Source organism: Schistocerca serialis, chromosome 4 (assembly GCF_023864345.2).
Source record: "Schistocerca serialis cubense isolate TAMUIC-IGC-003099 chromosome 4, iqSchSeri2.2, whole genome shotgun sequence".
Lineage (NCBI taxonomy): Eukaryota > Metazoa > Arthropoda > Insecta > Orthoptera > Acrididae > Schistocerca > Schistocerca serialis.
Genome location: NC_064641.1, coordinates 736137096 through 737115644, shown reverse-complemented (window position 1 = coordinate 737115644; position 978549 = coordinate 736137096). Strand labels below are relative to the sequence as shown.

The 978549-nt window shown below is 43.6% G+C and overlaps 1 protein-coding gene across 1 annotated transcript; it reads right to left on the bottom strand.

Moving 5' to 3' along the window:
* Positions 1–60114: 60114 nt before the first annotated feature.
* LOC126474735 (uncharacterized) lies at positions 60115–635553 on the bottom strand. Its single transcript, XM_050102214.1, has 32 exons — positions 635536–635553; positions 614419–614670; positions 597040–597314; positions 578394–578488; positions 547607–547776; positions 509847–509867; positions 509644–509813; positions 415823–416025; positions 373356–373471; positions 359398–359587; positions 341909–342064; positions 323126–323438; positions 300747–300961; positions 293073–293294; positions 288760–289025; positions 265324–265486; positions 253973–254113; positions 249925–250143; positions 219128–219322; positions 208732–208965; positions 179711–179976; positions 171465–171516; positions 171319–171410; positions 157270–157476; positions 138451–138696; positions 131383–131760; positions 124279–124752; positions 120700–120980; positions 111979–112233; positions 96757–96883; positions 69681–69784; positions 60115–64806 (listed from the first exon to the last, which is right to left on the bottom strand). The coding sequence occupies exons 1-32, from the start codon at positions 635551–635553 to the stop codon at positions 64581–64583; spliced, it is 6342 nt and encodes a 2113-aa protein (XP_049958171.1). The 3' UTR covers positions 60115–64580.
* Between the last annotated feature and the right edge of the window lie 342996 nt (positions 635554–978549).

The following is a 978549-nucleotide window of genomic DNA, read 5'->3' as shown; positions in this document are numbered from 1 at the left end:
AAGTTCGGTGGCAGGAGGAACAAGACTTCTGGTAAGGTGAATACAGGGTTATAAATACAAAATCAAATAGGGGTAATGCAGTAGTAGGTTTAATAATGAATAAAAAAACAGGAGCATGGGTAAGCTACTACAAACATCATAGTCAACACATTATTGTAGCCTAGATAGACACAAATCCCATGCCTACCACAGTAGTACAAGTATATATCCCAACTAGCTCCACAGATGATGAGGAGACTAAAGAAATGTATGATGAGATAAAAGAAATTCCTCAGATAGTGAAGGGAGACGAAAATTTAATCATCACAGGGAACTGGAATTTGATAGTAGGGAAAGGGAGAGAAGGAAAAGTAGTAGGTGAATATGGAATGGAGGTAAGGAATGAAGGAGGTAGCAGCCTGGTAGAATTTTGCACAGAGAATAACTTAATCAGAGCTAAAACTTGGTTTAAGAATCATGAAAGAAAGATGTATATGTGGAAGAGGCCTGAAACATTGGAAGGTTTCAGATAGATTATGTAATGGTGAGACGGAGATTTAGGAACCATTGTTTTAAACCTTAAGACATTTCCAGGGGCAGATGCGGACTCTGACCACAATCAATTGGTTATGAACTGTAGATTGAAAAGGAAGAAACTGCAAAAAGGTGGGAATTTGAGGAGATGGGACCTGGAAAAACTGAAAGAAGCAGAGGTTGTAGAGGGTTTCAGAGAGAGCACTGGGAAATGATTGGCAAGAACGGGGGAAGCGAATACAATGGAGGAAGAATGGGTGGCTTTGAGAGATGAAATAGTGAAGGCAGCAGAGGATCAAGTTGGTAAAAAGACAAGGGCTAGTAGAAATCCTTGGGTAACAAAAGAGATGAATTTAATTGATGAGGGGAGAAAATATAAAAATGCAGTAAGTGAAGCAGGCAAAAAGGAATATAAACGTCTAAAAAATGAGATTGACAAGATGGTTCAAATGGCTCTGAGCACTATGGGACTTAGGATCTGAGGTCATCAGTCCCCTAGAACTTAGAACTACTTAAACCTAACTAACCTAAGGACATCACACACATCCATGCCTGAGACAGGATTCGAGCCTGCGACTGTAGCGGTCGTGCAGTTCCAGACTGAAGTGTCTAGAACCGCTCAGCAACACTGGCCGGCTAGATTGACAAGAAGTGCAAAATGGCTAAGCAGGGATGGCTACAGGACAAATGTAAGGATGTAGAGGCATATATCACTAGGGGTAAGATAGATAGTGCCTACTTGAAAATTAAGGACACCTTTGGAGAAAAGAGAACCACTTGTATGACTATCAAGAGCTTGATGGAAAACCAGTCCTAAGCAAAGGAGGGAAAGTAGAAAGGTGGAAGGAGTGTATAGAGGCTCTATACAAGGGAGATGTATTTGAGGGCAACATTGTTGAAATGGAAGAGGACATAGATGATGATGAAATGGGAGATATGATACTGTGTGAAGAATTTGACAGAGCACTGAAAGACCTAAACTGAAACAAGGCCCCAGGAGTAGACAACATTCCATTAGAACTACTGATAGCCCTGTGAGAACCAGCCCTGACAAAACTCTACCATCTGGTGAACAAGATGTATGAGACAGGTGAAATACCCTCAGACTTCAAGAACAATATAATAATTCCAGTCTCAAAGAAAGCAGGTATTGACAGGTGTGAAAATTACCAAAGTATCAGTTCGATAAATCATGGCTGCAAAGTACTAATGCGAATTCTTTACAGACAAATGGAAAAACTGGTAGAAGCTGACCTTGGAGAAGATCAGTTTGGACCCCATAGAAATGTTGGAACATGTGAGGAAATACTGACCCTATGAATTATCTTAGAAGATAGCTTAAGGAAAGGCAAACATACATTTGTACCATTTGTAGACTTAGAGAAAGCTTTTAACAATGTTGACTGGAATACTCTCTTTCAAATTCTGAAGGTGGCAGGCATAAAATACAGGGAGTGAAAAGCTATTTGCAATTTGTACAGAAACCAGATGGCAGTTATAGGAGTTGAGGGGCATGAACGGGAAGCAGTGGTTGGGAAGGGAGTGAGACAGGGTTCTAGCCTAACCCTGATGTTATTCAATCTGTGTGTTGTGTAAGTAAAGGAAACAAAAGGGAAATTTGGAGTAGGAATTAAAATCTATGGAGAAGAAATGAAAACTTTGAGGTTTACCAATGACATTGTAATTCTGTCGGAGACAGCAAAGGACCTGGAAGAGCAGTTGAACAGAATGGACAGTGTCTTGAAAGGAGGATACAAGATGAACATCAACAAAAGCAAAACGAGGATAATAGAATACACTCAAATTAAATCAGGTGATTCAGAGGGAATTAGATTAATAAATGAGACACTTAAAGTAGTGAAGGAGTTTTACTATTTGGGGAGCAAAATAACTGATGATGGTCGAAGTAGAGAGGATAAACAATGTAGACTGGCAATGGCAAGGAAAGTGTTTCTGAAGAAGAGAAATTTGTTAACATCACGTATAGATTTAAGTGTCAGGAAGTTGTTTCTGAAAGTATTTGTATGTAGTGCAGCCATGTATGGAAGTGAAACATGAACGATAACTAGTTTGGACAAGAAGAGAATAGAAGCGTTCGAAATGTGTTGTTACGGAAAAATGCTGAAGATTAGATGGGTAGATCACATAACTAATGAGGAGGTACTGAACAGAATTGGGGGAAGTGGAATTTGTGGCACAACTTGACTAGAAGAAGGTATTGGTTTGTAGGACATGTTCTGAGGCATCAAGGGATCACCAATTTAGTGTCGGAGGGCAGCAAGTGAGTAAAATCATAGAGGGCGACCAAGAGACAAATATACGAAGCAGATCCAGAAGGATGTAGGTTGCAGTGGTTACTTGGAGATGAAGAAGCTTACACAGGATAGAATAGCATGGAGAGCTGCATCAAACCAGTCTCTGGACTGAAGACCACAACAACAAACAACAGAGATGAGTCTGCCACTCCATGTCTTTCATGTTATGGATAATGCTCCTGCCCATTCTCCAGGCTTACAAGACCACCTCCTTGAAGAATTTCAGTTTATCAAGATCCAATTTCAGCCTCCCAACACCACTCCTTTACTCCAGCCTATGGATCAGCAGATTATTCCTAGCTTTATGAAGCTCTACACTAAAGTGCTCTTTGAGCATTATTTTGGATTGACTGAAGCTACTGATCTCACTCTCAGATAGTTTTCGGAATATCATTTCAACATCATTATCTGTGTCAAGATGATCCAAAATGCATGGGAAGGGGTCACCAAGAGTACTTGCCGTTTTGTATGGAAGAAGATAATCAGTACCTGTGGAGTCTGTAGTCAATGAGATTTTGCCTTTGGCCAAGAGCATGGGGCTAGAAGTGGATAACAATGAAATCAATGAGGTTGTGGAAGATCATAGCCAAGAAATGACCACCAAAGAGCTATTTAGTTGCAGTCTGTTTCACAGCTGGAAGTTATGGAGAGGAGTTCTTCAGAGGAGGAGGAGGAGGAGGTAACAGCAAAGCATCAGTCTTATGGCACAATAAGAGAAATGCTAAAAGCATGGGAATCAGTTGCATCACACATTGAAAATCATCACTCCAGTAAAGCAGTGGCTAAATGTGCTACAAATTTATTTGACAACAATACTGCATTGCACTTTGGCCAAGTGTTGAAGCATTGGCAGAAATGAATGACTGTAGATAGCTTCCTAGTAAAGAAGAATTAGTTATGTATCATTAATAATAAAGTGCATAATACTGCATGTATAATTTTCTTTGAATAAATGGCATGAAGAAGTTAAAACTTGTAGCACCTTTTCTGCATGGAACACATTATTGTATTTTAAATTAATATATATGGGATAAATTGTGTCACTTTATGAGTGTTTAGCACTGTGAGTAAGATTCTGGAACAAATTATGCTTTTCGTGCGAGGTTCCACTGTATTTCAGGGCACCACAACTATCAACAAAATAAAAATATGGAACACTATTTAAAACAGCTGTTCCAGCTTGGGGCCTTCCTGCAGTCAGCTGGATACCTTTGCACACAGGTGAAAAGGGGTGCACAAACAGCTCATGTAGGGAACCTTCGCAACTGTATGCCTCAACCAATCATCCATGAAAAGAGATGGGTAAATGGCTTGCATATATGAAGGGCAAGGCATAAATGCGTAGCCTATACTACTTATGCTTGCCCATGGGAGAGCCGATGAGGACTCATGGGTGTCTTGGCCTGATGTGAGGGTTTTGGAATAGCCTGATTTAAAATATTTATTTAATATGATTGCCTAATGTAAATCAGTCATTTATAATTTTACATTGTGCTCTCCTGCAGCCAGTTTACCAGGAAAAGATGTTTCACGAAACAAAAAAGAGAAGAGGAAGACTGCGCACAATGGGCTGTATGTGCTTCATTATGTGACACATCCATCCATACATACATACTAAATACATACTTATGAAGTCTGTTAAAAATAATTCTGGAACATTCCTAATCTTGTGCCAATGGTGTGTTGGAGTGGAATGTGGTTCACATCCCTGCATATGACTGGGTTTAATGAATAACTGCAAGAAGTTTCATTGTTGTATTTTTGTTAGTTATTGTTCAATACTGCACTGAGTATAACACTGTCACTCAGTGTGTGAATTTCAAGCTGGCAGAGTTAGAGGAGCAATGCGTCTGCATTAAATATGGCATGAAATTCAAGAAAACCTTAACAGAGACACACCAAATGATGCAAGAAGCCTAAGATGATGAGTGCTTGAGTGATACTTAGTGTTAAAAATTGTTCACACGGTTTAAAAATGGCTGGACGGAAGTTAGAGATGACCCTGTTCAGGGCGCCCTTCGACATCTACCGACAATGCTCATGTTGGGAATGTTAACAAAATTGTGCTTACCAATTAAAGACTCACTGTCTGAGAGTATGCAGAAGAATGTAACATTTCAGTTGGATCATGTCATGAAATGCTGAAATAGCATCTTGGAATGCACTGTGTTGCTGCTGAGCTTGTCCAATGGCTCATGAGTGAAGACCAGAAATACCTCCCCCTCGCAATCTGTGAGTATTTTCTGGATCATGCAAATTAGAACTAGACATTATTTAAGAGAATCATAAATGATGGGACATGAGTCTATGGTTATAATGTTGGGACCAAGGTGCAGTCTTCACAGTGCGTCAGAAAAACTCATCAGGTCAGGTCAAATTTCAAAGTCATGCTGATAGTTTTCTTTGACTTTGAAGGATTAGTTCATCGTGAATTCATGCCACAGGAACAAACTGTTAATTAATGGTGTTATGCAGATGTGTTGCGAAATGTACTGTATGGAAATGGTCAGGAAATTGTCTGAAACATGGAGAGAGAATTTGTGGCTCTTAGATAATGATAATGCACCTGCAAATTCATTGGTGTGTTAATATTGCACAAAAAACGAAATCATCATCCATACACTTCAGACCTGGCCTCTGTAGCATTTTTTTTATTTCCAAAGTTAGAAACCCTGTTGAAAGGATGAAGATTTAGAGCAATAGACAAGATAAAAGAAAATTTGCAGATGGCACTTTGTGTGATCCAGCAAAAAGCATACCAAGACTACTTCTGGAAGTGGAAAGGATATTGGGAGTGATCTGTCAATTGTGGAGGCAAGTATTTCAATGAGGCCTTGCACAATAAGTAAAAGGTAAGTGTATAAATATTTTGTGAACAAAGTTCTGGAATTTTTTGAATCGACCTCATACATATGTACATGGTACAGTACAAAAATGAACTTACCAGATAGTTTACAAACAACTCCAGCAAAATGGTTAGTGATGATAGTGTCTCGTAGCAATAACTTTTAGCAAGATGTTACTGTTTTTCAAAGTGTTATTTACAGAATGTGATGAACAACAAATTAAAATTATGTTTTGAAAAGGATGTGGTTGATTTCCTTTCTCTTCAAGTGCTCAATCCCTAAAGCCCTCTTCATTGACTACATGTTAAACTCCAATCTTCTTTTCTTGAAATTGAAATGTAAACTCTAATTGCAAACTTGTCCCATTCCTCCAAGATTTTCCAAAATTTTCGGGAATTAGTCCAGATCCACTACTCAGAAAATAACTTATGAAATTGGAAGAGGATAGTAGTGTAGCCAGTCACATTTATTATTCTTCCTACTGCATGTTTTGAAAGACTGTACATTGAACATGAGATGTATTTACCTCAGTTAATAAGGCATGGGTGATGTGTACATACAACTTTTTGATAACCACATGCTCTGTTTTTCAGTGGTCACAGGCTGTTTTCTATCTACATCTACATGATTACTCTACAGTTCACAATTAAATGCATGGCAGAGGCAACAGTAACAAGCTCTTTCTCTACTGTTCCACTCCCTAACAATGTGCGGGAAAAATGAGCACTTAAATCTTTCTGTGCAACCTCTTTTTATAGAAAGGGTATGTAAAATGTAAAACTGGAAAAACAGCCTGTGATAGGGAAAGACAGTGGAATGGGTTATCCAGCAGTCGTATGTACTCTAAATTCATGTCTTATTAGTTGACACAAATAAACCTGTCCAAAACAAGTATCAGGAAAAATAATAAATGTGACTGCCTACAGTAACTGTCCTAAAATGTTTCCTTTTTAACTTTCAGTTTTTCTTTCTCAAAGACTTCCCTATGGATGGAATTATGATACCTGAAGAACTAATGTGTTGGTATTTTCTCATCTGCGTTGATCAGCCTAGTACTGTATCATCCTTCAGGCAAAAATGCCATGATATTTTGCATTCACTCTCTTTTATCCTTCCCTCTGCCTATCCTGCTTTCAATCCCAAGACCCTCAGATTACATCATTGTGGCACATTCATCTGTGCACCAACTTCTATTGCTGCCCTGTCACTCCAATTATGTCGTCCAGCAGAGGTAGAACCATATGTAATGGTTGCCATCTCTCCTGTCACCATCACTGCGACTAATGAATAGTGCATGGGCACGAGTATCTCAGGTATCCACAGTGATGAATCATCTGTGTCACCCACTTGTAAAGAATGTAGCTCAACATATTATATTTGTTCCTATCCCATTCAACCTCCCTTCAGTCACCTATCTAGTCTGCTAGAAAGAGTTCTTTATTCTGATGAAAATATTCTTAGCAAGTAATCCACAGATGTAAGCAAAAAATTGAAAATATATAAAAATTCAAAACTAAATTATATTCATGTCTAATTAGCTACTCCTATGAGGTCACACTTTGCAAATCCCTATTATCTTTATAAAAAGCATTATGCATTATCAGTAACCCTCTTTCATACTTTGTGTAAGGACTGTTATTACTCTACATCAGTATTTTTCAACCTTTTTGAATACATGACCCCTTTCCTAGAAAAAATATTCTGGCGACCCCCAGAACCATAATAAACATATGTCAGTGATTTTAAAGGTAACATATTTAATTTTCTTTCTGTTAACAGTATACCAATCAAGGAATCGAGTGCAATGTGAAAAGAGATAGCAGTACTCTGTGGGCAGAGATATAATTGTATTTTTTGCTGCAATAGAGGTGTGGTGATGAGAAGGGGTCAGTGGAGGTGTAGTCGTGCGTTTTCGATCACTACAATCAATTGTCTGAGTATGCCAGCAAGTATGACATGATTATGGTCTTCGCACTTTTTTCTCCAGTGACCGTGACCCTCTGAGCGAGGCTTTGTGACCCTCCAGGGGGTCATGACCCACAGGTTGAAAAACACTGCTCTACATTAATCATGGATTGTAGGGGCATCAGCAAAGAACAGGACTCTAGTGTTTCAGCTATTGTACTATAGAAGGATGATGGAAATTAGGTGAACTGATGCAGTAAGGAATTAGAAGGTAAAGACAACAATGTGGTAAACACCAACAACAAGAAGTTTCAGGATGATAGGACCTGTGTTAAGACATCAAGGAATAATTTTATCATGTTAGAGGGAGCTGTAGAGGGTAAAAACTTTACGGGAAGACAAACATTGGAATACATCTAAACAGATAATTGATATAGGGTTCATGTGCTACTCTGAGATGAAGAGGTTGGCACAGGAGAGTAATGTGTGATGAGCTGCATCAGAACACTGATGACTCACAAAATCAGTACACATTGAGAATTTGTTCAGAATATCATAGCATACAAGTAGTAGATGGACAGTGTACTTATCAAAGCAGCAGCTTCTGCTGAAAGTAGTAGATTCCAAAATAATTATGTAAAACATTATTTTGCTTCATTTTGAAATGGAAAACAGTATCTTTGGAAAATTATATAATTCAGATATCTTAAACAATAATGAGTTACAATTTAATCTAAAGAAGTATTAAACGATTCCCACAGCTCTGTGATGATAAGCATTTTGACTCACTGCAAATCTCAGTCCATTGTGATATGTGAATGAATAAGTGAATGCTATACACATTATTCTATAATTTTTGGGGCATGTATCCAGGACATTGTCACTCCCTCTTCTAAAATTTAGGTTAGGAGACTTCCAGCAATTTGTGGAATTTCAACATTTTTATTGGCAAAAGGACCAGAAACTTTATTTAATCTTGATATTTCCTGTCTTGGTTGTATCCACATTTGAGTTACTAGTGACTAGTTTTCAATGTATTTTTCAGTTTCAGACCATTACCTTTGTAGTACTCACGTGGTCAGTGAAATAACCTCTTAGCATTGTACATTTTTCGCTATTATCACCAGTTCATATTTGAATATTCTGTATCTTTGGTGCTACTAGCTACTATACATTGAGCCATCTGTTAGCAAAACGTTGTTTGGAGTATTTGACAGGTGCTGTGTGAATTTGTTATGTACTCTTGTGCCCTGTCATCACACTAAAGTACTCATTGTGCTTCCAGCATTTGGGTTGGTGGCTGCCTGCTGAGTGTGAAACCAGAGACCCAAAAATTTGTGACACAGAGCTACAATGTAGAGTTCTATGCTCCTGCATCACAGGTGACTTAGTTGATGCAGCAATGTCTGTCATAAATAAGGTGTAGGTATCAAAGATAGTTGCCAACACCGACATCTACATCTACATCTACATCTATGTGGATACTCTGCAAATCACATTTAAGTGCCTGGCAGAGGGTTCATCGAACCACCTTCACAATTCTCTAATATTCCAATCTCGTATAGCGGGCGGAAGGAATGAACATCTATATCTTTTCGTACGAACTCTAATTTCACTTATTTTATTGTGGTGATTGTTCCTCCCTATATAGGTTGGTGTCAACAAAATATTTTCAGATTTGGAGGAGAAAGTTGGAATTTCATGAGAAGATTCCGTCACAACAAAAAACGCCTTTCTTTTAATGATGTCCAGCCCAAATCCTGTATCATTTCTGTGACACTGTCTCCCATATTTCACAATAATACAAAACATGCTGCCTTTCTTTAAACTATTTTGGTGTACTCCATAAGTCCTATCTGGTAAGGATCCCACACTGCACAGCAGTATTCTAAAATAGGACAGACAAGTGTAGTGTAAGCAGTCACCTTAGTAGGTCTGTTACACTTTCTAAGTGTCTCACCAATAAAATGCAGTCTTTGGTTAGCCTTCCCCACAACATTTTCTATGTGTTCCTTCCAATTTAAGTTGTTCGTAATTGTAATACCTATGTATTTAGTTGAATTTACAGCTTTTAGATTAGACTGATTTATCGTGTAACCAAAGTTTAACAAGTTCCTTTTAGCACTCATGTGGATGACCTCACATTTTTTGTTATTTAAGGTCAACTGCCAATTTTTGCACCATTCCGATATTTATTCTAAATCATTTTGCAGTTTGTTTTGATCTTCTGATGACTTTATTAGTTGATAAATGACAGCGTGATCTGTAAACAACCAAAGACTGCTGCTGAGATTGTCTCCCAAATTATTTATACAGATAAGGAACAGTGAAGAGCCTGTAACACTACCTTGGGGAACACCAGAAATCACTTCTGTTTTACTCAATGACTTTCTGTCAATTACTACAAACTGTGACTTCTCTGACAGGAAATCACAAATGCCGACACATAACTGAGTCGATATTCCATAAGCACACAACTTCACTATGAGCCGCTTGTGTGGTACAGTGTCAAAAGCCTTCTGGAAATCCAGAAATACGGAACCGATCTGAAATCCCTTGTCAATAGCACTCAACACTTCCTGTGTTTAACAGGAATGATGTTTTCTAAACCCATGTTGACTGTGTGTCAATAGACCATTTTTTTCTAGGTAATCCATTACGTTCAAACACAATATATGTTCCAAATTCTGCTGCATATTGACATTAATGATATGGGCCTGTAATGTAGTGGATTACTACCTTTCTTGAATATTGGTGTGAACTGTGCAACTTTCCAGTCTTTGGGTACGGATCTTTCATCGAGCTAACGGTTGTATATGATTGTTAAGCATGAAGCTAATGCATCAGTATACTCCGAAAGGAACCTAATTGGTATACAGTCTGTACCAGAAGACTTGCTTTTATTAAGTGATTTAAGTTGCTTCACTACTCCGAGGATATTTACTTCTATGTTACTTATGTTGGCATCTATTCTTGATTTGAATTCTGGAATATTTACTTCATCTTCTTTTGTGAAGGCATTTCGGAAGGCTGTGTTTAGTAACTCTGCTTTGGCAGCACTGTCTTTGATAGTATCTTCATTGCTATCACACAGTGAAGGCATTAATTGTTTCTTGCTGCTAACATACTTCAGTTACAACCAGAATCTCTTTGGATTTTCTGCCAGGTTTTGAGACAAAGTGTCATTGTGCAAACTGTTATAAGCATCTCACATTGAAGTCCATGCTAAATTTCAAGCTTCTGTAAAAGATCGCCAATGTTGTGGATTTTACATCTGTTTAAATTTGGCATGTTTGTTTCATTGTTTCTGCAACAGTGTTCTAACCCGTTTTGTGTACCAAGGAGGACCAGCTCCATCGTTTGTTAATTTATTTGGTATAAATCTCTCAATGGCTGCTGATACTATTTCTTTTAATTCAAGCCACATCTTGTATACACTTACAATACTAATTTGGAATGAGTGGAGACTATCTCTCAGGAAGGCGACAAGTGAATTTTTATCTGCTTTTTATAATACGTATATTTTTGGCTTATTTTTGGAGGATTTGGTGATTACAGTAGTCAATATTGCTATGACAACCCTGAGTTCACTAATCCCTGTATCAGTTTGGATGCTCATTATTAACTCAGTATTATTTGTTGCTAAGAGGACAAGTGTGTTTTCACAACCATTTACTATTCGCGTGGTCTCATGAACTAACTGTTCGAAATAATTTTCAGAGAATGCATATAGCACAATTTTGGATGATATTTTATGTGTACCTCCGGAATTAAAAATGTATTTTCGCCAACATATTGAGGGTAAATTAAAGTCACCACCAATTATTATCGTATGAGTCGGCTACATGTTTGAAATCAAACTCAATTTTTCTTTGAACCTTTCAGCAACTGTATCATCTGAATTGGGAGGTTGGTAAAAGGATCCAATTATTGCCAACAATGACCTCTGCCTGTACTAACTCACAGGAAGTATCTACTTCAATTTTGCAACAAGTTAAACCACTTCTAACAGTAACAAACATGCTACCACCAACCGTGTTTAGCCTCTCCTTTTGGAACACTGTTAGGTTCTTCACAAAAATTTTGGCTGAGCTTATAGCTGGCTTTAGCCAGCTTTCAGTGCCTGTAACAATTTGAGCATCAGTGTTTTCTATTAGTGCTTGGAGCTCTAGTACTTCCCCAACACAGCTACAACAATTTACAGCTGTATGCCGATTGTTCCTAGATCTACGTCCTTCCTGTGTCCGACCTGCACTCTTTAAGACTGAAGCCCTTTTTGTGTTTCCCCAAGACCCTCTAACCTAAAAACCGCCCAGTCCATGCCACACAGGCCCTGCTACCCGTGTAGCTGCCTCCTGCATATAGTGGACACCTGACCTATTCAACAGAACTTGCAACCCAACTACACTTTGGCGCAAGCCCAGGAATCTGCAGCCTACATGGTGGCAGAACCATGTGAACCTCTGATTCAGACCCTCCACTCAGCTCTGTACCAGAGGTCTGCAATCGGTCCTGTCGACTACGCTGCAAATGGTCAGATCTGCTTTCGTCTTGCAAGCAAGACTGGCAGCCTTTCCGCTTCTTTTAGCCGCTTGAAACCAGAGAGAATCTCTTCTGATCCAACGTGACACACATCATTGGTTGTTGGTTGTTTGGTTGTTTTGGGGAAGGAGACCAGACAGCGTGGTCATCGGTCTCATCGGATTAGGGAAGGATGGGGAAGGAAGTCGGCCGTGCCCTTTCAGAGGAACCATCCCGGCATTTGCTTGGAGCGATTTAGGGAAATCATGGAAAACCTAAATCAGGATGGCCGGACGCGGGATTGAACCGTCGTCCTCCTGAATGCGAGTCCAGTGTCTAACCACTGCACCACCTCGCTTGGTCACATCATTGGTACCGACGTGAGCAACCACCTGCAGTTGACTGCAACCTATGCTCTCCATGGCATCCGGGAGGACCCTTCCTGCATCTTGAATGACTCCACCCATTATGCACATGGAGTGTGCATACTAAAGACCATGGAAAACTAAACTATGCAGATAAACGGACAATTGGTTTTCTTACCCTTCTTATCAGCCAAGTCCCTAAGGGGGCCCATAACACGCCCAACGTTGGAGCTCCCAACTACCCATGATCCCACCCTCTGTGATTGCCCGGATCATGCAGGCTGAGTGGTTTCCTCTGAAACAGGAGAGGCCACAGCATCTGGCTCAGAAACAGTGTCAGCCACAGACAGCACCTGGAACCTGCTTGTCAGACCAACCAGGAAGGCCTCAAGTTCAGCCACCTGGGAAGTCTTTCACCACCTGCTTCATCCCGGAGCGACCTCCTACTCAACCACAAGTGAGCGGTCAGCCTCAGTGCGAGCAGTAACTGGGTTGGCTACTAGTGAGGACCAATTAGAGGACTTGGACGTGCTGGATGTCTGTTGGATCCCCACGGCTGGCCCACAACAATGGTGCCCATCTGCTGCATCCTCAAGCTGTGTAACCAAAGCCGTCACAGCCTGAAGCTGAGAGTGAAGTGCCACCAACTCGGCTCACATCTGCACACAACAATCGCAGTCTCTGTCCATACTAAAGACCATGGAAAACTAAACTATGCAGATAAACGGACTATTGACATGTGCTGCACAACTCTACTGTAGACCCTGATGAAAACATAGGATTTATATGCAGATATTCAGAAACCTAACTACCAAAGCCCCCATGTGAAACTAAATAATTCGCCCATGATTAGGAACTTGTAATACATCAAAAAATCAGTTTACTTTCCAACACAAACCAAAATGCGAGAACAGTGACTGTTAGATATTAAATTTACACTCAGAAACTCAATAAACTAAACTATTAAAGCACACAGATCATATAATAAAATTCGCTCCTGGTTAGGAACTCATAAATGTCACAAAAGCAGTTACTTCCCTGTTGCTGCGTCTGTCTCGATCGGCTATTACTGCCTGACCGAGTATAAAAAAAACTCAAAGTTGCTGAAGGAACCACAAATCTGCATTGCTTATTAGTCAAGTAGTTGATAGTTCGTATTGGTGGCAGGTGACTGAATGTCAGGCAGTAAAGACTCAGAACAGATTTGTCTGTGAGAGCAAAGAGCTGGTATGAAAGGTTTCCATGTATTTTCTAAAAGAAGGGCCCCATCCTGGATGATCAGTTTGTCAGACAGTTGTATTTCCATATTTTCTAGCCAGTAGAATGCAAAACTGATTAGGGTGAGGTCATTATTTGAATGCTGGCATCATTCATGAGTGGCACAAAGCCAATGCATATTTGTTTGGGTGTCAGAGTCAAATGTGGCTTTCGAGTTCAGTGCACCACTGTGTGTAGGTTGTTCTACATAACATTTACCATACTTGCTTAGAATTTTATAGACTCCCACCTTTTAGAAATGCAGATCATCTGATACAATATCCAGGAGGACTATTGTCTTGACAGCAGAAAGAATTTTTGCAGTACCTTTTCCCACATATGAAAGCATTACTCTCATATTCCTGTTGTTGGTAGTGTGGCAGTTTGACATGTGGTGCATCTTTAACCTGATGTTGTGAATATCCATTTTCTCGAATACAGTCTCTAGGTGAATCAGCTTGCTGCAGAGGCTACTAGTATTAGACATTTTATACATTTAGTGAACTGAAGTTCTGACAACACACAGTCTGTGAAGCATGATGACACCTTTGGGTGGACTTACTTCATAAGTCCAAAAACTTTTGAAACTAGATGAATAAAAAATAGAGAAAAATTTTATACTTCAGATGTTCTTCATAGTCCTGTCCACTTGAGTGCAATGCACAGAATATACATACAACCAGTGCTGAGTTTCTGAGGTTATGATCAGGAATATGTTCCCTCAAACTTTTTTAATCATCAGAGAGGGGCAAAGTTACATTTTATTTCTATTAAAAGGCAGAAAGATTGTACCAATGACATTATTAGTAAAAGCAGATAATGATGTTGGATTTCATCTGTGTCTGGGGCATTTGTAAACAGTATGTTGGTAGTCCTTTTAGATGTCATGGCAGCTAATCTAGCAGCCTTTTCAAAACATGAATAGACTATCAACCTGTATAATATTACTGAAGTCACTCCATGTGTGAATTTTAAGAGTCACATAAATAAATAAGTCTTATGCAGTGGTGCGTAGCATTGTTTGTTCGCTTCTGTATTCAGTGTTGATGAGATTAAGGTGAAGTGTGGAACTTTATTAGAGTTTCAAAGTAGAAATGAACCATAAGGTTACATGGGATTTCTCATCTGCACCAAGTAAAAAGATTAACTTGTTTTATAGTGGTGATGAAAGTGGAAGAGGAGATGAGACTAAGGAAAATAGGGAAACTGCATACCAGTATCCACCAATGAATGTGAGGGGAGATTTTCACAAATGAACCTTGTTTTAACCCCATTAAGACCATCACAGCACCTGAATAATGTTGTCAACTTGATGTTCATCAGACTAGTGGGACCTCCTTTACAACTTTTCAACTCAATTCTCTAAGTAGAAGCCTGGGTGCTGAAAGGAAGACACCTGGCTACAGACAGCAAAAGTAACGATCAGAAACAGGAGAAATATGATAGTGATATTCTGATGCTGATTTGGAACCTGCTTTAACCCATTGACTGCCAACTGGCTGCCAGTGGCAACAGCAGAACCATACACCTGGCACCGTGTGGCCATCAACGGCTACAGCAGAGCCTCACTCTACATGCCATGTTTCTGGCCGGGCCTGGCAGTGGACTATCTATCACTAAGCATGTGACAGTCTATGTGTTAAACAATGAGGTTCATTAGCAAAGAACGTCTTTTAATTTTAATTCTAGATATTAATTATAAATCTATATTATTTGCTTACTTTAAGGTACACATTAAAATAATGTTATAATTTCTTACACTTGTAAATCTTAGACTCAGAGTATCACTTAACTTCTTTCCACAAAACCAACATTGCATACAACCATATGAAACTGTAAAATTCTACAATGACATGTGTTCTACCACAGTAATAGGTTGAGAGAAACTTGCACATTTCATCATATGATAAGCTGGCCAGTTCTTGCAAAGGTGCAAGTTGAAACAACAACTGATACATATGTGGCAAAAGCCTGGAAAGAAAGAAATCCCCACACAGGTTTGCATCACCCATGCAAAAAACTGGGAAATGTTAGTGTAACCATGTCTAATAGGAGTCCCAATCTTCAACCAAATCATAATATACCAGAAAGGGTGACAGCTGCAGCGATAGGAGAGTAATATACTGTGAACACGCAGATGCCACTCAATTGAGAGTGGTGGCTAGAACCTGCTGTTGTTCTGCAAAAGCTTGCTGCTAGGCAATGAGATGTTGAAGTATTACTTCCACAAAGATGTTTGTTGAGCGACTTAGCACTGACACTAACATGGAGAAAACATAACCCTCACTTGTCACCAAGTTTGTTGCAGCAAATACAAACACAATGTGTGGAACATACTGTAATACCTTATAAAGCAACATGTAAAATAAAGGTTGTGCATAGCACTGACACATTGACCATACAACAGTAAAACAATGTAAAGAATAGACTGAGCAATTATTTGTGATCACGTAAATAATGTTTTTTCCTTTAGCAGCTCACCACAGCATGTCAGGGGGCCAACTTGGGTGAACTCTATAAGTGGGTCTGTGAACGGTATGGATGCATGCTTACTGATATTGCTTGTATCATGAGTGAAGGTACATCACAATATATGTTGCATACTGATAAAACTGAACCAACTCACTAGAAGTATGAGAAGAAGAAAATGATCTACAAACATCCATATATTCTTTAAACAGCCTACTTGTAATAAATAAAACATTATGCTTTTGGTAACATAAAAAGAAGCAAACTTTATAATAAATGTAAATGTGCAAAATGGAGCTCCTTTATTTCATTCAATAAATTCCCTTTATCAGATGTACAATGTCTTTTAATAGTGATAGTTCTTGGAAAGGAAAAAAAAGATAAGCCAACTAGTAGTGTAAAACAGGTTTATTAGAACTGTTGACCTAGGTTTTAATAATTATAAAATTATCTTCTTCAGAAGAAAATTGTAGAAACCTAGAAATTATTCTCTAAATGACAGAGAGCAGCACTCAGTCATTGTTTCTGTTCTAGCTTTATTGAAGCAGTTTCAGATTTTGGCTAGTAACTAGCCATTATCAATGCAATGTTTCAGAGTTGTTGTTTGGCAGCTGTAGATGTACTAGGGCAGGTATAACAACTCTGAAATACTGCATTGATAATCGCTAGTTACTAGCCAAAATCGGGATGTGTTTGATAATGCTAGAATGGAAACAATGACTGATTGCTGGTCTCTATCATTTTGAAAGTTAGGTATATCACAGTAATTGGGCACATTCTACTTTTCTAATGGAAAGTAATTTGACATAGAATTTACACATTGGTTACAAAAGGTTCAAATAAAACAAAAACAGAAAATATGGATGTTATATCCTAAGAGTACATGGTTATCTGATTACCATGACTTGTTATTTTATAATTTTTTACCTGAATTTTTACCTGACAAGAGCGAAAAGGCATTATTCTAACATACAGTTTCAATATAATATGTAACAAGTAACTGTGTACCCTTGGCTTACAATATTTTATAGACATTTGCTGTTTTTGTTTTACTTGAAACTTTTGTAACCAATATGTAATTTCTAGGCCATTATAATTTCCTCCTGAATAAGATTGTTGCAACTCTATAGTCTGAATGCACACAATCAAGCAAGTGCTGTGTCATGTGCACAATAGCCCAATATAAGCCTGTCACACTAGGCCCTCTGTCTCACTTATGTTTACTTTCTTATTGCATGTTGTCTGCCTCCAGTAGCTGAGAGGTCAGTGCGACAGAATGTCAATCCTAAGGGCCCGGGTTTGATTCCTGGCTGGGTCAGAGATTTTCTCCACTCAATGACTGGGTGTTGTGTTGTCCTAATCATCATCATTTCATCCCCATCAATACGCAAGTCGCCAAAGTGGGGTCAAATTGAAAGACTTGCACCTGGCGAACGGTCTACTCAACGGGAGGTCCTAGTCACATGACATTTTTTTTTTTATTGTATGCTCACCTATGAGACTGTATATTGATGTGTTCTATAATTATGAGATATTTTACTGTTGTATAGTTCATTCAGTGCTACTGCAGATCTCTTCATGCAGAAGAAGAATAAAACTTGGTTGGTGTTACTTCTGATATTGTGTCTGTACAACCTCACAAAATACTTGGCGATGAGGATGAGATTCTACTTTATGTGTTTTGTTTTACTGGTTTGATATGCAGCCAGTATGTCACTGGAAGAAGTGCTTCAATCTCTGTTTGAACAACGGCAAGTTCTCAGTAATCAGCAACAGGCTCTTGCCATGACACTAAATAGTTTTGTAACCTCACTGACACACCAGTTTCCACCACTGCTGATGCAAGCCCAACTGTTTCCTCAATATTATGAGTCTGTGAAAGACTGGGATGCATATGAAAAAATCTTTTAGTAACATTTTCTACCTTTTGGGGTTGCTGACCCCCAACTTGTGCAATGTTTTATTTTTGTCATGGATTTATTCTTGTGTGTATCACCTTTAGTGTCAGCTAGCTCCTCTTCAGGAATGGCCAGTCTATCTTTTGATGGAATTTGTCAGTTGCTCTCTAAATATCATTGTAAACACATTCATGTTATTGCTGCTCACATTGAGTTCTACTGCTGTCAAAAGCAGCTGCAACAATTGTACAGAACTTGGGCGGTGGAACTCCATGGTCTTTGCTGTCAGTGCCAGTTTTTTACTGAGGCCCACTGGGACTCACATGTTGATGGTTTGTGATGATATAATATGCCCAGTCGCTCATAGGAAAATTTATAAATGTGCTTTACAATGTGAAAATCTCTCACTCGTGGATGTTCTGAACTTTGCTCAGTCTTTTGAAGTATCTAGGTTAGCAGCCAGTCAGACAGAATTGTGGTGTGAAGTAGCCAATATTACTTCCTCTTCTCCTCAACTGCCATCAGTTAGCCCATGGGGCGAAGATGACATCATGGCCGTGCAACTGTGTTCTCCATGCTGCATGGGGCAGTGCCATGCTAAGCAGCTGCAGTAGTCAGCATCACAGCAGCAGCCGCATGCTCCTCTTCCATTGTGCCCTTAATTGTTTTGTTCAACATGAGTGGTCTGCAGTGCCCAAAGCATTGGGCAAAGTGCAACCATCGTAAAAAAAAAGGGACATATTGTTTCAGTGTGTAATGCTCAGCCTCCTTCTCCAGACTTGAACATGGATGTGAACAGCGTTTCCCAAGTGATGGTATCCCCAAACAAACTCTACATTGAAGTACATGTGATGGACAAAATGCTAAAAATGCAAATGGGCTTGGGTGCAGCAGTGACCTAAATTCTCATTCTATGTGGTTCTTACATATCTGACATTGTCCCCTGTCTCTCTTTGGTTGGTGAGTTACAACAAACAACAATTTGTCTTTTGACCTTTCTAGTAGTGGATGATGCCAACAATGAAAACTTATTTGGGTTAGAATCCTTCAAAATTTTTGGTTTCTTGATTTCTGATGATGATCATCTGGTATTGGATCAAGTTCATTACCAACAACTGGGCATGTCCTGCTGAGAATATTCCTCCCTGTTATCAGGAGGTTTAGGGTGTGCTATCAGCTTCAAGGTCCACAGCAAAATGATACCAACAGTGTGCCCCCATTTTTTCATATCTGCCCAGTCCCAATATCTTTATGGCAACAAGTCAGACTGGAACTGGCTTGAGTTATGTTTTTGAGTGTTATCACACCTGTCTCTTCTAGTGAATGGTCTACTCCACTGGTAATTGTCACAAAATCTAATAGCAACCATCAGCTCTGTTGTTGGTTTTAAAGTTGCTGTACAGATGTGTTCAAATTATTAGACTAAAGACATTTTTTCTGAAACTTCACATTTAGTACACATTTACAACCACATACAGATTATATTTGTACATTCAATACTTTGTTTGCATGCCTTTGTTCTTAATCAGCATTTTTATACTCTTTGGCATAGATTTTATTAACTTTTCACATGACATTTTAATATCATTGTCATGGTACCAGATTTCCTCTAGTTTCTCCATGAGATCTTGTTGGTGATTATTGTAAATTTCGTTATCTTCTGTTTCACAATAGCCCACAAATTTTCAATTGGGTTCATATTAGGGCTATTCCCTGCCAGGGCAACACTTTCAATTGCTTTTCTTTCAACTACTTGGAAACACTTTTGACTTTGTGGCAAGGTGCCCCAGCATGCATAAAAATGGCATCTTTATTAGGAAACCAGTAATTTATCTGGGGAAAAGTTCCTTTTCAAGGATTTCTTTATATTGTTTTTACCTCATTGCCCCTTCAACAATGTGTAATCTGCCAGGACCTTTCATGGACATCACACTCCAGACCGTAATGAAAGTTGGATGCTTCATACATCATTGCACACACTCAGTTTTGAACTATTCTCCAGGTCTTCAGTGAACACACTGGCTGCTTTCTTCCATCACAGTGAATAAAGATTCATCACTGAAGCATACCTGAAGCACATGTACAAAATTGCAAGTTAGAAAAGTTGGGAATAGCAGCATAGGAGACCTCAACACTCCCAAAATTCAAATGAACATTTCTTCAGTATCAATAAAACACCACAATTTCAAGCCAAAACTGCTAATTTTTTAGATGAGGCCCACTTAATTTACCATATCATTGCACATACCTTAGCCAACTCCTCACTTGTCCACTGCTGAAGTTGTTTAGCCCACTACAATCTTTTGGTTTTCATGGCAGGGGTGATTTTCTGATTTTTTCTTGGTCAGTGTGCCTTTAAACCACATTCAAACAGCCTCTTCCTCATTGTCACAGGTGAAACTTCGACACCCATACCTTTCAGCTGATGATTCATGTCTTTAGAAGTATGTTTATGGCTCATTGTTGCCGTATTTGTAAGTCTTCTCATTGTTCTAGGACTAATTTTTACGTCCTCATTTTACTTTCCTGTTTGGCATGTAGTCACGACCTCTCTGCACTGAAAGTTGGATTCTGCTGAGTTTTCTCTTATATTCTCATGCTGTCAGCAATTTCTTACTGTGTATAACAAGTTTCAGCAAGAAGTGCTACCATAGCCGAAACTTACTGAGGTGAAACATCCTTTGTCTTCTTCATAATCTCAATTTCTTTGGAAACTCCACAATTTATTCCTATAGCTAAAAATATGCAAGTTCACAAGCTATATAAAGTATTGTTAATGTAGCACGAAATTGATAGAATAAATAGCAAGGTGAAGTACAACAAAGAAACATGAAACATTACTGTAAACACAGTTTCAAAGCAAGTACATAGACAACTAACACCAACACGATTTGGAGGGAAAATGACAATTGTTACCAACTGTGAAAAATTCAGTGATCTGTGAGTGACTTGGAAAGGAAATTTCGTGGCATCAGTCAAACCATTAAAAAAATCAGTTATTACACTTTTCTCTCCTATTTTACAACAGAAAACCTAAGAGTAAAAAAAAAGTAATCATTTAGTCTAATAATTTGAACACATCTGTAAATTCACAGTCTGTTATTGACATCTATTCCTTACCCCATCCTGATGAACTCTTACCACAACTTTCCAGGGGCCAATATTCTTTCAAAATAGACTTGACAGAAGCCTACTTACAACTGCTTCTAGATGATGATTCCAAATACATCCCCATAGTGAATACACCATTTGGGTTATAACAATACCAGCACCTGCCATTTGGTGTGGCTAGTGCCCCTACCATTTTTCAATGATTTTTGGAGCAACTTGTAGCCTTCAAGTTGGATGCATTAACTTGCTGGATGATATTGTGGTCTCAGGGTCCTCAATAGATTAACATTTGCAGAATCTTTGTGCCTTGTTCATGGTGCTACAGGCTGCTGGTTTGAACATAACTTGGCCAAATCACAATTTTTTCAGCCATCTATTGCCTGTCTCAGTTTTGAACTCTCTGCACTGGTGACAAGGCCTCACACTAGAATGTAAATTCCATGCAGCTTTGCTGCATACTACTGATGTCAAAGAGTTGAAAACCTCTCTCTGAAAGATTGCATACCACCACAAATTTCTTCCTGATGCAACTCTTTGTGCTCTCTTACACAAATGTGTTCCTTTCCACTGGTTGCCCACCTGCAAGTGTGCTTTACCCTAGTAAAGTCAAAAACACTTAGCACCTTGCTTGGTTACTTTCCAACCAGCCCAATGTGCTGTTTTGTTCAAAGACACCTCTCAGTATGGCCTTGGGGCTGTTGTCACATGCAAATATGTAGACGGTTTCAAACACTCTATTGCATATGCTTCCAAAACTCTGAATCAGTTGCTACTTGCAAGTAGAAAAAGAAGCCCTTGCTATTGTGTATGCACTCTCAAAATTTCATGTTTTCCTATACAGTTCTAAGTTTCATTTGATTACCAATCATAAATCTCTGTTTTCTCCTCTCAGTCAGTCAGCATCTTTGCCAGCCAAAGTTCCCCATTGGCTGCAATGCTGGGCTCTGTTTTTGTCATGTTATAACTACAATATTCATTTGCAATCCACAGCAGAACACCCTAATGCGTATGCTCTTTCTTGATTGTTGATTGGCCTCAATCCATCATTTGATCAGGGTGAACTGTTGTGCTTCCATTTAGACACTGAGCCCCAAAACACTGTGGATGGTTTCCACATTACCAGTCCTCATATTTTGGTGACTGTTGTGACCAATCCTGTCTTACATCAAGTTATTCAATTTGTCAACCACGGCTGGCTGGATAAACTGTGTCAGATCGTTTATGTAATTATTGTGCTTTCTGTCACTGCCTCTCAGTTCTTGATGGTGTGTTACTGCTGGTTACTGAAGACATAGTGCCCAGAATTGTGATCCATTCACATTGCAGCAGGATGTCATGCACCCTCTCCACCTGGACCACTGGGCCCCTGCCATGCATTTGGGTTGGGTATTGACACTGAGATGATGCACATTGAGACAGCCTGCCTGCAGTTTATCACCAATTAAGCAGTGCCACGGGGCTCTCCTTCTCTGTGACCTGGACCCCAGCCTCACTGGGAGCATATTCATGCTGATTTTACAGGTCTGTTTGCTAACTCTTTTTGTCTTGTAGTAGTTGATGCCGACTCAAAATTTCCTTCTATGGTTCATTGCTTGTCCACAGCAGCTACAGCCCCAGCCCCCTCAAAGATTTTTTTGTTCCATAGAAGGATTGTTGAATATTTTTGTGACAGATAACAGCCTACAGTTTGCGTCTCAAGATTTTGAAGATTTTTGTACATCTGGCATGTTATGGCTCCTCTGTCTCATCTCCAGTACAATGGAAAGGCAGAGTGGCTGATTCACACATTCAGAACCAAGATGGAAAAATATGTCACTCCATCTTCTCCTGAGGAAGCCCTGGATAGGTTCCTGAGTTCATATAGGCTCACTCCAGTTGGTTGACCTACTTCATGGCCACCGGCCCTGTATGCTGCTTCATCTGCTCTAACCAATAGCCAGCCAACTGCCAGTGTCTGCCTCAAAGTGATTCCATCCTGGCTTCACCCTCTGGGTCCACAAGTTTGGCCAGTGCCCTAAGTGAATACCAGCAGTCATCCATTGCTGCTGAGGCCACAGCCTCTGTGTCAGGCAGACCTCCAATGGCTTGGTGTCATGACACTATGACCAGCTCTGTCCATGCATGGCCGACCACACTCTGGAGAGCCATCTGCCCCTGTGGCCACATCCATCATCTGTGCCAGCCTCCATGGCATGGTCTATACCTCCTCCAGCTCCAGTACCATCTTCCCTCTGGGTGCTGCCAATTCTGGTGGGGTAATCAGTCCTGGGCCACTTCTATCTCTGTAGCTCCTGTTGCCAACCAAGATTGCTGCCTTATCCATTGCCAGGATGTGGATATAAATACAGCACCATTATCAGCAGTGCTCCCTTATATAGCCTCTCACAGGGCATTGGGAGCCACACCTGTCTGCAGCCATTCCATTTTAGACATATTCTCCTGTGACAGCACTACACCTGCTCCAACAGTCACCACTTATTGATCAAGACATTGACATCTCCTCATTGAACACTTTTCCCCAAGAGAGAAGGAGTGTTGTAACCCTATAGGTAACCGTATAGTGTGAGCACATGTAACCAAACAGTGCATGACTAGACAGGTCACCTCGCAACGCGGACAGATGATGAAACAAGCACTGTGGCTTGTGCACAACAGCCCAATATAACCCAAGCATGCTGGGCCCTTAACTTCATTCCTATTTACCTGCTTATTGTATGTTCACCTACGAGACTGTAAATTGATGTGTTCTATAGTTATGAGAGTTTGTAGCGTTGCAAACTTCATTCAGTGTTATTGTGGATCTCTTCAATAGGAAGCAGAATAATTCTTGGTTTGTGTTACTTCTGATGTTATGCCTGTATGACATTACAATGAAGACAATTTTGTAATTATTGAAACCTAGGTTGAAGGTTGTAATAAACTTATGTTATACAGCTGGCTGGCTTATTTCTTAAGTCTTTTGAAGACTATCACTTCACAGTTGCTGTTTACAGCCAAGTTCAAGATTTAGATGCAGTTCTAAGACTAGTGGAATGCACTACTCCACAGTAGTTTATTCCGTGTAACTTGTTCATCTCTATATAACTGTTGCAACCTACATCCATTCGAACTTTTTTACTGTACTCCAGCCATAGTCTCCCTTTACAATTTTTATTCCTCCATACTTCCTTCCATTACCAGATTGATGACTGCTTGTGCCTAAAGTTTTGTCCGCAAAGCTGGCTCCTTCTTTTAGTTATGTTTTGCCATAAATTTCTTTTCTCCTCCATCTGATTCACTATCTCTTCATCAGCAATCTGATCTTCTCATTTAACCTTCACCATTCTTCTACAGTACTACATTTCAAAAGCTTCTAATCTCTTCTTTTATTGCTAATGTCAGGTTGCATTTTATATCCTTTCTTATTCAGCCATCATAAGCCATTTTGTTAGCCAAATAGCAAAACTCATCTATTACTCTTAGTATCTCATTTGCCTAACTGATTCCATCAGCACCAGTTTGGGGGGAGAGGGGGGGGGGGCAGTGTGCAGAAATATCAACACATCATCTCAAAAAGATAATATCTTAAACAACTATGCATACATGCACTACAGCACACAGACAATGAAGGACATACAGAAACTTGGTACAAAACCGTGCACCAAAATTCTGATGTCAGATACCTACAAGTTACCAGAACTTTAAGAATTGTATCTGGGATTACTTGTAGAAATTTTGACACAGTTCAGAAAGCACACATCAATGGAAGTACATTAAAGAAACTTTTAAACAAATAAGTGGCTCACTAAGAGGAAAAAATATCTGTGAATAACCATATCTGGTGTAAGTAGACATGAATGTGAACACAACAAATGCTAAGTTCTTGTAAGAAGCAATGAAACTCCAACAGCTAAAGTTATGCACAGCTCTTTTAGTTTCACTGTTTAAAACTGATATAGTTTTTTTTCTCTTGACTGATAATCTATACATATTTCCGTTTTGCAGTAATCATTAAACAAAATGTTGACACTTGTCCATACATTGGATATACACAACTCTACTTGTGAATGCCACAGGATCTATCAAGAGTTCTTCATTGGCTGGAATGAAATCAAGATTTATTCTTATTTGCTGCTCATTGTTTGATAACTTGCATTGTTTTAGAGTGCAGTGAAAAGCCGTTATGACATTTGCGAGGTAGAACAGTTTTTCCATGTTGTGACTTGCTTATAGATCCAGTTATTGCAGTCCCTGTTCTCCAGTCTACTTCATGTATTTCTTACAATATAACACCTCATAAAAAATGAAAATACCAACCTGTGATATGAAGAAAAATACTTTGTTGTATCACTGCTGAAACTTATACTTTGAATCAGTCTTAAACTGTTACATAATTTCATCAATTTATTGACACCAGTAAATGGTTAAAAAGGTATCTACATAGTACAGAATGTTTATTAAGAAAGAAATTATCCATCTTGATCTTGGATATCTACTTTGTGTGCATATCTTCAGTGGTTCCGAATTTCAAAATGTGAACACTGTTGTTCTCATCTTAATTAGTGGCATAGATAGTGTTGTGTAACATGTTACTTTGGTGAAATGATGTGTTGTACACTGCATACCAATGAATGATGATTGTTGTTGTTGTGACCTTCAGTCCTGAGAGTGGTTTGATGCAGCTCTTCATGCTACTCTATCCTGTGCAAGCTTCTTCATCTCCCAATACTTACTGCAACCTACATCCTTCTGAATCTGCTTAGTGTATTCATCTCTTGGTCTCCCTCTACGATTTTTACCCTCCACACTGGCCTCCAATACTAAATTTGTGATCCCTCGATGCCTCAGAACATGTCTGACCAACCGGTCCCTTCTTCTTGTCAAGTTGTGCCACAAATTCCTTTTCTCCCCAATTCTATTCAGTACCTCCTCATTAGTTATGTGATCTACCCATCTAATCTTCAGCATTTTTCCATAACAACACATTTTGAAAGCTTCTATTCTCTTCTTGTCCAAACTAGTTATCGTTCATGTTTCACTTCCATACATGGCTGCACTACATACAAATACTTTCAGAAACAACTTCCTGACACTTAAATCTATACTTGATGTTAACAAATTTCTCTTCTTCAGAAACACTTTCCTTGCCATTGCCAGTCTACATTGTTTATCCTCTCTACTTCGACCATCATCAGTTATTTTGCTCCCCAAATAGTAAAACTCCTTTACTACTTTAAGTGTCTCATTTATTAATCTAATTCCCTCTGAATCACCTGATTTAATTTGAGTGTATTCTATTATCCTCGTTTTGCTTTTGTTGATGTTCATCTTGTATCCTCCTTTCAAGAAACTGTCCATTCTGTTCAACTGCTCTTCCAGGTCCTTTGCTGTCTCCGACAGAATTACAATGTCATTGGTAAACCTCAAAGTTTTCATTTCTTCTCCATAGATTTTAATTCCTACTCCAAATTTTCCTTTTGTTTCCTTTACTTACACAACACACAGATTGAATAACATCAGGGTTAGGCTAGAACCCTGTCTCACTCCCTTCCCAACCACTGCTTCCCTTTCTTGCCCCTCGACTCTTATAACTGCCATCTGGTTTCTGTACAAATTGTAAATAGCCTTTCGCTCCCTGTATTTTACCCCCGCCACCTTTAGAATTTCAAAGAGAGTATTCCAGTTAACATTGTCAAAAGCTTTCTCTAAATCTACAAATGCTATAAACGTAGGTTTGCCTTTCCTTAATCTTTCTTTTAAGATAAGTCTTAGGGTCAGTATTGCCTCACGTGTTCCAACATTTCTACAGAATCCAAACTGATCTTCCCCGAGGTCAGCTTCTACCAGTTTTTCCATTCATCTGTAAAATATTCGCGTTAGAATTTTGCTGCCATGGCTTATTAAACTGATAGTTCGGTAATTTTCACATCTGTCAACACCTGATTTCTTTGGGATTGGAATTATTATATTATTCTTGAAGTCTGAGGGTATTTCGCCTGTCTCATACATTTTGTTCACCAGATGGTAGAGTTTTGTTAGGACTGGCTCTCCCAAGGCCGTCAGTAGTTCTAATGGAATGTTGTCTACTCCGGGGGCCTTGTTTCGACTTTGGTCTTTCAGTGCTCTGTCAAACTCTTCATGCAGTATCGTATCTCCCATTTCATCTTCATCTACATCCTCTTCCATTTCCATAATACTGTCCCTAAGTACATCACCCTTGTATAGGCCCTCTATATACTCCTTCCACCTTTCTGCTTTCCGTTCTTTGCTTAGAACTGGGTTTCCATCTGAGCTCTTGATATTCATACAAGTGGCTCTCTTTTCTCCAAAGGTCTCTTTAATTTTCCTGTAGGCAGTATCCATCTTACCTCTAGTGAGATAAGCCTCTACATCCTTACATTTGTCCTCTAGCCATCCCTGCTTAGCCATTTTGCACTTCCTGTCGATCTCATTTTTGAGACGTTTGTATTCCTTTTAGCCTGCTTCATTTACTGCATTTTTATATTTTCTCCTTTCATCAATTAAATTCAGTATTTCTTCTGTTACCCAAGCATTTCTATTAGCCCTCCTCTTTTTACCTACTTGATCCTCTGCTGCCTTCACTACTTCATCCCTCAGAGCTACCCGTTCTTCTTCTACTGTATTTCTTTCCCCCATTCCTGACAATTGTTCCCTTATGCTCTCCCTGAAACTCTGTACAACCTCTGGTTTAGTCAGTTTATCCAGGTCCCATCTCCTTAAATTCCCACCTTTTTGCAGTTTCTTCAGTTTTAATCTACAGTCCAGTTCATAACCAATAGATTGTAGTCAGAGTCCACATCTGCCCCTGGAAATGTCTTACAATTTAAAACCTGGTTCCTAAATCTCTGTCTTACCATTATATAATCTATCTGATGCCTTCTAGTATCTCCAGGATTGTTCCATGTATACAACCTTCTTTTATGATTCTTGAACCAAGTGTTAGCTATGATTAAGTTATGCTCAGTGCAAAATTCTACCAGACTGCTTCCTCTTTCATTTCTTAGCCCCAATCCATATTCACCTACTATGTTTCCTTCTCTCCATTTTCCTGCTCTCGAATTCCAGTCACCCATGACTATTAAATTTTCATCTCCCTTCACTACCTGAATAATTTATTTTATCTCCTCATACATTTTATCGATTTCTTCATCATCTGCATATAAACTTGTACTACTGTAGTAGGCATGGGCTTCGTGTCTATCTTGGCCACAATAATGCATTCACTATGCTGTTTATAGTAGCTTACCTGCACTCCTATTTTTTATTCATTATTAAACCTACTGCTGCATTACCCTTATTTGATTTTGTATTTATAACCCTGTATTCACCTGACCAAAAGTCTTGTTCCTGCCCACGCTCCGATCCGTAGAACGCCAGTTTTCTTTCTTCTGATAACGACGTCCACTTGAGCAGTCCCCGCCCAGAGATCCGAATGGGGGACTATTTTACCTCTGGAATATTTTACCCAAGAACACCATCATTATTTAACCATACAGTAAAGCTGCATGCCCTCGGGAAAAATCATGGCTGTAGTTTCTCCTTGCTTTCAGCCATTTGCAGTACCAGCACAGCAAGGCCGTTTTGGTTAGTGTTACAAGGCCAGATCAGTCAATATCCAGACTGTTACCCCTGCAACAACTGAAAAGGCTTCTGCCCCTCCTGAAGAACCTCATGATTGTCTGGCCTCTCAACAGATACCCCCCTGTTGTGGTTGCACCAACGGTACGGTCGTCTGTATCGATGAGGCATGCAAGCCTCCCCACCAATGGCAAGGTCCAGGGTTCATTGGGGGAGTGAATGACGAGTGCCACTATAAAATATTTATTTTCATAATGAATCATATAATCTACTGTTTAGATATAAGTTTTATTTATGTGTGTGTGTGTGTGTGTGTGTGTGTGTGTCATGACTAGATGGATTCAGTGCACCTGCTATCTGGGATGACGATAAACATCATACTACGTTTGTGGAACTGCTGGTCTTGTAGTTTGTTCCATGTTGCCTGGTCCTCCCTCTCATGGTGCAAACCATGGAGGAAGAGTGGCCATGACTATGCCTATCACATCACAGGGATAAGAGAAAACTTGTTATATACTGACTGAATTGGAATCTGTTAAATAAGAGAGACCATTTGTGAACTTAATTCCTATCAATACAATTGTGATATTCCAAAATTTGAAACAACTAATGAATAATCACTGTATGCAAGAGCACAATGTACAATAAATTGATTACACTAGCCAACAAAATTTTACTTCTTTTCTGTAAATGGCATGAAAACAACTAATCTTTATGTTTTTCGGTGTGCTGATAATAAAAATGTCAATGAAAATGTAAGATTAGCTCTTATTTTGAAGTATGACAACTTCACATTGTTACTTATATACACTTATGCATGTATTTACCTTGGTGTTATCCTTTGGAGGAAAGTCACTGAAAGCCCAACCACTTTGCCTGGCATTAGTAGTTTTCTGCTGTCGATTTTCTAATTAGTGTCCAGTGGTAATTGGCTAACAATGATGCACTGCACTTTCCCTCATATCCATTTTCATGTCCAAAATTTTCTGATGGAAGTGTTCTCCATGCTCATCAGTTACAGCACCACAGTTGTCAGAAAATAAGTCCAAGTGGGAATCTATAAAATGGAACTTTAAAGACATATTGTATCCCAGTCTAATGTAGCAGTGCAGCAGATTTGCCACAGGATCCTTATAGTTTTCTGCTCTCTTATTTCCTAGAAAGTTTGTTGACACTGGGACAAAGACATCACAAGCTATATTTTCATAACCTGTCAGGATGGAGTTGAAATGCTCATCTATGTACAGTCTGTGTACCTAGGGACCCACAAAAATATCCCTGTTTTATTTTTGCCTCACGAAGATATGGAAATTTCTTGCACAATTAGAGAAATGCTTCTCCAGTTTTGTCCATGGCCTTAACAAACTATAATCCTTACAGTACCTTCAGAGGTTCTGTGGAGTTCTTGACATGATGTTGGTGCTGACCTGTGAGAGGTTTTAGCAGTTGTGCCAAATGTTTGGCTATGGTGTATATCAGCGAGTTTACTGTGTTCAGTACAGGCTGCAGTGGAACCCACTCTTTACGTATTTTTAGGAGACCATACAGTCATGGTGGTGCTGGTCCCTACAGGAAAAGCTTTCTGATTGTGTTGCTATCTAGTCCTGAGCTATTGAGTAGATTGATCGTCATATGTGCCCCATATGTCAACACATTCTTCCCCACTTGTTTGTATGATGTGTTTTGCACTAAAGTTTGAATCTTCTGCCAGTAACCTTCTGATTACAGTGGCACTGTCACATTGCCTTTATCTGCTGCTAAGACCAACACATCCATGTCATCACACTGCTCTGCTGCCAAAATGTTGTTCTTTGCCATTCTTGCCTTCTTGGGAACCCTGCATATTTCTTCTCACATCTTCAGCAGCCTTCAAAGGGAGTCCATGTATGGCATGCTCAATGAAGCTGATGATGTCATGTTTCAGTAATGTTCTTGGAACTAGAGTGAAGTTTAGGCATTTTGACTTCATGAAAATTGTTGGCTCATCCAGTTCTCTCTTTGTCAGGTTGATGACAGTCTTAGCATTGGTGGTTTTGTCTTCCTGCCGTTGGGTCCCTGGAAGTTGGAGGAACTTGTCACACTGTTTCCTGGTGGCTTTCTTCTTGTAGAGCTCACTGCTTGCGTCAGTGTTGTCATCCATCCACTCCCATGTATGTGCTGGGAAACTGGAAGCGAGGTACAGGTTTTGAGTGAGCATATCTCTTGCATTATTGTTAAGTTCCAGTCTGGTAACATGGATATGATTCCATACAAAGGTCGAACTTACTTGTCATAATATGCATCTTGTCCTGGTCATGTTCACAGGAAGCAGTAAGTTAGCAAACTGTGACATAACTTCCTTATCCTGACTGTGTACCAAGAAGATCAGTCTACTGAGCAACTTCACCTTCTTCATTCATAGTTTTTACAGCATCTTGAAGCTGCACTGGATATCCTCTCTGTAAAGGTGTGAAGTATGTGATTGTAGGCTTTCTTAGCATATTCTAATGATAGCATCTTCTCAGGTGATCAGCTGATTGGTGGCATCATCTTATCACCCTCATCATATTCAGGAAAAGTGTTGGGATGCTGTGTCCTGCATATTTGTATAGCCATTGGACCACTGACCTCTTCAGATTGGATGCCAATCATGCACTTCCAGAAGATGGTGCTGTGCTGGTGGTGGTGGAACATGCGCAGCTCTTTTGTGGGTGGTGGCAAGTCCCATTGTCTGTCCATTCTGTCTGCAAATGCCACTACCTTCAGAATCCAGTGTTCCTGTCACATTTTTCTGTTACAGAATTCCATGCTGTGCTGAATTGAAATCCTCTAACCCAGTTTATTAGGTTGTTGTGTAGACATATTTCTGCCACCTCTTTTACTACTGTGCACCAGAACCCAGTGGCACTGCAGAACTTCTTCGTTTGTTCAGAATTGAAGATATGTTTCTCATGGATGCTATGCTCTACTACTGCAGACTTGTCTGCTTGTCCAAGTCAAATGTTTCTAATGTGTTCCATATGGTACTGTGAGATGCATCGTCTGTGTCTGTCTGATGTGCTGCAATACAAATTCACACTCAATGCTGTTTATGCCTAGCTTCTGTAGTCCCAGCTGGTCGTTGGTTGAGCCAAACATGTCCTTAATTTTCCACATTGCATGGAAGACTTTATTTGATATTTCTCCATTAAAATATAGCATCATTAGGAAAGTGTAGTGACACTTCGCTCTCATCAAAAAGGCAAAAAACAAACAGTTATTTGCATATAGAATGCAAAAAACGAGTGATGAAAGGTATATTGTGTATAAAGTACAACTACTGGCTACATGAAAAGTGCATGAAGGTAAACCTGAAGTTCAACAGTGACGATATTTTGTGGACATGCCAAGTTTGTTTATGTGCTGAAACCGCCGAAATTTTAAATAAAGTAGCCTAAAAAAAAAATGAAGTTATAAAATTGCTACAAGAGGATATTGAGGCGTTAAAAACAGAAAATATAAAGATAAAGAAAGAAAATAATAAGTTAATACTTGAACAGTCCATGGGTATCCTGCCGGTCCATAGTGTCCAACAGGCACAATATTTTGGTGATCAGACATGTCGCTATCGTCAGGTGCGCTGACAAACTGAGCTCCTGAGGGCGGGCGGCCATCCTAAATCCCCTTCCCCCGCGAGGCATTCTCTCCGCGGTTCGCATCCACGGCCACGTGTCAGCGGTCGCTGAGAGGCTGGCGTCGGCATCTGTGGTGGCATCGGTGTAACTGCCTCATCTGCCCTGGTTGCTCGTTTGTTTTCTTTGCTGAGCCTCTTTTTAATTAGACTCAGTGCTGGTTCACATGCCTTGCTCAGGTTATAGCTGCAATCTCTGTTGATGAGTCCATCCCTGTTATGAATTTTGATAGCCTCTCTAACGATACTGTCCCAGTATTTAGATGTCTGTGCCAAGACCCTGGTATGTTGGTAGTCCATTTCGTGATTTTCGGACAAACAGTGCTCTGCGACTGCTGACTTGTTGGGGTACATAAGTCCTGTGTGCCTCTGATGTTCTCGGCAACGATCTTTGATGGTGCGCACTGTCTGTCCAATGTAAGTCTTCCCACACTCACAGGGAATCTGGTATATGCCGGTCTTCCGCAAACCTACATCATCTTTGACACTTCCCAATAATGCTCATGTTTTATTGGGTGGCCAAAAGACAGTTTCTACTCAGTGTTTCCTCAATATTCGTCCTAATTTCCCTGATAGTGCGCCAGTATACGGTATATAGGCGGTGGCTATCTCTTCCTCCATGACTTTGTCCATCTCCACATGCTGTACCATAGAGGTGGGGCGGAGAGCGTGTCTGATCTGCCATTCCGAGTACCGGTAACATAACCTGTGCTCCATATGAAGGCTTGAACTTCAAAAACAAAAACCCAGCCCCTGAAGATGTGAAAAAGTCAACAGGTCGAACATCAGCAGATAAATATAAGTGGAAGGCTATGACATACACCAAAAGAAGAAAAAAGCCCACAGCTGTGCAAAATAGTGAGCTTCTAGTAATAGGAGATTCGCTACTGAAAAATATTGCTGTCCCTAATTGTGAAATTGACATCCAACCTTGAATTAGAGTGCAACAACTCAGCAAACAATTCAAAAATATTGCAAAACAAGTGGCTACAGAACAGGACATGGAACACAAACGAAATTACAAAGGCGTTTTTATACATGTTGGAACAAACTTGTTTAAAAGCAGCAATGAAGGTGAATTAGTGAATGAAATAAGAAACATGATTTGTGCAGCAAGAAGTCTTTATGAAGGATCCAGGCTCATACTTAGCAGAATCATAAAAAGGAGGTCAGTGAGTGACAAAGACATATCCAAAATAAATGGTGCCATCAAACAAGAGTGTGATTGTCTTGGTGCTATCTTCATAGACCCAAACAAATTCCTGTGTGAAAATTGTCTGCGAAAGGATGGCACACATTCAAATACATTGCATTTGGTAACACTCAGCAGAATGTATGCAGATGTTTGTAAAATCATTAGAAAGAAGGGAAACTAACATTGTATAGTGGGAGTGAAAAATCAGGAAATCTGATATTCACAAAAAAACCTGTGATACTAACAAAAAATAATATAGGACAAAAACAACCATAGAATCAGGATATTCAATTATAATAATAATGCACCAGAATATACAATACATAAAAAATAAGGTAACCCAATTAGAAATAATGCTAAATGAAGAAACTCCTAACATTCTAGCTCTGACAGAACATGGTCTAAATGAGCATGAAATTCTAAATCTTACTGTTGCAAATTCCAATGTAACAGCTAGTTCATGCAGGAGGAATAGTAAGGGTGGTGGAGCTGCTATACTAACCCATAAAATGTAAACAGAAACCATATAAAAAGCCTTGAATTATGTAAAAAATATAACATTGAAAATGTAGTTGAGGTAACAGGCCAAAAAATAGTTTTAAGTTCCTCGCTGTACATCTTAAACATCTACAGACTGCCAAAAGGGTGCATAGAAATGTTAATTGAAAACATAGGAGAGCTCTTACATATCATCCTAAGCAAGAACTGTGCACTTGTATTACTAGGTGATCTAAACATAAACATATTGCAAGACACCAATGACTGTAGGGAGCTGCTAAACACACTGAAAACATATGGCTTATACACTGCAATAGCTACTCCAACAAGTATAACTGCAAACTGATGTACTCAAATAGATCACATCTTCACAAATTTAAGGGACTTTTAGTACAAAAGTGAAGTTATAGAAATGGCCCTGTCAGACCGTGATGCAATAAAAATATGTCTAAATCATATCACCACAAATGAAAACATGCCAATAATAAGGGAAAAAAGAAGCTTAAATGAACAAAACTTAACGGCCCTTAGGATAAAACTTGAAAAAGAAGGATGGGAAATACTGAAAAAAGACACTCCATCAGTAGATCATAAAGTGACTCATTTTATTGACACACTTTCCTACCATCTCAATATTACATGCCCAGTAATAAAAACTAAAGCCGAAACCACAAATAAAAACAAAAAATGGATAACAAAAGGCATTTTGATCTCTAGAAACAAGATAAAAATGATGCACAGAATGTATAAAACTAACATTGATGAAAACTTTAAAGAGTACTACAGAAAATATAAAATAATGTATGCTGAACTACTGCAAGTAACCAAACTAATAGAAGTAAAAAAAGTATATAAATAGTGCTGATAATAAAAGCAAGGGTTGTTGGTCTATTATAAATACAAATCGCAAACCCTCCAACTCATAGGAACACAGCAAAATACAGTTAATGATCAGCAAAAAAACTATAACTGAACAGAATAAAATCATAAATCTCTTAAATGACAATTTTGCCACAGTAGGCCAAAAACTAAAAGAAAAAAACAGATAATAAAAATCACAATAACACCAGTAAAACATTTATTAATCCCCAGGGAAAAGCAATGGCAGTTTTCCCAGTGACAGAAGAAGAAACATTTAAGATAATAAAAAACCTAAAGCAAACAATGTCATGGGGAATTGATGGAATATCAAGCATAGAAATTAAACACTGTATGCAGGAACTCAAGAAACCTCTTACACAACTAATCAATTCATCATTCCTGGAAGGAACTTTTCCAAAGTGCTTAAAGACAGCACTGATAAAACCATTACATAAAAAGAGGAATGAATATAATCCACAAAATTATAGGTCTATAGCTCTTTTACCAATCATATCAAAAATATTTGAACGAGCTTATGCACGGGGACTAGTTGCTTTTCTGATGAAATATGAAATAATCAACAAGAATCAGTTTGGCTTCCAGAAAGATAAATGCACCGTAGATGCAGTAATAGATCTCATCAAAAATGTCATAACAAACTTGGACTCTAAAAATAAATGTATAGGAGTATTTATGGATCTAACAAAGGCATTTGACTGTGTATACCATAAAATGTAGTAGAAATATTAGGAGTATACGGCGTAAGAGGAAATGCAGGACAACAAAGGCATTCGACTGTGTATACCATAAAACTTAGTAGAAATATTAGGAGTATACGGCATAAGAGGAAATGCTGGAGACTGGATCCTCTCATACTTGACACAGGAGCCAATATACTCAAATTGCAAAAAATTATGGTGAAAAAATAAGATCTGAAGTAAGAATTTTATACTTCTCTGTGCCACGCGGTTCCATTCTTGGGCCAATACTCTTCATTCTATACACAAATCACATCCCAGATGTGATTAGGTATGGTAGTATAGTTACTTATGCAGATGACGTAACCCTTCTATTCGTGGATGAAGATGCAGAAAAGCTAGAAATGAAAGCCAATGTAGAAGTAAATAATGCCATCCAACTATTTACTGAATTAAAATTGCACAACAATATTACTAAAATACTTTGTGTAAACTTCAGACTTCAAAAGTTTCACAGTGAAGATATCAACGTATGCATAGATGAGTGCATAGAAGAGAACACCAAATATACAAAAATCCTTGAGATAATTAGCGATGAAAATGTAAACTGGGGTAAGCATGTAGAATATACAAGGGGGAAACTTAGCACAAACCTATATGTGCTGCACAAACTCAGCTATCTAAAAGATACAAGCATTATGAAAACAATATTCTATGCTTTAATTCATATGACATTAAGTTACAGCGTAATTCTGTGGGGATGTACCTCAAAAACAAACATTAACAAAGTATTTAAATTACAAAAAAGAGCCATAAGAATGACAGCCAACCTTAAAAGGAAAGATTCACGTAAACTAGCATATAAAGCTCTCAAAATACTAACATTACCCAGTATATACCTATAAGAACTCCTTCACTGGACAAAATTCAAATATTCTGCCGAAACTAAAGATAACAACACACAACACAACCATGACATAAGAAAATGGAACCTTTTCCATGAGCCTACACACAACACCACAAAATACAAAAAAACCATCATACAATGATCCAAAAGCCCTTGAAAAACTTCTTTCAATCTTGAGAGAAATAAACAAAAAATTTTCTAATAGAAAACTGTTATTACAGTGTTAATGAATTTATGTGCACTGCAGTTCAAAACAATTGCAATACCATTATTTTATCAAAAGAAAACTGTACAAAATCTAATTTAATATGAAATAGCCCTAGAATAATTTTATAATAAATTATATTTTGTTAAACAGTAGACAGTAAAAACTATGTACCTGTTGGTGCATGAAATGAAAATATATCTTGATCCATACAATGTCCTTTGTCAAAGGATAAATAAATAAATAAGTCTTGGCTTTCAGCAGCCATGCATATGGCAGGAAAATTACATTTGGCTTCTTCTTCTTCTTCTCCCTCTTCTTCTTCTTCTGGTTTGTGTTCCCTCCTGTTATCTGCTGTTAAGGTGTGCCTTATTTGCATATCGTTGTAATCATTTTTGTGGAAAGTATTCTGCAGATGCTATAACTCATTTTGATAAAGTCATCCTGTTGCAGATGGACTTGGTTATGCACTAAAATGGTTAATACTGAGTTGTGTTGTGCTGGATGGTGGAAACTCCGATCATTAAGGTCAAGGTCTGTACACATCTTCTTCGTGTAGACAAAGTGTCCCAACATGCCATCTGGACTTCTCTTGATCAAAATGTCCAAGACGTGTAGGCTTCCATTCTCTTATATCACCGTGATGAATTTTATGCTGTTTTGTATACCAAGGGAATTATTTAGGAACTTATTGAAACACTGCAACAAGAGAAAGCCCTCATTCAGCTGATCACCCAAGAAAATTTTATCATTGAAATCTGTTGCTGAAGATCTATGGCCAAGCCAAGATTACACTCCAGTGCAAAATCAGTTGCTAGCAATGCAAATCAAGATTGTTGAAAAGAGTTGAGTAGTCAGTGAATAATTATTAAATCCTTTGATTACAATTATGATGGAGAAGAAAATAATTAGTCCTCAGGTCAGACAATTTTGATGTGGACTACAAAGGGCTTTGATTGTATTAATGTCATGATGAGTATACAACAGCAGTTGCAGCTGCAGTTCATCCATCTGCAGCAGGACAGCATCAACAATGCACCCATTTCCTGTGAAGCAATATGGCCTGCACGCCTACTCAGCTACCCATCGGAATCTACACATGATGAGACTCTAGCGAGCTTAAAAAATCTGAGTTGATTAGTTTCCAAAAGTTCTTTTTTTGTGGTGCTGTTTGTGTTGTGGGATAAACTGCAAATGGTTTCATAACCAGAGTTTGTGGGTGTACTACAGCAGTGTAACTAGCCTTGTTACACTACTAAGCTGAAACTAATTAAACTTGTGTTATTGTGGGCACTGAATGCCCATAGTGATGAGAAAAGTGGATGCAGATAGCCTCACTTGGTTCAGAACATTTGTTGAGCAACTTTCTAATGATATAAAAGAGTTAACTGCCACACTCAGATAAACTAACATGACACTAGAGAATAATAAATCTGAATTGAAAAATGAAATGAAAACGACAAACATGAAACTAGTGAGTGCTAGAGCCATAGTAAAAAATTAAATAAAAATGACAGATACCACACTAGAAGGTCATATCAACGAATAGTGTAAGGAACAGCAAGAAATAAAAAACAACATATTACAGTTAGAGATGATACTTTCCACCTTACCAGAGGAAATATTGAAACAGTGTGATGTAGTCTGAAATGACATGAATGAGAATTTAGAGATGTGAACAAGGATTTCAGACAATTAAAAGGGTTAAGTGAGCAGGAATTTAACACAATACCTGATGAAACCTGAGGCACACAAGTAAGGTTGAGAGTGTTAAAACAAAGTGAAGATTAAGATAAAGCCACTATTCCAGGCTCTACATGTGATCATTTGGAAGGGCAAGTAGTTGACTTCACTGGTAACAAAGTGTGATACATAACTGGATCATCTGTAAACACACTTCACTTCATTCTAATGCAGAAACAAAAAGAACAATGTGTGAGCTACAGAAAATTTGGAACAAAGTAACTGATGAAGGAAGGAATCTTTCAAGGGACACATAATCTAAGCACTGATACCACAGCACAGATGGAGAGGTTGAGGAAAGAAAAGGAGAAAGCTATTGGTGCCCTAAGGATGGAAGTTTCTGAAGTAACAAACTCCTTTGAAGTAGATTGTAAGCAAACATTTATATATCCATGGAAGTGTACAAAAGTATACCATCCTTGGAAACCTAGTTTTGAAAAGTATTTAAACTGAAATGAGTATGCTGAGGAATATGTAAGCCTTGAGCACACTCTGTGTCAGGAGAGGTGATACAAGTGGATGTACCAAAGCAAATTGTGGTTTTAATTTTTATTATGAGGAGTATTTGAATAGAACTGTGCATCTAAATGGAGCACTATTCCGTGAAGTTGTTTTATGTAAACTATTATGCAGTTTATTATTATGTGTGGTAATAGGAAGGTTTATTTAGTAGTGTATGTTGCATAATTTTAAATATGCTCCCACGTGTAGATGCTTGTGATAAATAACAAGAAGTGAACTGTACAGTGAAAGAGTTAGAAGCCTAGATTCAATTTATGTCTATTGGCATGTCTGAGTGCACCACAGTACATGTCTGATGTGATGTGCCTCTCAAAAACCAGTACCTGAACTGCAAGCATTTTTAGTTAGTTTACAAAGTTGGTTAAGATTTTTATGATTTTATTTACTCTTACCTGAGGCAATGGCATTATCTATACAGTTATTTCTTCACTGTTGAAGAAGAAGGATAGTGAGAGTAGTGTTAAGATGAATTTGTGTAACGTTAGCAAAATGCAGAAAAAGCAGGTGTTTAAACATAATCACTGGTTCGGGGACAAGGTATAAGATTAAAGTTAAGTTATCCCTCACATAAGATACAGATAATGCACGTTAATGCACATAGTTAATAGACTGGGATTTAATATGTAATGGTATTTCGTTGTAGAGAAGAATTTTTCCATAGTGTGCAAGGCATCTTATGCTATGTGAATTTACATCATTATTGGTTATATAAATGAAAGAACATGTTACTTTGACCTAATGGCTGTTAGTAATGAATTGATTGATTGATTTATTGATCCATTTTTCATCTACAACTGCACAAAGTGCAAGAGATATTTGGATTTTTTTGTTAATATTAACAGTTTTACATATAATATACCTATGTATATAATAGCACACATTAATATATCAATTAATGGTGAATACTTAAATAAATGTTGTTATGCTATATACAGAGAGATAAAATACAAATGTTCTTCTGAATGAGACTAAATTGGGTAAACACACAAAAATTTAGTTTTGTAGGTATTCATTTACTGTGTAAAACCAGTGATCAACCAAGTACGACTTCAGTTTAGATTTGAAGTGACCAATGTTTTGTATGTGTTTAATGGTATCTGGTAAGGCATTGTATAGTTTGATACTAGGATGGATAAGGCCGTTTTGAAATAACTTTGTGTTGGCACTTTGAACATGTACATCCAATTTTTGTCTTGTGTCATAGCTGTGTATTGTGTGATTTTGAGTGATGAGTGGTCTTTTTGTATGTAAGTCTTGCTTTAAATATATTATATTTTCAAGTATATATGTGCAAGGAAGTGGCAGGATCATCCTTTTTTGAAACAATGGTCTACATGATTTGCGATTATAAACCCCTTTCATTATTCTTATTTTTTTTTTTAAAATTTTGAATGTTTTGATGGCATCTCCAGAATTTCCCCAGAACATAATCCCATACCAGAGGTGAGAGTGTACAACTGCATCATATACACACTGAAGGGTGTTGTAGCTGGTAAAATTTTTTAATGTATGCAGCACAAAACAAGAAGTACTCAATATTTTGTTCATTTGCTCAATATTTGCTTTCCATTTCAAGTTGTCTTGCAGATGAAGTCCAAGAAATTTGGTACAGGCTGTTTCGGCAATTGTCTGTCCATATAGCTCTAGATTGGGTGACATCAGATTTTTTGTTTGTGCTGTGTGTATATCCATAGCTACAGTTTTTTCAGTGTTTATTATTAAGTCATTGTCATCAAAGTAACATGTTAGCCTGTCAGTGGCTTCTTTTATGTTTTTTACAAGAGTTTCTTCTGAGTTTCCTGTAATTAGAACACTCGTATCATCAGCAAATTGAAATATTTTACTCCTGTCATTGCTTATGTTTAGGTCATTTACATTGAGTAGACACTGGACTCGCCTTCGGGAGGACGACGGTTCAATCCCGCGTCCGGCCATCCTGATTTAGGTTTTCCGTGATTTCCCTAAATCACTCCAGGCAAATGCCGGGATGGTTCCTTTCAAAGGGCGCGGCCGACTTCCTTCCCCGTCCTTCCCTAAACCGATGAGACCGATGACCTCGCTGTCTGGTCTCCTTCCCTAAAACCAACCAACCAACATTGAGTAAGAACAGAACAGAACAGAACAGAACAGAACAGAACAGGACCCACTACTGATCCTTGTGGCACTCCATATTTAACAGTCAGTAGCTTGGAATTATGTTTCCTAATGACATTGCCCCATTCTTGATCTATTTCCCCATATTGTTCCCTGTTCTTAAGGTAAGAGCTGAGCCAGTTTTTAGCTGTTCCTCTAATGCCAAGATTTTCTAGCTTGTGTAGCAATTTGTCATGATTTATGGTGTCAAATGCCTTTGACAAATCTAAAAATATGACCATGGTAAGTTTTTTGTTGTCTAATGCTATCAGTGCCTCTAATAGAAAGGAGTGAACTGCAGATTCGGTTGAGCAGGATATTGAAACTGTTTAATTGTAGGTGTGAAGCCTTGTTTATTACTTATTTACTGTTATCTGAAAGAATTATGTGAGAGATAGGAAGATTTATATGCAGTACAGCCCCTGTAGTCCATCACTTTTGGGTGCTAGAGTATGGGGTGGGATGCAGAAAGGTTGTATTATCAGAAAATACAGAAAAATTCAGATTTACACTAAAATAAACAACCTTTGAACTAAAAAATGACTACTACATGTATGTATATCATTCTATACAGTAAAAACATTGCAATAAACTGCACAAGTGCTGCTATTACTACATACTAAACAAGTGCAGTGCTGTACAGTATGTATTTACCATACTATACACTACATATGTACAGTATTGTAAAAATTGAAGGTAGCCTATACACTAGTAAAAAATTACTTAGGAAGAGAGCCAGTTACACATTTTTGTGCAGTAGATGAAATTCTAGATTTAGCTGCAGTGTTCCTCTATTTCTTGATACACAAAATGTCCACAGGTGTTGCAACTGACATCTGTTCAATTTATATATATATTAATAGAGGGAAACATTCCACATGGGAAAAATATATCTAAGAACAAAGATGATGTGACTTACCAAACGAAAGCGCTGGCACGTCGATAGACACACAAACAAACACACAAAATTCAAGCTTTCGCAACAAACTGTTGCCTCATCAGGAAAGAGGGAAGGAGAGGGAAAGACGAAAGGAAGTGGGTTTTAAGGGAGAGGGTAAGGAGTCATTCCAATCCCGGGAGCGGAAAGACTTACCTTAGGGGGAGAAAAACGACAGGTATACACTCGCACACACACACATATCCATCCACACATATATACAGACAAGCTCTCGAGATTGGAATGACTCCTTACCCTCTCCCTTAAAACCCACATCCTTTCGTCTTTCCCTCTCCTTCCCTCTTTCCTGATGAGGCAACAGTTTGTTGCGAAAGCTTGAATTTTGTGTGTTTCTTTGTGTGTCTATCGAGGTGCCAGCGCTTCCGTTTGGTAAGTCACATCATCTTTGTTTTTTGATATATATATATATATATATATATAAAACAAAGATGAGGTGACTTACCGAACGAAAGTGCTGGCAGGTCGATAGACACACAAACAAACACAAACATACACACAAAATTCAAGCTTTCGCAACAAACTGTTGCCTCATCAGGAAAGAGGGAAGGAGAGGAAAAGACGAAAGGAAGTGGGTTTTAAGGGTGAGGGTAAGGAGTCATTCCAATCCCAGGAGCGGAAAGACTTACCTCAGGGGAAAAAAGGACAGGTATACACTCGACACACACGCATATCCACACACATACCCACTTCCTTTCGTCTTTCCCTCTCCTTCCCCCTTTCCTGATGAGGCAACAGTTTGTTGCGAAAGCTTGAATTTTGTGTGTATGTTTGTGTTTGTTTGTGTGTCTATCGACCTGCCAGCGCTTTTGTTCAGTAAGTCACCTCATCTTTGTTTTTATATATAATTTTTCCCACGTGGAATGTTTCCCTCTTTTTTATATATATAAAAAAGAGGCAATAATCTGGTTGGCACTGAGCTCTTCACTGGCTTCACAGTCTTTGTCAAATTAGACAATCCACTCCTCAGCTTCACTGGCAGGGACATTCGATTGTATAGTTTGTAAATTTTTAATGATTTCCTGTGTGGTGTTGTTTTGCTCACCTTTGATCTAGTCACTTTTGGTCTTAACTTGCAGCCAAAGCTTATGCCAGGATTTTTGCAGTGTGTCGGTTTTAGTTCCTCCCATGTCTTTGCAATCACATACATAGTATCTTTGACATTGAGGTATTCCATAGCTTCAAGTATGTTACAACCTTCTTGACACTTTTCTAAAATTGAGATGATGTATCACCTCTTCAACCATTCTGTCACTCCCTGATAGAGCAGATAAGTGATGTGACATTCGGTGGAAGGAAGATAGTTTTTATGCCCTCTTTCACTAAATCCTCCTCATATGGATGTGATGGTGCATTATCCTATTGGAATAGAACATGAATAGGGAACTTTTTTTGTTTCAAGTCTTTTTCAACCAATGGAATAAATTCACTGAAAACCAAAGATTTGAAATGGTTGCAGACCATCCAAGCAGATTTTTTATTGTGGTAATGAACTGGGTAGGAAATAAGTTAAAAGTGTTTTTCAATGCCCCGGGCTTCTTACATTTGTCAATAATGACCAGGGGGAGCCTGTATGTACTGTCAAAGAAAAGTGCGAGGACATCCAGATGGGTACTAAAAGAAATCCGATAGATTTTGGGTATACAATAAATCGCACAAATCTAAGGGCTGTCAATTCGACTAAATCCCTAGGAATTACAGTTATGAGAAACTTAAATTGGAAAGACCACATAGATAATATTATGGGGAAGGTGAAAAAAAAGACTGTGCTATGTTGGCAGAACACTTAGAAGATGTGACAAACCCACTAAAGAGACAGCTTACATTACACTCGTCCATCCTCTGTTGGAATATTGCTGCTCAGTGTGGGATTGTTACCAGGTAGGATTGATGGAGGACATCGAAAAAGTTCAAAGAAGGATAGCTCGTTTCATGTTATCGCGGAATAGGGGTGAGAGTGTTACTGATATGATATGCAAGTTGGAGTGGCGGTCACTGAAACAAAGATGGTTTTCTTTGTGATGAGATCTATTTACAAAATTTCAGTCACCAACGTTCTCTTCTGAATGCGAAAATATTTTGTTGACACCCACCTATGTAGGGAGAAATGATCATCATAATAAAATAAGAGAAATTAGAGCTCAAACAGAAAGATTTAGGTGTTCCTTTTTCCCACGCACCATTTGAGAGTGGAATGGTAGAGAAGTAGTATGAAAATGGTTTGATGAACCCTCTGCCAGGCACTTAAGTGTGAATTGTAGAGTAACCATGTAGATGTAGATGTAGATGTCAGTCTTACTGCAAGTAACAATGGCTGGCCCATCTTTTTTAAGTTTTATTCCTGCCACAGTTTCATTTGATGCAGATGGTGTTTTGTATGGTAGTATTTTATAGTTTAGGCCTGTCACATCTGTGTTATAGACTTGCCAAGGTAACAGTTCAATTTCCTTGACAATTTTATGAAACTTCACAGGAAACTCCTTAGCCACATTGGCATCAGCAGATAGTTTTTCACCAGAAATTGAAATGAACCAAATGCAATGACAGGTTTTCCAGCGATGAATCCAGCTTTCACTATTTATGAACTCACTTCTGGCTTCTAGATTTTTATGCAAAGTTATTGCCTTTTCTTTTATAATGGGCCCAGATAACAACATTACTTTTCTTCTTTCTTGTTGGAACCACTTCCACAATGTATTGTCAAGCAGTTCCAGTTTATTAAGAGTGTTTTCACCATCTGTCATCATGATTCAATGTCTTTTCAATTTATTCTCCAATCTTTTACTGTCGCGATGTCTACATTTAGTTCCTGGCCATTTTTTGCAGTGATTCCCTTTGGCCAGTCTTTGTACCACAGCTAATTTTTCATTTAATGAAAAAGTAACATGTTTATGTTTCACTCCTGACATGTTGAAAAAAACTCACACGTGTACAGTATGCACAATGCAAAGTAAATATGTAAAGTATTGAAATGAACACAGAAGAACAATGTCATAAAACTACTGAACAGTGAGCACTGAAAACTTCACAGCGCAGTAATGGACAAAAAACATGGACAACGATGGCAGTGATATGAGAGATGATCGAGCCCTAAAATGGATAAGCGATAACAACAATCACTTGTAAACAACAATACAGTAAACAACATTGGTGCAATGGGGAGTGAGTCACCACCATGAGGTGGGGTAATTTTGGCTTGAGCATGGGTGCATCTTCTGAAGTGGCGGACAAGCTGAGAGTGGACGAGAGGGGTTCGACTGTTTTGTTTTATCAAACACATGACCTGGGTACAGATGATCCTGGAGTTTCAGGTTATTCTTAATGAATTATCTCACTTTTCAGGTGTATTTTCCCCAGTAGAAGTGTTGAATAAAAATTTTGTAGGAGAATCATCGTTAAGATATTTTTCTTGGCCTGAAATAAAAATGATAGCAACTAGTGAATTATAAGAAAAAGTAGAAATGAATTTAAATAAAAACACAGTATGTCAAGTGCAAGAACGTAATTTAAAAGCAAGCATCCCTAATTTTAAACTCAATGATATGTTGCTACTGAAAGTCTTTCATCACAGTTCACAATTAAAGAAAGAAATGAGCGAGTTTTTCCATCATTATGAAGGTCCTTACAAAATTATATTGATTCCACATTCAAAGCCTATTTTCTTAGTAAATCCTTTGGGTGAGAAAGAAAAAGGTCTCTATAATATGTGGTCAAAAGATGTGTATCATAAGAAACATCCCTTCACAGCTAACATAGTTTTACATTAGTATGTGGCAAAACAGAACTTAACAAACTTTAGTCAGCAAATAAACTGCAGAACCTAGATGAGTTATTTCCTTTTCCTAATGGAGATGGATGTTAGGTCCATTACTTTTGATGGAGGGATCAAGGAGAATACACTTTCAGCTATGAAGTGCAAGCATCATGGGATGACATCCAAGTATGATTGTTGCAGCATATAATAGGAGGACATTTGTTGAAATACACAAAAGAAGGACATTGAGAGTTACAGTAGTGAACGAATATGTGCAGGGAAAAATGATAAATATAGCACAGAAGACAGATTAAAAGCTGGGTATGCATACAGACTATGTTAGGAATAGGTTACCTTGATATAGATGTATAAAAGGAGAAGATAGTGGTGTAAAGGCTGTCAACAGGATATTGTACCATAACCTGTATGTATCTATGATGTGATCAAAAGTATAGGTGGACCTAGGGCAGACGGTTGATCAATACGTAAGAGAAAAAGGACCACATCTAAATAGGGGCACTATTACCGTGGATAATTACATGACTGTGTAGAGATAATATTTTTGTGGAAACAGGCATATATTGACAGTTACTACATAAGTTGGTAACATTAGTTTCAACGTTCCTGAAAAGTAGATGAATTTACCTGAAATCGTTATCTGTTCCATATGTTAATTTAAAAATGACATAATAAAAAGGCAAGTCTCTGAGTTTTGTATGCTACCCTTCAGGACTGGGAAGGTAGGGTGACTGATCACAGAATGCCCATTAACAGATGCTTGTTAATTGTTTAAAATATGTAACTCCTCTGGTCTGGTGGCAATTTATGAATCCTGAAGCTATTTGATGAGGAAATTGGCCTCTGACAATGAATGTGACGTTCCCTGTAACATCTACGCAGGATAAAATCCCAGTACAGCTCTGTGAGTTTTTTAGTGTCTCATATACTCCTCCTAGACAAATCTCTTTTTTTTATTTTTATTGAAGATGATAAGCAATACAGTATAGCACACATACAGTGATTTCCAAAAGTATTACAAACAGGGCTAGAAAAGCCAGAGTTCTTGAAGCAACATATTTGATTAGATGAAATAGACACTTAGACTAAACAGCTACTTGGACCATAAGCCCTGGTAATAAGTAGTTCACAAGAGAAAACATGAAAATATTGTAAGACTGGGTAATGATCCATATGGATTCATTATCTGAGCACCTTTATCCATAGTAAATGAATGATTACCTGGTAGAAATGTTAAGAAACTTAACCAAAGTGCAATTAAGGAAAATACATACCTATGATCAATAGTTCACAAAGTATTATGAAGCATTCCACAGTTAATAAACATGAATAAGTATATATATGAAGATGGTATCTGTTCTTTCAGACAGTATCTATCCTTTCAGACATGTACAAAAGAACAGATACCATCGTTGGCCATGCAGCTCGTTAAATGAAATTACAGTGAAATGTATACCCCTAGCTGCATACAGGCATTGATATAAGTCAATGGGGACAGTTGAAAATGTGTGCCCCGACCGGGACCCAAACACAGGATCTCTTGCTTACATACCAGACGCTCTATCCATCTTAGCCACTGAGGACACAGAGGATAGTGTGCACTGCAGGGTGAGCCTTAACTATATGTATATGAAGATAGTATCTGTTCTTTTGGACATATATAGTTAAGGCTCACTGGCCATTTGACCATCTTCTTCTGTGCAGATGCACAAACAGTGCCTGAGATCGTATGGGAATCGGCATTAAAGCCGCAAGTAATGAGTATAATGGGCAGGGGCACTATGAATGTAGTGTGGGACAATAAGTTGCGAATGTGGGTCTCACAGGAGGCATGCCAGAGATAAGTTCCTGCAGTCGCACTATCCTCTGTGTCCTTGGTGGCTCGGATGGATAGAGCGTCTGCCATGTAAACATAAGATCCCAGGTTCAAATCCCGGTCAGGCCACACATTTTTGACTGTCCCGTTGACTTATATCAATGCCTGTATGCAGCTAGGGCTATTCATTTCATTATAATGAATAAGTATATTTATTGCAAATGAGACACAATGTAATGTCAGCTATGATTGTACATCAAAGATGCACTTGACATTGATGTTTGTAGGGTGAAGGTTAAAGCTAGTTTTGAACTTCAAATATTTATTGTTTGGTTAGCATTTCACAATGATGATGACACCATTCACCTAGGGCGAGGAGTCTACAGTGTAACATATTACTTTGGTGAAGTGATGGGTTGCACAAGCATTTTTCGAACCAACAAATCATAAAAAGTTTATTTTCATAATGAATCAAACAATGTACTGTTTGGATGTACATTTTGTTTATGCACATGTGACATGAATGGATGGACACAGCATATTTTCAAGCGAGGATGACAATAAACATCATACCACCTCTGTGCTATCTGCTCGTTGGGTAGTTTATTCTATGTTGTTGAGTCCTATCATGGAGATATTGCATGAGCCTTGGAGGAAGATCAGCCATGACAATGCTTATGACGTCATGGGGACAACAGAAAATTTGTTATATACTCATTCAATTGGTATCTGTTAAATAAGACAGTCCGTTTGTGGACTTAGTCCTTATAAATGCAATTGTGGTGTTTTGAATGTTGAAATAACTATATAATTAATGATTGCTGTATACAAGAGTACAATATACAACGTGTTGATTATCAGAAGGATTATATTTCTTTTGGCATTTGGATTAGGATTTTTACTCTTAACTTCCAGCAGTGAAAGCAGAACTTTGAGAAATGAAGTTTAATTGGAAGAGGTTGGCGAGTGTGCTGAAATAGTAAATGAGCAAGATTGAATAATAGGAAGTCTTAGCCCCTGATCTGACTCTACTTCAGCTTACAATATCACAGTAGAGAACCAGCAGAAGGTTGCACCAGGAACGTAGCACTACTTCATCATGCTAAATATTAACACTCAACCACTAAAGATAGCACAAGTCCCAGAGGCTACTATGAAGCCCAAAAAAACACAGTTTGATTTACCAAATCACTAACAAGCACCCCTACATATCCATAATCCATACAGTGCAACTGTTTACTTGGAGCCTGTGACATGCAACAGCTGCGAGACCTTACAGTTTAGGTCGCATTCATTTAAAGCAGGTGTACAGGGTATGTTTTACTACATACAGTGCTGACACCTTTTGCCGTACAACAAACATTCCCTAGAACAAAGCAAATGTAGATGGACAAGTGGATTATGAGAGGAAACAACTCAGTAGAAGAAAGGAAGAATTTCTCATTCAGTGAACCAAGCAGCTAGAAGTCACACCTATAAATCCCAAACATGGAAATGAAAATTTTTAAAATTAATTAATTAATTGTTTTTAAAGGATACATATAACTTGTAAGCAGTCTCTTTTGTAGACTGACTGCATTTTCCCAATATCTTGCCAATGAGCCAAAGTATACCACATGCCTCACCTGTCAGCAAGCCTACGTGATCATTCCATTTCCTGTTTCTATGAATTGTTACACCTAGTATTAGTAGAGCTGACTGATTCCAGTTATAGCTGATTGATGTTGTAGTCATAGGATACAACTTTTCTGAGTTTTCAGTTTACAGTTTTACATTTCCAAATATTTAAAACAAGTTGTCAGTCTTTGAATCTCCTTGAAGTATGATCACATTTGTCCAGCTTCTTTTTTAGACAGTGATTCATTATAGATAACAGCATCATATGCAAAAAGTCTGATATCACCACTAATATAGCCTTCCAGATTCAGAACTGAGTTTTATACTTTGCTCCAAAAGTACATATTAACTTGCCGGAAGACATCAGACAGGACGTTAAGAGAGTAAAGAAAGAGATTTAAAAAAGTGTAAGAATATCTCATTAGAGACTTCTTCTATTTGGAATTTGTAAATTCATATAGCTCTAGTGTTTGTATTAAACAGCTGTTAACTTTGTCAGTATAAAAACAGCTGCTTGTGGTCTGTGTAAAGGAAATGCATTGTTTGAAATACTAGATAAAAACAGCAACTGAGTAATATCAGAGGAGTAGTAGTGTTTGTATTTTCAAAATAGCTGTATTTTTCCCTAATAGACATATATAAAGTGAACTTGAAGTAATACTCATAATTATAAGTGTGTAACACTACTCATAATAAGTATTCTTTACAGATGTAGCCAGCACTGCATGTTTCTGCCTGAAAATGCACAACTTGCGTCTTCCACATCTCTGGAGCTCACCTTCATGTTTGTATTGATGGAATTGATGTGGCAATGATTAAGTAATGACACAGCCACCCTAGTTTTGTCCTATGACTGATATTTGTTATAATGATTTGTTTCATTTTCATTTTACTAATTAAATTGTTTGCAACAATTCTAAGGTGATCCAATATTGTGAAAAATGCACACAAAATTACTTGGTTTTCGACACAGAAAAGCGACAATTGATGCAGTTATTCACAATACAAAGTGTTCAAAATTTTAATTCTGCGAGAAACTGATCTCAATTTGATCTCTATTCAGTGCCTCTAGATAAGTTCTTGATATTATGTTGTTTAACTAGTGACAATTTTCATTGTACTTGGGTATTTTCTTGTTCTTCTTCTGCTTCAGACTGGCCTACTAACCACATTACTATGCCAACACCAGTTATGCCAATACCAGTCAGTGGTGTGGATCTCCTGCATCGTCCCCTACACTCCACGGAGTATGGGACCTCATCATCATCACCAGTTAAATATTCCAGTTACACGTGAGTTCTTTAACTTATTTTTACAATTCTAGCTGCAAGCCTGATAATTTATTCAATCCTTAGTTATACAGCTGGAAGGGTTACCTGCGCATCATTGTTGTCTACTTTCTGAATTGCATACATGTTGCTTCCATGCACTTTGGTGAATATTACTGTAGTTTGAAACATCTGTGGTGATCATAGGATTTTGAGTTCTGACCTTCCTCCCTGCCATTTTTAACTGAGTGGCTACTATTTTCCACATTACCACTAAGATGCATTAAACAGACAATAATGGAAAAAGAATAAGAATTAATAATGGAAATGGAGAGGTAATACCTGCTCGCAATTCAGTATTTTATTTAGTATAATTGGATAGATAAAAAAATCTACTAGCCATGTGGTGGCAGAAGAACACACACATACATATAAAAAAAGTATTACTCATGCAAGCTTTTGGAGCCAGTGAGTGCTTCTTCTGGCAGAAGGGTTGAAGGGAAAGGAATAGGATTAAAGGAAAAGAACTGTGATGAGGTTTAGGAAAAGGGGTAGAGCTCGAAAAAGTCACGCAGAACCCTGGGTCAGGGGAGACGTACGAGATGAGATGAGGAGCAAAGATTGATTGTTAGGGACTGCACTGGATGGGATATAAAAACCCGAGAGCTTAGAGGTAGAAGATAAGGTAATCTGCAAGACAGAGATTACTGCTGAAACATCATGCGCAAGTTAATAAGAGCAGTGATATCTGTCTTGCATATCACCCTGTCTTCCACATTTAATGGGAATTAGAACAGATTTTTTTTCACATTTTCTGATTTTCATCTCATTATAAAATTTGCAATTTTCTGAATAAAATGATATGTATATCACTTATGAACTCACATGGGAAGTATTTTATTTTATTTTTTTAAATGTAATCTATGCCGGTTGAAAATGTTGAAATTTTTACTTGCATTACTTCAAGATCTAATAAAATCAGTAATTTTTTTATGTAGAAGGCTGTGGATTGTTGTGTTATAAAGGTTAACTTGCCATACGTGTTTGTACTGGTCATGTTCAGAAGAGGATGGGCAGCAGGTTGAGGAAGTTGAAACAAGGTTTGAGAGACAAGAAACTTTATGATGGTAAAATAGGCTGAGGCAGGCTGACAGACAAAATGATTCATAAACTACAGCAGTATTATGGGATGGCCATTAGAAATAATACTGAGGATTTGTTGAAAATGAGGCAGGCAGTATGGGCTACCTTCTTCCACAGACTGTCAACTGATGAAAAACCAGTAAACCACCTTTGCCCTCCTGGACCTGATTCAAGGCACAATTGCTGCAATGTCCAGTACTCAAACAGTTCATACAGCCATAAACATTCCAACCCAGCAGCAGTCATGGATATCATAGAACCTATTTACAGAGACCTATCAAGTCCTGAATTACTGAAGAAGCATCTGCATGATCAAACTCAAAATCTCAATGAGTCATTCAGTAATCTTATATGGACTTGCTTATCAAAAAATGTTTTTGTTGGAATGAAGCTACTAAAGTGGGGGGCAGTGATGCTGTTATTGCTTTTAATGATGGCAACATTGGCAGGGTGAAAGTGCTACAGCACATGGGAATTAATCCTGAAGCAAATTGCATCAGAGAAATTGATCTGATGGATAAAGTTTGCATTTATAAAGAATGGCACGCAGCAAAGTTGGCCACTAAGGAGTCCAGAAAGAAGAAAAGAAAAAAACTTGGCAAAATATCAAGAGGATGATATGCAGTATGGTGCAGGGTGCTTCTAAGTGACTAAAAATAAAAAATTAAGCGTATATTAAGTGAATTACAGTCTTTTGAAACTTTAGAACCCATTCCTGAAAATTTACATTTTCTGTTGCACTTTCTGCTAAATCTCAGAAACCACTTTGAGTTTTTCATAGAGTAATAACATACATATCCTGAGTCTACTGAACTAAAACAAGAACATAATGTTAGGCATAATTAAAATTATTTAGGATAACATACAAAAAAAGTACACAACATTTTAACCGTGTAATTAAAATATTGTATTTCCGAAAGCAGTGGCTGAAAAGCAATTATTGTACTTCAGTAGACTGAGAACATACAGTTTAATGTCCTGTAAAAGTTTCATGTCAGTGGCTACGGTGGTTCCTGAAATACAGGGAAGCCAAGTCACTAAATTTAACATTGTCAGGATAGGGCATTCCAACTGCACTTAAGCTCTCGGGTTTTCAAATCTTGTCTAGTGCAGTCCCCAATACTCAGTCTTTCCATCTCATCCCATGTGGTAATTCTCCCCTGACTTAGGATTATGGGTGACTTTTTTAAACTCTACCCCTTTTCCTAAACCTCTCCAGTCCTTTTCCGTCGTCTCTCTTTCTTCTCCTTCAACCTTTCTACCAGAAGAAGGAGCCACTGGCTCTGAAAATTGGTTTGACTAATACCTTTCTTTTTTATGTTTGTGTTCTCCTGCTGCTGCTTGGAGAGTAGATTTTTTTATCTATCCAATTACATTATATTTTCAACAATTGATTATTTTTATTAGTATATTATTTGTTATGTACAACTCACTTTTTAATTTTTAGATGTGATAAAACATTTTTTTTCTTTTTTGAAAAAAATTAATGTGCCATTAATAACAAGTTAAATATGAGACCACTTTTGGTATGAAACATAGCAGAAACTGATTTTATTCATGTAGTTTTGATCTTATGTGAAGTAAAAACTCACAGAAAAATGAAATACTGGTAAGGTTTTGCCTTTAAGGTCAAAATGAAACAGATGTGAGAGGATCCTAATACGAATTCTTTGAAATAAGAAACTAACGGTTTCAAATGAATCATTAGCTTTTTTAGACAGAAATTAATGGTTGCAAGAGCTAAGGTCATAGCAAGTGATCAAAGTGATGACTGCTAATCTCAGGGCCTATATAATAGTGCCACATAAATTGTTTCAGCACTTTCTCAAATACCTCTGTAGTTTGTTGTACAACATAGGCAGACAGGATCCTGCCAATCAGTTCCTTTTCAGTTTCTTCTGGGGTTTCATACAATAATGAGCTAATGCAGCTGTATAGTAGTGATTTATAGGAGTGAGATCCAGAACTGGGGAGTATTTTTTCAAAACTCGAGAAACGAAAAAAGTAAATTTTTCTGGGAACATGTCTTTCAAATATCATACTGAAATACTAATTACATAAACAACATAACATTTACACACAGCTTTTGTAGGTACAATTGCAATTGACAGTTTGAATTTTCCAAAATTTTCATTGTTTATTTCAGAATGGATGGACAAAGTTTCCAAGTTTTTTTTCTAAAGTTGATAAACAAGCAAAGATGGAAGTTAAATGTTTTGTTAGTATAGACATTCAAATTGATTTTTTTCATTTGTTTTTTATCTTTTACATTAGTTGCAAAGCTACAAGAGAGAATTGTCAGAGCATGTGCTTTGATAAGTGCTGAAGTGATAAGGAATACCACTCAATCCATGATAAGAAGATTGCAGCATTGGACTGATACCAATGGTCATCACTTCGAACACCTTCTGTAAATGGATGTTCATGCCACCTTTTTGACCTTCAAAGACCTTACTGTTACACATCATTGGATTCATCTTGATAGCCGCTATCAGAAAATAAGTAAGAAACTATAGCATCCACTTTAAAGAAACAAAGTTGATCATATCTCTGACATGACCCCACGTAGCAACAAAAAACCTATGTCATATTATGGCCCCTGTTATCCCATGCAACATTTGTCCCACAAACTTTTCAGCTGCTGTCATACTTTCACAGTTATTCTAGGTAGCAATAGTTAGTGACTCACACTGTATAATATAAATAAAATGACTGTACTGATTGGATTGAAATTTCTTCTGCATCATTGTCTTATTTATAATACTGTTAAGACAATTTTTGTATATTTTATGAACATAAATATCAGGTACATAATAACTGAATCATTTAATACTGATAATTTGTACAATCATAATAAATTAGAATTACGTGAGAATAAAAAAAAGGTACCAGTGGCCAGATTTGACCTAGAAACTTCACCCTTATTAAACTAATTGCTTATTCATTCGTCTGCAGATTCCTGGAATACTAGTGGCCCTACAAAGTATATAAGGATGCTTGAAATTTTCATACTCTATATTCTCAAAATTGGTTTACATATGTTGAAGTTCTAGTCATGCCCAGCAAACCCTCTCAGTATGAATCAAATCAATGAGGGGAAGTTCATATGGTCTCTTTTGTGAATATACTTTGCTTAACCCAACCCTCTGTGAGATGGGTCCATGGGGGAGTTTCTCTTTGTTTACACATCATGATTGGTTGTCAGGGATGAGACATTAATCATTACATACCCTTCCAGACATGTATTTAATTTATGAGGGTGCAGGATAAATGCTGGACAAATGTACCAGATTAAGTTTAGCAACAATCATCAATCTGATTAAGAAATATATTCTGCCAGACAGAAACCATATCATTCAAGCCACAGATAGTTGGCCAAGAATCTTAACAAAGAATTGTTTGTACAGCAGAACTGGAGTAGATGGTGTTGAAACATGTCTGATAAAATTCACCAATATGCACCTATCAACTCACCTGTGAAGTGTACACTTCATGAATGCAATATGGTGGGTACTGGTTGAGCATCAGCTACACCCAAACAATAAACAAAGTGTCCAGATAATGGGTCCAAGAACTACTGTAGTGCTGTTCTTTCCACAGCTAGGTCTGTTTCAATTGTGATGATGTTTCCAACTGTCTGTGATGGAATTGTACAAGATCAACTAACAGAACCTTTTTTCTCACTGTTGGGACACGGCCATTGATCCAGGTGGTGGCAATAGATCTGGCCTGGCAGTTTTTACACTGACAACCAGCAAATCGGCCTGGCCTCCATCTCATGCTGTGCTCTGTTTTCAATGTTCTTAGTTTATTCATTTGCTTGCACCAGTCATGTTGTGTTTCACTCCGTGCTTGTCTCTACATGATTTTTGGACTCTCTGCTCACCCATAGATTGAATTATACATCAATATTTGTTCCCTCTTCATGGGTTCAGTTCCTCTGTTTGTTGTCAAGCCACTATTGGCTAGTATAGCTGTATTTTCTGCCGTCAGTGATGGTTTGACTGTTTTTTCACACACATGTAGACGCAAAATAACCTTAATTTATTGTGGCCACGCTGGCTAAGTCTAGGAACTGTGACTGTGTGGAATAATTATTTGTATTTTTCTGCTACCTCTTGCATTGTGACTGCTAACATAAAAATACAAATAACAACAGAACCTTGTTTGCTAACACCCTATTTTAATCACGCATGCTGCCTAGTGTTCATTCAAGATGTCCTGCTTCAAGTGTTGGTGACTGTACCTCTCATATTCCACAAGAATATGTGTTTCAATATGACAGTGCACCCCTCTACTTTGACATTAATGTCTGTTTACACCTAAACAACAGATAACCACAACCTTGGATTAGAGAGGGAGGTCTTGTCCAGTGAATAGCACAAACTTCATACAAAAAAGCTTTATTCAATAATGGAGGAGGAAAATCCAAATGTGGTTAGAGTATGTTTTGATATAAAACAAAATCAGTTGATGCCAGAGCTCTCTGTCGGTGAAGTATTCTACTCAAGCCAGGTTTGGCTATACAATTTGTGCATTATGATTCATTCCAGATCACAGAAAAGAGAAAGGACTGCTTTTTAGACTTGGCTTCAAACCAAGCAGAAAATTTAATAAGCTTGTGCATTACTTCCCTATTCGTGTTGACAACCATAATCCTGGCAAAGTGTTTGATACAGAGGATAAAGATTACCATAAAAAGGAAGATATTCTTTCACTGACCAAATACTGTAATGTGCTGGGTCAACATAGCATCACCAAAATACTAAATAAAGATTAGGTTGCAGAGGATCTCAAGTCCAGCACACTGAAAGCCCTACGATCTAAGATGCCTTTCAAAAGTAAGTTCTCAGCAAGTGATGGCTTACAAAAAGGCTAAGAAGAAGGTATTCTTATCAGTATCAGACACTTATAATGGAAACCCTATAGAGGCTGAAGTACAGAAATCCAGAAACTGCAGCTAGGGTGTGATGAGAGCTGCTACCTTGAAAAAGAATAATATTGTCAGCAAGGGAAAAAATGTATGTCTTAAAACTTTCCAGGTATTTTAACATACCAGAAGGAGCAGAAGAGTTTTATAAGGACACTGTTGAAAATTATCACTAGATTTTTAGTTTAGTATTGTTGCAGCCAGTATTTTGCATTGTATTTCAGTAGCATTTGTTGCTATCATGCACTTCTGCTTGTCAACCATTTATGGAGAGGTATGATTCCAAAGAATCATATTGTAGTACTATATTGCATTTCTCTGCAAAATGCAAACAGTAAATATTCGCTGAATGCTGCATATCCATCTAACGTGCCATTGACATGTAAACACCATTCGATGGGTCACAATACAACACTAATAGGAACAGTAAGACTAGTATTGTCAAATCAAGTGAATGTGAATTATGTATTCCTTCGAAGAACAAGTCAATATGCTTCTCATTTATGGAAAAGCCAATGAAATTCAGCGAGAGCTTGAGACTTACACACTGAATGATATCCTCAACACACTCACACTACACATCGTAAATTTAAATATGTGTATGATAAACTGAGAACAACTGGGTCTTTAACGGATTGGAAACATATCTGGCAAAGGGAAGTAACTGATGTGGCAACGGAAACTGTACTCTTGCCACAGTGGTTCGATATCCTTGTGTTAGTTCATGTCAAACCGCAAGGGAATGTGGCATGAGCCAAAGTAGTGTTGTTCGTGTTCTGCGTCGCCATAAATATCATCCTTACCATATCAGTCTCCACCAAGAATTAATTGGTATGGATTGTATGCATCCCACTGAACTCTGCCAATGGGCTTAACTTCAGATTTAGAGGGATGACACATTTATTAATTTGATTTTACTTACTGAGGAGGCTACATTCATGAACCATGGAATTGTTAATTTGCATAACATGCATTATTCGGCAACAGAAAATCCATGTTGGCTGCGGCAAGTTGCACACCAAAAACCATTGTCAGAGAATGTATGCTGTGGGATTCTGCAGGACAGGCCCCTATTTCATTGAAGGAAATCTTAATGGTAGGAAGTACACCACAATAAATTGTTGGATTGGATGTGGAGGAGATGTGTTGTGGTCGGCTTGTTCGCGAGACTTGATGCCTCTGGATTTTTTCATTCCAACTACATCTGAAGATATGCAAGAGACAATTGTCAGAGTATGTGCTTCATTAAGTGCTGATGTAATAAGGAATACCATTCAATCCATGATAAGAATATTCCACCACTGCATTGATACCAATGGTCATCACTTCGAACAGCTTCTGTAAATGGACAATCATGCCATCTTTTTGACCTTTGAAGACCTTACTGTTACACTTGATTGAATAAGTACCAAACTATAGCTGCCCATTTAGAAAAACAAAGTTGACCTTCATATCTCTGACACGACCTCACCTAGCAACAAAAAACCAACGTCATATTATGGCCTCTGTTGTCCCATGTAACTTTTCTTCCATAAACTTTTCAGCTCCTATCACACTTTCAGAGTTATTCTTGAAGACAATAGTTAGTGACTCACCCTGTGTTGTGGTATATAGCATGCGTAACGCATGATGAATTTTTTCAATACGTTTGTTGCAAAACAAACTTGGTTTACATTCATGAACAGTTCTTGGTCATCACACAATTTCATGGCATACCTCACATATTTAAGTGTATCATGGAATAGTGGTGCAGATAGCTCACAAAAAAAGGCATGTGGTACCAGCACTGAGATTCGATCCAGCGACTATGCTTACTTACTAGGTTATGGACTCCTTGGACACTTGTGACCCTTCAAAGTACATAAGCATGCCTAAAATTGTCAAACTGGATTTCCTCAAAAACAGTTGAGAGTTGTGTCTTCATCTTTACATATGTTGAAGTCCTAAGCATTACCTACAAGTCATGTCAATATGAATCAAATCAGTGATGGGAAGTTTGTACAGTCCCCATGTGAGACAACTGTATATTATTTTTCAAGTTAAAGCCATCAGTGTCAATGCAACAGGTACTTGTTTATTATTAACTTGAAACATATCCAGTTTCCAGAGATTTCACACACGTAACTCATTCAGGACCTTTTCCCCTTCAGTTGTTCATTTCTGATCATCTTAAAAAACTCAGTTTGAGATTGTCTGCCATCTGCATAATTTTAACCCTAAAGGTTTGAAATGATCTGTATATTCTCCTGATTCTAATTTTCATGTGCCACTGTAAGAGTGGACTCATTTTAATACATTTACAACTCATAAATATGTTAATAGCATCAGCGTAATAATAACTGGAATTATTGTAGAAAGGAAAGTAAGATTGTTATTACACATTCTGTTGACAAGCGTCATTAAAGACAGAGTACAAGCACTGATGGGGATGGAAATCAGCCTTTGAAAGGCACCATCCTGACATTCACCTAAAGTGACATCGAAAAATCACAGAACACCTCAGGCTGACTGGAGAGGGATCTGCTGTCTTCTGAAATATTAGTCCAGTACCTGACTACTTTGTCACTTCCTTCAGTAATTGCAGTTTTAACATGATACTAGAAAATCCTGGGTGGTACCTAAATTATAGAATAAGGAGTGGCTACTGCACCAGGACAATGTAGTCAACTTGCACAATGTCTGTACGTGTTTTGTTTGTTAGCTCTGAAAGATGATACCGTCTGAATGATCATCAACAGTTTTGATCTTGGTTATGGGTTTTCGAGTGCTCTACACCTCAGCTTCTTCCATTAATTACTATTTTACAAAGTAAATATGATAGAATTTGAATTGCAATTCTCTGTGAAAACAACTACTCTTTTAGAACATGGTGTCTTTATATAAAAAAGCACATTTGAGAACTTTCAGCCATTCCTTATCCTTTGTGACTTTATTCTGTTTCTATTCAGCCCTGGAGATTATGTAATTTTTGAGCTGTAGCAGTGACAAAGTAATGAAAAAATTGTCAGTGATAGCAAAATAGCTTAGGTGGAACATAGCGTTATTTTGTTTTGAATGTTTTGGAATTTTACTAGCAGTATAGCAACCAGTGTATTGTAAGAAATAGTTCTTGGCTTATGATGATGATGATGATGACACAAAGTTCAAATAATCAATAATCGAATAACAGAGTGACTGGATAATGAGGTGAAAAACATACGACTTTTACACAATTTTAGCATGAAATACATGTAATTCTTGCATTTATTTATTATAAAAACAGGACAAATTGAAAGATTTAGTATGATGATCAAAAATTGTTTGTTATGTCTTTGTTCATAAAATAAGCAAAAATTATTTCTGAGTAAAATACAGAACATTTTTCTCAGAGCAAATGAATAGATATAAAACAGATATTATTAACAACAATTATTTACAGCTGCAAATTTATTATTGTTACACCAAGAACGAGAAACTGAAGAAATTTTATCGTTTTTACAAATGTCATTACATTTGAATAATGTGCATAACAAGAGGATGAGTTTATGAAACTTTTATGAATGCAGTATGTGCTGAACATTATTTTCACTGATAAGATAAATATATTTATATCTGAATTTACAAAAATCTTAAAAATCTGTCCACACGGAAGTATTGCTGCAATAGAGATTTCAAAGTATACTGTTCCACAGCCTGGCACGGTGCATATTTCTCTTCAGATATTTAGGATTTATGGGAAATCTTAGCACTTGTGGAACATTTTTCTTGTTTGAAATTAGTGTAGAATTTCATCAACATATTCCATAACAAGGATGAAGGCAGATTAATATTTACTCTGCCTATAACTTATTAGCAACAAGGTTAATAATGTGTGAACTCATGTTGTGCTTTTTATCACAGATCATTTTGAATCAGCACCTGCTATATGATTGTTCAGACTGTCACAGTGAAGAACAAAGGTACCTTTTCTCTGCTCCTGTTTTTGAAATTTTCTTCGTAGTCTTCAATTACGTAAGTGTAATTGATTACTATGTATTATATTGTAACCATTATTACTGATAATGTTGCTACCCGTATTAATTAGTAGATGATAGATTAATGATGAATATTTTCACAATTGTGTGCCTGACAATTCACAATGCACTAGAGCAAGACAAAAACTTTCTATTAGCCTATCTAGAAGATTTATAGCTATTTTAAAGTGACTTTGTACAATTTTCATAAAAATAGCATATCAGTTTCTGCCTACTGTATAATAATAAGAGAAAATTAGAGCCAATTTGAAGAAATATCTATCTCAACTGCTCTCATGAGTATGACAGCTGGGTTCTTATATCAGAAATCCTTCCATCTAAAGGCTGCACATGTTAGTCAGTTTATGAATGAGATAAAAGTCTAAATCTGAAATAAAATGTAAGATTCTATGTCTTCTGGAAAAAGAATACAATGACCTAAACGTTTTCATGAAGTGGGATGTAGAGACCGGAAAATGAATTGAGAGAGCAGAGGGAAGTACAGTGGTCTATTAGGTAAGTGATGAATTATGAATATTTATCTACAGAAAATCACAAGTACTTTAGCACAGCATACAATAGCACTTTCTATCAAAATGGAACTTGTAGTAGCTTACATACAAGTCGTAGTTAAGAACAAGATTTCATTGCACTTCACTACAGTCAACAGTTTTCTCCTGGCAATCTTTAAAGGTTTGTATTTTAGCAAAATTTAAACATGATGAATAATCATCCTGATCTGTAAAAACAAAATTAATTAGTTACCATGTTTTCAGTTTTATTAATTATTTATATGTGATTTTCTTAGGGCCAGAATTATTTGGAAATTGAATATTTATGCACTTTTTAATTTTTGTTTAATTTTTTGAATTTATTTATCTCAAAGAAATTACCTTTGCTCAGATGATCTGCTTTTAGCATATCGTTCATATATGTAATAGAGGACTTCACCAAACACATGTTAACTTGCCAGAGTACATTTCAAAAATTAATCTCTTGCTTTTTTGGAACTGCTCAGTTCAAGAAATAACAAAAATAAGTTTTGTAAAGAAACAGATAGCAGTTTCTGGCATTAAGTAATACAATATTCAAGAAAAATGTAAGAAATCATTAGACTGCATGGCACCAAAGGAGCACATAATTTTTTTTAACTGATATGAAATGAATGAGATCTGTACAACAATTTTTATTGTTATAAAAATTTGTTAACCTCAAATGACTAGTTTCTGAAGTTCAGCTGGACTGATATCTTGAGAGCATAATTTATTAACAGAACAAAAAACACAATGATGTAATGGATTATAGTGATCGTATTCCTTATACATTATTTCCATGAAATTCATACTGAATCCATGATATTATTATATAAATATGTTGTAAATGAATTTGACACTCAGTATAATTAGTAAATATGAAACAATACATGATAAAAATGAAATTTTTAACTGGACAAAGTTCCTGATTAATAACAGTGTCAAGTCTTCAAATAATTCACAGCTTTAGTGTTCTCCACTAATGAGCAGTAGTCCCTGTGCCCAATATTGAATGCCACCAGTACTTAAAATGAGATCAAAACATCAAAGAATGACAATAGCACTCACAAAATATCTAGTTTCAGACACACATGAGGTTGCTCTCTGGATGCAGCTCAATATTGGCAAAGGGACTATCACTGCAGAAATATGCTGCAGGACAAGCAAGACCATTAGTTTTAAACACAATCATTATAGCAGAGTTAATACCACAATAATTCACTTTTTGTCAAGGCATAAATATCTTGTAACAAAATTAAATATATATATTTCAAAAAATCTTTTTTTCTCTTACTCCACAATTGATTGCTTAGCCTCTGGCGAAATGGAACTATACAAATAATCTTCTCACAGTTTGAAAATGTGTATATATCACTATGAATTTTGGTAAAAGTGTAAGAAAGCTGATGTAGATCACAGTACAGAGTGCAAGTTTTCAGTTTCTACCAATGAAGTGAACGAGAATGACAATAAAGGTTAGTTTTTATCATTGCTCATCACAGTAGAATTAGAACAAAAACAACTGATTTTCAGTAATTCAGGAGTTCCTGTGTTCCACCTACTAGAATTGATAATGCTAGCAAATGGTTTATGTGGATGTACACTGACTCTGAAATTCTAAAAGAAACAAGTTCACAAGCAAAAGTACTAAGCTTGACCGGTGACTCAAGCATATACCTGAAGACATGAAAAGGAAAAAGAGTTGACTATTACCATGAATACAACTTGGGTATAACTAATAACAAAGGAAAGACATATCAAGCTTGGTCCACTCTCTTTCCTGGTCCGCACTACTCATACTTCGATTTTTGCGGAGAGGCACAAATACCCACAATGTGTTGCCAGTGAGCAATATCTCTAACGAGGATAGTTACTGGTATGATGGATGTCATACCATGTATTTTAGTGCAGGAACACAGTATTTATTCATGAGAGACCAGAACTCCTTAGCACAGCACTCCTTTGAAATAGGATATAGAAAACTCAGTCTATAATTGTCAGTGAAGTGCACAGGTTGATTGTAATCACTACTAGCTTAACTTAGAGTTCACTTCATAAACTGTGGTACCAGAGAACAGTTGCAAGCAAATTATATCAAAATAATTTTTTCTTCAAAAATAATGCTGTGACTTCTCTCAGACGACAGTATTGCTTCAGAATGGAGTTACGAAAATAATGAAGGTAGGAGCAGCACCACTGTAGGACACATAGTGCCTGAAAAAGTTTTTATACATTTTTCTTGCTATGCTGTTTTCACTCTTTTCCATGCTGATAGCTTGAATCACACAATCCACTGATGTATTTTGATAGTTGGTTCAGGAAGTTTGCAATGTTCCTGTTGGATTACATGTCTTGATATAGAGTGTTGTCAAGCTGAGAAGGTTAATAGAGAAATGCAGCAAGGAATAGAAAAAATACTGTCTTCTTTTTCACGTAGAAACATAATTTTCAATGATTAAATGACAATTGCTTTTGTGCAGATACAATAAATGGTATCATATTAATGCTTGCAGCTGTAGCATTGTTGATGTAAGTTACATAAAAATGTAAAAGGTTTGACCATCTTACCAAAGACATCACAGTTCATTGCCTGACAAAGTAAGAGCAAATAATGCAGATGATTAGTTTTATAGTAGCAGCAGTGATGCCATTTTGCCACACACATAACCTGTTAATAGATAAGAGTTCCATGGACTAATTGTAACACTTCAGGCACCATCTGCACTGTGTCGATGAGGTGGTCTTCCTCTATAGAGATTGGCAGACATGACTGGTAGCTGGTGTGCCAGTAGGCCACGGGGTTGCCGCACCGAGAGTCGGCGTTGCTGACGTGCAGTGACCCTCTCCCCTACGTTGTCACATCAGTTGCTGTGTCCATTACAATTGTGTCCATCACAGTTGCTGTGTCCAACACAGTCTGCCACTGATGCTGATGACACAGAGCTTTGGCACTAGCAGTCAGGCTTTGTGTCACCACATCATCATGAACACAAGTTCTCTGTTTATGGAACTGGTAACCTGTCACTGTACCTCCAGCTTTGTCCATTACTGATGCCACTATTCTATAACTGGTCTGCCATTGTCTATCCATGTGTCATTACACCAATGTGATGCTTTGTGCTGGTGGAGATGTTCTGGTTAAATGCAGGAGACACATCCTGTATCATTACTATGTCTTTCAGAGGCACTGGAAACCCCTAACATAGCACGAGATGCCTGCCTCTGCACTGTCGCTTCAGATGCTTTATAAATGGTTGGTGCTGCTGTCCACAATCAGTGGCACCATTTGTGCAATCGTATATTGCCACATCACTTATATGCTGTTAGGTGATGTGCATAAGCAGTTTTAAGTCTGCCCCATCACATCAGTTGCTGTGCCCACCACTGGCACTGGTGACTCGTAGTTGTGGCACCAGCAAACCACCTTGGCGGCGCAGCCGGCGGTTGCGGTGGTGCCCATGGCCGCTTGCCTGCAACTGTCCATAGCTGCTACTTTTGTGCAACAGTGGAGGTTCCTCTTCATCCAGACTGTCCGACGGGCTCACCAGACACTCACGCCGCTTCAAGCTCTGCTCTAGACGTCGCAGGAATCTACACAAAGGACACATTAATTTTTAAATTTATTTTACTGCTCCTGTTACAGAAAGGAATAGTAGAGTTATTTGTTACTCAGTTTAAGATGCAGATCCAGTGTTTAGTCATTGGGTGGAGGGATTTCCTATTGTCTCTCTCCACCCCAAATGCTATCCCCACCCCATATGTACAAGTGATTCAAAAGTCACAAGAGAGGACAACTCTGTTATTTGTGCAGATACCGAAAAATGATAGAGGGAAAAATTGTTGGACATATGTTTTAAATCATGACCTCAATATTAAATTTGTATTTTTTTTCATTTTATCAGTAATCAATAACAATGTCCCCAGTACACAAATCAGTAAAAGATGGAAATAGTTGTTATCCAATGTGAAGACATCAGGAAGATGCGGAGGAACATCATGGACAGCATCCCGATCAACCTCCCATATCATGTAACCATTGGTCATTTACTGGAGCATTCAAGACAACAGGCAGTATCCATGATGATTGACGGTCTGGGCGGTCACGTACAGCAACAAATAATGCCACCACATTTAGTGTACTGGCTAAGTTAGCAGTCAGTTTGCCATTGTCAACAAGAAAAGTGACTCAAGAATGTGGCATCTGTCAAGCATCCATGTCCACAATATTATCCAGAAATAACTTCCATCCATATCACATGCATTTTCTCCAGGAACTTCCTGAAGATGACACGGATAGATGGGTGCAGTTGTGTGTTTTACAGAAATACAAATGCACCAGCCATACCTAGAAGCTGATATTCTTTCAGTGATGAGTACTGTTTCCATCTGAACAGAACAGTGAATAGTTATAAAGTTGTTTAGTGGGCAACTGAGAACCCATACATTCCTGTAGATGCTCATCATCAGACTGATCCAAGGTTAAATTTGTGGTGTAGCATATGGAGTGATGTTCTCATCAGTCCCATATTTCTTAAAAATAAGCTCATTGCTAAACTGTACAGAGAACATCCCGAGATTTAGATGGCTACGCTCTAATGCCATCAGAAGACTTAGAGAGATGCCTGAGGTGTTATGATCTGCCCAAGTAGGATGATGCACACTGGTGACAGGCATATGAAGTCCAGTTATTCCTGGTAAAACTGAAGCAAGTCAATGCGACAGGTATATAGCTGAGTTCTGACTGACGACTGCCCATTGTATAGCCTCAGACCTTGGATCACCTGCTGGTATCCACTGTGAAGGAATGCAGTGCTCCTAGTGCCAGTTTCATTCCTGCTTCTGAGGCAACACTGATATGGCACCGGCACTTCTGCCCTATTTGAATAATCTACCTCTAGCAAAATGATGCAGGTTTTTCTTTCAGCAAGATGGAATGCCACTGCAGTTTGGATGAACAACTCACAAATTGCTGAACGAAGTTTTACCTGAGTGTTGGATAGGTCAAAGGGGTTTAGTGGGATGACCACCTAGGTCACCAGATCTGACACCACTTGAATTTTTCCTCTGGGACCATCTCAGATCTGTAGTGTACAGAAACAGGCCAGAAACACCATGGGAAAAATCAGAGGAGCCTAGACAGCAATAACACTCTTGGTCTCACATACTGTGCGCAAGAGTTTCATGAACTGTATACAGATGTGCTATCAGCAGGACAGCATTCAGTTTGAACAATTCCTGAAGTAGTGTCCAAGTGATGCAGTAGCAGGATATAGCAGTTCAAAATTAATTTGTTACAATTTGCCACTCCCTGAGTTTGCTACTGTGATTGTCAATTTTGTTGTTCAGTCGTTAATGATATATGGATTTGACACTGATTTGTTTGCGTTTGTTTCAGTTTGCAGTTTTGAAGTTTTTGTTAAATTTGCTATTTCAAGCAGGCTATGGTGAATCTTATATCACAACAATTAAGCTCGTGATTTAAAACAATGTATTTCAAACAATTTTGCCTTCTATTGTTTTTCTGGTACCTGCACAAATAACGGAATTGTCCTATGTTGTTGGATTCTTGAATCACCCTGTATAACTTGCCATCCCAACTTTTAATGTACCACAGATACCTATGATTTTAATAATAATAATAGTAAAAAATACAACATCTTTAATATCAAACAATGGAAACTTCAGGTAGAAATATCAACAATGTAGGAAAAGACAGATTGCTACTTAGCATAAAGAAGTACATTAGTTGCAGACAGGCACAATTAAGAGACACTTACATAGAACCTTTGGCAACAGCCTTAATTAGTGAAAGAGAAACACGCATCATTTATACACACAAGCAAGAACACCTCATGCACACATGGCCGCCAATTCCAGCATCACGGACTGGAATGCCTTCTTTAACACTTTCGCTGCGGCTGACGCTTATAAGCGTCGCAACAAGCCATGAGCCAGTGCAGCTGACGCTTATAAGCGTCCGCGCTCACTATCGGATTACTCAGTCTAGTTGCAGTGTCTAAGCTAGCATCATAGCGTGTAAACTTTTGTTTTCTGTGATCAGTTATCGAATGTATATTGTTCGTAATGGCGGCTAATGAACGTTTGAATGACGCCTGTGTGACCCGTATAGGTGTCAGACAGCAAACAGACTTTAAAACAAGACCACAATACAGTCGAAGCTTATTTGAAGTAATGCATCTAAGGCGTCATCATTAAGTCGGTGTATAACATGACCCTACAGATCTTACAAGGTCTTTACGTCAGCCTGTAACTCAGGTGTGCTTAGGAGCGTCGGTTACGAGCGGTAGCTGCACTTTCGGAGTGTTACCGGCCCGCACTCGCAGGTTGCCGGGCCGCACTGGAGAGTTGCGCGCCTGCACCGATGCCGCAGCGAAAGTGTTAAAAGATGATTGTTGATACGGTGTGACTCAGCAATAGATGCAGTTTGAAAGGTAGTGACTAAACACAGGAAGTAGAGAAAGAACGTACAATGGTTCAAATGGCTCTGAGCACTATGGGACTCAACTGCTGAGGTCATTAGTCCCCTAGAACTTAGAACTAGTTAAACCTAACTAACCTAAGGACATCACAAACATCCATGCCCGAGGCAGGATTCGAACCTGCGACCGTAGCGGTCTTGCGGTTCCAGATTGCGGCGCCTTTAACCGCACGGCCACTTCGGCCGGCAAAGAACGTACACTGAGAAAAGTAATGCTGTAGAGAAGAGTAACAAAGAAAAACATCACAGGTTTGTAGGATGGAAGAAAATCTGTTCAGCAATGCCAATCAATGGAAACTCCAGATAGGAATATCGACAATGTAGGAAAAGGTGGATTGATACTTATCGTAAAGAAGACATGCTAAGTTGGTGGTCATGTGTGCATGAGGTATACTTGCCTGTCTGTACGATGGTGTGTGTTTATCTTTTGTAGATGTTTTAATATAATAGTACTAAATTATTTGGTTGCAATAACACAAGTGAAATGTTTTGATAAAATAATAATGTGTTTAAATTGTTGCTTAGTACACCATTTTAAAATAACTCCCACAAAACTGCAATTTAGACAAATGTGGTATCTGGAAAGCATACATCTGAAAATTTGAGAAGTACATGTGTCATGCAATTTATTTAAGCCCTGCAATAGCAACAATTTCTCTCAACATTGTCAGCGTCATAATTTATAAAAGTTAAAATGAAAATGTGCAACCACCATTATCTGTATGCCACACTTAGTACTGCAATCCGGGATTTAGGCTTCAGCTCTGCAAGTGTGAAAATGATGGAATTTGGTTTCTTTAAATCATTTCTGCATATGCTCAGAAAGTCAGCGTTTATGTTATTTTCTTCTGAGTGCAGTGTCTTTCCTTAAAAAACTCCTTACAGCTTGCAGCTCCTATCTACATGACGACCATACGCCTTCCCTACCTCCTCCCTCACACTCCTCCTTGGTTTTACATTTGGTCAATCTCATGTACCGGGGATCCCATTCACGATATCTTGCAATGATGTGTAAGGTATCAAATAGCTCACAAAAATGGTACTACAGAGGTGTCAGCTGAGACTGGTCTTTTGGGACGGAAGTTTGAAGCTTAAAGGAAGGGGGAAATGTTTATAGCCATTCTCACTCTATGATGCCACCACAAGACTGTGATGTGTCATGTCTGCTGTGGGTTGTCTGATTCTTGTTTTGATCCATGCATAATTTTAGCCTCTTCTAGGATGTTCAGAACGTAAGCAGTTTGTTCATACCAGCTCATGCTGAGGATGCTGTATTATTTTATGTAGTTTGAAAACCAAGAGGATCTCACTCTGGGATTCTGTTACAAATGAGCACACGCAAATGACATTGTAATATTAAATTATTCACACAGGTATATGCAACCAACTGCATGCCACTGAATACAGTCAGAAGGTTATCAGTAAACTGAACAACAGCTGTTGCTTCCCCAGGAAGATGATAGGCTGACTGGTGCCCAACCCACATATTCTACCTGTCAATGATTATTTATTATTGGAAAACAGCTACGTATTGTATCAAAACTATAAAATTACAAAGAAACAGAATGGCTGGCAGGTACGTATCTTTATGGGTCAACATTTCATTACTGTCTACAGATACATTTAAAAGTGTACTAAATCTCCTTCCTCATGGAGGTTGGAGGGATAGGTTGGGGAAGGTTAGAAAGGAGGGGAAGGTCATTTACATCTCAGGGTGAAAGAGACCTACCAGTAGAGAAGATGAGCATTACTCATGTCCTATCAACAGGTACGTCCCTTTCCCTTGGAGCTCTGAATGACCTGCCTTACTTTCCAAAACAGCCACATAAAATATTATTTAACACAGGCATACATAATTCTTGCACTTAGCAACAATGCCATTTTGAGAGACACTGTCATCTTCTCTTGGAGATACGATAAAATCAAGAGACGGATTTCTTCTGTTACAACCATAGGTGTACCTTACCTAATCTGATGACCGATAGTACGTAGTCGACTGATCTTCTTACTGGACTTAGGCAAGTCTTCCCCTCTGAGCAAGGTCTTAGGCAACATCTGGCTCATTACATCCTGTTAACAGAAAAATTAAAGAAGAAGCTGAAGCATGTTACTAGAGACAAATTGCCATCATAAGAATTGTTCTAAAAAGCTACATTTCTCATTACTACCATACAAGAGCTGAAACAGTTGGGTGTATAACAAGCAGGGTACAGGTGTAGCCCTTGATTAGTCTGTTAATAATATAACTTTAGCAGTTTTAAATACATTACTGTCAGCACAATAATCTATGAGAGTGTAACAGTTTTCAACATCATTGCTTGTTTAATTAAAGCTTAAGGAGTGGAGGAAGCATTGCTTTTTTAGATTAGCAGCCTACATTGCTTAGTACTTCTGTGCTTATTAATACGCACTGTAATTTAAAAAAAGAAAAACAAGATCAGCGGACTAGAATACCGACATTTTGAAATTATTTCTACATACATTTCATTAACTATTATAAGATATGCAATGCAAGGTAATTACTTTTTTCTCAAGCACTTAGCTCTACCTGGGGAATATCGCATTATTTCCATCAACAATTTTGGATTCTCTTATCATAACTGCTGTGAAGACATTGAGGAGCTAAGCTACTAGTATTAGAGAGATAATCTAAAAGTGTTTCAGAAAACTGTTTTTAAGTCCTCATCTAGGCAAAACTAAATCTACACAAAAGGCAGGAATATGATCATTGCAACTTCCCAACAGATTAAAACTGTGTGCAACATCACAACTCAAACCTGGAATCTTTGCATTTGGTGTGCAAAATGACTGAGTTATACAAGCACGACTCAGGACCCACCCTCACAGCTTTACTTCCACCAGTATCTCTCCTACCTTCCATAGTAGTCCTACAAGATATGCAGGAGAGATTCTGTGAAGTAGGAGAGGTATACAGGCAGAAGTGAAGCTGTGAGTGTGAGTAGTGCTTGGACAGCTGTCAATAGAAGGTTTGCCCTCCAAAGGGAAAGGTCCAGGTTCGAGTCCCATTTAAACTTATAGTTTTAATCTGTTGGAGGTTTAAAATCATCACACACTTTACTGCAGAGGGAAAATTCATTCTGGAAATATCATCGTTACTTAGATTCGAAGTCATGTCATGTCTGTGGATTCTTTCAGTTTGCTTTCTTCAAGCACAGTTTGTGTCTGAAATATGAAAATCTTAGTTAATTACATGAACACATTATTTGCATGCTGTGAATTTGTCACAGTAGTGACACAAATTATACTAAATAACATATCAGTATTCTATTAGCTGGAAGGAGAAAGAAATGTCTTTGCATTCACAGTAACGTTGAAATATGCCTTATGTATTACTTTTCCTTAAATCGAACTACTTTTGACTTGCAGTTACTCTCCATTATTAATACTGTGAAATCAGGGCTGGTTCGAGAACATTTTGCCAAACAAGTGACTTATCACTTGGTGCTCCCTCCCCCATCCCCCCCCCCCTCCCTGTACCCTCATACTGTGGCCATTTTTACTACTAATTGTGATATGTGTTGTATACAAATCTTGCACATTACTAAATTTGTGCTTGACACCCCAAGCAGCTGTTTGTGTTGCTGGGGCTGTAAACCAGCCCTGTGTGCAGCAATACCTTGACCACCCAGTCAGAGCACAAAACTATTCAGTTCCATACAGCATGCATCACTTTAACAAAAATAAAATTTTGTGAATGAACATAAAAGTTGAAAAGCAGATCTCATTCATGGGAATGAGAGCACAACATGCTCTGAAGTGAAAGAGACTCATACAGGTTTCATGTGGGACATAACTGCAACTCTTTCCATAAAGCGCAATCAAATGGAGATGAGACAGATGGAAAAAAATAAACTGTTTACTATTTTAAAAATAATCGCCATAACTGTTAATAAACTCATCCCACTGTGAGGCAAGGTGGTGAACACTTCGCAGTTGCCTTTGGAACCACAACTGTATCCAGGAGTGCACCTCTTTGTCCAAAGGAAATCCACGACCACGAATGTCTTCTTTCAGGGCTCCAAAAATATAGGAATCGCATGGGATGAGACCAGAATTGTGTGGATGATGTGTAAGGGCTTTTCAGTGAAGCTTCTGCAACGTAGTCTAAATAACCTTGGCAACATTCACATGTTGCGAAGTTTGTTTTAAATATGCAGCAGAATTTTTGCAGGGAAGCCCTTACATGTCATCGATACACTCCCAATCTCTCCCCATGTGATTTACATATTTCTGGAGTCCTGAAGACAGACATTCACGGCCGTCAATTTGCTTTGCATGAACAGGTGATGCCTATGTAGAGCCATTGTTCTGTTGGCAACTGCAAACGTTTTCCCATGATGGCACTGACCATCTTGTATCACAGTGGGATAAATGTATGAACAGTTATGGTGATTATTTTTGAAATAATAAACAGCTAACCTACTTTTTTTCCATCTGCCATGTTTATATTTGAGTGCCCTTTATACATTAAAAAATGCACTGCAATCATACCTAAGTAAGCAAAATGAATAACACATAATGTATAAGACTAGAAATGCTGTCACAACCACGTAATTGAACAGACTATTCATTTCAAGATGTGGTTCTTTTATATTAGAATGTGATACTGGTTTATTATTTTGATGTGAATTCCACAAATGTCTGACTTGTGTATTTTAGTAACACACTCTGCGAAGTGTCAAGTGTTTTCATGTACAATCTGGTCCAGATAATACAAGCTTCCTGTGATTTAGCCAGTTCACTTTGGGAGAATGTGATTCTCTCTCTTTATTCGATGAAATGGAGTACGTGTAGTATAAGAAACTGTGAACTCATTTCCACCCACAGCAAATTTGTATCCATATAAGCTAACATACATATGTTGCACTGGGTACGTGCTGTACCAGAATGACATTTTTCTTTGTATTCCGTTTGCGGTTTTACAGTATGAGGAAAGTACAGTTACTATGGTATCTTTCACTTCCGTATAGGCACGAATTTCTGCACGCGATTTATAGTGGGAGAAAATAATTTATTTCCAGATTGTATTGAAATGAGTTTTCTAGGGATTTATTTGTCAAATCTCCAAAATATTACGCCATTTGTCATTATTCTGCTTGCATGCTTGCAACTGAAAATGCGAATTGCCTCTGGGATTCGAAAGATTCCAGCAAGGTTGTACATGCATTTCGAGATGTTTTTCCACGTGTTAACAGTAAAGAGTTTTTAGATTTAAGCTTTGTTTTGTATGGGAAATTGACTTTCCTTTTTCCGAATAGAGTTATGACTTTCACTTTACTTTTGATGTTTCCAAAATTTAAATTGTGCATATTATTTTCAATACAAACTTTGCACTTCAAAAAATTTGGTTCAAACTTCAAACTAACCCATATGCTAATTAATGTTTACACAATATATTCTACTCTCTGAAATTCACATATCCCCGTGGATGATGCCGTTTATTCTTTACTGACGCACTATTCTTCCTACTTACACTACTTACAATTTCTTTCTTGTAAATTCTATTTTTCATTATATACCGACTCCCTTCTTTAAAAGCAATCACAATTAAGTTATTATGTTTATCAAAAACTTTTAAGGTATTGCCTTAAGATAAAACTTCATGTTTTTCTATTATTTTAATATGTTGTTGTTGTTGTGGTCTTCAGTCCTGAGACTGGTTTGATGCAGCTCTCCATGCTACTCTATCCTGTGCAAGCTTTTTCATCTCCCAGTACCTACTGCAACCTACATCCTTCTGAATCTGCTTAGTGAATTCATCTCTTGGTCTCCCTCTACGATTTTTACCCTCCACGCTGCCCTCCAATACTAAATTGGTGATCCCTTGATGCCTCAGAACATGTCCTACCAACAGGTCCTTTCTTCTTGCCAAGTTGTGCCACAAGCTACTCCCCAATTCTATTCAGTACCTCCTCATTAGTTATGTGATTTACCCATCTAATCTTCAGCATTCTCCTGTAGCACCACATTTCGAAAGATTCTATTCTCTTCTTGTCCAAACTGTTTATCGTCCATGTTTCACTTCCATACATGGCTACACTCCATACGAATACTTTCAGAAATGACTTCCTGACACTTAAATCAATACTGGATGTTAACAAATTTCTCTTCTTCAGAAACGCTTTCCTTGCCATTGCCAGCCTACATTTTATATCCTCTCTACTTCGACCATCATCAGTTATTTTGCTCCCCAAATAGCAAAACTCCTTTACTACTTTAAGTGTCTCATTTCCTAATCTAATTCCCTCAGCATCACACGACTTAATTAGACTACATTCAATTATCCTTGTTTTGCTTTTGTTGATGTTCATCTTATATCCTCCTTTCAAGACACTGTCCATTCCATTCAACTGCTCTTCCAAGTCCTTTGCTGTCTCTGACAGAATCACAATGTCATCGGCGGACCTCAAAGTTTTTATTTCTTCTCCATGAATTTTAATACCTACTCCGAATTTTTCTTGTGTTTCCTTTACTGCTTGCTCAATATACAGATTGAACAACATCGAGGAGAGGCTACAACCCTGTCTTACTCTCTTCCCAACCACTGCTTCCCTTTCATGTCCCTCGACTCTTATAACTGCCATCTGGTTTCTGTACAAATTGTAAATAGCCTTTCGCTCCCTGTATTTTACCTCTGCCACCTTTAGGATTTGAAAGAGAGTATTCCAGTCAACATTGTCAAAAGCTTTCTCTAAGTCTACAAATGCTAGAAACGTAGGTTTGCCTTTCCTTAATCTTTCGTCTAAGGTAAGTCGTAAGGTCAGTATTGCCTCACGTGTTCCAGTGTTTCTACGGAATCCAAACTGATCTTCCCCGAGGTTGGCTTCTACTAGTTTTTCCACTCGTCTGTAAATTTTAATATAACTAATCAAATCTCGCACCATGTCTTTGAGGTCACTAACAGGGAAATAACGAATTATATATCCTATTTTTGTTTCTAGCAAATCTTTACTCCCCTCAACACTTACATTAACAGGCTATTTTACAGTTATGCTCTCAGAAAAACGGCAACGGCCTTGCCACAGTGGATACACCGGTTCCCGTGAGATCACCGAAGTTAAGCGCTGTCGGGTGTGGCCGGCACTTGGATGGGTGACCATTTTTCGGGGCGCACTCAGCCTCGTAATGCCAATTGAGGAGCTACTCCACCGAATAGTAGCGGCTCCGGTCCAAGAAAACCATCATCACGACCGGGAGAGCGGTGTGCTGACCACACGCCCCTCCTATTCGCATCCTCATTCGAGGATGACACGGCGGTCAGATGGGCCCGATGGGCCATTTGTGGCCTGAAGACGGAGTGCTTTTTTCTTCTCTCAGAAAAAATGTTCATTATTAGCAACATGAACTGTGCAGTTACTATCCAATAACTAACCCATGTATACATTGTTAACTGACTCAGTATTATTACATGACATCCTGGGCTGTACTTCCATTACTCGGCTCCACCTGCCAGTCCCGTTATGTGATTGTTGATCATTTGTGCAATACCGTGAAATGGCTGATGGGTAGCAAAGTAAGATTTAAACCTAACTTAAAATCATTTCATCTGGACAACTCCTTCTATTCCATGAAAGAATTTCTATTTCGGAACTGCTAACCTGCAAAGTAGTGGCACGAATAGGACTAAAAAATAATGTCATCAATAATGTAGCATGTATATCTGTATATTGATTCAGTCTTCATCATTTCAATAAAAGAATCATTCAGATGTTCTGTGGGACATGTAACTATCTAACTGACGTAAAAGCTTCAGTGTCCTTGATGACGATCGCCTCTTGGGCCATACTGCTCACCTCGACCATGTGACCAGTTATTGTCACTCCATTGTTGATTATTTTGCTCATGTTGCCAACTGCCACGACTGCCTCCTCGATGATGTCTACCACATGTCCATGAATTTGTGCTTGTTCCCGGCTGGTGTCTTTTTTAATTTATTTTGCTTTCACCACCCAGACAACAGAAAATAAGTTTTAAACTAAACAAAAAGCAACAAGGCACGCAAATATATGTTACTAGCTGTTATTCACAGCTGTGCTCGTGCATCAATAAAATGAAATGAAATGAGCATGTAGCTTTATTGGCTGGGACACCCTCGTTGGGTTGATTGGACACTTGCTGCAAGTCTTTTTATTTGACTCCACTTTGGCGACTTATACGCTGATGAAGATAATATTATGAAAGTCTCGGGTTTGCTGCCGGATCCTAAAATCAACTTGACTCGATATTTCGGCGATCCAACTGGTCGCCATCTTAGGAAAATGCTGCTTCTGCTGATGAGACCCACTGAGAACTGACGCCAGGTTGCAAATCGACGTCCTATATAGGCCACCGTTCAGTATACGGCGCATGCGCCGCCCATCACGGTTTCTGCCTTCCAAAACAGGGAGGTGGCGCCGCCCTTAGTGAAACACTGCTGGCAACGATATGTCGCAATCAAGGCCGCACCGAAGAACGTTCGGTTTTGATGCGAGTTAATACAGGATTCCACGTTTTGCTAAGAGGAAACCCATTTCTGTTGATTAAATTATCAGCAAACCTAATTTCAATCGCCTCTTTATAGACACTGTTCCAAAAACCGGAAGTGTTGGCAACCACAACAGTTTCCTCAAATTTCATTTTGCGTCCCTCATTTAGGCAGTGTTCTGCTACCGCCGGTTTTTCCGGCTGTTGTAGCCTCGTATGATGGCGATGTTCCACACACGTGTCATGCACTGTGCGAATAGAATGGCCAACCTAAGCTTTCCCACATTGACACGGAATTTTGTACACCACGCGGTTCCTAAGCCACAAATCATCCTTCACAGAGCCGAGCAGAGCCCTAATCTTAGAAGGTGGACAGAACACACTCTTAATGTTAAAATTCCTTAAAATTCGTCCAATCTTAAACGATAAGCCTCCAGTATAAGGAAGAAAGGCCACAGATCTATGTTCCTCTTCGTACACCTCTGGAGATGGTCCAAACTCCATAGTCCGACGAATCTGCTTCTCGGTGTATCCATTTTCCTTAAAAACAGTCATCAAATGCTCAAGTTCTTGGGTTAAGCTGTCTGCATCGGAAATGGCATATGCTCTCTGTACCAAAGTCCTAAGGACGCCACTACGTTGGTGTGGTGGATGACAACTCTTAGGATGCAGATACCAATCTGTGTGTGTCGGCTTTCAGTGAACACTGTGTTCCAAAGTTCCATCTAGTTTTTTATAAACCATTACGTCTAAAAATGGAAGCATCCCATCATTTTCAACCTCCATAGTAAATTTGATATGGGGATGAAGACAGTTGAAGTGGTCCAAAAATCTGTTAAGAGCATAATGTCCATGCGGCCAGACGAAGAAGGTATCTTCCATGTATCTCTAGAAGCACGTTGGTTGCAAAGCTGAAGTCCTCAGTGCCATGTCACTATGGGTGACAAAGGACTACCCATAGCCACTCCATCATTCTGTTAAAAAATGTTACCATTAAATAAAAAATACGTGGAGATCAGCACATGACGACAAAGCAGTGTTTCACTAAGGGCGGCGCCACCTCCCTGTTTTGGAAGGCAGAAACTGTGATGGGCGGCGCATGCGCCGTGCACTGAACGGTGACCTATATAGGACGTCGATTTTCAACCTGGTGTCAGTTCTCAGCGGGACTCATCAGCAGAAGCAGCATTTTCCTGAAGATGGCGACCAGTTGGATCGCCGAAATGTCAAGTTGATTTTAGGATCCGGCAGCAAACCTGAAGAGACTTTCACGACTTATTACACTGGGAAAGCCTACATAATCACATTATGTGTGCAACACACCCACTGAGTTGAGAATGGAAACAATCCGAGCTGGCTGGGAATCGAAACTGGGACCCCATGGTCGAGAGCCAGCAATGGTAACCACATGTGAATTGTTTCCCAAAATCTTTTCTCTACCAAAAAACACAATGAATTACAATGTTATACAAAAGTTGGTATAAGACCAATCACTATCAAAGCGTCCTTCAAATTGTTGCGTTATTATATTTTTTAAATTAAATAAACATACAATAAAATAAGCTGTTGATGTGAATCTTACATGCGTCAGGAAATATAAGAGACGTATGATGCTAAGCAACTAAAATGTGTCACGCTCATGAGTGATATTAGGATGTAAGTATGGATTAAACACACAGGGGGTTATATAAGCATTGTATTCGTTGTGTTGATTTGTATATCAGAGAACATATCAAACAATAAAAGCTTTTTCACGTATATGATAAAGTTCAACAGTCAAAGAGTAAATAGTTTTCTCAAAGGCTAATTATTGTTCCATTTTTCGTGTTATTTGATTTGATTTTTGATTTTATTAATTGAGCACACATTTTATCATGTACAATGATATGGGATTTGTCATGTGTTACACACAGAAAAATATGAATAACAACATATTATGTAAAAAATATCAGTGAACAAATCTGAATTAAATATATAGGCAAAAACAATTATAGCTTACATGATATACATTTGTAACAATATAGGACACAAATAAGTTACATGTATTCTGTGTATAATGGACAGCAACAAGAAACAATGATTATAACACTCTATATTGACAAATTAATTAATTTTTGTGTGTACATAAAAGAGTCTACCCCACGACACAAGTTTGTATATGAGTGAATTATAAGATAGGTGAAGGCACGCTATCTTTCTGAAGAATTCATGTATTCACTAACATTGTAAAAACTATTACTAATTAACATTCTTTTGAGTTCACTTTTAAAACTGCTCAGCTTCTGAATCCTTTTAATTTTTAAGGGAAGAGCACTATAGAGAATTTTCGAGTGGTATATTGCACTCTTGTTGTACTGGGCTTTCTTATGCACTTCTCTGTGAAAGTCATTACTCTGTCTTGTTGTATAGTCATGGAACTCACTGTTTAAAGAAGAAAACTGGGGGTGAGACTTCAGAAAGCATGTACTTTCATAGATGTAAATGGATGGAAGAGTCATGATTTTATATTCCTTGAAAAATTCGCTACATGGATCTCTAGGTGCAGCTCCTTTTATGATCCATATCGCGCGTTTTTGAATAATAAAAGAGCGTTTTGCCTGACTTGAATTGTTCCAAAATATGACACCATATCGCAAAAGACTATGCATAAATGCATAATATGTACACAATACTGTTTGATCACTGCAGCAATTTTTGAGCATTCTAAATACATAGCAGCAATTACTTAATTTTTTATTGAGCACTTCTATATGCTTGTCCCACTTTAGATGCTCATTTAACCAAATTCCTAAGAATTTTATATTTGGCGTCTGTAGTATATTCTGTTGGCCTAGCTTCACAGTTATATTGGGCTTCACATTATTTGACACATGTCTGTAATTCATCCATAATGTTTTTTTCTCATTCAGAAATAAACTGTTGTCCCTGAACCATTTACTTATTTCAACTATTGTTGTTTCAATTTTCCTGTTAAGGTCAGTCTCATTCTGAGCTTTAATAAAGAGACTTGTAACCTCAGTAAAAAGTACACAATCAGCTTGTGTTAAATAGTTTGGCAAGTCATTTATAAACATCAAGAGCAACAGGGGTCCCAGCACCGAACCTTGGGGCACCCCATAACTAGTTTTCAAATAAATAAATATGTTGTACCACAAACTTTCTAAAGTAGCCTGTGTTCTTCCTTAGTGTTCAAGCTATCTCCATACCAGATTCCATCTCAATCTGTTCAGCGGTTTGGACGTGACAGAGTTACTTTGCATTTATAGTATTAGTATGGATCTTCTTCTTGTGGTCTTCAGTCCTGAGACTGGTTTGATGCAGCTCTCCATGATACTCTATACTGTGCAAGCTTCTTCATCTCCCAGTATTTACTGCAACCTACATCCTTCTGAATCTGCTTAGTGCATTCATCTCTTGGTCTCCCTCTACGATTTTTACCCTCCACGCTGCCTTCCAATGCTAAATTTGTGATCCCTTGATGCTTCAGAACATGTCCTACCAACTGGTCCTTTCTTCTTGCCAAGTTGTGCCACAAGCTCCTCCCCAATTCTATTCAGTACCTCCTCATTAGTTATGTGATCTACCCATCTAATCTTCAGCATTCTTCTGTAGCACCACATTTCGAAAGATTCTATTCTCTTCTTGTCCAAACTGTTTATCGTCCATGTTTCACTTCCATACATGGCTACACTCCATACAATTAGTATGGATATGGATTAGAATATGAACATGGTATTTTGTACCCAATCTTTGGCGCTGTCTGTAAATATGTGGATGTCGTTAAGACATCTGTCAGCAAAACTATACACATCACAACTTAAAATATGGTCTGTCGTCTGTTACATTCCATAGTCAGACTTGGGATCTTCGGCAAGTCCTCACTTTGCTGTTAATTGTCTGCATCCTTCAGTGTAGCCAAATACCTCTGTGGCAGGTCAAAGCTGGCACTTGCACTGTTGGGCATCAGGCAGCTCTTCACGGCTATCCACTGTCACTCTTTTCTCCATGTGGTCTTCACATCCTTGGATGTTCCTCCGTCCATGTTGAAGGATTTTCGGAATTTGAGACAGTCTTCGGTACGAAAATACTGTCTCTGATTCATATAGCTACCTGCTGAACTGCTGCTTAGCGTCGGATGTGCTAGGCCTGTGTCAGTTCCTCTTGTAATACCCTGGTTTGTCACATCTGTAACACTACTGCTCCTGATTGCTCATGTTGGTTTTCTTTTCAGTAAGAAATGCACTGGATTTTACACCTTCATTTCCACCATTGTCTTTATATCCATAATTTGAATTATACTTTTAAGATATTAAACTGTCTGATCTTCCTTCAAAACATTGACCATGTCCTTGATATAGTTCAAAGATTCCAGCAAGGTTCTCAACTAGTAGCTTAGCTTCTCCTTTTCTGTCACTGTCGTGCCTCCTAATTTTAATTCGTTCACTGCTTTTTCAAAAATACGGAAGAATGTTTTCCTTTCACTATAGTCTTTTAACCCCTATTTGTTCAGCATGTTTCTGTAAACAATTGGCAGCGCTGTCGATTCCCCAGAGTATAATTCGTCGAAATTTTTCATTCGCTGAAGTGCAATTTGCTTATCATTCACAAATTCCAACTGCTTGTTCGAACTCGGATTTTGTTCATCACAAATATTAATGTCTTCCATGCTCGTTTTTGCTATTGAGGCCACTTTATAGCTTTTCTTCATTTTCAGACTCATTTCCTTCATTCATTTCCAGTTCCTGCAGTCGTCTCCATCAAACATTACCTTAATGTCAGCCACGTCCAATTTCACAAAGTGCGCTTCATGAATAACAATCTTTATTTTAGTTCACAACTGTTCTCTGCTTTTTCGAATAACAGTTTTTTTAGTTAACAACTGCAGATTGCTACCGTGGTAAGAATATTTATAAACAACAAGGTAAATAAAACATACAACAATCTTTACACTGTGAATATTCTCTCAGAAAGGGACTGACTGACTGACAATTGTATGTATACTCAATGCTGAGAAGCCTCTCAAAACTGTTGATTTTCCCAATATAAATGCACCACATTCCAACAATTTTTAAAAAGTTGTGCTCCGTTTCGTTAACCTTCTTCCTTTCACATTAACATTGCCACAGTGATGCAAAGTTTCAATAGAACATGTTTTACACACTGTCCAGGTGGAGTAAACTATGAATGAGGATGATCGTTTTACATGTTACTTACCTGCATTTTCAAGTTTTAAGTATGTGTTAGCTAAATTCTGTTTGCAAAACACTGTGGTACTGTACCATCATATAGACTTTTACACTTAGAACGACTATTTGTATAGTGTCACATTGTGAAGGCAAGTAGCACCACATTATATGAAAACCCTCATTTTCATTAAAAATAATATGTTGACAGCAGTTGTAACTATACTAATGTGTACCCAGAATAGCATTTCGCTAGCAAAATTTTAATTGTAGAAGTTAGCGTTCGTGAAATACTTCAGATTTTGGCAAAACGCCGTAGAGATGATTTCAGAAAGTTAGTGGAGAAGATCTTAAGAAGATGAAGAAGATGTAGAAAAAAACATTTATGTTGAGAAGTTAAAAGAAGGTAATAACGACAGAAGGAGAAGCTTTATGACATGAATTATTATTTATCGAGACTGGGAATGTGTGAGAATAGCAGGAATACAGGTTTAACTGTAAGCAATTACTACAGAAACAGTCGAGAGCACAATTTTCAATAATGCTCTTTGATATTGTTAGCTACATAATCTCTTATAACTCATTCAGTATAAACAGCCTGACAAAAGAGTGAAACACTCAAAAGACATGTTTTGATTGCAGTGTAACTTGCAACACGTACACACCATCAGTGGGTATGTAAATGATTACAGATGAAATTCTCGGCGGAAGATAGAACAGCTACCACATTTCATTAGCGATATTAATGTTTAATGGCGTTACCATGCTTTGTCGGATGTGTAAGAGCATGAACAGTGTCAGATGTTGAGAGATAACTGTGAAGGACTTGAAAATACCGCGTAGTTGTGTGGGACTGTATTATCAGCACCTGACAGGGTTTAAAACGGAACTCATTGAGGCTCCAATGGGCGGGCTGGTCAAATAGTGCATTTTACAGATTTGTGCGGCATTTGGATGGGACAGAACGTGGCCTGATACTGGAATGCATTGGAACGTGAGGGCAGAGATACTAAAGTGCGTGTCATTTACGATGGCGGCCGAGTTTAGGTTCGTTCTGCGCATCTGACATCACAAAACACTGTCAGCCAATGAACAGAGAACGACGTTGCCAGAGCTCGACTGCAGTGCAGAACACGGACGAGTGTCTTCAGTTTTAGAAACGTTCAGTCATAAATAAAGTAATTGAACAAAAGCAATGTCTTGATAGCAGACTTTCTTTTATTGAAGGTTTGGAAAAAGCATTCTTTATACCAGTTGCTTCATATTATATTAATTAAACCAAACAAGCAATAAGCCTTCTAATTCAGGTGATAGCAAGGAAAGGTGTTTGTATCATTCTCACTAACCGCTTTTTCGCAATAAAGAACAGCGGTAATTGTTTATTTCCTATTGTACTTCGACGAAACGTGAGTAATTCATAGTCATACCAAATGTTTGTCGGTATTTTGCGTGATATTTGAAACTCCTCCTGGAGAGTTTATTGAATGACGAGCAGCATTCGTGCAATGGGTTAAGTGTTTGGATACTAAGTGAAGGGTTCTGAGCTCAAACCTTATTCGGTGCTTGATATTTTCTTTATTTAAAAACAATATCGAAGTGTCTTAATTCATGAATTTTATTCGTTTGAATGTAATTTTTTGAAATTTCTAGTGGCAACTAAAATCGACCATACCGAAAGTATACGCTATGGTCTTTTACCCTGCAAACTCTTCAAAATTTCGTGCAATGGTTTACTACATATAATGCTGCACAATAATTTTGTTTCGATGTTCAATGCAATTAAGTCATTTATGGGGGGAAGGTATCAGTCAAGAAGATGTGTAAAAATCCAATTTTTGCACCAAACAGTTTTTGTGAAATCGAATGATAAAGTGTGTCAAAGCAGTCGAAACACCATGTGTCTGCACAGGCGAGCAGTGCAGTGATGACAAAATCGCGCACAGCGCGGAATGCGGGGAGCACGTCTCTGTAGTAGTGAAAGGGTTAATGCGGCCGTTGTGGCATTACTTCATAAACTGCGCGCTCCCCCCTAAACGCAAGTTTGCGAACTATACTATGGCGCTGCTTCTCTTGGCGCATGCAACTGGCGACGCAGCAATCTCCCGCGTCTGGGCGGTCATGCGCGAACCGCCAAGATAAAAGAATTGAAATATAGTCGTCAGGTTTCCAGTAGACAATGCCTGACCATCACAATGGAAGATTGCAGCATTGTGCTCCAAACACATAACACCTCCACATCTGTGTCTGCCGGCAAATAATGGGCTCTTTGCGACATTCTGTGTCGTCCTGTACCATTGGTCAGAGGCTAGCAACAGCTAGATTAGTGAATTATCGGCCAATGCGTAGGCTGCCGTTGACACCTCAACACAAAGGGATGCATCTGGAATGGCGCTGCTGATGAACGACATTGCATTGGGTTCTGTGATAATTCGTGATTCTGCTATACCCTGAAAGACCATTGCCTGACGTATAGCAGCGACCTGGGAGAGGTGCCATTCTTACAGTGTTTTGGAGAGGCACAGCCTTGTTACTCCTGGCGTTCTTTGTAAATTTGGCTCGATTTTGTATTCACTGAGATAACATCACATACCTTCTTAACAAATGAAGTTTCATTTCGTTTCTTCTTCCCCTCTTGGGTGCTTCACTCTTTTATCAGGCAGTGTAATGTTGTGTAATGTTGTCACTTTTAGAGACTAATACTCTTATGAGAGTAATATAGTGTATTATGATGTACAGACCATTACATAACACGAAATAAAGTCTAAAAGATAACGCCAGAAGCATTCTAAATGAAAGTGCTTGCGTATACTCTTGATATCTGTCTAATGACTTTCAGAACACTGAATGACTGCTGTACATGCCTCGGTAGACAGGGTCAGTGAAGCACATTTGTGGTATGGTATTAAATCCCAAAATAGGTGATTCGATTCATGGCAGTGGACGAAGATCCATCGCCATTATGTGGTGGTATATAGTTTCTGAATATAGAATTATGCACCAGATGAAAGGAGTCTACTGGAGCACACTTGTATGTGGTACCAGAATACGATAATAATATTAACGTAAAATAAAAGGAAACTAGTATATGATTTTATAAGTGATGTATGTCTCTGATAGGCTTTATAATGTGGATCGCTGACTGTGCACGACCGCAGAGCCAAAGATACTGCTTCTGGTCTGAGACAGTAGTGTTGGAGTAAGAAAGCGCTGGGCACATAGTTGAAGGTAGCTGTCTGTGAGTGAAAGATGATGGAGTAGGCAGTTTTTGTGGTGTGCTCTGTGAAGCCACTAAGTGTTAGATTAATGTAGGAATTACGAGAACATGGAAGCAGAAGTCTTCATGTAAGCAAGGTAGAGATGTTAAATAATTATGATTTTCGGTTTGCTGGGGCGTTAGTATAGATGAGTTGGCTGATAATTTGTAATTGTTGAGTAACCCCAGACTGTACATAAACTGCTTCATAAAAAGGCTGGTTAGGTGATGCTTCTAAGATTTGTTAACAGAGCTATATGTAATTTGATGATTTGCATTTTTGCTGGATTAGTGAGGTTATATAATACTTGCTGTAATAAATGTAATTGTTTGTGGGTCAGTTAGTGAATATGATATATTCTTGTTTTTGGCCAATGTAACTTCAGGTGTCAAATGTTTTTGAAAAGCCAAATTTAACTTGCTTATAATTTCAAACAAATCAGTGTTAGTAATTCATCACTATCAGTACCGCCTCCCTGTCCAGGTGATACATTTTTCAAAGTAGTTGGAATTTCTTAAATGTCCTCATTTATCAGTCAGAAGAATTTCATGTGCATTTCAAGTATTATGGCCAGTATTGCATGCTGCTGAGCCTGTAGATAGTATTCATATTTTTTAAATGAGAGACCAGAATATATCGCGTTCCACCGTCACTGCGTTGGAAGTAAGACAATTTAATTTATTTTTATGTGCACAGGGACCAAGGTTATCAGTTTTGAACAGGGTCAGAGGATTCAGTGCCTATGGGGCTAAATGTGATTTTGCAGTGACTGTATATCTTTATTGGTATTGGAAATTGCATTGCCCAATCAATGTGTATAGAGTTTTTGCTAACAGTAACACTGAGTAAGCACACCACTCGGGTACATGAAAGGAACCTCCTCGAAGATTGCAATAAGAGAAGACCAAGAAATGAGTAGCAATCTGCTGTACCCTGGGGAAGGTCAGAAGACGCTACGAAGCGTGCTGACAGCAGATCCTTTCACAACCGGTCTTCATTCAAATGGACTGCATTATGATGGGTCTTTCTCAAGACCATTTGTTTTTATTTCCATAAATATCGAGGGATTTTCTCAAGAGAAAATAGTTTCAGTAGCAAATTTATGGCAAAAATATGCATGTGACATTCTGTTAGTCCATGAAACACACAGGGGAAGTACTAAAAACCGTCCAAGAATCGAGCTCCTCACAGTGCGAACTCCATTCTTCTGTGTAACATTGGTCTACGAACCACCCGATACCAATTTGAGCAACAAAACACCAGCCAACTTCAACGATCAGGACGTGAACTTTGTCACAGGCAATTTCAATCACAGAAGCACATCATGGGGGTACCCAGATACCGACACAAACGGAACGAGTCTAGAAACATGGGCTGAGGTTCATGACTTACATCTGATCTGATCCTTGATCCGAAGCTCCCACCCACTTTTAACAGTGGCAGGTGGAAAAGAGGATACAAGGTTGACAACATCTTTGTTTCTTCAAAGGTAGCTGTACAGTGTCTGAAGACTGTAGGAGAGCCCACCCCCTGTACCCAACATAGACCTGTCATATGCACTGTGAATCCTGTAGTAGCGCCTGAAGAGGTACCATTCAAGCGGAGGTTTAACTTCAAGAAGGCTGTCTGGCAGAAGTTCAGTGAAGAGCTTGACTCAAAAGTAATAAACATTCCATCGCAACCTGAAATGTACGAAACCTTCATCAAATGCGTCCAACAAGTTTCGAGGATGCAGGATGAAGGACTCTGTATGTTCCAGGCATGCCCAGTGACGACAAACTGTTGTTAGAAAAATACCAAACTCTCTATGAAGAGGATCTATTTACAGAAGAAACGATCCAAGCTGGTGAAATATTGCTGCAAGCCATTTCAGCAACTCGCAAGGCCAAGTGGAGTAATCTGGTAGAGAACTTCGACATTAAGCTGAACAATAGACAGACCTGGAAACTGCTTAAAAACCTGTGTGACGACCCTGTAAAATCACAAGACACTTTTACGAGTGTGACTCCTGATAAAGCGGCAACCCAGCTCCTGCAGAACGGCAAAATAATAGGAAGGACGCCCAAAGCAGCTCTCCAGCGCAACCCAGAATCAGAGCATTATTTTCTGAGGGATCCCTTCACCGTGGCTGAACTGAAAGCTACCATCTCCAGCTTGAAGATGCATAAGGCTGCAGGTGTCGATGACCTTAGAGTTGAACAGATAAAGAACTTCGGCTGTAAAACGATGGAGGGCCTACTAAGCCTAATGAACACATACGTCGCCCAGCTGCACATCCCCAAAATGTGGCGGAAGTCTCGAGTCGGTCGCAGGTTCGAATCCTGCCTCGGGCATGGATGTGTGTGATGTCCTTAGGTTAGATAGGTTTAAGTAGTTCTAAGTTCTAGGGGACAGATGACCTCAGTAGTTAAGTCCCATAGTTCTCAGAGCCATTTGAACCATTTGAAGTCTCGAGTCATTGCAATACTTAAGCCTGGAAAGGAACCAAACGATCCAAAAAAATTTTCGACCTATCTCCTTTTTATGCCACACCTTTAAGACATTAGAACGGCTGGTATTTAACCGAATCAGTGCCACCCTCGAAGTGAAGTTTTTTTTCCCGCAATAAGCAGGCTTTAGTGCTGGCAAATCACGCTGTAGTCAGACCTTGAATCTAATCCAACACATCGAGGACGGTTTTGAGCGTGGTGATGTTACTGTAGTCGCTTTTGCTGATCTAACAGCTGCATACGACACTGTGAATCATAGGAAACTGTTAGAGAAAGTGTATGACCTTACTAAGGACTACCAACTAACGTCCCTTATTAGCACATTCCTTCAGAACAGAAGATTCCAAGTTTCATTACAGGGTAAGAGCAGTAGATGGCGAACGCGGAAGAACGGTCTCCCCCAAGGCAGCGTGCTCGCTCCAGCACTGTACAATATCTACACAAATAGTCAGCCAACACCAGCAAGTACCAGGCTCTTCATCTATGACGATGATACAGCAGTAGCTGTTCAGGGGCCAACCTTTAAAGAAGGAGAGGGAAAACGGTCTCGAGCAATGGATGAACTCTCCAAGTACTACGATGCCAACCACCTGAAGCCCAATCCCAGTAAAAATCAAGTGAGCGCCTTCCACTTACGAATCAAGGAAGCGCAGCAAAAGTTGGGTCATTGCTCGAAATGGGATATTTAAGAAGCTGATTGGCAGCAGCTGGGGAGCCAATCTGCACCTCCTAAGGACTTCTGCACTTGCGCTTTGTGTATCAGCCGTTGAGTATGCTGCTCCTGTGTGGAATCCTTCAGCTCATGCTAAGCAAGTCGATATTGCGGTCAACGATACTGCAAGGCTCGTCTCAGGATGCTTGAAGCCAACACCAGTGCAGAAATTGTATGCGATTGTTGGAATAGCCCCACCCAACACCCGGAGGGCCACTGCTGCAGACAATGAGAGAACAAAGCAGGAGAATGACCGCCGACATCCTCTGCATGGCAGCAAGATCCCGCCTTAAATCCCGCAAGAGTTTCCTTGCTAGGTCTGCGCCACTGGAGGGAGCACCAGAGGCAATTCGTCTTGCAACATGGAAGAGCTCACTGCCCGTAGACGTCTCACCAGAAGAAGAACTAGCTCCTGGCGCAAACCTACAATACTCTGTATGGAGGTCCCTCAACCGCCTAAGAGTTGGCGTTGTCCGATGCAAGACCTACCTGAAGAAATGGGGAATTCTTCCAGTGAGCGCTGACACCTTTTGCGACTGCGGGGCTGAAGAAGACCCAAGCCACCTACTTATATGCCCCCTCCTGGACAACCCCCTGCACAATACAAGATGCTTACGAAGGAAATGACAAAGCTATGGCAGCTGCTATTTTTTGGAAATGCTGATCGGACATGGAAACGAATGAATGAGCACACCGCTTGCAGTTACAACACGCTACACGATAGTTTGAGTTATGTATCCATTCTACAGTTCAGACGTTCATTCAACGTAATCTAAAGAAGTATTTTTTTTTAAAGAACGTTACTCTTGGCGACAGCTCTCGCATTCGTTCGTTTTGTGAAAGCTTTGATGTTAAAATAGTCAGGTGTATATATTCTGTTCTCTCTACCGCTCTGTATCAATAATAGTAGTTAGATACTTTATGGCGCAACGCAATTTACTTAACTTGTACAAAATTTCTTCCACAGTTCATCGACATTCATACGCCCCGCCTTGTTTTCCGTTACTCTGATTGTTCAATATTTTTTATCTTTGACTTTGTACCCTGTGTTTCATTTACGATGCCGCGCAAAGGTGTTAAGGTTCCGGCGCGTAATCTGGCAGTTAAAAATACCGAAATGGACGAATTTCCGATTATTGACAGCAACGTTGATAATGATAGTAACCAATCTGCGGTGCAACAGTTGCAAAGCACCACTGAAAACGTGATTTTCGCTTTACAAAATAATGTACAGTTTACTGATAATATGATTTCACTTAATTTACCCTGTGCTCAGACTGTCTATTCCGGAATAGCTGACAAAGCTGAAGTAGATTTTCCTAACTCGAAGGTTTCAGAACAGTATTTTTTTACCGAATCAATGAACATTCCAATTCTTGCACAGTCCATCAGAATGCCAATAGTGTGTCTGAGGACACAGTAGTGCAAAGTACTGTTTTTAAAAATTCATCACATTTCATGAACGGTAATTATGGATGTAATGCAACAAACGAGACGTCCATGGTTGTAGATGATGTCTCCACAGCACAAAGCACAACACAGGTGACACCCATCGCATCAATTCAAAGTAATATGGAAGCGATGCTTCAAAAGTCTCATGCAATTGTTCAATGAACGATTTAATAACAATAATGAAATGATGGTTAAACAGAATAACAAAAATGATAAACAGTTGGCTAGCATAAACTAACTTGCAACAGCAACAGTCACCTACTTTTCAACCTCACAATAAAGTGAGCGGACTACAAAGAGTGCGTGACACTGATACAAACCTTCTCAAAATCTACAACATGAAGGATGCGACTATAAACATTTCCTATCTGTAAAGAAATTCAAGATGTTTAGAAATAACAGCACAGACCTGCATCCCCTTCCATTGGGTGCAGCAGTTTTCATTTTCGCTGCCACCAAACTACCCAGTGACACGTAAGCTGGAATTTATCTGTTGCCTCTTAGAGGGAAAACTTCGATGCGTATGAGAGCCATAGCAAGACAATGTCACTCCGTCGAAGAATCCAAAATGCATTTCTAACTGCGTATTGGTCGGAAACGATTCAGCGAGGCATTAAAGACCAGCTTATCAGTTTACCCAATTGAACACTCCAGTTTTCCCAATATCACCCAGTTTTTTGAGTATATGGTCCAACAAAACCAGTACCTTACCGAACCGTATAGCCAATCTACGCCCATACAATTATGCATCTCTTACCGGCCGCGGTGATCTAGCGGTTCTAGGCGCTCAGTCCGGAACCGCGCGACTGCTACGGTCGCAGGTTCGAATCCTGCCTCGGGCATGGATGTGTGTGATGTCCTTAGGTTAGTTAGGTTTAAGTAGTTCTAGGTTCTAGGGGACTGATGGCCATAGATGTTAAGTTCCATAGTGCTCAGAACCCTTTGAACCAATTATGCATCTCAAAACCTCCGTGCTCATTGCGAATTTCCCTTCTCACCGGACAGAAAAAGAAAGTAATTCGGCATTCAGTGACATTAGAATTATTAGAAATTCTGCAATCCGACTACTCATTTGTCAATAAGAACGTTAATAACAGCAATCAAGGTAACAGCTCATTCGGTTGCAACGAGGCCATTCCATAACAAGAGAAATAAAAGATTTCGTTTCGATAACGATTTTCACGGACATTTTAAAAAGAGACAACATTTTGATAACCAGTATGTTCAGCAGCAGCAACAATATCAGAATTGCGACGCCAACAGTCAGTTTCCAGCCGCAATTCTTGCCGCAGCCGCAGCAGCCCGGGAATATTCAACAACAATACGGTCTACAAGCTCAAACGAAAGTCAATGTGCCACCGCCCAGTAATTTTACGCAACCGCAAGGGAATAATTTCTCCCACAAAAGCCAATGATCGCAGTCACATCGAAACGATCAACGGCAAAGTAATTTTCACCACAAATATAAAGGGAATAACCACCAATTTAAGCTAATTCGGCAACAACAACTTTCATCACAATCAGCCTCAGCAGTCTCAGTTCATTCTTAATGAACCTAATGTTCGTTTCCATCCGCCGCAGCTATCTGCAGACCAAAACAACCGCTGAGTATAAATAATTGATCTACCACAGCAATCCTCTGCCACCAATCAGCGCACTGGTAATACATGACTAGAAACTACCGACGCTGTTCAACTGAAAACGAACTGTGTCATTCTGCTACATCATGATACCGTTCAGTAAAACGTCATCACTTTCGACGACATAAGAGAAACACTTTTACAAGAGAGACGCCAAACTCAAAAGAATAATTCCGATCACATAGTTGAAATTAAAATTGGGTTGTATTTATTTTCTGCAGTGATCCACTTGGCAAAACGAAAGTTTGAGGTGCGGTCTCCAACAAGTGAGCAGATGTGAAACTGTAAACACACCTATCTTTTTTACTTGCTGATTACACATTTCATGCTAATTTCCGGATCGTTCCCTTCTTAACAACCGACGTCATCCTTTGGATTTCCTTGTTGAACAGGTCGTTGTTATCAACTTTAAGAAGTCATTGGTTACTTTGATCTGATCTGCGACAACTAGCCGTCACGTTTCATAATACTTCGTCAGCTGAGGAGCAAGACATTAACAGAGCAAGGTCACTTCAGCATCTATGAATACTAATTGGCATACAAAATTTTTTACAGACACGTTTTTCCGTCGTAACAACATCCCTGATAAATTTGACTATTACGTTGTCGGCGGCTGCGGCCGAGCGGTTCTACGTGCTTCAGTCCGGAACCGCGCTGCTACTACGGTCGCAGGTTCGAATCCTGCCTTTGGCATGGATGTGTGTGATGTTGTTAGGTTAGTTAGGTTTAAGTAGTTCTAAGTCTAGGGAACTGATGACCTCAGATGTTAAGTCGCATAGTGCTCAGAGCCATTTGAGCCATTTTTGACTACGACGTTGTGCAGACGATCAACAGTAAGGTAAAGCTTCGACCGACGATGAACGACAACAGTTGCAGAATATCCTTCTACAGCAATCTGAAGTATTTAACAATGTACCAGGAACCATGTCCAGTTCTGTTTACGAATTCCAAGTAAAAGCGCATAATACATTTAACGCAAAACATTATTCCATTCCGTTCGTCAACAGAGATCAAGTAAACCATAACTTCAGGCAATGTTAAACCAAGATATTTATTCAACCAGCAGTTAGTCTGTATATTACCCCTCTTCACATTGTTAACAAGAAAGATGGCACACTTCATCTTGTGTTGGATGCACGGCTCACTTCGTCTTGTGTTGGATTCACGTCAGATCAACAAAATCATCATTACTGAAACCGATCATCCGCAAACGCTGAAAGAGCTCTTGCGAAAATTTCACGGAACGTCAATATGTTCTAGTTTGGACCAAAAATATGGATTCTGGCAAATTCAACTGCATGCCAAGCAATTTTTTAGAATTTTTTGGGCATGAAATGTGTAGCAGAAACGTTTGTTCGGAAATTGTTGAATTTCGACCAAAAAAGATGTTTCGTGGACATCACTCAGAAATTCTGAACGGAGTCGAGAGCGATCCAGAACTTCTAAAGAAGACTATCACAGGTGAGAAGACATGGGTATACGGATATGACGTCGAAACCAAGGCCCAAACGTCCCATCGGAAACTGCGTGATGAGCAGAACGGAAAAAAATTCGACAAGTTTGATCACATGTGAAGGTTCTTCTTACTGTTTTCTTCGATTATAACAGCATAGTGCATCATGTGCCTATTGGCCGTACGGTCAATAAAGAATATTACCTGGAAGTTATGTATCATTTATGTGAAGCAATCCGAAGGAAACGACCAGAATTGTAGCAAAACTTCCTTCTATTTCCGAGGCTGAAGAGATCCATGAAAGGACGTCGTTTTGCCACCATTAATGAGATAAAAACAGAATCTCTGAAGGAGCTGAACACCATTACGAAAAGTGAGTTTCAGAAGTGCTTTCAAGATTGGAAAAAGCGCTGGCACAAGCGTATTATACCTGAGGAGGACTGCTTTGAAGGGTCAAAGTTGATGTTGCTGAATAACTAAAGATACTTAAAGAAAAACAAAAATTCCCGTTACTTTGATCACTTCTCGTATGTTCCGTCATATGAGAGGCTATGATGAAATCCATGAAAGGATGAAGTTCAGGCGTACGTCTGTACAACCGGCTCGCTGCCGGCACATCGCTGTAGCTACAGGTTTGATCACTTGTGCAGAACCCGTGTTCTGTATGGGCTGGGTGGGAGGCAAGTGATGGTTCATCACAGCTCGGTATTCTAGAGATGTGTGCCAGTGGGGTCGATTGTGGACCACCGAACGTTTCTTACTAGAAACTGAAATGCACACAATTAATGTTCTGCAGTAACAGGCCTAATCATTTTAAAGTTTGTTGTGAACCTGCTTTCGGCTGTATAGCCCATCTTCAAACAATTTAAGACTGAGCAGAGAGTCTACACATCAGCGAGAGCTTCTAGCTGTACAAAATACGTAAATAAACTCGTTTTTTCCACTAATAACCATATGCCTGTATACTAATTTCCACCATTGTAGTTTAGTCGGCGTGAGTTGATCTCTGACAGTTGCAGGCCGCACCTTCGCAGCCAATGTACCGCAACCAATAACGTAGCGCTATTTTATAAACGTGCCTATGGCCAAATTTCAGTGTAATCACAGTTGTGTATATGGCTACTGTTGCAGCTGAAAGCTGGCAACAGCGCTACGAGCCGTCAGGGATCATCACGGAACGATGCAAACGTGTGAATGCACCTTTTCAATAAGACGTTTGATGTTTGCCAATAGGACTTTGCTATTAACACTGAGCGTGCGTTCAGGACAGTTTCCTCTTACCGTGCGTATCCCTCGCTCTTCTGCCAATGGACTTCTCATGGCGTGACCATACTACCTTTAACTTACGGCGGAGGGTAATTTTTAAGGTGATGATAATTTAAAAGTCATTTGTCCAAATGAAGAATTTCGCATTCTGTACGTAATTAATTATCTTGTTGTATTAAACCTCTAGAAATTGCATAATTGGATGGTCAAAACAGCCGGTTAAATAGGTCATTGTAATTAGCAGCACCAGTCCTCTGTTAGCTTTGGGATTTCGAACTTACAGGGAAACCTACCTAGAGAATACACTCCGCTTTGATCGGTTTTGAGTACGTTATAGTGTTGAGCAAAGCAAGTGACGCAGATTTTATTATATGTCACCGTACGGCCGTTAAAGAGGTGAAACACACTCAAAATTGAATTAAATATTTCTGAATGAATACCGTTGAAAGGGTAACACATATGAGAAAAAAATCAAATCAAAGTTCCATTGTTTTTAACGTACCGGTACGTTTCAATATTGATAGATTGAACCAAAAAATTATTTTCGAAATTTTTTTCGAAATCCCTTCTCCTCCACTATTTTGTTTTTCATTTTGACGTGTGAGTAATAGCAAAACACGTAGCAACACCTACACCAAATTCAATGGTAAAGGATGAGTGGTATTCCAAAGACGAATTTTTCAGAACTAAGCTAGAAATACCTGTATATCAAAGTGCATTCAGCATTTTTTTGACCTGAACAGTTTTGTGCCTTTCTCATTATTGTACAGCTTTACAATAATGTTACAACAGTATTGTACAAACAGTTTTAAATATAATATAATTTCATATGAAGAGGTTGCAAGTTGAAAATAACAAAGACACACCAAATGTATAAAATAAAACACAAATGAAACACAAAATATTTTATAATCCATAAAATTAAAAGAATATACAGGGTGTTACAAAAAGGTACGGCCAAACTTTCAGGAAACATTCCTCACACACAAAGAAAGAAAATATGTTATGTGGACATGTGTCCGGAAACGCTTACTTTCCATGTTAGAGCTCATTTTATTACTTCTCTTCAAATCACATTAATCATGGAATGGAAACACACAGCAACAGAACGTACCAGCGTGACTTCAAACACTTTGTTACAGGAAATGTTCAAAATGTCCTCCGTTAGCGAGGATACATGCATCCACCCTTCGTCGCATGGAATCCCTGATGCGCTGATGCAGCCCTGGAGAATGGCGTATTGTATCACAGCCGTCCACAATACGAGCACGAAGAGTCTCTACATTTGATACCGGGGTTGCGTAGACAAGCGCTTTCAAATGCTCCCATCAATGAAAGTCAAGAGGTTTGAGGGCAGGAGAGCGTGGAGGCCATGGAATTGGTCCGCCTCTACCAATCCATCGGTCACCGAATCTGTTGTTGAGAAGCGTTCGAACACTTCGACTGAAACGTGCAGGAGCTCCATTGTGCATGAACCACATGTTGTGTCGTACTTGTAAAGGCACATGTTCTAGCAGCACAGGTAGAGTATCCCGTATGAAATCATGATAACGTGCTCCATTGAGCGTAGGTGGAAGTACATGGGGCCCAATGAAGACATCACCAACAGTGCCTGCCCAAATGTTCACAGAAAATCTGTGTTGATGACGTGATTGCACAATTGCGTGCGGATTCTCGTCAGCCCACACAAGTTGATTGTGAAAATTTACAATTTGATCACGTTGGAATGAAGCCTCATCCGTAAAGAGAACATTTGCACTGAAATGAGGATTGACACAATGTTGGATGAACCATTTGCAAAAGTGTACCCGTGGAGGCCAATCAGCTGCTGATAGTGCCTGCACACGCTGTACATGGTAAGGAAACAACTGGTTCTCCCGTAGCACTCTCCATACAGTGACGTGGTCAACGTTACCTTGTACAGCAGCAACTTCTCTGACGCTGACATTAGGGTTATCGTCAACTGCACGAAGAATTGCCTCGTCCATTGCAGGTGTCCTCGTCGTTCCAGGTCTTCCCCAGTCGCGAGTCACAGGCTGGTAAGTTCCGTGCTCCCTAAGACGCCGATCAATTGCTTCGAACGTCTTCCTGTCGGGACACCTTCGTTCTGGAAATCTGTCTCGATACATACGTACCGCAACACGGCTATTGCCCCGTGCTAATCTATACATCAAATGGGCATCTGCCAACTCCGCATTTGTAAACATTGCATTGACTGCAAAACCACGTTCGTGATGAACACTAACCTGTTGATGCTACGTACTGATGTGCTTGATGCTAGTACTGTAGAGCAATGAGTCGCATGTCAACACAAGCACCGAAGTCAACATTACATTTCTTCAATTGGGCCAACTGGCGGTGAATCGAGGAAGTACAGTACATCCTGACGAAACTAAAATGAGCTCTAGCATGGAAATTAAGCGTTTCCGGACACATGTCCACATAACATCTTTTCTTTATTTGTGTGTGAGGAATGTTTCCTGAAAGTTTGGCCGTACCTTTTTGTAACACTCTGTATACACTAACATATTTATCTGGGAAAGACTTGTTAAATAACTCATCATGAGAATTAGCACTGAAGCGGACAGCTACCTGGTGCGCATACAGCGATATAGAGATATTTCTAGCTCACTTATGACAAATGTATCTTTGGAATACAACTTCGCTATATACGACTGAACTTGGAATTAACGATGCTATACGTTTTGCTATTAGTCAAATGTCTAAATGAAAAACAAAACAGTAAGGAGGCAGGTAGCTGTTGTAGCGTACATTAAAAAGCATAGAACATTTATTTCAAATTTTTTATGTCTGTTACCGTTTCGTGGGTATTCATTCAAAAATTTTAAATACAGTTTTTTCAAGGGGGTCGTTCACCTCCCTAACGGTCCGAAGGGCACGTACAAAAAGAGATGTGTCTCTTATTTTGCTCTACAGTACAACATACTCAAAGCTGATCGAAATCGAAGTATACCCCTTGGGTAGGTTTACTTGTGAGATATAACACTGTATCGAGTAAAACTGCAGAACGTTAGATAGCTGTCGTTTTTATACAAGTGAGGGACATAACAGAAGTAGGGTAGTGTGTTCAGCTAGCGAGGTACGTTACCTCTCCCGTGTCTTCGCCGGAAGCTTCTATGGACAAGCGCCGGCCCTCATCAAAGGAGCCGCCAGACCAGCAATGCCTCTCCGGGCACAGCGCCTTTTCCGACGACGACAGCCGCAGCGTCATCTCCCTGAAAAATTAGGAAAAAATGACAGTGAAAAGTGGCAGACAAGAAACTGAAAACAAATGCAGTACTGTTGGAGACAGCTGATCAACTTCCAACGAAATTATCGCGAATAATGCTTGGTCCATCCATTCTAAGAGGAAACATTCTTAAAATGTTCTATTTACCGCGAATGAATCCTTCCATCGACGGATTACTCTCGCGGCTGCAACCAAAAGGAATTTCAGGGTTGTAATCGTTTGTTACGCCTCTCAGATCTTGGCATTCTTATTCTTCTTTTTCTTCTTCACTTCCTGTTTTAGGCTATTTATTCCCTGTACCGGTTCTCATCTTTTCCGTTGTTTTGAGGGTCCTCATTTTCCTTCCTGTTTGTACACTAATAGCCATTAAAACTGCTACACCAAGAAGAAATGCAGATGATAATCAGGTATTCATTGGACAAACATATTATACTAGAACTGACATGTGATTATATTTCCACGCAATTTGGGTGCATAGATCCTGAGAAATCAGTACCCAGAACAGCCACCTCTGACCGTAATAACGGCCTTGATACGCCTGGGCATTGAGTCAAACAGAGCTTAGATGGTGTGTACAGGTACAGCTGCCCATGCAGCTTCAACACGATACCACAGTTCATCAAGAGTAGTGACTGGTGTATTGTGACGAGCCATTTGCTCGGCCACCATTGACCAGACGTTTTCAATTGGTGAGAGATCTGGAGAATGTGCTGGCCAGGACAGCAGTCGAACATTTTCTGTATCCAGAAAGGCCCGTACAGGACCTGCAACATGCAGTCGTGCATTATCCTGCTGAAATGTAGGGTTTCGCAGGGATCGAATGAAGGGTAGAGCCACGGGTCGTAACACATCTGAAATGTAACGTCCACTGTTCACAATGCGAGCAAGAGGTCACCGAGACGTGTAACCAATGGCACCCCATACCATCACCCCAGGTGATACGCCAGTATGGCGATGACGCATACACGCTTCCAATATGCGTTCACCGCGATGTCGCCAAACACGGATGCGACCATCATGACGCTGTAAACAGAACACGGATTCATCCGAGAAAATGACGTTTTGCCATTCGTGCACCCAAGTTCGTCGTTGAGTACACCATCGCAGGCTTTCCTGTCTGTGATGCAGAATCAAGGATAACTGCAGCCATGGTCTCCGAGCTGATAGTCCGTCCTGCAGCAAACGTCGTCGAACTGTTCGTGCAGATGGTTGTTGTCTTGCAAATGTCCCCATCTATTGACTCAGGGATCGAGACGTGGCTGCACGATCCGTTACAGCCATGCGGATAAGATGCCTGTCATCTCGACTGCTAGTGATACGAGGCCGTTGGGATCCAGCACGGCATTCCGTATTACCCTCTTGAACCCACCGATTCCATATTCTGCTAACAGTCATTAGATCTCGATCGAAGCGAGCAGCAATGTCGCGATACGATAAACCGCAATCGCAATAAACTACAATCCGACCTTTATCAAAGTCGGAAACGTGATGGTACGCATTTCTCCTCCTTTCACGCAGCATCACAACAACGTTTCACCAGGCAACGCCGGTTAACTGATGTTTGTGTATGAGAAATCGGTTGGAAACTTTCCTCATGTCAGCACGATGTAGGTGTCGCCACCGGAGCCAACCATGTGTGAATGCTCTGAAAAGCTATTCATTTGCACATCACAGCATCTTCTTCCTGTCGGTTAAATTTCGCGTCTGTAGCACATCATCTTCGTGGTGTAGCAATTTTAATGGCCAGTAGTGTAGTTCTTTAGTCGCACTGCTAATCTTTCAGTACACGTTCTTTGCAGGTGTCCATTCGACCTTGTCTTTTTTTCTATCGCGCTTCATATATTTAGTTAATTTCCGGCATCAAATTTATGATTTTGTCCATTCTTATACACACATTGACACGTAGTAGATGCCTCACCTCCTACTCTGAGTATACGTTGCTTGCTTCTTGTTCACCGCTCATAATTCACTTCCGCGCAGTTGTCGTACTGCAGACCCGGTCTTACAAAAATTTCAGAGTTTCATTTTTCAGATAGTTGTTTATTGTTCCCCATATATGGTTAAACTTATTTGCTTTATATTGCATTTATTTATCATAATCATTCATATCGTACTTGACTAGCTCTACTATTACAGAGGGTGAATCACCTAAAATTTGCACCGCAAATATGCAGAAATTGAAAGTGCTACTGATATGATGCAGATTTCACAGAATGGATTGGTAGCCAGGGGCTCGTATTGTTAGCCAATAAACAGATTGTAATAATGCTTAGAACGTGTATTTTTTGTGCAAACGTACACTTTTTTAAATGGAACAATGCGTATTGACATTCACATACTAAAGGTAGGATAATGTTAGTGGTGTTTGTTGCGGGATTGTAGTGCGAGTCGCTTACGAGACAACGTATTTTGTAAAGTTCCCACTCTAACACTTGTACAATACCTGTGGTAGCACACACTTAAGAACAACACAAATAAATACACTAGTTATGTGGATTCTGACCGATATAGAGACAAATGACCATCTAACCATCACAGGTTGTGTTCAAACTGACCACTGGCAGCAGAAGTATACTCTTCCAGTCTGGTAAGCAACGACTACTGCACACGTGCTAGCGTTTCAGCGGAGATGTCCGAACGGGCTGCAGTAACACGGCATTGTGTATCCTCGAGAGTAGTTGGTATGTTCTCATAGACGCGTCTTTCAGCTTTCCCCACAGAAAAATAAGTCTACAGGCGTCAAATTTGTGAAACGGGCCGGCCATCGGTCCTCTGCGTCCAATCCAACGATTTGGAAACAATTCTAGAATACATGCTGTCATACTTCGTGCACTATGGGCTGGACAGCTGTTATGTATTGGTATTGCTGGTTCCTCCTAGTCTGTAGAGGAAAGTCTCCCAGCACGTGTGGAAGATGGTCTGTTAGGAAGCTGCTATACTTGTGCGCGTTCAGTATTCCATCTATGAAAAACGAGCCTATGAGGTGATGGTTCGCTATCCCACTCCACATTATGGTTAACGAACAGTTGGGTGTTTCCTACAGAAGCCACAGCATAAGCTCTTTGCACCGAAATCCTCAAATTATATTCTTAACATTTTATTCAGTGTATTAACATCTATTTGCAGAGCATTTTTAAAATAAAAATCAATGTAAGGTCGTCAGCATAAAGAAGTGCTTTTAACAGTACCAGATCATTCAGTTACACCCCAGTGTTTACTTTAAAACTCCATCTTCGAATAGCATCGTTGTTGTAAATATTTAATAAAGTAAGGCGTAAACTATTACGTGATTCACAAGGTCTTTCAGTTTTCCACCTACTCCCAATACAAATGTTTTCGTGCAAGATCTGAAATGCTATCAGATATTCTTCATACCATATTTCATTATATTCCATAGTTTTTCTTAAACAACTGTCGAAGCCTTTCTGATAGAGAGGGGTGTTTCTACGACAAAACAAAAGAACGTACTTCTCAGTTTATTTGTGAATCTGTAATATTTTTTTGCTGTTCTATGCAGCCCTTGGTTCATAGTTCACGAAAGAATGGAAGAAGACGAATTAGTTTGGTAGGAAGAATTCTTGAAAAATGTGTGTAAAATATCGTTTAAACTGTTATCCGCCTTTATCCATCACATCCAGTTTTGGCAGAAAATAGTCGTTAACATTTTGTGCGTGCTACTAAATCCACTACAGATACTGAAACCATATTAAGAGAAGAAGTATGATGTTTTAGAAACCGCTGTTACTTAAAAAATATTGTAGTAAGTCTGAAAATATTAATTTTACGCCACCTGAGAACCTCCGCCGATAGGACCAGAGTATTAATCCCAACTTACTGCACAGCTTCTCCGTTCTCAGTGTCCCAACTATTAATGTTCTAATAATAGAAGCTCTTAATCAACAACATTAATCATTGTTTTTTATGCACAATGAACCAAACCTCAGATAACTCTACTGTCATTTGAAATGTATTTGAATGGTTGAAACTTATCCTTCTCTCTTTACAATCACAGCTATAGAGATAAAATTTATCTTACTTTGCATGTCCTATACAGGTGGGATTTCATGACTATTTCTGTGAATTGCTGTTACTTTCGTTGTTCCCTTCAGTGCCAAGTAAGGAGGAAATATATAAATGTGTGGCTCATCATGTGACTTTAGATTTCTTGCGAAACGAAATGACTCATTGCCGAAATATTCTAGGTAATCATGTTTGGTACGTGGCCTTATCTGATGATAAGATGCAGACACGCACACACACACACGCACACACGCGCACACGCGCGCACACACACACACACACACACACACACACACACACACACACGCGCGTGCGCGCACACACACACATACACACACTCGCATACACAGGGTTGAAAAATTAAATATTACGTCATCGCTGTAAGAGCTGTTGCTGATTACTTAAAAAGACTTTCTGAAATTCATAATGTAAACGAAAAATTTATGATACTGGTATATAACGGCTGATATAACTATCTCTATGAAGAAATTAACAACACAAACAGATATTCTGAAGTAGAAGACTGCTCGTGTTTATACTGTAACTGTATCAATCCCGTTTTTGAGCGTATATTTCATTGACTTGATCTCGAAAAATATGTGGGCATAATTCTGGTTATCCCAAAGTATCGATGCCTGTGAAACGAAATATTACACGGTTGACTATTAAAATTACACCGCCATGAAGGCGGCATGCAGCAAGCGTGAAAATGGTGTGAAATTTACTACATGATTGGATATTCAAGTGATTAACATTTTAAGAAAACCGAATAAAGTAACCGAAAAAAATAGCAACATCAAGAAGAAGTTATGCGACATAAACGAAAGTTGGTAAGCGTGTTTCTACATCTGAAAGGTGATGTGTATTCAAATTTGGCCCCAGTCGCATAAGAATGACGCTAGTAACGCCAGTATGGGAATGCAAATCAGATTTGCTTTAAGAACACGCTGTAACTGTCGTGAGCGTTAGTTACCTTTGAGACTGGACGTGCTGAGCTGATGAGAGTCAGGAATACCTTTAAGGCGACAAAGACGCCATTCTCAGCACCTCACTGAGCCTTAACGAGGTCGTGTAACAGGGCTACGAGAAGCTGAATGATCCTCCTGTGATATTGCCGAAAGACTTGGCAGGAATGTAGCTACTGCTACTTGCTGGCAGCGGTGGTCGCGAGAATGTACGGTAGCAAGAAGATCGGGCTCTAGACGGCCACATGGTACTACCGAGAGAGAAGACCATCGTGTTCGGCGTATCGCTCTGGCGCATTGTATTGCATCTGCAACAGCGATTTGAGCAGCAGAAACACAACGAACTGTTATAAGTCGGTTACTTCAAGGATAGCTCCGAGCCAGTCGCCCTGCAGCGTGTCTTCTGTGGACCCCAAACCACTGCCATTGCGATTTCAATAGTGTCATGCGGGCAGGGCAGGGTGGAGATCTGTTGTATTTTCTGACGAACTCTGGTTCTGACTCGGTGCAAGCGATGGTAGTGTGTTGGTTAGAAGGAGGCCAGTAGAGGGCCTGTAACCGACCTGTCTGTGTGCTAGAAACACTCGTCCTACTCCTGGAGTGACGGTCTGGCGTGGGATTTCGTATGGCAGCAGGATCACTGTCGTGGTTATCCCACGCACCCTGACTGCAAAATTGTACGTGACTCTGATCTGATGTTTCGTTTTATTGTGTTGCCCTTTCATGAACAGCATTCCAGGGGACGTTTTCCAGCAGGATAGCGCTTGCCCATAAGCTGCTGTTGCAATCTAACATACTCCACAGATTGTCGACTTGTTGCCTTGGCCTGTCGAATCACCAGATCTGCCACCATTTCAACACTTACGGGACGTCATCGAGCGATAACTGCAGCGTCATCTATAAATAGCATAAACCGTTCCTGTATAGACCGACCAGGTTGAAAAGGCATGGAACTGACACCCGGCATCTGTACAATACAGTGCATGCACGTTTGCATGCTATCATCCAACATACTTACGGTTACACCGTTTATTAGTGTACCAGCATCTCAAATTTGAAATGATTTACCTCGTGCTTACATTAAATTGTGATCTTAATCACTTGAATATATTACTGAGATAAAAGTATTCCCGAAATTTCATTACTATTCATCGAAAAAAAAAGAAATGATTGTATGGCATTGTTGGCCAGGAGGTCCCATCCTGGGAAGTTCGGCCGCCGAGTGCAAATCTTATGTCAGTCGACGCCACATTGTTCGACTTGCGTGCCGGTTATGGGGATGAAATGATGATGAGGACAACATAACACTCAGTCCACGAGAGGAGAAAATGTCCAACCCAGCCGGGAATCGAAGCCGGGCATGCTGCATGGGAGGCAAGCAAGTTACCATGCAACTAAGCAGGCGGACATTACTCTCCAGTAATTGAGGGGCAAGGTGGATGACCTCAACTGTCAGACTATCAGGGCCAAGGGACCTCTACGTCCTGAGAGGCATGATTTTAACCGGCACCACCTCTAATGAAAGGAAAATCAGACTATCCATCTCCACATTGTCACCTGGCAACAGCGAGCGGAGCAGCAACTCTGCAGTTTTCTGCCAAGTTAGTGTGATCCACTCAGCGTCCCTCAGCGTGGACAACACCATTTGTGATATAATCTTACTTCCCATCAGTTTATACAGCTTTCCAGATAGATCAGGGCTTCACAACATACGTGCTCGCAGAGCAAGCTGTGAGCAGCAAGGCACGAGCACGGAGCAGCACGAGCACGCTACCCCCACTACCGGACCAGAGCGGAGAGTGGGGAAAATCACGTGGGGCACACAACAGCTGCCGCCAGTCAATGTAAATCCGTGGCCACCTGCAGGGATATCACTCACGAATTATTACTGCGACAAATGAAACAAATAAAGGAGAATGTACACATGCCACATAATTTTATTAGCTTAGTGTATGCCTCTACATTCGCATTAATTTGTGAACTGTTACACAATAAAAGGTGTCACTGAAGTGTGGGATTCTCGGTTATCTTGTACTTTTTGCCCTTTACAATTGCGTCTATGTTCGGAGTAATTGTTCTTGTGCATTTTAGGCGCAGCGTGCAGTTTAAATTTCGATCAGACAATGCGTTTCTCAGGCGTGTCTTGTTACATTTCATTGCAGAGAACAGTTGTTCACAAACATACGTGGAACCGGACATTGATATTATTGTAGCCGCCAGTTTGTGCAAACGAGGAAATCTATCCTGAGGGAAGCGTCTGTAGAATTCCAAAATATTTTTCTTGTTCTGAAATTTGTCTCTGTATTCTCTGTCACACTGCAGGTCAATAATTTCTTGCTGCAGCTCAGGACGAATTTCTTAAATATTCGTTGAATATGGAGAGAACAGATCAAAATCACTGTCTAGTGCTGTCAGATCTTGAAAGCGCTGATCAACTAAACTATGTGAATAACGTTCACAGTCTTTGTGAACATCTTGCATGGATGATAGTCTAGGAAAATGAACTAGGTTTCCTGTTTCCAAGCTGACTCACCCAAAGTGTCAAATTCATTTTAAAAGCTCGTATTCGATTTACGAAATGAGTAATTAGCAGATGTTTACCTTGTAGTAAAATGTTCAAAGCATTCAGATGGCTAATTAAATCTGCTAAGAACGCGAGATCACATTCAAACGTGCGCGCGCATTTCCCCTCCCTCCCTCCTCCGCGACCTTGCACCTGCTCGCGAGCACGTGCCTGAGCAGACGCGAGTACTCGCGCTCAAAACCGGCCAGTTGTTAAGCCCTGCCATAGATCCATGGCCAACTGGGCCTGTAAAAATTTCTCTCAGCTGTTCCAGCGGGTTTCCTGGAGTTTCTTTCGAAAGAGGTTCTTCTGTTCCTAATACTGCATTAGCCCTTTCATTCCTGTCAAGTGTCGGTGCGGTGGTACATTCTTCTACTTCTGTGGATCGACCGATAGAGATGACGTAGCTAGGCCAAGGTCGCAGTGGTCCTCCTCTCCGTTGACACAGCGGCCTCCATGGCCGAGTTACTGCCATACCAATTCTCCGACTTCATGCTCCACTCTGAAGTCACCCTCCAGTGAAGTCGGCAGTACACACATGATCGAGCAAGTGACTAAAAGAGGTCGGCGTCCGTCTCTTATCCCGTACTGGCTCCTCTGGCATCGGGCGGAAGAAGGGTGGAGGGGGCGGAGGACTGACTGCAGCTCACCCACCAGTCAAGCCACTAGCGTGCCACTGCCATTGCCCTGGTCACCTTCAGCGGCATCGTCATTGGCGATTTCAGCCATCCCACCTTGGCAAGTGCACCCTGCAGTCCGGAGAGGCAGATATATCCTTCACCCTCTGCTGTCCCGAGGTCCCACCACAATGACTAGGGATGCGCTCCCACTCAATCTGTGGCTTGGTGGGTCTGGATCCACCTAATCAAACTCAGGAGACGTCACTGCCCTCTGTATGCGGCAGTACTTGCCACTAAAAGGACCTAGCGAGGCACCAATACCGACATTGGTCAGGATCCGACTTTGGAAAACCAGGTCTCTGGAAAATGGGACCACAGAAATTGTGTTACCTCGCAGCACAGCTCTCCCTTGTGCCACGCACCCTTCACATTCGCTATGGGTTGGCGGGTTTTAAAGTCGCTCAAGACAGGGAGAGATGATATGCCAGTAAGACACAGCTTCCCCTGTGCAATACATGCTTTACTTTCGCTTTGAACTAGAGCTGTTTGAGAATGAGAGGCTACGTATGACGTACCACTTCCCGAGGGGCAGCCTATTGTAGGGCCCTGCTGTAACCCCGTTTCACTATGCCTGTGAATCAACCTTCATCGCAGTATACCCACGCCAGCCAAGGCCTAGACCAAGGCAAGCATCAAGTGCAGCACTCTAAAGAACCAGAGAGCAGCAACCGTCAAGACAAGTATCCCACCACTCATCTAACAGATGTGGCTCACCTGATGACCAGTATACTGGATACCTGCCTGAGATATCTGCAAGCTTTAGCACGCTGGTTGTGGCATTCGTGGAAGGGGTGCTGGACCTGATTAAAACCCACTAGGCAGATTAACGACAAGGGATGGCGTGCTGGCCAGCCTGAATTTGACTTTTAGGTGGTTTCCCACATCAGTCTATGTGAGTACCTCACTGGTACCCACATCATGCCTCAGTTGCACACTTCGGAAACATTCTCATGGATAACACTAGACGCAAACAGTTGGGGTATCTGGTACCGAGCGCCGCGGGTTTTGAATTCGCACCAGACGGCATGGAGTTCGATTACCACTAGAGGCCTCTGCAGCTGTCGCGCTGTAAGCCGTGGCTGCACGTGCTCCAAGCCCGCGTATAATGTGAGGGCGCCACTGTGGAGCAGGTGTTCCCAGCGGCCAATAGCGACGTACTCTATCATGTATTTAAGCGCCTGCCTCTAAGTCAGCGAGGCAGTCTGATATTCGCGTGAGTCTCTCTATATCTCGCTTATAGACATCGTGTTTGCTTTTGCTTGTTTCCGTGTCCGAGTGGACGTTGTTGATTTCGTGAGGTTTTCGCTTGTTACCCCGCTGCTTCTTGCGTGTTGCTGTTCTTGGTGTCTTGCTCGGTCGTCTGTCGTTGTGTGTGTCCATCCTTTCCCGTTCGTCCATCTTGTTTGTTCGCGGGCCGCTCCCGTTCGGTCCCGCCGCGCTTTCGTTCACGGCCACCCCGCGACCATTCCGGTCTCGGTTACAATTGGGTACACAATTTCCGACCTTGGGAGGGGGTAGAGGGTGGGGATGGCGGTGATGGGATGGCGACAGCAAGAGAATCGGCACCCTCTTCCTCTGAAATTGACCAATCCAGATTATCAAGCCGTGAAGGTGGGGAATAAAGCCTCCAAACAAGAAGGATCTGCGGATGGAACATTTCCAGATCTTCGATACATAATAGACGCAGTGCCACCACTAGGGAGCAGGCGTGTCAGAACATGGCGTATAATGAAGAAATTTGTGCATTTTATGTCCCTGAATTAGTTAAACGGGAGTCAACTGTGACGGTCCAGCGACGATTTCGTATCAAATTTCAGGTAAAATGTCCAACATACAAAACAGTGCTGGGTGGTATAAGACATTGCGTGAGACTGGCTGGTTATGTGGTGCAGAGAAAACAAACTGGCAGGGGCCGTCAGTAGTGAAAGTGGAGCGTGTTCAGGAACACGAAGAAATCGACGACCCGAGCGAGCAGAGAACTACAGAAGCCACTGCCAGCTATCCGACGTGTTCTACGCAACTGCCCATGTGTAAAATATACCAGCTGCAGCTGTTACTTACGCTAACTACTAGCGGCATTGGCTTTTGCAATGATATGAAGCAGCTACTGGAGGATGACTGTTTTCGCAGTGGCCACACTATCACCTTACTCAAATACTTATGATTTATTTCTACGGGGTTTTGTCGAAGATCGTAAGTTCCTGCCTCTGCTGCCAGTTAATTTAGAAGACTGGCAAGAAAGGATAATTAAAGTGCTCACTGATATCGACGGTGACGTATTGAGGCGTGTAGGGCAAGAAATTGACTATCATCGAGACGTTTGGTGGGTCACAAATGATGCCCATATTAAACACCTGTAATTTGGGTCAAAAAACTGGAGAGATGCCCTATCCATTGATATGAATCTCTTTTTTATATTTCTTGTAGTTTTAATAAGGTAGACTTCTGAAACCCAGAGGTACTTACGAATAACCCTATATTTGTTTCTTATTTTAGTAATTCATGCGAGACAGTTTCATTGTAATATTGTTGTCTTGTTCAGCGATTGGTGCACGAAGAAACCGTGCTGCAATTACAATTGCAGTACCAGGAAGGATAGCAAATAACTAAATTTTAGTTATTGTGCACATATAATACAGGACTGTACAGGATGCGAAATCCAGTTCTGCCAGAAAGGACTGCCACAACAGGCAGCAACAACAGAACAAACCTCACATGGCATCGTGGCGAACTGAGCTTGCGTGACAGATATGGATATGTTATTCCATGCTGCTTCAACTCTGTTCTAGAGTTCTCATCAATCCTAGTGCCTGGTGCTTGTGGTGTGCCAATCTCTCGGCAACTCATCACCAGATGTTTTCAGGGGATCTGAGCTCTGGAGAATGTGGTGGCCAGCGCAACAGATGAACACCATCTTTATTGAGTTGGGTCGAGACAGCATAAATATAACGTTACAGAGACTTTGAACACATGGTACAGCCACTGGCCTCAACACGCCTGAAACGTAATGGCTGCAGTTCAAATTAATACATTCATGCTCAAAAATTAAGGATAATGCTGATACATGGTGAAATAACGCTATGGTGGGCAGTTTGCGGGTGTGTTGGTGCATGGTCAGAGTACGGTGCACCGAGTAAGTGTGCAGACGTTTTCAGACGTGCTAATGGTGACTGTGTGTTGGAAATGGCCCAAAGAACAAATATTGATGACGTTATGAGGGGTAGAATACTAGGGCGACTGGAGGCTGGTCAAACACAGCAGGTCGTTGCACGGGCCTTCCGTGTGCCACAAAGTGTGGTCTCAGGAGTATGGTAATGATTCCAGTAGACAGGAAACGTGTCCAGGCGCTACAGTACGCGACGTCTACAGTGTACAATACCACAAGAAGACCGATATTTCACCATCAGTGCTCGCAGATGGCCATGGAGTACTGCAGGTAGCCTTGCTCGGGACCTTACCGCAGCCACTGGAACAGTTGTCTCCAGACACACAGTCTACAGACGACTGAACGGCCATGGTTCATTCGCCCGGAGACCTGGAAGGTGCATTCCACTGACCCCTGGTCACAGGAGAGCCTGTAAAGCCTGGTGTCAAGAACACAGCACATGGTCATTGGAACAGTGGTCCCAGGTTAATTCACGGACGAGTCCAGGTATAGTCTGAACAGTGATTCTCGCCGGGTTTTCATCTGGTGTGAACCAGGAACCAGTTACCAACCACTTAATGTCCTTGAAAGGAACCTGTATGGAGGTCGTGGTTTGATGGTGTGGGGTGGGATTATGATTGGCGCACGTACATCCCTGCATGTCTTTGACAGAATAACTGTAACAGGTCAAGTGTATCGGTACGTCATTTTGCACTAGTATGTCTGCCTTTTTAGGGGTGCAGTGAGTCCCACCTTCCATGTGATGGATGATAACACACGGCCCCACCAAGGTGCCATTGTCTAGTAGTACCTTGAAACAGAATATATCAAGCGAATGGAGAGGCTTGCCTGTTCTTCAGACCTAAACCCCATCGAGCACGTCTGGGATGCTCTCGGTCGACGGTATCGCTGCACCTCTTCAAACCCCTAGGACGCTTCAGGAGCTCCAACAGGCACTGGTGCAAGAATGGGGGGCTATACCCCAGCAGCTGCTCAACCACCTGATCCAGAGTATGCCAACCCATTGTGCGGCCTTTGTACGTGTGCATGGTGATCATATCCCATATTGATGTTGGGGGACCGGCAGGAAACTGGCGTTTTGTAGCTCATGTGTTTCGGGACGGTTTTCTCAACTTATCACAAATACCGTAGAATTACAGATCTGTGTCGTGTATGTTCCCTATGTGCCTATGATATTAGCACCACTTTTGTGTAGTGCCACGTTGTGTGGCATCACCTTCAGCAATTGTCCTTAATTTATGAACATGAGTGTAACTACGTGAACCAGATGTGATCATGTGGTGTACCCAATGGCATTCTGTAGCACCACACCATCAATCTAAGTGCTGGGCTACTGTTGCAATGACGAATGCAAGCTGGCAGCGTTCGTTCTCTGCACACGGATGTATCCATTGTGACGCTGTGCACAGGACTACAACTCCCGTGTAGAGTATTGTCGATGGGCGCATCACTGTCGGCGCACACCTCTGTGCTGGCTCGTCAAAGAAGCCACAACAATGTTGGCTGTGCTAGTTTCCCATAGAACTTACTACATAGTCACACAGATACTTGGCTTCCTGCAAACAAGCCCACCTCCAGATTCAACATACACTACTGGCCATTAAAATTGCTAAACCACGAAGAAGACGTGCTACAGACGCGAAATTTAACCGACAGGAAGAAGATGCTGTGATATGCAAATGAATAGCTTTTCATAGCATTCACACAAGGTTGGCGCCGGTGGCGACACGTACAAGGTACTGACATGAGGAAAGTTTCCAACCGATTTCTCATGGACAAACAGCAGTTGACTGGCGTTGCCTGGTGAAACCTTGTTGTGATGCCTCGTGTAAGGAGCAGAGATGCATACCATCACGTTTCCGACTTTATTGAAGGTCGGATTGTAGCCAATACTGATTGCGGTTTATCGTATCGCGACATTGCTGCTCGCGTTGGTCGAGATCCAATGACTGTTAGCAGAATATGGAATCGGTGGTTTCAGGAGGGTAATACGGAACGCCGTGCTGGATCCCAACGGCCTCGTATCACTAGCAGTCGAGATGACAGGCATCTTATCCACATGGCTGTAACGGATCGTGCAGCCACGTCTCGATCCCTGAATCAACAGACGGGGACGTTTGCAAGAAAACAACCATCTGTACGAACAGTTCGACGACGTTTGCAGCAGGTTGGACTGTCAGCTCGGGTACCATGGCTGCTGTTACCCTTGACGCTGCATCAAAGACAGGAGCGCCTGCGATGGTGTACTCAACGACGAACCTGGGTGCAAGAATGGCAAAACGTCATTTTGTCGGATGAATCCAGGTTCAGTTTACAGCATCATGATGGTCGTATCCGTGTTTGGCGACATCGCGGTGAACCCACATTGGAAGCGTGTATTCGTCATCGCCATACTGGCTTGTCACCCGGCGTGATGGTATGGGGTGCCATTGGTTACACGTCTCGGTCACCTCTTGTCCGCATTGTCGGCACTTTGAACAGTGGACGTCACATTTCCGATGTGTTACGACCCGTGGCTCTACCCTTCATTCGATCCCGGCGAAATCCTACATTTCAGCAGGATAATGCACGACCGCATGTTGCAGGTCCTGTACGGGCCTTTCTGGATACAGAAAAGAAGGGTAGAGCCACGGGTCGTAACACATCTGAAATGTAACGTCCACTGTTCAAAGTGCCGTCAATGCGAACAAGAGGTGACCGAGACGTGTAACCAATGGCACCCCATACCATCACTCCGGGTGATACGCCAGTATGGTGATGACGAACACACGCTTCCAATGTGCTTTTACCGCGATGACACCAAACACGGATGCGACCATCATGATGCTGTAAACAGAACCTGTATTCATCTGCAAAAACGAAGTTTTGCCATTCGTGCACCCAGGTTCGTCGGCGAGTACACTATCGCAGGCGCTGATGTCTGTGATACTGCGTCAAGGGTAACAGCAGCTACCGTCTCCGAGCTGATAGTCCGTGCTGCTGCAAACGTCGTCGAACTGTTCGTGCAGATGGTTGTTTTCTTGCAAACGTCCCCATCTGTTGACTCAGGGATCGAGACCTGACTGCACGATCCGTTACAGCCATGCCTGTCATCTCGACTGCTAGTGATACGAGGCCGTTGGGATCCAGCACGGCGTTCCGTATTACCCTCCTGAAACCACCGATTCCATATTCTGCTAACAGTCATTGTATGTCGACCAACGCGAGCAGCAATGTCGCGATACGATAAACCGCAATCGCGATAGGCTACAATCCGACCTTTATGAAAGTCGGAAACGTGATGGTACGCATTTCTCCTCCTTACACGAGGAATCACAACAACGTTTCACCAGGCAACGCCGGTCAACTGCTGTTTGTGTATGAGAAATCGGTTGGAAACTTTCCTCATGTCAGCACGTTGTAGGTGTCGCCACCGGCGCCAACCTTGTGTGAATTGTCTGAAAAGCTAATCATTTGCATATCAAAGCATCTTCTTCATGTCGGTTAAATTTCGCGACTGTAACACGTCATCTTCGTGGTGTAGCAATTTCAATGGCCAGTAGTCTAGTATAAACGACGTTGGATTCAAATACAACGGCCTGTTTTGTTGCCATTATTCAAGTACTTTATGTCCGGCTGCAGTTCCACTTCCCATGATGGATTACCAGAGACTGTGTAATGTATGGCGTAAGGGGGGCGGCGACGTACCTGGCGGAGTCGAGGCTCTCCGAGGAGGAGGAGGTGGAGGCGGGCAGCTGTGACACACGCGTGCGCGCGCGCTTGGGGCTCTGCTTGCGCCGCTCCCTCAGCGGCACGTCCAGCAGCTCCGGCAATGGACTCTTGGCGCGCGGCGGCAGCGACGGCAGCGGCTGCGCCAGCGGCTGCGCGGGCGACGTCGAGCATCCCGGCTGGGCGCCGCTGCGGTGCCGGTGGCGGCGACCGCCGGATCTGTCGCGACAACATCTGCTGCACCCCACGTCCACGTCACACGAGCAACGTCATGTTTCTTTGCTGTTGCTCTCGTCTTGATGCCATCAGCCAGAGAAGTGGTTCGATGCAGTTGTCAAGGCTACTGTAAACTCGTGCAACAAATTATTAGTCTTAAGGTTAAACGAAAGCTTTTGACAATGTTGACTTGATTACTCTCTTTCAAATTCTAAAGGTGGCAGGGGTAAAATACAGGGAGCGAAAGGCTATTTACAATTTGCACAGAGGGGCAAGAAAGGGAAGCAGTGGTTGGGAAGGGAGTGAGACAGGGTTGTAGCCTCTCCCCGATGTTATTCAATCTGTATATTGAGCAAGCAGTAAAGGAAACAAAAGAAAAATTCGGAGTAGGTATTAAAATCCATGGAGAAGAAATAAAAACCTTGAGGTTCGCCGATGACATTGTAATTCTGTCAGAGACAGCAAAGGACTTGGAAGAGCAGTTGAACGGAATGGACAGTGCCTTGAAAGGAGGATATAAGATGAACATCAACAAAAGCAAAACGAGGATCATGGAATGTAGTCGAATTAAGTCGGGTGATGCTGAGGGAATTAGATTAGGAAATGAGACACTTAAAGTGGTAAAGGAGATTTGCTATTTGGGGAGCAAAATAACTGATGATGGTCGAAGTAGAGAGGATATAAAATGTAGACTGGCAATGGCAAGGAAAGCGTTTCTGAAGAAGAGAAATTTGTTAACATCGAGTATAGATTTAAGTGTCAGGAAGTCGTTTCTGTAAGTATTAGTATGGAGTGTAGCCATGTATGGAAGTGAAACATGGACGATAAACATTGTAGACAAGAAGAGAATAGAAGCTTTCGAAATGTGGTGCTACAGAAGAATGCTGAAGATTAGATGGGTCTAACGAGGAGGTATTGAATAGAATAGGGGAGAAGAGGAGTTTGTGGCAAAACTTGACAAGAAGAAGGGACCGGTTGGTAGGGCGTGTTCTGAGGCATCAAGGGATTACAAATTTAGTATTGGAGGACAGCGTGGAGGGTAAAAATCGTAGAGGGAGACCAAGAGATGAATACACTAAGCAGATTCAGAAGGATGTAGGTTGCAGTAAGTATTGGGAGATGAAGAAGCTTGCCCAGGATAGAGTAGTATGGAGAGCTGCATCAAACCAGTCTCAGGACTGAAGACCACAACAACAACAAAGGTTAAAAGAGCACACTGGTCGCTTTGGAGCCCCGTAGATGCTCTATAACTAGTACCAAGTGAGACAGTCATGTCATTACCCACTGCTAACGCAACTGTTGAATACAGTATCTGATCAAAAGTATCCAGTGTGCTGATGTACTCTGGCGCCAGTACACCATGCACACCCGCACACCACAATATAGTTCCCCACAGTCGTTTAATGAACAAAGTAAGAGCATATGGACTATCAGACGAATTGTGTGATTGAATTGAAGAGTTCCTAGATAACAGAATGCAGCATGTCGTTCTCAATGGAGAGAAGTCTTCCGAAGTAAGTGCGATATCAGGCGTGCCACAGGGGAGTGTCGTAGGACCGTTGCTATTCACAGTATACATAAATGACCTTGCGGATAACGTCGGAAGTTCACTCAGGCTTTTTGCGGATGATGCTGTAGTATATCGAGAGGTTGTAACAATGGAATATTGTACTGAAATGCGGGAGGATCTGCAACGAATTGACGCATGGTGCAGGGAATGGCAATTGAATCTCAATGTAGACAAGTGTAACGTGCTGTGAATACATAAAAAGAAGGATCCTTTATCATTTAGCTACAATATAGCAGGTCTGCAACTGGAAGCAGTTAAGTCCACAAATTATCTGGGAGTAGGCATTAGGAGTGATTTAAAATGGAATGATCATATAAAGTTGATCGTCGGTAAAGCAGATGCCAGACTGTGATTCATTGGAAGAATCCTAAGGAAATGCAATCCGAAAACAAAGGAAGTAGGTTACAGAACACTTGTTCACCCACTGCTTGAATATTGCTCACCAGTGTGGGATCCGTACCAGATAGGGTTGATAGAAGAGATAAGGTCCAGCGGAGAGCAGCGTGCTTCGTTACAGCATCATTTACTAGTCGCGAAAGCGTTATGGAGATGATAGATAAACTCCAGTGGAAGACTGCAGGAGAGTCGCCCAGTAGCTCGATATGGGCTTTTGTTGAAGTTTTGAGAACATACCTTCACTGAGGAGTCAAGCAGTATATTGCTCCCTCCTACGTATATCTCGCGAACAGACCATGAGGATAAAATCAGAGAGATTAGAGTCCACACACAGGCATATCGACAATCTTTCTTTCCACGAACGAGACTGGAATAGAAGGGAGAACCGATAGAGGTACTCAACGTACCCTCCGCCACACACCGTCAGGTGGCTTTCGGAGTATGGATGTAGATGTAGATGTAGATGCGGGGTAAAAGTTGCGAGAAGATCGATAGAGACCAACGAGAGACTCGCAGGAAACGTGCCGCCAACGCCCTCTCGGCCGCCAGTATTTAGGCAGCCACCACGGATCGGAAGGCCAGTCTGTCGCACCGAGTGAGTTCCAGTCTGTTATTCAGCGAGTCACTGAGTTGTCGCAGTCACAGCCTATAGCTCAGAATCAGGCAGCACATAACGACCTGAATAGTGTACATCGCAGTCTTGTACTTCACCAGCACTAAGGCTAATGTGGACGATTACAGAGAGGTTGTTCCACGCAACAACTAGCTTAAGTTAAGTAGATTTCTTATTCTTAGGAATAAAGAACCCAGTTCATATGTGCATGCATTTTGTGTTATAGAAAGACGATAGTGGCCTCCTTGCTTCCCTTGGTACAAGCCTACAAGAGACAAAGAGACGACGTAAGGGCCAGACACCCATATGTAATGTGGAACCGACCCCTGGACGTCACGAGGGGTAGACCTGCAAGTATAAAAGGAGACGAGGAGTGTATTGTCACTAGAGAAGTAACAGCAGGAAAAAGGATCTGTCAGGAGAGCTCAGTAAGTTCGAATGGTGACTAGTCATTTAATGTCACTTGAGCAAAAAATTCGTCAGACACATTTGTACCCTGCTTAAGCTGCCCAAGTCGACTGTTGTGACTGTGAAGCGGAAAAGCGAAGGGAGAACCAACGCTAAACACAGTCCATCGAGACCTCATAGATGGACAGGGACCGCCGAGCATTGCTGCTTGGAAAAAATCGCTTGATATCAGCGGAAGGAAACATCCGTGCGTTCAAAAGTGCTACTAGTAGTCCAGCTAAGACAATGATCATGTGTAAGGAGTTAAAAAGAAGGGGATACAAGAAGAGGATAAAATGGCCGAGCAGCATCTCATAAGCCACACTTTTGTGTAGTCGTTGCTAAGCAACACTAGAGGTGGTTCAGAGAGCGAAGCCATTGGATAGTGGATGACTGGCACGAGTGGGTTGAAGTGATGAATCGCGTTGTATCCTGCTGCAGCCCGAAGCAGCAGTTTGGACTCGACAAAGGCCTGGAGAACGTTATCAACCACCATGTGTAGGGCCAACAGTGAGGTCGTCCTCTTACTGCACCTCGGAAAACATTAAAGACGGGCGGGTATAGACACATTTAATAGCATTGTGTGCTGTGTACAATGGAGGAAAACTTCGGAGACGATGATTGTATCAGAACGACAATGTTCCCTGTCACAAAGCAGCATCCGTGAGGTGATGGTCTGTAACTGGTTTCGGCTGTTGAGGAAGAATCTCCTGTCTTCCCTCCACAGGCATTCAGACATCTCATTGAAAGACTCCCCAGCAGAGTTCAAATAGTCGTAAAGGTGGACACGACCCACATTAATGTCCACTAATAGGTATCTGGACACTTCTGATCAGATTATGTTGCAGCCAGTCGCTTGTAAGGGATTAACACAGAAAGAAGCTGCGAACGAGCTGTCGTGTTGGGAGGTACCCGTGGACCACACCGCGAATGAAGTTGCGTTATTGCTGGTTATCAATGAGGGCTATCCATTTTGTCTAGAAAAGAATGGTGTTCCACTTGTAGCCGTGTAACACGGAGTGACAACAGTGGTCGTAAATAGATCCTATGTTACAAGGACCAGAGATGTGTGTGACGTGTTACCGACAACAAACGGTTGCAAACCCCAAAGTAATTGCTGCTTCAATAAATGAAGGTCATTGCTACTAGCTTCTGAGTGAGCATCGCGAAGGGAATTGCATGGAATGGACATCTGGAGTCGGGTCATCCCTAAAGGCCCATAAACTTGCATATTTTCCGTGGGGCAAACAACACAGAAACTGGACTGTAACTAACTGGAAGCGCGTGGTGTGGTTCGACGAGTCACTGTTTTGTTTCTCTTCAAATAATGCAAGGCGATGAGTGCACAAACCGCTCAGTGAAGCTTTTAACTCACAGGGCTTGGAAAATGTAGTTTAGGGTGGAGGTAGTTTTGTTATGTTTTGGGGCAGTTTTTCTTACCTGGGTCCACTTTTTTAGTTTACTATCAACATGAACCAGGATGTTTATTTCAGCATTCTTCGTGGCCTGCTGTTGTCGTTTCTTCTATATCTTCATGGAGAGAATGCTAAAACACCCCTAAGATGAGGAAAGCTGTAGTCACAGAATGTCAGCCTGTCGTAACGCGATAGGACCGTTAAATCACCTGATCTTAATCCCACAGAAATCGTCTGGGACTATTCAGAACAGCGGGTGAAATGGAGGAGCCAACACTCCCATTATTCGGTAGTTCTGCGAGAACTAATGATCAACGAGTGGCTTCAGCTGAAAATGGCATATCTGAGGAATCCTTGGCAAACTGAGGCCATTATCAATACAGAGATAATGTTAAACAATATTAGCGTGAAAATATCTAGTGTACTGACTAATTTTTTGTCCTATGTACCTTTCTTGTGCAAGTGTCTGTATATCCGCAATGCTGCTACATCGTGAATACATTTCAACCTGCCTACTGCATACAAATCTTTGTGCCTTTCTATTACATTACATTAATACTTATTCCATAGATCATGAATACGACAGTTCGTAATAATGTGGAATTTGTCAGTTTAACATAAGTTTTCTTTACATGATGTAATTTTTTTCTTTTTTTACAATTACTGCTTCATATGTAGAAATTCATCTACCGAGAAGGTTTTGTCATTTAGAAATTCTTTTAATTTATTTTTAAATGCTGATTGGCTATCTGTCAGACTGTTAATACTATTTGGTAAATGACCAAAGATTTATGTGGCAGCGTAATTCACCCCTTTCTGTGCCAAAGTCAGACTTAAACCAGAATAGTGAAGATCGTCCTTTCTTCTAGTGTTGTAGCTATGCACATTGCTGTTATTTTTGAACTGGAATGGGTTATTAGTAACAAATTTCGTAAGTGAATATATGTATTGCGAAGGTACTTGAATATCCCGAGTTCCTTAAATAAATGTCTGCAGGATGATCTTGGGTGGGCTACAGATATTATTCTGATTACTCGCTTTTGTGCAATGAATACTTTTTCTCTTAATGACGAATTACCCCAAAATATGACACAATATGAAAGCAGTGAATGAAAATAGGCATGGAAGGCTAATTTACTGATTTGTTTACCACCAAACTTTGCAATAACCCTAATAGCACATGTAGCTGAACCTAAACGTTTCAGCAGATCATCAATGTGTTTCTTCTCACCCAGAAATTTTGAATATTCTGCCTTAGTAACAGACTTCTGTTCAAAAATTATTTTTATGAATGGTGTTATGCCGTTTACTGTACAGAACTGTGTATACTGTGTTTTCACAAAATTGAATGAGAGTCCCTTTGCAGAAAACCACTTAAGAATTTTCTGAAAGACTTGATTTACGGTTTCGTCAGCCAAATCTTGTTTATTGTGTGTGATTACAGTACTTGTATCATCAGCAAAAAGAACTAGCTTTGCATCTTCGTGAATATACAGGGTGGCCCATTGATAGTGAGCGGGCCAAATATCTCACGAAATAAGCATCAAACGAAGAAACTACAAAGGACAAAACTCGTCTAGCTTGAAGGCGGTAGCCAGTTGGCGCTATGGTTGGCCCACTAGATGGCGCTGCCATAGGTTCAAATGGTTCAAATGGCTCTGAGCACTATGGGACTTAACATCTGAGGTCATCAGTCCCCTAGAACTTAGAACTACTTAAACCTAACTAACCTAAGGACATCACACACATCCATGCCCGAGGTAGGATTCGAACCTGCGACCGTAGTGATCGCGCGGTTCAAGACTGAAGCGCCTAGAACCGCTCGGCCACTCCGGCCGGCCGCTGCCATAGGTCAAACGGATATCAGCTGCATTTTTTAAAATAGGAATCCACATTTTATTACATATTCGTGTAGTACGTAAAGAAATATGAATGTTTCAGTTGGGGCACTTTTTTCGCTTTGTGATAGATGGCGCTGTAATAGTCACAAACGTGTAAGTACGTGGTATCATGTAACATTCCGCCAGTGCGGACGGTATTTGCTTCGTTGATCCAATACCCGTGTTAAAATGGACCGTTTACCAATTGCGGAAAAGTTCGATATCGTGTTGATGTATGGCTATTGTGATCAAAATGCCCAACGGGCGTGTGCTATGGATACTGCTCGGTATCCTGGACGACATCATTCAAGTGTCCGGACCATTCACCGGATAGTTACGTTATTTAAGGAAACAGAAAGTGTTCAGCCACACGTGAAACGTCAACCACGACCTGCAACAAATGATGATGCCCAAGTAGGTGTTTTAGCGGCTGTCGCGGGTAATCCGCGCATCAGTAGCAGACAAACTGTGCGAGAATCGGGAATCTCAGAAACGTCGGTGTTGACAATGCTACATCAACATCGATTTCACCCGTACCATGTTTCTATGTACCAGGAATTGCATGGCGACGACTTTGAACGTCGTGAACAGTTCTGCCACTGGGCACAAGAGAAATTACGGGACGATGACAGATTTTTTGCACGGGTTACATTTAGCGACGAAGCGTCATTCACCAACAGCGGTAACGTAAACCGGCATAATATGCACTATTGGGCAACGGGAAATCCACGATGGATGCGAGAAGTGGAACATCAGCGACCTTGGCGGGTTAATGTATGGTGCGGCATTATGGGAGGAAGGATAATTGGCCCCCATTTTATCGATGGCAGTCTAAATGGTGCAATGCATGCTGATTTCCTACGTAATGTTCACATGTGTGTAAATTCCTAAGGGACCAAACTACTTAGGTCATCGGTCCATAGACTTACACACTACTTGAACTAACCTATGCTAAGAACAACACACACACCCATGCCCGAGGGAGGGCTCGAACCTCCGGCGGGAGGGGCCGCGCAGTCCGTGACATGACGCCTAAAACCGCGTCCCAAACCCGCGCGGCTCCTACGTAATGTTCTACCGATGTTACTACATGAAGTTTCACTGCATGACAGAATGGTGATGTACTTCCAACATGATGGATGTCCGGCACATAGCTCGTGGGTGGTTGTTGCGGTATTGAATAGCATATTTCATGACAGGTGGATTGGTCGTCGAAGCACCATACCACGGCCCGTACGTTCACCGGATCTGACGTCCCCGAATTTCTTTCTGTGGGGAAAGTTGAAGGATATTTGCAATCGTGATCCACCGACAACGCCTGACAACATGCGTCAGTCCATTGCCAATGCATGTGCGAACATTACGGAAGGCGAACTACTCGCTGTTGAGAGGAAGTCGTTACACGTATTGCCAAATGCATTGAGGTTGACGGACATCAATTTGAGCATTTATTGCATTAATGTGGTATTTGCAGGTAATCACGCTGTAACAGCAAGCGTTCTCAGAAATGATAAGTTCACAAAGGTACATGTATCACATTGCAACAACCGAAATAAAATGTTCAAATGTACCTATGTTCTGAATTTTAATTTGAAAAACCTGTTACCAACTGCTCGTCTAAAACTGTGAGCCATACGCTTGTGACTATTACAGCGCCGTCTATCACAAAGCGAAAAAAGTGGTACGACTAAAACATTCATATTTCTTTACGTACTACACGAATATGAAATAAAAAATGGGGGTTCTCATTTTAAAAAACGCAGTTGATATCCGTTTGACCTATGGCAGCGCCATCTAGCGGGTCAACCATAGCGCCATCCGGTTTCCCCTTCATGCTAGACAAGTTTCGTTCTTTGTAGGTTTTTCGTTTGACGATTATCTCGTGAGATATTCGGCCCGGTCACGATCAATGGACCACCCTGTAGAGTGGCAAGTCATTAATGTATATTAAGAACAATATGGGACCCAAGACTGAACCCTGTGGGACACCTTTCTTGAAGACTTCCCAGTTAGAAGAATCCGCTGATTTTTGCAGACTATCTGTACTGTTAATTTCAATCTTCTGCCGTCTTCCAGTTAAATATGAATTAAACCGTTTGCCCCTCACACTTCCCTCCACTATCAAAGCAACTGTTGCCTGGTGCCGTGCGGCTGTGTACTGACCTCCTGGGGCGCAGCTCTGTGGCGTGCGCGCCGGCCGTGGCGCACTCGTAGAGGCCGTCCGAATCGCCGCGCGTCAGCCTGGCGATTCCGGAGCCCACGAGGCCGAGGGCGAGGCTGTTGGCGGCCTTCTCGCTGAGCGGGCTGTCGCTGCGCGAGCTGACGGGCGACGGCGACTGCTCCTGGCCGTGCACCACGATGCTGGGCAGCTGCAGCGACGACCGGCTCGCGCTCAGCCCCAGCAGCGTCTTCCCGGACTCCACCAGCTCCTTCCCGATGAACACCTGCCGGCACCACCAGGCTCAGTGTCGTTGGCCTTATACGTAGGGTCGACAAAAATGTGGGAACACCAAAAACGCAGCACATTACCATACCCAGTTTTGTGTAGGAAGACCATTGACATTCAAAACAGCTTCCAGTCGTCTCTGAAAATAAACGTACGGGTCCTGAATGGTTTTCAAGAGAATTATAGACCACTGTTGCTGCAAAATAATCTCAAGTAACGATGATGAAGATGGATAGCGATCACGTATCCTTCTCTCCAAAGTGGACTGCAGAGTCTGAGATTCGGTGACTATGGCTTGCCAGGGGAAATGTGACAATTTATCCTCGTGCTCGCAAAACTAGTTGTGGATGATGCGTGTGTGTGAACAGGGGCCCTGTCACTTTGGAACATAGAATCACCAATGGGCAACAAGCATTGTGTCACAAGATAGATCTGATCAACCAAAACAGTTCAAAATGGTTCAAATGGCTCTGAGCACTATGGGACTCAACTTCTGAGGTCATCAGTTCCCTAGAACTTAGAACTACTTAAACCTAACTAACCTAAGGACATCACACACATCCATGCCCGTGGCAGGATTCGAACCTGCGACCGTAGCGGTCTCGCGGTTCCAGACTGTAGCGCCTAGAACCGCACGGCCACTCCTGCCGGCCAACGAAAACGGTCACATAATCCTTGGCGGCAATTCGACCTTGCAGGGTAACTATGGAGGCCTATGGAATACCACGATATGGCTGCCGAAATCATCACTGAACTACCACCATGTTCAATCATAGAACGTAAACTCGGCCAGAAGTTGGAAGCAGTGCATAACAAGATTCATCCGACCAAATAGTTTTCCTCCATTGCTCCATAGTCCACGGTTTCCTGTTACCTGCATTTGCATCACTGATTCGTGGTTTTGGAATTCCAGCTCGCCTTGGATCCCCATCTCCTTTCGTTTTGTTTTGGTGGTGACAGGGTTCGCGAGAGCGATTCCAGTTCTGCACTGACTTCTCCCGCTGTCGTCCTTTTATTTCGTGTCACAACCCTCTTTAGAGTCCGTCCGTCAATTGTGATCGCTTCTCACTTTTGGTTATTGATAACTTGATACCAGTCTCTGAGTTCAATTTGTACAGCACTGAAGATGATCACTAAGTGATCGAAATTCGGTTCTGCTATCAATAAAACATCAATATTACGGCCAACGCTGACCTTCCTTTTAATTTAACATGTATGGTCGTTGTGCACACAGCACTCCATGGAGTCGCCAATCGATAAATGCGGGTTTGATTTCTGCCGAGTATTAACCGAGTTAAAGCTGCTTATTCTTGGGCATAAGCTAATATTGTTAACAAAAAATGACAGTAAGGAATATGTATATTGAGAGGCCAATGTCAAAATACCCAGACTCGTGAACAGGGGTCGACACGAGGTTCATTAACTTGCACCACTTATTGTCCGAACCGCCTGTTTCTGAGCCAAAAATGTCCTTTTAGAATGGGAAGAGTTACCCCAAAATATAATTCCATACGACATAAGCGAATGAAAATAAGCAAAGTAGACTAATTTTCGCGTCGAACAATCACCCACTTCTGATACCGTTCGAATATTAAAAATGGCAGTACTAAGTCTCTGAACAAGATCCTGAATGTGGGCTTTCCACGACAGCTTACCATCTATCTGAACACCTAGAAATTAGAACTGTTCAGTTTCACTAATCATATGCCCATTCTGTGAAATTAAAACGTCAGGTTTTGTTGAATTGTGTTCAAATGGCTCTGAGCACTATGCGACTTAACTTCTGAGGTCATCAGTCGCCTAGAACTTAGAACTAATTACACCTAACTAACGTAAGGACATCACACACATCCATGCCCGAGGCAGGATTCGAACCTGCGACCGTAGCGGTCGCTCGGCTCCAGACTGTAGCGCCTAGAACCGCACGGCCACTCCGGCCGGCTTGAATTGTGTATTAGAAACTATAAAAACTGAGTCTTACTGTGATTTATAGTTAATTTATTTTCTACAAGCCAACAACTTAGGTCATGTACTGCTCTATTTGAAACCGAGCCAGTGTTCCACACAACGTCCTTTACTACCAAGCTAGTAACATCAGCAAACAGAAATATTTTAGAGTTGCCCGTAATACTAGAGGGCATATAATTTATATAAATAAGGAACAGGAGCGGCCCCAACACTGATTCCTGGGGCACTCCCCGCTTGACTGTACCGCACTTAGACCCCACATCACAGCTATTATCAACATTGTGAATAACGACCTTTTGTTGTCTGCTGCTAAATTAGGAGGTGAACCAGTTGTGAGCTACTCCCCGTATTCCATAATGGTCCAACTTCTGGAGCAATATTTTGTGATCAACACAATCAAATGCCTAAGTTAAATAAAAAAATATGCCTCGCGTTCGAAACCGTTTGTTTAAGGGGGGCAGGACGTCAAACGGGCCGACTTGGAGCAGTAGATGCACCACAGGACATTTTAATTTCCACTGTCTATACTTTTACAAATAAATTCATAAAACTTTAACAGCATGACCTGGAAGGATTCAGGATTCATACTCATAGGAGTGAAAGCTCAAAAACGTAACAAAACACATTTTTTTTACATGTGAAATTTCATCATTTTTTCACTTACTACTGGCTGCATTTGTTGCTACAGGTACACATTTCTTCTTAAGTAAGATAGATTCTTCGATGACTTTTGCACAGCATACAAACCATAGTTACAGGTGTATGAAACTCTAGAAGTTATTTAATTTATGAAAAAATGAATGAACTGTTACATTTTAAACTTCACGTTTAGAAAAAATTCAAGTTTTGTAGTTAATTATCTCAATTTTTCCACAGTTTTTTAATAGATTTGGAAAATTATAGAGTTTCATACACCTGTAACTACTGTTTGTATGCTATGAAAAATTCATCGAAGAATCTCTCTTTCTTAGGAAGAAAAGTGTACCTATAGCAACAAATGAAGCCAGTAATAAGTGAAAAAATGATGAAGTTTCACATGTAAAAAAAAGGTATTTTGCTACGTTTTTGAACTTCCACTGCGATGAGTGTGAGTCCTCAATCCTTCCCTGTCACGGTGACAAAGTTTTACGAATTTATTTGTAAAAGTATAGACAGTAGAAATTAAAATGTCCTGTGGCGACTCTCTTGCTCCAAGTCGGCCCGTTTGACGCCCTACCCCCCTTAACCCATTCAGTACCTCACAATGCGTGAAGTGTCATCATGTAATTTTAATCGGGCAATAAAACGCGGATGACAGTTGTAGAAGCTAGAGATGAAGGTGTGTGTACCTCGAGCTCCTTGGCGCTCTTGAGTTCGCCCTCCTCGATCTTCTCGTCGATGTGGTCGGTGCCGATGCCCTCGTCGTTGGACTCGAGGAAGATGTCGTCCGAGAGCGTCTCCGAGTCGGAGCGCGCGCGCGGGCAGCCCGCCTCGCCGGGGGAGGCGCCGCCCCCGGCGCCCGTGGCGGTGCCGTTGCCGCCCCCGGCGGTGGTGCAGGTGCCCGCCACCGCCCCCGCAGCCGCGGTGGGGGCGGCGCCGCTGGCGCCTGCGGGAGGCGTGCCGTCGCCGCCGGCGTCTGCGTCCGGAGACAGGACGAGGGCGGCGGCGTCGTGCTGCGTGTGCAGGTGGCGCAGCTGCGTCGTGGGCGGCGCCTGCGAGCCGGCGGGCGGCAGCAGCAGCAGCGGCGACGCGCGCCGCGCCGACGTCTGCCCCGAGGAGGGCGGCGCGGGGCCTCCGGGGCCGGGGGGCGGCGGCTCGTCCGTCTGCCAAAACACTCGCCTCCTACAGTTGTGAAACTACCCAAGTCTATCCTAAGTAAAAGTAGATTACGGTAGTTTTCCAAGTAGCTTTGGTCAGTTACTATTGTATCTGCGTTATGTGTACGTTAGGTGTATTGCATGCCTTTTAGGGGTTACCTCATTTTGATCGCTTTGTTTGCGTATGCCATCAGTGTCTTTCCCTGAGAAGCCGGAAATGGTGAAATGTATAGAAACTGGGTGTAGATATATAGGATGGCCGAAAAGACTTTCCCTGATTACAGGCTAGAAGTAAGATACAAATATGAAACTTGTGTGTAATTGTTTACAACTATCAAAATTTTTTTTCTGTTTTAGGTTCGCAGTACGTAGGTAGTGGATGAGGTGCAGTGCCCAGAAAGCCATGTTAACCAATCAGGAGAAGGCACAGTGTGTCCTGTGGTACTATGAGACACGAGCACCAACCACAGTGCAGAGACACTTCTAGGCAACATTTGGAAGGAATCCACCTGATGTCAAGAGCATTAAAGCCTGGTATGAAAAGTTCAAGAACACAGGATCGGTTGCTGACCTTCCGAGGTCTGGTCGACCAAGAACCTCAGCAGACAGGGTGGACGCTGTAAGGCAGTCTTTTCTGCGAAGTCCGAAGAAATCGGTGCGCAGGGCCTCACGTGAAGTACAGATGCTAAAAAGCTCTCTCCATGACTTTCTTAAACGAACGTTTATTGTTTCGTGCATACAAAGTGCAACGTGCATGCAAAGTGCAAATCGTTCAGGCCTTGTTGCCCAATGACAGTACACGTCGACAGAGGCAGTCCAAAGGTGAATGTTTGGTGCGCGCTATTGCACGATCGAATTATCGAGCCATTCTTCTTCGATGAGACTACCATCACATCTGCAGTGTATCTGGACATGTTGCAACTGTATGCTGTTTCTCAGCTGCTGCAGTATCACCCAGATGTCTTGTTTCAGCAAGACGGTGCACCGCCTCATTTGGGTTTGGATGCCCGTGCCTATCTCGATATGACCTTTGCTGGGCGATGGATTGGTCGTGATGGGCCAACGGTTTGGCCTCCACGCTCTCCTGACATAACCCCATTAGACTTATTTTTATGGAGTTATGTCAAGGACGAGGTCTACCGAACACGTGTACCAGATCTTGAAACCCTGCGACAACGGATAACCACAGTCGTTGAATCGATCCCTCCAGTGATGTTGGCTAATGTGTGGACGGAAATTGAATATCGCCTAGATGTGCTACGTGCTACCAAGGGAGCTCATGTGGGAGTTTATTGATGTGTGAGAAAAACTTTGATAGTTTGTAAGCAATTAGATACCAATTCATGTTTGTATCTTACTTCTAGCCTAAGTTATCAATTTATGTAATCAAGGAAAGACTTTTCGGACACCCTGTATAAAGGGCCGAGTAGCCTACAGAATATTTTTGTTCTATGTAGTTATCCTCCAGTCTGTTACTTAAATAAACAGTATTCATAGAAAATTGAACTTGTAATTGTTTAATTAAGTTTAATTCGAAACTTGTTGATTTGTAACATAAAACAGAAGGATGTTGTGGTAAAAAACAAATTTTTCATATAGGGCTACAACATGCAGTTTCTTCAAAAAATGAGAAATAAAAAAAAATTCAATACAAAATAGCATCAAACATCGTTTCAGTGCTTTGTGGAGCTCATATAAAATATGTTTCTGTTATTCATAAGCAACTTATCGATACTAACAGGAAACTCTTGCCTTTGATCATGGTCAAGAAAATCTGGTGAGTACAAAATGACGCCGGCCGAAGTGGCCGTGCGGTTCTAGGCGCTGCAGTCTGGAACCGCGAGACCGCTACGGCCGCAGGTTCGAATCCTGCCTCGGGCATGGATGTGTGTGACGTCCTTAGGTTGGTTAGGTTTAACTAGTTCTAAGTTCTAGGGGACTAATGACCTCAGAAGTTGAGTCCCATAGTGCTCAGAGCCATTTGAACCATATGAGTACAAAATGACAACAATAATATATAGATTGTTTGTGTTTGTGCATGCAAAATGTGCCTGCATCAAAGGTAATTATTACATAAAAGAGAGTAAGTTACGCAAGCAGCTAACTTCTTTTAGTTATAAAATGCGATTTATATTTTGTAAGAACATAAAATACACACTGAACTAGCGCTGAACCATGTGCGGTTGCCGGCCGGTGTGGCCGAGCGGTTCTAGGCGCTTCAGTCTGGAACCGCGCGACCATTACGGTCGCAGGTTCGAATCCTGCCTCGGGCATGGATGTGTGTGATGTCCTTAGGCTGGTTAGGTTTAAGTAGTTCTAAGTTCTAGGGGATTGGTGATCTGAGATGTTAAGTCCCATAGTGCTCAGAGGCATTTGAACCACTTTTTTGATGTGCGGTTCTGTTATGTGCAAAACAACCAAACAAACAAAAAACAAAGAGAAGTTGTCTGTTGCCAGTTCCCCTCTCACACATTCATTTACGTTCCTTTCCCTAACAGTGTTACCAATACTACCGGTAATGCTACTATTTATTACGTCATTTATGTATTTTACCCAAACAACCGAACCGTAGTTTTGGTAATCGCAGGTCTATCGTCTCACTGTCGACAGCCATTTCGCACGGCCTGTGCCTGACTGTAACTTACACACTGATGAATATGGAAAGTGTTACAAAACTGGTACTCAAAGTATTTCTATCTGTGTGCAATATGTTGATTGAAAGTTCATCCTTATGTGAACTTATTTATACCGTAAGAAAAAGTCATTTGTATATGTGGAGACTGGTGCGATTACATGACGGATATTTGGCGTGCTTAACGTTACGGGAATGGATAATGTTTTGAAGCGCGGTTATAAAGATCAATATCAACGAAAGTAAAATAAACATAATGGAATACAGTCAAATTAAATCAGGCGACGCTGAGGGAATTGCATTAGAAAATGAGATACTGAAAGCATTAGACGAGTTTTGTTGTTTGTGCGGCAAAATAACTGTTGATGGTCGAAGTAGAGAGAAAAAAAAGGCCACATTGGCTTACAGCACGAAAAGCATTTCTGAAGAGGAGCAGTTCGTTATTATCTAATATAAATTTAATTGTCACATCCCGTGAGTTTACATCAGTTTTTGTGTAACATTGTAATTCATTGTGTTTTAGGACAATAAAAGATTTTGAAAAGAAAAGCTGAGCGGTCAGCGCGTCTGAGTGTGATACATAGGGCCCGGGTTCGATTCCCGGCCAGGTCGGAGATTTTTCTCAGTGTTGTATTGCCCTCGTCACCATTTCATCATCGTCGACATGGAAGTCGCCCAATGTGACGTCACCTGAAAAGACGTACAGCTCGGCGAGGACTCCCGGCCTTGAATGCCATACGATAATTTAATTTCCTTTACGTGTTAGGCAGTCTTTTCTGCAGTTGTTAGTGTGGACTTTGTACGAAAATGAAACGTGGACGATAAGTCATTCATACAAGACGAGAACTGAAGCTTTTGAAATTTGATGTTACTGAAGAACGCTGAAAATTAACTGGGTAGACCGAGTAACTAATGAGGAGCACTGAATGGAATTATGGCATAACTTGACTAAAAGAAGGGATCGGTTGACAGGGCACATCGTGAGGCACCAATGAATCGTCTGTTTGATAACGGACGAAGTCTCTCTCTCTCTGACCGGCTGGAGTGGCCGAGCGGTTCTAGGCGCTACAGTCTGGAACCGGGGGACCGCTACGGTCGCAGGTTCGAATCCTGCCTCGGGCATGGGTGTGTGTGATGTCCTTAGGTTAGTTAGGTTTAAGTAGTACTAAGTTCTAGGGGACGGATGACCTCAGAAGTTAAGTCCCATAGTGCTCAGAGCCATTTGAACCATCTCTCTTTGTCTCTCTGCGTTTGTATGTGTGTGTTTGTGTGTGGTGTGTATGTGTGGTGTGGGCGGTGGGTGGGGGATATAAACTATAGGGGAGACCATGGCTTGATTTTTTTTTCCACTCCAAGGAGTGGAGCGGGCTGTTCAAAATCCGGACTGATTTGTCATAAACAAACCATGTCTTGGATGCGATGCGAAGAGGTATACTGTTATACCAACATCCTGCAAGCAGTATTCAGGAACTATCACAGTATGTGTTTCAGGATTAGCAAGGAATTACTCATCATGACATTTGGAGGATATGTCCTTCAATTCCGCAGCGAGAGCGAGAGTGTATTCGTGCCGGGGGGTCGAGGGGTAACAACTGATACTGTTGCTGATGGTGGACATCACTGCCGTATGGAATGAAAGTTTAATCATTCAATTACCGTCATGTGATGAACAACCCCACAAAGTTTGATAAATATCGCACACGTGTAACAATTTCCATTTCGGTCAGTGTACATAATATCCACTACTGGCCATTAAAATTGCTACACCATGAACATGACGTCATAAAGACGCGAAATTTAACCGACAGGAAGAAGATGCTGTGATATGCAAATGATTAGCTTTTCAGAGCATCCAGCCGGCCGAAGTGGCCGTGCGGTTAAAGGCGCTCCAGTCCGGAACCGCAAGACCGCTACGGTCGCAGGTTCGAATCCTGCCTCGGGCATGGATGTTTGTGATGTCCTTAGGTTAGTTACGTTTAACTAGTTCTAAGTTCTAGGGGACTAATGACCTCAGCAGTTGAGTCCCATAGTGCTCAGAGCCATTTGAACCATTTTTCAGAGCATCCACACAAGGTTGGCGCCGGTGGCGACACATACAACGTGCTGACATGAGGAAAGATTCCAACCGATTTCTCATACACAAACAGCAGATAACCAGCGATGCCTGGTGAAACGTTGTTCTGATGCCTCGTGTAAGGAGCAGAGATGCGTACCATCACGTTTCCGACTTTGAAAAAGGTCGGATTGTCGCCTATCGCGATTGCGGTTTGTCGTATCGCGACATAGCTGCTCGCGTTGGTCAAGATCCAATGACTGTTAGTAGAATATGGAATCGGTGGGTTCAGGAGGGTAATACGGAACGCCGTGCTGGATCCCAACGGCTTCGTATCACTAGCAGTTGAGATGACAGGCATCTTATCCGCATGACTGTAACGGATCGTGCAGCTACGTCTCGATCCCTGAGTCAACAGACGGGGACGTTTGCAAGACAACAACTATCTGCATGAACAGTTCGACGACGTTTTCAGTTCCATGGACTAACAGATCGGAGACCATGGCTGCGGTAATCCTTGACGCTGCATCACAGACAGGAGCGCCTGAGATGGTGTACTCAACGACGAACCTGGGTGCACGGATGGCAAAACGTCATTTTTTCGGATGAATCCAGTTTCTGTTTACAGCATCATGATGGCCGCATCCGTGTTTGGCGACGTCGCGGTGAACGCACATTGGAAGCGTGTATTCGTCATCGCCATACTGGCGTATCACCCGGCGTGATGGTATGGGGTGCCATTGGTTACACGTCTCGGTCACCTCTTGTTCGCAGTGACGGCACATTGAACAGTGGACGTTACATTTCAGAAGCGTTACGACCATCGGCTCTACCCTTCATTCGATCCCTGCGAAACACTACATTTCAGCAGGATAATGCACGACCGCATGTTGCAGGTCCTGTACGGGCCTTTCTGGATACAGAAAATGTTCTACTGCTGCCTTGGCCAGCACATTCTCCAGATCTCTCACCAACTGAAAACGTCTGGTCAATGGTGGCCGAGCAATTGGCTCGTCACAATACGCCAGTCACTACTCTTGATGAACTGTGGTATCGTGTTGAAGCTACGTGGGCAGCTGTACCTGTACACGCCATCCAAGCTCTGTTTGACTCAATGGCCAGGCGTATCAAGGCCGTTATTACGGTCAGAGGTGGTTGTTCTGGGTACTGATTTCTCAGGATCTATGCACCCAAATTGCTTGAAAATGTAATCACATGTCAATTCTAATATATATTTGTCCAATGAATACTCGTTTATCATCTGCATTTAATCTTGGTGTAGCAATTTTAATGGCCAGTAGTGTATCTATACGCCCTCTTTGTTTACATTATTTTATTTCTCTGCTTTAGTGCAACTCCTTTCGGAGCTAAAACGCCATTCTCAAGGACTACGTGGATTTTTTTGAGCGTTAGACTAGTGTCAGTGGGCCAAGCAAAAAAAGGACCAAAACCGACAGTAAGAACAAGGAATAATGATATAAAGTGTAAGTTCTTCACTGCCATGAATGTCCAGTTTTAAATATTTCCTCGCTGCTAAACTGTTATTGACTGGGTTTCGTTGGTTAACGAAACGTTTCGTCTGTGGAACGAATCGAAGCCACGAGGAGACTGGGATGAAATGTTGGTTTTACCCGCGGAGCCCATTCGACCTTACCTTCGTGCCTGCCGGAGTGGCCGAGCGGTTCTAGGCGCTACAGCCTGGAAGCGCGCGGCCGCTACGGTCCCAGGTTCGAATCCTGCCTCGAGCATGGTTGTGTGTGATGTCCTTAGGTTAGTTAGGTTTAAGTAGTTCTAAGTTCTAGGGGACGGATGACCTCAGAAGCTAAGTCCCATAGTGCTCAGAGCCATTTGAGCCTTACCTTAGTAGCGTGGAAAATTTCAATAGCTTCACAAGTAACGTGTTACGTGGCCCAAAACATGTCGAAAGGAGAAGGGGGAGTAGCGTACTCACCTCGCTGGGACAGAGCGGGTTGTTGGAGCCGCAGCGCGACGGGCCCGGGCTGGCCATGGAGCTGTAGCCGGACGAGCTGAGGTTGGACTCGGAGGCGGTGCGGTCGGCGCGCGAGCACATGGAGAAGGGGCTGAGGTAGCACATGGAGGGCGCCACGGCCGGCGCCAGCCCGGACGGGCCGCCGCCCCCGCCGCCCCCCGCGCTCGCCGCGGACGCGGGCCGCCGCCGCCTCGCGCCCGCGCCCACGTCGTCGTCGTCGTCGTCGTCGTCGTCCGAGTCGGGGTCGCTGAGGTTGCAGGTGACGGTGATGATGGGCGGCGGGCACGGCAGGTCCAGGGAGGCGGGCTTGTCCAGCTCCTTGAGCATCTGGCGGCGCTGCTGCGGGGGCGGCGAGCCGGGCGCGCCGGCTGACGTCGTCGACAGCGAGCGTGCCCGCGGCGTGGCCGGCGGCGACGCGTGCTGCACCCACAGCGTGGGCACCGACACGGCGGGGGCGGCCTGCGGGGGCGGCGGCGCCGCGGAGGCCGCAGGCGTGGGGTTGCCGGGAGCGGCGGCGGCGGCGGGCGACGTCCGGCCGCCAGACGACTGCCGGCTCTGCTGGCACACCGACAGCCTCGTGTTCGTACTCTGCCACTGGGCTTTGGGCGGCGCTAGTTGCTGGGGGTAAGTAAGCACATGTGTCACTCACTACTGACCAGTTGCCCCGGGGACCCCCAAAGATGATGATAGTCTGGCGTCAGGTGTTATATCCCATATGGTGCTCATTTAGGACATCAGCTATTATTGTTATTAGTATGATTAAACAGCAGTTCCTGTCCATGTTGTTGTTCTTGTGGTCTTCAGTCCTGAGACTGGTTTGATGCAGCTCTCCGTGCTACTCTATCCTGTGCAAGCTTCTTCATCTCCCAGTACCTACTGCAACCTACTTCCTTCTGAATCTGCTTGGTGTATTCATCTCTTGGTCTCCCTCTACGATTTTTACCCTCCACGCTGCTCTCCAATACTAAATTAGTGATCCCTTGATGCCTCAGAACATGTCCTACCAACCGATCCCTTCTTCTAGTCAAGTTGTGCCACAAGCTCCTCTTCTCCCCAATCCTATTCAATTCCTCCTAATTAGTTATGTGATCTACCCATCTAATCTTCAGCATTCTTCTGTAGCACCACATTTCGAACGCTTCTATTGTCTTCTTGTCTAAACTATTTACTGTCTATGTTCCCATACATGGCTACAATCCATACAAATACTTTCAGAAACGACTTCCTGACATATCTATACTCGATGTTAACAAATTTCTCTTCTTCAGAAACGCTTTCCTTGCCATTGCCAATCTACAGTTTATATCCTCTGTACTTCGACCATCATCAGTTATTTTGCTCTTGTCTAAACTATTTATTGTCCATGTTCCCATACATGGCTACACTCCATACAAATACTTTCAGAAACGACTTCCTGACACTTATATCTATACTCGATGTTAACCTATTTCTCTTCTTCAGAAACGCTTTCCTTGCCATTTCCAATCTACAGTTTATATAATCTGTACTTCGACCATCATCAGTTATTTTGCTCCTCAAATAGCAAAACTCCTTTACTACTTCAAGTGTCTCATTTTCTAATCTAATTCCCTCAGCACCACCCGACCAAATCGACCACATTCCATTATCCTCGTTTTGCTTTTGTTGATGTTCATCTTATATCCTCCCTTCAAGGCGCTATCCATTCCGGTCAACTGCTCTTCCAAGTCCTTTGCTGCCTCTGACAGAATTACAATGTCATCGGCGAACCTCAAACTTTTTATTTCTTCGCCATGGATTTTAATTCCTATTCCGAATTTTTCTTTTGTTTCCTTCACTGCTTGCTCAATATACAGATTCCTGTCCATAAAAACGTTTTATTGTTACAAACATTTTCGGCCTGTACATTATTTTGGAGTGATCAGTTGGTTATTTCAGCAGTAACCATATCGTAAATTGATAAGTGTTCAGGATACACTCCTGTATTTGTAGGGGGGAGGGGGAGAGTGAAGTGGGGGGAGTTGGCGATATGTCGATTTATTGTTCGTTTATTTCATTTTACGTGTCTGCAACCTAGATAATACAGAGTAATAAAAACTATAACAAAATTCTGCAGGGCATTGCTGATTTTCTGTTACATTAGACAGTAAGTTCAAGAACGCCGCTGTCTTGATGACCTTATCACTTGCAGCATATCAATCTTCTGTGCTGCAGTTATCAGGAAGGTTTCTGCCGACCAGGAGACGTTGTGGGTCCTGCAGGTTGTAATGGTTCTTTATTTACGTGACCATTACGGCACTCCATCCCCAGATCTCGATACCAGTAACATCGCACTACTTTTCTGCGAAGTAACAGACATATTTTGTGACAATATTCACGTTTGGTTTTATTAATGTATAGGTACTCCGATGTATCGGTATATTACAGTGATATGGTTCTTGTGTGTATTCATTTCTGTGAGACTCTCATAATCTTTGACTTACTTGTAACCGTTTTGGCGCGAATGCGTACAGAGCAGTCTTTGTTTCACTTTGCAGAAGTTAAGTTGTTATTGCGCTTTGTAAAAGAACACTCAAGTCTTGTGTTTGGTTAAAGCGGAAATTAAATATATGAAGATTGATACAAAACTATTTTCTTGATGATGTGACAATTAAGAAGAAGTATATGTGAATTTACAAGAAGTTTAATAAAAATGTGGATCGTGAACACAAAGTCAAAAATTATTTCTATCATACCATTGTTTTGATCTGGGATTGTTTGATCATTAAGATTTTCCTGAAAAACACATTTGTTAGGTCTTCAAATATTGCTAAAATACAGATCTGGAACTTCTAGCGGTCAAAGTGCAATCACCCTAGAATCAACAAGATGAGCCATAATTTCGACGAAATCTACGTGGGAATCCATTCAAGATAAGTGCCAAAATTAATGACTTTTTTTACAGTGACTTCATTATTTCCATTCTGACGATACCATCCACAGTCAATAACTTTGTTGTTGCCCGATAAAACGAACATATGCTGCGTGAGCAACATTATTAATCTTATTTCTAACCTATTTTGCAAGTGGTGGTATTGTTAGAAGGTCACTGCACTCACACAACTGATCTTCAGTCATGAAGCCCCAATTCATGAGGTTTGTCTTGCATCGTCACTCTGTTGTTCAATCGGTTTAGTGGCTTCCATGTCACCTACAGCAGATGAAAGCCCACAGCACGTTGCTCCTTGATGCCTCCCCAACCCTTTCGGTTAATGTATTTCGCTGCTCTGTTCTGCAAGTTCAAGGTGCTGATGAAATTGCTTACGTTGTATGCATGAAGCTCCGCTTTGACCTCAACATAGGTTTTTGTGGTTCGTACAAACAGTGTGTGTCTGGGATCGATTTTCCTCCTTTTCTGGGTTTGTTCTTCTGGGATGTAAGGTGGCACTATACGCGTAATTTGATAAATTTTGGTGACGGGAGTTAGTCGTAGGCAACCAGTCACAATGCGTCCATCTACTTGGCTTGTGTGGAATTCTGACAAACTGGAAGCGTAGTGCCAGGGCAGATGTACGGAGCACGTTTGACTGTGAGCCCCAGGTGATGGTAATAGGTTTACGGATGACGTTGTTCCGGGTAGATACTTTAAACTTTGTTTTATGGCAATGATTTTTGAACGTGAGTCTATGATCCACTTTTACTCGCAGGTATTTTGGAGTATCGTAGTGTGTGTGTGTGTGTGTGTGTGTGTGTGTGTGTGTGTGTGTGTGTGTGTGCGTGTGCGTGTGTGTAGGAGTAGAGGTTGTAAGGAGGTGGACGAGGGTAGTGGAAGCTGAATCTCGTGTTCCCGGAGCACGCAGAGACTTACATCAGGACCGTTGATGATAAAACTAACTGGCCTCATGAAAATGGCGTAGGAGCCGAAACTAGTCGTGACGATAAATACGTTTTCCTGCAAATGGATCTTCCTTTTTGCTTAAATTCTGGTTTTAGCTTGGGATTGGTGGTTTACTACCTGTGTAGGAATAGGTTTTAATGTTTTAGGTATGATACTGGAGAGAAGCACGACGTATGCACTGTCCCATCCAGATTGTGAGATACCCATTTAACGAGGAAAAGTACGAGCAAGAGGGTGAATCACGACGTATCGAAAAATATTACTCTTGTTTGTAATGAAGACCTGGGGTAAGTGAAGAGTTCATGAAGTACTGAAAATTCTTAAGATACAATTTGTTCGGTATACCCATGAAGGCGTTCACGACTGATTTGCCGTGTTAAATGTTCACGATGTACTAGCCCTTGTCAGGAAAGAGTGAATGCAAACTGAAGGAAAACTCCTCTTATTAGCCTTTCTAGTTGAGGAGGAGCTGGAAGATCGGCATGGACGTTCGGTGAATCGTACACCGAGCCAGACAGACAGTTGTCACAACCGGCACAATTTACATCGTCCTGCACAAAAGAGAGCTGTGATGAAGATTCTGATATATAGAGCCAGAAGTAAATCTGACAGGAACCGTTTAAGTGCCCAAATAATCCGTCTAATCACTGTTTTGAAACAAAACGGATATTGGGCACGTGATATAAAGACAGCTGTGTCCGGAAAACAAATCCATATCTCATCGAGTAACACAAAGATCAATACACGAAGCTCCTTTCGTTCTATAGAACATAAAAAAAACTGTACGAATCTTAAAGAGGCATGGTTTTAAAACCGTCTTTCGGTAAAGCAAGAAAATCAGAGTGTATATTACGCCCTGTGCAGGATAATCACGACCACAAAGTCCCAGTTGTTTACAGTACTCCATGTGAATATGACAGTAACCTGATGGTAAGGCCTGTTCGAACCGTTTTTCAGAGCTGTACCGAATATGAGCAGCACTTCGATACAGAAATATATAAAAACCTGCTTTTTCCGAACACAGCGTTGTGAAATCTAGTTTTGAGCAGACACGGATTCAAGCCCACACTTCAAACATCAAAGAGGCTGTGGCAACGGGAACGTGTCTCAACAACTTTAGCAGGGACACGGGCTACGAACTCAACAGTACGTGGAAGCATGCACTTTATACCGAGAGACCGTATATGTACAATGCCTTTCATTCCCTTCTCATGAGGTTAGAGTGCGCTGTTTGAATAATGACCCATTAGAGACTCAGGAAATTTTCAGGACAGCACAGGAATACCGTATGTCCCGAATTATCGATCGTGATCGGAACAGAGACGTTACGAGACACAGTCCATCGTCGACACCAGTGTAATATCTGGTTATAGTGAGCACTGCAACATCTGTGTTATTCCATTAATTCTTCCTCTACATCTACATCATACTCGGCAAGCGAGCTAATGGTGTGCGGTGGAGGGTACTTTCTGTGCCACTAACTGAGCCCTCCAACCCTATTCCACTCGCGAATAGCGCATGGGAAGAATGATTGTCGGTAAGCCTCTGGATTGGCTCTAATTTTTCGATTTTTGTCATCGTGCTCATCACGCTAGACGCATGAGCGGGAAAATAGTATGTTGTCCGACTCTTCCGGGAAAGTGCTCCCTCGAAATTTCAATAGTAAATCTCTCCGTGATGCACAACGTCACTCTCATAATGTCTGCCAGTGGAGTTTGATGAACGTCTCCTTAGCGGTCTCACTCGGCTAAACGATCCCGTGACGAAACGCGACACTCTTCGTTGGACCTTTTCTAAATCTTCTATCAGTCCTACCTGGTAGGGATCCCAGGCAGATGAACAATACTCAAGAATCTCTCGAACAAGCGCTTTGTAAACCACTTCCATCGTGGATGCGTTATGGATGCGTTACATTTCCTTAAGAGTCTTCTTATTAATCTTAGTCTGCCATCTGCTTTCTGAGCTGTTTGTTTAATGTGGTCATTCCACTTAACGTCGTCCTAGATAGTTGCTCCTAGATATTTTATGGTAGATAGTGTTTCCAGCGGTTACTTCTCAATAGTGTAGCTGTACTGTAGTGGGTTTATTTTCCTAAATAGATTACATTTATTTACATTCAATGTCATCTGCCAGAGCAATATATTGAAAAATCCGCCTCAGTTGCGAAAATTTTCTGGTCTTTACCCAGGTTTCAGCTAGAATAATCTAGCCTTCTTCAGAAGCATAAAATTACTATAACATGACAGAGTACGGCACAGCCAACATTAAAAATTAAAACCTATAGTACCGTGGTATCATGTCGAACCGGGTGGTGAAGTGATGCCGGGGCTGGACTTCAGTTAAGTAGTTTTAATTCGACGTGGTTATAGTAATTTTATGCTTCTGAAGAAGGTTAGATTATTCTAGCCGAAACCTGCAAAACAACCAGAAAATTTTCGCAACTGAGGCGAATTTTTCAATGTATTAGTCTATCACAGTTGCTGACGGGGCCGTAATATGCTAAAAATCTTAAACTGCCAGAGTCTTTACGATTCGTCAATTCTCTGGAGGCGATTCTGCAAATCGTTACTATCTTCTGGGGTTACTACTTCTGTTATAGACAACCACATTATCTGCGAACAGCCTTAAAGAGCGTCCCATGCTTTCTACTAGATCATTTATACAGGGTGTTACAAAAAGGTACGGCCAAACTTTCAGAAAACATTCCTCACACACAAAGAAAGAAAATATGTTATGTGGACATGTGTCCGGAAACGCTTACTTTCCATCTTAGAGCTCATTTTAGTTTCGTCATTCCAACGTGATCAAATTGTAAATTTTGACAATCAACATGTGTGGGCTGACGAGAATCCGCACGCAATTGTACAATCACGTCATCGACACAGATTTTCTGTGAACGTTCGGGCAGGCATTGTTGGTGATGTCTTGATTGGGCCCATGAAGGAAGATCCCTGACAGCTGTCAGCGTTGTTGCCAGTTTTCAACTGTGTTTCGCAAACCATTGCAGGCGAGACATTAGTGTTTTACAGAGCGACAACAACAGTAAGGCGTTGCCAAAGAGACATATACAAAATCGCGTTACGTGATTGGTTGAGAGCGGCGCACAAACACACTACAGCTGTTAGGGACCTTCTTTCGCCGAGCGTGCAGTAGGCAGCTGGCGGCGGCCTCACCTCTGCGTCGTCGTGCTCGTTGGGGGTGAGGGTGATGGCGGGCAGCGCGGCGCAGGAGCCGTGGCGAGACATGATGGGCGTGGGCACGGGCGTCGGCATCTCCGTGATGGGCGACAGGCACTTGGCGGGCAGCTCCAGCAGGATGCTGGGCGGGTGCAGCAGGTTGGAGGAGCCGCGGTGCGGCGACAGCGCGTCCAGCACCGGCACCTCGATCGTGTTGCGCATCGACGGCGGCGGCGACTCCACCTGCCGGCCGACAGTTGCACACTCACTAACATCTGGCAGGAAAAGTCCGATGGAGGCGCAAGTGCGCATATGGATACTTGGGTTTTTAGCGTTGCAATGGTTCCTGATCGAGAGAGGGTATAAGCAACACCGACTCAAAGGAAGGCCTCGGTGCTTGTTGGTGACGTCACGTCAGCTAGGCACGGCGAACGCCAGATCTGTTTGCAGGCATACGCATAATGGTGGTGTCTCCCTCTGTGACACAGGAAAATGTGAAACTATTGGCGGTAATTGACCAACAAACATTGTTCTGAGAGATTTCTGCAATCAATTAATTATGCAATTCATTACACTTCTTAACAGATAGTGTCCTCCTGAACGTAAATTTCCACCTGTTTTAAGGATTGACATACAAAAACAGCTTCATGGTCCAGCAGCAACAGAATTCGTGCTTCTTTGCCTTATTTGTAAATCTGAGGAAGTTACGTTTGTACTGGGTCGCTTTTACAAGAAACTGTGAACATATTGGTGCTCTTCTTTAGGTACCTTGGTTGACTATGGGGTGAGGAGCACTGAATGTTAATGAAATATCTTGCGATTGTACACGTTGGGGGATGGGGTGGGGGACAGAAGAAGAGGCAAAAGAGAGATACTTGTTTTAACAAATAAAATTTTTTATCTTATAAAGTTTCTCCTTTCACTTGCAAGAGGGGAATATTTATCTTTTCTAATGTGCATGTTTAAAAAAGTTTAAGCTCAGCAGTATTTTCGGTGTATGAAGCTATTTTGTTTCCTGTTTAGAATTCCTTTCATTGAAAACGACTGTAATCTAATGACTGGCAACAGTTGGACATTTACACATGTAAATTAGTTCACATTTCCAGTGACGATGTCAAGCGAAAATAAATAAATAATTAAAAGAAACGAGTTAATTGTAAGGGGGTTGGGGTAAGTTTTGATAACAAAATGGATCAAGTAAATATAGTTACTTGGATGTAAAATTTCCGAAGCTTGCAATGGGCCAAAGCATCTTCTCATATTGATCTACGTTTGTTTCGACATGATTCAGTAATGCAGAACTATGATCTTCATTTGTAGCTTCACGATAGTAACAAAATCTTTTATCTAAATAAAACTTCAGAATCCAAAACAATACCAAACATTTTGTCCAAAAATAAGACATTTATAGTGATAAGCACGCCCAGGCGTTTCTGCCTGCAACAGACCTGGCGTTCGCCGCGCCTAGCTGACGTGACGTCACCAACAAGCGCCGAGGCCTTCCTTTGAGTCGGTGTTGGTATAAGTCGTCTGTGGCATTAATTGTTTGCATTGCTGTTGCTATTGTGTTAATGCGTCTGGATTCTGTAACCTGCGGAATCCAGCGTCTCTAGATCTGCATTGCACTGCCCAGCACAACTATCACACAATGGATGCACACAACATTCTGTATACAGCCTGTACATTAGCTTTAATGGTAACTGATAACAACGGCACGGTAGCCTCCGGTTCCCAACCACAAATACAAGAAACTATGTCAGGATTGGTTGGGAACCGGAGGCTACCGTGCCGTTGTTATCAGTTCCCATTAAAGCTAATCCACATGCTGTATACATGTGCATTAGCTTTAATCCACAAATACAGGAAACTATGTCAGGATCCCCCCCCCCCCCCCCCCCCAATGAACCATGAACCATGGACCTGCCGTTGGTGGGCAGGCTTGCGTGCCTCAGCGATACGGATAGCCGTACTGTAGGTGCAACCACAACGGAGGGGTATCTGTTGAGAGGCCAGACAAACCCAGCAGCCTTTTCAGTAGTTGCAGAGTCAACAGTCTGGATGATTGACTGATCTGGCCTTGCAACACTAACCAAAACGGCCTTGCTGTGCTGGTACTGCGAACGGCTGAAAGCAAGGGGAAACTACAGCCGTAATTTTTCCCGAGGGCATACAGCTTTACTGTATGGTTAAATGATGATGACGTCCTCTTGGGTAAAATATTCCGGATGTAAAATAGTCCCCCATTCGGATCTCCGGGGGGGGACTACTCAAGAGGACGTCGTTATCAGGAGAAAGCTTTTGACAATGTTGACTGGAATACTCTCTTTATAATTCTGAAGGTGGCAGGGGTAAAATACAGGGAGCGAAAGGCTATTTACAATTTGTACAGAAACCAGATGGCTGTTATAAGAGTCGAGGGGTATGAAAGGGAAGCAGCAGTTGGGAAGGGAGTGAGACAGGGTTGTAGCCTGTCCCCGATGTTATTCAATTTGTATATTGAGCAAGCAGTAAAGGAAACAAAATTAGGAGTAGGTATTAAAATCCATGGAGAAGAAATAAAAACTTTGAGGTTCGCCGATGACATTGTAATTCTGTCAGAGACAGCAAAGGACTTGGAAGAGTAGTTGAATGGAATGGACAGTGTCTTGAAAGGAGGATATAAGATGAACATCAACAAAAGCAAAACGAGGATAATGGAATGTAGTCGAATTAAATCGGGTGATGCTGAAGGAATTAGATTAGGAAATGAGACACTTAAAGTAGTAAAGGAGATTTGCTATTTGGGGAGCAAAATAACTGATGATGGTCGAAGTACAGAGGATATAAACTGTAGACTGGCAATGGCAGGGAAAGCGTTCTGATGAAGAGAAATTTGTTAACATCGAGTATAGATTTAAGTGTCAGGAAGTCGTTTCTGAAAGTATTTTTATGGAGTGTAGCCATGTGTGGAAGTGAAACATGGACGATAAATAGTTTGGACAAGAGGAGAATAGCAACTTCCGATATGTGGTGCTACAGAAGAATGCTGAAGATTAGATGGGTAGATCAAGTAACTAATGAGGAGGTATTGAATAGAATTGGGGAGAAGATGAGCTTGTGGAACAGCTTGACAAGAAGAAGGGACCGGTTGGTAGGACATGTTCTGAGGCATCAAGAGATCACCAAAAAAAAAAAAAAAAAAAAAAAAAAAAAAAAAAAAAAAAAAAAAAAAAAAAAAATGGCTCTGAGCACTATGGGACTTAACTGCTGAGGTCATCAGTCCCATAAAACTTAGAACTACTTAAACCTAACTAACTTAAGGACATCACAAACAACCATGCCCGAGGCAGGATTCGAACCTGCGACCGTAGCGGTCACGCGATTCCAGACTGTAGCGCCTAGAACCGCTCGGCCACTTCGGCCGGCTCAAGGGATCACAAATTTAGCATTGGAGGGCAGCGTGGAGGGTAACAATCGTAGAGGGAGACCAAGAGATGAATAGACTAAGCAGATTCTGAAGGATGTAGGTTGCAGTAAGAAGCTTGCACAGGATAGAGTAGCATGGAGAGCTGCATCAAACCAGTCTCAGGACTGAAGATCACAATTACAACAACATGTCAGGACAAAATTGTTTTTTGCAATAATCACGCTCCAACCACAACACATTTTTTATTTGCTTTTAGCAAGCAATTGTTAAATCTTAACACTATTTATTTATCTTAAAATGGCTACGCCATGAATCGTCCCGAGGTAGGGATAACCAACGCTAATGGAACGACATGAATCACATATATTTCACCAATGTTGTGCAGAAATATACTCAAACCTGTCGGCAAGCTTATAAATGTTGATGGAAACATCTTGTATTTCCGCTGCTCGCTAGGGGACAGGAAGACCGATATTATCTCCAGAGTTGCTCGAACGACGATTGTTTGTCCTAGGTAATCGGGAGTGGAATCTTTCTCTATGCTATCTTAGTTTTTAATATCATTTTATAGTAATTAATCTTCCCAGATGATTTTGTGTGGAACAAGTCCTCCTTTATGTCTTCAATATATAAATTAATTTTTATAAGAGATAGTACGTACACAATTTAAACGCAGGTCTGTGAGGCGTTGGTCCATTTTTAGGCACGCAGGATTGAATGGACCATTCTCTGGTGCATCCTGGTAAACGTTTTTTTAGCCTGGTGGCTCGAAATTCGACGTGCTTCATTCCAACCCATACTTTCACAAAGCGCTATCGTCTCTCTCTAAACAGCAGCCAAGCCTGTCTGGCTCCTTTACACTCTGGCATCCAACTCTCGTCAGTCATTACTACAACCACAGCACCTGACGCTAAACTGGCTGTCTCCTTACTTATTTGTTCTGTTCTATTACGATGGTTAAAACAGGCACAAGTGTGCATTAATGTTGTCGGCGCCTAAGCTTGTATCAGACCTGACAGTATATGCAGGGTCTTTCAGACGTAAAGTAGATCCACTTGTTCCACGAAATGATTTGTCTGTTTTTTTTTCGGATAAAATGTGTTTTAGGTAAGCTAATTAGAGCGAATAAATGACGAACTTTTCATTGTCTCAAATCGGACGAATATTTTTGAAATACCCGGTGTTTTAATAGCGACAGAGGCACTGTGTCCACGAATTGTTCCACTGCTCCTGTCAGCGTCCCTTTTTCAAACCATTGTAATGCGCCGCATTGAAGATTTACTAGTCGATTTGATTTGCAGACGCAGCTAACAATGGTTATAAAAGTGTTGCATTTCCTTTTCCCTTGGATGAGTCGCGGAATGTAGCAGACACGACGCAGTTATTAGGACAGCAAACGAAACGCGATACATTCGGGAGGAGACATTAGATCTCATCTCACTGAAGGAATGAACAATAGAGCGAGATACCTTTGGTGCTCTTGGAGTAGTTACGGAGAAGCTATTTCTGCCTTGGGAAATAACAGCTTTCGTGGTGACTTCGGTTATGACGTAAGATCACTGAGTCAGTGGGGCATGTCAAGAGCAAAACGCAGAATTCTGACCCGCTTCTCAATCCTAGCATCATTTACCATCAAAAATTATGTTCAAAAACTATGAAACTAAATAATGAAATGAAATATTGACCAGAAGATCGAAAGTAACAATGTCACGTTTCAGACGTTTAACTGTGACATTGTTTCAATAGTTTACACGTCGCCAGAGACTGGATGCGCTGTACTATATTCTTACTGAAAAATTGGATCTTCTGTGCAACATTTAACTTCCGTATAAAGTTCTAGTGTCCAGTTAGTGTTTATGACACAATGCAAAGAGGGTTGAAACATCTTGTATGTGTCAACACAAATACTATAACTGAAAACTTCCTATGCCGGCCGCTGTGGACGAGCGGTTCTAGGCGCTTCAGTCCGGAACCGCGCAATTGCTACGATCGCAGGTTCGAATCCTGCCTCGGGCATGGATGTGGGTGGTGTCCTTAGGTTAGTTAGGTTTACGTAGTTTTCAAAATTCTACGTTCTAGGGGACTGATGACCCCAGATGCTAAGTCTCATAGTGCTCAGAGCCATTTAACCCAATTTTGAAAACTTCCTATGGCTCTTAGTAGTAACAGTCGAAACTTGCAGCGATAATAACCGGTATCATAGAAGTTGACGCTGGTGCAACCTGATTTACCATAAACACCGGATGCAGCTACTCACAGAGTCCATTGTGGCTGTAAGTATTATATGGCAGCGAAACTAGGTAGATATGCTAATATGTTAATGCGGAACCGATCAACGCTGGAAAAAAATTAGTTCGAATTTCGGCCATCATGTGCAAATCTGGCTCTCTGCAGCATCTCGTCAACATCTCCGGTACCCACACTGAACAAATTGTGTATGTGACGGTTAAGAATCAAATCAACATTATGCCTTTCTCAGTCGTTTGACCTACCTGTTCTGCTGAAGTCTCGTCCCTAATCCATTATGTATGGAAATATTTCTATAAGTCTTTATTGCATTGAGACTAATTTTTTTTCAGCGTAGATCGGTTCCGCAATGATGAAGTGGAATATCTACCAACCTTGCACCTTTGTGAGCTGCTAGGGACCCAACTACGGAAAACTTGTGTGTTCTTGTTTTTCTAGTACCTTCCAGATCCTCGAGGATCTTCTCTTTGTAAAGCCGATCTCACACGACTCGTGAATTGGATCGTTAAAGTGTTGTATAACAAGCTTCTGATGTCAGGGCTTGGAAAACGCACGTTGCCGAGTCTTTTCGAAGGTACAGAACAATATTAATCAGGTCAGATATTCTGAACGCGCATTCAAAAGTGAACCAATGACCGAGCGAGGTGGTGCAGTGGTTAGCACACTGGATTCACGTTTGGGAGGACGACGGTTCCGACCCGCGATGGCCATCCTGATTTAGGTTTTCCGTTCTTTCCCGAAATCGCTCTAGGCAAATGGCGGGTGGTTCCTTCGAAAGGGAACGGCTGATTACCATCCTTATTCTTGACACAATTTGACACAATCCGAGCTTACTGACCTTGATGCCTACGGGATGTTAAAAACAATATTCTTTCCTTCCTTTTCTTCTGTGAACCAATGAGCGGCCGCCACCTGCCCATGCAGGTTGCTTCTCAGCTCAAACAAGGAGCGTGCCACTAGAGCTCATATTGAACAAACTGTGTAAGCAGCGGTTAATAATAAAATCAACATTATGCATTTCTCACTTATTTGACTTTTCTCCTGACATATCCATTCCTGTTCTGTCTTGCATTCACAGCGCCGTATTTTCACCTGGTGGCTAAAACTGGAACTAATTTTTTCCAGCATAAGGCGGTTCCGCATTAACGAGTTAGAACCACTACCAAGTGGTTCTTGGACATGGGAAGAATTACGCTGATGAACCAATGAGGGCAGTGAGGCACACTGTAAGGCAGAACTGAAGAAAGTAATTTATTTTATAAAATACCCTTACCATTCTAACTTATGACAGCTTCCCAACTTTTTTCCAACTTCTGCACTTAGTCAAGGGTACCTTCATTTTTGAGCTCTGTGATTTACTCGGCTCACCTCACTGGATGCTTCATCAATTGTATCAAACCGTTTTCCAGGGAGATATTTCTTCAGTCTGAGAAACAGATCAGTCTGTTGGCCTCGTATCAGGTGGGTGGGGAAGTATTTCTCATCCATAATTGACGAGCGTTTCTCTTACTGGTAGAGTAATGTGCGGTCTTGCATTATCTGTCCGCAGCTCGTGGTCGTGCGGTAGCGTTCTCGCTTCCCACGCCCGGGTTCCCGGTTTCGATTCCCGGCGGGGCAGGGATTTTCTCTGCCTCGTGATGACTGGGTGTTGTGTGATGTCCTTAGGTTAGTTAGGTTTAAGTAGTTCTACGTTCTAGGGGACTGATGACCATAGATGTTAAGTCCCATAGTGCTCAGAGCCATTTGAACCATTTGCATTATCTTTCAGGGGGTGATGACCCTGTAGTTTGGTCCCTTTACTCACCAAGCCAACGAATATTATCGCGCAAAATGAGGACACCAGCTGCAAGCATGCCAGGCCTTCTATGACGAATCTTCGGGGGCAAAACATAGTGCAGAAACAGCTTGTAGTGCACGCCTGTTACAGACGTCCCCTGGGGCACTCTGTTTGCAGCTGTAATTCCATTCATTCATATGTAAAGACCATCATCAGTTTCACCTTTGATTGTTGGCGGAGGAATTTCAACGGGACTAGAGATCCGGAACTTTTCCACTGTGACGAGTGAGACTTCAGTTCCTGCTCAAAATCTCGTATCCAAGTTTCATCAAGTGATAAAATCTTTTTCAAGAACTGTTCTCCATCGGTTCGATAACGTTTAAGTAATTCTTCTGCGATTATTTAGCAACCTGCTTCCTGGCTTGCACTCAGATCGTGCGAAACCCATCTGACAGCAACTTCTCTCATCTTTAACTCTTCTGTAAACTGACTTTACAGATATTTTGGCGTCATATGCAATTTTTCTCACATGCTTTTCGTCGAACCTCTCTCAAAATCTCATTACCAATAAACTGAGATGTACAGTATGTGGCCGTTGATGGCCTTCCACTTGTTGGGTTGTTGGGTTGTACTCAGTGCTTACCCGATCTTCACAGAAACAAGCAGACCACTGTGATACTGTGCTACGATCCACTACACTATTCCCACACATCTCTTTCAAAATGTGATAAATTTCCGTTGGGTTCCTTCCACATGGGGATTCGATTTTGGTATAGGAACACTAGTTACTACTTGTAATCCGACCTGATTCGGTTTCAGCTTCCACTTTAAAACTGAATTACTCATGATACAGCTACGTGAACCACCAAACACATATATGCCCGTCACGCCTAAGGTCTCGCTCACAGCTGACACGAATTTCAACTCGATCATGACACTGTAACGGTCGCGCATGTGCAGTGTGCAGGTCTTTTGATTTGACCCCACTAGCTCGTTGGTCCACCTTTGGAAAGCAATACAGCAGCCAATCTGCGTGCTTTGCATCCGACAAGTACTGGGTAGCTTTCGGGAGATATGCGACACCAAAGGTCACGCAGCCCCCGTAAAATAGCGACCTGTGGCTTGTTGGCGAGGAGCAATTGCCAGATAGTGTCCCAGACGAGTTCCCACAGGTCAAGAGCAGTGGAATTTGGTGGTCAAGACATCAACATGAGTTCACTGTCATGCTCTTCGAATCACTGTAGCACTATTTTGACCTTGTGACACAGACAGTTATCCTGCTAGAAGATTCCTCACTGTCGCAAAAGACATCGTGCATGATGAGATGCAGGTCGTTCTCAAAAATGTACACGTAGTCCACAGCTGACATGGCTGCCTTAGATTACTACCACAAGTCCGATGGAAGTCTTAAGTGAATGCCCACCGTAGCATAATACACTACTGGCCATCAAAATTGCTACACCAAGAAGAAATGCAGGTGATAGACGGGTATTCATTGGACAAATATATTATACTAGAACTGACATGTGATTACATTTTCATGCAATTTTGGTGCATAGATCCTGAGAAATCAGTACCCAGAACAACAACCTCTGGTCGTAATAACTGCCTTGATACGCCTGGGCATTGAGTCAAACAGAGCTTGGATGGCGTGTTCAGGTTCAGCTGCCCATGCACCTTCAACACGATACCACCGTTCATCAAGAGTAGTGACTGGCGTGTTGTGACGAGCCAGTTGCTCGGCCACCATTGACCAGACGTTTTCAATTGATGAAAGATCTGGAGAATGTTGTGGTGTCACCGCTTGCTAGGTGGTAGCCTTTAAATCGGCCGCGTTCCATTAGTATACGCCGGACCCGCGTGTCGCCACTGTCAGTGATAGCAGACCGAGCGCCACCACACGGCAGGTCTAGAGAGACTTACTAGCACTCGCCCCAGTTGTACAGCCGACTTTGCTAGGAAAGGTTCACTGACCAATACGCTCTCATTTGCCGGGACGATAGTTAGCATAGCCATCAGCTAAGTCATTGGCTACGACCTAGCAAGGCGCCATTACCAGTGTACAGTAAAATGGAGATTATATCTGTACAAGAGCGATGTACACCGATTATGGATTAAAGTTAAGTATTACAAGAATTTCGTACTTTATTGCAATTCTCAAGACATTGTCCTGTTCCAGACCTCGCGCCGGTCTGCGTGTATTTAGACGCGTGCATTTCGGCCTCCTGTAGCGACACGGTGTTGGCTCTTGAGTAAACACTACAAATGTGGTGGTCAGGGCACCAGTAGAACATTTTCTGTATCCAGAAAGGCCCGTACAGGACCTGCGAAATGCGGTCGTGCATTATCCTGCTGAAATGTCGGGTTTTGCAGGGATCGAATGAAGGGTAGAGCCACGGGTCGTAACACATCTGAAATGTAACGTCCACTGTTCAAAGTGCCGTCAATGCGATTAAGAGGTGACCGAGACGTGTAACCAATGGCACCCCATTCCATCACGCCGGGTGATACGCCAGTATGGCTTCCAATGTGCGTTCACCACCATGTCGCCAAACACGAATGCGACCATCATGATGCTGTAAATAGAACCTGGATTCATCCGAAGAAATGATGTTTTGCCATTCGTGCACCCAGATTCGTCGTTGAGTACACCATCGCAGGCGCTCATGTCTGTGATGCAGCGTCAAGGGTAACCACAGCCGTGGTCTCAGAGCTGATAGTCCATGCTGCTGCAAACGTCGTAGAACTGTTCGTGAAGATGGTTGTCGTCTTGCAAATGTCTTTGGGCGAAAATTGGAACACATCGCAGTCGTCTGCTCCGGTGTTCCCTATTCAACAATGTGCGCTGAACTATGCTCTACGAAACACTTGTGCCTGCACCAAATCGTATTCTGCCGTCAGTTCTGCCGCCTATCGCCGCTTATTCTGCTTTACCGAGCGGACGACCCTCTGACTTCTAAGTTCCGTGATGAGGCGTAGATGTCCAACACCTTGTTGCCAACTCCTCTTTTTACCAGCCTTCAATCGATTTCTGGAAATTCTTCAGCGGCACACGGACAACGTTTCACTGATATTCGTGCCTAGACGCCTGCCAAACAATCTGCGCTTTGTCAGAGTCGCTTATGTCAGCGGATTTCACCATGTACGACCCATATCGCTACTAGACTGATTCACCATTCGCCTCTGCTATGCGAACACCTAGCCACAACGTGACCGTGGAATCGTTCCATTCAGAAGTAATCACCGCATGCGTTAAGACGTTTATCCCACTGGGAGACGAGTCGACCAATTTTTGTTTCGTAGAATGAGTTTGGTCGCTGTCGTACCCACAACCGCACCCACTCTTGCATTTCTTCGTCAGTCTGAAACAGACGTTCACGCATTCCTTTCTTCGGGTTGCCAAATTCGTGAAACTCACACGGTGAAAGACCCGGGCTGTACGGAGGATGTTACAGTGTTTCCCAACCAAATCGCTGAAGTGTAGTATTGCCTTCGTCTGACTGGCAGTGTGGGAGCGGGCGTTATCGTACACCAGGATGATTCCGTCTACATCTACATCTACGTGATTACTCTGCTATTCACAATTAGTGCCTCACAGATGGTTCAATGAACCACCTTCAAGCTGTCTCTCCACCGTTCCACTCTAGAAAGGCGCGCGGGGAAAACGAGAACTTAAATTTTTCTGTGCGAGCCCTGATTTCTCTTATTTTGTCGTGATGATCATTTCTCCCTACGTAGGTGGGTGCCAACAGAATGTTTTCGCAGTCGGAGAAGAAAACTGGTAATTGAAATTTTATGAGAAGATCCCGTTGCAACGAAAAACGCCTTTGTTTTAATGATTGCCACTCCAATTCACGTATCATGTTTGTGGCACTATCTCCCCTACTTCGCGATAATACAGAACGAGCTGCCCTTCTTTGTACTTTTTCGATGTCCTCCGTCAATCCCATCTGATACGGATCCCACACCGCACAGCAATACTGCAGAATATGGCGGACAAGCGTAGTGTAAGCAGTCTCTTTAGTAGACTTGTTGCACCTTCTAAGTGTTCTGCCAATGTATCGCAGTCTTTGGTTGGCTCTACCCACAATGTCTATGTGATCGTTCCAATTCAGGGTATTTGTAATCCCTAAGTTTTTAGTTCAATTTACAGCCTTCAGATTTGTGTGACTTATCGCGTAATCGAAATTTTGAGGATTTCTTTTAGTACTCATGTGAATAACTTCGCACTTTTCTTTATTCAGGTTCAATTGTCACTTTTCGCACCATACAAATATCTTATCTAAATCATTTTGAAAGTCGTTTTGGTCATCTGATGATTTTACAAGACGGTAAATGACAGCGTCATCTGCAAACAATCTAGCATGGCTACTGAGATTTTCTCCTATGTCGTTAATGTAGATCATGAACAATAAATGGCGTATAACACGTCCATGGAGAACGCCGGATATTATTTCTGTTTTACTGGATAACTTCCCGTCTATTACTACGAACTGTGCCCTTTACGACAGCATTCTGACAGCCCGAGGGCTAACGGCAAAGGCAACAGTGGAAACATCCTACATCTCCCATGCCAAAGAAATCCAAAGCTCTTCATTCAAGTTCCGATAAGGTATCGATTACCTTCTTCTTCGACTGCGGGGACACTCTGCTCGTCGACTTACCCGGCACAGAATGATTCTGTCGCTAGATAATATCCGTCCCAACACTGCCAATCGGAGGAAGGCTACGCTTCAGCGGTTTGGCTGGGAAACACTGCAACATCCTCCATACAGCCCCGATCTTTTAGCACGTTATTTTCACATTTCTGGCGATCTGAAGAAAGACAAGGGTGGACGTCGGTTTCAGTCGAAGCTGGAAGTTCAAGATTGGGTACGGTTGTGGATCCGTCAGCGGCTGATTGCGTTCTACGGATCAGGAATTAATAGTCTCGTCTCCGGGTGGGATAAATATCTTAACATGAGTGGTGATTACTTTTAAATGGAACCACTCCATGGTTCCATTGTAGTGTATGTTCACTTTTCATTTGACTGCCCCTCTTATTTTTCTTACCGCGTTAAGTGCACACAAAGCAACCAAGCGACGTCCAGTCTCGCGATAGGCAGTGGTCATAATGTATTGGTTCATCAGCGTAATTCTTGCCATGTCCAAGAGCCGTGGCACGCTCCTTGTTTGAGCTGAGAAGCGACCTGCATGGGCAGGTGATGGCCGCTCATTGGTTCACAGAAGAAAAGGAAGGAAAGAATATTGTTTTTAACATCCCGTAGGCATCAAGGTCAGTAAGCTCGGATTGTGTCAAGTTGTGTCAAGAATAAGGATGGTAATCAGCCGTTCCCTTTCGAAGGAACCACCCGGCATTTACCTAGAGCGATTTCGGGAAACAACGGAAAACCTAAATCAGGATGGCCATCGCGGGTCGGAACCGTCGTCCTCCCAAATGTGAATCCAGTGTGCTAACCACTGCACCACCTCGCTCGGTCATTGGTTCACTTTCGAATGCGCGTTCAGAATATCTGACCTGGTTACTATTGTTCTGTACCTTCGAAAAGACTCGGCAACGTGCGTTTTCCAAGCCCTGACGTCAGAAGCTTGTTATACAACACTTTAACGATCCAATTCACGAGTCGTGTGAGATCGGCTTTACAAAGAGAAGATCCTCGAGGATCTGGAAGGTACTAGAAAAACAAGAACACACAAGTTTTCCGTAGTTGGTTCCCTAGCAGCTCACGGAGGTGCAAGGTTGGTAGATATTCCACTTCATCATTGCCGAACCGATCTACGCTGAAAAAAATGAAGACAGCTTCCCAACTGTTTTCCAACTTCTGCACTTCGTCAAGGGTACCTTCATTTTTGAGCTCTATGATTTACTCGGCTCACCTCACTGGATGCTTTATCAATTGTATCAAACCGTTTTCCAGGGAGTTATTGCTTCAGTCTGAGAAACAGCTCAGTCTGTTGGCCTCATATCAGGTGGGTGGGGAAGTATTTCTCATCCATAACTGACGAGCGTTTCTCTTACTGGTAGAGTATTGTGCGCTTTCAATGAGTGATGACCCTGTAGTTTGGTCCCTTTACTCACCAAGCCAACGAATATTATCGCGCAAAATGAGGACACCAGCTGCAAGCAGCTTCTTTGACGAATCTTCGGATGCAAAACATTTTGCAGGAACAGCTTGTAGTGCACGCCTGTTACAGACGTCCCCTGGGGCACTCTGTTTGCAGCTGTAATTCCATTCATTCATATGTAAAGACCATCATCAGTTTCACCTTTGATTGTTGGCGGAGGAATTTTAACGGGACTAGAGATCCGGAACTTTTCCACTGTGCCGAGTGAGACTTCAGTTCCTGCTCAAAATCTCGTATCCAAGTTTCATCAAGTGATAAAATCTTTTTCAGGAACTGTTCTCCATCGGTTCGATAACGTTTAAGTAATTCTTCTGCGATTATTTAGCAACCTGCTTCCTGGCTTGCACTCAGATCGTGCGAAACCCATCTGACAGCAACTTCTCTCATCTTTAACTTTTCTGTAAAGTGACTTTACAGACATTTTGGCGTCATATGCAATTTTTCTCACATGTTTTTCGTCGAACCTCTCTCAAAATGTCATTACCAATAAACTGAGATGTGCAGTATGTGGCCGTTGATGGCCTTCCACTTGTTGGGTTGTGCTCAGTGCTTACCCAATCTTCACAGAAACGAGCAGACCACTGTGATACTGTGCTATGATCCACTACACTATTCCCACACCTCTCTTTCAAAATGTTATAAATTTCTGTTGGGTTCCTTCCACATGGGGATTCGATTTTGATGTAGGAACACTAGTTACTACTTGTAAGGGATGGACATCAATGAGGGCTGTCGCTAGACTCATCGATTTATCGAGCTCCAAACAGCTCCACGAAATTATTTAACATTCGGGCCTTCCAGCCAGTCAGAATCAGGACCAGAATGTATGCATTTTCATTGGCCATTTCCTGCTCCTACTAGAAGAGCTTCTGTAATCGACCATCACTGGGAAATTTCTCGCCCCTAAAACCAAACTAGTCGGGTCCGATCACCACCCATTTAGGAGGATCAGGGAAAGACCATGCCATCATATTTAGGTTTAATAAAACACCCCTACACCCTGCAACTGCAGACTGAACGAGATTAGTATGAGGGGTGTTCAAAAGGAAAGGTAACAAACATCACTGTGGATATAATTGAAGTGTTTTTCAAATTTAACCGTCAGATGGCTGGGAAAAACTATCCCATTGTTTCACAAGCCCGATTCCCTGTTGCCAGAATCCCTGTGGCTGTGACAGGAGTCATTCCTCCGCTGTGTCCTTCAGCTCGTCCTCCGAGTTGAAGCGCTTCCCTTTGAGATGTTTTTTTTATGGGACCAAATACATGGACGCCGCAGGACGACATTTCGGGGCTGTATGGCGGATGCTCAAGCTGGTCCCACTTGAAGCTGGCCATTATACTTTGTGTGACCTTAGAGACGTATGGACGCGTGTTACCGTGGGGCAGAATCATTCTCTCCGTGAGTATCCAGGCCGTTTGCTCTTGATGGACTTGCGTAGGCTACGGAGTGTCTCACAGTACAGGTCACTGTTAATGGTCTTTCAGTCCTCGAGGAATTCAATGAATATGCTCGCATGCGCCGAAAACGACGGCACACATCACCTTCCTGCTCAGGGTTCAAATGGCTCTGAGCACTATGGGACTTAACAGCTGCGGTCATCAGTCCCCTAGAACTTAGAACTGCTTAAACCTAACCAAGGACATCACACACATCCATGCCCGAGGCAGGATTCGAACCTGCGACCGTAGCAGTCGCGCGGTTCCGGACTGAACCGCCTAGAACCGCTCGGTCACAGAGGCCGGCCCTGCTCAGGGCACAGCTTTGAACTATTAGGGGGAGATGACGACGCATACTTCCATTGCCTTGATGTCTCACTTTTTTTTTTTTTTGGTCATCAGTCTACTGACTGGTTTGATGCGGCCCGCCACGAATTCCTTTCCTGTGCTAACTTCTTCATCTCAGAGTAGCACTTGCAACCTACGTCCTCAATTATTTGCTTGACGTATTCCAATCTCTGTCTTCCTCTACAGTTTTTGCCCTCTACAGTTCCCTCTAGTACCATGGAAGTCATTTCCTCATGTCTTAGCAGATGTCCTATCATCCTGTCCCTTCTCCTTACCAGTGTTTTCCACATATTCCTTTCCTCTCCGATTCTGCGTAGAACCTCCTCATTCCTTACCTTCATGGATCACTATTCTTCACCGAGTAAACAGTAACAGGAAGAATTTAGCAGTACGCATGCGACACCATGCCCTACCTAATGTGTTCCGTAACGAGGCGCACAAAACCAAGATTCTTCCGGGGCCCATACCTCTGTTTCTGTCGGTGATGGGAAGGTAGGGTCAAGTGTTTTAGATAGCCCTAGGGACCATTTGTATATTCAACAGGAGGATCGCCTTAGTGTCACTATGCTACATGACAGGGTCCAAGTATGAATATTACACATTTCCTCTTGCTTAGGTAAATGGAGAAAATCGGTTGGTTCTTTTTGCATTTGATGTGGTCTAGAGTGGACCGTAGGGTGCTTATGGAGGCACCATTAACTCATCGCCGCTTCTTTAGACACCCCCAAAAATGCGTTTTTACCGTTTTTTCGTACCAAAGCCGAGCTGGTGTTTCCAAGACGGCTATGCACAGTAAATGGCTGAAATTTTTATGCAGTATTCCTAAGATCCTGATACCGAACATCAGTGAAAATTTTCTTGGTATCTTTGTCGGTTTTCGAGATACAGAGGTTCAAATTCATCCTTCTTATACACGCACGTACAATTCAGTGAGGCGAAAACGTAGTGACTTAGCAAGGAGAAATATGCTGTAAAATGTCTCCGTTACCATGAGAAGGGTTCTGGGACTCCATGTTGTAATAATGAAACACATTCAAATTTCCGTGCACGTAAATTACCGGTCTGACGTGTAAAATTAGTCTTACATTATTTCAGTTTCACATAAGTAAACGATCAAAATTTTACTGATCCATAAATCTCTTTTCATATGAGTGACATACCCTGCTGTGGCAAGGAAAAGAAGGGAATCAACGGAAAAATGATCCCATCGAAGCGCAAAAAAGGCTCTGACTGAAAATTGGAGTACTACCTGCGTCATTCTACCTTCCACAGCGTCTTTAAAAATTTTCTCAAAAATTTTGGCAGGCGAACATATTCGAGCTTTTTTGTGCAGAAAGAGGAGGAGATAGTGGCATCAGAAAAGAGATGGAAAAGTAATAAACACTCGAAGATAGTAGACAGTGGTTGTCGTATATAAAGAGGAAGGAGACAATGGCAGTGTGAGAGAAAGAGAGGTAGTCAGTGGCAGTGGAACAGAGTTGACAGTGACAGAAAAGTGCTGGGAAAAGGGTGAAGGAGACAGTGAAAGTGGGAGAGGAATAAAGAGAAGGAGAAAGTGGAAGTGGGCGAGAGTCTGTGACAATGGAAATGAGGAAGAGAGAGATAGTGAACACAGGCAGTGGCAGATGGTAGACAGTGGTTGTCGCATAGAAAGAAGAAGGAGACAATGACAGTGTGAGAGAAAGAGAGGCACGCAATGGCAGTGGAACGGAGTTGACAGTGACAGAAAAGTGCTGGGAAAAGGGTGAAGGAGACAGTGAAAGTGGGAGAGGAATAAAGAGAAGGAGAAAGTGGAAGTGGGCGAGAGTCTGTGACAATGTAGATGAGGAAGAGAGAGATAGTGACAACGTAGATGAGGAAGAGAGAGAGATAGTGACAGTGAACAGAGGCAGTGTCAGTGGAACAAATGAATGAGATAGTAGCAGTAAGAGAGAGCGAGAGGGAGAAAATGACAGTGAGAGGAGACTGCAGTAGTAGGACATAACGAAGGAGGCTGTGGCTGTCAGATAGGAAAATGGTTCAAATGGCTCTGAGAACTGTGGGACTTAACATCTGAGGTCATCTGTCCCCTAGAACTTAGAACTACTTAAATCTAACTAACCTAAGGACGTCACACACATTCATGCCCGAGGCAGGATTCGAACCTGCGACCGTAGCAGTTACGCGGTTCCGGACTGCAGCGCCTAGAACCGCTCGACCACCGCGGCCGGCTGCTCTGAGCACTATGGGACAACATCTGAGGTCATCAGTCCCCTAGAACTTAGAACTGCTTAAACCTAACTAACCTAAGGACATCACACACACCCATGCCCGAGGTAGGATTCGAATCTGCGACCGTAGCGGTCGCGCGATCCCAGGCTGAAGGTCCTAGAACCGCTCGGCCACACCTGGCCGGCGTCAGATAGGAGACGGTGAAAATTAGAGAGACACTAAGAGATAATGACAGTGAGTTGGGCTGAAGGAGTGAGTGAGAATGGGCAAGTGGATGGGTATGAGCGACTTGCAACGGTGGATTATTGGGTATGAGCGAGTACAGGTAGGGAAGCTTGTTGGAGTGAGAGACGAATTGCATGTTAAAAACAACGCAGATGTGTTCGCATGCCAAAATTTTTGGAAAAATTTGTGAAGATTCAGAGGAAGGCAGAATGAGGCAGTTGACAACCCACTTTCCACTTCAAATGGTTCTGAGCACTATGGGACTTAACTGCTGTGGTCATCAGTCCCCTAGAACTTAGAACTACTTAAACCTAACTAACCTAAGGACATCACACACATCCATGCCCGAGGCAGGATTCGAACCTGCGACCGTAGTGGTCACGCAGTTCCAAACCCACTTTTCACTCAGAGCCTTTTAAACAGGAGCATATTCGCCTATAGCTGCCGATAGAAGCATTTTTCCGGTGGTCTGGACACGATAGTGCAATTTCATGTCCCTCAGTTTCTCCCTCTTCAGCCAAATGTGATCTTGCAAGAGAATGGTATACCACCGCACTGCAGTCTACTTGTTGGTGACTTCCTGGAGCGAACATCTGCACAGCGACGGATAGGATGTGATGGACCAACCAAGTTGTCACCTCTCTCTCTCTGCACCTACCCCTCTGGAATTCTTCATGTGGGGTTATGTGAAAGACATTGTATGTGCCTCGCCTGTATGTGCCCTTCGCGATCTCTGAAATTGTGTATGCAGCGGCCTACATCACCCCGGGCGTGCCTCCGCGCACATGGGTAGAGGCAGAGTATAGTCTAGACATTTTACATGTTACAAAAGGAGACCATACTGACCTGTAGTACCTTCCGCTCAATGTTTTTGAGGTACTTTATATGATGCCGCAAAGATTAATTTGCTATTGCAGTATTTTTTTTTTTAAATTGCATTTGACAGTCAGGGAGGTTTCATGTGGACACCACAAATGTGTTACGATCCAAGCTAAGCTTAAACAGAAGCACTGTGCCACTTGGCTGCGCGCGCTCTTACCGTGAGGCTGGAGGAGGGCACGGACGAGGTGGTGGAGGAGGCGTCGTCGTCGTCGTCTTGCGGGCTGGAGGCCGTGGAGGGTGTGGGCGCGCGCGCGAATGTGCGGAACATGGCCAGGATGGCGTCGGCCGACGGCGGCGCTCCCGTGGCCGCTGGGCCCGACGCCCGCCGCCGAGACACCTCCGCGCTCGACACGGAGTCGCTGCCCTGCACACCGCAAACAGCACCGTAAGCAGGACGAACACCGCATATTTCTAGATCTGTCCAAGGCGTCCATAAAAGTCTACTGGAGAAACTAAAAGAAACACTAAAATGTAGGTTCAGTCACCTTTCACAACGCAGAAGCACTGAAACTGTTGCGTTTCGAAGGGGCAAGCCATCATCATCAGAACTATTCTACAAGAATCTTATAAAAGCGATAAAGATTAAAATACACTGGTGTCCAAAATTAAAGCAACAAACGGAAATTTTGCAAGGTTGCGTTTATTTTGCCACAAAACAGTATAAGCAGGCAATAGCAAAGTAGAAGCAACATAAAGAATACAGAACGTAAACAACTGCAACATACATAACAGTAGACGAAAATGTTCTTCGTTTTTTCCAACTTAACAGATTTGCGCACACATTGCGACAACTGGTTAATGTGCTCACTATGGGGTGTGACCATCTCAGGCAACAATACAGCCTTGGGGTGAATAACTTCATGAATGTCAATTAGAGGCAATAGCACCCTTTCTTCCTGCGGAGCTGCTCGAAACTCTTGGATAGTGGTTGGTGAATGCTGACGTGATGCAACATGTCTTCCGTTCATCCCAAACATGCTCTATGGGATTCAAACCGGGAGAGCGAGCAGGCCATGCCATCCGTGCGGTATCTTCCGTTTCCAAGAGCACATCAACCACTCGTGCTGTATGAGGTCGAGTATTATCGTCCATCAGTATGAAGTCTGGGTGCCCAGCACCGTACGTGAGGTCCCAGGGCCTCTCTCGATACCTGACAGCAGTTAAACCTTTCCGATTCATCCGTACCATTTCACAAAGAGATGTTCGTGATCAATATGATCACTGCTCACACTGTAACAACAACGACGTTGTACTATTGTACATATAAATACTATTTTTTTTCTCTGATTTTTCGTTAAACTTGAGTAATTGATGTTCTGATTTCATTTGTTTTCTTGTTTCATGCCATTGTGTTAAGAAAACTGTAAACAAATTTCAATGTTAATATTAATGTTTATGTCAAATGTCAAGCAATATTGTAATAGAATTGAAAGGTAACAAATTTTGAAACTGTTGTAACATGTTTTTGATATTGTAACTGTGCGTCTGGTCCATACGTAGGCAATGTGTTAGGATATGTAGAATGCAAAACCTCGGGTGAATACCCTGTCTGAAGGGGAGCGGTAAAAGGTGGATGACAGGCGAGCGCGGGAAAATGCGCACGGGCGCTGCACGGCACAACGGGCTCAGCAGTAGTAGTTGGAGTTTGGCATTGGTCTGAGCAACACGTTCTGGAGCGAGGAGGCTCTCCTGGAAGACGTAGTTTCATTGAGCCTCGGGTATGCCGTTCCAACGCCCATACAGCATGGCAAAATTACATAGGCACTAAACGGAAAAGTATTGCGACGCTATGAAGAAATAAAGTGCCGGTACGTCAAGAGCCATAGCTGTGGTTGTATGTGTGCTCTGTGCCTCGCCATCTCGCCGCCTGCCAACCGCCGCATCGATACAAACAGGTTGAAACTTTTAGTACTGTATTCGTATGGACCAGTGTTACTTTTGTTCCATACTGTTCAATAACAACTTAATAACAACTTAAATTTTACCAGAACTTTCCTATCATTTAATTATCCTCACAACTAACCTAGACAGCGTCCTTTCCAAATGTTGTGCAATCCGAGTGTCCCGAGATGAAAAATTAAAGTTTGTTGAAAAATGGCTCTGGGCACTATGGGACTCAACTGCTGAGGTCATTAGTCCCCTAGAACTTAGAACTAGTTAAACCTAACTAACCTAAGGACATCACAAACATCCATGCACGAGGCACGATTCGAACCTGCGACCGTAGCGGTTTTGCGGTTCCAGACTGCAGCGCCTTTAACCGCACGGCCACTTCGGGCGGCTTTAAAGTTTGTGTTAATAATAATTACCTGCAGACCTAGCTATGTTAGAGTGGTGTTTAAAGAACTGTTTTGTTAATGAACCAGTAAATGAATAACGAAGGTCTGACAGAGTTGGAAGATAACTTTAATATTGATTTAGTAATGAAGTTTAATTATTTCGAGACAGATATAAAGGTATTTGAATGAGTAGGAAATAAGATAAAAAGAGTAGTAACTCATATATTGGAAATCTTTAGCGCATAATGATTTAAGTAATCAAGTTTTTTAATACAGTGATCATAACAGTTTCAGGGTCCCCCCCCCCCCCCCCCTTTTTTTTATTTATTTGAATTCTGAAGTGTTCTAAATTGGTTTGACTATCAAAAGTTAAAGTCCATATACAAGTCAAAATTTATCAGTGTTTTATCTTTATCAAAATTGACATTGTATGTGTGACTCGAAAGTGCTATTTCTAGGGTAACCTATGCCCGATTTTAATCAGATCAATAGACTGTACGAAGTTTTGTAGTATACATTATAGTGTAGTGTTATGTATTTATGGTTTTTTCATATCAGTACAGAACGTGAAACTATCAGTTCAATAGATTTTCTGGTTCTAAAATTCTACTATATTATGCAGTGTTACTACTTGTTGCTTTGCACGAATATCAGCCAACTTGTACAGGGAAGAAACTCAGTTAATGCCTAATTAGGCTGGCGACCGTATTACTAACAAATTGGTAGCATCTGCTGTGTTGCTTTTCGTCCGTCCTGACGTGTAGTTGCATTTCGGACTTATTTGACGTATTATTGTTATTACAGAGTGGGTGTAAGTCTGATTTGCCACCATTCAGGTACACGCGGTCAATATCTATACAAAAATCCTGTCTCGTAAGGTGAACCCCGCTCACTTACCATAGTACAGGCTGTTATGAGTATTGTGGGCCCCGCGCGCACGTTACAACACCATTAGTGATCCTCCCCGATATCGGCCTCCTTCCGCAATATTCGGGTCTTAAAATGGTATTCCACATTCCCTTCAGATGCTAATCCTCCGAGAACCACTCTCCAGACCAAATCGGGACTCATATGCGAAAATAACATTGCCCCACTGCTCGACTGTCTAGGTGGCATATTGATGACTTCGCTCCAGACGTTCCCTTTTGTGAATACGCCTCAGAGGCACCCATGCAGCAGGTCTACGGCAGTAAGGACTACACTGTCGAAACCATCTCTACACCGTTTGCCTCGATACAACACGTCCAATGGATGCAGCGAGGTCAGATGCCGGTTGCTGCGCAGTACTAAGGCGGTACCGTTGTGAACTTACAGCCAAATAACAAATCCTCACTTTCTGATGTCACACGGGGTCGTCCTTGTCTTGGTCTTGGTGATACAGTTTCGGCTCTATAAACTCTCCACACATGCGAGGAACAACAATTTACGTCAGGCCATTGGGCCACATGAGTTTGCGACTGTCCAGCTTCCATCATTCCGATGGCCCTCCACCGCAGAGAGTCTGGTAGGCGTCTTCTGTGCGCCGTGCTGCACTACCTGTGACTATATACCCAGAAATCGTGCATGTGGGACTACCAAGCAAACACTGCTCCGTTTGATAGGTGTCCTGACGTCATCGTTGGCATTATTTTCCGTTGACCGAAATGCCATCTTCCGTGCAGAACACGATCGTAAGGATATCTGTTGACAGTACTATTACATCGTGAATTAGAAACAGGACGGGGAAATAGCGGTTTGTTGCTTTAATTTTGGATAGCGGAGTGTGACTTAACATTAAAACATTTTTAAATATAAAAATATACAGGATGTAGGGCTATTACAGGTACAAAAGAAAGATGCAAGTAGAGGACAATGAAACGAGCAACTAATTCTGATAAAAATGGGTCGTCAAACCAATGCTCTCCCAGACATGTCATACAAGTGCAGTCACGTCAGTATTACAACACTGTTAACGTCCCAGGTGCTGAACAGAAACTGCCTGTCCCTGTTTCAAAGAGAATGAATAGAGGAAATAGAGAGAATAGCAGGAACAATTCACGACTTGGTACTCGTTTCATGTTCGGTAGGCCAAGTGGCCCTTGAGTACTAGTGAATTAGTTCACAGCGCTGCTGAATGATTAGTTAGGCCAAGTGGTCAGTAGTTAGCAGACTGAGCGACAGTACAAACACTCGTCTGTGTTAGAGAACCTTTCTAACGATTATTGAGAGCATCACTAAGCAAACGTGTTCATTAGAACAATACATTGACTAAAGGAAGAGTAATAACTTGCTACTTCAGGAAACCATCCTGCCAACTCCACGAGAATTACCAAGCTTCTGTAACGTAATCGCTTCTAGCCAAGGTGATATACTGCCTCTCATCCCTGGTATAAAGGCTGACCAAAAATCAAAATAAACCCACGCAGGTCACACCAAGACCAGTCTGACGCAACATGCCATCTACTCTTCCATTTCATTCCTGTCTATAACAGTCAAACACCCTGTACAAGAACTTAATAACAGGGTAATGTTGTCCCGAAGTATGTTCTGATAGTTAAATCACATATTTTAACAACTGCTGCGCCACAGTATCCAAACTGAGGGCACACTCCTTCAAAATACCTCAATGTCAGTGTTATCGCTGGGAGCCTAGATTTTAACACTGAGTTTAACAACCACTATCTCGTATCCATCATGGATTAAACCGAAACTAGAACCATTGCAAGTAAGAGGAGTACCGAACGATTGGCACCAATTACATGTTGAATACATTCTACAGATGGTAGATATAGTACGGTTCTTAAATGAAGTGTAATTTTGAATGAAACATTTACCAGATCAAAACTGCATTAATATATGGGTTCCTCAAGGTAGCAGTTTAGGACCGTGACTGTTCTTGATTCATTCTGAATGGGCAAAAGCCATGGCAAGACACTGGGACACAAGTTGGCCGTGGGCTGCTGACGCCTATTCTTCGTATTTGTCTCCATACAGCCCTGGCAGAAACGGGCTCCTGACGACTGCAATCTGTCCGCAGTATAGCTTCGATCAACCTATATGGCTCTGCAGAAGAGACGTGACGTCCATTTGTCACACACTTGTGGTCGGCTCGTGTGGCGGTTTATGCATGTGGAAACGTCATCTTACGCAACACTAAAGATCTACCCTAGAGAATGTTGACCCCGTGAACCCGAATCTTGTTTAACTGTCGAGTTGCTACGACCGAGCAAAAAGATTTCCCAGAACGCAAAGTGTCTACGTCCTCAGACGGTGCGGTCGACAGTCTGCTGTATACACTTGGGCTTGACCATTAACGACATGCACGAAATGAAAGCAGCCTCCTCGCCAACATGAGCTCACTTCGTCTTGTGCTGTGCTCTAGTATCTACCTCGCTCACAATGTGCCTATGTGACCGAGCTACCTACTGTATCTCATCTGCGTTGTGAATACACGCGTGCTGACAGACTTGCGTGACCAGACTACGTGACTCGTCTCTTGGTGTGTGTCTCCAACTTTACGATGGTAAGACACGAACTGATTATTTCATTTTACACGTCTATGTACGTAGGACCAAATTAAGAGGTAAATCTCCATGGTCATGGGACGGGTCAGTAGATGAAATTAACATCAGAAATGGTAATAACATATAAAATAAAGTATACAGGAATCGTATACAGATAGCAAGCTGTTGAGTATACAGGGTGTTCATTTTATATGAAGACATTTAAATATCTCCAAAACAACGCATTAGATAGAAAAATGTACAATTAAAATTTGTTCGTCTCGAAAAGTGGACACCCAGTGACATCAAATTCAACCGCTCATCGCACACCGTTTGTGGGGGTGGGAGGCAACTTGGAAATCTGAAATGGAAACCCCATTCGGAGTTTACGGAAAAAAATACATAAGGTTTGTCTGGCGTATTTCTGGTTACGCGACAGAAGGCGCTGCAATCGGAAAAAACAAAATGGGTAGAAAATCATATATTTCAAAATGCAATCCAATGACAAATCAATTACCCCCCTCCCACCCTCACCCACCCACGCGCTCCATGGTGGGGTGGATGGTCGGGTTTGGAATCATCGGATGTCTGTCTCCGAGACGAACATATTTTAACTATAAATTGTTTGGAGCCGATGTGTAGTTTTCGAGATATTTCAATATCTTCAGATAAATTGAACATCCAGTAGAGTAACACAATCAACAACATAACACAATAATTTGCTTAACATTTCTCAAGGAACTCCCAGACAGAATAGAAGGAGGTAAATTCTACAGTTTCGATTTGAAAGTGGGTGCATTACTGCTAAGATTTTTAAATTCTTGTGGTAGCTTATTGTAAATGGATTCAACAGAATACAGCATCCCCTTCTGCTCAAGAGTCAAAGAGGCGCTATACAAATGCAGACAGGATTTCTGTCTATCATTAACTGAGTGAAGATTGCTGCCTCTCAGGAATAAGCTCATATTACAATTAACAACAAAAGACATTGAAGAAAACATATATTCTAAGGCAAAAAAGAAAACCAAACGGCAGTGGCACACCACGAAGAAATTTTCCGAGTGGGGTGGAAATCAGTGGATATGATGTACATGTACGGACAAAAAAATGATTACAAATTCAGAAAAATTAAATGATTTATTCAAGAGAAAGAGCTTCTCAGATTGAACAAGTTGCTTCTGGCCATTGTGCAAGCATTATTCGACTTGGCGTTGATTGAATAGTTGTTAGATGTCTTGCTGAGGGATATCGTGCCAGATTTGTCGAACTGGCGCATCAGATCGACAAAATCCCGAGCTGGTTGGAAGCCCCCCCCCCCCCCCATATTACTCCAAAGATTCTCAACTAGGGAGAGATCCGGCAACATTTCTGGCCATGATAGGGTTTGGCAAGCACGAAGACATGCAGTAGAAGCTCTTGCCGTGAGCAGGAGGACATTATCTTGCTGAAATGTAAGCCCAGGATGGTTTGCCATGAAAGGCAAAAAACGGGGCGCAGGATATCGTCGACGTACCCCTGTGCTGTAAGGGTGCCGCGGACGATAACCGACGGCGTTGTGCTATGAAAAAAAATGCCACCCCAGACCACTAATTTCGCTTTTTGGGCCGCGTGGCTGGCGAAAGTCAGGCTAGTATTCTACCACTGTCCGGAGCGCCTCCAGACTCGTCTTCGGCCTGGAATCTCATTGACTCGAGTAGAATCGTCGCCAGTGATGAGTCAACCTTCGAACTGAGCCCCAATGACGAGCGGGGAGCAATGTGACACCGTCAAGTTAACTGCCGAGTTCTTTGTAAATTTCACTCGATCTTGTAGTCACTGCAGTAACATCACATACCCTTCAATCCGTGAAGTTTCATTTCCTTTTATCCTCTCCTTCTGGGTGCCTCACTTCTTTGGTCAGAGGGAATATTTATAATTATTGCATTAACAACACTACCCATACACAAGAAACAAGAGTCAGTCGTAGCTTACATATATCGTAAAAAATTAACAAAAGACTTGAAACAGTATTTTCTACCAGGGATCAACCAGTATGATAATTTGACACAGGAAGCATCTGAGCTAAATAAAATCAGTTAATGTGTCAGTAGGACCGGCTTTCACCTTTTAATGCGAAACCATTCAAAAACTGGAGGTCGTGCATCGAGCAATTTAGAGATGAATGTTGGGTATCGCTAGGAGCGACAGGAAATAGATCCGGAAATATTCAGTGAAGATATAATTATGACCGTGGGGAACAAATGAAGTGGCCGGCATACGTGGTCAGGTAAGTACACTGAAGCGCCAAAGAAACAGGTATAGGCATGCGTATTCAAATACAGAGATATGTAAACAGGCAAAATACGGCGCTACGGTCGAGGAGCGCAGTTGTTAGATCGGTTACTGATTGCAGGTTATCAAGATTTAAGTGAATTTGAACGTGGTGTTATAGTCGGCGCAAGAACGATGGGACACAGCATCTCGGAGGTAGCGATGAAATGGGGATTTTCCCGTACGACAATTTCACGAGTGTACCGTGAATATCAGGAATCTGGTAAAACATGAAACCTTCGACATCGCTTCGGCCGGAAAAAAGTTCCGCAAGAACGGGACCAACGACGGCTGAAGAGAAATGTTCAACGAGACAGAAGCACAACCCTTCCACAAATTGCTGCAGATTTCAGTGCTGGGCTATCAACAAGTGTCAGCGTGTGAACCATTCAACGAAACATCGTTGATATGGCCTTTTGGAGCCAAAGGCCCACTCGTGTACTCTTGATGACTGCACGACACAAAGCTTTACGCCTCGCCGGGGCCCCTCAACTCCGGTATTGATGACTGGAAACCCGCTGTCTAGTCAGACTAGTTAAAAATTGTATCGAGCGGATGGACGTATACGGGTATGGAGACAACCTCATGAATCCATGGATCTTGCATGTCAGCAGGGACTTTTGAAGCTGATGGAGGCTCTGTAATGGTGTGGGGCGTGTGCAGTTGGAGTGATATGGGACCCTTGATACGTCTAGATTCGACAGCTGACACGTACATAAGCATCCTGTCTGATCACCTGCATCCCTTCATGTCCATTGTGCATTCCGACGGCATTGGGCAATTCGAGCAGGACAATACGACACCACACACGTCCAAAATTGCTACAGAGTGGCTCCAGGAACACTCTTCTGAGTTTAAACACTTCCGCTGTCCACCAAACTCCCAAGACATGAATAATATTGAGCATATCTGGGATTCCTTGCAACGAGCTGTTCAGAAGAGATCTCCACCCCCTCGTACCCTTAATGATTTATGGACAGCCCTGCAGGATTCATGGTGTCAGTTCCCTCCAGCACTACTTCAGACATTAGTCGAGTCCACGTCACGTCGTGTTGCCGCACTTCTGCGTGCTCGCGGGGGCCCTACACGAGATTAAGCAGGTGTACCAGTTTCTACGGCTCTTCAATGAAGATGGTATATAGACCAAGGAATTTCATGCTGGACTCCAAGAGATCAGAAAAGGTCAAGATGACGGCCTGATGGAAGGCAAGATGATGACATTAAGAAAGATGAAGAAGTAGCACGGATGCGTGTTGTTGAAGCACATAATGCATGAAAAACTAGATAAGAGGCATTTATCTAACGACTGATGTAAAATGAATTGCTATATTGAGAGTTGTTAGTGCCTCTGAAATCACCATGAAGATGAAGCACAGATAATTGAGTTGTCACATGACTTCTTTGTATCATAACATGTGTTTTTCGCCCATTAGCTAAAAGTACCATGAATTGTATCTTTATTAGATACTGTATTCACGATCTCCTTATGTTAAATAATAGTCAGCACTTCAAATAAATCACGTGCGATACAAGAAAGAAAAAAAGGAGCATTAGAGGGCGCAAGAAAACCAATGAAAATACTACGAAGTGAAGAAACCGTTTACATCCCTCAGACACACACAGGTCACTCGACAGTCAAGTACACTACCTGATTGGCGGACAATAATTTCCACCCTTCGCCTCTCTGACAGCTTGAACTCTGCAATTTCAGTGAGGTGTGCTAATGTCTGTGGAGGAATGACAGCCCATTCTTGCCCAAGAATCGAAACCAGAGAAGTTAATGGTGTAGGATACTGGGGTTTGGAGCGAAGTAGATGCTCTAACTCATCCCAAAGGTGTGCCATTGAGTTCCGGTAGAGTTTTTGGGCAGGTCATTCCGTTTCAATAACGTCATTGGCAACAAACCAGTGCATCACAGACACTGCTTTACGATAGGGTGATTCGTCTTGCTGGTACAGTCGTCGTTTCCGAGCTGTTCCTTTGCTATATGCAGCACATAATGCTGTAAAATGTGATCATATCCTTCGGCACGTAGCGATTTTTTAAGCGCAATAGCCCCTCGTCGGAGGTTCGAGTCCTCCCGCGGGCATGGGCGTAAGTTAGTTTAAGTTAGATTAAGTGGTGTGTAAGCTTAGGGACCGATGACCTCAGCAGTTTGGTCCCATAAGACCTTACCACAAATTTTCCTAAGGGCAATAAGAGCGCCACGCCCTAATCTCAAAAAGCACATCCGTACTGTAACACCACCTCCACCGTACTTCACTGTTGGCACTAAACGTGATGGCAGGTAACATTCTCGAGGTGTCCGCCAAACCCAAATCCTTCCATCGCATTGCCACTAGGTAAGCGTGATTCATCACTCCAGGGTTTCTCGTTTCCAGTTATTGCCCAGGAGCATCGGTTTGTACAGCACTTCAAGCGTCGTTTATCATTGATTACAGGAATGTGTGGCTTATGAGGAGCTACGCAACCATTGTACCCCATTCATTTTAACTCCCTACGCACAGTCACTGCCCTAGCTGGACTGCTGTTAGCACTTTGGTACTCTTTGTAGTGACTCCTTCGTTCGATTTCATGCAATTTTTTACAACCCTCCGTAATGCTCAAGGGTCCGTGTCTGGCCTTGCTTTAGCTGTTGTTGTTCCTGCGTGCTTCGACTTCACAATCAAACCAACAGTCGCCTTGGGCAGCTGTAGAAGGGTTGAAATGTCCATGATGGATCGCTACTCAGATGACTCCCAATGCTCAATAGAAGTTTGAAGTCACTGAGCTCTCCCAGCCGACCCATTCAGACTTTTACACTCGCAGGCCCACATCTCGTGACATCTGTTGGTCGATTACGCATTAATAGGGTGTCCGGATACTTTTGATCAGAGAGTGTACGTTTCTGACAAACTATTGGGCTACACGTTATGTTTCGTACTGCGTAAAAATATTGTCAAGATATGTTCGTTGTGACGGATTCCAGACAAAAACAAGAATTGCTGTTGTTTTACTGGCTATTGATTGCACCTGTGTGCTGCTGGTGCTGAAGTTTTGCATGGAGCCTAAGAGTGCTATAGAATTCATCTGCATGCTGTCGCATGGTATGAAATGTAGCAGTACGTTTCGTTGAGTGCATGCACTTGCAAGTTCATAAGTAGATCGTGTGGTTAGCTACGTTTTACATTACTACTGCGTCCTGCTGATGATATGTAGCATTATACACTGTAGAAGTAAGTGCCATGGTTTAGACTATCTGCTAAGGTACAGGAAAGAGTGCAGCCAAACTTGCTTTGGACTTCACATTCTGGTGAAGTGATACAGATAGTGCATAGCAGTGACACGGAGTGCGTGTGATTAGTATTTTAGTGTGTTTTGGCGGAGGGGGAGAGGAGCAGTAAAAGCTTTGCATCCGAGCTATACATTGAGTGGACAAAAGTCATGGGATACCTTCGAATGTATCAGATCTCCTTTTACCGAGGATAGTGCAGCAGTTCGACGTGGCATGAACTCTACAAGTCTCTGGATGTTTCCTGCAGAAGTAATGAGCCACAATGCCACTCTAGCTGTCCATAATAGCAAAACTGTTGCCGGTGATGGATTCTGTGAACGAACTGACTCATCGATATTGCCCCATAAATGTTCGATGGGCGTTACGTTGGGCGATCTTGGTGACCAAATCATTCGCTCGAATTTTCCAGACTATTCTTCAAACCATCTGCGAACAATTCTAGTCCATCGACATGGCACATTGCCATCCATAACAATTCAATCGTTCTTTGAGAACATGAAGCCCATGAATGGCTGCAAAAGGTCTCTAAGTAACCGTGAATATCAATTTTCAGTCAGTGTGCCAGTTCATTCGATCTAAACACAGCCCACACCACTATCGACCCACCACCAGCTTGCACAGTGTCTCGTTGATAACTTGGATCCATGGCTTGCGCCATACTCGAACCCTACCATCAGCTCATTGCAACTGAATTCAAGACTCGTCCAACAAGGCCAGGTTTTTTAGTACTCCAGGGTCTACGTGGTACGGTCAAGAGCCCAGGAGAGGCACTGCAGGCGATTTCGTGCTGTTAGCAAAGGCACTAGCGTCGGTCGTCTGCCGTCATAGTCCATTAACGCCAATTTTCGCAGAACTGTCCTAGCAGAAGCGTTCGTCTACGTCCCATATTGATTTCTGTGGTTGTTTAATGCAGTGTTGCTTGTCTGTTAGCGCTGACGACTCTACTCAGATTTATTGCTCTCGGTCATTAAGTAAAGGCCGTAGGCCAATGCGTTGTCCGTGGTGAGAGGTAATGTCTGAAATCTGGCATTCTCGGCACACTTTTGACACTGGGAATCTCGGAACGCTGAATTCCTAACGATTTAAGAAATGGAATGTCCCACACGTCTAGCTCCAGCTACCATTCCACGTTTAAAGTCTATTACTTCCCGTTGTACGACCATAATCGCGTCGAAACGTTTTCACATGAATATGAGTACAAATAACGCCCGCGTTCCCGGGCTCGATTCCCGGCGGGGTCAGGGATTTTCTCTGCCTCGTGATGGCTGGGTGTTGTGTGCTGTCCTTAAGTTAGTTAGGTTTAATTAGTTCTAAGTTATAGGGGACTGATGACCATAGATGTTAAGTCCCATAGTGCTCAGAGCCATTTGAACCATTTTTACAAATAACGGCTCCACCAATGCACTGCCCTTTAATACCTTGTGAACGCAGTACTACTGCCATATGCATTTGTGCATATCGCTATCCCACGACTTTTGTCATCTCAGTGTATGTTGCTGATTATACATTGTGGTCTGGAGTGTAGCAGTGAGTCCTACAGATTGTACTGTGTGAGTAGTATAAAGCATAGCAGTGCTGTATAACGCATCTGTGTGATGGTGTGTAGTATGGGGTATAGCAAGTTGTGGCACGAATTGCAACTACGAGTTTCTAGTGATACAGTGCATTATGAAATGGACTGTATCAGTGTGCTGTATTACTGTATAACATAAAGTGAGTCGTAACTGACTTGCACGGCACCAGTGCACTGTATTGTATTGTAGTATCGAGTATATTTCTGCATCCATGGACTGCACCTCTGCACTGTAGAGTAATGTAATAAAGAGTGTAGTTGTATGCAGTGTGGACTGCACTAGTGTGCTGCAGGTTAGGATAATATGAAGTATAGCTGTACGTGTTATGGACTGCATTCGTGCTGTAGAGTAGCGTACTGTGGACTGTAGTTGTACATACAATGGACTGCACGTGTGCTGCAGAGTAGTGGTGGAACACAGAGTGTATTTGTACATGTGATGGACTGCAACTGTGTGCTGTAGAGTAGGATAATAAGGAGTGTAGATATATGTGCCACGGACAGCACCTGTGTGCATTAGGAGAGTATAGTATGGAATGTAGTTGTAGGTGCCATGGACTGCATCCATGTTGTAGACTACTGTAGTGTGGAGTGTAGTTGTACATGTCATGGACTGCACCTGTGCTGTAGAGTAGTACAGTATGGAGTGTAGTTTTACATGCCATGGAGTGAATCTGTGTGTTGTAGAGTAGTAGAGTATGGAGTGTAGTAGCACTGGGTATGAATGGCACCAGTGTGTTGTGGAGTAGTATAGTATGGAGGGTAGTTGTAAATGTTGTGGACTGTTCCTGTGCTTTCTAGTTGTGCAGTATGGAGTGTAGCTGTATATGTCATGGACTGGATCTGTGCTATAAAGTAGTACAGTATGGAGTGGAGTTGGACATGCCATGGACTGAACCTGTGCTGTAAAGTAGTACAGTTCAGTATGGGGTGGAATTGTACATGCCATGGACTGGACCTATGCTGTAAAGTAGTACAGTATGGAGTCTAGCTGTACGTGCCATAGGCAGGACGTGTGCTGTAAAGTAGTACAGTATGGAGTGGGGTTGTACATGCCATGGACTTGACCTGTGCTGTAAAGTAGTACAGTATGGAGTGGAGATGTATGTGCCATCGATTGGACCTGTGCTGTAATGTAGTACAGTATGGTGTGGAGAGGACATGCCATGTACTGGATCTGTGCTGTAAAGTAGTACAGTATGGAGTGGAGTTGTACGTGCCATGGTTTGCGCCTGTGCTGTAGAGTAGTAGAGTATGGGGTGTAGTTGTTACGTGCCATGGACTGCACCTGTGTGCTGCTGGTGCTGTGAGGACTGCTGGCGGAGCGCGGCAGGGACGCAGCTGCTGCTCCAGAGGCGCCGTTGCTCCCAGAGGCCGCAGCTGACATCAGCCCTGACAGCTGCGCAGGCCGGCTCACCACCTCGCCGTCGGAGCCTCCGGAGCTCATCTCCGCCGACACTTTGCTCAACAAGCGTGCGAACGTCACCTGCAAGTGCATAAGCAGACCGTAAAATTTGCAACGTTTTACATTACTACTATGCTTTGATATTGAAGTGTGTAACGTCTGTGTGAGGTGAGCTGGGCTGGATACTAGACAGAGAAAGCAGACAGACATTTTGGGCAATTTAACTCCAAGGATGCGCTCTTCCCAGGTACTGTAAGTCCAGTGAAACTGGACGAGCACACAGAATATTGCAGATATCAGAGAAGGTAACATTCAAGACTATTATGGGATTTTTTTTAGGAAGGAACATTCTTGGCGACTCTGCTGCTTTTAGTGCTAGGAAAGAGGGCGTTGTGCAACGGCACTGGATGTTGCTAACAAATGATTCAGTTGTTGTGAGGAAGAATCTGAGCTCGCCAATTAGATGTTGGGAAACCACATGGAAAATTTTATATAATTCCGGGGGAACTTGATGTGGAGCACTTTGTTACGCGGCCTCATGTGGGAAACATCTACTACAGGGTGATGGTCACTCAGTACTTTGGTTCTGAGCTTGCAGTAAATGGCGCGAGTGACTTTTCTGAGAACTGTACGTCTTTAGGATCGCTTTGTTCGACATATCTACGTTTCTTTTGCAAAGTGTTCAGTTCGATTGTAAAATTAAATGATCTAAGTTGAATGGGGAGATCAGATCTGTTTTACGTCGTCTTATTTTACTATTCGTTCACATTGACGATAATTTTAGCACATTCTCTCACTGTGTAGTACAATTATCACAATCATCGTGGAGCGGAAAATAAGCAAAATCTAGGCTAGAGATACTGGCAGAAGTAAAGCTGTGAGGATCGGGCGTGAGTCGTGCTTCGGTAGCTCAGATGGTAGAGCACTTGCCCGCGAAAGGCAAAGGTCCCGAGTTCGAGTCTCGGTCGGGCACACAGTTTTAATCTGCCAGGAAGTTTCAAAATCTGGGCTTTTTTCAGAGAAAGTCAGGGAACATAGCAAAGTGTGATTTATGTCGAACAATCATATTTTGTCAGAGAAAGGTTCATATCAAATCTGAAAAAAAAACGAACAAAATGTCAATTTACTTATGTTTGTTTCCAAAAGGCGGCTTATCTACTATACGTTTCTAACCTTGTATTTCCCTCGTCTTCGAGTCAACAGTGTAGATGTGCTCAGGAAGGTATTAGCGATAAGTGTATTGTGCGGTCTGAAAGCCCTCCTACAAAAAGTTAAGACAGACAAACCTCTCAGGCTTTGTAAAAGTAGTTATGAATATGGTATGGTAAGAAATGACTTAGTACTAAAACTGACTGTTAAAGATCTCCAGCCTTTTTCTGTTGTAGGAGACTCCGGTTATACTTAACTATTACGTTACCTGGGTACCAGTCACACAATTCCATTGTAATATTTACTGAGTACTGTTTTACCTGATGCTCCGTTTATCTCAACATGCCATTTTATGTCGCGTAATTTTAACAGATCATACCAAAACGACGCATTTTTATAGCTCTCCAGTGCGTGGGCTGCTAGAAACAGCGCATTTTTTAAATCACAATCAAGCTTCGACACAAAAAGCCTCCCCCCCCCCCCCTTCAGCATTTTAAGATATATGAAATCAAATTTAGCAACAAAAAATAACGTCAACTGAGATATCTTATATCGCAATGTAACCAGTGAACTGTGCCCTCTTTGTGGCTGTCCTAGTGCAGAAACAGACCTCTGAGATATATTTCCTGTGTGACATTTTCTAGCATTTACCTTCTCACTCCTTAAACTTTATTCCAAAAAATATGTTCTTACCAGTTTAATGTTTTATATGTCCCGCATAGCAAGTTTTTGAAAAAGTTGATAATAACTGGCGCCTCCACCCTGTCGTTGCACTCGGGCTGCCTAATATGTCTGGATGATTTCAAGGAGTTCTGCCATTCACCTGCTAGACGGCAACAGAATATTTTTTACAGAGGTGGGGACTTTAGTTGATCATACTGAGCCACAATGACGGAAAAGAATTACAACGCCAAAAAATATTTAATGTAGACTAACGAAATTTCGGGAATATCTATTTAAGTGGTTAAGATCGCAAGATCACAGGTTAATGTAAGCGGGAGATAAGCCATTGCAAGTGTGAAATGCTGGTAAATTAATAACCGGTGTAACCATCGGAATGTTGAATGCAAACACGCAAACGTGCGTGTATTATATTGTACAGGTGTCGGATGTCAGTTTGTGGAATGGAGTTCCGTATCTGTTCCTCTTGCTCATGAGGTTATTGATGCTTGTGGATGACGTTGGAGTTGTTGTCCGATGATGTCCCGTATATGTTCGGTTGGGGACAGATCAGGTGAACTAACAGGTTAAGGCAAGGTGCCGACAGCCTGTAGAGCGTGTTAGGTTACAACAGGCGAGCGTTATACTCTTGGAAAACACCCGTGTCAGTACAACAGGTCGAATCAGCAGAGTGACGTACAACTTTGCAGTCAGGTTGAGAAGGAGAACCACGAGAGTGTTCCTGCTGTCATACGAAATCGCACCCCTCACCTTAAGTCCAGCCATAGGTGTAGCGTGTCTAGCACGAAGACAGGCTGGTTGCAGACCATCAACTGGCCGCCTTCTAGCCAATACACGGCCATCACTGGCACCGACGCAGAACCAGCTCCCATAAGAAAATATAAGAGATCTCCACCCTGCCCTCTAATGACCTCTTGCTTGACACCACGGAAGTCCCAAATGGCGGTACTTTGGTATCAATGGAATGCACACCACAGGGTGTTTGGCCCGGAACTGTCCTTGAAGAAACCGATTTGCAACAGTTCGTTGTGAATCTGTGGTGCCAACTGCTACTCAAATTGCTGCTGCAGTTTCAATATAATGCGCCAGAGCCATACGCCGAATACGATGGTCTTCCCTCTGGACAGTGCCACATGGTCGTCCGGAGGCAGGCCGTCTTGTGACCGTGCTTTCTCTTGACCACCGGCGCCACCAATAATGTATAGTGGCTACATTCATGCCTAGCCTTTATGCCGTATCGCAGCAGATACACTACTGGCCACTAAAATTGCTACACCACGAAGATGACGTGCTACAGACGCGAAATTTAACCGACAGGAAAAAGATGCTGTGATATGCAAATGATTAGCTTTTCAGAGCATTCACACAAGGTTGGCGCCGGTGGCGACATCTACAACTTGTTGACATGAGGAACGTTTCCAACCGATTTCTCATACACAAACAGCAGTTGACCGGCGTTGCCTGGTGAAACGTTGTTGTGATGCCTCGTGTAAGTAGGAGAAATGTGTACCATCACGTTTCCCACTTTGTAAAAGGTCGGATTGTAGCCTATTGCGATTGCGGTTTATCGTATCGCGACATTGCTGCTCGCGTTGGTCGAGATCCAATGACTGTTAGCAGAATATGGAAGCGGTGGATTCAGGAGGGTAATACGGAACGCCGTGCGGGATCCCAACGGCCTCGTATCACTAGCAGTAGAGATGACAGGCATCTTATCCGCATGGCTGTAACGGATCGTGCAGCCACGTCTCGATCCGTGAGTCAACAGATGGGGACGTTTGCAAGACAACAACCATCTGCACGAACAGTTCGACGACGTTTGCAGCAGCATGGACTATCAGCTCGGAGACCATGGCTGCGGTTACCCTTGACGCTGCATCACAGAGAGGAGCTCCTGCGATGGTGCACTCAACGACGAACCTGGCTGCACGAACGGTAAAACGTCATTTTTCGGATGAGTCCAGGTTCTGTTAACAGCATCACGATGGTCGCATCCGTGTTTGGCGACATCGCGGTGAACGCACATTGGAAGCGTGCATTCGTCATCGCCATACTGGCGTATCACCCGGTGTGATGGTATGGGGTGCCATTGGTTACACGTCTCGGTCACCTCTTGTTCGCATTGACGGCACTTTGAACAGTGGACGTTACATTTCAGACGCGTTACGACCCGTGGCTCTACCCTTCATTCGATCCCTGCGAAACCCTATATTTCAGCAGGATAAATCACGACTGCATGTTGCAGGTCCTATACGGGCCTTTCTGTATACAGTAAATGTTCGATTGCTGCCCTGGCCAGCACATTCTCCAGATCCCTCACCAATTGAAAACGTCTGGTCAATGGTGGCCGAGCAACTGGCTCGTCACAATACGCCTGTCACTACTCTTGATGAACTGTGGTATCGTGTTTGACTCATTGCCCAGGCGTATCAAGACAATTATTACGGCCAGAGGTGGTTGTTCTGGGTACTGATTTCTCAGGATCCATGCACCCAAAGTCAGTGAAAATGTAATCATATGTGAGTTTTTGTATAATATATTTGTCCATTGAATACCCGTTTATCATCTGCATTTCTTCTTGGTGTAGGGAATTTAATGGCCAGTAGTGTCCATCCAGCTTCTTGTAGCTCTATTACACGACCTCGTTCAAACTCAGTGAGGGGTTGATAAAGGCGTGTTTGTCGCCTTAAAGGCTTTCTTGACTAACACCATGGTCCAGTCTCAAAGGGAACTAATGCCTTCGGCTGTTACACCATGTATTTAAAGCAAACCTGATTTGCGTCCTCATGACTCTTATGTGACTGGAGCCACATTTGAACGAACATCATCTTTCAGATGTAGAAACACGGCTGCCAGATTGACATATTTGTCATTCTCCATCATCACGGAATCCCCCTGTGTGTATAGACATGTACAGATACTGGCCCCTGTAACTTCGACAGTCTGTAACGTCATCAGATGACGTTTCTGGACATGGGTTCCTATCCTCATCTTGTTCCTGAAGACACCTTCTACATCTCGTCAAAGTTTCTCGGTGTACTTCTGAAACACGCTGTACACAAGAAAACGAAGATGTGGCCCAGCAACGAGTAATGAATAAGCGTACTACGTGGTGCGACAGTAAAGTAATGAGACTGATGTGAAAAAAAAGTTACTTATCGTTTTAGTCAAGTTTAGTGTTGTCTTCTTCAAAGTAGTTCCCTTCTGATTGCACACACTTTTTCCAGCGTTTCTGCCATTGATGGTAACAGTTCTGGTACTCATCTTCTGTAATATCCTCCAAGATCCTCGTCACAGTTTTTTGGATATCTTGTGTTGTTTGAAAATGATGTCCCTTGACCGCCGTTTTGACTCTTGGAAATAGAAAAAAGTCGCACGGAGCGATATCTGGTGAATAAGGCAGCTGTAGTAGAACTGAAATTTGTTTTGAGGTTAAAAATTGCTGTACTGACAGAGTAGTATGGAATGCCGCATTATCGTGATGCAGAATCCAACTATCAACAATGTTGGCACGGACACGAAGAACTCTTTTGCGAAGCCTTTCTAAAATTTCTTTGTAGTAATATTGGTTAACTGTTCGTCCAGGAGGCACCCACTCCTTATGAACAATTCCCTTGGAATCAAAGAAGCACACAAGCATGCATTTCACTTTTGTCTTTGACGTGAGAGCTTTCTTTGGTCTGGGTGATCCCTTTGAGCACCATTGCGAACTTTGGCGTTTTGTCTCTCGATCGTACTGAAAAAACCAACTTTCATCACCAGTGATAACACGGCTCAACAATTCTGGATTGATTTCCGTTTGCTCTAATATATCGGCTGCCACATTTTTCCGTGTTTCTCGCTGTTGTGGTGTGAGACTTTTGGGGACCATTTTTGCACAAATCTTTCTCATACCAAGATCTTCAGTTATTATTAGACGAACTGTTTCTCGATTGATGTTCAGTTCTTCTACAATCATTTTCACGGATAATTTTCGATCAGATCGTACGAGTTCACGCACCCTGGCCAAGTTGACATCCGTCCGTGAGGTTGATGGTCGTCCACTGCGGTCTTCATCTTCCATATTGGTTCTGCCTTCACTAAACATTTTATGCCAACGAAAAACTTGAGCTTTTGACATAACCTCCTCTCCAAAAGCCTTCTGAAGCTTACCGTAAGTTCTCGTCGCGTTTTCACCACATTTAACGCAAAAAGAAATGGCATACCGTTGAGCAATATTATGCGGTTCCATTTTCGTGACGAGAGACAAACACGTGTTAACTTATTACAGCACAACTCACGACTGAGCAGTTGCATCGATGTGCCGCTTGGATCACGGGGGTGAAAGCTATATGGGAGAAGAGGCAACAAGCCAGGTAGTTCCTTCCAGACCACTAGAGGCGCTATGGGTCAAACGAAGCTGCAATTGACCAATGAGAACTGTCCAATGGCGGTTAGTGATATTATATCGTCTTGCTCTGCACTGAAGTCCACGGTTACAGTCGTCTTTGTACAAGTTTCATATTTACATACTACTCATCTTCATTATAAACAGGTTTATTACTTTAAATTTCATGAAGTTCACTGTGGAACTGAAGAGATTTCCTGCAGAAAAAATGTCCACAATTGATCCTAAGGTAAGACATTTAATTTTCAATAAATAATCTCGTAGCGTATAAATGAAATGTATTCTCTTCTGTTGTGAATGAAGCTGTGTGATTTCTGATTGCTTACTTAAATAACTTTGATATGGCAGTAGTAGTTTTATTTGATGAAGATTTTTATGTTTTTCAGAATATTGAACACAACAAATTGACGTAGAAATACTCCTGTAAATTCCCTGGCTGTTCATCTGGATATTACGTCGGTTCAACGGAGAAAGTTAGGAACAAGCATTTCAACAAGTTCCCAAAACTATTTCAAGGATTGCTTCTGAAGCGGAAAAGTGTTGTAAACTGTGACCGGATGTGAATTGTGCTACTTATTTTGTTTGTGAAGATCATTTTTTCGAGGAAGATTTTATGAATAAAACTAGGCAGAGGCTAAACAGAGGTGAGTTTCCAAAACATGTGACAGGTGTTCCATGTGAAATTTTTAATATCAGTAGTAAATCAGGTGAAACTGTTGCTCATAGTGAAATTTTTATTGTGTGCTTAACAAATAAAAAGTAAGTTTTGTTTTCATTTCACTGTTTTTATCCCCTTTCCTATTTTTGGTACTTAATATTGATGTCTTCTTTCTTGTGTTGAAGCGTTTACAGTTGTAAGATGTAGGAACTTTTTTAAGAAATTAATTGTCAGTTGTGAACGTTTCCTGGGTAATTACTCAGAAATTACAGTCCTGAAACATAGTTGTTACAAATTTTGGAGTTCTTCATTCATTAACACTGTGACAAAGATTTCTTAATTGAACCTCTTTAACTGCCGATTATTCTCTTAATAATAGTTTTTTTCTTCCATTGACCCCACAGCTTATAAGATGTCAAAGTATGATATTATTCAGGAATATTTGTGGCTCAATTTACATGCAACAATTTTTATTTAGCTTGTGAGAGTTATTTAGACTACAAGCTTGTTTCAACTTACTGTCAATTTCAAGTGTTGCGTCTGGTTTTTATGACGCACAAAACGTCCTGGAGCACTTAAATGTTGATAGAAATCAATATGAGTGTGTCAGTTTGCAAGTCTGTTTTTGATGTTTGCGCCTAACAGTTGCTGCTCAAGAAAAGATCATAGAAGCAGCGACTGTCAGACGCAAACGTCAAGAATAGACTTGTAAACTGACGCACTTGTATTGATTTCTATCAACATTTAAGTGCTCCAGGATGTTTTGTGCGTCATAAAAACTAGACTCAACACTTGAAACTGACAGTAAGTCGAAACAAGCTTGTAGCTTAAATTGCTGAAGCTAAATAAAATTGTTGCAGCTAAATTGGACTACAAATATTTGTGAGTAATAGGTTGTCACTGCTGTATTGCAGTGTGCTGTAGCTGTGTTTAAATTATTTTATTATGATGCTAGCCAAAATAATTACATAGCACACCCAGAAAACTGAGATAAGAAAATTAAAAGAAAAAAAAAAAAAACAGCGTACATTAGCTAGGAGGGATGCAACTCGCAATGTTTATCCTTTTTTAGTTCATCTCCATACCACTAGAGGCGCTGCTATCGGTCAGTGTTGCCCTCTTTCAACACGGGAGTTGCACTTCTCTTTTCTTGTTGTTCTGTGGCTTGGACTAAAAGCAGAATACACACCAAGATCAAAGATATTGTGCCTATGCAAGCCTGCAGGGTTGCCACATCTTGCACAGAAAATCAGTCTCATTACTTTATTGTCGCACCTCGTATGTAAAAGGTATGTCTAGCGACAATATCACACGATACAAGATTTATTCCGTATTTTTACGGTTCTAATTGTGGTGGCTAGCAAGATTAGGACTATAGGAGCGGCTGCAGGAGCGCTCACCTTCTTCTCCAGCTTGGCGTCCATGATGGCGCCGGAGTCAGGGGTGCCCTCCGTGCTGCCGAAGGCGGTCTCGGCCTCCCTGGCGCCCGCGTGCTGCTGCTGCTGCTGCTCCTGGGCTTTGCGCTCGCTCAGCTGGATGAGCTCCCCGATGCTCACCTTGCGGGACGGCTGCTGGTTGATCAGCTGCTGCAGGATCTGCTTCTTCTCCGCCGCGTTCTTCTTGGTCGGTGTCGAGTTGTTGCGCTTCTTACGAGGCGAAGGGGTTCCTGGAAATCGAAGATACATCAGGCTCGCTCACACTTCCCTACAACTATTACTGCCGCCTACTCTGTGTACAGTGCTGTCTATTATAGGAATGTAGTCTACCAGGTGTACCGGTGTGAAATGAGCGTTTTTTTGTGAAAATGAAGCACTAATTTTGAATTGAAAAGTAAAAAAAAATTATTCAAAGTACTGACCATTGCTTTCTATACATTTTTACCACCTTTCTGGCAATTTGTGGACACCACGCCAATAGAAATGTTCGTATTTTTGAAGCAAACCAATCAGACGCCCACTTTTCGACTTCTTCGTAGGAATCGAAGCGTTCCTCAGCCAATGCGTGTCCCATTGATGAAAACAAATGGTAGTCGGAAGGGGCCAAGTCTGATGAATACGGCGGGCGGGATAGCAGCTCCCAGCCAAGTGTTTTGATTGTATCCTGAACCAGTTTTGCTTTGTGTGCAGGTGCATTGTCGTGTAAAAAAGAGAAAAAATACTTTGCCATGTCTTCTGGCCCATTCTGGTCTTTTCTCGATTAATGCATAGTTCAAATTGATCATTTGTTGTCTGTAGCGTTTAGTATTCACAGTTTCACTGGGTTTTAGAAGCTCATGATGCACCACACCTTTCTGATCCCACCAAACACAGAGCATTGTCTTCTAGCCGAATCTATCTGGTTCAAATGGCTCTGAGTACTATGGGACTTAACATCTTAGGTCATCAGTCCCCTAGAACTTAGAATTTTGAAAACTACGTAAACCTAACTAACCTAAGGACATCACACACATTCATGCCCGAGGCAGGATTCGAAACTGCGACCGTAGCGGTCGCGCGGTTCCAGACTGTAGCGCCTAGAACCGCTCGGCCACCCCGGCCGGCCCGAATCGATCTGGTTTTGCAGTCAATGTTGATGGTTGTCCCGGATTAACCCATGATTTTTTCCGTTTAGGATTCTTAAAATAAATCCATTTTTCATCGCCAGTAACAATTCGATGCAAAATTGATTTCCTTTTATATCTTTGAAGCAAAATTTGACAAATGATTTTTCGGTTTTCCATCTGTCTTTCATACAATTCATGTGGCACCCATTTTCCACACGTTTGGATCTTTACCATAGCTTTCAAACGGTCAGAAATGGTTTGTTGTGCAAAATTTAGCATTGCTGCCATTTGCTTCTAACTCAAATTATCATATTCATCCAATATTGCTTGCAATTCGAAGTCTTCGAACTTTTTTGGTGGTCTTCCACGTTCTTCATTTCTTACATCAAAATCATTATTTCTGAACCGTTGAAACCGAATTTTGCATGTTACTTCTGATAGAGCGTGATCACCATATGCCTCGACAAGCATTCGATGCGACTCTGCAGCACTGTTTTCAAATGAAAACAAAAAATTAATGCTTTCCGCAAATAATCACTTTCTGGTACAAAATTCGACATTGTTAACACGATGAAAACATATGATGTTGTTTGCTCCATGACTTGATGTATAATAAATACCTTTGAGAGATGTCATACTAACCAAACAAAAAAAAAATTAAGGCTCGTTCACAACAAATGTTCCCTATCGACACATTTGTATCTTAACGCTCATTTCATACTGGTACACCTGGTATTAATCTTTAAATATTTCACTGCTGTAGCAGAGAACCAGACATCTGGCAGTGTCGGTACCTCAGTTTCTTGTCTTGTACGACTGAAGGAGGCATTCGTGGTTCTTAAGATTCTACATATCTCATGTCTGAAACCTAATTGGGGTAAGCACACTTGCTGAAAAACCGTTCGTCGTGCTGTTGATACTGATGGTAGTACTCTGTGTAAAAAGGGACATAAAGGGTCACTATACTATTTATGTATATTCCGTACTATCACTACTAAAGAATCACTGAAACAAAAGAAGCCACCACGTAGTGCTTGACATATACTCCAGTCATTTCACTGTCGGCAAAGGGTATACGAATATATAGGGCGTTTCAGAAAGATTACTTGGGTTTCAAAAAAACTATATCTTCTGCATGAATGAATGAAGACAGAAACATAAATTTTAACCAACATGTAGGATTTTCAAAAGAACCATCCGGATTTACAAAGTAATAGAGGGTGAATCACCTAAAACTTACAGCGCAAGTCTTGCAGAAATGGAGCCTGATGTTGGTATAGGGTTTTCACAGAATGGATTGGTAATCAGGGGCTCGTACTGTTAGTCAATCAACAGATTCTAATAATACACTACTGGCCATTAAAATTGCTACACCACGAAGATGAAGTCCTACAGACGCGAAATTTAACGGACAGGTAGAAGATGTTGTGATATGCAAATGATTAGGTTTTCAGAGCATTCACACAAGGTTGGCGCCGGTGGCGACATCTACAACGTGCTGACATGAGAAAAGTTTCCAAAAGAGTTCTCATACACAAACAGCAGTTTACCGGCGTTTCCTGGTGAAACGTTGTTGTGATGCCTCGTGTAAGGAGGAGAAATGCGTACCACCACGTTTCCGACTTTGATAAAGTTCGGATTGTAGCCTCTCGCCATTGCGGCTTATTGTATCGCGACATTGCTGCTCGCGTTGGTTGAGATCCAGTGACTGTTAGCAGAATATGGAATCGGTGGGTTTAGGAGAGTAATACAGAACGCCGTGCTGGATCCCAACGGCCTCGTATCACTAGCAGTCGAGATGACAGGCATCTTATCCACATGGCTGTAACGCATCGTGCAGCCACGTCTCGATCCCTGAGTCAACAGATGGGGACGTTTGCAAGACAACAACCATCTGCACGAACAGTTCGACGACGTTTGCAGCAGCATGGACTATCAGCTCGTAGACCGTGGCTGCGGTAATCCTTGACGCTGAATCACAGACAGGAGCGTCTGCGATGGTGTACTCAACGTCGAACCTGGGTGCACGAATGGCAAAACGTCATTCTTTCGGATGAATCCAGGTTCTGTTTACAGCATCATGATGGTCGCATCCGTGTTTGGCGACATTGCGATGAACGAACGTTGGAAGCGTGTATTCGTCATCGCCATACTGGCGTATCACCCGGTGTGATGGTATGGGGTGCCATTGCTTACACGCCTCGGTCACCTCTTGTTCGCAGTGAGGGCACTTTGAACAGTGGACGTTACAATTCAGATGTGTTACGACCCGTGGCTTTACCCTTCATTTGATCCCTGCGAAACCCTATATTTCAGCAGGATAATGCACGACCGCATGTTGCATGTCCTATACGGACCTTTCTGGATACAGAAAATGTTCGACTGCTGCCCTGGCTAGCACATTCTCCAGATCTCTCACCAACTGAAAACGTCTGGTCAATGGTGGCCTAGCAACTGGCTCGTCACAATACGCCAGTCACTACTCTTGATGAACAGTGGTATCGTGTTGAAGCTGCATGGGCTAGCTGTACTTGAACACGCCATCCAAGATCTGTTTGACTCAATGCCCAGGCGTATCAAGGCCGTTATTACGGCCAGTGGTGGTTGTTCTGGCTACTGATTTCTCAGGATCTCTGCACCCAAATTGAATGAAAATGTAGTCACATGTCAGTTCCAGTATAATATATTTGTCCAATGAATACCTGTTTATCACCTGCATTTCTTCTTGGTGTAGCAATTCTAATGGCCAGTAGTGTGCTTAGAAAGCTTATTTCTTGTACAAACATACACTTTGAAGATGGGACAAAGCCTATTGAAGTTAACAGACTAAATGTAGGGTAAATTAGAATATCGGCAGTGTTCGTTGCAGAATTCTAGTGCGAGTCATTATTTACGAGATACCGAATTTTGAGAAGTTGCCACGTTAAAGAACAACACAAGTGCATACACTAAATATGTGGACTCTGGCCAGTAACGAGGCAATTGACCATCACAGGTTGTGCTCAAAATGGCCAATGGTAGCGGCAATACATGCCTCCCGAATGGCATGGAACGACTGCTGCACACGTGCTAGCATTTCAGAGGAGATGTCCGAGCAGGCTGCAGTAATACGTAGTTGCATATCATCGGGTGTGATTGGTATGTCCTTGTAGACAGCGTCTTTCAACTTTCCTCACAGAAAAAGGTCTGCCGGCGTCAAATCCGGGGAACAGGCCGGCCGAGGTATAGGTCTTCTGCGTACAATCCAACCATCTGTAAACAATTCATGAAGACATGCTGTAGTACTTCATGCGTTATGGGCTGGACAGCCATGTTGGTACCACAGGTTTCTCCTAGCCTTCAGAGAAACTTCTTTCTGCATCCGTGGAAGACGATTTGTTAGGAGGCTGCGATAATTGTGCTCGTTCATTGTTTCATCTATGAAAAACGGGTCTATGAGCTGATGATTCGCTATCCCACACCACACTTCACACACTGTGGACGCCGACATTCCACCCGGCGAAGCCAACGGGGATTGTCAACACAACAATAGTGTATGTTTCGGCGGTTTACCCGGCCATGATTCGTGAATATGGCTTCATCAATAAACAAGATACATGATACATCTGGAGTATCCTGCCTTAATGCCCATGTACGGAATTTAACACGATTCACAGAATCGTTTCCATGCAGCTCTTGATGGAAAGAGATGTGATATGGACGGAATCTCTGTCGATGAAGAATGCCTAAGCCACTTGCCTGACTTGCGGCGGAGGTTCGAGTCCTCCCTCGGACATGGGTGTGTGTGTTTGTCCTTAGGATAATTTAGGTTAAGTAGTGCGTAAGCTTAGGGACTGATGACCTTAACAGTTAAGTCCCATAAGATTTCACACACATTTGAACATTTGACTTGTGACACTTCCTTGTGGGATTGCACAGGAGCTAACGTGCGGATTAACTGCAACACCAGCAAGGACATTAATTTCCCCTTTTCTGTCGTCACTTTTTTCCTTCTGTTACGTTGTATAGGTGTTGAACTGGTTGAAGAGGTTGATAGATAACTGCCGAGATGGTTGACGTCTATTGGGATATCTTGTCCCATACACTGTACAAGAACGAACTGTATTCTTCCTACTCTCTCCATACACCATGAGCTTGTCGGCTTTTTCTGCATTGGTAAATCGCATCGTCCACTCACCACCTACTGCTTGGACTGTCACACGCTGACTAGCAAGTCGCAATGCCCTGAAGGAACACAGAAGCACACTGTGAGCAAACGTAACAACTATGCAGGTCGAATGGCACGAACTAGTGTCGGTGTCGAAACTTTTCAAAATACGATGTCTTGTAAACGAGTCGCACTAGACTCTTGCAACAAACACCTCTGATATTCTAATTTGCCCTTCTTTTACTCTGTTAATTTCAACAGGCACTTTTCTATTTAGACAAGTTATGTTTGACCAAAAAATACACTCTCTTAAGTACAACTTAAGTCTGTTTATTGCCAAACAATGCGAGTCCTTTACTACCAATCCATTCTGTGAAAACCGCACATCAATAGCACTTCCCATTTCCGCGCTATTGCGATGTAAGTTTTGTGTGATTCACCCTGTGTATGCTTGCCCAAGCAACCTTGGAGAACTTCTTGGAATAACGTTTAGGATTTAAAAGTTGATTTACTTTACACTGGTGTCCAATGTGGCCTCCACCAGACGCACGATTAACATTTGCGAGCGTATCGTCTGGAGCTACAGCATTCAGTGATGTTGCTATGCAGATCCATAGTCCACCCACAGATTTTGGAAGGCACATAGCGTACCATGAGACAAGGAGACCTTGGAAGCCTATGGTGGAACGCCAGAGCAGTACACCCCCTATGGCTTAAGCTGTAGGAGAAGAGGATTCTCAGAGAAAATCACGCCGCACAATTGTAACCGAATTGCACCTGTGGAAATGGAGTATGCCAAATGCCTTTTGTTGCTGTGTTACTGCCATCTGGATTCGATGCAAACAGGGTAACAAGCTTGGGAGCTACTCCAGGGGGATCGCTGTTGGCACCCACATGAAGGAACAACTTGTAACTGGCGCCAAGATCCACTTTTAGTTTCGATGCCTAAGTTAAAATTAACCCCAAATTTCCATCATCATTTATTTAGAAGTTATCGTAATGTAAAACTGGTTGACTCTTTGGAACGTCCTCAACATCTGCCTACTCGTCCCTACCCTCGAAAGTCCCCAGAAATCACAATAAACTTCCTGTATAAGGCTTCAGACCATGAAGCAGGTGGTATAAAAATGAGTCGACGGAGGGAATGGGGGCGATCTTAGAGCGGACACAATTGTAGAGGGACCAAGAAAGAGAGTTTTATCTACGACCCAGTGACAGCGACATCACTGTGAAATGAAAAAAAATTAAGAAATCACTGAATCTTGGGAGTAATCCACTACGCTTAAAACAGAACCTGGTACTGTCGGCTGATCATGATCATGCTGTAGGAGGAAAACAGTAGAAACGCTTGTCACCTACCGCGGGATACTTCCGTTATTGACTAGCTACAGATAGACGTCAGGGGCAGTATTGCCAGTCAAGAGGACTACAGAACTTGGTTTTCCCTCTCACCATGCTGCCAAGGAATCTCTGTTTATATGAACGGATGTAATACGTTGTTTACAGTAGTGCAAACAAAGCCATGTCTGGTCTGTTGGACAGTAAAGTAAAACGGTACGTCATGAATGGTTGGGAGACGCAGAAGAGCAGGTTCAGCCACATACCTGGAAATCCTATACTCCGTGGCCATACTTTCCCATCGCGAAGTATGAGTGTTGAGTAAGTGTACCTGTTAAGTATAGATGGCTGTAACGGTGTGTGTAGTATAGTGTCGTGCTCATGTTGGAGACGATAAGGGAAGGGAAAGGGTAAAACCCGGTGCTAACATATAGCCTTCTCCTTTCAAAGAGTACCAAGGGGGCTATCAAGTGCTGAGCAGTAAAAGAAAACTTTATGGGGTTGTGAGTTACGTTGGATGTTGTAGCTCTCAGATGGGCTTCTGTGCATCTGTTTGATTCCTGGCGTCATGGACTGTGCGGCTGGTCCTGGCGGAGGTTCGAGTCCTACCTCGGGCATGGGTGTGTGTGTGTTTGTCCTTAGGATAATTTAGGTTAAGTAGTGTGTAAGCTTAGGGACTGATGACCTTAGCAGTTAAGTCCCATAAGATTTCACACACATTTGAACATTTGACTCCTGGCGACTGATATTGGACTTCTGGTGCTAAAGTCAAGTTCAGTGGGACCAACCGAGGTGACGCAGTGGTTCGGACTCTGGTCTAGCATTCGCAAAGTTTGGGGTTCAGTTCTCGTTCCAGTTGTCCTGGTTTTTGGGTTCTACATAAGGTTGATAGCAAAATGAGTTGTTTGGACGGCGAAGGTTCAATCCCGCGTCCGGCCATCCTGATTCAGGTTTTCCGTGATTTCCCTAAATCGCTTCAGGCAAATGCCGGGATGGTTCCTTTGAAAGGACACGGCCGACTTCCTTCCCCATTCTTCCCTAATCCGATGAGACCGATGACCTCGCAGTTTGATCTCCTCCCCCAAATCAACCCATTTGATTTGAGTTATTAAAGGACTTCAGCCCATTTCCATCCACATCCTTTCCCATCCTGTGACTGTGATATATCTCTAACGATCTGACTATCAGCGGAAAGTCAAACCCAACAGTTCTTTCCAAGAAAATTTAGTGGAGACAGAGTGCTGCTCTGGGGATGGTGCCCCTCGTTTCGGTTCGAAACATCAGTTTTCGTTAATGGTAAAGTGGTGGACATTTTAGACAATGGTATGTTCTACCTGTTATGGCAATAGCTTGCCAATGCCCGCCTTCATCTGAATCGTCAGTACGTCTGGCTACCATACAGCGTGCCCAGGTTCGATTCCCGGCCGGGACGGAGATTTTCTCCCCTGGGGGACTGGGTGTTGTGTTGTTATCATCATCATTTACTCATCATCGACACGCAAGTCGCTCAGTGTGGCGTCCGCTGAAAAGAGTTGCAATTCGATGTCTGAACTTCCCGGAGGGCGCGGGGCTCGCGTTCATCAGTGCCGTACGATCATTCCATTTCTTTTATTTCACTTTGGACTCTGACATTTTTCTGTACGAGCGTCATAACATTTTCGTCTACAGAGAAAATACCATAAAATATCGGTGCGAAGAAAATCAGATGCATGTACACTAATAGCATGCTAAACGCCCCGCCAAAACAAGTATAGAATATTATTGAAATGAACTAGGACACAACAGATCTATTCGAACAAAAATTCATTAACAACTATTCACCAGCCTCCACGAATTCGTCCTTCAGTGTATCGCCGGCCGCTGTGACCGAGCGGTTCTAGGCGTTTCAGTCCGGTACCGCGCTGCTGCTACGGTCGCAGGTTCGAATCCTGCCTCGGGCATGGATGTGTGTGATGTCCTTAGGTTAAGTTAGGTTTAAGTAGTTCTAAGTCTAGGGGACCTATGACCTCAGATGTTAAGTTCCATAGTGCTTAGAGCCATTTTTTCATTGTATCAGAATTTACTCGTGCAGACTTCTCGGAAGATGAAGCGCAATAGTAGTAGTAGATCAGCCTTTTCTAAGGCCTCCTTGACATTCTTTTAATTGCCGTTGGTGAGTTCTTTCAATTCTGTTCAACAGAATTTTTGAAAATATTTGTAGAACTAGTTCCCTGTAATTACTAATACCTGTATTGCCGGCTTTCTTATGAGGAGAATGTATAAGGATTGTTCAAATGAAAAAGTACGAAACGTCGTAACAACCAAATTGGTTGATATTTGCATAAGCCGCTTTGGGACAATGTAGTGAAACACTTAGGGATGAGAATGCAGCGTTGTCACCTCCCACTAAAAACTTCAAAGTTGTGTCATCAGTAGGCAAGGAGATGCTCTCCGTATTTTTCTACGTCCGATACTCATTGGATACCTGGAGCACGAAGCAACAATAAACAGTGACGTACTGTGAGACATTCCGTAGTCTCCGGAAGTCCATCAGGAGCAAACGGCCTGGGCTGCTCACGGAGGGATGATTCTGCTCCACCACGACACACGTCAACACGTCTCCAAGGTCACACAAAGCACAATGGTCAAGTTCAACTGGAAACAGCTTGAGTATCCGAGCTAAGGCCCGAACACGTCGACCTGCGACTTCCACGTGTTTGGTCCGCTAAAGGAATATTTCAGAGGGAAGCATTTCAACTCGGAGGACGAACTGAAGGACACAGTGGAGGACGGGGTCCTGTCACAACAATAGGAATTCTGGGAATGGGGAATCCTTCAGCTCGTGAAACAGTGGGATAGTTGTGCTCAGACCTCTGGTCTGACTTCAATTATACCCACGGTGTTCGTTCGTACCTATTCTTTCGAACGCACTTCATATTTACACGACTTTCCACTCCTCTGTAACCTTTTCCGTTTTCCGCATTTCTTCAAAACCCATTGCCAGATCTCTCGTAATCTTTGTTTATGATGATTCCGGAAGTTAGCTCAGCTGTTATGGAATCTCCCCTACTGGCTACGTTAATTTTCAGAGTTCTGATTGTTTCCCTGGCTGGTCTAACAGACGGTGGCACATCTTTACCTTGATTTTCATAGAAGTCTGAGAATTCTGATTTGCGATTTACTTCTAGGCAGAACTATTTACAATTTTTGGTATTATTTAAGCTATTTCTATCCTCACATTCTTGAAACAAATACTTATTGCTTAGTGACACAATAATCTATTCTTGAAGGTGTGATAAAAAACTCAGGATTTTTTCAGATTGATATCTTCATCAGTATTTCGTTTTCCCTGTCACGACTGAAATACGAGGAAACTGTAGCACGATGTATGTTTTATAAACTAATGAACCGAAGTCCACGTCTAGCCCACATCGTACCTGGATGCTTGCCGTGAGAACTCGAAAGACAAGTGAAACGATTTTTCGACGAAACAGATGACTGCGCAAACAATTGACAGTAAAGTAATAAAACGATTGGAAGGATGGGGATGAGAACTTTTTGATAGTTGGCGTCTTTAGTGCAATAATAGTAGGTATGTGGGCAATTTTGGCCACATACGCTAATGAGCTGAAACATTTTGGTCGCATAGTTAATAGAGCTTTGTTCTACATTTGGAACGCAACACTGCAGCGACTCTGCGTGTCATAGAATCTACAAAGCCTTCGGAGGCTTCCGGAGGTGTGTTGCACGTGATGTCTACGCACAGGTCACGCATTTCCCGTAAATTACGGTTTGTGAGCGCGGTTCGCCCCTTGTAGCATCCCAGACGTGTATCATTGGGTTCATACCAGGCGAGTTCACTCTTCGAATGATTCTGGTTTTTTGACACGGATAGTTATCATGCTGGAAGGATTATCCGAATGGGACTGAAATCGGTAGATGTGATACATATTTACAGACACACAAAGAATTAGAAGTTCAGTTCTTTTTTAATAGAGAAAAAGTGCTTCACAAATACAGCTAGTCAATGGTGCATTGGTGCACCTCTGGCCCTTATGCAAGCAGTTATTCGGCTTGGTATTGATGGCATAGTTGTTGGACATCCTCATGAGGAATATCGTGCTGAAGCTGCCGAGAATTCTTCCGGGTTGTATGGCCATGGTCCATGGAACTCTTCTATCCCTGACGTTTCGCCGAAAGCTATGTTGGACATCTTCGGAGGTGCTCCTGGTTGTGCTGAGTCTTGCCGACTGACGAGTCGACGTCGAAGGACGGCCTAAATATCGTGGAAAGTGGGCGTCGTCTGGATTTCACGTGATAGCAGAGATAAATCTTGTCAAGGATAAAATATAACTATCGATCATAGTACGTCAAAGATAAAAACTTCTCATCGATTCTGTAGCGCCTTTGTCCATATATCGCTGTTTCATAGCTTCTTCTTTTCTGTTAAAATTATCCCCATGTTTATATATTTCGATGGCTTCTCTATATAGGCGTGGATAATAGTTCGTCATAGTACATAAAACCTCAGTTTCCGAAAATTTCACTACGTGAGTGCCAAGTGAAGAGCGTGTTCCGCCACAGCTGACTTGTCTGTTTTCCGTAGTCCTTTTGTGTCCCGTCAACCGTGTATTCACACTTCTCTTTGTAGTTCCAATGTAGACCCTACCACATGTACACGGAATCTTGTATACACCACTTGCAGACAGAGGGGGACGGTTATCCTTAACGCTTTAACGGACCGAAGTGCTTGGCCTATTTTCTTAGTTGGTCTGAAAATCGGTCGAACGTTATGTTTCCTTAAAATCTTGCCGATTGGATCCGTTACTTTTTTGATGAAGGGTAGAGAAACCGTGTTCTTCCATCGCTGTGTCCTATCGTTGTCCTTAGGCCTCCTGTTATTCGGTCGCAGAACTCTATTTTTTTTCCTTACTAGAGTACCTATTCGTCTCAAAAGCGTGCTTTAGATGTTTTAACTCGGCGTCCAGGTATTCCGGTCCACAAATTCTTTTAGCTCTGTCAACTAGACTTTTAATTATACCACTTTTCTGTTGTGGATGATGATTGGAATCCTTATGCAAGTATCTGTGGATATGAGTAACCTTCCGAAAGACTTTATGATTCAAGCTGCCATCAGTCTGTCTCATTGCGAAGACATCCAAGAAGGCTATTGCATTGTCTTTCTCCATTTCCATGGTAAACTGGATTTTTTGATTTATACTATTAAAATAACAAAAGAATTCCTCTGAAGCTTTTTTGCCATGTGACCAAACCACAAATTTACCATCCACGTATCGATACCATCGACATGGTTTTTTATTCGCTTTTTCCAGAGCTAATTGTTCGAATTCTTCCATGTAAATATTGGCGATCGTAGGACTCATTGGGTCACACCATCAACCTGCTCATAAAACTCATCCTCCCACTGGAACTGACTAGAAGTGAGACCGTGTCTAAAAAGAGCAGTCAAATCTGCTGGGAAACATCTGCTTTGTAAAACATAACTTCGTTAAGCGGAATCATCGTAAATAAAGACACTACGTCAAAACTGACAAGAATATCCTCAGGAGCCACAGTTAGTCCCTTCAGTTTCTTAATTAAATGACATGAGTCTTTTACATAAGAATCAGTTTCCGCCAATATGTGGTTGTAAACAAGATGCCAGTCATCTTGCTACACTACTTGCCATTAAAATTGCTACACCAAGAAGAAATGCAGATGCTAAACGGGTATTCATTGAACAAATATATTACACTAGAACTGACATGTGATTACATTTTCACGCAATTTGGGTGCATAGATCCTGAGAAATCAGTACCCAGAATAAACACCACCGGCCGTAATAACGGCCTTGATACGCCTGGGCATTGAGTCAAACAGAATTTGGATGGCGTGTACAGGTACAGTTGCCCATGAAGCTTCAACACGATACCACAGTTCATCAAGAGTAGTGACTGGCGTATTGTGACGAGCCAGTTGCTAGGCCACCATTGACCAGACGTTTTCAATTGGTGAGAGATCTGGAGAATGTGCTGGCCAGGGCAGCAGTCGAACATTTTCTGTATCCAGAAAGGTCCGTACAAGACCTGCAATATGCGGTCGTGCATTATCCTGCTGAAATGTAGGGTTTCGCAGGGATCGAATGAAGGGTAAAGCCACGGGTCGTAACACATCCGAAATGTAACGCCCACTGTTCAAAGTGCCGCCAATGCGAACAAGAGGTGACCGAGACGTGTAACCAATGGCACCCATGCCATCACGCCGGGTGATACGCCAGTATGTCGATGACGAATACACGCTTCCAATGTGCGTTCACCGCGATGTCGCCAAACACTGATGCGACCATCATGATACTGTAAACAGAACCTGGATTCATCCGAAAGAATGACGTTTTGCCATTCGTGCACCCAGGTTCGTCGTTGAGTACACCATCGCAGGCACTCCTCTCTGTGATGCAGCGTCAAGGGTAACAGAAGCCATGGTCTCCGAGCTGATAGTCTATGCTGCTGCAAACGTCGTCGAACTGTTCGTGCAAATGGTTGTTGTCTTGCAAACGTTCCCATCTGTTGGCCCAGGTATCGAGACGTGGCTGCACGATCCGTTGCAGCCAAGCGTATGAGATGCCTGTCATCTCGACTGCTAGTGATACGAGGCCTTTGGGATCCAGCACGGCGTTCCGTATTACCCTCCTGAACCCACCGATTGCATATTCTGCTAACAGTCATTGGATCTCAACCAACGGGAGCAGCAGTGTCGCGATACGATAAACCGCAATGGCGATAGGCTACAATCCGACCTTTATCAAAGTCGGAAACGTGATGGTAGGCATTTGTCCTCTTTGCAAGAGGCATCACAACAACGTTTCACCAGGCAACGCCGGTCAACTGCTGTTTCTGTATGAGAAATCGGTTGGAAACATTCCTCATGTCAGTACGTTGAAGGTGTCGCCACCGGCGCCAACCTTGTGTGAATGCTGTGAAAAGCTAATCATTTGCATATCACAGCATCATCTTCCTGTCGGTTAAATTTCGCGTCTTTATCACGTCATATTCGTGGTGTAGCAATTTTAATGACCAGTAGTGTATTTGATACATTGGGGAGGGTAGGCTTTGGCGAGCACGAAGACAGACAGCAGGAGCTCTCGTCGTGTGCGGGCGGCCATTATCTTGCTGAAACGTAAGCTCAGGTTGGCTTGTCATGAAGGCAACAAAGCAGGACGTAGAATATCGTTGACGTACCGCTGAGCTGTAAGGGTGCCACGGATGACAACCAAGTATCCTGCTATGAAAGAAAATGGCACTCCAGACCTTCACTCCTGGTTGTCGGGCTGTAAGGCGGGAACCAGACAGGTTGGAATCCAACGGCTGTTCTAGCTGTCTCCAGACAATCCAAAAACTCTATCAATACCAAGCCGAATAACTGCTTGCATAAGGACCAGAGGTGGATCAACGCGTTATTAACTTGCCCAGACTGTGAAGCGCTTTTTCTTGAATAAATCATCCAATTTTTTCCGAAAAAAAAGTGTGATTATTTGTTTGTCTTTACATGTAACTCACATCCACAGAGCTCCGTCGCATTCGGATAGTTACTTCGTGCTGCGTCGTTCTTTTTTATTGTGTCTCAGAGAGTACTTTCATTACCGCGACACGTTCCCTCTGCACCACCGGGCGGCGTCCAGTCTCGCATAGTCGGTGGTCGTAGTATTTTATTTCGTCAGTCTAGCGTATTTCACCAAGCAACGAAACTCTGTAAAGTTATGAATTATAATAATAATTCTGACTTGTTCAACAGCCTGTTGCGAGCCTTTCAAATGGATACCACATCTACATCTACATCCATACTCGGCAAGCCACCGGACGGTGTGTGGCGGAGGGTACCTTGAGTACCTGTATTGGTTCTCCCTTCTATTCCAGTCTCGTATTGTTCGTGGAAAGAAAGATTGTCGGTATGCCTCCGTGTGGGCTCTAATCTCTCTGATTTTATCCTCATGGTCTCTTCGCGAGATATATGTAGGAGAGAGCAATATACTGCTTGACTCCTCGGTGAAGGTATGTTCTCGAAACTTCAACAAAAGCCCGTACCGAGCTACTGAGCGTCTCTCCTGCAGAGTCTTCCACTGGAGTTTATCTACCATCTCTGTAACGCTTTCGCGATTACTGAATGATCCTGTAACGAAGCGCGCTGCTCTCCGTTGGATCTTCTCTATGTCATCTATCAACCCTATCTGGTACGGATCCCACACTGGTGAGCAATATTCAAGCAGTGGGCGAACAAGTGTACTGTAACCTACTTCCTCTGTTTTCGGATTGCATTTCCTTAGGATTCTTCCAATGAATCTGAGTCTGGCATCCGCTTTACCGACGATCAACTTTATACGATCATTCCATTTTAAATCACTCCTAATACCTACTCCCAGATAATTCACGGAATTAACTGCTTCCAGTTGCTGACCAGCGATTTTGCAGCTAAATGATAAAGGATGTTTCTTTCTATGTATTCGCAGCACATTACACTTGTTTACATTGAGATTCAATTGCCATTCCCTGTACCATGCGTCAATTCGTTGCAGATCCTCCTGCATTTCCATACAATTTTCCATTGTTACAACCCCTCGATATACCACAGCATCATCCGCAAAAAGCCTCAGTGAACTTCCGATGTTATCCACAAGGTCATTCATGTATATTGTGAATAGCAACGGTCCTACGACACTCCCCTGCGGCACACCTGAAATCACTCATACTTCGGAAGACTTCTCTCCATTGAGAATGACATGCTGCGTTCTGTTATCTAGGAACTCTTCAATCCAATCACACAATTGGTCTAATAGTCCATATGCTCTTACTTTGTTCATTAAACGACTGTAGGGAACTGTATCGAACGCCTTGCGGAAGTCAAGAAACACGGCATCTACCTGGGAACCCGTGTCTATGGTCCTCTGAGTCTCGTGGACGAATAGTGCGAGCTGGGTTTCACACGATCGTCTTTTTCGAAACCCATGCTGATTCCTATACAGTAGATTTCTAGTCTCCAGAAAAGTTATTATACTCGAACGTAATACGTGTTCCAAAATTCGGCAACTGATCGACGTTAGAGATATAGTTCTGCACATCTGTTAGACGTCCATTCTTGAAAATGGGGATGACCTGTACCCTTTTCCAATCCTTTGGAACGCTACGCTTTTCTAGAGCCCTACAGTACACCGCTGCAAGAAGGAGGGGAAGTTCCTTCGTGTATTCTGTGTAAAATCGAACTGGTATCCCATCAGGTCCAGAGGGCTTTCCTCTTTTGAGCGATTTTAATTGTTTCTCTATCCCTCTGTCGTCTGTTTCGATATCTACCATTTTGTCATTTGTGCGACAATCTAGAGAAGGAACTACAGTGCAGTCTTCCTCTGTGAAACAGCTTTGGAAAAAGACAATTCATGCTATGTGGTCTTATATAAGTGTAATATGATTGTTTGATTTAAAGATTACAGCTCTTTTCTGTTCAGCCTGTGCCCCGTGGTTTACCACACCCATATCCTCGCATCTTATACAGTTTCAACATGTACACCTGTGATGATGATAAGGTCCCATACTCCGAGGAGCATAGGGGACAATGCGGGAGACACGCATCGCCGTACTAGGCAAGGCCCTAGCGGAGGTGGCTTGCCGTTGCCTTCCTCCGACCGTAATGGGGATGAATGATGATGATGAAGACGACGACACCCAGTCATCTCAAGGCAGGGAAAATTCCTGACCCCGCCGGGAATCGAACCTGGGACTCCGTGCGGGGGGAGCGAGAAGGCTACCGCAAGACCACGAGCTGCGGACTGTACACCTGTACGAAACATTATAACACGCGTTTTACAAAGTAACAATCGAAAAATGCTTATTTTTAACACATTAACCTCTAAGCGTTATCGCACATGTCACGTTGTACAATTCACAACAAATGTTCGATTACCTCACCGTCAGCTTCATTGCATTTGTGCACTCTGGGGGAACATGTTGTGTTGCATGTCTGAGTACCTCTGCACGTTTCCTTATGAGGGCAGCATCGTCCATGACACGACCGAGCATTTCATCTCGCATATTCACCTTTTGTTTGTATACCTCAGATTTCATCCAGCCCCATGAACAAAAATCTAATGGCGTAAGATCGGCGATCTTGGTGACGACTTAATTGTACTACCAAGACCAGTACATCGATCAGGGTAAGTGCGGTTGAGATGTTCCCTCATAAGTCAGGTAAAATACGGGGGTGCTCAGTCATGCTGGAAGTACATTGCAGTCCCCGTCGCCAGAAGTACGTCCGCAACATGTTCAACAAGCCAATTTTCCAAAAATGCAGAAATACTATCCCTTCGTTCGCTCTTCTAAAATGACTAGACCTATGAACAAGTTGCCGATCATCTCGCACTAAGCACTGATCGAAACCCGCGCGGGAATAGCTGAGCGGTCTAGGGCGCTGCAGGCATGGACTGTGCGGCTGGTCCCGGCAGAGGTTCGAGTCCTCCCTCGGGCATGGGTGTGTGTGTTTGTCCTTAGGATAATTTAGGTTAAGTAGTGTGTAAGCTTAGGGACTGATGACCTTAGCAGTTAACTCCCATAAGATTTCACACACATTTGTACATTTTGAACACTGATCGAAAAATAAACCCGGAAACTGGTTTGCATTGCAGCGTGAGGCGGTGCAGTGTTGCCTCACGGTCTAGGCGCCTTGCCACGGTTCCCGCGGCTCCCCCCGTCGCAGGTTCGAGTCCTCCCTCGGGCATGTGTGTGTGTGTGTGTGTGTGTGTGTGTGTGTGTGTGTGTTGTCCCTAGCGTAAGTGTCTAAGCCTAGGGACCGATGACCTCAGCAGTGCCGCGCGGTGTGGACGCGCGGTTTGAGGCGCCACGTCATGGATTGCGCGGCGCCTCCCACCGGAGGTTCGAGCCTTCCCTCGGGCATGAGTGTTGTGTGTGTGTGTGTGTTGCTCTTAGCAAAAGTTAGTGTAAGTAGTGTGTAAGTCTAGAGACCGATGACCTCAGCAGTTTGGTCCCTTAGGAATTCACACACATTTGAACATTTGAACGTCAGTAGTTTGGTCCCATAGGGACTTACCACAAATTTCCAAATTTATAGCGTAAGGATTTACCTGCGACCACCGACGATTATTACATGTGTTGTTGTTCCATTTCCTGTAAAGATGGGTTCAGCAGTGAATAGTATGAATGGAAGCAAATGACCGTTATCATGACATCGAAGAAGCAATGATGGAAATAAAAGAAAGGTTCAGGAATGGAATTAACATCCAAGATGAAAGGATATCAGTGGTATGATTCGCTGAAACTTACTGGCAGATTAAAACTGTGTGCCGGATCAAGACTCGAACTCGAGTTCGAGTCTCGGTCCGGCACACAGTTTTAATCTGCCAGTAAGTTTCATATCAGCACACACTCCGCTGTAGAGTGAAAAATTTCAATCTAGATAAGATTCGCTGATGATATTGCTGTCATGAGTGAAAGTCAAGAAGACTTACGTAATCCGCTGAATGGAATGCATAATCTAATGAGTACAGGATATGGACTGAGATTAAATCAAAGGAAGACGAAAGTAATGAGAAGTAACAGAAATGAGAACAGTGAGAAACTTAACATCGGGATTGGTGGTCGCTAAGCGGATGAAGTTAAGGAATTCTGCTACCTTGGCAGCAAAATAAACAATGACGGACGGAGCAAGGACATCAAAAGCAGACTAACACTAGGAAAAAGGGCCGTCTGGCTAAGAGAAGTCTATTAGTATCAAACATAGACCTTAATGTGAGGAAGAAATTTCTGAGAATGTACGTTTGGAGCACAGCATTGTATGGTAGTGAAACGTGGACTGTGGGAAAACCGGAACAGAAGAGAATCGAAGTATTTGAGATGTTGTGTTACAGACAAATGTTGAAAATTAGGTAGACTGATAAGGTAAAGAATGAGAAGGTTCTCGCAAAATTGGAGAGGAAAGGAATATGTGGAAAACACTGATAAGGAGAAGGGTCAGGATGCTAGGACAGCTGTTAAGGCATCAGGGAAAGACTGTCATGGTACTAGAGGAAGTTGTGGAGGGCAGAAAATGTAGAGGAAGACAGAGATTGGAATACATCCAGCAAATAATTGAGGGCGTAGCTTGCAAGTGATACTCGGAGATGAAGAGGTCGGCACAGGAGAGGAATTCGTGGCGGGCCCCATCAAACCAGTCAAAAGACTGATGACACAAAAAAAAGAGGAACACTTAGGAGACGGTGACTGATTGCATCAGCGTGAAAATGTACGCTGTCATAAATCTGTATCTGTGAGGCAATGGTTTGTGGACAGTAACATTCCTGAAATGGCCGACCTGAATCCAATGGAACATCTTTGGGATGAGTCTGAACGTCGTCTTCTCTCCGGATCCCAGTGTACAACATCATTACCTTCTTTGCTTGCTGCTCTAGAGGAAGAATGGTCTGCCACTCTTTCACGGACACTCAGGCACGTCACTGAAAGTGTGCCAAGTAGAGTTGAAGCCGTCATAAATCTCCACTAACAGGCGTCGGGTTACTGATGATCAAATAGTGTCTGATCGATACCCGACAAACAAAGAATCAACTCGCTTTTACACGAAACTGAAGAAATTTTCGGCGTTGCTTCCTCTGTGGGTGCTGCATGTGAAGGTTTCGGGAAAATATGAAATTGCTGTCACCGATATGTTCGAACCAGTTCTTCTACGTTAAATGAGTAGTTAGGGGTATGGGAACTAGTAAAATGCAATACAAAGTGACTTCTATGTTATGGCTGACGATCTAAAACGCAATGTGACTGATATGCTGTCAAATGATTTAACCAGTTATTTAATCAGGTTACCCTCCATTCAGAGGCGTTGTATGCAGCGACTGTTATATTGATTTTGTAAATAATAGATTTTAGCTATCAGTCATCCTTTGGAATTTTTATTGGCAGATCTAGATTTCAGCTAGAAACTAGCCGTTCTCAATGCACTCTCATCTTTGATCAATGCATGTAGTGCCCGTTGGTCAGGTTCAATGAACTTTGGATGAAGCCCGATCAGCAGGCATTACATGCATTGAACAAAAATGATAGTGCATTGAGAACGGCTAGTTTCTAGCTGAAATCTAGATCTGCCAATAAAAGTTCCAAAGGACGACTGATAGCTGAAATCTATTATTTGCAGTCATATAGTATTAAAGAGAAGCATAAAAAAATTCAGGGGACATCTCAATATTTTTTAGGAATGTATCGCGCATGACTTTAGTTGCCACCGATGTCTTATTAGTGGAATCATATACAAGAATCTAGGAAGATTCAGAGGAAGCTACTTTTAGTGGCACGTGTGCCAAACACGTGAAAGAAAACAAAATCTGCATGTGGGAACAACTGGCTGGGACATTTAGGCCACATCATCATCGAGGCAAGACACTTCTGTCATGGGCACCTAACTAACGTCTCGTTACGGAAAATTTAAGGGCCGTACATCGCGAGTCGTGTGAAAGATTAACGGGAAGGTGCGGCTCTTCGGAGAAAAAAAATCGAGTCTCCTAGAGGGAACACTGCAATTCCATGCAAACCTCGCCTAACTACTGGCTGACAGCGTCCCTCCGAATGTGAGTTCATCATCCTGATATGCGTATTGGAAACCAGTGCGAATAAGAGAGTGAAAAAAGCTCTTTAAATCTACACTTAGAACACAAGGATCAAGGGAGAAAGTATTTACAAACGGAAGGTTGCCAACATATCAGTTGAAGATATCACAGTTCGTGATAAACTGAGATAACAAAGGAATTGCAAACACGGTGTTGAAACGGGCCAAGATGAAAGAAAATTTCAAGCAGAACAGACAACGCATAGTGCAATCGTACATTAGAAACAAATTGTTAGATCTATAGTGGACGGAGGCTTGGGGAGAACCTAAGAAAGCTGGTAAAGAAAATCACACTGTTAAAAAAAAGACTATTTTTATGGTTGAAACTCGTACGCTAGTAGGGTGATTGAAGCAGTATAGGCACCTAATTTTTTTTATTTAATTATTTTTTTTTGATGGAATATTATTTCTTGGACGTGTGTAGTCATCGAATAATTATCTAAATATTGCTGTCTACAAAAATGGGATGTAAGAGGTTAATATAATTTAATTTGTGATGTTACCTCTGTATAGCTGAAGATGTAAGCTCATAATATGGGCCCGCATACATAATAATCGTACAGAATAAAATGCGCCATAAATAGGAAGCATAAAAAGTATGCTGTATACTAACGTCATTATCGCTTTTGATTTGTGAACTATTTATCAGTTTCTGGTGATATCAATCTTCTTTCACATTTGTTACAGTAATTGTGAGACATCGATACCTGTAATCAGCAGAAAACATGCCAGTTGCTAAGTGCCATGTGAAGATTCTTGTTACGATCATGGTCTGTACCTGGGCCTCATCCGAAACGGATAGCGACTTTGTAAATAAAAGGCGGTTGTGGCGGCAAAAGCCAATATATACTTGCTCCAACCGCGGCAGTCTCCCTCTGTAAAAATACGATAAAATGGCGCATTTCCTCAAACTAATATGTTGTACTTACAAGATACATGTGAAAACAAACGCTGGTGGTAGATTACAGAGTGAAATAATCTACTGCAAATAAGTACCGAATTCTCTGTTTAAATCTGAGGATGTAATCTGTTCGTTAGCAGTAAATACGGGTATACACGTTTTTTGAACCCTAGTTTGTATTTGAAGTGAAAAGTTTGGGAATAACAGCGGAAAATATTAAATAGGTAATCGGTACGACAGAGTACAGTCCAATGCATGATTCTGTGAACGTGAGGTTTACCTTTGCAGATGATTTCGTTACAACATACAACCAATCAAAAGTACTCCAGGTCACTTCAGTTTTCTTACAATATGTCAATCATGCGCCTTGCAGCTTATTATGGAAACAAAACTTTTTTGTACTGTCCAAACATGTTTCTACACATCTGTCTTAGCATTATTTCATTCAAGTCTGTAAAATAAAAACATGTTTCAAGTAAGTAATTTGTTTCTGTCGCGATTATTACACTATTTTTTTGAACGTTTGGTTCTGTAGGACCTTCTTTACATTATAATATAGCTTGTCACCTGCTGCGAAATGGTTCTTTGTGAGGTTGGTTGGCGAGTTAACAAATCACTTTACGCATAGACTCACTTTCGTTGCGAGAAATTATTTTAGGTCTATATTTTGTGCTTACTCACATATATTCTCTCAGGTGCTATACTCATCAGTATGCTCATAAACAAAAACACGGTATCTATTTTTAATGCATATTAACGTAAAAATGGACAATATTTCTGTTCAGAGCCAAGTTCGAATTTACAGATCTGAATAAAACTGATCACTGGTAACGACCGAAGATCCTGAAACATAGTCGGGCAACAGAATTAAGGAAAGATGTGTTGGGCCGGTCGGTGTGGCCGAGCAGTTCTAGGTGCTTCAGTCTGGAACCGCGCGACCGCTACGGTCGCAGGTTCGAAGCCTGCCTCGGGCATGGATGTGTGTGATGTCCTTAGGTTAGTTAGGTTTAAGTAGTTCTAAGTTGTAGGGGACTGATGACCTCAGATGTTAAGTCACATAGTGCTCTGAGCCACTTGAACCGTTTTGAAAGATGTGTTGTTAGCATAACAGGCGGATCTGAATTCCCGTAATTTGACCTGCAAACACGACTGCTGTTGGAGCCTCAGACCAAACAATGATGAATATTAGCTGTCTTTATCATGAGGCTTCTCTTTTCAGAGTACTTGCTGATGAGTAGAAGAAGGCTTTACAGGAGAATGTAACTCGTGGATCGTTTCTCCGTCATACATATAACATCCCTGAGTGCCAAGGTCCAGAATATCGGCGAACCTAACTCTCAGATGAAACTTTGAACAAGATCTACAAGTCTACGTTTTAGTTCGCAACCTTTGAGGAAGAGCCAAGACCTACTCCTAAACAACATAGAATAATTTTCAAATATTTCTAGCGGTAAAAGAAACTATTGGCCCTGAGGAAACCCACAAACGCCACAGAAGTTCACACAGTAAACTATTCTCTCAGTCATCCCTTGAATAAGATGCGAGACCTTCAACTATCAGGAAAACGAAGCTAATCTAAGCGAGGTGACAGCGCCCTGTGAACCATATCAAATTCTTCTCCCAGTCGCAGCGTTGATAAACCCCACATTCTGGGTACGAATTATTTTGTTACAATTAGATGAAAAACTTGAACTGAAGTGTAGCGACATTAGTGACACATGTAGAATATTAAACATAGATTTAACAACTCTTTTATGAAATCTGTTATTAAACTGAAAAGTTTATGACCAGTGCTATATTTTTTTGAGTACTATGGTTTAAAGAATGCAAACTTTGCTCTTCATCATTGGTGCAAGAATGACTTGCACTACTGCTAAATCTAAAACTAATTTCTAAATAATTATTATATTGCTGTGTACTAGGTAATACGTGATACTGACTTGTATATGTCGTAGTGGATGTTGTTCATTTCGTTTTAACTATTGTCAGACAAAAATTCAAACTATCTTAATTTACTGAAACAGCATTAATATTCTTATGCATTAAGAAGTTTAAGTCATGTGTTATCCGCACAGGATCACAGAAATTGTTTAAATTCTAGCTGTCAGTTCCATTGCAGATAACATAGTAATGGAATTAGGGGTGCATAATTGTTCATCTTTTCAGTTGAAATCATAAGTAAGAAATGTGTTACTATATACACAAAAATAATGAGGGAAAAGTACACTACGAGACAAAAAACAAATACATATCAAAATTACGTGAAAAGACGTTCACCTAGGGTAGATAAACAAGACAATGCTCACTTAAAAGTGATTTCTTAAAAACCGATTTCACTATCTAAGCTAAGTCTTTGTAATTACTTCTACTAGTACCTCCTAAAACACAGTACACATTGTCAGAATCGTTAATTACTCTGTGGCTCCTTGCCAGTGATTATTGAATCATGTTAGCAAAAGAACTTATATGAAATGTGAATATCTTTAGCACAGCTGCCTCGATTTAGCTGTTACATTGATGTCTGCAAAATGTTTAACTTATTGAATGCAGTACTTTTAAAAGCTCTTGAATGCAGATGCCTCTTTTGTATTACGAAACCGCAAAGTTTATAGTTTTTATGTTGACATCACACCAACTCATTTAGCTTTGAACATAAAATTGAAAAATACTTATAAGACAGTAGAAAAAGATTATTTTAATAGAATAAAATATTATTTTGCAACGATGTTGCTCTACTGTCGCTCTGTTTCACTTTTACTCATCTGTTAATTCCCCATAAATATGAGGATGGAGAGTGTACAACAACAAATTGTGTAAATTTGAACTAGGCAAGAAATGTAGTTAGGATAGTATTTAGATCTTAAAACGATAAACTGGCAAGTACAAGCACTATTCTGAAAAAGACAGTTGTGTGTATATAATACACTGTACTACATAAAAATAACCTCTCATGAGAAAATCTATGATTACAATGTTTCTACCAAATTCTGTAAACTAGGTTTAAAGCAAAAACAAATAATATGATGAAAGTGATAGATTGATATCCACAAGATTGAACGATACAGAAAATTTGATTCCAGGATATGACATGGAGTGAATGTTGTGAAAACATAGAATGTTTTACCATACAAATATGATCATAATGAACTCATATAATTGAATATGGAAGGAAGAGCAGATACAGAATGAGTTCTCATACTGCAATAATATTCCTTTTAATTTGAGAGTTCTGATTTGTACCAAATCAATAAACTACCCTAAAGCAGCTGTGGGACAAAATCTCCTACTCAGTGACGTAGTTCACAGGTATGGATTTGCCGAATTCTTACTTATAACTGTGCTTATGTTTTGCAGCAGATGGATATGAGCGTTTGGCGTCATTGGCCAAGAGGCCCCTTGCAGGTCAGGTCCAGCCGCGTTGGTGCAGGTCTTATAACATTCGACGCCACATTGGGCGACCTGCGTGCCGGATGGGGATGAAATGATGATGAAGGCAACACAACACCCAGTCCCTGAGTGAAGAAAATCTCCGACCCAGCTGGGAATCGGACCCGGGCCCTTAGGATGGCAATACGTCACACTGACCACTCAGCTATCGGGGCTTGCAGCAGATGAAAAATGTATTTTGAAGTATTTTTCTATGAACACTAATCAGTCATGATTTGCTTGGTACATGTGTGTCAATTGTAAAAGTATAAACACTTTTACTGAAACAGAAACAATATGGTGATAAAGAAAATGTTAATAACCTACAGAATTGTAAGCAGGTATAACTACCTCCTTAAGGTTTAGTGAAGAGTACAGCATTATATTGTTCCACAGTGTGGAAATTTTAAATTAAAGTGATGTACAGTGAACATATTAATAGCTCTGTAAGACTTTGGTACCAGTATGGTATTTCACGTATTAATTTTCCATAAGAAGTGCAACTGTAAAAATTGTGGTGTGAAAATTACCTGTAACAGAAATTTGTAATTGTTTAAAAGATTCCACAGGCTCATAAGACTGAATAACAGGGATGTATAGGCTTGCACATTCCACCTACAGCATTGATATGAATTAAAATATTGCTATACATCGAACATAATATTGTAATCATGTGTAATTTTTAAATGCAACAAAAATGGGTTTGTGAGGGAATAGTTATTGTACTGCTGGGAGTCCTTCTGCTTTATGAACTTGTGTATTTGTTTACAGAGTCTACCACCAAAAAGAGCTTCTTTGACTCCAGGCATAAAAAGACACTAATTTTACTACATTTAATATCTCATCTGAACATCTTGATATGATGATGGTTGCAATTACATGCAAGAATTATACAATATGTTAACTTCTACTTCTTACGTGAGGTTATTTAACATTTATGATGCAGTATGTGCTTATTACTCTTACTCATTTGCTGTATGATAACAAAAAATTATTTAACTGAAAATTCAACACAATTTCTGTAATATTTTGTAATCTAATTAAAAAGAAGGTGTCACATTCTAAGAACCTGTGCTCTATATAATGTTTGGTTCGGCAGAAGAATTATGTTATATAACCTACTCAGTTTCTTTCTTATGCAAGATAATTTTAGATTTGATCAATTAATGTAGTTTTCTTGCCAGTACAAGATACAGTAAATGAAATTCTGTAGTGAAACAGAGATGGTTGACAAATACAAGTCAGTAACATTACTATGGAAACTACATTAGTACAGACATTTATGCATTACTGCTATTTTTACAGTAAATTTTTCATAATTGTTGACTACCCAGTACTCATACTTGTATAAAATATTATCACAATTTCCTTTAACGATTTTTATATCAGTAGTGAAAGTATATTAGATACTGTGTATGGAACTCAATGCAGTATCATGTAAAATTCTATGAAACAATAATATCAAAGAAAATTTTCCTTCTATGTTAAAATGTATGAGAAACATATACAACTTGCACGTGAAAAATTTTACATACTCACACTATCCTGTAAACTGTTTGCACTATACTGTATTGTTCCTATAATGATTGATGTATCATTTAGTAGATTGCCACACTGTAGGAATCTGTTAATGTAAAATCATTAGTTTTGTCTCATCTATTTGTTTTTCAGTTGAGACTTACATCGATGTTATATGAATTCAGTACTGTCACATTATTTTCTGAGTAATCCATTGTTAGCTTCAACTTACTATAAGATATATAAATTTAGCTAGCAAAAGTACCAAGGTTTCCTGTAACTAAGTATCATTAAGTGGGTCTTGTAAATGTGTTAACCAATTAACTTAAAGATAGATAGGAGGAAATAAGAATGACAGCTGTACTCAAGTCACAGAGGAAGTCCTTCAAAATCTAATGCAATGCAACAACTCTAAAAGCAGCGTGAGTAACAAGCCAACTGTAAATGCTGCCAGTATTTGTACATCTGAGGAGATGTTGTAGTTTTTGGGAATTTAATCAAGGATGAAAAATGGAAAAAAAATTGTGATATCATCCAAACAGATGCCAAAATATTATTAAAGAGTAAAAATGAATGTCAGTTAAATTAAATTAATTCACATAGAAAATAAAAGTAATTATTATTCTTTAGAAACTAAAGCTAAATGAAAATGCAGAATGACATTAATGGTGAGAGAGACATATAGGTAAACAAATGTGAAGTATATAAGCTCAGTTAAAGCTGTCTGAGAGGAAGACTTGTTGATTCAGATATTGACTGCTGTCAAGGCAAACATGGAGACAACATTTAAGTATGGAGAACAGAATGATTTCGAATAATAAATGATGAAACTTTAGCAATTAAGTTTCTTCTAAAGCATCTCATGTTGTGATGCACATCATGCCTATCTAATGAGTCATTAATTGCAATATTAAAAATAAATGATTTATAGTATGGCTGAAATGGTTTCCACTAAAATACTCTGAAATTTAATAATATCTCGTTGCTAATTCTATTCTTTCTGTCCATTCTCTCTGATTCTTCTCTGCTCCTTATTTAAAATACTGACTTCTTTCTAACATACATATTAATAATTTGCTAATGTTCCTATACTTATTTTTCCTAGTTGCATCATTTCATTCATCTTTGGATTAAGTGCCTACATTTTTCATTTACTTCATCCCACCATTTCCTCATTTGATAATATGTAACATCAAAATACATCAGCCAGTGGTGGTTGCTATGGGCAGGCCAAATTATGAACTCTTGACTTTAAAGGAGGAAATAACTCTGAATCTGCTCATTTCCTTTTTTTATGTTGTATTCAGGCACCATGCAAGGTAAATAGCGAAGTACCGACATACATAGATGAGTTTGCCCCATCAAATGTGTCATTTCACTTCACTTCTGAAGTGACTAGTTTATGAGTGCTGACAAAGACATCATGAGTAGTGAGTAGTCACAAAACACAATGAATAGAATAATAAAATAACAGCAACAGCTAGTATATCTACTGTGCACACAACACCCAACACACAAGGCCAAGGTAGTCACATTCTACTGATATGGGAAAAGCATTCATAGCATACAGTAAATATATATGTGACGGGATATTGAATGTTACATATATGCAGAAATTTATCTCATTTTTTACTGACAGTTTGAGATAGTCATTACTTAGAGGGAGTATCTATTAAAATATTTTTATAAGATCTAGTGCTACAATTAAAAACGCCAAGAAGCATTCAACAAATGATTCTGTTGCCAGAAAGGTATTTAAATATAAACTACTAATGCTTCTTAACGTCTTCTATTTTTTGTTGAATTGGAATCATTTTCTTATTAAGTACCGTCGTTTCTGAAGTCCCTCAGGTGGGAAGGAGCTTAAATTTGAACTTAAGAATAAATATGAATTCAGAGTGAGCTGACATCTCTTCAGTGATGCAGTATTTATATCTTAACTACGTATTTAACTCTATTTACGTAACAAAGTTTTGTTGTAGGGTATAAGAGAGTCATTTTAAGAGCGAGAAGAGGGGGAAAGGAGACATTATTTGAGTTAAATGAAGAATTAGATACTAATGCTTTGTCAATGTTCAGTAATAATGAGATAAAGTCTGCATCTGATGAAACATTCGGTTTGATTTGCAGGTCACTCATGGCTCAAAAATGTGAGTGGCGCACAGGAAAACATCAACAGCAAACAAAAATATTACCAGATCATTCCAACATTGAAAGCAGACGTTAACTTACAAGCACAAAAATTAAAAGGAAGTCTGTTATGGGGTCTAATATGCAAAGGAGGGGAATGATTATAATATACATATTTCACTATTAGATTTGCTTAAATACGTCTGTGGCGCAATATTTTACCAATTGTCAATGGGTTTGTTTTAGAAAGGCAATTCTCAAGTATTTACAGAATCAGTCAAAATTACGTTTACTCCACTGTCCAGACAGAAACATGCACAGGAAGAAGAAGCTGGGTTAGAAACGGTACGTGGTAGACATAATAAAACTGAAACTTTTTGCAGACACCGTTTACAACAGGCATACACAACTGTCAAACAAAAGCAGAATTCAGTATCGATGTGCTCAAGAACAATGAAGGGAGACTGGGATTCCATTCAGGCACGGTCTATGTGCGATGGCTTCGGGCAAGCTGACGTGAGTGGAAGACACTGGTGAGTTCTTCCACTGTGAAGCAGAGGCACCCCACGCATTTCCCTGGAGGCGGGAGACACACACCAAATAAAACTGAGGAGTGCACAAGAGACACCCGTGCAGTGCCTGGACAGAAGAGCATTAAATAAAGAGAAGGCAATAACAACAACAGTAACAACAACAACAACAGGGGGCAGAGACGAGCATGTTGCGAGTGCAGACACGAACGACACGAGAGAGAGAGATAGAGAGAGTGTTTCTCCGGCGGACGCCTTACTTCTGGGTGGTGGTTTAAGCAAATCGTCCAAACTAAAGGTTCTTGCTGTGGCAGCAGATGGGTGACTGTTGTAGCCGTGTGGGCTGGTGAGGCTTAGGAGCGAAGGTTTGCGGATACCCAGGCGGCCTAGCAGGGAGCGAGGGCAGCCGGGCTGCGGGCTCGGCACCACGACGACGGCGGCGGCGCCGGCTCCCGCCAGATGGTCGCGCACCGACGGCGGCCGCGAGTGCACACCTGCGAACACCACACGCCCACACTTGCACGGGAGCGCTCGCTCTGCGCCGCCGCACCACAAATTGTCTTCAATCACATTTAAGCTACTTACGGAGCACCACACAGTCCTATATGGCCTTTTGTGGTAGAGTGGGAAATTTTCAAGTAAGAAAATAATAAAAGTGGGCCACATATCGATCTCTGAGGAATACCAGTAGTTATTTGTCCGCAATAATGCTAATTTTGGAAAGATTTAAAAATGGTTTATGGCAAATCGTTATCATTAAAATTTTCAAGGACTCTGCACACATGAACTCACTAATTTCATATAATTACTGAGCTCATACACAGAGACGCATTTTCTCAGGTGTTTCGGAAGATATTTATAATTTAGTTCCTGCAATGTGTAGCCCAAACAAATGCTGCTGATTACTTGTTTCATGTGGGTCACAGGGTCGACAGAAAGCGTCGGTTCTCCCGTTAAAAACAAGATAATGTTTAATGTGGGATGTTATATGCGCATTCGATTGGTTGGTTCGAAATTAGTCTCGTTCAATTTTGTTTTACCAATATGTATTAACAAGGAATGTAAAATATGAAGAATAACCAGAACTCCAGCAGTGACTGAATAGCACTGCTGCATGGTGGTAGCAGTCATTGTGAGCCTGGGTGGTGCCCTCGATGCTGGAGTACTGTTTGTTTTTTAAGTTTTACTGTCCCTGTTAATACTTATTGCTAAAACGAATATTGCACTTTAGACTAATCTGGTCCCTTAAAATTCCACTTCAAAATATATTGATTTGAAATGGGGAACTAACCGGTGGTTTCTATCGACACTGGGCTTCGAAAGAAAGACGTGATGTCCAATATTTGTTTGGGCTGACTCCAGCTGCATCCCAAAAACGAAATTGTAAATATCTGCCGAAACGCCAGAGAAAATTCGCCTGACGAGTCTAATGAGGGACAGCCAGTACACGTCCAATTCAAAGAATGGAATACAAAGGGGAGTCTGAGCCCAGTTTTTTCTGTTACAGAAAGATGGAGATAGAATGGCAACCTCGCATTACGAATTTCGTGACTTACATCTGAACTTCGAACTTTGAACTTCAAAATAAAAATAACTTTGTATTTTATGAGGAGATAGTTTTGGTGGCGACATTCTTGGTTAAATATTTCTCGCTATTTCTAGCAGAGTTACATTTCTTTATTCTGTCATACTTTCAACGACTTCCTCTGTCGTTGCCCTCAGAAGTTAACTGTGGTAGGACAACTAACAGGCTGTGCGGCAGTTTGGTATGTAGTTGGACGAATTACGTGAAGGAGTCGTTAAAAAGTCACCGAACCTCCATATGATATCTGTGATGGAGAAAGATAAGTAGCGATGCTGATTCTGTTAGATGATGTATAACTCAGTTTATTTACCTGCAGCCTTTCAGCATCTGCAGTGTTTCAGCATCAAGCTCCCAAAAGAGTACAGCCACTGTCCCAGTTAAAGTTGTTGTTGCACTTTATGACAACAAAATTTTGACGATGTTGGCAGAGGAAGTCGCTGAAAGACCGAGAATGCTTTTTCCAGCTTTGTGCCACGTGGGCTAGTCGCACGGTCTAGGGTGCCTTGCCACGGTTCGCGCGGTGCCACCTCTCGGAGGTTTGACTCCTTCCTCAGACATGGATGTGTGTGTTGTCCTTAGCGTAAGTTAGTTTAAGTTAGATTAAGTAGTGTGTAACCCTAGGGACCGATGACGTCAGCAGTTTGATCCCATAGGAAACTTACCACAAATTGCCAATTTCTAGCTTTGTATTTTATCAACTCTTTGACAGTACATATGTTCACTGATGTTCTCATAAAAAGTGCAAAGCGTGACTAAAATATTAGGACCCAAAGCAACAATTACATAGAATTAGAAGTTTTAAAATTAACGCATGAAGGTGTCATATGCATGACTGCATGTACAGTCAACAACTTTTCACACCATATTAAATGTCATGTAGGTAACAAAGTGGAGCTCAAGAGTGAACTAAAGAACTCATTACGTAATACCTTCTACACTATTGAATAGTATCTCCACAGTGGCTGTGGAAATTAGTGTATTGAGTTTTAGAATAATTAACATCAGCAGTGTAACACTGTAATATTTCATAAAATCAAATAGTCATGATGTACTGTATTAAAAAAAAAAAGACATTCATGAAGTCTTTTCACATCCCAGAAACATCTATGTTTGGGGTTCTTGCTGTGTGAGTCGAGTAAGGTAATGTAGGCTGATGCTCTCTATGGCAGAAGATGATCTGTAATTGCATGGCAGCTACATACCACTACTCGGTACTGTGTACCAAAACCTTGCCACATTAAATGAAGTATTAAAAGATACCCTATAAACAGAATTGCTACACAATTTTTTTCATTTTTTTACAACTTTAGGGAGAAGTGAGAAATACAAAAACACTTATCTGCATCTGATAGTCAGGTCCAGCACTCAAAAATCACAAAATGTTTGAAGCACAGGGGGCGGATGGGATGGGGGAGAAACGTGATGAAATGAGCAAAAAAAAAAAAAAAAAAAAAAAGGCTGTTTCTTTTGTACAAGTTATTTTCTGTTTTGTGTCTACCAGTGATACTGCTCTGATGAAACAAGGTGCACGAAAACGATTTTCAGAGAGAAATCCAAACAGTAGAGAAGGTAGAAATAGGATAAAAAACATCGGAAGTAGTACAGTCAAGATACAACTACAATGTGAAAATTTATGTTGAAACATTTGTTTGGAATCCGAGACAGAACGTTTCTTCAATATTTTACAGATTGTCACACACTGAAGAAGTATAGTCTGGTTCATAAATTCCATCCTCTTTGTTAATACATACAGGACATATATTATGGTAAATAAAAACAAAAATACAGGGACTGAAATTACTTGGTGGCCTGATATGAATTATGCTAGTAGAAACGTCCAGAAATAATAAATGTAAAAAACTGGAGAAGATGGCATTTGTGATGAAACAAAATCGTAACCAAGATTTACTGTACAAGAATATTAATTTGTGGAAGATGTACATCTATAAATTTATTTAGCAAAAAAGTAAGAGGTGTAACTTTGAGATTGATTAGCAGATCACAGTGCTTTTTGGGATGATGAGATGGATATAATGCTCCCTTACTTGCCTATGACTTCTTAACTGACTTAACCCAAATGGAGAATGGCGCTACAACACTGTCAGTAACCCAATGAGGCATACAAACGAGTACTCAACTTACTATCTTAAAAGTAAACACAAATGACTCGAAGGTACTGCAGTGCTGGTGGATTCCTTACAGAAATTCACATTTACCACACTACAATATCACGGTATGATTACTGTAACTCATGCTTGATACTTGTGATTTTTGAGTGCTGGGTCTGACTGTCAGAGGCAGATAAATGTGTTTTTATTTCTCACTTCTCCCTATTGTTATAAAATTTTTCTGTTAGTACACATTAAAAAAGTTCATCAGATTGGGGACAAATTACTACTGGCATGCCGTAGGGATTAGTAGGTCTAGTTTCATTCTTCTTGCATCTCATATGCCCAGAAAAAATTAAAAAATGTTTAATGATATTAAAACAAGGTTTCTGATAACTCTTAGTAGGTGAAGTAGCAAGTAATTGACTATACACAATGAAGCAATTGATTTACTGTATCGTTACTTACATACAGAGCCAATGGAATTTTTTTAGAAATGGCATTTTTTTTAGAAATGCCCTTTATAGCTCTTGGTAAGAGAGATATGGTGATATAACATTCATTAAAGATTTATCTAAATTTATTTCACAAAAACAGGCAGTAAATGTGTTAAATGTGAGTGCCTTTCTCGTAGGCACAAAGCAGTTTCACTTCCTTCCATTATCAGCAGCACTTAATGAAGCATAGACTCATACCTTGATTTTTATTATCACCACTGTTCCAGTTACTTCTGTGAAACGCTTCATTACAAACATTTTACTGACAGATATTGTAACAAACGCCTGATGAATTTATTGTAAGAGGCTAACATAGTATAAATTTTATGTCATATTGGTCATATAAGTACACACACTTATCTCAGCTACATTTATTTGCATTGTTTCTTGCATCATAGGATATGCAACTATATTTCAAGAATACATTAACACATGGTATAGACGATGCAAGACATTGGAAATTCTTTGTAGATTATATTATCAGTCGTAATTATTATTATGTTTACTCATATGTGAGATATTTATTTCCTTTTCTGGGAGTAAATTATCAAGCCTGGTATCCATTTCAAACAACAGGAACAACTCATTTACTTATAATAATAACTTCAGTGATCAAACAACTGTAATTTGGAATGGTCTTTTGACACAGATATTACTTGAAACATGCGAAATTTTTGCAGGAGATGTGGATAAAATAAGAGGCCCATTTGGCATGAATATATTAATAATGTTAAAAAATAGCTTGCATTTCATCATATTCACATAGCTCAGCTATATTTAGTTGTAATAGTTCTTATATCATAGGCATGCATAGCTAGTTCAACACACATTTACACATAACAGGAATAAAAACAGACCAATAATTGAACTCTGTGGCACACCAGTAATAAATCAAATTTGTCCAGTCTGCTGTTGATTCAGTATGGAAACTGTCTGCATCTACTTACAATTATTGAGAGCACAATTAGACATTAAGGTAAACAGAAAAAATTGAGGCAAATGTATTCATTTGGGAAGTAATTACAGAAACAATAATCAGTACATATTATATAATCTTCCAAGGGAGATGGCAGACAGATCTCCATGAGCGAGAGGAAGCATAATATCTCGTAATTTGCAGATGGAAGATGGGATAATCACGAACTTTGTATGAGAAACGATTAGAACGTAGAACTGTGACATTTCATGGAATGATGATGACATTAAAATTATCACATAGAGCCTCAGAACACTATTGAGATGGAGACAACTTGCTTCTAACCTTTTAAGACTTATTAATGACTACCTGAAAAACCTGGAATTGCCAAGGAATTTATATAGCTGCTTCAAATACTTTCTACAAATGAAATTTATTTTTGATTGATAAAGCTTTTTTGTATACAATGTTTGAAGTAGTGTGACTGAGGAGGTGAACGAAGAGCTTGTTTGCTTCATTAAAATGAGAGAGGCAGTGATGCAGCTGTGCAAAAACGTTGAGAACTTTGGTGGTTTTCTGTGTGGGTAAAGGGTTCTGAGGATAGAGATAATGCATGACATTATCCATTAGAGTTACGTCACGCCTCACATGTGGAAAGCATTTCAAACAAGGAGTTAAAGCCTGACGTTGTAACCCACAGCAGTTTTCATCTCGTAATGTCCATTGGATTCTTCAGACCGCAAAAGCCTCAATCTTTTATATGTTGTGATGTACTCAGAAAGAATTGTTTCCCAGAAATTTTTATTCTTAAATAAAATGATATAAAAATACAATTTTTTGGCAACCCAAATCTCAAAGCAAACTGAATAAATGCGTTTTTCCAGCAAAGACGAGGAATAAAACCTCTCGTAAAGCGAAATCTGTAAATCCCATTATCATAGGGAAGTAAATTCAATGTCAGTTTGTATTCGCAAAGATAAAATAGCAGTGCATAAACTTCAGAAATTACATCTGTCACAGAGCTAAAAAAAAAACTAACATCGTCATCTGTTGATTCTTGGCGTACTACGTCGTGATGAACACACAAGTTTAGATACAACTTTAAATTACGATATTTTTCTGTATTCCGCTTTTGATGAAGTAAAGCCTGAATGTGGCCACAAGCTACTCTCAATTTACGTGAGAAAACTCCGCGAGAATTCGTCTCGTAGTTTTGGAAATAAGTGTATTCAGACAGACAGACGTGACTATTTCAGATAAAATTTTATATTACGGTATATTTTTTATTCCAGGATCTGATTTTCATGAAATTAAGCCTGTATATTGCCTCACTCTATGATCACGTTGTATATGAGAACCCGATGAAATTTCGTTAGTAGTTACAGAGATTAATGCGTTTAAACAGAAAGAGAGACAGATACGACTGTTTTAGATAACAGTCGTAATTACAATTTTTTCCCCATGATCTAATAAACGAAAAGTATATGTTGCTCCAAGCTACGCTCAACCCCATAAAATGATCTACTAGTTTTAGAGATTATTGTGTCAAACAGATATACAGACTTATGTAACAGCTTTGCAGTCCTATAAAAAGTATAACTTTCATTTACATCTATAGAATTGTGGTTAGATCTCACTACTGTTCGATTATAAGGGTTAACTCCAAAGTGTGGTAAAAAATTTAATACACAACTTAATTTTTTACAAAACAAAAATAATATTTCTCAGAGTGATCTACATTTAGTTTGATGAATTAAATGCAGAGGCATTCTGATACCTTTGTTTCCGAGATATGGAAATGGAAATGTCGTGTGGCTAGGGCCTCCCGTCGGGTAGACCGTTCGCCTAAACACTGATTTCAATTAATACTGCATTGTAGCACAAACGACCCGTTATTCAATTGAAATTTCTTCTGTACATGTAAGTACATGTAACAATTTGATGTTAAGAAAGAGAGGCCCATTGTATGCAACAGGGCAAATTGAGATCCATTTTGCACACCTTTGCAATAGTAAGGGCTCATATGTGAGCAGGCTCAAGTACTTCATATCAGTCACTCTATGGTATATACAATCACACTTCATAATTCATTTTGACTATAGGTTTGGATCCAGGGATCAAAGTGGTCGAAATTTCGTCTACAGTCTCATAACGACGCCAGAAGCACATCTGTTATCTTTGCGTTTTTCCATACGTGATTTAAAAGTGTCCTCCCTTGAATGCTTTTTGTCTGGAATTTACCAAAGCTGTACTAATGGATAGCAGCTCTGTCATCATTTCTTCAAAAGAAACAACTGGCCATCTGCAGCCAAATCAGCAATTCTCATAGAACAACATTTAAATTAATTTTTCTACAATAGCAATCTGTAATGGTGTTTCAGTCCCACCCCCCCCCCCTTCTCCACCTCCCATATCCTGATGTGCATATGGACTGTAGTCAACTTGTTTAAAATGAAAATAGTTTATTACAAGATACTCAGCACTAGTCATTTGTATGAAAAGTGTGGCATGAGCTGCATGCTTTATCAGTTCAAGTACGCTTACCAATAATCATAACACTTGTCAGAGTTTCTTGCTGTTTTGTAAAAATTTGCCAGACTTATTAATCTAATTCGATGAAACAATTTTTTTAATTTTTTGATTATATGTAAGGGAGCTGAACAGAGGGCACAAGTTCTTATGCAGTTATTGATTACTAACTGACACACACAGATCATGCGCAATGAATAAAGATATGTAGACAGCAGACACAGCACTGCTTGTGTTCCACAGGTATCAATACTGGGTCCATTTCTTTTTAACAGGGTATCCCACATAATCATAATATATCACTAAAGGTTTAAAATACCGACAGAATAGCTCTGGAGAAATGAACACAGACATTGGGGCAAATTCTTTGTGCTTAGTTAAGTACTCGATTCTTTTTTGTTGTGTAAATGCTTGAAATTTGAGTCAAAATCTGAAATTTATGAACCAGATAACTGAACTTCAGTTAAATGGAATAAATTAATTTGTGACTGAGCGACTTATCCACTTATATTAAGTGCTGAAAGTACCTTACTCTAATCAATTTACAAAAGTAGAGACACTTCAATTATCTGTAGAAATGTTTTGAAATATGTACCAACTAGAGCTGATGATCAGCTCCAAGGACTCAGAATGCATATCACAAAGGCCAGTACATGTGGCAGCAATAATAACTCAGAGCAGATGAGTCAAATTAAAATATATTGCAATTAGGAATTCCTTGTGTCTCATTTACACAAGGATAGTGTTTTCGCCTGTTAGTGGAACAATTTAGTTCTGTGTCTGAGAATCTTGCAGACAAGTTTATGATACTACAAGTACTGAAAATCAAAACTGAACTTGTGGATTGAAATTCAGTCGCATGTTTGATAGATGAAAAGTCCGTATGACGCCACTGTACTTAAGAAAGCGATGGTACATGATACTTGATTATTATCTTCCATACTTTGCTAATGCTAGAAGCTATTATTACACAGTTTCATCAGCTATTCTGTGATTGAGAACTTACATCACTCAACAGTTTCTGGTTTTAAAATTGTTAATTATAATATAGAATAATTATATAACTGTACTTCAATTAATTATGACTCCTTGGAACTGAAAAACTCTTGTTTAGTGAAATGGATAAGCAATTTTCAAAGTTAATTATTTTTGTGGAGAACAGTTAAAATACTTTAATTATTCAATGATGTAAATCATTCTTTTCTGCTTTGTTGTTCTCTTAGAGAAATGCATTTCCCAAGTTCATGATTACTTTGTTAATCTTTACTCCTCTGTCAAGCAGTTCTGCTTTATAGTAATATACACAATAGAAAAATCACAGATCAGTGTTCAAAACAAATGAATTTGTGTATGTAGTGAATGTCTAATTCTAGAATAGCAACAAAAATTTATTAAATAATAAACTAAAATGGTGAAAAATGTTGGTTTAAAGTATATTATATGTCATACCATATATAATAACAAGTAACAAGGTACCATGCATAAGTTACTGATAATAGCAAACTCTATCATAAATGTATTTACTTGGTATTAACTGTCTTTATCACCTTGATATCATATCATTAAACGTGTTTTCCAAGTAAAGCTATGTTTTCGTTCACCAGAACATTTGCATTTTATAGTTTGAGAACACTACTACTGTAGCTGAAATGGGTATTACTTGTACATCCAAGGTGGTGTATCTGGTGCTCTTATTGAGGATGCTGAAAGTAAAACTGGATTTATTACAAATATAAAATTAGGTTTAACAAAATGTGCAAAATGCTAGCTTATTTCTTAGATAATTTGGCACACTGGTCGCTGCAAAAGATATCAAGCAAGAGGTTGTGAAGTAAATTTGACTGAAGAATGAAATACAAGGCATTCCAAAAATTTGCATTGGTGCATGAAAAATAAAATGAAATTAGATGTGAAGGGAAATGGGTAAAAATGAAAGTGCATTATATTTGTAGCAAAAAACTAATCGAAAATTCTTTATTAGACAATCAATGAAAAATATGTTTTACATATGATTTCGCTACACTTCATTTACATAGGAAAGCGATGCGATATCATGGCAGAAATTATTTACCTGTACAAAGTGCCTCCAGTAGGTACACAAAATACTATTATCTTCTCTTACCTACATTAGATGACAGCGACCTTAACCAATCTAGCTTTGATCCTTCAGGATATCATAGAGTACAGCTTCTGCACCATTTTTGTTGCACACAGTGCTTTACACAATATACGTCTGAGAGTTAGCTGCATTGTAAAATACAATTTTTCCGAGACAGACGTCACTCACAGACATTGAAAGAGACGTCATATCACTCAGTAAATGTATCTGCGTCAACATTTATTTCTCAGAAAATATTGAGCTCTTAATTACATAACCACAAAATAAGTTAAGTTGAATTTTCTTTGAAATCCTGAAGGAGGAGAACGATTTTTGTCATTACTCTGTACTGATGAATTACAATCTATATTATTATATTATTATTAAGATATGAAATTTAAAACTTACTGAATATGCGTTACAAGAAAAATAATACAGAAGTAAACTAAACCCAGTTGACCAATAATTTTACAAAGAGGTGACAGAAAATAAATAGAAAGAGCTGCTCAAGAAACATATAAAAGCTACATAAAAAATGCACTCGTAAATTTACAAGATAGTGTGTATTATCTTTCTGGTTCGAAAGATATACAACTACAGACAGATAGTCTCTGGTTTTCAGTTAGCATATCATTAGCATGCATTTCATCTGAGAGAAATGGCGTAACGTATGACAGTACAGAATATCGTCAAAGGTATAGTCTGTACAATTATGACACAAAGTTTGACGCCGGTTCTCGGCCACACAGAACTGCACACGAAACTTAAAGTTTGAAGGAGTAGAGGCTGAGAGAGCGAGTGAGTGAGTGTGTGTGGGGACCACTATCTTGCAACACTGAAAACGGTCATTCCATCGACAGAGTCCGTGCAGCGGTAGCGTGCATGTCCGAATGCGAGCGAGCGGGGAGTCATGTTGAGCTTACTGCGACTGCGGTCGGCCTCCTCGGCCAGCAGCTTCTCCAGCTTCTCCGGGAAGTGCCGCTTGGCGCACCACACCAGCCCGATCAGCAGCAGCACCACCGTCACCGTGATGAGCCCCAGCCAGAACGGCTCCTGCAGCATCCGCTCCGACAGCGGCTTGAACGGGATGTGCATCATCCGCCGCTCGCACCTCTGTCCTGCAACACGCGCGCGCCCAGCCGTACACCACCGGCGTCCGTTCCACAAGTCGCAGCTGCTCTACCTCGTCACTGCGCTACGTAAGAAGACATACTGTGCACAACACTTCACTCCGTTCAGTAAGACAAACATACATACACCATACATACACACATGAAAGTATGCCGTGCCAGAAACCTATTCAAGTCTCAAACATCTATTATGTACACAGGGTGGTCCATTGATAGTGACCGGGCCAAATGTCTCAAGAAATAAGCGTCGAACGAAAAAACTACGAAGAACGAAACTTCTCTTGCTTGAAGGGGGAGACCAGATGGCGCTATGGTTGGCCCGCTAGATGGCGCTGCCATAGGTCAAACGGATATCAAAGGACTTTTTTTAAATAGGAACCCCAATTTTTTATTACATATTCGTGTAGTACGTGAAGAAATAAGAATGTTTTAGTTGGACCACATTTTTCGCTTTGCGATAGATGGCGCTGTAATAGTCACAAACATATGGCTCACAATTTTAGACGAACAGTTGCTAACAGGTAGTTTTTTTAAATTAAAATACAGAACGTATTTGAACATTTTATTTCGGTTGTTCCAGTGTGATACATGTACCTTTGTGAACTTATCATTTCTGAGGGCGCATGCTGTTACAGCGTGATTACCTGTAAGTACCACATTAATGCAATAAATGGTCAAAATGATGTCCGTCACAACAATAGCTGTGAGCACTATGGGACTCAACAACTGAGGTCATTAGTCACCTAGAACTTAGAACTACTTAAACGTAACTAACCTAAGGACATCACACACATCGATGTCCGAGGCAGGATTCGAACCTGCGACCGTAGCGGTTGCGCGGTTCCAGACTGTAGCACCTAGAGCCGCTCGGCCACCCAGGCCGGCGATGTCCGTCAACCTCAATGCATTTGGCAATGCGAGTAACGACATTCCTCTCAACAGCGAGTAGTTCGCCTTCCACAATGTTCGCACATGCATTGACAATGTGCCGACGCATGTTATCAGGCGTTGTCGGTGGATCACGACAGCAAATATTCTTCAACTTTCCCCACAGAAAAAATACCGGGGACTTCAGATCCGGTGAACGTGCGGGCCATGGTATGGTGCTTCGACGACCAATCCACCTGTCATGAAATATGCTATTCAATACCGTTTCAACCGCACGCGAGCTATATGCCGGACATCCATAATGTTGGAACTACATCGCCATTATGTCATTCAGTGAAACATCCTGTAGTAACATCGGTAGAAAATTAATCAGCATACATTGCACCATTTAGATTGCCATCGATAAAATGGGGGCCAATTATCCTTCCTCCCATAATGCCGCACCATACATTAACCCGCCAAGGTCGCTGATGTTCCAATTGTCGCAGCCATCGTGGATTTTCCGTTGCCCAATAGTGCATATTATGCTGGTTTACGTTACCGCTGTTGGTGAATGACGCTTCGTCGCTAAATAGTCGCTAAATAGAACGCGTGCAAAAAATTTGTCGTCGTCCCGTAATTTCTCTTGTGCCCAGTGACAGAACTGTACACGACGTTCAAAGTCGTCGCCCTGCAATTCCTGGTGCATAGAAATATGGTACGGGTGCAATCGATGTTGTTGTAGCATTCTCAACACCGACGTTTTTGAGATTCCCGATTCTCGCATAGTTTGTCTGCTACTGATGTGCGGATTAGCCGCGACAGCAGCTAAAACACCTACTTGGGCATCATCATTTGTTGCAGGTCGTGGTTGACGTTTCACATGTGGAGGAACACGTCCTATTTCCTTAAATAACGTAGCTATCCGGCGAACGGTCCTGACACTTGAATGATGTCGTCCAGGATACCGTACAGTATATATAGCACACGCCCGTTGGGCATTTTGATCACAATAGCCATACATGAACACGATATCGAAATTTTCCGCAGTTGGTAAAGGGTCCCGCATTGGAGGAGTGTTACGTGATACCACGCACTTATACGTTTGCGACAATTACAGCGCCATTTATCATGAAGCGAAAAAAGTGGTCCAACTAAAACATTCTTATTTCTTTACGTATTACACGAATGTGTTATAAAAAATGGAGGTTCCTATTTTAAAAGAAACGCAGTTGATATCCGTTTGACCTAAGGGAGCGCCATCTAGCGGACTAACCATAGCGCCATCTGGTTTCCCCCTTCAAGCTAGACGAGTTTCGTTCTTTGTAGTTTTTGTGGTGTCACCGCCAGATACCACACTTGCTAGGTGGTAGCTTAAATCGACCGCGATCCATTTAGTACATGTCGGACCCGCGTGTCGCCACTGTGTGATCGCAGACCGAGCGCCACCACAAGGCAGGTCTCGAGATACGGACTAGCACTCGAGCCCCAGTTGTACGGACGACATTGCTAGCGACTATACGGACGAAGCCTTCCTCTCATTTGCCGAGAGACAGTTAGAATAGCCTTCTGCTAAGTCCATGGCTACGACCTAGCAAGGCGCCATTAGCCTTACATAGCTTGATAATTATCGTATAAATGTCTCAAGAAGAACGTTGTAAACCAACAAAGAATTAAAGTTAAGTATTCGAGGAGCTGCATACTTTTCTTATTAGCATTCAATAGTTATCCTGTTCCAGACTTCACGCCAGTCGGCGTGTGTGTACGCGTGCCTTTCTTTCGGCTACCTGTCACTGTGGACTGGCTGCCTTAGCAGTCCACATCAGTTTTTTTGTTTGATGCTTATTTCGTGGGATATTTGGCCCGGTCACTATCAATGGACCACTCTGTATATGGAGACTGAAACAATGAATGAAAATTTGTTCCAGTGCCGAGATTCGAACCTCGGTCTCCTGCTCACGAAGAAGAAGCGCTAACCACTGACACAGAGGCTTTGCACAATGGCATGGACTTTCCGAGTACGCCTCCCTCCTCAATCAAGTCTCAGCTCACTTCAGCATCCATATACAGGGTGTTCGGAAATTCCTGTAACAAGCTTTTAGGACCTGTAGAGGGGAGTGAGTGCGTTATGTTCTGAATAGGAACCTTTCTCCGGAAACGTCTTCCAAAAGCGCTGCAGAGCGTTAAAATTATAGGCGCCGGTGCCTGTTAGTATATGTACATACAGGGTGATTCCGTGATGAGAGACAAACATTCAAGAGCGATGGAGAAGGATAAATGTATCAGTTTGAGGTAAGGGCCCCTGTACCAGAAACGAGAGACTTGAAAGTTATAAGCGAAAACGGTTCTAATACTTCTGACATCAGAATACTTGTACCGATACAGTTTTTGCTAAGATTGTATGTTAAGCAAGTTTCAGAGTGTGCACTAAAACAAGAAAAAATGTTTATTAACCATGGGCTCTAAAATGCATGCGTGCGGAACTATTAGCACTTGTTCATCTTCAATAGTGTGAAACATATATTCCCTAATACAAGGGGGGTTTGAAAAGTCCGTGCAAAAATGAAAATTACTTACGTGTATGGGGTAAACCTTTTTTATTTTTCGACATAGCCTCGTTTTAGACTTAAATACTTCGTTCAACGCTGTTCTAATTTGTTGATCCCTGCCAAATAATAGGAATTGTCCAAGTCAGCAAAATAGCTATTAGATTCTGCAATCACCTCCTCGTTTGAATAAAATCTTTGTTCCGCCAACCATTTATTTAAATTGGGGAACAAATAGTAGTCCGAGGGAGCCACGTCTGGAGAATAGGGGGATGTGAAACGAGTTTGAATCCTATTTCCATTAATTGTGCGACCACAACTACTGAGGTGTGTGCTGGTGCATTGTCGTGATGGGAAAGGACCTTTTTGCGGTCCAATCGCCGGCGTCTTTCTTGCAGCTCGGTTTTCAAACGGTTCAATAACGATGAATAATACGCACTTGTAATAGTTTTACCCTTTTCCAGATAGTCGATGAGGATTATCCCTTGCGAATCCCAAAAGACAGTCACCGTAACCTTTCCGGCCGAAGGACTGGTCTTCGCCTTTTTTGACGCATATGCTCCCTTGGTAATCCATTGTTTAGAATGTTGTTTGGTCTCAGGAGTATAGCAATGTATCCATGTTTCATCCACAGCGACCAAACGACGCTTAAAGTCCTGCAGGTTCTTCCCGAACAGCTGCAAACCATCCTTGCAACACTTCACTCGATTCGGTTTTTGGTCAAGCGTGAGCAATCGCGGAACCCATCTTGCGGATACCTTTCTCATATCCATATGTTTATGCAAAATATAATGTATGCAAAATATAATGTACCCGTTCATTCAAGATGCCCACAGCACTAGCGATCTCAAGCGCCTTAACTCTTCTGTCATCCATCACCATATCATGGATTTTATCAATGATTTCTGGAGTCGTAACCTCCACAGGGCGTTTAGAACGTTCAGCATCACTTGTGCCCATATGGCCACTCCGAAAATTTTGAAACCACTTATAAACTGTTCTAATGGAAGGTGCAGAGTCACCGTAATATTTATCAAGCTTCTCTTTAGTCTCCTGAGGCGTTTTGTCTTTCATAAAGTAATGTTTAATCACCACACGAAATTCTTTTTCGTTAATTTTTTGACAATCACTAGACTTCCTTGATTCACATGGATGTCAAACACAAAGAAATAGACCAATATGGGTGAAACTTGGTGTGCGTTCTTTCCAAAGATACTACTAACTAAACATGACCTCTATACGCGGTGGTGGTGCCGTGTTTCGGACTTTGCACGGATTTTCAAACGCCACTTGTATGTGCGGAATATAGCGTCACGCCTCGCAGGCCCCAACTACGTGCATTTCCTACTGGCACATTTATGCTCTGCTACCGTCATACTGGCGCCATGTATGTGAGCAATACAGTGGCACACCACGTTTGTTCCAACAACTCGCACTTCCTGCTGGCACACGTCAATTGAGATACCATACTAGCGCCACGTAAGTAGGCAATATTGTGTAACCTCTTGTATTTCCTGCTGGTGTGCGTTGGCTGCGTTACCGTCGTAGTGGTGCCACGTATGTGAGCAATGTAGTGTAGCAACACGTCAGCGCTAACCACCTGTACTTCCTGCTGGCATACCTGGACTGCGCAACCCCTGCACTGGCGACAGGTAAATGAACAATGTAGTGCCACATCGCGCCAGCTCCAGCAATCTGAAGTAATACCCACGCTTTGATGGCGTTCAATCCCGCGTCCGGCCATCCTGAGTTAGGTTTTCCGGATTGCCCTGAATCGCTTCAGGCAAATGCCGGGATGCTTCCTTTGAAAGGGCACACCCGACTTCCTTCCCCATCCTCCCCTAATCTGATGAGACTTATAACCTCGCTGTTTGGTCTCCTCCGCCAAATCAACCCAACCCAATCATGCTGGTGCTCTTCAATGTGCTTCCTTCACACTGTTGCCAGGTAACACGGCAATATAGTGCCGCACATCACCAGGGCCAACTATCTGCACTTCCTGCTGGTTAGCATTGCTGCATCATATGGCCTCTCCGAAAATTTTGAAACCACTTATAAACTGTTCTAATGTAAGGTGCAGAGTCACCGTAATGTTTATCAAACTTCTCTTTAGTCTCCTGAGGCGTTTTGCCTTTCATAAAGTAGTTTTTAATCACCACACGAAATTTTTCTTCGTCCATTTTTTGACAATCACTCGACTTCCTTGATTCACACGAATACCAAACACAAAGAAATAGACCAATATGGTTGAAACTTGGTGTACGTTCTTTCCAAAGATGCTGCTAAATAATCACCACCTCGATGCGCCGGTGGTGCCATCTCTCGGACTTTGCATGGACTTTTCAAACGCCCCCGTACACTACCGTTTGTGGAAATTGCAATACCAAGAAGGAAACGCATGAATTCAATTAATTTAATACCACAGGTTAGGTAGATGACAAGTAACAAATGTTTACCTTTTCAAATATGTACATGTTCTTTGAGCCCTACTATTCAGTATGTCGTGTGGTCACCATACTCTGCAATTAGAGCTGTTACACGCCGTGGCATTCAATCAATAAGGTTCTGAATACGTTCCTGAGGGATTTCACTCCAAGCAGTTTGTATCCGAGCCCACAAATCCGTGACACCAGTTACTGTAGGACCGTGACGCACCAGGTGCCGACCAACTATATCCCAGACATGTTCGATGGGCGACATGTCTGGCGAACGTGCAGGCTAGGGAAGTAATGGTACCCGTCGCTCTTCGAAGAAGTGGCCTGGCATTGTCCTGTTGAAATGTGGCCTGTCGAGATGCCTGAAGCAGGGGGAGTACCTCAGGCCCCACAAGCTCCGTTAGGTACCGGTTGCTGTTCAGAGTGCCCGCAATACGAACCAGGAGAGATCTGTTGTTGTAACCAATGGCGTCCCAAACTATTACACCTGGTGCGAACCTTGCAGAACTAGCACTCCTGAAAGAAAGGATATAGCGGAGACATGGCTTAGCCACAGCCTAGGGGATGTTTCCAGAATGAGATTTTCACTCTGCAGCTGAGTGTGCGCTGATATGAAACTTCCTGGCAGATTAAAACTGTGTGCCTGACCGAGACTCGAACTCGGGACCTTTGCCTTTCGCGGGCAAGTGCTCTACCATTTGAGCTACCGAAGCACGACTCACGCCCGGTACTTACAGCTTTACTTCTGCCAATACGTCGTCTCCTACCTTCCAAACTTTACAGAAGCTCTCCTGCGAACCTTGCAGAACTAGCACTCCTGAGAGAAAGGATATAGCGGAGACATGGCTTAGCCACAGCCTAGGGGATGTTTGGAAAGTAGGAGACGAGGTACTGGCAGAAGTAAAGCTGTGAGTACCGGGCGTGAGTCGTGCTTCGGTAGCTCAGATGGTAGAGCACTTGCCCGCGAAAGGCAAAGGTCCCGAGTTCGAGTCTCGGTCGGGCACACAGTTTTAATCTGCCAGGAAGTTTCATATCAGCGCACACTCCGCTGCAGAGTGAAAATCTCATTCTGGAAACATCCCCTAGGCTGTGGCTAAGCCATGTCTCCGCTATATCCTTTCTTTCAGGAGTGCTAGTTCTGCAAGGTTCGCAGGAGAGCTTCTGTAAAGTTTGGAATATTACACTTGGTGTTTGTCCGCTATGCCGCTCTACAATGCAGCCGTCCAGGTTGCGCTTACCACGGTACTGCCGGGCACGTATGCGGCCATCACTGTAGGACACGTTGAAGCGGGACTCATCCGAAAAGATTACATGTTGCCACTTATCACCCTAGTGACGGTGTTCACGTGCCCATTGCAGTCGGAGGAGCTTGTGGTTTCTGGACAATGGAAGCCGACGTAATGGCATAAGTGCAACCAGGCCAACCTGCAGCAGACGGTGACGAACCGTCGATGCAGACAAGTTCACACCTGTAGTAGTCCTCCAGCGACGACCCAACACTGTGGACAACGCTGTACGGTCCGTAACGACAATGCGGACAAGATGACGGTCATCCCGTGCTGTGGTCATGTTCCGTGGTCCAGTTCCCGCTCGTCGGTGCGCACGACCTCCCTCTATCCACTGCTTCCACACACGCATCACTGTTGTAGCAGCATGCCCTGTGCGAGCCGAAATGTCACGGCATGACAACCCAGTTTCTTGGAGACCGATCATTCCGCCCGGTTCGAACTCTCTCGCATGGCAATATGGCTCCCTTTCACGTCGACGAGGCATACTGACACTCACTGTATTGTTTCCACCTTGTGTGACAGTTCTGCATCGCCTATATTAGTCGCAACGGCGACCCTGTCGGACCGACACGAGAGGGCTCTGCTCGGCCTACGTGTACCCCATGTCGCCACAAAAAGTATCACGTATTTCTTGCATACCCGTTGCCACTTCCAAAAAGTGTGGCACTATTCGGGTAATTTCTTCTCGGTGTTGCACTTTTCACAAACGGCTGAGTAAGTGCTCACAGCTCTTAAGGCACACATTCTAGAGCTCATTTTTTCTTGTTTTTGTCCAACAGCACTACTAGTTCATGGTATATGTAGTTCGCTGTCAGAGGTATCAGAACGGATTTCGCTTATAAATTTCGAGTCGTTCGTTTATGGTAGAGGGACCCTCACCTCAAACTGATACATTTGTACTTGGGTCGTCCACAAAGTAAGTTCTGTTTCTATCCGCGGCAGCGCTACGATCGCAGTTCCGAGCACGCGCGGCAGTTACTCTGACTCAAGGAGAAGACATGTACGCCATTTTCAGATCGCTGTCGACGTGTGCTTTGTAGTACTTCTTTATAATGTCAGCCGTAATTGCAAATGCCACCGCGTGTGAAATGAGATCTGTGATTCGTTTTCTAAATGCAAAGAAAGTTAAACCAAAGGAAATTCATAGGCAAATCTGTGAGGTTTACGGACAAAATGTTATGAGTGATTCAATGGTTAGAAGATGGGTCAGACTGTCCGATGAAGAACGTGATCAAGTGCACGATGAAGAACGAAGTGGACGCCCGTCTGTGGTTACTGATGAACTGGTTCACACAATTGAAGAGAGGATTCAGCACAACCGTAAGTTTACACTTAGTGCCCTCGCTATGGAAGTTCCGCAAATCGCACGATCACTAATTCGTGAAATTGTTACTGAAAAAATGAAATTTCGAAAACTTTGCTCACGTTGGGGACCCAAAATTCTCACTGAACAACGTAAAAAACAACGGATGGGCAGTGAACTTCAGTTTCTGACACGCTACAATGAAGAAGGATAGTCACGGGGAATGAAACGTGGGTATCGTGAGACAACCCTGAAACAAAGCGGCACTCAGTGGAATGGAGGCACACGTCATCCCCAATGAAGGTTAAGCATAAGCAAATCTTGACACCTCGTAAAGTTAAGTGCACCGTTTTATTGGGACATAAAAGGCATTTTGCTGATTGATTTCTTACCACGAGGCCAAACAATCAATGCACATGGTTACTGCGAGACCATCACTAAATTAAAATAATTAAATCAATACCTTAAGCTGTCGAAAGGCGTTGATATACATCAACGGGGACAGTTGGAAATGTGTGCCCCGACCGGGACTCGAACCCGGGATCTTCTGCTTATATGACAGACGCTCTGTCCATCTGAGGCACCGAGGGTACAGAGGATAGTGCGGCTGCAGGGATTTATCCCTTGCACGCTCCCCGTGAGACCCACATTCCCAACTTAATGTCGACACACTACATTAGTAGTGCCCCTGCCCACTACACTCATTACTCGCGGCAGACAATCTTACCGAGTCCCGTAAGAGTTCGGGCAATGGCTGTGCATCCGAACGGAAGAAGAAGGTCAATGGCCGGTTAGCCTTACCTATATGGAGATGGTATCTGCTCATTCGTACATGTCCGAAAGAACAGATACCATCTCCATATATTATGAAATTGCGCCGCGCAATACAGAACAAGAGCCGAAGATTACTGTCAAAAGGTGATTTTTTTTGTTTTGTTTTTGTCTACGATAATGCCCGACCTCACACGGCGAATGTAACCAAACAACTCTTACGGGAATTTCACTGGGACGCGTTTGATCATCCTCCGTACAGCCCGGACCTCTCTCCTAGCGACTTTCATCTCTTCTTACACCTAAAATCTGTCCTTGGTGGTCAACACTTCAGCGATGATGACGAGCTGAAAGAACATGTTACCACATGGTTGAATACACAGTCGGAAACCTTCTATGAAGAAGGCATACAAAAACTTGTGTCACGCTATGACAAGTGCGTACAAAATTTCGGAAGCTATGTAGAAAAGTTGTTTTACAGTTGCAGTTGTTGATTTTTGTACAATAAATATTTTTTCTGTATCTGTACATGTTTGTTTTATATAACCAAACGGAACTTACTTTGTGGACATACCTCGTATGTCTCTATCATCCTGAGAAATCTTCAAGTTACTAACATCATCGTGGAGTCGCCCTGCATATACATACGTTTACAGGCGCAGGTGCCTATAACTTTGGCGCTCTGTAGCGTCTTTGGATAACGTTTCAGGAGATGGGTTCCTATTCAAAATATTATGTATTTACTCTTCTCTACAAGTCCTGGAAATTTGTAATGGGAGTATCCGAACACCCTGTATCCACCATGCATGTTTGGAATTTGAAAAGGTCTCTGAAAATACGTAGTTTCAGGTGATTAAAGCACCTAGTTTTTCATGTAATTAAGAGTGATCTAAAAATGGCATGAAATACAGATGGTACAAGTAGGCTTGATAATGACGCTTCGTCGAAATTAGCTAATCGCACGATTAAATAAACATTGCATTACAGCCTACTATGGACTTTGTTTACGCTTATTAGGCCTCTTGTGTCCTTCAAATGGTTCAAATGGCTCTGAGCACTATGGGACTTAACTGCTCCGGTCATCAGTCCCCTAGAACTTATAACTACTTAAACCTAACTAACCTAAGGACATCACACACATCCATGCCCGAGGCAGGATTCGAACCGGCGACCGTAGCGGTCGTGCGGTTCCAGACTGTAGCGCCTACAACCGCTCGGCCACTCCGCTGGCTTCTGTCCTTCGATGCCAAGTTTCTGTTCCGATGCAGCTGGAGAGCCTCTGCAATGCTGTTCGAGTTTAGGGGGAATACCAATTGGGCTGTTTTGTGGGTGGGAATTTGAATTGAGGAGGGGGGTGTGCTAGGACAACCCATGCAGTTATGGAAAGCCAGTGTGCCAAGATGGCAAACGAGACACGGGTTCGAACACTGGCCTTGGTATAAATTTTTATTTGTGACTACGGTCTGTACATCACATTCTGGCAATCAAAGTGACACAACTAAAAAAATAAGAAGCTAGTAATATTTCATTATCAGTTTTATACAATTTATTCCTCAAGTCGTGATTTCTCAAGTACTGCATTTCTGAATTGTGTCACTGTTCCTGCCGGGGTGCGATACATACGACATATATACACTTTATGGATACACAACATTTTAAGTTTTGGCTGCAGATGAAGATCGATGTCTCAGAAACAATTAAATAATGTTACAATCCCCTGTCTCGACCAAAGTTTCCAAGGGGTTTCCCTTGGCTGAAAGGTGTATGGCAGAACTGATAAGCCCCTTCCATTTATTCCCAGTAGAGATCCCCGTCAACCCCGCTACTAGCTTTTCTGATAATTGCCTGAATAAAATCGTGACTCTTAATAGGCCGGATCTTGAACAGCCAGCTCCTTTCCTTGGAGTGGAGGTTGAAAATATTAAAAAAAAGAGGACATTCTATATGACAGCGACACATGTCGAGCAAACCAGCGAATTTATTCTGTACTGTATATTTCTTATGTATACTACTCTGGGGCCTCTTCAAAATGTATGAAATGCATATAATTGTAATAATAACCCATCAGAACTGCTTATGACTCATTCTCAAGCGGTACCTAGAGTACGTCGGGAGGTATTTGTCATTTAGCATTTAGTTTTTATAATATGTAGATGGAGTTGGTCCAAACAAATACTGCACATCACGACTTTTATGAAATGCTCAGTGTCAGTGGATATGATCGGTTTGTTTCCCATTACAAACAAAATAGTTTTTAAAGAGAAATTTTACTTGCTCAGATTAGTCTAGTGCCATATAAATTATATCTATATGTATTAATATGGACAGTAAAACAATGAGAACAACCAGTACTCCAGCAGCCACTGAGCAGCTCTGCTGCATTGCGGCAGCAGTGAGGGAGGGCCAGGACGGCACACGAATCGCTGCTGGAGATTAGGCTATTCTTCGCATTTTACTGACCATGTTAATACACTACTGGCCATTAAAATTGCTGCACCAAGAAGAAATGCAGATGATAAACGGGTATTCATTGGACAAATATATTATTCTAGAAATGACATGTGATTCCATTTTCACACAATTTGGGTGCATACATCCTGACAAATCAGTACCCAGAACAACCACCTATGGCCGTAATAACGGCCTTGACACGCCTGGGCATTGAGTCAAACAGAGCTTGGATGGCGTGTTCAGGTACAGCTGCCCATGCAGCTTCAACACGATACCACAGTTCATCAAGAGTAGTGACTGGCGTATTGTGACGAGCCAGTTGCTCGGCCACCATTAACCAGACGTTTTCAATTAGTGAGAGATCTGGAGAATGTGCTGGCCAGGGCAGCAGTCGAACATTTTCTGTATTCAGAAAGGCCCGTACAGGACCTGCAACATGCGGTCGTGCATTATCTTGCTGAAATGTAGGGTTTCGAAGGTATCAAATGAAGGCTAAGCCACGGGTCGTAACACATCTGAAATGTAACGTCCACTGTTGAAAGTGCCGTCAATACCAACAAGAGGTGACCGAGACGTGTAACCAATGGCACCCCATAAGCATCACGCCGGGTGATACGCCAGTATGGCGATGACGAATACACGCTTCCAATGTGCGTTCATCGCGATGTCACCAAACACGAATGCGACCATCATGATGCTGTAAACAGAACCTGGATTCATCCGAAAAAATGACGTTTTGCCATTCGTGCACCCAGGTTCGTCCTTGAGTACACCATCGCAGGCACTCCTGTCTGTGATGCAGCGTCAAGGATAACAGAAGCCATGGTCTCCGAGCTGATAGTCCATGCTGCTGCAAACGTCATCGAACTGTTGGTGCAGTTGGTTGTTGTCTGCAAACGTCCCCATCTGTTGACTCAGGGATCGAGACGTGGCTGCACGATCCGTTACAGCCATGCGGATGAGATGCCTGTCATCTCGACTGCAAGTGATACGTGGCCGTTGGGATCCAGCACGGCGTTCCGTATTACCCTCCTGAATCCACCGATTCCATATTCTGCTAACAGTCATTGGATCTCGAGCAACGCGAGCAGCAATGTCGCGATACGATAAACCGCAATGGCGATAGGCTACAATCCGACCTTTATCAAAGTCGGAAACGTGATGGTACACATTTCTGCTCCTTAAAAGAGGCATCACAACAACATTTCATCAGGCAACGCCGGTCAACTGCTGTTTGTGTATGAGAAATCGGTTGGAAACTTTGCTCATGTCAGTACGTTGTAGGTGTCGCCATCGGTGCCAACCTTGTGTGAATGCTCTGAAAAGCTAATCATTTGCATATCACTGCATCTTCTTCCCGTCGGTTAAATTTCGCGTCTGTAGCACGTCATCTTATTGGTGTAGCAATTTTAATGACCAATAGTGTACATATGGATATAACGTATATTACATTACACTAATCTGGGGCCACTCTACCGAATGGGCATGTAATATTACGCTTTAAAAATAATTTTATCTGTAAAGGGGAGCAAACCGACGCTTTATGCTGACACCGGGCATTATACGCAAGACGTGATGAACAACATTTGTTTTGACCGACTCCATCTACACACTGAAAAAACGAAATTGCAGATATCTGCAGAAACACCAGAGGAAATGCGGCTGATGACTCTTGGGTATGACAAGCGGTGGATACCAGGTGTCTCAAAATTACACCAGCCAACTTCAAGGGGCAGTAGAAGGTGTCTTGAGGAAGAAATCGAGGATACGAATGTGTGCCACATCATCCATGAACACTACAGAGCGTCGAAGATATAGACGTAATTTCCTGCCACCAGTTCACCCCTTCAGCAGCAAACTTGACTTGGGCGCTGACGGACCGTAGACGGAACGTCTCGCAGTGTTGCTTGTTATTCAGCGATCTCGTCTGATTTCAACTATCGCCAGTGGAGGAGGTTAACGTAGATGCTATGTAGAAAGGCCTTGTCTGCTAAGAATGTGATGCTCTTTTATCTTGGATGACGGTTTCAGACATGGTTTTCCATCCATAGTTTATTTTTATGCTGGAACCGTCTAAAACCTCATATATTTTTCGATACTCAAGAGAGAAATGAACTGGAGATGGAAATCCATGTCTGCAACCGTCATCCACTGAGGCAACAGAGCACTGCATTCATAGGAGACATAGCCTGTCTCCGCACCAGCTAGTTCCATCTTCTTCACTGTCCATCTAGGCAATCAGTAGCGATCACTGAATAACAAACAACACTGCGAGACGTTCCGCCTACCGTCCATCAGTGTACAAAGTAACGTTTGCTGCTGAAGGGGTGGCCTAGCAGCAGGGGCCCGTGCGTATAATTTCGACGCATTATACTGTCATTGGATGGCCTTTACGAACACAGGTTCCCATCATCATTCTGTTTCTGAAGGCACCTTTTGCATACCCTCGCAGTTTGTTGGTGTAATTTTGAAAGACCTTGTACAGACGACGTTTTGGTTGTATGTATGAGTTTTGCTTGCATAATAAGATATTGTATGTATTTATTGTTTTGTCACGTTTGTACCTGTTATTAAAATAATATCTCTGATGAAAATTGATTTTTGTAACGTGTTAAACTTAGGACTCTCTTGTGTCCTGAATTATCTATCACTCATAAGAATTTTATCGAAGTTCTCAATACTTTTTTTTTTGTTTCTGAGTTCCGTTCGTTCGTTTTAAAATGTTATTTGGTCTTTTTGCCAAATATGTACAGATTTCTATTTTGTCCAAGATGTTCATGTACATTCCTTCCTATACTCCGTGAAGAATGGAATTAATGATGGGGGAGCTGAAGAGGAATGTAGATGAACAAGGGAGCGTCCGACTGATCACAAGCGAAGTTGGAAGCCTCTGAAGTGTACCATAGTGAGAGTGTGTGTGCACGTGAACCAAACAGGTAAACCAGTAGTGTAATATGCCCTTGAGACAACTGCTATCTCTAGTAAAAGCTTTCACACTTTACAAGCAACGAGATTGCCACATAAAGCAGTCATTAAAATTACGTTCAATAATATTTATCTGTGTAGTTAACCACTTCGTTATGCTGCTTTATAGACTAAAATTTCGATCCCTGTTTCAGGGGCCTTAACCAGAATGAGTAAATACGAAGAACCTGGTGAAGGATTAAATACCACTATACAGATGAAGACCTCTTTCTTGCAACAAATGGTTCAAATGGCTCTGAGCACTATGGGACTCAACTGCTGTGGTCATCAGTCCCCTAGAACTTAGAACTACTTAAGCCTAACTAACCTAAGGACATCACATACACCCATGCCCGAGGCAGGATTCGAACCTGCGACCGTAGCAACAGCGCGGCTCCGGACTGGAGCGCCTAGAACCGCACGGCCACCGCGGCCGGCTTTCTTGCAACAGGATGCGAAATTTTGGTGTATAAAAACAAGATACTAATGTGGTTATATGTCTGGAAACATGTTGTTGAAGATGACAGTGGTCGTAGAAGACTACTATAGCACATATAAAAATTAAATTTTTATAAAAACTAATCTTTCATTTCAAAAGAACAGCGCTATGCTTTTAATGAATGAAATTATTTATAAATACAGGGCGTTTCAAAGTTGTTGCAACAAACATCTTGTCATGGTAGATCACGTCTAGGGGAACAACTTCTGTTAGAGAGAAAACGTTCCCGTACGATTGCTGACGCCGCGTGGCGTACTTTTATTGAATTTGTCGGCCGTGGGACGACGAAATTTCAGCAAACTAGCACTGTCTACTAAACAGGTATGCTACATTGCATAGTCTATAAAAAATCGACTGATTATCAGCAAGAAAATCTGAAGAATGAGTGTCTCTAAGTGGACAAAGATACACTCTAAGAAGAAAAAGACGAACTACATTCATGCTCATAAATTAAGGATAATTGCAGAATGTGGTGTCACACGACGTGGCACTACATAAAACTGGCGCTAATAGCATAGGCACATAGGGAAGTCACAAAACATAGATCTGTAAGTCCACGGTGTTGGTGATAAGTTGAGAAAACCGTCCCGAAATACATGTGTTAGAAAACGCCACTGTTTCCTGCGTATGTACCCCGACATCATTATGGGATATGATCACCATGCACACGAACACAGGCCGCACAACGGGTTGGCATACTCATGATCAGGTGGTCGAGCAGCTGCTGGGGTATAGCCTCTCATTCTTGCACCAGTGCCTCTCGGAACTCCTGAAGTGTCGTAAGGATTTACAGACGTGCAGCGATACGTCGACTGAGAGCATCCCAGACGTGCTCGATGGGGTTTAGGTCTGGAGAACAGGAGACCACGCCATTCGCCTGATATCTTCTGTTCCACGATGGCAGCTTGGTGGGGCCGTGCGTTATCATCCATCAGGGGGAAGGTGCGACCCACTGCACCCCTGAAATGGCGTCCCGATACACCTGACCTGTTACAGTTCCTCTGTCAAAGACATGCAGGGGTGTACGTGCACTTATCATAATCCCACCCCACACCATCAAACCACGACCTCCATACAGTTCCCTTTCAAGGACATTAAGGGGTTGGCATCTGGTTCCTGGTTCACGCCAGATGAAAACACGGCGAGAATCACTGTTCAGACTATACCTGGATTCGTCCGTGAACATAGCCTGGGACCACTGTTGCAATGACCATGTACTGTGTTCTTGATATCAGGCTTTACGGGCTGTCCTGTGACCAGGGGTCAGAGGAATGCACCTTGCAGGTGTCCGGGCGAATGAACCATGTCTGTTCAGTGGTCTGTAGACTGTGTGTCTGGAGACAACTGTTCCAGTGGCTGCGGTAAGGTCCCAAGCAAGGCTACCTGCAATACTCTGTGGCCGTCTGCGGGCACTGATGGTGAGATATCGGTCTTCTTGTGGTGTTGTACACTGTGGACGACCCGTACTGTAGCGCCTGTACACGTTTCCTGTCTGCTGGAATCGTTGCCATAATCTTGCAATCACACTTTATGGCACACGGAGGGCCGCCTGCTGTATTTGACCAGCCTCCAGTCGCCCTAGTATTCTACCCCTCATGACGTCATCAATATGTGTTCTTTGAGCAATTTTCAACACACAGTCACCATTAGCACGTCTGAAAACGTCTACACATTTACTCGCTACATCGTACTCTCACATGCACCAGCACACCCCTGCGTATGTGGACTGCTGCCAGCGCCACCGTGCGACGACCACAGGTCAAATGCACCGCATGGTTATACCCCGAGGTGATTTAAACCCGCAAACCTCCCACCAGAGCGTTGTTTCACCATGTATCAGCATTATCCTTAATTTATAAGCATGAGTGTTTGTAGAAATTATGCGAATGGGAGGGAACTCGGTAGATGTAATGTCCATGTAGAGACAAACAAATGATTAAAATTTAAAAAAGGATTGGATGATTTATTCTAGACAAAGTGCTTCACAAACTGAACAAGTCAAAAACGAAACTTCCTGGCAGATTAAAACTGTGTGCCGGACCGAGACTCGAACTCGGGAACTTGGCCGTTGGCGGGCAAGTTCCCTACTAATTGAGCTACCCAAGCACGACTCACGCCCCGTTCTCACAGCTTCACTTCTGCCAGTACCTCGTCTCCTACCTTCCAAACTTCACAGAAGCTCTCCTGCGAACCTTGCAGAACTAGCACTCCTGAAAGAAAGGATATTGCGGAGACATGGCTTAGCCACAGCCTGAGGGATGTTTCCAGAATTTTTCCGCAATATCCTTTCTTTCAGGAGTGCTAGTTCTGCAAGGTTCGCAGGAGAGCTTCTGTGAAGTTTGGAAGGTAGGAGACGAGGTACTGGCAGAAGTAAAGCTGTGAGAACGGGGCGTGAGTCGTGCTTGGGTAGCTCAGTTGGTAGAGCACTTGCCCGCGAAAGGCAACGTTCCCGAGTTCTAGTCTCGGTCCGGCACACAGTTTTAATCTGCCAGGAAGTTTCATATCAGCGCACACTCCGCTGCAGAGTGAAAATCTCATTCTGGCAAGTCAATAACGCATTGGTGCACCTGTGGCTAGCATGCAAGCAGATATTCACTTTGGCATTGACCGACAGAGCTGTTGAATCTCCTCCTGAAGGGTATAGTGCCAAATCCTGTCGGAAAGGCGCGTTAGATCGTCAAAATCCCGAGCTGTTTGGACGGCCCTCCCCATAATGCTCCAGACGTTCTCAATAGGTGAGAGCCCGGCAACCTTTCTGGCCAAGGAAGGATTTGGAAAGCACTAATACGAGCAGTAGAGACTCTCGTGGACATCATGTTGCTGAAATATAAGCTCAGGTTGGCCTGCCATGAAGGGAGAGAAAATAGGGCATAGAATATCGTCTTTGTACCGCTCTGCTCTAAGAGTGTTGCAGATGACAACCAAAAGGATCCTGCTATGAAAAGAAATGCCCCACCCCCAGATCATCATTCCTGGTTGTCGGGCCGTACGCTGGGCGACAACCACGCTGATATCTTGCCACTGCCTGGGACGCCTCCAGACAATCCTTCACTGGCCAACGGAACTCGTCACTGAAGGCAATTTTGGTCCTGTCAATGAGATCCCAGGTCGAAGACGCGCCTGGAGATGCCTCGGACGGCGATGGGATACTGAAGTAGATATCCTCGGAGTAACGAAGCAGCTTAAATCGCTTAATAAAGGCAAGGCCTCCGGTCCAGATTGTATACCAGTCAGGTTGTTCTCAGAGTATGCTGATAAAATAGCTCCGTATTTAGCAATTATATACAACCACTCGATCACACAAAGATCCATACCTAAAGACTGGAAAATTGCTCAAGTCACACCAATACACAAAAAGGGAAGTAGGAGTAATCCGCTTCATTACAGGCCTATATCACTAACGTCGATATGCAGTAGGGTTTTAGAACATATACTGTATTCTAACATTATGAAGTACCTCGAAGAAAACGATTTATTGACACATAGTCAGCACGGTTTCAGAAAATATCGTTCTTGTGAAACACAACTAGCTCTTTATACTCATGTGCTATCGACAGGGGATGTGAAATTGATTCTATATTTTTAGACTTCCAGAAGGCTTTCGACACCATTCCTCACAAGCGTCTTCTAACCAAACTGCGTGCCAACGGAGTATCGCCTAAGTTGTGCCACTGGATTCGTGATTTCCTGTCAGAATGGTGTCAGTTCATAGTAACAGACGGAAAGTCATCGAGTAAAACAGAAGTAATATCCGGCGTTCCCCAAGGAAGTGTTATAGGCCCTCTATTGTTCCTGATCTATATTAACGAGATAGGAGACAATCTGAGTAGCCGTCTTAGATTGTTTGCAGATGATACTGTCATTTACAGTCTTCTAAAGTCATGAGATGATCAAAACGACTTGCAAAACGATTTAGATAAGATATCAGTATGGTGCGAAAAGTGGCAATTGACCCTGAAAAAGCAAAAGTGTGAAGTTATTCACACAACTACTAAAAGAAATCAGCAAAATTTCGATTACGCGATAAGTCACAGAAATCTGAAGCTGTAAAGTCAACTAAATACTTAGGGATTACAATTACAAATAACCTAAATTGGAACGATCACATAGATAATATTGTGGGTAGAGCAAACCAAAGACTGCGATTCATTGGCAGAACACTTAGAAGGTGCAACAGGTCTACTAAAGAGACTGCTTACACCACGCTTGTCCGCCCTGTTCTCGAGTATTGCTGTGCGGTGTGGGATCCGCATCAGGTGGGACTAACGGACGACATCGAAAAAGAACAAAGAAGAGCAGCTCGTTTTGTATTATCGTGAAACAGGGGAGACAGTGTCACAGACATGATACGTGAATTAGAGTAGCAATCATTAAAACAGAGGCGTTTTTTGTTGCGACGGGATCTTCTCATGATATTTCAATCACCAGTTTTCTCCTCCGATTGCGAAAACATTCTGTTGGCACCCACCTACATAGGGAGAAATGATCATCACGATAAATAAGACAAATCAGGGCTCGCACAGAAAAATTTAAGTGCTCGTTTTTCCAGCGTGCCGTTCGAGAGCGGAACGGTAGAGAGTCAGCTTGAAGGTGGTTCATTGAACCCTCTGCCAGGCACTTTAATGTAAATAGCAGAGTAATCATGTAGATGTAGATGTTTGACTGTCGCCCGCCATATGGCCCGGCAACCAGCCCATTTCTTTTCATAGCGGGACCCCTTTGGTTGTCATCGCGATACCCTTACAACACAGCAGTGGGTCGACGATAGTCTACACATCGTTTTGTTGCCCTTCATTGCAAGTCATCCTGGGCTTACATTCCAGCAAGATAATGCCCGCCCGCACATGGCGAGAGTTTATAATGATTGTTTTCGTGCTTGCCAAACCATACCTCGACCACCAAGTTCACCGGATCTCTCCCCTATTGAGAACATTTAGAGCACTACGGGCAGGGCCCACCAAAGCTCTTTCTCTTGAATAAATAATCCAGTTTTTCTGAAATTGTGTATCGATCGATTTCTTTCCATTTGGACTATTCATTCATGGCGTGTGCTTTTCTTTTTGTTCAAAATGGTTCAAATGGGTCTGAGCACTATGGGACTTAACATCTGAGGTCGTCAGACTTAGAACTACTTAAACCTAACTAATCTAAGTACATCACACACATCCATGCCCGAGGCAGGATTCGAACCTGCGACCGTAGCAACAGCGCAGTTCCGGACTGAAGTGCCTAGAACCACTCGATCACAGCGGCCGCCTTTTTTTCCTCTTAGAGTGTATTTTAAAAGATGGGCCAATGTGTTTGCACATGGTACAGATGACTGGTTTATAGGCAACAGATATTGTGTATGAACCCCTCAGATTGCCTACGTCCTGCTGCCTCTCAAGGGTATAATGACTTAATCAATTCTATAAGACACCTAGCGTCGTCGGAAAGCATCAGCGAACATTTCGTCTCTAACAAAAGTTGTACCGCATGACTTGATCTATCACTCCTAGGCGGTTGTCGCAATGACTTTGAAACACCTTATCAGACACGGCTACTTGTTTATTTTTATTTTTGCAGGACACGTATCAGACTACTCGCCCATTTTAGTCATCACGTGATTTATTTTTGTGCGCTCATAGCATTTCTGCAGATGCTTTTATCTGATTGTCAGCACGTCCTCATTGTCTTACGGATGAGGTAGTATTCTTCCCAATATCAGCTGGTGTTATAAGGCACGCCGTCTCCTCTGTAGCACATCCCGCTCTACAAGGACCAGACGGCCCACCTTACTCCGAGAAGGGGAAAGCAGAGCTTATGGCCACAACACTTGCAGCGTCTTTCATGCCGAATCTTGCTCTTCAGACCCAGTACTTACACTTGAAACGGACGAGTTACACAACTTGTAGCCCAGCACACGAGCGACGAAATCAGACGTACTAGTACAAACGATATTACTTGGGTTATCAAACATGTCAATTCTAGGAAAGCCCCTGGGCCCGATGGCATTCAAAACCGTGTCCTCCACGAGTTCATAGAGCCGTAGAACACCTTGCACACATAACGAATGGTATCTTGAAACGTTGCCGACCCATAATTCTGCTGTGCTCGCTCAGCAAGACTGTTGAGAACGTAATACAAAAGCACGTCAGTAGGCTCTGCATTGCCAATGACACCCTAAGACCGGAGCAGTTCGGCTTTAGGAATCATAACTCAACAACACAACTCTTCCGTGTAGTCGAACATATTACACACGGCTAAGACAAGAAACCAGGCCACAGGGGCCGTGTTCCTGGATATCGAAAAAGCTTTCGACCGTCTCTGGCACAATGGCCTTATATGCAAACAGAGCGATGCTGGTTTCCCCGACGGACTAGTACGTCTCATACACTCATATCTCACAAAGAGATATTTTAACACTGACGTGCGTGCGGTAGCGTTCTCGCTTCCCACGCCCGGGTTCACGGGTTCGATTCCCGGCGGGGTCAGGGATTTTCTCTGCCTCGTGATGACTGGGTGTTGTGTGATGTCCTTAGGTTAGTTAGGTTTAATTAGTTCTAAGTTCTAGGGGACTGATGACCATAGATGTTAAGTCCCATAGTGCTCAGAGCCAACACTGACGTGCAGAGCAAACAATCGACACATCCCGGTATCCAAGCTGGAGTGCCCCAGGAAAGCATCCTGGGGCCCATCTTGTTCAACCTCTACGTTAATGACTATCCAGCAAAACAAAACATGACGTTAGCCATCTACGTGGATGACAGAGCCATCCTTGCGCAGGATTGGAAACCACTGAACATAAATTCACCAATACAGACAGCACTCAGAACTGCCAAGCCTTGGTTGGAATAATGGCGTATTAAAGTAAACGTTGCCAAGTGCGAAACAGTTCTGTTCACAGGCAGACCGAAGCTACTGCGCAAACATCAACACTGTCGACAGGTAACACAACATGCACGTCCAATACGTTTCCGAGAGCAGTCAGAAATCTCGGTGTCTGGCTGGACCGGAAACTTACATGTGGGGACCACATCGAATATTTTGCCAACAGAAAACACAATAGGCTCAAACAACTCTACCCAGTGCTCAACAAGGAGAGTACACTGAATAGGAAGGTCTCGAGGTCCATATAGATGACACAGATTAGACCTCTGATGACGTATGCAGCTCCCGTTCTGGGATACGCCGCTCCTACACGTCTGCGCGGCCTGCAGATCATACAGAACAAAGTGCTACGCAGCACTAACAACGCTCCACGCTACACACGCCCCGTTGATCTTCACAATGAATACCACCTTGAGATCCTCAAGGAAGTATTCTAAAAACACACCACACGACTGTACAGGACTTCGAGATACTCGAATAATCCTTTCATCCTTACTCTGGGAACCTACGATCACAACTATAGGTGGCAGCATCAGCGTCCAAAGACACTTCTAGCTAGGGCATAACCACCTATGGCAAGCTAATATACACCCATAAGCGACAACATCGGCAAGCCCCTGCATATCAGCAACGTTGACTGACTATACCCGCTGCTATCTAAGCCGATCAACAGGCTACAGCAGGAAAACCGACAAGCTCGCACACTGAAGCACAAACAAACCGCCAACATTACCCTACAGTTACAGGTATGTTGACGCTGACCGAGAAATCAAAACCGTCACCTAGCAGCAGCAGTCGAGTAACACCAACGCACAACGGCAAAGGTGTCGACCTGCGTTACTAACAAAGCCTACCCTTGCAGACCTGTCGCAGGCAGCAAGAAAATCGCTACTGCTCTTACAACCCGACCCAACTATCTCAGACGTTTTTTTCCCTTGATTCTTGCGTCAGCACTTTTTTCCCTCTGCCTTTCAAACCACTACCCTTCGTTCATCTTTCCACCCAGTCTATATCCAGATGGGCGTGTATTAATGGCTAACCTTGATCAGAAGTACGCAAACATCGCAGTGACCACATCCTGTGAGACCTCTACATCTACATCTGCATGGTTACTCTTCAATTCACACTTAAGTGTCTGGCACAGGGTGTCATCGAAACATTTTCATACTACTTCTCTACCATTCCACTCTCGAATCGCGCATGGGAAAAAGGAACACCTAAATCTTTCCGTTCGAGCTTTGATTTCTCTTATTTTATTATGATGATCATTTCTCCCTACGTAGGTGGGTGTCAAGAAAATATTTTCGCATTCGGAAGAGAAAGTTGGTGATTGAAATTTCGTAAATAGAGCTTGCCGCAAAGAAGACCGCCTTTGTTACAGTGACTACCACCTCAGCTAGCGTACAATATCAGTGACACTCTCACCCCTACTGCGCAATAACACGAAGCGAGCTGCCCTTCTTTGCACGTTTTCGATGTCCCCCGTCAATCCTACCTGTTAAGGATCCCACACTGCGCAGCAATATTCCAGCAGAGGACAGACAAGTGTAATGTAGGCTGTCTATCTAGTGGGTTTGTCGCATCTTCTAAGTGTTCTGCCAACAAAGCGCAGTCTTTGTTTCGCCTTCCTCACAATAGTATCTATGTGGTCTTTCCAATTTAAGTTGCTCGTAATTGTAATTCCTAGGTATTTAGTCGAATTGACACCCCTTAGACTTGTGCGATTTATCGTATACCCAAAATTTATCGGATTTCTTTTAGTATTCATGTGGATGACCTTGCACTTTTCTTTGTTTAGTGCCAATTGCCACTTTTTGCACCATACAGAAATCCTCTCTGGATCATTTTGTAATTGGAATTGATCGTCTGATGATTTTACGAGACGATAAATCACAGCGTCATCTGCAAACAATCTAAGGGGGCTGCTCAGATTATCAGCTAGATCATTTACATAAATCAGGAACAGGAGAGGGCCTATGACACTACCTTGCGGAACGTCAGATATTTCTGTTCTACTCGATCATTTACCGTCTATCAGTACGAACTGTGACCTCTCTGAGAGGAAATCACGATTCCAGTCACACAACTGACGACGAGATTCCATATGCACGCAATTTGATTAATAGTCGCTTGTGAGGAACGATATCAAAAGCCCTCTGGAAATCTAGGAATATGGAATCGATCTGAGATCTCTTGTCGACAGCACTCATTACCTTATGGGAATAAAGAGCTAGCTGCGATGCACAAGAACGATATTTTCTGAATCCGTGTTGGTTATGTATCAAAAAGTCGTTTTCTTCAAGGTGATTCATAATATTCGAGTACAGTATATGCTCCAAATCGAGGTCAGTGATATGGGTCTGTAATTCAATGGGTTACTTCTATTTCGTTTCTTGACTATTGGTGTGACCTGTGCTACATTCCAGTCTTTAGGAACAGACCTTTCGTCACGTGAGCGGTTATGTATGATTGCTAAGAAAGGCGCTATTGTGTTTGAATATTCTGAAAGGAACCTGATTGGTATACCATCTGGATCGGGAGACTTGTCTTTCTCAAATGATTTGAGTTGTTTCCCAACACCTAAGAAATCTACTTTTATGTCAATTATGCTAACGGCTGTTCTGGCTTCGAATTATGGAATATTTACTTCGTCTTCTTTCGTGAAGAAATTACGGAAAACTGTGTTTAGTAACTCCGCTTTAGTGGCACCATCATCGGTAATATTTCCATCGCTATCACGCAATGACGGTATTGACTGTAGCTACATACGACCAGAATCTCTTTGGGTTTTCTACCATATTTTGAGACAATGTTTCAATGTGGAAACTATTGTGTTGTATTGTATTGTATGGAATGTGAACCAGGGACCTAGAAACGATGCACAGGCTCCGTCCCCGCCGCAGCCGCAGTGGTCCACAAACCCACGAAGACTACAGCAGTGCACTTCACCCCTCTGCCGCCCCACACCGAACTCAGGGTTATTGTGCGGTTCGGCCCCCGGCGGACTCCCCAGGGAACGTCTCACACCAGATGAGTGTAACCCCTATGTTTGTGTGGTAGAGTAATGGTGGTGTACGTGTACGTGGAGAACTTTTTTGCGCAGCAATCGCCGACATAGTTTAACTGAATCGGAATAAGGGGAACCAGCCGAGGCAGATGGAAAACCGCCTAAAAACCATCCACAGACTGGCCGGTTCACCGGACCTCGTGCCGAGGACCAGGCGCTCCTTCCCGCCCGGAAAGGCGTGCGTTAGACCGCACGGCCAACCGGGTGGACTGTGGAAACTATTAAACGCATATCGCATTGACGTCCGCACTAAATTTCGAGCTTCAATGAAACTTAGCCAAATGGTTCAAACGGCTCTAAGCACTACGGGGACTTAACATCTAAGGTCATCAGTCCCCTAGACTTAGAACTACTTAAACCTAACTGACCTATGGACATCACACACATCCATGCCCGAGGCAGGATTCGAGCCTGCGACCGTACTAGTAGCGCGGTTCCAGACTGAAACGCCTAGAACCTTTTCTGGAGACTAGAAATCTACTCTGTAGGAATCAGCATGGATTTCGAAAAAGATGATCGTGTGAAACCCAGCTCGCGCTATTCGTCCACGAGACTCAGAAGGCCATAGACACGGGTTCCCAGATAGATGCCGTGTTTCTCGACATCCGCAAGGCGTTCGATACAGTTCCCTACAGTCGTTTAATGAACAAAGTAAGAGCATATGGACTATCAGACAAATTGTGTGATTGGATTGAAGAGTTCCTAGATAACACAACGCTGCATGTCATTCTCAATGGAGAGAAGTCTTCCAAAGTAAGAGTGATTTCAGGTGTGCCTCAGGGGAGTGTCGTAGGACCGTTGCTATTCACAATATACGTAAATGACCTTGTGGATGACATCGGAAGTTCACTGAGGCTTTTTGCGAATGATGCTGTGGTATATCGAGAGGTTGTAACAATGGAAAATTGTACTGAAATGCTGGAGGATCTGCAGCGAATTGACGCATGGTGCACGGAATGGCAACTGAATCTCAATGAAGACAAGTATAATGTGCTGCGAATACATAGAAAGAAAGATCCCTTATCATTTAGCTATAACATAGCAGGTCAGCAACTGGAAGTAGTTAATTCCATAAATTATCTGGGAGTACGGATTAGGAGTGATTTAAAATGGAATGATCATATAAAGTTGATCGTCGGTAAAGCAGATGCCAGACCGAGATTAATTGGGAGAATCCTAAGGATATGCAATCCGAAAACAAAGGAAGTAGGTTACAGTACGCTTGTTCGTCCACTCCTTGAATACTGCTCAGCAGTGTGGGATCCGTACCAGATAGGGTCGATAGAAGAGATAGAGAAGATGCAACGGAGAGCAGCGCGCTTCGTTACAGGATCATTTAGTAATCGCAAAAGCGTTACGGAGATGATAGATAGACTCCAGTGGAAGACTCTGCAGGAGTGACGCTCAGTAGCTCGGTACGGGCTTTTGTTGAAGTTTCGAGAACATACCTCCACCGAGGAGTCAAACAGTATATTGCTCCCTCCTACGTATATCTCGCGAAGAGACCATGAGGATAAAATCAGAGAGATTAGAGCCGACACAGAGGCATACCGACAATCTTTCTTTCCACGAGCAACACGAGACTATAATAGAAGGGAGAACCGATGGGGGTACTCAAGGTACCCTCCGCCACACACCGTCAGTTGCCTTGCGGAGTATGAATGTAAATGTAGATGTAGAACCTCTCGGCGACAACGACCGGCAAACTTAGCCAGTCTTGTGGTTCTGAGCTATTCTGAATTTGGCATGCACTTCAATGAAAACTAACCCTTATGCAGAGATGGCAGTAGACCTTTTGTGTTGGCCATCATGGCGGTGTGGGCGTGGAGGGACTCCAACCCTATTTAAAAAAGATCTGTAGCACAACAGGGACGTGCTGACAACCAGATAAAAATCAAGGCTAAATCTTCAAAAACACCTAAAGGAATTCTATGAGCACAACAATAAATTAAATGATTGCTGAAGATGGGTATTTTAATGGTACTTGAATTACGTAACCATTACGGCACCTCACCTCAACCTCTCGATACCAGCAATATTCTACTGTGTTTCTGTAAAGTAGTTAACATATTTCTGAGACAACATTCAGATTTGATTTCATTAATGTACAGGTACTTTGATACATCGATATGTTTATATTGCAATGATATTATCCTTATGTGTATTCTTTCTTTTGTCACTACGATCTTTGTCGTACTTGTAACTCTGATTTTTGGCCGCGTAAGCGGTTATGGGAGAGTCAAGTCTTGGTCGTCATGTTGAAAAGACGCAAATTGTAGTCAGTTTATGAAATGCGAACTTTAACAGTGAAGAAGATATTTTCAATTATGTTTTATATTGTGAAGTGATATTGCTACAAAAATAATAAAAAAGAAGTGTAACTTAAATTAGGAGTGCTGATTTTTTTTTACATCACGTTTGTGCTAACTTGCAAAAGTGTAATATTCAAGAATTGTTTATGAAACGCATCTATAAGATAATTTTTAACATCATAAGAAAACGCGAAAAAGGACAACGACTTTAGTAAACACAAATACTCAAACCCAAGATCAGACCAAGAAATGGTTGTCGGTTCCTTATATAGGTAATGTCTCCTACAAGATAGGGCGCCTGTTGAAAAATTCAGGTTTTAAAATTTCCTACTCGACGAGTAATAGTTTAAAGCAAAATTTGGTTCACTCTCTTGAGAAAGACGGTGACAAGTCAGCGAAATCAGACGTATATAAGATTATGTGTGATGATTGCCCATGTTATTACATAGGTCAAACAGGCAGAGCTATAGCAGTAAGGTTTAAAGAACATCTTCCAATAAAGGGCGTAGGAACACGGGGGTCAGCCTTTGCAGAACATCTGATGCAAATGGCTCATACACCTAAACCTTTACGTGACATAGAGCTACTACATCATGAAGTTAAGGGCTATAGACTCGACACGCTTGAGGAACTACAAATTTATGCACACCTAATTACAGATAGAGGCAATTTACTGAACGATCAACTGTGTCTAAAAAATAGGGCATACTTCGAAGGCTTCCAACCTATACTAGGTTTACAATAATTCATAATGCATGTGACCTCACAGTTTCTGTAATAATAGATCCTTTCCTACAGAGTTCATACGAGATTTGTTGGTCAGTTTAGAAAACTCTGTAGCAGAATGTAAAACGTAGTCATGTTGGATATTGTAACTAACTTACAATAGTAAAATATAGAATTAATTCATAGCAAAAATGTTATCTGACGCGTGCGTAATAAGTTTGACTCTATACGTCTCGCGCATGCGCGCCGCCCTCTGTGAGGCAGACCGCGAAGCCCTCGCGGTCCGCAGTCTCTAGTCACACGACGAGGCCCATACAATGGGCTTAAAGTGAATTTCTACAGTTGCTTTAATAGAAGTGACAAAACCTTACGGTTATGCATCAAGTTTTATGAAGTTGACTTAGGACGTGGCCTGTTTTAGGCAAACATTTAAATAATAATTTATGTAAGTATTATACGTTGCATCGTATAGGATGACCATATCTAATATAATTTACTAGCACATTATAATATTAACTTGTTGCAGGTTCTGAAGTGACATCTACCCTTCCTCCCAACTATAACCTGGCCTTGTTCCCCCCCCCCCCCCCCCTCCGCAGGGCCCCCTTTTTTCCTCTTCCCTCCTCATCCCAGAGCGGATTTTCCTCCTTCCCCCCCCCCCCTCCCCTGAGACCCTGCCCCTGCACCCCATACTTGCCTATTTCCTTCCCACATCCCTCCCTACCTGGCCCTCTTCAGCGCGCCCCCTGCTCATCTCCTCCCTCTCTTCCCCTCCCTCCTCCCTCCCTCCCTCCTTCCCTTCTTCCGGTCTCCCTCATCTCCTTGCTCCTTGCAGATCCTCCGTTTTGCTGCTCATCTCCCCCCTCTCTTCCCCTCCCTCCCCCCTCCCTCCCTCCTTCCCTTCTTCCGGTCTCCCTCATCTCCTTGCTCCTGGCAGATCCTCCGTTTTGATCATCGTCAGTGTGCCACATCACTGTTGTGTTTAGTGCTGTTTCTCCTGTGCGTCAAGAGGTGTGATTTTAATTGTGTACTGCCTTGAGGTTCGCCGTCAGTGTTTGTTATGTGCTACGCCATCCGTCGATACCTTTTATGCTCCAGTTATACTGTGCCTTGTGTTCTTTTAATTGTCGCAGTGTGTGGCTTTTTGTGTGTGCTACTTTTAAACAGTTTTAACAGTTTTTTATCTCCATTTTACGGTCACACCGTTTTTTGTCTATTGCCTTCCATGATGTTCCCTCTTTTTTATATCTACGTTCACCATATTCTCTCCTTTGTTATTTTTAAATGTCTTCTATTGTTTGTTCTATGTCTTTCGGCTGAAGAGCAGCGCATATGCTGCTGCCGGCCCATCCCAATTGGGAACTGAAATACAATAAAGAAAAAAAAAACAAAAAAAAGGTTCTGAAGAAGACGTTATTACTAACGTTGAAACCTAGGTAAACGATAAAGTTAACCTGCAACTGTGGGCTGTATATTCTTATATAAGCATCTATAAAACTTTTGAATATCGTAGAATAAAACCTAGGCCTCTTTGCATCCGAGCTTGGAATCATCACTACCTAGATTTTCGACGATTGAGCCATGAGTTCACAACGAGACCAGCGTGGGAAACACGAAAAGATGAGTTCCTAGTTTCTCCATTATTTCATGAAATGACTTTATTAACTGTGCCCTAATGATACCTGCCACATAATATAACTTTGTTGTTGCCCGAAAATGCAATATTTAGCAGCGTGAGCAACACTAGAATTATAATTAATTTTTGACCTTTGTTGTGGCAGGGTTGTTAGAGTATGTAACATGATAAAAGCTCGGTAAAAATAAATCCCAGAGTACCCCAGAACGGATGTTGTTAGTGATAAGGGCCGCCCAACTGGGCGCGGCACCGGAAGTAGCGCGCTGATAAACCGCAATGGCGGCTCCGGAAGCGGGTCTTTCCAGCGGATCGTCCTTAGTTAAAACTTAGCGCGATCCGCCAGGCGCCTCGTGCTGCGGCAAAGTCCGGTTCAAGGTCACCCGCCTATAAGGCGGCCAACACAGCCATGCATAACCACCCACCCACCTCCCCAGAGGTCGTAACCCCTGCAACCCACACAGAAATGATAATTAATAAATAATTAATTTAGAGATCTAAAAGATAAGAGTTTAAAATTAATCTGGAGATAAACTTAAAAAAAAAAATCTCACGAGATAGATAAGGATGCTTCGCAACTTTATAATGAAGAATAAAATTAAAAATAAGAAATAAAGGATCTAAAAATAATAGATAGATAATCAGAGAATGAAGACAAAGAATGAAAATGAGATAAAGATAGCATCCCAGAGTGCACCAGAGAGAATCCCAGAGTACCCCAGAGAGCATCCCAGAGTGCCCCAGAGAACTAAAACACCAAGAAGAATCGCTTCTCGGCTTTTGGCAACATCAATGTGTAGTTCGTGCGGCGAGTGGGCGCTGCTTGTGTGGAGTGAGGGGCTGCAGCCGCGGCTGACCTTCCCACCAGGCGTGGCAGCGGCAGTGGAAGGCGTCTCCGCGCTCCAGGCACTCGCCGCGGCCCTCGCACGGGTTGTCGGCGCACGGCCGCTGCTTGCGGTCGCAGGTGGCGCCCGTGAAGCCGGGCTGGCAGTGGCACGCGTACCCCGTCTCCGTCAGCCGGCACTGCCCGTGCAGGCACGGCTCCAGCTCGCACAGCGTCAGCGCGCAGAACATGCCTGCGCACCACGTAAACACACTCAGGCAACACAGGCCAGCACGTACATTTACACGACCTCTGTGTATGAAACAGAGAATGAGGCAAGAAAATGGAGGGATGGGTCGGAATCTGTGACTTCCAGCTGTACAGGGCACTGTGGTATTGCAATGACGAACGTTCAAAATTTGTGGCGCAAATGAAGTCGGGTCCGGATTTACTGCTTCTCGTGAGCAGTTAAAAAAAATGGTGTGGGTTGGGTTGGGCTGGGTTGTTTGGGGAAGGAGACGGGACAGCGAGGTCATCGGTCTCATAGGATTAGGGAAGGATGGGGAAGGAAGTCGGCCGTGCCCTTTCAGAGGAACCATCCCGGCATTTGCCTGGAGTGATTTATTGGAAATCACGGAAAATCTAAATCCGGATGGCCGGACGCGGGCTTGAACCGTCGTCCTCCCGAACGCGAGCCCAGTGTCTAATCACTGCGCCACCTCGCTCGGTCGTCCGGTGTAGCCAAGCGTTGCTGCTACGGTCGCAGGTTCGAATCCTGCCTCGGGCATGGATGTGTGTGATGTCCTTACGTTAGTTAGGTTTAATTAGTTCTACGTTCTAGGGGACTGATGACCTCAGATGTTTAGTCCCTTAGTACTCAGAGCCATTTGAGCCTTCTGGGGTCATCAGTCGCCTAGAACTTAAAACTACTTAAACCTAACTATCCTAATGACATCACACACATCCACGCCCGCGGCAGGATTCGAACTTGCGACCGTAACGGTCGCGCGGTTCCAGACTGTAGTGCCTAGAACCGCTCGGTCACACTGGCCGGCCATGAGCAGTTACCTTGGCCGCTTTCGTCATCCATACAAGGTCCCTGGCCGACTCAAGTAACCAACTTATCACATGCTCCAATACAGCATCCATTAACCCACTAATCTCATATTATTGATTCTCATAGGAGTTCGGGAAATATTAGAACACCCGCACTGAAACAAACGTCTAGGAGCCGCTGCACTATTACAGAAACGTATACAGGGTGGTCCAGTGATCGTGACCGGGCCAAATATCTCACGAAATAAGCGTTAATCGAAAACACTACAAAGAACGAAACTTGTCTAGCTTGAAGGGCGAAACCAGATGCCGCTATGGTTGGCCCGCTAGATGGCGCTGCCATAGGTCAAACGGATATCAACTGCGTTCTTTTAAATAGGAACCCCCAATTTCTTTTTTTACATATTCGTGTAGTACATAAAGAGATATGAAAGTTTTAATTGGACCACTTTTTCGCTTTCTGATAGAGGGCGCTATAATAGTTACAAACGTAAAAGTACGTGGTATCACGTAATATTCCGCCAGTGCGGACGGTATTTGCTTCGTGATACATTACCCGTGTTAAAATGGACCGTTTAACAACTGCGGAAAAGGTCGATATCGTGTTGATGTATGTCTATTGTGATCAAAATGTCCAACGGGCGTGTGCTATGTATGCTGCTCGGTATCCTGGACGACATCATCCACGTGTCGGGACCAGTCGCCGGATAGTTACGTTATTTAAGGAAACAGGAAGCGTTCAGCCACATGTGAAACGCATACATAGCAACCATTTCCCTCGCAGAGCTCACTGATCCAGAAGAACTGATTATATGCATTCATGTTAAAAATGTTTAATGCAGGAAGATCAGTGTGTGCTGAGTACAGATATCTTACGCGTTTTGTGCCCAATGTCTCTTAAATATTTGAAAACAAAGTCATATTTCAATCAACAAGACATACTGATAAATAATTTTTAATCACAACTGGTTTCAGTCTTCAGATATTGCTCAGGTGACCTGAAGTTGTTTACAACAGCTTACATACCAATATAAAAACTGTGGTGTGAAATAATTTAATAGATAACACACATCTTTTTATATTGTTCTGAGCTTCATTCAATTTTGATTTGAACAGTTTGTTCTCATGGTAATGATTTCCTTAATTCTTTTGGCTATCTTTATTTTAAAATAATATTTGTAACTATGTACTTAATTCCTCTATGTTTATTAAATAATTCTTAAAGATTGGTTCATTCTCTAATAATTCTGTCTAGTTTTGTTTTTATCATTTGTATTTATTCATATGTTGATTTAAATATAATTAGATATAAATGTGTATTGATTATTTTTCTTTTAGTCTGATTTAGGTTTTGTATTTGTTGTTTAATGCTTACTGCTACAGTTTGTATTTACTTATATCCTTATCAAACCATTTTTTTGTGTTTATGATTCTGATTTTAATGATCATCTTCTATTGTTGATGTCCAAGATTGAGTTTATTATCTTTTATGGAGAGATTTGTTCCTGTTTTACTTTTAATTTTAGGTTGAGATTATCAACATGAACGAATTCAGGCTGATGTTTGTTAATTTTTTGTACTTCTGTTGCTAGTTTACCTTCAATGTTAGTATTATTTAATGTTTATGACTTTGCTAATGATCTTTATTTTCCTTCACTGTTTGACTTTGGTTCATATTGTTTTATGCTTTATGTTTTTATAATTCTGGCATTTTAAGTTAATATTATAATGTTTTTGTTTGAATGATTTTACTGCCATTTGACAGTATAATTTCATTTTATATTACTATCATGATTTTGGCCTTAAGACATGATCAAGTACAACACTGAAAAAAAATTTGTACAAATGTGTAGAAAGTGAGAAGGATCAGAATCTAATATAAGTTTTCCACTCCAATGTTAGGTTAAAACTAATCGAAATAATACTACTTACCTATTGGATATAATTACAATTGTTTAAGTGAAGTCATCAAGATCTATTGAATTGGGTGTTCCAGCATGTAGGTAAATACTAAATCACGGAAATGTATGGCAGACAAGTAAGAAACATATTTTCCAGCCATAAAACAATTAAGCCTTAGCATGAACATCAATACAGTAGATACATCAGCAGTGGAAATGATCTGGAAATATACTATCGAAGTTATTGGTTGATTGGTAGCGCGAAAATATGACAGCATGCCGAAAGGAGTGACCTACATCATAAACTGGTTTAAATAAGAAACACCCATACGTCAGTACAGCGTAGAACAATTATAATTATGACAGAACACACCTGTCTAATCTTGTTATAAAGTGGGTCCATGTGTTACACAGAAATATGGTACAGAAAATTACGGAAGTTTGCCATTCAGACATTATATGTCATAACCAGTATATTGTAGAAGAGATAGAATGCATGAAATATAAGGTGTTAAATGTACAATTCATGTAAAAATCGGATGTTTGTAAATGTGGAATGAGGTGTGTGTGTGTGTGTGTGTTTGTGTGTGTGTGTGTTATAGGATTATAAAAGAGAAGTAGTAATTACACAAGGTGGAACTAATGGATAAGCACAAAACTCTATTCAGGATTAAAAATTAGCACCAGCTAAGGGAAGCGTGGGGTAGGGAAGTGGGGAGGGGGACAGAAAGGTGAAGGAGGTAACATAAGACTATATCAAGCGTGCTTGTTTCTAAACAAATACATACCAAATGCCATGTGACAGAGTCGCAGTGTATACACCAATCTCTTTGGTTATATAGTACAGTTGATGAAGGTATAAAATCAGTCAAACGGTATGACAGGCCTGTGGCCCAAAAATATGAAAAGATTAACAATGATTTTGGTTCATTTTTGGCTTTCTAAGGCTCATGTAGAAGCTTCCATTCCTGGCAGAACGATTTTTGCTGGTGTTTTATTAAAGTTAAATGGCTATGGTGCATTTGTTGTAATAAAGGTTAGTTCTAGTTTAGGTTTGAGGTTTATTTACTTCCGGTTGTCGCGAGGTGTTACTGTAAGGGCTGGACATGGCTGTGAACCGTGTACCTGTGTAGTGGCTGGTACACTGGCAGGAGTGGCGGTTGCCACTGCTGAGGCAGCGGCCTCCATTGAGGCAGGGGCTGGGGTTGCATGACTCCACGCTGCCGTCCTCAGAACCTCGCAGCAGCTTCAGCTTGTAGTTGGCGTCTGCAACAAATCGGTCATCCGAGATATACTGTTAACAGCTTCTGTACGCTGTTTGCAGTAGTCTACACTGTTTATATGTTAGGAAGGAAACTGAAAATTTCTTGCTCATCCCAATGCTTGCTTGTATGTGTGTGTGTGTGTGTGTGTGTGTGTGTGTGTGTGTGTGAAAGAAAGAGAGAGAGAGAGAGAGAGAGAGAGAGAGAGAGAGAGAGAGAGAAATTCCAATCATCAACTTTCTACTCCGAATGCGAAAATATTTTGTTGACACCGATCTACATAGGGAGGAACGATCACCACGGTAAAATAAGGGAAATCAGAGCTCGCACGGAAAGATATAGATGTTCATTCTTTCCGCGCACTATAGGAGATTGGAATAATAGAGAATTGTGGAGGTGGTTCGATGAACCCTCTGCCAGGTACTTAAATGCGATTTGCAGAGTATTCATGTAGATGTAGATGAGAGAGAGAGAGAGAGAGAGAGAGAGAGAGAGAGAAAGGAGAGAGACTGAATTTGGCAAGGTTATCGGTGCCATTATCAAAATACACTCCTGGAAATGGAAAAAAGAACACATTGACACCGGTGTGTCAGACCCACCATACTTGCTCCGGACACTGCGAGAGGGCTGTACAAGCAATGATCACACGCACGGCACAGCGGACACACCAGGAACCGCGGTGTTGGCCGTCGAATGCGCTAGCTGCGCAGCATTTGTGCACCGCCGCCGTCAGTGTCAGCCAGTTTGCCGTGGCGTACGGAGCTCCATCGCAGTCTTTAACACTGGTAGCATGCCGCGACAGCGTGGACGTGAACCGTATGTGCAGTTGACGGACTTTGAGCGAGGGCGTATAGTGGGCATGCGGGAGGCCGGGTGGACGTACCGCCGAATTGCTCAACACGTGGGGCGTGAGGTCTCCACAGTACATCGATGTTGTCGCCAGTGGTCGGCGGAAGGTGCACGTGCCCGTCGACCTGGGACCGGACCGCAGCGACGCACGGATGCACGCCAAGACCGTAGGATCCTACGCAGTGCCGTAGGGGACCGCACCGCCACTTCCCAGCAAATTAGGGACACTGTTGCTCCTGGGGTATCGGCGAGGACCATTCGCAACCGTCTCCATGAAGCTGGGCTACGGTCCCGCACACCGTTAGGCCGTCTTCCGCTCACGCCCCAACATCGTGCAGCCCGCCTCCAGTGGTGTCGCGACAGGCGTGAATGGAGGGACGAATGGAGACGTGTCGTCTTCAGCGATGAGAGTCGCTTCTGCCTTGGTGCCAATGATGGTCGTATGCGTGTTTGGCGCCGTGCAGGTGAGCGGCACAATCAGGACTGCATACGACCGAGGCACACAGGGCCAACACCCGGCATCACGGTGTGGGGAGCGATCTCCTACACTGGCCGTACACCACTGGTGATCGTCGAGGGACACTGAATAGTGCACGGTACATCCAAAACGTCATCGAACCCATCGTTCTACCATTCCAAGACCGGCAAGGGAACTTGCTGTTCCAACAGGACAATGCACGTCCGCATGCATCCCGTGCCACCCAACGTGCTCTAGAAGGTGTAAGTCAACTACCCTGGCCAGCAAGATCTCCGGATCTGTCCCCCATTGAGCATGTTTGGGACTGGATGAAGCGTCGTCTCACGCGGTCTGCACGTCCAGCACGAACGCTGGTCCAACTGAGGCGCCAGGTGGAAATGGCATGGCAAGCCGTTCCACAGGACTACATCCAGCATCTCTACGATCGTCTCCATGGGAGAATAGCAGCCTGCATTGCTGCGAAAGGTGGATATACACTGTACTAGTGCCGACATTGTGCATGCTCTGTTGCCTGTGTCTATGTGCCTGTGGTTCTGTCAGTGTGATCATGTGATGTATCTGACCCCAGGAATGTGTCAATAAAGTTTCCCCTTCTTGGGACAATGAATTCACGGTGTTCTTATTTCAATTTCCAGGAGTGTAATTAGAAACGAATGTCGTTAAAAAGTCTAAAACGTTGAAAGGAGGTAAAGACATTCTTGCTTAATATAGCAGGCTCTCTCCTCTAATGCCTGTGACGATCATCCGCATATTCACACAATCATACAACCTTTAAAATTCTGTTAATTTGGTGAAATATTCTAAACTTTCCTTATAATTTATGTAAGTTAGGAGAGTAAACCTAAAATAGCAACAAAGACATGCGGCCAGCTGATCGAATACAGTAAACATGGGTCGGCCAGCCTCTATGATAACATATTAAACACTACTCCCTAACATACTCTGAGAAAAAAAAAAATTCAACACAGAGTGATGCAATTATCTGAATGGGACAGAGTTCGGTAGATGTGATGTATGCGTGCAGACAAATAAATGATAACAGTTTATCGAAAATCGGATGATTCGTTGCAGAGAAAGAACTCCACAAATTGAGCACGTCTGTAACACGTTGATCCACCTCTGAGCCTATTGCAAGCTGTTGTATTGCTCCACAGCTATTGAGGGAGTTGTTGGATGTTCTCCTGAGCGATATCGTGACTAATTCTGTCGAAATGGGGCGTTAGGTCTTGCCCATAACGTTCCATACAGTCTCAATTGGGGAGAAATCAGGCGACATTGGTGCCCAAGATGGGTTTGGATAGTACGAAGAGAAGCAGTAGAAATTCACCGTGTGTGAGCAGCTACAATCTGAAATGTAAATCCAGAAAGACTTGACTCTAGGGGCAAAGAAACGTGCCGCGGATAACAATTACAGGGGTTCTGCTATGAAGAGAAATGGCACGCCTGAGCATCATCCCTGGCTGTCGGGGCCATATGAATGGTGATAGTCAGGCTGGTATCCCGTCTCTGTCTATGGTGTCTTCAGACACATCTTCGGCCTGGAATCTCACTGACTGGAGTAGAATTCTCTTTCTTGACGAATTCCACAACTAATTGAACCCGATGATTAGCAAAGACGTTTTAGTAAGATAATGCCCGCCCTCACACAGCGAGGTTTCTACTACTTGTCTTCGAGATTGTCAAACCTTACCTTGGCCAGCAAATTCGCGGGCTCTCTCTCCATTTGAGAACGTTTGGATCATTATAGTCAGGGCCCTCCAACCACCTCGGGATTATGACGTTTCTAACAAACAAGTTAGATAGAAATTGGCACGATATTCCTCACTAGGACATCCAACAACTTTATCAAAAAAAAAAAAAAAAAAAAAAAAAAAAAAAAAAAAAAAAAAAAAAAAGGTTCAAATGGCTCTGAGCACTATGGAACTTAACATCTGAGGTCATCAGTCCCCCAGAACTTAGAACTACTTAAACCTAACTAACCTAAGGACATCACACACATCCATGCCCGAGACAGGATTCGAACCTGCGACCGTAGCGGTCGCGCGGTTCCAGACTGAAGCGCCTAGAACCGCTCGGCCACTCCGGGCGGCAACAACTTTATCGATTAATGGGAAGCCGAATAACTGCTTGCGTAAGGGCCAGGGGTGGACCAACATGTTATTGATCAATTTGTGAAGCTCTTTCTCTTGAATAACTTATCCCATTTTTCTGAAATTTTAATCATACGTTTGTCTGTTCTTGTACATGTACATCACATCCATCGATTTACGTCCCATTCGGAAAACTCCTTCGTAGTGCGTCGCGTTCTTGGCTTCGAGTCGGACGTTTAACTAAACATTAAAAGTCGAACCTCATTAATCTGATTGTGAGGTAAAATAGACACCAAATATGGAAGTAAATTAATCCCTGCCCTCTTGTCTGAAGATAAAACACAGTAAACTACAATGTGGTGCACTGTGATCAGTACATCAAGAGCACGACATACTGGAACGTTCTCTCGCTGGAGCAAGAAGCCATGGGTCATAAGGTTGTGTTCTGAATGAAGATCAGAGAGAAGGACCTCATCTCATCTGTGTAGTCGGAAGAAGGTACGCCGTGGCCACATTGCTGACCATACTAGCCACAACCTATTGTCTGTCAATCAGAGGTACTGTCCTTTTTAGCCGGCCGGAGTGGCCGAGCGGTTAAAGGCGCTACAGTCTGGAACCGCACGACCGCTACGGTCGCAGGTTCGAATCCTGCCTCGGGCATGGATGTGTGTGATGTCCTTAGGTTAGTTAGGTTTAAGTAGTTCTAAGTTCTAGGGGACTTATGACCACAGCAGTTGAGTCCCATAGTGCTCAGAGCCATTTGAACCATTTTTGTACTGTCCTTTTTACTTCCAAGGCATTATAAAAATCCAGAAATCGCGTTGGTAAAATGTAGTAGACCTATCGTGGGGAAATTTCATCTCATCTTTTCGAAGGGGAACAAAGCTGCGACAAGCCATGCAGAGTTAGCGGGCAGTTTACGGTAACAGTACAGCATCGTTTGACACAGTGGTTAGGTGAAGTAGACGCTTCAATTTTGGTCAAACAAGTCTGAAACACGAATAACGAAGTGGCAAGCTATCTCTCTCTGAAGAACTGGGAATCATATGGGAAGTGGAGGTCCTGGTACTCAACCATAAGCGTATCACAATCGAGGGGACAGTGGATCGGTTTTCAGCGTGCTAGCAGAACATGCTCATAAAGGGCAGGCAGTCGCAGGAACATACTAGGAACATACTACCAGAATCTTCTAACAAGGTTACAGTACTCATGACGAAGCGTCGCAGGAAGCTATCCATGGTGATATTAAAGTTCCGGGCAGATTAAAACTGTGTGCCGGACTGAGGCCTGAACTGGGAACCTTCACCTTGTGCGGGCAGTAGCTGTAGCAACTGAGATACCCAAGCAAGACGCATGATCCATCCTCAAAGTAATACTTCGATCAGCACCTCATCTCCTGTCCTCCAAACTCCACGAAAGTTCACCTGCGAAACTTGTTGGACTAGCAAAGCACTTGCCCGCGAAAGGAATAGGTCCCGAGGTCGAGCCTCGGTGCGGCATGCGGTTTTTATCTACCAGGAAGTTTCAGATCAGTGCAAATTCCACTGCAGAGTGGTGGTATTGCTGCCCCACGACGTCCAACCTCATTGCGTTTCTTTGGATTGTCTCATCCCTCGTATTCTCCTGGCATGGCGCGGAGTAACGTCTTCCTGTTTCCTCGATTGAAGAAACCATTGCGTTGCAGGCATTTTCAGTGTGGCGACTATGTGTTTCCGAGATGGAGTGTTTGCTGAACGGCCGAAATGCAGTCTTATAAAAACAAGGCCTCTACCGGGGCATTCGTCGTTGGAGAAAATGTGTCGCATTGAAGAGTGAGTAAGCAGAGTACGGCAAACACCATCACCAAATGTCATGATAACAATTAGACTTTTTTCGTAGTGCTGATTAAATCTTTAACCGCCCCTCGTAACATACTGACAGGGTTCAAATGGTTCAAATGACTCTATGGGACTTAACTTCTGTGGTCATCAGTCCCCTAGAACTTAGAACTACTTAAGCCTAACTAACCTAAGAACATCACACACATCCATACCCGAGGCAGGATTCGAACCTGCGACCGTAGCAGTCTACTCACAGGGAAGTTTCATAATTAAACAGGTCGTCGTTAAGGGTCCTCACTTGTTACAGGAATGAAGGGCTGAAGTCAGGAGGCTTTGAAGGTATCGAAGCCAATTACTGATGCTAAGCTCGAACGGTCACTATTTGCACGTAACTTTTGTTCCGACACTCACCATATTACCCGACCATACTCTCGCAGTCTTTTTTCTCTTCACAGCGGGCACTGCAGCACTTTCTTCTTCCACACTTATTCTTTTTCAGTCACTTACGTCACTATTTCCTTGATGGGGCCACTTTAATGGGCGTACGTTCATAGATACATGTATAGCATACCAGACCCATATGATGCGGTCCTGAAACAATCAGTTTTCGGCAGTATCGGTTTTTTCCCACGCTAGTTTAACCTGACTGTTAAAACCGCTTGGAACAACCGGTTTCTGGAATAACCGATTTTTGGTTTTCTATTCCTATTATTTCCTGTAGTAAATATAGAAATCGGACAAAGTTTGAAAAATTTTGACTTACTCATTTTCAAGATACATCGAATCCAAATATTTAATTAAATAGTCTGTACACAGTTCGCTGTTTTTCTCCAAAAGTGATACGTGTTCGAATACTACAAAAAATCACCAGTACTCTCTTGCTGATTCCAGTTGCTTAAAATATTGCTCAGAGCTCATTTTGTAATCAGGAGTCATACCAACAATCTGTATATTCAGCAAACACTAAAGGAAACAAAAGAAAAATTCGGAGTAGCAAAATCCATGGAGAAGAAATAAAGACTTTGAGGTCCACCGATGACATTATAATTCTGTCAGAGACAGAAAAGGAATTGGAAGATCAGTCGAACGGAATGGACAGTGTCTTGATAGGAGGGTATAAGATGAACATTAACAAAAGCAAAACGAGGATAATGGAATGCAGTCGAATTAAATCGGGTGATGCTGAGGGAATTAGGTTAGGAAATGAGACGCTTAAATTAGTAAATGAGTTTTGCATTTGGGGAGCAAAATAACCGATGATGGTCGAAGTAGAGAGGATATAAAATGTAGACTGGCAATGGAAAGGAAAGCGTTTCTGAAGAAGAGAAATTTGTTAACGTCGAGTATAGATTTAAGTGTCAGGAAGTCGTTTCTGAAAGTATTTGTATGTAGTGTAGCCATGTATGGAAGTGAAACGTGGAGGATAAACAGTTAGGACAAGAAGAGAATAGAAGCTTTCGAAATGTAGTGCTAGAGAAGAATCCTGTAGAAGGGTAGACCACGTAACTAAAGAGGAGGTATTGAACAGAATTGGAGAGAAGACAAGTTTGTGGCACAACTTGACTAGAAGAAGGGATCGGTTGGTAGGACATATTCTGAGGCATCAAGGGATCACCAATTTAGTATTGGAGGGCAGCGTGGAGGGTAAAAATTGTAGAGGGAGACCAAGAGATGAATACACTAAACAGTTTCAGAAGGATGTAGGTTGCAGAAGGTACTGGGAGATGAAGAAGCTTGCAAAGGATAGAGTAGCATGGAGAGCTGCATCAAACCAGTCTCTGGACTGAAGACCACAACAACAACAACCGCAACTTGGGCATTACACAGAGTGAGTGCTAAAGGGTGAAAATTGAGATTTAAGAATATTTTTCTTGTTAATTTGTTTGTTTTCAAGCACTACAAGCAGATAACGGTATATCATGTAGACAAAGGCAACATATCAGCTACTTTCTGTTTGTACTGTATATTATGACTGAATTGTTGTTAGGTTTTAAATTTGTTACTGTTACCATAATTTCCTTCCCCTTTTATTATTTCATAGAATACATCAGATGTCCAGCGACAACAGCGAGAAAATAGACCAGGTGTGGACAAGTCTTGGAACACTGCACGTACACACGTACGTTAAACCAAAGCACACTGCAACAGGGATATTATTGTCTCAGCAATGCTGTATCAGTTCTTAAGCCACATGTTCGTTGCTCGTTTCTCTCGGCATTGTTACTTAAATAACACTGATTTCTTTCCCCATTTTCTATAACAACACGCAGTTTCAAACTATTGCAAATTATACAAATAAAAATTACTTCTTATTCAAAAGGGGTTTATTTAAAAACGAAAAAAAGTTAGTAGTGCAGCTATCGCTGAAATGTAGGACGGTCACTCCAAAAGAAATGCATATTATTTTTGTAAAAATACAGTTTCCATCCTGCATATGTGACAGTTTTACAGTGTGTAGATACATCCTTCCCGCTTGTTTTCAAACTTAGTTCAACCTGTTCCCGTAGTGGCGCCGTCTCAGCATTTCTTCAAGATGGCTGCTACACTTGACGTTCGTCAGAAGCAACGTGCTGTCATAGAATTCCTGTGCTGTGAAAACGAGGCAGTGGGAAACATCCACAAGAGGTTGAAAAAGGTGTATGGAGACGTTGCTGTCGATCGCAGAACAGTTAGTCGGTGGGCAAGCAGGTTACGTGATAAAAGCGGCTACGGCAATATTGAGGATTGTCCTCGCAGCGGCAGACCTCGTACTGCACACACTTCAGATAATGTGCAGAGAGTTAAGGAATTGGTGACTGCTGACAACTGCATCACAGTGAACGAATTGTCACGCTACGTTGGGATAGGGGAAGGAAGTGTTTGCAGAATACTGAAAGTGTTGCGTTAAAAAGGGGTTGTGACACGTGGGTTCCCAGGATGTTGACAGTAGCTCACAAAGAAACAAGAAAAACAGTATGCAGCGAACTTTTGGAACAGTACGATAATGGTGGAGATGAATTTCTTGGAAGAACTGTGACAGGCGATGAAACACGGCTCCATCAGTTTTCACCATAGACGAAGAGGCAATCAGTGGAGTGGCATCATACAAATTCACCCAAGAAAAAAAAAAAAAAAAATTCAAAGCCACACCTTCTGCTGGAAAAGTTATTGCTGCGGTGTTTTTCGATTCCGAAAGGGCCGCGCGGGATTAGCCGAGCGGTTTGAGGCGCTGCAGTCATGGACTGTGCGGCTGGTCCCGGCGAAAGTTCGAGTCCTCCCTCGGGCATGGGTGGGTGTGTTTGTCCTTAGGATAACTTAGGTTAAGTAGTGTGTAAGCTTAGGGAATGATGACCTTAGCAGTTAAGTCCCATAAGATTTCACACACATTTGAACATTTTTGATTCCGAAGGACTCTTGCTTGTGGACATCATGCCAAGTGGAACCACCATAAATTCTGATGCTTATGTGCCGACACTGAAGAAACTTCAAGCTCGACCGAGTCGTATCCGACCACATCGGTAAAAGCAGGATGTTTTGCTGTTGCACGACAATGCACGGCCACATGTCAGTCAAAAAACCATGGGAGCGATCACAAAACTCGGATGGACAACACTGAAACACCCACCTTACAGTCCTGGCCTGGCTCCATGTGACTATCATCTCTTTGGGAAACTGAAAGACTGTCTTCGTGGAACAAGGTTCGAAGATGATGACTCCCTTGTGCACGCTGCCAAACAGAGGAAACGTTAGCGACAGTCCCCGTTCATTTGCACAAGCCCCGCCCATTTACCCCCCTCCACACCTACCCTCGCCACACCAACCAAGAGCACATCAATATCATCTTTGGTAGTCCTCGTCGCTGTCATGTTTTTGTTCGTCGTTTTTTGTTTTACCGCGGTTGTTCATACTAGTGTTGTGCTGTTAGTACTTCTTAGCAGTTTGTGTAATACTGTCAAAATGACACATAGATATGCACTCTCAATAAAGTTATCATACACAAGGACCCTAATCTTGACTGTTGTGGCCAACTGCTGTTAAACCTGATATCTAACAGACATTAAAGTACGATAACTTGTGTTGGAATGACACTGACGAAATTATGTACATATGTTTAACAATAGGCTGCTCTAAAACTCTCAAACACTTAAGAAGAACTCAAAGTAATCTCGTGTCTGCTATAAGCAAGCAGTCATAAGAGTTCACAAGTAAAAATTCACCCATTACACAGGCAAATATTTACGAAGAATGTCACTGTATAAATATTTGACTCCTTGCATTACGCATTTCTACATTATCCCACTCTTATATTCTTTAGTCTTAATGAGGTAATCAGAAACAAACCAAGACATCGACTTTGCCTTGTTTATGCACAACATTGACTTTAGACAATCGAGATAATGGACAGCATCCTTGGCGATACTACCATTAATATTTCCCAACAGAATTTCTTACACTACGCGAGGTGACGGAAATTTGCGATCACTGCAGTTAACAAATATCAGATGTTTTGATACAGTGCAGATGAAAGCTCATGAAATAAAAAAGACAGTGTGGATACCATTTTTATTTTTCATTCTTATTGATGATTTTTCAACTAGCATATTCAATGAACATATTTCTAATTGTTTTCACAATGGTACCGGAAAAACTGTATTTCATACCAACTACTGATTTTCTCCCTTGTTATGACTGGCATATCTGTGATACGAACAACTTTGATGTTGGAACATGCGGCAGACCATGGGCGGAGCTTAGGATATGGATTGGTGTGGGGGAGTGATTGGGCGGGACTTGTGCATGCACGTCCGGGGCTGTCGCTAACGTTACGTACCAAACAGTGACCCCAACAGGTTGGTCCAGAATATTACTGTGTGGGTATACAGGCGCTGGTTCCAATATGGCGTAAAGCAGTTGAGAGGAATGGAAATTATGTAGAGAAATTGAAATATTGTTCCTAAGGGATGTATTTTTTTTTTTGGTTTGATGCGGCCCGCCACGAATTCCTTTCCTGTGCTAACCTTTTCATCTCAGAGTAGCACTTGCAACCTACGTCCTCAATTATTTCCTTGACGTATTCCAATCTCTGTCTTCCTCTACAATTTTTGCCCTCTACAGCTCCCTCTAGTACCATGGAAGTCATTCCCTCATGTCTTAGCAGATGTCCTATCATCCTGTCCCTTCTCCTTATCAGTGTTTCCCACATATTCCTTTCCTCTCCGATTCTGCGTAGAACCTCCTCACTCCTTACCTTATCAGTCCACCTAATTTTCAACATTCGTCTATAGCACCACATCTCAAATGCTTCGATTCTCTTCTGTTCCGGTTTTCCCACAGTCCATGTTTCACTACCATACAATGCTGTACTCCAGACGTACATCCTCAGAAATTTCTTCCTCAAATTAAGGCCGGTATTTGATATTAGTAGACTCCTCTTGGCCAGAAATGCCTTTTTTGCCAAAGCGAGTCTGCTTTTGATGTCCTCCTTGCTCCGTCTGTCATTGGTTATTTTACTGCCTAGGTAGCAGAATTCCTTAACTTCATTGACTTCGTGACCATCAATCCTGATGTTAAGTTTCTCGCTACTACTTCTCATTACCTTCGTCTTTCTCCGATTTACTCTCAAACCATACTGTGTACTCATTAGACTGTTTATTCCGTTCAGCAGATCATTTAATTCTTCTTCACTTTCACTCAGGATAGCAATATCATCAGCGAATCGTATCATTGATATCCTTTCACCTTGAATTTTAATTCCTATCTACACACTGTCAAACTTTCAAACATGTAGAATAAAAGATGGATTTAAAAAAAAATAGTGTGCATTTCTTTTGGAGTGACCCTCGTATTTCGGGTTATTAGTAAAAAATTTAAAAAATACCTGTTGTGAGCGAGACCAAACAGATACTGCAAGATATCGGTTACTGAGAACTAACATACAGGTAGGTTTTCCCTACCCCTGAGGTGCAGTAGGAGATGAGGCAGCAGGCAGAGTACTGACCGGGCTGCACGCGGACGGTCGCGTTGAGGGTGACGCCCCTGCCCGCCCCTTGCTGGCGGACGGTGAGCGTGTTGAGGTAGGAGGCGATGGCCAGCGGCGGCACGTTCTGCGCCTCGCACAGCAGCCACGCCGTGCCGTTGCTGTCTGCGTAGCTGTCCCGCACCTGCGACACCCAAACACTCTCACACCTAGCCGACAATCTATACAGTAGAGAGCAGAACGCCTCAGTCACCATAAGTAACTTACCATATAAATACGAGGGGCGTTCAGTGAGTAATGCAACACATCCTTTTCTCGGCCAGTCTCGGTTGAAAATATGCGGAATTAATTGTCGGACATCGTGGAATATAGAATGAAATTTTCACTCTACAGCGGAGTGTGCACTGATATGAAACTTCCTGGCAGATTAAAACTGTGTGCCGAACCGAGACTCGAACTCGGGACCTTTGCCTTTCGCGGGCAAGCGCCCTACCGACTGACCTACCCAAGCACGACTCACGCCCCGTCCTCACAGCTTTAATTCCGCCAGTACCACGTCTCCTACCTTCCAAACTTCACAGAAGCTTCGCAGGAGAGCTTCTGTGGTGGTAATGGTTCTGAGCACTATGGGACTTAACATCTGTGGTCATCAGTTCCCTAGAACTTAGAACTACTTAAACGTAACTAACCTAAGGACATCACACACATCCATGCCCGAAGCAGGATTCGAACCTGCGACCGCAGCAGTCGCGCGGTTCCTGACTGAGCGCCTAGAGCTGCTAGACCACCGCGGCCGGCAGAGCTTTTGTGGTTTGGAAGGTAGGAGACGAGGTACTGGCGGAATTAAAGGTGCGAGGACGGGGCGTGAGTCGTGCTTGGGTAGATCAGTCGGTAGAGCGCTTGCCCGCGAAAGGCAAAGGTCCCGAGTTCGAGCCTCGGTCCGGCACACAGTTTTAATCTGCCAGGAAGTTTCATCGTGGAATATGTCTGCTTGAGACCCTATAGTTTCACGAATTTCCGATGGTTGGCCGCGCTATGCGTAGCCTTCAAAATGGAGTCTGTAATGGAGGTGCGTTCCAAGCAGAGAGCTGTCACTCAATTACTTTCGGAGGAAAACCAGAGCATCGGAGGTATGTCTACGGAGGCGGGTGCCAGGTTGAGATTCATTGGGAGAGTCCTTAGAAAATGTAGTCCATCAACAAAGGAGGTGGCTTACAAAACACTAGTTCGACCTATACTTGAGTACTGCTCATCAGTGTGGGATCCGTACCAGGTCGGGTTGACAGAGGAGATAGAGAGGATCAAAAGAAGAGCGGCGCCCTTCGTCACAGGGTTATTTGGTAAGCGTGATAGCGTTACGGAGATGTTTAGCAGACTCAGCAAGAGAGGGGCTCTGCATCGCGATGTAGCTTGCGCAGGTTTCGAGAGGGTGCCTTTCTGGATGAGGTATCGAATATATTGCTTCCCCCTACTTATACCTCCCGAGGAGATCACGAATGTAAAATTAGAGAGATTCGAGCGCGCACGGAGGCTTTCCGGCAGTCGTTCTTCCCGCGAACCATATGCGACTGGAACAGGAAAGGGAGGTAATGACAGTGGCACGTAAAGTGCCCTCCACCACTCACCGTTGGGTGGCTTGCGGAGAATAAATGTAGATGAATATAGATGTAGACCTGCCAGTGATCAAAAGCACGGTTAATTTTTGGGCGAGGCATCCGTCATCATCGAAACGAGGTCGCCCAAACCTGGAACGTGCTGTGAGGTAACGGGCGAGTTGTGGCGCCCTGAAAATATTCTAAGTTCGGAGTAGGCGTGGCCGCGCTGGGGCCTCTCGGCGGGCCGCGTGGTGCCGAACGTTAGCCGGAGTCCAGGCCGACCACGTGGCTGGGAATTCCTTGGTGACGCTGTGCTGATGAAAAAGACTTGTATACCGAGAGTGCCAAAGATGGCGGACTTTGTGAAACCATCATGGCAGACATTTCACAATTCGTATAGAAATTAATAGTTGCCAGATGATACCTCAAAAAGAAACATGTACATTACCATTATCTGCATGACGATTCTAATGGTCTAACCACATTTTCAATATCTTTATTAGTTAAAAGTTTAGTATCTGTCGATAAATTATACAAGTAACACCCAGAATCGAATTTCCAACATCTAAACGATTCATCCGATTTTCTCGACCGACGTGTCTTTAGAAAGCTATTAGTGTAAACCTAAATTGGTATAAATTACAGGCATCTAACCTGAATAGTACATGAGTTATTGCAGATCAAAGTGGCTTATTACTATTGATCGCATCAGGACATAAGTGCTCCACAGTTACACGAAAAAACGGCAGCAGCATGGGCCGCGCGGGATTAGCCGAGCGGCCTTAAGCGCTGCAGTCATGGACTGTGCGGCTGGTCCCGACGGAGGTTCGAGTCCTCCCTCGGGCATGGGTGTGTGTGTTTGTCCTTAGGATAATTTAGGTTAAGTAGTGTGTAAGCTTAGCGACTGATGACCTTAGCCGTTAAGTCCCATAAGATTTCACACACATTTGAACAGATTTGGTAGCAGCATGCTTATAGATATAATTATTCGTCTATGTCTTTGTTTATATACCATTCATGAAGAAATTGGTCAAACATTTACTGTGTTTTAGAAAGCACAGAGACATTACGCTACTGCCTTACTTCTGTTCCTTTAGACTCCGTCTTCAGGCCACAAGTGGCCCATCGGGACCATCCGACCGCCGTGTCATCGTCAGAAGAGGATGCGGATAGGAGGGGCGTATGGTCAGCTATCCTCAGTTGGCATCACGAGGCTGAGTGCACCCCGAAAAATGGGAACAGCGCATGGCGGACCGGATGGTCACCCATCCATGTGCCGGCCACGCCCGACAGCGCTTAACTTCGGTGATCTGACGGGAACCGGTGTATCCACTGCGGCAAGGGCGTTGCCTCTATTCCTTTGATATATGTTTACTTAATTTGTTTGTGTATTTAATAATGTATGTTAGAGCGAGTTTATGGTCCAGCCGTAGCAATATTTATTTAATTTCCAGTTATTTAAATGTAAATCCAGTATCTGGAACGTGTTTCATTATGTTTGTGAGTGTACGTTGGCTTGGAGAAAGGGTGGGAGCGCTCTAGCCAGTCATAGCGATCGTTCCAAAAAGGACACACGGGAGGACGTATGGAGGTGGGGGAGGAGCACCGTTCGGGAGAGGACAGTGCAGTGCGACGGCCAGTCGTACAGGACACGGAGATCCTGGAAAGTACGCCGCGACTGACGCACAGTCGCAGGAGAGACTTGGAGAGTGTGGAGCGGTTTGCGTGTGGTCGCGGGAGACAGAAATCCTTCGGAGTGCCAACTTGTGCACTTGTTCCCGTGGCTTCTACAGTGAAGACGTAGTATGCGTTTATAAGTGAATATCTTGCGAGCTATGTTGTTGTTCATAACTAATTACGTGAAGTAGTAATCTATTGTTTCCCTGTTATTCAACTCGTATTTAATTGCTGGACCATCGACACCAGTAAGTGTTTGACCAGTAATAAAGGGCATTCTTGAAGGTACTTCTGCTATTGTACCCACCATTTAGAGTCATTAAAATAGTACCTGCAGAATTTATTTAATTGCAATCTTTTATTTATAAATTTCTATACAACTTTCAAAATTCGCAATTGCCGAGTGATAGGAACCTTCGACCATCCATTCATGTGTCTATTCACATTGTTTAGAGTCAGCAGTATTTGGCTTTTAATGTTGCAATTACGTATCCCAGCCCCTAGACAACGAAACCAGCCAAAACTTTTAATATTTCAGAGGGTACTTGGCTGAGGGGCATCACCACACCATCACATCATCTATTATTTGAAAGCCCGCAGTGCTGACACTTTCAATGGAGGTGATCGATGGATCACAATCAAATACCACGCTACACAACTGGACGGCTCTGTTGGTAGTGTTGATACACTAGTCTACCACTTAGGGTACTCAAGAGCGTGTGTCCACTGGGTTGTTCGCAGCCTAAAAGAAGACCATAAAGAGCAACAAAGGACCATCTGTGCGGGACCGCTTGTGCATTACGAGGCTGACGGTGGTTTGTCTAACATAGTCAAAGGCAATGAAACATGGCTTTATCACCTTGAACGGAAAACAAAACAGCAATCCATGAAGTGGCCGTACCCTCAGCCAGTAAAGTCATGGCTATGGTCTTCTAGGACTATGAGGGGGTTCAAGTGGTTCAAATTGCCCTGAGCACTATGGGACTTAACATCTGAGGTCATCAGTCCCCTAGACTTAGAACTACTTAAACCTAACCAACCTAAGGACATCACACACATCCATGCCCGAAGCAGGATTCGAACCTGCGACCGTAGCAGCAGCGCGGCTCCGGACTGGAGCGTCTAGGACCGCTCGGCCACAACAGCCGGCTCTAAGGGGGTCATTCGGTTCTATGTCCTCCCTCCATCAATTACGAAGTTTATTGTGCTACTTTCAGGAAATTGTAGAAACGAGTTCAGCGTGTTTATCGCCACAAAAATTCAAACGAATTTCTCCTTCTCCAAGAGAACACAAAGCCACGAACAGGTCTGCAAACCCCAGAGGAGCTCACAAAACTTCATTGGGCTGTCCTTCGTCATCCACCCTACAGCCCGGATCTCGCACCTCCATCTGTTTGGCTCAATGAAGGATGCTCTCCGCGGGAAGCATTACGTGGATAATGGGGAAGTTATTGATGCAGCAAAAAGTTGACTCCGACGTCGACCAGTAGATGATATCCTGTGTGCATACAGGCCCTCCGACTAAGTTGGCGTTAGGCCGTGGCATTGAACGGAGATCATGTTGAAAAATAGGGTTGGTTGATTTGCGGGAAGGGACCAAACAGCGAGGTCATCGGTCCCATCGGATTAGGGAAGGATAGGGAAGGAAGTCGGCCGTGCCATTTCAGAGGAACCATCCCAGAATTTGCCTGAAACTATTTAGCGAAATCACGGAAAACCTGAATCAGTATGGCCGGACGCGGGTTTGAACCGTCGTTCTCCCGCATGCGAGTCCAGTGTGCGAAACACTGCGCCACCCCGACCGGTAAAAAATAGGGCTCTGTAGCCAAAACAGTGGGAAATAATATGATGTATTGGAATCCTGGATGAAACCGACCTGCTTTCAGAAAAAAATGTGTTGCGTTACTTACTGAATGCCCTCTCAAATATACTGATGAGCCAAAACATTTCGCCCAGCCGGCCGGTGTGGCCGAGCGGTTCTAGCCGCTTCAGTCTGGAATCGCGCTACCACTACGGTCGCAGGTTCGAATTCTGCCTCGGGCATGGATGTGTGTGATGTCCTTACGTTAGTTAGGTTTAAGTAGTTCTAAGTTCTAGGGGACTGATGACCTCAGATGTTAAGTCCCTTAGTGCTCAGAGTCATTTTTGAACCATTTCGCCCACCTGCTTAGTAGCTTGTTGGTCCAACGGAATACAGCAGCGACTCTGAGTGGCATGAATTTGACAGCCTTTGCAAGGTTTTTGGAGATATGTGGCACAAGACATCTATGTAGGGTCACGCAATTTCCATAAATTACGGATCGGCGGTTTCTGGACGTGGAGCTGGTGCCCAATGGGGTCCCAGATGTGTCCTGTCAGTTTCAGATCAGGTGAATTTTATGGCCAAGAGATCAAGTTCATAGTTATCCTCCTCAGACCACTTAAGCAAGTTTCTGGATTTGTGACACCCACAATTATCCTGCTGGAAGATTCTATTACAGTCAGGGAATACATGAAGCAAAAAGAGATGCACGTCGTCCGAAATAATGTTCGTATAGTCCACATCTGTCATGATACAGTCAATAACATCAGCTACCGTGGAAGACCATGTCAGTGAGCCCCATGACACAATATTGCCTTTTCCGATTGCGTCCGTCGCCATGCGGATTTTTCTAGTAGTGTTTCACCAGGGTGATGACGTACCGAGACATGACCGCCAGTCTAATGTAACAAGAAACGCAATTTGTCCAACTAGACGATACTTTCCCACTGGTACACAGTCACATTTCCATAATCCTATGCTCATAGTAATCATAAGTAACGATGTCGTTCGCTCAACATGGGAACACATACGGATCAGTTGCTGTGGAGTGCCATGTTCAACAATGTGAGCTAGACAATGTGCTCTGAAACAGTTGTGTCTGCACCAGTCTCGTACTCTGTCGTCAGATCTGCCTCCGTTCTCAGCGTTGTTTGATGAGACGTGGACGTCTAACACCTTTTTAACTGATCAAGGTTTCGCAGCTCTTCAAAAACTCTCGATAGATGCCGACACAGTAGCATGCAATCAGCCAGCCAGTTTCAAACCGGGATGCTCGCTCTCAGGTGCAGGCCCGTAACAATCTGCCCTTTTTCACAGTTGCTTATGTCAGTTGATTTTCTCTATTTGCGTTTGCGAAGAATCATTCGCCATTCGTCTGTATTACACTCATGGTTTTTCAGCTACTCCTACGTATGGATTTTACGCAACCCGCAACACCTTCAAAAATCACGTGCAAGATTTTCACATTCCTCTGCTCGCTATGCACAAACTATTACTCTTAGACAAAAAAATGAACTGGACCTTTTTGTACCACATTTAAAATAGTTAAATTTTAAACTGGTGTACGTTTTCTTTGGCGGCCACAGTTTTCAACTTATTTCAGAAAAACTTGTTTAGCCGCGCGGGGTAGCCACACGGTCCAGGGCGCCTTGGCACGGTTTGCGCGGCTCCACCCGTCGGAGGTTCGAGTCCTTCGTCGGGCGTGGGTGTGTGAGTTGTCCTTGGGTGTAAGTTAGTTTAAGTCTGAGTAAGTAGTGTGTAAGCTTAGGGACCGATGACCTCAGCAGTTTGGTCCTATAGGCACTCTAAACAGGTGATAGTCAGAGGGAGCAATGTCTGGAGAATACGGCGGGTGGGGTAGGACTTCCCATTTTAACATTTTCAAGTACATTTTGACCTCTTTTGCAACGTGGGGTCGAGAGTTGTTGTGGTGCAAAATCACTTTATCGTGCCTCTCGCTGTATTGCGGCCGTTTGCCTTTTAATGCTCTGCTCAAACGCATTAATTGTGTTCGATAACGAGCAACTGTGATTGTTTCACTTGGTTTTAACACCTCATAGTACACGATGCCGAGCTGATCCCACTAAATGTAGAGCATGATCTTGGAGCCGTGAATATTCGGTTTGGCCTTCAGCGTGGATGCATGGCCGGGATATTCCCATGATTTTTTGCGTTTGGGGTTATCGGAATGAACCCATTTTTCGTCCACGGTCACAGTGCGATGCAGAAATCCCTTCCGTTTTTGCCTCTGAAGAATCTGTTCTCAACACACAAATGCCGTTCAACGTCTCTTGGTTTTAGCTCACGGGACCCAAGTTCCTTCTTTCTGAATCATGCCCATCGCCTTGAGACGTTTTGAAATGTCTTGCTTTTCACTCCCACTAATCGTGCCAATTCTTCTTATGTTTGATGGGGGCCTTCACTCAGCAATGTCTCCAACCCTGCATCTTCGAAAACATTCTCTCTTCCACCACTACGCCGGTCTACGACGTTAAAATCACCGTTCTTGAAGCGTTAAACCACTCACGACACGTTCATTCACTAATAGCGTCCTTACCATACGTGCATGAGAGCATTCGATGAGATTCAGCCGCTGTTTTGTTAATATTGAAACAAAACAGTAATACTTCCCCCAAATGACGAGAATTAGGCTCGTAAACTGGCATTTTCAATCAAGAACAACTTTATGATGCAGACACAAATCGACTAATGTTTGAATGAGGTTATGTTGACCGACGTCCAAGCTAATTGCCTGACGTCTGCGATCTGATTCTTTCGACCGCTACTTACCGTTGTCGCCACCTATTGGCAAACGGCGGAAGCAAAGTTGTACACACTTTATTTTTGAAGTACAGTCGAGTTATAAATTTCAGGCTGTTTATGAAGGACAGTAATAATTATTAGAACTGCTACCGTATATGTCATGAGTAACTTAGTATCTGTGCAAAACGAAATGCCCGGAGACTTACTAATAAGTTAAATTCTGCTAGTAATTGGTGTTTTAATAGTCTCTAGGGAAGTATCTGGGAAACAGTATAGTTATTAAATGAACTTATAGAAATATACTTATGATAAACAATTAAAACTTAGTGTCTGTTATAGTTTCCGTGTAGCAGGCAATATGTATACCAGCTAAGAAATAAGTAAATAAACAAATGTCACAACAGTGTGAAGCGTTCACAAGTATACCGTAGTATCTTCTTCGTTTCTCTTAATAAGCTGCTGTACGTGGACGGCAAGTAACTGCCCTTTCTTCCCTGATGATTCATTTATACTCTTTGACGGCAGTGTCCAAATTTGGGCTATTAAGGAATGCACCACAAAGAAAAAACTCAAAACGAACTCCTCTGCCAGTGAGAAACTACCGCAAATCCGCGGATTTTGGGGGGTGGGGGTTTAGGGAGTGAGTTTAGCACCATGAAATTTGCAGGACAAGTTGCCGTGCTTTAGTTATCCAGTAAAAACGGGATCTGAGGTTCGATGTCTCCAGGCTGTCAATTGAATCCTGCGAACATGGCAGGTCGGTACCAAGTTGCGTCTGGCTCCACTTATTGCACCATTCCTGTCCCTGAGGCTATTGCACACGTGGCTCATCTAAGCAGCGTACGTGGTCTTCAGACACGGCCGCTTCTGCTATAGTGGGCACGAAGACACCTTGGGCTTAGGCGAGTTTTAATGAGATACATCCGTCTTGGTGCAGCCATCCTCACCTTGGATGTACTCCTGAGTCCCTGGACCATTGAACGAACTCTCAACGCCTGAGTGAAAGAACGGCTACGGGATTGACGTTCCTCCATGAGCGACGGACAGTGGGAGTGGCCCACAGGCCATGATTACAGTGACCATACCACATCTTAAATCAGACAGATCACGCAGCATTTTGAGGCGTAGATACACACTTTTTACATGGTAAATACCAGTAATATTAGTAATTTAATGCAAGTATAATAAGGTACGATTTCATATCGTATATACACTATCTGTTCAAAAATATCCAGACTCCTACTAGCGGACATAAATTACGCTGTGTCTAGTCTTCACCTGCATGACGGCTTGAGCTCTACTGGGGACACTTCCAGTGAGGTGTATTAATGTCTGTGTAGGAGATGGTAGTGATGTTGAATGCTGACATCTTGACTGAAATCGACGTTCTATCACAGGCCAAAGGTGTACCACTGGGTTCATATCAGAACTATGGGCAGGCCAGTCCATTTCAGGAATGTTATTCTCCTCAAGCACCTGCGACACAAGTGCTGTTTTATGACAGGATGCATTGTCATGCTGATAAAGTAACCATCTCTGTATTGTTCCTGTACTGTACACAGTACAGATACTGTACAATGCGTTCACACCGTTCTGCCAGTAGCAGTGGTCTAGCGGTTCTAGGCGCGCAGTAAGGAACCGCGCTACTGCTACGGTCGCAGGTGTGGTGTCACCGCCAGACACCACACTTGCTAGGTGGTAGCTTAAATAGGCCGCGGTCCATTTAGTACATGTCGGACCCGCGTGTCGCCACTGTGTGATCGCAGACCGAGCGCCACCACAAGGCAGGTCTCGAGATACGATATAGCACTCGCCCCAGTTGTACGACGACATTGCTAGCGACAATACGGAAGAAGCCTTCCTCTCATTTGCCGAGAGACAGTTAGAATAGCCTTCTGCTGAGTCCATGGCTACGACCTAGCAAGGCGCCATTAGCCTTACCTAGTTTGAGAGTTATCGTATAAATGTCTCAAGAAGAACGTGTAAACCAACAAAGAATAAAGTTAAGTATATTCCAAAGCTACGTATTTTCTTTAGAGCAGTCATAACGTATCCTGTTCCAGACTTGACGCCAGTCGGCGTGTGCGTACGCATGCCTTTCGGCTCCCTTCTCAATGTGGCGTAGCTAGCTTGTTACGCCACAACAGATTGGCGACGAGAGAAGTGTTCTTTCTGATTGCTTCCATTTACTTGTGTCATGGCTTCGCCAGATGTACTGTGCGAATTTTATCGCTTGCCGAATCAGCAGACGCAGGCGTTATTGGATGCCCTTGGACAGCTCGTCCAGGGTCAACGTGCCATTCAAACCGATGCGGCAGCCGCCGCTTCACCGCTACCGCAGCCACAACTCGCAGTTGCACCACCTTTTAGGCACTACGATCCAGCGCAAGAATCATGGCCAGAATGGTCCCGACAGTTTGGCTTTCATCTAGCCGCCTACAGAATTCGAGGTAATGAGCGGCAGCCGTTTTTGCTTTCTTGTGTCGGTGTGTCCACCTACCATGTGATAGTGAAATTGTTTCCCCGACACGACGTAGCAACTATGTCCTACGAAGAAATTTTGTCTGCTTTAGATGCCTATTTCAAAGAAACAGTCAATGCCGTTGCAAAAAGGTATACGTTTTTTCGTACAAAACGTACGGCCGGTCAAACTAATAGGGAGTGGGTAGCAACATTGCAAGGACTTACTAGGGACTGTGCCTTTGACTGTGACTGTGGCCTTTCTTATTCAGATACAATGGTGCGTGATGCAATTGCACAGAACGTTTCTGATGTTCGCATACGGGAGCAAATTTTGAAACTAGTTAATCCCTCCCTTCAACAAGTGATAGACATATTGGATAGACAAGACACACTTGACTGTGCTCAGGAATCTTTTGAAACTTCGCCAGTCGTGTGTAACATTGACCGGCCCGCCGGGCGCGCTGCACGGCCCGGTAACCTGCCCTCGCGCACTTCGACGCAGCGGCCGCCGCGCTCTAAACCAGGTGTGCCGCGCCAGCATACACATGCAGTGAAATCATGCCCGCGGTGTGCAACTAGACATTCGCGTGAACATTGCCCTTCACGCCAAGCTAATTGCTTTTTCTGCAGGAGGAAAGGACATGTTCAAAGTGTTAGCCAGAAAAAGCTCAGATCAGACAATCACAATCATTCCAGGCCCTTTGCTTCGCGCCGGAATCGAACCAAGGACACTCAGGCTCGTGGACCTTCCCCCATGGACATTCATGTAGTTAATTCCACTTCGTCCAGTGCCAATGTCTCTACCTGTGACTGTGTTCGTCCCACACAAAGTGTGCGTCGACGTCGCCGGAAATCACGTCGATTAGCGAGTGATGCTGTACCTGTATCAGTTCAAATTGCACGAGACAGTCGCTCTTGTCGCCAGCAGGACAATAAACTTTTTGTAGATTTGGACTTTAATGGCAAGGTCATACCATTCCAGCTTGATACCGGAGCTGCAGTTTCATTGCTCAATCACGACACGTACAAACAACTGGGCAAACCTCCGTTGCGTTCCGCAAATGTTACGCTCACTACGTATTCCAGACAGAAAATTCCTGTGTTAGGACAGTGCAGCCTTCTTGCAACATACAAGGGACAAACAAAACTTGTGTCATTTTACGTTCTTCGTTCTTCTACTGCAGTGAACTTGTTTGGCTTAGATTTATTTCAGTTGTTTAACATGTCTCTAGTAAATCAGGTACTATCAGTGAATCAGACTGTGCCTTCAGACAGTGTTGCTCGGTTATGTGAAGAATTTGCAGACATTTTTGCACCGGGCCTTGGTTGCGCTAAAAACTATGAAGCACATTTGGAACTGAAAGTAAACGCGCAACCGAAATTTTTCAGAGCGCGCAATGTTCCCCACGCATTGCGTGATGAGGTCGCAAGAACATTAAACGATCTAGAATCACAAGGTGTGAGTGAATGTGCGCAATGCCTCTTCTCTTTCAGCTCCGCTTCATCGCTTACGCCGTAAAGGTGTTCCGTTCGTCTGGACGACGGAATGCGAACGCGCCTTTCGCCAGTTGAAATCGGCGTTGCTTTCTCATACTTGCCTTACGCCATTCGATCCCCAGAAACCCCTTTTGTTGATGGTAGATGCATCGGATTTCGGGATGGGTGCTGTGCTTGCGCACAAAGTTGGCTCGCATGATCGCCCTATTGCCTTTGCGTCCAAATTGCTCTCGTCTGCGCAAAAGAAATTATTCACAGATAGAGAAATAAGCTTTGGCTCTCGTCTTTGGTGTTACTCAGTTCCATGATTTCTTGTATGGTCGTCACTTTACCATCATCACAGACCACAAACCTTTGATGTAGCTTTTTCATCCGCACAAGCCTGTACCTCCGCGTACAGCGCAGAAATTCATTCGCTGGTCTATTTTCCTCTCGCAGTACCGCTACGATATCTTGTATCGGTCCACTGCTAAGCACGGAAACGCCGATGCGTTGTCCCGTTTGCCTATTGCTGAGGATAAAGCATTCGATTCTTCCGAACTTGCTTGCATGTTCCATGAAGTGGTCGAATCGTTTCCGATTGATTTTCGTCGTGTAGCTACAGCCACAGCTGCTGACACTGTCCTTGCTACCGTTTTGCGTTTTGTTGCTACGCAATGGCCTTTGTCAAAGTCTCGGATCGAGGATCCGTTGGTTCGCCGATTTTTTGCTCACAAGGAGAGACTTTTTGTTCGACGTGGTGTTTTGTTGTTACGTTCTGATAATGATCAGTCCAGAGTCGTGGTCCCACGTTCGTTACAGTCCTCTGTCTTACGGCTTCTTCACCAAGGACATTGGGGTATAGTGCGAACGAAACAACTTGCTCGTCAGCACTGTACTTGGTTCGGAATCGATGCTGCGATTACGAATATGTGTTCTTCTTGCATGACGTGTGCCGAACAACAATCCGCGCCGTCGCGGAAAGTCTTTGCATGGCCAAAAGCCACTTCCCCTTGGCAACGCTTGCACATTGATTTTGCTGGTCCATTCAGGAATGCTCGATGGTTGGTTCTGGTCGATGCCTTCAGTAATTTTCCTTTTGTTGTCCGGATGTCTTCCACGACGTCCTCTGCCACCATCCAAGCGTTGTCTGCTATCTTTTGCATTGAAGGTCTTCCGCAGACTATTGTTTCCGACAATGGCCCACAATTCATGTCCGCAGAATTTCTGTCTTTCTGCCAGGCCAATGGTATTCAACATCTGACATCCGCGCCGTTTTCGCCTCAGTCAAAAGGTGCCGCTGAACGATTGGTCCGGACTTTCAAGTCCCAGATGTTGAAGTTGAAAGAGTCGCATTCTCGGGAGGACGCGTTGTTGCTCTTTTTGTCTTCGTATCGCTCTCAGCCCCGAGATGGTCGCTCGCCGGCTGAGTTGCTCCACGGTCGTCCTCATCGACCCTTGATGTCTTTGCTGCATCCGCCGCATCAGGTTCCTGTGCAGCGGCAGACTCCTGCTTTTGCTCCAGGCGACGTTGTATTCTTTCGCAACTGTCGAGGTTCACGGCGTTGGCTCGCAGGGCGCATTATTCGCTGCCTCGGCCGCGCGATGTATTTGGTTTTGGGGGCCTCTGGTGAGGTGCGTCGGCATCTCAATCAGCTGCGCCTCTGTCGTCACACGGGTTCTGCCGCTCCCCGTCTGCTTTCAGCGACGGTGCCGTCCGGTCAGCGCCCTGGGGACCCATCTACTGGCTCGCCTCATCCCCAGGTGTTACCGACGATCCCTTCCATTTTGCCCCATGGCGACGCGCCGCCGCAGCAGCCGCCGCCGCCGCCGCCGCCGCCGCTTGTTCTCCCGCCGGCGCCGCCCGCATTCGACGCTTCGCTGCAGCCGCCAAGCGCCTCCCTGGGTCACGCGCCGCCGATCGCTTCCCGTGACCAGCTGTCCTCCGCCATGGAACTCTTGCCCGCTCCGGACCACATGATGTCATCGCGCGTCGGATACCCCGACGCAATGGAGGTCGACCCTTCGGCCCCTCCTGTCTCTTTCCGGGCGCATACGCCGCACGTTGACGTGCACCCTGGACTAGGTTTTCAGGCGTTTCCTAGCTCCCCTCGGACCGAATGGCCGGGTGCGGATGGCACAGCCTCGCCTGTTGTTAGGCTCCCCACCTCATCGCATACGTCAACATGGGGTCCTCCCCACGGCGGGCGGAAGCCTTATCTCACGACCGTTCGCCGATTTGTGGGGGAGGAATGTGGTGTCACCGCCAGACACCACACTTGCTAGGTGGTAGCTTAAATCGGCCGCGATCCATTTAGTACATGTCGGACCCGCGTGTCGCCACTGTGTGATCGCAGACCGAGCGCCACCACAAGGCAGGTCTCGAGATACGATGTAGCACTCGCCCCAGTTGTACGACGACATTGCTAGCGACAATACGGACGAAGCCTTCCTCTCATTTGCCGAGAGACAGTTAGAATAGCCTTCTGCTGAGTCCGTGGCTACGACCTAGCAAGGCGCCATTAGCCTTACGTAGTTTGAGAGTTATCGTATAAATGTCTCAAGAAGAACGTGTAAACCAACAAAGAATAAAGTTAAGTATATTCCAAAGCTACGTATTTTCTTTATAGCAGTCATAACGTATCCTGTTCCAGACTTGACGCCAGTCGGCGTGTGTGTACGCGTGCCTTTCGGCTCCCTTCTCAGTGTGGCGTAGCTAGCTTGTTAGGCCACAACAGCAGGTTCGAATCCTGCCTCGGGCATAGATGTCTGTGATGTCCTTAGGTTAGTTAGGTTTAACTAGTTCTAAGTTCTAGGGGACTGATGACCACAGATGTTAAGTCCCATAGTGCTCAGAACCATTTGAATCACACCGTTCTGCATTAAATGTTTACTGAAAGTCAATGAAGAGACCACACCCTATCTGCAGAAAACACGCCCATATCGTAACACCTTATGACGTTTCAGTCACATATCCCGTTTTCTACGACTGTTACGCAGCTACGTTGTGACTTAGATAGTTCAAATGGCTCTAAGCACTATGGGACTTAATATCTGAGATCATCAGTCCCCTAGACTTAGAACTACTTAAACCTAACTAACCTAAAGACATCACACACATCCATGCCCGAAGCAGGATTCGAACCTGCGACCGTAGCAGCAGCGCGGTTCCGGAGTGAAACGCCTAGAACCGCTCGGCCACAGCGGCCGTCCAGTCCGGAGCCGCGCTGTTGCTACGGTCGCAGGTTCGAATCCTGCCTCGGGCATGGGTGTATGTGATGTCCTTCGGTTAGTTAGGTTTAAGTAGTTCTAAGTTCTAGGGGACTGATGACCACAGCAGTTGAGTCCCATAGTGCTCAGAGCCATTTGAACCATTTTGAACCACAGCGGCTGGCTGTGACTTAGAGCAGTGTGTGTGCGAAAACAGGCCTGCAAACGCCGTGGCCGGTTATTTTCGGCTGGAAACGTCCCTATAGCCTCTTTTGTTCGCAGAAAGACCGTCGCTGCATCTCTTTAACTCGAGCGGGGCGAATAGGCAGTTAGCAGAACTTGGGCAAAGAGCCAATCTGTGGCTATTCAAAGCCAGGCTGACTCCTGCAAACCCCACTCCCACCGACTCCCCACTCGGGGACAGTGTATGCCATGGCCAACCTACAGCCCTCCAGAGAATGATTGAGAGCACCATTCCTTCTTTTCTGCATGAATTCAAAAGGGAGATGCCAAGGCACCATCTTGCTAGCATGGGAGAATCGGTGGCGTTCGCTCTAAAAATTTGGTTCAGCCAATAGTATTGCATTGCTCTGGATAGAGGTCTTGGTGCAGTGCTATCGCCGAACTCCTAATTCGTGTTAAAATGTGCTTTTTGTACTCAAACGGAGGGAAGTTGCGTGCGCTGTCCCTTGCTTCTTCACAGATTTAGCAACAACGGTCGCCCATAACGATGGCAACAGCATCCCCTCTACAGTATGTAGAGTTTTTGAAAACAGAGGGCTGAGGGTCGTGAACATGGATACTGAGCACTTTGCCACGGACCGTCGTTTATCTCCAACCACCGTTTGGAACTGATCGGCCTATATTAGGTTTTTAAGTGGATGTAAGTTACACAATTGCGGTAGCGATCCATGTCTTGTGCAGCTCGTTACTTGCTGACTTTGATACACAACTTGTGTTGCTTATTTTGATTACATTTGCAGCTCTTTGCTCTAACGTTGTCCTCCATTACGCGAGGTGCCAAGATAAGCAGATCTTGTGTGCTAGCTCCATACAGTTTTCCACAGTTTTTTCGTGGACCCCTCTGTGTTAGCATCATTTTGCAATCTGGTTTTAACAACGTAGAAATTTTCTGTATGTTAATTTCATTATGCCTCATGTCAATCATTAGAGCAAATAAATTACCATCGTTTTGAGTCGTGACTTAGATTTGAAGACCTTTCAACTTGTTCTGGTTAGACTAGCCTTTAAAAATAAATATAACAGGGCTATGTTTCAAATTAGTTCACTACAGTGCGTTTGAGTTGCCCTCGTACATAGTGGCCCACTACAAGTATAACTTTTTTATTATTCCGTCAAAGCTGGGAGCATAGAATTCGGCTGGCCGGGGTGGCCGAGCGGTTTTAGGCGCTTCAGTCTGGAGCCGCCCGATCGCTACGGTCGCAGGTTCGAATCCTGCCTCGGGCATGGTTGTGTGTGATGTCCTTAGGTTAGTTAGGTTTAAGTAGTTCTAAGTTCTAGGGGACTGATGACCTCAGAAGTTAAGTCCCATAGTGCTCAGAGCCATTTGAACCATAGAATTCGCTCGCCTTATCTGTAAGATTTAACTTTTGCAGGTGTTATTTTGTCAAAGCAACGAGGATTGTATTTGCTCATCTTATTCGTATATCAGTACTCTACTCCGTTCATCATAAGGACAAACCTGATGTAAACAAACACAATAGCGATGATTGGTCATACGTCGTAGCACAGGTACACTGGCGTTGATGCGCTCTTTTAAGTAGGTCCTACTTATGTATTAGATTTATTATTACTAAGTTACGTTAAATGAAACCTTAAGATATTCAGATGTGTCAACAGCAATCAACGTCTTACTTAATCACGCTTTAGCTATATACTTTATACCACAAAAATCCTGTACAGTCACAGCCTTTGCACTGTTGTGATCTGATTGTCGCGCTGTTAATACGCAGTACGGAAATGACTGAGTCTGCTTCCTGTCCGAAGTGAAACACGCGTGTCGAACATGGATAAAAGGTGCCAATAAACAGGCTGTTCTTAACGCTTTCCGTAAATTTACAGAGATATTCGGCTATGAAGATCTCCAAGTGACTGTATTAGCTACAGAAATACGTAGTGAAATCGGTAGCGTAGTGGACTGATAAATAACTGCATTCATCATCATTTTTATGAATAATGCAAGTCTTCTTGAATATAATTACATGCGGCACGCGAAATTCCTGTTTCCATTTCAAACATAAATTCTTAATCATCGATATTTTATGAATTACTGTTAATAAAGGTTGCTTAAATTAAGAAAACATAACAATTTACTTTCTTAAAGCAAAAATGAAAAACCAAATATTCTTTATTTGGACTATGTCCATTGTTTTATACCATAGATGTAGGTAAGTGTAGTAGAAACATGAAAATCATTTTCACAGCATCGAACACACAGTACAAATGCTGCATTTTTTTGTTTGATAATTCACCATTACGGTATGAACCCAACAGAACTGATCTGGAGCCAAGATAAGGGATTTTTTCCGGAGAAATAACAAGATTGTTTAGCTGCCAGACGTACTGGAACTGAAGCACACAGCTTTTTCACCTTTCACTGTCGAACGCTGGCGGGATGTAGAACGGCTCGTCATAAAAGAAGAGGAGAAAATTGGCTTCGTGGATGCCGTTGTTTATCATCTCGTTATCAAAGTAGCAGATGACGATTCCAGAACGGAAATGTGTATCTCGGATTCGGATAAGGAAGGAGCTAAGAGAATACCAGACGACTGTCTGTAATTGATACCTTCATGGCTTCAGTATTCAACCGGTGAAATGCCTGCAGTATGCTTTTGCACCACACATAGCTCGCTCAGAAAAATTACCCTGTGTTAAGGTTAGGAATTTTCATCACTCTTCTTTGTAATTAGAATACTATGACAGGTGAGAACGTGAGCATTTTATGCCTTCCGTCTGGTCACCTAAGAAGCGCGCGATAGTGCTGGAGTTTAGTTGAATATTATTTCATGCTCTTTAAAAATTAAATGACATTCGAAGCTATATTCTTTCTTTGCTCGTCTCGTTTTACGTCTGAACTGAAATTGCTTACTTCATTGCAGGTTAGTTAGACCGCTGGTAGACCAGTGCTGTCTAAGTTTAATGCACCGGTAAAGCTGTTGTCCCGCATTACCTCTCAACCTATGTGCGTGTAACACAGCATAAAACGTATCCTTATGACTGTATTGGATCTGCGGACCTAGAAACGACGGAGAGGCTCCGTTCCCGCCGTAGCCCTCAGTGGTTCACAACCCCACAACAGGCTACAGCAGTCCACCTACCCCACCGACGTCCGTCACCGAACCCAGGATTACTGTGCGGTTCGACCCCCAGTGGATCCCCACCCCGAACGTCTCACACCAAACGAGTGTAATCCCAATGTTTGCGTGGTAGAGTAATTATGGTGTACACGTACGTGGAGAAAGTGTTTGCGCAGCAGTCGCCGACATAATGTAACTGAGGCGGAATGAGGGGAACCATCCCGCATACGCCGAGGCAGATGGAAAACCGCCTTAAAAACCATCCACAGACTGGCTGGAACACCGAACCTCGACACCAATACGTCGGGCAGATTCGTGCCGGGGACCGGTACGCCTGCGGCTGGTCCCGGCGGAGGTTCGAGTCCTCCCTCGGGCATGGATGCGTGTATTTGTCCTTAGGATAATTTAGGTTAAGTAGTGTGTAAGCTTAGGGACTGATGACCTTAGCAGTAAAGTCCCATAAGATTTCACACACATTTTTGAAGACTGATACCGGCAATGTAAGCCACGCGGAATGCCCAGGTTTTTGTGTATTTTTATTTTATCTACGGTGTCAGTATATTTTAATGACATTTACTTTACTTACAGAAACTACTGTACATGTGACAACTTAACTTGCTTTTTTTTTGGCACTGCCAGCATTTGGGCAATTTCTTGCCGAGCATAATTTTGTTTTAAATAATCTTGACGGGTGTGCCGCCAGATGACGTTGTGCAAATCCCACAATATTTCTTCGGAGCAACTGTCCAACATCATCAGGTGGTTGAACCTCGCTGGTGGCTAGGTACGACTGACAAGATCCGCATGTCGACGCCGCTGTATATAGAGCACGCGCGTGAAGATTGCGCAGGCGCGGAAACCACGCATGCGCAAAAATTTGCAGATAGATGGCGCCAGACTCAAACGCCCTCTGCCGGGAGACGCAGAGCGGCCGTTCTGCGCGTGCGCTGACGCAGTGTTTACTAACATGCTGCCAAAGTTATGACGGGTCTATTATCGGAAGCTCTTTGCTTTCTCGTCGTGATTTAACAGCAGCCAATGCAGGGTTCCAGGCTGTACTCAATTCAAATCCCGCATCCCTGTTGATAAGGTTATCAGCTGTGGGGATATGTATTGCCTCCTTAATGACGCAATCCCAGAAAGAGGATGCTGGGGATAAAACTTCCGTCTTCTCATAAATCATGTGATGTCCTGTGTTCAGACAGTGTATGATTCTGATGTTCATCGCAACGTTCTTGTACCGTGCGACATGTCTGACCTATGTATGCCGCCCCACACTTACAAGGAATCTTGTACACACCACGTTTCCTCAGACCGAGATCATCCTTAACCGAACCTAACAGGTTCCTCAGTTTCGCAGATGGTCGGTCGGAAAACACACTTGATGTCATATCTTTCGAGGACTCTTCCGATTCTTGATGACATGGCACCAAAGTACGGCAAGAAGGCAAAGGTGGTGGGTGTTTTCGTATCTTCATTATGCTCCATAGATTGAACTCGCTTGGGCCTGAATGCATTAATTATTTGTCTCTCAGAATAACCGTTTTGACGGAAGACAGTCTTCAAATGTTGCATCTCACTCGGCAGGCTTCCAGAGTCAGATACCACACGCGCTCTATGAACTAGCGTACGTAATGCACTACCGCATTGTGCTGGATGATGTCAGCTTGTGGCCTGCAAATATAGATCTGTATGCGTTGGCTTGCGGTGTCCCAAGGTTCCATCTGCTTTCCTTCGTACCAAAACATCAAGAAAAGGTAGAGTGCCATCTTTTTCCACTTGCATAGTGAAGTTAATATTCGGATGGAGCGAATTTAGATGTTGAAGAAACGTAGCTAGAATATCCAGTCCATGTGGCCACACCACAAACGTATCGTCAGCATACCGCAGAAAACAAGAGGGTTTGAGAGTGGCTGACTGTAGTGCTTTATCTTCAAAGTCCTACACGCCTACGCCAACCAGAGAAGTCGGCAATTGCAGAACACTGTCTGAACACAGGACATCACATGATTTATGAAAAGACGGAAGTTTTATCCCCAGCATCCTCTTTCTGGGATTGCGTCATTAAAGAGGCAATACATATCTTAAGGTAAGGCAAACCTACGTTTCTAGCATTTGTAGACTTAGAGAAAGCTTTTGACAATGTTGACTGGAATTCTTTCAAATTCTAAAGGTGGCAGAGGTAAAATACAGGGAGCGAAAGGCTATTTACAATTTGTACAGAAACCAGATGGCAGTTATAAGAGTCGAGGGACATGAAAGGGAAGCAGTGGTTGGGAAGGGAGTGAGACAGGGTTGTAGCCTCTCCCCGATGTTGTTCAATCTGTATATTGAGCAAGCAGTAAAGGAAACAAAAGAAAAATTCGGAGTAGGTATTAAAATCCATGGAGAAGAAATAAAAACTTTGAGGTTCGCCGATGACATTGTAATTCTCTCAGAGACAGCAAAGGACTTGGAAGAGCAGTTGAATGGAATGGACAGTGTCTTGAAAGGAGGATATAAGATGAACATCAACAAAAGCAAAACGAGGATAATGGAATGTAGTCGAATTAAGTCGGGTGATGCTGAGGGAATTCGATTAGGAAATGAGACACTTAAACTAGTAAAGGAGTTTTGCTATTTGGGGAGCAAAATAACTGATGATGGTCGAAGTAGAGAGGATATAAAATGTAGACTGGCAATGGCAAGGAAAGCTTTTCTGAAGAAGAGAAATTTGTTAACATCGAGTATAGATTTAAGTGTCAGGAAGTCATTTCTGAAAGTATTTGTATGGAGTGTAGCCACGTATGGAAGTGAAACATGGACGATAAATAGTTTGGACAAGAAGAGAATAGAAGCATTTGAAATGTGGTGCTACAGAAGAATGCTGAAGATTAGATGGGTAGATCACATAACTAATGAGGAAGTATTGAACAGGATTGGGGAGAAGAGAAGTTTGTGGCACAACTTGACCAGAAGACGGGATCGGTTGGTAGGACATGTTCTGAGGCATCAAGGGATCACCAATTTAGTATTGGAGGGCAGCGTGGAGGGTAAAAATCGTAGAGGGAGACCAGGAGATGAAGGATGTAGATTGCAGTAGGTACTGGGAGATGAAGAAGCTTGCACAGGATAGAGCAGCATGGAGAGCTGCATCAAACCAGTCTCAGGACTGAAGACCACAACAACAACAACATATCCGTACAGCTGATAACCTTATCAACAGGGATGCGGGATTTGAATTGAGTACAGCCTGGAACCCTGCATTGGCTGCTGTTAAATCACGACGAGAAAGGAAAGAGCTTCCGATAATAGACCCGTCATAACTTTGGCAGCATGTTAGTAAACACTGCGTAAGCGCACGCGCAGAACGGTCGCTCTGCGTCTCCCGGCAGAGGGCGTTTGAGTCTGGCGCCATCTATCTGCAAATTTTTGCGCATGCGTGGTTTCCGCGCCTGCGCAATCTCCACGCGCGTGCTCTATATACAGCGGCGTCGACATGCGGATCTTGTCAGTCGTACCTAGCCACCAGCGAGGTTCAACCACCTGATGATGTTGGACAGTTGCTCCGAAGAAATATTGTGGGATTTGCACAACGTCATCAGGCGGCACACCCGTGAAGATTATTTACAACATATCCGCCGGGAAAGCCTGAACAGTCACATCATTTTGTTTGTTTAACATTTTTTGATGGTGATCTTAATGATCCCATAAACACCTGTGGGATCTGTACTTTTCTATCAACGAAACTACGCCTTCACCCAATCGCTCCGTCACCACGCAATATCAAAATAAACAACACCAGCAACACGTTGCGCACGAAAAATAGACCATTGTGGCAAAGCGAATGCGCTGTGTATATCTTCGAAGTTAGCGCCGAAGCGGAGAGGACGCTAACTTTCTTTTATTGTTCGCTCTAAAACTGACACCTAGCTGATCACAAGGGAACGCTTGCGAGTACGACCCACACAAGGCCAAACACCACTCGCCAGTTGTTTACACCAGAGAGAATTCTCGTTCGCTTTTGCGTGTTCGCTTGTGTTAGCTTCGGTGTAAAGGGAGCTTAACATGAGTACACCGAGATGACAAAAGTCATGGTATAGCCATATGCATATATAGAGATGTGGGAAGGTATAAAAGGACAGTGCATATGCGAGTTGTCATTTGTGCTCAGGTGATTCATGCGAAAAGGTCCGACGTCATTATGGCCGCACGACGGGGACTAACGGACTTTGAACTAGAGGCATGGGACATTCCATTTCGCAAATCGTTATGGAATTCGGTATTCCGAGATCGATGGTTTCAAGACCGTGCCGAGAATAATAAACTTCGGGCATTACCTCTCACCAGGGACAACTCAGTGACCGACGGCCTCTACCTAACGACTGAGAGCAGCGGCGTTTGCGTAGAGTTGTCAGCGCTAGCAGACAAGCAGCACTGCGTGAAATAACCGCAGAAAGCAGCGAGGGACATAAGCAGCGAGGGACATAAGTTAGGACAGCGCGGTGAAATTTGGTGTTAATGGTCTTGGCAGCACACGACCGACTGGAGCGTCTTCGAGTGTGGGGCAAACACCACGGACCAAAATTGTCAACAAGGAACTGTGCTAGCTGGTGGTACCTCCATATATGGTGTGGGCTGTGTTTACATTGCATGGACTGGGTTCTCTGGCCCAACCGAACCGATCATTGACTGGAAATGGTTTTGTTCAGCTACTTGGATACCATTTGCAACCATTCAGAGACCTCATGTTTCCGAACAATGATGTCATGTCAGTGGGCCACAATTTTTAGCGATTGGTTAGAAGAACATTGTCTACAACTCGGGAGTGATTTGGCCACACAGATAGCTCGGTATGAATCCCACATGTATGGGATGTAATAGAGAGGTCAGTTCACGCTCAAAATCCTGAGCCGGAAACACTTTTATGACTATGGACGGCTGTAGAGGCTCAATATTTCTACAGAGGATCTCCAACGATTTGTTGAGTCCGTCCCACGTCATGCTGCTGCACTATGCGGGGCGCTAGAACGTTCGAAGGAGGTATCCCAAGATGTTTGTCAGGTAAGGGCAAGTACAGTAAGGTACGATCTGTTCTCGGATGTAGTTAATTGGCAGACTGGGGAAATTGTAACCTTTTTACGTGTGGAAGTCGAAGTAACTGGGAAGTGCTTACCTCGAGTATCCCTGCACCGTCGGGACACGAGGGGGTGGCGGCGTCGACGGTGCCAGAGGCGGGGGGCGCGGCGTCGGCGGCGGGGGTGGGCGCGAGAGCGAGCGCGACGTGGTGCAGCTCGAGCAGGATGGTGTGCGCGGGCGGCGCCACCAGCAGCGTGGCCAGGTCGACGTGCGGGGGCGGCGGCCGCGGCCAGTTGAGGTGCAGCAGAGAGCCCACCGCGCCGCTCGCCAGCCGCAGCACGCGACGCTCCAGCGCCGCGCCCACTGCCAGCCACAGGTGTGGTAAACGTCACGTGATACTAGTTTTACACAAGCTCTGACCAGTACGGGTGTCTGTATCGTCCAATAAGTGAATAGAAATAATAAAAAAATATCTGTATCTAAATAAATTCTCTGTAGGCCGCTGTACACTGTGTGGTGGGCAGTACATCATACCAGTATTGTTTTCTGGCATATATCATTCTCGCATATTTTGTACTAGCTGAGTAACCGAAATTGCCTGGGTATGTACGAGGGCAGTTCAATAAGTAATGCAACACATTTTTTTTCTCGGCCAATTTTGGTTGAATAAACCGGAAATTTCTTGTGGAATATTTTCAAACATTCCCGCTTCGTCTCGTATAGGTTCATTGACTTCCGTCAGGTGGCAGCGCTGTACGGAGCTGTTAAAATGGCGTCTGTAACGGATGTGCGTTGCAAACAACGGGCAGTGATCGAGTTTCTTTTGGCGGATAACCAGGGCATCTCAGATATTCATAGGCGCTTGCAGAATGTCTACGGTGATCTGGCAGTGGACAAAAGCACGGTGAGTCGTTGGGCAAGGTCAAGCAAGACTGTCTGATCTCCCGCGTGCGGGCCGGCCGTGCACAGCTGTGACTCCTGCAATGGCGGAGTGTGCGAACACACTCGTTCGAGATGATCGACGGATCACCATCAAACAACTCAGTGCTCAACTTGACATCTCTGTTGGTAGTGCTGTCACAATTGTTCACCAGTTGGGATATTCAAAGGTTTGTTCCCGCTGTGTCCCTCGTTGTCTAACCGAACACCATAAAGAGCAAAGGAGAACCATCTGTGCGGAATTGCTTGCTCGTCATGTGGCTGAGGGTGACAATTTCTTGTCAAAGATTGTTACAGGCGATGAAACATGGGTTCATCACTTCGAACCTGAAACAAAACGGCAATCAATGGAGTGGCGCCACACCCACTCCCCTACCAAGAAAAAGTTTAAAGCCATACCCTCAGCCGGTAAAGTCATGGTTACAGTCTTCTGGGACGCTGAAGGGGTTATTCTGTTCGATGTCCTTCCCCATGGTCAAACGATCAACTCTGAAGTGTATTGTGCTACTCTTCAGAAATTGAAGAAACGACTTCAGCGTGTTCGTAGGCACAAAAATCTGAACGAACTTCTCCTTCTTCATGACAACGCAAGACCCCACACAAGTCTTTGCACCCGAGAGGAGCTCACAAAACTTCAGTGGACTGTTCTTCCTCATGCACCCTCCAGCCCCGATCTCGCACCGTCGTATTTCCATATGTTTGGCCCAATGAAGGACGCAATCCGTGGGAGGCACTACGCGGATGATGAAGAAGTTATTGATGCAGTACGACGCTGGCTCCGACATCGACCAGTGGAATGGTACTGTGCAGGCATACAGGCCCTCATTTCAAGGTGGCGTAAGCCCGTAGCATTGAATGGAGATTACGTTGAAAAATAGTGTTGTGTAGCTAAAAGATTGGGGAATAACCTGGTGTATTTCAATGCTGAATAAAACAACCCATGTTTCAGAAAAAAAAGTGTTGCATTACTTATTGAACTGCCCTCGTAATTATTCCAATTCTATTAGCTCATCTCCTCCTTCCTCCTCCCTTTGTCCATCTCCTCCAACCCCTCTTTCTGCTCACATCTTCCACCCCACCACTATCTGACCATATCCTCTTCTTCCTCTCTCCATCCATCTTCTCCTACCCTGTCTATCTGATCTTGCCCCCGTTCCTGTCCATCAGCTCCTTCCCCCTCTGATCTCCTCCTCCCCCATCTAATTCCATCTCCTCCTTCGCTCTCTCTCTCTCCCCGTCTCCTCCTCTTCCCTCTCTGTCCATCTTGTAATCCCCACTCTCTCAGTCCATCTGCCCCTGCCCCATCTGTCCATTTGCTCCTTCCCCCTATATCCATCTCTTCCACCTCTCCCTTTCAGTCCTCCTCCAGACCCTCTATCTCTTTGTTTCTCCCTTTATCTCCTCCTGCCCCCCTCTCTCTGATCTCCTCCGCTCCCTCCTCCTGTCCAACTCCTACACCTCTCTCTCTCTCTCTCTCTCTGTCTATCCCGTCCTCCTTTTCTCTGTTTATTTCCTCCTCACTGTCTCTCTGCCAGTCTCGTCCTCCACCATTCTCTGCCAATCTCCTCCTCTTCCTTCATCTGTCTATCTCCTCCTGCCCCCTCTGTCCACTTCCCCCTGGCCCCTCGCTATCTCCAGCTCCTCTTCACTCATATCTTTGTCGATATCCTCCTTCCCTCGCTCTGTACACCTCTTTCTTCCCTTTCTCTCTCCAATTTATGATCCAGTCCCCAGTAGAAGGTTGCTGGCTCTTACCCCACAGTATCTCTTAACATACAGTAATACGTGTACCTTGTTTGCTTGTAATCCATCCAGGTGCTTGGGAGGAGCTTTTTAGCCACAGCTATGGCGGAGTACACACGTCACTGATGTTTCACATATATTAAATATATTTCACACATATTTGTTCACATATTTCACCGGCATCTGTAATGAATCTTGTTCTCCAGTTTCGATTTGATGTAGATCAGTCTCCACGACGTCATATCTCCTGAACAATGTGTCGTGCCATGATAGAATTTCGTGGCTACATTCCGTGATAAATTTTTATACTGTCTGCGAAATTAGAGTAAGCAGTAAAGACATAATAAATTTAAAGGTCATGCATGGTACTGCAGGTTTTCACGCATCTCAGTATTTGTGACGTCATATCTTCGGAATTATGTGTCTTATACAGATATAACTTTGCCGGTAGATTTCGTGGTATATTTTTATACCGTCTACGAAATGTGTTGCCAATAGAATAAGCAGTAAAGGTGTAATAAACTTAAATGACATGCAGGATGCCGCAGCTTTTCACGCAACGCAGTGTTTATGACGTTATATCTCCGGAAATATGTGTTGTACAATAATATAATTTGGCACGTACGTTCAGTGGTACATGCGAATACTGTCTGCAAAATACGTTGTGAATACAGTTAGTGGTAAAGAAGTAATAATATGTCATGCCTAATGCAACAATTTCACTGTGTGAACGACGAAAATGTACTAAATGATAAACCTTTTCTCGTTTCATCGTTTCGTAGAAGTTGTCGGGGTGAAAAAGTTTCGAAAGGATTTTGAAATTATATTTCCAGTTTGTTGCAAGTCATTAAGTGCTCTCACTGTCAAGAAACTGGATGAATAAAATTTGAGAATTCGTACGTCGTGAGTTACACTGCCTTTTCACCTCTAACCCCGCACCTTGACTGGTAGGTCGTTCCCACCCCCACAGCGATTCCATCTAGACAGTGAGCGATACGTCAAGCAAATTTCATTGAAATCGGTCCAGTGATTTAAGAGCAGACGTTGTCCGTACATACATATACACAATACCCATTTTTATAATATGCATGGATATGCCTTTTTAGACGCTGTAATTTCTCTAATCTTTTTCTAAAGATCCATATGCGAGACATACATGTTTTCCTGTCTATCTTCACCACCTCAAATAATGTTCTCTCCAAAAATATATAAATAAAATAAAAGAATAAAAAATATATCAAGTAATTATTGTTTCGCTATTAAAGAGACATTAAGCAATATGACTGCCTATCTTGTATCCTCGCTCGTTACGAAGACATGGACACCACTAAGCCTTTTTTAAGCAGGATTCTGTATTTTTTTTATTTGGTAGTCCACTTCATCGCCTCAATACTTATCCAAAACTTTATGACTGTGCTCCATTTACGCAAACTCGACGTTATTGAAGACTTAACACAAAACTGAATTTGACTTTCCTATACTAGCAGATGATACAAGTACCAGGGGTAACGTAACTTGCTGGAGCTGATCGTAAATAAATGAAACGCAAGGAAAATGCACACCAAATGTACAGTCAACCATCCCCAGTCTTCATTCCATGTTACTAAGACTGTTCAGGCAGTGCAACACAGCGCCTGAAAATTATTTAATTGGCAGATAAGGTCTTAAGCAGCAGCACACCATCTGCGAGAGCCACAGAGGGCGGCTAGTGCAGAGACACACGGGTACCTGTCCTGTAGACGGCGCTGAAGCCGGCGCCAGAGGGCCGGTCGGCGGTGCGCAGCCGCACCTGGAGGCGCTCGCCGACGGAGAGGAAGACGCCGTCGGTGAGGTGCGTGGGAGACTGGAACGGCTGGAAGGCCGCCTGCCCGCCGCCCAGGTCCACCTCCAGCAGCGCCTCGCCGGCGCCGATGGAGAACTCCGAGAACTCCAACCATACGCGTCTTCCCGCTGCACAAACGTGTTAACAGAGACAACCTACAGAACAAGGATGAACCTCCTAGAGTGCACTGGGAATTAATTTTTGGGGAGCAGTAAATTGGGATGTCGAGAAGGGATAACTGAGCCGTACGTGGCTCGCGTTCCCACCATGATGTACAGGGTGATTCAAAAAGAATACAACTTTAAAAATGTGTATTTAATGAAAGAAACATAATATAACCTACTGTTATAAGTCATTACAAAGAGTATTTAAAAAGGTTTTTTTTTCACTCAAAAACAAATTCAGAGATGTTCAATATGGCCCCCTCCAGACACTCGAGCAATATCGACCCGATACTCCAACTCGTTCCACACTCTCTGTAGCATATCAGGCGTAACAGTTTGGATAGCTGCTGTTATTTCTCGTTTCAAATCATCAATGGTGGCTGGGAGAGGTGGCCGAAACACCATATCCTTAACATACCCCCATAAGAAAAAATCGCAGGGGGTAAGATCAGGGCTTCTTGGAGGCCAGTGATGAAGTGCTCTGTCACGGGCTGCCTGGCGGCCGATCCATCGCCTCGGGTAGTTGACGTTCAGGTAGTTACGGACAGATAAGTGCCAATGTGGTGGCGCTCCATCCTGCTGAAATATGAATTGTTGTGCTTCTTGTTCGAGCTGAGGGAACAGCCAATTCTCTAACATCTCCAGATACTGTAGTCCAGTTACAGTAGCACCTTCGAAGAAAAAGGGACCAAAAACTTTATTGGCTGAAATGGCACAGAAAACGTTCACCTTAGGCGAGTCACGTTCATACTAAGTTGTTTCCCGCGGATTCTCAGTGCCCCATATACAGACAATGTGACGGTTGACTTTCCCGTTACTGTGGAAAGTTGCTTCATCACTAAACACAATTTTTGAAACGAAAGATTCATCTGTTTCCATTTGAGCAAGCATAAAATCACAGAAATCGATTCTTTTAATCTTATCAGCTGCAGACAGTGCTTGAACCAATTTCAGACGATAAAGTTTCATAACTAACCTTTTTCGTAGGATTCTCCATACAGTTGCTTGTGGAATTTGCAGCTCTCTGCTAGCTCTGCGAGTCGATTTTCCTGGGCTGCGAACAAATGCTTGCTGGATGCGTGCTACATTTTCATCACTCGTTCTCGGCCGTCCAGAACTTTTCCCTTTGCACAAACACCCATTCTCTGTAAACTGTTTATACCAACGTTTAATACACCACCTATCAGGAGGTTTAACACCATACTTCGTTCGAAATGCACGCTGAACAACTGTCGTCGATTCACTTCTGCCGTACTCAATAACACAAAAAGCTTTCTGTTGAGCGGTCGCCATCTTAGCATCAACTGACGCTGACGCCTAGTCAACAGCGCCTCAAGCGAACAAATGTACAACTAAATGAAACTTTATAGCTCCCTTAATTCGCCGACAGATAGTGCTTAGCTCTGCCTTTTGTCGTTGCAGAGTTTTAAATTCCTAAAGTTGTGGTATTCTTTTTGAATCACCCTGTATTTTACACCCTGTTTTTAACGTACTTCCACCTCACTACGTTAATTTAAATTACTAATTTCACTGAGATGCTGCTTTGCCTGAGCGTGACCGGCGCTAGTAGCGCCTATCGATATATCCGCTCTCGTAGTATCTTTGCTCCACTACTATTACTTCCCGGTTGTTGTCTGTCGTAAGGCAGTTCGGGTCGCGAGTTCGGGTCTGCCAGTCAGTTGGGAGTTGCAATGCGGCACTAGTGCAGTCGGGCTGGAGTAGCAGTGAAGTCTGTGTCGACGTGGCTCGCATGACCATTGCCGCCACGTATCACTTGAGCCGGGCCACGGTCTTGGTGGATCGTCGGTCGGTCGTCCTACCGGAAGAAGCGTTTTGGCTCGCCGATCGTTCATGACTGGGCTATATGTGTGTGCATCGACTCCCGATTTGTCTTCGTGCGTGCTTATTTACTATTGGGTATCGTTCAGGTCTTCGTGCAAGTGTTTGTCAGGTTGTGTGTGTAGTTGGCGTTATTTCCACTGACAACAATTTTAGATGTTGTCGGCATTCTCGGAGGAGTCGGTCGGTTGCTGCGGACCAGGGAAGTTATCTTCGCGCAGTGCAGTCGGCTGGGTCTGCTGGCGGTCCCTACGCAGTGTCGGAGCGTGTGTTGAGCTGTCCGATCGCTACGAGCTTCGTGGCTCACCGACCCAGGACGTCAAAGTTGAGTTGTGTTTTAAGTACTCAAGCCACGTCCATTTATGTTGTGTGGTTCGTTTCAGTGGTTCGCTGTTGGGGAGGTTTTCCTGTGAGCAACACCGAGTGTTTGTTGCTGAAATTTAGCAGCCATGCGGTGGAATTAACTATATTGGATGACTACAATTCAAGTGTACCAGCGGTATTTTCTGCCTTGTGGCCGTTAGTGTTTCGGTTACCTGCCCCGGCCACTAACGTAATTTCAGGTTCAAATGGTTCAAATGACTCTGAGCACTATGGGACTTAACATCGATGGTCATCAGTCCCCTAGAACTTAGAACTACTTAAACCTAACTAACCTAAGGACATCACACACATCCATGCCCGAGGCAGGATTCGAACCTGCGACCGTAGCGGTCACGCGGTTCCAAACTGACGCGCTTAGAACCGCACGGCCACCCCGGCCGGCCGTAATTTCAGGGCAGCGTCCTTTCCTCACCTGTTGTCGCTGTCCAACGTGGTGTGTAGTTTTGACAGCTTAATACATATTTCATTGTGGATAATGATGTTCGTAACATTTTGTGTTTGAATTCTCATATACCGATTGGTGGCAAGCATGTCGTTTTGTCGGTCGGTCGGTGTCTGTCCCTTTGTTGGGTTTCCGACGTATCAAGTGTAGTTGGGCTCACCACCAGTCTCACTTGAGTGAACAAGGGCAGATCGACACCGTGGAGGCTACTGAGTGCTGTTGCCTTACTGTTTTTCTCACCAGTGTTTAATTGTCCATTTATAATCTATCATAGCCAATGATAAAAGAAAATTCTTGGTTTTACTGTTTTTATGTAAGTAAGTTTGAATTCCGGCAAGCGGATATTTGCTCAAAGGTTACTGCCATTGTGTTGTCTTTTCTTTTAGTCCGATTTCAGCAGCTTAATTCTTAAGACCTATGGTTATATATTTTTTTAAATTTTGGAAAATTAATTGTGAGCCTTCAGCCTTGGAACCTTATTCTTAAAATTACCTTCCCAGCTTAAACATTTCGGCCTTCTGCCTTTGAAAGGTTATGGTAATTTGTTTTAAAATCTTGAAAATTTTATTGTGGGCCTTCAGCCGTTTGTATTGCATCTTGTTTATGTTTGTCTATCCACCCTTGCCTTGAGGCTTTCAACCTACCTGCCACAGACACCTATAATTTTATTTGCAATTTTAACTGCATTTTATCTCGTTGCCTTTTAAGATTTCTGTTTGGAGGCCTTCAGCCATGAGAGATGGGTAGTTTGAAACTCGTAAAAGTTCAGCTATGTGCTGCTTCGGTTGTAAATGTGTTATTAAATTACAATAAAGTACAATTTTAAGGTGAAACTGACCCCAACCTTATTTGGCCCTTTCCACAATCTTAATCACCTGTTCTGCCCAGCGGGTTTAGCGGGCGTATCAAACTGTTAGACGTAACATTTACCAAACGCAAGTACGGTAGCGAGGACCAGAAAGTTGGTGTTTGGGCTTGGTAAGACGTAAAAACAGTGTGCACTTAACGCTGGTAAGGTGTTAGAGATCTCGAAGTTTTCCAGTAGAAAACCCAAATAATTGAGACTGGTGACGTGTGAGAGCCAAGTGCTTTGAGGTACTTACGTGGCTCCAGTGTAGTCGTCAACGTGGGAAAGCGCGAAGCTGTGACAGCTGTCTGCAACAAGGCCCTTACCTAGTACCAATAGGGCGGTACTCGAGTCGAGATAGGGAAGCAGCAAGTGCTGGGGCTGGTGTATAACGACAGTTTGCACAGAAGCTCTTATCTGATGCCACTGTGGCTGTGGAGCCAGCAGGAAGCACTATTTGTTGTGTTACTGAGATGTCGCGACAGTTTCTGCAGAGGCACTTAACTGTAGCCACTGAGAATGGTAGCATAGTTAAAATTTGTCAACGGGAATTTCTGGGGTTGGTGTGCGACAGCAATTTACACACGATCACTTATCTGGCGCAAGTAACTGTTATATTTCCACTAGAATGTGCCATGATTTATCTGCTGAGAAGTGATAGTATTTTGCACTCTTGCATATTAACTGTCGCCATTGGTGGTGGCAGCGCAATAGTGGCGCGAGTGCAAGAACTAATGGAGCTTGTGTGTAACAGTGCGCCACTATGGTGGTAGCGCCAGTAGGAAGTTGTGACAATCTTGAGCAGACACTTAAGCTCACCCTCAAAAGATCAAACTGGTCGCTTTGAAGCGCTGTAGATGGTGAGAAATGCTCCCAGATGGTCAAAAAATGGTTCAAATGGCTCTGAGCACTATGCGACTTAACTGCTGAGGTCATCAGTCGCCTAGAACTTAGAACTAATTAAACCCAACTAACCTAAGGACATCACACACATCCATGCCCGAGGCAGGATTCGAACCTGCGACCGTAGCGGTCACGCGGTTCCAGACTGAAGCGCCTTTAACCGCACGGCCACACCGGCCGGCCCCAGATGGTCATCTGACACTCCACTGCTGACGTAAATTATAGATGTAAAATGACGTGTGTGTGTGTGTGTGTGTGTGTGTGTGTGTGTGTGTGTGTGTGTGTGTGTGTGTGTCAGTAAGCTGTATGAAATCAACGTAGTAGGATGTGGCCACATGAAAACTTACACAATGGCAGATGTGAGCTATAGTATTTAAATTTGGACATGACCATGCGGTGAAAGAAATTGCCCAATTTGTATGGTATACCAATGCTGACTGTCCACCGTATCCAGAAAAAATAATGTACCACCTGCAGGAGTGTAACATGGCGTAAGAACTGCGGTAGTAAAGAGATCGGTACCGTCAGGGACCAGAGATGCCTTGTCAATGACAATCGGTTTCAGACATGACCGAAGTAGCTGCTTCTAGTAATGGCAGGTCCAGCTGAATCAGTTTTAATTTACGAAAGGATCTGCAAAAGAATGTACGTTTGGAGTCGGATACCTCACAAAAGGACATTTTTCACAGTGGCACATAAAGATCTCAGTCTTCAGTGGACCAAAAAACACGAAACTCGACGGTTGATGACTGCTGGGTAGTCTGGTGCTATGAGCAACGATCTTGCCACTATTTAAGTGATGCAAGGCGTCGAGTATATTGATGACCTAATGAAGCGTTCAGTCTGTGATGTGCAGAGGGTGTGACTCAGGCCTTTGATGTTTCTATGATGTTTTGGAGGTGTTTGCTATTCCATGACATGGGCCCATTCATTCAAGTTGCCACAAATAACAACCAGGGTATTTATTTCGACAATACTGATGATTAAGTGTTACGCTTTCTTCTGCATCTTGATGATTAGTATGCTGTGGACACTTTCATCTTCCAAGATGACCTCAGCTGTATTTACAGGGCTACACAGATACGTTCATGGCTTGATGAACAATTAGGCCCTGAATGGTTATCTGAAACTTCATGTCTCAATCACACGAACTTAATCGCATATAGAATGTCTGGGACTACTTGGAACAGCAGGTGAACCATCATCACTACTTGGTAGCTCAGTCGGGTCTAATTGTCAATAGGCATCAGCTGGATAAGGGATACTTGAAGAAACTTGTGGGCTCTCGTCCGTCCTCACTGAGCTGTGAAGATTATTAAGACTGCATTACACCTTATTAGCGTGAATCCCGGGGAGGTCTAACTTTTTGTTCAGTGTGCTTTCCTGGAACCAGTATGGTGATAGTGCAGTGAGGTATGTCAGCTAGAAGAGTCGGTAGTTGATCTGGTGCAGAGTGATAGCCGTGTGGGTGGATGTACTTACCTGAAGCCTGTATGCTGGTGGTGCAACCAGGAAGTGTAGGTAGTTGTCACCTGCGAGGTGTGACACTATATTGCCCACTTACCTGCCTAGCGGTAGCACGGTAGGGGAGCACCACCAGGAACTGCAGATTGTTTGGGCTGTAGGGATGTTAGGCAATATTCTCCATTTACTCGGTGCCAGTTCAGTGACAGTGCAGTCGATGTGTGACAGCAGGAAGTGCAGCTAGCTGGGACCTACAATGTGTGACACTATGTTGCCTACTTACCTGGCAACAGTATGCTGGTAGTGTAGTCGAGGTGCACCAATGGAAAATGCAGGTAGTTGGGGATGATGCGGTGTAACACCGTGTTGTCCACATACCTGGTGTCGGTATAGTGGTAGGGCAGTCAAGATACACTAGCAGGAAGTGTGGGTAGTTGCGGCTGGCATGAGGGAACACTATATTGCCCATTTACTTGTTGCCAGTATGCTGGTAATGCAGTGAATGTGCACCAGCAGTTGGATGATAATGATATTTGGTAGCTGCGTAGTTATCAGCAGACATACAAATTCCCAATCTTTTCACTGTCCAGTCTTGCCACTTTCCCAAATGATGATGGAATGATGAGGACAACACAAACACCCAGTCCCCCGTTGGAGATACCCCTGACCTGACCAGGAATCGAACTGAGGACCCCATGATCCAGATGGGTCGTGTTAACCGGAATCGTGTTAAATGTTGCAAGGATGGTTTGCAGCTGTTCACAGGACTTTAAGCGTCGTTTCGTCACTGTGGATGAAACATGGATACATTACTATACTCCTGAGACCAAACAAAAATCTAAATAATGGGTTTCCAAGGGAGAATCTGCACCAAAAAAAAAAAAAAAAAAAAAAAGGCGAAGACCATTCACTCGGCCGGAAATGTTATGGCAACTGTCTTTTGGGATTCGCAAGGGATAATCCTCATCGACTATCTGGAAAAGGGTAAAACTATTACAGGTGAATATGATTCACCGTTATTGGACCGTTTGAAAACCGAGCTGCAAGAAAAACGCCGGTGATTGGATCGCAAAAATGTCATTTTCCGTCACGACAATGCACCAGCACACACCTCAGCAGTTGTGGTCGCAAAATTAATGGAAATAGGATTCCAACTCGTTTCACATCCCACCTATTCTCCACACTTGGCTCACTCGGACTGTTAGCTATTCCCCAATTTGAAGAAATGGCTGGTGGGACAAAGATTTTATTCAAACGAGGAGGTGATTGCAGCAGCTAATAGCTGTTTTGCTGACTTGGACAATTCCTGTTATTCGGGAGGGATCAACAAATTAGAACAGCGTCGGATGAAGTATAAGTCTAAAAGGAGACTGTTTCGAAAAGTAAATAAGGTTTACCCCAAACGCGTAAGTAGTTTTTGTTTTTGCACGGACTTTTCAAGCGCCCCTCGTACCTGGCACCAGTGTAGTGGTAGCGCAGTCGAGGTGGACCTGCTGGAAGTGCAGGTGACTGGGGCAGTGGGTTGCGCCACACGTACCTGGCGCCAGTATGGTGGTAGCGCAGTCGAGATGCGCCAGCAGGAAGTGCGGGTAGTTGGGGCTGGTGAGGCGGCCCTCGCGCGCCGTCAGCGTCTGCAGGGGGCAGCCCGACACGTCGACCGCCTGCCACGACGCCGAGAACCCTCCTCCGGACACCGAGTAGTCCGAGTGGAAGTGCAGCAGCGCCTCGTTGCTCTCCGACACGAAGTTCAGTCTGCGAGAGACAACAGCTTCATCATACACTGAAAAGGCTTTACCAGATTTACGTAGCTGCCTTCTGTAAACGTCTTTCTGTTTTACAAGCACAAATCGTCTTTCTACACTCCTGGAAATGGAAAAAAGAACACATTGACACCGGTGTGTCAGACCCACCATAGTTGCTCCGGACACTGCGAGAGGGCTGTACAAGCAATGATCACACGCACGGCACAGCAGACACACCAGGAACCGCGGTGTTGGCCGTCGAATGGCGCTAGCTGCGCAGCATTTGTGCACCGCCGCCGTCAGTGTCAGCCAGTTTGCCGTGGCATACGGAGCTCCATCGCAGTCTTTAACACTGGTAGCATGCCGCAACAGCGTGGACGTGAACCGTATGTGCAGTTGACGGACTTTGAGCGAGGGCGTATAGTGGGCATGCGGGAGGCCGGGTGGACGTACCGCCGAATTGCTCAACACGTGGGGCGTGAGGTCTCCACAGTACATCGATGTTGTCGCCAGTGGTCGGCGGAAGGTGCACGTGCCCGTCGACCTGGGACCGGACCGCAGCGACGCACGGATGCACGCCAAGACCGTAGTATCCTACGCAGTGCCGTAGGGGACCGCACCGCCACTTCCCAGCAAATTAGGGACACTGTTGCTCCTGGGCTATCGGCGAGGACCATTCGCAACCGTCTCCATGAAGCTGGGCTACGGTCCCGCACACCGTTAGGCCGTCTTCCGCTCACGCCCCAACATCGTACAGCCCGCCTCCAGTGGTGTCGCGACACGCTTGAATGGAGGGACGAATGGAGACGTGTCGTCTTCAGCGATGAGAGTCGCTTCTGCCTTGGTGCCAATGATGGTCGTATGCGTGTTTGGCGCCGTGCAGGTGAGCGCCACAATCAGGACTGCATACGACCGAGGCACACAGGGCCAACACCCGGCATCATGGTGTGGGGAGCGATCTCCTACACTGGCCGTACACCACTGGTGAGCGTCGAGGGGACACTGAATACTGCACGGTACATCCAAACCGTCATCGAACCCATCGTTCTACCATTCCTAGACCGGCAAGGGAACTTGCTGTTCCAACAGGACAATGCACGTCCGCATGTATCCCGTGCCACCCAACGTGCTCTAGAAGGTGTAAGTCAACTACCCTGGCCAGCAAGATCTCCGGATCTGTCCCCCATTGAGCATGTTTGGGACTGGATGAAGCGTCGTCTCACGCGGTCTGCACGTCCAGCACGAACGCTGGTCCAACTGAGGCGCCAGGTGGAAATGGCATGGCAAGCCGTTCCACAGGACTACATCCAGCATCTCTACGATCGTCTCCATGGGAGAATAGCAGCCTGCATTGCTGCGAAAGGTGGATATACACTGTACTAGTGCCGACATTGTGCATGCTCTGTTGCCTGTGTCTATGTGCCTGTGGTTCTGTCAGTGTGATCATGTGATGTATCTGACCCCAGGAATGTGTCAATAAAGTTTCCCCTTCCTGGGACAATGAATTCACGGTGTTCTTATTTCAATTTCCAGAAGTGTATATTTCCGATCTGGGAAGACTTAACTTCACATTGCTGCTGAATACTGGTAAAAGTCTAGAATAGCAAGTAAAAATTGGAAGTGTATGGATACATATAGTTAACAAAACAAACGTAACACAAATTAATGTGTGTAGTAGGTTAATAAGTGTAAGTAAGAAAGTACGAATTTCTTTGAGGTTTCTTTTTCATATACGACATAACATCCCATTGCGGACTATTTAGATGTACGTAACAAGAAAGCAGTGTTATATTTGTTCATATGGACACATACACGCCCATCTCTAACCCTTATGTTAGTAGCATTTCGACAATTACTGTCAAATATCATATTGAATGTAACTGAGACGAGACAGACTTTGATTTTCAATCGACAGCTCAGGAAAATGTTATCTTGTTGCAGGAAATTAAATATAATCAACTCAGTTTCCATTTGACAATTTTATAGAACTTTAAAAATCCAGCAGCCCTTTCTTGTTGTGGTAAAAGCCGCTTTTCATTTCCTACCATTTTTTTTCGCAACAGCGTAAAATATCAGGCATTCTCCATTTATTTAAATCTAATTTACGTTTCCCTTACTGTTAACGTACGTCTCCAAGAAACAATGCTGCTCCTGTTATACTGCATTACTAAGAATTAAGGGGACCACACCGTGGTTCAGATCGAAAAAAATCGATTTTCGGTTATCATATGTCGATAGATTAAGGTTTTATTTAAGTACTCTGAAAAGGATTTTGCTGAAAATTTTTTTTTTCGAACATTTAAAGAGTATTTTGCTACCACGTGTGTTTATGTGCCACGCCCACTTTTCTGTTACCCACTGTCTTCTCTAAGCCATATGAAGATGCCATTATTACCAAAATAGAATGTGTAGGCCATGTTCAAAAACGTTTGGGTTCAAGGCTGGGAAAACACTGTTGATATGACAGGAAAAAAATTAGAAGATGGAAAATTGTTGACCGGACAGGGTCAGTTAACTAAAACTGAAATAGAATACTTGCAGGTATACTATGGGCAGGAAATAAGGAGAAACAAAGAAAGTCTGGAGGCAATGAAGAGAGATGTTTGGGCCATATTCTTCCATAAGTCCTCTACTGATGATAAGCCATGTCATGGATTGTGTCCATCAGGAGAAAATTCGTGGTGCAAATACATAGGCCTGAGGCAACTGGAGAATCTTATTCTCACCAGCATTCTCTTCCTGCTACCGTTATTGCAGCAATTAAACCTATTTTCAGAGATTTGGCTCATCCTGACCTTCTAAGGAAATGTCTGCATGGGCAGACACAGAACCCAAATCAATGTTTCAACAGCATAATTTGGAACCGCCTTCCTGAATCTGTATTTGTAGGCATGCATACAATGAAACTAGGAGTTCATGATGCTGTTATTACATTCAATTGTGGTAATACTGGAAAGTGTTGGGTACTTAAAAAGATGGGAATTAATCCTGGTGAAAATATGATCACTGGGCTGCAACATTACGATAAAATGAGGATAGCCGATGCAGACAAGTCTGCATCTAATATGGCCAAGAAAGCAAGGATAACATCCAGGAAGGTGAAAAAGAAGCTGGAAGACCTACTAGAGGCCAAAGATGGGCCATCACATGCAGCAGGACAGTTTTAATTAACTGTGAGTGACAAATTTCAAAACTTTTTCTTTCAAGTCAATTTCCCACAAACTAAAATTTTCAGTGCATATACCCCATTATATCATAAAATATCATAGATAAATGAATGAAATTTTCAGAGACACTGCATAACATAAAAAGCCACCTCTGGTACTACATTCATTAATATTCCCCCATTAGAAAGTTCACAAAAAATATTTTCTGCATAAAAAAATTAATATTTTTTGTTAATAAATTTGAAAAAGTATTTCTTAAAAAAACAATGAAATGGATATAGTAGATTTTAGTACAGTTGACTCTATTAGCATCATGTAACATACAGTAAAAATATTAAGGTCCTGCATGAAATAGTTTTTTTCAGAAATGAGTCAAATACTTGCGTAAATTCACGTGGGTTAGATTCACCCGCCGCGTAATTCACTAACACATTTCTCTGATGCTAAAATTTTCTTGATTTCTTCGTGTATTATGGTTCTTTTCTATTTTTTATGAGTTATGCTAACCGTTTATAGACACACTGATGGTAATTCGGTAGCTTCAGAAGTAATGCAATACAGAAGCGACTTGTTAAGAACAGAGAAACTGGTGCAGGGGTAGGCGTGATAGTGTTTTAAAATCCAAGTATAACTGAGGAAATGCTCAAGCTTATGCCATCTGTAATGAAGTCAATATCGGTGGGATGTTAAACTCCATCCCCCCTTCCTACCTTCCAACTTACTAGAACTAAGGAATAAGCAAGATTAGGAAAGATAAGAGAAAAGAAATGAGCAGAGGCAGAGATGTGAAAGACAGAAGGCTAAGAAGGAAAGTGTTAATGGGATTAAAAAGTAATGTAATTGTAGATAATTATGAGCTTACGTTATAACCAAAAATGAAAGGGAAGAATGGAAGGGAGACTAGTATCGAACGTCCTGTCGAATGCGAGGTAATTAAGGATGAAGTACTGGGTGTAATTACAGTGCAATTACCCACAGAGGTCCAGGGTAGGCTGCAATTATCTTATGGCAGTGAAACTTCCAGCGGAACCGGTTTACGCTGGAAAAAAGTTCCAATTTTGGTAACCAGGTGCAAATCTCGCGCTGTGCAGAATCTCGTCGAGATCCCCGGTGCTCATATTGAACAAACTGTGTAAGCGGCAGTTTATAATAATATCAAAATTATGCCTTTCTCACTTGTTTGACCTTTTCTACCCACGTCCCACTCCTAATCCATTACATACGGAAACATGTCTATACTTCTTTCTTGCATTCACACCGCCAGATTTGCACCAGGTGGCCAAAGCAGGAACTAATTTTTTTCCATTATAAATTAATTCCGCTTTAACACATTACCAAGATTCGCTGCCATACGACAATTGCAACCCATACTGGACCTCTGTGAGTAGCTGCCACCCAGTACAAGCTCGTATTTGAGGAGAAATCATTCGTATTCTTTTCAAACGACCATTACGGCATTAGTCTTAAGAAATTAGAGAAAACCAAAAACAATCTAAATTAGGATGGCTGGATGCGTATTTGAACCGCCATCCTCCTGAACATGATTTCACTGTCTTAATCATTGGTTCACCTCGTTCTATCCAGTACAAGAAGTGAAATAATAAATTTAATCTGCAGCAGACAAGACTGCGTGTAATGGGAGGACAACACAAGACGTAAGGAAAAGAAATTGTTGCAGAAATGAAAATACTCTTCAATAAAAAAGTTCTTGGGTGACAAAGCAGTCGGATATCGTCACTGTCTTTGTGGAACAATTTCGCTACATCTACCAATAAGAGCAACATGAAGTTTAGGATTTGGAGCCAGTTTTGTCCCACAGCACTCGCTCCATCTCGGGTGTCGAAATAGAAACACTGATGGAGGACATCACTTGTGACGACGTCAAGGATGCGATAGCAAAGGGTCGCTGGTGTGGATGGTCTCCCTGTGGAATTTTACCGGCCTTTCCAAGATTTCGTGGCTCCAAGGCTGACCACAATGTTCGAAGAACTGCTGACGACAGCCGCCACGGTTCCCCCGCCATCATTATCCCACAGGCCATCGCAGGGGAGTACAGTTGCGCATCACCGCCCCCTAACCTTACTCAGTGCCGACTACAAGATATTTGCACGTTTTACGGCGACACGATGCCGTCGGATCCTTCTGAGTATAGTATCCACGGAACAGACGATTCCAGGTGGACCCACAATGCCCAGACGGCCGCAGGTGAACGTGAAGGTGAGATTGCTCTAGTGGGCTGTGTGCAATATCCATGCACCACTGGTAGCCGTAACTTTGATAGCACTTTTGATTGGGTGTGACATAGCTACCTCTTTGCTCTCATGGATCGGATGTGCCTTTCGGTCACCTTCACTGGTACCCTACGATGTCTCTATGCCAGTTCACTACTCCCTTCTCCAGACTAATAATCATATCGCATGACCGGTACTGATCCGCTGGCTGTTACGTAACGGATATTGACTATCAATGCTTCTCTACAATCTCGCCCTGGAACCACTTATTGGCCGTCTCAGAACGCACTTGTCAGGATCCACACTGCAGCAATACACGTTCCACTCTCATGCCTATGCAGGTAACCTGTTTCTGTGGTGTACTCACAGGAAGAGGTCACACACATACTTGATCTGATCTCCACGTATGGGGACGTGGCAGGCAATGCTTTGAGTGCTGCCAAATCTACAACGATGTCAACTGGCCTCGGACTCACTCGATAAAAACTGGCTCCTCTACCTTGCGTCCAGAGATTTCGATACCTTGGAATCGTCTTTACTTCCATCACCCATCGGACCCTCCAGGCTAGCTGGATGACCTTTCGCCAACATCGCCTCCACTGCCTTGATGCACTGTAGTGTGTGGAATATCTGAACGTTCATGTAGTTTCCAGCTGGTGCACATAGACCACGACCTTCCGATGTCGCCGGCCGTTGGTTGCAACATACAGGCTGCATTGAGCTACTTCATGACGGCTTGTAACATTTTTAAGTTAAAATATAACACACTCACACTCCTCTGGAAAGCCAGGGGACTTAGACTCACCAAGGCGGTCTTGTATCGGAGAACCATGAGCAAACAGTGATCGGACACAGGGAATTCACTCACGTAAAGAGTCTCAGGCATTTACACACCAGCCTCCATCTGTCTGCGGTCTCGGTACGATATGTTGTGCCTCTATTTGAACGCTTGTCTGTATTTTGTAGACCTGAGCTACGTACATACTGGTCTCCCATGTACGATGCACTCCCCACTCTGTCCATGTCTTGTCTGAAGGATTTCTACATTCAACTGCTGCGTGGTGTACCTTGCAACAACGTTGAGATCAAGTATCCATTAACAAGCTGGTGTGGCGTAACTTTGAACAGCCATACCTCACGACATTAGTCTGAGCGACACGGTATTAAGTCGCTTGTGGAAAATTCCCCACCAACCAGCATTTACATGCGATTAGTTTGGTGTGAAACTTCTTTATGCTCCACATGTCACTCAGTGGACGATGACGTTTATAGCCTGGCCTGAGCTGGTTTTCGTGAGGTCTGGACGCTGGGGCAGCAAATGGTCGCCTGTTACCTCCACGCCCCTTCATCCATGGTAGAACAGTATGCTTTCATTAGCCCTGGAGGACGTGTGTTTGCCTGCTGCGATAGTCTGGGTCAAAGGATGGACGATCTCTTACCTTTATGGATATGGGGACAAATCGCAGCTCGGTCGTTGAACCCTCCTACAGAATGAACATGTGATGACTGAACGACACCCACGCTACATCGCCTATTTCGCCTATTACCTTCGCGGGGTTTTGCGCGATCCCCGCTCAGCTGGAACGTTTCTGGCGCGGTTAGCTCGACTGCTCTCGAGGTGCACTACTAAAATCCCTTCACCACACTTCAAATCCGTAGGAGGTGCAGCGCCTGATGCCGTACAGTCCTTGTTTCCCATTCCCTTCTCCCCTACCTACCACTGCTGTGTCACACGGTGAAATTTCATGGTTGTAATTATATCCTCCCTTGACTGTCCCTCTTGTTGACTTCCGGTTGGTTGGTTGGGTGGTGTTGGGGATGTCGTGGCCAGGTCTCATGTGTTCGACCCCTGCCCAGTCCATCTCCCGCTCTGCCATCGAGATGGAGGCGGCCTACACGTAATCATCTCCCGTCACCCTATCTTCCGTCTGCTTACGACGAACGGCCAATTTTCCCAATTTGCATTTTCTGACTATCTGCTCATTTGGTGTATTGTCTCTTTGGGAACATAGTTTATATTTCCCTCATATGTTTCACTAAAACAATAAAAATAAATAAATAGATAAATAAAAGTAGAGTGCTGGGAAAAAAAGAGCATACTAGATCAACATGAGCTCACACATTGTCATACGAGATATAGAACTCACTAAAAAATAAAAATAAATCAATAAAATAAAAAAGTCGAAAAAAGAAGAAAGTGGTAAAGCGGCAGACTAAAAGAAAAATCACTTCGTCTTCAGGCCACAAGTGGCCCATCGGAACCATCCGACCGCCGTGTCATCCTCAGATGAGGATGTGGATAGGAGGGGCGTGTGGTCAGCACACCGCACTCCCGATCATTATGATGGTTTTCTTTGACCGGAACCGCTACTATTCGGTCGCGTAGCTCCTCAGTTGGCATCACGAGGCTGAGTGCACCCCGAAAAATGGCAACAGCGCATGGCGGCCCGGATAGCCACCCATCCAAGTGCCGGCCAAGCCCGACAGCCAGACTACAAATCCAAAAACCTTAGGCTCGATTCTCGGTCAATCCTAGGATTTTTCTGTATCAATTATTACTTCTTTCACCTCTGGTAATGGTTTTCGATGCGAAAAATGCCGATTTGCTCCGTGGTTCGGAATCCACGTTAAACTGTTGGTCTCCTATAACTGGATGGGTAAGTGAGCTGAACAGAGATTGGCATTCACCCGTTCAGGTTTATTCGGCTCAGCTCAAATAGCCGCGATCTCTTTTTTTTTTGCGAGAAAATTTTTATTTCTAAATACAACAGGGAGTCCCCTGGCAGAGACATCGCGTATATTATGCACGCATTTTAAAATCAACTTATGATTCGTCCATAAATCAACAAAAATCTGTTCAAAAATGTTCAAAACCAACAGGGATGCGTCTCAAAATCGTAGGAATAATCGACAGACCAACGTGCGCCGGATGCTAGGCGCTTTGTGAAACAAGACTTTTTTCATCAGGAATATGAATTTGCTCCCCGCCCCCCTCCCTGAAAATGCCGTGCTGGGCAGATACCCCGGTTTGCCACTTCCGATTAACCAGAAAAAATTGATGATTTACTGTCGCGTGTGGCACACGCACCTACAGAAAACTAAGGTTCCTTTCGATCATGTACTGTAAATAACGTGAACAATGATGAGGCAGAGGAACTTCCTTGATGTGACTGTCACAATGTAATATAACTTATTAGTATCAGTTACTTGTAATGTATGTATAAATGTGTAAAAAATATAAATACCGGTCACTGTATAAGAGTAGACCGAAATAAATCGTCACTAATTTGTATTTCATGTTTTAAATTATTAATTCTTAATTAAACTTACTCTAAAATTAATACCATGTAGCATAAAGAGACTTGAGTATTTCATTAAATGCTTCGCAAAAATTATGGAAGTGTTTGAAGTACAAAGAAGGTTTCTATTTTGTATTAAACATTTTTAGATTTCCAAGAAACTTTAAAATTGCAGTGTCTCAAAACTAGTTTCATGTGGCTTATGACCATATCTCTCTAACCCCTTCATATTTTACTATATACTACTCACAAGGGAACCTCCCCATCGCACCCCCCTCAGATTTAGTTATAAGTTAGCACAGTGGATAGGCCTTGAAAAACTGAACACAGATCAATCGAGAAAACAGGAAGAAGTTGTGTGGAACTATGAAAAAAATAAGCAAAATATACAAACTGAGTAGTCCATGCGCAAGATAGGCAACATCAAGAAGAACGTGAGTTGAGGAGCGCTGGGGTCCCGTGGTTTGCGTGAGCAGCTGCGAAATGAGAGGTCCTTGGTTCAGGTCTCCCCTCGAGTGAAAATTTTAATTTTTTTACTTTCGCAAAGTTATGATCTGCCCATTCGTTCATTGACGTCTCTGTTTACTGTAATAAGTTTAGTGTCTGTTTTTTGCGACCGCACCGCAAAACCGTGCGATTAGTAGACGAAAGGACGTGCCTCTCCAATGAGAACCGAAGAAATTTGATCGCAAGGTCATAGGTCAACCGATTCCTCCACAGGAAAATCCGTCTGATATATTCTATACGACACTGATGACGGCATGTGCGTCACATGACAGGAATATGTTGTCGACCCACATAACTTGTACACTTGGCGAATGGGTAAAAAGATTCTTCTACCTTTCCCCGATTTAGGTTTTCTTGTGGATGTGATAATCACTCCCAAAAAAGTGATGAAAACATAAGAGTGTGTCACATAAACTGCAACAAATGAATGCAACGGTTTCACAGTCGCACAGTTTTCCCTGTGCTCTGTCAAAACATATGTTTTTAACGTTTTCAAAGTTTCCCGTGTGTAGACTGTCAAATCCTGCATATGTCCAAGCAAATCTGAACATGTCCTGGAATTTTGGAGAGTGAAGTTGATTATGTGTGATTGCCTGATCTTTGATAATTGTCTGAAAATAAAAAATTAAACTTTTTACTCGAGGGAAGACTTGAACCAAGGACCCCTCGTTCCGCAGATGTTCACGCTAACCACGGGACACGGCGCTCTTGAGCTCACATTCTCCTTGATGTTGCCTATTTTACTCATGGACTACTCAGTGTATATTTTGCTTATTTTTTTCATAGTTCCACAGAACTTCTTCCTGTTTTCTCGATTGATCTGCGTTCAGTTTTTCAGGGCCTATCCACTGTGCCAACTTACAACTAAATATGAGGGGGGTGCGATGGGGAGGTTCCCTTGTTAGGTGACACCCTGTGATTAGCTCACGTCTCTCCGGTCGGACCCATTCTGCCTCCTTTTATATGGCGGATCCACTTCTCGTGACGTATAGTGGTCAATTCTGCATTACATAGTAATGTCCGGAGTCTTTTGATCAGACAGTATGAAACGTCCCCTTAGAAAAATTTATGAATGATTGTGCTGGTAAACCCCTTACGTTATTTGATTTTCAAACAGCTGAGTAAAACTGAACATACTCAGACATTTCGCTCTTTATCTGTTCTGATCAACACTAAACTGACACACAATATTTTTTGCGCAACGCAATCTGACTTTCAATAATCCCTACAAAAGAAATGCCCTGACTAACATTAACCTATACCTTTCACAAATCACTTACCTCACAAAAATCTTCGTTACTCGAACTACTGCAATACAGCGAGCGCCACTACTGCCAGCTAAATAAAAGATTCAAACTACTGAAGGCACTAACTACTGATAGGCATAGTTAGCAAATGAAAGATTTTGATAGAGAACAAACAATGGATTTACCTTAATAGTGTTCAAAAGTTATAATATATATAGCAGTTCACGACATCCAGTCTTACAAATTTACTGTCTCTGATGGACACACGTCCAGATCATCGGCTCTCAAAACTCCGCCATTTCTCTCCCCACATCTACCACTGCTGGCGGCTCACCTCCAACTGCGCAACGCTACGCGCTGTTAACAGCCAACTGCCCAACACTACAATAGCAAATTCCAACAATGCAAACCAGCCACAGATAGCACACAGCACAGTCAGTGATTTTCATATAGAGCGCTACATGGCGTTACCAACATAAAAACCTAAACAGCCCACTTACAAGAGCATGTACAATTACGATCAAGATGAAACGAAATTACGAGGGGCTTTAACAAGTAATGCAACGTTTTTTTCTGAAAGGATATTGGTTTTATTTCTTACTATTTTGGCTTCAAAATACTATTTTTCAACACAATCTCCGTTCTATGCGACGGCCTTACGCTACGTTACCATGGTAGCATTTACAAGCCGACGTCGGAACCAAAGTCTTGCTGCATCAACAATGTCCTCATCAGCCACTTACTGCTTCCCACGGAGTGCATCCCTCATCGATCCGAACAGATGACAGTCGGAAGATGCGAGATCTGTGCTGTAGGGTGAAGAACAGTCCAGTGGAGTTTTGTGAACTCCTCTCGGGTGCGCATTCCTGTCTGAGGCCTTGCGTTGACATGGAGAAGGAGAAGTTCGTTTGCCTTTTTGTGGCGACAAAGACGTTGAAGTCGTTTCTTCAATATTCTGAGGGTAGCCCTATACACTTCCGAGTTCACCGTTACACCATAAGGGAGGTTCTTATACAGAATAATCCCCTTTTAGGGTCCCAGACGGACGGAGCAAAGAGGACATCAAAAGCAGACTCGCTATGGCAAAAAAGGCATTTCTGGCCAAGAGAAGTCTACTAATATCAAATACCGGCTTTAATTTGAGGAAGAAATTTCTGAGGATGTACGTCTGGAGTACAGCATTGTATGGTAGTGAAACATGGACTGTGGGAAAACCGGAACAGAAGAGAATCGAAGCATTTGAGATGTGGTGCTATAGACGGATGTCGAAAATTACAGTAGGTGGAGTGATAAGGTAAGGAATGAGGAGGTTCTACGCAGAATCGGACAGGAATATGTCGAAAACACTGATAAGGAGAAGGGACAGGATGATTGGACATCTGCTAAGACATGAGGGAATGACTTCCATGGTACTAGAGGGAGCTGTAGAGGGCAAAAAATGTAGAGGAAGACAGATATTGGAATACGTCGAGCAAATAATTGAGGAGGTAGGTTGCAAGTGCTACTCTGAGATGAAGAGGTTAGCACAGGAAAGGAATTCGTGGAGGGCCGCATCAAACCAGTCAGTAGACTGATGACAAAAAAAAAAAAAGGTCCCAGAAGACCGTCACATTTTTACCGGATGAGTGTGCAGCTTTGAACTTTACCTTCGGAGGAGAGATGGTGTGGCACCACTCCATGGACTGCCGTTTTGTTTCTGGTTTGATGTGATGAACCCGTGTACCATCGCCTCTTACAATGTTCGACAAAAAATTGTCACGGTCAGCCTAGTAGCCGGCCACTGTGACCGAGCGGTTCTAGGCGGTTCAGTCTGGAACCACGCTGCTCCTAGGGTCGCAGGTTCGAATGCTGCCTCGGGCATGGATGTGTGTGATGTCCTTAGGTTTAAGTAGTTCTAAGTCTAGGGCACTGATGACCTCAGATGTTAAGTCTCATAGTGCTTAGAGCCATTTGAACCATCAGCCTAGTGATGCGCATATATTTCCGCACAGATGGTCATTACTCTTTATGGTCTTCTGTTAGGCGGTAAGGAACCCAAAGGGCACACAGCTTTGAGTACTCCAACAGGTGGATAAATATATCAGCACTATGAACAGAAACGTCCAGCTGAGATGCGAGATGTTTGGTTGTGATCCTTAGATCGTCTCGAATGAGAGTGTCCGCACGTCCCAATCTATCGAGAGTCACAGCTGTGTGCAGATGACCATCCGACAGGTTTGCGCGACCTTGTTGCTGTGATGACAAACGCCTCGCCCAACGACTCATAGTGCTTTTATTCAATATCAGGACTCCGCAGGCATGCTTCAAGCGGCTATTAATATCTGCGATGCTCTCTTTTTTGCGCCAAAAACAGGAAGGCTACCTATAGCGCCGCCTCCTATCTGAACTTCATGAAACTATAGGGAGAGAAACGGGAATATTCCACCATGTCCCATATCAAATTGCGCATTTTTCCAACCAAAATTGACCAAGAAAAAGTATTTGTTGCAATACCTGTTGAACGCCCCTCGTATGGAAGAACGTCGTCGACAGATTCCAGTGCACTGGCCACCACACAGCACAAGGAAACGTGAGACAAAACGCTTGAAACTCATTCGCCAGGCGCCTGCTGCAGACTTTTGTTTGTCCGCAGCCGCGGTAGTGGGGAACACGTTCGGCGCGCCCTCATCAGCGCGGCTGGTGCAAGATTAACGCGGTTGCAGATGAGTGCTGGGAGGCGGCCGTATCAAAGATGCAGCGCGCCCGCCACCTGTGGCCGCAGAGGCAGCCGCCGACGGCGTCCCTGCATTATTCACACGCAGGAGGCGCGCCCTTCCTCGCCTCGGCTCGCCTCCACTTCCGCAGCGTCATCACCGTCTCATCCCTGTCTCTGATACTACCTTCCATGTTCTGGGTACCCGGCACTCACACACAAACTGGTTACGACCTAGTCTTTGAACGGCAGTAGCAGACAATATTTGCAGTGTCGATGCCCTCTACGGAAATTACTAGATGGTAATCAAAATTTCCGGAAATATATGAATAAAAATCACAACGTCGTACCTAAATCTTACCATTCATCGTCAATACACCGATACAGACGTTTCTGGCACTTTTGAAATGCTGGATGTCTTTCTTTGTTAGGGTGTTTAGTACCCACTAGGGTTACACTTGAATCTCTTCCACTGTATCAAATTTACGCCCTTTCAACTTTATTTTCATCTTGGGGAAGAGGAAGGAGACACTCGGGGATAAGTCTAGTTGAGTACGGCAGGTGGGAAACAACTGTCATCTCGATTCATTAAATTTGTGGACTCGTCGCATAAACTCCATTTCTTCTAATATTTGTTTTAATATTCTGGCCATGGGTGAACAGGCAGAACATAGCTACAGTACACCACCGTACCTGTTCCGCTGTCGGCTAACACTCATTTCACAAGACTTCCTGCAAACGACACCAATATCTGCAATCTATGCTGCAGGCACCATATTCGTTTTGGTATATTTAGATGTTTTTTTATAATAATACTATGCTGTTTCAACGCAATGGCGCATTGAACCACGTCACCCTTATCATTAAACGTGTCAACAGTAGAAGCCTTCCAGAGATGCTATGATAACCGAGACATGAGACAAAAATCAGACGATATAGTTGCAGCGGTACGAATAGTGTTGTGGTTCCTGGAAGTAAAGGATGTAGGTTCGCATCCTGTTACATGTTAATTTTTTTTCATCGTAGCATTGTAAACACATTCTGGGACTTTCCATGAATGTAATACAAGTATGTTCTGCAACATCCGATAATATTTAAGATTTTCATATGGTTAGAGAACGAAGGGTAAAATAAATACTTGGTTTTTTATTTCCGAATATATGATGATTTCCGAGTGTGTTGTTAGGCAGGAACCCAAGAGGACAGCTTTAATCGCTACCATTCAAACGAACAGCAATAAAATTCGTATTCTTCCTCGTCATAAATACTCTACAGGTAACACTCATTTCAATAGCTTCCTCCAAACCACAGAAACGCAGTCGCCATACAAGTTGATCGGCGGAAAAGAGTATGTAGCAATTGACACTGTGGCTATAAGGTCGATCTTTGCTGAGATATCGATGTCTCATTATTAGTTGCAGTGTAACGATGTCTTTGTGAATTTATTAAATAAAGTGTCACATTCCAAGATATTTCCAGGTTGGAAACGCTACGTTTATTAATTAAACATTAGATTAGGTTCAGTTTTCGTTCCAGTGACTCAAAACATTAAATGATTCTGGTGGGTGTGGAACATGTCACACCATTTGAGATATATAATACCTGATCATATAAACCCTGATAATTTGTCAAAAGATTGTCGAAATAGGTGAATAAAATGCGGTAAACAAGAACAGCTAATATTTACAGAATTAATATGCTATCAGAATGAAACATTGTTATGCACTATTAATAACTTTATCATACACAAAATTCGTAATCTTGACTGTTGTGACCAAGTGCTGTCAAAACTGAAATCTACTTTTACTTAATCTTGCTTAACAGTCTCTGTTAAGATATTCATCTATAGAGCAGATGGAGTTGCCTATCAAAAGTCTTTCAAACTCTGTTTAAACCGCACTTCATCTGAAACCAAGTTTTTAATGGTTGCTGCCAATTTATTGAAAATGTGTGTTACTGAATATTGGACCCCTTTTTGGACCAAGGTAAGTGATTTTAGGTATTTATGTAGATTGTTCTTATTCATAGTATTGATACTATGTATTGAGCTGTTGGTTGGAAATAGAGATATATTACTTGCAACAAATTTCATTAAGGAATAAATATACTGAGAAGCAGTGGTTAAAATACAAAGTTTCTTGAACAGGTTTCTACATGATGTTCTTGAATTTAAACCATAAATGATTCTTATCACACGCTTTTACAACCTGAAACCTTTTGCTGGGTTTGATGAGTTAGCACAGAATATGGTCCCATACGACATAGTAGCATGAAAGTAAGCAAAGTATGCAAGTTTTTTGTATTTACATCTCCTACATCTGACATCATTCTCACTTGTTTAGGCGTTTAAGCAATTCTATAGTATACTCTTCCCAACTGAATTTATTATCGAGTTGTAACCCCAGAAATTTAACACTATCAACATCTTCGATCTGCATGTCTTCATATGTTATACACAAGCTGGAAGGAAATATCCTACAGATTCTGAGCTGCGTATAGAGGGTCTTCTCAAAGTTTAATGACAGTAAATTAGATTTAAACCATATATTAATGTCAGCGAAAATTTGATTAGCAGTTATTTCCAAATCAGTACTTGACTTGCTATTTACTGCAATGTTTGCATCTTCTGCAAACAAAACAAACTTAGCACCTGGCAATGTTACAGACGAGAGGTCATTAATGGCTCTTAGCACTATGGGACTTAACAGCTGAGGTCATCAGTCCCCTAGAATTTACAACTACTTAAACTTAACTAACCTAAGGACATCACACACATCCATGCCCGAGGCAAGATTTGAACCTGCGACCGTAGTGGTCTCTCGGTTCCAGACTGACGTGCATAGAACCGTACGGCCACACCGGCCGGCAGAGGTCATTAATGTATACAAGAAAAAGCAATGGACCCAAGATGGAACCTTGAGGGACACCACATGTAGTTAATTCCCAATCGGATGAAGACTGCTTACTGCACAGGTATTTCGCAATGACACCCTTTGTTTCCTGTTAGATGGCTAAGACTCAAACCACTTTTCAGCATTGCCAGCGACACCATAATATTCTAATTTATGTAAGAGAATGCTGTGGTTCACACAGTCAAAGGCTTTTGACAGGTCACAGAAAATGCCAGCCGCCTCTAATTTACTATCGAATGAATTAAGTACATTCTCACTGGAAGTGTAAATAGCTTTCTCTATATCAGAACCCTTAAGAAATCCAAACTGTGAGTTGGACAATATATTATTTGCAGTCAGATTCTTAAGTAGATGCTTGAACACAACCTTTTCAAATATTTTTGAGAAAGCAGACAAAAGTGAAATTTGTCTATAGTTTGATGATATCTCTTTATCCCCCTTCTAGTAAAGAGGCTGAACTTCAGCACACTTTAGCCCATCTGGAAATGTCCCACTGATAAGAGATTGATTACACAAATAATTAAAATAGAACTCAACTTGCATAAGCACTCTTTGATTAATTTCGATAACGTGTTATCATACCCACTGGAATACTTATATTTTAATGATTTTATGATGGATGCTACTTCTTTTGCTACTTCTTCACTAAACGAATTTCAACTGCTTTTTTCACCACCGAGTTCCAAAAAGATGAAGTCTACGGAAAAATTCCGACATTTTCACGCAATGCATCGAGACCAGTTACTCTGTGTGGTATGAAAATGCAATTCTAGTGTCGACTTAATCTTTATAGCACTAGATGGTGAAAGTAGCAGTTGAAATTCGCTTGGTGAATACTTTACTTAATAAACGTAGCGGTTCCAACGTGGAAAAATCATGGAATCTGACGCTTTCTTTAACTAACTTGCAAAGACGTCGCCACAGTGCAGCTAATAATGACACATCGATATCACAGTATAGATCCACCGGCTAGCCACAGATTCAGTTGGTGCATATAGTTTGCCACCGCTCAGCGTGTCTGGTGCTTGTGTTTCTGTGGTTTAAAACGACAGATCAAGTACTAAAGTGTACTGTATCTTTAACCTGTTAGTTCAGTCTGAAGACGGCCACATCGTATACGGCCGAAATATTAGAAGAAGTAAAAACAGAGATTATGCGACTCTGCTCCCGAAATGCAATGGATCAATCGTTACCCTGCGAAAACATCAAGATGCACAACTTTCATTTTCCTTTTAATCAAAAATTACTCAATAATGTAGGCCGTACGCGGGCATGCGTTAACATTGTGGAGTATCCACTGTTCATTCACATTATTAGATTACTTTTCACTCCGTTTGTTCACATGGCTTCTGATGACAGTTCCTCTTGTAACGGGACATCCTCCTCTAGCATTACTTTTCTTCAACAGTAGTTGTCGATACCATTATTATTTTTCGAATTTTGGACAGGTCAGTATTATCTCAGTTGCTTTTCTGAAAACTTTCGTATAATTTTATACACAGTATGTTATGTTTCAAACTAAAATTTATGAAAATCAATTACTTTATAAAATGTTTTAGTCTCAATGTTATTATCGATATGTACTAGTTCTGAATGTACAGTTAATTTTTTTAGAAACATTTGAAATTACGAACTATTGGCACACTTAAAATTTCTGTTATTAATTACGCAATACTGTACTGGTTACTACGTTTATTTCTCGATTCATTTACGAAATGATAATCAAAATTAATAATGTAACAGAAACTAATAGAAATTCATTTGTCAAGAGAAACTGCAAACCATTTGGAGTATAGTTATTTTCGCTGAGTGAGACAATAGTACGCATGCCTCAGATGTGATCAGACATTTTTTTGTATTTTGTGCAAACAATGTAATTGCGACTTGGTTAATGTGAAAAATCAAAATACTGTATAATGTACTAAAATGTGACAAAATATATTAACGCAACAACAAAAATTCTGCAACAAGAATTTTCAAATTTATTTACATCAATCCAACAGTGAGGACCTAAAATGTGACATTTTCAGCTTCAAGAATCAGACCCCTAGACAAGAAGAACTGGAACCAACTCTACACGAAAAGCTAAGAAAATTAGGAAGTTTATTGTAATCTTTGCTCCTCTCAGATTTTTCATAAAAGACTTTGCTTATTGTGGACAATAGCTGCAAGTAGGAAGGAGGGGGTAGATTACACTCTTCTAAGTATATACCTAGGTATCGTATTACCGTTGCATGTTTTAAGGATGTGAATGTCAATCGTTAAAGAGTTCGCCATTACTTATTCCGCACTATTAACGGTACTTCCTATAGATGGGAGTAAATACAAACGCAAACCCGTCAGGAATAGTCAAGTTGTGTGCCCAGCAAGGAACATTTGTTCCCATCACACCATGTCTACGTTCTTTGTTAGCATCGAAATGATGAGTTTCGTGATGAGATGTCGTTATTCACTGTATAATGTCTGATACATTATTCAGTACTGTCCTTCAAGTTCTGAAATAACCATCACCTCTCTTAAATTTAAATTATATACTGTCTTATAACTAAACGCCTAGCTAATACCTGTTGTTATCGATTGTTATAGTAATTCCATGTCTTAAAGTAAATTAAATTCCTAGACAGTGCGTAAGAACTGATACTTCCGAGACTCATTTGATAATCGGCACTCGGACGATGCCTGATTCCTTTCGCTGCTAATGATACAATTCCACTACAGTGCACATACGACAGGCAATTAAGGCAGTCACAGAACCATTATTCAGTCGAAATTTCTTCTAGGACAACAAATGTTTATTGTGTTGCATGTTACGCCATATTTAGAACACTGCACTCTTCATATGATGCGCACTGGCTTGCAACCCTCCTTTATCCCTTCGGACGTGTCAGTCACGATCTTATTTCTACAGATCTACAGAATTCACTGTCCAGTATAAAGTAACTACACATCCACCAGTGAAAGGGTAGGTGTCTCATATCGAGTCAAGAAACGTGGTGGTTCAAATGGTTCAAATGGCTCTGAGCACTATGGGACTTAACTTCTAAGGTCATCAGTCCCCTAGAACTTAGAACTACTTAAATCTAACTAACCTAAGGACATCACACACATCCATGCCCGAGGCAGGATTCGAACCTGCGACCGTAGCGGTCACGCGGTTCCAGACTGTAGCGCCTTTAATCGCTTGGCCACACCGGCCGGCAAACGTGGTGGAAAATAGAAGTGGAAATACCTGATTTCCAGCTTTGACTGTCGACTGGTAAACCAAAGACCAATAATAATAATAATAATAATAACAATAACAACTGAAGTACTGATATAGGCTGCACATGAACAATCAATTGGAACTAACGTAATCAAAGTCAGAATCGAGAAAGCGGCAAAAGACTCAAAGTTTAGGGTCTGCAAAAGAGCTGACGATACAAATGATCATGTCACCAGACCGATTACAAGCAGATGCACAATGTCGTGCCATGAAAGAGCCACTGGAACTTATGCTATAATTACCGTCTGCCAAGGACAAGGAAATGCTGGGAACACAAGCCAGAAAAAGTTGTCTGTAACGAACTTGCCAAATTATTGTGGGATTCCGACTTTAGACAGGTCGAATGCTGGAACAAAGTACACAAGACTTCAAAACTGTGGAGAAGCAAGCATGACACTGCCATTCCAGGTGATAGCAGAATCGACGAGAAACAAGTTGAAAACCTGTCAGATACAAGGACTCGAAAGTCAAACTACAGCGATTCGAGGTGAACCAGTGAAAACAGCACCAGCGGTTCTCGACACAACGGGAAGAGTGCGAAAAGATCATGCTGGACACTTGAAAACCATTGGCAATGACGAAAGTATCACTGAGCCAACTACGAAAATCAGCTTTACTAGGATCTGTACGAATTACGCTCTGAAACATCACGCTTGGAAGCAGTCCGACTACTGATGAAATACGAACTCAGTGATGTACACTGAAGAGGCAAAGAAACTGGTCCACCTGCCTAATACCGTGTAGGGACGCCGCGAGATCGCAGAAGTGCCGCAAAACGACGTGGCATGGACTCAAATAATGTCTGTAGTGGTGCTGAGGGATTAACACCATTAATTCTGCAGGGCTGCCCATAAACCCGTAAGAGTACGAGGAAGTGGAGATCTCTTCTGAACAGAACGTTGCAAGGCATCCCAGATATGCTCAATAATGTTGATGTGTGGGCAGTTTGATGGCCAGCGGAATTGTTTAAACTCAGAAGAGTGTTCCTAGAGCCATTCTGTAGCAATTCTGGACGTGTGGGATGTCGCATTGTCGTGCTGGAATTGCCCAAGTCTATCGGAATGCAGTATGGACATGGATGGATGCAGGTGATCAGACAGTATACTTACGTATGTGTCACCTGTCAGAGTTGTATCTAGACGTATCAGGGGTTGCATATCACTCTAACTGCATACGCACCACACCATTACAGAGCCTCCACCAGCTTGAACAATCCCCTTCCACCAGCTTGAACAATCCCCTCCTGACATGCAGGATCCGTGGATTCATGAGGTTGTCTGCATACCCGTAAACGTCCATCCGCTCGATACAATTTGAAACGCTCCGAAAGCCCATATCGCTGATGTTTCGTTGAATGGTTCGCACGCTGAGAATTGTTGATGGCCCAGCACTGAAATCTGTAACAATTTGGGGAAGGGTTGCACTTCTGTCACGTTGAACGATTCTCTTCAGTCGTCGTTGGTCCCGTTCTTGCAGGATCTTTTTCCGGCCGCACCGATGTCGGAGATTTGATATTTTACTAGATTCCTGATATTCACGGTACACTAATGAAATGGTCGTACGGGAAAGTCCCCACTTCATCGCTACCTCGGAGATGCTGTGTCCCGTCGCTCGTGCGCTGACTGTAACACCACGTTCAAATTCACTTAAATCTTGATAACCTGCCACTGTAGCAGCAGTAATCGATCTAATAACTGTGCCAGAAACTTGTTGTCTTATATAGGTGTTGCCGACCGCAGCGCCATATTTTGCCTGTTTACATATCTCTGCATTTGAATACCGATGCCTGTGCCAGTTTCCTTGGCGCTTCAGTGTGTTTTCCTCACTGCAGTTGCTGAAAAATGGAATCATAAAGTCGGGTTCACACCCGAAATTAAATTTTCTACTAAGGGTGTCGGAAGACATTACAAAGCAAGTAATGTTATGGTCGAGCGTGTAATGTAATTAGGCTTCTCGGCTAGGTGTTCAGCAGCTTGTGCCTTGTCGCCGTTTCCTTATTGGCTTTTCTTACGGCAGAACGCAAACTTAGAGCGCTGCTTCATTGCAGTTCCAGCCCCGTACTCTGGTATTTTCTCGAATGATGGCTGTAGGTCCTAAAGGTTGTTGCGTCATCGATACAGGATATGCAACATGCAACGCCATCTGTGAGACGAAATTGACAACATAAACTTGTTGACAGAAATAAAACTAATTAAGTCTGCATTTACATGTTCCGCTAACAGACGGTGTTACTTCATTACTTGAGATAAGTTCGTAACAGTATTCTGCAAAATCGGGATCAAACTGAGTCTTGTAGGGATGTTGGGACGCGAAGAAAGCTGACACATGTACTTCCTGTGAATTTTCTATGCTGGTCTGCCAATCGTTGTTTTTGCCAGAATGTTGTCTTTGTAGCCAGCAGTTCATGTGAGGAGAGATGAACAATGATCGGAGCGAATTAAGGGCTTTATTGTGGGTGATCGAACAGTTCGCATGGAAAACGCCGTAGGAGCGTCATTATTGCCCCTGCAGAATACGGCTGAAATTGTTGTGAAGAAAGAAACGCTTGACATTCATGTTATGTGTGGTGCACAGCTACAGGCAGAGATGAACAATGGAGGGAGCCAAGTGAGGGCTGTATTGTGGGTGATCAAACACTTCCCATGGAAAATGCTGCAGGAGCGTCTTCATTGCCCCTGCAGAATACGGCTGAAATTGTTGTGAAGAAAGAAACGCATGACATTCATGTTATGTGGGCTGCATAGCTACAGGCGAAATCTCTCACAAAATCCACATACTTGGTGGAAGACAACGTTATTTTACGCTTTTCTATGCGATCACTTTGCTCTGGGGATCTGTTTGAGGTGCCGTGTTTTACCTGTGCAGGTCGGCGTCGTCGTGTCGGCCGCAACGGACGACGCGCGAATCGGGCGCGCGCTCGGCGTCGGCGTCGTCGTCGCCGGTGGCGGGCTGCGGCAGCAGGGAGCGCAGCTCGATGTAGTCGTAGAGGCAGTCCTGCTGCGGCTCCAGGTCGAGGCGCGTGAAGCGCAGCACGAGCCGCGAGCCCGCGGGGCCCGCCAGCCGCACCCAATAGTCCAGGTTGGGCCCGTAGCCGCCAGGGAAGTTGGGCGACGTGAGGAAGCCCTCCGTGCCGTTCACCGTCCGGTTCAGCTGCACGCCGCCCTCCGTCACTGCCGGCCGACACAATTCGTCACTACTTGGCGCTCGCAGGGGCAAAAAATCAGTCTACAACCAGAGGGTTAGCTTTGTTCAAATGGAAAACAAAACAGTTTCCACGTCAGTCACTCGATCATTTTGCTACTACGCATTCCCATGGTTCATACCATCATCTTCAGGTGGAGAATTATTTATTTCCATGGCTGGTGTTGGGGAAGAGTACAGACATCTTTTCACAGTCGCAGACCAAGGGCAGTGTAGATTACTTTATATATATATATTCAAATGGCCTCACGTGAATCTTGAATTCTGATGATGGAGCTCCCGCTCTGAAATAAATATTGGGAATAAAAACCTAAAATACCGAAACACAGACAGACGAAGGATTTTTATTAATAAAATACACTCCTGGAAATGGAAAAAAGAACACATTGACACCGGTGTGTCAGACCCACCATACTTGCTCCGGACACTGCGAGAGGACTGTACAAGCAATGATCACACGCACGGCACAGCGGACACACCAGGAACCGCGGTGTTGGCCGTCGAATGGCGCTAGCTGCGCAGCATTTGTGCACCGCCGCCGTCAGTGTCAGCCAGTTTGCCGTGGCATACGGAGCTCCATCGCAGTCTTTAACACTGGTAGCATGCCGCGACAGCGTGGACGTGAACCGTATGTGCAGTTGACGGACTTTGAGCGAGGGCGTATAGTGGGCATGCGGGAGGCCGGGTGGACGTACCGCCGAATTGTTCAACACGTGGGGCGTGAGGTCTCCACAGTACATCGATGTTGTCGCCAGTGGTCGGCGGAAGGTGCACGTGCCCGTCGACCTGGGACCGGACCGCAGCGACGCACGGATGCACGCCAAGACCGTAGGATCCTACGCAGTGCCGTAGGGGACCGCACCGCCACTTCCCAGCAAATTAGGGACACTGTTGCTCCTAGGGTATCGGCGAGGACCATTCGCAACCATCTCCATGAAGCTGGGCTACGGTCCCGCACACTGTTAGGCCGTCTTCCGCTCACGCCCCAACATCGTGCAGCCCGCCTCCAGTGGTGTCGCGACAGGCGTGAATGGAGGGATGAATGCAGACGTGTCGTCTTCAGCGATGAGAGTCGCTTCTGCTTTGGTGCCAATGATGGTCGTATGCGTGTTTGGCGCCGTGCAGGTGAGCGCCACAATAAGGACTGCATACGACTGAGGCACACAGGGCCAACACCCGGCATCATGGTGTGGGGAGCTGTCTACTACACTGGCCGTACACCACTGGTGATCGTCGAGGGGACACTGAACAGTGCACGGTACATCCAAACCGTCATCGAACCCATCGTTCTACCATTCCTAGACCGGCAAGGGAACTTGCTGTTCCAACAGGACAATGCACGTCCGCATGTATCCCGTGCCACCCAACGTGCTCTAGAAGGTGTAAGTCAACTACCCTGGCCAGCAAGATCTCCGGATCTGTCCCCCATTGAGCATGTTTGGGACTGGATGAAGCGTCGTCTCACGCGCTCTGCACGTCCAGCACGAACGCTGGTCCAACTGAGGCGCCAGGTGGAAATGGCATGGCAAGCCGTTCCACAGGACTACATCCAGCATCTCTACGATCGTCTCCATGGGAGAATAGCAGCCTGCATTGCTGCGAAAGGTGGATATACACTGTACTAGTGCCGACATTGTGCATGCTCTGTTGCCTGTGTCTATGTGCCTGTGGTTCTGTCAGTGTGATCATGTGATGTATCTGACCCCAGGAATGTGTCAATAAAGTTTCCCCTTCCTGGGACAATGAATTCACGGTGTTCTTATTTCAATTTCCAGGAGTGTATGTATGTTTTACAATATCTGTTTCCCATGCTAATCCACAATTATTTCTTTAAAAATAGAATTTTAGTGTGTTGTTTGTATTTCTTTTTTTATTACAGAAACGCTGGGAGGAAGGATGTCAAGTGTCATTAATCCAGAAACATTTGCTAGAAGGGAAAACCAGGGTTAGACGGCATAAGGGTCTAGTTCGCAGCACAGAGCTTCTGTTGACTGCCACCGTGGTGCTACAGAGCTGCCATTGCGCTTCAGTTTGCTTGGAAACTTCACAGAGGAAGGACCCCGTTTCATCATTTCTCGGAATGGTGAGTAAATTTTTAGTCGTAATTTTTTTCTTTTGTGCATCGGATTGTAGCGCTGCTGATGGCGGTTTTCAAAAGAGTGATTGACTATGGTTGCATAAATGTATCATAATCTTTTGTTTCTGATATATGGGATTACGTGGTATTGTTTTGGTTTTTCATATCCCTTTGGGGCTGATTGGTTCAAATGGCTCTAAGCACTATGGGACTTAACATCTGAGGTCATCAGTCCCCTAGAACTTAGAACTACTTGAACTTAACTAACCTAAGGAAGACATTACATACATCCATGCCCGGGGCAGGATTCGAACCTGCGACCATAGCGGTCGCGCAGTTCCAGACTGAACCGCCTAGAACTGCTCGGACACATCGGCAGGCCGTATTTTGCTAATGATAAAAGCTGTTTTCTTAGAAAAGGTACTTTTCTAAATAAACAGCTATCCCCAAAGAGTGCACTTGCGATTTTTTTTCCTTTGGTGTTACTTAAGGGAGAGAGTTTAAGCATCTAGTCCCCGCATGATCTAGGAACTGAAGGTGAACGTCCAACGAGAAATCAACGTAACTGACAACAGCGATTTGCCTTGGACAATGATAAACCAAGCACACAAGTGCATCGACACCCCCAATGGAGATTCTGCACATCATTTGTAATAATAATGTTAGTAAGTGTCACATTCAAATTCATATCATTCATAAAATTTCATACCAGCATAATCTCTATATTCTACGGTGACTATGTTATGGGTTCGGTTTTATGTTCTCCACTTTGGATTTAGAAACGTATGGTTTCATTTCCTTCTATCTCAAAGCATGGAATGTAGTCCGTCTTCAGGCCACAAGTCGCCCATCGGGACCATGCGACCGTCGTGTCACGCTCAGCTGAGGATGCGGAATGAAGGGGCGTGCAGTCAGCACACCGCTCTCCCGGTCGTTTTCTTTGACTGGAGCAACTACTATTCGGTAGAGTAGCTCCTCAAGTGGCATCATGAGGCTGAGTGCCCCCCAAAAAATGGTAACAGCGCATGGCGGCCCACATGGTCACCCATCCAAGTGCCGGCCACGCCCGACAGCACTTAACTTCGGTGATCTGACGGAAACCGGTCAAAGCATTGAATGTCTGAATATAAGAGGTGTACGAGAAAAGTAATGAGACTGATTTTTTATCAACCAAAGCTTTTAGTTTTTTCAAACATCAATATTGTCCGCTACAAAGTAGTTCCCTTTGGCAGTTGAGTCGTCATCCCCAGTCTTGGTAGCACCACTGAAACGGTTGAGCTGGTAGAGTTAACAAATAGGCCACATTGTGTTGACTTTTCTCCAGAGTCCCAAAATGAAGTCCTTTTAAGACTTTTGAAATTTAGGGAAATGAAAAAAGGCACAAGGACTCAGATCAGGTGAATAGGGGTGGGGAGGGGGGGGGGCTGTGAACAACAGAACAACAGCAATGCCTTTTGAGGTCAAAAATTTCGTGATGGAAGTGGCCGTGTAATGTGGGGCGTTGTCATGATTCAGCATCCATTTTTCTCCAATGTCCAGTCTCACTCGATTTCCCCTTTTCCTGGGCCTTTCAAGCATATCTTTGTAAAACACTTAGTTCAAGGTTTATCCTGGAGGAACAAATTCTTTATTAACTATACCCCCACTGTCAAGAAAGCCAATCAGCAATGTTTTGCTCTTTGATTTGCTCATTCGAGATTTTTTCGGCCGAGGAGATGTCTCAGTGTGCCACTCCTTTGTCGGTTTGTCTCACGATCGTACACAAAAATCCAGGATTCATTACTTGTGATCACACCACTGAACCAATGGTGGTCATTGGCAGTCCTCTCAAGATCAACGCACACGTTTCTTCCAGTGTCCTTCTCCTCAGCTGTGAGGTTTTTCGGCACCATTTCGGCACAAACCTTTCGCATGTGCACAACTTGGCTCAAAATTTGATGTAAGGTGAAAGTGTTCGAGTTTAACAGCTCACCCGTCATCCGTATTGTTAAACGTTGGCCTGATCTCACAAGAGCACGCACACATTCTCTAAATTCCGCTGTTCCTTTTTTGTAACACACAACAAAAACACAACTTCACTGATGGCGCTCTCAAAAATCACGTGACGAGTGTAAGGAGCTAAGACTCGGACTGAGCATCTGGAAGGGATGAACACACCGCTCTACACAAGTAGAACCACACAGTGTTGTCAGATCACTCGCATTGTTGCCAGTCTCATTACTTTACTCATACACCTCGTAAACGATGCAGATGCAGATCGTACACAAAAACAGTTTGTGTCACGAATAAGTATTCTAAATATGCATCTCGGCTTTTTGGGCGTCTTCTGTTGTCTGATGCTCGCATTGTTAAATAGTGGAGTTCCAAGCGAGGAGTATTTTCCAAGATTGCAGCAACTGATACGATTGAGCACGGATGACGCCAGTTAGGGAAACCTGAAGAAACGAAGTGCAGAACCTTCGCTTTATAAATCATTTTGTGAAACTCTGCTTTGAGCTGCGAGAATTTCTGTTAACAACCAATGAACAGACTGTTTATAGAAGTTAAATGTATTTTCAGTCAGTCGATCACCTTCTTATAGACACACTACAGCGAGACTGTTTCTGTGAAATGGATTACTGTGCGTCTAGGATTATGGGCTATGGTACCTGGAATTGGCAATTTTACCACAATAATAAAGTAATCGACATACTGAAAACAAGTGTATTTTCCAGAAATAAGGATTGTGGATCACTCATTATGTCCAGTTCTTTCTTTTTATTCGTATCTACCTGGAAAATTGGAATATTTCCTGACCCATTCAAAGAGATTGTCATCCGTTATCACCCATAGCAAACGTAACAGAGCCAACTCTACAGTATATACAGTACATATATTCTGCCCTCCCCCTTTTATTTATCCATCCGATGTGTTTGCTGCCGCCCGCCGAGAAATCCTCTCCCGTGCCAGCCTTTTCTCTCCGTCGTCAATTACACTCCCGGAAATGGAAAAAAGGACACCGGTGTGTCAGACCCACCATACTTGCTCCGGACACTGCGAGAGGGCTGTACAAGCAAAGATCACACGCACGGCACAGCGGACACACCAGGAACCGCGGTGTTGGCCGTCGAATGGCGCTAGCTGCGCAGCATTTGTGCACCGCCGCCGTCAGTGTCAGCCAGTTTGCCGTGGCATACGGAGCTCCATCGCAGTCTTTAACACTGGTAGCATGCCGCGACAGCGTGGACGTGAACCGTATGTGCAGTTGACAGACTTTGAGCGAGGGCGTATAGTGGGCATGCGGGAGGCCGGGTGGACGTACCGCCGAATTGCTCAACACGTGGGGCGTGAGGTCTCCACAGTACATCGATGTTGTCGCCAGTGGTCGGCGGAAGGTGCACGTGCCCGTCGACTTGGGACCGGACCGCAGCGACGCACGGATGCACGCCAAGACCGTAGGATCCTACGCAGTGCCGTAGGGGACCGCACCGCCACTTCCCAGCAAATTAGGGACACTGTTGCTCCTGGGGTATCGGCGAGGACCATTCGCAACCGTCTCCATGAAGCTGGGCTACGGTCCCGCACACCGTTAGGCCGTCTTCCGCTCACGCCCCAACATCGTGCAGCCCGCCTCCAGTGGTGTCGCGACAGGCGTGAATGGAGGGATGAATGCAGACGTGTCGTCTTCAGCGATGAGAGTCGCTTCTGCCTTGGTGCCAATGATGGTCGTATGCGTGTTTGGCGCCGTGCACGTGAGCGCCACAATCAGGACTGCATACGACCGAGGCACACAGGGCCAACACCCGGTATCATGGTGTGGGGAGCGATCTCCTACACTGGCCGTACACCACTGGTGATCGTCGAGGGGACACTGAATAGTGCACGGTACATCCAAACCGTCATCGAACCCATCGTTCTACCATTCCTAGACCGGCAAGGGAACTTGCTGTTCCAACAGGACAATGCACGTCCGCATGTATCCCGTGCCACCCAACGTGCTCTAGAAGGTGTAAGTCAACTACCCTGGCCAGCAAGATCTCCGGATCTGTCCCCCATTGAGCATGTTTGGGACTGGATGAAGCGTCGTCTCACGCGCTCTGCACGTCCAGCACGAACGCTGGTCCAACTGAGGCGCCAGGTGGAAATGGCATGGCAAGCCGTTCCACAGGACTACATCCAGCATCTCTACGATCGTCTCCATGGGAGAATAGCAGCCTGCATTGCTGCGAAAGGTGGATATACACTGTACTAGTGCCGACATTGTGCATGCTCTGTTGCCTGTGTCTATGTGCCTGTGGTTCTGTCAGTGTGATCATGTGATGTATCTGAACCCAGGAATGTGTCAATAAAGTTTCCCCTTCCTGGGACAATGAATTCACGGTGTTCTTATTTCAATTTCCAGGAGTGTATTTGCTGGATGTATTCCAAACTCTCTTCCTCTCTAGTACCATGGAAGCTATTCCCTGATGCCTTAACACTGGTGTCTTAACAAATGTCGTGTCATCCTGTTCCATCTTTTTGTCAGTGTTTCCCATATATTCCTTTCCTCTACGATTCTGTGGAGAACCTCCTCATTATTTACTTTATCAGTCCACCTGATTTTCAACATTCTTCCTTAGCACCACATATCAAATGCTTCGATGGTGTTCCGGTTTTCACACAGTCCATGCTTCGCTACCATACAAAGCTGAACTCCAAATGTACATTCCCGGAAATTTTTTCTTCTAGTTAAGGCCTGTGTTTGATACTAGTAGACTTGGCAGGAATGACATTTTTGCCTGTGATAGCCTCATTTCTGCTACTTCTCATTACTTTCAACACATCCTGTAACTCTTAATCACTTTCACTGAGCATAGCAGTGTCATTAGGTACTGTGTTGTTATCATTGATATCCTTTCATCTGGGATTTTAAGCCCACTCATGATCCTATCTTTTATTTCCATCATTGCTTCTTGGATATGTAATTTGAACAGGAGGGCGAAAGATTACATCTCTGTCTTACACTCTTTTTAATTCAAGCACTTCGCTCTTTGTCCTCCAGTCTTTTGTTCTCTCATAGTCTTTCCCTATAGCTTATCCTTAGTTTTCTCAGAGTCTCGACCATCTTGCACTATTTCACATTGTCGAACTCTTTTTTCCAGGTCGACTGATCCTATGAACGTGCCTTGATTATCTTTAGTCTTTCTACCATTATCGATCGCAACGTCAGAACTGCCTCTCTGGTGTCTTTACCTTTCCTAAAGCTAAACTGATCGTCATTTAACATATCGTCAATTTTATTTTCCATTCTTCTGTATGTTGTTCTTGTCAATAACTTGGATGCATGAGTTGTTAAGCTGGTGGTGCGATAATCCTCGCACTTGTCGGCTCTTGCTATCTTCGGAGTTGTGTGGACGATGTTTTTTCGGAAGTCTGATGGTATATTGCCAGTCTCACAGATTCTACACAGCAATATGAATTGTCGTTTTGTTGTCACTTCCCCCAATGATTTTAGAAATTCTGATGGAATGTTATCTATGCATTCTGCCTTATTTAATCTTATTTCGTCCAAAGATTTTTTTTTTTTTTTTAATTCTGACTCTAGTACTGGACCCCCTATCTCCTCGATGTGGACATCTGTTTATTCTTCTATCACATCATCAGGCAAGTCCTCCCCTCAAAGAGTGCATCAATGTACTTTTTCCACGTATCCTTTCTCTCCTTTGCGTGTAACAGTGGAATTCCCATTAGACTCTTAATGTTGCAGTCGTCTCTTTTAATTTCACGGAAGGTTCTTTTGACTTTCTATATGCTGAATCAGTCTTTCTGCCAATCATTTTCTTTTCGATTTCTTCGCATTTTGCACGTAGCCATTTCGCCTTAGCTTACCTGCACTTTCTGTTTATTTCATTCCTAAATTACAAGTATTTCTGTATTCCTGACTTTCCCTGAGCATTTTTACATTTCCTTTTTTCTTCGACCATCTGAAGTATTTCTTCTTCTATGCAAGGTCTCTTTACAGTTACTTTCTTTGTACCTATTTTTTTTCTTTTCAAATCCTGTGATTGCCTTTATTAGAGATGTCCATTCCTATTCATTTGTACTCCCTACTGGGCTATTCAACATTGCAGTATCTATAGCCACTATTCATTCCTTAGTACTTCCATATCCCACTTTTTTGCCCATTGATTCTTTCTGACTAGTCTCTTAAACTTCAGCCTACTCTTCACCGTTACTAATCTGTGATCTGAGTCTGTTTCTGCTCCTGGGTACATTTACAATCCAATATCTGATCTCGGTATCTGTGCCTGACGGTGATGTAATCTAACTGGATTCTTCCCGTATCTTCCATCCTTTTCCCTTGTTATACCAGTAATAATAACAGACTTATCAAAATCAGTTTCATTTCTACTGCTAGTATTTTAGATCTGGAAGAGAAGTACCCAACGGAGTCTCAGTTTATGAAATTTGGTAAGTTGTTGGGAGAAAATGCAGCATCTATAATTTGGGAATTCTCTTTTTTGAAGCTCAAATTAATTACAATCTTAAGCGGGAGCTAATGATTTCATATCCAAATAAGGGAACACGTGCCGGCGAATGAAGACGTAAAACGTTGCACAGTTACTGCATTGTCTCAACTCCTTTTATGCAAGTATCGCGGAGTTTCAGCCTAGCCACTACTCTTCCTCTTTCTCCGCTCCCCTCTCCCCCCCCCCCCTCCACCCCACCTTGAGCTTCATGGTTTATGGATTGGACGTATTGTAGACGGTACCTATCGTCCATCATAAGCATGCACTTCTATCACCGGTTACATAGTAGAGTCCCCATTCCCATATGAAATTGATATATTTGTACCATTTTGACATTTTGTACAATGAATCAATCTAAAAGAATTGTATTTGTTACCAGTTAGCTAGTTCTTATGGTCCTATCGTCAGCTGTGTGTGATGTGAAGTTCAGTACATTAGTTTGGCGTCATGGAAAAAATACATGCTATTTCGTGTAACTACTTGTACGACTTGCATTTTTGCCTTATAGTTCTTATGAACGCTAAATCTCTAAAATAGATACGTGCATCAAATCTGTAATTGTATTGAATACTCCCTTGAAGAAAACTGAAAATAATAATTAAAACTCTAAAAGACTATTGCATTAGCCCATGTTTCAATTGCCATCCAACTTTTTCTTTTTTATGCAAGAAATATCAATCGGTTGCAACAACATTTCTGCAATGCCATATAACTGATTCATTGTTGAATATTCTAATACGTCGCTTTGGATAAAACTCATTGGTTAAGATGTTTGATATATTTCATTAACAGCCCCTCCATTGATATTTTTCCTCATGAGAAAAATGAATGTCAAATTTACAACGTGAACTTCTTCGCTGCATCATGTGCTTCTGCCTGTGCTGATTTCAAGCCCACACCGAGCTTTTGATATCGAACTCCTGCTATGATTGGAGCAGCTACGGCCACTCATGAGAGTAATTAACTGATTTCCTCATTAGCTGAAAGGCATATACATTCAATACACGTAATATTCGTACTGAAAACTAATGATGCATTTAGCTTTCTAAAGTAGCAAACGTCCATGCCCTCATTCCACTTTACCGCTCGCTCTCTCTCTCTCTCTCTCTCTCTCTCTCTCTCTCTCTCTCTCTCCACTCACTCGAACACTCGAATTAGAAATTATTTACAACATCCATCGTCTAAATACGGTAATTACTTCAGGGACTACGTCACTTTGAGCAAATAATTTTCTTCCTTCATCTTTAGTATCTTACATACGTAGTTTGCATAATGCCCCGATCTACAGTCAGTTACTAAATACAGGGAGCCGAAGTACGATTCAACCATATTCAGATTAGAGCCGACAGGTTCAAAATAATTATTGACATACATCGAAATTAATCTGCTAACTGAGACACACTTGACATCAGCTGTATTAGGTACAGATCTATTAATCAATAGTGACATACGAAACTGTGCTGGATCGGGACTTGAACCCGGGTTTCCCTCTTATCGCGAGTGGTCACCTTAACAGCTTCGGCTATCCGTGCACGCTTCCTGGATTGGGGCAAACTTCCATATGTCACATTGGATACATACTATTACTGTACTCCACTAAATCCATCACTTAGATTCCCGCAACAAGGAGAATGATACCACAAGGAATTGAGACCAGTGTTGTTATTGTCGTCTGTCCACCTATGCTTGTGATACATACATGCATGTCTGAAAGAACTTTTATGAGATGTGAAAACTGCTTGAAGGCGATTCAGTGAGTCGTTTGCTACGTTGCGCCATCTTGTTGGAAAGAAGCTGTACTCATTTTCACTATCTGTCAATTACTCATAAAATTCTTCGAAATTGGTCATGAAAACTTGTGTATTGATAGTCCAGTCAAAAATTATTGGCTCCTCTATACCATTACCGGAAACGGCACACCAATCACCAATTTTCTCATCATGAAGTGGACGCTAGAACGTCTCGCGACGATTTCCTCCATTCCAATATTTGATGTTCCGCCGATTAACATGGCCCGATAAATGAGACAATGCCTCGTCTGACAAGAAATACTTTGAGTCTGCCTGTCCAGCAGTAATGTTTTCGAGAAGCCAGTTACAGTAATCAGTACGTTTCAGTTTTCCTGGCTCCTTCAGTTCAATTTCAATTCATGAAGAATTTTATGACAAGATTTGTATTTAGGAGGGTTGTCCAGAAAGTAATTTCCGATCGGTCGCGAAATGGAAACCACTGCGAAAATCCGGTAAAGCTTTGCACAGATGTGATGGACAGTGTCTCTAGTATGCCTGGCCATCGTGTTGCGCCGCTCTTTTCAGTTTTGAGTGAACAGTGAGCGCGTAAAGATGCGTAGGGAATAGCGTCTCCCGCCAAGTGTGAGGGCCTGCTTAGAGATTTCGCCTGCGTCACGCAGCCCACATAACACAACTGTCGAGCAGTCCCATCTTCATGCGAATTCTCGGCCGCGCACTGCAGGGGCAATGAAGACGCTCGTGCAGCGTTTCCGATTAGAAGTATAGTCCGTAATTGGCTCCCTCTGAGTCCCATCTCTGCTCACAATAATCGCTGCCTATGAAGACAAAACTTTTCCACAGGCAACGAACTGCAGAAAGCACAGGCAGCTGCTTTCTATGACGAGGATATTGGAGAGTTGATACAACACTACGACAAAACTCGAAGTTGGAGTTGCGACTATGTAGAGAAGTAGGTGGAAGGTGTACCTAACTGTTGCAAATAAAACGTTTCTGGTTTTCACTGTGGATTCCATTTCGCGACCGATGGGAACTTATATTAAAAAACTAAAAACCCGCCTCGATTGCGAAAAAAGCACCTGGTGTTAAGTGTTAACCCAGGTTTCGGCGTAGATAACTACACCTTCTTCAGAACAACAATAAAACCCACAAATTCCTAACAAGACCTTTGTCAATGATTAAAAGAACACCACAGCTATACATTCACAAACGAAAAAGAAAAGAAAAACACAAACAATACATATGTACAAAGTCAAAACCACTACTTAACTTAATTGTGTACGCTCCACCTCACACCAGCCTATATTCGATGGACCATGACCCGCCATAAACTGCAGCTACAAACGGTCGCGACCGTTGGAATAAAGACTGTGTCCATGTGATGCAGTGGTTAACATAACTGCCTAGTTAGGCTCGAATTCCGGTCAGGTACAAATTTTTACACGTCGCCGCTGATTCCTCAAAGTCCCGACGCAGCTGTCATCAATAGTTCCTTCCTTTTCCTTTCCTTTCTCCACCCTCCATCCTCAGTTTAGGTAAGAATTATATTTAACAGCAAATTGATGGGATATTGATTTTTTTGGACTGGCAATAATTCTCTTTATATGATCGGTAAAGGCCTGTGGAGCCGTAAAGGAAGCTTGCCTATTTCGTTTTGCATTTGAAAGCGAAACTGTCCTACGCCATCTTTTAACTAAATCATGTGTACTATTCTTCGCCGGGATATGGCATTCGGAAATTTTATCAACGAACACTTTATGCTTTTCTTCAAACAACTGAGAACGAAGTTAGGCCTCAGCTACAGCTAACTTCTTGTGGACTAAATGAGCTAATTTACACAAGTACAACAGCATTCACAATAATGCACTGCAGTGGAACGTAGCCGTACACTAACAAGTAACTATCCGTCAAAAGGCAGCAACAAACAGCAGTAACACATACACTTCCTAGTTACGCTAGCTGTGTGAGGGTCTTTCATAAACAATGTCGGGTAGAGGTTTCACTATTCTGTAGTTCAACGAAGACGACCGATTTTATTTAATTGACAATGCGCCTCTCCATCCGTCTCGTCTCTATGAGTCAGAAAAATTACAAATGAAAGAACACAATTAAAATTTTCTTACGTAGGTTATGAATAAACGTCTGTAGAAAGTCTTTATTTTGTTTTCTTTTTTTTTTCTAGTTTTTGAAGGAGATAAAACAACCTTCAGGGCTTTCAAGATTCACTTGAGTCATTTCGTTATTACCTGGCCAAGCAGTCAAACCTAAAAATTGCGAGAATCTACTTCACAGGTGATCCATTTCAGTGCTTTCATAATTCAGTTTGTAGGCGAACATGTGCAAAGAAAACAAAAGAACCTTGGGGAACTGCGCCAACGGGCAAATAGCGAAGCATATTCTTGCAATATACAGGTCAGATTGGTTCATCAGGTCGCCACGAAAAGCCTAACGTGAATCTTGAATCTGATGATGGGGCTCCCGTTCTGAAATAAATATCGGGAATAAAAACCTAAAATTCTGAAACACAGACAGACGAAGGGTTTTTGTTAATGAAATATGTATATTTCACAATATCTGTTTCCCATGCTAATCAACAATTATTTCTTTAAAAATAGAATTTTACTTTGTTGTTTGTATTTATTTTTTCATTACAGAAACGTAGGGAGAAGGATGTCGGTGTCATTAATCCAGAAATACTTGCTAGAGGGGAAAACCAGGGTTAGACGGCCTAGTTTGCAGCACACAGCTTCTGTTGACTGCCACCGTGGTGTTACAGCGCTGCGGTTATGCTTCAGTTTGTTTGGAAACTTCACAGAGCAAGGACCCCGTTTCATCGTTTTTCGGACTGGACAAATTTTTTAGTCGTAATTTTTTTCTTTTGTACATCGGGTTGAGGCGCTCGTGATGGCGGTTTTCGAAAGAGTGAATGAGCATGGTTGCATGAATGTTATCATAATCTTTTGTTTCTGATATATGGCATTATGTGGTACTGATTTTGTTTTTCATATCCATTTGGGGCTAATTGGCATAGTTAGTTATAGGATCAGTTGGCGTAGCTATACCAACAGGTCACGTCGAAAAAGGCCAACAAGGAATGCCCCAGATTCTCAAGGGCCTCCTGATAGCCTGAATACATTTAAATCGCTTTGGTTTGGTGAACTATCATGCCCGTCAGTAGCCTGGGAAGTTTGTCGAAACCGATGCCAACGAGAGTCTCGTTTCCACCATGGTCGAAAAGTGGAAAATTGGAGATAGATAGACAGACGAGAATTATTCAATTTGGTACGAACAATGTAAAACTGAGCAAAAAAATTTAAACCATTTGTTCAACTACGCGAGCGCCCTACTCCTACATTCACGATTGATTCAAAACAATGAACTAATTTGAAGTTAAAATCTTCTGGGTTATTAGGCCACGTCATGTTTCTTCTAAAATGTTCGAGGTTTCGGCCCCTCTGCTGGGATCTTCCTCAGGATCTTTTGGTGTCCACTACTGCTAGAGCAGCAGTAGTGGACACCGAAAGATCCTGAGGAAGATCCCAGCAGAGGGGTCGAAACGTCGAACATTTTAGAAGAAACATGACGCGGCCTAATAACCCAGAAGATTTTAATTTCAGTGACAACGGCCACGAAAGCCTGCAGACTTAAATGAACTAACTTTTTTGAATAACTACAGGTAGCTATAACAGTTAGCAGAACTTATTGTCCTTGAATAATCCATTGTTTGCTCATACATTTAAGTTCATAGTATTGTTTATACATTCGAGCAGAATTTACTTTTGTTCACGCATTATTTCTTCAAGAGGAATTTGTGTTTTGAAGAATTTATTCTTCGAAAAGGAAGTTACTCCGTTTTGATTAAAGAAAAATTTATTCCTCGCATATTGCTGTTTTCTGGCTAAGTATCTCTATTCAAATCAGATTGCGCCAATTAGCCTCTAGGGATTTGCCAACTAACCCCGAATAGATGTAAACTTTTATAAAATGTATTTCTGGGGTTACCTAAACACGTATTTAATTAATGGGTCTTGCATGATTCTGCAGTCACAATGTCAAGCTACCCGCCGCATTTATTACAATCTCTCCAAGCATTGCGCAGAAAATAGAAAAATCGAAAACCCAAAATATGTGCCAACTAGCCAACGTCTCCCCTATGACCATACACGCGCTTCCAAAAGATTATTTGAGCAAAGCTCTTCGTTTGAAGGTAAGTTATGGTGGATACTTTCTTCATTGAGAGGTCTACTTGAATTAGATTTCAATGGCCGTTTTCGAATGCAACGTTTAGATGCACTGACGAAATGAAAAAACCGAACATCAAGAACGAGTTGTGCGACAGACACGAAAGTTGGCAGGCATGTTTCTACATCTGAAAGATGGTGTCTATTAAATTTGGCAAAAGTAGCGTAAGAGCGGCGCCAGTAGCGCAACTGTGTGGGAGCAAATCAGGTTTGCCCTAAATACACGGCGTAACGGTGGTGAGGGTTAGTTGCCTTTGAGACTGGACGTGGTGAGTTGATGTTAGTCAAGAATGCCTTTACGGCAACAAAGATGTCATTATCAATACCTCACTGAATTTGAACGAGACTATGTAATAGGGCTATGAGAAACTGGATGTTTCTTCTGGAATACTCCAGAAAGACTTGACAAGAACGTAGCCACTATAAGTGATTGCTGGTACCAGTGATAAGGAGAATGTACCGCGGCAAGGAGACCGGGCTCCGGGAGACAACGTGGCACTGTCGAGAAGGAAGACCACCGTCTTCGGCGAATGGCCCTGGCACATCGTACTGCATCTGCAGCAGCAATTTGAGCAGCAGATGGGGCCAGAGTGGCACAATGAATTGTTACAAATCGGTTACTTCAAAGGCAGCTCCGAGCTAGATGCCCTGTAGCGTGCATTCCACTGACCCCAAATCACCGCCATCTGCGACTCCAGTGGGGTCAAGCAAGAGCTCATTGGAGGGCAGGGTGTTCTGTTATATTTCCTGATGAAAGCTGATTCTGCCTCGGTGCCAGTGATGGCTGTGTGTTGGTTAGGAGTAGTCCAATTGACGTCCCGCAACCAAACCCTCTGCGTGCTAGGCACACTTCATCTGCAGTGCGATTTAGTATGACACCAGGAGCACCCTTGTGGTTATCCCACACACCTTAACCGTAAATTTGTACGTCAATCTGGTGATTCCACCTGTTGTGCAGATATTCATGAACAGCATTCCAGGAGGTGTTTCCCAACAGGATTTGCCCGTCCACATAACTTTGTTGCAAGCCAACGTGCTCTATAGAGTGTGGACATGTTGCCTTGGGCTGCTCGATTACCAGATCTGTCTCAAATCGAGTTCATATGGAATATCATCGGACGACAACTCCAGCTTCATGCACAAACAACATTAACCGTCCCTGTATTGGCCGACGAAGCGCAACAAACATGGAACTCCATCTCACAAACCGATGCCCGACACCTGAATAACACAATGCATGCACGTTTGCATACTTACATTCAACAGTCTGACGATTACATCCGTTATTAAGGTACCAGAGTTTCGTATTTGCAATGGCTCATCTCACGCTTATGTTAACGTGTACCCAGTATGTTGTCCTCGATGGTGAGTGTTCATTGGAGGTGAGGGCATCATCTGGAGAGCCCCAGGGAAGTGTGGTAGGTCCGCTGTTTTTTTCTATCTACATAAATGATATTTTGGATAGGGTGGATAGCAATGTGGGGCTGTTTGCTGATGATGCTGTGGTGTTCGGGAAGGTGTCGTCGTTGAGTGACTGTAGGAGGATACAAGATGACTTGGACAGGATTTGTGACTGGTGTAAAGAATGGCAGCTAACCCTAAATATAGATAAATGTAAATTAATGCAGATGAATAGGAAAAAGAAACCTCTAATGTTTGAATACTCCATTAGTAGTATGGCGCTTGACACAGTCATGTCGATTAAATATTTGGGCGTAACATTGCAGAGCGATATGAAGTGGGACAAGCATGTAATGGCAGTTGTGCGGAAGGCGGATAGTCGTCTTCGGTTTATTGGTAGAATTTTGGGAAGATGTGGTTCATCTGTAAAGGAGACCGCTTATAAAACACTAATACGACCTATTCTTGAGTACTGCTCGAGCGTTTGGGATCACTATCAGGTCTGATTGAGGGAGGACATAGAAGCAATTCAGAGGCGGACTGCTAGATTTGCTACTGGTAGGTTTGATCATCACGCGAGTGTTACGGAAATGCTTCAGGAACTCGGGTGGGAGTCTCTAGAGCAAAGGAGGCGTTCTTTTCGTGAATCGCTATTGAGGAAATTTAGAGAACCAGCATTTGAGGCTGACTGCAGTACAATTTTACTGCCGCCAACTTACATTTCGCGGAAAGACCACAAAGATAAGAGAGATTAGGGCTCGTACTGAGGCATATAGGCAGTCATTTTTCCCTCGTTGTGTTTGGGAGTGGAACAGGGAGAGAAGATGGTAGTTGTGGTACGAAGTACCCTCCGCCACGGACCGTATGGTAGATTGCGGAGTATGTATGTGGATGTGATTTTGTAATGTTAATCGTTTAAATATGTCACCTAGACAAATGTATTCCAAAAATTTCATTGCTGTTGTTGTTGTTGTGGTGGTCTTCAGTCCTGAGACTGGTTTGATGCAACTCTCCACGCTACTCTATCCTGTGCAAGCTTCTTCGTCTCCCAGTACGTACTGCAGCCTACATCCCTCTGAATCTGCTTAGTGTATTCATCTCTTGGTCTCCCTCTACGATTATTACCCTCCACGCTGCCCTCCAATACTAAATTGGTGATCCCTTGACGCCTCAGAACATGTCCTACCAACCGATCCCTTCTTCTAGTCAAGTTGTGCCACAAACTTCTACCCAATCCTATTCAATACTTCCTCATTAGTTATGTGATCTATCCATCTAATCTTCAGCATTCTTCTGTAGCACCACATTTCAAAAGCATCTATTCTCTTCTTGTCCAAATTATTTATCGTCCATGATTCACTTCCATACATGGCTACACTCCATACAAATACTTTCAAAAATGACTTCCTGACACTTAAATCTATACTCGAGGTTAACAAATTTCTCTTCTTCGGAAACGCTTTCCTTGCCATTGCCAGTCTACACTTTATATCCTCTATACTTCGACCATCATCAGTTATTTTGCTCCCCAAATAGCAAAACTCCTTTACTACTTTGAGTGTCTCATTTCCTAATCTAATTCCCTCAGCATCACCCGACTTAATTCGACTACATTCCATTATCCTCGTTTTGCTTTTGTTGATGTTCATCTTATATCCTCCTTTCAAGACACTATCCATTACTTGCAACTGCTCTTCCAAGTCCTTTGCTGTCTCTGACAGAATTACAATGTCATCGGCGAACCTCAAAGTTTTTATTTCTTCTCCATGGATTTTAATAGCTACTCCGAATTTTTCTTTTGTTTCCTTTACTGCTTGCTCAATATACAAATTGAATAACATCGGGGAGAGACCACAACCCTGTCTCACTCCCTTCCCAACCACTGCTTCCCTTTCATGTCCCTCGACTCTTATAACTGCCATCTGGTTTCTGTTCAAATTGTAAATAGCCTTTCGCTCCCTGTATTTTACCCTGCCACCTGCAGAATTTGAGAGAGAGTATTCCAGTCAACATTGCCAAAAGCTTTCTCTAAGTCTACAAATGCTAGAAATTTCATTATTCTGAATTAATTGTATTTTGGTGTTGTGATTTTTTGCCGTCGTGTATTTTGTTGCAAAATGTGAAACATAGCCATTAATAATTACTGGGAGAGCTTGGCTGCGAACCTGCCTGCAGGCGAAGACACGTTTCATTCGGGGATGCGACTGGTCACAGGCTGTGCTAGACAGAGCGTTCGTGATCTGCGACCATTCTGCGTAATGTGTGGTCGTTTTGTTACACATCTACTTCATCAGACACGCTCTCTACAGGACAGTTATCGAGTTCGATACAAATTGCAGGCTAGCAGTTGGGAGTGTGTTGGTTGTTATTAGCGTGCGGTCGTTGCACCTCGGGGTTGCTGGAGGTCAGCGAATGGCACGGCGCATGCGCAGTCTCTCGGCAGCGGCGTGGACTCACCGGCTGGGGGAGTGGGCGGGGGCTCACCTTGGTTGCTCCTCTTGCAGACGTAGCCGCCTACGGCGGAGCACCGCTGCCGCTGCCAGTAGAGGCCGCTGGGCACCTGCGGGTTGGGCGAGCTCACCCACTGCAGACCCAGGCACGCGCCCGACTGCGGCGTGTGTTCTTGGTCCCGCAGCCAGCCTGCCACAACCAGACCAGACCACACATTCACAATATATACAGGGTGTTACAAAAAGGTACGGCCAAACTTTCAGGAAACATTCCTCACACACAAAGAAAGAAAAGATGTTATGTGGACATGTGTCCGGAAACGCTTACTTTCCATGTTAGAGCTCATTTTATTACTTCTCTTCAAATAACATTAATCATGAAATGGAAACACACAGCAACAGAACGTATCAGCGTGACTTCAAACACTTTGTTACAGGAAATGTTCAAAATGTCCTCCGTTAGCGAGGATACATGCATCCACCCTCAGTCGCTTGGAATCCCTGATGCGCCGATGCAGCCCTGGAGAATGGCGTATTGTATCACAGCCGTCCACAATACGAGCACGAAGAGTCCCTACATTTGGTACCGGGGTTGCGTAGACAAGAGCTTTCAAATGCCCCCATAAATGAAAGTCAAGAGGGTTGAGGTCAGGAGAGCGTGGAGGCCATGGAGTTGGTCCGCCTCTACCAATCCATCAGTCACCGAATCTGTTGTTGAGAAGCGTACGAACTCTTCGGCTGAAATGTGCAGGAGCTCCATCGCGCATGAACCACTTGTTGTGTCGTACTTGTAAAGGCACATGTTCTAGCAGCACAGGTAGAGTATCCCGTATGAAATCATGATAACGTGCTCCATTGAGCGTAGGTGGACGAAACTAAAACGAACTCTGACATGGAAATTAAGCGTTTTCGGACACATGTCCACATAACATCTTATCTTTATGAGGAATGTTTCCTGAAAGTTTGGCCATACCTTTTTGTAACACCCTGTATATTCACTTATGAAATTTGTTATTAACAATCCGAACGAATTCAAAAGTAATAACAGTGTACATGGCTACAACACTAGGAGAAAGGATGCTCTTCACGACTCAGGGTCAAATCTAACTTTGGCTCAGAAGGGGGTAAATTATGCTGCCACAAATGTCTTTGGCCACTTACCTAATAGCATCAAAAGTCTGACAGATAGCCATATAGAATTTAAAAGCAAATTTAAAGAATTTCTGAATGGCAACTCCTTCTACTCATTAGTTAATTTTTTGGATATAGTAAGTGGGTAATTTCCCCACCCCCCACCCAAAAAATAAATAAATAAAAAACATTAAGTCTCATGTAATATTTTGTGTAATGTAATACTTTGTATAGACACATTTTATTAACCTGACACGTTCCACATTATTACGAAGTATCGTATGCATGATCTATGGAACAAGTACTAATCCAATCTAATCTAATCTGCAGCAGCACCACAAGACCTCACCACACTACACTACAACTCTACCCTTCACATCTAGATGTACTGTAAGACAAAAAAAAAAAAAACTGTGTGGTACCACAAAGGAGATGTACGAATTGACATTAATACAGGTTTCGACGCAAAATGCATAGTTGGTTACTCTGGCGGCCGATGAATGAAAGTGCTCAATGGCACAGCAGAATTGTTGAGGATAGTAAACAGGTGACATACCGATACCAGGCCATAACGTGTTTGCAAATTTCATTCCGTATACTCACAAGGGGAGGTCGTGACGTTCGGGTCACGGACTTACATCGGACTTCGTACACTTTTAGTACTCCATAAGGACAACGTAGAGTGCAAGTAGTAAGGCGTACTACTTAGGCGATTTCGAGAAAATCAGAAGAGAAATTTTAAACGTCAGTGATATACCGGTGTGTTGCGCCCCTAAGTACGACATGGTGCCAGTTATGCTGTTAGCGTTCAAGCTCCGTAATCGGGGGATCGCTGAATCGAAACCCTCTCATCCTTTATTGTAAATTTATATTTTTCCAACACTAGTGATATTATTTCGCTCATGTTATATTTCAAAGGTAATATAATAAGGAGACAGCTGTATCTGCATAAACGTAATTGAATTTTCAATATTTTTTGCTGTTTACTAATGTTTATTATTACAATAAATATCATGCTACTTTTATTTCTATAGGCAATATAAAAACTTTATCAAGAGCCTTCACATGTCTTCGTATTTGACTGACAACGAACGAGAAACTGCTTCTCATGAAGATGCTATCAAAATACATTCAATCGTACTTCGCCAGTTTTCGGCAGGATATTTACGAAAATGTCTCGTTACACGTGGTTTGCAGCCAAATTGTCGGAAGACTGAGAAATTTTCCAAAACGCCAATGAGTTTTGTTTTTTCTTGGAAACTCTGAAGATTCAATGTGCTTTCGGGAAGACTGCATTTACTAGATGCCGTAGATGTAGTAGTTTTTATTCAACTCTCCTCAACCCCTCAGTATTCCTAGTAGATGTAGTTGTTTTTATTTAGCTCTCCTCAACCCCTCGCTCTAATACAATCGTAGTGGTCATCTTTATTTATGTCTTTTTTAAAGTCATCAGTCTTCTGATTGCTCCCATGCGGTCCGCCAAGAATTCCTCTCTTGTTCCAACGTCTTCATCTCAGAGGAGTACTTGCAGCCTATGTCCTCAATTACTTGTTGGATGTATTCCAATCTCCGTACTCCATTACAATTTATACCATTTACAGCTTCCTCTAAGACCATGGAAATTATTCTCTAATGTCATTACACGTGTCTTCCCTACGTCCTCAATTATTTGTTGGATTTAGTCCAATCTCCGTCTTCTCCTACACTTTTAACCCTCTACAGCTCTCTCTAAGAGCATGGAAGTTATTCTCTGCTGTCATTACACATACCCTATCATCCTGTATGATCTTCCTGTCAGTGTCTTCCATGTCTTCTGGTATCGGAATGAAGAGGCAAAGAAACTGGTACACCTGCCTAATATCGAGTACACTGAAGTGCCGCAACACGTAGTAGGATGGACTCGAGTAATGTCTGAATTAGTCTGGAGGGAACTGACACCACGAATCCTGCAGCGCTTTCCATAAATCCGTAAAATTGGAGATCTCTTCTGAACAGCACGTTGCAAGTGGAAGGCATCCCACATATGCTCAATAATGTTCATGTCTGGGGAGTTTGATTGCCATCGGAAGTATTTAAAGTCAGAAGTGTGTTCCTGGAGCCATTCTGTAGCAATTCTGGACATGTGGAGTGGTGTCGCATTGTTCTGATGGAATTTCCCAAGTCCATCGGAATGCACAATGGACATGAATGGATGTTGGTGATCGGGCAGGATACTTACGTACGTGTCACCCGTCAGAGTCGTATCTAGACGTATCAGGGGTCCCATATCACTCTAACTGCACACGCCCCGCACCATTACAGAGCCTCCACCAGCTTGAACAGTCCGACATGCAGGGTTCATGGATTCATGAGGTTGTCTCCACACCCATGCACGTCCATGTGCTCGATACAATTTGAAACCAGTCTCCTCTGACCAGGCATTATGTGTCCAGTCATTAACAGTCCAATGTCGGTATTGATGGACTCAGGTGAGGCGTATAGCGTTGTGGTGCAGTTATCGAGGGTACACGAGTGGGCCTTCGGCTCCGAAAGCCCATACGGTGATGTTTCGTTGAATGGTTCTCACGCTGACACTTGTCGATGGCCCAACATTGAAGTCTGCAGCAATTTGCGGAAGGGTTACACTTTTGTCACGTTGAACGATTCTCTTCAGTCGTCGAGAGTCCCGTTGTTGCAGGATCTTCTTCCGGCCGCAGCGACGCCGGAGATTTGATATTTTACCGGATTCCTGATATTCACGGTACACTCGTGGAATGTTCGTACTGGAAAATCCCCACTTCAGAGCTACCTTGATGAGGCTGTGTCCCATCGCTCGTGCGCCGACTATAACATCGCGTTCAAACTCACTTAAATCCTGATAAACTTGCATTGTAGCAGCAGTAACCGATCTAGCAACTTCGCCACACACTTGTTGTCTTATACAGGCGTTGCTGACCGCAGCGCCGTATTCTGCCTGTTTACGTATCTCTGTATTTGAATACGCATGCTTATACCAGTTTCTTTGGTGCTTCAGTGTATTTGTTTTTTCGCGGATTCTACGGAGAACATAATCATTGCCTACCTCATCGTTCCATTTAACTTTCAATATCTTCTATAGCACCGCATCACTATCATTTCTATTCTCTTCTTTCGTGGTTGTCCTACAGACCATGGTCCACTTGTATATACAACTGTGCTCCAAACGTGCATTCTACAAAGTTTCATCATCAGATTAAGGCCGATGTTTGATACTAGCAGACTTCTCTTGGCCTGCAGAGCCCTCTTTTACTGTCCTAGTCAGCATTTTGTGTCTTGCTTCGTTCGTCATGTGTTATTTTGCTTCCAAGGCAGCAGAATTCTGTAACATTGTCTACTTCATGATCACAAATTTTGACATTAAGTTTATCGTTAATGTCATTTCTGTTACTCTTCATAACTTTCATCTTTCTTCGAGTCCTGATATTTATTTTCTTTCGCTCTGAATCTGTATCTCGCTCGTGAACGTTTATTTTATTTTCGTTATTGCTTCTTCGATGCATAGATTGAATAGTCGGGGTTAAAGACTATATCCTTGTCCTAGATTCTTTTTACCCGAGCACTTCGTTCTTGATCTTCCATTCGTTTGTACATATTGTATATTATCTTTTATTATCTATAACTAACTACTCTTTGAATTTGCAGCATCTTGTGCATTTTACGTTGTCGACCGCTTATTCTAGGTCCAGAATTCCTTTGAATGTGTCTTAATTTTTTCCGAGTCTTACTTCCTCTATCAATTGCAAAGTAATTGGTGCCCTTATGTTTCCGAAATATAAGCTGATTATCAATTTTCTTATGTATTCTTCTGTATATTGTCATTGTAAGCAAATTGGCTGCATCGACCGTTAAGCTAATTGTGTGATACGCCTCGCTCTTATTTGCTCTTGCTGTATTCGAGAATTTGTGGATGATATTTTTCCGGACATACGACGGTATGCCTCCATACTCAGAAATTCTACACACTACCTAGAATAGTAGCTTGGTTTCCGTATCTCCCAATGATTTCAAAAATTCCTATCTAAAGCTATCGATCCCATCTGCCTTATCTGATCGCAAGTCTTCCAAAACTGTATTAAACTCTAATATTGGATCCCCTGTGCTCTCCCATTTCTTTCTCAATCGTGTCATCTGAACAAGTCATTCACTTCACAGAAGTCTTCAATGTACTCTTTTCATCTGAAATTCCCATCGCACTCTTAATGTTGACATCCTTGCTTTCAATTTCACCAAAGGCTGTTTTAACTGTCCTATCAGCCCTTCCGACAACCACTTCGTTTTCGATTACTTCATTTTTTTCCCGCAGCCAATTCGCCTCGACTTTGGTGCACTTTATGTTTATTTCATTCCTAAGTGTCGTATATTTCTTCAGTCCTGAGTTTATCTGAACGCTTTGTACTTCATTCATTCGTCTATCAGTTGAAGTACGCGTATGCCTTCTGTTACCCATTACGAAAGATATATGTTGGACGAAGGAATTTGCTTCGTCCAAAATGAATCTTTTACTCTGTAGCGGAGAGTGCTCTGTTTTGAAACTTCCTGGCAGATTAAAACGTCGCATCAGGGCGAGACCCGAACCTGGAACCTTGACCCTGGGGGGCAATGCTCTTACTAACCGAGATACCCAGACACGACTCACAGCTTCAGTTCTGTCAGTACCTCTCCCATTAGTCCGCAGCTCGTCGTCTAGGGGCTAGCGTTGTTGCCTCTGGATCACGGGATCCCATTTTCGATTTCCGGCGGGTCGGCGATTTTCTCCGTCCAGAATCTGGGTGTTTGAGTTGTCCTCAACATTCGGGTAGCGGCGAGACTGAAAATGGAAAGACTGGAACTTGTACGGGCGCTGATGACCACGATGTTGAGCACCATACAAACATCATCACCTCTCCCCTTCCGGGTTCGAGTTCCGGCCTGCAACACAGATTCAAGCTGCCAGGAAGTTTTAATATATTTCTTGACTAGAACTGGAACGCGGATTCTCGGAATTTTGAGAGTACGTTCTCCACGATCCACAAAGTCTCTCTCGGGTCGTCTCCCGATAGAGGTGCATTTCTGTGACGTTCTAGGCCTACATAAAGAAACTGGACGAACCACAGTGTTTTTTCTAAATTCCTGCATCTCTTTCATTAATCCAACTTGATAAAGATCGCAGAACGATGAACGAATATCGGTTGAACGATCATTTACTTAGCGTATTAGTTTGGACATACACTCCTGGAAATGGAAAAAAGAACACATTGACACCGGTGTGTCAGACCCACCATACTTGCTCCGGACACTGCGAGAGGGCTGTACAAGCAATGATCACACGCACGGCACAGCGGACACTCCAGGAACCGCGGTGTTGGCCGTCGAATGGCGCTAGCTGCGCAGCATTTGTGCACCGCCGCCGTCAGTGTCAGCCAGTTTGCCGTGGCATACGGAGCTCCATCGCAGTCTTTAACACTGGTAGCATGCCGCGACAGCGTGGACGTGAACCGTATGTGCAGTTGACGGACTTTGAGCGAGGGCGTATAGTGGGCATGCGGGAGGCCGGGTGGACGTACCGCCGAATTGCTCAACACGTGGGGCGTGTGGTCTCCACAGTACATCGATGTTGTCGCCAGTGGTCGGCGGAAGGTGCACGTGCCCGTCGACCTGGGACCGGACCGCAGCGACGCACGGATGCACGCCAAGACCGTAGGATCCTACGCAGTGCCGTAGGGGACCGCACCGCCACTTCCCAGCAAATTAGGGACACTGTTGCTCCTGGGGTATCGGCGAGGACCATTCGCAACCTTCTCCATGAAGCTGGGCTACGGTCCCGCACACCGTTAGGCCGTCTTCCGCTCACGCCCCAACATCGTGCAGCCCGCCTCCAGTGGTGTCGCGACAGGCGTGAATGGAGGGACGAATGGAGACGTGTCGTCTTCAGCGATGAGAGTCGCTTCTGCCTTGGTGCCAATGATGGTCGTATGCGTGTTTGGCGCCGTGCAGGTGAGCGCCACAATCAGGACTGCATACGACCGAGGCACACAGGGCCAACACCCGGCATCATGGTGTGGGGAGCGATATCCTACACTGGCCGTACACCACTGGTGATCGTCGAGGGGACACTGAATAGTGCACGGTACATCCAAACCGTCATCGAACCCATCGTTCTACCATTCCTAGACCGGCCAAGGAACTTGCTGTTCCAACAGGACAATGCACGTCCGCATGTATCCCGTGCCACCCAACGTGCTCTAGAAGGTGTAAGTCAACTACCCTGGCCAGCAAGATCTCCGGATCTGTCCCCCATTGAGCATGTTTGGGACTGGATGAAGCGTCGTCTCACGCGGTCTGCACGTCCAGCACGAACGCTGGTCCAACTGAGGCGCCAGGTGGAAATGGCATGGCAAGCCGTTCCACAGGACTACATCCAGCATCTCTACGATCGTCTCCATGGGAGAATAGCAGCCTGCATTGGTGCGAAAGGTGGATATACACTGTACTAGTGCCGACATTGTGCATGCTCTGTTGCCTGTGTCTATGTGCCTGTGGTTCTGTCAGTGTGATCATGTGATGTATCTGACCCCAGGAATGTGTCAGTAAAGTTTCCCCTTCCTGGGACAATGAATTCACGGTGTTCTTATTTCAATTTCCAGGAGTGTATTTTCCATGGGACTAGATTTACGAGGTGGTATCCAAAAGTTCCCGGAATTTAAAATTTGCGCTCAAATTGTTACGAGAACACAGAAATACCGTTCCGTGTCTCCTCACACATCCCTCTTGAATCAGTACTGTAACTGACGACGAGTGGAATGGCCTGATGTTGAACGGCCTGGGTACGTGAGCTCAGGCATGCTCCTTGTGGAGGTCGGGGTTTACGACGTCTGACCACCACAAAGGAGGATTGCCGTACTGTACAATTAGGACATAGCAACCGCCCCCTCCCCCCCCATATCTGTGCCTGCGCTGCGAGAAGGTTAAAGATATCCTGCACCATTGATCACAGACTAATGGCAACCGGATTAGGGAATTACAGTCCCCTGCGCAGATTGCCGTTAACACAACATAAGCGGCTGCGATTGGAATGGTGCTGATACCGGGAAGCACGGACTGCTGATGAACGGTGTCGCACTGTGTTCAGTGAGAAATGGCGGTTCTGCACGACCCTGGATGATCATCGTCGGCGAATATGGTGGCGCTCTGGGGAGAGGCTCCATTCTTCCAATGTTTTGGTTAGGCACAGCGGTACTGGTACTGATTTCAAGTGTGGAAAACCATCGAGTGTAACTGCAGGTCACAACTGATAGTGATCGACGTAACTCTAACGGTACAACAGTATCTCACGGATATCCTACGTTCTCACGTGCTACGCCTCACGCGACAGCATCGTGATACCATTTTTCAACAAGACAATGCTCGTAACGAGAATTTCTGTTTTTCTTAAAGTATCATTATTTATTCCTCAACATCAACTTCCTCCCCTTCAAAGTACTCCCCCTCAGATATAATACACTTGTGTGAGCGTTTTTTACAATCTTGGAAGCACTTCTTGAACTCATTTTTCGGTATGGTGTTCAACTTCTTCAGAGATTCTGTTTTGATCAGGTAGTGTCAAACGGCGACCTTTCATGGTTTTCTTCAGCCTCAGGAATATAGTCGCATGGGGCAATGTTCGGCGAATACGGTGGTTGAGGCAACATAACTGTTTTATTTTGCCAAAAAAAATTACGAACAACCATTTGAGGTGTGAGCGGGAGCATTATCGATATGCAATTTTCACGAGAGCTTTTCCACAATTCAGGTCCTTTTCTTTGGACTGCTTTACGCAAACGGTGCATATCTCCAGCTAGTATTCCTTACTGACCGTACGACCATAAGGCAGGAACTCATGTTACACTATCCCACCGTAATCGAAGAAAGCAGAAGAATTTTCACATATGATCGAACTTCTCATACTTTTTTCGGTCTTAGCTTGCCAGGCAGTTTCCATTGGAATGATTGGGCCTTGGTTTTAACGTCATACCCGTATACCCAGGTTTCATCAGCTGTTAAAACATTCTTTAGAAGTTCTAGATCGTTGTCGACTTCATTCAGCAATTTCTGACCGATGACTCTACGACGTCGTTTTTGGTCGAAATTCCACAGTTTCGGAACAAACTTTACTGCTACACGTTTCACGTCCAAAGCATCAGAAAATAATTGCTTGGAATGAGTCGAAGGATATGCCCACATTATCACAAATCTTCCTGATGGTGATTCGGCGATCTTCCACAACCATTTTACTTACTTCTTCATCATTTTAGACTAATTTATATGCTATGGCGTCAAGGGCGGTCGTCTTCTCGACTCTCTTTGAAACGTTTATACCACTCGTAAGCTCTTGTCTTATTCATAGTATAGTATTGTATTGTATGTTAACCGGGGGCCTAGAAACCACGGAGAGGCTCCGTCCCCGCCGCAGCCGCAGTGGTCCACAACCCCACAACAACTAACGCAGTCTACTTCATTCCTCCGCCGCCCCACCTCGAACTACTCTTTCAGGGTTATTGTGCGGTTCGATCCCCGGTGGACACCCCCCCCCCCCCCCCTATGTTTGCGTGGTAGAGTAATGGTGGCGTAAGCGTACGTGGAGAACTCGTTTGAGCAGCAATCCCCGACGTAGTGTAGCTGAGGCGGAATACGGAATAAGGGGAACCAGCCCGTATTCGCTGATGCACATGGAAAACCGCCTAAAAACCATCCACTGACTGGCTTGCTCACCGGACCTTGACACAAGTCCGCCGGGCGGATTCCTGCCGCGGACCAGGGGCTCCTTCCCAGCTCGGAAAGCCGTGCGTGAGACCGCACGGCTAACCGGGCTGGTAGTCAACATTTAGAGTGAGGTGCTGCACTTTATGACATTTTCAAATCAAAATTAAATGCAAATTATTTTATCCATATTTTTCGTAAGTGTTTTTACTTTCCCCTAGCACTCGAAAACACGCGTAACCTTTTCAAGGTCGCCGACCTAAGTGGCCGAGCGGTGCTAGGCGCTACAGTCTGGAACCGAGCGACCGTGACGGTCGCAGGTTCGAATCCTGCCTCGGGCATGGATGTGTGTGATGTCCTTAGGTTAGTTAGGTTTAAGTAGTTCTAGGGGACTGATGACCTCAGAAGTTAAGTCTCATAGTGCTCAGAGCCATTTGAGCCATTTTCAACGGTCAACAAGAAACTAAGTGTTGAAAACAGCTGAAAATGCAAACATTCATCAGGAACATGTGTACCAACAAAGTAAAAGAGTTTTTAAAATCGGATGTATGAAGTCCTCAAAACTAAAAATTTCTGGTTGGTTTTTGATCGTGTCGCGTATGACGTATCATATACACTGTGTGCATGATGTTGAAGTACTCTCACAGCCTTCGAGATTCTCATGTACAATATGTCTAGGATCAGCTAAGACGTCAACTCCGTCCCAGTTTCTGTATCCGGGATATCACTGACCAGTTACAACAGTTGTGGGCTTGCTTGCCTCAAGAGAAGGAATAACGGCTGTATGACACCCTTTTCCAACCGAATCAGTGCTTTCATCTAGACCAGAGTGGGCAGTGTCATACTGATAAATGGTCAGCATCTTTGTGAATTTGGCTCGATTTTGTAATCACGGAATTAACATCACATACCCTCGCAACTCGTGAAGTTTCATTTCACTTCTTCATCTCGTTCTAGGTGATTCACTTTTTTTGCAGACTCTGGGATGTATAGGATGACGTTGGAGAAAGAGCTTTTGTAGCGGTGTTGGGGTCTTCACTACGTCATGCATCCTATGTACTATAAGAAGCTAATGTGGACTCACGTTCAGATAAAGCAGAACATCTTGAACGACTAGAGACAGAACAATCATATTCACCGGACATGTACAGGGCTATTACAAATGATTGAAGCGATTTCATAAATTCACTGTAGCTCCATTCATTGACATATGGTCACGACACACTACAGATACGTAGATAAACTCATAAAGTTTTGTTCGGCTAAAGCCGCACTTCAGGTTTCTGCCGCCAGAGCGCTCGAGAGCGCAGTGAGACAAAATGGCGACAGGAGCCGAGAAAGCGTATGTCGTGCTTGAAATGCACTCACATCAGTCAGTCAGAACAGTGCAACGACACTTCAGGACGAAGTTCAACAAAGATCCACCAACTGCTAACTCCATTCGTCGATGGTATGCGCAGTTTAAAGCTTCTGGATGCCTCTGTAAGGGGAAATCATCGGGTCGGCCTGCAGTGAGCGAAGAAACGGTTGAACGCGTGCGGGCAAGTTTCACGCGTAGCCCGCGGAAGTCGACGAATAAAGCAAGCAGGGAGCTAAACGTAACACAGCCGGCGGTTTGGAAAATCTTACGGAAAAGGCTAAAGCAGAAGCCTTACCGTTTACAATTGCTACAAGCCCTGACACCCGATGACAAAGTCAAACGCTTTGACTTTTCGGCGCGGTTCCAACAGCTCATGGAAGAGGATGACTTCAGTACGAAACTTGTTTTCAGTGATGAAGCAACATTTTTTCTTAATGGTGAAGTGAACAGACACAATGTGCGAATCTGGGCGGTAGAGAATCCTCACGCATTCGTGCAGCAAATTCGCAATTCACCAAAAGTTAACGTGTTTTGTGCAATCTCACGGTTTAAAATTTACGGCCCCTTTTTCTTCTGCGAAAAAAACGTTACAGGACACGTGTATCTGGACACGCTGGAAAATTGGCTCATGCCACAACTGGAGACCGACAGCGCCGACTTCATCTTTCAACAGGATGGTGCTCCACCGCACTTCCATCATGATGTTCGACATTTCTTAAACAGGAGATTGGAAAACCGATGGATCGGTCGTGGTGGAGATCATGATCAGCAATTCATGTCATGGCCTCCACGCTCTCCCGACTTCACCCCATGCGATTTCTTTCTGTGGGGTTATGTGAAAGATTGAGTGTTTAAACCTCCTCTACCAAGAAACGTGCCAGAACTGCGAGCTCGCATCAACGATGCTTTCGAACTCATTGATGGGGACATGGTGCGCCGAGTGTGGGAGGAACTTGATTATCGGCTTGTGAATGCCTAAAAAAACTTTTTGAGTTTTTGTATGTGTGTGCAAAGCATTGTGAAAATATCTCAAATAATAAAGTTATTGTAGAGCTGTGAAATCGCTTCAATCATTTGTAATAACCCTGTACATTAGCGTGTTATGCAGAAAGCGAGGCACCTCGGTGCAGCACGTGTCCTGCTGCCTAGTAGGCAGATGGTCTGCCATGGGTCCTGATAAACCGCTCCATTCGTGGTGGCATCGACGCATATGAGGCGCGAATGGCATCCTGTCGTCCAAGCTGCATTCATCTGGTTCCAAAGTTCATCTGTAGCAGTCGGCATTGGGTCACAGCGCTGCACTCGTCCTTTCTCTACATCGCGCACATTTTCGATTGGCGGGCAGGGGCGAAAAGCCGAGATCCCGTGACACCAAGAAGGGACGTGTTAGTTGTAACCGCTCTTTCGAGAGTGGGTGTTCAGGAACGAATATTAAATTCAGTACGAAATGACCCAACAGCCAAAAAACGGTAGTTGTATTTCGAAGTAATAGTTAGTTAAAATTTTACAAAGAGTAGATATTTGAAATAGAGTAACGCAAAGTAGTACAAAGTGAATCCAAGGAAGATATAACAGAGCTGCGTCTTGTTTCGAATATAATATATAAACAAAATGCGCAGCATTGTTAGCTCTCTTGAGTCTTTGTTCTCAATGGTGCATGTTCGCAGTCTTCCGTAGTAGTCGGAAGTTAGGGATTGTAAACCCTTATGAAATATCATTCTGATAACTGGATTAGACACTGGAGTGGTGGATAATAGATTATTTTGATATATTGGGAGAGAAAATAGTTGGACCTTATCATTCTAATATCTTTGCCGATCGTTGTCAAGGCGATTCTGCTAATAAACGAGGCGTGATATATAGTGCCCGTGAAAAGACTAAATCTGTGCTGAACAGACATTGAAAGAACTCGAACTTATAATTAATTTCGTGTCATGAGAATTAAGAAGCTTAGACAATGTAAAACCAGAGACATATTTATAATTTATCAGATATTAATGGTAAAGGACAGTTTCATGGGAAATCATATCTTTGGTGATAGGAACGCGAAGGAATGTGGTACGGACTGACTGTTATTATACCGAAACGATAGACACTAGGATCAACTTCTCCTCCACTGATTCCCCAGTGCCATCTCTCATTAATTTAAGAAGTGAATTGTGTCAATAAAACAGAATATATACGAGACATTCTCCGTGTTTTCTAAATGCCAAAAATCAGCTAGTACATAGACAATTATATCTGTGGATATTCAAGGGTTATTGAGAAAAGCTGATCAACTTGTTACAAATAGATAATAGGATTTAACGAAGGCATATTGACTACGAAGGTAACTAAATCAAATTATTTGGGAAACAAAAATTAGAAAAAATAGACTGGAACCCGATTGCTATGTTATTCCCGAGTAGTAAATAAAATCACTGTCATTGGATCCGTCGTGGCTGAAAGTGCATGAAATATCTCTGGAAATAGAAAACGAGATCAATTTTCAACTGCTAGTTCACACAATTAGATTCACAACGTGATTCAGAGATGCTTTATGCCCGACGCACACGGCAGGGAATGGCTCTTAATTAGTCGAGACAATATATACACAAGCTTTTGAGATCAGCTCCGCTGCCGGTGGGAAATGGTGAAACGATATCTGTGCAGTCGCCACGACGGTGGGTGTGTAGGGCATATCGTGCAGCAAGATGTGGTCCTGGATTGTCTGGTTGAAAAGTGGCGTCTGGGATATTGTGCAAAATAGGTATGGCTACGGATCGCAGGATGTCATTCACATAGGTCACACGGGTCACAGAGCCCTGGACACGCAGCAACTGTGATTTGTGGTTGTACTCAATAGCACGCCTCGCCATAAGACCTCGAGTTGGTGCTATATGTCTGTTATGCCGCTCCCCCTGTCTGAGACAAACTAAAATGCGGCCATCATTTTCAAACAAACAGAACCTATCTGATACCATTCCTGTCCCCAGTGACGTTGTTCCGTACACCATTGCCGTCTAGTGCTTTTCTACACATTAGTCAACGGAAGGGGGAGAAGTGGACGAGGTGCACGTAACGAATCCCGCAATAAACGGCGACGGATGTCACTCCCGATAGCGTACAATGTTACTACAATGTAGACTTTTACGGCCGGAAATGTCACGTCCATTACAATTATCCGGGCTGTTATGCCGTGATCGGTTGATGAATTCTGCGTTAATTCCCAACGTTTCGTCCCCGTCTGAGGGGGACATCTTCAAGGGAGTCTGTAACTCGATGGAAGGTCCAACACACCCACTGGCTCGCTACTGATTGCCGCTAAATTCCGTGTCCGCGCGCTCCTGCGTCGAGGCGTGACGTCACGTGTTTTGAAAACGTCAGTGAAGTGGCCGCTGTCCGCTGCCGTCGATCGCCGTTGCCATCAGCCAGTAGTAGACGGGTCGTACACATCTTCTTGAACACCGGCATCCATATACCGTTTAATTTCACGCCCTCCTCCTTTCGACTGAAATAATTAGGATGTTTGGCGATTTCGAACCTTTCGTAATATCTCCTTGTGGCCGCTAGTACTTGCGTCTCCTCGAAATGAATATGGTGGTTACCTGGCTGGAAAGCATGCTCCGCAACAGCTGACCGTTCCGTTTCTCCTCTTCTACAATTGCCCTTGTGCTCTTCCAAACGTTTTGAAACAGTTATTTTGGTGGTACCCACATAAACATCTCCACAGCTGCATGGGATCCTATGCACTTCAGCTTTTTCTAATGGTTTACGAGCGTCCTTGGCAGACTTAAGGTATTCCTGTATCTTCCTGGTGGGCTTGTAAATTACGGTAATATTCCGCTTCGTCAAGATCCTCCCTATTCTTTACGTTACATTTTTAACAAACGGCAGGAGAACCTTAGATTTTGCAGTAGCCTGTACGTCAGTATGATTTCCGCGTGGCTGCCTCAAAGCACGTTTTATTTCGGCGGACGAATATCCGTTCTTCATTAGTCCATTGTGGAGATGTTCCCTCTCAGCGTCGAGCAACTCGTTGGGAATTGACACAGAATTCATCAACCGACCACGGCATAACAGCCCGGATAATTATAATGGACAGTGTACAATGTGTTCTACTGTTGCACCAGAGACCAAGAAGACGTACATCTGTCCTCGAATGCCATTCGGTTGAGGTGTCGATCTTCTTGGAGGGCGGAGGGGGAGGGGTGTCTGGGTGGTAAGACCTGACCCATCTCGTCGTGTAGTACGGCCTTCCGTGAACCACTCTGCACACACACGTTGCACTGCCGAAATGCTTCGTGCCACACGACCAGCAGTTTCCAGGACGGATGCATCACTTTCCGTCGTGCCAATAACGTGCAGTCCTTCAAAACCACTGATTTGACGATACGGTTCGCGCATATGCCCGCGAGGCATCCTGCACGATTACTCAAGTCACACTGATCCGTTGCCTTCGGTTAATACACTACTGGCCATTAAAATTGCTACACCAAGAAGAAATGCAGATGATATACGGAAATTCATTGGACAGATATATTATACTAGAACTGAGATGTGATTACATTTTCACGCAGTTTGGGTGCATAGATCCTCAGAAATCAGTACCCAGAACAACCACCTCTGGCCGTAATAACGGCTGGGCATTGAGTCAAGCAGAGCTTGGATGGCGTATACACGTACAGCTGCCCATGCAGCTTGAACACGATACCACACTTCATCGAGAGTAGTGACTGGCGTATTGTGACGAGCCAGTTGCTCGGCCACCATTGACCAGACGTTTACAGTTGGTGAGAGATCTGGAGAATGTGCTGGCCAGGGCAGCAGTCGAACATTTTCTGTATCCAGAAAGGTCCGTACAGCACCTGCAGCATGCGGTCGTGCATTATCCTGCTGAAATGTAGGGTTTTGCAGGCATCGAATGAAGGGTAGAGTCAAGGGTCATAACACAACTGAAATATAACGTCCACTGTTCAAAGTGCCGTCAATGCGAACAAGAGGTGACCGAGACGTGTAACCAATGGCACCCCATACCATCACGCTGGGTGATACGCCAGTATGGCGATGACGAATACACGTATCCAATGTGCGTTCACCGCGATGTCACCAAACACGGATGCGACCAACATGATGCTGTAAACAGAACCTGGATTCATCCGAAAAAACGACGTTTTGCCATTCGTGCTCCCAGGTTCGTCGTTGAGTACAACATCGCAGGCGCTCCTGTGATGCAGCGTTGGTGGTTCAAATAGTTCTGAGCACTATTGGACTTAACATATGAGGTCATCAGTCCCCTAGACTTAGAACTATTTAAACCTAACTAACCTAAGGACATCACACACACCCATGCCCGAGGCAGGATTCGAACCTGCGACCGTAGCAGTAGCGCAGTTCCGGACTGAAGCGCCTAGAACCGCACAGCCACAACGGCCGGCTGATGCAGCGTCAAGGGTAACCGTAGCCGTGGTCTCCGAGCTGCTAGTCTATGCTGCTGTAAACGTCGTCGAACTGTTCGTGAAGATGGTTATTGTCTTGCAAACGTCCCCATCTGTTGACTCAGGGATCGAGTCGTGGCTCCACGATCCATTACAGCCATGCGAATGAGATGCCTGTCATATCGACTGCTAGTGATACGAGGCCGGTGGGATACAGCACGGTGTTTCGTATTACCCTCCTCAACCCACCGATTCCATATTCTGCTGACAGTCATTGAATCTCGACCAACGCTAGCAGCAATGTCGCGATACGGTAAACCGCAATGGCCATAGGCTACAATCCGACCTTTTTCGAAGTCGGAAACATGATGGTGACCATTTCTCTTGCTTACACGAGGCGTCACAACAACGTTTCACCAGGCAGCGCCGGTCAACTTCTGTTTGTGTATGAGAAATCGGTTGGAAACTTTCCCCATGTCACCACGTTGTAGGTGTCGCCACCGGCGCCAACCTTGTGTGAATGCTCTGAAAAGCTAATCATTTGCATATCATAGCAGCTTGTTCCTGTCGGTTAAATTTCGCGTCTGTAGCACGTCATCTTCGTGGTGTAGCAATTTTAATGGCCAGTAGTGTAGCAACAACGAGAGCAACAGGCATATTTTACCGGTAGGTGGTGTTGCGCCGCGATATCGATGTTGACCTTGAAGCCGCGGGCTGACGCAATTCAAATGCTAATCATTTCTGCACAACACAGCAATGTACATGTCCTGTGAATATGAACGTCCTGTCTGTAGTCGTTCAAGGTGTTCTGTTTTTTCCTGATCACGATGCGCGGTGGGCGCCCTGCATCTGTTGAAGTGACGGCAGATGATGTGTACTGACCGGAGTAGGAGATGGGCGTGCCGTCGGCCCATGCCCAGATCCATGCGCCGCGCCCCCTGGAGGGGTTGGTGGCAGGGACGGCGCGCCCTCCCAGCCAGTACACGGCGGCCGTGCTGTACTCCGGCGAGTTGCGGATGCTCGCAGTCACGAAGCTCTGCTCCTCAGGGCTGCCGATGCTCGCCAGCTCCGCCTGCAAACACCACACGTGCCCCTCAACGCAGATACAGTTCCCCATCAAGGTCTTAGCTAGTATTTGTAAACACGAAACTAAGACAATATTTGCGAAGTACACTGCACGAAACAATTAAAGGGTAATCTTTCTGAAACCCCTTAATTTTCCCCCATTCTACATCTACATCTACATAGATATTCCGCAAGCCACCGTATGGTGCACGGCGGACGATACCCCATACCAATACTGGTCCTCTCCTTTCTTGTTATACTCGCAAACAGAGCAAGGGAAAAACAACTGTCGACATTGGTAGTCCTTACGTGCAACATATTTTCGCGGCAGTAGAACCGTTCGGCAGTCAGCTTCAAATGCCGGTTCTCTAAATTTAATCAACAGTGTTTCTGGAAAATTGTACTGAAATGCAGGAGGATTTGCAACGAATTGACGCATGGTGCAGGGAATGGCAATTGAATCTCAATGTGTCGTATCGGCCGCCGCACAGCAGCCGTCAACTCGGCGCGGCGTGCTACAACACGCGCGGCACACAGCGAGTACCACTGGCGCCGCACACGATGTCAACAACTGGCGCAAGTGAACGCGTCGTCGCGGGGTTAGCGGCAGCGTACACACCACTATCGATACGGATTACCCTGGCGGCGCTGCCCTTGCCACCAGAGTGAGCAACCGAATAAGGGCGCCATCTATCAACACTCTGATTGACCGGACCTGCGGATTTAAGCGAGCTCCCGGAGGCCGTTTAACCAGTTCAATCTTCGCCGGTGACTGTGTTACTACCCGGCTGTTGGATTCACGACGACCGAACCGTACCGTGGCCTCCCTGGCTGGAAACTTGCGACGCGTCGGTATCGACTGGTTGACAGTGGTTTGGATTTTTATTCTCTACTAGTGACTCTGATTTTTCCTTGGCGCTACAGCCAGCGAAGTGTTGTGTAGTCGAACTTAAGTTTTGTTTTGAGTGACAGAAGGTCAAATAGATTTGGTTATCACGGAATATTTGTTGTGTTATAGTGCGGACATAACACAATGCACACAAGTGTAATGTTCTGTGAATAGATAGAAAGAAAAACCCTTTATCATTTAGCTACAATATAGCAGGTCAGCAAATGGAAGCAGTTAATTCCATAAATTATCTGGGAGTAGGCATTAGGAGTGATCTAAAATGGAATGACCATATAAAATTAATCGTCGGTAAAGCAGGTGCCAAATTGAGATTCATTGAAAGCATCCTAAGGAAATACAGTCCGAAAACAAAGAAAGTAGGTTACAGTAGCCTTCTTCGCCCACTGCTTGAATACTGATTGGGTTGATAGAAGAGATAGAGAAGATCCAACGGAGAGGAGCGCGCTTCGTTACAGGATCATTTAGTAATCGAGAAAGCGTTACGGAGGTGATAGATAGACTCCAGTGGAAGATTCTGCAGGAGAGACGCTCAGCAGCTCGGTACAGGCTTTTGTTGAAGTTTCGTGAACATACGTTCACCGAAGAGTCAAGCAGTATATTGCTCCCTCCTACGTTTATCTCACGAAGAGACCGTGAGGATAAAATCAGAGAGATTAGAGCCCACACAGAGGCATACCGCCAACCTTTCTTTCCACGAACAATACGGGACTGGAATAGAAGGGACAACCGATAGAGGTACCCAAGGTACCCTCCGCCACGCAACGTCAGGTGACTTGTGGAGTGTAGATGTAGATGTAGAAAGAACGTCACCTTCCCCCTAGGATTCCCATTTGAGCTCCCGAAGCATCTCCGTAACGCTTACGTGTTGTCTGAACCTACCGGTAACAAATCTAGAAGCTCGCCTCTGAATTGCTTCGATGTCTTTCCTTAATCCGACCTGGTACGTACCTAAAACACTCTAGCACCAACGTCCTATATGAGGTCTTTTTTACACGTCAACCTCTCTTTCCTAAAATTCTCCCAATAAATCGATCATTTGGCTTCCCTACGACAGTTCTCACATGCTGATTCCATTTCATATCGTTTTGCAACGCTGCGCCCAGATATTTAACGACGACTGCGTCAAGCAGGGCACTAGTAACGCAGTAGCCGAACGTTACAAGTTTGTTCTTCCTACTCATACGCATGCGATGCAGAAGTGTGAAATTTGGCTCAAAGTTGCCTAAAACCTCCTTCTATAATGATTCGAAAGAGTTTTCCTCTAAACGGTGATCGGAAATTCCCGTTACAGGACATGTAGAGCGAGTCAGTACATAATACACACATCAAAAAGGTTTTGCATCACCCCAGTTCCCAAAACTCCTACAGATAGACGTTGACTGTTGATATTGTACCACAGACAGAGTCCCTCTGACTGTTAAAAGATGTCACTCAAACCGTCCAAACATGTAAACAACCATGAATGAGCAGCGCCTATTAGACAGAGGGGGTCCAACAGCCGATCAGTTCCAGTCATTCCACCAGAAAGGAGGTACACGGCTCGTGTTGTCTGTAGTTCAATCATGCCATGACGGTAAATACCGCGTATCAATCGCGTCCGAATTATTACTTTCTGCCAGGAAGGGCTCTCAACAAGGGAAATGTCCAGGCGTCTTGGAGTGAACCAAAGCGATGTTGTTCGGGCATGGTGTAGATACAGAGAGACAGGAAGGGCTACAACTGCAGCGGATGACTACTACCTATGGATTATGGCTCGGAAGAACCCTGACAGCAACGCCACCATGTTGAATAATACTTTTCGTGCAGCCACAGGCCGTCGTGTTAAGACTCAAACTGCGTGCAGTGGGCTGCATGATGCGCAACTTCACTCCCAACGTCGGCGGCGAGGTCGATCTTTGCAACCACGACACGAAGCAGCGCGGTACAGATGGACCCAGCCAACATGCCGGATGGACCGCTGAGCATTGGCATCACTTTCTCTTCACCGATGAGTGTCGCATATGCCTTCAACCAGACAATCATCGGAGACGTGTTTGGAGGCAACTCGGTCAGGCTGAATGCCTTACAAGGTGAAGGCCTCAGACACGGCCAACCGATTCAGCTCAAATTTGACAGGTCGCTTGTGTACAACGTAAAACGAAGGACTCACAGACATTTTGGGTCAACACCCCCGCAATTCTGAGAAAATCGCCCCTAAAGGTTATGACTAGCAATCGACTCAAAATTGGCGGGATCGATAGATAATTGTAAATAGAGCATTTTTCATCATTAGGTATAGTGGAGTGGACTGCCAAGGGGGACGTTACCATGAGAAAGAGATTGAATAATCAACGAAAGGATAACGTTCTACGAGTCGGGGCGTGGAATGTCAGAAGCTTGAACGTGGTAGGGAAACTAGAAAATCTGAAAAGGGAAATGCAAAGGCTCAATCTAGATTTAGTAGGGGTCAGTGAAGTAAAGTGGAAGTAAGACAAGGATTTCTGGTCATATGAGTATCGGATAATATCAACAGCAGCAGAAAATGGTATAACAGGTGTAGGATTCGTTATGAATAGGAAGGTAGGGCAGAGGGTGTGTTACTGTGAACAGTTCAGTGACCGGGTTGTTCTAATCAGAATCGACAGCAGACCAACACCGACAATGATAGTTCAGGTATACATGCCGACGTCGCAAGCTCAAGATGCACAGATAGAGAAAGTGTATGAGGATACTGAAAGGGTAATGCAGTATGTAAAGGGGAACGAAAATCTAATAGTCATGGGCGACTGGAATGCAGTTGTAGGGGAAGGAGTAGAAGAAAAGGTTACAGGAGAATATGGGCTTGGGACAAGGAATGAAAGAGGAGAAAGACTAATTGAGTTCTGTAACAAGTTTCAGCTAGTAATAGCGAATACCCTGTTCAAGAATCACAAGAGGAGGAGCTATACTTGGAAAAGGCCGGGAGATACGGGGAGATTTCAATTAGATTACATCATGGTCAGACAGAGATTCCGAAATCAGATACTGGATTGTAAGGCGTACCCAGGAGCAGATATAGATTCAGATCACAATATAGTAGTGATGAAGAGTAGGCTGAAGTTCAAGACATTAGTCAGGAAGAATCAATACGCAAAGAAGTGGGATACGGAAGTACTAAGGAATGACGAGATATGTTTGAAGTTCTCTAACGCTATAGATACAGCAATAAGGAATAGCGCAGTAGGCAGTACAGTTGAAGAGGAATGGACATCTCTAAAAAGGGCCATCACAGAAGTTGGGAAGGAAAACACAGGTACAAAGAAGGTAGCTGCGAAGAAACCATGGGTAACAGAAGAAATACTTCAGTTGATTGATGAAAAGAGGAAGTACAAACATGTTCCGGGAAAATCAGGAATGCAGAAGTACAAGTCGCTGATGAATGAAATAAATGGGAACTGCAGGGAAGCTAAGAAGAAATGGCTGCAGGAAAAATGTGAAGACATCGAAAAAGATATGATTGTCGGAAGGACAGACTCAGCATACAGGAAAGTCAAACCAACCTTGGGTGACATTAAAAGCAACGGTAGTAACATTAAGAGTGCAACGGGAATTCCACTGTTAAATGCAGAGAGCAGATAGGTGGAAAGAATACATTGAAAGCCTCTATGAGGGTGAAGATGTGTCTGATGTGATAGAAGAAGAAACAGCAGTCGATTTAGAAGAGATAGGGGATCCAGTATTAGAATCGGAATTTAAAAGAGCGTTGGAGGACTTACGGTCAAATAAGGCAGAAGGGATAGATAACATTCCATCAGAATTTCTAAAATCATTGGGGGAAGTGGCAACAAAACGACTATTCACGTTGGTGTGTAGAATATATGAGTCTGGCGATATACCATCTGACTTTCGGAAAAGCATCATCCACACAATTCCGAAGACGGCAAGAGCTGACAAGTGCGAGAATTATCGCACAATCAGCTTAACAGCTCATGCATCGAAGCTGCTTACAAGAATAATATACAGAAGAATGGAAAAGAAAATTGAGAATGCGCTAGGTGACGATCAGTTTGGCTTTAGGAAAAGCAAAGGGACAAGAGAGGCAATTCTGACGTTACGGCTAATAATGGAAGCAAGGCTAAAGAAAAATCAAGACACTTTCATAGGATTTGTCGACCTGGAAAAAGCGTTCGACAATATAAAATGGTGCAAGCTGTTCGAGATTCTGAAAAAAGTAGGGGTAAGCTATAGGGAGAGACGGGTCATATACAATATGTACAACAACCGAGAGGGAATAATAAGAGTGGACGATCAAGAACGAAGTGATCGTATTAAGAAGGGTGTAAGACAAGGCTGTAGCCTTTCGCCCCTTCTCTTCAGTCTGTACATCGAGGAAGCAATGATGGAAATAAAAGAAAGGTTCAGGAGTGGAATTAAAATACAAGGTGAAGAGATATCAATGATACGATTCGCTGATGACATTGCTATCCTGAGTGAAAGTGAAGAAGAATTAAATGATCTGCTGAACGGAATGAACAGTCTAATGAGTACACAGTATGGTTTGAGAGTAAATCGGAGAAAGACGAAGGTAGTAGAAATGAGAACAGCGAGAAACTTAACATCAGGATTGATGGTCACGAAGTCACTGAAGTTAAGGAATTCTGCTACCTAGGCAGTAAAATAACCAATGACGGACGGAGCAAGGAGGACATCAAAAGCAGACTCGCTATGGCAAAAAAGGCATTTCTGGCCAAGAGAAGTCTACTAATATCAAATACCAGCCTTAATTTGAGGAAGAAATTTCTGAGGATGTACGTCTGGAGAACAGCATTGTATGGTAGTGAAACATGGACTGTGGGAAAACCGGAATAGAAGAGAATCGAAGCATTTGAGATGTGGTGCTATATACGAATGTTGAAAATTAAGTGGACTGATAAGGTAAGGAATGAGGAGGTTCTACGCAGAATCGGAGAGGAAAGGAATATGTGGAAAACACTGATATGGAGAAGGGACAGGATGATAGGACATCTGCTAAGACATGAGGGAATGACTTCCATGGTACTAGAGGGAGCTGTAGAGGGCAAAAACTGTAGTGGAAGACAGAGATTGGAATACGTCAAGCAAATAATTGAGGACGTAGGTTGCAAGTGCTACTCTGAGATGAAGAGGTTAGCACAAGAGAGGAATTCGTGGCGGGCCGCATCAAACCAGTCAGTGAACTGATGAAAAAAAAATGTATAGGGGCCGAAATTGCATACTTATGCAGAAATCGAAGTAAGAAACTTTTACAACTGCCGCTTCTGTACCCACATGGTAAACGCTTTTTGCCGACAGCACCAACAGCGCAACGGCCAAGGTAACTGGTTGGGACTCAGAGAACCCGGGTTCGAATCTAGAAGAAACCTAGCGGATGTTGTTCTTTTAGTTTGTATTTTTCCATATCTCAATTAATAGGGATAGGAGGGTTAATGAGGTAAGTATTATTATCATTCCTTATTGACTTACTTACCTTATTAACCTTCCTATCCCTATCAATTGAAATATGGAAAAATACAAACGAAAAGAATAACATCCACTACGTTCCTTTGAGATTCGAACCCGGGTTTTCCGATTCCCAGCCAATTATCTTGGTCATTGTGTTATCGGCGCTGTCGGTGAAAGGCGTTTACCGTGTGGGTACAGAAGCGGCAGTTGTAAAAGTTTCTTTCAATTATCTATCGATCCCTCCAATGTTGAGTAGATTGCTCGTCATAACATTTAAGGGTGATTTTCTCAAAATTGCGGGGGTGTTGATGCAAAATATCTGAGAGTCCTTCATTTTAGGTTGTACACAAGCGACCTGCCAAATTTGAGCCGAATCGGTTGGCCGTGTCTGAGGCTTTCCCTTTGTTAGACACATTGTCCAGCGAATGCAACAAGGTGGAGGTTCCCTGCTGTTTTGGAGTGGCATTATGTGGGGCCGACGTACGCCGCTGGTGGTCATGGAAGGCGCCGTAACGGCAGTACGGTACGTGAATGCCATCCTCCGATCGGTAATGCAACCATGTCGGCAGCATGTTTGCGAGGCATTCGTCTCAATGTACGACAATTCGCATCCCATCGTTCACATCTTGTGAATGACTTCCTTCAGGATAACGACAGCGCTCGACTAGAGTCACCAGCATGTTCTCCAGACATGAACCCTATCGCACATGCCTGGGATAGATTGAAAAGCGCTTTTTATGGACGACGTGACCCACCAACCACTCTGCGGGATCTACGCCGAATCGCCGTTGAGGAATGGGACAATCAGGACCAACAGTGCCTTGATGAACTTGTGGATAGTATGCCACGACGAGTACAGGCATGAATCAATGCAAGAGAACGTGTTACTGGGTATTAGAGGTACCGGAGTGTACAGCAATGTGGAGTACCATGTCCGAAGGTCTAGCTATATGATGTACAAAATGCAATGTGTGGTTTTCATGAGCAATAGAAAGGGTGGAAATGATGTTTATGTTGATCTCTATTCCAATTTTCTGTACAGGATCCGGAACTCTCGGAACCGAGGTGATGCAAAACGTTTTTTGATGTAAAGTATTCTGAATGGGAACCCACGTCCGGTTCGTACCGGGTCCGTTCGACGACGGTTTCAGTTCAGATGTGTAAGGCGTCCACGTCTGCTGAGGGAAAGAGAAAAGTCTCAGAGTTGACTTTTCTGGTATGCGCTTGGGTAGACAAGATGATGCGCGATACGTCAGATGGTCACCTGACGTCGCTCAACGTCCGCCTTGCTACGAGACCTGTTAATTCCTGTGCGTCTTCGATTCAATGAATGTGGTTCGGTACAATTTTTCGCAATACACAGGCATGCTCGTTGTGTACCGCGAAGCTCGAGGCAACGAAATAGCTGCCTAGTCGTCTGCATCACGAACATCTGGTGCAACGTAGCACGCCATCGCACAAACGTTTTGTGCAAGTTATACAGCGGCTCCGAAAAACATATCTCCATGGTGAGGAAACAGGACTGTGGTGCTCCACGGCAACGCCGCACGCCCGAATCTAAAGAAGCATAGCACTGAAGAGAACCCGTCAACGAGTACTCGAACAATTGCGGGTGCAGTGGGTGTTAGTCACAGTATCGTCTGGGGCGTTCAGCGTGAGCAACAGTTACATCCGTACCACTTACAAAGGTTTCACGCTATTCGTCCAGTCGATTCTCCACAACGCGTTGCCTACTGCACGTTGTTCCTGCACCGCTGCATCGACACATCCTTGCCTCCACGACGATTTCTGTTCACAGATGACTATCAGTTCACTACGGACTCTGTTCTAAATTTGCGAAACAGCCGTGTCTAGGCAGACGAAAACTCTCGTGCCCCACACTTTAAGGGATTTCAGCATCGGTTTGATATTGACGTGTGGACGGTCATACCTCCTTCCACTCAAGCTTACTGGTCCTCCGTACTTGATCTTCCTGCGAAATGTATTGAACCCGCTCTTGGAAGCTGTGCCACTGAAAGTACGTCAAGAAATTGGTTTCAGCGTGACGGAGCACGATCTCACTTCTCACGTGCGTTTCGGAGACACCTCAAGACGGATAGTTGAGGTGGTTCAAACGCGTGACCCCCGCGATCGCCAGGTATAACTTCTAATGACTATTTCTTATGGAGTCGTATGCAAAGGTTAATTGACCAAACTTCTGTAGAGACAGAGGAAGATGTGCTGGCAGGAGTTCTCGCCGCTGCACTAGAAACTGAGGAGATACTATGTAGGACATAGTGTGTGTACCAGAACGTGCTTCGTAGGTACGACGTCTCTAACAACATTGGCGGTTGTCACATCGTGCTGCTGTTGTAATGCATCATTACTGTTCTGTACGTACAGTATACTGGATTCTTTTTTATTTCGGAATAATACAAACAAGTAATGCTTAAATGTTAATATAAAAATATACTTAAGTGATAAATGAGTGTTTCGTTATGTTTCCTTTAGAATTGTTATCTAATAACTGTAGGCCCTACTGCATCATACCGAATTTAATTCATCCAGCAGAAGTGGATAAGTAACACATCTGAATTAAAACTGTCGTAGAACGGAAACGACATGTTTCCGGACATGTGCTCCTGTTGAAACTATCATGTACTCACTCCCCTCTAAAAATCCTTGAAGTTTGTAATGAGAATTTCCGAACACCCTGTATAACGTCGCTATCTGTCTTGGCGGCGCTTCAAAAAGTAAAGTGTCGATGCATGCGACAAAAAGTGCAGGGCTCAGTAGTTCATGCTACGTGTAAGATGTGTTACTAGTGCCACATTCGCACCAAATTTCACCAAAATTCTCCCCACCACCACCATAACACGAAGGGAAGGCTCCCGTCACATCATCCTCTTACCCACACGTCACCCCTTCTCTTGACACCTCTGTGATGCAGGTCAGAACAGAGACGTCCAGCGTTGAAATCATGCAGATTTCTTATAGGTGGCTGAAGAAAACATTTCAGACTCACTGCCGCTCAGAATCGACTCGAGAGGTGGCGTAAATGCCATCAACGGAATCGTCCTTTGCCTTGGGGCGTTAGTTTCAACTCATTTCACGGTCGAAAACGAATTTTGAGTTGCGACGTGTAACACAACGATGTTCTTGATGACCTGGTACAGATAGTACAACCACCAGCAGCCTGGTACAGATAGTACAACCACCAGCGACCATTCAAAACAGTTAAACGAAATCCACGATTACAAAGGAAGATTTTAGGTATCTTTGAACCATATTTAACTCTTCTGCTTCATAATGGGGGAAAATGACAGGTTTTCAAAAATTACCCTTCAATTATTTTGCGTTATGTATTATACGAGGAGGAATCCAAAATTTTCGGGACTGGTGCTGCCATCTGGAAAGTAGGAGTAGAAGATCTTTGCACCGCTAGCTGGTGAGAGCTGCATATCTGATGAGTCAGTGTGCGGAGTGGCATTCAGCAGGACGTGTTGCATGTCCACAGTGATTTCCGTAATACTCCGTGTTTGGTGTGTGGCGATTTTACCATGGATCCGCGAACAGAACGGCACGTGTGTATCTGTGCGAATCTCGACAAAGGGCTACGGAGACCCTTGCAATGATTCAGAAAGTGTTTGGGGGACAGAGCATGAGCCGTACGTGTGTGTTTGAGTAGCATGTTCGGTTCGGGGCCGGCCGTATAGACGTCGAAGGTGATCCTCACACTGGAAGGCCCGTTACCCTCACAACGCCAGACATAGTTTCCAAGCTTCAACAAGTGGTTCGTGCGGATCGACGTCGAACCATGCAAGACCTTGCGGATGAAGTGGCTATTGGTTATGGGACATGTCAACGAATGTTGACTGATGAATTGGATATGCATCGTGTCGCCGCAAAATTTTGACTGCCGATCAGAAGACACAGCGTGTTGAAGTGTACACGGACCTTCGTCAGACCGCATCTGATGATCCGACCTTCTTGTCAAGGGTTACCACCGGCAGCGTGAGCTGGATTTACGGTTATGACCCAAAGCAACAATCGTCCCAGTGGAAGAGCCTGGGCTCTCCAAGACCCAAAAAAAGCGAGACACGTGAAGAGCAAAGTGAAGAGCATGATCATCGTTTTCTTTGATATCAAGGGAATTGTACACAATGAATTCATCCCACCCAACCAAACAGTGAATTCCTCGTACTACTGTGACGTTTAGCGACTACCTCGTGATAACGTGCTGCAGCGACGGCCCGAATTTTGGCGTCAAGGGAACTGGCTGCTGCATCACGACAACGCGCCCTGTCACACGTCCTTGCTCACCAGTGCCTTTTTGGCGAAAATCAACATGGCGGTTGTACCCTACCCACCGTACTCACCAGATATGGCACCTTGCGACTTCGCGCTATTCCCAAAACTGAAACTCAAGTTCAAAGGCCGTCGATTCGACACTATAGAGAGATGGTGATAAACACTCTCATAGGACAGGACTTTCAGAAAACGTTTCACCAGTGGCAGAATCACTGGGACCGGTGTGTACCGTCGGATGGGAACTTTTTCGAGGGTGATGGTGACCAGTAGTCCAAAGGTAAGTTTTTCAACAGATGGCAGCACCAGTCCCAAAAATTTTGTATAGCACCTCGTATCTGAAGGAAGAACGGATAAAATGCAAGGAGTGATAAGTTGTCTGTAACTTGAACAGAAACCAGATGCGGTTTTAAGGCTCGAAGGACGTGAAAGGAAACATGTTGTAGAGATGGCAGTGAGTCAGAGTCGTAGCCTAACGCATGTTACGCAGTCTGTACATTGGGCAACTAGAAAAGGAAACCAAGGAAATATTTGGAAAGGGATTTAATGTTAAGGGAGAACGAATAAAAGCTTTGAAGTTTGCCGAAATTACAGTTCAGTGATACATGGCAAAAGAAATGGGAGGCCATTGAATAGAATAGATAGTGTCTTGGAAAGAGGCTACAAGATGAGTATATTGATAAAAGTCAAACAATGGTAATGGAATGTAGTAAAGTTAAATTAGGCGGTGCTGAGCATAGACATTTTCTTCCTCTTCTTCTTCTTCTTCTGTTTCTGCTGTTCGATGTTTGGAACTGAACCAGTTCATCTTCAGTTTCCAAATTCATTGCATTCTGAGTCTTCCTACGCCTCCTTCGACTATTGGATGTTAAGGCATGGCCTGACGTGGAATTCTCTTTACACTCTCTCTTTGTATTTGATGTTACCATGAAGTTTTATTTTCTTCACTCTTTTCATTAATGTTACAAAAATCTAGTTGATTCCATCCTCATTTATTATATGATCTTATGTGGTAAAACTTTTCGTTTATGCTGGTTGCAGTTTTTGGTTGGTTGGTTGTTTCGGGAAAGGAGACCAGACAGCGAGGTCATCGGTCTCATCGGATTAGGGAACGACGGGGAAGGAAGTCGGCCGTGCCCTTTGAAAGGAACCATCCCGACATTTGCCTGGAGCGATTTAGGGAAATCACGGAAAACCTAAATCAGGATGGCCGGACGCGGGATTGAACCGTCGTCCTCCCGAATGCGAGTCCAGTGTCTAACCACTGCGCCACCTCGCTCGGTTTGCAGTTTTTATCAGGGTTTTAGGGGACCACGAATCATTTCTGTATAGCAATACAGATGTAGCCACAGTTTTATAAACTTTTGAATCTGCTTTAAAATGTTTTATTTATGATTCAGTATATACACTGATATTTTTTAATCTTATTATCTATATTCTCGTTCCTAACATCACATAAAAAATTTAAGTTGTAGACTTGCTCAAATGGTACATTAACTGTTATCATTTTTGTGCAGATGGGGTATTTAACATGAAGGATATATAATGGTTACATTCCTTTCCCCCTACATGTTGTTGTCTATACACTACTTTCAGTAGCTCATCTTCAGTTCCTTCCAGAATTGTTACATCATGTGCATCCAAAATGATATTAACATAATCATTTCAATTTGTGTGTTTACCTAGATTTACTTCCTGTCTCCAATTCTTGATAAAATAATTTATGTATCTATTAAATAAGGTTGGTTACAGGGTACAGTCTTTCTTAGGTCCGTTAATGGTAGTGAGACAAGTAGGTTGGAAATCACAAACCACAAGTTTCAGATCAGTTTTAGTATTTTGTAGGATGATGGCTGAAGTACAGAAGACATCAAATGCTGATCAGAAACAGTAAGAAAAGAGTTTATGAAAAAGAGGAATCTGTCAACAATTAATAGAAATTTAAGTGTTAAGAAGTATTCTCTGAAAGCATTTGTTAGAAGTTTAACCTTGTAAGGAAGTATAGTCAAGAAGAGAATGGAAGCTTCTGAAATGTTGTGTTACAAAATAATAACTAATGATGAGGCAATAAATCGAGTTGGCGAGAAAAGAGCAATATGACACAACTTGACTATAATCAGGGATCAGTTGGTAGGACACATCCTGAGGTATCAAGGAATAGTTTGGTAGTGACGGGAACTGTGTGTGTGTGTGTGTGTGTGTGTGTGTGTGTGTGTGTGTGTGTCTGTGTGTGTGTGTGAGGGTGGAGGGAATAGACAGCATGTATGTGATGTCCAGACAGAGGACTTCGATGTTCACACACACACACACAATATGTCCAGGATCTTCGAAACCTCCAGATCAATTTCATTCAAATTTGACACATGAATAGCAGTGTTCACGAATATCAGCACTGGGAAGTTCAAACCTCCTAGCTCCTACACAAGTAGAGTTGCTTGTTGGTTCACCTCTGTTATATAAGCTGCACTATATGACAGGCATGTTGTGTGGTAATAGTATCAGCATACCTTAGCGACCTGCTTTTGCAGGGAAGCCTACATATCAGGTGCAAGAAACGTTTCTGTAGTCCTCAACACATAGGCTGCCCTGTCCAACAGGTGTGTTGTAAGATAAACACTGGGCTGCTTTGTCTATCTGTTCTGCAGGGGTTACATCTGCGGATGGGCACAGCATGGAGAAGTTTGAGAAAGATATGGTGGAGGGATGGACAGAGAGAGAAGGTAGTGGGGGATGACAGACACACACACACACACACACACACACACACACACACACACACACACACACACAGAGAGAGAGAGAGAGAGAGAGAGAGAGAGAGAGAGAGAGAGGTGTAGGGAAGGATGGACAGAGAGAGGGGGAGGAGGGAGGAGGGATGGGCAGAGAGAAGGATGAGGAGATATGTGCAGTATGTGTGTGGGACAAGTAAAATTGAAGCCACGAGGAAAAGATAAGCAAATAAATGAATGAAAGTCCACATATGCTGAGTAGCAGGCTAATCCAGGACGAAATGGATGCCCCAAATGTTAGAACGGTGTGTCCATTTTTTCTGTTACTCACCAACCTGTGACTTCAGCGTTTCAGTGCGACAGGGTCTGTGCGTGGACGCTTACGTTGCGAACAGTTGTGTGACACTCACCTTCCTGTCCTGGCAGGTCTGCCTGGCTGTCTGCCACGAGACCTGCGGGTAGCTGACGAACAGGTAGCACGAGCTGTTGAACACCTGCAGCCGCTCGTCTGCGCACTCTACCGCGGCTGCAACAGCAAACAAGCAAACAGACTCACTGACAAGTAGGGGAAAAACTGAAGTGGCACACGTCACTCACAGCGGTAACTCAGATATTTCGTGCTTCCCATTTAGTAGTGCTTTAACATCCAGATTCATGACACACAAATTTTATCCGTATTATCAACGAAGTTTAAAGCCTCATTGAATTTGGGTTACATCGAAATCTGTATCCTGAATATGGCCTGAATTGAAATACCTTCTAATGTACACTACTGGTCATTAAAATTGCTTTACCAAGAAGAAATGCAGATGATAAACGGGTATTCATTGGACAAATATACTATACTAGAACTGACTTGTGATTACATTTTCACGCAATTTGGGTGCATAGATCCTGAGAAACCAGTACCCAGAACAACCACCTCTGCCCGTAATAACGGCCTTGATACGCCTGGGCATTAAGTCAATCAGAGCTTGGATGGCGTGTACAGGTACAGCTGCCAATGCAGCTTCAACACCATACCACACTTCATGAAGAGTAGTGACTGGCGTATTGCGTCGAACCAGTTGCTCGACCACCATTGACCAGACGTTTTCAATTGGTGAGAGATGTGGAGAATTTGCTGGCCAGGGCAGCAGTCGAACATTTTCTGTATCCAGAAAGGCCCGTACAGGACCTGCAACATGCGGTCGTGCATTGTACTGCTGAAATGTAGGGTTTCGCAGGGATCTAATGAAGGGTAGGGCCACAGGTCGTAACGCATTTAAAATGTAACGTCCACTGTTCAAAGTGCCGTCAATGCGAGCAAGAGGTGACCGAGACGTGTAACCAATGTCACCCCATACCATCACGCCGGGTGATACGCCAGTGTGGCGATGACGAATACATGCATCCAATCTGCTTTCACCGCGATGTCGCCAAACACGGATGCGATCATCATGATGCTGTAAACAGAACCTGGATTCATCCGAAAAAATAACGATTTGCCATTTGTGCACTCAGGTTCGTCGTTGAGTACACCATCGCTGGCGCTCCTGTCTGTGATGCGGCATCAAGGTTAATCGCAGCATGTCTCCGAGCTGATAGTCCATGCTGCTGCAAACGTCGTCAAAATGTTCGTGCAGATGGTTGTTGTCTTGCAAATGTCGCGATACGATAAACCGCAATCGCGATAGGCTACAATCCGACCTTTATCAAAGTCGGAAACGTGATGGTACGCATTTCTTTCCTTACACGGGGCATCACAACAACGTTTCACCAGGCAACGCCGGTCAACCGCTGTTTGTGTATGAGAAATCTGTTGGAAACTTTCCTCATGTCAGCACGTTGTAGGTGTCGCCACCGGCGCAAACCTTGTGTGAATGCTCTGAAAAACTAATCATTTGCACATCACAGCATCTTCTTCCGGTCGGTTAAATTTCGCGTCTGTAGCACGTCATCTTCGTGGTGTAGCAATTTTAATGGCCAGTAGGGTATATTAAATTTAGACTGACGAACTCATGTATTATCTCTATCTGACTGCGCTGTTACGGAAATATGACAAAAGAACAGAAGTAACTTACTTTGCATGAAGTACTAATAGTGGGCATAAGTAAATAGTTAACAGAATTGCGTGCAGCTGCTAAACTGAGGTAAACATTCACGTGAATATTGTCTTAGCAATTGGGTTTGTACCTACGTTCTATGTATAGGGTACGCTTGGCTCAGTCTGTTAGCATAACATTCCTGTTCTGAAACCTGAAAATGTAAGGCGTAAAGTATCATTCACGCTTTATTTTAAGGAATGAACAGCCCGCTCCCTTAGCAACTGCAGCGACTGTCTTAGCTTCACTTCTCTTAAATCATGCAGAAAAAGATGAAGCGTTTTGCTCAATCCAATTACTCAAATACATAATAATGTTCGCAGTGATAATTCGGGAAAATTACTGGCTTTGCTGAAGACAAAATTCACATCGCACGGAATAACTTGAGAGCATATTACGCGGAATTGCTTGTTGCTGACTGCGAAGTATAACTTGGCCGGAAAGACATCAGAATTTGAAACTAACAATAAGAGATCACAAGTGAGTATTAAAATGTTTGAGTAGGAGAATGTATAATTGCATTTAAAGTATGATAAAATGGTTCAAATGGCTCTGAGCACTATGGGACTTAACCTCTGAGGTCATAAGTCCCCTAGAACTTAGAACTACTTAAACCTAACTAACCTAAGGACATCACACACATCCATGCCCGAGGCAGGATTCGAATCTGCGACCGTAGTGGTCGCGCGGTTCCAGACTGAAGCGCCTAGAACCGTTCGGCCACCCCGGCCGGCAAAGTATGATTAAGTCAAGGCACACACACAGCATACGTGTACGTAGCACGGGGTACAAATAACCACAACACCTGAAGCGTTACAACAAAAGAAGATCTGTACATGTCAGAAAATACTGAAACAAGTTCATTCAATGATAATGTGACAACTTTAAGTGCTCTGATATTCGAGTGACTTAACGGAAACAATTCTGTACCGTTCTTTGCTATTCACCCACTTTACAAAACTACGAGCGCATCATATCGACATTGAAATCACTCACTAAAGTTCTGAAAATACTGCGAATATCACCACTCCAAGTCTTGCAGTACGAACCAGAAAAATGACACACAGTAATTTTAATACGTCTGCGAGTTAACAGCAGACTCTGACTTCAACTGTAATCAAATCTTATACACGTATAAAGAATTTTACCACACCTGCCTATCTCAAGACGCAGCGCCCAACTAAACTGGACACCACACAACTCTCTGTTTGTCATTTCAAACACACCTTTCTCTACCCGGACACGTGCGGCGCTTGTTTCTCACTGGCTCGCGGATATCGGAACCTCAAAGAGTTTGCTCCTGCCATTTGCTGAACGTATCAAAGAAAATTGTGCTTCCAGAGACCGATAGCGCGGTACAGAATATATCTTTGAAGACCATCTAAAAGCAAGCGAAATAAATTCTTTATTTAAAGTTCTGAATGTGAAAGACAACTTTTAAAATAAAGGAACCTTCAAGCAAGCAAAGAAAAATGAATTTCATTGAAGCGTACAGTAGAAAAGTTCGTAATTATTTCGAATTATGACAGGCGTGGAAAATACACTGACTGGCCAACTGTTGTGTGAGAGCAGTGAATATCAGCATTGTCAGTCGGCTGCTGAATGCTATTCAGTGCATTTCTCTCCGTACAGTCGAGGCAGAAATGGGTTCCTGACGCCACACATCCAAATCGGCGGCGATCTGACTCACAGAAGACCATCGATCACCCCTTATGGTTTTATAGAGGTGACGTGGCGTCCGTTTGCCAAACACTTGTAATGCTGTGCGGCATTTCACTCGTGTGGAAACGTTGTCTCTCCCCTGCTGAAGATGCACTCTAGACGCTGTTTACGGTAGAAGCCCGAATTATTATGTAATCTACGATATGCTATGAGCCATGTGTCTTGCACCGATTATCAACCCACATTCAAAATCGATTAAGTCGTGACATGTTGCCATTCTTGTGCTGGCACATATTGATACCTCTCCACAGGCGTCCTGATGTTGGCAACGGAATTGTAAGTTCCTGTCAGACGCCGATCGCGGTCGTGCAGGGTCTGGCGGAGCCAATGGTGTGCGCCCACTGACCCACGTTTGTAGTGGCTCCATACCCTCTGTACCACGAACGCCCTCCGCCACTGCGATATAAGAAGGCCAGCGGCAGACACACAGCCCCTCCCAGGTTCTATAAAGCCCTCCAAATCCTGGCACTCCGCCTCCACCTACCGTCCCCCATGTGCATCCTCTACGACCTCATCCTCTTCCCCCATCTTTTCCTTTTCCTTGAACACATCTGCACCATGTATATTGTCCGCCGCCTCGATCCCCCTCACCCCCTGGTGTCTCCCTTCCTCTCTACCCTAGTCCATTGCTGTGACTTTACCACTGTGTCCAACCCTCTCTCCATCTCCACACCCTCCACCTCATTTCGCAACGCAACTTCTAGCATCTACCCCTCCTGGATGATGAGCTTCGCCCACGCGTCTACCCTTCTTACCAACTCTAACCCCACCTTCCTCCTGCCTCCTCCTCAGGGCTCCCTCTACTCCCCCTCCATTTTCCTGAGTGGCTTTCCCCTCCTACGACCCCTCCCTCTCCCGTGCTCCCCTTGAGTCTCTCTGCACTCCCTCCTGCCTTGTCTTCCCTCTTCATTTCCCACCACACCTGTCTCCTGCCTCTTGGTGCACCTGCTGACACCCCTACTCTTTAGATCCCGGTCCCTCTGCTGCTCCCCTCCTTTTCCATCCTCTCAGGCCTCTCCCTCGACATGTCCCACCTGGCAGTTTTATTCTTCATCGCGTGTGCTCCAAGTGGGTTTAAAGTGTGTTGTTCTGGAGTGTTTTTAATACTGTGTCCAACTTCTGACCTGCGCATGTGACTTCAGTGTCTTTTTTGTGCTCTACGAATCGCCAACTGCGTTTTTTAACTTTCTGTCGACTTTTTTAATTGTCCCCCCATGAACATCTCCATGTCAGTGTATTTTTACATCCATTATCTCCACTTACTCTGTTTTATGTCCCCCCTTCTTATCGTCTTTATATGTAACATTTTCTTCTTGTATTAGCTGTCATGTCACTCGGCTGAAGAGTGGCGGATTGTGCCGCTGACAGCCCCTCCCCTGCCCATATGGGACAGGGGAATGAAATTATAATAGAGAAAAAAAAAGAGAACCACACAGCCCACTCACACTCGGAGCCACTTAGCTTCTTGACGTCACATGGACGCCACCTAGTCATGGCTCCGACACTATCGGTGTGCTTTAGTTCAGAAAAGCCTGATCCTTGTTGCTGTTGTAGGAGCTGGTCTCTATTTATTGCCACAGTATTTATAATGAGTCTTTGTACACTAGGGGAAACACGAGTTAATTCATGTTAACTGAATCTTCCGTCAGTTCTTGGTAGAACAACATTATAATAAATGAAAAACGCTAGTTTGCTTTTGTTCTACAGTATTACTTTTATTCCAGAATGAGATTTTCACTCTGCAGCGGAGTGTGCGCTGATATGAAACTTCCTGGCAGATTAAAACTGTGTGCCTGACCAAGACTCGAACTCGGGACCTTTGCCTTTCGTGGGCAAGTGCTCTACCATCTGAGCTACCGAAGCACGACTCACGCCCAGTCCTCACAGCTTTATTTCTGCCAGTATCTCGTCTCCTACCTTGCAAAGTTTCATATCAGTTCACACTCCACTGCAGAGTGAAAATCCCATTCTGGAAACATCTCCCAGGCTGTGGCTAAGCCATGTCTCCGCAATATCCTTTCTTTCAGGAATGCTAGTTCTGCAAGGTTCGCAGGAGAGCATCTGTAAAATTTGGAAGGTAGGAGACGAGATACTGGCAGAAATAAAGCTGTGAGGACCGGGCGTGAGTCGTGCTTCGGTAGCTCAGATGGTAGAGCACTTGCCCGCAAAAGGCAAAGGTCCCGAGTTCGAGTCTCGGTCGGGCACACAGTTTTAATCTGCCAGGAAGTTTCATTACTTTTATTGTGTTAACCGGTTTTTGGCTTACAGTGCCATCTGCAGACATTTACTGACTATTGTTGCCAAAGAAGTTACAGTGTTTGTAAGCGGTATTGTAAAAGAAGTTACACATCTAGACTGAAGCAGAAACGTACAGTAAATAACATCTTTGACAGTGAGGTACTAATGCTATGTAAAAAGTAAAAAGTTGTATAAAATAAATAAATAAATACAAACAAAGTAAACAGGAAAAAACCTTAACGCAAAACTGTATCAGCAAGCCTACATACCAGTTTACATTAATAAATAAAATAAAACAAAATTAGTAGCCTTGAACTAGTGCTTTTAACTTTGCATTACTACCACACTCTTTAAGACGTTATTTACTGTACCGGATCCCCCGTCAGAGGTTCGAGTCGTCCCTCGGGCATGTGTGTGTTGTCCTAGTGTAAGTTAATTTAAGTTAGATTTAGTAGTGTGTAAGACTAGGAACCGATGACTTCAGCAGTCTGGTCCCATAAGATCCCACCACAATTTCCAATTTCCATTTACTGTACGTTTCTGTTTCAATCTAGATTTGTAACTTCTCTTCCAATACCGTTTACAAACATTGTAACTTATTTGGCAACAATAGTTAGTAAATATGATGATAGTAATTTCTCTCGAAAGAACAGGTACCATTGATGACCGTGCAGCTTCTCTAGAATAAATGATAATTAATTGACACCCTCTGCTGCCGACAGGTGTTGTTGATATACCTCGAACTCTTACGGGCGTCGTCACCTTGGTATGCGCGAGTAATGAATGGATGGGCAAATATCTTTTAGCAACATTACGTATGTAGATTATGGACAGTTGTGAATGTGGGTTTCACGGAAAGCGTGCACGGGATAAGTCCCTGCAGTAGCACTATTCATGTGTCCTCGGTGGCTCAGATGGATAGAACGTCTGCCATGCAAGCAGGAGATCCCGGGTTCGAGTCCCGCTCGGGGCACACATTTTCAGCTGTCCCCATCGAGGTATATGAACAACACCTGTCGGCAGCTGAGGGTTTCAATTAATTATCAAATAGTCAGTAAATGCATGAAGATGGCCCTGTAAGCCGAAAACTGGTCAACACAATAAAACTAATACTGCAGAACAAAAGCAAACTACCGTTTTTCATTTATTACAAGTTAATTCAATATTCTGTCTGCTGTGTTATCTTGTTCGCTAATCATTTCTGCTCCTGTCCGTCATTCTTGCGACGATAGTTGCCACATAACTCCGTAGGCCACCTCTCCTTACTGTTGTGTACGAAGTCGTAGACAACAATTCTCACTTGTCTGTAACAGCCTGCTCAGATATTGTGGCTACACTCTCATCATTCGCCGACGTGTTGTAACGTGCCAAAATTTACGCGGCGTTTGTCACCGGAAAACGAAACATCTGTCGCCCAACATTATTCACCGATCAAGCATTAGGAGGTAACAACAAAAACATGAATTAAAGGTTCTTGTAATTTATTTGAGACTCTTTGATGTAAATTATTGTACAAAATTGTTGTAGATGAAGGCAGAGAGAGAGATCCCAAGAGCTGTTTGTGTGGAGGGTATCCAGCTATGGTGTAACTTGTTGGTGGCATAGAGTACAGGCAGGGGTTGTGCAAAAATGTGGGAATACCGCGAAAATTGGATGCCTGAGTATAAATACTAATGTCAACCAAGCCTGCAGGTTGCGATGTCGCATCTGACAGCGAAAGACACCTGTGCAATGCTCTCGATACGTTGCAAGTGTGAGTCGTGGTAAGTACAGTGTTTTGTGTGTGCACTACGTCGCAGCTGAGTAAATTCGTACGTGGGCTAATTGTTGGTTTTCGTACAGTCTTCCTTAACCAAAGGAGGCGAAATGCTTGGTGTTTCAAGAGGCGCCGTATTTAAGACCCATACGGCATACAGGGAAAGCAGAAAAACATCATCCGCTAAGCCACAACGTTTTGGAAAGTGTGCGTTGAGCGTTGGTGACAGACCTCTCTGAAGAGGACTGTGACGAAAAATGAGAGCACGACAGCTGCAAAAGTCACTGCAGAATTGAAAGTTGCACTCGCGAACCGTGTCAGGAACGATACAACACGAATGAATCTCAATAAGCAGGGAATTGCAGGGTGGGCTGGAAGTGCAAAAGCAACTATGCAAATGCCCATAGCAAGAAAATATGATGCCGAAGTCACAAAATCTGGACTTTGGAACAATGGAAGAAAGTCATTTGGTCTGATAGTTTCACATTTCTTCCAACTTGTGGCAGAGTTTACTTCCCAAGAGTGAAACATAGCGTGGGTTCGGTGGTGATTTAGACAACTGTATCGTAGGAATCTACGGGCCCCTTGGTTGCCCTGCAACGACGCGTTATTGCTCACGATTGCGTGCCACTTTGGCTTATCAGGTTCGTTCCTTGGTACAATGTTTGTTCCCCAACGGTGATTCTGTGTTTCAGACGACAGGGCCCCTGTTAACACAGCTCAAAGCTCGCATCGTCCCTGACTGATTTTGGGACCACGAGGATGTATTGTCACCTCTCCCCTAGCCAGCTCGGTCACCCGACCAGTAATATCGAGGCTTTGTGATCTACTTTGGAGAGAAGAGTGCGTCATGCCTAGCTGTTTCCATCGTCGTTTGCTGAAATTGTCTGTGTTTTGCAGGAAGAATGATATAAGATTCCCTTTAAAACCATACAGGAACTGTAGTTGTCCATTCCTAGAGGACTGGAAGCTCTTATGGGTGCGAACAGGTTTCCTATGAGGCATGTTACTGTTGATATTTTTATCCAAACCCTGTATACAACGAGCCACAGCCGACCGCTGAAACATGCTTTGACGGTCATCGGACACAATGAATTGTTTGCTAAAAAGCACATTTTTTATAACAATTTGAACGTAATTTTGTTGGTGTGTGTAGAATAATATTTGGAATGGTATAAGTTCCGATTAGTTACGGCGTGTAGTAGTGGTCCTGCGCAGAATCACTTCGAGTGAGAGTGGTTGCTGTTTCATCGTATGATGGATATTTTGAGTTGCTTTAACTAATAGTGTGACACTCAAGATCAGATTTGTTGTTGCAGCAGGCACAATGTCATTGCTACCGGAAGGTTTGAGCTGTTAGCAAGGCATATTTACCCTTAACATAACGAGATTGTTTTAATGAATTCCAATTTTCATTCTGTTATTGAGCAGGACATCGTGCAGTGCTATTAGACACTTTATGGAAGCAGAATCGAATACCATATCACGTCTATAACAAACATTGGGAAATAGTGTTAGTTAGTCGCCAACGTCATGAAGAATATAATAATTCCAATCCCAAAGAAAGCAGGCGTTGACAGATGTGAAAATTACCGAACTATCAGTTTAATAAGCCACGGATGATAATTACTAACTCGAATTCCTTACAGACGAATGGAAAACTGGTAGAAGCCGACCTCGGGGAAGATCAGTTGGAATTGCGTAGAAATGTTGGAACACATGAAGTAATACTGACCCTATGACTTATCTAAGAAAATAGATGAAGGAAAGCCAAACCTACGTTTCTAGCATTTGTAGACTTAGAGAAAGCTTTTGATAATGTTGACTGGAAAACTCTTTCAAATTCTGAAGGTAGGGGGGGTAAAATAAAGGCAGCGAAAGGCTATTTACAATTTGTACAGAAACCAAATGGCAGTTATAAGAGTCGAGGGGCATGAAAGGGAAGCAGTAGTTGGGAAGGGAGTGAGACAGGGTTGTAGCCTATCCCCGATGTTAGTCAATCTGTATATTGAACAAGCACTAAAGGAAACAAAAGGTAAATTCGGAGTAGGAATTAAAATCCATGGAGAAGAAATAAAAACTTTGAGGTTGGCTGATGACATTGTAATTCTGTCAGAGACAGCAAAGGACCTGGAAGAGCAGCTGAACGAAATGGTCAGTGTCTTGAAAGGAGGATATAAGATGAACATCAACAAAAGCAAAACGAGGATAATGGAATGTAGTCGCATTAAATCCGGTGATGCTGAGGGTATTAGAATAGGAAATGAGACGCTTGAAGTAGTAAATGAGTTTTGCTATCTGGGAGCAAAATAACTGATGATGGTCGAAGTAGAGAGGATATAAAATGTAGGCTGGCAATGACAAGGAAAGCGTTTCTGAAGAAGAGAAATTTGTTAACATCGAGTATAGATTTAAATGTCAGGAAGTCGTTTCTGAAAATATTTGTATGGAGTGCTGCCATGTATTGGAGTGAAACATGGACGATTAATAGTTTAGACAAGAAGAGAATAGAAGCTTTCGAAATGTGGTGCTACAGAAGAATGCTGAAGATTGGATGGGTAGATCACATAACTATTGAGTAGGTATTGAATAGAATTAGGGAGAAGAGAAATTTGTGGTACACCTTGACTAAAAGAAGAGATCGGTTGGTAGGGCATGTTATGAGGCATCAATGGATCACCAATTTAGTATTGGAGGGCAGCGCGGAGGGTAAAAATCGTAGAGGGGGACCAAGAGATGAATACACCAAGCAGATTCAGAAGGAAGTAGGTTGCAGTAGGTACTGGGAGATGAAGGAGCTTGCACAGGATAGAGTAGCTTGGTGAGCTGCATCAAACCAGTCTCAGGACTGAAGACCACCACAACAACAAGTCGCCAACGCCTGAAGTTGTACATATTTGCATTAATGTAGTACTGGTAGGGATCAAGCAGCGACGGCACATAATATTTTTAAGAGCAGTGGCTCAGTTAGGTCTCATTACACTGGAGCCCGATTTCGGCACTTATACTTGATATTCTTTGAAAATAAAACTATTCGACTTTAAAGTGTTAAAAAGAATAAATTCTGACCTTCTCATTCAGTATTAGTTAATGTATTAGTAAGCACTTATGGTCCTAGAGGAAACGGTAAAGTCAAATTAATATCAATAGAGTTCAAATATAAATTATTATTGTTGCATGATCAAAGCTTGATGGAAGAGAGAAAAAAGTAGATAGAAATATGTCGGGTTTTTATGTACGGTAGATTATGGACAGGAGCTAATACTATTTGAATAACTCGCAGCCAGTTTCTTACTTAACTTTAATCTATAATGATAAAAATACGTGGAGGAAAGGAAACAGTTTCGAAAAGTACATAAGAAAAAAAAATTGAAGAATATAATTACACGATCTGTGAACGATATCTATCTGCCGTTGACCATTCTCAGATGAATAGTATTTCGTAATTATCTACAGCTTTGCTACTATAATTGGCGAGTGATAAAAGACAGGTCAAATGATCATATTTCAAAAACTCTAAAACTTTGAGACAGAAGTTAATATTTAATTAAGATTTTGGCACAATATTTTATCGTTCGAAAGGATAAGACATACATAATCGCTATTTATGCATTTATATATGGACCAAAGCAGAGATTCTAGTTGTTTACGTTGTATTAAAATTTCAGTGCGCGATCTCTACGCGCCTATCCCTTGCGTACGTTTGCTTTATTCCAACAGTGAAAGAGCATAGTTAAGCCAAAGGGAGGTACGTCAATTTCCATTCTTGATCTTGTAGCCATTATAAACTACCGACGTGATTTTAGTTACCGAATGGTAAGTTCCTCTGTTCAAAATGTTCAAATGCGTGTGAAATCTTATGGGACTTAACTGCTAAGGTCATCAGTCCCTAGGCTTACACACTACTTAGGTTAGCACACTGGACTCGCATTCGGGAGGACGACGGTTCAATCCCGCGTCCGGCCATCCTGATTTAGGTTTCCCGTTATTTCCCTAAATCGCTATAGGCAAATGCTGGGATGGTTCCTTTGAAAGGGCACGGCCGACTTCCTTCCGCGTCCTTCCCTAATCCGATGAGACCGATGACCTCGCTGTTTGGTCTCTTCCCCCAAACAATCCAATCCGATCCTACACACTACTTAACCTAAATTACCCTAAGGACAAACACACAGACTCATGCCCGAGGGAAGACTCGAACCACCCCCAGTCCATTCCAGCAGCACAATCCATGACTGCAGGGCCTGAGACCGCTCGGCTAATCCCGCGTGGCTAAGTTCCTTCGTCGCTCGCTTTAGATTAACAGCATATAGGGCATTGGATGCTTATGTGCTGTTTCGGGGGTCCATTACCAATTTGCACCACGGCAAACCAGCATCACAATACAATCTACCTCTAACATTCGGGCGTCACACACGAAACATCTTCAAATCTGACAAATATATCCTGTTACTTTCGGCTTTTAACGATAACCAACTGATCATAAAATATCACCTCATTTAAATTCGTAACCGTCCAGGGCCGGTGTCACTCCGGATAAAATATTTCTGGGGACTGGGTAGTGTCATTGTAAACCATTAAAAAACTAGATTTCCAACGTTTTGACCGACTTGCTGAGGTCCTCTTCAGGGCTGTTCACTGTTCGCAGCGAACTGCCCTCAAGAGGACCGCAGCAAGTCGGTCGAAACGTCGGAAATTTAGTTGTTTTGGTAGTTCACAATGGCTCAGTCTAGTACCCAAAATTATTTTATCCAAAATCACCCGATCTGGTTCGACTACACTTTGCCTTGCATGTTTTACTGTGAATTGCGTCTTATTATTGGTCGTTTGACAGGAGCTGCTTGTTGGTAGTACTTTATTTTACCGGACTAGTGTCGGGCGTTGCCCATTATCTACGGAATTGTTCTATAAAAGAGACACATGTTTCCTACAGTACGTTACTTACGGTGTATGTAGTAGTGTGTTAGGAGTATGAGAGTTTTCAGTGTATTTTAATGTGACCTGTCTTGTATGTAATGATCTCTAGCATATGTCAGTCAAAATTTTTTGTAATATTCATGTTATAATAATGTTACATGAGTTATACTTTCTATAGGTAATCAGCATAAGGAATTTTTTACCAAAATGTACGCAGTTACCATTGGTAATTGCTGTGCGTGTAAACATTATTTTTAATATACATCATACACTATATTGTACACATAAAGCTACTTCTTATTTGTATTCTCTCTGTTAGCTGAACTAAAAAATATGTTCCCATTTTGTTGTCATTAAGGACCACTACCGAAATTTTCGACAATATTTTTCAAGCTCGGTCTGTTCGGTAAAAGTAATGTCAGGGTATTTAGTTATATATGTTGAGGTTTCTGCTTCTTCCAAAATATTTAGTAAGCTGCCTTTATCAGCAATCTGTAGCACAGAGTATCATTGTTCATGTCACAGACTGTGTGGTTTTGTTCTCTGAAAAACGAAGACATTTTCATGTCAGTTAGGTTCAGATGTTTTTAAATCTTGTTGTGAAATTTCTTCCAGTATATTCCATGTAAGTTGTCTCACGATTATGGCATTTTAGCTTGTAAACACCTGAACGTGAGAATTTACAGGATTGATCTATGTTACGACAAATTTGCGGTCGCAATGTGTTGTGTGTACTGAAGCCTATTTTTGGGTTGCTTTTCTCAAATGCAAGTCTGATTTAGCAGAAATTTTTTTCCAGTATGATATCACAGTGAACTGTTTATGTTTTTGCTATAATCTGCCCTTTTAAGGTAATGTAGTCTCTTGTTTTCACGTGTGTCTAGTTTTCTGGTACAAACTCTGACAACTATGAAAATTTCCATTGGTCGCTTAAGTCTGGATGTATACATCGTAGATTTCAGACTTTAAGGTCTATGGAGCCATAATGTTCAATCTGATACATTAATTTATTTGAAGAACAGGAAAAGAAATAGACATTTTCGACTCACTATGGAATAGCCTACATAAAAATATTATGTTAAAACTCGAACATAAATATTATAGTAGATCTTTCTAGATCTTGAAATCACAAGAATGGACTGGCCCTGCAGTCATGGATTGTGCTGCTGGAATGGACTCAATATCTACCGTAAACAGACAACTACATACTGTGTAATACACAGTAGCTCTTGTCATTCAAAAGCACACAAAGAAGCATATTCTCGAACCTATGCAAAGAGCCCAACAAGTATCCACTGACTCAAGAAAACATAGCATCTGTATTAAAAACTCTAAGAAGAACAGTAAAAACTGATTTCAATTCCCCCATTGTTGACAAAATTTGTAACAGAAAACTACACACACACATAAAAATAAAACAAAATACAACATTACGTTAAAAGGACGAATTACAGCAAACGTACACAGTTCACCGTTACAATAGACCGGGGAAAAATTCCACATAAAATCAAACTTGCACATCACAAAAGCAACCTAAAATAGGCTTCAGATCACTGAACACACTGATATCACAAATTTGTCGTAAAATAGAACAGTCCTATTATTTTGCACGTTCAGGTGTTTCTAAGTTAAAATGCGATGTCTGTTAGAAAATTTCCGTGGGACAAAATTGAGGAAATTTCAAAACACTACTTATAAAACCATGTGAACCTAGCTGGCATTCTTTTCAAGCACTAAACATCCTGTTCAACTGATCCCAAAGTTCTTTTCAGTCCCTTACGGAACTGCAATGCTATCGATACACTTTAAAGTTATTAATTGTTTTTCTCTGGGCACTAAATTCCTTTCTAAATGTCTCTTTAATTGGTTTTAGTACTTGATCGTGGCACAGGCTGAATAACCTGGGGATGCATTACAACCCTGTCCCAGTTCCTTCGGTATCACAGTTTTATTTTAAATTTCTGTTTTTCCGAAGAGGCTGATGACTATTCTTAGAAACATCCCTGTCTCAGTCCCTTCGGTATAACAACTTTCTTTTGAATTCTTGTTCTTCCCGAGAATCTGATGTCTAATCTTAAAAACGTGTACAGTACAATTTTCGAGAAAGGCGCCTAAGTTTCATACTCAGAGACTAAGATTGTAAGATTTAATCGCACTTTACTCCTTTCCTTCGAGCCTACGGAAATCCCCAAAGACAGTGCTTGTGGTGTTGGCGCTCAGAGGGACTCCGACAAAGGCAGAGAGAGAGAGGGGGGGGGGGGGAGGGAGAGGGGGAGAGAGAGGAAGAACAGAGCGTTGTCGTAGCTGCGAGACGATTTTCGGAACAAAGAGGCCGAATCCGAGAACTCGAAGCATCTGCAGCACTGCCTAATGACGGCTATCACGACGGGGCGGCATCCGCGCTGCAGTATTAATACCTCGGGATCGGGGCGGGCGTAAGCGGTGAGGAGGGGGGACGATTTAATTAAAAGGAAAAGGGCCGGATAAAGAGCGCAAAAACCGACACCGCTTCAAAGGCGAATAAAGCGCGCATCTCTCGCCGGATTCCGCCATTGTGCTACGCTGCAGAGGAAGCCGTTTAGGCGACGCGGTGGTCGCTTCGCTCCACTTTTAAATCACCTCCACCTTCCCCTCCAAACGGCCAAGGGTGATGCGCGACGCAAATGGGATACCGCGGTGGGATCGCTGCCGTTCTCGACCGGTATTTTTCAATTAATTGGCCACTTAGAATTCTCGCGTTGGAAGCCGCATTTTTAACTGCTACTTTACGATTTCATAAAAACTGAGACCTTTACTCGCAAAATGTTTTACACTGGACTGCTACGGTTATTCGTCATTATTAGAAAGAGAGGAAAGAAAGGTATTTATGTTTTCCTCATTTATTCACAGCTTCAGCGTAGCAGAATTAGGACGGCCGAAGTGGCCGAGCGGTTCTAGGCGCTACAATCTGGAAATGCGCGACCACTACGTCACAGTTTCGCGAATCCTGCCTCGGACATGGATGTGTGTGATGTCTTTAGGTTAGTTAGGTTTAAGTAGTTCCAAGTTCTAGGGGACTGATGACCTCAGAAGTTAAGTCTCGTAGTGCTCAGAGCCATTTGAACCATTTTTAGCAGAATTAGCAGTCAATCTCTGGCAGTTATAGAGCAAATTAAGGATGAAATAAACAAAATACTGCTTGGGATAATCAGAACAGATACTGAAGGCTGAACTTCCTGAATGTTCACCTCCTACGACTGCGATAAAGAATACAGAGGTCGAAAGGGTCGTAACTTTACGATACGTTTCAAAGAACATACAATGGGTGTTGCACGTAGCAAATATTTGTTTCGTCAAAATTTGGAACAAAGTAAATATTCAGAAGGGTCAATCAATGATGTAACGCCTCTAAATGGTTTTTACTAGATGCACTCGAAGAGAAGAAGATGATTTATAGTCGACATAAAAATCAGTCACAAGTCAGTTGAACGAACAACTCAGTTTCAACGAGAAATATTTTTATGATATTTTAGAAGACATGTTATAAAGCTATGCTGCTCCTCTGTTTTTCAAGATTTTAATGTTATATATTTTTAAGATTTTAAGGTTTTACATTTTTTAACTTATCAGCTCTTCACTGTCTTTCTTTCAATTTTTTTTTTCATTTTTTGGAGACTTCACGATATTTAGCGACATTGTTAGCGCTTACACACTCATTTGTTGCAATATAGAATTTGCTTTACATCATTGTAGCTTTGCGCAAAGGATTCTCTCATTTAGTACAAATTAAATAATAATGCTGGCAACGGCCTTGCCGCACTGGTTCACCGGTTCCCGTCAGGTCACAGAAGTTAAGCGCTGTCGGGTTTGGCTAGCATTTAGATTGGTCACCGTCTGGGTCTGCCAGATGCTGCTAGCATGCGGGGTCCACTCAGCCCTTGTGAGGCCAATTGATGAGCTACTTGACTGACAACTAGCGACAACGGTCACGAAAACTGACAACAGCCGGGAGAGCAATATGCTGACCACATGCCCCTGCGTATCTGAGTGTGGTGATATCTAAGGGCTAAGGAAGACACGGCGGCTGGTCGGTACCGTTGGGCCTTCAAGGCCTGTTCGGACGATGTTTGTTTTATAAATAATAATAATGTTACTCTTGTTCATTACATGTTGTATTTATTCATAATTTTGTGAGCTAGCGTCACTTATAAATTATTACCCTGCTCAATGTGTATTTTCTTAAGTAAAACAGAATTTTCAATAAGTTTCGATTTTCAGATATATTATTTTTTCGTTTGTATACGAATTCGCTGTTCTCGTCTATGTAAATGTTTCATAATATGTGACAGGAATATGACGATGCATACGTCGTTTTATTGGGTGGAAAAGGGACGCATGTTTACATCTTGGCGACAGGCTCGATTAGTTTTATGTACTAGCGGGTAAAATAGGGAAAGCGGATCACAGGGGTACAGTGGTTCAAAGACACAATGCACGGAATCAGTGCCATCTGAGTAACGGGAGAAAGAAACACAAAAACTGAGATGTATTTCGAAAGCTGTGACCACTATGTTTCTTACCTGTATCACGAGAAACGAAAATCGGGCAACCAATTATTATCAACAGTGCCTTTAAATCTTTGTCATTTCATTTCAACGTAAACAAACTGTTGCAGTGCCCACAGGTGAGAAACTACACCTATTTTTCAGCTGAATTATATCAAAGATATACAGTAGGCCTATGTGCAATCTGCGTAAAATTCACTTTTTAGAGAACTTTTACTTTTCGTTATTGTGCCAAATATGACTTTTTTGTAAAATTCGGGGATAAAGGAAGTCATACCCCGAAAATATATGAAGAAGCTTGGAGCAGAGAAAAAAGACATTATAATTAAGTTTAAATACGCGGGGCAGTGAAAAAAGTAAACAGAAAGTAATGACTTTGGGAAAAGTTTCTGAAATTCATTATATCAAAGGCTACTACATCCTGGCTTCCTTAAACAACGAGAAAAGAGATAGATGTCATATAGGAAAGACTTAGAAGGCAGGTAAAGAACTGCTTTGAACAGTTTTTTAAGAAAAAGTGATGGCAAGAAACAGACACATTTTGTGAGTCGTGATGTAGCTGAAATTCAAAGTTTCTATATCAAACGGCATTTGTAAGATAAGGGGAAATATTTGAGAAGGGGCCGGTATGATGTTGCAGAGATTAATGTGAACATTTTGGAGTAATAGAATTGCCATATGTGATTTTGTGCTGGCCGCGGTGGCCATGCGGTTCTGGCGCTGCAGTCCGGAACCGCGGACTGCTACGGTCGCAGGTTCGAATCCTGCCTCGGGCGTGGGTGTGTGTGATGTCCTTAGGTTGGTTAGGTTTAAGTAGTTGTGAGTTTTAGGGAACTTATGACCTAAGATGTTGAGTCCCATAGTGCTCAGAGCCATTTGAACCACTTGATTTTGTAACATTATTATGTTGTTGGATCTCTGTTCAAGTTTTTGAAAACGATATTTTCTAATGTAATTTTAAAGTTGAACGTATTTTTTATTTAAAGCTATGCCATAGTTTCTTTTAAAATTTCTTAACAATGATCCACTTTAGACCTTGAGTGGAATAAAGTAGTTTAAATACGAAAATCCGCTTTACACTAAGTAATGAATTAAAGCTTCTTATACCCTTAAAATTTGTATGCTGGCAACTGTGTCCTGTAAAAGTACAATGTTTGTGACATGTGGAAGACCATAAATGTAAAATAATAGCTATTTCTTGTAGATGATCGTTAATAAAGTCTTAATTTCTTGAAAAAAGAAAAAAAAACTTAAAATTTTCATCCACTTTATCCCAGTTTACGGACACAAATCGGGTACTACTTCTGATCCTAGCCTTTTTCACGCTTTCTTTTTTCGTTTTCCCTTTTAAATTATTGTAAATGTTGTTTAGATGCATTTTTACGGCTTTAAATTCGTATTGCGCGTAATTTCATGTTAGACATACGATAGTTATGGTGTTTTAATTCTCAACGGTTTCTTCGTTGATCGCGTGCAGAACGATGGATGGAGCTTCTCCTTTATAACGCGTAGCATTCGCGTGTGACACAGCTGGTGACGACAGGTGCCTCCTGGCCAGGGTTGCCATCCGTCACCGTTACGGACCTTCGTGTACCAACATCCCGAAAAGACTCATTTTGATCCAGATTTTGCAGAATACTGTTACGAGCTTGTCTCAAGTAATGAAGTAACACCGTCTGTTAGCGGAACGTGTAAATGCAGCCTTAGTCAGTTTTATTTCTGTCAACAAGTTTATGTTGTCAATGTCGTCTCACAGATGCATGTTGCATATCCTGTATCGGTGACGCAACAACCTTTAGAACCTAGAGCCATCATTCGAGAAAATACCAGAGTACGGGGCTGGAACTGCAGTGAAGCGGCACTCTAAGGTCGCGTCCTGCCATATAGCTGCATCTTTACCTCGTAAGAAAAGCCAATAAGGAAACGGCGACGAGGCACAAGTTGCTGAACACCTAGCCGAGAAGCCTAATTACATTAGACGCTCGACCATAACATTACTTGCTTTGTAATGTTTTCCGACTCCCTTAGTAGAAAATTTAATTTCGGGTGTCAACCCGACTTGATGATTCCATTTTTCAGCTACTACAGTGAGGAAAATACACTGAAGCGCCAAAGAAACTGGTACAGGCATGGGTATTCAAATACAGAGATATGTAAACAGGCAGAATACGGCTATGCGGTCAGCAACACCTATATAAGACAACAAGTAACTGGCACAGTTGTTAGATCGGTTACTGCTGCTACAGTGGCAGGTTGTTGTTGCTGTTGTTGTGGTCTTCAGTCCTGAGACTGGTTTGATGCAGCTCTCCATGCTACTCTATCCTGTGCAAGCTTCTTCATCTCCCAGCCTACATCCTTCTGAATCTGCTTAGTGTATTCATCTCTTGGTCTCCGTCTACTATTTTTACCCTCCACGCTGGCCTCCAATACTAAATTGGTGATCCCTTGATGCCTCAGAACACGTCCTACCAACCGATCCCTTCTTCTGGTCAAGTTGTGCCACAAACTTCTCTTCTCCCCAATCCTATTCAGTACTTCCTCATTAGTTATGTGATCTACCCATCTAATCTTCAGCATTCTTCTGTAGCACCACATTTCGAAAGCTTCTATTCTCTTCTTGTCCAAACTATGTATCGTCCATGTTTCACTTCCATACATGGCTACACTCCATACAAATACTTTCAGAAACGACTTCCTGACACTTAAATCTATACTCGATGTTAACAAATTTCTCTTCTTCAGAAACGCTTTCCTTGCCATTGCCAGTCTACATTTTATATCCTCTCTACTTCGACCTTCATCAGTGGCAGGTTATCAAGATTTAAATGACGTTGAACGTGGTGTTACAGACGGCGCACGAGCGACGGGACACAACGTCTCCGAAATAGCAATGAGCGAAGTACGGCCATTTCACGAGTGTACCGCGAATATAAGGAATCTGGTAAAATATCAAATCTCCGACATCGCTGCGGCCGGAAAAAGATCCTGCAAGAACGGGACCAACGAAGACTGAAGAGAATCGTTCAACGTGAAAGAAGTGCAACCCTTCGGCAAATTGTTGTAGATTTCAATGCTGGGCCACCAACAAGTGTCAGGGTGCGAACAATTCAACGAAACATCAGCGATATGGGCTTTCGAAGTCGAAGGCCCACTCGTATAATTTTGATGACTGCACGACACAAAGCCTTATGCCTCTCCTGGGGCCGTCAACACCGACATTGGACTGTTGATGACTGGAAACATGTTGCCGTGTCGGACGAGTCTCGTTTCAAATTGTATCGAGTGGATGGACGTTTATGGATATGCGGACAACCTCATGAATCCATGGACCCTGCATGTCAGCAGGGGATTGTTCAAGCTGGTGGAGGCTCTGTAACTGTGTGAGGCGTGTGCAGTTGGAGTGATATGCGACCCCAGATACGTCTAGATACGACTCTGACAGGTGACACATACGTGAGTATATTGTCTGATCACCAGCATCCATTCATGTCCAATGTGCATTCCGTCGGACTTGGGCAATTCCAGCAGGACAATGCGACACCCGACAAGTCCAGAATTGCTACAGATTAACTCCAGGAACACTTTTCTGAGTTTAAACACTTCCGCTGGCCACCAAACTCACTAGACATGAACATTATTGGGCATATGTTGGATGCCTTAAAACATGCTGTTCAGAAGAGATCTCCACCCCCTCGTACTCTTACGGATTTATGGACAGCCCTACAGGATTCACGTGTCAGTTCCCTCCAGTACTACTTCAGACATTAGTCGAGTCCATGCCACGTCATGCTGCGGTACTTCTGCGTGTTCGTCGGCTCTGCAACGATATTAGGCAGCCATACCAGTTTCTTTGGCTTTTCACTGCATGTAAGCAGTACCACGGGGAAGAACCGGCAGTTACCATTTGAATAGCAAATTGATAAGACAATTCTTTCTAAACGTAATACGAACAACGAGAGCAAGTTAGTAATGTTTGAAGTGTTTACTATGGGTATTATGACTTGCATGGAGTTTTATAAATACGAAAAAGCGAAGAAAGACGTATTGAAGAAAGCGAAATCTTTCGAAAAATATAGTTTACCAACTGCTACTAGCGCAACAAGTTCCATATAATTACGTTGTATGTAAAAAGTAATTACATGAAACAAGTTTTTACTTCATTTCTACATGACCACCTCAGAAGGTCCCGACGAGTTTCCCGCTAGATATGGCAACCCTACGTCCGGCGTATGCTACAGTTCTGCTCATCATCTACGAGTGTGACCAGTGAGTCTAATAAATTTGCATTCTACATGATCGCAAATGTTGTTTCATTTAATTACTGGTGACTGATTTAAGTCTTAGGAGAACATATTCAGACAAGTGTTAGGGATGTCAGGAACTACTCCAATATACGTACACCTTGTACATCAGTCCCTCTACAACAAAGTTTTTTAACTTGCGATCACGACTGATTATTTTTATTTAGGTACCGAAGACTTTTACGTGATAAGCTTCGCTGTATGCTGTACCAGGACTAATCACTGGATCACTGTCTGATGTGGGCAATGTCCTTTCTGTTTCAACATCAGAGCACTGATATACTCAAAGCTTCAACTTACAGACAACTTCCCCTCTTTCCGCCCAGACTTGGAGTTACTATCAACGTGGAGTATATTCGACATGCAGCAGGAAAGTTAATTCTCGGCAACAACGGTGAGGCTGTGGATGAGCAAACTCCCCACTGTTACCTTCCTCTCGGTGGTGCTAATTTCACAGCGCCATAGTGCTGAGTTTGGGAGGAAATTGGAGGAGTCTGCCATTATTTGAGACTTTGACGCTTATTTATATGGTGTACTTGATAGCTCACAGGCCGGTTCCAGGACACAATTTCAAGTTGTCACATGCGTTCTACCCAATGTTTACTCCACACAGAGCCGGCCGGGTTGGCCGAGCGGTTCTAGGCGCTACAGTCTGGAACCTCGCGACCGCAACGGTCGCAGGTTCGAATCCTGCCTTGGGCATGGATGTGTGTGATGTCCTTAGGTTAGTTAGGTTTAAGTAGTTCTAAGTTCTAGGGGACTGATGACCTCACATGTTAAGTCCCATAGTGCTTAGAGACATTTCTGAACTCCACACAGAATAATACAATAAATTGTCGTATAGAAACAGAATGCTCGTTGCAAACAGAAATCAGTTCGCCGTTCTCAGTCATCAACAGAAGCGAATGGAGCTCTGGGTGTACCTCAGGGATAGTTACTATTCACGGTATACGAGGATGTGTGATTCAAGTAAATGGCCGGGTAGATGGCATCTGAATCTGTGTGTTGTTTGTAGACGCCGTAGCTGGGTACGGAATGATTATGTCAATAGAAAAGTGTTAAGTGATATAAGATACGTAAATAATAGATGATCCCCAAATAAATTTCGTTTAACTATCTCTGATAGATCCCTGAAGTCCATTACACCGTTTGCAATGTGTAAGCTTCCATGGGGTCATGTATTTTAATTAAAACTGTGTACAACGGATTAAATTAAATAGAAGAGGTTGGCCCTGATAAAACATCAGTTATGAATCAACCACATAGCAATATGTAATTAATTACAGGGACATCATCTGCCTACGAAATGAAATAGGATTCCAAACAAAATTAATTTATTACAATAGTCTGCCCTTTAAATACTTGAATACGACTTTGATTACAAGCTCGCAGTGAAATTAATGACCGTAAACAACACAGAATGAATAATCGCTTAGTGAAATGTGCAAAGGCCTTGGCAAAGAACCGAAGATACTGGGTAGCTGTTAGGTGGTCATCTAAAAATTGTGAAAGTACAAATTAGCTATGAATGCTCACTGATTGCGCGATTACGAAGAAAGAATGGTTAACTAAAACGTGCGTACTACGTTAATGGTTGAGTAGTGAATGAGTCCTTAGAATTTCGAAGAATTTACAAGGTTGGCGACAAATTCTCGTTTCTATCATCGTACCTAAAAATAATCGCCTGCAAATAATAAAAAAGGGCAATATCTTGGAATTTCAAGCCGCAATGGAAGGAATCTTCAGTTTCGCAAAGCGCCGCTATCAAAGATGACAATCGTGCGTCGCATACGTGATATGGCAGACGGCTTCAACAGTCAGTTAACAAATCTTTGAAAAGAGTTTGCTAGAGCGCAGCTAGCCATTTTTATCAGAGGCGTAAACAGTGAACTTGAGAAGAGCTCGATTTGTTAGGAGTAATGAGGAAGATTCTTAGCAGCTTTGAAGAAAGTGTAGGAAATTTATTAGGTTCTGTTTCGAGAGGCGGAGTGTGAACCGTGTTAAAAATAAATCAATACTCGTAGCGCAAATGAACGAAAGAATGAAAAAAATTCCAGTAGCCATTGAAATCATAGGTGATCTCTGCAAGAGTCATCATGTGTAAAGAACGTCACTTTGAAAAATGTAATGAGTGTTATTCGTACAGCTAACGATACACGAGAGCATGGACTTCAACAGCGCCAGTTAGAGAATTTCTTTAAAGATATCGACAGCTAGCAAAGAAGTCCACGTCATTACAGTAGGGTGCAATGGCTTAATCGGAGTTCGTTATTAAATCGATTATTTTTGGTCTTTTAGACGAGGGAGGTATGTTTATGAAAATTAGTAACGTGTGTTGAAATGAAACAACCTTCATCGACTAGTGATTTTCCATTCCTTCACGATACAACCAGCCTTCGAACGGCTTGAATATCTTAGGTTTAAGATCTGCTGATAATGCATTTCATCAGCCGTATACAACCATTCGAACTGAAATTGTCACTTTGGGAAGACCTGAACAGAGAATAGAGTTTATTTTCCAAAGTTGTGTTCACTGAAGGACTTCGTTATTAACAAATTTTGGACGTTATGCACCTATTCTACTTAATCTTAAGGAAAATTTCCATTTTGACCGTAGTACAAAATGACTTGCATCAAAATCTTCAAATGTTTGTGAATTCCTAAGGGACCAAACTGCTGAGGCCATTGGCACCTAGACTTACACACTACTTAAATTAACTTACGCTAAGGACAACACACACACCCATGACCGAGGGAGGACTCGAACCTCCGGCGGGAGGTTCTAATGGCCCTAAGCGTTATGGGACTTAACATCTGAGGTGATCAGTCCCCTAGAGTTAAACCGGACTTAAACCTAACAAAGGACATCACACACACCCATGCCCGAGGCAGGATTCAAACCTACGACCGTAGCAGCAGTGCGCTTCCGGACTGTAGTGTCTACAACCGCTCGGTCACAGCGGCCGGCCCTGCGGGAGGGACTGCGCGATTCGTGACATGGTGCCTCTAACCGCACGGCCAATCCGCGCGGCGACCTGCATCCGTTTTTCTCTCCATATTCAATGTACAGGGATTAAATTTGCTTTGTTCTGCAACTCGACGTAACTTACTTTTAGTGCAGCAGGGAATGGAAGGAAAAATTCAATAACAAGAGAAACATTTCAGATTTATACAAGCATTTTCGTCAGGATCGATTTCCTCGGTTATGCAAGATGCTTGCTGGAGGAGGGGAGGGGGGGGGGGGGAGGGGAAGATAAGCGGTTAACGTCCCTTAGACAACGACGTTATTGGAGTACAAGCTGGAATTAGGGAACGGTAGAGAAGGAAACCAGCCGTGCACTTTCACAGGAACCATCCTGGCAGCCGGATCCGTGATTGAGCAGTCGCACGCCCGGAAGCGAGGCCAATGTGCTAACCACTGAGGTACCTCGCTCGATAAGGCGGCTGCAGATGCAGTACGAATGTAGCATTCCACGTACGTATGTGAACAACTATTTTCAACGATGAGAAACGATAACAAACGTTTGAGAAACTCATCTTCAGGCTGAAAACTGAACTGCACGCCACATATACAATACGCACCAACGCTCATGCAAATGGAAATAGAGCAAGAAGCTCGAGAATACGAAAGTTGATTAAAAATCTTTTCATGTGTAATGACTGATTAAGAAATGTGAGAAATATGTACCGATTTACACTACTGGCCATTAAAATTGCTACACCACGAAGAGCCGGCCGGTGTGGCCGTGCGGTTCTAAGCGCGTTTGGAACCGCGTGACCGCTACGGTCGCAGGTTCGAATCCTGCCTCGGGCATGGATGTGTGTGATGTCCTTAGGTTACTTAGGTTTAAGTAGTTCTCAGTTCTAGGGGACTGATGACCTCGGTAGTTAAGTCCCATAGTGCTCAGAGCCATTTGAACCATTTTGAACACCACGAAGATGACGTGCTACAGACACCAAAATTTAACCGACAGGAACAAGATGCGGTGATATGCAAATGATCAGCTTTTCAGATCATTCAAATAAGGTTGGCGCCGGTGGCGACACCTACAACGTGCTGACATAAGGAAAGTTTCCAACCGATAAACAAACAGCAGTTGAACGGCGTTGCCTGCTGAAACGTTGTTGTGATGCCTCGCGTAAGGAGGAGAAATGCTTACCATCACGTTTCCGACTTTGATAACGGTCGGATTGTAGCCTATCGCGATTGCGGTTTATCGTATCGCGACATTGCTGCGCGCTTTGGTCGAGATCCAATGAGTGTTAGCAGAATATGGAATCGGTGGCTTCAGGAGGGTAATACGGAACGCCGTGCTGGATCCCGATGGCCTCGTATCACTAGCAGTCGAGATGACAGGCATCTTATCCGCATGGGTGTAACGGATCGTGCAGCCACGTCTCGATCCCTGAGTCAACGGATGGGGACGTTTGCAAGATAACAACCATCTGCACGAACAGTTCGACGACGTTTGCAGCAGCATTGACTATCAGCTCGAAGACCAAGACTGCGGTTACCCTTGACTCTGCATCACAGACAGGAGCGCCTGCGATGGTGTACTCAACGACGAACCTGGGTGCACGAATAGCAAAACGTCATTTTTTCGGATGAATATAGGTTCTGTTTACAGCATCATGATGGTCGCATCCGTGTTTGTCGACATCGCGTGAACGCACATTGGAAGCGTGTATTCCTTATCGCCATACCGGCGTTATCACCCGGCGTGACAATATGGGGTGCCATTGGTTACACGTCTCGCTCACCTCTTGTTCGCATTGACGGCACTTTGAACAGTGGACGTTACATTTCAGATGTGTTACGACCCGTGGCTCTACCTTTAATTAGATCCCTGCGTAACCCTACATTTCAGCAGGATAATGCACGACCGCATGTTGCAGTTCCTGTACGGGCCTTTCTGGATACAGAAAATGTTCGACTGCTGCCCTGGCCAGCACATTCTCCACATCTCTCACCAACTGAAAACGGCTCGTCAATGGTGGCCGAGCAACTGGCTCATCACAATACGCCAGTTACTACTCTTGATGAACTGTGGTATCGTGTTGAAGCTGCATGGGCAGCTGTACCTGTACACGTCATCCAAGCTCTGTTTGACTCAATCCCCAGGCGTATCAAGGCCGTTATTACGGCCGGAGGTAGTTGTTCTGGGTACTGATTTCTCAGGACCTATGCACCCAAATTACGTGAAAATGTAATCACATGTCAGTTCTAGCATAATATATTTGTCCAATGAATATCCGTTTATCTTCTGCATTTCTTCTCGGTATAGCAATTTTAATGGCCAGTAACGTAATAATGAAATAATGTGGCAGCATTACTTCTGTAGCTTACTTGTTTCATTTATAGGAATGAAACATAATATACAGTGACTTACACACTTCTTGTTGTAAAAATAACAAAATTAATTAGAATGAGAAACAGGCGATGTCCTCTTTCAAGTCTTCATCCTCCTATTTCCGTGTGAGAGGGGTACAGTTCAGTACTCACTAGTCGCAGGTCCGCAATCAGCAGCCGGCCGCGGTGGCCGAGCGGTTCTAGGCGCTTCAGTCCGGAACCGCGCGACTGCTACGGTCGCAGTTTCGAATCCTGCCTCGGGCATGGATGTGTGTGATGTCCTTAGGCTAGTTAGGTTTAAGTGGTTCTAAGTTCTAGGAGACTGATGACCTAAGATGTTAAGTCTCATAGTGCTCAGAGCCATTTGAACCATTTGTATCCGCAATCAGCACGCACTCGCCGAACATGTTGGCTGTGAATCCCTAGCCTACACGACGTCTCACATCCATTAATGCGTGATTTATGGTTCATAACGGCTGTCTTCTAGAAATTAACATTAAAAAGAAGATCATTCAAATGAGAAATACACTCATCAAAAAAAGTGTTGCATCACTTCGATTCCGAGAGTTCCGGAACCTGTACAGAAAATTGGAATAGAGATCAACATAAACATCATTTCTGCCGTTTCTATTACTCATGAAAACCACACATTACGTGTTGTACCACCATACAGAGAGACTTCCAAAGGTTGTGGTCCAGATTGCTGTAAACGCCGGTACCTCTAATACCCAGTAGAGCGTCCTCTTACATTGATGCATGCCTGTATTCGTCGTGGCATACTATCCACAAGTTCAACAAGGCGCTGTTGGTCCAGATTGTCCCACTCCTCAACGGTGATTCGGCGTAGATCCCTCAGAGTGGTTGGTGGGTCACGTCGTCCATAAACAGATCTTTTCAGTCCATCCCAGGTATGTTCGATAGGGTTCACATCTAAAGAACATGCTGGCAACTCTAGTCGAGCGATATCGTTATCCTGGAGGAAGTCATTCAAAGATGTGCACGATGGGGGCGCGATTTGTCGTCCATGAAGACGAATGCCTCGCCAGTATGCTGCCGATATGATTGCACTATCGGTCGGAGGATTGTGTTCACGTATCATACAGCTGTTACGGCGCTTTCCATGACCACCAGCGGTGCACGTCGGCCCCACATAGTGCCACCCCAAAACAGCAGGGAACTTCCACATTGCTGCAGACGCTGGACAATGTGTCTGTGGCTTTCAGCCTGACCGGGTTGCCTCCAAACACGTCTCCGACGATTGTCTGGTTGAAGGTATACGCGACACTCATCCGTGAAGAGAACGTGATGGCAAACCTGAGTGGGCCATTCGGCATGTTGTTGGGCCCATCTGTACCGCGCTACATAGTGTCGTGGTTGCAAAGATGGACCTCGCCGCGGACGTCGGCAGTGAAGTTGGGCATCATGCAACCTATTGCGCACAGTTTGAGTCGTAACACGACGTCCTGTGGCAGCACTAAAAGCATTATGCAACATGGTGGCGTTGCAGTCAGGGTTCCTCAGAGCCATAATCCGTAGGTATTAGTCTTCCACTGCAGTAGTAGCCCTTGGGCGGCCTGAGAGAGGCATGTGATCGACAGCTCCGGTCTGTCTGTATCTCCTCCATGTCCGAACAACATCGCTCTGGTTCACTCCGAGACGCCTGGACACTTCCCTTGTTGAGAGCCCTTCCTGGCATAAAGTAACAATGTGGACACATCGTCTAGGCATGGTTGAACTACACACAACACTAGCCGTGTACCTCCTTCTTGGTGGAATGATTGGAACTGATCAGCTGTCGGACGCCCTCCGCGTCTAATAGCCGCTGCTCATGCTTGGTTCTTTTCTTCTTTGGGTGACTTTAGTGACATGTCTGAACAGTCAAAGGGACTTTGTCTGTGATACAATATCCACAGTCAACGTCTATCATCAGGATTTCTGGGAGCCGGAGGGGGGGGGGGGGGGGTGATGCAGTTTCTTTTTATGTGTGTATTTAGTTCATTATAATGGTTACCTATTTGTTGACTCCAACAGCAGTATAGCTGTCCCGAACGAATACCGCAATCGTTTATGTTCACACCACAAACACCTATTCCAGAAGACTTAAGTTCTTCCACCACAGTTTTCATTACTTCCCGACCATTCATGTTAGTAAGCCTCGACAATCAACACTCGACTCCTTGTGCATGGGAGATCGGCTACCTACTCCGGCATCGATATGTCTCTCTTAATTATTATTATGATCCGAAGTATATAAATAACGTAAACTCCCAATATATTTGAAACCGACAGTAGTGTAATAAAACAGAAAATTTGTGTATATATTGGGAAAACTACTGTGTTTTAAAGGCTGTCTATGGAAAGGGTTGGTGGAGACAAACGTAGGCGCGGCAACTTAAAATATCTTACCTGCATGGAAATGTGAAAATGCAAAGTCTGTGGAGCTCAACACTGCAACGTCTTCTGGTGATTCATGGTAGATGTAGCCTTTCGTTCGTCGAGGCACTAGGAAAGAGAGGCTGACTACGCCATCGCTCTGCCCACCTTCCATTCTTCCCCCTGTCCAACCACCCCTGGGTTCAATTTGACAGCAGGCTGGGCCGGTCCTGGAGGGGCTGGAAGAGGAAATATCACAGTTCCTGCCCGACATTGGACCCAGGACTCGTAGGGCCAGTGTCTAGCGGTCTATCCTCTAGGTCACCACAGCCACATGGAAATACGCATCCCTTTTTTTCCCAAGTCGTCGATGACTGCCCACTTTCTCTCCATTGTATGAGAATATACGATAGAGCTCGTTTTGTTGAACGGATTTCTTCAATTCCCATTATGTATCTTTACTACTGTCTGCCGTAGCTTAAGGTTTCAACAATCTGTGGTTTCATCATTTCGAAATACTGGTACACTATGTGATCAAAAGTATCTGGACACCCACAAAAACATACGTTTCTCATAGACGCATTTTGCTGTCACCTACTGCCAGGACTTCATATCAGCGACCTGAGAAGTCATTAGAGATCGTGAGAGACAAGAATGGGGCGCTACGCGGAACTCACTCACTTCGAACGTGGTCAGGTGATTGGGTGTCACTTGTGTCATACGTCTGTACGCGAGATTTCCACGCTACTAAACATCCCTAAGTCCACTGTTTCCGATGTGATAGTGAAGTGAAAACGTGAAGGGACACGTACAGCACAAAAGCGTACAGGCCGACCTCGTATGTTGACTGACAGAGACCGTCGACAGTTGAAGGAGGTCGTAATGTGTTGTAGGCAGACATCTATCCAGAAGATCGCACAGGAATTCCAAACTGCATCAGGATCCGCTGCAAGTACTATGATAGTTATTCGGGAGTTGAGAAAACGTGGACTTCACGGTCGAGCGGCTGCTCATAAGCCACGCATCACGCCTGTAAATGCCAAACGACGCCTCATTTGGTGTAAGGAGCGTAAACATTGGACGATTGACCAGTGGAAAAACGTTTTGTGGCGTGACGAAACACGGTACACAATGTGGCGATCCGATGACATGGTGTGGGTATGTCGAATGCCCCGTGAACGTCATCTGCCAGCGTGTATAGTGCCAACAGTGAAATTCGGTGGCGGTGGTGTTATGGTGTGGTCGTGTTTTTCATGGAGGAGGCTTGCACCCCTTGTTGTTTTGCGTGGAACTATCATAGCACAGGCCTACAATGATGTTTTTAGCATCTTCTTGCTTCCCACTGTTGAAGGGCAATTCGTCGATGGCGATTGTACCTTTCAACACGATCGAGCACCTGTTCATAATGCATGGCTTGTGGCGGAGTCGTTACACGACAATAACATCCCTGTAATGGACTGGCTTGCACAGAGTCCTGGCCTGAATCCTATAGAACACCTTTGGGATGTTTTGGAACGCCGACTTCGTGCCAGGCCTCACCGACCGACATTGCTATACCTCTTCTCAGTGCAGCACTCCGTAAAGAATGGGTTGCCACTCCCCAGGAACCTTCCAGCAACTGATCGAACGTATGCCTGCGAGAGTGGAAGCTGTCATCAAGGCTAACGGCGGACCAACACCATACTGAATTCCAGCATTACCGATGGAGGGCCCCACGAACTTGTAAGTCATTTTCTGACAGGTGTGCAGATACATTTGATCACACAGTATACTTACCAAGATCTTCTACGATAATTTGATGTACATTTACTGTTTCCTGCATTTTTTCAGTCACCAATGCGCTGCTACTATCACCTGTAAATTTACTTAATAAGTAGTAAATTTTGTACTGATTTTTATTTTACTGGACCAGAGAAAGAATTTCGTAAATTAAGCACTTCCTTCCTTGTGTTGATCTATTTTGTTTGTCTCTCCTATTATTCGCGTCTTCTAAAATAGAAAGTACAATAATTTAAAGACGTGCTAATAACAACCAATAATCATTACTTTAGCCGCAGTTGGATCCGTAGCAATCATAAATTGTGTGAACGATATTGTTCTTCGATACAGGCTCTCAATGGTTGGATTAAGATGCCCCATTCTTACCCTCTGCTTTACATGTTGAGACAGGCATGTACTATGTTCCAGATTCACGTTGCTTGTGTTGAGTCACATTAATGTGACCACTTGTCATAACCCTGAATAACCAGCTTTCACAGCGCGGACCGTTGCGAGACGTTCAGGCGCTGCGCTAGGTTTCTCGGCCGACTATCCGTAGTAAGTAGTCCACAGATTCTCGATTGAGTTTAAATCCGGGGAGGTTGGTGGGCAGGGGCGTAATATAAACTCATCCTGGTGCTTTTCGAACCACGCAGGTAAAGTAAGAGCTGTGTGACACGTTGCATTATCCTGCTGCTAGATGCTATCGTGCAGAGGAAAAACAAACAGAATTTAGGAGACAAGCATGCTTATGTTGATGCACTGTGCCTTCGGAAAAATTTGTAAATTCGTGGTAACTTCTAATGGGACCAAACCGCTGAGGTCATCTGTTCCTAAGCTTACACGCTACTTAATCAAACTTAAACTAACTTACGCTAAGGACGACACACACACACACACACACACCCATGCCCAAGGAAGGACTCGAAGCTCTGACGGGGGGAACCGCACGGACCGTGACAAGGCATACGCCCTGTACCGCGCGGCTACCCCGCGCAGCCACTGTGCCTTCCAGAATGACAAGATCACCCAGTGTATGACACAAAAACTTTCCCCATACCACAATACTCCATCCTCCGGCCGCGAGACACACGATGATTGTTGTAGGGTGTTTGTTTTCAGACGTTCCACGATGTATATGCTAACGGCCATCTGTCCGATGGATCATAAAACGTGATCCATCTGAAGAGGCCACCTATTGTCACTCAGTGGACGTCCAGGTTCGTTACTGACATGTAAATTCCAGCTTTCATCGCCGAGGAACAGCATTCAGCATGGGTGCACGAACTAGGCGTCTGCTGCCGTGGTCCATATGCAGCAACGTTTACTGAACGATCGTTGAGGAGATACTGTGGCAGCCTCCTGGTTGATCTGTGCAGTCATTTGTTCAACAGTTGCACGCCTACTCGCTAACACACTTCTCTGCAGCCGTCGTTTGCCCCTCTCATCTACGACCCGTGGTGTACCACAATTAACTCGGCGCCTGTTCTGGATGGGGCCTATTTGCCATGCACCATACAGTTTAAACCCGATGGCACGCTAACGGTTTATAAACTGCATTAAGACAATGACTGCACTGCTACCAGCGTTTTTGTTTCCTGTATTGATTTTCGATAACCCCCTCCCCCCCACCCCACCCGGGGAGGGGCAGGCTGACAGCAGCATAATACGCTGCTCTACAGCCGATAAGAAAGTTAAACAAACAATGGTGAGAGAACAAACGATATATAAAAAGGCGAGGAAGGGGGAAAGAAGGGGGCATAGAAAAAAGGGCGGTTGGACGGATGTGAGAAGCAGTGCGAAAGGCAGTGGAGGGGAAGCCAAAAGGACTCATGGGAGAGAAGGGAGACAGAGAGAGGGTAGTTGGGGAAAAAACAGGATGGAAGGGGGGGGGAGAGAGGGAGCCCAGGAAAAGGACAGAGGAAGGGAACTGCAGATGACGATCAGAGTTGATAGGAGGGATAAATGGAGGGAGAGATGGCAGCATCCAGGAGGGGGAGGATGGAAGCCACCTTGGGAAAGGAGATGGTGTAGAGGTGGAGGGTAGGGGGTACAGGCGCGGCAGAGGGCGGGGGATGGAGAGGAGAGGAGCAACCAGGGGATGAGGGGAATCAAGGCAGTGGGAGGTGTAGAGGACTTGTATATGTTCGAGGAATAGGAACAGGTGGGGGAAAGGAATCAGGTCGTAGAGGATCTGCGTGGGGGACTGGAGGCGTATACAGAAGGCGAGGTGGAGTGCGTGGCGCTCGAGGATCTGGATTTCCACGTTCCACCGACATGCTTTATATACTCTCCATTTCTAATGCTGCGACCTGCTGTTTATGTGTGGTCACTGCACGTTGACGCCGAACATAGGTGTTAGTCGTGTTGATATGACTGGACCATATATATCTGTGTGGTTTGTCTGTTTTCTGAATTTTAGCCTGTGGTCCTAACTGATTTTAGAATTTCATCATGGCTAATAATGGTTGACCCGTTTTGGTCTACAATGTGAACCGAACTCCGTCGATGTTTCAGAGACTTTTCCGAGTTTTTTGGTAGTCGTCATCTGCGGTGGCTCATTGTGGTGTAATAACGCAACCATATTCAGATTCCAAAGTCGTGTGATCTACATTCATGCTCACAAATTAAGGATAACTGTAGAATGTGGTGTCACACAACGTGGCACTACACAAAACTGGCCCTAATAGCATGGGTGCATGGGGAACACACACGATTGAGATCTGTAAGTCCACGGTATTGGTGATAAGTTGAGAAAACCGTCCCTAAACACATGTGCTACAAAAAGCTAGTTTCCAGCGCATGTACCCCGACATCAATATGTGATACGATTGCTATGCACACGTACACAGGCCACACAACGGGTTACCATACTCTGGATCAGGTGGTCCACAACCTGCTGGCGTATAGCCTCAAATTCTTGCACCAGTGCCTATCGGAGCTCCTGAAGTGACATAGGGGTTTGAAGATGTGCAGCGATACGTCGACCGAGAGCATCCCAGACGTGCTCCATGGGGTTTAGGTCTGGAGAACAGGCAGGCCACTCCATTCGCCTGACATCTTCTGTTTCAAGGTACTCATCCACGATGGTAGCTCGATGGGGCCGTGCGTTATCATCCATCAGGAGGAAGGTGGGACCCACTGCACCCCGGAAAAGGCGGACTGGTGCAGAATGACGTATCGATATACACCTGACCTGTTACAGTTCCACTATCAAAGACTTGCAGGGATGTACGTACATAATCCCACCCCACACCAACGAACCACGACATCCATAGAGGTCCCTTTCAAGGACATCACGGGGTTGGTATCTGGTTCCTGGTTCACGCCAGATGAAAACCCGGCGAGAATCACTGTACAGACTGTACCTGGACACGTCCGTGAACACGACCTGGTACCACTTTTCCAATGACCATGTGCTGTGTACTTGACACCAGGCTTTACCAGGAGTCAGTGGAATGCACCTTGCAGATCTCCAGGCGAATAAACCATGTGTGCTCAGTCGTCTGTAGACTGTGTGTCTGGAGACAAATGTTCCAGCGGCTGCTGTAAGGTCTCGAGCAAGGCTGCCAGCAGTACTCCGTGGCCGTCTGCGGGCACTGATGGTGAGATATCGGTCTTCTTGTGGTGTTGTACACTGTGGACGTCCCGTACTGTAGCGTCTGGACACTTTTCCTGTCTGCTGGAATCGTTGCCATAATCTTGAGATCACACTTTGTGGCACACAGAGGGCCCGTGCTACGACCTGCTGTGATTGACCAGCCTCCAGGCGCCCTAGTATTTTACCCCACATTACGTCATCAGTATGTGTTCTTTGAGCCATTTTCAACGCACAGTCACCATTAGCACATCTGAAAACGTCTACACCCTTACTTGCTGCACCGTACTCTGACATGCACCAACAACACCTCTGTGTATGTGGACTGCTGCCAGCGCCACCGTGCGACGACCGCAGGTCAAATGCACCGCATGGTCATACCCCGAAGTGATTTAAGCCCGCAAACCGCCCACCACAGCGTTGTCTCACCATGTATCAGCATTATCCTTAATATATGAGCATGAGTATAATTTCCGTTGCTGCGGCAACAGCTCGACTAGTATCGGTGCGCCGCCCTTTCACTGCATTCATACACGAGACACATATCAGTGAGCCTGTCCATACTGCTGCGTGTAACCACAGCCTAAAGTAACAGTCGCGGGATCTGATGAGTACGAATACTAACGTTTGCACTGATCTGTAACATAATTTGTACAACAGGGAATCTATGTTGCCATTACAATCTACAATAACTACAAAAAGATACGACATTTGACATACATTAATTTCCTAAGAACCCTGGAACGTACGAAACGGTACATCACACGGCACATCATTTACGATTCTCTTGTAATGTACAGTTATTTATCGAATAATGTCATTTTCCTTTAACAGCAAAAAATTGTTGGTAAATACCGGAAGACCTGACACTTTGCAGAAAGACGTTGTATAACAAGAAAGTGAAGTTTTGTTCGCTACACGTTCAGCCGAAACAGTGAATTTGAAACATAGGAATCCTACGTGGACTGTAATAACTACATTGTATAACGTGTGAAATAAGCCACAACAGCTGTAGCTTAAGAAAAAACCCTAGGCAAGTGATGATAAATCGTCAAAAGCAATAAAATTGTTTCCCAAAGTAGGGTAAACAAGGTCTACAACTGTTTCTAAATTTGAGCCATAAATGGCAAGAATTTTCAACACATTCATTTTTGAAGCGAAAGTAATTACATTTACAAAAATTATCCGTGTATTAGAAAGCCGAGTGAAGTGTAAGAATGGACGATCATTAGACTCCATAAAAATTTTTAAGTGTCGAGGAGTGTGTCTGTGATAACAACAACAGATAACAACAGCACTATAGGTATCGCATGCATGGAATAAATGTTTATATTATTTTCTTTCAGCGGCTTAAGCTGCAAATATACACATATTCGAAAGTATGTTTTCACAAACAAGCTATAGCTTATGTCATTCAGTTAGTGTCATTCGGCTGGTTTTACATGCATTTGATGATAATTCATCTTTTTTTGTAGTTTACTAATGCATGGAAAGCACAATTATGACAGGTATTTTATTAATTAAGTAGGAAATAATTAAAAACGAACGTTGTCCTTACGACACATGTGAGTGACTGCTTTCTCACCGCTTGGAGCGCTAGAGTCGCTCCAGCCGTCAAACGGTAACAACTTCCTAACCAGAGTGTGTCGTAACTGTATTTATTAGACTGTGGTACAACTAACAGTACCAGAAAAAGTTGAGTCAGAAGCGAGTAATACTGATAGCAAGCGTAATGACGCAGAATAACGTGGGAACACATATTGTCGGCAGAAAGTACTGTCAGTGAATGGAACAAGTTTGTTTCTGTACAAGATGCAGAGCCTATACCTTCGAAATTTGTGCTATTGTGCAAATACATTAAGGGCAGTACAACTGTAGAGGTAAATATAGGTAAGAAATCAAACGAAATCATCTCAGTTTGTAACCAGCCACTGGACACCATGAGTTTTTTACACAAAATGCTGTGAAAATATTCCTGAAAAACCTATGAAATTATACAGATGGAGTTTGGGATTGCTCTGTGTGGGCCCCTGACTTCCGCCTTTTTGTTAGTAAAGATTTTAGTTTTCTGCAGTTATTTTTATTGCTATGGTTTCTAAGAATAACAAAGAGAAATGCGTGTGGAGACTAGCCTGTATTTCTTTTAACGTACTGGTTTCACTGTCACTTTTATCTCATTCTGGTTGTAACATATATGGTTGTATAAAACTAATTAGGAGCCTGAGTTAAGTCTTTTTGTCTGTTTACTTTTTCATCTGTTATATTGAAATTTTTCTTTACTGCTGTTGGTAAGAAGGAAGACAGAAACTGATTCTGTAAGCATTTTTCTAAAAAATTAACAAATGTTGATTTTAAATATATAGTTATCTACATTTCATCACGGTGAAAGTGAAAAAAAACTACATGAAAACACACTTTCTTCGTTCTTAACAACAACAGCAATGAATGAACCTTTGGATAAAAAGATCAAAAGTCATAAAGGGACTTTGACCTGTCCGCTTATGCAAATCAACGCATTATTTGTAGATAAGTATAGATTCAAAACTCAGCATGTATCAAACTTTTTCTACAACATCAGTTTAATCCAAATAAATACGACATAATGCTTACAGGCAATTTTCTATATTCCGTATCTGTGTAAAATAAAATTTCTACTGAAGTGATATCGTTTTTTACCATCAGAACAACTGTAGTTACGATAATACCGGTTTTTTCTACACCGAGAGAAGATGAACAAATGACGAGACTATAAACCCTGTTCACAGAATACAGGAACCCTAATCCCTCTTCCCCTTGTTCCATTCATAAGTTGCACTGTGTCACTTTATTAGGGTAAAAAGTTTTATGGAAAATTATTTAAACGACACATAGATCATATGTTGTCGCGCAGCTGACCATGAGGAAAAAGCCTAGTCACTCTTACACTTCTAGGCGGTACTCTACGTCACTGCTGTCCAAGAAGTGCTTGTTATTTCTGTAATGCGGCGATTTGTAAACTATTTTGCTATATAATCTTTTGTTGGTTGTATGTCCACTGTTCCTAAGTCTTCTTAACGTAAGTTGAGTTTTATTGCACACTGTTGTGTGATATCAAGAGTGCTTGAAGTACACCCTCAGGATGTCCATTTGATACGTGAGGCATTAAGACCTCTTATGGTTTCGACTAAAAAACTAATGTTTGATTTATATGTTGCATTTGAAATACATTACATCTGGTCTGTATTTCAGACAATCGTCTGCAAACTGCTAAGCGGCCTAAACAGCTTAGTAATTAAATCAAAGTAAAGGGATATTTAATCCATTCAATGGCAGCTAATGTGGCAGAATGTTTTCATTCAGCTAATGTGGCAGAATGTTTTCATTCAGGCTGAGAGCAAGCAGTTTTTGAAGATGACCTAGTTAAGGGGCTCCGGAACGCCCTATACTTGCAATGTTAAAATAACGCTTATAAATTACATCTTTCCTCACAAAGTATTTGAGGTAGGAAGTTGAACTTTTTACAGATTATTTATTGGAATATGGGCTACAACGTAACACAGGGATTTTACAAAATTTTAGTTCAGTTATTAAAGATGATTTTTTTCAATTGTAATGAAAATTCACAACATTTTTTTGCAATTTTTTATTTATATATTCAAAAATATACAGTTTTTTGGAAAAAGGCTGTGTTAAATTATGCAGAAGGTACTGTGTAACATTTACTGAAAGTTTGGAACAAATATGTTTGGAAGATCCTTAGAAAACATGTAATTAGTATGAGAAAATAAAAGTTTTGGGAATCGAGCGACAAAGATTGGATTAACTTTTTAGTGCATTCCAGGTCCATAGGATGGATTATCTTTATCCTCTGCAAACTCCTCCTCCAGCTTCCTCTTGTTCCTCCTCCTGTTTACTCTTGCTTGTATTTCTAGACTCTTTACAGCCCTGTCTGCAGCCCGAAGGCGTTCCTTGTCTAAAGCAAGCATCGCTCGTACCATGTTAGAACCTATCTTCATTCCCATATTTCTAAATACCTTGCACCTTACAATGTTGCCATCATTGAAAGTCGCAACAGCATCATACACACCAAAGTGAAGTGTTTCTATTCCAACAAATACAGTCTTGGGGATTCTCGACCATATAACACTATTTACACTTTCATTGGGGTTTTGAGTTTTTCCGTGAATACACTTTTTCAACAGTTCAGGTGCTGCTAAGTCTCTGAAAATAGGTTTTATCACCTCCATTATTGCATGAGGCAGACTATGCTTATGAGTGTACACTTCACCAGTTAGCAATCCTTTGTTATATTTACACCAACTGTCTTCTTCTTTGGGACACAAGCTATGTTGCGGATTTTCATCGGTTGAAGAAGTATGAAAAAAAAGAGCCCAAACAGCCTTCTTCATTTCGTCGACACTTTGTGTATTTTGCCTAATAGCCATTCCATAATAGTTCTGTATTTTGTCAATTACACTGTGAGTTAACCTTCCCTTCCCATCCAACCCTTTACCATCACTGAGTTTTTGTTTTTTGTACGAAGCTTTCAGTCGCCGAAGTCTTGTTCCCATTCGCTTCTGTACGTGTCCAATACACTCAGATTTCTGCACTACAACATCATCACCATAGGGCTTCAGTCCTTGAACATGTTTGAAACTTTTAGAATCACCGTCACCAAGGTAATTAACATATCGCACTTTATCACACGCCTCAGAACGCTGGAATATACTGGCAACACCAGCCACTTCCATTCCTCCACTACTGCCAGTATAGTTAGCTTTGCAATTATTTTCATGTGTACCTTTATATTTTTGTGGACATCTACAATACTTTGATATTACTGCTACATCTAAAACTTTCCCTGTATACATACTGGTGGCAGATACTACACCATGAAGAGATGTGTGTCCCCGTTTATGCCAGGTACCATCGAACGCTGCAGTCAAATCTCTGTTACCATTATTTTCCATTACTGCCTCTTCCACAGCGTTCTTCATAGATTCTATACAGACATCTTCTACTTTAGACCCTATTAATTTATTATAGGTCGTAAACTTGGTTGGGGGATTTGGAAGATTCATGATGGCACAGAAAATTGCACCTGCAGTAGCACCCTTACCAACTGAACGCAAGGAATAAACAAATCTAATGTTGTGTTCGTAGATTTTGCTACTATTTTCTTCAGTTGCAGTTACTGCAACATTGTTCCAAAAGGTGGTCATGTATGAACACTTATCACATTTCAGTTGTATTTCACTAGCAAGTCCTACGTGCTTTGTTATGGAGAGTTCCAGACCAACTTCACTACAATGAATACATCTTACACAGTTTGAAAAAATTCCTTTGAGAACCGACATATCAAATATTTCATTCACATCCGATTCGCCCGTAAAACATTCATAGTTTTCACTCATTGAACCAAGCTTCTTCTGTGAAGTATTTTCTTTCCCACTTTGACTGCTATGGGCAGGTGTACTTGAGAGGTTAGGTTCACTCACTTGGTTATCGTCTTTATTGTTTACACTAATAACACATACCTTTGGCTTTCCAACATTTCTCCTTTCCTTAAAAGCCTTCAGAGGATTTCTAATAACTTTACTTTTACTCATTATTATACTTCAACAAAACAGAGACTCAAGAAACAGAATTAATTACGAATATTTTCGAGATAACGACAGAGTAAATAAACATGAAACAATCGACAATCACACCAGCGATATATATTGAACCATCACAGGTTAGCCACAACATATACTTTATCTCACATCACTAAAATGTACCTGATGAACACGGACGTTAATAATAACACCATTTGATAGCAGTTTAACAGCGCCACAGTGGGTCACGCCCATGTAGAACACATTTCAAAAAAAAATTTAAAAATAGTTGTAGTCTTCGGAATTGAATAAATTATATATCTATTAAAAGGTAATAGTCTGCAGATTCAGAAAACGCAAAAAGTAAAAATTGAACTTTTCATGATTTTGAGCCTTTCCGGAGCCCCTTAAGTCAAAACTGATCATGGTAAAAGGTATGCTGTTAAATGTGTATGTAACAAGCCGTCAAATGAATTCTGCTTGGATAAGTATGGAATATGGAAAAGAATTTTTCGGTAAAATACCGGATGGTTATAATTAAACTTTCCATATTTAACACGTTATAACACGGAAACCAATTACCGTGCGAGTACCAAACTCGGTAGCATTAATTTCAGGAAAATGGGGAAGAAACGAACCAATTCAATTGAAACACTTTTGATGTGCTGCTACGATAAGTCATATCATAACATACCGATACCATTACTGCTAGAAAAGTGGCTGAATGTGGCGCCCATCAGTGTCCAGAAGAGTCTCAAAGCTCAGGATTGCATTCTGCACAGCAGGACGAAGGTATCCTGGCTTCCTCTATTGATATGCTGCAATTCAGATCAGCACATGTGTGAATGTTCCCCTGATAAACCCTGTCCTTCAGGTAAACCCACATCCGAAAACCACAGGGAGTGAGATCAGGTAATCGTGCCGGCCAAGCATTTGGAAATGATCGGCTGATAATTCAATTTTTCCCAAATATGTTTCGGAGAAGCAGGTGATCTTGTGCGGCTACCATTTGAGAATGGTTCGAAGCACCTTCAGTACAGTGGTCCATTGGATGTTCAACTGTCATGACACAGCACGCGCACTGCCTGACGATCGGGAATTGCTGGCTGCGTTGTCTGCTACAGCAACAGCTGTTTCATCAACCACCTGTGGTGCAAACCGTCGTCGGTCTCTTCACGGAGCGACGGCCAGTTCTCCAGCTGATTCGAATTTCTTCATAACGCTCCGCACAGTAGGTGGAGAAAGAGGACCCTTCCGTAATCCTATCAGTCGGCGATATTCTTGTGGTGCAGCTGCCAGCATTACTGCTGTGTTGATAATAGAGCTTCACCAATAATGTCCTGCTCCGTTTGTCCAAGCCCACGATGGCACGTGAACAAGTGCGCTGTGACGTGTGAGACCATGAATCATGATGACTGATAACTTCACGTGGCGCCATAGTTGTAATTGGACGGTGGCGCTGTGACGCATGGAAATCAGGCAGCCCTTGCTCTGTGCATTAATGCTACCAAGTTTGGTAGTTTAATTATGACAACCTGGTACTGTTATTAGTAACGCCAAAACATAGCACATCGATACAGAAGATTATTTCAGGGTTGGAGAGCAGAGATACTGTTTTCTTCAGTTAAAAGAGGAAAACAAAGTAACGGACAGTGAATGACTGAATCAGCTAATGTGTGACAGACTAAGTAAGTGAGTGAGTAAGTGAATAGGGCAGACTGTGAGTGAGAGACTGAATGTGTGAGAATATGAGTTATGAATTCCAGCGAGGGAGAGAGTAACTAAATGAGGGTTTTAGTAAGAATTTGAGCGAGTGCAAGGCTGAGTAAGCGGAGTGTGAACGAGAGACTGAATAAGTGAGAGGGAAAATGACTTAATGAGTTGTTGAGTGAGCAAATGGAAATGCCGTGTGGCTAGGGCCTCCCGTCCGGTAGACCGATCGCCTGGTGGAAGTCCTTGAGTTGACGCCACTTCACCGACTTGCGTGTCGAGTTGACTGAGTGAGAGATGAAGTGAATAAGTGAACGAGAGGCCAAATGAACGAGTGAGACATTTGAGTAAATTACAGTGTGACTGAATGAGATTGGATCAAATAAAGGGTGAATGTCGTGTGATTAGGGCCTCCCGTCGAGTAGACCGTTCGCCGGGTGCAAGTCGATTTGACGCCACTTCGGCGACTGGCGCGTCGCTGGGGATGAAATGATGATGATTAGTACAACACCCAGTCCCTGAGCGGAGAAAGTCTCCGACCCAGTCGGGAATAGAACCTGGGCCCATTGGATTGACATTCTGTCGCGCTGACCACTCAGCTACCGGAGGCGGACAGAAGGTGAATAAATTAGAGATTTAATTAAGTGAGAGCGCGCGCGCTTCCGTGTAAGAGCGCGCGCGCTTCCGTGTAAGAGCGCGCGCGCGCGCGCGCGCGCGCGCGCGCGCGCGCGTGTGTGTGTGTGTGTGTGTGTGTGTGTGTGTGTGTGTGTGTGTGTGTGTGTGTTTTATAAGAGAGAGAGAGAGGGGGGGGGGAGGGAGGGAGGGAGGGAGGGAAAGAGAGAAAGAGAGAGAGAGAGAGAGAGAGAGAGAGGGAGGGAAGGAGAGAGTAGTATAAAATAATGAGTTATGACAATTAAAATATTCAGCTGTTAACCAAAACTTGATGTACGGACCTTGTTCCATGGAGATGCGCGCCTTGTAGCCGCTGTAGTGGTGCGAGTAGTCGGAGAAGAACCTGAGCTGCAGGGCGGGACCCTGGCTGACGTAGCGCAGCTTCTTGAGGCGAGAGCTCCAGTCTCCACAGAGGCGTCGCGTCGCTACGCTGCTGTTGCTGTTTCCCACTCGCTCCAGGATCTGCAGGTAGTCGTAGCTGCATCTGTCAACAACACATACACAAACACCTGTGGCAGGCATTCTGTATGCATATCACACCACAAGTACACTGATGAGACAAACCATGATGACAAGACTGTATGCCGCTTTGTAGTGTTACGGGTACGTGGTGCGATACACTGAGGTGATAAAAGTCACGGGATACCTCCTAACATATTGTCGGACCACTTTCTGATATCGGATGAATTTAAAAAAAGAAAGAAAAAAGAATAAGGATTATTTGAAACTGCTTTCGCTGAAATTCCTGTAGTGTATATTTATAACCCGCTCGCTAGTCGCGCGGTTTAACTCGCTGCTTCCCGAGTCGGAAGGCGTGCCGGTCTCCAGCACGAATCCTCCCGGCAGATTAGTGTCCAGGCCCGGTGTGTCGGCCAGCCTGTGGATGGTTTTTAAGGTGGCTTTCCATCTGCCTCGGCGAATGCGGGCTGGTTCCCCTTATTCCGCCTCTGTTACAGTAAGTCGGCGATTGCGGCGCAAACACTGTCTACCACGCAAACATTTGAGGTTACACTCGTCTGGTAGGAGACGTTTCCGGAGGGGGGGTAGGGGTGGGGGGTAGGGGTGGGGGGGGGAGGGTGTTCACTGGGGGCTGAACCACACAATAACACTGGATTCGCTGTGGAGCGGCGGTGAGGTGAGTGGACGGCTGTGGCCTGTTGTGGGGTTGTGAACCACTGAGGAGTACAGTGGGACGAAGGCTCTCCGTCGTTTCTAGGTCCCCGGTGCAATACACACAGACACAGACACACACACACACACACACACACACACACAATCTTTATTTATAGTCAACTGCAAGCACCACTTTTCGGAAAAGTGATCCGTTATACATGGTTTACCGCGAAAGTATTGCCAACGCTCGAAATCTTAACCAGTGTTGACGACCTTTCTTTACCGAGTGAGATTCATACGAAGAAACGTCATTGTAGCAAACCAGCATGTATGGGATGCTCGTGGTGTTCGGAATAACTGTGTTTCGAATGTTTCTACGCTCGGTATCATCCAAGGGAATGCATTAGATCTTGCTGAGAAATAAACATATGGCCAGAATATAAGAATTGACAAGAGAATGAAATATCAGGATATGACAATTTAAAAAGGTTATTATCACCAACCTATCATACACACACATATACAGGGTGTTAGAAAAAGGTACGGCCAAACTTTCAGGAAACGTTCTTCACGCACAAAGAAAGAAAAGATGTTATGTGGACATGTGTACGGAAACGCTTAATTTCCATGTTAGAGCTCAGTTTAGTTTGCTCTTGCACCTACGCTCAATGGAGCACGTTATCATGATTTCACACGGGATACTCTTCCTGTGCTGCTAGAACATGTGCCTTTACAAGTACGACACAACATGTGGTTCATGCACGATGGAGCTCCTGCACATTTCAGTCGAAGTGTTCGTACGCTTCTCAACAACAGATTCGGTGACCGATGGATTGGTAGAGGCGGACCAATTCCATGGCCTCCACGCTCTCCTCACCTCAACTCTCTTGACTTTCATTTATGGGGGCATTTGAAAGCTCTTGTCTACGCAACCCCGGTACCAAATGTAGAGACTCTTCGTGCTCGTATTGTGGACGGCTGTGATACAATACGCCATTCTCCAGGGCTGCATCAGCGGATCAGGGATTCCACGCGACGGAGGGTGGATGCATGTATCCTCGCTAACGGAGGACATTTTGAACATTTCCTGTAACAAAGTGTCTGAAGTCACGCTGGTACGTTCTGTTGCTGTGTGTTTTCATTCCATGATTAATGTGATTTGAAGTAATAAAATGAGCTCTAACATGGAAAGTAAGCGTTTCCGGACACATGCCCACATAACATATTTTTTTTCTTTGTGTGTGAGGAATGTTTCCTGAAAGTTTGGCCGTACCTTTTTGTAACACCCTGTATAATAAATTTGTGACACTTATTGTGAAATCCAGTTACAATTTTACAATTAATATGTTGCCCTTGTATCCCCTGATATGGCAAGACGCATTCGTGTAGTAACCTTCTACGGACATGGGTAGGTACATGAAGACATTAAAAATTAATAAAAAACAGTTATCGGGTTTCCAACACTGTGCGCAAGACCCTGCAACGCTAAACACTATGCCACCACTGCTTCCGGGGACACAGTAAAAGGCATGGAAAATACCTCGAAAATTTTGACCGTCGTTTTTTCAGAAACGGACGTGAATCTACCGACAAGCCGAGACATGCTTATTCTGAATCGTCTTCCACTGACCGAAGTTCCTGGGAAATCGGATTATGGCACTTGCCATGTTAGTTCCTCGTTAGATCCTGTGGTAGCACTACGGGCTTCGATGTGAGTTCGTGAAGGCTCACCCTTCAGGAAAAGCTGTGTGTCACAGAATGACGATATTCGTCCCGCCTGGAGTCTCCTTCACGATGTCCCCGGCGAGTGATATTCCAGACAGTTTCTCTTCACGAATGCTTTGCCCTCTACAAGCTCTTGGGCTGGCAGGGCCACATTGCCCGGAAAGCCGTTCTATGGCGCTACGGAGCCAACATAGGCACATTCCCTCGCCGTTGCGCGAGTACCTTGCCGTCGCATTCCCAGCGTAGCAGCCACTCGAGTGCTGGCGAGGAATACTTCTCGCTTCGTCCTCTCTGAAAGCAGACGTAAGCAGCGTTGAGTAGACTAAAGGCTTCTCGATGGAAGAACGTGATGGCTCGTCCTCTCGGGAGGCAGTGGAAAGCTGCCTTGGACGAACGAGAGGCCACTAGACAGAAGAGCGTAAATGACAGGTGAGGAACTCTGATCCGAGTTTATACCTAGCATCACTTCATTGACTTATCCTCTTGGAAGTCTGCTCCAGGTTCCAGAAATTAATCTAGGATTTTGTGGCACATGTATCTACATCGGGGGCAGCACCTACATCTACATCTGCTTGACTACTCTGCAAATCATATTTAACGTGCTCGGCAGAGTGTTCCTCTTGTTTTCATGATTTTACGTCTTTTCACTTGAGGGTTTCTGTACAAATTGTAAATAGCCTTTCGCTCCCTGTATTTTATCCCTGCCACCTTTAGAATTTGAAAGAGAGTATTCCAGTCACCATTGTCAAAAGCTTTCTCCAAGTCTACAAATGCTAGAAGCATAGGTTTGTCTTTTCTTAATCTAGCTTCCAAGTAAAGTCGTAGGGTCAGTAGTGCCTCACGTGTTCCAACATGAAAGGGAAGCAGTGGTTGGGAAGGGAGTGAGACAGGGTTTTAGCCTCTCCCCGATGTTATTCAATCTGTTTATTGAGCAAGCAGTAAAGGAAACAAAAGAAAAATTCGGAGTAGGAATTAAAATCCATGGAGAAGAAATAAAAGCTTTGAGGTTCGTCGATGACACTGTAATTCTGTCAGAGACAGCAAGGACTTGGAAGAGCAGTTGAACGGAATGGACAGTGTCTTGAAAGGAGGAAATAATATGAAAATCAACAAAAGCAAAACGAGGATAATGGAATGTAGTCGAGTCAACTCGGGTGATGAAGAGGGAATTAGATTAGGAAATTAGACACTTAAAGTAGTAAATGAGTTTTGCTATTTGGGGAGCAAAATAACTGATGATGGTCGAAGTAGAGAGGATATAAAATGTACACTGGCAATGGCAAGGAAAGCGTTTCTGAAGAAGAGAAATTTGTTAACATCGAGTATAGATTTAAGTGTCAGGAAGTCGTTTCTGAAAGTATTTGTATGGAGTGTAGCCGTGTATGGAAGTGAAACATGGGCGATAACTAGTTTGGACAAGAAGAGAATAGAAGCTTTCGAAATGTGGTGCTACAGAAGAATGCTGAAGATTAGATGGGTGGATCACATAACTAATGAGGAGGTATTGAATAGAATTGGGGAGACGAGGAGTTTGTGGCACAACTTGACTAGAAGGAGGTATCGGTTGGAAGAACATGTTCTGAGGCATCAAGGGATCACCAATTTAGTATTGGAGGGCAGCGTGGAGGGTAAAAATCGTACAGGGAGACCAAGAGATGAATACACTAAGCAGATTCAGAAGGATGTAGGCTGCAGTACGTACCGGGAGATGAAGCAGCTTGCGCAGTATAGAGTAGCATGGAGAGGTGCATCAAACCAGTCTCACGACTGAAGACCACAACAACAACATCAACAACACCACTTGAAAATGTATCCATAAAGCGACAGCAATCTTACATGAATGGTGTGCTGTGTAAATAGATGCATTATTTTTTAGAAATGGGTCAGGATTGTATGACATCCCTGTAACATGGACTCTAAAGGATGGTGTTTCGTATTTTTTGAATTGCTCTGTCTGTTTCTCTCCGAAGCACAACACAACACACACTCGTCCCAATGTGGATGGCTAAGTAGTTCGTCTTAAGCACGATCCACACTTGACGGAACGGAATGGGATTGAATGGAATGTAAAAGTAATGCGCAAGATGCACAACGCATTTAAAATGGCATAATTGACACAGACCTTCAACGTAACTGAACAGAACGGAAAAGGGAGTCGTCGTTTTGACGTTGACGCAGGTATGTGGTGGGGAGAGAGAGAGAGAGAGAGAGAGAGAGAGTCGTTGCTCCTAACATCGATAGTTAACGATTCCTTTCCGCTCCCGGTCACTTACGTTATAGCAGTCGATTACGTTCTTTTTTGTCTTCCTAGTGTTTACTTGATTGTTTGGTTTGTTTTCATTACACTTTGCCAAGATTCCATGAGGACGTCGATATTATTCCGAGCAGGGCTCTTCCACAAAAGTAATTAAATACCTAAAACAGAAAAAAATAGATTTTATAGTACCTAGGAGATGGGAAAAGCTTATATTTTGAGCAAATAAGAACGTAAATTGATGAAATAATTTTTATTTAAAAATCATTTTAACAGTGAAAAAGTCAGCTCATATAATAAGAAAAATGCAAGTGTTTCTGACGATAACTGACAATTAGAAAGAAATCAAGGCACGATGGATAATATAAATAGACTGTAAGTATTGTGTTCTAAATATTGTTTGATGTGTTTGTGTGTATATATTTTCGCGATCAAGCAATTTTTGTCAATAAGTTCTGTTATGAATTTTCTTTGTCCATTAATAACCTCTAACAAGATAGTTCCTTAGTACTCGAAGGTATCTTATAACGTCACTTTCACCCTTCCGTACGAAACGACTGGGCAAGCAACTATCCTCTCAATATCCGGGTCCTCCGGTCCCAAATACGAGTGATTAGTTTGAGTTATTGTAAAAAGTATGATTTTTTTATGTCCAGTGAGAATATGGCCTCAAAATTATTATTGAGTGAATAAAACTAGCGCGTGAATTATTCGAACGGATAAATATTGAGATTATTTCACCTCCAGTGGTTTATTGAAAGCGTAACGATAACTGATCCAAATGAATAAACTGAATATACATAGGGCCCATCCGCTGACCTTGTACGTCGGGGTCCATAATTAAAATAAATTATCTTCGTAGTTATGCACGTTAAAAACGATCAAATGAACATGTTTTTCTTGGGGTATTGAAGAAAATGGAGACCCTTTCGCACTTGTCAAATGGCCTTTTGTAAGTTGCTTAGATATGAAAGAATAACCACGAGGTAGGTAAATGTGGAGAATCGCATCAAATCAGTCGAAAGCTATATATATGTAGCTATCACATACCGATAGCACTTACCGCAGGATCTCTCTTCAGTGGATGCGGAATTAATTTTTTAAATATGAAGCCTAATATGAATGATGGACTCAATATCGTAAGGCAAAAGGAAGAAGGCAAGATTCCGGACTGCACACAGGAGGAATACCGGGTGATCAAAAGTCAGTATAAATTTAAAAACTTAATAAACCACGGAATAATGTAGATAGAGAGGTAAAAATTGACACACATGCTTGGAATGATATGGGGTTTTATTAGAACCACACCATATTGCTAGACGCATGAAAGATCTCTTGCGCGCGTCGTTTGGTGATGATCGTGTGCTCAGCTGCCACTTTCGTCATGGTTGGCCTCCCAGGTCCCCAGACCTCAGTCCGTGCGATTATTGGCTTTGGGGTTACCTGAAGTCGTAAGTGTATCGTGATCGGCCGACATCTCTAGGGGTGCTGCAAGACAACATCCGACGCCAATGCCTCACCATAACTCCGGACATGCTTTACAGTGCTGTTCACAACATTATTCCTCGACTACAGCTATTGTCGAGGAATGATGGTAGACATATTGAGCATTTCCTGTAAAGAACATCATCTTTGCTTTGTCTTACTTTGTTATGCTAATTATTTCTATTCTGATCAGATGAAGCGCCATCTGTCGGACATTTTTTAAACTTTTGTATTTTTTCGGTTCTAATAAAACCCCATGTCATTCCAAGCATGTGTGTCAATTTCTAAAAAATGGTTCAAATGGCTCTGAGCACTATGGGACTTAACTACTGTGGTCATCAGTCCCCTAGAACTTAGAACTACTTAAACCTAACTAACCTAAGGACATCACACACATCCATGCCCGAGGCAGGATTGGAACCTGCGACCGTAGCAGTCGCGCGGTTCCGGACTGTGTGCCTAGAACCGCTAGACCACCGCGGCCGGCGTTAATTTGTACCTCTCTATCTACATTATTCCGTGATTTATTCAGTTTTCAAATTTATACTGACTTTTTGATCACCCGGAACATGGAAAACAATCAATGGTGATGAGAATTAAGATTTAAGAATTCAGATCTCTTGTACAAGACTGAGCCGAATGGAAAAGAGCGGCGCGGAGTGGCCGCGTGGTCTGGGGCGCCATGTCATGGATTGCGCGGCCCCTCCAGCCTAAGGTTCGAGTCCTCTCTCGGGCATGGATGTGTGTATTGTTCTCAGCATAAGTTAGTTTAAGTAGTGTGTAAGTCTAGGGACCGATGACCTGAGCAGTTTGGTCCCTTAGGAATTCACACACACACACACACACACACACACACACACACACACACACATAATGAAAAAGATTTGTACCTACCTCATGCTAGATAGAAAAAATAGAAGGAAATGAACGTAATAAATACGAGGACATCAATGATAAAATACTGACCTTGTCTACAAACAGAGACGCTAAAGGTCAATTCAGACTTGATGTCAAGAGAACAATTGGAGGGAAGACAATGTCACTGTCAAATGGAGGCGTGGGATCACGTTCGACGGTATGTTACACTCCCCCCCACCCCCCTCCGCCCACCCCTTCCCCAGGCATCCCGCCAAAATCTAACGGGCCCTCAACCGCTCAATATTTATCGCGAAGTACTGAGTATTTGGCAATAATATTGATAATATGAGATAGGTATTGACGGTTTGCGCAATATTTTGAAGATTGTTGCAGACCTTTTGAAAACAGTAACTCTCGCTCAGTGTATTGTACCGTGCAAGAGTGGTACTGCATAGTACACGGCAGTTCCTGCCGACAAGATGGAAAATTCAGTTATCTCCGAACAAACTTCCGGTAGAACTGAAAAAAGTAAATGACAACAGATATGAAAGTTGGCTTGAAGACGTATATGAAAGCACCACTTGGCACTTTGTGAAATGAAATTCCTGACTAATCAGGAAACTCCAGATATCTCGTTGTTCATAACAGCAGAGGAAACTGAAGATCGTGGTTTGATGAAAGTAGGCGGAATTATTTGTTATATTTCTAGCAGTCCTAAGCATTGACAAATAAAATCAACTTTTAAGTGAGCGTACACGTCTGTTTATCTTGCAACACTTGTCACAGCACAGACCGAAGATAATGTAAGTTGCAGTCAGTAATCAGTAAACCATTGTTTTATTTCGCTTACAACAGTTGTTACTTACTGCAAGGCAAACAGCTCGATTACAATACGAGAGACATTGTCGAACACCGACATGTTCGCTAGGAAGGTAAATTTTTAACTGAAGCTTACCGGTCATAAAACTGCACAGTATTATTGTGTCAATAATACTGAGCGTGCGAGGCAATCGCAAAATACGGGACCCTGCCGTATTCTGCAACTAAAGACGCTTGATATCTCTGGCCAGCTATCACCATATCTATTCAGAGAAGCAAAGGTACGGAGACTGACAACTGGCGACATTATGAAAGTTGCTAGCGGACTGCTGTAACAGTTCACAGCAGGAAAGGAGCTGGAAAAACATGGCATCAGCCTGCAGATGGTCGGTCATATCTCTCATAAGGTCTCATATTTTTGCTCTTTTAATGTAAAGGGAGGCAGCTGACGCGTTTCAGACTATTACACCCAACATCGTCCATAAACTGTTTTGCATACTCTAGTCTTTCGTGCTCGTTATTTTGTCTCCTACTTCTGCTCCCGTCAGCGATAAATTAACTATGCCTGGATTCCGCATAATACATGCCATTTGCCTTTCCCTTCTTCTGAAAACATTCTTCCAATAATTTTCGATTCCCATACATTATATTGAGAACTTCTTCATTTCTTACTTTATCTGTCTGTGTGCAGGATTCGGTTGATTTGTCTTCTTGTCATCAAACGTTTGGGGGTTCCCATTCGAAAACCACTTCCTTTCGGCTGCTAATAGAGTAGTTGTGCATTACCAACTGTCATTATACACTACTGGCCATTAAAATTGTTACACCGCGAAGATGACGTGCTACAGACGCGAAATTTAACCGACGGGAAGAAGATTCTGTGATATGCAAATGATTAGCTTTTCAGAACATTCACACAAACTTGGTGCCGTTGGTGACACCTACAACGTGCTGACATGAGGAAACATTCCAACCGATTTCTCGTGAAACGTTGTTGTGATGCCTCGTGTAAGGAGGAGAAATGGGTACCATCACGTTTCCGACTTTGATAAAGATCGGATTGTAGCCTATCGCGATTGCGGTTTATCCTATCGCGACATTGCTATTCGCGTTGGTCGAGATCCAATGACTGTTAGCAGAATATGGAATCGGTGGGTTCAGGAGGGTAATACGGAACGCCGTGCTGGATCCCAACGGCCTCGTATCACTAGCAGTCGAGATGACAGGCATCTTATCCGCATGGCTGTAACGGATCGTGCAGCCACGTCTCGATCCCTGAGTCAACAGATGGGGACGTTTGCTAGACAACAAACATCTGCACGAACAGTTCGATGACGTTTGCAGCAGCATGGACTATCAGCTCGGAGACCATGGCTGCGGTTACCCTTGACGCTGCATCACAGACAGGAGCGCCTGCGATGGTGTATTCAACGGCGAACCTGGGTGCACAAATGGCAAAACGTAATTTTTTCGGATGAATACAGGTTCTATTTACAGCATCATGATGGTCGCATCCGTGTTTGGTGACATCGCGGTGAACGCACATTCGAAGCGTGTATTCGTCATTGCCATACTGGCGTATCACCTGGCGTGATGGTATGGGGTGCCATTGGTTACACGTCTCGGTCACCTCTTGTTCGCATTGACGGTACTTTGAACAGTGGCCGTTACATTTCAGATGTGTTACGACCCGTGGCTCTACCCTTCATTCGATCCCTGCGAAACCCTACATTTCAGCATGGTAATGCACGACCGCATGTTGCAGGTCCTGTACGGGCCTATCTGGATACAGAAAATGTTGGACTGCTGCCCTGGCCAGCACATTCTCCAGATCTCTCACCAATTGAGAACGTATGGTCAATGGTGGCCGAACAACTGGTCGTCACAATACGCCAGTCACTGCTCTTGATGAACTGTGGTACCGTGTTGAATCTGCATGGGCAGCTGTACCTGTACACGCCATCCAAGCTCTGTTTGACTCAATGCCCAGGCGTATCAAGAGCGTTATTATGGCCAGAGGTGGTTGTTCTGGGTACTGATTTCGCAGGATCTACGCACCCAAATTGTGTGAAAATGTTATGACATGTCAGTTCTAGTATAATATATTTGTCCAATGAATACCCTTTTATCATCTGCATTTGTTCTTGGTGTAGCAAGTTTAATGGCCAGTAGTGTAAGCCCGTACCTTACACGTCGCTGTTGCATCCGGACGTTACCGCACGACACAGGAACAAATTTGAATACAGCGAAGGCGAAAAAAATGGCACAAGCGAGGTTTAAACACGGGTCGCTCGTTTGGCAGTCCAACACCGTCACCACTTATGTTGGACGCCTTTGCTCTTTCAGGGGCCGGCCGGAGTGGCCGAACGGTTCTAGGCGCTACAATCTGGAACCGCGCGACCGTTACGGTCGCAGGTTCGAATCCTGCCTCGGGCATGGATGTGTGTGATGTTCTTAGGGTAGTTAGGTTTAAGTAGTTCTAAGTTCTAGGGGACTGATGACCTCAGAAGTTAAGTCCCATAGTGCTCAGAGCCATTTGAACCATTTGCTCTTTCAGGCTGTTTATATTTTGCCTTTTTTCTTTACAGTGCAGTACACCTGTTTCCTGTTTTCATCTTTATCTGTGTTCAGTTTTTGACGGCCTGTCCACTGGGCCCTCTTACAACTGAATCTGAGAAATGATGATGATGATGATGATGATGACGATGTTTGGTTTGCGGGGCGCTCAACTGCGCGGTAATCAGCGCCCTTACAAATTCCCAAACTTCACTCAGTCCAAACTCGCCACTTTCATGAATGATGATGAAATGATGAGGTCAACACAAACACCTAGTCATCTCGAGACAGGTGGAAATCTCTGATCCCGTGAGAATCTAACCCGGGACTCCGTCTGAATCTGAGGTGGTGTGGGGTGGCGGGGTGGGGAGGGGGGGTGGAATCACGGCGAGTTTCCCTTGTAAGTACGCCGTATATTTGCAACATATCATTTTCTGGCTAGCATTCGCACTAGCTCTGTCTGATTTTGTATTTATCTCAGCCAGTTTCCGTAGCTAGAGGGTAAGGAAGATCTTGTTACGCCTGAAGGTTGTGGACTGGTTTTCCGTAATCTTCCTAAATGGGTGGTGGTCCGAGCCAACTAGACGGATTTTAAGGGCGAGTAGTTTCTCCAGGACGGCCGCTGTTTCCAACACACTTTGCAGAGTGAGCTCTAAAGGTCCTGTCAGAAAGCAGCACCTTACAGAAACCCATGAAAATGTCTACATTCGGCTGCTCAGTCTAACTGGCTGACAGGCCTGAATGTCGAATGATTTCGCGGAGCAGTTTGGAGCTTGCAAAACCTAGTAGCCAGCCGGCAGGTGTCGAGGGGGTGTGCTCAGGCTTGGAGGTGGCGTTTTCATTTGTGAATTTTTAAAGTCAGGGGTAGATCATCCTACGTGATCAAGACAGTTACTTAACGCGGGACAGAAGACAGACAAAAACGCGTTCCCGTTCGTGGGCGTCGGATTCTGCTTAGATTTTTTTTTTTTTTTTTTTTTTTTTTTTTTTTTTGTCATCAGTCTACTGACTGGTTTGATGCGGTCCGCCACGAACTCCTTTCCTGTGCTAACCTTTTCATCTCAGAGTAGGACTTGCAACCTATGTCCTCAATTATTTGCTTGACGTATTCCAATCTCTGTCTTCCTCTACAGTTTTTGCCCTCTACAGCCCCCTCTGGTACCATGGAAGTCATTCCCTCATGTCTCAGCAGATGTCCTATCATCCTGTCCCTTCTCCTTATCAGTGTTTTCCACATATTCCTTTCTTCTCCGATTCTGCGTAGAACCTCCTCATTCATTACCTTATCAGTCCACCTAATTTTCAACATTCGTCTATAGCACCACATCTCAAATGCTTCGATTCTCTTCTGTTCCGGTTTTCCCACTGTCCATGTTTCACTACCATACAATGCTGTACTCCAGACGTACATCCTCAGAAATTTCTTCCTCAAATTAAGGCCGGTATTTGATATTAGTAGACTTCTCTTGGACATAAATGCCTTTTTTGCCATATCGAGTCTGCTTTTGATGTCCTCCTTGCTCCGTCCGTCATTGGTTATTTTACTGCCTAGGTAGCAGAATTCCTTAACTTCATTGACTTCGTGACCATCAATCCTGATGTTAAGTTTCTCGCTGTTCTCATTTCTACTACTTCTCATTACCTTCGTCTTTCTCCGATTTACTCTCAAACCATACTGTCTACTCATTAGACTGTTCATTCCGTTCAGCAGATCATTTAATTCTTCTTCACTTTCACTCAGGATAGCAATGTCATCAGCGAATCGTATCATTGATATCCTTTCACCTTGTATTTTAATTCCACTCCTGAACCTTTCTTTTATTTCCTTAGATAGTTTCCCGTTTTTCTCAGCGAGTCTTGTAGATGAGTAAGCGTGGACTCAAAAGAGGTCGTAGAGGAGGGCGTGGACCATCAGCTAGGTGGCACTGGCTATGGGTAAAAATAACTAACTTGGCTAGTGCCAAATAGGAGCGTCCAAAATCTTTTTCTTTCTTTCCATTGTTAGTTCACCCTCGGTGATCTACCCTTCTAAATTAATATTTGATTTATCCTGTTTGCACATTAGCAAAAATTAAAGCCACTAGACTTTAGATTTCATTGTACAAGGGGCAGTGAAACGCATTCGAGACAGATGAAAGTAAACTCTTTACTATTTCAAAAGTAATCACTGTAACTACTAACACATTTATCCCACTGTGAGACAATTACGGGCAGTGCCTTCACGGAAAAATGTTTGCGGCTGCCCATGAGAACACGATTATATCCAGGCGAGCAGCTCTTCGTCCGATGCAAATCGAGGAACACGAAAGCGTTTCTGCAGGGCTCCAAAACTACGTATATTGCATGGGGAGAGATCGGGACTGCGTGAAACATGTGAAAGGGCTTCCCAGAGAAACTTCTGCAGCATACTCGAAGTAATATCTTCAACACGTGTACGCCTCCTCACACATCCTACAGACAGTCCTAGCCTCTCCCCATACGATTTGCATATTTCTGGAGGCCTGAAGAAAGATATTCATGGCTGTCGATTTGCTTCGGATGAAGAGGTGCATGCCTGCGTACAATCATGGTTCCGTAGGCAACCGCAAACATTCTTGCATGAAGGCATCTACATCTACATCTACATCTACATCTACATCTACAGCCATACTCCGCAAGCCACCTGGCGGTGTGTGGCGGAGGGTACCTTGAGTACCTCTATCGGTTCTCCCTTCTATTCCAGTCTCGTTCGTGGAAAGAAAGATTGTCGGTATGCCTCTGTGTGGGCTCTAATCTCTCTGATTTTATTCTCATGGTCTCTTCGCAAGATATACGTAGGAGGGAGCAATGTACTGCTTGACTCCTCGGTGAAGGTATGTTCTCGAAACCTCAGCAAAAGCCCGTACCGAGCTATTGAGCGTCTCTCCTGCAGAGTCTTCCGCTGGAGTTTATCTATCATCTCCGTAACGCTTCGCTATTACTAAATGATCCTGTAACGAAATGCGCTGCTCTCCATTGGATCTTCTATCTCTTCTATCAACCCTATCTGGTACGGATCCCACACTGTTGAGCAGTATTCAAGCAGTGGGCGAACAAGTGTACTGTAACCTACTTCCTTTGTTTTCGGATTGCATTTCCTTAGGGTCCTTCCAATGAATCTTAGTCTGGCATCTGTTTTACCGACGATCAACTTTATATGATCATTCCGTTTTAAATCACTCCTAATGCGTACTCCCAGATAATTTATGGAATTAACTGCTTCCAGTTGCTGACCTGCTATATTGTAGCTAAATGATAAGGGATCTTTCTTTCTATGTATTCGCAGCACATTGCACTTGTCTACATTGAGATTCAATTGCCATTCCCTGCACCATGCGTCAATACGCTGCAGATCCTCCTGCATTTCAGTACAATTTTCCATTGTTACAACCTCTCGATATGCCACAGCATCATCCGCAAAAAGCCTCAGTGATCTTCCGATGTCATCCACGAGGTCATTTGTGTATATTGTGAATAGCAACGGTCCTACGACACTCCCCTGCGGCACACCTGAAATAACTCTTACTTCGGAAAACTTCTCTCCATTGAGAATGACATGTTGCGTTCTATTATCTAGGAACTCTTCAGCCCAATCATACAATTGGTCTGATAGCCCATATGCTCTTACTTTGTTCATTAAACGACTGTGGGGAACTGTATCGAACGCCTTGCTGAAGTCAAGAAACATGGCATCAAAATACCTGTGAACTCGTGTCTATGGCCCTCTGAGTCTCGTGAATGAATAGAGTGAGCTGCGTTTCACACGATCGTCTTTTTCGAAACCCATGCTGATTACTACAGAATAGACTTCTAGTCTCCAGAAAAGTCATTATACTCGAACATAATACGTGTTCCAAAATTCTATAACTGACCGACTTTAGAGATATAGGTCTATAGTTCTGCACATCTCTTCGACGTCCCTTCTTGAAAACGGGGATGACCTGTGCCCTTTTCCAATCTTTTGGAACACTACGCTCTTCTAGAGACCTACGGTACACCACTGCAAGAAGGGGGGCAAGTTCCTTCTCGTACTCTGCGTAAAATCAAACTGATACCCCATCAGGTCCAGCGGTCTTTCCTCTATTGAGCGATTTTAATTGTTTCTCTATCCTTCTGTCGTCTATTTCAATATCTACCATTTTGTCATCTGTGCGACAATGTAGAGAGGGAACTACAGTGCAGTCTTCCTCTGTGAAACAGCTTTGGAAAAAGACATTTAGTATTTCGGCCTTTAGTCTGTCATCGTCTCTTTCAGTACCATTTTGGTCACAGAGTGTCTGGACATTTTGTTTTGATCCACCTACCGCTTTGACATCAGACCAAAATTTCTTAGGATTTGCCAAGTCAGGACATAGAACTTTACTTTCGAATTCAATGAACGCTTCTCGCATAGCCGTCCTCAGACTACATTTCGCTTCGCGTAATTTTTGTTTGTCTGCAAGGCTTTGGCTATGTTTATGTTTGCTGTGAACTTCCCTTTGCTTCCGCAGCAGCTTCTTGTCTCACAGTGGGATAAATGTAGTAACATTTGTGACAACTACTTTTGAAACAGTAAAGTTTACTTACTTCTTCCCATCTGTCACGTTTTCATTTGACTGCCCCTTATCACAACATTGCACCTTACAATACCACAAGCCTATCTTATTTCTACGCTGTTTCCATAGTATAGATAATTATCTCAATGAGTTATTGGCATTACGATATATACTGAAGAGCCAAAGAAACTGCTACACCCGCCTAATACGGTTTAGAGCCCACGCGAGCACGCCGAAGTACCGCAACACGATGTGGCATGAACTTGACTAATGTTTGAAGTAGTGCTGGAGGGCATTGACACCATTAATTCAGTAGGGTTGTCCATAAACCTGTAAGAGTACGAGAGGATGGAGATCTCTTCTGAACATGCTATTCAGAAGACATCCCAGATATTCTCAGTAATGTTTATGTCTGGGGCGTTTGGTTTCCAGAGTGTTCCTGGAGCTACTCTGTAACAATTCTGGACGTATGGGGTGCGGCATTGTTCTGCTGGAATTGTCCAAGTCCGTCGGAATGCACAATGGACATGAATGGATGCAGATGATCAGACAGGATGCTTACATACGTGTGATCTGTATCTAGACGTATCAGGACTCCCATATCACTCCATCGACATACGCCCCACACCATTACAGAACCTCCATAACTTGAGTAGCCCCTGCTGGCATGCAGGATCCATGGATTCATGAGGTTGTCTCCATACATGCACACGCCCATCCGTTCGATACAATTTGAAACGAGACTCGTCCCACCAGGCAACATGTTACCAGTCATCAACAGTCCAATCTCGGTGTTGACGGGCCCGGGCGGACGTAAAGCTTTCTGTCGTGCAGTCATAAATGGTAAACGAGTGGGCTTTCTGCTGCGAAAGCCCACATCGATGATGTTTCGTTGAATGGTGCGCACGTTGACACTTGTTGATGGCCCAGCATTGAAATCTGCAGCAGTTTGCGGAAGTGTCGCACTTCTATCACGTTTAGCGATTCCCTTCAGTCGTCGTTGGTCGCGTTCTTGCAGAATCTTTATCCGGCCGCAGCGATGTTGGAGATTTGATGCTTTACTGGATCTCTGATATTCCAAGTGCACTCGTGAAATGGTCGTACGGGAAAATCCCCACTTCATCGCTGCCTTGGAGATTCTGTGTCCCATAGCTCGTGCACCCACTATAACGCGACGTTCAACCTCACTTAAATCTTGACAACGTGCCTTTGGAGCAGCAGTAACCGATCTAACAAATGCCCCAGCCACTTGTTGTCTTGTATATGCGTTGCCGACCGCAGCGCCGTATTCTGCCTGTTTACATATCTCTATATTTGAATACGAATGCCTATACCAGTTTCTTTAGCGTGTATTTAGTATAGTTGATGTAATCGTCCGCTTTACGCACTAAACATCACACAACATTCGCGTCTTACGCACCCAGCCTTGTACGGGAATTTAATGTTTCCCTGTGTCTGAATGTTCGGTTTAAACTGTCTTCAGCGCTTCTTATTATTAACTGTTATATCTGTGTCGACTGTCTGCAATATGCGCTGGTCTTGGTCTCTGACGTTATACCGGATCACCTTGGGCAGCTGGATGTTAACAGCGCGTAACGTTGCGCAGTTGGAGGTTAGCCGCCAGCAGTGGTGGATGTGGGGAGACAAATGGCGGAGTTTTGAGAGCGGATGATCTGGACGTGTGTCCATCAGAGACAGTAAATTTGTGAGACTGGATGTCATGAACTAATATATATATATATATATATAATTACTTTTGAACACTATTAACGTAAATACATTGTTTGTTCTCTATCAAAATCTTTCATTTGCTGACTATGCCTATCAGTAGTTAGTGCCTTCAGTAGTTAGAACCTTTTATTTAGCTGGCAGTAGTGGCGCTCGCTGTATTGCAGTAGTTCGAGTAACGAAGATTTTTGTGAGGTAAGTGATTCATGAAAGGTATAGGTTATTGTTAGTCAGGGCCATTCTTTTGTAGAGATTATTAAAAGTCAGATTGCGTTGCGCTAAAAATATTTGTGTGTCACTTTAGTGATGATCGGAATAAGTAAAGAGAGAAATGTCTGAGCAGTTCTGCTGAGCTATTTGAAAATCAAATAACGTAAGATGTTTATCAGCACAGTAATTTATTAATTTATCCTAAGGGGACGTTTCACCTGTAATATGTGCGCGTGTGCGTTTTGTGATCATTGGTTCATACAGTGGCAGTTTCAGGATTTATGAATAGCTTTACTAGAATAAAATCACAGGATCATCTGTCTTGACTGTATGGGAAAAAGGGGCAAAAAACGTGTTGTTTGCTCATAGGAAATCAAAACTGCCATTGTTTATAAACGTATGTGTATTTGCTGGCAGATTAACACTGGTCTTCTAGTACCAAGTCAGCAGCAGAAATCAGGAGGAGAATGGTGCTTCTCAAAAGTAACTTATGGAAGAAATTTAAATTGAATTTCCAGAGGATTTCGCTGTGGGCTCAGCATGATAGCCCGGTATAGGGGGAACATTACACCCGAGGAGCCCGTGCCGTTACCTCTCTTGAAAAGCTTTCGTTTCAGTCAAACAGATTCCCTGGAGGGGTCGCTATAACATGACGGCCGCTCTGTATTTATCAGATGAATAGGAGGCCCGGTAATCTCGCCTCGACACCAGAGCCGCTTCACAAATCACTCGCCGAGCACGGCCGATGGCGCCAACAGCGCGCGGTTGCAATTTCAGTTAAATCCCGCGAGAAATTTAATCTGCGAGATAACTCTCACCGTTCTGCTCCCTCAAACGCTGAGAGGAAGGAAGAAACAGTTGCGCGGGTGGAAAGAGATGGAGGGAAGAGGTGAAAAAAAAAAATGGAATGAGAGGAGCAGTTGGAGTGGGGTTGTTGAGTACGGAGAGGAGTGGGAGAGTGGCAGGGGTGGGGATGGTGTGGCATTCTGGGTGATGGTCGCGGCTCAGATTAGAACGGCGGAGTGTGCCGCACCTGTCGCGGAGTAAGCGCAGTGGAGGGGGAACAGAGGCAGTGGGGGGGGGGGGGGGGGTAGAGGGTGCTTGCGGAGTGGGGGATCAGGGAGTGCGCCAGGTGGAGGGGGGAGGGGGAGTTTAAACACTTGTCGCTTCTCGCGGTCACTGAGGCCGTGCAATCTGCGTGCCAGGCCGCTACATGCCGCACCGACGTTTTTATTTCTTTGCGCTCTCTCCAGCTGCCAGCTGGCCCTTTGCGTAACTCTTCCGGTGGGTATTTTTCGCTATTCTGACAGCATCTGGCGGCGAGAAACGCCAGCAAGTAAAGCCTTTCACAGTTCCCCTCTTTTGTCTACTGTATAAAGTTTTATTCCGCATGAGTCATTTTTATTACGCCGAGAACAAGAATTTCCTCTTGATTTTGGACGCACTCGCACTCCGTTCCAACACATTACTCTCTTATCGCCACGAGATCTTCCCTCATCCCAAAGCTGACATATCCCTGCATTTCTCTTTCTTAGAATTGACTAGAGCACTAACATTTTTATTCTTATATCTTACTACATTTTTCACATTTAGCATTAATATTATTATTTATTAGTACTACTTTGGAATATGCATTTTTAAAATAGCGTTTGAACTTGATTCGTCATTTTCAATTTTTTGGTCCTGTCCTCCTCAGTTGCGCGTAATACTACGGTATGTTGATGATTTTCACTTATGGACCGTCTGACAGCAACTGAATGAAACACAATGTTAGTGCCATACGCGTTTCGCCTTTATTTTCTGCAAGGCATCATCAGTGGCAGGTTGCGTAGACAGTTTCTTACATATTACGCTCCTGTTGCATTTTTGGTCTTGTTCTTCTTCCTATGAGCGCCAATTTGCTGTTTTTTCTGCATTCCACAGCACTATGCACTGAACGCTTTTTTTAATGCAATGCATTGCATTAAAAAAAGCGTTCAGTGCATAGTGCTGTGGAATGCAGAAAAAACAGCAAATTGGCGCTCATAGGAAGAAGAACAAGACCAAAAATGCAACAGGAGCGTAATATGTAAGAAACTGTCTACGCAACCTGCCACTGATGATGCCTTGCAGAAAATAAAGGCGAAACGCGTATGGCACTAACATTGTGTTTCATTCAGTTGCTGTCAGACGGTCCATAAGTGAAAATCATCAACATACCGTTGATTCGTCATTATTTGCTTTTAGTCGTTCGTTCTTCCCAAAGTTCTCTTCATGTGTTCGTTGTGTTCTCCCTTTGTTTCAGTGTATACTGTGGCCAAGGGATGTCTTCTAGTATCAAACGTAGGTTCTGACCCCAGGAAGAAATTACTGAGCATGTGCATTTGGAGCACAGCATTGTATAGCAGTGAAACATGGACTATAGGAAAAGAATAGACGGATGAGAATAGAAGCATTTGAGATGTGGTGCTACAGAAGAATGTTGAAAATTACGTGGACTGATAAGGTAAGGAATGAGGGGATTCTCCGCGGAACTGGTAAGGAAAACAATATACGAAAAACACTGAAAGAAGAACGGACAGGATAAGAGGACATCCATTAAGACATCAGGGAGTAATGTTTCCAGAATGAAATTTTCACTCTGCAGCGGGGTGTGCGCTGATATGAAACTTCCTGGCAGATTAAAACTGTGTGCCCGACCGAGACTCGAACTCGGGACCTTTGCCTTTCGCGGGCAAGTGCTCCACCATCTGAGCTACCGAAGCACGACTCAGTTTGGAAGGTAGGAGACGAGATACTGGCAGAAGTAAAGCTGTGAGGACTGGGCGTGAGTCGTGCTTCGGTAGCTCAGATGGTGGAGCACTTGCACGCGAATGGTAAAGGTCCCGAGTTCAAGTCTCGGTCGGACACACAGTTTTAATCAGCCAGGAAGTTTCATCAGGGAGTAACTTACATGATACTAGAGGGAGCCGTAGAGTGCAGAAACTTTAGAAGAAGACAGAGACTGGAATACACCCAGCAAATACTTTAGGACGTAGATCGCAAGTGCTACTGTGAGATGAAAAAGTTGGCTCAAGGGAGAGGTTCGTGGAGGGCCGCATCATAGTCAGAAGACCGATGACTCAAAAAAGGCTTTTATATAATGTTTCTGAACTGTTCTAGATTACTTACGTTTTCTTGTATTGTGCTCACTTTCTTAACGCCTTCTTCTGCTTCAGTGTTACATTTTGTTTTGTTTTTGCTGGTGTTTGCTCTTCTTTTTTCTGGCCTTAAGCTGTATATTCGCAGGATATGCATGTTAGTGTGGATTTGGAAATGTTAATGGTGGAGCGCCCGCATCTCGTGGTCGTGCGGTAGCGTTCTCGCTTCCCACGCCCGGGTTCCCGGGTTCGATTCCCGGCGGGGTCAGGGATTTTCTCTGCCTCGTGATGGCTGGGTGTTGTGTGCTGTCCTTAGGTTAGTTAGGTTTAAGTAGTTCTAAGTTCTAGGGGACTGATGACCATAGATGTTAAGTCCCATAGTGCTCAGAGCCATTTGAACCATTTGAATGGTGGAGCGTGACCGGATGCCCTTCCTTTCGCCACTCTTTTTTCCCGGGGACGGAATATGTGTATCCCATATTACTGCGTCTGTGACAGTTTCAGAACGTGACCGAAATGGTTGTGGAATGTGTGAAACGGTACTTCCCGTTGCAGCAATAGGACTTGTTCATATCTTCTTGGTTAAATTAATGCTTGTGCACGTTGTATTGGTCAGGAGCATACGTTCGTATGGTTTTCACACACAGGGACTTCAGTCATCAATAGTATATTCTCCTTCACTATTTGCGACAGTATGCCTACGCTGTTAACTTTTCGATTCCGCTACTGTAGAAATCACGTGGTTTTGAGGCGAAGAACTCGTCGAGCCATGTTCGGTGCGCATTTTCATCTGGAAAGTAAGTTCCTTGAAGGTTGTTCGATAGGGAGAGGAAAAGGTGAAAACCCGAGGGCGCAAGATGAGGTGAATAATGTGCATGCGGAATGGCTGCCCAACACAACTCCTATACAGTGTTTCTTTGTCAGTCTAGAAGAATGCAGGTGGGCGTTATCTTGGAGTAGCATTACTTCTTGGATTCCGTCTACAAGACGTCTCAGTTGTTGATAATAAATGTCAGCTGTGATGGTTACATCTCGTGGAAACAATACGTAGCACATCACACCCCCGCTGTTTCACAAGTTGTATATATCGTCTTTTGTGGACGCGCACAGCTCTTTTGCACGGGGAGTTGGGCTCAGACATTCCTTATTTTTCCTCATGTTAGCATGAAGACACCATTCCTCGTCACCAGTAACGATACAGGCTAGGGATGGTCGGTGTTGTTCACGAGACAATTGATAATGAGCATGCAGACATGTACATATGGACACCCGCTGACTTGAGTGATTTTGGCTCAGAGCATGCGGTACTCATAGAATTGATTTCTTAAACTTCCCCATTGCATACAAATGTCGTACGATGTTGGAGTGATCACAGTCCATCACACCTGCCAGCTCTCGAGTACACTAACGTGAATCATTGTGGATTAATTGGTTTAAGCGATCTTCGTTATACCCTGAAGGTCTTCCTGAACGTGGAGAGTCGCTAATGTCAAAAGGCTCCTCCTTAAAACGAGAAAACCATTTTATTGCCGTATTCTGTCCTGTGGCGTTATCCCCACACACAGCATAAATGTTTCTGGCTCTCTCCGCTGCTGTCACCCCTCTACTGAACTCAAACAGAAGAATACGTCGGAAATGTTCCGATTTCTCCACTTACCACTTCTTTTTCTAGTGTCCACAGCTCCACTTACTGTCGCCAAATGAAAAAAAAAATGACGGTATGTATACTCAGAGACAATAATTTCAGTGCGAATTTTATGACGACATGGCTCTGTTATTCTGTATGTTATCTTACTGGATTCCTCCTCTGTTACTTAAGTCTGTACTCAATCTGTATTACTAGTCTTAACTTGCAACAGAGAGAGAGAGAGAGAGAGAGAGAGAGAGAGACGGGCACTGACAATTAATTGTAGAGTGTGGAAAAAATGGAGCAATAACATGGGGAAAAATGATTTTGGTCTCCTACAGTTTTGATCTATTTCTGGTTATGTTTGGATTACTCATTCCAAATGTGCTTTCAGTTTGCACTATCAGCTCTAGTATTTTAGATGCAGTTTATTCGCATGATATGCCAATCTAATCATACTGGTCCGCATATACAACTACACTATTCACATACAATTAAATACGGAAGACACGTGGCTGACTCAGGCACTTCCTTGCTTCAAATGAAACTGTTTGGCTCCAGAGACACTTTCAAGTCGCAAACATCTGTTATATATAGAGTATTCGTGCAGTTGGGCTGAGAGACCTAGGTTTGAATTCCAAGCTTGGTGCAAATTCTCATTTCTCGCTTCAATGTGCATATATATACTTTATTAAGAAATTGCAGCAATTTAACCACCCTTGCTTATTACACATAAGTCGCATTTGGTTCATTAATTTTCTTCCCTTAAGTCACTGAATCTTCGTTCCAGTGATTTCCTCCAATGTACTGATCTTGTACATTCACGCTAGATACTCCAACAGTACTCCGGCATCATATCTGTATCCCGTCGTCCACAGTATTGTTATTCCAGTGAACTTATTTCCTGGTGAAAACGCTTACCCTGTCTCTTATTCACTCACATTTCGAACGCAATCTGGAAATCGACTCAAATGACTGTGCAGGTAGTACAATTTTATACTCATTTTACAACCAAGGGCACAAAAAGTAATGAGCATATTTTTCACTACTTCTTCATAGTTAGGAGCCTTATAGTTTCCGAGGTAATTCCACACTACCATACAGAACGACGACCAGGCAGCTGCATCAGTATCATTAACTGAATCTTGAAATTTCTGGTGATTTAAGAGTTGGGGGATTTGTGATCCATCAGATATACCGGTGTTTATTTTCAACATATTCAGTGCAGGAAATTTTATACATATATATCCAAACAAGCTCCATCTCCATTCAAAGCCTTGACTGACTGCTTCGGAACCTAAGATTGATATGCACTAGTAGCAATATGATGATGTTTCTATCAATCAAAGATTCCGTGGTGACCTTTTTTTGTCCAAGGATCATGCTTTCTTTAACAAGCCGCTGTTTTCTCAACCAGTTTTGTTCTACAGTTACAAAGACACATACAGCATGGGTGTTACGTGTAGCCCCATTCTTGTCCTCGAAGGAAACCCACCATTTTGAGATCGACCCAGGTAAGGATAAGCCATTGATGACTGCGGTAGATCTTCTCCGTGACTGATGCTACTGTAGCTTGTTCTTCTCTCTAAGCAACTGAGTAATTGGGATTGACCTACATTTGTTCTCAATGTACAAAAGGACACATTTAGCTATCTATCTACAAATAACCGTTATTCACTTGGTGTGTATTTTCTTAACTCAGTTACGTTAACAGTCCTTCAACGATGGTGCAAAAAAGAAATTAGTCTGGTGTTGTGAAGAATGGCAGAAAATCTGTTTCCCTTTTGCCATAGAATATGACTTTTGTTTCCCGTAACAAATGGTGTTTCTCTGCCAGCCTTGAAGCTAACTGTCCCTACGACATTTTTTGGAAGACTTAGATCTCTGATGAGGGCATTCAGTTCCGATTGGTTAAAGTCGGTTGCAGCTGATGAACGTCTTGTAAAATCACTGTCACCTAGCTGAGTGCAGCTTTAAGCTGATTCGTTCTCTTCTTCTAATGAGTCAGGAAGACAGATGCAGGAACAGATATCTCCTCTGAATGTGGAACAGGGCTTTTTGCGGTGGGTAGAATGGGACACAGTCACTTTCTACCGTTATTGCAACTGGTACCCGTTACATTCAGTCATTACTGTGGTTTATTTGTTCTTGCCATATCATTGTTACTCCGAATTTCAAGCACGTCCATTTCCCATTTGTCCACTGGCGCAGATGCACATTGCACGTTTTATATATTATGTGAGGTGCCAAGTCTGATCCTGGTCTCCCACTTTACTTTGAAATAAGCAAAAAAACTTTTTTATGAAGCCCATTATGGGTTCTTTTCCTGAATGAATGTGTACTCGCTACAGATGAAACAAAACACATGAAAATAATTCATACATTTCTTTCCTGATGAAGTCATGTTACTGCCTACAAAAAACAGAAGTAAATGTCAGAATTGTTAAATTACATACGTAACAACAACACCTGAAGAAGACAGCGAATCACGCCGTCAAAACATCGTGCGAGGATGACGTGAACAGCCAGCAGAAGACCAGATTATTGAACATGTAAACACATCGGCGGGGAAAATATGAAGAATTACAACATGAATAGATCTTGAATAAAATCCATTAGTATTTTGCAACCAACCAATTTACAAACAGTGGGGTAAGAAAAAAGTAATCGTAAGACAAATGTATGTCATTAATAGATCATAAACTAGAGCTGACAGAACAAAATGGATGGCATTTTCGGAATCAGAAGCACCAAAAACCACATACCAGTTACAAATTTTCAGGCACCACGAAAAAAAGTTTTGTCCCCCCTTACAGCGTAGTGGCTGTAATGAATATTGTAGCGTCTTGCTGGTGCTGCCACTAGCCACACAGCCGAGTGCTGCGGGTAGCCGCCCTTTCAAGACGCCTGCAACTCGACTGCAGCTCATCTTGACTGCGACAACGACTACGCTACGGGGTGCGCCACATCCACCGGTGGAACCGGCACTAGCTCTCGTCCACGAACCACGTGATATTAGACAACTTCACGATGCCGACCGGGGTGGCCGAGCGGTTCTAGGCGCTACAGTCTAGAACAGAGCGACCGCTACGGTCTTTATAGAATATCGCCCAATATCTCGCCAATCTGTATGCGTTCTAGTCTCGTCATCAACGATCTATTTTGGCAGTGCCGCGACTATATTCCTCAGAGTGCAGTGCATGACACCGGTTTTAGGATATTGGCAGTGAACTACTCAAGAGGACGTCTTATCAGGAGAAAGAAAACTGGCGTTCTACGGATCGGAGCGTGGGATGTCAGATCCATTAATCGGGCAGGAAGGTTAGAAAATTTAAAAAGGGAAATGGACAGGTTAAAGTTAGACATAGTGGGAATTAGTGAAGTTCGGTGGCAGGAGGAACAAGACTTTTGGTCAGCTGTATACAGGGTTATAAATACAAAATCAAATAGGGGTAATGCAGGAGTAGGTTTAATAATGAATAAAAAAATAGGAGTGCGGGTAAGCTACTACAAACAGCATAGTGAACGTATTATTGTGGCCAAAATAGACACGAAGCCCACACCTACTACAGTAGTACAAGTTTATATGCCGACTAACTCTGTAGATGATGAAGAAATTGATGAAATGTATGATGAGATAAAAGAAATTATTCAGGTAGCGAAGGGAGACGAAAATTTAATAGTCATGGGTGACTGCAATTCGAGAGTAGGAAAAGGGAGAGAAGGAAACATAGTAGGTGAATATGGATTGGGGGAGAGAAATGAAAGAGGAAGCCGTCTGGTAGAATTTTGCGCAGAGCATAACTTAATCATAGCCAACACTTGGTTCAAGAATCATGAAAGAAGGTTGTATACATGGAAGAACCCTGGAGATACTAGAAGGTATCAGATGGATTATATAATTTTAAGACAGAGATTTAGGAACCAGGTTTTAAATTGTAAGACATTTCCAGGGGCAGATGTGGACTCTGACCACAATCTATTGGTTATTAACTGTAGATTAAAACTGAAGAAACTGCAAAAAGGTGGGAGTTTAAGGAGATGGGACCTGGATAAACCGAAAGAACCAGAGGTTGTACAGAGTTTCAGGGAGAGCATAAGGGAACAATTGGCAGGAATGGGGGAAAGAAGTACAGTAGAAGAAGAATGGGTAGCTCTGAGGGATGAAGTAGTGAAGGCAGCAGGGGATCAAGTAGGTAAAAAGACGAGGGCTTGGGTAACAGAAAAATATTGAATTTAATTGATGAAAGGAGAAAATATAAAAATGCAGTAAATAAAGCAAGCAAAAAGGAATACAAACGTCTCAAAAATGAGATCGACAGGAAGTGCAAAATGGCTAAGCAGGGATGGCTAGAGGACAAATGTAAGGATGTAGAGGCTTATCTCACTAGGGCTAAGATAGATACTGCCTACAGGAAAATTAAAGAGACCTTTGGAGAAAAGAGAACCACTTGTATGAATGTCAAGAGCTCAGATGGAAACCCAGTTCTAAGCAAAGAAGGGAAAGCAGAAAGGTGGAAGGAGTATATAGAGGGTCTATACAAGGGCGATGTACTTGAGGACAATATTATGGAAATGAAAGAGGATATAGATGAAGATGAAATGGGAGATATGAAACTCCATGAAGAGTTTGACAGAGCACTGAAAGACCTGAGTCGAAACAAGGCCCCAGGAGTAGGCAACATTCCATTAGAGCTATTGACGGCCTTGGGAGAGCCAATGCTGACAAAACTCTACCATCTGGTGAGCAAGATGTATGAGACAGGCGAAATACCCTCAGACTTCAAGAAGAATAGAATAATTCCAATCCGAAAGAAGGCAGGTGTTGACAGATGTGAAAATACCGAACTATCATTTTAATAAGTCACAGCTGCAAAATACTAACACGAATTCTTTACAGACGAATGGAAAAACTGATAGAAGCCGACCTCGGGGAAGATCAGTTTGGATTCCGTAGAAATATTGGAACACGTGAGGCAATTCTGACTCTACGACTTATCTTAGAAGAAATATTAAGGAAAGGCAAACCTACGTTTCTAGCATTTGTAGACTTAGAGAAAGCTTTTGACAATGTTGACTGGAATACTCTCTTTCATATTCTAAAGGTGGCAGAGGTAAAATACAGGGAGCGAAAAGCTATTTACGATTTGTACAGAAACCAGATGGCAGTTATAAGAGTCGAGGGGCATGAAAGGGAAGCAGTGGTTGGGAAGGTAGTGAGACAGGGTTGCAGCCGCTCCCAGATGGTATTCAATCTGTATATTGAGCAAGCAGTAAAGGAAACAAAAGCAAAATTCGGAGTAGGAATTAAAATCCACGGAGAAGAAATAAAAACTTTGAGGTTCGCCGATGACATTGTAATTCTGTCAGAGACAGCAAAGGACTTGGAAGAGCAGTTGAACGGAATGGACAGTGTCTTGAAAGGAGGATATAAGATGAACATCAACAAAAGCAAAACGAGGATAATGGAATGTAGTCGAATTAAGTTGGGTGATGCTGAGGGAATTAGATTAGGCAATGAGTCACTTATAGTAGTAAAGAAGTGTTGTTATTTGGGGAGCAAAATAACTGATGATGGTCGAAGTAGAGAAGATATAAAATGTAGACTGACAATGGCAAGGAAAGCGTTTCTGAAGAAAAGGAATTTGTTAACATCGAGTATAAATTTAAGTGTCAGGAAGTCGTTTCTGAAAGTATTTGTATGGAGTGTAGCCATGTATGGAAGTGAAACATGGACGATAAATAGTTTGGACAAGAAGAGAATAGAAGCTTTCGAAATGTGGTGCTACAGAAGAATGCTGAAGATTAGATGGGTAGATCACATAATGAGGAGGTATTGAATAGAATTATGGAGAAGAGGAGTTTGTGGCACAACTTGACAAAAAGAAGGGACCGGTTAGTAGGACATGTTCTGAGGCATCAAGGGATCACAAATTTAGCATTGGAGGGCAGCGTGGAGGGTAAAAATCGTAGAGGGAGACCAAGAGATGAATACACTAAGCAGATTCAGAAGGATGTAGGTTGCAGTAGGTACTGGGAGATGAAGAAGCTTGCACAGGATAAGGTAGCATGGAGAGGTGCATCAAACCAGTCTCAGGACTGAAGACCACAACAACAACATCATATTAGTGACAATCTTTCACAGCTGATTAGGTCGATATTTATATTGCCTTCACTAGGAAGCTGTTTCAGCTGCTCAACGTTATCGTGTACCTTCTGTGTTGTAATAAATTTCTATGGCTCTTGGCTATGTGGGCATCTTGTGTATGCATCACCCACTACGGGACACTACAAAAAGTGGGTAGAAGTGGTCGAGACAGATAACCAGGCAAATGGGTGTTGTATGATGAAGAAACTGCTTCACTGGATTCCAAATCAATACGAGAAGAGCGAGACAACGGCGTATACAGGTGGGGAGATGGATTTAGACAACATGAAGGAGCAGAATGACGAAACTCTCACCCACAAAATTTCAAGAAACCATATTAAGTGTAGAACGTGAAAAAGGACCATGAAAAAGACGCTAGACTAGTTACGTCACGCACAACGGAATTTGAGCAATGCAGTAAGAAACTGACGGAGACGATGAGCAGTAATCTGGAAGCGTGTATTAACGAGCTGTGGCGTTCTGGAAAGTACTCTCCTTGAGCGACTGTATTAGCATATAGGATGACTTTAACAGAACTGATATCTCATGTGATGAATGACCACTTGCTCTAAATGTAGGAAAATAAATGTTACTGCATATCAGTAAGAAAAAAAGACCTTTAGCTTTCGAGTCCGGTATTAATGTGTAATACTTGATACATTTACGTATTTGCAAAAGGATATGAAATGGAACGAGCACCTAAGGTCGGTAATAGAGAATGTAAGAACCCACATACCTAATCAACACAGTAAGTTGGCGGATTATGTGCCAATCTTTGAGAAGCGACCTGGGACCTCTGCTGTTCCTGATCTATATAAATGACCTGGGTGACAATCTGAGCAGTTCTCTTAGGCTGTTCGCAGATGATGCTGTAATTTATCGTCTAGTAAGGTCATCCAAAGACCAGTATCAGTTGCAAAGCGATTTAGAAAAGATTGCTGTATGGTGTGGCAGGTGGCAGTTGATGCTAAATGACGAAAAGTGTGAGGTGATCCACATGAGTTCCAAAAGAAATCCGTTAGAATTCGATTACTCGATAAATAGTACAATTCTCAAGGCTGTCAATTCAACTAAGTACCTGGGTATTAAAATTACGAACAACTTCAGTTGGCAAGACCACATAAATAATATTGTGGGGAATGCGAGCCAAAGGTTGCGTTTCATTGGCAGGACACTTAGAAGATGCAACAAGTTCACTAAAGAGACAGCTTACACTACACTCGTTTGTCCTCTGTTAGAATATAGCTGCGCGGTGTGGGATCCTTACCAGGTGGGACTGACGGAGGACATCGAAAGGGTGCAAAAAAGGGCAGCTCGTTTTGTATTATCACGTAATAGGGGAGAGAGTGTGGCAGATATGATACACGAGTTGGGATGGGAGTCATTAAAGCAAAGACGTTTTTGTCGCGGTGAGATCTATTTACGAAATTTCAGTCGCCAACTTTCTCTTCCGATTGCGAAAATATTTTGTTGAGCCCAACCTACATAGGTAGAGATGATCATCAAAATAAAATAAAAGAAATCAGAGCTCGAACAGAAAGGTTTAGGTGTTCGTTTTTCCAGCGCGCTGTTCGGGAGTGGAATGGTAGAGAGATAGTATGATTGTGGTTCGATGAACCGTCTGCCAAGCACTTAAATGTGAATTGCAGAGTAGTCATGTAGATGTAGATGTAGATTCATAATTATCTGCCACATGTCGCGAATGGGTGCTCACTAGGTAGGGAGGAAAGAAACGAATGAATTGTTCCATTACCTGGCTTACCAAGGATAGGAAAGTCAAAAGAACAGAGATACTCAGAAGTCGTGGCTAACTTATCGAAGTCTGCCCAAGCAAGGAAATTAAAATATGAGCGTGGTGTGAAGATTGCACTATCGTTTGGAGAAAATGATTTGGTATTGTTAAGGACTCACACGAAGTCATCTATTATGCGCAAAATAAACAAGAAGTTGGAAATGCTACACGGAGGGCCATACAGGATAATAAGGATACCACGTGGGGTGTATCTACCTGTTAGCTGTCACCAAGGCAAATAAAATAAAGGGTTTGTATCCCTACAAAGACTTATAGAAATATATACAGTAGTTGTAAGTTGTAAATAGTAGATATAAGTTTATGGTAATTAGTATTTTTCCAACCATTTACATGTGAAATGTATTTTGTGTTTAGTACGTATGTGTGTGTTACTTGGCCACCAGGCAGGATTGAACATTTGCAGATAAAGGAAGAAGTGTCTTCAGCAGTATAATGAACAGTAATTTGTCAAAGAAAAGCCTTCCTGTTAGGCAAGACTTACTGCGGGTCAAAGTAAATATTGAATTGAAAAGTAATGTAAAGTGCCTTAAGCAATAATGTTTGAATGCCATATACGGAATTTGAAACTAGTAGAGATTTTGTATTGTAATACCCAGACTACTACTGTGCATTGTACAAGAGTAAAACATTATAGGAAAAGTGTGCGTCTTCTCGACGCACAACTTCATATGGAAGTGGATGAATAGCCATGATTCTTTAGATTCAGGATTCGCATGTGTTGTTGTAATAGGGAACATACACTGTACTCCTAACGAATTAATATACAAATGGATTTAACTTCGGACAGTAATTATAATTAGGATTTGACGATACGGTAAAGATTATTGTAAAGTCAGGGCAGGATCGGTAAACCAGCACGCAGCACTCATGTTCTCGTCCATAACACAAAAGCGTGTTAGTGACTTGAAACTGTGATTCACAATATGTATGTACTGAAGAATGAACTCAACTTGGTAGAAAAGAGTGCAATATTGAACATTATGTGTAAAAACACTGACTACGTTGAAACGTCGATATCGGCCTGTTGTCTCGTAAAACCAAGCTATGTATTAAAGACGGGCGTACAAAACCTGTGTGAAAGTGGCAGTGGAAGTACACTACTGGTCATTAAAATTGCTACCCCACGAAGATGGAAGACATGAAGTAGATGCGGTGATATGCAAATGATCAGCTTTTCACAGCATTCACACAAGGTTGGCGCCGGTGGCGACACTCACAAAGTGCTGACATGAGGAAAGTTTCCAACCGATTTCTCATACACAAACAGCAGTTGACCGGCGTTGCGTGGCGAAACGTTGTTGTGATGCCACGTGTAAGGGGGACAAATGCGTACCATCACGTTTCCGACTTTGATAAAGGTCGGATTGTAGCCTATTGCGATTGCAGTTCATCATATCGCGACATTGCTGCTCGCGTTGGTCGAGATCCAATGACTGTTAGCAGAATATGGAAACGGTGGGTTCAGGAGGGTAATACGAACGCCTTTCTGGATCCCAACGGCCTCGTATCACTAGCAGTCGAGATGACAGGCATCTTATCCGCATGGCTGTAAGTGATCGTGCAGCCACGTCTCGATCCCTGAGTCAACAGATGGGGACGTTTGCAAGACAACAACCATCTGCACGAACAGTTCTACGACGTTTGCAGCAGTATGGACTACCAGCTCGGAGACCATGGCTGCCGTTACCCTTGACGCTGCATCACAAACAGAAGTGCCTGCGATGGTGTACTCAACGACGAACCTTGGTGCACGAATGGCAAAACGTCATTTTTTCCGGATGAATCCAGGTTCTGTTTACAGCATCATGATCGTCGCATCCGTGTTTTGCGACACCGCGGCGAACGCACATTGGAAGCGTGTATTCGTCATCGCCATACTGGTGTATCACCCGGCGTGATACACGTCTCGGTCACCTGTTGTTCGCATTAACGGCACTTTGAACAGTGGACGTTACATTACGACCCGTGGCTCTACCCTTCATTCGATCCCTGCGAAACCCTACATTTCAGCAGGATAATGCACGACCGCATGTTGTAGGTCCTGTACGGGCCTTTCTAGATACAGAAAATGTTCGACTGCTGCCATGGTCAGCACATTCTCCAGATCTCTCACCAACTGAAAACGTCTGGTCAATGGTGGCCAAGCAACTGGCTCGTCACAATAAGCCAGTCACTACTCTTGATGAACTGTGGTATCGTGTTGAAGGTGCATGAGCAGCTGTACTTGTACACGCCATCCAAGCTCTGTTTGACTCAATGCCCAGGCGTATTAAGCCCGTTATTACGGCCAGAGGTGGTTGTTCTGGGTAATGATTTCTCAGGATCTATGCACCCAAATTGCGTTAAAATGTAATCACATTTCAGTTCTAGTATAATATATTTGTCCAATGAATACCAGTTTATCATCTGCATTTCATCTTGGTGTAGCAATTTTAATGGCCAGTAGTGTAGTATAGGCAGTGGTTACGTACGGATGAGTTGTGTTCTATGTGTGTGGGACTGCTGAAATCCACCCGCAGACAACAGTCCACGTACCTCACTAACTGTCGGTGATGAGGCGCAGGCAATGTACGATCGCAGCACTGGATGTATGCAGAACGCAGTGTACCCGCGAGCGTCCGCGCTCTGTGAATTTACAAACGATAGAAAAGTCATGTGACAACGGTGTGTTTACGTGTGTCAAATTCTGCGTACCGAAAACAGAGGCATGTTCGGTAAATGTGGAAGACGTGTGAGAATAAATTGGTGAGCCAAATAATCTTGAGAACTGGTCCTGAATGAACAATAATAATGGATAATCCTCATGTCATTCATCCTACAACAGCATGCAACATCTAAGTTAATCTGTGTGCAATGCTGTATTTTAATCATTTTAAGGGACACGCATGGCGGAGCTGTGCCGTCGAAACCAGTCCAAGTTCGCGGGCACGAGGCAGAGAAAAGTTGGCGGCAGCAGCTAAGTAGTTGTCTCCTGGGAGTTCGGAGTTCGACCCAATGTCCCTGCCGGGTGTTTCTCAACATATACACCTAGACTCTCTCGGTCTGCAACGACGCGGCAGCAAAACTTCGCCTACGTTGTCGGAGACTTCATACGACAGAGAATATTGAAGAATTTAGAATATTTGCACCGTATAACTGGAAAGCCACTCTCTTTGGAGAAATTCTGTAAAGCTTCATGCTTGTAGAAAAAATAATTATGCATTCACGTTTGATCCGCGGATGTATACATAGCTCTAAAATGGTAGCATAATAGCTCTCATTGAATCAAATATTTTACAAACGCTAGACGAAAGTAATACGTGAGCCAACTGGGAGTGGATACAGGTCCTTTCTTGCTCTTTCAAACCGTTTCCCCAGTAAATGGCACCGTAATAGGAGAACCACAAACTTTCTAACGACTCAAGCTAACAAATCTCCATTCCAAACAAAAGTAGTTTATAAGAACAGTGCTAAACTGTTTACTTTCAAGCAGCCCTAAACAGCAGGTACAAGTTAAGTTGCAATAATATACATTACAACATGCAATACAAAATACGAGTTTATAAGTTCCATAAATTTTAAAATTCCATAAATTTCAACCTGTAAGAAAGTAGATATGATGAAATGTCATGCAAATTTTCATAAGCTAAACATTAAAGTGAATGTGAACTCAAGCCGTGGGGTACTATTTATGTGACGCGTGTGTTATGAGGAGCAGAAACGGTAATGGAATGCCCATTTTTCTGGCGCTCTTCCCGTGACTGTGTCATTGTTGTAAGATCGCTCTGCGTGTTCCAGGTCTGTACGGCTGTATAATGTGATATTAATTGTGAATAGATTTTTAACTTAAACTGTTTTTAATGCTTTCATTTCGTTGTTGTAATCGCCTTGTGTCAAATAACGAAGCATTTAGAACAGTTCTAGCACGCTGGCAGTTGAGACAATGTAGCATCGCAAGAGTTGCAAATAGCCGCCATTACGAAGCAAATTAGAATTTTAATACTTTTATTTGCAGTCTCGCAAATGGTCGCGTAGCTAGTACAAGATTTTTATTTCACAGGAGCCTGCGGATCTGGAGGAGATTTTATTTATGTCGAAACAAGTAGATGAACAACAAATGATTTTTGAGCTGGCCTGGCTACGAACCAACAAAGACGTAATTTCAAGTCATGTTATATCGGAAATGTGTGAGACTAAGCACTGTTAAACCATTAGAATGAGAAATAGCTATAATGATAGTCATTTACAGTGCCATAGTTGACTCTGAGGTGCGAAAATAGGTATTTTACGTAGACGTAGTGACTGACACTTATCGTCAGCAGATTATTTTTTTCTTGATCGTTTCTTGTGACAGCATTTACCACACGCAGTCACAGTAACGAGATGCAAGGCACAAGTCATGATTATCAAAGCAAATGTGACTAAGAACTGTGCTGTAATTTACGTCGCAAACGAAAGCTCTAGGCTCAGAGCCCATGTAATATTTTGTTAGCTAATTTCCAAACAACACTTGGATTTGTTCAAAGAAATCTATAAAAACATTTAATGACAAAAAAAAATTATCTTCAAATTTGAGACACCACAGAGTTACAGAGCTGGAATTTGGTACAACAATCTATAAAAAGTTCGTGAAATGACTCTGCAGGATAGTCTAACCAACTTTTTCTGCGCTAAGAATATTCTTCTTGAGTGCAAAGAGGCGCCCCAAAATGTAACTCATTATGAGATAGTAGAGTGAAAGTAAGCAAACAAGCACTGGCGTTTCTTCGTCTAGTATAGTGAAGATTATTTTTTAAGTGGAGGTAACAGCAGTCAATTTTTGCACGAGAATTTGATACTTCCAAGAAAGCTTTCCACAAACCCTCAGTCCTATGAATTTGAAGTGGTCGACTTTACTGACTGTTTGGTACCTTGGGGCAATGAAATTTCCGCGACACAAGCTCTATGCATCGTGTTTTGTTATAGTTAAGCGTTAATCTGTACTCTCAAAACTAAGTTCTGATGTTCCCGAGTACCCTACATCTTTTACATTACATTCTACGTTTTCCACAATAGGGCTCGCGTCAACAGCAAAGAGAAAAAGAATTGAGTAATGTCTTGTTTACCATTTGATCACTGATGTATGTCAAGAAAAGCAACGGACGCAAAACAGAGTCCTGTGTCATTCCCCGCCTCCCCTTCTCCGTCCCCATTTTATCTGACTCCTTTCTAATTCAAACTTCTGTTTGTTGACGCTGGAGTACAACCTTCTTCTTCTTACTTTCTAGTGTGTTGCAAATCCTTAGAATGTGGTAGTCTTAATTTTATTTAATAGTTGTAGCAGCTAATCGTTGTACTTTTACACAGAATACGCACGGAGATTACAATAAAGTTCATAAAAGAAATGCAGTATTTGCAAGAGCACTCTGAAGGCTATGTTTGAGCATCACATGTTGTTATTGTTGTGGTCTTCAGTCCTGAGACTGGTTTGATGGAGCTCTCCATGCTACTCTATCCTGTGCAACCTTCTTTATCTCCCACTACTTACTGCGACCTACATCCTTCTGATCTGCTTAGTGTATTCATCTCTAGGTCTCCCTCTACGATTTTTACCCTCCACGCTGCCCTCCGATGCTAAATTTGTGATCCCTTGATGCCTCAGAACATGTCTTACCAACCGGTCCCTTCTTCTTGTCAAGTTGCGCCACAAACTCCTCTTCTCCACAATTCTATTCAATACCTCCTCATTAGTTATGTGATCTATCCATCTAATCTTCAACAATCTTCTGTAGCACCACATTTCGAAAGCTTCTATTCTCTTCTTGTCTAAACTATTTATCGTCCATGTTTCACTTCCATACATGGCTACACTCCATACAAATACTTTCAGAAACGACTTACTGACACTTAAATCGATACTCGATGTTAAGAAATTTCTCTTCTTTAGAAACGCTTTCCTTGCCTTTGCCAGTCTACATTTTATATCCTCTTTACTTCGACCATCATCAGTTATTTTGCTCCCCAAATAGCAAAACTCCTTTACTATTTTAAGTGACTCATTTCCGAATCTAATTCCCTCAGCATCACCCGACTTAATTCGACTACATTCCATTATCCTCGTTTTGCTTTTGTTGATGTTCATCTTATATCCTCCTTTCAAGGCACTGTCCATTCCGTTCAACTGCTCTTCCAGATCCTTTGCTGTCTCTGACAGAATTACAATGTCATCGACGAACCTCAAAGTTTTTATTTCTTCTCCATGGATTTTAATACCTACTCCGAATTTTGCTTTTGTTTCCTTTACTGCTTGCTCAATATACAGATTGAATAACATGAGGGAGAGGCTACAACCTTGTCTCACTCCCTTCCCAACCAATGCTTCCCTTTCATGCCCCTCGACTCTTATAACTGCCATCTGGTTTCTGTACAAATTGTAAATAGCCTTTCACTCCCTGTATTTTACCCCTGCCACGTTTAGAATTTGAAAGAGAGTATTCCAATCAACATTGTCAAAAGCTTTCTCTAAGTCTACAAATGCTAGAAACGTAGGTTTGCCTTTCCTTAATATTTCTTCTAAGATAAGTCGTAGAGTCAGTATTGCCTCACGTGTTCCAATATTTCTACGGAAACCAAACTGATCTTCCCCGAGGTCGGCTTCTACCAGTTTTTCCATTCGTCTGTAAATAATTCGCGTTAGTATTTTGCAGTTGTGAGTTATTAAAGTGATAGTTCGGCAATTTTCACATCTGTCAACACCTGCTTTCTTTGGGATTGGACGCTTATTTCGCTTATTTCTCCTCCGACGCCTGTTGGGAAACCCCCACAGCCCTCTGGCACCATGCCACAATCTCCAACCAACGAAGCTGCTCGTTTTTATGCGGAAACTTGGTAGCGGCACCGGGCTTATCTCGCAGAGTATTCACAAGACGGCCCGGGGCGCATTGTGGCGTTGCAAGGTTTCTGGAAAGATAGAAAGGGTCGCAACGTAGCGGACATATTGAGGCACGGGTCCTCCAGCGCAAGCTTATCTCGGCTCTGCTCGGCCAGCAAGGCTGATACATACCGACTTCCCTGCGTTCAGACTCCGAGACTGCCGCCATCAGTTATTCTCCGCGTCCGTCGTGATCGACGTCACGGCGCAAAGAAAGGTATACAGTATGAATATTTTGAACATGGCTGCACTACAGCAACGGTTACAGGATAGCAGATATAACACACAGACAACAACTGACAATAAATGGTGGTTTTCAAATAAGCATTACCATGGTTTCAACGGATTCAAATCCATCTTCCTTGTGGCTACTAAAACGATCTGTTTTAAGAGACTGGTTTTCATGATGTGATAAATCCTTGATTGTAGGGGCCTTAATTTTTATATATGATCATACAGACCGTTGCCGATACATAGACTATGTGGAGACAGATTTACTGACTGGTTGTTAATGCGAAGTTTGTTTACCTTTGTGAGGAGGACGGGTTTAAATCGGTCGAAAAGTGATAAAGGTTATTTGAAAAAATGGTTCTGAGTACTATGCGACTTAACTTCTGAGGTCATCAGTCGCCTAGAACTTAGAACTAGTTAAACCTAACTAACCTAAGGACATCACACACATCCATGCCCGAGGCAGGATTCGAACCTGCGACCGTAGCGGTCACGCGGTTCCAGACTGAAGCGCCTAGAATCGCACTGCCACTCCGGTCGGCGAGGTTATTTGAAAACCATCATTTTTTGATACTGGTTGGCTGTCTATTGTACCTGTTATACAGTATGAGACAATTAGGGGCATACATTTGGTCTTGGAATTTTGGTATGATGTTGTTGAATGGATCAATAACTAGTAGTGACTTCACTGCTTCTATTTTTTGTCATTGTTGCATGTACTCACAGATTTTCGATGACTTGTTTCGAACAAAATGTTCATCTCTAGACATACTACGAACAGTTCACATTTGTATACACTGCCTGAAAAAAGGGGTGGGGGAGGGGGGAGAAACGAAATATAGCTTCATGGGTTGAGAAAGTATGTAATGCTATTCGAGCGATTACAAAATTGAGTCAAATTTTCGGAGAACCTGCCACTATGAGCCTATTTGTCAGTACGGTGCATTCCCTACGGCCTGGATACGGTTTTGAAGGATATCATAAGACCGTTGTATCCACTTCTGAGGTAAGGTTGCTCCAAACTGTTGTAACGGATCCTTAATGTCCTGGGTATTGGCATCTTGTGAGGTTGCAGTTCTTATTTCCGTGATTGTTAAGAAAAATTGGATGAGGAATTCCGCAATGGCGGCAAAAACACTGTGCAAGTTCGAAAAATCGGAGAAAATGTCTGTGAAACTACAAAAGTGTTAGAAATCTGTGTGTTATCAAACCACAAACAAAGGAGACTAACACCACGATACCAAAGCATGACAAGTTGTGGATTGTGTAGCAGACTTACAGCTACCAATGTAAACATTCAGTCGCTTCATGTAAGAAAGGGAATAAAGGAATCCACTGAAGATAGCACAAAAAATGCTTAAACAGGTCTGGGTAAAACAAAATTCAAAAGATGTCTTGCATAAGGCGTAATTCCTCATCCAGTGTGAATACTGGGGCTGGAAAGGGGTAGTGGTCCGAGCAGTTCCCATACAGATCGGGGACAGATCTGAGGGTCTTGCTGACCACTGGAGTACTTCATTATCAAGCAGACAGTGCCATGCGTGGACGAGCATTGGCCTGTTGAAATATGGCACCAAGATACTCTCACATGAGAGGTAACACATGAGGAAGCGGAATGTCCTTGAAGTACCGAGTCAGAGTTCCTTCAATCATTACCAGTCGGGGCCTCACGTCATACCCAATGGCTCCCTGCACCTTGACACCAAGAGTAACACAGCTGTACCTTTCCAAAACATTGAGAGAATTAGACCAGTCCTCAAGCCACCGCCATAAAAGTCGACAATGTTCATCCGGGGTAGTGCAGAGCCGCGTCTCATCGCTGAAAATAACGCGACCCAATTCCTGGGCTCATCACTACTGCAAATGAAACCATATGTGTTGTTGTGTTAACACTAGCCTACTCTTGGGATGCTAATTCCGTACTCCAGCTGCAGTTATTCTCCGACCAATGGTGCAGGATGACGCAGAGTGTTGCAAATGTTCAAAATGGCTCTGAGCCCTATGGGACTTAACTTCTGAGGTCATCCGTCCCCTAGAACTTAGAACTACTTAAACCTAACTAATCTAAGGACATCACACACATCCATGCCCGAGGCAGAATTCGCACCTGCGACCGTAGCGGTCGCGCGGTTCCAGACAGAAGCGCCTAGAACCGCTCGGCCACAACGGCCGGCTGTTGCAAAGGGTTCATCATTTTTTCTCGGATGGCAGCTGCAGATGTGATGTAGTTAGAATGTACGTGATGAAGCATACGACGACCATCGATTGTAGTGATCAAACATGGTCGACCGGAACCCTGACGACTCGTTTCCATTCAGGCCAACATCGAGCTATTGTCGCATCCGAGTGTCAAATAATTGCACGATTCCACCAGCTGGCAAATGGAGACACACTATGAGATAACTTTCAAATCACATCAGGTTGCTGATAACGCTGTCTCGCACCAGTTCGCAGCATCCCCGTGTGTTTCAGAACGATCACTCAACAGCTGACGGTGTTTACGCTGCTATATAACCTACCAGGCCTGGTGACAACGCTAAACGCGAACAACGCTAATACACTCTGGTGGGCGTTCTACTAATCACAGAGAATTGCAACGCCAATCATTTACATACCTGTCGATGGTGTGTAAGTTATACTGATATTCGTCTATGTCTTCTGTGTGCTTTACATTTTATGTCAGACAATATATTTCCTACGCTGAGGAGCCAAAAAACTGTTACATCTGCCTAATATCGTGAAAGGCCCCCGCGAGCACGCAGACATGGCATGGACTCGACTAATGTCTGAATACTGTTGGAGGGAAGTGACACCATGAATCCTGCAGCGCTGTCCATAAATCCGTAGGAGTAGGAGGGGGTGGAGATCTCTTCTCAACAGCACGTTACAAGGCATCCCAGATATGTTCAATAATGTTCATGTCTGGGGAGTTTGGTGGGCAGCGGAAATGTTTAAACTCATAGTGTGTTCCTGGAGCCACTCTGTAGCAATTCTAGACGTGTGGGGTATCGCATTGTCTTGCTGGAATTGCCTATATCCGTTGGAAATCACAATGGACATGAATGGATGCAGCTGACCAGACAGGATGCTTACGTGCGTGTAAACCCGTCAGCGTCGTATCTAAAGGTATCGGGGGTCCCACACCAACTGCACATACCTCACACCAATACAGAGCCTCAACCAGTTTCAAAGTTCCCTGGTGACATGCAGGGTCCATGGGTTCATGAGGTTGTCTCCATACCCGGACACGTCCATCCGCTCGATATAATTTGAAACCAGTCTCGTCAGACCAGGCAACATGTTTCCAGTCATCAACAGTCCCATGTCGGTGTTGACGGGTCCAGCCGAGGCGGAAAGCTTTGTGTCGAGCAGTCATCAAGAGTACACGAGTGGGCCTTCGGCTCCGAAAATCCATGTCGATGATGTTTCGTTGAATGGTTCGTACGCTGATGGCCCAGCATTGAAATTTGCAGCAATTTGCGGAAGGGTTGCACTTCTGTCACGCTGAACGATTCTCTTCAGTCGTCGTAGATCCCGTTCTTGCAGGATCTTTTTCCGACAGTAGCGATGTCGAGATTCGATGTTTTAGTGGATTCCTCATATTGACGGTATACTCCCGTCGTACGGGAAATCTGCCACTTCATTGCTACATCGTAGATGCTGTGGCCCATCGCTCGTGCGCCGCCTATAACATCAAGTAGAAACTCGCTTAAATCTTGATAGCCTGCCATTGTAGAAGCAGTAACCGATCTAACAACTGCGCCAGACAGTTGTTGTCCTACATAGGCGTTGCCGAAAGCAGCGCCATATTCTGCCTGTTTACGTATCTCTGTATTTTAATAAGGATGCCTGTACTAGTTTCTTTGGCGCTGTATACAGGATGAAGCACCCAAGGGAGATCACTCCGACAGCGGACGATGAGGCCAATTCTCTGATTAATGAAACTATTTTTTAACGCTCATGTCTGCCAAATTAGGAAAGTTTCTTAACAGAATTATATACTCTTTCTTTGGTGTTGTAAAGAGAATTAGAAGAGGAATCAACGACAAAACATGTGTGTAAATTGCCTGAATAATAAGAGAGCAAGAAAGCACTGTTCGGCAGTCAGGAGGTCTCAAAAACGTCGTGAAACTCAGGTAGGGTTCGCATGTTTATTATTACGACTGTCCTATCAAGTGCCCAAAATGTTGACCTAAAACACTGCTAAATATTGAAGAGCGATTCCGGGCAGACAACACTGTACGTCGTATTTCACCTGGAATTACAGTAGCACAAGCGCTTGGTATAGGTCATTACATGTTTACAGGAGTCGTCGGTGTTCTGTTGCTTTATTTTTCCCCATAGGAAAAATTTCAGAAGCGTTGCGTCCTGAGCGTTGCCAGCAATTTTACGTTTCCCGAACGACTGGTTCAGCTCTTACCAATGTTTTGGTAAGAAGATCCGTAAAAATTGTAAATTTCGTACAGCACTGTTCGTCGAGATTTCCCATGGGGTGGATTCAGCAGCCTGTCGGAAAGGATGTTCTTCATCCGCGCGCATTGGTCTGTTTCCCTCCTCATGGAACTTCCTTCGTGTTGGTTTGGTGCTGACAGTGCATCTGCACGACCTTCAGTTCTGCAGTGACTTTGCATCTGTCGTCGTCTTGGTAGACAGAAAGGCAATATATAAAATGATTTTAGTTAGAGAATTTGGAGTTAAAGAAAATATAGAAAAGTAATTTCAGAATCTCCACTTAAAATCTAAAGTTAATTTTACAGGAAAAGCCATTTGAAATGAAAACTGGTGTTATACAAAGGGACGGCTTGTCGTCTTTACTGTTTAACTCCGTTTCAGAAATAAATTATAATGATTTGGAGGTAAAAATCACAAAATTGAACCGATAATTCTGGGAAGGAAAATAGATGGAATTAACGTAAACGTCATCGCTTTTGCTGACGATTTCGCAATACTTTCAGAAAATCTGACAGTACAATTTGCTCAAATAGATCTTCCGAACAAAACGGCGAATAGAGCTGGTCTCAAAATTTCAGCTGAAAAAGAAATAAACTCATGACAAATATAAAAAGTGCACCAAAATAAATAGAAACAAAAATCAGTAAAATAGAAGAAGTTAGTAATTTTAAACAGCTTGTAGAAGCTACACAGCAGTATAGATTATAAAAATTTGCAATAGATGTAAGAGTTAATAGAATGGAAAAAGCATATGATCTGACAAAAATTGCATATCTAGAAAAACAAAAACATAACACTATACAACAGAGATAAGATCAGAGAGTTTATACGCATGTGAAGCTTTAATGATAAACTATAAGCTGACTAGACTAGGGGTACTTGGAAGACGGGTTATTAGAAAAATAATGGGTGCAATATATACTTCAGATGTTTGGCAGGTGAGAAGTGGTAAGGAGATCTACGAAAGAAATGCAAAGCGAAGATAAATGTCCATTGAAAACCTCTATCGAACGAATCAGAACAGCTAACAAAACAAATATTGCTGGGTTTCTGGAAAAATAAATCTGCATTAACATGCATTATAGAAACTAGAAAAGAACTGAAAAAAACAACACTAAAGACTCTGAAATAACAGAAAAAAATCTTTTTAAGAATAAAATACTATGTTTAGAATGTAAATATTTAAGGTGGAGGGGGAAGGAAGGAAAGGAAAGGGAGTGAGCTAATGATAACAGCTGCATCAGGACATGATGTGGGATCAGCGGTGATGAGTGAAAATGTGTGCCGGATCGGAACTCGAACCTGGGATCTCCTGCTTACAAGGCAGTTGTGTTAACCACTGCATCATCCGGACACAGTGTTTATGACAAATGTGCGGACTATCTTGGCACGCTCACTGGCTGACACACACTCCCACCTAGTGCCACCTATCCGCAGTCTTTGTCCATGTCCTCCATACTCGTTAATTTTAGATTCCCACTGGAGGTCGAACTATATGTACATCACCCCTGAAGGTTGTGGATTCATTGACTACCGAGGCAAATCAATTATAAGAATTTGTGGTATCAGTTCTTTCGGACATGGAGAGGGACTGTCCAAAAGAACAATTCTGAAAGAGCTAGTCTGAAAGAACAGACAACACATTCATGTAACTGATTCAGCTTGATGGGCAATAAATCCACAACCTTCAGTGTAGATGAACGTTTATGTTCGATCTCCAGCGGGAATCTAAAATAAGTAAACATTGAGATCATGGATGGGGATTGTGGGGAGGTGGTTCTAGGTGGGAGTGTGTGTCGAGATATTCCGCAATTTGTCCAGGTAGCGCAGTGGTTAACACAGCTGCCCAGTAAGCAGAAGACCTAGGCTTCAATCCCAGTTTGGCACACATTGTGCATAAATTCCCGATGCAGTTGATGCCATTAGCTCCTTCCCTTACCCTTCCTTTCTCCCCCAGCCATCTTCAGTTCACATAATATGTATCGCAGCTGCAGATTATGCATTTATGTAAGGGAATTTAGAAAGTTTCCAAATCGATTAAATAGGACAAGGAGAGCAGCATGGGTGGAAGAAAGGAAAAGACAACATTGGGAGAAGATAAGTGAGTACTGAAAAAATAGGAAATAACAGAAGAAATGAAGTACTAATGTAATCCCAGTTGGTCAATATCAAGACAATAATAATAATAATCTGGGGCCACGATCTCTTCAGGAAACCACACAGATCTTCCAAGAAATCTGGCAAAGTGAAAAAGTCAATATGCGAAAAGCATAAGGGGAAAGTGCGAACATCTACAACAAAAGGTGGGTGAATATCAAAACAAAAATTGGACACTATGCGACTGTCACCAAACCCGAAACACTGTATGCAAGCGGGACCCTAAACCTCAATTACAGAGGGGATCCCGACAACGTCAGAAAAGTTGAAAGGAAAATCATTCACAAAATCGTGGGTCCAAAGGTCACAGACGAATGATATCGCCTACAATGAAACACGACAACATTGAAACGGACTTCCGCAAACGACGACTGAAGTTCTATGGACACCTCATGAGACTGGATGACAACAGATTAATAAAGAAAATTCTAATATACTCACAGAAACTAAAAACGACAACAGTCTGGATCAAACAATTTCAAACTGATCTCAAAAGTGCCAACATCAGATCCGACATCGTAGATCGAAGATCTACTGGTGGGAAGTTGCACCAGGAGAAAAACCCAGAAGATCTAAGGTAATTGGGCGAAAGAACGTCGAGGTAAACAGAGCGGGAGGATGAAACAATTCTGGAACGACAAGAAAAATAGAAGCCACGGATCGTAGTTCGCTTTGTGCGTTCCTCCATGGGTCTAAACAATGTAAATAAATAAATAAAGTAAATAACAATAATAAAAGTAATAGTAATAATTACATCATAATAAATCTGAAATCCAGGGTTGGGTAAAGCACCCCCTAGTTTTTCACTGCATTACTATTTTCATTTAAACGTATGCCCAACTGTCATATGATCGCCTTCCACTGGGTCGTTGTTTAGGCTTTTCTTGTCTCCCTTAACTTTTGCAGTCCACCAAAAAGCTTCCTTGGGGACAATTCTTGACATCTCTTCCCATGCGTCTGTTCATGTTTTCGAAACACGCATTTTTAACAAACGTTATTTTGTAGCTATCGGTCTCTACGTGAAACTTTGTAGGCAAACTATGTTTTGCACGAAGCGGCAGGTGGTTAGGTGAACGGACCTCTAGACACGAGAATAGCGCAGAATATCGTCTAGCAGGATGTCAGGGGGTGCTCACCCCAATTAGGGACGGTTAGCGGCCAGGTCACCTCATTACATCCACCCCCGTAATGGCGTGGCGTGAGGCGAGCCCCTTCAGAGTCGGCCGGCCACCACACCGCCTGTCCGAGCAGCCCCTGACCCACTCAGCGCAGCGTTTTCTGCTGCAGATACACAACACAGTCCTCTAGTACTTCCATCAGAGGACGTCGTCAGTTTGACAAAACACTAGCCGATTCACCATGTGATGCCGAGCTTTATCACCATTGATATTACAGAGATACTTTCTTTACGATAAGGTTCATAACCCACTATAAGAATTGGTTCTAAACATGATGTCTGTTTTTTGACATGAAAACATCTAGGGGCCATTCACCCATCGGTAGAACTTGCTTCTATAAAAAAGAAAATACCTTAAGATTTGAATCGCTTTCAGCTACAAGATTAATAATGCGTCAACAATTATCATATCTGCACGTGTTTGTCGCAAAGTATTTGTTTTGTCCGTAACGTCACGATACCAATGCAGGCGCAAAAATGTGATTGTTACGAATTAGCTTTGTGTAAAGTTATAAACTGGTGCAGTATCCAAACGCTATAGACGGTTAGACCGCCAGTGAGCGAGCACTTCGATTTCCTGCTGCTAATAAGGCGAGTACACCGTTCGCTTGTTACACATTTTTGCGAGCTTCAAACAGGTACAACTTATTTTTTCAGTTATCTGTGTAGTTACTATTTTATTTTTGTAATTTCTTGCGTGTTTGAGTGCCTACTAGACACAACCGTTTATTTTAATAACAGTGTAGTGTACAGTATCGCCGTTGCTATCGACCCTCGTATCGTACAGGCTTTTGTTTGTTTGGTTAGAACAGCTCAGTGTCGGTTAGACCGCCAGTGAGCGAGCACTTCGATTTCCTGCTGCTAATAAGGCGAGTACACCGTTCGCTTGTAGGGTAAACATAGCCATGTGTAGGGACTGTGGTTGTTGTGAGCGGACGCAAGGAGAATTGGCCACTCTTCGGGGGCAGGTGGAGGCTTTGTCTGTTAGGCTCATCGAGCTCGAGGCGCAGGCGTCGGTTCGTAGTGGCGTTGGGGCAACTGTGGTGAGACCTATGCCTACTTCGGTGGCCTTGGAATCACATGGAACCCCTGATGTCGCTGCGTCTTCCGGCAGTGAGCATCTTACCGGTCAGCCATCACTCCAGGGTGAATGGCGGACAGTGGTGGGCTCGCGCGTGCCTGGCCGAAAGGCGAAGGTGGGATCTGGCCGCGTGGCAGCTGCCTTACCCCTTTCCAACAGGTACGGGGTGCTTCCTAGTGGTGATGACATCGTTTCCGAGCCACCACAGGATGCCTCGCCTGTTGGGCCAGTGGCCGATTCTCCGGCAAGGTCCCGACAGTCACAGAGGGCGGGCCTATTAGTTATAGGGAGCTCCAACGTTAGGCGGGTTATGGAGCCCCTTAGGAAAATAGCGGGTAGGTCGGGGAAGAATGCCAGTGTGCACTCGGTGTGCTTGCCGGGGGGTCTCGTCCGTAATGTGGAGGAGGCCCTTCCGGCAGCTATTGAACGCACTGGGTGTGACCGGCTGCAGATAGTAGCACATGTCGGAACGAATGACGCCTGCCGCTTGGGTTCTGAGGCCATCCTTGGTTCCTTCCGGCGGCTGGCTGATTTGGTGAAGACAACCAGCATCGCACGCGGAGTGCAAGCTGAGCTTAATATCTGCAGCATAGTGCCCAGAGTCGATCGCGGTCCTCTGGTTTGGAGCCGTGTGGAGGGTCTAAACCAGAGGCTCAGACGACTCTGCGACTATAATGGTTGCAAATTCATCGACCTCCGTTATTGGGTGGAGAACTGTAGGGCCCCCCTAGACAGGTCAGGCGTGCACTACACACCGGAAGCAGCTACTAGGGTAGCAGAGTACGTGTGGCGTGCACACGGGGGTTTTTTAGGTTAGAGGGACCCCCCCTTGGGCGAAACGATAAAATACCTGACGGCTTACCAGAGAGGACATTATCATCGATGATAAAGAACGTCCGTCCTCAGAGACCAAAAACAGGAAAAGTCAACGTAATATTGGTAAACTGCAGGAGTATCCAGGGCAAGGTTCCTGAATTAGTATCTCTTATTGAAGGAAATAGTGCGCATATAGTATTAGGAACGGAAAGTTGGTTAAAACCGGAAGTGAACAGTAACGAAATCCTAGACACAGAATGGAATATATACCGCAAGGATAGGATAAACGCCAATGGTGGAGGAGTATTTATAGCAGTAAAGAATTCAATAATATCCAGTGAAGTTATTAGCGAATGCGAATGTGAAATAATCTGGGTTAAGTTAAGTATCAAAGGTGGGTCAGATATGATAGTCGGATGCTTCTATAGACCACCTGCATCAGCAACCGTAGTAGTTGAGCGCCTCAGAGAGAACCTGCAGAACGTCGTGAAGAAGTTTCGTGATCATACTATTGTAATAGGGGGAGACTTCAATCTACCAGGTATAGAATGGGATAGTCACACAATCAGAACTGGAGCCAGGGACAGAGACTCTTGTGACATTATCCTGACTGCCTTGTCCGAGAATTACTTCGAGCAGATAGTTAGAGAACCAACTCGTGAAGCTAACGTTTTAGACCTCATAGCAACAAATAGACCGTAACTTTTCGACTCCGTGAATGTAGAAGAGGGTATCAGTGATCATAAGTCAGTGGTTGCATCAATGACTACAAGTGTAATAAGAAATGCCAAGAAAGGAAGGAAAATATATTTGCTTAACAAGAGTGATAGGGCACAAATCGCAGAATATCTGAGTGACCACCATCAAACGTTCATTTCTGAGGAAGAGGATGTGGAACAAAAATGGAAAAAATTCAGAAACATCGTCCAGTACGCCTTAGATAAGTTCGTACCGACTAAGGTCCAAAGCGAGGGGAAAGATCCGCCGTGGTATAACAATCATGTACGAAAGGTACTACGGAAACAAAGAAAGCTTCATCATAGGTTTAAGAGTAGTCGAATCATAGCTGATAAGGAAAAGCTGAACGAAGCGAAAAAGAGCGTAAAGAGAGCAATGAGAGAAGCATTCAACGAATTCGAACATAAAACATTGGCAAACAATCTAAACAAGAACCCTAAAAAGTTTTGGTCATATGTAAAATCGGTAAGCGGATCTAAATCCCCTATTCAGTCACTCGTTGACCACGATGGCACCGAAACAGAGGACGACCGAAGAAAGGCAGAAATACTGAATTCAGTGTTCCGAAACTGTTTCACTGCGGAAAATCGTAACACGGTCCCTGACTTCAGCCGTCGCACGGACGCCAAAATGGAAAATATTGAAATAAACGATATCGGAATTGAAAAACAACTGCTATCACTTAGTAGCGGAAAAGCATCCGGACCAGACGAGATACCCTTAAGATTCTACAGTGATTATGCTAAAGAACTTGCCCCCTTTCTATCAGCAATTTATCGTAGATCGCTGGAAGAACGTAAAGTACCTAGCGACTGGAAGAAAGCGCAGGTCGTTCCCATTTTCAAGAAGGGTCATAAATCAGATGCGAATAATTATAGGCCTATTTCGCTTACGTCAATCTGTTGTAGAATAATGGAACATGTTTTGTGTTCTCGTATTATGACGTTCTTAGATAATACAAATCTCCTTCATCATAACCAACATGGATTCCGCAAACAGAGATCATGTGAAACTCAGCTCGCCCTATTTGTCCAAGAAATTCACAGTGCCGTAGACACTGGCGAGCAGATTGATGCCGTATTCCTGGACTTCAGGAAGGCATTTGATACGGTTCCGCACTTACGTTTAGTGAAAAAAATACGAGCTTACGGAATATCGGACCAGGTTTGTGATTGGATTCAGGATTTCCTAGAAGAAAGAACACAACATGTCATTCTTAACGGTTCAAAATCTGCAGATGTAGAGGTAATTTCGGGAGTACCGCAGGGAAGCGTGATAGGACCTTTATTGTTTACAATATACATAAATGACTTAGTTGACAACATCGGTAGCTCCGTGAGGCTATTTGCAGATGACACGGTTGTCTACAAGAAAGTAGCAACATCAGAAGACTCGTACGTACTCCAGGAGGACCTGCAGAGGATTAATGCATGGTGCGACAGCTGGCAGCTTTCCCTAAACGTAGATAAATGTAATATAATGCGCATACATAGGGGCAGAAATCCATTCCAGTACGATTATGCCATAGGTGGTAAATCATTGGAAGCGGTAACGACCGTAAAATACTTAGGAGTTACTATCCGGAGCGATCTGAAGTGGAATGATCACATAAAACAAATAGTGGGAAAAGCAGGCGCCAGGTTGAGATTCATAGGAAGAATTCTAAGAAAATGTGACTCATCGACGAAAGAAGTAGCTTACAAAACGCTTGTTCGTCCGATTCTTGAGTATTGCTCATCAGTATGGGACCCTTACCAGGTTGGATTAATAGAAGAGATAGACATGATCCAGCGAAAAGCAGCGCGATTCGTCATGGGGACATTTAGTCAGCGCGAGAGCGTTACGGAGATGCTGAACAAGCTCCAGTGGCGGACACTTCAAGAAAGGCGTTACGCAATACGGAGAGGTTTATTATCGAAATTACGAGAGAGCACATTCCGGGAAGAGATGGGCAACATATTACTACCGCCCACATATATCTCGCGTAATGATCACAACGAAAAGATCCGAGAAATTAGAGCAAATACGGAGACTTACAAGCAGTCGTTCTTTCCACGCACAATTCGTGAAAGGAACAGGGAAGGGGGGATCAGATAGTGGTACAATAAGTACCCTCCGCCACACACCGTAAGGTGGCTCGCGGAGTATAGATGTAGATGTAGATGTAGATAGATAGCAAGCTGATTCTGTATCACTGTGAAGAGTTTGCAGAGCTGTCTTGCTAAGACAGAAAGTGAGACAATGATGATATTCTCTGGAATATAGGTGAAAATGGATATTAAATTGATAATTACAAAATAATGAAGGATAGTGTTTCATATGACTCGTAAATCTGCTCGGAATGGTAGAAAACTGAAGTCAGGGGAAAGCTCGCGTCGAAATGAATGCAAAAAGCCTGAAAAGTCTAGTGGCGAGTGAATGCGAGAGTTACGGCAGCGTCGAAAAGCAAACCGAAAAAACAGCGCAAAGTTGTTATGTAGCCGGCCCGTCTTGCAGTCAGCGGCCTGTGACACTCCAAAACTATGATTAATATATTCTGTAACCATTATACTACCCTGTGTAGTTACTATATTAAAGAGATAGATAATTATATTACATATTAATACGAAATAAGTATTTTCAACATTTCGCGGCCCTGTCAGCAACTGTATAAATATTAATTTTAATAACCAGCAGCCTCAGTTGCACCGTTTACCTAGAATTTACCTAGGTTTCAGTTGGGATAACCCAACCTTCTTCAGAATAAAAGTAACTACCGTTTGTCCATAGTGGACATAGTTAAGCTAAAACTAAAAATCCCTAAATTATCGTCAGACTGTAAAAACTTATCTGAAACTGTGTCGGCCCCACTTCGCGACCGCGAATAGTTCCAGTACAGCACTCGTGGCTGCCGCATAGCGGTTGCGAAGTGGGGCCGAGGCAGTTTCAGATAAGTTTTTACAGTCTGACGACAATTTAGGGATTTTTAGTTTCAGCTTAACTATGTCCACAATGGACAAACGGTAGTTACTTTCATTCTGAAGAAAGATGGGTTATCCCAACTGAAACCTAGGTAAATTCTAGGTAAACGGTGCAACTGAGGCTGTTGGTTATTAAAATTGAAATTAATACGAAATCCTTGTTATGATTTAACCCGGTCGTTTAAAGAAAATCTACAGCATGGACTCGAACTGTTCACACAGATATTTTTAGTGGTCTGCTAGCGGTACAAAACGCCGCTCGTCAGCAACACGCATTTAAACAAATAGGATTAAAAATGTTAAACAGATAAAATATTAACATGGTTTTCATAATTATTTAAACGATGATGACTACAGGAAAAAGTTACGAAATCAAAAAATTAAATGATATTTGAAAAGACAGCATAAAAAGTCAAAATAAATTTCGCTGAAAATAAAAGCAATGACGGCAACATTGAGAGTGCGAAAACGATTTCGTTGATAAACGCAGAAGGAGAACGGATGGGTGCAATGAGTATAAGTACTTTGAAGGCTTCTATGAACGGGAAGAATTGCTTGGTGATGTTGTAGAAGAAGCAATGGAAGTCGATTTGGAAGACATATGAGACCTAGTATTAGAGCCAGAGATCGTCTGCCTGCCTTGAATAAGGCAGGAGGCAAACATAATATTAGTTATGAAATTATAAAGCTACTGGACGAAGTGGTAATAAAACGGTTATTCAAGTAGGTGTGTAGAATCTGGGAGAAAGCAGACATATCTTCAGAATCTCTGAAGAATGTCGTCCACATAATCCAGAAGATAACAATCACACAATCATGCATCCAGATTACTGCCAAGAATAATATAAAGAACTGACAATGAGTATGAGTATGAGTTACATGACGACAAGTTCGACTCGAGGAAAGGTAAAAACACCAGAGAGGCTGTCCAGAAACTCCGCTTTATAATGAAGGCAAGAATTAAGAAGTAACAAGACCCGTTCATCGAATTTTTTCGAGCTACAAAAAAGTTCTACAGCGGAAAATGGTACACGATATTCGAATTCCACAAAAAAATAATGTATTGTGTGGTGTCTACTGGTATCAAACGACCAGTAATATACAATATATACAATAACCAGGAGGGGATAATAATCTGCGAGACCGAGAGAGAAGTTCTTGGATTGGAACGGCATAAGTTCACAATGGCCTGGGGATAGTGTCTTTAATTAGTAATCAAAACGTCCAGGGTCCCAGGAGCTTCAGGAAATTTACCGTGTTGTCCGCTGTAACTCAGCAAAGACTACGCCACAATATGTCCTGTATATTTTTTTTGTTGGCCTATCGTGGTTGCCTCACGCTTTACAGCCTGGGTTAAAGCGTTTGGCGTGCAGAGTTACGTGTGAGTCTCCTTATGCAGTACCACAGAAATAAAAAAAAAAAAAAAAAAAACGGAAAGGAAATACCAAACAGCGGGGCATAGTCTTCTAATATCTAATAATAACAAGGGAGCCAAATCCAACAGACGAATCATGATCAGCAGTGTCTCAAGTTACAGGACCCCTCCCTCCCCCGCCCCCTCATTACAATGGTTATTCCATTTAACACATGCAGTAATTCTTCCTCACATTCTGGAGAGCAATTTTGGCTGATACAAGACTTTTTTAGTTTTGTTACTACTCAAACATGATTCAGCATCTTTGCGCTATTTCCTGTGGGATATTTTTTGTTTATTTTCTTTCGTTCCCACGTGATTCCATTAGGTTGACATGGTTTTTTTATTAATGTAGTGGCGTCGCTTCTCTTGTTTGTGAAAGCACCTATTTCTTTTGATGTTGTCATTTCTTCGTGGAAAAAGTGGAAAAATTGAATCATCTGGATCAGCAATAATTTGCACAAAATGTGCAGAATCATGTTTGGTTAATAACAAAGCTATAAAACGGTGTCTTGCATGAAGCTAAATTTCTCTTCAGTTTTTCTTAGCAAACACGAAAAATAAGAAGAGCTACAACACTCACTGAGGACAGCGATGTCATCAGCGAAGGTTGTCATTAATATCCGTTTCCCCTGAATTTTAGTCCAACTTCTGAACTTTGATTTTATTTCTAAGTTAAGGTTGAAAGGTAGGGAAGAAATACGAAATTCTTGCTTCATGTGTTATCCGTTCAGAGCTGTTCTTTGTTTTCAGTTCTTATTTTTCCCTTTTGGTTCACGTACGTACTGTATACTGTTCGTCCAAAAAATTCCGAGAATGATTTCATTCCCGGCGTATAAGCGATTTCAGCGCTGTGAGTATGGTGACAGCTTGAAATAACAGCTGTAAACAAAATATGTGCGCTGGAACAGTCGTCAGTGTTAAATAGTGGGCATTGGGCCGCAGCGTGTCAACGTTATTGCACTAAAAACGCAATGGAGCAACATCTGTAAGGCTGGTCTTCAAGACATTCTCCAGAACGTTTCGAAGAATAGAATAGTGTATGCAAAGTTTGTCCAGCACTATATAACTCATTAACAAAAACAACAACGTGTGGACGACTCCCACGACTTGATTGAAATGCAAAATGAAAATAATCACTGGAGACAAGATTTGGTGTTATTAGTACGAACCTATCACAAAATGACAAAGTGCAGAAATCTTACAACAGAACCGATATTCAATCCACTGTGACGCGCGAACTTAACAGCATCCCAAAGAAGGACCTTTCTGATGGTTTCACGTGGTTCTATGAAGTTCTATGCGTTGTACTCAAGTGGAGGAAGGCTATGTGGAGCACATGAAGCAGTAAAACCACCGTGTCAACTTTTCTTTACTTTTTTATTAATCCAGCCTTGCAACTTTTTGTACTGCAGGACGGGGAGGGGAATATAATTTTTACCTATAATTTATACGAGTTTCTCCAATAACGGCAAGTAAAATGCACCATTTTGTACTGTCGAACTCTAAGTCTACATGTCCTATGAAAGACAGATTACTCTTCAGTCTTTTCTCCATTATCTAGCGTAATGTCAGAACTGCCTATCTGGTGCCTTTACCATTCCTAAATCCAAACTGATCTCATGTAACAGACTGTTAGTTCTAATTTCCATTTTTCCATATACACTCTGTAAAACCCCATCACCGGTCACTGGTCATCTGGCCTCATTACGAAGTGTGACTCACTATTGAAGAAAATTCTACTCCAGTCAATGAGATTCTAGCCCTAAGACGTGTCTGGAGACACCCCGACAGCGGTGAGATACGAACATGACTGTCGCCCACCATATCCTAGCCTTAACTTTCAGCAACATAAAGCTCGCTCGCACACGGCGAAAGTTTCTACTGCCTGCATTCGCGCTTGCCACACCCTCCCTTGGCCAGCGAGGTTGCCGGATTTCTCCCCAACTCAGAACCTTTGTAGCATTCCTGGCAGTGCTATCCAACCATCTGGGGATTTTGACGATCTAGGTGGACAGTTGGACAGAATTTTTCACGGTATCCATCAGGAGGACGTACAGTAAATCTACCAGTCAATGTCAAGCCGAATAACTGCTTGCTTAAAGGCCGGTGGTGGGCCAACAAACTTGCTCAGTTTGTAAAAGTCTTCCTCTTGAATGAATCATACAATTTTTCTGAAACTTTAAAATTTCTGAAAACACACTTTACCTCTTAGCAACAAATAATCCTGAGTTAATAACGAGCATCAACACCGATACAGGGATTAGTGAAAGCGTTTTCGTAGCGAGATTGAATATTGTAATCCCCAAATCCTCCAAAAATAAGCGAAAAATATACCTGTTCAAAAAAGCAGATAAAAATTCACTTGACGCCTTCCTGAGAGACAATTACCTTTCATTCCAAATGAATAATATACGTGTAGACCGATGTGGCTTGAATTCAAAGAAATAGTGTCGGCAGCAACTGAGACATTTATACCAAATAAATTAACAAACGACAGAGCTGATCCTCCTTGGTACGCAAAATGGGTTGGAACACTGTTGCAAAAACAACGAAACAAACATGCTAAATTTAAACAGACACAAAATCCCAAAGATTGTCGATCCGAAGATTTTCTGGTCGTATATGAAGTATGTTAGCGGAAAGAAACAATCAATGCCTTCTCCGCACGATAGCAATGGAGATACTATCGAAGACAGTGCTGCCAAAGCAGAATTACTAAACACAGCCTTCCGAAATACCTTCACAAAAGAAGAAGTAAATATTCCAGAATTCTAATCGAGAACAGTTGCCAACATGAGTAACGTAGAAGTAAATATCCTTAACTTAAATCAATTAATAAAAGCAAGTCTTCTGGTCCAGACTGTATACCAATTAGGTTCCATTCGGAGCATGCTGATGCATTAGTTCCATACTTAACAATCGTATACAACCGTTCGCTCGACGAAAGATCCGTACCCAAAGACTGGAAAGTTGCACACGTCACACCAATATTCAAGAAAGGTAGTAGGAGTAATCCACTAAATTATAGGCCCATATCGTTAATATCGATATGCAGCAGGCTTTTAGAACATATATTGTGTTCGAACATTGTGAATTACCTCGAAGAAAACGGTCTATTGATACACAGTCAACATGGGTTTAGAAAACATCGCTCCTGTGTAACACAACTAGCTCTTTATTCACATGAAGTGTTCAGTGCTATTGACAAGGGATTTCAGTCTCAGTTATGTGACTGGATTTGTGATTTCCTGTCAGAAAGGTCACAGTTCGTAGTAATTGACGCAAAGTCATCGAGTAAAACAAGTGATTCTTAATGTTCCCCAAGGTAGTGTTATAGGCCCAACGCTGTTCCTTATCTATATAAACGATTTAGGAGACAATCTGAGAAGCCGTCTTCGGTTGTTTGCAGATGACACTGTCGTTTATCGACTAATAAAGTCATCATAAGATCAAAACAAATTGCAAAACGATTTAGAAAAGATATCTGGATGGTGTGAAAATTTGCAGTTGACCCTAAATAACGAAAAATGTGAGGCCATCCACGTGAGTGCTAAAATCCGCAAATTCAACTAAATACCTAGGTATTAGAATTGCGAACAACTTAAACTGGAAGGAACACACAGAAAATGTTGTGGGGCAGGCTAACCAAAAACCGTTTTATTGGCAGGACACTTAGAAAATGTAACACATCTACTTAGGGAACTCCCTACACTACGCTTCTCCGTCCACTTTTGGAAAACTGCTGCGCGGTTGGGGTCCTTATTAGATAGGACTGACGGGGTACATCGAAAAAGTTCAAATATGGACAGCACATTATCGTGTAATATGGGACAGAGTGTCTCGGAAATGATACAGGATTTGTGCTTGACATCATTGTAAGAAGGCGTTTTTCGCTGCGACGGAATCTTTTTACGAAATTCCAGTCTCCAACTTTCTCCTCCGAATGCTAAAATATTTTGTTGACACCGACCGACATAGGCAGAAACGATCACCACGATAAAATAAGGGAGATCAGAGCTCGTACGGAATGATATTAGTGTTCGTTTTTTCCGCGCGCTATACGAGATTGCAATAATAGAGAATTGTGAAGGTGGTTCGATGAACCCTGTGCCAGGCACTTAAATGAGATTTGCAGAGTATTCATGTAGATGTAGATGTAGATGTTTGCCTGTACTTACAGGGCGAAGAAAAATTCGTGCACTCGGACTTTGCAGCACGATTCCTCACATACTAACAATACAAAAAGTCTCACAAAATTTCGTCTGCGAGTATTTGCTGCTGTAAACGGACATTAAAGATTGACAATTTGGCAACACTGTAATCACATGTACAGTAACTACTTCTGCCAGGGCACAGGTCTGGTGCTATGCAGGTGGTGCAGTGGATAGCGTTTTGAGTTGGCATGCAGAAGATCGAGGATTCTATTCCTGATCGAGGAGTGTTTGTTTTTATTTGTCAATTTTTTTATGCCACATAATACTGTAGTATATACCTTAACTTAAGCCACACGTGTCCGAAATTTACATTCCTAACGAAATGTAATGAACCTGAACACAATAAGAATAATATTTGGTACTAATCGATTAGGAATTGCGGGAGGGTACACAGTTTGGAATCTAGTAGATGCAGTGGTGCTAAACAGTTGGCGTCCACGACGTGCAAACGACTTCTTTAAAAAATGACCAATGAAAACGATTGTACTTCCACTTCTGTGTTCGTAGTACGTACGTGCAAATCTTTTGTAGAAGATCCACCGTAATCACTGTACGACGATTAAAACGCCAGATACCGTACCACGCAAACTACATTTAGCAAATAAAAACAAATTCGCCACGATCCAGAATCAAGCCCTCAACGACCCGCGTGTTAGTCCAAAAGGCTGTTGACTACACCGACGGCACAGCACTACTCCGACATGCTGACAGAGGTAGTTACCGTACACGTGCTTACAATGTCGCCAGATTACCAATCTCTGACGTCCATTTACTGCCGGAAATATGCGCAGGACGAAATTTTGTGAGAGACATTTTTGTATTGTTACTATCTGAGGAATCGCACTGCGAAGTCCGAGTGGGCGAATTTTTCTCCACCCTGTATACATCACATATACCGACTTCCCTTCCATTCGGATAATTCGTTTGTGGTATATCTTTTTTTTTCTTAGAGCGTATTGTTCTTGTCAGCAACTTGGTTGCATGTGCTGTTAAGCTCGTCTGTTCTCTCATTTGTCTGCCGTAGCTGCCTTCGGTACTGTGTGGATAATGTTCTACTGAATATGCTCACAGGTTATACACACAGGTTCTACACACTTGCTTGAATAGCCATTTTGTTGCCACTTCCTCGAATGATTTCAGAACTTTATATATGCCGATAGCCTTGCTTGACCGCAAGTCTCCCAGAACTCTGTAAAGCTCTGACTTTAATAGTGTAGCCCCTATGTTCTTCAAATCGATACACACTTCTTCTTCTTCTGTCAAATCAGCAAACAGTTCATAACCTTCGTAGATGCCCTCAGTGTGTTCTTTCCACCTATACGTTCCTCCGCTGCGTTTCATAGTAGAATTCATTTTGTACTCTCAATGTCGACGCATTTGCATTTAATTTAACCTAAAGTTATTTTGACTTTTTCATATGCTGAATCTCTGTATATCTATCGTTTCAGAGACGGATGCGGAACTCGGGTGTCCAGTATAGAATGTCAAATCAAACGCCTTTCATCCATCTAATTTTCAAACTGTTATTTTATTTGGTTACCAGTTTCGGCGATTTATTACCCCATCTTTAAGGCCCCTGACCGATGTGTACGAAGATTCCAACCACAGTTCCGGTCAAACTGGGGCCAGACTGGTATCTGTAGACGTCTGCTTGGTACAGTGATCACCTTGTATCAAGCAGAAATCTATACAGGGGGTAAGGCCAAACTTTCAGGAAACATTCCTCACACACAAATAAAGAAAAGATGTTATGTGGACATGTGTCCGGAAACGCTTAATTTCCATGTTAGAGCTCATTTTAGTTTCGTCAGTATGTACTGTACTTCCTCGATTCACCGCCAGTTGTTCCAATTGAAGGAAGGTAATGTTGACTTCGGTGCTTGTGTTGACATGCGACTCATTGCTCTACAGTTCTAGCATCAATCACATCAGTACGTAGCATCAACAGGTTACTGTTCGTCATGAACGTAGTTTTGCAGTCAGTGCAATGTTTACAAATGCGGAGTTGGCAGATGCCCATTTGATGTGTGGATTAGCACGGGGCAATAGCCTAGGCGTGGTACGTTTGTGTCGAGACAGATTTCCAGAACGAAGGTGTCCCGACAGGAAGACGTTCGAAGCAATTGACCGGCGTCTTAGGGAGCACGGAACATTCCAGCCTATGACTCGCGACTGGGGAAGACCTAGAACGACGAGGACACCTGTAATGGACGAGGCAATTCTTCGTGCAGTTGACGATAACCCTACTGTCAGCGTCAGAGAAGTTGCTGCTGTACAAGGTAACGTTGACCACGTTACTGTATGGAGAGTGCTACGGGAGAACCAGTTGTTTCCGTACCATGTACAGCGTGTACAGGCACTATCAGCAGCTGATTGGCCTCCACGGGTACACTTCTGCGAATGGTTTATCCAACAATGTGTCAATCCTCACTTCAGTGCAAATGTTCTCTTTACGGATGAGGCTTCATTCCAACGTGATCAAATTGTAAATTTTCACAATCAACATGTGTCGGCTGACGAGAATCCTCACGCAATTGTGCAATCACGTCATCAACACAAATTTTCTGTGAACGTTTGGGCTGGTATTGTTGGTGATGTGATGTCTTGATTGGGCCCAATGTTCTTCCACCTACGCTCAATGGAGCACGTTATCATGATTTCATACCTATGCTGCTAAAACATGTGCCTTTACAAGTACGACACAACATGTCGTTCATGCACGATGGAGCTCCTGCACATTTCAGTCGAAGTGTTCGTACGCTTCTCAACAACAGATTCGGTGACCGATGGATTGGTAGAGGCGGACCAATTCCATGACCTCCACGCTCTCCTGACCTCAACCCTCTTGACTTTCATTTATGGGGGCATTTGAAAGCTCTTGTCTACGCAACCCCGGTACCAAATGTAGAGAATCTTCGTGCTCGTATTGTGGACGGCTGTGATACGATACGCCATTCTCCAGGGCTGCATCAGCGCATCAGGGATTCCATGCGATGGAGGGTGGATGCATGTATCCTCGCTAACGGAGGACATTTTGAATATTTCCTGTAACAAAGCGTGTGAAGTCACGCTGGTACGTTGTGTTGCTGTGTGTTTCCAATCCATGATTAATGTGATTTGAAGAGAAGTAATAAAACGAGCTCTAACATGGATAGTACGCGTTTCCCGACACATGTCCACATAACATCTTTTCTTTCTTTGTGTGTGAGGAATGTTTCCTGAAAGTTTGGCCGTACCTTTTTGTAACACCCTGTAGATACCAGTCTGGCCCCATTTTGACCGTAACCAAGGTTGGAATCTTCCCATACATCGGTCAGATGACCTGAAGATCGTGTAATAAATCGTCGAAACTGGTAACCAATAGAAATAACAGTTTGGAAATTAGACGGTTGAAAGGTGTTTGATTTGACATATGCTGAATCTGTCCTTTTGGCGTCAATTTATTTTTCGGGTTCTCCGTCTTTTACTGTATCCATTTCGCTTCCGCTCACTTGCACCTACTATTGATTTTCTTTCCAAATTACTTGTGCTGGGGTACTATTTTATTTTCCTGAATATTTTTTGTATTTACCTTTATCATTGACCAAGGTAAAATACGAGTATTATTTCTGTTACCCTAGTTTTCTTCACATTTACATTGCCGGTACCTATGTTTGTCTGTCCGAATCCTGTGATTGCCATTTTTTAGGGACGTCCACTTTCCCATTGAACTGCCTAACGCGGCACTAATTATCGTAGTATTTACAGCCTCAGACATCTCACTAATAGACAGATGGATGGATAGATAGAAATTCAGCGATCACAGGCCCTGCAAACCACGCGCTGCTTCCACAAACTGCCTCCATTCCTTCCTGTTCTGTGCCCGGTTCCTCCAGGTGTCTTCAATTCCCAGGGCTGCTAGGTCCTTCGCCAGGTCGTCCATCCAGCGCTGCATTGGTCGTCCAATGGGGCGTTTGGTGTTTGGTTTCCCCGCTAGTGCCATCTTCGCCTGTCTTCCATCTGGCATACGGGCTACATGGCCTACCCATTGTATTCTTTTGCTCTTCTGTAGGATAGCTGGTTGTCGCATCAGAAGGTAGATTTCCTCGTTTTTCCTCCTCCTCCATTCTCCGTTGTCTAAAACTGGTCCCTACTCTTCTTTCAAATATTAATAGTTTTTCTTAGTCATGCTCCATGTTTCTGAACCGTACATTACTGCTGGGCGTATCACTGTGTTGTAGATTTTTAGCCGGCCGTGGTGGCCGAGCGGTTCTAGGTGCTCAGTCCGGAACCGCGCGACTGCTACGGTCGCAGGTTCGAATCCTGCCTCGGGCATGGATGTGTGTGATGTCCTTAGGTTAGTTAGGTTTAAGTAGTTCTAAGTTCTAGGGGACTGATGACCACAGATGTTAAGTCCCATAGTGCTCAGAGCCATTTGAACCATTTGTACACTCCTGGAAATTGAAATAAGAACACCGTGAATTCATTGTCCCAGGAAGGGGAAACTTTATTGACACATTCCTGGGGTCAGATACATCACATGATCACACTGACAGAACCACAGGCACATAGACACAGGCAACAGAGCATGCACAATGTCGGCACTAGTACAGTGTATATCCACCTTTCGCAGCAATGCAGGCTGCTATTCTCCCATGGAGACGATCGTAGAGATGCTGGATGTAGTCCTGTGGAACGGCTTGCCATGCCATTTCCACCTGGCGCCTCAGTTGGACCAGCGGTCGTGCTGGACGTGCAGACCGCGTGAGACGACGCTTCATCCAGTCCCAAACATGCTCAATGAGGGATAGATCCGGAGATCTTGCTGGCCAGGGTAGTTGACTTACACCTTCTAGAGCACGTTGGGTGGCACGGAATACATGCGGACGTGCATTGTCCTGTTGGAACAGCAAGTTCCCTTGCCGGTCTAGGAATGGTAGAACGATGGGTTCGATGACGGTTTGGATGTACCGTGCGCTATTCAGTGTCCCCTCGACGATCACCAGTGGTGTACGGCCAGTGTAGGAGATCGCTCCCCACACCATGATGCCGGGTGTTGGCCGTGTGTGCCTCAGTCGTATGCAGTCCTGATTGTGGCGCTCACCTGCACGGCGCCAAACACGCATACGACCATCATTGGCACCAAGGCAGAAGCGACTCTCATCGCTGAAGACGACACGTCTCCATTCGTCCCTCCATTCACGCCTGTCGCGACACCACTGGAGGCGGGCTGCACGATGTTGGGGCGTGAGCGGAAGACGGCCTAACGGTGTGCGGGACCGTAGCCCAGCTTCATGGAGACGGTTGCGAATGGTCCTCGCCGATACCCCAGGAGCAACAGTGTCCCTAATTTGCTGGGAAGTGGCGGTGCGGTCCCCTACGGCACTGCGTAGGATCCTACGGTCTTGGCGTGCATCCGTGCGTCGCTGCGGTCCGGTCCCAGGTCTACGGGCACGTGCACCTTCCGCCGACCACTGGCGACAACATCGATGTACTATGGAGACCTCACGCCCCACGTGTTGAGCAATTCGGCGGTACGTCCACCCGGCCTCCCGCATGCCCACTATACTCCCTCGCTCAAAGTCCGTCAACTGCACATACGGTTCACGTCCACGCTGTCGCGGCATGCTACCAGTGTTAAAGACTGCGATGGAGCTCCGTATGCCACGGCAAACTGGCTGACACTGACGGCGGCGGTGCACAAATGCTGCGCAGCTAGCGCCATTCGACGGCCAACACCGCGGTTCCTGGTGTGTCCGCTGTGCCGTGCGTGTGATCATTGCTTGTACAGCCCTCTCGCAGTGTCCGGAGCAAGTATGGTGGGTCTGACACACCGGTGTCAATGTGTTCTTTTTTCCATTTCCAGGAGTGTAGATTTTCATATTAGTGTTCACTGAGATCGATTTAGAACCGAACGTCCATTCCCACTGCTATTCTTTCCTTGATGTTCATTTTATGTTGTTGCCCGTGGTAAACCAAGATCCCAAGTATTTGAACCGGTGTATTCTATTGAACCTCTTGCTATCTATCTCAAAATTTTCTTCCTGGTCTTCTTCCTAACTGCATGAACTCTGTTTTGTCTCGATTCACTTCGAGCCCTAGTTTCTGCGCATACCTGTCCATTTTATGGTACATTTCTTTCAACTCGTGCTTTGATTCACTTAGTAGTACTATGTCATCTGCATAAGCGAGACAACTAAAGTTACCGTCCATCTTTACTCCAGCCCACTCCTGGTGCCCATTCTATTTTATTACTTTCTCGAAGAGGACATTGAACAGAACACATGAGAGAACATCCTTTTGTCTGAGGTCTGTCTCAATCTTGAATGTTTCTGATGTGGCTCCTCCTCCTGCTCCCTCTGACCCTTCCATACAAGCTTGCACCATTCTCACTAGCTTCTCAGGGCTTCTGAAGTCACACATTGCATTGTATAAGCTATTCCTGTGGGTGCTGTCATACGCACGTTGAAAATCGACGAACAGGCTGTAGATGTCTTTATCATATTCCCAGTGCTTTTCAAACAATTGTCTTAGTGTGAAAATGTGACCTGTTGTCGATCGGTTTGGTAGAAAGCCAGCTTGGTACTCCTGTATGTTGTTCTCTACGAATGGTTGCAATTTTCTGAGGATAATGATGGACAGCAACTTACACGTTACATTCATCAAGCTGATTCCTCTGTAGTTACCGCATTCCATTTTGCTTCCCTTCTTGTGTACTGGGCATATTATAGCCAGTTTCCATTCTTCTGGCAGTGTCTCCTTCCATATCAATTAGATCAGTTTATATATATTAAGTGTAAGCTCTCACCTCCCCCCTTGATTAATTATGATGTTATTCTGTCCTCCCCTGGGACTTTGTTGTTTCTGACTCCTTTGATTGCGATCTTCATATCTTCTTCACTAACTTCCCACGCTACTTCATCTTATCTTTCCTCTGTAGTGCAGGTAATATCTCATCTTGGTCTGGGCGATTCAACAGTTATGAGAAGTATTCTTTCCATCTTTCTACAATTTTTTCCTGGTCATTTACCAAGTTGCCATTCTTACACCAGTGGAAATTAAAATTGCTACACCAAGAAGAAATGCAGATGATAAACGGGTATTCATTGGAAAATATATTATACTGGAACTGACATGTGATTACATTTTCACGCAATTTCGGTGCATACATCCTGAGAATACAGTACCCAGAACAACCACCTCTGGCCGTAATAACGGCATTGATAGTTTGGGCATTGAGTCAAACACAGATTGGATGGAGTGTACACGTACAGCTGCCCATGCAGCTTCAACACGATACCACAGTTCATCATGAGTAGTGAGTGGCGTATTGTGGCGAGCCAGTTGCTCGGCCACCATTGACCAGACGTTTTATATTGGTGAGAGATCTGGGGAATGTACTGGCTAGGGCAGCAGTCGAACATTTTCTGTATCCAGAAAGGCCCGTACAGGACCTGCAACATGCGGTCGTGCATTATCCTGCCGAAATGTAGGGTTTCGCAGGGATCGGATGAAGGGTAGTGCCACGGGTCGCAACACATCTGAAACGTAACGTCCACTGTTCAAAGTGCCGTCAGTGCGAACAAGAGGTGACCGAGACGTGTAACCAACGGCAACCCATACCATCACGCCGGGTGATACGCCAGTATGGCGATGACGAATACACGCTTCCAATGTGCGTTCACCGCGATGTCGCCAAACACGGATGCTGTAAACAGAATCTGGATTCGTCCGAAAAAATGACTTTTTCATACGTGCATCCAGGTTCGTCGTTGAGTACACCATCGCAGGCTCTCCTGCCTGTGATGCAGCGTCAAGGGTAACCGCAGCCATGGTTTCCATGCTGCTGCAAACGTCGTCGAACTGTTCGTGCAGATGGTTGTTGTCTTGCAAACGTCCCCATCTGTTGGCTCAGGGATCGAGACGTGGCTGCACGATCCGTTACAGCCATGCGGATAAGATGCCTGTCATCTCGACTGCTAGTGATACGAGGCCGTTGGGATCCAGCACGGCGTTCCGTATTACCCTCCTGAACCCACAGATTCCATATTCTGCTAACAGTAATTGAATATCGACCAACGCGAGCAGCAATGTCGCGATACGATAAACCGTAATCGCTATAGGCTACAATCCGACCTTTATCAAAGTCGGAAACGTGATGGTACGCATTTCTCCTGCTTACACGAGGCATCACAACAACGTTTCACCAGGCAACGTCTGTCAACTGCTACTTGTCTATGAGAAATCGGTTGGAAACTTTCCTCGTGTCAGCACGTTGTAGGTGTCACCACCGGCGCCAACATTGTGTGAATGCTCTGAAAAGCTAATATTTTGCATATCACATCATCTTCTTGCTGTCGGTTAAATTTCGCGTCTGTTGCACGTCGTCTTCGTGGTGTAGCAATTTTAATGGCCAGTAGCGTATCTCTAATGAAAAGAGGTGGGCTCTGAAATCCACGTTTCCGATATTTTATGTATTGGAAGAATTTCCTTGAATTCTTGTTTTGGCTCTCTGCCTCAACTTGTTCTAGCAAGACATCTCACTGGCTGATTTAAACTGTTTAAAAGTTCCACAATTGGGCTGACACTGCAAGCTGCCGTTTGATCACTGAATCTCGGAGCTCACACTACATAGTTTTGACGACAGCGTCGCCTTCTCCAATGCCAGAAGGCCAAAAAGACAAGAAAGAGACGGGAGGAAGAGCAAGGAAGCACTCTCGTAGTGCTACAAATGGTGACAGATTGTAACGCGAGCTGCTGCTTGCACGCAGACGACCACAGCAACGTTGGTTTCTGACGTGGAGAGACAAGTCTCCATTCTGGTGGGAGGAGGACCCGCTAATTGCTGGGGGAAGAGTTGGCTGCAACGGGAGTGTTTGTGCTCCGCGCAGCCGAGATTAATGACTCACGAGCGCCGGCGACGCTGACGCAGACGGGACGGCGGGCGCGCTGAATGGCGGACGGCGCTGGCACGGGGATAGCCAGAACAGACCACTGTGGCTGTTCATTAGGGCGAGCGCCGTCAGCCAGATTAATTACTCACAGGGGCGCGAGCCAGATAGCGGTGAGTAAAAACCCCGCCACTCGTGACCGTGTGCCGTGACCTTTACGGCGGCCACCTCCTCATGTACATGAGTGAAGAGTCGCGCGGGAAATCCTACTGAATCTCACCGTTCTCTATCTTGTTGCAGGATCACAAGCATGCATCGGTCTCTATCAAAGCTATTCAGCGATACTGATCGGGAGCGCGGAGCCGTTCGACGTACAGCTCGTGCAAAATCTCGTGGTACCGCAGCAGAAACGCATTTTCATCGTGAGAGCGGGGTGATATCATCCCCTTGTTCCGAAGTGGCGGTCACTGAGCCTTGGTAAAATTTGCTGTTTTGAAGAGCGCGCCGCAGCGCGTAGTGTGAAGCAGTCGCCCTCCGTTTCTGGCGGTGGCACCGCTGTGGCAATCGCAGCTTTTGTGTCTCCCTCTGTTGGGAAAGGGGAAAGGTAGCCGGTTCACGTGCATTTAAGGGGCGCTATGAGCTCGCTAGACGAGCCCCCTCCCTGATGATGTCCTCCTCCCCTCCATCTACCCCTCCTATCAACTTTGGCCCTGCCCCACCCCCCCACTTCCGGTGTCCTTTCCTTTAGGCACCCTCCCACCCTTCTCTTCCCTTCCCTTCTCTTTCCTTTTCCCCCGTCCCCTCCCTCCACCCCTCTTCCACCGGGCTTACCCTCCCCCTTCCTCCCTCCCCCCTATCTCCCCTGCCTGTGGCATCTCTGCTCTCCCCTCTCGCTCTCCCACTCCCCTTCCTCCTCCTCCTCTCTTGGCGGGTCCCCGGACTCGCACACGCATAGTGAACATTCGCACGCCGAGATCTTCGCCATTAGTGTCTCGTGTGTGTGCTTCGTTTTGTGTTTCGCGTTCTTTCGCAGTTACAACTCCACTGTTCACATGTGCCGTCGCCGTCCTCCGTGTTTTGTGCGCCGTGGCAACAAGTGTTAGTGTTTTTATCGTCCAGCGTGAACGGCTTCATGTTTCTTGTTTTTTGTATCTCCACTTTTTGCACGCCGTTTTTTTGTATTATCTGTATCACCTCTATGTCATGTTATTGTTCCACTAAAGGCTGAAGAGCAGCGTACTATGCTGCTGACAGCCCGCCTGTATAGGTGATTAAAATTACAATAAAGGAAAAAAAAACTCGCTAGACGAGGAGTCTAGTCAGTTGGTCACCCGAGTCAGTCTGGGTCTGTCCCTTGTCCGCATTGGTGAGGCAATTAGTGTCTGTCTGTCTGTCTGTCGTCCGGAGAGCTAGTATGTGTTAGGCCGCCAGTCTGTTCGAGTTTGGTCAGGCAATTGTCATTGGCGGTTGGAAAAATCGGTTTGGTCGGTCTCGTACTGGGACAGAAGATGACTTTTCTGTCTTGAGCGTTGGCGCATGTGAGGTCGCCACGTCAGTCCAGTGGGCCGCGCCGTATAGCGAGGGGTAGTGGCTTCGCGGCCGACACGAGAGCAACAGGAGTCAACCCACGACATCGGTCTGGCCAGCGCGAGCTGCGACGCCGTGAGACGGGAGATCGGCGCGCCTTCCTGCGTCCGTTGAAGCGGACGGCTCAGGAGAGCGTTCTGGGAGTGCTGCGGCAGGTCTTCGCCAGACATTGCAGTTTATTAAAAGTTAAGTGATTCGTGAAATGCTGTTTCATTTACTTGTTAAATTCTACTTGTTTTCTTGGTCAGTCTCTCGTCCCCAGCTTGCTCGTCTGTCTCCCGTCCGCATGTGTTAGGCAGTTAGTGTCTGCCTGTTTGTCTGTCGGTCTGCCATACGTTAATTGCTGCCTCTGTCATGTTTGTCGGATTCGGTGTTAACGAATTTATTCCTTGAAGTGTAACGGCCGAATTCCTGAAATATGTTTTTATCTTGCCTATCATCTTGAGAGGCGGTATAAGTGTAATGTAGAGCATGTTTGTATACTTTATGTAAGACTGCATTTCATGGGTTTTTATTTAAATGGTCATTTTAGTATATAAAGTTGCCATCCTTCCACCGTAAGAGTTTTTTTTAAAATCAAGTTGCACCTTCGGTGGCAGTTGATTTTTTAAAATTTTTGGTGTTTGTACCATTTCCATCCCTCATACGCAGTGCATAGTTTATGTGCTTGTGTGAGTTGTTAAAATTTTTAATTTAAAGTAATCTGGTGTGTTGCAGATTTGCATCAGTGTAGTCTTTCAGAGGTTGTTGTGAGCGGTCGTGACTACGGCGATATTTAGAGGGTGCTTTCTGATTTTAAGTTCCAATCTGTTTAAAAAAATAAAAAAAGGGCTTTTAGGAATAAAATTCCCATTTATTGAAAGAAATTTAATTTGTTTTCATCAGTTACCCACTGGTAACTACTTCCACGCTCACATAGTGTGATTAAATGTGTTAATGTTCTTGATGAATCGCTAGTAAATAAAGTAAATTATTAAGAAAAGGTTTTGAAAGTAAATTCACGGTTCAGTCACCTCAGCTTGTTGTTGCCTGCCGTCCTATACATTTCAGGCATTCTCGTTGTTAACTCTTTACTGCACTGCGTGGCATTAAAGTCTTTGCACACCATAAGAGGAAACAAAATCTCTATTCAGAATGAGATTTTCACTCCGCAGCTGAGTGTGCGCTGATATGGAACTTCCTGGCAGATTGTGTGCCGGACCGAGACTCAAACTCGGGACCTTCGCCTTTCGCGGGCAAGTGCTCTACCAAATGAGCTACCCAAGCACGACTCACGCCCCGTAGAGCACTTGCCCGTGAAAGGCAAAGGTCCCGAGTTCGAGTCTCGGTCCGGCTCACACTTTTAATCTGCCAGGAAGTTTCAAAATCTCTATTACTAATCTATGGGGTGTAACGGAATGTATTTATGCTGGTGACTGAGGATGGTGAACATTACATCACTATTTACGTCATCTGCTGACTAATAATTATAGATGTTACAAGTCATATGTTTTTAGGTATGTGTGGAGGCACGGATGCAAAACGACTAATCTATGGCTCTGAGCACTATGGGACTTAACTGCTGAGGTCATGAGTCCCCTAGAACTTAGAACTACTTAAACCTAATTAACCTAAGGACATGACACACATCCATGCCCGAGGCAGGATTCGAACCTGCGACCGTAGCGTGGTTCCAGACTGTAGCGCCTAGAACCGCTCGGCCACTCGGGCCCGCGATTAATGTATACTGACAGGTATAATCCACTTAGTGGTGCAGTTACAACCATTCAGAAAACGGCATGCCGGGAAGTTTGTGACGTATTTGTGGGAATACTGTTCGATGCAAAGAAAAAACAACCAACACACTGACGTGTGTGCATGTAAAATAAAAAAAAAATAAAAGTTGGTGGTAGATTCCTATGGGACCAAACTGCTGAGGTCCTCGGTGCCTAGGCTTACACACTACTTAATCTAATTTAAACTAACTTCCACTGACAACATACATATCATGCCTGATGGAGGACGCGAACCTCCTGCGGGGGCAGCCGCGCGAACCGTGGCAAGGCGCCGAGACCGCGCGCCTACACCGCGCGGCTGTTCATATTAAGGAATCACACATAAAAATACCCATTACAGCCCGTATATTACCAGGTCACAGTAGCTCGCTGCCTGTCTAACGGTTTCCAAAGGCAACCAAAATTTGATTTTCACTAGTTCCTATAGTTATTTTCCGAATTTTGCTGTCATAATCTACTAATTAAGACATTGGTGGTGGAGAATTTAGAATGCAAGCCGTGCTTTTGATCACACGCCGCTGCTGTTTCACCTGGTTACACACTTCCCCCACTGCCATACCACACTGTCTGTACGTGAGCAGGGGGAAGAGGAGAAAACTGAGAAATGCTAATGCAGTCGCACTGCATACGACTTGATCTCATATTTCTCAATATCAAATATCAGAAAGAAACAAATTTTCGTCATTATTTCATCATTTTTGGCGCACTGAAGTCGTAATATAATTTTTATCTGGTACAATCTGACGGCATACGGACAGATACAAAGATTTCACAGATTTTCGCACTCATGTTGCCACGTAATTATGACTTATTTAGTTTCATAATCGAAACAAGCCTTCCACTCATATGTGTCGATCGAAATACTTTTTCACGTTTGAAACCTCATTGAGGAGACGTGGAAAGTCTTCCCAATCAAAACAACATAGACCACCTGGACTATTTAAACGTAAGCCGATTTGTCCTCAAAAACAGGAATTACCTTGCAGATTGTATTGTATTGAACTGGGGACCTAGAAACGACGGAGAGGCTTCGTTCCCGACGTAGCCCTCAGCCCCACACCGAACCCAGGGTTATTGTGCGGTCCGGCCCTCAGGGGCCCCCTTCACCACCCCGGGAACGTCTCACATCAGATGAGTGTAAACACAAATGTTTGTGTGTTAGAGTAATTGTGGTGTATGCGTACATGGAGGTAGTGTTTGCGTAGCAATCGCCGACACAATGTAACTGAGGCGGAATAAGGGGAACCAGCCCACATTCGCCGAGGCCGACGGAAAATCGTCTTAAAAACCATCCACAGACTGGCCAGCACACCGAACCTAGACACTAATCCGCCGTGCGGACTCGAGCTGGGGAGCGCCACGCCTTCCCGCTCGGGAAGCAGCGCGTTAGATAGCGTGGCTAGCCGGGCGGGCTGTACCTCGCAGATTAGCCAGTTCTATCTGGAGATGCACAGTGGCGCTTTGAACTGAAATGGCAAATGGCGTAGAAGATAGCGCGAAAACAGTTGATAGGGGCCTTGAAACCTTTAGAAAAGTATCCTAGTAATTCTTTCAAAGCCACAATGAACTCTTCAGAACTCTCGTTTTCTTTAACGCCATTCAGCTTAGGGAATAGGATGGTGTTTTTTGTCAGAATTTATCCTTTGCGCAATGCGATTTTCTTTATAAATGCACCACCAGCAAATCAGAAATAAGTTGTTTCTTGCCTTGCATTGTCTTACTATGGGCAGTGTACGTCAAGTTCACTTAAAATACTACGTCTGCAAGCCATTCTCGAAGTTCCAATTTTCGCTCCTGCTCTTCTCTTTCCTTCATAAATTCTGTAATAGTGGGTTTTAAATAAAGTAATCGTTTCAGGAATGCCCCTTCACTTAACCAACGTACATTGCCATAACATATGGTACAGTCTACATACTCTTATTTTATTTCTCTCAACGGAAACTGTTGCAACTGAGAGCAGTGGAATAGCTTTCACAAATATTAAATCGTTGGGTACAATTTTTCATAGTTTGGGAAGGAAAGGATTAAATCGTATAGGGAAGAGATGCCTCATCCGTAATTAGAAGGCCCAGATGGGAATGTGAACCCTGCTTCTTCTCATGCACACATCCTGTGTCTTAACGATGTAGAAACGTCGGGCAAGTACATTGCAACGTAACTTTCGTACTGGTCGTGGTATAGTTAAGGTTATAACTCGCCATGGTAGGAAGGGTACAGTTGCTTGTCATGTGGCTCTGAGCACTATAGGACTTAACTGCTGAGGTCATCAGTCCCCTAGAACTTAGAATTACTTAAACGTAACTAACCTAAGGACGTCACACACATTCATGCCCGAGGCAGGATTCGAACCTGCGACCGTAGCGGTCGCGCAGTTCCAGACTGTAGCGCCTAGAAACGCTCGGCCACTCCGGCCGGGGCTTGTCAAGTCCTACAGCTCCTACAGGCTACTCGCTGTAGTAATGGTTTATCAAATTGATGTGGTCCACGAAATTACAGGCCCCTGCGAGTTATTGCCGGGTATTAATAATTTATAGCGGAAGGTTTAACCCCACCGGTAAAAATTAGAACGCAACGGATAACGCAATATTTTTTTAGAACCACTACAGAAGGGACCTACGCAGGGCTTAATAGGAAGCATAGAGCCTTTATTTACTTTCATTACCCAGCATTCAACTGTGGTACTGACTTTCACCTATTCTTTATGATGAAGGGAGGATATAATCAGTTGAAGGTATAGGTTAATTGATATTTATTCAATACCGATGACATTTCAATAACTAGCCGTTTAGCTGTTGGAATATACATCATCACAACTGATCTCTCTAGTTAACTTGATTCACTTTCGCCACGTAATTACGGGGAGGGAGAGGGAGAGGGGAGCGCAGACCTGGCTTCAATGTAATTTTATGCAGGGACGCAATTATACCTAAACCCATGCTTATTACAATCAATTACTATAGGTCACGCAGAACAAGTTCAGCAAAGACACTAGAAGCGAACTCGGCCAGGGCGAGGGGTATTTGCCTAAATATTTCAATTTTCGTTAAAACGAACGCTGAAGAAGGGGTAGCAAGTGGTGCACTTAACTAAGAATGCCAATTTTGGTTTAATCTTGTTTTCAGAAACACCATGTTACTGAGCTTGGGGGAAATAACATTTAATATCATATGGCTGGAAACTTTCGCAAGTCTTCAATCCATCAATGGGCATTAAAACCTGAACTTTCCTAGACGCAAGTGTTTAACCCGTATATATTACGTACTGCACTTCATTGTGAGCAAATCAAATAGTTATGGGGGGCACAAGAAACATTAACTGTCACATCAGTACTATTCCTCACACTTGGCCAAGTAGTTGTAACCAACAGAAATTCAAAAATATGGACAGATAACATCATTCCTTCCCTATCTTACACTCACTATCATATGGTCATACACTCGTCTACAATACACTTCCAGACCGAAACTACAGTTTACTAATGTGGTAGTTGCTCCAACCGACCACGTCGCGGAAAAGCAGGAACACAAAGGAAACATACGAAAAATAAATAAAAATCTCCCAAAATATTACTGTAAAAGGAAAACAACATTAAAATACATTAAATGCCGTTATAGGCAGAGCAATAATGGGACTGTGAGGTTAAGGCCCATGGTGCGTGGCCTAACCAAGGCACAAACGCAAAGTTCTTACTGAAATTTGACTAAATTATGGAATTAAACTCCCTTATGGGGGTTTGGTAATCTCACACCCGATTTCAACATCTGGACTTTATTATTAGCAGTTCTGAGACATTCTGATATCTTTTTTAACATTAGCAAAATTGAGAGCTGCGTCTTCATGTCTGTCCAGCGCCGCTGCCCAGGAACAAGTGGGCCTCCGGACACCTCGCCTAACCGTTGTTCGTTCAAAAGGTGGTGGAGGAGATGGCTCGCCAACCTGACAGAGCCAATACTCGTACCTTCGCGGTCTCTCTGACCTGACTTGCACGCTATCTTTGCCAGACTTGTTCGCGTTTACGGGGTTTGTACTATGCTACCACAGAACCACTCTACGCATGCAATGCTACGACCTCTGACCAAAACTTTCTGCTACTTCACATAATATCTCATTCATACAGTCCAAGGTCGCATATGGGAAAGGATGCAAGGAAACGTGGCACACACGAAATAAATATCAATGAAGAAATAAGTAAACACCGCTTGGCCCATACTCTTCTACTTGTCACCCACAGACTTACTTCTGCAGAGTAAAAAAAAAAAACTCTCATTATAATTCTTCTGTACCGGAATTTATTGAGGGAAATGTGGAACAGGACAACAAGTTCCATTTCAACATGATATCGCAGCACAGACTGCAGATTACATTTAAGACTATCGCAGGACGAGAGGAAAACGACTAGATGAGTCGTCAAAATACATTGACGGAAGTGGAACCTGCTACATCTTGAAGCACCTGCCCGATATTTATCAGACTTTGTAGAGATGTTCATTATATAACGTGTAACTTATTACATGATTAAACTTTAATTCTGTTCGGGGTGTCATTCTTATGGATGACCATATGCTCTGTGGCATGAAAGCAAACAGGCTGTGAATGCCATCTTGAGAAATTTCTACAGCTACATCCACGTAGGTACTCCGCAAGCTACCGTATGGTGCATGGCACAGGGTATCTTGTACCACCACTCGTCGTTTCCTCTCCCTTTCCATTAGGAGTTAGAGCGAGGGAAAACGACTGTCTATATGCCTCAGTATGACTCCTAATATCTCTTATCTTATTTTCATGATCCTTACTCGAGATTTATTTTGACAGCAGCAGGCTCGTTCTGTAGTCAGCTTCAAATGCCGGTTCTCTAAATTTGCTCCGTAGTGTTCCTCGAAAAGAACGTCACCTTCCCTGCAGGGATTCCCATTTCATTTCCCGAAGCATTTACTTGTTGTTCGAACCTATCAGTAACAAATCTAGCAGCCTGAATCTGAATTGCATCAATGTCTTCCTCTAGTAAGACCTAGTGCGGATACCAAAAGTCGAGCAGTATAAGAATAGGTCGCCCTAACGTCCTATATGCAGTGTCCTTTACAGATGAACCACACATTCCTAAATTTCTCCCAGTAAATTTAAGTCGACCATTTGCTTTCCCTAGCACAATCCTCACTTGCTTGTTCCGTTTCATGTCGCTTTGCAACGTTACGCACAGATATTTAAACGACATGACTCCGTCAAGCAGCACATTAGTAATACTGTATACGAACATTACAGGTTTGTTTTTGGTAACGCAGTTTTCTACATTCGGAGCTAGTTGCCATTCATTTCACGAACTAGAAAGTTTGTCCAGGTCATCTTGTATTATCACACAGTCACTCATCGTTGACACCTTCTCGTCCACCACAGCACTATCAGAAAACAACTACACATTGCTGCCCACCCTGTCCGGCAGATCATATATCAAACTGGGTTCTATTACTTAAGAAGTCACTCTCTAGGAAATTTATTACATTCGAACTAAGAACATATTCTAGAATTCTGCAGTAAACTGATGTTAAGGTCACTGGTCTGTAATTTCTTTCCATGTCTGAAAGACCTGCTGTGTCATTTCATTTCATGGTCATTGTTGACAGGTGACTGGTAAAAGTGTGTCCTTCCACGGCATTTGACGTATGATTTAAGAGAGAAATCAAGGATCAGGCAGGTCAGTGAAGGATCCATACATTCCTCAAGCTGTTTTTGGTGTAAACTGCTGTGTGGGGATCTTCTATTATATTGCTGGAATGTGACATCTGGTATCCTGCTCATGAAGAATAAAGCAACAGGTTTACCATTCGTTCCATTTACTGAAGAGCATTCACCCTGACTTCAAACGATAAGCAAATCAAACCTGTTGTTAAATCTAGTAGCTCCCCATACAACGATTCCAAGAGTTGGCGAGGCATTGCTTCCTGTGACATTTCGCCAGGTCATCTATTTGAAAGTGTACTGTAGCAGGTCCCTTCCACGCAATACTCGTCAGGAATAGTCAATTTAGGTTCAGTTTATGTAGCAGGTTTTTCTGCTGCCGTTTGCTTTTCATAAATAATAACTGGAAGAAAGATTGTCTAGGGAACAATTGTCCACTGATTTCGTTTTACCATTAGTTTGGTGCATAAGTTTGTAACATTCAGATTGCTAAGGTTTTATTTATCAATTGTCATTTTATATTTGTACTTCGCTGTTGCCATTTTGTCATTTGGAGACCGTAAGTGAAGCTGTGAATGCTAGAAAATAGAGTGTCAACTGCAGAAATCGGAACATTTTCGACATATTCTTCTGTTTGAGTTCGATAGACGGGCGACAGAAGAGGAAGCAGCAAGAAAAATTTTCGCCGTATGTTACGATAATACTGTTGTACAAAGTACGATAAGAAAATGGTTTTACCGTTTTAGAGAACATCGTTTTGACGTTAGTGACACTCTACGTTCAGGAAGACCATCGGGGTTGGAGGAAGATATGTTTAAACGCATTAATCGACGTTGATAGAAGTCATCACAACCATAGGTGGAAGCACAAGCGGCCAAAGACACTACTAGCTAGGGTATAGCCACCTATGATAAACTAACATACACCAACAAGCGATAAACGTCGGCAAGCTCCTGCACATCAGCAACACTGACTGGTAACTACCAGCTGCTATTAGAGCCGACCAGCAGGCCACAGCAGGGACACCGACGAGCTCGCCCACTGACACACTAACAATTCGCCAACATCACCCTACACTGTGCATCCGATATATAACCTATCGGACACAAAAACGAGGATAAACCTAACTGTTGCAGCTTGCTGACGCTCAACGAGAGCTCAACACCGGCACCCAGCGGCAGCCGCCGGGCAACACCACCGCACAACGTCAAAGGTATTGACATGCATGACGCCCACTACTAACAAAGCCTACCCTTGCACGACCTATCGCAGGCAGCAAGACATCCGCTACTGCTCTTACCACCCGACATAACTATCGCAGAGGTTTTATTCCCTTGGCTCTTGCTTTGCTCAGCCATTCAAACCGCTACCCTTCGTTCGACTTCGACCCAATCTAACTCCAGATGAGCGCGTATTGATGGTTAATCTTAACCAGATGCACGCAAACATCGCAATACCCACATCCTGCGACACCTCACTTTATTGAAAACTAACCCTTAAGCAGATATGGCAGTAGAACTTTTGAGTTGGCCATCATTCCGGTGTGGGCGTGGAGGGGCTCCACCTCTGTTAAAAGTTGATAAAAGTCAGTGTACTCGAAAACTGGCAAATTTAGTGAACTGTGATCATTACAACATCGTGCAACATTTGCATACAATGGGAAAGGTTCAAAGATCGGGTGTATGGGTACCGCATGCTCTAGGCCAAAATCACATAAATCAGCAGGTGGCCATATGCGCATCTCTTATTGCTTTTCATCAATTGGATTGTGAAAAACACCGGCCATTCCTATCCTGTATCCTTACTGCTGACGGGAAATGGTATCTTTACCCTAACATTAGGAAAAGAAAGGAATGGTTGAGCCCAAACAAAGCAGCAGCTCCCCGTACAAAGACCTGCACGCATCTACAAAAGATGTTATGCATCTGGTGGAACAGCGACGATGTGGTGTACTACGAACTGCTTCCCCGAGGTGTAACCATCGCTGCTGACACTTATTGCCCACAACAGAAACGTAGTTAAAGAACAACGACTAGGAAAGCGGCGTGATGCTACTCCACGACAATCCCTAACGCATTCTGCGAGGCTGACAAACTCTATACAAGAGTTGGGGGCTAGGAAGTCATTCCGCACGAATCTTATTCATTTGATCCTGTGCCCTTTCGGTTTTTAGGTTTTTCCCTCTCCATCGAACAACCGTCCGGATGAAAATGCTCTCCGAACATGGATCGACGAGTTCTTCAACTCAAACTCACGTGATTTCTACAGTCCGGAATCGAAAAGTTACCTCAGTGTTGGCCTACTGTTGTAAATAGTGAATGAAAATGTATAATTGATGACTAGAGTGTCTGTTATGACTATCTGTTATGTTTAATAGACTTACGAAAAAAAAACGAACTTATGCATCAATCCACATCAGCATCCTATGTTACCCTTCTGCTACGCATCACCTCAGCAACAACCTCTTTAATGCGCAGATGAATAATTAATTAAACGTTCAGCTGTAACTAGAGAATCAGGGTAGGTTGCCTTATTCATTCTTTGTAGAGACTCAGTAATTTTCAGTTGAATTTTATTTTTTACGCCTGGCTTGTGGTTTGGGCTCTCCCACCGGATTGTACGAGCGCCTGGCGTTGCCAGGTAGTTTTGGCGACTGACCGACCTCCACCCTGTAAAGACGCGCTGGTCAAGAAGAGGCTAGTGTGAATATTTTAAATGTTTGAAGAGAACATTTAAGTTATGACCACGAGGTCAGCAAGACTTTCTCTCGCGGCCATTTCTAACATTTCATTCTGTTTTCTTCCGTTTAGGCCGCGCGGTCGAGGCTCTTGTTAGTTAGCTTAAGTAGTGAGTAAGCTTAGGGACCGATGATCTCAGCAGTTTGGTCCCATAAGACCTTACCACAAACTTCCAAGTTCGGTTTGGTTATTCTGTAATTCAATGTAGGCGTTTATTCAGTTACTTAAATTGAAGTTCCAAGAGTGTTAATATCCACTGGTAACATGTGCAGAAAATAATTTTTCTAATATCGGTTGCTTTTACGTTTTCAAGGCATTAGTGCAGTGTTTTGAATCAAATTATCACTCTAACGATTAATCAGAGCATTCTAAGCTGGCTAGAACGAGCATCAAGATCGATATCTAAATCTGTGTGTGACGACTTTGACGAATTATCCCTGCTTTTTTTTTTTTTTTTTTTTTTTTTTCGAAGAATGACTTTTAAGGTGTCGATTCGCTCATAATACTGCCACAGCGTCTTATTCTACGCAAGTTCTTGAGAATTATGAACGCAGGCAAGACGGGGGAGACATCAGTAGTTCGAAAATCTGCTGGGATTATTAGAATCCCCATGAGCAGGGTGAACTTAGTTTCTGGGCTTTGCTTTATCATTCACCTGTGATGAGATCGCATTCCGGTTGTGTTTGTGTATTGAACCGGAGATCTAAAAACGACGGAGAGGCTGCGTCCCGCCGTAGCCCTCAGTGGTTCACAACCCCACAACTGGCCACAGCAGTCCATCCACCCCACCGCCGCCCCGCACCGAACCCGGGGTTATTGTGCGATTCGTCCCCCAGTGGACACCCCCCTCCCCCCCCCCCCCTTCAGGAACGTCTCATACTGACGAGTGTACCCCAAATGTTTGCATGGTAGAGTAATTATGGTGTCCGCGTACGTGCGTACGTTGAGACAGTGTTTGTGCAGCAATCGCCGACATAATGTAACTGAGGCGGAATAAGGGGAACGAGCCCGCATTCGCCGAGGCAGATGGAAAACCGCCTAAAAACCATCCACAGGCTGGCGGCACACCGGATCTCGACACTAATCCGCAGGGAGGATTCGTGCCGGGGAACGGCGCGCCTTCCCGCTCAGGAAGCAACGCGTTAGTTCGCGCGTCTATCCGGGCGGTCGCTGGTTGTGTACTTCCCTCCTGTAGTTTACCTGTATAAATGGTACAAGTGTTGGGATGTTACGAGTATTTAGAACTTATTACGTTAACAAGTACACCTCCATAATGGTCCTTTACCAAGGCTGATATTTGTTGGAAACCCACACCCTCGTCCCCTACTTAAGGAACCATAGCTATAAGTTTGTTCTGTTTATTGTAGCCGGCCGAAGTGGCCGAGCGGTTCTGGGCGCTTCAGTCTGGAACCGCGCGACCGCTACGGTCGCAGGTTCGAATCCTGCCTCGGGCATGGATGTGTGTGATGTCCTTAGGTTAGTTAGGTTTAAGTAGTTCTAAGTTCTAGGGGACATGACCCCAGCAGTTAAGTCCCATAGTGCTCAGAGCCATTTGAACCATTTGTTTATTGTACATGATGAATGAGGTGAGGAAGGGGAGATTAAGAGACCAATTAATGTTACATCTAATGTAAAGTAATTCAGTTTTCGTTCTTCGCCTCCCCTCCCTTACCTGCACTAGCATTCCGCCAACTTCCCACATCTTCTGCAAAATTAGTATCACTAGAAATAACAATGCCTGCCTGACAAATAAGAAGAGTAGTTTGATACACTCAATCCCGTTGACAGTCGTGTGAAATCGTAATCAAATTTCCTATGCGCTTTTGATATAATTTGAAGGGTCATATTCTTTTAACGGTTTCACTTGACATTGCATGTCAGTGGAATTAGGATGTAAAGAGGCTCTACCTGCTTACCAATAGAAGTTGCAGGAAGCGCATGAGATATGGCAAAAAGGAAGACTCAATAAATAACCAGTAACAGGAATTAAATTCTAAAACAGAAGTAACGGGCACGTTGGTTTCGATCTGAACGCCGCAAAGAAAAGCGAGACTCGTCGCTGAACACCGCAGATTGTCAAATGTCCGGTCTGACTATGGGTACTATGCCATGAATGTATCTGTTGACTGTGGCGTAAGCGGCAAATGATTAAAGTGTTCTCGACAGTTCATGGTGACTTTCTGCCTGTAACCTCCACCTGGATTTAAGCTGTTGGCATTCGTCTATTTGTCAGAGCCGGTGGAACAATGCTATGTTCTTCTCTCTCAAGAGATACTTCTGTGGAACGACCCGTATCTACTCTTCTTGCCATGCTTTTATCCTGAGTCCACCTCATCACTAGGCGTTGCATTACAGCCAACTGTATGTACGACCTATGTGTATGATGTTGCCGTGCTCCATATTATTCGTCCTTCTGCAAAGTTAAAGAAATGGCGATAAGCTGCATATGCATGAGCTCTGGTCTTGCTGTGCTGTGATCTCCACCTGAAAGGTTCCAGTACACCCAACAGCCATTACTCAGTATGACAGCCATTACTCAGTATGACTTCAGTTCCGTTAGGATTGCTTGTGTGAAATTCCAAACTGCAACGGTATCTCGTGGCGAATTGCGACGTTAAGATTCTTGACATTTTAACAGCAGCCGTGTCCGCCCCGATTGCTGAATGGTCGGGGATTTTCTCCTCAGGGTCTGGGTGTTGTGCTGTCTTCATCATCATTTCATCCCCATCCGGTGCGCAGGTCGCCCAATGTGGGATCGAATGTAATAAGAGCTGCACCAAGGCGGCTGGATCTGCCCCGTAAGGAGCCTCCCGCCCAATAACGCCAAACGCTCATTTCCAACAGCGGCCGTGTACAAAGTCAAAGCCCTTCTAACATCGCTGTAGCGACCCTGGACGCGAATGTAATAGTAGCCGATGCTAGGAATGATTTCGAATCTTGTATAGGTGAACCTTATCTCAGTTATTTAACTAACTGAATTTAATATCATTTTGTATACAATGCATTATATTTCAGGCTAAAATGCATAAAAAGAAATTAGTTTGTTACAATCGATATGTACAGCTAAACTTACTCTTCTTTTAGAAATATCTGAAATTAAGAAATATCTGAAATATCTGACCTACGAAATACCTACCTTCCAATATCATATTATTAATTTCACAATTTACGACTAATTATTAAAAATGGCTCTGAGCACTATGCGACTTAACTGGTGAGGTCATCAGTCGCCTAGAACTTAGAACTAATTAAACCTAACTAACGTAAGGACATCACACACATCCATCCCCGAGGCAGGATTCGAACCTGCGACCGTAGCGATCGCTCGGTTCCAGACTGTAGCGCCCAGAACCGCACGGCCACTCCGGACGGCGACTAATTATTAAATTTATTTCTGGTGTCATTTATAAAATAAAGATATAACTTGATGAAGATCCTTCTTTTGTCAAGAAAGTTCGTAAACCATTCTGTTTTGTAAACTCTTTGGAATATTAAACTTCCTGGCAGATTAAAACTGTGTGCCGGACCGAGACTCGAACTCGGGATCTTTGCCTTTCGCGGGCAAGTGCTCTACCATCTGAGCTACCGAAGCACGACCCACGCCCGGTACTCACAGCTTTACTTCTGCCAGTATCTCGTATCCTACCTTCCAAACTTTACAGAAGCTCTCCTGCGAACCTTGCAGAACTATTGGAATATTGTTAGTACCGCAGAATGAGTTTAGTAGTAGTGGGCATGCCTCGGATGGAATCGGATGTGTTTTTATTTCTGGTAACAACAATGTAATTTGTGGTGTTATAGAAGTGGAAATTGTAAAGACGGTGTGATATTGAAAAAAATGTGACAAAAAATGAAATTTAAGAGTAAGACAAGCAAATCTTCAAACGTTATAATGTCAACTGGAACACCCAGAGTTGAAAAAAGGTCCTGCCCATAGATGTGACTGCAGCCAACACCGAGAAAATGAAGATAAGCAAAAAAGCTTTTTTTTTGTATACCTTACGCCTCTCGAAGCTTTTGAAACTAATGAAGATACCGGAAAATTTAATGTTGATGTGTGGGAGGGTAAGATGACAGTGTCTAACACACGTCGGAAAATGACGGTGGAGCAATGAGGCAACATCAACTCCTGTGTTAAGTTTTGTGTTTGTGGGCAAGAATTCATCGACGTCGCCCCAAATACCGAGACGCAGATTCCTAGTCACTCCTCCACGACGACGCCTTAACCCACGCCGTATTTGGCCATATCCGACTTTCTGGTTGTTCTCCAGATTGAAGTTGACAGTGAATGGACACCGTTACTACGCAGTTAAGGACAGCCAAGAAAATTGTACTACAGTATTAATGCAATTCCAAAAAAACACTACAGTAACTGTTTCACAACAGTTTTAAAACGATTTCAGCTGTGTTTTAATTCAGTGAGACACGATGTTGAATAAATACAGTGATTTTATGAGGATAATTCACAACTACTATTTTTCCTAGCCACAGTCCTAACGGAACATGTATAGGAATGTCTTTATTCTGTACTAGAATACAGAAGTGTTGGATGGCAGCGTTCGATCAAATTGGTAATGGTGTAACAGCTTCTACACTGAAGAGCCAAAGAAACAGGTGCACCCGCCTAATATCGTGCAGGGCCCCAGCGGTCACGCAGAATTTCCGCAACACAACGTGGCATGGACTCGAATAATGTCTGAAGTAGTCCTGGAGGGAATTGACACCATGAATTCTGCAGGTCTGCCTGTAAATCCGTAAGAATACGAGGGGGTAGAGATCTCTTCTAAATAGCACATTGTAAGGCATCCCAGATATGTACAATAATGTTCCTGTCTGGGGAGTTTGGTGGCTATCGGAAGTGTTTAAACTCAGAGGAGTGTTCCTGGAGCCACTCTTTAACAGTTATGCAGGTTTGGGGTGTCGCATTGTCCTGCTGGAATTCCCAAAGTCCGTTGGAATGCACAATGGACATGAATTGATGCAGGTGATCAGACAGGATGCTAACGTACGTGTCACCTGTCAGTCATATCTAGACGTACATGCGGTCCCATATCACTCCAACTGTACACGCCCTACACCATTACAGAGCCTCCCCCTGCTTGAACAGTCTCCTGCTGACATTCAGGATCCATGGATTCATGAGGTTGTCTCCATACCTGTACACGCCTATCCTCTCGGTACAATTTCAAACAAGAGTCTCAGACCAGCAAACTTGTTTCCAGTCATCATCAGTCCAATGTCAGTGTTGACGGGCCCAGGCGCGGCCTAAAGCTTCTTGTCGTGCAGTCATCAAGGGTAAACGAGTGGGCCTCCGGCTCCGAAATCCCATATCGATGATGTTTCGCTGAATGGCTCGCATGCTGACACTTGCTGTTGGTCCAGCATTGAACTCTGCAGCAATTTGCGGAAAGGTTGCACTTCTGTCACGCTGAACGATTCTCTTCAGCCGTCGTTGGTTCCGTTCTTGAAGGATCTTTTTCCAGTCGTAGCGATGGAGATTTGATGTTTCACCGGATTCCTGATGTTCACGGCACACCCGTGAAATGTCGTACGGCAAAATCCCCATTTCATCGCTACCTCAGAGATGCTGTGTCCATCGCTCGTACGCCAACTATAACACCACGTCCAAACTCACTTAAATCTTGATAACCTGCCATTGTAGCAGCAGTAAGCGATCTAACAACTGCGCCAGACACTTGCTGTCTCACATAGGCGTTGCCGACTGCAGCCCCGTAATCCGACCTTTCACATGTCTTTGTATTTGAGCACGCATGCCTATATCAGTTTCTCTGGCGCTTTAGTGCATTTTCCTTTCTTCTTCTTTATCGTCGCCTTGTCCCACGTCACGTAGGGTCGGCGTTGCTCTTCTGGATCCTTCTCCTCCATAGTACTCTATCCATTGCCTCTTCCTTCTTCCATCCTTTCTCCCTTAGGTCAACGGATATCTTATCCTTCCACCTCATCTTCGGCCTTCCTCTCCTTCTCGCTCCTTCAATCTTTATATCTTCAACTGTTTCCGATATACTCTTCCCATTTTCTCTGTAAGTGGCCGTACCACCTTAGTCTGCTCGCTTGTATATTTTTCCCCATGGGTCCCACTTTCACAGCTCCTCTAACAAATTCATTTCTGATCCTGTCCTTCCTTGTTACCCCACACATCCACCTCAGCATCCTCATTTCCGCCACTTCCATCTTCCTTTCCTGGGCTACTGTGATTGGCCATGTCTCTGCATTTTCCTCGCTGTAGTCGCTGAAAACTGAGTCATCAAGTTGGGTTGACACCCGGAATTAACTCTTCTATTGAGGGCGACGGAAAACTTTACAAAGCAGGTAATGTTATGGTCGAGCGTCTAATGTAATAAGGCTTGTCGGCTAGGTGTTCAGCAGCTTGTGCCCCGTTGCCGTTTCCTTATCGGCTTTTCTTACGGGGGTAAAGGCGCAGCTAGACGGAGAGCGCGACCTTAGAGTGTCGCAGGCACCAGGCAGCGTGAAAACTCTCCGGCGGCGTGGCGGCCATTAGCAGCCGTGAGGCGGCACATAAAGAGCACCTTTACGAGGACGGCTAAAAGCCGCCGTGGCCGACTCGTGTTTCCGGCCGGCTTTCGCGACGCCGCGTAAAAGCGCTCTAATTCGCCGGGCCGCTCTCTCGATTTTACTGCCGCTGTAGCCCGGTGCACGCCGCTTTATGCCGAGAGCCACTTATCAAACTCGGTTTTACACTCGCTCATAATACTTCACCATCTACAGTCATTTCGCACACGTGAATAATAGTCGCGTGCTGTTAGACTACCTGTTTCGACAGCACCAATGAAAAGGGGAAAAACAATTTTCGTTTGATTCCATCGAAAGGCTGAATTATACACCACCAGGATAAAAAAAAAAAGATACACCTGGAAAGTCAACGTCGAGTATGGTCCGATGATGGCATATGCAACCTGGGGGTGACACATGTTTCAACTTCATCTGCCAACAGATAACGTAGTAGCATAGCTACCAGAGCGCCAACTGTGGCTACCCGTTTATAGGAAATGCTCACACCCAGAAGGCTCATCTGTCCTCTCACCTCTATTCTCTACCTCCTGTACACGGCAGATATGCCCCCCCCCCCAATCCAGTACACCTTCTGCAGTATGCTGATGACACCGCCTTCCTTGCCCTCGCTCCTACCCTTCAGCGGTCCCAACGCCTTCTCCAGAATCACCTTGACCTTTCTGCTGCATGGTGTAACCTTTGGCTCCTGAAAATCAATCCTTCCAGGCAATCATCGTAGGTCATACCACTCGCTCCTTCCGGCTCCTTGATTTCTCCCTTACCATCTGCACCCATTCTGTCCACCTCTCCACGCCCTTACCTACCTTGGCCTCACCATTGACCGTCACCTCACCTGGATGATCCATCTCTGCTCTATCCAATCCACATTGCCCACAACTGCCTCCGACTCCTCAAACTCCTCTCTGGTCGGACATGGGGGTTGAACCCCCCTATCATCCTCCACACCTACAAATCCTTACTCCATCCCATCCTATGTTGTGCAAGTCCCACCTGGATATCCGCCCCCCCCCCCCTCTCTCATCCTCGAGCGCCATGCACTCCACCTCGCCCCGCCTTCTGTATACACCTCCCGTCCTCTGCGCGGATCCTCTACAACCTGATTCCTTTTCCCCATCTGCTTCTTTTCCTCGAACATATCCGCGTCCTCTACACCTCCCACCGCTTTGATCCCCCTCATCCCCTGGTTGCTCCTCTCCCCTCTAACTCCTGCCCTCTGCTGCGCCTTCACCATTGTGACCCCACTACCCTCCACCTCTACAGCCTTTATCTCCTTTCCCAAGGTGGCTTCCATCGACTCCCCCTCCAAGATGATGCCCTCTCTCCCTCCATTTATCCCTCCTATCAACTCTGACCCTCACCTTCCCCTCCCTTCCTCTGTTCTTTTCCCGGGCTCCCCCCCTTCCATCCTGTTTTTTCCCTGCCTACCCTGTCTCTGACTCCTTTCTCTCCCATGAGTCCTTGCATTCCCCTGCTCTGCCTTTCCCAATTCCCTCTTGCGCCTGCCGTGCCCCCCTTATGAGTCCTCTGCCCACTTCGTTTCTCCTCTCCCTCCCCCTTTTTTCTTCCCCTCATCTGTCCAGGTACCCCCCCCCCCCTCCCATCTGCCCTTGGCTGTGGTGTGTCATCTTTGTGCCAACTTTTTAGTGCAGTGTCTTAAGTGAGTGTTAAGTGTTGTGCGTCTTTTCCGAAGTTTTGCAAACAGAAATCATATTATCGCTGGGTGTGATTTTTATATCTCTTGCGAACAGAAACCAGACTGTCGCAGTGTTTTTTTTAAATTGTCTGTCTACTGTTTTACCTGTCTGCTACCTGTGTATTTTATTAGCATCGCCAACCCTTTGATTTATGTTTCAACTTCCACAATTTTCCGCCATTTTACAATTAAGGTCACCGTTTTTATCGCTGATTTTATTGTTTATTATTATCTTCTTCTGCTTTTAAAATTCTGTAGGCTGAAGAGCGGCGTACTAAGCTGCTGCCAGCCCACCCCCTTCGGGGGGAATCGAAACTCAATAAAAAAAAACAGAACGTTCATTTTGGTGCACATGTGTGAAACAAGCAGGCAGCCATACCACAGAGACGCACTCGTGCTTCCTATAGCCTAATGAGCGACTGTAAAAGGGGTCAAATTGTGACCTTTCGAGTGGTGGGATGGTCCTCCTGGAGAATCGCCACCCAAGTTGGACGTGCTGCATCAGTTGTTCAACGACGCTGGTATTAGTGGTCACATGAAAATTTTTACACCTGCAGAGAAGGTCCTGGATGCACATGCAGCGCAGACGCCCGCCAGTATAGTCGTATTGTAAAGGCAGCAGCGGCGGTTCGAACAGCTACCACAACACAGATAAGAGGGTTTGTGAGCCCAGATATGCAAAAACAGACTGTTGCGAACTGGTTATTAGCAGTGGAACTATAGTGGTGCACAATTCTAACCCATCTTTCACTCAAGCCACAGCATAGACGTACAAGACTCGACTGGCGCCGTCAGAGGATATCTTGGAAGATGGAACGGAGCGCGGTGGTCTTCGGCGATGAAAGCAGATTCTGCCTGCACGCAAGAGATGGTCGTTTGTGCGTACGACCTGGTGAAGGCTGGCTCACGGAGTGCATTCGTCCAAGACACATTAGTCAAACCCCAGGCCTTATGATCGGGGGTGCGATAAGCTACAACTCTCTTTGATCTTTGCTGTTTCTATAGGGCTGACCAGCGCTCGATAAGTGCAGATAGTTGTTACGCCCATTGTTTTGCCATTCTCGCAACAGGGAGCTGATGTGTTGTTCCAACAGGATAATGCCCGCCCACACACTGCCCGTGAACTTCAACGTGCTCTGTAAGAAGTGCAGTAACTTATTTTCACAGCATAATCTTCGGGCTCGTCTCCAATCAAGCACGTATGGGATATGATGGGACGAGAAATGATTCGTGTGACTCGTTGGCGCCGGCCACAGTGGCCGAGCGGCTCTAGGCGCTACAGTCTGGAACCGTGCGGCCGCTACGGTCGCAGATTCGAATCCTGCCTCGGGCATGGATGTTTGTGATGTCCTTAGGTTAGTTAGGTTTAAGTAGTTCTAAGTTCTAGGGGACTGATGACCTCAGCAGTTAAGTCCCTTAGTGCTCAGAGCCATTTGAACCATGTTTCTGACTCGTTAGCCAACAACTCTTACAAAAGCACGTCGAGTAGGTGTGGTATAACGTACCCCAGGACAGTATTCGCCAGCTGTGGAGTCGACTGGATGCTAGAGTCAGCGCCTGTATTGCCTCCCGTGGAAGCTACACGGCTTAATAATATGGGTGTTTCAGCATGAGTCCATACCTGGTACCACAGACGCGTTTGTTCTATTGATCTGTAAATGTAATAATTTCATGTGCTCCATATGAAATACTGCAACAATAAATGTTGAGTGAATTGTAGACTTCTAAAAGGGGGTACTAATTTTTTTCCAGCAGTGTATTTGATTGAAATCATTGTGGAAATTACACAGCGTCATTTTGAAACTAAATCCGCTGTTTAAACCGACGTTTCGACAGTCGTTATAGTCTCCCCCTTCAGCATGACTAAACAGCTAACTTCTGGGGATGGTTATCCCTCAAACTGACCCATTTCTAACAGTGACACTTTCCTTAACATCACAGGACATTTTAAAGTGAATATGCCTGTGGAGACGTGTTTGTAAACGAAGCTATTGCCTGCGCTGCTCCAGCAAGTGACTGGACAGCAACAGAAAACTGGGCCATTAAAATTTGAAAGACGTACGTTTCATGTGGGTACATCTTTCATTAGAATTTATCCTATTAGTTAGGTTCGATCTTTTTACCCTTTTTACATGCCATCTTCATCAAATTCTACTCGGACCACTGCCTATAGGAATTGATCTGTGGGAGATGTTTTATTTAACCTTTAACTTTCCCTTTACACCAGTAGCAGTAGCCACTATTTCATGAACACTCCCTGTCTTGCATGAAACGCATCATGTTAGTTTGGCTGTGGGATAAGGCGAATTTACTGCTCTCTCCGAGCTTGAAAACATAGGGCTGACTCGTTGGAACCCGCACAGGATAATAGCAGGAAGAAATGGGGTGGGGGAATGAGAGAAATGATGGCAGAGGACCGCACGCCTCTCTGTCTTGGCGAACGTGACTTGGAGCGTGTAGATGCAACGCTCTTTCACGCCAGAATTTGTGGCCACGTGTTTCCATTGGTTACTGGAAGGTCGCGGAAGAAGCTTCTAGTTCTTTCGAGCAACTCTGTCAGTTAAAACTGACGAACAATGGATCTGTAGGGCACACTTTTTGACGCGAACCGATTGGGCCGTTGTATTGCGCGTGGAAGCTAGGCCCGTGATTGGACGGAATGTGCGCCAGAAAGTGCGACCTCTCCGGGGTGTTGAGGAGCGAACGGTGGAAGTTGAAGACGGGGAGGGGTACAGGCTGGACATGCAGAAGATGCTGTTGTCCGGTGGGGACACGCTATGCCGCGGTACCACGAGGCAATCACGATGAAACGCAATGCAACTGCCTGCTGGTGCACTGTTAGGTCGCGATCAGAACCTGTTCGTAGTAACAGTGCTTTGTACTAAAATCTTTCCCAATTGCTCAAATCTTTGTTGTTGATCATTCTTCCGGGTTATATGGCCGTGGTCCATGGAATACTTCTATTCCTAACGTTTCGTCCAATACTACGTTGGACATCCTCAGATGTATGGCTGGTCCTGTTGAGTCCTGCCGACTGACAAGTCGGGCGTCGGAGAGCGGCCTAAATACTGAGGAAAGTGGGCGTGGTCTAGCTTGCACATAGTAGCAGAGAGAAAACTAGTCAAAGATAAAATGTAACTATCGATAATAGTCCGTCATAGATAAAAATCACTTATCGACTATGTAACGCCACTGTCCACATCTCGCTTAATTTCAAGGCCTCTTCTTTTCTATTAAAATTATCTCGAAATTGTTAGCTGTGGAGAAAATTCGCTCGGCAACTGCCGCCCAGCTGGGTAAATGAATACAATGTATGTACACCACTGTTCAAATGGTTCAAATGGCTCTGAGCACTATGGGACTTAACATCTGAAGTCATCAGTCTCCTAGAACTTAGAACTACTTAAACCTAACTAACCTAAGGACATCACACACATCCATGCCCGAGGCAGGATTCGAACCTGTGATTGTAGCGGTCGCGCGGTTCCAGACTGAAGCGCCTAGAACCGCTCGGCCACACCGGCCCGGCACACCACTGTTCAGTAGGGGTATGCTCAGAAGACAGCCTCCAAGGAACGACCAGTTAGAGAAGTCACGATTGGGTAATGAGGGGTTAGTTTCACAGCGCTTATTCTCAAAAACCTTTGTAGCTTATAGTAGCAAGAACGTCGCGAGGAGAATACAGTGATTCATCGAGTGCGTTATTTGTACCACGTAAACGTCGCCGTGTAATGCGACTGCCATCAGCCGAAGGTGGGAATTCGTCTGATTGTTCAGTAAGTAATCAAAGTTCACGGAATGATCCTCGAGGCAATCACCTGAACACTGTGCATTTTACGAGTGACCTTAGTGCTAAAGTGAGTGATAAAAATGTACAAAAGTGTAACAAAGCTGAAATGTTTTATGAATTTCGACGAAAGATGAAATATTTGAAGGCATCAGGGAACAAACAAATACTTATCCTGCAGAAACGACAATAGTTTCTAAACGTTTGAATCAATGGCTGCCAACAAACAAGGATGAAATAAAGCGGTTGTTTGGATTGTTTTTGTGATGGGGATTGGCGAAACTTTTTTCCATACATTTATATTGGTTTTAGGATCCACTGATTATTCAGACATTCCCACGAAAGTTATTGTGTAGAGATAATTTCGAAATTGTATTGAGATTGGTGCGTTTTGCAGAAAATACGAAAGCTAATGCTTTAGATCGTCTCTCAAAAGTTCGTTTCATTATCGACGACCATTCTGGTATGTCAGCGCCATAGTACTTGTACACTAGTGGCCCCTCCTGTTGTTAGCAGTTGGTAACACCTGAAGATGAAGCTTTATGCTTCGAAACTGGTCGATGATTGGTTGGTTGATTTGGGGGAGGGGCCTAACAGCGAGATCATCGGCCGAAACAGCTCGTGCAATAAATTACGAAATTACTGGCAACGGAAGATGAGCCTATAAATATATTCCACAGTTGTGGATGTTCAGATATCAAATACTTTGCATTGTCGACGAACTGAACAGAAATAAATTAAGTAAATAAATAACTAAATAATCCTTCCGAAATACTATGTGGGGATGAATCTGCAATACCATTCCGAGGACGAATCATATTCAAGCAGTATTTAAAACAAAAGGCTACAGTATTCGAATTTACACTGTCAAAGTTCTTGATGAAGAAAATACCACGCCAACAAATGTTTGATGGTTTTGTGTCAAGATTTATTCAATAAGGGTCATATACAATGTACCGATAACTGGTATACCAGTGTAGATTTGTTAAGTAAACGGATAAAAAAAAATAGGCTGTTGGTTAGTCCCCTTCCGGTAAATTGAAAAGGAATTTCAAAAGAAATTGTAACCACAAAATTGTAACGCAGGGAAGTGATTACAAAACAGAAGACTCAAGGAATTACATTCTTCAAATGGAAAGACAAAAAATGACGTTTTGTTTTTTTGCCCGACATTCGATTAAAATGGAAAAGATGACAGCCAAAAGAAGGGTATATAGAAAACCAAAAATTGATACTGAGAATAACAACGGAAAAACTGCTATTGACCTCTCTGATCAGGCGAGTACTATTAGCGGTCCGTTGGGAAAGACAGTAAAATGATATTGAAAGTTAGAATTCGATCTTTTTTTTTTGAAGCCCGCTGTTGTCAGTGCGCGCCGGCCGGAGTGGCCGTGCGGTTCTAGGCGCTACAGTCTGGATGTGTGTGATGTCCTTAGGTTAGTTAGGTTTAATTAGTTCTAAGTTCTAGGCGACTGACGACCTCAGAAGTTAAGTCGCATAGTGCCCAGAGCCATTTGTGACAGGTGGTCCATTGATCGTGACCGGGTCAAATATCTCACTATCTCACGAAATAAGCGTCAAACGAAAAAACTACAAAGAACGAAACTTCTCTAGCCTCGGGGGGTGGGGGGTGGGGGGGGGGAGGAGGGAAACCAGATGGCGCTATGGTTGGCCCGTTAGATGGCGCTGCCATAGGTTAAACGGGTATCAATTCCGTTTTTTAAAATAGGAACCCCCATTTTTATTACATATTCGTGTAGTACGTAAAGAAATATTAATGTTTTAGGTGGACCACTTATTTCGCTTTGTGATACATGGCGCTGTAATAGTCACAAACATGTAAATACGTGGTATCAAGCAACATTCCGCCAGTGCGGAAGGTAATTGCTTCGTGATACATTACCCGTGTTAAAATGGACCGTTTACCAACTGCAGAAAATGTCGATATCTGTGTTGATGTATGGCTATTGTGATCAAAATGTCTAACGGGCGTGTGCTATGTATGCTGGTCGGTATCCTGGACGACATCATCCAAGTGTCCGGACCGTTCGCCGAATAGTTACGTTATTTAAGGAAACGGGAAGTGTTCAGCCACATGTGAAACGTCAACCACGACCTGCAACAGATGATGATGCCCAAGTAGGTGTTTTAGCTGCTGTCGCGGTTAATCCGCACATCAGTAGCAGACAAATTGCGCGAGGATCGGGAATCTCAAAAACGTCAGTGTTGAGAATGCTACATCAACATCGATTGCACCCGTACCATATTTCTATGCACCAGGAATTGCATGGCGACGACTTTGAACGTCGTGTACAGTTCTGCCACAGGGCACAAGAGCAACTACGGACGATTTTTTGCACGCGTTCTATTTAGCGACGAAGCATCATTCACCAACAGCGGTAACGTAAACCGACATAATATGCACTATGGGTCAAGGGAAAATCCACGATGGCTGCGACAAGTGGAACATCAGCGACCTTGGCGGGTTAATGTATGGTGCGGCATTATGGGTGGAAGGATAATTGGCCCACATTTTATCAATTCCAATCTAAATGGTGCAATGTATGTAGATTTCCTACGTAATGTTCTACCAATGTTACTACAAGATGTTTCACTTCATGACAGAATGGCGATGTACTTCCAACGTGATGCATGTCCGGCACATAGCTCGCGTGCGGTTGAAGCGGTACTGAATATCATATTTCATGACAGGTGGATTGGTCGTCGAAGCACCATACGATGACCCGCACGTTCACCGGATCTGACGTCCCCGGATTTCTTTCTGTGGGGAAAGCTGAAGGACATTAGCTATCGTGATCCACCGACAACGCCTGACAACATGGGTCAGCGCATTGTCAATGCAAGTGGGAACATTACGGAAGGCGAACTACTCGCTGTTGAGAGGAATGTCGTTACACGCATTGCCAAATGCATTGAGGTTAACGGACATCATTTTCAGCATTTATTGCATTAATGTGGCATTTACAGGTAATCACGCTGTAATAACATCCGTTGTCAGAAATGATAAGTTCGCAAAGGTACATGTATCACATTGGAAAAACCGAAATAAAATTTTCAAACGTACCTACGTTTTATATTTTAATTTAAAAAACCTTCCTGTTACCAACTGTTTGTCTAAAATTGTGAGGCATATGTTTGTGACTATTACAGCGACATCTATTACAACTCGAAAAATGTGGTCAAACTAAAACATTCATATTTCTTTACGTACTACACGAATATGTAATAAAATTGGAGGTTCCTATTCAAAAAACCGCAGTTGATATCCGTTTGACGCATGGCAGCACCATCTAGTGGGCCAACCACAGCGCCATCTGGTTTTCCGCTTCAAGCTAGACAAGTTTAGTTCTTTGTAGGTTTTCCGTTTGACGCTTATTTCGTGAGATATTTGGCCTGGTCACGATCAATGGACCACCCTGTATACGTTCCAAGATGTAAAATATCCATCACAAAATTTCGGAAACTGTTGCAGATATGCTCATACGGCATTCATGTGAAGGAGCTCCTGTCATGAAGAAGCAAACACCAGCTGGAAACAAAGGGAGAAAAGGTGCATAAAGAGTGCAGATGTTGTTCTGAACGCTACACCGCTTGGTGCAATCAGTGGTTGCTCAAGGGCAATCCCTCCAAAACCCAGGCGATCATTGTAGGCAAAACCACCCCTTCCTTCCGCCTCCTTGATTTCTATCTCACCATCTATGGCCGTCCTATCGCCCTCACCCCCACCCTTAAGTACCTTAGCGTCACCCTCGACCGTCGCCTCTCCTGGAACACCATCTCCAGACAATCCAAGCCAAGACACACTCCTGACTCCGTCTCCTCAAGCTCCTTTCCGGCCGTACGTGGGGTCTGGACCCCTCCACCATCCTCCACACCTATAAATCCCCTATCCACCCTATCCCATCCAGCCTGGATCTCCGCCCCCCCCTTACCTTTTAAAAATCCCTTCAGATCCTTGAACGCCATGCTCTCCGCCTCGACTATCGCATCCATCTCCCCTCCCCCACGCAGATCCTGTACGACCTCATTCCGTTCCTCCACCTCATCCTTTTCCTTGAACAGATACGGATCCTGTACATTTCCCGAAAACTCGATCCTCCTCACCCACTTGTCTCCCCCATCCTCTCCCACCCCCGCCCACTTCCGCGCCTGTATTCCCACTTCCCACCCAGTCTCCACCCTCCTTACCCTCTCCCAAGGTGGCTTCCGCCAGCTCCCTCTCCCTGATGACGCCCTCCTCCCCTCCATTTACCCCTCCTACCAACTTTGATCCTCCCTCCCTCTTCCTGTTTTTGGGCACCCTCCCTCCCTTCTCTCCCCCTTCTCTCCCTCCTCCATTTCTCCCCACTCCTCCCCCAGGCTTCCCCTCCCCTGTCCCTCTACTCCTCCTCCCATCTCCTCAGCCATTGGCATCTTTGTTCTCCCCTCTCGCCCCTCAACCTTCTTCCCCTCTTGGCAGGTCCCCGGACTTGCACACGCTACGTGGACATTCGCGCGCCGGAGATCATCGCCACCAGTGTCTCGTGTGTGCCGTCGTGTTTAGTGTCCAGTGTTCACCGTCGCACTCCATCGTTCACCCATGCCATCGACGTCTTCAGTGTTTGTAGTGTGGATTATCGTCGAGTGTGAACGGCTCCGTGTTTGTCTTTATGTGTCTACTGTTTTATTACTCACTGTTATGTAACTTATGTGTATTCTTTCTGTTGTTTCTTTGTCTATTCTATGGCTGAAGAGGAGCGTAACTTGCTGCTACCAGCCTACCTGTTTGTACGGGTTTACAAATAACAATAAAGAAAAAGAAAAAAATTCTGAACGCTACAAGACAAACACGAAATCATTTGGGTGCAATGAAGCTAGAAAATTAACTAAACAGGTGATTGCTTATCTAACCTCATCTTTGTACTGAATGTTTCAATAAATTTCATTCAAATTACGTTTGTTTTATAATATTGTCACTGTCACTCCCATAAACTTATGTCGTTCAAACGAGAAGTGAACTCAGTCCCCACGGAGTGACTTCGTCCAAACGAAAAGTACACTGCCGGGCGCAACGAAAAGTACACTGCCGGGCGCAGGGGACTGACAGCGAGCAAACGAACAGTCCACTGTCAGTCCTACGACACACACGGGGCATGTACAGACATCTTTCCATCTCTGAATATGTGAATGGTACGCGACAGATGGTCGCTCCGCCAGTTTATTTACGAAACATATATGTAGATTAGATATAGCCGAGGAGGGCTGTAGGCTGAGTAGTGGCACTCACGTGGGTTCGTCTTCGAGGACGAGTTCCTCGAAGTCGACGACGATGCGGTAGCCGTCCGGGGCAGCGACGTCGACGAAGCAGTCGGCGTTGTCCGGGTAGTGCCGGGGGAAGCCGGGGGAGGAGGCAGTGGCGCGCGGCGCCTCCCTCGACAGCCGCACCGACCGCCGGCACGACGCCGCCGCCGACGCCGCCGCCGACGCCACCTCCGTGTCTGCGCCGCCCGCCTGCACAGCGCACCAGCAGAGCCTCGCTGTTATATAGTGTCTCACTGATACGTGCTACGCCGTCGTTAAAAAATGGTTCAAATGGCTCTGAGCACTATGGGAATTAACTTCTGAGGTCATCAGTCCCCTAGAACTTAGAACTACTTAAACCTAACTAGCATAAGGACATCACACACACCCATGCACGAGGCAGGGTTCGAACCTGCGACCGTAGCGGTCGCGCGGTTCCAGACTGTAGCGCCTATAGCCGCTCGCCCACCCCGGCCGGCACACCGTCGTTAACATGCTATTTCGGACAAATGGTAAATTTTTGTGGTAAGTTCCATGGGGACCAAACTGCTGACGTCATCGGTCCCTAGGCTTACTCACTACTTAATACATCTTCACTAACTTACGCTAAGGACTACAAACACACCCATGCCCAAGGGAGGACTCGAACCTCTGACAGGGGCAGCCGCACGAACCGTGGCAAGGCGCCTCATACCGCTCTGCTACCCAATTTGGCTCGGACAAATGCATTGGGTTCTTCATTTATGTGGTCATATTGTCCTTAATTGCTCTACAATTGTTGAGTGTATCTTGATTCTGTATTTGCAACTACGAGAAACTGCGTGTTTTGACAGCAAACTGCTTTCGTTTAAATGACACTGCGTGTTTTGACAGCAAACGATTTTCGTTTCACTGAAATGGAATATGGGCGAGTGGTCTGTAATAAAAGACATTTAGAATTTGAATTGCATTCCAGGTCGAAGGACAGTTTATTACAAGATGTTCATTTTTCTTACGGCATTCGATGCCTTGTTTTTCGCTCAAAGCAGGAAAAACCGTCTACATGCACATTTTTAGGTTATTTTGTCGTCTGGCATTGTTGATTCTGGCCTAATCTCACACTGCAAAACTGTGCTTCTTTATGCTAAACACAACGCAATGTAGTACTGCAACTGTTTATTCGTACCTTTGTGGCTAAATATATATTTAGGTTCAAAAATAGTTCAGACGGCTCTGAGCACTGTGGTTCAAATGGCTCTGAGCACTATGAGACTCAACTGCTGAGGTCATTAGTCCCCTAGAACTTAGAACTAGTTAAACCTAACTAACCTAAGGACATCACAAACATCCATGCCCGAGGCAGGATTCGAACCTGCGACCGTAGCGGCCTCGCGGCTCCAGACTGCAGCGCCTTTAACCGCACGGCCACTTCGGACGACTTCAGCACTATGAGACTTAACATTTGAGGTCATCAGTCCACTAGAGCTTAGAACTACTTAAACCTAACTAACCTAAGGACAACACACACATCCATGCCCGAGGCAGGATTCGAACCTGCGACCGCAGTGGTCGCGCAGTTCCAGACTCAAGCGCCTAGAACCGCTTGGCCACACCGGCCGGCTATATTTAGCCATACACATATATGTAGCCAGAAGGATACAAATAAACAGTGGCAGTACTACGTTGTGTTGTGTTTAACCCTAAAAAATGCATATCTTTGCTAAGCAGTGTGGGATTAGGCCAGAATCAACAGAGCCAATCGCAGAAATAACCCGAAAACGTCCTTGCAGACAGAGGTTCCTGATGTGAGCAAAAAACGCCATTGTACCGTAAGTAAAAATCAATATCTTGTAACGAACTGTTTTTCGGCCTGGAACGCAAGTCAGTCATTATAGACAGTGATGTTTTATTTCAATGAAGAAAAAAACGCATTTGGTGACAAAACACGCACTTCTCGTAGCTGCAAGGACGAAATTAAAATGCCCACAGTAAAGGCGCAAGAAAATACTGTTTTTGCTGCATCACTGGACGCGAAATACCCTCCCTGGTTCTTCAGAAACGAGGGGCTTGTCTTTCTATTTGACGCCATTTTGGTGAATTATGCATCAGATGAAAGAGAGATAAAACGATTTAGACAACACATAAACATAGTCCCAAGCACAGAAAATGTCTAACAAGGGCGAGAATCGAACCTGGGGCCCTGTAATCGACAGGCAGGCATGCTAAGCACTTTTTTTTAAGGAAGAGAGACAACGATTGGCACGGGTTAGGAAATGTATAGAATTTTATGTTTTTTAGTTTACTTGTTATTTTTATTTGTCCTGACTGTGTTTCATAAGGGCAGACTTTTGCAACGGCTCGAGGTCTACAAACATTGGGGCCATGAGAAGAAAGAGAAACCAGAAGGAAGAATAAAGGAAAAAACAAAGACAGATAAATTGGGAGGCGTAGAGAGCACTTCTTGGAGCGCGTCTCCCACTCACTGGCCAGGATTAGGCTGTACACCGTATCGTAGCGAAAAATGGTGTGTGAGGTATCAGGCACTTTGAATGTCGGGTATCCCCCAACTTAGGGGAGGCGGGGTGTCGTAAATTACACTGTTTAAGTAATCAGCAAACTGACGGCGGTAGTACTGAGTTCCTTCATGTGCAGTGTGAGCATCCAAAACATGGTACGAAACCAAAAGTCTAGCTTGGAGTGCGCACCGTCGCTGGAGAGGTATGCAGTTGTCAGACCCTTGAACCGCCTGATAGTGTGGCGCTGGGTAAGTGGAAAATGTATGTACTCTGGAAGGAGAAAAAATTGCGACTGACAGACGTTAGCAGGCACAGAGGTAACATGCCAGTATCCGTTGCACGAGTTGCCAGACATCGTGTCTCGACGGACATGTGAAACGGTGATATAGCGAGTATATAACGGTGATTCGCCCAGTCCACTTTGGTGTAATTGCTAGTTTGTCAGGTATTTATCATAAATGATGCGGCGCCACGGGGCTCGTGCAACTGTTGCAAGGAAGGGTACATGGATGTTCTTGTACACTGGTGACCAACGAATATCTCGGCCGTGTCCTCGAACTTATTACGAGGTAGCGTTGCGAAAACAACTTGTAAAAGTCTTCCCCGTGATGCGCGCGTGGTCAAAGGGCATCGGGTACAATGCTGAGTTCGACAAAGTAGGTCAATATGTGGGAAAGTGTTGGGGCAGTGTGGGCCACATTGAACTATGTGACAGGCCGGCGTAAGAACGTGCAAGAGGCTGCGTGTAAGGGACGTTGAAGGGCAGCGGCAACGCCTTGTAGCAGTTAAGTACAGTATAAAGCGGATATCCTGGCTCTAACATGGACGAGACTGAGTCCTCCTGCTGTAGACGGTGAGGGTGTCGTAGCGGACCTTAAAGATGGCTTCTGTCAATACGAACCACCCAAAAGGTGACTGGGCGTTCTGGGGCCACTGCAAAGGGAAAATTTGGGCGCGACATAGCTGTCGATGTAGGCCACTCACTGGAGAGGATTCAAGCTGTGGCGGAGGCTATGTTGGATGTTGGCTCGTATCGTCTCAAGAAAAAGGCATTATTTGAGTGCCGTCCTACGGTGGGTACGTCCGGTAAATGTGATACCCATGTACCGGTGTTTGTCCATTATGGGCGCCAGATGTGCCCTTCGCCTTGGAGATCACGACAGATGTTCATAATTTCTAATTTGGCCACATTGAGCACATTGAGGATGTTTCCCGAGGTTCTTCCATACTGTCGGGTCAATACAGAGGCGTTGTGTATTTCCGTAAGTGCAAGTGCAAGAGCAGGGGGTTATCTGGGTGTGCCCAGAAATGGAAGGTTTGGCTGCATAGGGTGAATCCCGTGAGGCGAAGTAGGTGACCTCTGGTAAGTGGTTTGAGGGCGATCGAGAACAGCACAGCGGACACGGGATAACCATGTCTGACGGAACGCCGTATTGGAATCGGTACCACCTGTCGACCGTTGACTTGAATACTTGATGTGGCACCTGCACGCACGTGTCCCAGGCTGTCGATGGATAGGAGAGCTATATGCTTCACCACCGACAGAAAGTACTGGTGTCGGACCTTATCAAAAGCACTATCGAAGTCGATCGACGCCAGTGACGTACGGAGACGGCAGGACGTGGCGAGCATGACGAGATCCCGACATTCTCCTGTGGCAGTTTACAGATTGGCACGACGGCTGTGTGACGTTTGCTCTGGTCAAAGGAATCAGCGCCTGTAGGCGCGTATAGACCTTATAGTCCACACTGAGATTATGTACTGGAGTTAAAATGCCTGTCGCAAAGGCCGCTGATATTTGGAATTTGTGAGTGAGCAGTTCCTGGAGCATTGGTTCACTGCTGGATCATCAGGTCACAGAACACTCGATATACTTCAGCCGGTAGGCCATCTGGATCTAGCTATTTCTTCGTCGCACCTTGACGATAGCGTCTGCCACCTCGTCCGTAGTAACTGGCGCCGCCAAGGATGTAGCGTCGAGAGTACGTGTGACGTGTTTGAGATCGTCCTCAGATGTCGCATCGTCTGCTTTTCTGTCGTTGTAAATTTTTCGACAGTCGTCTAGTGGACAGCAATGGTGGAGGCAATACTCGCTTGTATACTGACACCCCTATCGTCTTTCTTGAGCTTATTAAAGCTGTGACGACGATGACGATGGTCGGAAGTGGTATGGAGCATAGCATCATACCCTGTATCTTACAGCGTGTCAATGAAAGGAGCTTGGCGTTAAAGTGTTGTCGCTTCCTGTGGGTTTCGGGTGTTCGAGGTTGGATGTCGAGTTCCCGCAGCATGATATGGTGATAACTGATAGCTCCGCGCTGCCACGCAGCCGACTCTTCTTGCATTGGACCAACTACCTCGTGATGATTGATTTGGCACAGCTGAGCCTCAACAAAGGTGTAGAGGGGTAGCTGGGAAGGCGGTGTTCGCAGGAAGTCCACACCGCTGCGACACGCTGTTGACCAACTCGGTCATGGAATGGGGACGTGTTAAGCTTCCATGTCACACGGTTACGCCAGACTGACTGCGGTGGAAGTAGGGGAGAGCCGGTGAGCAAGCAATGGTCGGAAAAGGCAATTTCCCATTTTTCCGCAGCGAGCACTCCGGACTTGAGTGTGTGGGAGACGTAGATGCGATCTATGCTGCTGGCAGAAACACTTGTAAGATGTGTATGACCAGGGGTGTCGCTGCAGACTTTCTGCCCTGAGTCAATAAGGCGAAGTTCTTCCACCACTGCACGTAGTGCAGGGCACAGTGAGTAGCTGGGATGTTGGCCTTTCGGATGCAATATGAAATAAAAATCGCCTCCACGAACAGTGTGGTCGAAAAGACCAAGAAAAGGATGGCGATGACTACAGAGTAAGAAGTAGAACGATGACGTCGGTTGTATGTGCCTGACGGAGCATACAGACTGATGGTATACATTTCGAATATGATAAGGACCATGTCGCATGTGGATGGGACTACGGTCACATCTATGGCGAGTAGCCCCTCTTGGACGGATATCGTCACCCCCCTCATCCGCGTGACAGAAGCAGAGTTCCTGACTTGCCTCCGTGATGGTCTTGTCACACGTGGCGTCGTTAATAATCTTCACGTACGTTGTGCTGCTTACGATGGAAAAAATGTATGCCTATGATGTCCGATGATGGCCTCTTTATCTTGTCTCTTAAAAGCCCTTACACATCGAGTGCTCTGGGTCGCGAATCGTGAATCGTAGGGATGCTTTACGAGATTAGTTCACTGTGTGCTCTTGCCAGTACAGCCGCCTTGCGTGTAGCGACTGATATAAAAACAAACAAGGCAAGCGTTGCCCACACACGGAACGCAGGCACTTGTCCGCGCTGTAGCACAGCCGATGGCAGACTGGCTCCATTAGACCACAAGCTGCTAACAAGGAAGTAAACTTCCTGACAGATTTGAACTTGCATGCCGGACCGAGTCTTGAGATGTGGACAAGTGCCCCACCGACCGAGCTACACCACTACGACTCACGACTCGTCCTCACAATTCCTCTTCCGCCAGTATATCTCATCTCTGACCTTCCAAACTACACAGAAGTTGTCCTTCGAAACTTTCAAAAGTACAACTCTGTAGACGGGCCCCGATTTGTGTTTGGGTAGCTCAGTCGGTAGAGTACTTGCTCGCTAAAGTCAAAGGTCCCAAGTTCGATTCTGGTTCCGACACACAGTTTTAATCTGCCAAGAAAGTTTCATATAGCGCTATCTCCGATGCAGAGTGAAAAATTCATTGTGCTGCAACTGCAACTGCGGAAAAAGACCTAGAAAAAAGGAAGACAACGTGCAAAATGTGGTAGCCTTATAGTCTAACATTTTGCAATATCTGATGTACAATCGGCTTTAAATAGGTGTCGAGCACAAGCCACTGTCAGTCTGTAGCCTGCAGTCAACAGGTCAAACCCTGCACTAGATTCTGCTTCTTGAAGTGTTCCCTGCGGACAGAATATTCCATCACCATTTGTGCTTTCATCCTGGAAGACAATATTTCTTCTTCCGGCATTTCAGCTGACGATCTGCTCAACCGAGACGTGGATTTACAGCTCAACAAATCTTGTAAACAATTCATTTTATGCCTACCATCTCACAGAAATTATTGTTCTGAGTCTTTGCTGCGTGACATTCCAACAAATGATATTTATTTTAATAATTAATCACATTACATCTTGTTAATATAAAATAACCAAGCAAATAATTCATAAACACTGTGTGTTTGCTGACTGAGCAGTTGCTACGTTTTATTCTCAGACGCACAGAGTTTTATCTATGACCGACGCTCTTTTGCCCATGGAGGGATAATAAGGGAAGATGACGCTACAGACTTACGCTGTACTTGGTTCTGAAACAGGCGCCGCCTTGTTAGACACCTCAGAACACCAGCAGATGATTGCGTCTTGTTCTTAATTTCTGACGTGCGCACGCAACATTTGTTTTAAATAGAAAATGTTGCAGTGCACTCGTGACTAACACAGGAAGGCATAGTTAGACGCGTGCATATTTGATCCAGTTATACGACGCATTTCGCTTCTTTTCATTATACGTTTCCAGTACCTAACCAAGAAGAGAGGCAGACTGACGAAACTGATGTTCGATCTGTATCATCTTCCCGGAAAGGATGAGAACAAATTTTGCTGTATTTCGTCGCCTTCCAATCTTTGCTTCTCACAAAGTTCACCCAAACAGATTTTCGACTAGGACTAATAGGAAATCCGAAGTCAATAGACAGAATTAAAATCACTATAGTAGAAGCAAATCTCGCAACCAAAATTCTTGCCTCTAAAGAAGTATATCGCTTGAGCGAGTCCACCTTCGATTGAAACGTGGTTCCTTTACGCTTTAGACTATAATCAAAAAAGATTAGCAGATGACGCAAGCTGGCATTTTTTACCAGAACAGTTCCATCAGAAGCTAATGTTTGGGGTAACTAACGTGGCGGCTTCAAGTTTCTGACGTAATGACATCTCCCCTTATTGTATCTCCATGCTTGTACCGACTTTATTATCTCTGACGCACTGGCTTTTACCTCACAGTACATCATTGCGCCAAGTGGTTTTAATTCAGACTCCGACTCACCTCGAAAGTGGGTATACGGTTATCAGCGGAAATATTGGAAGAAGAAATACTGCTGTTCAAGATCCACACCTGAATGATGGTCGAATATACTGTGAAATGTTCTACATCTGCATGAATACTCTACAATTCTCAATCAACTACCCGGCAAACTACCTTCAAGCTATTTCTCTACCGTTCCACTCTCGAAGAGCGAGCAGGAAAAACAAATACTTAAACCTTTCTGTGCGAACTCTGATTTCTCTTATTTTATTACGATGCTCATTCCTGCCTGTGTTAGGTGGGCGCTATCAAAATATTTTCGGAGGACAAAGTCAGTGACTGAAATTTCCGGATAAGATCCTCTCGCAACGAGAAACGTCTTTGTTGTAATGACTGCCACACCAATTCACATATCAGATCCGTGGCACTCTTCCCCCTATTTCGCGATAATACAAAACGAGCTGCTCTTCTATGACCATTTTCGATGTTCTCTGTCAATCCTCTCTGATGTGGATCCTATAGAGTACAGCAGTACTGCAGGAGAGGGAGGACAAGCGTAGTGTAGGCAGTCTCTTTAGCAGACCTGTTGTATTTTCTAAGTGTTCTGCCAATAAGCAGCACTTTTTGATTCGCTTTACCCACAAAATTATCTATGCGATCGTTCCAACGTTCAGTGTGAATCACTATTATTTTCAAGTCAATGTGTCTCCAGTGGTCATTATGTAAAGTTGTATACTATGTGATCGAAATCATCCGTACACCCCCAAAAACGCACGTTTTTCATATTAGGTGCATTGTGCTGCCACCTACAGCCAGGTACTCCATATCAGCGACCTCAGTAGTCATTAGACATAGTGAGAGAGCAGAATGGGGTGCTCCGCAGAGCGCACGGACTTCGAACGTGGGTGTCACTTGTGTCATACGTCTGTACGTGAGATTTCCACACTCCTAGGTCCACTGTTTCCGATGTGATAGTGAAGTGGAAACGTGTAGCGACACGTACAGCACAAACGCGTACAAGCCGACCTCGTCTGTTGACTGACAGAGACCGCTGACTATTGAAGACGGTCGTAATGTGTAATAGGCAGACATCTATCCAGACCATCACACAGGAATTCCAAACTGCATCAGGATCCACTGCAGGTACTATGACAGTTAGGTGAGAGGTGAGAAAACTTGCAGTTCATGGTCGAGCGGCTGCTCATAAAACACACATCACGCCGGTAAATGCCAAACGACGCCTCGCTTGTTGTAAGGAGCGTAAATATTGGGCAACTGAATAGTGGAAAAACGTTGTGTGGAGTGACGAATCACAGTATACAATGTGGCGATCCCATGGATGGGCGTAGGTATGGCGAATGCCCGGTGAACGTCATCTGCCACCGTGTGTAGTCCCAACAGTAAAATTCGGAGGCGGTGGTGTTATGGTGTGGTCATGTTTTTCATGGAGGGGGCTTGCACCCCTTGTTGTCTTGTGTGGCACTACCACGGCACAGGCCTACATTGCTGTTTTAAGCACGTTATTGCTTCCCACTGTTGAACAGAAATTCTGGGATGGCGATTGAATCTTTCAACACGATCAAGCACCTGTTCATAACGTACGGTCTGTGACGGAGTGGTTACGCGAAAACAACATCCCTGTAATGGACTGGCCTGCCCAGAGTCCTGACCTGAATCGTAAAGAACACCTTTGGGATGATTTGGAACGCCGATTTCGTGCCAGCCCTTACCGACCAACATCGATACCCCTCCTCAGTGCAGCGTTCCGTGAAGAATGGGCGGTCATTCCCCAAGAAACCTTTCAGCACCTGATTGAACGTATGCCTACGAGAGTGGAAGCTGTCATCAAGGCTAAGGGTGGGCCAACACACATTGAATTCCAACCTTACCGATGGAGGGCGCCACGAACTTGTAAGTTATTTTCAGCCACGTGTCCGTATACCTTTGACCATGTAGTGTATGTGAGTCAATAGGTGGCGAGCATTCAAAGAATACACAAACTAAGTCAGTTCGTGATTAGTATTCGGTATGTGAAGTGATGCGCAGCCACTTGGTGCTCAATTTCGTGAGGTGGAGCTTCATGTCAATTAGTGACACACATAACGCATTGATTAAAGTCAGTTTGTGTTAGCACGAATTTTGTAAATTTCTGTGTCAACCAGCATATTTACATGTCGTCTAGTGCTATGTAATTATCGATTTTCGTCATTTGTATGTAAGGTTTCTGAGCTGTTGAATGAAAGTTATGAACACCATTCTACAGCTGACCATCATCATGAGTGATAATACTAATAAATATAACACAGAAAATTTCATCCCATGATTAAGTTTGCACCTATTTTAAAACCACCACAAAATATCAGAGGGCGAATGAACTGTGAAAAGAAGAAAATTACCGAGGAGCGCAACTGGAGGCTTAATAGTCTTTCAATTAGATCACAAAGGTTTTGCATCAGCAGTGCTTCAGGCTCGCGCATTTCTCGTCATTTCCACCATCCGAGAGTACTCTAGACGGCTACGCACGTCACAGTTTGGACAGAAATAAATTCCCGGAGAATTACAGCCGACTTGACAAAACAACTGCCGGAAGTCACAGGCAGCTGGCGCGCAGTTCCACCAACTTCAGAAACTGAGTCGACAGCTTTTTGTCGAAGGAAACTGCGGCATATTATCTTCGGTAGAAGTGGATCTAGCTGTTTAATTATAAAGTTTCAGTTGGCCAGATGTGAAACGAAATTCCTTTTTGTCTCTCTAGATTTTAAATCGGAACCTGCGTCTCAGGTACCGTTTTATTGACTCCCTTGCAACACCACTGGACTCGCATTCGGGAGGACGACGGTTCAATCCCGTCTCCAGCCATCCTGATTTAGGTTTTCCGTGATTTCCCTAAATCGTTTCAGGCAAATGCCGGTATGGTTCCTTTGAAAGGGCGCAGCCGATTTCCTTCCCCATCCTTCCCTAACCCGAGCTTGCGCTCCGTCTATAATGACCTCGTTGTCGACAGGACGTTAAAAAACACTAATCTAACCTAACCTTGCAACACGTTTGCAAGATACGTAAAACAGCCTGTACTTTTTGTTCTATAATTAATTAAAGTGTATAGTTCTAAAACATCTTAAGTAATTTAGAAGTATATTTGGAAAGAACGTACACCTTCATGAGAATCAGAACAAATTTCGAAGCATCCTAGGAAATATTCAGAGGAATATGACTAATGTTTCACGAAGGGATATACGCATATTAGTTCTGTTCCAGTTCATACATACAGAAGCGAAAGTAAAGTACAAATGTATAAACTCAAGATATGAGTCTGACAAGCAGATATGAAATTTTGAAGAATAATTGATGAGCGTGTTTCTTTCTTTCTTGGAGAGAAAAAGAACATTGATATTAGAAAATTGCTTGAAACAATTCAAACCTCAAATAATTGTCATAAACTACAATGGATTACCAGAAGTACGCATGAAGTTTAAGCAAGCTGTAAAACAAAGGAATGTAGGAATCAACATTGAAATGGGCTTTGTTGTTTTTAAGGTGAGTTGAAATGTATCAGTAATGTAATGCCAGATATCACACGGCTGATTCGTAGTTGCCATCAGTGCGTTTGTTAAAATGTTTGGGGCAATGTAATGTATTCGATGTATCAAACGGCGAAGTAAGTAACAACACTACGTCGCTTGTCGAACACAGATTATCGCTCAGTTGTTACAAAATGCAGCGCGTATATTTACCGGCGAAGACCAATGGTAGAAGCGCTGCTTTATTATCCGCGCATGAGGAAATAACTGGTCTAGACAGAGTTTTGAAATTACTGCGACGAGTAGTAGGCAATACAAGTTCTCGGAAGTATTACTTTCAGGTTCTTTTGCAGACACGGAGTGCTCCTGTCTTCACCACAAGAAAAGTCTCCAGTATCAGCGACAATAAAATACGGAATCATGTTTCCTTTGAAACTTCCTGGCAGATTAAAACTGTCCGCGAAAGGCAAAGGTTCTGAGTTCAATTCGGACAGAACTTAACTTCAGTGATGTGACGGGAACCGGTGTTACCACTACGGCAAGGCCGTTGGCCCTTGTGCTAACCACGAACCCAAAAATGTGTAATCCTGTACACACATAAAACGAAGTCATTAGACGATCTGTGAAAAACTACATCTTTATCTCAGCCGAACACACATACGCGAATATCGAAAGCTAAATGAGCACCGTCAAGACAACTAGACCTTAATTGCAAAGAACAGGAAAGAAAACAACAAAAAATTAGGAAATCAAGTAAAATAAAAGCCGAGATCTACTGAAATCAGTTACAAAAGATATTAAAGCAGATACAGCTGTGAAGAAGCATTGGGTAGTTGAAGCATAATCGGAAAAGTAAAATTACACCCCCGCACCTGCAGTATGATCCAAAGACTTACCTGGTCTGGTGACTTGTCTGTTCAGACGACAACCATGAATACACAAACATACTGATTATATATTATAAATGTAAACCTGGTATCTTATAGCACAAAAACTGATATTCCTCGAATAATTCGTGTCAGTATTTTGCAACCATGACTTATTAAACCGATGGTTCGGTAATATCCACACGTGTCAGCACCTGCCTTTTTTGGAAGTTAACTTTTTATATTCTTCATGAAGTCTGAGGATATTTCACCCGCCTCATATATACTACGCACCAAGTGGAAAAGTTTTGTCATTTCGTTATTGAGGAATTATTGGTAGGCAGGACGCAGCGTGTTATCTTGGATACTGAGTCGGCGACAGAAGCAGATGTAAATTTAGGCAAGGCCTGAAAAGTGTACTGGAATCCTTGCTGTTCATGTTGTGTCTACATCTACATTGCATGACTAATCTGTAATTCACACTTAAGTGTAAGCTATTTCTCTAGCGAGCCAGAGACACGAACATTTAAATCTTTCCGTGCGAACTCTTTTATTTTATTATGATGATCATTTCTCCCTGTGTACGTGGGTGTCAACAAAATATTTTCGCATTTGGAGGCTCGCACTGGAAATTGAAATTCCATGAGAGGACCTCGCCGCAACGAAGAACGGCTTTGTTTTAATGATAGTCGCCCCAACTCGGCTATTATATCCGTGACAGTCTCTCCCCCCCACCTCTCCCCCCCCACCCCCCCACCCATTTTTGAACTGTTTGGATGTCCTCCACCGATCTCATCTGGTAAGGATCCTATATCGCACAACAATACTCTTGCAGAGGGCGGACAAACTTAGTGTAGACAGTCTCTTTAGTAGATTCATTGCATTTTTTTAAGTGTTCTGCCGATACAAAGCAGTCTTTGTTGTGCTTCCCCACAACATTATCTATGTAATCGTTCTAATTTAAGTTATTCGTAATTGTGATTTCTAGGTATTTAGTAGATGGGTAGATCACGTAACTAATGAGGAGGTACTGAACGGAACTGGAGAGAAGAGGAACTTGTGGCACAATTTGACTAGAAGAAGGGATCGGTTGGTAGGACGTGTTCTGAGGCGTAGTATTTAGTATTGGAGTGCAGCGTGGAGGGTAAAAATCGTAGAGGAAGACCAAGAGATGAATACACTAAGTAGATCAGAAGGATGTAGGTTGCAGTAGTTACCTGGAGATGAAGAAGCTTGCACAAGATAGAGTGCCATGGAGAGCTGCATCAAACCAGTCTCTGGACTGAAGACCACAACAACAGGCATTTAGTTGAATTGTCAGCCTTTAGATTAATGTGATTTATGGCGTAACCGCAATTTAACCTCGCACTTTTCATTATTAGGGCCAATTGCCACTTTTCTGACCATATAGATATATTCTATTAATCAGTTTGCAATTGTCTCTGATATTCGGATTGTTTTACTAGACGGTAAATGACAGGATTATCTGCAAACAATCTAAAATGGCTTAGAAACAGCAGGGGGCCTATAATACATTCTTGGAGAACGCCAGATATAAATTCTGTTTTACTCAATGACTCTCCGTCAACTACTACGAACTGTGACCTTTCTGACAGGAAATCACGAATCTATTCGCAGAACTGAGACGATATTCCAAAAGCACTCAATTGGATTTGAAGCCGCTTGCTAGGAACGGTGTCAAAAGCCTTTAAAACTAGAAACATGAAATCGATTTGAGATCCCCTGTCGATAGCACTCATTACTTCGTGAGAATAGAAATCTTGTTTTGTTAAATGAGAACGAAATTTTCTGAATCCAAGCTGATTGAATGTCAACAGATCATTTTCCTCGAGGTAATTCTTAATGTTCGAACACACTGTACTAGTATGTTCCAAAAGAAGCATACTGCAAATCGATGTCACTGATGTAGGTCTGTAATTCATTGTTTTATTTCTTCTTCCTTGATTATTGGTGTGACGTTCGCAATTTTACAGTCGTTAGGTGTGGATCTTTCGTCGAGCGATCTAATGGCTGTACAATCTGGACCGGCGGACTTTCCTTTATTAAGCTGCTTTGCTACACCATCTACTTCAGAGTTACTCCTGTTGGCAGCAATTCTTGATTCTGCATTATTTTCTTCCTCTTCTTTGATGAAAGAATTTCGGAAAACCGTATTTAGTAACCCTGCATTAGTGTCACTGTCATCAGTAACATTACCATCGCTGTCAAACACTGGAATTGTTGATTGTGTCTTGCCGCTGGTGTACTTCACATACAAACAGAATCTCTCTGAATTTTCCACCAGATTTCGTTGTGGAAATTATTGAAAGCATTTCGTATTGAAGTTCGCTCTAAATTTCGAGCTCCTGCAAAATTTCCCCCGTTCTCATTTTTTTGTGTTCTTTTAAAATGGGTGTGCTTTGTTCTTTGCTTCTGCAGCAGTGTTCTATTTTGTGTACTGTGGGAGGTCAGTTCTGTCGCTTATTCATTTATTTGGTATAAAACTCTCCATTGTGCATATTATTTCTTTGCGTTTAAGCCACATCTGGTCTACACTTACATAGTTACTCGGAATGTATGGAGGTTGTCTCTTAGGAAGGCGAAAGGCGAATTTTTATCCGTATTTTTAAATAAATATATTTTGCGTTGATTTTTGGTTGGTATGGATGTCGCGTTACTCGATCTCACTAAAACGACCTTTTGGTTGGTGACCTGTATCCGTCATATTGCTCCCTATCTGCTTAGGATTATTTGTTGCTAAGAGGTCGAGTGTGTTTTCACAAACATCTACAATTCGAATGGGATTCTGAACTAATTGCTAAAACTAATTTTTACGTAGCACGATTCCGGACGATGTTTTGTGCCTACCATCGACTTTAAAAAAGTATTTTCACTACGATATCGAGCGTAGAGTGAAGCCACGACCAACCATAATAGTGTACGTATTTGATATGAGATTTAAGTCTTCTCCCGACTGTTCAGCAACTGTATCATCTGCGTCAGAAAGTCGGTAAAAGGAATCAATATTATTAATTTGTACCTGTTGTCAGGTATAGCTTCGACCCATACTATATTACAGGAGATATCTACTTCAATTTGGCTAAAAGATGAACTACTTCTAACAACAACAAACACTCCAACACCAACTGAGTTTAACCTGCCCTTTCTGAGCACCGTCAGGTCCTTTGTAAGAATTTCGGCTGATTTTATTTCCGGCTTTAACTAACTTTTGGTAGCTACAGCGACTTGTGCTTCAATCAGTACTTTCTCTTGGTGCCTGGAGCTCTGGTTGTTCCTCAACACATTTACAAAAATTTATCACTATAATACCTATGGTTCATATATCAGCCCTTTTCCTTTGTGGCCTGCACCAGTTGATAGTGAAACCATTTTGTTGCTTTCCGAGATCCTCTAACCCCCCCCCCCCCAAAAAAAAAAAAAAAACAAAAAAGAAAAAACAGCCCAGTCCACGCTACCAGTGTAGCCGCCTCCTGTGTGTAATGGACACTTGACCTATTCCGCGTGACCCTATACCCCACCAACCTATGGCGCAAATCGAGGAACCTGTAGCCTACACGCCCGATGAAACATCTGAGCCTCTGATTTAGACACTCCAATCTGCTCTGTACGAGGGGTCCACAATCGGTGCTATCGACGATGCCACAGTTGGTGAACTCTGGCTTCATATTGCAAGCAAGTATGGCAGTCTTTACCGATTCAGACAGCAGCCGGAAATAGAACACACAAACAAAACAGCACACATCATTAGTACTGACATGAGCCACCACCTGCAGCTGGCTGCACCCTGTGATCTTCATGGCATCCAGAAGGACTCATTCCACACTTGGTATGACTCTGCCTGCACGCATAGGGAGTGCACACTGGACTTACTCCTCTCTTTGGCAGCCCTTTCGCTAAGGGGCTCCCTTACGTACCTAACATTGGAGCTCGTAACTGCCAAAAATCCTACCCTCTGCGACTGCCCGTATCTTGCAGGCTGAGAGACTTCCGCTAAAACAGGACAAGCGAGTACATCTGGCTCAGGATTTCTTAAACCACAGACAGCGCCTTAAACCGAACCGAGGAGGCTTTTCGATCGGCCTCCCGGAAAGTCGGCCTGCTAGACCACGGACGGCTTCCCTCTAGGCGACAGGTGAGGGGTGAACCTCAGTGCAGACAGTAGCCAAGACAGCCACAGAAGTGGACCAGTGGGGAGACACGTGAGACGTAATAGACGTCCCTCGAATCCCCACATGCGGCGTCCCACAGTGACATCCATTGGCAACAGCCTCGAGCTGCGTGGCCAAACCCAGCTCCGCCAGGAGATGGGAGCGGAAGGTCACCAACTCGGCCTGCATCCGAATACAGTAATCACAGTCCCTATCCATACCAAAGACGGCATAACTCTAAACCACCCAGCTATTAAAACGCCAGACTATGCCTAGTAAGCATTCAAATAAGCAAGAAATTTAAGAATTAAACTACTAAGTACAAAGGTAACTGAAAACAAGTCGCTCCTGTATAGAGTTCGTAAAAATAATTTACATACGAAGGCTGTACTTGCTTGCGCTGTTGCATTAACGGAAGCAGCTGCCTTGTGTATTAATGACCTGGCATACAATATTAAAAGTAACCTCAGACATATTGAGTATGATGCAGTTATTTAGAACGAAATACTGTCGGGAAAGAATGTATACAAATATCCAGTCAGATCTTGATAGTTATGCAAAGACTGTCAATTTGTAATACATGCACAATTATGCTGTTTACAAAAGAAGGTAGTATCATATGAAAACAATGTCACTGATTCACAATTAGCATCAGTCAACTCATACAAATACCTGGGCTACTAGAGTAAGGGGGTTATGAAATGGAATGATCACGTAATCCTGGTCGTAAGTAAGGCAGCTGACAGGCTTTGGTTCACTGAAAGTATACTGATAAAATGCAGTCTACAAGGGACACTGCTTCTGTGTCTCTTTTAAGAATATTGGATAAGTGAGTGGGACCCAAGCCAAACAGGACTAATCAGGGAACTGAACACAGAAAGGAGGGTGGCAAGAATGGTCACGGGTTATTTTGACTCACATTAAAGTCTTACGGTAATGTTGGGTAAACTTAAATTTTGCAGGCTCTTGAAGATGGACTCAACTTACGTCGCGAAAGCCTTGTTACACACGTTAAAGAACCAGTGTTGAGTGAAGAATACAGAGATATTCTTCATCACCTTACGTGTCACTCCCGTAGGGATTGTGAAGACAAGATCAGATTAATTACGCAAGGATCCGGCTATTTAAGCAGTAATCCTCGCCATGCTCCACACACGAATGGAGAGGAAACAGATCTTAACATGTGGTACCATTCTAAATACCATGTGCTCTACACTTCGCAATGGTTTGCAGTGTACGAGAGGTGTTTCGAAGTCTTTGCATGCAACGTCTAGGGGTGATAGATCACATTATGGTGAACAACGGAATGGTCATTCCAACCCAGTTTCGAGAAAACTATAAAAATGTAACTACACGTAAACCATTCTTTCTTTTTCTCTGAAAAATATCAGTAATGCACACTATTGTTCTGAACATCAGGATTCGTTTCACATTATGAAAAATAAAAATTTTGCGCATAAAAAAGTTTAAACTTTGAGGATTGAGGTCCTTTTAGCACGTTTCCTGAGGTTCTTTTAGCACGTTTCGGGATTTCCTGTAGTAGACACTGTTTTTTCCTTTAGTGAACGCGTTCAACCGTGGCTTGAATGATAGCCAATATTAGCAAATTTCTGCCACAATAAATTTAACCAGCTACACTCGGCCAATAGTAATAACATTCTCGATAGAACATACTTTACACACTTTTTGTTCTGTCCTCAACACCTCTCGTATTATAATTCAGTAACCAATAGAGCAACGCTCTCCAGAAATTTATAGAGAAAGTTCATACTTCGCTGGGCCCTTGTTTGCCACTGCCTTCGTTTTATATATATGCACTAGCCTCCCTAAGTTCAGAAATACCAAGTTGCGTATTACAACGAAGCAAGATGGGAGTGATCTATGTGAGTTAATGGTTAGACCACAGATCAGCGTGCTCCGGTAACGATTAATAATGACACAGTATTGTACTGATAATTATTGTACATATACATACATTTTGGTATTGCTCTGTTGTATATAAAACACCCGCCAGGTTAACCGAGAGCACTAATGCGCTGCTACGTGGCCTCGGGTAGGAGCGCCCAGTGCGGGTCCCGGATCGAATCCATAAGGTGGATTCAAGACGACGGCCGGTGTGCTGACCAGCCTGTAAGTGGTTTTTATGCGGTTTTCCACATCTCACTAGGTGAATACCGGGCTGTACTGTACAGAAACTTATAGTACATATACATACATTTTGGTATGTATTGGTATTGCTCTGTTGTATATACAACACCCGCCAGGTTAACCAAGACCGCTAATGCGCTGCTACCTGGCCTCGGGTAGGAGCGCCCAGCGCCGGCCCCGGATCGAATCCACAAGGTGGATTCAAGACGATGGCCGGTGTGCTGACCAGCCTGTAAGTGGTTTTTAGGCGGTTTTCCACATCTCACCAGGTGAATACCGGGCTATATTGTACAGAAAGTTATATTACATATACATACATTTTGGTATGTATTGGTATTGCTCTGTTTTATATATATGCACTAGCCTATGCTGACCAGCCTGGATGTGTTTTTAGGCGGTTTTCCACACCCCACTAGGTGAATACTGGGCTGGTCCCCACGTCTTGCCTCAGTTACACGACTCGCAGACATTTGAAACACTTTCACACTATTTCATGATTTACTCTAGAAGCAGACAGCTGGGGTACACTGATTCCATCCTGGGAGGATGGGGGGGGGGGGGGGAGGGGTACGGGGTGGCGGCGGAAAGAGCATCTGGCCACCCCTTCCAATTAACCATCCCAAGTCCGATTGTAACCATGCCGACTCTGTGAAAACTGTGGGACAGTGGCATTAGCTAAAGAAGAAGCTCTGTTGTATATAAAATGACTTTATCTGCCCAAGCAGTACCACTAAACACGCCAGGCGGCGCCTGTAGACGGCACGACTCTGTAGAGGTACGTTATTTGCAGTCCTGTTCACTTGTAGTTTCGTTTGTATGAAGGTAAAACACGCCATGAAAGAAGGTAGTACGCGCAGAAAAAGTAATTGCAAATGTCCCCATAATGCCAGATTCCTTATCATTCACGAGGAAAAAAACTCACTTTGCACCAAGAGAGCAACAGTGTCAGGCAAATATGAAAGAAATTGAAGATATCTGGTAGCGTAGTTGTAAGGACCATACACCGAGATACAGGCTCCTATGTCGATGGTCCTCGCTCCCAGGAATATATCACAACACCAGGAACAGTATCTGGTAGTGACCAGTAAACGTAACAGATTCAAAATCAACTGTGAATTGACTGCTAAACTAAAGACGACTATGGATGCACGAGTGAGTAAGTCAATAGTGAGACGATGCTTGGCAGAAAACAACCTCCAGACTTATGCAGCACCAAGGAAACCATTGTTGCGACCGGTTAACATGAAGAATAGAATTCAATGGCCTACGACATACCAACTTTGGATAGCGGGGTTTTGGGAAAGAGTCTTATTTACTAATGAATCCAGGATCGAATTATTTAGAAGTAAAAGCCGTCCATTCGCACGCTGTTTACACCATGAGCGCTTAATTCTCAATAAGTAGTTCTGTGATGGTAAGAGGACCTTTGGAGGGAATAAAGTAGAAAATCTAGTGCAAGCAGATGGAAAAATAACCCAAAAGGATTATAATACTATTCTCCAGCGGTATGCTAAGACATCTGCTTTGCATCTGATTGGGGAAGGGTTTGTCGTGCAGTAAGACAACAACCGGAAACACACATCCCGATTATGTCAACCTATGTGCAGTTTCTAGAGGTTCAGAAAAGTTTGGAAAACATGAAATGGTCTCCCCATTCCCCTGATTGTAACCCAATCGAGTTACTATGGTGTGAGTTGGACAGGAGGAGCCGAAAACGGGGAATCATGAGTGAGGGACACTTGTGGAAGGTCTTGCTGCAAGAATGGAGAATAATTCCAAAAGGAACCCTGGAAAAAATTATCCTTCGCATTTAGAGATAGGGCAAGGCAGTGATTAAAACAGAGGGTGGTCATGTTGAGGAATCTAAAATTTAATATTTGCTTTTACCTTTGAGCTTAATAAACATTTAGAAAACAATAAAATGCAATTTTACAAGCTATTTCCTTCCCATTGTCCATAATCACTTGGTGTTTTCAAACTTTTGGAGGGCAGTGTACATGTGTACATACATTTTTTTGTAACGTCATGAATACAAAATACTCCGGCTGTTAACTGTCGCAGATAAATTGTATGCGGGGCAGAAATCTGTGCAATCTGGACATTTCACACGTAGTCAAAACTAATAGCAGATTGGCCTGCATGGGGCTCGTCGGTCCTTCTGCTGTAAGCTTAGTATAAACTTTTGGCCCGTCTCTTCTGAAGCCTTCGCTCTCCACTAGCACATCGCTATGCAACATCATTAAGGTGAGGAAGAACTTTTCATTTTCTCTTTCATCTCTTCCCATGTGCAGTAGCAGTGCATTGAGGGCCTCCGAAATACAAACTGAAATGTACCTTGAAAAATGTTGCATGTGAGGATGTTTCTCCAAGAACAATTTACGCATCCTAAAATGTTAAGCTTGCTATTTAAATACTTTATATCCTTTCCGGCTTAATGACTTCCTTTTAAGGGAAAGCATCGTTGTGTTGCCGAATAGCTTGTTTCTGTTGGAAAGGCCCCGTGTACTTGCTAGAAGAGCTTCAGTCACTGATGTCCTCATAGCACACAACATGATTTCTGTAGCTCGTTCCTATCATACCCAAATCATCTGATTAAATGCCTTCTAGCATTAAAAGATGCTGCTACCCTTCAGCAGCACATCAATGTTTTTATCTCCACTTTAGATATATCCTGACTGATGCCCTATTAGCGCGGTGGCGATTCAACTTTTGTTAGAGACGAAATGTCGGTTGACGCATCCCGGTAACACTAGGCGTCCTTTTGTATTAGTTATGCTCCTGAGAAGGGCAGTGCGTAGGCAGTCTGCGGCGTGCAAATGCCTAGTGTGTTGTCTATAATTCTGTCGTCTGCTCTATATGAAAGAGGGTGGGCCCAGTAAAACTAAAGTTGCTTCTAAAATATCTTTCTCTGTTTAGAGACACTCTTTGTTAAGGTTTTCGGTTTGAAAAATCATTCTGTCAGTTTACTGGATAGGTAGTGTGCAGCACGGCTGGTTAGTAGACTCTGCTAGTTCGGAGAAATCTTTTGGAGCTAGCGTGGCAGGGAAGCATCAATGGACATTTCGTCTCTAACAAAAATTGTTCCTCATGACGTGATCTCGAGGCCCTAGACTTTGAAACACTCTGTACATGTAGATGTACAGGCGACTTAAGGCAATATGAACATGAATATGGCATTTTGCACTCCTCACGTAATGTACAAAGTGTTCGTTAATCAAAGCTCCAGTAATGTCGCCTTCCCACAAACAAGTGTTATTGATAGATGACACCTACTTTACAATTGCGAGTTGTTTCAACTGTCGGAATGCTCACAGTTGAGTCTAGTAAGTGTACTTCAAAGAGCCTCTTGCCACCCTCTACGGTACTGTGGGGTCATTTCTGGGAGATATCAAGCATGTAATAAGTTACAATGAAGACAGAATGGACATCTATTGTAAATATATGTTAATACGTCATTAATAATAGTTGCTCATAATATTTGCTGTTCACTGTCAGACGTTAGAAACGTCTTGCGTCTTTCACTCGTAAAAGACAGCTTAAAAAGAATTATGTTCCTTAACAAAATATCATACACTGTCTGTGTGCAATTGAGTGTCACTGAGAGCCGCAACATATTTCTCATCCTTTTCTTCTTGTTCAGTATTAGACCACGAGGTCTGTAACGAGTTCTTCATCCATCCAACTTTTCTTGGAAATCATCCCTAATGTAGTAAACATCCTGCTGGGGCAGACCTTTAAAAACTCCGTATTATTTCAGCCACGAATAAATGAGAAATTAAAAAAGTGTCGAGATTTTCATACTTTTTACCCTCTATTTTATGCAAAAGTGAAAATGTTTGTCACTTTCTGTGTAACAAAATGGAAATACAAGCATTTCGTGTTTTGCAGACGGTCGAACAATAAAAACATTTCCCAAACACGAGAATAAATAAAAACACGAGTGCCACAATTCAGCAAGAAAATCATTTCAAAGCCATACGAAGCACTTCCTGTGAAGCCCGCTGATTCGTTTTTCTTGTGATTTAGATACAAAACAGAGAAAAAAAACTGAAGTTAACATTATTCCTATACGTATTCTAAATTACATGGGTAAACGACAAAATATTTTTCTTAGGTAACAGCTTAATTTGAAGATATTTTTTGCTACTGGATTCATACACGACCTCAGTTACGCCACAACGTGATTTCGTTATAAACAAGAAAAAGATAGCAAATGCATGAAACTGTAATGAAAGTTAATTTAATTTTTCACTATGAACATAAACATTCAAATATTATTGGCATTGTGTATCCACTGGTACATACTTTCTTTTTCTCTTCTCCTTAAGTCATCTAATGTAAATTTCGTCCGATGAACTGTCAACTGTACGTCGCGGTGAACTAATACAGCGAAGTTCGTATTCTTGATGCGATCTCTCTATCATTTCGATGCACTGGTGAAAGCGTATAGATTTTTGAGGGCAAGGGAAGGGGGGGGGGGGTCAATCAAGGTGACTGTTAAAAAAGTTACTCTTGATGTGCACAAAACTCCTAACCTATTTCACTTTTCTAGCATGTTGCCGCAACAACTGTAATATGAACTTTTTTTTCGAAACAGTTATGAGATACAGTAACCAGTGCAGGCACTACCACCGAAATTTCAGCTTGTTATTAACTGAAATTGTAATATATCAATTTGAGGAAGAAGTTTCTGAGAACGTACGTTTTGAGCACAGCTTTGTATGCTAGTGAATCACGGAGCATGGGAACACCGAAAAAGAAGAGCATCGAAGCATTTCAGATTTGAGTCTACCGATGGGTTCTGAAAATTTTGTAGGCTGATAAGAGGGAATGATGAAGTTCTGCGCTGAATCAGACATGATAATAACATATGGAAAACATAGACAATAAAAAGGGACACGATGATAGGAAATGTGTTAAGATTTCAGGGAAAAAGCTACACTGTACTAGAGGGATCTTTAGAGGATAAAACTGTAGGGGAAGACAGACTCTGAAACATATTCTACAAATGATTGAGGACGTAGGGTCAACTGCTGCTCTAAGATGAAGAAATTGGCACATGGTAGGAATTTGTAGCGAGCGGGCTCAAACTCTTCAAAAGACTGATGACTCAAAAAAAGGTATCGCTAAGTATAGTAGTCTTAATTGTAAAAATACTGTCGTTGATACGGCTACGTTATTATTATATTATGATCCACTACACCAAAAACCTCAAGAGTTAGCCACTGTTATCGAAAAGGTCTTTTTATAGTTGGTTTGTGTTACTGATTACTTTAATTCACCGAGAAAGTCTGTTTAGGTTGTAAGACATGCCTATCGTATAGCTTTCAGGTAATATAACACATTAGAGCATGTTGTTGCCAAATTGTAAACTTGTACAGGACATAAAAAGAGGCAACAATACATTTATTGTAAGATCAATGAGTACAATCTCGTGGTGAAACCTCAGAGAACTTTTTTTTATGAAGGAATTTGAGATTACTCCACATGCCAGAGGCCAGCGTACAAAGAAAGGCTTGTATACGGAAGGACAATGGCCTGTGGAGATGCCCTCCGCTAAACGAGGCCTTTTCTCCTGGTAAATATCCGCGCCGCATAAACCGGGAAGGGGTCACCGCTGTAAACCTGCTTATTAGCCACGGCTCGGCCAAAACCGCGCACAGCGGACGGTATGCATACGGGTCATTATTAGCCATAAACTTTAGAGGCCCGCATCAGCTTTTTGTCCCGCGGCGTGAAAGGTCAAGCACGCAGAACGTAGATGCGTTCGTGGCGAGCCGACGAGATATGAATATGCGTTGCTTTGTGCAAGCATGCGCCAATGTGCAGTCTCACGTAAAAAACATCCCATCAACATCAACGCACCTCTCGTTTTCTACTTCTTCTGTGCTTGGTTGTTCCACTGGTACCAGTTACGTCAAAATTTTTTAGTAGTAGCTTATCGTCCGGCCTTCCAGTAGCTTTGAAAATCTACGAACGGATGTTTTGCAAATGGAACAGATTCAGGAATCCTACCGTCTCCAAGCAAAACCATTCTCCATTTGCTTCGTATTTTTTAATATCATCGATGACATTTTTATGATACTGACAGAGGGAAGTAACAGAAGAACTAAGGCCTCGATGAATTTCAAACACACATACCACAATTTTTGTTTAGGCTTCATTTGCGAAGAACTGTTAGATGACTGCCTGAAAAGACAACACGATGCTTTCCATCTTTTTCTTGTCTCATTAGGCTTCCGATTAATTTGATGCAACCCGCCAAGAATTCCTCTCCCGTGCCGACCAATCTCAGAGTGACACTTGACACTTCATCAAACGTCCTTTGTTGTTTATTGGACATACTCGTATTTCAATATATTCTACCCCTGCTGTTTTTCTACAGCTTCCTCTATTACCATGGAACTTTTTCTTGATGTCTTAATACATGTCCTGTCATTCTATCCCTTGTTCTTGCCAGCGATTTCCACACGTTCCTCTACTCGCGCATTCTGCAGAGAACCTCCTCATTTCTTATTTTCTGAGTCCACCTGATTTTCAACATCCTTATTAGCACCACATCTCAAACATTTCGTTTCTATTATATTCCGATTTTTCCACACCCTCTGATTCAGTACTGTGCAGTGTTGTGCTCCAAAAGAGCATTCTCAGAAAGTTCTTCCTCAAATTAATGTCAATGTTTGATTCTGATAGACTAGTTTTGGCCAGGAATGACCTCTTCGCCTGAGCCAGTCTACTCTAAGACTCCATGCTTTGTCCGCCATATATCATTTTCCTTCGAAATTAACCATGTTCTATCACTTCGTTGACAGATGTGAAAATTACCGAACTATTAATAAGTCACGGCTGCAAAATACTAACGCAAATTCTTCACAGACGAATGGAAAAACTGTTAGAAGCCGACCTCGGGGAAGATCAGTTTGGATTCCGTAGAAATGTTGGAACACGTGAGGCAATACTGACCTTACGACGTATCTTAGACGAAAGATTAAGGAAAGGCAAGCCTACGTTTCTATCATTTGTAGATTTAGAGAAAGCTTCTGACAATGTTGACTGGAATACTCTCTTTCAAATTTTGAAGGTGGCAGGGGTAAAATACAGGGGGCGAAAGGCTATTTTCAATTTGTAAATAAACCAGATGGCAGTTACGAGGGCTATCCACAAAGTACATTACGTTTTGGAATTAAAAATAAAGTATTGACATTTTTTTAAATTATATACAGATGAAAGCCACACTTAAATACTACTTTTCTACATAGTTGCCATTTAAATTAAGGCACTTATCGTAGCGATGGACGAGCTTGGAAATTCCTTCGTCGTAAAATTCTGCCGCCTGCGCCTTCAACCACGTGGTTACCTCTTCTTGAAGCTGCGCGTCGTCATCAAAACGCTGCATAGCCAACCACTTCTTCATTGCTGGGAATAAGTGGAAGTCGCTCGGTGCCAGGTCGGGACTGTACGGCGGATGAGGAAACAACTCCCACTTAAAAGATTCGAGAACTTCACGAGTGGCATTTGCCGTGTGGGCCCGGGCGTTGTCGTGAATCAGCAAGATCTTTGAGCCCAACTTTCCCCTGCGCTTGTTTTGTATTGCTCTTCTGAGGTTGTGCAGAGTTTGGCAATACCTTTGAGAGTTTATTGTAGTGCCTCTTTCCAGGAAATCCACAAAAATCACACCTTTTCTGTCCCAAAAGACAGTCGCCATCACCTTCCTTGCCGACATTGTCTGCATGCATTTCTTGGGTTTTGGGGGGAATTTGTGTGCCCCCACTGCATTGACTGCAATTTTGTCTCGCAGTTCACATGCTTAACCCATGTTTGGTCACCAATAACGATGCGATCGAGTAATGAGTCGCCATCTTTCTCGTAAGCGTCCAAAAACGTTAACGCTGCAGCCATTCGCTGATTTTTGTGAATCTCTGTCAAGATTTTTGGTATCCATCTTGCACTAAACTTGTGGTAACCAAGCTTTTCGGTAATGATTTCGTGCAAGAAACTTCGTGAAATTTGTGGAAAACTCATAGAGAGTTCCGTTATTGTGAAATTACAGTTTTCACGGACTGCGGCATCGACTTTTTCGACAAGTTCGGCAGTCACTATGCTGGGTCTTCCACTTCGCTCTTCTTCGTGAACGTTAGTTCGGACATTTTTAAATTTTATGACCCATTGACGCACTCCACCTTCAGTGATTATGTTGTCCCCATACACTTCACAAAGCTGCCTATAGATTTCTATCGGTGTACAGTTTTTTCCAGTCAGAAACCTTATTGCAGCACGCACTTCACACTTCGCGGCATTTTCAATTAACGCTGACATTTCAAACTATCACAGTAACTCAACGGAGTACAGCACGAACCTCTCACTAGCACGGCAGGATGCCGACTGAGCGGCGGAATGCCATGATACTAAGAGGGCCGCGCTAGCCCCGCCCCTAACGGACACAAACGAAAACGTAATGTACTTTGTGGATAGCCCTCGTATAAGAGCCGAGGGGCATGAAAGGGAAGCAGTGGTTGGGAAGGGAGTGAGACAGGGTTGTAGCATCTCCCTCATGTTATTCAATCTGTATACTGAGCAAGCAGTAGAGGAAACAAAAGAAAAGTTCGGAATAGGTATTAAAATCCATGGAGAAGAAATAAAAACTTTGAGATTCGCCGATGACATTGTAATTCTGTCAGAGACAGCAAAGGACTTGGAAGACCAGCTGAACGGAATGGACAGTGTCTTGAAAGGAGGATATAAGATGAACATCAACAAAAGCAAAACGAGGATCATGGAATGTAGTCGAATTAAGTCGGCTGATGCTGAGGGAATTAGATTAGGAAATGAGACGATTAAAGTAGTAAACGAGTTTTGCTATTTGGGGAGCAAAATAACTGATGGTTGTCGAAGTAGAGAGGATATAAAATGTAGGCTGGCAATGGCAAGGAAAGCGTTTCTGAAGAAGAGAAATTTTTTAACATCGAGTATAGATTTAAGTGTCAGGAAGTCGTTTCTGAAAGTATCTGTATGGAGTGTAGCCATGTATGGAAGTGAAACATGGACGATAAATACTTTGGACAGGAAGAGAATAGAAGGTTTCGAAATGTGGTGCTACAGAAGAATGCTGAAGATTAGATGGGTAATCACATAACTAATGAGGAGGTATTGAATAGAATAGGGGAGAAGAGGAGTTTGTGGCACAACTTGACAAAAATAAGGGACCCGTTGGTAGGGCATGTTCTGAGGCATCAAGGGATCACGAATTTAGCATTGGAGGGCAGCGTGGAGGGTAAAAAACGTATAGGGAGACCAAGAGGTGAATACATTAAGCAGATTCAGAAGGATGCAGGTTGCACTAAGTACTGGGAGATGAAGAGGCTTGCTCAGGATAGAGTAGCATGGAGAGCTGCATCAAACCAGGTTCAGGACTGAAGACCACAACAAGAACATCCTCCGTTACATGAGCATCACAATAGACATTTGAGCCGTGGTGCGCCTTTTCTGGCACACCAGTTCTTTGGCAGGACTATCGATTACCCAGCTGCATTACGCTCTTTGCTCCTGTTGTGATTTGGCTGCGGGTAGTGGCGGTCGGGAAGGCGCTAGGACGTGCCTGAGGGGCGAAGGAGCAAAACACGTGGGCTCGGCCAGTGGCGATGCGGACGGTCTACCTTGCAGGACGGTCACGAGTTGGTAGTGCATCTGCATGATGTCAACTCCGGACGCTGCTCGTCGCATTGCTTTGGTGCCTGTTTTCTAGGACAGATCCATTCCTAGAGACCATCTCGAACAACGCTCTCCATCGGAGGTGTAAGTGGTTTTGTTGCTCTGGTACCGCGCGTCGCGGAATTTGAATCCCCACCAGACGTCATTGACGTCGAAGACCCCTAGAGGGCTCTGCACCATCGCGCCTTAAGCTGTGGCGGCGCGCGCCTTCAGGCCCGCTTTTAGTGTGAGGGCGCCACAGTGGAACACGTGGTTCCTGCGGCCAATAGCGGCGCCCCAGATAGCGTACTTAAGCGCCTGCCTGTCGTTCAGCCAGCCAGTCTAATCTCGCGTACGTCTGTGTACACATCGCCTCTCGTTAGACAGCTTACTTACTTTCTTGTTCTGTGTACGAATGGACGTGTTTGTTAGGTTTCCTTGTGACTCCGTTGTTCGATCTTCTTCTTGTTCGTTCTGTCCTTAGTTGGTCGTGTCCGTCCTCTCCCGTTGTGTTGTTGTTCGCGGGCCTCTCCCTGGGTCCCGCAGCGCTTTCCGTCATTTCAACCCCGCAACTGTCCCTGTCGCAGTTACAACAGTTGCCTTCGTTTCATGGAACTATTTGCGCTGTAGCGACTGTCAGGTGTTGGTTGGTTGCCATAACGTACGTGTTGTTGATGTAAGAGCAGCCGCCAAGGTGTGTGATCTCATGGAAACCAGCAGTCACTATTTCCCTTAAGGAAATCTGTGTCCCCAAGAGATGTAGTATCTGTAGGGTATTGAACATATTAGTCTAGTTATGATTTTCTGCATATGAAGCTTACACAATAGGCACTTACATGGCAGACCTATGCAACGAAATAAAGTGCACAAACCTAACTTCCTGGCAGATTAAAACTGTGTGCTGGAGCGAGACTCGAACTCGGAACCTTTGCCTTTCGCGGGCAAGTGCTCTACCAACTGAGCTACCCAAGCACGACTCACGCCCCTTCCTCACAGCTTTACTTCTGCGAGTACCTCGTCTCCTACCTTCCAAACTTTACAGAAGCTCTCCTGCGAACCTTGCAGAACTAGCGCTCCTGAAAGGGTATTGCGGAGACATGGGTTAGCCACAGCCTTGGGGATGTTTCGAGAATGAGATTTTCATTCTGCAGCGGAGTGTTCGCTGATATGAAACTTCCTGGCAGATTAAAGCTGTGTGCTGGACCGTTGTGGTCGAGCGGTTCTAGGCGCTTCAGTCTGGAACTGCGCAGCTGCTACGGTCGCAGGTTCGAATCCTGCCTCGGGCATGGATGTGTGTGAAGTCCTTAGGTTAGTTAGGTTTAAGTTGTTCTAAGTCTAGGGGACTGATGACCAGAGATGTTAAGTCCCATAGTGATCAGAGCCATTTGAACCATTTAAACTATATTATTTTACAGCATTCCATTTGTGTACAAGTCTTAGTTTAAATGTCTTACAGCATTGATATTGCTGCAAAATTTAACTAGTTTCCATTGAAAGCACTTATCTTTTTTTAACTTATATTGTTTATTGATCTCTTAACTTATATTAATTGATGTTTACTTGGTGTTTGCCGTGTTTTCTGCAGTCTGTTTATGTTCCACTTTTCTGCGAGATTGAGGGAATGGCACAATGTTCCGATTCGGTGCACAGAAGCTGGTACGTGTCGTCTAATGGGAAGTGACTCCCGGTCGGGCCCCGGCGTTTAGATGTTGTTTTGGACGGCTGGTGTGCTGCTTCCGGCATTTTAAGTTACGTCACCTTTTGTCCAGGGCAGCCTGGACTCACTGTCCATTTGATAAATATCTAACATCGCTCATATATTTAAAAAAAATTATTTTTGCTTGCCAATGAATTATATGAAGTGTAACGTATTGTGCTGGTTGTGTATAGCTACAAAAAATTTTATCAGAGCCACCTTTAAATTACTTGAAATTTATTGTTCATTAAGTAATTCTAATTTGCTGCTTGCGTGAGAAGGAAGTTATTGGTCATTTTGGATACTGTTTTTAAGACGGCCACGTGTCGATTGTACATTAGCTGTTTTATAAATGTGGTCTTGAATAAATTGTTAATTTATTAATCTACTAGTTGTTGTGTTTAAGGAGTGACGTTATAGGGGCCTTGACCTTCCATGTTAATCCTGACTTCTTAAGTCACAACATTCATGACCAGTCAGGTACGAGATAAGTGCGTCGGGCAGAGACCGCTTCTGTTGCACAGTGAATGGAATACCACCACCTCATGGCGATGTCGTCAAACGTTGTACTGGCACTCAAGGAGAGCAGCGATTTAAGCTATGCAGCGGGTATTGTGTTCCCTTATTGTCCTCCTAAACTTGCTCTCTCCTTAGATCTAATAGGCTCGATTTCCTTTCCGCGCCAATCGCGTTATTTGTTAGCGAATGTCTCACGCTAAAAGTACATCCTTACTAAAAATATTCTCTTCTAAATGTACATAGTTCCTTGATACCGTTCAGTTTGCTGGTATCTGAAAACCAGCATGTCCTGCAGATTGCAACGATAAACGACTTTTTCTTATTGATTGTCACATCAACGCATCATACCTGTGACACTCTTTACATTATTTCAGAATAATAAAACGCAAGCTACTCTTCAGATGTCCCCCGGCAATTTTATCTGGTAAGAATTTCATACCAAGCAACAATACTCCACTAGAGGACAGACAAATTAGATGTAGGTATTCTGTTTAGTATCAGTGCATAGGCTTTCCAGGGGCAGTACTTATTGGCATTTTGTTGGAGCTTGCTGTGGGATCCTAACATCAAAATTACTCGATGTTTCAGCGTTCCATCTATCCACTGTCTTCAGGAAAGACGCTGCAGTTGCTGAAAATCGATTCCAAACCTGGAAACGATAGACCTAAGTAGCCCACCGTCCTGTATTGGGCGCATGCACAGTCCAACACCTGCGCTGCCCCCAAAGACGGATTGTGGCACCGCCCGTTGTAAACGACAGTGTTACAACGTATCGCACTCAGACTATCAGCAAATACTCGTCCCGACCGCACCAAAGAACGTTGTGCGTTCATGCGGAATAAAACAGAGTTGCACATCCTACTGAGAACAAAACCTTTGTCTCTATTATCAAGTTGTCTTCCGACCCAATTTCAGTTGCCTCCTTATAAACACGTTCTGGAAACCGGACGCACCAGCCACTATTAGGGTTGCGTCACACTTTAAACGTATATCTCATTTAAACAGTGCTCCGCTACCGCCGATTTTTCAGGCTGTTGTACCCTCGTATGACGAGAAGTTCCACCCACCGGTCCTGAACTGTGTGCTTTACCTGCCCTTCTCAACATGACACGGAATTTTGTATACGCGGAGCTACCTAGGTCCCAAATCTCCAAGTCTCAAATCTCAAATCATCCTTGATGGAGTTGTGTTGTGCCCCAATCTTTGCAGTCGGCCGGTGTGGCCCAGCGGCTCTAGGCGCTACAGTCTGGACCCGCGTGACCGCTACGGTCGCAGGTTCGAATCCTGCTTCGGGCATGGATGTGTGTGCTGCCCTTAGGTTAGTTAGGTTGAAATAGTTCTAAGTTCTAGGGGACTGATGGCCACAGTAGTTAAGTCCCATAGTGCTCAGAGCCATTTTTGAACCTAACCTTTGCAGATGGACAGAAAACCTTAACATCAAATCTGCTTAAGACTCTTCCAGACATTAAGGATATCAGGCCAACTTAAGAAATGAGAGCCACCGATCTATACTGCTCTTCACGCATCTTCAGGACGGTCCAAATCCTTTATACCGACGAATCTTCTCGGAGTATCAGTTTTCCTTACAAATACGCCAAGGGTGCCAGATTCTATGTTAGACTATACACGTCAGAAATAGTAGTTTACACGTGGAAGACTTGGAGGATAGAGCACTAAGAACATCGGCTGTTAAACCCAAATGTTTCGGGAGCTGCGCTGTCGCTTTTCGTCTAGACCCGCGGACTTAACCGATATTTGGAGCACCTCAAATGTCTTCATGCCAGCATTAAGTTTACCATGGAGAATGAAAATGAAAGCCTAGAGTTTGGGACGAATACCGACCGATATCTTCATGAATAAAGTCGCCACCAGCCGTGCTAAGACACTGACGTCCCTAGGAAAATGGTTCAAATGGCTCTGAGCACCATAGGACTTAACATCTGTGGTCATCAGTCCCCTAGAACTTAGAACTACTTAAACCTAACTAACCTAAGGACATCACACAACACCCAGTCATCACGAGGCAGAGAAAATCCCTGACTCCGTCGGGAATCGAACCCGGGAACCCGGGCGTGGGAAAATATCATGATTATTTTCAGATGCAGCAGTTAATCCGAGGAGATTACGTCTCTTTAGTAGATCTGTTGCTTCTTCTAGGTGTTTTGGCAGTGAAACGCAGCCTTTTATTCTCAATCTCCACATTTTCTATGCGATGGTTCCAATTTAAGTTGTTATTAGTTGTAATCCCTAAGTGTTTAGTTCAAAGTAAAATCTTTAACTTTGTGTTATTTATTGCGTAAAACAGTTTAACAAATTTTTGGTACTTGTGCAGAGGACGTCACACTCTTTAATGTGCAGGGTCGATTGCCATTTACCGCACCCAGCAGTCATCTTGATTAAATAATTTTGCAACTCATTCTTGTGATCTGATGTCTTTACTAGGAGTATACGATAGCATCATCTGCAAAAGTGTAAGAGAGTTGTTTATATAGATCAGTGGTTCCCAGCCACGTCTACCTAATACCCCATTTGCAACCCCATAGCATCTCATGCGTCCTATGTTTACCTATTTTATTTATTAATTAGTGTGTATGCTTCTTTCGAAAAACTTTGTTTGACAATAATATGCAATCCGAACTTTAATATACAGTGTTATCAGTTGTAGAATACTGCAAAAACTATAATGTTTCAAAGAAATTCTAAGCCAAAAATAGAATTGTCTTTATGTTTTACTTAAATATCTAACGACATTGTTTTCAGTTGAACAACATTTTCCACATCTAACTTTATTTACGTGCTGAAAATCACAAGGTAATTTCAAAACATAAAGAGGTGGTTGAAATTGTCGTTCTAGGCGAATGACAACAGACCAAGTACCAAAAAATTAAATAATAAATTGTTTATCCTTAATCAGTCCTGAGCGTTTTGTTTCATACTAGTTACAGCGTATCTAAGGTCACTCTCCACGTGTAGGTGACTGCGGTGGTTTGTTTTCGTGATGGCTAATGTCGAGAATCCGGTCTCCTATAAGTATGTAGACGAGAACTACATGAGGACTTTGAAGGCTTCCTTTACCAGTGTTTCATAAATAGGAAGGAAACTGGCCCACAATTCATCCAATCCCATTCGATGAAACTATTTTTTAGTACTTCAATTACATTTCAATTCTTTTGCATCCTCTTGTATTTCATCAGGAGGTGCATGCATAACAACCGTGAAGGGTGAGCCGGCCGGAGTGGCCGTGCGGTTCTAGGCGCTACAGTCTGGAACCGAGCGTCCGCTACGGTCGCAGGTTTGAATTCTGCCTCGGGCATGGATGTGTGTGATGTCCTTAAGTTAGTTAGGTTTAATTAGTTCTAAGTTCTAGGCGACTGATGACCTCAGAAGTTAAGTCGCATGGTGCTCAGAGCCATTTGTGAAGGGTGATCTTGCTAGGATAATGATGGAAGCTGCAGAAATTAATTAAAATTTGTGCCACAGCTGGGACTTGAACCATGGCCTTCTTGCTTGCTAGGTAGAAATGCTGACCATTAAACCAACGCAGAACTATGGTCAGCTTTTGTGCATAGTAAGCAATAAGACGCGGGGTCCAAGTCACAGCCATGGCACAAATTTTAATTCATTTCTTCTGCTTCCATGATTATGACTTAAATGTCTTGGGGAAAATTTAATTATGAGATCTACATGATCTTGTTAGATTTGCACTGCTCGTCGAACATGAATCTTAATATGTTATTCATTATACAGTATTCTTCTAGCAGACATTTTCACTTACTGTACTAAACCAATAAAAATACTATTAATTCTACAGAGTACAACAGGCGTAATGCTGAATTAAGAATGCAGATCACAGACTGAAGAATGTTTCGTGTCAGAAATAACTTGGTGAAAGACACAAAGGAATTACAGACATTGGCTGCAAGAGAACATTGATTTAAAACAGTGGAGAAGTTGAAAATTGCACCGGATTATTTTCTTTCATTTTGGTCATAATTGCTCTAGCCGTTTTGTCTGAACAGCCATCACATGACAGCCCTTTAAGTTCGTCGTTGAATACTTCACACTTTTTTTTTTAATTACAGAGGGCAGCCAGCCCTCTGACCGAACACGCTGAGCTACCATGCAGGCTAGATCAGTGGCGCGTACTTAAGGGTTCAATGACCTACCTAGAGACTGACTGCTTGAGCCATCCGGACACAGTGGTCATCGCAACTGTTCGGACTACCCTAGCACGCCCCCCCCCCCTCCCTCCTTTCAGACGCGAACTATCAACTCAGCCAAACATTACTAATGTGGTGCCCCTTGCCCTTTATCCTCTTTACTTGTGGCATCTCGCCGATTCCCGTAACAGTCCGAACCTGATGTACATCCGCAACGAAGAGACTATTAGTCGTCCCCATACAGAACCTGCGAAATGCTGCGAATAATGAGGATAAGGGCAAGGACCACTATATTAGTAATGTGTGGATAAGTTGAGAATTTGGGGCCGACAGGAGGCGTGCTAGGGTAGTCCGTGAAGTTGCGATGACCATTGTGTCCGGATGGCTCTACTGGCACGGTAGCTCAGCGTATCCTGTCACAGAGCTCGCTGGTCTCTGTAATAATAATAATAATAAAAAAAGCTGAGTGAAGGGGTCAAGAACGAACTTCAACGGATGTCATGTGACGTCCGCTACAACCAAATACAACGAGCAAAATGTAAATAGCATCCACGTAGTGAGCCGGAAACCCAAGTTGGCATCTCGGTCCGGCACAAATTCCCAAATATCCCCATTGATTTAAATCAATGCCCACACGCAGCCAGTGTCTGTAATTTCTTTGTGTCTTAATTCGTAGTGGCTGCTGGATCAACATGGTGTCTGTTCTTTCGGCCATGTCATATATACACATGATGTTTCCGTAAGAGCGTGCAAAAATGTAACAGCAGAATGCTTTATTGAACAATTTGAGGTTGGGAACCTGTGGTCGGAGAAACCAGCTTAAGGAGATATGGAGGTAAACTTGACTACTGCTGTGTCTATAAGTAATATTTTCCAGTTTATTTACAACTAACATGCGTACAACTTTACAAGTAGGAGGAGGAGGAGATTAGTGTTTAACGTCCCGTCGACAATGAGGTCATTAGAGACGGAGCGCAAGCTCGGGTTAGGGAAGGACGGGGAAGGAAATCGGTCGTGACCTTTGAAAGGAACCATCCCGGCATTTGCCTGAAATGATTTAGGGAAATCACGGGAAACCTAAATCAGGATGGCCGGAGAAGGGATTGAACCGTCGTCCTCCCGAATGCTAGTCCAGTGTGCTAACCACTGCGCCACCTCGCTCGGTAAGTTTACAAGTATTGTGCTGTTTATTTACATGTACATTCTTTATTTCCTGCAAAGAAACCAGGAGGGCGAACCTGATTACTAGGAGGTATTTCCTGGTCGCTGGATTGGAAGGGGAGATCCTATTCCATAGCCTACGAGGTCACCCAACGTGAGTCACCTTGATTATTTCCATTGGTGATGTATAAAGTCCCTTGTGTATGAGACCCCAATGGATACGGAGGTGGAATTAGTTGGCAGAATTGTAGCTGCCTGTGCTGTTGTACGAAACAACCCAAGGATATTTGTCAGGATGTGTCAGAATCTTGTTTGCCGACGTCATACTATCATTGAGGTTGATGGCTGCCACTTTCAGCACATCTTGTAAGATACAGAGCAATTGATACGTTCATTGTGTCAATGATGGTATTTGAAGTTAACTGTAACTGAAACATCTTTATTTAAATAAGTGTGTCTGTACTTAAATTGCAGAATGACTGAGAAGATGAAACTTCTACGTTATTTGATTCTGAAACAGCTGAGTAAAACTGAACGAACTGAGCCTACTTTCTCTTTACTTTTTCTTATCATGTCAACACTGACGCGCAATATTCTAGCGCAACGCAATCCGACTACTCAAAAAAATTACAACCTGACTTCAAATAACTTATTCAAAAGAATGGCCCTGACTAAAAAGAAATCTTAACAATAACCTATACATTTCATTAAGCACTTACCTCACAAAAATCTTCATTACGCGAACTACTGCAAGAAAGCGAGCGTCAATACTGCCAGCTAAATAAAAGATTCTAAAAGTCACTAACTACTATTAGGAAGATCGGCCGGAGTGGCCGTGCGGTTGTAGGCGCTACAGTTTGGAACCGCGTGACCGCTACGATCACAGGTTCGAAACCTGCCTCGCGCATGGATGTGTGTGATGTCCTTAGGTTAGTTAGGTTTAATTAGTTCTAAGTTCTAGGCGACTGATGGCCTCAGAAGTTAAGTCGCATAGTGCTCTGTACCATTTGAACCATCTGAACTAATAGGAATATGGTTACGAAAGGAAAGATTTTTTTACCTTAATAATGTGACATCCAGTTCAGACAAGAATATAAATCGTCATTGACATCTAGTACAAAGGTATATAATTATGAATAATATTGGTTCAAATGGATATGAGCACTATGCTACTTAACTTCTGAGGTCATCAGTCGCCTAGAACTTAGAACTGATTAAACCCAACTAACCTAAGGACATCACACAGATCCATGCCCGAGGCAGGATTCGAACCTGCGACCGTAGCGGTCGCTCGCTCCAGACTGTAGCGCCTAGAACCGCACGGCCACTCCGGCTGGCTGAATAATATTAAATCTCCAATTCGAACATGTACAGATCGTTAGCCTACGCTAAGACTTCAGGCCTCTACCTTCCATCAGTGCTAACTTCTCACACCTAACGTCCATTACTGGTGGCTTTTCACCTCCAACTGCCCAACAGTACTTCCATCACTGCTGGCGACTAACTTCCAACTGCCCAACTGTACTGGCGATTAACTTCCAACAACGAGTCCGATCGACCACAGAGTCTCTTAAAAAGAAAGAGCAGTCAGAGATCCAATGCAAAGCGCTAGACAGCGCTGCTAACACAGAAGCAGCCCACTTACATGTTCAAAAAATGTTCAGATGTGTGTGGAATCTTACGAGACTTAACTGCTAACGTCATCAGTTCCTAAGCTTACACACTACTTAACCTAAATTATCCTAAGGACCAACACACACACCCAAGCCCGAGGGAGGACTCGAACCTCTGCCGGGACCAGCCGCAAAGTTCATGACTGCAGCGCCTGAGACCGCTCGGCTAATCCCGCGCGGCATTTATAATTCTTTGTATGCCTTTACAGCCTGTAAGGTAACATCAACGTTGCCGAGACTACGAGACTTCGTGCTGTTCAAGATTATGTTTAACGTGAGTGATATATTATTTAATGTTTTCTTTTTCCCAGCCCATTTACATAACTAATGCAAATTCCTGCTATCTCCTTAAGCTGGCCTCTCCGACCGCAGGTTCCCTATCTCAAGCTGTTCAGTGGAGCATCCTCTATGTTCCGATAAATTTTTGCACGCTCTTACGGAAACACCCTGTACAAAATTATGCCCTGTCCGACTGAATAATTCTGCTTTCTCAAGAGATGTTTACCCGCGTCTTCCCTGTCCACCAACAAATCCTCATGACCTTCCCCCCACTCCCACCCCCAATGTTGTGAACCACTGATATAGATCACCAGCAACAGGCCTATAACAGTCCTTGTTTGGAGAGCCACTGATATCACTTCCCATTTATTAAATGAGTTCGTGTCAGTTACTACGAACTGTGGGTTTATAGCAGCAGATCACGAAGCCAGTCACACAACTGAGACAGATCACTACAGGCGCTCACGCCCTCGAGCAGACAGTCTGCGCTGGTACGGAGCGCTACTTACCTGCTGCTTGGGAGTGTCGCGCCGGCGCTGGCAGACAAAGGCGTTGCGGACGGCGCAGGAGCGATCGTTCCAGCGGAAGGATCGGTCGCGGTGGCCGGCCAGCGAGCGCCGCACCTCCACGCAGTTCTGCTCGGCCAGCGCGTCGTCGTTGGGCTGCTGCGGGAACCAGTCTGCCGGCACCACACAACACGGAGACGCTGCATTTACTTGCAAACACTACCTAGTGTGCTTCTGTACATGAAGCCAATCTTATACAACCATAAGCCAAGATTTTAAATACACTACTGGACATTAAAATTGTTTCACCACGAAGATGACGTGCTACAGACGCGAAATTTAACCGACAGGAAGAAGATGCTGTGATATGCAAATGATTAGCTTTTCAGAGCATGCACACAAGTCTGGCGCCGGTGGCGACACCTACAACGTGCTGACATAAGGAAAGTTGCCAACCGATTTCTCATACACAAACACCACTTCACCGGCGTTGCCTGGTGAAACGTTGTTGTGATGTCTCGTGTAAGGAAGAGAAATGCGTACCATCACGTTTGCGACTTTGATAAAGGTCGGATTGTAGCCTATCGCCATTGCGGTTTATCGTCTCGCGACATTGTTGGTAGGGTTGGTCGAGATCCAATGACTGTTAGCAGAATATGGAATCGGTGGGTTGAGGAGGGTAATACGGAACGCCGTGCTGGATCCCAACGGCCTCGTATCACTAGCAGTCGAGATGACAGGCATCTTATCCGCACGGCTGTAACGGATCGTGCAGCCACGTCTCGATCCCTGAGTCAACAGATGGGGACGGTTGCATGACAACAACCATCTGCACGAACAGTTCGAGGACGTTTGCAGCAGCATGGTCTATCAGCTCGGAGACCGTGGCTGCGTTTACCGTTGACGCTGCATCACAGACAGGAGCGCCTGCAGTGGTGTACTCAACGACGAACCTGGGAGCACGAATGGCAAAACGTCATTTTTTCGGATGAATCCAGGTTCTGTTTACAGCATCATGATGGTCGCACCCGTGTTTGGCAACAGCGTGGTGAACGCACATTGAAAGCGTGTATTCGTCATCGCCACACTGGCGTATCACCCGGCCTGATGGTATGGGGTGCCATTGGTTACAAGTGTCGGTCACCTCTTGACGACACTTTGAACAGTGAACGTTACATTTCAGACGTGTTACTACCTGTGGCTCTACCCTTCATTCGATCCCTGCGAAACCCTACATTTCAGCAGGATAATGCACGACCCCACGTTGCAGGTCCTGTACGGGGCTTTCTGGATACAGAAAATGTTCGACTGCTACCCTGGCCAGCACATTCTCCAGATCTATCACCAATTGAGAACGTCTGGTCAATGGTGCCCGAGCAATTGGCTCATCACAATACGCCAGTCACTACTCTTGATGAACTGTGGTATCGTGTTGAAGCTGCATGGGCAGCTGTACCTGTACACGTCATCCGAGCTCTGTTTGACTTAATGCCCAGGCGTATCAAGTCCGTTATTACGGCCAGAGATGGTTGTTCTGGGTACTGATTTCTCAGGATCTATACACCCAAACTGCGTGAAAATGTAATCACATGTCAGTTCTACTATAATATGTTTGTCCAATGAATACCCGTTTATCATCTGCATTTCTTCTTGGTGTAGCAATTTTAACGGCCAGTAGTGTAATTTCGTTACTATTTTTTTATAATTATGAATTATTTAAGAACAACCATTTCAAAAGAGTGAGTAGTGTATGTATGTATGAAACCGGGGACCTAGAAACGACGGAGGCTCGGTCCCGCCGTAGCCCTCCGTGGTTCACAACCCCAGAACAGGCCACAGAAGTCCCCCCACTCCACTGCCGCCACACACCGAATCTAGGGTTATTGGGGGGTTTCTGCCTCAAGTGGACCTGCCCGGGAAAGATTCACACCAGGCGGATGTAATCCAAAATGGTTGCGTGGTAGAGTTGCGTTGTTTTGGGGGAAGAGACAAAACTGTGAGGTCATCGGTCTCATCGGATTAGGGAAGGTTGAGTAAGGAAGTCGGCCGTGCCCTTTCCAAAGGAACCATCGCGGCATTTCCCTGAATAGATTTAGGGAAATCACGGAAAACCTAAATCTGGATGACCGGACACGGGAATGGACCGTCGTCCTCCCGAATGCAAGTCGAGAGTGCTAACCACTTCGCGTGGTAGAATAATTATGGTGTGCGCTTACGTGAAACGGTGTTTGCGCAGCAATCGACGACACAGTGTAACTGAGGCGGAATAAGGGGAACCAGCCCGCATTCGCCGAGGTAGATGGAAAACCATCCAGAGGCTGGCCGGTACACCGGACCTCGACACTAATGCGCCTGGCGGATCCGTGCCGGGGACCGGCACACCTTCCCGCTCGGGAGGCAGCGCTTTAGATCGCGCGGCTAGCCGGGCGGGCGTAAGTAGTGTACTAAGGTCTCCCTGACGTAAGAAGTTATACTAACATCAACTTTTGTATAAGTCTATAAACAGTCGTGGCAATACTGTCTCGATCTCTTTTTGTCATTTTATCTCAGCTAATCTTGTCTAACGTTGCCTGTATTGTGTTAGCTCATGTGAGAGCGTATTGTGGAAATATGTAGTGTGAAAGTATTTAAAACTTTAATATAAGAAGTACCTTCGACTTTATGTGAAAGTAATTATCTTTGTGAGAGGGAAAACTTTGGTTATTTAAAAGAAATGATAATTTTTTAAGTGAATTCAGTGAAGTGTGATAGGGAGTTACAATGGACAGAAGTTAATTCAAAGCCTAAACTGTGAGAACTTCAATTACTTTCGATCGCTACTTTACGCTGCCCAACGCAGCAATCGTCATTTTTTAATAAAATCTAACTAAAAATTAACATAGGCATAGGATCTTTGACTGCCAGAATTAATGAATATTGACTTATAACTCACAAAAATAACTTTTCACGTAAATTTAGCTTACTTGCAAAAGCACAAAATTAATTTGGACGGGACTTGCTTAAAGATTATCGTATTCATTCATTGATTAACCAATCAAAGTTAAATAGACGAAGATATTACGAAATATTCAGTTCAACTACGAATCCTGCTTTACGACAAATTTTAAAGACAGAAATTTTTGGCGTCTTCTGTAGAAAAGTAAAACTGTTACCACGCCCTCAGATTTTTTTATTTTTTTGTTTTGTTTAAGTTTTTTAATTGTAAATTATTTTCTCTGCCAACCGTTTTTTTATATATGGAAAAAGGCGTCTTTCAGTTACGACAAACAAAATTAGAATGTACATCCGTAGCAGCAACAGAACAAGAGTTCCTTCTAAACTATGAAATACAATTTGAAACTTATAGTGTGATGATAGATAATAAAGAAAGAAAAATGTAACCAAATCTCGCCATTCCATGTACATGGCCCATCTGCGAACACATCCCATGTTCCAAATTGGTACAACATTTCGCAGCGTGTGGAGCCCCATGAAGGCGGTCATCCTCTGCCCGGTACTCCCCAACTGTGAGGGGGGTTAACGAAGACACTGCGCAAATAGTTCGCAAATAGTTGTCGATGTCGAGGTGTACCCTCAAGTGTGCTATGACTGTCCTGGAGAAATTGCCAGTAGTCAAGCACCATCTTCTCATCATCTCGAAAGAGGTAGTATATGGACATGCCTTTAAACCATGTGAGAGCGTGAGTCTTCGCAGGTGGGAAATAAGTATCCTCTGGACTAAGGAGGAGCCGTGGCTCAATTGTGCGAGGCGCGATACGTAGGTAGCAGGCGAGGATCTTCTGCACTAACAGCCATACCTCTAACGCCGATCCACATGTTAAACGGTGTTCGTCAGTATCCACGAGGTGGCAATGTGGACAAAGGGGGGAATCCGCCATCCCAATAGCGTGCAGCCTTTGTCGTGTTCCAACCTTCCCGTTCACCACCTAGTACCACGCGGCTCGTACCCACGTAGGGAGGAACGGCTTCTGGACCGCCCTCCACACTGCAGGCCATAGGGTCATAGGGCTCTTCCTCTCAATGACATTGCGAGGGATGGACCTTAGCAGCAGTCTGTAAACGTCTCTCGCCTTGTGAGTGCGAGTGTTGGGAAGGTCTGCGTGCACGTAACTATACTCAAGAATAAATGCCGAGAGGTGCGAGAGTGAGGGTATTATGTGCACAACCGTGACAGGTGACAGAAGAGACGCCAACAGCAATTCCTCTAACAGACGTCCCGTAAGGGAAGCATCTTTGTGGGTCCACAATTTCATCACTGTGCACAAATATAACGCTGTAGCTCTCGCTCGTACATTTATAAGTCCCAGTCCGCCATACGCGGACGGAGGGTGAGTGTTTCGTAGCGGACTTTGAATAGGTGTCCGGCGGTAAGGTAATATCCAAACGCTGCTTGCAGTCTGTGTGCCATCGCTGTCGATATCGGTAGGACCTGGGCCATGTGGATCATCTTGGTCGCCACGTGAAGGTTGAGATATTCCACACGCTGTAGGAGATCCATCCGTCGAAGTAAGTTCCGACGAACTTCTGTGCATATTGCCTGTAGTAATCGTGCATAGTTCATGGCAGCCGTGCGGCGCACATCCTGTGTAAATGTTATGCCCAAAAACCGGATATTGTTAACTAGTGGGAGTGGGGCTAAAGCGTCCTCCTGTAGACCTCTCCCAATGGGCATCGCTGCCGACTTGGCAACATTCATGAGGCTGCCCGCTGCCAATCCATAGCGATTGATCCATTGTATCACCGAGCGTACCTCGTCACCAGATCGGACAAGTAATAGAAGGTAATCAGCATATATCCTGCAGTGAAAGGTGTGATCCCTCAATGACATGCCCGAGAGCCTGTTTTTCAACCCTCCAACAAGTGGTTCGAGTGCGATCGCGTAATGGATCATGGAGAGTGGGCATCCTTGGCGAACTGACCGTCGGATCGGAAAGGGACCCGCAATCCGTCCATTCACCAGTACACGGGATGCAGCTCCACGGAAAAGGCGCTGAAAGATGAGAAAGTCAGGCGGGAAGCCCATGCGGGCCATAACGGACAGAAGGAACTTGTGGTGAACTCTGTCGAAGGCGTGGTCGAAATCAATGGAGATCAGAGTAGCTCGAAGGCGACAGGATGTGGTGATGGCTATTAAATCCCTGCATTCGCTGGTTGCCGTTTGCATGTTGGTCACTCCGCCCTGTGTCGTTTGCTCCACTGAGAGGAGTAGGGGCAGAACCTTCATTATGCGGCTGGCGAGTAGTCGGGCGAAGATTTTATAGTCCGCGTTGAGCATTGTAATTGACCTGTAGTCCTCGACCGTCCGACCTCTGGAAGGCTTGTGTATCGGTACAAGGAGACCTTCCACGAATGCAGGTGGCACGTGGGAACCGGGGGTCATCAGTTCTTGGTACATGATGATCCATCGGGGCATCATTAGATCGCGGAAAGTCCGATAAAACTCGAGCGGCAGTCCGTCTGGCCCGGGAGATTTGTTGAGTGCTCCCTTGTTAAGCGCGTCCTCGATGTCGTCCCGTGTAATTCCACCTAACAGCGTCGCCGCTGCTGAATTGTCGAGGGTGTGCGACACGTGCTGCAGTATGTCGCGATCGTCCGCTTCCTCGTCCTCTGTATTCACCTCGTCGTAAAACCGGCGATAGTGATCTGCAAAGGCCTCTGTAACCGCCGCCTGAGTCATTACGACCTTACCACCTGGCAATAAGAGGTCCGTGATCAGCTGCTGTCGGCGTCGGCGGCTATCGAGCATGATGTGATGCATAGACGGGTTTTCTCTTTCCGCTCGGTCTTGACGTCGCGATCGCACTACGACCCCCTCCAGACGTTTCCCCGTAAGAGACAATATTTTACCTTTAATTCGGCGGCTTTCCATTTGTCGGTTTGGAGATGGTGGTTGGCTGTCGAGTTCGCGAAGCATCGTGTAATAAATGTCCAATGTGTGACGATGCCAAACTGCGATATGTTTTCCGAATTATGTTAGCACACGCCGAAACGCTGGTTTTGCACAGTCCACCCACCATGCCAGAGTCGAAGGGTATCGGGGAAGACGACGTTCGCAATCCAGCCATGTGTTGGCGATAATCTGACGGCATTCCGGGGCCTGAAGATGTGCCACATTCAGCTTCCAGGGTCCTCGGCTGCGCCATATCCGCTGCTGTTGTAGATTGAGTGTGCATATGAAAACGCTATGATCGGAGAAGGCAAGCGGCCAACGTTCGGTGTCCAGTACTCCTGGCGCTAGAGCTCGTGAGACATAAATGCGGTCTAGGCGACTGGCTGAGTGACTAGTAAGGTATGTCGGCCCGGGACGGTCACCGTGCAGTGTCTCCCACGTGTCGGTGAGAAGCAGATCTCGAACCAGGAGCCGAAGTTCTTGAAAAGTCGAGAAATGTAGGACGTGGTCTTTGGGGTGGAGCACACAGTTAAAGTCGCCGCCGAAGATATATTGAACGAAGCGGCTGATAGAGAGAGGTGCGATATCCTCCGAGTAGAACAGCGATCGTTCGCGGCGTTGGTCAGTTCCTGATGGAGCGTAAATGTTAATTATGCGCGTGCCCAGTGCTGTGATCGCCAGCACCCTTCCTGACGGAAGGCAAGTCACTTCTTCGATGGCAATTCCGTCGCGCACTAGTATTGCCGTACCGCTGCCATTCCGATCCGCCGGTGACACATATGTCACATAACCGTAGAAAACGGGAAGGGCCGCTATATACACTTCTTGCAACAGGGCAATGTAAACATCCGAAGAACGAAGCATCTCACGCAGCAACTAAATCTTCACTGCCGTTCGTATCGTGATGAGGTTAAGCGTGGCGATACGATAAACTTGTTGCCGAACCGCAGGTGTTAAGTTATCCATTAAGACTGGAATTACCTATGACGCTTCTGTATTGACACGTGCGCATCCCCCCAAACCTCACCTGCAGCCCTTTCTAGAGAGCCGGTGCCAATGGCGTGGGCCCTGTTGGCGTAACTTGCATGGTTCCATCGTCGTCGTGGTCATCCACCCACGTCGGGGAACTCAAAGCAAGATCGGATTCCCTAGCTTCCTCAGGACACGGCATGGGTGCTTGCACTCCAGAAGGTGGTGGGCAGCATCTGTCCTGCATATCGGCATCCGATTTTTCCACTGTAAATATATGTGGTTTGTCCTCAGTTCCGTTCGGTGGTGCCACACTGCAGCAAATGGCTGCTGCCTCTGTGGTAGCGTCAAGGTGGAGTCGTCGTCCTCTGGAGGCTGTGTCGCATCCCGTTCGAAAGTTGCTCTACGCCTCCGCTTCCGTCGCTTCGGAGAGCGTTGCTTCGTGGTGTGTCCTTCTGTGTCAGATGATGGCAAAGATTCACGACGTTCCGGCACAAAGGCAGCCGTGGGCACAATAAGCGAGTCTACGGCCATGCTATCGTCATGTATGTTGTTATCCGTCGACGGGGGCGGCGGCATCGGAGTTGAATCCGTAGCTCGTGGAACGTGTGTGTCATCATCGCCCTGTATTGGAGGATGGAGCCGCGACCCAACAGTGGACGTCGGCTATCGTGGTGAAGTGGTAGCTGTCGTGAGGGCTGCTGCATAAGTCACGGGAAGCAGCGTCGGCTGCGATGGTGGGTCCGCGTCAGCCGGAGGCAGTTGAGTGATTCAACGTTGGATACATTCTGATCTGAGGTGTCCCTCCTTCCCACAACCAGAGCAGGTCTTCGGTTGCCCATCGTAGATGACGATGGCACGGCAGCCACCGATATTCAGATACGAACGTACATGTCTTTTAAGTTCTATTCGGACCTGGCGGACTCCGTTCAGCACAGGATATGTCTGGAATTGCGTCCATTTTTCCGCAATATGATCATGGACCGTGCCGTAGGGGCGCAGCGCTGTCACGACGTCCTCCGCCGGTAGTTCGAAAGGAAGTTCGAAAATTCTGATCGTGCGAAGTCCCATGCCAGAATAATCGACGTGCACAGTCCCCACATTGCCATCAGCGTGGCAGAAACGGAGGCCCTGTTTCGTGTCCCGAAGGATCCGTTCACATGTTGCGTCGCTGATGATCTTGACATATACGATACTACTCACAATGGACAAGTGAATGCCGAGAATGTCAGTCGCCGGGATTTTATCTTCTTCTCGTAGAAATCGTTCGACTTCGAGTGCTTTGGGCCGTGCAAATTCGTTGTGGAACGTAAATTTGAGCGTCGATTTTCTGTATTGGTGCGCCATAGCGATCTATATGCTAAGTACGGCACGCGCGAAACGGCCGAGTATGATGTAAACAACACGAGCGCTCGCTCCGCGGCAGGAACACAAACAGCGCGTCCTCACCGCAGCACAGCCAAAGGCCAACTGCTAGATTTGAACGAATAGAGCGTTAACGCCGACTAACCACTGCCATCTAGTCAATGAATATGAAGATTACGAGAACCGTCACACACAGTGCCTGATACATATACTGCCTGAAAAAAGGTGAAGCGCCAGAAGACATGGTCGGATGTCAATGTAACCATCGACAGGAATGGAAATGATTATAGAGCTGCAACTCACTCTGAATTGTAGAAAGGTTACCTAGGAGCATTAGTGTTGCTCATGTTCACTTTTGTTAAAAGGTCTGGTAGGCTATGTAAGGTGCGTGAACAGCGTCGGATGCTGAGTGATCACTGTGAAGGACACGGATATGCCGCGTAATCATGTGAGACAGCATTATCAGCAACTGACAGAGTTAGAAAATGGCCTCATTGAGGGTTTCCATTTGGCCGGCTGGTCGAATCGTTTAATTTTTGGGGCATTCAGATATGACAATAGCCAGATATTGGACTGCAACTGTCATCTGAGAACGAGTTGTGGAGTCGCTGCAACATTCTGTTCAAAAATGGTTCAAATGGCTCTAAGCACTATGGGACTTAACATCTGAAGCCATCAGTCCCCTAGACGTAGAAATACTTCATAAGGATATCACACATATCCATGCCCTAGCCAGGATTCGAACCTGCAGCCGGCCGGAGTGGCCGTGCGGTTCTAGGCACTACAGTCTGGAGCCGAGCGACCGCTACGGTCACAGGTTCGAATCCTGCCTCGGGCATGGATGTGTGTGATGTTCTTAGGTTAGTTAGGTTTAATTAGTTCTAAGTTCTAGGCGACTAATGACCTCAGAAGTTAAGTCGCATAGTGCTCAGAGCCATTTGAACCAGCCATTCGAACCTGCGACCGTAGCAGCCGCGTGGTTCCGAACTGAAGCGCCTAGAACCGCTCGGCCACACCGGCCGGCCGATATTATGTGTCATCCTGTACCAATGGTTGGAGACTAACAGCAGCTGGACTAAATTAACGTGTGAGCTGCCACACACTGACATAAAGGTCTGCGTTTGCCATGGTGCCCTGACCGGGAAGCATGGAATGCTGACAAATGGAGTCGTACTGTGTTCAGTGACGGATGGCAGTTCTGCACTACACCGGATGACCATAGTTGGTAAGTGTGGTGGAGAACTGTGGAGATGTTCCTTCTTGCAGCGTTTTAGAGAGGCACAGTTGTATTACTCCTAGAGTCATGGACTGATGAGACATCGTGTATAACTTCACGTCACGGCTGGTAGTTATTTAGTGAAATATGAGGACACTCTGGAACGACACGGAAATACGATACGGAAATCCTAAGTCCTCATGTGTTACCTTTCACGCCGAAGTATCGCGGTGCAATTTTCCGAGAGAACAATGATCATACACACATAGCGTGTATATCTATGACTCGTCTGTGTGACGATGACGTACTCCCGTGGCCTGTAAGACCCCGAGATCTGTCCCTGATAGAACATGTGTGTGACCTGCTAGGACTTCAACTCAGTCGCAGTGCCAGTATCCAGGATATCATTGACCAGTTACAATATTTGTGGGCTAACTAACCTCAGGAGGCGATATGATCTCTCCCAACCGAATGAGTGTATGCATCCAGGTCACAGCAGTTGCAGTGTCATACTGATAAGTACTATAATACTGGCAAGACATCCGTAAATTGGACTCGCTATTGTAATCATTGAAATAACATCAGATACCCTCTCGAAAAATGGCTCTAAGCACTATGGTACTTTACATCTGAGGTCATCAGCCCCTAGACTTCGAACTACTTAAACTTAACTAACCTAAGGGCATAACACACATACGTGCCCGAGGCAGGATTCGGACCTGCGACCGTAGCAGCAGCGCAGTTCTGGACTGAAGAGCCTAGAACCGCTAGGTCACAGCGCCGGCTACTCTCTCAAGCTGTGAAGATTCATTTCGTTTCCTCGTCCCGTTCTGGGTGTTTAACGCCATTATTATGGGAAAACCAACAAGGAAAGCGAGTTCATGAAAAATATTTGAACAAACATAGTACTGTTTACTCCTGATGCAGGAAAATAAATAAGACAGCCTGAAACTCAACGGTTATTCACTGATGAGCCAGAACATTGACCTCCTGCGTAATGGATTGTTTGTCCATCTTTGGAACGAAATACGTTACTTATTCTGCGAATCAGGGATCCGACAGTGTTTGGTAGGTTTGTGGAGGTATGTGGCACGATTCACAGGTTGTGTAATTCACGTACATAACGGGCCACTTCTCTGCGGTGATGGCCCCCGATAGCGACCCAAATGAGTTGCACAGCATTTACGTCAGGTGAATTAGGCCGCCAAGACATCAACGTGAGTTCACTACACTGTTCCTCAAACGGCTGTAGCACGGTTCTGGTTCCTAGACACAGACAATTACGCTGCTGAAAGATGACATCGCCGTCGGGGAAGACATCAAGCGTGAATGAAAGCAGGTGGTTCGCAGCTGTCAGTGTGTTTTCGAATACTGCCACAGGTCCCACGTAAGGGCAGGAGAATGTGTCCCATAGAATAATACCGCTCCCACCAGCCTGCGTCCGTGGCACGTTGGACTTTTCGAGCCGCCTTTTCACCTCGATGACGGCGTTTGCGGAGACGACCATAGACGTACTGTAGCCGGCCGAAGTGGCCGTGCGGTTGAAGGCGCTAGAGTCTGGAACCGCACGACCGCTACGGTCGCAGGTTCGAATCCTGCCTCGGGCATGGATGTTTGTGGTGTCCTTGGGTTGGTTGGGTTTAACTAGTTCTAAGTTCTAGGGGACTAATGGCCTCAGCAGTTGAGTCCCATAGTGCTCAGAGCCATTTGAACCATTTGACGTACTGTAGCAAACATGTGTTTCTCCTGAAGAGCCGACACGTTTCCATTGGTAGACGGTCGAATCCCGACGGTCCCGTGTCTACTGCAATCGTAAATGATGATGTCGTTGGGTCGACATTTGAACACGTAGGTGTGGTCTGCCGCCTAGCTCCATGTTCAACAATGTACGATGACTGGTGTGCTCCGAAACATTTGTGCGTGTACCATCATGTGCTCTTTCGGCAGAGATGCCACAGATCGCCATCTATCCTACTTTACAGAGCAGACAAGCCTCCGAACCACACGTTTTGTTAAGGGTCGTAGACATCCAACCTTTTAGCACCTAGTGGTAATTTCACTGTCTTTTTACCTCTGTCTGCTGATGCTCAAGAGAGTAGCACGTGAACATTCGACCAGCTTCGCCGTTTTCGAGATACTCGTTCACAGGCTCTACGCAATAATAAACCGCCCTTTATCAAAGTCGCTTATCTCAATGGATTTCCCAATTTGATAGGGTGATCCCTCGTCCGTGCCTGATCAAATACAAACGTTTGTTACCGCTGCAGGTGCCCGCAAACCACCAAGTGGCATCCAACGTTACGGTGGGCAGCTGCCATAAAGTTCTGGCTGATCAATGTATAACTAACAAGCCCAATAGACAAAATACTGGTAGTTCTCTTAAAACGAGCACTCTGGTCGCTTTCGAACGGTACAGATGGCATTGAACTGGTGTAAGGCGTCCGTGTGACTCCCTACCGCTGAAGTCGTGTTAGTAGAGTGGTGTGTGTGCCGACTGGGCGGTATGGGATAATCGTAGTTGGGTGGGTCGACATGGAGACGTGACGGAATGCCAGAAAAGAGCAATCGTATTTAGACATTCGCCTGGTCACAACTTGAATGAAGTCGCCAGAACTGATGGTGTGTGGACACAGACTGTCGAACGTGTCTACAAGGAATGATGTACAACTCTTAGCAGTGGAATTCGGTTTAACAAAAACGGCTGTAAAAACGACCTAATCGACAGCGAAGAGAGACGAGTGTCACGCCTTATCGATGGCAATCCGGACAGGAATTGCTGTCGTCTGTAAACGCAGCTCCATTTCAGCCAGTCTCGGAGCGGACATTGTGGCAGAAAGTGTCTGCGATGGACATTTGATGTCTGATACGTCGGAGACGTTTATTGCTCATGACGGCACATAAAGCTGCACGTTACATTACATTATATTACATTAATATTTCTTCCATAGATCATCAATGCGACATTTCGTAATGGCGCAGAAAGTGTCAGTTTAACGTATGTTATCCTTAGACGATATAATCTCAAACTCTCTCTCTCTCTCTCTCTCTCTCTCTCTCTCTCTCTCTCTCTCTCTCTCTCTCTCTCCCCCCCCCTCCCGCTCCCTCTCCCTCTCGTGGTCGTGTGGTAGCGTTCTCGCTTCCCACGCCCGGGTTCCCGGATTCGATTCCCGGCGGGGTCAGGGATTTTCTCTGCCTCGTGATGGCTGGGTGTTGTGTGATGTCCTTTAGGTTAGTTAGGTTTAATTAGTTGTAAGTTCTAGGGGACTGATGACCATAGATGTTAAGTCCCATAGTGCTCAGAGCCAGTCCCTCTCCCTGCCCCATATCTAAAAATTCCTCTATTGAGTAGAAAGAGTTGTCACTCAGAAATTCTTTAAATTTGTTTTTAAATACTGGTTGGCTATCTGTCAGACTTTTAATGCTATTTGGTAAATGACGAAAGGTTTTTGTGGTAGCAAAATTCACCCCTTTCTGTGCGAAACTCAGATTTAACCCAGAACAGTGAAGATAATACTTTATTCTAGCATTGTTGCTATGCACTTTTCTGTTATTTTTGAATTGGAATGGATTTTTAATAACAAATTTCATAAATGTATATATGCGTTGCGAAGGTACTGTGAATACCCCGAGTTCCTTAAAAATGTGTGCAAGGTGACTTTGAGTGGGTTACCACTATTATTCTGATTAAACGCTTTCCTGCAATGAATACTTTTCTCTTAATGATGAATTATCCAAAAATGTGATGCCATATGAAAGCAGTGAAAAAAATGGGCATATTAGGCGAATTTACTGATACGTTTATCACCAAAATTTGGAGTAACCCTATTAGCATAAGCAGCCGAACCTAAACGTTTCAGCAGATCATTGATGTGTTTATTCCAGTACACTTTTTCATCAATGAGAAATTTTGAATATTCTGCCTTAGCAAAAGACTTCTGATCAAAGCCGGTATTTACCAATGTTGTTACGCCATTTACTGTATTGAACTGCATATTCCGTGTTTTCTCAAAATTTTGTGAGAGCCCATTTGCAGAGAACCGTTTAGTAAATTTCTGAAAGACATTATTTTAAATTTCCTCAGTTAATTCTTGTTTGCTGGGAGGCACAACTGGCCAAACAGCACAGAAATCAGACAGTAGCTGACTGGAGGCACCTAATGTCGTCCGACGACTCTCGATCTTACCCCTTTTCAAATTATGCAAGACGTCGAGAGCACCAGCGGGTCGAAATCTGTGACATTCTGAGGCTGTTTTCCTAGTTACTTGAACCCATTCATTCAGATTACCGTGAACATGCAGCAGTATGTATATTTTAACTCTCTCCGTGACGAAGTGTTGGCTGCCTTCTACCTTTTCATGAGTATCCTGTGGACATTTGCGTTTTCCAAGATGACAAAGCTATGTTTAAAGAGCTGCGCTAGTATGATTCTGGTCTGATGGATGTATAGGCACTCTCTCTTAACTCTACAGACGCGCTGAATCACACAATCTGATTCCATAGAAATTGTCTCCAGCTATCTGGAGCAGCGGGTGAAGTGTAACAATCAACATTTCCGCAATCTGGTAGCTTTACTGGATCTTATCGTCAATGAGTGGCTTCAGCTTGATCTGCGTGCCTGAAGTAACTTCTATTCTCTCCTTCTCGCTTAACATGAGGCCATTATCAAGGGTGGAGACGGCGTTATTGGTATTAGTCAATTTTTCGACTAGTGTGCTTATAGCATGTAATCAAGAATATAATATCAGTAACAGTGAAACACGGAAAACAAAGTGTAGTCGAACTGAGTGAGGTGGTTATAGCGGTGTAGGTGTGTTCTGCCCACAAGGAAGTCTTTTCGCTGTAAGTTCAGCGGTCTCCATTCCTCACAATTTTCCGCATCCTTTTCGAAGCTGTCGTCATTCAAATTTTATATGAATCTTCCACTCACCCTCTCCCCAATCACCAGTCCTTTTAGGGCATTCTTTAACATGCAGTCTCGTCTGATGCAGTGTCCTAAAGACTGCCTTCTCCTCCTCGTAACAGTTCCAGGATTTGTCTTTTCTTATTCACCCGATGGAATACAAACTTATTCCTTATTTTATCTATTTATTCTACATGTTTAATTCTCCTCCAAACACTCATATCAAAATCCTCCAAGCATTTCTTCTCTCTTCGTCGCACCGTCCATGTTCGATACCATGCTTAGCAACACATCATACAACGTACTTCAACAATCTTTTCTTCACTGATCCGTTTAATGAACTACAGGCACTACTACTTCTGTGAAACATTTCTTTTGCAATAGCTATTTTTATGGTTGTTTATTGCTAACAAATCACGTAACTGGTTACTTTGCATAATAGATAGCTGACTAGCTTTTCACTTTTGTCCCTTGACTGCCTTGAAAAAAATTAGCAAAACATACCCTAGTCTTTTGCAAATATATTTTCTTTCCATATTCTTCACATCTGAAGTTCAGCTGCTTTAACATACTGTTAACTGGTTATTCATTTTGATTTACTAGTACTTTGAAATCCGCAAATCTTATACATTTAATTATCCTTTTCCTATTGCCCTACAGACTTTTTCGGTTAAAGCAGTATCAAATTAATTTCCTAAACAGACATTAAACAGATTAAGTGAAAGACAATGGCCTTGTCCAACCCGTAGCTCAATTTTAATTCCTTATGTTATCTCATCTCATATCCTTTCCTTATTTTACTTGTCGTTTCAGTTTAATCATGTGATGATGAGATAATTATACTAGGAAATGAGCTTCTGAAACTAATATATAAGTGACGACAACAGAAGTAAGGTAAAATAAAATGCAGACTGGCAGTAAGAAGAAAAGATTTTTGTAAAAGTGAAGTATGTTAACATCGAATATAAATTTTAAGTGTTAGTAAAAAATGAAAAAAGAATCGTAAGAAGTCTTAGAATTTAGAGTCCCGCTTATGACGATGTCATAACAGACGGAGAACAGGATCGGACAGAAAAAAGAAGTCATACTTTCCCTTTTCAGTGGAACCATTCCGGAATTCACCTTAAATGATTTAGGAAAACCTAAGTTTCATTGCAAAACTTGAATCTGAACGCCGCCCTCTCAAGTGCAATCCAGATTCTTTAACCACTATGACACCTCGCTTGGTCGTGTCAGGAATTCTTTCCTCAAACTTTCCAGAATGAGATTTTCACGCTGCAGTGGAGTGTGCGCCTATATGAAACTTCCTGGCAAATTGAAACTGTTTGCCGGGCCGAGACTCGAACTCTGGACCTTTGCCTTTCGCGGTCACGTGCTCTAACAACTGAGCTACCTAAGCACGACTCACGACCCGACAGCTTTAATTCTGCCAGTACCTCGTCTCCTACCTTCCCGAGTATCGGACCGGCACATAATTTTAATCTGCCAGGAAGTTTCATCAAACTACTCGTATTTGTTTGGAGCGCAGCGCTTTACCCAGAGTAAAACGAGGGTAATGAACAATACTGACAAGAAGCTTTTCGTATTCTGTGTTTCGGAAGAATGCGATAGATTGGATGGGTTGACCGAATAATTAATGAAAACGTACTGAACCGAACAGAGGAGAAAATACCTTTATAGCACAAGCTGACCGAAAGCAGAAACGGGAGAGTATGAATTAGTAATTAGTAACCGAGGGATTTGTGTGGGGCAGTTAATATTGCAGAGAGAAAACCAGGCTTGAACACAGTTATTAGGGAAAAGTGGAAGAAGGTAGCAGCAGTAATGCAGAAACTGGAAGTCCTCCAAAGGACAGAGTAGCCTGGAGAGCTGCGTCAAACCAGTTTTCATAATGAAGAATACAGCAACGACAATGTACAGACGACACATCTGTAAGAAAACAGTACAAATGAAGAATGAAATGGTAAAACCAACTGATGAGTTTTCGCTTTTAGTGTAGCTCTAGACAGCGGCTGGATTAACGGCCATAGACTTGATCAGAAGAATAATAATTTCGTGCACCGGTTTTGGGAAATAAACAGAGTTTTCGGAAATCAATTGCCAATTCTTCCGAAGTGGAATGTTTACAGAGTTACAACAAATTTGACTTATGGCAGTGAGACTTGCACTTTCAGTGCGAATAATTTTCAAAATATGGGGACTGTTTAGCACATAATAGGAACTGGAAAGACACACAGAAAACAAACCGATGGATGAGGGAATTTTTGGATTGGGAAATGTACTTGTAAGTGTAATGAAAATGAAATGTATGTGGTTCGCAGATGTAGCCAAGGAGATAGCATGTGCAAATGTCATCTTTGAGTCATCAGTCTTCTGAGCGGTGCCATATGGACAGCCTCGAATTCCTCTCTTGTGCCAACATTTTCATCTCAGAGTAGCTCTTGCATCCAACGTTCTCTAATATTTATCGGATATTTCCCATCTCTATCTTCCCGTCCAGTTTTTGTACTCTACAGTGGCCTCTAGTACCATGGAAACTATTCGCTGGTATCTTAACAATTGTCCTACCATCCTGGCCGAAATTCATGTCAGTGTTTCCCATATGTTCCTTCTTTCGCTGATTCTGCGGAGAATCTAGTCAGTCCTTATAAGCCCACCAAATTTTCAAGAGCCTACTACGACACCACATCACCACATATCAGACACTTCGACACTTTTTCCCGGTTCTCCTACGTTCCATGATTAACTACCATACAATATTACTCTCCAAACGCACAAACTCAGAATCCTTTTCCTCATAATAAGGCCGATGTTTGAAACTAGCAGACTTCTTTTCTTGTGCTGTCCTCCTCTTTATGTCATCCTTGATTCGTCTGCGGGTTGATATTTTGCTTTAAGGCAACAGAATTTTTTAATTTAGTCCAAGACTTTCTCAGGTAGCTTTGCCCTATGAACGTTTCTCTATTTTTCTTAACTACTGCTTCCAGTATCAGTAGCAACATCAGAACTGCGTATCTAATGCCTTTATCTTTCCAAAAGCCGAAGTGATTGTCATCTAAAAAAAAAAAAGGTTCAAATGGCTCTGAGCACTACGGGACTTAACATCTGAGATCATCAGTCCCCTAGAACTACTTAAACCTAACTAACCTAAGGACATCACGCACATCCATGCCCGAAGCAGGATTCGAACCTGCTACCGTAGCAGTCGCGCGGTTCCAGACTGTAGCGCCTAGAACCGCTCGGCCACTTCGGCCGGCGTCATCTAAAAGATCCTCATTTTTCTTTTCCGTTCTTCTTTACATGATTCTTATCAGCAGCCTGGATGCCTCTCGCACTCATATGCACTTTCTACCTTCGGGATTCGGTGGATAAGATTTTTCTGAAAGTCTAACGTTATGTCTCCAAACTCAAAGATTCTACGCAACCAACTCGAATAGTCAATTGATCGCTATTTTTCCGAAATTCCGAAGGAATGTTGTCCATACGATTTGACTCAATAAACTCTAGCTACATTAAACTCTGGCTCTAATACTGGATTTCCTAGGTCTTACATATCTACTCCCATTTCTTCCTCATTCACGTCATCAGACAAGTCTTCATCCTCATAGAGGCATTCAATGTACCCTTTCCACCTGTCCTCTCTTTCCTCTACGCTTAACACTGAATCGCGAATATTCTCTTAATATTGACACCCTTGCCGTTAATTTCACGAAAAGTTATTTTGATTTTTCAGTATGCTGATTCAGTAATTCTGACACCATTTCTTTCCCGATTACTGTACTTTTTTCCTGCAGCCACTTCACCTTAGCTCCCCTGAACTTTATTTCGTTCCTAAGTGACTGTCTGTGTCTAAAGAGACCCTTTGGTGAATTCCGAGAGATAAAGGGAAACGTTGACGATCTAATAGAAGTTGGTGGATGGCACTGACATACACACTGGAGAAGCATGGGTGAATATTGCTGAAGTCTGCAATTCATGAAACAAAAAAGAACTCTGGCAGAAGCCTTCTTCCAGCCAAAGATGTCAAAATACTGCTGCTGCGGCTGCTGATAATGAAGTCGCACAATAAATTTAAAAGTCTACATTAATTACTAATCTACGTCAACTCGCTAGCCATAGCTTATTGTCGCACTGCAGACTGCTAGTTAATTTGACATCACGCTATTTCTTGTGAATTTGCCTGCAACAAATGATATGTATCAAAATGGATATTTGTTTCGTTGTTTGTTCATTTCTACGTGTTTCCATACCATTCATTCGATTACAATGAAACTCTGGTAAGCTGTTGTGTATGCACTTGCTAAGGATTCTGAATTAGTACAGCCACATTCCTACAACTCCTGTAGTGAAGGAGGTGGGCATATGGGTTCGGAAACCACCACATGTATAAATATTCGATCACGACCGATATCAGTAGAGTCCATAGTTTTCGGTGGCGCTAGAGTCACTGGTCACAGCCCCACTGACGTTCTACCCCTAGACGTGTGTGAAACGAAATGACAGAAAGACAGTAACCTGTCGGCATATATCTATAACATCTAAAGTAATTTTTATCAGACTTGCAAAAATATCAGTTGCGAAACGGAAAAAAATTGCTACAACAGTCAGACTGCCGAAGTAGAGCTATTGTTGACGGTGGTGATTGTAGGATGTGACATAAAAGCATTACTCAAGGAGGCCTGGAGAAATTTCAACCAAATTTGGTAAATACATGACTCACTATTTGCATAGAAATGCTGAACTAATAAGAGACCTCTATTACCCCTAGGGCAGAGGTAAGTCAACTGAATACAGGAAAGAATTTCCAGAAGGTTATTGTCAAACAATTATACATGTCACCCCTTATTACCTTACATTTAATATGAAGAGCAACTTGTGTTGTTCAATGCGTCAACCAGATCGCGAGAATGAGTACAGCAGGGAGTAAATAAGTTTGTCAGCATGTTTTGGGGCCAAAGATCATGCGACACGTTTTTATATCACAATTAGGTATGAAGACCTGTCTGGAGTAGCATGATGTCAATCAGCGAAGAAGCAGACAGTTTCCTCAGAATTCAAATGATAATGCAGGAAAAAGTGTCCAATTTATTTGGACCACCCATCAATCAGCTTGAGTGCCTTCGTTGTAGCTTTGTTTTTTTCAAAGATATGACCAGCAGTATGACTTTTTTAAATGGTACCCTGTAATTTTTTATTCGGTAATTCATTTCCTCTCCTAAAGACCTTTTCAAAAATGTATCACAGTGTACCATTCACTGAAACACAACGTTACTCATTACATAACACAACATTGACGTTGACGCTCCCAGCGCTTAGTGCAGGTACTCGGGGTAATGAAACACATCCACGTGCCGACGTTGACAGAGGACAAATGTAAACATAAGTAGAATGCACACCAGTCATTCCGTCAACCGTCGTCAGTTGAAGAGTTGTGTGAGTAGAATGGACGCCAACGAAGAGAAGGTAGAAATGCTACTCATGTATGGGGAATCTTAGTTAGCAGAACAGTAATTGCTATACTGTTTTCTTACGTACAGGTACATTTACTACAGTAGTGTAATTTTAATTACTGTAGTGTAGTGTAGGCATACAATAAAGGCTGTCCTTCGTACAAACTGCATCGACAAAACGTTTCTTTTATTGTTGTTGTTGTTGAAGGTAGGCGAAATTATACGCAGGCAGCGGAACTGTACAGGGAGCGATCTCCTGACAAGAACCCACCTTCCCGACGGACGTTTTCTCGTCTTGTTGCGACGCTTCAGGGAAGTTTCAACACACGACAACGCAATCGTCGTAGGACTCGCACAGACGAAGCTACCAAAGTTACTGTTCTCGCTTCCGTTGCTATGAATCCACATGGGAGCACACTACAGGTTGAACACGAAACTGGCATTCCTAAAACCAGTGTACATCGTATTCTTGCACGTTACCGGTTCCATCCTTACCATGTACACCTACATCAAGAATTGAATGGGAATAATTTCCAGAATCGTGTACAGTTCTGTCAGTGGGCACAGCAGCAAATGCTCGCCAACCCGAATTTCTTCTCCAATGTTCTATTTACCGATGAATGTTCCTTCTTAAACAATGGACAGGTAAGTACAAGGAACATGCATTATGGGTCCAGCGGCAACCCACCATGGATTAGACAGGTGGAACATCAGCGTCAATGGAGACTTAACGTCTGATGTGGGATGCTTGGTACTACACTTATTGGCCTTTATTTCATCAATGGTAGTCTAAACGGCACCGCGTATGCCAATTTCCTCAGACAAATTCTTCCTCCTCTTTTGGATGAAGTGCCGCTAAGAACCAGAATGCTTATGTGGTATCAACACGATGGATGTACAGCACATAATGCCTTGCTTGCAGTCGTGTTCTGAACCGATGGTATCCTGCCAGATGGATTGGCCGAGGAGGAACCGTTACTTGGACTGCTAGATCTCCTGATTTAAATCCTCTGGACTTTTTTCTTTGGGGATGCATTAAAGACATTGTCTATCGCGATATTCCAACAACTCCAGAGGACATGCAGGAGCGTATCGCGCTTGCTTGGAATTCTCGTCAGCAGACAACACTGGAAGCAGTAAATATTTCTTTCATTCAACAAGTGCACCAGTGTATCGGTGTCCAGGGTCACCACTTTGAGCACCTTTGAATGGTCTACTCCTGGGCAATGGTACAGGAGAGTCAAATTAAATTTTGTGCTATGTTTTTACTTGGTTTTCATTTGTTTCCTGACAACTCCAGCAAGTGGACGAGTTTGTGATCCCGGGCTCAAAGTCAATGTTGTGTTATGTAATTAATAACATTGTGTTTCAGTAAATGGTACACTGTGATACATTTTTGAATAGGTCTTTAAGACTGGAAATGAATTACAGAATAAAAAATACACGGTGCCATTTAAAAAGTCATACCGCTGTTCATATCTTTGTAAAAATCAAAGCTACAACGAAGGCGATCATGCTGATTGATGTCCCCCTGACGGATAAAGAACATTTGCTTGAAACATTTTGTAATTTGCATCTCGACAAACAGTTATTTAGGGGGGTCAAGATAAACGTGACATCCTGTACATGGTGAAGCGAAATTCGCGAACTCTGGCTTCGCAGCGCGACTCCTCACATGCCAGAGATAAAAAAAATGTCTCTCACAAAATTTCGTCCTGCGAGTGATCCGGCAGGAAAAAGGGTGTTAATGAGTGGTAATCTGGCAACAATGTAACTACATGCTTAGTAATTACCTCTGTCAGTAAATGGCAGTCGTGCTGTACATTTGGTGCAGTGGATACAGTTTTGGGTTAGCTTGCAGGAGGTCAAGGCTTCGATCCTGGGTTGGGATATATTTTGTAACGCGAACATAAGAAACACGTGGTTAGAGAAATAAGGAATAGACAGTTGAAACAAATGACCTATCATAGGATAGAATAACCACAAAACAATATAAATTTCGTGATGCTAAAGATGACAGCATAGTAATGTAACACATCTACTTGACATTTGTACTACACGTAATGTGAGCGCTCAGATGTCGCACATTAGCAACCAGCGACAATAATAATGTCCATATTAATGACCGCACGACTTTCACAACAGAATAAGTTGTCCTCAGAACAACAGATGCTCAAAGCGACATCCCTGCACATCCAAACATTGCGAAACCCGCCGGTTCATACAGCTCTGGACCCTTCCAAGCAAAGCTGCGTCCATAGTAAAAAGAGCAGCGTGAACACGCTATGACAATTCTACCATATTCGTCAGCTGAGTAGAGTACACGTGCTCCTTCAGGTGTCCCCACAGGAAGAAATCCAGGGGATGTAGATCAGGTGAATACGATGGCCATACAACTGGACCTCCACGTCCGAGCCATTTCCCTGGAAATTTTCCGTCCAAATGCTGTCGCACATTAATTCCAGAGTGTCGAGGTGCACCATCATGTTGGAACCATATCCTCTGCCGAACATGTAGTGGACCTCTTCCAGAGCGTTAGGCAGATGGTTTGAGGGGAATGCATAATACCTTCGTGCAGTCGACTGGTCAGGCAACATATAGGGGCCCAAACACCTGTCGCCCAATATTCCGGCCGAGACGTTGATACCATAGCAGACTTGATATCCACGGTTGCGAGTGACGTGCCGGTTAACCTCACACTAATGGTGGGCATTGTGATTATTGAAGACACCCCTCACGAGTGAATGCTGCTTCATCGGATCATATTAGGATGTTCACGAAATCATCGTTGGCTTCCTGTTGTTGTTGGAAGCATTCACAGAATTTGCATCCGCTGATGGCGATCTGCAGAATGCAGGTGCTGCATGAAAGCATAATGATAGGGATGCAGCCGATGCTCGTGCAGCAAGTTAACGACCGTGCGTTGTGAGACACGCAGCTGCCTCGCTACGCTACGTGTACTTCACTGGAGCTCTTCGTGTATGATCTCCAGAATAGCTTCCTCTGTAGCTGGAGTACGTCGAGTCCATGGACGACCTCTGCCACGCGATGGTGGAAGAAGAGAACCTGACTCCCGAAGGCGCAGCTCCAGCTGACGAAACACATTTTTATCTGGATGGAGTTGACGAGGATATCTAGCAGTTTACTTATGAGCGGCAACACCAGCTCGGCTATCAGACGCAACGCGGACCAGCAGCATACCCACTTATTCATCGTTTATGTATGCCATATACAATATGTACAACAACCAAGAGGGAATAATAAGAGTGGACGATCAAGAACGAAGTGCTTGTATTATGAAGGGTGTAAGACAAGGCTGTACCCTTTCGCCCCTACTCTTCAATCTGTACATCGAGGAAGCAATGATGGAAATAAAAGAAAGGTTCATGAGTGGAATTAAAATACAAGGTGAAAGGATATCAATGATACGATTCGCTGATGACATTGCTATCCTGAGTGAAAGTGAGGAAGAATTAAATGATCTGCTGGACGGAATGAACAGTCTAATGAGTACACAGTATGGTTTGAGAGTAAATCGGAGAAAGACGAAGGTAATGAGAAGTAGTAGAAATGAAAACATGAGGAACTTAACATCAGAATTGATGGTCACGAAGTCAAAGAAGTTAAGGAATTCTGCTACCTAGGCAGTAAAATAACCAATGACGGACGGACATCAAAAGCAGACTCGCTAAGGCAAAAAAGACATTTCTGGCCAAGAGAAGTCTACTAATATCAAATACCGGCCTTAATTTGAGGAAGAAATTTCTGAGGATGTACGTCTGGAGTACAGCATTGCATGGTAGTGAAACATGGACAGTGGGAAAACGGGAACAGAAGAGAATGGAAGCATTTGAGATGTGGTGGTATAGACGAATGTTGAAAATTAGGTGGACTGATAAGGTAAGGAATGAGGAGGTTCTACGCAGAATCGGAGAGGAAAGGAATAAGTGGAAAACACTGATAAGGAGAAGGGACAGGATGATAGGACATATGCTAAGACATGAGGGAATGTCTTCCATGGTACTAGAGGGAGCTGTAGAGGGCAGAAACTGCAGAGGAAGACAGAGATTGGAATACGTCAAGCAAATGATTGAGGACGTAGGTTGCAAGTGCTACTCTGAGATGAAGAGGTTAGCACAGGAAAGGAATTCGTGGCGGGCCGCATCAAACCAGTCAGTAGACTGATGACAAAAAAAAAAAAAAAATGTATGCCATACGTCTGCCACACTGTTTTAGAGATTTACAATGAGAAAATTCGATACGCGTACGTATGTACATTGCAGTCTGTCACGGGCTCGTTACTCCGTTCTTCACTAGTCTCTCTCTGGTGGGTTGCGCATAACGTACAAGCACGCCGTCAGTTGTACACGCTGTTCCACCTAACGCGCCTTACCCGTCTGACAGATATTGTTCTGCATGATTCATCCCGACACCGCTAATTGTGAAATGTTCGGTTTCGAATTACACTGTTTCTCTAACGGTAAATGGGAATGCTGTGTGACTAGGACCTCCCGTCGGGTAGATCGTTCGCTTGGTGCAAGTCTTTCGAGTTGACGCGACTTCGCCGACATGCGTGTCGATGAATACGAAATGATGATGATAAGGAGAACACAACACCCCCCCAGAGCGGAGAAAATCTCCGACCCAGCCGGGAATCGAACCCGGACGATTAGGTATGACATTCCGTCGCGCTGACCACTCAGCTACCACGAGCGGACTCTCTAACGGTAATAGACGTGATGTTTCCACAATATGATTGATAGAATAATAATAATTCACTGATGTACGTACTAAACAGCATGCGGTTACCAGACTCAGTGTTGAAGGGCATAATTAGTGGGACCATAGTGATAATACATACAGAGTTTGAACATTATTCGCAAAGCATGTTGCTAGTCCTACTGGCAGTATAAGGCTCTAACGAAACGTAATAGACCTGGACGAGGCAAAAATAATAGTTGGTACTAGTCTATGGGGCCATTGTGGTAGGGTACGAAGAAAACAGGTTTAAGTGGTGCGAATAAATTCACGCCCACGACGTGCAAAGGGCTTCTTCCAAAGCTGACCAATCTTCCATTTCTGCTCTTGTAGTATGTAAGTGCAAATGTTTTCTAAACGACCCGCTGCAATCGCTGTTGACCAGTAAGACACCAGATACCGTACGACCTGGACTACATTTACCAAATAAAAAACATATGCCTCAACGCAGAATCGATCTATCGACCTCCTACATGCTAACCCAAAACTCTATCCACTGCACCAACTCTACAGCACAGGTGATATGTGCTGACAGAGGTAGTTACCACACATGTGGTTACAGTGTTGCCAGATTGTCACTCTGCAACATTCTTTTTCTGCCGAATGTACTCGCCGGACCAAACTTTGTAACAGACATTTTTTTATCGCTGACATGTGAGGAGTCGCGCTGCGAAGCCCGAGTGCGCGAATTTCGCTTCACCATATATATATATATATATATATATATATATATATATATATATATATATACGAGGCCTGTTCAGAAAGTAAGCTCCGATTGATTGCCAAATTGAAACCACAGTGAACATCAGAAATGTTTTACTTGTAACAATTAGCTACACCTTTCAGCTACTTCTCTACGTAGTCGCCGTTCTGACTTAGACTTTTGTCATAGCGTTGTACCAACTTTTCAATAGCTTCATCATAGAAGGCAGCCGCCAGTGCTTTCCGCCAATTCTCCACGCTGGCCTACACCTCGTTGTCTGTGTCAAAATGTTGTCTTCAAAGACAGCGGTTCATGTGACCAGAGATGAAACTCAAGGGGAGACAATTGCGGACTGTATTGTGGGTAATCTCACATTTCCATTTGAAAACGATGCAGGAGCATCTTCATTGCCCCTGCAGAATGCGGCTGAGAATTGTCTTGAAGAAGAAACAGCATGACAGTTATGTAATGTTAGCTGCATAGCTTCAGGCGAAATTTCTCACCAGGCCCTCGTACTTGGCGGCAGACACTATTTTCTAGACATCTTTACGCACTCACTGCGAGCTCAGAAATGAGAAGAGCGACGTGATGCTAACTGGGGTTATACTAGAGACACTACCCAACACATCTGTGCAAAGCTTTATCGGATTTTCATAGTCGTTTCCATTTCGCGACCGATCGGAGCTTACTTTCTGAACGCCCCTCGTATATACTGTAAAAAGCTAGTTTAACGTAAAATTATTAAAAGCTGGCAGCTACGATAGAACGATCTTTTCATTCGCGGTGGTTTCCTGTAAGAAATAAAAATTTTAGTATACTGGACGAATAGAGGAATGTACTTGAATGTGTGAGTGTGTGTGTGTGTGGGTGTGTGTTTGTGAGGCGGGGACTGGAGGGGGGGGGGGGGGGGGGAGGTTCAGTTTAAAAGTGCTGCATGGTGAGGGGTAGGTGAGTGGAGGGAGGGGGGAGGGCTGGAAGTGTTCTCCTATTACCGGGCTGCGCGTATGCAACAGCATGCGCCGTCGGTGTATTTTTTAATGACCGCCGCTGACATATTTCCGCACCGCAGAGAGGCGTTTGTGGTTAAATGAAAAGGCAATTACCGTGGAATTGGCAGATTTATTCCTCCGGCGCTAATGTCCCCGTTTTTAATTACATTTGCCGAACAATAGTCTCTCGCGGTATTCAGCCGCAGGTTGATGGAATGGATGCCGCACTCAGCTTACGGGAATTTGTCACACAGGACAGCAGTCAGCCACCGGAGGGTATTTCGACACCGCTGTATGAACGAAAGGACAAAGGTGTTTTCTGAAGTGAAGGGATGGGGTAACTTATAGCTACCATTGTCTTGTTAGGGACTGGGTGTTGTGTTGTCCTAATCATCATCATTTCATCCCCATCGACGCGCAGGTCGCCGAAGTGGCGTCAAATCGAAAGACCTGCACCAGGCGAACGGTCTACCCGACGGGTACGACATTTCCATTTCCATTTTTCTGCAATCATCCAAGCAACTATGGGATTTCTAGTACGAGTAGCGTTCAATAAGTAATGCAACACTTTTTTCTCGCGCAATTTCGGTAGATAAAATTCGGAGGCTGTTGTGGGGCATCGTGGAATATCCGCGCTTCAGCGCCTATAGTTTCAAGAAGTTCCTATTGGTAGGAGGGCTATTAATAGCCTTCAAAATGGTCTCTGTAACGGAGGTACGTTCCAAGCAGAGAGCTGTCATTGAGCTTCTTTTGGAGGAAAACCAGAGCACCGCAGATATTCGTGGGCGCCTGCAGAAGGTCTACGGAGGCCTGACAGTGAACAAAAGCACGGTGAGTCGTCGGGCGAGGGTCTGTCATCATTGCAATGTCGCGCAAATCCGTCCGATCTCCCGTGTGCCAGCCAGCCGCACACAGCTGTGATTCCTGCATGTTGGAACATGCGGACACTCCGATGTGACTGACGTATCACAATCAAAAATCTCACTGGTCAACTGGATGTCTCTATTGGTAGTGCTGACACGCTCGTCCACCAATTGGGGTACTTAAAGGTGTATGCCCGCTGGGTTTCTCGCCGCCTAACAAAATACCATAAAGAGTAACGAAGGACTATTTTTGAGGAACCGCTTGCGTGTTACAAGGCTCATAGTGACAATTTCTTGTCGAATATCGTCACAGGCGATGAAACATGGGTTCAACACTTCGAACCGGAAACAAAACAGCAATCTACACTCACGCTCATGAATTACGGATAATGCTGATACATGGTGAAACAACGCTCTGGTAGGCGGTTTGCGGGTTTAAATCACCTCGGGGTATGACCATGCGGTGCATTCGACCTGCAGTCGTCGCACGGTCCGTGTGCCACGAAGTGTCACATCAAGATTATGGCAACGATTCCAGGAGACAGTACACGTGTCCAGGCACTACACTATCGGACGTCCACATTGTACGACACCACAGGAAAACCCATATATCACCATCACTGCCCGCAGACGGCCACGGAATACTGCAGGTAGCCTTGCTCGGGACCTTACCACAGCCACTGGAACAGTTGTATCCAGACACACAGTCTACAGACGACTAAACAGACACGGTTTATTAGCCCCGAGACATGCAAGGTGCATTCCACTGAACTGTTGGTCACAGGAGAGCCCGTAAAGCCTGGTGTCAAAAACACAGTACATGATCATTGGAACAGTGGTCCCAGTTTATGTTCACGGACGATTCCTGGTATAATCTGAACAGTGTTTCTCGCCGGGTTTTCATCTGGCATGAACCAGGAACCAGATACTAACCCCTTAATGTCCTTGAAAGGGACGTGTATGGAGGTCGTGGTTTGATGATGTGAGGTGCGATTACGATTGGTACACGTACACCCCTGCATGTCTTTGACAGAGGAACTGTAACAGGTCAAGTGTTTTGGAACGTCATTTTGCACCGGTATGTCCGGTTTTTCAGGGGTGCAATGGGTCCCTCCTGATGGATGATAACGCACGGCCCCACCGAGTTGCCATCGTGGGGGAGTACCTTGAAACAGAAGATATCAGGCGAATGGAGTGGCCTGCCAGTTCTCCAGACCCAAACCCCATCGAGCACGTCTGGGATGCTCTCAGTTGACGTATCGCTGCACGTCTTCAAACCCCTAGGACACTTCAGGAGCTCCGACAGGCGCTGGTGCAAGAATGGGAGGCTATACCGCAGCAGCTGCTCGACCACCTGATCCAGAGTATGCCAACCCGTTGTGCAGCCTGTGTACGTGTGCATGGTGATCATATACCATATTGACGTCGGGGTATATGCGCAGGAAACAGTGGCGTTTTTTAGCATGTGTGTTTCGGGTTTTCTCAACTTATCGCCAATACTGTGTACTTACAGATCTATGTCGTGTGTGTTGTGGTTGGCAGGAGAGCCAACACCGTGTTACTAGAGGAAGCCAAAAGGCACGCGTTTTAGCTCACGCAGGCTGGCGTGAGGTCTGGAACAGGACAAGGAAATTAGAATTTAGAAAAAACAGACGTAGCTGGTAGAATACTTAACTTGAATCCATTAATGGTGAACGTCGCTCTTGACTGTACATGATTCAGTATCAATAGTAACTGGTAATGGCGCCTTGCTAGGTGGCCGTGCGGTTATAGGCGCTACAGTCTGGAACCGCGTGACCGCTACGGTCGCAGGTTCGAATCCTGCCTCGGGCATGGATGTGTGTGATGTCCTTAGGTTATTTAGGTTTAAGTAGTTCTAAGTTCTATGGGACTGATGACCACAGTAGTTAAGTCCCATAGTGCTCAGAGCCATTTGAACCATTTTGAGCCTTGCTAGGTCGTAGCAAATGACGTAGCTGAAGGCTATGCTAACTATCGTCTCGGCAAATGAGAGCGTATTTTGTCAGTAAACCATCGCTAGCAAAGTCGGCTGTACAACTGGGGCGAGTGCTAGGAAGTATCTCTAGACCTGCCGTGTGGCGGCGCTCGGTCTGCAATCACTGATAGTGGCGACACGCGGGTCCGACGTATACTAACGGACCGCGGCCGATTTAAAGGCTACCACCTAGCAAGTGTGGTGTCTGGCGGTGACACCACAGTGTGTGTTCCCTATGTGCCTATGCTATTAACGCTAGTTTTGTGTAGTTCCACGTTGTGTGACACCACATTCTGCAATTATCCTTACTTTATGAGCACGAGTGTATATGGTGGTGCCACTCCACATCTCCTCCGAAGAAAAAATTCAAAGCCGCTACCTCAGCCTGGCGACCGTCTTCTGGGACTCCGATGGGGCTATTCTGTTAGATGCCCTCTCTCATGGTGCAACGGTCAACTCCGAAGTGTACTGTGCTACACTCAGGAAATTGGAGAAACGACTTCAGCGTGTTCACCGCCACAAATATGCAAAGGAAATTCTCCTTCTCCATGACAACGCAAAGCGCCATACAAGTCTGCTCACCCGACAGGATCTCACAAAACTTCATTGGACTCAACCTCTTCCACCCTACAGCCCATATCCAGCACCTTCCGACTTCCAACTGTTTGGCCAGCAGTTCGTGGATGAGGGGAGTTTACTGATGCGGCAAGACGCTCGCCCCGACGTCAACGTACGCGGGCGCACAGGCTCTCCTAATAAGGAGATTATATTGAAAACAGGGTTTTTTAGCCAACAGAATGGGGAATAATATGTTGTTTTGGAACCCTGAATAAAACCAACCTGCTTCGAGAAAAAAATGCGTTGCGTTACTTATTGACCGCCCCTTGTATATCTGTATCATACTTCTTCACATCCGTAAGTGCCAAAACGCGAACCGTGCGAACTAGTACACGAATTCTCAACAAGGTTGATTTAACGCAGTGGGATGTTAAGGAGGTCGATCACGGAAACGATGGACAAACTTAACGAATACGGGACAGACATATGCGCAATCCTTAAATGTAAGAAAATGACGACCTCGAATTTCCGTCCGGCTGTCTTGATTTAGGTTTAACGCACTTTTCCCAAACTGATTTAGGGGAACACAGATAGGGTTTACTGTTCCGTTGATGACGTGGTCGTTAGAGACGGAGCATCTCTCGGATGAGACCAGGAGGTGGAGGAAATCGGTCGTGTCCTTTTCAGTGGAATCCTCCAACCATTATCATTCACAGTCTTAAGGCGATTAAGGAAAGTCCAAATTACTCTTCCAGAATGCGAGTCTTGGCTCTTAACTACTATGGCATCTCTCTGAAGCACTTGATAAATGAAGTAGCGTACTGCTCAGAGGCTTTACCAGCAGCAGAATATGCTCTAGTATCAGTCCCAAGGAACGAGGTATTTAGGTGGAACATAGGATTGACAGATTGAACAATTTATCTAGCAGTATAGCGGGAGCATGCCAAATACCGCGAATGTGTGGTGGTGATGATGCTACTGCTGATGATGATTATGATGATAACGACGACGTCGTCGACGACAACGATGATGATGATGTATCAAATGTGTTAATGTGATAAATGACGCTTTACAAATTGTCTTTTCGCTCTTCTCTGGATATTAAATGTGCCATAAGCTGCAGTACTCACTGGAATACTGGAAGGGCTGGCCGTCGCTCCAGTGGAAGTCCCCCTCCAGCGTGCGGTCGGTGGCGCCTATCCAGTAGGCCACGTCAGCGTCCTCGCTGCACACACAAACAAAAACATGCCACGTTACTGCTTTGTCAGCACAAAGTGAAAAACGCTTTCACCTCCTCTGTTTCGCTTCCCTCGATCCACACATGGTGAACATTCGTTCGTTTTTTTTTTTTTTCCCCTCTCCGTGAATAGGAATACTTTTCCGCTTGTAGATCGATGGTCCGCGAAAGTGGACCTTATAGTTCTAAAAACGGTGCGAAGCACATTGCAAGGTACTATTCGTGCTAGTTTATAGCAGTTCTTTCGCGGACAATGATTACTTATACAAATCGAAAAGGTATGTAGATAATTGTTGTGCTAATTACTAGTCTGAGAATCTATATTTTTCCTAACGATCTCCAAAAATCTAGATACTGAGAATTAGTTCAGACGTGTATAAATTTTGTTCGTTACTATGTAAAAACTCATTTTCTGTAGATCCTCGAACGTGGACCTCAGGTTGTAATGCATATTCGCTACTATTAATTTGATCTTCGATAATGGAATACTGAAATAACTTATTTCTATACTCTCCAGAAATGCATGAAATATTGACTGATGAGGAACTAGAAGCTCTTTTTAATGACAAAATCCGGAATTATCTAATTGCGAGGATGACGAATTCTTGTTTTTGACTGAAGACTGGTCCCGTTCAGCTTGGCGAAACTGACTGGTAAACAATAATAACGTGAAGATGTCGTGCCAATAACTGGGAGAAAGAGGACATCCTTGCACAGTGAATTCCTCTGATAGTGAAGATGAAAATGCTATAGAAAATATAGATAAAATGCCAAGAAGAGCTCTGTTCCAACCAGTTTCAGAAGTAAGGTTTAAAGAGTAGTTTCAGTGCATCAACAAAAACCTGCATTGGAAGTCATATATTTCAAATCCAGTTTTATGTGTGCATTAGCATATACAATTTGCTACACACACACACACACACACACACACACACACACACACACACACACACACATTGCAAACAGAAAATTGAACTGAATTTATCCTAAGCAAATACTAGTACAAATGTTGATGGTGTTGGGACAGCAACAGCCACAAATTTACTTTCAGTTCCTTTATTCAAAGGGTACCGTTACCAGTTTCGAATCGCCTATGTAACGAGCAAGACCAAAGTGCTCAGTACTGCACCCCACTCGAGTTGAAACGTCTCGCCTGCCAAAGACGCCACACGAGCGGAGGACTTCACTGTTCGTAAGAATTGCGATGAGAATTTTCGAACCTGAGTGCGCCTATCATGGAGCAAGTTCTCCTCGAGTGTCTTCAGCAAAGCAGGGACAGGCTGGCTCCCATTAAACAACGACAAAGTGCTCTGAAGGATTCCTTCTGGCGATCCCCGTATTGACTTTTATTTCAGAATGCCGCCATTCTGTTAAAAACCTTGTTTTAAAATATACGTTTGTACTACGTTAGACATTTGACATGATATCGGTTTGAAAGCAAGTTGAAACTTCTGTCGTACAGAGCTCCCATCAACCAACCTCGCACTAGGTGAATATCTGCCGTCAAGTTTTATAGCTAAAAAATACACAGTACAAACTTAAGGGTGTGCAGTAAAGTTCTAGAGTCGGTTTTGTAATTTTTTAGTTATTTTATCGAAAATAATCATGAATATCGTTTCCAAAATCGAGCGTCATCCTTGTCTGACCCGCTCAACGAGGAGTAGACGAGTAGAAATTGTATCTTCAGCGACTACACTAATAACATGCTTAGTAAAGTAGCGAATCCGTCTCGTAAACCCATTCATTCTTCTTTTGGTCTCCTTAGGAGGTGGAAGAATTGCAGTTTTCTCGCGTATATGGCAGTATATGATACATAGAAAATCATCGTATAGACTAGCATTGAACAAGTGTCACAAGACGTGCAACCACTCGCATCAGGAGTGGGTGACAGATTGACAGATTTACGGAGTCTAATCCGTGGTTGTAAATCTCGCCAGAGTCCAAGACTCCAAGACAACGAGTCACGCAATTCCCATGTTTTTTTTTTCAACTTTATTGGTGAGGCGCTGCCAAACGTCTGGACTTTAAACACGCTTCGAAACGATTTTACGATGTATATATGGAGTGGAAAGCACTTTCAGAATGCAAATGACATATTTTAAAGCTTATTGCGGTGCTATAAATATGGAAAAGCTTTTTATAGTCTGGGATTAAACTTTTTCAAACAGTGTGGTATAGATAACAGAGAGAAATGGAAACCCACTGTCTTTCTTCAAAGCGAATCAGTACAGAGCGTACTGACAGAATTGTGTAGGAAATAAAATCGGGAAAGATGCAAGGCAAGGCAAGGATGTTCTCTGTCGCCACTAATGCTTATTTTGTACACTGAAAAGGCAACGAGGCACGTAAAGTATTCTGATTGTTTCTCAAAGACAGAAAAATTAGCACAGTTCAGTGCACTGATAATGCAGTAGTGATAGCTGAAAGTGATCAGAAATAGGGTTTTATGCTAAATGTAATGGAACATGTGCATCAGACGTGGACATGATAGAGGACTTAATGTTACAGACAGGATAGAGGATCTTGAAGAGATATACAAAATTGATACCTGGGAAGCAGAATAGATAAACATGACAGGCGTAAGGTATAAAAGAAACGACATCCCAACAGGGCTTTTGTAAGAAGATGCAGCGGCTAACGTGAGACAGTGTTAAGAAACTCGTACCTAGTTTTTAATTATTACAATATGTCTGAAATCCACAAAGAAACTCGCAAAACGTACTACAATCGGTGCAAAGCATTAGAAAATATGTGAAAAGCACAAGGATATACTCGTAATTAATTCCTTTTGAACTTAAACACTTCAGGTTACAATTCATTTCTTATCTTAAGGGGAGAAGGTATCTTGTATCTCTTCCATGTTAAACTGACAGTTTTCAGTGTACCTTTTCTCAGGAAGTGCTAACAGAAGAGTACTGAAATTTTTTTCACATACATTTAAACTGTTTGCTAACGATCTGATATTTTTCAAGACTAGTACATTAAATTTATAATTTTTTAAAATGTTCCATTTTTCGGGCAAATTTTTAAAATAAAAAAGACCATACGTTCCTTTGTAATATAGCTAGAAAGCCAAAAAATATCACTTCTTGCATGTGCACAACGGTAGCTCACTATTAGAATTTCGTTGCTCTGGGATAAATGGTTTCAGAGCAAAGGTACATTAGGCTACAAAAAACAGAAGTTACTGGAATTTTATTTCAAAGTTTTATTGCACTTACAAAGTCATTCCTGCTACGCACTTTTCATTTAAATTCACGGCTTTCCTCACTGTATCTGCTATAAATTACCATGCCACTGATTTGCAAGCAGCATGAAGTGAAGAATTATATTTCTGAATTTTTGTGCAGGCCACACACAGACCGTATATTGTTTTCACTATATTCACTGTTTTCTTTCTTCAATGTCCTTCAGATCTTCTCTTGATAATTTTGGAGGTCGATCTCAGCATTTTCTGCTCAGAAGCAAAAAAAAAAAAAAGCACTTCTTGCGTTATCACTACAGGAAACAATTGAATGCAAGACAATAAACAATGTAGCTAACGAAACTTCCTGGCAGATTAAAACTGTGTGCCGGACCGAGACTCGAACTCGGGACCTTTGCCTTTCGCGGGCAAGTGCTCTACCAACTGAGCTACCCAAGCACGACTCACGCCCCGTCCTCACAGCTTCACTTCTGCCAGTACCTCGTCTCCTCAGTCTCAGTTTTTGGAGCACTTGACCGCGAAAGGCAAAGGTCCCGAGTTCGAGTCTCGGTCCGGCACACAATTTAATATGCCAGGAAGTTTCATATCAGCGCACACTCCGCTGCAGAGTGAAAATCTCATTCTGGAATGTAGCTAGCGACTGCTATCTCAAATCAACGGAAAAAAATACGCCTAGCCTTATAAATAAAAAGAAGTGAAGTGACGGAGCAACCATTAGGCTTGCTAACACTGCAAGCTGCCATTTAAATTAACGTTGGAGCTTTAAATAAGGATCTGGCCCAAAATACTGTTTTATTCGCACGAAGCAGACTTTAAACCATCAGTAAAAAGAAATTTCACATTTTCATAATTTTCAAGGTACCTGCTGCCCGAAAATGTTTTTCGATGAAACGATTACATTGCGCCCAAATTTCATTAATATATGTCCACATTAGCAGAAGGTGGGACGTTAGTTAAATTTCGTTTTCCTATTCTTATTGGAAAATTCACCGCCCTAATTAGTGAATGGGAAATATGGAAGTAACAGCATTACAACAGCAATTTTCAGTTTATATTATGCCATTATTTTGTTACTACAGGCTAGCCGCTTGGAGCGTTAGCGTCGCTGCCGGTATCAAAATGCTGTATTTTTTACCTTGTAGAACTTCGCAGCTGTATGTCATAGGCAGTGTTTCCACCGCGTCTATCCCTCCTGCAAACAAGTCTACAAGATTACAAGACAGCGTCTCCGTTAGGCGCCAACGGCCTTGCCGCAGTCGTAAAACCTGTTCCTGTCAGATCACTGAAGTTAAGCGCTGCCGGGCTGGGCTACCACTTGGATGGGTGACCATCCGGTCTGCCGAGCGCTGATGGCAAGCGGGGTACACTCAGCCCCTGTGAGGCAAACGGAGGAGCTACTTGACTGAGAAGTAGCGGCTCCGTTCTCGTAAACTGACATACAGCCGGGAGGGCGGTGTGCTGAGCATATGCCATCCAGTGACGCCTGTGGGCTGAGGGTGACACGGCGGCCGGTCGGTCCCGTTAGACCTTCATGGCCTGTTCGGAAGGAGTTTAGTTTTTAGTCTCCGTTAGGGTAATTCGCACAAATTATTAATCGATCTGTTCGTAGGCCACAGTCACTTTCCAGATGGACACGAGTGTCTCAGCGTCACTGGTCAGTTGGCACTCTTATCTTCGGATCGGAATTGCTGCGTTAGAAATAAACGTTACAACTCATTACAACTGTCACGTCTTACTGTGGCCACAGCGTTCCGGTACCAGACCCGTGTCGAACAGAAGCGTCATGTAAAGAGGTTGTCAGAAATCTCTCTCTATTTGTTATGAAGTATGGTGGAGTAGAAAAAATTTTCGTTCCGATGCACTCAAAGATTTCGGATTTTCTATATAGGAATCAGTGCACGCACTGGCGTCAGAGGTTCCGTATCAGGACCTGGAAAATGCTCAGTTCGAAGGTCTATTCTCTAGAGATTTAGCGTGTGCAATGAAAACAGAAGTAGAATTCACATATCCTTATCGGCGGCACCACGTTTTGCCCTGTCTCTGTCCCACTCGCGCTACACGACTCTGTGACACGCTGCTGGCCGTTCTAGCTTAGCGGTTCTAGGCGCTTCAGTCTGGAACAGCGCTGCTGCTACGGTCGCAGGTTCGAATCCTGCCTCGGGCATGGATGTGTGTGATGTCCTTAGGTTAGTTAGGTTTACGTAGTTCTAAGACTAGGGGACTGATGATCTCAGATGTTAAGACCCATAGCGCTTAGAGCCATTTGAACCATTTGGTAGATTCGTATCGATAACATCAAGTCGTTTCAGCCATGTTTATTTTTGCCATAAAAGAAATGTCACGTAACGACAGACATCCACTTGTTTTGATTTTTTATTTATTTGTCTTTTGGCTTTGGGCAGCAACAACCATAAAGCCAATAGTAGTTACAAATGTGCCATATTTACATAACTGCAATATTCACGGTAGAACAATAAAGAGAGTTTGATGAATACACGTAAGTTCTTAATGTAAAATAAAAAAGAAACATTTAAAGACGAACAGTAGACAGCCAGAAATATTTACAACAGTGCCAAGATAACGATAGTGCAATTTTCACAATGGAACAATGCTAAGAGTATGAAGCACAGATATGAATTAGTTATATGAATTACAAAACACAAAATTACGACACTGGGTTCGAAATGAGTCGGCTCCAGAGGAGAATTACACTCACAGTAACCTATAACTGAAAGCTGGATAACGGCGCTGTTTACAGAGATAAGTTCGTAATGCAAAGTGTAAAAACACAAACAGACTTTCCAGCATTTGAACCAGGCTGGTTCCATAATAAGACAAGATCCACAAAACTTATAGGTCAAAGCTGGATAATGGCGTCTTTTAAATAGCTCGCGAGCAAAGAGTATGTACATATATAGAACCAGGGAATTAAAGCAGTTGCACCTGTTGGGAGGGGGTAGCCTTACACAACGGGGTTTTTGTTCCGGACCGCCTGTATGGCCGAGTATGTGGCACACGCCAGTATGACGTGGTTCAGATCCGCCACGCCGTTGCGTCTTGATCATAGTGTCGAGAAGCGATGATTTCCAACTGGTATAGGTGGGCGGGGTAGCACCCGTGTCCCAGCCTTATGCGGATGGTAGGGGTCACATGACATCTTCTAAGCTTCACCGAGGTGAACCATGGTTGAATTTCGGCTGTATGGCCACCAGGCGACCGCTCTTACATTGCTGTTAAGTGTGATATTCACAATTCCAGTCGTGATAAGCAGCTTGCTTGAGCGTCTAGTTGAAATCCATATACGGGATTGGTGTTGGGTGAAACTGTCCTTCCGTAACGGTCCTTTTAGCGAGGCGGTCAACAGTGTCATTGCGGAAAAAGCCTCTATAACCTTTTACACACAGTAAGCGAACGTCAACACCTAACGTCCGCATTTCTAAAATGGTGCAAATGGCTCTGAGCACTATGGGACTAAACTTCTGAGGTCATCAGCCCCCTAGAACTTAGAACTACTTAAACCTAACTAACCTAAGGACATCACACACATCCATGCCCGAGGCAGGATTCGAACCTGCGACCGTAGCGGTCGCGCGGTTCCAGACTGTAGCGCCTAGAACCGCTCGGCCACTCAGGCCGGCCCGCACTTCTAGTAGGGTCTCCAGGACATCCCGGAATATCTGTTAATCTGTTCATAGAACCCCGGATGTTGTAGTTTGTGCAGCACACATTGTGAGTTCGTGAGAATCAAAACGGACCAGAAATTCCGTTTGTCATAATAAATAGTCTCTCTGACGGCCAGTAACTCCGCCGTGTGGATAGACGATTCAGTCGGCAGTGCAAATATTTAATATGTGTCGTTAGAGGAGCCAAAGGAGGCGTATACCACCTCCACCTCGCCTTAGAGCCAACCGTATAGATTTAAGTATGCTTTGGCCAATGTCGTGTAAGAAAGTGTTGCAGGTTGTGATTAATATTCATCCCTGTTTTTAAATCGGAGTCTTTGATTTCGTTCGGGGATCACGGTGTGCAGAACAAACTTTGGACACATCTTTTTCTTCTTCTAAATACTCTGAAGACAGTCTTCCATACTTTACTTGCAAATTTCTTTCTGCAAACGACATGCTATAATTCGCAACATTAACTTCCAAACCTCATATGGCCTAGACATGAAATCATCTTTCACTGTTGCATATGTAAAGTTACTTACATTTTTTAGCGTATATAAAAATAAAGACGTCGTTACTAATAATACCGTTCTTTTTTCTTCAAAGAAGGCAAACCACAAGTGGTTATTAATACCTCTTACGAAATTTCTGCAATCGCTCCGAAACAATTTTATTAATGAAACAGTTTACTTTAGAAATTATTTCCTGTCATTAATAAACCGGAAATGGTTCGTTGATGCACCTGCATGTATAAAAATATTCACAGTGCAAAAATCTGGTAAGTAAGCGTAAACAGCTATGGAAAATATTTCAAGATAATTGAGAGTGTTAGGAACTGCTTAATATTATTTAATGTACGCCTCAATATTAGGCGTGTGGCTTAATGGTATTCGATAATAAGCTACATTTGAAATCAGTTTTTACCTTCAAATGTGTTTGTTTGTGGATAACGGGACTACCGGATGGCGGAATGCGTTTCATTCCAAAGCCGGTGCTTCGGATCGAAGTTATTAAGGACGGGTAATATTTTTTAATTTTCATCTCCTGTCGGAAATAGTCTCTTAATGCTCCTCTGACTGTTTGTCTCCAAAGGCGAAAGCTGCGAATTTTAATCTCAGGGATTTAATTAAATTGGAAAAAATTCTCCATTTTTTTCCAACACATTGTAGAGATCAGATATTTTCATGACTGACGAGTTTCCTCTGTAGGGCACCGTGGTGTGGAAAAACAGCCTATTGTTATTGTTTGAAAATTCTTTTTCTCTAGAACTGCATTTCAATTTTCAGGCATAGTTAACGCAGTAGGTACACTATGAAGTTCAGAAATCGCATGAAGAATTCTCCACAAACGACAGGATGCAAAGTATTTGAGGATTATTTTGTCTTTCGAATTTATTTGGTGTGCTTTCTGTAAAAAGAAGGATATGGAATTTTGTCAGCATATTTATCAGAAAATTAAGCATGAAGTGAGGTATTGCTGAAACATTAAATTATTTTCATGCACTGGAAAAAAGATAAACAGAAAGAAGGACCTTTGGCACAGTGGCCTATTTCAAGTTTTAAGTCTGGCATTAGTTCCTTCTTCTCACGTTTCCTGTAATAGACGACAAAACTAGTGAAGTTCTTGTGGCAACTATTCGAAGACCGGGAACGAGAAGCGGAGGGACAGATAAAAAAACAAATAAGTGAAACTCAAGTATCTGCTTCTAGAATGTATAGCTGCATCATTGTAATGATACACATTTACACTCATAAGCCGATACATAATGACCACTGGTCACCGCAACGTTGGATGCAGCCTGGTGGCGTTGCGTACATGTGACGCGGTAACGAAAGTACGAATCTGAGCAGACACGGACAAGGGATCACCGTAGCGAAGATATGGGTTGCAAATGGGAAAATCCATTGAGATAATCGACTTTGACAAAGGACAGATTGCTATTACGCAGAGCCTATGGAGAAGTATCTCGAAAACGGCGAAGCTGATCGAATGTTCACGTGCTACTGTCGCGAACGTCAACGAAAAGTGGTACAAGGCCAGTGAAACTACCAACAGGTGCTAAATAGTTGGATTCTGAGGTTTGTATGCTCTGTAAAGTAGTGCAGGTGGTGATTTGCGGCATCTCTGCCGAAAGAGCACAGTGTTCACATGCTGACCCAACGATATCGTCATTTACGATTGCAGGGGGCACTGGACCGTCGGGATTCGACCGTCGATCAATGGAAACTTGTAGGATTTTCGGGTGAATCACACGTTTGCCACACTAGGACGATGGTCGTCTCCACAAACGCCGTGATCGAGGCGGACGGCGGTTCGAAATGTGCAGCACGCCACAGACGCAGCCTGGTGGGATCAGTATTATGCTATGGGAGACAGTCTTCTGCCATTGCGTGGGACCTGTGGTAGTAATCGAAGACACGCTGACAGCTGCAAATCATAGGCATCCCTTTGTACTAGATGACTTCCCCGACGGCGACGTCATCTTTCAGCTGCATAACTGTCCTTCTCTCCGAACCAGAATCGTGCTACAATGATTTGAGACGTATTAAAGTAAACTCAAGTTGATGTCTCGGCGACTAGATTCGCCTCATGTAGGGCCTATGGAACCCACCTGGGTCGCTACTGGTCACCATAACCGCGTACGCAAAACAGCGGCCCGTTATTTACGCAAAATACATGACCTGTGCGTAGACACCTGTTGCCATAGATCTCCACAAACTTATCAACGAACTTTCGGATCCCTGATATGCAGAATCAGTGATATATTCCGGTCCAAAGGCGACAAACAAGATATTAAGCAGGTGGTCATAATGTTTTGGCTCATCACTATATACTGACATTTAGGGTTCAAATGGCTCTGATCACTATGGAACGTAACAGGTAAGGTCATCACTCCCCTAGACTTAGAACTACTTAAATCTGCCTAAGGACATGACACACATCCATGCCCGAGGCAGAATTCGAACCTGCGACCGTAGCAGCAGCGCGATTCAAGACTGAAGCGCCTAGGATCGCCCGGCCACAACGGCCGGCTGACATTTAGGAAACATTCGCCATGAGTAACGAATATTCGTAGAGAATGTATGATGCTGTGATTCACGAATATCAGTTATGCCACAGTAAAACAGACTAGTAAATCTTACATAAATGCTCATGTTATGTAGCTTGTGAGCGAAGAAGGGCGTGGTGTTACGAAGTCAGACTCGTAACAGCGAAAGAGAAGAAGAACAAAGAAGAAGGAAAAAACCGAAGACAGACGATGAAAAATGAAGTTGAAAGAATACAGATGGCTGAAATGAAGAAATAACACCAAGACGAAAAGTATTATCACAACAGTAAGGAAAGAAACCTGATAAAAAAGAATAGATACTATTTCTCACAACTGGTTGCATTGGGGAATCTTCTGCTGTCTGGCTAATTTGTAGTATTTCGCCAGATGTAGATTGTCAGTGTTTTGCTCGAAAAATAAGTTCAAAATGGGGTTGCGAATTCTGAATCTCGCCGAGTGCGAGAACCGTACTTTGAACATGGAGAGGGCTTTCTGGATGAACAGTGACTACAGTTTATTTTCGTAAGGCGTTCGATACTGAAACACCATGTTCGCTACTAACTGAGATACCACCATATGGCGTATCGTCGCAAGTACGTAACTGGATCGATGAATAAATAAATAATAGAACCCAAAATGGCCTCCTCAGAGGATACCGCTTATCGAAGGCACCTTATGTGCCGGGCGGGATGGCCTCTGAGCTCTGAAGAAGCTGTGGGCTGTAACGGCGGTAGCGTAGCTTCTGGCAGGATCACCCATGCCGGATTGGCCCCAGCAGATGAGCCAGACGAAACTTTCTCGACACCGTAGGGCAGGAGGGATTCTAAAAATTAGATCGCCAACCCCTCTAGGGAAGCTAACCTCGAAGTAAAAGCCTGGTCCTCCAGGTTGGAGATTAGTGCTTAGGGCCGATACCCCTGCCTTGTAAAACGCCTATCATCGCGAATAATTTAACAAGGAATGCTAGACTGCCCTTACGAAAACGAATTCCGACAGGGAACAGGAATGTGGATATACCGGCACTTAAACTTGGAATATGGAAAGTGCTTACACTGCTGCATATAGGAGCTATGAATAGCACTGCAGAAGAGAGAGACACTAAGGTATGGAATGGGAGTTGTTGCACTTTAGGATATCAGGTGGAAGGGGAAGGGTGAGATTCATAAGCATAAATTCTCCCTATATTATTCAGGCAAAAGACGAACAACAAGGGGAGCTTGGAGTTGGGTTTGTAGTATCTAAAGATGTGTGCAGATCTGTCATTGCTATGACGGATGTCCATTGTACTCTGCGAATAAATTAAAGTCAGTAAGTACTTGTTTCCCAAGAAAAGATACCTACAAGAGGACCTGGAAAATACAAGGAACAATTACCTGATAAGGAAAATGTGCGCAGTTTTCCAAGGGCTAATTCAGATTCAGACCATTATGTAGTAGGAGCCAAAATGAGGCAGAAACTTGCTGTGGCTACCAAAGGAAATAGTACCAGAGTAAAGAAACGGAATATAGAACAACTGAAAGATCCGTCTACTGTTTAAGAGTATCAGAACACAATGAGACAGGAGTTACAAACAAAATATGGTGAAGACTATATAGGCAAAAAGAATCGATTTGTATCAAAAATGCTATTCTGACAATAGCACATGAAATAATGGGGAAAACAAGGAGGCTTAGAAAGGAAGATTGGTAGCATGATGAATGCGGACAGGCAGTGGAACAGAAAAAGGAATCAAGAGTGAAATGCTTACAGCGAAGTACATACTCAAATTAGGCATTACAAAAAGTTTTGTAAGAAAATTAAATAAGGAACTTAAGAATATAGACCGAAAATAACTGAATGTACGGGCAAAGAGGGAAATTTGCTGAAAGATAAACAAGATGCTCTGGATAGATAGAGAGAATACTTCAAGGGATTTCTGGAGGACACTCCTACCTGAAGTGTGCAGCCACTCTATTGCACTGCAGATCCAGCGATAGAACGACCCACATTAGAGGAGGAACAGGAGGTAGTGCAATGTCTAAAAAACTACAAAGCACCAGGAACTTATGAAATAACAGCAAAACTGTTGAAAAATAGAGGAACTGGTCTCCATAATTGAATCCACAAACTAATCAAGCTGATACAGGATTAGGAAAGAATCTCAGAAGAGTGCACCTTAGGGGTAGTCCACCAATCCATAAGAAAGGAGACAATACTTGTTGTTCGGATACCCTGCTGAGTGTAATTTATAAGAGTCTGTCGAGAACTGGTAGACAGTATGCTGCTTGATATTTTATTTTCGTATGTAAGCTCATTTCGTCTTTATTGCCTTCATCAGTAGAGATTATGACATCGTAATGCACATATGTCAATTTCGAATAAACTATTACTGCTGTCTGTAGTTGTTGGATATAATATTTTTTTCAGTAACGTTTGAAAGTTGTTCGATAATTTTTTGTTGCACAAGTATTATAATAAACTTTTTATTATTTTGACAGTCGTAGAAACTTAAATTTGACGACTAGTTGTTTACTCTGAGATATTTTCAAACAACTAACTGTCAAAGAAAGTGCTGCATTGCTAAAAATTATTTAAATAAACGCCGTCGATAGCCGAGAAGCACACGGAACTTGTTGCGATCCTCATTACAGTCATTATCGTTGCTATCAACGAATCTACGTTCGTGTGGTATCTTCTGCGTAAGGGACATGGCTATAGAAGACTCTACGTAAGTGAAAAGGACATTCGCCATGTGCCACCTGCAACTCCAGAGTGAAATGTCTGGCTGTTTAAGCCAGCCCCCATCATTATGTTGTCAACAGTAATGACGAGTGGAGATGTCGCATTACACTATTTTTCTTTTAACTTTTGAACCTTGTAACGTTCCAGCTATACACGTTGCTTTATTTCTCGAAGAAAATAGTAAATTCAAACTTAATGATAGGATTATGAATAACAAACTGTTTCTTAATGTTGCAAGAAGAATGTTAACTAGGAAAAATAATTTAGTTAGTAATTCTGAAAAGAACTGTTTCACGTAAACTGAAATTAATACCTGAACTGATACATAGCTTCGCCTTCTGAGGAGTGCAGTACGTGTGACACTGATGTGGATGCGGTTGTTGCACGGAGCTGTGACCCAAAGAGGAGAACATCCACAACCCTTCTTTGGGACGAAGAAAGGAAGACTAATTTGACATCGTAATGGACAGTCGTTGTATTGTGTTCTTTCTGGAGAGACCGATGTATAATTGCGCCAGAGCTACGGCAGCTATGACTGGTATTTTTGAAAGACTGCTAGTTATTTAAACGAGGGGCAGTGTCTGTAATAATATTCCGAGAACATATTCTGTGTTTTTAATTTAGAGAATAGTGGTTTGATTTTACATCGTGAACTGAAATGATACTATTCTCATATTATTCTCAGTAATTTTGCACAATATAATTTTTTTTTTAAATGGTGTGTTAAGCTGAGACAAACTTTTTCTCTTCGATTTATCAGTTGAAGAGAAGAAAATCCAAACGTTCCAAGTGCTATATTTTTCACAAAATGCATTTTGAGTGCTGTCGTACTGCTGTGCTGTTGGTAGTACGTATCACGTCCCTACACTTATTCCAAGTGCAAAATAAATGAAAACAAGGTTTCAAACATTCATTATTTGATGGTGTGTGGTCTTTGTGCCAAGCACTGCTTCCCTATGAAGTTCCAAGTGCCTTACGTCAGAGTCTTTAAGTCTCCTCCATTTAGTCGATGTGACGATTGTGTGGTAAGCTCAGTGCGCGTAAGCTTATGTCTATATCAATAAAAAGTCCTTGCAATGGAAGGGAATAATTTCGGTTTCAAAACTAGTAAAAAACTGTATACAAGAAAGGTACGCAAGGGTTTTGTTCCACAAGAATTACAAAAGACTGTTGAGTCGTCTGAAACTGTGAACTTATTCCACGTTCTTTTAATACATACAACCGACGTCTTGAATTTTAAAGGTGATGCTGAAGCATTTTTGTCAATTCAGGCGCGTAAGATATCCAAATGCAGTATAATAAAAACCTGTCTCCAGTTCATCCACGTAGAATTGTTACTCCGATACAGAAGAATGGAAAAATGTCAGTGTATTCAAAAGAAGAAAGACGATAACTTCTATTTGCCATGCAGTACAGCATCTAAAAGACCAGCCACATTTATCAGTTGCACAACACAAACACCCGTAGACGATGTTGCCATTTAATCCTAAACAGCGCAGTGAGTTCTGTAGCACACTTTACCCCAAGAACGGAGTTCCGGAAGAAACAGAAGTCAATACTGAGAGATATTTTTTTAATTTAATTGTTTTAGCTTCTTGTAAAACAATTAAAAGGTTTAGAAATGGTTTTGGCTGAGTATAGTTCTGCTAGTTAAAATGTTAACGCTGCATTTCTGAACTTTTATAATTACAAATAAAGTCTAGTGCCCGATTATTAACGGAACTACAAACAAAAATATTTTTGTTGGCACTTAGAAATAGTTTCATAGTAGAATATCAGTTCCCTGCTGCAATGGTAGCACTAAATTATTCATCATCTAATTTATATCATTACTTATTGCGCTGATTAACTGAGCAGGATAATTCCGTGGTATCTTAATATCTTCTCTTTTTTTATATAAGCGAATTGCCTACAAAAAGAGATATAGTGGTTTTTTATTATCCCGACAAATGTCAGATGTGGCACTTACCACGTTTGACATTTCCCCTCTTTGTTTGCTATTATTTGGTTCGTCTAGTGGTGCCCATAGCGACCGAACGTTATTTAATATAGTCAGATGCGAAATCTAGGACGCCTGTTGCGATTTTTGTAATAAATTAAATTTACCAGGGAATTTTTGTTTTAGGCCTCTTATGGCAGTAGTTCACCCAAGAAAAACTATAACAACTTAAATTTTACCGAACTTCGTGCTATGGATTGGAGACAAATCTTGAAATATTTTTAATCCTTCCGCTGCTATGGACGTGCTCCCTTCATTCTGTGCTGAGGTTGGCATCTGTTATGGCTACGCTGTCCGCTAAATTCTAGTGCCTGTGCTGAGAAACGGCGTTCAGACCGATATGGAATAGTATCATCCGATTTTTCGAAAACTATTAGGGGAAAAATTTGATTTTTGCACATATTACAGTCAGATATCATCACTCGATAAAGAATTAAGCAAAACATTGCACAAAATTTTAAAGAGTTAACAGAGGTGAAAATGCATTGCGTAAACGGTGCGTATGTTGATTTTCGCTCGTACATTGCAGTTAATGAAATGTAGATAAGATACTGAAATTTTATTTAAAACTGAGAGCAGAACGAGATCTAATTTCGTTCTCGAGTTATTGGGTTTTATATTGGACGGTCCCATGTGAAGTTTCCTTTCACGTCCTTGGACATTACTAATCATCTGATCGTAACAACCTTCATATCTCACAAACTTTTTTTTTTTTTTTTTTGCAAATTATAGCACTCAGTGAAGCACACAGAATGATCAGCGAGAACATTATGACCACTTACCCAATAGACGCACGTCCACGCTTGGCACTGATAACAGCAGCGACGTGTAGTGGCACGGAAGCAATGACGCCTTGGTAGGTAGCTGGAGGGAGTTGGCATCACATCTGAACACACAAGTCACCTAATTCCCGTGAATTGCGGGGAGGCGGAGGTGAAGAGCTGTGACACGACGTTCAGTCACATCGCAGATGTGTAGGATCGGTTTCAGATTGGCGAGTTGGGAGGCCAGCACTCGCCGCTGTTTTCCTCGAACACCGACATCACACTCCTGGCCTTGTCACAGGCGCGTTATTCTGTTGGAAGATGCCCCTGCCATCGGGAATCATGATCGTCATGAAGAGATGTACCTGGTCTGAAAGCAGTGTACGATACACCTTGGCCGTCACGGCGCCTTGCACGAGCTCCACTGGATCGTCGATGCCCACTTGAATGTTCCCCAGAGCGCAATGGATCTGCCGCCGGCTTGTCTGAGTCCCCCAGTGCAAGTGTGAAGCAAATAGTCCCCTGGAAGATGACGGATTCGCGCCTTCCCATCGGCATGATGAAGAAGGGATCGGGGTTCATCACACCATGCAACGCTCAATCACTGCGCCAACGTCCAGTGCCGATGGTCACGTGCCCGTTTCAGTCGTAGTTGCCGAGGCACATGCATGGGTCGTCGGCTGCGACAGCCTATCGTTAGAAGTGTTCAGTACACACTGTGTTCACACTCTGTTCAGTTGATGTTAGTTCCGCCACAGTTCGTCAACTGTTTTACGAGTCTGCCCAGCCTACGACATCCGATATCTGTAATGAGGGTTGGCCGCCCAATCCCACGATGTGTGGTCGTGGTTTCACCTTGATTTCGCGACATGTTGAAGACACTCACCACAGTACTCCTCAGACACTCGACAAGTCGGGCAGTTTCCGAAATGCACATGCAGAACTTCTGGGCCATCAAAATCTGCCCTCTGTCAGAGATATATCACGCGGCTTCCCCATTCCACACACGGACAGCACACTCACCGATACTACATGCACCATCTGTGTCTCTGACCGCCGGCCGCGGTAGTCTAGCGGTTCTAGGCGCTCAGTCCGGAGCCGCGGGACTGCTACGGTCGCAGGTTCGAATCCTGCCTCGGGCATGGATGTGTGTGATGTCCTTAGGTTAGTTAGGTTTAAGTAGTTCTAAGTTCTAGGGGACTGATAACCACAGCAGTTGAGTCCCATAGTGCTCAGAGCCACTTGAACCATTTGTCTCTGACTAACAGCCATTCCTCGCCAGGTGAGGCTGCCATCACCTGGACAGGTTTATATTGATAGTAGGTCGGTGGTTATACTGTTCTGACTGATCAGTGTATGTTGTGTGATAAATACTCGAAACCTCTTATTCAACAACTACCAAACAATAACACATACGACTTACTAAGACACGAAGAGACTTTTGAAACTTTGAATAACCTGGCAAATGAGGTATCACGTAAAGTTCTGACTGCATACCTGAGGGACTTTCGCGATTAGAACCAACTACTGAACGTGTCCCAGTACCCTGATCATGTACCGCATGTGCGTGGACAGGTCGACTTATTAGTTAGAACCCGCCACGTGCAGGGCTAGGGGGACGGGTACACCAACTTCACGATTATGACAGCACCGGATCTGACGTAGGTTAGTTAGTAGGATTAGAAACAGATACTAAAATAGGAACCTGCAGCGACTAGTAGTTTTGGCCTGCCCAGTGTCAGGGGCACACTCATCGGGACTAGCTCGATGAGCAAGGCCTTGTAGTAGGTTTGTATCTATACTGACACATCTGTAACGCTGCAGGCACTTGAGATTACTAACAAGTAGGTAGTAGTGTATAGTTTAACAAAATCGTAATTTTGCCCTTTAATGTCCACTGTTCACACTGTCTGTAGCTTACAAATTAACTGTAATAAATGCAAATAACATACAACATTGTATTAACATTAGAACCCACTAATCATTAAGGTGGTGTGTTATTTTCTATAATTGTTATTATGTTTTGAAATTGTTGTGTACATAGTTCTGCGTAGTCAGCGCGTACACAACTTTCCCACTAGAGCGCGCCTCGCTTAGCACAACAGTGCAGGCGCAGCGCTCGTCCGTCTCCACACTACGAGATGGCGCTGCCTTGGAGACGGACCAAATTCTGCTTCCGCCGATCCGTGTATTAATATGTAACGCAGCCAATGAGATTGCTGCTAACGTAGAACCTTTTCTCCTCGCGGATCACACTTGCGCAGTGATACCTGAACGTGCGAGGTATTGTAACTAGTGTACAGACCTCCGATTAGTCAGTCTGCATCAGTCTGTACCAGTCTGCATTAGTCTGCATTTGTCTGTAACAGTCTATAGTCAAGTTTGAGTCTGCGCCTAATAAGATTACCATATTCCTGTACATAGCCATGAAGATAAATGAATAGACACTTTGTCAAGTATCAGTGATATGTGAGAATAAGATTAACGTACCAAGACCAAAGGAACTTCAGATTGTCAATTGTAAACAGCATCCAGAATCACGTTACGTAATGTCTACGCTTTTTATTATTTTAATAAATGTGTGTGAAGATTAATCAGGTTCTGTTTAACATTGGTCACCGTCAATCTGCTACTCTAAGCGTGCAAGTGGCATTTCTATCGTCTGACCTAACGGCAGAAGATAAAAACGCCACGATAAGACCACGAGACATATTGCTGACACTCGCCTACTTCGTTAGAGCGACAAGTCAAATAACCTAATGGTGTGTGTACCGATGGTCTCACAGTACGCATACCACAGCAGTAAAGATTTTTTTTTTTAAAGAAACCTCTTATTCAGTCAGATAAGGATGTAACTCCTTCGATGCACACAGTTTCCACAGCACTATAGGGAAAACCAAGCAGCGCATGTTTACACGTCCACAGCACCTGTGGCACGACGCAGCAGAAAGTACATACAGCAGCGAAAAGGTAAATGCAAACTTCATTTTAAAGAAAGTGTGCCGGCACAATGTTTTGTTTAAACATCTCTGGTTCAAGGGCTGATAGCCCAATGCTGAGTACGCGGGAGGCGAGGGGCCGAAGTGAATCCACTTGCGCACAGCGTGAGGCGGCAGCCGCCCACGTTGCTACCCACCTGTGCGTGGCGCGCAGCAGGCGGTCGAGGCGCAGCTGAGCGGCGGCGGAGGCGACGCTGACCAGGTGTCCGCGCAGGTCTCGGCAGCGCTGCTGGGCGCGCGGCCAGCTGAGGCGCTGGTCTGCGTCGGCGGCGGCCACGGCGGCGGCGCACCGGCCCTCCGACAGCGCCGACCAGCCGTAGCCGCAGCCCGCCTCCAGCTCGGCGTCCGCCACCGCGGCGTAGCGCAGCCGCAGCGGCACCGCCGCCTCCAGACCCGCCGACGACGCCACAACCTGCCACAGCGCTGCGTCACCACACTTACCACTGCCTCCGGGCTTGCAATCTTGTGCAGCTACGGCGAGGGCACAATACACAAGATGCAAGATTACACACAAAAAAAAAACATGCGATTTCACAAGACTGTGCACTGCCTGATCAAAATTACCCACTTAGCCCCACACAGAGTTTTGAAACTACCGTAGGCTGCAGTAGTCTATCATAAGTAAGCGTACAAAAAAAATGGTTCAAATGGCTCTGAGCACTATGGGACTTAACAAAAAATTGTTCAAATGGCTCTAAGCGCTATGGGACTTAACGTCTGAGGTCATCAGTCCCCGGACTTAGAACTACTTAAACCTAACTAACCTAAGGACATCAAACACATGCATGGCCGAGGCAGGATTCGAACCTGCGACCGTAGCAGCAGCGCGGTTCCGAACTGAAGCGCCTAGATCCGCTCGGCCACTGCGGCCCGCAGAGTAAGCGTAGACTTCGGAAGTTTTCTTTTTTTCTTCTTTATGGCTATGTCATCTCCCCTAGGCCCCCCCCCCCCCCCGAAAACAAAACGAAATGTGTGTGGATGGACGTTTGGAAGAGGGTTGGGGAAGGAAGAGTGGAGAATGATGCGGTTGCGAACCATGACATAGAAAGTGGACGGAGAGGATTGGATGGGAAGGGACAGAGAAAGGGAACCCTAACAAGGGGTGGATAGTAGGGATCTCCTATAACCGGCCGAAGTGGCCGTGCGGTTAAAGGCGCTGCAGTCTGGAACCGCAAGACCGCTACGGTCGCAGGTTCGAATCCTGCCTCGGGCATGGATGTCTGTGATGTCCTTAGGTTAGTTAGGTTTAACTAGTTCTAAGTTCTAGGGGACTAATGACCTCAGCAGTTGAGTCCCATAGTGCTCAGAGCCATTTGAACCATTTGATCTCCTATATCTGGAAGGACAGTTACAGCCGACGAAAATTCTTCCGAGTTGTATGGCCGTGGTCCATGGAACTTTTCTATCCCTGACATTTCATCCAAAGCTACGTTGGACATCTTCATATGTGTTCCGGGTTGTGATGAGTCTTGCACCTCCAAAGATATCCAACGTAGCTTTGGACGAAATGTCAGGGATAAAGGAGTTCCATGGACCACGGCCATACAATCCGGAAGAATCCTCGGCAGCTGAAACAATAAAAGGTTCAAATGGCTCTGAGCACTATGGGACTTAACTTCTAAGGTCGTCAGTCCCCTAGAAATTAGAACTACTTAAACCTAATTAACCTAAGGACATCACACACATCCATGCCCGAAGCAGGATTCGAACCTGCGACCGTAGCGGTCACGCGGTTCCACACTGAAGCGCCTAGAACCGCACGGCCACACCGGCCGGCCCAGCTGAAACATCCGGTGGTGAAAGCCTTCATTGTATGATTAGGACTGTTATACATCAAGGCGGATTTCATGTTCGGGTAAGGGAAGGCGATTAAATTTTCGTTGGGAGAGCATCCGGGGGCTTAGTGTGGAAGTTCGCGGTGGTAGAGGCGCGGCAACGTACGTAGACTGGTGAGCAGGGGGAAACTAGGTGGAGATTACACGTAACGTAGGATACTCGGAGGTGATCAAGATGGAAGATCAGATTGGGGAATTTTACACATTAGTAGAGCATGTAGATGGGAGAGGGTAAGAGAATCCCAAAGGCTACGGGGAGTGCACGGTAGTTTTTGTAGTACCTTTGGTCATTTATGATGGTAACCGCGTTGGTGTGTTGCATACTTGACGGGCGCTACCTCATTTCGATCGCTTTGTATGCGTATGTAATCAGTGTCTTGTTAAATATCGATGAACTACCTAGAAACTGCTTGAGGCTATATAAAAGGGCAGCGTGATCGGCGTAACATTTTTTTCTACGTACTTATTCTTCTACCTGTTGCTTACAAATGAACTGTCTTTATAGCAAAATTGAAACTGTCAATGTCAAATTCAAGTTTTATTCGAAAATTGTTGATTAGCTACTTGTAACAGAAGAATGTTGTAGTAAAAAGAAAAAAAAATAGACACCACAGTTTCCAGGAAATGCAGTTTCCTCGGAAAAAGATAAAACTAAAATGACAAAAAACAAAAACATAACACCGCTACAGTACTTCGTCAAGCTTATACAAAACATGTTTCTCTTACTCATAAACAACTTTCCCTCTCATCGATAATACCAGGAAATTCTTTCCTGCGATCATGACTGAGAACGTTCCGTTGAGTACAAGGTGTGTGTGTGCGTGTGTGTGTGTGTGAGAGAGAGAGAGAGAGAGAGAGAGAGAGAGAGAGAGAGAGAGAGAGAGGTAGAGAGAGAGAGCGAGAGAGAGAGATTCTTACGTTAGTGTGTTCGTGCATGTGAACTGTACTTGCATCAAAAACAATTGCTTTGGTTTCATAAAAGCGCAGAAGTTACGCGATTAACTAATGTGAATTACTTATAAAATGCAATTTCTAGTTTGTAAGGATATAAAATACACAATTTGCTAACGCTAAACAATGTGTGGTTGTAATTGTGAGTGCCGGCCGCTGTGACCGAGTGGATCTAGCGGCTTCAGTCCAGAACCGCGCTGCTGCGACGGTCGCAGGTTCGAATACTGCCTCGGGAATGGAGTGTGTGATGTCCTTAGCTTAGTTAGCTTTAAGTAGTTCTAAGTTCTAGGGGACTGATGACCTTAGATGTTAAGTCCCATAGTGCTCAGAGCCATTTGAACCATTTGGAACCAAATCACCGGAAGCAAACACTCTTGAGTTCCAGTGTGATACCAGCAGTCCATTTAGCACAACACCGTTTGTAGGTAATTAAAAAGAATGGGTTACCAAGATCGAGAAGTCATGATAAGCTACACATATCGGTACCTAATGGTATGCAACGATTGAGGTGGTGTGAAGACCGGCACTTTTGGACAGTGTACGGCTGGGGAAAAAATGGCTCCAAGCACTACGGGACTTAACATCGGAGGTCATCAGTCCCCTAGAACTTAGAACTACTTAAACCTAACTAACCTAGAAGCATCACACACATCCATGCCCGAGGCAGGATTCGAACCTACGACTGTAGCAGCAGAGCGGTTCCGGACTGAAGCGCCTAGAACCACTCGGCCGCAGCGGCCGGCAACGACTGGAAACGAGTGATTTGGATTGATGAATCACGCTATACCCTACGACAATCCGATGGGAGGGATTGGGTTTAGCAGATTCCTGGAGAACATTATCTGTCAAGTCCCGTCTAAAGTGTGAAGTACAGAGGAGGTAGTGTTATGGTTCGGAGTGTTTTTCCTCTTATAGTGATTAAGGCGTCGGTAAATGCTATGAATACATTTTACAATATTACGTGTTGCGTACATCAGATGAACATCTATATCTACAAGTACACGATTACTCTGCAGTTCGAAATTAAGTTCCTGGTAGAGGCTCAATTGTATCACCTTCAAGCCATTTCCCAATCTTTCCACTCGAACAGCGCGGGAAAAATGAACACGTAAAGGTTTCCGTGCGAGCTCTGATTTCTCTTATTTTATGATCATTTCTCCCTATGTTTGTGGGCGCCAACGAAATATTTTCACACACTGAGGACAGAACTGCTGATTGAAATGTCGTGAGAAGATCCTGCCCAACGAAAAGCGCCTTTGTTTTAATGATTGCTTACCATATCCGTCGCACTCCCTCCCCTATTTCATTATAATATAAATCGAGCTATCATTTTTGGGGCCGGCCGAAGTGGCCGTGCGGTTAAAGGCGCTGCAGTCTGGAACCGCAGGACCGCTACGGTCGCAGGTTCGAATCCTGCCTCGGGCATGGATGTTTGTGATGTCCTTAGGTTAGTTAGGTTTAACTAGTTCTAAGTTCTAGGGGACTAATGACCTTAGCAGTTGAGTCCCATAGTGCTCAGAACCATTTGAACCATTTCTATCATTTTTGGGACTTTTTCGATGTCCTCCGTTAGTTCTATCTGATACGGATCCCACACCGCACAGCAAAACTCCAGAAGAGAGTGGACACGCGTAGTGTAATAAGTCTCTTTAGTAGACCTGTTGCATTTTCTAAGTTTGTGTAAGTATGTTCCTTCTATGCAACTAACTGAAGGTGTTTTTTTTTATTACCATACGCTTTTCGCTTCTATTTGTGATGCATCGTCAGTGGCGATTTCCAGCGCTGTTGGTCCATGTGTGTTGTCCTTGAGATGTGTTCATTAGTCTCCGTGTTCCACTTGTCCAATTTCCGGCGTTCTTTCATCAACACTTGGCTCAACACATCACATACATCACTTGCATTTTACATTTTATGTTCAACATGCCACATGTTCGCAGTATATTTTTGCATTGCGTTAGACAGTTGTGTGTCTACATTAGGGTAATATTTACTATTTTATTTACAGATTTATAGCAAATTACAGTATAACAGAAACCTAGCTTATTGCATCACAGGTAAACGAGTATAAGCTTCGAATTGCGTCGTTACCAGTAAATGACCTACGTTTTTGTTACTAAAAAGGGGAGGCCGCCAATTGTGAAATTCAGATTCGATTCATACTGCGCATAACAAAAGCTCATGGCCAGAGGTGTAATGTGGCAAAGCACCAAGATGCACTTCTCAGCCGTTGTCGAGAAAATCCACAGTTAAAAGAAACCGTTGAGGTGAAATACTCTCTACGATTAGTAATTTTCTACAGCGTGGTGGTGCAGCGGTAGGCGCTCGGGTTCGTTATCCGAAGGTCGCCGGATCGAATCTCGCTCCATGCAACTTTTCTTTTAGTATTTGTTTCTTGTAATTCATATATATATATATATATATATATATATATATATATATATATATATATATATATAATTCCCGGCAATCAGTTGCAACAATTATGCATATAATAAGTTGTTGAAAGTCGTTTGTCGTGGAGAAACTGGCGACTTCGAACATCATTATGTTTTCCGCAAACAAAGTTGTATTTCACAAATGTTATTAATTGTCTTCATAATGTTAACCACGTATAGTTAATGGAAGACGTAGAAACGAATACGTATAGCGTAGGTCAAACGTTCGAATTACAATAGAGACCCCACTAACACAAACTTGCTGTGGCAGGTATGAAATATAAACTCCGTTACTCGCTCGTTACACTTGAAGGACAGATGTTGAATGGGCCGAAACGAGCCGCCCCATAACAGCGTAGTTGCCTGCTAACTTCGAAAGAAGGTAGATGCGGTCCCTAGCGCAACTTAAAACATCGTCGAAAATCAGTGCGGACGGGACAGCTTTGGTACACCCTGTTAAACAAACGGAAAAATGGAGGCGGTACAATTGGAGAGCGATCCGCCTTCACAAACATGCATAAGCAATTCATTAATAGTTTTATTATATATATATATATATATATATATATATATATATATATATTTGAATTGCAAAAAACTAATAATAAAAAAATATTGCATAGCGCGAGATTCGATCCGGCGACCTTCGGATTACGAACCCCAGCGCTTACCGCTGCGCTATGACGCTGCAGAAAATCATTAATCGTAGAGAGTATTTCACCGCAACGGTTTCTTTTAAGTGTCGATTTTCTCGACAACGGCTGAGAAGTGCATCTTGGTGCTATGCCACATTACACCTCTGGCCATGAGCTTTTATTATGCGCAGTATGAATCGAGTCTGAATTTCACAATTGGCGGGCTCCCCTTGTAAGTTAAATCCGTGAACCAGAATAGGAGCAACAAAAGGAAACAAACATAAAATAATAACAACTTTTCTTGGATGGAAATGGCGGGTGGCTGGAGCCTCCAGTAGGGTAGACCGTTCGCCTGGTGCAAGTCTTTCGAGTTGACGCCACTTCGGCGACTTGCGTGTCGGTGGGGATGAAATGATGATGATAAGGACAGTACAACATTCAGTCACTGAGCAGAGAAAAATCTCCGACCCAGTCGAGAATCGAACCCGGGTCGTGAGGTATGACACTCCGTTGCGCTGACCATTTAGCTACAAGGGCGGACTTTGCTTGGATACAGACAGGATAATGATTTAGTAACTTCTGCGTTTACCGCATATCACACAAAAGGTGTTCGAGAAAATGGCAACCTAGTGGAGCGATGTGTAGCACTGCCCTCTACCGCTGAGGGTAGGATCGACGATCCCAATCGCTGCACGTGTGACGAGATACGTTGTCTGGCGACGTCGCAAGTCCGGCAGTTATCATCCATTTTTGGGTCACTTCCCGACTTCAGGGGCGCCACGTGTCTCACATTAAATTACTTGTCTCTGCGTCAACTACGTTGCTTCGTGATTTTTGAACGTTAATATGAATCGGTCCGCAGCTCGTGGTCTTGCGGTAGCGTTCTCGCTTCCCGCGCCCGGGTTTCCCGGGTTCGATTCCCGGCGGGGTCAGGGATTTTCTCTGCCTCGTGATGACTGGGTGTTGTGTGATGTCGTTAGGTTAGTTAGGTTTAAGTAGTTCTAAGTTATGGGGGACTGATGACCATAGATGTTAAGTCCCATAGTGCTCAGAGCCATTTGAACCAATAAGAATCACTGTGTATGTTGCTATATTGTACAAAACATGTACTGAGACAATAATGATAATTAAGATCAAATACTCCACATGTCTGACCAGGTCTTACAAAATTCCTTGAACCATTGCGACAACAGGTGGAAGCAGCGTGAGATGGTATCTTCTAAGGTAATATTCTTCACGTATATGTTATGGATATGTACTTTTTTTTTAGAATTGCAGTGTATCAGCAGTAAGATATCGAAGATAACGATGTGTATATTGTGTGAGATAACTTGTCCAGAGACAGCATTGTCAATATGGTTACAAACAGTTTGTACGATACGCGAATAAAAATTCATCCATTTGGGACCATTGCTGCTGGGTGATCGTTTTTCGTTTTACATTAGTGTGCACGTGTTCGGTACGCAACTATTGAAGCGGGTGCCGCGAAGTGCGGGCGCGGGTGAGACAGGCCTGTAGCGGAGCTGCAGCCGCAGTGAAACAAAGCCACCGGGCGCCACCTGTTGAGTCTCCGAGGACACCCACGCACGTGAACACGGCTCTCTTTTGCGCTACTGACACCTGTACATTCAATGCCCCTGTGTCACAATTCCATAACAGCGGCATCATTTACTCGCTTCTACTCCAGGAAATCAAAATGAATATGGCGTAACACAGTGTGAGATGCTGCAATATAAGGCGATAAAGATTTAATTTTGACAGTGTTCCACACAAGCGGCTAGTAGTGAAATTGCATGCTTATGGAATATCGTCGTCAGTTATGTGACTAGATTTGTGATTTCCTGTCAGAAAGGTCACAGTTCGTAGTAATTGACCGAAAGTCGTCGAATAAAACAGAAGTGATTTCTGGCGTTCCCCAAGGTAGTGTTATAGACCCTTTCCTGTTCTTTATCTATATAAACGATTTGGGAGACAATCTGAGGAGCCGTCTTCGGTTATTTGCAGATGACGCTGTCGTTTATCGACTAATAAAGTCATCAGAAGATCAAAAAAAATTGCAAAACGACTTAGGAAAGATATCTGAATGGTGCGAAAAGTGGCAGTTGACCCAAAATAACGTAAAGTGTGAGGTCATCCACATGAGTGCTAAAAGAAACTCATTAAACTTCGGTTACACGATAAATCAGTCTAATCTAAAAGCCGTAAATTCAACTAGATACTTAGGTATTAGAATTACGAACAACTTGAATTGGAAGGAACACACAGAAAATGCTGTGGGGAAGGCTAACCAAAGACTGCGTTTTATTGGCAGGACACTTAGAAAATGTAACAGACCTACCAAGGAGACTGCCTACACTACGCTTGTCCGTCCTCTTTTAGAATACTGCTGTGCGGTGTGGGATCCTTACCAGATAGGACTGACGGAGTACATCAAAAAAGTTCAAAGAAAGGCAGCAAGTTTTGTATTATCGCGAAATATGGGAGAATGTGTCACAGCAATGATACAGGAATTGGGCTGGAAATCGTAAAAAGAAAGGCGTTTTTCGTTGCGACGGAATCTTCTCACGAAATTCGGATCACCAACTTTCTCGTCCGAGTGCGGAAATATTTTGTTGACACCGATCTACATAGGGAGGAACGATCACCACAATAAAAGAAGGGAAATAATAGCTCGTACGGAAAGATATAGGTATTCATTCTTTCCGCGCGCTATACGAGATTGGAATAATAGAGAATTGTGAAGGTGGTTCGATGAATCCTCTGACAGGCACTTAATAGTGATTTGCAGAGTATCCATGTAGCTGCAGATGTAGATATAATTGCCTCTCGGCTGGTACCTGCTTGAGTATAGCGTTTCTATTCGTTTCTCAACTATATTACGTTTATTACACGAAAATGTAGGCTTTCTGGGCTAATTTCAGTGATGAAGTCGTTACGGGTATCCGCCAAGTGACGGCGTGAGCTTGAAGCACCGAAATCTCCAGGCAAAACGTCGGTGTTCTGTGGGATGGAACATTTTATTACTACTGGACCGGGTACTCAAAGAGACGGTGAACATGCCAGTAGCCGAGCGGTCTGAGGCGCTGCAGTCATGGACCGTCGGCTGGTCCCGGCGGAGTTTCGAGTCCTCCCTTGGGCATGGGTGTGTGTGTTTGTCATTAGGATAATTTAGCTTGAGTAGTGTGTAAGCTTAGGGACTGATGACCTTAGCAGTTAAGTCCCATAAGATTTGACACACATTTGAACATTTTGAACACACCAGTAAACAACCATTCTGTCTAACGTGACAGCTATTATAACTAAGTACCGCAAGAAAAAATACTTCGGTGTGAGAACGGCGCAAGCAGCCGATTTACAGGCATAATCATAATCAGCACCACTACCGCCGCCACAACGGGCCGAACGCACTTTTACGGCGGCAAGTCACTGGCTCACACAATATTCCTTCGATGGAAAATGCTGCCGCCTACTAATTGTGAAAGACCACATCCCACAGGAACCTCGTACTTCGCCTATAGGTACAGAAACGGAACACGCCGAAATGTAGCTTCAAGACGATGCCTCAACTCGGCAGATAAACCGAGAAGAATTTATCAATTATCTTAACTTCAGCTATAAATATAAATAGTCCTTAATAATAAATGAAAAGCACCAGTTTGCTTTTGTTCTACAATATTACTTTTATTGCTAACCGGTTTTCGGCTTACAAGGCCATCTTCAGACATTTACTGAGTATTGTTTTATTTGTTGCTGTTGTCTTTGTATTCCACATAGGCTGTAGTTTCAATAGTTAAGGGTTTCCTTTTAACTTGTACTTGTATTACTGTCCATGCTTAACTCCCCTTATAGTTGTCTCATCAAATACTGTTCATATTTTACTTTGCTCATTTATTTAATGAAAACTGGTACACAGCCACTGCTTTGATTATAATGTTAATGTTAAAATGCAGTACCACCACACTCTCGAACTGTAGGTTCCCTCAAACACCTCCATTTTCCTGCATTTATTAATTTCTATTTATCTGATTGATATTGCTGAAGTTCCTTATGTATTCTGTATTTACATTGACAACTGTCTCTTCTTTTTTAATTGGTTGTGTATCATTCTCCATGTTTCATACCTCTTGATGAAGCCTTGTCTAGTACTAATTTTATCTTATTTTATTAGTTTTGTTTATTAATAGAAACTGTTATGTAGGCATGCTATTACTATTTTGTGCTAAAGGTTTTCCTGTCAACTCCATTGTCATTTATGTACTGTTCAGTTTTTACTATTTCATTGCAAAGATGTTACTTACTGTATGTTTCTACTTCAGCCTAGAAGTGTTACTTCTCTTCTAATGTTGTCTGCTAACATTTAACTTCTTTGGTGATAATACCCAGTAAATGTCTGAAGATGGCCTTGTAAGCCGAAAACCGGTTAGCAATAAAAGTAACATTGTAGAACAAAATCAAACTGGTGCTTCTCATTTATTATAATGTTGTTCTACCAAGAACCGACGGAAGATTCTGTTAATATGATAAGTAGACTATCTTTTTTCTAACTGAAATTTGTTCTAACATGATCATGATCATGATCGTGAACATAGCACAAAACCATGGACACACCAACAACACAGTACAGAAACTACATGATCGCATTGAAAGAAAAATTCAGACAGAATAAAGCAAAATTGAAAACAATACAGATATACTAACAAATAACAATAACATACAATGCTCGGCTCCTGGCCAATCAGGGCGCAGGAAATCGCGTGGCTGTGCTGGAGGTACCTTGCCGCCCGTCGGCCGAAAACGCTCCCTCTCTGCCGTGCGCCCTGTGGCTCTGAACATCATCTTCTCCCCCCGGTGCTGCGGCGCCGAACTCTCTGTTTCTGTAGCCGCCAAGCCATTCGGACTTGTCTGAATAGCAGCCACCACTTTTCTTTAACTTCGCCTAAGTTTGCTGCGAACTATGTTTCGCCCACCACTATGTCTTGGCTCACCCTCGCCTCCCCAGGCCTGACTCATGTTGCCCATTTGAATTCAAATCTGTTGATTTTTCTGCCAATAAATGGTCTCATCTCAAGAAAAGGTGTCAGAACAATTTATTTCAACACATTCACCCACGGCCTTAGCCGTTCCTAACAGAGCTGCACGAACACTGTTTATGCATTCGACAGCTGATGCCGTACTGTGTTTGACGAAGATTGCTGAGGAACCGATTAGTACGTCGTTTCGTATGGTACGGCTACACGTCTGCAAGCCAACATTTGAATGCTTACGATCATGGACGAGCAGCCGGTCAAAGTGACTCAACTGTGGCTACAGTAATGGGTGTGTCCAAAAGGGCGCTGAACGTGGAACTGCTATGCAAAAGCATGCCGGAGGTGATAGACGGACACTACATAGCAAGACGATCGATACAAAAGAGCAGACATCTCACTCGAAGGCAGATTGCTGCAGACCTTGCCACCGTCACCAGTACACGTGTCTGTGCCAGAACTATTTCGCTGCACTTACACCGGGCTGGTTTGTATGGTCGGAAGCCTGTTAAATGCATCCCCCTAGAAGCACGCCATCGTCGAGAAAGAGTTCGTTGGTGTAGGGTACATGTTGGTTGGGATTAGCAACAGTGGTTCAGAGTGATGTTCTGTGACGAACCCTGATTCATTGTGGCAATTGATTCTGGCCACCAGTTAGTCTGGGGAACGAAGGGAGCACGTTACACACCACATGTTCGTAATGTCATCGATATAACCTACGCGTTATGATGTGGGCAGGGATTGTGCACAAAGGCCGAACAGCGTTGCATATCTTTGTGCGAGCTACTGTTAGGTCTCGAATTTCTGTTTATGGACGGCAATGCCGATTCACACAGGGCATCTGAGGAGTCGGACACACTGGAAAGTGAAGATATTGAACGTATGGAATGAGCTGCGTACTGGCCGGACGTAAAGACTATAGAGCATGCCTGGGATGTTCTTGGCAGACGCATTTCTCATTGAACACCCTCTGCCCGAACTATGTAAGAACTGAAAACCGCTTTGAGAGAGAAATGGGATAATATTCACTACGAACTCCTCAACAGTTTGATAGCCAGCATGAATAACAAGTGCAAAATGTTTATTAGTGTCCGAGGAGGGCATGTTCCATACTGAGAATCCGATATCGACCTTTATGTTGGGAGTTTGATGTGTGTCAAACATGAACGTTATTGGTATCTGTTATCCTGCTATGTCTCTGTTCCTTAGCAATTGTCAAGCATTGTATTAATTTCATATGACCTGGCACAATCAGTTATTGAGTGTGGGCTTGCATTTTGTAAAATACATATGCAGCTCTGTGAGAATTGTCAGCAACTTTCGTAGTTTAAGTCATAGTTTAACAAGTTGAAGAGTTTATCTTTGCTTTGTCCCCGTTTGGACTCAGTCTCGTGTAGAAATAATTATCTTATGGTTGAAGCTCTCTTGTCCGTTTTGCTTTTGGAGAGGGTCCGTCTTGAGCAAAACACAATTTTTATCTTTTCTTTTTATTTCCCAGACATGTTTGTCTGAAGTTTCAGCATCATCAGTGGACTTATTATCTTTCTATAGAACAGGAAAAACGCTCTTTAATACTTGTACTTTTGAGACAGTATTTATAAATCTGACAAACAGACAAAGTTTTTTATATATATTTTGTTACCAAGCGCTGTCGTTTTCCTGAATTTTGAGGCTTGTTCTTGCAGTTGATTCTTTCTCAGTTTGTTATTTGCACTCATACAAAACTTAATGTAGAACAGTTACCTACTTCACAATTTAACGACTGAAAATGTTACTCTTACGCTTCAAATTAACTAATTGTGTGTGCAATTTTGTGTGTGTATGTGTGGGTGTGGGTGGGTTTTGTTTATTTAATTAATACATTTTCGTATTTTTATTTAAAAAATGAAAATATAAACAGAAAAAGGTAGAAATTAAATAAAAAACACCCATTAACTTTACACACACACACACACACACACACACACACACACACACACACACTGTGACATTCCCAGTCTTAAAATTTCGAAGTAAATAACTGTTCTACATTAATTTCTGTGTGGTTGCAGATGACAAATTGTGAAAGTAAACAACTACAATAAAAAAAAGAAACATAAAAATATAGGAAAAAATACACCGGGAGGTTATAGTTAAACTTTCCTTATTTAACACGTTATAACACGGAAACTAAATACCGTACGAGTATCAAACTTGGTAGCAGTAATGTCAACGACATGCAGAATCAATTCAATTGAAACAGTTTTAATGTGCTGCTACGGTATATCACCCCATTACATACCGGTACATACTGCTACAAAATGGGCTCAATATGATGCTCATAAGTGTCCAGAACAGTCTGAAAGCGCAGGATTTCATTCTGCACTGCAGAACGAGGCATCGCCGCAGGTATCCTGGCTACCTCTCTTGGTATGCTGCGCTTCAGATCTGCACATGTATGAATGTTCCCCTCGTAAACCCTGTCCTTCAGGTAGACCCACAACCAGAAATCACATGGATAGAGATCAAGTGATCGTGCCAGCCAAGCATTTGGAAACGATCGGCTGATAATTCGATCGTTTCGGAGAAGCAGGTGAACGTCACGAGCAATGTGCGGTGAGACTCATATTGCATGAAAGCTGTTGAGTTCAACGCGTCTCTCTCCTGTAGGGCGGATATGACATGCTGCCGAAGCATATCGCAATAACGCTGGCCAGTCGCACTGCACGTCTCTGGTGCTGTTCAAAAAACAATAGCCAATGATTAACGTAACGGTGAAGCCACATCATCTGGTGACACGTTCACCATACAGAGGAACAGTGGAACAGTGACTGGAGGTGAAGATCTCCACGGACTCGGAAAATCTGTGTGTTCACCTCACCCGTCGGAGAAAAGTGAACTTTTTCTGTCCATAGGCTGGTCCAGGGCCAGCCCTCGTCAACTTCAATCCTTGCGAGAAAGTGTAGAGCGAAGTGAACACCTCGTTGTGCGTCCTATGGTGCAAGCTGCTGTACCATAAGGGCCCTGTACGGATACCATTTGGGAATGGTTCGAAGCGCCTTCAGTACAGTCGACCACGAGATGTTCAACTGCCGTGACACAGCAAGCGCACTGTCTGACGATCGGGAATTGCGGTCTGCCATAGCAACAGCGATTTCATCAATCTGTGGTGCAACCGGTCGTCGACCTCTTCCCGGAACGACACTCAGTTCTCCAGTTGATTCGAATGTCATCCTCATGCTCCTTTCAGACGGCGATGCTGTCGAAGTGCAGCTGCACCATTACTGTTGTTTTGATAACAGAGCTTCACCAGCAATGCCCTGTACCTTTTGTCCAAGCTCATGTTGACACGCCAATAAGAGTGCTGCGAATCGTCACGTGTGAGAGGCTATGAATCCAGATGACTGATCATGTGGTGGCCATAGTTTAAACTGGACGGTGGCGCTGTGATGGATGGAAATCATTACCCCATACTCTGGGCATTAATGCTACTTTTGTACTCGTACAGTAGTTAGTTTCCGTGTTATATCGTGTAAAATATGGAAAGTTTAATTATAACCATCCGGTACAAAATTTTCTTTTTCAAAACTGTAAATTCTGACTTAAAAACTCAAATTTATATGAGTAAAAGTAGTAAAGAGATTTTTCCTGTTTTGTAGAAAGACAAAAAGTCCACTAATGACGCTGAAATTTCTGCAAAACATCTCTGGGAAATAAAAAGACAAGGTACACTACTGGCCATTAAAATTGCTACACCAAGAAGAAATGCAGATGATGAACGGGTATTCATTTGACAAATATACACTCCTGGAAATGGAAAAAAGAACACATTGACACTGGTGTGTCAGACCCACCATACTTGCTCCGGACACTGCGAGAGGGCTGTACAAGCAATGATCACACGCACGGCACAGCGGACACACCAGGAACCGCGGTGTTGGCCGTCGAATGGCGCTAGCTGCGCAGCATTTGTGCACCGCCGCCGTCAGTGTCAGCCAGTTTGCCGTGGCATACGGAGCTCCATCGCAGTCTTTAACACTGGTAGCATGCCGCGACAGCGTGGACGTGAACCGTATGTGCAGTTGACGGACTTTGAGCGAGGGCGTATAGTGGGCATGCAGGAGGCCGGGTGGACGTACCGCCGAATTGCTCAACATGTGGGGCGTGAGGTCTCCACAGTACATCGATGTTGTCGCCAGTGGTCGGCGGAAGGTGCACGTGCCCGTCGACCTGGGACCGGACCGCAGCGACGCACGGATGCACGCCAAGACCGTAGGATCCTACGCAGTGCCGTAGGGGACCGCACCGCCACTTCCCAGCAAATTAGGGACACTGTTGCTCCTGGGGTATCGGCGAGGACCATTCGCAACCGTCTCCATGAAGCTGGGCTACGGTCCCGCACACCGTTAGGCCGTCTTCCGCTCACGCCCCAACATCATGAGCCCACCTCCAGTGGTGTCGCGACAGGCGTGAATGGAGGGACGAATGGAGACGTGTCGTCTTCAGCAATGAGAGTCGCTTCTGCCTTGGTGCCAATGATGGTCGTATGCGTGTTTGGCGCCGTGCAGGTGAGCGCCACAATCAGGACTGCATACGACCGAGGCACACAGGGCCAACACCCGGCATCATGGTGTGGGGAGCGATCTCCTACACTGGCCGTACACCACTGGTGATCGTCGAGGAGACACTGAATAGTGCACGGTACATCCAAACCGTCATCGAACCCATCGTTCTACCATTCCTAGACCGGCAAGGGAACTTGCTGTTCCAACAGGACAATGCACGTCCGCATGTATCCCGTGCCACCCAACGTGCTCTAGAAGGTGTAAGTCAACTACCCTGGCCAGCAAGATCTCCGGATCTGTCCCCCATTGAGCATGTTTGGGACTGGATGAAGCGTCGTCTCACGCGGTCTGCACGTCCAGCACGAACGCTGGTCCAACTGAGGCGCCAGGTGGAAATGGCTTGGCAAGCCGTTCCACAGGACTACATCCAGCATCTCTGCGATCGTCTCCATGGGAGAATAGCAGCCTGCATTGCTGCGAAAGGTGGATATACACTGTACTAGTGCCGACATTGTGCATGCTCTGTTGCCAGTGTCTGTGTGCCTGTGGTTCTGTCAGTGTGATCATGTGATGTATCTGACCCCAGGAATGTGTCAATAAAGTTTCCCCTTCCTGGGACAATGAATTCACGGTGTTCTTATTTCAATTTCCAGGAGTGTATTATACTAGAACTGACATGTGATTACATTTTCACGCAGTTTGGCTGCATACATCCTGAGAAATCAGTACCCAGAACAACCACCTATGGCCGTAATAACGGCCTTGATACGCCTGGGCATTGAGTCAAACAGAGCTTGGATAGCGTGTACAGGTACAGCTGCCCATGCAGCTTCAACACGATACCACAGTTCATCAAGAGTAGTGACTGGCGTATTGTGACGAGCCAGTTGCTCGGCCACCATTAACCAGACGTTTTCAATTGGTAAGACATCTGGAGAATGAGCTGGCCAGGGCAGCAGTCGAACGTTTTCTGTATCCAGAAAGGCCCGTACAGGGCCTGCAACATGCGGTCGTGCATTATCCTGCTGAAATGTAGGGTTTCGCAGGGATCGAATGAAGGGTAGAGCCACGGGTCGTAACAAATCTGAAATGTAACGTCCACTGTTCAAAGTGCCGTCAATGCATACAAGAGGTGACAGAGACGTGTAACCAATGGCACCCCATACCATCACAGGATTCATCCGATAAAATGATGTTTTGCCATTCGTGCACCCAGGTTCGTCTTTGAGTACACCATCGCAGGCGCTCCTGTCTGTGATGCAGCGTCAAGCGTAACCGCAGCATTGGTCTCCGAGCTGATAGTCGATGCTGCTGCAAACGTCGTCGAACTGTTCGTGCAGATGGTTGTTGTCTTGCAAACGTCCCCATCTGTTGACGCAGGGATCGAGACGTAGCTGCACGATCCGTTACAGCCATGCGGATAAGATGCCTGTCGTCTCGACTGCTAGTGATACGAGGCCGTTGGGATCCAGCACGGCTTTCCGTATTACCCTCCTGAACCCACCGATTCCATATTCTGCGAACAGTCATTGGATCTCGACAAACGCGAGCAGCAATGTCGCGATACGATAAACCACAATCGCGATAGGCTACAATCCGACCTTTATCGAAGTCGGAAACGTGATGGTACGCATTTCTCCTCCTTACACGAGGCATCACAACAACGTTTCACCAGGCAACGCCTGTCAACTGCTGTTTGTGTATGAGAAATCGGTTGGAAAGTTTCCTCATGCCAGCACGTTGTAGGTGTCGCCATCGGCGCCAACCTTGTGGGAATGCTCTGAAAAGCAAATCATTTGCATATCACAGAATCTTTTTCTTGTCGGTTAATTTTCGCTTCTATAGTAGGTCATCTTCGTGGTGTAGCAATTTTAATGGCCAGTAGTGTGAAAACAGTGCTTTGCCCAGGGCGAACACTGTCCAAGAACAAACCTCTTGCGCTAGAAAAACGGCTCATTACGTGAAACCTACATTGTACAGTAACAATAAACTTAGCAAAAGGAGGTTAAAATGCTTCGTTTAGTTAACAGAGAATCGTGTCACGTTCCCTATGTCACGGCTAGGGTGCAGAGTACTTGCTTGGTCGGCTCACCCTGAGCGTGGCGACGTTGGCGGGGGCGGTGAGGACGACGCGAACGGGCGCCGTCCCCGGCTCAGCACACAGCCCCCAGTGCAGAACCCTCTGCTCACCGCTGCCGCCCCCACTCGCCTCGTCGGCACCAGCCTCGTCGTCGGCGTCGACGTCGGCGTCGGCGTCGGCCGTGTCTCGGGGTGCGCTCAGCGTCACCAGCACGCCGGGGTCGCAGCGGGCGTCGGCCGGCCCCGACTGCCAGGGCTCCGACTCCTGCAAAAAGATCACCGTGTAGGATGGGCTGCACCACTACCTGCTCTGCCGCTCTGCCTTCGACACACATCCTAACCTATCGCTTTATGTAACACAAACACAGCATGCACTGAGATGATAGAAGTCACGGATACGCGCATACACAGATGGCGGTAGCACCGTGTCCACCAGGTATAAAAGGGCAGTGCATTCGCGGAGCTGTCATTTGCACTCTGGTGATTCATATGAACCGTCCGGTATGGCCGAGCGGTTCTACGTGCTTCAGTCCGGAACCGCGCTGCTGCTACGGTAGCGGGTTTGAATCCTGCCTCGGGTATGGATGTGTGTGATGTCCTTAGGTTAGTTAGGTTTAAGTAGTTCTAAGTCCTAGGAGACTGATGACCTCGGATGTTAAGCCCCATAGTGCACAGAGCCATTTGAACCAATTTGATTCATATGAGAAGATTTGAGAAGATTTCCGACGCGATTATGGTCCCACGACAGGAATTAACAGATTTTGAACGCAGAATTGTAGTTGGAGCTAGACGCATGGGACATTACATTTCGGAAATCGTTAGGGAGATAAAAATTTCGTGATTCACAGTGTCAAGAATGTGTCGATAATACCGGTGAACCGTGCCGTTTACCAAGTTTCCTGTTTTTCCCTTGGTTTACTCCTGTTTGGAGTTTCCGCGCTTTCCTAGGTGGTGTCGCGGAGCCTCCGCGAGCGCGCTGCTAGCGCGCCTGCTTGGAGGAGGCGCTGTGTTCCGTGCAGAGGGCGTACTACGGAGTTGAGACGAGTGTTTGGCCCTGGGCGATCGTTCTGCAGCGGGACGCTCGGTCCCTCTATGCCAAGTCTGGATGGGCCCAAAAACCCGGGGCGTGAGGTCACAAGAGGCCGTAAATCTGTGGACAACGTTTGGTTTCCGTTCATGGGCTGGGGAAGCTATAAAGTCCGTCTGCGGCTGTCAATAACCTCCAGAAGGTTGTATCGTCACTGAAAGTAAGATTTTTCGTCTAGTTAGTGCAACGGTAGTCATCTGGCGGGGCCAATCTCTCGGCGTTGTGGGTGATATTAGTCACTGTGTGGCAACGTTTCTCTGCTTTGAGTTTCTGATCAAAAATTGCCTTGCGTGTGTGTTACTGCCCCCTTACATGATCGTGCATTTGTACGTCATAGTGATTTAAGGCGAGCGTCGTAAAGAAACAAAAAAGAAAAATTTTTTGGCTGTGGACCTTCTGCAAACCGTTGTTTTTCCATGGACGGCGTATGTCACTGTTTGGATAAGCACGTTGTAAAATGTTAAATAACCTTGTACTCTCAGGCGGAGAGATAGAGTCAATTAATTTTATGGATGTCCGAAATGCGAGATTATGTTAATGTTCGCCAATATCTGTTGTGTTTAGTACATAGGCATATTTAACTTTAGTCGTTATTGTGTATATATTCTTGTGTTAAGGAGTTTAGTCCCCGTGGCATTTAAGTGTTCTATTTAATTATATTCAAGGCAGTGTTGGAGTTTCTATTTGGTAATCCGCCTAGCCACGACTGATGTCGGTTGCTCGGTCTGTCTTTAATTTAGGGTTACAATTCTTAATGAGTGATCGTCCTTAATGGTGTTGTGGTGTCACCGCCAGACACCACACTTGCTAGGTGGTAGCTTAAATCGGCCGCGGTCCATTTAGTACATGTCGGACCCGCGTGTCGCCACTGTGTGATCGCAGACCTAGCGCCACCACAAGGCAGGTTTCGAGATACGATAGAGCACTCGCCCCAGTTGTACGGACGACATTGCTAGCGACAATACGGACGAAGCCTTCCTCTCATTTGCCGAGAGTCAGTTAGAATAGCCTTCTGCTAAGTCCATGGCTACGACCTAGCAAGGCGCCAATTGTAACAGTGCATGTATCTTACGAGTCTCATTTGTATAGCCAAGAGAGATGTATCACAAGGAGTAAATAAAGTTAAGTATATTCCAAAGCTACGTATTTTCTTGATAGCAGTCATAACGTATCTTGTTCCAGACTTCACGCCCGTCTGCGTTAGATAGCGTGCCTATCGGCCCCCTCAAAATAACACTGTGTCGGCACTTCTGTCGACACATCAGGTGTAACATTTAATGTACGTCTGATAGTCCCCTTTATCACCTATTGACTTCGTTCAGAGACTGAAAAGGTGATCCTCGCTCAAGTTTATGGGACTTTACTAACCGTTGATCTTTATTGTTTATGGTATTAAAAATGTTTGTTAAAAAGGACTAATTTTAGATTCCTATTGTTTATTAATTCTTAGATTGTATAGGAAATATTACGATTGCAAATATTCTCTCATTGTTACACTTGCTTGTTCTGTGGTTTACAATGAAGAATGTGACAATAAATGCAAAATCTAAAGTGAAGCGTTGGGGCGAATTAATCATTTCCTTTAATACCATTAAAGGTAACTGATTGTTTGTCTCTTATCATTGAAACTGGTTGGGAGAATAGTTTGACCCCGTAGAAAGAGTACATCAATTGGATTTCATGAATTTCCTCTCACCACGGACAACTCAGTAGCCGACGGCTGTCACTTAACGACTGAGAGCAGCGGCGTTTGCGTAGAGTTGTTAGTGCTAACAGACAACCAACGTTGCGCGAAATAACCGCAGCAATCAATGTGGGGCATATGGTGAACGTCTCCGTTTGTTCAGTGCGGCGAAATTTGGCGTTAATGGGCTGTGGCAGCAGACGACCGACGCAAGTGCCTTTGCTAACGACACTGCCTGCAGTTCCTCTCTAGGGCTCATGACCATGTCGGTTGGAGCCTAGACTACTGGAAAACCACGCCGTCGTCAGATGAGTCCCGATTTCAGTTAGTAAGAGCTGATGGTAGGGTCCGAGTGTGATGTAGACCAAACGACGCCATGGACCCATGTTGTTAACAAGGCACTGTGCAAGCTGGTGGTGACTACATATTGGTGTGGGCTGTGTTTACATGGAATGGACTGATCCTCTGTTCGGGTGAACTGATCATTAACAGGACTCTGAGACCATTTCCAGCCATTCATGCACTTCATGTCGCCAAACAACGATAGGATTTTTATGGGTGACAGTGCACCATGTCAGTGTGTCACAATTTTTCGCAACTGGTTTAAATAACATTGTGGACAATTCGGGAGAGTGACTTGGCCACGGGCATCGGTCGACGTGTATCCTCTTAAACGTAATGACAGGTCAATTCGTGCAGAAAATCCTGCACCGAAAATATTTTCGCAATTATAGACCACTATACAGGCAGTGTGGCTCAGTATTTCTGCAGGTGACTTCCAACGACTTGTTGAGTCCATGCTACGTCGAGTTTCTGCACAACGCCAGGCAAAAGGAGAAACGCAGCGATATTAGGAAGTATCCCATGACGCTTGTCACCTCAGTGTACAATCACTTGACAAACGCCAATGGTGTGCAAAACTTTAGGACGAAAGTAACTTTCGCTCGATTTCCCACTGCCACCGCATTTTTTTCTTCAATAATTCTTTATTAAACATAATGAGGATTACAGAAACGAAATAATGATGTTTTATCTAAGCACCCTATTTTTCGACGTAATCCCCATCCCGTTCTATGGCCTTCATCCAGTGTGAAACAAGGGCGTGTATGCCTTGTTGGTACCAATCTTTGTCCTGATGGTAGAGCCAATGCTTCACTACATGAATCGTTTCCTCATCGTCCTCAAAATGTCTTCCAAGAACGCCATCCTTTAATGGACCAAACAAGTGGAAGACCGAGGGGGCTAGGCCAGGGCTGTCAGGTGTGACAGCCGTGGACGGTCTCCTCGAAAGCTGCAAATCGTGGAGCTCCGGCGAACCGCGTTCTGTTCACCTCACCCACTGTGTCCAGCGACTAACTGTTCTTCTGTCGACAGCAGATTCTCCATAGACTTTGCGTAAGCGGTTGTGAATATTCTCCAAAGTTTCTTTCTCTGCAGCGAGAAATTCAATGACGGCACGTTGCTTGTAACGTACATCACCTACAGATGCCATTTTGAAACTGTCCTGCAGCTACGCTATCTGTCGGAAGTGACGGAAACTAGGTGCGCTCACTCAGGAGACGTCAAATAATACGTACGTATCGTTTCGCATTCGTTGCATTGTTTTCGTATGAGAAAAAAAATGCGGTACATTACTTTCTGGGTATCCCTCGTAGATCGATGAAACTGTCACCAATTAAAAAAAAAGTATAGTGCAGGAAAGTGACTGAAAGAAATGCGCAATGAACTGAACATAAATGACAATTTTGTTCTAAGACCAAAAGCGCCATGCACTCCACCTTGCCTTCTCTATACGCCTCCCATCCCCCACGTGGATCCTCTATGACCTGATTCCTTTCCCCCATCTGCTCCTATTCCTCGAACATATCCGCATACTCTACACCTCCCGCCGCCTTGACCCCCCTCATTCCCTGGTTGCTCCTCTCCTCTCCTCTCCAACCCCCGCCCTCTGCCACTCTTTCACTGTTGTGTCCCCCCTACCTCCATCTCTACACCCTTCATCTCCTTTCCCAAGGTGGCTTTCGTCAACTCCCCCTCCCAGATGATGCCCTCTCTCCCTTCATCCATCCCTCCTATTAACCCTGATCCTCATCTCCCCCTCCTTTCCTCTGTCCTTTCCCTGGGCTCCCTCTTCCCCCCCCCCCCCATCCAACCTGCTTTTTCCCCACCAAACCTCTCTCTGCCTCCCTTCTCCCCCTCACCCCCAAGTCCTTTTGCATTCCCCTCCTCTGCCTTTCCCCACTCCCTGTCGCATCTGCCCAGCCCCCCCCCCCCCCACTCTTATGGGTCCTGGTTCTCCATTGGCTCCTTCCCCCTCCCCCCACTTCCCACTTCGTTTTTACTCTCCTTCCCCCCTTTTCTTTCCCATCATCTGTCCAGTTCCCCCCCCCCCCCCCCGCCTCTGCCCTCGGCTATGGTATGTCATATTTGTGCCAACTTTTTAATGCAGTGGTCGAGTGAGTGTTCAATGTTGCGTGTCTTCCAAAGTGTTGCGAACAGATATCATGCTGTTGCTGAGTGTGAATTTTATATCTCTTGTAAACAGAAACCAGACAGTCGCCGTGTTTTTTAATTGTCTGTCTATTATTTTACCTGTCTGCGTCCTGTATATTTTATTAGCATCATCAACCCTTTGTTTTATGTTTTTGCCGACCGCAGTGGTCTAGCGGTTCAGGCACTCAGTCCGGAACTGCACGACTGCTACGGTCGCAGGTTCGAATCCTGCCTCGGGCATGGATGTGTGTGATGTCCTTAGGTTAGTTAGGTTTAAGTAGTTCTAAGTTCTAGGGGACTGATGACCACAGCAGTTAAGTCCCATAGTGCTCAGAGCCATTTTTATGTTTTAAGTTCCACAATTTTCCGCCATTTTACCACTTAAGTCACCGATTTTATCGCCTACATTTATTATTTATTATCTCCATCTTTTTAAAACAAATTCTGTAGGCTGAAGAGTGGTGTACTAAGCTGCTGCCAGCCCTCCCCCTTCGGGGGGAATCGAAACTCAATAAAATAAAAAAAAGACAAAAACTCCCTCCCCTGCTGCACCTTGCTCTCCCCTCCTTTTCCATCCTCTCAGGCCTCTCCCTCGGCAGGGCCCACCTGGCAGTTTATTCTTCATCGTGTGTCATCCAAGTAGGTTTAAATTGTGTTGTTCTGGAGTGTTTTTAATACTGTGGCCAACTTTTAACCTGTGCGTGTGAATTCAGTGTCGTTTTTATGTTCTACGAATCGCGAGCTGTGTTTTTTTTAATCTTATGTAGACTTTTTTAATTGTCCCTCCATGAACGTCTCCATGTCAGTGTATTTTTATCTCCATTATCTCGCTTTACTCTGTTTTATGTCCCCCTTTTTTATCGCCTTATATGTAACATTTTCTTCTTGTATTAGCTGTCATATCACTTGGCTGAAGAGCGTATTGTGTTGCTGACAGCCCTCCCCTGCCCACATGGGGCAGGGGAATGAAATCACAACAAAGAAAAAAAAGAAAATAATTACACTGAAGTCACCGTGATTCATGATTGCCTTCTTGGCGTTGCAGAGGGCGGGATTGGTTCTTTATGGGACATGTAATGACTACAGACGGTAAGGTGTGGTCTGCAACGTGCTCCCATGCTGACCACAAGATTCGTAAGGAGTTCGTTTTGCAGGGTATTCCATTCCTTCACCAGTGCGGTTGACAACTAAGAGGTATGGAGTGTCCCCACTGTTGTTCAGCTGTGTGCTAGAAAATATAATCAGAAAATATAGGAAAAGAACAGAAGAAAAGCGAATTAGAACACTCAGAATTGGGAGAAAAGAGGATAATTAGAGTTTTGGTTCAAATGGCTCTGAGCACTATGGGACTTAACATCTATGGTCGTGAGTCCCCTAGAACTTAGAACTATTTAAACCTAACCAACCTAAGGACATCATACACATCCATGCGTGAGGCAGGATTCGAACTTGCGACCGTTGCGGTCGCGTGGTTCCAGACTGAAGGTTGACAACAGCTGGATGGTTGTTGGTCATGAGGACATGCTGCAACCCGTCTTCCCCTAACGCACATCACAGAAGAGCTCGATGGGATTTAAGTCAGAGAAACTGCCAAGTCCGTCCATTCGCCGAAAATCCTCTTGTTACCTTCTTCTGCACTGTTCGACAGCTCGTGCATTGTCATCCACAGAAATGAAATGAGGGCCGAATGCACTCACGAAAAGATGCGCATATCGTAGGAGTACAGATTTACAAAAATCTCACTAGTGAGTCTGCCGTATCCAAAGACATGGACGGCAATATGCCCAGGCAACGTTATGCCTTCCTGTACCATAACAGCAATACCATCAAAACTGTGTCAAGTTTAACAATGTTCCTGGGTGCATTATGTGTTCTAATCTCTTGCCATATGAGGGTACGGCAAAGAATTTAACTTAACTATTGACACATGCACTCGGCCTCCGTTAACATCATACTAAGAACTCACAAATATTTGTTGATAATATAAAGCAGATGAGGACTGGCTGAAGTGAAGACATGGTCGGGCAATACGTATTTCCCCTTTTTACGATGGCGGCAGTAGAAGATGCATTGAAAGTATTTGATAGAGTTGATTGTATAATATGCGAATGCTGGTTACATTTAAGCACTTTGTGATTTCTCTCAGAAATGCGTAACAACTAAAACAAGGAGAAACATCGTTCACAACAATGTATTACACGAATTTCCCCTTTCTACGATGGCGGCAGTAGAAGACGCATTAAAAGTATTTGATAGAGTTGATTGTATAATATGTGAATGCTGGTTACATTTAAGCACTTTGTGATTTCTCTCAGAAATGCGTAACAACTAAAACAAGGAGAAACATCGTTCACAACAATGTATTACATAAGCAGACGAAATGCTACTGAGAATACTGACAGTGTTCTAGAACACTGTAGCCATCAGACAATCAGCATAATAGCCCTAACCCGGCCATGACAGCAAAATAGAGCTGCCTAAAAACATTGTGGCTTGTTACGCTCTCCCTTAACATTCCTTTTTTTTGTCTTTTTTCTTGACTAGGAAAGAAGAAATAAAACGCACTCAACGAGGTAGACGTCAGTGCTGGGAGGCTTTTAGGAATGCACCGCAGATAACCGCCAGAGTAACTTGTCTTGCAGAGCAGCAGTTTGTTTCTGTGTACTGGGGAGTATGAGAGATAAAATTACCGTGTTACTCCAGTTTTAGAGTCTTGGCAGACGCAAAAAAAAGAGCTTGTGTCTTTCATACGAAGTTATTATTCGAAAAGCAAGCAGCAAAAGCTATGATTTTTGACATCATAAAGGCTTTTCTGGAAAATATTTAGCTACCGACTGCATGAAGTACCTGTTTTGGGGCACTTAGGAGCATGTTAAGAGTAGTTTGTAGTAGCTTAGAAGCATGGTATACATGTATTGATATTTATATCATGTATGTAACTTAACACTGTATTTATTTTTAGAGGCTATCGATGTTTTAGCTCTCGGAACCTCTGCGGCGACTTTAACTACTGCTAGTATTAAAGCCACGTATGTAGCTACTATGGTATGCTGAACATGTTTTGTACTTAGCAATGAGTGCATCCAAATTAAGCAGTCAAGTGAGCGTAGATTGGCACAATGTTCATCAATGGATCCTTTTCGTACGTAAATGTGATGCCAATGAAAGTTCTGTACTACTAGTTCCCCCTCACGAATACATTCACTTTAACGATAATACACTTCATGCACCTAATTACCACAGAGACATTATTTTTTTCTTTCCTTTCATGACAGATGAAAATTAAGAAGTAGAGAGCATTTGCCGTTGACGCAACCGCGTGGATGGCGGTTACTGCACTAGACTGCCAAGAGGACGTTATAGTCAGTGATTCATGAACTTTTCAATAACAAGGAAAATTTATTATTGTAAGCACAATCTGTGTGAAATTTAGGCGTATTGACAAGAAGAATCTTACTGTCCCGTTTTTCCAACTTTGTAGTACGTTTCCAGTTGCCGTGGCATTTTCACTCCTACAATGTGATTTATTAACCGTAACACAGGAGAATTGCGTCTGAAGGTGTCAATCCCTCACTCCTATTACGCCATAATGTTAGTGTGCGACGACCTATATAGCTCGTACCTACGAAGAGCTTAAAATTTCAGAGTAGTGACGTTTCTCTTCATATTACATCTTTCCTCACATCTCTAGATAAAGTTTTGTGCAAATGTCATTATTTGTTCTTCCAAACTACTCTCTTCAACATTAAACCGTGATGAGCTACAGCTTCGACATTGCAGACTATCTTCAGTTGTACGAAGCTAAAATTTCAGCTGAGATTTTTACGCCAAATAACTGGCGTCTATAAAATAGTGGATCAACGCTCACCATTACTTGGCATAAAATCGTGTTTGAGGACATGATTCACGATTGAAATGTTCGCAGAGCTGAAGATGATTTGATTCAAACTGAGTGTATTAACATTATTAGACAAAAATATGTGTAGTGCGTGACACCACATTTCTTGAGAAATGTGGGGAATAGCTACAGCGATGACAACGATATACCGGATGTTTTTCGTGAAAATGTACGTTAAAAGCAACCAAATGGTTCAAATGGCTCTAAGCACTATGGGACTTAACATCTGAGTTCATCAGTCCCCTAGACTTAGAACTACTTAAATCTAACTAACCTAAGGACATCACACACATCAATGCCCGAAGCAGGATTCGAACCTGCGACCGTAGCAGCAACGCGATTCCGGACAGAAGCCCCTAGAAACGCTCGGCCGCAGCGGCCGGCCAAAAGCAACCCTTTGAGAGAGATTATACACTCGTAACGAAAGATTCTTACACTCGATGTTCATGTGAGGTTCCAGTTCGAGGGTGATGATTTTAATTTTGCTGAATCATGGGGAATTCATATGCCAAGAGGTTTCGGCCATTAGTCCATTCCCTTTCCTCCTCTTTCTCAGGGGAAATCTCTGTCTGGACTCCGTTGGTGGTTGCTCGTTAATTCTCTGAAAAGTGACAAAAAGCATCATGATCATTAGCGTAATTGTTATGTCCATTTCCTGGTTTTCCGGCCACCGGCACCCGATTTGGAGGTTGTGGGTTTTACAGCAGCGTCGCTAAAGGCGGATATTATGACGAAAAACTTGGCAAAGAAAACATAAGACGTGGTATTACTAAGGTGGAACTGCCATTGGATACTGGTGGCGTAATTCTAATGGTCACGAGGAGAATGACGTTTTGGCGTACTTTATACTGGGGAGTCTCACTACTTTATTCACAGAGTTTTTAAACCGCTTGTGTGTAGTGCGAAACTAACTGACAAAGTTAGCCATTCTGGAACTCAGTTTCGTTTGTTACTGCCGCACGGTCAGTAAAGTTTTAATACGCAGCATTCAGCAGCGTCGTCATACGTTAAATACGATCCCGCCGTAATGCATGGCTCGTTCCAGCTCCAGAGAGCATCGTTGTTGGCGCAGGGCGGTAGCGCGACTGAAGAAATGAAGAGATGTACGAGCCGGCGGCGGGCTGAATGTTAAATACCGCGTGGGCCGGGCAGGAAGTGGGGCGCGGTTTAGAAGGCGTCCGGATTAGGGCCGCAGCCACTTGGCCCGGCAAGTGGGTCGCCAAACTTGCGCAAAAGTTCCCTCCGCAGCCGGATTCGGGCCGATTGCCGGCCAAGTCGTCTCGCATACTGAGTTGGCTCGATCTGGAACTACGGGAGATTATGGGAGTTTGCCATATTCGCGGCACCAGGTCACAGTTGTCTAAAGTGCAAAACCGTAATAATTCCGTAAACGATGAATATACGTAGGCTCCCATTTAGTCTCCTTAAAATTCCTCTCGGTGTACTAGCGTATTGTCTTATACAGCTGTCTTCTATCTATTTCTGCTTCTATCTATACATATACACTACTGGAAATTGAAATAAGAACACCGTGAATTCATTGTCCCAGGAGGGGGAAACTTTATTGACACATTCCTGGGGTCAGATACATCACATGATCACACTGACAGAACCACAGGCACATAGACACAGGCAACAGAGCATGCACAATGTCGGCACTAGTACAGTGTATATCCACCTCTCGCAGCAATGCAGGCTGCTATTCTCCCATGGAGGCGATCGTAGAGATGCTGGATGTAGTCCTGTGGAACGGCTTGCCATGCCATTTCCACCTGGCGCCTCAGTTGGACCAGCGTTCGTGCTGGACGTGCAGACCGCGTGAGACGACGCTTCATCCAGTCCCAAACATGCTCAATGGGGGACAGATCCGGAGATCTTGCTGGCCAGGGTAGTTGACTTACACCTTCTAGAGCACGTTGGGTGGCACGGGATACATGCGGACGTGCATTGTCCTGTTGGAACAGCAAGTTCCCTTGCCGGTCTAGGAATGGTAGAACGATGGGTTCAAATGGTTCAAATGGCTCTGAGCACTATGGGACTTAACTGCTGAGGTCATCAGTCCCCTAGAACTTAGAACTACTTAAACCTAATTAACCTAAGGACATCACACACATCCATGCCCGAGGCAGGATTCGAACCTGCGACCGTAGCAGTCGCGCGAGAACGATGGGTTCGATGACGGTTTGGATGTATCGTGCACTATTCAGTGTCCCCTCGACGATCACCAGTGGTGTACGGCCAGTGTAGGAGATCGCTCCCCACACCATGATGCCGGGTGTTGGCCCTGTGTGCCTCGGTCGTATGCAGTCCTGATTGTGGCGCTCACCTGCACGGCGCCAAACACGCATACGACCATCATTGGCACCAAGGCAGAAGCGACTCTCATCGCTGAAGACGACACGTCTCCATTCGTCCCTCCATTCACGCCTGTCGCGACACCACTGGAGGCGGGCTGCACGATGTTGGGGCGTGAGCGGAAGGCGGCCTAACGGTGTGCGGGACCGTAGCCCAGCTTCATGGAGACGGTTGCGAATGGTCCTCGCCGATACCCCAGGAGCAACACTGTCCCTAATTTGCTGGGAAGTGGCGGTGCGGTCCCCTACGGCACTGCGTAGGATCCTACGGTCTTGGCGTGCACCCGTGCGTCGCTGCGGTCCGGTCCTAGGTCGACGGGCACGTGCTCCTTCCGCCGACCACTGGCGACAACATCGATGTACTGTGGAGACCTCACGCCCCACGTGTTGAGCAATTCGGCGGTACGTCCACCCGGCCTCCCGCATGCCCACTATACGCCCTCGCTCAAAGTCCGTCAACTGCACATACGGTTCACGTCCACGCTGTCGCGGCATGCTACCAGTGTTAAAGACTGCGATGGAGCCCCGTATGCCACGGCAAACTGGCTGACACTGACGGCGGCGGTGCACAAATGCTGCGCAGCTAGCGCCATTTGACGGCCAACACCGCGGTTCCTGGTGTGTCCGCTGTGCCGTGCGTGTGATCATTGCTTGTACAGCCCTCTCGCAGTGTCCGGAGCAAGTATGGTGGGTCTGACACACCGGTGTCAATGTGTTCTTTTTTCCATTTCCAGGAGTGTATAAATAGGAGCCCCCCTCGCATGTCCACGTGAAGTGGAAAGGGATTCATCAGAAGCGATTGCCTTCTGTGTCGTTTCCAGGAAAAAGATGTATGGCCCCCTTTTTCTTCATCGAACAGACGGTGACAGTTTCAGTGTACCTGGATATGCTGCAGATGTTCTTGTCGCCACAACTGACTACTGATTTCTCGACTTTCATCTTTCAACGAGACTCCATCTCGCTTGAGCACAACTGTCTGCCAACGCAACGGCCCCTCCCCTCCCCCACCCCCACCCCCTCCCCCACCCATCCACCACTCCACGACATCAAATTTCACGCCTTGTGATTTCTTCCCGTGGTGTTATGCTAAGAACAAAGTTTACGAACCCTCACTGCCAAGAACGCTGCAAGAACTGCAGAAACGCATCACTGCTGCTGCACTGCACACATTGACGGAAACATGCTTGTGAACGTGTGGCTGCAAATGGGTTACCGTTAAGGTGTGTGCCGAATGACTATAATAACTCTCTATTATTAAAATCGCGTACAGCGCGCAGTAAAAACAAACACTTGTATCTTTCGGTGCGAGCTCTGATTTCCCTTGTTTTATTGTGGTGATTCTTTTTCCCTATGTAAGACATTTGTAGAATCTACTAGAGATATGGTGAGTGTATCTAATTTTTCGTGTATCACCCGTCGTTGTACGTCGTGTACTTGTAAATAAACAGTGCCTTAAAACCTGACGAGTCATTTAGACTAACCCTGTATTTCAAATATAGCTGCTGCTATCTAGGCAAATGAATGCTGCGTTTCTGTGTCAAAAGACAACCAACCTGAAATTTCTTAAATTGCCATTGATTGGTGCTAGGTGACAGGGAAGAGTTGTATGGCAGATCATTCGTGGAATACGCAGCTTACTGGTAATTAACAGCACACTGCCAACCGCTGACAAGCTTGTGGGAGGTTTTTTTTTTTTTCAGCTTCATTTTGCAGAAAATTGTTCACTCTCCCCCTCTCTCTCTAACACTGAGCAGTGGCAATTAGAGACAATTAAATCTAAGAAATCTGACACCAATGATATTTTAAAACCATTCGAAACGTAATACGTACGCACATCTTAGCTAAATTAGTCTGAGCGGGCCAATCAGCACATCCGAAACTTCAGATGCTTTAGACTTTTTTTTGGGGGGGGGAGGGGCATTTACTAATACACAGCGTCACCGGGTCAGGTCTGGTCCAACTGTCTCGGTGGACAAGTGAGAGGAGACTCAAAGAAACGCCTGAATAACAGCCGAGCATAGCACGTTGAAGGTGTGGCGGTGGAACTGTAAGTTCCGTCCGACGGTGGAAGTACAGAGGAGGGGATCAATAATGCGCCAACTCTATCGTCAAAAGGGAAACAGTGGCCGGACGAGAACAGGCCATTGCTTGTGACTGCACGAAACGGATAGGAAAACGTGGTCGTATTGGGCCTTTCGTCAGTCACAGCCCGAATCCGAGTCCTCTAGGATGTCGGTGCCAGCGCCGTGGAACTGTAGTGCCGATGGTTTGGAGTCCTGCGACCGTGTCACGGAGGGCGTCCTCTTTACCGTGTAGTTGGCGAGCCTTACGGCGAATGGTCGTCTTGAGAAGGGCCGTATTTGTCACCTCATACAGAGTGACAATCCTGGTGAATGGAGGGGCGTGAAGACTCCACCTGAGAACTTCATTCTGTACGTGCTGGAGCGTCAGCATCCGGGAATGACTAACCGTGGCCCACACAGAGGGACCATATGTTAGTGAGGGTAGGACAACGGAGTGATACAGCCGGAGCTTGGTATCTAAATTCAGCTCTCGGCTGGAGAAGAGCTGGTATAAGGCCCTTGTCAACTTTAACCCTTTATGGGTGGTGTATTCTGCGTGGCGGTGGAAGAAAAGTTTCTTATCCAACCAGACCCAGAGATACTTGGTAGCTTGGGCCCACGGGATCCGGACGCCCCTGGCTTTAGTAGTTTAGCGTTTCAGTATTTTATTAGCGACCCTCCCCAGATTCATACGGGTTACACCAAGTATCCATCGCTGGACAACTTGCATAGTGTAGTGGTGATTTAGGTTATGGCCTACCGCGTAGTCGTGATTAAATTTCAGAGATCAACATTAGGTAACTGAATATCATTACTTTCATACGATTTAAAAGATGCACGCAATGAAAGGTATCAGAATTCCATATTCAGTGGGCATTTTGGAGCGACATCTTGTGGCAGTGCTGTGAGGGGTGAACTACTGCGCCAATCGGTTCGCTCAACTGCAGCTCCAGTTCAGTGTGGGCTGTGTCCACTTACTGGCCACGTGAGTCGAGCGCCAGTCTGGCACGACCTACTTTTTCTGTGCGATTTTTTGTCGCATTTTTCCAACGTAACATCGCTGCGGAGCACCGTCTGCCACGTAACATTGCACTGAAGCGTTCTCTGCCATAGTCGATACAGAACACCCTCTGCCACGCGCCGTTAGTACGAAGCAGTCCACCCCGCTTCCCCCTTTGGTGAAAAACACTCTGTGATACGCAAAATTGGTAAGAAACTCTCTCTGTCATGCAACATTGGTACGAATCATCCTTCCCCACGTAACGTTCGTACAAAGTACGCTTTGCCAGTAACATATACACAAAGAAACCTCCGTCATGTAACATCAGTACGGAGCACCTTCTTCCATACAACATCGATGAGACCACTGCAACGTAACTTCGGTACGAAGCACTCTCTGCCACACAATATTGATATAAAGGATTATTCCAAGATATTCCGACATTCACTGCAATATACGAGTATAGCAATGTCATCATTTCATGATAGTTCAGTCAACAGATAATACCAACAGCAACAGAAAATGGTACAAACGGAGCAGAATTCATTATGAATAGGAAGGCAGGACAAGGAGTGAGTTACTGTGAACAGTTCAGTGACAGGGTTCTTCTCATCAGAATCGACAGCTAATCAATAGCGACACCAGTAGTTCAGGTATACGTGCCGACGTTGCAAACAGAGGACGAAGAGAGAGTGTAAGTATGTGAGGACTCTGAATGGATAATTTAGCACTTGAAGGGATATGAAAATCTAGTAGCCTTGGGGGATTGGATTGCGGTTGTCGGGAAAGGAGTGGGCGATAGGGTAATGGAAGAATATGTGCTTGGTAGTAGGAATGAAAGAAGAGGTAGACTAATTGGCTTCTGCAATAAATTTCAGCTAGTAATAACAAATACTCTGTTCAAGAACCACAAGAGGAGTAGATGTACTTGGATAAGGCCGGAAGATACAGGTAGCTTTCAATTAGATTACACCATGATCAAGTAGAGATTTTCAAATCAGATGTTCGCTTGTAAGGCGTATCCAGGAGCAGATATAGACTCAGATCGCAATTTAGTAACGATGAAGAGTAGGATGAAGTGTAAGGGGCTAGTCAGGAAGAAACAATGCGCAAAGAAGTGGGATACGGAAATACAGAGGAATGAAGAGATACGCTTTAAGTTCTTTAGGTTTATAGATACAATCATAATGAATATCTCATTGGGCATTTCAGTTGGAGAGGAATACACATCCTTAAAGAGAGCAATCGGAGAATTTGGAAATAAGAACGTAGGTACAAGGAATGTGAATGAGAGGAAACATTGGTAACAGAACAAACACATCAGCTGATCGATGAAAGAAGGAAATGTAAAAATGTTCAGGGAAACTAAGTAATACAGAAATTAAAGTCACTTAGGAATGAAATAAATAGGAAGTTCAGAGAAGCTAAGGCGAAATAGCTGCATGGAAAATGTTAAGACATCTAAAAAGAAATGATTGTCGGAAGGACTGACTTGGCATATAGAAAAGTCAAAACAACCTTCGTGGAAATTAAAAGCAAGATTGCAATCGGAATTCCACCGTTAAATGCAGAGGAGAGCGCAAATAGTTTGGGGAAGTCTTATCTGAAAACGTGACAGAAGAGGAAACGGGAGTCTATAGAGAACAAATAGGGTATCCAGTATCAAAAGAGCTCTGGAAGACTTTAGATCAGATAACGCATAAAGAGTAGATAACAATCGACCAGAATTTCTAAAGTCATTGTGGGAAGTGGCATCAAAACAACTGTTCATGTTGGTGTGTGAATGTAGAAATTTAGCGATACACCATTACACTTTCGGAAAATTATTATCCACATAATTCCGAAGATAGCAAGAGTCGACAAGTGTGACAGTTATCACACAATCAGCTTAACGATTCCTGCATCCAAGTAGCTGAGAAGAATAATGTACAGAAGAATGGGAAAGAAAATTGAAGATTGTTAGATAGCGATCAGTTTGGCTTTAAGGGATATAGAGGCAGCAGAGAGGCAGTTCTGAAGTTGCGGTTGATAATGGGAGCAAGACTGAAGAAAAATAAAGACACCTTCATAGGATTTGCCGACCTGGAAAGAGCGTTCGACAATGTAAAATGGTAAAATATGTTCGAAAGTTTGAGACAAATTGGGATAAACTATAAGGAAAGACAGGTAAGCGGGAACAATAAGAGTGGAAGACCGGTAACGAAGTCCTCAGATTAAAAATGATGTGAGACAGGGATACAGCATAAATTTTTCAGTCTGCAGCGGAGTGAGCGCTGATATGAAACTTCCTGACAGGTTAAAACTGTGTGCCGGACCGAGACTCGAATTCGGGACCTTTGCCTATCGCGGGCAAGTGCTCTGCCATCCTCGTCTTTTTTTTCTTTTTTTTTTTTCGTTGTGTTTGATGGTCGTAGCAGACATCACATGACATCCATTCAATTTCGTTGTTAATCCTTTCACTCAGTATTTTATTACACAGTTCCGGCAGAGGTTCGAGTCCTCCCTCAGGCATGGGTGTTTGTTCAAAAATGGTTCAAATGGCTCCGAGCACTATGGGACTCAACGTCTGAGGTCATTAGTCCCCTAGAACTCAGAACTAGTTAAACCTAAGGACATCACAAACATCCATGCCCGAGGCAGGATTCGAACCTGCGACCGTAGCGGTCCTGCGGTTCCAGACTGCAGCGCCTTTAACCGCACGGCCACTTCGGCCGGCATGGGTGTTAGTGTTTGTCATTAGGATACTTTAGTGTGTAAGCTTAGGGACTGATGACCTTAGCAGTTAAGTCCCATAAGATTTCACACACATTTGAACATTTTTTTTTATTACACAGGCTAGCCAGCTCTCTGACCTAAAACGCCCGAGCTGCCGTGCCGGCACCATCTGACCTACCGAAGCACGACTCATGACCCGTCCTCACAGTTTTAATTCCGCCACTACCTCGCCTCCTATCTTCCAAACTTCACAGCAGCTCTCCTGCATACCTTGAGTTCGAGTCTCGGTTCTGCACACAATTTTAATCCGCCAGAAGGTTTCAGGGAAACAGTCTTTCACCTTCACTGTTCAATCTACACATCGAAGAAGCAATGACAGAAATAAAAGAAAGGTTCAAGAGTGGGACTGAAATTTAAACTCAAAGGTTGTCATGATAAGATTTGATGATGACATTACTATCATCAGTGAAAGTGAAGAAGAGTTACAGAATCTATTGAATGGACTGAACAGTCTAATGAGTACAAAATATTGATTGAGAATAAAGCGAAGAAATATGAACGTAATGTAAAGTAGCAGAAATGAGAATACCAAGAAACTTAACATCAAAATTGGTTTTCACGAAGTAGACGAAGTTAAGGAATTCTGTTACCTGGGCAACAAAATAACCCGTAACGGACCGCGCAAGGAGGACTTAAAAAGCAGACTAGAATTTGCAGAAAGGGAATTGATGCCAAAAAATGGTTCAAATGGCTCTGAGCACTATGGGACTTAACTGCTGAGGTCATCAGTCCCCTAGAACTTAGAACTACTTAAACCTAACTAACCTAAGGACATCACACACATCCATGGCCGAGACAGGACTCGTACCTGCGACCGTAGTGGTCACGCGGTTCCAGACTGTAGCGCCTACAACCGCTCTGTCACCCCGGCCGGCGGCATTGATGCTCAAGAGAAGTGTACCACGACTAACATAGACCTCAATTTGTGAAAGAAATTACTGGGAATATGTGTTCGATGCACAGCATTGTATGGTAATGAAACATGGACTGTGGGAAAACCGGAACAGAAGAGACTCTAAGAATTTGAGAGGGATGGTACAGGAAAATATTCAAAATTAGGAAAGTACGATAAAAAATGGGAAGGTTCTCAGTAGTATCGGTAAAATAAGAAATAGATTGAAAACACTGACATAAAGAAGGTACGGAACGATAGGACACCTATTAAGATGTAATGGAGTAACCTCCATGGTACTACATGGAAATGTAGAGGGTAAAAACTGTAGAGGAAGACAGAGATTGGAATACATCCAGCAAATAATCGAAGTCATGGGGTTATAAGTGCTACTCTGAGATGAAAAGGTTGGCACAGAAGATTGATGGCGGGCCGCATCAAACCAGGCCGAAGACTGGTGGCTCAAAAATAAAAGTAGTAAGTTCTGCCAGTCTGCACGAAATATTTATAAATTATCTACATAAACCTTCTTTGTGAATCAGTCTATCTATTAGTGAGAACTGTATCAAAATCACTGCAGTTGTTCCCGAGATTTGACAGGAACATGCGTACGAGCGCATGCCGAACGCTCGTAACCAACGAACAGTTCGCACATTTTAACACACGCAAACTCTTCCCCTGCGTTGCCGCCATCTTGTAGCGTCTTATCGCAGGCCTGGAATCTAGCGTGCATGTGAGCCATAAGGTGGGCTTTTTAAACTTGGTGAGTGTATTTATTTTTTCATGTCTCTGTACGTCGTATACTTGTCAATAAACAGTGTTTTGAAACCCGATGAACCATTTAGGCAAACATTTATTTCAATTTTACCCCACTAAATCAATCCACACTCTGAGGAAAGCTGCTGCAGCTCGATCAAAACGTCGCATATCTTAATATTTTATTATTTTAGTATTTTTTGTGTTTTACAGGTGACGCGGGATTATGACAAGGACGGCATTAATGAGCTTTATAAACGGTTCAACACACTAAAAAGCTTTAAAAAAACGATCAAACGTTTTGTGGAATTACTTGTCTAAACGTAAGAAACAAAACAGCTTAGAGAAACATACGATGCGCCTTTGAACGACGCTTGAAATGATGTACAGCAAATGAGGTACGTCACATATTTCTCTAACCTATTTTTTTATTTCTTATTTTTAGACAAATCAGTTCACAAGACATTTGGCTTGTTTTTTCCATTTTTTATTTTAAAATTTTGTTTAGAAAGCGTGAAATATATCGATCGGTATTCTGTTATTATTAAGAGTATATAGATGTGGTGAAAGCTGAGCAATTCACTTTATGTTGTAATTTGATATTAACTTTACTTATTCAGCATAAAAGAAAGAATTTCTCAAATGTTACATCAATGTAACTTTTTACGCCCAAAATAGCTACACCTCGGAGAGGCAAACTTTTTGATGCTTTCCACGTGGCCGCTACGGTCACAGGTTCGAATCTTGCCTTGGGCATGCATGTGTGTGATGTCCTTAGGTTAGTTAGGTTTAAGTAGTACTAAGTTATAGGGGACTGATGACTTCAGAAGTTAAGTCCCATAGTGCTCAGAGCCATTTGAACCATTTTGATGCTTTATTTATACTTCTGTTAGTAGGTGTACGTGAAATATTTAAATTTTCCCTCAAACCGCTGTTTAAATTTTTCTTAATCATCCTAATTACATGTAAATAATTAAATATTTAATTAATTAATTTTTTTGCAAAATTATACTTCACGCTGGCTAATTCGATTTCCCAATTGTTCGTTTCCGAATCAACGTTTGGCTATGAAAATTCGGGCAAGAATCCATTCTATTACTTCTAGGGCGTCACGTTTTCGCTTCGCTTAAACATGTGACCAAATAAGACAAATTATAACACGTGGAAAGAAGAGTACTTTTCTGTGTCATTGGTAAAGATGATATCGTGACACACCAAACTATTGCAGCAACTAGGTTTCCTTTTTTCAATCGGCCCCGTGTACTTTTTACCAATTTATTGAGAGATCTTACAAAGACGACTACAATGTCATCATCATCGTAGTCGTCATCGTCGTCATCATCATCATCATCATCATCATCATCATCATCATCATATCAATTAACACGCACTGTTGGACAAAGGCCTGCACTACAGTTCTTCATGCAATACTTTCTATACTGATACGAATTTACATAACCGTTGGATGTTTTCTTATGCCAAGGTCTAGTATCCCTTGGAATCCAGCAGAGAATGTGCTTGATACGTCTACCATCCTTTCGTCTGGTTTCTTGTCCCGCGTACCTCTATTTTAATTTAATCAGAGCCATAGTCACGTATTCCTATTCAATCTGTTCCATAATTCATGCATTTATCATGTAACTCCTAGTATACTACAAAATGCATCTCTCAGTTTTAGAATCGTTTTACAAGTAAAAACATGTACCTTTCGAGTGCCATCGAAATGTAGCGCAGTAGCATTTGGGATACGCATCTGGTAACGTGTGATGTAGTCCAGCGCAAATAGAAAAGAAAAATCAGCGCTACTACGCCGGGAACTGGCGCTCTTCCGTAACGCTTGCGTTCTAGATAAGTCTCGAGGGTCTCGACCAACACTTGTACTTTGATTTCTGATATTCTCTGGACCTGTACAAATGATTGTCGTCGAATGTGGCGAGTTCCAAGTTAATCTTCTTCCGTAGTCATTACCCGACAGCAGGGCTTAATCAGGTGTACAAAGTGAAAGACCACACTGTGTGGAAATAATGCCAAACATGCCGTTTCTTAAACATCTCATTAACTTTGGTCCACATGCACCATAGCCCGTGCGTTACAGCCATTTAAAAATCCGATACTGATTTTTGCCTACTTGTACTTCTGCCGCCATCTACCGGATGCCATCTCCAGCCTGTGTATTGCATCGTCACACACGCCCTCCACATCCTTCTTGCCCTAACTCTTACTCCGGAGTAGCTCTACTGATACTATCTGCCTTCCCTCCTCCCTTCAAGTGCACAGCGATGTAGCGTAAGTTCCGAAATCACCAGTGGCGAAAGGCCATGACTCACTTCTTTACTCACTAACTGACTGCGAGAGCAGATTCCTGGCCAACACATTTTTACGAACAGATTCTTTGCAGTTCCATGGTACTCTGGCCATCTTCATGTGGTCTAAGTCACCATTAGAAGGCCGTCCTTTGTATAGCGTCCAAAGCGACGTGAAAAACAACTGAAAGAACAGCCAGTGAATCATTCGGAACAGAACTACCTTGTGAACAGCCTCAGCGTGTATCTCTGAAACTCAGGACACTAAATCTTCTCCTCGCGCTCGAAACAAACACGTATACACTATATGATCAAAAGTATCCGTACACCCCCAGAAACATACGTTTTTCCTATTGGGTGCATTGCGTTGCCATCTACTGCCATGTACTCAATATCAGCGACTTGAGAAGTCATTAGACACCGTGAGGGAGTAGAATGGGGCGCTCCGCGGAACTCACGGACTTTGAACGTGGTCAGGTAATTGGGTGTCACTTGTGTCATACGTCTGTAAGCGACATTTCCGCACTCGTAAGGATCCTAGTTCCACAGTTTCCGATATGATAGTGAAGTGGAAACGTGAATGGACACGTACAGCACAAAAGCGTACAGGCCAACCTCGTCTGACAGAGACCGTCGACATTTGAAAAGGGTCGTAATGTGTAATACGCAGACATCTATCCAGACCATCACACAGGAATCCCAAATTGCATCAGGATCCACTGCAAGTACTATGACAGTTAGGCGGGAGGTGAGAAAACTTGGATTTGATGGTTGAGCGGCTGTTCATAAGCCACACATCACGCTGGTAAATGCCAAACGACAACTCACTTGGTGTAAGGAGCGCTAACATTGGACTGTTTAATAGCAGAAAAATGTTGTGTGGAGTGACGAACCGCGATACACAATGTGGCGATCCGATGGCGGGGTGTGGGTATGGCGAATGCCGGTGAGCATCATCTGCCAGCGTGTGTAGTGCAAACAGTAAAATTCGGAGCCGATGGTGTTACGGTGTGGTCGTGTTTATCATGGAGGGTGCTTGCACCCCTTGTTGTCTCGTGTGGCACTATCACAGCACAGGCCTACATTGATGTTCTAAGCACCTTCTTGCTTCCCACTGTTGAAGAGCAATTCGGGGACAGCGATTGCATCTTTCAACAAGCTCGAGCACCTGTTCACAATGCACGGCCTGTGGCGGAGTGGTTACACGACAGTAACATTCCTGTAATGGACTGGCCTGCATAGAGTCCTGACGTGAATCCTATAGAACACCTTTGGGATGTTTTTGAACTCCAACTTGGTGCCAGGCCTCACCGGCCGATATCGATACCTCTCCTCAGTGCAGCACTCCGTGGAGAATGGGCTGCCATTCCCCAAGAAACCTTCCAGCACCTGACTGAACGTATGCCTGCGAGAGTGGAAGCTGTTATCAACACTAAGGATGGGCCAACACCATACTGAACTACAGCATTACCAATTGAGGGCGCCACGAACTTGTTAGTCATTTGGAGCTAGCTGTCCGGATACTTTTGATCACAGTGTATGTGCTATTTATATCACACTGGTTCTAAGACCAGAGGCTCTATATGACGATATTATGCGCCCCCAGTTAGAGAGAGTGCCTAATGTTTTACAGAAGCAGGTGCTACAAATTTGAGACATGAAATTTAGAACAATGGTTCGTTTTAATTTTATCGCAGTCATTTGACTGCTTTCCATATTAACTGATTTAAAAATCATAATAACGGACTGCGTGCAGCCATATGAAAGTTGCAGCAGCCTGGTTGGAGCCCGGGCAGTCATAACACGTACGCCCTTAACAGGCAACTCCTCAGTAAGGTGTCTTGGTCCATCTCCGAAATTATATGCATAAAAATGGGCTCATCGACCCGGAAGAAGACGCAAAAATATGCAGGGTGTGGGTAAATTCCTTTTACAGATTTTGCGGAGGTGTTCCTTATACCAAAACAAGGAAATTGTCTTGCAAATATGAGCTCTAAACTGCATACCTTCAGAGCAGAGATGTGTTTCCAGTAGTGAAGATGAGCATGTGCTTACAGCTTTTAGAGTAAGCACTTTAGAGCCCTTGTTTATTAGATCTTTTCTTGTTTTGGTACAAATTATCCATACTACCTTCTTTCCAAAATATGGAAAGCAAAGAGCTTGTAGTAGAAGAGATCCGTTTCACAGCATGGCAGATCAACAATTGCTCGTAGCTCTGAAGTATTTCATTTTAGAGCAAATCTTTACTAGACGCATTTTCTTATTTTGGTGTGAAGAATCCGTCCTCAAAGGCTGTAAAGGGAATTTGGGTAGACCTGTAACTTTTCACAATCACATCGGGGAGACAGCGGGAATTGCAGACTTCATTTATGCGACTACGATCGATTTGTGCAAACTAAGCTTAGTAAAAACCGAACAAAATTACAAACAGATAAAAAAATCACTGCAGCTTTCATAGTTTTAGCGATCAACAACTGAAGTCACGAATGTGTTCTTCGTCAATCCTTATTCAAAATTCTGATATTTACTATTCAATTTTTAATATTAAGTTAATGGTTAACAGACAAGTTACATAAGAAAATGAGGCCTGGTGGTAAACACATAAAAAATTTGTATGAGCGGTGGCAGTATTCGCTTTTGATCAAAACACCATCTACAGTGAGTAAATTATGGTTCACTGATAAATACAGCGTGGATTCTTTTGATCATAACTTAAAAACACGTGTACCTGAAATGCAACAGGGCCCATCTAGATATTATTTAACATTAACGTTTTCTTATAAGATATACTCATGTTCTGAAAGAACAGTACATTTTTAACGACTAGAGACAGGAAGCTCATTTTCGAAGGATATATACATTGGTATGTTTGTAAGGTGTCAGGCAAATCCAACACCTTCCATGAAAACCCTGACGTGATAAGCAAATCCAGTAGTATGTCACATAGCTCCGAATAAATCGTGACATTAAATTAACCAAAGTAATACGAATAACGAGTGAGCAAATGAAATACCACAGACTGACAGAAGAATGCCTAAATGCATGTCATACCTTCCCACCGTGAGACAGACGCAGTTCCGAGGGGAGAAAGGAGAACAGAAGCCGAGAGCAGAACCGTGTTAAGCTAGAAGGCCCTACGATAAGGGACGGACACCCACGTCGCCAGCTAACCACCAGGACCACCCCCAGCCCATGTTAAAAGCTAGAGCCCTCTAGAAGAACAGTATAGATCTTATGATAACACTAAAAGGGCCACACCAGCCGCAAGTTTTAGCGTGAGACTTTTCCGCGTCTCTGTTACGTTGCAAACGTTAAAAACATTGCCCCACCACGAAAAGTAACCGCCAGGACCACCCCCCAGCCCATGTTAAAAGATAGAGCCCTCCAGAAGAACAGTATAGATCTTATGATAACACTAAAAGGGCCACACCAGCTGCAAGTTTTAGCGTGAGACTTTTTCACGTCTCTGTTACGTTGCAAACTTTAAAAACATTGACCCACCACGAAAAGTACAACGTTTCTCATTGGATAGACAGAATTTTTGTAGGCGGAGCTTAAGGTTAACATTGAGACCCTGATTGGTCAGATGAAAACACAGGCAGATAAGTTTTTTTTAAACCAACTTCGGTAAATTGTAGTAAGGAGAAGTTAGGAGAGAGTTGCTTCCGAGATGGCGAGCTGTATGGAGCTGCGCCAGCCGCCGCCCCCTGACGAACACCGACAAGGTAATGAACGCACGCAATGCCGCATAACAGCGCATAAAGCTTCACTCAGAACTGCAGAAGTCTCATCAGTTACACCCCCTTTTTGCGTAATACTAGTGTCGATCGTCAATTAAAGCTGATGGTGTTCACATTTGCCACTTGAAGTAAAAATCTGAAACGCGATGATTTTTCTGTTATATAGTTATTGAGAAGCCACATCAGCCAATGTAATTTATGACAAGTTAGATAAGTTAGGTTAGGTTAGGTTAATGTTTAACGTCCCGTCGACAACGAGGTCATTAGAGACGGAGCGCAAGCTCGACTAGGGAAGGATTGGGAAGGAAATCGGCCGTGCCCTTTCAAAGGAACCATCCTGGCATTTGCCTGAAACGATTTAGGGAAATCACGGAAAACCTAAATCAGGATGGCTGGAGACGGGATTGAACCGTCGTCCTCCCGAATGCGAGTCCAGTGTGCTAACCACTGCGCCACCTCGCTCGGTCAGTTAGATAAGTAAGTAAAGATAATTGAGGGTCACTTTAGACCATTTTGATAGTTTTCTCTTCTGTGAAACTTAATTTAAACCTAGATTATAGATGTGATATGGCATAGGTCATCCTTCGATCCATTGTAGAACTTGGAAACCCATTCAGGGAATATTCGTTCACTTTTTTGTTGAACGCAGTTGGTTTTTATCATCCTGTATTAAAACATTTCCTTTTGTCAATAGTGCAATTTATAAACAATGTTTTGGGAGTAGAATAAAATTTCCAATGGTAAACTTAAGTGCTTTTTCGACGTTATTTTAACAGCCAACTAAAAATTGGAAAGCCTTGAACCCCTTGCACTAAATTTAGTTAGTATTAAGATTCTTTTACAGGGAGTGCAGTGGAGCTGACGCTGAAATCATTAAGTATTTGGTTATATCATTGCTAGTCTCACTGAACTCATCTGAACTCTACATGTCATGTGTGATCTGGCGTCTTCTTACCAGCAACAGGTCCCAGGTTCAAACTAGTCAGTTCCCTAAAAACACACACTCAGAGCGTCGTTGCGCGAAAGTGGTAGGGAGACACGACATAGAACAACAGACACCACGCAGAATGCTAGAGAATGGCGACTCTGCCAGGATGGTAAAATACCATGATTGAAGGTCGACCAGATGCCTAACTAGGTGAGAAAAATATCCTGTTGAAAAATTTTCTAAGCAAAAAATTTTTTCCCGAAGTTATAAATAGTCGAAAACAGTAGCTGTAGCGATAGATAGTATGAAAGTATTCAATAGAACGTGAGACATTCTAGCAGAGACAATAGCATAATTAAGTTGTGAATTTTAATATTATTAGAATTAAGCTTTCTCTCCAATGCAAGCGCACAGGTGGCGGATACATCGTTGACAAGTTGGTTCTGACCCAACAAGTAAGTGAATGGATTGTCAAGTCGTGTGTGCAAAAAGTTTATGAAACGCCTGAGATCGTATGAGGGCATGTTAACGCGAAGTAGGGTGCGTGAATTGCTTTTAAAACAGAAAATAAGGGTTTCGGAAAGATTAGCAATGGCAGATCGAGACCTTGACCGAATTGAGGTAGAGACCCAGCATGAAGATGGACAGAGAATAGAGGACAGTACAACAGACGATGCAGTATCGCGAGAGGCGTGTTTATAGCGATAAGAAGTGCAATAGTATCGAAGGAAATTGACGGAGACCCGAAATGTGAAATGATTTGGGTGAAGGTCACGGTTAAAGCAGGCTCAGACATGGTAATTGGATGTCTCTATAGGCCCCCTGGCTCAGCAGCTGTTGTGGCTGAGCACCTGAAGGTTAATTTGGAAAATATTTCGAGTAGATTTCCCCACCACGTTATAGTTCTGGGTGGAGATTTTAATTTGCCGGATATAGACTGGGAGACTCAAACGTGTATAACGGGTGGCAGGGACAAAGAATCCAGCGAAATTTTTTTAAGTGCATTATCTGAAAACTACCTTGAGCAGTTAATCAGAGAACTGACTCGTGGCGATAACATATTAGACCTTCTGGCTCTGAGCACTATTGGACTTAACTACTGAGGTCATCAGTCCCCTAGAACTTAGAACTACTTAAACCTAACTAACCTAAGGACATCACACACATCCATGCCCGAGGCAGGATTCGAACCTGCGACCGTAGCGGTCACGCGGTGCCAAACTGATGCGCTTAGAACCGCACGGCCACACCGGCCGGCAGACCTTCTGGTGACAAACAGACCCGAACTATTTGAAAAAGTCGACGCAGAACAGGGAATCAGCGATCATAAAGCGGTTACGGCATCGATGATTTCAGCCGTAAATAGGAATATTAAAAAGGATAGGAAGATTTTTCTGTTTAGAAAAAGTGACAAAAAGCAGATTTCAGAGTACCTGTTGGCTCAACACAAAAGTTTTGTCTCAAGTACAGATAGTGTTGAGGATCAGTGGACAAAGTTCAAAACCGTCGTACATTATGCGTTAGATGAGTATGTGCCAAGCAAGATCGTAAGAGATGGACAAGAGCCACCGTGGTACAACAACCGAGTTAGAAAACTGCTGCGGAAGCAAAGGGAACTTCACAGCAAACATAAACATAGCCAAAGCCTTGCAGACAAACAAAAATTACGCAAAGCGAAATGTAGTGTGAGGAGGGCTATGCGAGAGGCGTTCAATGAATTCGAAAGTAAAGTTCTATGTACTGACTTGGCAGAAAATCCTAAGAAATTTTGGTCTTATGCCAAAGCGGTAGGTGGATCAAAACAAAATGTCCAGACACTCTGTGACCAAAATGGTACTGAAACAGAGGATGACAGACTAAAGGCCGAAATACTAAATGTCTTTTTCCAAAGTTGTTTCACAGAGGAAGATTGCACTGTAGTTCCTTCTCTAGATTGTCGCACAGATGACAAAATGGTAGATATAGAAATAGACGCAGAGGGATAGAGAAACCATTTAAATCGCTCAAAAGAGGAAAGGCCTCTGGACCTGATGGAATACCAGTTCAATTTTACACAGACTACGCGAAGGAACTTGCCCCCCTTCTTGCAGCGGTGTACCGTTGGTCTCTAGAAGAGCGTAGCGTTCCAAAGGATTGGAAAAGGGCACAGGTCATCCCCGTTTTCAAGAAGGGACGTCGAACAGATGTGCAGAACTATAGACCTATATCTCTAACGTCGATCAGTTGTAGAATTTTGGAACACGTATTGTGTTCGAGTATAATGACTTTTCTGGAGACTAGAAATCTACTCTGTTGGAATCAGCACGGGTTTCGAAAAAGACGGTCATGTGAAACCCAGCTCGCGCTATTCGTCCACGAGATTCAGAGGGCCATAGACACGGGTTCACAGGTAGATGCCGTGTTTCTTGATTTCCGCAAGGCGTTCGATACAGTTCTCCACAGTCGTTTAATAAACAAAGTAAGAGCATATGGACTATCAGACCAATTGTGTGATTGGATTGAGGAGTTCCTAGATAACAGGACACAGCATGTTATTCTCAATGGAGAGAAGTCTTCCGAAGTAAGAGTGATTTCAGGTGTGCCGCAGGGGAGTGTCGTAGGACCGTTGCTATTCACAATATACATAAATGACCTGGTGGATGACATCGGAAGTTCACTGAGGCTTTTTACAGATGATGCTGTGGTGTATCGAGAGGTTGTAACATTGGAAAATTGTACTGAAATGCAGGAGGATCTGCAGCGAATTGACGCATGGTGCAGGGAATGGCAATTGAATCTCAATGTAGACAAGTGTAATGTGCTGCGAATACACAGAAAGATAGAACCTTTATCATTTAGCTACAAAATTGCAGGTCAGCAACTGGAAGCAGTTAATACCATAAATTATCTGGGAGTAAGCATTAGGAGTGATTTAAAATGGAATGATCATATAATGTTGATCGTCGGTAAAGCAGATGCCAGACTGAGATTCATTGGAAGAATCCTAAGGAAATGCAATCCGAAAACAAAGGAAGTAGGTTACAGTACGCTTGTTCGCCCACTGCTTGAATACTGCTCAGCAGTGTGGGATCCGTACCAGATAGGGTTGATACAAGACATAGAGAAGATCCAACGGAGAGCAGCGCGCTTCGTTACAGGATCATTTAGTAATCGCGAAAGCGTTACGGAGATGATAGATAAACTCCAGTGGAAGACTCTGCAGGAGAGACGCTCAGTAGCTCGGTACGGGCTTTTGTCAAAGTTTCGAGAACATACCTTCACCGAAGAGTCAAGCAGTATATTGCTCCCTCCTACGTATATCTCGCGAAGAGACCATGAGGATAAAATCAGAGAGATTAGAGCCCACGCAGAAGCATACCGACAATCCTTCTTTCCACGAACAATACGAGACTGGAATAGAAGGGAGAACCGATAGAGGTACTGAAGGTACCCTCCGCCACACACCGTCAGGTGGCTTGTGGAGTATGGATGTAGATGTAGATGTAGATATAGATAACGAGGATAATGTACGTCAAGGCACAGAAAACCTAGGTCAACATACGACAGAGGAGCAGGAAAGTAGAGAGACAGCCGATGAGGATTCTAACTTGCGTCTTGAATACATAGAACCCATAGTACAAGTAATCACAGCTCCCTCACCACAGAGTACAAGGAATTCGAGCAGAAACGTGTCACCGCACAGTTCAATGCAATCGGTTGCAAACCAACACTTGGGCGAAAACACAGAGCGTAGGACGTCGGAAGAAAACGCAATAGGACCCACCAATCTGACAGAATTATTACAATTAATGACGGAAATTAAAATTCAGAATGCAGAAACGACGAAACAAATTGCAGAAACCAAGAGAAAAATGCGTGAGATTAAAGAACAAAACAAAAAAAAATCAGTTACACCTAAGTCATATTGAAGACGAGGCAAAAGAATCTCGAGAAGTGATAGGAAACTTAAAAACAGGTCACAATCAATTGAGAACAGACGTTGACAAGGTACAAGCGGACGTACAAGCATTGCGTAATGACACTCAGGACGAGATCAAAACATTACATAACAACACCCAGGGAGAAGTCAAGAAACTAGAGAAACAGATAAACGTAATTACTAGACAAGCAGCAGGTACAGCGCGTTAAATTGTTGAAAACAGTGTGTTACACAAACGTATCACAAAAGCAGCGCTGAAAAGATATAATAACCGCATAGTCAAAATAAAAGCGCAAACGAAACAACAATTTCAGAAATTGCGAACAGAGTTGTTGAAAACCATTGAAGAGCGTAGTGAACAAGATCGAACAAGCACTGAGTCTGCAACCACATCCGTATCTGTAACAGCACCGGAAAAACAAGAAATTAACGAAGATGTCATGCATTTTCGATTCCAATCACAGACAGAAAATAACATACGTGAAATCAGACAGCCTGCACCGCAACAAACACGTTTCGAAATGCTTGATGAACAAACGGCACCACAAACATATGCAGAACCACAAATGTATGTTTCAAGACAGTTTGGATCGTGCAATGAAGCGGCAAGGTTAGCCAGACAAGATACCCAACCAATACGTGACAATGGAAAGCCAGGTCGCGAATAGTACAGTGCAATGCATTCAGCTACACGTTCACAACCGATGGAAGAAAATTATTGCGTACCACTCCAACGATACTACGCAAGGGTAGGTGAAAGTTACAGTGGACAATATCCAATGGATCTACCACAACCGGAAAGAACGACGGGAGAAATGATCAGAAACAAAAGTGGCGAAGAATCGCGAATTTCATATGGAACTATGACGAAGTACGACAACGATCATATCCTCGCAGTCAGAGAATTTCAGCACTTCCGAGAAGGAAACTCATTACATCCACGAACTTTTATTGATCAATTCCGAGTAGGATTACCAGAACACTGGACGCTAGCACACAAATTAGACTTTATACGTGCACACATGTCAGGAGCAGTCGCAGAAACCATGCAAAATGTTGCAGCAACATGCCGATCGTACGAAGATTTCGGAGAGAAGTTTCTCTCACGATATTGGTCCAGCGAAGCACAGAACAGAGTGAAGTACGAATTATTACAGAATCCATATTTTGAAAATTCATGAGAGAAGAGTCCCGTGAAATTTTTCGAATTAATGGCAAAGAAAAATCAATGCTTAGATGTACCATACAGTGACGGAGAGTTGATTAAATTATGCTCGATGAAGCTACCATTGAAATACCAGCAATCATTAGTAGGTCGCGGAGACAATGACGTCGAAGCATTTAAAGGTATTCTAAGGGAACTAGAATTCATATTTTCGGGAGATGACGCAAGAAAAAGACGAAGCGCACGTGAAAACGAAAGCAAAAAGCAGTGGTATCCACAAGACACAGTACGAAGAAACAATAATTACGAACCACGTGATAACTTCTCACCAAGAAACGACAATATATTTCAACAAAGAACCGGTTATGGATTTAGAAGAGAATATGGCAATAACCATAATTCACCCAGGAACGGCAACAACTATTACAGAGGGAATAACGACAACCGGGACGGGTATTGGAGCGCCAATAGACCGACAAATTATCAACAAAGAAACCACTATCAACAAGCGGAGCAAGAAAAGAGAATACAGATAGAAGAGGTGGAGGTAAGACCACCAAACCCCGAAAAACGTTCGCATTGACAGCTAAGCGCCCATGCCAAAGATAATGACGCACCGACCCAGAACAATTGCAGCACCTTGAACAGAGAAGTAAACCTTATCACGAGAAGAGAAGAAGGAAGAAACAAAACCGCAGGGACCAGATGAAAACGAAGACAGGAAAATAACAATATCGTTTTGGGATGAAATTAATTGGGAGAATACTGACGAGGAAGATGAATTACCAGAGGCATGCACAACGAATGTAGGAGGAAAGGACGAAGTAATGCGTATTGCAGAGCTACTTTAGATGGAAACCAGGGACAGCGAATTCAATGAGGGTAATGCGCAGTCGACAGAAGTTGAAAATAAGTTACTAGTGGGCACACAACCCGACTTATATAATGAAGGAAGTTATGAAGCGACAATTAGAGCATTTAGATGCGATTATGTGGAAGTAGCGACGAAGAAGGAGAAGATAGACGAGGATGAGGAAAAAGTAGAGGATGTTGAAGAAAGCGTAAATGAAGGAAGAAATAGAGAAAAGGAAATAAAAGAGAGAGAAGTAGCAGTCGAAGCTTATCCTACAGGAAGTTCGATTCACAAGGGAAATTCCTGAAAAGACTCATGTATGATTCAGTGGAGGATTCGTTGATGCAAGAAGAAGAACAGAACCAACCCTTACAAATTCAACCAATTGTGAAGGCCATGGTAAAGCATATCCCAGTCAATATTGTAACTGATAGCGGTAGTGAACTGACTGCGATCTCAGAAAATTTATTCATGCAGCGTAATGCCAATGAGGAATTGCCAGTTCTGAAAACACAAAGCGGTTGTGTCAACTTTTCACCTACGGAATAAAGACGCAAACTACAAACCTAAAATGTTCAAATGTGTGTGAATTCCTAAGGGACCAAACTGCTGTGGTCATTGGTCCCTAGACTTACACACTACTTAAACTAACTTATTCTAAGAACAACACACACACACACACACACACACACACACATGCCCGAGGGAGGACTCGAACCTCCGGCGGGAGGGGCCGCGCGCTCCGTGAAGTGACGCCTCAAACCACGCGGCCACTCCGCGCGGTACTACAAGCCTAACGCTAATCTCTCCAATAATGAAATTCTGCAAAATGCCTAAGAGTGACCATAGACAGGCCATTGACAAATGTAATCCATCCTGGCAACTGAAATCAAAACTCGGAACAACATACTCCAGAAGTTAACAATAACTGATTGGGGCGCCACTGCAACAGTTCTCAAATCATCAGCCGTAGCTCTTTCATACCCAGTTGCAGAATACCGCTGTTCCACCTGTGCACCCTCCAAAATAATTATCACCATGCTCGATAAAGGAACGCGCCTCATTACAGGGTGTATTCGTTCCACTAACACGCACTGGGCCGGTTCTTAGCAATATGACACCATAAACCGTAAGAGAATCACAGTCATTACTGAACGCGTGAGCAAAAATAAATTTAGCACTCCATTTCATTTTATTAGAACACTGGCGAATAAGGCCTAAATAACTATTGTGGCACACAGCAGTGAGTCAGCCGAACAGCCATTACAATATTCAAGATTCCTGGAGCAATCAATGGCAGGAGCAAACTTCGGTGCGTGCGTCAACAACTAATTAAAACTCCCTGGGAGAGACAAGAAGGTTTTTTATTTACCGAAGACAATGGTGCTTACTGAACCTCATCAGAACTGACCGGAACAGATGTGGAGCATTACTGCACCAATGAAGACGGAAGTCATCCTCTGAATGTGACTGTAAGAAGAGCAGCAAATGGTACTGTAGAGAAGAGCGGTAAACAGTACACCACGTGATACTTCAATGTTCCCTCAGAGTATTAAAAAGCACAATGGAAGACGTTCGGAGAGTTTTGATTTGGTTTGAAGGTGCGATGGGTTGGTATGGGCCAGGCTTTTGCAGGATATGAGACACATTAGAGTGTCAACACCCGTAGTTACGAGAAATATGGGACAGACAAAGCTGTTTTAGGTGTTTGATGAAGTGTGAAAACTTATGAGTTGGTACAGGACGTAGGTGGAAGAAGGGAATCGGATACTAAAAACTCAGCACGTTGCATGTCGTTCTAAGATTCAGAGTCAGTAGTAAATAAAACTAAAACGTTGGCGATACGGTCCCACTACGGTTACACAGGGTGAGTCAGTAACTATTACCACCTAGAATAACTCCGAAGGTATGATAGGTGCTGAAAAGTTTGAGGGACAAAAGCTGCATGGGACAACAGGAGATATAATATGACGTTGGTTTTTTTGTTGCTAGGTGGTGTCGCTTCAGGGATATTAAGGTCAACTTCGTTTTTTAAATGGGATGCTATAGTTTGGTTCTTATTTTCTGATAGCGGCTATCGAGACGACTCCGAAGATCAGTAACAGTAAAGTCTATGAAGATCAACGAAGGTCACAAAGGTGGCATGAACGTCCATTTACAGAAGGTGTTCGAAGTGATGACCATTGGTATCAGTACAGGGCTGCAATCTTCTTATCATGGATTGAGTGGTATTCCTTGTCACTTCGGCACTTATCGAAGCACGTGCTCTGGCAATTGTCTCTCTTATATCGTGCAGATAGTAAATGTTTGCCGAAAACAGTGTATCCATCTAACGTGCCATTGACATGTAAACAACATTCGACGGTTTCGCAATACAACACTAATAGGAACGGTAAGACTAGTATCGTTGAATCAAGTGAATGTCAGTGATGTATTCCTTCGAAGAACAAGTCGATATGCTTCTCATTTACGGAGAATGCCAACGAAATTCAGTGAGAGCTAGTGACTTATACGCTGGAAGATATTCTCAACGTACTCACCCTACACGTAGTACATTTAAATATGTGTATGATAAATTGAGAACAAATGGATCTTTAACGCATCGGAAACATAACCGAGAAAGGAAAGCTACTAACGAGGAAACGGAAATTGATACTCTGGCCATTGTGGTTGGAGATCCTTGTGTTAGTTCGCGTCAGATTGCAAGGGAATCTGGCATGAGTCAGAGTAGTGTTGTTCATGTTCTGCATCGCCATGCATATCATCCTTACCATATCAATCTCCACCAAGAACAAAGTACGGATTGTACGCGTCGCATTGAATTCTGCCGATGGGTTCTGTGGTGCCACCGCCAGACACCACACTTGCTAGGTGGTAGCCTTTAAATCGGCCGCGGTCCGTTAGTATACGTCGGACCCGCGTGTCGCCACTATCAGGATTGCACGCCGAGCGCCGCCACTCGGCAGGTCTAGTCTAGAGAGACTCCCTAGCACTCGCCCCAGTTGTACAGACGACTTTGCTAGCGATGGTTCACTGTCTACATACGCTCTCATTTGCAGAGACGACAGTTTAGCATAACTTTCAGCTACGTCATTTGCTACGACCTAACAAGGCGCCATATTCAGTTACTATAATTACTATCTTCAAGAATATATTCTGAACAGACAATATTGCGAATCATGTACCGTCAAGAGCGACGTTCATCATTAATGGATTAAAGTTAAGTATCAAACTAATTACGTCCACTTTCTCAATTCGCATTCCTTGTCATGTTACAGACCTCACGTCAGTATAGTTCTTTCCTCCTCAAGCCAGCCTGAGTGAGCTAAAACGCGTGCATTTTTACCTCCACTCGTAACACGGTGTTGGCTCTTCTGCTAACACAAAAGATTCAACTTCAGATTCAGAGGGTGACACATTTATTAATTTGATGTTATTTACTGACGAGGCTACATTCACGAACTATGGAAATGTTTATTTGCATAATATACATTATTGGGCAACTGAAAATCCTTGTTGGCTGCCGCAAGTTGCACACCAACCACGGTGATCGGTGAGTGTATGGTGTGGGATTCTGGAGGACAGAATTATAGGGCCCTATTTCATCGAAGGAAATCTTATTGGTAGGAAGTACACCACATTCCTGCAAGTTATTGGAAGAAACACCTTTAGGAACAAGGAGAAGAATGTGGAAATAACACAATGGGTGTTTCCCTGATGGCTAAAAATGAGTTACAGACGCAGTTCCCAAATCGTTGGATTGGATGCGGAGGAGATGTGTCGTGGCCGGTTCGTTCACCAAACTTGACCCCTCTGGATTTTTCCTTGTGGGGATTCGTAAAAATCATTGTTTATAAAGACGTTCCAACTACACCTGAAGATATGCGAGAGAGAATTGTCAGAGCATAAGCTTCGATAAGTGCCGACGTGTTAAGGAATACCACTCAATCCACGATAAGAAGACTGCAGCACTGCACTGATACCAATGGTCTTCACTTCGAATACCTTCTGTAAATAGACGTTCATGCCACCTTTGTGACCTTCATTGACCTTCAAAGACCTTACTGTTAAACATCGTTGGATTGGTCTTGATAGCCGCTATCAGAAAATAAGTACCAAACTAAAGCACCCATTAAAAAAAAAAAAAGTTGACCTTCATATCTCTGAAGCGACCCCACGTAGCTACAGTAAACCAACGTCATATAATGCCCCCCCCCCCTTGACCCATGCAATTTTTGTCCCACAAACTTATCAGCTCCTATCATACTTTCGGATTTATTCTTGGTAGCAATAGTTAGTGACTCACATTGTAGAATCTCGTCTTTGTATGGCAGAGCAGTGAGATCGCCCTCAACAACCACGAGAGGTGTACGGTAGTCTCTTGTAATGCTCAAAAATGGTTCAAATGTCTCTATGCACTATGACACTTAACATTTGAGGTCATCAATCCCCTAGACTTAGAACTAATTATACCTAACAAACCTAAGGACATCACACACATCCATGCCCGAGGATGTATCGTATCAGTGACGTTTTCACTCCTATTGCGCGATAACACGAAACGAGTTGCCCTTCTTTGTACTTTTTCGATGTCCTCCGTCAATCCTACCTGGTAAGGATCCCCCACCGCGCAGCAATATTCCAACAGAGGAAGGATAAGTGTAATGTAGGCAGTCTCTTTAGTGGGTTTGTCGCATCTTCTAAGTGTTCTGCCAACAAAGCGCAGTCTTTGTTTCGCCTTCCCCACAATATTATCTATGTGGTCTTTCCAATTTAAGTTGCTCGTAATTGTAATTCCTAGGTATTTAGTCGAATTGCCAGCCTTTAGATTTGTGCGATTTATCCCATAACCAAAATTTACCGGATTTCTTTTAGTACCCATGTGGATGACCTCGCACTTTTCTTTCTTTTAGTGCCGTAGATACTCAAAACAGTAGCATGTGTAAATTCGACTAGCTTCGTCGTTTTCGAGACACTCGTTCACTGGCTATGCGTAATAATAATCTACCCTTTGTCAAAGTCGCTTATCTCAATGGATTTTCCCATTTGTAGCCCACATCTTCGCCAAGGTGAACCCAAGTCCTTGTCTGCTCAACATACATACTTTTATTTCTACATCACGTGCCGACAGAGCCAGCGCCGCCCAGCGGGATCCAACGTGGCGGTGGGCGGTGGTCGTAGTGTTGTGGGTTATCAATGTACAGACATGTGCCAAAGGGCTACTCACATAGATTAGATCAGATTAGTTTTTCGTTCCATAGATCCGTGCTGAGGAGATCCTCGTGGATGTGGAACATATTTTTTTTTTTTTTAAAAAAAGCTGAAATAACAATACCAATAGTATGAATATATATAATACATCATTTGTTTCTATTAAAAAATTCGTCAACGGAGTAGAAGGAGTTGTCCACTAGTAAGTCTTTCAGGCTCCTTTTAAACTGCCCTTTACTTGTAACTACATTTTTTATGTTTGCTGGCAAATTATTGAAGATGAGTTTTCCTGAGTAGTGGACCCCTTTTTGAACTAAAGTAAGTGCTTTTAAGTCCTTGCGCAGATCATTTTTGTTCCTGGTACTGTATGTATGAACAGAGCTATTTGTTGGGAAAATAGATATATTATTTAGGACAAATTTCATTAAGGAGTAAATACACTGAGTGGCATTAGTTAGTACACCCAGTTCTTTGAAGAGGTTTCTACAGGACGTCCGTGAATTTACTCCACAAATAATACGTATTACACGCTTTTGGATTCTGAAAATTGTTGGTTGACTTGAAGAGTTACCCCAAAATATTATACCATATGGCATTATGGAATGAAAGTAGGCAAAGTATGCAAGCTTTTCACTTTTATGTCGCCTATGTCAGCTAACACTCGAATTGTAAATACAGATTTGTTGAGGCGTTTCTGCTGTTCTGTGGTGTGCTCCTCCCAACTGAATTTATTATCAAGTTGTAATCCCAGGAATTTAAGACTGTCAACCTCTTCTATCTGCTCTTCTTCATACTTTATGCATATGCTGGGTGGAAACCTCCTACAGGTTCTGAATTGCATATAGTGAGTCTTTTCGAAGTTTAATGTCAGTGAGTTGGCCTTAAACCATTTATTAATATCCATGAAAATGAATTAACAGATCTTCCTAGAACTACAGTCGACATACTATTTATTGCAATACTTGTGTCATCTGCAAACAATGCGAACTCTGCTTCTGGCAGTGTAACTGATGAGAGATCATTAATGTACACAAGAAAAAGGAATGGCCCTAAGATGGATCCTTGTGGGACACCACATGTAATTTCTTCCCATTCTGGTGATGACTGACGACTTAATTCACTAGTCTCTTGCGTTGACACGCTTTGTTTCCTGTTGACTTGGACAATTTCGCAGCACTGCCTGTGACACCATAGAATTCTAATTTATTTAAAAGGATGTTGTGGTTCACACAATCAAATGCCTTTGACAAATCACAGAAAATACCTGCTGCTTGTAATTTGTTATTTCATGTATTAAGTACATTTTCACTGTAGGTGTAAATAGGCTTCTCGATATCAGAACCCTTCAGAAATCCAAACTGTTTTCTTGATAATATGTTATTTGTGGTCAGATGGTTGAGAAGATGACTGTACATTACTTTTTCTAAAATATTTGAGAATACTGGCAAAAGTGAAATCGGTCTGTAGTTTGATGGTATCTTCTATCTGCTCTTCTTCATACTTTATGCATATGCTGGGTGGAAACCTCTTACAGGTTCTGAATTGCATGTAGTGAGTCTTTTCAAAGTTTAATGTCAATGAGTTGGCTTTAAACCATTTATTAATATCCATGAAAATATAATTAGCAGATCTTTCTAGAACTACACTCAACATACTATTTATTGCAATACTTGTGTCATCTGCAAACAAAACGAACTCTGCTTCTGGCAGTGTAACTGATGAGAGATAATTAATGTACACAAGAAAAAGCAATGGCCCTAAGATGGATCCTTGTGGGAAACCACATGTAATTTCTTCCCATTCTGATGATGACTGATGACTTAATTCACTAGTCCCTTGTACTGCAACCCTTTGTTTCCTGTTAGCTAGGTATGACTTGAACCATTTTGCAGCACTGCCCATGACACCATAGAATTCTAATTTATTTAAAAGGATGTTGTGGTTCACACAATCAAATGCCTTTGACAAATCACAGAAAATACCTGCTGCTTGTAATTTGTTATTTCATGTATTAAGTACATTTTCACTGTAGGTGTAAATAGGCTTCTCGATATCAGAACCCTTCAGAAATCCAAACTGTTTTCTTGATAATATGTTATTTGTGGTCAGATGGTTGAGAAGATGACTGTACATTACTTTTTCTAAAATATTTGAGAATACTGGCAAAAGTGAAATCGGTCTGTAGTTTGATGGTATCTTCTATCTGCTCTTCTTCATACTTTATGCATATGCTGGGTGGAAACCTCTTACAGGTTCTGAATTGCATGTAGTGAGTCTTTTCAAAGTTTAATGTCAATGAGTTGGCTTTAAACCATTTATTAATATCCATGAAAATATAATTAGCAGATCTTTCTAGAACTACACTCAACATACTATTTATTGCAATACTTGTGTCATCTGCAAACAAAACGAACTCTGCTTCTGGCAGTGTAACTGATGAGAGATAATTAATGTACACAAGAAAAAGCAATGGCCCTAAGATGGATCCTTGTGGGAAACCACATGTAATTTCTTCCCATTCTGATGATGACTGATGACTTAATTCACTAGTCCCTTGTACTGCAACCCTTTGTTTCCTGTTAGCTAGGTATGACTTGAACCATTTTGCAGCACTGCCCATGACACCATAGAATTCTAATTTATTTAAAAGGATGTTGTGGTTCACACAATCAAATGCCTTTGACAAATCACAGAAAATACCTGCTGCTTGTAATTTGTTATTTCATGTATTAAGTACATTTTCACTGTAGGTGTAAATAGGCTTCTCGATATCAGAACCCTTCAGAAATCCAAACTGTTTTCTTGATAATATGTTATTTGTGGTCAGATGGTTGAGAAGATGACTGTACATTACTTTTTCTAAAATATTTGAGAATACTGGCAAAAGTGAAATCGGTCTGTAGTTTGATGGTATCTTCTATCTGCTCTTCTTCATACTTTATGCATATGCTGGGTGGAAACCTCTTACAGGTTCTGAATTGCATGTAGTGAGTCTTTTCAAAGTTTAATGTCAATGAGTTGGCTTTAAACCATTTATTAATATCCATGAAAATATAATTAGCAGATCTTTCTAGAACTACACTCAACATACTATTTATTGCAATACTTGTGTCATCTGCAAACAAAACGAACTCTGCTTCTGGCAGTGTAACTGATGAGAGATAATTAATGTACACAAGAAAAAGCAATGGCCCTAAGATGGATCCTTGTGGGAAACCACATGTAATTTCTTCCCATTCTGATGATGACTGATGACTTAATTCACTAGTCCCTTGTACTGCAACCCTTTGTTTCCTGTTAGCTAGGTATGACTTGAACCATTTTGCAGCACTGCCCATGACACCATAGAATTCTAATTTATTTAAAAGGATGTTGTGGTTCACACAATCAAATGCCTTTGACAAATCACAGAAAATACCTGCTGCTTGTAATTTGTTATTTAATGAATTAAGTACATTTTCACTGTAGGTGTAAATAGCCTTCTCGATATCAGAACCCTTCAGAAATCCAAACTGTGTTCTTGATAATATGTTATTTGTGGTCAGATGGTTGAGAAGCTGCTTGTACATTACTTTTTCTAAAATTTTTGAGAATGCTGGCAAAAGTGAAATCGGTCTGTAGTTTGATGGTATCTCTTTATCCCCTTTCTTGAATAGAGGCTTAACATCTGCATATTTTAGCCAGTCAGGAAATGTCCCAGTTATAACTGACTGGTTACACAAGTAACTTAGAATTGTACTAAACTCACAAGAACATGCCTTAATTAACTTTGTTGATATTTCATCATAACCACTAGAATCCTTTGTTTTTAAAGATTTTATTATGGTTGTTATTTCTTGTGGTGAAGTGAGTGACATATTCATGTTCCTGAAGCTATTTGTGAAGGTTAGTTTCAGATAATCTAGGGCATTATTTACTGATCCTGACAATCCCATTCTATCAGTAACGGATATAAAGTACTTGTTAAATAGATTTGCCACACTATGCCCATCGGTTACTAATGTGTCAGGCTTAATGCTTTTTGCTCCTGTTCCTTTCAGGTTCTATTATTCTCCTCTTTCACTATATCCCATATTGTTTTTATTTTGTTCCCTGACATAGTCACGTCGATGACCTGCACGACATGTGCTCGTACGTATGTCATTCGCCGAGATTGCCCACAGGAGAAGAGCAAATGAAATAGCAGTGGAAGTGGGGAAGCGCGTACGAGGAGGGGAGCGTACCTGCTGGACGTCGTCGGCGCCGCGCCCTACGGCGAGCTCGAGGCGGACGCGCTGGCCGTAGGGCTGTAGCAGGCGGAAGGTGCAGTCGAGGCCGGGCGGCACGTCGAGGGCGAGCGAGCCGTTGCGGCGGTCGAGGCGCTGGTCGTAGCAGGCGTCGACGAGGCGGTAGCGCAGCGCGAAGCGCGGCCGGCCGGCCAGCAGGAGCGGCGCCGCGGGCGGCGGCAGGTGCTGGGAGCGGGCGCCCGCCGGCAGCTCCTGCAGCTTGCCGCAGAGGGTGCGCGCGCCCAGCCGCAGCCGGCCGCCGCCGCCGCCGCCGTCGCAGGCCGCGTTCAGCCGCAGCAGCGTCACCAGCACCGAGGGGCCCGGCCAGCGCAGCCGGCAGCCGCCCCACGCCGCCGGCGCCGGCACCTCCAGCCACGATACCTCCGCCTGCGCCGGCGACAGCCGCAGCTCGCACTCTGCAACACCCACCACACAGCGGCTCCGTCTCAGATCATCCTAAAACACACTGTAAGATACACTGTCTAACAATGTCGACCCAAGCCGGGGGATGGTCCATTTCTTGACAGGACACGGGCCGTATCCGGTACATTTAAACCGTATGGTTAATCATCTACATCTACATGATTACTCTGCAATTCACATTTAAGTGCTTGGCAGAGGGTTCATTGAACCACAATCATACTATCTCTCTACCATTCCACTCCCGAACAGCGCACGGGAAAAACGAACACCTAAACCTTTCTGTTCGAGCTCTGTTTTCTCTTATTTTATTTTGATGATCGTCCTTACCTATGTAGGTTGGGCTCAACAAAATATTTTCGCATTCGGAAGAGAAAGTTGGTGACTGAAATTTCGTAAATAGATGTTCGCCGCGACGAAAAACGTCTTTGCTTTAATGACTGCCATTTCAACTAGCGTACCATATCTGCCACACTCTCTCCCATATTACGTGATAATACAAAACGAGCTGCCCTTTTTTGCACCCTTTCGATGTCCTCCGTCAATCCCACCTGGAAAGGATCCTACACCACGCAGCAACATTCCAACAGAGGACGAACGAGTGTAGTGTAAGCTGTCTCTTTAGTGGACTTGTTGCATCTTCTAAGTGTCCTGCCAATGAAACGCAACCTTTGGCTCGTCTTCCCCACAATATTATCTATGTGGTCTTTCCAACTGAAGTTGTTCGTAATTTTAACACCCAGGTACTTAGTTGAATTGACAGCCTTGAGAATTGTACTATTTATCGAGTAATCGAATTCCAACGGATTTCTTTTGGAACTCATATGGATCACTTCACACTTTTCGTTATTTAGCGTCAACTGCCACCTGCCACTCCATACAGCAATCTTTTCTAAATCGCTTTGCAACTGATATTGGTCTTCGGATGACCTTACTAGACGGTAAATTACAGCATCATCTGCGAACAACCTAAGAGAACTGCTCAGATTGTCACCCAGGTCATTAATATAGATCAGGAACAGCAGAGGTCCTAGGACGCTTCCCTGGGGAACACCTGATATCACTTCAGTTTTACTCGATGATTTGCCGTCTATTACTACGAACTGCGACCTTCCTGACAGGAAATCACGAATCCAGTCGCACAACTGAGATGATACCCCTAGGCCCACAACTTGAATAGAAGTCGCTTGTGAGGAACGGTGTCAAAAGCTTTCCGGAAATCTAGAAATACGGAATCAACTTGAGATCCCCTGTCGATAGTGGCCATTACTTCGTGCGAATAAAGAGCTAGCTGCGTTGCACAAGGACGATGTTTTCTGAAACCATGCTGATTACGTATCAATAGATCGTTCTCTTCGAGGTGATTCATAATGTTTGAATACAGTATACGCTCCAAAACCCTACTGCAAACCAACGTCAATGATATATGTCTGTAGTTCGATGGATTACTCCTACTACCCTTCTTAAACACTGGTGCGACCTGCGCAATTTTCCAGCCTGTAGGCACAGATCTATCGGTGAGCGAGTGGTTGTATATGATTGCTAAGTAGGGAGCTATTGTATCAGCGTAATCTGAAAGGAACCTAATCGGTATACAATCTGGACCTGAAGACTTGGCCGTATCAAGCGATTTGAGTTGCTTCGCAACCCCTAAGGTATCTACTTCTAAGAAACTCATGCTAGCAGCTGTTCGTGTTCAAATTGTGGAATATTCCATTCGTCTACCCTGGTGAAGGAATTTCGGAGAACTGCGTTCAATAACTCCGCTTTAGCGGCACAGTCGTCGGTAACAGTACCATCGCACTGCGCAGCGAAGGTACTGACTGACTCTTGCCGCTTGTGTACTTTACATACGACCAGAATTTCTTCGGATTTTCTACCAAATTTCGAGACAATGTTTCGTTGTGGAACCTATTAAAAGCATCTCGCACTGTAGTCCGTCCCAAATTTCACGAGTCTGTAAATTTTAGCCAATCTTCGGGATTTCGCGTTCTTCTGAACTTTGCATGCTTTTTCCGTTGCCTCTGAAACAGCGTTCGGACCTGTTTTGTGTACCATGGGGGATCAGCTCCATCTCTTACCAGTTTATGAGATATGAATATCTCAATTGCTGTTGCTACTATATCTTTGAATTTGAGCCACATCTCGTCTACATTTGCATAGTCAGTTCGGAAGGAATGGAGATTGTCTCTTAGGAAGGCTTGTAGTGACACTTTATCCGCTTTTTTAAATAAAATTATTTTGGGTTTGTTTCTGGTGGATTTGGAAGAAACGGTATTGAGCCTAGCTACAACGACCTTGTGATCACTAATCCCTATATCAGTCATGATGCTCTCTATTAGCTCTGGATTGTTTGTGGGTAAGAGGTCAAGTGTGTATTCGCAACCATTTACAATTCGCGTGGGTTCGTGGACTAACTGCTCGAAATAATTTTCGGAGAAAGCATTTAGGAAAATTATTCAGAAACAGTCTTAATCGCATTTATTATTATTATACCGCCAGCCGGTTTCGACCCGACGTAGGAGTCGTCTTCTACGCGTTTACACTGTGAAATTAGAGATATCCGTCAGAAACACTCCTTTATACGAGAGCTACAATTAGGTAAATTTAAAATTTGTTACCCATTGGTCGACTGCTGGTGGTGTCACTCCTGTCTACATAACGGCTGGAAACTATGCGAGACTAACTCTTCGTATGGGCTTAAATGGCGTGCTGAGATCACGTGAATAGATGGCAACACCCCCAGCGGCGATCAACAGCATTTAATACAGTTTATTATATGTAATTACTAGTCACCTTGGTTTAACAGAAATTTAACTGACAAATAACAGAAAACGGAACCATTCCATTTATTAAGGGTTACATTTATACTGTTAATTATAAGACACAAATTGTTTTACTTTATATTATGGCACATAATGTAATTTACTTTTGCGAATTTTACGAGTTGACTGCGGATGAGTACGAAAAACAATCCCGTAATGTTCGAATAGGCATTAGGAGTCTGTTGCTTGAGAGAGACCACTCTGTTAAATTCCTGGGCGTAACGTTGCAAAGCGATGTGAAATCGAAGGAGTACGTAAGGAGGATTGTAGTAAGGAAGGCTTAATGGTCGACTACGGTTTCTTGGAGAATTTTAGGAAAACGTGGTTCACCTGTAAAGGGTACCGCCTATAGGACACTAGTTCGACCAGTTCTTGAGTACTGCTCTAGTGTTTGGGATCTGCACTGAGTCGGAGTAAAGGGAGACATCGAAGCAATTTACAGGCAGCATGCTAGATTTGTTTCCAGTAGACTCGAACCACACCCAAGCATTATGGAGATGCTTCGGGACGCAAATGGAATTACTGGGAGGATGGCGACGTTCTTTTCGAAGAGTACTATTGAGAAAATTTAGAGTACTGCAGAACGATTCCACTGCCGCCAACATACATTTCGCGTAAGGACCTCAAAGATAAGAGTACAGGATTATGGCTCTCACTGAGGCATTTAGACGGTCGTTTTTCTCTCTCTCTCTCTCTCTCTACTTTGGAACAGCAAAGTAAACGACTAGCAGTTGTGCAGGGTACCCTCGGCCACTCGCCATATGGTACGTTCTGGAGTATCTATGAAAACGTACATACCACCGCGTAAGTTATATTGCAGATACGTTTCAGCCCTTCTAAAGCTGTCTAAGTCGACTATTGGTGATCTGGTAGTAAAGTGGGAACACGTAGGAACAGCCTCACCTAAATCAACATCATGCGAACTCCTACAATGACGGACAGGGACCGCCGAAGAAAGCGGAAGGTGGTTGTAAAAGATAGCACCAAATCAGGGAAGGAAAACCCCGTGAGACCTAAAGTGTTACCAGTAGTCCAGCACATAGACTGTGCACAGGAAGATAAAAAGAATGTGATACAATGTGTAACGACTCATTTAGTTGGCCATAGAATATGGAGATAAGGTTGAGCTCGATACTGGTCATGTCTTAATTCAAGAGAGCGGCTGGGCAGCCTCCCCCTTCGGCTGCGAGCAGAGAGGCTGGCTGGATGGCGGCTTCCGGCGATGGAGAGGGTGACCAGCCGGTCGCTCGCTGACGAGAGCCCTGGGAACGCTCGACACAGGGAATTTGTCCCGTTCTCGCAAATGTTCGTCAATACGTATTGTGACCCCTGAGTCGCTGTGGAACCATGGCGGCTCTGGGAACTCCGAGGCTCTTTTGCAAAGCCGGAATGGAGGTGTGTCGGCAATTATGCGAAGGGTTACTTTCCCACGGATAGTAGTAGCTGTGGTTCCCAGGCCAACGTTATATTGAGAAATTTATGTGGAAGGACAAAGAGGGGCAGTGGGCGTAGCAGGAAAAAGAGCGACCAATGACAGCTCGTTGCTGTTGGTGTCTGTGGAACAGGTAATCATTAGAGGGCAGAGTCCAAGATTGGTGTAGCAGAGTACAGGCGTGAAAAGTGTAGTGAAGGCAGTGAGTATTGGTCAGGCGTCGGGACCGGTAGTGAAACTGTGAAGTGTTGGACAGCAGCATCTCTGCATTGGTTTTCCTGCAGTTCGACGATCCTTATGAAGGAACGCTGGCTCTTCGCCACTGTGAGGTGGACCACTGGTTTCTGTTTCCAATAATGGTCTTCGTCCCACGAGGTGAACCTTTGGTAGTGGGGCTGGCGACCTGAAATAATTGGAGTTAATGATGATGAGGGAGTGGGTATTAAAAGCTTCCGACAACAACTGACTTAATTAAGTAGGTCACTGGACATCGGACGACTGGAAACGAGTGATTAGGAGTGATGACTGAAGCCGTACCCTGTGCCAATCCGATGCCACAGTCTGGGTTTGGCGAATTCCTGTTTTGAAATTTACTTGTCATCAGGTAAAGTGCCAACAGCGAAGTACAGAGGAAATCGTGTTAAGTTGGGGAGGGGGGTTTGCTCTGATTATCGTGTAGTCTCTGTACGCCAATTTAAGAAACGTACAGTGCAGTAGAGAAACAGATGATGACTGTATCAGCTAGATACCCTCTCACAAAGTAGCTTCTTTGAGATGATGGGAAGTGGGCAATGACATTCCTGAAACGGATTGGCCAGCCCAGAATCTCGACCTGAAACCAGTGGAACACCCTTAGGATGTGAATCTTCAGGTATTGGTGGCGCAAAGACTGTTCCATTAAGTTTCGGGTGCGCAGCCGCAAGAATTCTCCTTCTTCTTCCAATATTTCGGCCACATAACGTTCAGCCATCTTCAGAGTGAGCAGCAAGACTGCCGCTCTAGTGCTCGCTTCGTACCTTTATACTCGTGTAGCGTGCAACTGCGCATGCGGCCACAGATGCAAGTGCGCCAGAGACGTTGGTTGACGGCAGAGACGTGCACAATGCGCGAGTTACATCTAAGACTCCGCAGTCGATCTGTGTTGGCATGTCGATATATCATTGTGAGCTGCACTGTGACGGCGTCTTTGTGAGTTTTGTTACTGCAAGTGCGGGATTCCATGATTTATCAAGGTTGAAACCACTATCTCTATTAATTAAATTCGACGTCAAGCGAATTTCAATTGCCTCCTTGACTTCGAGTCCCAAAAAGGTGATGCAGTTGCCAAAATTTCGACGTTGTCATACAACATACCGTGACCAGTGTCAATACAGTGCTCTGCCACTGCCGACTTGTTAGGTCGTAAAAGTCGTGTGTACCTCTGGGGTTCTGTACATCTTTCTTGGGCAGTACGAGTTGTTTATCCAATGTAAGAAAGGCCACATTCACATGGAACTTTGTAAACTCCAGAAATTTGAAGCAGCAAATCATCTTTGACGGAGCCCACAAGTGCAGCTGTCTTGGGTGGAGGACGAAAAATCACTTTTACTTTGTGTCTGCACACTAGCCAGAAGACTCCGAGAAAAATGGCTCTAAAGTCTTATGCACAACTCATATACAGGTCAATTTTTATGCTCTGGGAACACAGTGAAATGGCTGCGTCTGTAGAGGAGTCTCTTGCCACGCGGGCGATCTAGGTTCGACCCTGCCAAATGACTCACAGTGTTAAATTCAAAATAAGGAAACAAACGTCAGTGCTGAATGTTGACGTTCTCACCCGTTGTTTAAATTTTTATGTGGCAAAAGAACAGTTTCTATAATTATTAAATCTTGAGGAGGACAACTAATGCCTGAATTATATGACAAAATCTTTGTAGATGACGAGGAATAACTGACACGTAGAATTAAAGTGATTCCTCCGAAATGTACTCCTCTTATTCAACCTTGTGACGTATATTTTTACAGACAGGTAAAATAATGAAATAAAGCGTATACAAAATGGCAGTTATCTGACGGAAAATAATAGAGATATAAATTCCATTTAAGATTCTATAAAAATAAAGTTATAATAGTGCATCATCAACTGCCATTGCCAATTTGTAATGAAATGATCCGATATGCCTGATAGGTACGCTTCCAGGCTTTCTGAAGGAAGATAAATTTTCATGAATGTTAACGCAGTATGTTTTCCAAAAGATCTTTTAAAATATGATAACGAGATCGTTCATGTAAACGATCGTTCTTCATAGACTGTGCAAGATATAAAAACTTCGCTTTCATTGTTTTTGTGATGCTAATTATCATTCCGTTGCTGACATGTAAAACACAAAATTGATAAATAAATAATATTGTAAAATAATTTTATGCAAATAAAACCTTACCCGAAATTTTGTTACAGTTGTAATTAAAGCATTTGTAATTATCGAGCTTTTTAAATAGAAAATGTTAACTGTAATTAACATTTCATGTTAATTAGTTATAATAGTCGTTTCACAAATAAAATAAAACTTTTTATGATTTACTTGATAATATTTTAAGTCATTAATTTTATTGAAAATTATTATAATTTTTGAACCAGTTTATATAAGGAAATAAAAAGTTACCTGAAGGCAGGGTCGAACCTGGCTCGCCCTTGTACCAAGTGAGTCCGCTACAGGCGCAGCCATTTCGCCGAGCTACCATAACGTTTAAATTGACCGGTATATGAGTTGCCGCCGGCAGGTGTGGCCGTGCTGTTCTAGGCGCTTCAGCCTGGAACCGCGTGACCGCTACGATCGCAGGTTCGAATCCTGCCTCGGGCATGGATGTGTGTGATGTCCTTAGGTTAGTTATGTTTAAGTAGTTCTAATTTCTAGGGGACTGAAGACCATAGATGTTAAGTCTCATAGTGCTCAGAGCCATTTGAACCATTTATGAGTTGCCCGCAAAACATAGAGCCGATTTTCTCGGAGTCTTTGTCCATCGCGCTTTACAACTTTTATGGGTGAACACCTTAGAGGTACACTACTAAACGGCGAAGTCTCATCCCGAACTGAATTTCCCAGATCTTGAATTATACTGCTTCTTACTGGCCGATTACATCAACTTAGAAGCGTCTTCTGTGTTACAGTGTGTTGCTTTTAGTGTCTCCCCTTGTAAATGCCCATGTCTGCTAGCCCTGTTCGCTATTCTTGTCATTACAGGAGTAATTTTTCTTTTCTTCAGCCTGGAGCTGGTGGACCAGTCTTTTCCTAGCCCCAAAAAATGTGTACTGCAGTCTTGTGAAAGGCTTACAGGGAAAGTAATTTTCCCATGACGGAGGGTGTGACCAAAGTCCATTGCTGAAAAATTTCTTGTGTCCTGTTAGAAGCCAGCACCATAAAGAGGAGCTGTAAGCAGGAAACGGCCAGCTACGATGCATACATTGTGCTCCTGTCTGTGATTGGCTGAAAGGCGAATACGTTACGTAACTTCGTGTAGCAGTTTTCAAGCTAATGAAATAGTCAGGCAGCCCTCGTTGGGTTGACGTTCCAAGTTTTTGACCCTCTAGGGCGCAGTTTGTGTTTTAAAGTCGTTATCTTTTCGCAGCTACATAGTTAGTGATCCGTCGTGATTACCGATGTTGCTTTTCCGGTACTGGAAGCCCACAAAGCGAAAGCACTTTCTCGTGCGCAGTTATTGAATTCGGCGCGGGAACTTTCAGCTTTTTCACGTCTTCAGACTTGCTATAGGTGAGATAGTGTCCGATAAAACTGACGGACTTGGCTAATGTCATCGTTCAAATTTGAGTGTGGTGCTGGAGTTAGACTTTTCCGTTTAATGACATTGAACTGTTCTGTTGTTTTCTTGTGCGGACATTATCGACAGGTTAGGGGCCAATTGGAAGCAGTGAACATCTGTAGTTCAGTGGTCGGTACTCGGAATGTTTACGAAAGTACGTGGTTTGATACAAGGCTTTTAATTACATACTTCGATGTAATGAGCATTTTAACTCTGTTTTGCAAATAAAACTGCTTTTTCCTCTGCTAGTTACTTTATTTATCCCATACGCGTTTCGGCTTCTCCTGTTCTAAGGCATCATCAGCGGGATCTATGACGATACAGTTTTGTTTGTCTTAGATTATTAAACAGTTCACTTCGTGATATTTTTCGCAAAATAGTAATTACTTGCGATTTGCTAATCTGCATTTCCTCACATCTGGTCTGGAGGTCGCACTACCACTTTTATCACTGCCATATAATCACAAGTTTGTGTTCTGGCCTTCTTCACACTGTTCATCATGTTTCTCACTCTTTTTTTTTGTGGTGTACTATTGTTCTTTTGTCACTCGATACAACTATTTCGTCGTACACTGTTTATCACAACGTAAATATTGCGACTCCATTACGTGTTTCATCCTCTTTGGTATGTTTACCTATTTGTTGCCAACCTATTGATGTAGATGTTCGAGACTAACTTTTATTTGTGAAGTTTATACCATGTGTGTATGAGTGAGTGAGAGAGAGAGACAGAGAGAGAGAGAGAGAGAGAGAGAGAGAGAGAGAGAGAGAGAGAGAGATATGGGGGGGGGGGGAGGGTAGAGCCGACGAGGTTTTTGGAGGGGGGGGGGGGGGTATGTACTAGCTGTTAGCGAGTGGTTGAAAACTTTGGTGACAGCTGATTTGACTTGTCGTTTCAGTATTCTGTGGAGGGGTTCATGGATGAGTGAGTGTAACGATGTTGCGTTCTATTATTATTATATTGGACAGTATTATTATATTAATTCCTTTTACGAGGGTTATTATATTATTTTATCTACTAGTGTTAATAATGAATTGTTCGGCATGTTTACTTGGTCATTCACCAGTATTTTCCCTTCTGCTTTAGTTTTCTGTATGTAGTAATTTTCTTGCATGCTTAGGAGGTGTTTTTTATTGTTGATTCTAATCATTTTCATGTCATCTTCTCTAGCGGTTGGTTTGTGGTCATTTTCTCTTAGGTGTTCTTCAAATGTGGAGTAGTTTCTATATTTACAGGCTCTCATGCGTTCTTTGTATCTGACATCAAATGTTCTACCTGATTGTAGAGAGAAAAAAAAAAAAAAAGACTCGTCGGCTCTATCCCCCCCCTCTCACTCATACACACACGATATAAACATCATAAATAGAAATTAGTCCCGAACATCTACATCGTTAGGTTTGCAACAAATAGAGGACGAAACACGTAATGGAGTCGCAATATTTACGTTGTGAAAAACAGTCTACGACGAAATAGTTGTATGCTCTCTCTCTCTCTCACTCATACACACACACGATATAAACATCATAAATAGAAGTTAGTCTCGAACATCTAAATCGTTAGGTTTGCAACAAATAGGTAAACATACTAAAGAGGATGAAACACGTAATGGAGTCGCAATATTTACTTTGTGAAAAACAGTCTACGACGAAATAGTTGTATGCTCTCTCTCTCTCTCTCTCTCTCTCTCTCTCTCTCTCTCTCTCACTCATACACACACACACGATATAAACATCATAAATATCAGTTAGTCCCGAACATCTAAATCGTTAGGTTTGCAACAAATAGGTAAACATACTAAAGAGGATGAAACACGTAATGGAGTCGTAATATTTACGTTGTGAAAAACAGTCTACGACGAAACAGTTGTATGCTCTCTCTCTCTCTCACTCATACACACACACGACATAAACATCATAAGTAGAAGTTAGTCCTGAACATCTAAATCGTTAGGTTTGCAACAAAGAGGTAAACATACCAAAGAGGATTAAACACGTAATGGAGTCGCAATATTTACGTTGTGAAAAACAGTGTACGACGAAATAGTTGTATCGAGTGACAAAAGAACAATAGTACACCACCAAAAAATGAGTGAGAGACATAGTGAACAGTGTGAAGAAGGCCAGAACACAAACTTGTGATTATATGGCAGTGATAAAAGTGGTAGTGCGACCTCCAGACCAGATGTGAGGAAATGCAGATTAGCAAATCGCAAGTAATTATTTTCTTTTACAAAAAATCGCGAAGTGAACTGTTTAATAATCCAAAACAAAACAAGTGTATCGTTATAGATCGCACTGATGATGCCTTAGAACAGGAAAAGGCGAAACGCGTATGGGATAAATGAGGTAACTAGCAGCAGGAAAAGGCAGTTCTATTTTCGAAAGAATGCTTGCTGCGGAGGATGGCCACACAAACAAACTTGTTATTTTAACCCTGTTCGAGGGGCAGAGCGAGCTTAGGGACCAGAATTTATACTGCTTTTACGTGTAGCATTGCAGAGAATTAATACGGGTCTACTTATAAACGTTTCCGATTATATCTGTAGAGCAATTCGTCGCATGGATTCTGTCCGACGCTGCGAGTGTGGCTTTGCGGCAAGCTACGGATGCTCCGAGGTATGGACGAAAGTAAAGTTTCAGCATGACAGTCTACAATAAATGGCATAACAGAACAGAACGTCTGTAGAGGAGACAAGAAGTTTTAATGCCTGGTTGTGGTGTTTACGTAACATTCAGAGTGATGATATAATTTCACTAAGAGTTACAGCACTGCTGTGGGTGTGGTTACAGAAGAGGTGTTAGGTTACTCATCTACAATGACATATGGTCAGCACACGTGGACCTAATAAGTACGGGAAACTTTCAACCAGTACGAGACTTTGTTCGTGAGCTATGGCAGGCTGTATAAATTCACAATGAAAATTGACAGGAATATGTATAACTTCAGATGTCAAAAAGTGCAAATTTGCGGTAAGGTCTTATGGGAGGTCATCGGTCCCTAAGCTTACGCACTACTTAATGTAACTTAAACTAACTTACTTTAAGGACAACACACAGACTCTGCCCGAGGGAGGACTCGAACCTCCGACGGGGGCAGCCGCCCGGACCGTGACAAAACGGTAACCCGGCGCTGCCTTCACATGTCAATAATTAATAAATAACTTATTGAAAAGCCAAGCTCATCTCACTGGAATCCTTAATCATAACGAAGTTTCATATCTGCAACATTATTTATTAGAGAAACTATCTAAAGCTAAACATATAAATAGAAATTACGTGACGAACATCGTCGAAAATGGCTGTTCTTTGATGCGTCTTGTGTGAGTAAGTGAGAAACGGTACAATGTCAATCGCACTGTTCAGCAATGTTAAGACGTCATCTGTTTTTGAATGAAAAAGTTATAGTTTTGTATTTAAAGTAGTTAAAAATATTAAAAGTGTAAGTAGGCTGTTTAGGTTTTCTTATTGGTAACGCCACGTAGCGCTCTGTGTGAGAATCAATGGCTGTGCTGTGTGCAGTCTGTGGCTAGTTTGCATTGTTGTCTGCCATTGTAGTGTTGGGCAGCGGCAGCTCGATGTGAACAGCGCGTAGCGTTGCGCAGTTGGAGGTGAGCCGCCAGCAGTGATGGATGTGGGGAGAGAGATGGCGGAGTTTTGAAATTTGTCATGAACTGCTATATATATATATATATATATATATATATATATATATATATATATATATATATATATATATATATATATATATATATATGATATTAAGGTAAATACATTGTTTGTTCTCTATTAATATCTTTCATTTGCTAACTATCCCTATCAGTAGTTGGTGCCTTCCGTAGTTTGAATCTTTTATTTAGCTGGCAGTAGTGGCGCTCGCTGTATTGCAGTAGTTCGAGTAACCAAGATTTTTGTGAGGTAAGTGATTTGTGAAAAGTATAGGTTAATGTTAGTCAGGGTCATTCTTTTGGAGGGATTTTTGAAAGTCAGATTGCGTTGCGCTAAAAATATTGTGTGTCAGGTTAAGCTCAGTCGTGTATAATTCATCAAAAAGGGGACGTTTCAAAAGTAACAAGGGCAACGTTTGATGCTACACCTGTGGTTATCGATGTCGCGCGATGAATTACCAGTGCTACTGGAGAACGTTACCCCCACAGAAATACAGCGAGTGTCATTTATGGACCACAGGGCACCACATCAGTTTTTACGGCGACAGTACCTCACCGACGCATTTCATGGGTGATCGATGGCTCGCAGCGATCCTGTAGCATGGCCTCCCTGATCACTGGACCGGAACTATTTGGATTTCTGGCTATTTGGAAACCCATCGCCAATGCAAATGTCACAGAAGCGTGTGATCAGAGCATGTGATGCAAACCAAATGCAGCTAGGTATATTCGAAAATGTGCAAGATTCACGGTGTATAAGGGTAAAAGATGATTCAGGACATGTAGTAACCACATGCAGCACTGCCTGTATTGTATATTTCTACGTAAAGACTGACGTAAATAAGAGGACACATTGCCCTGAATCTGAATGTGTATTGTTTTCAGGACATATTCTTATAACAACTTTTCTTCTACACCACTGGCCATTAAAATTGCTACATCAAGAAGAAATGCAGATGATAAACGGGTATTCATTGGACAAACACATTATATTAGAACTGACATGTGATTACATTTTCACGCAATTTGGGTGCATAGATCCTGAGGAATCAGTACCCAGAACAACCACCTCTGGCCATAATAACGGCCTTGATACGCCTGGGCATTGAGTCAAACAGCTTGGATGGCGTGTACAGGTACAGTTGCCCATGCAGCTTCAACACGATACTACAGTTCGTCAAGAGCGGTGACTGGCGTATTATGACGAGCCAGTTGCTGGGCCACCATTGACTACACGTTTTCTATTGGTGAGAGATCTGGAGAATGTATTGGCCAGGGCAGCAGTCGAACATTTTCTGTATCCAGAAAGGCCCGTACAGGACCTGCAGCATACGGTCGGGCATTATCCTGCTGAAAAGTATGGTTTCGTAGGGATCGAATGAAGGGTTGGGCCACGGTTCGTAACGTCCAATGCACAAAGTTCCGTCAATGCGATCAAGAGGTGACCGAAACGTGTAACCAATGGCGCCCCATACCATCATGCCGGGTGATACGCCAGTATGGCGATGACGAATACACGTTTCCATGGTGCATTCACCGCGATGTCGCCAAACACGGATGCGTCCGTCATGATGCTGTAAACAGAACCTGGATTCAAAAATGGTTCAAATGGCTCTGAGCACTATGGGACTCAACTGCTGAGGTCATTAGTCCCCTAGAACTTAGAACTAGTTAAACCTAACTAACCTAAGGACATCACAAACATCCATGCCCGAGGCAGGATTCGAACCTGCGACCGTAGCGGTCTTGCGGTTCCAGACTGCAGCGCCTTTAACCGCACGGCCACTTCGGCCGGCAGAACCTGGATTCATCCGAAAAAAATGACGTTTTGTCATTCGTCCACCCAGGTTCGTCGTTGAGTACATCGCAAGCGCTCTGTCTGTGATGCAGCGTCAAGGGTAACTGCAGCCATGGTCTCCGAGCTGATTGTCGATGCTGCTGCAAACGTCGTCGAACTGTTCGTGCAGATAGTTGTTGTCTTGCAAACGTCCCCATCTGTTGACTCAGGGATCGAAACGTGACTGTACGATCCGTTACAGCCATGCGGATAAGATGCCTGTCATCTCGACTGCTAGTGATACGAGGCCGTTGGGATCCAGCACAGCGTTCCGTATTTTCCTGCTGAACCCACCGATTCCATACTCTGCTAACAGTAATTGGATCTCGACCAACGCGAGCAGCAGTCGCGATACGATAAACCGCAATCGCGATAGGCCACAATCCGACCTTTATCAAAGTCGGAAACGTGATGGTACGCATCGAGGCATCATAACAACGTTTCACTAGGTAACGCCGGTCAACTGCTGTTTGTGTATGAGAAATCGGTTGGAAACTTTACTCGCGTTAGCACGTTGTAGGTGTCGCCACCGGCGCTAACCTTGTGTGAATGCTCTGAAAAGCTAATCATTTGCATATCTCAGCATCTTCTTCCTGTCGGTTAAATTCCGCGTCTGTAGCACGTCATATTTGTAGTGTAGCAATTTTAATGGCCAGTAGTGTAGTTTTGACCGATACTAGCTCCTGCAAGAATATGTGATACTTTTTGTAAGTACCCTGCATATTGCGTACATTTCTGCTCTACCAAATTGGCTCTCCGCGGCAAAATAAACGAGAAATTCATTTTATTTTTTCTCTTATAAATGCGTCCTTGCTGAGTAACTGCATCAAGAAGGAGATTCCACATGCCCTATACATCACTTTCTATATGAAAGCCATTACCACCAGATGTACGGGACACGAACCTCACCTACATGTAATTAAAAAAGTTTATATTACTAATAAAAGGAACAAATGATGTTTATTCTGGCTGCATGTTGATTAATTCTGTACTCGGAGCAACACCTCCCGGAAGGCACCGACTCCTACTCCCCCTCGTCCTTCTTTCAGAAACACAACAAAATGCGAGGAGAACGTTTGGGGGGGGTAGGGTAACTCTTTGTATTTGATGCGGCCGCACAGACTGCACTCATGGCGGATGTTCACACGTCTGCTAGCCTCTGGAAGAACTGTTACTCGGTGGCGGGAAACGGGGACAAGATTGTAGCTAGTTGCGCGTACCTAAAGAACAGCAGTTACCGCCAAATAATGACTCTACAAATCAGTCTTTCATTTAAATTGGGTGTCATCTATTTATGTTAAAATGTTATTTTCATTCAACATAAATTGACAAAGACGGTCAGTCTCGCTCCACTTGATCTGGGAAGGTATTTTGATTTGCATATATATTGGCTTTTGACAATGTTGACTGGAATACTGTCTTTCAAATTCTGAAGGTGGCGGGGGTAAAATACAGGGAGGGAAAGGCTATTTACAATTTGTATAGAAACCAGATGGCAGTTATAAGAGTCGAGGGACATGAAAGGGAAGGAGTGGATGGGAACGGAGTGAGACAGGGTTGTATCCTCTCCCCGATGTTATTCAATCTGTATATTGAGCAAGCAGTAAAGGAAACAAAAGAAAATTTGGAGTAGGAATTAAAATCCATGGAGAAGAAATAAAAACTTTGAGGTTCGCCGATGATATTATAATTCTGTCAGAGACAGCAAAGGACCTGGAAGAGCAGTTGAACGGAATGCACAGTGTCTTGAAACGAGAATGTAAGATGAACACCACCAAAGCAAAACGAGGATAATGGAATGTAGTGGAATCAAATCGGGTGATGCTGAGGGAATTAAATTAGGAAATGAGACGCTTAAAGTAGTAAATGAGTTCTGCTATTTGGGGAGTAAAATAGCTGATGATGGTCGAAGTAGACAGGATTTAAAATGTAGACTGGCAATAGCAAGGATAACGTTTCTGAAGAAGGGAAATTGGTTAACATTGAGTATAGATTTAAGTGTCAGGAAGTCGTTTCTGAAGGTATTTGTGTGGAGTGTAGCCATGTATGTTAGTGAAACATGGACGATAAATGGTTTGGACAAGAAGAGAATAGAAGCTATCGAAATGTGGTGCTACAGAAGAATGCTGAATATTAGATTGGTAGATCACGTAACTAATGAGAAGGTATTGAATAGTATTGGGTAGAAGAGAAATTTGTGGCACAACTTGACTAGAAGACGGGATCGGTTGGTAGGACATGTTCTGAGGCATCAAGAGATCACCAATTTAGTACTGGAGGGCAGCGTGGAGGGTAAAAATCGTAGAAGGAGACCAAGAGATCAATACACTGAGCAGATTCAGAAGGATGTAGGTTGCAGTAGGTACTGGGAGATGAAGAAGCTTGCATAGGATAGTACAGCATGGAGAGCTACATCAAACCAGTCTCAGGACTGAAGACCGCAACAACAACATGTATTGGTACATTATAAACTGTTTTGAAAGCAAAATTAACGTGGAGAGAGCTACCGTCCACTGGTTGGGTGGCATTCCACATGTTGTGACGACACCATTCACACAACACTTTTATCACTAGGGCTTATGGCTGGCGGATGGACGCAGTGGAGGCGTGACTAGCAGTTAGCAGCATTCGGTGAGATGATCTGCTTTCTTCAGATTGGTCATAATTTGTTGATCTACTCCCAACTAGTTAAAAATTGAGATGATCTGCTTCTTTTACATTGGTCATGATTTCATGATCTTAGAACCTAGTTAAAAATTAGTGGCTCAGTCATTCTAGTGTGTACAGGATGAGTTTCATGAATATAGACAAACTACAGGAAACTATCACTCAGACGAAAAAGGAGCAAAATAGATCACGTGGACATACGGCTGGAAATGGGTTCCAAGCGACTTACATCCACTGGAAGGTGGACTTTGGACAGCGATGATTGAAAGCACCCATGAGAACACCAGGCAAATAGAGAATGTACTGCCTATCTGTAATTTAGCTCCACAATCAATTGGGCAGTGAGATGGAGCACTATCATATAGTAATCACATTACCGTTCTTACCTCCAAACTGTTCTTGAGCTGCAGGGGGAGGCGAAGTCATCCGCAGCGTAAGTGCACATTTGCCTCGTCTGTGGAGAGTTGTGGAAGGATCACTGTTTCCTTGAGGAGTTCGCCAATAATCCCCGTTCACACACTGATGCAGAACCGGAGCTAATGTTTGGTTCCCACCAAACCATGGTGTTTCTCCGTAGCCCACAGGTGAGTATTGCGAAGTTTAAGGATATTCCCCCTCATAAAAGCAGTCTCATGTATTTGTAGGGTGGAAAACAGAAATCTGTGGACCTTTGTGGCCTGTGGGACGATCCAGCTACAAAAACATCGCCGTGGAGGCAAGTCCGTAAGTGATAAGGCCTGCTCGCATTATAAGTGATATGTGTAATGGCTGATACCATGGTCACTCATCTCCACCTTCACTTCTATATGCCTGCCTTGGAACGCATTTCTAGCCGTATGTCCAGTTGACCATTTTTTATCCTTATCCTCTCAGGTACCGATTCGTGCAGTTTGTCCACATTTAACAAAATAATCCTGTATAATAGAAGACTGGAACGAGAATAATATTCAGTGAAATTAACTGCGGAACTATAGTTTCCGTTAGTTGACACAGATCTAATAAAATCAGAAGCCATTTGATCCAGCATTGATTGTTCACAGTTTGGAGCCTGGGAGTTTTACTAATCCCTATTGATATTCTAAATGATTTGCTCGGTGTGACTAGTGCATCCATTGGACGACTGGGCAAAGATGCGAAGCTAGATATAAGTACTGATGGCGTTTGTGCACTATAAAGCAGATCTCGGTCGCCCGTTTTCCGCAGATTGCGGAATCCACTGGCGCAATCACGATACGACACGACGCAACGTATAACCGTAATGTGATATTCAGAAAGTCTGTTAGTCTTCCACCCAACTGCGTTCCGTATGGTCTTTTAGGCTGCATTGTGAAAACAATGGCCAATGTATCGTGTTACATCTTGGAGCAACAAATCGTCAAGAGTACCTCAGCTCAAGAACAGTTACATGATTTACAGATTAGATATAACGCTGCTTCACACCATTACCTGTAGCAAAAGAGAGAATTATGCGTGTATTTAGTATGAGCAGAATCCAAAATTCTTTGAAGAATTGTAAAGGAATCCACCTCGTGCAGTGACACGAGCTGCAACGTCTGCCACACGTTTAGGTCATGAGAGTGATGTCCTGTAGTCATGAATCAGGTGACACTTACAGCGATTCCACATGTCTGGTTTGACCTGTAACTGCAGCTTTTGGGACAATTTCGTCAAATCTTGTTACAACGAAATGAGGCATCAGCGCATTTTAGAACAGGTCTGAAGGAACACTTTACTGAGGTACAAATGTATTGGAGCAGGGCCACTAGTGTCGTCAGCACCTCCGACATGGCCACCCCAATGAGATAATGTACACCACTGCCCATTAAAATACTACATCTAGAAGAAATGCAGATGATAAACGGGTTTTCATTGGACAAATATATTATACTAGAACTGACATATGATTACATTTTCATGCAATTAGATTGCATAGATCCTTAGAAATCAGTACCCAGAACAACCACCTCTGGCCGTAATAACGGCCATGATACGCCTGGGCATTGAGTCAAACAGAGCTTGGATGGCGTGTACAGGTACAGCTTCCCATGCAGATTCAGCACGATACCACAGTTCATCAAGAGTAGTGATTGGCGTATTGCGACGAGCCAGTTGCTCGGCCACAATTGGCCAGACGTTTTGAATTGGTGAGAGATCTGGAGAATGTGCTGGCCAGGGCACCAGTCGAACATTTTCTGTATCCAGAAAGTGCCGTACAGGCCCTGCAACATGCGGTCGTACATTACACTGCTGAAATGTAGGGTTTCGCGGGGATCGAATGAAGGGTAGAGCCACGGTTCGTAACAAATCTGAAATGTAATGTCCTGTGTTCAAAGTGCCGTCAATGTGAAAAAGAGGTGACTGAGACGTGTAACCAATGGCACCCCATACCATCCCGCCGGGTGATACGCCAGTATGACGATGACGAATACACGCTTCCAATGTGCGTTCACCGCGATGTCGCCAAACACGGATGAGACCATCATGATGCTGTAAACAGAACCTGGATTGATCCGAAAAAATGTTTTGCGATTCGTGCACCCAGGTTCGTCGTTGAGTACACCATCGCAGGCGCTTCTGTCTGTATGCAGCGTCAAGGGCAACTGCAGCCAAGGTCTCCGAGCTGATAGTTCATGCTGCTGCAAACGTCGTCGAACTGTTCGTGCAGATGGTTGTTGTCTTGCAAACGTCCCCATCTGTTGACCCAGGGATCGAGACGTGGCTGCACGATCCGTTACAGCCATGCGGATTAGATGCCTGTCATCTCGACTGCTAGTGATACGAGGCCGTTGGGATCCAGCACAGCGTTCCGTATTTTCCTGCTGAACCCACCGATTCCATAATCTGCTAACAGTAATTGGATCTCGACCAACGCGAGCAGCAATGTCGCGATACGATAAACCGCAATTGCGATAGGCTACAATCCGACCTTCATCAAAGTCGGAAACGTGATGGTACGCATCGAGGCATCACAACAACGTTTCACCAGGCAAAGCCGGTCAACTGCTGTTTGTGTATGAGAAATTGGTTGGAAACTTTCCTCATGTCAGCACGTTGTAGGTGTCGCCACCGGCGCCAACCTTGTGTGAATGCTCTGAAAAGCTAATCATTTGCATATCACAGCATCTTCTTCCTGTCGGTTAAATTTCGCGTCTGTAGCACGTCATCTTCGTGGTGCAGCATCTTTAATGGCCAGTAGTGTATTACGTGGAGCCGGCAAACAGAAAGTCACCCACAGTCGTTACCAGAGAACTTACTACCTCAAAGACATTGTTCGAAATGCAGTTGCTTCTATTACTGTAACAATACTGCCGCGAATTTATATCGGTCCCAGAGATAAAAAAAGACTGTACTATCCAAATGACAGAATCCACATAGATCGCATCGAGTAAAGCTCATTTATTTATATACTATATGTATTTATCTGCACACCCGTCGAGCAAGAATACATGCTATTGCATGGACGTTTTGCAAACATCTCTCCAGCACAGAGGGGAGAGGGTTTGTGTGTGTGTGTGTGTGTGTGTGTGTGTGTGTGTGTGTGTGTGTGTGTGTGTGTGTGTGTAGAACTGGGTGGGGAAATGGGAGGTGAATGGAACTTTCCATACACTGTGTACTTTGTTAGGTCTCCGTGTGCGAGCTAATTTTGGGCTACTGAATTTATCGGTCTCTCCAATTAGAGGATCATTAATTACATTTGTTACTTACAAATAATGGACTTAATTGCATCTATTGCAGTCAGAGAAATCAATTAAAGTAATGAATTTGTGTGCGACATTTTAAATAAAAAAATATTGGATTAGATGCGCCAGCTGCAGGAATGTAATTAAAATACGCCGCCTGAAAAGAAAAAAGAAAAAAAAACACCCAGAAGGGGAGGAAGAAACAAAAGCGAAACTCTACTGTTTGAGACGGCATGTGGGCGGCATGTGGCTTTATTTCAGTGATACAAAATGCAGTCAAATTTACAAAGAACTTAGCAGTATGCGTCCACTTATCTGGACAAAGTTGCACTCACTCTCCGCTAAGATCATGCATAGATTCTGTTGGGAAGGATGTCATAAGGCCGTTATATCATCTCCCGAGGTAAGCTGGTCCACAACGGTTGTAGCTTCTCCTTGATGCCCTGGTTACTACCACTGAGCTGGAGTTGACGACCTAGCTCGTCCCACACATGTTCTATCGGGGACAGATCTAGAGATCTAACTGACCACGGGAGTAGTTCAACATCACACAGACAGTTATTCGAGACACGTTCTATGTGTAGGCGTGCACTGTCTTGTTGAGAAATGGCGCCCCTACACCGTCGCATGAGAAGTATCATAAGACCGTAATACACTACTGGTCACTAAAATTGCTACGCCACGAAGGCGCTACAGACGTGCTACAGACGCGAAATTTAACCGACAGGAAGAAGATGCTGTGATATGCAAATGATTAACTATTCAGAGCATTCACACAAGGTTGGCGCCGGTGGCGACACCTACAACGTGCTGACATGAGGAAAGTTTCCACCGATTTCTCATACATAAGCAGCAGCTGACCAGCGTTGCCTGATGAAACGTTGTTGTGATGCCTCGTGTAAGGAGGAGAAATGCGTACCATCACGTTTCCGACTTTGATAAAGGTCGGAATGTAGCCTATCGCGATTGCGGTTTATCGTATCGCGACATTGCTGCTCGCGTTGGTCGAGATCCAATGACTGTTAGTAGAATATGGAATCGGTGGGTTTAGGAGGTAATACGGAACGCCGTGCTGCATCCCAACGGCCTCGTATCACTAGCAGTCGAGATGACAGGCATCTTATCCGCATGGCTGTAACGGATCGTGCAGTCACGTCTCGATCCCTGAGTCAACAGATGGATACGATTGCAGGACAACAACCATCTGCACGAACAGTTCGACGACGTTTGCACCAGCATAGACTATCAGCTCGGAGACCATGGCTGCGGTTACCCTTGACGCTGCATCACAGACAGGAGCGCCTGAGATGGTGTGCTCAACGACGAACCTGGGTGCACGAATGGCAAAACGTCATTTTTACGGATGAATCCAGGTTCTGTTTACAGCATGATGATGGTCGCATCCGTGTTTGGCGACTTCGCGGTGAGCGCACATTGGAAGCGTGTATTCGTCGTCGCCATACTGGCGTATCACCCGGCGTGATGGTATGGGGTCCTGTTGGTTACACGTCTCGGTCACCTCTTGTTCGCATTGACTGCCATTTGAACAGTGGACGTTACATTTCAGATGTGTTACGACCCCTGGCTCTACCCTTCATTCGATCACTGCGAGACTCTACATTTCAGCAGGATAATGCACGACCGCATGTTGCAGGCCCTGTACGGGCCTTTCTGGATGCAGAAAATGTTCGACTGCTGCCCTGGCCAGCACATTCTCCAGATCTTTCACCTATCGGCCAATGGTGGCAGAGCACTGGCTCGTCACAATACGCCCGTCAACGCCAGTCAGTACTCTTGATGAACTGTGGTGTCGTGTTGAAGCTGCATGGGCAGCTGTACCTGTACACGTCATCCAAGCTCTGTTTGACTCAATGCCGAGGCGTATCAAGGCCGTTTTTACGGCCAGAGGTGGTTGTTCTGGGTACTTATTTCTCAGGATCTATGCACCCAAACTGCGTGAAAATGTAATCACATGTCAGTTGTAGTATAATATATTTGTCCAGTGAATACCCGTTTATCATCTGCATTTCTTCTTCGAGTAGCAATTTTAATGGCCAGTAGTGTACGTCAGTGATGTACCGTTGGTTGTCAGTTCCCTCATTTTCTATCGGCCGTTGCCTGATGTCACACAAATTGTCCCCTCACGCCAAGACACCAGGAGCAACACAGCTGTGTTTCCCCAGAACATTGGAAGGATGTCACCTCTGCCCGAGTTGCTGCCTCACCTGCCGACGACGGTCATGCTGGGTAGTGCATGACATGATTCGTTGTTGAACTCAGTGGGATGCTATTCATCAGCAGTCCATGTCTCCCTGCAACGGCACCACTTCAACCGCACCCTTTTGTGTTGTTATGCTAATGGCAGCCCACCCACGAGACGTTAATTCAGCAGTCTGCCATTCGCTATGGGCTGGATGACAAAGAACGTTGTAGGGCGTCCATTACTTGTTGTCGGATGGCAGACGTAAGTGTGAAGAGGTTAAACGTCCTTTTTCCACATTGTAACCTCTCTCACTCTTGTGCAGATAAGACGTTATTAACTGGGAGCTTGACGATTAGTGTGCCTGCCCCCATGCAGTTCAACTTCGGTCAACTGTCACATCTGAATGCCCCACAAACCTGGATACTGCACTATTCCAGCAGCCGACTAAACTGAGATCCACAGCGGGCGTGGTTCTAACCATGTCTTGTACTGTTTCACACGAGTACGAGGTGCCTGCGCATCCTTCACAGTGATCAGCCAACACCTGACGCTGTTCACGCCCGATATAAACATTACCAAGATCGGTGACAATACTTAAGCATGAAAACATTTGTGTTCTCTGGTGGCCGTTCTGTCACAGAGACTGGTAAGACCACAGCTCGTGGTCTGGTGTTTACCATTGCTGCCTGTCGATCATGGGGTCCCGGGTCCGATTCCCAGCCGGGTCGGGGATTTTTCTCCGCTCAGGAACTGGGTGTTTGTGTTGCCCCTATCATTTCATCATAATTCGAGAAAGTGGCGACAATGGACCGTGTACATATTGGGAATTTGTACGGGCGTTGATAACCCTTCAGTGGGGCGCCCCCCGAACCAAATATCATCATCATTATCATCATCATAATCACCATAATGGTAACTGTAATTATTTACATACCTGCGGTTGGTATGTACGCGTACGAAGTTATATTGACACCCGACTATGTCTTATGCGTGATTCACTTTTTTTTATAGGCATGTAGTTAAATTCAGAGATTGCAGTATCGACCACTTGACTGGAAAATATGCATCGCTAACAGTTTATATACTGCCAGCAGGTGGCTCCTAGCAATCCACAAAACTTTCAAATACAAGATGTTAGGTTAACATTCAAGCGACAACTCCATAACGCAAATTGCCACTGGAAGAAATGCAATTTACTGACATCAGTTAGACTTCGCCAAGTCAATAACTTTCATTAAAAACCACTTGTAGCTAGCTACTGGTTAGGTCTTTGCCTACAGACCTTGTCCACACTCGCTCTTATTGTGCCGAAAATGAAGCTAAAATTATAATAAAGACATCCTGCGACTTACACCTAGCTACAATAAGGATCTTCATATTTTTATTTTTAGTGAGTCCACACTATATGTGATATCATATAGAATGCTTTAGTGATTTTGTTATTGCTTAATGATGATATAAATGAACTACGAAGAGTGAGTTACACATTTATTATGGCAGACCAAGTAACCTTTGTTGAACGCTGCACAATAACCTTTGTTGAACGCTGCACAATACTTCAATGAGACACATATACAAGACAATATTTTTCAACATAGTCGCCAAGCCTCTACAAACAACGCACGGAACCACCAGAAATTCACGGTGAATTTCTGCTCGATTCAGACGTTTTGTCCGCAAGAATCGTACTATCCCGCCTACTTCATCTTTGGAATACGTTTCAAGTTGCTGCGTCATTTCACTCCCAGACTGTGACCCACCCGATGTCAGTAACTGTATCTGCAGAGAACCCAGAACGTGAACTCATCCTGTGACAAGGAACCACTCTTGTTGTGCACTGGTCCTCGCGTGGAACGACATGTGCAGCTTACTTTCAGAAGTCGCTACGTGGTTTCGATCGGTAGCGAGTAACAGTGTATTTTATCAGCAGCGCTTGGTGGTATATAAATACGACTTTTTTTTTAAATACTGTTTTTTACTTTCCTTTGTTAGCAGGAGCCAATGTCTGCCGGAACCGCACATTCGCTGGTCGTTTCTTCTCTGTTTCAAAATTTTCGTGTATTCGTAGTAGTTACCTTGTAAGCTTGACTTTTCCTCATTTCATATTACATGTAGCCTGCAAAAGCTCTTTGCAGTAGTTCGTGTTTTTTAGCCTTTACGTAGGTACACATTCCACAAACAAACGTCTTCTAAGAGTAGAGAAGAATTGACCAATAAAAATGCTGTGCAGCTCAGGCTGAAATCAGTTGTTACAACTGTGGTGTCACCGCTAGACACCACACTTGCTAGGTGGTAGCCTTTAAATCGGCCGCGGTCCGTTAGTATACGTCGGACCCGCGTGTCGCCACTATCAGTGATTGCAGACCGAGCGCCGCCACACGGCAGGTCTAGAGAGACTTCCTAGCACTCGCCCCAGTTGTACAGCCGACTTTGCTAGCGTTGGTTTACTGACAAAATACGCTCTCATTTGCCGAGACGATAGTCAGCATAGCCTTCAGCTACGTCATTTGCTACGACCTAGCAAGGCACCATTACCAGTTACTATTGATGCTGTAAAACATGTACCGTCAAGAGCGGTGTTCAACAATTATGGATTAAAGTATTCCAGCAGCTACGTACGTTTTTTGTTAGTCTCATTTCCTTGACCTGTTCCAGACCTCACGCCAGCCTGCGTGAGCTAAAACGCGTGCCTTTCGGCTTCCTCTCATAGTGGGTTGGCTGTCTTGCCAATCCACAACAACAACGAAAGAAAAATTTAGTTGTAATCGTAAAACGAACAACAGATGCTTAAAATCACTGATGCTGCTTTGCTATTAGAAGCAAAACACTTTGGTAAGAAAAACTTCAATTTACGCAGGACATAAGACGAACAAAAATGGAAACAAAATAATAATTAGCACAACAGTTGCTCATCAAAATGGCTGCCAAGACAAATGTTATGTCTTTACATACAGGAAAATGTAGGAACTATTGAATATTCACTCAAACTGTAAATCATGGAACGTATGTGAAGAGGATGATTGAAACCATTACCCGAGAATGCTTTACAAATTTAGTGAATGAAGTCCGAATTGTTTTCTGTTCCGTAACAAAAAAGATTCACTTATATCAGTCCAATGTGACAATTCCTGTGAGTATCGTTGGACATCCATGGGGAAACCAGTTATCGTAAAATGATATAAGAGAAGCATTGAAGAACCAATCCTTCGGACGCATAATAAGAAGCCTAATTGTTGGTTTCGGTATGTTGATGGCACTTTCGTTGTATGATCTCACGGAGGAATGACTTTAAACGCGTGTTGGCAAGTTTCTGTAACGAGTAATATCCATATTTTTCAACCATCCATGACTTATAAATAGTGATCGATTCCGCTGTGGACACGTTATGGGTAACCATTTTTCAAGGTAGTGCTATACCGTCCATGGGGCAGACATTGTTTGGTATGCTACATGAGATTTTGAAAACATCATCTTCTCTCTCATGCTGATTAACAGTGTAACAAAAAATGGTTCAAATGGCTCTGAGCACTATGGGACTTAACTTCTTTGGTCATCAGTCCCCTAGAACTTAGAACTACTTAACCCTAACTAACCTAAGGACATCACACACATCCATGCCCGAGGACGGATTCGAACCTGCGACCGTAGCGGTCGCGCGGTTCCAGACTGAAGCGCCTAGAACCGCTCGACCACTCTGGCCGGCGTGCCGTAACACCTGAAATATTCAGTTAAGACCTATTGCGCTTTATTTCAGAATACTCAGTTTAAGATTCTTTGCCGTCCGTGCCAGTTGGACACACATACGCAACAAACAGAGCTAATGCATGCGCCGAAAGCGTTCCAGGAACAACGTCGGCTCGATTTGGCGTCTGTTGGCAGCTTTCGTGTGATGTCATAACGGCACGGCTGTTAAGCGGATACGAACAATTATTACGGATGTTATCGTCTCTTGTTCTGCAGTCAACAGTGTTACCTCAGTTGCCTAGCAGCAGAAGTACTACAGAAGTCGGTCTCTCAAGTTCGTTGCGGGTCAAGGAACCGTATGAATGTGCTGAAGGTAGGTTTTCGTGTAAGCAGTTCGATGAACGTTAGTAAAATGTGAGAGAAATTCGTCTGTGACAGTTAATAGTACTGGACTACCGGCACAAGGTCTCGTATCCTTTTTATTATCGTAGTGATATTCGGTGGTAACTATACGGGGTGTGCGGTGAATATTATGTCAGCGTCATAGGAGTCGTTTATAGGGACTACAGCGACTATGCTTTTCCTATTATCGGTAATACACTTGCAACAGAAATAATGTTCAGACCACTTCGGTAGCAAGAAATGAGCCCTCATAATAGTGCAAGGTAATGGAAATTCGAAACGATGATATAAATAGTTTGAAGGCAGACGACGAAAACGCCAAGAAATTAAGGCCGACGTCCTACAAGGGACCGAAGGAAATGCAAGCAACATGACCTGGCAAATCATATAGCACTCGTCTGAGAAACCACCAGAGGCAGGTGGACCCAACGCTTATCCCGTTCTACATCAGCAAATAAAACACGCCTTCATCATTAATTCCGTGCTGTAGGGTACTTATGTAACTACTATAGAGGATAAACGTACTTGCAAAAGCGATGGGAAGCTACCGAGTAGTGCGAACATCGAAGAGCTAAACGCAATTGCACGCGTTTGATTGATTGCTTGTGTGCAGTGCTGCAATACTCATTTTAATGCTTATCAATTCCCTTGCACCGTCTAGAAGATATTATCCGTCGACTTTGATCATTTATGTAGAGACGACGGCTGCTGTGACGTCATTTATTGCTGCTCATTTTCAGTTGTCTTCCTCTGTAATACTTGAAACATCCCCTTAGAAAAATTGTATATGACTGTGCTTAAACTGACACACAATATTTTTTAGCGCAACGCAATCTGACTTTCAATAATCCCTACAAGACAATGGCCCTGACTAAATTAACCTATACGTTTCACAAATCACTTACCTCACAAAAATCTTCGTTACTCAAACTACTGCAATACAGCGAGCGCCACTACTGCCAGCTAAATAAAAGATTCAAACTACTGAAGGCACTAACTACTCATAGGCATAGTTAGCAAATGAAAGATTTTGATAGAGAAAAAACATTGTATATACCTTAATATTGTTCAAAAGTCATAATATATATATCAGTTCATGACATCCAGTCTTACAAATTTACTGTCTCTGTCCAGATCACCCGCTCTCACAACTCCGCCATCTCTCTCGCCACATCCACCACTGCTGGCGGCTCACCTCCAACTGCGCAACGCTACGCGCTGTTAACATCCAGCTGCCCAAAACTACAATGGCAGACAACAATGCAAACTAGCCACAGACTGCACACAGCACAGCCAGTGATGTTCATACAGAGCGCTACGTGGCGTTACCAATAAGAAAACCTAAACAGCCTGCTTACATACTATCGTTGTTATATACTAGTAGGTTTAGAGAGAAATTATGTTCTTAATCTCTGCCTTGTGTAAGATACAAGATATATATTTTTAAAAAAAATTCGTACCTTGTGTTATGGTCACATCACAGCTGTAGACTTTTTCTGTCTATGCTCGATTCGTTTTCTTTCCGACACACAGTTAATGTTAGTGTGAACATGGCCATTTACTCCTGATACGTACATACATCCGTATCGGATCAAGCGCACGGTCCTATTCCATCCATCTGCTTTGACCCATGACGTCCCGTGTGACACCACAACCATAGATGGAAGCATAACAGACCAAAGACATTACTGGCTAGGAACTGAACATCTATGGTCTTTAGAACGCTAACACGACAGTACTGGCGAGCCCCTGCAACACAGTTATTACTGGAAACCCAGATGTGCGACTAGCCGAAAAACAGGCAACCGCAGGGAAACCGTACTGTACACAGCACGCAAACCAGCCACACACACCCCCCAACACAGTCCGTGAGCCGATCTATGACCGTCCGCCCACTAATCTACAACGACCTTGAACTGTTGCAGGGACGCAGCAACTGCAGCAAGCGCCGCAACAAGCTCCAACAACGACAAAGGTAACGATGCACGATACCTCGAACTAACACAACCACACCTTGCATGCACTGTCGCAGATAGCAAGCCGCTACTGCCCTTACTACCCGTCCTACTGTCGCAGAGGTTTTTTTCCCTTGGCGCTGGCCCTGGCACTTTTTTTCCTCTGCTCTTGAACCGCTACCCTTCGATCGCTTTCGACCACTTCTATCTCCTGATGGACCATGTTAATGGGTAGTCTTACCCAGACGCATGGATAACATCACAGCCTGCATCCTGTGACGCCTTGATTCAAAACTAACATGCATACGGAGGTGACAGTAGAACTTTTGTGTTGGTCACCACGTTGGTGCGGGCGTGGAGGGGCCCCATCCTTTGTGTCCCGTGTGACGTCTAGAGTTTACTTTCCGACGGATGTAAGCGGTCTTTTATTGTGGTTATCTTAGTAGCTCTTGTAAGCTTTGATGTTTGTAAACCATGTTGTTTATTCCAAATATGTCACAATGTACCGGAGTGTGGTAATTTGGAATCTGAGCGCTCGGTAATATTATGCTGGAACCTAAGAGCACAACTTAAACTGTTGCGAGTGAAACGATTAGTGATTATAATTATAATGTTGTTTATTATATTATTTGCTTTATTTCATTGTTTTCTCAATGTGGCACGTATGTTGACTGTGAAGTTAGGCATGAGCCTAAGTGAACAACTCAAATGGTTGCGAGTGAAACGAGGAATAACCTTATTTATAATGTTGATTCTTACATATATTTAGGAGTTTTTTTCCCAAATGTGACCTCGTGCAGACATTGCATGTACCAAATCGATGGTTCTTTTCGCTGTCGTGCTGTTGTTTGTGGTGGATCACTTTTCAGTGGACGTGTGTTTTTGTGATTTGGCTTGTGCTTTTGGTATTTATCGATTACTTTCTTTCCTTATGGTTATTGGCTTTCGTTTGTATTATGATAATTTTTGGATGGATTTTCTTTCAGTTTATTCTGGAGGAAATTGCGTGTCCCTTTCTTCGATTGATTCCTTGCTTTCTGTTGTGTATGGCATCCCGTTTTCTTTTCAACTATTTACGTCAAGTGGAGAATTCGATTGCAATTTTTTAAGGAGGCTGGAGCTTTTATTTTCATTTCTGTTTTTGAGGTTGGTGGAGGCTGGTAACTGCTATCGCTGTCTTTGAGATATTTAGGTTTAGCATACATTCCAATTACCTTTACGTGTTTGCATTTAAATTGTCTCTCGATTTATTTTGGAGGAATTTATGCGTACTGTTCGACGTTTTCGCTGCTTTTGGAGGTGTTCAAATGGTTCAAATGGCTCTGAGCACTATGGGTCTCAACGTCGGAGGTCATTAGTCCCCTAGAACTTAGAACTAGTTAAACCGAACTAACCTAAGGACATCACAAACATCCATGCCCGAGGCAGGATTCTAACCAGCGACCGTAGCGGTCTTGCGGTTCCAGACTGCAGCGCCTTTAACCGCACGGCCACTCCGGCCGGCTATGGAGGTGTATCTGGTATCCCTGTCTTCATTTGAGCTATATAGGTCACGCAAAATATTCTACTCCAAATGGATGTCTCCTCTTATTTTCGTTTATTCTGAATGAATTTGTGTGCTATTTTTCGTATGTGGTTCCTCTGTGGCGGGGATGACTGGCGTCGTTGTCTTCGTTTGAGCTTGTATTTGTCTGTGTAAATGTGTTTGTATGCCTGTTGCTTGAGTACGTTTGCTGACCAGCGTAGATTAGTTTGGTGTTGGTAACGCTTGATAAGTACGTTTCAAAGATATCCGTTATTTAACTTATGTTTGCGTTTTGTTTCCAGAAGCGGAATTTATTTCCATGGACGGTTTTCAATTTTTCATTTCGTTATCTTCATTTGCAGGGCTATGTTTTTGTTAATAATCCATGAGTTTCACGTGTATGAACCTGATAAAAATTGCGACACTTCTTTTCACCATTCCATTTGCTGTTGTCGGTATCGCTGTCTTCGTTTGAGGGAATTATTCGATTTCAGTTTTGTATTTTCTATGTATTTTCGTTCCGTTCATTCTAGATGAATCAACGTGTCCTATCTTTTGATTTTTTGGTTGCTCTGGAATGAATATATCTTTGTAAAACATTTTTTTAAGTTTGCCTCTCACAAAACCACCTTATTCCCGCCGTTGTCTTGTTAATTTCATTTTCTGTGGTGACTGAATTACTTCTCCTAATTTTTGCGTTTATTTATAAACATTATGGTCTATTCCTGTGGTCGTAGTCTTAAACAGTGTAATTGGCTTGTAATCTGTGGTTGTGTTAGTAACCAAGGTAAACGCTAGTCTTGACTAGTAGTATTACGTTATTGCTCAAAGCAAATGGGTGCAATCGGACCTTACTCTATTCCTTTGTATCTTTCTATCTCATACTCAATTTGAGTTACAAAGCTAAAATGTTTTTGTAGTACTAGCGTTGATTTCTTCATAATAAATATCTTTTTTTAATGCCCGAATTGTGTGTCGCTGTATCTAATACAACTGTAAAGCTCTTTTCGCGATATTTCTGTCAGATAAATCTTTCTCTTTATAAATATTTGACCGTGAATCTTAGTTTTAACTTGAAATATTTCCTTAACCTATGCAGTAAACAGCTAGTATCGCAATTTTCACACTATCCCGTGTTCTCTACACATCGTTGAGCTGTACGCTATTATATTCATTTGATCGTCTCTCTATGAGCTGTGCTGCCGTACTCATTTCCAGTGAATAAGTAGTACCTTGCAGACTTTTCTTTAGAGGAACTAGGTTGTTACCGTTTTAACTATCTAATAGGTAACATGGCTCGGTTTTATATGCAGGATACTGATTCCGATACCGGACATTAGACAAATCTGCTAACGAGTGAAAATGCGTCCAGATTGGTTAAAGCAATGATCTAGTCCTGACAGTTACTACACATCTGAATATAATTGTTGGGACCATAAACAGCTCAGTGAATTATTGCTCATATACGGCACCTGTAGTAATGCTCAATTTTAAGACCAATATTACGACCTTGTCATTTATTGGATTTATCTCGACTTGCTACTACAATAATATTCTATCGACGTTACAAGATTAACTTCACATCTGTACGAATATCACTTGATGAAACTTCCTTTTCGCGAATTTAGTGCTTTGTGCCTTACCAGTCTAACTGCGCGGACACAACTCGAGCTAATTTGTCTTTCCCATCCGCATCCACATCTAGTGATGCCTGTGGGCTGAGGATGACAGGGCAGCAGGTCGATACTGTTGGGCCTTCATGGCTCGTTCGGGTGGAGTTTAGTTTAGTTTATTATCTGTGACGATTCCAATCCGTTTCCTTTTAATTTCCTTGTGTTCGTTCTCCTGTGTCAAACTCTGCATCTCAGATTAGCACCTTCAATTAATATGTCTTGGATATATTCAAATATCTGTCTTGCTCTACGGTTGTAGCCCTCCACAGTTACTTCTATCAACACGGAAGTTATTTCCTGATGTCTTAACGTATGTTTATCATCCTGCCCCTTCTTCTAGTCACTGCCGGCCGGTGTGGCCGTGCGGTTCTAGGCGTTTCAATCTGGAACAGCGCGACCGCTACGGTCGCAGGTTCGAATCCTGCCACGGGCACGGATGTGTGCGATGTCCTTAGGTTAGTTAGGATTAAGTAGTTCTAAGTCCCATAGTGCTCAGAGCCATTTTTTTCTAGTCACTGTTTTCCTCATATTCCTTCCGTCGTAGATTGTGCAGAGAACTTCCTCATTTTTAATTTAACAATCCACTCAATTTTCAGCGTTCTTCTGTAACATCATATTTCAAATGCTTCGACTTCCTTCTTTACTGATTTTCCCGTAGTCCATGAGTCACTTCTATACTGCGCTGTGCTCCAGAGGTACATTCTCAGATATACACTACTGGCCATTAAAATTACTACACCAAGAAGAAATGCAGATGATAAACGGGTTTTCATTGGACAAATATATTATACTACAACTGACATGTCATTACATTTTCACGCAATTTGGGTGCATAGACACTGAGAAATCAGTACCCAGAACAACCACCCCTGGCAGTAATAAAGGCCTTGATACGCCTGGGCATTGAGTCAAACAGAGCTTGGATGGCGTGTACAAGTACAGCTGCCCATACAGCTTCAACACTATACCATAGTTCATCAAGAGTAGTGACTGGTGTATTGTGACGAGCCAGTTGCTTGGCCACCATTGACCAGACGTTTTCAATTGGTGAGACATCTGGAGAATGTACTGGCCAGGGCAGCACTCGAACATTTTCCGTATCCAGAAAGGCCCGTACGGGACCTGCAACATACGGTCGTGCATTATCCTGCTGAAATGTAGGGTTTCTCAGGAATCAAATGAAGGGTAGAGTCACGGGTCGTAACACATCTGAAATGTAACGTCCACTGTTCAAACTGCTATCAGTTCGAACAAAGATGACCGAGACGTGTAACCAATAGCGCCCCATACCATCCCGCCGGGTGATAACGCCAGTATGGCGATGACGAACACACGCTTCAAATGTGCGTTCACCTCGATGTCGCCAAACACGGATGCGACCATCATGATGCTGTAAACAGAACCTGGATTCATCCGAAAAAATGACGATTTGCCATTCGTCCACCCAGGTTCGTCGTTGAGTACACCATCGCCGGCAATCCTCTCTGTGATGCAGCGTGAAGGGTAACCGCAGCCATGGTCTCCGAGCTGGTAGTCCATGTTGCTAGAAACGTCGTCGAACTGTTCGTGCAGATGGTTTTTGTCTTGCAAAAGTCCCCATCTGTTGACTCAGGAATCGAATTGTGGCTGCACGATCCGTTACAGCCATGCGGATAAGATGCCTGTCATCTCGACTGCTAGTAATACGAGGCCGTTTGGATCCAGCACGGCGTTCCGTATTACCCTCCTGAACCCACCGATTCCATATTCTGTAACAGTCGTTGGATATCGACCAACGCGAGCAGCAATGTCGCGATACGATAAACCGCAATCGCGATAAAATGGCTCTGAGCACTATGGGACTTAACATCTATGGTCATCAGTCCCCTAGAACTTAGAAGTACTTTAACCTAACTATCCTAAGGACAGCACACAATACCCAGCCATCACGAGGCAGAGAACGCTACCGCACGACCACGAGATGCGGGCACAATCGCGATAGGCTACAATCCGACCTTTATCAAAGTCGGAAACGTGATGGTACGCATTTCTCCTCCTTACACGAGGCATCACAACAACGTTTCACCAGCCACGCCGGTCAACTGCTGTTTGTGCATGAGAAATCGGTTGGAAACTTTCCTCATGTCAGCACGTTGTAGGTGTCGCCACCGGCGCCAGCCTTGTGTGAATGCTCTGAGAACCTAATCATTTGCATATCACACTATCATCTTCCTGTCGGTTAAATTTCGCATCTGTAGCACGTCATCTTCGTAGTGTAGCAATTTTAATGGCCAGTAGTGTATCTTCCTCAAATTGTGGCTATGGATGATACTAGTAAATTTGTTTTGGGACGAATGCTCTATTTGTCTGTGCTAGTCTGCTTCTTATTTTCTTGCTTCGTTCATCATACGTTATTTTGCTTTCAAGGTATCAGAATTCCTTCATTTCTTCTAGTATATGTGATCTCCAGTTTTGATGTTAAGTTCATCTTTAATTTCATTTCTATTCGTCTTTCCATGATTTAGTCTTAATCCACATTCCGCGCTCGGTAAATTATGCATCTTATTCAAGAGGCCCTGTTGTTTTTCATCACATCCACAGACTAGTAATGTCACTGTGTTGTTGTTGTTGTTGTTGTTGTTTTGGTGGTGTTGCTGGTGGTGCTGGTTGATGTGTACAGTCCGAAGACTGATAAGTTAGAGATCCCTTCCTCTTTCAGGTCGCCGGCCGCGGTGACCGAGCGGTTCTAGGCGCAACTGCTACGGTCGCAGGTTCGAGTCCAGCCTCGGTCATGGATGTGTATGATGTCCTTAGGTTAGTTAGGTTTAAGTATTTCTACGTTCTAGGGGACTGATGACCTCAGATGTTAAGTCCCATAGTGCTCAGAGCCATTTTTACCATTTTTTTCTAGTCACGTCGTGCCACAAATTTCTTTTCTTCCCAGCTCTATCCAGTATTCCCTCATTAGTTACGTGACTACTTAGCTAATCTTCAACATTCTCCTGTAGGCCCACATTTCGAAAGCTTCTATTCTCTTCTTGTCTAAACTATTTCTCGTCCATGTTTCTCTTCCATACATAGCTACACTCCATACAAATACTTTCAGAAACGACTTCCTGACACTCAGCTCTATTCTTGATGTTAACAAATTTCTCATCTTCAGAAACGCTTTTATTTTGATTGCCACTCTACATTTTATATCCTCTACACTTCGGCCATCATCAGGTATTTTGCTGTGCAAGTAACGAAACTCATCTCGTCTCGTCTCGTTTACTAATCAAATTCCCTTAGAGTCAACTGATTTAATTTGATGTACCATTATCTTTGTTTTGCTTTTGTTCATATCTTCCATTCAAGACACTGACCATGCCGCTCAAATGCTGTTTCATGTACTTTGCTATCTCTGGCAGCATTACAATGTCACCGGCAAATCTTCAACTTTTTATTCTTCTCCCTGAACTTTAATTCCTATTCCCAGTTTTTCCTTTGGTTCTTTTACCGCTTGCTCAGTGTACAAATTAAATAAGATCGGGGACAGGCTAAAACCATGTCTCATTCCCTTCTCAATCGAAATTTAACCGTCCGATTGTAGCCTATCGCGATTGCGGTTTATCGTATCGCGACTGTTAGCAGGATATAGAATCGGTGGGTTCAGGAGGGTAATACGGGACGCCGTGCTAGATCCCAAAGACCTCTTATCACTAGCAGTCGAGATGACAGACATCTTATCCGCATGGCTGTAACGGATCGTGCAGCCACGTCTCGATCCCTGAGTCAACAGATGGGGACGTTTGCAAGGGAAAAACCATCTGCACAAACAGTTCGACGACGTTTGCAGCAGCATGGACTATCAGCTCGGAGACCATGGCTGCGGTGACCCTTGACGCTGCATCACGGACAGGAGCGCCTGCGATGGTGTACTCAACGACGAACCTGGGTGGACGAATGGCAAAACGTCATTTTTTCGGATGAATCCAGGTTCTGTTTGCAGAACCATTAATGATCGCATCCCTGTTTGGCGACATTGCGGGGAACGCACATTGGAAGCGTGTATTCGTCATCGCCATACTGGCGTATCACCCGGCGTGATGGTACGGGGTGCCATTGGTTACACGTCTCTGTCACCTCTTGTTCGCATTGACGGCACTTTGAACAGTGGACGTTACATTTCAGATTTGTTACGACCCGTGGCTCTACCCTTCATTCGATCCCCGCGAAACCCTACATTTCAGCAGGATAATGTATGACCGCATGTTGCAGGTCCTATACGGCACTTTCTGGATACAGAAAATGTTCGACTGCTGCCCTCGCCAGCACATTGTCCAGATCTCTCACCATTAGAAAACGTCTGGTCAATGGTGGCCGAGCAACTGGCTCGTCACAATACGCCAGTCACTACTCTTGATAAAGTGTGGTATCGTGTTGAAGCTGCACGGGCAGCTGTACCTGTACACGCCATCCAAGCTCTGTTTTGACTCAATGCCAAGGCGTATCAAGGGTGATTGTTCTGGGTACTGATTTCTCAGGATCTAAGCACCCAAATTGCGTGAAAATGTAACCACATGTCAGTTCTAGTATAATATATTTATCCAATGAATACCCGTTTATCATCTGCATTTCTTCTTGGTGTAGCAATTTTAATGACCAGTAGTGTAGCCTTTCGCTCCCTCTATTTTACTGCTGCTACTTTCGGAATTTCAAAGAGAGTATGCCAGTCAACATTGTTAAAGGTATTCTCTGAGTCTACAAGAGTGACGAAGTCGTAAGGTCACTATAACCTCTAGTGCTCCTACATTTAACTGGAATCCCAAATGATTCTCTCCGAAGTCGACTTTACGTGTTTTTCCATTCTTCTAGAAAGAATATCAATAATAAGATGAGATGATGAGACTATCGTATCTGATCATTGATACTGTTACACCTCAATTTTAATCCCACTCCCGAAACTTTCTTTTCGTTTAGTTATCGCTTTTTCGAAATGTAGGTTTTATTGTAGGGGAGCAAGACTGCATCCCTGCCTTACGACCTTATTAATGCGAGCACTTGTCTATCAGTTTTACATGTTTAATGTTTGCCTAGGTTCTTGTTCACAGTGTACGCTGGTGGGCAAAACTTAAGGACGAAAGTAAACTTCATGTTATGTCACTGGTAAGCAACATAGCTCGACGAAACTTGATCATACGTAGAAATAACTTACAATATAGTACACAAGGTAAATAAAAGAAACACGCAATGAGATGAACAGAAATGGAACTTTTTTTTTTTCAAAGATAACAGTTACACTGAAGTAACTGCGAATCACAAAGGCGCGACATTACAAAAAGCGGGACACAGTTCTTAGTGTGTGATCTCCAAGAACGGCAATGCATGCTCTGCAACGTGGTCACTTGTTGGGGATGGTAAGGAGTTTCTCTGGTAGGGCCTTTTATTACTGCAACTGCTGGGTGGTCGTTTTTGCATATGGACATGCCTCCCGAACGCACGTCTTGCTGCAATATGTTTACCCAAAGCATCCAAGATGTGTTACCCTACAGCTGATACCTACTTTTCTGCAGTATTTGAAACATCTTGTGCCATTATTACTTCTTCGAAGGGTTTTTTATGATCGATCAATACTATGAATGTGTCACGATTTTTCTCTAAGCTAGAATTGCCTCCATGGTGTCTTCACCTCATCTAAAGCTAATATGAACGCTACCAACAGGTCCTTACTGTTATTTTTCAGTCATATGTATATTATTCTGCCGGCCATTGTGGCCGAGCGGTTCTAGGCGCTTCACTCCGGAACCGCGCTGCTGCTACGGTCGCAGGTTCGAATCCTGCTTCGGGCATGGATGTGTGTGATGTCCTTAGGTTAGTTAGGTTTCAGTAGTTCTACGTCTAGGGGACTGATGACCTCAGATGTTAAGTCCCATAGTACTCAGAGCCATTTGAACCATTTTTTATATTATTATTAATAGAAACTTGGGTGCACAAGCTGTGCGATAGTTCTCACATTATCTGTCTTCGGGATTCTACCGTAAGTCCGGTGGTATGTGGCTCTGAGCACTATGGGATCTGTGGTCATCAGTCCCCTAGAACTTAGAACTATTTAAACCTAACTAACCTAAGGACAGCACACACATCCATGCCCGAGGCAGGATTCGAACCTGCGACCGGAGCGGTCGCGCGGTTCCAGACTGTAGCGCCTAGAACCGCTCGGGCATTCCTGCCGGCACTGAAATAGACGGCGTTTCACTTTCAGGCCACCGATAAGTAGGTTACAGAAAACTTGCAATTTGCAGAACTTAAAATTACTCTGTTTCAAACATCAAAGAGTGTCTTATGGAAAAGTATCTGATACAGTATATTATAAGGAACTATATAGAATTATCACATCGCTTCAGTTTGGTTTAGCTGAACGAGAGTGAACATTAGAAACAGCGCAAATTCAGAATATAGGGTGTGCTCAATAAAACGGGCTCGGAAAATGTAAGAGTGATCTGGAATTGACCCTCTTTAATGAATAGGAGAACTGTCCATCACGGAAAATGCTGGAAACCGTGATTTAGAGGCACCAGTCAGCCGAGCCAGTAGTTTCTGGATGAATTGGAAGCTGGTCTTTTGGATTCTCGGCTTTTCATCTCTTCAGATGAGGCCTAGTTCAGCCTGTCGGGGTATGTGATTTCACAGAACAATCGCCATTATGCATCAAAAATATCTCCGTCAGTACTTTCAGCAGCCATTGCATAATCACAAAATTGTTGTTCGGTTCACGATGTCTTGTGTCCACATATCAGCTCAGTTCTTTCACCAAACTGATAACGCTAACCCGTATGTTCAGAAACTGTTTACTCGATATGTGGATCAACTCACAGAAAATGAACGACTGTATGGATATTTTCAGCAAGACGGAACAAGAGCAGTTAGAACCGTATCAGCTTTGTCACAAGTACATGAAGCGTTCGGCGAGAACACGTTGCCTAAAGATTCAGAAGATTTTGTCATCAAAATAAAACTGGGCCTAAAGCTTTTTACAATAAAACTGACACAGGGTGGATCCTTGTTAATGCAAATCACAGAAGATAGCAGAAATAGCCACCACTGACGACCGTTGACGTCAGTGTAGCACTGTGCTCGATTTAACTGACTGTGTGACACGAGTAGCAGTTCTCCCTGAGGCAGTGCAATATCCCGGCCACCTCGATCGCCTGATCTCTCTCCCTGTGATTTATACCAGTTGGGCTAATTGAAGTGTCAGCTGCACTCAAACAATCCTCACACACTGGAAGAGCTGCAGCAGGACACTCAAACCGCTGTCGCTGCTATCCCTCAGGCAGAGCTGCTACTCGCGTCACACAGTCTGATAAATCGAGCACAGTACTACATTGACGTCAACGGTGGCTACCTTCTGCGCTGTTCATCAATAAGGATCAACCCCACGTCAGTTTTACTGTAAATAATTTCCAGCCCAGTTTTAGTTTGGTGATAAAATCTTCTGAGTCGTTAGGCAATGCCATTTCTCTTCAAACTTCTTCACTCCTCCACATTTTGAGCTTTCTTCTGGGATCTTTTTCAGTATTCTATTGGCGTCTCTGGATGGCTGAACACACTCTTAGTTTTCCGACGCTGACCATAGCTGCGTTTCCTCTCCTCTCCTTTTATTCTCACATTGCGGTGGCGCAACATTTCATTTCTTCTTCATCCAATGACACTTATTTCCTTATTTCAGTATGCAGTCAAGATCTTGTGCACAAACAACCAATCAGTTTGATGCAACTCTTCAGGCTTTCCCGGCGAGATCTTGACATATGGAATAATCGCGTCTACTGCCGGATGTTTGTGTCGCTCTGGCACACGGGGGTCAATTTTATGAGAAAATTGAAGTAGTGGCAATGGGCAGTCATTTATCATCAGTGGTTCTCAACCTTTTCATGGAAAGGTGCGAAGAGGAGGCACTTGCATCAGCCACTTACCAACCCAAGTGCTTTCTTAGGTATGTCGATGACACTTTTGTCATTTGGCTCCATGGCAGGGAGAAGCTAGGTGACTTTTTGGAACATCTAAATTCACGCCACCCAAGTATAAAATTTACTATGAAGCTAGAGAAGGATGGACAACTCCCATTCTTGGATGTCCTGATTAAGAGGAAGGCGGATGGCACTCTGGGGCACAGTGTGTATCGTAAGCCCACCCACACTGACTTATACCTTCAAGCCAGTAGCTGCCACCACCCGGCACAGAAGAATGGAGTCTTGAAAACATTAGTTCACAGGGCTCGGGCTCTGTCAGATACGGAAATAATGGCCACAGAAGTAGAACATCTACAGCTGGTGTTCAGCAGAAATGGATACTCCTCCACAGACATCGAAAGGGCAGGGTACAGAAGAGGGGCCAGAGGAGGCGAAGAAGGTAGCATACCTGCCATATGCTGGACCTATTTCTGCAAAGATCAGCAGATTTCTTTCAAAATATGATATAAAGAGTATCTTCTGTCCACCCTCCAAAATTGAGACAATGCTAGGGAGTGTGAAGGACGACCTGGGGCTATGTAAACCAGGCATTTACAACATCCCGTGACAGTGTGGAAAGTCATACATTGGCCAGACAACCAGGACGGTGGACGTCAGGTGCAAAGAACACCAGAGGCACACCAGACTCGGACAGGCATCGAAATCTGCCATAGCGTAGCACTGTCTGGAGCTCGGCCACTCAATGGACTACAACAACACCAAAATTGTGACACAGACGCCAAGATTTTGGGACAGTGTCATAAAGGAGGCCATCGAGATCAAGGTCACAGACTACCTAATAGACCGAGAGAGCGGTTACCTGCTCAGCTCGGCGTGCCGTCCGGCTCTGGATCTTATCAGGGCCCAACGAAAGGAACCAAGAAACTCCGTAAAAAGTAGTAACACCGCAGGAGCAGTGCCAGGCGGGTGCGGAGAGCGAACGCTACTCCCGACGCAGGACGGGCCTCTGACAGCCGCCACGACCACAGATGGTGGACGAGCTGGGCGCGGACGTCCGTGGTAGCACCAGGGAAGGGCCAAAACCTCAGGAGCAGCACCAGGCGGGCGCGGACCGCGAACGGAACGCCCGACACAGGACGGGCCTCAGAGAGCTGCCACAGATGGCAACCAAGTTGGGCGCGGACGTCCGAGGGAGCACCGGGGAAGAGACAACACATTATAAGCAGCGCCAGGCGGGCGCGGACGGCAAAGAGAGCACCCAGTGCCCTCTGGGCATAAATACTGGACAAGATCCTCCAATACGGCAGTCTCAGGTAGCACCTGCAAAAGGCAACAGGTTACGTGGCCGAAATATTGTGCCAGAGCGACACAAACATCCGGCAGTATGCCCGATTATTCCACATGTCAATCAGTTTGATGTTTGAGAAATCCTCTCCGAAATTACTTATTGGAACTCCAAAGTAAGACGCTGCTGAATTCGTCTGTTTCAGATGTAGGTTGATATCCATATCTTTGGAGTTAATTTAAGTATGAAAAGATAACATATCAGGTATCTTGGGTACTACACTGAAGAGCCAAAGAAATTGATACACCTACCTAATATCGTGTAGGGCCCATGCGAGCACGCACAAGGGTCGCAACACGACGTGGTATGGACTCGATGAATGTCTGAAGTAGTGCTGAAGGGAACTGACACCGCGAATCTTGCAGGGCTGATCATAAATCCCTAAGAGTACGAAGGGATGGAGATCTCTTCTGAACAGCACGTTGCAAGGCATCCCAGATAATGCTCAATAATGTTCGTACCTGGGGAGTTTGGTTGCCAGCGGAAGTGTCTAAACTCAGAAGAGTGTTCCTGGAGCTACTGTGTAGCAATTCTGGACATGTGAGGTGTCGCATTGTCCTGCTGGAATTGCCCACGTCCGTCGGAATGCACAATGAACATGAATGAATGCAGGTGATTAGACAGGGTGCTTACGTGCGTGTCACCTATCAGAGTCGTATCTCGACATGTCAGAGGTCCCACATCACTCCAACTAAACAAGCCTTCCACCGTTCCAGAGCCTCCACCATCTTGAACAGTCTACTGAAGACACGCAGGGTCCATGGATTCATGAGGTTGTCTCCATACCCCACACGTCCATCCGCTCGATACAATCTGAGACGAGACCAGTCCAACCAGGCAACATGATTCCAGTCATTAACAGTCCGATGTCAGTGTTGAGGGGCCCAGGCGACGCGTAACGCTTTGTGTCGTGTAGTCATCGAGGGTACAGGAATTGGCCTTCGGCTCCGAAGGTCCATATCGATGACGTTTCGTTGAATGATTCGCACGTTGACAGTTGTTGATGGCCCACCATTGAAATCTACAGTACTATGCGGAAGGGTTGTACATCTGTCACGTTGAACGATTGTCTGCAGTCGTCGTTAGTCCCGTTCTTGCAAGATCTTCCAGCCGCAGCGATGACGGAGATTTGATATTTACCGGATTCCTGATATTCACGATACACTCGTGAAATGGTCGTACGGAAAAAAACCCTTTTCATTGTTACCTCGGAGATGCTGGGTGTCATCGCTCGTCCACCACGTTCAAACTCACTTACATATTGATAACCTGGCATTGTATCAGCAGTATCAGATCTAACAACTGCGCTACACCCTTGTTTTCTTACATAGGCGTTGCCAACCGCAGTACCGTATTCTGCCTGTTTACATATCTCTGTATGTGAATACGCATGCCTATACCAGTTTCTCTGGCAGTTCAGTGTAGCTTACAGTTACTCTACCACCACAGCTATGTGGTCAGCATAGATGGCTGCCATGCTGAGAATCCGAGATTGATTCCTGGAAATAACCAGGATTTTTCCTTGGTGGGAGGACTGGTAAAGGGTATACTCAGCCTCGTGTGCGAAATGAGGAGCTGCTGTACCGAGTAGCAACGGCTGCCCTGTCTGTAATATCTGCAAATCCGGCCGGCGGGGTGGGGTGGGGGGGGGGAGTGTGCGGGGGGGGGGGGGGAGACAAAGAGAGAGAGAGAGAGAGAGAGAGAGGAGGGCGTGTGCTGTCCGCATGCCCCTTCATACCGCATCCCGCATTCACATGACGTCGATCTAAGCTGTCTTATAATCAGTTTCAAGTAAAGAAAAATTATTAGGTAGACAAGATTACATTAAGTAGAACAGACCTAAACAAATAGAATGGTGAAAATTACGTCGTTCTGTAAAACAGATTGTTGAGAAGGGCAGCAGATACGCAAAGATGAGTTCAAGGCAGATTTAGGAAGTGAACGATAATGAACTACTTAATGTAAAAGAATAACTGAATATCAAGCTGTCGAAGATTTAGGTTCTGAAATTCCAGATGAAAGGTACGCTAGTAAATTATTGAGTGCTTCTAGAGTGTATACTTTCAGGAAAAAAGTTCGAATAGTTTTGTGGATTATTGTTTGTGTGTGTCTCTTCATCACCGTGTGTTAGACATATGATTCGTTGCTCGCCAGTTCTGCGAACACGCTAAGGCATGGAAGGTCTGGCGGCAGTGCTGTGGGTGGAAGCTAGCTGCGCACGATTGGACAGTTCCCACAGCAACAAGCTGCCACTCGGCGCAAACGGCCTGGGGCTGAACGTTTCCCAGCAACAGAAATGGCCGGCGGCGCCTACGGGGAAAGGTTAACACCGATAGGCACTTTGCTCTCTGCCAGAGAGCGGACACGTGTTGCCTTCGTGTGAATAAACTGGCAGCTACTGGTTGCGTTTTCACTAAAGTACGCAGGCTGCGGCAGCTGACTGAATTTGGTGACAAACTCGCACGAGCAATTGCAGTGAAATAATTGCTTCCGAGTTCACTTTCCTCCGTCTTCGCGACATCTTCTTCTTTTGCTGTCTTTCTATTTTACCTCAGTGTGCTCCTGAATAGTAAGCTTCAGGCTCACTCCAGAAGCTGTTAATTTTTTGTTAACATTTCTGATGCCTCTAAGTCGGCTTATAGGCCGTGTTGTTTAGGTTTTTTTGTAATGTATGACGCATCTATAATCTGTTGGCAAGCACAGGGTTCTTCGATCCGAGTAGCATTTAACGCTCGGCGCATAATAATTAAGCCAAATCCATACATACTATAAAAATGTGTGTGTTTGTGTGTGTGTGTCTCACATCTCTCTTAAACTTTCAAGCAACAGTCGATGTCGGGGAAAGAACAACCTCCTCCATCAAAGTTCTGGAGATATGACGTCACAAACAGTGAGATTCGTGAAAAACTACCATATCGTGCGTGACGTTTAAGTTTATTACTTCTGTGTTACTTTATCTGCTAGAAATTTCGTAGACGATATCGACGTACGTCACTAAATGCCCTTAGAATGGTTCAAATGGCTCTGAGCACTATGGGACTTAACATCTGAAGTCATCAGTCCACTATAACTTAGAACTACTTAAAACTAACTAACCTAAGGATATTACACAAATCCATGCCCGGGGCAGCATTCGAACCTGCGACCGTAGCAGCGGCGCGGTTCCGGACTGAAGCGTCTAGAACCGCTCGACCACAGCTGCCGGCGTCTTACGGTTTCACCGGTTATTAATATACAAACATTTAGCATTTGCAATGGCGTATCCCGTGCTTTCATTAACTTGTGATCTTGCAATGTAAATCACTTTAAAATGTTAACTAGAGAAATGCATTCCCTAATTTCACTACTCTACATTAACTATCTTTTTTGGAGCAGTGATTTTGTTTTCCGAGAGTGTGCTTCATTTTATTCACTGAAACTCAAGAGAAAAACTATAATAACTTTGATGCTGAAAGTGAAAAGCAAAATGTCAAACGTATGTACAAACCAACGAAAGACGAGCAATGATTACTAGCAGTTCTGATGCATTTAAAAGAAACTACTAATTACAAGATTTAAAAAAAATCGAAGTACGCCAATGGAATCTTCAGTACATTAATTAAAAGAGACACAGAAAGTTACAAATGTAAATGCCTAATATTTCTGATACGGACCCTGAGTGTAAAAGAAATAGAATTTAGAAATGTCTCACAATGAAAGCTATATTCAACACTTAGGCTTTCTGTTTTCCTTGTGAACAAGGGTGTAGTGGGTATTAGGAGGCACAGAGAAAACAATCTACGATTTTAAGCTATGTGTTCGACAGCAAATGTCATGATACACCGACGGAAAAAAGTCACAACAGCAAAAAATAATTAATGTAGAGTAATGAAATTTCTGGAATACACTTGCCTAGGTCACACATTTAAGTGACGAACATTGCAAGGTCACAGGTTAATGCAAGTGCGAGATAAGCTATTGCAAATGTGATGATTCAAATGGCTCTGAGCACTATGGGACTTAACATCTGAGGTCATCAGTCCCCTAGACTTCGAACTACTTATACCTAACTAACCTAAGGACATCATACACATCCATGCCCAAGGCAGGATTCAAATCTGCAACCGTAGCAGTCGCGCTGTTCCTGACTGAAGCACCTAGAACCGATCGGCCACAGCGGCCGGCGTATTGCAAATGTGTAATCGCCAGAATGCTGAATGCAAGCATGCAGATTGACGTACAAATTTGCAGTTTGGGTGCGTGGGTTAACTACGAGAGTGCTCCTACTGTCACACGAAAACTACATAACTTCACATGTAGGTCGAGCGCGTATAGGACGCAGACAGGCTGATTGCAGGTCCCCAACTAGTCTCCTGCTAACCAACACACGGCCATCACTGGCACCGAGGCAGAACCAGCTTTCATCAGGAAACACAGCAGACCTCCACCTTGCCTTCTAATGAGCTATATCTTGACACCACTGGAATCGCAAACGGCGGTGTTTTGTGGTCAGTAGAATCCACGCTGCAGGGTGTCTGGCTCGGAACTGTGCTTGAAATAAGCGATTTGTAACAGTTCGTTGTGTCACTGTGGTGCCAACTGCTGCACAAATTGCTGCTGCAGATTCAGTGCGATGCGCCAGAGCCATACGCAAAACAAGATGGTCTTCCCTCTCCTTAACGTGGCCATCCAGAGCCGTGCCTTCTTGCGACAGTACGTTCTAATGACCATTGCTGCCAGCAATTATGTATAACGGATACATTACTCCCAAGTGTTTCTGCAGTATCACAGAAGGAACATCCAACTTCTGCGGGTAGGCCTATTACACGACCTAGTTCAAACTCAGTGAGGTGTCGATAACGGCTTCTTTGTCCCCTTAAAGGCATTCTTGACTGAAGTGAAGTCACCACATCCAATGTCAAGGTACACTACTGGCCATTAAAATTGCTACACCAAGAAGAAATGCAGATGATAAACAGGTATTCATTGGACAAAATATACTAGAACTGACATGTGATTACATTTTCACGCAATTTGGGTGCATAGATCCTGAAAAATCAGTACCCACAACAACCACCTCTGGCCGTAAAAATGGCCTTGATACGCCTGGGCATTGAGTCAAACAGTGCTTGGATGGCGTGTACAGGTACAGCTGCCCATGCAGCTTCAACACGGTACCACAGTTCATCAAGAGTAGTAACTGGCGTATTGTGACGAGCCAGTTGCTCGGCCACCATTGACCAGATGTTTTCAATTGCTGAGACATCTGGAGAATGTGCTGGACAGGGCTGCAGTCGAACATTTTCGGTATCCAGAAAGGCCCGTACAGGACCTGCAACATGCGGTCGTGAATTATCCTGTTGAAATGTAGGGTTTCGCAGGGATTGAATGAAGGGTAGAGCCACGGGTCGAAATACATCTGCTATGTTACGTCCACTGTTCAGAGTGCCGTAAATGCGAACAAGAGGTGACCGAGACGTGTAACCAATGGCACCCCATACCATCACGCCGGGTAATACGCCAGTATGGCGATGACAAATACACGCTTCCAATATGCGTTCACCGCGATGTCGCCAAACACGGATGCGACCGTCATGATGCTGTAAACAGAACCGGGATTCATCCGAAAAAAATGACGTTTTGCCATTCGTGCACCCAGGTTCGTCGTTGAGTACACCATCGCAGGCGCTCCTGTCTGTGATGCAGCGTCAAGTGTAACCGCAACCATGGTCTCCAGGCTAATAGTCCATGCTGCTGCAAACGTCGTCGAACTGTTCGTGCAGATGGTTGTTGTCTTGCAAACGTCCCCATCTGTTGACTCAGGGATCGAGACGTGGCTGCACGATCCGTTACAGCCCTGCGGATAAGATGCCTGTCATCTCGACTGCTAGTGATACGAGGCCGTTGGGATCTAGCATGGCGTTCCGCATTACACTCCTGAACCCACCGATTCCATATTCTGCTAACAGTCATTGGATCTCGACCAACGCGAGCAGCAATGTCGCGATACGATAAACCGCAATCGCGAAAGGCTACAATCCGACCTTTATCAAAGTCTGAAACGTGATGGTACGCATTTCTCCTCCTTACACGAGGCATCACAACAACGTTTCACCAGGCAACGCCGGTGGCTCTGAGCACTATGCGACTTAACTTCTGAGGTCATCAGTCGCCTAGAACTTAGAACTAATTAAACCTAACTAACCTAAGGACATCACACACATCCATGCCCGGGGCAGGATTCGAACCTGCGACCGTAGTAACGCCGGTCAACTGCTGTTTGTGTATGAGAAATCGGTTGGAAACTTTCCTCATGTCAGCACGTTGTAGGTTTCGCCACCGGCGCCAACCTTGTGTGAATGCTCTGAAAAGCTAATCATTTGCATATCACAGCATCTTCTTCCTGACGGTTATATTTCGCGTCTTTAGCACGTCATCATCGTGGTGTAGCAATTTTAATGGCCAGCAGTGTAAATAACGCTGAACGCCGTAACAGCGTGTGTTTAACTCAAACCTGATCTGCATCTTCATTGTAGCGCTAGTAGCGCTAATAGCGCTGCTCTTATGAGACTGGCGTGAAATCTGAATAGACATCTTCTTTCAGACGTAGAAACAGGCCTACCAACTTTTGCTTTTGTCGCACAACACCTTCTTGGTGTTTCCATTTTTTTCAGTCAGTGTAGGAACTATTTGCAGATATTTTCGTCTTGGCATACCCTATTGTACTGTAGCATTTTGTCTGGTTAGGCACAGCCTAGGTGATTACATGGAATGGACAATATTGCAAAGGGGTGTTTCAGCAAAGCGCAAATCGTGGTACAGGTCATAATATCAACGAATGGTAAAATTAAGTGAAACGAGTAACCGGATACGAAACACACAAAGTCCAAGGTTGATTAAAGGAAAATACAGTATCACAGCGTTATGAGAACTAAATTAAAACACCAAAAGTAAGTACATTGAGTGACAAGTATACGAGATTAGGAGAAATTTAATACATTTAATCTACAAAAAAATTTGTGATAGACTGTTCACGTAAGTTTTAAGATCTTACGAAGTAATAAATTAAAAGATGAAGCAGACAATGTAAAGAAGTGAGTTTCTCTCTTGCTATGAGAACACGTTTCTTCGATGTTACTGGCGAAATTGAAGTCTTTTACTACGTTCATGCATATTCTCCTAGCGCCACTTTCTCGCATAAAATTTGCATTAATCGAAGCGTTATTGCTTTTTATACGCCAATACCGGTCACGAAAAATTGTACAGCACTGGGCAACATTCTTATTCTACCAGCGAGTGCGTGTGTGAATAATCTATGAAGCAAGCGACAGCTCATGAATTAAAGAAGAATGAAAATTTACATGCAATGAACATTCATATCAGAGAAAGTCATTATGGCTGGTAACATTTATTTCATCGAATGAGAATAGCACTACCGAATCAGTAGGCTATAAAACACGCACAGAGGATTTTCATTTCCCGTTTTTTCTTCGTGGTGCGACTGGGCGAAAAGGCTGCAGTGGAGAGTATTCGTCAAGTAACTATCACAGCGAGGAATGAAAAATTTTGCCTCTGAAATATCACAAAGTGAAATGTTTCACAATACTGCGGTTGTCGCCTGGTTCATTTATTTAGAGACAACTGAGCATCTTCATCCCCACATCCCGACCAACACGCAACAGTAAAATTAGATACATAGATATGCCGACAATAATTCTTCCCACGCACAATTCGCAACTGGAATAGAAAAGAGGAAATTTATGTTAACATACTACGTATTCTTCCCTACACACTTTGAACTGCAGAGTATACTTTGTAAGGATCCTGTGGTCTACATTTCACCTGAACTTGAATTTTGAATCAGTGTTGTCATCGTCTTCAGTCAGTAGCTGTTGTTATCTAACTACCTGTGACTGTCCTTACCTCCTGAAGCCAATGCTCGGTCCAATGTAGACAATGATCTATGATGGAGGGAGCTTTTACGTTGGACGGTTGAGTTCAAGAGGAATTTGACTGTGATGTATTTCTTCTGTAGTTCTAATGACATTTCATACACTGAAGCGCCAAAGAAACTGGTATAGGCATGCGTATTCAATTACAGGGAAATTTAAACAGGAAGAATACGGCACTGCGGTCCGCAACGCCTATATAAGGCAAGAAGTGTCTAGTGGAGTTACTAGGTCGGTTACTGCTGCTACAATGGCAGGTTATCGAGATTTAAGTGAGTTCGAAAGCGGTGTTATAGTCGGCGCCGTACGTGTGATGGGACACAGCATCTCCGAGGTAGAGATGAAGCGGGGATTTTCCCATACGACCATTTCACGAGTGTACCGTGAATATCAGGAATCCGTTAAAACATCAAATCTCCGTCATTGCTGCAGCCGGAAAAATATCTTGCAAGAACGGGACCAATGACGACTGAAGAGAATCGTTCAATGTGACAGATGTGCGACCCTTCCCCAAATTGCTGCGGATTTCAGTGCTGCGCCATCAAGTGTCAGCGTGCGAATTCAACGAAAGATCATCGATATGTGCTTTCGAAGCCGAAGACCCAATCGCGTGCCATTCATGACTGCACAACATAAATGTTTACGCCTCACGTGGATCCTTCAAAACTGACACTGAACTGTTGATGACTGGAAACATGTTGCGGACGAGTCTCGTTTCAAGCTGTATCGAGCGGATGGACGTGTAAGGATACGGAGAGCACCTCGTCGATCTATGGACCCCTCATGTCAGCAGGGGACTGTTCAAACTGGTGGAGGCTCTGTAATAGTGCGGGGCGTGCGCAGTTGGAGTGAAATGGGACCCCTGTTACGTCTATGTAGGTCCCTGACAGATGACACGTACGTAATCATCCTGTCGTATCACCTGCATCCATTCATGTCCATTGTGCATTCCGACGGACTGGGGAAATTCCAGCGGGACAATGCGACACCCTACACGTCCAGAAATGATACGGAGTGGCTCCAGGAACACTCTTCTGAGTTTAAACACCTCCGCTGGCCACGAGACTCCCCAGACATGAACATTATTGAGCATATCGGAGATGCCTTGCAACGTATTGTTCAGAAGAGATCTCCACCCCCCTAGTACTCTTAGGGATTTATGGACAGCCCTGCAGGGTTCATTGTGTCATTTCTCTACAGCACTACATCAGATATTAGTCGAGTCCATGTCACGTAGTACTGAGGCACTTCTGCGTGCTCACGTGGGCTCTATACGATATTAGGCAGGTGTACCAGTTTGGTTGACTCTTCAGTATATTATACCACCAATAAAACGTTAATTGGGGTACATTTGAATGCTCCAGTACAGACAATTCTTAAATGACAATTTATTAGTAAAAATCATAGTCACTTAAGCTGAATGTCAAGACGCACCTTCCATTCACCCAAGGTTCACTGAATAAGAAAATTATAGCTGACAACCTAGTAGCTTCGTCATCATCAAGACAGATTTACACAGGTAAGTCCAAACAAAAAGACAGGGTAAGGGGTGCATTCATAAATGGCGAGACTAATGGAGGAGGCAAATTCGAGCTCTCGGAATTAACTTCTATACTCTCTACAGCGATTTCAAAGGGACTTAAATGCGGAAAAGAAGTGTAAGAAGAAACAATTATAATTTTATCAGACTCACGATCAGCATTGATGCTGTTAAAATGCAACGACGTCAACAATACCAAAAATTTGCTAGTACATCGCATTTTACAGAGAAGAAATGTAGGAGCTTTACCGTGTAAATAAGGCGACCATCATGTTATAGGTGAAAGTGTACAGCTGAATAAAAGAAAATGAAAAAGTGGATACTCTGGCCAAAGAAGTTGCGTACGCTGGTTCAGCGAAATACAATAAAGTGCCACCCAACGATATTCTTCATACCATAAGGACTACAATCAGAGGCCTCATGGAACAAAAATCTGCATCAATATTACGAAATTAAAAAAGGCATTATGCCGCAGTGGTGCCTCATTTCCCATCGCGTACTTGGTATCAAAATTGCATACGCAACAGAAAATTCATAGTGACAACGGCACGAATTCGCTCCATTCACGGGAGATTCCGACAACATATCCACCGCCTCAACACGGTCGCATCTTCCTCATGTGAATGTGGCAATGAGAAGATGTTAATCACATTTTCTTCGGCTGCAACAGAAGGTTTCTAGAACCTACTTAAGTATTACAGCTCTGATCACATCTGGAAATTCCATGCTTACAATCATTAAACTCTTTTATCAACAGAGGACACGAAAGTGCACAATCTTCCATAATATTTTATAACAGAGGGTCAGCTAAGAATATAGGAACAGAGGATGTTGTTACGTTATTGAACTGTGTCGTTTGCCACAGTTCCTGTTCTTCCCTTAATTTACTCCTGTTTGGAGTTTCCGTGCTTTCCTAGAGGGCGTTGCGGAGCCTCCGCGAGCGCGCTGCTAGCGCGCCCTCTGGGAGGAGGCGCTGTGTGCCGTGCCGAGGGCGGACGAGGCAGTTGAGACGAGTGTTTAGCCCTGGACGACCGGTCTACAGCGGGACGCTCGGCCCTCTATGCTAAGTCTGGATGAGCCAAAAACCCGGGGCGTGAGGACACAAGAGGCCGTAGGTCTGTGGACAACGTTTGTTTCCATTCATGGGCTGGGGAAGCTATGAAGTCCGTCTGCGGCTGCCAATAACCTCCAGAAGCTTGTGTCGTCACTGAATGTAATATTTTTCATCTAGTTAGTGCAACGGTCGTCGTCTGTCAGGGCCAATCTCTCGGCGTTGTGGGAGCTATTAATAACTGTGTGGCAACTGTTGTGGATTGGCAAGAGAGCCAACCCACTATGAGAGGAAGCCGAAAGGCACGCGTTTTAGCTCACGCAGGCTGGCGTGAGGTCTGGAAAAGGACAAGGAAGTTAGACTAGAAAAAAAGGATGTAGCTGGTGGAATACTTAACTTTAATCCATTAATGTTGAACGTAGCTCTTCTCTGTACATTCTTTACAATATCAATAGCAACTGATAATGGCGCCTTGCTAGGTCGTAGCAAATGACGTAGCTGAAGACTATGCTAACTATCGTCTCGGCAAATGAGAGCGTATTTTGTCAGTGAACCATCGCTAGCAAAGTCGGTTGTACAACTGGGGCGAGTGCTAGGAAGTCTCTCTAGACCTGCCGAGTGGCGGCGCCCGGTCTGCAATCACTGATAGTGGCGACACGCGGGTCCGACGTATACTAACGGACCGCGGCCGATTTAAAGGCTACCACCTAGCAAGTGTGGTGTCTGGCGGTGACACCACAGCAACGTTTCTCTGCTTTGAGTTTGTGATCGGAAATTGCCTTGCGTGTGTGTTACTGCCCCCTTGCATGATTGTGCATTGGAACGCCATGCTGACTTAAGGCGGGCGTCGTACAGAAAAAAAAGAATTTTTTTTGGATGTGGACCTTCTGCAAGCCGTTGTTCTCCCATGGACGCCGTAGGCCATTGTTTGGATAAGCACGTTGTAAAATGTTAAATAACCTTGTACTGTCTCGCGGAGAGACAGAGCCAATTAATTTTGTGGATGTCTGAAATGCGAGATTATGTTAATGTTCATCAATATCCGTTGTGTTTTAGTACGTAGGCACATTTAACTTGTGTATATATTCTTGTGTTAAGGAGTTGAGTCCCGGTGGAATTTAAGTTCTCTATTTAATTATATTTAAGGTACTGCTAGAGTTTCTATTTTGTAATCCGCCAAGCCACGACTGATGTCGGTTGCTCGGTCTGTCTTAAATGTTGGGCTTATTGGGTAGAGACCGTTGTTGACTTGCTCTTCTCAGCTCCGAAGTCCCGTATTGATATTACGGCGGTAGTTCTGCCGGAATCTCATAAGCTACCTCTGCCTCTGTAATTTTCGTCCGCTGGCCAGCAAGCTTTGGTTAATGATTAAAAATCGCCAACTGGTATTCGTCCAACCTAGTGCCTCGTGTTAGACGAGTTCCCTTTCCAGTTCGGGTAAATGTTTCCTCCTCCTCTTGGTGGAGCCATCCTCTTTCCCGAGTCACGCTGGGGTAAGAGTTGACCCGAGTGTCTATTGCCGCTCAGTGTTCCAGGAGAATGAAATGAGAGGTTAATTATCTACTCCACCGTTATCCCCAAGAAAGGCGAATTAGAGTAGTTCTGCATTAACCTAAGTATTGTACACTATTAAGATAGTTATAGGTTTGGAGAAATTGCTGTTTGCTCAAATTTAGCCTTCTGAGTCGGTAATCCGACGTACTCCACGATACAACATTGTTATAGAACTGAAAGATTTGGTTTTGATACATTTGCTGAGACGTGACTTAATTATTTGCTATTGATGTTAATTGCTTTAAATGAATCTTCTTTAATTTGTGGTTATAATTCTTAATGAGTCATCGTCCTTAATGGTGTAACATTCAGTGTATGTCTGATTGTCCGCTATGTCACCTACTGACTTCATTCAGAGACTGAAAAGGTGATCCTTACTCAAGTTTATGGGGCTTTATTCACCGATGATCTTTATTGTTTATGGTCTTAAAAATTTGTTTGTTAAAAAGGAATAATTTTAGATTCCTATTTTTAATTAAGTAATTCTTAAGTTATATAGCAAATATTACGAGTGGAAATATTCTCTCATTGTTACACTTACTTGTTCTGTGGTTTACACTGAAGGGTGTGACAATAAATGCAAAATCTAATGTGATGCGTTGGGGCGAATTAATCCTTTCCCTTGTCATTACCGTTAAAGATAACTGATTGTTTGTCGCTTGTTATTGAAATTGGTTAGGAGAATAGTTTATTGATTGACCCGGTAGAAAGCGAGTCATCAGTTATAATATATTAAATATGTTTATTCACTTAGATCGTTCACAGAAATTCAATTTAAATAGCTGCAAGAGGTCATTCCGTACAGAAGCGAGTAGTAGAAGTGTGTAGTGTTATTCAAACATATGAAGGTAGTCATAAAATTTTAACTATCACGTCGAAAACGTCAAGCTACGAACATGAAATTTTATGATACCTTTAGTCCTTCTCTGCATATTTATCTTTTACTGCTACACATTTTTCAATGATGGGTGACTTGTCGGAGAACTTGGTAGTAGAAGTCTGCATTTTGCCCCTTGAGGAAACCTCAAGAGCCACGTGGTCGTTTTTCTGGAAAAGTGTGCAACGCAATGGTTTCTTCAACCCGGTAAAAAGAATAAGTCAGTATATATCATGTCAGGAGAATATACAGGTGGTGGACAGGAATGGGGCGGGGGGAGAGAGGCAAAAATATATAGCAAAGAGACCGAGCGGGGTGGCGCAGTGGTCAGTTCACTGGACTCGCGGTACGTGAGGACGACGGTTCAAACCCGCTTCTGGCCATCCTGATTTACGTTTCCCACAACCTCCCTAAATCATTTCAAGCAAATTCCAGGATTGTTCCTTTGAGAGGGCACGGCCGATTACCTTCCCCATCCTTCCCTAATCCGACTTGTGCTCCGTCTCCTGCCGAGAATCGAGCTCGGGCCCGCGTGATCCAGAGATAGTAACGCCAGCCACTAGACCACGAGCTGCGGACCTATGGCACTGGGATTTCGATGTTTACCACGAATGTAGACATGTAAGAGCATGGTCGGTAAACACATAGTTGGTAAAAGATATCGCCTTATTTCTTGCACAACCCACCAGAGAGAACATTTTTCCTTCTTGCTATGTCCGCAAAGCGTTAGTTTACTTTGTATTCTTGACTGAGATTTCAACGTGTTTACTGGTAATTTAAATGCACAGAAGATGTTACAGATTTATCGAAGATGGCCAAACGTTGAATCACGGACAAAAATTAAGATTACATACTGCAGGAGGGTAATAATTCGAATCACCGCAACAGGTTTTGCAGCGAGTGGAAACAGGAGAAAGGTGTGCGGGTACTGGATTGGGCCTCACAGTCGCCTGACGCTAATCCTATTGAAAAGTATGGTCTTATACAAAATCAAGCTTTCAAGGAAAAAAGATCTTCACTTTGATACAGCTGTAACGCAGTTTCGGCGCATTTGCAGGTCTTTGTCACGTGAATACGTAGAAAACATGGTTTCAAGCATTAATCGACGCTGCGGTTGGCTGGACGTATTACTAATTGCAACTGTATTTTTTTTTTGTTCAAGTCCGTATGTGTATGCTTTAGTTTGATGTCATATAATTTTCTCTACTGATTGGCCCAGTCACGATCTAATTTAAGAGATCATCTGCAAAGAACAAATAATTATTGTAATTATGTAACTTTATTTTTTCGTGGTGATAATGAAAACTTTGTAATACCGTTCGTATATACTGTAGCACGTCGTACAGAAATAGGGCGTTTCAAATGATTAACACCCATCTGAACGTGGAGATAAAAGATCTTTGACAACGTAGTTTTCAATGATTGATAGCATACATAAGATTACTCCAGGCAAGTGGGAATCTTCTGTCTGTACTAGTGTTTTAGCTCCACACTAAAGAGGGCAGTGAGCTGCAGTACCATCACGGAGTACCCACATCATCCTCTGTACAACCAAGGGTACCTCTTCCAGCGGGTCCGCAGCTCGTGGTCTCGCGGTCGCGTTCTCGCTTCCCGAGCACGGCGTCCCGGGTTCGATTCCCGACGGGGTCAGGGATTTTTCACCCGCCTCGGGAGGACTGGGTGTTTGTGTTGTCCTCACTTTCACGCAAGTGGCAAGATTGGACTGAGAAAATGCTGGGAATTTATACGAGCGCTGATAACCGCGCAGTTGAGCGCCCCACAACCCAAACATCATCATCTTCCAGTGTGGCAGGCGGGGTCACGTGCACGAAGTGCAGATACGTCTCGCCTGTGAGACGTTGTGAAAGGGTGACTGGTCCCACGAGGCGGTAGTCAATGATCCCGTGCACCCATTCTGGCGCTGATAGTTCGCTTCGACTGCACAACACGGATTCTTTGTAGCTCACAGGTGGCTGTTGTGAAGGTAGTGCCATCGGTGAACAGAATGGAAGACGGAAACAGCAGAAGCCAGTGACAAAACCGTCGGTGCCGACGTAAATCCGTTGGTAATAAGGCCTTGCTTCGTTATTTTTAAGTGATACAGACAAGGGTGGTCGTCGTGGACAACGTTCCACAGTGTCGTCTGGCTTATCTTATGCTGGTGGCCCACCTGACTGGGACTGTTATAGGGGTCACTGTAAAATTTGGAAATTGTATTTTCGAAATTACGAGATTTGAAACTTAAATAGTGGCAACTATTTATTCACAACCGATACAAAAGAGTTACATGTTTGCACCTGTTACTGTCCTTCAAAGTAGTCTCCAGTGTTGTGTAGAATCCGTTCACAGCAATGTGGAAGGCGTAGTATACCTTTAGCAGAACCTGATCTTTTGATGGTGCAAACGGAGCGGTTCACTGCCTGTCGATTCTCTGGAACAGTTCTGAAGCGAATGCCACGAAGTGGTTCCTTCACCTTCGGAATCAAATCAAAGTCACAAGGACTTAAGTCCGGGGAGTATGGTGGATGGTACAGTACTTCCCAGTCCCATCGACCGATCAGAGCAGCCACAGCTTGTGCTGTATGCGCCCACGCATTGTCTTGCAAAATAATGGGTGGGTTGCGCAGATTTGTCGCCGCTTCTTTCACAAAGCTGGTCGCAGGTGATGCTCCAAAAACGAACAGTAATACTGTGCACTGACGGTCTGCCGTGGAGGAACGTAATTCGTTAGGATAACACCATCACAGTCGTACACGAGAATCACCATAACTTTAGACCACTCCATTCGCTCCATCAACAGAACAGGCTCTGCTAACGGTATACTACGCCTTCTACATCACTGACCCCGGGTTCTACACAACGCTGGTGACTACTTTGAAGGACAGTAACAGGTACAAACATGTAACTCTTTTGTATCGGTTGTGAATAAATAGTTGCCACTATTTAAGTTCCAACCCTCGTACTTTAACCTCAGAAAATAACTTTTTGGTTCTGACTAAAATTGTCAAAGAATGTTACGTTCTTTCCACTACACTACTCTGAATGAAACAAGTGATGTTCAGTTAACTGTTCTTTAATAATTTTTTTTTGTAAGTATGCGACAAGAAAATGTCACTTCTGGACGAGGAAGGCTCACTGAATTTATTTCTGTAAATTCCAGATTCAATTGAATACTGTTACCTGACAATTCTGCATTCACCAGCACTGCATGTCTACGCTGTGTAAAGACTGAAATGACTGCGTTAAGATTGTTCGTTAACAAAGAGCTCACCTATTTACAGCGGCTGATTATAGGCTGGGCATCCTATTGCCTATGAGGAAAGTAACGGGAAACTACCACATTACATTCCCAAGCAGTACATGGTATGTCTCTCCATGTGAAGGATTCCGGAGTTAAAACTTCCCCTCATTCGGATCTCCAGGAGTGGAACACATTGAGAGTAGACATATTTGAATGGAAGAAAGGGACAGTGAAGGAAGGAAAGATAAGGAATGGAACATGGAATGTGTGGACACTGCTGCAAGCAGGAAAGCTAGAGAATGCAAAACAGGAGATGAAAAGGAACAGATTAGATGCCCTTGGTTTGTGTGAAATGATATGAGGAGAGAATGGGGAGATAGAAAGTGGAGATTGTGAACTCTTTTACTCAGAGGATATCAAGAGTGGTGAAAATAAAGTAGGAAAAATGATGGGGCAAAAGCTGAAAAATAATGTAATGAAGGTACAGTATATTTATGGAAGACTGATGATGGTACGACTGAAGGGTACTTCAAAAGATTTGGTATTAATACAGGTATATATGCCAACCAGCCAGCATAGAGATGAAGAAGTGGAAGAATATTATGAGAAAATACAAGAACCCATCGAGAAAGAAAATAGATATTGTCGATTCTCCCTAGTTGGCAAAGACTTTTGTGTTCCCTTGGCCATCTATTCACGCTTTTCTTGGTCGCTTCAATATAGAGTTTACGACACGTTCATGGAATTGTATACACGCCACATGCTGAGAGATGACGACGTTTATGCTCTACATATCGGAGTACTTGACCTATTTTCTTTGTTGGTCTAAAAACGGGTTGAGGACATCCAGTTGAGGATATTGTCGCGAATGTAGAAGCAGATATACATACTCCCCCCAAAGAAACTGCAAATGCAGTCCGGTTTGAAACCACCATAGTATTGTGCCACAGTAAACTTTTGGAAAGTAATTTAAGGCTAGGTGGAAGAAAGGCTCTTAGAGATTTAAATGCCGGCCGGTGTGGCCGTGCGGTTCTAGGCGCTTCAGTCTGGAACCGCGTAACCGCTACGGTTGCAGGTTCGAATCCTGCCTCGGGCATGGATGTGTGTGATGTCCTTAGGTTAGTTAGGTTTAAGTAGTTCTAAGTTCTAGGGGACTGATGACCACAGACGTTAAGTTCCAAAGTGCTCAGAGCCATTTGAACCATTTTTAGAGATTTAAATACACATGAAGAGATAGTGATTCTTCCTGTTAATAAGGGGAATGCTACTGTTCTTCTGAATGAAGAGGATTATCGAGGCAAAATACCATACCCAACGTCTAAAAAGCATACTGGAGTTTTGAATTTTATAGTCCACTGACGGTGACCCAACTTTATGGGAACAGATGAAGTCGTAAGTAGATCACTAGGTCATGAGACTGCTTTCTCCTCCAGGCGGCTGCTGTAACGATCTGAGCACGCCATAGCTCATTTGTGCCGCGTTACGGCAGCTAGTGTTTGAAGCAGGGCGCAAGTTAGCTGCTGCTGACGTCAGCAACAGGCTCCGAGGCCTGGAGTGTTCCAGCAGGGTTGCATGCACTGCGCGGTGCGTTAACTTTCAGCAAGTGTCTGCCGCGAGCTGCGCCAGTGAACGAGCTATACAGGTGAAACTATGCACTGTTACCAACCTCTCGGCTGGCATACAAATGAGCAAAATTCACACAACTTCACTGCAGTAACGGGTTTTGTGGCAAAGTAAAGTTGCCTTAGTGCTTCAAGGGTGGGTTTTACGTGGTAGCTATAACGGTTAAATTGCACCTTGAATACACAAGACTTCTAATTTGCTGTTGCAAACACAGTTCTCAGACGAATTTGTGCAATTTTCATCCACTTAGGCAATATACTCTGTGTATATGATTATATTACTAGAAAGATAATAAGAGATTTAAGATCAACATTCAGATATATTTAGAAATAAGGATTGATGTTTATAAACGACAATAAATATTTTTGGTAGAGGTATTGCAATCTTTGAAAACTACGTGAAGTACGTCATCTTCTAGATCAGTGAAAATCGGCACTACATATGAAGGGCTTATTTGAATAGTTTTAAGAGTTTATTTTTGTTCATTCTCAGATACAGAGTCCTAAAGTTAAATGAGCGCTGAAAAATCTGCAGTTTAGATACCAGAAATATTCAAGCATATATACTTGAATATTTCTGGTATCTCAACTGCAAATTTTTCAGCGCTCATTCAACTTTAGGACTCTGTATCTCAGAAGGAACAAAAATGGACTTGTACCACTATTTAAATAAGCCCTTCATATGTCCAGTCATGGAAGAGAGCTCTATTTCCAAAAGTTAGTTTCATTCAGAAAAGAAAAGACTACTGTGACTTGTACAGGAAAATCGACTGTTAAGCATCACGTGGTCAACAAGATTTTTAGATACAGCGCAAAGAAAAAATTTACCTACATCATTTTTACTTATAGAACCAGCCATGTAACGCATCACAGTTTAATATACAGAATACTGGTAAAGAGTTTTAGAAAACACCGAAGTGAATGGAAAATATTACTCAGCATAGAACGAAAGAGGGCAAGATAGAATTTAACGTCTCGTCTACGAGGTTTTCGTTGAAGACGGAACACAAGTTTATTTTGGAGAGGAGGGTAGGGGGAAACGCCCATTATTTATTGTAAGCAATAAATCCTGCTTCTGTCTGAAGTCATATTTCAAGGTAACAAAAGCTAACACTTAGTCGGAATGGAACGCAACCACCATAATGCAGAAATCAACGAAACGGCATCAGAAATTGGCTTTGTCGTGATGTGTGATTGCTCGACGACTGCGTAACAATTTTCAAATTACACGTTTTCCTTAGTGTGTCATTCAGAGAAAGATTGGGAAAGCCGCAGAGTGCATAATTTCCACTCCTGCTACTTCTTATTGGGGTAACACTAAAGTGTTGCAAGGAAATATTCAAGATTCTGGTTATGGTTAACTTCTAAGAAAGGAAACCACTCTGTCCTGAAAATTTTATGCTCAACGCTTTTAAAGTCAGGAAGTACTGCGTCCTTCCTCCTGCCGTTCCACTGCATACTGAAATTTGCATAGAAAATAAACTGTTCCAAGAAAAGGTTCACACCAACTCCTGTCTGCGAAAGTATCTCGGGACAGAATGAAAGAATGAATCAAAAAAACTGAAAAACGAAAATAAAATAAAAAAAAGTGTACTATGAAATAAAAACGAATCAATAACCAAATCAAAATGTGCTAGTGGGTAACATTCAACAACCTGTCACACCATCTGTTCCATTGTAACGTTCTTGGGTCTTCCTCACCCGCAATGGTGGTCGAACGTTGCTAACTTCTGAAGCCTGTTCCACTCTTCGACTGTGGCCCTCACTGAGATCATCCACTGTGTGAGAAGTGTTTCTGCGACGACGGACTGCAAGATTCAACTGGTCTCAAGCAAGGTAATTTGGGTCCATGAAGTCATAAACAGCAAACCATTTCATTCGCTTGATTCTTTCGTACACACTAAAAAAAAGAAAAAAGATCCACTACGAGAGAATTAACCAAACGCGACGGAAATCGGTAGATGTAATGTACACACACAGCCAAATATTACAATTTCAGAAAAATGGATCATATTTTGAAGAGAAAGACCTTCACAAATTGAGAAAGTCAATAACGCATTGATCCCCTTGTGGCCTCTATTCAAGGAGTTATTCAGGTTGACATTGATTGATTGAGTTGTTGGAGGACCTCCTGAGGCATATCGTATCACATTCTGTCCAAGGGACGCCTTACATCGTTAGGATCAAGAGATGGTTGGAGAGCCCTGCCCATAATGCTCCAAACGTTCTCCGTTGGGGAGAGATCAGGTGAGTTTGCTGGTCAAGGTAGACTTTGACAAGCACAAAGACAAGCATTAGAAACTCTCGTCGTGCGCGGTGGGCGGCTATCATCTTTCTGAAATGTAAGTCCAGGATGCCTTGCCATAAAAGACAACAAAACGGGTCGTAGAACATTGTCGACGTACCGCTGTGCGGTAACAGCGCCGTGGATAACAATCAAATGGACGCTGCTATGAAAGGAAATGGCTTGCCAAGCGAAACCCTGGCAAGCAAGATCGCCGTATGTCTCCACAACTGAAAACGTTTGTAGCTTTATGATCAGGACCAGCTCGGGACTTTGATGATCTAACTCGCCAATTGGACAGAAATTGGCACCATATCCCTCAGGAGGCATCCAACAACTCTATCAATCAGTGTCAACGCAAACAAATGCTTCCATAAGAGCCAGAAGTGGTCCAGTGTGTTACTGACGTTATTGACTTGCTCAGTTTGTGGAACTTGTTCTCTTGAATAAAACATATAGTTTTTGTGATATTGTAATACTTGGTTTGTCTGTATATTTACGTCACATCCACATGTTTCTGTCTAATTCGGAAAATTCCTTCATTGTGTGTCATTTTTCCCTTTTTTCTTTTATATTGGTTGGGCTTACTGAGGACCACATAAAGTAACATGTATTATTTCTTTCCTCTTTTCTTTCTTTTCAGTGATTTTTCATTCTTTGGCTATGTTTTTCTCTCGTTTTTTCTGCCAATATTGCACCTGTCTTTTTCTTTGTTTTCTGTTGGAAGCCCATGAAACTTTTTAGTTTTTCTCTGAACCTCTCTCTTTCTCCTAAATCTTCCTCCATAGTTCTCACTTTCCTCAGGTCAGCTTCAACTTCTTTTATCCACATCATTGATGTTTTGGAGTTTCTGTAAAGAAATTAAAGTCTTTTTGCTATCCTGTAGTCATGTAGCCTTTTGTGTGTCCATAAAATGCAACTCTTCTCTTTCTCACCGTGTCTGATATTCGCTCTATCTTTCATAAACTTTTTTTATTACTTCTGAAGTTTCATTTCCCATTCTCATATTTTAGTCCCAAGATTTTCCTGATTATTTTCCTTTCCTTCTTTTCTAATTCACCTGATTGTTTGGCTGTATTTAACGAATAGCATTCTGTCTTGTTTATACTGCCGAAGTTTTGCTTGTATGGAAATAGAACGCGTGCTATACAGATTTTCTGTTAGTTGAATAGCCACCTCCATTTCCCTTGCCCTTGATAGGTTACCTTATTTATCTAAAGCATTTGGTTGTATTATGTCACTTAGATGTTTAAATTTTGTAGACTTTTTGATTCTATCATAACCAGTTGCCACACATTTCGGTGCGTCCTTCACATCTGTCACGTACTCTTTTTTTTCCAAAGATATGTGTAAGCCTGCTCTTGAAGCTGTCTCTTGTAGGATATTTATCTGCATTGTTGTATCTATTACAGATTCAACAAATATAGAAAGATCATCTGCAAAAGCCAGACAATCAAAACTCTGAAGCCGGCCAGTGTGGCCGTGCAGTTCTAGGCGCTGCAGTCTGGAACTGCATGACCGCTATGATCGCAGGTTCGAATCCTGCCTCGGGCATGGATGTGTGTGATGTCCTTAGGTTAGTTAGGTTTAAATAGTTCTAAGTTCTAGAGGACTGATGACCATAGATGTTAAGTCCCATAGTGCTCAGAGCCATTTGAACCAAAACTCTGATTATCCTCTTTTCTCCCAATTCCGAGTCTTCTAATTCGTTTTTCTTCTGTTCTTTTCCTATATTTCCTGATTATCTTTTCTAGCACACAGCTGAACAACAGTGGGGACAGTCCATATCTCTCCCTTATGCCAGCTGCTTTTTTTTTTTTTTTTTTTTTTTTTTTTTGCGCGGTCTAACATTCTTACATTTTACTGGCTCAAAACCGACCAATCTCTATGCTGAACTATTGTGACTGCATTCCAAGACATGCACTGGTATCTGGAAGCCTCCATACTCCTCTACAACGATAACCAGACTTGAGACCAATTCCACTCTCTTTAGAGAAAAAAAAAAAAAACGAAGCAAGTGATCCATGCTGCATACCAGGTGTTCCCTCGCTCACCTTCAGGAACTATGATGGAAGGTGTTAGCACTGCTACTCATAATGAAAAGCTAATGGCAAAATTTGTCGTACAGAGACGGATGCTTACTTTCTGCGTCGACACAGCACTCTCAGGTGCCACTAAGTGCAGTACTAGTTTGTGATACCTTCGAGCCAGATAATTTGTATACAGCTGGCACTAGCTGATGTTTCTGACCACAGGCGACTACTATAAGACATGTTGTAAGGTGTCAGGCAAATCCATAACCTTCCATGAAAACCCTGACATGATAAACAAATCCAGTAGTATGTCACATAGCTCCGAATAAATCGTGACATTAAATTAACCAAAGTAATACGAGTAACGAGTGAGCAAATGGAATACCACAGACTAACACAAGAATGCCTAAATGCATGTCATACCTTCCCACCGTGAGACAGACGCAGTTCCGAGGGGAGAAACGAGAACAGAAGCCGAGAGCAGAACCGTGTTAAGCGAGAAGGCCCTACGATAAGGGATGGACACCCACGTCGCCAGCTAACCGCTACGACCACACCACCCGCAAGTTTTTAGTGTGAGACTTTTTCGTGTCTCTGTTACGTTGCAAACTTTAAAAACATTGCCCCACCACGAAAAGTATAACGATTCTCATTGGATAGACAGAATTTTTGTAGGCGGAGCTTAAGGTTAACATTGAGACCCTGATTGGTCAGATGAAAACACAGCCAGATAGTTTTTTTAAAACCAACTTCGGTAAACTGTAGTAAGGAGAAGTTAGGAGAGAGTTGCTTCCGAGAGGGTGAGCTGGACGGAGCTGCGCCGGCCGCCGCCCCCTGACGAACACCGACGAGGTAATGAACGCACGCGATGCCGCATTTTTGAGCGCATAAGGCTTCACTCAGAACTGCAGAAGTCTGATCTGTTACATTCCCTTTACGTAATACTAGTGTCGATCGTCAATTAAAGCTCATGGTGTTCACATTTGCCACTTTAAGTAAAAATCTGAAACTCGATGATTTTTCTGTTATATAGTAATTGAGAAGCCACATCAGCCACTGTAATTTACGACAAGTTAGATAAGTAATTAAAGATAATTGAGGGTCACTGTAGACCATTTTGATAGTTTTCTCTCTTGTGAAACTTAATTTAAACCTAGATTATAGATGTGATATGGCATAGGTTGTAGAACTTGGAAACCAAGGGAATATTCGTTCACATTTTTGTTGAACGCAGTTGGTTTTTACCATCCTGTATTGAAACATTTCCTTTTATCAATAGTGCAATTTATAAGCGATGTTTTGTGAGTAGAATAAAATTTCCAATGGTAAACTTAACTGCTCTTTCGACGTTATTTTACCAGCTAACTAAAAATAGGAAAGCCTTGAACCCCTTCCACTAAATTTAGTTAGTATTAAGATTCTTTTACAGGGAGTGCAGTGGAGCTGACGCTGAAATCATTAAGTATTTGGTTATATCATCGCTAGTCTCACTGAACACGTCTGAATTCTACACGTCATGTGTGGTCTGGCGTCTCCTTACCAGCAACAGGTCCCAGGTTCAAACTAGTCAATTCCCTAAAAAACACGCTCAGAGCGTCGTTGCGCGAAAGTGGTAGGGAGACACGATATAGAACAAACAGACACCACGCAGAATGTTTCGAATGTCTTCAACTTAATGTGTCTCACTAATGTGATTTGATTGTTCTATGCAGCCACCGCTATATTTTGCGTGTTGTCGCAGTCGGGGGCTGAGGTATCGGCATGCCAGCTATAGCAACAGGGCTGTATATGGATCAGACGCAGACTACACCAAGCACTGCCACCTCTCGCTGGGGCGAGTTTCGCCATCGGAGGCTGGCATCCCTTGCAAGTATTTCAGCAGTCTTCTGCGCCAATGACAACGTTCACGAGTAGCAGCGCCCCATCTAATTGGGGCGAGTGCCAATTGGCAAGCTCCAGGTGTCAGCGTTTCTGGGTGCAGCAGTCACGGCCCACTAGCCGTCAGCTAACTGCCACTACGTGATGATTGGGGAGCGTCCGCCGCAACACGAGGCTATGGGTGTAATGGAATGAGTTGTGATGAAAATTTAACATTTGATGCCTTTTTTCCTAATCTGCTACTAGCCTGCATCCTCGCCACGACTCACCATCACAGCCTAACACGGCACACAAGTGGTGCTTCATCCCAGGTTCATTTCATTTCGAATGATGACGTCATAGTGTACGCCAGCCGGGGAGACAACTTCCTGCACTGACAGCCCAACCTCCCTAAAATATAATGGGCGCCTGAAACGAAATTTAAATGACCCTTTGAAATGTGTTGGCGGACTGAAAAGTGCATACAAGCTCAATTGTCCTGTTCATGCGTGAACTGCAGTGAGAACGCAGGCTTAATATTATGTCCATTATACAAGCAATTTCTTATGATCACATGCGCGTTGAGAAAGAAGTTTTCGAAGAAAAAAGGGAAAATACAGCCTTCCTAAATCAAGTAGGTGATGCAAAAGTCTCCTAAGCATTTCTTGCAATTGTGTTGTAGCCGCTATAGAGGAATTACTCAACGAATTATGACGCTTCTTTAGCTAGGGTAATGCAGGAGTATCTTGTTATCTGCTGCAAAATTTCCTCGAAATTTTGGAATACCTCACGTGTCATTTTCGAAATTTTATGGCTATTTACATATCATCTGTACATAATTTAGTATACAGGGTGTTACAAAAAGGTACGGTCAAACTATCAGGAAACATTCCTCACACACAAAGAAAGAAAATATGTTATGTGCACATGTGTCTGGAAACGCTTACTTTCCATGTTAGAGCTCATTTTATTACTTCTCTTCAAAACACATTAATCAAATGGTTCAAATGGCTCTGAGCACTATGGGACTCAACTGCTGAGGTCATTAATCTCCTAGAACTTAGAACTAGTTAAACCTATCTAATCTAAGGACATCACACACATCCATGCCCGAGGCAGGATTCGAACCTGCGACCGTAGTGGTCTCGCGGTTCCAGACTGCAGCGCCAGATCCGCGCGGCCACTTCGGCCGGCACACACATTAATCATGGAATGGAAACACACAGCAGCAGAACGTACCAGCGTGAGTTCACTTTGTTACAGGAAATGTTCAAAATGTCCACCGATCACTTTGTTACAGGAAATGTTCAAAATGACCACCGTTAGCGAGGATACATGCATCCACCCTCCGTCGCATGGAATCCCTGATGCGCTGATGCAGCCCTGGAGAATGGCGTGTAGTATCACAGCCGTCCACAATACGAGCACGAAGAGTCTCTACATTTGGTACCGAGGTTGCGTAGACAAGAGCTTCCAAATGCCCTCATAAATGAAAGTCAAGAGGGTTGAGGTCAGGAGAGCGTGGAGGCCATGGAATTGGTCCGCCTCTACCAATCCATCGGTCACCGAATCTGTTGTTGAGAAGCGTACAAACACTTCGACTGAAATGTGCAGGTGCTCCATCGTGCATGAACCAAATGTTGTGTCGTACTTTTAAATGCACATGTTCTAGCAGCACAGGTAGAGTATCCCGTATGAAATTATGGCGGTGAATCGAGGAAGTACAGTACATACTGACGAAACTAAAATGAGCTGTAACATGGAAATTGGGCGTTTCCGGACACATGTCCACATAACATCTTTTCTTTATTTTTGTGTGAGGAATGTTTCCTGAAAGTTTGGCCGTACCTTTTTGTAACACCCTGTATACCAGTAAACTCCCGACTCCTTAAAGACGTGGACTCTCAAATGCAGGGTGATCAAGCTTTCCATAAATGTGGATTTTATGCAACCTGCAACACCTTAAAATAGCTTGAGCAATATTTTCATATTGTGTCCCTCACTTCTCGTAAACTAGTAGTCCTATAGAAAAAAATGAATATGTAGGAAAATTAACGTAGTTAAATCTCGTACTGGGAAATGTTTTCACTAAAATTTTTCAAGAAAAACGTACAAAAGTAACCTTCAAATGCGGTTTTTTTCAAAAACCCCAGAACTTTGTCGTCCTTCGAAAACATAAGTCAGTACAAAATTTAAATACAGAAAAATTTCCTGCAAAAAGGTTCTGTTAATTTTCTCTGTACGAATAATAGTTTCTGTGTAGTGAGCGAGAGAATATGAAAATCTGGTTGGCGGTTTATGAATGTGTTGCGCCGGCCGAAGTGGCCGTGCGGTTCTAGGGGCTTCAGTCTGGAACCGCGTGACCGCTACGGTCGCAGGTTCGCATCCTGCCTCGGGCATGGATGTGTGTGATGTCCTTAGGCTAGTTAGGTTTAAGTAGTTTTAAGTTCTAGGGGACTGATGACCACAGATGTTAAGTCCCATAGTGCTCAGAGCCATTTTTTATGAATGTGTTGCGGGTCAAATACAACCCGTAAGTAGGGGCACCTGAATCCCCCTGTGTAAAACAGCTTCGGGATGTTGATTTCTTAAAGAATGAGTGCACGAGTTAAATGTTCAAGGCTGAACATGTAAGCGAGAAAGAGTTTAGAAAATGTTTTAAATTATGTTTAAAGTTTGTTGGAAGTGGTTAAGTGCTTTCATTATTAAATGTGTTTATGCACAGTAAGCTAGGAGAAGACTAAATATACACAGTTTCAGACAGTAATATTTGTCTTTAACATGAGGTTATATCTATTCCTGCGTAGATTACGACAGGATTTTAATATTTTAATTCTGTCAAGAAATATGTAAAATTTGAAAGTCAATTTTGTTTTGTTCCTGGAAGCAGTTAGATATATAGGTAGGCTGCAATGGGAACCGAATGCCAAGAACCGGATCAGCTGTTGCGTAATATAGATTAAAATATCCTGTAGCTGATTTCAGTTATCCAGAAATATTTGGAAAATGAATTTTGGTTCAGTGGTTTCAAGTATGAGTCACTATACACTTTAATGTATAACATGTATTTTACTGCATTGTACTTCACAGATACTTCACTGAATAAGAGAGTTGCCACACCGAAATGATCACTCTCCGTTAAACAGAACAACCACACAAAAGTGAGACACAGAAATCGATGAACAGAACGGCCAGCGCAATATTTTTCTCACGTCTCTTAAGGCTACACCAAATGAATAAAAAAGCAGGCTGGAAGAATGCAAAATGGGAAATACGTGACAGCAATGTACGACGAAAGTTTTAGATGATAATAGAGACCTTTGATAGAGTATAGCTTGTCATATAGTCTTTTGAGCTACTCCTTATCTAGAATGTGCGCAAAAACATACTGAAATCCGTGTAACAGTATCCTTCGCTGGCGTTGATTCTATGAACATTGACATGTAGAAACAGTGATGACGTGTTCAGTGAGATTCAGCCGAGAGTATTTAAAATACTCTGCCTAATGGCCCTGTCAGGCGATTCAGTATCGACCGGCCGCCGTGTCATCCTCTGCCAGTTGTGTAATACGACTGCAGTAGAGTGGTAGGGGGTCAGCAGACTTCTCTCCCGGCCGTGGTTAGCATTCAAAACCTTGTAGCTAGTACTTAATACCCAAGTAAATCCTCAGTTGGTATTACGAGGCTGTGAGCTAAGAAGGCAGACACGGTGTGTATTTTCGGCTTCAAATTTCGCCGTGGAAGGTCGGTCAATATTTCAATGAACCTGAAATATAAGAGCGGCACCGGCCGCGGTGGTCTTGCGGTTCTAGGCGCTCAGTCCGGAACCGCGGGACTGCTACGGTCGCAGGTTCGAATCCTGCCTCGGGCATGGATGTGTGTGATGTCCTTAGGTTAGTTAGGTTTAAGTAGTTCTAAGTTATGGGGGACTGATGACCTAAGATGTTAAGCCCCATAGTGCTCAGAGCCATTTGAACCATTTTTTTATAAGAGCGGCGTATTTTCAGAGTCCATCTTTCCGAATCCTCGAAATCGACTGGCAAGTTGTAATAAGGTACAATGAAAGTAACCACTGCACTTGGAAACACATTGTTGTTTTCGTTGTGAAGATTCTGGTTTCACATTGCGTTCAGTTCAATGGGACATCAGTTCTTGGTATAATGCAGCGTTTCCTCCATGGTTGGACATCACTCGCGTACAGAAAGACGAAATTTATAGCTTGTTCTTTTGACCCGGTTTGGAAGAACTTTTCCGAATTTATTTTTCTACGTATTTTTTCCTGCCCTTGGCTCATATATTAAAGTGCTGACTCTAGTATTGCTTAAGCTAAACTGGAATTGGAAACCGAAAATCAAAAGACAGAGAGTTGCCATTCTTAGCGTTCATCGACTCACAACGCAATAAGATCCCTTTTTATGAGATATGGCACAGAAACCCCAAACTAGTAACGACAGTGTGGTGCACAAGGAAACGTAAACATTGTAAACCTGACACTTTTTAGCTGATTTTAAAAATATTTCTTACAATGTTTTTATGGACGTTTTACGTCTGAAAATTTTCGTAGAACCACCAAAGTAATATCTATGAAAACTGCAAAACTGCTCATCAGACCAAGTTTTTCCGGTCTTCCTGGGTTTTTCTGACAGGCCAGTTGTCCGATCATGAATTTCCTGGGTAATGTTTTTCTGACTGGTGTAATGAAGTGCGTTATTCCTGCTTCTTTCTGATCTTCTTTTACTGCTCTACTGTTTCCAGGGCCTCATCATGCAAACGGTGAAGAAAGAGAATGAGAAGTTACAACCTCGTAAACATAAGGAGATCTCACCTAGACTGGATGATAGAACCATGCAAGGGCCCTTTGCTGCGGGTGGCAAGGAAAACCTCAACGGCAAAAAAGGCGCAGATAATTGGGTTATGACACGACTGTCGCTAGTGCTTTGCTAACAGCACGACATGGCCTGCAGCACCTTGTCTGGGCTAGTCTCCATATCGGTTAGATCCTAGACGTCTGGTAAACTGCTGCCTGGTCGGATAGGTCCCGATTTCAGTTGGCAAGAGCTGATGGTAGGGTTTCAGTGCTGCGCAGACTCCACGAAGCCATCGTTCCACATTGTCAATACGGCACTGTACAAGTTGATGGTGGTTCAATAATGGTGTGGGCGGTGTTTGCATGGAATGGATTTGATCGTCTGGTCCAAGTGAACCGATCATCAACGGGAAATGGTTGTGTTCGGTTACTTGGGGACCATTTGCAGTCATTCAACGATGGAATTTATTTGGGTGGCAATGTGCCATGTCACCGGGCAACAACTGTTCGACATTGATCTGAAGAACATTCAGGACAAATTGAGCGAATGATTTGGCCACCCTAGTCGCCCGACATTAATCCCATCGAACATTTATGGGACATAATTGTAAGGTCAGTGTTGCACAAAATCCTGCACCGGCAACACTTATGCAATTATGGACGGCTGTACAGGCAACATGGCTCAATATTTCTGCAGGGGACTTCCTACGAGTTGTTGAGTCCGTGACACGTCAAGTTGCTGGTCCGCAGCTCGTGGTGTAGTGGCTAGCGTTGCTACCTCTGAATCACGGGGTCCCGGGTTCGATTCCCAGCCGGGTTGGGGATTTTCTCTGCCTGGGGACTGAGTGTTTCTGTTGTCCTCATCATTCCATCATCTTTCATGAACATGGCTAGATTGGACTGTGCAAAGATTGGGAATGTGTATGGGTTGCTGATGACCGCGAAATTGAGAGCCCCACAAATCAAACATCATCATCATCATCGTCGTCGTCGAGTTGCTGTGCTATGTGGAGCAAAAGGAGGTCCGACACGATACTAGGAAATGTCCAACGACTTGTGTCACCTTAGTGTAGAATGATATTTCTTAAACATGCCTTAATATTTTTGACAGTTTTAAAACTGATAATTTCATTGTTTTATGAATGAATTTTGCTGTTCCTTTGAAGCTCTGTGTGGTGTCATCGCCAGACACCACACTTGCTAGGTGGTAGCCTTTAAATCGGCCGCGGTCCATTAGTATATGCCGGACCCGCGTGTCGCCACTGTCAGTGATTGCAGACCGAGCGCCGCCACACGGCAGGTCTAGAGAGACTTCCTAGCACTTGCCCTAGTTGCACAGCCGGCTTAGCTAGCAAAGGTTCACTGACAAATACGCTCTCATTTGCCGAGACGATAGTTAGCATAGCCTTCAGCTACGTCATTTGCTACGACCTAGCAAGGCGCCATTACCAGTTTATATTCAGATTGTAATAATGTCTAAACAAGAGCTATGTTCTCCAATTGTGGATTAAAGTTAAGTATTACATCAACTACGTACTTTTATTTGCTACTATAAATTCCCTTAACTGTTCCAGACCACACGCCAGTCTGCGTGAGCTTAAAAACGTGCATTTCGGCCTCCTCTAGCAACACGGTGTTGGCTCTTCTGCCAACACTTCACTCTGTATCTTGGTAAATATTGTGATGTAAATGTGCGTTTGGCCACTGCAAACTGTAGTAAATTTCACGCTCCACAAGAAGAGTATGAGCGCAATTTGTAGTACGACGTAAGGAAAAAAATTATAGAGAAAAACCTGGAAAAATTGCCAAACTTTCACGGTTTTTCAGCTGTCTCCAAGTTAGTACTGGTTCGTGAGTTGAATACTTTGATTATACAGTACAGAGAACCCATATACAACATATCAAAGCCGGCCGGTGTGGCCGAGCGGTTCTAGGCGCTACAGTCTGGAACCGCGCGACCGCTATGGTCGCAGGTTCGAATCCTGCCTCGGGCATGGATATGTGTGATGTCCTTAGGTTAGTTAGGTTTAAGTAGTTCTAAGTTCTAGGGGACTGATGACCATAGATGTTAAGTCCCATAGTGCTCAGAGCCATTTGAACCATTTGAACATATCAAAAGTTCATAAAATATGGACCTCTCGTGAGGACCTTGTACCTGCCGACTGGACTACTGATTATCAGGCGAGTGGCGGAGCTGGAAGCCCTTCCCAAATATGCCTAATTGTGATTCCCTCTGCCCCTCACTCATCCGGATGGGACGTTTGACTGCACGACTATTTAATGGGCCAGACGGCAAACCGTCCTCTCTGCTCCTTGGAGTTGAGAATGGAAGGGGAAGAGGGAGAGGGAGGGAGAGAGAGAGAGAGAGAGAGAGAGAGAGAGAGAGAGAGAGTGGCGTTAAGCTACCGCCTTCCACCGAAATGTCAGCTAATTTACGCGATCTCAGGAAGTTACAGCGCTATGTTTATTAGAGCCATTGTGACTGAAATACTTTAACCCAGTCGTATGGTGTTTCTGGTATGTTTCCTTTTTACTTATTTGTTTATAGATAATAGAAATCAATTTCATTTGGTTTTATCGTTTATTTGGCTTTGAACTATGCCCGAAGTCAGATCTCAATAACTTTATTACAAAGAAAAAAAAGAGGAACAGTATAAGTTGGCTTTGCACCACCGATGGACTTTGAAAGACTCGTCAGTGAAAAAACATCTTAGTTGCGTGGTTTCCACTCACCATCGACAACGAGTAAACTATATTATTATCGTCGTAGGCGCAGCACAGCGGCAAGAAAGTATATGGCTTAAGAAAGTAGCTCAAATTTACGTGCAACACTAGAGCAACTGCATTACTATTATCTCTGGAGATATGTGCTCTTAGAAATATACGATTATCAGTTGTTTTATTTGCAACTAATCAATCTTAACTACAGGCGTTGATTTTTTTCGGAAACCACACAAGACCTAAAAGCTTCACAGAAGTAAATATAATTTCTCTCGTTACACCTTACAATGCTATTTCAGCCGCCTTGAAAGAGGATTCATAGCAACTGACAGAGCTTTTTCAGCAACAGTAGCCCGGTCGTGATCTCACCTGCAAGGGTCCATATATTTCATTGTACATTCAATCGCCTTCACACTTGTCGTTCATGTAAGCTACTATTGCAAAGAAGCGGCCTTGGGCGCCCCACTTTGTATATCAATGTGCAGTTGGACGTGTGCACCCTGAGAGGGTGGCAACACGCCGTTCTGTAGCAAAGTCGTTAGCACTTGAATGGCTGGTGGTGGGACGCGCGGAAGCTATTTCATTCCCACTGTACTCGCCCCACCGGCACAAATTCTTCTGTGGTGGCTCAGTGCGGGATACAGCCGCAGGTGCAACCACCCGCACTGTGGCAAACCGGATTACGTTAAACCCCAAACTTTGTTTGCGAAACTGCCAACTCTGCGGCGACCAACGACAAGGAACGGATTCTCCTTTCCGAAAAGCACTTATCCTTTGAGTCTTGTAATTCTATCGCAGAGCTCCTGTATGCAAGGCCAACAGAGAGATTTTATGTGTAAGCTGCACTGAGTATAAAGAGAACAGATATAGTTTTCGGGTATGGGGAAATGGGTGAATAGTGTGCACTTACGTAAAAAATATCATTTTCACACTTTCGTAAAAAGTAACTTAAAACTAACTGTATGCAAAATTGCTGTAGTTTCTCTATTTTTATTATACAACATAAATTTATGAGGTTCGTGCATAAGTCTTATTATACAACATAAATTTATGAGGTTCGTGCATAAGTCGAGTCGTTTTCTATTTGCAGGTATTCTAGTTGCTATGGGCTTATTTCTCTACTGTCACTTTTTATTTGTAGCTCACTGTTGCTATTTGAGTTTAAGTATTGTACGAGGGTCACTCCAAAAGAAATGCACACTATTTTTTTTAAAATCCATCGTTTATTCTACATGTTTGAAAGTTTTACAGTGTGCAGATACATCCTTTAGGAACAATATTTTCATTTCTCCACATAATTTCCAACTGCCTTATGCCATCTTGGAACCAGTGCCTGTATACCCGCACGGTAAAATTCTGCACCAACCTGTTGGAGCCACTGTTTGGCAGCGTGCACAAGAGAGTCATCGTCTTCAAACCTTGTTCCACGAAGAGAGTCTTTCAGTTTCCCAAAGACATGATAGTCACATGGAGCCAGGTCACGACTGTAAGGCAGGTGTTTCAGTGTTGTCCATCAGAGTTTTGTGATCGCTTCCATGGTTTTTTGACTGACATGTGGACGTGCATTGTCGTGCAACAGCAAAACATCCTGCTTTTGCCGATGTGGTCGAACACGACTCAGTCGAGCTTCAAGTTCCTTCAGTGTCGTCACATATGCATCAGAATTTATGGTAGTTCCACTTGGCATGATGTCCACAAGCAAGAGTCCTTCGGAATCGAAAAACACCGTAGCCATAACATTTCCAGCAGAAGGTGTAGCTCTGAATTTTTTTTATTGGGTGAATTTGCATGATGCCACTCCATTGACTGCCTCTTCGCCTCTGCTGAAAAATGATGGAGCCATGCTTCATCATCTGTCACAATTCTTCCGAGAAATTCATCTGCACCATTCTCGTACTGTTCCAAAAGTTCGATGCATACCGCTTTTCTTGTTTCCTTGTGAGCCACTGTCAACATCCTGTGAACCCACCTGGCACAAACCTTTTTTAACGCCAACACTTTCAGTATTCTGCAAACACTTCCTTCCCGTATCCCAACGTAGCGTGACAATCCGTTCACTGTGATGCGTCTGTCAGCAGCCACCAATTCGTTAAGTCTCTGCACATTGTCTGGAGTGTGTTCAGTACGAGGCGTGCCGCTGCGAGGACAATCCTTAATATTGCCGTGCCCGCTTTCATCAAGTAACCTGCTTGCCCACCGTCTAACAGTCCTGCGATCGACCGCAGCATCTCCATACGCCTTTTTCAACCTCTTGTGGATGTTTCCCACTGTCTCGTTTTCTCAGCACAGGAATTCTATGACAGCACGTTGCTTCTGACGAACGTCAAGTGTAGCAGCCATCTTGAAGACATGCTGTGACGGCGCCACTCACGGGAACAGGTTGAACTAAGTTTGAAAATAAGCAGGAAGGATGTATCTAAACACTGTGAAACTTTCACACATGCAGAATGAAAACTGTATTTTTACAAAAAAATAGTGTGCATTTCTTTTGGAGTGACCCTCTTAATTTTGTCATTTGGAGATAGTGAGTCGAGCTGCGGACCCTAAAAAATATAGTTCCAAGCTGAGAAATCGAAACATTTCTGACATATTCTTCTATTTGAGTTCAACAGAGGGGTGACAGCAGCGAGCAAGAAATATTTGTGCCGTATATGTGGATAATGCCACTGCACAGAGCACAGCATGAAAATGGTGTTCTCGTTTTAAGGGTTTTGACATTAGCAGCTCTCCATGTTTAGGAAGATCTTCGGGGTCTCATGAAGAACGTTTAAACACTTTAATCCACCATAATCCGCGACAGTGTACTCGAGAACTGGCAACAGTGTTCATTTCACCATCGTGCGATATTTGTATGCAATGTGGCGGGTTCAAAAATCGGGTGTACGGTTACCGCATGCTCTAAGAGAAAGTCACAAAAATCAGCTGGTGACCATACGCGCATCTCTGCTTGCTCGTCATCACTTGGCTCGTGAACGACACGGACCATTCCTATCCTGTATCGTTACTGGTGACGAGAAATGATGTCTTTACGCTAACATAAGGAAAGCAAAGGAATGGTTGCGCCCAAACAAAGCAGCAACTCCAGGTACAAAGACCTGCGCGAATTCACAAAGGAAAATGTTATGCATTTAGTGGAACAGGGACAATGAGGTGAATTAAGAATTGCTTCCCCGAAGTGGAACCATCACTGCCGATATTTATGGCCAATAACTAAGACGTTTTGCAAGCGCAATCCACGAACAACGACCAGAATGAATGTGTCAACTGACGCTACTTCACCATAACGTCCGCCCGCATTCTGCTGGACTGACAAAAAACACTGTACAGGAGTGAGGCTGGGAAGTCATTTCGCACCCTCCTTGTTGACCTGATCTCGCGCCCTCAGATTTCCACCTTTTCCGCTCTCTGTCGAACAATCTTCTAGGAATTTCCTTTGCGTATGAAAGTGCTCTCCTAACGTGGCTCGACAAGTTCTTCGCCTCAAAATCACATGATTTCTACTGTCGCGGCCTCGGAAAGTTACGCCAGCAGTGGCAGCCTGTTGTAAATAGTGAAGGAGAATGTGTTATTGATTTTGTCTCTTTTATTCGTATATAAGAATGTATAAGAAACTATCAGCCTCGATTGCGGAGTGGTTCAAATGGCTCTGAGCACTATGGGACTTAACAGCTATGGTCATCAGTCCCCTAGAACTTACAACCAGTTAAACCTAACTAACCTAAGGACAGCACACAACACCGAGCCATCACGAGGCAGAGAAAATCCCTGACCCCGCCGGGAATCGAACCCGGGAACCCGGGCGTGGGAAGCGAGAACGCTACCGCACGACCACGAGATGCGGGCGATTGCGGAGTGTTTGTTGTATTTATTAAACTCATGGAAGAACGATACGAACTTATGGACCAATCTAGTAAATGTGAAAAAAATAGCGGCACAATGAAGTATCAGAAAAGTGGATTGAGCATAATTTCCCATTCCATGGCGTAATTTTCTACGGTGATTGAGGGATTGTGCACTTGAGAATGGAAGCTTATACAAAATTTGAGTGGAAATCCTTTTTATCTCTATTCCCACGATTTGCTGAAAGGCATAAACAAAAGGTACACATATTTTGCAGAACTTCATTTGTAGATAACACATTTCAAGATTGCCAAAACACAGTATAAATTCATGGAGGTGTGTTCCGTCTTCGCAACTAAATGAAAGGGAGTTCGTTTTTTTCCCCTTCCCCATTCGCGTTTTTTTTATGAAACCGCTTCAGTGGCCTGAAATATACGTATATATATATACATGTGTGTGTGTGTGTTTAAAACAAATACATTATGGAGTAGTTACTATGTTACGTTTTATCCTGTTTTTCTCTTGTTTATCGGGTTATAAACAACTTTTACAACACAAGTTTCGTGATGTTAAATTATCGTTTGATGTTATTTGTTTGTTTGCTTACTTTCTTACTCACGTTCATCTCACAATGAAAACTACAAGTGAAGTGTTGTAATAGATATCGGTGAAAAAATGTTGGAAATCGGCAATCTGGAGTATGCGGACCGAGTAAATCTGTGGTGTCACCGCCAGACACCACACTTGCTAGGTGGTAGCTATAAATCGGCCGCGGTCCTTTAGTACATGTCGGACCCGCGTGTCGCCACTGTCAGTGATCGCAGACCGAGCGCCACCACACGGCAGGTCTCGAGATACGTACTAGCACTCGCCCCAGTTGTACGGACGACTTTGCTAGCGACTACACTGACGAAGCCTTTCTCTCATTTGCCACCGAGCGAGGTGGCGCAGTGGTTAGCACACTGGACTCGCATTCGGGAGGACGACGGTTCAATCCCGTCTCCAACCATCCTGATTTAGGTTTTCCGTGATTTCCCTAAATCGCTTGAGGTAAATGCCGGGATGGTTCCTTTGAAAGGGCACGGCCGATTTCCTTCCCAATCCTTCCCTAACCCGAGCATGAGCTCCGTCTCTAATGACCTGGTTGTCGACGGGACGTTAAACACTAACCACCACCACCACCTCATTTGCCGAGAGATAGTTAGAATAGCCTTCAGCTAACTCCATGGCTACGACCTAGCAAGGCGCCATTAGCATTACATTGCATGTATCTACAGACTCTCACTTGTATCGTCAAGAGCGATGTACAACAAGGATGGATTAAAGTTAAGTATTCCAGCAGCTACGTACTTTTCTTTATAGCATTCATTACGTATCCTGTTTCAGACCTCACGCTAGCCTGCGTGAGTTAACGCGTGCATTCGGCCTCCTCAACCAAGTAGAGTGCATAGTGTTGGCTAACTGCTAACACTACAAAATCCATTTCCAGGACCACGCGCATGTCGTAGCAACACTGGAAATGCTAACACCAAACGCTGATATAGCTTCAAGAACTTCGGGCTACAAAAGTTGCTTCTAGCCTGAAAAACAAGGGAAAAACATGAGAAAACGTAACACAACATACATGAAAGTACTGCATAATGCATTTTTATGCATATAAAAAGAAACATGTATTACAGGCCAGTGGAAATGCTTAATAAATTAAAGAAGCGAAACACTTGTTGCACAAAACAAACTGTCTTTTATTTAGTTGCTAGGGCGGAACAAAGGTGGACATACCAGCTATTAGATAGGTGGTCATAATGTTCTGGCTGCTTAGTGTATATGGCATTAGAAAACCTGCGGGAGCGACATGGATTAATTTAGCTGAACACAGTAATGGGAAAGTCTGGAGGCAATCCTCAGCCAGCGTTACGTGTCGAAGGCTGATGAAGATGAAGAGAATAACTTCGTCTTTTACTGAACAGATGAAATAATCCTTTTTAAATATAAAAGCTCATTTAAACGAGGTGAAAAATTTCGCTTAGCACATCTACGACTTCAGTAGGCCTACACGAATTTTGAAGCAGATAAGGAACGACGGAAAAAGGAAAAAATGAGAGTGTAAATGTTGATTGGTTGGTTGATTTGGGGGAGGGGACCAAACCGCGAGGTCATAGGTCCCATCCGATTAGGGAAGTATGAGGAACGAAGTCGGCCGTGCCCAGCATTTGCCTGCAGCAATTTAGGGTAATCACGGAAAAACCAAATCAGGATGGCCGGACGCCGATTTAGCCCGTTGTCCTTCTGAATGCGAGTCCAGTGTGCTAACCACTGCGACACCTCACTCGGTGTAAAACTTGGTCTCGTCAGTTTGGCGCCAAATATGAATTTCCTTCACTTCTCCCCTGCCACCCTTTCTCTCTCTCTCTCTCTCTCTCTCTCTCTCTCTCTCTCTCTCTCTCTCTTTCTCTCTCTCTGTATGTGTATGTGTTTAGCGGAGGCCTGATCAATAAATTAAATTAATTAGCAATTCAGCTCATTTTAATGAAATAAGAAGAAAGAGAAAAGGCACACATACAAATATGGAGAAACACTCCACAGTATCATAAACAGCATAAGTACACCCACTGCATGTAAACATCAGAATCGAACGTATAAATTGCATGACAGAATCATCAACCACACTGACCAAACAAGGAAAGTGCCTACTAAAAAGAGGACCAAAACGTAACATTAACACACATACATCACACAAAACAATAGAAGAACTCATAAAGAAATCTGAACACATTATAAAAAAAAAAGAAAAAGAAAAACAAGAAATACTCAGCACATCAATTTTAAGAGAATTAGTAGCTGCAGAAGTAACATAAATAATCAGAACACAAAAATCCACCACAATCTCCAATAACAGAACACTGGATGAAATCACATCCAAGAAGCTAAAATAAATGTAAATAAAGGCAATAAAATTGAGAACATGAATAAAAAGTAATTCATAGACCAAATGCTAGATCTCCTGGACAACTATAATGCCAAATTAACAATTCATTCAACAAAACATTCCATACATTAAAAATACATTCACAATTTGCCAGATAGAAAGAATGACACGGAAATATCCGAAGGCATCCAGTCTACAGTCCATATCAAAAGCGCACAGTCAAAGTCATTAACCTCATAACTTCCTTCTGTTATCTAGGCAACACACACACACTATTAAAAGCGAATGTACACTTCTGAAAATAACAGACCCTGGAAAAGTCAAAGGAATTAATAGACAGAATCAAGAACATAGGCCTTTTATCATTTGATGTCACATCAGTGTACACTTGTATTCCAATAGATGAAACAATCAACACCATTACACAAGGACTAAAACGAGTCCACACACCAGACGCATAAATCGATGAAATGCTAATCGTACTTTGGACCATTACAGATCAAAATTACTTCCTGTTAACAAAGAATATTAGTCCTAACATGAAGGACTGCCAGTGGGATCACTTAGAGAACAAGATTTTTAGACACATAATAAAATCAAAACAATACGAAACTTAGCCTGGTGATTCAGCTATCCTTACCAATGTGTTTTATGCAACACGTTCCACCTTCAAATGCCTCATGCAAGGTTTTCATATTGTCTCGCTCACTGTATGCAAACTGTTAGTAGCACAGAAAAAAATGTAGACGACCTTTTTGTAGGAAATTTAATGTATTTAAATTTTGTGCTAGGATACGTTTCGTTAGAGTGTCTGGTTTGTGAATTATTCAAGAAAAACGTACATAAGTGAACATCACATGCGTTTTTCTTGAATAACACGAAAATCGTGACCTCTAGCGAAAACGTATTCCAGTACAAAATTTAACTACATCAAATTTCCTACAAAAAAGACCTGTTCATTTTTACTGTAGGAGTAATAGTTTCGGCGTAGTGAGCGAGAGAATATGAAAATCACACGCATGGTGTTTGAAGGCACTGAATGTTGCATAAAATCCATCAGAAGGGACACCTGAATCACCTTGTGTACTGGATAAACTATGCCGATGATATAATATGCCTGATCTACAAACCATATCAACACACAGAATAGTCAAATAATGAAATAAACAATTTAAACCAATTATTCATTTCACGCTAGAAACAGAGACGGACTACACACTAAATTTTCTGGATCTGGCATTACAAGGAATAAAAGACACACTTCGAACCTTCAGGGCACCAGCGATCATGAGCGCCACCATTCACACTCAATCAGACCATTCATTAACACCCGTACAAGCAAGCTTCACGTTCATGCTCCAAAGACTAAACGGAACACCCATAAGGAAAAGGGACTACACACAGGGGCTAAACAAAATAAAACAAAAGCAGTGGAAAATTGTTATGATACCCACATTCCAGAAAAACTAATACAACGAGTACGTAAACGGAAATGCAATGAACAGGATACAAGTACACAACAACACAGAAGAACACAACACACTGGCAATGGTCACGTACAAGACACAACAAAGCAGCAACCCACACACAAAAAAATGGCACGTAGTCACCTACAGTAATAAAAAATTGGAAATTTGTGGTACGGTCTTTGGGAGCAAACTGCTGAGGTCATCGGTCCCTAGGCTTGCGCACTACTCAATCTAACTTAAACTAACTTAAGCTAAGGATAACTCACACACCCATGCCCGAGGGAGGACCCGAACCTCCGACGGCGGGAGCGGCGCGAACCGTGACAAGACGCCCAAGACCGCACGGCAACCCCACGCGGCCACAGTAATAAAAACAGTTCACAGAATAGGCAAGATTTTAAAGAAACATGGACTGTAAATAGGATACGGGACAGAAAACGCAACATAGGAAAAACTCAGAACACAGGAAACACCCACAGATAAATTCAACGCATCACGCACTTGCAATACTTGTCATTCAGTATACATAAGTCAAACGTGCATGAATTTTAAAATAAGATATCCACAAAACGCCAAGCGCTTTGAAATGCAACAGCCCCTGTAGCACATTTGCTGACCACTTAAGAGATCACACACATCACCCAACTAAAATAGAAACAGATTTCAAAATACTAAAACCCAGAAGGGATGACAGAAACAGCTAAAAATGTAAGCGTATTGTCATATCGCTGGCTTAGTTGTGGAGTATCTTTGCGGGCAGCGGCGTCTAGACAGTCGAGCACGGAACACGAAACTGTTATGTTGTGTAGTGTGTAGCTCTGCTGCTACGGATATCAGAATTCAAGACACAATGCATTGAATGACCAAGTGTGAAACAGGAAACATAGCAAGTGGAAAGCGTATATAACATATTTTTGAGGGTGTAATCAACAGCATACCTCATACCACAAGGGCAAACACCATGAGGAAAATATTAAACTACACTATATTGAGCAAGATTAATGACTGATTGATATACTGTGACGTGTCTGAATCTGTATATATGTCAACTGCTATTGTCCTTAAGTACAGACACTAATTTCTGATTATTATGAGGTTTCGAGAGGACACACTAATCGAGTGAGATTTAACTAGGATGTGTTACTGCCATATGCAATTTTTTTCTTCTTTCTTTTCACTTTCTTCTTTTGAACCTAGATTATATGTATTATTTTTCTTCTTGCCCACACAGTGATATGGTTCGAGTGAATACTGGAATCTAGTGTATGTAGCTTGTGCTATCCAAAAGTTGTTTTCATTTAGAAGTTTCTTACTACTCCTGCTCAATGATTGCTATTATTTTTTGTGCCATTCACTTAGTAACTAAATTTAACTTAGTGGACATCCATATTTTTTTCTTCTTCTTAATAGCCTATGTGTTTATTATGTAATATACACTCCTGGAAATGGAAAAAAGAACACATTGACACCGGTGTGTCAGACCCACCTTACTTGCTCCGGACACTGCGAGAGGGCTGTACAAGCAATGATCACACGCACGGCACAGCGGACACACCGGGAACCGCGGTGTTGGCCGTCGAATGGCGCTAGCTGCGCCGCATTTGTGCACCGCCGCCGTCAGTGTCAGCCAGTTTGCCGTGGCATACGAGCTCCATCGCAGTCTTTAACACTGGTAGCATGCCGCGACAGCGTGGACGTGAACCGTATGTGCAGTTGACGGACTTTGAGCGAGGGCGTATAGTGGGCATGCGGGAGGCCGGGTGGACGTACCGCCGAATTGCTCAACACGTGGGGCGTGAGGTCTCCACAGTACATCGATGTTGTCGCCAGTGGTCGGCGGAAGCTGCACGTGCCCGTCGACCTGCGACCGGACCGCAGCGACGCACGGATTCACGCCAAGACCGTAGGATCCTACGCAGTGCCGTAGGGGACCGCACCGCCACTTCCCAGCAAATTAGGGACACTGTTGCTCCTGGGGTATCGGCGAGGACCATTCGCAACCGTCTCCATGAAGCTGGGCTACGGTCCCGCACACCGTTAGGCCGTCTTCCGCTCACGCCCCAACATCGTGCAGCCCGCCTCCAGTGGTGTCGCGACAGGCGTGAATGGAGGGACGAATGGAGACGTGTCGTCTTCAGCGATGAGAGTCGCTTCTGCCTTGGTGCCAATGATGGTCGTATGCGTGTTTGGCGCCGTGCAGGTGAGCGCCACAATCAGGACTGCATACGACCGAGGCACACAGGGCCAACACCCGGCATCATGGTGTGGGGAGCGATCTCCTACACTGGCCGTACACCACTGGTGATCGTCGAGGGGACACTGAATAGTGCACGGTACATCCAAACCGTCATCGAACCCATCGTTCTACCATTCCTAGACCGGCAAGGGAACTTGCTGTTCCAACAGGACAATGCACGTCCGCATGTATCCCGTGCCACACAACGTGCTCTAGAAGGTGTAAGTCAACTACCCTGGCCAGCAAGATCTCCGGATCTGTCCCCCATTGAGCATGTTTGGGACTGGATGAAGCGTCGTCTCACGCGGTCTGCACGTCCAGCACGAACGCTGGTCCAACTGAGGCGCCAGGTGGAAATGGCATGGCAAGCCGTTCCACAGGACTACATCCAGCATCTCTACGATCGTCTCCATGGGAGGACAGCAGCTTGCATTGCTGCGAAAGGTGGATATACACTGTACTAGTGCCGACATTGTGCATGCTCTGTTGCCTGTGTCTATGTGCCTGTGGTTCTATCAGTGTGATCATGTGATGTATCTGACTCCAGGAATGTGTCAATAAAGTTTCCCCTTCCTGGGACAATGAATTCACGGTGTTCTTATTTCAATTTCCAGGAGTGTAGAACATCGTAACGTCTACTGTAGTAGTGACAGACTAAGGCTAAGTTGAATAGACATTGCTAGGGCTACACTGAGGGCACCATTAACCTGTTTCATGTTCGCCAATGGACGGATTACCGCGAGGTGAGTGGCGAGCTGACGACTGTACTGCACAGCTGCTGGTCTGCGCAGCATCGACACTACAGTCACTCCCCACCCCCTTTCAGTGCAAAGAACGCTCTCTTGTGATGTAGTGTTGTGAGTAGTGAAGTAATTTTTGTGTGTGTTTTTTTTTTTTTTTTTTTTTTTTTACGGCGTAGTGCTAATGGAGGTTCTCTAGTTCATGCCTAATAGTATTACCGGTGATTTATCTACCAAAAGTAGCAGTGAACTCGTGTTCTTTTTTTTGTATTATTTTTTTCTTTATCTCTTTCTTTCAGGAACCTGCCTATCATACCTAACCCATACTATTTGTAATTCTAACTTTCTATTTCAGGGACAATATTTTAGTGTCTTATTGTATAAACTCCTTGTTTATCCATTGTACTGTAATTGTGTTCTGCTATACAGGTTGCACTGTAGGTAGGGTTCCTTTATTGTGTAGAATTTCGCATATTTGACAACTGTTCTTTATGTTTCCATGATTATGTGTAACTCATGTCTGGTCCAAGAGTAGCAATGTTATATAACTGTGGGATGGGGCAATATACCCCTCACACCATCTCTTTAACCGCCTGCAGTAGGGAATTATCAATATTTCGATATTCTCTTCGACAATTCGAAAACTTTTTCGTGTGGGAATGTAAGCGTATTGTCATATCGCCGGCATCTAGACAGCGTCTAGTCAATTGGCGTCTAGACAGTCGAGCACGGGACACGAGACTTATGTTGTGTAGTGTGTAGCTCTACATGTAGAAGCATTGTTAGTATTCAGGTTGAAGTGTTGCTACAAGTGCTATTATAGTAAAGTGATGACATATGGAAATGGTTCAGAGGAAAGTGCGTCAAGAAGTAATTGAAAATGAGCGGTGGCGTTAATAACGTATTTATGTATCCTTTCGTTGCGTGTCGCATAGCATCGATTATCCGCGCCGTGTTCGGTCTCCAAGAATGAACAAATGTGAATCAGTAATACTATTTACCACAGAAGAGTGCAATCAAGTGTCAGTGATTTGTAGCGAGAGTGAGAACGTGCCTTCGATCATCGCGTTCCGCATCATCAACAATCACCCGCGTCGTGTCGGGTTACGCGTACGCTCGTCTGAATTATATTTTGGACTGTTAATCATCAAGATTGTTAATTGGGATAAACATTTACGATTTAGAGTGTAAACAGTGCAACCTGACCTGTGGTTTCCATATCGTCTCAGAATATAGATGTTAATACCAGACATAGGACAGTGTTGTGTTTTAACGTTAAGTGGCTCCCCTAAACCCGATTGCATATTTCGATAGATAATTTCAGGCAAGCCAAAAGCAGTGTGGAGCAGGACAACACGACCGCCGCGGGATTATCAGGTACGTGGTGTGGACAGGGCGCACGGTCACGAAACGAGAAGTCAGTTTAAGGTACCCCCCACCCATTCGTACTCCCGGGCGTGTTACAGACACACGCACACACAGCGACAGAGAGAGAGAGAGAGAGAGAGAGAGAGAGAGAGGAAGAAAATAAATAATTAAAATTCAAATTTGGCGTCAAATTCTCTCAAGTGAACGTCAGCTAGCACTGGACAAACAACAGCAACATGTTTTTGAAACGAAGTTCTGCGAAGTATGTATAGTGTTTGTTGTTTGCTTCTCAACAACTCACGGGAACGCAGATAAAAAGAATTTACGAAAGCTTAATGTAAGTAATCGTAAATGTTGTCGTGAGATAGTTAGACACACAACAAAATTACATTTAGATGTAAAGCTATGTGTTAAATGGTTAACCTAATTCACATTAACAGATGTAATTCGTTGCAGATAACAAGCTAACTGTTTCCGATAAATAACAGAGGGTTCTGCATGACCCTATAATTCAAAATTAAAGTAACGACGTTGACAATTGTTTTTAGGCTCAGTTTTAGTATCTTAGGGTGTCTGCTAGTTTTCGTAGATCAATTATCCCTGAAAATATGTTCATATTTTATGGATTTGAATAAAGAAAACGCATGGACGATGGAACAAAAGTGCTGAAACATATCTGGCTTCATATGAAAAACTGTGTTTTTCATAACAGGTGTACCTTAGATCCAGTAATTTTATCTGCAAACACCGCCAATGTAAATACAGCAAAACCAAAAGATGAATATACCTGCAAGTATTTCCCCAGTCTTAACTACGTTAGGGAGATGTGAAAGAAGGAGAAAATTTTATTTTTACGTAATAGTGCCAAACACGGCGTCAGGGGACTGACATTCTAATTTCCACGTGACCCCTGATCTTTATTTTACGAGGGCTGATACACAAACACTGAGACTGATTTTTTCACAGATGTTTACTGTTCCATTTCAATGTTTACATAATTTTTTTCAAAGTACTCCCTTCCTACTTGAACACACTTTTTATAGCGTCTTCGTCAGGCCCCGAATACATGGGGCACACCACTCTTTGTCAGTTCCTTGATAAACGCTTCAGTTTTCTTGAGCACTGCTTCAGGGATTTCAGATAGAATGCCCCGAATCTTTGCCTTTAGTGACGGGAATTAAAACTCAGGGTGGAGTGTGGGGGCTACAAGTTGGACGCAGTACTCAAGTATTGTTGAACTGAGCCAGAAACTGCATGACTTGATTTTCGACGTAAGGCCACACAGTGTCATGATGAAGTCGCCACCCAGTCCCAGAAAGTTCTGGTCCTTTCCTTGCAATTTTATTCCTCAATTTAGCCAATGCTGACGTGCAGAATGCTCCTGTAAGAGTAGGTGGGTATGAGAAGAAACTGCAAGCTGCTAAGTCATTCCATGACAATCAAAAAATGTGATCACCCTCAATTTCCCTGCAAATGGAACAACTTTGGCCTTTTTGGTGTTGCAGAACCTGTGATTTCCACACTGTGCTGGCTCGTTCCTTCAGGATCATAATGATACAGTCATGACTCATCAACTGTGATAATAGATTCCAGAAATACGTCCCCTCCATCAGCAAAAATCCTTTTGCTCGGGAGTCAACAGACGTGGCACCCAACGGGCGCAAACACGTGTCATATGGAGAACGCTCTGCCATATGAAATCTCGACACTTCACTGAGGTTATGTAATGTTATTCGCCGATCCTCAAGGACGATCACAGCAACTGTGTTGATGTCGATTTCAGTCACAGCAGAATTCGAAACACCAGGCCCACCTTACTTAATACAGACAAGTCAACCTTATCTGAAACCATTGAACCACCTATACAGTATTGCACGAGGTAGTGCATCTTCACCGTACACTTGCTGTAGCTTTACTGACTATATGGTTTTAACGAAAACAGAATTTTATACGCCTTAGTGTTCCTCCGGCAACGGCCTTGCCGCAGTGGATACACCGGTTCCCGTGAGATCATCGAAGTTAAGCGCTGTCGGGCGTGGCCGGCACTTGGATGGGTGACCATCCAGCCGCCATGCAATTTTCGGGGTTCACTCAGCCTCGTGATCCCAATTGAGGAGCTACTCGACCGAATAGTAGCGGCTCCGGTCAAAGAAAACCATCAATCGACCGGGAGAGCGGTGTGCTGACCACACGTCCCTCCTTATCTCCATCCTCAATGAGGATGACACGGCAGTCGGATGGTCCCGATGGGCCACTTGTGGCCTGAAGACGGAGTGCTTTTAGTGCTCCTCTCGGGTCACCTGCATTGTTTGGTATACAAAATGCAAAGCCCGTCTGCAAAACTGAGCATTAACCCGTAACTGGTACACCTGGGTCCCAGGGACCCGAGCGAAATTTCTTTTTTCCAGCTCCGTGATGTGTGTGGTAGCACTGACTTCCCTCTCCCTGTACTCTCCTAACAATCAACTGGCTACCAGCCCACAACATTGTTGCAGGCGTTTCTTTGTTAGTTTTGTTTCTATAAAGATGATCGGGTCCCGTGGACCCAGGTGTACCGTTAGTGAAAGTTTTCTTTTCGTGGCATTATTTCCGGTATCTTGGATTTACGGTGTAGTGCTTCAGAAAAATGAGCGAGGAAGATACTACAGATAATCTGAACGAACCATTGGACAGTGATATTGAAGACATAAGTGGAAGCGACAGTGACTATGAAATTAGTGAACATGAAACTGGAAGTGATGAAAGTGATGATGGAGACAGTAACAACGAACAATCTGGAACTAATTATATCTATGGAAGAAACAGATTCAAGTGGTCAACAACACCCAGCATACGTGGAAGAACCTCTCAAACCAACATCATTGCTCCAATTCACTTTCCTGGCATACGTAATGCAGCTAGACAGGTAACAGAAAAGACCCCTCTAGCATTTTGGGAACTACTTTTCAGCAAAGAAATGATTGCAGAGGTAGTACTCAGAACCAATGAAAAGATTATGTCATTGCCACCTGAGTCAAAAAAGAATTCTTTTTCAAATCTAACAGACAGTACTGAAATAAAAGCTGTCATAGGTCTTTGTTATTTGTGGGGAGCCTTCAAGTCAAACAACGAAGATCTGAATGGTTTATATGCTACAAACGGCACTGGTAGACCAATTTTTAGGGCAACTATGCCCTTGAAACGTTTGCTGTTTTTATTACGTTGCCTTCGTTTTGATGATGCAGCAACCCGTGACGCAAGGAAACTCACAGATAAACTGTACCACATCTCTTGGCTCTTCAATTCATTGATAGAAGCTTGTCAAGAAAACTATTCAGTCGGAGAGTACGTCACTGTTGACGAAATGCTTGTAGGATTCCGTGGTAGATGTCCATTTAGGATGTACATTCCATCCAAGCCACGGAAATACGGTATAAAAATATTTATTCTAGCTGATGCCAAAATGCACTACTGTTTGAATGCAGAGATATATTCGGGAAAATCAGCTGTAGCCATCCCGCGCCGTGTCCTCTTACCAACAGCTGTTGTCATGCGGTTGGTTGAACCAATCAAGGGAAGTAACAGAAATGTGACAGGGGACAACTGGTTCTCAAGTGTGGAGTTGGTCAATGAGTTGTCGAACTGTAATTTGACTTATATTGGCACCATGAGAAAGAACAAGGCTGAGCTACCACCAAGCTTTTCAACAGCAAAGGGCAGAAATGTGTCTTCTTCAATCTACGGATACTCTGGTTCTGTAACAATACTTTCACACGTCCCCAAAAAGAACAAGGTTGTCAACCTGATATCGACAATGCACCATGGAGAATGTATGGTGGAAAATAAGCCTGAAATAATCCATGACTACAATAAAACAAAAGGTGGAGTTGACGCACTTGACGAAAAGACGCATAATTACACGACTTCTAGAAGAACAAGGCGGTGGCCTATGGCAGTCTTCTACACTATGCTAGATATAGCAGGTGTAAATGCTTTTGTTTTGTACCATGGGAAAGAAGATACTGATGATGTGACACGCAGAGAATTCCTCATTGAACTAGGTACACAACTCATAAGTGATTGTATGAAAAGAAGATTGGATTCTCCATTTTTGAGAAAAGATATCCGAAATTCCATTTGTGATATTCTAGGCATGACCCCCTCCAAGGCATCAGGAACATCCCAGGTTCACAGTGAAGCTGGTGCTACTAAATCGAAGAGGAAAAGATGCTCAGTGTGCCCATCTAAAAAAGACAGGAAAGCATCCCGGGCGTGTGCCAGATGTCGAACACCATTATGTTTGGAATGTTCCACTGCTTTATGTCCAAACTGTTTCGGTAGTCTGGATGAATGAAATAACTGAAATGGACTGGTGAAGATGCTGTATAATTGAAACCTAATATTTTGTCATAATTTCTGCTATTTTCAAAGATCACATAGTCATTTAGCTGAGAAATGTACTAAAATTTATCCAAAAGTTGTGCCTGCAGAAATTTTTATATTGATTTTGAACTTTTCTTCTGGCTTACTGTTGTGAAGCATAGTACATTTTGTGTTTAAACGTGAAGTTTCAGTTGTCTATCTTACTATTTGTAACTGATGTGCAGGACTTTCCAAAAGTATATTTTTCACATTTCGTATTTTATGCAGTTTATTGTCCTTTTTTGTAACATCTTTAAGGTATGACCATAAATGAGGAATGTGGTTTTAAAACATTAGTAACAAAACATTAATAAAAGTTTCATATTTAAATTTCATTTAAATGTGTTTTTTTTACCAAAATATACTCAAAACTTGGGTGGGTCCCGAGGACCCAGATGTACCTTATGTGTTACAATTTATAGGTGTACCAGTTACGGGTTAATACCAACCTGCTTGTACGAGCGGGCTGTCGCCTATGGACAATATATGTAAAAACCCGCTGTCTTTAAATATTCATGGTACAGATAGAAGCTATCTATGTCAGTCTGCGCAACCACACCTAAATATAATGGCACAGCTTCCGTATCCGGGGCGGCCTGAATGAAAAGAGGTTGCCTTAATTAGTGGGCGAGATTAATACCATATAAGCCATCTGGGTCTCAAGTTATAATCGTACCCAGTATCAGACCGTGGAAAATCGTGGACTACGACGCTACTGACAAGGAACTATTGATTTGAATGGATGCTGGGGGAAGGTGGTAGGAATCGCGACACAAATAAACTGTCCAGAAACTAGCACAAAGAGACATTTTCTGAAATTAGCACGGAACAACGTGCTGTTAACCGAAAGCACCTTCACTGGTATATACACATTCACAGAATGACATAGGAATAGCATTCACTCACAGCTACACAAGTTTAACTGAGAATACTTTGGAGAGAGAATACTGGATCATGAGAACTGAGTTTCTGCAAAAAAAGTAGGATGGTGGCAGAATTCGGTGAACCTTACCGCATGGTTAGCTCTGCTCGCGAATTACTCACAATTGTCAAACTCCTGAAACGGAGATAGAAAACGATTATCATTACAAGACAACGCCCGAAGTCACGAACCGTTCATCTTTACCGTTGCATGGCAAGAATACCTACGGACAGTAGAAGATCGCGGGCGAAACGGCAGCTAGTGGACCTTCCAAGAAGACGTTCCAGAATGGCTGGAGCGGCGATGCTCAGGGCTTTTGTTAGTTGGTAGACACGTCAAACAAATATGTCTACGACTAAAAGAAGTAGGTTCGGTGCCAACATGCTGGGTGGTCAAGTGTCTAGCCGGCGCCTGCTGGCTCATAGACTTGGCCGCTTCCTTTTCGCTCCAGAAGTTTGCTAACCTGACTTAGCCTCGGCCACTGGGATGGTGGGATGTTACGCGTTCGTGCGCGTTTCAAAACGAACAAGACGCCGGTTTCAACTTTAATCTTTTTAACGTCTGCCGACATTTTGAAAAAAAATTAATTCCTTCGCAGCCGAGGTCTGTTTCGGTTCCTCTGTATGTAGAGAATTATTATTACAAGATTCTTTTTGTTACTGTAATTATTTAGATTGCTTTAATTTGCAATTGAAAGTTTAGAAACTTCGAAATCAAACTATGTGCAAATTACGGACAGAGCAGCTGTTTGCTCCTCTTCAAAAGATCCTCAATCTGTCATCCGATTTTTTATCCATCAATTACTCTCGACGCATCATTTGTTTCCAGCCTTGCGTGCCACCCACGGGCTCGTCACTGCAAGTCGCGTTCCATTGTGGATTGTCAATATTGTAGTAACTGACGTTGTCTCCTGGGCTACATTTTTTACCCCTCTGATGTTCTATGAGATCTGGAATCTCGTTGTTGGACTTGTTGTGCTTTGGTTGATACTTTATGAGACTATTTTTCAGTACTCTGGTGGGAAACTACTGACTTGACTTCGAGTGACTAGATTGGTTGTACAGACATAACCTGCTAATATGGGCATCTTGAGACTTGCTAGCTGTCGCTTGTAGGTTACGCGAGATAGGTTTCAGCTGTCTAACTACACCTCCCCTGCTTCACAGTGGAGCCCCCACCAATGCGTTTCCTCCCTCCCCTACCTCGCCGTCTGCACAACTTGCCAACTTTTTTTGTGTGTCCTCTACCCTGATGACTCTGTTGTTTCCTCCTTGCTTCTAATTTTCTTTTTCTTCTTTGCTGGTTGCTCAGTGAAGCACCCATGTACAGTTTTCCCTCTCTTGCTCCTCAACTCCGTCTACATTTTTTACTCTTTTCTTCGTCTCACGTTTTTCTACCTTTCTTCCCACGGGCGTGCACACCTGTTCTCTTTTAGCGGACGACTAGAACAGTCTGTCACTACAAAATAGTACGATCACATTATGCGTGTTAAACTGCTATATTTAGAAATCAAATCCATAAAACCACATAATGATTTACAGGTTCTAATAACATGGTTGTATGAATCAGTAATAACTGCAAGTTTAACTTCTTATTTCCTGTATGCTAAAAATAACAAGAGACGGATCTGCTTTATTTTTCTCATACTAACACATTCCTCATACACAAAGGTGCCGGTCTTTTTTGTTCCTCTTTGCTACTTACAGGAATGAGAAGAGGACAGCAGTAGTCAGAAGTTGTTATTTTCATCGCAAGCTTCAAATGTTGAATGGATAAGATTACCTGCCACACGCAATTACCCAGAGTGACTCAATCAGGCACCGACAAATGGTTTTATTTTCTCCAACATAAAATGTTTGTTGAAAACTTGTCAGTCACAATTTTCTCTGTTCTTCGCAAGAAGCGCTTCGGGAAGCAATTCCCAATATCAATGTGTGCGATGTGTGAGCTGCTCCATGAATGTGGTGAGTATAGGATTTCCTGTTGTTCTTTAGAAACTCACACACAGTATACACTAGAAACTCACACACAGAATACATCAGTTCACGATTCGCAGTCCAAAGTACACATGAAAATCAGAGACACACATTAACAAATGAATAGCTTTTTCAGTGCTTTTTTATGTATGTTCCTCTTTTTAACGCATGCCGTGGAGTCAAATTGTGAAATGATGTGTGCTTTGTGTGCGTTTCTACATCAGAAGGCAACAAGAAATTTAAAATCATCTGAATAATTAATAAGGTCAAACACTGCAAACATCACACCTAAAAAACGTCATAGTACACGAAACATGCAATTGATAATGGAGTCTATTTCCCAAAAGGCGACGTGCGGTAAATAAACTCAAAAAAATCCAAGACTGGCAGTAGCAATTGCTATTTTGTACGTACATACATTAAAAAAAGAGTTTCTGACACTGTTTTCTCTCAAACAACTCCCCTATTTCGTAGAAAATTGTGGATCCTCTTTAATTACTGTTTGGCATTCCATTCCGTTGTTAGGTCAATAGCTCGCTGGCGGTCGAAGAACTGTACTGTATCACATGGTGTTATTATAATTTCCATAATGTGCGGAGCTCTGTGCTGTCGTTCAACATATTAAAGTCTGGTTAACTAGTTACCGAATAAAATGGCACTAGGGAAAGTAGTACGGTGCTCTCTGTAAAGAATGACGAGAAATGCACCTAATACGCGTCTGGAAAGCGAATGGAAGATTTGGCTCCACGCTCCAGAGACTAGCAAATTTGAGACGTAGCAAGGAGATGTAAGAAAATCAGCGATCTCCTTTTCAAAGGGACTCACGTTATTCGATTTAGGGGAAAAACGGGAAAGCTCTGTCGTCACATGCGGTACAAATTCCTCTCCTATCAGATTTAGAATCGAGTGGCTCGCATTCCATGGGGCGTCCTCCTGTATACTGTAGGAGGACCGTATTAACGAAAAACGAAGGATGCATTTGAGAGTATATATAACCGTCAAAAAACGATAACTCGAAGCATTCACTACTGTGACTTTATTGTATTACAAGAGCGACGTAATACACCACCTGGCGAAAAAGTGAAGAACCCTGAAGACACGATCGAATGTCAGTGAGACTTCGTTGACTTACAGACCATCTATGGATATGTAAATAATTAGAATTTCAGTTCTCTTTGAGAAGTTGTAAGGTACTCCTTATTTGCAGATAAAAGCGCGTTTTACTTTATTTCCAGTTTTTCTATTTTATACACGTGAAGTGAATGTATCACCGTTGCTGTATCTATGGAGTAAGGAGCGAGCGGTAGGTTCCCACGCTGGCTATCAGAGGCTGTTGACCATCTGGCGCTTTCAGAGACAGTGGCGTGAGGTGCTGATGCGCAAATAGCTCGTGACGCCAGCAAAGAGATATGTAGGGAAAGTACAGTTTTTCTAGCGCGAATGAAGTAATTGTTATTAATAAACAATTGCTAACGAAAGTTGCCTTCTGCAGCCAGACATTAGGAGTAGCCTACGGGTCACAAATACTATCTTCCAGTAATTTTAAAATGCCAGGGAACGTCGGTTTTCATAAATAAATGCATAAATTCGGCCTAACCGAAGATGTACGATCTTATACGAACTATACCGATGATACGCTCAAGTTATAGACTGGGCGCCATAGTCGGCAGTCGTCGATAGAATGCCTTTCGACCTAGTCATGCGGTAGACCATGCTCTCATAACTTCATTACGTAAAAGATAGAAGTAGCATTTCATTTTCAGAATCCGACGGCGCTGCTACGGCTCTGCAGGGCGACTTAAAACAACGAGAGCATCACCACACAACAGGTAGGTAGAATTCCTACGCGGTGGCTTACTAAGTCAGTGCAAGGATGGAATGGTTTATCGCAAAAATCGGGTGGGTAAGCATGCCCAGTTACACTGTACACCCCTTATACCACCATCTACGGACTCACCGGCTAAACTGAGACATTTATGGAGATTTAGTAAGGAGGGGGGTGGGGTCTCTTGCAGGGTTGGAAAGGCCAAAAGAGTGCAATGGTATTGTTCATTTTTAGTGTTGTTACCAGGCCTGGCACGAAATATAACGTCCGTGAACAGCGTCAGGTGTTGTGTGATCACTGTCAAGGACATGTAATGCCGGTACTGGTCTGAGACATCGTTATCATCACGTGACAGAGTTTGAATGGGGTTCATTATGGCCCTCCATTTGCAGTTTTCGGATTTTTCGGGTCTTCAGTTGGAAAGTGACTCAATGTTGGACTATATTGGAACGTGGGAGCAGGCATACTTGTTGTCAAGTACGTGGTCGACAACGTCTCCATTGAGGAGGATCGCATCAAGCACATCGTAACCACTTCACATCTGCGCCTGCCACCCGAGAACAAATAATGGATTACATGCAACATTTAGTGTCATTCCGCACCATTGATCGGGACCTAACAGCAGATGGACTAGGGGATTGCCATTCCTCTCGTAGGCTCCTGTTAACAGTACAACACAACCAGATCCATTCAGGTGGTACCATGACCAAAAAGTGTAGACTGCTCATAATGGCATCACGATTCTGCTCTACACTGGATGAGCCTCATACGGGAGCATGGTGGCGACCTGGGGACAGGTCCCATTTTTCAAATATTTTGGAGAGGCCCAGTTGTGTTACTCATGGGGTCACGTTGTGGGTTTCATCGTGTATGACTTGAGGTCACGGCTGATAGTGATTCAGGGAAAAGACATCGTGCGCCCTCATGTGTTTCCTCTCATGCGACAGTATTGTGATGCCATTTTTCAACAGCCCCATGCTCGCCCACATATGGAATGTGCGTCAATAATCTTTCTCCGTGATGGTGAGGTACTCCCGTCGCCAGCAAGATCCCCAGACTCGACCCTGAGAGAACATGTGTTGACCGGCTTGGAAGTGAACTCTGCCTCATTGGCAGTTACCAGAGTATCAACGACCAGCTGCAACAGTTCTGGGCCGGCTTGCCTCGGGAGAGGATACAACCAAATCATGAACACATAAAAAAAAGTTTTGCATCACCCCGGTTCCCAGAAGTCCTGAAGATAGACGTTGACTGCGGATACTGTGTCACAAACACAGTCCCTTTGACTGTTCAGAGATTTCGCTAAACCCACCCAAAGATGTAAACATCCATGCATGAGCAGCGCCTATTTGACGGAGGGGGTCCGACAGCTGACCAGTTCCAGTCGTTGCATCAGGAAGGAGGTACATGGCTAGTGTTGTCTGTAGTTCCACCATGCCTAGAGGGTCAATACCGTGGTTCGATAGCGTCCGCATTATTACCTTGTGCCAGGAAGGGCTCTCAACAAGGGAAGTGTCCAGAAGTCACGGAGTGAACCAAAGCGATGTTGTTCGGACATGGAGGAGATACACAGTGAGAGCAACTGTCGATGACATGAATCGCTCAGGCCGCCCAAGGGCTGCTAATGCAGTGGGTGTCCGCTAGCTACGGATTATGGCTCGGAGGAACCCTGACAGGAACGCCACCATGTTGATTAATGCTTTTTGTGCAGGCACAGACGTCGTGTTACGACTCACACTGCGCGCAAAAGGCTGCATGATCCGCAACTTCACTCCCGACGTCCACGGCGAGATCCATCTTTGCAAGCACGATACCATTCAGCGCGGCACAGATGGGCCCAACAACATGCCGAATGGTCTGCTCAGGATTGGCATCACGTTCTCATCACCGATGAGTGTCGCATATGCCTTCAACGAGACAATCGTCGGAGACTTGTTTGGGGCAACCCAGTCAGGCAGAGCGCTTTAGACACAATGTCCAACGAGTGCAGCAAGTTGGAGGTTTCCTGCTGTTTTGGGGTGGCATTATGTGGGCCCGACGTACACCGCTGGTGATAATGGGACGCGCCGTAACAGCTGTACGATACGTGAATACCATCCTCCGACCGATAGTGCAACCACATCGGTAGCATATTGGCGAGGCATTCATCTTCATGGACGACAATTCCCGTCCCGATCGTGCACATCTTGTGAATGACGTCCTTTAGGATAACGACATCACTCGACTAGAGTGGCCAGCATGTTCTCCAGACAAGAACCCTATCGTACATGCCTGGGATAGATTGAAAAGGGCTGTTTATGTGCGAGGTGACCCACCAACCACTCTGAGGAATCTACGCCGAATCGCTGTTGAGGAGTGGGGCAATCTGGACCAACAGTGCTTTGATGAACTTGTGGATAGTATGCCACGACGAATACAGGCATGCATCAAGCAAGACGACTTGTTACTAGGTATTAGAGGTACCGGTATGTACAGCAATCTGGGCCACCACCTCTGAAGGTCTCACTGTATGATGGTACAACATGCAATGCGTGGGTTTCATGAGCAATAACAAGGGCGGAAATGATGCTTATGTTGATCTCCATTCCAATTTTCTGTACAGGTTCCGCAACTCTCGGAACTGAGGTGATGCAAAACTTTTTTTGATGTGTGTATATGTATTTGGGCCAGAATGGGTGCACTGTCATAATGATAAATAGGCTGAGATAGTCAACATTTTTGTAAATTAGAGTCGATCTCGTAATCACTAAAGCAAGATCAAGATTAATTTAATTTCGTCCCCCTTTCTGGGCACTTAATTCTTTTGTCAGCATGTGCAACGCAATGACCAACAGCCCTGCGCAGTGGTAACATCGGTTCACGTCAGGTCACCGAAGTTACGTGCTGTCAAGCCTGGTCAGCACTTGAATGGGTCACCGTCCGGCTCTGCAGAGTGCTACAGGCAAGGGGGGGGGGATGGAGGGGGGGGGCAGCACTCAGCCCTTATGAGGCCAAATAAAGTAACTACCTGATTGAGAAGTAGCGGCACCGGTCACGAAAACTGACTACAGTGGGGAGAGCAGTGTGCTGACTACATACCACTCCATATCTGCAAATGGTGACATCTAAGTGCTGAGAATGACTCGGTAGCATGTCGATATCGTTGGGCCTTCAAGTCCTGATAGGACGGTGTTTGCTTCTTTTGTGTAACTCAATGGGTTGTGAAGTTTTAGATGCGTTAAGATACATAAAACTGAAAGAGAAGGAAGCAAAATACTGTATAAATGTTACTTTGACGTAGATGCACACCTAATGTGCATGTTTCTCGGGTGTGTGATGATAATGTACCTAGTGGCTGTCAGCCAAATGACCACAGTATTAGTTAGTTACAATCGGAAGCAATCAACTCATAGAAATACCTGGATGTAACTATTTGTAATGATATGAGATAGAACAGTCACATAGGCACGGTCTTGTGAAAAGTGCAATGCCTAGTAAGGAGATTGCTTACAAAACGCTTGAGTGACCTTTCCTAGAATATTGCTGAAGTGTTTGGAATTCATATCAAATAAGACTATTACTAAACGAGTACGAAGAGTGGTAGCACGTATGGTTATAGGTTTGTTCGAGCCATCTGAGAGAATTGAGGAAAAGCAGGAAAACGTGAGCCACATACGTCCACTATCCTTAAAAAGTTTCAAGAAGAAATATTGAGGAACCTAGGAATATGCTACAACCCCTAACTACTTTGTAATTATGGTAGCGACCGTGAAGAAAAGAGCGCACACACAGCAGTTTAAGGACTTATTCTTCTTGTGTTCTATACACGAATTAAAAAGAAAGAAGCAGTGCAGTTGGAGGTACGCTCTGCCACAACCTTTACAATAGTTTGCAGAGTCCTGGTGTAGATGTGTAATTGTTTTCATAAAGCGACTGAAATGAAACTGAGAAATATAAACAAATTGTATGGTTGATAAGGAAAAAAGTGTAGGATTTTGGTAGCTTCCATGATGATCCACTCCTAGAAGGGTGACGAAGAGGCTAGAGTTTGAACGTTATCATACTTCATAGAACGTCCCCTTCCAATTCAACGTTGGACTTATTTGTGACTCTCCCTACTTGCAAACACCCCACCACATATATATGCTAACATTTCACTAGTTTTACTATGTGTTAAAATATGTGTTTGCTACGTATCTACAGAAACTGAACTTTTTATTGTCATGAAGTGGCTGGTTACTGAGAGAACGCGTGACGCCTCTGAAGACCAAAACGTGAGGCCGACTGGCTGGTCATCATCTGCCAGGCGTCGAAGGCCATCGCTTCTCAGAGAAGCGCTTGTGTATTCTCCATGTAAGCGCCGAATAATGTCACAGCACCAGAAGAGTTCGAATGACTCCTTATAATTTCCTGTTCTGTCTGATGCATTAAAAAGTTAGTTCATGTTAAATGCAGTCTTGTTAACTTCTATGTGCAGTATATATACACAATAATAAAAATTTGAAGTTGGTTGGAAATGGAAGGTATTGTCCGTGTGAAGGTGAATATCATTACCTGAGAGTAGTGAACTAATTTATTGAGACTATGAAGATTATGTTCATCAAATGATGTACTTCAGTTTTATAATGGAAGTAAGTCAGATTAAGTATAAACAGGGTATTTTGTCTGTGATGTGTTACTGAAGATGCTTAATATATTCTAACGAGAGTGAAGAATTTTATTTACTGTCTTTTTGGAACTGCGTATACAGTCTCTTTGTCACTTTGAATTAATTGAAGCAACATGCATCATAGGACTACAGCTAACTTTTAGGGCTATAGCCGACGTGTTTACCGTATGTGTTCCAGAAGGTTGAGTTCAACTTTCATGTTTTTAAAAAGTGTGGCAACGTATACCCACACGAACTCTTCTGCGCACCAACCTTACGAAACACCATAAAATCTTCAAGGAACTGAGCAAGCGACTGTCAGGGGTAAACAATATGAAGACTAGGCGCTACAGTCTGGAACCGCGTAACCACTACGGTCGCAGGTTCGAATCCAGCCTCGGGCATGGATGTGTGTGCTGTCCTTAGGTTAGTTAGGGTTATGTAGTTCTAAGTTCTAGGGGACTGATGACCTCAGAAGTTAAGTCCCATAGTGCTCAGAGCCATTTTTGAACTTGAGTGAGCAGTAATCTGCCACTATTTCCTGATGACGCTGACAGGCATGAGAAAGTGTCGTCCATTAATGACTGTAGGAGGGTACAGGCTGACTCGGATAGAATTTCTGTTTGGTGTGGTAAATGTCAGATTACTTTAAACGTGCAAAAACGTAACTTAATACCGGAAACAGTCCTGCAATGTTCGAACATAGTATTAGTGGTGAACTGCTTCAAGTTGTTACGTCAGTTAAACATCTAGGCGTAATGTTGCAAAGCGATATGAAATGGAACGAGCATATAACGTCGGCTTTAGAGAATGAGAATTGTCGACTTAGGCTTATTGGGAGAATTCTGCATAGGTGTAGCTCATCTATTAAGTCTACCACTTTGCTTCCATCTTTTTGCAATGCAAGTAGTGATGCTGGTGGTAGCTTGTAAGTGTAGTACAATAAGCTTAGGCATTTGTAAACATAAAGTTATCAAATTACTAGTCAATTTGTGATTGTATCATAAAGTTATTCTCGACCTGATGTATCAGCTTATGAGCCCACCTCTATTTATTTGCGGAAGTTTCGATTTTTGCTGTAACATGAAGAAATCTTCGGCTGAGGCTCATGAAATGCTGAGTAAGACCAGTGGTGAAGCACCTATTAATGAAAGAACCTGGAGAGAATGAGTTCAGCGCTTCAAGAACGGTGATTTTGACGTCGAAGACAGGCATGGCGGTAGAAGAGCAATTTTCGAAGCTACTGAAACCGACGGAAACAATCGCAGAAGATCATTACCGAAAGCAACTGATGCGTCTGAGCCAAGTACTGAAAGACAAACAACGGCCATAGCGCTACGATAGACATGAGAATGTGATTTTGCAGCATGACAATGCTGGACCCAAGTCTCAAAACCCGTCAAAACATACTTGGAAACGTTTAAATGGGAAGTCCTACCCCGCTCGCCGTGTTCTTTAGACATCGCACCCTAATATTACCACCTTTCTCTATAAATGGCACGCGGCCTGGCTGACCAGCACTTCCTGTCATATGAGCAAGTGCGAAACTAGATCGATTCATGGATATCCTCAAAATACGCCGAGGTCTTCCTCCACGGGATTCATATGCTGCCCGAAAGATGGGAGACAGTGTTGGCTATCGATGGACAAGACTTTGAATCGTAAATGTTTTGTAAGTTTTTTTTTTCTTAAAAAGCCTCGAACTTCGAGAAAATATGGCGGCAGAGAAGTTACAGACCTAGTATAAAGGAGACAGTGTGCAGAATACCTGTGCAACCCATTCCTGATTAACCTACTGCTCGAATGTTTAGAACCCGTGGCAGGTCGGATTAAAGGAAGACATCGAAGAAATTCAGGGTCTTGTTGCTAGATTTTTTACCGTTATGTTAGATCAACATTCGAGTATTACGGAAATAATTAACTCCAATGGGAATCCCTGGCTACAAGAAGACATTTTTCGGGAAAAACTATCGAGGAAGTTTAGAGAACCAGCATTTGAAATTGTATGCAGAACGATTCTATTGCCGCCAACGTACATCTCGCATAAGGATCTCGAAGACAAGAGAAATCAGTAGTCGAACGGAAACAGTAGTTTTTTCCTCGTTCCATTTATGAGTGAAACAGGAAGGGAAATGACTAGCAGTGGTACAAAATACCCTCCACCATGGGCCGTGTGGTGGCTTGCTGAGTATCTATGTAGATGTAGATGTAAATGGAAGGGTGCACTCTGGCGGTAAACCCGTGACATAATCACCGAGCGGCAAAAAGCCCAACGTGTGAGTGCGCATTCCGTGACCTTTTCCTAGGCTATTTAATTCTCCGTGGGATAGCTCATTAAAAGTTAAATTTTCGTTTTAATGAAATGTTCACAATTTCATTTTCTCATCGAGGCTACCTACGTAAGAGCAACAATTTATCCTCTTCGATCTTAAGAACAGTTTCCTGGCCGTGGTACGAACGAGTACATAGTGCCGAAAGTGTAGCTGTCTTAGCTGCAATAACAGGTGCTTCTGTTTCAGTGAGCTTTGTTCGATATGCTGTTCATTGTGCGACGATAATTAATCGATGGTAACTAAAAATTAAGATTTTTTGTTTTGTGTATAGCTACTTTGGAAGCAGTAGTCCTCTGAATTGAATAACGGTGGGAAATGTAATTGGTCATGCCCACGCCTAAGAAAGCATGTTGTCACTTGCCTCATCTGATTTAGGAAATCCTTGGTAAAATAAATCAAAGTGGCCACGCGAAAACGTGAACCTCACTTCGTCCGAAGTTCAACTTCACTGTCTTAATCACCGTGCCTTTTCGCTAAGACCCAAACATCCAGGTATTAGACACTCAGATCAATACCAAACGTTGTATGTAGACAGAGTATCAACCAAAACAGCGATTTGCTTGGTGCTGTGTGCTGTCGGCCTGTAGAAAATGCGCAAACGGTAATTAAAAGTAGCACCAGAACTACGGAGCACATGAAATGCGTTTCTGAGTGACAGTTTTGTAGATCTCTCTTGGGTGTGTTGATAGAGCGTGAGGTTGTCGTACCGAAGGTCTGGCGATCAGATCCTGAAAATGACGATTTATTTCAATTGTTTACCCGTTTTAAGTCGGGTGATGCTGAGGGAATTAGATTAGGAAATGAGGCACTTAAAGTAGTAAAGGAGTTTTGCTATTTGGGGAGCAAAATAACTGATTATGGTCGAAGTAGAGAGGATATAAAATGTAGGCTGGCAATGGCAAGGAAAGCGTTTCTGAAGAAGAGAAATTTGTTAACATCCAGTATTGATTTAAGTGTCAGGAAGTCATTTCTGAAAGTATTCGTATGGAGTGTAGCCATGTATGGAAGTGAAACATGGACGATAAATAGTTTGGACAAGAAGAGAATAGAAGCTTTCGAAATGTGGTGCTACAGAAGAATGCTGAAGATTCGATGGGTAGATCACATAACTAATGAGGAAGTATTGAATAGGATTGGGGAGAAGAGAAGTTTGTGGCACAACTTGACCAGAAGAAGGGATCGGTTGGTAGGACATGTTCTGAGGCATCAAGGGATCACCAATTTAGTATTGGAGGGCAGCGTGGAGGGTAAAAATCGTAGAGGGAGACCAAGAAATGAATACACTAAGCAGATTCAGAAGGATGTAGGTTGCAGTAGGTACTGGGAGATGAAAAAGCTTGCACAGGATAGAGTAGCATGGAGAGCTGCATCAAACCAGTCCCAGGACTGAAGACCACAACAACAACAAACAAACCCGTGAAACTGTGATATGGGAGAACATTTTTCTGACATGTAAAAGGAATTTTCAGAGTTTGTAGCAATGTTCTTTTGGCAGTCTGCTTTCGCTTCGTTAGTTGAAAGTGGCAAACCTACTGAGTACATTTGTAGAGATAGGTGCGGTGTTCTCAGGACATGGACGAAGAACAGATACCACTTGTGATAAAGCAGTTTTTGTATTTGTAGTTTCACAGAATAAACAGTCGGGACAGTGGAATAAAGAAACAATTGCGTCACACGTGCGTATGTATTAATAGTCCCATATAACATTTCTACGGAATAACACAGCAAAACTGACAAAACTCCACCATCTGGTGAGCAAGATATATGAGACAGGCGAAATACCCTCAGACTTCTAGAAGAATATAATAATTCCAATCCCAAAGAAAGCAGGTGCTGACAGATGTGAAAACTACCGAACTATCAGTTTAATAAGTCACGGATGCAAAATACTAACGCGAATTCTTTACAGACGAATGGAAAAACTGGTAGAAGCCGACCTCGGGGAAGATCAGTTTGGATACCGTAGAAATGTTGGAACATGTGAGGCAATACTGACCCTACAACTTAACTTAGAAGAAAGATTAAGAAAAGGCAAACCTACGTTTCTAGCATTTGTAGACTTAGAGAAAACTTTTGACAATGTTGACTGGAATACTCTCTTTCAAATTCTGAAGGTGGGAGGGGTAAAATACAGGGAGCGAAAGGCTATTTACAATTTGTACAGAAACCAGATGGCAGTTACCAGAGTTGAGGGGCACGAAAGGGAAGCAGTGGTTGGGAAGGGAGTGAGACAGAGTTGTAGCCTCTCCCCGATGCTATTCACTCTGTATATTGAGCAAGCGGTGAAGGAAAAAAGAGAAAAATTCGGAGTAGGTATCAAAGTCCATGGAGAAGAAATAAAAACTTTGAGGTTCGCCGATGACATTGTAATTCTGTCCGAGACAGCAAATGACTTGGAAGAGCAGTTGAACGGAATGGACAGTGTCTTGAAAGGAGGATATAAGATGAACATCAACAAAAGCAAAACGAGGATAATGGAATGTAGTCGAATTAAGTCGGGTGAAGCTGAGGGAATTAGATTACGAAATTAGACACTTAAAGTAGTAAAGGAGTTTTGCTATTTGGGGAGCAAAATAACTGATGATGTCGAAGTAGAGAGGTTATCAAATTTAGACTGGCAATGGCAAGAAAATCGTTTCTGAAGAAGAGAAATTTGTTAACATCGAGTATAGATTTAAGAGTCAGGAAATTGTTGTGAAAGTATTTGTATGGATTGTACCCATGTATGGAAGTGAAACATGGACGATAAATAGTTTGGACAAGAAGAGAGTAGAAGCTTTCGAAATGTGGTGCTACAGAAGAATGCTGAAGATTAGATGGGTAGATCACATAACTAGTGAGGAGGTATTGAATAGGATTGGGGAGAAGAGAAGTTTGTGGCACAACTTGACTAGAAGAAGGGATCAGTTGATAGGACATGTTCTGAGGCATCAAGGGATGACCTATTTAGTATTGGGGGGAAGCGTAGAGGGTAAAAATCGTAGAGGGAGAGCAAGAGATGAATACACTAAACAGATTCAGAAGGATGTACATTGCAGTAGGTACTGGAAGATGAAGAAGCTTGCACAGGATAGAGTAGCATGGAGAGCTGCATCAAACCAGTCTCAGGACTCAAGACCACAACAACAACAACACAGCAAGAAATTGTCATCATTAGGGTATGAACCCAGGACCTTTGGTACGTCGATCTAACACTCTAAAAATTTCCCCACGGAAGCCATACTTACTAATTACTCACAGTTATGCTTTTCCTGTGCTCTTTACTGCTTTTAATTACGTTTACGTCTGTTCTGTTGGACGGCAGTACATAGCACGAACTAAATCGGAGTTTTGGTCGACACTCTTATCAACATACAACGTTTGGCATCGATCTGAGTGTCTGACATCTGGAGGTTTGGGTGTAAGAAAGACGTGAGCAACACTGGCTTTGGTGCGGCAGTAATGTGCCTGAGCGCCAAGTAACAAATCAAAATTGCAGTCTACAAACTCCGGTCGGAGATTGAGAATACATCATTACCACCGCGTTTCTAAAGCCAGAAGTCTGTTTTACGCGAGATGCGGAGCCGTATTTCAGAGATTCCTTGGCGGGCGGCGTTTTGAAACTGTGTCGCCTTTCTGTAGCGGCCTTTGTGGCGGGCGTTGGCTGCCGTCCAGAAAGCGCGTTGTTTGGCGGGCAGCGGCGCCAGAGCGGCGCATCAGGGTGTAAATGCAGTGGCTGCCTGCTCACTGCTCGCTCCTGCCTACTGCCTGCTGAGAGAAGCCGCCCGGGGTGTGGGAGAGTGCCAGCCAGCTAGCTCTGCGGGAGCTCGCCAGTGCGTGCCAAGCGCAAAAAAATAGCATCTCACACAAAAACAGATTATCTGCCGCCCTCGCACAGCTCCGTTCTAGACTTCGCTGAGAGTTTCAGAGCGCGCCATTCCTTATCACTGCGAGAAAACGCTGGTTGACTCGGAACGAGAATTTATTGCTAGAATCTTACTCACACTGCACTTACTGTTTTCCTAAAGCGGTGTAACATTCTAGCACATTCTACGACACGGCTCTGTCATTTTCGACCACGCGTCAGTGACAATAAAAGTGAAAGTGACGTAGTTGATGAGAAGCTTATATTATTCGATCATTAGTTCAAAATGGTTCAAATGGCTCTGAGCACTATGGGACTCAACTTCTGAGGTCATTAGTCCCTTAGAACTTAGAACTAGTTAAACCTAACTAACCTAAGGACATCACACACATCCATGCCCGAGGCAGGATTCGAACCTGCGGCCGTAGCGGTCTCGCGGTTCCAGACTGCAGCGCCTAGAACCGCACGGCCACTTCGGCCGGCCGATCATTAGTTTCTGCTTTGAAGAATTTTTTGGCGGTTTATTTCGGCGTATATTAACAGGTTGTGACTCCACGCACTGTACGAGGGTGAGTCAAATGAAAACCTTAAATTTGTAATAACAAATCAAAATTTCGCGCCGCTATCCTGTAAGTTGATAAGCGTGCTACAAGCGGCGTGCAGAATGGCCTGTAGGTGGCAGCATAGCGCAGATTCACACATACCGTCGCAGTATGAGTATAAAGATGGCCGCCCCACTTGCGACTTGCACCAGGGAAGAACAGCGTTCTGTTATTCGGTCTTTGTGTAGTGAAGGTGTGAAACCTATTGAAATTCATCGACGAATGAAGGTTCAGTACGGTGATGCATGTTTCTCACAGCAGCAAGTGTACGAATGGAGTAGGAAGTTCGCAAATGGTGTGACATCAGTGGAAGATGCTCGTCGTCCAGGTCAGGCACAATGAGTTGTGACTCCACAGAACATTGCAGCAGTTGAAGCCATAGTGAAGGAAAACCGCCGAGTGACACTGAATAACATTGCAACATGTTTACAGATTAGTTATGGGTCAGCGCACCACACTATGCACGATGTGCTCCAGTTTCACAAAGTGTCTGCAAGAGGGGTCCGACGGCAGCTGACTTCTGAAATGAGAGAACGATGTGTTGATGTTTGTGAAGAACTTCTTCGGCGCTTTGAAAGAGCAGGTGATGGCTTCCTTGAAAGAATCGTTACTGGGGACGAAACCTGGGTTCACTTCCACCAACCACTTCCTCATCGCCGGCTGCGGTGGCCGTGCGGTTCTAGACGCTGCAGTCCGGAACCGCGGGACTGCTACGGTCGCAGGTTCGAATCCTGCCTCGGGCATGGATGTGTGTAATGTTCTTAGGTTAGTTAGGTTTAAGTCGTTCTAAGTCCTAGGGGACTGATGACCTAAGATGTTGAGTCCCATAGCGCTCAGAGCCATTTGAACTTCCTCATCCACCATACTCACCAGACCTAGCCCCAAGTGATTTCCATATGCTTGAACCACTCAAAGACGCAATGGGAGGAAAGAAGTTCTGTTCTAATGAAGAGGTACGCCACGTGGTGCATGAGTGGTTGCGCGGACTAACAAAAGAATTTTTTTCTAAAGGAATTTATGCACTTTGTAAGCTCTGGAGGACTTGCATTGAGCGTGGGGAAGATTATGTTGAAAAGTGATACAGCTTTGCACCACTTTTGCATAACAAATAATATTTAAAAAAAATTACCTGGCAAAGCGAAATGAACACTTGGCCACGACGGCAGCACCGTGAATTTACGTCCGGTAAACATGACGGGGAGGTACGGCGAACACTATTTCTACGATTCCTTCACACAATACCTTGAAATGCGTTTGCTTTTCACGCTGACTCGTTTCATTGACCCATTAACATGATGCTGTCATGCACACCAAAAGAGACACCCACATATACAGTGTGGTCCATTGATCGTGACCGGGGCAAATAGCTCACGAAATAAGGGTCAAACGAAAAAAATACAAAGGACGAAACTTATCTAGCTTGAAGGGCGAAACCAGATGGCGCTATGGTTGGCCCGCCAGATGGCGCTGCCATAGGTCAAACGGGTATCAACTGAGTTTTCTTACATAGGAACCCCCATTTTTGTTACATATTCGTGTAGTACGTAAAGAAATATGAATGTTTTACTTGGACCACTTTTTCGCTTTGTGATAGATGGCTCTGTAATAGTCACAAACATATGTCTCACAATTTTAGACGAACAGTTGGTAACAGGTAGGTTTTTTAAATTAAAATACAGAGCATAGGTACGTTTCAACGTTTTATCTCGTTCGTTCCAATGTGATACATGTACATTTGTGAACTTATCATTTCTGAGAACGCATGCTGTTACAGCGCGATTACCTGTAAATACCACATTAATGCAATAAATGCTCAAAATGATGTCCGCCAACCTCAATGCATTTGGCAATACGTGTAACGACATTCCTCTCAACAGCGAGTAGTTCGCCTGCCGTAATGTTTGCACATGCATTTACAATGAGTTGACATATGTTGTCAAGCGTTGTCGGTGGATCACGATAGCAAATATCCTTCAACTTTTCCCACAGAAATAAATCCAGGGACGTCAGATCCGGTGAACGTGCGGGCCATGGTATGTTGCTTCGACGACCAATCCGCCTGTCATGAAATATGCTATTCAATACTGCTTAAACCGCACGCGGGCTATGTGCCGGACATCCATCATGTTGGAAGTACATCGCCATTCTGTCATGCAGTGAAACATCTTGTAGTAACATCGGTAGAACATTAGGTAGGAAATCAGCATACATTGCACCACTTAGATTGCCATCGATAAAATGGGGGCCAATTACCCTTCCTCCCATAATGCCGCACCATACATTAACCCGCCAAGTTCGCTGATGTTCCACTTGTCGCAGCCATCGTGGATTTCCCGTTGCCCAATAGTGCATATTATGCCGGTTTACGTTACCGCTGTTGCTGAATGACGCTTCGTCGCTAAATGTAACCCGTGCAGAAAATTTGTCGTCGTCCCGTAATTTCTCTTGTGCCCAGTGGCAGAACTGTACACGACGTTCAAAGTCTTCGCCATGCAATTCCTGGTGCACAGAAATATGGTACGGGTGCAATCGATTCTCAACACCGACGTTTTTGAGAGTCCCGATTCTCGCGCAATTTGTCTGCTACTGATATGCGGATTAGCCGCGACATCAGCTAAAACACGTACTTGGGCATCATAATTTGTTGCAGGTCGTGGTTGACGTTTCACATGTGGCTGAACACTTCCTGTTTCCTTAAATAACGTAACTATCCGGCGAACGGTCCGGACACTTGGATGATGTCGTCCAGGATACCGAGGAGCATACATAGCACACGACCGTTGGGCATTTTGATCACAATAGCCAAACATCAACACGATATCGACCTTTTCCGCAATTGGTAAACGGTCTATTTTAATACGGGTATTGTATCACGAAGAAAATACCATCCGCACTGGCGGAATGTTACGTGATACCACGTACTTATACGTTTGTGACTATTACAGCGCCATCTGTCACAAGGCGAAAAAAGTGCTCCAACTAAAACATTCATATTTCTTTACGTACTACACGAATATGTAATAAAAATGGGGGTTCCTATTTTTAAAAAAACTCAGTTGATACCCGTTTGACCTATGGCACCGCCATCTAGCGGGCCAACCATAGCGCCATCTGGTTTCCCCCTTCAAGCTAGACGAGTTTCGTTCTTTGTAATTTTCTCGTTTGATGCTTATTTCGTGAGATATTTGGCCCGGTCACTATCAGTGGACCACACTGTATACGTACCTATCTATGCTGTACTGTCTTGCGTAGCTCTTGGGAGTCGCAGGTAGCTGGGCACGTGACGTTTCACACAGGATGCTCTTTGGTGCTAGGGGCCCATCAGACACCTGACGTGAGAATTCACTAAAATTTGGGAACATTTTGATTCAGTTACTCATGGTTCTGTCTTGGTTCTGGTCGACCACGCGCTTGTCGGTTTCCGAGTTCACTTCATATCGCTGCAAATTTGTTGATGAGATCAATACATGCTTTTGGCTTAAAACACGCATTGATAGTATACCCGGCTGCATTCATGTAGGACGAACTTATTTTCCTGACGTCGCAGTTATGTACAGTTTTTTTTTTATTTCGACTGAAAATGGAACTCAGTTACTTGTAGGTGAGTTTGAGTCGTGCTCCCGTGTAGACCAGAATATTGTCATCCACTATCATACTAGGTTTTAACCCCACAAATCAGTCAGATTTTTTTACACTGTTATATTGTTTAGTCTGTAAAGAAACGAATATTTTGTACTTAGCTGGAATTTCAATGTTTATCAATGATCTTCATCTTCTTACTGTCCGCCCCAGTAGCTGAGTGGTCAGCGTGACGGATTGCCGTCCTCTGGGCCCGGGTTCGATTCCCGGCTGGGTCGGAGATTTTCTCCGCTCAGGGACTGGGTGTTGTGTTGTGTTCATCATCATTTCATCCCCATCCGGCGTGCAGGTCGCCCAATGTGGCGCCGAATGTAATAAGACCTGCGATATGGCGGCCGGACCTGCCCCGCGAGGGGCCTCCCGGCCAATGACGCCAAACGCTCATCATCATCATCATCATCTTCTTACTCTGTAAAAGGAGTGGTTTTTCTGACAGAAAAAGTTATTAGCAAAGCTACTATCTATATGACTGTTCTTCCAAAACTTCCTTTGTTTTTCCCGCAACCATCTGCTAACGCATCACCATACTGCCATACTGTGTTCCAACACTCTGTTTAACCGTACCACCAGTCACATATACGAGGGGCATTCAATAAGCTATTTTTTTCTCTGCCAGTTTCGGTTGAAAATATACGAAATTAGCTGTGGGTATCGTGAAATATTTCCCCTTCAGCCGCTACACTTAAAGTTCCGATAGGTGGCGGCGACGCTATACATAGCCTTCAAAATGGCGTCTGTAACGGAGGTGTGCTCAAGCAGAGCTGTCATCGACTTTCTTTTGAAAAAAAAAAACAGAGTATCGTTCGTATTCGTAGCCATTTGAAGAGTGTCTAGAGAGCTATTTTATTGAACAAAACCACGGTTAGTCGCTGGGTGAAGCATCTGTCATCGTCGCAACAAGATCGCGCAAACCAGTCCGATCTCTCGCGTGCCGGACGGCAGCACACCGCTGTGACTCCTGCAGTGTTGGAACGTGCGGACACTCTCATTCGAGGTGACAGACAGGTCACAGTCAAACACTTCACTGCACTACTGGAAGTTTCTGTTGGTAGCGCTGACACACTCGTCGAACAGTTGAGGTACTCCACGGTTTTCGCCCTCTGTGTCCCTCGCCGCCTAATAGAAGGTCACAAAGAGCAGCGAAGGCGTGTCTGTGAGGAAGTGTTTGCGCCTTACGAGCCTGATAGTGACAATTTTTATCTAACATCGTCGCAGGTGATGAAACATCTGTTCACCTCTTCGAACCGTAAGAAAACGGCAATCTATCGAATGGCGTCATACCACCTCTCCTTCGAAGAAAAAGTTGAAAGCCGGACCCTCACCTGTAAAGTCATGATGACGGTCGTCTGGGTCTCTGATGTCTTCCCTCATGTGCTACGCACAGAAAATTGAAGAAATGACTTCAGCATGTTCGTCGCCATAAAAATGCAAACTAATTTCTCCTTCTCCGTGACAAGGCCCCAATCAGTTTGCGTGACCGAGAGGAGCCCACAAAACTTCATTTGACTCTTCCTCCTCATCCACTCTACAGCCCGTATCTCGCGGCTTCCAGCTTCCATCTGTTCGGCCCAATCAAGGATGCAGTCCGTGGAAAGCAGTTCGTGGATGATGGTGAGGTTGTAAGGTGGCTATAACTTCGCACCTTACAAGCACCCAACCTCACACTTTGCTGTGATCTACAAACACAATTAGATATCATGTGATAAGTTGTACATCGTATATGTGAATATATCAAGGAGACTGACACTGTAGCGTACGCCTTGTAAATAATTGTTAATGATTATTGCATGAAAGGTGATGGAGTGTCTTTATTATGATACTAGTAGAGGTTGGAGCGACAGTGGAAATGAAACGGCAGGCGGAACTGAAGCCCTGCGTGGAAGGCCCACACAAGTGTGTTGGTCCTGCTTAAACCCAGGAAGTAGCAAGACGGACGTTGGGACACCTGAGCGCTGGGGCATAACAGAGTCGCGACCGGTCGGTTTTGTAGCTGAACCGGAAAGATTATAATTAGGAAACTACGAAAATCTTGGTGGTGGTGGTGGTGGTTAGTGTTTAACGTCCCGTCGACAACGAGGTCATTAGAGACGGAGCGCAAGCTCGGGTTAGGGAAGGATTGGGACGGAAATCGGCCGTGCCCTTTCAAAGGAACCATCCCGGCATTTGCCTGAAACGATTTAGGGAAATCACGGAAAACCTAAATCAGGATGGCTGGAGACGGGATTGAACCGTCGTCCTCCCGAATGCGAGTCCTGTGTGCTAACCATTGCGCCACCTCGCTCGGTCACGAAAATCTTGGACGTAGCTGAGAGGAACGATGAAGCGTCAGCTCAGAAACCACACAGGCTGGGTTATTTCCAAGGATTTTTACTCAGAAGTGTACCGTTGTACGAGTATAGATTTTTCCTCGCAAACTTCCAGCGCTGGACGACAAAAGACTGAAATATGGTTGGTCGGCGTACGGAAGAATCTATAGAGAGGGAGAATATTCCGCGGTTTCGGGAATATGATTCGTTTCCGGAATTATGAGAGTGGGGAGTCGAGCCTTGTTGGGAGGCCAGCGGTGGAGGGACGAGGTCTACCGTTGTGAGTGCCCGTGTGTGACGGTCGCTCGATATCAGCTTTTGTTGGTACAGACGGACTTGCTGTCTTTGCTCTCACGAGATTTTATAGTTAGAACAGTTAGGCACTGTACTATTGCGAACCTGTACGATTCTGGACTTCACCTCTGGGTTGGAAGTCGTCATTGAGTACGCAGCGTTCAGTAACTGAGAGCACTTCTTCTGCCTATACTTACGTTGAGATGTTATCTGAATTCTGTCCTTGTGGCTGAGAGTTCGCGAACACAGAGAGGAGAAGATAGTATTAGAGTATATTAGTCAGAGGACCCCCTTCTGCCGTCCTACTGTTTGAAAGAGTTTATTCGTGGATGGAGTTCTTCCATCGTCACAGACGAGTACGATAACCATCACTTCGATGCAGCGGACGCAGTTCATACGGTGATATCGCAAATTGCTTCCGCTTATTAGGGCTATAAAAGCTAAACAGCTGTGATCACGTTAGTTTATTTCTACTGAGGTTCCACACCACCGTAGGTCATCTTTGAAGTAGTGTCTTCTAGTGTTTGGTACATAGATGATGTCAGTCTTTTGGCGTTATTGAAATTAGATCGCGCAGTCATAATAAGGGGCAGAGTTGGGCAATTGACTAATAATTTTATTTAGGAAATGTAAACCTTGTAATACAATACAATACAATAAATATATAAGCAGGAACAACGTTTATCATTTAGTAGTATTAGTTGCCTTTATCATTCATTTATGTTTAGGTTGTAATTTATATGTCAAAGTCCATTAAGAGATCCTAATATCTGCGTCACGGAGTAGTCAGACAGGGCCAAATCTTCATTTTAGCGTTTATTATTTTCCGTTGCGCACATTTATTTTTACACCCGCCTGGAGTAGCATCTTGGAAGGTTATTGATGCAGCAAAACGTTATCTCCAATTTCGACCAATAGATTAGTACCATGGAGGCATACAGACCCTCCCAGTAAGGTTCCTAAGCCCATCGCATTGAACGGAGATGATGTGGAGAAAAGCGGCTCGGATTGGGCGCGCGGTTTGAGGCGCCATGTCACGGACTGCGCGGCCTCTCCCGCCGGAGGTTCGAGTCCTCCCTCGGGTTTGGGTTTGTGTGTGTGAGTGTGTGTGTGTGTGTGTGTGTGTGTGTGTGTGTGTTGTTCTTAGCATAAGTTAGTTTAAGTAGTGTGTAAGTCTAGGGGCCGATGACCTCAGCAGTGTGGTCCCTTAGGAATTCACACACATTTGAACATCATGTTGAGAAAGAATGTTTCACAACCGGAAGTGTGAGGAATAATATTGTATACTGGAATCCCGAATAAAATCAACTTTCTTTCATTAAAAAGTGTTGAATTTATTATCGAAAGCGCCTCGTGCTTTGCACATTCTTCCAAGCTATGAGTATTGTGCAATAAGTGACTTCCAAGATTTTTGGGTAGATAATCATACAGGAGACTGCTGATTAATGCAGCAGTACAGCGAGTACTCGCTGCATATAAAGGTTCTCTAAGCGTATAAAGGTTCGATAGTATTCAAAGATCAATGATTCTAGCGTATGTATTATTCAGAGTTGCGGTAGATTACATAACTGTACAAACATGTGCATCGAAGGGACATTTTCTTATAACAGATCCTATTACACTAAGTTCGTATCTGTGTTATTCCGATTTCAATTTCTTTTTAAATAACACTATTATCACGGCCGGCCGGGGTGGCCGAGCGGTTCTAGGCACTACAGCCTGGAACCGCGTGACCGCTACGGTCGCAGGTTCGAATCCTGACTCGGGCATGGATGTGTGTGCTGACCTTAGGTTAGTTAGGTTTAAGTAGTTCTAAGTTCTAGGGGACTGATGACCTCAGAAGTTAAGCCCCATAGTGCTCAGAGCCATTTGAACCATTTGAACAACTACCACGCTCATTTATTTTCTACTGATACTCATGAGCCCTTCTTCCTCTGTGCTTGCGAAAGTTAACTGTTGCCGCCACATGAACTGCTGTCAGATATGTTCTCATGTGAGCTTGCCAGAAAACAGCTGTAAACAAATACTTCGAATTTTGGTCGAGCTATTAAACTGACGGAGGCGACAGTTTTCAAAATCTGTACAATGCCCTGCACGACACATTTTGTTTAACAAAGCTTTGCATACAATATCACTGTAGTGGCATCGATCCACAGTGAAATGTGTATGCATCCACATTTTGTTTGCATAACCACTACCCGTTACAATTTTGATGCTCCATTTTTTGTAAAGATCTAATATATGCTTATCTGATACTATGACGTCTCGTTCGCACATATTGACTCTTTTATTCCGACCACTTTTAAAGCCACATTCGACAGACAGAACAATTTATCTTAGTGTTTCCTTGCTAGCCTTGAAGTATAGCTCTGCGCAGCAAAGTTCCCTGAAAGGTGGTAGTTGTATTATCCGTAATGTATAATAAATTTCCATCCATTACACATTTTTGTACGTCGTAAATGAGATATAAAGGGTGTGCACTTTGGTGTTTCATTTCTAGGATAGATAATTGACTCCCACTCCATTTGGCATCGCGTTCTATACTCTGTACTTTGCATACTGTCGACTAACTCAGTTTTAACGCTTTGGTTGCACATTTCGACAGCTTTTCCATCATCACTGTCACGCCTCTCCCCTGCTCATCGTTAATAGATTTAATGATAATTGCATGCTGTCGTTCCGCCTGCCGCCATGGGAATTACGGTGGCCTCACGCTGCAATCTGTTTAAAACATTAAGTACAGGGTGAACCAGAGCTTCACCGACAAAATTTCTGACGTTGTCCGGGGATACCTTCTGAGTGTTTTGTAATAAGGAACCCGTGGTTTCCTGTGGCCGTTAAAAGGTAATGATGTAATCATGATTTATTTGGTGTTAACTAAGTTACCTTTATTTGTGGGAAAATACCGTTACGACAATGAAAAAGTCTGTAATACGACAACGCAAAATACGGACTAATTCATTCAGTGAACCCATACGAGAAATGCATTTCTGCAAAATCTACGTCGGAAAAACTATCTGTACTGCTGTATATCACTGTTAACTGACGACTAACTCATAAAAAAATAAACAAATAAAAAACGAAATATACTGGACGCAATTACGGAAGAGTAATGCTGATTTTGCTGTTGTCAACAGAAAGTACTATAAGTGAATGGAACACCTGTTTCCAAACAAGAAACACAGTACACGCTGATATTTTCAGGGCAATACATATACAGATATAAATGAAGACTACTCAGAAAGGAGCCGTCGTAGACTGCGGTTTCCTTATACCAAAGTACTCGCAAAATATCCCTGAACAACCTCCGAAATTTTGTGGGTGGAGTTCTGGTTCATCATGTAGTCCAGTGACATGCATTAATTTGTGTTTCTTGACTGAATTGATGTCAGTGTGCAGGAAGTCAGGTACGGTGTCTTGTTCAACGTTGTGAATCTTGTGTTTCGCAACTTTACCTTCAGTACCGCTTTTATGATTATTTATTGTGAAATTGCAACGTCGCTCCACAACCATTATAAAACTGACTGACAATTATATATTTCTATGGACAGTGGGATTTGTTTTTCATATAGTGTGAGCATAAATGGTTTTAGCTCAAATGGATCCCACACCGGAAACGACTGGGACGACGCGACATTGTAAACGTCGAAAAACAAGTGATTTTACTGATGAATAATTACTGTGGACGTCGGGAGAGACAGATTGTGAGGTCGGTGATGTAACAACACTGGAGTTCTCTGAAGATGTTTTTGAGGGCACAACTGATAGCAAAAACCAAGATCGCATTTACGTGGCACGTTAGCCTACAGTAAATGTTTCATCAACAAACCGCGTGTGCCTGTGACTGAATTACAACCTTCCATCGAAAGATGTACTGTACTAAATAGAGTGGAGCTTGTTGCCACTGACGGACACACGGTGTCAGGAGTGAGGCTGTACTGCACCCACTAGAGGTCTCGTGGCAGTCGACTTGTTAAGTAGCCATTATTGGTTGCCACGAGAAAGCATCCGGAAACATTTGGGGAAGTTCTTTGCTGCCCGCCCAAACGATATGATAAGGATGAACTGGTGCATTAAGATGCAAAATATGAAAGCCACCCTTTCGTAATCAAGACATGAGATACATATCGTGATCGCCCCAAAGCCTTCGTCAATCAGTGCATTCTTAAGCGACTGCAGGATATAGGGGCAGTGCTGCCCATGCCTAAGGCGGTCACATAATTAGTTCTTGGATTAAGATCTTGAGGCAACAGCCTTGCCGCAGTGGATACACGGGTTCCCGTCAGATTACCGAAGTTAAGCGCTGTTGGGGGTGGCCGGTACTTGGATGGGTCACCATCCGGGCCGCCATGGGCTGTTGCCATTTTTCGGGGTGCACTCAGCCTCGTGGTGCCAATTGAGGAGCTACGCGACCGAATAGTAGCGGCTCCGGTCACAGAAAACCGTCATAACGACCACACACCCCTCTTATCCGCATCCTCAGCTCAGGATGACATGGCGGCCAGATGGTCCCGATGGGCCACTTGTGGCCGCTAGACGGAGTGCTTAACATCTTAGTATGTCTGGCAATACAATATATTCAAAGTACTTTTCAAAGCCACGGCCACATCCAGCAAGTTAGGGGGACATGCTCTTAAAAATCCAGGAATCTACTGCACAACGATTCTTCTAAAAGGGGCGTAGAAAATCATCAATAATACTAACGACACATAAAACTTAATACCTCCATGCAGTGTTCCACCAGCAAATCGATCCATCGCTGCATGGGGACGCCGCTGCTAAAGTACTAGGAAAAGTTACCATATACTACCAAGCCTTGAATCAGCTGCGGGGGGGACTGTTTCGCATCCCTCCGTCACTCACGTTCTGTATTTTGCTTAGCCCTCTTCCGCCACGCCCCATCGTAGCCAAGTTTCCACAACTCAATTTGTCCGTGGGACGAGCAAATCTAGTGATACGCACCTCTGTGTACGGTCCCAACACAGTGCCTACACGGGAGAAAATGAATCGAGCCAATTTTGCACAGAGCCCTCTCTGCAACCACTGTCAAATTTCCCGTACCGTCGAACGATGGGTCTTGCATAGAAACCAAAAGGTCATTTGGAATATGACGTGAATGAAACTGAGTATCAACACCAGGAAGGCGCCTCACACAATCACGTTTGCTACATTCGGACCTCGATTTTTTTCCCACTCGCTAAACATTACAGCTACGTGTACCTGGTATGGAACTTCGAGTACGATGTCCTACACAGTGCACATATCGATCTTGAAGATTTCACGGGCGTAGCATGAAAATCATCACTAGTATCTAACTAAGCGCCTGCAAACGAAATACAAACCTAATTTTCATAACTGCACCGCCATTATAGCGCCCGCACCGTAATCCCAAGACCAAATACCTTCCGTCTACATCCCCTTCCCTACATCCAATCTCTCCACTCCCTTTTTACAAACTACACTCCTGGAAATTGAAATAAGAACACCGTGAATTCATTGTCCCAGGAAGGGGAAACTTTATTGACACATTCCTGGGGTCAGATACATCACATGATCACACTGACAGAACCAGAGGTACATAGACACAGGCAACAGAGCATGCACAATGTCGGCACTAGTACAGTGTATATCCACCTTTCGCAGCAATGCAGGCTGCTATTCTCCCATGGAGACGATCGTAGAGATGCTGGATGTAGTCCTGTGGAACGGCTTGCCATGCCATTTCCACCTGGCGCCTCAGTTGGACCAGTGTTCGTGCTGGACGTGCAGACCGCGCGAGACGACGCTTCATCCAGTCCCAAACATGCTCAATGGGGGACAGATCCGGAGATCTTGCTGGCCAGGGTAGTTGACTTACACCTTCTAGAGCACGTTGGGTGGCACGGGATACATGCGGACGTGCATTGTCCTGTTGGATCAGCAAGTTCCCTTGCCGGTCTAGGAATGGTAGAACGATGGGTTCGATGACGGTTTGGATGTACCGTGCACTATTCAGTGTCCCCTCGACGATCACCAGTGGTGTACGGCCAGTGTAGGAGATCGCTCCCCACACCATGATGCCGGGTGTTGGCCCTGTGTGCCTCGGTCGTATGCAGTCCTGATTGTGGCGCTCACCTGCACGGCGCCAAACACGCATACGACCATCATTGGCACCAAGGCAGAAGCGACTCTCATCGCTGAAGACGACACGTCTCCATTCGTCCCTCCATTCACGCCTGTCGCGGCACCACTGGAGGCGGGCTGCACGATGTTGGGGCGTGAGCGGAAGACGGCCTAACGGTGTGCGGGACCGTAGCCCAGCTTCATGGAGACGGTTGCGAATGGTCCTCGCCGATACCCCAGGAGCAACAGTGTCCCTAATTTGCTGGGAAGTGGCGGTGCGGTCCCCTACGGCACTGCGTAGGATCCTACGGTCTTGGCGTGCATCCGTGCGTCGCTGCGGTCCGGTCCCAGGTCGACGGGCATGTGCACCTTCCGCCGACCACTGGCGACAACATCGATGTACTGTGGAGACCTTACGCCCCACGTGTTGAGCAATTCGGCGGTACGTCCACCCGGCCTCCCGCATGCCCACTATACGCCCTCGCTCAAAGTCCGTCAACTGCACATACGGTTCACGTCCACGCTGTCGTGGGATGCTACCAGTGTTAAAGACTGCGATGGAGCTCCGTATGCCACGGCAAACTGGCTGACACTGACGGCGGCGGTGCACAAATGCTGCGCAGCTAGCGCCATTCGACGGCCAACACCGCGGTTCCTGGTGTGTCCGCTGTGCCGTGCGTGTGATCATTGCTTGTACAGCCCTCTCACAGTGTCTGGAGCAAGTATGGTGGGTCTGACACACCGGTGTCAATGTGTTCTTTTTTCCATTTCCCGGAGTGTATACACGAGAATGAGCGATTCTAGCATTCTGTGTTATAATTAGTTCCTTTACAAGATTGACTCAAGCAGCAGTACGAGCGCTGCGCATATTCAAGAACCGAACTTACTAAGATATGTAAGTGTAATGCGTGTATATTTCTATTGTCTATTGTCAAACCACAATTTATGAAAGATGTTTATATTTTATTAATAGGATTAAGTAGGAATAATTAATATTTGTCATTCTGGAAATAGTTGGGGTAGCAGGGAATGTCTGCTTCAAAGTATGGTTGGCAGGAGAGACCGCACATTGATACAATTTTAAAAAGGGGGGGAGAGACCGCGTATGGATACATTTTAAGAAAAGAGCGGGAGAGACAGCGCATTGATACATTTTGTAATGGTAGCAGGGATTGTCTGCACCAGACAGCATTGTTGGCGGGAGTGACCGCACTTTAGCGCTCGTTGGAAGTCAGTAGTAAGCGAGATGTGAAGCGAGTCGGTAGCAGGTCTTGTGCGAGAGGTTGAGAGGAGCGGTGTGCCTGCCAGCCACCAGCTATGATTTACAAGAGATTATAAACGGATGTACAGAGACATCAGCTAACTATTATCATAAGAGGAACTAATACTATTGAATTATTTTTTTGAGAAACTCAAGACTGCTGAAGGTATGTTTGCGCAATGCTAATTGTAAGATTATTGTAAAAAGTAAGTCCCATTTGAACGTTTGTAAAATCATTTCATTCAGAATATGATTAATTTTTGACAGCAATATTGCATTACTAATTATAATCCATCCCAAAAACCATCAACGTAAAATTTTGCGAAATTTTATTGTTGTCAAGAAAAAGTATAACTATGAATTACGTAACTTCAGTCAAATTAATTAAAGAAAAACGTCAGCTTTGTTATTAAAGAACAACGTCAGCTTTTGTAATAAATACAGCCACTTATTGTGACAGCCCACCAGCAGCTAATAGAGTATAGTAAAACAGAGTAAGTATATTCATGTCGCAGTTCGATGTAGCAGTCAGATGGCGATCTAGTAACAGTAAAAAAGGCAAGGAACAGTTTTGGGTTATTGCAGATAACGACTGAGGGCCACGACGACGACATTCTATGTTTCGTCGAAATAATAAGAAAATCACTTTTAATAAACAGCATTTAAATTTGTATGCGAAGATTGAGAAAGAGAATTAGTTTCAAAGGGAAGATTTGATTTGTTATTATTAAGCAAGAGATAGAAATCCTAAGGGAAGGTTTCATAGGTTATTGTAGAAGGGAAGGTTGCGTAACAAGAGAGATATAGAGGAGACGGGAAGGTTTCATAAGTATAACTTTGTTTCATTTTAAGAGAAGATTCCTCTGATTTCAACAACTTCAAATCAAGTTGACAAGGTTTCTGGTGGAAATCCGATTCGTGCGGATGACGGATTTACTTTACAACAATTTATATGGAATAACAATGCTAAATACAGAATGACGGAAGAAACCGACACGCGTGAAGGCGCTTATGACGATGGACTGGAAGGTCCAAAAAAAAAAAAAAGTATCTGAGATCGCCTGTCAGGTGCCGCTAGCCTCGGAGGTACTTGGTTCGAATTCTGATGGTGGAAGAAATTTTCTCCACCTACATTTCGCCGATAAGAAGAGGAGAGGTTGCACGTTACGTTAAGGTACCTCGTCAGACTTTCACCAGTGTCATGGATTAAATTCCAAGCTTCTCATGAAGTAAGTGCATGCAACCCTTTTGATGGTGATGCTTGGGTGGGATGGAGACGACAAGCGTATCGTTCCCACGATGCTATTCTAGAGGAATAGACTGTGTGCTGGCATCGTGTTTTACCCTCTCCCTGGTCTCATCATCATACAACTAAAAGACATTCCAAGCCTAACATTCACCTATACTGAAAAGATAAACGACAAAAATACGGAAACAGCAAAGCTACATCACATTACCAGGACTAATACGGTGTAGGAAAACCGTTAGTATTGAAAACAGCTTCCAGTCCTCTCGGGTTGTATGAATACAGGTCGTGTATGGTTTAGAAGGGAATGTTATACAATTCCTGCAAAATAGTGTCAAGTTTAGATAACAGTGATGTAGGTGGCTATATCATGCACGGTTCTGGCCAAAGCAGGCTACAAAGGCGCAGTAATATTGAAATTTGGTAGCTGTGGAGGTCAGGGGAGGTACGACAGTTGAGTTCATCCCAGTGGTGTCAAAACGTGTCCTAGATTATGTGAGCTGTGTGAACAGTGGTCTGGTAGCCTTGAGAAACAGCATCACTACTGGGGAACAAACCTTGTACCATGGGATGGACCTGATGAGCCAAAGTGATCGCATAATGCTTAGCAGTAATGCGATCTTGCACAGTAACCATGGGGCTCATGGAATGCTACGATATGATTACCCAAATACACTGAAGCGCCAAAGAAACTGGTATAGGCATGGTAATTCAAATATAGAGATATGAAAACAGGCAGAATACCGCGTTGCGGTCGGCAACGCCTGTATAAGGCAACAAGTATCTGACGCAGTTGTTAGCTCTGTTACTGCTGCTACAATGGCAGATTTGAAAGATTCGAGTGAATTTGAACGTGACGTGGTGTTATAGTGGGCGCACGAGGGATAGGGCACATCATCTCTGAGGTAGCTATGAAGTGAGAATTTTCCCGTACAGCCATTTCACGAGAGTTCCGTGAATATCAGGGATACCGTAAAACATCAAATCTCCAACATCGCTGAGGCTGGAAAAAAGATCCTGCAAGAACGGGACCAATGACGGCAGAAGAAAATCTTTCAACGTGACAAAAGTGCAACCTTTCCGCAGATTGCTGCAGATTTTAATGCCGGGCCGTCATTCACCGAAACATCATCGATATGGGCTTTCGGAGCCGAAGGCCGACTCGTGTACCCATAATAAATGCACAATATAAAGCCTTATGCCTCGTCTGGGACCGTCAATACCGACGTTGGACTGTTGATAACTGGAAACATATTGCCGGGTCGGATGAGTCTCGTTTCAAGATTGTATCGAGCGGATGGAGGTGTACGGGTATGGAAACAACCTCGTGAATCCATGGACCCTGTATGTCAGCAGGGGACTGTTTTAGCTGGTGGAGGCTCTGAAATGATGTGGGGCGTGTGCAACTGAAGTGACATGGGTCTAGATACGACTCTAACAGATGACACTTGCGTAAGCATCGTATATGATCGCCTGCATCCATTTATGTCCATTGTGCATTCCGACGGACTTGGGAAATTCCAGCAGGACAGTGCGACACCCCACATTCCATAATTGCTACAAAGTAGCTCGAAGAACACTCTTCTTAGTTTAAAAACTTCCGTTGCCCATCAAACTCCCCAGATGTGACATCATTGAGCATTTCTTTGATCCTTGCAAGTGCTGTTCAGAAGAGACCTCCACCCCCTCTTACTGTTACGCATTCATCCAGAGCCCTGCATGATTCATGGTATCAATTCCCTCCAGCACTACTTAGGACATTAGTCGAGCCCATGTCACGCCGTGTTGCGGCACGTCTGTCTGCTCGCGGGGACCCTACACAATATTAGGGTGGTGTACCAGTTTCTTTGGCTCTTCAATGTAATAACTGAACCCCTGCCATGTTTCACTCCTGGGGCATATACTTGGTCATATGTTGGAAACAGTGTGAAACAAGACTCGTCCGATCAAAAGACTTTCTTCCTCTGCTCCATAGTCCAGGTTTTACGGTTTCGGCACCACGTTTTTCTGTTACGGATGTTTTGTATCACTAGCGAGTAGTTTTGGAATTTCAGCACGCCCTGCAGTTCCCAGCATATTGAGCCTCCGTCGTGGTTTCTTGTTGCTGTCAGGGTCCAGGACTGCGACGTTCAGTTCTGCAATGACTTCTGCGGCTTTGATGCTCTTACTGTTCGTCACAGAGCTCTTCAATGACAGTCTGTCACGCTGAGTCAACACTGACTTTCGTCTGTGTTGTCACCTAGCGGATGATGTTTTCCCCCTTTTCCTGTATGCGGCGTGAATCTTCCTTACGGTGCCTCTTGAAACACCAAACACTTTGGCTCTCTTGGTTACGGAAGCACACAGCATACGAGCCCCATCCATTTGCCAATCTTCGACTTCGCTTAGCTCCGACATAATTCACTCTCAACTAAACAGAACAGTGCTCTGAATACGACTGACACGAGCAACGTATTGATGCCATTGCATATGTGCCATTTGTGGTCAAATACAGCAGCGTGTAACACCCCAAGAAACCCGAAAAGCAAAATAAGAATGTCATTATAATTTAAAGTAGGGAACAGTCTTATCCTGACAGGTACAACTTTGACAATAATATAACACCTTAAAGTTTTGATGAACACCAATTTCAATGATTACTGAGTATGTCATGATATTAAGGTAGAAAGAAAGAAAGGTTATTTTTAATTAGCTATCAAACATCTCAGTAATAACTGCAAATCAGTACGGCGAAAGTGAAGTGCAAAGTAATATGTCGATCAGAGATAACATTTATTCTGAAAGAGAGTTGTAAACGCAGCGAAAAGGAAATTCAATGCGTCTACAATGCTCGATCATGGAAATGTTAGTCGCTTGCTAGCTTGCTTGCTACCAAGTCGTGAGAGAGCACCGTTTGTTATAGTTCAAATGTTCAAATGTGTGTGAAATCTTATGGGACTTAACTGCTAAGGTCATCAGTCCCTAAGCTTACACACTACTTAACCTAAATTATCCTACGGGCAAACACACACACCCATGCCCGAGGGAGGACTCGAACCTCCGCCGGGACCAGCCGAACAGTCCATGACTGCAGCGCCGAGACCGCTCGGCTAATCCTGCGCGGCGTTTGTTATAGTACTACATACGGAACGCTACGAGATTGTTTCTATTAAAATAAAATACTACTTCGCGATAGAGATGCGTGGACTTTGTTCTCAGTTATTCTGACTTCAGAACTTCAACTGAAGTGATATTTTGATAGTGTACGACGAGTATATGAACTTTAATCATTGGAGATATTATTGCTGGACTCAGCCTTCATCAAAGTGAACAGTTACAACGAAGAATGGACATAATATCGAAGACTGCACTACCTGATTAGCCATGAGTAGGAAACGTTAATACGACCAGACGAAGATAATACAAATACGCGGATAGTAAAAGTTGTCGTAATTTTCACGATCACCGAACTGAAAAGAATCGTAATTGATATGATCCATCAGTGTGCGTGTGGTGTGATGATTATAGACTAACTGCTAAGAAGGAACAATAAAATTGTTCGTCAGTAATGGAAATCTCACGTGTTGACTCCGTCATTAATTCAATTGTGTGATAGTTGATGATCAAAATTAATTAACTGTGAGCATTTTAATTGATGAACATTGAGCATTGAAAGGAGTGTTTTGCCGAAATAATATTACGACGCACGAAAGCAAGACAGCATTATAGATTATCTCTGGATTTGCGTCGTGCCATAGTGAACAATAGTGCCTAAGAACGTAACAACAACTACTGATACTGAACCGCAAATGAATTTTTCCTCGCTTCAGTGGTGTGAAACGACGCCGGTGATAAATGATTCACTCAATACTGCAATAACTAACTAACCGGGCATAGCAAATCATCATAAAACCATAACAGACAATTAAAATCAGCAGTTCGCATCGCCGAGAAGACTGTGCGGACTCGCAAACGGACTTTCATACATTACGAGAGGAACAATTTTCTTTAGAGATTTTCAGGTGCTATTCCACGTTATCCGACCGGGACAACCATCACTGGGCGTCGCGTTTCCATTCCACTGACCGAGCTGTAGCAGCAGCGGCTCAACATCAACAGCGACAACGTAAGGGGAGAGGGGACGACACAAGCGCTACTTCCAGATTTGGCTGTCATCTGCATCTACGTTTAAGCATGCATTTCTTGCAATGTTTTTACATTTTAATCCAACCTCTGTACACTTAAGTCATAAATTTCTAACCACGAGGAAGAAAATCATTTCCGATTGGATGCCTGAACAACCCATCAATGTCTCCCAGCCGACAAAATCTTACTATTACTTCTTTTATTAACAGGTTATTCTACAGTTGTCTTTAGCTCTTTGCTGGATGTGGATCTGCAGAGTTTAGACGCTGCCGAACAACTTCCGCTCGGTTCGACGCCCGCAGGTGTGTGGTGTGCACTCGCTAGCGTAGCAGCGTCACGCTCCTGCGCTTGTCATCAACCCCTGCAAAGTTACCCGCAGCGCGTGATCGGGATAGGAAACGCTACCTGCAGTGCACCTGCGCTGCACCCGAACCTTGCGCCAACTTAATTAATATTCGGTGGCGTCGGTGATTTTCTACAGCACAGGCGGAATTTTAACAGGATCGTACGCTGGTGGCGTCAGCATGACTCAATCAGAACAGTATTAGATGTGACGCAGTTGAGGCGAGATGCGCTAGCGGTAGCGAACATCGCCAGAAACACAGCGCATCTGTGTGGATGCTAGACGCACGATTTTTTAACGTCAGAAACGTTTACAGGGAATTCCTGTGCATTAAACTGTAGTCAGAACATCACTCTAATTTCTATAGAACAGATAACTCGAAATATAAGGTGTGTTATTGTGTCTGGTCATTAACTTTATTTCTAGTTCAATATGTTAGCCTGTGGTTCTTCGTAGATGAACTCGTATTGCCGAATCATCTGACGATGGCGATTTGCTAGGTCTACAGCATGTAACTCGTCACGTGTGTCACAAGATGTACGCTGGAGTAGGTGAGTAGGGAACTTACTGGCTGTGTGCACGTACGTAGTACAAAACACAAGTTCTCAGACTGATATAATAACAAATTTAAAGTCGAAGAGTACGTATTTTTCCTGCTGACTTACTCAATGTGGCAGATTTGGCACTATAGCTTGCTCACAATGGTTTTTAAATATCCATGGTAAGTGGTATATGTTCTTTCGGAATAGTGAAGGTTTTGTCTGTCACAGCACTGAAGTGCTCATGGAATCGAGTCATATCTTACCATTCAGTAGTGTTAAAGTTTTGAGAAGTAGAAACAGTGTGGAAGTGACAAATCCCGTGAACCCGACAGGTTGTTCAACAATGAGATAGAATCTTTATTTATTACTTCTGAATGACCAGGAGCGTCTTCGTGCCAAGGGCTTACGTTATTTAGTGTGTTCCTTCCAGGCACGAATTAATTGTGGGCAACGCCACTCTTACCGAAAAACACGATTAGATTCATCACCACCTTGGCATCTGAGAATATGGATTTTTTTTTAGACATAAGGGATTTTTGTACCGATCCATGCGGAACCTAGCATGCTAAATAACTTAATCTAAAATATATATCTCTTCTTTCTTCTTCCCTCCCCCCCCCCCCCGCTCTCTCTCTCTCTCTCTCACACACACACACACGCACACACACACACACACACACACACACACGCACACCACGACACCAACAGTTAGTCATCTACCTCTCAATACCACTGCTGGAGAGCTCGAAATGCGTACTGACACAGTGCTTCGATACAAAGGCTTAACTGAAAAAAAAAACTTGTTCCGGAACTTGTAGACACCACACTGTATGTATCGCTAACTGTTAAAACGGATGAAGTTGGAGATTTATCCGAATCAATGCTAGAAAAGATCGACGTACAAAAACGAACAAACGTGTCACAATTTCGGTATTCATTTTTACGTAAACTGCATGAAAGCCGAATTTGGCTGACTAGATCGTAATTTGAACCTCCCCATACCTCGATACGCGTAAGAGTTCGGTATGTTAGTGTTGTGCACCACTTTGTTCCATTTAAAGAGAATATGTGTAGATCATTTATATGTACTGTTGTGAGATCCTTTGCACCCCGGGGCGTTGTTTTTGAACTTCCTACTAATAAATGGGAGAACAAATACCAATCAAGGAAAGCAATATACACAAAGTATTGAACTAAAACAAGTACTTAGATGAGGAAATACATAAGATCGTTTCAGATATCTTGGAAATAGTGTACAGAGAAACAGCTAATGTACAGACAATGTCAATCGACGGTCATGGAGGTCGTAAGGTACTCCTCTTAACACACTGACCTTACAAGCTGACGACAGACAGTAAGTTAAGTAGTATCAAGTGTGCTATTACAGATTGTTGACGGCTTACATTTAAAACTACAATTGACAAAAGCAGGAGTTATACACTAATTTATGAAATTCACCTTTGACTGACACCGGAAGAAACAGTATCAATAATTTAAACAACGGTTGTGATCATATTACCTTTATGTTATTCCTTTGATATACAGGGTGATCAAAAAGTCAGTATAAATTTGAAAACTTAATAAACCACGGAATAATGTAGATAGAGAGGTAAAAATTGACACACATGCTTGGAATGACATGGGGTTTTATTAGAACCGAAAAGAACAAAGTTCACAAAATGTCCGACGGATGGCTCTGGACAGCAAAACTGCTACCGTGACGGGTGAGAGGTACGCCGATATGTTACAGAATCGCATCATCCCTAGCCTGGCTGATAAACACCTGCTGGAACGTACGATGTTATGTGACGGCTGAGAGGTACGCCGATATGTTACAGAATCGCATCATCCCTAGCCTGGCTGATAAACACCTGCTGGAACGTACGATGTTTATGCAGGATGGCGCTCCACCCCATATTGCTAGACGCGTGAAAGACCTCTTGCGCGCGTCGTTTGGTGATGATCGTGTGCTCAGCCACCATTTTCGTCATGCTTGGCCTCCTAGGTCCACAGTCCGTGCGATTATTGTCTTTGGGGTTTCCTTGAAGTCGCAAGTGTATCGTGATCGACCGGCATCTCTAGGGATGCTGAAAGACAACATCCGACGCCAATGCCTCACCATAACTCCGGACATGCTTTACAGTGCTATTCACAACATTCTTCCTCGACTACAGCTATTGTTGATGAATGATGGTGGACATATCGAGCATTTCCTATAAAGAATATCATCTTTGCTTTGTCTTACTTTGTTATGCTAATTATTGCTATTCTGATCAAATGAAGCGCCATCTGTCGGACATTTTTTGAACTTTTGTATTTTTTTGGTTATAATAATACCCCATGTCATTCCAAGCATGTGTGTCAATTTGTAACTTTCTATCTACATTATTCCGTGATATATGCAGTTTTCCAATTTACACTGACTTTTTGATCACACGGTATAACTATCACATAGTTGTTTTATTATTTTTAACTGTTTTTACGAGACACACACGTACATACACTGTAACTCGTAAACTCCGTCCTCGGATGCCCCAGACGATACCGACCGACCGCCTTGTCGTCCTCAGTTGATAGGTGTCATTGGATGCCTATAAGGGGGGGGGGGGGGGGAATAGTCAGCACACTGCTCTCCCGGCCACTGTCAGTTTTCGTGGCCGGAGCCGCCAATTGTCTATCAGATAGGTCCTCAGTTGGCCTGACAAGGGCTGAGTGCACCCCGCTTGCCAGCAGCACTCGTTGGACCCGAGCAGTCACCCACCAAAGTGATAGTCAAGCGAGACAGCGCTTAACCTCGGTGACCTGACGGGATCCGGTGTTATCACTGCAGCAAGGCCGTTGCAGTTGTAATAGCGGATAGTAAGAAAGGAAAATCTATAGTTTGAAACCATAATATGTAATAATTAATTATCTTATTTGAACAGCAAACTGAGAAAAAGCACCCTAGTTTGTGAAAGTGCTTACAGGACTACCAAAATCATATGAAGTAAAAAAGTCACTGAATTTGTCACCGAATGCCACAATACAGCGCAAAATCGTAGTTTTCAGTTTTAGTCTATTCATTATTGTCTAATCCAGGGTCGGTCTCGGCGTCCCATACTACACATGAACATGACGTGCTGCACGCATGTGAGCTAAGGCTCGGCTTATATGTGCTTTGCTGGGTCCTTCTCAGAAGTACCAGGTACAGCGCGGCATTTGATATAACATAGCAGTGCGGCACTTTTCGGTCAGTTCGGCAGAATTGCGATGTCAGCGCTGTTTAGACTTAGATATTTATTCATGGCATAAAGGAAATTCACAGGTACATTGGATGTTTGCACAAGAAAGGCAGTCCAGCAATCCATCGTCAGAAGCTTTTAAAATGAATGGGACTGTTGCAAGAGAAGGACGGGAAGTGTCAGTATACATTATGCAGTCGCGTAATCGACAGGACCGAAAATTTGCTATGGAACAGCTATACAACATCATCAAAAAAATGGTTCAAATGGCTCTGAGCACTATGGGACTCAACTTCTGAGGTCATTAGTCCCCTAGAACGTAGAACTACTTAAACCTAACTAACCTAAGGACATCACAAACATCCATGCCCGAGGCAGGATTCGAACCTGCGACCGTAGCGGTCTTGCGGTTGCAGACTGCAGCGCCTTTAACCGCACGGCCACTTCGCCCGGCTACAACATCATCCAGAAAGAACTTAAATATAAAGTAGACGATGAAAGTGCAAAAGAATACAATGATCAGCAGAAGGGATTTATCGATCTGTACACCAAAATCCACTTTGTGTTAAATTTGTGGGCATGAGGCAGGTGTTTAATTTGGTGATACGAACAGTTAATTCTCTGAAGCCAAGTCGCACGCATTATTACAGCGTCAGTTGCAACAGTTTTCGATGGAACTGAACGAAGAATATAGAGACTTCATGTATTACTGAAAAGTACGTTGGTTAAGTCAAAGGACATTCCTGGAATGGCCTTTGCGATATAAAACCCGCTATATTGAATTTATGAATGGAAAAGGAAAGAAGGAGCGAAAACTGAAACATCTGGAATGGATTGCAGACCTCGCATTTTAAGTGAACTTGACTACACACTGCCTACAGTAAGATATTGCAAGGTGATGTGACAAACAACTTACTTACGGTTTGGTAAGTATGCATTAAAAAAATCCCATTATGAAAGTTAGAGATTCTGACAAAAATACCGTCCATTTCTGTAAGTTAACTGGCGTTAAATAAAGGCGAGGTTTTCAAGAACTAACTGTGAACTTGAAGTAATTACAAGTTTACTTTTCTAAACGGTTTGATAACACTACCAACTTTACGCCTGTTTTCTGTTTTCGAGTTCGTTTGCCTTTTCAGTTGAAAGCGCCCCTACGAATGTACAGATAGAGATGATTAATCTGCAATGTAGTTTTCATCTTAAAGACAAATTCACTTACGTTAAACCTGTCTAGGAAGTCTACATTCTTTTCTTCAGGAAGTTTTTCTAGGTCTCGATAACGAGGTTGCAAACGTGATAAAGTATTTGGATCAATATACATGAGTAAAGGTTTCTTTCGATTATGAATCTAAATAAGTCCGATTACGTGGCAATTTGAGTGTGAAAATTTGCGAAATTTTCGACTTTTGTCCGTATGCCGACAGCTGGTACCAGATAAAAATTACGTCATCAGTGCGTTTAAAATAATTAAACAACACGTAACTTTGGTTTGCTTGCGATCTACGTTGTTATGAAAATATGAATGCAAGCCGTATGCAGTACGACTGCATTGCCATGTAAATGTAGCACATTCCAGTTTCTTCTTCTTCTCGCCCCTCATGCTCGGACAGCGTGGCGTGGCGACGGGGGAGCTGCGAAATGAGAAAAGAGAGGTACACACGCAGGCAGGAGTACTGCTCACGTGTCGATTTCATGGCCTCTCTGGTTAAACTAGTCCAAAAGTTCGTTCAATATATTTGGATGCGTTCGTGAAAGGGAAGAAATATTGGAAATGAACAAAATCTGTCGTATAAAACGAGGGCGTTTCTTTACAACATAGCAATTTCTGCATCATTCACCGTTTGTGGTGTATGTGATAGTCGGGTAAATTACAAAGGCAGCGATACTTGGTAGAAAATTTGGCTGCCAGAGTCTAATTTCAGATCTACCTTTTGCGTTCTTTTTGCTGAACTACAAGTGTATACCTCATCACATTTTGTTTATTTAAACTACAGCAACATCTGTATGCTAGTCAAACATATAATATATTAAATCGGTGCAAATAGCAAGCATAACGAAGATGTTATAAGATCATATGGTGTGCTAAGTGGAAGCAGAAGAAATCAGTTACAATTAATGCAAGAAGTGTTCAGTTCAATCCAGTAAGTGGCGGAGTAAACAATACATTATTTCGCTAAGCGGGTATATCGAATGAAACAACAAGTTTACAGTTACCAGTCACTTTTTGTTTATATCGACAACGTATTTCGAAGGTTTAAACGTCCATCATCACGAGGACTTACACGTGTTAGTACGACATGTTGAAATGGCTCTGAGCACTATGGGAGTTAACTGCTGAGGCCATCAGTCCCCTAGAACTTAGAACTACTTAAACCTAACTAACCTAAGGACATCGCACACATCCACGCCCGAGGCAGGATTCGAACCTTCGACCGTAGCGGTCGCGCGGTTCCAGACTGTAGCGCCTAGAACCGTTCGGCCACTCCAGCCGGCAGTAAGACGTGTGTGTGTGTGTGTGTGTGTGTGTGTGTGTGTGTGTGTGTGTGTGTGTGTGTGTTGTATTACGACTTTGGCGGAACCTGTGGCACAGTATAGCGCAAAAACAAACACACTATTCCATAATATCCTTTTTGGGAGATTTTTCGCTAAACCAAAAGTACAACGATGAGCCAAAACATTATGACCACCTGCTTCATAGTTTGTCCGTCTTTGGAACGAAATACATCACTGACGCTGCGTATCACGGTTCCGACAGTTTGTTTGTAGGTTTGTTGAGGTATGTGGCATTATATGTCTACGCACAGGTCACGTAATTCGTGTAATTAACGGGCCGCTGATTTGCGTACGCGGTAATGGCGCCCGATAGCGACCCAGATGGGTTGCATAGGATTTACATCAGTGAATTTGGTCGCCGAGATAGTAACTTGAGTTGATTGTAAAACCATAATTCAAACCACTGTAGCATGGTTCTGGTTACGTGACACGGACGATTGTACTGCTGAGGTTAACAGCTGCCAGCGTGTCTTCGATTACTATCACAGGTCCCATCCAAGTGCAGGAGAATGACTCGCATAGCATAATAGCCCTCCCACCAGCCAGCGCTGCACGTTTCGAGCCGCAGTTCACCTCGATGAAGGCGTTTGCGGAGACGACCATCGACCTAGTGTAGCAGAAATGGGATTTGCCCAAAGAGCCGCCACGTTTCCATTGATCGACGGTTGAATCCCGACTGCAATCTGAATTTACAACATCGTTGGGACAACATGTGAACACGTAGGGGTGCGTTCCGAAACACTTGTGCTGCATCAGCATTGTGCTATTTCGGCAGAGGTGCCATAGATCCTACTTTACAGACCAGACGAGGCTCCGAACCCATGTTCTGCGAAGAGTCGTCGACGTCCAACCATTTCACAGCTAGTGGTAGTTTGACTGTCCTCCTCCCTCTTTCTGTAGATGCTCGTGACAGTAGCACATGAACATGCGACCAACTTGCCATTTTCGAGACACTCGTTCACAGGCCCTGCATAATAATAACCTGCCCTTTGTCAAAGCTGCTTATCTCAATGGATTTCCCCATGTGCAGGCCATATCTTCGCTAGGGTGATCACCCAGTCCGTGTCTGCTCCGCATACATACACTTGTTACCACGTCAAGTGCCTGCAACGCCACCAGGCCGCAGCAAAGGTCGTGCTGGGCAGTGGTCATAATGGTGATGGTGGTGGTGGTGGTGGTGGTGGTGGTGGTTGTTGGGATGTTTAAGGGGGACTAAACAGCTAAGGCCATCAGTCCCCCAGGTCATAATGTTTTGGCTTATTAGTGTACATCTAAATGTGCAAATAGAACAACTAAAACAGAATACCTCCAGTGGTCACAAGATCAATTCTCTGTCGCAATAGATCACACGTAAACAACTGTTACGCTTTGTAAATGAAAATAGTGTGCGGAAACTATTAGGCGCAAAGAACATGAGCAAAACAGAAACATTATCTCAAAGTACAAAGAATATGTAGGAAAACAACACTATTATTTCATAATATGTTTTAAAGAAGTGTGGACACTATGGTTAAAATTATGAATATACAGGGTGAGTCGCGTAAGACGTAACACCCCTTTTATTCTGGGGGCGATCGCACGTATCGGCATGCGGTTTTCGGCGAATCATAACGGACTATGGATCACAAACGTTGGTACATGCACAATTATCACAACGTTTATATTGACTGAGATAATGAGGCAAGTACATGTTTTTTAAATGGGATGCTACACTTATTTTACCATCATTCGAACGCTCTGGAAAGGACGCGTAAAAGAGGGCAGATGAGGATTTACCTACGTAGCGTAGGCCGTGCATGCTGCATAGAGCACGACAACTCGGCCTGCTGGTCGCACGAGGAGTGTTTACAGTCTGCAGCAGCTTCCGACCGCCTCGACCTTCAATCGTACAATTTTTCCCAGCGTCTTTTAAGCGAAGTTTGAATCACAATAGCAACATACGTTACATCACTATATGCGTCTTTTCCAGAGCGTTCGAATGATGGTAAAAAAAGTATAGCGTCCCATTTAAAAAACATGTACTTGCCTCATTATGTCGGTCAATATAAACGTTGTGATTATTGTGCATGTACCAACGTATGTGCTCCATAGTCGGCTATGATTTTACGCGACTCACCCTGTATACAAGTGGTATACAAGTCCTTTTCTGTCAAGTTTATGTATCTTAAACTTCATACCCGTTTATATAATCAGCTGACGTGTTGTAAATCTTAAGTACAATAACTATGTTGGCAACATTAGTAAAATTATCCATCAGAACAGTTTTGGCTGGGATTCAGAGGTAGAGGATGAAATAATTGCTAGAAAGACACCTAACTTTAGGGTATGCTGGGGCAGTGGAGTCGTTCAACTTACATGCGTTACGTGTTATAACTAACAAGGGAACCTCCCCATCGCACCCCCCTCAGATTTAGTTATAAGTTGGCACAATGGATCGGCCTTGAAAAACTGAACACAGGTCAATCGAGAAAACAGGAAGAAGTTGTGTGGAAGTATGAAAAAATAAGTAAAATATACAAACTGAGTAGTCCATGCGCAACATAGGCAACATCAAAGATAACATGAGCTGCGGAGCGCCGTGGTCCCGTGGTTAGCGTGAGCAGCTGTGGAACGAGAGGTCCTTGGTTGAAGTCTTCCCTCCAGAGAAAATTTTAATTTTTTATTTTCAGACAATTATTATCTGTCCGTTCGTCCGTCCGATGCGATCACTTTCTTGGGAGTGATTATCACATCCAAAAGAAAACCTAAATCGGGCAAGGTAGAAGAACCTTTTTACCCATTCGCCAAGTGTACAAGTTAAGTGGATCGACAACATATTCCTGTGACGCAAATGCCGTCACCAGTGTCGTATCGAATACATCAGACGTGTTTTCCTGTGGAGGAATCGGTTGACCTATGACCTTGCGATCAAATGTTTTCGGTTGCCATTGGAGAGGCACGTCCTTTCGTCTACTAATCGCACGGTTTTGCGGTGCGGTCGCAAAATACAGACACTAAACTTATTACAGAGACGTCAATGAACGAACGGAGAGATAATAACTTTGCGAAAATGAAGAAAGTAAACTTTTCACACGAGGAGAGACTTGAACCAAGGACCTCTCGTTTCGCAGCTGCTCACGCTAACCACGGGACCACGGCGCTCCTCAGCTCACAGTGTCCTTGATGTTGCCTATCTTGCGCATGGACTACTCAGTTTGTATATTTGCCTTATTTTTTCATAGTTCCACACAACTTCTTTCTGTTTTCTCGATTGATCTGTGTTCAGTTTCTCAAGGCCTATCCACTGTGCCAACTTATAACTAAATCTGAGGGGGGTGCGATGGGGAGGTTCCCTTGTAAGTAACTATTCTAGCTACACACTGATACTGAGTTGATGATATTCAGATAGATACGCTCTAATAACATAAACAGATATCAGACTGACATGGGGCTATTTATTCTGTTAGTTAATATACATATAGTCTCAAGCTAACAGGGGATACAAGCTGTTGCTTTGGTGGTATATTTCTGTATGAGGTCATCCCTTGTTCATCTGGAGAATGTCAGAGTAACATACCTAATTATTTTATGGTAAACATGAAGCGATTGTAGAGGTTGTGTGTATGTGTATGTGTGAATGGCAAATTTATTAATTTAGGCTGTTATCTAAGGCAGAAATGATACTATTGTAAATCTTTTCATTTTTATCATTTCATATGGATTCAGGTGCTTGTCTTTGGTGTTTGTACAATTGGAGTGTGTCAAGGGTGTCTAGTTTCCTGCCTTTAGTTTGGATTCGTAGGATGCTGATACTTGTGTTGTTGACATTTTGCTTTTTTTCATACAGGTGTGTGGTTATTGCTGATGTCGGGTACTATTTTTTTTTAGTGCTGTCATGTGTTCTTTGAATGTAACGTAAAATGATCCACCTGTCTGGTCTATGTAGAAACAGTCACAATCCAAACATTCAGTTTTGCACACATGTACGTGGTGAAGGGGATTACGTGTGTTTCTGTTGTGAGGTAACCTTTGCCCAGTCTTGATATCCATGGTAAAGGATGTACTTATACATTTTCGTTTGAAGACATTGGCAGCCTAATATGAAATACTACCCAGAAATGGAATTACATGGAAGATATTATTTTCCTTTTTTTGTGATGTGATTATTTTTTCCACTACTGAGCGTTTTAGGGTGTTTGCAATTGGATTGTTAAAGCCATTTGCAATAGCTGTTTGTTTTATCATTTCAATTTCTTGTTTATATTTATCATCAGGGAGTGGTAGTTGGATTGCTCTGTTGGTCATATACCGGAATCCTGCAATTTTATGGGCTGTGGGATGACAGGAGGAACTGTGGATAGTAGTTTGTGTTACGGTAGGCTTCCGATAATAGATAACAATGTGAAAATTGTCGGAAGCCTACCGTACGACATAAAATGGACATCCTTGAAACACTCCAAGTACACAAACACCAAAGAAAACAACCTGAATCCATCTTAAACGATAAAAATGACATTTACAATAGTATCATCTTCGCTCTCTTAAATTTGAGTGGCAAACACACCCAAAACCATTGCCCTTCTTATTTATCATAAAATAATTGGTCATGTTACCCTGACATATCCCAAATGAACAAGGGAATGACCTCATTTACAAAAATACCATCACATCAACAGCTTGTACCCTCTGTTAGCTTGAGATTATATATATCAACTCACAGCACAAATTGTATAACTATCTGTGTGTTTTTAAAGCACTACCAATGTATTACTTGAACATTTATTTTGTTACAGCATGTAACACATGTACTCTTAAGAAATCCCTCATATTTTCCATGAATTAATTTGGCTATTTACTCTATGCCTCCACCCCTCTTCCGATTTTTCCAGAAGTTAAATTAGTGATTTGCATGTTTCCTTTGATACCTTTGTAGTGAACAATAACTTATCTAACTCACAAAACTACATGTTCTTTGCACCCAATAGTTTCCAGACCCCAATTTTCATTTACAAAGTGTGACAGTGATGTATTACGACGGAGAAATGAGTCTATGACCACTGGAGGTATTCTGTTTTAGCTGTTCTATTTTGACTTTTAGGTATACGTTTAGTTTACTCAAAAACCTCCCAAAACCCATGCTATGGAATAGTGTATTTTTTTCCCAGTAAACGGTGCCACTGGTACCCCAAAGTCGAGACACAACACAAAAACATGTTGTACTAACACATGTAAATCCACCTGATAATGGAGGTTTAAGCCTTCGAAATTCGTTGTGGCTTTTAAAGTTCAACAGAGGAATTTAAATTAAGTTTAGTATTTGATAAAGGAAAACAGCAACAGAGCTTAGAAGAAGTTCAACTCAGGATTTGAGATGAGCATACACTGATTCAAAAGAAGTGATTTCTATATAGATGCATTGTACAACTACTGCCGGCGTATGACGTGTACATCGATGATTGTAACAGGAATAATTATAAGTAGACTATGAAACGAAATGAAATGATCGTATGGAATTGTTGGCCGGGAGACCCCATGCGGGGTTGTTCGACCGCCGTATTGCAAGTCCTTTTTAGCTGACGCCACTTCGGCGATTTGAGAGTCAATGATGATGAAATACACATAACACCCACTCACCTCGAGGCAGAGAAAATCCCTGACCCCGCCGGGAATCGAACCAGGGACCCCGTGCTCGAGAAACGGATAAAATGAACCAAATTACGAAGAAAGAACTAGCTTTTAAATAAAGGTTTATTGTCTTGCTTTCGTCATAAGCATAGTTGACGTTCGGTGTCGCATGATTTACTGCGTAGCGCCTCACTAAATTGATACCCCGATGTTGTTTGATAATTTATGATACAATAGACATTTCACGTAACTACCACAACGGCAAAATGAGTTTGTTTCTCCTACGCAGCATAAAGTAAGATTATTTTGAGGCTGTGCTATTATGTTAGTCGCTTCGTCCGTTACCTTGCAACGCAATGACAGCTGAGACTAGCCATCGAGGTTAACGCTTTCAACAACGTAGACAAACAGGGATGACAATTTTGCGACACACCTTTCCTGATATACCGAAGTTCGCGTTGCGTACCTCAATTGCGCGAGCAGTAATTGCGCCTGCAAAGCGAGCTCGTCCGCGCAAAACCAACACACCGTGTGCCAACAAAAACACACCTCTGGTCTACCTACCCACTTCGTTTGTGCATCTCTGTTCACTACTGGCACACATTTTCTTCTGTGTCATCTTTCCTCGTTTGCTCTAACGAAAATTACCGCATTGTAGTTACACGATTCTTTCCTGCACGAACGGTATGCCAACTCTAGACTGTAAGAATATAAATGCTATCTCTGTGTGCAAAGATACCTCGCCACACGGTCGAGACCAAATAACACAACCGGAATAAAACTAGCGCATCGAGTAGTTGCTCTCTTTTTTACCACCATAAAGTTGGATTTCAGCTCGGCTCCATAATGCGCATTAGATACTTCGGCTTGTTTTAATATTCCGCCATCCCTTTAATGTAAAAGTCTTTACAGAATCTACCTGGTATTTTTGAAGAAACTGAATCAATTACATGATTTTACGTTGTGCACAGGTCGTTCACAAGTGATAATTGTAAAGAAACAAACCCTGTGGTCGTGATTCCAAATTACTGCTATGTTAGCGACAACTTGTGAACAGTGACAAAGAGAACCACGGAAACGGAAACACGACAACGCATCACAACGAGAATACCACGCCAGAAGAACAAAGATGATCACAGCATTTACGAAAAGTCTATGTAACATCAGTATGACCTTAATGTAAAGTTGTTTTTGTAATGCCATTTAGCCTGAAGATGAGGTTTAACCCTCGAAACAAGTCGCTACATAAATAAGTGATACAACAGTTGACAAAGTTTGTGACTGCTAGCGGTAATTTAAAAAAGAAGCTTTACGTAAAGCTTTGTGTTGTGCAGTCATCAGGGGTACATGAGTGGGCCTTAGGCTTCGAAAGTCCATATCGATGGCGTTTCGTTGAATGGTTCGCATGCTGACACTTGTTGTTGGCCCAGCATTGAAATCTTAGCAATTTGCGGAAGGGTTGCACTTCTGTCACGTCGAATGACACTCTTCAGTCGTCGTTGGTCCCGTTCTTGTAAGATATTTTTCCAGAGATTTGATGTTTTACCGGAGTACATCGTACACTCGTGAATGGTCGTACGGGAAAATCCGCGCTTCATCGCTATCTCGGAGATGCTGTGTCCCATTGCGCCGACTATAACACCACGTTCAAACTCCCTTAAATTTTGAAACCTGCCATTGTAGCAATAGTGTCGATGTCACAACTGCGCCCGACACTTGTGTTCTTATATAGGCGTTGGCAACGGGAGCACCGTATTCTGCCTGTTCACATATCTCTGTATTTGAATACGCATGCCTAGACCAGTTTCTTTGGTGCTTCAACGTAGAATTCACTCATTCTGCAACAAAGCTACCATTCGCCAACATCGATCCATGGATGAATTAACACCACAATATTGTTTCTCAGTAGGCAATTTATTTGCCCAGTAAATATAGTTATAATTGCTCAAACAAGTACAGCGCATCTTTCATCTGACGCCCAATGTCGACGGAAATCGTTGGGTTCTTTCCTGTTACAAACATCATGATTTTTAAAGCGGGATCCGGCCGCGGTGGTCTCGCGGTTCTAGGCGCACAGTCGGGAACCGCGCGACTGCTACGGTCGCAGGTTCAAATCCTGCCTCGGGCATGGATGTGTGTGATGTCCTTAGGTTAGTTAGGTTTAAGTAGTTCTAAGTTCTAGGGGACTGATGACAGCAGCTGTTAAGTCCCATAGTGCTCAGAGCCACTTGAATCATTTCTTAAAGCGGGATTTTACGTGCCGTTTCGATACAGCCATCCGAAATGAGTATAGTACGTTATTCATTCCATTGATATTTGGTAAAAGGGACAATAAAACTCTAAGAATAACCAGTACACCAGCAGCGATACCATTACCTGCTACCACCATGCAGCAGCGCTGCTCAACCGATGATGGAGTAATGGTTATTCTGCCTGTTTTACTGTCCCTGTTAATACATATAAATAAAATGAATATCATGCAAGACTAATTTGGGGCCATTCTACCTAATGGGCACGTAAAATTACTCTTTCAGAAATATTTTGTTTGTAACATAAACAAACCGACGCTTTCTATCGACAATCGGCGTCGCATGCAAAATGTGATGAGGTATTTGTTTGGGCTGACTCCAGCTTGTAAGCGTACTGTCATATCGCTGGCTTAGTTGTGGAGTATCTTTGCGGGCAGTCGCGTCTGTCGAGTCGAGCGCGGGACACGGAACTGTTATGTTGTGTTGTGTGTAGCTCTGCATGTAAGAAGTATTGTTAGTATGGAAGCTGAAGTGTTGCTACAAGTGTTATTACAGTAAAGTGATAAAATATGCAAGTGAGTCAGAGGAAAGTTCGTCAAGAAGTAATTTAAAAATGAGGAGTGGTGCTAATAACGTATTTGTGCATCCTCTCGTTGCGTGTCGTACCGTACAGTATCAATCATCCGCGTCGTGTTCCGTCTCTCAGAATGAACTAATGTGAATCAACAAAAAATTAGTTACCATAAAAGAGTGCAACCAGGTGCCAGTGTCTTGTAGCGAGCGTGAGAACGTGCGTTCGGTCATCGCGTTTCCGCACCATCAACAATCAGCCGCGCCGCGACGGTTACGCACACGCTCGTACGACTGAGAACTGTGAACTGTAAATTTAACTTTGTGAATAGTGTTAAAATTTATTACTAGTGTCAAGGAGGACTGGTACCAAAAATCTGTGTATGCGTGGTGAGCGTAAGAAATTTCGTTCGATTACTCGGCTTTCGCGTCATCAGCAATCGTCCGCACCGCGTTCGTTTACGCGTACGTCCGTCCAAGTGATTTGTGGGACAGACAATCGCCTGGAAGTTGACATAGAAACTTATGACTTAGACTGTAAGCAGTGCAACCTCTGATCTCTTATCGTCTCAGAATACAGACGTTCATACCAGACGTAGGACAGTGTTGTGCTTGACGTTGAGTGGCTCCCCTAAACCCGCTTGCATATTTAGATAGATAATTTCAGGCAAGCCTGCAGCAGTGTGGAGCAGAACAATACGACCGCCGAGGAATTACCAGGTGCATGGTGTGGTCAGGGGGCACGGTCGAAACGACAACCAGTTTAAAGGTACCCCATCTATTTGTACTCCCGGGCTTGTTACAGGCTACACACCGAAAATACTAAATTGCAAATATCTACCGAAAAACCAGAGAAAATGCGCGAAGACGCTTATAAGGGACAGCCGGTGTACATGTACACTAGTATGCAAGACTTAAGGACGAAAGTAATTTTCTCGTGACGTGTCACTGCCAAGTAACATGTTCGATGAAACTTCGAACACGGATAGAAAGAACTGCTAAAATATCGTACAGAAATGAAAGAAACACGCAATGCGACGAAGAGATATGACACTTTTACTCAAAGGTAATAATTACACTGAAATCACCGCAATTCATAACGGCCCCAGGACATAATTCACTGGCAAACATTGTTGTGGCTCTGAAATCCTTTCTAAAGTACTTCTTTTCAGGGATGACAATGCGCGACAAACCGAACTGTGCAATCGAGGATTTATTGAAAGGAGAAGATAGTCGGCGAATGGACTCACCCGCTCGTTCCTCCGTATTAAATCTTATCGAGCACTTGCGAAATCCGCGTTGGGAAGACATTCTGCAGCACGTCCACAGGCACCAACGACCGTCTTGGTTCAAAAATGGCTCTGAGCACTATGGGACTCAACTGCTGAGGTCATTAGTCCCCTAGAACTTAGAACTAGTTAAACCTAACTAACCTAAGGACATCACAAACATCCATGCCCGAGGCAGGATTCGAACCTGAGACCGTAGCGGTCTTGCGGTTCCAGACTGCAGCGCCTTTAACCGCACGGCCACTTCGGCCGGCGACCGTCTTGCGGATGTCAACCGCGCTAGTGGAGGAACAGAATGCCTTACCGCAAGAACTATTTTACCAACGTTGTGAATAGCATGGGAGCACGTAGCAAGCATGCATTTCCATTCCTGGCGATGAAACACCCTCTTAAGAACCTTATCACACATTAACCCTATCACACATTTTATAATGTCCAGAGGTCAACGTGAATCGAGGTGACTTCAATGTATTTATTGTCCTTGAATGCAAGTGTAGTTTCTGTTCGTATCATTGCGTATTTTCTTCAATAAGCTTCTGTACAATACTGTAACAGTTCTTTCTATGTGTGGTAAATGTTTTCTCAATCTACATTACTGGCCATTAAAATTGCTACACCAAGAAGAAATGCAGATGATAAACGGGTATTAGTTGGACAAATGCATTATACTAGAACTGACATGTTATTAAATTTTCACACAATTTGGGTGCATAGATCCTGAGAAATCAGTACCCAGAACAACCACCTCTGGCCGTAATAACGCCATTAATACGCCTGGGCATTGAGGCAAACAGAGTTTGGATGGCGTGTACAGGTACAGCTGCCCATGCAGCTTCAACACGATACCACAGTTCATCAAGAGTAGTGACTGGCGTATTGTGACGAGCCGGTTGCTCTGCCACCATTGACCAGACGTTTTCAATTGGTGAGAGATCTGGAGAATGTGCTGGCCAGGACAGCAGTCGAACATTTTCTGTATCCAGAAAGGCCCGTACAGCACCTGCAACATGCGGTCGTGCATTATCCTGCTGAAATGTAGGGTTCCGCAGGGATCGAATGAAGGGTAGAGCCACGGGTCGTAACGCATCTGTAATAAAACGTCCACTGTTCACAGTGCCGTCAATGCGAACAAGAGTTGACCGAGACGTGTAACCAGTGGCACCCCGTACTATCACGCCGGGTGATACGGGAGTATGGCAATGACGAATACACGCTTCCAACGTGCGTTCACCGCGATGTCGCCAAATACGGATGCGATCATCATGATGCTGTACACAGAACCTGGATTCATCCGAAAAAATGACGTATTTGCATTCGTGTACCCAGGTTCGTCGTTGAGTACACCACCGCAGGCGCTCCTGTCGTCGAACTATTCGTACAGATGATTGTTGTCTTGCAAACGTCCCCATCTGTTGACTCAGGGATCGAGACGTGGCTGCACGATCCGTTACAGTCATGCGGATAAGATGCCTGTCATCTCGAGTGCTAGTGATACGAGGCCGTTCGGAACCAGCACGGCATTCCGTATTACCCTCCTGAACCCACCGATTCCATATTCTGCTAACAGTCATAGGATCTCGACCAATGCGAGCAGCAATGTCGCGATAGGCACGATCCGACCATTATCAAAGTCGGAAACGTGATGGTACGCATTTCTCCTCCTTACACGAGGCATCACAACAACGTTTCACCAGGCAACGCCGGTCAACTGCTGTTTGTGTATGAGAAATCGGTTGGAAACTTTCCTCATGTCAGCACGTTGTAGGTTTCGCCACCGGCGCCAGCCTTGTGTGAATGCTCTGAAAAGCTAATCATTTGCATATCACCGTATCTTTTTCCTGTCGGTTAAATTTCGCGTCTGTAGCACATCTTCGTGGTGTAGCAATTTTAATGGCCAGTAGTGTATGTTCCCCTGCCAACGGCCAATGACACATGACGCGAAAGTCACTTTCGTACTTACGTGTTTTTACAGTATTTATCTACGTACAGACTACGGAACAGTACCGGCCGGTGTACGCCGCCCCATTACACCGCCCCGGTCTACCTTTAGCCCCTGCAGTGGTGTACAAGATTGGGCCGCAATCGACGCTCTGTGTGGGAACGGCTCACTAACTACGAAGGGATCGAATGGAAGGACGCACAAGTACATGAGACCAGTGTACAGTAAACTGTGATTAGTGTCACAGTTATAATCGTGATATTATTTTACATGTCCATTCGTTCTAGAGATCCGACGTGATATTCAGAAATGAGGAAATAGCTGACATGATATTACTGTACAGGGAATGTCACTAAATTGGCACACATGTGGCGCAGGTATATGCCCATCGATACCCTGACCCGTCCTACCTTTATGAATATTGTTAGAATCTACGAACGCGGATCGCAAACAGAGGAGTAACACATGAAGCATCAGAGGTAGCTGTTCTGGCATCCGCTGTAATAAACCCTCACGCATGTACTCGTGAAATGGAGAGGCAGATGGGAATCCCTCGAACAAGCGCAGGCATAGGTACCATCCGTATCACGTTGTACTACATCAAGGCGTCCATGAAAACGACGTTCACTATTGCCTGGAATACTCTCAGTGTGTTCCGCAGCAAGGGCATGACGTGACTTGCAGGGTGCTGTTTACAGATAAGGCCATGTTTGCAAACCATGGGAACGTCAATTGACTCAATATGCACTACTGCTCACCAGAAAACCCACACTGGGTTCACCAGGTTGAACATGAGCATCAGTGGAGTGTCCATGTATGGCGTGGTATTTCAAGTCACATCATTGGCATGTATTTCATTGATAGCTCTCTTAACGGACAAAAGTACAAGAGGTTCCTGAGATGTACCTTAGTGCCACTGATGGAAGACCTACCCCTTCATTTGCGTCAAATAATGTGGTATCAACATGATGGATGCCCTGCGCATATTGCCATGGTGGCGCGACAGGCGCTAAACCAACAATTCCCACATCGATGGACTGGACGGGGAAGTCCCATTTAGGGATTTCCAGCACTGTCGCCGGACCTAACCCCCACGAAATTTTCCCTATTAGGACATGTAAAAGACGTGTTGTATCAGCAGGTGCCAACAACAATGCCCAGCATGAAAGCTCGTATTACCGCTGCATGCTCTGCAAAATCACGACAAACACCGACAGCCGTGATTGGATTCGTGATGGAGCGCGCATACCGGAGTTGCCAAACAAATGGCGATAGGTTGGGAAACATGTGATTGCACACCAGCGTACATATAGTGTATTGCAGAGAAGACGTATGATTGTTTTGTTGGCACTACTGTACGCCATGACTGATTCTCTCTCTCTCTCTCTCTCTCACTGCCCCCATCTGACACTCACTCTCTCTCTCTCTCTCTCTCTCTCTCTCTCTCTCTCTCTCTCTCTCTCTCTGTGTGTGTGTGTGTGTGTGTGTGTGTGTGTGTGTGTGTGTTCCATGGCGATAAAGAGAGGGAGAAAGGGAGGACGGGAGAAATGGGGGAGAGGAAAAGAGAGGGGGAGAGTGGAAGTGGGAGAGGGTGGAAGAGGGAGAGAGGGAGAGAGGGAGAGGGCTGAGGGAAAGGGGGAAAGAGAGTGGGAGAGAGAGGGATAGGGACAGGTAGTGACAGGGAGGGGGAGGGAGAGAGAGAGAGAGAGAGAGAGACGGGTGAAACGCGGGTGGGAGGAGGAAGGGGTAGAGTGGGGAGGGAGAGAGAGAGAGGGGGGGGAAGAGGGGGGAGAGGGGACGGGAGGGAGAGTGGGAAGGAGAGGGGGAGGAGAGGTAGACGAAGCAGATGGAAACAGTGACTGGTATACACATAGACCTGTATTTTCCTTACATAAGCATTGGGGAATTAAATAGGGAAGATAAAGGAAGACTCTAAAACTGGCCAATAAAGAGCATTTAATTAACTGATACCGAATTCGACCTTGTTCAATGGCTGAATTTTTGTCGCTTGGTCCAGCATTATTCTGCATATCGGATAATGGCTGCGTGCCATATGGTCTCTGACACTAAATTAGCTATTTTATTATTTGTTTTTAGTTTTTCCATTAGTTCATGGCAGCGCCAATTAAGAGTAACAGGACGCTCAATTTCATCGAAATGAGACAACATTAACATTTTATCCCTCCGCCCCCACAGCTAGGAATAACAGCAAATGTTTATGCGGAGAAACATGTTAAGCGGTCGACAACGTATTGGTGAGCGCCGGGTAGCATGTAGCTCCGTACAATGGCCACGCCGCTCTCCGGAATGTTCCCTTCACAGAACTTTTGTTCCAGGATGCCTGCTGATAGAATTACGCGTTGCTCTTCGCTTTTTCACTGGTTTTGTTATCATATCGGTTCTATGAAAACACTGGAAACATAATATCCGCACCGACAGGAAACACCAAAATCGCGAACGGAGGTTCTATAGAATCGCATTAAGAATATTCGCCTCAATTTATTTGTGATATTATTCACTTCCAGTAACCTTAGCTTTAGTGTAACGAGGGTTGTTCAATAAATGATGCACCGTGATTTTTTCCTCAGCACATATTTATTCTTAAGAATTAGAATCAGTCATAATTTATTTTACACGAATTATTGTTCTAAATAGTCTCCATCACGTTCTATGGTCTCACGCCAGCCTTGTATAAGCACGTATAACCTGTTGGTAAAATCTCACTTCCTGTGCTAGTAGTCACATTTACACTGCTTAAATTACGCTCTCATCATCTTGATACTATGTCCGACCTAAAGAATCTGTAAGTGGCACGAACAGAAGTCGGAGGCCGCCAAGTCCGGGCTACAGTGCGGATAAGACAGTAATGTCCAATCCAGTTTGCTGATGTGTTGCCGGTTTTTGAGACCTGTGTGTGGGCGGGCATTATCGCTTTTAAACAGAATTTCTTTTGGATTCGTGTCAGACACGTCGAAAACTATTGTTGAGATTGTTCAGCGTCTTCACACTTCCTTTTTTTTGCCTTTATTTCGTATCGACACATGGTCAGCATTGTAATTTTCAGATTTGGCTTTGTTAATATTAAAGAGTGGCCGGATACCAGAACAGTCGCCAGCGCTTTTCCCCCTGGATGGAATCTGTGTACCCCAACTGTCTGCGTCTACTGTCTGCGTCTACTGTCTGCGTCTAGTGTTAACTACATACATAGTCCACAAGCGTGGATGAAGGTCCACTGTACCACTACTAGTCATTTCCATGCCTGTTTCACGCAAAAAGAGAGCGGTGGAGAAAGCGTGAGCCCTAATTTCTCGAATCTTATCTTCGTTGTCCTTGCGCGAAATACACTACTAGCCATTAAAATTGCTACACCAAGAAGAAATGCAGATGATAAATGGGTATTCATTGGACAAATGTATTATACTACAACTGACATGTGATTACATTTTAAAGCAGTTTGGGTGCATAGATCCTGAGAAATCAGTACCCAGAACAACCACCTCTGGCTGTAATAACGGCCTTGATACGCCTGGGCATTGAGTCAAAGAGAGCTTGGATGGCGTGTACTGGTACAGCTGACCATGCAGTTTCAACACGATACCACAGTTCATCAAGAGTAGTGACTGGCGTATTGTGACGAGCCAGTTGCTCGGAGAATGTGCTGGCCAGGGCAACAGTCCAACATTTCCTGTATCCAGAAAAGCCCGTAGAGGACCTGCAACATGCGGTCATGCATTATCCTGCTGAAATGTAGTCTTTCTCAGGGATCGAATGAAGGGTAGAGCCACGGATCGTAACACATCTGAAATGTCACGTCCACTGTTCAAAGTGGCGTCAATACGAACAAGAGGTGACCGAGACGTGTAACCAATGGCTCCTCATACCATCATGCCGGGTGATACGCCAGTATGGCACGGCGTTCCGTATTACCCTCCTGAACCCACCGATTCCATATTCTGCTCGCAGTCATTGGATCTCGACCAACGCGAGCAGCAATGTCGCGATACGATAAACCGCAATCGCGATAGGCTACAATCCGACCTTTATCAAAGTCGGAAACGTGATGGTACGCATTTCTTCTCCTTACACGAGGCATCACAACAACGTTTCACCAGGCAACGCCGGTCAACTGCTGTTTGTGTATGAGAAATCGGTTGGAAACTTCTCATGTCAGCACGTTGTAGGTGTCGCCACCGGCGCCAACCTTGTGTGAATGCTCTGAAAAGCTAATCATTTGCATATCACAGCATCTTCCTCATGTCGGTAAAATTTCGCGTCTGCAGCACGTCATCTTCGTGGTGTAGCAATTTTAATGGCCAGTAGTGTATGTATTGGGGGCAGTAGAGCCATTCTACAGTCAGCTTCAAATTCTGGTTCTCTAAATTTTCTCACTAGTGTTCCTCGAAGAGAACGTCCATCCAGAGATTTCAGTTTGAAATCCCGAAGCACCTCCAGAACACTTGCGTCTTGTTCAAACCTACCGGTAACAAGTCTAGCAGCCCGCCTCTGAACTGCTTCGATGTGTTCTTTGAATCCGACATGGTGCGGATCCCAAACACTCGAGCAGTACTCAAGAATAGGTCGCACAAGCGTTCTATATGTGGTCTGCTTTACAAATGGACTACACTCTCGCAAAATTCGTCCTGTAAACCATTCGTTGACCCTACCACAGTCCTTACATGCTCGTTTCATTTCACATCGCTTTGCAGCGGTACGCTCATGTATTAGCACGACACGACTGTATCAAGCAGGACACTACTAATTCTGTTCCCGAACATTACAGCTGTGTTTTCGCACATCTTTCTACTTAGAGCCACTTGACACTCATCACACTAAATAGAAATTTTGTCTAAATCATCTTGTATCCTCCTGCAGACACTCAACTTCGACAACTTCCCGTACACCTCAGCATCCTCAACAAACAACCGCAGATTGCTGCCCACCCTGTCACCAGATCATTTATGTACACAAAAAACGGAATGCAGTGTTTTCTAAATGTTTGCGAATTGTGTAACTAAGGTGCGTGCCCAGTATTCACTAGTCCGATGTGGGAAACCGCCTAAAATCGCCTGCAGGCTGACCGGCACACCGACCTTCGTCGTTAATCCGTCAGGCGCATTTTGTCCGGGACCGGCGTACTTTCCCTAGTCACGGAAGTGGCGTGCTAATATGCACAGCTACCTGGGTGCCTATTCTGTATCTTTACGCCATTTTGCCGATCGTTTCGGTATTCTAGAGTACCGAAAGGTCTAGTACTCGAATTAGAGTCCCTGCATTATTCAGTATGCATTTCGGTAGCGATACCGTTCGGGCTTAGGGAACTGAAGTGCTGTAGTCGGTTCATGTCACGCAAGCCAATCAAAAGCAAGCGCCCACAGATCCGCGCATGCGCACTGCAGTGCGCATAGCGCCACGAACACAAAGAGGCTAGCAGACGACACAGGCGCGCTATGCTTCCAAGTACCGAAAATTGCGTTTACGTTGCCATAACGCATGACGCCGCATCGAGCTGACGTGCCCGCCTACATTGCCCTTGCCTCCTCCTTAACAGCATCAGGCGCAGTGTATCCATTTCCATGATTCTCAGTTGAAATGCATAAAAATTTTTACAGTTTCTCTGACCGCATGTTTCCATGTATGCATAATAACAATAGCGTATTTGAGTGTTTCTGCAGATTGTCGTAAATCCTGCGTTATGTCATCTTATTCTCATTCACACTGAAATCGTGTTTTGGATTTTACGTTTCGGAAAATGAGTTAGTAATAGTGAGTAGTACCACATTGTACTAATACAACTATAAAAACACCCGAAAAATTGATTATGAGAGTTTCATAGAATAAAAAGATAAACAGAATGTGGTTATAACTCGCTCCTAGAGATCCCAGTGATTAAGTAGCCAACTACCCTATATGATACGTCAACGATTTGGGTCTTAAAAACAAAATTGAAAAAAAAAACGCATTTTCGAGAGGTCCTGCAGTTCGTCGAAGTTTACAACATGCATCAGTCTAAAAATATTACGGCAGAGATCTTTCATCTCTGTCTACTGTGGTTGAGGATTCGATCGCAGATAAATACTTGTGACAACCGAGATGATGAAGATGACTGGTGCTAGTTACACTCCCAGTAATTTAAGTTGTGCTCTTAGATTCCTGTCTAACAGCATACTCGGAAATCGCTACATATTCGGAAAAATGGTGAATTATTTCTGACAATAAAAAATATAAAGGTCACTGTCTGTTGTTTCACTCACAGCAATTTCATCTCTAACAATTTAATATTTCGTATTTTAAACACACAGAAATCACGAAATCACTACTGAGGAAGTGCGCTCTTACATGTACATAATAACGAATTTTGCAGAACAAATTTTAACTTACACGAATAACAGTGTCTCAGAACGTGTTGCATATATGAAGACGAAAAGTTTTTTTTTTGCATCCACCCATGCGCGAACCCATATTCGTACGAATCGCAATTCCGCGCGCTAACCACTTGGCCACGCCAATCAACAGACACAGAGTGCGCAATTATTGTATTATTGTGTAGAACAACGTAGGCTGATTTCGTTGCCAAACGCTGCTGCGTATGTCATAAATGCGTGATAGTTTGGAAGGTTTCCAATATCAGGCTTCACATAATTGCTTTCCATTGTTGCCTGAAAGTTGTAAACACGTTTCGATAATTACTAACTAACCTAAAGTACACAAAGGCACTAGTAACGTCAGTTCACATTCACAGTCACAGCCTAACCTAACAATACTTCTAACAAAGGAAAATAGTCTATTATGAACTCACTTTCCAACTGGATAAGTCCTCTGGTGATTTTTTAGTAAAACAATCACTAAATCCAAAGCTAAAACCGTTTAATGTGTTTAAAATAACAAATTATAGGTGTACATAAACCACAGCTCACCGATCGACAGGGCCAGACCGAAATCCAAAACCTCTCGGTACAATTGTAAAATCGGTGGCAGGACCGTTCGGTAACAAGTCTCAGAAACTTACTGAATAGGATATTTCCATAAAGAACCGAAAATGACGTCACTACCGAGACTAACCTGCTACACCGATCGGTATGAACGATACAGAATAGAGCCCCTGGGCGGGCTCAGCGTCTTCGCAACGACTTTGAATTAATGACTGATCCTTCTGGCAACACATGCACGAGAACGAGGCCACCACAGTCCTAAATGACTGTCATCTTGACTGGCCACCAGAGGAAGTTGCCTTAAATTTATTTCAATATTTTCTTTGTGATTGCAGAGTGGTGCCGCTCTAGTGACTGCCTTTTTGTTTCCGGCTCAAATTGGTGCACCCATGTTTCGACACCTGCAATGGGCTATTACCGATATGTGATGCGCTGGTCTACACGAATAATGGGTCCTCGCGATTCACCATGTCAGGGGGAATGGCTATGGCAGGACGCCATAACGTGACGGATCCTGGCGTTTCGACTCTCATTACCTATCACTCTACTCCTATCAAACGCAACATTACCATACACTGCACACAAATATTAATGGAAGTTCATCTTCACCACAGTTTCCGGCAACCAAGATTTCAATGACAGCACAGTGTCTGTAAGGAATGTCTAGTATTGACGCTATTTTGATGGCTGGGAACAATTCTGACAGATGACTCTCTTCGGAACTGCGCATACATGCAGAAGAAACCTTAAGTCTGATGCATCTTAAAGGAACTTTTCTTACATACAACGCTAGACAAAATCTGAGGCACCCAGGAGACATTGCCGCAAGTCAACGTAACTTCGTTCATATACGCGCTATCGGCGGGTACGCAAATAATTAGAATTGCAATTCTTTGTGACACGCAGAACGACCACTAGAGGACATCAGCGTTGTTCGTATTTAGCGTTATTACCATAGATGGCTGGATATAGAGGGTGAAGCGAAATTCGCGCACTCGGGCTTTGCAGCGTAGCTGCTCACACGCCAGCGATAAAAAAATGTCTGTCACAAAATTTCGTCTGCCAAGTACATCCGGCAGAAAAAAGACGTGGAAGAGTGGCAGTCTGGCAAAACTGTAACCACATGTACGGTAGCTACCTCTGTCGGTACACTTTCTTTGTGCTGTACAGTTGGTGTGAATAGCGTTTTGGGTTAGCATGCAGCAGATCGATGGTTCGATCCTGGGTTGAGGCCTATGTTTTTTATTTGGTAAATATAGTGCAGGTGGTACGGTATCCGGCATCTTAATCGTCAACAGTGATTGCAGTGGGTCCTCTAGAAAACACTAGTACTTACATACTACAATCATAGGAATGGAAGATTGATCAGCTTTGAAAGAAGCCCTTCTCATGTCATGGAATTTCACAATTACCACATTCACTAGATGTGAATCCTGTTTTCTTTGTATCCTCCTCCAATGGTCCCAGAAATTAGTAGCAACTATTATTCTTGCCTCGTTCAGGTCCATGCATTTCGTTAGGGCCTTACGTTACCAATGGGACTACCAAATTGCTTTGTAAGTAATGTCCAAACTCGGTTATTATCTGTTTGTGTTATCACCATGGTCCCATGCCTTTCAACACGCAGTCTGGTAACCCTATGCTGTTTAGTACGCATTTCAATGCATTATTATTATTATTATTATTATTATTATTATTATTATTATTCTATCGGTTGGATTGTGGAAACATCACGTCTATTACCGTTAGGGACACACAGCATAACTCGAAACAGAACATTTCACAATTAGTGACGTCGGTATGAATCGTGCAGAACAATATCTGTCAGTGGGGTAATGCGTATTACATGGAACAGGCATCTCGAAATTGATATTGTGTTTGTAGTTTTTCTGTCCTATGACGCGTCATTTGCTTCAACTGTCTACAGAGTTACAAAAATGTTGTAAATTTAGGATACATGTGACGTAAGAAACGGCGTATATTACAGTATGAAATTTAAGAATGAAATTAGCAAATAAAAAAATGCGCCCCAATCGAGGATCGAACCCAACACTTCCTGCATGCGAACCAAAAACGCTATTCACTGCAGCAACTGTGCAGAACAGCTAATGTCCACTGATAAACCTGCTTACCGTACACGTGGTTTCAGTGTTGCCAGGTTGCCTCTCTTTAACTTCCTGTTTCTGTCGGATACACTCGCCGGATGAAATTTTGCTAAAGACATTTTTTTATCGCTGGCATGTGAGGAGTTGCGCTGCGAAGCACGAGTGCGCGAATTTCGCTTCACCCTGTATAAGGGGCACGAACAGCGTCAGATGTTGCGTAATGGCCGTGAAGGAGACGGAGATGCTGCGTACTCCAGTGCAACAGCTTTACCAGCATCTGACACAGTTTGAAATGGGCCTCGTCGTGGGACTCCATTACGCAGGCTGATAGAAATTTACAATATCCAGACTTGTGGGGAATTCGGATGTGGTAGTGGCCCGATGTTGGTGTGCATGGGGACAAGAGGGCAAGCGTACTTGTAGTCAAGTTTATGATCGAGCACGTCTCGACACCCCAACGGGGGATTGCCGTACTACACACCAAGCACACCATAACTCTTCACATCTGCGCCTGTCATCCGAAAACGGATGATGGACTCCCTGCGACATTCCGTGTTATCCCACATGATTGGTCGGAGACTAGCTGCAGCTGGAGTGGGGAATTACCGACAAATACGGAGGCTGTCCTTAACACCCCAAGACAAAGGACTATGTATAGCGTTGTGCTGTGACCAGGAAGTATGGACTGTACATCAAGGACATTCTGCATCGTTGAATGTCAGTACCAGTGTGATGATACCGTGGTGCCATTTTTGAATACCACAGTGCTAGTCCACAAAGGACATGTGTGCCTGCGAAGTGAATGATTGATATTGAGGTAGGCTCGTGGCCGACACGATCCCCAGATCCGTCCCCAGTGGGACATGTGTCGTACCAGCTCTGACATCAGTTCCGTCCCAGTGCCAGTATCTAGGAAGTCAAGCACCAGTTACATCAGTTATGGGGCAGCTTCCTCCAGGAGATGATACAATCGCTTTATGACACTCTCCCAAGTGCACACATCAGGGCCAGAAGGGATGCAACGTCATACTGATAAGTGGGCTCATAGTGCCAGGTGCTCTGTTAAAATTTGGCTCGATATTGTAATCACTGAAATAACGTCACATACTCTCTCAACAAGTGAAGTTTCGTTTCGCTTTCTGCTCCTCGTCCTCCTCCTCCTCTTCCTCCTTTTCTGAGTGATTCACTTAATTTTTAACGCACGGGATCGTTTTACACTGACAGAAAAAAATTAAGAATCCCAGAAACAGAAATAAGGGTTCATCGCTCGACTTCAGGATACATGCGTGGTAATCAGAACTAAAATGGAAACAAAAGTCTAAGATTAGATGTAGAGATTACACTTGAAAAAAATAAGGCATCTGATAAAATAATTAAATCACGTTGAAACATATCCAAAAGTAATGCAAATTTAAAGTGGCAACGGCAAGGGTATCTGGCCACCCTACAGCACTAACGAGTCAAATCAATATTTAACAGCCGAACCGATGTAGATATGGAATAAAGAACGATGAAAAAGAAGAACGCATAGTTAAAAGACATGCGGAAAGACTGTTGACGAAGACCGCAGAAAAGAGGTAACGACAGATCTTGATACCGCTGAAAGATGAACAGTTGTAACAAGACTGATCCTTAACTTTTAGTAGCTAGTGACGGTCAAAACTGAGGAAAAATTCCTATAGACATATGTCCGGAAACAAATACTTGGGATAAATAACTAGACGCTATTTGTTACAAATTTCCCGCGCTACAAAAGAACGTTGTCCTTGCAGAAAGGCAACGGTTGTCTTTTGTGCGCGACAGGGCAGCATTACATTTTCGATACTTTGTACAGTAGCACCTAATATAAACTCTAAATGAGCGATGGTTAGATTGATCGAGATGTCCAGTACCGTGGCCTCTGAGTTCACACGGACAGATGACAGTCACTGGCGCGAATAGCTCACAGCTCGCCTAGTAACTGTGTATAAAGCTTTTTTCCTAGTTTTGACTAGTGCTATAGCCTCTAGGAGCATGATACACCCTGTATATATATATTGTGAAAGTTACCGTGCATAAAAATTTAGCTACATGAATTTGGAGCATGTTTACTTTAAAAAAATACATTAATTAAAGAATTACGGAAAATACAGAAGCACAGGAAAACTAAAGACCGATATTAGAGTATCATGTGAGTGTGAGTTGCACATGATGGCAAATAAACAGAGACTGATGCACTGTTATGACAAACTTGTCTGTGTTTGATACTTATTTGCAGGAATCAACTAAAAATATTCATTTCCATTGTTGGTTTGTTGCATTAATAAGCTAATGTAAGACTGAATGATTACTAAAGTGGCCTTCAACCGAAACATTGAATTGTGTGTCTATTTTCGTTATTTACAGAGTTTTACTTTCCCATTGCTGTTCAGCTGACTAGTGTAGCAACTGTATAACTCAGTATTACTGGTGGTTGCTGCGAAGAAAATTTCTGATGAAAAGCATCACAGGAAATAAAAAAGGAACCTTTTTTTCTTTTTACTCTTATGAGTGTAAAAGTTTTCGTTTTGAGACTTGTTTACGTTTCCAAAACTCAAAGCAGCAAACAGATACACCATTGTTGTACTGTAAATCTGAAGTTTTAGCTAGATCAGCAGTGAAATCTTTCACATCATTTAGCTGATGAAAAAAGGGATTTGGGATTTGTGAAAACAAGGAAACGAAAAGATCTCGAAAGTCTTCAGATAGGAAAAGCAATTTTGACATGACACACAAGTAAGCGTAAGTGACGTTTCATTCACATAAAGGTTATGTATGAACTGTTTTGAATCTGTAAGTGGAAAAATAAAATTATGCTACTCACGAAAAAAAGGGGGAAATCGACTAGAGAAGTCTCTGTGAATACGTGTAAAACGCTTCTGGAACGTACCGGTACATAAATATTATATTGCTGCACGAAAAAGGCGTTTGAATTCACAAAGAGATGTTAAAAACGAGGTAAAACATTTTGTAACGTTCTAAAAAATTATGTTTATTTGATCAAGAACCGGCTTTCGGCTTTTCAAGCCATCTTCAGGTGACAGTTAAATGCGACTTACACAGAGATAATTTGTACACAGAAAAGCGTTACTTTTTGTCGCTTAAGAAACATGACAAACTGTAAAGGGGACTAAACGAAGTTTTTAGGTGGAGATATATTTAACAATTGATGAGAAATAAGATGAATTTGCAGTCTTAATCTAGTATTTGCAATAAGAACTTAATTTAATTTCCCCTTTCTTAAATTATGTTTTCAGTGCAAATACTAAATTCAAACTGTAAATTTATGTTATTTCTCATCATCTGTTAAATGTATCTTCATATAAAAATGTATTTTCATATAAAAAACCATCTTTTTACTTAATTAGTAAAGTGTTTCTGAGCGGCAAAAAATAATACTGGGTGGGGCAAATAAAAGAGTTCTGGAGAACATACTTCTAGGGCACAAAGAAAGACAGCACAAGAAAGGAAATAAAGTACTAACCTGACTCTAGCAGATTTATCTCTTGGCACTTTTGGGCCCTGATCAGTAAGCTGCTGGAGGCAGATCGAAGCTGGACTGCTGGAATTGCTGCAGTCACATCCGGAATGTTCTGCTGCTGTTTTTGAAGATTATGAGGGTTGTTGGCCTTAGACACAAAATAATCGCACACTAACAGATCAGGCGACCTGGGTTGCCATCTAGGGTAGCGACCAAATTTACCTCTGCTAGCAACTCTGTCAGGCGTGAAGACCGAGTTTCGGCCCGCTGTATGGGCAATCGCTCCATACTGTTGGAAGTAACTGTAGGGTTGTGGTTATGCGGATACACTCACGCCCAACCGTGTCTACACGACGGGCCATTTTTATTTGCCCCACACTGTATTTTCCTGTGTAAATACTTTCATACTTGTACCTAATGTACAAATAATTTCTAATCGCATATCATCTTTTTATTTGCGATATTCAGTTGTCACCTGCAGATCGACCGACAAGCCGAAACCCGGTTTGTGACCAAAACGACATAATTTTGCAGGAGATTAGGAGGTGCTTTTTTCTCGTTTTAATATTATCCTATTCTGCCAAGCAGCGACGGAAAATAATATTAATGTTAAGACAAATTTTGGTGCAGAAAACAACCCCACCAATTAACTGGTTATAAACTAGTGTCGAATGAAGCGGTTTTGTGCACGCCGGAAACGGGTACTAGTACACTACTGGTCATTAAAATTGCTACAATAAGAAGAATTGCAGATGATAAACGGGTATTCATTAGACAAATATATTATACTAGAACTGACATATGATTACATTTTCACGCAATTTGGGTGCATAGATCCTGAGAAATCAGTACCCAAACAACCTCCTCTGGTCATAACAACGGCCTTGATACGCTTGGGCATTGAGTCAAACAGAGCTTCGATGGCGTGTACAGGTAAAGGTGCCCACGCAGCTTCAACACGATACCACAGTTCATCAAGAGTAGTGACTGGCGTATTGTGACGAGCCAGTTGCTCGGCCACCATTGACCAGACGTTTTCATTTGGGGAGAGATCTGGAGAATGTGCTGGCCAGGACAGCGGTCGAACATTTTCTGTATCCAGAAAGGCCCGTATAGGACCGGCAACATGCGGTCGTGCATTATCCTGCTGAAATGTAGGGTTTCGCAGGGATCGAATGAAGGGTAGAGCCACGGGTCGTAACACATCTGAAATGTAACGTCCACTGTTCAAAGTGCCGTCAATGCGAACAAGAGGTAGCTGAGACGTGTAACCAGTGGCACCCCATACCATCACGCGGGGGATACGCCAGTATGGCAATGACGAATACACGCTTCCAATGTGCGTTCAGCGCGATGTCGCCAAACACGGATGCGACCATCATGATGCTGTGAACAGAACCTGGATTCATCCGAAAAAATGACGTTTTGCCATTCATGCACCCAGGTGTGTCGTTGAGTACACCATCTCAGTCACTGCTGTCTGTGATGCAGCGTCAAGGGTAACCGCAGCCGTGGTCTCCGAGCTGATAGTCCACGCTGCTGCAAACGTCGTCGAACTGTTCGTACATATGGTGGTTGTCTTACAAACGTCCCCATCTGTTGACTCAGGGATCGAGACGTGGCTGCACGATCCGTTACAGCCATGCGGAGAAGATGCTTGTCATGTCCACTGCTAGTGATACGAGGCCATTGGGATTCTGCACGGCGTTCCGTGTTACCCTCCTGAACCCACCGATTCCATATTCTGCTAACAGTCATTGGATCTCGACCAACACGAGCAGTAATGTGCGATACGGTAAACGGCAATCGTGACAGGCTACAATCCGACCTTTATCAAAGTCGGAAACGTGATGGTACGCATTTCTCCTCCTGACACGAGGCATCACAACAACGTTTCACCAGGCAACGCCGGTCAACTGCTGTTTGTGTATGAGAAATCGGTTGGAAACTTTCCTCATGTTAGCACGTTGTAGGTGTCGCCACCGGTGCCAACCATGTGTGAATGCTCTGAAAAGCTAATCATTTGCATATAACAGCATCTTCTTCCTGTCGGTTAAATTTCGCGTCTGTAGCACGTCATCTTAGTGGTGTAGCAATTTTAATGGCCAGTAGTGTAGATACGGTAAGGAAATTCCTTTTCAAAGCGAGTTAGATCAGTGTAATTAGGATTCGTAATTACAATTTTTTCTTGCAAAGGAAATGTTATTAACTACGTTTTACCTTACTAGAGTAGTAAATTGACTCACGTACTTTTTAATTTTGTATCGGGTATTTCGATGCTTTTGTTATTGCATAAAGACTATTATACTTGTACTAAGCGAAGTTTATTACTCGAATTTTAGCTGTTATTGTGGCTTCAGGTGTTATTCTGTCAGGTTCATAACTCACCGTCGAGCAGCGGCAGCACGAGGCTGGTCTCCCGGGCAGGCCCTGCGCCGTCCGAGTAGCGAGCCCTGCAACACAAAAGCACGCGCAGGTCAGCAGCTAGCTCGCAGCGCGTGCGCAGGTACGTGGCAGCGTGACGCGCGCAAGGCAGCACATCACACGGGGCTGCGCGGCAGGGTTCACTGCTAATGTGGCGGCAGAACGGGCGCAGTTCTGAGAACGACACGCGCGTTGCCTTGCTGCGTCAGAGGCAGAGAGAGAGAGAGAGAGAGAGAGAGAGAGAGAGAGAAATGTGTACCAGTTCCATGTCCATCACATACCAACAGGGATTACAAATTTGAAGCAACAAGGCAGGGATTATTCCAGGATTTTGTCGCGAATCTTGTGTTCTTTCCAGTACATGAGGCGCATTTTTAATTAAGTTTGGTGTTTACGCAAGTCCATTTTTAAATTGGTGTTGTTATCAGGTGAAAGACTTGACTTAATCTACTTTTCAGCACAGTATCCATCAGTCATAAGGCAGCATCGTAATGAACGACACCACCTTTTAAAATACTAATTGCGAGCCTTTCTTTATATATCTTTGGCCCATCTATAAGTCTAGGGACGACCGAACGTCGGTGCTCAGTAGTTCCAATACAACATATCTACATCTACATTTATACTCCGCAAGCCACCCAACGGTGTGTGGCGGAGGGCACTTTACGTGCCACTGTCATTACCTCCCTTTCCTGTTCCAGTCGCGTATGGTTCGCGGGAAGGACGACTCCCGGAAAGCCTCCGTGCGCGCTCGAATCTCTCTAATTTTACATTCGTGATCTCCTCAGGAGGTATAAGTAGGGGGAAGCAATATATTCGATACCTCGTCCAGAAACGCACCCTCTCGAAACCTGGACAGCAAGCTACACCGCAATGCAGAGCGCCTCTCTTGCAGAGTCTGCCACTTGAGTTTGCTAAACATCTCACGCTTACCAAACATCCCTGTGACGAAACGTGCCGCTCTTCTTTGGATCTTCTCTATCTCCTCTGTCAACCCAACATGGTACGGATCCCACACTGATGAGCAATACTCAAGTATAGGTCGAACGAGTGTTTTGTAAGCCACCTCCTTTGTTCATGGACTACATTTTCTAAGGACTCTCCCAATGAATCTCAACCTGGAACCCGCCTTACCAACAGTTAATTTTTTATGATCATTCCACTTGAAATCGTTCCGTACGCATACCCCCGGATATTTTACAGAAGTAACTGCTATCATATAATCATACAATAAAGGATCCTTCTTTCTATGTATTCGCAATACATCAAGAACAGAATGTTAACAGCACAAAATTATTATGCTGGAAGTGAATTGGAATGAATATTATTGACAACCAGGGAATAAATTTGAACAACTATTTTTTCCAGAATGAGATTTTCACTCTGCAGCGGAGTGAGACCTGACATGAAACTTCCTGACAGATTAAAACTATGTGCCAGACCGAGACTCGAACTCGGGAACTTTGCCTTTCGTGGGCAGCCATGCAGAACTCGCACTCCTGGAAGAAAGGATATTGCAGAGACATGGATTATCCATAGCCTGGGAGATATTTCCAGAATCAATCTGCAGCGGAGTGTGCGCTAATATGAAACTTCCTGACAGATTAAAACTGTGTGCCGGACCGAGACTCGAACTCGGGAGCTTTGCCTTTCTCGCAAGCGTACACTCCGCTGCAGAGTGGAAATCTCATTATGGAAACTTCCTCCAGGTTGTGGCTAAGCCATGTCTCCGCAATATCCTTTCTTCCAGGAGTGCTAGTTCTGCAAGATTCACAGAAGAGCCTCTGTGAAGTTTGGGAGGTAGGAGACGAGGTACTGGCAGAATTGAAGCTATGAGGACGGGTCTCGAGTCGTGCTTGGTAGCTCAGTTGGTAGAGCACTTGCCCGCGAAAGGCAAAGTTCACGAATTCGAGTCTCGGTCCGGCACACAGTTTTAATCTGTCAGGAAGCTTCAACTATTGTTTATGAATCAATGACAGACATTTTTCGTGGATAATAAGTAAGTGGATTCCGCAGCCTACAGTTTCAACCTGTAAGCCATAGTTTAAATACAATCCTAGTACAACACGCAATCTAAATTCATTGCAAAGCTCTTTCATAGTCTTGCCACCAGCATTAATTTTACGAAATCGATAACTCGGCTTCATATGTGGAATTTGTAAGTATCGTAACTGTGTCCCATAGGCGGTAGTATGCTACCCAGTAAAGTAACAAGGGGCCTCACGAATGGCCTTCTTCCACTTTCTTCATACATAACACGTTTTAAAGCTCGGTGCTCAGACATCAATTTCTTAAAGCAGTACGGTGCAAAACTAGATTCTCGAGCGCTGTTAAGTACAAAATATTTGCAATTAAATAACAAAGTCGTAGGTATTTGGGTTATTAGTGTTACGAAACTGAAAACTGTGTAGCCACTGGTTCGAATCTCGCTAGTAGAAACATTTTGTACAACTATTTAAATCCCGTATTTATTAACAAATGGAAACGATAATTAATAAATATTAAAACATATTTTTAATAAAATTAACATCTGTTTATTTTTATTTACTAGTCATACAAAAATCTAAGGAGTAGTCAAATGAAAACGAGACATATATTTTTTTTAAAAATCAATCGCCGTGACAGTTAATTCACTTATTCCACTGTGAGACAAGATGGTAACCGAAACTTCCTGGCAGATTAAAACTGTGTGCCCGACCGAGACTCGAACTCGGGACCTTTGCCTTTCGCGGGCAAGTGCTCTACCAACTGAGCTAACGAACCACGACTCACGCCCGGTACTCACAGCTTTACTTCTGTCAGTACCTCGTCTCCTACCTTCCAAACTTTACAGAAGCTCTCCTGCGAAACATCCTGGAAACATCCCCCAGGCTGTGGCTAAGCCATGTCTCCGCTATATCCTTTATTTCAGGAGTGCTAGTTCTGCAAGGTTCGCAGGAGAGCTTCTGTAAAGTTGGGAAGGTAGGAAACGAGGTACTGGCAGAAGTAAAGCTGTGAGTACGGGGCGTGAGTCGTGCTTCGGTAGCTCAGTTGGTAGAGCACTTGCCCGCGAAAGGCAAAGTTCCCGAATTCGAGTCTCGGTCGGGCACACAGTTTTAATCTGCCAGGAAGTTTCGTATCAGCGCACACTCCGCTGCAGAGTGAAAATCTCATTCAAGATGGTCACCGTCGTCGTGGAAAAATGTTTGCAGTGGTCTACAGAACAACACTTGTACCAAGGCGTGCATCTCTTCATCTGAAGCAAATCAGCAGCCAAAAATATCTTTCTCCACGGCTCCAAAAATATGGAAATCCCAAGGGAAGAGGTTTGGAGGCTATGTAAACCATCCCAGTGAAACTTGTGCAGCATAGTCGAAATAACCTTGGCAACATGCGGGCAGACATCCTGCAACGAGAGATTGCTGTCTGTCAACATTCCTGGTGTCTTGGTTTGTTCGCGCACTTAAATTTTCTCAAAGTTTCCACGTGGACACCCGAGAGATTTCCATATTTTTGGATCTCTAAAGAAAGACATTCGTGGCCATTGATTCGCTTTGGACAAAGAGATGAATACCTGTATACGATCATGGTTTCACAAGTAGATACAAACATTTTTCAATGTAAGCACTGCCTGTCCTGTCTCACAGTGTGACGAATGTATTAAGAGTTACAACAATTACTTTCGAAACAATAAACCCTTTACTTTCTTTCTTCTGCCTAGTTTTCATATGAGTGCTGCTTTAATATTATTATTGGCTATACGTACTTGTGAAATCCCTTTCTGTTAAATGAAAGAAGTTAAATCAGTCAATACTGTTCAGTTTTTAAAAACAAAAATTGTGTAATTCCCTTCATGAAATTCCACATTTTTGCCGCAAAATTCCCAAAATTTTAATTTATTGTCAATACTGGCAGTTTAATGGAATGCGTAATTATAAATAAAAATCTTATTTTATTAAAAATTGGAATTCAACAATTTGTTAATTAATATTTCTGTTTGTTAATAAATTCGGAATTTAAATAAAAGTAATAAAAGTCGTGTTATAAATTTCAGACATTTACGCCGTCCACTCAGCTACTGACGACTATATTACTTAATTACAATGTTTTGTATTTAGCACCTCTCCGAATTCTAATTTTCAAAGGAAATTTTTTCGAGATCTCTTGAGAATTCTATCATACGGCTTTAGAAAATTAATGTGTGGGCATTGAGCTTTAAATTCCGTAAGTAATGAAAATCAAAGAAGGCCACTCCGTAAGTCCAACACCACCGTCCCGCGACCTAGATAAAAATCCTCTCCGAGACCAAAAACCATCACGTTCCACATACCGAACGCCGAACGCCATGCCCCTCATCACCTTTGTATGAAGGCGCAGGTAGTGTAGGCTACCCGCTAGACGCCCCTGACTGCAAGTATTTTGCGCAGACGTCAGCTACTTGCTCGTCCCTGCTCACGAATGCCTGGCTAGCAGAGCGCGATCGCATACATTACGGGCATTCTAAGAGACTCTGCACATCAGCTCAGTTTCCTACCCCTGTCCACCCGCTGTAAGACCCATTTTATTCTGCGCTAACCCACAACGTCAAACAGAGCCCGCCACTAATATTTTCGCATTCGGAGGAGAAAGTTGGTGATTGGAATTTCGTGAGAAGATTCCGTCGCAACGAAAAACGCCTTTCTTTTAATGATTCCATCCCAAATCCTGTATCATTTCTGTGACACTCTCTCCCATATTTCGCCACAGCACAAAACGTGCTGCCTTTCTTTAAACTTTTTCGATGTACTCCGTCAGTCCTATCTGGTAAGGATCCCACACCGCGCAACAGTATTCTAATAGTGGACGGACAAGCGTAGTGTAGGCAGTCTCCTTAGTAGGTCTGTTACATTTTCTAAGTGTCCTACCAATAAAACGCAGTCTTTGGTTAGCCTTCCCCAGAACGTTTTCTGTGTGGTCCTTCCAATTTAAATTGTTCGTAATTGTAATGCCTAGGTATTTAGTTGAATTTACGGCTTTTAGATTAGACTGATTCATCCTGTAACTGAGGTTTAACGAGTGCCTTTTAGCACTCATGTGGATGACGTCACACGTTTCGTTATTTAAGGTCAACTGCCACGTTTCGCACCATTCAGATATCTTTATCTAAATAGTTTTGCAATTTGTTTTGATCTTCTGATGACTTTTATTTATTAGTCGATAAACGACAGCGTCATCTGCAAACAGCCGAAGACGGCTGCTCAGATTATCTCCCAAATCATTTATATAGATAAGGAACAGCAAAGGGCCTATAACACTACCTTGGGGAACGCCAGAAATCACTTCTGTTTCACTCGATGACTTTCCGTCAATTACAACGAACTGTGACCTCTCTGACAGGACATCATAGATCCAGTAACATAACTAAGACGATATTCCATAAGCACGCAATTTCACTACGAGCCGCTTGTGTGGTACAGTGTCAAAAGCTTTCTGGAAATCCAGAAATACGGAATCGATCTGAAATCCCTTGTCAATAGCACTCAACACTTCATGTGAATAAAGAGCTAGTTGTGTTTCACAGGAACGATGTTTTCTAAACCCATGTTGTCTGTCAATAGACCGTTTCCTTGGAGGTAATTCATTATGTTCGAACACAATATATGTTCGAACACAATATATGTTCTAAAATCCTGCTGCATATCGACGTTAACGATATGGGCCTGTAATTTAGTGGATTACTCCTGTTACCTTTCTTGAATATTGGTGTGACCTGTGCAACTTTCCAGTCTTTGGGTACTGATCTTTCGTCGAGCGAACGGTTGTATATGACTGTCAAGTATGGAGCTAATGCATCAGCATACTCCGAATGGAACGTAATTGGTATACAGTCTGGACCAGAAGACTTGATTTTATTAAGTGATTTAACTTGCTTCACTACTCCGAGGATATTTACTTCTACGTTACTCGTGTTAGCAGCTGTTCTTGATTCGAATTCTCCAATATTTACTCTGTATCCTTTTGTGAAGGCATTTCGGAAAGCTGTGTTGAGTAACTCTGCTTTGGCAGGACTGTCTTCGATGGTATCTCCATTGCTATCGTGCTGAGAAGGCACTGATTGTTTCTTGCCGGTAACATACTTCACATACGACCAGAATCGCTCTGGATTTTCTGTCAGGTTTCGTTGTGCAAACTGTTATAAGCATCTCGCATTGAAGTCCGCTCTAAATTTGGAGCTTCTGTAAAAGATCGCCAATCTTGGGACTTAGCGTCTGTTTAAATTTGGCGTGTTTGTTTCGTTTTTTATGCAACAGTGTTCTAACCCGTTTTGTGTACCCAGGAGGATTTGGCGTGTTTGTTTCGTTTTTTATGCAACAGTGTTCTAACCCGTGTTAGAGGAGGATCATCTCCGTCGTTTGTTTATTTATTTGGTATAAATCTCTCAACTGCTGCCGGTACTATTTCTTTGAATTTAAGCCACATCTGGTCTACACTTATATTATTAATTTGGAATGAGTGGAGATTGTCTCTTAGGATGGCGTCAAGTGAATTTTTATCTGCTCTTTTGAATAGGTATATTTTTCACTTATTTTTCGAGGATTTGTGGAGTACAATATTCAATCTTGCTACGACAGCCTTGTGTTCAATAATCCCTGAATCGGTTTTGATACTCGTTATTAACTCAGGATTATTTGTTGGTAAGAGGTCAAGTGTGTTTTCACAACCGTTTACTATTCGCGTGGGCTCATGAACTAATTGCTCGAGACAATTTTCAGAGAATGCGTTTAGCATAATTCCGGATGATATTTTATGCGTACCTCCGGAATTAAATATGTATCTTTGCCAACATATCGAGGGTAAATTAAAGTCACCACCAACTATTATCGTATGATTCGGGTACGTGTTTGACATCAAACTCAAGTTTTCTTTGTACCTTTCAGCAACTGTATCATCTGAATTGTGAGGTCAGTAAAATGATAGAATTGTTATTTTATTCCGGTTGCCAACAATCACCACTGCCCATACTAACTCACAGGAATTATCTACTTCAATTTCGCGACAAGTTAAACTACTTCTGATATCAACAAACAAGCCTCCGCCAACCGTGTTAAGGCCTATCCTTTCGGAACACCGTTACGTTCTTCGCAAAAATTTCGGCTGAGCTTATATCCGGCTTTAGCCAGATTTCAGCGCCTATAAAAATTTGAGCATCAGTGCTTCCAATAGCGCTTGGAGCCTTGGTACTTTCCCAACACAGCTACGACAATTTACAACTGTGATACCAATGGTTCCTGTATCTACGTTTTTTCTGTGTTCAACCTGCACCCTTCGTGACTGAAGCCCTTCTTGTGTTTTCCCGAGACCCTCTAACCTAAAAAAACCGCCCAGTCCACGCCACACAGCCGCTGCTGCCCGTGCAGCCGCCTCCTACGTATAGTGGACACCTGACCTATCCAGCGGAACCCAAAACCCAACCACCCTTTGGCGCAAGTCGAGGAATCTGCAGCCTACACGGTCGCAGAACCGTCTGAGCCTCTGATTCAGACCCTGCACTCATCTCTGTACCAGAGGTCCGCAATCGGTCCTGTGACTACGCTGCAAATGGTCAGCTCTGCTTTCATCTTGCAAGCAAGGCTGGCAGCCTTTACCGCCTCTGTTAGCCGCTCGAAACCAGAGAGAATCTCTTCTGATCCGAAGTGACACACATCATTGGTACCAACGTGAGCAACCACCTGCAGTTGCTCTTCATGGCAGCCGGGAGGACCCTTTCCACATCTGGAATGACTCCACCCGGTGTGCGCATGGAGTGCACATTGGATTTCTTACCCTTCTTGTCAGCCAAGTCCCTAAGGGACCCCATAACGTGCCTAACGTTGGAGCTCCCAACTACCAATAATCCCATCCTCTGCGATTGCCCGGATCTTGCAGACTGAGTGAAACAGGACAGGCGACAGCATCTGGCTCAGCGACAGTGTCAGCCACAGACAGTGAATTACATGAAATTACAACTTTAGAATCAAAAGGCTATTTTAAAATAACGAAATATACTTAGATACGCATTAAAGCACTGAGCAATTTGATATCGAAGATAACTTATCATGTTATTTCTTTTTCTTTAAATGATAAATTTAATATTTACTTGCTAAAAATATAGTAAAGCCAAGATCGCGTAAGTATTTCTTTATTGAAACTGGTTTCGACAGACTTTTATGTCATCTTAATGTCCTAAGAAATCTTTTTATTATGAAATATGTTCATTTTAAGCTGGACCTCACGTCAAGTTGTCATATGGATAAAAATAGTACGTTTCATAATGAAAAGGTTTTTAAGACTTGAAGATGACAATAAGGCCTGTCAAAGTTAGTTATTTTAAATAAAGAAATATTTATGCGACCTTGGCTGTAGAATATTTTTAGCACGTAAAACAGATCACTGCTTTTGTCCTCTCATTTTGAGAACATTCAGTTTAATATTTACGCTGTTGCACAAATTCGGTCACTGATGACAACTTTTACCATAAAGATCCTACAAATGGATACAAAACATCATTTTACAACTATTCTACATTTTGTTTCGTATGGACCTAGCAAAAATTTACTATCACTTATTATTTGCTATTTAATTATTGAATCAGGAAACTTAGAGTTATCACAACTATAATTGGGCAGATTCACAAATACACTCCTGGAAATGGAAAAAAGAACACATTGACACCGGTGTGTCAGACCCACCATACTTGCTCCGGACACTGCGAGAGGGCTGTACAAGCAATGATCACACGCACGGCACAGCGGACACACCAGGAACCGCGGTGTTGGCCGTCGAATGGCGCTAGCTGCGCAGCATTTGTGCACCGCCGCCGTCAGTGTCAGCCAGTCTGCCGTGGCATACGGAGCTCCATCGCAGCCTTTAACACTGGTAGCATGCCGCGACAGCGTGGACGTGAACCGTATGTGCAGTTGACGGACTTTGAGCGAGGGCATATAGTGGGCATGCGGAAGGCCGGGTGGACGTACCGCCGAATTGCTCAACATGTGGGGCGTGAGGTCTCCACAGTACATCGATGTTGTCGCCAGTGGTCGGCGGAAGGTGCACGTGCCCGTCGACCTGGGACCGGACCGCAGCGACGCACGGATGCACGCCAAGACCGTAGGATCCTACGCAGTGCCGTAGGGGACCGCACCGCCACTTCCCAGCAAATTAGGGACACTGTTGCTCCTGGGGTATCGGCGAGGACCATTCGCAACCGTCTACATGAAGCTGGGATACGGTCCCGCACACCGTTAGGCCGTCTTCCGCTCACGCCCCAACATCGTGCAGCCCGCCTCCAGTGGTGTCGCGACAGGCGTGAATGGAGGGACGAATGGAGACGTGTCGTCTTCAGCTATGAGAGTCGCTTCTGCCTTGGTGCCAATGATGGTCGTATGCGTGTTTGGCGCCGTGCAGGTGAGCGCCACAATCAGGACTGCATACGACCGAGGCACACAGGGCCAACACCCGGCATCATGGTGTGGGGAGCGATCTCCTACACTGGCCGTACACCACTGGTGATCGTCGAGGGGACACTGAATAGTGCACGGTACATCCAAACCGTCATCGAACCCATCGTTCTACCATTCCTAGACCGGAAAGGGAACTTGCTGTTCCAACAGGACAATGCACGTCCGTGCCACCCAACGTGCTCTAGAAGGTGTAAGTCAACTACCCTGGCCAGCAAGATCTCCGGATCTGTCCCTCATTGAGCATGTTTGGGACTGGATGAAGCGTCGTCTCACGCGGTCTGCACGTCCAGCACGAACGCTGGTCCAACTGAGGCACCAGGTGGAAATGGCATGGCAAGCCGTTCCACAGGACTACATCCAGCATCTCTACGATCGTCTCCATGGGAGAATAGCAGCCTGCATTGCTGCGAAAGGTGGATATACACTGTACTAGTGCCGACATTGTGCATGCTCTGTTGCCTGTGTCTATGTGCCTGTGGTTCTGTCAGTGTGATCATGTGATGTATCTGACCCCAGGAATGTGTCAATAAAGTTTCCCCTTCCTGGGACAATGAATTCACGGTGTTCTTATTTCAATTTCCAGGAGTGTATAATCAAAGACGACGAAGAATTATATACAGAAAAGAATTTCTTAACAGTATACCATGCTGTATTATTCAGTGATTGTTTCTGTTTATTCGTATTGAAATGTATAGTTTATCACTGAAACTAAAAAATAATAGTAACTTTTAAAATAAATAAGGTAAAACAACGGTTAAGTTTTTGTATTAATTCCCATAAAATTGTCTATAGCAAAATGTTCTTTAAAATGAGCATAAACAGTCTCGTCCGCAAGAAACTTTTATTTTTTTGGTTACCAGATTTGGTGTGATACTGACCATCTTCAGACCTCATACCATGATGGTAGGCTGTGGTGGAAAGCGGAGCAGTTGTGTTTAATAGCAATTAAATAAATTTTGCCTGAGCGGAAGTTCCTTTCCCATTGTAGAATACACACACACACACACACACACACACACACACACAGAGAGAGAGAGAGAGAGAGAGAGAGAGAGAGAGAGGTGCTAGATATATGTAGAGAGAGACAAAGACAGAGGGAATCATAATTGAAAACCCTGCAGGACACTCACATCCCTCATGAAACAAAAACAAATGGACGTGAGAGCATCACCGGCAGATAGTTACGGCCCATGCATATTCATGGAATAATTTGATAGCGAAATACCGGCTCGCTGCGCAACGCCCCAAACAATGTAACGTTCATCAGCTAGTTAAAACCCACTTCCACTGGGAATATATACGCAGCAGCAAAAAAATAATGTTCTAACTAAACACGGCCATGTGTATCAATACTTATCAGAGGGTGGAAATTTAAGTAATCATATTATCAACGGTAATGTTTAAGACAATTCAATTAATATTATGCTATCTGAATGCGTGTAATTCTCTTATACAGCAGCAGGCATACTTGACATCTTCACACTTACGCCATAGGTTTAAAAAAAAGAAAGCGACGACGTCGCTAATATACATTAAAATATTCGTTCCAATTTCTTATTTGCTTGTTAAAGATATCTCATTTTTTATCAGGCTTGGACCAAAAAGGTCCTTGGTGACTATTTGCGTGAAGTGCTACCTTGGGGGTGAATGTGATTTGCTATTAGCCTCTTCTGACTTCTGACGTGTGGAAGATCTGCTAACGTGTGGCAAGCTATGATGGATGCTTGTACTGTGCAGTACATTGTTCTGTAATATTAAGACGTTATATACAATGGAAGTTTATAGAATACTAGCTGAAGATCCGGCGCTGCTTGGGTACGTATTAATTTCGATCTTCTATTAGCCCAGCTCCTCTATCCCTTCTCTCTATCTGTCTCATCCTTGACCCTATTTCTATCCATCTCCTCCTCCTCCTCTCCCACTCCATCTACTCCTCTTTATTTTCTCTGTCCATTTCCCCCGCTTCCTGCTCTCTGTCCATATCCTCCTCTTTATTTTCTATGTCTATTTTCTATCTCCATCTCTTTATTCATCTCCTCCTCCTCTCTCTCTCTCTCTCTCTCTCTCTCTCTCTCTGTGCATCTCTTCTTCCCTCTGTCTGTCCATCTCTTCTTTCATGTGGCCATCTCCTTCACTCTCCTCTCTGTGTGCATTTGCTTTCCACTCATTCTGCCATATCCTCCTCGCGCTATCTGTGTCCAGCTCTTCCTTTTCCCTTACTGCCTGTTCATCTCGTCGTCCCCGCGCCGCCCCCCTCACCAACCCTCGTCACCTCGTCATTTTCTCTGCAATAGGAGGTGGTTGGTGGCTATTGTCACAAATGCGATGTTTTCCAAACAGTGAGTGATACACTTACCAACATTGGTTGAAGTCGGTCAAGTGATTTACGAGGAGGTGTGGAACATACAAACTTACGTACATGCGAGGGTGAGTTGCCTGCCACGGTGGCCGAGCGGTTCTCGGCGCTTCAGTCCGGAACCGCGTGACTGCTACGGTCGCAGGTTCGAATCCCGCCTCAGGCATGGATGTGTGTGATGTGCTTAGGTTAGTTACGTTTAAGCAGTTCTAAGTCCAGGGGATTGATGACCTCAGATGTTAAGTCCCATAGTCCTCAGAGCCATTTGAACCATTTGAGGGTGAGTTAAATGAAAACCTTAAACATTTTTAAATATTACTTATTGTGCAGAAATGGTAAAAAGCTGTATCACTTTTAAACATAATCTCCCCCATGCTCAATGCAAATCCTCCAGCTCTTACAAAGTGCATAAATTCCTTTAGAAAAAAATTCTTTTGGTAGTCCGCGCAACCACTCATGCACCGCGTGGTGTACCTCTTCATCAGAACGTCTTTGAGTAGTCCAAACATACGGAAAGCACTTGGGGCAAGGTCTGGTGAGTATAGTGGATGAAGAAGACACTCAAAATGCAGGTCTGTGATTGTTGGAACTGTTGTACGAGCAGTGTGGGGCCTTGAATTGTCATGTTGCAAAAGGACACCTGCTGACAGTAATCCACGTCGCTTTGATTTGATTGCAGTCCGCAGGTGATTTTTTAGGAGATCTGTGTATGATGCACTGGTTACAGTGGTCCCTCTAGACGTGTAACGCTCCAAAATCACGCCTTTTTCATCCCAAAAGAGAGTCAGCATAACCTTCTGCTGATGGTTCTGTTCGAAACTTCTTTGGTTTTGGTGACGAGGAATGGCGCCATTCCTTGCTCGCTCTCTTCGTTTCCGGTTGGTGGAAGTGAACCCAGGTTTAGTCATCAGTAACGATTCTTGCAAGGAAGCCATCACCTTCTCGTTCAAAGCGCCGGAGAAGTTCTTCACAAGCATCAACACGTCGTTCTCTCATTTCAGGATTCAGCTGCCGTGGCACCCATCTTAAATACACTTTGTGAAACTGGAGCAGATTATGCACAATGTGGTGTGCTGACCCATGACTAATCTGTAAACATGCTGCAATGTCATTCAGTGTCACTCGGCGGTTTTCCTTCACTATGGCTTCAACTGCTGCAATGTTCTGTGGAGTCATAACTCGTTGTGCCTGACCTGGACGAGGAGCATCTTCCACTGAAGTCACACCATTTGCGAACTTCCTACTCCATTCGTAGACTTGCTGCTGTGACAAACATGCACCACCGTACTGAACCTTCATTCATCGATGAATTTCAATAGGTTTCACACCTTCACTACACAAAAACTGAATATCAGAACGCTGTTCTTCCCTGGTGCAAGTCGCAAGTGGGGCGGCCACCTTTATACTGATACTGCGACGGTATGTATGCATCTGCACTATGCTGCCACCTACAGGTCATTCTGCGCATTTGTAGCACGCTTACCAACTTACAGGATAACGGCGCGAAATTTTGATTTGTTATTACAAATTTAAGGTTATCATTTGACTCACCTCGTACATACAAACATACAAGTATAAGTACATCCAGTTTTCTAATTTGTATTGGTTCCTCTTAAAAAGTATTAAGCCTTCCATTGGGTATAAGATGGGATCCGAGTTATTATTGCTCACATTGGGTGGGATCCTTCGATTGTTACAAGAGTATGGAATCGATGGGTTCGTGAGGGTCCTACTAATTGTCCTGCAGGATCTTAATGATTCCAAATGACTAGCACCCGAGAGGACAGATACTCTCTTCACTCGGCCATGGAGGATTGAACAGCCTTGTCTCATACTTTGAGTCAGAAAATGGGCTTGTTTCCAACAGGATAGGTATCCATGCGGTACAGATATGTGTGAAGCACTATGGACTGTCAGCAGAGCGACCAATGTTGCGGATTCCCTGGAGGTGGTAGCAAAGAGAAGCACGCAGACAGGGATGCGCCCAACGACAACAATGGACACAGGAAAGGCATCACATTGTCTGTTCAATCGCGTTCCGGTTCTGCATGCACTGTCATGATGGATGTATGCATAAGGAGGATTCAAGGAAAACAGACGTTGACAGATTGCATTCGTCATCGTCATACAGATCCAGCATCTGGCATTATGATATGGGGTGGGAGTGGGTATGCAACACGATCAGCTTTGATTCGCATAGAGCATACAGTGATTTGGAGCGTTACATTACTGAGGTAAATGGATATGAGCATTTGGCGTCATTGGCCGGGAGGCCCCGTATGTGGTAGGTCCGGTCGCCTTGGTGCAGGCCTTATTACATTCGACGCCACATTGGCGACCTACGCGCTGGATGGGGATGAAATGATGATGAAGACAACACAACACCTGTCCCTTACTGAGGTGATACGTAAGGTGCCTGTGTCCTATTTCAGTGTCTCAATAACGCTATCTTTCAACAGGATAACACTGGACCACATGCAACCTGTACTTACTCCGATAACCGAGTGTGTTCGACTGTTGGCCTAATCAGCAGTTTTCCTGTATCTCTCACTCAGTAAAACATCTGGTTGCTGATTACCGACATACTGTTATGCTGAACAGCTACTTGAGTCGAATACTCAGGATTTGATCTCTCAAACGCAGACTCTTTCTTCAATGAAAAGACCAAAAGTCACTGTTGCAATTTGTTTCTTCCTTGCTAAAGAAATCACAGTACTGGAAATCAAAGTGGTTCAGTCACTATTTACGTGGTGGTCCTGCCATGTTTTATCGCCGTGATCGTGGTGGCGGCAGTCTGCCATCAGCCTCTTCCGACCTGTGGACGATCTGTCAGTGAGAGGCAGGCTGTGATTGATGATTCTTCTGCGCTGACTGATCTGGTGTTACGTATAGTAATATTGTGATGTTATACCGAATAGCATGATGTAGCACATTCCTATTGCAAAGCATGGAGGTGGCCTTCGGGCACAAGCTCAACATATGCATCTGCACTCATGCTCATAAAATAAGGATAACTGTAGAATGTGGTGCCACACAACGTGACACTACACAAAACTGGCGCTAATAGCATAGGCGCATAGGGAACACACACGACACTGATCTGTAAGTCCACGGTATTGGTGATAAGTTGAGAAAACCGTTCCGAAAGACATGTGCTACAAAACGCCACTGTTTCCGGCGCATGTACCCCTACATCAATATGGGATGTGATCATCATGCACACGTACATAGGCCGCACAACGTGTTGGCATAATCTGGATCAGGTGGTCGAGCCGCTGCTGGGGTATAGCCTCCCATTGTTGCACCAGTGCCTGTCGGAGCTCCTGAAGTGTCGTAGGGGTTTGAAGACGTGCAGCGATACGTCGACCGAGAGCATCCCCGACGTACTCGATGGGATTTAGGTTTGGAGAACAGGCAGGCCACTCCATTCGCCTGATATCTTGTGTTTCAAGGTACTCCTCCACGATGGCAGCTCGGTGAAGTCGTTCGTTATCATCCATCAGGAGGAAGGTGGGACCCACTGCATCCCTGAAACGACGGACATACTTGTGCAAAATGACGTCCCGATACACCTGGCCTGTTATAGTTCCTCTGTCAAAGACATGCAGGGGTGCACGTGCACCAATCATAATCCCACCCCACACCATCAAACCACGACATCCATACAGGGGTTAGTATCTGGTTCCTGATTCACGCCAGATAAAACCCGGCGAGAATCAGAGTTCAGACTATACCTGGACTCGTCTGTGAACATGACCTGGGACCACTGTTCCAATAACCATGTACTGTGCTCTTGACACCAGGCTTTACGGGCTCTCCTGTGACCAGGGGTCAGTGGAATGCACCTTGCAGGTCTCCAGGCTAATAAACCGTGTCTATTCAGTCGTCTCTAGACTGTGTGTCTGGAAACAACTGTTCCTGTGGCTGTTGTAAGGTCCCAAGCAAGGCTAACTGCAGTACTCCGTTCCGTCTTCGTGCACTGATGGTGATATATCGGTCTTCTTGTGGTGTTGTACACTGTGGACGTCCCGCACTGTAGCACCTGGACACGGTTCCTGTCTTATGGAATCGTTACCATAATCGTAAGATGACACTTTGTGGCACACGGAGGGCCCTTGCTACGACTTGCTGTGTTTGACCAGTCTCCATTCATTCTATCCGGCCCCTGTGGCCGAGCAGTTCTAGGCGCTTCAGTCGGGAACCGCGCTGCTGCTGCGGTCGCAGGTTCGAATCCTGCCTAGGACATGGATTTGTGTGGTGTCCTTAGGTTAGTTAGGTTCAGGGAGTTCTAAGTCTTGGGGACTAATGACCTCAGATGGTAAGTGCCATAGTGCTTAGAGCCATTTGAACCATACCAGTCGTCCTAGTATTCTATCCGTCATAACGTCATCAATATGTGTTTTCTGAGTCATTTTAAGCACACAGTCACCAATAGCACGTCTGAAAATGTCTGCACACTTACTTGCTGGAGCATACTCTGACATGCACCAACACACCTCTGCGTATGTGGACTGCTGCCAGCGCCACCGTGTGACTACCGCAGGTCAAATGCAGCGCATGGTCATACGCCGAGGTCATTTAAACCCGCAAACCGCCCACCAGAACGTTGTTTCACTATGGATGGGCATTATCCATAATTTATGAGCATGAGTGTACATCGACATACATAGTCGGCAAGCTAGCATAGTGTGCATAACCAAGGGTACCTTGCAGCACGACCATTCCTTTTCCTGCTGCACTCTCAAATGGAGCGAAGGAAAAACGACAGACTATATGCTCCTAGCCCTGAGTCCTCTTACCTTGCATTCGCGATACTTGCTCGAGTATACGTCGGTGACAATAGGACTGTTCCGCAATCTGTCGCAAATACCCGTTCTATAAACTCTGATTCGGTATTCTCCATTAATCCGACCTGGTGAGAATCACAAACACTGGAGTAATACTCAAGAATGTGTCTCACTAATGTTCTATACGCGGTGTTCTTTATCGTTGAGCTACACATTTCCAGAATTCTCCCAATAAACGAAGCCGAACACCTTTTCCTCTACAACTGTCCGTAAGTTCTCGTTTTGCAACGTCAGGCCTAGATGTTTCATCGACGTTGCTGTGTCAAGCAGCTCAGCACTGATACTTTATTGGAACATAACGGCGTTGTTTTACTGCTCCAACTTAATCGACGACGTGTAGGGGCTTCTTAGCGAAACTTAATGCAGCGTACTCGAGATGTGGCGAGATGTGGGCGAGCCCACATGTTGACAAATTTGTTTGGAGTACGCTGTGTAAGTTTCGCTAAGAAGCTCTTATACGTCCTCCTTACAGTCCTGTTGCCTCCTCATGCTATTTCCATTTTTTCGAGCCCCGAAGAAAGACATTCCTGGCCATCTGTTTGCTTCGTCGAAGAGGAGCACGGCACGCTAAAATCATGGTTACGTTGGCAAATGCAAACATTTTTCGATGAAGGCATTGACTGTCTTGTCCCGCAGTGGGATAAATACGTTAACACCTATGGCAATTACCTTTGAAATAATAAACAGCTTACTTACCTCAGTCGGTAACGACGAAACCCTTATACGATCTCTCTGCTGTTCGTCTGTTCAGACCCCTTTCACTCACGAACGGGTAGAGATATCACGTTGAAATTTATTTCACATACTAAGCTGCACGATCACTTGGTGTTGCAAAAAAACTTAAGCTTCTACATTAACTCACTCAGAGAATACAGTTTTTTATGTCACACAATAACTGCAAAATATTAACGCGAGTTCTTTACAGACGAATGGAAAAACTGGTAGAAGCCGACCTCGGGGGAAGATCAGTTTGGATTCCGTGAGGAACACGTGGAACACGTCAGGCAATACTGACCCTACGACTTATCTTAGAAGCTAGATTAAGAAAAGGCAAACCTACGTTTCTAGCATTTGTAGACTTAGAGAAAGTTTTGACAATGTTGTCTGGAATACTCTCTTTCAAATTCTGAAGGTGGCAGGGGTAAAATACAGGGAGCGAAAGGCTATTTACAATTTGTACAGAAACCAGATGGCAGTTGTAAGAGTCGAGGGGCATGGAAGGCAAGCAGTGGTTGGGAAGGGAGTGAGACAGGGTTGTAGCCTCTCCCCGATATTATTCAATCTGTATATTGAGCAAGCAGTAAAGGAAACAAAAGAAAAATTCGGAGTAGGAATTAAAATCCATGGAGAAGAAATAAAAACTTTAAGGTTTGCCGATGACATTGTAATTCTGTCAGAGATAGCAAAGGACTTGGAAGAGCAGTTGAACGGAATGGACAGTGTCTTGAAAAGAGGATATAAGATGAACATCAACAAAAGCAAAACGAGGATAATGGAATGTAGTCGAATTAAGTCGGGTGATGCTGAGGAAATTAGATTAGGAAATGAGACACTTGAAGTAGTAAAGGAGGTTTGCTATTTGGGGAGAAAAATAACTGATGATGGTCGAAGTAGAGAGGATATAAAATGTAGACTGGCAACGGCAAGGAAAGCATTTCTGAAGAAGAGAAATTTGTTAACATTGAGTATAGATTTAAGTGTCAGGAAGTCGTTTCTGAAAGTATTTGTGTGGAGTGTAGCCATGTGTGGAAGTGAAACATGGACGATGACTAGTTTGGACAAGAAGAGAATAGAAGCTTTCGAAATGTGGTGCTACAGAAGAATGCTGAAGATTAGATGGGTAGATCACATAACTAATGAGGAGGCGTTGAATAGAACTGCGGAGAAGAGGAGTTTGTATCACAACTTGAGAAGAAGAAAGGATCGGTTGGTAGGACATGTTCTGAGGCATCAAGGGATCACCAGTTTAGTATTGGAGGGCAGCGTGGAGGGTAAAAATCGTAGACGGAGGCCAAGAGGTGAATACACTAAGCAGATTCAGAAGGATATAGGCTGCAGTACGTACTGGGAGATGAAGCAGCTTGCACAGAATATAGTAGCATGGAGAGCTTCATCAAACCAGTCTCAGACTGAAGACCACCACAACAACAACAACAACAAAATGTCACGTATTTTGATACTCTCAAAACGCGCCCATCAAGTCATATAGGGTACTTCCCATTCACCTAGAATCATTAATTTTGGGAAAAAGCAATGCGTCACAGTACAAGAAAAGGGAAAAAATCCGAACATTGTTAATTCATAACTATATCAGACGAAAAAGAATAATTTTTATCATGTGTTGTCCTGCCTGGGTGTCCGTCCCTCTGTTAAGATCCCATTTTTTTCCGGAACGGTTAGACGTAACATATTGAAATTTATGCTACATACTGAGCTCCACGGTCAATTGCCGATGCAAAAACGTTACGCTTCTACGTCAATGAAATCAGAAGATATAGCCATTCACGTCACTTACGAGGTCTGTTCAAAAAATTCCGGTACTTTGTCTACAAACTTTTTCTACTCTTACCTTTTACTTCCTGTGCATCGTCACTTCGAAATACCCTCCTCCAAAATTGATACACCGCTCCCATCGCCGTTTCCGGAAGCAGTGTTGGTACGCCTCTTGTTGGATGCCCGAAGCGACGACTGCGAATTTTTTTATGTCGTCTATCGTTGCAAGTCTTCGTCCTTTCAACGGGGTTTTCAACATTGGAAATAAAAAAGAAAGTCCGCAGGGAGTGAGATCTGGAGACTCCGGAGGATGAGGCACCACAACGATTTCGTGGAAGAGCTACGCACCAACAGAGATGAATAGGCGGGTGTGTTGTCGTGATGCAACAGCCATGAATTGTCTCGCCGCATTTAAGGCCGTTTCCTTCTCACCTTTTCTCACAGGCGACGCAACAGGTCCCGATAGTACCATCTATTAACAGATTGTTCCTGTGCCACGAATTCATGATGAACTAATCCCTCATAGTGAAAGAAAACTATCAGCATGATTTGGAGAAATTTTCCATACCCATTGTGACTACTGAACCTTGGTCTCAACATCATAACCGTAGACCCATGTCTAATCACCAGTTATGATTCTCTTAAGGAACGTCACGATCTCATTTGCGCAATCCACAGACTGCGAGGCGAAGGTCTTTCTGGCCTTGACTCACGAGCCGTGGGACGAATTTGGTGGCAACACGACGCAGTCCAAGATGATATGTCAGGATTTCATGACGTGATCCAGCTGAAATGTTACGTTCTTCCGCAATCTTTCAGAAATCACTATTCGACTGGCACGCATAAGTCCGTTGACGTTCCTGACATCGGTAAATGTCGAAGGGCGTCCAGAACGAGGGTGATTTTTAACTTCAGTCCGGTCATTTTTAAACAACGCGAACTGTTCGTAACACCGGGTACTGCTTAAGCGCTCGTCACGATAGGCTTCCAATCCACCCCTGGTAGCTGAGTGGTCAGCGCGAGGGACTGTCATACCTAACAGCCCAGGTTCGTTTCCCGGCTGGGCCGGATATTTTCTCCGCTCAGGGACTGGGTGTTGTCCTTATCAACATCATTTCATCCTCATCGACACGCAAATCGCCGAAGTGGCGTCAACTCGAAAGACTTGCATCAGGCGAACGGTCTACCAGACGGGAGGCCCCAGCCACGCGGCATTTCCATTTATAGACCTCCTGTATCATTTGGTATATCTATGTACAGGTTTTCTCGAGTTTCATGCAAAATTTAAGAGAGACGCGTTGCTGATCTAACTCTACCATCTCGAAATCCCCAAACTGTGCGACACAACATTCTAGTCAATACAGCACTGGAAAATAGCTAACAGACATACAACAATGAAACTTCCGGCACCCACCCATTAAATACAGGTGTGTGTAGGGATGCCAACCGCATTTCACTCCATCACACCAGCGGTACGTAATTACGAATGTTCCAGAATTTTTGGAACATATCTCGTACTTCGACACATTGTCAATACCGATACTGATAAGGGCAAAAACCGTCGAGATACTCGATCCCTGGAAAGGAAGAAGTATCTGTTCACTTAACCAGGTTTGTAAGGAACCTTTAGACCGTGAGTCTTACACTTGGCCAATTTCTATTTCGATGGCCACGCGGTATTAGCCGAGCGGTCTTAGGCGCTGCAGTCACGGACTGTGCGGCTGGTCCCGGCGGAGTTTCGAGTCCTCCCTCGGGCATGGGTGTGTGTGTTTGTCCTTAGGATAATTTAGGTTAAGTAGTGTGTAAGGTTAGAGACTTAGCAGTTAGGTCCCATAAGATTTCACACACATTTGAACGTTTTTCTCTATTTCCATCTGTCTCGTTTTCATTTAACTTAGGGACTTCAGAAAGGAGGTTACGCATGTTGTCCCACGTTAAGACCACTGTGTAACAACAATGGTACGTTGTCAGAAGAGAGTAGGCCTGCATGTTCCGGGTTTCCTGCAGAGACATTTCTGCTGCGGTATGGAAAACAGGGGTCTCACTGTGTCGGAGTGAAACAGCGCACCGACTGGAAATGTGCTCCAAACTGGATGTGTGCTGGATAGTACGAGCCCTTTAAGCAAAATGTGTAAATCGTACTCAGACTAACAGTGTAATTGTGGCGGTATGTGGATCAAATGCAGTGTCGCGTCAAGCCGTAGTGAAACGGTGCTAATAATTTGACCAGGGCTGCACAGACGCGGGTGATGCAGATCGGATGGTTCAAATGGCACTGAGCACTATGGAACTTAACATCTGAGGTCATCAATCCCCTAGAACGTACAGCTACTTAAACCTAACTAACCTAAGGACATCACACACATCCATGCGCAAGCCAGGATTCGAACCTGCTACCGTAGTGGTTGCGCGGTTCCAGACTGAAGCGCCTAGAACCGCTCGGCCACACTGGCCGGCCGATACTGATCGGAAGTTCAGATTTTGTACCATTCAGTTTCTATCTTTTTGGCAAACTGAAATAACATCAGAGGAAAAAAAGATTTTACTACGATCAGAACGTTCGCACAGCACTTCTAGAACGACTCGGTGACCGAGAGTGGAAACTATCGCCGCGGATTTGAATGCGTATTAGCACGGTCCGTCTTGGCGAGCATGTTGAAAAATAGTGCAACATATCTCTTTCAGTTTGAAGTCTAGTGTACCGTTGAAAATAAAAGGTGCTTGGCCTGCCATAATAAAGTGTAACTTACGTTTTGAGTTCTACTCGTGGCACTGATAGCAAGAGAGTCTCAATGTACACACATCAAAAAAAGTTTTGCATCACCACGGTTCCCAGAACTCTTGAACATAGCCGTTGACTGTGGATATTGTATCACACACACAGTCCCTTGGACTGTTCATAAATGTCACTAAACCCACCCAAGGACGTAACAATGCATGGGCAGCGCCTACTAGACGGAGGGGGTCCGACAGCCGTTCAGTTGCAGACCGTTCCACCAGGAAGAAGGTACACGGCTCATGTTGTCTGTAGTTCAACCATGCCTAGACAGGCAATACTGCGCTTCGATCGCGTCCGCATTGTTACTTTGTGCCAGGTAGGGCTCTCAAGAAGGGAAGTGGCCAGGCGTCTCGGAGTGAACGAAAGCGATGTTGTTCGGACGCATAGCAGATACAGAGAGACAGGAACTGTCAATGACATGCCTCACTTAGGCCGTCCAAGGGCTGCTACTGCAGTGGATGACCGCTACCTAAGGATTACGGCTCGGAGGAACCCTGACAGCAACGCCATCATGTTGAATAATGCTTTTCGTGCAGGCACAGGACGTCGTGTTACGACACAAACTGTGGGCAATAGGATGCATGATGCGCACCTTCATTCCCGACGTCCACGCCAATGTCCTTCTTTACAACCACGACACCATGCAACGCAGTACAGGTGGTCGTAACAACATGCCGAATGGACCACTCAGTACGGGCACCACGTTCTCTTCATCGATGAGTGTCGCATGTGCCTTCAACCAGACAATCGTCGGAGACGTGTTTGGAGGCAACCCGGTCAGGCTGAACGCCTTAGACACGCAGTCCAGCGAGTGTAGCAAGGTGGAAGTTACCTGCTTTTTTGGGGTGGCATTACGTGGGGCGACGTACGCCGCTGGTGGTCATAGAAGGCACCTTAACGGCTGTACGATACTTGAATGCCATCCTCCGACCGATAGTGCAACCATATCGGAAGCATATTGGCGAGGCACTCGTCTTCATGGACGACAAGTCGCTCCCCCATCGTGCCTATCTTGGGAATGACTTCCTTCAAGAGAACGACTGGAATTGCCAGCATGTTCTCCAGACATGAACCCTATCGAACATTCCTGGGTTAGATTGAATGGCCGGTTTATGGACGACGTGACCCTCCAACCAAGGGGTGTAAACCAAATCGCCGTTGAGCAGTGGGACAATCTGGACTAACAGTGCCTTGATGAACTTGTGGATAGTATGCTACGACGAATACAGGCATGCATCAATGCAAGACGCCATGCTACTGGGTACTAGAGGTACCGGTGTCTACAACAATCTGGATCACCACCTCTGAAGGTCTCGCTGTATGGTGGTACAACATGTAAAGTGTGATTTTCATTAGCAACAAAAACTGCGGAAATGATGTTTATGTTGATCTCTGTTCCAATTTTCTGTAGAGGTTCCGGAAGTCTCGGAACCGAGGTGATGCAAATTTTTTTTTATGTGTGTAGTTGATCAAGTGGTGCGATTGAATATACGCAGACGATGTCCCATGGCTGGATGAAAACTACGTAGTATTAAAGAAGGACAGACCAAGGAGGAGATGGAGTGTGTGTACGTGTATGTGTTTTTGTGGGTGTGTGTGTCTGGTGGGGTGGAGGGCAGAAAATCTAAGCAGTGCTGATGATGGTACGGAAAGTGTGGAATGGTGTAGCGCGTGACAGAGAACAGATTACGCGTTTGAAGGCAAAATATGTCTTTAAAGGTGAAATTATAAACATGTCGGAACTCTAATTTGTGGGTTAGTGTTAAGTAAAGGAACCTTTTTGGTTTAAGATCTGCTGCAATTGCTGTATAATATCAACCCACCTGAAATTCGAAAATAAAATAAAATAAAAAAGAATTACACGCAGACCCGGAATCTAAATCTCGATCTCGAGTATTTCAACGTAAAATGCTACCTACCACACTCACACTCACTGAGCAACACAGTTAACGTACTACCGAAATAATATGCTTGTCTATATGTGGTTAAAGTGTTGACAGATTTCCTTCGTTTTTACGTCAAATTTCTGCCGAAACTATGCACTGAACGAGAGTATGTTGGACGTTTCTGTACTGTTAATGTGAAAGTAATCGCACTGTGGCGTCGCAGTACGCGAAGTTTGATTTCACCCAGTTTAATGTTCGTCTGGCATTCATAACTGATGCCGTGGTAACTCGAATGAGAAGAAATTTCCATATTCATAAATGGTGTTCGCGTCCAGTCTACTATGACAATAGTTAGATATTTGAATAGCAAATGTACATTATAGACACGCGAGCCGACTGTGTACAATTACGAGATAATCAGTAAGCATTTAAAATGGCTCATTGCTGAAATCAGCTTAATGAATGACTGCGATTGTAATGCAGGGGGTGTGAGGCGAAAGCACTGCTATTCTGGCCACAGGCGGGTAAACTGGGACCCACCGATTGCCGTGTCATCCTCAGCCAAAGGCGGCATGCGGATGCCGTGTGGAGAGCCACTGGTTAGGCACAGCCTTTTCCCGGCAGCAGTTGAGTTAGCATATCCCGTGCCGTTGCTACTCAGTCAGCCTCAGTTGGCGTCACGAAGCTGTGTGCACACCATCACAATGCTTCCACAAATAAATAAATAAATAAATAAAAATTGCTGGCAGTACTGAGAAGCAACTGGGTGCCCCGCATTACTGTCAGCAGCGCCGACCACTCAGCTGTGGAGGCACACATTGTAATACAGACAAGGTGGGAAATGGAATTGTCTTTCAATAAATTGGCGGCTGTTGCAGCCGATTTGAAAAATTCGTTCTGTAGAATATGGTGCGAACAAGACAGTAGTGACTGAAACATACCGCAATGGAATAATCATAAACTCAGACAAAAAAATTAGTCACAGATGAATCATTATGCCTTTAGATACGGAGCAGCAATCGAGTCCCAAGCTCAACCACGGGCTTACGTGATCGTTAGGTAGTAATGATGAGGGAAACATTTATATTTCAAGCGGACATCTTACGTAAACATGGCTAAATGTAACGGCGTGACAGAGTGGCAAGAAGGGGCAGTCGTGTTTGGCCGCGTGTGAAACTTCTGGATTTGTTGGTGTTTCGCGTCAGACTTTAACGTGTCTACAAGCAGTAGTGTGACACACGTGGTCACACAACGTCAGAATTGTAGTCGGAGAAACATCCTGATTGATTTCACGGCTTGTGAATCAAACACACTGGACTCGCATTCGGGAGGACGACGGTTCAATCCCGTCTCCAGCCATCCTGATTTAGGTTTTCCGTGATTTCCCTAAATCGTTTCAGGCAAATGCCGGGATGGTTCCCTTGAAAGGGCACGGCCGATTTCCTTCCGCATCCTTCCCTAACCCTAGCTTGCGCTCCGTCTCTAATGACCTCGTTGTCGACGGGCCATTAAAACAACACTAACCTAACCTAACCTGTGAATCAAAATCGCTTCCATACCACACCGGACCTGCTAACGAGAGAACTTTGCGACGGTAAATTCATGCAATGAACATTTGGAGACTATTACCTCCCAAGAGGTCATTTGCTCACGTAGGAATATAAAGATGACAACGGCAAAGTTCATCGGGCTGGAAGAATATGTGACTGGTTTTATACACACCCTATTACTTCTTGAATGGCCTGCAAAGCATCTTGAACCCAATAGAAGAGATATGAGACATGTTGGAACAGCTGCTCAGTATCCCTAGAATTTGTCTGAACTACGCAAACAAATCCGAAGCGAGTATCTTAACGTTGGTGCGAAGGACATGCGCAAGCTTGTAGACTCATTTCACAAACGGTTCCAGGCGGTTAGCAAGTGCAAGGGTGGAATTACACGCTATTAAACGATGGTTGTAATGATTTCTCTTGGGGTGACTAACTTTTTGTGTGTTGAAGTAGTTTCAACTGTTGATGTCGTGCAACATGTAATTCTGTTTACCCTGAGTAAAGTGTAAAAAAAAGTGCCATATAAATACCTCTGTATCACACTCGCAATATCAAACATGTATTTTGGAGAAAACGACATTTTGTCTAGGGAGTGCGTGATTGATTCTTTGGTTAATTTTTTTTTGTTTATTTATAGACACAATCACATGTTTATGACACAGTCATAACATGTTTCGGCCATACAATGACCATATTCAGATGCTAAAACAATACAAAAGAAAATTTATATTAACACCTAAAAGTAAATGCAATATTTAACCAGGCTTATTAGTGATCTAACTGAATTTATGCGAAATACATATATTTCATATCTAAAGGCGGCATACACAGCACACAGGTTCATGCGTTGTCAAACTAGCTATAAAATGTAAAACACCGGTCTTATATAGATATAAAAAATTGTTAGATTTTGTTCACCCTCTTTGCGCTAGATACGCGCGTCCTCTATAAGATAGTCTTAATTTTTCAAAAGCCTAAAATATACAAATTTACTTTTAATATTTAAGTCAAATGTACATAAAATTTAAGATTACAGAACAGATCGTTAAATCAGTAAAATAACATTTCAGAACAAGGAGAAAACATTGCTATAGATGAAAATAGTAGTAGCACTTGTAGAGTGTATTTCTGACGCCCGATTGCGCTGTATTTCCGGCTATGGCCTGTTTATGCCTTTGTCCATTGGTACTACAGGGACGACACGGGCAGGACGACGAGTGTAGTGCTCTGCTGCAGGTGGCTGGCAAGCTCCTCCGCCTCAGAGGTTGTTGACATCTGCTGCGGCCCGCACTAGGCAGTGCAGTACTCGACCGCCGGAAGGCTCCATCCTCAGCTGAAGCACGTATGTAGTAAAAACGATTCGCTCAGATGAACAGATCGTCGTAAATGTTGAAGTGTGCGTCTGTTGCAAATTCATTCTGTTCATTGAGGAGTTTGTCAGGGACCCGGAGAACCTGACAGACTCCTCAATGAACAGAATGAACACGTTCTCGTGTCAGTTGACAGTTTATGGTTGGAGGGCTGACACGTTATCTGCGAATCCAGTAATGCTGGCAACTGATGGGTTATGAATGGGGATCGTATCAACCTGTACCGCATCAAAACAGCCTGAAGATGACGCAATGAAGCGTCGAAACTGGTAGCGACGAAATAAAATTAAATCATAAGGACGGCTCTAGGTGTTTTAATTTTTTGTCACGTTAGTAAACGGCCGTCGTCCCAGAAACGTCCTGCTAAAAGGATGGACATACAAAAAAATCTAACAAATTTTTATATCTATATAAGACCAGTGTTTTACATTTTATAGCTAGTTTGACAACGCATGAACCTGTGTGCAGTTTATGCCGCCTTTTGGTATGAACTATATGTATTTCGCACAAATTCAGTTAGATCACTATATAAGCCTCGTTAAATATTGCACTTGTTTTTAGGTTTTAATATAAATTTTCTTTTGTATTGTTTTAGCATCTGAAGATGGTCATTGTATGGCCGAAACCGGTTATGACTGTGTCATAAACATGTGCTTGTGTCTATAAATAAAAAAAAAAAATTATCAAACATGTATCACAAAGACAGTATTCATAACCGCTTGCCGATTCTCCAGAAAATTAAGGATATTATTTCTCGTGCAGGAACTGCCTCAGACCGAGGCGCCGCCCAGTCGTCTCCTGCCGCTGTCGTTTATGGAAGGACGCCCGCTTTAATGGCGGGGCCCTTGGAGTCGGTGCTCCTGGGAGAGCCTTCTACGTCATGTTTTTACAGGGCCCTAGCGGCTGTTTTCGGTAGCGTCGCGTCGCAACTAGACTAACATTTACCCTGCAGGCGCCCGCGCCGGCGCTCACGTAATGCTTCCCCGTAGTGTGACAAAACAATGGAAAAGTGCTTTCTTAAGCCATTATTCCGGGAGCAGCCCGAGACCCTATGACAAACTCCACCGATATTTTACCCGTGTACGGGAAGCCTTCTGTGTCTAAGTGTGCATGTGATTCCACTAACTGTCGAGTATAATTTATTGAAATTAATAACAAAGAAGGAAGGAAGACGGAAAATAAGCGTTTAACGTCTCGTCGACACCAAGACCACTAGAGAAGGAAAATAAGGATATGAAAGCTAAAGACCGTAGGTGAAAAATATACTGACGAATGTGGAAAGTGTTACTCCGTGAATAATCAGTCCGGTATTTATCGTACAATTAGCCGTGAACCAGGGCATTGCCTGAGTATGTATTTATTGCCATCATCTATTAGTCCATCTGCTCCTTCCTCCTGTCCCTAATCATCTCCTCTTCCACCCTCTCTCTCTGTCCGCCTTCTCCAACCCCCCCCCCCCCAAAAAAATCTCTTTCCATCTCCTGAGGCTCCTCTCTCAGTCCTTCTCCTTCTCTCCCCTGTCCATCTCCTCCTATGCCTTCCTCACCCTGTCTTTTTCTATATCCGCCTCTCCCCTTTCTCTGTCGCTTTCCCTCTCTTCCCCTCTCTTTCCACTTCCTCCTCTTCCTCTCTCTGTCCATCTCCTCGTCCCCCCAACTATCTGTTCCCACCCCTTCCTTCCCCCTTCCTCGTCACTCCTTCTCTCTCCATGTTATCACGTTTACTCTAATAGGAGGCTGGTGGGTCTTACCCCTCACAATAGTTCTTTCCAGTTTGTTACTAAAGTGTGCACCAAACTTGATTGGTGTCGTTCCTGGAATTTTGGATTGGCGTTTTAGTCGTACGGGAAAATCCCCACTTCATCGCTACCTCGGAGAAGCTGCGTACCGTCGCTCGTGCGCCAACTATAACACCACGTTTAAACTCAAATAAATCTCGTTAACCTGCCATTCTAGCAGCAGTAACCGATCTAACAACTGCACCAGACACTTGCCGTCTTGTATAGGCGTTGTCGACCGCAACGCCGTATTCTGCTTGTTTACGTATCTCTGTATCTGAATACATATGCCTATTGCAGTTTCTTTGGCGCTTCAGCGTTTATTTCGCAGATACAGGATGGCCTACTTAAACCTCTGTTACAAAAGTAGATACAGAAAAACGACTTTCGTGGGTTTGAGTGTAAGGCACGGTTCATAAAAGTAAATTCTGTGACATTTTAAAAAGTAAGCAAATACTTATTTCACCACAAACTTGGGATTTTTAAACAGACACTCCATATTATTTCTTACACAAGCACTAACATGAAAAATCACAAAAGAGTGGCGTTGATTGCATCACAGAACGTCAATTTCGTCCTGTGAAATTGCAGAGTGAAGTTCACACTTGAAATGAACGAAATACGCCTTTATCGCACATCCACAGATACAAGCGTGGTCCCCATATATTACTGTTTGTGGCAGGAAACCCTAATATTACTTTCGGCTCTCATGACAACAGTGACAATAAGATTATGTACGTCAATCACATCGTGATTATGAGCAACATGGGGTTCACGTTTGCACCAGCAGTGCGTTTCGTTTATTTCAATCATCAGGTTCGCTTTGCAGTTTCTCGGGTTCTAACTGACGTATTGCAATGTAATCAACGCCATTCTTTTTGTGATTTTTTGTTTTGTTAACTGCGTAAGAAATAATATGGGTGTCCATTTAAAAAACATAAGATTCTGTTGAAACTAGTATTTGGTTACGTTTCAGAATGTCTCATGGTCTTTATTTTCATGAAGCTCTGTCTTACATTCATAGCAGTGAAAGTCGTTTCTCAATATCTAATTTTGTTCCAGAGATATTTGCGCTGAAAAGTTTAAGTGGGCCCTACTGTATATAAAATATTTCACACGTATTTGTACACACACTTCACCTGTATGTCTATCGAATTTCAGCCTGTAATTTCACTTTCGTGCAGGTCAATGTTTATGGCGTCATACTTCCAGAGCTATGTTCTGTGCAGTAACAGAATTTGCACGTACATCCAGTGGTATATGTAGCTACTGTCTGCGAAATACAGGGTTATTACAAATGATTGAAGCGATTTCACAGCTCTACAATAACTTTATTATTTGAGATATTTTCACAATGCTTTGCACACACATACAAAAACTCAAAAAGTTTTTTTAGGCATTCACAAATGTTCGATACGTGCCCCTTTACTGATTCGGCAGACATCAAGCCGATAATCAAGTTCCTCCCACACTCGGCGCAGCATGTCCCCATCAATAAGTTCGAAAGCATCGTTGATGCGAGCTCGCAGTTCTGGCACGTTTCTTGGTAGAGCAGATTTAAACACTGAATCTTTCACATAACCCCACAGAAAGAAATCGCATGGGGTTAAGTCGGGAGAGCGTGGAGGCCATGACATGAATTGCTGATCATGATCTCCACCACGACCGATCCATCGGTTTTCCAATCTCCTGTTTAAGAAATGCCGAACATCATGATGGAAGTGCGGTGGAGCACCATCCTGTTGAAAGATGAAGTCGGCGCTGTCGGTCTCCAGTTGTGGCATGAGCCAATTTTCCAGCATGTCCAGATACACGTGTCCTGTAACGTTTTTTTCGCAGAAGAAAAAGGGGCCGTAAACTTTAAACCGTGAGATTGCACAAAACACGTTAACTTTTGGTGAATTGCGAATTTGCTGCACGAATGCGTGAGGATTCTCTACCGCCCAGATTCGCACATTGTGTCTGTTCACTTCACCATTAAGAAAAAATGTTGCTTCATCACTGAAAACAAGTTTCGCACTGAACGCATCCTCTTCCATGAGCTGTTGCAACTGCGCCAAAAATACAAAGAGTTTGACTTTGTTATCGGGTGTCAGGGCTTGTGGCAATTGTAAACGGTAAGGCTTCTGCTTTAGCCTTTTCCGTAAGATTTTCCAAACCGTCGGCTGTGGTACGTTTAGCTCCCTGCTTGCTTTATTCGTCGACTTCCGCGGGCTACGCGTGAAACTTGCCCGCACGCGTTCAACCGTTTCTTCGCTCACTGCAGGCCGACCCGTTGATTTCCCCTTACAGAGGCATCCAGAAGCTTTAAACTGCGCATACCATCGCCGAATGGAGTTAGCAGTTGGTGGATCTTTGTTGAACTTCGTCCTGAAGTGTCGTTGCACTGTTATGACTGACTGATGTGAGTGCATTTCAAGCACGACATACGCTTTCTCGGCTCCTGTCGCCATTTTGTCTCATTGCGCTCTCGAGCGCTTTGGCGGCAGAAACCTGAAGTGCGGCTTCAGCCGAACAAAACTTTATGAGTTTTTCTACGTATCTGTAGTGTGTCGTGACCGTATGTCAATGAATGGAACTACAGTGAATTTATGAAATCGCTTCAATCATTTGTAGTAGCCCTGTATATTGTGAATAAAGTTAGTAGTAAAGAAGTAATAAATTAAACCGTCATTCATGATGCGGCAATTTTTCACGCATCTCAGTATTTATGAGATCATTTCTCCTGAACTATTTGTCGTACAATGATATAATTTTTCTGGTGTCCGTCCCTGGTAGCTGAGTGGTCAGCGCAACGGACTGTCATACCTAATGGCCCGCGTTCGATTCCAGGCTGGGTGGGATATTTTCTCCACTTAAGGACAGGGTGTTGTGTTGTCCCTAACATCATCATTTCATCCCCATCGACACGCAAGTCGCGAAAGTGGCGTCAACTGGAAAGACTTGCACGAGACGAACGGTCCACCCAACGAGAGGCTCTAGCCACACGGCATTTACTTTTTTATTTTTTTTGGTACATTCCGTGGTGTATTTGAATACTGCCGGCAATATGCGTCAGGAATCGCGAATATAGTTAATAGTAGAGAAGTAATACATGAAAACGTCATGATTCATGCTGTAGTTTTACTGCATGAACACCGTAGCTGTAGTAAGCTATAAAATTGTTTCGTTTCATCATTTGTGGGGTTGTCAGGAAGAAAATGTTCCGTAAATGTTTGAAATTATTGACAAAGTTTGTTGTAAGTCGCTAAGTGCTCTAATTCTCAAGCACTAGATGACTAAACTAAAGGTATTCGCGCGCCGTGTGCCACACTGCTGTTTCACTCCCAATCTCAACCCTTTGATGGGTACATGGTTCTTAGACCCACAGCGATTCCTTCTGGACAGTAAGTGAATGTGTACCAAGATTGGTTAAATGAGTCCAGTGGTTCAGGAGAAGATGTGGAAACATACCCATACCCACACATACACAAACATACACACATTCTTTTTGATAATATGTGTGGATCTACATTGTCATCTACATCTACAATTATGTGTTGATTTCAATCGAATATCGAGCGTTAAATAATTAAACTTTCCATTAGGAATTGATGTCTGTTATCAACATCAGTGTGACTTGTGTTCCCCTATTGGCACGAACAGACCGTTTTATTCGTTAGGAGTAAGCCAGCAGGGTTCACCGTTCGTGCCACATACTGGCGAGCATTACCAAATCAGTCCTGCTGTCATATCCCATAGCTACCGACACAGAAATTCCAGTAGTTGGAGAGGCATGATTCTCGACAATTGTTGCTTCCTGTGACCTATGAACACATTGGCATCTATTTTATCGCCACAAATAGTGAAACTCACCGCTGAACACCACAGAATGCCACTCAATGTCCCAGTTAACCTTGACTCGGTGCTGTGCAAGTCTGTGGTGTCAGTGTATGGTTGTGTGGTGTCAACGGTAAATGACGCATTGCAATTCGAGATCTCAAACTAGCTTTTAGTATTTCGTTCCCTGCAGTTCGTGGTGACATTCTGCCCGTAACCTGTTTCCATATTTCAGCTGTTGTTATCCGAAAATTCGTCAGAGGCACTCGAACACTCCTATGATTATCACATGGTGTTGTCCTGCTGGAATGACCCATGCCTCCCTTTCTTGCCACACTATTGTCTTGAATCCATTTCGTCATCTTCCGTTCTGCAGTCGTTGGACTGCAACCAACTGTCTTTACTATCTGTCGATATGATACTCCAATGTCCCTCACACCACTGACAAGACTTTTCTCAGAGGCCGAAGACGTGCACGACCTTTGGGCATACTGTGCTGTCATCTCCACATGAAAACTTCCTGTAAGAATAGACATATCCAATAGCCATTATAAACTCACATCGTTATTCAAATATCAAATGACTTTTTCTGTACTGAAAATAAGCTTGCATAACGACGAAATTTTAATCAACATATCCGATAGACCAGGAAATACAGGAGTAGCGATTTGGTAGAGTTAGATTAATGTGCTCACAGTTCGACACTTCCCGTTTCCGTCAGAATATTTGAACAGAAATTTCAAAAACGGTTTGTCTGTATACCTAATGGCTACGACAACTACTCCACTTCACATAATGGTTACAAAGTTCAAACAGCAATGAATACAATACTGAATGGAAAATAGTCACTATAATGTCACTAGTGTTCGCATTTTATTTTTGAGCAAGGACAGGACATTTACAATATATTGCACGAAGATCTAGAACAAGTACGTAAAAGACAAGACGTAGTTAAATTTTTGATTATGGTAACAGTCCAGCAATTTATTTAGAAAAAAGGAGAATAATTATCTCATTAGACATGCCACTACCAACACACATTTATTACAAGTTTTGAAGTGAAATTTCTGACACTTGTATATGCATAAAAAACCGAACTGACTTGAAATTAGAGAGACTGGAAGGATCGATGATTACTTAAAAGAACTGTTTTCTTGTATTTTCCAATAGTTGCTCCACAGTGATAAGCGTAATTACATTCGTGACAATTTATTTCTATTTAGTCTCAGAGCACTGAAACTTCTGCTTCGATAGCGTCCTAATTTCGTCATCAGTGCAATCGATTAATCTGTAACAGTGGTTGTACATCAAGGTGTGATACGCAAATATATCTACTTACCTGGCAAATCGCTTTTCCTTCTCAGTGACAGTTTTCACCGATAGATAGTCATCTATTTTGAGGCTCGACGACTTAGCTTAAGCAGAAATGTAAATGTTCGTTTGTTCAGCATCGTGTATTTCCGAAAGCTCTTGAACGATAGCTTTAAAATTTTGACAACGTGGCATTCTAATATCATTTTTCAATAATGGGAAAATTTTATAAAATATATAATTGTGGAACGTTCTTGGAAAACAAGGATGTTGTATTTATGGCTTATTGGTTTACGATGAGATTACTACTACTACGACTACTACTACTAGTACTACTACTATGACTACAGAATCTGAATTTGCAATAACAATAAACAAGGCTCAAGGTCAGAGAGAGAGAGAGAGAGAGAGAGAGAGAGAGAGAGAGAGAGAGGGGGGGGGGGGGGGGAAATGAACATAGAAAACTGAGGGGAAGATGAGCAGAGAGTTGGCAGGAGGAAATGGAGAGGAGGGGGAGGAGAAGATGGATGGGGAAAGAGGGAGAAGGTGATGGATAGAGAGAGTGGGGAAGGAGGAGGAGATGTACAAAGAAAGTTGGGGAAGGAGTTGGACAGAAACAGGGGAGAGAAGGAGATTAGGATGTATATCCGATTCCCGTAAATATTAGAAATGTGTGCTTTCCCTTTACTTTCTTTTCCACTGAGCCACAACAGAGCCAGGCCAGGTACAGTTAGTATGCAACAAAAACTTCACGTCTGTCTAATTTCTTGCGATATGCGATGTTAATTCGTCTCCCACGTCCAGTTCTGAATTTTTCACTACGAACTGTTCTGTCTAAACAGTCTTACCATGAATTTTGTGAATTAAGAGTCTTGAAACAATTTGCTGTTCATCTTCCACTTACCTTTTCCTCGTAACATCATAGGAAATAAATCAGTAATATTTACTAAAATTATAACTGCAGAACTGGAACCAGCGATGTGTTAAACTCTATAGCATAATATTATCCACAAACGACAATATTGCTGTGACAAACGAACACCGAAGTCTGAACAAGTCCCATTGTTGGTGGGACCACGATGCCTTCGAGTTTCCAACAAAATCCATACTGTGTATTGCTCTTGAGGCTTGACACAGCTTCGAGAGGATAAAGCATTATGCCACAATCGTGAAAACCCTTCAATAAAGCAAGTAATACAAGGGAAATTAGCACAGTGCTCGTAATGAAAACCAACCATGGTGCACTATATACCAAGGTTATTTCTTGAAAATACGGCCTGTTCTAGAAAAATAGGGATGGATGGGATTTTACTGTAATTCGCTATCCATGTTGACACATGCCTTCTTTCATAGACTGAATGGAGCGATGGTGGATACAATCCGTAGTACATATCAAATTACTTCGATGGATGGCGTATTAGCCTCCAGATACTATCAATAACTCCCTAAAGGCAATAATTTGGGCCACGACAGTAGTGGAGCTCTACCAGTTTAAGGAGAAAATAACCTTGTTCTCCTTATGTAAACAAACATACCACTTGGCCTAGCGGCCTTACTAAAACAAACTGCCCACCTGTACTCTTAAGTTATGTTTGTGTAAGTCTAATTTATGATCCTAATGTGAATAGATTGGGTACATATACTCTTAGATGCATTTACACAAGCCTAATTTAAGACCAGATGCTCACAAGCTATTATAATTAATGACCAAAAATGGTTAGCTTATAAATCCCCTGCTCCGCTAGTTCAGTTGTTTAGTGTACAAAAGGCAGGTTAACCCATTGGCGGGAATTGACCCCACCACCATTCGAAGTTGTGGCTTACTCCTACTATTCATGTCTGACATTAACACTCCAACGTAATGACGGATACATATGGGGGCGCAGCCCGCCGCCCCCCACCTCTCCCCCCGCCTAAAAGAAAGTGGCTCTGAGCACTATGGGACTCAACTGCTGAGGTCATTAGTCCCCTAGAACTTAGAACTAGTTAAACCTAACTAAACTAAGGACATCACAAACATCAATGCCCGAGGCAGGATTCGAACCTGCGACCATAGCGGTCTTGCGGTTCCAGACTGTAGCGCCTTTAACCGCAAGGCCACTTCGCCCCCCCTCCCCCCCCCCCCCCCCCCCCCCCCCCCGCCTCCTTGCAGGGCGAGGAGACTAATGGGAGAGATTCTTCAATACAAGAAAACGAGCATAAACGCCCTTAATGATCGTGATTCTCCTATGCAAGCGTTGCCTGTTTGTCCTTAGATCTGACTGTCCTACTTCGCACATGCTGTGCAAAATATTTGCTTGTCTATGTGCATCTATTACTAGAGTAGAAAGAAGTTTATCAACATTGCGGCGTACAAAAACATGGGTGAGGTCGACAGTGAAGGAGGATCGACTTGATGGTTTAGCTCTGTTGAACACTCACCCTGACATTGATTGTCATATTGACGATGTAATTAATCAATTTGCCAGGAAGAACAGGCGCATGGATTTCATCATTTAAGGACGAGAACCACAGTTGTAACTTTTTCACATCATAAGTCGGCATTGTCTTGCATATGTATATTATCAGTTTAAATAAAACTTTCTTAAACTTGATTACTTTTTATTATGGTAAAAGTAAAGGTAGCTCAAGATATCGTTAGCGCCCCCTCCCTGAGATTTTTCTGTACCTGCCACTGCTTCAACGTATGACCACCTTCCATTCATGTTTACAGTTTGGGGATGTTACAGTTTTGCAGAAACAGTGCACATTTTCAGCCAGTATTCCAAATATCCAGTGTTTCAAGATTGCCATCTAAAGAAACATGTTCGTTATCATAAATATAAATACAAGACTTTTAGTGTTACCATAGTGCATTATTTAAACAAATAGAGTCTTGATATTACAAATTACATTGATATCGCATGGTTTAATTAGCACAGTGTATTATTTAAACAAATACACTCCCGTTTCATATAAAGTCTGTTTCATACAGATAAGAAATGAGGGTTGCTATGCTTTTAGCTGTCTACTTTTGGGTCGTTTTCTAGATCATCAACCCATCCAATTTTTAGCAATGATGCAGAACATTTTTTTTTAAAATGTAGCCACTATAAAGAACTTGTGCTCACACTAGACAACATGAACAGCACTAGTGATACCTATACTAGTATTTATTGTTTAAACAACTTTCATCACTGCTGGGATAGTATAGAAGCAATTTAAAGCGTTTATTTGAACAAACACCATATCATATTGTCCCTGCAAGTGTCCAAGTGTTCTGCATTGGACCACACCTCCTCACGCCACACACCAGTGCTGCCACTACATTCACCATGATGTGTATCTTATGGGCTCCACTATGTTGTGTTAGAAGCAGATCAGCATGACTACTGGTCTCTCGCTACGCTACTGCCATTATGGTTCATACTGTTATGAACATACATGGGTGGGTGACTGTATAAACAATTAACTCTCATCTCCCATGCTGGGAATGACGAACCTCTGTCTCAGAGTCACCACCATGTAGTCCACATGCCATCTCAGGGAGACAACAAACTACCATTGCAAACCACTAATAATTTTATATGAACTGTGTGTTATTCACTGGAGATATTTCCAGACATGATATTAAAATTCCAGCATGATGTACTACTACTACCTGTATAGAGCTATACAGACGCTTTGGTCACAAAATTTAGGAGTATGAAATTGCAGATGCATTAACCACATGTCGGCTGCTTTCACAACACACTAATCAGATTGTAAATCTCAGATAGCTATGACAATGTCATCATTTTGGAACTTAAACGAAAGATTTACCGTTATAGAAGCAATGATGGTTGAGTACACTTTTGGACGATTCCCAAATTGTGATGTAGCTGTTACAGAAAGAAAGAAGTGCTGATGACAATTGGAAAATTGTATTGATGTAATCTTTATGTGTATTTGATTAAACGATGCACTGTGGTAATTGTTAAATATTCAAAGTTTTGTATTTACGATTATCTATGCGTATATTTGGATGATGATCTTGAAAAGTGAATATTTCGAATACTAGGAGGAAGTTGGCAAGTTTTCTGTAAAACTGTAACAAATTGCCCCAAAATTGTAAATATCCGTGGAAGGTGGTCATATATTGGAGTGCCCAGGGAGTCATGAGTGGTGGGGGTAAATCACAACTTGGACTGTTGGTGGAGTCAAATTTCACGAATGGATTAACTACCGTCCATTTATACATCACACAGTTGAACTACAGGAGTGAGAGATATCTGTGGCCATTTTTGTCAAAAGATAAAGGCATTTTGTTATATATGAGACGTATCTTATATAACATAAGAGCACAAGTTAACAGTTTGTTTACATAAGAAAACACAAAATCTCTGCCTTACTGCTATGTATTTTAAACAAAGATATTCACTGACATACAATGGATATACAAGAGAATGAGGTTTTGTACATATTGTTGGCCATTAAAACTGCAGCACCTGGAAGGATTGCAAATGACGAAACTCTACTAGTTGTACATATGCAGAATAGTAGAAATAAAACATTATTAAATTTGTAGGTGGTTTGGGCTGCACAAAGTGCTAAATTTAGTACACAGCTCTACCACCTCTGCCAGCAGCAATAGCTCTAATCCAACTAGGAAGCCAGTGGGACTGAGATTGGATGGCGAATATGGGTACATCATCCCATGCTGTTTCAATTCTGTGCCAGAGTTCATCCACAGGTGAATAGTGGTGATATACGAGTCTCTCAACAACCCATGACCAGATGTTTTAGCAGGTAATGGATCTGCAGCATATGGTGGCCAGGGCAACAGTCAAACACCTTCTGTATTGAGGTACTTTAGAATAGTATGGGCCACTTGTAGTATTGCATTATCTTGTTGCATCGATACACACGGCTCAGCTACCAGACTTAAAGTGTCTGGAAGTTAAGAGTTTCTGTTTAAATTGTCACCTTTGTGACTGAGAGACCATCGAGTTCTGTACCTAATGGCAGCCCGTACCATCACGACAGGGGGTAGACCACTACACGAATGACGAATTTAATCTAGCAAAGTTCGTTTTCCTCGGAGACTCTACACTGCATGCATTCATCGTAATGCTGCAACCAGGACATGGTTCCCTCTTACTATGTCCAGTGACGTCGTTGGGCCTGCACTGTCGACGCACATCCCTGCTGCCACTTCAAGGGAAGCCACAACCACTGCCGTCATGCTGACTGCATGTGGTGCTCCAGTGTCGTCGTACTCTCTTTATGTAGACTAATCATAGTGTAAATAACATTTCCTGACTAAAGAATCGTAAAATGGGTGTGTGATCCTGTAAAGGTGAGCGGACAATATTTCTGTCCTCTGGGGCAGTAGCTGTGTGGACCCACTGAGATCCCAATATGGTGTTGAGTATAGCGCTTGTGAACCCATGGCTCCTGTATTCACAACAGAAGGACCAACAACAGTCGCCGTGCTGCCAGTTTGTGGTGCTCCAGACGTGTTGCACTGTCCATCTAAATAGTGCTCTGGCTGCAGACAAGCTCATTTCGCCGGCCGGAGTGGCCGAGCGGTTCTAGGCGCTACAGTCTGGAACCACGCGACCGCTACGGTCGCAGGTTCGAATCCTGCCTCGGGCATGGATGTGTGTGTTGTCCTTAGGTTGTTTAGGTTTAAGTAGTTCTAAGTTCTAGGGGACTGATGAACTTAGCAGTTAAGTCTCATAGGGCTCAGAGCCATTTGAACCATTTTGAACAAGCTCATTTCCTGAGCTATGTAATGTGGCTGTACCGTACCGCACGGCCGAGAGAATAATATGTCTGCCCTCTCAAGTATTATTCATGTGGGGCCATTGAGATCCTATATAGTGTTACGTATGATTCCCTTTACCTTTCGATTTCATATTCGCACCAGAGTCGTGAGAATAAGACCAACGTGAGTAGCAATATTACATAACCATAAACCACACTCTCGACTGCCCACAACATTGCTGCTGTCGTATTCTGAGATACCCTGGTAGATGGTTTTTCCTTCTTGTTCACGGTATAACACCATCTCCTCATAAACAATCAGTATTCAGGGGTGATTCTGAATCAGAAATCCGTTGCGTAATCTTCCCTTACATTCAGATTGCACATGGTGTTGCTCCTTCCTAATGCTAATAATTCGAATGTCGGGTCATATGGTACACTTCACACCAATTTGACTTTTAATAAGTGCCGCATGCATGGTGTTACAATTTTGAGGGCAACAGTATACGAGTATACGACGTCTGACAGTTTGTTTCATAAATGCAATTCCCAGTAGACATACTAAAAGGTCGTTTGGGACGTGCCCCTAGTGTGACACACAGTAACAGTGGCTTGTATGACAATGGACAAGGTAGTTGTGCCATGACTGAAAACACGACTCTAAAACATCATTTCAGTCACCCATAGAAGAATCAGTAGTAGTAATTCGAGAAACTCGATGAAGCATTTGGCTTAAAGCTAGTATAATCACGTGCACGGCTAGAATTGGGAAATATTTCTTCTTTAAAATATTCTATGTATTTACCACAGGCAGTCATCTCTATTTCCGTTGATTTTTCTTGTTTCTCATATCTCTAGCGTAAGTGTTTGCTCCTTTATGAAGTATTTAAAGAAGGCAGCGAATCAACTAGAGAATTAATACGGGATGGTAAACAAACTAACCTAATTGTTGCCGATTTACGTAGAACAAATAAACATAAATGCTCATCGTCCACAAACGGGAGCACAAAATTTCTCATGTACGCTATTAATGTTCAATCCCCCGAGAGCAAACTAGTGCGATGGTGCAAGGGCACATTAATGGGTAATATACGGAACTAATCGAATGACAGAGTTCATCAAATACAGTGGGCCGTAATAAACGGGCAAACGTTATGATCAAACAGTAGAAGCAAACACAGGCCAGCGCCTTACTCCAATATAGCCACGAAATTGCGCTTAGCCTGTTGTGGTGTTTATTAGTGTAGTGCGCTAATGCAATTCAGAGAGATAAGCGGACAGAGTACACAAACTGGGAGTGTCCTGCGTGGGATATGAAACTTCATGTTACTTCATGAGCTTTGTACTTCATGTTAGAGCAAGGAAAGTAACGAAGAAACACCAAAATCCAATAAGTTTAAAGTAGGCTATAAAATTAAAGATACAAATACTGGAAGACTATGGAGTATATCACTTCTCACAACTACAAATGTGTTGCGTATGGGTGAGCCAGTCGGGACTATACCTGCCAGATGAACTAAATGTTTGCATAGATGGTAACAGCAGAAGGATGACTTGTTGAGAATGTACTGGTTGAAGGTAATTCACAGATTCTTCAGCTGACAAATCGCGAAATTTCAACCTGTTTGAAGCGTTTGAGAATAACAAACATTATGCATCCAGCCTGCACTTCCTTTTAAACCATCAGACTCATCTATACACCTAGTCCCCTTAAACCACCTATAAGAATGTGTACACTATCCCACTTATCTACTTCTTGTTTCTGTTTATTTAATCTTGACATTTCAATACACAGAGGCAGGCAAAGTGGTTCATCCAATTTCACAAGATTATATCTTCTATATGAATTAAGGTAAGAAGTAGGGATCGAATTTAATGTATGTAGCGAAAGTTAAAATTTACCTTGCCGCCAGTTACAAGTTGCCAGTGTATATGGTTGCCGGTTGGGATACACCTGGTGCAACTAGATCGCTTGGTTTTTCATTATCCAAGCTGCGTTCTTGGGCTGCCAGTGCAGTCAGCGACAAGTTAAATACACCAAAATCGATCTGAAGAGATCTATGCGTAGCTAACATGCTCGTAAAGTATTCTGTTATTACAGACTAAACAGTTAAAAATGTTCGCATCTTATAGGTGTGATTTACCACCCCCTTTCCCTAACTATCTTGATGAAGTTGATCCTCCACCCCAACCCAGCACTGATAACTGTAAATAATTGGTTGCCAGTCTCACTATAAAATGTTTACCCGGTGAGAGAAGGGTAACTCACTATATGTGACTTAGCAGGCTCTTCTGCTGCTACGCCGGACAATGTACAGCCATAAATCAACTTAAATGAACAACTCTCCGTTGGTTTGAATGCACCACACATTGATATTACAGGACACACTAGAATACAGCGACAACACAAAACACCTGAAAACGCTTTAAAGAAAGGAGAAATTAACTAATACTGACACATCAATACAGTGCCTTGTTTGGCATTTGGCACATGTAGATGCAATTTCCGCAACTGTAGCATTTATTCTGAAGAAATTTCCAGAATCCACTTTTCTTCTTATTTTAAAAAACCATGCCCGGTTTCAGGCCCAAAGGCCATTATCCAATGGTATTTACACAGTATTAAGAAACAAACTTAAACTGCATTAGTTAAATAGAGAAAAATGTAGCTATAGATATCAGTAACAAGCATGATATATAAATTTTACTAAACAACTTGTTCACGAACTTCATAAATGGAACAAAGTAAGAAATAATATTGTTCTGAGATTGTCTACTATAAAAAAATTATTGTTACACAAATTAAGCAATGTTGAAAAGCAACTCGTCAACGGTTGTTTCGTCAATTGCCTCTCCCTCTCTATCTCACTCGCTGTTTGTTCTGTCAAACGTCAGACATGTAAGTTCAGATTACATACGTCGATTTCTTAGACTATTAAGGAATTTATACAACACTTAAGACTAGTTTATGTAATATAAACATACTTTTCAATTGTAGACGAGTTCAACACATAATTTTTTTGTTTTCTTGCTTTAATGAAGTTTTTTAAAGTGTTGTTTTTCACATTTTATGTATTAAGCTTGCTGTGGTGATCCCCTGCTACATTCTTCTCTATTTGACTAATTCTACTGCACTTGGTTTTTCGCTACTACGTAGCTGCAGCCGATCGTGGTTCTTAAAATAGAAAGTACGTACGGAGCTGGCATGCTGGTCAACATCGATATAAATTACGAGAGGAGTTCTTTTATTAAATGTAAATTCAGAGTTATTCTATTAGATTAACGCTCAGCAATTTCTTGCTTCATATCCTGGCTCAGATAGCTGCTAACACATTGTTAAATTTCAGTAACAGCCTTAGTAGCTCATAGGTTCTCCTGCAAACTAGTCACAGTAACAGAAAACTACGGGTGCTCCAGACTTTTACTGGACAGGGTTCCTTCCTCCCACTAGCTACAACGAGCTGTCTTCAGCACTGTACCAAATTAGGCAGACGTCATCTCTCTGCTTTCCACCACTCCAAGTAGGACTTCCAGGCTCTTTCTTTGTGTAGTATTCCCACTGTTGCCTTAATATTTCTCATCGCATTCCAGATTCACCAGTCCACCCGTGGGCGATCAACGTGAGCTTAACACCAACTGACATCGCTTTCTTCCTGCTCCCGCACCCTGATACGCATTGTTGGCCTCTTGTGTCTTTTAATTGGCTGTTTCATAAACATCTATAGAGACATGTGCACTTTGGTCATTCGGTTCTCATATTCCCTGGACGCTTTCTTGCTCTTCCCTAGTGCATTTTCCAGCATAGCTGACGTCAACAAACCTCAAAGGCTATTACCACAAAACAGGCAGGGACAATTTGCTGCTGCCGGTGTTTCCAAATAACCTTGGAGATCCCTCAGCCGCTAAGATTCCGTAACAACGCCAGTTATCGTATAGGCTTCGTAGCAAACAGTAACGAGAACAGGCTAACTTCGTTGTGTCCAACTTTCCCTGGGAAACTGTATCTGAGCGCGTAGGTAAGCCTGCCTTCTGGCTTCTCAGGGACGCGCTACAATATGCACCGTTCCCACCATTTCGCCGGAAACCGTTATCCAAGCAGATATTCTGATTGCGGGCTAGGTAAAAGGTTATTCATAACCCTTCTCAACCAAAGAATTACCTGTGCGGAGCTTACCGATTTATTACAGGTTAACATAAAAAAATACACACCACGAAGGAGTTATTCGAATGGGAAGGAAATTGGTAGATATGGCGATTGATGTACCTGTACACACAAACGAATCTTATAATTAAGTTTTCAAAAATGGATCTGAGCACTGTGGGACTTAACTTCTGAGGTCTTCAGTCCCATAGAACTTGGAACTACTTAAACCTAACTAACCTAAGGACATCACACACATCCATGCCCGAGGAAGGATTCGAACCTGCGACCGTAGCGGTCGCGCGGTTCCAGACTGAAGCGCCTAGAACCGCTCTGCCAATCCGGAATTAAATTTTCCCGGACACATTTAAGTCTCATACTTATCTACGATAATGATGGAAACAGAAGATTTAAATGTCTCAGGGAAAATTTAATTATAAGATCTATAAGATAAGGACTTCTCCAATTACGTCCGACGCTGGTGTGCTATTCCAATGCTGGAGAGCCCTGGTAATAGTCACAATGTAAGGGGGGAAATAAGCTTAAAATATGAATTGAAGTTTGTGTTGGGGAGGGCAATCGACCTGGGTAGTTCGTGCAGCAACGTTGGCCATAGTGCTGCAGTGTGTAATGGTTCGCATTTCTGCCTAGTAAGTAGTCTGCCGCCGGCAGTGCTGCGAGGCGGTCACGCGCCAGAGCGCTTGGGGTCGAGGCGCGCACGGTGTGTTTGTGTTTACTTCGGCCGCTGTAAGTGCCGTTTTCCCTTCTAGACCACCATGGCGCACAACTATCGGAAGAAGACATTACGTTTCAACTTTTGTTCCGACTTCGCCCGACCCAAGGCCCTGGAGGTAGAACGATTTATTCGCGATGAAGTTAAAATACCACCAACGGATCTAATTGGTATCCACTTGTCCATAGTTAGCAGTACCGTCTACGTCAAACTGATCAACGATGCAGCGTGCGACAAGGTGCTTCAAGAGGCAAAACGTGGACTGCGCTTCTGTCATTCCGACGGCAACGTCGGACCCGTTACCGTCGATCACGCAGGTCTCGGCATGCGGACGATAAGGATCTTCGAACTGCCGTTCGAACTACCTTCAGACGTCGTCATCGAGGCGCTCCGTCCCTATGGCAACGTTCTGGAACATGTTGCAGAACGATGGGTACAATTTCAAACCTATCCCGTTTTAAACGGAGTTAGACAGGTCCGCATCGAGTTGCAGAAACACGTGCCTTCCTATCTACGTATCGGAGGCTGCCGTGCCATTATAATGTACGACGGCCAACCTCGGACCTGTTCCGGTTGCGGGAAAGAAGGTCACCTTTGGTCTGAATCCATTCAACGACGTGTCGCGCAGCTCCCGTTGTCAGAAGGGTCCTTCACTCCCACGACGACCGCCCTCCCGGTCACTTACGCAGCGGCTCTTGCCACGTCTACAGTTTCGTCCAGTCCGTCGCCCGGTCCTTCCGATCGGCACGTCCCCCCGTCCCAGTCAGCTATGGACGGTGCGGACGTCCCACCTGACAACCTTACCGCCGAGCAGGCTCCCGCACCGGACGCTGGGGAAAACAGTACTTCTTCACAACACCTGTTTGACAATTTCATTGTACCCACCGGCGCCTTCGAACCAGGTCGACGCTCCTCCTTGCCGTCGTCCGACACTGAGGAACACGTGCGCAAACAACGCTCGCCACGTAGGCGCAAACGCCGTCGCCGTTCACCCACGGGCTCTCAAAGCGTCGACACCCGCGACGACGAAGACGACACCCAACCAGCCGACATTTCCACGCAGAGGTTGGCGGACAACTTTCACGATGTACAAGACGTTTCGCAGGACGAGACCACCACGGAGGTCGCCACGCACAATGTAACGATCGGTGCGCAGGTTGAGACGCCTGTCTCCCCGCCGACAACTCCAGATCTCTCTCACCACGACACACTTCCCATGGACATTGGACAGACCCACGGCACAGGAGCATGGGCCGACGACGTTGAGGAAGATACGCCCACTCCTCCGGATGAATTGCCTCCTCCGGACAAGGCTGCCTGTTAACATCAAAAGCGAGGCACTGCAGCTGATGGGACGGGACTTCCTGTCGGTGCCCTCTTCATACTTCCCTTGGTGATGGTAGATGCGCGTCCACCACCATTGAAGCAAACGTACCGGTTCGCCACACTGAACATCAACATGATCGGCACTGCACCCAAGCTGCAACTCCCATGTGACATGCTTCGGGCCTCTGACGTCGACGTCGCCCTTCTTCAGGAAGTACGCGTTGCCACACTACCACCAGTCTACGGCTACGACTCATACACGTTCACATGTGATCAATCAGGGCGTGGAGTGGCTTTCTACATACGCGAAGGAATCCCACTCAAGGACACGACAATCCTTCCCTGTGGAAGGGGCATGGCTGTTACCATCTTCGACACGCGCGTCATCAATATCTACGCTCCGTCTGGCTCCACGAACCGTCGGCAGCGGTCCACTTTCTTCGGACATGACGTGGCGCCCGTGTTTTCTGGACGCTATGATCGCTTTACCATGGGAGGCGATTGCAACTGCGTCTTCCATCCGCAGGACCAAATGCCTGGTTATTCGCCATGCCCGGCGCTGCTCACCTTAATCGAAGATTTTCATCTAGTGGACGTTTGGGAGAAAATTCATGGCAATACCCCCGGTTTTACCCATTATACAGCACATTCTGCGAGCAGACTGGACCGGTTTTATGTCTCTGCCCACCTTGGGAATGAAGTCGCCCAAGCTGAAGGATGGCCCCTTGCATTTTCGGACCACTGCGCCGTCATTTGCTCCCTGGCTCTGCCACCTCAGTCAGTGTGGCGCAGCAGAGGTTACTGGAAGCTTAATACCTCCCTCCTTAATGATCCACACTTCCGACAATATATTGCCACTACATGGGCGTCTTGCGAAAGACGCCTCCCGCAGTACACATCCATGTTTCATTGGTGGCTCAAATGTGCCAAACCTGCGATCAGAAAGGTCTTCATGCAATGAGGCAAGGAAGCAACAGCATGGCATCGAGACACCACAAATTTTCACTACGCCGTCCTCCGTGAGCTCGATGCGCTACCCCCATCACCTGACACCCATAGGGAACGACAGCGTACTAAAGCTCGTCTCCCCTCTCTCCAAAGTACGCGACTGCATGGTGTTGTGGTGCGTTCCCGACGACAAGACCTCCACGACGAAACCCCATCCAGAATGCATGCTGCATCCGACCATAGTCGTCGACGTCGACTTTTCGTCCCCAACATCACGACCTGCGATGGTGTTCACCACACAACACAGGCGGCAGTGGTGTCTGCCTTTGCTGAACATTATCGCCAATTTTATAATGATGAACCGATGGCAACGCCAATTCCTGATGATCTCCGTCCTTCCCCTGATCGGACCCTTACCGTAGCGGAGTCAACGTCCATGATGTCTGCAATCACCGCAGAAGAGGTGGTAGATGCGATCAACAAAGGGGCCATGACCAAATCACCAGGACCAGATGGTCTCCCAGTGGAGTTTTACCGGGCGTTCACCACGTTAATGCTTCCTCACTGGACGGAAATGATTCAGGAGCTCTTTACTCCGTCCTTCCCAATTCCACCTGAATTCGTCACTGGCATTCTTATACCAGTGCCTAAGCTGAATGGAGGGTCTCATGTCTCTGCATATCGCCCCCTTACACTACTGAATGCGGACTATAAAATCTATGCACGCCTCTTAGCAGCGCGCATAGGCACCGTCTTACCTACGGTCCTTTCACCGGAGCAGACTGCACGTGGTTGTGGGGCCACCTTACAAACAGCCCTAGGAGAATGCCGTGACCTCATCACACTGGCGTCGGTTTGTCGCCTTCGTGCAGCACTGGTATCCGTCGATTTCACGAGTGCCTTTGATCGCGTTCGCCAACCATTCCTCCTCATGGTGACGACACGTATGGGGTTCCCATTAGCTTTTGTCGATGCCATTCGCCGGTTACTGCTTCCCGCGGTCTCGATGGTACACGTCAATGGGAGGCTTGTAGGACCGATTCCTATACGCCGCTCTGTGCGTCAAGGATGCCCTATGTCTACTTTACTATATGCCATTGCACTCGAGCCCCTCATCACTGGTCTTACCTCTAGACTGCAGGGTCTCACTTTGCGTGACTACACCTTTCACTGCAGGGCTTATGCGGACGACCTCCTCTTTCTCACATGCTCCTCCACGGAACTCAATGACGCCATCCAATGGATCCACCACTATGGACGTCTTTCTGGTAGCATTCTTAATGTCCGTAAATCGACAATGATGCACATTGGGCGCGGCCTCCCGGCTATGGTGCCGACCCCACTCCCAGTCAGTGCCACCCTTCGTTACTTGGGTATCGAATTTACGAGCTCCACACACCGCACAGTGGCCCTGGCTTACCGGCGGCTTTTGCAGTCGATTCGGCACCACGTCCGCAGTCAAGTGCACCGTAACTTAAACCAACTCCAACGTGTGTCCTATGTCAACATGTATGTCGCCCCTAAACTGGTACAAGTCGCCCGGATGCTCCCAATGCCTTTCCTCCTTGGCCGCCGCATCCAATCAGCCTTTGGATATTTCGTGTCAGCAGGGGCACTTTTCAAAGTCCGCTACAACACTCTAACACTGCCTCCTGCAAAAGGTGGCCTCGCCCTCGTCAACGTGCGGGCACGATCTTCTGCACTCTTTGTCCACACTATGTTGCGGCACTGGCAGGGGCCGGTCCCGTCCTTAACACGCAGTCTCTTAGATATCCTCCGACCAGCTTCTCTCGATCCACCGATCAATGTGGCACCTATTTCTCCATTATTGTACCACGCCGCCAATTGTTTCATAGAAGTCAGCTACGTTCGGGCCGATCTTCCAGTCACCCGTCCTCCCCGTACAAAAGATTATTATCGTTTGTTTGTGCTGTCCAACCCTTGCGACCCCATGGTGCTACAGCATCCTGATATTAACTGGCGAACGGTTTGGGGGTGTGTGCATGCACCCTTTTTACCGTCGTCTGTGTCTGCACTCTGGTACGTTTTAGTCTATGGAAAATTCCCGACTAATAGTCGACTTTATCGCATAGGACTGGCCACCTCCCTACTCTGCCCTGACTGTCAGCTCGAAGACACCGACGAGCACCGTCTTACGTGCCACCTAAAACGAAACGTATGGCTCCTCATCCAACGAATCGTGGGCTTTTACCTCCGTGCCCCGCCAACGACGGTAACCCCAGATTTCCTGTTGTTGCCCCAGACATTTCACTACCCTCTTGCTAAGCACCATACCCTAATCTGGTTTCGAGGACAGGCTTTAGAATACCTCTTTCAGAGTGGTTCACATACAGTCCTTGACTTCTGGTACAAAGTTGTAACCGCGCATAGCACCCTCACCCGAAACCCATCTTACCGACAAACTTTTGCCGGTTATCTCCGCAGCGTCTTCCTTGATACCCCTCAAAGTTGGGGTGTGCCATGCCTGCCTGTCACATGATACAACACCCTTATCCACGTTCTCATGCATCGACCAAAAAAAAGAAAAAAAAGGAAGAAGACAGAATATGTTATATTTTGTTGTATTTAATGTTTTTTAATATATATATATATATATATATATATATACTATGTCATTTGTATATGTTTAAATGGTACCTTTAAGAACTCTTGCATAGTGAATATATATGTACTTTTAGTTTGTTCAATAAAGATTATTAAAACAATAAAAAAATAAAACAATAAATAAAAAAAGGAAGAAAACAGGATATGTCATATTTTGTTGCATTTAATGTTTAATATTTTTTTGTTTAACTAAGCCATTTGTATATGTTTAAATGGTACCTTGAAGAACTCTTGCATAGTGAATATATATGTACTTTTAGTTTGTTCAATAAAGACTATTAAAAAAAAAAGTAAGCAAAGAGACCCAGGTTCGAAACCTGTCCGTAGCACAAATTTTAATTCATTTCTTCTGCATCCATCATTACCGTAGGCGAACAAATGATCACAATTTCAGAAAAATTGAATGATTTATTTAGGAGACAGAGCTTCACAAATTGAGCAAGTCAACAACTCGTTGGTCGACCTCTGGCCCTCATGCAAGCAGTTCTTCGACTTGGCATTGAGTGATGGAGTGGTTCGATGTCCCTCTGAGGGGTATAGTGCCAAATTCTGTACAATTGGCGCGTTAGACCGTCAAAACCCCGGAGTAGGATGGAGCACCCTGCCCATAACTCTGCAAGCGTTCAGAATTGGGGAGAGACCCGGTGACTTTACTGGCCAAGGTATGTTTGGCAAGCACCCGAAAAGCAGTGGAAACTCTCGCTGTGTGCGAGCGGGTATTGGTTTGCTGTAACGTAAGCCCAGGAAGGCAATAAAATGGGGTCTACGGTGTCGTTGACGTCCCGTTGTGCTGTAAGGAAAGGCGTGTTGCTACGGAAGAAATGCCACGCCAGAACATCACTCTTGGCTATGCTGCCGTAGGGCGGGTGACTGTCGGGTTGGTATCCCACTGTTGTCTGGGGCGTCCCGAGACACGTCCTCGTTAGTCATCGGGGTTCATTTCGAAGCGGGACTCATCACTGAAGACAATTCTACTCCAGTCAGTGAGATTCCAGGCTGAAGACGTGTCTGCAGTCTGTACTGTTCCACGCCGTACAGCCACACAAACAGATGTGATCGTCAGCGGCGCCATTGCTTTTTTCATAGCAGCACGCCTTTGATTATCATCAGCAGCACCCCCACAGTGCCGGCCGCCGTGGCCGAGCGGTTCTAGGCGCTTCAGTCTGGAACCACGCGGCTGCTACGGTCTCAGGTTCGTATCCTGCCTCGGGGCATCGATGTGTGTTACGTAGTTCTAAGTCTAGGGGTCTGATGACCTCGGATGTTAAGTCCCATAGTGCTTAGAGCCATTTGAACCCTCACAGCACAGTGGTACATCGGCGATATTCTACTCTCCGTTTTGTTGGCCTTCATGGCAAGACATCGTAAGCTTACATTTCAGCAAGATAATGACTGCCCATCCGTGACGAGAGCTCTACTGCTTGTCTTCGCTGCTTGCCAAAACCTTGCTCAGGAAAGTTGTCGGATCTCTGCCCAACTGAGAACAGTTGGACCACTATGGGCGGGGCCCTGCAACTCGCTCTAGATTTTGACTATCTAACCCGCCAATTTGGCGTCAAACTCGAAAGACTTGCACCACGCGATCGGTCTACCCGACGTGAGGCCCTAGGCACACGACATTTTTATTGGACAGAATTGACACGATATCCTTCAGGAGGGCACCCAACAACTCTACCAATCAAAGCCAAACCGAGTAGCTGCTTGTATAAGGGCCAGAGGTGTATCAACGCGTTATTGACATGCTGAATTCGTGACGCCTTTTCTCTTGAATAACTCATCCAAATTTCCTGAAATTGTAATTATTTGTTTGTCTGTACAATCTACATTACATCTAGCGAGTTGCGTCCTATTTGGATAATTCCTTCGTGGTGCATCGGTTGTTCTTTCTTTCTTTCTTCTCTATTTTTGTCTTAGAGTGTCTCAATTGTGTCTACAGTCAAAACATAGTGAAGCATTAAGTTTCCTTTAATTTACGTCTATGATCACAAACTTTTTGTTAACAGATTACCGGTTTCGGTCTGTAATGACCATCATCAGATCTGTTTTATAAAAACAAAGTCCTAATGTACTGCAGCCATAGTGGTATCGTCAAATGTTAAATGGAAAATCAACACCAGCATCGTCAAATATATACTGCTTTCTGTTTATATATATTTGACGATGATGGTGCTGTTTTTGCATTTAACATTTGACGATGCCACTATAGCTGCAGTATATTAGGACTTTGTTCTTATACAATAGATCTGAAGATGGTCATTATAGACCGAAACCGGTAATCTGTTAACAAAAAGTTTGTCACCACAGACGTAAATTAAAGGAAACTTATTGTATATATGGGTCACTGTTTTATTCGCGACGATGTCGCACCTTGTGAAAATAGTGAAGCATTTCAAGGAGCTCTATAATGTACGAGATGAATTCATGTTATAAGACCTTAGACTTGTTGGCAGGACAGATAGAAACAGGAAGTTTGTTTTAAAATAGACGTGCACTCATTGTGAATGCCTGGCAGGGATGGCAGCACTGTATGGCACACAGAACTCCGGCTGCGGTAGCGGAAGTGAGGACAGTTTTTCATGTGACGGTGGCAAATGTTCTCCAGTTGGATGCCACGAATGCTACATTCGACCAGAAGGCTGCGGGCATGGGATGTTGCCAGGCAATGTCGACGTGTGATGAAGGCATGAATGGGACTTCCTTTTCATCGACTGCGACAATGGATGAGACACAGGTGCCGCTTTCCCATGGTCAAACCACTCCAGAAGCGTCTGCAGCAGCCATGGAAACATGGCGCTGACGGTTTGAAAAATGTATACGACTGCATGGAGATTATGTCAGGAAGTGACACAAGTTTCGCAGTTCTCGCGTGATTACTATGCGAGAAAAAAAAATCGGCGGTGTTTATAACTTGAAGTTAAAAAAAAATGGCTCTGAGCACTATGGGACTTAACTTCTGAGGTCATCAGTCCTCTAGAACTTAGAACTACTTAAACCTAACTAACCTAAGGACATCACACACATCCATGCCCGAGGCAGGATTCGAACCTGCGACCGTAGAGGTCTCTCGGTGCCAGACCGTAGCGCCTAGAACCGTTCGGTCACTCCGGCCGGCATAGCTTGAAGTACGTCGTAATAGAGGAGTCAGAACTCGGAATGCGGCACCGATCTTGGTCTCGCTTAACAAATTCCAGCGATATAAATTCCTTTTACCACTAGGGAACGACACACGGCGGCAGTGTACTGATGACAAATAGCTTGCTGTGGTGCAAGGCAGTGGAGCTGTGTGGGCCACCAGCCCAGCTGCGCACACGGACTCTGCGGTGCAATTACGCTTCTCCTCAATTAGCGCTGCCTCTCCTCCCCCTCCCTTCCCCCTCTCCTGCTCCCCTCACCCCTCCTCCCCACCCTTCCACCACTCCACGTACCCCCTCCACCACTCTCAGCCAACACCAGGTGCGCTGTCCTCGTTAATTAAAACGCAAACCGCTCGAGTTTTTCCCGCCCTGCACTCGCGACCGATTTTGCGCTAATGAGTTCGACTTCTTCTCGTAAAATTTCCTTCATTTCGCGAAATGAAAGCAATTTTCTTCACTAATATTCCTGCTAACTGGTCTGTGCTGCCACTTAACCAGCTATGACTTTAATGTTTTTTTTCGCTTGTTCTGTCAAACAGGAAAAAAGTTCAAACTGTAATTAACTAGCCATGCCGTTCAAAAATTTGTTAGAAGACGAAACAAATCCAGTAAAAATGAAATGAAAGTTGTTTGATCACATTTGGTGACACTTGTATTCCTCAACGTTGAAGATCATGCATCAGGTTCCACCAGTAGCAGAATTCAGCTTAGCTGTGCATGATTAGTGATTTCAAAAGAACTGTGTCAATCCTAAATCCGGTAATGAATGCAATGGAGGTACTATTCGTCCTCTGTACGTGGTAATACCTTGTATATGAACTAGACAATACGCTGGCAGATTCCTACGAGGCAACTTCTACACGTTGGAAGCGAGATCGGACATGAACAGTTTGTAGGTGCATTCCGAGAGCAGACTCTACTCAATACCAATATACACTCCTGGAAATGGAAAAAAGAACACATTGACACCGGTGTGTCAGACCCACCATACTTGCTCCGGACACTGCGAGAGGGCTGTACAAGCAATGATCACACGCACGGCACAGCGGACACACCAGGAACCGCGGTGTTGGCCGTCGAATGGCGCTAGCTGCGCAGTATTTGTGCACCGCCGCCGTCAGTGTCAGCCAGTTTGCCGTGGCATACGGAGCTCCATCGCAGTCTTTAACACTGGTAGCATGCCGCGACAGCGTGGACGTGAACCGTATGTGCAGTTGACGGACTTTGAGCGAGGGCGTATAGTGGGCATGCGGGAGGCCGGGTGGACGTACCGCCGAATTGCTCAACACGTGGGGCGTGAGGTCTCCACAGTACATCGATGTTGTCGCCAGTGGTCGGCGGAAGGTGCACGTGCCCGTCGACCTGGGACCGGACCGCAGCGACGCACGGATGCACGCCAAGACCGTAGGATCCTACGCAGTGCCGTAGGGGACCGCACCGCCACTTCCCAGCAAATTAGGGACACTGTTGCCCCTGGGGTATCGGCGAGGACCATTCGCAACCGTCTCCATGAAGCTGGGCTACGGTCCCGCACACCGTTAGGCCGTCTTCCGCTCACGCCCCAACATCGTGCAGCCCGCCTCCAGTGGTGTCACGACAGGCGTGAATGGAGGGACGAATGGAAACGTGTCGTCTTCAGCGATGAGAGTCGCTTCTGCCTTGGTGCCAATGATGGTCGTATGCGTGTTTGGCGCCGTGCAGGTGAGCGCCACAATCAGGACTGCATACGACCGAGGCACACAAGGCCAACACCCGGCATCATGGTGTGGGGAGCGATCTCCTACACTGGCCGTACACCACTGTTGATCGTCGAGGGGACACTGAATAGTGCACGGTACATCCAAACCGTCATCGAACCCATCGTTCTACCATTCCTAGACCGGCAAGGGAACTTGCTGTTCCAACAGGACAATGCACGTCCGCATGTATCCCGTGCCACCCAACGTGCTCTAGAAGGTGTAAGTCAACTACCCTGGCCAACAAGATCTCCGGATTTGTCCCCCATTGAGCATGTTTGGGACTGGATGAAGCGTCGTCTCACGCGGTCTGCACGTCCAGCACGAACGCTGGTCCAACTGAGGCGCCAGGTGGAAATGGCATGGCAAGCCGTTCCACAGGACTACATCCAGCATCTCTACGATCGTCTCCATGGGAGAATAGCAGCCTGCATTGCAGCGAAAGGTGGATATACACTGTACTAGTGCCGACATTGTGCATGCTCTGTTGCCTGTGTCTATGTGCCTGTGGTTCTGCCAGTGTGATCTTGTGATGTATCTGACCCCAGGAATGTGTCAATAAAGTTTCTCCTTCTTGGGACAATGAATTCACGGTGTTCTTATTTCAATTTCCAGGAGTGTATGAATACCTCGACAAAATACTGATACCAACAATATTGCAAGGTATTTAAGGTTTTCAATTCATTTTCAAAATAATTTATTTAAGCCAGAAATACTTATTTAAGATGCAAAGCAAAACTGCCTGGGTGAAGCATACGAGTACTCGTCTCTGGACGCCGTTTCCCTGCCTCAAACTGAAGCGTTTGTACGGCTCCATCATCCGTGAATATTTTAGCAGCTCGGAAACACCCTGCAAATTAAACGTCAGACCACTTAGCAGACAGAGTACCAGGGCATCTCTAAAAGTTACATCCGATGCCACAAGACTATGCACTGTGATCAGAAACAGTTATAAAAGCTTGTAAGAGTGTTGCAGAGTACATTTTTGTGAGAAATATTCGTTATGAAAAAAATTCGATTCATTGCGCCGTTTCGGAGTTAATTAGAATTGAAGTTAGCCAAGCAGGCAATTGCACGCGCAAGTTCAAGCCGCCCGCCAGACAAAATTAGTGTAAGTTGTTCTCAGAGCGTAGATGTTAGCACGCGAGACAGCTCAGCCTTTGGTTCGCCTCCGATCCTTACTACGGTCTCATATCCAATTTTTGTATCGCTCTCTTGTTCAGTTTTAGGAAGCCAAACGAAGAACACGTTTGGCGACACCGTCTCTGGCGGGTTGCTTGAATTTGCACGCGCAGCAGCCTGATTGGCTGACTTCGATGCTAATTAATTCGGAAGCGGCGCAACGTATCGAATATTTTTCTTAGCAATATTATTTCTTCGGACAACCTACCCTGCAACACTCTTACAAAATTTTGAGACTGTTTCTGATCGCCCTCTATATTCTACACGAATTAAGACAGAAAACTAGCATGATCTTTCATTTAGGCATAGGATTACAATCTTTTTAAAAAAAATCTGGTTTTACTAGGGTGCAACTGTGTTAGGTTGGCGCTTGAGCTTGTAGCGTTTTGAATGTTGATGTTCTGTTTACTATGTGTTTATTTAGCGATTGTCATTTTTATTTGTAGTTCACTGTTGCTATTTCAGTTTACATGTTGTCATTTTGTCAGCTGCACTACGATGTTTCCTGTCGGCAACCACACGATCCGTCAACTTACAATAGGCGCCCGTGTATCCTCGAAATTTCGATGCGAATGTTAAATTTGTATTTTTATTCATGTAGAAGACATGGCATTACGAAGCCGAATGAATAGCTCTGTACCACGGCGTACTACAAAGCCAAAGCAACATATTCAGAAACAAAAGGTAGGTAAGTGGGATGTGCAGATGTTGTGGGAATGTCTGGGTTGTTTTTAGAGGAATTAAGTAGGGCAGAGTTGAGTCTGACGGTATGCTGTTTGTCAGATATTTGCTGATCTCAAAGAATTCAAATGAACTGAGATTTCCTATTTGTCATTTAACGCAACATACTTCACACAACGCATCCTCAACAGGAACGGAGTACACTTTCTGTAATCAGCAATGCTTCCCACTCACTTTACTCAATATAGCAACTATAGGTCTGTCTGACAAAAGTTGTTCATTCACGAAAAGTACTATAAATTTCACAAGTAATTACATCTTGCATTTCCTATTAAAACTTGGCGTAATTCTGCTCTCTTACACCAGAGCTGCCTCGATTTCAACTTTACCAACATTCTGTCATTCCCTCCAAAACCTCGTACACCACGCACTCCCTCGCCTTCCATATCACTTTACCCTCGCCCACTCGAATCCTGCATTAATCTCCTAATTTCCCATCTCTCCTCTCCAACGTTGAACTTATTAAGATTTTCTAGTGCCCGCAAACTTGATACCAGCCGCTTTATTGCTTCATCGCTCTAACTCTCGCCTGTACCAGCACATTCCCTGAACTTACGCCCACACACTCTCACACCCTATACCAATGAAACTTTAACTACCTTCCCCTATCTAAACACTTCTTGATTTCGCTCCTGTTCATAAATGCTCTCCCACAACCACCGTCATCACCTGTTGCTCGGTATCTACAACTTAGAAACTTAAGTGGTCGTTCCTAATGCAGACTACTAACAAATTATTGTATGCTAAAAGACTACAATATTTTACTTAAAACTTTCAACATGCAGCCACTCGTTTTTATACCAGTACATATTTTCATTTTAACTTTTTAAAACTATGTTTGTATTTTTATGAATGCTCTTCGGCTGAGGAGTGACACTGTGTCGCTGCCAGTTCACCCTCCTCTGATGGACAAGGGAATTAAATAGCACCAAATAAGAAAAATAATGCAAAATGCAGGACTGATGCTGTTCGGTTTCACAAGCTCAGTGTCTTGATGTCAGCACCACTAAGTAGAGCAATTTTCTCGTCGGTGTTTGAAGTGTCCAACAGAACACTGCATCTGCACGGCGAAAATAAGAGAATGGCACTCGTTCCCCATGACTGGCTTTCCACGCTGTTCGGCGTCACTCGGCCAGCATTCCTCCACAACGATTATGGTCCAATAGGCGAGCGCAGTAATACAATGCAGCAAAGGAAACGTGGCAGTCAGCTACGTCGCAACGAAACGCGCAACGCAATGGACAGTAAAGAGAAGACCGTCATGAAGCATGCGCATATTGCAACTTTGTGGCTTATGTCTACGCTCGCATAGTGGGACGAGGTCTGCGTTACCACAGCCGCATAAATGCGGCTGTGTGTACTGGGCGACGTAACGTCGGTTAACTTCAGCTACTTCCGCCAAGCAGTGGGATGTTTATTCGCTGTCTGTCTCGCGCAGCATGGGACTACTGCAGTACTCTAGTATCCACTTTCCCGAAAGGTACTTTCTCACAATGCGTGGAAGAGCCTCTCCGAGTAGCAAGAAAGGGATATGAGCTTAAGATGTCATCGAAATCGTTACAGACTGTCGGCTTATTGGAGCAGAAATAGTATTTCAACTATGTTTTTTAAGGAATACGTGGCATCAATCACCAGAGTACAGCTAGATCACGTGCTCCACCCACACCACTTTACAGGCTACGCATACACGAATTCGTTATCTGTACGATTGCACGTTGGCTATTTACAACATTATAAACTGCACAGCGACTTAAATTTAATAATGAGAAATACAAAAATTCTTCTTATTACTAACGCTGCAAGTGAAACAGATTATCGTTAACTGGTGCAGAAGTTGCAGTTACTCAGAGCGCTCGCCCTCCAAAATTATACTTGTACACTTGTGTGAGGAAGAAAATATTGGCATGATGGCTACCACTACTGCATCTGGCACCCATATTAAAGAAAATCGTCGAAATAAGGGGTTAATTAACTAGGCTACACTTCTGGGATTGCCATATGTTAAACATTATGCAGGTACTTATAAAAAGGGAGAAGGGAACTTTCACATTGTAGGAACACATGACGCAATCAATTACTTTCAAAAAATGGCTCTGAGCACTATGGGGCTTAACATTTGAGGTCATCAGTCCCCTAGAACTTAGAACTACTTAAACCTATCTAACCTAAGGACATCACACACATCCATGCCCGAGGCAGGATTCGAACCTGTGACCGTAGCTGTCGCGCGGTGGCGCCGGCCGTTGTGGCCGAGCGGTTCTAGGCGCTTCAGTCCGGAACCGCGCTGCTGCCACGGTCGCATGTTCGAATCCTGCATCGGGCATGGATGTGTGTGATGTCCTAAGGTTAGTTAGGTTTAAGTAGTTCTACGTTCTATGGGACTGACGACCTCAGATGTTAAGTCCCATAGTGCTCAGAGCCATTTGATTTGGTCGCGCGGTTCCAGACTGAAGCACCTAGAACCGCTCAGTAACAGTGGCAGGCCTCAATTACTTTAAAAATATCTTATATATGGTTTTATAAATCGTAAGGAGAGTTCATAAATACATTAGAAGATGAGATTTTTCGTTAGGTACAGATACACGGTCGATTAACATGACATACGAAGTTTAGATATATATTTAGGTACGGAATCTCTAGTTTTATTTAGGAGCTTTACCAATGAGCCTACTGCCTTAGACGTGAAGTGAAGGAAAGCTGAAGGTGGAAATTGCATTTCGGCTATAATGATTCTGAAGTAAGATTTATACAACTAAATCAATAAACCTTGTATCAACTGTATATGACATTGGATTAAATGCGAAAGGTCATTTGAAAATCTTTGTATGTCAGCAATAGATACTCAAGACGAACATCGATAGAGATAACACAATTAGAATGGAATGCAAGCGAAATACGCTGAGTGATCCTGTGGAAATTAATTTAGGAATTGATACGAAAAGTAGTGGGCGAGTTTTGTTTTTTGGAACATGAAACAGCTAACGATAGCAAGAATGAAGATGATATAAAATGCAGATTTGCAACAACAATGAGAACCTTTTATGAAATAGGGTAATACGGTAACAATATAAACGTAAGCGTTGTAAAGTCTTTCGAGAAAGCATTTGGGTGGAGTGTAGACTAACACCAAATCACTTTGCGCACATAAACTATAAAGACAGAAACTTCTCAAATTTGGTGCTGCAGAAGAATAGTTACGTTTAGATGGGTAAATAGGATAACTAATGGAGAGGAACTGAATCGATTTGTAGAGAAAAGAAAATTGCGGTACAGTTTGACTAAACGGAGAAACAGCCTTGTAGGACACATTCTGAGGCATGAAGGAATAGTTTTGTAACGGAGAGAGATGTGAGGATGGCTAAAAATTGAAGAGGTAATAGTCTAAATTATGTATGTTCAAGTGGCTGTTTGGTGCTGAAGATGAAGAAACTTTGCTCATGTCAGACTACTGTGAAGAGCTGCAACAAACCAGTGAACAGAGTGAAGAAGACTAAAGCAGCAATAATCACTCAGATACTAAGCAGATTACCGACACTACAAAACAGTTGAGTAAGTTTAAATTACGATGGGGTGTTTCTCCTCAGCTTGCTTCTCTTGAATGCATTCTGTTGTACTCCACAGCATTGACAAACGATAGAAATAACGTCATTTATTACTGTAAGCTTCTGTTAAGTGTTTAAGGGGAGGTTTAATATCTTTGGCCCGAAAAAGGCATGTTATTTGAGAATTTTTTTCACGGGATGTGTTATAGATATCAATGTCAAATTTGGTGAAAATGTTTATTGATATTTCCTCTACCAACTGCAATTTTTTCGACCGAAAATGTCGAAGAGCAAAGGCGGAAATGCCGTCGGCACGAAACAAAATTTCAATGTAGACCTCCACGCGGGGTATGTCACAGGTCAACCAGATCGTCTGAAATCAAAATTAAGTTGAAGTTAGCGAAGTATATAAGATTCTTTAGGAGTTGTACCTCGCTTAAGTTATTTGGACCATAGGAAACAAAATGGTGGCCATTTGAAAAAATAGGGATTTTTTCATAGATTTTTCAACTTCGTCGGCCAAGTAAAAATATTTATAGTTGATGGATCGGAATAAAAGTGCTACAACTCCTACACAATTTAGTTAGCCTCGTCGAGAACAAAGAATCATGCCAATCGGTTCAGTAGATTTGAAGTTACCATACCGCCCCATTAAAAAAACAAAAAATAAATAAATAAAAACGACATTTCGAGAAAAACGCGTTTGAAGATTTCACTACATATAAATGCAATATTATGCAACGTACGTTCAATCTGCTATTCCAGGTCCATTAACTAGTCCTTCCTCTTCCTCATAGAGGTCGTTCTGCTCGATATGGACCATCCTGCGCTGGTCCAGAGCTGCTCGTACGGCCGGTGACAAACGGTTTTCGGCAGCTTGAATCCGTTGATCGTCAGAATGCTTGGCGAACTGCATCGAATAGAGTCCCAGGATGTCGTCCATCGCTATCATGGTCTTCAGGATTGCTGAATACCCTTCGTTGAAGCTGCTCACTACCAGGAAAGTCGCAATCTACACAGTCTTTGCACCAGAACGCAAGTGCTTGGGGGCTAACTTCCAAACACACGCGTTCAAACTTTCATTTGAATTTTTTGTGTTTCCTCCCAAGCACCGGTACAATAACTTGTTCTCCGAAAGAAAAAGAACCTGGTGCGCGAGAAATGCCGATTTCAGGCAGGTGCATTTTTTTATTCAACCGCGAATAACAAACATTTCCGTAAGGTATTCGGAAAAATCGTTTCAGGGGTGGATTCTAAACACTTTTATGGACCCAAAAATGCAATTAAAAATCGATTTTTTGAACCAAAAGATAGTAAACCTCCCCTTAATAAGCGACGCGTTTTGCGGTAATCCATTGGATTAAGGTCGGGACTCTCGGCAGGGCAGTCCATTTCAGGAAAGGTATTGGTGATCCGTTGATGCCTCAGAACATGTCCTACCAACCGATCCCTTCTTCTAGTCATGTTGTGCCAAAAAACTCCTCTTCTCCCCACTTCTGTTCAATACCTCATCATTAGTTATGTGATCTACCCATCTAATCTTCAGCATTCTTCTGTAGCACCACATTTCGAAAGCTTCTATTCTCTTCTTGTCGAAACTATTTATCGTCCATGTTTCACTTTCATACATGGCTACACTCCATACAAATACTTTTAGAAACGACTTCCTGACACTTAAATCAATACTCGATGTTAACAAATTTCTCTTCTTCAGAAACGCTCTCCTTGCCATTGCCAGTCTACATTTTATATCCTCTCTACTTCGAACATCATCAGTTATCTTACTCCCCAAATAGCAAAACTCCTTTACTACTTTAAGTGTCTCATTTCCTATTCCCCTCAGCTCCACCTGACTTAATTCGACTACATTCCATTATCCTTGTTTTGCTTTTGTTGATGTTCATCTTATACCCTCCTTTCAAGACACTGTCCCGAGGCCTTGTTTCGATTAGGTCTTTCAGTGCTCTGTCAAACTCTTCACGCAGTATCATATCTCCCATTTCATCTTCATCTACATCCTCTTCCATTTCCATAATACTGTACTCAAGAACATCGCCCCTGTATAGACCCTCTATTTACTCCTTCCACCTTTCTGATTTTCCTTCTTTGCTTAGAACTGGGTTTCCATCTGAGCTCTTGATATTCATGCAAGTGGTTCTCTTTTCTCCAAAGGTCCCTTTAATTTTCCTGTAGACAGTACCTACCTTATACCTCGTGAGATAAGCCTCTACATCCTTACATTTGACCTCTAGCCATCCCTTCTTAGCCATTTTGCACTTCCTGTCGATCTTATTTTTGAGACGTTTGTATTCCTTTTTGTCTGCTTCACTTACTGCATTTTTGTATTTTCTCCTTTCATCAAATAAATTCAGTATCTCTTCTGTTACCCAAGGATTTCTACTAGCCCTCGTCTTTCTACCTACTTGATCGTCTGCTGCCTTCACTATTTCATTCCTCAAAGCTACCCATTCTTCTTCTACTGTATTTCTTTCCCCCATTCCTGTCAATTGTTCCCTTATGCTCTCCCTGAAACTCTGTACAACCTCTGGTTCTTTCAGTTTATCCAGGTCCCATCTCCTTAAATTCCCACCTTTTTGCAATTTCTTCAGTTTTAATCTACAGTTCATAACCAATAGATTGTGGTCAGAGTCCACATCTTCCCTTCGAAATGTCTTTCAATTTAAAATCTGGTTCCTAAATCTCTGTCTTACCATTATATAACCTATCTGAAACCTTTTAGTGTCTCCACAGTTCTTCCATGTATACAACCTTCTTTCATCATTCTTGAACCGAGTGTTACCTATGGGTAAGTAATGCTCTGTGCAAAATTCTACCAGTTGGCTTCCTCTTTCATTTTTAGCCCCAATCAATATTAATGTTGTGTACATAGTTCCGCGTAGTCAGCGCGTACACAACTATCCCACTAGAGCGCGCCCCGCTAAGCACAACAGCTCAGGCGCAGCGCTTGTCCATCTCCGCAATACTAGATGGCGCTGCCTTAGAGATGGACCAAATTCTGCTTCCACCGTTCCGTGTATTAATATGTAACGCAGCCAATGAGATGGCTGCTAACGTAGAACCTTTTCTCCTCGCGGATCACACTCGCGCAGTGGTACATGAACGCGCGAGGTATTATAACGCGTGTACAGACCTCCGATTAGTCAGTCTGCATTAGTCTGTACGAGTCTGCATTTATCTGCACCTGTCTGTACCTGTCTACATTAGTCTGTACCAGTCTATAGTCAAGTTTCAGTCTGCACCTTATAAGATTACCATATTCCTGTACATAGTCATGAAGATAAATGAATAGACACTTTGTCAAGAATCAGAGATGTGTGAAAATAAGATTAATGTACCAAGACCAAAGGAAGTTCAGATTGTCAATTGTAAACAGCATCCAGAATCAAGTTACGTAATGTCTATGCTTTTTATTATTTTAATAAATGTGTGTGAAAATTAATCTAGTTCTGTTTAAAGTTGGTCACCGTAAATCTGCTACTCTAAGTGTGCAAGCAGCATTTCTATCGTCTGACCTAACAGCAGAAGATAAACACGCCACGATAAGACCACGAGACATATTGCTGACACTCGCCTAGTTTGTTAGAGCGACTAGTCAAATAATCTGATGGTGTATGTACTGAAGGTCTTACAGTACGCACACCACAATTCACCTACTACGTTTCCTTCTCTTCCTTTTCCTACTGTCGAATTCCAGTCATGCATGACTAATAATTTTTCGTCTCCCTTCACTACCTGAATAATTTCTTTTATCTCATCGTACATATAATCAATTTCTTCATCATCTGCAGAGCTAGTTGACATATAAACTTGTACTACTGTAGTAGGTTTGGGATTCGTGTCTATATTGGCCACGATAATGCGTTCACTATGCTGTTTGTAGTATCTTACCTGCACTCCTATTCTTTTATTCATTATTAAACCTACTCCCGCATTACCCGTATTTGATTTTGTATTTATAACCCTGTATTCACCTGACCAAAAGTCTTGTTCTTCCTGCCACCGAACTTCACTAATTCCCACTATATCTAACTTTAACCTATCCATTTCCCTTTTAAATTTTCTAATCTACCTGCCCGATTAAGGGATTTAACATTCCACGCTCCGACCCATAGAACGCCAGGTTTCTTTCTCCTGATAACGACATCCTCTTGAGTAGTCCCCGCCCGGAGATCGGAATGGGGGACTATTTTACCTCCGGAATATTTTACCCAAAAGGACGCCATCATCATTTAATCATACAGTAAAGCTGCATGCCCTCGGGAAAAATTGCGGCTGTAGTTTCCCCTTGCTTTCAGCCGTTCGCAGTACCACAACAGCAAGGCCGTTTTGGTTAGGGTTACAGGACCAGATCAGTCAATCATCCAGACTGTTGCCCGTGTAACTACTGAAAAGGCTGCTACCCCTCTTCAGGAACCACACGTTTGTCTGGCCTCTCAACAGATACCCCTCCGTTGTGGTTGCACCTGCGGTACGGCTATCTGTATCGTTGAGGCACGCAAGCCTCTCCCTGCCAACGGCAATGTCCATGGTTCATGGGGGGGGGGGGGGGGGGGGGCGCACTAGGAGAAAAATACTGAAATTTCGATGCAGTTTGATAGAAGGTTCAGAATGGTTCAAATGACTCTGAGCACTATGGGACTTAACTGCTGTGGTCATCAGTCCCCTAGAACTTAGAACTACTTAAACCTAAGTAACCTAAGGACATCACAACATCCACACCCGAGGCTGGATTCGAACCTGCGACCGTAGCGGTCGCGCGGTTCCAGACTGTAGCGCCTAGAACTGTTCGGCCACTCCGGCCGGCCTTGATAGAAGGGACATTGCGATTGGAAAAGAGTGTTTCCACAAATTAAGAGGAACGCTCCTATTAGTCGAAAAAGGCAGTGACATGAAGAACGAATGAACCCTAAGTGATGGAGGAAGTTCTGCCATGAGTAGGACGAGAGAGAAATTTTCAGCGACTCTTCTCTGAACTGGCATCAAATGGTTCAAATGGCTATGGGACTCAACTTCTGAGGTCATTAGTCCCCTAGAACTTAGAACTAGTTAAACCTAACTAACCTAAGGACATCACACACATCCATGCCCGAGGCAGGATTCGAACCTGCGACCGTAGCGGTCACGCGGTTCCAGACTGCAGCGCCTAGAACCGCACGGCCACTTCAGCCGGCTAACTGGCATCAAGTGCAGAATGGAGCGCTTAATGCTCTTTACGACACAGAGAAAAAATTTCTGTGAACACTGCATTCACAGCAGCTGCAATCCAGCTAGACATTAGCTGTAGCAACGCTTAGCTCCGTGGAGAAACGAACCAGCCAAATTAGTTAATTGTTCTTGCGAGAACTGAGAGGGCACTATAATATGCACGCTGCTACAACGATTCGCGTGTATATCGCTACTTACTAAGACTAGGACTGAGTACGTGTTTTCTCGCATAACGAGAAACATAGGGAAAGCTTCTGCTGGGAAGTTCAGCAAAGGCCTGATTAGTTTTGTAGGAATTTCAGTGGCAGAGAGCGGCGTTGCAGTCTGCAGCTCGTCGGAGCTTAAGGTAAATACTGCATGCAGAGGCGTAAACTTTGTTGGTTCACCAGCTTGCATCCACTGTAAACTCGAGCGGCCTCGGGTAATCTTGCGCTCAAATTTGTCACATAACTAGCCATCCACCGTAGACTTGATTGTCATCCTAAATAGTACCGAACTTTGAACTGGAATCGGAAGATTTTCGTAGTTCTGACCAAAATTTTGTGATAAAAATTGCGACATTAAACTTGACAGTTGTTCTCAATCCTAGAATAAGCACGCACATTACACCACTTCAGAATCACATCAGCAACAATCGATTTTGGCAGCTTTAGAAACACTGAAATGTACCTGGTAGATTTGATACTCGGAAAGTTGACTAGTCACTGGACGTCATCTAAGCCGCTGACCTCTCCTGACTGACTCATTCTGCTGCTACTGCTTCCCTACTGACAACAAAATAGACCCCGCCACCGTTTATACTGGCGGGTCCACCTGTCGTGACATCTATTGTCAATTTTGCATTACGTAAGGATGTCCGGATATTTTTTATCTGATAGTGTATATTAGACGTCGTCGGCATCGAAGCTACAGCATGTGCAAAAGATCAACAACGAACCTTTACATACAGGTATTGCACGATAATTCTTCCCTTTCGCAGACAAGAATAGGAAATGTATTCAAAGTCCACAGAGAAAGAGCTCTAACTACACAAATGACACACAGAAAACGGAGGGGGACGTTACGAAAAAAGAATAAATACTGACTGAACAGTAACACAGTGTTGGCACAACGATTTTATATTAAAGCCAAATTGCGATATCTGGCAGTGGTTTTGAAGCACAGCCAGCTTTCTTAAATTCTCCTACTGATTATTAACGTAGGTAAGATAATAGTCGTGCGTCTCGATGCAGTCTTTAACAGGAGCCGATTTCTACGCTGTAGGTCCGTATATGTATCGGAAGAGGGAATCCTATATCCATACGGTGCTGAAAAGCCCAAGGGACGCAGACTGGCGTGGAAGTAAATCCGCAGGGGATTTGTGTCCTGGTCGTGGAATTTGTATTGGAAGGGGCAGGGAGGGAGGTTCGTGCGAGAGCCGAAGTGAGGAAGTCCCGTAGGGATTGTCTACCAGCACAACGATAGACGAGCAGTGAATGTCCCAGGGGAACAGTTCACCGTTATTGATGTACGTGTGACTGAAACAAGCTCTTCTGCATAGCGCTTTAATAAGAATCTAATGACTTCGACGCCAACGGAATATTGAACTTTTATCAAATGATATAAACACGCTAAGCGGCAAGTCAAAGGTGAGTTTGACGAGCTGTCTGAGACTAAAGAGCAGTGGCATGCTGATCTGTAGGATCAGTATTTCACGCTTCAACTTCACACAGATTTTTTGTTATTTCAATGTAACGCACAATGCACAAGATTCAACGGTTCTTTCGAAGCTGTCCAATTTAACCTACAATCTACAGTAACCCCTTCTTTTACAGCAAATTTTCGTACCGTTACAAATGGGAGGGTACTGAATAGGACTGGGGAGACAAGAATTTTGTGGCACAACTTGACCAAAAGAAGAGATCGGTTGATAGGATACTGTCTGAGACATCAAGGAATCACCAACTTAGTATTGGAAGGAAGTGTAGGAGGTGAAAATCGTAGAGGGAAACCAAGAGATGAATGCAGTAAGCAGATTCAGAAGGATGTAGGTTGCAGTAGTTACTCTGAGATGAAGAAGCCCGCACAGGATAGAGTAGCATGGTGAGGTGCATCAAACCAGTCTGCGGACTGATGACAGCAACGGTAACAACAACAACAAACGGGACACACACTGAGAGAACGATGCAGTTCATATGATGTTGCAAATGATGAACTTTATTGAAGATTGCTTTTTAAGAAGCACGTGTAACGGCCTAAAACATAGTTGCTAACTCAGTAAGGCCTTAGATGCAAGTGAAACATTGATTAAAAGCATATGTGTTCCTAGGACGTCGTACATGACGAGATCGATTAAAATGCTCTAGTTTCTTGTGGTACATTTTCAGCTCAGGAAATTAGGATGCTCATTAACAACTGTCTCTTGTAACAACCTACTCTTGCATCATACATTTTTATATGCAGTGTGTGAAGTTTTTCTCTGGCTAGACGTCTTTTATTGTAACATGACTGGTTTCAGACCTACAATATTATTTTCAAATGGAATCTGAAAAAATACACAAGTGAAACAAAGCCACTGAACTTTCTGTTACCTACAAGCAACATCAGCCTGCTTGGTTTAAAATGAAGTACTATGATACCTTACGCAATATCCAACATTAAAATCCAGTGAAGAATGAAATATACTGATGTTATTTTCAGAAAACATGATGTTGTAAATCCCATATACTGATGGCTTTAGATAATTTAACGCTATAACGATCTTATTTATGCTACATTTTGCTTATATGTTTTCCACACATACCATTACAGATGGACTTTTGGGTCTGAAATCGAGTGTGGTAAAATAAAAGATATTCTGCTGAAGAGGATTTTTACATAAGCAACTGTGGGGTACCCCAAAATGACGAAGAAAAATTTTTAATTGAAACATAACTGTATAAAAACTAATTTTACATTCGATTAATTGCTTGGGGAAGAGTGGATTTAGCATATGCATTTCAAAACCTTCTCCCACAGGTGTGGGATGATGGGTATCAACCAATAACACAAAAAAGAAACATTCATCATCGTCAAAGAAAGAAACGCTGCGCTTAGACCAATCAAGTTTTGTGTTACCTGGCTATCATGAGGAAGTTGTGGGTAACTGGCTGTCACGATGAAGTAGTGCGTACTGGCGCCTATAGCAATCAGCTGCAAGTTCGTTTTGGCTGACTGTGCTGAAAAAGTACCGTTACTAGTTTGGAATTTATAGTTCATGCCGGCCGAAGTGGCCGTGCGGTTAAAGGCGCTGCAGTCTGGAACCGCAAGACCGCTACGGTCGCAGGTTCGAATCCTGCCTCGGGCATGGATGTTTGTGATGTCCTTAGGTTAGTTAGGTTTAACTAGTTCTAAGTTCTAGGGGACTAATGACCTCAGCAGTTGAGTCCCATAGTGCTGAGAGCCATTTTTTATAGTTCATCATCTGGGGGCTTAAACCCTTATATCAACACACGTGGTATATTGGCTATGATAAAACTGTCAAATATCTCTAAACAATATTGTTTTATTTTCTGCCATAATTTTGAGTTTTTTTTAATTGAGAGTACTGGAATGTGGGTTTGGGAGGAAGGCTCTGCGTTTTTCGTGCTGGGAAGGCGCATACCCAGTTTTGTCATAGGATCCTGGATCGGCAGTAGGCAGTCAGTGAATCTACGTCAGGAGAAGTGAGCCGCCAGAGGGAGCCTGGCAGTTTTCATGAAAGTAACGCTGTGGCCCGCTTCGTGCTTTTGTGGGCAGAGCCAGTGAGCTGCCCAATCTGAGGGTAGCGAACACCGTGCTGCCTCTGACATCCCCAGAGAATAATTAAGTGTGAATTTTTTGCCTTTTCTGCACGGACAGCAGGGATCGAGGTGCCGCAGTGCCACCTGGCCGGCATGAGAAAGACAGTTGCTTTCACTCCAAAACTTTGGTCATCCAGGCAAATTGAGTCACTCTGCCACCACGTTTGGTGCAAAGAGAACGACCAATTGAGAAGACACTGGTCTAGGCCAGTAGCACCCTCGTGTCTGTTTATGTACATTTTGTACAGTAAGAGTTGGAACTTTCTGCGGGGCTTCCATGGTTTTATCATGAATTAAGCAATATTTTGTCTGTCACGTTGGCAACAGCTCCCGACTCAGCAGCATTAGTGGCAGAACAACTGAGAGAAAATTTGGAACACATTTCACATAAATTTTCTCATCATGTTATAGTCTTAGGTGGAGATTTCAATTTACCACATATAGACTGGGACACTCAGATGTTTAGGACGGGTGGTAGGGACAGAGCATCGAGTGACATTATACTGAGTGCACTATCCGAAAATTACCTCGAGCAATTAAACAGAGAACCGACTCGTGGAGATAACATCTTGGACCTACTGATAACAAACAGACACGAACTTTTCGACTCTGTAAGTGCAGGACAGGGAATCAGTGATCATAAGGCCGTTGCAGCATCCCTGAATATGGAAGTTAATAGGAATATAAAAAAAGGGAGGAAGGTTTATCTGTTTAGCAAGAGGAAAAGAAGGCAGATTTCAGACTACCTAACAGATCAAAACGAAAATTTCTGTTCCGACACTGACAATGTTGAGTGTTTATGGAAAAAGTTCAAGGCAATCGTAAAATGCGTTTTAGACAGATACGTTCCGAGTAAAACTGTGAGGGACGGGAAAAACCCACCGTGGTACAACAACAAAGTTAGGAAACTACTGCGAAAGCAAAGAGAGCTTCACTCCAAGTTTAAACGCAACCAAAACCTCTCAGACAAACAGAAGCTAAACGATGTCAAAGTTAGCGTAAGGAAGGCTATGCGTGAAGCGTTCAGTGAATTCGAAAGTAAAATTCTATGTACCGACTTGACAGGAAACCGTAGGAAGTTCTGGTCTTACGTTAAATCAGTAAGTGGCTCGAAACAGCATGTCCAGACACTCCGGGATGATGATGGCATTGAAACAGAGGATGACAAGCGTAAAGCTGAAATACTAAACACCTTTTTCCAAAGCTGTTTCACAGAGGAAGACCGCACTGCAGTTCCTTCACTAAATCCTCGTACAAACGAAAAAATGGCTGACATCGAAATAAGTGTCCAAGGAATAGAAAAGCAACTGGAATCACTCAACAGAGGAGAGTCCACTGGACCTGACGGGATACCAATTCGATTCTACACAGAGTACGCGAAAGAACTTGCCCCCCTTCTAACAGCCGTGTACCGCAAGTCTCTAGAGGAACGGAAGGTTCCAAATGATTGGAAAAGAGCACAGGTAGTCCCAGTCTTCAAGAAGGATCGTCGAGCAGATGCGCAAAACTATAGACCTATATCTCTGACGTCGATCTGTTGTAGAATTTTAGAACATGTTTTTTGCTCGAGTATCATGCCGTTTTTGGAAACCCAGAATCTACTATGCAAGAATCAACATGGATTGCAGCAACAACGATCGTGTGAGACCCAACTCTCTTTATTTGTTCATGAGACCCAGAAAATATTAGATACAGGCTCCCAGGTAGATGCTATTTTTCTTGACTTCCGGAAGGCGTTCGATACAGTTCCGCACTGTCGCCTGATAAAGTAAGAGCCTACGGAATATCAGACCAGCTTTGGGCTGGATTGAAGAGTTTTTAGCAAACAGAACACAGCATGTTGTTATCAATGGAGAGACGTCTACAGACGTTAAAGTAACCTCTGGCGTGCCACAGGGGAGTGTTATGGGACCATTGCTTTTCACAATGTATATAAATGACCTAGTAGATAGTGTCGGAAGTTCCATGCGGCTTTTCGCGGATGATGCTGTAGTATACAGAGAAGTTGCAGCATTAGAAAATTGTAGCGAAATGCAGGAAGATCTGCAGCGGATAGGCACTTGGTGCAGGGAGTGGCAACTGACCCTTAATATAGACAAATATAATGTATTGCGAATACATAGAAAGAAGGATCCTTTATTGTATGATTATATGATAGCGGAACAAACACTGGTAGCAGTTACTTCTGTAAAATATCCGGGAGTATGCGTGCGGAACGATTTGAAGTGGAATGATCATATAAAATTAATTGTTGGTAAGGTGGGTACCAGGTTGAGGTTCATTGGGAGAGTCCTTAGAAAATGTAGTCCATCAACAAAGGAGGTGGCTTACAAAACACTCGTTCGATCTATACTTGAGTATTGCTCATCAGTGTGGGATCCGTACCAGATCGGGTTGACGGAGGAGATAGAGAAGATCCAAAGAAGAGCGGCGCGTTTCGTCACAGGGTTATTTGGTAACCGTGATAGCGTTACGGAGATGTTTAACAAACTCAAGTGGCAGACTCTGCAAGAGAGGGGCTCTGCATCGCGGTGTAGCTTGCTCGCCAGGTTTCGAGAGGGTGCGTTTCTGGATGAGGTATCGAATATATTGCTTCCCCCTACTTATACCCCCCGAGGAGATCACGAATGTAAAAGTAGAGAGATTAGAGCGCGCACGGAGGCTTTCAGACAGTCGTTCTTCCCGCGAACCATACGCGACTGGAACAGGAAAGGGAGGTAATGACAGTGGCACGTAAAGTGCCCTCCGCCACACTCCGTTGCGTGGCTTGCGGAGTATAAATGTAGATGTAGATGTAGATGAGTCGTACCATCCACGTAGTGCTTTTTGAAAGTAGAGAGTTGAAGAGGGAGAAGTAAGTTTCGTTGCATTCGTATTCTGGCTACTGTGCAGTTCTGGCAGTCGTCTGGTGCTGAAGCGTGCACACTTTGCTGATTTTGAGGAATGAAAGTGTCTCAGTTTGGGGTAGTATGGTCCAAACTCTGAGCATGGTCCATACTCTGAGCAGCTTGCTGCTTACTTGTTCTGACACGTTACTTGAGTTGCACACTGATTATAATTTGTGATTTTCTCTCATTTGCGTTAAATTTGCGACCTTCCCAGATGCAGATAGACCGTTACGTTTTTCCATGCGGTCTTGCATATAATTTGGTAACTCTACACGGTATTAGCGTCATTTCTGTGTAAATGAGGCCCACGACAAAGACAGGCCGCGGTCCGTACGTCACGAAGGTAGTCCTGAACTCGCTCGCTCGCTCAGCTCAGCAGACAAAATGCGTTTGTAAACCTGTTACCTCGCAGCTGGGCGTGTAAGTTCTAACGAGGATTGCATCTTCCACTGGAATCTGCTATTATGAAGTTTTACTGATTAACAGTACTACAGAAAAATTTAATTTAAGATCAATAATCGATATAAATGGTATAATGGCTTGTTTATACCATTTAGTCTCTTTTGCTTAACAGTATTTATTACATGCTGGAAGTGGTGCCTTATGCAACTGATAATCATTCTAGCACGATTTTATTTTATTGTACGCCAGTACAGCTGCAACAAATTATAAGTAGGCCCATGTACTTCCCATCATTATAGGATTAATAACAGTAATATACCATAATAGCGGGTTCCAGTAGAAGATTCAGTTTTCGTTTGTACGGACACGCCTAGTTACGGGTTAACAAGTGTAGAAACGTAGTTTGTCTGCTGATTTGAGCAAGCGAGCGAGCGCAGGACTACCTTCGTGACGTACGCTCCGCGGCCTGTCTTTCTCGTAGGCCTCGTATGTAAATTCAATCCAGGTGCTTTCGAGAACTTTGCTCTGTGTCAAGTATTGAATAATGTCCAAAAATAGGGCAAAAAATAATCTTTTATATTCAGATTTGATTTAAATTACAAGATCCCTTAAATTGTCGTGCAATTTTTCGATGGTTAGGTGACCCAATAATAATAAATATGGCCTGTTGGACACCTAAGCTTGTTGTTCTCACTGTGAAGGTATTAACATTGTACACTGTGACCAAACTCAACTATCATTCTCTTGTTATTCGGTGAAACTAACAAGCACTGCAGTCGCTCTTCTTGTTTGATTATAAATGTGTTCATTGAATAGAGAGAGCTGAGTCGATTTCGCCTGAGATTCTAAGTTTGCTCTGTATTGTTTTATGACTACTTGGCTACCAACCACATAGTAGTCAGACGTAATAAGCAACAAAGTTTTACAGCGACGTCATAGATCAAAGCGGGTCCGGTGTCGCTGGCCACGCAAACAAGTTTAACTTTGACGTTTGCAGACGAATTGACCTAAGATTAAAAAGAAAAAGAGACTCCAAAGATTCAAAACTGCGACATTGGTGGGTGAACTACAAACTACAAACGCGATCGTAGAGCAACCATAACTGTCACGCTTTCGAAACTATTTATTTCTGTTTATCCTAAGTCAAGTCACCTGCAAAACATTCCCATTGTTTTGACTAAAGCTTGCAAGCCATCTGACGAAGAATGTATAAATTGGTCACCGGTGACGGTAGCTTTTCAGTCAGTTAAAGCAAAACCAGTTTGTTTTTGGTTTCTAGTGTGTACTATCAATATTCTGTACTTCTTCATTTCTTTTTACCAATCAGTTCCAGTCAGTCGCAAACAAAAAGAAGAGATCCAAAGTTTTCCAATACCTTCAGGGGGTTAGTTTTATGGAACTGTTGCTCGACACAGTCCAATACGTATCCCTTCATCGTTTCGCTTCATACACTTCGTCCTTTCCCTTCCTTCTCTTTTCTGAGTACGCCATCACACACGCTACGTAGCTTTAGCCTCAGAGGGCCACTCCAGCCAGGCATTCCCCTGGGTGCTGCCACACACAGCTCTGACCAGTCACCTCAAAAGCAGCGCATATCACAGGAAACTTCTTACGCTTCCGCCAAAAAACGTTAAAATAGGTCTGCCTATATGTCGATAATCGTACGTGCCGCCACAATGACCGCCGAAACCAGGGGCTACTTCCTACATCCAGCAAACAGAGCGCAGATAACGATTCATAAGCTGGTCGTGGATAAAAATGACCACATACCTCTACTCGGCCAGTTGCTGAACATTTGTCGACCAGTACCGTTATCTGCAGTTGTCATACTTGTATCCCGGCTGCCAACGCGTGATAATTGGTGCCTGAACTACAGATTGTCTACAGCTTACAGACTGAACTATTGGATTAGGTAGTAATCACTAAGATTTATTTTCATTTCTGTTACTACAGTGCTAGACCTTTTCATCATCAGACTAAAGATGGATATTTCGAGCGTTATTTTAATTAATTATTGTTATTTGTTAATTATGGTGCTATATATATTGTGGTGTCACCGCCAGACACCACACTTGCTAGGTGGTAGCTTTAAATCGGCCGCGGTCCACTAGTACATGTCGGACCCGCGTGTCGCCACTGTCAGGGATCGCAGACCGAGCGCCACCACAAGGGAGGTCTCGAGATACGGACTAGCACTCGCCCCAGTTATACGGACGACTTTGCTAGCGACTACATGGACGAAGCATTGCTCATTAGCCGAGCCAATAGTTAGAATAGCCTTCAGCTAAGTCAATGGCTACGACCTAGCAAGGCACCATTAGTAACATTGCATGTATCTAAAGAGTCTCACTTGTATCGCCACAATCTCCAGATGTACCACAAGGATGGATTAAAGTTAAGTATTCCAGCAGCTACGTACTTTTCTTTAAAGCATTCATTACGTATCCTGTTTCAGACCTCACGCCATCCTCCTTTAACTTAGCGCGTGCCTTTCCGCTTCCTCTCATTGTGTCTAGGCTGTCTTGTCTAGACACAACATATATACCAACAGCCCACCCTGGATTCGCACAGACAGCGCTATGTATCTATGGCCTGGTGACTTGTTTATAATATGTAGTGACGAGCGACATAATGCGTGATGCTCTCGGTCGCAGTTACGCCATGCCTCGTTTTCGGAAGAAGTTTCCAAGGAGTAAGTTGAGGCCAGGTGATGTCAAGCTGTAGCAAGTCTCCTTTCACAGTCTTCATTAGATACTTGAAACCGCGTAGTTCTCATTCCTTAAGTCGTTCTAGTGCACTGAGATGACTCGACAATTTTCTACCGTTTTTATTCGTCAACGAAACTAAATCAAAATGTAATAAGCAGGCACCCAGAACACAAACAAAACACATTAAATTCGTTTCTCCTAGACAAGAAGTCAAACACAAAACCTATCAAAAGAAGCAAAGCGACGTCGTTAAGTTTTTAATATGCAAAGTGAAATCAGTAGATCCATACATCACAACCAACTAAATTCAATGTTAATTTGTATCAGTAAAAATAAAATACCTTATGAACCAAACATTATGAGCGCCTGCTTAATAGCTTGTTTGTCCGTCTTTGGAATGAAATACATCGTTGACTCTGCGTATCAGGGATCCGACTGATTGTTGGTAGGTTTCTGGAGGTATGTGACATTAGACGCCCGCGCACAGGTCATCTAATTCGCGTAAATAACGGGCCACTGATATGCGTGCGCGGTGATATCGATCGATAGCAACCCACGTGGGTTCCATAGGATTTACATTAGGCGAATTTTGGTCGCCGAGACGTCAACGTGAGTTCACTAGACTGCTCCTCAAACCACTGTTACACCGTTCTGGCTCCGAGTCGCAGACAGTTATACTGCTGAAAGATGACGACGCCGTCGGGGAAGACGTCAAGCATGCAGGGATGCGGGCTGTTCACAGAGGTGGTTCGCAGTTTTCAGTGTGTCTTCGATTACTACCACAGGTGCCATGCATGCCCCCCACCAGTCTGGGTCCGTGGCGCGCTGTTCGTTTCGAGCCGCGGTTGTCCTCAATGTCGGCGTTTGTGGAGACTGCCAGGTACATGGTGTACCAAAAATGTGACTCACCCGAATAGCTGACACGTTTCCATTGATCGACGGTCGAATCCCTGGGATCCCGTGCTCAGTGCAATCGTAATTGACGATGTCGTTGGGTAAAACGTGAACACACAGGCAGTTCTGCTGCGGAGCTCCGTGTTCATCATTTTTCACTTACTAATGGCTGCATTTGTTTCTATAGGTACACTCTTTTTTTTTCGTCATAAGTTAGACAGATTCTTCAATGAATTTTGCACAGCATACATACCATACTTACAGGTGTATGAAACTCTAGAATTTATTTAATTTATGAAAAAAACGAATGAGCTGTTACATTTTAAACTTCATGATTAGAAAGAACACAATTTTTACCACAGTTTTTAATAGATTTGGAAAATTCTAGAGTTTCAAACACCTTTAAGTATGGTTTGTATGCTGTGCAAAATTCATCGAAGGATCTCTCTTGCTTATTAGTGGCAGCATTTGTTGCTATAGGCACACTTTTCTTCATAAGTGAAAAAAATGATGAAATTTCACATGTAAAAACAAAATTATTTCGTTATTATTTTCGAAGTTCCACTGCTAAGAGTGTGAATTCTGAATCCTTACTGGTCATGCTGACAACGTTTTATGAATTTATTTGTAAAAGTATAGACAGTGAAAATTAAAATGTCCTGTGGTGCCTCTCCTGCTCCAAGTCGGCCTTTTTGACGTCCTACCCCCCTTAAATCTGTCACTAACCATCTTCATTTAGGTTTTCCGTGATTTTCCTAAATCGCTTAAGGCAAATGCAGGGATGGTTCTTTTGAAAGTGCAAGGCTGAATTTCCTCCCTCATCGTTTCCTAGTCTGAGATTGTAGTACGTCTCTAACGACCTAGTTGTCGATGGGACGTTAAACACTCATCCCCTTCTCCATCTCCTCCTTCTCCTCCTCCTCATAAAATTTACCTGTATTCTATTTCTTCGATTATTGTATCTTTCTTTCTTGCTGTTTCCCGTACAAACTCATTTGTTCTGTGTTCCAAAAGAAAAACGCTTGGTTCTTGTTTTAGAAAGTCCATCTTCTTGCCGTTCTTCTCCGTAGTCGTCCAGTACTCCTAACCGTAGATGGTGTTTGGCTCAATAATAGCTTTAACGTATATTAAATTTCGATTTTAATACGGATTATGCTGACCACGAAAGGGAGTTCAGTTTTGATATGGCCCTCCTTCCTGAGTTCAATGTGTTTCTCATGTTCACATGTTCCATTTATATTTGTCCTCCTTAGTTATTTACAACTTTCACATCCACCGACGATTGAATTGTCTGCTATTTCAATATCTATCGATTGCGTTCTCGTGTACTTTTAATTTTTTAAAATTTTTTTGTTGGCTTTCAGGTCATGCCCATTCAGCCATCTCAATATTGAAATGTCAATTATAACGATACGAACGAAAGGACAATGCAACACCTAGTCCCTGAGCAGACGAAATCTCAAACCCGGCCAGTAATCGAACTCAGATCCCTTCGCTTGGCAATCCTACCCGCTGACCGCATAGCTACCGACGCAAACACGTTGTCGTGGTTAAGTATTCTGTCCGTTGCCAAGTTTATTTGTGTTTTAGTTGCCATAGCTCTTTGACGAATCTAGCTGCAAGCGCACCACAACTACACTTCTATGGCAGATGTTTCCCTTCTTGCTACTTCTTATGATGGGCGCCAAATTTATTTTGTGAATACAACATTCTTCTTCTTCTTTCTCTTTCTCCTCCCCTGTATCATTTTCTTTTCCCTTCTTCATCTTTTTCCTCGCCACGAAACTACACCCTTACAGAAATATAGCCCAGGGTCTCCGCAGGTCAGTTTCATCTCTGCGAGGAAACTTCCTGTTAGCCCCTATATGTCCTGGCCTTCACGGCGAATCTGGCTCTCGTATCCGCGATCCGAAAAGTGGCCGGATCAGAAGACGAAGTAGAGACTAATTCGCGGTGGAATCCGTTCCTGGGAATGCCCGAACAATCCGCGGCGTGATTAATCGCGGCGGATCCTGGCGCGGGCGGGCAATTTATCAGAGGCGATACGCCTGCGGCCGGCCGCGAGAGGCCTTCGCTGGACCATTAGTCAGCACACCTGCTTCCAGGGCCGCGCGACCGCCTGCGACGAACGGAGCTCCAGCTAACGGCGCCGCCTCTCCGACACCACTCTGACGTCACAGCGCCATCACTCTCCTTCATTCACGCCATACACCGATCGTACAAACTTTTCAGGTCAGACGAGACAGAGCTTGGCTATGGGCCCCTCCACGGAGTGGAGTAAAAACTGTTTACTTAGACATATGGACGAGTTAATCCTTTTAAATGATCCACCTTTGACGAAGTCGTAAACTTGTACAAATAAAAAATACCAGAGCCGTATTTTTTATGAAATACACTCCTGGAAATGGAAAAAAGAACACATTGACACCGGTGTGTCAGACCCACCATACTTGCTCCGGACACTGCGAGAGGGCTGTACAAGCAATGATCACACGCACGGCACAGCGGACACACCAGGAACCGCGGTGTTGGCCGTCGAATGGCGCTAGCTGCGCAGCATTTGTGCACCGCCGCCGTCAGTGTCAGCCAGTTTGCCGTGGCATACGGAGCTCCATCGCAGTCTTTAACACTGGTAGCATGCCGCGACAGCGTCGACGTGAACCGTACGTGCAGTTGACGGACTTTGAGCGAGGGCGTATAGTGGGCATGCGGGAGGCCGGGTGGACGTACCGCCGAATTGCTCAACACGTGGGGCGTGAGGTCTCCACAGTACATCGATGTTGTCGCCAGTGGTCGGCGGAAGGTGCACGTGCCCGTCGACCTGGGACCGGACCGCAGCGACGCACGGATGCACGCCAAGACCGTAGGATCCTACGCAGTGCCGTAGGGGACCGCACCGCCACTTCCCAGCAAATTAGGGACACTGTTGCTCCTGGGGTATCGGCGAGGACCATTCGCAACCGTCTCCATGAAGCTGGGCTACGGTCCCGCACACCGTTAGGCCGTCTTCCGCTCACGCCCCAACATCGTGCAGCCCGCCTCCAGTGGTGTCGCGACAGGCGTGAATGGAGGGACGAATGGAGACGTGTCGTCTTCAGCGATGAGAGTCGCTTCTGCCTTGGTGCCAATGATGGTCGTATGCGTGTTTGGCGCCGTGCAGGTGAGCGCCACAATCAGGACTGCATACGACCGAGGCACACAGGGCCAACACCCGGCATCATGGTGTGGGGAGCGATCTCCTACACTGGCCGTACACCACTGGTGATCGTCGAGGGGACACTGAATAGTGCACGGTACATCCAAACCGTCATCGAACCCATCGTTCTACCATTCCTAGACCGGCAAGGGAACTTGCTGTTCCAACAGGACAATGCACGTCCGCATGTATCCCGTGCCACCCAACGTGCTCTAGAAGGTGTAAGTCAACTACCCTGGCCAGCAAGATCTCCGGATCTGTCCCCCATTGAGCATGTTTGGGACTGGATGAAGCGTCGTCTCACGCGGTCTGCACGTCCAGCACGAACGCTGGTCCAACTGAGGCGCCAGGTGGAAATGGCATGGCAAGCCGTTCCACAGGACTACATCCAGCATCTCTACGATCGTCTCCACGGGAGAATAGCAGCCTGCATTGCTGCGAAAGGTGGATATACACTGTACTAGTGCCGACATTGTGCATGCTCTGTTGCCTGTGTCTATATGCCTGTGGTTCTGTCAGTGTGATCATGTGATGTATCTGACCCCAGGAATGTGTCAATAAAGTTTCCCCTTCCTGGGACAATGAATTCACGGTGTTCTTATTTCAATTTCCAGGAGTGTATATTAATCACGCGACAGGTTTCGACACTACAGTAGTGTCACCTTCAGGCCGTTATGCATACCGAATGGTGATAGCCCATCTTTGATGCATTAAGACAAGTACCATGTATATTCATTGGTTTCATGCATTACTACATGGACCTATTTACACGATGTGTGCACTCCAGCAGTTTAACAACTGTCCAGTTATCCAATGGTCGCAACTGGTCGCGTAATTGATATAATTTATTAAAACTACGGCTGTTGGTATTCCATATTTCTACAAGTTATTCATTGGCTTTTCAACCGTAGTGCACACATACAGGGGTGATACAAATACATGGAAGCGCCGCGAGGGATGCCTGCTTGAGCATAAATGCAGATGATACCCAAACCTGGACGTTATTCTGTTGTATTTGACCACGAGCGGTACCTGTGCAATGTCCTCATGATATTGAAAGTGTCAGTCGGGATCGGAGCAATGTTCTGTTTGATTGAGAGAGCGTTATACCGGAACCATGATTGTACCCAGGAGTGCACCACTTCGAAACAACTCGGCGGCCACGAATGTTTGTCTTGGTGCTCCAAAAATATGGAAATGGCTTAGGGTGAGATAAGGACTTTGTGGAGAATATGTAAGAGCTTCCCAGCGAAATTTCTGCGATGAATTGATGAATTCGAAACATCCTCAGCTGGATATGGTTTATTGATGAGCTTTATGTGTCACTCACACTTCTTTCAAATTCGAAAATGTTCGTGAACGTATAAACGTACGAGTTGCACCTTGGAAGGTTTCCCTGTAACTGGCTGGGCACGTCTATTCAAAGTTCAGAGGAAAAGAACGGTATACCACATCCAACAGAAGTACCTATCAAAGCACTGTGGCATTCAAACCTACCTTCCTATTGATGACAGCTTTACCCTTCAATGCGCATGGAGCAATGTCATTGATTATCTGCTTGTTGGTCGCAGTGCTGCCGTATGAGGTGGTTGACGGAAACCTAATGGTCTTGTTGACATTTACGGTGCAAACTAGGACTTCCTTCTAGCAGTGGATATGGTGTTTTCGACAGATAAGTGTAGTGATGTATTAGCTACTGTGCAGCAGATGGTAAGCTCCATACTCGGTCTTATGTTTAAACTCACGATGCCACCGGATATTACTCCAGTCTCAACTCCTCGTTGAGGGAGGCGTAAACATCACGTATCACTTCCTTTTGTTGCGATAGCTTCCGTAGAAAGAAAGTGCAACAACAGCACAAATATTTCCGCGTTTTATGTATTTTTGCCCCCAAATTTCTCATTAGATCTGCAAAAGAAGTGTATCACTGATTTACCTTGTATAGATCTGCTATTCTAACGTAAAAATACCTTTAGCTCAGTTAAAAAGACAAGTACTTGTTGAAAAAGTGATTAGTGAAGTTGCGCAAATGCAATGATCTTTGTTTAGCGAGCCCCGGGTCACTATTTTGTAACGGTTCATTTCCTTACATGAACCCTATATGTAAAATCGTTAGCTCAAGTAGGTTTGACGGTAAGCTATGAAAGGAAGTGTCGTGAACTGATGAATGATGTGGAAAATGCAACTAATCATTTTTCAGTTCCTCTGCTTTCTCTTAAAGTACTGAATGGTATGTTAGACTACATTGTATTGAAACCCTGTTTTATTTAGTTCCTTGCATGTGACGTGGAAGCGATCATGGGAAAGATGGGCACTTTCAAAATTGATGGCGAAGATGTGGTACCATTAAACTGAATTAAATGTCATATGGTGTTGTTGGCTGGGAAATCTCAGGGGAGGATTCAGCCGACTAGCGGAAAGGTTGTTATTTCTTTGCGCAGACTGAACATTTCTTTGGGGATGTGTGGGAGTTATGTTGAATGCGTATTTCTGCAGTGTAGGTGAGTATAATTTATACGTGTGTAGTGTACTGCTGTACTTGTGTCATATGATGAGGATGATGAAAGAAGGGAGAGAATAAAACCGGTGCTGATAGATAGCTTACGGGGGGCGCAGAGCTTAACGTGCCCATCCGAAGTACCGATCACTAACAACAGCGTACATGATCCCACTTCCTGACACACTGCGGAGAGTTTTGCAATTTAATCCAGGACATTGGTGCAAAGACTGGTGATCAGAAACTTTACTCCCCCATCTCTCCTCCTCTTGCCGGTTAAATACTAGCAGCGAAAATTTCATTCACCACTAGGATTCGAACCGACTTATCTACGAGTGGAGGGCCACAGCACAGCGTGAGTTAGGAAGTTCGGTTACGGCGATGGGATGGTACACATTGAGAATTAATATTGTGAAGTCATTTTAATTCTGTCAACAGTTGGCTGCAATATTGCCGCCCGGATTTAAATTTTTGCGAAACCGCTTTTATGGCAACAATAGTAAAGAATAGGTAACATTCTATGAGGTTTCGGGATTGCAGCCATCCACTTTCCTACTAATCAAGACGTTGAGTCATTACGCCAATCTGTGTACCGTAAGCCCACACACATACAGACTTCTGTCTGCAAGCGTCCAGCTGCCATCATCCTTCACAAACTACTGGCGTCCTTGGAAAAATGGTTCAAATGGCTCTAAGCGCTATGGGACTTAACACCTGAGGTCATCAGGCCAGTAGACTTAGAACTACTTAAACCTAACTAACCTAAGTACATCACACACATCCACGCTCGAGGCAGGGTTTGAACCTGCGACCGTAGCAGCAGCGCGGTTCCGGACTAAAGCGCCTAGAACCGCTCGGCCACATCGGCCGGCGGCGTCCTTACAACATTTGTGCACCGAGCACATGTTATTTATGACACTCTTACAAAGGAGCTAGAACATCTACAGTCGGTGTTGAAACGTAATGGCTTCTCTCCAAGTCAAACTACACTCCTGGAAATGGAAAAAAGAACACATTGACACCGGTGTGTCAGACCCACCATCCTTGCTCCGGACACTGCGAGAGGGCTGTACAAGCAATGATCACACGCACGGCACAGCGGACACACCAGGAACCGCGGTGTTGGCCGTCGAATGGCGCTAGCTGCGCAGCATTTGTGCACCGCCGCCGTCAGTGTCAGCCAGTTTGCCGTCGCATACGGAGCTCCATCGCAGTCTTTAACACTGGTAGCATGCCGCGACAGCGTGGACGTGAACCGTATGTGCAGTTGACGGACTTTGAGCGAGGGCGTTTAGTGGGCATGCGGGAGGCCAAATTGCTCAACACGTGGGGCGTGAGGTCTCCACAGTACATCGATGTTGTCGCCAGTGGTCGGCGGGAGGTGCACGTGCCCGTCGACCTGGGACCGGACCGCAGCGACGCACGGATGCACGCTAAGACCGTAGGATCCTACGCAGTGCCGTAGGGGACCGCACCGCCACTTCCCAGCAAATTAGGGACACTGTTGCTCCTGGGGTATCGGCGAGGACCATTCGCAACCGTCTCCATGAAGCTGGGCTACGGTCCCGCACACCGTTAGGCCGTCTTCCGCTCACGCCCCAACATCGTGCAGCCCGCCTCCAGTGGTGTCGCGACAGGCGTGAATGGAGGGACGAATGGAGACGTGTCGTCTTCAGCGATGAGAGTCGCTTCTGCCTTGGTGCCAATGATGGTCGTATGCGTGTTTGGCGCCGTGCAGGTGAGCGCCACAATCAGGACTGCATACGACCGAGGCACACAGGGCCAACACCCGGCATCGTGGTGGGGGGAGCGATCTCCTACACTGGCCGTACACCACTGGTGATCGTCGAGGGGACACTGAATAGTGCACGGTACATCCAAACCGTCATCGAACCCATCGTTCTACCATTCCTAGACCGGCAAGAGAACTTGCTGTTCCAACAGGACAATGCACGTCCGCATGTATCCCGTGCCACCCAACGTGCTCTAGAAGGTGTAAGTCAACTACCCTGGCCAGCAAGATCTCCGGATCTGTCCCCCATTGAGCATGTTTGGGACTGGATGAAGCGTCGTCTCACGCGGTCTGCACGTCCAGCACGAACGCCGGTCCAACTGAGGCGCCAGGTGGAAATGGCATGGCAAGCCGTTCCACAGGACTACATCCAGCATCTCTACGATCGTCTCCATGGGAGAATGGCAGCCTGCATTGCTGCGAAAGGTGGATATACACTGTACTAGTGCCGACATTGTGCATGCTCTGTTGCCTGTGTCTATGTGCCTGTGGTTCTGTCAGTGTGATCATGTGATGTATCTGACCCCAGGAATGTGTCAATAAAGTTTCCCCTTCCTGGGACAATGAATTCACGGTGTTCTTATTTCAATTTCCAGGAGTGTATATACAGCGCTAAGGAGGAAGACACGTGATCACCCACAACAACAATAAGTTAAAGAGCTGTTCTAGTCCAGGGCGTTTCTTCCGTACGTTGGCAACCTTTCGTCTAAAGTAGGCAAGATCCTAAGGAAACATCAAGTTAAAGTAATCTTCCGGCCTTAGGCGAAGATCTCAGTTCGGTAAGGGACTATCTGGAACTACGAAACGCCGAAATTTATAAAATACCTTGCCAGTGTGCAAAGCTTACATAGGTCAGACGATACGCACAGTACATGAAAGGTGCGTTAAACATGAGAGCCACACTCACCTTCGGCAGCCCAGTAAGTCGGCCGTAGCTGAGCATTGTATTATCAGAGGACACTCTATGGATTACTCTGTCACAAAAATCTTGGCCCCTGCGAGATTCTGTTGGCATTTAGTAATTACATAACCTGCGAAATACGTCTAACACAAAATCTTATAAATCATGACAACGGCTTTCGACGGGACAAGACGCGGTGATATCTCTGTAATTTTTTGTGGAGGAAACATTTTATTCATAATGACATGTCTGGCGACATCTGACGTTTGTTTTTTTCGCCGCGAGCGCGCTCTCCGACAGAGAGCGGAATGTAGTTTTACCTTAATTGGCATGTGCTTACGCGCCGCAGATGGAACAGTATTTGCAGAGGGCGCCGATTTCGATGGAGGACACTCCTGTGACGGCCGCCAATGCGCATTCGTCTCCTCTCCAATTTTTGCTATAAAGCCCACACCGTGAACTCCAGTGGAGGGCACTCAGCTGAAAATTGTTGGACGGTTGCCAACCGAAATATTGTGGCAAGAAATGGAAATTTGTGGTAGGGTGTTATGCTTACGCTAAGGACGACACACACACACACACACACACACACACACACACACACACACACACACACACACACACACACACACACGCGGGAGGACTCGAACCTCCGACAGGGGGAGCCGCACGGACCGTGACAAGACGCCCAGGACCGCACGGCTGCCCCGCGCATCTATTGTGGCAAGAAGTCAACATGATCCGTCTGCTATCCTGAAACCTCTCCGAATACTCAGTACGTCACGAAAACTTGAAGAATCACATATAGGTAATGTGTTTGAATTAATGTAAAAACTCTATTACTACGAAACAAAATGTAATTGTAAAATATTTTTACTGAAAAAAATAGGTCATATAGCGTAAGTATAAGGAAAACTATATCGGTGATGATAGTTTTTTGAAATTGTCGCAGTGAAATGCAATTAGTTTTCCGTTTATTCTTCCGAGAGTGGCTAGAGGTAACGTAATGGTAACCTCTGTAAGACAGACTGTTGAGTATTTAGTAGCAAAGAACTGCTAAATGGCTATCAGTAAAACTCTTCTGTGAGGCAATGAGGAACTGGTTAGGTACAGTGAGATTATTTCCTAGTTTGTCTCTGATGGAAAAATGGTTCGAACGGCTCTCAGCACTATGGGGCTTAACATCTGAGGTCATCAGTCCCATAGAATTTAGAACTACTTAAACCTAACTAACCTAAGGACGTGACACACATCCATGCCCTAGGCAAGATTCGAACCTGCGACCGTAGCGGCCACGCGGTTCCAGACTGAAGCGCCTAGAACCGCTCGACCACATCGGCTGGCTCTCTGATGGAGATAAATGTAAATGTGGGTGGGTCTGGTGACAGCCAGTCGTAGTTTGACGTTTCAGTTTAATTAAGTTGAAGTTTAAATTAAATTAGGCATTTGTTATTTTTGTTTTCTTTCTATTATTTTAATGGAAAAACTTTAGCGGACAAACTGCAATACAGTACGTAATTGGAACTGAGAAAGAAGATAGATCTTTTTTACTCATCAAGCTTGTAAAAAAGATAGAAAGCGTTAAAATGGTAAGGGAAAAAACCTACATTTTTTCTCTTTTTATTCTGTGTGTAGCACGTGTTCTGTGAAGGTAGGAATGATCGTCTTTGTTTAGATTTGAATCATTCAGACTTTAAGAACGCCAAATTGCTACAAAAGACAAAATAAAAGAGATACTTCTCACTATTTTCTGAAATACGATGCAATAAAAAAAAAGAAAAAATGACAAGTTGAACACAGTTCCATCTGAGAACTCGAGAACTACAGCTATTGATTTATTTATCTTTGGATTTCATAAGATCGTCTGCTACACAGACAGAGTGATACATTTTGATTGATATTATCATTTTTCTTACTGTATGTGTGGCAATTTTCAGAGAGTTTGAATGTTATTTGCAAACCATATTCCATGTGAAAAAAATTACAAATATCTTTAACGAGTCAAAAGCTATTTGTGGTGGAAAAGTTATACGTTTCATCCTGCAAATGTGGCCGAAATAATCGCTGTGTGGCATACAGAAAATAAGATTACGAGCGTTCTACAAGATTTTAGCATCTGAAACGCGTGTGCTGCTTGTCTAAGCCTTCTTTCCTTTTTTTTATTTTTCCATTTCGCTCCGTTCCCTCAATCACATGCGCGGCGGGTTGCAATCTGCAGTCTTCGGGCCCGGCACGACATCTGCTCCGCGGCTGAGCCATTTGCGGCTGCCAGGGCGGATAAGACGTTCCCCGGCAGACAAGGTGCGGTCGGGGGGATCCCGCGGTTCGCGTTTTATTGACGCTCTCCGGCGTGTCTGTGGAGATGGTGTCAGATAAAACCCGACCGAGATTGGCACCCGGCCCATCCTGCTGGCGTATACCCCTCGGAGGGAATGTTGGCCAACTTTGCAGCTGCGGCATCACACCAAGCGAGCGGCGCACCGGCATCTCCGGGGCGCTGTCTACATTGCTTGCATGGGATTCCCCTGTGTAGCAAGTTCATTAACCGGAGGCACATTACGCTAGGCCGTATTCTAGTACTGTATTGTTACTCGCTCGGGGGTCTTACTGGACCACGCAATGAGAAACAGAGATCATTTTGAGAATTTTGTTTAATATTTGCTTTGTGCGCTTACTGCTTTCATGATCTCTTTTCCTATCATTAGACCAACTTCTTCCGGTCTTCTTGAGTTTTTCTGCAAGGCTGTTGTCCAGTCGTAACTCTTCTGCCTAAAAATTTTTCTGTCCGGTAATCCTACTTCTTTAATGTCTTCGTTCATTGCACCTGTTGTAACGTTCTAACATTTGAAGCTGTTCCACTACGGATTACGCCACTGTTGCGATATATGGTACACTAAGTTAAGCCACTTATTTCAGCCATTGTAAATAATTTTATTACATTAAGTGTGCTTTGCGGGCAACGGCCTTGCCGCAGTGGATACACCGGTTCCCGTGAGATCACTGAAGTTAAGCGCTGTCGGACGTGGCCGGCACTTGGATGGGTGACCATCCAGCCGCCATGTGCTGTTGCCATTTTTCGGGGTGCACTCAGCCTCGTGATGCCAATTGAGGAGCTACTCGACCCAATAGTAGTGGCTCCGGTCAAAGAAAACCATCATAACGGCCGGGAGAGCGGTGTGCTGGCCACACGCCCCTCCCATCCGTATCCTCACCTGAGGATGACACGGCGGTCGGATGGTCCCGATGGGCCACTTGTGGCCTGAAGACGGAGTGCTCAAGTGTGCTTTGCAAAAATTACAAAAGGTTTCTAGTCTTTGTCGTTGTTTCATGTTCAAAGCGGATCTCGCCACTAGCAAGTGGATCTTCAGTGGCGATTTGAAGACGTTGACGTGCCGGACCAAGATGCTTTCTGCTGTGTAAAGGCTCCGCTGATAGTTGTTAAAAAATGAGTAATGAGAAATGAGAAAACAGAAAATATGTCCCATGCTGTAACAATCTTTGATCGGCTCAAGATCAGCGGAGTTTGCTTGCAGAGCTTTGTTCATTAATCTAGCTCTAACTTATGTGGTGGTTTTATGTATATTGCGCAAGTGCGGTAAATCTTTGTGAAGTGTTGAATATGAATCACTATTAAAAAGCTTTGTATCTGAAATGACTGAAATTTGTCCAGGAAAGAATTAACAGGGATAGATATATCTAAAGTTTAAATTTATAAAGTTTAATTTCGACTGAGAAATATTTATATAAAAAGACCTCTTCTGTATGAAGCTTACGGCGACCACGTTTTATGGAAGGAGGTTTTAATGTGTTGTGAGATAAAAAGATACCTGAGGCAGTTATTACGGAATGTACGAAGTTAATTACCAGAAACTGCCCAGAGAAGAGAGATATCTAAAAGTTTAAAAGAGCTATTGGTAACTCAGCTAAATAACCAATTTGAAACTCAAACATAATGCCAAGTCACTGAGTTGGAGTGACTCAGTATCTCTCTATCACAGCAACAATGTCAGCATCAGCAAAATCTTACACGAATTTGATGAAAAAATTGTAATTGCCAAATATGAGCAGTTATTATACCCCTGGTCAATGAAATCTGTTTCGATACAAACCTGTAAACTTTATATATCTTAGAAAAAATAATGCTCTAATGACAATCTGAATAGAGGCAATAAAATTACGAAGGTAATTTACGCACACGCCGCAGCATTATTACATGCCTCCAACATAACAAAGAAGCGTAGTATTAGGCGTTCCATTTTACTGTCTCAGTTTTAGAGTTACTGTAACTTTTGAAGGAATTCACAGCCTCTCTAGTCAATCTGTTTAGTTCCTTTCTTTTGACATGCTCGCATTTTTTCAAGAGTGGAATCGTATATTTCTCGCGTAGCGGGTCCTGCAGCATGTCAAGGAAAATCTATCAATCGACGGCCAGATCATACAAGAATATGCCACTGTATTTCAATTATTGTAAATTCTTAAAAAATTATTTTAACTATGTCATAACACTGAAAAATGAATCAGTCTATGTCTACCTGTCAACCCATTTACTGCACTGGGCATGGTATCGCTGATCTTGCTATCATTTGTGTATGAGCTGCTGTTAAGAATACAATAAAACTCGTTTTCAAGAATTTTTATTATAAATACACGACGAGTGAAAACCGTGTTACTTCACTTCAAAATTATATTGAGGGTAGGATTGCAGAACTGTTAATGTATATTGTGAAAAATTAATTTTATGTAAAGTGAATTGAGCAGTGAAAGGATCTTTGCCAAGATTAAAGTAATTTCAACCAATGATTGGAAGTGAATAATCTAAATTCCATTTCATATCGTTTCAGTGTCGTAAAGACACTCTTAAAGTCAACGATTACTATTAATACTTCCATTCATTAATAACACTTCTGCTGAATTACATTGTCTATGGAATCTCTCTGGAACATCAAAACCACAGAGTCGATATATATCTCTATACTTAAAGTAAACTAATACGACGTAAAGAAGTTTCTTCAACGACAATAAAGTTTCTCCTCGCATTAGCTCAACTCTGCGTGAGCCCAAGAAGAAACTTTTACTACCGGATGAAAGCAATAGGTCACAAATATAATTACGACAGACGTTTACAGTGAGGAGTATCGCCGAATAGTGACCATTCTGAACCAGCGCAGTCCGGTTGATGCTTGAAGAGAGTTTGTCATCAATCATATTACATTTCGGCAGCTAAAGAGCGTAACATCACTTCAGCATAGGTGATACTGGGGCTAAAATGCAATGGCAGCGGAAACTGTCGTCGAGGTTTTAGCTCCAATACCTCACTATGCAGCTTGAAGCACCTTTTAATGTTCAGTAATACTCTCTAAGAAACACTGTAAAAAATTAAAAATAAAAAAAATTTCTGTACGCTTCATCTGAAAGTACACCCCAGTTGGCCTGAAAACTAGTTAATGAACACAAAATAATATTTCACAAGTGACGGGTTGGGAATACTTGCCGATAGTCGTGTGCCTTCCGTTGAATGTTACCGAGCGAGGTGGCGCAGTGGTTAGTACACTGGACTCGCATTCGGGAGGACGACGGTTCAATCTCGCGTCCGACCATCCTGATCAGGTTTTCCCTGATTTCCCTAAATCGTTTTAGGCAAATACAGAGATGGTTCCTGTGAAAGGGCGCTGGCGGCTTCCTTCCCTAATCCGATAGGACCGATGACCTCGCTGTTTGGTTCCTTCCCCCGAATCAACCAACCAACGAATCTTTGAGTCTTTTTTTCGTATCACAAATGAAATCATTCCCATATTTTCCAAGGTCTTCCAGTATACCTTTTTCTCAGTAGACCTGTAGTTGAGGGTCTTTGGGGAATTTCTGTGACCTTGCATTGTTTCCTATTTAGACGATACTTTTGAACTTTTTCGTTCATGTTTAAAATATTTAACTCAGTCTTAATATCTTAATGTGCAGCCCTTCGTCCTCCCCAGGAAACTATATCTATATGTAACTCATTTAATACACAGCCATGGTATTCAACGAAGTTCTTAATTGACAAGCTTTTTTTTTTACTTGGACCGAGAGATCTAGCACAGTGTCGAAGCACTGGACTCGTGTTTGGGGGAATCTAGTTTAAATCCACGTCTGGCCATCCAGATTTAGAATTTCCACGGTTTCCCTAAATCACATAATGGATGCTGGAATGTTTACTGTGGAAAAAAAAGAACACGGCCCATTTTCTACTCTATCCTTTCTCAATCAAATCTTGTTCTGCTACTTATTATTTTGCCATGTTCTCTCTTCGGAGTTTCGAAACTTGCTGCAACTGAATAGTCAGCACAGAAAAAAAATTACAGCTGTGACATTCTGTATGTAAACTTTATCTCAGCTTAATTTCAGAACTATATAATACGCTGTGCACAGAACTGTAAAGAGTGGGTTTGACTATTAGATAAAAATTCTATAAATCACATAGACACGTTGATCTGAAAATGGAAAATCCCGGAATCAATTTTATAGACTACTTTAAACAGGCAGACGTTTTGTTTCATGAATAATCTTCAGTAGAATGAAAATTATTTCCAGCTTCTCACTATGGACGGTATGGGTTGCCGACTCTGACACGTGGATGAGGAAGAAGGTTCCACTTGACGTCCATCGTGTACAAATTTGCTACTATCGATGCATAAGCTGAGCTGGGCAAGAATGTGGGAAGGAACCAGATGTGGATAATTTGAAGTAATAGGAATAGATAAAAGTAGTTTAGGGAAATCGCAGAAAGCGTTAAATGCGGTGAATTGGATGTGGATTAGAAACCCGTACATTCTGAGTGCGAGTCCATTAACTACTGTACGACCTAGCTAGGTACAGTCAGTAGAAAGAGCACCACTGAATGATACAAAATTTCTCGAAAACCAGAACGATTAAATAAAAGAAAGTAGTTACTTAACTGCTATGGCAACAGCCTTGCCGCGGTGGATACACCGGTTCCCGTGAGATCACCGAAGTTAAGCGCTGTTGGGCGTGGCCGGCACTTGGATGGGTGACTATCCAGCCGCCATGCGCTGTTGCCATTTTTCGGGGTGCACTCAGCCTCGTGATGCCAATTGAGGAGCTACTCGACCGAATAGTAGCGGCTTCGGTCAAGAATACCACCATAACGGCCGAGAGAGCGGTGTGCTGACCCCAAGCCCCTCCTATCCGCATCCTCCAATGAGGATGACACGGCGGTCGGATGGTCCCGCTAGGCCACTCGTGGCCTGAAGACGGAGTGTTTTTTACTCAGCTGCTAGGATCGGTAAGGGATATAATACAAGCAATTTACTCGCGTTTTATAGAAATTCAGAACACCGACCAACTGTAGCTACATCCTCTGCTCTAACGTACCACTGGATTGGATAGGGGAGGGCCGGGGGGTTGGGACATAGCGGTCAAGAACACATAGTTTTTCCGGCAGTTGATCTCTAATTTCTGAACAGCAGAAACTACTTCTTCTACAGGCAGGTCATCAGTTGCCCTTACGCGAGTGAGTTGACTTAGTTGCCGTCCTTACAACTAGCTAAATTATGAGTTCATTTCCAATCCGCCAAATAAGAGAACCTATACGAAGAGGCTAGCCTCGAAAACCATCTGAAGAATGTTTGGTGAAAGTTGTAATGGAGGAAAAACCTAGACGAATGGCTCGTAATGTGAGTAGAAAAAGAAGTCTGCATATTGCACTTAATCAAGGTCTGTGACTGGGAAGGACAAACAGGATTATACCTGTACCATCTGCATCCAGGTTCCTCGAACAAAGGATCAATGATTATCGTTGTAATTATGTAACTGTACTTTCACAGCGTTTTGATGGCTATAATCTCAACATTGGGACCAATATATTCCGCAAAACAGACATTCGAAATCACAGTATTTATGAAAAGCACGAGAAACATTTATGGGTAACATACGAAGAAGATTATTACTGTCAATACGTATAGACATGGGTAAAACTACCAACAAAAGCATTACTAACAGTAAAGCAACGTAGGAGGTAATATTAGTGCATTGTGGTACAGCTACATGATTAGAAAATTGCGGAATATGTGCACAGGGAGTGTTTCTGCAATCCTTTTATGAATGCCTCACGTGCTTGACATAATGACTGAGACGATTCTGAATCAAATGTATTAAGAGAAGTAGTTAAATTTTTGTCGTAGATGGTTTAATTTCAATGGATGTGAAATGTCTATTTACACTGTATTTGGATTTAAATTCGTCTCATACCCAGGTAATGCCATAGTCTGTTTCTGCCGGTCTGATCAGCATTTTCAGTGTTTTTTGCCTCTGTGTTTTATGGAGGATTTTTCACTTATAACTTAGCACCATCCAGATACCATTTGTATACTATTTGACAAGGGAGTCAAGGTAACTGTGTGACAATGGTTTCCAATCTGTATATGTACGTTCTACGATGCCATACGACGGTAATAACAAAATCTATAGGTTAAGGCGTGGAAGCATCTTACAGTTGCTTTCAGAAGAATACTAAGAGTCTCGCCAAGCAACTCTCTACATCCCCGTGCCTGCGAGACAAAGTGGCAACTTTCCAGAGCGACAGTATTACGAACAATCTTCACAAATGGAAGACATAAAAAGTTGTCGAATCTGAAACTAGGGTGACTCTACAACAGCGAGGAAAACTGCACACTTTTCATAAAATTTTAGCATTATTTTCCTCGCACGAAAGTGTCACTTATTCGGCTAAATGAGAGGATAACCTTTGAACGACTGTCATAAAATAAAAACGCGCACACAGATTCTCACAACGTTATCTGGCACAGCTTTGCATTTTTACAAGCGTTTCAACGTTTTGCACGATGGGTCATTTACTGACATACGTGCATTCCCGCATTTTGTTGCAGAAGGATCGTTTGTGTCCATACCATGTCATGTAACGGGCGGGGAGCATTTATTATTTTTTTTAAATTGAACGTATTCTACAAATGTTTCTGATAAAAATGAAGTACGAGAGTCTTTCTTTTCCATCTAGTGCAGCATATAACATGATATCAGCAGTTCGGCAGGAAGCTTTACACAACGTTACGCGCAGATATAAAAAGCCTGGACCTATGTAAGCTCACATCTCGTACCTATAACTAAATTACACGGAAAAAGGAAAAGAGAACAGTGGAGGACACACAGTATAATTTTATCGTCTGTTCTTGATAAGCGCGCTATTTCTACATAAGGGAGACGCAGAAAAGAGTGAATTTGCGCGAAGAGTAGGGAAGATGTGTGTGTGTGTGTGTGTGTGTGTGTGTGTGTGTGTGTGAGAGAGAGAGAGAGAGAGAGAGAGAGAGAGAGAGAGAGAGAGAGGGCATGAAACGACCATCACGTGTCTGTGTAAGAGACATTCATGTTGGTCTGGTCCAACAGACAATGCTTACATTTATTTTAAGTCGTTGCAGCTAAAAAAAATTGCTTTAAAATCAGCTTATACTGATAGCAATGACTGAAGGAAAAAAGCTCCGATATTCAAACTGTAGAAGAAAGTGAAACGAAAAGCTCATTTATTAATCTGTCGCTTCTTGGAAGAGCGATTTCCTATATGAGAATTACATACAGTATAATGTATATGTCAGAAGAGTCGTTTCCTGGAAACGAAGTACCGTCAGAGATGATAATATGGTAGAAAAGTTAACGGCAATAACGACGGATTTAATGCTGCATCCAAGCAAGGGGGCGTTCCACCACGTATCGACGTTGCTCAGAAGTAGTGTGAAAAACCCCTGTGGGAAACAGATGATTTTGTCCTTACACGTCGTTTTATGATATGGATATATTGAAAATGAATATAAACACATGAGTCAGAGCCTATTTTTGTTTTCAGTATCAGAAATTTCGAAATAAAGGAGCGATTAGAAAATATTGTTGATGTTTGTGTATTCTTTTGAGGTATATATTGCCATACCTTCTCGAATGGATCTTTGTAGAATACTCTTGAAATTATTACTCACTGCGTAAACACAAAACACACACAGAAACTCCTGTTTTACTGAGCAGAGCACAGTAAAGTGGATGGAAAAGTGTACTCCCTACATACACTAACGACTTCCACCTCTATGCATCCGCATATGGTGCGAAGCAAGAAGTACTTTCTATATGCTTTCCACTTTATTTTCATAATTTTTCATGGTTGTGACGTCATCCTCAGATGCTACCAGCAGACATCTCAGGCCTGATAGTTACTCGTATGTAGAACACTTCATCAGTGTCGGTAAAAAAAGTATTAAAAAGGATTTCAGTGCCGTAGTGAAAACAACGGCCACGTATTTAGGAATAAAGACTTACGATAGTTGCAGTTCTATGTAGGGGCGCTTATTCTTAAGGCAATTTTCATCCAGTAATTTTCTTTCTTGTTCGTGTCATGTTTTTTGTTATCAATACGTAAAACAAAAGTAGAGACCAGTTAATTAAAATACGGTCCCTAGATCAGTTGTTTGTATCTAAAAAACTTTCTTGGAGCATATTACACTTACCGTGTTCATAGCATCAAGTTCCGAAAGGCAACGACGGTTTTTCATCATACACTGGCAGTTAGGTGAGGAATTTTCGATAGAAGATACAAAGAGAGCGGCTGTTGGAACTCTGAGAAACGACGCTGTGCGAGCGAGGCTGTGAAACGCAGCTAATGAAAGGAAAATATCATCGAGACTGTTCGTCACAAAAATTTAATTCCCGAGGGGAGTCAAACTGTTCAAAGACACACCAGACGAGATACAATTAAGCCAAGAATGAAACAAATATTTTCTTTCGGAATGTAAATTAAGCACCGTTATTGTAACTGGTATAACGTGAATAACGAAAACTAACGACTGGAGATCAACAGCAAAGGTTATCAAGAAAATGTTTTCTTCTCTTCTTCATTAGTGTACCCATCTGAGACAGGTTTCAACTGGAGGCTCTCCTTAGTGTCCTGTTATGAGGATCTTTCTTCGTCTGCTTGTATGTTAGTCGTCTTCTAACGTCATCGATTATTTCAAATCTCGTTATACTTCTCACATTTCTTTCACTTTTACATCTATAATTATTTGTCGCAAGTAATTCCTGCGCAGTATATGTCCTAGCCAGGAATTTTTTCCTCCATCTGATCACTTCCATCAATCTCCTTTCTCCTCCTATTTTCTTCATTACTTCTTCATTCTTAAGTCTGTCAGTCCACTTCATCTTAAACATTCTTCTCCATATTCACGTTTCAAATTTTCCTAAAAATCTTTCTTTTTTTCTTTTTGACTGTCCATGATTCGCTGCTGTATAACACTGCAGTCCAGACACAACATTTATCATCTTTTCCCCAACTCCATCGGAATTCTTCTAGATGTTAGTAGCTGCTGTACCTTTTCAAATGCTGTTTTTCCCATAGATATCTTCCTTCTCATTTATTCTGTACAACTTCCACTCGGTATCATTAAACTCCCCAAGTACAGAAAGTATTTCACTTGTTATACATTTTTTCCGTCTAGCAGTTTGTTAACTTGAGTTTCCTTCTTGCTTATTCTCATCACTTTTATCTTTCCTATATTCATCTTCATTCCATACTCTTTGCCCCTTCTTGCAATATTCTTCAATGTCTGCTGCAGCTCCTCTTATAATCCTGCCAGTACTCCTCGATCATACCAGCATTTTACAGTCTTTATCGCTTCTCCAACAATTACAATTTCTCTTGCGTTCTCTATGGTCTAACTCATCAGTTCGTCTCCATATACGTTGAAAAGCTTCGATGTCAGAGAGCATCCTTGCCTTACGCCACTCTAATGCTCGTCTTTGCCGTCTCCTCATTCTCTACTCTCTCACTTTTTGCTTTGTATACAAATCTTCTTTATTAATCTGTCATTCCGGTCTATACCCACACCTTTCCAAATTCTCAACAGTATACTCCAGTTAACGCTATTGAAAGGCTTCTCCCTGTCGATTAAATAAAATGTACCCTCCTTGTTCAAATGGCTCTGAGCACTATGGGACTTAACTTCTGTGGTCATCAGTCCCCTAGAACTTAGAACTACGTAAACCTAACTAACCTAAGGACATCACACACATCTGTGCCCAAGGCAGGATTCGAACCTGCGACCGTAGCAGTCGCGCGGTTCCGGACTGAGCGCCTAGAACCGCTAGACCACAGCGGCCGTCCCTCCTTGTTCATCCTCATCATTGTTTCACCAATCATCCCCAGAGTACCTATAAAATCTTTTTTTTTCTTTGCCCTTTGTGAATCGAAACTAGTCTTCCCCAATATTTTCCTCGGTTTTCTTTTCAATTGTCGTTAGTATGACTTTCGTTAAAGCCTTTGTAACATGGCTAATAAAATTTATTGGCCTATGGTCTGTACATTCTTTTGCATTACACTTTTTATGCTAAGCAGACACTGAGGCCGAATTCCAGTGCCATAAATTCTATTTACAAAAAGAAATTATATTTACTCAGAAAAAACTCATAATGGGATGTTGTGTGAGTGAATTGCAGCTTAGGTACAGTGTGGCACAAAATCCTGCAAAAAGAACGCAACAAGTCTGAAATTAAGTTGAGTGTTAGTTCACTACAGTGTCTCTCAGCGTTTCCACTGTTGGCTGTAAAAGTAGAACTGAACATGGCTTCATTTTGCTAGTGCTTCCAGCACATAGCAACGAAAACAGTGGATAATGGTAGACGTATGATGTGTATGATGCGAAGTGTTAAACGCCTTGTGGTATCCTACAAATATTGTACGTGAGGTGAATGTATTTTTCTACGAGGTGGCATTACTAACGTTAACATAAATTTTGGAGTACCTCGTTTAAAGTGGTCGACCGTGTTGCTGAGTATAATTTTTATCAAATGAAACTATTTGGTCCCAGAGATATTTTCAAGTCCTAAATATCTATGAAATATGTAAGCATAACCCATGCAATTATGCAAAGCCAGTGTGTCAGGGTGGCGTAGTGGTTAGTGCATCTGTCTAGTGGGAAGGAGTCCTGGGTTCCCATCCCAGCCTTGGTACAAATTTTCATTTGTCGCTTCAGTCTGCATACCTAAATCATACAACTTCTATATTGCAAATAGAAACAATAATTCGACAATTTGAATTCAAAATATTCTGTATCCGAGCATAGACTGGTAGAACAGTTTCTCGTTTACTACATATTGCTCGGCACCTTAGAGATTCTACGTCCCAGAATTATGCATTATAAAGTCACGTATCAACCTTACAAAATTTTTGCGTAGACACATTGACAGAAAACTGATAAATTTGTTCCTCTTCTATATTTTTATTGCTTTTTATCGCCTTTAGCTATGAAGCCTTCTAACAAAGGCATCAAAATTTTTTTTTTAAAGAATCGGAATATAAGAACAGGAAAACTTTTCTGGAGCTCCCAACACAACAGAAAGTAAATTAAATAAAGGCGGTAATTGTGATGCACCAAATACACAGTATCTGGAGACTGGAGAAGACTCTCAAACCTCAGTGTCTGCTAACTACGACGTCGAATATGGGAGCAAGTAGAAGTAAAACCAGTATCCCTGTTATAAAACAAAAGAATCATTTTATTTTCTGGGTGGCTCCGTTATTTAAAGTATACTGCATTATGTGACTCATTTCTCACTAATTTTTCCGTTCGTTGGACGTGTAGACTCTTCCACAGTGAACTATTTCTCTCACTTTCAATTTTAAGCGTGTAACCATGTATAGGAATGACATTTGTTTAACTCGTTATTAATTAGTATTAAAAGTGCTGCTCTAGCGTCGCTTATCAAATCTGTGGTCTGCATTTCACGTTGTGAAGCTGTCTAATTACACAGCCTGCTTGCGGTATGGTGAAAACTTTGCAACCGCGGGCTATTAGCCACTCTCTATACAGAGTGTCCAATTTATCTTCAACAGTAGATGCAGAACGCCTCTCTTGCAGCGTCTGCCATTAGTCTTGGCTGAGCACCTCCGTGACGCTTACAAAAGGATCCTGCACTGAAGCGCCAAAGAAACTGGTATAGGCATGCGTATTCAAATACGGAGATATTATATGTGAACCAGCAGAATACGGCGCTGCGGTCGGCAACGCCTATGTAAAACAAATGTCTGGCGCAGTTGACAGATCTGTTAATACTGCTACAATGGCAAGTTATTACGATTTAAGTGAGTTTGAACGTCGTCTTATAGCCGGCACACGAGCGATGGGACACATCATCTCTGAGGTAGCGGCGAAGTGAGGATTTTCCCATACGACTATTTCATGAGTGTACCGTGAGCAACAGGAATCTGGTGAAACATCAAATCTCCGACACTGCTGTGGCCGGGAAAAGATCCTGCAAGAACGGTACCAACGGTGACTGAAGAGAATCGTTCAACGTGACAAAAGTGCAATGGGCTTTCGGAGCCGAAGGCCCACTCGTGTACCCTTTGTGACCGCACGACACAAAGCTTTACCCCTCGCCTGGGCCCGTCAACGCCGGCGATGGGCTGTTGAAGACTGGAAACATGTTGCGTGGTCGGACTAGTCTCGTTTCAAATTCTATCGAGCGGATGGACGTGTACGGATATGGAGACAACCTCATGAATCCATGGACCTGCATGTCAGCAGGGGACTGTTCAAGGTGATGGAGGCTCTGAAACAGTGTGGGGCGTCTGCAGTTGGAGTGGTACTGGAGCCCTGAAAGGTGTAGATACGGCTTGACAGGTGACACGTATGTAAGCAGTCTGTCTGATCACCTGCATCCATTCACGTCCATTGTGCATTCCAACGGACTTGGGCAATTCGACGAGGACAATGCGACACCTCACACGTCCAGAATTGCTATGGAGTGGCTCCAGCAACACTCTTCTGAGTTTAAACATTTCCACTGGCCACCAAACTCCCAAGACTTGAATATTATTGAGTATATTTGGGACGCCTTGCAACGTGCTGCTCAGAAGCGATCTCCGCCCGTCATACTCTTACGGATTTATGGGCAGCCCTGCAGGGTTCATGGTTTTTTTGTTTTTGTTTTAGGGCGCAAAACTGCTATGGTCATTAGCGCCCGGTCCGTGACTTAGGAAACAGTAAAGAACCGAAAATGGAAACCAGCAGCAATGGGAACGAAACTCAATAAATTGGAGAAACTAAAAGCAGAAGGAAGGCTTAAAAATCCACTACAGAAAGGGGTTGGTTGTCCCCAAAACAAGCTTCAAATGACTGACGTCATTTCACTGGCACTAATAAACTCGAGAACGCGATCGGCCGAGCGCGTGTCATCTGCTAAAATTGACGATATATCAGGCGACAGCTGTAGACGGGCGCGTAACGGAGTAAAATAGGGGCACTCAATTAAAAGGTGTCTTACCGTCCACAGCTGAGAGCAATGGGAACAGAGTGGGGGAGGAGCGCCGCTTAAAAGATGTCGATGGCTAAAAAGACAGTGCCCTATCCGGAGTCGAGTTAAAATTACCTCCACCCGACGACGCGTTCGGGAGGAAGAGGTCCAAGCACAAGGAAGAGCTTTCACGTCCCGCAATTTCCACTCCTGGAAATTGAAATAAGAACACCGTGAATTCATTGTCCCAGGAAGGGGAAACTTTATTGACACATTCCTGGGGTCAGATACATCACATGATCACACTGACAGAACCACAGGCACATAGACACAGGCAACAGAGCATGCACAATGTCGGCACTAGTACAGTGTATATCCACCTTTCGCAGCAATGCAGGCTGCTATTCTCCCATGGAGACGATCGTAGAGATGCTGGATGTAGTCCTGTGGAACGGCTTGCCGTGCCATTTCCACCTGGCGCCTCAGTTGGACCAGCGTTCGTGCTGGACGTGCAGACCGCGTGAGACGACGCTTCATCCAGTCCCAAACATGCTCAATGGGGGACAGATCCGGAGATCTTGCTGGCCAGGGTAGTTGACTTACACCTTCTAGAGCACGTTGGGTGGCACGGGATACATGCGGACGTGCATTGTCCTGTTGGAACAGCACGTTCCTTTGCCGGTCTAGGAATGGTAGAACGATGGGTTCGATGACGGTTTGGATGTACCGTGCACTATTCAGTGTCCCCTCGACGATCACCAGTGGTGTACGGCCAGTGTAGGAGATCGCTCCCCACACCATGATGCCGGGTGTTGGCCCTGTGTGCCTCGGTCGTATGCAGTCCTGATTGTGGCGCTCACCTGCACGGCGCCAAACACGCATACGACCATCATTGGCACCAAGGCAGAAGCGACTCTCATCGCTGAAGACGACACGTCTCCATTCGTCCCTCCATTCACGCCTGTCGCGACACCACTGGAGGCGGGCTGCACGATGTTGGGGCGTGAGCGGAAGACGGCCTAACGGTGTGCGGGACCGTAGCCCAGTTTCATGGAGATGGTTGCGAATGGTCCTCGCCGATACCCCAGGAGCAACAGTGTCCCTAATTTGCTGGGAAGTGGCGGTGCGGTCCCCTACGGCACTGCGTAGGATCCTACGGTCTTGGCGTGCATCCGTGCGTCGCTGCGGTCCGGTCCCAGGTCGACGGGCACGTGCACCTTCCGCCGACCACTGGCGACAACATCGATGTACTGTGGAGACCTCACGCCCCACGTGTTGAGAAATTCGGCGGTACGTCCACCCGGCCTCCCGCATGCCCACTACACGCCCTCGCTCAAAGTCCGTCAACTGCACATACGGTTCACGTCCACGCTGTCGCGGCATGCTACCAGTGTTAAAGACTGCGATGGAGCTCCGTATGCCACGGCAAACTGGCTGACACTGACGGCGGCGGTGCACAAATGCTGCGCAGCTAGCGCCATTCGACGGCCAACACCGCGGTTCCTGGTGTGTCCGCTGTGCCGTGCGTGTGATCATTGCTTGTACAGCCCTCTCGCAGTGTCCGGAGCAAGTATGGTGTGTCTGACACACCGGTGTCAATGTGTTCTTTTTTCCATTTCCAGGAGTGTATTATGGGGAAGTGTCGACCAATGTGCGTGCCATAAAAGAACAACACGACGACATAAAACGCTCCGTAGATCGGCGAAGGGAATCGATTGAATAGCTGGCCGAAGAAGAGAGACTGCAGCCTTGGCCGCTATATCGGGCGCCTCATTTCCACATATACCAACGTGTCCCGGGAGCCAGAGGAACGCCACCGAGACGCCCCCCAGGTGGAGCAAGCGCAGACAGTCCTGAATCCGGTGGACCAGAGGGTGGACAGGGTAAAGAGCTTGGAGACTGAGGAGAGAGCTGAAAGAATCTGAGCAGATAACATACTGTATCCGCTGATGGCGGCGGATGTAGTGGACAGCCTGGAGAACAGCGTAAAGCTCCGCAGTATAAACCGAACACTGGTCGGGAAGCCGAAATTGATTTGGGGTGCCGCCAACAATATAGGCACTCCCTACACCAAACGATGTTTTTGAGCCATCAGTGTAAATAAATGTGGCTTCCGTCATTTGTACACATAGAGCAGAAAATGCCCGACGATAAACAAGTGAAGGGGTACCATCCTTGGGAAACTGACAAAGATTACGGAGCAGGCAGATCCGGGGGTCGGAGCCAAGGCGGTGCTGTACCCCAAGTTGTCAAGAAGGTTTTAGGAAAGCGGAAGGAAAGAGAATGGAGCAGTTGACGGAAGCTGACTCCAGGTGATAGTAGGGAGGAGGGGCGGCCTGCATACCCTACATCAAAGGAGGCGTCGAAAAAAATGTCATGGGCTGGATTAGCAGGCATGGAAGACAGATGGCTAGCATAACGACTCAGAAGGACTGCTCGCCGATTGGACAGTGGAGGTTCAGCAGTCTCAGCATAAAGGCTTTCCACAGGGCTGGTGTAAAAAGCTCCAGACACTAAACGTAATCCACGGTGGTGGATAGAGTCGAGACGCCGAAGAATAAACGGCCTAGCAGAGGAGTAAACTATGCTTCCATAGTCCAATTTCGAGCGCACTAAGGCGCGATAGAGGCGGAGAAGGACCACTCGGTCCGCTCCCCAGGAGGTACCATTCAGGACACGGAGGGTGTTGAGGGATCGCAGACAGCGAGCCGAAAGACAGGAAACGTGGGAGGACCAGCACAGTTTTCTGTCAAATATAAGACCCAAGAATTTAGCGACGTCCGAAAACGGAAGGTTGACAGGGCCTAGACGTAAGGAGGGTGGAAGAAACTCCTTACGTCGCCAAAAATTAACACAAACGGTCTTGCTGGGAGAAAAACGGAAGCCGGTTTCGATGCTCCAAGAGTGGAGGCGATCGAGACATCCTTGAAGACGTCGTTCAAGAAGGCTGGTCCGTTGAGAGCTGTAGTAGATCGCAAAATCGTCCACAAAGAGGGAGCCCGAGACATCAGGAAGGAGACAATCCATAATTGGATTTATGGCAATGGCAAACAGTACAACACTCAGCACGGAGCCCTGGGGTACCCCGTTTTCTTGGGAGAAAGTACGGGAGAGAGTAGTGTTCACCCGCACTCTAAATGTGCACTCTGCCATAAATTCGCGAAGAAAAAGGGGCAGTCGACCTCGAAAGCCCCAAGAGAACAGTGTGCGGCGGATGCCTGTCCTCCAACAGGTATCGTATGCTCTCTCCAGACCAAAAAATATTGCTACTGTTTGGAGTTTCCGGAGAAAATTTTTCATGATATAAGTGGAGAGAGCAACAAGATGGTCAACTGCAGAACGATGCTTTCGGAATCCGCATTGCGCAGGTGTTAAAAGACTTCGGGACTCCAGCCACCAAGCTAAACGGCAATTCACCATACGCTCCAAAACCTTACATACACTACTCGTGAGAGAAATGGGGCGATAGCTAGAGGGGAGATGTTTGTCCTTTCCAGGTTTCGTTACAGGAACGACGATAGCTTCCCGCCATCGTCTGGGAAAAGTACTGTCGGTCCAAATTCGATTATAAAGGCGAAGGAGGTAACGCAGACTATGGGTTGGTAAATGCAGCAACATTTGGACGTGGATACCATCCAGCCCTGGGGCGGAGGAGCGAGAAGAATAGAGTGCATGTTGGAGTTCCCACATGGAGAAAACAGTATTGTAGGTTTCGCGATTTTGAGAGGAGAAAGCAAGAGGTCGCACTTCCGCTGGCGGGTAATTTGAAGAGCTCGAAATCTCAGCAAAGTGCTGACCCAATGAGTTAGAAATTGCGACGGGGTCCACTAATGTATCATGCGCGACAGTGAGCCCAGAGACCGGGGAGAAACTAGGCGCGCCTGATAACCGTCGAAGCCGACTCCAAACTTCCGAGGAGGGAGTGAAGGTGTTAAATGAGCTAATAGAGAATTTCCAGCTTGCCTTCTTGCTATCGCGGATGACGCGACGGCATCGCGCACGGAACTGCTTATAGCGGATACAGTTGACCAAAGTAGGATGGTGGCGGAAAACGCGAAGAGCACGTCGCCGCTCACGTATTGCGTCACGGCACGCCTCGTTCCCCCAAGGAACTGGGGGGGGGGCGCCGGGGCAATTCGGAGGTGCGTGGTATTGAACGTTCCGCAGCTGTAAGAATAACGTCGGTAATATGTGTGACCTCATCGTCGACGCTGGGAAAGTGACGGTCATCAAATGTCGCTAGAGACGAAAAAAGTGTCCAATCGGTTTGGGCAAACTTCCAGCGTCGCGTGCAGTTGAGGCTGCAGTCTAAGGACACATGGAAAGTGGTCACTCGAGTGTGTATCGTCAAGGGCGAACCATTCGAAGCGCCGAGCTAGCGGAACAGTACCGACCGAAAGGTCCATGTGAGAGAAATTTATCGTGGAGGCAGACAAAAACGTAGGGACCCCAGTGTTGAGGCAAACTATATCCGCTTGGTGGAAGACGTCTAGCAATAGTGAGCCACGTGGACAAGGATGTGGAGATCCCCAAAGCGGGTGGGGGGCATTGAAGTCCCCAACCACCAAATAGGGGGGTGGAAGCTGACCAAGAAGATGAAGCAGATAAGCTCATGCCATTGGTGTAGACGAAGGAATGTATACAGTACAAAGAGAAAAGGTATATCCAGAAAGGGAAAGACGGACAGCGACAGCTTGGAAGGAAGTGTTTAAGTGGATTGGGTGATAATGGAGAGTATCATGGAGAAGAATCATGAGTCCTCCATGGACGAGTGCCTTCAACAGAAAGGAGATCAAATTGGATGGACTGAAAACGGAGGCGAACAAAGCGGTCATGGGGACACAGCTTTGTTTCCTGAAGACAGAAGATGACCGGCGAGTAGGATCGTAAGAGGATCGACAATTCATCCCGATTGGCTCGAATGCCGCGGATATTCCAGTGGATAATGGAAATAGGGTGAACAGAAAATGGAGGAATGTGACCAAGGTTGCTGTCAACTCATCGACTGCTCAGAGCTTGCGACCGACAGCATGGAATGGCATTCAGCCGAAGGCAGAAGATCCTGATCCATAGGTTGTTCAGGAGCAGCTCCTGCCACCAGCGATCGGCCGGTTGATCGGCCACCAGCAGTGCGCCTCAGCGACACAGAAGACGGCCGAGGGCGATTTCCGCCAAGTGGTGCTGTAGATGGGACACGTCTTGGCGGAGAAGGAGATGAACTGGGTTTCTAAGTAGCCTTCTTGGAAATATGATGTTTAGATGGGGGAGGAACCGATAGTTGTGAAGTTGGGGTACATAAAAAATCTTCACGAGTATGCTCATTTTTCGAAATCTTGGTGTCTGACTTTTGGGCTCGAGATTTAGCAGAACCCGATGAAGGGTGAGCCATAGAGTGGGCAGGCGAAAGTGGTGAGGTTGAACGGGCGATCTTTGCACTGGCCGATCTGACGACCGTGGCACTAAAGGTGAGGTCACAAGTCTGCTTGGCCGCCTCCTTTGTTGGCCGAGGAGAAGCAAGGACAGTGCTGTATTTTCCTGTCTGAGGCACGGTGGGCTGTCGACTGGCGAATAATTTTCGAGCAGCAAAGGTCGACACCTTTTCCTTCAATCTGATTTCCTGGATGAGCTTTTCGTCTTTAAAATCGGGGCAGTCTCGAGAGGAAGCAGCGTGGTCACCCATACAGTTGATGCAGCTAGGGGATGGAGGTGGACAAGCACCCTCATGGGCATCCTTGCCACACGTAACACATTTGGCCGGATTGGAACAGGACTGGCTGGTGTGATTGAACCGCTGACACCGATAGCAACGCGTAGGGTTTGGGACATAAGGGCGAACGGAAATTATCTCATAGCCTGCTTTGATTTTGGATGGGAGTTGAACTTTGTCAAATGTCAAGAAGACAGTGCGGGTTGGAATGATGTTCGTGTCAACCCTTTTCATAACTCTATGAACAGCCGTTACGCCCTGGTCAGACAGGTAGTGCTGAATTTCTTCATCAGACAATCCATCGAGGGAGTGTGTATAAACGACTCCACGTGAGGAATTTAAAGTGCGGTGTGCTTCAACCAGGACAGGGAAGGTGTGGAGCAGTGAAGTGCGCAGCAATTTTTGTGCCTGGAGGGCACTGACTGTTTCTAACAACAAGGTGCCATTCCATAATCTGGAACAAGACTTTACAGGATCTGCAATTGCGTCGACACCTTTCTGAATAACGAAAGGGTTGACCGTGGAGAAGTCGTGACCTTCGTCAGACCGAGAAACAACAAGGAACTGTGGCAACGATGGAAGAACCGTCTGTGGCTGAGACTCAGTGAACTTACGCTTGTGAGCAGACATAGTGGAAGGTGAGGAAACCATTGCGGAAGAATCCCCCATGATTACCGGCGTCTCCAATGGCGCGCTCCTCCCTTGTGGGGGCCCTCTGTGAGGGCACTCCTGCCATAGCTGATTGTTCACACCTCAGGTCACACCTCCCGACAAACGGACGGAGGGGCCAATCGGCACTTTCGGAAGGTATCAGCTCGGGTAATCACCCCTCCCTGGGCCTGGCCATTACCAGGGGGTACGTACGTGTCCTACCTGTCTACCCGGGGCGGGGAATTACGCGTTACCCCGTCACCGGCTACGCACAAAAATGCGGGGGTCGGCCTTCAGACACGCACAGGGAGGAAGAAAGAGAAAGGGAAAAACAAAGAAAGGGAAAGGAAAGAAGAGAGGTCTCAAACGCCGCAGTGGAGAAAAGGGTAAAGAGAAGAGGTAAGGAAAAGAGAAGGACAAAGGAAGGATGAAGACATACAAGCAGAGAAGGCGAAGAATGCGTTACATTTACGAGCGTCCGTCTCTGGACATAGGCACAAACCATACTCCCAGAGGGGGGAAAGGGAAGGAAAGAGCCAGAGGTGTGGGGAGGGGGGGGGGGAAGGTGGGGGATAGGGAAGGATGCGGAAAAGTAAGGTATGCAGCCCGGAAAGGAAGGAGGGCCACATTAGCTCGGGGTCCTGTGCTCGCTACGCACATATCCACAAAAGAGTTGTGGACCCCCTGGGAGCCAGGGTTCATGGTGTCGAATCCCTGTAGCACTACTTCAGACACTAGTCGAGTCCATGCCACGTCATGTTGTAGCACTTCTGCATGCTCGTGGGGGCCCTACCCTCTATTAGGCAGGTGTACCAGTTTCTTTGGCAGTGTGTAATGAAACGTGCTGCTCTTCTTGGAAGCTTCTTCTATAAGTCGTATTTGTTACGGATCCCATACTGACGATGAATATTCACGTACTGGTCGTATGAGCGTTTTGTATTTCCTTTGTTGATTGACTACATTTCCTAAGGATTCTACCAATGAATCTCAATCCGGCATCTGCCTTACTCGCTACTAGTTTTATGTGGTCGTTCCACTTCCAATCGATCCACACCCATACTTCTAGATATTTTATGGAAGTAACTGCTTCCAATGATTGTTATGCAATTGTGTAATCATAAAATAAATGATCTTTGTGCCTATGTATTCGCAATACGTTACATTTGTTTATGTTGATGGTCAGTTACCAACCCCTGCACCAGGTATCAATTCACTGTGTGTCTTTCTGCAGTTCGCTACAATTTTCTAGCGCCTCGACTTCTCTGTAAACGGCATCATTATGCGCGAAAAGTCTCGTGGAAGTTCCAACGTTATCCACTAGGTCAATTACACATTGTGAAAAGAATAGTGCTATAACACTACCGTTCGGCATGCCCGAAATTACTTTTACACCTGAGGTCTTCTCTTCGTTTGGAATGACATGCTGTGTTCTGTTTTCTAGAAAGTCTTCAATCCAGTCACACAGTTGGTCTGTTATATCATACGCTCATATTTTATTCATTAGGCAGCAGTCACGAAACTGCATCGAATGCCTTTCGGAAGTCAAGGAACACGGTATGTACTTGTGCGCCTGTATGTACTGCTTCTGTGTTTCGTGGACGAACTGACCATCGTTGTTGCGGAACTCATATTGCCTCCTGCAGAGGAGATTTTTGGTCTCTCGAAATGTCATAAGAAGCAAACATAAAATATTTTTCAAAATCTACGACAGTCTGATGTCATAGATGTAGGCATATTATTTTGTACGTCTGTTCGCCAATCTTTCATGGGCATGACTTGTGCTTTTTTTCCAGTTTTTACGAAAGTATCGCTCCTCCAGGAACCTATAGTAGACTGCTACTAGAAGAGGGACCAATTCTTTCGCATACTCTATGTAGAATCGAACTGGTACCCCATCAGATCCAGTGGCTTTTCCTGTGTTGAGCCATTTTAGGTGTTTATCTATCCCTCGGTCATTTATTTCGATATCTGTCATTTTGCCGTTCGTGCGACGATTTGAAGGAGGAACTACAGTGCGGTCTCCCCCTGTGAAACAGTTTTGGAAAACACGTGTAGTATTTTGGCCTTTCCTCTGTCATTCTCTGTTTCAGCACCATTATGGGCACAGAGTGTCTGGAGAGACGGCTTCGATCCGTTTATTGATTTAACGTAAGGCCAGAACCTCATAGGAGTTTTTTTCAAGTGACAGAGTTTTACTTAGGTATTCGTTGAACGCTTCACGGTTAGCACTCCTAACGCTGATTTTGGCTTCCTTTCAATTTTGTTTATGGTTCAAATGGCTCTGAGCACAATGGGACTTAACTTCTAAGGTCATCAGTCCCCTAGAACTTAGAACTACTTAAACCTAACTAACCTAAGGACATGTCACACATCCATGCCCGAGGCAGGATTCGAACCTGCGGCCGTAGCGGTCGCGCGGTTCCAGACTGTAGCGCCTAGAACCGCTCGGCCACCGCGGCCGACAATTTTGTTTATCTGTGAGACTTTAGCTACCTTTAAATTTGCAGTGAATCTGTCGTTGCTTTTGTAGCAGCTTCATATCACGGTTGTCGAACCACGATGTGTCTTCTACATTACTCACAATTTTTCTCGGGACATACTTATCTAGAGCTCTTGAACTTTGTTCATTGATGTTCAACATTGTCAGTGCTGGAGATGAAATTATTGTAATTATTTGCTAGGTAATCTGAAATATCTCTCTTCTCGCTCTTACTAAACAGAGATTTTTCCTGCCTTTCTTTGTATACCTGTTTACAGACTCATTCAGTGATGCTGTAACTGACTTACGATCATTGATTCCCTGTTCTATGCAAATTTAGTCGAGAATTTTGGGCCTGTTTGTCACCAGCAGGTCTAAGATTTTATCTTCGCGCATCGGTTCTTTGATTGACTGCTCAAGCCAATTTTCGGATAAGGCACTTGGAACAGTGTCACACGGCTCTCTGTCCCTACTGCCCATCCTGATCACTTGAATCTCCCAGTCTGTAGACGGTAAGCTACAATCTGCACCTAAAAATATAATATGACCAGGAAATTTACGCGAAATATTCTCTAAGTTCTCCTCAACCGCTCCGCCACTATTTCAGCAGACAACACTAGAAGCAGAGATGAATTTTTTCATCTAACACATGACCAGTGTATCCCCCTCCATGGTCACCATTTTGAGCAATCTTGACAATTCTTCTTTTGTGTCCGCGATGAATTACAGAGCTATAACGATATTAAGGATCGCCGTTCCTGCTATTTTTGTTGTTTAATACTGTGCTCACGTGAATACATGATACATGTTTGATCGGGTCTTGAGGAAAATGTGTGTATTACCGATCAAAAGAATATGGGGTCTATTTAAGTAAAAAGAAAACAATGTACTGCTGTCCATATCCTCGAAGCAAACAAAGATACAAGATAGGCAGTCATTGTGATTGTTGTCTGCCTGACAGTTAAACTGCTTTTGCTTGATATATTTTTTATTTTTCTTCCGGGTGGTTAAGATATGGGTTAATGGGACATCATGTGTAGGTTCTCAAATTCAAACCATAAAAGCGCGACATCTATCGATGCTAAGGATGTAGCTGTAAATACGGTGGCAGCCACAAAACGCTATAGAACCGTTTATAAAATAACAACTTAGCTGTAGTTACATCATTTTCCCATCCGTGTCGCAGTTTCAAACAGTATCTGTGCTGCACTGCGATATGACCATGGGAACGCTACTATATCGTTACATAAGTAAACTGACCCACTGCACTGGATAAGATACAAACTAGAGCATGAAACAGCTGCTTTAATCTAGGGGACTCTATTTTCGATACAGCTGTCTGATTTTAAATTAGAACACTGCCCACACGTCGCAGATAGAAACTATTCCAAACGTCGACCGTGTAATACGAATACATCTATTGTTCACTGGCAGTATTGAAATATCGACAAATTGTTCATCATTTAAAGCATCGCACTCGGCGCATCAGTTCCTGTTGGAGCAGAAAGCTCCCAATTTTTTGTTCTGTCGTAGTTCCGCTCTGTGCGAGCTCGCTCTTTGTAATCGGCCTGCCACGTGTAGAACAATTGTCGCCAGCCATTCGACACCCCCTCCTCCATCCCCCTCACGCCGACGCAGAACTGCAGCATTGTTCACGGGGGCCGTAATTTGGAGCAGCATGCTCAATACCCCCTGAATGCTGTCCGTAAATAAATGACGCGCGTTAAGCAAAACCATTGCGAGAGCTCGTGCCGTCCGAACAATCGTGCGATGGTTCTAACACTACACTCTCTGCGTCACGCACGTGAGGAAACGAATTACCACTAACGTTCTGTCTTTATCGAACGTCTCTCCTATACATGAAGCAAGATGAAAGAGATGTATGTTTCTTGATTGCAAAAAAATATAGCGTTGCTTTTATTGGGCGGAAACTCTTCCGTGTTTTCGATGTTTGAACTCGGTTCCGATCAGAAATTTCATATTGTGATTAGCATGAATACAGGTCTGTGATACGCCGTGCGTTCTCTAATATTTACAATGCTTTGCTCTGTCGACACCCTAAATTTAAATATACTGACGGAAAAAAATCCCAACACCAAGAAATAATTAAGTGACAGTAATGAAATTTTGGGAATACATTAGTCTCAGCTGAATTTTCTCATTTTAGCCGGCTGTTGTGACCGAGCGGTTATAGGCGCTTCAGTCTGGAACCGCGCGACCGCTACGGTCGCAGGTTCGAATCCTGCCTCGGACATGGACGTGTGATGTCCATACGTTAGTTAGGTTTAAGTAGTTCTAAGTTCTAGGGGACTGATGACCTCAGATGTTAAGTCCCAAACCTTTTTGCTATTGAACGTGTTCGTTTGAAGTTTGACCTCAGGCCAAGTTGTCATGTGAATAAAAAAACAGCAGATTATAAAAGATTTGTCATAACTAAAATATTTAAAAACACAAAGCACCTTGTGCAAATGGCCATGTCCATATACAGCTCACAGATGATTTGTCTAGATAACATATTTAAACGATTAGCTTTGCAAACTCGCAGGTTAAAGTAAGACATTGTAAATGTGAAATGCTGGTATATTAGTAACCAGTGTAATCACTAGAATGTTGAATGCAAGAATGTAAGTGTACATGCTTGTGACATACAGGTGGCGGTGTCAGCTTGTGGGATAGAATTGCATGCCTACTGCACTTGGTCGATCAATACAGCGACGCTTTATGCTGATTGTGGCTGATGCTGAAGTTGTCAAGGCTGCGATTTATTGGCACGAAAATGTAACAGACCTACTAAGGAGACTGCCTACACTACGCTTGTCCGTCCCCTTTTAGAAAACTGCTGCCCGGTGTGGGATCCTTACCAGGTAGGACTGACGGAGTACATCGGAAAAGTTCAAAGAAAGGCAGCACGTTTTGTATTATCACGAAATATGGCAGAGTGTGTCACTGAAATGATACAGGATTTGGGCTGGAAATCATTAAAAGATAGGCGTTTTTCGTTGCGACGGAATCTTCTCACGAAATTCCAATCACCAACCTTCTCCTCCGAATTCGGAAATATTTTGTTGACACCGGCCTACATAGGGAGGAACGATCACCACGATAAAATAAGGCACATCAGAGCTCGTACAGAAAGATGTGTGTGTTCATTCTTTCCACGCGCTATACGAGATTGGAATAATAGAGAATTGTGTAGGTGGTTCGATGAAAAACCCTCAACCAGACACTTGATTTGCAGAGTATCGATGTGGATGCAGATGTAGATGTAGATGTCATCCGATGATGTCCCACACGTCCTCGACTGGGGAGAGATTTGGTGATCCGTCAGGGCAAGGAAACTTGTCGACACACTGTAGAGCTTGTTGGGTTACAACAGTGGTATTTGGGTCAGCGTTATCCTGTTTAAAAAACACCCCACGCAGTGCTGTTCATGAGTGGCAGCATAACAGGTTGAATCACCAGAATCACCGACGTACAAGTTTACAGTCAGTGTGAGTGGTATAACCAAGAGAGTCCTTGAATGTCCAGTTTGTCTATTCTGCAGACAGGTTGGTTGCACGCGCTCATCTGGGCTCTGAAATAGTGGCGGAGCAGTTGAGGAGAACTTAGAGAATATTTCGCTTAAATTTCCTGGTCATATTATATTTTTACCTGCAGATTGTAGCTTACCGCCTGTAGACTGGGAGACTCAAGTGATCAGGATGGGCAGTAGGGACAGAGAACCGTGTGAAACTGTTCCAAGTGCCTTATCCGAAAATTGTCTTGAGCAGTTAATCAAAGAATCGACTTGTGAAGATAAAATCATAGACCTGCTGGCGGCAAACAGGCCCGAACTTCTCGACTAAATTTGAGTAGAACAGGGAATCAGTGATCGTAAGTCAGCTGTAGCATAACTGAATGCGTCTGTAAACAGATATACAAAGAAAGGCAGGAAAATCTCTCTGTTTAGTAAGAGCGAGAAGAGGCATATTTCAGATTGTCTAGCAGGTAATTATAAAAATTTGGTCTCCAGCACTGACAATGTTGAGCATCAATGAACAAAGTTCTAGAGCTCTAGACAAGAATTTCCCAAGCAAAACTGTGAGGACTGAAAAAGACACACCGTGGGTTGACAACCGTAGTTTCAGTCCCAGCTGCCAATATATTTATCACATTGTCAAAATTATCGCAGTTTCCTTCATCCCGGTCTATTTCTATTTTTTTCTCCGTCTCGTCTGCTAACTTTAAACCCGTTGCCTCCACTCTGTTCTGTGAGCTCTCGCAAATGGCAGTGGTTTGGCATCAGTGGAATGCAAGCTACAGGACACCTGACTCGGAGTTGTCCTCGAAGTAACCGATTTGTAACAGTTAGCTGTGTCACTGTAGTGCCACATACCGCTCGTGCTGCTGCTGCAGATGAAGAGCTATACGCCGAACACAGTCTCCCCTCGTGGTAGTGCTACGTGGCTGTCCACAGCCCGGTCTTCTCCCGACCGCAGATTTCGGTTACCATCGCTGCCAGCAGTCGTGTACAGCGGCTGCATTCCTGCCAGGACTTTCTGCAATGACGCAGAATGAACATCCAGCTCCTCTGAGCCCTGTTTCGGAACTTAGTTCAAACACAGTGATCTTCTGATCATGGCTTCTTCGTCGTCCTAAAGGCATTCTTGATTAACATCAGCTCACTAAGTCCAATCTCAAACGTAACACCAGACCTGCTGGATTCAAGACTTCCTTGCAGATAGAACTCAACACGTCGCTCTTAACGGAACTAAATCGACAGATGTAAAGGTAATACCCGGAGCACCACAGGGAAGTGTGATAGGACCATTGCTGTTTAGAAGATATATAAATGATCCCGCGCTGCTTCCTGGACACGGGTAGGCGCGCCGGCCCCGGATCGAATCCGCCCAGCTGCTTAACGACGGAGGCTGGTGTGCCGGCCAGCCTGGATGTGGTTTTTAGGCGGTTTTCCACACCCTACTAGGTGAATACTGGGCTGGTCCCCACGTCCCGCCTTAGTTACACGGCTCGCAGACATCTGAACACATTCGCACTATTCCATGGATTACACTGGGCACAGGCAGTTGGGGTACACTATTTCCATGCCGGGGGGGTATGGGGTGGCGGCAGGAAGGGCATCCGGCCACCCATTAAATTAACCTTGCCAAATCCGATTAACCATATCGACCCTGCGTCCTTGCGGGAAAAGGCACAAGCAAAAGAAAAGAAAAGAAGGTAAATGGTCTAGTAGAAAGTGTCGGATGCTCTTTAAGGATATTTGCAGATGATGCAATTGTTTATACCAAAGTTGCAACGGCAGAAGGTTGTAAGAATCTGCAGAACGACCTGCAGCGAATTGATGAATGGTGCAGACTCTCTCAGTTGACCCTGAACGTAAATGAGTGTAACATATTGCTTAAACATAGGAAAAGAAAAAAAAATGTTCAAATGTGTGTCAAATCTTATGGGACTTAACTGCTAAGGTCATCAGTCCCACGTGCCATAGGAAAATAAATCCACTAATGTACAGCTACACTATTGATGACAAACAGCTGGAGACAGCGTCTGCCGTAAAATATCTAGGCGTAACTATTCAGAGGGACCTTAAGTGGAATGACCACATAAAATAGATAGTGGGAAAAGCAGACACCAGACTCAGATTCATCGGAAGAATCTTAAGGAAATGTAACTCATCGCGAAAGAAGTGGCTTATAAGGCACTTGTTCACCCGATTCTTTAGTATTGTTCATCTGTCTGGGATCCCTATCAGGTAGGACTGATACAGGAGATATAGAAGGTCCAACGAAGAGCAGCGCGTTTCGTCACGGGATCGTTTAGCTGGCGAGAGAGCGTTACGGAGATGCTAAACTCCACTGGCAGACATTGCTAGAGAGGCGTTGTGCGTCATGGAGAGATTAACTATTGAAATTTTGGGACAGCACTTTTCACGAGTAGTCAGACAACATTACTTCCCCCCACACATACATCTCGTGTATTGACCAAGGGGAGAAAATTCGAGAAATTAGAGCCAATACAGAGGCTTACCGACAATCATTCTTCTCACGCACTATTCGCGAGAGGAACAGGGTTGGAGGGTACAGATATTGGTACCGAAAGTACCCTCCGCCACTTACCATTAGGTGGCTGGCGAAGTATGATGTAGAGGTAGATGGAGATGTAACTAACGCTAACGACCATTACAGCATGTGTTTAAAGCAAACTTGATCTGCATACTCATGGTGGCGGTTCTTGGCGCTACTTTTATCCTTCTGGCGCGAAATCTGAATAGACGTCATCTTTTGGACACAGAAATACGCCTACCAGCTTTCGCTTATCTCGCACGACTCCTTCTTGGTGTTGGGATTTTTTTCCATCAGTGTATTTGTATAAAATACCGTAGAATGTGGATGTAGTACGAAAGATTCGCAGACCTGATGCTACTACAACGTAAGTCCTATTAAACACCTAAAGCTTCTTTTTTAATACTTCAGTACCGTGCTGTGTACAAAATTTGGTTGTTAAAGTAATACCTAAGGACTCAAAGGTGACCTCATATATATCCGATAGCTTATCAGCGAATATTTTCGTAAAACAGTTAGTCCCATGCTCCGGTATGATACGAAGCTGTCCCGTTATTTTTCAAGTAAAAGACCCCGGCGTAAGCGTCTATGAACCTCTAAAATGGGAACAGCAAACTGTGACACCATGCAATTAGAAAATTAGAAAAAAAACTTTCTACTTAAAGTAAAAGAAGTCCAGCAATTAATAGTGCCCAGTCTTCACTGCTGCAATGCAGTTCAACACTCAACAAATAAACTTCAGACGACTAGCTACGTATGAATACTTCCATATGTTATCTATTTAACATTCGGCTGTTCACCTTATGGGCAATTAGGCTGGGAATGAGTGTGAATTTCATCGACTGTGTCTTATACAGGGTGAGTCAACTAACGTTACCGCTGGATATATTTCGTAAACCACATCAAATACTGACGAATCGATTCCACAGACCGAACGTGAGGAGAGGGGCTAGTGTAATTGGTTAATACAAACCATAAAAAAATGCACGGAAGTATGTTTTTTAACACAAATCTACCCTTTTTTAAATGGAACCCCGTTAGTTTTGGTAGCACATCCGAACATATAAACAAATACGTAATCAGTGCCGTTTGTTGCATTGTAAAATGTTTATTACATCCGGAGATATTGTAACTTAAAGTTGACGCTTGAGTACCACTCCTCCGCTGTTCGATCGTGTGTATCGGAGAGCACCGGATTACGTAGGGATCCAAAGGGAACGGTGATGGACCTTAGGTACAGAAGAGACTGGAACAGCACATTACGTCCACATGCTAACACCTTTTTATTGGTTTTTTCACTGACGCACATGTACATTACCATGAGGGGTGAGGTACACGTACACACTTGGTTTCCGTTTTCAATTACGGAGTGGAATAGAGTGTGTCCCGACATGTCAGGCCAATAGATGTTCAATGTGGTGGCCATCATCTGCTGCACACAATTGTAATCTCTGGCGTAATGAATGTCGTAAACGCCGCAGTACATCTGGTGTAATGTCGCCGCAGGCTGCCACAATACGTTATTTCATATCCTCTGGGGTTGTAGGCACATCACGGAACACATTCTCCTTTAACGTACCCCACAGAAAGAAGTCCAGAGGTGTAAGATCAGGAGAACGGGCTGGCCAATTTATGCGTCCTCCACGTCCTATGAAACGCCCATCGAACGTGTACCTCACTCCTCATGGTAATGTACATGTGCGTCAGTGAAAAAGATCAATAAAAAGGTGTTAGCATGTGGACGTAATGTGCTGTTCCAGTCTCTTCTGTACCTAAGATCCATCACCCATCACCGTTCCCTTTTGATCCCTACGTAATTCGGTGCTCTCCGATACACACAATCGAACAGCGGAGGAGTGGTACTCAAGCGTCAACTTTAGGTTACAATATCTCCGGATGTAATAAACATTTTACAATGCACCAAACGGCACTGATTACGTATTTGTTTATATGTTCAGATGTGCTAACAAAACTAACGGGGTTCCATTTAAAAAAAAACGTAGGTTTGTGTTAAAAAACATACTTCCGTGCATTTTTTTGTGGTTTGTATTAACCAATTACACTAGCCCCTCTCCTCACGTTCGGTCTGTGGAATCGATTCGTCAGTATTTGATGTGGTTTACGAAATATATCCAGCAGTAATGTTAGGTGACTCACCCTGTATTTAACATTTTCTTAGTCATCAGAATATACACAAGAATAGCTGCATGTCCTCTTGCTGTCAGACGCTCACATAGCAAGACCACATTGAATAATGCAAGAAGGGCGAGCAGTCAATGACTTTTGTCCCTACGACTACTGAAATGTCAGTTGCCCTTCTTCAGGAATGATGTGTTAGTCCGTCCTCTCCACAGATTCCTTCGGAAGTGTGTGAGCCTTCTCCATTTCAACCGTAACAAACTACCTAACAACCTGTGTCCGTCGCATTTAAGAAGAGAGATAGCTTTTCCCGTTACCATCAGCGTAGTTTTCAATTCCAGCTGTCTTCCTCCTATCCAACAGGGAACCAATGTATTTATCACATTGTCAAAATTATCGCAGTTTTCTTCATCCCGGTCTATTTCTATTTTTTTCTCCGTCTCATCTGCTAACTTTAAACCGTTGCCTCCCGCTCTTCCTCCCATCATTTCACTTCTCTTATTTGGTTCCTTCTGTACTGCTGCCAAGCACTTATGTTAGTTTATAATTAATATCATGAGATAATATCGTTATTTTGTGGGGTATTATTACTGTAGTTCCAATATTCGTTACCATAGCTATTATTACTGTAAACAACTCAAGTACCAGGAGCATTAGGATGTTAACTGTAAAATGACTTTCTAAGGATGTATTGTTAGATGTAAGGTAAAATATGCCACGAAAAGTGAATACAAAAACAACAAAGTGTCGTTGACTAACATTGCCTTCATTTGAGAAGAAATGTAATTAGAAACCTAATTGACGAAAGTGGCAATTAGCAAGTTCAAGAACAGCCCGAACTTTTCTTCAGAAAGGAAATCTCTCGAGTCAAATGGAAAGTTCCTTTTTCTACGAAAAAAGAAAGGGATCGCTTGGTCCTTTAAAGATATAAAGATCGTGTAGAACCAGTATTCAGCATTAGCTGAACGGTTACCTTCTCCGTAGTTATCTTTTTTCTCTCAATCTGTGTTAGAGCGTGCCGGTTGCGTGTGTGCCAAGGCATCTCATATACATGCTGCTTACCCGCTTGGTTCAATGCTCGGAAGGATTCATTGAAAGGGGAGCGGCCCGAAGTCGGTATCTGATTGATTAGGGGATTATTATATTAATATTTTGCAACGGATAATGCGGAGAAGGGTTCAAGCAACCAAGTGGGCAAGTAGTTAATTCCCACGCTCCAACATGACCTATATTCTCTATCCTTGTTAATTTTCATTCCCGCCAGATTATCGTGACTCCAGTTTAGTAGTAACAACGTTCGCTGCACATAATGGGGTGACTGGAAGAGCTTCCTTTGGCTACAGATGTGGATATGTTCTTCCCTTACACCTTCTATTAGTAAGGCGACACTGCATCTAAACGTAACGCTCTCCGCAAGACGGATCAGCCGAAATTTTCACGGTTCGTAGCCGCAAAAGTCTTCGGATCAAACAATATAGATTTTTGCCTTTGAGGATGATTAAAAGCGGAGCCTACAAAAAAACAGCAAACAGAAAAGACGACTTGATCGATCTGATTATGAACAGCGCTGTGCTCATAAAAAAAAAAAAAAAATCACGAAGACGACCTCAGAACGGCACATGCATGGTACTATCAAGAGAATTCTACAGTGTGTTGAAGTCAAAAGTAGAGTTTATGAAAATTAACTTTGAACTTAATAATTTACCTTTGCTTAACACCTTCTGCAGCTATTTATTTCCTTTAACTTCTAACAACTGACCTCTATAACTTATAAAAATTAGGCATATGTTAAATGGAATGTCATATACTTCCAGCAACACATTGTATTTAAATATGACATTTAGCACTACTATCACTCCTCTTCGATTGCATAGGTGAACTAGCGATATTCTAGCAAATTTAAAGAATAATTAGAGCTCACATACAGCATTATTTTAAATCCCATAGTTTATAGATTAGGAAATATGCTTGCTTATACACGCTGGTCAGCCAGAACATTATGAACACCGATCTACTATCGATATAAACCCTTCTAGGCGATAGCAACGTCACCTGGCGGCGAATGACTGCTAGTGAGACATAATCACGATGCATATAGTATCAGTAATCGTGCTGTCTGTGAGTAGAATGGGGAAGCGCGTGGTCTATATGAGTTTGACGGAGGACAGATTGTGATGACCCAGAAGCTCGGCAAGACCATTTCTGAATCTACACTGCTTGTCGGGTGTTCGAGGAGTGCTGCGGTGAGAGTCTTCAACACGTTGCGAAATCAAGGTGACCACCTCCAGACGCCGTGGGGTTGGGCGGCCATCCCTCATTACTGATGTCGGACGTCGTAGGCGGGCAGCCTGGTAAAACAGGACACGTGGCGAACTGCGGAGGAACTAACATCACATTTTTAATGCCGACCAGAGTACAAGTGTGTCTGAACACACACTGCCCAGAACACTCCCAACGATGGGCCTCCGCAGCCGAAGACCCATGCCAATGTCAACACCACAACATCGACAACTGCGACTGAAATGGTCACATGATCATCAGCGCTGGACGTTGGCGCAGAGGCACAGCGTTGCATGGTCTGATCATTCCCGATACTTTCTTCATCATGCCGAAGGGAGGGCGAGAATCTGTCGTCTTCCAAGAGAACAACTCCTAGAAACATGTACTGCGGGACGGAGACAAGCTGGTGGCTGCTCCATTATGCTTCAGGGAACATTCACTGGGCATCCGTGAGTCGAATGGAGCTCGTGCAAGGCACCATAACGGCCAAGGTGTATCCTACACTCATTGCAGACCACGCACACCCCTTCCTGACGATCATGTTTCCCAACGGCTGTGGCATTCTTCAACAAGATAACGCGCCATGTCACAAACCCAGGGGCCTCATGGAGTAGTTCGAGGAACACAGTGGCGAGTTGCCATTGATGTGCTGGCTTCCCAGGTCTCCAGATCTGAACCCGATCGAACACATCAGGGATGTGACTGACATTGCATCAGAGCTCATCGCCCCCTCCCCGGAATTCACGGAAATAAGATGACTGGTGTGTGTAGATCTGGTGCCAACCCCTCCTGCGATGTAACAAGGCCTTACGGCTTCCATGCCACGACGCGTCGTTGCTGTTATCGTTGCCAAAGATGGACACACCGGGTATTATGTTCTGGCTGATCAGTGTACATCTTCGTATGAGTAGGGATGTATTTGTATTGCCGAAACATGAACCCCCTCATGGGAAAATTTTAACATCTGGTCGCAAAAAATACAGGTAGAAATAAAAACAAAACAAAAATTCCTTTACAGGTGCATGTTTGATAACAAAAATGATTACAAGTAATTTTTATAGAATTTGCTTGCAAATGCTAGTCTAGAGGTGCTACACAAAGTCCAACGTTGCAGGCTTCGTAGCGGTATCTCTTTTTTTTCCTATGCGAGAGAAAACTTAATACGGCTGGTGAGTGGTACCTTTTCTGGAAAACGGCTACCAAAATTTGTATTTGGACAAGTGGTTAGTAATAAAATTTCCCCTCCTAGAGTTGTTAAGACCGTATTAACGTTGAAACTTCCTGGCAGAATAAAACTGTGTGCCGGACCAAGACTCGAACGTGGGATCTTTGCCTTTTGCGGGCATGTGCTCTACCACCTGAGCTACCCAAGCACGACTCACACCGCGTCCTCACAGCTTTACTTCCTCCAGTATCTCGTCTCCTACCTTGCAAACTATACAGAAGCTCTCCTGCGAAACTTGCAGAGCTAGCACTCCTGAAAGGAAGGATACTGCGGAGACATTGCTTAGCCACACTCTGGGGAATGTTTCCAGAATGAGATTTTCACTCTGCAGCGGAGTGTACGCTGATACACTGTTTTAATCTGCCATGAAGTTTCATATCAACAACAGAGTGAAAATCTTATTCATGTTAACGTTTTTCATAAGTTCCGATAGAGAGGTCTTTTGCATAGTGGCGTCTTTGTACAAAATAAAACCAGTTCAACAGACTTAGGAAAACGTGAAAGAAAACGTTTTTTTCCATCACTTCATTGTTTTGTTTACGAATGGGTAGTTGCTGTAAAGCTGATTGACACTTTCTACACCAGTCTTCTTCATCTATAATCTATGATACTGTCTGGTTTTACTGTTCATTTAAAACAGCCTTTTGAACGTACAGAAACCAGTGGTTGCCTATGTTCTTTCGAGAGGCGATATACATCATATTCGTTTTTCAATTTGAGCTCTATAGTAGGACCAATACAAAGAGGGGTAGAGAGAGAGAGAGAGAGAGAGAGAGAGAGAGAGAGAGAGAGAGAGAGAGAGAGAGGCAGAGAGAGAGAGGGAGAGAGAGAGAGAGAGAGGCAGAGAGAGAGAGAGAGAGAAAGTCAAGTGGCTTCACCTTCCTTGATTTGGAGCTTGTTGATATACCCTTTCTGTTCTCCATGACAGCTCCTGCAGCTAGTATCTGGTGTACCTACAATATTTAAGCACAGGCACATTCGTAAATCGACTCCTGCTGCATCTAGTAGACAAAATATGAACCAGTACGGCTATCCTACAGCCGGCAGTCGTGCAGCAAGCGGGAAAACACGTTTTAGCGGATGATAAACCTGTGCCTGTACAGGATATGGACGCCGTTCAAGCGGCCAATACATGCGCGCCTGTACATCGCAAGGTTTGGTACTGAATGTGTTAAAGTGTGTTTTCTTTCATTTTTTAAGTTAAATACTTCTAGTGAGATATACAGTACGATGCGACGATGGAAAAGCGCGAAGGGCGTGGTTTTTCTCGATACGACACAGAGTGCGGCTGTTTTCGATCTGATGCGGGGCGTAAGCCATCCATCGCGACTGCTGAGCGATTCAATGCATGTTAAGCAGAGCCGTCGGGCCCTGGAGACCCGGGCTTAGCAAAGTTGGGCGCGTCTGCCGCGCAAACAATTTATCTCCTGCGGAGGACGGTACTGTCTGAAGTGCGGGTTGAAGCGGGAACATCTCTCTACACCAGAGTGCAGCTGCCAGAACGAGGCAGTTGGATAGCGGTTCTACGTCACTTCATGATTTTATCCACACTGACAGAAAAAAATCGCAACACCAAAAAATAATTAATGTACAGTAATATAACATTTGGAATACATTTGTCTATGTAACATACTTAAATGATTAATATTCCAATATCACATGTTAACGTAAGCACGAGATAAGTCATTGCAAATGGGTAATGCTTGAGCATTGATAACCGGTTTAACCGTCAGGTTGTTGAATGCAAGCAAGCAAAGGAGGATATTTTGTGTTGAACATGTCTCTTTGTAGGATGGTGTTCCATGCCTGTTGCACTTGGTCGGTCAATACAGGGACTGTTAACGCTATTTGTGGATGAGGCTGGAGTTGTCCAATGATATCCCATTTGTGCTCTATTGGACACAGTTCTGGTGATTGAGCATTCCCAGGCAACCTGTCCACACACTGTACAGCATGTTGGGTTACAACAGCAGTATGTGGTTGAGCGTTATTCTGTTGGAAAACACTCAGTGCCATGCTTTTCATGAATGGAAGCATGATAGGCCGTCTCGCCAGATGCTACAGTTTTGCAGTTAAGGTGCGTGGGATGTTCTCGAGTGTGTTCTTGCTGTGATACGAAATCGCACCCCAGATTATACAGCTTCACGTGTAGGTCCGGTCAGGTTGGTTGCAAGCCCTCCAGTGGCCACCTCATAACCAACACACGGCCATCATTGGCACCGAGGCAGAACCAGCTCTCATCAGAAAACACAACAGACCTCCACCATGCCGTCCAATTAGCTCTCGACTGAGGCCAGTGAAGTCGAAAATGGCGGTGGTTTTGGGTTGGTGGAATACAGGCTACTGGGCACCTGGTTCGGAGCTATCCTTGCAGTAACCTATTTGTAGCAATGCGTTGTGTCACTGTGGTGCCAACTGCAGCTCAAATCACTGCTGCAGATGCAGTACGATGCACCACAGCCATACGCCGAACACCTTTGTCTTCTTTCTTGACAGTGCCACGTGACCGTCCAGAGCCCGGTCTTCTTGCGACTGTACATTCTCGTGACCACTGCTACCAGCAACTGGGTACAGTGGCTATAATCCTGCCAAGTCTTTCTGCAATATCGCAGAAGGAACATCCAGCTTCTCGCAGCCCTATTACACGGCCTCGTTCAAATTCTGTGAGATGGCGTGGTTTTCGGCTTAAAGGGACTCTTGACTAACATCAACTCACCACGTCCAATCTCAAAGGTAATATCTTTTAGCGTATCTTTAAAGCAAACCTCGTTGGCATCCTGACGCCACTCTTATGTGACTGTGAGGCATTGGTATACACATAATTTTTTTGATGTAGAAACACGCCTACTAACTTTCGTCTGTCTTGCTCAACTCCTTCTTGGTGCTGAGTTTTTTTTCCGTCATTGTATCTGGCTGTCTCTCTTGCTCCATTAAGTCACCTATGGGCGAAAGGAGTTCTGAGCCTCCCACAGAGGGTCTGTGCTTTTAGATTAAATCCTTGTTCAACTTCTAGCCAGAAAATTGATTATGTGACACTACATCCCATACAGCCACACGTGGATTACATTCTATTAAATATGTCATTTTTTGTGATGAACCGCACTAGCTAAGTCTGGAATAAAGTCAGTAACAAAAATTCCTTTGTTAATTCCTCTGTTAATTACTTTTCTTTCTAAGTCTTCCCCCACCATTAATTTTCCACATTTTCACGAGCGTTTATAATTACTGCTTCTATATGACAGAAATCATAAATAACCCGGCACGCACCATACCTTACAAATTATCCCGCCGTGTGTCAAATATGAAACTGGCACAGCACTAACTCCGGCCGCTGTGGCCGAGCGTTTCTAGGCACCTCAGTCCGGAACAGCGCTGCCTCTGCTGTCGCAGGTTCGAATCCTGCCTCGGGCACGGATGTGTGTGATGTTCTTAAGTTAGTTAGGTTTAAATAGTTTTAAGTCTAGGGTACTGATGGCTTCAGATGTTAAGTCCCATAGTGCTTAGAGCCATTATGCATTATTACAGCACTAACTCTGACATCTCCCTACATAAATTTGCTGCCTCTGGCAGTCACCTACTTCTCGCATGGTACCACGCCAAACAATTTTCAATAAAGGCACTTCTGGATAATAGTTTAATATCCAGTGAATTACCGAGCGAGGTGGCGCAGTGGTTAGCACACTGGACTCGCATTCTGGAGGACAACGGTTCAATCCTGCGTCCGGCCATCCTCATTCAGGTTTTCCGTGATTTTCCTAAATCGCTCCAGGCAAATGCCAAGATGGTTCCTTTGAAAGGGCACGGCCGACTTCCTTCCCCAATCTGATGAGACCGATGACCACGCTGTTTGGTCTCCTGTTTGGTCTCCTCCCCCAAACAACCCCCCCCCCCCTTCCCCCCCCCCCCCCCCGAACTATATTACTTCCAGTCACATTAAATTTTCCACGAATCCTATGTCTGTGTTTCTATCGAACTAATTGGAGAAGAGTCATACCGCGCAAAATCACACACGAATGAAGACTTTCGTATTTGAGAATATGGCGAGCAAAAACACCAGGAACATATATGGCTTCACTGTTCCACGCATTTAGCGTACCTCTGAGATGCTTACAAGATCTGAATCCGGTGACCTATACAGTGAACGGACCCCTCCCCATAAGATCATGTGAAATGTTACGAAAAAGCTGCGCAACGTAAACTGATGAACATCCCAACTTAAACAGGGGTTGCCCAACTAAACATGAAATACGTTCGCCGAAGCTCACACAAATACAAAGTGCGTTCAAAAAGTTTTGCACAGTCGTCTCTAATTTTTTTTATTTCTTGCAGGATGAGAATGAAATTTTTTGTGAACATACTTGGAACATTTAGCTACAAGTTGGTGTATAAAAGTATTTTCTTTTATGTGCAGGTGAGCCATAACGGACCGTGAAGTAGATGTCAGGTTGCGACAACGGTCGGTGTGGTGTCACCGCCAGACACCACACACTTGCTAGGTGGTAGCTTAAATCGGCCGCGGTCCATTTAGTACATGTCGGACCCGCGTGTCGCCACTGTGTGATCGCAGACCGAGCGCCACCACAAGGCAGGTCTCGAGATACGGACGAGCACTCGCCCCAGTTGTACGGACGACATTGCTAGCGACAATACGGACGAAGCCTTCCTCTCATTTGCCGAGAGACAGTTAGAATAGCCTTCTGCTGAGTCCATGGCTACGACCTAGCAAGGCGCAATTAGCCTTACCTACTTTGAGAGTTATCGTATAAATGTCTCAAGAAGAACGTGTAAACCAACAAAGAATAAAGTTAAGTATATTCCAAAGCTACGTACTTTTCTTGCTACCAGTCATAAGTATCCTGTTCCAGACTTGACGCCAGTCGGCGTGTGTGTACGCGTGCCATTCGGCTACCTTCCCAGTGTGGCGTAACTAGTTTGTTACGCCACAACAGTCGGTGATGGAGTTCTTCTTCAAGACCGGCTATGACTCTGCCACATCGATTCACAGGAAGTTGCTCCCTGTTTATGGGGAGGACACATTGGATCGCAGCAGTATCTAGTGGTGGTTGAAGAGGTTTAAAGAAGCTGATTTCTCTCTGCTGGACAATCCACGATGCGGTAGACCATCGACGGCAAGGAGTGATGTGAATAAGAAGACCATCGATCAAATCATCCAAAGTGACAGCTGTGTGACGACACGACAGCTTGCTGAAATGACTCGCCATTGGGTATTGTGGTATCACTGGTAGAGTCACTAGGGTACAGAAAAATCTGAGCATGTTGGGTGCCTAGATTGACAGGAAAAATGAAAACGATGAGGAAGAATGTGTGCAAGGGTCTCATGAAGACCTTTACAGAATAGTGGAACCAGTGTTTTGATGGCGCCATTACCCAGGATGAAACATGGTTGTTTTTGTCCGAACCTGACAGCAAAACCCAATTCATGGAGTGGCGTCATCCGGGTTCCCCTCGGAACAAGAAGCCAAGACTTTCACGAACAGCAGGCAGAAAGGTGATGGCCTCCTTCTTCTCGGATCAGTGTGGTATCATTTTCATCGAGTTTTTGGAACCTGGCTCCACAATTAACCGAGATCCTTACTGGTTGTCACTGAACAAGCTGCGACGTTCCATCAAGACCCACAGACCACAGATTCAGGGTCATCTCATCAGACTACACCATGACAATGCCAGACGCCATATAGCGCCTATGACGCAGAAGAAAATCAGGAAAATGCGTTGGAAAATTGTTCCTCATCCTCCCTACAGTCGGGATTTGGCTCCGTCTGATGTTTACCTCTTTGATCGTCTGAAGTTCCACCTGCGCGGTAAAACATTTAATAGTGAGGAAGACTTTATTTCCTGTATCAAGCGGTGGTGCAAAAGTCAGTCCCCAGAATTTTACCAAACAGCATTTACATCACGGAAAGGACGTTGAGCCAGAGACGTCACAGCTGATGGAGGCTACATTGAGCAGGCTCAATGTATAGCTAAATGTTCCAAGTATGTTCACAAAAAATTTCATTCTCCTCTCCCAAAAAATAAAAAAAATTCGAGACGACTGTGCAAAACATTTTGAAAAACCCTTGGATAATGAGAAAGGGTGTCAAAACTACGGAATGCAAGTACATGTCACAATAAAATCCTGTTAAAACTACGATGCAGGGGCTTTATTCCAACCATTTAGTAGGCAATATGCATAATTTATAAATGCACAATGTTTCAAACGAATTAAACAAAAGATATATTAAAAACAAGAGTAGTTCAATAAGTGACGCAACACTTTTTTTCGGCCAATCGTGGTTGAAAGAAAGCGGAATTTGTTATGGGCATCAGCTTCTATAATTTCATGAATTTCCGCTAGGTGGCGGCGCTATACGCACCCTGGAAAATGCCGTCTGTAACGGAGTTGCGTTCCAAGCAGAGAGCTATAACTGAGTCCCTTTCGGCGGAAAACTAGAGCATCGCAGATATTCATGTGCGCTTGTTGGCACCTAACAAAAGCACAGTGAGTGGTTGGGCTAGGCATCTGTCATCATCGCAACAAGCTCACGCAAACTTGTCCGATCTCCAGCGTATCGGCCGACCGCGCACAGCTGTGACTCCTGCAATGATGGAACGTGCGGACACTCTTATTCTAGATGATCGACGGATCACAGTCGAAAACTTTACTGCTCAAGTGGACAGCTCCGTTGGCAGTTCTGACTCAAGTCTGCGCTCACAAAACTTAATTGTATTGTTCATCCTTATCACCCTACAGCCCAAATATCGCACGTTCCAGCTTCCATGTGTTTGCCCCATTGAAGGATGCACTCTGAGGGAAGCAGTACGTGGTTGATGGGGAGGTTATTGATACCGCAAGATATTGCTCAGACGTTGACCAGTAGATTGGTAGCACGAGGGCATCCAGGACCTCCCTGTAAGGTGAGGTAAGGCAGTTGCATTAACCGAAGATTATGCTGAAAAACAGGGGTTTATAGCCAAAAGAGTGGGGAATAATATGGTGTGTCCTGAATAAAACGAACCTGCTTTCAGAAAAAAATATGTTGGATTCGTTACCGAACGCCCCTCGTATCTTGGCACAACTGGGGGAATTAGAAATGAAATGATACAGTTACCTATGTCCACGTGAACTGTCAGTGATTGCTGAACTGGTCAACAGATAAAAGAAAAGACTCAGAAATGTGCGTATCAGCACCAGTTCCCTTGCCTAATTACATGCTGAGTTCAGCTATCTGACTGCATGAATTAATCAGAAAAATAGAACTTGAATTCGAAACAAACGACTTCGTTATCTCATCACAACACACGCTAAAGCCGCTCAAACCTAGCATCTTTATAAACTTAGCTGTAGAGGCTTGTTGCAGTGGTGGCTGTGAGTTATAAGTTCAGTTCCAGTATCAATGATCAGCTCTAGGACGAAGTCCGCCTCCTCTGTAGTTCTAAGGCGAATATATCTCTCGCACAAAATGTTGCTGTAGACCTTCCACGTTCTGACGAACGAACATTTATAAAAGCAGCAGAACTCTCCTTTCGCCAATGGACTCGGGTTTGGTTAACACGTTAAATACATTTCTCTCTGAGAGTAGGGCGGAAAGCAGAAAATCGCTCCCACTACGAAGATGCTTTCACGTTTTAGACAATGATAACGGCTGCAGGTATGCAGTTGTGAGTTTTGGTCCATGCTACAAAAATAATTTTGGTGAACCTGTCAAGGGCGCTCTTACAAAATTTAAAGATCAGTTGCTGCTGGTCTCTTTTAGGTCCAACAGATTCTTCTCGTCCTTAATGCCTCATATTTTTCCATTCCCTTGCATAACTTTTTAGAAAGAATTTTTTATGCTGTTTCCCACAATGGAAGTTTACAGCCTGCTGAATGGTGTCTCCCTCTCTCTGCAAAGTTCTTATCGTATCTTGTGACACCGTCTTTGACATCTCCCGTCCATTCAGAGTGTACCTGGCTGGGAATTTGGCTTTCAGTGAGGAATAGTTCTACGACTCACTTGCAATTGTACCACAGCGGTCCTCCCGCTCCCATGGTCAACCAGCACACCCAGGTTATAGAACAACGTATCACATGTGCTTCACCGTATAGAAATGAAATTATGAAGCACTTATTAGAGTCTCAATCATTCGTGTTTGTTTCAGTTACAATCATACCTTCATGTGTCAAATGGCTCTGAGCACTATGGGACTCAACTGATGAGGTCATTAGTCCCCTAGAACTTAGAACTAGTTAAACCTAACTAACCTAAGGACATCACAAACATCCATGCCCGAGGCAGGATTCGAACCTGCGACCGTAGCTGTCTTGCGGTTCCAGACTGCAGCGCCTTTAACCGCACGGCCACTTCGGCCGGCCCTTCATGTGTCACAAGTAATTTGAATTTATGTTCAAATGTGTGTAAAATCTTATGGGACTTAACGGCTAAGGTCATCAGTCCCTAAGCTTACACACTACTTAACCTAAAGTATCCTAAGGACAAACACACACTTCCATGCCCGAGGGAGGACTCTAACCACCGCCGGGACCAGCCGCACTGTCCATGACTACAATCTGAATTGATATGGAAGTTTAGTTTGAATAGAGAGTTATTAGTTAGGTTACGGGGCAGTTTTGGAAAAAGCTATCTTATAGCAATGTGGAAGAAGAACCCACAAAGACGGAGGTCTTGGAGAGCTCTGCACCTCATATAGTGTTTTCACATTTCGACAGACAGCCATAACCTCCAATACGAAAATGTATTTAGAAGCGGCTGCTATTAGTTGCAATTTAGAAATTGAGGTAAACTGTGACTATTCTTCGATTAACCATATACAGGTAACAAGCAGATGAAATGCTTTATGAAAATAGACAATGAGTACCTCTGATTACTGGACTTGTGTGTTTAGTACCACACACACCACTAGAAGACTTGTACAGGCAGCAACATACAGATGAAACAGGCAAAAAAAAAAAAAAAAGGAAATCTTCCTCTACAGGCTACTGCTGCCTTCCCTAGTGTTGTCAGCTTGTGGAGATTGCTGGACACCGGAATAATGATATTTTATAGTCGAACTACAAGTCGGCTGTGGTCAGTGTGAGAAGCAATTTGCAGCCAAGTTTTTCGTAAAAAAATTGTGCCCATTGTTCGGAATTTATCCGCATCAAACGCCAGGGGAAAGAAACTATTTCCATGTCTAAGATTTCTCTCCAAGATATTATATGCGGGTTCGTATTATTAAGTAGGATTTCTGAAGCATACTGAGTGAGGAATATTTGACTTCATTTTTACAGGCCGCTGCCTCCTAAAGCTCATAGTCCAAATCTGTGACCAAGATGCCAATTGGCGTACCATGGTAGTGTATTTGTTGTAGCCCTATTTGAAGCCATTTCTTGTCTTCCTCCGACCTTTAGGCCAGCTACAAACAAAAATGTTCTCTTTGATTGTGATACATCATGTGATTCTGAGGACGAGTGCACAGCTTCCGTTTCAGTATGTAGGCCACCAAACTTTCACAATGCATCAGACTCCATCTGAGATTGCTGGTGACCAGTCTATGACTGAACATAATTGGAGCAAAACAATGCCTTGATGATGCCCCTGCATTTATTTCCCAGTGTGGTCCCAGTGATTTTATTGTGGAGTTAGGTATACCATTACCATCTCAGCTATTTGGAGTTCTGCTTTCAGATGATATGATGGAGTTAATTTTGTTCCAGGCAAACTTGTATGCTCAACAGTCGTCTCTGACTTTCGGTAAACCTTATGTAAGAGCATCCACGGAAAACTTAAAAAACTTTCGTAGGGATAAATATCTTGATGGACACAAAAAAGCTTCCTAGTTACAGGGATTACTGAAGTTCAGGTGCTGACGTACATAACAGTTACATCTACATCTACATCCATACTCCGCAAGCCACCTGACGGTGTGTGGCGGAGGGTACCTTGAGTACCTCTATCGGTTCTCCATTCTATTCCAGTCTCGTATTGTTCGCGGAAAGAAAGATCGTCGGTATGCCTCTGTGTGGGCCCTATAATCTCTGATTTTATCCTCATGGTCTCTTCGCGAGATATACGTAGGAGGGAGCAATATACTGCTTGACTCCTCGGCGAAGGTATGTTCTCGAAACTTCAACAAAAGCCCGTACCGAGCTACTGAGCGTCTCTCCTGCAGAGTCTTCCAATGGAGTTTATCTATCATCTCCGTAACGCTTTCGTGATTACTAAATGATCCTGTAAAGAAGCGCGCTGTTCTCCGTTGGATCTTCTCTATCTCTTCTATCAACCCTATCTGGTACGGATTCCACACTGCTGAGCGGTATTCAAGCAGTGGGAGAACAAGCGTAGTGTAACTTACTTCCTTTTGTTTTCGGATTGCATTTCCTTAGGATTCTTCCAATGAACCTCAGTCTGGCATCTGCTTTACCGACGATCAACTATATATGATCATTCCATTTTAAATCGCTCCTAATGCGTACTACCAGATAATTTATGGAATTAACTGCTTCCAGTTGCTGACCTGCTATATTGTAGCTAAATGATGAGGGATCTAGCTTTCTATGTATTCGCAGCACATTACACTTGTCTACATTGAGATTCAATTGCCATTCCCTGCACCATGCGTCAATTCGCTGCACTCCATTGAAAATGACATGCTGTATTCTGTTATCTAGGAACTCTTCAATCCAATTACACAATTGGTCTGATAGTCCATATGCTCTTACCTTGTTCATTTAACGACTGTGGGGAACTGTATCGAACGCCTTGCGGAAGTCAAGAAACACGGCATCCACCTGGGAACCCGTGTCTATGGCCCTCTGAGTCTCGTGGACGAATAGCGCAAGCTGGGTTTCACACGATCGTCTTCTTTGAAACCCATGCTGATTCCTACAGAGTAGATTTCTAGTCTCTAGAAAAGTCATTATACTCGAACATAATACGTGTTCCAAAATTCTACAACAGATCGACGTTAGAGATATAGGTCTATAGTTCTGCACATCTGTTCGACGTCTCTTCTTGAAAACGGGGATGACCTGCGCCCTTATCCAACCCTTTGGAACGCTACGCTCTTCTAGAGACCTACGGTACACCGCTGCACGAAGGGGGGCCAAGTTCCTTCGCGTACTCTGTGTAAAATCGAACTGGTATCCCATCAGGTCCAGCGGCCTTTCCTCTTTTGAGCGATTTTAATTGTTTCTCTATTCCTCTGTCGTCTATTTCGATATCTACCATTTTGTCATCTGTGCGACAATCTAGAGAAGGAACTACAGTGCAGTCTTCCTCTGTGAAACAGCTTTGGAAAAAAATATTTAGTATTTCGGCCTTAAGTCTGTCATCCTCTGTTTCAGTACCATTTTGGTCACAGAGTGTCTGGACATTTTGTTTTGATCCACCTACCGCTTTGACATCAGACCAAAATTTCTAATTCGGTTGTTGTACCACGGTGGCTCTTTTCCATCTCTTACGATCTTGCTTGGCGCATACTCATCTAACACATATTGTACGATGGTTTTGAACTTTGTCCACTGATCCTCAACACCATCTGTACTTGAGACAAAATTTTTGTGTTGAGCCATCAGGTACTTTGAAATCTGCTTTTTGTCACTTTTGCTAAACAGAAAAATCTTCCTACCTTTTTTAATATTTCTATTTACGGCTGAAATCATAGATTCAGTAACCGCTTTATGATCGCTGATTCCCTGTTCTGCGTTAACCGTTTCAAATAGTTCGGGTCTGTTTGTCACCAGAAGGTCTAATATGTTATCGCCATGAGTCGGTTCTCTGCTCAAGGTAGTTTTCAGATAAATCACTTAAAAAATTTCATTGGAGTCTTTGTCCCTGCCACCCGTTATGAACGTTTGAGTCTCCCAGTCTATATCCGGCAAATTAAAATCTCCACCCAGAATTCTAACATGGTGGGGAAATCTACTCGAAATATTTTCCAAATTATCCTTCAGGTGCTCAGTCACAACAGCTGCTGAGCCAGGGAGCCTATAGAGACACCCAATTACCATGTCTGAGACTGCTTTAAGCGTGACCTTCAGCCAAATTATTTCACATTTCGGATCTCCGTCAATTTCCTTCGATACTATTGCACTTCTTATCGCTATAAACACGCCTTCCCCTTCACTGTCCAGCCCGTCTCTGCGGTATACATTCCAATCTGAGTTTAGAATTTCATTACTGTTTACATCTGGTTTCAGCCAACTTTCTGTCCCTAGTACTATATGGGCACTGTGACCGTTTATTAACGAGAGCAGTTCTGGGACCTTTCTATAGACGCTCCTGCATTTTACTATTAGCAGATTAATATTGTTATTCCCTGTTGCATTTTGCCCACTCCTACCTTGCCGCGTCTCAGGAGGCGTCTTGTCGGGCCTAGGGAGGGAATTCTCTAACCTAAAAAACCCACCTGTGCACTCCACACGTACTCCGCTACCCTTGTAGCCGCTTCCGGCGTGTAGTGCACGCCTGGCCTATTCAGGGGGACCCTACATTTCTCCACCCGACAGCGGAGGTCGAGAAATTTGCACCCCAGATCTGCGCAGAATCGTCTGAGCCTCTGGTTTAAGCCTTCCACTCGGCTCCAAACCAGACGACCGCGATCGGTTTTGGGAAACTACAAATAGTTAGCTCAGATTCCACCCCGCGAGCGAGGCTTTCAACCTTCACCAACTCCGCCAACCGCCTGTATGAACTGAGGATGACCTGAACCCAGACGGCAGGAGTCATTGGTGCCGACATGAGCAACAATTTGCCGTCTGGTGCACCCAGTGCTCTCTATCGTCGCCGACAGGGCCTCCTCCACATCTCGGATGAGACCCCCGGCAAGCAGACAGAGTGAACACTGGCCTTCTTCCCTGACCTTTCCGCTATTTTCCTAAGGGGCTCCTTCACCCGCCGCCCGGTACACGCGAAGATGTCTCGGCAGCAGGACAGTGGGTGAAGCATGTAAAAGCTGGGGTGTACCTTGCGACGCACCAGACTCCCCACTGCCGCTACACTCCGAGGCAGCAGCCTGAAGACGGCTGACCGCGGCCATCAACACGCTCAGCTGTTCGCGAACAGTGGCCAGCTCCTCCTGCGTCCGTACACAGCAGTCACACATCCTATCCATCCTAAGAAATCAATTTACTGCAGAGAGTTAATCAACTTTTAACTAGACTGCTAATTCATTAAAGACGGCTGATAGTTGACTAAACTGTGGTTACTAGACACTTCTTGTAGAAAACAATGAAAATAGCACTATCTGTCTCTGGACTGTATTCAAAAGAAACACCAGCACTACTGGCACTGTGGCTGACTAAAGGGACTCTCTGACTGTATTCAAAACAAACACGAGATCTATGGAACACTATTACTAGCACTCGAGAATTAAAGCTTCCTAAAAGCAAAAACACACGGAAGAAGAAGTGACAAGTAAGAAAAATACAGTTAATACTTAAATTAGCGTAGCTCGCTGCACAGCAGACGTGATGCAGACGGCAGTTACGACGACACTGACAGCAGTTACATGAGTCAACTGCTGTTAAGGAGGCGTTTCGAGTGGTTTCTCACCAACTTGCATTTGAATGACAACAGTAAAATGCCACAAGGGCACACCAACTATGATAAACTTTATAAGTTGCGTCCTTTCCTAACAAAAATTGCACGTAACTTTCAGAAAGCACTAAATCCAAATGAATGTATGGCAGTGGACACAGAATGGCAAGGTTTTAGTATAGTAAGGAATCAAATCCTAGTATTTTCCACATGAAGAAGCATTTCCATAGAAATGACACATTGCTTGGCAAAATGATACTGTAATCGACCAGCAGACGGACTGCAAATGTATATATATTAATTTGAAGATTAAGAATAAAATCGTTCATGCTGTAACACCATGATCTAAAAATGCCAACGGAGGTATAAAAGGCAAAAACAAGAGTATAATCACCGTTACGGCCTGGTGTTGTTTACAGAAATGGATACCACATTTAACTGATCGAGAAAGATGAAGATTTCTGTTACGCAATCAATATGGCCTACCACTGCTCAAAATAAAAACTAAAGCGATGAAAAACGATGATCGGGAGAATGTTATGATAGTTTAACAGTCACTTTGATAAATGGTTGTAACGTTTTTACTAATGTGTGGTATGGAGAAATACACTACACATTTTTCCTAAATCATTTGTTGTATCATTAAGCCTCATACCAAACTTTTCTGCCAGGTAAAGTCGGAGCAGGAAAGTCATACGGATAGTATCGCACGCTGTTGGTTGTTTAAGGGGGGGACATTCGTGAAATACATACTATGTAAAAGGTGCTCCAAATCAACAATTTTCAAGATAAGCAATGAAATTCCGTACCATACGTTATATGAAAATAACACATTCACTAGAAAGTTCCTCGGAAAATATATATTTAACATTCTGTGGTGTCACCGCCAGACACCACACTTGCTAGGTGGTAGCCTTTAAATCGGCCGCGGTCCATTAGTATACGCCGGACCCGCGTGTCGCCACTGTCAGTGATCGCAGACCGAGCGCCACCACACAGCAGGTCTAGAGAGACGTCCTGGCACTCGCCCCAGTTGTACAGCCGACGTTATTGGCGGTGGTTCGCTGGCAACTGCGCTCTCATTTGCCGAGACGATGGTTGGCGTAGCCTTCAGCTACAATTGCTACGACCTAGCAAGGCGCCATATTCAGTTGATATTGAGATTCTATTAATGTATCATCAAGAGCGATGTTCTACAGTTGTGGATTAAAGTTAAGTATTACGGCAGCTGCGTCCATTTTCTAGGTTCTCATTTCCTTTTAACTGTTCCAGACCTCACGCCAATCTGCGTGCCTTTCGGCTTCCTCTCGTTGTGACTTGGCTGTCTTGCTAAGTCACAACACATCCTTTTATGGACTTTAAAAAAAGTAATACATGTACCTTCTTGTCAATTCGAGAGATTTATACAGAATTTTCTCTGTTGAATCTCTTTGAATGTAGTAAGCTTGTTCTATAAGTTTTCTGAATATTTCGAATAGGTAAATTTTAATAATTTTTTAACTGTAATTTTGTAAGCATAATAGAGAATCATGCAAAATTCCAACCTTTTGCCGCATACCTCAGGTTACACTGAGAATTATAAAATTTACTCTCGAAACAACATTTACTGGGTTTACGGGAATAAGTGTACAAAATTTAATAATTCTAGACTTCATAGGTACTGAGCAAAAGGGTCAAAAACTTTAAAAAACATAGTTTTCAGGAAATGCATTATAAAGTTCAAACTTACGTTTTCTCTTACGTCACCTCCTCAGAAGGCTCCAGATTTGTACTCAGGGCTCTCTTTCCCTTCAAGGCTTCTCCTCTGGTTCCGTGTCTTCTACTTTCCTTTATCAGGTCTTCAACTGACTTTTCTGCTACAGAGAAGCGGTATGAATCTATTATTCTCAAGACGTCTTGAGTGAAATTTCCTATCACAAAGCTAGCTCTCCCTAATACCTTCGTCCTCCCTTTTTGTCATCATTAAACCCAAGAACTGCATCGTAAGTTGCAGTTCTCATAACTGTGGCAGGTGAATATGTGACAAAACAGTAACTGCTTCTTCGTAAGCAAGGCAGCGATTTGTTATTATTTCTAAGGTATCGATCAGAGTCAGAGATGATTTATAAACCCGAAGAGTGTATGTCACAGCCTTCTAGAAGTATCCTGTGCAAGTTAGCTTGAAAGTAATTCACAGAATCGTTGTTCACCGAGCTAGTACTGAAGTGTTGCTTCAAAAAACGGGCATGGAAGGAAGGTCATGTCACACATTTAATTATTTTTCGGGCACTTCAGATGCGGTTTCATCATTGAAACTGTGGGAACTTATTGTTCATGAATCTACTAATAAATAAAAAATTAATTGAAAATTTACATTTCCGGTCAATTACATGAACATCCCCCCTTAATATATCGCACTGAATGTCACAGTCCATTGTGACGAGTTCTGTCTAGGTCACTGTTCACTGTCATCCTTGCTAGCGAAACCGTAATTACTGGCCGATTCAGAGAGCTCACGAGCCCCCCCCCCCCCCCCCCCCCCCCACACACACACACACATTATAACGGGTGGCTGGTGCAAAGCTTTGTGTTGGTCCGATTAGATAATGGAACACAGGCATCGTGACAGCGTTACTAGCAGTGCTTTGATTATTTGGCGCTTAGGCAGTGCTGCTCTCTGTGAATGTCGACTACTGCTGGCGAATTAAAACGTAAAATCACGGTGACAAGAGTCCCAACGCTAAATCCCAAATAACGCGCGATTATAGTAAAAAAAATTCATCTATGTAGAAAAAGAAGCAACGTAACGAAAAAACATTTGTGCTGTACTAATTCAAAATTTATAGTTTTAGATGAAGATCAGAAACAGGGGAGCCTTGGTGTGGAATACTGAGAAATCATGGTCCATATTGGCCTGTTTGGTGTTAAGGACAGCAGCTTCGTGTAAAATCACGGTGACAAGAGTCCCAACGCTAAATCCCAAATAACGCGCGATTATAGTAAAAAAAATTCATCTATGTAGAAAAAGAAGCAACGTAACGAAAAAACATTTGTGCTGTACTAATTCAAAATTTATAGTTTTAGATGAACCTATTGTATGTAAAAGCAAGTAACGGCGCTATTTCATAGCGGAAATCGAAAAGGGCGGTCAAAGCATGGCGCACCGAGAACTTGTCGAAGGTCAGTTTTATGGTGCTGCATTGAGACAGAGTTGCATCGAATATAGCTTTTTGTCGTTGTAAAAGTCACGTGACAGTTGTAATTAGCTGTCGTGGGACTGCAGAGCTCTGAACTAAATTTGATTAATTGATATGAACCGAATTACTCGGTTGAAATCAATGATACGACGTAGAATGAAATGGTATTAACAAAATATGTGAAGAAATGTTGAAACTACGGAATACGAGGTGGTGTGTGCAGAATGTGATACGATTATACCATCCATGCACGACTCTGGAGCGGCACAAACGCTCAAGGTCGCTGATCCTTTCCTCCTATCTTTTCATCTGAAGAAACAACCAGGGTTCATTTCCTAGGAAAGAGAACCGTCGAGGGAACAGATGTGATGGAGTATTGTGGCTTACCTTGCCACAGGGACACACACCACTTATGTTAGAATCGCTGCAACGACAAAAAATTACTGCGCTAAAACCAAAGTTGTAGATTTTTTAATATTTCAGAGATGACAGATGCTGTTTGTTGGAATCTTTGCATAAAAAAGATTTTAAGCATTGTAAAATCACGAGAGTTACAGAATTATTGAAAGACGAAACACTGACATACGGAGATTCAGTTGTACAGTCATACATTCTAACATTCAAGAGTTACAACAACGAACAGCATTTTTCTTTAAAATACTTTCATTCTCCTTTTAAAGGTGCTGGCTGTAAGCTGCCATTACGGAGTACTTACATATTTATAATATTCAGAATGGTTCAAATGGCTCTGAACACTATGGGACTTAACATCTGAGGACATCACACACATCCATGCCCGAGGCAGGGTTCAAACCTGCGACAGTAGCGGTCGCGCGGTTCCAGAATGAAGCGCCTAGAACCGCTCGCCCACACCGGCCGGCTTTATGATATTAAAACATGTTAAAATAGAAGATTAAAATACATTAAATGTGCTGAACAACATGTTTATGTCTGTGATTTAAGGACTCGGCAATTCTTATGAGTTTTTGCTTCCGGTAAAATATCTGCATGTGACTGTTGGTGTGCGGTATGTGCAGTGTATAGAGCTTGGCATCCGTAAAGGTTTGGCATACATGATAAGTAAACACTCCTCACACTGAGTGACACTAGACATTTGAAGTATGTTTGTCAGGTCCGGTGCGCAGAGCACAAAACTAGAGTTTCTTCAATAGGTAAGAGAGTAACAAACCAGTATTACACTGATGACCGATCGACAAGGAGACATGTAACATTATAAGATAAAAAAGCAATGAATCAAAAGGATAAAATATGTTCCATGTGTGATTACATAACACGTCTACTGAAACGTCTCCAGTCGTGAAAGCTGAACTCGGCGAAAGTGTACAATCAATTTACAATCTTGTGGAATTATATTTTTAATTTGCATCAGTTTTAGATAAACGGGTTGTACGTATTTTTGATGGTATCAGGACGTATTAACATGTTAGTGACGTGACAGTCTGTTCCGTGCACTGCTGTGTTGCTTTTGTACATGGTAATACTCTTAAGTCTTCATCAAAATCATGTGAAGATGGATAATAATATAACGAATTAAATTTTTCTCCTTCACTTCAAAAGAAAATAGAATGTCATTCACATATTACTTAACTACAACCTTCACTAGAAATTTTTAATATTTAAACATACTTGATTCAACTCTGAATCTGGCCATGTCATCATAGCAACTGTTCCTTAGCTACTGAGGCAAGGAATTCTGCACACATTCTGCATCTCCAGAGAGGTAAGCAAGAAGAGTTGCTTTAGTTGCGCTGAACTACTGGCAGTATGAGTGACGGCAGAGGTGAAACGTTCCATCAAAATTCTGCAATATCACTACTGATCTGCACACTTTTGGGTGGTTCTGTTCTGTCATGCGAATGGGTGAACTTCGTCAACAAGATTGATGATTTACGCCTGCTGCAAACTTCGTCAGAAATACTGTAAGCTGACCGCAAATGATATCATCCATGCGTTATCTACTTGCTGTCGTTACTACAGTGCCAGGCAGGTAGCTTCTGTCTGTGGACACTCAACGGAGTTCCCCTGGAACTTTCACATAGCGCCATACAATCGTCTAATTGTGGTGATAAACAGCCCAACAGCCACAATAACATGTTTCAACCCCTCAAGCATGCAAATCGAGTGATGACAACCATTTCCTGATATGTCTGAGTCACCCATTTTCCCAAACACTGCTTTGCTGCCACCTGATCTTTTAATGTATTAATATTTTCGAAAAATGTAAAAGATGGCTAGGAAGTCAGACAGTGCGGTTGTTACAATTATTGAATAATCATACAGCAGTCCCAACATTTATATGGCAATGAACTGTGGATTCCAAAGGCCAACAACAGAGGCTGGATTCAGGCACAGAAACGCAATTTCGGATTGTGAGAGGGATTTAAGGTAGTTGGATCCCACCCGCAATGATAATATTAGAAGAGACCTGGAGATCTCCCGCTCCTTCCCCTCCCCACTGGAAAAAATCAAAACTGCCTGAAACATGTTTCTCTAATGAGCAATCACTAGTTGCCAAAGCAACCTATTGTGTAACTGACAGGCTGAATTTTTTTGGGAAGAATAAGGTGAAGAGAATTGATGTTCTGGAACAGACCCACATGCCTGATTCGTGAAGTAAATTTGACGGTGGTAACGGTGATACAACACAATATTTTACAAATTAAAAATACTCGTATGAGGCATTACTTACTGTATGTGTACAATATTTAATTTTCTGTGCCATGTTATCATAACAACTGTTCCTTGGCTAATGGGGCAAGGAAATTAGCAGTGTAACACACTGAGGTAAAGAGCGTCAACACACAAGTAACTCTCACCACTAACATGTTATCATCTCCATCAATACCATCACCACCACCACCACCAGAACCACCACCACCTGCACCACCACCACCATCACATCAAACATTATCATCATCGTGATCGTCATCTTGCTATATCCAATAACACAGGATGAAGACTAATCCTACTGTGAAAATTTCAGTGGTTTCTCAGAGATCTTGTGTATGTATTTTGGAATAAGAGATTCGTGGTCTCAGGTGGCCCGTTGTTGTTATGTTCTTGTACTAAGACTGGTCTGATGCGTCTCTGCCGGCCGGTGTGACCGTGCGGTTCTAGGCACTTCAGTCTGGAACCGCGTGACCGCTACGGTCGCAGGTTCGAATCCTGCCTCGGGCATGGATGTGTGTGATGTCCTTAGGTTGGTTAGGTTTAAGTAGTTCTAAGTTCTAGGGGACTGATGACCACAGATGTTAAGTCCCATAGGGCTCAGAGCCATTTTTGGTGCGTCTCTCCAAGCTACTCTGTCATGTACAAGCCTCTTCATCTCTGCATAGGTACTGTAGTGTACATCCATTTGAACTGTTTACTGTATTAGAGTCTTAGCTTCCTTCTAAAAAATTTTACACACACACACACACACACACACACACACACACACACACACACACACCACATTTACGAGTGTGCTCCCTGCCGCCGTTGTATAAGCAACTGCCAACAGAAAGTCGTATACTCCTAGCTCACTTATTTATTACACAGTTTAATTCTTAATTTCTTTGCTTGTTTTTGGTACTTGCATTGTTTAATTCATAAATTTCGGGCGTATTATAGTATTTGAGAGTTGTAGCATCGCGTTTTAGTACCTGAATAGTGAAAATCGTGTAGTCTCCTTCCGCCGCCGAGCAGTGTGTCAGCAGTGCGCAAGTAGAAGCATTACTGCATTTACTAGGCAATCTTGTGTTTTAATAACCGTTTAAATTTTGTGTCGATTAGTTTGTGCTCTCTGTAGATTATTTCAGACGTTATTTGTGTGGTGTCACCGCCAGACACCACACATGCTAGGTGGTAGCCTTTAAATCGGCCGCAGTCCACTAGTATACGTCGGACCCGCGTGTCGCCACTATCAGTGATTGCAGACCGAGCGCCGCCACACGGCAGGTCTAGAGAGACTTCCTAGCACTCGCCCCAGTTGTACAGCCGACTTTGCTAGCGATGGTTCACTGACAAATTCCGCTCTCATTTGCCGAGACGATAGGTAGCATAGCCTTCAGCTACGTCATTTGCTACGACCTAGCAAGGCGCCATTATCATTTGCTATTTATCTTGTGATGCATGTACCGTCAGACCGACGTTCACCAATTATGGATTAAAGTTAAGTATTCCAGAAGCTACGTACTATTTTTGCTACTATAAAGACCTTGTCCTGTTCCAGACCTCACGCCATCCTGCGTGAGCTTAAACGCGTGCCCTTCGGCCTCCCGTCCTAGTGGATTGGCTATCTTGCCAGTCCACAAAACTTTGCACAACAGTTTTTAGCATGAATAGGGACTGCAACTGCTGTGTTCGGATGCAGGCTGAGTTGTCATCCCTTCGCTCCCAGCTTCAGGCAGTGTTGACTTCGGTCACACAGCTTGAGGCTGTTGCCAATGGGCATCACTGTGGCAATCCGGATGGGGGTTCGTCGGGGACGGCCAGCTCGCCCCACGCATCCCCCGATCGGACAACGACTGTGGCTGCCCGGGATACTGCCCACATTGAGGCTGATCCCTCACCTGTGGTAGAGTGGGAGGTCGTCTCGGGGTGTGGCAGGGGGCGAAAGACATTCCAGAGGGCTGAACGAAAGGTCTCTCCAGTTTGTCTGACGAACCAGTTTCAGGCTCTGTCTCTGGCTGATACTGATCTTCGGCCGGACATGGCTGCTTGTCCTGTTACAGAGGTTGCCCCTCAGTCTGCAAGATCCAGGCGGTCGCAGAGGGTGGGCTTACTGGTAGTTGGGAGCTCCAACGTCAGGCGCGTAATGGGGCCCCTTAGGGATATGGCAGCAAGAGAGGGGAAGAAAACCAATGTGCACTCTGTGTGCATACCGGGGGAGTCATTCCATATGTGGAAAGGGTCCTTCCGGTTGCCATGAAGGGGACAGGGTGCACCCATCTGCAGCTGCTCGCTCATGTCGGCACCAATGATGTGTGTCGCTATGGATCGGAGGAAATCCTCTCTGGCTTCCGGCGGCTATCTGATTTGGTGAAGACTGCCAGTCTCGCTAGCGGGATGAAAGCAGAGCAGCATCGTCGACAGGACTGACTGCGGACCTTTGGTACAGAGCCGAGTGGAGGGTCTGAATCAGAGGCTGAGACGGTTCTGCGACCGTGTGGGCTGCAGATTCCTCGACTTGCGCCATAGGGTGGTGGGGTTTCGGGTTCCGCTGGATAGGTCAGGAGGCCACTACACGCAGCAGGCGGCTACACGGGTAGCAGGGGTTGTGTGGCGTGGACTGGGCGGTTTATTAGGTTAGATGGCCTCGGGCAAGTACAGAAAGGGCAACAGCCTCAAAGGGTGCGGGGCAAAGTCAGGACACGCAGGGACCAAGCAGCAATCGGCTTGTAATTGTAAACTTCGAAGCTGCATTGGTAAAGTACCGGAACTTCAAGCGCTGATAGAAAGCACCGAATCAGAAATTGTTATAGGTACAGAAAGCTGGCTGAAGCCAGAGATAAATCTGCCGAAATTTTTACAAAGGCAAAAAAATGGCTCTGAGCACTATGCGACTTAACTTCTGAGGTCATCAGTCGCCTAGAACTTAGAACTAATTAAACCTAACTAACCTAAGGACATCACACACATCCATGCCCGAGGCAGGATTCGAACCTGCGACCGTTGCGGTCGCTCGGTTCCAGACTGTAGCGCCCAGAACCGCACGGCCACTCCGCCCGGCTTTACAAAGGTACAGACGGTGTTTAGAAAGGATAGATTGCATGCAACCGGTGGTGTCGTGTTTGTCGCTGTTAGTAGTAGTTTATCCTGTACTGAATTATTATGGGTGGAGGTTACACTCAACAACCGAGCTAGGTTAATAATTGGCTCCTTTTACCGACCTTCCGACTGAGCAGTATTAGTGGCAGAACAACTGAGAGAAAATTTGGAATACATCTCACATTACATGTTATAGTCTTAGGTGGAGATTTAAATTTACCAGATATAGATTGGGACACTCAGATGTTTAGGATGGGTGGTAGGGACATAGCATCGAGTGACATTACACTGAGTGCACTATCCGAAAATTACCTCGAGCAATTAAACCGTGAACCGACTCGTGGGGATAACATCTTGGACCTACTGATAACAAACAGACCCTAACTTTTCGACTCTGTGAGTGCAGAACAGGCAATCAGTGATCATAAGGCCGTTGCAGCATCCCTGAATATGGAAGTTAATAGGAATGTAAAAAAAGGGAGGAAGGTTTATCTGTTTAGCAAGAGTAATAGAAGGCAGATTTCAGACTACCTAACAGATCAAAACGAGAATTTCTGTTCCGACACTGACAATGTTGATCGTTTATGGAAAAAGTTCAAGGCAATCGTAAAATGCGTTTTAGACAGGTACGTGCCGAGTAAAACTGTGAGGGACGGGAGAAACCCACCGTGGTTCAACAACAAAGTTAGGAAACTACAGCGAAAGCAAAGAGAGCTTCACTCCAAGTTTAAACGCAGCCAAAACCTCTCAGACAAACAGAAGCTAAACGATGTCAAAGTTAGCGTAAGGAGGGCCATGCGAGAAGCGTTCAGTGAATTCGAAAGTAAAATTCTATGTACCGACTTGACAGAAAATCCTAGGAAGTTCTGGTCTTACGTTAAATCAGTAAGTTGCTCGAAACAGCATATCCAGACACTCCGGGATGATGATGGCATTGAAGCAGAGGATGAAACGTGTAAAGCTGAAATACTAAACACCTTTTTCCAAAGCTGTTTCACAGAGGAAGACCGCACTGCAGTTCCTCCTCTAAATCCTCGGACAAACGAAAAAATGGCTGACATCGAAATAAGTGTCCAAGGAATAGAAAAGCAACTGGAACCACTCAACAGAGGAAAGTCCACTGGACCTGACGGGATACCAATTCGATTATACACAGAGTACGCGAAAGAACTAGCCCCCCTTCTAACAGCGGTGTACCGCAAGTCTCTAGAGGAACGGAAGGTCCCAAATCATTGGAAAAGAGCACAGGTAGTCCCAGTCTTCAAGAAGGGTCCTCGAGCAGATGCGCAAAACTATAGACCTATATCTCTGACGTCGATCTGTTGCAGAATTTTGGAACATGTTTTTTGCTTGAGTATCATGTTTTTGGAAACCCAGAATCTACTCTGTAGGAATCAACATGGATTCCGGAAACAGCCATCGTGTGATACCCAACTCGCTTTATTTGTTCATGAGACCCAGAAAATATTAGATTCAGGCTCCCAGGTAGATGCTATTTTCCAGCTGTTTAGCTGGATTGAAGAGTTTTTAGCAAACAGAACACAGCATGTTGTTATCAATGGAGAGACGTCTACAGACGTTAAAGTAACCTCTGGCGTGCCACAGGGGAGTGTTATGGGACCATTGCTTTTCACAATATATATAAATGACCTAGTAGATAGTGTCGGAAGTTCCATGCGGCTTTTCGCGGATGATGCTGCAGTATACAGAGAAGTTGCAGCATTAGAAAATTGTAGCGAAATGCAGGAAGATCTGCAGCGGATAGGCACTTGGTGCAGAGAGTGGCAACCGAACCTTAACATAGACAAATGTAATGTATTGCGAATACATAGAAAGAAGGATCCTTTATTGTATGATTATACACTCCTGGAAATTGAAATAAGAACACCGTGAATTCATTGTCCCAGGAAGGGGAAACTTTATTGACACATTCCTGGGGTCAGATACATCACATGATCACACTGACAGAACCACAGGCACATAGGCACAGGCAACAGAGCATGCACAATGTCGGCACTAGTACAGTGTATATCCACCTTTCGCAGCAATGCAGGCTGCTATTCTCCCATGGAGACGATCGTAGAGATGCTGGATGTAGTCCTGTGGAACGGCTTGCCATGCCATTTCCACCTGGCGCCTCAGCTGGACCAGCGTTCGTGCTGGACGTGCAGACCGCGTGAGACGACGCTTCATCCAGTCCCAAACATGCTCAATGGGGGACAGATCCGGAGATCTTGCTGGCCAGGGTAGTTGACTTACACCTTCTAGAGCACATTGGGTGGCACGGGATACATGCGGACGTGCATTGTCCTGTTGGAACAGCAAGTTCCCTTGCCGGTCTAGGAATGGTAGAACGATGGGTTCGATGACGGTTTGGATGTACCGTGCACTATTCAGTGTCCCCTCGACGATCACCAGTGGTGTACGGCCAGTGTAGGAGATCGCTCCCCACACCATGATGCCGGGTGTTGGCCCTGTGTGCCTCGGTCGTATGCAGTCCTGATTGTGGCGCTCACCTGCATGGCGCCAAACACGCATACGACCATCACTGGCACCAAGGCAGAAGCGACTCTCATCGCTGAAGACGACACGTCTCCATTCGTCCCTCCATTCACGCCTGTCGCGACACCACTGGAGGCGGGCTGCACGATGTTGGGGCGTGAGCGGAAGACGGCCTAACGGTGTGCGGGACCGTAGCCCAGCTTCATGGAGACGGTTGCAAATGGTCCTCGCCGATACCCCAGGAGCAACAGTGTCCCTAATTTGCTGGGAAGTGGCGGTGCGGTCCCCTACGGCACTGCGTAGGATCCTACGGTCTTGGCGTGCATCCGTGCGTCGCTGCGGTCCGGTTCCAGGTCGACGGGCACGTGCACCTTCCGCCGACCACTGGCGACAACATCGATGTACTGTGGAGACCTCACGCCCCACGTGTTGAGCAATTCGGCGGTACGTCCACCCGGCCTCCCGCATGCCCACTATACGCCCTCGCTCAAAGTCCGTCAACTGCATATACGGTTCACGTCCACGCTGTCGCGGCATGCTACCAGTGTTAAAGACTGCGATGGAGCTCCGTATGCCACGGCAAACTGGCTGACACTGACGGCGGCGGTGCACAAATGCTGCGCAGCTAGAGCCATTCGACGGCCAACACCGCGGTTCCTGGTGTGTCCGCTGTGCCGTGCGTGTGATCATTGCTTGTACAGCCCTCTCGCAGTGTCCGGAGCAAGTATGGTGGGTCTGACACACCGGTGTCAATGTGTTCTTTTTTCCATTTCCAGGAGTGTATGATAGCGGAACAAACACTGGTAGCAGTTACTTCTGTAAAATATCTGGAAGTATGCGCGCGGAATGATTTGAAGTGGAATGATCATACAAAATTAATTGTTGGTAAGGCGGGTACCAGGTTGAGATTCATTGGGAGAGTCCTTAGAAAATGTAGTCCAACAAAGGAGGTGGCTTACAAAACACTCGTTCGACCTATACTTGAGTATTGCTCATCAGTGTGGGATCCGTACCAGGTCGGGTTGACAGAGGAGATGTTTAGCAGACTCAAGTGGCAGACTCTGCAAGAGAGGCGCTCTGCATCGCGGTGTAGCTTGCTCGCCAGGTTTCGAGAGGGTGCGTTTCTGGATGAGGTATCGAATATATTGCTTCCCCCTACTTATACCTCCCGAGGAGATCACGAATGTAAAGTTAGAGAGATTCGAGCGCGCACGGAGGCTTTCCGGCAGTCGTTCTTCCCGCGAACCATACGCGACTGGAACAGGAAAGGGAGGTAATGACAGTGGCACGTAAAGTGCCCTCCGCCACACACCGTAGGGTGGCTTGCGGAGTATAAATGTAGATGTAGATGTACGATACTGATGATTTCTTGATGCCCGAGCATGTGTGTTATCAGACTTTCTTTTAGTCAAGTAGTGACTTAGTTTTGTTTTTCCTCACATTCGACTATGTAACTTCTCACTAGTTATTCGGTCAACCTAGCAAATCTTCAGCATTATTCTACTCGTATATTACGAGGATCGTTAGAGAGTGTGATTTATTCTGCGTGTTATACTAATTTCCTCTACGGATTCCCAGCTGAGTTCACGAAGCATCTGCGCAATACTCTCGTGTTTACTGAAACTACCGGTAACTTAACTAGGAGCCTGCTTCCGAACTGATTCGATGCCTCCCTGCAACCCGACCTGGACACCCGAAATGTCGCACTACCGTTCTGTAGGGGGTCTCTTTTACATATCAACCACGCAGTTTCTTCCATCGTTTGTGCTGTGTTTATTATATATACCTGGTGTTTCTCCTAAGAGTCACCAGGTGCATTTTCTCTGGTGTTTCGGTAGAAATTTGCAATTTCGTTTTTTGCAACGTGTAGTAGTTGTTTTCAGACATAATGATCTTTCTAGACTCTGACAAACCCATCTACAGAAACCAGCACGGTTTTAGGAAACAGCGGTCATGCGAGAGACAGCTGGCCCTCTTTGTGCATGATATACAACAGGCTCTAGATACCGGCTCCCAGGTTGATGCCATATTTCTCGACTTTTGAAAGGCTTTCGACTCAGTTCCGCAATGTCGCTTGCTCCAAAAAGTGCGCGCTAACGGTCTATCCGATGACATACGCAGATGGATAGAAAGTTTTCTAACAGACAGAGAGCAGTATGTCGTCCTGAATGGGATGACTTCAACAGAAAGAAGTGTAGCTTCAGGTGTGCCCCAGGGCAGCGTAATAGGTCCGCAGCTTTCTATGATTTACATAAACGATGAAGTTCATGGTATTGACAGCGGCATTAGACTGTTTGCCGATGATGCTGTAGCCTACAGGAAAGTAGTATCATACGAAAGTTGTGAACAAATCAATGAGGATTTGCAGAAAATAAATGTTTGGTGTGATGACTGGGAGTGATCTCTCAGTATTAGTAAGTGTAACCTACTGCGCATAACGAGGCGAAAATTCCCATTAATGTACGAGTACAAAATAAATGCCCTGTCTTTGGAAACGGTAACATCCTTCAAGTATCTGGGTGTGACTATTCGAAATGATCTCAAATGGAATGATCAGATTACGCAAGTAACGGGCAAGGCAAACTCTAGATTGCAGTTTATTGGTAGAGTCCTGAAGCGTTTGAGTCCTTCAACAAAGAAAATGGCTTACAATACGTTAGTTCGTCCAGTCTTGGAGTATTGTTCGTCTGTATGGGAGCCTTACCAGTTGGGTGTGATTCAAGAGATTGAGAACGTTTAAAGAAGAACGGCAAGATTCGTGACTGGTACATTTATGCATCGCGAGAGCGTTGCAAATCTCATTGAAAGTTTGAAGTGGGACACACTTGCAGATAGACGACGAGCTAAACGGAAGGGGCTGCTCACTAAATTCCGAAATCCGATCTTCACCGAGGATGTAGAACATATATTATTACCACCAACTGTCAAATTTCGCAATGATCACCATTCAAAGATAAGGGAAATTAGAGCTCGTACTGAGGCTTTCAGACAGTCGTTTTTCCCTCGCGCTATCTTCGAGTGGAACAGAGTGGGGGATATCACTTTGGCGCGACTTGTGCCCTCTGCCCCACACCGCTTGGTGGCTAGCGGAGTATATATGTAGATGTAGATGTAGCTCAAATAAATTTTGCTCATCACATACTTCATGCGGCGTCCATCGTCGACGTAATGCGTCAGTTTGTTTGAAAAAAAAAAATATTTTTAAATCGGTATTTTAGGCACCTATTCGATAGAGCACTAACTATTAGTCTAGTGTGCTATTTGTTTTATCGATACATATTAATAGGGAAAGTAAGACACGAAGACTAACTAGTATTCCAGCAGCGCGTGAGCAGCACACTTCTGCGCGGTGGTAGCAGTCAGGCTAGGGCGGTGCTGCCAATGTTGGTGTCCCGATATTCCTCATCTTTAATTGTTACTGCTAATACGCGTCGGTGGAACGAATATCGCACTACAGTAGTATGGGATCGCTCTGTCTAATGGGTACGTAAAATTGAACTTTAAAAATAATTTTGTTTGTAACGAGAAAAAAAACGACGGTTTCGATTTAGGCTGAGTGTCGCATGAAATACATGATAAAAAGAAACGCACCCGAGACCATCACTATTCGTTGTCGTACTGTGCGGCGTACGACAGTCAAATTGGTTTCTCACCGCTGTCTGGGCGTCTCCAGACACCTCTTCGCCTGAAATCTCATTCACTGTAGTAGGATTGTCTTCAGTGATGTGTCAGGCTTCAAGCTGAGCCACGATGACCGGCTAAGACGTGTCTGGAGGTGACCAGGACGCTGGTGAGATGCCAACCTGATTATCGCCCGCCATACGTCCCCAGCAACCAGGAATGATGGTCTGGGGTGCCATTTATTTTGATAAAATGACGCCTTTGCTTGTGATCCGCGGCATCCTTACAGTACAGCGGTACGGCGACGATATTCTGCGCCCCGATTCATTGCCCCTCATGGGAAAGCCAGCCTGAGCTTGCATTTCAGCAAGATAATGCCTCCAGAATGAGATTTTCACTCTGCAGCGGAGTGTGGGCAGATATGAAATTTCCTGGCAGATTAAAACTGTGTGCTGGACCGAGACTCGAACTGGGGACCTTTGCCTTTCGCCGACAAGTGCTCTACCATTTGAGCTACTCAAGCACGACTCACGACCCATCCTCACAGCTTCAATTCTACCAGCACGTCTCCTGACTTCCAAACTTCAGAGAAGCCGTCCTGCGAAACTTGCAGAAATAGCACTCTTGGAAGAGAGGTCCCCTGCTCGAGTCTCGGTCCGGCACACGGTTTTAATCTGCCAGGAAATTTCAAGATAGTGCCTGCTTGCACGTGGCAAGAAATTCTACTACGTCTTCGTGCTATCTTGGATAGCAAGGTTGCCTGATTCCTCAGAAATTGAAAACTTTCGGAGCATTATCTGCAGGGTCCTCCAATCACCCCAGGAATTTGACGATGTAACGCGCCAGTTGGACATAATTCGACACCATACCCTTGAGGATGACATCCAGCAATTCTATCAATTAACACCAAACCGAATAATTGCTTGCATAAGGTCCTAAGGTACACCAATGGGCTACTGACTTGCTGAATTTGTGAAGCTCTTTCTCTTGGGAAAATCTTCAATTTTTCTGAAACTGTATTTGTACATACAGGGTGTTACAAAAAGGTAGGGCCAAACTTTCAGGAAACATTCCTCACACACAAATAATGAAAAGATGTTATGTGGACATGTGTCCGGAAACGCTTAATTTCCATGTTAGATCTCATTTTAGTTTCGTCAGTATGTACTGTACTTCCTCGATTCACCGCCAGTTGGCCCAATTGAAGGAAGGTAATGTTGACTTCCGTGCTTGTGGTAACATACGACTCATTGCTCTACAGTACTAGCATCAAGCACATCAGTACGTAGCATCAACACCTTAGCGTTCATCACGAACGTGGTTTTTCAGTCAGTGCAATGTTTACAAATGCGGAGTTGGCAGATGCCCATTTGATGTATGGATTAGCACGGGACAATAGCCGTGACGCGGTACGTTTGCATCGAGACAGATTTCCAGAACGAAGGTGTCCCGACAGGAAGACGTTCGAAGCAATTGATCGGCGTCTTAGGGAGCACGGAACATTCCAGCCTATGACTCGCGACTGGGGAAGACCTAGATCGACGAGGACACCTGCAATGGACGAGGCAATTCTTCGTGCAGTTGACGATAACCCTAATGTCAACGTGAGAGAAGTTGCTGCTGTACAAGGTAACGTTGACCACGTCACTGTATGGAGAGTGCTACGGGAGAACCAGTTGTTTCCGTAACAAGTACAGCGCGTGCAGGCGCTATCAGCAGCTGATTGGCCTCCACGGGTACACTTCTGCGAATGGTTCATCCAACAATGTGTCAATCCTCATTTCAGTGCAAATGTTCTCTTTACGGATGAGGCTTCATTCCAACATGATCAAATTTTAAATTTTCACAAACAACATGTGTGGGCTGACGAGAATTCGCACGCAATTGTGCAATCACATCATCAACACAGATTTTCTGTGAACGTTTGGGCAGGCATTGTTGGTGATGTCTTGATTGGGCCCCATGTTCTTCCACCTACGCTCAATGGAGCACGTTATCCCGATTTCATACGGGATACTCTACCTGTGCTGCTAGAACATGTGCCTTTACAAGTACGACACAACATGGTGTTCATGCACGATGGAGCTCCTGCACATTTCAGTCGAAGTGTTCGTACGCTTCTCAACAACAGATTCGGTGACCGATGGATTGGTAGAGGCGAACCAATTCCATGGCCTCCACGCTCTATTGACCTCAACTCTCTTGACTTTCATTTATGGGGGCACTTGGAAGCTGTTGTCTACGCAACCCCGGTACCAAATGTAGAGACTCTTCGTGCTGGTATTGTGGACGGCTGTGGTACAATACGCCATTCTCCAGGACTACATCAGCGCACCAGGGATTCCATGCGACGGAGGGTGGATGCATGTATCCTCGCTAACGGAGGACATTTTGAACATTTCCTGTAACAAAGTGTTTGAAGTCACGCTGGTACGTTCTGTTGCTGTGTGTTTCCATTCCATGATTAATGTCATTTGAAGAGAAGTAATAAAATGAGCTCTATCATGGAAAGTAAGCGTTTCCGGACACATGTGCACATAACATATTTTCTTTCTTTGTGTGTGGGGAATGTTTCCTGAAAGTTTGGCCGTACCTTTTTGGAACACCCTGTATACATTGTAAGTAGGCTGGTTCAAATGGCTCTGAGCGCTATGGGACTTAACCTCTGAGCTCATCATTCCCCTAGAACTTAGAACCAATTAAACCTAACTAACCTAAGGACACCACACACACCCATGCCCGAGGCAGGATTCGAACCTGTGACCGTAGCGGTCGCGCGGTTCCAGACTGTAGCGCCTAGAACCGCTCGGCTACTCCGGCCGCCTAAGTAGGCTGTTTAGGTTTTTATGTTGGTAACGCCACGTAGCGTTGTGTATGAAAACCACTGTGTTGTGTGTAGTCTGTGTCTGGTTGGACTCATAGTTGGAATATTCGCTTGTGTATTGTTGGGCAGTTGGATGTGAACAGCGCGTAGCTTAGGGCAGTTGCAGATGAGCCGCCAGCAGTAGTGGATGTGGAGAGAGAGAGAGATACCAGAGTTTTGAGAGGTTGCTATAAGCGGCGGATCTGAACGTGTGTCCGCCAGAAAAAGGAAATTTGTAAAGATGGATTATATGACTTTTGAACACTATTAAGGTAAATACATTGTTTGTTCTCTATCAAAATCTTTCATTTGCTAACTATGCCTATCCGTAGTTAGTGCCTTCAGTAGTTAGCATCTTTTATTTAGCTGGCAGTACTGGCGCACGCTGTATTGCAGTAGTTCCAGTAACGAAGATTTTTGTGAGGTAAGTGATTGATGAAAGGTATAGGTTGTTTTTAGTCGGGGCCATTCTTTTGTAGGGATTATTGAAAGTCAGATTGCGGTGCGCTAAAAAAAAATATTGTGTCAGTTTAGTGATGATTAGAATAAGTAAAGAGAAAACTGTCTATGTTCAGTTTTACTCAGCTGTCTTTGTATCAAATAACGTAGAAGTTTACTACCACAGTCATTCATAATTTTTTTAAGCGGACGTTTCAACATTACATCCACCAATTCCTGTCCCATTCGGATAATTCCTTCTGGTGCGTCGTCTCTTTTGTCTTAGAGTTTGTATGTGAGTGGTTGTCATAAAGTCTTAATTATTTTGTTTGTTCAGAGCTGCATGTCTGCAGTCGTGGTACATTATGAAATTGCTGCACCGTAGTAGAATAGTAAGCAGCCAGAGGCAACAAAACAGAATGCTGCAGCACATTTACATATTAGCAGTGGATTCCACCATTTTGTTCCGAGTCGTCTAACGGCGTTACACGGTACTGTGAAGGGGAACTTTGAATGTGAACTAGGATTGCAAACACGTACGTGCTTAAAAACAAAAATTTAATCAGGAAGTGTTAATTAAACTTTGTCTACACCTCATATAAATAACCTACTTATTTATATACCGTATGTACGTGTTTCCTCATTGGCATGGGCTGCAGAAACAAATTTTACTTTTTCTTTCGGCCTGCATTTGCAGGCCTGTGTAGGTGGCACCAGCGCCAGCCTGCCCTAATGAAGCTGCCGTTAGGACAACACGAGGCAGGGCGTGACGCGGGCCGCCGCCGCATTTGCATGTTGATTCAACTGCGCGCTGCTCGCACAATGCGACGCCGCACGCCCTCTTACGGCGCTGACAAACTGTCGCCTCCTCTCGCCCCATGTGGCATGCGAGCCGCACGTCAATATCGACGCACGTTGTCCGTGAGCTGTTAGCACTCTTGTTGTACAGGAGCACACTAGGCCAGCCGCAAACCGTTACGTCCCGTCCGTGACAATAGTTTTGTCGATACGGCGAATGTCCTGCAGATAAGGTCTCGCTCAGCACGCCACGTCACATTAGCAGCACTGGCGCGGCAGCAAATATACACACCTGCCGACGGAAGCTTGCAACATGCGCCGAAATGTTGGTCTACGAATTGTGAGAACACGGTCACATTCAGTGGTTCGACAATAATACGGAAACACCGCGAAAAATTCATGCTTCCACGTTAATGCAGACGCTGGCCAACCCTGTAAGTATCAAAGGAGGCAAATAGTCAGAAATGGAACCTCTGCTGTTCCTGATCTATATAAATGACCTGGGTGACAATCTGAGCAGTTCTCTTAGGTTGTTCGCAGATGATGCTGTAATTTACCGTCTAGTAAGGTCATCAGAAGACCAGTATCAGTTGCAAAGCGATTTAGAAAAGATTGCTGTATGGTGTGGCAGGTGGCAGTTGACGCTAAATGACGAAAAGTGTGAGGTGATCCACATGAGTTCAAAAGAAATCCGTTGGAATTCGATTACTCGATAAATAGTACAATTCTCAAGGCTGTCAATTCAACTAAGTACCTGGGTGCTAAAATTACGAACAACTTCAGTTGGAAAGACAACATAGATAATATTGTGGGGAAGGCGAGCCAAAGGTTGCGTTTCATTGGCAGGACACTTAGAAGATGCAACAAGTCCACTAAAGAGACAGTTTACACTACACTCGTTCGTCCTCCGTTAGAATATTGCTGCGCGGTGTGGTATCCTTGCCATGTGGGATTGACGGAGGACATCGAAAGGGTGCAAAAAAGGGCAGCTCGTTTTGTATTATCATGTAATAGCGGAGAGAGTGTGGCAGATATGATAAGCGAGTTGGGATGGAAATCATTAAAGCAAAGACGTTTTTCGTCGCGGCGAGATCTATTTACGAAATTTCAGTCACCAACTTTCTCTTCCGAATGCGAAAATATTTTGTTGAGCCCAACCTACATAGGTAGGAATGATCATCAAAATAAAATAAGAGAAATCAGAGTTCGAACAGAAAGGTTTACGTATTCGTTTTTCCCGCGCTCTACCGCGTGACTGCTACGGTCGCAGGTTCGAATCCTGCCTTGGGCATGGATGTGTGTGATGTCCTTAGGTTAGTTAGGTTTAAGTAGTTCTAAGTTCTAGGGGACTGATGACCACAGATGTTAAGTCCCATAGTGCTCAGAGCCATTTGAACCATTTCCCGCGCGCTGTTCGGGAGTGGAGTGGTAGAGAGATAGTACGATTGTGGTTCGATGAACCCTCTGCCAAGCACTTACATGTGAATTGCAGAGTAATCATGTAGATGTAGATGTAGAAATGAAAAAACTGGCTATGGACAGACAAAAGAGGAAGAGGCTTAACCCGTGAAAAGACCTGCCGTAGGGTAGAATACCATACACACACATACATATGCTGGGTGCATCTGTAACCAATGCAGCAGAAATGTTCCGTGTTTCAAGAGGCACCGCATCGATTATTTGTACCGCAAACAGGGCAAGCGGTAAAACATCATCCGCTAAGTGAGAACGTGGACGATGGTGTGTGCTGAGTGATCGTGACAGGCGGTCACTGATGAGAATCGACTAACTAAGAGGACGACAGCTGAAAAAGTAACTTCAGATCTGAATTTCGCACTCGCGAACCCTGTGAGTATCGAAACAACACGAAGAGAGCTGCATAAGCTCGACATTTCAGGGAGAAGTGTAATTCCAAAACCACACTTTTATGCTAAAAATGGCCGCAACAGAAAAACTTGGAGTCGAAGCCATAAAAACTGGGCTCATTTGATCGGATGATTCTTGTTTCAAAGTATTTCCAATTTACGGCCGAGTTTACGTCCGATGATGGATGTTTGGTGATGATTTGGGCAGCCATATCATCATATTCCATGGGCTCCAAGCTTACTATCAAGGATATATGAGCATTTTGGCTGATCATGTCCACCCGATAGTATAATGTTTGTTCCCCAATGGTGATGGTATGTTCCAAGAAGACAGAGCCCATGTTCACACAGCTCGCATCGTCCAGGACTATTTTTGTGAGCTCGAGGACGAATTGTCGCATCACACCTGTGCCACGACACTCATCAGATCTGAATATTATTGAGCCTTTGTCATCTACTTTGAAGAGAAATGTGTGAGACCGCTATCCACTTCTGTGATCATTGTTGACTGAACTTGCCACTGTTTTGCACGAAAAATGGTATCAGATTCCCACTATGAAGATATAGGACCTCTGCGTGTCCATTCCATGACGACAGACGTGACGACTGTTTTGAATGCCAACCTGCTTTCTATACTGAATTAGGCGTGATTTTCTTCCCATATTTTTGTCCAGCTCATTTACGTACCTGCAAAATATTTATCGAAGACAGATATTACTGCTCACACGAAGTAGGAGAACTATTATTGTACAGAGTGATCTATAGGTGTGGAACCACCCTTCTAATAGAAAAGTCGTGTAGATAAACATAAATTTGAAATAAGTAGTATCACACGGAAGACACGGGAAATCCTCTCAGTCTATGTTACCAAAGGGGGGGGGGGGGGGGACACTCTGGAAGCCGCTGTCTCGATCCAACTTGCAAGTTTCAAAAGGAGGTCATGTGACATGCTAAACAATAGAGAATTACACGAGCAAAACAACTGTGCCTTTCATTTGAAACAATTGATTCTTGTGTCCGTATTGCGATACATGGGTTGGTCTAGCCCACGAGAAATGGGTGAAATGAATAACAAAACCCTTACACAGTGCTCGAAAACACATCGAGCACATCTTGTTGGCATTACATGGCATTACTAGCAGCTACCATGCTATGTACAAAATGCGACATAACTGGAGGATGGACAAATGTATGCTCTTATGAAAGGAGCTGTTGTTTTTCTTGTATAATTCTCTATTAGTTTCATATGTCAAGTGACCTTTAGATTTCTACGAGTTCCAAACAAGGTGCAGACTTCTAGAATGTCTGCATATCTGTAACACCCTCATACGTTTTCAGCCTCTAGTGTACTTGACTTTCAGGTTCTGTTTTTTTAGAGGGTTGTTTCCACACCTATAAACTACACTGTATAATGGACAATGGTGGCACCAGGCGATTCTATGATTCTATGGAGCATCTGAAGAGAAAGATGCATATAGCAGTATTTAAAGAAATTAATGTCAGTTGGAAGATTACCACTTAGAAAAGAAATGTGCCAATTATGTAATGGTGTGCAAAATTTCCAGATACATACAAAATGTTAACTTCATTAAGAGATGGTCGTAAAATTTTAACCACTACATCGAAATAAATAAAGGTATATAATTAATTTTTTGCTTGTTTGCAGGAGTATAATCGCAGTCCTAACAAGTCTTAAAATCCCCAAGCCACAGTACTGTAGCACTCCAGAGGAGCTATAACAAAATAATGCAAACCGCTGATAAAGTGGAGTATCGTTTGATAATTCGCTTTCTGCGTTTTTAGGGGACGAACGCTACAACATTCCACGCTGAACTGGTGGAAGTGAACGGCAAGAATCAGCACCTCCTGTCCTCTATAGGGGGTGCTGCAAGAATGCTCCGCAGTCCAAACGCCAAGAAATATTGACGGACGGCATTATTCCGTTGGAGGATAATGCCCAACCACATGATGCCAAAGTTGTTTTGACTATGCAGCAGGAGTTTTGCTGGGAATCCCTAACACATTCCCATCGGTTTCCATATTTTCGGAACTCAGAAGAAAGACGTTTGTGGCCGTCGATTTGTGTTGCATGAGGAGGTTCACGCTTGGTTACTACGCCAACCCCTTTTCTGTGACCTGTTTCCCCAATATTTTTAATTTTCTATTTCATTATGTGCTTAAAGAAAGTCTGAGTATTGTTGAAAATGTGAGACCTTAAGCTTTACATAATGGCACGCAACGTGACAGCGCAACCAGAGATAATGTAACACAGACATTTGCAATAAGTGTTACTTCTCTGGAAAATGGCACCTCTTATTCCTTGTAACATCAGTATTAAGTTGGAGAGGACTGTAATAAATTAAGACTACTACGGTCTGAGTTTTGTAGAGTTCAGAGATATTTAACGCAGTCGCCACGAGATACTATTGTTAGAAGCTATTTTAACAATTTTATAATTGAGAGAATTGCATCCGATTTTGTACGAGGTTTGACAAGTTATTGTGAATTGAAACGTTAGGGGTTGTTAACGAATGATTCACAGAATATACGATATTAAGTTTCAGGTACGTGACCAGCCCTTTTATTGCATTTTCCTGAACCCCAGTTTTCATGTTTAATGATTTGAATCTATGCAGTTTTCGGGATGTGTGAACGATGACGGGTTACACAGAATCTGCACCATGATTTTGTCTCTTTTTTTAGCAAATCATTTAGTTGCGTGATTTCATGTTGTAAGCACAACTAATTTACAATCCGTTGATCCTCCACGCAGAGTGCCACAGTGGCATAGATACGTATCCCCTACTACTTATAGTCACGACACAGAACTCTGAATTATCAGTGAAGACTTTTGCTATTGTACTATGATTAGCGCATTTCATCTCTAATGCTGCGTGCTTCGATGTGCATATGAAATCGCATGTACGCAAGGAAAATGTATTCAGGTTGGGATTGACATAACGAGGTTTCAATGGAAATTTAATGAACTGAAGGGATAAACTTTCTTTGCTGTACTACTCACAAAAGATAGAAGTTTTGTTGTACCAAGTTAATTAAAATATTTAAACTGTTATTTCATTCAAAACAGTAGGCAAAGTAGCCAAAATTACTGTTATTGTCTTATTAAAAAAAAGACATGACTAACAATTTTATTTAATATTCAGTCACGATATTTCACAGAAGATTTTTCTGAGTTCCATTTCCAGTAACATACACTGTTAGATAACATCTGCGTCAAATTATACAAAATATTATTTTAGAAATACAATAGTACAATCACGGTTCCGGAGGCAACTGCATACATTTTTCCATGAAGGCATTGACTATCTTACGTCACAGTGGGATAAATGTATTAACAGTTGTGGGATTACTTTCGAAACAGTTTACTTACTTTTTTCCATCTGTCTCGTATTTATTTGACTACTCGTTGTATAACCTAGTGGCTAAACGTCTGAAGCTCTGCGGAACTATTTGCAGACATTTCTGCTGTCTATTGGAAGGTTACAACGTCAGAAGACGATACTGAAATGCAGAGAGACCGGCAGAACATTGACGACTGTTACAGTAATTGGGGCTTGAGCGTATATTACGAGAAGTGCAAGGCAACATATTACTTCATCCGTAAGTTTCCAGAAATGACCGGGATGGGAAAATTAGATAAATTAGAGCTCATAAGGAGGCTTACAGAGAGACAATTTTCATATGCGTCATGCAGAAGTGGAACATTGAAAGGGTTGGGATTGTGGTGGCTCTGGAAGTACTTTCTGCCACATGCAGTTGCGGAGTAGAATGCACATGCCGGTTAGTTCGGCTCCGCCCTACCACTGAGAGTTGTGCAACCCGCAACGCCTTCAGATACGACACACAAGATTTTCATATTCTCTCGCTTGCTATGCGCCTTTTTGTAGGAAATTTAATGTAATTAATTTTTATACTGGGATTCGTTTTCGCTAGAGGCTGTAGTTTTCGAATTATTAAAGAAAACATACAAAAGTGACCTAACGCGTTTGTATTGAGTAATAGGAAAACCATGGCCTGCAGCAGAAACATCGCTCGGTACAGAATTTAACGACTATTTAACGTCCCACAAAAAGGTCCAGTTCACTTTTTCTGTATGACTAATAGTGATCACGTAATGAGTGAGATAATATCAAAATCTTGCACATGGAATCTGAAGGCGTTATGGGCTCCATAAAACCCAATAGTAGAGGACGGCTGAATCGTCCTTTACAGATGCAGTGCCAAGCTATAGTTTCGTCGCTAATGACATCGCCATCAATGAGATGTTAAATCCTAATCTTACCTCATCCAGGAGGTACGTCACGACAGAACTACTATAAGATGAAAATACTGGTACAACAGCCACCTCCATAGCTGTATCCAGCATACGCATGTGAAGTTGTGTTCGAGTCGAACGTAGTCATGTCGTTACTTACTGTCCTGACTGCCTGACATTGTATCAGTAGCCTGGGCTAAAATATATGCTTCTCCGCGGTGTGTCATGGAGTGACGGCACGTAACATTTGTGTCCATCACATGAGGATACTAAACGATGTTCGAAGAGGAGTGGTTTTGCGTGCTGTCACTAGGTTTCTCCCTCTCTCTCCTCTCATATTAATATGAAACAAACATGACGCCATAGTATACACTCATCTGTTAAAGTCACCTAGACTCAACATATACCTTGAAGACAACTCGCACATACTCTGTAGAAAAGGGCCCTTGTGCGTGGAGGAAGAAACTCTTCTCTGATTAGGCTTCTGAATTTACACTTTGCGAACTCCCTGCTAACAATGCCATACTTGTGTGCATCAAGGCACTCGCAATTCAGAAGCAATCATAAACAGAGATAGGTACCGAGCAGGCGCTGAGTCCTTCAGAAATTGCATCCTTACTAAGGGTTTTTAGTGGTTCTTCCCTAAGTAGTGAAGGGAATGCTGTCATAAGAACCACCAAATAATGAATGAAGATATCAAGACCATATCAAGGTGTAACGGATATAAATACAGGTATGGTCTACTGTACAGCATTGCATCAGTATTTCACATTAATAATTACGGGTATTACAAGTTGTAAGTATCAAGGTTGGGTAGTACCTCCATGTATGTGTGCCGCAAACAAGCCATAATTGTGTATTTTTCCCTGGGCAACAGACAAAGTGTTGAAATGGCGATGCGGGGATGCAAAACAGACTGTCTACATTGACAGGCGTAATCCACTTTGCGATGAAGTTACAACCACAGAGCACATTACAACTGTGAAAAAATCATCATGTCATAAAGTTTGTAACGTGTTTGTGGGAAGACTATTCGATACAGAGAAAAACCAACCAACATAGTGATGCATGTACATATTAAGGTACCACATACAAAAATATCTGCAATTATACTCATTGTACCCCATATATACGAAACAAGGAACAGAAGTTTAACAATTAAAATGAGGGAAGAAACAAGATAAAAAATTTTAAACACTATTGCCGTTCCAATTTTTGTTTGCGGAAATGAATCGTGGGTTACATGCTTCAAGAAAGTCGCAGACAAGCCACAGAAATGAAATTTGTAAGAGCAGTAAAGCAATGCACAAGAGCCGATAGATTTCGTAATCCGAAAATTAGGGAAGAACTGGATATATTTAGTATCGTAAATAAAATACAAGAAAATGAACACACCAACAGAAAGAGTGGGGAAAGATTATCTCTCAAGATAAATTTTAAGACAGTTCGGAGAAGAGGTGGAGGAAGACCGAAGAATCGATGGCTACCGTAAGAGGGAGAAAACGGCTTAATGTTCCAAGTGAAGCTGATGATGAGATATCAAGACGATCGAGGCCCTTACTAGCCCCATGAAAAAATAAACGGAGGTCAATTAGCAATCCTGCTACTCTTCTAAGCCCTCGCAACCAAATCAGAGCTAGCGTTATGAAGAAAAGATAATAATCACTAACTCTTCAATCTGAAGACTCCTCGGGTCTCAGTACCATTTCAGAAACTTTTAAGCGGAAATTTGGGTTCTGTAGTAAATGAACTGAAAAACTGAAATACCTGTGTTTCATTATTTAGGATTGTGTATGTGAAGCAGATTTGAGGAAAATGTAGTGCTTTTCCAAATGGGAACGAAATAAAAAAGATCATAAATCATTTAGTAGGATTCAAAGACAACACGACTTATGAAGCCCTTCTTTTAAATTTACTAGACCATAATTATGTGCTACCTGACAAACTGATTCTATGGTGGACGCGAAAAAGCACCCTACGGAATTCCTGATGTCTGTACTGTACAGTGTATGTATCAGCACTTTCGGTATTCGGTAGCTTACTGACCGTTCATTTAAACAGCTCGCGTATTTATGCCGGTCCGTCGCAGACAAATCTGCAACGACTGTCAACATAGTGGCCATTATTCAGAGGAGTAGGTCAGCTACGCCCGTGTGTACTGTTCTGCACAATGGACGATTAATTTCCGATATAATGTTGGAGATTAATGGTAACAACCAAATTTCCAATCCGATACTAGGGGTTTGCTCTAATACCAGCCGCAGCTGACCCGTATCAGATATGCATATCGTAGCAGTACGGTAAATAATGACAATGGGCCATTGCAGTAAAAAGCAAACAGAAATAAACGCGAGAGATAATTAGCATATGAAATCAAATAAGGACGTGCTATTACCAGTGAGGGAATGTCCGCAACTAATATGTCATTCATATGCAAACAGCTACAGGAACTAGTACAACTGAGCTAATGGATTTGAGCAATTCCTCATTTATTTTCTGTGAAAGAATAGTAAAAATATCGTGTGTCTTAAAGCTATACAAATGGTAAGAGTTTCTACATTAGTGCCTTGAAATGAGGAATTAGTGGTCGAAATGAATATACTGTTTTTTATTAACACAATCAATAACACAACAACATACGCTATTGTTGCATCTTCGACATTATTTTGTGAGTCCGAATATGCAACAATCAGTAAACAACTATCTCAAAGGCAGGAAGTGTAGAAATGGGGCAGCGAAGGAAAATGGCTGTATGCATGTGATTTGATTTCTAAGAAAACGTCTTACTTCAGAAAAAACTAATGTGTTCACTAAGAGTGGAATCCGGGACTGTAGAAACAGAAACGAAAAAATAATAAAATTACGGAAAAACAGGATGAAACTTTGACAAGAATCACTGAAAAACTGGGAGCATCACAATATTTGCTGAAAGTACAAAGCTGATGTAATTCACTCCTTAGTGATGACAAAGGCGGAAGAAAACATCCATATAATCTCCATATTTTGAATAGTATACAAACAGCCGTCGCCAGCTGTGATAATACTATGTTTGAAATTCTTCAAGTGTGACAAGTATTTTTTGATCAATGGTTTATAGTTGTCGTCCTATTATGTGGAGAGCTGGAGGGAGATTGAAGCAAATAACAGCTGGCGCAATCACACCTACTATTGCGAGATCGTACGAAGAACATATTTAACTGAGCTCAAGTCGACACTTTCGTGTATCTACAATAGACAGCTCAGAAGAATGGTTGTGCAGGCAGGCAGGGTGTGAGAAAACTGTCCTTCCTCAAGTCCTTTTCCTTCCTGTGGCTGTCGATAGTCTGTGACATTGATCAGAAAATTATTGTGATACTAGGAGGCATTATTATCAGCCTTGCTGTGCTGTGCTTCGTTGTTCGCAGTCAATTAGGATATACTTAAATGGTGATTGTACAGGGCTCACAGACTGATAAGAATACTTTATTTGTTGTACGAGCGATAAATGTGTACGCAGCTTGTAACATCCGTTTTTTGGCATCATACTACTAAACTAAACTTAACTCCGTCCGAATAGGCCTTGGAAGGCCCAGAGGTACCGACCGGCCGCCGTGTCATCCTCATTCACAGGCGTCACTGGATGTGGATATTGAGGGGCATGTGGTCAGCACACCGCTCTCCCGGTCGTATGTCAGTTTATAAGACCGGAGCCGCTACTTCTCAATCAAGTAGCCCCTCAGTTTGCCTCACAATGGCTGGGTGCAACCCACTGGCCAACAGCGCTCGGAAGGCCGGAAGTGTCACCCATCCAAGTGCTAGCCCACCCCGACAGCGCTTAACTTCGGTGATCCGACGGGTACCGGTGTTATCACTGCGACAAGGCCGTTGTCTTTTGGCATCATACACGGCGCATCATATTCACTTAAAAATTGTGAGTGGAGACGTTCTACCTATTGTTTCTCGATAACGAAGATATGTGTTACTTGCTTGAATATTTCATGTGCATTACGTTCGAAACTACTTATTTTTTATTTGCAGCATCAGTATCAAAGCTAAAAAGCTACTGTGAAATAAACACGCAGGCAACAAATCGTTCGTTGTGATGAATAAAATGGATTTCATTTGTTATTTACACAATGCCAGACTTAATGGTCTATTTATCCAGCAGCTACCAATATCACAGCCACGCCCATCGATACATTCAGAATAGTATCAGTACGCTGAAAAGCTGCGTTAATTTACACTACTGGGCATTAAAATTGCTACAGCAAGAAGAAATGCAGATGATAAACGGGTATTCATTGGAGAAATATATTATGCTACAACTAACATGTGATTACATTCTCACGCAATTTAGGTGCATAGATTCTGAGAAATCAGTACGCAGAACAACCACCTCTGGCTGTAATAACGGCCTTGATACGCCTGGCCATTGAGTCAAACAGAGCTTGGATGGCGTGTACAGGTACAACAGCCCATGCAGCTTCAACACGATACCACAGTTCAACAAGAGTAGTGACTGGCGTATTGTGACGAGCCAGTTGCTCGGCCACCATTGACCAGACGTTTTCAATTGGTGAGAAATCTGGAGAATGTGCTGACCAGGGCAGCAGTCGAACATTTTTTGTATCCAGGAAGGCCCGTACAGGACCTGCAACATGCGGTCGTGCATTATTCTGCTGAAATGTAGAGTTTGGCAGGGATCGGATGAATGGTAGAGCCACGGGTCGTGACACATCTGAAATGTAACGTCCACTGTTCAAAGTGCCGTCAATGCGAACAAGAGGCGACCGAGACGTGTAACCAATGGCACTCCATACCATCGCGCCGGATGATACGCCAGTATGGCGATGACGAATACACGCTTCCAATGTGTGTTCACCGCGATGTCGCCAAACACGGATGCGACCATCATGATGCTGTAAACAGAACCTTGATTTATCCGAAAAAAATGACGTTTTGCCATTCGTGCACCCAGGTTCGTCGTTGAGTACACCATCGCAGGCGCTCCCGTCTGTGATGCAGCGTCAAGGGTAACCGCAGCCAAGGTCTCCGAGCTGATAGTCCATGCTGCTGCAAACGTCGTCGAACTGTTCGTGCGGATGGTTCTTGACTTGCAAACTTCCCCATATGTTGACTCAGGGATCGAGACGTGGCTGCACGATCCGTTACAGCCATGCGGATAGGAAGCCTGTCATCTCGACTGCTAGTGATACGAGGCCGTTGGGATCGAGCACGGCGTTCCGTACCACCATCCTGAACCCACCGATTCCATATTCCGCTAACAGTCACTGGATCTCGACCAACGCGAGCAGCAATGTCGCGATACGATAAACCGCAATCGCGATAGGCTACAATCCGACCTTTATCAAAGTCGGAAACGTGATGGTACGTATTTCTTTTCCTTACACGAGGCATCACAACATCGTTTCATCAGGCAACGCCGGTCAATTGCTGTTTGTGTATGAGAAATCGGTTGGAAACTTTCCTCATGTCAGCACTTTGTAGGTGTCGCCATCGGCGCCAACCTTGTGTGAATGCTCTGAAAAGCTAATCATTTGCATATCACAGCATCTTCTTCCTGTCGGTTAAATTTCACGTCTGTAGCACGTCTTCTTCGTGGTGTAGCAAGTTTAATGGCCAGTAGTGTAATATATTTACGTCGCTTCCATGTAATGAGGTCAGTTCTTCAATGATGTAACAGTTGCAGAACGGCGAGTAGGACTACTATCCCGCTCTAGACAGCGTCGCAATACACTCCCGACTGCCGGCCGGTGTGGCCGTGCGGTTAAAGGCGCTTCAGTCTGGAACCACGTGACCGCTACGGTCGCAGGTTCGAATCCTGCCTCGGACATGAATGTGTGTGATGTCCTTAGGTTAGTTAGGTTTAATTAGTTCTAAGTTCTGGGCGACTGATGACCTCAGAAGTTAAGTCGCATAGTGCTCAGAGCCATTTGAACCATTTGGACACTCCCGACTGGCTGCTGAACTACTGTAGCGCATTTTTCCCTGCGCAGCAGGCAGAAGCTGCAGGTATCATCATAGCTCACAGAACTTGCATCACTGCTTCGTGTTAGTAAATACCATGTGAATATCAACCTTGTGCAGGTTTTCTTTTTGATAACGTGTCCAAGAGTTAGCAGACAGGTTAGTTTCTTGTTTTATTCAAGCGGCTTCTGGTTTGGTCTTATGAAGTTAAGTGGACGCCACTACAGACGGTCTTTCCCCAGAACAATCTAATGCCCTCGCCAGGAGTGGAACCGAGACAGTTGTTTTAACAGCCGGCAGTTCTCAGAAGAAGAAGAACCCTGACCACTAGCCACCGGCTTCCTCCTAGAGATGGCGACTATCACTGAAACAACCCGTTTTCGGTTACACCGGTTCTTTTCGTTTCCAGTTTAACCTGACTGGTGCAACAGCTCAAAATAAATAGATT

Bases quoted from the DNA above. Each gene is read 5' to 3' on its own strand.
- LOC126474735 (XM_050102214.1), bottom strand. The intron at 323,439-341,908 runs GTGAGCCCCCGC...GTCGGCCGGCAG, and splicing joins CTGCAAGAGGAGCAACCAAG to TGACGGAGGGCGGCGTGCAG. The intron at 112,234-120,699 runs GTCAGTACACAG...GGGGTGCAGCAG, and splicing joins ACAGAGCTGCGCCCCAGGAG to ATGTTGTCGCGACAGATCCG.